Consider the following 1153433-nt stretch of genomic DNA (forward strand, 5'->3'; position numbering starts at 1 on the left):
ATATCAGTTTTCTGGCAATTATCAATAAAGCTGCTATAAATATTTAAATGCTAGTTGTTGTGTGGCTTAAGTTTTTAAGTCAGTTGGGTAAATACCTACGAGTGAGACTGCTGAAGTGTATGAGAAGGCTATGTCTAGCTTCTGTAAGGAACTGCCAAACTGTCTTCCAAGGTGGTTGTATTATTTTCCATCCCCACCAACAATGAATGAGAGTTCTTGTCACTTATCATTCTTGCCAGAAATCGGTATTTGTCAACTTTTTGTATTGTAGCCATTCTGAAAGGTGTTCAGTGGTTTCATGTTTTAATTTGCATTTTCCTAATGATAAATTGTGTGGAGCATCTTTTCATATGCTTTCTTGCCATCTGTGTATCTTCTTTGCTAAGACGTGTTCAGAACTTTCCTATTTTTAAATTGATTTGTTTTCTTATTGCCCCATTTTTGAGAGTTCTTTGTATATTTGGAAACAAGTTCAGATATGTGTTTTGCAAATATTTTCTCCCAGGCTGTGGTTTGTCTTTTCATTCTCTAAAGAATGAGTTACATGGCGGATTTTTTTTTTTTTTTAATTCTAATGAAGCCTAACATCAATTTTCTTCTTCTATGGATCATTCTTTTGTTATTATTTTTTTCTTTTTTATGACATCCACAAACTCATCTTCAAATCTAAGGTCATATAGATTTTCCCCTGCTTCTAGAAGTTTTATATTTTTACATTTAAATTTAGGTGTATAATCCGTTTTGAGTTAATTTTTGTGGTAGGCCTGTGCCTAGATTCTTGTTTTGTTTTTGTCTTTTGTTTGTTTTACAAAGGGATGTCCACTTGATCCATCATCACTTGTTGAAAGATGAGTCTTTCTTTCTTCATTAAATTGCCTTTGCATTCTTGTCAAGGATAAGTTGACTCTGTTCCTGCAAGTCTCTTTTGTGGTCTTTCTATCCTGTTGCTCAATCTACTTTCTTCCACAGTTTTCTTCCAAACTGTCTTGATTATAGTAGGTTCATACTAAGACTTGAAGCTAGGGAGTAGAATCTTTCAAGTTCATTCTTCTTTGGTATTGGATTGGTTATTCTAGGTCTTTTGCCTTTCTGCCTCAACTTCAGAAAGAATTTTGCAATATCTACAGAATACTGCGCTGGGATTTTGGTTATTAACTGCATTGAATCTATAGATCAAGTTGGGAAAAACTGACATGTTAACAATATTGAATCTTCCAGACTATGAATATGAAATATTTCTTCATTTATTTGTCTCTGTTTCTATTTCTTTCCTGAGTGTTCTGTAGTTTCCACATACGATATTATAATATATTTTGCTAGATTTATATTTAATATTTCATTTTGTGGGTGCTATTATAAATGGTATATTTTTTAAATCGTAACATTCTCTTCTTTTTCTTTTTTCTTTTTTTATTTTTATTAAGATTTACTTATCTATTTATTTGACAGAGAGAGATCACAAGTAGGCAGAGAGGCAGGCAGAGAGAGAGGAGGAAGCAGGCTCCCCGCCAAGCAGAGAGCCCGATGCGGGACCCAATCCCAGGACTCCAAGAGCATGACCCGAGCCAAGGCAGAGGCTTAATCCACCAAGCCACCCAGGCGCCCCTTTTTCTTTTTTCAAAGATTTTATTTATTTATTTGAGAGTGAGTGAGTAAGAGAGAGCATGAGAGGATAGAAGGTCCGAGGGAGAAGCAGACTCCCTGCGGAGGTGGGAGTCCGGGATCATGACCTGAGCTGAAGGCAGTCGCTTAACCGACTGACTGACACACCCAGGTGCCCTGTAAATGGTATTTTTAATAGTAAAATTCATTACTGGTGTATAGGAAAACTGTTGATTTTGTATATTATTCTTTATCTTGAAACTTTGCTATCATCATGTACTAGTTTCATGATTTTAAATATTGTTTTAAATATTTAAATATTGTTTGGGATTTTCTACATAGAAATCATGTCATCAGAGAATAAAGATGGTTTCACTTCTTCCCAATCTATGGGCTTTTTATGGCTCTTTCATTTCTGATTGCACCAGATGGTACTTCCATTATGATGTTGAATTGATGTGGTGAGAGAGAACATTCTTGCCTTGTTCCCAATATTAAAAAGAAAGTGCCCTATCTCTCAACATTAAGTATGATGTTGCTGTGGGATTTTTGTAGCTGTACATTATCAAGCTAAGGAAATTCTTCTCTATCCCTAATATTCTGAGCGCTTTTATCATGGATTAGTTTTAGATTTTTTTAATGCTTTTTAGTATCAGTTGGTATGATCCTATATTTTTGCTTCTTTAATCCATTTATATTGTTGGTAACATTGATTTCAATGGCTGAATCAGACTTACATACCTGGAATTAATTCCATTGGGTCATAGTATGTCATTCTTTTTACACAGTGTTGGAATTTATTTGCTATTCTTTGCTTAAGAGTTTTCACATCTATGATCATGAAAGATACCAGTCTATAGTTATCTCTTCTTGTAATGTCTTTGTTCAGTTTTGGTATTAAGGTAATGCTGGCTTCATAGAGTTAATCTGCAAATGTTCCCTCCTCTCCCTCCACCATCCGTTTATATTTATTGAAGACATTGTGGAGAACTGATATTATTTCTTCCTGGAATCTTTGGTAGAATTCACCAGTGAAACCATCTGGGCCTGGTGATTTCTTTTTCAGAAGGTTGCTTATTATTGATTCAATTTCTTTAATAGATAAAGATATATTCAGGTTATATATTTCTCTCTGTGTGAAGGTTTTTTTTTTTTTTATATTTCAAGGATTTGGTCCACTTCATCTCGGTTATTAAATTTTGGCCATAAAATTTGTTTTCATAATATTCCTTTAGTTCCCTCTTCATGTTCATGGGATCAATATTCATGACCTCTCCTTCATTTCTAATATCAGTAAATTACCTATTCTAAATTGATATTATTTATGTCTTCTCTCTGTTTTTTATTGGTTAGCCTGGCCAAAGGTTTATCAACTTTATTGATCCTTTCAAAAGAACCAGTTTGGGGATCTGTGGATTTTTTCCATACTTTTTTTCCTGTTTTCAATTTCATTGATTTCCGCTCTAATTTTTATTATTCTTTTTCTTCTGCTGGTTTTAGACTTAAATTCCTCTTCTTTGTCCAGTTTCCATCTCTTTAGGTACAGTCTCCATCTGTTCTTGGATATTGTATGCCTTTTCCGTTGGAGTTCTTAACATATTCACCTGCATTGTTTTGATGTTGTTTTTAATTTTTTTAAGATTTTATTTATTTATTTGAGAGAGTGTGAGAATGAAAGAGAGAGCACAGAAGGGTGACAGGCAGAGGCAGAAGCAGACTCCCTGCTGAGCAGGGAGCCAGAGGAGGGACTCGTGGACCCCAGGACTCCAGGATCATGACCTGAACCAAAGGTAGACGTGCAACCAACTGAGCCACCCAGGCGCCCCCTCACTTGGGTTATTTTAAATTCCTGTCTGATAGTTCCCCAAACAGCTATGTCATATCTGAGTCTTTTCTGATGCTAGCTTTGTCACTTCAGACCACGTTTTTTGTTACTTTTCATTATAGCTTGTGATTTTTTTTGTTGTTGTTGTTGAAAGGCAGATGTGTTGCATCAGATAACAAGAACTGTAGTAAATAGGCTCTTAATGTGATGATTTATGGTGGTCTGGCTAAGAATTGGACTGTGTTTAGTGCTTAGTGTAGCTTTAGGTTCTAGGGGCTTCTAATTCCTCTAGTGTCCTCGTTTTTGTCTTCTCTCTTGAATTAGGGCTTCCTTAAGTACTATTCCTCAGAGAAAGTCTGCGCCTCTTAGCTGCTTCGTGTGTAACCCACTATCACTACACTGTACTCCAGTTGGTATGATAGTCAGTTGTAGGGGAGGGGAAGCTGTATTAGTATCTTGCTGCTTAATAAATTAAACTTAGTGGCTTAAAACAACACAGAGGTATTCTTTTACAGTTCTGGAGGTCAGAAGTTTGTAATTGGGTGTGTGTGGAACAGTTAAGCAGCCAGCTCTTTGTTTTAGCTCAAGTCACCATCTCATGGGGTCCTGGGATCAAGCCCCATGTCGGACTCTGAGTCAGCTTCAGATTCTAACTCCCTCTCCCTCCAGCTCACACTCCTTTCTCTCTCACAAATGAATAATTTTTTTTTAAATTTTATTTATTTGAAAGAGAGAAAGAGATCACAAGTAGGCAGAGAGGCAGGCAGGGGAGTTGCAGAGAAGCAGACTCCCCACTGAGCAGAGAGCCCAATGTGGGGCTCCATCCCAAGACCCTGAAGTCATGACCTGAGCCAAAGGCAGAAGCTTAACCCACTGAGCCACCCAGGCACCCCTCATTTGACTTTTATTTTCTGGAGACTGCATACATTTCTTGGCTGGTGACCCATTCCTTGAATTACTCCAACTTCTTGCTTCTCTTTCATATTGTCTTCCTGCTTTGACCTTTTTCCTCCTTCTTATGAGGATCCTTATGATTAAATTTAAGACACACTAGGAAAACCCCAGATAATCTCCCATGTTAGGATTGTTTAATTATATCATAGCTGCAGGTCCCTTTTACCATGTAAGGTAACATATCCACAGGCTCTGGGAATTAAGATGTGGCTATCTTAGCGGTGGTATGCCAATGCTCAGATACCACAGGCATTCTCTAAAATTTTCTCATTAAATCTCAGTGTTTTTCTGAGGGTTGTGTCTTAGGGCAATGACCTTCACAGGTGCCTCCCAAGTGCTATAACTTTTTTTCCCCCACTTCTCTTCTATTCCCTTTCCCGACAGAGGCATTCTCAATTTCCTTGAATCCCAGATCCTTCTGGACTAGCCATTCTCCTTCTCCCTTAGGTGAAATCAGGGGTGCTCCAAGGGCTAGAGTAATAGGAATGCCTTAACCCTTCCAAAAATGAGGCTAGTCATCTAGGCTGAAGTGTCGGCTTTTGTTATGGAAGCGCTCTGGGAGTATTTTATACTGATTACTTATCCCTTACCATCATCCGCCTGCCAGAGACACAAGGGGTTCTTTCTAGGTCTTCAAAATGAGAATCTGGTGGTGGGGGCCGCGGTGGGGGGAGGAGGGTGGGTCCTGGAGGTAAGGCCCGTAAAACTGTAAAGGGTGCCCTAAGTTTGAAGTTCCCTGGCATTTTTCACTCCCATGCTGGGCCAGACTCAGCTACCAGCAGTTCTTCGAAATTATCATTACAGTGTTCCTCCCAGTATGTGGCTCCAACAGCTTTTACTGGAGGTCTAGCTGTGTCTTTCTGGATGAAAGCATTTCTCCAGATTTGAGAGTGGCAGTTTGCCCCGCAGCCTCAGTTCTCTAGCGGGCCCAAGAGAAGTCATTGATTTTCAGTTTGTCTGTCTTTTTCTTACTGTCAAACTGAAATGATACGTGTTGGAGCTGAAATCCGGTATCCAAAATTGTCAGCATTAGAATGCCGTTGCTTTGAGTTAAGTCATTGGTAACCATGTCATCATTGTATGAGTCATAGATGATCCAGGAACAAAAGTGAGGAAACCTATTTACATCAAATAATCGAGAGACGGAAGAGAACTGGGCTCCCCAAATTTGCTTTTTAAATGAGGAAACTGATCATCAATGAGGGGGCGGGGGTTAAGTGAATACACACAGAGAATTTCATCTGTATTGGTCGTTGAGGTCAATTTAATATGGCCTCACTTCTAGGGATATTTCGAAGGAGATTTCCAAAGAATAATTCACTAAAAATGAAATGTCAAACATGCGTTAGTTGGCTTTACATCGTAGCACCTACCAACACTTGTGGCACAGAGCAGGTGGCCAGTAAGACGGTTGGCTTTTAGATGAAACAAGAGATAAATAGGTCATTTCATGGTCTCTTACTTCAACTCTGTAAGTGGTTGAGATCTTTTCTACTATGAACAATAAAATTGCAATTAGACATTTTATCACAATTTAAAAATTTTTAAAGCACAACTAGAGATTAGGCAAATTGGGTTGCTGGTAAACTCAAGCTTGGTGAGTATTTTTTTTCCCTTTACTATTTTTTCCTTGTATAAAGTCAGACACACACACACACAATGTTAGTTTTGAAGATCTCCATTGTGTGCTTATAGGAGTTAGCAACCATTGCCTAACAAACCATCTCAAACTTAATGGCCTAAAACTACAAATATTATTATTGTTCTTGAGTTTGTCTATCAAGAGAGTGGCAGAGTGTTTCCTTTTTTTTTTTTTTAAGATTTTATTTATTTATTTGAGATAGAGAGAGAGTGTGCATGAGAGAGTATGAATGGGGGGTTGGAAAGGCAGGGTACCAGAGAGAGGGAGAAGCAGACTCCCCAGGACCCCAATGCGGGGCTTGATCCCAGGGCCCCAGTAAAACTATGCTTCCTAAATGTCCAAAATGCTAATTGGCATTTTATGGTATGGTGCTGAGTTTAGAATAGATGAAAAAAAATTACCACTTCTCTGGTAAACTTATGTTTAAGAAATGTATTCAATAACAAGCTTCCTGTATTATTTTTCCCCTCTTCCCCATCCTCTTGTTTTGTTTCTTAAATTCCACATTTAAGTAAGATAGTATGATAATTGTCTTTCTCTGATTTGCTTAGCATAACGCCCTCTAGTTCCAACCACGTCATTGCAAATGGCAAGATTTCTTTTTTTTTTTTTTTTTTGATGGCTGAGTCGTATTCCATTGTGTGTGTATGTATGTGTGTGTCACATAAAACAAGATAAAATCAAAGAGGGAGAAACTGTAGAAACTCTTAATCATAGGAAACAAACTGAAGGTTGCTGGAGGGGAAGAAAGTTGGGGGATGGGGTAACTGGGTGATGGACATTAGGGAGGGTCCTTGAGGTAATGAACACTAGTGTTATAGAAGACTGATGAATCACTGAACTCTATCTCAGAAACCAATAATATATTATATATTAATCAATGGAATTTAAATTTTAAAAAGCTTCCCATTAACAAGTGATCAAGTTACCAGAGTTGCTGCTGCACCGGAGAGGGTTACCATATTCTCAGGGAGATAATCTCAGCCCTGGGTGACAGTGTCTTGTCCGAGTGGCCTGCTTTCTGAGCATTATAGACATCGTTCTGGAGCAGCAAGTTCCAACACTAGACCCAGGTCATTCCTCTGACTTTATAACTCACTATGAATCCATCAATAAGACACACAATTGGCATGTGTATCTAGGATTCCAATTCCTTGCTTCCTCTTTCTGACCTCCTTTGCAAATTGAGCAAATGACCAGAAGGACTTTCATAGGACTGCTGGTCTTTGATCCCCAGAGCAGCTTTGCAGGCTGAACGAGGCCTATCACCCCTGTTTTGCAGATCAGATCCCAGGATGCTACAAGTTTGCTAAACTTGGAGACTGGTTTTTCATGGAGCCAGAGATCTCTCTGCTGTTTCCTAACTCCTAGGCTCACATTTATAGGAGGTTATCTTTCCTTCAAGCACTTGCCTCTGAATTCCAGAAAAAAGCCAAGTCTTGGATTGAACCAACACTTCCCTGATGAGCCACTGTCTCAACTACCATGTGTTGCAGCTGCCACCACTGTGGGCTTTAAAACTGGTTTTCACAGACTGACTCATTTACTCCATTATTCCAAGTGGGCCTCAGGGAATTTTAAGGGAGAGATCAAGAAACACAAAAATAGACAACAGATTCAAATCCATTTACATTTGGAATAAAAAAAAAAAAAAGAATTAATTTTCTTCTCCTCCTACCCTGTAAAGATTTAAACCCACAAGGAACCCTCATTAACCTCATGTCTTATCCTTATTAATTATCAATAATAATAATCAGAGCTGGTAGTTCAATGCTCCGTGGGTTAAATTATAAAGCCAACATTGACGATGTTATTATTGTTCGTAATAATGATGGTATGATTAGATGCCTTTACATTTTCACCTCCCATTTCAAACCTCTACTGATTAATTCCCATAATACACCCTATTTAATTAAGCGTTTTTCCCCTGATTTTGCAAATGGTAAATTAAGGCACACACAGGTTAAATGCCTTTCTCTGTACCCTTGTGAGAGGTCATTTTCTGGGCTGTGGCATCTGAGCCCTGTACCCTGAGGAGCCTGGAGAAAGGAAAAAGGCTTGGGTTTTAAAATAGGATGAGTCAGGATGTGAAGTCACTTACTAGCTCATTAAGTTTGAGCAAGAGATTGACTCTCTGAGCCTCAGTTTCCTCTTGTGTAAATGACCCAGCAGGATTATGGTAAAGAAGTTCCTGGCACTGAAGGAATTTGATTGAGTGGGAGATAATCAATCACATTTTATCTCCCTAAGCTTCTCTTCAGATATAACACTTGCCAAAAAGAGGAATTCTTGAAGTTGTCAATGCCTTCGTCTACTCTTAAATTAATTCAGCACCCACTTACTGCATACATTTTGTGTGCAAGACATAATTTTCAATGTCATTCTGTAAATGCGGTCTTTAGACTTGCAATAGGATCTCCTGAGATGATTGCTTATAAAATAGATTCTTAGATGCCGTCTGAGATCTACTGAATCAGAATCTCTTTAAGTAGAGATGAGTGATCTGTATTAGTACCTCCAAGTGTTTCATCTGCACTATGAAGTTTTGTATGCATTGTAACACTTACAAGCTACAATTCCTGGTTTCCAGGGTCCTGAAGATTAAGAAGAAAGATAAGTCACATAAGTCAACTAATATAACAAAATGTATGAAATTATTAAGTAAGGAAAGTTCAAACACATTAACTAGGAAATTGGGGGTAGAATAGATCACTTACTGGGGCGCCTGGGTGGCTCAGTGGGTTAAAGCCTCTGCCTTCGCTCAGGTCATGATCCCAGGGTCCTGGGATTGAGCCCCGAATCTGGCTCTCTGCTAGGCAGGGAGCCTGCTTCTTCCTCTCTCTGCCTGCCTCTCTGCCTACTTGTGATCTCTGTCTGTCAAATAAATAAATAAAATCCTTTAAAAAAAAAAGAAAAAGAAAAAAAGAATGTATCACTTACTGCCAAAAGTGATCAGTGAATTTTCCAAGCAAAAGGTGATCCAAGTTTCCCACGAATGAATCTTTACCATAATAAAGATTCAACTCTCCCTCGTAGCTTTGGCCAAAGCTTGTCTTTCCAAAACCCTAGGTGATTGTGTTTAGCCCATTGTGGCCTCTGGCATCATGGGAACAACAAATCTTTGGACCTTTTATTTTTAGTGTCCAGAATCCTGAAATAAAAAATCAGTTTCTTTTTCATCATTATTAAAGCTGTAAGTTCCAAAATTTCACTCTGAACCTCAAAGGCTGAGGCCTGATTTCTTTTGTTGCCCACTCTACCGGAACAATGCTTCCCCAAAAATATGAAGGGAAAATGTCCTTGCCCCTGGTTCCAAGGAAGAACCACAGCACGTAAAGCAATGTAAGAACATGTTAGTAATTCAAAACATTATCCCACTCTATTGATTATCAAGGAGCAATTTTCCCATCACATCATTTGTAAGCCTCCCTCATTTCATTTGCTCCAACACCGTAACGCAGCAAGATGAATGCTACAACCATGATAATAATCAAATCAACACTCTCACCTCCTAATAGAAGTACAGGTGCTGATCTAAATGTTTCAAATACATCAACTCATCTCCTCATTAATGAATTTAAGCAGTGAAAGAATGTTCCAAAGAGGCAGAGAAGCAAAACTATAAGGAACCATGGCTTCTATTTCAGAGATAGTTTGTACTCAAAGGTCTTGTCCAAAAAGTTTTCTTCTCCTGTGACTCTTGGCATCTTGTAATTTAAAACACCCACAAGAAGTTCTGGAAAGTTCCTATCATTATGCTGCAAAATAGTGTCCATCTGGTCCTTGCTCATATCTTGCCTCAGTAGATTAGAAATGGAGTGAAAATACCAAAATCCTGCATATCATCTAGGAAACAAAATAAAATACTCTATGAAAAAAAGGGGAGGTGGTTTCTCAATGGTATCTTGTTTAATACTTTTATAAAGATCTTATTTATTTATTTGAGCGAGCGAGAGAGAGAGTGCTTACCAGGAGGGGGTTGGGGGGAGAAGCAGACTCCCCACGAGCAGGAAGCCTGAGGTGGGGCTTCGTCCCAGAATCCTGAAATCATGACCTGAGCCAAAGACAGACACTTAAACAACTGAGCCACACAGACATCCATTGTTTAATTAACATTTTAAATGAAAGGAATTAGAATGCTAGAAATGGTTTTTCCCATTTCTGGTGAATAAAGAAGAGGAAGCATGAACATGAGCAGAGGTTGCTGTCCCTTTAAATCTTGCCAACAAAAGATGGACCCCAGTATCACTCCTCTAACTACAGATGCAGATTTCCTTACTCCCGTGTGAATAGGCACGAGGATGGATACAGCTTGAACACCTGGGAATATGAGAAGGAAGGATATTCCCAAAGGAGGCAACAGTTGGATGGGCAAAGCCATCAACACCCCCAACAGCATCAGTGCCTTCATCTATCCTTTACTGAGTTTTACTATGTTTCAGACAATACGATCATCTTTTTTTATTCATAAAATTAAGACCAAACTTTACTTATAACCATTGCCTTTATTTTTAAAATTTTTATTATTATTTTTATTATGTTAGTCACCATACAGTATGTCATTAGTTTTTTTTTCTTTTTAATTTATTTATTTGACAGAGATCACAAGTAGGTAGAGCAGCAGGCAGAGAGAGTAGGGGAAGCAGGCTCCCTGCTGAGCAGAGAGCCTGATGTGGGACTCGATCCCAGGACCCTAGGATCATGTCCTGAGCTGAAGGCCGAGGGTTAACCCTCTGAGCCACCCAGGCATCCCATGTCATTAGTTTTTGACGTAGTGTTCCATGATTCATTATTTGCATATAACACCCAGTGCTCCATGCAATACCTGCCCTCCTTAATGCCCATCACCGGGCTCACCCACCCCTCTACCCCCTCCTCTCTAAAACCCTCAGCTGGTTTCTAGCAGTCCACAATCTCCTATGGTTTTTCTCCCCCCTTTAACCCCCCCCTTTATTATGATCTTCTTTCACAAAACATCTACAAAATAATCAGCATTTTAACCATTTTGTAAATGGCAATCCTGAAGTTCAAATAGGTTGAGTAACTTCAAGAAAGAATCACAAATCAAAATTACAAGACACCCCTTTACATCTATTAGAATGGCTATAATTAAAAAAAAAAAAAAACTTTTATTTTAAGATTTTATTTGTTTGGGGGCACCTGGGTGGCTCAGTGGGTTAAGTCTCTGCCTTTGGCTCAGGTCATGATCTCAGGGTCCTGGGATCGAACCCCACATCAGGCTCTCTGCTCAGCGGGGAGCCTGCTTCTCCATTCCTCTCTGCCTCTCTGTCTACTTGTGATCTCTCTCTCAAATATCTCAAATATTTAAAAGATTTTATTTATTTATTTGAGAGAGAGGAAGAGTGAGAGACAGAGCATGAGAGAGGAGAAGGTCAGAGGGAGAAGCAGACTCCCTGTGGAGCTGGGAGCCTGAGGTGGGACTCCATCCCGGGACTCCAGGATCATGACCTGAGCCAAAGGCATTAGCTTAACCAACTGAGCCACCTAGGCACCCAAAACAAAAAAACAAAAAAACAAAAAACAAGTGTTGGCAAGGATGTGGAGAAATCGGACCTGTACATGACCGGTAGTGATGTAAAATGGTGCAGTTGCTGTGAAATACATTTTGATGGTTCCTCAAAGAGCTAAACAGAATTACCATACGCCCCAGCAATTCCATTTTATAGGGATGTGCCCCAAATAATTGAAAATGGACTCAAACACATAGGGTACACCAGTGTTCATTACAGCATTGTTGGAGGAGTAATCAAGAGAACATGACTGCCCGTTGACCCTCAAACTGGCCCTAGGCAATCAGGGGCTTTGTGGCCTCTCCCCTGTCCTACAGATGTCCATTCTGCCTCCTGTTCCACAGTGGGAGCTGTTTTCAAGGATGCAGACTTGAGAGAGCAATATGTTGTTAAGACCATCTGGACAGTATCTGTGTGACTGAATCTAGTTAAGACCTCCATATGAACTTGAAATTCTGGTGGGTGTGTGCAGAAACCTGTTTACCTTGTGGCCACCCAAGACAGGCCTTGTAGGCGAGTTCCCTTGCTAATTAAAACTGCCACCTACCAATCTGGAGTTGTTGGCTTCTTCCTTTAGTCTCTCCTTGCTCTCTGTACATGGGGGCCCTGGTTCAGATTTCACCCGGGAAATTGCCAAGGTTTCAAACCAACGCACACTATTCAACCAAAAGGTAGAAATAACCCAAGTGCCCATCAGCAGATGAATGGCTAAACAAAATGTGGTATAGTCATGCAATGGAGTATTATTAAGTCTCTAAAAAGAACGAAATTCTAACAACTGTTACAACATGGATGAACCTTAAAAACATAATACTAAGAGACATGAACCAGACACAAAAGGGCACATATTGTACGATTTCACTTCTGTGGAAAAAGGCAAAGTCATAGAGACCAAAAGGAAATTAGAGGTTACTAGGAACTGGGAGAGAAGATTAATGAGGGGTTATTGTTTAGTGGGTAGACAGTTTCTGTTTGGGGTGATAAAATTGTTTTGGAAATAAATAGTAGTGATGATTGCACAACACTATGAATGTAGGTAATACCAATGAATTGTACATTTAAAAATGGTTAAATATATACATATAAATAAATAAAATGTATTTTATTTATATTATAATTATAGTATAATATGTTAATTTTTATTATATGTAAGTATATAAAATAAAAATATATAAATATACATACATATTTATTAGATATATAGAGATCTACAATAAAAAAAAAAAGAGGTTGAATTCTTGACAAAGTCACACAGGGAAAAAGTACCCAGAAGGGAGAGGCAAAGCCCTATCTGTCTATATCAGATCCGTTACAAACCAATTGTTCTACCTTCCTAGACTCTCGAGTTGGAAGAAATTGCAGATTACAATGGAGACACTCATTTACATTAATTCCTTTGTTTTGTGTAGAAAAGATCTATTTACTCTAACTCTTGCTTTCTTGTCTCCTGCCCCCAGCAACTTGGAACAAACCATTTCCTATAATCTTGGATCTTATGGTTTAATAATCTTAAACCCCCCTACCTCAAACCCCCCAACTGTTAAAAATAACAAAGTTTTATTATATTTTTATTCATATCAAAAACTTAGAGAGAAAAGAAAAAGACATCATACTATGTCACAAACTTTCTATTTTCAACATTTATTTCTTTGAAAGTGGGGGAGCTGGGGATCTATTAGTCCTGATTCTATTAGTCCTGTGGGAGGAGGTTTCAGTGCCATGGCCAATGCCAGAGGGAAACCAATAACATCATCTGCATGTATCTTTGTATGTGTATGTAAGGGGGAATAAAAGAGAAAACTGTCAGGATTTTCTACATTATCCTCGCTTACTTTTGGTTTTGTAGAAAAATAGTACCAATTGGAAAACATGGTTTCTGGCTTCTGTTCTCCCACTGACGGGTGAGGAGACCTTGCAGAAGTGATGTGCATAATCAGTGTGGAATCAACACTGGTTACTGTTGCTGTGGCCAGAGGTGGTGGCAGTCATGCATATTGTTACTTAATATCAGAGACACCTCAGTCACTGTATCGATAAACTAAAGAAGTTTGATGTGGTAACTTCCAAGGTTCCTTTTCTGCACATGTTTTCTGCAATTCTAATTTTTTTAGGATGAAAATTAAGAGAAAATCAATCTGCAAATCTATGTCTGCCCCCACCCTCTAGTTCCTCACTGGGTAAACTTTTTTTTTCCCCCCTTAACTTCCAAACATTGCTGTTGTTGTTAACCATAACTTATTGTTTTCCCACACTTGGGCAGATTTTTCTTCCCTGGTCACATTACCCCTCAGGTGAAATTGACACTTTCATGGCTTGGTGAGTGGAGTGTGAAATAATTAAATCTGACAAGCCTATTGCTTTCAGATTGAGTCCAACTCCCAAATAGTGGGATTGATTTTCCTGCAACTTATGACAAGAAATGGGTCTGACAAGTTACCACCCAAACGGAAGCTTTTCAGAGAATTTCAAGCAGGTGAATTTGGACTCAGAGTGAAAGTTGTCCTTCATGCTGTGATTTAGCTCACAGGAATCCACTCTATAACTCATCTACATAGAGCTGGACCTGTCATTTGTACTAATTAAGGGAAGGCCAGTCTAAACTCCAAAAGGGCATGCTTTGGAATTCAATTCAAGTCCCCACGGGGATACGTTGATGGGGAGAGAAAAATACTCCTTGGAAACTAGGATGTGACATGCTAGTTAAAACACAGAGCTGGAAAATTGCTCTCTAAAGGTGTCTAGCCATCCTATGGATGCTCAATCACAGAGCTCACTTACTCGGCAAACTTTGCAGATGATACACAGAACTTCATATGCTCTGAATTAGGGGACATCTGAAATAACAGTACCGTGCAATCCATTGGGCTCAACTTCTCCCATTTCCGTGTAGAGGAACTTCCATTAGCACCATATTCCTGGCCTCTTGATGCCCTGCCCCCCACCCCAGGGAGGATAAGAGATAGCTGATTGGTGGGTTCTGCAGAAAGAGGAGGGCATGCAAAGCTTAATATCCTTGTTGGTTGGTTGGTTGTTTTTTTCAGGTTGCCTCTCCATACAAAGGCACGTTCTCAGCTGCTTTGTGCCATGTGCTAAGCTTGGTTGGGCAGGTTCTTCATCTGTGGTGGAGGCCTCTCTAGCAGCAGTGGCAAGTGAGCTGATTCGATTCAGGGCTAAAATTCTGGCGAGCCCACTTGGGCAACAAAACCAAAGCCACAGAATCCAAGAGTCTTAACAGTAACAGTAGTGATAACTTGATTTTCTCTTTTGGGCCCTGGGTCTATCTTTCAAATGGTTCTAAACACAGGTGGAAAAATAAGGCGTTCTATATTGGAACAAGCATTATGTTCCACAGTGGTATCTGAGGCATGAGCCTAAAATCGGTTCATGGTGTCTGCATGCGGTCTGGGAAACACTAAATGTGTGTATCTTGTATACATTCATGTAAAGGTCACAAGACTGAGGGTTAGGAGATCCAACTGCCAGTTGAAGCTCTCAATAAGAGGGAGGCAGCATGGGTTCTTGAGCCAAACCCGCCTGGAATAGCAACCTAGACCTGCCAAGTAGTAGCTTCACTAACTTTGGGCATATTCCATAACATGCCTGCGCCTCCTTCTCCTCCTCCATAAATGGGAGAGGAAAACACATACAACGTGAGGCTGAACAAGGGATTCGACCGGTCGGCGTGTGGAAAGGACCGGGCACTCCTCCGCTCGCACTGTGCCATCAGAAGGGCTACCATCTTCTGACCGGAAAATGACCACGCCTCCGACAGCCTCTGCGTGCGTCTTCCTCTACATAAAAATAAGGGATCAGACTCGGACGTTGATAAAGTCCCTGCATGCCTGACAGCCCATGATCCTAGTGGCAGGCTCTGAGAGTGAACCCGTGGTGCTTGTGAATCCGTGTGCGGATATGGGGTTTACATCTGTGGCCCACGGATTGTTGCTTCCTTTCTAGATCTCCAACATTTTACCATTACTGGAAAACACCAACAGAGGGCATCAGGATTTAATTCTGGTTGAGCTCATCCCGGAGGTTCTGATAGTCTGACGATTCTCTAAGCGAAGCTCTTTCCCCACAGGCGTGCTAAAGATTTCACTCTCCTGACATGGCCTTACCCTCAGCTTCTTCCTTCCCGTCTGGCACCGGGTGCATGCTTTAGCTTCTGTTTCTAGAGTTTCTCCCCCATCCTCCCCGGGGGCGGGGGGGGGGGGGTGTCCTGCCTTTGCCTAGGACGGGAGATGACAGCATTTATGGAAACAGAACAGTGATTAATGACATCTGAGCTCTCTCTGCCGAGAGCTGAAACTGAGGCATGTGGGTTAGAAATCCCAATCTACCCAAGGGCTGTTCTCAGGTTTCAGATGACACCAGGGAACCTTCCAACAGGCATACAGAGTGGGGCAGCCAAAGCAGACAGGACCGTGAGCAGGGAGTCCAATCTCTACCCTGTCACACTGAAGGAAACGGCTCTGTTTGGAGCTCAGTGTTGGTGGTATGATCCTTATCACTTACTACATGCGTCTTACACAAGAAACAAATCCATAGAGTCTTGTTGTCTTAGTCTACAAAATGGGATTAATCCCATCACAACTTCCATTGAGGGTGGTGCTGAGAGACGGTACGGAGGGTGCATGAAAAGGCATTTGGAAAAGGGCCATGTCTGCATCAAAGGGGGGCCATTGTCAGCGCCCGTGGTCCTGGAAGACGCGCTGGTGGAGGCAGCAGAGGCGCTGGTCAGGTCTGCTGGGTTGGAACAGGGCATGGAGGGGCTGGGCAGGGCTGCTGCGGGGAGCACCAGCTGGGGAGCCCTGTGATCTCAGTTCACATCCTACCTTGCCATTTCCCTGGCAAGTCACTTTCAGTCTACAATCTGGAATAATAGTAGCAGCATTGACCCCACATTGTGTAAGAACTGTGCCAGATATTTCAAGTAAAGCACTTAGTGCTGGTCCTGGAATTGAATGAATGCTGAATAAATCATAGTTATCACTGTTATAATTATTGTTTCTTTCTAGTAACAGACGGCATTCCTGAAGGGTGTTCTTTTTTGGTTTGGGTGTTTTTATCCAGTTGTTTTTTTTTTTTTTTACCTTATTTTAATTTAATTTTATTTTTTCAGTGTTCCAAGATTCATTGTTTGTGCACCACACCCAGTGTTCCATGCATTATGTGCCCTCCGTAATACGCACCACCAGGCTCTCCCATCCCCCACCCCCTCCCCTCCAAAACCCTCAGTTTGTTTCTCAGAGTCCACAGTCTTTCATGCTACATCTCTCCCTCCAATTTACCCCAATTCACTTTTCCTTTCCTTCTCCTACTGACCTGCATGTTATTCCTGCTCCACAAGTAAGTGAAACCATATGATAATTGACTTTCTCTGCTTGACTTACTTCGCTCAGCATAATCTCCTCCAGTCCTGTCCACATCGATACAAAAGTCGGGTATTCATCCTTTCTGATGGAGGCATAATACTCCATTGTATATATGGACCATATCTTCTTTATCTATTCATCTGTTGAAGGGCATCTTGGCTGTTTCCACAGTTTGGCGACTGTGGTCATTGCTGCTATGAACTTTGGGGTACAGATGGTCCTTCTTTTCACTACATCAGTACCTTTGGGGAAGATAGCCAGTAGTGCAATTGCAGGGTCATAGGGTAGCTCTATTTTTAATTTTTTTTAGGAATCCCCACACTGTTTTCCAAAGTAGCTGCACCACCTTGCATTCCCATCAACAGTGTATGAGGGTTCCGCATTCTCCACATCATCTCCAAACCTTATTGTTTCCTGTCCTGTTAATTTTCTAATGCCTTACATCTGGAAAGCCTCTCCCAATGACTGGGACTCCCAAAGGTCCCTCCTTTCCCTAAATTTGCCTTAGCACTGAAGTTTGGTGTCCCCATCTTATATGGCCTGGCATGTTTGGGGAGAAGCCTTGTATAAATTCTGTCCCACGTGGCATCCTGGGACCTGCACACTGGTCCCTGAGCCCCTCCCCACCAGTACCCAAATTTCTATATTCTCATTTAGCATTGTAGAATTCTAAGAGTCCTGATGTAATTCAATGTCTCCATCAGATAGGACAAGTGAGGACCAGAAAGGGGAAAGGACTAATCCAAGGTCATCGACTATCATAAGGGACAAAAATGCCAAATCAGTCTATTTTGGTAATGTCTTCTTTCCAAAGAATTACATTTTCTAATAAAAGGAGGTGAATCACATTAGTGAATTCCTAAGAGGGCTTGAAGTTTGCAGATGATGTTAGAACCCAACTAGAATCCTCCTGTCTTCAAATTGGTCTTCCTAGGCACCATCCCAGTCAGAGGTAGTTTGACCAACATGCCTAGTAAGGTGCTTGAAAGGTAATCCATCACCGCATTCCTGAAGGAAGGCAGGCACGGAGGGAGGAAAGGAAAGGGAGGGAGGGGGAGGAGGAAAGAAAGAGGAAAAAGAGATGAAGGAAAGAAAGGAGCGAGGAAGGAAGGGAGGACTTATGAAATTCTCCCATAATAGGTACCGCGCTTGGCACTTAAAACCCATATGGCATTTTATTTAATCTTCAGCACAATCTTATTAACTAGAAATTGACGTCCCTGATTTACAGACAAAGAAATTGTCGCCTAGAGAGACAAAACTGCTTGTGCTAGCTTTCATCCGAGTTTGTCTAACTATAAAATCTGTAAGACTTTCGTGATTACACCACCTCAGATGAAGGTTCAGCTCTTTCCAGGGACATGGATTTACAGCTCCTGGCTTTAGACTTTGGATAAACAGACATTCCCCTTCCTTCCATTTGAGACTCTCCCTTTTTCATTCATCTAGCCAGTCATTTATTCCTTCCTTCTCTCCTCCTTCATCTGTTTAATAAACGTGTGGCACGTGCCTTTGGCCACGGCAGATGGGTAAAGCTCTGTGCCTTTTCTCTCCATCCAATCTCCGTGTGGTAGATTTGTCTGTTCCATGCCTGCAAATACGTGTGCACACACGCATACACAGAGAGTGACAAAGTTCCTGCATTCACACACGGACATGGAAACACAGCCAGGGCTCCACACGCACACTGGCCGGCCCTTTGCATTTGGTGTCTTTCCAGAGAGAGGCCCAGGCAGTTTGAACAAGAGATGCCCTGGGGCCAGGCCTTGGGCCAGTGTCCCCGGGGAATGATCCATGTCCTTGCTGCTGTGTCCCTGGACTGTGGGACAGGCCTGTTCTCTCGGATAGTTTACTCCAGAGGGACTTTGATGGCAGGTCAGGCCATGGGGTCTGTTTAGGTCTTTGCAGGCTGACCTGCTGAGAGAGGAAAAGTCTGGAGGACAAAAAGAGATCCATGTCACAGCAAGGGAGCTCATCTGCATAGACACATATTGGGGTGGGGGGCAGGGGTCAGCTTGTGTTTTGAAAGTGATTTCCTCTAGCAGGGTACAAAGGAAAGATTCAGTGTTGTATCTCATTAAAAAAATTTTTATGAAGAAAAGAAACAGGACGCAACAAGGATGGAAACAATTTCAACAATGATTGAAATAACTTATCCTCCTAGATCCAATTATTTATCTCATTTTTCTGCTCCCCCATTCCTAGTTCACAAGAGCATTTGCTTGGTCAGTCACCAAGCTAAGGGCTTTTCTATTTTATGAGAATGCTATAACAAAGCCCTGTTATGTCAATGCCTTTCCTTAAGCTACAAAGCAAGCCCACAGCAGAGTTGAGGCTCAAACCATTTTCTTACACTGTTGTCGGCTCCTCTCCTGTGCTTCCGCCTGCCTGCCTGTACAATGTGACTACCGTTCTGTTAGATTAGATCAGAGTCTGTTCCACCTGGCTGGTTGTTAGCGTCCTTTAAAGGACTACTGAAAACTGCTAATAACCAGACCGCTGGGGGCTTAAATGAGACCCACAATGTATGCTTTTGACAATGTCTCTCCTAATTGCGAGGAGCAGCTAGGCCCTCCTTTCAGGGGATCCGGGAAGACACAACCAGGTTTAAGACTTCATATTTCGAGTGGCCCTTAACCCATCAGCTGGTAGGTAAGGAAAGGGGGGATAGGCCCCATGTGGAGACAGCTGAAAGAGGCCCCGGAGCCAGTCTCCAATCTTACCCCCATGGGCCTGGCCATAAATCTCAGCTTTTTGGGACCAGAGCCAATGCAGATCAGAAGCATTTCCCCTCAGAGCATCTAACGTCTGGGTATATCAAGTAAGCAAGCGGCAAGACTGCACAGGTTTTGCGGGCCTGGGAAGGCAGCAGCTTGTCCAGACTGACAAGACATCAGTTACCAGCCTTGCAGACTCTCTGTGCAGAAATCATCTTCTCTGAGCACAGTTCTCTGGCCCACCTAGAGAGCCAGTTGCTGGTATCCCCTCCTTCCCCCCACATCCATCCCCAGTCTACTTGGGTCAGTCTTATCTTCCTAGATCGTTCTCCCAAAGGGAGATGATCATCTAGGATGCACCAAGAGCGGGGTTCCAGCTCTATCATTTACCGTCTCTGCCATCCAGACAAGTTCCTTTTCTTTCCTTACTCTTAGATCTTCACTTGGCTTCTCGAACTTCAAAGGGAGATAAGAAAAGCAGCACCTGTTTACTCAACTGAGTGTTGCCTAAAGTCACTATAAGCTAGAGTTTAAGGACAGAGTCTCTGAAATTAAGCAGATTTGAGCTCGTATCTCCTCTTTGCAGTTTACTGGCTATGTGGACTTAGGCTGCTCACTTTACCTCTCTGGGTCTTACTTTCTATAGCTTTGGACTTATCACCACCCCCAGTCCAACTGACTTACTTTTCATTCCTGGCACATCCCGAAACTTCCATCTCAAGGTCACTGTGTAGCTGCTTTCCCTCTGCCCTGCCCCCACTCACCACATGATAAGCCCTGCTTATTCTCCCTCTCACCAGACACTGTACTCCTGAGGACTGTTTCCACCCTCCACTCCTGTCCCTGGTTTCCCTACTCTCTGTTCATGGACTTGGACCTACCCCTTGAATCCAAGGGAAGTCCTTGATACTGGGCTCACCAGGTGATGAGCTTGTCTATTTCCTTAGATCAAAGTGCCTGTGTTTTATTTGTGGCTCTTCTGGGTGACTGTCCACCCCTACTCAGAACCTAAACACCTCTTCCAGGACACCTGCTACCCACAGACATGTTCTCTGGAGCTTACACAGTCTGGATGAAAGCATAGTTGACACGGGGGTTCCTGAATTGCAGAATGATTAAAGGCACTTGGAAAGAATCTTCTTGTGCATATTTAGTTAATCAGCAAAGATTTATTTCACCGGTGTCACCATAAGAACTAGGCTATCGTCGTGAAGAAGGCACACCTGGCCCCAGCCCTCAGGAAACTGATGGACTACAGAGGAGGAGGGGTGGCTAGCTAGGAGAACTTACAAGGTGGAGTGTAGAGGAGGTTCAGGTGTCTGTTGGGACACCGAGGAGGGGGTGCCCCCTCAGTCAGTGTTCTTAGCTGAAGACAACTCTTTTAAGTAATCTAGGCAGAAAATGAATTGATGAAAGGAATAGATTAGAATGGCTCACAGACAGCCAGGTCATATTCCACATAATGTCCAAATCCTAGTGCAGGCATGTGACGACAAAGCCCACCCTGTTGCCCCCAGCCCGAAGATGGCAGAACATGCGAACGGGCCCCAATGCTGGACTCCAGAACTTCTATCTCCTGTGGTCTGAACACCAGACTCTTCTCCTATCCGCTTCACCAACAAAGAGATTTGGGGCACACCTCTGTCCTCAAGCACCTGCCTTTCGACTCATGGTCTACCTTGGGTGCACCTGAGTGGTCAACCTAGGGCTGTGACCAATCAACCTGTAACCAATTGGCTGTAACCAATTCCAACCTGCCTTGGAATAAGGCAGGACATTGCTAATCTCCCTAGGACATTGCCTAATGTGCGCATGTTCAAAAGCTGCTGAGTAGCTGAAAAAGCAAGATGAGTATCCATTACAGATCTCCACTGGAGAATTTGGTAAAGGAGGTGGCACTGTGTGTGTGGGGGGTGCTTGTGGGGGCTTGAAAGTGGAAAGAAGCAGGACAAGCTCCTCAGAGACATTGACATCTCTGATGAGCATGGGGATAACATGGGAAAAAGCAGCCAAGTAAAGACAGGTCCCAAGGAGTGTTCAAGGCAGACAGAAGAGCAGGTGCATAAGCTTGCAGATGGGAAGGGCAAAGGTTCGATGTCACTGGAATAGACTTGGAAGGGGAATGATCAAAATTGAGGCTGGAGAGGTGAGTAGAGCCAAGACTCTGAAACCTTACGTCCCCTCCACTGAGAAGCAAAAACACAAACTAGACAGCCAGTGTTCTCCAGAGAGACAAAGAATGATTAAAAAGAGAGAGAGAGAGAGAGAGAGAGAGAGATGGTTACCCATTCCAAGACCATCCCTATAAGTGTCTCTGATGTTTCATTTCTTCTTTTATTGAAGACACATCATTGCAGCTCACTTTAAAACTCTCTGTAAGTAGAAATCCCTCACCATTATGGAGAATTTCTCCCATAAAATCACACAGGCGTGGGCTGTTTATGGAAGCATGAAACATTCCTTGCGGAAGACGTCATTTCGTATTCATGATGGAAACCTCATCAGACTCTCTTTGGAAATTAGTACAAGAACTGCATTTCTCTGCCTCTCTAGTCTACAGGGCTCACTTTACACCTCTACCTCTAATCCCACCTTCTGCATACGGACTCCCTCAGCTGTGCACATCCCCAGAGATCCCTTCCTAATCTGACTTCCTTTGGCCTTGAGGACCTCAGGCACCTCATGTTCTCAGGCAGAATACTGCCCATTATTATACCCTCTTGCCATGAGAAGCAAGGGCAGCTCTCTCAACACTTTTCACATGTAAAGATTCCTTTTTGTAAGACCTCTCCAGAGGAGGGAGCTGGAACATAATCTGGGTATTTAGCAGTATCTAACCTGAGCTCCTTTGCACACAGAGGGCTCAGCCTCAATGCTAAATTAATGTGCAAGACAATTCAGGGACCCTCAAGGAAATGTCCTCTCCCCGAGACAGGATTCACACCAGTAAGCAATGTAGGGACATGATTCCTCTCCAGCTATCCACCTGGGAAATCATGGGATTCAGAGGGGCAAGATCATTTCTAAAGCTATGTGAATTTCTTTTGTTCTTGAACCTTAGTGAATAATCATCTACACTAGGCATAGTTTTCTTGGTTCTGTCCCTATGTGATGTGAGAGAGAGAGCATTATCCCTTTAAAGCATAATAAGACTGTGTGCAAACCAATTTCTCTCAGTCATTTCTTTGCCTTTAAAATGAAGAGATGGGAAGGAAAATACGTTATTACCTCCACAGAACACTGCTTCTTAAGACTTTGAGTCTGAACTCTTCCTACTAGGGAAATAGCCTTATATCTGGAAAGGTGATCATATAATGTTTTGTGTCAGGACCATTTGGGGTACATTTTAGATTGGCTTAAATCAAGGAGTCTGAAATTTCATAGACACCTGGAAGCTCAGATTTGGCTTCAAATTTCCCAAGAAGAGGTTCTGAGAGGGATAAAAGGGGGGGGGGGTATCGAAGAGCCACCACGAGCTAAAACTACTTTCTCTGTTTGGTTTCCAGCTTCCCTCTTCCCTCTTATTCTTCTCTCATTCGTAAGTATCTTCTGTCTTCTACCTTCTGCCTGGCTTATGGTGGCTTACACAACCCCCCACTCTCTATTCCCTTTTTGTTCAGAAGCAGTGCCCACCACGTACAGACTCAGTCTGTCAGTTACCCAAACCCAGACTCCTGAATGAGGAATCAATCCAGCTATGTCCGTGCCTGGCTGTCTGTTCCAGGACGTTATGGTCAGGCTAAGGAGGTCACTAAGCACCTAGCCCAGCTGTGCTCATTCATTAAGGGTTATATGAAGATGGCTTCTCCAAGATGGGATCTGGACAGAGCAGGATTTTAAAGCTATATTAGTCATCTATTGCTGCATTATAAATAGCCCTAGAACTTAAAATGATTATAAACATTTATTATCTCACAGTCTATGTGGGTCAGGAACTTGGTAACAGTCTAACTCAGTGGTTCTAGCTCACAGTCTCTCACAGGGCTGCAGTCCAATGTCAGCCGCGGCTACAGTCTTCTGAAGGCTTGACTGAGGCTGGAGGACCCACAACCAATGTGGTTCATTCACGGGCCCAAAAGCTGTTGCTCGCTTTTCCCAAAAGGTCTCAGTTCCCGCTCTTACAGGCATCTCCATGGGCTGCCTGAGTTATCTTCATGGACATGGCTGTTGGTTGCCTGAAGTAAGCAGTCTGAGCGAGATGAATTAGAAGTCACTTTTTTTGGTGACTTAGCCTCAGGAGTTACATACTGTCATTTCTATAATCTCCTAGTGGCTACAAGTTTAGTCCCAGTCATGGTGGGAGGGGACAATGCTATGGTATGAATAGCAGTTGGGGACATTCATTGGGGGGCACCTTGAAGGCTGGTTATCACAAGAGTGGGCACTGGCATAGGTTTCTAGGAACAAAGATGCAACATGGTCCTTGAGTAGCTCATGCCATTGTTTTTCCCCTGACTGATCAAGAAGCTCTTTTTTAGGTGCAACCTCAGTCTCTCCTGTTTTAAATTCAAAACTGAAACCAACTTTGGTGCCTTAGCATGAGAGATGCTATACAGCTGGTTAACTACAGAGTCATGGTTTATAGGACATCACCAACCCAAGAGATCTATTCTCATTTCCCTGGAAATGTGTTGCGCCATTCCCTGCAGAGAACCATGCATAGCTTAGTGTGAATTGAGGAGTGGGTCCCCATAAGTATTCCATTATGGCAATGGTTGATGGGTTGTTACATGGAGGAAATCTTCTTAAAAGAAGGTAGGGTAGAAGCAAAGAAACCCATAGCTTCCGTGTAAGGAATGTGAACATTTAATTGCTTTGATATCTACAAGGCTGGCTACTTTTTCAAACCCAAGAATTGGCAGAGGAAACAAGGAGCTGAGTAGAAAATAATAAAAGTGAATTGTATGTGCTCGTTGCCAAGGAGGAATGATTCTACGGAAAAAAAAAGGCTAAATTCTGAAGCCTGGGCTGACAAAAATATGGGTGGTTGAAACCTCTTGTAAGTGCAGAGAAGTGTTTTGTGGCCAGACCAGAAGGCTGGAGATCTGGTGTCTAATCCTCAAATCAGGTGCGCTGCCTTTGGATTGATTCTCCTATGTAGGGTAGATCAAGACCAAAAGCTGAATTTTGAATTTTGGTTACTTGTACGGAGTCATTGCCAAAGAACTTTGCCACTTGATAACAGGGCAAGATTACACAATTGTCATCTCTCAGAAACTCTGTTTTTTCATCTGCTAAAAAAGAAGAAGAAGAAGAAGAAGAAGAAGAAGAAGAAGAAGAAGAAGAAGAAGAGGAGTAACCACCTTGCCTGATTCCCAATGCTGTTTCAAGTATCCAAAGCTGGACAACATGTACAGATTTGAAAAAGTTCAAGGGAGCCCCTTCTTGGCCCAGTAAGGATTAGGGACCCTTGTAAGGTTTTTACCTTGAAATGCAGCTTCTCCTTCTCCAGGCATGTGAGTAGTACAGGTCAGAAGAGCTGTTCGAAGCGTCAGGCACAGAAATCAATAGGGTTATGTACAACAAGGTCCTCGGTGATAACAAAAATAATATTCACTTTCATTTTGGGCTTTATGGACCTATTAGGAGCAAATATTGGATAAGTCTCTCTTTGAATCCAAGCATGTGAGAAAAGAAGCTCATGATCTATGGGTATGAGCTCTTCCGTGCAACATTTACTTGCAGGATGCAACTCCGTAGACAGAAGGCATGAAGAAAGCAAGTGATGGAGATTCCAGAACAAAATAAGGACACAACAAGAAAGCCCTGATGATTTTTTAATTCCTGTTTCCACTCATTTCTCATGTCCGGCTGCATTCCTGCCCGTGGCTTGCTCAAGGGTCACCCCTTCCTCTCCCCCCAGTAATAAGTTTTCCCTTTTGTGTAAGTTAAGTATGGGTCTGATTTCTCTCATCCAGAATCAAAATAGCTCTAAGTAATATCATTCCTGTACAATGAATAATTTTTTTCAATGTATAATTCCCCAGAATTGACATGGGCATTCTTGCCGCAGAAGTCTATGGTATTAACTTGAGACATCAGAACATGATGATTTAGAGTGTGGACCCAGGGTCCAGATTGCTTGGGTTCAAGTATCTGGACAAACTTCTCCACCTCTCTGTGACTCAGTTTCTTATCTAATAAATGCTGACAATTAGAATAATACCCACCTTAGAGGATTGTTGTAAGGATTAAATGAGTTGTTACATGATCCATGCCACTTATCATTGCTTCATCTTATGCAGGTGAAAAAGTTACCCAGTTCCCAGCCCTAGCTTCAGTCTGGACTTTTCAAGAACCTACTTATCATTATACACATATAAGGGGAAAATGCCTTTGAGTGCAGTCAGGAGTCATTGTTCCCCGTGATAATGGAATGAATTCAAAGCAATCAGAATTCCATGTTGAAATTGGCTACCACTGCCATGGGGAAGATAGCCGAGACCCTGAGCTTCTGATGGGAAGCCCCAAGTGAAAATGTACATCCATGCTGAAAAATCATGGAAATAGGGATTGATAATTGAGATTTTAGCAGAAGCAGAGTGAACAAAGATGCTCTAATTAAATTCTGCATAGGAGCTAATTAACCCATTTATGTGTTTTCTTCCTTTGTGCAATAGGGGATGCACATTATCAGCACTCACATATTTGCAACCCATCAGTATGTTGTGTGTGATTTTCTCCCCCTTGAGTAATGTGGGAGGAGTGAGATGTCCTCCACAGGCTCTCCCAGCCATAAGTCATCTGCTGAGGCTTTACATTCGTTCTGGGGAGCTCATGCGTGCTTTGATCTTCAGGCAGATCACAGAAATCATCCTGGACTTCCTACCACTAATCAGATCTGTCTCCTGACACAGGGTCCTTCGGACCCATCCAGAGCTGGTCACTGGAATTCCCTCGAGGGCCTTGGCGTCCAGTGTGGGCAACTCCCGACTACTCAGCATTCAGAGAGGTTCTCCCTGCTGTCTGCTAAATGATTGACAGTCAGGGTGAGTATTTCAGGACAAAGAATCCTCCCGCCCACTCCAGCCATGTGGCAAAGGTATTTGCTTCCTTGGGAAGGAAGTGATTTATCTGTGGGAGAACACTGTTTCGACAAAGTTTGCGTAGGAACAGCCTCTGTTTCTGCAAGCATGTGTGTATGTGAGTGCATGCAGAAAGCAGCGAGAGTCAAAGATAAAGGCAATGTGAATGCCATAAAAAGACTTCTTTATACAAATGCTCCAAAACATACGGTGTTGAAAATCTTAGGATCACAGGAACGCATTTGTGCCTAATTCAACACAACTCTACTTCTCTCTTCAGAATTAGTGAGCCAGGGTTGTCATTGGCTTTATTATGTCAACCTTCATGGAGCAGAAATAGTCTTAGAGAGAAACAGGTAGGAGAAAAGAAGAAAAAGGTAGGGGGAAGATTGATGGGAGAGGTATGGGAAAGGAGACAAAGAGAAGGCATTTTCTTTGGGTTGAAAGGGTTTATGAGAACTTTATGCATTGGTATAATTAGTTCTAATTGCATAAGTGTATATGCTTTGCCTTTAGCCGGATCATCTCAACAATAACCTTCTGGTTCTTTGGCCTAATGTTCAAATTCAGGGCAGAAACACCTTCCCTGAAGGATTTGGATCCTTACTGATTAATTTTAGCTTCTTTCGGTAGAGGCTGGGTGTGTAACCAAATATTCTTAACCTCCAATGAATGTAAGTTCATGTTACTACCAGTTATTCATTTGTTTCTAAAATTCCCTGTGTCACATATGACTAAAACATGAGAATACAAATTGTATAATTAAAGAAATTAATTTTCTGGGTCAATCAGGAAGGTACGACTGTTTAATTAAATATCGTTCACATGGCAAATGATCATATGTTAAGACTCCACTAAACATGCCACAGTAGGTCAAACCAATGGCAAGAAGTTGTTCTCTGGAACACCTTTGAATATATATCCTCACAATCTAGGGAGTCCATCTACAGTGGGTTGGATGGATCTAATTTTTTGGCAACTACGAGGCCTGGGTCCCACCCCCAGTGGTGTCACAAGAGCTGTGTGGCCTTGAACACCACATTTAACCTCTTCAGGCTCCTGCTTCCTCCTCTGTAATGTATCACAGTGCCTTTGCCTGCCTGGTATTATTACTATGCAGAAGAGATGAGGTTCTCGTTGTGGATATTCTTTGAAAACTTAAGTCTCTGAACAGAACACCAGTTTTTTTATGGACCTACACACACATACACTCTTCATGATCATGAATGCATAAATGAATGCTGTGTTGAATATGCTGTTGGTGTTTTGTGCTTTGAATGCATGCGCCTGGAGATCCCAGCCTGCAGCAGCACGTAATAGGTGTCCTCTGTGGGATGTAACCTAGGTGACACTCTGCACATTAAGTTGCACCTGTGCTCTGACAGAGACTGGTGTGTAAGGAATTTGACAGATCAACATACACTGAGGTGGAGAGAACACAACCATGCAGTAGTCAAGGTCATGTCAAGGCCATTCTGAAATATCACTTGAACCACAAAGCTTTCCAGAACTCTTCTCTCCTCTGGGGGAAAAAATTCTCTTAAACCTGTGTACTTGTTTCACTTTACTGGTGTAGCCCTGAATTTTTCTTTTTTTTTTTTTTAAGAGTGTGGTGGGGAGGGGCAGAGGGAGAGAGAGCCCCTCAAGCAGAAGAAGACTCCATGCCCATCATGAACCCACTGAGGGGCTCCATATCACCATCCTGATAACCTGACCTGAGCCAAAATCGAGTCAGATGCTTAACGGATTGAGCCATCCAGGTGCCCCTGGTGTGGCCCTGAGCTCTACCTACCCATGCCAGCCCCCACAGCATCCAAATGGCACCAAATACATAGGATTCCCCACCCTCTGTGACTTCACAGCCTCATTTTTGAACTCTGACCCTGACCTTGTGTCATTCCTCTGATTACATCCAATGGTCTTTGTATTCTTCTGGCTCCCAACTGCAAGTCAAATCAATTAATTGTCAGCAAGCACCTTCTATTTGCTAGGATTTGCTAAGTCATGAGATACAGCAGAGGACAATTCATGTCCCTTGCCTCATGGAGGTTATGATCTAATAGGGTGATAGACAGTTAAGCAAGCTCAGTCTTTAGACTGGGGAATCCGTGGAGAAATTCCCAGAAAAGCTGATGTCCAATCTGAGACTGGAAGGTTGGGATGAAAGTATACTTGAGAAGGAAAGGAAGGCAGAATATTCTGAGTAGCACAACTGGGAGGCAAGACAGAATCTGATGCATTTAAAAAATTAAAAAATAGTCTAGACAAAAGTAAACAGTAAGCAAAAACCAACTTCTTCATTCATAGTTCCCAACATCAGCTCCGAACCCCCTGCCCCACAGTCTATGAAACACCTCCCGAGTTTAGGCCAACATGGAGATCCCTCCTTCCTTTTGATCCCCAAATGGGACTTGATATGGACTGAAACGTTCTGTTCTCTCACAGTTCATATGGTAAGACCCTAATGCCCAGTGTGAGGCTACTTAGAAGTGGAGCCTTTGGGAGATAGTTGGGTTTGGATAAAATCTAGGAGTGGAGCCCCCATGAGGAGATCAGGGCTCTTATAAGAGGTTGAAGGGACCAAAGGATGCATGTTTGCTCTCTCCCAAATTCTCTCTCTCACTCTCTCTCTCTCTCTCTCTCTTCCTCTGTCTCTGGCAAGTGAGGACACAGCAGGACCTCAGCAGGCACCAAGTCTGCCCAGCACCTTGACCTGGGCCTTCCAGCTTCCAGAACTCTGAGTGAGATGAATGTGGTTTGAGACACCCAGTGTATAGGGTTCTTTTGGAGGATCCCAAATCAGACAAGCCTGATTTCTCCTGGCCTGGTAACTAGAAACCAGTCTGCCCCAACTCTTTTTTACACATCATTTGTATCACAACTCTCAGACCTCGTTGTATTTTCCTCTATCAGATTGTCAGGTTCCAGGCGATCTTGGACGCAGGACGGTGTCTAGCAATATATTTTTCTATAATACATTTCTATTATATCACATTTGGGCTTAAAATCCTTCAGTGACTCTGCAATAATTTTCAGATAAAATCCTATTCCTCACCACAGCTCACAAGTCCCGGCCCCTGTTAGCCTGCTAGCCTCCCTCCGCGACCTTTTCCCTTCTCATTCTCCCTCCCAGCTACACAGACAGGCCGGTTTCTTACTGGTTCCTCGCTCTCCTGCCTTTGAATTCTCACAGGCTTTTCCCTCCGCTTGCCCTGCCCAGCCTTGCCCACCCTCCTCCACTCTCACTCATCTTTAAAGTCTCAGCTTATATACCACTTCGGCAGGGAGGTTTTCCTGACACTCAGTCACTGGCTCCTGCTAGAACAGGGCTCTTATCATGCTTTATTGAAATCGCTTGTTGAAATGTTTGTCTCTCCTGCTGTCTCAGCCTCAGCACTATTGATATTTTGGACTGGATAACTCTGTTGTGGGGGCTGTCCTGTGCATGGCAGAAAGTCTAGCAGCACAACCGGCCTTTACCCACTCCATGCCCTCATCACATTCTCCCAGCTGGGATGACCAAGAATGTCTCCAGACCTGGCCAAATATCCCCTAGGAGCACAGGACATCATCTGAGAGCCATGGCACCAGACCCTTCTGAAGGTAGGGACTGTGTCTTATTCAGTCCTTCGTCCCTAACCTGACATGTAGTAGAAAGCCACTAATCAGACGTTGCATGAATGAACAGACATCTCTAGTAGAAACTCCCATTGAACAAACAGACCTCAGGAAGAAGGCTGTGTTAGAAACGTCGCTGGTCCTGAGATTTGCAATGCTTTTTAGTGGATGGGCGAAACCTGAGAACGTGGTGGTCTTCTTACTGTAGAGCCCGTCCCCTCCCTGCCTGTTACAACTGTCCTCTAGCAACAGGCTAGTGACCCCCTCTCATCCCCACACACACCTCTTCGGGCTGCCCTGTCGAGCCCTCTCCCCTTTATAGAACAGAAAAAAAGGTTCCGGCTCCCCGAGCTTCCTGCATCAAAGACGTTTAAGCTTTTAATGCGAATCCTGATTAATTAACAAGGGCGCACGACTTACATACATTTCAAGTTGCTTTTATCTCTGGAAGAAAAGACGCCTCTTGGCAGATACTTTCTGTTCACTGTCTAGTTCAGCATTTCAAAGGGCATGCTTTGATGGGCTGAACGGGTTACTATTTTTTTGTATGTGAAGGGCAATGACTAGTAATTAAGGGACAGGCCCCTTTATGTCAATTCAAGGAGGGAAAAAAAAAAAAATCAAATTCAATCTCAGCTCTGTCCAAAACTGACTTGTGTGGAAGTTGGAGGGGTCTGGTTGGTGCTGGGGGGCAAAAGCAAGAATGGAAGAGCATGTGCAAAGTGGTAATTGTGGCTAGATCCCTTTGCCTCCAATGAAAAAGCTAACGTTTATTTAGTACCTACTGTGTACCATTTCAGCTCTCCCACAAACTCTATGAAAGACTCAATATAATTTCATTGTATGGGTTGAAGATACTAAGTTTTGGAGATGGTGAGTAATTTGTCCAAATATAGCAGGTGGGTTGCCGTGTTTAGAATACCACGGGTCTGGCCATAGTCTTTCCCCAAAACTTACATTCCCTCAGCACCCCTGTATCTTCTCTTGCTCATTTACTCCCACAAGAATGGAACAAAAGAAGGGCTTCTTTTATAATTTTTAGGCGAACAATTTATTCCAACAGGCAGTCCAAGTCTTATCTACTCAGGGCCCCCGTAGTACCCTGGATTCACCCTATGGTAGCTTCCAACACAAATTTTGTGTAAGTCATGTTTTATTCATCTTCCCATCTAAAGCATAAATTCATAGCAAGCAGGGACCTTGGCTTTCTTGTTGAATCCTGTGTCCTTATGTTTCTCTCAGGGACTGGCACTGAGCAGGTTTCAAGAAATAGTTTCTGAATATTTACAGAAGACCTACTATGACAAGATTGCTGGTTGCTTCCAACGGCTATTAATTCCTTTTTCCTTACTAGCATGAGTCCCATTTTTTACCTGGAAGGCCATACCTCCAACTAAATGACTACAGAGACATGCCCAACTGCTTTGCAGTTAGGAGTGCCTGTGTAACTAAGTATCATCCCTCAGACAGAAGTATAACTGCTATATTGCATTTCCTCAAAGTCTCCTCTTAATGTTGTCCTACTACTTAGATCATAAGCTTGATGGTTGGAACTCAAGCAGCCCTTTTGGACAATGAAGATCAGAGCCACACCTTACGGATTAAGAAGCAAAAGTTGAAGCAATCTGGGTTCCTGATGACTATGGAACTGTTAAAATAGCCCTGATGACTCCAGATTGATAAGAGAGAGAGCTAGAGGTCTGTCCTATTAAATTCACTGATTTTGGGTTTTTCTTAATTTCTCCTGAACCTAATCCCACTTGATATAATTACTAAGTACAGACCACTGTTCTAGGCACGGGGGCGGGGGGGGTGCTGACATACCGATCCCATGCCTCTGTGGAGCTCACAGCCTGTGGTAGAGCTTTGATGCATCCATATCTGATGATTATTTGACACGCTACACCCCAGTCATATTAATTTTCTTTTTAGTTCCCAAATGGTAATCACCACAAGAGAAGAACAGATAAAATGCTCAGTGGGATATGAATTGGGAGGTACCACATACAGCAGGGGGCACCATGAAAATTTTCACAGAGAAGACACCCCTTGAACTTGGCTTTGCATATTCATGAGCGTTGGGATCTGCAGAGAATGGGATGAGATTGAACACCCCAGGAGCAGAAAATATAGGACATGTTTGGGAGAAAGCCAGAGACTCTTGTCACATAAAGTGCATGAAGAAAGAGTATCCTTTAATTTTATGAGCACAGGCTCTACAGTTAGATGCCTTGGGTTGGAGTTCCAGCTTGACTATCTACTAGATATGTGACCTTGGCTGAGCCACTTAACTTTCAAGAGCTCTGATTTTCATCAGTAAAATGAGGATAGTCCCTACCTTCCAGGGGCCTGCCTGGATCCCAGTAAAAATAGAATAGGAGAACTTAAAAAGGGGTGTTGTTAGAATTAAGTGAGTCTAGATGTATAGAAGGCTCAGAACTGCCTCTATCTGAAATAAGCATGCCCTAAATGTTAGCTGTGACTATCATCCCAAAAGACAGGAAGGGCTCGTTGAAACCACAGCCAAGTTCAGAACTTTAGCCCATTAGTATGAAGGCACCAGAGACCTGCTGAAGGTTGGTAAGCAAAATTGTGGATGTGCCCACATTTACCATCTTAATAGGCTTTCTCTCCCATACTCACCCCATCAGCCTACTGACCTGGGTGTCTCCCCGTCCTAGGGCACACCTGCACTCAGCAATTCCCCAAGGCCCTTCTCCTGTCTCTGGGGCTCTCTGATTGCTGACTTAGACAACCTGCTTGCTTTTCAGAGAACTGGCAAAGGAAGCCCTCTGTCTCACCGCTCCTGGGCCCAGTTGTTCCCATGGGATTTGCTAAAGCATGCGATTCCTGTCTCACTCTTCCACTTCTATCACCCCCTCTGGAGCAATGTTATTAATGCTGACATTCTGACTCTCATCCTTGAAATATAGGCCAGCGATTACATCATAACAGGGTGCTATGAGCCTTTTTTTTCCTCCTTGGTGACAGTGGGAACCACGCAACCTTCGTAAGTGTCTGCAGAGAAACTTGACCATAGTGTATGTTGTGGGCTGAATTGTGTCCCTCAAAATGCATAGATTGAAGTCCTAACCCCCAAATGTAGTGGTATTTGGAGATAGAGCCTTTAGGAGCTAATTAACTTTGAATAAGGTCAAGAGGTAGGCCCTAATCAGACGGGATTTGTAGGCTTATAAGAAGAAGGGGTTGGGCACGTTGGTGGCTTAGTCTGTAGGGCATGAGATTCTTGATCTTAGAGTTGTGAGTTCAAGTCCCATGTTGGGTAGAGATTACTCAAAAATAAAATCAAAACAAGTAAACAAACAAACAAAAAAACAGCATCTCTTTTTTCTCTCTGTCACCCTGCCGGCACTCACACACTAAGGAAAGTCTATGTGAGGATACAAAGAAAAGGCAGCCATCTGCAATCCAAGGACAGAGCTCTCACCAGACACTAATCCAGCTGGCATTTTGATCTTGGACCTCCAGTCTCTAGAACTGTGAGAAAATAAATTTCTGTTGTTTAAGCCACCCAGCTTGTGGAATTTTGTTAAGGCAGCCTGAGCGGACTTATACATTGTATATACACTTTTCCAGGCTGTGTAATGTGTGCTGCTGCAGAGATGTTCTTCTGGGCATGGGGGGAAGGCAGTTGAAGACCCCTGCAGACAGCAAGCTTCATCCCTCTATTGAGATCACCTCCTAACTTTCTGGGTCAATTAAGAAAAGATGCATCGGATTCCCTTGTCCAGACTCCTGGCCGCCAAGCTCAAAGTCAAAGTGAATTCCACCTGTGGCCATTGAATAGCATATTCTTTTTAATTTACATTTTATTGAGATTTTAAGCATCTTCCACTGAAGATGTCTGTACTGGCCACCCAGTGAGACTCAAATCACAGCTACAAAGAATATTAGAATGCGGTTGCTATCAAACCAGGGGCCTACCTGGATCCAGGTAAAAATAGAATAGGAGAACTTTAAAAAAAAAAAAAAAAAACCTACAGGCACATTACTGTTTCACCCAATTTTTATTCCTTCGAAAGATAACATGGAGATGAATATTCATGGTAAGAAATGTGAGGCTTCGGCCTTGGAAGCATAATTATTGTTGTTATTTCGAATTTCATTAGCACTTTATGTGCGGCGAGCCCGTTCTGGTGAGCCAGTTCGTTTCTTGCCTTTCTCCTCCGTGCCTTCATCGCTCCCTAAACTCCCTGCCCTCTTCCAAGAGCTAAATCAGATACTGTCATTTTTAGAGAAATGAAAAATCAGGAGCAAAGAGGGGAACTAACTTTGACATAGAAATCACCAGCTGTGGCAATGGAAATAATCACTCTAGGAAAACCGGCTCTGAGGCTGTCAGGCCATCCACGGGTCGATGGCGAAGCTTCATGCTCCACGGTGTCTACGCACGTCCCCTACCTGCCAAAGGAGGTAGGGAGCCAAAGGGGAAGCATGGGTACGTGCCGTCCCTGAGCCGGCTCCCTCCACCTATGTGCTCCAGGATCTTCCTGTCGTTGGGGGAATTTCCCTGGGAGGAACTCAGACTCTTCTGATTAAGGAGGCTTGAAAGGGAGCTCCTCTTTATTCAACTGCTACGTTCCTGGGCGTAAATATGCATGACCCTTCGCTGTCCTGGTTACCTCTTACTGCCTAACAAACTACCCCAAAATGTAGTCGCCTAAAGAAATGATTTATTATTAGTGCCTACAGATGAGAGGGTTGATTGGAGCTCAGCTCTCCTGGCGAGGCTCATGCATGGGGTTGCCCGTCCGCTGGGATTTAGCAGGAAGCTGAGCTCGGTTGTAGCTACCTGTTTGTCATTCTGCTTCTGAGATCAGTAGGCGAGCCCAGGCATGTGCTTCTCTTGTGACTGCAGAAGCCTAAGACCTCCAGCAGCAACACGAAAGGCTCAAAGCTGGTCCCTTATCACCTCTGCCTCATTTGTTTCATCAAAACCAGTCAGAAGGCCAGGCTCTGATTCAAGAGGAGGGGAAATCGAGTCTGCTTCTTTAGTAAGAGCACCTGCAAAGACACCTGGCAAAGGTTGCAGACACCGGGAGAGTCAGGGAATGGGGCCGTGATACAATCCACACTGCATTCCAGTTCTCAAACGAGTCAGAGGGCACCTCGTGTGGGCCACCATATGGGGAAGTGAGAAGCGAGTCTTTTGGACTTCACAGAACTTTCCTTCCTTTTTACCTGTCCCCTACAGTTTGGCCCCAAAGACCACATTTCAATTTTTTTTTTAACTTTTTAAAAATGTATTTATTAATTTTTAGAGAGAAAGAGCAGGTGCACACATACCCGAAGGCGGGGAGAAGGCCAGAGGGAGAGAATCTTCCAGCTGACTCCCCACTGAACAGAAAGCCTGAGAAAAGAGCCGCATCGGGGGCTCGATCTCACCACCCAGGAGATCCTGACCTGATCGACCAAGAGTCGATGCTTAACTGACTGAGCCACCCAGGCGACTCCACTTGAGAACTGGGGATTCTTGCAGCTTAACTTTTTAAGTAAACTTGAAAAGTAAAGTAAACTTGCGTCTTTACTTTTCCATCTGTAGTATCTTTCAGTAAGAACATCCAGAGAACTCCCCTCATGCAGTGACTTCTCTTGTTACACTAATTATTGTGATTATGATCCAGAAAATGATGATGATGACTATGATAGCTTTCATTTATTGTATGTCTAATCTTTTTTTTTTAAGATTTTATTCATGTATTTGACAGACAGAGATCACAAGTAGGCAGAGAGGCAGGCAGAGGGAGAGGAGGAAGCAGGGTCCCCACTGAGCAGAGAGCCCGATGCGGGGCTCGATCCCAGGACCCTGGGATTATGACCTGAGCGGAAGGCAAAGGCTTTAACACACTGAGCCACCCAGGTGCCCCAACTGTACATCTAATCTTGATTATGGAGTTGCGATTATAACCAGAGCTCTGGAATAAGGCTGCCTGAGTTCAAATCTTGGCCCTGCCACGTACTAGCTGGGTGATCTGGACAAGGAATTTTGCCACTCTGAGTTTTAATTTCCTCAAATGTGAAATGGCAATTCTCTACCATTCCTAGCTCTTAGAGTTGTTGAAAGAGCAAATTGAAATGAGACCTTCACAGCATTTAGTGCACTGCATGGATATTGTGTATCCTTAATAAATGTCACTATTGGGGCACGTGGGTGGCTCAGTCATTGAGTGTCTGCCGTAGGCTCAGGCCATGATCCCAGGGACTTGGGATAGAGCCCTGTATTGGGCTCCCTGCTCAGCGGGAAGCCTGCTTCTCCCTCTCCCACTCCCCTGCTTGTGTTCCTTCTCTTGCTCTCTTTGCTAAGTAAATAAATAAAATCATAAAAAAAATAAATATGACCATTATTGTTGTTGTTTTTGTTGCCATATGCTAATGAACCATATGCTGTACATGCGTTATCACATTTAAATTTCACAGTGATTAGAAAATCGATCTCTGCTGATAGAAGTCTACCTGACCTAAAAGTGTGAGTATTTCTTTTTTTGGTGTGGGAGGGGGCGGGGAAATGCCTGCAATATTCATTAGGATCTGCTATCATGTCAATGTGTCACTTAGGACAGGTAGTAAAAAGTCTCACCTTAATCTTTCAAGCTGAAAGGTCCTATTTTGGAAATAGGCATGCATTTCCTTTTGGAGTGCCATCCTTCAAGCCCTGCAAAAGTTGCCTTTTCTCTCTCAGTCCATCTGCCCTAGCCACCTGCTCTTTCAAAACATAGACACTAACACAAAACCTTGAGTGATATTAAAGCACAGGCTGGATGGATTTGGCCTCCTCGTGGCTGGTGTCCAAAGCAAGGGAAGCTGGACTTTAGTCTTGGCTCTGATGATTCAGGAATTCTGGGTCTGGTCCTCATTCCTGGAGCTCCTTCCACTGTGAACTGGAAGTTGTCAGTCACAAGCTCGCTCTCAGAGCCACTCCTTCAGAGCGAGCAGGTGGGCTGGGGAGGAAAGTGTGACAGAAATGCTCAATAATCTGCAGTGCTCTCAGAAAAGGGCATTGAGGTTAGCCTGTCATGAATTCAGGTTTTTGATTTACAGATGATAATGGCATTTAGGCTCAGCCTGCTGACAGCCTCTCCACACTAGTGGAAAGGGACAGAGGTGTCATTCAGCAATCAGAAAAGGACCAAGCAATCCCTATCCCTATAAATTTCATTTTTACCCCTTGGGTCAGCTTCTATGACTCATTTTCTTCAAATGGATGCAAATTCCTCCCATCTGTCTGGGGATTTGCTCTTAACCTGAGGTAATGGGAATCAGCAGCGAGAGAGGGATCTTCCGCTCTTTTCTATCCATTATCACTTCTCTGATTATTTTGGTGCCCTCGCATGTGATTCAAGGATAATCAGAGTTTGCACGTTGACTGCATTGTGAATCCCTGGTTCTCAAGCTTTCTCACGCCACCAAGGAGCATCCAGAAGCCAAGTCGGGTCTGTCGAGCAATGAAGGCTGTGTTTTCTAACGCAACGCCTGATGCAAAATAAGTATTCAGTAAATTCTTGTTGAACTAATGAGTACATTAGTCTCCTTAATTCTTGAATCTCTCTCTACAGCTCTTTAATTATTCACTTATTCCTCCATCCATTTGTTCAACAAACACATATTACGGTTGTGCCTTGGAACTTTGCATGAGTGAAACAAGAGGAATCAGACTGTCTCTATCAACTTTGAGGTACTCAGAGTCTAGGAAAGGAGCTAAGACTTTGTATCAGTCAGTTATTACCACAGTGATGCTGTGTAATAATGCAACATTAAAACGCAATGGCTTGAAATGGCAATCCTAGATCCTCACTCAAATAGCTGAAGGTTGCCTGGGAGAATCTCCTGATTTAGGCTGGTTTGGCTAGGCTTGTCTCCAAATCATGGGTTACGCCCAGCTCTGTTCTCCTGTCACGCTACTTGGACCACGTGGTTAGACAGCACATACTCCTCTCATTCCGTAGGCAGAAGTACAAAGAGACAGCCTGACTTAATAGCCTTGGCACATACTGTGACTGCCAGTGTCTCACTCATCAATATGGTCAAGTTCAACACCAACACGTCCTGGGGAAGTCTCTCTACCCACTGTGAGTGGAGGAAGGGCATACATATTTGATGGACAATAACCTAAAGTATCATACCCTTACATACAAACAGCATATTTGATTAAAAATATTATGTTATAGGGGTGCCTGGATGGCTCAGTGGGTTAAAGCCTCTGCCTTTGGCTCAGGTCATGATCGCAGGATCCTGGGATCAAGCCCCACATCAGGCTCTCTGCTCAGCAGGGAGCCTGCTTCCCCATCTCTCTGGCTGCCTCTCTGCCTGCTTGTGATCTCTGTTTGTCAAATAAATAAATAAAATCTTTAAAAAATAGATATTATATTATAAATAAGTTATACAAAGAATAAAGACATGAAAAGGAAAAAAATAACTATTATATATCTAAAGAATGTGATGAGACTCAGAAATGGCCCTGACAGATGAATGCTGGATGCGTGTGCAGAACACTAGTTAGGGAAAAATAACCTAGACAGAGGCAACGGGAATTTTGGAGGGTGCACAGGGAGTAGTAGGGACAACCGTTTTGATGAGGGCATAGGTTGTAGGAAGAAAAAATAGTGAGAGAGTAGATCAGAAAAATTGTCTTGGAGCTTAAATACCATGCTAATAGGTTATGTAAGACCTAGGGAAAGAGAAATTAATTAGAGAGTAACAGGTAAGAATGCTAACAATAAGAAAAAAGAGTACTGGGGCGCCTGGGTGGCTCAGTGGGTTGGGCCTCTTCCTTCAGCTCAGGTCATGATCTCAGGGTCCTGGGATCGAGCCCCAAAATTGGGCTTTCTGCTCAGCAGGGAGCCTGCTTCCCCTCCTCTCTCTCTGCCTGCCTCTCTGCCTGCTTGTGATCTCTGTCTGTCAAATAAATAAATAAAATCTTAAAAAAAAAAAAAAGAAAAAAGAATACATAGTGCTTTGCGAGGTAGGTGTTAGACAATCTATTAGCTCCTAAGGATCTCCATAGATGTCAAGGAGAATGAACTACCAGTAGACTGAGGTGATAAATACTAGACATTACACTTTTTTCAAGTATTATTTTTTCCCAGTGAATCTTAGTGGGTATCTCAGACCTCAGGCTTAATGCCACTAGTGCAGTATATCTCCCCTGTGAAGCTTCCTCCTGCTTTTCCATCCGGTCACCTCAGAAATGATGTCAACATGGAAATGATGGTGAATGGGTGAGTCCTTTGGAGTAGGGAGTCACAGAAGTCCCTTCTCCAGGGATGACGTTTGCACCGACACCTGGACAACAAGAAGGACCAAGTGAGCACCCTTCTATGCCAGCCATGCGATCTGGGTTGCATAATTCAACCTCCTGAGCCTCAGTTTCCTGAGAGGATGATAGCACTTCTCCTTCCTAGGGTTCATACGAAGATGATGAAATTCCTCACAAGGGGCTTTAGAACAGTACATGGCACATCAAGGATCTCCATTCTAAAGATAAAGACAGACAAGCAGATACTTTTTTTTTTTATTACCTACTTACTTAATTCATTTTTTTTTTTTTTTTTTTTTTTTAGAAAGACAGAGCACAAACAGGGGGAAGGGAGTGGCAGAGAGAAAGGGAGAGAGAGAATCCCATGCAGGGCTTGATTCCACAGCCTGAGATCAGGACCTGAGCAGAAATCAAAAGCCAGAAGCCTGGAAGCCCAACTGGCTGAGCTACTCAGGCAGATGCTTTTAAAGTATCAGGATCTGTGCTCTCTTCTAGGTAGTTACAAAGTGCAAAGCGGGAATAAAAGAGGAGCATCAGGAAAGTCTTTCTAGGGGAGATGTTAAGGCAGAAAGGAGACACATCAATATTTCTTAAATACTAATTCTTGGTGCTAAGTGCTTTCTCTTACTATCTATAGAATTTGCCTTTAATGAATAACTTTGTGAGCTAGGTATGCTTATGCCCATTTTACAGATGAACCAAGTCACTGATTAAATACCTTCTCATGATGGCAGAGTTAATATTTTACATCAGGATACCTTGTACTAAACCCACAGAAACCTCTATTTTGCCAGTGTTGCTTTTGGCCAAGAGGGTCTAGGGTGCTGTAACAACTAACATTTATTGGTTATGTATTTATTGATTATTAGTATAGGCTTGACAGAGTGCATCATGCTTTTAATCTATTAGCTCATTCAACTCTATGAGGTAGGTATTTTTGTAGTTCTGAGATTAAAAAACTGAAGTTCAGAGAGTTTGAGTAATTTCCCCAAGGTCACACAGTAAATATCGGAATCAGGATTTGAACTTAGACAGTCTGATTCCAGAATGCATGAGCTTACGCTCCATCCATGCTGATTCTTGCTCAGAGGGGGAAAGAAGCTTGGAGCAGCAGTCCTAGGACTTGATTCAGGACCCGATTCTTCCAACTTGTCATCTCAACCTTGAGTAAATCACATCTTTGAATTTTATTCTTGCCACTAGTAAATGAAGCTAAAAATTCCGGTCCTGCTGGCTCACAAGGTTATAGAGGTCAAATGTTATAGTGATGAATGTACAGACATTCAATGTAACTGGAAGTTGTTAATTATTATTGTTGCTGTTTTTATTTTAACCTCAGGTAGAGAATAGTGGAAGTAGCCAGGACAGTCATTCCTTAAAAGAGAGAAAACAGTAGATGCCTTCAGATACTTGGAGAATTTTAATGAAAGTTGCCTCATCGACTGCCACCAAATTTTGGAATGTGAATCCATAAGTGGTAGATTCAGCAAGAAAAATGTAAATCAACACCCTCTGTTGGTCACAGCCCACCAAAGATAGAACCAGTTTTGAATGGAAGTAATGAGTTCCCCACTATCAGTCTGTTCAAGCAATAGGTCCTCATGGTGCAGAAGATCCTATTGGGAAAGCCTGAATGCTGGAGAGGATGACACCTGGACGGCTGTGATAGAGTCCGCGGTAGACTCCTGCCATCCTCTCCTGTGCTTCTCAAAGCCATTCTGTACCTACAGCAAGAGTAGCATTTTAAAAATGTATATCTGACTATGCCATCCTCTTATGGAAAGTTATCCATGGCTTTCCATTTAAATTAGAATTAATTCCACGCTCCTTACCATGGCCTACATACACCTGAATAATTTAAGCCGTACTAACTTTCTGAGATTCATTTCATCCTTTTCTGGTTTCCCCTCTCTACTCTCCAGCCACAGGACTTGAAGTGTTTGACTCCTAGAATTTACCAAGTTCTTCCTCAGGGCCTTGGTGCTTGTAGCTCCCTCTGCCAGGAATCCTCCGACCCCCTTGGCCATTCCAGCACCTACTTATCTGTCCTCGTTTCTAATGAAGTGCCCAAGGCCAGAGATGTGTCTCCTGGTCCTCACAAATAAATTAATCACTCTTACATTATTTAACTTCATAGAACCCTATTCTTTTCCATCACAGAATATTTAAACCTTTTCTGTCGTATATTCTCTGTTTTACTGTGTTAGGAACTGTTAATGTGAGATCTACCCTCCTAACAATTTTTTTTTTTATGTATACAATACAGTATTGTTAACTATAGGCACAGCAGATGGTGTATAACGCATCTCTAGAACTTAATTATCCGTCATAACTGAAACTTTATACCCGTTGAATAGCAACTCCCCGTTTCCTCCTCCCCTACATTCATTTTTGATTATTTGTTCTTGTCTATCTCTTGACTAGACTGCAAGCTCCATGAGAGTAGGGAACATTTTAGTCTTGTCCATTGCTAGAGCAGAGTATTTCATGGTGTTCCATGAGGGGAGGTGACAGGAGGGAAGGAAGGACCAAGGAAGCGTTTTCTGAGTTTAAGTATTTTTTTATTTGTCTGTAAAAAAAAAACAAATTAAAAAACCATACATACATTGTTACATGTAGTGCCCAGAGCTGGGAAGAGGGCCTTCCAACAGATTTTGCTGGAAGCCTCCCTAGCATGGCACGGAGACACAGGGAGCCTGCAGAGCTCCAGCCTTGCTGAGTCTGCAGATTATCATACAATAGTCATCAAATATAGCTTGGTAAGTAGGTCAGGAGTGGGGGATGTCCTGTGCCTCTCAGATACATCTGGGCTGGGCCTTGGGAGTTATGTTTGCATGAGCTCCTAATGATAATGGAGAAAGACAGTGAAAGGGGGCCATGGAGTCAGAAGTCAGAGCAGTGAGACCTCTGCTGTCACAAAATGTGCATGAAATGTGCATGAAAGCAGGCAGTCTTGGGGTTTCACCTCAGATCTTCCACCAAGCAAGCACTTGCCCTGGAGTGTAATAGAGAGATTGTATCATTCCCATTGTAGACATAAAGAAGTGATGCTTGAAGAGATAAGGCAGTTGCCCAAGGCATCCTAGCTAGCAATCGGGAGAGCTGGGTTTTGAACCCTAGTTTTGTCTGGCCCTGAAGGTTGTTAAATAATATCAATTAAAAATCAAAAACAACAAGCACCAACAAATGTGAAGATACAAACTGTGAGAAGAAAGTTGCTGTCTTCCTCCCTCGTTCAAGGTCACACAGGTATTAAAGGCAGAGCTGAAATTCAAAAGTGGCGTTGTCTTATGCAAGAGACTGTGTTTTTAATATTCATTCATTCATTCAACAAATAATCAATGATGGCCTAACACATGCCAGGTGGCAGGCAAAAGATTGGCAAGATTTCTGGTGGCAACTATAATTTAGCAGGAAAGACAAATATTAAATAGCACTCTTGCAAAATGGTTTTCATCATTCCTGTTACGCAAATATGGACACTCTAAGCCTTTATACTATACTGTGTGGTTGGAGGAGGTATCTGGAGGACAAGACCTGCTGTTGGCTGTGATCTGACCCGGGGTATCTGGGGACTCTCCACCCCCAGCTCTGCAGGTGAAATGTACATCCTGCCCACTATTCCCATAGCCAGAGTTCTTTCAAGGATGCAAACTTGAGAGAACAATGGGTTGTTGAGACCACATGATGGTATACGGCTGAACCCGGCTATGACCTCTATATGAACTTTAAGATTCTGGCAGGTGGGTGCAGAAATCTCTTTATTTTGTGGCATCCTGAGACAAGGCTCGTATTTAATAGGGTTCCTTTGCTTATTAACACTGCCGCCTATCAATCTGCGTCTTTCTTCACTCCCTCCTTGCCCTCTGCATATGGGGGCCAGTTCTGAGTTTCTACCCGAAGAAGTTAGACTTTGTTAGATGTCATTTACCCAGCATATATGAGGTCATACCTTTTCCAAGCCTTTCCAATCGTACCCATGTGAAGCAGGGGTTTAAAATCCCAACTTCGCAGGTGGTTTTGAGAATTACATAAGAAAAAAGTGTACTGTATGCCTAACTGATACTAGGCATCCAGATAATGCTGTGGAAATAGACACTATGCTGACAGCACCTTTACCAGCTCAAATATAATAGTAAAAATAATGTGATGCAGAAAGGAAAATGACCTGGTATTCTACATCAGAGAAGAAAGCTTATACTTTTCATTAGTAATAGACATCCTAATGCACCAGGTTAGCAGTTCAGTTGAATAAATATAGAGCAGATATTGCAAGGCTTCCCCTGCCCCCCAAATAAGGTCCCAGAGACAAAAAGATTCTAGATAAGAAGGGCCGATGGGACCCGGAAAGAGGATTCTGAAAATACACCAGTAGTAAGATTTGTAACAAAAGAGATCCAAAGCAACATCACCTTGTTAATGTGTGTTAATGATTAAAGACGACATGTATCACAGAGGAGGGAGAAACATTAATAGGTTAAATGATTAAGGAGGCAACGGGAAACAGAGATGGGGCCACAAGTAAATGAATCGTGAAAGATGAGGGGACGTGAAACAGAAAATGCGAAAAGAGGAAGGAGATGGAGATTTTCAGGGAGGGACTGGGAGATTTTCAACTGGATGGTACAAGAAGGATGGAAATGACTGCAGTGAATCACAGAACAAGAAGGGGTTGATTTAGAGGACCGAGGACGGGGGGAGAAAGAGGTAGTGAAAGGTAGGAGCTGGAGGGAAAAAAAGATAATAAATTTGAGAATTGTTAAGGGAAAGAGTCAGAGAAGTACTGGGTTGAAGCAGAAATCAGTCAAACAGATGCAAGTAGAAATGAAGAAAGACAACGGTGATTAAAATATTCTTTCATTTTTCACGAAAGAGAAGTTTGGTAAAAGTTTGCTCTAAATGAGATAGAGTGGAAATGTTCTGAACAGGGAAATGAAAAATGGAGAGTTGGAAACAAAGAGACATAGAAGTAACAGAAGGACCAAATAAATAGACATTTGCAGGTAGAAAGAAGCTACTGTTACTGAGGACCCACTATGTGCCAGAGAGCACAGGGCGCTTCCATTTACACCAGCTGGCTTCTTCAATCATCCCACAACCCCACTTAAGGGAAAGGACATGAAGGCTCACAGATGTTGTAAATCACTCAGAATTAGCCAAATAGTAAGTGGTAGAGAAAAGAATTTGAACTTAAATCAAAGAGAGGTATCTGAATTGAAGAAACAAGCAGCAGTGATAGGTATATTTACATTGATCTATTTTGGATAAAACGGCAATAGAAGGGAACGCTTCAAGATTGACCTTAATCTGGTAATTAATTGATCCTATACCAGCTGATGGAGCTGGGCTCTGCGTGGCTCAAGGGGCTGGCAGAGCTATAGCAAGAGAGCATCTAGGGGGACATGGCTGAAGGGTAGGAAAAGAAACAATATGTCAGGTGATGAATGGAGTCACCGTGCTGCAGCGAGCAAGGCTGGATTAAAGGAGCAATGTGAGTTACAGAGGGGGGTGATGGAAGCCAGAGAAAACAAATGGTGGGGATTTGTGGGTTCGAGGAGGATGGATGGGTGATGTAGTTTAGATAGAGCAGAGACGGAGCAGGAGGTACAGCAAGCTTTCCTCTTAGCTGGAGTTTGTGTTCGAGAGATTATCTTGAGGCTTAAAGAAGAAAAACTTAAAAAAATTACTTGTTGGTGCACGTGGGTGTCTCAGTCCATTAAGCGTCACAGTCTTGATCTCTTGGTCTTGAGTTCAAGCCTGGCATTGGGCTCTACCTTAGGTATGGAGCTTACTTTAAAAAACTGGGGCACCTGGGTGGCTCAGTGGGTTAAAGCCTCTGCTTTCAGCTTGGGTAATGATCCCAGGGTCCTGGGATCGAGCCCCATGTCAGGCTCTCCGCTCAGCGGGGAGCCTGCTTCCCTTCCTCTCTCTGTCTGCCTCTCTGCCTACTTGTAATCTCTGTCAAATAAATAAATAAATTCTTTAAAAATAAAAATAAAATAAAAATAAAAAACAAAAACAAGGGGCACCTGGGTGGCTCAGTGGGCTAAAGCCTCTGCCTTCGGCTCAGGTCATGATCCCAGGGTCCTGGGATGGAGCCCCACATCAGACTCTTTGCTCAGCAGGGAGCCTGCTTCCCCCTCTCTCTCTGCCTGTCTCTCTGCCTACTTGTGATCTCTGTCGAATAAATAAAATAAAATCTTAAAAAAATAAATTAAAAAAAACAAAACACTTAAATCATGGAAAGCTGGGAAAGAGGGAAGGAAGGAAAGGAGGGACAGACACACGGACAGACACACGGACAGAGGGAGGATAATGTACTCATCATAGAAAACCGGACGGTTGCAATTTTCTTCACTGCAGAATTAGTGCCTAGTATGATAACGGTCTTAGAGTAAAAAGTAAGTATGTGATTGTTCACTGACAATGTGTTTTGCATCTCTACCTTATGTTAGTGATCCGACTAGCTTAGACTAGGTGGTTAGTCATCTTAAGGAAAGTATTTTATTAGCTGACACAGGTAAGTAAAAGGTAACAAGGTGAAGTCTAGAGGGAGATCTCTCCGGGTGGAATAAAGAGGCTGTGTGAAAACACTGGGGCAACCAGAGCTTGGAACATTCTGGGAATAGAAAAGAGATACTTATGGCTAGAACAGAGTGCCGGTGGTGAGGGGCTCGTCAGACATGGCTGAAGAGGAAAGGAGTGAGGGCGAAGCTGTAAGATGTTTAGATTCACTCAGAACATTAATGAGAATCTAATATAGACTAGACATTTTCAGACATGTGATCTCATCTAATTCCCATAATGATCTTGAGAAGTGGGTACTACTTTCCCCATTTCACAAGTGCAGAAATGAAAGGTCTAGTAGGGGAATTTATTAATGGACTTGACCTCGTAGATAAACAACAAAGATGATATCCAAACCAAAGCCAGTCTACTTCCCCAATCCCTGCTTTTCCAATGATCCTAAGCTGCCTCAGTTATGTGGTATGGACAGGAGAAAGAAAGAAAGAAAGAAAGAAAGAAAGAAAGAAAAGAAAAGAAAAAGAAAGAAAAGAAAGAAAAGAAAAAAAAAAGTAAGAGGCACAATAAAGCATAGGGTAGTGGGAGTAAAGAAAAAAATGTTACAAAACTATAAAACTCAGAGAGGCAAAATCTGAAAGATGATGGGAAAAGAGGGATTTGCCCAGAGGACAGGGAAGGAGGATGAAAAGGAATTTCAGACCAGTGGAGTCAGAGATGGGGATACAAGGCTACCCTAGAGGACAGTAAGTTACATCAGTAATGGGTTGTAGCTAATTAAATCAATAATGAAATGGGACTGAGTGAAGGGGAGAGGAGAAGGCGAGAGAGAAGCGGAGGGGGACAAGAGTGGTGCCATCGCCGGGAGACAGGACAGTGTGGAGTATGAATAGAGAAGTCACACTACTTGGAAGAAGTGAGGAAGCCTTATCTTATGGTGGGGCCAGGGATTGAGAGTCAGAACCCCCTGTGTTTTACCACTTGATAAATGGCAAAGGCAGGTGCCTTCGCTTTCCTGAGACTCAAACTTCACATCTATTAAATGGGGATAACAAAACTTAACCCCAGATGTCGCTGGGATGACACATCAAAGCAGCAGTTATAATTTATTGAGCACCTAGAGAGCTAACCACTTTGCATAATGACTCCTGAAGCCCCACTACCACCAGAAGGCAGGGATTGTTACCATCATGCACAGAGAGACCACATAAAGTTTTGAAGTTGTCGAGTATGTGTTCAGAAATGGGAGTTCTTTTCCTGTGGTCATGCCAGATTAGACACTACCTCCTAGCTAGAGTTGGTCCTCTTCAAAATGAACAGCAAATTCCTTGCCTGCCTCTTCCGTCTTGTCTTCAATTACTCCCTCTCCTCCTCATTGAACTTCCCCCTTTTCCCTTCATAAGCTCTGCCCTAGCTGCCCTCCATTTGTTTCCAATTTCTGTGTTCTCAGGCAGGTGTCTTAGTTGCAAGCAACAGACACCACTTCTGGATAATTTAAGCAGAAACAGAATTCAGTAAAGTGATAAGAGATTACTTAGAATCTCCAGGGGAGGCATGGGGTCTGGGCAGAGTCCATGAAGCCAAGAGCATCAATTCAAATCACAGCACAGAGCTGGCTGCAGGAGAAACTTTGTTGCAGTTGCTGTCACGCATACACAGGGTAGTTGATACTCTTGACACCAAAGACACTGTGCTCCAAGCCAGTGCCATGAAAACCCATTTCTTCTAGCAATAAAATCTGGATGTAACTGGCCCAAGTATCGCCTCTTTGGTTCTCAAGGGGAGCCTGCCTGATTCCAGTTTCTGTTCCAGCCTCTGGGCTGGGAGAATTTGACTGGGGAGTTCGGAGTCACGTGCCCAAGTCCTCGCTGTGGAGACTACCTGGAAATTTTAGCCTCCTTGTGGAAGGTCGGCTGTGCCTCAGAGAGTGAAGCACCCTGTGACGTAGGGAAGGGATTTGTTCAGACGCCAAACAGTCACAAAGAATGCCAAATGCCAACTTTAACTGGGAATGCCTGCCCCCAAGCTTCTAGTCCTTCATGGTTCAACTCCAATGCCACCTCCTCTGGGAAGCTTTCTTTGATTTCTCCAAGCCCAAGTTTCAAAATACCTCATTAAAAACACGTGTGTGCCTGCCTGCCTTTTATCTGAGATATTTCTGTGTTCATCCCATTCCCCCACCCCACGTCCCTATCATTATAAACCCTCGCAGGGCTGGTGCTATGTTTATCCATTTCTGCGTCCCCATATAGTGCCTAGTAGGAGCCCTGGATATTTGGTGGTGAATGAATGAATGAAAGTGTTGGTCGCATTCGACAGGCCTTTGTACCAGAGGTCCATGAAGGACTTGCACAGACTCTGCCTTACATAAGGGAGCCCTTTTTTCCTGGTGTGCACTTCTATAAATGGACTATGTCAGCATATTTGAAGAAAGGGGCATAGAGAATCAGAAAGCCCCATTGCAGAGGATAGTGGCGGATTGTAAGGGTACAAAGGAGAGACTGAGGGAGGCAGGACGACATATTTTGGAGGAGTAAATGAACTGGAGCAGGCATCAGAGAGGCAGGAGACGATTTAGAATCAGAAGACTTGAAAGGCCAGATTCCACCCCCCCCCCCCTTTTGGGTTCACAGATTAGTAACCTGAGACAGGAGAAGCATACCTTACAAACTTCAGAGCTGAAGCGGACCCAAATGCACTCATGCAGATGGGCCTTTCACATCTTCGATAGGTGAGTTTTTCCAAGGTCACTGAGGACAGGATGATTTAATAGAAACAGCCAAGGCTTTGGAACCTGGAGTTCAGATCTCAGCTCTTTTCTCATTAGCTATATGACCTTGGGAACTTCTTTCATCTCCCGGTCTCCTGATTTCGGTCTCTTCATCTGAAAAATGGGAATCATAATACCCATCTCATTGGGTTATGGTTATGTATAAAAGCTAACATAGATACTTGCCTAGCACTTGGGGAATGCTAGTATTAAGTCCAAGGTCACAACATAGGGTTTGATTTTTCCTTCTCTTCACTTTTCTGCCTCTATCCAAGTCATAAAACAGTAAATAAAATGTGATGGGAAAAAGGCATGTGTGAAGAGTTGAAAACAGAAAGGAGAAAAGAGGCAGAAGAAGGAAAAACGAAGAAGAGAGAAGTTAGCACCCAGAGACCCCACAAAAAGTGCAGATGGGCCAGCAACATAAAGAGATGGGGAATGCGTCATAAATGATAGGGAGGAAATGTTTATAAGATTAAAGTCAAGATGAGGAATAAAATGAGGGGAGAGATGAATGAAAAAACAGAACTAGGAGAGATGAAGAAAGGTTAGCGGGTTGGAGAAGGGGGCTGCTGGGACACTGTGTCCCCGCAGAGGGGGAGGGCTCCCTGGAGAATCCCAGGTAAGTGGGTCGGACAGGATCAGCCCAAGGCCAAAGAAGGCCATAGTCTGGGGGCCTAGGTTCACAGATCAACTTCAGTCTAGGAGAAGGACTGGGGCAAAGAATTGGTGAAGAGACCCTTCCTCTGGGTGGGGCGGAGGGTGTAGGAGCCCGTGGGAGCCAGAAACAGAGTAGTAGGTCTCTACCTCGCACCCTTTTCAGGAATTTCACACAGAGAACAGAAGCAGCCAAGTAGAGCTGCTCCAAGCTCAGAGTAGGGACCCAAAATACAAGCGCGAGAGTGGGCGGGCTTGCAGGGCGGCAGCTAGGGGACCAGAGCTTCCCGACCAGAGTCAACCTTGGGGGGCTAGAGGGCGGAATGGGACACGCCTCAGTCTGTAAGGATTTAATGCAACCGCGGAGGCCTGGGTGGGGGAGAGAGGTGGGATCCTGGTGTGTGGGGGGATTGAAGATGTGTGTTGTGGGGAAATGGGTGAAGAGGGGGCTCTGAGATCATAAGGAATTATTTCAGGGGCGAGAAGAGGGTACAGGACTTGCCATTGGGCTTGTGGGGAGACAAAGTTAAGTCTTGGCCATTAAGAGGCGTCCCCTACCCCCAGGAGGGCGGGGCTTGGAACCCCGCAGGGCGAAGGCGCGCCCCCAGGTGCAGCCCGAGGGTTGAACCAGGGCTGGGCTGAAGCTGGGCGAGCTGGGTTGAGCCTGGAGGAATTAAAGGAGGCGCGAGGGGTCCTTAAGTCTTGAGAATTCGGAGAGGGGTGGTGTGGCTAAAGAACATTGTGAGGGTAGCTTCGGGGGATCCTGGGAGAGAAAAGGGGGCCACTGGGATTTGCACGAGGCCGGGCGGAGCCTCCGGAACGCCCGGGGTCTGCTGGGGGGAGCCAGGCAGGGGGGGGGGGGGCGGGCGGCGGGGCCTGGGGAGGCGGCGCGGGGGGGCGGTCCAGGGCCGATCGGGAGGCGGAGTCGGGAGCTGGGGGCTGCTGGCGAGCGGCTCCCACGGCTCCTTAGCTCCGGCGTCCTGGTTCGCTCCGGCGTCCGCCGCCGCTGCCGCTTCCTCTTCTTCCTCCTCCTTCACCGCCGCCGCCGCCGCTCGCAGCACCGCAGCCCCTCCCGCCATGGCCGCCGCCGGCGCCCGGCGCAGCCTCGGCCCCAGCTCAGGGCTCCGGGGGCGGCTGAGGCTCGGCTTCCACCCGGCGCCGCCGCCGCCGCCGCCGCCGCCGCTGCTGCTGCTGTTCCTGTTCCTGCTGCCGCCGCGGCCGCTGCTGGCCGGCGCCACCGCCGCCGCCTCGCGGGAGCCCGACAGCCCATGCCGGCTCAAGACCGTCACGGTGTCCACGCTGCCCGCCCTGCGGGAGAGCGACATCGGCTGGAGCGGCGCCCGCGCCGGGGCCGGAGCCGGGGCCGGGGCCGGGACTGGGACCGGGACCGGGGCCGGAGCAGCCGCCGCCGCCGCTGCGTCCTCGGGCTCCGCCGGCTCCGCGGGCACCGCCGCCGAGTCGCGCCTCCTGCTCTTTGTGCGTAACGAGCTGCCGGGGCGCATCGCGGTGCAAGACGACCTGGACAACACGGAGCTGCCCTTCTTCACCCTGGGTAAGGTTGGGCGCCGGCACACGCGGGATCCCAAGGAGCCGGGAGCCCCTAAGTGAAGCCGGACGGGTGGGGGCGCCCTGGGGATCCCCGCCCCGGGCTGCCCCGAGCGGGGTAGGGGTTGGGAGAGGGCAGCCGAGGGGCCCGGAGGGCGTACAGGTGGTTGGAAAGCAGTACGGGCAGGAGGTCCCCAAGAGCGCTTGGCGGGAGCTCGGGGGCGTGCCAACACTCCCGCAGTGGGGACCTGTCCCCTAGTCTCTCAGACCAGGCGTTGAGCTCTGCCGTGATCCGTCCCCGACGCCGGAAAACCCAGAGGGTTGAGTGTGTTGCCGCTGGAGACCCGGGTGGTCTGGCCGCCCGCCGCTGCTCGGGGCACGGTCACTGGCCGCCCGTGGTTACCGCCCCCTCACTCTCGTCTCGGAGTTGGAGGCGCCGCTCTTCCCGACAGATTTCCTGAAGAATCGGAGCGGAGAAGCTCCGTGTGGCATCACGCAACCCGCATAAACTCGGTCTCCGTGTGGGTTGCGTGACCTTGGCCAAGTCGCTTCCCCTCTCTGGGCCTCAGTTTTGGCCATCTGTGAAATGGGGCTGGGGAGAATTGAGTGATTTCTGAAGAGTGGGCTTCTGAGCCCAAGGTCTCCACTACTAGATCCTCTGTTCCGCCCCCGCCCCGGCCCCCGTCGCAGTCTCATTTCTGTCCCCCTCCCAGGAAGAGCAGGTTTGTTTCGCAGCTCTGTCACTGGACTAATAATAATAACTTAAAGGCGAGAACACGGAAGGGAAGCGGGAAGGGGTGGGGGTGGGGTGGGGGCTCAAATGGAAAAGTTAATCGGAAAGTTCGCCAGCAGCTTGCTGCCTGCTGGTTCCCAGCGCCAATCCCGGAGGAGTCGGCCCTTGCGAGGAGCTGTGCGAAGCGCGGCTGATTTCCCACCCGGGTAATTGATAGCTTAATTATCTCGGAGAGCGTTTACAAAAATGTTCCCCCTTAGCTCTCCCGCGTTCGCGGATCGCTCGCTCTCCTCCCCTTTTGGGGGCGCGGGGCGCGATTGGTTGTCGGAGTCTGGCCAACAACAGCGCCTGGAAGGCGCGGAGGGCTCGCCCGGAGTCTCCGAGCTCTTCTTCCCCGGATCCGTGCCTTCTCGGAATCGGGCTCGGCTCCGGCATCTCGCGGGTGAAGCGCCTTCGGGATCCCGACTTGAACCTCCGAGGTTAACTCTTCGCTTGCCTGAGAAGCCCCAAAGCCTAATCAATAGACTATAAGCCTCTCTCCTGGGAGCCATAATATTTTTTTCATGTGTTTTTTGTGACCGTCGCCCCCTTCCCTTTTACGCTGGCCGCCTCTGGAGATGTGAGGGAGCCCCAGGCCCCTCTCGCTGTCGCAGCTTGTGCCTCGGGTTTCTGGCTCCCGGGCTCTTCCCAGCTGGCTGTAACCTGAGCTGGCTGAGCTTTCCGGGAGGCGCGGCGGGAGAGCGCCTTGCAGGTTCCCTGGGGACTTCCCGCGGCAGCGCGTCTAGCGTGCGACACACACACACACACACACACACACACACACTCTCTCAACCACCACACACACGCATACACACACACACCACTATCTCTTCCCACGTGCACCTGTGGGCCTGCCCATTTCCAAGGGAAGGGGATGAGGGTGGAGATGGGGTTCCTTAGGGCGAAAGCCTAACCTTGGGCTCAGGGCTAAGTCCTGTCGCCTCCTTGCAGGGAAGGGTCCTTCCGGAGCCACAAAGGGCTCCCTTGGTCACCACTTCCAATTCCACCCTTCCACTTACACCCTCGTGATCTCTCTACTCCAGGGTGTCCCAAGAGGTCAGGAGTGGGAATCTTATTGAACGGCTGTTCAACATAAGTGCATAATGGGGGCCATTCTTGGGTATGGCAGGACTTGGGAGCTAGGATTCCCCAGAGTATTCCAATACCCCGAGGATGTGCAGGATCGGGTCCAGTTAGCTATAGCCGGAAGCTGGCGATCTCAGCCTTTTTCAACTTTGCCTTTCAGGAAGGAGAGGGTGCCTGGGAGCTGGGGCAAGCTGAGTAAGGAGCTCCAAGTCTTGAATCCCCCGGGGCTCCAGTTTGGGCTGGAGAGTCCCCTGGTGCCCTCCACTTGGAGCCTTCCACCTTCTCTGACGCACAGCAGCTGAGCCTGGTGGCTGGGGACTGCCTGCTGAGGAGTGGGGGGTTGCTGTCCCCCTTGGCAGCTCCTAGCCCTTTGGAAGTGTGTAGGGAATTGTGTCCCGCCTCCTCCTTCTCCCCTCAGCGCCCTGGACTGGCAGCTCAAGGCGCTCCCTCCGGGGATTTGGCTAGCGAGGTAGTCACCAGATGGCCGAGTATAGCAGGAGCTGTGTAGGGAGACGTGGGTTTTTTATTTGTGTTGGTCTTCTACTGTTTGCACGTAAACATGGAGTGCACAATGAGCTCTGCGAGGGCCAGGCTGGTTGCAAAGGAGGGCCGGTGTTTGTGTGTGTGTGTGTGGTGGGGGTGGGGGAGTACTAAGAGTCATTTATGGCCTTATCTTTCCCAAGGTCTTGGGGTAGCTCCATCCCATCATTTCATCCCCAGACCTTTTAAACAGCCTTGACTAGTGTTTGTCTCCCGTGTGTTGAGTGAGTCTTTTACTACTTCCTGGCCAGTTCAAGGGACTTGGAGATGGCACGGGCCACGGTTGCCTGTGCAGTCAGTAAATGCCAAATCCTGCCAATAGTGGGGTGTACGGAACCACCACTAGGGGGTGATAGTGTCTGCCAAAGCCCTCTGGCCATGCTTTGGGTTGTGGACCCAGAGTTGGTGGTTGGAAAATGTCCCTGGCATTAAAAGCGGGGGGGGGGGGGGGGGGGGGGGGGGGGGGGCCGACAAATAAAAGAATTCCCATTTTACTTTTACTGTCGGTCTAGTTGGGGGACCTCAAGGTTATTTTGCATATGTTGCCTACCATCCCCAGTCACCAAAGTCGTCTGCATACCTGGCCCCCCTCTCCCTCCATTCTGTCTCTCTTGTTTGAGTTATTGGCTCTATTACTGATAAAGCCTGTCCATAGTCCTCCTCTCCCATCATGTTCCCGCGTGCTTTATGTAGATAGAAGTTTACCTCAAAAGCTGAAATTTCCCCCAAGTTTCGGTGTCTGAGCCTCTTCTTTAGAATCTGATTGTAAGTCAACGGGCACTGACAAAGTGAATTTCCTTGAAAGTGATCAAGGGATAACAAATGGCTATTAAATCTTTAATGAGGTGCTAAGAGGTTTACTCTTGACTTTTATTATTAATTCACATAAAATGTATGAAGTGGGCATTTCTGTTATCCACATTTTACAGATTAAGGAAGCATTTTTAGAGAGGTCCGTTTCCTAGTCCAAGGTCACACAGTGGGGAAATGGCAGACCTGACTCTGGAATCCCGTTCTACCAGATATCTACACTCTTGGTAGTTGCGTATTGGCAAATAATGCATTGGCATACATATGGTTGCATTTATGCAGGGCGTGGTGCAGGGTCCTAGCGAGAAGGACACCAGTCATCCACCCGATGTGAACATTTCTTAAGGTCTCTTCAGCTACACTTGGGTGCTAAAAAATATGAGAGTTTGAAAGTAAGGCTTGACCTTCGATGACCCTACCAGCTCAAAGTTCCATGACTCATGGGATGTCGGGGGCATTCTATGTCATGGTGCCAGTGAGTGATGGAGATTATATATTTTGTAATATCAGGGATATTCTGATAATCAGAATATCAGGATAATTCTGATAATCAGGATATTCAGGATAATCTTCTCTGTAGATTCAGAGAAGGATGGGGAAACTTCCAGAAAGGGGAGAAAAAAAAAATGATGCCTTAGAAGGATAGGGTGGGGGAGAGGTTGGAAACTCCAATGCGGCTTGGGAACTTCATGTTGGCTAGGATCTGGAAATCTCAGCTGTGGCCTTTTGTGACCTTGAACAAGTCATTTATCCCCAGAGCTTCAGTTCTTTGTGCTGTAATATGAGTGGGTAGAGAAGCCCTAAAATAATCATTCGGTGTAGAGATTCTATGAACTTGAAGTGCCCTGATGCACTCTGTTACTCTGACTAGCTCCTCTTGTTTCTCACTGTCTCCTTTCTTTGGCTGGTAACACAGGGTGTGGGCAAAGGACTGATTGAAAAGAAAGAATTTGCGCAGGAGCAACAGCCAGTACAGGGCTTCAGAGGTGAACCAGCACATCACTCAGTCCTCATTTGCCTCCAGGCAGCCCTGGAGTCTGCTCCTGGATTTAGCTTTCATGCCCACAGGTAGGGAAATGACATCCTGCTCCCTGCACTTAACAGTGGGCAGGCTGGACTGTTTACCACCAGCCTTGATTCTGCAAAAGGAGGAAAAAATAGATAAAATGGAGTAAGCACTCACTGTCAACATTTCTTTCTAAGCTGCCTTGCTTGGCATAGGCATCCCACAGCTGAGGCGTCTGCTCTGTATTTGGGGGAGGGCACGTAGAGAAGGAAAGCCCATCCAGTAGTGCGTCTAAATGCACCTGCATGAGTAGATCTGGTCTGCAAAGATTCCTTAAAATACCAACAAAAATGGAGACCAGAAGCGAAAAGCCTGCAGAAGGAATGAGGATTCAGGCACCAAATCAGAAGGGTTGAGAGAAGCAGGGAGTTTAGCTACGGAGGACAATTCACAAAGAGCGGAAGGAGCTACCTTCAAATGTCAACAGGGATTGAAGAACATGCTTTTCTCTGACTGGTTCAGAAGGTCTAAATGCTAGGGGGATGGAGTTCAGCCCCCACAGGGGGATGGTTCCCAGGGAGCCGTCCAGAACTTAGCATCCTGACCCCTAATGATTATAGGATTCGTGTTGGGGGAAGCCTTCCAGCAGAGACTGCACAGCTCTCTGGCAGGCATTTGGAGACAGAGCCCAAGCCCTGGGAGGCAGTGAGGCTACTTCCCCTTTTTGGTTCCTGGTTTGATTCTGAAGGTTGATGCCAGTGATTAACAGGCAGGGGGAAAAACCCAGATATAGTTAGTAGTAATCTGGGTCTTCTGTAGGGATTTCTGGCCACAGAATGTTCATTAAAACCAATTCCGGTGTTGTTTCCTGTAGGTACCAGAGAGAGAGAGAAAGAGAGATTGTGGGGTGGATAAGAGGGAGAATTTGATATCTTCAAACGAATCTAGGCTTAAAAAAAATAGATATCTTATTTTCTCCGTTGGGCAGCAGGTCCCTTATCACTAAATGAAGTATTTGAATAGCGCTTAGGCTTTGAGGTCCCATCCTGCTGTGATGGTCCGGGTTTGGGCGATATTGCGAATAAGGGCCCCAGCCGGGGAGGGGGTGTTCAGCGGACTCTGATCTCAATCTTCCTCATTCCACCCCCTTTCCTCGCCCGTCCCTGGCCTTTTGCCAGCTCAAACCTTAAGAAATATATTTAAAAATCAAGGGAGATAGAGATGTATTATCTGCTCTCGGAAAGTACCAAGTTCCCGAGAGGGCAGTGGGGCAAGGAGAGAGGCGGATGCCTTTGGGCCGCGCTACAGAGGCTCCGAGTCCCTCGAGGCCGGCCAGATTTGCTGTTTCTGGGGGTCAGTGACACCCGCTGCGATAGCCCAGTTCTGCAGGCTTGGGCGTGACCCAGAACTTGAGCGTTTTTTTCCTGAACTGGGCCCTCAGGCTGTGAGAGCGTTCTATAATTTTAATTTACAGCAAGTTTGGCGGGTTTGAAATGGCCTCTGGCAACAAGCAAAGTCTCTGCTTCTCACCTCCTCGCTTTGCTGTAAATTTGGCCTTGGCTGCCACAGGACGGTGCGAACACATGCGCTTCAGGGAGAGAAGGATGGGGAGTGGCAGTGACTTCTCTGAGTGACGTCATGAAGACTTTGACCATGACTGTCCGTGCTGATGGGCTTCCAGCTTCACAGTATTTTATATGGTAACAGAGTATTTTATATGCTCACCGTATTTTACATGGTAACAGTATTTTATATGCTCAGAAAGCACACAGTATTTTATATGGTAACGTGGGGGTCCTCCCATAGAGGACCAGCAGTTCAAACTTGAACCCAGAGATCCTGGGTCTCACTCTGTGCTTCTTTCCATTACCCTGGACCTCGAACAGGTGGCTCTGGGGTTAAACACATCTCAGTGTCTGAAACTGGGCTGAACGTCAAGTGCACCACTGTCTCTTCTCCCTGCAACCAAAACAAACCAAAACACCCCCTGCCCCCCCCCAAAAAAAAAAACAACGCAAATATCTACGGAAAAAAATAACCCCAGGGAAACTGAATTTATTCTCCTGCCCAAGTACCCAGCTGGTTGACTCCCATCTCTCCTGAGAACCGGAGCTGATAGTTTTTTATTCTGGGGGAGGAGGAAGCCTCATTGCTTTTTCCTCCAGCTGCCTTTGGAGGTGAGCAGAAGAAGCCTGCTCTTATCCAGGAAAGGCAAGAAAGTCGGATTTAACCTTAAGGTGGAGCAGATTCTAGGGAGCCGTCGGTTACAGAGTTCTTGCTTTCCCAAGTTCTCCCACTGACCAGCTAGTGGCAACAGAAGATTAACTATAGCAAGAGAGAGAGAGAGAGCGCGCGCACCAGAGCTGGTGAGTCAAACACTGATGAGGCTGCCGCTGGATAAACACTATCCGGGTTTTCCCCTGAAGGGGAACCATGACTCCAGCCCCATTGGCAAAGCCCCTGGCAGGCTCAGACCTCAACATCCTCTAAACTTCAATGTTAGCAGTCAACCTAATGGACTGTTTGCTTCTACTCTTATCCTGTCTAATCTACAGCCGCCCTTGCAGACAGAGTGATTTCATTAAAAGCCCAGATCTGATCGTGGCTGTTCTCTCCTAAAGCACTACGCTGGTTCCTCCCAGTTCCTAGTGTGAAGTTCAAGCTTCTTATTGTGGTCCAAGGGCCAAGATCAGACTCTGCCCGGAGTACCCTATTGTAAGAACCCTCCCTTGTCCCTTAACTCCCCCGGGAAGATTCCTTCTTACCTTTCAAGACTGAATTTTTTCTTAAAAATTTTATTTATTTATTTGAGAGAGAGAGAATGAGTAGGGGGGAGGGGCAGAAGGAGAGAGAAAAACAGACTTCCTGCTGAGCAGGGAACCCAACGGATGCCAGGATCCTGGGATCATGACCTAAGCCGAAGGCAGATGCTTAACCGACTGAGCCGCCCAGGCAGCCCTCACGACTGAATTTAAATGTCACCTAATCTTTGCAGCCTTTCCTGACCTCCCACTGGAGTTGCACATCTGAGCCTTGGCGGCCACTCGCAATAAAAATGAGGACCCTAACAATGACTGGTCCCTTAACTGAGCACCTACAATGTGCTAAGCCCTGTTCCAGGTGCTAAGGATGTGGCAGAGAACAAAAGACAGAGGATTCGCGTATTCAGAGAGCTCGTATGTAGAAATGACTGAGTGAGTGAGTGAGTGCGTGGGTGGGTGGTGAGCAGAGGACGATAACAATGCCCGTGACAAATAAGAAAATTATGTAGTATGAGAGGATGAACAACATGAAATTAAATACCGGGAAATTTTGGCAATGAGGAGATGGGTTTTCGTACTGGGCAGAGTGGAGGGAGAGGGGCTTATTGAGAAGGCAGGAGTAGAACCAAGACTTGCAGGTGATGAAGGAGTTGGCCAAGCACAGATGTAGGAGAAGAACATTCCAGGCCGAGAACAGCTCTGGAGCACAGCTGGAATGCCCACGGCCTGGCAGGAAGGCCAGTGCCTCCAGAGTGGAGTGAGCGGTGGGAGGCAGGACGGGACGGGAGAGGACATGGGGAGGCACCCAGGGTCGTACAGACAGACCACCGTTGGGCTTTTTGCTTTCACTGTGAGTGAGGTGGAGATCCAGGCAGGATTTTCAGCGGAAGAGTGTCAACATCTAACTTATGCTTGGAAAGACTTCCTTAGGCCTCTCTGTGTAGGAGCAAAGACGGAAGCAGGCAGGTGTGTAGGAGTCGGTTCAGGTAAGGGAGAATGGTGGCTTGGCCTACAGGGAGAGTCCACACTGGGCAGACCTGGAGGGGTGTTGGAATTCCGCTCATGTGTCTTAACATCCGAGCTAGAACACCACCTCTTCCATAGAATCTTCCCTCTTCTGAGCACCCGTAGCCTTTCCCTGTGCCTTCTAGCTCCCTCTAATTCTGGGGGTGTTGATGGGATGAGGAATGGGGTCAGTTTGATTGGAGGAAAGTGTGCCGGGGTTAGGGAAGACCTTCTCTTGAGAATCATGGAAGCCAGATAAGGGATTGGAATCTTTGCATTGTGGCCAACCGAGGGGCATTGACTGTTTTGGGGAAGATGGCGCACCATGGTTGGGGACCCCCAAATAATCTAGGGTAGCATCAAAACAAAGCCCTTCTAAGTGACGATGGGGAAGGCGAGATCCTGTAGCATGGCAGTGATGAAGCAGGAACCAGATCTCAGTCTACTGACTCCTGGTCCTGTGTGTCTTATTCCCACCCTGGGGAAGGGCGGCTGGGCCCTAGAGCTGGGTTGCGGGGGGACGGGTGCGGGTGTTCCAGACACTACCATTCCAGCATGAAGCAGGCTGTGAGAAGGTCTGCTGAACATTCACTGTGCCCCAGGTGTCCCGCTGGCACAGCTCTACTCTCAGTTCATCCTCTCCATAGAGCTGAAAGACCAGGTTCATCCTATATTTTAGGTGAGCGCTGAGGCTCAGAGAAGTTAAGGAACACGCCCAAGACCACACAGCATTACACAGTTCTAAACCCCGGGCTCTCTCGCCTCCCACCTGCACAGGATGAGGCGTGCATCTGAGTTGTCATCCCTTTGACAACCTCTCTTACTTTTTCTCTCTTCCCGTTCTCATGACCAAGATATTGCAGACGTTTCTCTATCAGAACTGCAGGTGGGACAGCCTCACAGACCCGAGGGACTGAGCACCTTGTCTGAGCGCTGCCAGGAGCCGGCTCAGCATCTCCCCAGGCCCTCCGGCTCCGTGCCACGTTGCCAAGAGAGCACCGGGCCTTGTCTGGTTTTCTCTAAATGCCACTCATTATCCTGGACTACTCGACAAGGACGGACCTACACTTCTGTGCCTTTGAGTCTCTTGTCTCCTTCCTCCTCCCCCCTCCCCTTCCTCCTCTCCCTTCTTCCTCCCTACTCTCCTCTTCTCCCAGTTCCCTTCTTATGTGAGGCATTGTGTCCTATGGGGGGAACCTGTGGTCTAGTCCTTCCAGGCACGTGGAAAGGCTCGATCTTCTCTTTCTAGAAAGTGCCCAGGCATCCGTTGTCAGACCTATAGCCCCCTGTTGACCACGTGCACGTCCTTGGCACTCCTCCTCTCTACTCCAAGTTGAGTTTTGTCTACCTAGCACTTTATTTATTTGTTTGTTTATTTATTTATTTGAGAGAGCATGAGCAAGAGAGAGAGCAGGAGCAGGGGAGAGGGACAGAGTGAGAAAGAGAAGCAGACTGCCCGCTGAGCAGGGAGCAGGGAGCAGGGAGCCCAGCAGCCCATTTAGGTCTCAATCCCAGGACCCTTGTATCCTGACCTGAGCTGAAGAGAGACCCTTAACCAGCTGAGCCACCCAGGCATCCCACCACCGAGCCCGTCTTACCAACACTGTGTCGGTTTCATGTTCCCACCTTGAGAATGGAAGTTACATGACATTATCTATGCATACGGGATATATATAATAGTATAGGATATTTAGATATATTGGAATGCTGTAAAAATCCAAATAGTGTATCCTTTTCCTAGAATATTAGAACTGGGTGAAATAAAGCCTCTGAGATCCAGCCCAACTCCCTCGTTTACCTAGCCAAGAGAAGTACATTTTCCAAGGTCCCAGAGCTAATGCGCAGCAAAATTCCGGGCTGCAGCCCAGCTCCTCTGACTGGGAGGCAGTGTGCTGAGGGGAGGGGGACAGGAGCCCCTTCTGGAGACCTAGAGCCCCCAGTCAAGACCAGGATGCTCTACTTCGCTGCTGTTGTCCGTATTCCGCTGCTCGTTGGTAAAGTGAGGACAAGATAAGAATCGTGTCTCCGGGTTGCTGTGAACATTATGTTTGCAGAGCCCTCCCTCGACTAGGGTTTCCTCCGCGCCCAGCATTGTGCTGAGTCTGATTCATATGAACCTGGTGTGTGCAAAGCATCAGAGCAGAGCGTCTGGAGGGGGTTTTTACTCTGTGCCTCTTACATCTCTCTCCTCCCCACCCCGACTCCCTCCTGGGAGGCAAGAAAGGATGAAACTGACCATTGATCCCTGCTCCTTCTCCCGAAGCAGGGGGAACTCCAGGAAAGCCAGGGGCTCCAGGGTCGTCTGAGGACAACTTGGACAGAGAGGCTCTCAGAGCCTAAGTCTGAGGCAGGTGGGTGTCAGAGGAGGCCATCGGGGCAGAATTCTCTCCCTTCTGGTGGTGGCTGGCTGACAAAAGCTTGCTCTCGAGCACCCAGGAAAGTCACGAGTGGCTTTGCAAGCAGCCGAAAAGGGAAGGAACATTTCCATTAGCAGAATCAGCAGTAAAGAGATTTCCAGTCACAGTAATAGCTGCGTTTGGGGGAATCATTTCAGTGGGGACTGTGGGTGGAGGACGGAAGGGGGCTGGGTGGCGAGGAAAGTCACAGAGACTGCTGGTCTCCTTGGCACCGAGCTGAGAGACCGCGCCCAAGGAAAACCAGGTGCCAGACGCAGAGCGACTGTTTGGGAGTCGGGCTGGGGGTTGTGCGAACGTCCCGGACCTTCCATTTCCCTCCAGATGGACAGAGCTCCCTCAGGAGTCGCCAGGGGAGGCTGCATGCACGCTCACACCATACTGCCTTTGCTCTGATGACTTGGGTTACCCTTCTCGAGGTTTCAGAGCCAGCAGCCACTTCCTAGGCTCTTGGAATGTGTAGGAATTTGAAGGACCGAAAGTTCCCGATTATTTAGCCCAGTTTTCCTTAAAGTTAACGACGCATTAGAATCACTTTGGAACCGTCTCCTAGACTCACTGAGGCACCAGGAGGGGCCTGGGAATGTAAACCTTAACCATGGTACCTACTCCTTAGTATGTCCCTCAGGGACCTGAGTCCTGGGTACCTTTTAGCCTCATCTCCTGACATTCCTCATGACATTTGATGCTCTCGTCTCATGGACAGCTTTGAGGGTGCCGGGAACATTCCCCTCACTTGACCCTGGAATGGAAACGCTGTTCTTTCTGCTTAAAGTGCTTTTCTTGTCCCCGATTCACCTGGCCAACCCCTTGCTGTAACTCCACTCTTACCCCCTCTGAGTAATCTCTCTCTCTTCCAAGGCTTAAAGATCCCCCTCCTACCCACCCACCCCCCGCTGCAAATGTTCTTCCCCCCCCCCCCCCCCGCTTGGGTTGCATACTTTGTGAATAAAAATACATGCAAAACCTAAAATACAGGGTGCCCAGTTAAACTTGAATTTCAGACAATGAATACTTGCTTTAGAAGAATTAGGCCCCACGCAGTACTGGGAAATAGTTGTGCTTAAGACGACTGATGATCAGAAATTCAAATTTAACTGGGCATCCTGTATTTTATCTGGCAAGCCCCAGAGACGCTGTGTTTCTCCGTCTTCTGTCAGGGGTCACCCTGCCAGTATGTGAGTTGCTCCCCAGACCTGCTCTTCCGACATTTCCCCCATCTCGGGAGATCAGAATTCCGTCCTGCCGATTACTCGAGTGAAGGAGTCATCCCTGAAATTTCCGTTCTGTTGCCCCTCATTCTTTCTCCCAGCCATCCCTGCTGGTTTTACTTCTAAAATGACTCTCCGTATGATTTGCTGATAATTTCCTGCTGCCATAGCTTCATCCAAGCCACTGTTCTTGCTCATGGGGGCTATGGTCTCCGTCTCCTGTCCATCTCCTGTCTTCCTGGTACATCTCTGTCCCCTTCCTCTCTTTGTACTACCCGTATGTGGCACACGAGCCAAACCCAGCTGGCTGCCCTCTTTTTTATAGCTTGTGAGCCTACTTATTTGTTTATTTGTTAGTTTATGTATCTAAATAGGTGAAAAGAATCCAAAGGAAAATATCGTTTCGTGGTATGTGGCAATGACTTGGAATTCAGACACCAGTATCCATTAATAAGGATTTATGGGAACACAGCCACACTCATCATGGACATACGAATTGTCTGTGGTTGCTTTTGCCTTTACAACAGCAGAGTTGAAAAGTAGCAACAATGATTATCTGGCCCACAGCACTTAACCTATTTACTAACTGTCCCTTTAGAGAAAAAGTTTGCCAATCTTGGTATTTTCCATCACCGGAGTGATCTTTTTCCCCCCCAAAAAAGCAAGTTAGATTTTCTCATTCTTTGCTGTTTAAAATCTTTCATTGTTTCTCATTTTTTTAACAACAACAACAACAAAAATCTTAATTCCTTTCCAGAGTCCAGAAAAATCCTAAATGTTTGCCGCCTTCTCTGAATTCATCTTCCATTTTCTCCTTTGCTCGTGAAACTGAAGTATCACCTCATCTAAGAAGTCTTCCCTGACCAAAGTAGCACCACCCTGGTCTACTCTCCCTTCATAGCCTTCTGTCCCATTTATTTTCAAAAGTCTTCATGCCATGGCTCCCTGGGAATGTGCCTCGTTCATCCTTTTGCTCCCTACACCATGCAGTGCCGGACAGTGCATACAGTAGGCGCTGAGTGCGTATTTTCTGGCCCAGTGAGGGAATAGTCGGTGAACACCTTAGTGGGGGTTCCCACCTCCTCAGGGTCTTCTGTTGCTTATGGGCGAGATTGTTAGGAGGATTTCAAGAACTATAGTAAGTAGTGCATGGCAAGCAGTGCCTGCCACTTGGCACAGTTTTGCCACTTGTTTATTTTGCTAAATAAACTAAAATAAATAGACCTGCTCCCTAACCCCTGGGACCTGCCCCTTCCCCATTTACTTTGTTCTTGGTGGGATTTAGGGCAATTCAAAGGAAGTCTCGTGAGTAAAGACTTCATGGAACTTCATGGCAAGTGTGATCTGGTGGTCAGGACTAAGAACCAGGAGTCCTGGGTTTGGTCTTAGTTTTGCTGGGTTGTCCGTCATTCTGTCCCTTCCGTATTATGACTGCCCCCGCCCCGGACCCCGACCCATTTCTAATGTGATGAGATAGAACCCTGTGACCCCTAAGGTTCCTCTCAGCCCATTCAGCTCAGCAGGGGCCCAGGAGGGAGAGCAGGGCTCCCCGAAGGAGTTTCTGAGGCCCGAAGCCGCTGCAGCAGGACAAAGCCTCCCGCCCTGCTTCCCTCCCTACCTCTCTGCATCCTTCTAGGGGCCTCTGAAGATCAAACCCTCTGCTCCGAATCCAGGTGCAACTCAAATTTTCCAGCCCAGTATCACACTAATTTGTTAGGGAACCTTCTTCAATTACTTTCTTTCTAGTCTCCCCCAGGGAGAGAGCCTGGAGAAGCTGACCGCCCAAAGTAACCAATTAGTTGTCTACCAATAGTGGGACTCCCCCTGTCTCTCTCCCCGCCTCCTCTTCTCTCTTCACTTTATTCTCCTGGCCCCACTGAAGCACCTCCCCTTGCTGCAGAGGCCTCAAGGGAAGGACCCCCCTTTCCCCTGGTTCCCTGTTCCCAGCCCTGGAGTAGAAAGCCATCCCTCCCCCAAGAGGGCCAGCAAATGGGAAGGCTGGTGGTTGAGAAAGGGCAGAGCTGCAAACCTTGGAAAAACAAAAACCAGTTTTGCAAGTCTGTTAAATCCCAAACTGTGCTAGATTGGGAGGCCTTGATTCTAGTCCTGTGTCTGTCATTCCCTGAAGAGATGACCTCGAATAAATGACAGTTCCCCTTCTGGCCTCAGAAAAGATTGAGGAATATTATCCAGGCCAGCTCTCCTTCAAGAAGTGGGGGCAGGTTGGGCTGCAGAAGAGGAAATACCCTCTAGTCTCATCCACTACTGGGATCCCAGGTGCCTAGGGCCATGCCCATCCCGTAGTAGTCCGGTGGAAATGCTTGTTGAATTAAGTTAAGAATAAATGGAAAAGTAGGTGTGATCAGACATTGCTCATCAAGTACTTGATCCCTGCTTCAGAGGACTCCTCAAATACAGTGCCTTCAGCCTCTTATCAACTGGGTTTGCAAGAGAGATGAATTGTATTTGCATTTTCCAGACAAAACCAGTTCACCTAAAGCCCAAGGTTCACCTTAAGCTCCCTTTGCCTGGAGCTAAGCCCCTCAGTCATTATTCAATAACCCTTCCATCCCCAGCTGTGTGCCCAGTCCCTGGGGGCCCAGAAATGCAAGGGGTTCTCGGTTTATGGGGATCATAACATTTGCACTTTTTGATTTAAAGAAAAAAAGAACCCTCCTTTTCATGGGTATTTTTAGTGTGTCCATGTTATAGATGAAGACGTGGCAGTTCAGAGAGATCAAGTCAATTGTGCAAGGTCACATAGTAAATGGGATTAGCTGCATTTATTTATTTTTTAAAAGGAATCTTTGTATCACTGTCACAAATGGAACACCAAAGTAACTTGCTATAAATAGAAGATAGCCCATAAAAAGTAAGTATGTAACTATATAGATATATAGTTACATATATAGTTACATATATGCCCAAATAAATATATGTATATTTGTACATATTTACAAGCCACCCAATTTTTCTCTCATATCATACTTTGGGAACACATTGATCCAGCCCACCACTGAGACAAAGATATTCATTTAAAATTTAAATTTTGCCCACTTAATTGTCAGATTTCCTCTAATATATGCATTTTTTATAAAGATTTTTATTTGTTTATTTGACAGATCACAAGAAGGCAGAGAGGCAGGCAGAGAGGAGGAGGAGGCAGGCTCCCTGCTGAGCAGAGAGCCGGATTCGGGACTCGATCCCAGGACCCTGGGATCATGACCTGAGCCAAAGGCAGACACTTGGACCACTGAGCCACCCAGGCGCCCCTAATATATGCATTTAAAAAATACCTTTCCTGCTTCATAGTTACCACTACACATCTTTTTTTTTTTTTTCTTTTTCTTTTTGAGAGGGAGAGAGAGAAATAGGCTGGGAGTGTGGGAAGAGGAGTGGTAGAGGGAGAGAGAATCCAAGCAGGCTCCATACCCCGTGTCAGGCTTCATTCATCCCACGATCCCGAGATCATGACCTGAGCCCAAACCGGAAGTCAGATGCTCAACCAACTGAGCCACCCAGATGCCCCTACTACTCGCCATCTTTTAAGATCCGGCTCGAATGTACCTTCAGTGCTTCCAACATGCCTCTCCTGGCATACCCAAGAACACGTCTCTCACTGGCCCTGGGTGTATTCCTTGCCGTTCTTGTTTTCATGGAAATATTGTGATGGGTGAATGGTCTGCCTCTCTTGCTAGTCTTTAACTTTCCTAACTTAAACATTTTGTCTCTTTCATATCTGTAATTCTCGCAGCTACTTAATGCATGCTTTTTGAATTTTGACTTAATTGTAACAAAGGGAACACAAGCTCGTTGTAACAAATGCAGAGAATTCAGGAATATCATAAAGGAGAAAGTGAACATCTCCCTCCTATCCAGTCTCATTTCCCAAAAGTGATCATGACAAACAATTTGCTGGGATCATTGTTCAATGTGGAATTACTATGTGCCCAAGCAGCCATCGTTGGTGACACAGAGAGGTGACTTGTCCAGCATCTCTCTGCAGGTTTCTTACAAGCAGCTCAGGGATACTAACATTGAAATGGTCTTTTCGTTAGGGTGTTGTTTTTTCCCAAATTGGGTACCATGATAAATCAGTGAAATAGGGAATCTCTTTGGGCTTAAGCTAAAGAGACAGTCCCCTTTTATTTGTCTACAACATCGAACCCCATTTCACTTGAATGCAAGATTCCAGACCTTTAAAGAATGTTCTACAAGCACAGCGCTCTGCATAGATCACACACCACCATCCTCTGGGTCCCACGTCCAATATATTAGAAAGGAGTTGTTTACTTGCCGTAATATTTTTTGGAGCTGTCATGATTGGAGAAAGCTCACTGACCATCTTATATTGAGTATTAAGCTGATTTAAAAAAAAAAAAGATTTTAGTTATTTATTTGACAGAGATCACAAGTAGGCAGAGAGGCAGGCAGAGAGAGGAGGAAGCAAGCTCCCTGCTGAGCAGAGAGCCCGATGCGGGGCTCGATCCCAGGACCCTGAGATCACAACCGGAGCAGAAGGCAGAGGCTCAACCCACTGAGACACCCAGGCGCCCAAGCTAATTTGACAAAGCTCCTCCCTGCATTCTCAGGCCCTAGAATCTGTCTCCAGATTTACTCCAGTCCTCAGGCCGGGAGTCCTCTTCTTTTACTTTTTATGTATATATACATTAAAAAAATGTGTGTCTATTATATGTTTATACACAACACATGTATCCACATATATATCATCGGACACACATTGTACGTATGTATAGATACATAGGTGAGAGGGAAACTATGACAATGACAATGACAATGACTAAATGAAGAAACTGGTCCCAGGAAGGGAGGAAGGGAGTAGCCAGAGAGGGAACTCATCACAGGAGCCGGGGTGGGGTGGGGTGTGGGCGGGTATCTGTTTCTTTCTGGCACTGTATTCCACACGACTGATGAAGCATTTCTTTCCCTTCTATCTTAAACTTTTTTCTCACTTGATTGGGAACACCCAACTATTCAGGCAAGGGTTGCCTGGGGTTAGGTTGAGTTGTTTACTTTCGAAACCCTCCTCTGTGAAGCCATGTGGATTGGCAGTTGGTCAGTTAATAGAAAAAGGTCTATTAAAGCAGGAAATCATAAAAAAGCAATAATGTACCTTAAACATTTTATTTAACTGAAGATAGGTAAATGTGTATACGTTTGCCAATTATTTGATGTAGGTTCCAGAACTCTCCTTTGAGTCGGGGTCAGCTGATTGAAGTCCCGTGCCATCTTCCTTGCATAAACCTTGCTCATAATGCACCAAATATGGTCTCCAATGTGGGTTTCATAAAGGGGACTGAGGACTGGAAGGTGCTTGCCAAGTAATTCTTCTAGAATTTTATGATTCCTTTCTAAATTTTTATAGTTGTCACACCTGACCTAGCTCAATAGCAATATTTAAGTGACTTTCCTTATTTTTATGGCAAAAGCAACTTAGCCCTCCTAGAAACCACTTCCTTCTGATGCTCATAAATTTTTTAATTTGCATAATATTTCATTAAATTTTCAGATGACAAAAAACATGACAGGCATCCATAGGTTTGGGAAACACACTGGTCCTCTGTAAAAATGCAACTGAACTAACAGCGAGCTAAGAATACTGGAAAGGAAGTACTTGGCTGATGTGAGCATTCAGGGCTTGTAAACCTCAAGGATGTTTTACAGAGATGATAGAGAACACTGGTTAACCTGCCAGTCTCTGGAGAGAAGGCCAGCTGAAAGCTCTTGAAATATGCGTGTTTCTGGTTTAAGTCGCAGAATTTTAGGGGTTACACATTTAGATAGCATTCTGATGTAAAGGAGAGAAAAAGGGAAGCCATTTGCACTCTTTTTGGAAATACAAGTCATTGTCATCACTATGGAAAGCAGTATGGATGTTCCTCAAAAAACTGAAAACAGAATTACCATAGCATGCAGCAATTCCACTTCTGGGTATATACCCAAAGGAAATAAAAACACGGTCTGCAAGAGGTACATGCACTTTGAGGTTCACTGAAGCATTATTCACAATAGCCAGGGTAAGGACACATATCTGTGTCAGTCAGCGGGTGAATGGGTAGAGAGGATGTGGTAGATACATACAATGGAATATTATTCAGGCATGAGAAATAAGGATGTCTGTCACTTGTGCAACCTGGATGCATCTTGAGGGCACTCTACTGGGTGAAGTAAATCAGACAGAGAAAGACGGATACCGCATGGTGTCATTCACATGTAGACTCCAACAAGGACAAACGCATAGACACAGAGACTAGAATGGTGGCTCCTGGGGTGTGAGGGAAGGGGAGCGATGTTGGCCAAAGAGTTACGTGCGTCCAGTTACGAGGTGAATAAGTTGTAGGAATCCAGTGTGTAGCATGTTGATTATAGTTAAGGGTGATGTAATATATACTTGAAAGTTGCAAAGAGAGCCCAACCGAAATGTCCTTCCTACGAAAACAAAATGGCAATGATAGGATGTGATGGAGGTGTTAGCAAATGCTGGGATGGTGATTATTTTGCAGTATGTGAGTGTATCAAGTCAACACTGCAATGGACACAGTGTTATTTATCAATTATATCTCAATAGAGCTGGAAAAAATAATTAGAAAAATAAAGTGGGAGAACTGAATCCCAGAGATGAGTCAGGAACACAGATCACTGGACTCTTGGAGTTCATGGCCCCTCCCGGGACTCCATAGCATTTGTCCCTAATGTCCTTTTCCTTTTGGGTGGCCTTTTAAAAATTGGTGTATAATTGACATATACAACATTATATTAGTTTTAGGTATACAACATAGTGAGTCAGTATTTTTATACATGAGGAAGCGATGACCTCGATCGATCTAGTTACCATCTGTCGCTATACAAAGTTAGTACAATATTATTCGCTGTATTTCCTGTGTTCTACATTGCATTCCTGTGGCTGACACCGCACATGGTTTTCATTTCGCAGATGAGGAAACTGGTTTAGATGCTGAACTGATCTAGCCCAGGACAAGCTAATGCTGCACTTCTGTTCCCAATCATGTTGACTTCCCAAATGCCATCCCAAGTATATTTCTTTGCCCGATATTTAAAAAAAAGAATACCCTAAAGATTTTATTTATTATTTATTTGAGAAAGAGAGAGCGTGCAGGAGAAAATGGGGGAGCAGCGGAGGAAGAAGGATAAGCAGACTCCATGCTGAGCGCAGAGCCTGCCACGGGGCGCGATCCCATGACCCTGAGATCATGACCTGAGCTGAAATCAAGCATCAGACACTTAATCAGCTGAGCCACCCAGACCCCCCTCTTGACCTGATTTTTAAAAAAGTAAATAAACTTCATCAAAGATTGTCTTTTTCCATCTGTGGCCACAGGACACCTGGTCGTCTCCATCCCCTTGTGAAGGAATTACAGCGAGTCCTCTTTGCTCGCACTGCCCAGCCTCTCCCGAGCACACGCACAGCTGTACGGCGGCTCTGTCTCTCTGTCCGTCCACATTCCAGCTCTCCAGGCCATCCAAGTCTTGAACTCTCACGCCCTCAGACCAACCTCTGACAGCACACTGGGTACCAAGGCCCACAGAAGGCCAGCACCTTGCTTGATGTCAAAAGCCTGCGGCTGCGTCTGAAAATAGACCTCAGTGCACCCTGCCTCGTGGCCTCTTGCCATTGGGCACTCCATTGGGGTGCCTGCGCAGCTCTGGGTGTCCCAGCAAGCCTTCCTGCTGGGAGGATTGGGCAGGTAATGACAGGGCAGTGTGTGTGAGCAGGCTGCCAAGAGTTCCCGTGCTTTATGAGGTGCAGAGTATAATTCAAAACCCATTTTGGGGATGTCTCGCTCCATAAATCTCCAGCAGGAATGGATGGGAATTTGTTGTGACTTCCCCAGCACATGTTTTTTAAATACCTCTTCTCTCCGTCTCGTTTTTTCTCTTTTCTTTGCTCTTCCCCCCCCCCCCCCGCCCTGTCCAGCTCCCATTGGATGATAAGCCCCTGGTGACTTATGAGGAGACAGTGGTGGTGCTGGGGGAAGGGATCCTGCAGGATAGGTTAATGGACTGCCAAGTGGTTGTAGAAAAGGTCACTTTCCTTGGATGGTTCTTCCTCTGCCAAGACATCGGCTCATGAAATGACTTCAGGGATCCGCGTGCCACAATTATAGGTAGACTTGCATGTGCCATCCTTATTTGGGGCAGAGTAAGGTTCCCAGACAGCCCTTCATCGTATAATCCAGTAGTGGCCATTCTTACCTGGTCTCCTTTACCGTTCTTATTAGTATATCATCTCTCTTCTACTTTATTTTCTCTTCTTTTTAAGATTTTTATATATTTATTTGAGAGTGAGCAAGAGGGTGCCAGAGGGACAGGGAGAAGCAGACTCCCCACTGAGCAGGGAGCCCGATGCGGGGCTCCGTCCCAGGACCCTGAGATCACGACCTGAGCCAAAGGCAGATGCTTAACCCACGGAGCCACCCAGGCGCCCCTCTCCCCCATTTTCTTGATAGACTGCTCCAGTTCTTCCTTTGAACAGATACACTGTCTGAAGGATCATTCCCAGAGGTCATTTCTCCCTTGCTTAGAATCCTCAGTGACCTACCCCTCCCCCACAGCATTAACAGTCAACTCTTGGGCGTCTGAAACTTCCACCTGAAGACTGAACCCACCTATATTTTCAATTCTCTCTTACTACTTCTCTGCTGATGTATCAGCTCCCAGAAAACAAGCTCTACTGCGTTTCTGTGCCTGGCCTCATACTTTATCCTCTGTCCTGATGGCCTTGTTCCTCTCCATGTCTGTTGGTAGAACTCTGTTTGATAAGCTACTTTCTCTTTGGAAACTTCCATTCTTACTGCTTCTTCCTCTTTCCCTCCACCCCTAATTCACATTTGAATGCCTCTGTTCAGGAAGCACAATACCTATCCCTTAGACAACTTCCCTTATGTTAAATATATATACAAGTCCATGTCTCACCTCTTTCCACCCCCCAGACCCCCATAGTCTCACCCAGTGATGACTGAGGGACTGAATTTTAAGATTTTTATTTATTTATTTGACAGACAGATATCACAAGTAGGCAGAGAGGCAGGCAGAGAGAGAGAGAGAGCACAGGAAGCTCCCCGCTGAGCGGAGAGCCAGATGCGGGGCTTGATCCCAAGACCCTGAGATCATGACCTGGGCTGAAGGCAGAGGCTTAAACAATTGAGCCACCCAGGCACCCCGAGGGACTGAATTTTAAATTGTACTTAGTTTTAATTAAATTAAATTTAAATAAAGCTACATGGGGCTAGTGGCTGCTATGCCGAACACAGATATGCAACTTGTCCACCATTGCAGAAAATTCTGTTCGTGCTGCTTAGGAGACTCTTGACAGGGGCGGGTCAAGTCCGATCTTTCTGTACCCTGTTGCTAGTATGGGAAGCGGTGAAGCGGTGTTAATAAATGTTAGTAGAACTGGCCTTCGGGCAAGACTGTATAATCACTAATCTCCGAGAGCTCTAATTTTAAGAAGGAAATTCATAGCCACTTATTTAAAAACACATCAAGGTTTGCGAATAGAACTGTTGCTTCGTGAACTTTCATTTGCCAAGTCTGGTACATCTAGTCTGGGGTTCTAACTTTCCTCCACTAATGACACTCACTGGTAAGAGTTCCAGGTCTCTGATGGGTCATTTCTCAGCTACGCCCTCCCTTTCTGGCCACCTGCACCAGGTGAGACCCACCGGACAGGACAGTGGAGGTCTTAGGAAGAGGAGCCCCGGGCACTCTCATTCCCTGGTGTCTGGGGCACACGGAGCTGCCTGACATGCACACACAGGTTTGAGCTTCCACGGCTGTTTCACGGAGGATTTATGAGTGTTTCTTCAAGAGAGAACTCCTGAAAACCCTGTCCAGTAATGGATGGGGTGAGTGTGGAAGCCAGGACAGGACTCGCCTCTCTCTTCCCCTCCCCCAACCTTGCCTGCCTTGTTCTTCTCTTTCCTCCTGGTTCCTCTTCCTTCTCGCTTTCTTTTGATCTGTTCCATCCCTTCTCTCTGTCCTCCTTGTTTCTTCCTGGTCTTTCCTTCTTTTTTTCTCTTTACTCCTGATGTCTCTTTTCTTCTGTCTTTCTACCTGGCTGTGTGTATCTGTCTGTCCCTCTCATTCAGTCTCTCTCTTTGTCAGCTCCCACAACCTTGGGTCCTCTCTGTGGTGCCTGAGCACTGTCTACTCATCCTGACCAGGGAAACCAGCCCAAGCCCCTTGTGACCATCATGGCCCCATGCGCCACACAGAGCTCACGGCCTCTGGTCGGAGCCAGGCATCCCAGCAGGGTGCTTAGGGCAAAGGTGAGAAGAGGTGAGCTGAGCCTTGCAGGGGGCAGCTCTCCCCAACCTCTAATGTCAGGGCCTCCATGCACCTGCCCTTGTCTGATGTGATTCCAGATATCACTTTAGGTGATTTTGGAGGTGACTTTGGAGACCTCCATGACTACTTGGTTCATTTTTTTTTTTTTTTTTTTTTGAAGAGGGGGAAGGTCAATGGAAGGAGAGAGAGAATCTTGAGCAAGTTCCATGCCCAGTGCAGAGCTCAGGGTGAGACTATCTCACAACCCTGAAAGCATGACCTGAGCCGAAATCAAGAGTTGGATGCTTAACCTCCTGAGCCACCCAAATACTCCTTGGTTCATCTTGTATAAATTTTTCCATGACCTTGATTTTCAGTAAGAGGTAGATTTTTGAGAGTAGCTGGTAAAAAGGATCTGGGTGACTTATTCCTGCTTTGCTAACGAGTCAAAGCTCTTTTTCAGTGAATCTGGTGGGCTCCTTTTTCTCGAAGCCTCCTCTGCCGCTCTAGCACTATTCATCATCAGCTCTGTTTTAAAGCTTTTTTTCCCCTCAGGGCATTAGGAACGTCTGCTAGAGAGTTTCAGAAGAAAACTTGGAAGAATGATAAAACTTCTTCAGAGATCCCTTCTAAAATGTCAACCTTTGGCTATAACAGACACTGAGTGGCATATCCCTGAAATACCGTGTACCTTTTAGAATTTGACCAGAAAAGAAGATGCTCAGTTAGCTTGGAAAGATTTAGTAGTGACTTAAAATAGCAATTGGTCTTGCATCGAGATGATTCCTTGTTTCAAACAAGCAAAGACCAAAACAAAGATGGAGAAGTAGGAGAGGAAGAGGAGGAGGAGGAAGAAGAAGGAGACAGAAGAGAGGACAGGCTGGTGACTTTCCTGCCTCTTTGCAAGGCAGACTTAAATTTGCTTCGAGAGCTTCATTGGAAGTATTCCTTGTTATCCTTGGGCGTCTCCCTTTGTTTTCCTCCATTACGATATTTAACCAAAAGCCAGAGCTTATTAATTTTCTCTAATATGTCTTTTAAATTTGTCCCTTTCTTTCCATCTCTGCCCTGGTATGAATTACTCTCATCACCGACCTGAAATTCAGCCTGGTCCCTCAGATTCATTCTTGCTCTGAACCGTCTCACCAGCCCTTCCAAATCCACCCTCACATGCTGCCAGAATGACTTTATAAGCTCGTAGGTCGAATCATGCCTCTTCTTTGCTTAAATTCAAAATGACTTTCCGTTGTTCTTATAGTGAAATACATGGTCCCTAGCCAAGGCCTACAAGATATTAAACCCAAGCTTTACATCAGGATATTTGGGAAGCTTTTAAAAAATACTGGGACCTGGAATCCACTGTAGGCCAATTACATCAGTATAACTGGGGCTTAGACAATTTGGCGGTTTCTTGCAAAGCTAACCATATTTTTACTGTAAGATCCAGCACTCACATTTCTTGGTATTTTACTCAAATGAGTTGAAAATGTATTTCCATGCAGAACCCTGCACATGAATGTTTTTAGCAGCTTAATTTAAAGCTGCCAGAACCTTGGGAGCAACAACGATGTCCATGAATAGATGAATAGATAAATAAACTGTGATACAGCCAGACAGTGGAATATTACTCAGTGATAAAAAATAAATGAGCGACCAAGCCCCCAAAAGACATGGAGGAGGCTTAAAATCCTGTTGCTAAGTGAGAGACATCAATCTGAAAAGTCCACATACCATGTGATTCTAAATATATGACCTTCTGGAAAAGGTAAAACTATGGTTTATAAAAAAAAAAAAGCTATGCAGTTGTCAGGGGTCTGGGAGAGGGAGGAAGAGACAAGCAGGTGTAACATCAGGGTTTACAGCCGAGGAAGTATCATACAGTAATGATGGACACAGTTATGACACATTTGCAAACCTCCTAGGATGCGCGCCCCGAAGAGTGAACTGTGGATTACAATTGATATCAATGGTTTCTGTTGGCTCCTTCATTTTTTTTTTTTTTTTAGATTTTATTTATTTATTTGACAGACAGAGATCACAAACAGGCAGAGAGGCAGGCAGAGAGAGAGGAGGAAGCAGGCTCCCTGCTGAGCAGAGAGCCTGATGTGGGGCTCGATCCCAGGACCCTGAGATCATGACCTGAGCCGAAGGCAGCGGCCCAACCACTGAGCCACCCAGGCGCCCCGGCTCCTTCATTTTTAACAGAAAAGTCCTACTAACACAAGATGTAAATAATAAGGGGAACTCTGTGTGTATGTGTTTGAGTGATTGTGTAGAGTCGTACATGGGAACTCTGTACTCTCCCATCAGTATTTCTGTAAACCTCAGAACTGCTCTTAACTTAAAAAAATAAGAAAGAAATGTCTATTTATTGAAAAATAAAAAGTAGTCAGGTCCTGGGCCCTACTCTAGGACAGTATGTCAGCACCACCCAGCATTACCGTTCTGTTTTGTAGTCTTTCCAGGTGACTCGGGGATTCCAGTATACAGCTGGGGTTGAGGGCCACCGCCCAGAGAAGCCCTGTCCACCTCCACCTTGACCCGTGCTGTATTTTACAGTTGCTTGTCTGGGGCCTCACAGAAGCATTCCTTGACCATCCAATCTCAATTGTACCTCGATATTTATTTGTCCGTGTTGATGGTCTGTTGGCTCTCCTAGACTACATACTCTTTAAAGACAGGAACTGTGTTGAACACTGTGCTTCGCAAAGCATTTGCTTCATAATTAGTACTCAGTTAATATTTACTGAGTGAGGGGCGCCTGCGTGGCTCAGTTGGTTAAAGCCTTTGCCTTTGGCTCAGGCCATGATCTCAGGGTCCTGGGATCGAGTCCCATATGGGGCTCTCTGCTCAGAGGGAGCCTGCTTCCCCTCCCCTCTCTCTCTCTCTGCCTGCCTCTCTGCCTACCTGTGATCTCTCTGTGTCAAATAAATAAATTAAATCTTAAAAAAAATTACTGCATGAATGAACAGATGAATGGATAGGTCAGAGAGCTTACTAGGTTCTTCCCTCTCACCTCCATACTGACCAGTCGGAGGGGACTGCTGGGTAAGTGGTGGGTGGCTAAAGCTGGTTAGGATGGAGCATTCGCACACCCCCTTCTAGTCCAAATGGGGGCTACAGAACACACAGAAATAATTTTCTTCTCTGTTGCCTTTGCCCTTTGGCTGGAGGCTAAGTCCTGAGTTTCAGTGAGGGAATGCGTGGGTTAAATTTGTCTCTGTCACTTCCCTTTTTCTCTCTGTGCAATGAAGTTAGATCGCTTGGTCCAACTGCAGCACAATGCAGTTAGGCTCATGGGCTCCCATCTCCAAGTGCCTTGGGAGCAACTTCTGCTCCTGTTGGAAACAGCTCTGTCGTCAACAAGCAAGCTGAAGGGAGAAAACCCAAAAGCCCTCTCTGCCACCCCCCAGTGCCAGGCTCCTTTGCTGCTTTCATATGGGAAATTAAATTGCCTTTAGATTGTGAGCAAAGGGCAGAGTGATATAGAAGCAGGATATTCACAGGTGCTTTCTGAAGCAGGGAAAATTGCAAAAAAAAAGTCTCTAATCCTCGCTGAGGTAGGAAGGACAGACACACACATATTGGTATAGCATGGTAAGGAAGCAGTTGAGAATTTATCTCGTTTTTGTTTGGCTCGAATCCAGCTCCTGGCATAATATCTACCCTTGTTTCTCTGCACTTTTGGGTAAATTATGTTGTGGCCCATGAAGAATGGCTGATGTCAGGTTTATGATATAGGACTGCAAGGGCAGGATAGCCTGTGAGTTCTGTTGGGAGGATTTAGAAAGGAAGGGAGGTGACCATATTTTTTTTGTCCCCGTGAGACTTAGGAAAAGAGGCTGGGAAGACAAGGCAGAAGGTAGGGGTTAAGGACCCAGTGATCATGAGCTGTGAGTGGTCTCCTGCCCGGGCAGGCACAGACTGTGGTTGAAGGGCTCTGGTTTCTAATCTGGGGTGCACTTGGGCAAGTCGTCCAGATACTCTTGAGCGGAACTGTTGCAAGCAACAGAAACCAGCTCTGGTATTGTAAGCAGAGGGGTCTTTGGGGAAGGATTTGAGGCAGCTTGGAGAAGGACATCAGAGCTGAAGAAGCCAGCTCAGGAGGCACAGCTCTGGGGGTCCGAGCATCCCCGCCGGGATGGAGGGGCTCCCAGAGTTTGTCCATCTTTTCCCCTCTCCCTTTGGCAATCATTGGCTCAGCGTGGCCTCATGCTTACCCTCATCTAGGGAAGAAGAGGACACCCATATTGACAACCCCTCTAGACCGCATATGGCTCGGGGGGGAGCTGTATTTTGAAAGGTGAGTCTGGGGGATGATACCAGACTGGTTGCCGAGTAGCAAAAGAGACACAAGTCTTCATCAGGGGCCTCGGTGTTCTCGTCTGGAAGTGAAAGCACTGTTTCAGCTCCTCTTTTTAGCATCAGAAGCTTTTCTTTGTGGCATCTTAGGCATCCTGCTCTAAGTAAAGCCCACTGCCAAAGCCTGGGGAAACCAGAGCTATTCTGGCTGAGATGGGAGCCAGGGGGCTCCAAGCCCTGCCCTATAGGCCTTCCCTCCCCGCCCCCCTGCAGTGATCCTTGAAATATCTATTTAGATATTCCCAGAGGATCACTTAGAATCCCGGAAGTTCACTGAGTCACCCCTGGGCTGCATGATCTCTAGGACCTTTTCAGCTGGGCCTTTGTAGCGAAACAGAGCATCTCAGACGAGGGGTCTCTAAGACCTTTTGTGGAGGTGAGGCTGATTCATGGGAGTAGCTGCAGGGCTGAGGAAGTGCATTTGCCCTGCAAAGATGGTGTCCCTCATGTGGCCTGCTGCACTCATGCCTAGCCCATGTCCAGAAGGGGCAGGACTCAGCATCTCCTCCGGAAAGAAAGGCTCTGCTGTAGGGAAATGATGCTAGCAAGTGTGTGACCCTGAGGTTCCAGTACTCTGGGCAGTACTAGCCTCACATTCTGCCATTCTCCTTGTTCTCTGCGTTTCCATCTCCACCGGGCGTCTTTCAGTCCCTCTCCAGTAACAGTCCCCTTTCTGCCCCTGAGCCTTTGCACAGACTGTTTTCTTTGCCCAGAAGGGACTTGCCTGCCCCTGTGTTTGCTTGGCTGACTCCTGCTAATTTTTCAGGTCCTAAATTAATGTCACTCCCTTAGAGAAGCCTTTCCTGTCTTCTTGGGTTAGAGTTGGTCTCCCTTTTTTATATATACTGTCTTTAAGTAGCGCTTAATCGCAGGCTTTAATTACATATATTTTGTGATGTTTATCTTTTCCACTATATTATAAGCTTAGCATTGGCAGAAATCCTGTCGTTAATAGGTGCTTTGAGATGTTTGTGAAGAAATAAGTATAGAGCATAGTATAATTCTCAGTGTTGATTCAGTTCACTAAGCATTTATTGAACACTTTCTATATACTAGGGCCTCTCCTGGAGGCTGCGATGGATCTCTGAAAACAGTACAGATCCAGCCCCAAGTTGCTTATTTTCTTGGGTAGCAGAATTTCTCCATTTTCTCCATTTAATCCTTAACCCATCCCAGGAGATCACCAGGGTGTAGACTGTGAGGCACAGAGAGGTCAAAGAACTTGACCAGGGTCACACAGGGACTTGGCAGTTGTGCTACAATTCACACCCACCTGAATCCTGGCCCATTGCTCTTCTGCTTCTCCCCTTCTTGCAGAGAGTAATGCAGTTATGGAGAATGGACTTCCTTGCACACAACACAGAGTGCTGCCCTTTTTTCTCCCAAGGAGAAAGTAGCCTTGGTTAGAGAAGGCTGAGGTGTGCAGAGAAGGGGGGACACAGGGGCACGGGAACTTGGTGAAGGAGCGTGTGCAGCACACACAGGTTTCCACAGTGCTGGGTGCTCCTGGAGGTACCCAAGGCGGCCAAGATGCTGAGCTGGCATCGCAGAGTAGCATGCCCTCTGCTGTCAAAGGGAGGCATTCCTCTGGGATTCTGCGGTTCCTGTGACCTCATAGACTTTGCAGTCTCCTTTGTGTCCCTCATCAATTCCCGCTCCGCCTCACTCCCCCTCGCTTTCTCAGCTCTGTCCTCTGAAAGTGCGGTCTGAAAGTGCCTTAGGTGCCATCCTGGGCTCCGTACCCTTGATCCCTGAATGGCGGGGGACTGACCAGGGACAGAGGCTGTTGCAGCCTCATTAACCTTCTGCCCAAGCAGGATACCTCGCGTCTGAGTCCTTGAGACTTGCCAGACCACGGCAGCAAAATGGGTTCACATCCCTGTTCTTCCAACCCCTGGGGCCTTGCTGGAGACTGCCAGCGACTCCCTGTTGGTGAGAGGTAGCTGCTCATTTCCAGCTCTCCAAGCTGGTGACAGGATGGTCCTGGCGAAGACACAGTCTTCTTTGACTGCAGGCAGTTTCTATGACTGTTGAATTAGCGTTATTATTTTCTTCTTGTCTGAGAGTATGAAATGTCTGCTTTCGTTTTTCCCCCCTTCCCTCTGATCTTTGTCAGAGTGACAGCTTCTCTAATTAGGCAGTTCAGAAGGTAACCTTAGCAACTTCGAGCTGGCAGTCGAGAAGGAGGCAGGGTTCCAGGTGCCCCACTGGCCTGAGCGCCGGGCTTCCCGGGCAAGGCTCCGCTGCCCTTCCACACCTTAGCACCCCTACCCGGGCTGGGGCTGGCTCCGGAGCTGCCTCGGTTCTCTGCTGCCGCAGGGAAGGCAGCCTCAGCCTCAGCGCCTTCCAGCCAAGGATTAAAACTCTTGGATGCAGAGAATTCTCTGCCTGTGCTTCTGTGCTTTCTCTCTTTCTGTGGAGCTCCCCTTCATGTCTCCCCCTCCTTACCACTTCTCTCCTTGCTTTCTCCGCCCCCCTCTGTCTTTCCTAGGGCAAGAGAAAGGCTGGGGATTGATGCCCACTTGGTTGGCTCTTCTCTCCTTGGGCTACCTGCCACCAACCAGGACACACCTGCTCCCTTGGCCTTGGTCAACCAGTTGTCCGTATCCCTATCCTCTGACCCTGCACCCTACCCCACGCTCTGCTCTGGGCTCACCCCTTCCTGACTTCTTCCCACCTTCCAAAGCTCTTCTTCCCCGGAAATCTTTTCCATCTGTCTGCCCCCCCCAGTCTCCCTCCCCACCACTCCCCTGCGCTCCATTCACAGATTTCTCTTTGCCCGACTTCTCAACTCAGTGCTTATTGTCTTCACCACATAATCTAGAAATATATATTTTTTTAAATTCTTAATTCTTTTATTTTTTTATACTACATGGTTCACTGGGTCTGAGTCATGCTTCCCAGTAGGTGAAGGAGCCCATATTTCCTTATGGTTCTTTCATAGTTAGCATATTAATGGGCATGATGTGTGCTTAACAATTCGTGCTCTTACTCAGAAATAAAAGCAATGCCACAGTCTCTTGGAGACTGTACATAGTGGAATTTATCGTAATTTATCACTCCGTATTCTGCGATTGGACTATGGTGGTAAAGGGAGTATGGAGTATGGCCTGTGGATGTCTTTCCTTCTAATTCTCTGTTCAGAGATCTCGAATTCCCTCTCGTTCGTTGTGACCCAGTCTTCTAACACTGATTTTAACCCATGAGCTCTCCAGCTATGCTTCCACCTTTTCAGCCTCTACCCATCCATATTCTGTGCTCACGGTGATGGCATCAGTGCCCTTAAGGAACATCTAGGCCAGGAGAAATAGGGATAGGAGGAGGGTTAGGGACTCAACTGTGACCCACAGAGCTGTCTGTCAAGAAGAATGAGACAAATGCCCTGATCTTCTGAGCAGGCAAGAGCAGAGACCTCTAAATCTGGGAGTGTCTTCAAAGATTGTCACAGTCAGTCCTCTCCATGCAATGCGGTGTCTAGAAGAAACAGCATGCTCTAAGTTAACCATTGAGTTAGTGAGGGAACCAAGGTTGGATGGACAGAACTGGAGAGCTGAAGGGGATTGCCTCGTTTGCTGAGAGTGAGCCTCAATGTTGGGAAGGAGCTAGGACCACATTTCCAGTTACTCCTCTGTTGATGATGTAGGATCTGTTGATGATGATGATGGTGGTGTTGGAGCAGAGATCTTGGATGTGGTTAGACTCAGGCACGTGCTATGCTGGAAAAGGACCAGCAATTCCCTTAGATTATCTGGGGTTTCACTTTGGTCTTTGAATCACCGGCCCATTCCAGGACTTCAGCCAACCACCCTACCCTATCCTCAGATGTCCCAAGACCCCTTGGGTTCTGGGTAAAACCTGACTTGGCGTCCATCCCTTCCTCTGCATCCCAGCATCATCCTGGGCTGAGCTTGCAGAGGACTGCCATGTTGACCCAGCGGGGCCCGGCCTGGTGGCCCCATCCCACTCCCCAGATCTGGGCTCCCCCACGGATAGCCCCAGGCAGCGTTGACACTGGCGTACAGAGCCAGATCTCAGGCGCCGAGGAGACGAGGCTCTTGGCCGCAGACAGGAGATAAGTGGAGACGTAAACGGTGATTTTCTGGCCTGTGAGCCCCTGTTCGTGGATTTCATCTTTTAATGGAAGTGCAGTAAATAAAAGACGATTTCACAATATGCCAAGCAACAGGTCAGGAACATCTGAGCCGCTGGGATTGATAGAAGGGAGCTGAGCGTAACAAATCTCCCCAAATTGCACCCGGCTCCACTTGTATCGGCTCCCAGACAGCATCCCCCAATTATTGTGCAAAGGCAATTATTTCAGAGCTGGAGCTCTTGGAAAGTAAGGCATGTGGATGGGGGTGTGCTTTCATTGCTTCTTGCTGAATAGAATTTCCCCCCATTTTTTGTTAATGTTTGAGCCCTGATTGACTCTTAACTTCTCAATTTGTCGACATTTCCTCCCCTACCCTGGAGGCTGGATTTATTCTTCAAGGATCATCCAGAGGGCGCCTCTTCCAGGCACCATTACTCTGTCTGTCCAGTGTTTCAGATCAAAGCAACAGTGTTAAATTGGGGTTAAATGTATATACAATGAAACACAACGTCCTTACGTGTACATTTCAAGGAGTTTTGACAAACCCTCATAACTGAGCATATTTCTATCACTCCAGAAAGTTTCCTGGTGACCCCTTTCCAGTCAGCCCTCATCTGCCCGTAGGCAACTACTGCACTGAAAAATATCAGTGTTAGTTAATTTTGTCTATTCTTAACTTCCTTATAAATGGGAACAGAAAGTACAGGAGATGGAACACTATGGTGTGTGGGCCAAATATAGACCATCTCTTTTTGGTATGACTGGTGAGTGAAGAATGGTTTGTACATTTTTGAAGAGTTGGAAGGAAAATCAAAGAAGAATGATATTTCATGACACATAAAAACTATATGAAACTTCCATTTCAGTGTTCATAAATCATTTTATTGGCACATTGCCATGCTCATTGGTTTATGTATTGTCTATGGCTGCTTTCATATTACAAGGGCACAGTTGAGGAGTTGTAACAGAGACAGTTCGGCCCCCCAAAACCTAACATGTCCATCATCCGATTCTTTATTGAAGAATTTTCTCAACCTTGGATAGAGAATGCACTTTTTTCTGATGCCCTTGCTTAGTGCAATATTTTTGACATTCATCTCTTGTTCAGTGTATAGGTGGATATTTTTATGCCCTTCAGCTAAATGTGTGTCTTCCTTCCTTGAATCCCTGGAACAGGAGTGGCAAATATGTGTGCTTTTCCCACCGCTGCCTCTTCCGTGCCCGTGGCTTGCCTTTCCAAGCAGTCATGATCTGTATTCCACCACCGTCCCCAACCCCGGGCCTGGGCTCACTCAGAGTTTGTCTCAACCCAGTGCTCCAGACAGTCACTCCTAATTGGTAAGAGTTGGGTGTGTGTTGAAGGTCATTTGCCATCCCCCGCCTAGAAGAAGCAGTATATTGTAGAGCAAGGATGCAGAGAACTTCGGCTTTAGACCAACTTGGTTTTGAATCCTTGTGCTACCACCTACCAACTGTGTATATTTGGACAAGTTACTTAACTCCTCTGAGCCTCAATTTCTCAGGTCCTGGTACGTAGTAGGTGCTGACTAAACGTCTCTATAGAACAGACTTATTCTGCTTGCTCAGACCTGCTGTTTTCCCTGATGGACGAACTCAGAATCCTCCCAGCCGTTCTCCCCCCAAACATTGGTCACCGCGTGTTTTCTCTGTTGTACAGCTCTACCTCATCAGCTTCTTTTGTTTTGACCTGTGCAGCAGGTCACCCTCTGCGTTGTCCTGGGCTCCCTCCAGGTCATGCTGCATAGACCAGGCAAAGTGAATAGATAACACACAACCACACAGCTTCCCACCGTATCGTGTTATTCTGAGGATAAAGCCAACAAGCTTAAGGTGGCCTAAACGCCACCTATGATCTACTCCTGCCTATGGGATTAGTCTTATGTACTATTACTCTACCAGCGCTCCAGCCACATTGACTTGACTTCTCCCCACGAACCAAAGAACCACTTTTCCCCTCCCCTGGTCATTTATATATTCTCTTCCCTCTGAGCAGAACACTATTCTTTTTCTTTTTCTTTTTTTTAAAATATTTAATTTATTTATTTATTTGTCAGAGAGAGAGAGAGAGAGATATCGCAAGTAGGCAGAGAGGCAGGCAGAGAGAGAGGGGGAAGCAGGCTCCCCGCCAAGCAGAGAGCCGACTTGGGGCTCGGTCCCAGGACCCCAAGACCATGACCTGAACCACAGTCAGAGGCCCAACCCACTGAGCCACCCAGGTGCCCCTGAGCAGAACACTATTACTTCACCTTGTTCAGCCTTATTTTTTAAAAAGATTTTTTTTATTTATTTGACAGAGAGAGAGTGAGAGAGGGAACACAAGCAGGAAGAGTGAGAGAGGGAGAAGCAGGCTTCCCACTGAGCAGGGAGCCTGATATGGGGCTCATTCCCAGGACCCTGGGATTGTGTCCTAAGCTTAAGGCAGACGCTGAACTGACTGGGTCGCCTGGTGTCCCTCGTTCAATCTTTTTTTTTTTTTTTTTAAGATTTTATTTATTTACTTGATAGAGATCACAAGTAGGCCAGAAAGGCAGGCAGAGAGGGAGGGGGAAGCAGGCTTCCCTTTGAGCAGAGAGCCCAATGCAGGGCTCGGTCCCAGGACCCTGAGATCACGACCTGAGCTGAAGGCAGAGGCTTAACCCAATGAGCCACCCAGGTGCCCCCAGTCTTATTTTTTATTGAGATGCAATTCACATACCATAAAATTCACCCTTAAAGAAAGTGTACATTTAAGTGATTTTTAGTATAAGCATAATGTCATGCAACAATCCATGCTGCTTCCAGAATATTTCATCACCCTAAAAAGAAACCCTGTAACCAGCCATTAGCAGGCACTCCCATTCTCTTGTGCCCCAACCTACGATCTACTTTCTGTCTCTCTGACTTGGCGTATTTGGGACTTTTCATTTAAATGGAATTGTGCAATATATGGTCTTTGGTGACCAGCTTCTTTCACTTAGAATAATGTTTTTAAAGTTTCTCGATGTTGCGGCATACATCAGTACCTCATTCCTTTTTATTGCTAAATAATCTTCCATTGAACGGATATACCACATTTTATTTCTCCGTGTATCAGTTAGTGGACCTCTGGAGTACGTCCGTCTACTATTTGGCTATTAGTAGGAATGCCCCGAGGAACATTTTGTGTATGTGTTTTTTATTTCTTCTACGTATATACCTAGGAGTGGCATTACTAGGTACCAAAGGACCTCTATTTTTAACTTCTTGAGGAACAACCAGTGGTTTTTCAAAGCAGATGCGCCATTTTACATTCTGATCAGCTGTGTATGAGGGTTCCAATTTCTCCACATTCTTAGCAAAACTTCGGTTTGTCTTTGTGATTATAGCGCCCCTAGTGGACAGAGTGGTATCTCATTGACGTAGTTCATTCCTGTTTAATCTGGTCTGTCCAAATAAAGTATCATTTCCTTGAGGAAGACTTCCTCAATGGCACCATCCCCAACTAGAACAGATCTCACTGTTCTTTCATAGCAATCTTTGACCTCTTTCTCCAGAGTACTTATTAATTAATTAGTTAATTGAAGAGGGGGAGTAGGAGAAGAGGGAGAGGAAGAGAGAGAATCTCATGTAGGCTTCATGCCCAGTGCAGAGCCTGATGTGGGGCTCCATCTCACAACCCTGAGATCATGACCTGGCCAAAACCACGAGTCGGATGCTTAACTGAGCCTCCCAGGTTCCCTGGTACATTTGTTTTTATGATGTTCTTTTACTGTGTCCCACACTCAACTCTAACATTGAGGGGATAGAACCTACTATTGTATTTTGAGGTTCAAGCTTTGCACATAGTAAGTGCTCAAGAAGAAAAGATCTGCTGGATACAAGCATGAATGGATCCCTTCATCCTTCCAGAACCTATCCTTTCCTGCCACATACTCTCATGGCCTGTTTCTTATTCTCTGCAATCTTTCACATTAGAGTCTCATTTTTTTTTTCCTGGCCTCTAGCCTTGTCCATTTTTACTCCTCCTCCACAAAACTGTCAGATTGATCTTTGTAAAATACTTCAAAAAAAATTGTGACAGTTGATGGGAGTTTTTCAAGGTGATAGGCACTGCAGTTGAGTCCTTGATAAAATATACAGAAGAGAGAACAATTATGGGATTTTTTGTATCTTTTACCTAACTTTTGAATTTTTCCCCTTGCTTTCAGTTGTTTGGCGCACATTTTACTGTTTCTAGTGAGCGCTAAGCTCCTGGAGGGCAGGAAATTCTGCATGCATCTTTGGACAATCCCACTACCCCTCACAAGTGCCTGGTTTAAAGCAACTGTCAGTAAATGTTTGTTCACTTGGATTAAGTTTTATTATTCTTCCCATGAGAAGCATTTGTATGCTAACAGAGGCCTTCAAAGACTTAACTGGAAGGATTAATGGTGGAATCCCAGGCATCTACCACAGGCGGGTTGGGAGGATGTTTTTGGAGCTAGCCAGTGATCATCACTTCACGTTGTCAGAGCTGCCTGCTCTACCTGAACTTGGGGATGGTTCTCCTTGGGTCAGTGGGGGGTAGTTTAGTGACTGTCCTTACCAGTTTCAAAAGAACAAGGAGTCCTTTTTTTCTTTTTTCCTCAAGGGGCATCTTGCCTCACAAGCCTTTTCCCCTGCAGACAAGCCCTGGCTCCAGACCCCAGAGGCAGGGGAGCACGTTGAAACCTTTGCTCTTGACGACAGCAATGTGACCCAAGATATACTGTTCTCTTTTCTGAAAAATAAGAAGGACCTAAAGGCATTCAGAAACTCGAGGGAGGCAACCTTGACGTGCAGAGTGTACTTTCATACTTTCTCAAATGCTACCAGGTAGGTCCAGTGTATAGCAGAAATTTAAACCCTTAGCTTGGGGACACACTCAACCTAGTTGTCTCTCAATGTTTCCAGGAATAGCATCCATCTTAGAAAAGAAGGGAAGGGAATGAGCGTTGCATAGGAAAGAGGAAGGAAAATTAATATTTGATGTTCATAGTATCTCCATGAGAAGGTTGATGTTGTCTCCATGTTGCAGATAAAAAATCAGAGACTCGGTGGGAAAAAGTGACTTGGCTGAGGCCCCAGGCCAGCCAGCGGCAGAAATAGCATCCTGACCCAGGCCACCACAACACGCTGCCCCCAGGTAGTCTGATGATAATGGAAGTTCACCTGCTAGCTAGTGGTAGCTCGCCTTTGTTACATGGACCCTCAAGGACTCTGGACCTTGACAGTGGTGGAAAGAGTTCTGCACTGGGAGCCGGGAGCTCTGGGTCCACTCTCATTCCACTGGGGGACCTTGGAGAGGACCCCCCTCCATCTCTCTTTGCCATCCCTGTCAGAGAAATGAAGGACTCGAATCCACCTGCCGAGCCTCTCCCTGTTTCCATTAGCTGTAGAAACGGTTTTCACTTTGTAACTTCTACTTTTCTAAATAGCCTAAATAATATGTAAAGCCATTCTTCTGGTAAAAATATAAACAAAGTAAAACCATATGGAGGAAAAAGTGACGGCTTTGCCCCTGGTACTCCCTATCTCACTTCCCTACCCAGAGATAATCACCATGTACTGTTTGGGGGTATATCCTTCTCAATTTGTTTTCACTTTATTTACATCCACATGTGCGTCTAAATCCCAATCCACATCTGTGTTTTCCCCCATATGCAGGATCATCGCTCTCTCCTTCTGACACTTGGGTGTGTATATTTTTCATTTAAAAGTGATTGGAAATCTTTCAGTATCAGAACGGTTGGATCTACTTCATTATTTCTAATGACCTCATCCTGTATTATGGATATGCTATAATTTATTGAACCCATTTTCCTCTTGATGGACATTTATGTTGTTTCTAATCTTTCATCATCAAAAGCGTGCTACAGTGAGGGGTTTTTTTTTGGCATAACTAGCTTTCTATTTTGTGCATTTCTTTTTTTTTTTTTTTGTAAGATTTTATTTATTTTTGTTTGGGGAGACAGAGCATGTGTACCTGTAGAGGGGGGAGGGTCAGAAGGAGGGAGAGGAAAAGAGAGAGAATTTCAAGCAGACTCCACAATGAGCACGGAACCCGACGCAGGGTTCGACCTCATGACCCTGAGATCGTGACTTGAACAGAGACCAAGAGTCAGACACTTAACTGAGCCACCCCGTGTGCCCCAAGTGTGGTAGTATTTCTGTAGGTTAGATCCCTAGGGGTAAGATAACCAGGTCAGAGAATCCAGGTATGGTCACGTTGTGTAGATACTACTGAATTCCCCTCCAAAATAGCTGTACCAGTTTATACTCAGAGCCCAGCTGGGATTTTAGATGTGGCAGCAAAGGTAAGAGCATCATTTCGGCATGGGACACCTCCTGCCACCTCTGCCACCTGTTCGTGATTCTGTTTACAGGTGAGGCAGGTCCTGCCTGGAGCGCCTTCCACATCTGGTTTCTCATAGCTCAGTGCTCCCATGGCTTCCAACACAGGGTTTTAGTAAAGGTTTCCAGAATAGAGAGGTGGCTTGATTAACCTCCTGCCCAGCCCAGAGCCTGGGGTTTCTTGAGAAGGTCCCAGTAGATTGCCAGGGGCTGGCAGACAGATGACGGATAGGGACTGTGGCATCCGGCCTCGCTCAGAGATCAGCCATGTCCTGAGGAGTTCCAACGTTACCTCTCCCGCTCCCTTGCTGACAGTGGCCCACCACCAGGTACCCTGAATAATGCACTGTGTTTGTCCTCTCTGTCTAGTGGGAGGCTGTGTTTTCTCTCCACCTGCCAGACTTCCCTCCTTGGTCTGCTGGTATCCCTAAGCCTTCAGCCAAGCCTTGAGCACAGGCAAGAGGAGAGAGTGGTTGTTTTTTTGTTTGTTTGTTTGTTTGTTTGTTTTAAATCAGTGGCGCTGCTAGAAGTTTGTCTTCAAACAAAACCTGAGTGTCTTTGTTTCTTCTTCTTATGCCTAAGTCAGAACAGAGAAGGAAAGAAAAAACGCCCGTCATTACGGAGCTCCTACCATGTACGGGGTGCCGTGCGGGGGGGCACCAGGTACTGCCCTGCTGGCTCATCCCAAGCAGACATCACCGCCTCTCCTGTCCAGTGAGGAAGCCGATCTCAAAGAAGTGGTGTAAACTACTCGTGGCTGAACTCAGAAGGTCTGGAACCTGCATCCATATTTGTCCTGCTCCCTCTAACAGCCTTTTTCTTCCACTCGGCTTGGATGCTGAGAAAGAGGACTTTTTTTTTTTTTTTTTTTTAACCTTTATCCACACTCATCGGCATTCAGCTAACCCCCAAACATCTATTTCTTGGTATTTCCAAAGACACGCAGTATCATAACATCCGCAGCCATTTCCTACCAGTCCAGAGAGAGTCACTGAGTCTGTCTTGAAACCTTCCCGGATCATTATTCCTTTGGATCTGGCTGCCTATCCATGTGAACATGCTGGATGGTTTTTCTGTCTGTGACATTTTCCTGGGGCCTGTGTGTGCTGTAGTAAGGGGGGAAATAGACTCTGAAGTTAGACCAATATGGGTTTAAATTTCTACTTTGCCACTTCCACATGTGTCCCCAAAGACTCATTTTATCCCTGTGAACCTCAGTGTCTTCTTTATTATTTATAGTTTTCACTATAGTTAAGTGTGCTTCTGCTATCCTCTGTAGACTCAGTAATGCCCCCACACCCATGGATGTTCCCATCCGAACACCTGAATAGGCTCGTCATGTGACAAGAGGAATTTTGTAGATGGGATGTAAGTTAAGGATCTTGAGATGGGAATATTATCCTGAATTATCTGGGCAGGCCCAGATAAAAAGACATGGGTCTTTTTAAGAGTGAGGCATGAGCATTAGAGTCAGGGAAGGGGATGTAGAGAGGGTCATGGGGAGACTCAAAGATGCCGCGCTGCTAGGTTTGAACAAGGGGGAAGGGGCCAGGAGCAAGGATTGCAGCTCTGGGGGTTAGAAAAGACGAGTTAAGGGATTCTTCCCTCCAACCTCCAGAAAGGAATGCAACCCTGGCAATGCTTTAATTTTGCCCCAGTGAAACCCAATTTGGATGTCTGACCTCCAAGAGCTGTAAGATCACACATTTCTGTTGTTTTACATTGTTAAGTTCCTAGCAGTGTGTTACAGTTGTAGTAGGAAACATACGTATCCGTGCTAAGCAGTGGGCTTCTTAAAGTCTGTAAGGCTTGGGGCTTGGAGAGAGCTGGGAATCTCTCACTTCTGTACATACAAACTACTTATGACTCGGTGCCTCTTTGAGCTTCTTTTCCTGACAGGCGATAGGGGTTAGTGATGACTATTTAAGAGGATTTGTGGAGATTGCATGAGATCCTGTGCTAAGCAAAATGCCTGGCATGAAATAGATGATTAGTCGTGGAAGTTAGTATTTTCCTTGACCTACAGCCATGAACTGGTGGCATAGACATCGGTTGTGGATGGCTTTGGTGAGTGTGGGTAGTAGAGACACAGAGGTGAATGCCAGCTCTGGCATTTGCTCACTCTGTGACCTTGAACCCTATACCTAAACCTCTGTGAATGATGATAAATCTTCTGAACATAAATTCAAGCGAGATTACATGGTACACTGCAAACCTCAGCCCAAACACCCTCTTCTGGCCCAAGAGTCTAGAGGGTAGAGCAAAAACATCTGCCTTGTCCATTTTCCATCCTTAGGACCTGACACGATGTATAACACATAGCAATGCAAGGACACATTTGTTGCATAAACTGAACGTGTGATGGGAGAGAGTTTGGTCTGGGACTCTCCGTGAAGTCCAGATCTCACAGGATGGTCTAGGTAAGGATAGGGGTCAGGGTCCTCCCTCGGGAGGAAGAACTGGTTCTAGAGATCAAGCTGCGGGTCAGTCGGAAAGGGTGGGTTGACGAGGACCACAGTGGTCAGGCAGGACCTGACATACTGGGTGTCCAGCTCTGGGGTGGTGGTGTCTGGTTCCTCTACATGTTGGGGCTCCTGTCCAGCCTGACCCCTTCCTCCTTGATGCCATGCCCACATCTCCTCTATTGTAGGTGAGCATGGGGAGAAAGGAAACCAGCCCTTGTCTGGGCCTTTCTTCCTTTATTAACTCCAGGCCTCAAAATGAGGCTTCAAGCAAGGCTCTCTTCCCAGCACCTTAACTCAGTCGTGCTGTGCATTCCTAATTAGCTGGGAGGATTCATGAATGACGTCATGGGGGGCTTTGAGCTCCCCTAGACTTGGTGCCTTCCTTGGTATTGAATTATGTCCACCATCACTCTTTGTTTACTGCCTTTGAGCTAATTTCGGAGGCTCGCCGCTCTGCAGCCCCTCCTAGCTTATTTGAATTAATTTCGCGAGGACCGGTTTTGAGTTACTGTGGTCCAGATTAAGTCATCTTGTGATCTTTTCATCCAGTGTCTTTGTCATGCTATTGAAAAGCTATCATGTTTGCGGGCTGTGATTGGTGCTGTTTTTATAACCCCGGTCTTAGGCAGTCTCATAATTCCTTTGTTTTCCTGGGTTGTGTCCAATTTGTTAATCTTTGTTGCAGAAGAGCAATAAAAAGAGTAAGACTCGGGCCCTGCCAGAGCGAGGCAGAGACTGGGGTTGAGTACCAGCTCAGGCCACGATTAGCGGCTGTCCCTGGACAGTTTGCTTCTGCATCCAGAGCCCTGGCTTCCTGCTCCGAAAAATGGGAAGAAGCCAGGCCCGGCTTGCACGTGGATGGTCCTGTGGGATGCTCTGTCTGCAAGTGCTTGTCACGTAGCCTTTGGAAGTATTTCTCTCTCCTCTTAGTTCGTAAAGCGCCTGCTTCATGTATTTTTCCCTTCTGTCTAAAAGATAAATATGACATTTGATGTTTTACAAAATTTAAGTGTATATTCCGCTGCTGTTCTACCGTGACTTTTCAGAATAATTGTGAGTGCTTCACTAACTGTATTAGCTCTTCTCGGGAACACCTTAGGATACATGCTGTCCAACCTGCTGATTTGTGTTTTCCCCAAATCACTAAGTATTCCCTTAACTGCTTTCTGTCATAGCTGCTTCCGTAAGATCTTAATTATTTCCTAATTGTCCACATTTCTTCTTCTTCTTCTTTTTTTTTTTTTCCTGTTTCTGGCAAAAGACAGATTATCCAGGATGGTTTCAGGATCTTTGCCACTTCAGAGTCATCATCAGTTTCCTTTCTCCCTCATTATGAAGGAAGGAATATGTTCCAGTTTGCGCTCTGATTTCCCACCTGGTTTCTTTCTAAGCATTCTTGATCACCCCGGCATCTCTGTAATCACATTTCCCCCTTCAGAAGCGGCCTTTCTGAGCAGACGCTTCTAACTCTGGAAGAGCACTTTCGCTGGGCTGCGTCTCTTCCTTTGACTTGGTGGGTTTCCACTCCAGTGGGCAATGATTTAGGCACCGTGTGAGATACCAGGGATGCAGAAATGAAGCTAACTCTGTCCTTGGTTTGAGCACCTCACGTAGATAAATGTGTGCTCAGACAACACGTAATAAAACCCTAAAGACCCCATTAGTGGCTAAAAGAAATGCGAGGCAGACTTAGGGAGATTGAGCAGGGGGGCATCAGAGGAACGTTGCAGAAGTGAGGTTTTAACCATGTCTTACTAAGCACAATTTCCGCATCTGTAAAATGGGATTCACACTGAGTCTCCAGGATCAGCATAAAGCTAGGTAAATGTTTCAATGCGTGGCTCCTACTAGGCACTCATTAGTTATGAATATGCCCACCCACTAGCAGCAAGAACAACAGTGCCAGTGACAGCAACAAGAATGCCTGTGCTCCCCTTTCCCACACTCACGTGCAGGGGGCCCATCTGGAAATGCCATCATTCCCCGGGGGAGACATGAGGAAACTGAGTCTCAGAGATTTCCGAACGTAATGCCACCACTTAGAAGTGTTACAACCGTGGGAATGCAGTGGAAGTCTGGCTTCGTATTCAAGTTTGCCCTTTATGCTGCTGCTTTCCGATGTGCTTGCAAACAAGAACCTGTGGGATGAATTTGCAGAGTATTTTCCAGGCAGCCAGCATCAGCCAGGGTTTGTAGGGAAGGGGTGCTGAGGGGACCTCACGATCTGGAGTGCACATTAGTCAGAACCTGTGTTTTAAGACTTAAAAAAAAAAACAAAAAACAAACCCTGGAGTCTAGTTAACCTACGGTATTAGATTGGTTTCAGGGATACGATGTATTGATTCAGGGGCTCTGCCCATGGCTCAGTGCTCAACCCAGTAAGGGTATTCACTATTCCAAATTATAATGGGCAATTCAAAATGAATAATGGGCAATACTTATTGAGTACCTACTATGTGCCAGACACTGTCCTGTATGTCTTGTGTTTATCGTTTTTTTTTTTGTAATTTTTGCAATCTTTTGAGTAGGTGCTCTTAGTCTCAGTTCATAGATGAGAGCGAGGCTCAGTGGGGGAAAGTTAAGTGGCCTACATCACGTAGATAGTACATGGCAGCGCTGGGATTTGAACTGCCCAAATCCAGGATCCTAGCTTATGACTGGGAACACCCCTCAGCTCTCAAACGTCCATGCAAATGGGTCCATGTTTGCAGATACGGTCTTTGCACTGGAAGCTTCGGTAAGACTCGCTACCTCCCGCCAGCATCTGACTGATCAGCGACTCGGAGGCTTCCCCCTCTATTTCTCCCCCCTCTGGGGGAAAGTGTCAGTGAGCCATGAAATGACCAAGGGACATCAGAAAGAGTGAGGAAGAGCCAGGCACAGGGCTAATCCACCCAGGACATAATCAGCCCTTGAATCATTGTTATCGGCTGGTAGTTAATGTGCCCACGTGGGCCCAGGGGACTGCCGTCTGGCCTTGTGCAGCTTCTTGATCGAGGATGTTCAACAAGACATTGGAAATACCACTAGCTGCTTTGCCAAGTAGCAGTTAAGGATTTTCTGAAAACCCTGCTCAGCCAGCGCCTGCCACCACCTCTTGCAAGTGAGGAAAAGGGGATTTGTTTTCAGGGGCACAGTCCCATGGAAGCATGAGGCTTTGAGAAGGGTGGGGAGATGCCACAGAAGACCCCCACATGGACACAGGAGACTGGGTGCTGCTGGCTCTCCGAGTGCTGTGGGGTGGGGGTGGGGGTCAGCCTTGCTGTCTCCACGACCTGGTCTTCTCCTCCGTAGAATACGCAAGGTAGACTAGATGTCTCTGCAAGGATGTCGGAGCCTCCTGTGATCCGTTGGGGCTTTGACAGCTAGCCATGATAATAACAAAACCTTTTGAGATGCTTTCCGTCTTCCAGACACTGTCTGGGGGCTCCAGGTATTACCTCCATTAATCCTTACAACCCTGGGGGGTGAGGTGCAACTGTTCTGACATTCCAGATCAAGAAATTGGGACACGAGGACGTAACAAGCCTCACTCAAGGTTGTTCAGCCATTAAGGGTAAAGCTGGGATTCGAGGTCCCGTCATCTGGCTCCCGAGTCCACATGTTAACAAAGGTGCCTCCCTGCCCTTCGGTCAGGCTTCCTTGGACACTTTGCTCCCAGCTCGCTGTGGGCAGGTGAGCAGATGCTCTGACAGGAATGGCGCTCGTGGAATTGAAAGCATTGCTAGTTTTGTTCAGGTTTGGCTTGGATGAGGGAGGTGAGGCAGGGAGTGATGTTGCTGTATCAAAATATATGAAGGCCCTTTTAGTTCCCATGTCGGAATGGACTTGAACTGGAGTAGAAAAGTTGGAGCATGCATGCAGACGTCCGGCTGGATTTAGTCTCTGCTCTCTCTTGGGTCATAGGGGTCCTTTGGCAATACAGAGTTGAAGAGTGTGGCCTGTAGGATCGCAAGGACCTGGGCTCAAATCCCTGCCACTTACGGGTTGATATTGAACACGTTACCTAATTATTCTCATCCAATTTCTCATTTATAAAATAGGAATCATAATGTTACCCATTTCCAAATTGGGGGACCCAATGTGGGCAAAGTGTTTTCTAAACCGTAAAGGCTTCTTTGTACGATTGAAGGTGGCCTGAACGGAGATAAGCTTTTGCAGGTCCGCTGTTTCTCTTCCCGAAGCTTCTCTCCCCCACGGCGCCCTGAGGACTGGCGCAGAGCTCAGAGGCCCGGTGCCTTTGGTGTTCGCCGAGGCATTGCCGGGCCGGGCGAGAAAGAGTGTGATTGATTTGCTTTGCATTGACTGCACACGATGAAAAGTTGTTTTCTTTTCTCCTTTCCTTCTTTAGTCCTGGGAATTATATTTTTCTTAGAAGGTTGTTAATGGAAAGCACTGAACCAAATTCCCTCAAATTGAATTTGGCTGCCTGAATTGTCAGCTCGGCGCCGCTTACCCTCCAACCTCATCCACACGCCAGCAGGAGCCTCCACATTTATGCTCATAGTCATTCGTGGGCTTCCACCTGGGCTGGGGGGGCGGGGGTAAGGGTAGGAGGGAGGCGGGCAGTGCACCTGGGCTTAGGGCTGGCCTGCTACTCCTCCCTGCTGCTCAGCGGCTGGCCTGCCATGACCCAGCAGATGCACGTGCTGTGATAGCTGAGACCCAAGGGTGGCCGATCAGACAGAGAGTCAGGGGTTTAGGATGGAGTCCTGTTGTTAGCACTTACTAGCTGTGGGCCCTTGGGGATGTCACTGTACTTCTTCGAGTCTTCATATCCCTGTTGATATGAACAGAGAAAATCCCAGGTGATCTCCTCACCTCAGAAGAGATCAAAGAATTCACTTGCGAGCTGACTTCATTCATTCTTTCAGCCGTGGCCATCCGGGGCCTGTCGTGTTCCGGGCATTGTGCTAGGTAATGGCAGGATGGCATCGAACAGCAGGTGTTTCCTGCCCTCAAGGAGCATTTAGTCTAAAAGGATGGCAGATGACAGATAGGAAACAGGCAATTTTAAGGCCACATGATGTCTCACAGTTCGAGAGAAAATGGCCTGTACCCTAGGGTCAGGCAGGCAGGAGGTTTAGTGTCATTCCCGCCACTTACGAGTTACGGCGTCTTCGATGAGTTGACCTCGAGCGGCCTCAGTTTCCTCCCCTGTGGAATGGGTATCCACAGCCTCCTTGTGGGGATATTGTAAAGATTATAGATATTGTGTTTACTGTTCACTGAACAGTGCCTGGCCCCTAATAAGCACACAATGAATGGTAGCTATTATTATTAATAATGATAATATTAATAATGGATGGAAAGTGCTTTCTAAGCTACAAAACCCTACACAAATATAATGAATCATTATAATCATGTTACATAGAGACTCGTTTCCCAAGACTTTCCAAGAGCCATTGGGATCACTGGTGCTTGGAAAAATAAAATAATATTATTAACAACCAGAGGAGGGACTTTACATTTGAATAGCACTCTTCCAGTTTTAACAAATAGCCATGACAGGGAGGAAGACTTCAGCGAATTTTCCAATCTGGGCTGGCCTGTCCTTTTCTTGGCAAGTATTGTCCTGTGTTTGTTGTAAGATTTTCTGTCTTCATTAACAGCACTTTAGTTTCCCCTAAGTAAATGATGACTTATATAGATTTGCCCCATTTTACCTGACCTAAGTTCAGGCAGGTCTCTTTGCCGATACCTGCAGTCAAGGTTTGGAGCATTGCTTAAGCTGAGCGGTGATTACTTTTCCTACTGTGTTAAATGCACAGTAATCCTCGGAGACTGGGCTGACTGTGGCTCTGTGATAATGGGATTTTATATTTATAAACCAACATGTTAAAAATGCGTGTTATTTTTATACATGTTTTTTAGATCAGAACTCTTAGCACATGGCAATCATCATTCTGGTTCCCAGGAAACCAAAGAAGTTTTATGATGTTTGCCTTTAGTGTTGCATAGAGGCTAAGGGTTCTCTCCCACCCTCTGGTGCCCTTCACCCAGAGATAATTTATAAGGGTATGCATATTGGGGAAATGAAGAAGAGTGATGGGAGATACAGTTATAGGCTTTCCTTCCCCAAATACGTAGAGTTCGTTAATTCTAAAAGCTTTGCAATGAGGCAGAGGCTCTGTAATAGAAAGCATGTCTGAGAATCTTTGGCAGTTCCTACCACCCTGGCAGTGTTACTGAACACATGAAAAGAGGCCACTATTTGGTATATTAGTATCTTGAGCAGTTAAAAAAAAAAAAATCCCATGACTCTTTTTCTGTCTTCGTCATTATTTTTGTTTCAGTGGATGCCTTCATTAGTTTGCCTTGAGCGTGTGATTCAAAACTCTGAAGCTGTGTGTGTGTGCATGTGTTTGTGTGCTTATGGTGTGTTTCCCAGAACCCTTGTTTGATTAAGAATCCTAGAGCTCTCAAATCTGTTCTTGCCAACTCTTGTACTTTTCCAAGGTCGATGAAGAATGGCCGCATACACATTCTGCCACTTTCGCAAACCCCCGGTCCTTTGCTGCCATTTAAGTCGTGCCCGCTTCCAGATTGTCAGCTACAGGAAACTCATTTCTGACTCACCCTTGCTTTGCTTGTGGTCCGCTGGAGACCTGGGATTGCTATTCTGTTTTACAAGTGAGAACCCGAAGAATTGCAAGTGAAAACCGTGTGTTAAGCCAGCACGTACCACACAGTGGGCAGGGGGATATTGCAGAGAACTCGTTGTATGGAAACAGGACAGGGCATTGCTAAGATGACTCTTGCACATGTGTGGGGGCTGCTTGAAAGTCCCTCTGTCCTCAAGGTTTCTGTGACTCTAAGCAAACCTAAAAATAACGCTGGGTGAGAGCTAGCCAAGTTCTCTGTGTCTGAGAAGCAACAGCCTCAGTGATTTTATAAATACATTAGATACCTATGTGAACTCAGTCAAGTCTTATAATAATTCTAAGAGTTTTTAAAGCACTGAGTGTGGCCCAGGCATTGTATTAGACTCTGGGGAAGCAGCCACAGACAAATGAAGAGGGCCTTTTTAGCATTTAGGAGTTTCCCATCCAGAGGGAAAGCAGACATGAGTGACGTAATTCCTGGGCTCCGTGCTCATGGTGAAGGGTGCCTTTGCGAGGGCTTCAGATCCTTCTCTCATTTACTTTTACAGCGACCGTAAGAGGATTAGGAACATGTCCCTGCTTTACAGAGAATGAATTTGAGACTCAGAGGTGTTAGTAAGACCAGAAGTTCACAGAGCTCGGAAGCAGCAAGGACCACACTAGTACCCAGATTTGGGTGAATCTCCCCCCCCCCCCACTAAAGATTTACTTATTTATTTGAGAGAGGCAGAGAGGGAGAGCAAGCATGGGTGGGGATGGGGGAGAGAGGGGGGCAGCAGGCTCCACACTGAACATGGAGCCCTATTTGGGGCTTGATCCTATGACGCTGAGATCATGACCTGAGCCCCAAATCAAGATTCGGACGCCCAGCTGACGGAGCCACCCGGCCGCCCCCAGATTTGGCTAATTCTTACGGCTCTCATTCTTAACCACTCACTGCACAGCCTTTTTTGTGTCCCTTAATCTGCAGACCTCATACTATTCATCTGTTCCAGCAAGCGGCCCTGCTCCACTCCAAAGCGCGGGTGTGGGGAATCGCTAGGAGAAGCTTACACGACAGTGCGGCTTGTTCCTGCTGTAGTTCGCTTGTGTTTACCGTTGTTATAAAACAGCACACAAAATGGAGTAGTGAAGCCGTATAAGACTGAGCCTCTATTCTCCTCTGAACACATCCCCACCAATTAAAGGACTCTCCAACGAACAAGGAGTTGATGCTATTTGTGGTTCAGAGCAGGTGCTCCCGGGAGCTGGGTCGCATGAGCAGGGAAGCGAAGTGGGTGGTTCTGGGGAGACTTGGGGAGCGTGCACACCACGTCTGAGGTCTGAGGATGACTCAGGAACCTGATTGGCAAGATGCAGGGTCAAATGTGGTCTTCGTGTTTCAATAAGGGCTTGTTCTTGTTTTAGGGGGATTGGAGGAAGGGAGAAGAATTCTTAGGGAAAAATCATGGCAAAGAGGGCTGGGCCTACACTTCTAACCTGCCTCTACCTTGACCTTCTGTGTGACCTTGGGAAAATTCCATAGCCTCTTGAGACCTCAACTTCCTCATCTTTCACTCTGCTTCCCACATAGAGTTAATGATAACATTATATACATTGATGTTCCAGGCATGTTATTTTTTACTTTTCATATTTATCATCCAGATCTCTGACACTGTCGGCATGATCATTGCACATGCTCCTTGGAACATTCACGGTTGGCTAGGCTGAGTCCTTCAAGCCATCGTTTTCAGAAGTGGAATCCGTTCCTTCATTAGATAAACACACCGGCAGTGCCTCCAGTCCGTAAGGAACGCGCTGGGTTTTGCAAGATGAGTACGACAAGGCCCTGCCCTCGAGTTTACAAGGGGAAACGATGAGGCCTTGGGTAACGGCAGGACGGGGCTCAGTTATGTAGCGTGTCAGGGGCACCGAGCACACAGAATGTTGTGTTAACTTGTCACCTTCTGCCGAGGAGAATCCGCGCTCGGAAAGAGCCGGCGAGGAGTTCCCAGAGCATCACCCACGGGCTGCAGGAAGAGGGTGGCCCGCTGGGGCTACCTGCAGACCCCCAGGCTGGTGCCTTTCCACAGAGGAATCCAAGCTGCCTCCCCGCTTCGCTCAGCTCAGAGGCTTATGGAGGCTCCCCGCATCCTCAGGACACGGCGGGCTGCCCTGGGAGGGAGTGTTGGCCAAAACTCTGAGTACCACAGTTTGCCCGGGATTTGACTCTTCTCCTTTCTGGGCTCATGCTGGGGTGGCCCTTCTCTGCCTGCCTGTTGTCGGATGGATCAGAAACTAATGTTGGGAGCGCAAGTGTCGGGCACCGCTTGTGGGCCAGAGCATGAACCTGTCAGGGGAAAACGTTCCAGAACTTTCTCTTTCCTGCTCACATGGAGAATGGCCATGTTTAAGGTGGGAGCTGCCTCACCTGCCAGGGTCATTGGGAGCCTGTAATGAGCTGAGGCCCCCTTACCAACCAGAGATGAACGTGAGTCAGACACACGTCATTAACACTGAAGCCCCCGGAATTTGCACATTGCACAGTCTGATGCTACCGGATACGGGACCAGTGACAGGACAGAGGTGGGCAGAGTACAGTGATGCCTGTTTTCTCTGGACTGTGCCTCTTGATAGGGTCCTTGACAATGCAGTGTGGGGGCTCAGAGTTCCTGATATACCTTGTAACTCAAGTTTGAGTCCAGGTCCTTCTCTAAGCCTAGGATGCTTTTCTCGGGCTCTCTGAACCAGCCTCTGCTGTTCTCTGAAGCTACCAGACCTTGTTTCCTGAGGCTTAACCACCTCCTGTTTTGCCACCACCTTTTATACCCCAGCCCCCCGTTGTTTATCTCCTTCTGTAGTTTTCCATGAGGTACTTCATCAACGGCATTTGGAAAAAACTGGCCTTTTATTCTTGATTAAACTTGTCAGAGAACTCAGGCAAGTTTGAAAGGCTCGCTGTGTCTTTTTTTGCTCACAGAAAGACTTACCTGGCCTGTTCCTTGTTTTAACCTACCATCTGGAACACCAGAGGGAAGTCAGAAAACTGTGGCCCTTGGCCTACCAAACAAGCCCTTGAACGGGAGTCCTGAGAGTGCGTCCTTCCTGGGTTGATGCCTTGAAGGAGCCATTAATCTGCATGGTGACTTTGGACAAGTCATTATCACCTCCCTGGTCCTTGATTTTTCCAAGGTTAGCCAAAGAAGAGGTTGGACCACATTAATTTAATGTTCTGCAAACATTTCTTGGATGCCACTCTGTATTAGGTACTACACAGGCTTCAAGGGGAAGCATGTGTAGGTCATGTTTCAATCACATGGCTCCTAGGCTCGTGGAAGTGAGTGGGTAGGACAGGACATGAGTTACTGTGAATTAAGTCCAGAACTGTTAACTCTTGCATTCCCTTCCTATAATGCTACCAGTGGATTTAATCCATGCTTAAGTAAGTGGATATAAAACACCTTTTGTAGATGGGGAAACTGAGGTTCTTTGAAAAAGCAGTGTGTTCTATGCGTCCTCAGGGCGTTAGGGGAAGAGGTATAGTTGTGACTGTGGACAAGCCGTGGCTGCACTAGGTAGGGACGAATGGCTGATGACATGGGAGGTCTTGGAGCCCAGATGCAGCATATCTGTCCCACGTCTCCACGTTAGGTCCCCGGTGCTGTTCCCAGACCCTCTCTGCATAGTCTGTCCACGAGCTGAAATCCTACACATGCTTGCAGGCCTGCTAGGCAGGCCCACTCCCAGGCCCTCAACCTTAACCACAAATGGCCTTTCTCTGTGCTGATGATTCCCAGCGTGCATTGCGTGTATCTCATCCCGCGGCCCACCCTTACTGTGACGTCATATCTGTGTCTTCACGAAAAGGAGGAGGGCTGGAGGGGAGCCAGTCCTAGTTTCCTGCCACCCCATTGCTGTGAACGAGCTGTGTTCCCTCGAATGCTTTTCTTTTCTGCACTTTCGTTCACCGTTTGGCAGTTGGCACCAACGCTACCAATTCTGCAGGGCTGTGGCGAGGATGAAATAAGGTGGTGCATGTGAAGTGTTTGTTCCATTTCTCATATTGTAAAGCCGTCCTCCAATACCCGTTCCTCTCAGACACAAGGTAACTTGCACAAGTAGGCGATTAACAGATGCTTAATGAGGGAACACGCTCACGGACTTTCAGCGTTCTATCGGGGCGCCGGCAGGAAACAGATGGCTCCTTTCTGAGCACGTTCGGAAGAAGTAGCCATGACGGGTTTGCTGAAAGGTGAGGCAGGGCCAGTGGTCATGTGGCCTTGTCGTGAGCTTCCGGGTGCTTCTGTCACCCTGCAAAGGCAGGAGATAACCCCCTCCCAAATTTAGTTTAGATGTTGAGATGATGATACTACAGACACACAGAGCTGGTAAGGAATGGTTAATTATTCACATAATCCAGGTGTTTGGGGTGAGCAGGGCAGGCCTTGCAAGCAGGTCCAGAACGGCTTAAGAGAGCCAGCAAGAGAGGCTGGGCCTGGATTTTTGTTCTGGTTTAAGGATGGGGCCGGGCAGGGATTTTGCATCATGGGAGTCTCTAGCCAGCACCCAAAGGAGGTAGCACCCGGGCTTTCTTACCCGCTCGCCCAGATAAGGAGCACAGAGGGAAAGGTGAGGCTTAGAAGCCATGTGTATCCACACCTCAGAAATAGGAGCCACATTCTTCATTTCGAGGGGGAACGCTCTTGCCCCCACTCTTGACCGAACCTGATGAAGGAGCAGTGATGCCAGGAAGGACTGGTCACAGGTTCTCCCATCCACTATCAGGACCACAGCTCGACAGGGAGGGCGTGAGGTCCATACATAACCTGACTTCTCTCCCCTGCCACCACTCACTGATCGCCAGTGTCTCTCATCTCCTGCCAGTGCCGCACCTTACCCGGAAGCAGAAGGCCAGAGAACCCGGCTAATACAGCCTGTAGAGGTCAGTCAACCTCCTGGGGCAAAGGGGTTCACAGAAAGCGGTTTGGGGGTGGGGCCAATGACACAGAGACAAAGTAGCTGTTAGAGATCTCAGAGAAACCATCGAGATCAGGAAGCTTTGCTAGCCATCATCTATCGTGCCCGTGTCAGGTGCCAGGTGTCATCCTAAGTACTTGATATGCAGAATCATTTTAAATCTTAAAATTACCTGAAGTAGGTACGATTTTGTGCACCTGATGAGCCTGGGGCTCGGAGAGGTTAGGAAAGTCTTAAACATGGATGGAGCTAAAATTGATACCCAACACGGGTAAATCCACTGCCCATAGGCTCACACTCAGCTGTGCTGTCCCTTCTCCTTTTGGGGGTGGGGGAACTCGCCCACCCGTGAGGTATGTGACACCAGAGAGCTGGGAACCGTGGCTGTTCCCTGCCAGCTCTCCACAGAGCCCCCACCTTGGTTTAGTCTCAGCCACTCTTCGTTAAATATTTCATACGTCCCGTGCAGGTATTAGGCATTTCCACATAGGCAATTTTGTTTTAGCAGTTCTTTGAGGAGATGATGGCTTCTTCGCTCTAGAGCCAAGGAAACTCCGTCTCGGGGAGAATGGGCTGCCTGGAAGGGGTCACACAGTCTGGTGGGGGCAGGGTTCCAGCACCACCGGGCAAGGGCCCCAGGCCTGGGAGTTCTTACGGTGAGGGGCTATCTCCCACTTAGGCTCAAACTCCTTTCCTTCTGAAAATTAAAAACAAAGACCCCAAATTGGGTTCCCTCAGGCTGCTGGGGGTCTTTGAGGTGCCTCCAGATGGAAGATGCTGCTTTTGTTGCTTCAAGAATGCTCAGCTTTTGGTGTCCATCCTTTCTTTTCTATGTCCCCCCTCTGCCCCTCCTCCAGCCTGACTTGGTGCAGTGTTTTCCTTGGGTGGACTGCTGGAGCCAGATCCCTGATGGAGGTCACAGGAGTGGCAGCCTCCATTTATCTCCATTCTCCTGGGATGGAGAATTTATTTGGGATGTCAGGCCTGGGCAAGATTTAGAATAATTCAGGGATTTAAGTCCTGAGGATATAAGAAATAAATAATGCCACCCATTCCACATAAAGGGGCATAATGTGGAAAGAGGGAAAAACAAAACAAAACTATGATTCTACTAGAAGTAAAAACAAATCCTGAAAATTGCTAAGTCATGTCGGAGCATAGGATTTTCAAAGTAAGAAGTCGAGTCTGTGAGTGTCTGATATAACCCCCTCGTGAGGAGAGTGAGGCTGGAGGAGGAAGGGACTAGTCCGAGGGTCCCACAAAGGGCCCTCAGTAAGGCCAGGCTTTGCCATGAGGCGGACTGCTCAGTTCCCTTGTCCCCTGTACACACCCACTGTGGATATAGTCCTGGAAATGGGACAGAGCTTTCTGCCATGATGGTTACCTTGCTGGTTGTCCTTTTTGCGATTTTGGAATGCCTGTTTCACAATGCTCTGTGCATTATCCTGGCAGCACCATGAGAGTGAAATTGTACCTTCTTAACTCTGTGTCTCCAGCACACCGCTCTTTCCTCTCTGGGGAATAGTTTTCACTGTTCTTTGCCTGGTCACCTTCTGTTCATTCTTAAATTCTAGCATTGCATAATATTTCAAATGGAGATCCTTTCTGATGACTGGCTAGGTCAGACACCCCTCTTGTATATTTCCATATTCTCTGCACTCTTTCCTGCTTTCCATGTGATATTTCATTCTCATTATCTGATTAATTATCTGTCTTGCCCCCTAGCATGTAAGCTCTGTGAGAGCAGGGATTATGACTTTCTTATTTACTCTCAGTTTCCCCAGGATGTATGCTTAACACAGGGCCAGACATAGTGTTTGAGAGATGCGGGAAGGGGTGGGGCCAAGATCCTTCCAAGCTCAGAGCGTGATTCCCAGATCTCTGAGTGCTGGACAGCTCCCCACGTGTCCTGGGAGTCCAAGAGTCACAAAGACATTAATTGATGTCTGTTACCTCATGTTTAGCAATCTGTCAAAGCCAGTGGATTTGCATGAACCTTCTGTTATTCCCTGGTTTATTCCTGCTGAGAAAAGTCGCTATTTACCATTATATTGACTTCTTAACCCCTGTTTCTATAGTTCACTCTTCATCTACTTGTCCTTGGTCTTTATGGCCATTGCATCTCTCCTTCCTGGCTTGCAGGGAAACTGAGGCTCAGAGATTAAAGTCACTTATTCTTACTGAGTCACATCAAGTCAGAGTGGCTGGGTCAGGCCCCTGACTTCACTCCCTTCCCCTGTCTCTGATAGTTTGGGATCTAAATTCCTGTATCCTTCCTTCAGTATATATTATCATCAGAGAACCCAACCCAACTCTGTATTGCATACTGGAAACTCCAGTTAAAAATCCACGCAGTGGGGCACCTGGATGGCTCAGTGGGTTAAAGCCTATGCCTTCGGCTCAGGTCATGATCCCAGGGTCCTGGGATCGAGCCCCTCATCGGGCTCTCTGCTCAGCAGGGAGCCTGATTCCCCTCTCTCTCTGCCTGCCTCTCTGCCTACTTGTGATCTCTGTCATATAAATAAATAAAATATTTTTTTAAAAAATCCACACAGTAAATACACAAATACCAAGAACATACCAACACCATGCTGTCTCCTGACCAGAAGACTCCCTCACTCTGGATGAGGCCCCATTGCCTTTAAACCGTATGTGCTTTAACAGAGTTAAGGCACAGGGACTCATTCTTTGCATGGTGTTTTGATGCTCTCTCTCCTGCTGGAACCTAGCTGGGTACATGGAAGGTGCCTAAGGATATCTTTAATTCATAGTTGAATGACCAAACTCTATCCTAGCATGCAACAAATAAATCTCAACGAGACTGTTTGCCTTTCTTGAGCTGGAAAAAAAAAAAAAGAGCAATGCCAAGTTTGTTACTTCCCTTAACACATCAGCTGTTCCTATTGGAGTGATAATAATAGCCATCTCTTGCATTCCTGCTGCACGTCACTACTTACAATCATTTGTTATTTTTGATTTCTTTAATCTTCAAAATAACCCCTTCGTGGTTAATTGCTTTCTTCCCATTTTGCAGATGGGGAGTCTGAGGTTCAGAGGTGTGAAAGCACACGCCCAAGGGCAAGCATTCGGAGAGGGCACAACGAGGGCACAAGGCTATCCAGGCGGTCTAGAATGCAAGCTTTAGCCTCTTCCGTTAGCCAGTGTCTCTTATTGTTTTTATTGTATCTATGCCTTGTGTTGCACAAGAAAAAAAAAAATGGGGCAGGGGGTGGTGAGGACTCTGAGAGACATCTGGGTTCTAACAGTGTTTACTCATAGAACAATTCGATTTAGGTTGAATTTGAACCATGCTTAACTGCCCCACCCCCCACCCCGCAATTCACAGGCGACAGAGGTGAACATTCCAGAAGGGGATGTTAGCGGGAGGTGAGCTAGGCTAGCCAGATTCTTAGGGAAAGATGAGAGTTAGAGGGAAGATTTTGAAGGAGGGATGGGGCTCCAACAGCAGGAAGAGGGAGAGGCAGGGCAAGAGGAGGGAAACAGGAAGAGACCAGCTTTGGGGAAGGCTACTGGACTCTTGGATACAACCGGGGGACATCCCGTTTCTCCAGCCACACGCTGAGCTTTCTTCCTTTCCTGGCTCTCGGGACTACTTGGGAACAGATGCTGAGAAAGTCACTTTCAGGCACTGCCTGTCTGTCATAAATTACGCGATAATTTCCACACTCTAGAGCAGTGCCACGGGAGGCCGGTGGTCTGCAAGTTTGTGATTAGAATCGGTACTCAGGGTAATGTAAAGACAATTGCCCCCGGTTTAATGTTGGCCCCTTTCTCATTTGAATGATTGGAAGGGAAATGGGATTTTTCTTTCAGCTGTCCTGCCCAGAAGCAGGGTTTGTAACTCCAGGACAGAGGAGTCCATGATAGGAGAACTCCTGCCGTGGGAGTGGCCATATTCCCACCCAGCCCTGTCCCCAGGCCCTGACCCTAGATTGCCCCTGATTTCCTCTGCGTGTGTATACCTGTCTGACCTTTATTTTCCTCCTGCAAATTTTTAGAAATGTCACTGTCTGTGCAGAAGCTAATAGGCCTATCCTTGCTTTTGACAAACTAGAAGACTTCTCGCACACCACCAAGATAGGTCCTCACTATAGCAGTGAGTTTATTGTAAGGGATCTCTGATAGGACCATCCGTAATATCCAGTATGTTCAGTATTTCGGGATCCTTCAAATTTGCCAGTGACTTCATAGGCTAGTAACTCACCTTTCTCAGACACGGGAAACTAAGGCCCACAAGAGGAACTGACTTGCTCAGCTCATAATAATTTATGACTGAATTGTTACTAGTCTGTGGCTTCTCACAGACATTCAAGAGCTCTGTCCATCCTCAAGACATTAGGTAGCCAGACTCACAAATGGGTTTCATTACAAGGAATCCTTGCGAGAAATAATGCGAGAAAAGCAACATCTGTGGATTTTTCCATCTTACAAAGCAGAACTAAAGACTGTAGCTAGAATAAGCAGGATTTGGGTTAGGCATAAAAGATCTGTTTAACCAGAGTTAAGATACTGATTCCGATCCCCGGGATACCATTACATTCCAAGGACCCATAATAGGTGTGATTTTTGAGATGGAGAAAATGATCAAGGTAAAGGTAACTTTAGCCTTTTCTGCTGGGCTTAGCCAACAGAGAAATGCCTACATACACCAAGGGGCATGTTTCTATTTCTCTTGGTAATACTCAGAACCTCAGCTCTGTCCATGATCATACCGTGTGCGAGTTAATTAGAAGATATCTGACAACATTCTACACCAATTTCGCTAATTCTCATTAATTCATTTAGCTCCACATTCAACGGCCAAGCTTATTTAATAACAAAGTCAGCATACAGGGCAACGGTAGGAATTCTGAAGACCTAAGGCACTTCTGTCTTTGTGGGTCATTCTTCCATAACATTTAAAAAAACGACTTAATATTATCGTTTACTTTGAAAATATTTTATAGTTGTGTTTGCCTAAAGGCAATTATATTAGTAATATATTTTGAAACCTTTTCTATGACCTAAACATGCAATTATTTTTGCTTCTGGTTTTTAGAAAGATTAAAACCTTTACATTGACCCCTAAAAGTCCTGTGGACCAAGGACGCTGTGCCTGATGGGAAAGTCAGCCCTGACAGAACACGCTTGACAGCCAGGTGGTCATCATTGCCAAGGTGGCAACGACAGAGACCTTCTTCTGCTCTACTCTTTACCTTCTGTCATTTGTTTTCCTGTTGCCTCTTTCTTACCTTCTCTTGACATGCTTCAACTTTCCTTTCACATTTTGAGCAGCCATATTTTACATGTAAGTCTCTGAAAATTAGAAAACAGATGGAATGGAAGGGGTACCACCATTTTACTGTCGCCCCAGTGCATTGCTTGGAAGGGGGTAAAGGAAGCTACTTTTCTGCATTGCTTTCCCTTCCCAAATTTGCAGAATGGAAATCCAAAGAACTTGGTTTGGTTTTAAGGGCCAGCCCTACTTCCTGCAGAAAATTTCACGGTGCAGACCCAAACTCTTGTTTCATCGTGCCATACGTGGGGTGATGATAATCTGAACCATACAGGTTATGTATGAACAGAATGCCTACTGGCACCAAGTAGGTGTCCAAGAATTCAGATCCGTGATCGTCTTCCTTGGAACTCTAGTCTCTATCCGTATTTTCAGGTTTTGACTTTATGCTGGACACCTGAGCTCTGGATTGCAGTTAGGGGGCGTCAGGCTGACTTGGAATTCTTCTCTCAGTTCTGACTTTATACCTTATGACTTGGGAGCACAGCCTATCCCCTCTACCAGCCCAGATGTGTGCCTCTATCCAAGGGGGGTTATCGTATGGATTTCTTAAAGCTTGAGGAGGGTCTAATGAAAATGTAAGTTGTAAGCATTTGCACGCGCCACAGTTATAAAGGGTGAACTCCATGACTCCTCTGTCCCCTGCTCCCCCAGGCTAGCTGCTCTGCTTCCGAAGTGTGTTTCATTAGCAGTGCTGGGAAGGGACAAATGGGAACACCTGTCCCTTGAGCTGTAACCTCAGGCAGAGCTGACCGAGGCTTCGGAGCCTGACCCCCCAGCCTCGCCCCCTAGCAGCAGGCCAGCCTCCACCTCCAGATTGCCAGTTCCGGCTGCTCAGAGGTAGCCGGGGACTGTTTGATTGCTCACAGACTTGGGCATCACAGCACAATCCAATCAACGCGCTTTCAGCGGAAGAATCCCTCTCAGATTGTAATCAGGGTCCATTCTGTCTCTCCCCATCCAGGCTCTGGCTCCCAGGAATCTGGAGGGCTTGTTTGGCTTCTCTGTCCTGGCAGTGTCCCAGACTCTCAGCTGCCTCCCTGTGTGTTTCCCGGGAGCCAGGCAGCCCTGCCCCTGGCGCGCTGTTGCCTGTGGGGGGACACGCTCCTTCTCCAATGCAGTGGCCTGTATCTACAGGCAGGGTTCATTACCCTACAGGAAATGTAACTGAAAGAATAAGGTGAGAGCGCATGCTTGAAAAATATTTGGTAAATGGAAAAAAAAAAAAAAAAAAAAAAGGTCCTCACCCTCAAAACATCGTTTTTGTATATACTTGGCAACAGCCTCTTCAGTCCGAAAGTCAGTGTATGGTGCTACACAGTTCCTATCCGGAAGAAGTGGTGGTTAGTTTGTGTGAGGATGTCTGAAGTTCCCATCCAGCCAGCCAGCCAGCCACTCATTCATTCCTTCATTCATTCGTTGATTCATTCTTTCAACAAATACTGAATTTGCTGACTGCTCCTTCTGTGTCAGGAACTGCCCTAAAACCCCTGGAGACAAAAGGAATACAGCCATTTCATAAATCATTATTAAGCACCACTGGATCCTGAGGACAGAGAAATTAATCCATGTATTCCCAAATAGAAGCTGGGAACTTCAGATATGGCGGGAACTTCAGATAAAACTGTTGGGGGAGGGAGGAGGAGAACAAAAACAACAGAATGAGGAGCTCGAAGCCTAAAGGAAGAGATAAAAATTAAATGCTTTCATAAAGTTATTTAGACACATTTTTCCTTGAAGGCAAAAACACCTTATATTTTGAGAACTTAGAACTAGGGCATGTATTTCCGTCTGGGAAATCAGGGAAGGCTTTCCCAAGGGGCGGAGTTTGAGCAGATGGATGGGTTTGAGTTAGCTGGGGAGGCGGTCAGGCAGGAGGAAGAGAGGGGAGAGGGGCAGGGGGGCAGTCGGTGTGGTAGGTCCCAGGGTTCTGAGAATGCAGTGGGGTTGGAGGGAGGCAGGGCGGCTGGAGCCTTCAGACTCTGCCTGGGGCCAGGTCATGCGAGATCTGGTGGGGGGAGGAAGACCTACCCTGGAGCAACCCCGAAGTTGTTGGAAGAGACAGATCAGTAACAAAACAACAGTACTAGCTGTGATGGTTATTCAGCGCATGGACACGCCAAGGAGGGATAGTGAACTCGATTTTCCTGGCTGGAGAAAGCATTAAAGAGGGCGATTCTAAGGGAGCTGGCCAAGTTGCTCTAGAAAAGGGGTCATGAAGACAACTCAGAGGGAATAGGATTTGCAAGGCTTGTGGAGAGAAAGGGCACTGGAGGAGAGGCAGGAGCCAGATACTGATGGGCCCCTCCCCTGTCCCCATGGTGAGTTGTGATGTTGTTTTTAATTTTTTTTTTTTGAATTGACTTTATTATTATTTTTAAAATTTCATTTATTTATTAGAGAGAGCTAGAGAGCAAGAGCTTGAGAGCAGGAGTGGGGGGAGGGGCATAGGGAGAAGCAGGCTTCCCAATGAGCAGGGAGCCTAAGGCGAGGAGGCCTCCATCCCAGGACCCTGAGATCACGACCCAAGCCAAAGGCAGCCACTGAACCAACTGAGCCACCAAGGTGCCCCAAAATGACTTTGTTTTTTAGAGCAGTTTTAGGTTCATAGCAAAACTGAGCAGAAAGTACACAGTTCCATATACCCTCTGCCTCAGCACCCCACTTTCTGGTTTCCCCACCAGCAATATCTCGCAGCCCTTTGGTGCATTTGGAACTGATGAACCTGGACTGACACATCATTATCACTCAGGGCCCCTGGTTTGCGTTAGGATTGTGCTTTCTATGGGTTTGGACAAATGTATAACGACATGTATCCACCATTATTATTCATACAAAATAGTTCCTCTGCCCGCAAAATCTTCTGTGTTTTGCCTATCTGTCCCTCCTTCCCCGCACCCCCTGGCAACCACTGATCTTTCTACTGTCTCCATAGTTTTGCATTTTCCAGAATGTTATATAATTGAAATCCTACAGTACGTAGCCTTTTCAGACTGTCTCCTCTGAATTCGGGTATGCATTTAAGGTTTTCTGTTTGGTGGAGTTTTCAGAAAGCAGATGACATAATCCGGTCTGCTGTACCGAGACAGCTTTTCCTGATGGACGGATTGGAGGGAGGGGTGAGCCAAAATCAAGGTGGCAGGTTAGGCTGTGCTGGTGATCTTTGGAGCTTTGGGTTTATGTTTTTAAAAACCAGAGTGTTAACTGGAAAGACTCTTTTTAGTCATCAAGATGTTATCATTTTATTACAATGTCTCCTTAGGCATTTGTGTTTCTCTTGATCTGTGCTAGCCAACCAGTGGCTGTTACTTACACTAAAATTGAGTTTCAAATCAAATAAAAATGTCAATTGCTTAGGCAATCCCACATTTGAAGTTCTCAGTACCCATATGTGGTTGGTGGCTACCACATCTACAGACATAGAACATTTTTGTTTTGTTGTTGTAGAAAATTCTATAAATCAGCATGAGACTACATCATTGAGGACCTCTTTATGGTTTGTAAGAAACATTACAGATTTTGGAGTCCGAGATAGCTTTTAAGTTGCTATCAAAACATTTATTAGTGATATCATTTTTATTATAGTAATATATATTCATTTAGATACATATATATGTATATGTATATACATATATATAATATTTTAAAAAACACAATTTGCCATTTTAACCACTTTCCAGTATACAATTGAGTATATTAAGTACATTCACAGTATTATCACCATTGTCTGTTTCTAAAACCTTTTTATCATCCCAAACAGAAATTCTGGAATCATTAAGCACTAACTCACCATTCTATGTGCACACACACACACACACACACACACTTCCCAACCCCTGTATTCTCAGTCTACATCATAGCTCTACAAATTTGCCAATTCTAGATATTTCATATGAGTAGAATCATTCAGTATCTTCCCTTTTATGTCTGGCTTCTTTAATGTAGCCTCATGTCTTCAAAGTTCATCCACGTCATAGCACGCGTAAGAACTCAGTTCCTTTTGATGGCTGCATGATATTCCATTGTTTGGACATACCACACTTTTTTGATCCATTCATCTGTCCAGAGACAGCCGGATTGTGTCTACCTTTTGGCTTAGCGATACCATTTTGAATCATTTCTTTGAGCTGCTTTTCAGGGAAATGGGAAAATCCTTTAATCCTAGGATTATCATGAGGTTGAGAAGACCCACCAAAAATAAAGCATTGGGATACAGTTTCTAGTTCAGCATTTGCAAATTTTTCTTCCCCTCTTGTCCATCTCCATCTACCACCCCCTCAGTGCTTAGATCCCTGTGCATTAGAAGCTCAGCACCTGTTTGCCAGTTGTTGATTCTCTCGGGGCCCGGGAGTTCAGCTCTGATTCTTGGACTGCAAAATGCAAGGAGAATATCTTATTTGACCTCTGTGTGTTTAATGTGTGGGAGGTTCCGGGTTGGTGGAGATAATACCTCTCGAGTGTCACAAGTCCTGGGTTGCAGATGACGGCCCATGTTCCTCATTAAACAATAATTCCTCTCGGGGGAGGTACGGCGAAAATCAGCACTTGACATTTAAAGGTAGATGAAGTCATAAGGAGATTATGACTTGGCCTATGATAGTGTTTCTTGAGCCAGATTAGAAATTCACATGAGAGGGTAATTGTTTTCTGGGGTCAGACCCGGTGTTCTCTCCAGTCCAGGGCTAGAGGCATAGACTCTGAGTTCCAAGGGACTTTTTCTCTCTGATGGACGGAACTTAAGAAGGCCAAATGGACTCAAATGATAGAATATCCTCACATTCAATTCAATTAAAAAGATATTAAGCAGTGTCTTACTTAGGATACTTTTACCTGTGTCCCAGAAACGTAGACAGTGAGGATGTTTAATTATCTCACAAGACAAAAGGCTTAGAGATAAGTGACTTGGCGACTCCAGATGTCAGTGCCTGGAGTTGGGGGCATCCCGTTGTTGTCTTGGCTTTTTTCTTGGGTCTCCAGGGTGGGTCTCCCACACCAAGATGCATGAATGAACACAGCATCTAAAGCAAGGATGGATGGAGGGAAGGTAGAAAACCCTCTCTCCCAGTGAGCTTTTTTCTTTTCAAGAAGACAGATATTTTTTAGAAGTGCCTCCAAACATACCAGCTTCTGATTTAGCCCAAAGAGAGTGACATGGTCACCTCTAGATGCAATGGAGTCTGGGAAAGTGAGCTTTCACCCTTTATAGGGAGAGTTGGATAAGGCAGATGTGGCAGGGAATGAGTATTGGGTAGCCGACCAACACTATGTACCTGGACATCTGTGTGGTGATTGCAGGGGATATAGGGAGACGGAGAGGGGTGATTCCTGCCCCCAGGGAAACATGCATGTTCCCGGCTCACCAAAGACATCGGTGAGCTATGGTCTAGGTCTTAGAAGAGATGCACGAAGAAGTTGAATTGTAACAACCTGAAGAGCTGTCTGTGTATTCAGGGAAGCCTTCCTGGAGGCAGTGGCATGTTCATGAAGTATTAAATAATATTGTAGGATTTGGGCTCAAGTCAAAGCAGCTCAGGCTGACAGAATAGCTTATACAAAGGCATAGGAATCAGAAAGTCCTATGTTTTTTACTTTTGTTTTTCTTAAAAAATGTGGTGTCACTTACCTGTGGTAAAATGCAGCAAGAAGGGAAATGAGATACAAACATAGTTTATTGCAAATATAATAGGTTTTGTAGGCTTAGGTGTTTGTACTTTGTTCTGGAGCCCTGGGTAGGATAGTTCTGATTTTTGAATTGGGATAGCTGTGACCTCTTCCCCCAGTCCCCCTGTCTCCCCCCACCCCCATTGAAAGCATGAAAAGCACCCCGACTTCCTGCCATCTCCCGTTCACCGTAGAAGCTGTGTCAAAGCAGGGACCACATAGGATGGCTTCATTGTGATTTTACTTGTTGATTTCCCCCCTTGGCTGCCTCATTACTCAACATGACTTGCTATCTTTGCCAACTCATCTGGCTTCTAGATATATTGTTCATATTTGACAGGTTTTCTCTGCTCTAAATTCTTGATTGACTCACGAATCATTCTAATATGAGGCTAACATTCTTAGCTTAACCTAGAAGATCCCTTGTGCTCCTGGTCATGTTTCTTTGAGCCCCCTTCCCCACTGCCCTGCCTGCCCTCCATCGCACCAAGTACACAAAACAGTCCAAACACGTTCTTCGTCGTTTCGGTGTTTCCCTCCGACTACAGTGCTTCGCCATGATTTTCATTTCTATCCCCCCCAAACTGCTTTACAGAAATATTTAATCTCTTAAAATCCTTAGTAAGCACTACCTCGGTCTCATTTTTTTTCCTTAGACTTTTTATTCTGGCATAGTTTTAGATGTATAGAAACATCGTTTAAGATGGTACAGGGCTTTCTACGTGCCCTTTATTGAATTTCTCCTACTATTTTTGTTGTTAAAGATTTAATTTATTTATTTGACAGACAGAGATCACAAGTAGGCAGAGAGGGAGAGAGGAGGAAGCAGGCTCCCTGCTGAGCAGAGAGCCCGATGCGGGGCTCGATCCCAGGACCCTGGGATCATGACCTGAGCTGAAGGCAGAGGCTTTAACCCACTGAACCACCCAGGCACCCCCTCTCCTACTATTAACATCTTATATCCCATGGCACATCCATCAAAACAAAGAAATCGACATTCGCACATTATGATTAACTACACGACAGAAGTTATGTAGATGTCACACGGTTTCCACTAGTTTCCTTTTTCTTTCCCTGGACTCAGTCTGTGTTGCTTTTAGCCATCGTGTCTCCTTAATCTCTGTCCTCTGTTATGTGACAGTTTTCTTTTCTTTACTTTTCTCTTTTTTATCTTCGCTCCCCCCGTTTCCCCTCCCCACCCCTCTCTTCTCCTTCCTTTTCTTTTCCTTCTTAAGAGCTGTGGAAAAGTACTGGAGGATTTTGTAGATTCCTCCTCAGTTTGGGGGTGTGTACTCTTTTCTCATGATTAGATCCTGGTTACATGGGCTTGGAGAAGCACCACAGAGAGGAACTGTCCTAGCCGTCATATCATATAGTATCCGGACATGGTGACGTCAGTCTGATTTAACCCTGATCACTTGGTTAAGGTGGTGTCTATGGGAGTTTCTCCATGACAAAGTGACTATTGTCCTTTTCTTTGCTCCGTTCAGAGGTGAGTCACTAAGTCCTGTGTGCACTTGGAAGGAGGGGGAATTAGGCTGCACCGCCTGGAGGGGAGAATAAGAAATACCCCACTTTTTAGAGCGCTGGTAGCCCTTTAGAGTCAAGGAGCCCCTTTCTGTCCTTATTCTGACAACTGGTTGTCACTTGTCTGGCCTCCCCCCATTAAACGGTGGAATCTCGAAGGCGGGGGGCATGTATGATTGGTCTGCCTCCTCAGAATTTGGTTTGTGATAGATTTGCAGCAATAAGCTTGACCCAAAACTTAACCTCACCCAATTTGAGTCGTTTTCCCCTCTTGCGACCTTGGAGACCTCTGCATGGGAGGGGCCAGCGAGGGGAGGACTGACTTTGGGGGAGGGGGTGGCCCTTCCACCTCTCCTCTGCTGCCTCTGAGCTCCTGCTTGCCATTTGGATCCGAGGACAGAAGATAAAATCGTTTTTGACCCAGGTGCCTGGTGATCAATGGGCTTCCCGGCATGCTTCACTGCCCGCGCCTACCTCTCTCTATGGCACCGGTCGCCACTCGATAAATCCATAAAGAGACAACTCAATTGTTTTGACTTTCGTCCACCTTTTCCAGCGATTCTTCTTTTCCAAGTTAATGGGGCAGAGGGAGGGGAGGCACACGATTAGAAGCTACACAGACGTTCTTTTTGGGCAGAGACAAATGCCTCTCTGTGCTGACAGGATCATAAAACATGAATTAAGAGATCAGTTATTAATGAAATAGTCCTCCCTAAGACCCTAGCAGTGAAGCCCTTGGCTTTACACAAAAGCATTTGGCATTTGTAAAATAAAAAGTTGAGCTGTTCTTCCTCGCCTCTCTTCTTCCGACAGGAGAGTAAAGCTGGGGGAATGTCCACCAGGGCTTTTCGAGCTCTGGTCCAGAGTAAGTGGACGAATGGCTGTTGACGCCCAAACACATGCGTATGCAGACTCATCAGGGACTCATACGACACATCAGCATGGCACGTGGATAGACGGAGCAGCTTTATGACAGATAGACCCGTTTTCTTTTGTTGATCTGAACATGTCCTAAATCTTATTTGACCGTACAACATCCTATTTCCTGTGAAGGTCTTATGGACTCCATGGGACATAGTCTGAGAAATGGGCATTTAGCCGACAGTGCCCACACCTGCTAGGTTGTGTCCCTGCAGACGACGCCTGGTGAATTGAAATAAGAATCTCTAGACTTAGGGCACCTGAGTGGCTCAGTCAGTTGAGCGACTGCCTTTGGCCCACGTCATGATCTTGGAGTCCCGGGATCGAGTCCCGCATTGGGGGGGGGTTCCGGCTCCGCGGGGAGTCTGCCTCTCTGCCCTTCGCCGCTCTCATGCGCTCTTCACTCACTCTCTCTCTCAATCCATAACTAAAATATTATCTCTAGACTTAAAAGGGAGACAAAGCCAGTCACCAGTATGTTGCTTCTGTTCTCAGCTGCCTTGCTTCTTATTGTCAGAGTGGTAGATTTTAGACTGAAATACCTAGAAAATTGCCCTGAATTTCTGTTTCATTTTGCTTAAGGCCAAGTTGCTTAATCCCCCTCCGCCCCCTCCTCTCCCTGGGAACAGGGTTGACCTGAACTTGGGAGTCTTCGGCTGAGCAGACCTCCCCAATTACCTTCCTACTTACCTATAAACAGATTACACTCCTCTCTGATTTTAAGCTTGGTGCAATGTTGGTTGAAAACATTAAAAATAATGAGAATGTAAGTTAAGTATAATCTTCTGATCTGGTAATAGACTGTCTGATTAGCATTTTTTTTCCCCTCTAGATTCCAGCTAAACAGCATGCACAGGGCTTTGGAATCTAAATTAATATGCCCTTTGAGTCTTCATAAAGCTGGACATGTACCACCAAGTCCCTGGGCCTTCGCTGACCTTTCGCACATAGGTCCTTGTCACCCCGTAATGAGGGCTCCGCCCAAAGGCATGATGCTGGATGCACGTTTTTGTCTCCTTTCAGCAATTCTCTCCTTCTCTGTTCCTGAGAGCCTGCCTCTGTCTTTGAGGGGTTAGAGCCATCACCTCCTTGTTTTTTATTTATCACCTGTTTTTCATGTCTAGAAGCACATATTATTCATATATAAAGCACAGACTGCTGAGTAGAATGGGGAAAGGGAATTGCATTAGATGAAGCAGAAGACCTTACTCAGTGGCTGTGTGATTCTGAGCAGATTGGTAACCTCTCTGAACCGTGGCTTTCTCAGGCATGCAGTGGGACTCATGGCAGGGCCGACGTGCGGGGTTGTGGTGAGGGTCTCTGGAGCGCCCAGCATACAGGGTGCTCTGCGAAGAGCTGACTTTTGAACCACACGGACAGCCTCCCAGGGTGGTGGCGAGAGCAAAGGGGGACCTGAACTAGGAAGTGCTTTCATCACCGTTGAGAGCCCTCTACGTGTGAGCTCTCCATGTCGTGTTTATGTAGTGAGTCGTAACGTGATCACTCAAAAATCCCACCTTCCCATGAAGCCTGTTAGTTATTACGGAGAGTGTTTCCCAGCTGTCGACCTCTTAGTGATTTTGGAGAAATGTTGCACGTGCCTTTTCTCCTAGACCTCACTTTCACCCCTTTTCCCATAGTTTCTGCTCCGAAGCCTTCTCCGTGGATGTCCGTGGGTGCCTGGTATCCCAGGGCACCCTGCCTCGGGTAACACGTGTCACTGACGCAGCGGGATGCCCTTCAGGTTGTAGGTTGGGGGTAGACCCGTAAGCTCTGACCAATGTCAGGGTAATTCACTGTATCTCTGACTCTGGTCAGTTCCCTTACCTTTCAGGTATTTCCATAGTTAAAGAGAATCCTCCTCCCTTGAGTCCAGATTATTGGCCAGCATTGGATTTGGTTCCTCATATGTATTCCCCTTCTATCCTCATACCCTGAATGTTTTATAGACAAGGGAGGTTAAGCTCCGTGAAATGACATAAATTGGTCAAGGTTAGCAGTGATAGGATTTGAACTCAAGTCTGTGTGATTTCTGCACCCATGGACTCTGTCCACCACCTTGAGGGCATAAGGATGGCTCAGGGGAGAGTCATTCACACCACGGGCAGGTGAAGGAGGCAGAGGAGAAAACCTCAGGCACCTGTATCTCTCTTTCACATATGAGGCAGAGTGATTTTTTTCCTCCGTACTTAATGGCTTGTTTCTGCTTAATGATCTGTCTGCAGACCTAACTTCTGTTCTTGGCTTGGTCTCAGTCTCTGTGTCTGTGAAATGAAAGGACCAGGCGGCCCTTCTGGCACGGGAAGAACAGGATTGTAGAGAATGAGTGTGGGTGAGTGCGTTAGGAGTCTGGTGGATTGTTTGGACCCAGTGCTGTCTCAACAGGTGCTGGATTCGGGGCTTAGAAGGATGTGCAGATTTGAGTTCTACTTGAGAAACTAGCAAATGCTACGTTGGTCTCTTGCCTAGTTTTCTATGCCTTCCCTTATTTGATAGGGGCGAATCCTTTGAAATGTAACCCAAACTCTGGTGAAATAGTATGCTGCCCTGGACAGAGACTCAGCACACTTTGGGTATTAGTCTGGTCTGGAAAAAAAAAAAAAATTGACGTGGGCTGTGTAGTTTGGGGCAAATTTCATAGCATCCCTGAACCTCCTGCAGATATTGGACAAGATGAAATCTTGAAAATGCTGGGTGTAGTCCTCCCCTGCCCTCCTCCCTTTTCCCCACCTCCCACTTGGTTTAGCTGCAAGATGAGGATTAAGATACAGACCAAGATGGGCGTCACAAGCAGACGGGAGTAATGGAGGCAGGGAACTAACTCATGGCAATAAGGACGTATAAGACTGGAGAGAGAGACTGCTGCAGAACTGAGGGGTGGTGGTGACAGCGTGAGGGAGAAGGGGGTAGCGAGAGAAAGACGTCACAAGATCAAGGAGAACGGACTAAGAAAGCAGCCGTGTTTCCTAAAGAGATACAGTCTTTCTCTTTTCTCTTTTGACATGGCTGACCTCTCCTCCATCACCTCCTTCGGTTCAAACGTCACCTCCTCTGAGAAGCCTTCCCTGACTGCCCTGTCCAAAGGAGCCCTGCCTCAGTTATTCCCTATCACGGCATCTTGTTTTTTGGCTCTGTGAGCAGTCGATACTAACTGGAACTGTGCATTTGTTTTTGTTTTGTTTTCTTTTGAATTTAGGGTAAGGACCAGAGCGCCTGGGTTTGAAAACCCAACTCTGCTACCTACCAGCTGTGTGACCTTAGGCAAGTTCATGGTCTTGCTGAGTCACACAGCTTCCTCAGCTATCATCTGCAGATTTCCCAAATATGAAATGATTTACTACCTTTTAAGCACTTAGAATTGTGCAAGGTACATCGAGAGCTCTCAAAAAGCAGCTGTGACTATGATTCATACTTGTTTATGTCCTTTTGCTTCTCTACGTTGTAAATCTGTAAGGGCAAGGATTTTATCTTTTCCTTCTCCACTGATCACCCAGGACCTAGTATATGTTTGACACATATCAGGAACTCTGCATATGTTGGTTGCATGAATAAAAGAATGAATATTAAAAAAAATAATTAAAACGATCACAAGAACAATACAGAGAGGGGGAATCATGGGCAAGTCTTGAAGGTTGGAGGGCACAGTAGACCATGGGCTGGGCTCAAGGAGGTCCCTCCCTGGGCCCCTTTGTGCTGTGAAGCACAGCGCCAAGGAAAAACCCTGGGGTGGCTTCTCTGCCGATTGTCCCTCCCAGCTGCAACCCTGGCTCCCTTAGGATCCTGGGTCTCTTCATAAAGCTACAATCTGTCCTTGCTTCAGGGGAAAAAAATGCCCCTCACTCTTGTGCAGGCGGCAAGTGTCTGTGTTGCTCTACACATTCTGGAGGGGGAAAAAAAAAAAAAAAAAAGCCCACCTAACTTCTATTTGGATGAAGAGTACACCGGGGGCCCTAAGGACAAATGAGCGATGGAGGCAGCTCTCACATTAGTGTTGCAGACAGTCCCTCCACCAGCCTGCCCCCCTCCCCGCCCTCCTCCTGCTTCCCCTTTTCATTACTCTTAGGTCTGGAGTTGAAGCCCCTGTTCATTCTTTCCTCTTTCCTTAGCTCTTGGCTTGAGGATGAAGGAAGGAAAACACAATAAATCATCAAGGAGTAGGGAGCGGACTGCATAAAGGAAACCCGGCTTTCTGTACGGGTAGATGTCTTGTCTGTGACTGTGCCACTCTGCAGGGTGGCCGAGCTTGGGTCGGGTGCATACGAGCAAATGAACGGTGCCGCCCCGAACGCTGCTGTCTTCCGCGATCCAGATGATTTTCCCCAAATGTTTGTGGTACTGACAGTTAACAGAGCCCCTTTCCTTTTGGGATCCCCAGAGTCCTCAGGGTGAATGAAGCTGGGGGGGGGGCGGGGGCAGGGTCTCTCAGTGCTGCCGCTGGGCTGCTGAGGCTCCATGGGTCTCCTCACCGCCAATGCTCTTCTCGTTCCTCTGTTCCTCGGGCCCCCAAACTGCTGGCACGGTTCATTTCCATATGCAGGGGGCTTTGAAGTCTTATTTGCTGTACCCTGGTGTGGGGGTTCATTTTCTTCTGTTAATGTTGCTTTGGGGGATGGGTTTCTCTTCCACGAGTGTGTGTGGAGGGTTATCTGGTTTTGCTGGCTTAATTTTCCAGTCATGTTATGCTGGAGATCTCTCTCTCCTCTTCCTCCCTTTGGCTTTTCCTCCCTCTTTCTTCAAGTCCCTCTGTTAGAACTAATGATGGGCCCACCTCGGGAGTTGCTTTTCCTGTTTTCAGGAGTTTTGGGCGCAACATCTAAGAGGGAGGCGCTCGGGGTGGTCTGGGTGATCTTTTCCAAGTGCTTCTTCTCTCTTCCCTCCTCTTGTTTTCTCTTTCCTTCTGTCTTCTCTGCCTTCCTTCATCTCTTCTTCCCTTCATTTCTCTCTTTGTCCTTTTTAATTTATTCTTCACTTCATCGTTTATTTATTCCTGGAAACAGGGATGAGACCAGCGGCAGGAGAGGCACATTCTAAGAGGAAAGATGAAGCTGGCACGGAATTAACTGATGCAGGGGCAGGGGCGGGGGGGGGGGTGGTCTAAAGAGGAAGGGAATGGGCCAGAGGAGAGTAGACTGTGTAGGTGGTCAGAGCTGGGGGGCTGGACCGGGCAGGGGCATGTGGCCTGAATGCCCTTGCCACCCTTGGCTCGGTGAGAGACTTTGGACAGTTCACTCCCAGCTCTCCAACTCTCAGTCTTCCCATCTGTAAATGGGGCTGAAGACAAGAGGATCCACCATTTAGGGCGTTGGTGAGGAGGCTATGCTGCTTTCCATGTAGACCGTCAGCACAGTGCCTGTGTGCTAGCGAGGGTGGCACAAGCATCTCCTGTTTTCAGTTGTCAGCGGCATCCTGACAGTTCAGTTAATGTTTTCTGTGAGTCTCTCCCGGGGAAAAGCAAGTTCAGGCACTGGGGTGATCTGAGAAAGCTTCCTGGATGAGTTATTTTCAAACTGACTCTTAAGGGTGAGTAGGCTGCATACAAGTGAATTTGGGGTGAGAGCCGAGTGTCGTTCTAACAAAAGGAACAGATAAGCAAAGTCACAAAGGGGCTCTGGAGATTTCTCTTTATGTTTGTAGAGCTTAAAAACCTTCCATGGGTGAATTATCAGGTGTACTTGTCTGTATCCTTCAAGTCTGTGCTGTGACTGTGAATAAGGAACAAGGGTAGGGGGCCGAATCATGCACCCCCAGAGCCCGACAGAGTATCCACATCCTAAACCCCATGAATGTGACCTTATGTTTACCTTACATGGAGGAAAGGTCTGGATTGACGCAATTAAGTCAATGATCTTGACATGGGGAGATTATTCTCTGGGGCCTACAAGTCATCACCAGTGCCCAGAGGGAAGCAGGGGGAGGCAGAAGGAGGTTTGACTTTCTTTAGACGGAAAGGGAGGAGGCACTGGGACCACAGAGGTGGGGCTTGGATGGGATGTGGCCACAAGCCAGACTGGAAGACGCAAGGCACAGGTACTGCCCTAGAACCCTCCGGAGGAAGTGTGTCCCAACTGACACCTTGATTTTGGCCCCATGTTGGACTTCTGGCCTCCAGAAATGGGAGAGCATCATTTTGGTTGGTTTAAGACACTGAGTTTGTAGTGTTTTTTTTTTACAGCAGCCATTGGGAACAGACGCAAACAATAAAAGTATTTGCGTGACGTTCAGCCCATCACAGGGATAGCCTTGTGGTACACACTCTCCGTGTGTGGGAATGAAATGACAGTGGACAGGACTCCTACTGGCTGCCTTTTTCCTCCTCCTCCTCCTCCTCTTTTTCTTCTTCTTCTAAGATGGATTGTTTGATTGACAGATTTATGAGAGAGAGTGGGGGGTCAGAGGGAGACACAAACCAGTAGACTCCCCACTCAGCAACCCTGAGATCATGACCTGAGAAGAAATCAAAAGTCAGAGGCTTAACGGACAAAGCCACCCAGACACCCCAACTGCCATTTGTTGCTTGAAGTATCATGTCTCTCATGGGCTCTCTCTGCCTTGGTCTTCCTGTGGTGAGGGGGAAAGAGCCAACATGGTCAGTAGCCAGCTTTCGAAGCGAACGTCAGGAAAGAGCCATCCAGTCCATCAGACTGCCCGTGCCACTTCTCTGTGCTTCTTGCAGAATGTCCTTAGAGGAGAACTCAATGTCCCTGAGGCAGTGGCTTTTCTCAGTGTATTCCATGATGCCCTGGGGCTCTGCAGAGAAGGCACCACTAAAGGAGGGGCAGGGGCACACGTATAAGGAGGACTTCTGACCCGCGTGCCCAGGCCATATCCACTCTCATTTGTAATGCGTGTTCTATTTCTGTAGAGAGCTGGGTCTGAAGACAGGGCTGTGTTCTGAAAGCACAGTTGGAAAACTGCTCGATTGGCAAATCAAGTCCACCCCCTCCCATTCACTGAGGAAGCAGGGAACCAGCCAGGGGAGACGATTCTAATGTTCCTCGTAAATTAGTGGCAGCACTCGGAGTTAAATCTGAGGTCTCTGGGCTTCTCTTCTGGCACTGGAAACCCAGCTCTGAAACCACACAAAATCACACACAGAGGAGGGCGTTTCAGAGGTAGGACTGGCTTCCAGAAGCCCCCTGCCGACCAGCCTTTCCCAAGTTCTGTCTGCTTCCCACCAGACTTTTCATTGCCCTCGTCACATTAAATTGAACGATCCCAACAAACAGCTATCATTCTTTGTTTCATTTTCACCTGATAAAACTGTTTCAGCAGGGCTAAGTGACCTGCCAACAGCCAAGCCACTAGAAGTGGCAGAATGGGGAATTTGGTCTCTTGACCATCTGGCTCTTCAGCTTATGTGCTGTTCTGTCTCTGAAACTGATTGTCACGTTCACAGAATGGAAGTGCCTTTGCGGGTGTGGACCATTCAGGGACCTGTGTTCAGTTAATAACAGTTATAAATAGCCAGTTGCTTTGTAATATATGACATGAAAACGAGATGCAAAAATATCTCTTCGCCTCTGGGAAAAGGTGGTATTTGACCAGGTCTCCACCTGGCCACCCCCATGGAACTAGCCATGCTGATCCCTGCAGACTTGGGTCCACACTTCAACTTGAGTCAAACAGCTCATATATTCTTGTTTCCCTAAATGAAGGATGCACTCAAGCAATTGAAAACAACTTCGGGGACAATCTTGTCCCATTACATCTAATGGAATTGAGTGTATGTGGTACACAGTGTGTGCTGATATTTTGTAGAAACAGGCGGGATTTTCCCATTACTCTGAGGATGGATGAGACATGAAACGAACTCCTCAGGGACCTCTCACTTTGTCACAATAGAGCCAGTGAGTCACTTCGTCGTCGGAAGATTCAGGGAACAAAATGCATTTTGGGTTCCCGCTTTGTACCCTCCTGTACACCGCATTTCTCTCTCAGCTAATAAATTGGATGGCAAGAGGCTCCTGTAAAAAGGCCCACTTGAAAGGATTTGCCTTGTCATTTAAGGAAATGTCACTGCTGTTTGGAATACAAAGACCCTACTCTGAATGTGGCATTGTCTCTCTCCTGATTGTTTGCTACTTTACATTTTTTTTCTCCTTTCCATTTCTTTTTCTTTTTGTTTCCTTAACCTCCTGCTCATAAAGAACAGGAAAGTTTCTGCCTTTTGCTTGGAGGCTGTGTCTGCCTCTGCCTCTCACCATCTGTCTGTGTATCTCCGTCTCTTGTGTGTAAAAATGTTTTGGCAGATCATTCCTATCTCAGTGAATAAAGTGCCCATGACAGAGCAAACGCAGCGACCAGGAAAGAAACTGTTTGATTCATGAACATCTACTCTCTCTGGGGTCCATTTCTACCTGAACTATTTCCTTCTTTCTTTCTGTCCTCACTTTTATTAAGTTGTTTTCTCCTCCGAGCATGACACGAGATTTCCTTACTCAAGGACTTTAAGAGACACAAAATGTCCCATCTCTCAAAATGTGAGAACTGCAGTAGTTTCAAGAGATCATCTAATTCTCAATATCTCTCCACTTTGACCTTAATCAAGGATAACCTTGGGTCTCTAGAGAATCCAACAACATCGTGGCTGGTCTCCTTCTGAAATCTCGGAGTATTTATAGATTCAAGGGTGTGCAAAGGCCACGCAGAAGCAGTGGTCCAGCCTGACCATGTTGCTGCCGGGCAAGTGGGGGTCCAGAGGGACAAAGGGACCTGATGAAGGTCAAATGTAGTTGTTTGCAGAACTACAACTGATATCCTGACCTCCTTTGCTTTCACTTTCTGACTCATCACATGGACATAAAGGGACAGGATGTCTTGTAAAAACAGCAACATCGTATGTTTTATGGCACTTTACAGTTTATATTAAGAGCTGTCCTGCTCATGACCTCATTTAACCATGGCGAAAATGATTCTGGGAGACAAGCTAAGGCCATTATTAGCATCTGTTTTTTACAGAGGCAGGAAGTGATGGGAGCTGTCCGAGGTACTGAGGTAATCCAACTAGGAAGGGTCAGAACCAGGCTCTCCTGATCTCTGGACTGGGACCAGCGCTTCCGCTGCTGCCTTTCGGCTTCACTTGCTTTCACAAGTCTTAGAGTGGTAGAGCCTGGTGACCCGTGGGGCAGCTGAATGATTCTTTAGAGGGGGATGGTGGAATTCAGCAGGGCACACAAGACATTTTTCTTCTACATCAGCTATCCCTGCCTGTCTGTTTTCTCTCCCAACTGGGCCACACTTTCCCTTCTCTCCATGTCTCTGTCTCCTGGCATGGAGGGGTGTAGGTGGGGGGTGAGGCATGATGTCTCAGGAGAAAAGTCCTTTTGACCTCCTGTCCAGGAAACAAAGGGTTCTCTCTCAGCCTTGTTTTTTGTTTTTGTTTTGTTTTGTTTTTTTCCCTCAAGAAGCCTCAGTTTGCATCTCAGTAAAATGCTACAGTGTCAAGTGGGGTCTTCTCTCTCTCCCTTTAAAAAAAAATTGGTAAAAGAGAATATTTCCAGACTTAACAGATCAGTGCATTAAAATCCATAAATATTTGATCAGCATGTGGTCCTCAGAGAGGCTCTTGGCAGAAAGCTGAGTGGGTATGTGCGCCTCTCTCTCCCCCTTTCTCCTTCTTCCTTCACCCCAAACATTTGGGTAATCTATTTACTAATGAACTCAATATTAATGTATCCATTTTTCTCCGTTAGTGTCAGATTTCATTAAGAAACATGGGAGGCCTGACATTAATTGTATGAAAAATGGGTCTCAAGAAAGCTGTTGGGTTCTTGCTTCTTAACAGAGAAAGTTTCCCCAAGAAAAAGCACGGTATTTCTCTGCTGGTCTGCTGACATTGGAGATGTTGGCAGCAATGCATTGTGTGTGTGTGTGCATGTGCGTGCGTGTGCATATACTCAGTGGACCACTGGGAGTGGGAGAGTGTTACCTTGTTTCCTCCTGTCTCCATGATATACAGATCCTATGTACTTTTTTTTTTTTTAAGATTTTATTTATTTATTTGACAGACAGAGATCACAAGTAGGCAGAGAGGCAGGCAGAGAGAGAGAGGAGGAAGCAGGCTCCCTGCAAAGCAGACAGCATGATGTGGGGCTCGATCCCAAGACCCTGGGATTATGACCTGAGCCAAAGGCAGCGGCTTAACCCACTGAGCCACCCAGGCGCCCCCAGATCCTATGTACTTTTCACAGTCTCAGCTGTGGTGTGGCACGGTGGAAAGAGGATTACAGGTAGAGTTGAACTCATTTTGCCTACCCTATTAAAATTTCTGTGACCTGGAACAAAATCAGTTCCCTCTCTGAACCTCAGTTTCCTTATTGGCAAAATGTAAAATACGAATACCAATTGGTGAGAGAAAATTAGGAGTTTTCATATACTGTAGCCAGGAATCCAACAATGTCTGAACACTACTGTGTCCATTACTTTCTCTTCTGCTGCTGCTGTGAGACCCAAGATCCCCCAAGAGCATGGGGGAAGGCTGGATGAAGCCAGTAGTTGAAAGAGCAGCCCAGGTGGGGTCAACAAGTCCTCTATCATCAACTCCCAGCCAGCCCCTGAGGACCTCTGGAGAGCTGCGTGAACTTACATAGCTGATGAGAAGAAGCAGTCAAAGCTGGGTGGTTGGATTTACCTGCCCATCTTGAGGTCAGTAGAGGTAGAAAAAAAGAGTTCCCATGGATGGGTGTGCTGTTTAATTTCAGTGACCCAGCATGAAAATGAAAGTGATCCAGTCATTTTTATTGGTTTCACCAAGCCACTTAAGAGCTGGAGCTTGGTAGATTAGTGGTAGTGATCAGGGGAGAGCAGAAACTCCTTCCCCCTGTATGTGTCTCATATAATTCATTCATGTCGTGTCTATCCTGACCCACCCTGCACCATTTTCTGCACTTGCATGGAGACAGGTCTTTCTCCCCTCCCCTCCCCTCCCCGCCCCCGCTGCCTTTTTTTTTTTTTTTAAGATTTTATATATTTACTTAGAATGAGGGAGCACAGGAATAGCAGAGAGTGGCAGAGGGAGAGGGACAAGCGGGCTCCCTGCTGAGCAGGGAACCTGATGTGGGGCTCGATCCCAGGACCCCGAGATTATGACCTGAGCTGAAAGCAGAAGCTTAACCAAAGCTGAGCCACCCAAGCATCCTGAGACATGTCTTTCTTATACCGATACACTTATCACTTTCTTCTTCATCTCAGAGAATGTTGTGAATATCATCTGTTTTATGAATTACTTGCTAAGCCCTCAGGACCTTGTCTTATGTGTGTCCAGCACAAGATAAGCCATCTGAAAAAGTTTTGGAGAAGATATGTACGTGGGTGGATGGATGCATGAATGCATGGTTGAACACAGAAATGGAGAAGAGCCATGCAGTTGAGTATTGGCATACTTACAGAAGAGAGTTCTTAGGTGTAGATCTAAGAATGAAGAGAGGCTAAGTGGGGCATTTTATTTGAGGAATTAAAAGATTGAGAAGGCAAATTCATTAAGGTCATGTTGGGCATGGGACTGACTCCGGAAATTAAATGTCCTAAAAGGTATATTGAGTAGAAAGTAATAATTTTTAAAAGATAGACCTGTATTGCATAGAGGACTAGTAGTCTCACTCTCCCATTGGCACAATTGAAATCTTTCCTCATCTCCTATTTTCTCTAGCTAGTCTGTGAGGATGAGAGGGTGATTAGCAGGTATTGGGAAATTATAGACAGATAAGTAATAGATCAATCCATTGATCTCTGCCACTTTCCTATTTGTTTCATTGTTCATTGACTAAGAGCCGAATTAGGTTCCCATAAATCCACCAAATATGGATTTTTGGTAACACTGTGACTGTTGAAAGATGAGCCAGTTTTTTATACCCATTGGATTGGCTGCCCAAAGTCGTTAGCACACATTCAGCTGACTCCCATGCCTTGGATATGAAGTTAGTGTGTGTGCTTCTGCTTCTTCCCTTGACTGTGAACTAACTCAGTGTCTCCTATACTGTTTTTGCTTAAAACAGAGTTTCTACTTGTTGATTGTTTGCAGAGAAGTTCCCTACCTTTTCTCCCCCATGATGGCTTATTTCCTGAAATCTGCATCAGTAAGAGGGAAACTCAACAGTGAAAGTTATATGTGTTGCACTCACAAATGTGCAGACTACCTTTAAAAGCCATGTCATCTTCAGAAAGTCATTATTCTCTAATCCTAAATATCCTCACCTGAACAATGGGCATGCTCCTTTTCCTTCATGGGGTTGTTCAGAGAATGGGATGAGATAACGTTTGCAAACCACCCAGTTTCATGCCAGGCATGATCACGCTCACCATCTTGGGCAACGTACAGTACATATGAAAGAAATGAAAATGACCTCTCTCTTCATTGCTCTTGGTTCCAGCTTTTCAAACATTTTTAGTTTGGGCCAAACATAAAGGAATTTTGATTCCCGGAACCCAGAAGTCATAGGTCATTGCCCTGCAACAGAACAATTTTAATTCCTTGAATAAGCCAATTAACTTATGGCTGCCTTTCCCCCATTGGCCTCTGGGGACCCATCTACAGAATGGAAAGTCCCTATTTCACGGGAATTGGTTGCATTGAGCAGAGATACAGTAGGGTGATGTGTGATTCCTCGGGTTCCTCACGTAAAATGTGATTTGCAGTACATATTTTTAAAACCCATCTTTATTAATTCAGTGTTAACATTATTTATTTTATGTATTTATTTATTTATATTGCTTCTCTTTCCAAAAATAATGTTAGATGGCTTATTTATTCATCCAAACTGTGACAGCAAACAGATACACAGCTAAAGGGAAAAATGGGAGGTCCATACTTTTGAGTGTGTGTGTGTGTGTGTGTGTGTGTGTGTGTGTGATGGTGTTTTGTGTTTCTTTTAAAATTCATCCTTTATGGCAGAACTTGTCACAAAATGTAAGGCTTCCAGTTGTGGGGGAATGACGGGATATGGCCCCTCTGGGGCACAGACACTAATAGATCTGGAACTTCTACGAGTAGAGAACAAAGGGGCAGGGGGGCCATCTGGGAGTGGGAGGGCTGGGGATGGCCCTTGACTGCCAGAAGCCATTGGCTGGAGGGCAAAGCATCATAGATCCTAGGTGAGATCAGGAACACTGTCGTAGACCTAGGCTGGTGGGGACTTGGATGGCTGGCAGTGAGCTGGTGGGAGTTACTAAGGTGTATGCAAAACACTCGCCAAAGACCGGGTGCAGAATACATATGCGATACTATTATTTAGTGTGATCTGGTGGCTGTGATGGGCTTCTTCCTACAAACAGGAGCAGGTCCAGAGTAAGGCACACTGCTCCTTTGTCTCCGCAGGAAGCTGTGCAGCAGATGCTGATCACTCAGGGCTCCAGGGCTCCAAAGCCCTGAGTTCCCCTTTTCACCTCCTGAAGAACTTTCTTTAATTCTTCGGAGATCTCCCCTGCTGAATGTCAAGGAAACAAAGAACAAATTAATCCCTGCATTAGGGGGGTGGAGGTTAATTTGTATAAAAGATGAGTGACATCTCACGACTGGATTATTCCCCCATGCAGTCTCTGGGGAGCTGTGCGCACATGTGAACCCGCACGCACACACGTACTCACTCACATGCCGTGTGCGAACCTCCCTTCGACTTACCGTACCCCAAGCGTCTCCTGTCTGAGTCCTTGTCTCAGAGACAGGCTTAGCAAAGAGCAGAATGGGAAGATTTCGGTGTGTCTGGTGGTCTTTTTCCCCTCCCCTCTTTCTCTTTCTCTTTCCAGGCCTCCTGTCTCCTTAAGCTACCTGCACTGGCTGCCAATTTGTTCAATGAAGCTGTCGTGTGTTGTTGATATTGTCAGGACTTATTGCAAAATATGTGCCTGGAATGATTTCTTTTTCCTTTTCTGTTTCTCTCCAGAGAGCAGCGTGCATGGCTAGTGGTGTGATTCCAACTCTGGGTACAGACACATTGTGGAATTGAGTCTTAATCCTGCCCCTGCCATGCTGTGGGATCTTGGGCAAGTCCCCCTTTCCTCTCTTGCTCTGAGTTCTCCATCTGTATGATCAGATGGGGTGACTTTTAACGTTGCAGCTCTAGAATTTTATAACTTGGTTCATTTAAGGGATTCCTCATTCATTGAGGAACAAGACTGTGAGAAAGTCCTTTGGGCCTCAGTTTCCCCCACAGCAAAATATAAGCCGGGATGGAGTGAAGGGGGCCCTACAGGTCTAACTTAATATGGAGCTTAATGAAGTAGCTTTCCTACAGTCTGGGTTCAATGCTAGCTCTCGGGAGTCAATGTCATTGGAGACCCAGATCATTCCAAACAGGGGATCTCTGTGCTCCAGGTAACCCAGTACCTAATTGAGGGATACATCATTAGATTGACCTTCCTGACATGCAGGTGTTTGCTCTGTGTTCAAACCTAGTATTTCCCAAGGAGCTTAAGGGCAGGGGGAGATAATTCAGAAATTTACAGGAGCCTGGGGATCATCATATATCCATTTTTCTTTCAACAAATTTTTGCTGAGTGCTTTACTATGTTCCAGCCTCCATTCTTTAAAAAAAAAAAAATTTCTGGATATAGCTGACACCCGATGTTATGTTTGTTTTAGGTGCAAAACAGTGATTCCGCAACTCTGTATGTTATGCTGTTAATCACACGCATAGCTACGCTCACCTTACAATACTTGGACTGCATTCCCTATGCTCTACCTTTTAATCCTGTGCCTTATTCATTCCATAGCTGGAAGCCTGTACCTCCCACTTCCCTTCACCCATTCTCCCCAGCCCTCCAACCCCCTCCCCTCTGGTGACCATCAGTATAAATACATCTCTGTATTTATAGGTCTGTTTCTGCTTTTTGTTTGTTTATTCATTTGTTTTGTTTCTAGATTCCACATGGAACAGAGGTCTTAGGATATTTGTCTTCCTCTGTCTGACTTAGTTCACTTAGTGTGATATAAGGTCCATCCACATTGTCACAAATGGCACAATCTCATCCTTTATTATGGCTGAGTAATATTCCTGTGTCTGTGCGTGCATGTGTGTTTGTGTGTGTATAAGCACAAAGCATGTTGTCTTTGTCCATTCATCCTGTCACTCCGTTCTCAATTCTAGGAAGCCAGAAAGATCCAGTAAGATCCTTATGGAGCTGATAAAGAAGCAAAAAAGTGTTAAAAGTAAATGAACGCGTGAGTGGTGAAATTTAAGTTAGCAGGTAGGGCTCTGAAGAAAGGAAGGCAGGGTCATGTGATGGAGTGACTTGAGCGGCAAGGTAGGGGTTGATATTTTAGAGCCTGTCATTAGGAAGCTCCTGCCCAAAGTGGCAGTTTGGAATATGAGAAGGTTAAGCCAAGAGGAGGGTCTGGGGAACAGCCTTCCAAGGAGGGAAGAGGTATGGGTAAAGGTGCAGAGGTTGGGGGCAGGGGGGAGTACCTCTTGGCTCCTTTGGTTGGGTGGCCTGCTCTTGAGTTCAGCTCAGGTCATGACTTTGGGGTCCTGCTTTGGGCCCTGCTTTAGGCTCCATGCTGAGTGTGGAGCCTGCTTGAGATTCCCTCTCTCCCTCTCCCTCTGCCCCTCCATGCACTCATGTGTGTGTATGTGCTCTCTCGATGAATGAATGAATAAAACAAAGGCGCGGAGGCTGGGACAGGCTCTGTGTGCAAAGGAATCGAGCAAGGAGGCCTTTGTGGCCGGAGGCAGGTGAGTAAAGGGAGCCAGGTGGTTAATGAAGGCAGATGGTGGGAGACGATGGTGGAGAGTGGAGCTGGCTGGCCTAACATCATCATTCTCCCCCGTGTCAAAGGAGGGGCTCACGTTCCACTTCTCATGTAATGCTTGTAATGACCCTGAGGGTGAACATTGTTGTCCCCATGATGTACATCAAACCACGTCCCAGGGATGGCTTGACTTCTCCCTGTCTAAGAGGTAAACCAGTACAAACCTGGATTCGAGAGCATTCCTTCCTGACTCCAGGTGATTTCTAGCCTACCACATTGCCAGTTTCAGCAGAGGCTCCAAGAAGGGGACTGTTCCTTATCCTGTGCTGTCTCTTTCCCTGCTGGGGACAGGGAGACTGACTGTTGGGGATCCGTTCAGGACAGGAGCCCGCAAACTCTGGCCCCCCACCTGTTTGATTGGAATCCAACCCTACCCCATTCTCACGTATTGCCTATGGCTCCTTTCCCACTACAATGGCCAAGTTCATTGCTAAAGGCACCATATGGCCTGCAAAGCCAAAAATATTTACCATCTGGCCTTAACAGGAAAAGGTTGCTGCCCTCCGGTTTGGAACACGAGTTGGTGAACAGAACCAAGATCTGCAGCCTAGTCTTGAATCAGGCCATTAATCTGGACTAAAAGGAATGCGTGATGGAGAGGGAAGGAAGCTGGCCCCCTGCCCAGCTCTAGTATTAGCTTACCAAGTGAATCAGAGACCTTTTTCTGGTCCGGTTTAAATTATCTTCTGTTTAAAATGGGCAAGCTGGAGAAGATCAGCGGCTTCCAAACTACCTTAGCAGTATTTTCAATTAAAGCCCAGGATCTAAAACAGAATTTAGAAACCGGTCTCAATTGAACTTCCCCATTTCCCTGCGGTGACCCCCGAGCACTCGCATGGGTCTCTGGGGTATGGCACGTGGAGGGCAATTTGAAAATTGTGAGGTTGGGCCATTTTATTGTCTGTCCTGGCTCCCCCATTCTGTTTATAATGAACATGGGTGAGTACCTCACATATGGAGATGCTGAGAAAATCAGGTTTCTTCTCTGAAATTAAATTGTCTTTTGGAAAGAGAACACGTTATTTTCCCTCTCTGGCCCTCTATTTCTTCGTCATGTAATGAGAACAGCCATCTCCACGTCCCAGAACCATCCTGGGGATTCAGTGAGGTGCTGCGTGCCAAGGTCCAGGTGATGAAGTAGGATCCAGAGGAACAGGGAATCCTTCTAGACGTGGGTTCGGGTCAGGCATTAGCTTTTGCTTGTAAACAGTTATATTGAGATAAAATCCCCGACTATATATTTCATCTACTTAGATGGTAACTCAATAGATTTTCATATCTTTGCAGATATGGGCAACCGTCCCCAGCCATCTTAGAACATTTTAAGCACATCAGGAAGAAACCTCTTACCCTTTAGCTATGACCTTCCAAAGCAACCACTAATCTACTTCCTACAAAAGAAATCATAGAAAAGAAATCATAGAGTACGTAGTGTTTTAGGACTGGCTTCCTTCACTTAGCATGACTTCAAGGTTCACCCATGTTTTAGCAGATGTCGTCGGTAGCTCATTCCTTTTGAAGGCCATTGAATAGTCTGTTGTATGGATGTACCACAGTTAGTTAATGATGCCTCAGTCATTGGCCGTTTGGGTAGCCCTTTGGCTGTTGCGAATGCTGCCGTTGTAAACATTTGTGTGCACGTTTGAGTGGGGGCAGGAATCCGTGCCTGTCTCGGGCAAGTAGCTTAATTAAACCCCCTGAACCTCCATTTTCTTAACTTTTTCACTTCTCTCTCCCTTTATTTTTCTCATCCTTCAAAAAGGCTGTACCTGCATTCTTACAGGCTTGCTATGAGGAAATGTGGTGCACCATGGTACAACATCTAGCTTGAAGCCTAACGAGTAGATCTAATGAACGGCATACTGCCATGATAAGACGAAGCAGGTCCTCCAAAAACACCAACAATTCGACTCTTCTTTCCCTCTTGCATTAGGTCTAGAGGCTCCTTGATGGTGGAGAGCCAACCCCACAAGGGCCTTCTGTTTTCTAGTTTTGCAACAGAAGTTGAGGAGCCTGCCTGGTGACGTCTGAAAGACATTTAGCATCTTAGAATATATGTGAAAATTACATAGAACATGGGTGGGGGTGCTGTTGGGGAGAGAGACCCTGGAAAGAGAATAGGAAGAGGAAGGTCATTATCTTTTTGCTTTGTACCATTAAAAGGTCCAAAAGACCCTTCCAAGTGGTTGTATAGTGACACCCAGAAATTTGACTCATGGATCCAGTTGGGGGGTGTTTTCTGTCCCTCTGTCTCTGGTTGGCTTACAGTTTAATCTTCAAAAGCTCTAGCTGAAATACTCTTTCCATTCTGTGTTGGTAATAATGTTTCAAGAGCACCCACACTGGGTCCTGTGCTTGGTGTACACTGTCCATTTATTCACGGGTTCTTCATCTAGCTTCTGCTACGTGCCAGTTACTTTTTGCCAGCACTGGTGGATAGACAGATATATCAGTGAATAAGATAGACACAGCCCTTCCTCTGTGAAGGTACAGCTTATTTTATTTCCTCCTCAGAACCCCATTTGTTGGATGAGAACACTTACGGCTCAGTACGTTTTAGCTGCCTAGTAGGTGGTAGAAACCTATTGGAATTCTTGTTGGTCTCCAAAACCCTTGTTCTTTTTGTTAAATCATACTGTTTCCAGGTAAACACAAGACATAGGAAATGTGATGTCTGAGATCAATGACACATTGTCATTGCCTAATGCCTTCTCCCTATGTTAGGACTGATTCAGAGAGGAGGGACCGAAACCCCGACATCCCAATGACTACCTTGAGATGGTGTCTGTCTCTCTTGTAGTTGACCGTGCTATAGGAAACCTAGGGTCCTTTGATCTTGCCTTTGACCTTTGCTCTTGGGTCTACAGTCCCCAGTTCATCACATGGATCAACATGGCTGTCCCAGCCGTACCTCTTGTGTCCAAATTCTAGCCATATGAAGGAGAGAAGTTCAGGACAAGAGATGTCCCCTTCATTTCAGGAACTGTCTGCAAGTTAAGCTAACTTCCATTTATATCCCTTTAGCCAGGACTCTATAGTCAAAACGATCTCCAAGGGAAGGTGGAAATTGCCTAGCTAAAATTAGGGGATTCTTGTCTGTTCCCCTTCCCCACTGGTATTCACAGAGGTTGACAGAAAGGTGAGTGTAGGCTGTAAGGAGTGGGCAGACGATAGGTTACTGGGGCTGGAGGCAGAGTCTTGCACGAAAGTCAAGTTCAAGAATTGAAGTAAGAGTGGGGAAACACCAACTCTTGGCTCCTTTCGTAACTGGAGTCCAAGGCTTCATGTCTCCCTGTCCTCCCTTCTGTTACCTGCACTGGAATCACTAACGAATCTTTGGAGAGTCTTCAGGATGGGTTTAGAGAGGGGCCCAAGGGGGGTTTCCACATGTCCCTCACATTTGGCTAGACAGAAAGCTTCCTTTTGTCTCAGCTGGGCTCATTTCTTGCCGCGTGAGTTGGGTTTGCTGCAACCTTAAGCAGAGTGTACAAAAGTGAGCCTGTGTTCTTTACCACATTTAGGCCCGAGAATTATTTCCTCTTGTGAACTGGCTGGAGCAGCCTGGTGGAGGAGGGTGTAGGGGCACAAGCCAAACTCTCTTGGGTAATCTCTGCTTCGGGGACTCTGGCCACATCAGCTTATATCTTCGGTAATGGGGAAGCTGTAGGTACAGAGAAACAAGTCCTCATATGGGTGCACGGTGGTTAAGCGCCAGGGCTGTGGAGTCGCAAGAGCCTGAGCTGGAGTCCACACGCTGCCAGTTCCTGGTGACCTTGGTGAAGCTACTTAACCCCTGTGAGTCCCAGTTTCTTCACGTAGAAATAGGAATGTTAACAGTTCACACTTCATAGGGCAGATTGAGAATGAAAAGAGATAGTGCATGAGAAGTGCCAAGCGCAAGCTCCTGGGACATTGTGTGCTTAAGAATGGTGGTCACATCTATTATTATTTTAGTGTCGAGCCCGATTCCTGGAACACAGTAAACAGTAAATGGTAGCTATTATCATTGCAATCTCCTGGCTTTTCTGGGCCCTGCATTTATGACCCCAGCACCAACTGAGCATGGCCACTTTGTATGGAGTCCCTGAGAGCTAACACCTCTTGCCAAGTCCTCTTGGAGAAGGAAGTACATAGGGCCTCTCTTCTCACCTTCTCTCCCTGCTTCCCCTCCTTCCTCATTTAGTTGATTAAAAACAGCAGGGTTTCTTCTCCCTCTTTCTTGGTGGTTCTCCTCTCCTCTGCCTTCCTTCAAAACCCTCTCCCAATTCATCCTCACCCAACAGTGACATGTTTAAAAATGAGGAACTTGAAAGCAGTGAGTTGGACAAATGAACTCCTTAACATGAGGAAGGCGAGGCAGTTGCCTCTAGGTCAGAGCTGTGACAGTAGCTTAATGTGTCTGGGTTTTTTTTTTTTTTTTTTTTTTTTTTTTTTTTTTTGGTTTGTTTGTTTGTTTTTTTTAAAGAGCTTCCACACCCAGTGTGGAGCCCTACCTGGGGCTTGAACCTATGACCCTGAGATTGAGACTAAGTGTCGATGCTTAACCGATTGAGCCACTGCAGGCACCCCTGACCTGGAGTTATTGAAGGGCAGTCAACTTAAATGCCTTCTCTTCCTCTAAGTCTTCTCTGCCCTCATGTACAATGTCACCCAGCCCTGATCTTCCAGCTGGAAGCCACCTTTCCCTGCTCTTCCTGCCGGGGTGACCTTTTTCTGATCCCCTAGTTAGAGGAGCACCTTTTACAACCTTCTTACCAGAAGTTGCTTTTCTCTGTTCCTAGGGGAGGAGGCCACCCTCCCCTTCTCTTGTATCCCAGTGGAAGTTAGACCTCTCTCATAGAGTCCAGACTCCTTGGGATGGTAGCCAAGCCTTCACTTTACCTTCCTTGCCACCTCGAAATAACACCCACTCTTCTTATCTTCCCCATGAGACTGCGATTCGTCACCCCCTCTCCATCACTTTCTTCTCGAAGTGACTTGGCACCCCTAGTTCAATCACTCTGTGCCTCTAGGGCTGAGTCAGTCCCTGGGGCCAGTGATGAATGCCTGGAGAAGTGTCCCAAGTTCTGGTCCCGAATCAGCCTGAGACTGACTGAGTGACCTTCCAGCCCTTATCTATGCCCATTTCCCTGGGAGGAAACATGAGGCCACTCAGCAGTCACTGCCATGCACAGGGGTGGTGAGGGATTAATTAAGATTCATCAGGAAAGTGCTTTTCCACAGTGTAGGGAGGACCTCGAGAACACCCATGAGCTCAAGTAATTATAGTAATGCAACTGATGGGAAACAGCAGTGACCACTCAGGCTGAGTGAGGTCTTGCCAGGGGTAGGTCAGGGTAGAGAGGTGGTTCTAGAAGTTGACAGCTATCCATCTCCATGGTTCCCAGCAGCCCCCAAATTTTCCAAATCTGGCTTTTCTCATCCTCCTCTTTTTGCCACTCTATTTTTCCAGCCTTGGACATTCTGCACGTTCTGTGCTGTCTTTCTCCCCATCTCTCCTATTTTATCATGTTTTCAATTTCCTATGTGACGTTTGGGACGCAGAAAATTGGAACTAGCCAAGCTTCTGTATTCTGCAGATTCAGAAATTGACCCTCGGGCTGGGAAGGGCTGCCTAACAGTTAGGAAGAATCTGGACACACCCGAATCCTAATCTCAGAAGCCGAGATCTTTTATGCCGCCAGGCATCTTCTCTCCCATCCATGCGTCCACTGGACATACTCAGCTCCATCCTTCACCTTATCCTTTGGGCCTGTTCAGTTATAGGGAGCAAACCATTCCTGAGCATTTATTCTGTGTCAGGCTCTATGCTTGGCCTCCCATGAAGGGGGCCGAAACTGCTCTCAGAAGGTGTGTGGGCCATCACGAGGTGCGCAGTAAATGCAAAGGATGATTGTTGTGGTCATCACTGGATTCCCGGCTCCTCCTAGCACAGTGCCTAGAACGTGGTGGTTCAAGCAAGTATTTATTGAACAAGGATGAGTGAGCTCTTAGCACCCTCCCAAGGGGATTCTGCATCAGTTTTTAGCCTCTAGTTCATGGTATACATACCGCCAGGTGACTCATCCCCAGACAGAATATCTATAGCGTCACCACCTCTGTTCCTTGCTCACAAACTTGCAGCAGGTGCTCTTTCCCTACCTGATAGATACGTACTTTTTTGCTTGGCACATCCCCCTTCAGCCTCGCCACTCAAGGCCCCCTTCATGAATGTGCACTCCAGCTACACCGACCTTGGCTTTCCAGCTACCTAAACCTCATGCCTTCCGTATCAGGATCATTGCTTGTATGTTCTCACTGCCTGGTAGACATACCCTCCACTAGGTCTCAAATGGTCCAATCCTCTGTGTCCCGGAGGGTCTTAAATCCACCGTTCTTAGGCACTGGTGAAATGTTTACCCTTCAGACTCCATCTTAAGTGCCATCTTGTCTTTGAGGGCTTATCATCCCTTCCCTATAGATTCCATACCCCCCTTCTTTGGCTCACCCCAGTTTCTTTTTTTTAAGACTTATTTATTTATTTGAGAGACAGAGAAAGAACACGAGTGAATGGGGGCAGAATAATAATAGAGAATCCTTGAACAGACTTCCTGCTGAATGGGGAGCCCAATAAGGGGCCGGATCCCAGGACCCCGAGATGATGATTTGAGCCAAAAATCAAGAGCCAGAGGCTCAACTGATAGAACCTCCCAGGCACCCCAACTCACCCCAGTTTCTTTGAAGATAGATACTCTTTCTTGGCACTTCCAACAGTTTGTCACTCCTGACAATGGATTGGTCCAATTCCCCATATATATACGATTCTTATATTGGGACAGTACATGGTTGAGTCTCTTGTACCTGAAGCTTTTGGTCTCCCCCTTTTCCTTTTCCCATAGCCACCCCCAGAAGTGATCTCTTTCTTTTCTGCTGCAGAATTTTCTTTGTACAATTTGGTATCTCTGTGTGCACTCATTGGTTTTATTTACGTGCCTGTTTTCTTCCTGTGATCTGTGATCAGCCTCCAGTTTTTAGTCGCGTGAAAGGCGGGAGGGTGGTGAGAGCAAGCGTGTCTGAGTCTTGGCTCAGCCATTAACTTGCTCGGTGACCTTGGGCAAGGCCTCTTCATCTCGGAACATCCATTCAGTTTCCATGTCTGTAAACAAGGTGTTGGACTAAAATTAGCTGCCCACAGGCCACATCTGGCACAACGCTATCATTTTGCTTGGCTCGCAAAATATATGTATTTCTTTTCTTTTCTTTTTTTTTTTAAGCTGATGCGTTTCCAAAATGAAGAAAATAAGTGAGAGATTTCACACAACAGCTGGATTTCTAGCTTCTCTGGAAGAATGGGAAGAGCCGCCCGAATGGGACTGATGGCATGCTAGTGTGCCCACGTTATGTTGCCTCTTCTGGAAGGGAGGTGGACTCCCCATCTCTCCTCTGCAGTCACTCCCTAAGGCTGAGTGTCGGCTGTCATTTGTCATTTGTCGTCATGCATGTGCTGCTGATTTCCTTCCGCCTCTTCTTTTCCACTCATCTGACGGCCGGTCTGGGGTCCGGAGGCACTGGGCTTGGGACTTCTGAATTATGGTGAAGGGCCGCTTCAGCTCTGAAGTGTGTAGTTCCATCTGCTCATTCCACGCCCATTCCCCTCACTCCCTTTCCAGCTCCTCCATCTCTAAAACAACCCCACATTCTGCCTGGTCATTTTTCAGGGACGGGGTTGGTGGGAAAGTGGCATTATCTTGACAGCGGTACATTTCCCCCTTCCTGTAATCCCAGCATGTCCATCCTAATTACCTCCTTATCAGTCGCCATGAGGACATACAGCAGGTAATTAGTAGGGGAATTGATGAGGCACTCTTCATCATTAAGGAGTCCAGTGGGAGAGCATAAAGGGAAGAGGAGACTCTGAATCCGGGAAGGAGAGAAGGGTTCCGGCCCAAGTGCCCTGCTCCTCGATCACGTGACCAGTCTAGGTCAGCTCAGCTCTGACTCAGGACTGGCTGGGCTGGCTGCTGTTGAGAACGTCAGACAGGGGTGCCTGGAGAGCCCATGGCGACAGAGGCCGCGGCGGAGGGCTGTGCTAGCCATGTCTGGTGCCGGGGCCGGAAGGAGTGAGGTGAGCCCGAGCACCCTGGCGCAGACATTCTCATGTGGGTAACCCACGACAGTCTTGTGTCGTGCTGGACCTGCAGGAGTCTGGCCTGTCATCAGCCTCTCCCTCAGGGATCAGGGCCAGGAGTCTACACTTCAGATGGCGTCTCTTGTCTGCCTGTTTTATTATTAACTAAGTTACATGAATGATGTCGTAGTCTCTCGCCAAACAGCTGCTCCAGCAATGCCCAACTCCTGTCCTTTTGTGTTTAATGCTCCTGAAGCCTGACACGCAGTATCCCAGACCCACTCTTGCTCCGGATGCCCGTCCTGGCCTCTCCAGCTGTAGGGTCATGCAGACAAGTCCTGTTCCTATAGTGAGTTTCTCTCAACTCTACCCCTTCCCACACCCAAGTGCCTTCACACTCCATCTTCCCCTTTTGGAGGTAGAGAAGGCAGAGGCCAGCCTACCCGTCTTGTCTCTTTTGAAGCTTACTCTCAGCAGTGGCTCCCCATGGACATCAGAGGAAATTCCACATCCTAAGCATGGCCGGCAAGTCCTGGCATGATTCTTCCCCAGCCCACCTCTTTAGCCTGATCACTTGCAATGGCCTCTCCCTGCTCCCTCAGATCTGCGTGCTAGCCAAGCAGAATTTTTTTCTAAGTTTTTCAAAGGATCCATATTCACTGTTTGTTCCTGGATATTCCCATCTGACCCCTCTGGATAGATGGAGTGCTTTTGTTCTTCCTGTTGGAGACTTATGCATGCCATAGCCCTAAACGCAGATGCCATGTCCTCCAGTGAGTCTGCAAGACCATACATAGCTGGGTTGGGCTCCTGTGGCCACACTTACCCCCATCAAGTGCTTCTCACATGGTGTTGGGCACCATGTGGGTTGATGAGCACATGTTCCTCTCCAGTTAGATGGCTCATGGCCATGTCTGTCATGTTTCTCATTGTGTCCACTGAGTCTACATGGTACCCAGCTGATAGGTAATTAGTAATTCTTTTGTTGATTGATTGCAGGAATCGAGTTCAGTATAAGTAGATTCAACTCAGTTTTACTCTGAGTCTTTGTGTCTTCATCTACAAAATGTGTGTCGAAATGCCTACCTGCTAACAAGGACGAAAAGCTGAAATGCACAGGAATCAAGAAAAACAATTAAAATGCCTTCTCTGGTTCTTCCACATGAGGGAAGTAATTCATATTAAGATGAGAATCAATCCTCGACATGTTTTACACCGAAAGCATGTTGACTTGTAGTGTTGAAGGTGTCCTTGTGGTCCTGGAATCCTCCTCCTCCCTCCCCGTCACTTTTCCTGAGTGTTGTGCTGGTGATTCCGGATGAAAGGAGCAGGAGTGATGCTCTGCAGAGTGGGGTAGGGGTGAGGCTCCTCACCTGTCTGTAGGTTGGCAAAGCCATCAGGCACTTTGGAAGCCAAAGTCCATGCTCCCTGAAGAGGCTCTAACCAGGAAGGGCTAAAACTAAGAGGCGAATTCCAAGCATGGAGAAAAAACAGGATCAAATGATGGTGGGCATGGTTAGCTAGAGGGAAGGTCTTGACTGATTGTGAAATGTCAGTTTACATCAGAGAGTGTGGCTTTAGGAGTCAGAAGTGGGACAGGCAGATGGGGCCCAGATCAGTTTCATGCAGCTGATTCTGTTTTTGTAGAAGAGATTGTTCTTTTCAAGCCGTGTGTGTGTGTGTGTGTGTGTGTGCGCGCGCGCTCGTGCGCATGTGTGTGTTCATGCATAAAAATGGCTCAAACTCTGTGTCTGGACCAGACCCGTTATGGGAATGGATAAACTTCAGCCCTCAGGACTGTCAATCTAACATCACGGCCAAAACTAAATTAAAAAAAAAAAAAATCTGCAGCGAGGAGGCTTTGGAATGCCTTATAGTATTTTTCGTAACCTTTATTAAATTCTGGACTTGACTCTAGGAGAAAGCGGGGGGAAATCATTGTTTCTGTTCCAGCCCCCGAAGGTCCCCATTACCGGGTAGGTTGAAGGTGTGTAATAACACCGCAAGAGACAGGAGAGTGTGTGGAAAATGCCCACCGTCTTCTGCTTAGGTCTGTGCTGCTGTGCAGAGAAGCCTGGCTGCTGAGCCAGACCCCCACCAGGCCGGCGCCGGGGTCCAGGGCGCACGCATTGTCCCCGCCCACACTCACCTGCCTGCTGCTGTGCTGCTCAGAGTCAACAGGGTTAGGGGACCTGGTGAAAGGGAGTAGGGGCGTGCCCCTTGGGGGCCAAGGTCCAAAGGCAAGAGGCTGCTTTAAAAGCAAGGCAGGTGAGCTCACAAATGGAAAGACAGAGGGTCAGACTCAGAGTGGAAGCCACGCAGGCTTTAGTTCCCATTCCCGGTCAATCCACCTGTTGCCTGTGTGACCCTGGATGAGTTCTCTCTGCTCTGGGAGTCTGTTACGCTCTGGAAGCGTGTGGTGATAATTGCCTAGGATGCAACCTGGACATCAAGGGGCAGGTGTACTGATAGGACTCCTGGTGGGCCAGCCACGTAGCAGGCCATCATGAAGTGTTAGATTTCTGTTCATGCATTCATTCACTTGCTCCTTGGCATGGTGTTAGGTACTGGGATTTTAGCATCAGTATGGTGGGGACCCTGCCCTCACAGAGTACAAGGTTTAGTTCAAGGGGTGCTGGGAAATAACCCCATTGTGACAGACCAGAGCACAACTTGTTTTCAAAAAGGGAAAGTGTCTCTCTGACCTCCCGGTTTAGGAGGCCATGAAAGGCTTCACAGATGAAACGACCTCCGAGTTGAGCGGTAGATGCTTGCCACGTGTTGTGGTGGGAATGGGATGAGGGGAGAGAAGATTCCAGGTAGAGGAGACCAGAATATGCAGGCTTAAGTGGCAAGAGACTGTCTGTCCGAGAACCTGGGATCGATTAGTACTGCATTACCAGATCACCAAATTTTTGTTATTTTCATTGTAGAGCATTGGTTCTCCACAGGAAGCAGTTTTGACTCCTACAATACATTTGGCCGTGTTTGAAAACCTTTTTAGTTGTCCTGATTGGTGGATGGGGAGATGCTACTGGCTTCTAGTAGGTGGAGGTCAGGGATGCTTTCTGGGAACCTACAATATATCAGAGACTCCCCACAACAATGAATGCTAATAGTTTTGAGGTTGAGAAACCTGGCTCTAGAAAATCAAAACCTGGCCTACTGGAGAAGGTGGGTTCCCTTCATATTTGATTTTAGTCACAGACTCATTCCCTACCCTGTTTCAGATTTCCCCTAATGTTGTCACAGGGCTGACCACGCCCCTCAGAACTGAACATTTCATGGCCATGAGTGAAATGTCGATGGGGTCTAGGAGTTGGTTCCATCCATCTGAACTAGTCACTTAGCAGCCGTTTTTACCTCAGCCTGATTGGTTCGTCCGATTATCCGGGTGTTTCGCCAGCAACTGCAAGAATGGGACACCTAGTCTTGGATGGAGGCCTGGGGAGTTCTGGAATGGGTTGCTTAGAGGGCCAGGAAAGCCAGGTAGGGCTCTGCGATCTGGACTGATTCCTGCAACCAGAGAGGTGTAAGTCGTTCTCCCAGACACGGATATTTGGTGGAGCATGACCTTGACCCAAGACTGATGTAGGAATGTCACTAGATAATTATCGACAGGCCTCCTCATTTCCTCCTTTCATGGCACAGATGTTCACGGAGCAGGCACTGTGGGAAGTGCTGGGCCTCATGGTTGGGCTACTTCACCGTGCCATTTCACCGGCGAGGAAACTGAGGCCGAGAGCAGGGATGCCACTGCCAAAAGCCACAGGACCTGGACTAACAGCCAGGACTCCTCTTACCAGGCAGATCTCCTTCACAGGGATTGCAGTGGCTGCATCCCTCCCCCCAGCTGGTTTGGGTCGGTGTTGGACAGTATTCAGTGAGAGAAGCGAGCAGAGCACAGTGCATGTCCCTGCTCCACACGGTGGTGGAGGAGATATGCATTTTTATGCATCTAGAACATGCATGAGCAAACAAGGAGCAGGAACATCAGGCTGTCCATCCGCCCAGACTGCCTTTGCATGCCTCTCACTTTAATTGCTAAAGGCTTCCTTTGATTCCGGCTGTTGCGTGTGTCCCGGGCAGGGATGCAGGGAGGTGACGCTCTGCTTTTCTTCAGATTGGCTATGCCGAGGGATGAGGTGCAGGTGGGTGTGGTGGCTTGGGGTTGCAGAGGGACCACCTGACTCCTTGTTTAGGCTGTAGGGGGCGATCAGTGCGTCTGATGGGGCTGTGCAGAGTGTGGGGACACAGTAGAGTTTCTGCTCTCCAGAGCACCTTGAAAGGAAGCACTGCGTGCTGGTCCTTGTCATGAAGAAGGGACAGAGTGACAATATGAAGTTAGACCTTCATGGAGTAGGAAGTCCAGACTGACCACTTCGTAGCTCTGTGACTTTGGGCAAGTTACTTAACCTCTCTGTGTCTGTTTCCTGATTGGAAAGAAATAGGTAAGATCCTGCGTGAGAAGAGCCTGGCATGTGGCAATATCTTTTTGTCTTTCCTGTCTTTTTTTTAAAGGATTTTATTTATGAGAGAAAGAGTGAAAGAGAGCATGCGAAAGAGAGCATGAGCCGGAGCTAAGGGCAGAAGAAGGGGGAGAAGCAGAACCCCCGGCTGAGGGGGGGAGCCCAACATGGGATTTGATCTCAGGACGCTGAGACCGTGACCTGAGCTGAAGGCAGATGCTTCACCGACTGAGCCACCCACCGGGTGCTGCCCCTCGTCTTGTCTTCTGAGAGGCATGCAAGACAATTTCATTGGACAATTTTCCCAAGACCACCCCAGGCAGAAGCTGATTAAAATGCAGATGCCTCGGCTCTGGCCAGAGTCCTGTTTGAATGCAATGTTTGTGGGCCCTGGGAATGTGCATTTCCTTGAGCACCCCAGGGGTCCTTGTTGCCTCAGTTTCCCCAGCGGTGAAGCGGGGGAAATGTGTGATGAGCTCTTAAACCAGTGTGTCTCTTCAGGGCCACCAAAGCACACTCCCTGGTCTGTTTGATTTGCTCCTGCCCCCCCGTCCTGTCACATCCAGGTGTTCATTGTGTCCATTTTGTGCATGAAAAGGACCAAAAGGCTGATTTAGAACAACTCCTACACTTGAGTCGATATTTACGGTGTCTGCTCCGACACGATTAACTGGAAGCCACAGTGAGTGGAGACCTCAGGGCAGCTGAGCAGCCTGTGTCTCCCACTCTGTGCCTCGGGGGTTGTGGGCACTTTGGTCTCCATGTTCCCATCTCTCGGCCTCAGTTTCCCCATGTGGGAAGTTGGGGCCGCTTCCAGGCAGTGAGCTCAGACTCCTCACTGACCCTTGAAGTAGATCGGGACACATTCGTTATTTCCATTTTCCAGGACCAGTCATGTCACTTGTCTGAGATTGTACTAAGTGGTCGAATCCAGGTTTTATTTTATTTTTTTCTCTTTTACTGTGTAACGGCCTTGCAGGGCTGCCCCAAGAAGGCACAGCAAGAAATGGTAGGAGAGAGCTCGGTGCGTATTAGACAGTCCCATGACAAGTGCACCTCTAGATCTACGTAAAACAACCCGTTAGAGGGCCTCCCTACATATTTAATAAAGGAAGCCCCCACCCAGAGAGGAGCACGGCCCCTAACGATTACTTCGATCTGATCAGAATAAATGGTTCTCTTAGAGCCAGAAGCTCACCCCTTGCAAAGGAAGGAATTTTTTCCAGGAGACATGGGGAGAAGCAATTTTCTAAGTGGTGCCCTGCATAAAACAAATGTGCCTTAATTTGCCTCCACTGTGATGAGTTGGGTCCCCTCCACTCAGAGGAGCAGGAGAGCCAGTGCCAGGCTTGGTCCTGCCGGAGTACTTTATTTTTACAAAGTGCTTCATAACAATAAGGTCACGGAACTTCTGCCACCCCAGGCCTTCCACAGAGCAGGGCCATGTCAGAGACACAGCAGCAAATGGCTGAAACCCAGGACTTAGGTTATCATCCAGCGTGGGCTCCTGCCCCGGGGACTATGGGTGTGACTCTTCCCGGCTGGGGGTCACCATTTGAGATAAGGGCCTTGAATATGTTCATTCGAGAGCCCCTCCAGTGTTACCTTTGGTGGCTCTGGGGGCTCCTCTGTACGTGGAGACTGTTGGAGAGACCCCCAAGCTGGGCAAACAGAAAAGGGGTGAGTCATTCTGCAGAGAGCACAGTACAGCCCGCTTAGCCCGGACGCTGGAGTCCTGGCTTCCCAGGTCCCAGGGTCTCTCCAGTATCTGGTGCCCCTCCCAAGTGTCTTCTTCTAGCCAGAAGGAAGGAAAAGTCCAAGATGGATGGAGACTTGAGTGCAGACCTGAAAATGTGGAATAACCTAAACTCTAAGACTGCCGCAGCCTTGTTGGTCCAAACACAGGGGTAGTAAGAACAGCTACCATTTATATGACGTGCATGTTCCTGCCAGGCAAAGTCCTAAGTGTCTTGCACCTCATAATATATCTAATCCTCCCCACATTCAGGGGTAGAGGCATTCTTAGTATCCCCACTTTACAGATGAACAAACTGAGGCAGTGGGCACATGATGGGAAGCAGGTGCAACTTTTGGAAAGCACGTAGATCAGTGAGTGGCATCTGAACCCAGCCAGGCTCTCGCTGGAGACCACAGCCATATAATGGGGCCACACTGCCTCGCCGATGAGAGTTGTTGGCTGTGCAGTTCTGTTCTGCCTGCATTCCACTGGGACTCCCAACAGGAACCCCAGGAGAAGGAGAGGGGCCATTCTTGGCTGCTGTGGATCTGGTATCTTGCTGAGTTCACAGCCTCTCGGGCGAGGGTCCCCGTCCCCACACCCGATCTTGCTGGCTGGCTGTATTGGGTCACAGCCCCTCTCCGGAGTGGACAGATAAGGGTTGGCACTTGGCCTGGAGGCACAGCGTGGCCAGTGAGAGTGGCCTGTGTGTCCAGGGCTCAGCCCCCTGAGGGATCGTCACATCAGTTCTCCCAAAGCTGAGGGTCAGGCTCTGCTTCAGTGTTAATGGCTGGCAGTGGATGGACATGCTGCTTCTCCCCAGAGAATCCACAGACTCACAGGGGGCACTTTCAGGGCCTTAAATTAGAGATCTGGGACTGACAGTCCTGATAGTGTGGCAATTAAGCAGGGAGCTGGGCATCAGGAAATGCAACTTAAAATCTTAGATCTGTTGTTAACTCACAGTGTGATCCTGGACGGGAGACTTAGCTGTCCTGGAGCCTTGGTTTGCCCACCTTTCAGATGGGGGCAAGAGCTTACATTTCTTAATTTTTTCATTTAACATCCATAGTAAGGGACTGCGATTTTCTGGTATTGTTTTAGGCTTTCGTGACTCAGCAGGGAGTAGAGGCAGAGGAGGACCAGCCCCGAGGTCCCTTTCTTTCCTGAGATTCCATGGGTCTAGGACAGCCAGGGAGCTTGTGGTAACAGCAGGTAGGAGAACGAAGGCAGAGATAAGGGGGTGCGTCCTGAGCCTTTGAAATGCTATTAAAGGTGCAAGTCTATTTGGACAACATGAAAGGCCCCACCTTGGTCTATTTCCAGCATTGTGAAGAAGGTGGGATTCTGTGTGTGTGTACAAGAGAGGGAGAGAGAGAGGTCACAGACAAAGGAGGAACAACAGAAGACAAAGGGGCCTCAGTGAGGGGGGAAGGAGGCTCTCCACTTCTGCTTCTGGGGCTTAGATATACCCACAGAGTGTGCCCTCCTGAGCTCCATTCAGCTTCTTTGTCTTCCACGGACTCTGGGACACGGCAAAAGGATTCCCAGGCCGGAGTCCATATGACCCCAGGTCCCCATCAGCTCTCCGTCCCGGAGCTGTCTGCCTTGCACACTGGTCTGTACTACATGCCCCACCTCCACCCCCCCGCCCCTGACAGGGAAACCCGAAGCTGGGAGGCCCAGTCGTGTTTGGATTTGAGGGAGTCAGAGGCCAGCCATTCTTCAGGGCAGGGACACACGTCTCAGCGGGTAATATCCTCAGCCCGAGGGCATCAGAGCAGGGACCGCATCATCCCTTATCCCTCTGCGGCAGGGTTTCAGGCTCCTTCCTGGCCACGTCGAGTCCTGTGGCCCAAAAACCGTGGTCCCGTGAACCGTAGCAGCACCTTTCCTCGTTTGGCCCTGTGAGAGGCCCTTTTTTGTTTGTTTTCTTTTCCTTAGATTTTATTTATTTGAGAGAGTGTGTCTGTGTGCAGGAATGGGAGGTGGAGGAGGAAGAGGCAGACCCCCTGCTGAGCAGGGGGGGGGGCATCCCAGGATGCCAGGATCATGACCCTGAGCTGAAGGCAGATGCTTAAGGGACTGAGCCATCCAGGTGCTCTGCAAGAGGCTCTTGGGAGGGAAAAGATTAAGACCCTGCCCCCCGCCCCCACACCTTCTCCTTCTTGTCTCTCCCTCTCTTTCTCTCTGAACTTGCCAGTGGGGTAATTTTTAATTACCTTGTGTATAGATGAGATCCCCAAGCACAAAGCATGGGGCTGGCTTATCCGGAGGTCCTCTAGAAATCTCTGCTGGTGCAGACACGTCTCACGATGCTGCCCCCTTCCAAAGGCCACAGTCAAGGAAGCCGTGTGGGAGGAGGGCTGAATCGCTGGGCTGGAGAGCCGGGGAGTGGAAAGCTGGAGTCTGAGCTCTGTAATTAGCGATCAGTTATCAAATCTTGGAGGCACTTCATTTTTTTTTTTTCCCCCATCTGCACGGTGGGATTGTCAGGAGTGTGTCTACCTCCCAGCATCGTGAAGGTGACACGAGATATTTCATTTCGATCACTTCGAAGTTGTGAGCGGCAGCAAACACTCAGTAGACGTGACCTGTGTGATTACGACCGCCCACGGTTTTGTGTGGCATCAGGCCAGCCTCTACCTGCATGCCTGGAGGTTTCCTCTCAGAAACTCTTCTGTGTCCAAATACTTTATATGGCACTCCCCCCCCCCATTTTCTGCTGGGGAGTGGGAGATTCAAATTAAGAAGTCTTGCAGGCAGAGGTGAATCTCAAATGGTCAGAACTGGGGAGAGCCAGCCCACTGTCTTCGAGGCCAGATTGAGGGAATCGGAAGTCCACATCACGAAGAGTTCTGTGCCTGGATTCGAAGAAACAATTGCGCAGAGGTTTGAAGAATGAAACAAGAGAACAGTTGTTTACTGAGAACGGCCCTATGCACCAGAATCAGAGCGAAATGACAGCAGCCCTGGCTGGGGAGGTGGCGTGGTCCTTGTTTCTAGATAAGGAGTCAGAGCCTCAGAGAGAGAGGGGGGTTTGCCTGAGTTTACCTGTGCAGTGAGGAACCTAGCAGAGATCAAAACGCAGGCTGGCCCTGGAGCCACGTGCTTGCCATTTCCCCATCGTGGGCACAGGTGGGCAATTGGGGAAAAGCTGGCAAAACAGTGTGTTTCCATGATCTTAGTGCTCCGCTGAGTACATAGACACTGTCTCTGGGTTCTTCTTTTTCTTCTTTTTTTTTTTTTTTTTTTTTAAGGTTTTATTTATTTGAGAGAATGCAGAGTGAGAGAGAGCACATGCAGGCACAAAGTTCGGGGAAGGGAGGAGCAGAGGGTGAGGGAGAAGCAGGCTCCCCATTGAGTGAGGAGCCCAGTGCAGGGCTTGATCCTAGGACCCGGGGATCGTGACCTGAGCCGAAGGCAGACGCTTAACCAACTGAGCCACCCAGGCGCCCCTGGGTTATAACTCTTAAAGAAAGCTGGAAGATAGGCAGAAGGGTCTTGCTGCTGAGAGTCCCATAGGATTTTTTCTTGAAACACAGAAAAGGGGACCAAACTACCGTGTATAATATTTTGAAGTTCCCAGAACATTTTAAAATACCTTAGGTCACTGAGGAAGGTATAACCCCTGTTCTAGCAAAGCTAGAGTTTCCAGATTCATGGGATTTTGATGGAAAACATCAGGGTAGATGCGAGTAAGTATTTATTTGGTCTTAGTGTTATGGATGTGTTTTGAAGGGGCCAGACAAAAGTTTCCCTGCTAAGAAATTCTTCCGTCATGAACCTGCTCTAGTAGCTAAGTTGAATGTCCTTCTTGGTTCCTTCTGTTGAGAAGCACTCCCCTAGAGTTGGTTGTGCGCACGTGCGTGTGTGTGTGTGTGTGTGTGTGTGTGTTTTAACTGATACAGGTGACCTCAGGGAAAAATCTCAGGTGAAATGTCAGTCAGCAAGTGTCTGAACCCACCACCCATAGAATATCAAGAGGTAGAACACAACAAGGGTAGGTTTTGGTGACCAGTAGAGAAAAGATTGAAGAGAATCTGTCATTACATAACTCTAGCTGGGTTAGAGGTGAGGAAGGCATGCATCGAGAAAAATCCAGGCAGTTAAAGTGGCACCTGTGGGGCCCCTGGGCCTCAGCTGGACATTTGTAAAGGTGGACCTGTGTTTAGATCTTGGCCAAAGAGATCCGGACAAGGTTTTGGGAGATGGAACTGAGCTGTCAGGTTTGGCCGTTCTCTGAACCTTGTGTCTTCGACAAATGCAGACCCTGGTCCTCCCTGTGCTCAGAGGGAATTGGACTTCCATCTGTGTCATTGAGTGTGGGGGTCGGTAGACCAGCTCTGTGTGCGTCTACCTGTGAGTGAGAGACACTTCTTGGCAGTGTTTTAGGAAAACAATAAAATCCAAAGCCCCACTAACGAAGGCATCTCTGTCCTTTTCAGGGAGGTGTCCTTGGGGATTCAAGCCCCGAGGCGCCGTCTAGCAGTGCATTAGAAATCTGTTAAAAGCCTCTGCCTGTTAGTTAGGGAAGTGATAGAGTGTGCTTTTGTTTTGTTTCTGAAAAGAAGGGGATTTGAGGGCCAGAGCGGGCACGAAGGAGAGCTCAGGAAGCAGGGGCGTTGCATCGAAGCACAAAGGGAAGAGAGATTCAGAGAAAACATGGAAGGTTAAGATCAGGTCGCCTTGGCTCTGGTTTTCAAGACTCTCTGTCCTCGTTCCAAACTGCCTCGCTGCACTGAGGTCTTCTTCCTCCGGGCGCATCCGCAACAATGTCCTGAGCCATCTGTTCACAGGTGGACTGCGGGTCTGGCAGGGCAGCCCTTCCGGAGCATCTGACACCTGTTGCAAGTGGGAGTACTGGAGGCTCATGTCTTGGAGAAGTTGGGGGACTATACAGATCGCCCCGACGGCAGTGGCCTGACTTGATGGGCCGGTGGCGCCCACGTGACATGTAGATCTTCACTGTGGTGCTTGGCCCTTCTGGGCTCAGAAAGCTTTGCCCATCTTCACCTTTATCTGCCTGGTCTTCATGACCACACTCACACACCACCTGTCCAAGAAACTTCCCACGCCGGCCCCTGCAGGCAAATTGGATCTCGGTCTCGCCTGTGCTCCCTCCGGGTCACCGGCACGCTTCCACGCCTGGACTTCTCCTGCTGTATCGTGGTGCACTGAATGAGGGGGAAATCCACCCCACCACGCTGAGCCCTCACCAAGGCCGGAGCTGCCTAGTCTGTTTCAACCTCCTGCCCCTCGGGCCCCCTGGAGCTGGAGCTCAGTAAATTCCAGCTAATCCAAACAGACTGCCTTGAGACTCTGCCATCACCGCATGTGCCCTCCCCGAGGTTCTTTCTGTTAAACAGTATACACGGGCCTCAAGTGTAGACAGTGTGGGGTGGAGGAAGTTGAATGCGGCACCCCGGTGCTACGTGTGAACACCCTGGGAGCCATAATGAGTGAGGTTTCTAAACATGGGTCCTTAAAATGCTGTCTTCATTTCCTGTCAGGAGCGAGGCAGGGAGAGGAAAGCGACATAAAAAGTGAAACCGTGTTAATAAACAAATTGGCGCCAAGGAGTCTCTGCACATTGCAAACTTTCATCTGGAAAGGAGACATCATGGAGACAAGCCGGGTGGCCGCTCAGCCCTGATGCATTTTCCATGGGCTGCTTAAAGTTTTTGTTGGAATCCCAGAAGGATTCCGCACGTTTCAAACATCGGCAAAGTCCGGGACTTCTGATCCCTTCGTCTGAGGACTGAACCCAGGGAGGGGGATGGGCTCATCTCAAGTCCCAGGGAGTAAGGGGCTGGTGGGGCCCAGGTCTGGTGCGTGGACCCCTCACCCCTGCCTCAGGGGACTTATGAGTCAACCCTAGACCATAGTTCCCAGACCCTGCTCATTTCAGGGACATTGTCCCTTTGGCCATATCTGCATTCTCTTTTTCACTTCATTTTTTTTTCCCCCCTAAAGTAATGTATGCCTGGCAAGTGGAAACTTTAATATTACAAAGATAAAGGGACAACTGGCATCACTTACTACAATTAGAGGGCCACTATAAGAGTAAGTAGAATGAAAGCAAAACAATGCTGTTACCTTCTGGCCAGCTGGTGCTAGTGGCCACGGGGCCCTGAGCCTGAGGCCTGCTCTCTCTGGCTTCTTAAAGACATGATAGCCCCTCCCTGATGCCTTCTCCTGGAGGTTAGCAGAAGGGCCGGAAGACGCGGGTGAGGATAGGACTTCCTCATGTTGTTATTCTCTCTTCATTAGCTTAATGAAGATGGATGGCATACAGTCATCCTCTGCACCAGCGTTAGTGCATTTTTCTACACTTTGGAAGGTCTCCCCTCATCTATTAGCAGCAAAAGTAAGCCCTGGGGGCAGGAGGGCTTTTCTTTTTATCTTAATAATAGCTAATCTGTCCTGAGTGCTTACCCTAGGGTTGGTCTTTACATTCTGTACTTTTAGGAAGTACTGTCAGCTGCCCTATTTAGAGATGGGAAGACTGAGGGCGAGTGCGATGCCCGAGGTCTTGCAGGGGCTTTCTCATGGAGCTAGGGGTCACCTTGGTGGTCTGGCTCCAGAGCCCGCATCCTGACCATGCTGTTCTGATCGTTAGTCGGGGGCGAGGCTGGGTCTGAGGCCCTTTGGAAGTGTTGCTCCCCCGCGGAGGCAGGCCAGGAGTAGTTTCAACAGGGATATACTGTGGGTATCATGAGAAGAGCATTTGTTCAGTAATAAATATTGAGCCCTGAATATGAGCCAGGCACCGTGCTAGGCTCTTGTGAAAAAAAAAAAACAGGTGGAAATCCTTGCATCTGTGGGGCTTACTTTCTTCTATGTGTGTGTGGATGGGGCAATTACAAAGGATTAACACATCAGTAAATAATGAGGATGATTAGACTAGGTGGCAGGCCACCTGGTTCTTCGTCTGAACTTGCCCTCCACACACCACAATCTTTGGGCATATTTCCATTCCTTAGTTTCTGTATCTGTAGAACAGAGGGGTAGACAAGATGTCTGTTCTCCGGGCTCTGAGCTTTTGGGGTGGTTTTGCGCTTCCCTTTTGCTGCCAAGGCCAGGAAGGAAGTGGACGGTGATTCTGTGAGCTTTGACTTTGGAATGGGTTCTAGGAACCAGAATGACGGGCACCTGCCTCTGGTGGGAAGGGGGGCCCTGAAAAATCATTCCTGACTGGTCATGAGTAGGGTCTGCCTGGAGATGATTTCATTAGGAGGATAAATTTAGAAATCAATTATACACATTCTGTCATCTTCCTCATGTCTTCTTATAAAGTGGCCTTTTTTTTTTTTTTTTTTTTTTTTTTGGTAGGCTTACCATTTATCGAGGGCTTGTGTCTATGCCTGATGCTGTATTAAGCACTTTACATGCATTATTTCAATTAAGCTCACAGCAGCTCTGTCTCAAATTGGGTTCTCCAGAAGCAGACACTGAGAAGAGAAGGGGAGTTCATGTAATTTATCTGGGAGGGGGTCCCAGGAAGCATGAGTAGGGCAAGTGAGGCAGGGCAGGGAACGGAGCCAGTGAAGGGTATACAGTTGGGCAGGGGGCTGCTTTCCACACCCAGGGATCAGTGTCCTAAGGAACTTGGGGCAGCAGAAGGAGCATAGCAGGCACTATCCTGAGCCGGGGTATTTATCCTACACCACATCCATCCTACATCTGCCGTTCGTTAAGGGCTACTCTAGGTTGCGGGCTGGAGGGCAATGGGTAGAGGACATTAAAATTTAAAATTTAAAAATCCCTGGTATTGGGACACCTGGGTGGCTCAGTGGGTTAAAGCCTCTGCCTTCAGCTCGTGTTGTGATCCCAGGGTGCTGGGATCGAGTCCCGCATCGGGCTCTCTGCTCAGCGGGGAGCCTGCTTCCTCCCCTCTCTCTCTGCCTGTCTCTCTGCCTACTTGTGATCTCTGTCTGTCAAATTAAAAATAAAAAAAAATCTTAAAAAAAATTCCCTGGTATTTCGGGTGTGCCTAGCACGAAGGTTAGGAAGGCCCTAGGCCGAGAGCAGGCGCATATGGGACGGAGCTCTTATGGCCTCTGCTGGAAAGGGGTTGTGGCTAAGGCACACGCTCCCTGATAGGTTAGCCCTAGGTTAACCCCATTTGAAATTGAGGGAACAGAAGCCCAGGAAGATGAAGGGACAGAGGTAAGCCCAGGTAGAGAAGTTGCAGGGGCCCAGTGCAAAAAGAAAATATGGGGTCTCTTGTTCACAAATTAGTAAGACTTTCAAGATGGTCCCAGCAGCGAAACTAAGCGTGGCAGGATTCTGAACATGACACCTGTGTGAACTCACGAGTCAGACACCCAGAAGTGGGGACCCAGTCAAAGATCTCAGAGTGTGTCGTTTGCCACGTTAGGAGCCCGTGGCCCGTCTGTCTCCAGTCCTCATATTCTCAGCCTTGGCACTCAGCAGCTTTGGTGCTCTTCCAGAGCCAATTCTGTAGGAAAGGTTTTTGTTGGAGAGGGCTGCTCCATTTCTCCAGGTAAGTCCCCCCCTCCGTCTGGGTCACGTTTGGCTCATCTGTAAAATCCGGTTGCTAATCTTGCTGCCACAGCAATGGAATGATTGCTCCCCCACGAGCTTTCACCCCTGCATGGGAGAGGGGAGCTCGGGTGCATGTCCACCCTCCCATCAGCTTTCCTGCGTCCAGGTCGGTGACCTCAGGGTGAGGAGAGCTCATCTTGCAAACGCAGAGCCTGCCATAAAGCACACTGAGGAAAGAGCGTCGACCTTGGGGTTGGGAGGGCAGGCCCTAGTGCCCGTCCAGATGTTTATTGTGGGCGGACCTGAGCCACGCCACGTCCCCTCTTCCAGCCTTGCTTTCGTTGCCTCCGGAATAGGTCTTGGGGTTCATCCAGCTGTGCTGTCCTGGGCTCGACAACCGGGAGTGTGAAAGTTCATCAGCCACCACTCACCCAGTAGAAGCAGCTGCAGGCGGCGCCGTCCGAGGAATGTTAGGGCGAGGACCCTGAGCAAGGCTGCGTGGGTCTGAACGCCACCCCTGCGGCTGAAATCCTGTGTGATCCTTACTAGCGTCTTCGTTTTTCTGAGTCAAGTATGTGCGCACGTCTGCACAGGCATATGCACACACACGCTCACACAGGTACACATGGATATACAGAGACATACGGTAACTTTCTGGAAAGGGGGTTATGAGGATTATTCTGAGGTTCTGATTATTATTCTGAGGTTATGTGGGAAAATGCGTGTCTAAGTCTCTTTGGGTCATCGGTGCTCATCCTTGTGGGTAGATGGAGGTCGGGGTTATGTCGGAGGCTGTCTTCCGACATAGTGATTTGGAAAGTCACTATACGAATGTTCTAAAAACATCTGGTCAAGCTGGAGCCTGACCTGTACAACAGACATTGGCCCCCCTCGACCAGGAGTTCCCCAGATGGAAAGCCCAGCCAGTCCCCCCAGGGCATCTCAAACGGGCCACACAGAGAAGGCGTTTGGCCCACGCTGTTAGAAGAGACGGACGGAGTCTGCCATCTCTGAAGGCTTCCTCCTTCCCTCCCACCGTCTGTCCCTGTGCCCTCCCGCACACTGGCCCTTCCTTGTTCCTGCCTCCTTCCCTCCCTTTGTCCCCAGGCTTTCTCTCCTTCCTGGTCTCCTCATCCGGTCCCCAGTCCTTGGATCAGGCTGGGGAAGTAGCTCCGCGTCATACTGAGAGCTCTTCTGGGGATAGAGCTCTTGTCAGAGGAAGATTCCAGAAGCCGAGCAGTGAAGCATGGTTTGCCAGCTTCTTTCCAGATGCCCCTGTGCTTAGAAAGTGCTTTGCGGCAACCTGACCTGAGTTTGAATCTCCATTTCTGCTTCTTGTTTCCTGCACTTGGCCCTGTAGGCAAAGCCCTACACTTCTTCCTCTGGAAAGTGGGCCTCTCATGGCTACCTTGACAGCATGCCGAGGGCCCTATGACTTGCCGTGTGTAATGGTGTCGAGCGTGGTGTGTGACTGTAAGACGGACAAAAGGAGTTTTATCCTGTCATTTCTGCTTCTGGGTTTTCCTGGCCCCGCGTCCATGGTGCTGGCTTGGGCTTTCCAGCCAGGCTTCCTGCGCAGACCTTAGAGTGAGAGCCCCACGGCAATATCACCAGGGCTGCCCAGGGCCCGGCATCACCAGGCTTCTTTCTGCCTCTGTCTCTTTCAAGGACATCAGGCTAGATGGATGAAATAGCAATTCAGGGAGTTTTTTCCCCATAACAAAATCAGAAAGGATTAAGTGGATGGACAGCCCGGGAACAGAGACTGTTCTGCTCTCCTTTGCTCCACGATGGCCTGTCAGTCACACTAGGAAGGAGGAAATAGCTTCCTGAGACGGTATGGAAGAGGATTTGATCTTCCTCCTGGAGTACAAGACCAGGCTTCTCGGAGGACAGATCCAGAGATAGTCCCGGGGCTCAGAGGGACGTTTCCTGATGTCAGTTATAGGCCTGTGGATGTGAGGACATAAACGCAGGCTTAGGTATGTCCTCAGGTTAAATGTATCCATAGCTGTAGGCAGGTGCATGCTTACACAGATGGTTGGGTTTCTGTCCGTGAATGTGGCCAAGACACCAGGCCACAGATGTGTGAGTTCAAGTATGCATGGCAGTGAGCAAACGGGGTGGGCCAGTTGAACACACTGGGAGAACACGCATCTGTGAGGGCCCCCGATAAGCCTGTCGCCGCTGTGTTAGGGGAGTGTCCATGTGTGTGTGTGCGTGTGCCTGTACATGGAGATGCCTGATTGTAGGGGTCAGGGAGTGCTCCAGGGTGGTACAGGCACAGATAGTCTTTAGGCCAACGTAAGGAAAGGAGCGGTTGTGCAAAATGTACACGCGAGTCCACGTTTGACAGTGCATTTGGTAACAGCGGTGTTTGTGTCTGTAGATGAACACGTCAGTGTGTGTTTATGCATGCGTGGGGGGAAGTGACTGCACGTGGACAGCTGGCATTTGGGTTGCGGGAAATGGGGCTGTTTTCTGGGCAGCACACAGATGCTTAGGTTCATGGAGAGAGGCATGTATCTGTGAGCACAGTTTTGCATTAGGAGCAGAGACCTATATATGGGGACTCCTCTAGGCAGGATCTCTGCAGCTGTTTTCAGAGGATATAAACTTGACTTCACAGGTACCTGTAACTCCCTGGCGTGATGCTCTCCCATATTGTCTAGGGATGACTTCTCTAACTTGATGCTCACTCCCAGGGCCAGCAAACCTCCCAGTGCCATCTATAAATAGGCACGCTTGCCTATCATAAGGACATTCTGGCAGCATGTTTCCTTCTTGCATATTCCATATCGTGCTGTGGATGGGAACCAGGGTGGTTGTGACAGTGGTGAGAGGGAAACCACCAATGGTCTCTGAAGAGAAATCTTCAGGGCGGATTAAATGCCTGTAGTGGAGGTTCCTGGGATGCTGGGTGGGTAGCCCCCTCTTTTCCCAGAGCCGACACATGGGATGAACTGTGGAATGGAAGGCGGAGCCCTGCGTTCTCTGGTGGCGTGATGTTTCCATGAAGATGGAGAAGAAGGTCCCCGCACCTTGCCTCCTAAGGCATTCTCTAGTGACTCTTCTGAACACCTCTGAGGATAGCTGCTCTCGCATTTTACAGTTGAGAAAGTAAGGTTCAGCGAGGAACACACCTTTCCCTGGGTAACCCAGCAAGTCTGGCAGAGCCAGGAGGCTACTCAGAAATTGGCAGGCGCGACACAACCATTAGTCCTTGAGGTCAAGAGGCTGGATGCTCGCCAGCCCAGTCCCTGACTGACTGTGTAATCTGGGTCAACTCCCTGTACTCCCTGGGTCTGGATTCTTTGGACTCTAAAAGAGAAGTGGAGATTTAGGGAAATGGTGCCCGGATGCTTCAGCAAAGGGCCTGGGGTAGTGAAGATTCCCCAGAAACATTTGCAGAGTTGTCTCAGTCTCCGTTTGCTCCCGGAAGCAGAGCCAGCAAGGTGCGGTGAGGGTTGGGGTTGGGGTTGGGGTTGGGGGCGGGGAGGGCGTGACGGTGTAGAGGTCCTGATTCCCAGTCCAACCCCCTGCTGCTATTCCAGATTGTAAGCACAGTTCTCTAAAGAGGTCACCGGACAGTCACGATTCCTCTTCTCCAGAAATTCACAGTCAAAGGCAGAGCCCAGTGCTTTGGAGCACACAGTCCCTGCTGTGTGTCCTTACCAGAGGAAGAGCCATGCATTTGTCTAGCACAGACGAGGCAGGAGGAGGAGGGGTGGGCTCTGTTGCAGACTTGACTGATCCAATTCTGGGGCCAGGTCTCGTGCTGACATACTAGCTCAACACTACCTGCTCGTGGCTTTATTATGATCCGTAAGTCCTCCGGAAGGTGGGAGTACGAAATGAGAAAATCTGTGCAAACAGCTGGGAACAGAGCCTTGCACACAGTAAGCACTTAATGAATGCTAGCCGTCCTGTTATTTTGGATGAAGTGGCTACATTATCCTGGACACTGTTCTGGGCCCTTGGACATGGCCCCATCCCTGCCTTTCTGATGCTCATTCTCCAGTGATTATTATGATGCTATTGTCCCCAGTTTCTGTGGGGGAAGGGGAGTCCTTGAGAAGTTAGGTGACCTCTGCCAGGTTCCTGAGCTAACGGCTAGAATGACAGAGGTGGCGACTGGGTGAGCCCATGCTGCATTTGGGAGCTGGGTGTTCAAAATGGGAAGTGATTTTAGCCTTTTCCATTGAGCTGTGTCAGTATTCCAGACATCTTGCATCAGGTTGATTACAATGACCTTGACATCGAGAATAGTATATGCAAAATACCTCTCATGATTTTTCCCCCTTACTTTACTTTCTCCAGTGACCTAGTGAAGGAGTCAAGAGAAAAGTTGGTCCTCCCATTTGACAGATGAGAAGACTGAGGTCTAGAGGTACAAATGCCTCACAAAGGGTCACAGAACCAAGACCAGAGTGGGATTTGTCTTTCCTGACTGCTAGCCTGGAAGTGTGGGGCTAACATTCCATCATCTCACTGGGCATTCTGGCATTCATTTATTTTTTTTTCTTTTAAACATTTATTTATTTGAGAGAGAGAGAGAGGTAGAACGAGTGAGTGTGGAGGGGGGCGGGAGCAGAGGGAGAGAAAAAGAGGGAATCTCCAGCAGACCCTGCTCAGTGAGGAGCCTGATGTGGGGCTCCATCCCAACCCTGAGATCATGACCTGAGCCAAAGTCAAGAGTTGGTCTCTTAACCGAACCACCCAGGTGCCCCAGGAATCTGGTATTTAAAACAAAGAAAAACGATTTGTCATAGGGGTCACAGGAGTCCTTGTGTCCCACACGGCTGGAGAAAGGCATCATTTGATATCATTTAGTTACTTACTGTTCTGGTCAGGAGGGACACTGGGGACAGCCTGAGCCTTTTTCTCAGCCTCCGCTGATGCACTCAGAAAATCAAGAAGGTCCTTCCCTCCTCCCCACCCCCAGCCTGGCATCCTCTCCCTGTTCCGTCCCTGCCACAGGGCAGCATCTGTGGCATGGCTCAATTGGACTGAACGGTGTGGGATTGCAAGCCAAAAGGGTCCTGTAATCACCCGACCACTGGCCTGGGGCTGTGCTCCGACTCCACGTTAGAAGTGAGGGTAACGGCGTGGAGGCAGCCTAACGTTCAAGGCTGCTGTGAACACACAGAGCAGCCACCGGGCTTCTTTAAGGAATATAGGGCAAGATTTTGCTCTGGAAGCAGCAGAGCTGGGAGCCAGTCGATACCCACTCATGCTCTCAAATCAGGGCCACAGAGATTTGATAGGAGGTGGGGCAGAGGGCAATGCGGCAGGACTCTGCCTGGGGGAAATTTTCTGAATCCATTCCTTCTGTTCTGCACAGGCCTGTGGAACACCTCCTCGGACCCGGGTGTTAGAGGGATGGGTTCCAGGAGCAAGGGAGAGCAGGCCTTTCATTGTGAGAAGCTCAGAGGTTCAGGGAGCGGAGGAGAGGTGAGCTGTGAAAGCCCCAAAGTAATGATTAGGATACAGCCTCATAAGCACAACAGTGAGAAGAGGCAGGGCTCCCCCATCCCAGCATTGGAGGCGGGGAAGGAGGCTTCACAAAGATGGTGACAGTGCGTGTGTAACCAAACACTCAAAACGTAGTGGCTTTTAAAGCATTTTTTTTTTTTTTTTTAAGCTCATGATTATTTGGGGTTGGCAGTTTGGTCTGAGCTTAGCTGGGGAGTCCTTCTTCTGCTGGTCTTGGCAGATCCAATGGGCCCTTGTCTTTTTTTTTTTTTTTTTTTTTGCTGTATCTTTTGGCCAAAGCAAGCTGTGCAGCCAACTCTGATTCAGAAGGAGGAAGGATAGACTTACCTGTTGATGGGCATCTGCAGTGACACAGCTGGGCGGATGGAAGGAGAAGAATTGTGGATGGTTTAGTCGACTTACAGCAGAGTTCTGAGGACAGATGGGCAACGGAACCTGAGCGTGGCCTTGGGAGAGAGTGATGGGAGCAAGAGCAGGGAGGCATGCTTCTACAGGGACGGAGTGACCGCTGGGGACGGCGGCGGGCACGGCTCAGGATGCTGACTGGTCCCGAGCTGAGCCATCGAAAGCCACGTGGTGTGAGCTGGTGCTGTTTTGCTCGATGCTGCAGGGGTGCGATGGTGGGATGAGGGTGAGGTTAGGGGACAGATGGATTCATTATGTTCTCATGTTAAGAGATCTTCACGTGGTTCCTCCCACGTCTGGGTCTCAGCCTCTTTTCCACCACTGTGCTTCAGTTTTCTATCTGTGAAGCTGGAGTGGAAAGTCTCGGCCTCTCAGGCCTTGATTTTTTTTTTATTAAAGATTTTTATTTATTTATTTGATAGAGAAATCACAGGTAGGCAGAGGTAGGCAGAGAGAGAGGAGGAAGCAGGCTCCCCACTGAGTCGAGAGCCCGATGCAGGACTCGATCCCAGGACCCTGAGATCATGACCTGAGCTCAAGGTAGAGGCTTAACCCACTGAGCCATCCAGGCGCCCCTTAGGCCTTGATTTAAAAAAAAAAAAAAAAATTGAAGATTTATTTACTGGGGCAGAGGGGCAGAGAGAGAATCCTCAAGTAGACTCCCTGCCTCGGACTGGGGAGTGCAGAGCCTGGTGCGGGGCTCTGACTCGGGACCCTGAGATCATGACCTGAGCTGAACCCAAGAGATGGACATTTAACCGACTGAACCACCCAAGCACCCCTTGGGCCTTGATTTTAATCTTACATTGACCCATATTATCAAGTAAGCCACTATTGAAAAAAAAAAAAAAAAAAAGCTGAGATAGGACAGATAATAGCAACTCTTGGCCCAGAAGACTCTCATGACCTAGCAAAGGAAATGAGACGGGTGAGGTTAGCGAACCAGAGAAGGGAGTCGAAAGCCTGCCTGCCAGAGGGGCTTAGAGCTCAGAGGAGAGAGGAAGAAGGCATCTTGGGCCGGGCTCTTTGGAGGAGGTAACTGAGCTGGATTTTGAAAGATGGTGACATCTGTGTTGCAGAAGAGGAATTAGGGCATTTCAGGCAGGAAGTACAGCATGGCGGAAACTGGGAGGTCACAGTGCGGCTTGGGGCTGGTGGACTGTGGTTCCCGTACAGAGGCAGTGGGTGTCCACCGGCATCTGGCATCAGGATGACGTAATCACGGGAAGGGGTGCCTCCACGCCCAGCATCTCCCGCTTTGCTGCAAGTAGCTGGTGGCAACAGTAGCAGCTCTGTGCACCCTCTTTAGTTTCTGTTGGGCTGCCCGTTTGGTTTTTGCAAGTTTCATTTTTCCTCCCTCGGCCCCAACACTGCATAGCACCATGCTGTCCTGACTCACCCCATTTTATTATCTGTTGGTGTGAACCCAGGTTGGGGTGCTCAGATACGGAACCCTCTGGGTTGAGGTGAGAGGGTTGGGGAACCATCATGGTAGGAGAAACTCTCATGGTAGAATCTTAGGGCTGAGGGAGCGCTGGAGGTCCAGGGGAATTCTACACCCTCCCCGCTTGCTGGGAAAGCACTTTTAGGAGTCCGGGAAGTTCCATCTTTCACCTCTGGCCTGCCCCCACCCCAAATCTTTGTCTCTAGCCTCCTTATGATCCTTGAAGAACATTAGATTGTGAGGCTGTGTGACCTTGGGCAAGTTGTTACCCCTCTCTGGTCTACATTGCCCAGTCAGTAAAATGGTGAATTAGATCACTCATCTCCATTCCTTTACACGCCTTCATCTGTGAGGTTTTCTATGATTCCAGGTTGAAGCCAACAGAGATGACTTAAAAGGGGTGAGGGGAACTGGAGCTCCAGAGAGAAGGGTCCTAGATACTGTTTCCAAGTGAAGCAGGAAGTCTGATCTGTAACCTCTGCCACGTTTTTCTCTGTAGTTGGTACCATACCATCCCCCACTGCTGTTGAACAACCTGATTCTTGTCTCGATAGTGGTGAGATAGACAAGGAGTGACGAGAAGACAGACAGCTGTCAGGGAATACGCAGGTGCTAAGTGCTGTGCTGGCTTCTTTCAACACGAGTCATTTCTTAGTTCTCAGGACGTTTGTCAGAGATTGCTTTCAGGATTCCCATTTTCCACATGAGACAAGTGAAGCTCAGGGGGTAAACCTAACTTGGTAAATGTTGCTCAGGAGGAAGGAGCAAAGTGGTCTTAAAAACTTAATTCATGGGGTGCCTGGCTGACTCAGTGGGTTAAAGCCTCTGCCTTCAGTTGAAGTCATGGTCTCAGGGTCCTGGGATCGAGCCCTGCATCAGGCTCTCTGCTCAGCGGGGAGCCTGCTTCCTCCTCTCTCTCTCTGCCTGCCTCTCTGCCTACTTGTGATCTCTGTCTGTCAAATTAAAAAAAAAAAAAAAAAAAAAAAAAAAAAAAAAAAAAACTTAATTCACCCCCAGACAGAATGCTTCCTATACCTTTCCCAAGACAGATGTGCATTTTAAAAACAGAGGGCTCAACAGAAATACTCAACCCCAGCGGATGACTTCTTCGTGATGGAACATGTGATCCGAGCGTCTGGCTGACTGGGAGGTGCTGTCCCTGGTACTTACATCACACCCACCGTGTGGACTTGGTCCCTCTTGTCTTTTCACTCAAATGTGCAAACTCCTTTTCTCAGCCTGGTTAGGAAAGCGGGGCAAACACTGAATTTGGAGTAAGGGAAATGGAGCTTGAATTCATGCTCTGCCCCTTGCTAGATGGAGGACCATGGGAGAGGCCAGTCTCCTGCTGGGACCTCAGGCAGCACATCTGAAGAGTGGGTGTCCTTCTGTCCCCCTTATTCATGTGGGTTTCCCTCCCCTAGCTGACTGCCCGGCACATAAACAGGTGTTGGTGCAAGTTAGTCCCTGTCCCCATTCTTTTGGCTTCCTCTCCCCATCAGTTTGCAGTGTTGTGGAACAGGGGAGGGGGAGAAAAACTCATTGATGGTTTGGGTGCATTAAGGTAAGAAAAGAAAGTGAGAAACAGCGAACACAAGGAGAAACACAAGGGCATATAGTGAAGCTAAACAACAGAGAAAGACCAGGTGAAAAAATGCAGCGAGGAGCGAGGGAAATGGTTCAGGAGAGAATAAGCAGGAGTAATACGATCCAGTTCCAACCACTATCCATCTATTTTCAGATGGAATCTGAAGCGATGTGCTCTTCTCCCTTGCCGATAACTCTTAATTCTCTTCCCCTCCCTTATTTAACTGGATATAACTGTATTATTTATCTCTACTGGGTGGCTAGGGAATGCAGGTTTTTTTGGTAAAAGACACAGTTCCCCAAGGAAGCGGGAGGAGGCAGGCTGGGAGTGGGGGGCAAAGGCAGAGGTAGCTGACAGATGGGAGCGAGGAAGAAGAGGGTCGAAGGTACTCCTGAGGTGTTCTTCTCCACCTGCCACTGCTCTGGCTGTGTCCCAGCCCCACCCCCACCCCTACCCCATGTCTCCACCTTCTACCCGCCAAGCAGCCTCCCCAACTGCACACCACCATGATGCATCTACAGACATGTAACCTGGTCTGATATCAGGACCTTATAGACTTATAAAATATCCAGATTATAGACTCTGCCTGCTAACCTTGTCCAGACCCCTGATAAATGAGGGGCATTAACTCCCTCTTCACGCGTGTTCTTGCAACACCCTATGCATGCTTTCGTGGCCAGTACCAGAGGATTGTCCCCTTCATTGATCTTCCTTTTCCTCCTCTCCTAGATTGTGATTTTCTTGAGGGCAGGGAACTCATGATACATGTAATGAGTGATATATTCATTCAACAGACATTTATTGGGTACCTACTGTATGCTAAGCACTGAGGACAGCAATTAGCTAGACAGACATGATCTTGCACTAGGATTGAATGAATGATTGATGGGTAAACGGATGAAGAAACTGAAGGAGGGAAGGATGGTGTGTTGTTGCTGCTTAGTGTCCATAGAGGAACATTCGTCCCAGAATGGAAGGTCCGTGAGGGCAGCAATCAAATTGTTCTTTTTGCCAAATCTTTTGCCACAGGACCTAGCACTGTGCCTGGCACATTTTAGGTGGTCTGTAAATATTTATGGTTATATATTACTTTTTTGAAGATTTTTTATTTTAAGCAATCTCTTTGCACAGCGTGGGGCTCAAACTTGCAACCCCTAGATCAAGAGTTGCACACTCTACTGACTGAGCCAGCTGGGTGCCCCATGGAAATTAGATTCTTGAATGGTGGGGATAATGAGTGCATTTGCTTTTAGGATGAAGTGTGGGGCTTTGCAGATTTCTGAGCACATTGCTAGGCATGGCTTTATTTCCTCTTAATTCTATGTTAGGTGTGATATGAGTAGGACAGCTGGCTTGAGTTTCTTCCTGCCACACACACACGCTTCACAAATAAAGAAAGAAAATCATAGAGGTTTACATTTATGGTATTTGGAGAGCTTCATTAGCCTCTAAACTAGGGCTTGGTCTGATTGCATGAAGGAGCCCCAAGTGGGACCTAATATTTCTTATTTTGCCTGGGAGACAGCCTGTAGTTAAGACACGGCAGTCCCCTCTTTATGTCCCTCTCTGCAGACCTGCTATCTAGCCTTCTGTCTCTGTTTCCTCTGTAATGGTGAGCCTCTGCCTTTTCTACTGGCTTCCTCCCACTGGACCCTTTGCACACCTGCAATCCCGCCTTCGCTTTTGTGTCATTCCTCCATCCACTGTGCCCTCTGCCACATGGCCACTTGTTGAAATCTTGCCCATCTGTTAAGACTCCGCCACAAAGAAACTTTCTAGATCCAGCCAGAAGTCATCTCCTCTCTTTCAAGCTTTCTACTTTGACTTCTAGTTATTTATGACATGTTTTTTCTCCATTCGTTGGCCCAAGCTCCTGAGGATAGAATCCCTCAATGCCAGATCTCAGAAAAGGTTGGTTGACTGAATCTTTAAAGTGAGCATGTATCTGCATCAAACAGATGCAGAGGTAATGTATATTCAATGTAGAAAATGTAGAGAAAAATGAATCAGATCATGATTAAAATCACCTCTGATCTCACCATTTGAAGAGCACTTTCTTGATGATCTGGTGTATTTTGTTCCAGTCTATTTCTTTCCAGCCGTATATATACATACTTATGTCTAAACAGAACCACGGGATTATCTATTTTCTATATAAACTTCCTATCTCCATGAGAATCGCAAACTCCTCGAATGTTTAAAGTCTGTCTTTCTCTTCATTTGCATTCTCTTGAGTGTCTAAACTTGAGCCAGATGTTAAATAAATTTCTGTAGTGTTGCTCTATGGGAAACAAGCCATCATGACTGCCCTGAGTTGGCATTTCTTCTCTGTGTCCTCTTGGAGTGCCCACTTGAATTCAGATAATGGGGCAGCCCAGCTCAGCTCAGCAAACGTTTACGGAGCCCTCTGCCCTGCATTTGGCAACTGTGTCAGGCACTCGGGTTCACAAATGGCTCTGATGTGTCCCTGCACTGGAGTCCAGTGAGAGAGGTCAGCTGTATAAACATACCAGTTTTAACATGGGTAAATACCAAACACCGCATAGATAAATACCAGAGACCAAGGCAGTGGTAAAATAGGGTGTTATAATAGTGCGTATGAAGTGAGATGTAACACCTATAACTGGAATGCTTAGTGAGGACCAAGATCGAAGCTAATCTCATTTAATTCTCATGCTATCTCATTTAATTCTCAAAAGAACTCTATGAGGCCGGTGTTATTTGACAGACGAGGAAACGGGCACAAAGAAGGTAAAGAGTCTGTCCAAAGACACACAGGGGAGCTGGGATTCAAATTCCCGTAGTTGGTCTCCCGGGGTCTGTGATATTACACAGAACACCATATTCCCTCTTTATGGAAGTATAAAGGAATATCTAGCTCATATGGGGGTCACTGAGATCTTCCAGAGAAGGTATGGGGTTGAGTTGCAAAGGCTGTCCCGGCCTCTGAAGAGGCATCTTCAGTTGAGGCAACTAAATGATGTGCTCTAAAATTAAACTGATTTCTCTTGGCTTTAAAAGAAAAAAAGGGGTGGGGGGTACCTGGGTGGCTCAGTGCGTTAAGCCTCTGCCTTCGGCTCAGGTCATGATCTCAGGGTCCTGGGATGGAGCCCCACATCGGGCTCTCTGCTCAGTGGGGAGTCTGCTTCCCCCACCCCCACTCTCTCTGCCTGCCTCTCTGCCTACTTGTGATCTCTCTCTGTCAAATAAATGAATAAAATCTTTAAAAAAAAAAAGCATCTTCAAAAACATTGAATTAGGAAAGAGCATAGTGGATGTGGAGATTGCATAAATATTTGATCAGATATAATGTGTCAGTGCAGGGAAAGGAGTGAAGAGAAGTAAGGGAGGGGAGAAATGCAGGGGCCAGGCCCCTGAAATTAGATTTTATCCTGAGGGGAGTCAGGAGCCATTGAAAGATTTCAAGCAAGAAAATGATGTGGTCAGATTTATAGGTTAGAAACTTAATCCTGGTAGTCATTTGCATGATGGTTGGAAGGAAGCCTGCAGGTCAGCATGCCAGGCGGGACCTTCCAGGTGCTCTCCACTGGCCCCTTGAGATCCATGTTTCCCCCTTTCCTCCCTGCTGAGGGCGCCGGAAGGCTGACCTGTATGATTTGCTCTACCCTTGGGTGTTTGATTGGAGTTGGCCCACGTGAGGCACCTGCAAGAGATTAGAGGTAGAGGGAGCGTGAGATGGGAGCATGTATTACCCCACCACATCCATGATGGGCCATGCCTTATCAGTAGCCGGCATATTCTGCTGGAGTTCGAAGCCCCTGTCTGGCAGTCCTTTCCTACAGCTGAGTCTGTTTCCTGGTTTTACACATCTCCCTCTCGTCATCCCTTCAGGCCTAGGGTGGTGACAGCTGCTCGCTGTTGCCAACCCTGAGATGCTCCAACACTGGTGTGCCTTTACTCTACCCATGATGATTAATTTTATATGTCAACTTGACTTGGCTTAAGGGATGTCCAGAGAGCTGATAAAACATTATTTCTGAATGTGACCATGAAGGTGATTCTGGAAGAGACGGGCCTTTGGATCAGTAGACCGAGTAAAGGAGAAAGGCCTTTATCAATGGAGCTGGGCATCACTCAACCCACTGAGGGCCTGATAGAACCCGAAGGTGGAGGAAGGGCAGATTTGCTTTCTGCTAGAGCCGGGACATCCATCTTCTCCCAGCACTCCTGGGTCTTGGGCCTTGGGACTCAGACTGGGATATGTACCGTTGGCTTCCTTCATGCTCAGGACTTAGGTTTGGACTGGAACTATGTCACTGGCTTTCCTGGGCCTCCAGCTGGAAGGCGGTAGATTTGGGGACTTTTTGGATTCCATAACCATACAAGCTAACCCTTCATAATGAGTCTTTTTATATGTGTCTCTATATGTCCTGTTGCCTCTGTTTCTCTGGAGAACCCTGACTAATATACTTCCAAAGTCTGTAAACAGCCCCGTCATTAAATACTTCTCAGTGACCTCACTGAGTGTGTCTTCTCTTCTGGGATGAGACCCTGACTGGCGCAAGGCCATTTGAGGTGTTCTACGAGAGGGATGATGAAGGTCAGCAACAAGACAACTGCTGTAGAGATGCAAAGGAGGGCGTGCATATGAGATCTGTTTCCTAAGGTCACTCAGCGGAATGACCCCCATGAAGGCCGGAACAGCTAATGGCAAGGGCGGTTGAAGTCAACATCTCTGCCTTCCTCAGTTCTTTGTACCTAGGCAGTGAGTTCATCTCATGGTTCATCTCCTGCAATGTCTGCTCCCCACCCTCCCCCCCGGGTGAAGCAAAAGACTATTTGCAAACTCATCAGAAGTGCTCTCCGGCCTTCTGCGAATTATCTGCTGGAGGGTCAGCGGAGCTGTGGAATCAGGAGGCGGGTTAGTTAGCCACATGGGAGATGTTACCAAGATGGCTGGTGATCAGAAGAGCTGCTTATTTTCATAATGACCTTCAGGAATTAAATAAAAATACAATGAGTGCCATAGATTAGGAAGAACAAGCCAATTAAAAGCACAACACGCCTTCGGGAATTTTTATTTCTTTTCCAGGAGGCTGAAAGGCATCTGTGGCTGCCGAGGCAGGATGGCAGTCTACCCAGAATCACTGATGAAGGCTGATCCTCTCGCTTGGCTTTAGTGGGGCGGTTGAGGGGATTTGAGCCTATTGAATATTTCACGAGTTGTGGCCCATGGCGGGAGAACAGAGAAAGGTGAAAAGGCAATCCCTGTGTTTCTTTATGATTCCAATATAAAACCTCGCTCTCTGAGGTGGGAGGGAGGCAGGCGCAGGAGTCAGCCTCCCGCCGGAAGGCATGGTGCACCAATTCTCCCACTTTAATATCTGCTGTTTCATTTTATATTCATCCTGTCAGCATAATCTGCCTTTATGGGAATCGTCTTGGTTCCCGACCAAATGCGTTTAGTCCCCCTTTTGCTTTAAGTTTGATTGTAATGTGACTTGAAGACTTCAGCGAAATGTTTATATGGAAGGACTTGGGGAAGAGGTAGGGGAAAATGCAATTGGAAAATCGATCAGCGGGGAATTTCAAGAGCTAGCCTTGGTTATGCTGGTATTACTTTGACCTGTTTTTAATGGACACGAGACTGGCTTTTTGATCAAGTGTACTTCGCTGTTTCCCGACTGCACACCGAGGAGAATATACTCTGTCGCCGGGATTCAAAGCCCTTAACCCTGTGTCTGGAGTGTATTTCCAACTGATGTCCCGCCGCACTCCTTACCTGTGTGGCTTCAGTGCCCTGAGACCCCGAACCGCCCAGGCCATCTCTGTGCCTCCTTCTCTCCTCTGAAAGCCAACAATACGCCTATTCTCTGTAACGCTCATGGTACCATGTTTTTAGAGTAGCTCTTTGTCTCTGAGCTAGGAGACTCCTGTCACACCTTCATATTCTCAATGGACCTTTACTTATTCTTTCTTTAATTCTGTAATGAGGCTTAACAATACCTCCATAATCTTATTATGGGTGTGTGTGTGTGTGTGTGTGTGTGTGTGTATTCATTATTGGCAACTTAGTAATTTTTCATTGAGCACTTGTGTGCCAGGCACTTTTAAAAGCACTTGAGATATGGCAGGAAATAAGCGAGGTCTCTGCTCTCCTGGGGGGACAGGCATTAAACACATGTTTCAGAAAATACCTATGATTCATTTCTAATCGTGATAAATGCTATAAAAAGGTTTTGTAAAGGGGATACCGTAGAGCATAGATGTGTGTGGAGAGGAGAATTTCAGCTAATCCTGGCATAGCCTCCTTGAGCAGGTGTCACTTGGACTCAGAGGCCAATGCCAAGAAGAAGGTGGCTTAAAGGTCTGGGAAGACAGTTCCAGACAGACAGGACAGAGAGTTCTCATCCCTGAGACGAGAGTGACCCTGGTCTGTTTGAGGAACAGGTGTGAGTCCGGCAGGGCTGGGCACATGAGGAGGGGATGCCAGTAGCAGGTGGGTCAGGATAATGTGCAGAGTCTGGGGCCATATTACATGGGCAGATGCGCATGTGTGGGCACTGAGATGCCAGCTGGGGAGTGGGGAGAATTTCTGCCACTAAAGGGTTGAGTTTCCTGAAGGCAAGACTGGGCTTCCTTTCCCTCCATGTTCTGAGCTACTGAAGTGCCCACAATGGAGTAGGTGCTCAACAATGTGTGTTAGATGTGTGAACACACACACGTGAATGAATGAATGAATGAATGGATGGATGGATGAGAGGATGAATGAATGAATACAGGAATGAATGAGTGAATGGTGAAAGACTGCATGAGGGGATGGATGGTGAATGAATGAATGAGGGAATGAATGAATGAGTGGTGAATGAATGAATGGGGTAAATGAGGAAATGAATGAGTGAGGGAATGGACAAATGAGGGAATAAATGAAAGGATGAATGAATGAGGGAATGAATGAATGAGTGGTGAATGAATGAATGGGGTAAATGAGGGAATGAATGAATGAGGGAATGGACGAACGAGGGAATAAATGAAAGGATGAATGAATGAATGAGGGAATGAGTGAATGTGGGAATGAGTGAATGCAGGAATGAATGGCTGGTCCTTCTGCTTCCACCAGGGCGGGTTTTCTCTCCGAGGCCCCATGGCCCTCCTCCCCACCTCAGCAACAGTTTCCTTCCTTTGTAATAGAGTGAGTCCAGAGCCGATCTCTGTGATTCAATATTTACTGTGTTTCACACACTGTTATTATCATTTAACGTTTACTGTCTGCTGACTGTGCACTCATCGCTGTAGCAAACAAAGAGCTCAATCTAGTTTTGGTTCATGGGCTAATTTAGTCAAGGAAAAGGAGATGTTGCAAGAGCCACCAGCATAGTAGCAATTGTGCGGACCGGACATCTACTGGGTCCAGCTGGGCATCTGTTCACCAGTGGCCTGAAGCGAGGGGCTGACTCTGGCTGCTCCTCTGTTTCCTGATCTGAGCATGGGGAGGGGGGCTTCTTTGGTGGTGGGATCTTGAGCACAGGCTGCAGAGAGCTCCAGGAGTGAAGACTGCAGATTTAGGCAAGCCTCCCTGTACTCGTTGCATCTCCTCGATCCCAGGCCGTGGCAGTCAGACGCGGCTTGGCCAGGGCCTGCCCGACCACTGGCCCATGAGTCCTTCTTCATGAGCTGCTGCACGAGAGAGCTATTTGCAGGGCAACCAGTAGCCCGGGGCTCTCTGGGCCTCTGGTTCCAGGATTTGATGCATGGAAAGAAACATGAGTGAGGGACTGAGCACGCCCATTTACCATAATGTCTTCACCTTGCCTTGGCCCAGCTGGCTGGCGGCCAGAAGAAACTGCTGCCAGTGCTTCGGGTGCTGAGGCCCGGAGGTGGGGTGGTGGGGTGATGGGGGGAGAGAAGGCACTGGAGAGAGACCCACTTCACACTCTGGGCTCCCAGCCAGTCTCCTGCCCCCAGTGTCCCACAGTGAGCTCTTGGCGTCCTTTGGGGTCCTCGTGTCCTAATTGCTGATGAAGTCTTGTGGTTATCTCCTTCCCCGCTTGACTCTTGGCACAGCAGGTGAAGCCCAGGCGGGTTTTCACTTGGGCTCATAACTTACTACATTCTGGTCACCTTGTCTTTTCCTTGGAATGAGGTAGAGGCTGTTGAGGGTTTCGAGTCGAGGAGTGATGGAGCGAACAGGCTGGGCCAGGAGTCCTCCGGTCCTCTGGCTTCTGGGTGAGAACAGACAGAAAAGCGAGGGAAAGAGCCAGAGGGGAGTCCTGTTAGGAAGCCCGTGTAGCTAGTCAGGCAAGAGAGGGTGGTGCGTTGGCCCAGGTGGTTGCAGGAGAAGAGCCAAGAAGGGATGCATCCGGGGTGGCGTTTGGAAGGTCTCCTAGTGGACTCGATTAGGAGTGGGAGAGAAAGCAAGCCCTCAAGGCTGTCTCAAGGATTTTTCCACCGCAGCTCAAGGGTGAATTAGATCCTGTCCCTGTTAATAATAATAATGATAATAAATATTAATAGCAACTTTTTATAGCCCTTACTAAGTGCCAGATGCTCTTCCCTAAGGGCTGTTGATTGTGAACCTGAAGGAGTGAGTCTGTGGGGAGTGGGCGATACAAGAATAATTCAGTAGAATTTGGTAAGCAGACATCATCTCTTCAAGGTAACTGTCTTTCCTTCTGTGTCTCCAGGGGCTGCAGAGTGGGGGACAAGGAGATTGGATTAGGGGTTCTAGCTCAGCTTTCCCATCCATCCTCTTCAAGTCTGTGTGTGTGTGTGTGTGTGTGTGTGTGTGCGCGCGCGCATATACACACACGTTAATGAGATCTGTGGTAATTGCGGGCATACTGCCCCTTGGTCAGCTCCGTGACTTGGGAAGATGGTCCAGAGCCCCAAGCCTCAGACATTATTACGGCTACTTTTCTACAGTGGAGTGCCTCTGTCTCTATGGTAACTCTTGCTTGAATGAAGTCTTGGTAATTCTCCAGGAGCCACCCTTCCTCTTTCTTCACAAGACACCATGAGAGGCCTTCCTTCTAGGACATTTCCAGGATCGCAGTCCCTCCAGGAGGCAGCGTGATGAAACCATGGTATGATCTTACTGTGGGCACCACCTGTGCTTGCCAACACTCCCATCATTCAAGAAGAGGCTATGTTGGTGTGGTTATATTGGAAGGAAGTACTATTAGAAGAATAATTTAAAGACCAGTTGATGGAGGGCACCGGGGTGGCTCAGTCTGTGGAGAATCAGCCTTCAGCTCGGGTCATATGAGAACACTGGGCTGGAGCAGTGTCTCTCCAGATACTTTTAAGCCACAGAAACTTGGGTGCCCGCGCGCCCTTCCTGGCCGTGCAGTGTATATACTAGCAAAAAAAAAAAACGGAGCTGCTCTGACCAAAGCAGTAGAAACAGGCTCAGATCAGCCCAGTTGCCAAGCTCTGTTCCTAAAAGGGGTAATTTTGAGGCCCCTAGGCTGGGCTAGATGTTCTCTCGGGCTTTTCCAGCTCTGGGGTTCTGCAGCTCGTGCTGTGCGTACTTCTAGCTTGGCTTGTGAAGGAGTCACACTCTGAGCCCCCGCTCTGCTCAAGGATGGAGGCGTCCTTCCTTCACCTTCTTCCAGCTCCGTGCCCTCAGGAGAATGTAGGCACTTGCGTCTCTTGCTTAGTTTGATTTCCGTGCATTGGATTTAGAGGCATGAATGTCCTTACCATGGTCCGAGCTTTCCCCAAGGGCCCCCGACAGACCTGGGTTCAGATTCCGCCTCTGCCACTCTGTTGCTTGGGGAGATTCTCGGTCTCAGGTGACCCATCTTTGAGGGGAAGTGTGGGTCTCCGGCTCTCAGATTGGATGTAGGGAAAGGTGGCCAGGTGCAGAGTAGGTGACTTTTGAGCTCCTGACCACGCGGGGCTCCTTCCAGGCCTGGACTCCTGAGGCGGGGGGCGTGCCGCTCACCCTGCACCTTTGGTCTTGTCTTGCAGAGATGTCTGGCACGGCGGCGGACATCTCGCTGGTGCACTGGCGGCAGCAGTGGCTGGAGAACGGTACCCTGTATTTCCACGTCTCCATGAGCAGCGCCGGCCAGCTGGCCCGGGCCACCGCGCCCACGCTGCAGGAGCCCTCGGAGATCGTGGAGGAGCAGATGCACATTCTCCACATCTCTGTGATGGTGAGTGAGCGGGGATGCCGCGAGGTGCCGGGGGTGGGGGGTGATGATGGAGAGGTGAGGGGGCGACGGAGGGGGGCGGGGGCTTGCTGGCAGAGGGAGGAAAGAGCTGGCTGAGCGTGAGAGGTTAGAATGCTCAGGAGAAGGTCAGGTGGAGTCTGCGGTGTCCCTTGGACTGACGCGTACCCATCCATCATCTGTCAGCTGTGACAAACTAATCGTGCTTCGGAGAAGAGAGGAAAGGGTCTTCCGTTCCTTGGCCTTTTGGCTGACCTCTCTGGGAATAGCTGTTTAACATCTGTCACGTGCTTGGCCTGTTCCGCGGGGGCTGAGGTTCAGTGCTCCAGAATTCAACGCCTTTCCAAGAAGGTCCGAACAAACAAAATCAGAACAAAGTTGGAGCAGGGCTGCCCTTTCCCGAGTGCCCTTGATGTGCGGGGTACTTTGACCCTCACGAGACCCCCCTCTGCAGTGTAGACCGTGCATGGTGGCCCTTGGGGCGGGGCTGGGCATAGCGCCATCACACATGGAAGCCCTTCCACTGCCCTCATGTTACAATCGTGAATACTGAGTCAGAGGGGCCAAGACACTTATCCAAGGTCACATGGCAAGTAAGAGATGGAGCTTCTCTGGGTACTAGAACCCCCAAGCATGTCTAGCTACAAACCCTGAACTATGTCTTCTTCACTCTTTCTCTCAGTGCAAAAATTTATGGACCATCTATCTAACCATGTATCAGGCACTGTGCTGGGCCCCTTTGTGGACATGGTCTCATTGCATTTTCTCCAAGAAAGCATTGAGTCAGGCGTGTCACCTTCACATGAGAGATGGAGTTATGGGCCCAGAGAGGGGGGCAGTGGCCTTCCGTCTCTGCAGAAGCCATGACCTGGAGCTCTTGGAGTCTGCTATCCCTTCAGAGAAGGCTGCTAGGGCTTAAAGTCACTTGAATGGTGGTCTAAAATGCATGTAGGCTCATATTAATGGTTTCTTTAAAAAACGAGTTGATGTCTCTGCATGGTAGATAGGAAAAAACACATTCATTATGCAGAATGTACAGGGTCTAATTGGCTCAAGACGAGATCTGATAATAGCCATGAGTGACATCCCCCCCAGTGCTTTTCACTCCTCAAGACATTATTTTCTCTTTGAGCACAGCTCTCTCTGCCAGATGCATGAGGGTAGGAAACGTTATTCCCAGTCTACGTGTGACAGAGGTGCGGCGCAGAGAGGTGAAGCAATTGGCAGAAAGCCACTCAGCACAGGAGTGCGACCACCCACCCCTTTCTTTTCCATCTCAACAGCCAACGGTATTTATTGAAAGTCTCCAGTGGGGCCGAGTTTTGCTTTTGGTCTCAGTTCTTCCGATTCCTCTAACACCGCATTCGACACTCTGATGAGGGCTGAGTAAGAGCTTGGAAGTTTTCTCTTTTTGGAAAAACACACACATAGCCCAGCCAGACAGCAGTGTTAATTTTGGACCTAACGCATGCTCGTCACGTGGAGGAACAAATCAAGGCCTTTGTGTTATTCATGGAATGAGTGTGATAGACTTTTCCCATATATATATTTCGCAAATGATACAGCCACATGCCAAGCCCAGTGCGTGCCTACAGGCTGACTTCGGGGAGCAGGAGGTGAGCACTGCTGTCTCAGGGCCCTCGCTAGAGTCCTCATGGGGTGTGGGACCCCACCAGATGCTAAGAGGGCCTGGTGGGGTGTGCCTTCCCGTTTTCAATGTTTGAGAGTGAGACTGTGTTTTGACTAATACTGGTTAAGCATTCTCTGTGTTTGGCACCACGCTGACTTACATACATCCTTCCCATAACCCAGTAACCTAGATGGTATCATCTCAATGATAAATGAGCCCTGAATGGGTTTTCTCTGCTTCCGGGTTCAGTGTTAGTTCCACTAAATCACACTCTCTCCCCAAGGACTGGAGGTGTTCTTTACCTTTTTATTCTGCTCTGTGAGTTCCTCTTAGAAGGAGGAAGTCACTAAGACGCACATGCATCTGAAATTCTCTCTAACTGAAGATGCGGCTGGCAGAGGAGGCTGGGTGGTGGTTGGCACCTGGCCCTCTCTGCCTACGCACTAGAGTGGCCCAAGGCTACCACCTTGTGGTCCCTAACAGTTCTTGTCCGCCTTCAGGGCCCCAAGATCTGGATCTCACTTGTCCTCACCTTACCCCCAAGAGACAGAAACTCAGGAAACTCTGAACCCCAAGGTGTTCATGCTGGCAGCCTGGCTTCTCTGAGGTGGGACACACCTGCCCCCTCAGCAGAAGTAGGGTGACATGGAGGTGCATAAGCACGGACTCCAGAGCCTGGGCACCTGGGTGTAAAGTCCCACTGTGCCACTTACCACTCTGGGCAGTGTGGGACAAAGGTTTAAATGCCTCTGTGCCTTGTTTTTGTCATCTATAAATGAAGGTACCACCAACACCATGTAGGAACACCACGTACTTATATCAGAGGAGCTTGGCGTGTAAGACCCTTAGCTCTTATTCTCATGGGCCCTTTGCTTGAAAACTTTACGATGTGTTTATTATACCCTTTCATTTCATAAGTAGATAAACTGGGGTCCAGATGTAGACTCTAAGGTGTCTAGGGTCTCCAACCCATCAGTGTGGCTTGGCTTAAAGGGCATGCCTCTCGGTGGCTTCGATAGACTCTGTCCTTGCTGATCTGGCCACAGACAATTCAGCAGGAACAAAAAGAGGGTTTGCTGCCTTCACCCCTAAGTGGCCGTTCCAAGAGGCGTTCACGGCGGCTGTGATCTCTTTCCCCATTTCACAAATAAGAAACTTGAGACACAGTGTGTTTATTTGAGTTCTGTTCCTAAAGCCATGGGGCTAACAAGAAGGCAGTTCTGGGACCAGGCTTTTCTGGGACCAGGCTTTTCTCAAGATTTGAAACTCATGTCCAGGTTACTTAGGACAAGGTGGCTCCTGGTCTCTCAGATTTTTACACTGTTTTCATCTTTGGTGAAGGTTTGAAATCGTTTGTGAGAAGACCCAAGTTGTCCAGTCAAATGTCAAAGAAATGCCAAGGTCAGTATTCTGCATTTCCTTTTCTCAGGACAAACCTTCTGCTCACCCATGCAGGGCAGCGAGCTTCGGCTAGTCATTGGAACGTGCTACAATTCATGCCTACTGGAGTGGACCCAGCATGCCCTTTGGGCTTGTTACTTCCTGAGCCTGAGATATTAATAAAATCAGTAGCTATTGGTGTGACTTGTTCACCCCAAGATTAAATGGTAAACCCAGTATTTCACTCTATATAGGCTGATAACAGATCTTCCACTCTTAACAGTGCAAATACAGACCACCATTCCTCTTCTCTCTGCATCAGCTGATGGCTTAAGTCACGGCCTTTTGGCTAAGATCAAGTGCGAAGATCTTATGAGCAAATGCTTGTAGACTCCCTCCTTATGTGGAATCCATGGGTAGGTCAAGGTTGGGGGGGTGGTTATGATTTGGAAGTCAGCTCCAAGGTTGAACAGTATCTCTGCTGGTTGCTTTATGACCTTGGTCAAATCAAAATCATCTTCTGTAAAACTGTGATAATATTCTCTCATTCCGAGAGTTTTTCCAGGTACTGAATGAGTTTATACGTGCCCGTGTCCCGCACAATAACAATAATGGCCACCATCATCAAGGACTTTCTGTATGCCAGGCCCGGTCTAGGTGTGGCACATGCCTCGTTCCATTTAATTGTTCAAATACTCTGTAAGATCGATGCTCTCATTTCCCTCATTTACACATGAGGAACCTCTTCAATAAGGTTTCACAGCTTGCTCGAGTTCATACCACCAGTGGGTTCTGAAGCTGGGGTTACGACTCTAGTCTACCAGGTTGAGAGTCTTTGCTCTCGGGCATAATTCAGTTCCTGGTATTCTGTAAGTACTCAAAAAGTGGTAGCTGCTCTCAAAATGATGGCTGTAGTGACAACACTGGTGACAGACATTGGTGATAAATGCTGAGAAAGGAGATGAAAGGAAATATTGGGCTTGATATGGAGGGAAAGAAGATCTTTGAGAACGTATCTCTTTCCAAAGGACCATCTCAAATGCTGTAGATTTATACTGGTGGTCCCAGTGAAGGGGCAGTGACAAGGGACCAGCACCACTGTCCATGGCCAGGACAGACCTTTCCATGTGTTTGAGCTGTCTGGTACTTGATTGACTGAGTCATGGAGGGTGGTGAGTTCCTTGTCTCTGGGGGTATGCAAGCAAAGGTTAGCGGCCCTATTCATCAGGATTTTGAATGGAATAACTGTTAAGTTAGATGCGTATTGTGGTTCTTTCAAACTTACAGGATGTATGACTCTATGCCATAATAATATATAGAAAAATACTTAGAGGATTATAAAATGCCACATAAATCTAAGAAATTATTATTACCATTCTCAATCAGAGGCTTTGTTTAAAGGATTTGTGTGATATGGGGATAATTCTTTTTAAAGCTTTCTGTGAAAAATGACTTTAGATCATTTCCCCAACCATTCGAGTATTCATTCACAGCATACCGTGCCTTCCTTAGTTCATTGATTTAATCACTCAATCATGCAATGGTTTACTTGCCTACTAAACCTAACAATGACAATCCTATCTGCAAGAAAAAAAAGAGGGGGGGGGGAAGAGCTTTTAAAAAGTCAACCACAAGCTCAGGGCTCTATTGCTAAAAGTGGCTCCACATTTTAAGTTGTGTTAATGAAAGATGAGTTTTCTGTTAATGAAAGACGAGTTTTCTGAATGACTCGTTTTAGAGGTTCTGGAGGAGACCTGAAGCCATGTGTTTACTTTTGGGAATCGCACATTCAGAGAAACAATAGCAGGAAAAATGATGAGAAAATAGGACAGTGAGGCATCGTAATGGTAACAAGAGCTGCTATAATGCTTCGTGTTATACTATCTGCATGTATTTAACTCATGCAATTCTTTAAATAATCCCAGTTCAACAGATACCGTGGTTACTCCTGTTCTACTTTGAAGAAAACGCAGGCACAGAGGATGTAGCTAGTGTGTAAGGACTGTCGATCCGGGTCCCCAGGGTCACATCCTGGCCCCATAACTGACTGACTAGCCATGTAACGAGGGCCTCTTGGCTCCCTGTGCTTCCATTTCCGTATCTGGAATGGGGTGAGGTTAGAAGCACCTGCCTAAGGGGGGCTGTTGGAAGATGCTGCATGGAAAACAGATATGTTAGAGCCTGACAGGGAGATGTTAGGATTCTGCTCCCTAGAAGTGTGTTAGTTTCCTAGGGCTGCCGTAACAAAGGACACAAACCAAGTGACTTCAGTGTATTTTTTCACACTTCTGGAGGCTAGATGTCTGAGATCAGGATGTGGGCAGGGCCATGCTTCTTGTGAAGGCCCTAGGGGAAAGTGTTCCAGACCCCATCCCCCAGCTTCTGGTAATTTCTTGGCATATGACAGCATAGCTCTGATTTTCACGTGGCCTTCTCCCTGTGCATGCTTCTCTGTCTGCGTCTACATTTTCCACCTTTTATTAGGACGCCAGTTACATTGGATTGGGGTGTAGCATGAGGGCCTCATTGTAACTTGATTGCCTCTGTGAAGCCCCAGTCTTCATAGAAGGTCGCATTCTGAGGATCTGGGCATTAGGAGTGCAACATCTATTTCGGGGGAGGGAGCAGTTTCGCTAATAAGTGCTATCGCTGTATTATTTATAAGCAATGTCATTGAAGAATGCCCAGGGCAGCCAGGGCAGGGGAAGCTAAGCTGTTACAGACTGCAGGTCCCAAAAGCCTTTTGAATAGGACCCAGAGTCATGGGGGAACATCCCCTAGGGGAGATTGTTTTAGGAGGGAAGGTGACAGAAATCTAGTGATGGAAAAAACTTGTGACACATGGATCGCAAGAAGCTATAGCCTGGGACTCTGGTGTCCCGGGCCTGCCACTCACAGGCGGCATGACCGTAGGTGGATCACGTCTCTCCTTAGCCTTAAGATCTCCATCTGTAAATCGAGATCATCAAGCTTGTATCAGTTGCAAGACATAATGAAGTTTGCCAACACAAGTACATTTTTATGTAAGTGGGCCATACAGCATGAATCCCATTTATTTTTTTTTCAGAAAGAAGAATTTTAAATCACAAATACATTTATGAATTTTTAAGAATTTGAATCACACGAACTCATAGCTTGGCCTTGACTCGCCTCAACAACAAGGATTTAGTAAAAGCCTGCAGGGGCTCTAGCCAGACTTAGGAGAACACAGGAAGAATGAGCCAACTAGGAAGTGTGGCTTGCCTCCCACAACGTTTAGGGATGCAGCATCGTGGAGTGGAGACCACACAGTGTGGTGTCAGGAGTCCGAGTTTCAAGCTGAGGTTCTATCTCCTAGCAGCTATAGAAATTTGGAGATCTTTACCTCTTGTTCGGTCATTTGCAAAACTGGAAATAAAATTAAAACGGTCACATTGAGCTGAGACAATGCACATGAAAGATCTGGCTAGGTTTCCCCAAAAGCAATAGCCCTAGAAATTATGGTTGGAACGTTGGGGTTGAAAACACCTGAGACCTGGCTGAACCCAGCTTTTCTGGACGAGTCAGCCTTCACGTGTTCATTCCACAAAGCCATCACTCAGAATCCTGGTGACCGACCAAACATCACTTTATCGCTCACGCACCTTCTGTGTTGGCATCTGCCAACGCTGTGACTCAGCTCTGCACGTCTTCTCCTTCCAGAACTTTGGCTGAAGGGGAGCCCCAGTCTGAGACCTTTGGTTTCCATGGCAGGGGGAATGAGCAAAAGAACTGGCAGGAATCTAGGATTAAGCTAGTGCTGAGATGGGGGTTCTCTCACATTCTGTGGCCAGAGGGCCAAAACACACCATGTGACGAAGCCCAACGCTGGAACAGGGGAACGCAGTCCTTTACAGAGAATGGGCATGTGGGCAGTCGCAATGGCAGCAGACTATACCCCACCTTCATTCTACAGGTGGAGGAAATGAGACCAGAGAAGGGATGTTCTGCTTCCTGATCAGCCCATTCATCTGGGCCAACAATCAAGGCCAGACAGAAATCCTTGAGGTGATAAGAGGAAACCTAGAATTGGGGCCCAGAGGCAGTGGCTTGGACCAGCTGGCCAAAATGGAATGCAGGATAGGAATTAAGAAAGGAAAATTGCATATAAGTAAAAAACAAAACCAAACAAAACAACCTGCATTGTGTGAGACAGAGGGAGACAGAGACAGGAAAAATAGACATTTGTTAGTATTTACTGAGCACCTCTTCTATGCTAGGTGTGTGGAAACTACCAGAGACCGAGTGAAACAAACCGAGAAAAAGGCAGCCAAGGACAATGAGAGAGATGTAGAAAAATAGAGGGACACTGGCAGGAATAGAAGGGAAATGATTTAGCAATAGAAGCAGAGTCCGGGAAGGAGGAAACAGAACGAAAGGGAGGGAGGAACCACACAGCGAAGTAAGCAGGGAAAGAGACCCCAGAAGCAGAGTGGGAGGGGCAGACAGAACCCAAGCCCAAGAGAAAGTGGTAGAGGGGTCTGGGAGAGGAGGGGGCCGAGGAGGAAGTCAGGGGCACACAGGGAAGGACCCAGCAGAGGCAGGGAGGTGGGTGCCAGCAGGGTGGATCTGAGAGGAGGCAGCAGAGGGGAAGGTGGAAGGAGCTGAGGTGCCAAGACCTTGAAAAGAGAAGGGGAAGGGCGACTCCAGAGACTGCAGGGATGGGGGAGGGTCACCTCAGAGACTGCAGGGATGGGGGAGGGGCACTCCAGAGACTGCAGGTGGGGGAGGAGGAGGGGAAATCCAGAGACTGCAGAGATGTCTAGTGGGGGGTGGGTAGTAAGCAGGCTGACAGAGCTGAGTGGTCTGTTTCCTCAGTGGTGGCTACTTCCACCTTTACACTCTAGCTTTTTTTTTTTTTTTTTAAGATCTTATTTATTTTATTTGAAAGCAAGAGCGAGAAAGCAAGAGAGTGCACAAGAGTGTGGGGGAGGGAGGGCAGAGGAAAAGAGAGAGAAGCAGACTCCCCGCTGAGCAGGGAGCCCAGTGTGGGGCTCCATCCCAGAACCCTGAGATCTTGACCTGAGCGGAAGGCAGAGACTTAACCGACTGAGCCACCCAGGCGCTCCTACCCTCCAGCTTCTTCTTCTTTTTTAAAAAATTAACATATAATGTATTATTAGCCTCAGGGGTACAGGTCTTTGAATCACCACGTTTACACATTCACAGCACTCACTATAGCACATACCTTCCCCAATGTCCATAACCCCACCACCTTCTCCCTACCCCCCTACATCTTGTAACCCTCAGTTTGTTTTGTGAGGTTAAGAGTTTTTTATGGTTTGTCTCCCTCCTGATCCCATCTTGTTTCATTTATTCTTTTCCTACCCCCCAGATCCCCCACGTATCATCTCCGTTTCCTTATATCAGGGAGATCATATGATAGTTGTCTTTCTCTGATCGATTTATTTTGCTAAGCATAATACTCTCTAGTTCCATCCACGTCATCACAAATGGCAAGATTTCATTTCTTTTGATGGCTGCATAGTATTCCATTGTATATATATACCCCATCTTCTTTATCCATTCATCTGTTGATGGACATCTAGGTTCTTTCCATAGTTTGGCTATTGTGGACATTGCTGCTATAAAGATTTGGGTGCACGTGCCCCTTCAGATCACTGCATTTGTATCTTTAGGATAAATACCCAGTAGTGCGATTGCTGGGTCGTAGGGTAGCTCTATTTTCAATTTTTTCATGTTCCTGAAAAAATTGAAAATAGAGCTACTCTACGACCCAGCAATCGCACTATTCCATGCTGTTTTCCAGAGTGGTTGCACCAGCTTGCATTCCCACCGACAACGTAGAAGGGTTTCCCTTTCTCCACATCCTCACCAGCATCTGTCATTTCCTTATTTGTTAATTTTAGCCATTCTGACTGGTGTGAGGTCCTATCTCATTGTGGTTTTGATTTGTATTTCCCTGATGCCAAGTGATGTGGAGCACTTTTTCATGTGTCTGTTGGCCATCTGGATGTCATCTACCCTCCAGCTTCTTGTTGCACATTTCATTTTCCTTCACAACCTGGGGCTTTTGTGCAGTCTTCTAACAATGCAGAATGAGTGCAGGGGCTGTGCGTGCATGTGAAACTCAGTGTTCATGTTGTTTATTTCTTTTCTCCCCATGCCCTGAGTCAGCCCACATGTCTGGTGAACTTGGCTTTGGACACAGTAGAGCTTCCAGCTCCCCCTTCACTTAACCCCCCCTTTTCCACTCTCCTGATCCTCAGAAGACACCTTGGTTTGGTGGAAATAACATCGGTTTGGACAGACAGATGTGGGCTCAGCTGGTCTTTTCCATGTTGCTGTTTGTCCTTAGCCACATTTCTGAACTTCTCTGATTCTTACTTTCTCCTGATTTTGTAGTGAGGCTGTGGGTACCTCATTCGTATGGCTGAGGAGAAAAACAAATGATAAAAGACACACGGACATTTAGAAGAGCACTCAGAGAAGATCCCTTTCTTTTCCTTTGACTCTTCAAATTATTTTCCCCTAATTCACCGTCATGCTTCATCTTCACAAACAGCCTTTGAGCTAAGTTGGGCAGGAGTTATTGAGAATATTGACTCTGAAATACTGATAGAAATAATAGACCGAATAAATGAATGGGGTAGAAGAGATAGCTCTTTCTTACAGTCGTATCCCAATTAATAAATGTAGAAGGAAAGAGGGAAAGTAGAAAATCACCATTAGGCAGTCACCACTGTAATAATTACTACTGACAAGATTCACTGATGTATACTAAAATTAATGTCTGAAACTTCAAGAAGAAGCAGGATACTTTTAGAATCTCAAAGTACCCTTGAATATTTATTAATTATAGAAGGAAAATGGTAGCTTTACCTTAGAGAGTATAGTGGGTTCGAGTATCAACTTCCCAGGGCTGATGTAACAAGTTACCACAAATGAAGGGGTTTAACACAATGGAAATGTATTCTTTCACAGTTTTGGAGATGAAAAGTCCAAAGTCAAAGGGTCATTAGGGCTGTGTTCTCTCCAGGCTCTAGAGGTTAATCTACTCCTTGCCTCTTCTATAGTTTATGAAGGCACCAGGTGTTTTGTGGCTTGTGGCTACATAACTTCACCTTCATCTCCGTATCACCTTCTCCATGTCCTCTTGTCTGTGTGATTCTCATAAGGACATGTGTCATTGGATTTAGGACCCTCCAGGATAATTTAGGATGTCCTCCTTTTGCAAGATCCTTAACTTAATTACATCTACAAATAGCTCTCTCCTCCCAACCCCCCAATAAGGTAGTGTTTATAGGTTCTGGGGACAAGGATGTGGACCTTTTTTGGGTCCACCAGTTCAGCCTGGTACCTTACTTTAACCAAGTGTTCAAGGTTAATATCACCAGGAATAAGACAGATGGACATCATGAATGCCCTGATAGGAAGCACTGAGAAGGGTACAATGTCATTTCTGTGTTATACTTGCCCAAAATGCATACATACCCTCATTGTCCTCATGAGAATACGTCAGACACACCCCAAAGTGAGTGACCTTCTACAAAGTAACTGGCCAGGACTCTTCAAAAGTGTCAAGGAAGGTCATGAAAGGCAGAAAAGGCTGAGAAATTGCCACAGATACGAGAGGGCTGGGGAAGACACGGAAACTCAGGGTCACAAGGGTTCCTGGACCAAAATGGGAACATTAATGAAAAACCCAGTAAAATCCAAGGAAGGTCTGTGGTTTAGTTAATGATATTATGCTGTTGTTAATTGGCTGGGTTTTTTTCCCCCCTTTTTAAAGATTTTATTTATTTATTTAATTGACAGTGAGAGAGGGAACACAAACGGGGCAGTGGGACGGAGAAGCAGGTTCTACACTGAGCAGGGAGCCCAGTGCAGGGCTTGATTTCAGGACTCTGGGATCATGACCCGAGCGGAAGGCAGACACTTAACGACTGAGCCACCCAGGTGCCCCAGTTCCTTGGTTTTGATTATTCTCTTATGTGTGATTTTAACTTTGGAGGAACCCGAATGATGAAGAGGATAAAGGAATTCTCTGGACCAGCTTTGCAACTTCTTGTGAGTCTATATTCAGAATAAGAGGTTTAAAGACACAGAGTATAGAGTCTGGAGCAGGACTGGCAGAGTCAGAATCCTGGCCTTACTGCTTAACTAGCAGTGTGGCGATGGTTAAATTACCGTTCTGTGCCTCAGTTTCCCCCACTAAAAATGGTGAGACTCATAGTTTCTACCTCATAGAATTAAAACAAGGTTACATGTAAACTCTACAAATGTTGTATCATCGACTTCATTGATATGGCTCCTGTTACTGTTCTTGTTGGACAAATGATAAAACCAGGGATAAATGAGGAAGTTCAGACATCCCTATTCTAAGATCACACAGTTAGTGCCTGAGCCCAGGATCCCACCTCAGTTTCTCATTCTAGAAGCGCCTGGTTGCCTCAGTCAATAGAGCATGCGACGCTTAATCTCCGGCTCATGAGTTTGGGTCCCCCGTGGGGTGCAGAGTTTACTTTAAAAAAATGTTTCTGAGAGGCACCTGGGTAGCTCAGTGGGTTAAAGCCTCTGCCTTCGGCTCAGGTCATGATCCCAGGGTTCTGGGATCGAGCCCCACATCAGGCTCTCTGCTCAGCAGGGAGCCTGCTTCCTCCTCTCTCTGCCTGCCTCTCTGCCTACTTGGGATCTCTGTCTGTCAAATAAATAAATAAAATCTTAAAAAAAAAATTGTTTCTGAGTCCAGGTGATCTCTCTAAGACATTTCTTCTACTAGGGCAAAGAGGGGAAAGGACCTTTCAGGGAGGGGTCCATCGTCATAACCATTGAGTTACCACGCCGTGTGTTGGTAGGAGAGGCCTGACTCTGGACTGTGGATAATGACTGGTTCTTCCTCATCGTGAATGCTTGGAAGTGAGGACAACCAACACTTCCAATTTAATTCTCAAAATGATAAAATAAAATAAAATAAAATAAATCCACAAAAACCCTTCTGCCTCTTTAAAACACATCTAGTCCAATGCCCTCATTTTAGAGTGAAAATACAGGAAACTAAGCCCAGAGGTCTCTGAGGGACTGGGTGTCTCGTGACAGGTCCGTGCCGGAGCTAGCTTTGGGGGCTAGACTGGGGCACAGCGCGTACACATGTCCTTGTGTGTCTCAGTGGGTGGGTGGTCCCCGCCGTGCCGCACTTGCTAGACGTCCCCCAGCTGTGATCTGTGCTCCACAGAAGGACTCTGGCTACGTGCTGCGGCAGCGTAAACACACAGGTTCCGCACAGCTCTGTTTCAGTGCCTCGTGCTAATCGCCCTGTCTGCACATCCACCCATACAGTCAAACAATTACCCAATTCAAACTTCTGCTGCTAATGTTCCCCAGCTCAAGGGCGTCTTTAATAGCAAAATAATACTTGTTTTTTCTTCCTTCCCTCTCTGTTTTTTCCTAATCTCTCCCCAATGAGACATAACATTAATTACAGCAGTTAACAGAAATTCTGTCTCCATTACTGCCTGCTACCTTTTCCATCTTGGCTTCTGCCTCGAAATTCCTCTCTTGAATGAAGGGAGTTGTGGGGCGGGGGAGGGGGGTGGTTTATGCAGATGTGTGATTGTATTTATTCATCATTTCTCTACTTACCTCCTTTGTGCTGGGTTTTTAAGCCAAGCGGAATCCGTGTTTTCACCGGGGTGGGGGGTGCATGTGAGTACCAACGTGTGTATGTGGTTTGCCTGTGCCTGCTTCCTAATCTAGCTGTCATTTTGAGCTAATTGTGTTGTTTCCTCTTGTGTGGAAGGAAATCTTATCTGTTTTGGATTAAAATTCAATGAAGGTCATAACGGCTGGAAAACTTACCAGACTGCTGCAATTAATGTTCATTTGGCTTTGATAAATTGGAACGTTCCCCTCAATAGGACTGGAGTGGATTTCAGAAGCAATAATTCTTCCATTAACTCAATGATTCCGCCTGTGATGGAGGACCTTGTCCTGCTTTTGTTTGTCATCTGTCACTTGGAGGAGCTGGGCATATGTCGGGGATGATTTATCGGGATTGCAGCGCCTGGTGGTATCGAAGCATTTAAAACCACCAATTATTGTTGCCCCCTGTAAACTGCTTGGTTAAACAAATTGTGAGGTTGGAATTAAGGTGGAAAAAATCTTTTGTGCTCCTGTTTCTACCCATGGGTTTCCACGGTTGTGGGGTATTACAAGTTCCTTTCAAGGACCAGGTGAAAATGAGTCTGTCATAAGAATAAGGGGTGCCTGGGGGTTCCGTCGGTTGAGTGTCTGCCTTTAGCTCAGGTCATGATCCCAGGGTCCTGGGATCGAGCCCCGCATTGGCTTCCCTGCTGAGCGGGGAGCCTGCTTCTTACTTTCCCCAGTCCTCATGCTCTTTCTCTCAAATAAATAAATTCTTTAAAATTCAAAAAAATATAATAATATTGAACACTTATTTTCCAGGTAACCTGCTAGGAGCTTTGATGCACATCATTTTACTTCTTAAAACAATTGTTCAGGGTGTTTTGTCCATGTCACCTGGGAAAAAACTGAAGTCCGTCAATGATAAGCATTTCCTGCATCACGAACAGCATGAGATTGGAAGCCAAATATCTTGACTTTAAATCTCTTGCAGTACCCTCATACACTAGGATTTTTTTAATTGCTTAATATTAAGCCCTACTCTTTACTGCTGGTATTTCCCTAGGTGGGGAGCAAGATCCCCTTCCCATGTAAGAATTACCTGGAGTGTTCATTATAAGGCAATTTCCTGGGCTCTGCCCCAGCTATGCTGGATTGGAATTCTTGGTGGGGGCTTCTGGGCAATCTGCATCCTGGAAAGCCCTGGAGTTAATATTTGTGGAAATTCACTGAGACCAGCAGGGAGAAAGTCATACCCTGGACCTGCCCATTTAAAAAAAAAAAAAAAAAAAAGAAAGAAAGGAAGAAAGAAAATGATTGCATTCTTCCAAAAACCCTGGCAGGTGGGCATTATTATCTTCATTTTATAGATTGAAACATTGAGGCCCATCAAGTTAGATGGTCTTGCCTGGGGTCATACAGGTAGGGAGAAGCCAAAATGGGAACTAGTCCCTGAATTTGCCCCACTGGCCAGAAGGCTTCGGCTCTTATGTGGAATCTTCAGCTCATCTGTTCCTGTCCGTGTCCAGCCCTGTCTGTGGCCTCCCTTCCTTCTCTAGAACTCTGCAGGGGCTTAAGCAAGAGTAGCTCTGGGCTTTCCCCATAGACACCCTCTTCAGTTCTCCTTTCATTATAGTCCTTACGTGTCCTGATGTTCCCCTAATGAAGCATCGAGAGGCCTGCCCTGTCTTGGCCTTCCTTAATAAGGAATGAAATAGATGTTGGTGTCTGTGCCAGGGGCTTTGTTTCGATGGTTCACAGAGCTCCTGAAGGCCTTCTAGGGGGAGATACAGGGCAGCTTCCCTACCTCTCATTGCAGATGATCTCGGGGAAAGGAAGCTCCCCTGCCAGGTAGGTCTGTATCTTTATAATAATGACAGCAGCAGGACTGAGGGGAATGGAGAATCCGTTGGGCCTGGTTCTGTCAGCCTTTTGCTAACTGTGTCATCTTGGGCTAGATACTTGCCTTCTCTGAGCCTTGAGGCCAAATGGGTGTAACAATGGTACCTCCTCTTCCAAAGTCATTGCCACGAATGGAAGCATGCATGTTATGTGCAGGCTTGGTCCCTGATAGCTAGAAATTTCTCAATAGATTGTAAGTATCCTCAATGCTCAAACACTGTTGACCCACTAACATTAATAGAACATGTTCCCATTTAACATTTTATTAAAATCTCCTGACAATATATTAAGTAGGTTTTGTGTTTTCTTTCCTTTCCTTTTCTTTTTTTTTTAAATGTCATTTTATAGCTGAGCCTCAGAGAAGGGCCTTGCTTACAGTCACGCAGTTGGTTGGTGCCAGAAAAAAGAGCTCCTGGATCTCTGCAGAACGTCTAGGTGGGGCCAGGGATGGACATTTGCTTAAAGTTTTGTAGACAGGTCCTTTAAAGTTCAGGGTGAAATTTGGTCTGGACACTTGGGCTGCCCTCATCTTTATATTCAGAGTGGCGGATGTTACAGACTGAACTGTGTCTCTCCCCCAGACCCAGTTTTCATCTACCGAAACCCTAACCCCCTCATATGACTGTTTTTGAAGATGGACCTCTAAAGAAAGTAATTAGGGTTAAGTAAGTTCGTAAGAATAAGGCCCTAATGCAATAGGTAGGACTGGTTTCCTTATAAGATGAGGAAGGGACACGAGTGATGCCTGGACATCAGGAAACAGGCCATGTGAGGACCCTGTGAGGAGATAGCCATCTGCAAGCCAGGAACCAACACTGTCAGCACCTTGATCATGGACTTCCGGCCTTGAGCATGGGGAAAAAACATGTTTCAGTTTGGGAAGCCATTCAGTCTGTGGAATTCTGCTAGGCAGCCTAAGCTCAGAGGGCTGAGGGTTGTGGTTCTTGCTACCCTAATTCCCAGTGGCTGGGGGAATAAGGGAAGCTACAGTCATGTTTTCCTTTGCCTCTGCAATTGTTCCGGGAACAAAGGAGAAAAGCAGAAAGAGTTGGGGGGAGGTAATCACAAAGCAGAAGGGGGACCAATGGAAAAGGAAGAAAGGAGAGGAGAGGGTTTTTTTTTTTTTTAGAAGCAGGAGGGGGTGCCTGGCACCTAATAGCAGCTCAGTAAACTCTTAGGTGAACGGATTGGGAGATAGACAGCTGGGTGATCGCGTCCTGCATTCCAAGCATGAACTTCTCACAACGTCAAGTGCTGGGTGTAGACTCACAGATTGCAGGGAGACAGCTGATGGTAGCAGCTTCTGCTTAATTATTGCAAGAAAATGTATGTCACTATTGTCACTGTCACATGCTACTTTGTTAAACTTTACAAAGTTCTGCCTGCCAGTGGATTATTTACAGGTGATATGTGTGAATATGTGTCCCTTTGTCAGATGAGAAAACTGAGGTTGCCCAAGGTTACACAGGACCTGGATGCTAAGTCTCGTGCCCATGCCCTCAGCATGAGCACAGTGACTAACACCAGCAAGACTGGAGGAAGAGCTAACTTAGGGGAGAGACCCACAGCTCACTAGGTTTCTCTTTCTCTCCCTTCTGCCTTTGTGACCGGGAACAAGTTGTCTAACCAGTCAGAGCCTCACAGCAGTGAGTGAAACCTCAGCGAGGTAATGGGGAAGTGTTCTGTGAATGGGAGCCGTAGGGTACAAACCTTCTCTTTGTATCTCCTCCTGTTTATTGGGCTATAAACTGAGGACTGTCACTTATATCTTCAAAGATCGCATTGAATGAAACGAGATAAGAGAGTAGAATCCTGGGGATTGCACCTGGCACATAGTAGATGCTCAGTTCGTGGTGACTGTGACGATTACTGCTGGTGTCCTCAGAAACACCCTGTGGATGAGAGGTTCGTCAACTGGGGAATCTCTTTGACCCGTCCAAGTCCAAGCTGATGGTTTTCTGGTCTGTTCCACCCCACGCTGCTGTTGGGAAAAGGCCAGCAGCCAAGGGAGGTGACAGCGGGGGTCTCAGAGCCACCCCGGGGACCACCCCCTGCTCCTCAGAAGGTAAAGACACGGCTGGCCTGACCAAGTGGTACAAAGTGAAAAATGAGCTTGTGAAACAGTAACACCATCTGTGTCATCATTTCTGCATCAGGAGGTCAACCGGCTTCATAAAGTGTGCGGCTGCCGGAGCGGTCTTTGTTTAGGAATTAATTAGGAGCAGCGGAGAACTGCTGCCCGTGCAGATTTTGGTCTCTGGAAGTTATAAAAAGCAGATGGATTTTAAACAAATGTGTTTTTCACCCTTTACCGCTGTATGAAAGGGTATGTAATCGAGCAGGTCGTGGCGGGGACGGGCTTTGAAAAGGAACACCCAACCCCCCTGCCCATCCCACTTCTGCAAGTCCATGTGCACGGCCCATCCTTTTGGTTGCTGCGTGTGGGGCCTGGGTAACATTTCGGTATTAATGACAGTATCATCTTCTGAGTTTTTAAGGTGCCAGGCACAGCATCTTACCTAATCTATTCATAACTGCAGGCTCTTTGGTTAGAAGTGAAGGAGTTCAGGCTTGAACCCTGGGTTGCGAGAGGCCACGGTCTGTGTCTCTAGCTTCTTTGCTATAGCAAAACCTCCTCATCTTCCGATTAAAATGTTTCAAGTAACCATTTAAAAATGTCTGTTAATATCCGAGTGAGGATTTGCCAAGAGTGGATCTTGTAGACCACAGGGATTCTCGTGTGGGGGCCAGTGAGGGCCAGTTATGCTTTCACGAGCCAGCTCTATGTTGACACAGAAGTTACCCTCAATGAATGCATTGCACCTTATGAACAACAACAACTGCAATAATAATAATAATGATGATGCTAACTAATATTTGTACAGTACTTTGACAGTTTCAAGATAATCAAACATCAACTGATGCACTTGATCTTCAAAACCATTCTTCGTTATTGAGGCATTGACACTGGAGCTATTAGTATTAGTAGCCATGGTGGAAGCTTAGAGAGGTTTATCATGTCTGTGATCACCCAGCGACCCAATAGTAAAGCCAAAACTCCTTTTACCAACTATATCAGCATCCCTTGGGGATCATTAAGAGGTTAGGGATGCCCTGAGGTAGCAAAGAGACAAGAGCTCAAGTCAGAGAAGCACAGAAAATCATGGCATGTTAGGGGTATAAAGAAGTTTGATCTATGCTTATAAGACCTTTATTTTATTTTTAAGATTGTATTTATTTGTCAGAAAAAGAGAGAGGGAGCAAGTGCAGCCGGGCAGAGGGAGAATCAGACTCCCCACTGAGCAGGGACCCCCCCCCCCCCCCCCGCCAATGTGGGACTTGATCTCAAAACCCTGGGATCATGACCTGAGCCGAAGGCAGAGGCTTAACTGACTGAGCCACCCAGACATCCCAAGAGCCTCTTTTTTTTTTTTTTTAAGATTTTATTTATTTATTTGGCAGACAGAGATCACAACTAGGCAGAGAGGCAGGCAGAGAGAGAGGAAGGGAAGCAGGCTCCCCGCTGAGCAGAGAGCCTGATGCGGGGCTCGGGGGCTCCATCCCAGGACCCTGGAATCATGATCTGAGCCGAAGACAGAGGCTTTAACCCACTGAGCCACCCAGGCGCCCCAAGACCCTCATTTTTAAAATGACGAATACCGATGCCCACTGACAGGAATTTGCTTCTTTAAATTCACGAAGCAAGCTAGTGTGACATTGAGGATAAAAAATAGATACATTTGCATTTAAATCCCAGATTTATATTACCTCTCCTTTTGACCTTGGACAAGTTAATTAATTTATTTCAGCCTCAGTTTTCTCTTTTGTAAAATAGAGAAAACACTGCTAAATGGGAGAAGGATTCAATGAGATGATGTGTAGAATGCACATCCCCGAGCACATGTCCACTAAGTGAAAGCTGTTGGGACAGCAAATGAGGAAGGCAGACAGCCTGGAGAGTAGATAGGTCTCAGTTCAACTCCAAACCCCTCAGTCATTAACTGTGTGACCTTGGGAAAAAGACTCAAATCCTCCTAACCTCAGTTTCCTTCTATAAAAATTGGAATGGTTTATGTGGACACCATTTTGTTTGCTTAGTGTACTGGAAATAATCTGTAGTGGAGACCAGCACAGGACCTTGCTCCCAGTGAACCTCAGCTCTCACGGGTCCCAGTGTGTTCCACTCTTCCCATTCCATGGTCGTCTTTGTCAGCTAGGTGTTTTCCAAGCACACAAAGAAAGCCCACAGCTCCTTCCTTGAAGCACCACTGTTGACATTTTTCCTTGGGGCATTGGAACTAAGAAACAGTTCTGGATCCCAGCCATTTCTCTAAAAGTCTTCCCAACTTGGTAGAGTCTTGTGTCCCCTCCAAGCACAGAGCTGGCTGGGAAAAGGTGGCCTTAAGTGTAATTAAATATGCACTCCTGTGTTTGGAGAATGCATTGGGGGGATTTGTCTTTAAAGTGTCATTCTTGTAGCAAAGACACCTGTTATGCTAATAGTGCTGTGTTAGTCTCTCAACTGGGGGCCTGGATGTTTTCTGAGCTGAGCTACTGTGAATACATTATACCCCATGCTGCACCCCATGGTCTAGCATCTTTTGCTTTTTCTCAAATGTAAGCACCTTGGATTCTTAATTTGGCCTCTGTAATGAAGCACATGGTTGGGAGAAGTGCTTAAGTGAGTCCCTCATTGGAGAAAATGCCTGATGGGGAAAGACTGGAAGGGAAACAAACATTTATGGAGCAATTGCCATGCACCAGGCGTCCTGCTGAATGCACAACTGTGCTCTGCTGTTTAATCTCACTACGGTGATGCAAGGTAGGTATTTATATTATTTTACAGTTAAAGGAACCGAAGCTCAGAGAGGCTACCATTTAGTTATTTGTTCAACCAATATTTCTTGAACACGCACCCATCCTGTCAAGTACTGTGTTCGACCCCTGGAGTTGTGCAGATCTGCACTATAGCATTTAATAGCCAGAGGCTGACTCGAGATCGTGGCTCCAGGGACATTAAGTAACTTGTCTGAGTTGTTGATACTCTAGGAACTGGCAGAGCTTGGATTCACACCTCGGCCTGCCAGAGTCTTGTTTTGAACTTGAAACAAGGAGGCTTAGAGCTCATTCATTCACCCCTTCAGCGTTCCTGGAACATCTCCTATGTGCAGAGCACTGTGGTGAGCTCTGCAGGCTAGTGTGTCTTCGGGTAGGATCGCTAGGTAAAGTGTTCAGGGAAAACAAGGTAGCACCATGTCAGAGGCACAGACCAGAGGCGGGGGGGAACACAGAGGAAGAAGAGGTCACTTCCAGCTGGAGGGACCAAGGGGAGCTTCCTAGAAGAAGGGAAAATTTGATTCAGGTCTTAAATGTGGTATGAATGGGGACATCAGCCCATAACTTACAACTCTGTGTCTTAGTCAAGATCTCTTGGTAGTAGGTGATATTAACAAGACTCTGGGGTCAGGGATGTGTTTCACACTCACTTTACAAGAGTTTAGTACATTCCTAGCATGCGACTTGGCACCAGTTCACCTGGTGCCACTGGTACTGACTACTCTGTCCCAGGACAAAGCCCGAGGACTGATCAACACAGGTAAACAGACCTGGCTCCCGCCCACAGAAACCTCCCGGAGAGGGATGGGAGTATTGAAGTCGTTCTTAGTTAATTCAAGGAAGATGTGGCGGAGGAGGATGAATGTAAGTTTAGAAAGGAAGCTTGTAAATGATCTATTCTGGTACTTTTCAACATTTTACACCAGAAACCTTTCATCAGATGAAATGTTACATGGACGCCTGATACACCGACATGGGTCTGCTCTGGCTGGGGGCTTGGAGGGGTAGAGGCAGGACACAGGATCTGTTTGTTGTTGTTCACCCCTGCATAGCACCAAAGTTCTGCACTACTGATCACGGCTGGAAAACCATTTAACCCCTTCTACCCTGCATCAGGGAACAGACGGAGGGACTGTGTTCTGGGAGGGGAATTCTGCAAGGCCAGAGTCTGTGAGCAAGCTGAAGCCAGGAACCAGCTGTCTGCTCTCCTATCCCAAGGCTTTCTACACCATTATGGAGAGAAGCATTGTTTTTGTTTGTTTGTTGTTTGTTTGTGTGCTTTTTAACTTTTTATTTTGACACAATTTTAGGTTTATGAAAGAATCGTTAAGAAAGTACGGAGAGGGGCACCTAGGTTGCTCAGTGGGTTAAAGCCTCAGGTCATGATCTCGGGGTCCTGGGATCGAGCCCCACATCGGGCTCTCTGCTCAAAACTGTGGCATTAACATTGATACAACACTGTTAGCTAAACATTTTATTCCTTTGGCCTGAATTTTTCCACTGATACTCCTTTTCTGTTCCAGAATCCAATCCCGGGTACCATACCGCCTTTAGTGGTCCCGTCTCCTTAAGTTTCTTCCTCCTCAGGCTTTTTTTTTTACTTATCACCTTGATATTTTTAAAGAGTAGTGATCAGATATTTTGTGGGATATCCCTCAATTTGGGTTCATCTGATGCTCTGTCATAATCAGATTGAGATTATAAATTCAGAGGAAAAACACCACAAATGTAAGTGGCCTTTCAACATCATCACATCAGGAGATACGTGCTATCAATAAGACCTAGGACAGATCATGTGAAGGTGTTGTCTGCCAAGTTTCTCCACTCTAAAGTTGTTCTTTTTCCATGCCCTGTTAGAAGCAAGGGACTAAGTCCAGCAGGCACAGGGGGCAGGGGATTAAGATCTGTCTCCTGGAGGGAAGTGTGCCAAGGAATGTGTGAATGTTTGTTGAAACCACCACCATCACTAATAAATATTTGGTAGAGAGACATTGGGACTCTGCAAATATCCCGTTTCTTCTGAAGGTTTTCCCCACTTATGTCATCATCAGTGATCTATCGACCACGATGTATTACTGCAGTGGACAAAAGGGATCTTAAAGCAAAACCAAAAGAAAAATATAAAGGGGGAAAAAGAAAAGGAGACAGGAAAGGAAAAAGAGAAAAGTGCACACTAAAGCCAACCTCCTTTCTAGGTGGTAGACTCAGGTCAGGGTAGGTGCTAATGAGGAAGCGCCTGCACGGTCCTCGCCAGCTTTGCTGACCGCATTCTAACACAGGGGCATTTTAATTGACATCACCATAGCACTGTCAGTAACTGTCACACTCGGAGGACCAGGGAGGCTCTTTTTTTAACTCTATTAGGAAAAGGTCAGTGTGGATCAGTGCAAGAACACCTAACTTGCCCCATTTCTCCCCATGTTTTAACTTAAAATATAACTAGATGAGGATGTGGGTAAAGATCTATCTCTTAAGCCGATAGTTTCTAGGCTTCTGTATGTGCATGTTGTATGTAATGTGCATGCTTCCTTTTTGCTTTGAACATGCCATTTGGGGAGGAACGGAGTTATAGATCCTTCCTTTTTCTCTATCTTAGCTTTGGGCAGTCACTTAGAACAGCTTGAATTGTTGGCAAGTTTCCATAACATCTCGATGGGAAAATATGGTTGGCTTGAAGCTCACGGATGTGCAAGTGCAGGGATGTGTGTACACTGTCATGTCTGGCACCTTGGGGGTATCTGGTGTGGGTCACTGGGAGTTAAGCATGTTAGATTAGCTCGTTTAGCCCTTGGAGCCAATCTCATGGAAGAGATGGCCTTTGAGACGATTCTTGAAAGATTGAGGTTGACAGGGAGTATTCCAGACAGAAATTAGCATGCAAGAACCTCAGGATATGAGGAAATTTCTTACCCATTAAAATAGTGGTGGAATTCTTACCTGTGTTACCTAGAATTATTTCTGATTCCTGAGAACTGTTGTATAGGAACGTGGCTACTTGTATCAGCAAAGTCATCAAAAGCTTGACTATTTTCTCTGTCTATATGTAAATATTTCTCTCTCTCTCTCTCTCTCTATATATATATATATATATATATATATATACACAGATGTATATATATATTATTGTTAATTGGTTTGCGGGTTGGTTGGTCTACTGATGGGTAGCTTGAGGTCCATGTGGAAACTCTGCCTCATGATTATTTGAATTTTGTAGCAGCCACCGTTGGGATTCAGCTCAGAACCCCTTCGCACATTCCTTTTCACGAATGCTGACCCATCTTCCAGTTGCCAGCAACTATGATACTGGCTAAAGTCTCTGTGGCAGCTTGGTGCCTTTCTGCCCACCCTTGAGCAGGCTAGAGTGCCCCAGCACCATCAGAGCTCACTTTTTTTTTTTTTTTAAGATTTTATTTATTTGCCAGAGACATAGTGAGAGAGAGACCACAAGCAGGAGGAGTGGGAGAGGGAGAAGCAGGCTTCCCATGGAGCAGGGAGCCCCATGTAGGGCTCGATCCCAGGACCCTGAGATCACAACCTGAGCTGAAGGCAGATGCTTAATGACTGAGCCACCCAGGCGGCCCCATCAGACCTCACTCTTAACTGATGACTGTTGGGGAGGGGTTGGTTAATACGTACTCCACAACCCTTGCACATTAGCAGGATCAACCTCTTTCCTGTTGCCCACTGTAACATCTGACTGGCATAAAGAACCATCCCTCCTCGGCTTCCTTCCCTCCCCTGCCTCCTTTCTCCGTCTCCTACCTGGGTTACCCTATAATCCCTCTCCAGATAGCCACACGTGCTCAAATCCTTGCTTTCCAAATTTCTTCTGGAGAAACACAAACTCAAATGAGCTGCTTTTATGGCCTGTTGGCCCAGGAAGTTTGGGTCCAGATGAGAAAACAAAACCAAACCAACAAACAAATAAAACTTCAACTTTTCCTTGATTCAGAAACATCTGTTGGTAGAAGCTGAGCAAAACACCCTCACGGTCCAAGGCTATGTTCCTTATGTAGAGGGGGAGAGATTGGCTCAGATGTTACCAAAGTCCTTCCTAAAGTTTTCGTTCTGAAGCTTCAGATGCTGAGCACCTTGATTTCTCCCATAAGTGTATGACGTTCCAGGAATTTACTTAATGGGTTTGAAAGAAATCTCTTTGCTTTCTGCCTACCAGGTGCCATTTTTAAGACAGAACTCTTTAGTGTAACACGTCCAGGATTAGGGAAGCTTGAATGTCTTGTTTTCTAAGAGCACTGGTCTTTGACTTTGGATGTAAACCCAGAATACTGGAAGGCTAATTATATTGCTTTACCCCCTAGCTCCCCTACCCTACCCCCTGGTCTTTCTTTGTCTCTCTTCCTGCCCTAACATTTCCTTTGGCACACATGGAAGAGGACAGTCCTGAGCTTGAAAGCTCTGACCTATTTTTTTTCTAATTGAATAGAGTAATAGGTACCATTTTCTGACAGCATAGTATACACCAGACAGGATGCCAGAAATTCTCTGTATATTATCTTGTTTATTTCTACAACAGCCCTCTGTGGAAGGTACTATTACTGTTTTATCCTGAAGGAGCTAGGCTAGCGACGGATTATGCGGGTGGCTGTTATTGGTAAAGCCCAGATTGGAATCTAGGTTTGCCTGAGTCGAAATCCTGTCTTTTGCTCATTACCTGCTTCTCTATGTGATGAAATTCAGTAGGTGTAACTGGAAGGACTTCTGTGTACTCCAAAACGTTATTCATAAGTAAATGAGGAAGGTGTGTAGGGTGTGAGTGTGTGCAGAAAGGGTCAGACAACCGACTCAACAGCAGCTAGGAAAAGCAGATGTGGATTTTACTGGATGATAAGCTGAATGGAGTAATGGTGTTCAACAACAACAACAAAAACATTTTTTTTTTGAACTTTGATTTCGTAAAAAAAAAAAAATAATAATAAAAGGGGTCTCACCCAAAACAAGGTTATTCTGATTTGGCTAGTCATTTCCTGGAATATTGTGTTTGTTGTGGTATTATCCTTTAAAAAATCATGATGAGAAATGAGTGCTCCCAGGGAAGATTAACCACAGGGTAGTAAAAGCCTTCAGAACCGTATTACCACAATTCTGAAAATAACTAGGAAGACTTAGCCTGGAGAAGAGAACACTTGGGGATCCTGGTGGAGATTATTATTTCAAATCCTCAATATCTCTTAAGGAGTGGTGGGAGTTAAATTTGTCTTGTGTGGCCTTAGGACATAAGAAGGAATGGGGAGAAAGCCACATGGCAGCTGATTCTAGGTCTATTTTAAAAAAGACACAATAACAAAAGTACCCAAAATTGGAATAGGATATTTCAAGAAGTGGTGTTTTCTCCACTGTGCCTATGTTGGGATTTTTTTTTTTTTAAATTTGCAAGTGATATAAATCCAACTCAAACTGGCTAAAGGACAAACAAGGTCTTTAACTCCACAAGGAACTGAAGTAACTAAGGCTACCTTTAGTGCAGGAATGGTTAGATCAAAATGTCCACACAGCATCATCAGGAATATGTATCTATTCCCTACCTCCAATGTCCTCTGGATAGGTTTCATTCTTGAGCACACTCTCCCCAGGTCATGATAAGATTATCTGATACTTTAGGACCCCCAGGAAGGAAAGAGGGTGCTTCTTGTTTTGAACCAAAGTTCCTGGGAAGACTATCATTTTCTCATGTATCTCATTCTGTGTTAGTTTTCTGTTGCTGCTGTAATAAATTACCACACACCTAGTGACCTAAAATGGCACAAATCTATTCTCTTTTGGTTTTATAGTTCATACATTTGAGATGCTTCTCAGTGGGTTATCATCCCTGTCAGTGGCAGGGCTGTGTTCCTTCCAGTGGCTCTAGGGGAGAATCTGTGTCCTTGCCTTTCCATCCTATAGAGGCTTCCGACTTTCCCTGATTTGTGGCCTCTTCTTCCACCTACAAAACCAATAAAAGTGAGCTGAGTTCTCAGACCTCATCATCCTTACTTCTTTCTCTGTCTTCCTCTTCCATTTGTAAGGACACTTGTGATTATACTCAGCTCATCTGTATAATCAACGACCACTTACCCATCAGAAAGTTAACTGTTAGAAGCTTTAGTTCTGTCTGCAACCTTAATTCTCCCTTGCCATGTAAACTAACATACTTACAGGTTCCAGGGATAAAGATGCAAGCATCTTTGGGGCATTATTCTGCCTACTACAAACTCCAAATAAGACACTGTCATGTGCCAACGGGTCAACCCTGGGTCAGGTGGCCATTCCTGAACCTAGACTCAGGTAATCCAGAGCCAGACCATGTATATCAAGTGTTGAATGGGGTATCATTTAGTTTCTCAAAGGAAAAGTAGGTCCTTGTTACAAAAGAGTAGGAAAGAGACGCTAAGGACACTTAAAAAAATCAACCACAGTGTGTGTGAGGGGGGTGATGAAATTAGGGGTTTTTAAAGTTTGGAGATCATATCCTATGGCTATGTCTACCACCAGCAAAAGCAAATAATGGATCCTAATGACATAAATTCTATTCTGTACTCCTAGACGAGACCCTAGGCATCCCTAAGCCCAGATTTACTATCTTGTTTATGTGGTTTCCTGGTTCCTTTATGATGAAATCATCTGGTGAGAGTCATGAGAAACGTTTTAGGAGAAGTGATGTGGTGTCCCCCCCCCCCGCCCCCAGATTTTAGAGTCCCAAGTGTTTAAGTAAAATGCTAGGATAATGCTAGTCAAAAAAAGTGTTGATGGTATTGTTTCTTAGAAAAAATATTGTATCTCCCTCTCCCAAGAAGGATATTATTCAGGACATATCCTAAAAGATTTCATGAAAGTCTTCAGCAAAATAATTCTGAAGGGGAAAAGTTCTCTAGAGGGAAAGAAGAAAGAAGAGGAGGAGAAGAGGAGACGGAGAAGAGAAGGGGGAGGAGGAAGAGGCGGAAGTGGAGGAGGGGGAGGAAGTGGAGGAAGTGGAGGAAGAGGAGGAAGTGGAGGAGGGGGAGGAAGTGGAGGAAGAGGAGGAAGTGGAGGAGGGGGAGGAAGTGGAGGAGGGGGAGGAAGAGGAGGAAGTGGAGGAAGAGGAGGAAGTGGAGGAGGGGGAGGAAGTGGAGGAGGGGGAGGGGGAGGAGGGGGAGGAAGTGGAGGAGGGGGAGGGGGAGGGGGAGAAAAAGAACATGACCAAAACAATAACCTTTCTTACCAAACTTTGTTTTAACAAAAGCAAAAAGTATTGGGTTGCCTGTAACTGAACATTTTCCCCTCCTTGCCTGCTGCTAGGTGAAATTGGATGGAACCATGAACTCCTAACCAATTTCAATCCACCACAGGTGCCTTGAGTGATACATTTCCAGTCAAATGCACACTTTAGGGCTACAGATGGTGGTAGAGATGGAAAGCAGAGGTAATAATGAGAAGAGAGTCATGGGAGACATTTTAAAAGAAGTAATGTGGTATTCCTTTTTTTTAATTTTTGACTTTCAAGTCCACAGTGTTTAAGTAGGAAGCTTGGCTGGGCACTTACTGGGAAAATCTTTGCCTGTATAGACAACTCCTGAACAAATTAGGCACTATGAAAGTGGCATCCAGTTCTGCATATACACCCACATACTTTGAGGCACTATAAGGTCTTTGAAGCCCAATTCAGTTTAACAGATGAGCTGCCTTAGCAATACCTATCTGAAGTTTAGGAACTACATGGGTTGCTGTCCCTGGTGCTGAAAAAGCATATTTCCCCAAACTACTGTACTACTAATTTAGACTGACTTCATCTGAAGAATTCAGCCTCATGTCTTGGTTCCTGTTTAGATCAAAGGCCCACCTCTCATTCTGCCTAATAACTAAGTGAAAAATCCCTTCGTCCCTTCTTTTTCTCTCTTTTTTTTTAATTAGCATATAATGTATTTTTTGCCCCATGAGTACAGGTCTGTGAATCATCAGGCTTACACATTTCACAGCACTCACCATAGCACATACCCTCCCCAATGTCCTTAACCCAGCCACCCTATCCCTACTCCCTGCCACCTCCCAGCCACCCTGAGTTTGTTTCCTGAGATTAAGAATCTCTAATGGTTTGTGTCCCTCCCCATTCCCATATTGTTTCTTTTTTTCCCTCCCTACCCCCACAACCCTGTGTCCTGCCTCTCAAATTCCTCATATCAGAGAGATCATATGATAATTATCTTTCTCTGACTGACTTACTTTGCTTAGCTTAATACCCTCTAGTTCCATCCACATTGTTGCAAATGGCAAGATTACGTTTCTTTTGATGGCTACATATTATTACAGTGTGTGTGTGTGTACCACATCTTCTTTATCCTTTCATCTGTTGATGGGCATCTAGGTTCTTCCATAGTTTGGCTATTGTGGACATTGCTGCTATAAACTTTCAGATTCATGTGCCCCTTTGGATTACTATATTTGTATCTTTTTTAAAAAAGATTTTATTTATTTATTTGACAGAGATCATAAGCAGGCAGAGAGGCAGGCAGAGAGAGAGAGAGGAAGCAGGATCCCCACTGAGCAAAGAGTCCAATGTGGGGCTTGATCCCAGGACCCGGGGATCATGACCTGAGCCAAAGGCAGAGGCTTTAACCCACTGAGCCACCCAGGCGCCCCACTACATTTGTATCTTTAGGGTAAATACCCAGTAGTGTGATTGTTGGATTGTAGGGTAGCTCTCTTTTCAGCTTTTTGAGGAACCTCCATGCTGTTTTCCAGAGTGGCTGCACCAGTTTGCATTCCCACCAACAGTGTGCCCCTCCTTCCTTCTTATCCCTCTCAAATGTGACATTGATAATTTCACATGGGGAGGTCTCACAAAGGCACTGGGAAGGCGAAGGACCAAAGAAGAAAGTGTCCTTCATGAGCAGTCATGATAATACATGTGTGGGAGCTAGTTTTATTACTTTTACATCTGAGAAAACAGAGGAATGGGAAGGTGAAATGCTTTGCCCAAAGTCATGCATTCATTAATTCATTGATTCTACGTATACTGAGTGTCTACTCTGGGAAAAAAAAAAAAAAAAGTGAAATAGATAATCCTTGGCTCTGAAGGATCTGCTTGTTTGGCATTTGCTTTTTTTCTGGCCAGCATCCTCTGGATTAAAGGATGGTGGGTGTGGGTGAGGTGGAGAACAGAGGGGAGCAAATAAAGGTGTTCCAGAGAGCACAGCGCATGCAGATGCACAGAGGCTTCGAGATCTGAGACCACAGCACTTTTTTGGGAGTGAAGTGATGTAATGTGACTGAGACACAGGTTGCTTGGGGAAGTGTGGTGGTGAAAAGAGTAGAAAAGTCTGAGGCTAAAGACTTGGATTCTATTCTGCTGGCTATTCAGAAGCAGCAGGTATTTATAAGCAGGCAGAGAACAGGGTTTAGAAACAAGAGTGCAAAGTGGTGGAGTGTGGAGGCTGGCTCCGGACTCTGTGGGGTCTTCTGTGAATTCTTGCTACTACAGTCCAGCCACCTCCCCTGCTGCGAGCTGAAGCAAAGACAATGACCAGGCAGGTGGTTCCAAATGAGCAGGGAAAGGGAACAAATGAGTAACCCAGTTTGAGTCTGAGTTGTGGTTGAGAGGCTGAGCTGCGTGGTAACAATTTGCAACATTAAATTGAAATCGAGTCTGATTGGCTAGAAAGCACTTGGCCTACATTAATGCTGGAGGAGGCTCTCTGGGTCTGATTAAGCTGCAGATTTTCCTGGGCCCTCTCCTGGTGATCCATCATTATTCATGTCAGCACCAGGCCTGTCAGCCTCCCTCCACCACCAAAATTAATGAATTGAACTCCATGACCCACACATTTGATGGGATGAGTCTCTCTAAGTCAGCATAAGGCCATGGGGATGAGCCATAATTGTTCCTTCCTTCTTCCCTCCAAGGTGCAGCTAAGTCACTCCTCATTCTTCCCATTACCTTCCTCGGCTGCTGAGCTGGATTATGAGCAGGGACAAGGGAATCCAGGTTTAAGGCACCAGGAATACCTAGAAATGGAGCATTGCAATAGTCTTTAGAGATGTAGTTCAGCTGTATCCCTGCTGCATAGATGGGAGGAGTGGAGCTGGCCCCGTGTCCTACAATGAGAAAAGAAAGAATGGGGGCTAAAACACATCCTGCCGTTTCTCTGACTTCCTATACTGTTTTCTACCTGGAATTCCTCCCCTAGAGTGCTATTTTGCTCCTCATTTTCTCTATTTTCTTAGACTGGAGAGAGGTGTATTATATCCTCCCGTTTGCTGGTGGAGCCAACATTCGGCATCTCTATTTCCCCTCTGTGCTCTCTGACTCTGACATCAAAGACAAAATTTCCTGTGATGGCTGCTGTCACAGCTTAAAAATGAGAAAAAGACATTAAATTGCATTTTGGACCTAGAAAGAAACTTAGAGGTCACCTTCCATTCCATCGACAGCATACTTGTCAACTGATTTTCAGGATAACTTGCATAGCTCCCGTTCCAGGGAGCTTACTACTTCCCAAGGCGATCTTTCTATTTCTGGATAGTTTTGCCTATTTGGAAAGACCTCTTTATTTTGACCTAAATTTTGTGTTCATGTATTTTCCAGTCTTTGGTCATAGTTCTGCCATTTCCAGCAGTGAAGCATAAATCTATTTTTTCTTCCATGTGGGATTCCTTTGGATCCTGTGAGCGACTGCTCCTACTTTTATGCCCTGAAAGTCACTCCCGCATTTGACTCCTTACTAAGATATTAAATCCATATACGGACTTGGGACCAACATTTTCTGCAGCAAAATGGAATGGGATGGGATAGATGGAAAGGGGAGTATCAGAATGCAGTGCAGAAAGTGAGGACAAGCCTTGTTTCAGAAATGTTGATGTGTGTGTGTGTATGTATGTGAGTATGTGGACTGAGTCCCATTGAAAACCATTTTCTTCCTTGTCTTAACTATTGTGGATAATGCTGCAAGGACATGATAAGGATCCAGATAACTCTTTGAAATAGTGATTTCCTTTCCTTTGCATATGAACCCAGAAATAGGATCACTGGGTCCTACGATACTTCCATGTGTAATTTTTTGAGAAACTCTGTACTGTTTTCCATAACGGCTGCACCAGGTCATATTCTCACCAATAGTATGTAGATAAGGGGTCTTAAATATGTGTAATATTATCTGTCAGTTATACCTCAGTGAAGCTGGGGGAAAAAAGGAAAAAAAAATGTTTTCTTACTGTGATGCATACTGTGAAAGCATTCCAAGGAAAATTGCTCAAAGTCTTCCCTTTTTTTCAAGCTAAAACTTTGTGAACTCAGTTCCATTCAGGTTTGTAGATGACTCTTCATCACTAATTACTTAACCTCTCTGAACTTCAATATCCCCATCTCTTACACGCAGAGGAAGTGGGATGCATTCCCTCTTCTTCACAACATCAAGTACGTTGTTGAATGTGAAACCAATTTAGAAAGGGAGAGGGACGGTCTGCGTTACAGTAGCAGTCCTGGAATGGGAGTAGTCATGGGAGAAACAGTATTACTGATTTCTCTTCCTTCCTCTCCCCTTCCTTCTTCCTCTTTTATACTTCTCCCTTTTTGTTCTAGTTTAGCATGGTCTAGAGTTCCCATTACATCATAATCAAAGGACATGAGTGTACAGTGAGATGAACTTGGGCTTTGTGTATGCACGAAACTAAGTTTGAATCCAACCCCTTTGACTCATTAGTTAGATGACTTTGACAAGTCTTTGAACTTCTAAGCCTCAGCTACTTTACCTTTGCCATGGGAACCCCAGTGCCTAGCCTGTGGTAAGTTTTCCTTCTCTACCATGCACACATGGCATGTTGTAGAACTCGATGAATAACAGCTCCCTTGATCTTCTTCTACTCACTCCCCAATTCCTCATCTTAGAAAAGCTCCTTTGTGCATAGGTTGAAGTCAGTTTCTTCACACTCGGGATTGGGCTGAGTTCACAGTCACCAATGGGGAAGGGAAATGTCTCTGAATCTCTTCAAAAAGGGTTTTTGTATGTTTGTTTTGTTTGTTTTTAAAGATTTTATTTATTTATTTGACAGATCACAAGTAGGCAGAGAGGTAGGCAGAGAGAGAGAGAGGAAGAACAGGCTCCCTGCTGAGCAGAGAGCCAGATGCAGGGCTCAGTCCCAGGACCCTGAGATCATGACCTGAGCTGAAGGCAGAGGCTTAACCCACTGAGCCACTCAGTCGCCCTTGTTTTGTTTTTGATGAAGTTTCTCCCTCATGCCTTTCTGGGGCTGTGCCTCAGACTGAGCAACAGACACCTCAGGATTCCAGGAGTCAGTGTTTGTGCTGCTCCATTTTCCTAGCAGGAACGGGGGATGGGTTCCTTGGGGAGAGGAAGCACAGGGCTGTCCCAGAGTTCTGGGTGAGGCTGGGTCTTTACCCCTTCCCCACCCCCGTGTCTTCATCTCCCTGTCATCCAGGAGAGAAACTAATCTTCTTTTCTTGCCTTTCTCACAGGCCGGGTGAGGGCATCCATGAAATTGGGAATGAGGGAGTGCTTTGTTAGTGATCCAAGTGGGAGGAATTTATTTATGTGGACATCATTTTAATTCAGATAAAAAAAAATGTTTTTTCCCCCTTGAGGAGACAGCCATGTCTAGATGTATGCTTCCGAAGAAGCAATTGTTTCCTGCCATGAGCTGTGCCTTTCCCACATCCGGGCTAAAGCTTAATCCCAGCCAGCAGCCTGTCAGCCCTGCCCTTCAGCTTGGACTCATGCCGGACATGCTGTAGAGGGAGCTGAGCTGCCTTCCTCCTCCCCTCTCTCCGCTCACTGTAACTTGAAAGCACCACGGAGATTCTCTGCTCTAGTAAAATTTGGCTCTTCCGTGTTCTCCCAGCACACCTTGTCGCTCCAGCCTACCTCCCCTCTCCCATTTTGTTCATTTTGTTCACACTCACCTGGTTTTTTTGTTTGTTTTTTGTTTGTTTGTTTGTTTGTTTGTGAGGCAAAGGTCTTTCCTTTACCACTGTGGATAGCTGTATCTCAGAAACCTCTTCTGATTCCTCTCCCCAGATTGTTCCAGCTGGAAGTAAAGAATCTGGGTTCTAGCAACCTGGGTTTAAATCCCAGCTCTATTGTGTATCACTGCATGACCGTAGGCTACTTCTGAGCCCGTGTCCTGAACTGTAAAAATGAATAAAAGCCCAGTTGTCTCTCAGGGGAACTATGAGGGTTTAACGTGATTCTGTGGGTAAGATGCTTTAGTACCCAGTGCGGTGGGCATTTGCTTCAATTTCTATGAGGGCAAGAATTGTCTTGTTTCCTGTTGTATCCCTAGCCTTAGCACTAGGCTTGGCACACAGTAGACATCATATATGTATACATACATATGCATATGCATATATATATACACATATACATACATATATATATATATATACATGATGTCTACTGTGTGCCAAGCCTAGTGCTAAGGCTGGGGATACAACAGGAAACAAGACAATTCTTGCCCTCATATGTATATATGTATATGTGTACATATATACATATAAATACATTCTATTCTATACATATACATACACATATACATATACACATACATATATATACATATATACATACATATATGTATATACACACAAACACACACAACTTAACTGAATTAATAAAAAATTAATTAAAAAAATTTTAGGATCTCCCTCCCATCCTTCCTTTTAAAGCAGAGAATGGGGCTTTTCATAATCAATCTCACCCCTAAATTGTCCTCACCAATTAGTATATGACTTGAAATGTGGAGATGCCCAAACAGTCAGTTTTAGGCCCCCACCCTGCACCCAGAATGGCTCCAATTACTTGTTTACTAGTTGTTAAGATTCTGGCGTTAGCCAGGGTTTCATTTCAAGAGTGTTTCTCAGCTGTGTATAACTAGGTTCTTTATATCAGTACTGTTTGAAAGATGGGTCAAAACTATTTAAACGGGTTGTAAAATACTAAGTGGTTCACAGCAAGCATTTTTTAAAAAGATTTAATTTATTTATTTGACAGAGAGAGAAAGTGAGTGCACACAGCAGCGGGAGGAGAGGAGGGGAAGCAGGCTCCCCGCTGAGCAGGGAGCCCCATGCAGGGCTCATTCCCAGGATGCCTGGGATCATGACCTGAGCTGAAGGCAGAGGCTTAACTGACTGAGCCACCCAGGTGCCCCAGACAGCAAGTGTTTTTAAGAGAAATGAAAGAGAACATAAGAGCATAGAATGGAATTAAATAGAAAATAATAGAATAAAATGCAATGGAAAGGAACAAAATAGACCCAGATTGGAATGAAATAGGACAGAGGAGGATAGAAAGTGACAGCCTGGAATCCAAAAAGGAAAAAAAAAAAAAAAAGGAATAGGATAGAACAGAATGCAATGGAATACAATAGAAGAGTAGATTAGAATAGATTTTGGCACACAGCCATTATAGTAAAAGCTTGTGTGTGTGTGTGTGTGTGTGTGTATTTATAAATACAAATACACAATTTGTACAACTGTGTTTATGATTGTGGGCTTCAATTGGAAATGCAGTAAATGCTACCCTTTATTTTTTTTCGTAGTCAAGGATACCCTTGTTTTATTGCTTTCATTGACTCTAAGCTCTCTGATGAGGACCATAACTGATCCCCATCTGGTTCTCCCTGTTCTCTCAACCTGTGAAGACCTAGCCCTTCCTAGATGCCCCTGATCTGTTGGCCACATCAAATGGCTGAGAAAACGCTGAGGTTTGTTGTAAGAATCCATGCAAAGACATCGTAGCTGAAAGGTATAATGGACTTAAGGAAAATATATCAATTATAACAATAAGTCTTACTTAAGACTATTAATCACTCCTCACATGCTTAGAACAGAGTCTGGCACATAGTAAATGCCCAATGAATGGTACCGCACTGTCTCAGTGACAACCAGTCAACTAATGCCTGCTAGCTGTTTCAGTGCCTCTTGCCATGCATTCCTCCCACCATCCTGAGGAGGTAGCTGTTAATGCACCCCTTGGACAGATAGGAAAATCTGAGGCTCGCAGAGACAGCATGATTTTCGTAAGGAAGTAACTCCCCAGAGAAGCAGAACTGTCCTGGGAACCCTCTCCCACCCTCTCTGTCAGGTTCAAGAGTTCCATGCTCTCTCAGCACCTCAGGGGCTGCTCAAGGCAGGTAAAGTGGACCATGACTGCCTAGACTCAGAAAGGCCTCCTGAAGCTGGCCCTTAACACAGATACAACCCTCTAAGTGTGTGGCTGGCTGGGGTACCCAACATAAGGCATAGGGGTGGATCTGGCAACTGGATTTATGGAGCCAGATGTCCCAGGGCTGAGTTCAGCCTTATTCTATCCCAAGAGGGGCCTGGGGGAGTTGGGGTCATCACAGACCCACTCTCCCCTCCATTGTGCCCTGAACCAGCCTCCCCCACCCCCATGACTGTTGGACACGGACATTAGATATTGTCTGGTCAGAGGGACAGAGACAGCCAGTGACTGTGGCTGGACCTCTGAAACGTCAATTTCCTTGTATTCTGTGGCTCAAGTGATCCCTGGTCATTTTAGAAATGTGATGTGAGTAAGAACAGGGAACACAGGCAGGGGAAGCAGAGACCTTACTAAATGTGTGTACGCTTTCACCTTTGGAGGCAATGCCCAGCTGGCCTGGACTCACTGGGTTTCTGCCATGTCAGCTCTTTCTAGCCCAGGGGAGCCTTTAGCAGGAGGGAGACGTCCTTGACAGTAGCCAGCAAAGGTCTTCGGGAATGGCCCCAAGCCTGGAGCTCTGATTGCCACGGGGCATTCCAGAGGGCATTGCTATTCCTGGCCTCGTGACCTAGCACCTCCTTCCACCCTCCCCTTCCCTCCCTTGGCAGGAAAGAAATGAGGCATGACAACAAAACGGTGGGAGATGGCTGTGACCTTCTTAACATATAGCCCCACGTGTGGGAAGTAAAACAGCCTCATCAAAGGTCTCCTTCTGTGTCCAGGCCCAGTATTGCCCTCCAGAGCTTTAAGGGTTCCTTTTAGCTGTGGTCAAGCACTCCCACGGTGCCATAGTTGACCGCCCAATGTGCCAGGCAGCAAACTGGACACATTACATTCCATCTCTTTAAGTCTTCATCATTCTGATCAAAACTGTGATGCATTAGTGTATCCGTTTAAGAGGAGGATGCTGTACTCAGAGATGAAGTAACTTACCTGTTACTAACAACAGCAGCAAGGATAGATAATCTCATACAGTGCTTACCGAGAGCCAGGCAGGCACTGTCCTCAGGGCTTCAAGGCACATCACGTGATGCATGAGGCTGCACAGGACCCCACCAGAGCTTTGGAAGGAAACCTGACTTAGGTTTAAGTCCATGCTCCCGCATCACATCCTGCCTCGTCTCTGGCAAATCCCTACCATCTCTGAACCTGAGCTTCCCTCTTTGACAAATGGGAGTGATGATAATTGCCTCCTAGAGTTGCTGATTAAATGGTACAAGACATGTCCAGTTCCTAACAAATAGAACATACTCTAAAACATAATGATAATTTGATTTTTTTTAAATGGTCTTGTACAAAGAACACAGGCAGGAAGCATGAGGCCATTTGCAACATGTGGACAGAGACTAGATTGGTCCTCGCTTGAAGTGCTGTGGCTGGCCCCTTGGAGGCTATCAGTACACATTCGTTGAATGACTCTCTGATGGACTGATTGGCTAAGTGAATGAATGAACACGAAAATGAATGCCATTGAGTTAGATATGGGCTGCTTCTTCTGAATTTCTTTCCAGGTTTTGCTGGAATGAATACCACCACCTTTTAGTTCTGCCTCTCCAGTCTTGGCCATAGATGGTCATACATGTGCAAGAGAGTGTGGAGGAGGCTAGAAGCTCTGTCTGACAGAGCAGCCTATGACCCTTCAGATAGCAGTCGCTCTCCTTGCAGAGAAATCAGTCTCTCTGACTATCAAGAGAGCCTGGTCATGACTTCCATAGTATTTGGATGTTCATCCCCGTCATCATTAGGCAATGCAAAAATCTTTGCCCTTTTTCCAAAGACACCACTCTTCTAACCCATCGAGGATATAATTTTATCAGAGATTATTCTCGAAACATTTAATTGGAGAGACTATTTTAGCCTTTCTTGTGTCTAATCCTCAGAAATGAGAAGAACTCTCCCTTCTTGGAATGTGTCCTTCCTTCCCTGATCTCTTCTGGCTCTGAAGTCTTGGGTGGATGGTCTGCCTGTGGCTTCAGGTTCATTAGGGGCCTTTCTTCTCCATCCTGCTTACTGCTGATCTAGACTATCATCTTCCCCGGCAAGGAACAGTTGCCTCCTCTTGGTTTTCCTGGCCTCTAGATCTGCCGTCCTCTGCAAATTCATTTGACATGCTGCTACCAGCATGGGTTTTCCAAAGATAATCCTATCTTCTTATTCTCCTGCCATAGCCTATCAAGGTCAAAGGCTTCCCATCAGTCATAGGAGCATAATACAGCATTAAGTATCAGGGTTTTATATAGATTGGAATGTGTCCATCCGTTCAACCTTTCTTGAATTCCTTCCATGTGCCAGAAGCTATTATAAGCACCAGGTACACACAGTGAAGAAATCCAAGTCCTTATTCTCATGGAGAATATGTTTTTGTCAGAGAGGTCGGTCATGCACAAATACAGAAATTTATATTACATTATCAGACTGTAGTGTCATGAGGAAGAATGAAGTAGGGGTAGGGGTAGCGAATAGTAGGTTGTTCTATTTTAAATAAGGAAGCCAGGAAGCACTTATCTAGGTAAGTTGCATGCACTTGGAGTTGAGAATGAGGCAAGAGGATGAGCAAACCATACGGGTGTCCGGGAGGAGTAGAGTCCTGGGTTGATGCTCTACCTCCCTGGCTTTCTATCTCTGCCGTTGGTTTATCACTTCATCTCTGTTGTTCTCAATGTTTCCTCTAAAAGGCAAGGATGCTGGTGGTAGTTCTGACTTGGTATCTTTGCTTATAGAATCATTCATCCTCTGACCCCGGGTTATTCTAGACCCCCCTCATCCCTCACCACTCTCTTCCTGGTCCAACCACACTGTAGCACTATCGCCCCCACTTGCCACTTGCTGTCCCCTCCATCTAGATGGTCTTCTGCTTCCCTCTCTCTTATCTCTGCTCTCCTTCCTTTACCTCGGTCACTCTAATGCAACCTTCAGATACTCACTCCAACTTCACTTCTCCCTGGAGGTCTTTGGTGGCTCTGGCACCCCAAGGCTGGGATATGTGACCCTGAGTAATTCCATTCCCCTCTCTTTCCTCCGTTTGTAGCACTGCCCCCAGGATCAATAGTGTCTATGCCTCTCATGAGACGGTGAGCCTTGTGAGGCCAACAGAATCAGCGTTTGGCACATAATAGGTGCTTCCTGAGTTTTGTGCCTACTATGTGCCAAACACTGGCTCTGATGGCCTCACATAGCTCACAGTCTCATGGTTGTGGTAGAGGTCAGAATCAAATAATGATTAGAGAAGTCTTTTCAAAAAGCATCCATTAATAAGTTAGCAGACAAATGGAAATACTTAAGTATTAACTGAAATTGATGAAATACTTAAGTCCTGCCTAAAGGAAAATGATGAAAGATTTACCAAATAAAATCACTGCTTACATATATGAAGCACTTCACAGGTTATTGACCCTTCTGCCCGCATTATCTCAGTCGGAACCCACGACAAACTTTCGAGGTGGCTGTTGGGGGCCATGAAAGCTTCGAGAAGCAAAGAAACTTGTTTCAAACAATATCAACCAGGTTGAAAAGAATGTGACCCACACTCAAACCCAGTGTTCTGACTTGGTTTACTGCAGGTTTTGCCAGCTCCTTTGTGGGCAGCGCTGGTTGCACACACATTTGTGCATGTGGAGGGGGAGGGGAAGGCATTCCAGAGGAAGCCTTCTGGCTCCTCCTAGACTCAGAAGTCCCAGCGCGGGCAGCAGGCTATGCCAAAGCCCAAGGCTCTGAGAATATGTCTGCCAGATCAGGAGAGGCTGATCTGCCTGTTTCCAAAAAGCAGAGTCGGTGCTGAGTGTGGGTGGCTAGCAATTCCCCTGATTCTCCAAGGGAAGGGAGAGAGGAGCTGAGGAGGCGGCAGCATGCTCTGGGGAGAGTGTCACCCGGAGGGCCCTTGAGGCTGAGGTGTCGACAGGCTGGGACAAAGAAAGCAAATGGAACAGTGGCACCCACATTGGCCCGGGAGACCTGGCTTTTGCTTCTAATGCTGAGCGTGAGCAGGTGCCCTTCTTCCGTCTGGGATCCAGTCTCTCCCTCTGTAAAATGGAATGTCATCGGTTGGTGGTTTTTAAATCACGTTCCTTCGGGCTACAGGGATTTGTGGCAGTGTCCGTGAGCCAGCAGGGAAGGTGGAGAAGAGGAACCACATGCTCCCTCGCTCTTACAGAAATGCCCTTTTTATAGGCTTGTACATTGAATTTGGAATATAAAATATCATTTTGAACAGAGGGTTCTGCTGCAGAATCAAGTTTGAAAACCTCTGGCCAAAATGATCTTAAATGGCTTTCCCGCTTGGACAGTCTGGGAAGGGAGAGCCAGTGGGAATAAAGCCTTCAAGGTGAGGTACTCAATCGTGGGGAAGAGGAGGCAGGACCACAGGGGAGCAGCTGTGAGATTAAACAGAAGGGACAGAAAGAAGCTGTTGTCACTCTCTGTGACTGAGATTTACGTCTGGGGAGAACAGACTTACCACATACCCTGTCTTCCCTTCCTCTCCTTCAGCATTTTATTCCCTTTTCTCCTTCTTCTCTCTAAATAGCTACCTGGAGAACTTGATAGGATGTCAGCAGTTGTAGGTTAGGAAGCCAGGACTTGATAAAGGTACATTCTTTCCTTCTCTTATAAATGTGACAGACCTTGGCCATGAGAATGGATGTTGTAAATACTCATTGAAAAGTCTGTTGGAAAGTAAAACTGATTCCACATCGGAGGAAGAGGCGGCCACAGGCTTCTGGTCAACCTGCTTCTTGTAGAAATGGGGAAATGGAGGCCTGGAGAGGGAAGAGCCTTGCCCGAAGTCACAGTGTCAGCATTGCCCAGCCAGCTAGGGCACAGTCCATGACTGGCGGCGGGGGGGGGCACAGGACCCAGTAGTGAAAGAGGGTGTGGCCACGGCGCAGCCTGAGTATTCAAGCAGATTGTCGACACAGTATCTTTCAAGTCTCTTACCTCCTCTGGTTGGCCCATTTGGGGTCCACACTGGAGGCCACCTTGCTGCGTTTGGATCTGGCATGCGATTGTGTACACTACACAGATACTACACACACTCTGCTCCCATCTCTGGAATGGTCCAGTCAGCACGGACTTGATTTGGTTGATGCCCAAGATCGCTGGACAAGGGCTGAGAGGCCAGCCTCTCACTGAACACGCATCTGCTCATTTCTTTTCCTTGTTTGCTCAGAATGTTCCCTTCTCGTTCTTTCAGGGATTCAGTGCTCGTTCCTTGGCCTCACTTCTGAGGCTCCCATTGATCCAAAGTAGAGAACTGCTCCATCCTCTGCCACCGCACGACCTCCTATTTCATGTCTGTAGTAGACACTGCGACTTCCCTGTGGCATCTAAGATGCCCATGATGTTCTCACCAGAAGACCTTTGCTTAGACTCTTTCCTCTACGTGGAGCTCACGCTCCTCTTTTCATCCGATTCCGCTTAAGCCAAAGTAACTGCCCCTCATTGTTTACAGCTCAGTTCACGCCCTCGCTTCTCCAGGAAATCAGCCTGGTTTCAGCCTCACTTGGTGAATGTTATAGCCATTTTAAGTGTGGACATATCGTCTCCAGCTTACTTCTGCCCTAATACTTCACTGCACGTAGTCCAGGCAGCTCTCGTCCTCCTTGTCAGCCTGCAGGACGGGGACTGGTGTGAGATCAGAGACGACGTCCTCGTCTCCTGGGTGTACCGTGGCATACCGTGGTGGTCTGGTAAATAGACCTGCACGTGTCTTTTCACTGAAACGCACCTGAGTCCTTTGGAAGTTCATTTTCCTTGTCTTTGGGCTGTAGAGACTAATACGGACATGGAACAGGTGACCCTGAGAGGAACCAATTAAGACCATTATGTGTCGGGGCGCCTGGGTGGCTCAGTGGGTTAAAGCCTCTGCCTTCGGCTCAGGTCATGATCTCAGGGTCCTGGGATCGAGTCCCGCATTGGGCTCTCTGCTCAGCGGGGAGCCTGCTCTTCCCTCTCTCTCTGCCTGCCTGTCTACTTGTAATCTCTGTCAAATAAATAAATAAAATCTTTAAAAAAAAAAAAAAAGACCATTATGTGTCATTGGGCTTCAGAAGCCATGCCTCCTGCTAATAAAGAAGTCCGTTTTAAGAGCCAGGTACACAGAGGGATCTCAGGAGCCTTGTGCTCCCCAGAGCCTTATACCAAGTGCCCGAGATACCTAGGAAGAAAGGAGGCTAGAGCCTTGTACCTCTCCTCCACCCTCAGAAATGAGGCTCTGTTTCTGAAGGGGCGTTCAGAATGATCCCAGGACCAGTCTCTTAGTGATGTGGGTGGCTGCTGGCCTATGACCGCGGCACTGCCCCAGCCGTAAGGAAGGAGCTGCCAGCCTGGGCAACAGCACGTCTTCCCTCCTTCTCCGTAGGCCAGAAACCCAGAGTCACACTAGTGCTGAACCTAGGACAAATCATCCCATGCAAATCACCCCATCCCGAAAACACACCTCGCCTTCAAAGTAGCTTACCAATTTTCTTATCCAAACAGGTGAAAGCTGGGTGCGGGGGGGGGGGGGGGGTGCAGGAATTCAGGGAGCTTGAGGAAGAAGCTGGTGCCTGCCTTCTCCTTCCGCAAGGAGGGAGAGCCGGAAGACACTATGCACAGTGGAAGAGATACTTCATTACAGACATCCCCTCACTCTTTGGCCAGTGTACTTTTGTGAAAGGACCCTCCCGCTCAGGGTCCATTTCCCTAAGCCTGAGTTCCGCTGCCCTGCCCCTCCCCCAGTGCCACTCCCCTTCCCGTCCCTTAGCCTTGTCTTTCCTATCTGCAGTCTAGGATCTGGTTACCTCATATATGAGATCCTTTCCAACGGTGAGGTGTATGTATATTCATTTTATAACACAATAGTGTTTGAAGTTAAAATATGCCCCCTTCATTCATTCATTTATTAATATTTTATTCACTAAATATTAGGCACTGTCCTAGGTATAAGGCTCAACAGAGTCCCTGCTCTCATAAGGTTTAGACTCCAGCAGACTCCAGCAGACATTTTAGTTTTAAACAAAATTAGGATGACCTTAAAGGTGTAGACAGATAGAGCGCCTGGGTGGCTTAGTCGTTGGGTGCCTGCCTTCAGCTCAGGTCATGATCCCAGGGTCCTGGGATTGAGCCCCGCATTGGACTCCCTGCTCAACGGGAAGCCTATTTCTGCCTCTCCCAGTCCCCCTGCTTGTGTTCCCCCTCTTGCTGTCTCTCTCTCTCCAATAAATAAATAAAACCTTAAAAGAACAGAAAGTGTAGACAGGCCAGTGGCACCTAGTAACTCAGTTGGTTAAGCATCTGACTCTTGTTTTCAGCTCAGGTCATGATCTCAGGGTCATGAGATCGAGCCTCGTGTCAGGCTCTGTGCTGGTTGTGGAGCCTGCTTGAGATTCCCTCTCTTCCTCTCCCTCCGTCTCTACTTCACCCCCTTCCCCCTTGCATGTATGTGTTCTCTCTTTTTCTCTAAAAAACAAAAACAAAAACAAAAACAAAAATAAGCAAAAAAAAAAAAAAACTAGATAAGACAAATCAATTTTTTTTTTCTTGTAATTCTGGTTCCAAAGTGGTCTTGCTAAAGATGTCTTGTCTTTATCACAGAAACACTTTCATGTATATTCTCCTATGATCCTAATCATGGTCCCTTAAGAAGTCATCAAGCAAGATGAGCAATTCCCATTTTCTAGGTGAGGAAACCAAGGTCTGAAAGGGTGGAGTCATTTTGCTTGGGTTCCCAGAAGGCAGTTAATTCTTTGCCGAAGAGGCATCCACATACATGGGCAGTTTTTGTCCAGGACCAGGTGACAAGACAGGAGGGAGGGACAGTTTAGGAGGCTATCAAGCTTTGGGAACAAAACTACAGGCTAGGGCTGTGTGTGCATCTGTCAGCTTTTATGGGGAAGAGGCTCTTCTGAGCCATGGGACCCGCTTCCTGATCATGGATCACAGTTGCAGGACTTGGCTGCAACAGGAGCAGAAGAAGTTTGGGTTAGCCCAAAGATCCAAGGTCTTGGCAGGGTTCTAATCTCTTTCCTTCTTGGCCTCAGGGGCTGTATCCGCCTGATAGGGATGATGCTTCCCTGTCCCCTTCCTGGCAGTATTGAGTGCCCAGTAATGCACAGCAGGCTCCAAGAGCATGACCCTGTGAAAGGCATCATGTTCCCCCATGCCTGGTACATAGTGAGTGCTCCGTGTTGTTTGCCGGACATGGGTCCAGAGCTAGGCAAAGGGACGAGTAAAGCAGAAGGACATGTTAGTGCTCCTCTCTCCTGGGATCAAGATTAGGTGTCCTCTTTCCTTGGGCCCTCCCCTCACTCTGTGATGTCAGTGTTACAGATCCGGGGGGTCAAGGAACTTCGCCACCTCCCTCAGTGCGGATAGACCAGAACAGGGATCAGAATCCATATCCGTGCTTTCTCTCTGCTCCTCATGTCTTCATCAATGACAGAGCGTCTGCTTGGACAGGTTTCTGTCCTAGAGCCAGGAGCACAGTCTGAGTGATGAATGGTATAGGCAGTGCATGGCCTCGGAAGGCCTTAAGATAAGGAGGCAAGCCATTAATCCTTGCTTTTTCTGTCTTTATCTTTACAAGTTCCTTATTAGACATTCTTTCCTCATATTGTCAATTAACATACCTTCCTGATCCCCTCTTATTGCTTTCTCCTGCTTTGTTACACTTTTTCTGTTTCCATTCTTTTCTCCAAAATTCTGAGTAGATTCCCGGCAGGGTTCTTCCTTATCAGTGCTTTTGCCTCTTGGCCTCTTTCCAGAATGTTCTTTCAACTGGTAAATCTGACCTGATCATTGTCCTGCTCAAAATGCCTGTCAAGATAGAATCCATGCCCCTTCACCGATTCCAGAAAGTCCTTCAGGATCAGACCTGAACGGTCCCTCTGTGACTCTGTGACCGTGGGTCAGTGTCCACTGTGCCTCCAATCCACTAGCTCACAGCTTTGCAGAGATACCCTATTGTCTTCACCTGCCTGCTTGCCTCACCTCCCACCACCAGACTGGGAGGTCATTGAGGGAAGGGCATGTTGGAGTCACCTGTCATCTCCTCTGGCACATCCCAAATGCTTAGTAACTACTTAGTGTACTTAGTGGAGAAATGCATCAGACAGACACCCCATCCTTTTTGTTTTTTGTTTTTTCTTTTTTTTAAACCTCTGTCAACTTCCCCAGGATTTAGAGACCAGAAATCTGAGTTCTAACAAATCCTGTTTGGGAGAGACACCAGCAGGATACTATTGAAGTGACACTCCCATCGCATTTTACAGATTACAAACTGTTCTGTACACATTAACTGTTTTATTTTCACAACAACCTGCGAGCTTCCTGGTAGAAATTTGAATTCCATTCGAAGCAGGAGGACTCTGGGACTCAGAGGGGCCGTGTGGCCCTAGACAAGTGCGCCACCATGCCTGGGACTTGTACTTGGCGGGATTTCTGCTGTTCTGGACCTTGGTTTCTCTCCTAACAAAAACGCTATGTCTTAATTACGACGAATGAGGGAAGGAAAAGCCAGGGTAATTATTGGTGACACATTGAGCAAGTGTGAAGCTCTTGCAAGAATGGGAATGCTTTATTTCTGTACCTTCAAGGACTTTTTCATTACTTTTAATTCCTTACATTTGTATATCAATTTAGAGATTTGCAAAGTGACTTTTTCCATCCCGGATTCCATTCGCCTCTTCCCCAATTCAGTGGAAGGGGCAGAGCAAGTCTTTGGCAAACAGATTTTCATTTTGTGTCTTCTGTCATCCACTATGTCAGGCACCAAAGATAAAATTGTGAGCAGTGGGCGCTGGACTCTGCCATCCCCCAGCCTAGAGCTCAATGTGGGAGTTGGACACATTGTTGCAATACATTGTTGCAACAGAGCATGATGTTTATTGGCCCCCTGGAAGGGATCCTGGGCAGCACATAGAGCCCTGGTTAAGTCAGCGGTGGCTGGAGAAGGGTTCCTAAAGGAAGCCGCAATCTGGAGAATAGGAATCTGTTCACCAGGCAGAGTAGTGGGAAAGCATGTACTGGGTAGGGGGACTAGGGGCAAATACCGGAGGCCGAAGTCAGACTGGTTCAAGGTTATTGTAGCTCTGTCAGGACAGTCTGGATGTGGAAACCGCTAAATGTCCAATGATAAGTAGAAGAAAGTAGATAGATGCACACATACACACACGATGAAATGTTGGTTGGCCTTAAAAACAAAAAAGAAACGAATCCTGCCATAGGTCACAGCATGGGGTAAGCCCGCCACAAAAAGACAAATCCATACCTGCATGATGCCACTCATACAATGTATCTAAATGAGTCAAGTCCATAAATGCAGAGAGCAGAAAGGTGGCTGGCAGGGGCTGGGGGAGGGGGTAATGGAGAATGGCTTTCCAAAGGCTATAAAGTTTCAGTTATTCAAGACCAGTAAGTTCTAGAGATTTCCCGTGCAACACAGTGCCCATAGTTAACAATACTATACTGTACAGTTAAAATTTTGTGAAGAGGGTAGATGTTAAGTGTTAAGCGTTCTTAACTTCAATATATATTACTTAAAGCTTGTAATACAAAGGTGTAGATTGAAATCATATAGGGGAAGGGTCTTGCTTGAGTCACCCAGCGGATTCAGGGTGGATCTGAAGCCATAGCAGAGACCTCCCCTCTCCCAGCCTGTGGCCTCCTTCCATGGCATTGTGTGTCTCCACACTCCAGGAAGCAGAGGGCAATTAGAAGAGCCTGGGCGGACAGCATCCAAACCCAGGCGCCGAGGACTAGCCAGAGCTGGCTTCGGCTGCCCAGCCCCTGGGGCCCTGAGCCCCTCCCTCTGCTGTTCTGCAAACTGGGCCACCAGCCACTTGAAGATTAGTCACAGATGCTGCAAATGCATCCACAATATTGTGTCAAAAAAAGACGTGCAGCAGCATTCAGATGGTAGGCTTATTAGCCTGTTATTATCCATTCACCCAAATATTCCGACTAATCAGCCTTCAGATGGGCAGGATTAATTGGTTACAATCCTAGCACTGGGCACATCTAATTGAAATGGATGCATTCGCCTTTCCGAACGGACAGCTTATCCATTGCCATTACACAGAGAGCATGGCCTGGCCCGTGGATTTTGCTGTCGGGGCCATTACAGTCGAGGCCACAAAAGGATGGATAGAGCCCTTTTCCTCACCTTTGTTCAGGGCTGCAAGCACCTTCTTGTAACTTGGTCATCTGTTTGCCCTGCTTATCCATCTTCTCTGCAGGACTGTGAGCTACTTGAGGGCAGATCTGTATCAATTAGCATTAGGTCTGACTGCCTATAACAAGAAAGCCAGAATAATAGTGCCTTAAACAAGATGAAATTGATTTTTCTCGCGTAGAAAGCAAGTCTGACGATGGGGTGGCCGGGGCTGGCTAGTGTCTTCGTCATTCCCTGAAGGACTTAGCCCTTCCCTCTTTCCCTCCTTTTCTCCTTCCCTCTGTCTTACCTTCCTTCCCCTTTCCTTCCACCATCCTAACGTGTGGCATCCATCCTTGTGGTCCAAGGAAAGTCAGCTGTCCTATTCAAGTCCCAGGCAGCAGGAGGGAGGACAAAGAAAGGCTTAAGGAGGCAAGCCTCCCAGGTGAAGCTGTTCCTTTTAAGGAGCTTCTGGGGAGGGTTCTCCCAGCGCGTTGACTCATGTCTCATTGGCCAGAATCTATCACTGGCTCCAATGCACGTGTTAGCAGGAGATGTACCCATTGCGATAAAATCAGTGCCTGTTACTAAGGAAGAAAGGGAGAATGCATGTCGGACAGGCACCTCGAGGTTCTTTGATTGGATGTCTGGGTCTGATTCAGCTTCTGCCTCCCTCACAAGGCCTTTCTAGTGCGTCATGGGGTTAAGAATTTGGGTTAAGAATTCGGGTCAAATAGACCTTGGTATAAATGCCGGCTCTCTCCTGTTCACTAGCTGTGTAGCTTGGGCATGCTTTGTTCAAGTTTTCGAGCCCCATTTCTTTATGACAGTAATAGTCACGCTGACTTTATAGGACAGTTACGAGGACTCAGTGGGCAGATTCTATTCAAGTGCTTAGCGGGGCTTCGGGCACATCAGTAATTGCTGACTCCCAGGATTGTTAATGATTGTCATCATCATGGAGGGAACACTGTAGGTGGGTATTCTGTCTTACTTTTAGGAATTTTGGGTTCAGAGTCAGAAGACCTGTGCTGTAGGAGACCCATGGGATGGCCGAGTGATTTCACTTCACTTGTCTGAGACTCAGTCTCATTTCTGGAAAACAAGGGTAATTAGGTTTTCAGTTATGAAATTCAGAGACTTCCTTTGCAACACTCTGCAAAACATTTTAGCATTATGAAGGTAACGTTCGTTAGTGAGAAAAACCATAGTCCGGGGGGGTCAGACAACCCAGTTTCACACCGTAGCTCTGCCACTTCTTAGAGGGTGGGATTCGATGCATGTCCCGTGATCTTGCCGAGCCTGGGTTTTATTATTCGTAAAAGGGAATAGCGATACTTTCCTTGTAGATTTCTTGTCAGAATCAAAGGGAATTATCTATGCAAATGTCAAGTGCCTGAGACATGGGGAATTCTAAATAAATGACAGTGATGATTAAGATAATGATTAGGATGATGGTGGCAAATCACTCAATATTTATGGGGCCAATGAATAAATGAAAGGAGGAAGGACTGAACGAGAAAACCAGAAGTCTGGAGTCCGTACCCTCCCTCTGCAGAGCCACACGGATGGGAACACACAGGAGGGAAGTTGCCTGTGGAATTCTGAGACTGCCTTTGCCCTGGGCAGCCCTGGCCTTCCTTGGCCGGCCCTGCGGGCAGGCAGGGACCACAGGGTAAGTGTTGAGGGACACCCTGAGGGAAGTCTTCTTATCAGATCTTTAGGAAAACAGGTTCCCCAGCCAGACATCACCAGCAGTCACCGTTAGGCCCACTTACCTCCTCCTGGGAATTGATTTGTAGCAGCGACTGCATCCTTCTCTGTGTCTCCGGCCGTCTCTATGTATGTAGCTGGGCAGGGCACCATAAACCGTTTATTACACAGAGATTGAGATGATAACATTACTTATGCTTTTCTCTCCTAACAAGAGGCGATAAAACCTTTATGATACCTCTAGCCCGCATATTCCTGTTCCGTTTCCGTGTTATTCTTGCTTTTCCTGACGCCTCCCGACTTTCCTCTATTAACTACATCGAGTACTAAGAACTCAGAGCTCATTTGGTACAGAGAGAAACTCAATTATATCCACCAGCAGAGTGTAAAAGGAATGGAGGCTTGAGATATATTTATAGGTTACAGCCTCTATGTGGAAACTTGCCAATTTTCACTCCAGCAATCTATAGGAATGCTCAGGAGGACGTAGGCCGAGTCCAGGGGAACCATTCCAAATGGGAAACACTCTCTAAGAGGATTTATAGTAATGCAAATGTCAAAGTTAGCTCCCAGTTAAATGAAACTAATTGGACCCTCTAGAGCAAAGTTTGTAAACTCAGGGCCCAGCACCGTAGGTCACAGGAGTCTCCTTTTGCCTGTGGTTCACCCCACCAGTTTAAAAAAAAAAAAGTGGTGTCCGAAATTTTGAAAATCAGATCTGAGATGAAAATATTGGTTGTGTATGTGTGTGGGGGTGAGAGTCGGGGAGAGACAGAGAGAGAATTGTGTGTTCTATCTGCAGTGGGTCCGCATCCATGGAGGGTGTCTGGGATTTTTTCTTTCCAGATACTCACTGCTTGGACTGATACAAATGTCAAAATGACCTCTAGCTTGAATGAAATCAGATGGATCCTTTAGAAGCTACTCCTGGCTTGCAGGAGATCAGTTGTCAAAGTTTCTTCTAGCTGAAAATATACCCAAACTGACCCATGAGAAAGAGCTCGTGAGTCAGGCAGACGCCCAGGAGCGAAGGTGTCAAGTCTGAAAAGCATCAAAAGGACAGATGCCCCTCAGTGGAGCTGTGTTTATTGGGCTGGGTTCATGTCAGAGCTGATGGCCCCACTGGCTTTGCATGGCCTGAGGCTGGGGAAGAGCAGCTGGCATGGAGAGACTTGTCCTTTTGTGTCTCCTCTTGAGTGGCTCTTTTATGGTGGACAAAGGGGAAGCCCAGAAAGGCCCAGGTGGAAGGAGTGAATGTGAGCCTTCTGCGAAAGCCAGAGATGGGCAGAGCACGTGAGCTGAGAGGGGTGCGGGGAAGGGGCTGCCCAGGAGCACAGAGCCCGAGTTAGCCCCTCCGTGGAGCTACTGAGGTGTTTAGTGAGTGTGGGCCAAACCCTTTCTTTTCTGGGCTTCAGACCCCCTCTTGCAAAGTAGGGATTGGTCTAGATAAGTGCTAGAAACCTTGCAAAGATCCTTATTCTAGAGAAAGAATCAAGTCTGTAGAAAGGTGGTAGCTAAGGGCAGCTCCACGGTCCACCCTGAATTTACAGCAATGGCCCTGAACTGTCCTCACTGTGTGGTCCGTTGGCCCTCTGCTGTCCAGCTCCGTGAGCCATCCCCTGCCTCAGTCTCTCCCCTCGTGCCCCCTCACTCTGCTCCAGCTGCAAGATTTCAGGTTCTGGGGGCATGCCCAGGGTGAGCCTCGGAGGGCACCCTCCTTCCCAAGGCTCACTTCCTCTTCCTTGAACCCTGCCAACCAGCCATCCTTCCCCATCTACCATCCTACACACACGCAGCCACCCCCAGAGTCAGCTGGCTTTGGGACTCAGAACCCAGCTCTGCCGTTTACCAACAGCATCACCCAGTTCACGAGGATGCAGGGCCAGGCAGCCAGTGTCTGAGTTCTTTCTGCCAAGTCACGGGATCTCCCGCCGCACCAGGGGCCCATCTGAGTCACCAGTGTGACCACAGACAGCTTACTTGACCTCTCTGAGTCTCCCTTTCTGCGTCCAGGAAAGGAGGATGAAAACCCTATTTATTTCGAATCGTGGAGAGAAGTAACGAGGTGAGCTTGCTAAGTAACCATGTGTTGCTGCCCTGGTACCTGGTTGGCACACAGCGAATATTTTCTTTACCTGTTAGAGACCAGGCTGCATCACCTCTGGGCTTGCTTACAGCCCTTGCGAGAGCTGAGGACATAGCCTGATTCTACTCCAGGAGTCTTGTGACTTTATGCTCGGCCCACACACCCTGATTAGTTCAGTGATTTGGGGCAGGAAGCTTAGCTTCCCTGAGCCTTGGTTTTGCCTTCTAAGAAATGGAAATGGCTCTACCTGGCTTTCAGACAGCTGCTGTCTGCATCACTGTCCAGGACTAATGAGTGGGAGTGGGTGGGGCTGAGTGTCTTTTGAAACTGAAGGAAACACTATGCAAATGTGAGCTCTCTATTATTATTCCAAACACCAACAGCTTTCCTCCAGTGGCCACAACAGTGGCCCAGATGTCGCCAACATCTGTCTGCTTTGCTGGGCCTTTCAGGAGAGAGGAAACAAAGGAACCAGGAAGGATGCTCTTCTAGGGATGCAGGAACAGGTTCCCTTAACTCCTCCTGCCGCCCCTCCCCTACAGGAAATTCCCTGGGGAGGAGGGGCCACTCCCCATTCATCTCTGCACTTCCCTCCTCCTGCCCAATGCCTGAATCTTTAGATGAGCTTAGGGAGCACTGGCTGCCATCAGCTGTAGGGACTCAGGGCTGCCTTTCTGCCTCTGGGGTGAGGCTCTCTGCCAAGAATGGCAGGGGATCTTGGTTACCCAAGTGGAAATATGGTGAGCTTGGGATTCAGGAATCCTGAGTCTGATGCTGCTGCTTTGCTGCGTGACCTTGGCCGGCAGAGTTATATACAGTCTGGGCCTCCGTGTTCACAGGGATAAAATGAGGCATCTAAGGTCCTAGGAAGAATTCCTGCCCGATTGATCCCTGAACATTGTGGAACGCCCTACAGCTGGAGAAGGCTGGACAGAGTTTAATACCTGCGTGCAAATAGAGCATCGTTCTTTCTTCCTTTTTGGTTGTTTCTACGTGAGACAGTAGCAGCTTGGAGGGTACTAGCCAGTGTTTTCTAGTCGCTACTGAGTGCCAGGAACTTCACGCACGCTGGTTCATTTCATCCTCACAGCATCCTTGGAGGTGACCACCAGCATCCCTGTTTCTCTAGTGAGTAAACAGCATCAGAGAAGAGAATTCACTCTCTCAAGTCACACAGCTAGTCAGAGAAAGAGTCATCCAGAATCCCTTCCCAAGAAGTCATGAGTCTCTCCTCACTATAGGGGCTTGGGGAAGACCTTCAACCGTAGGCTGGCCGGAGCCAGAGATGGGGGCTGTAGCTTTATCAGTCATAGACTCCTGAGACATTTACCACCAGGAAGACCCTTGCAGACCTTCTAGTACAGTCATCTCTTTTATAGATGAGGAAACTGAGGCTCTTACAAGGGCAAGGACCTGACCAATATATTTATAAGCTTCTCGAGGGAAATTTACCTGGGTTTGAAATCTGTCTCTGTCAACTACATCCCAGATGTCCCATGTCCCACTGGAGACAGAAGGATCTGCCTGTAGCTCCCTGGAAATGCTATTTCATGCTCTGAGACTCGCCTTACTCACCTGCAAAACTGGTCCAAAAGTACATTTTCTCCCAGTTTCTGCCAGTTGCTCACTCACCAGGGACAGGAGCTTTAAAGGTTGCCAAAAACTCAGGAATGCATTAATCTTGATTTTTAAAAATATTGTAGTAAGGTATTATTTATCTTGATAGTAAGCTTTTTGGCTCCCTTGTAAGTTTTGCATGCAAGACAGGTGCCTGGCTGTGCTCACCCCGGTCCCAACCTGTGACCCAGAGCTGCTCTGATGGCGTGGTGCTACAACAAAAAGGCTCTTTTTTTTTTTTTAAGATTTTATTTATTTATTTGACAGACAGAGATCACAAGTAAGCAAAGAGCCAGACAGAGAAAGAGAGGGGAAGCAGACTCCCCGCTGAGCAGAGAGCCCGAGATGGGGCTTGATCCCAGGATCCTATCCTGGGATCATGACCTGAGCCAAAGGAGGCTTAACCCACTGAGCCACAGAGGCACCCCAGCAAAAAGGCTTTTAAACCTCAGTGCTGTGCAAGCCATGGGGTGTTAGTGACAGTTTGGTTTGTATTGTTTGCTTGTAGTTAAAGCAATACACTTAGAGGAGGCAGAAGATTTTTCTGGAAGGCAGAAGAAACCCTCTCATATCTCCTACAGGATCTCACAGATCTGGGATCTGATGGCAGGTCTGTCCCAGACTGGTTTTGTGACCTGGAGCTTAACCTCTTTGAGTTTTCCTACCTGCAAAAATGGGTCTGTTCTCACCATCCTCACAGATTTTCTGTGAGGACTGACTCAGATGACGCATTGCATTCGTCAATGCCCAGGAAGGGCTTGATGTCTCCCTTTCCAAAATGAGAATAGCTTTTGTCTAGTTCTGCTCCACGGAGCCCTGGAAACTTCAGACTCCTAACCTCCTCTTGAACTGGAATAGTTCTTTTTTTTTTTCTTTTTTTCATAAACTGGTACTCAGATAAAAAGTTGTTTTGAAAGATTTTATTTATTTGAGACAGAGAGAGAGAACAAGAGAGAGAGCATGAGGACAGAGGGGGGTAAGCAGCAGAGGGAGAGGAACAAGCAAACTCCCTGCTGAGCAGAATGAGGGGCTCGATCCCCGGACCCCAAAATCATGACCTGAACCGAAGGCATGTGCTTAACTGACTGAGCCACGTAGACACCCCAACATTTTTTTTTTTTTAAGGGAAAAATGTTACAAGTGGTGATAATCACAGCGATGTTAGCTCATCTTAAGGTCTCTGAGTTCCTTTCTTTCCTTTCTGGCATTTGCCAAGTGAGATTTTTAGAAAGATGAATATATCCCTGGGCTTCTTCCCTCCTGCCCCATCTGAGCCTGGTGTTAGCACATGAGACTCATGGCCTGTCCCTCAGCAGGCATTAGTGGGCCCTGGAGGGGACATGGAGGAAAATGGGGAGCCGGGGTCGTGGTGTTGGGGTCCGGGCACCAGGCACATCTGTGCTGTCTCTGCTGAGTCACCAGACTCACCGTCCTGCCCAGACAGCATCCCTCCTGCCTGAGGCCTCCTTTACAGCCTGGTTGTAGGCAGCTGGGCAGCTGCCTTCTCTGGTCTGGGAAGGCTCATTGGCTTTGCCTCTTGCCCTCGGCAAGGTCACATAGCCTCCGCCTTCTCCTAGAACCTTCCTCCCTGCTGCCCTGCCTTTGTGTATCACCTACTGTAAAGACATGATTTTTTTTTTTTTAGCTGGGAGCCCTTGCTCTAAATAGAATTATTATAGGGAATTCCAGTTCATAAGACAGATAGAAGCAGCATTTTATAACACTGGAGTCCTCTCATATGTACACTGAAATTTGCATGAATTAACTTCTATATATTTGATGACAGGAGATACAGAAACCGAGATAGGAAGTTAGGTCATTTTCCCCACCATTACACTCAATGAACATCTATAACGTAGAGTGAAAATGGATGGAAACATGAAACTGCTGTCTTCTTTGGTCAGTCTCAATGCCCACGACTCGCAGTCAAGGCCGTTCTGCCCTGAGTGCAATTCTCTTGTTCAAATATATCCCTTTCCTTTTTAATCACAGCTCTGAATTCAAGCCAATTATTTTAGGTGCTGAGTTAAATAGTAACAGGGACACTTCAGCTGGATTTGAAGGATAAGCAGAAATGTGTTTAGCAGCTTTCCGTCTTTATGATGCAGGGGTAGTTTTGAGAATGTGTTTTAATTTTATATATGTGCGTGTACACATACACACTCATATAAAAATAGCATTTCATAATTTTCAAAGCCTACCCCCACATTATCTCCTGTGATTCTTTTCTACCACCCTGGGGACTCAGGGGTCATAAATCGCTGTTGCCATTTAGCTAGTGAGGGAAAGGAGGCAGTGGGGAGGGAAGTTGAATGACTTGCCTAAAATCTCATTAAGGGGATTAAGGTGCCAGCACTTGGCTTCCACTGAGCCTTGTACTAGTTTAGGTGCAATGATTTTCCATAATATCTTGCTTTTGAACCAGGACCCAGTGCTAGAGGGGAAGTGGCAACAGGGTGTCCTTCTAGAGTAGAGTGGAAACTCCCTGGTTGTTTCTGAAGTCCCATGGCCAGCCTGCTCTGCTCCTAGAAGGACATGTAGCCCTGCATCCAGGGGGCGCTCTGTGACCAAGACCCAGGGAGCATTTGACTCTGGTCACACCCCTTAGAAAACTCTTTGGTGCCAACACAAGGAGAGGGGCTCCAGAAACCAGGCACAGACTGTGGGAGGGAGAAAATCATGCCAGGACCTGTCCCTGCACAGAAGAAAGAAGCCAATGTTCAGATTGGAAGAGTCCGCGGAGAACCACACTGGATGAATGAGGAACAAAAAGGGAAAGAAAAGCCCACACCAAGATGCTTTGTGGTGCAATTTCAGAACAGTATGGATAAAAGGGAGGGAAATGTAAAAGCTCTCAGAGAGTGAAGGAAAAAAGCCAAAAAAAAAAAAAAAATTCCCTACAAAGGAAGGAGAGATAATAAAGCGTTTCTCGTGAATGCAGAAATAATCACAGAACAGTTTACTGAGAACATTCTAGGCTCCACGTAGTGAGGACTGTGTTTCCAGGGACCCCGTTATTTTCTCCTTCTGAGTTCAAAATAACTTGAAAGCTTAGGAAAAGGAGTAAAGCAGATGGGCATTGGAATTCGGTCTTTATTATTAAGAAAGATTGTTTTGAAGGACATGGCAAAAAATGAGTGCCTCCTCCCTCAGGGTGAGGACTGGGTGCCTGGTGTCTTCCCACATGAGAATCTGTCCCCGTGAAAAGGAAGGAGGGGCAGAGGCACAGATCAGGAGGCTGCTGCTGGAGGGCAGCTGCCCCCTCCCCAATGAAAGGGCAGGAAGAAAGGACAGAGCTCTGGAGGTCTGAGTGCTCACTCCCCACTCACCCAGCAGGAGAATCAGTTTACCTGGAGGGAAGAGAAAGGGGAGTGAGTGGGGCAGGAGACCCTGTGTTTGGGGAAGTTCGCTCTGATCACAAGATGCCTGCAGGGGAAGTATTTTCCTCCAGTACAGCTCAGAGTGCTTCAGTGCCCAACATCATCTAATGCTACAACAGGTACAGTAAATCCCATTCCATTAAGTTAGGACCATCGTGATGCCTGTGGAACAGATGTGTAGAAAGAGGCTCCTGGAGCCTTTGATCAGACACTTCCTTTTCGCTGCTACTTTTGTAGCCATGCTTACCTGGGTGGCTTTTGTCACTTTGTGATAGCCCCAAGGGCATGGCAGGGCTGGAATTGATCTCCAGCTCTGCCTGACCCCAAACTCCTCTTCTGCACAGCTCCCCGGACTGAAGCGCTTTAAGGCAGTGGCGAGGAAGGGAAGGTGTGCACTGGGCATGAGGTGGGCGGTGCATGCCTCACTGACCCAGTGCGCAGCCTCAGGGTCTGGATGGGGAACACAGAAAGAGCTGTGACCATAGTGGAAGAGATTCCTGTTGTATGTAAGGGGCTGAGGCATAAGATATGCCCATCCATTGGGGTCCTTGAAAAACAGCCTCTTTCTCGCCTTGGTCCTTCTACTCCCGCCCCCCACCCCCCCCAACCCCACTTGGGACTCTCATCCTGTTGTCATTCTCTTCCTAAATCCTTGGCTACTTGGACTTCTTCAATGACGAGGAACTCCCTTCCCCCGCCAACTCCTCCAAATTTCCAAAATTCACTCTCATTGGGGACTAAGCTAGTATATTTATTACTTTCTTTTATGGACACAAGCATATGCGGGAGACCTGCTAATCATCCACATTTTTCTAAACACAGAATAAAGTAATTTCCCCAGGGCCACACAATTGGAAGAGTAGTCCTAGAATTTAAACTCAGATTTGGTGGATTCAGACTTCACTTTCACCAATATTGGGGAGGGGAATGTTTCCCCTTACCCCTCTTAGTTGTTTTGGGCGGCCTAATAATTAAATTGATACAAAGTAGATTAAAAGGGAAAAAAAAAAAAAGGAAAATTTAATTTCATATATACAGGGGCCCCAAAATAGGAGACCCAAGAAGTGACCAAAACAGGCTTTTTATATACTTTTAGGCAAAGAAACAATAAATTTAGGAAGAACTGGAAAATTAAAAAACAGTCCTGGGTATTAATTAGTCAAAGCACTAAGCAATTTTTTTTTTCTTTCCAAAAATTTTCTTGGCCCTGAACTCCTATCTCTGGTAATGGGGGTGCCTTTCTGCATCCTGGTGTAGGGACAGTACCTTTCACATGGGAGATGTATTTTCTGCTTTCAGGGGGACAGAGAAGAGGGTCAGAGAGTTCTTGCGGCAGCTGTGTCAAGTAAATTTAATTCAAAAACTTTAATATGCCAGAGTGGTATATTTTGCCCTGAACCTTGTCACCAGCTGGCTAAATTGGCATATATAAAAGAGGGAAGAGAAAGAGGTCAATCGGGGATACTCTTCTGCTCCACATCAACCCATGTTGTCAATAACTAGGTCGGCTTTACCAAGCCTAGCATTTGTAGGTCCCCTGCAGCTGAGCCGGTAGGACCCGGTAAAACCAGAAGCAAGTATTTTTAACGAGCATCCTTGGGGGATTCTTATGACCAGGCAGGTTTGGGAAATATATCTGTCTTTGTCTGCTCAAGTGACTATCACAAAAGACCTCAGGCTGGGTGGCCTTATAAGCAGGAGAAATTTCTTTCTCGGACACGGAGGCTGGAAGTTGGAGATCAGGGCGTCTGCTGATCTAGTGAGGGTCCCCTTGGGGATGGAAGACTTCTTGCCTTGGGCTCGTGGTGGAAGCAGTGAGCTAGCTCTGTGGCCTTTTATGCAAGGGCACGGATCCCATTCGTGAGGGTTCTACCTTGTGGCCTCATCCTCTCTGATGGGCCCCGCTTCCTCATGCCATCACTTTGGACATTAGTTTTGGAACCTACGAATTTTGGGTGGACACAAACCTTCAGACTACAGCAGTGTGGTTGGGCCACACAGGGCTGTGGGAAAGGGCACAGCCCTGTGTGCCCTTTGTTTTGCTTGTTTTTTGTTTTTCAAGATTTTATTTCTTTCTTAGAGAGAGAGAGAGATCACAAACAGGGGAAGCGGCAGAGAGGGAGGGAGAAGCAGGCTTCTGGGACCTTCCCAGGACCCTGGGGTCATGACTTGAGTCAAAAGCAGAAACTTAACTGACTGAACCACCCAGGTGCCCCGGTTTTTATTTTTGTTTTGTTTTTCAGTCCATAGGCATCTTCTTGTAATTTCTCCGCATTGTTCAGATGCCTCCTCCCACAGTCCATGGGTATTCGTGTCCTCTGCCTCAACACAGCCATGCAGAGAAAGGAAAAGAGATCTTGCTACCCTCTGTTTGTCCTTTTCTTTCCTGGCTGAATTTTCTTGGTTCACGTACTATACATTATCTCAGAGACTTGGGAGTCTAAGTAATGGACTTTAGACATCCTTCTAGGACTAGTTGGTTGATAGTGTCCCCCAAATTTGTCTTCAGTGGACCCTTAGAAGGGAACCTCATTTGGAAATCGGGTCTTCGTGGATGTGATAAGTCAAGGATTTCAAGATGAAATCATCCCAGACTTAGGGTGTGTTCTACATCCAGTGATGGCTGGTGCCCTCATAAGAAGAAAAGAGGACCCAAAGAGGTACAGGGAGAGGGTTCTGGAAAGACTCACCCAGAGATGAGAACGATGCTGCCACATGCCACGGAATCTCAGGAACCACCAGACACTGGAAGACACAAGGAAGGATTGATTCCTCCCTAGAGCAGTAGGAGGGAGCGAGCGTGGCTCTGTGGACACCTTGATTTTAGACTCCTGGCTTCCTGAAGTATGAGAGAATAGCTTTCTCTTGTTTAAGCCACCAGTTTGTGGTGATTTTTATGACAGTCCTAGGAAACAGGTGCCCCCAACTTCTTTGGAGGCCCATATTCAGAAACAAGGATTTTCTCTGGGACAGACCCTATCCCACCTCAACCTGTTCTTCCAGAACATTCTGACTTGTTGTGCGTGAGCACCGGCTTGTGCGTGAGCCCAGGCCCCTCACCAGTATGGGCCCGCAGGTGGCTGGCTGAGATGGGCATTTAATCCAGCAGCTATGGGATTGAGCTGAACTGCTTCTAAGTCGTCTTCAGTTTAGGCAGTTTCTGGGCTCTCCCAGACCTTCTTCTTGCAGCCCTAGACTCTCACCTCAAATGATATGATGCTGTGAACGGCTGGCTTGGGGGAGCAATCACTGACCCCTTTAGGCCATGATACTCTGAGGCTTTGGGTCCTTGTACTCACCCCAGACTTAAGCTGAGGATGCTGTAGCCCAGCTGCCACTGGACCTGAGGATGGGCCTTGGAAGGTGGAGACACAGAGTCTAAGGGGTGGAGGGAAGCGGGACCTAGAGAGCCACCTTGAGGCAATGCAGCTTGTGACAGACAGTAAGTTCTCAGGGAACAGATTTTGAGGTGTTTAGCACCCCTGGTGGGCAGGGGAAGTTATTGGTGGTACCATTAGAAGGTCCCCTGAACAAGGAAAGAAAGCATTGCCACCTAACAGCTCCTTCTGCAGCCTGGACCCTGGGATGCCGGAGGGGTTGGGTAGGGTGGAGGACGTCTCAGAGGTAAGAGGGGAGTGACTAAGAGTGAGGTAGTAGGGATCTGCCGACTGGGATCCTAAATTATATATTTTCTGAAAACTCCTGGTGACATGGAGTGGGAAGGTGACGAGAGAAAGGGCATATCCTACCAGGTCAGCCCCTGGCGGTCGCAGCAGGGACACCGAGCAGCTTTTGCTTCCAGCTCCTGCTACAGCCCAGAACAGCCTCTAGTCAAGGTGTCTCTGTCTTCCCTTTTCTTGGCTTGGCATGTCATGCTTGATTCTCTGCCCTTAGTAACTAACTTTCCTGGGGTTTTCCTGATCAAGCCCAGTAGGGGAGATCCCAAGGCCATCAAAACACGCCTTCAAGACAATTGACAACTCCATCACCGGTGCTGGGAAATGGCAGCAAAACAGTGCCTCTAAAAGACCCCTATTGTGTGACTTGTAATAAGTTTCAAGGAAACTTGATGAACAATGGTGGAGGCATCGGAAATAGTAGAAAGCCTCTGGATTTCAGTGTGGCTTTTTGTGACTTCAGTTATTTTCTGCCTGAGCTGCCACTGGTTGGTTTCTTCCCTCTCTTTTTCAGCACTTTTTTCTTTCTTTTTTTTTTTTTTCTTTTTTTTTTTTTACTAAGCCCCAATAACTATCAGTAAAATCAGTCAGCAGCCTGTAACATTCTCTTACAAATGTGATTCTCAGTGGGGTCCTTGCATAAAGAGTCAGAGACACCTGTTGTCTTGATCACTCTCAAGCTGGAATATCTTAGATTCAGAAAGGCAGTGTGGCCGCCCCAAGGTTGCCCAGGTCAGCAGCAACAGCCAGGATTTGAACCAGATCCAGTGTTCTTTGAGCTATATCCTGGATGCCCCCTTTCTTGTAACATCCTATGTTTCCATCCAGACACGAGAATGGGACAGCAAATAGATACAGCTATCAGTTTGCTTTCTTGGAAGGTGAGTGTGCAGAAATGCTTGGGTCTGATAGCCCCTTGCCCTTTTGCTTTCTTGGTCAGTGTCTCTTCAGTATTCAAAGACCAGGGCTCTAACCCCTGAGCTATGGAGCCTTCTTCAATATTTACAAATAAATAAATGATTAAAGAAATTTGGAATTGAGATCCACTTTTCTCCTCTGCCCTAGTGGTGGGGAGAAGCAGGCAGACATGTAACCATATTTGCCTCCTAATTAGCAAGTACTCCTTCCCAGGCTCCAGGGGGGCAACTGATGGCTCTGTGTGTGTGTGTGTGTGTGTGTGTGTGTGTATGTGTGTGTATTCACTAAGCATTTTCAGTCTCCTTGCCAGGGAGCAAGATTCTGTGATGATTGACCTTTAGGGGTTATCAAGTCATTTGGGGAGATACGTATCCATCCATCCATCCATCCATCCATCCATCCAAAAACTATTTTGTAAGCACTGAAGCCCTAAATTGTTTTGTTGATGATAAACAAAACAAAGTATCTACCTTACGGAAGTTCCATTCCATTAGAGCCTTAAACAAAGTTAACACATCAATGTTAATGTAACAGCAGAGAGAGACAGTGCTAAAAATAAAGTGAACGCAAGGAAAGGAGATGGGTCTGTGTTGGAGCCGAGAGGGAGGGGCACTGTTCCCTGGGGGTCCAGAGGGACAGCTCAGATGCGAGTGGCACCCCCACCCTGCCCCCCACATAAAACGTCCTTTCCCAGCCCATGATTTCCCAAGAAGCCAGTTCACTTTGGAAGCTTGCTGCCAGTGTGAAAGTCATTTTACAGGAGTTAAGGATTCACTGGGCTCTTAGTGGCCTCCTGCTTTCTGCAGTCTTAGCTCTCCTTCCCAACTCAAAAGGCTGTTTTGGGCACAGTGGCTTACAGTGGGCATGGTGTTAGGGATCTCTTCTTAGACCTTGTGCGTCTGGAACACATTCCCAGAGAATAATGCCCTGAGCAGAGGATACAGGCTCTGTCTACTGCCAGCTCTAAGGACACACGGTTATCAGGGTTATTCCAGCAGTTGGCTGCAGACCGACTTTGGATTCTGGAACCTTCGGCAAAGTCACCTCTTGGAGGCTCACTTCCCTCATCTGTTAAATGAAGAATGCTGAGCTCATGTGGCTGGGTGGCCACCTTGCTTAGAAATGTGTGTGAGGACTGGGAGCAACCTGCACACTTCTCTAGTTAAGGGGCCCATTAAGGATGGCCAGCATTGGGATTAAATGTTCTGATTTCCTTCTCAGTGTATTTTCCTTTTGCCAGTTTTTGACACCACCATTTATGGACCATGGCTATGTTCTAGGCACTGCACTGGATCACTTTTGTGCATTGTTTAATCTCACAATAGCCCCTTTCAATGAAGACTGCTGTCCTCAGCTTTCCAGATGAAAAATGAGCTCAGGAAAGGGCCTTGACCTTGGAGCCCCACCCCAAGGCTCCAGAGCTCGGTGATGGTGCAGGTGCTCAGATCCAAGTTCTTTGACATCAGAGCCTGCCCCACCAGCCATCAGGCTACATAGGTGGTCTCTACTCTGTCACATTTGAGGGGGGGTTGCACCTGATCAAACAGGCCAGCCCATTCCCACACCTTTAAACTTGATTGTAGTTGGAATTATAAGGAAGGCCTTTTTATTCCACTTCCTCTAGGCTTTGCATCTAGAAGCTTTAAGGAACGTGTTGCTTCTCATTGCGTTTCCCTCTGGCCTAGAGCTTATTGAACTATGCATTACAGTGATTATCTGCTTACTTATATGTTTCTGCAAACCAGCGTCAAGTTCTTCGAGGCCCTATCTGTGCGTTGTTAGATCCAGGCAAGAGCTTTGCACAGAGACAGGGGATCATAATAAGTTACACAGTATCATGAAGCCAATACCTACTAGGGGCTAAATGTTTTCTGTAAGTCAAGGGCATGTGAGGTCATGTAGATAGATACAGCTGTTTACCTAGTTCTCACAACAGACCTCTTTGGTGGGTATAAGAGTAAGAACTTGGACTCTGGTGGGCCAGTTTCCAGCCATGCCCTTAATCCGGCCAATGAGTCCATGGATGGACCTGTGCAGCCTTCCTCTCCAGTCATCTGGGTTCGCCTGTTTGTCTTCGTGACCCAAAGAAGAGGAGGAAAATCAGTCCCCTCGAAGGTGCTTTCCCTCAGCTTCTCTACTCCTCCATCCTTCAGAGTGGAATTTCAGACTGAACTTGGGAGGCCACCCGAGGATTGCGAGTAGGGTGCCGATTTGTGCTGCGTGGCTCCTGTGAATTATCTTCAGTGTTCTTGCACACAAATGGAGAATTGCCAAATGGACGGAGGCATATTTCAACCACCTAGCCTCAGAGAGGAGTTTCTAATAGATTCATTCATTAATTCTTCTCAGCAGTAATTGAAGATCTACTGTGTGTCATGAAACATTCAAATTTGTGCAGAAATAAATAAAACCCAGCCCTTTTCTTCATTGTCTCCCAGGGTGAAAATGAAGCAAGTGCGTAACGAGGACCACTGCATGTCGGACCCACCCAGGCTGTATCTTGGGCACGCAGGGCTAGTGGCAGAGTCTTTGGCAGATGGAAGCAGGAGTAACTAAGGGGTCTGAAAGTTGTGTACTTGACCCAGCTGGGGACAGCAGGTTTCAGAAAGTCTTGTTGGGAACTCAGGACCCAAGAGCTGAGGTGAAAGGACTAGACCAAGAAGCCAAGGAGGGGTATTACGGGCCAAGGGAGCCGCGTGAGTGAGCACATGGGTGTGTGAGAGGGTGAGAGGGAACCAGGACGTTGCACCCGGGTCATACCCGTGTACAGCGGCGATGCTAGGCTGGATGTCGTGAGAATACGTGTTTCATCTGTCCAGGAATGCTCTCAAGGCTGCCTTTGCCTTTCTACTCTAGAAAATTGGGAGCTGGAGTTCCTGTCGGAAAACAGCCAGTGTCACCTACTCCCCCCAGAGAAGGGAAGGAACATGGTCAAGAGCACACCGCCAGGAATCTTGTGGAAGAGAACAGGGGATGGTCACAGGAATGCAGTTGGGAAACTGCACAGAGACGATCTCAGGATTGTGCGAGGGAAGTGGTGGCCTCACCACTCCTTTGCATTTAATTTTGTGGGAAAGGAGCTCTTGCATCAGTGATATTGATGCTAATATTTCTTTCCTGAGAGCTATGACTTGTAAGCCACATTCCATTCCAACTCACATTCCGTAACGCAGACCCATTTTAATCCTCCCTAGACCCTCTTGGTCAGGGCTGCTAACCCAGTTTACAGATGAGAAAATGGAGGAAACTCAAATCACATACCCAAAGACACACGACCCAGAGGTAAGACAACCGTGACTAAAATCCACATCTGTCTGCCTCGTGGGCAAGCGCCGTTGTCCTGATGTCCGTTCATTAGCTTTCCCCTTGATAAATTCCCTGGGATTCAGATTGATCTCTCAGGATTCAGGCCTCGTTCTGATCTGATCTAAAGATGATTAAGGAAGGTTGATCTGAGTGGGGGAATGACTACATTCCAAAGAACTGCTACGTTTTAACTTTCTTCCCTTGGCCTTATCTTAGAAAACGGTGTCTCTAATAGATATATTATAAGTAGATGACTGGTTTAAAAGAAAAAAAATGTTTCATTTTCTATAATGGGATCTCTCTAAATAGGTCACCTTCTATGTGTCTAGACACAAAGAGATAGCTATAGATAAATACAGCTAACTATAGAAACAAAGTTAGGTGTGAGTTTATTTTTATACATATGAATATATACAGATATACCCTTGCTTGTGTATATAGATGCAAGTCTTTATCATTTGTTGTGCGTTTATCTCCTCCTAATTGTTCACACATGTAACGCACCTCTTCATTTGATTATGTGCTGGGATCTTCCGTAGCCTTCTAGGAGCTTCCCTAGGGAAAAAATTAACATGGAAGTTTCCTCTCTAATTCAGTTGCAGAATCTACACATTGGCGTCATTGTGGGCTCCTTCTTCCTCTGCTTTCTTGCTAATCAAACACCAAGACTTCCCTTCCCCTGGAGTGTCTTGTTTTACCCCAGTCACTAACTATCGCCTTTAACTGACCTACCCACAGACCCCATCTCCTCTCTCTGAGACTAGAGCTTCTTCGATCTCCGGACTAGTGACATTTTTGGACCAGATAGTCTTTGTTGTACCTGGCTGGCCTTTGCACATAGGATGCTTACAGATTTCCTGACCTCTACCCGCTAAATACCAGTAGCGCCCTCTCTCCAGTCTTGAGGACCAAAAATGTCCCCATTACCAATCATCTCCTTGGGGGAGGGGTCAGATTGGGAACTGCTATTCTAGGCTATCTTCAACAGCTACCTCAGTGGCCTCCTTACTTCCATTCAGCACGATCTTACCACCTTACTAATTAAAGAGAAAGAAACAAAATTCTGAGAAACATGAATGCCTAAAGAATGGCCATGCCGTTTTCGATATAGTTCTTATCTTGTTCTCCCTCATGGTCCAGCGAACATTTTCAGTTGAGAGAGTGAGCCTACCATTGACGGGAGGCTGCCTCGGTCGGGAGGCCCTATCCCATACATGTGCCACCTGGTTGTGTCCTCTCAAGCAAGTTTCTGTTCTGAGCCGCATTTTTTTCATCTGTGCCGCAGGTGTAATAATCTAACTGGGACAGTCGCTAAGTACCGAGCACCAGTAACTCTAATACAAGGTGGAAAGTGCTAAAAGCTCCTTAAGTGAAGGTCCAGGTGAAGTGCAGTGGGAGTTCAGAAGGGAAAGAGATTTCTTCCGGCTGAGCCTGGAGAGGGGGGATCCCAGCAGAGTTTACCAAGGAGATTGCGTTGATGGTAGCCTTGAAGTCTGGTGGTATGTGGGTGTGTAGACGAAGTGAGGGATAACAGTGAGGGTGGCAGGCAGAAGAAATGACTTGGGGGTACCTAGGTGGCTCAGTGGGTTAAAGCCTGCGCCTTCGGCTCAGGTCATGGTCCCAGGTTCCTGGGTTCGAGCACCATGTCGGACTCTGCTCAGCAGGGAGCCTGCTTCTCTGTCTCTTGCTGCCTACTTGTGATCTCTATCTGTCAAATAAATAAATAAAATCTTAAAAAAAAAAGAAGAAGAAGAAGAAGAAATGACTTGGGTGAAAATATCAGGACATGTAATAGAAATAGCGAGTTCTGACGTGGTTGGATAACTTAGCACTTTGGGAGTTCTTTATAGTAAGTGCAGCATAGGTGGGTAAAGCATATATATTGAGAAGGGTACCTCAAAAGCATATGTTTTGAGACCAGATTATCCAGAAAGGGTGGGGGCTTGACGGACAAGAACCTGAACTGTCGAACCACAGAACTCTCCAGCTTAGCCAGTGAGGAGGGTCTCCGCATCCAGCTGTGCCCCAGTCATGGTCGAGAAGATGGACTGAGAGCATTAGGGGAGCGGACAAAGCCTGGAAGGTCATCCGGAGTGTATTAAAACGATCACCATGAAAGGCTGTGGCAACTGGAAGATGGGACAGCCATTGGACGGAGAGAAAGGGAAGGTGGCGGAAGGTGTTTTGTTAGATAGTTGTCAGGATTCCCAAAGCTAAGAAGCTTTGGGGGACCATGGGCTGCACCTCCCACCGCCACTACCCTCTTGGAATGTTCTGTGAACTTGGTCAAGTCACTTCTCTCTCAATCTCAGTTTTCCTTATCTGTAATGCCAAAGGTCTGGATGAGTCTCCAGTAATCCCTCCATCTTAAGCATAGACAGAAACCTGACAGGAGACTTCCCAGAGAACCTGGAGCCCTCACCCTCCTAGCCCCTTGCTTGGCAGACGGCCAGGGGCACCCCCAGTGGATCATCAGTCTTTAGCCATCCTGGGGCTGGCTGTCGAGACCAGACACAAGTGACGAGAAGAGAAGGACATTACTTGGGAGAATATGCATGTTCACAGCTCTGAGGATTAAAGGCCCATGTTCTTATCACTGCTGAACAGAGTATTATAAATCCAGTCTTAGAATACCAAATCCCTCTGCAGCTTGGCCGTTGTGAGGGAATATTAAAAAGGCCGGAGACAGAAATAATCAGTTTCCCAATGACACATTGTCAAATAAAGCATTTCTCACATTATCCTCTTTTTTTTTTTTTTTTTTTTCTTTCTCTGACTCCTTCTCCCGTGCCTGGATAGTTAACATGAAAAAATAGATTAAAATGAGGCCAGGCTGAATGGAGTTCTAAGTTTGACTTTTTGGAAAGCTCTCCCAGTGGGGTAGTTTGGGGCCCTTTCTATTTTTCATCGTTATGTATTTTTTGGTGTTTGATATTGTGTCTGTAAGCAAATCAGCTGGAGGTCCTAGCAGGGGGATGAAGGCAGAGCAGCAGGGAGGGTCCCTGTGAGGTTTGATACGGTGCCCTTTGGATGCTGAGGTCAGAGCTGCTATGGAGACAGTATGGTTTCTATTTCTCTGCCATGTCTGGTCAAGATTTTAGGCTTCTGGATATTTATTAAGCATAGACTAGGTAAATGGTGGGGGTAGCTGGTAACTCAGGAATGAGGAACATGGTCAACCAGATGACCGTATTGCAGTAGTGCTACAGATCTTTGAAAACCACAGAAAGCCTGTGAGAGGCGACGTCACAGACCGGCCCCAACCTGAAGAGGCCAAGACCTTCCCTGAGGAAGTGATCGCCGAGCTGAGATGGCTGGTGAGTTGAAGTGAGCAGACGAAGGGGAGTATATTAGGTTTCTAGGGCTGCCATAACAAATCAACACGGAGTGGGAAGCTTAAAACAACAGAAACGCATTCCCTTATGGTGCAGGAGGCCAGAAGTCCAAAATCAAATTGTCAGTAGGGTTTCCTCACTCCGGAGGCTGAGGGAGAATCTGTCCCATGGCTCCCAATAGCCTCTGATGGTTGCAGGGAATCCTAGGCATTCCTTGGCTTGTAGACGCATCACTGCAGGCTCTGTCTCTGCCTTCACAGGGCCTCCTTCTCCTCTGTCTCTGTGTGTGGCTGTCTGCCTGTCCGTCTGTGTCCTCTACTCTTCTTCTAAAGACATCAGTCATTGGATTTAGGGCCCACCCAATCCAGTATGACCTTACCTCAACCATTTACGACTGCAGCAATCCTATTTCCAAATATGATCACATTCTGAGGTTCTGGGTGGACCTGAATGTGGGGAGGGGGTCATTATTTACACCACGAAGGGCGCGAGAACACCCTGGGCTGAGGACACACCCAGTGTGGAAGAGCCCAGAGCCTCACACTTTGGGGGAACTCTCATTGCTCAGTGTGGCTCCAGGACAGGGAATGAGACTTGGTGGGGAGCTGGACCTAAGAAAGAAGCGAGCATCTCATCATGAAGGACCTTGGATGCCAGGCAAGGGGTCCAGACATTATTCTGAGGGCCCTGGAGAGCCAAGAAGGGGTTTTGAGCAAGGAGGAAGGTGCAAAAGGATTTGAATAGAGAGGTTGATATTTGTTGAGTATTTCAGTGCCAGACCTTTTATTTTCTTGTTTAATCCCTGGCATGACTTTTCACATTGGAAACAATGAGCACATTTTACAGGTGAGCCTGGATGCAGCCCAAGGAGATAAAATATCACAGCCAGCTTGTCACACATGGCCAGGAGGGACTCAGGGATCCCCACACGGGTCTGTGAGCCCCCAGACACCTGCTTTCCCCATCATGGCACTCTGCCCTTGCCATGGCCCACCATAACCCTTGTCTTCCTCCACTGGGGGATCTGCAACTCCCCATCAGCAACAGAATAAGAGGAGTGGGCGAATCCTGCTCTAGAGAGACTTCTAGCAGGGAAGCTTTCGTACGAGACAGGGACCCATGTTGCTTCTGCTGTCTCTTTCCCACTTCCTCCCTGACAGCTTAGTGAAATTGTTAGATCTGTAAGAAAAAGGTACAACCAATCACCCCAAGACCTGTGATCCTCACAGTCTCACACAAACCAACCCCTAACTAACAGACTGGCATTTTTATTTCTGGAAATCGCTGCCACTTCTCCAACCTTGTTTGTCTTGGGCTGCCCGAGAGTGAACACGGTCCAAATCGGATTTGGCATCAGGTCGTCCCTGAGGCCAACAGGGCCTTCGCTCACCACCCCTGGAGCCTCGGCCTCTTCTTAACCTGCTTTCTGAAAATGCACAGGCTTTCCCTGCATCTTCTTCTCCCTCCTTGGCTTGCTGTGGCCCTGCAGTGTTTCCTTCACCTCCAGGGCTCGTGCTGGCTCTCGGCATGCAGACTCACTGGCTAGACACTCCGGCCTTGCTTACTTTCCTGGAGTCATCTGCTTTTCTGTTGGCTTGTCCTTGGTGGAGAAAGGCCACAAAGAAATGGGGGACAGCTCTGTGTAGGTGGGCTAGCGCAGCAGCTTGGTCCAAAGACCATCTGGAAGGATGTGGTTGACGGTTTCTTCTTGCTTCTGAGTTACTCGTCTGCTTTCTTCGGGCGAACTGTCCCACCAGGACCAGGGGTGGACACATGGTTCTCTAGAGCTTGTCCACAGCGCTTCTCGGTTCGTAAGGGCTATCACAGTCTTTGCTCAGCAACGGGCTGAGACGCATGAGTGAGACCTGATCACAGGTTTGTCATGTACCAGGCACAGAGCACAGCTCTCCACGGCCGGGAGCCCACACCTAACCTCTCTCTCTGTGGGTGTCTGTGACCCAATCTTACGGATGAGAAAACTGCGATTGGGAGATTCATTCCTCTGTCCAAGGTTGCCAGCTTCTATGTGGTAGCATGAGAGTTAAAGAACTCTTTCTGACCCTTTGTCATTCTCTGTCCCCAGCCATGCTATACTATTCCAAGTATTGCTAAGTCCAATTTACAGATGAGTAAACTGAGGGTCCATAGGGGAATCTGAGAAATTCAAGCTCAAACATAGTGAGTAAACTTGAATTTGGAACCTGTTTACTGCCTGCTTGGAGCCTGTCCGCAGTGTCCTTTACTCTGCTACATTTTCAGCCTCTAGGAGCTCAGAGCTGCTTAGACCTGTGGCTGCTGTGTTTAAGGTGAAGTCCCCTGGGCCTTTCAGGAGCCCCGCATGGGGACATTTGTTTCAGTAGGTCCTTTGCACAATAAACCCTTGAAAAGTGAGATTCTCCTTGGGCCAAATTTTCACAATGAAATTCTGATCTGTGACCAAAGCCACATGATTGGTGGCTCAGCCGAGGCTGGTGGAAGCTGAGGTCGGCATGATGGACTTCCTGTCTCTGTGCCTCAGTTTCCTTACTTCGCATAGGACAAAGATACCTCAGGTGCACAGTTGTAGAAAGGTGAATGGATACAGAGCACCTGTGACGAGTTTGGTCCAGATTAGGAAGGATTGGAGGACTGCAGACAAGTTTTGCAGAATACGCATTGGGGTGCAGAAGATCAAGCTGTTTATTCATTCATTCATTCCTTCGTTCCTTTGTTCATTTGCATTAAACAGACCCTTGCCGATGCTGTTGACGGCAGTGATAGCTAACAGTCTGTGAGCAGCTGTCTCATCCCGCACCTGGCACTAAATACCCCACACATATCTCACTCAGCCTCACGATGACCCGAATACTGCCCTTATTTAACCCAGCCCATTTAAGCCAAGGCTCTGAAAGCAGACGTGACCTAGTCAAGGGCACAGAGCCCTTAAGGAATAGAGTCTGGGCTCCAGTTGTGTCACTCTGAGGCCAGCGCTTGGCCACCGTGCCAGATACTGCTGCAGGTGTAGGAGGCAAAGCATGAGGCTTCCTGCCTTCCAGGAGCTGCTGGTCTGGATTTAGGAGCTGACGCAGCATGGCAGGGGTGACCGGGGAGGGCGGGCTAGAGGCAGTGGAGGCAGGGAGGGGCGGTCGTGGAGGGAAGTGGTCATTTGGGTTAGGCTTTATCTTTCCAGGTCATTGTTAATCCTGGGATCGGACCACAGGGTCAGACCCTCATAAACAGGGTAGGCACGAGGGGCTGGGAATGAAGGGTCCTAGACCAGGCAGGGCCTGACCCTGCCAGCCAGGGAAGTGCCCGGAGATTTCCCCAAGATGCCATTAACCAAAATGAAACACGTTGTTGAAGAGCAGCCTTAAGACGTGCCCTTCGATTCCTGGACTTGAAGAGAGTGTTTTCGTTTTCCCCTCTCAGCATCGCTGTCTTTCTGTGCACCCGCGCCATCGTTCCCATGTTCCCCTCTCCTCCCTGCGGTCTGGGAGAACCATTACGCCGTCACGTAGCCAGTGGCTGTGCGGGGAAGCCTAGAGTTTAGATCCCTGCTTTACCACATCCTGGCCTTCTGTACCCGGATGGACCGAGGATCAAAACCTGTGTGACTTCCAGCAAGTTGCTCAACCTCTCTGAACCGCCTGTTCCTCATCTCATCAATAGAACAGAACTACATGCCGTCACCTAAGATTGTCTTGAAGATCAAATAACAGGAAGTGAGAGTAGAAAGGGGAGGCCTGCTGCGTTGCTGTTGTTTTCTCGCCTCCTCTCTCTCTCTCTCTCTCTCTCTCTCTCCACGGTCCTCGCTGCTGCGTCTTTCCTTCACACCCTTCTCTGTGGGAAAAGACGGACAAGTAATGCCCATGCCACGAGACTTCTAGACACAGAGACATCACTGTTGTATGTTCTCTGGAGGAACAAGGGTCTGTTCTTGTTTTGGGGGGGCTCTGAAGGTCACGAGCCACGCACATGCACCCATTGTACGTGTGCTTGACAGTGTACACGCACATACACGCACATTCGCACACACACACACACAAATGCACGTACTTGCAGATTTATTGGGTTTGTGTGCTGGTGCTTAAGTTCTGACATCCACAGGAAGCTTCCCGAGGATTCCACAGCAGCTCGCTCCTGAAGTCAAGGCAGGGCGGTCGGCTGTACCCGCATGCCTGGGGACCTCTTAGCCCACTTTCTCACCCGCTCCTCACCCGCCGTGGAGGTGATGAATTCCAGCGTACTGACCCGAGGGCCTTGCAAAAAGAACATGACAGCTTTCCGGCGTAGGCAGCAGGATAGCAGATTATTTTAGTAAACAGCATTCTTCCTGGCCCAAGCAGGTCTGCTTAGCAGAAGTCACAGCCAGAAGCAAGGCTCCGCTTTCGCTCTGTGGCTCACCGTGAGTTTCTGAGTCTCTCGATTCCAGCCCCCTCTCCACCCCGAGTGAAGGCAGTCCTTCCTGACCCTGGGGATTACCCCCAGGGACTCAGCGCCCGCAGCCTCCTGTCCTCCAGGCCCAGAGCACAATCCATAAGGAAGAAAAGCAAGGTAACTAAGAAGGCTCCTCCATTCACAGACGTGTTTGTAAATGACCCTACTCTTAAAGAACTCATGGAAAGGGTATTTCACGGGTCTTATGAATCATGTAACATATGTTCATACACTGTAAACTGTTCCAACATAAGTTATGGGAGGCAAACTCTGTTGAATATTTGCCAGAGGGATGTATTAAAGAAAAATAAGCATCAGTTTGCCTTAATGTTCTGATTAAAAGAATCCTAGAAAGGGGTGTGTGTGTGTGTGTGTGTGTGTGTGTGTGTGTGTGTGTGTGTTTTCATTTAGTCATTCAACAAATATTTATGAAGCACATATTTTGTCTCAGGCCCCCTATTGGAAGTCACATACTAGAAGACTAGTGTTTCTGGGGTACCTGGGTGGCTCAGTTGGTTAAGCGTCTGCCTTCAACTCAGATCCTGATCCCAGGGGCCTGGGATCAAGCCCCACATCGGGTTTCCTGCTCACTGGAGAGTCTCCTTCTCTTTCTCTCTCCTTCTCCCTCTCTTCTTGCTCTTCCTCTCCTCTCAAATAAATAAATACAATTTTTTATTTAAAAAGACTAGTATTTCTTTTTTTTTTTTTAAGATTTTGTTTATTTATTTGACAGACAGAGATCACAAGTAGGCAGAGTGGCAGGCAGAGAGAGAGGGGGAAGCAGGCTCCCTGCTGAGCAGAGAGCCCGATGCGGGACTCAATCCCCGGACCCTGAGATCATGACCTGAGCTGAAGGAGTGGCTTAACCCACTGAGCCACCCAGGTGCCCCAAAAGACTAGTATTTCTGATAATGAAGGATATATGAGACTATGCAGAAATGATGTTTGACCTTATAATGTTGTCTCAGATGTGCAGCAGGTTGGAAAAACAGCTACTATCTCTTGATCCTTCAGTGAACCCATTCTAGAGATGAGGAAGCAAAGCTGAGAGAGCATGAGCCAATGTCCTGGGGTTGCTGCCTTCATGGGAGGCAGAGCAAAAATTCAGATATGCACCTGTGTGAAGCCACAGCCCTTGATTCTTCCAGCATTTAGCTGTCTGTGTGGCTCTGACCCGACCATTATCCACCTCGTTTGCTCCTTGTGGCAACCTCGTGAAGAAGGGAGGGCAGAGATTCGTATTTATCCTTATATACACAAAAAGCAAAGCCCCCCAAAGTCAAGCAATTTGCCCAAGATCACACAGCGGCTGTGGCTGGTGGTTCCTGAGTTTTTATGAGCCATGCCCGGGGATCTGGGCCGAGTGGAGTGGACAGGAAAGCCCCCTCTGACACTCTAGCCCAAAGAGCCGTGGCCCATTCGCTGTCCTTCTTCCCTTCTGCTCTAGGGTGGACTCATTGCACTGCTGCTTCTGCTGCTGGTGTTCACTGTGGCTCTGTACGCCCAGCGGCGCTGGCAGAAGCGCCGTCGCATCCCCCAGAAGAGCGCGAGCACGGAAGCCACGCATGAGATTCACTACATCCCGTCCGTGCTGCTGGGGCCCCAGGCCCGGGAAAGCTTCCGCTCCTCTCGGCTGCAGGCTCACAATTCTGTCATTGGAGTGCCCATCCGGGAGACCCCCATCCTGGATGACTATGACTACGAGGAGGAGGAGGACCTTCCCCGGCGGGCCAACCATGTCTCCCGGGAGGAGGAGTTTGGCGGCCAGATGACCCACAGCCTGGACAGTCTGGGCCAGCCAGGAGAAGAGAAGGGGGACTTTGAGAAGAAAGGTGAGTCTTCCCTGTTGCATCCCACCCTCCAGGGGGACCTTTTGGGAAGCTGGGAAGAGGCGCGGAAGCCGGGTGGTTGGGGGAACAGGCGGTGTCTTCTGGGCGAAGCCATTCTGGATCTATGGCCAGTCTCTGTTGAGTTATCTGAATTTGTCTTCTCTAGCTCTTCAATAGTGGTGGGGAAAAGAAGAAAAAAATCCAGTGTTCTTCGAGTTTTGAGAAGCATCAGAAGTTATATAGTTCAGTATCCCTCCTTTGTCTCTTGATTACCTCCCTTGATGGCCTTCTCACTAGTCAGTTGAGAGAATGCATCTCATTTTCAGACACTACTGTTACGAAGTTTTTCCTTATGTTGAGTTGAAATCTGTTTGTCTGGCCCTTCACATCCACAAAGAAAATGAATCTGATCTTCCTTCTCTAAGTCAGCTCTTAGAAAATCGGACAAGAGGAAAAAAAAAGTACCTTGTAACTTCTGGAAACCAACCTAAATAATCCCAGTTTCTTCAACTGGACTCAAGTGACACACTTTTCAGATATTTCACCATCTGGGTCACTGTCCTGTAGATAGAGAGTCTAATTTTTCATGTCTTAGAATGTAAACGTCAGAACTAACACCCCTCTGCTCTCAAGGGGGGAATGCTCTCGTGTTCAGCAAAATGGGATTTTCACCTCCTTCTTGCCAGCTGTTATACTTGGATTGATGCAGCTTGAGATCACATTTTGTGCTACTATTGCTGGTTCATACTGGGCTTTTTGGTGACTGAAACCTCTCACCCTTTTTCATATATGCTGTTGCAAAGACCCATTTCCCAGAAGTTGGTAGACAATTGATTATTTGGACACAAGCACAGAATATATTCCTGTTCATCTTTGTTAAGTGTCTGCACTATCTTGTTTATAGATGGAATTTGGCTCTTGTCCTGTAAATGCTGCAATTATCTTATTCTGCTTTTTCCTCCTCCTTGTCTTTGTGATACGGGCGATAACAGTGGGTTAAAGGCTTAGCCTGGAGACCCTTGTGCTTACACTGACGCACTCCTTTTGTAAACTGAGAGAAACCCTCGCTGTTTGGGCCAGTCCTGGAGCTCTGAACTCTGTATCCTACTTTTCTTCTTCTGGGATCCTTCCTCTTGGACTCATCTTTCCATGTCGCTCAGTGGGCTAATAAGAACATTAGGGGCTTCTTAAAAGGAGACATTTTTGTCAAGCCTATAAACCTGCAGAGGGACGCGAGTGAGACAGGAGGCTAGAGTGTAGGTTTTAGAGTCACCTGGACCTGAGTTCAAATCCTGCCTCCTTTATTCACTGGGTGACCTTGGAAGAACAGGAATTCTCTGAGTCTTGGTTTCTTTGCCTAAGTGTTCTGGAAGGATTCAGGATAACAATAAAATATGTGCAAAATGCCTACCCCAGGGCCTCGTATGTGGCAGGTGTTGGATCTCCGAGAACTGCATTTGTAGTCTTCAAACCTTTGGTCTTAGCTGGGCATCCAGAGTGTCCTTAATGATGTCCAGTAGACCTCCAGTCTCATTTTATATTCCAGCCACCATGGTCTGGGATATTTCCCCTGTCCTACAGGTGACTCCTGTCTTTGAACTGTTCATTTCCTGATATTCCTCTCCCCGCTTCCCAAGAAATGAAGATGAGCAAATTGAACTGAACCCCATTCCTGAGTTCCCTGGTGCTGTGGCCTTGGGCAACCTTCTTCACCATCCCCTCAAGGTCATGCCTTCACCTCACCTGTTTTCACTGGACCCATAGTATTTTTTGTATATGTTCTGCCTTGGCTTTAAGAGGGAGTACAATTCGAAGTAACACAAAGCCCTTCATTTAGTCCTAGATCTAGTCCGACTGAGCTCTGGTAAGTGTGGTAAGGCTGGAAGAGGGAGAAATCCAGGTAAAAGGAAGGGCACACTTTTCCTGACTCCACACAGGATTCTGGTCACCTTGACCATGGAGGAGAAGTGGCCGTTAGGGGCTGTTCTTACAACGTTATGATCCCTGAGCTCCTGGTGCTGCTTGCGTAGACAGGAGAGGGATGGTTCCATGGGCAGATTGCGGAAGATCTCACAGCAGCTCAGACCCAATGCTCTCTTGCCTCCATTGGATCCTTGGGAGAGAACCATGAGGCGCTCTCTTTCGTGGGGTGACCTGGGACCGGCTATGGGTTTTGTTAAGAGAGGGTAACTCTTCAGAGGCTGGGCAACCCATACAGAAGGACTCCCACAGCCTTTTTGAAATTATATCGCCAAAGGCTAATCCCTTTCCCACTTAGATCTGCACCTTTCCACTTAGATTTTGCCTATCCATTCCAACTTTTTCTTTGTTTTCAAGCTCTGTCGGCTGCTTTTCAGCTTGGACTTGCAAATAATAGAGGGGACATTCTGGAGAGCAGAGGGAGAACGTTTCACTATGAGGGGGCCACTGGTTGCGTTTCCAAACCCCAAGATCATTTTCCTGAGCAGGTTTGACCATCAGCTGATACACACCCATGGGCCCAGACCCTTTGTTAAATATTGAACTTCTTCTGTGTCTTAGTAAGTAGTTTGCTGTCCCGAGCTCTCCCATGGCCTTCCTGCTGCCTGGCCATCCCAGCCTCTCCCCAAGAACCCTCCCGAAGCTCCCACTGTCTAGGAATAGGGTGCTTTAGGATATGTCTCCAGGATTATGACCTGCGCCCTGTCTTACTAATTGATACCTATGCCCTAGATCTCCTCAGGTATTTTGAATATCACTGCTGAATTTCACCTTGGCACATTCCTGCAGATTTAATCACGTCCGCGTGTGAAGGCTTGGCTCTGTGTTTGGTACATAACAGAAGCTCAGTGCATTTTAATTCTAATTCTCCTTACCCATCCTTAAATTTATGTTTCCCTTCCCTGAATCTTATGCTTGAAAGCCCGAGGAAATTAAAATAACAAATGTATCACTTTATCAAGGGAAAGTGTAGGGGATGGCTAAGTGGATATTGGGTTTTCTTAATTTTGTTTTATTAGTGTGAAAAAAATGCGTGCTGCTTGTAATTGAAGGAAGAGGAGGAAGGAGAAAGGGGGAAATAGAAACAGGGACAGAGACCTTATGCAGCTCTGTATCTGATGATCTGGGAACTTTCCATGACTTATGTCATTGACACCTCACAGTCACCCTGGGAGTCAGGTACTAATATTGCTCCCATTCTACAGAGCAGGAGACTAAGGCAAAGAGAGGAGGCTGAGTTACCTGTCCAGGGTCACACAGCTGGGAAGTGGCTGAGCCAGCCTGCAGCTCCATCACAAGAACAGTCATCGTAGAGACAGAGCTGGGCAGTGAACACACCATCCATCACAAGAACAGTCATCGTAGGGACAGAGCTGGGCAGTGAACACACCATCCCACACCATGCGCCATGGTCTGGGGAAGGCACCGAGCTCTCACCATCACGGGGATAGTTAAAGCGTTGTCGCCATGAACTTGCTTCAACCACAAATTGGGGAAGAGAAGTAGGTGATTAACATCTGTTCTTGGAGGCAGGATGCTGCCGCATGGTAATTCTGAACTTCTAAATTGGCTTCTATTAGGGCCTTTGTGACAGGGAGATCCCATTTTTTTTAGTGTTTGGAGAGGTTCCCAGGAATATAGGGGACTTGTGCTGATGTCAACAGAGCACTCTGGGGTGACAGAGAACTGGAAGATTGTTTATTAACTCACCCTTCTGACACCCCCGTGAATGCCATAGAAATGTCATTGTCGTGTAGCGCTTTCTAAAATTTCAGAGCTCTTTGTACCCAACATGTTATTCAAATGCCTTAGTGTTCAGACTTCTTCATATAGGGGCTCTAGCCTAAGCCTCTAGCCCCCTCCACTTCACCCCTGCCCAGCCATTTCCTCCTCAAGCCATATCCGTCTTCCTGGCTTCCCCCAAACACATCATACTCATAGGTCTTCACTTCCCTGCCTGCCTTCGTCCGTTCTTCCCACAGTAGTGGCTCTGTTGTGATCCCTCTGGTCATAGCGCTTTCATGCTGTAAGCTTTTCCAGAGCTCTCCCTGCTCCTGATCTCAGCCCCTGTACTCCAGCTCATGGCCTCCTCTCTATTCTTCACGCTGGCGTAGCTTCTTTCACCACAGGCCCTTTGCATCTGCCACAGTGATCTTTGCTGAAAAAATCCCCTTCATTCTTTCCCCAGTCTGTCATGGCTGGCTCCTTCTGGTCTTCTGGGTTCAGCTTAAATCCCACCTCATCGGACAAAGCTCTTTTGTTTATGCGAGCTCTTGTCCTTTTACCGTGTATCAGCTCTTCAGTTGTTGTTTTTTTTTTTTAATTTTTCTTTTTCTTTTTTTTTAAGATTTCATTTATTTATTTGACAGAGTGAGCACAAGTAGGCAGAGCAGCAGGCGGAGGGAAAGAGAGGGAGAAGCAGGCTCCTCGCCAAGCAGGGAGCCTGATGTGGCGCTCAATCCCAGGACCCTGGGATCATGACCTTAGCCAAAGGCAGAGGCTTTCACCCCCTGAGCCACCCAGGCACCCCCAGTTTTTTAATTTTTTTTAATAATTTGTACTTACTTATTAAATATTTCAATTTTCTTACTAGATTCAAAGTTTCCTGAGACCAGGGACCACGTCTGTTTGGTTTGTTCTGTGCCTAACAGAGCGTCTGGCATGTAATAGGTGTTGGGTCCATAGATGGAGGAATGAATAATTCATGACTGCAGGGGTGCCTGGTGGCTCAGTGGGTTAAGCCTCTGCCTTCAGCTTAGGTCATGATCTCAGGGTCCTGGGATTGAGCCCCATGTTGGGCTCTCTGCTCAGCGGGGAGCTTGCTTCCCTCTCTCTCTCTGCCTGCCTCTCTGCCTACTTGTGATCTCTCTCTCTGTCAAATAAATAAATAAAATCTTTTTAAAAATACAATAAATTAATGACTGCAGAGATGGCTGTCATCATGCCTCTCCATCGGCTTGTAACTCTGAATGGACTCCTTACTAACCTTTTTCTGAACCAAACAGACCTTGTTTAGTAATTTTTTTAAAAAAAAGGTTCAGGTATTTATTTGAGAGAGAGAGAGAGTGAGGTGGCAGGAAGAGAGAGGCGGAGGGAGACAAGCTGACTCAGCACTGAACCCAGAGCCCAAAGTGGGGCTCAGTACCATGAGCCTGAGATCATGACATGAGCCAAAACCAAGAGTTGGATTTTCAGCCAATTTGAGCCACTCAGGCACCCCTGTTTGGTATTTTCAATCAGTGTTTTGTTGGCTGTTCCCACCCACCTCATAAGGAAGAAATTACCTTTACTAAAATTTGGAGATCATCTGAGTTGCATAAGCTAAAAGTAATAAAGCCAGAATTTGAATCCAGCCAACCCCAGCATGCTCTGAAGACAATACCACATGGATTAATCCTGTCCATTTGAGCCGGAGAGGTAAGGCCTGGCTTAGATCCTAGCAATCCAGGTCTCTTAGAGCTGTGTTTATTAAAAATATTGAACGCCAGCCACAGGGAGAAATGGATTTTGTGCTGACGCCACACACTCCCCCACACACACGTACACACTACACACACACACACGCACGCACGCACGAATGCACAGTGCCCTCCCCAACATATGGGAACATGTGTATGCATATCTCTAAAATAAGTTTTGCGAAAGAATGCTTATCTTTATTACATGTGACATGCTCTGATAGTTTCTTTTTATGTCATCTTTTTAATGCTGGTATGAACCGCTGAATTGGTTTCAGTTTACGAGTGGTCTTAATGTGAATTCAAAGATCTCCTAAGCCTCAGAGAGGGTCTCTTACACTGGGAGAACCCTAAGGGGACAGATCCCTTGGTCACTGGATCTGTGATCGCTCCCGGCATGTGCTCCTTGCCTGGAGGAGGATAATTCTGGGGGCTCAAGGTGAGGTTTGAGTGGAGGAATTGGGAACACTACATGAGACAGCTGTGATCCACAAAGGGCTTTATGTCTTACCCCTGCCTAGCCCCTGTGGTCAACCCATTGGTCTTTTACCCCATACTATGGCCCACTGTTCCCATCGTCTGTTTACTTTCTCTTGAAACTATTCAGCTGTTCCTCCCAAAGGACCCTTCATGTATCCTGCATATTCGTTCATCAGGGGACACTCTCTCCATCCCCTACCACCTAGAAACTTCTCCCATTATGCTCACTGCCTGGAAAACACCACCCATCCTGGAAGCCACCGCCCCACACGTTTCTCTTCCCAGGTGTTTTGGAGCCCCAGAGGGAGATTCTCCAAGAGCCTGAGGAAACTCACTCTCTAGCACCAGCTCCCCTTTGAAGGTGCTGCCAGAGCTCCCTGGGGGCCAGAGGACAGCAGGATGGGCTGGATTGCTTTCCCCAGAGCTAGACTGCTTTTAACTGTTCATACATTGGGGTTCCACACAAGATTATTTTGAAATATAGATTCTTTAACATAAAAAGAAGAAATGTTTGGATATGACTTTCTCACACCCAACCTCCTCTCTCCCCTCTCTTTATTGAAAGTACTTTTTGGATTCTGCATTGCCAAAGTTCCAAAAGAGTGTTGGGTATACTTTCTATCTTCTCTACACCTTTATTGGCTGTTGTAGAGGGAAATGGGCTGACGCTTGAGTCCCTGCATCGTCTTTTGGGTACACCTGCTCCTCACTACGCAATCATTCATTCATTTGTTCATTCAACTGGCTTAACAGGTGTTTACTGAGCACCTACTGTGTGCTCGTTGGATTTAATGAAGAAGAGACAAAGCACACTGGGAAATGGTTTTCTTCTAGAAGCTCACAGTTTAGAGGGGTATAAAACAGTAATAGCCACTTTACTTTATATAGTCCTTTAACATTTATAGAATGGCTTCATAAACATTATATGATACTCTGTGTGTTACCAAACCCTTTTGCGAGACAAAGAACCTTACAGGGCTCAGAGAAGTTAAATCACTGCCCCCACCCCCAAGCAGGACAAAGAGTAAGTTTGAGGGTAAAGTCCTCCTTAAACCCACATCTCCTGAGTTCAAGTTCACAGCTCTCTCCGTCTGACGATACTGTATTTATCTCTGCAGCATGCTGAATGTCACTTGGGAAACAACTTGTTACATCTACACTGCCCTCCCCTTCTTCATCTCAGACATTGAAACTCCTCATCTTTGGATGTATTCAAACAAGACTGGGGAGCCGTTGGCCGCAGATGGTGTGGCGGGCTTGGAGATGAGACACAATTAGTAATTGCTTCTAGTTCCCAGATTGTAAAATTTGAACTTAATCTGTTTCCATTCTGTTTTCTTGTTTGGACTTCTTAGAAAACAAAGAGGGGCAAGATCTGTATTTGAATAAACAGGCTCCTTGGAACTAGCTAGCGTGGCAAGTATCCAGAATTGAGAAGTTCGTTGGTTCTTTCTTTCTTTCTTTCCTTCTTTCTTTCTTCTTCTCTTCTCTTCCCTACCTCTTTTCTTTTCTTTTTTCTTTTTTTTTTTTTTAACCCCAACTGGCTACTTGTGTAATGGTAGAACATGCATTTTCTTTCCAATTAATGTTCCCACACAGTGGAGTCAACAAGGCTTCAGACGACCAGCCCCCAACTCTGCAGCAGAGCTGTTTCTGCTTTGACATGTGTGTCCCCCCCTTCCTGGACACTGGTCCTGGTGCCTCATTGGGGAGGCTGGGTGCAGCGGGCAGGAACAGACCCTCCGACAGACAGGAGCTCGGCATCCCCAGACAGCCGTCCTCCGAGCTGTCTCCACACTCTCTAAAATAAGATATAGACAGAGATTTGTCATGGAATCACAAACAGGAATGTCACCAAAGCTGTCACCAGAGCCCCTTAAAATGTCACTTCCCAGCATTAATTGCCACGATAGCAAAACAAACGGGCATTCTCTGAGCACTGGCGCTTCCCCCTCCTCCCTCATGATTCTTCCCCAGCTCCCTGTCTCTCCTTTCCCCCTTCACCCCCAGAGTCCCCCTCCTCCTTGTCTCCAGGGACACTCTGGGCTTCTGACTTGATTCGACTGCCCTGGAGAGGCAGCCGCACGCACACTGACAGGTGCGGGTGAAGGAGGTTTGATAAATGTCAGAGGCTGAAGAGACCGCTCCCTGACTGATCAGAGCTGGAGCAATTTCCCAGCACGTGAGGGACTCTGGACCTCCCATACCGGTCTCCCTCGGAAAAACCTGGACATCACCCAGTGGGGGCGTGGCTCTCCCAGAGAGAGTCCGGGCGGCTCAGGCTCAGGCTCACCGGCTCCCCCAGGGACCCCAGCCTGCCCGTGGCGCCGTGTGCTCGTCCCCCCGCCCCCGCGATACAGTCAGTCGCCCTCCTTATCCACACGTACCATGACTTTTTATTTTCCTAATATTTCCTATTTATAAAAGTATGTAAGCTCATTGTAGAAAACTTTTTAAAAAGCCTCAATTAGCAGCTTTTCATAACGCCGCCTTCATAGCTACAGTAACTGTTTACGGTGTTTTTTCTCTTTTTTCCCCTCTTCTCTTTTCCATACTGAAAATCGAAAATCCACTATTTTATAGCTTACATTTTTATGAAATGTATGTCATAATATTTCAACATGCTTATCATTCCATCTTCTGACTGTCTCGTAGCTTATTTATTGGTGAACATGTCAGTGGCTTCCTTTTTATTTTGTGTTCATTAGAAACAAACATTTTGGGGCCTTCTCTTGTGTTTCATTCTTCTGTATTATTTTCTCAGGACATAGTCTCAGGAGTAGAACTACTGGGTCAAATGATCTGACTGTTTTAAAGTTCTTGATACATGTTTAACTAAATACCCCTGTGTCATTAAGTGTTGGTAAATGTTTGTTTAATAAGATAACATTTGTTCATCTATTTTTTAGACAATTCTATGTTTTTATTTGTGAGAGAGTCAGGGAAAGCCCGAGTGGGAAGGGGCAGAAGGAGAGGAAGGGGGAGACTAGCAGACTCCCTACTGAGTGGGGATCCTGATGTGGGGCTCAGTCCCAGGACCCTGAGATCAGGACCTGAGTGAAAATCAGACATTTATTCAACTGAGCCACCCAGGTGCCCCTGTTAATCTATTTTTTTAATTTATTAATTTGGCAAGCTTTAATTAATCCTCTACTATGTGTCAGGCACTGTCTAGGACGCTAAGGATAGAGCAGTGAATAAAATATATACAAGTCTGCTTCCATTAAGCTTATTTTCTAATATATAAAGGCCATAAAAAATGAACATGAAAAATATGTATATGTAAAAACAAATATAAAATCGAAGTATTTTATAAATACATATTTTATAAGCATAAATATATAAAAACATATGTATAATTATATGTAATATTAAATCATGATCATTATAGTGAGGGAGAAATAAAACAAGGAAGAGTAGGATCCTCAGAAACGGTCTTACTGATTTGAGGACCAATCTATAGAAGGTGAAGAAGTAAGCCGTTTGGATATTTGAGGAAAGAACTTTTCAGGCAGGTGACTAGCAAGTGCAAAGGCCCTGTGGTATCACTGTGTTGGCAGTGTTCAAGGAATAGGAAGACGCAGTTTGGCAAAGAGAGCAGTAGAATAAATTGGGTCACAGAGATGCTGAAAAGAAGGTCACAAAGGGCTTGGTAGGTAAGGATATTGGCTTTTGCTGTGAGATGAGGAGCCATTGGAAAACAGCCAATTTTTTTTTTTTTTTTACAAAGGTGTTAAGCAATTACAGGCAAGATGTGAAGGAGGGGTTTAGGTGGAGATGATGTTTAGAAGGGATGATGATGGGAAGGCAGGAGAACAGAGGTTGCACTCTGGAGTCTCTAGGGTAGAATCTGGCCCCCAGGTATCTTTTTTCTGTTTTGTTTTGTTAGCATACAGCTTTACATTTTTCAGTTAAGTTATCAATCTTTATAAATCAGGGCATTTCGCATCACAATGCACATTTCTGCCTCACTTGATTATTGGCGACTCTGGGATGTCTAGGTCTCCCAGCACATGGCAGGAAGGGCTGTTTTCCCTGTTCCAATACAGGCACCACCAGACCCTCTTCTGCTGTAGGTCCTTCCTGGCCCCTATGGGCTCTTGAACTCAAACGTTCCTCCAGAGGAAGGGGACATTGAGCTTGCCCTCACAGTCCAGGCCATAGGAACAGAGAGGCCGTGGGAATGGTAAATTCGTCTCCAGTTTGTATCAAGACAGGAGGACATGAGGGGGTCTGGCACCTCCTGGAAGGCGTGTATTTCCACTCCCCATTAGTAAGGAAAAAGCGACGCCCTGTTTGGTGGCCATTCTTTTTCCTCTCCAATTCCCTGAGTTTCGTATTTCCAGGCAGACAGAGGCTAGCAGCAGAACAGAGACCAAGAAACCTTTGAGAAGAGTAGAGCAGAGCAGAAAGTGGTGAGGAAGCCCAGCTCTGGAACCAGACGTGTCCTTCCTGGAGTTCAAGAAGTGTGAGAACTGGAGCAAGTCCCTAACACCTCTGAGACTCGGTCTCCTCACCTCTGAAGTGGGACCCCTTTCTGCAGGATGCTTGTGAGGAGGAAAGGTGGTCAGACACGTGTGTAAATACTTAGCACAGGGCTTTGACTCTGCACGGAAGCCATTGTTGTGGTTTTGTCTGAAATGCTCACTGTTTTTAGCACGCAGAGGCGCAGAGAGGGGGAGGGGTTTAGCTGAGGTTGGACAGGGTGTGTATGTGGCGGGGAGGGGCAGCAGTAGCTCTAATAGAGGCTGCCCAGCTTCCAGCCAGTGTCCCCTTAACACGACTGCCACACCGCTTCAGAAGGAAGGCTTTCTTCCCATCTAGTTCTGGATGCAAACCTTGGTGCTGACACCTTGTAGGAGATTACTACATATGCATAGAATGAATGAATGAATGACTGCTTGGCAGAAGGGACTATTTTCTCCCCAGAGGAGAGTCGGATGGACGACCCTATGCTGAGCTTGCTCTGCCAGCTCCTTCCCCTGACCAGTGCCAGAGCAATTGTTTCGTTTGCTTACAGCCTGGAGCCCTCTTGGTTTTCAGCTCCTCATGCCCCTGTCGGAGGCTCCAGGCTCCTGCAGTGCCGCCCGCTGAGCATAGATAGGTCGTCCCCACCCAGGACCCGCTCCCGTGCGACTCTTCAACCTGGCTGCCCTTGGGGCAACAGCCCACAGATGCCCTGCGCAGTGGCATTTCCAAGCTGGGCATTTCCTGCGTTGCGTGTTCTTTCTTCTCCGCGTGTGAAAGCTAGGGTCCTGTTCTCTCCTATGCATGTTTTCCCATCTGTGGAATGGATACTGAAGACAAGAGGATGTTTGTAACTTGGCCAGGAGCCGTTCTGTTTCGGGTGATCAACACCCCTGGTGGGAGAAGAGTCTGGTTTCTACAGCGCTCTCGGCCCCCAAGTCTCCTGGGCTTCCAGCAAGGACCCAAGAATGGGAAGCGAGGCATCTTCCTTCTTTGGCTCGGCTGTTCCGTGCTTGCGTCGAGACCACCGATCAGCAGCATGGACAAGACTGCCCCCACTGTCCCTCTTCGTCACACACGTCCCTGACCAAACCCCCCAGCCCAGCGTACTACGTGGCCCCCAGACCACGCTAACAGACACAGGTTGGCTTTTGAAAATTGTGTGCTGTGGAAGGGGTGCTGGTCTCCTCTAACCAGAAGATCGGGGTCAGAATCGAACCTTACGTGCTCACGGATTTTGGGATTCTGGTCTAGTCACTTCCTTGCCCTGAGCCAGTGGTTCTCAACCAGGGGCGATTTTGTTCCTGTCAACTCCTTACTGGGGACATTCAGTGATGTCTGGAGATGTTGTTTGTTATGACGGGGGAAAAGGTACAGAATGTTCCTGGTGTCTGGTGGGCAGAGTCCAGGGATGCTGGTGAACAGCCCGCAGCGCTCAGGACAGCTCCTCGGAGTGAGGAATTACCCGGCTCAGCACGTCGGTAGGGACATGGTTGAGAAACCCCGTTGTGAGCCTTAGCTGTCACCGTGGTAGAATGGAGATTCTGATTTTCACAAGAATGTCGGATGGCCAAAGAATTATGGAAGTGAATCCTTCTTCTTCTTATTTTTTTTTAAAGATTTTATTTATTTGACACAGTTAGAGGGTATGTGTGTGTGTGCTGTGTGCAGGAGGAGGGCAAGGGGAGAAGCAGACTCCCCATGAGCAGGGAGTCCTACCTGGGACTCAGTCTCAGGACCCTGGGATCATGACCTGAGCGGAAGGCAGATGCCCAACCGACCGTGCACCCCAGACATCCCAGAAGGGAATGCTTCTTACAAACCAACACACTGTGCAGAAATAGAATGGAAAGGCTATTATTGCATTGTAATTTTTTTTTTTTAACTTTCGTGCCTGTTTTATTTTATAGTACTTCTTTGTTATAGGGAGACCAATCTTTACAGTTTTTGTAACCAGTCTTTGATAGGTTATAATTTCTTTTAATTTTTTTTTTCTTTTTCTTTAACTGAAGCACAGTTGACACATGATGTTACATTACTTTCAGGTATGGAGCACAGTGATTGATAGATATATAGATTGATTAAGTCTGTATATTACACTGGGCTCCCCACAGGTGTAGCTTCCCTCTGTCCCCATGCCACACTATTACAATACTACTAACTATATGCTCTCTGTTTTGCTGCATTGTTATTCACCATCTATAGGGATTGGTTCTTTTTTTAAGATTTTATTTATTTATTTGAGAGAGAGAGGGAGAGCGAGGGCACACAGGGAGAAGGAGACTCCCCGCTGAGCAGGGAGCCCGATACAGGGCTCTATCCTAGAACCCTGGGATCATGACCTGAGCAAAAGGCAGACACTTAGCCAGCTGAGCCACCCAGGCCCCCCCTGTAAGGATTAGTTCTTGAGAGAGGTGCCCCAGGACCTTTGCATCACTCTTCCTCTTTCCCTCAACAGTTCTTTCTTCTGGCATCTGCATGGCTTATTCTCTCAATCCTTCCAGGTCCATTTTTAGAGATTATGTTATCACTGTGGTCATCCCTGACCACCCCGTATGAAACAGCACAGTATGCGTAATCACATGTACACACACCACACTCTTTAGTCTCCTTTATTTTGTTCTGTTTTTCTTCCTAGCTTTTGTCACCATTTGACCCATTATACATATTTGTGTGTCTATTGTCTGTCTCCCCCAGGTGTTTTGTCTGTCCTGTTCAGTGCCTCATGTTTGTTATTTAGAACACTGTGTTGCAGAGCATACAACAAATAAATAACTTCTGCAATGAATGGCTAAATACAATGAGTAAATGAGTCAATGGATGATTGACACTGAGTTCTTTTGTTCAGTTCATTCAGGTTTCAAAGAACAGTCTCTTTAGGTTAGCTGATGAGGGTTTATTTTTACTTGCAACAGGAGTAATAATTAGGTAGCCTGTATGGGCCAAATTCCATGATCAGCACTCAATAAATATTTATACATTTAATCCTCCAAAAAAATGCTTGTGTGGTCAGTAACTCTAATTGCCTTTTTTTTCCTTTTTTTTTTTTTAAAAGATTTTATTTATTTATTAGAGAGAGAGAAAGAGAGAAATGGAGAGAGCGCAAGTAGGGGGACAGCAGAGGGAGAAGCAGACTCCCCACTGAGCAGGGAGCCCCATGCAGGGCTCGATCCCAGGACCCTGGGATCATGACCTGAGCAAAAGTCAGACACTTAGTCAACTGAGCCACCCAGGCACCCCAGTGCCTGTTTTCTTTTTTCAAATGAGGCAACCAGAGTAGGGAGAGCTCTCGTAACTTGCCCAGGATCATGTCGCTGCTTTGTGTTAAAGCCAGGATTTGTACCCAGGTCTGTGTGACCTTTGAATGCTTGCTTTGCACTAATGCTCTGCAGCCTTCACATTTGGAGAACTCAGGGCCCAGGGATGATGAGAAAATAGGGACTGATGGAGAAAGAGCCGTTGTTAGGATATAATGAGAATTAGCACACTGTTTCTGCCTCAAGGAGCTCTGTTAACTTCATGAATCCACGTCAGCCTCTCTGGACCTTTCTTTATCTCCTAAGCTATATATGCCCATGGTTTCTGCTGCCTCACAGTGCCTGTTCCTCATGAGATATGCTTATCTGACTCCAACTATCTTCTGTGTCTCCTGTTCGAACGCCCTATGAGAGAGTTTCTCATCCCCAGAATTTAATGTCCTAAGAGACGGGGCCTCACACAGGCCACACCCCCGTCCACAGGCTAACCCGGGGCTGTCTGTCTCTGCTTAGTCATGGGGCTCAGTCCCATCAACTCTGCCAGGACGGTGGCATCTCAGCATACCCAGCGGGACACTCTCTAGACTCTGAAGCCCCCGCAGCTGCCTTTCACTAAGGCGGGCATCTGTGGGGATGGCAGACCCTCAAAGCATCATATCCTGTCCAGAACAGTGGGGAGTCCATCTGCTCAGAGCAGGGCTGGTGTGTCTTGCTTCAAAAGAACCTGGTCTGTGAATAGCAAAGCTTAGCAAAGAGATAAATCAGGGAATGACGGATTATTTTCCTAAACGGTTCTTTATTTTACAGAAGCATTCTCCATGGGATCCCCTTCAACAGCTAGCACCCCACCATTGCATGTGGAAAAGGGTGGGATTTAACCAACTTTTGACTTACCAAAATGTTTAGGGACACACTAGTCCATAAATCCAAGCTAAAATAATGGGAGGGCTTTCTGGAGAGTGGCCAGCCAGCAGTAGGATTTTGGGTTTGGAATGGAGCATTCATGGGTGTGAATCCTGTCCCCACATAGCACCTCGATCTTGGACAGGCTAACTCCCTTCTTAAGTCTCAGATTCCTGATCTGTAAAATCAGTTTAATAATAATGTCGGGGGGCACCTGGGTGTCTCGTGGATTAAAGCCTCTGCCTTTGGCTCAGGTCATGATCCCAGGGTGCTGGGATCAAGCCCCGCATTGGGCTCTCTGCTCAGTGGGGAGCCTGCTTCCAATTCTCTCTGCCTGCCTCTCTGCCTACTTGTAATCCCTATCTGTCAAATAAATAAATAATCTTAAAAAAAAATGTCAGACCTCTAGAGTAGTTTTGAGAATTAAATATAATAATATATGAATAGCCTGGTGCAGAGACCATCCACCATAACTATTAATGGTCTTGGGAAAGTTACCCTTCCTTCCTGAGCCTCAGTCTTCCCAGCTGCCTCGGGAGCATCTTGGACCCTTTCAGGTCTAAACTCCTACATCCTTCAGTTTCTGCCCCTTTCACCAGAATTCTGAGGCTGGGATATCCAGATGGCTTGGGGCCAGTGGAGGTTTCAGCCAGAACTTCGTGCCATATGCCCAGCTGGTATGACTAATGGTATGTGCGTAGGGGGAAGAAGTTCTTAGAAAAACCAGGAGCTCTTTAAGAGGAAGAAAGGAAGACTTTCTCTCGTGCAGATTGTGATCTCGTACACTCTTATACAGAAATTCTGCAAAAGGGAAAAAGAATGCCCGTAACTAGCATCCTTAACTGGGCTAATAGGTGGCAGAGGTCAGCCTCAAGCTTCTTTGTAGAGCCTCCGGGCTCCAGGACTATTCTGTAAGTATCCCAGGGAGGTTGGCAGAGAGACATCGCTTCCTCATCATTTCCCTAGTGAATGGAGCCTTGGGAGACCAGATGCAACCACTTCATTATAATTATGTTAAGTGCCGCCTGATTGGCTCTGTTCATCACCCCGGGAGAGGGGCCTCGCCCACTGGACGGCCAGGCAACTCGCTTTGCCTCAGCACAGCTTTATCCCGTCCAGCTGTGTCCTTGGCGATGTCAGCTTGTTGTACCTGTGGTTCTCCCTTGGGGAAGAGAAAGTAGGGGGAGACAGAGGGGAGGGCACTGAAGGGGGATGAGGGAGTCTGGGCTCAGCCTTCAGCATGTGATGTGGTCTCAGTCAAGTTCTCTTCCTCCCTGGGCCTCTGCTGAACCCTGCGCATGGTCAGGTGCCCTGTGAGGTCTCCACTCCCTTATCCATCCAGCTCTTCAGTTGTGGGAACCTCAGGAGAAAGGTGGCATCGGTATTCTGAGAAGGGAGGGGAGGTTGGCTTTGTTCTGGAACCTGAGTATTGCCCTGTAGGGCCCTGGAGGAGAAAGCAATCTCTGTACTCTAAGAAATATTCCCTGAAAAAGCAGGAGTCTTTCCTTATGTTGTAGGAAAATAAGATTTGTCCTCTCCCCTCAAAGGGCCAAAGGGTGATAAGAGAATATTCTGGCCTCAGGGGTCACATTTTGTAATTCCCATCATCTGTGCATGGGTTTGGTGACAGGGGAATGTGCGTTTCCCAAAGTAAGAGAATAGGGATGGAAAATCAGGAAAGACTTCATGAGAGAGAGAGAGAGAGAGAGAGAGAGAACGGGAACCTTCAGCCGGGGTGTTTTGAGGCCAGTAAAGATCCAAGAGTGAAGATGAAGGAGCGGAAATTAGATCTCTCCATAGGCGGTTAGGCACGTGGGCTCTGGAGCTAGGCTGTCCTGGTTTGCCCCTTATATTTCTACTGCTACTGGCTGTGCATACCCTTCGACAAATGAGTAAATGTCCCAGTCTCTCACTGTCCTCATCTCTAAAATGGAGAAAATCAGACTGTGCATCCCCGTGATGTCAGACTAAATGAATTGAAGATGTCACAGGGCATAAAATAAGGGCTTTTGCAAAGAAAAGGCTCAATAGATGTTAGTTATTCTAGTGCGTGGAGCGTCCTCTGCAAACGGATCAGGCACCTCCTGAGCTCCCGTGTTCAGTGCCCACAGCCACCCCACAGATCCCTCCTTCATTCATGACTGGGTTGTCGCTGGGACAAAGCAGAGGCCGGACGAGCCCTGCCCTCCGACACGTCACTGCCTGGAGAAGACAGACTTGAGACCTGTTCCAACTGATCGCACAATTCCAGATTGAATGTGGAGCTACCGGGAAGGGAATGTGCTAAGAGCTCTGGGAGAGGACAGGGGATCTCAGCCTCAGTGTGGCTATTCCGCAAGGCCTTTCTGAGGAGGGAGGATTTAAGCCAAAGTCTGAGGGAGGCACAGTGTTTGGCCAAATGAAGAGCTGAAGAGCAGAGGAAGTGACTTTTGTGAAGATAAAGCTTGGCCCATTTGGTGACCCAGAGGCCAGTGTGCCTAGAGCCCAGTGAGGGGACTGGGCCAGAGTGTTCTATGACACAGCGATGGGGAAACTGAGGCACGGCAAGCTGTAGTGGCTTTCTAGAGGTTATGGATCTGGGATGGAAGGGTTGGGGTCTGTCTGAGATGAAAGCTTTTCTTCCACCTCCAGTGGGGAGAATGTCATTGGACGCTGATTCTGATTTGCTGTTGCAAGGAACAGAGAGCATCTGTGTCTGAGCTGAGGGATGGTGTAGACGGACAGCAGTGACTTCGGAGGTGGTGGGGCAAGCTTCGTATGCCCCACTGAGTTTGGACCTTATCCATTTTATTTCCCTTAGGGGGATGGGGTAGAACTGGATTAATTTCAAAATAACCCCATCCGTGCTCCAGGGTTTAATATCTCCTGTGTCCCCTGGGTCATTCCTGGCTTCAGATGCTCTGCTCAGATGAGTGGTATAAAGTGTTTTCGGTTTCTCATAGTTCTGTGTGTGTGTGTGTGTGTGTGTGTGTGTGTGTGTGTGGTTTTCTTCCCTGAAGCATGCTGAGTTCACTGAGGGAAATGCACGAGACTTGGGTGAAATCTTATTTATTTTTTTGGAAGGAATGCAGTACAAAATCATTTCTCTCCCTGCATAAATATGCATGAGGCTGGCCTGTTCTCCACTTCTCAGGAAGCAGAGGCGGGTTGGGGGGGGGAGTCCCATGTGACTGGTGTCATGGCTCTGCCCATGGCTGCTGGCACCCCATTCATCAGGGGGGAACAGCAGCCTTGTGAACTGTGAAATTGGCAGCCCCCTGACAGCTCTGGGGCCCACTCGAGCAGGGACTCTATTTCACAGCTGGAAGGTGGCAATGTGGAGTGGAGAAGCAGGGCACTGGGCTTAGCGGGCCGGCGCTGCCATGCTCCCCTCTCAGTCTGCACAGACCCCAAACTTGTCTTGCTGAGAGGGCATGCCTCTTGATTAAGGAGAGACATGGGGAGAGAGAGAGGGAACTAGAAAGAGGAGGAACCCAGTGAATGACAATGGCCATCATAACCTAGTTATCATCATGAGCCCCGTTTTACAGACCAGGAAAAATGGGAGTCAGAGAGGTTAACTGTTTCAAACTGTAAGATGTAATAGAGCCAGGATTAGGACCCCTGTCTCTGTGTCTGTTGGGCTCCAGAGTCTGTGTTCTGTGCGCACCGCTCTCTCCTATTCCAGCCTGCTCTGAAAATAGTAAAGCAAGGAGAAACGCGCATTCATTTAGTGGCCATTTACAAAGTTGACAGTCTGTGCAGAGTTTCAAGTCACAGTGCCAAGTGCTAGGGTTTAGGGGGGATTAACATTTTGACAAGTTCATGGTGCATGAGAGAGATTTGGATCAACAGGTCATCACAGCAGAATGACATATTTGAGAGTGCGGCCAGCATACGATCTTAGCTCTGACCTTTACAGCTCTGTGACTTGGGGCAAGTTATTTAAGCTCTCTGGGCCTCCGTTTCCTCATCCCTGAAACAGGCATCTGAGCATACCCAGGTTAAAAATTGCTATCAAGATTAAATGAGATATTCCAAGGGGATTGTGTAGAACAGCAGTCCGTGCATAGTGAGCCATCGATAAATTATTGCCGGGAAGGTGCTGGGACGTGAATATCAATGTGCATTCTAGGAACACATGGGAAGTAGCCTTTAAATGTGCTGAGGATGGTGGGGGAGGCTTCCTTGGGAGACGACATCCGGAAGAATGAGAATCCTGAATTGTGAAGATGAGAAGATTAACCCAAGGGGCAGGGGAGGGGATGTGCATAGGTCCTGAGGTTGGTAAGAAAGAATAAAGAGTGGCATATTCTGGAACTGCAAGGTGTCTAGAGTGAGTGGGGCAAAAGGACATGACCAGGAACAGCAGAGTGGGAAAGCCGACTGGGACCAGATCCTGGGGACTTGGACTTTATCTGGAAGGCACTGGGCAGCCCCTGAAAACTTCTATGTAGGGAATTCCATGCCCAGATATCTTTCTTCCCAGAAAGATTACTAAGGGGTTAGGATATCTTTCTTCCCAGAAAGATTACTAAGGGGTTAGCATCAGTGTAGATTAGAATAAGGGCAGGGAGATCAAAGGAAGACCGCCACTGTGACCCAAGTGACAGATGAAGAGCTAGATGCTCCAGGAGATGCCACAGTGCTTGCCCGGGAGCCAGCCTGTCTGGGCTTTCTCCAAAGCTCTTCTGTAGCTGTGATTTTTGATTTGACTCAGGTGCCCTCCTCTGAGCCTCAGTTCCCCTCTTTGTTAAATGAGACCAGAGGGGGCATCCAGTCCTATGTCCCACAATCCTGTGTCCTTAGGAGGAAGGGTAAAGAGGAAGGACGTGTCTGCAGGAGAGGAGGAGGGAGTGAGAGGAGTCCCTGAAAAGCGATGTTCACGAGATCTAGCAATGACAGGTCCACAGGGAGGCAGGAAGGAAAGCCTGGGGCTGGAGGTGTTTGACACAGGAAGGCAGACGAGTCCTCTCACTGCCCTGCCCAGCAAGCCTGGAACACAGCAGGTAGGTGCTCCCCCCACCCCACTCTGCCCGATGTCCTTGTGTTGTGCCCTGATTTATTGAGGGAACATGCAAGCAGGGAGAGAGGGCCAGGGACAGGTGTAGGAAGGGGCGGCAACTGAGAAGAGGAAGATAAGACCCCCTCCCCTTATAGGAACAAGGAGAATACCTCTGGTCTTTGCCTAGCATTGCAAACAATGGTGTTTGTATTAGGATGATATGTCGTATACTATGTGGTCCGTTTTTCCTCTTGGAGACGGTTCCATCATGCGGGAGCCAGAAATGATTATAATGTTGGCTCCCTATCTCCAGGTGATTCTATATAGAAAATATCAGATATTATATATGTATATGTGTGTGTGTGTGTGTGTATTTACATGCACAGAATGCCTTATGTACACAGGTATACAAACATACAGCTCTCTCCATGGGGGCTGGAACTCAAGATCTGTTCTTACACACTTTACACACTCTGTCTGCAGCATTTAGAATATTTCCTGGCACATACGGGTACATCCTGGTTGACTAAATCTAAGAGATGAGTTAATGCTAGCCATCTTGTCTACCATATTTACAAGAGAGGAGAGGATGGGAAAGAAGGAAATACAGGGCCGTGGGAGGACCAGAGGCAGCTCCATCACCAGCCCCCGATAGAGCCAGCTCTGTCTGTGGGTGGCGGGCCCAGGAGCATCCCGGCTGCAGTCGTGTGTGTCTAATGACTTAATTAGGGCTGGTACCGCTGGGCGCAGCCCTCTTCCACTGCAGATGTTGTTAAGCTGTTGCTTGGCACTTTGATTCTTCTGCCTGCTCTTTTCTCTGGAGCCTTGGTAATTAGACCTGAGAGCCAGGCGGGGCGGGCGCCGAGGATCCCACTCATGTTCTGCCAGTAGGAACCTGAGACCTTCGCCTTTTTGGTTTGACACTGTTTCAGGTCGTAAGTGTTGTCACTTCTCTGCCTGCCCCTGAGCTGTTAGTGAGGGGTGTTGGGGAAATTGTTGTTGCTTTTCACTTATGATGTGTCTTGATATTGGACAGACATCTTTTCATGGCCTTAACCTGGGGGTAAAGCCAATCAATGCCATGATTCTACCAAGGTTGGGCATGTGGATGTGTCCAGGAATCATAAGCCTAAACCCAGCGAACTTATTTCCCTTCCTCCTTTCCTTCTGTGTATAGACACTCACTGAGAGCTCCTGCTGTGGGCCAGATGGGGTGGGGGACCAAAGCAATGATCAAAGTAGACCAGTTCTTGCCCTCATTGAGCTTACATTCTAATGGAGCAGGGGAGGGAAGGGCAGATATTAATCATGGGACCCCATTTATAGGAGCCATCATCCAGCGCAGTGATAAGAGAATGAAGGGTGGTCAAGAAACAGTGAGAAGAGATGGGGTCTTGTTTTTGTAGAGGAGAACTCTAGTCGGCAAGCACAACTCCAACAAGCTGAGATGGGTTCCAGCAAAGGACACAGTAGGGTGAGCAGAGCAGGAAAAGGGAGAGCAATAGGCAATGAGAACCTGTCGGAACCCAACATGTGGCCAGATCACACCGGGTCTCAGTGGTGAAGGTGCAGTGCTGGGATTTTGTTCTAGGTCTGATTTGCAGCCTGTGGAGGAACAAAGGAACATCAAGGTCAAATTTAGGTTGCTAAGGGGAGTGTAGAAAATGTTGGGAACAGTGTGACAGCTGGGAGAACACAGGAGGTTCTGCATATAGAAATAATAATGATCAGTAGCATAAACACAACTAGTACTTACTGTGTGCTCTGTGTTAATTACATTCACAATCTTTCCAAGTGTACCCAGTGGTGTCATGGTTCAGTGACTGAGAACATGTGATCTGCTTACTCCTTTCTCAAATAGGAAGCTTTAAATGTCAGGCTCAGGTCTGAGTTTTCGCCTAAAATTATTTGCAAAATCAGGGGTAACCAATTTCTTGGCAAGAAGATCCAGAGCTCGGTCACTCAGTCAGAAAGTTCCCAGGTGTGGGGAAGAGTCGTGAGTCCTGGTTTAGCTGTTCCAAAAATGTCACTGCTGGAAGAGTCAGACATCCATTCAGCCGCACACCCGGACCGCTTTACTCTGAGATCACGAAAACTACTTTTATGGATCTGGCTTTGCTGTAATGATGGTCATACAGAAAAGAGGAAAGCCAGACCGTCCGTGCTAGGTTTTCTAGCTGTAGGACTGAGGTAAGCTATTTACCTCCTTTCCCTTCAATTTCCTTATGTATGAAATGGTGATCATAAAATAAAGGGAGTTGTAAGCACTAAATAAGTTACAAAGCATAAGCGGTTTAGAACAGTTCCTTGGGCTACATGGTTACTGTGTGTGTCATTAACCTTGCCGCAGTCCCCTCCGGTTTCTGACGGGGGCTAGTGGAGGATATTGTTTCATACCTCACACAAGGCACCAAATACCAACGTCAACTCAGGAATTGGAACCAAGACGGCCGTGTTCTCTAGCCAGATGGTCCTTTTAATTTTATGGGCATCTGAAGCTGATAGTCAGTTTCTCCTCTTTGTCTGCTGTGATGCCGCGGGTCTTCTGTGAAGCTCAAGTTCTAGGAAGTGTACAGACTTCGTGTGCTCATCCGACTTTTTCCCTGACTTCATTGCCATTTCCTTATATCTCTTGTTCTTTCTCTTGAGCTGCATTCTTTTAAAAAGACTTCCTGAAGGAGCACCTGGGTGGCTCAGTCGTGAAGCTTCTGCCTTTGGCTCGGGTCATGATCCCAGAGTCCTGGAGCTTCCTGCTTGGAAAGGAGCCTGCTTCTCCCTCTCCCCCTCCCCCAGTGTATGTTCTTGCTCTTGCTGTCTCTCTCTCTCTCAAATAAACAATAAAATCTTTTTTTAAAAGGCAGAAGTCTTCCTAAAATATCCTTGTATTTTATTTTTTTAATATTTTATTTATTTATTTGACAGAGAGAGTGAGCACAAGCAGGGGGAGCGGCAGGGAGGGGGAGAAGCAGGCTCCCGATGAGCAGAGAGTCCAATGCGGGGCTCGATTCCAGGACCGTGGGATCATGACCCGAGGCCAAGGAAGACGCATAACCCACTGAGCTACCCAGGCACCCAGTCCTGGTATTTTAAATTATGAGCTACTTTAACCATACAATAAAGTAAATTATTAATATGAATGCTCTTACCACCAAATTATAATATATGTATCTTGCGGTATACATCAGATATGCTTTTAAAGATTTATTGGTTTATTTTAGCGATAGAGAGAGTGCAGGAGGGTGGAGGGAGGGACAGAGGGAGAGAATCTCAAGCGGATTCCCTCCTGGGTGCAGATACCTGACTGCAAGGCTCGATTTCACAACCCTTGCGATCTTGACCTGAGTCGAAATCCAGAGTTGGATGCTTAACTGACTGCGCCACCCAGGCACCCCTCAGATACTATTTTGTAAATAAAATTTGAAATTCTACCATTAAGTTGTCTCCTCCACTGATTCCATGCCCCCCTGCCCTGAAGTTGGTCATCCCATCCAGTTTGAGTCTTGATACTTCTACTTCACGTTTAGTCATCATGACCGCATCCAGGACTGTCCTTCCTGCTTTTCCATTATGTAGCTCATCACACACCCACCAGCAATGCAGAAAAGCTACCACTTACCCATATCCTCAGTAACACTTATTATCAGATGGTTTACATTTTTCCCATCTGTAGGATATAAAACTGTAACATCAAAGCTAATTTAATTTGCATGTCAGAGATTACGAATGAGGTTAAACCTCTTTTTTTTTTTTTAAATATTTTATTTATTTATTTGACAGACAGAGATCACAAGTAGGCAGAGAGGCAGGCAGAGAGAGAGGAGGAAGCAGGCTCCCTGCTGAGCAGAGAGCCCGATGTAGGACTCAATCCCAGGACCCTGAGATCATGACCTGAGCCAAAGGCAGCGGCTTAACCCACTGAGCCACCCAGGCGCCCCAAGGTTAAACCTCTTATATTGAATTTTATCCTCCCAATTTCCTGATTCTAGCCATTGCATATTTTTCTGTTTCTTTCCTTTTTCTTATTAATTGAAAGAAATTAATACTGGGTTCCAACAAATGTTGATAATAACATTGATAGTATTCATATATCTAAATATTGATAAATATTTCTATTTTCTAAATATTGATAATAATCATAGAAAAAATAAATTGTCCTTGGTCATTTTGAAAATACCCTCTTCTAATCCATGACTTACATTTTCTTTTTGTTGAGAGAATTATTTCTTCATTTTGAAGACTTTCATTTTAATGCTATAAAATTATTACTTCTATTTTCATTTCTCATTTGTACTTCTTGTGAGTTCAGGAAGAAGTCTGTCACTATCCTAATGTCTTAAAGATGCTCTCACGTTTTATTTTAAATTTTTAAGGTTTGGCTCGTTACATTTAGGTCTTTAGCCACAGACTTGTTTGTACATGTGATTTACAAATCTAATTAGCTTTATTTTTTCACGTGGATGGGTAGTCAGTCATTCTGTCCACTCTGTAAAGGGGCTCCTGGGTGGCTCTGTCGATTAAGCATCTGCCGTCAATTCAGATCATGATCCCAGGGTCCCGGGATTGAGTCCTGCTTTGGGTTCCCTGCTCTGTAGGGAGTCTGCTTCTCCCTCTCCCTGCTCTCTCTCCCTGCTGGTGCTCTCTCTTATCTCTCTCAAATAAATAAATAAAGTCTTTTAAAAAAAATTTAAAAAGAGTCCCTCTTTACTCATGGATTTATAACATGTCTGTCATATAACCAGTCTCCCTGTGTGTGGGGACCAGTTCTGAGCTCTCTGTTCTTTTTTCTGGGTCTGTATATGCCTGTTCTAGTAACATACTTTTAATTATTATAGTTCTGTAATGTCTTGATATCTGATAGGGCAGGGCTGCCTCATTGTTTTTACTGAAGTGTCTTGACTCCTCTTTTCTCTTTACTTTTTGTGGGAAACTTTTTCCCTTTTTTTTTTAATTATGTTACATTAGTTACCATACTTTTCTATGTGAATTTAAAGATAAACTTCTCCTATTTTAGGAAAAGCCCTGCTGGAATTGGGATTGCAGCGCATTTACAAAATTAATCTGTGACATTCACAAAACTTCAGACTTTCTATGCATGAAATGATATACGTCTTTATTTAGGCCTTCTTTTATGTCTTTGAACATAGTTTTTATATTTTACCTAGGCACACATCACACCTTTTTGTTATATGTAATTCCTAGGGGCATCACAATTTCTGTAACTAGAGCAAATTGTATCTTTCCATTTTTAATACATCTTTTAATTGCTGTTTCTTTGTGGAAAGAAATAGTTTCTCATTGATCATAAATCCAGAAAATATGATTAATTATTTTATTACCTTTGCCTCTTTCTTTAATTTCCATATGAAAAAATCATATAATTTATAAGTAACAGTCATTTTGCAAATCTGTGTATCTTGTATTTGTTTTCTCTTGTTCCATTGCCCTTATAAGTGGGCCCTATTACTCAGTGCTGAGTAAAAGTAATGACAGATCATGTCATTTTTGTTGCTGACTTTAAAGGGAAGAATCCTAAAATTCTATCATAATGTATTATGTTTTTTTGCATTAGATGTTCATACTAAAATTTCTCCTCTATTCCTAATGTATTAAGAATTTTAAAAAATAATGTTTGGGGTTTACATTTTATTAACCACTCTTAATGCATGAAGTAAGATGATCACGTTTTATCTTCTGATTGTGTGGTGTATTACGATAATATATATTCTATTAATGAAAGAGACTTAAATTTATTTTTTATTTTATTTTATTTATTTATTTGAAAGAGAGAGAGAGAGAGCACAAGTTGGGAAAGGAGCAGAGGGAAAGCAGATTCCCTACTGAGCTGGGAGCCTGATGCAGGACTTGATCCAGGGGCTCCCAAATCATGACCTGAACTGAAGGCAGATGCTCAACCAACTGAGCCACCTAGGGGCCCAGAGCCTTACTTCTTCTAATCTCTTTGACAACTTTAAAAATCAACATTAGCAACATTACATGTAACAAAACATGAGGTTGAGCAGCTTTCCTCATATAACTATCATGCTGTTAATAACTATTAGAATGTATAACTACTGCATGAAATTGAGGACTCTCTTCTGTATTTATTTTAATGTATCAATCAGTCTGGATCGGATATTTTTGTTTGTCTCTTTGTTAGATGGCAAATTCTGTCGATTCAATTATTTTCTGATGGCTATTTCAGTTATCTGTTCCTTCTTGGGTCAGTTTTGGTCTTGGGTACTTTAACTTAGAGTCACTGATTTTTGTCTTAATTGCCCCATTTATGGACATATAGTTTTATGTTTTTAATATTATGTGTCAAATGTACATATTTGAGAGTGCCTGGGTGGCTCAGTCTAAGTGTCTGCCTTTGGCTTGGATCATGATCTCAGGGTCCTAGGATCAAGCCCCAGGTCAGGCTTCCTGCTCAGCTTCTTCCCTCTCCTTTTTTCCCTCCCTCCCTCTCAAATAAATAAATAAATCTTTACAAAAATATATACATATTTGTGGGAATATCCATATATCAATATGTGTCTCTGTGTGTGTATCCTAACTCGACTGTACTTATAATCCTGTCCTTATTTTATTTCCATATATGGGTTTATTTGGGCCTTTCTCACAATTCTTGTTGATATTCATTAGTATTTTTAAATTAGGTCATGGTTTGTTGATACTCTAGACTGTTTCTTTTCTACATCATTAATTTCCATCTTAATCATTTTCTTCTTTCTACATCCTTTATTATCACCATTATTCTTTTTAAGACTCTTGAATTAAAAGTCTAGCTCATTAATTTTCAATCTTTCCCCCTGACTAATATTTCCATTAAATATTTAACGCTTTTTTAGGTGTTGCTTTATTTGTAGACATCACTTTTCTGTATGGTGTGCATTTAGTTCTAAATATTTTTCAAATCTCGTTGTTTCTTCTTTGAACCACTAATTATATCAAACAATATTTTAAAGTTTTTGTTGTAATCCCAGTTAGTTAGTATACACTGTAGTATTAGCTTCATGTGTATGATATAGTGATTCAGTACTTACGTACATTATGTTGTGCTTATCACAAGTGTGCTTCTCAATCGCCATCACCTGTTTCACTACCCCCCCATCAATATATTTTTTTAAGATTTTATTTATTGATTTATATATTTACTTAACTCACTTACTTAGAGTGTGCAAGTCAGGGGAGAGGCTGAAAGAGAGGGAGAGGTGGAGAGAATTCTGAGCAGACTCCAGACTAAGCCTCGAGCCCTGCTTGATCCCAGGACCCAGAGACCATGACCTTGAGACCATGACCCCAGCCAAAATGAAGGAATCCAATGTTCAATCCACTGACCCACCCAAGCACCCCTCCCTCCACCAAATCTAAACATACATTTTTAAAAGGTTTTGGTTATGGACATTCATTTTATTTTGTTTTCTTAGTATGATCTAGATACTTGTTCAATTCTAAGTTCTTTGTTTAGGCTCGATTTGTACTCTGGGACATGGCTACTTTTTATAAATGATTCCTATGTGTTTGAGAAACATGGTACATTTTCTGATTATCAGACAGAAGATTTCATGTATAACCATTAGATCCTGCTTGTTAATTTTATTGACCAAAATGTCTATATCTAAGTTTTTGTCTGCTTAATTATTTGTTGTTACTGTTGTTTCTGAGATAGTTGTGCTAAAATCTTCCATTGAAAATCTGGACTGGTAAGTTTCACTTATTTCTGGCACCTTTTGTTTTTTTCTGTTTTAGGACTACGTTGCTAATTGCGTAAAGTTGTGGATTGCTGCATTTTTGTAGGGAACTGACCTGTTACCTTTCTGTAAGAATGTCTTTGCTACTAATAATGTTTTGTTGCCTTTCTTTTAGTTAGTATTTTTTCTGCTATGCCTTCTTCCATCCCTTTTATTTTATAAATGAAGAAGCTAGGGCACAGACAACCAAGTCGACTAATTAGCTCCGAAAAGAATCAAGATTCAAGTCTGGGATTCTTTGACAGAAAACAGCTGATAGATGCTTAGTGGAGTTCGATTTCACACATTTTGGCCCATGGTCAAGTCACCTTAGGTAAGGGATTCTGCAGGGTGATCAGAATAACAAGTGACCAAAGATTTCTACTGTCAGCTGCATGAAAGAAGGGGCTTTGCTCAGGTTTATCCACTGCTCCATGCCCAGCACTCAGAATAGTGCCCGACATTTAGCAGGTGCTCCAAAAAGCATGGATTGAATTAATGAAGTGTTGCATGGAATCATCTCTGCAGGGTCATTTTGTATTGCCCTTTTCCCATTTGCAAGAAGGGGCTTGGGTACACTGGTCCCCTACACTGCTATTTATAAGCTCTGTGGGACACAGCCACCTGTCTGAGCCTCCGTTTAGCCCCGATAGCAAGGGACACAATAGGGGTTGTTCTCCCACATTGCACTGAGTTTGTGAGGAAAAAGGGAGGTTATATATGTACATGAATAATCCTAGCTAACTTTAGAAGGCTAGCACACATATACAGTAAAGTCTAAAAATTGCACAAATCTCCAGTGTATCTGTGATACGTTTTTTTTTTTTTTTTAACCTATATGTATATTCACATTACCACCATCCAGTCTGAGATTCAGAACTGCGCTTCCCCAGGGGCATGTGGGTGGCTCAGTTGGTTGAGTGACTGACTCTTGATTTCAGCTCAGGCCATGACCTCAGGGTCCTGGGCTCGAGCCTCAGGTGGGGCTCTGAGCTTGGCAGGGAGTGTCCTTGGGAATTCTCTCCCTCGCCCTCTGCTGCTTCCACTGACCACTTGCGCTCACTGGCTCTCCCTCTCTCTAAAAAAATTTAAAAAAAAAAAAAGTAAATTTAACTAAACATCTATTCCTTTGATCATCTAAGCCGCATTCCAAATACGTAGTAGTTATATGCGCCTTTTGTATTGTACGGTGAAGTACATGGCACGATTCAGAAAATGAGCAACACTCTTACCCCCAGAAGGTTCTAGTGGTCAGCTTTACGATAGCACGCTTCCAGCACTCCTGAAGTTTCCTTCTTGTACCTTCCTAGGAGATACCCATCTCTCAAAAGCAATTTATATTCTGACCTTTCCCATCAGTTGGCTTTTCCTGTTCTTCACAAATGTGGAATCCTACGGTGTGCCTTCTTTGGGGTCTAGCTTCCTCTTGTTCAGATATCATCCCTGAGATCTATCCATGTTCTTACAGGTACTCATAATTCACTTTATTTTATTGCTGTGCAGTGTTGTATATATGGTTTTATAGAAATGTATGTATCCATTCTCCCAAACATTAACGAACTTTTATGAGCATTACTGTAAACCAGGTACGCTGCTACACATTTACCTAGATGAATTCATTTTACTCTAACATAAATCCTTCAAGATAAGTTTGTCTTGAAGTTTATTATTATTCCCGTTTGTTTTTAAAGATTTTATTTATTTATTTAGTGTAAGCAGTGGGGAGCGGCAGGGGAGCTAGGGAATCTCCAGCGTCTTCGTGTTGAGTGTGGAGCCCGACCCAGGGCTTGATCCCAGGACCCTGAGTTCATGACTCCGGCTGACATTAAGAGTCAGTTGCTCAACTAACTGTGCCACCCAGGGGCCCCCATTCGTCCCATTCTATCAGTGGAGGAATTCATGCACAGAGAAGTTAAACAGACTGTTCTAAGTCACACAGCTAGGCCGGGAACTCAGGCAGACAGGTTTCCCCTGCAGGCTTTACTCTTCATAACATGACATTCCCCCTCTCATACTTGTGAACATTTCAATTAATTGGTCTAAAAGAACTACTTTCATTCCGTGTTCCTTTCTCTTTTTCTGCTTGTGTTTCCTGATTTTGCTTAGTTTGAATTTCTCCACAAGAGCCCAACACCGTCAGAGATCATTCCAGTCCATACTCTTGGATATTGCTGTGGGGTCCTTGCCCTTGGTAGAGCTCAGAGCCAAAGAGTGATGTGACTGGTGGTGACGGTGCAGTCGCCAAGCCTAGGGCCACACTCCTTCCTCTGGGAAACCAGGGCAGAACACACAGCCAACCATTTCTCTCTTTGTGCATGTATTTGTGGGATCTAATGTGGACACTGTTAAGGTACAGACTGCTTATAGGACTGGGGGTGGGGGTGAGCAGTTGTGTTGCAAAATTAGACCAGTCTGCTCCTTCCTCCCCTCCAGAAGGCCAAAGTGCAAGATGGTCTGAGGCCCAGTGTGCAGCCCGCTCAGGGCGGGGTTCTTCACCTGCTGTTCTGTATCCTTGCATTCTCTTCCCTTAGACAACCGCCTAGCTTCTCGATGACCACCGCGGGGTCCCTGTACAGATACCATTTTCTTCATAAGCTACGAGTTTTTTTGGTTTTTGTTTGTTTGTTTGTTTTGTTTTGTTTTCACCCTTATTTTATTTTATTTATTTTTTAAATAATTTTTTTATAAACAGATAATGTATTATTAACTCCAGGGCTACAGTTTTGTGAATCGCCAGATTTGCACACTTCACAGCACTCACCATAGCACATACCCTCCCCAATGTCCATAACCCCACCAATCTCTCCCTACCCCCCTACCCCCGGCAACCCTCAGTTTGTTTTGTGAGATTAAGAGTCTCTTATAACCGGTTTGTCTCCCTCCCGATCCCTTCTTGTTTCATTTATTCCTTTCCTACCCCCCAAACCCTCCACGTTGCATCTCCACTTCCTCATATCAGGGAGATGATATGATAGTTGTCTTTATCCCATTGACTTATTTTGCTAAGCATAATACCCTCTAGTTCCATCCACGTCATCGCAAATGGCAAGATTTCATTTCTTTTGATGGCTGCATAGTATTCCATTTTGTGTGTGTGTGTGTGTGTGTGTGTGTGTGTGTGTGTGTGTACCACATCTTCTTTATCCATTCATCTGTGGATGAACATCTAGGTTCTTTCCATAGTTTGGCTATCGTGGACATTGCTGGTATAAATATTTGGGAGCACGTGCCCCTTCGGATCACTACATTGTATATTTAGGGTAAATACCCAGTAGTGCAATTGCTGGGTCATAGGGTAGCTCTGTTTTCAACTAAGCTACGAGTTTTAAGCACATCTTCCTTCCCCAGAAATCCCTGCTCCTCTTCCTGGCCTTCCCTTTTTCTATCGTGTTAACACCATCAGAGAGAGCCTATGTTGGACTCACTGATGCACATGTTGCCATTTTTCACCCATGAGAATGTTCATGAAGGTATCATCTCTCTTTGAATTCCCAGTGCCTGCACCACTGTTGTCACAGAGCAGATGCTCAATCAGTATTAATGAATCAATATTAATGATATTAGCTGCTTAATCAGCATGTTAGTGGACAAATTATGAAGCCAACTGAGACTGGGGTCAGGTAAAGAGAACACGCTTACCAGGGGATGGAGGGTAGCAGTGATCTATAACAATATTGCTGTTGGGTGGCCAGGACGTGGGTGCAATGTAGCACCTAGTTAATACTCTCAAGTAAGGAAAGGAGGAAGAGAAGTACTATATATTTAGCACCGACTATATGCTAAATATGCATCCATATTATTACTATTAAATATATTTTTTAAATATGTATTATTTAATGGAGGTTATAATATGTCTAGCCATTCCCATGAATTTTCATATTTAATCCTAGCAACAACCTTTTCCAGAGAGGTAGGATCACACTGTTGTCACCAGTGGAATGGCTGTGGCATATCCAAGATCACAGAGCCAGAAGACACAGGAGCAAGGGCTCTGAACTTCCCATCACCTCCCTTCCCAAAGCTGCTCTTTCCCCAGACCAGGATGCCTCCTGAGAGGGATTTTTTTTTTCCTTTTTTTTTTTTTTTTTCTGTTTTTCCATTCCCAGCATGCTTAGTGCAAGGCCACTTGCTCCCTTCAGTTGTGCTTTGATATTTACACCACCCCCTTGGCTGGGAGCTCCCCACCCTTCACTCCGAGATGAGTTAGAAAAGATCTAATTCATGGTTGACCCCTCCCTGTGGTTGGCACAGCCCCTGGGCGGAGCACAGTGAGTGCCCACAGCATGTGTGTTTAAATGAGTTTTGCCAAGGGTTGGCTGTGTGGGAAAGCCTGTGCTGGCAATCCTGGGTCCTTCTCTCTGGTGACTTCCTTCTGCTGCATCATCCTATCATTGTTTGGGGGAGCAGCGTGGGCTTTTTTTTTCTGGTCTGTGTTTTAATAATTAATACCTTCTGCTTGGAAGTGAAGTTCATCCAAGAACAATCATAAGCAAATGAAAGCGAAGCTGTGAAATTGTGGTGGAAAAGAAAACAGGGAGTCACTATAAATAAACCCAAGCTCACGTGCCCTTTTTTTTTTTTTTTTTTTGACTCTCACACACAACTATAAATGTTTGATGAAGCATTTTACTTATTTATAAAGCCTGTCACAGCAAACAGAGGCACTTGGACGAGTTTCCCCTCCCCACAGCAAATAGCTACATTCTGAAAACAGGAAGACCCCCTGGGTAGAAAATGACTGGGATTTTTTTCTTCTTCTTCCTTCCCAGCACCCCCAGGCAAGAGGGATTTAGCTATGCTCTAAATCCCCCAGGAGCAGCCTCAATAATCACTGCCTTTTATTGAACACTTACTCTGTGCCAGGAAGTCTATGTGGCGCTTTCCCCTGGTGTGACCTCAATTTGCTCAACCCTTAAAGCAGGTGTTATGATGCCCATTTCCCGGTTGAGAAAACTAAGGCTCAGAGTGGATGTGTCTCGTCCATGACCAGACCAGCCCTAAATTAAAGAGGCCAGACTCAGAAGTGTGCCTGTCCTTCTTTCGACAGTGTTACTCAAATTGCGAGGAAGATCAGCTTACTGAGTTGCTGTCAGCATTTGAAAACGTGAAAAAAAACGAACTACAATATAATTGAACAAAAACAACAGAGAAGGGGAGGATAGCCAACATCATAGAATGATCACATTCATCTTGCCTCATGCAACTTTTGTTCATTTGGGTGACAGTAGGAAATGAAATGCATGTTTCCTTATGGGTTCCAGTCTGACACATTAGAACAGTGCCCCGGGGATGACAGTCCTTTCTTTTACCCTTGGGCTAATGAGCCTGAGGTCTGTGGATGGACTTCTTAGTAGAGGTGCCTGAAAACCAGTGGAAATGGCAGACCATCGTGCTAAGCTAGTGTTTCCCAAGCAAAGGCTCTTTCATCACGTACTCAAGGATGTCGCTGTCCCACCTGCTCGTACGTGGTAAGGACCCCAGCAGTTCATCAGGCTGCCCTCGAGGGACTGTGAGCATAAGCGAGCGCACTGTCCATTTCCTTGGACAGGAAGGTATTGACAAAGCCCCCTTGCTTCCCATTAGTCTAATGTGCACAGCATGTTCGGGTCATGAAGTGTTAGCACACTAAACACTTTCCAGCTCCTTCGTCATCCACACTACCCCCTTAGCTGCTCCCAGTGTCTTTGCAACAGCGGCAGAAAGATTATAATCCCCACTTTGTTTTACTTTGACTTTTTTCCCCGACTTTAAACAATTCTAGTATAGTTAACATACAGTGTAATATTAGTTTCAGGTGTACAATATAGTGATTCCTCAAATCTTTATATTATCCTGTGCTCATCAGGCCAAGTGCACGCTTTAACCCCCATCCCCTGTTTCACCACCTCCCTGCCCCTCTGGTGACCACCTCTTTGTTCTCTATAATTAAGAGTCTGTTTTTGGTCTGTCTCTGTTTTCTTTGTTCATTTGTCTCATTTCTTAAATTGGAGCTGAGTGAAATCAGAAGGTATTTGTCTTTCTCTGACTTATTTCATGTAGCATTATACTCCCTAGCTCCATCTGTACTGTTGTAAATGGCAAGATGGTATTTTTTTTCTGGCTGAGTACTATCCCATCATATATGTGTGTGTATATACACACACATATATAAATATTATAAATAATATAAATATAATGATTATAATATCATAATATATAATATAGTATTATTATATTATAATAATATAAGTATCTTATATGTAATTATATATAACTTAATATATAATATGTAATTATATGTAACTTAATATAATATATGTAATTATATATAATTTAATATATATATTCCATCATGTATATATATGGCATGCATATCTTGGCTATTATACATAATATTGCAATAAGCATAGCAGTGTGTATATCCTTTTAGATTAAGCATAACCCTTATTTTAAAGGTGAGGAAACTCAGTCTCGAGGAAGTTTCCTGAGCTCCCAGAGCACATCAGATTTCCATGTTACTTGCTCACGAGCCCTCCTCTGCAGTACACGCCATTCCTGAAATTACCTGAGTTGTTGTCTGTCTCCCTTTTCAAGAATTTAAGTCCCATAAGGGCAGGGTGTCAGTGTCCTCCTTGTTCAGAACCTAGTATATAATAAGTGCTTAATATTTAATAAATGGATGACTTTTTTTCCCCCTAATAGTCAATTTCGTCCACTACTCAGGTTCAACAGAGACAATAGCATTTTCAGCCAAATTTTCAAACTCCCAGAAAGTAATTTCTTGGTTTATGAGTTCATGCCTCCACATCATTTTCAGCATTTACTATAATTTGATTTTGGGGATTGCTTTTTTCTTAGCATGGCATTGTATTTGGGAAAGGTGATTAAGGTGAAGGAAGAAAAACAGTGGTTTTAAGAACCTTACTTAAATCATTCCAAAGTCTCTTGGATATTCGAATGTAATTGCCAAATAATGTTTTAGTGATATTATTGTGGATGATTCAGAACTATACAGATTTCTCTTCTCCTTAAACTCCTAAGAATTTAGCATTTAAGGATTGATGTTTTCAGGGGGAAAAATGAATATGATCAACATAGGACAGACAGAGAGAGACAGAGAAATAAGTACAAATAGTGCATTGCACTAGTCATGAAATTTTGGGATTTTTCAGGGTCCAACTGGTGGTATTTTTCTTTGTCAGTTTGAGCTTTCAAAATCTTGAGTTATGTTTTGACTTAAGTTTGTTTTTGCCTTTTTAGGTCATCTTTCCAAATTTAAAAAAAAAATAATAAGAAGAAAAAGATCTCTGTGGACAGTAATGGAAGTGTTAATATCCCTCTCTCAGATGTGTTCTTTTATCTCCCCACCAACCCAGTGTCTCAGGAAGAATGGATGTTTCAGCATCATTAGCCTTGGAGAAAACTGAGGCAGAGAGAGGGCTGGAGTCAGACATCCCATTATGTGCCTGCTACCAGCTGGGTTCTGAGACAGGGGCCGCCTTCTTTGATTCTAGGAGATTTTGCAGCCTGTGGAGAGAAAGATAATGAAAAATAAGCATATATGGTGAGAGGGGAAAGAGGTGGTCCTATGGGTCATTGAGCAGAGAGACCCACCTCGTCCAGAAGGTCCGTGAGGGTTTCTCCGACTGAGAGAGCGCTGCCTGGAGATGTGGTGGCCAAGGAGCAGCTAGCTAGGGAAACATGGCGGATGGAAGGTGCTATAGGAAGTCTGGATTGGCTGGGTGTGGTCAAAGAGGAAAGGATCGTGGCAAGTGATGGGGAGGCCGTTATAAACCGGGTTATACAGGGCTTTCCTTGTAAGCCATGTGCAAGCGTATGACTTTGGCCTCAGGGCAGTGGGGAGCCATTAACAGTTCGAGCTGGTAAATCATTTCTGTTTTCAGCAGATCCAACTGACTGTAATGAGGGAATAGGTTGGAAAGGGGCGAGACAGTGGAGCCAAGGCAGAGAACAGTTCTGCATGGCCTAGGCTCTTCTTCCTGGTGACTTGACCCTCAGACTCCATATCTACAGGTTTGTTTTTGGTCTCCCTCTTTCCATTCTTCAGCAGTGTCTTTTTTTTTTTTTTTAATATTTATTTTTTTATTTTTGAGAGAGAGAGAGAGAGAGTGTGTGTGTGTGTGTGTGTGTGTGTGTGTGAGAGAGAGAGAGAGAGAGAGAGAGAGAGAGAGAGAAAGGGAGGGAGGGGCAAGGGGAGAGAGAGAATCCTCAAGCTGACCCATGCTGAGCACAGAGCCCACCGCTTCAGGGCGCCATCTAGGACATGGAGGTCATGACCTGAGCTAAAATCACTGGCTGCTTAACTGACTGAGCCACCCAGGTGGCTGATTTTGTTTCTGTTGTTAAGACCCAATCCCTGCGTATTGGATAACCAGTTAACTACGTTAAGAACTGTTGTTATAGGTGTTTGATGCGTATTGGATAACCAGTTAACTACGTTAAGAACTGTTTGTTATAGGTGTTTGAAGTGCTAAAGTGATACTTTCTATTGCATGATGGTGTTCTTGTGACAATAACTTTTTTAAACAGGATACTTATTATGTGTTAGACATTACACTGGATGTTTTGTATCTAGTTTCTCATTTTATCTTCCAACCGGTTTGATAGGGAAGTGGTATTATCTTTTTTGATGGACATAGTGTAGAGTTCTAGAAGCATGAGGTGATGTGCTCGGCAACTCACAGCTGATCGGGGCAGAAGAGGGGTGATGTTTGATGTGTGCCCCTGGGATTTCAAATCCCTGTGGTGAGCAGGGTGCTGGGCTCGGGGATCCTGGAGAATAAAGTCGTGGCCTTCGCGCTCAGGAACCCACAGTGTTATGACACATATAGAGCATTAGCGTGAGGGACTATGGAAAGTTCATGTGATGGAGTGCTGTGTTCCAGGTTGGGGGGGAAGGGACATTTGAGTGGCATTTGAGAGGTGAAGGAATCTCTTCTTTGATTTGGCAGAGCCAGGCAGAGCTATGCAAAAACACTCAGAAAGGCGCTGAAGCCTCCCCCCCGGAACCCCACCTTGCCTCTTGCCGGCGAGGCCAAGTTGCTCCGACTGCCTGAGCCTCCGCTGGCTCAACTGTGAGGCAGGGGTAACAATACCTACCTCGCAGAGACTGAAGTCGAATATAAAGTGTAATGCATTCAGGTTGTACAAGACATGTGTTACGTGTTCAGCACATTAACACATGCTCTCTGTGTGAGTGTAAATGCATATGGCGGAAGAGACAGGAAATGGGGAAGCCAGCAGAGGGCAGGCATTTTGAGGAGCCGTGACCTCGCCAAGCTGTGTGGCCACCATGTGGGCCATGGGAGTTGTGAAGATTAGTGCTTGTCAGCCTGGGCTCTGGAGTCAGACTGTGCATTTCAGCACTTCCTCCATCCTGGGGCAGCCCTGTGACCTTGGGGAGAGTTAGTGAACTTTCTTGAGCTGCTTGCAGTTTCTTCATCTGTAAAATGGCTGTGATACGTTATTAACTCACAGGATGATAGTGGGAACAAAAAGGCAGTCCATAGATGTGCTCAGCACAGTGTCCACACAGAGAAAGCACCGAGCCCACCTTGGCCATCACCATTGTCTTCTTGCGTAATCTGCCCGAGGGGGAAGGGAGAGGCTCCCCGCAGGGTTCATGCACAAGGGGTGAAGCCCGTGCCAGGGCAGTGGTACCAAAGACCAACCCTATGTACAGCAAAGTCAGGAATCCCTGAGTTCTGTTCTCATAAAGATGTTTCACTAACAGCTCAAATCCAGCCATGAATAACAGACTTCAGGGCCCACTGACTGCCTAGAGGGGCTGTGGGAGGGGGTGGTCTAGGGAGACCAGGAGGCTGAGGAGCTGTTTTGGCTTGATGGTTATTGATCTTTTTCCAAACTTCACGCAACATTAGGCTGGATTCTGCCTTGTGTTCATTAACGTTGGAGTAGAGACTTCCTCGATTTTCATTTTTCATTTTTCATTTACACCCAGTGACAGCCTCACCAGGTGATGCCCTGGAGTGCGAATCCATAAAAACAATCAGAGACACGGGGCCACAGGGCTCTTCGGCTCCCTCAGCCCAGCTGCCTTCCTGTTCTGACCCCGGCTCAGATGTCGTCCCCTCTGTCTCGGACTCTGTCTTGGCATCTTTAGTAACCAATGGCTTTGAAGGTTTTGGGTACTTCTAAAAGGTGATACTTGTAAAATTCATTTTCAAAACCAGCAGAAAGACGCATACCATATGATCTCACTCACGTGGAATTTAAGAAACAAAACAGGTGAACACAGGGAAAGGGAAGGAAAAAAAAAATGAGAGGACACCAGAGAAGGAGACAAATCTGAAGAGACTCTTAACTCTAGGAAACAAACTGAGGGTTACTGGAGGGGTGGTGGGGGGGGAGAGGATAGGACCACTGGGTGACGAGCATTAAGGAGGGCACGGGATTGTAATGAGCACTGGGTATTAGATGCCACTGATGAATCACTAATTCTACCTCTGAAATGAATAATCCAGTATATGTTAACTAAATTGAATTTAAATAAAAAAATTTTAAAAAAACCAACAGAGGTGGTATTTTAATTGGGAATATATTTAAGCCAGAATTTTTTGTATTAAACCAGCTGTTTAGAAATCTAAAAAAAAAAAAATTACTTAACCCATGAAGATCAGTGCTCTGCCCCTGCTAATTAATCCATTCATTCATTCCTTTACCTGGTGTGCACTGAATGTCTACTGTGTGTCAGGTACTATCCAGTGGAGAAATACTAGAGAAATAGTCAATGGTAGCTAAAAGTAGTAAACTATGGTCTGTGTCAATGCGAAACTCCTTTCCATTGAAGGGAACAATCCTGCTTCATTGCAAATATGAGAAGTGTTACAAGAGCAAGGAGCCCATGATAAGATGGGAATGAGTAGGAAAAAAGCACCTAACCCAATGTGAATAAGAAATAATGATCAATCCAAGTTTGAACCAAAGAGGGGAGATGCATTATTCGGAACCGTAAGTTGTATACACTGATTGAATCATGGTACAGAGAATGGCTCGTAAGTTAGGAGAAAAACACTAAAGTCAAATTCTGCCACTTCCCTGCTAAGTAATTTTTATCTGGATGTGTTACAATGATTCTATTAAATTAAAAACAAAAAGAAAACCCTGTTTGGAATGGGAAAAGCTGTATTAGTGTAATGCAATAGTAAATGGTACAAAAATAGTATTAGAAACGTATAACCTAGTATGTTGCCAAGAATGGTTGCCAAGAATGGCCCTATAAGACACAGTCACAAAGCATCTTAAGGATTCTTTTATTACCCCTTTATATTTGTATTAATATCTCCTCTGCCCCTGTATGAAAAGCAGAATGACTTTTCTGTAAACATTAAGTAATGCAAAGTCCAACATTTATTTAATGTAGCAAAACAGTCTCAACTCTTGGATGCCCAGCATCATGTAATAAGTGACCCTTTAGTCTCCATTAAAAGGTGAGCCTTTCTAAACGATAAAATTTCTTTGTTAAATGCACATTCTTGTTGCAACTATGCAAAAATCAGACAAAATTGACTGCAACCAGACTTATTTAGTGATCCGAATGATCTTTTTTTGAGATTCGTTTGCTTCAAAAGAAAATTCTACATGGTCTGGTATCTAGAGGACACATTTCCAGATTTGCCCCCGGATCACTGTATAGTTGTAACTAAATTACTTCTCATCACATGGAATCCACTTTTAATCTTTATCATAATGATCCTATATTTGAAAAATCGCTTTATTCTGTAAATGTGTGAATCAATAAAGTGAGAGGTTTTTCAAGTCTTATTTGCACTTGAATAGGAACATGGGAAACAGAGTATCTGTGATATTCATCATGATTATCAAATGTTTTAAACTAAATTCTAAGTGTTAATATGCAAATTATGTATAAATGACATTATTTAGAGGAACTTCCTCATTATGATGTAGGAATAAACTAAATATATACATGTGGGAAAATAAAAAGAAAAAAAGGTGAGCCTTCCTCTCCAGTTCTGCTCTCCCAACCAGAGTGGATTTACCTTGGCAGCTGAGAAAGATGGGTGACTCCTGATTTCTCTTTTCTGCTTATCTCTTCCCCTTACCTTTTAGCTATGGTTTCTAACCCCTCCAGGGCTGGGGTGTGGATGAGGAGGGAGGAAACATAAGAGCATCAGGGAAGGTCTGACTTGATGGCATTGTCCTGACTTGGCTTCAGTGACAGTGGGCTTGATAGAGTGAGTGCTGGCTCTTTGAAGGCATTTTTATGATTTCCTCAGAGACCCCTCTCCCCCACCCCTACCCATTCCTAAAGACCTCTCCTCTGAAGTCCCTTAACGTGTTTGGATATATCCCTGTTTCCCCATGTCCATTCACTTCTACTGTGTCTTTAGAATTTCCTCCAGCTCCCCTCTGGTGCCGTGTGTTCACCCTTCCAGGCCGTAGCATTCCTTCTAATTTGACATAATTTGGGCAGTTAATACTTACACCACATTTACAACGTGTTAAATGTTTTCCCTAGATGGATTCATTTAACCCTCATCATGCCCCTTGTTAGTATGATGATTATCCCTGCTTTACAGTAAAGAACCCGAAAGTTAGAAAACTTAAGGAACTTGCCCAAGCTCTCCCAGCTGGAATGTGGAGGGGCCAGGATGTGAGTCGACAGTCTAGCTCAGCATCCTTCTCTTAACGGCTGTTGCGTATTTCAACCTGTGCGGGTCTTCTCTGGCTCATCATCCTATCTAGGATACAGAGAACATTCTGGGGGTGCAGGCTGATCCCACACCAGGCATCTCTGCTTTGCCATCACCAGAGCAGCGGGCCAGCCCATCTCTCTCTGGACACCAGCCCACTGGGCAAGAGCCACATGTGAAATTCTCTAAGTAGTGCCTTGGGAGTCCTTCTCATTAGGCTTATCTGGGAGCAGGTGCTCCTACCATCATCTTTCCTTATCCTCCGGGCAGGAGGAGATGGGCTCGCAGTGATGCTGTTTCCCAAGCAATCACCTAAGGACCCTTTCTTCAAAAATCATTTGTCCCTTCATGGGGTTGAGGAGTTTACTAGTTCACTAATCGGTTCTTGACTACTCACTATTCCTAGGATCTACTGGGTGATTCCATCTTCAAACTCATTTTGGAGTCTGTGTATGTCACATTGGGGTCTCATCTAAAGTTTCCATTTCTCGTCCAGTTGCAAAGTTGAATTACAGACTGTCTTGGAGCCTCTGTTTTGTTTTGTTTTTTCCACCTAGAACATATAATGATAATAAATCTCCTGTATATTATATATCGTTACAATATAGATCAACTAAGAAATCTGGCGTTGCTTAGATAAAACAAAATATTCTAAAGGCAATGTGAAACTTACTTGATCAGTTGTAACAGTGACCTGCACCTTTTCTTCCTTCTATGAGTTTTCTTGTGTTGTTTTTCCTTCCTGGGATTTTACTCCCCCGTTCCCCCATGTGTGAATCTAACATGGCCTTTAAAAACTAGTTCAAAAGGCTCTTGCTCCATGAAACTTTCTCCAGCTTTTAACCCCAGCCCTTCACGGAACCTGTTGTGAGGTTTGATTCTGCTTACTTCTGCAAGAGCTGTTTTATCTACCTTTCCTTAAAAAACGGTAAGAGACTGCTCATCATCATCGGTCCCCTGTACCTCTTAAAACCTGTCCCTTCTTTGAAACATAAGCTAGTACCTACATTGGTATGGGTCGATTTTATTCTGTTGTATGGATGGAGTTTTTAGAAGCTGGGGTTCCATACTTCCATTCATTTACTTAAAAAAAATCTTTGGGGTGCCTGGGTGGCTCAGTGGGTTAAGCCTCTGCCTTCAGCTCAGGTCATGATCCTGTCCTGGAATGGAGCCCCGCATTGGGCTCTCTTCTCAGTGGGGAGCCTGCTCCCCCATCCCCCTGCCTTCTCTCTGCCTGCCTCTCTGCCTACTTGTGATCTCTTTCTCTGTCAAATAAATAAAATCTTTTTTTAAAAAAAATCTTTATTATATGCTACTACATTCCAGTCAATACCATAGGTGTTGGTGATATTACAGTTAACAAAATCAACAAAATCTTTATTCATTTAACTTAGATTTGAAAGAGCAGATAATAATCAAAATAAATATATAACACAAGGTCAGGAGTGATATGTTTAACGGAGAAAAATAAAGCAGAATGAGGGATAAAACACGAGGCTACAAAGAAGCAGTGTACATTTAAAAATTCTGTTACAGACATCTTGGGAGCCCTTCCATTGTATTAAAACCACCATTCATACGAATAAGGAAATCTCCAGGTCATATAATTCATGCTCACTTCTGTGTCACCATGGTTGCCTCTTTGACCTGACCCCCTGCACTCTAGGAACTTAGACTCTAAGTGGTATGGTTTTCAAGGTATAATGAACATGGAAAGATGTACATGTGTCATTGCTCAGATCCTGTTCAGCAAATATCCACTTTCCATCTGCCACTGTGAGTGGAATGTGCTTCCCTGTCCCAGTGGTCCTGGGCTTGGCCATCTCGCTGACTTGGACCACTGAGACGTTAGCCCATATGACACAGACAAAAGCTTGAAATGTACTTATATGGTGGAGTTTCCTTCTCACGCCTTCTCACATCTCTGCGGGACTATGCCCCAGAGAGCCCGCTGGTCCAAAGATGATGAAAGACCCATAAAGTAGACCTGAAACCAGCCTCCAGCTTGCAGCAAGCAAAGCCCAGTCTGAACAACTTGACCCTGACTTGAGCCGCAGACCCATAAACAAATACAGTTTTGAATGTGGGAAGAAAAAAAAAAGTGTTTTTGGAGTGTTGCTTCATGGTAGTCATTAGCTAATACTGGAATCAGGGATTCCATCTCATCTTGTCCATTCTCATTCTTCACATTGGCCAACTTTCTTAACTCCTGAGACTCAGTTTCTTCATCTGTAAAATGGTTATACAAACCAAACTCCATGGGTATGTTTTGATGAGGGAATCGGTTGATAAAGGTGAAGCACCTGGTCAGTGCTCAGCAACTTTTTTCTCTCAACATCTGAAAGCATTGCACATGTTTTCTGGTTGCCTTCTAGAAATATCCAAGAAAGCTCAGCTCCCAGACATGGACCCTGGCCAGGTTTTTTGGAGTTGCTGACTTCCCCAGTCTTCATTCTTCTCTTTCAATAGTGACTCCAACACATTTTTTTTCCTTTTTTTGCTTGAGAAATTTCAATAAGCATGTAGCACTGGTTGGATAGCCATGCTGGCATTTGAGTTTCCAGTATGTGTTTATAATTATGCTGCATTATCTTAATTATAATGATGTGAGGAGGGGAGTCGGGGGGAAGGATTGAAAAAGGAAACTGTTCAGAAAAGTGCTCCATGAAAAATAACCCACAGTTAGGGGACGACAGGCCTGTGATTGGGGTTGTAATTGGAAATGGCACTATTAATACAATACTTATTCATTCTATATTATAAAAAAATGGGAGCACTTTCTGCAATTACCCAGTTCCAAATGAAATTAACATTCCGTGGCATTTCCCATAAATGGTTGGTTTGCACACATCGATGGAGACAATTAGCTTGGAAGTGAATGACGGCTCTGACTGGAGAGAGGGTGAGGTAGGGAAGGTCAGGCCCATCCAGAAGGATGAGAGTGAAGGTGGGAAAACAGTGAAAATCAGAGAAGGCCATATACCTGGTACCTGGGAAAAGCAGAGACTGAGACCTGAGATTCCAGTGATTGGACTTACAGGTCCAAACCATGAAAGTCTTCATGATAAGCTCATTGAACAGGTGAGTGCAAATATTTGCATAGTTGAGTTTACCTCAGTTTCAAGTTCAGCTGTCTACAAGCCCTCCCGCTCATTAAACCAGTGCCCTCCTTGGCTATCTGTCTGAACCCTCTAGTCCTCTGCAAATCCCAGAGTCAGGGTCATGGTCTTGACCAACAGTCTCTGCCCTGCTGCCACTTACTTACTGTGGTTGATGGTAAGATGAAGAAATGTCTTCATGCCATGATTTTATTTTGTCTTTTCCACAATGAGTATCTTGATTAGGTTTTGTAGGCAAGTTAGCTACAGTAAAGAAAGCATCACTGATGTGTCACCCTTTTGTAATTGAAAAGGGGATCGTTCAGGTAACTTTTAGATATACTGAAGGATAGTTACCTCTCACATCGTAGTTGGATGCCATTCCTAGGTAGAAGGGGGAGTGGAGCTAGGGTTCATTCTTGATTTCTCTTTATCTTCTCCACTTTAGATCTAAGTCCAATCATTCCTGTCTATTCTAATCCATATAGATAGATAGATAGATTTCAAATATACATCTTGTTTTCTTTGATATTGCCATAGTCAAGATCTGTATCTTCTTTTGTCTAGACTTACACAGCCTCTTGAATAAATGCATAGTCACTAAAATTGGACCAGGGTTAGTATTTTGACTCAACTGATAATTTGTTTTGGGACCCCGAATATGATTTGAATTCCAAGTTTAAATTCCTCTACAAAAAGCAGTTTATTGAAGTGCTTACCTCATATGGCTGTTGTGAGTAATAAACTGGAAAATTCAGGCAAAATGTTTAGCACAGTTACTGGCACATGCCAAGTGGCTCAATACATTTCAGCTCTTTTTATCATGATTATCATTATCCATTTGTTTCCCTCTTCCAAACTGGCAGTCACATTAATCTTTCTTAAGTACATCTCTGACAGTGCCACACTTCTGATCAGAATCTTCCCATGTATCCATATATCTCATAATGCATATATGTATACTCTTCCCTATTATATAGACTAAAGTTCAAGTTCAACTTGGCATTCGAATTTCTCCCTGATGTGTCCACAACCCTGTTCTCACCTCATCTGCAGCATTACCCCTCCAGGAATGCTGAACTCCAGGCATTATAAACGACTTGTCATTTTTTGAACGGAAGATGACTTTGAACTTCTGCATCTTTGCATATGTCACTTTGGAAAACTCTCTCCTCCTTCTTTTATATACCATATCCTGCCTCAGAGTGTTGCTTTAGTCCCAGCGCTTTGCAGGTGAAGGCTGAAGTCAACCAGACAGGTGGACTTCTCTGTCCACTTGGCTTTGTGGATATGGGAGTTCCATATCTTCCTCTTGTCTTTCTTTTTTCTTTAAAATAGGTGCTTGAGTCCTGAGTTAATTGAGATACTCTTTTTTTGTGTTTAGCCCAATTCAGTTCACCTTTAATTTAACTTCATCTTGGTGTAATTCACTGCATCATCAGGCTCTTTTGAGGACTGACTGTGAAATTTCGCCTGGTTGAATGGCTTCCAGCAGATTTCTCACTGACCCAAATCCGTGTGTGTTTTTTTTTTTTTTTTCATCCCAGCCTTAATTGCTAGAGATTTACATGTCTGCCCTCCATTTTCATCCTCTGCATTCAAATACATCTGAAGAGTAGATGCTCTGACCATGAAGAGAGGCAGGCAGGAGGTTAATGGGCTTCCTTCTTGTCAATGTCTTCCTTGCTTGGGCATCATTAATTTACTACAAACAGGTGAAGATTTGCCAATCTGCTGCACAGCTGATGACTTGCTATTGGATCTTAGCTACCTTCTACCTACAGCCAGACAAAGGATCAATTGATTCTGAGCCCAGATGCATGGACAAGAGGGTTCATGCCTATGTGTGTGTGTGTTGGAGAGATCAAGGCAGAGAGCTGGAAGGAGGCATCTTCTTGTTCTTGTACCTATGGAAGCAAGGTGAATTTCTTTGAGTGTCTGCGAAGGGACAGACAATTCATATGAAGATTTTTTTTTCCTCCTCCATAATTATTGAAACAGATTTAGAATAAAAATTAGAAGCCCATGCTTTAAATTTACCAAATAAAAGACTTTTAGGGTTATCATGGGTGTAGCCTTTTAGTTTACCGGTTATTTGATATTTGGATCTCTTCTATGTTGTTTTTGGAATGTAGCACCTCTGGTTACTTCCAGTTTCTGAGGACTGGGCGCCTCCACCAGCTATTTTTTCCATAGTTAGAAAGCTCCTGCCATACAGTGGACTCTTAAGATAATTACTCTTACTATTATACTTGTTATGATGCTACAGCTCTCAAGATTATGGATCTTAGAACCAGATATATCTAAATTTGAATCCCAGTACTCCCAATTACCTTTGGGCAGTGATTCTCAACCAGGGGTGATTTTGCCTCTCCAGGGATATTGGGCGTTATCTGCAGACACTTTGGGATGCCACAACGTGGAGAAGGGACTAGTAGCATCTAACTGGCAGAGGCCAAGGATGCTTCTGAACATCCCACAATACATAAGGCAATCCTCACATGTGAGTGATGTTGAGGCGGAGAAACCTTCCCTTCATCAAGAACCTGAACTGTCTCGGGGTCAGTCTTCCCATCTGTAACAAGAGATATAACTAGAGTTGGCTTCACAGCATCTTGAAAATTACGTGGAATTCCATCTTGGATATTTTAGCAGGTGCCTGGCCCAGTGTAAGCACTTAGGGAAAATAGTTCTTGTAATTATAACCTATAAAAAGCATGCATCATGTTGCTTGGGACTTAGCTACAGTAATAAGGGGGTAAACATTAGTACTAGCAGTACTACTACTACTGCAGCCCTTCAGATAACAGAAGATAGGTTAATTTTACTCTTTCCTATTATCTTGTTGTTCCTCATGATACCAGTCCAAGCCTTCATATCAGACCAGCTTTTCATACCTGGCCTGGTCTGTTTTGTTAGTTTTATTTTTCACGTGACATTCAGATCTCAACAGAGTCCCCTAGGCATGGTCTGAGCAATGCATGGCGGAGCTGTCACCCTTGTGTTTCTATTCATTCTGTTTCTATTCATGTTGCTTTCTTAGTGGTCCTCTTACTGTTAACTTGCACTGCGATCTCTGATGCCCAAATTGCTGAATGGAAATGACATAAGGAAGGAGAGGAAGGAAGAACTCCTGGCTGAACGTGTGTTTATAAAATGTGCATTTTTGGGAGCACCTGGGTGGCTCAGTCGGTTTAGTGTCTGCCTTTGGCTCAGGTCATGATCCCAGGATCCTGGGATCGAGCCACGCATCAGGCTCCTTGCTAAGCAGGGAACCTGCTTCTCCCTCTCCGACTCTCCCTGCTTGTGTGCTCTCTCTCTCTCTCTCTCTCTCTCTCTCTCTCTCTGTGTCAAATAAATCTTTAAAAAAATTTTTAAAAATTAAAATGTACATTTTTGATGAGGAATCCAAAAAAACCCTACCTGGACATTTCTTTCTAACCCAGGCTTTTGGGTCCAGCTTCTGGAGGTTGAAATCAGGAGCTAAAAGGTGAGGATGAAAGAACACTCAAAAGGAGACAGGTAGCACTTATGGTTTTTAATCCCCTAATACTTCTCATCAGAACAATGACAGGAGCATGGGACTCCTCCCAGGGCTCTCAGAACTCCCAGTGTTGCAACTACATGAGCTTGGTTTGAGGTTCGATCTCAGCCTCACCGTCTCTCTCTCTCTCTCTTTCTTTTATCACATTTCTCTACCTCATTGTGCACATCGAGCACAATGAGAGCATTCCTCAAGACCCATCCGCCCGTGCACACAGACTCCCTGTGCAAATGGCTCCCTAGGATGGATCTCTATTATTTCACCAAAAAACATCAGAGGAGGAATTTGTTCTGCTCTGCTGAAGACATGATTTCCAGTTCTTTCTACTGTCTTAGCTTAGTTTTTTGACTGCTCCCTCCCTGAGAAAAGGATGGAGAGAATAGAGGAGGTATCCATAATCCTTAGCTGAGCTCGTTTAACTGGGACTGAATAAGGGAAGACAGAGATAATAAAGGATTATCGAGCCATGGAACAGAACAAATCCTCAGATGTATGTGTGACCCCCATACCCACACATTAGCCCCCCATAGGTGCGTGGGACAGCTCCATCATACCGTAGTTTGGTCCCCTTTCTGCTCTCCCCACATCCTTCTTTCGTTCCTCCGACTGTCTGCATCATTTCAACAGTGGTTAAAACGACAGGCCTCAGACCAGCCTGGGCTCCAGGTCAAGCTGTGTCAGCCTTGGATGATACTAATGTCACCTGTTCTCCAAGCTCGTGGGGAGTAGGATATGAGGCCATGGCGTCCAGCATAGAGTAAACACTCAGGAAGTCAGCCCATATGAAGTGGTGGTGTCACTAGTGTGCCTATGTAAACCTGTCCTGTAGGTCGCCTCCTCTCCATTTAGTAAATGTAGAACATCAGAGGACAGAGAGGCAGGGTCCGCTGTGTTCCGTGGTGAGCGTGCATGAATTGGCAGGCCCAGGTTTTGAACCCTAGGGTAATAAGATAATTTTGCACAGTGTTTCTAGCATTTTTTTAAAGATTATTTTTATTTATTTATTTGACAGACAGAGATCACAAGTAGACAGGCAGGCAGGGTTAGGGGGGAAGCAGGCTCCCTGCTGAGCAGAGAGCCTGATGTGGGGCTCAATCCCAGGACCCTTGGATCATGACCTGAGCCGAAGACAGAGGCTTTAACCCACTGAGCCAGCCAGGCGCCCCTCTAGCACGTTGTTTTGTCTCACTTCTTGGCATGGACCCTGGCACTATGATTAAGGATGTGAAAAACAGGACTTAGAAGCCCCCCCCCCGTCTTTACTGAGCTATAGTGAAGTGTCAGTATTGCAAAGTTCATGGTGGCCCAGTTTATCTAAAATGCTTTAACGTGCGTCTCACAGAAACTGGAATTTCCTGAGGCTCAGAGAGGCTTGGTGTGTGTCCGAAGTCACACAGCAGCTGAGCTGGAGCTCATGGGCGGGTCTTCTTCTGCCAGATCTGCTGAGTTTTCAATCCGGGAATCTCTGTTCTCCCCTCCCACCGATGTTGCTCTCAACAGTCTCTCCACCCGTTTTAGTGTGGTGGTGGCATGTAATCACGAATAATAAAGCAAGCCTGCTCTCACTGTCATGCAGGAATGGGAAATTGAAATTATAAGTCATTAAATGGAAAATCCCCAGCCTTACAGTAACGCCAACTCAGCCTCAATCCATTACTGCCTATATATTTAGCTAGTCTATTTTTAAGAGTTTAATATTGAGAAATAGGACATATTTATAATGCAGCTGCATTAATTTCGCTGCAAAATCCCTGCTATTTGCTATAGTTGACTTACATGTGTTTAAATTTACAACCACCCTTTTGCACTGGGGAGATAGGCCCTTAGTTTAAAGGAAGACGCGTGGAAAATCTGCCAGTTGAATAGTAAGATTGTACAAATCCCATAGTCTGCGCTCTGGTGTACCCCTCCCCCCGCCATTGCATGGCTTCGTAATGGACTTAAGTCACGATGTGTATTCTCACACCGCTCATTCAGTGGCCAGTCATCCACCCCTCAGAACCTTTGTCCACTCATTCACCAACCACAGCCCAACGCTGCAAGCTCTGAATGGATGGGCTAATAGTCTTTATGCCCCTGAAGAGGGACACCTCAGTTTCAGGTCATTGTTATTTCTAGGATAGCCTTCATAATTACCATTAATGCGATCAAAGGGAAGCTGGCTAAGAGGGGTTACTTTCATCTATTCCAATATGCAGGTCAGTTCATTAAATCATTGTTTATTGGTCGCGCTCCAAAACAATCCTTGGGGTAGCATTGGGAGATACTTGTCCAACCCCGCTCTACATAGGTTAGATGACGCTTGAAAAGTAATTAATCTTGCTGTGCCTCACTTACCCATTTGTAAGATGGAAATAATAATACGCATCTTGTCAGGTTGCCTACCAGTCAATCATTGCTACAATAGTGCTACATAACAAACAGCTGCAACATCTCAGTGGCATCCAACAAGAAACATCAATTTGTCATGTGTGTGGGGATTAGATGGAGTGTTGTGCTCATCTTAGATGGGTTTGCTCATAATTGTCAGACTGGGGGCGGGGAGGGGTCCGTGTCCCAGGTGATAGGAGTTGGGTGACGGCTCCGTGCTGCAGAGCTGTGAATCCCCCACATGTCATTCATCCTCCCTGCACCAACGGGCTGGCTGAGACCGGTCCTCCTCACGGTGGTGGTGGGTGTAAATGAGGGAGCAGAAGAATGTGGTACCTCTTGAAGCCTGTGCTTGTAACTGACATACGCTGACCTTCACCCACATACCATTGGCTGTAGCAAGTCACACAGCCAAGAGAAAATCAAGGTACAGTGAAGTACCTTCCATCTACCAAGAGGGTATAGCAAGGGTGTAGGTGGGGGGATGGGGCGATGAAAGGAAGCTAATTATTTCATGCACGCCAGTCATTATGAGAATCATATTCGATCATAACTGTTTACCTTAATATCTGTCACATTATAAACACTCCATAAATGGTAAGTGTTATTATTACTGCTGTTAGGATTATATGACTAAGGAGATGTCCTTGACAAATTGGAATGGAAATTTGAGTGAATCTCGGTCACAACCGAGATCAACCAGGGAAGTCCAAGCTAACTCTCTGGGGGGAAAAAGTGAAACCATGAAAAGGTTAAATTTCTGGGGAGGAAGGGGGTACGGATAAGAAGGTGGGCATCTCCCCTCCTGCTGCTAGAAAACAGCTGCTTCCGGCTCATGATGGTGGAGTTCAATCTTCCCTGGCAACACACGCACACACACACACACACACACACACACACACACACACACACTTTTTTTTTTTAGACCTAGGAATCCCTTGGAGGTCAGAGCAAAAACTTGATGAGTCTGACAGAGTGAGGCGTGAGGGTAGACGGAGGGCCAAGAGCAGAAAGAAGTTCAGGATCCAGGATTAATGTTGCAGTGGTATCCAGGTTCCAGGTTTTGGCTACAGGCATGGGGTAACCATGGACCTGGGCTGAAGTAGAGTGGAGATAGAAGGCCCCAAGCCAGGCATGACAGTAAAGTTTATCCATGAGAGGACAACGGGGAGTTCGAGGCCACGGTCCTTAGTCAAAGGCTATGAGTTAGCCAAAAGGGAAGGGAAGAAAGCAGCAGGCATTAAGCTTTGACTCAGGGCAAGGCCCTCTGCAAGCTTATCTCACTTAAGCCCGGGAACAATAATGATAATAAAGGCTGTACTTCGTTGAGTGCTTAATCCGTTTTGGGTACTGAGCTAAGCACTTTGCATGTATTATGGCATTAAATTTCAACCAGAAAAAACCCCACAAAACCACACGCTTCTTGAGGGAGATTTATGCTCAGGGTTTTACAGGTGAAGAACCGGGGCTTAGGGCCGTGGAGAAACACACCTAAAGCCAGAGAGTGCATCAGTGAGAGGAGGAAGGTGAAAGCCAGGTCTCTGGGATTCCTACTCTGCAGACTCCTTCTGAACTGGCAGGGCTAGGCACTGGAAAGGGTCATGGGGCTAGAGAGCAGGGCTCTCAAGTAGAGGGGCTCTTCGAATGAGGGTTAGGAAAAGAGTTAGAAGTGTATAGCAAGAGCGATCATTCTTCCTAGCTGAAGATGGATTCTCTCGGTAATGGAATCATCTCCCACTGGAATCTCTAGAAGAACCAAACTGTGTGGGATTTTCTCTACAGTCATTGTCCCTGTCACCTGCGGATGGCTCTCTTTTTACAGTCTCCTTTACCTAGTTCTGCATTCTTTAAGGTTCGGGACTAGCTGGCATCTCCAGGAATTTTCAAGAGCCTTTCCACTTGCAAAAGGAATTGGAGGGCACACTCTCAGTGTTCTTGTCACACTTCTCTGTGACACTCTTTTCATTATGTTTACTTGTCTCTTGCACTAAAGAGCTTTGCGGTTGAAAGAAGGGACAATGTACATTTCATCCCTGTCTGCCCAGCACCTGCGTCTGGATGCAACACCCAGGACTACTGTTGGCTGCAGAATCCCAGTTGTAGGACACAGGTTGCCCCGCAGCCCCAGGCCGTGCAGAACCACACACTTGGCCTTCCTATGCAGTTACAGAAAGGAGGACTCTGGGAGAGGACTCTGGCTGGTGTCTGTGAGTCCCCACAGATTCTGGACTTCTCTATACCCTGCAGGTTTGGGCAGAGGATCTGGATTCGCCATGACTGATGGTTTAAGATCTTTTTGGCCATGAAAATAATAGTATTAACTCTCATTTCTTAAATGCTTACTCTGCATCAGGCACCGGGGTAAGCATCTTAGCATCTCATTTAACCCCCAAACAGCTTTATGAATTTGGAATTGCAAACCTCAGCTTAACACTTGGGAAGGCTGAGACTTTGTGTGGTTAAGGGGTTTGCCCCCATCTCGCAGCTGGTAAGGAATAGAGCTTAACATTCCAAACTGCAACTGATTCCAAAGCTTTCCCGCAGCCATGCCTTGCTCTCTCTTGCACAGGACTTGTTGGCCTACTGTTTCAGCTTCAGCCCAAACTCTGGAAGTCTCCTGTGCCTCTCTGGGCTCTATGAAAACAGGAGATTGTAAGGAGAGCATTCTCCGGAGATAAGAAGGCCCCGTGAAGTCGTGACTGCAGTCCTTGTGGTTACTGCATTCATCTTACTGAAAGCCCAGTTTCATTTACATTTAGAACTACAGGGCCATGGAGCAGGAAAGAATCTTCGAGACCATCTGTGTCCTGGCTAGGGACTGTGGAACCAGCTGCAGAGAAACTGGAAGGTATTGTGTTTTGAAGAGAGCTGAGGCAAATAGCACTAATTTTTTTTTATTCCATCATTCCAGCTTGATGTAGTTCTCCAGCAGAAATTATGACCACCCTCCAAGTCTGCCGTGTTAGCTGATGGGCCCAAGATCGTGTTCATAAAAAAAGGCTGTTCCCAAGTTTTCCAATTTATATTTGCTGCTGTTTGTTCATTTGTCTTGCCTGTAGGCGCTTGCTTGAAGATAAGCCATAGCAGGCATCAAACGTTTAAGAAAATGTGTGGGAGGGAGAAAAAAAAAAAAAAAAAAAAACTAAAAGTGAGAAAATTCTATCCATCAACTTTTTAACCCTGAGAATGGGGAAGAGGTGGCCATTTAAAAAAAAATGTGTATATGGATTTTGTTTTGAATTTGTTCTACTTGTGGAATATTGTCATCTGGCTAAGGAATATGGACTATTTTCTTTTTTCCTTTTTTTTTTCTTTTCATGAAGAGGTGGCTGCTGTAGGAGACGCAATGTTAGATTCAGTGACTCGATTCTCACAACTTCCAACTGTGATGGTTCTTTGTTTTTGTACCAGCTCTTCCCAGCTGGTATGTGCTTTAGAGCAGGAATATCTTAATACTGTCCCCCACAATCCTGGCATCTAAGTATGCCCAGTCCAAAGCCTCAGGACACAGACTGTTAGTCGGGGTTGTCCAGAGAAACAGAACCAATAGGAGGTACTTATATCTCTATCACCTATTGATTATATATATTTTTCTATCTCTATATCTTTCTACCACTTTCTATCTCTATCAGCATCTGTCTAGAGATTTGTTCATTTCTCTGTTAATTTGTTTTAAGGAAATGGCACCTATGATTTTGGAAGCTGACAAATCCCAAATCTTCAGGGTAAACCTTTAGGCTAGAGATGTGGGGAACGCTTAAATGTTGCAGCTCAAGTCTGAAGATGATTTGCTGGTGGAGTTCTTCATCCCTTGGGGGAGGTCAGTCTTTTTTCTGTGAAGGCCTTCAGCAAGTTGCATGAAGCCGAGGCTCATGATAGAGGGTTATCTGCCTTATTTAAGGTCTACTGAGTTAAATATTAGTCTTATCTAAAAAAAACAAAAAACAAAAAACAAAAAAAAAATAAAGCAACAACAACAAAACAAACCATCACAGAAACATCAAGAGTAATGCTTGACCAACTCTCTCTGTTCCATGGCCTAGACAAGTTGATATATAAAATTAAACATCACTAGATCTGAGGTTAAAATGGTCTTAGAATTTGGGGAATTAGAGAAGAGTGGTAGAAACAGGAGACTTGAGGGCTGGACCTTGGTCTTCTGCAGATTTTTGTCATGACTTTGTCTCTCGGTGCCTTTGTTTTCACATGTGAATAAAAGAGGAATTATATATTCTCTGAAAGAATTTTCAAAGTGGATATTTTATAATGCAGGTGACTTTCAAAATGAATGAGTGAACACATGAGTGGATGGATGATCGATGAAATGATTGACCAATCATGAAGCCAAAGGGTAAGGGAGAGGAATTCAGTGAGAGGTAGTGAGAGGTATTTAGGGAATTTAGGAAGAGGTAATGAGTGCTCGTTCTTGAGCACCTACTACGTTCCAGGAACTCTGTTAGACAATTTATATACATAGTTACATTCAGTTCTCCCACTGCCCTACAGACATTTACAAAGAAAGAAACTGAGCCTTATGAAAGAGAAGCGAGTGACTCCAGGTCACGCGGGCACAGAGCGGACATTAGAACCTGACCCTGGAACCTGAGTTGGCTTTGTCACTTGTGCTAGTCAGTATTACTAGTTACTAGTCCCTATTCAGTTACTAGTCACTAGTCAGTTACTAGTTACTAGTCAGTTACTAGTTGCTAGTCAGTATCACTAGTCACCTGCGGCTTGTTTCTCTGAACATAGTCCTTAGTGAGATAAAGCTGACAAATGGATCATGAGTTGAACCTAAGATCTCCAGGCTGTACAGTCTAGACCATCAACACTGAGCAAGATCCCTCCGTCATAGTTGCCCAGTCTCCAGTCAAGGTGAGCCCCTGGCTTCAGCCAGGGTCAGGTTGCCTGGGGCTCCTTGCCTGGATGATTTAAGAGGGGCTGGGCTGTCAGAGTCACTTTTCCAGGCCCTGAGAACTAACCTCCAAACCCCAAGACTGGACTATCCATCTTCCTCCCCCAACAAATCAGAAAGAAGACATGTAGCGTGGTACAGAGGACGGAGCCAGGATCATCAGTGTCACCGTATCCTGGGTCCCCATCCAGCTCTGGCATTCCTAAGCTGTGTGACCCTAGCAGATGATTTACCTTCTCTGAGCCTCAGTTTCTTCATTTCTAAACACCAGCTATCGGTGCTTTCCCTTCAAGCCTGTTAGGAGGAATAAACGAGAAACCGTAAGGAGATGCCTGGCTCCTTGCTTAGCAAAGAGTCGGTATTCAAGAATGGTGAATTTTCTTTTTACGGAGGCTAGAGGAGTCTAGAAAAAGTAAAGAGGGTGATGAAGGTGGTTCAGGAACTTGAACCTGAACTTACGCAAGGGTCGGTGGTAGGAAGTCGCAGGCTGTGTGTGGGGGGAGTTCGAATGCAGAACTGCTGGGTTCTAGGGTAGACACAGCGTGCAGGGCGGAGGACCACGCTGGAGCTTGCCTGGTATCTGGGATCCGTAGGCCTTTGCAAAGGCCCTCAAGGTCTGCCCTCTCTTCTGCCTCTCCTTTCCCTTCTCCTGCCTTCTCTGTCTCCTCTCCTGTTCTTGGCACTCCCCCTTCCATTTCCTCTGCCTTGTTTTCCTACTCTCTCCTGTCTTCCCCTCTCCCCTGCCTCCCCTCTCATGTCCCCTGCTGTTTTTCCTTTCCATTCTTGTTTCTCTCTTCCTCCCTCCAGTGTCCCTCTCTCTGTCTTGGGGGGCTGGGGCTCCTCTGCTCAGGCCCCAGTGGTTCATACCCATTAAACTTGACAGTCTCTCATATGGTGGAAAGAGGCAGCTTCCCCCTCATCCCCCTCCCTTCCTGGGTCCGCCGCGATGCTCAGATCAGGCACCATCTGTTGCATTCATCCAGGCGACGGGTGAGCATTTTGCTGCTCTGGGGAGGCAGAGCTCAGTGGGTACCAGGAGGGAGTGTGGCTTGTTTGGACAACTTGATATATTGATATTGATAGAGCTACCGAAAGGGATCGGAGGCATGGGGGTGGGGGAGAGCGGGAGGGAGAGCGAGGTGGGCCGTGGAGGGGCTCACGCAGGCACCTGCCCTGTAAGTCTGGGCTCTTGGCACTGCTGCCGCGGCGAGAGCCGCCAAACAGATGGATGGGATTTGCTGCCGCCGGGATCAGAAACCCTTGCAGCTCAGAGGAGCAAACTTTCCCTCTCTGCGTCTTCCTCTACTTCCAGCCAGTCCTGTCCGCATCGGTTTAGGAGAAAGTGAAGCAGAAATAGCAGGATGGGGAGAGGCTGGTCTTTAGAATCGGTGAATGTTAGAGGCAACAAAAAGGAATGATGGATCTGTCGAGGTCTCAGCTGGACAAAGAAGGCACCTTCAGATGGGCCTTTGTGGAGAAATTCAAGGAAGCGGTTACTTAGAGGGACTTAGGCAGAGTGCAGAGAAGTCCCAAGGGGGTACTGAAGAACCTGGGACAAAGAATAATAGGAAACCACTATTATTATAACTGAGGAGGAAGGGACAGGACATGGTTTTCCTGGAGGCACTGAGGACTGGGTCTGTGAACAGGGACCCCTGGCAGAAGCTGGGATTGTCAAGACTCCCAGATTCTGAGGACGAGGGTACGGAGACAGCAAAGGAGCAAGGGCTGACCTGTGTCCAAATCCTCCTCCTGGATCCGGCCAGAGCACCTTAATGGGCAAAGCCAACTGGTAGGCAAGTAACAAGGAGCACGGGAACTAGTCCGTAGAAGGTCTGCCTCCAGGACCTGGTGTGGGGCCCAGTGGCCCTGGGGTGGGGCTGGATCACGGGGAGCAAATGGAGAACAGCCAGTACAGACCAGGAATGAACATGGGTCCCATGGTCTGCACTGTGCCAGAAGCTCGTGTTCTGAACCACCACACACACGGCTTCTGTAGCTCTTCCAAGGAGGGCATGTGCAGAGTCTCCAGGGGTCCCACTCTTCTTCTGTGAGTGTGAGACCCGCGTAACCTGCCGTCTCCTCGGGCACCTCTCCTTAGATGTCTGCAAGATACCGTGCATTCATATCTCAGACCCGACTCGTGTTTTCGGTCTTCTGGAATGTCTTCTCTTCTAGAGTTCCCATTCTCCTTGAGAGGTGCCTTCAGGACGTCTCTGTGGAAGCCAGGCCAGGAGCCATCTTCCACACCTGCCCCTCCCTCATCCACATTTTCCAGTCAGCCACCGCCTCCTGAGGGAATTGTGCCTGTAAGATAGCGCTCAGAGGTTCCCACTTCTCCGTCTGCACTATTTCCCTCTGTTCTTTCTGCTCTGCTGTCTACTTCTCTATCTCGACCTCCGCTGCCCTCTCCTGGGGATCATCCTCTCGGATGTGGACTTCTGCACAAATGTCCCGTCCTCCTGGTTGGTCTTCTTCCTTCTATTTCTGTCCGTCTTCAGTGAATTCTGCTGTCAGCTGCTGAAACGATCTTCCCTACATGAAAATCTGATTAAGCCACTCTCCTGTCTAAAACCATCAGCGTGTTCTGTCCTTAATAAGGCCCAGAAGGATCGGGGTTGGGGTTGGGGTTAGGACTTCCTACCTCTCCAGCATGATCTCATGCCACTTGCTTTCAGTGTTTCGGGCCCCGTGAGTGGTGGTGCTGCCCCATCCTGACTCCATCTCCTCAAAGGGTCTTTGTTTGAATTCTTCCCCTCCTCCTGTGTTCTCTGAGCCTCCTTCCTCCCCAACCACTTCCCCATCACCTGGTTAACCCCTACTCTTTTCAGCCCTTAGTCCCACTACACACTCCTCGAAGCAAGTTTTCATGATTTTCCTAAACTAGGTCATATTCTGCTAAGAGAGTCTCTTTTCACCTTTCCTTTGTGGTATATGTCACCTAAGACTTTTTACATGTATCTGTCAACCATTTCATTCATCTTGGTCCATCCCGTCTACATGGTGAGCATTATGGGGGTGGGGGAGGTGTTTGTCTTTTCACCATCATACCTTGTCATGGACTGTATGTTTGTGTCCCCCACAGAATCCTATGTTGAAATCTTAACCTCAGACAAACTCTGTTTGTCTACTTGGACTAACATAACAAGATACCATAGATAGGGTGACTTAAACAACAGGCCTTTATTTTCTCATAGTTCTGCAGGCTAGAAGTCCAAGATCAGGATGCCAGCACAGTGGGGGTCTGGCTTACAGATGGCTGCCTTCTCACCGTGTGCTCACGTGACCTTTCCTTAGTGTATACATGTACGTGGGGGAAAGCAAGGGGAGGGAGAGAATGATTTCTTCCTCTTCTTATAAAGACACGATCCTATTGGATTAGGACCTCACCTTTATGACCTCATTTAACTTTAATTAGCTACTAAAATTCCTTTCTCCAAATACAGTCACACTGGGGGTTAGGGCTTCCGACATAAGAAGTCGGAGGGACACAGTTCAGTCTACAGCAGACTGTATTTGGAGATAAGATCTTTAAGAGGTAATTAAAATTAAATAAGATCATTGAGGTGGGACCCTAATAGGATAGGACTGGGTGTCAGAAAAAGAGGAAGATCTCTCTCTTTCCCTCTCTCTTTCTCTCTCTGTCTCCCTACCTTGGGTTCTCTCTCCCTACTGTGTGAGCACACAGTGAGAAGATGACTGCCTGTAAGCCAAGGAGAGAGACCTCACTAGAACCCAAGCATCCTGGCACCCTGATCTCAGACATCCCCCCTCCTCCAGAGCTGTGAGAACATAAATAAATTGTTAAGCTACCCAATCTATGATTTTTTAAAAAATTTATTTGACAGATTGAGAGCACAAGTAGGCAGAGAGGCTGGGAGAGAGAGAGAGAGGGAAGCAGGCTCCGTGCTGAGCAGAGAGCCGGATGCGGAGCTCGATCCCAGGACCCCAGGATCACGACCTGAGCCAAAAGCAGAGGCTTTAACCCGCTGAGCCACCCAGGCGCCCCCAATCTATGATTTTTGTTTTGGCACCTGCGCTAAGACAATGCCTCCTGTACTTGTCACAGACACATTACGGTTTTTTTCTGAAAACATTGTCGAATGGATGCATGAACGGATAAGAAGATGAATAAAGGCATGCAGGTGGGCAGACCCGTGTGCACCCCTACCTTGGAGGATTCCAGATTACGGTTTGCTCTAAATGTTTAACTACAATTAATCTAACTCTTACATTTTGGGGCCAATCATACTCCTATCTGGGTTTAACCCATCAGGGTTGGGCGTAGAAGTGCTTCTCAGAATTGGAGGGTGTCTCTTGCTGGAGAGCTGTGCATGGTGGGCTCGGAGTAGGTGTCCCATGTCCGGGTCATTCTTCTCCGTTCACCTTTAGGTAGACCTAACGGAGATATCTAGGAAGATAGCAAGACAGGCAGGTGAGGATATAAATCCACTCGATGGTCCATTTGCATTATCAATTGTCTTTTCCTTAGGTAAACATAGATTCCCCCTCTCTCCTCAAAGACAGAGCTTTTCACAGAGCCCTGTGCCCAAACCAGCTGCCTGGATCTGAGCTATGCCCCAAATGCATCTGTCTAAACCAAAAACCTTCCCTGGGAAAGCAGGAGCTCCGTAGAAATTGGGGTGGGGATGTTCAGAAGCCTTCTTTGTCCAGTCTGGTGAAATCCCTTCAAAGGAACAGGAATCTTTTGCACATACCATCTCCTGGCCTCAGACAGTGGGTAGCTCAAACTGAAGAAGCGTCCTTGCCTCTGGAGACATAGATGGAGGGAGGGCTGAGCTTGAAGATTTCAAAGTTGGGACTCTCTTTGGGAATTTCTCAGAACAAAGGCAGCGAGGCCGCGTAGACCGTTTCCTTTGCTTCTTTCCCATTTCCTCTCCTTGCCTTTTATGTTGCTCCTCTCCTTCCTTCTTGAGCTTTTCTGCCTTTTTTTTCCCTCCTTTTATCTTCCACCTTTTTCTCTCGGCCCTTCCGACCTCACTGTTACCATTCTCTGGAACTTTCCACCAGTCTTGATTTTGAAACTTTGACAGGAATGAGGCTAGTCACAAAATCCACCAAGGGTATTGATAAAAATGGAGCATTGGACTGGGAGTTAGAAGGCTTGACTTTGCCAACTGCTTGCTTGGAGTGAGTCGTACACCTTGTTTGGGGGGTGGGGCTTAGTTTCCCTACAGTGAAGTTGGGCTGTTGTACCCAGTGATCTCCATGTCACAGTACCCTAGTTTTATCTCCTCAAACGTTATTTGATCCGTGGGCTGCCCCCTTCCTTCACTGCCACTGCTCTGGTTCAGGCTGTCATGGCCTTTGGCTGGCTACCGCAGGAGCAAGGAGAAGGGCTCTGCGTACATTCTCCACACTCTCGTTAGGAATTATTATCGAAAGGACTTACGTTGAACATGCCAGTTTTCTGTGAATTTCCAGTGAACAACTTTCGCCATTAGGATGTGTTCCAAACTCCTCTGTGACTGATAGTGATAGTGACTGATAGTCACTCCTCTGTGACTGATAGTCTTCGCCTGCTCCCTTTGGGAGCCACACTGAACTCCCGTCACTTGCTTAAGCACCAAGTTTTTTGTGGCTTCAGATCTTTGCTCCTGCGTCTTCTCCCATCCAGACAATCTTTCTTATCACATCTCTTCAGTAAACTACTCTGATTTCTATGCTCTTTGCTGATTCCTATTCACCCTTAAGATGTCTGTATAAATAGTGCCTCCTCCAGGAAGCCTGCCTTGACTCCCCAGATGGGTGAAAGGACTCTTTTTGGTGCCACTCTGATACTCTGTACTCTCCTATCCCAAAAGTATTGCAACGTTGGGAATGCCTCGAGATGTGTCCTTCCAAGCTATATCCCTTGAATTATGGATTGTGTCTGACTTTCTCCATCACCCCATCTCAAGGGCTTGGGCGCTGCCTGGAACACAGTGTGTGTTGAATGCATAAGTGAGGTTGCCAACAGCTACTGGCACCTGTGGGCTTCCGTATCATCGTGGGTCAGGGAGGGAGCTCCAGGGACTCAGGGTGGTCAGGCCCAGTCCTCCATGGGCTGGGGGGTGGGCCAAGCCCTAACCTCAGCCCCATTGCCCACCCTGTAGCCGCAGCTGAGGTGACGCAGGAGACAGTGGAGTCCCTGATGCAGAAGTTCAAGGAGAGTTTCCGCGCTAACACGCCCATCGAGATCGGTCAGCTGCAGCCAGCCCCGCGCAGGGCCTCGGCAGGGAAGCGGAAGCGGAGGAGCAAGTCTCGAGGTAGGCCCTCCCAGCACCGCTTGCCACGGTGTCAGCAGGCTGTCCCCAGGTTCCGGAGGCACCAGGAAGAGCTGCGCCCCCTTCCCATGCTGCCCTGGACTCCCAGAGTCATGCGGTGATGTCCCCGATCAGTCATCTCAGCTGAGGCTTGCAGACAGCAGACCTGTGCCCCTGGGTGGGGAGCCAGTGTCTCTGAGCCCCTGCTGCCTCATCTGAGATGGGAATGGACCGTCACGTCACCGTGGGCAGGCCGCTGTATTTCTCCCGGCCACTCCTCTCTCGCAGGAGTGTTATGGTATCTTAACCCAGTGCACAACCCAGCATGCAACAAAAAGCAGGTCCTTCCTTCCTTCTCCATCTCCTCCTCCTCTTCCTCATCATCTCTGTCATCACCTCCTTTTTTTTTTTTTTTCTTTCTGGTCATCTGTATGACTTTGTGGGTGGGATGAACCCCCTTATCATTGCTTGGCGTCCAAATCCCTTCCGTTCTCTTTACATTGACTCAGTAACCACCAGCTCCTCTCTTCTTCTGGCCTCTCCTGTCTCTAGTTCCTGTGAACTTAGTTCTGATGATGTCACTCCTCTTCTCCCAGAGCTTTCGTGGCTTTCCAGTGCCTTCCGAAGTCTTTGGGCTTGTGGAGAGGACATTCAAGACCATTGCCGAGCTCTCGTCTCTCTGCTGTGTCACCTAATTCTAATTCTGTGTGTTCCACTTCTATGTTCCCTTCCATCCTATTCTCCCTGCCTTAAATGACCCATCTAACCCTACGAGAAACTGTTTTCATTTATGGACGCTTATTTACTCTAGGCAGCAGGCTATGTGCTGTATACCTCTTTTTATACTTGATTCCCAGCAACGCTGTGTAGGGGGTACCGTGGTAATTCCCATTTTACAGATGCTATCACAAAGGCATAAGGAGCTGCTATAACTTGTCCCAGGGGATGCCCTAGTAAATACGAGAGCCAGAAAGAGCTAATCTGGCTGAGTTCCAAACTTTTTAACTAAACCACTGTATTCTGAACCAGCAAGGTCCTACCTGTATTTCCAAACCATCCTGTGAAATCCTGAGTCCTGTGAAAAACCAAGCATCTACCCATTAAACTGAGGTCAGAAATCAAGGCAGAAGTTGGTGATGGAGTTGCTTTTAGGAATTCACATGATAAACACCAGGTTGAACTGAGGCATAATGGTGAGTGAGTTGCTTTGAGGTTTCAGCAGCGTCCATTGCTAACCCCAGACCAGTCAACTTCAACATGCATGGCTTTCAAAGAGTCCCTGGATGTCTCTGAGGCTCAGTCTCCTGTTCTGCACAATGGGTTGTCAATCCCTACTCCAGAGTGCTGCTGTGAAGGTCAGATGAGGCGGTGAATGCAGACAGCACGGAAAGCTCAGCTAATGCGTGTTGGGAGCGGAACAAATACTGTCCTGTATTTGTCCTATCTTATATTTGTTCTGGGTCACGTGTAGTTTCATTCAGCCTTACGTATCCATCTTTTGTCTTCCATCATTCACCAAGAAATCACCCTTAGATCCTCCCTGCAAATACAGCTCCCATGAGTACAAGTGACTCCCAGTCCATAACCTCCCCTCTGTTCTCACTGCCAGTCTGAATTCATTTCCTTAGTGTCCTATCGGAAACACTAGTTATACTACCGAATTCTTCCCCCTCAAGTCCCTCTTTTGCACCATAACTGTCTTAATGAGGCCTCTACTCTTCTACTCTTGGACATTTGCGCTGTTTCTGATCATTTTACCATTAAACAGTGCCATACACGATGCCACATGGACATTTTTTTGGTGGTGGTGGGGCATCAAACTTGGCCATCAACCTTGGCCTTCACTCTTTGGGCAGAATTTCAGAATTTGCTTATTAATGAAAATCTGTTTGACTTAGATGATAATTGGATATCAAGTTATTTCAATTTACAAATCAAATTGGGCATAAGAGAACTGAAGTGAGAAGAAATGCATTTTTTTCCCTAAATGTATCTCGAATCTGTCCCCCTTTCTCCACTACCATTATGACCATTGCCACCTCTCACCCCTTGCTTGCAACTGAGCCCTCCTTGAGATTCCGTCTGCTCAAAGTTGCCAGAGTAATCTTTTTAGAGACATATACCAGATAAGATCTCTTGCTGATTAAATCATTCAGTGGTTTCCTGTTGTCCTTAGATTACAACCCAAACTCCTTGCCAATCTCCTGTTCCATCTGGATCTGGCTCCTGGTCTCTTGACTCACTTTGCATTTCCTCGTGATCCAGCCGTACTGCCTTCCTTCTGATTGCAGGAACCCAGCAAATGTCTCCCCACTTTTGACTCTGACAACTTGCTGTCTTCCCCTTGCTGTGTCTCTTTACACCCCCCGCCCCGGCTGCTCTCCTGGCTCTTCTCCCACCGTTCAGCTCTTAGCTCGGATACAAGCTCCTCCAAACCATCTTCCATGACCACCCAGCCTCATGCTTTCTACCCCTTTCTAACCCTTTTTTTCACTCGTTCCAGAATATTGTGGTCTAAAATTATTTTGGTCTGTTTGCTTATTTACTATCTTCTTCTTAAAAAATGTGTTTCATATTCATAAACCTAACACAGAGAACGTGCAGAACGTGCTTAATAAATATTTGTGGAATGAATGAGTGTATTAACCTCAAAGATCATTCGAGAGTGCCTCAGTTTTCTAACTTTTGAATTACCGAGGTAGGAGGGATCCAGGATAAACCAGAGCCTCTTGGTACAGACCTCCAGGGAATCTTGTTTCCCCTAGAGATAGACTCACTGATGGATAGCACATTAAATGTGCTCAAGTGGATGCTGTTAAGGCAATTTTCAAAATGGCTTAATAACATTGTGCTTGTGATTTTACTGCCACTATTGGGTAAGGTTTTTTTTTTTTTTTTGCAAGAGAGACTAAGGATAGCATGAGCCAGCCCTGCAGTTCCCAGCTCATACACTTACCACCACGGCTCCTCAAGGTTTTCCTGGACTGAAGAACTCCATGGCCTATAAAAGTGATAGAAATGCTGCATCGTCCTTCTGCCTCTTGGAAACTCACGAATGCATCTGTGACTTTTGAAGATCCTGGGAAGTCCTACAGAACAGTGAGCTGGGCTTCTTTGTTTACCTCCACGTCTGTGCAACCATCTTGACAACAGACTCTGTATTTCTCCTTGGGACATTTACTCTCATCTTGAAGAACAGAAACGACCCTAGACATGTGGTGTTGGAAGTGCTCCGTCCAGCTGTGTGGACTGTCGGAAGCCCCAGATGCGGTATGAGGGTCTGGAATCTCAGTCTTTCTTTCTCTGACCGGCTCTTTCCTCTGCCTGCGGAGGGGGCATCAGGCCTTCTGGCCCAGAGTGGGAGCACCTGACCTCTCTTAGCCTCCATGGGCTTCACAGCGGTTCGCAGCAGATGGAGTGGGCAGTGGAGAACCGGGGTTGTGGAGTGGAGCACATGGTTCAACGCAGCACCAATGTGTTTCTGTGGCTCTGGCTTCCTCCCAAGAGCCCTCGCAGGTGCTCAAGTGCATCTTCCTTAGGCGGATGAGGAAGGCAGTGGGGGACTCCGGCAGGGTTTTATGAGGCAGCTGTTGGGCAGACAGACCCCCACGTCCACAGGAAGTGAACAGTGAATGGGTTGGAGCTAAAATAAAGCAGGGGGAGATTATTTGTGATGTGACGAAGAGCTTCTCGGGGTTTCTAAAGTGTAGATAGTGGTTTAAAAGTGGGACTTTTGTGTTTGAACTGGAATTACCTTTCATGGGCTCACTGAATGAGCTTAAGCAAGTGAAGCTGTGTTAGCCTCAGTTTTCCCATCTGTAAAATGGTGCTAGTTATGCCAACGTCATAGACGGGTTGTGGGATAATACCTGCAAAATGTGTAGCTCAGGGCCTGGCACTTGGGCGACTGACTTAATAAGGAGTAGCTAATGTTATCATTCATCAGGGTTCTGCACACACGGCCTGCAGAGGCTCCCAGCTCCCATCTCCCCACTCCCAGCTCCCAGCTCCGCACCATGCTCTTTGGGTCTCTGCCACCGAGCTGGCTGAGGTTCCATTATTCTTCGTCTGGAGTCCTACAACAGCCCCTTCATCCACAAATCCATCTTCCACCCTGGCGACTGGAGCAATCTTTTGCCAACACACTAAATCTGGCCATGTCACTCTCCTGCCTACAACGTTTCCCTAATCGGCTGTCACTTGCCATTGGGGGCATCTCAAGGTTTGTGATGAAGACTTCCTGAAGACAGGTGAGAATCAGCACACTCCCAAAGGATCCCATAGCTGCACTCAAAAGACATTAGTCGTAAGCCCCAAATTCTAAAACCAGACACCTAAAACCAAAAACCAAAAAACCACGGCATTCAATTTCATAAATATGTTACCTTATTTTTTTCAGTTACATTATTTAACATTTTCTCAAGTCTTTAGGCAATAGTGATGCTCCAGGAAGAAGAACCAAGCTTATACAATACCACCTTCAAAGGGTTTCTATAAGAACAAATGAAACAATGCTTGTACAGCGGTGAGCACAGAGCCCAGCAAAAGGTGCACATTGAACATGTGTTCCTCCATTGTTTTATCTTTATCATAACTGTTTCATTATTTTTTTAATTTATATCAGTATCCTTACCCATTAGGAGTACACTTACTTCATTTTAGAAGTCAGAATCTGGAAGGTGAAGGGAACATGGTAACAAGTTGCCACAGTCTGCTACCCAGGCTCATTCCTGGCCTGGATCCAGCCTGCTCCTAGCTCGCTCCAAGTTCAAGCCTCTGCATCCTATGGCTTCCGGCACACTGGCCATATTTCCATTTAGCCGACCTGCTTTGCTTTCCAAGTCTGTGCACAGATCATGTTCTGCCTAAAACTCCCTCCTTTCTCCCCTCTTTCTACCCCGGGCAGCAAGTGTCTACTCATTTTTCAGAATTCGGTTTCAAAGTCTCCTCTGTGAAGAAGATACCCTTGGCCCGCCCTCAGCCATCACCTCTTGCTCAGTGAGCCACTCCTTTGTCTGGGCACATGCAGCCCCGTGCTGCTTTCTGTCTCTGCCTTTATCACAATCCATTGTAAATAGGTGTGGACACATCTGTCTCTCTCCCCAGCTCTGACAGTCCCATGATGGGAAAGACAGTGATTTATGTCTCTCTGTAGCTCTAATGTATAACGGAATGGGCATAGAGTAGCAAAGAGCTCCCAGATAGATGGGAGTATCGTAGAATACAAATGGTTAATGAGATGTAGTGCACGGGCATCTCCTGAGCATTTAGTATATTTTACTAAATATAGTAAAGGACTGTGCTCATCACATATTATTATCTCATTGAAAAGCTTCCCCAGATCCCATAGGTAAGGATGTAATTGTATCCATCTACAAATGAGGAAGTTCAAACTTTGGTTAAGTGACTTGCCCAAGTTTATCCAGCTAGTAGATGATGGAACTGTACCCTCAGGGCCCAGACAGATCCCACATTGCAGTTGCCAGATGACTTGGATTTTACTCCCAACTAGTCTGGGTAACGTCCTCAAGCTTTGAAATAGTATCAGTCTAGTCTAGCTCCTGGAAGGAAACAGTTGTAGCTTATCGTGCATTGACGAGTGTTTCTGTATCATCAGTGCTGCTGTGAGGGTGTTCCGGAGCTAGAAGACTCTGGAAGGTGAGGCATCTCTCTCTGCATCAGGACAAGAGTCAGGATGTCCTCTGACCTTACGGAGCCATGCCCTGTCCTTTTGGGCTTGCAGAAAGTATGTACGCTTTTCATTTGGGACAAATTTGAAGACTTTACAAAGAAAGTTCCCTTAAGGCATTGTTTGGAAGGGCGAATGGGCTTTTGGCATGTGGCCGTGGGGATAGGGAGGAACAGCCAGCACAAGACATGGCATGGAGGTGGAGGAAAAAAGAATAGTTTCATCCCAGACAAAGGTCCCGACCCCAGAGAGCTGACATCTGTCCAGTCCTCTCCGTCTTCCTGTGACAATCTCATGGTTTCCAGCAGAACTTCATTCATTCTGATTATGCAGCTTCAAGACTTGCTTTGGCAAAAAGGGAAGGACCTCCACCCAAACTTTCCTGGTGGAAAGGGAAGGCTGCTAAGTGGGAAGAGAGGTTTAGGGAACAAAGATGCAAACCAGAGACATAAAGATGGAACCTGGGGCTGCCTGCTCAATACTTAAGCATCACAACAACCCAGGATGGCAGATAATTTAAAGCCATTAATGTTTCTGAATATTTTCCTCCAACTAAGTGAATAATTTATTGCCAGTTACCAATAAACAGAAAAATACATATATATTTATGTAAGCCCACCTTCTGAGGACAGTGTCTTGCACTGAAAAAGTGTGTCGGGATGTATCTGTCAGGGAGGATAAAGGAGCCAGAAGCTCTGATAACCTCTTCTCTGTCTGCCTTGTGATATTTGTCATTTATTACCTTTTATTAGAGTAATTTATGGCCACCTCTCTTCTCCCTTAATTAAACTCATGAAGTGCAGTGGCTATGTCCAGGTCATGCCTGTGTTTTCATTGACTAGCCTAGCTCCTGACAAATAGCAGATGCTCAGTTAATGCTTGATGGATTAATGGACAATTAATCACATGGGCCGTGTGATCTTGGACAGGACCTTCAGCCCTCCGGGCCTCAGTGTCCCCATCTAAGAGGCTGTGTGTTTTTGTGGAAACAAGCTCAGGTTCGGAAGTCAGGTGGATATTGAATCCATATCCCAGGTCTGCCTCTGATTCACTCAACTTTGGGAAGTGACTTTGTGGGCTAAAGTGGTGTCACCTAACCTAGAATTTGTATAGTCAGCCACCTCCCAGGAGAGCCGGGGGATTCGAGTTAATGCATGTAATGTGCTCAGCAGGCCAGACCAAACATGCCAACTACCCAATAAATCTTTGTTGTTTTTAATTTGGAAAGCAGAGGTGATGTGCTGGATAATTTCCACAGGTCTCCTCTGACTTAAAAGGTCTTTGATGATAAGTCTGATGGGGAAGCGTGGTTGTCTATTAAAAAGTCCAGTATTTGAACTCAGAAAACCCTGGCTGGAACCCCAGCTCTTAAGTGCATGCAGTTGGGTCCTCAGGGAAATGGCTTAATCTCATTCAGTCTCCACCCCCAGCACCTACAGACGTGAGGATACCAGCCATTCTTATGTCCCAGGGCCATCGTGAGAATGTGCTGTTTGTGGACATGCTCCTTTAAGGACTCTGGAGTAGCTACATCCTGAAATCAGAGTCTTGGCCTCTTCAGAGACAGGGAATACCATGCCTATTTGATGCAGAACTCTTTTCCCCTTTTCCTCTGATTTTCCTTTTCTTGGCCTCAGGCCCATCCCAAGAGGGCCAGTGCCACCAGCAGCCCAGTGATTCCTGTGTTGGGCTGAGGTCTGGGAGAGCTGATCTGTAATCAGAGTAACACAGCCACCTCCATAAATCTCTGGTGTGTCTTTCGGAGAAGTTTGTGTTGCTGAAAGTGTATGTCTCCTCCAGGCAGTTTTTCTTGTCTGCCTGAAATATGTCAGAGGACTTTTAGTCGATTCTGGCTGGCCTGGCAGGATAGAGAGGCAATCATAAGTGGCCTTAGCACGAGGCTGTGTGTGCGGTGCTGGTAGGGCCTGAGGTCACAACTCTAGGATATTTCTTTTATCAGAATGGCATAGATGGTGTGTTAGAGTCATGGCATGATAACACACCCCTAACTCTGTGACTTAGGACAGCCACCATTTATGGGGCTTTTAATCCAAGTTGAGCATTTGGACTGGGTTCAGCTGGGCAGTTCTTCTGGTCTGGGTAGGGTAGGCTAAGCTGACCTCAGTCATGTACGTGTGGTCAGCTAACTATCAGAGGCGTGGTCAAATGGCAGAGGGTTCCAGAAACAGCAAGAATAGGAGATACAAGGTTTTTTGAGGCCCGAACCTGGAAGGTACACGTCATTCCTTCTGCTTCATTCTGTTGCTCAAAGCAAGTCACAGGATCATCATGGATTCAAGGGCTGGGGAAGTAAGAGTTCACCTCTTACAGGATGAAGGAGCAAAATACTGGACTGCATTTTTTCTTTTTAATTTATTTTAGAAAGAGAGAGTGAGGGAGGGGCAGAGGAAGAGGGAGAGAAAGAATCTCAGGCAGGCTCCACACCCAGCACAGAGCCTGATGCCAGGCTCAACCTCCCAGCCCTAAATTCCTGACCTGAGCCAAAACCAGGAGTCCGACGTTAACCGACTGAGCTACCCAGATACCCGTATTGGGCTGTTTCTTCCAATCTCTACCAGTATTGATATTTTATTAAGCCTCTGTCTTACATCAAAGCCTGGGCTGATCTGCACAATCCCCTGAGGCAAGCATAATTATTCCCAATTTGATGATGGTAAAATGGAGGCTCAGATCTGTACGGGAACTTATATAATGTGATACAGCTGTTCTGGGAGAATCACATCCCAGATTCAAATGTATCTATAGCTGATTAAAAGACTACATACAATTTTTGCACCTCTGCTAACCAGTCTTTTTTAACAGGGCTGAAGAGATTTGGATCACAAGCCACTGTTTGATCCAGCCTGGCTTGTGGTATATGAAAGGTAGTCAATTTTGGGCCCTGGCTACATCCTTGCAAGGCCCTATGGTCTAATGCAGGGTCAGCAGATTTTTTCAGCAAAGAGCTAGACAGGAAATATTTTAAGCTTTGCTGACCAAGAGACAAACTTGAGAATTACATAGGCACTTACACAATGAGAAAAAATTTTCCACAAATCTAAGTTCAAAATATAATAATAATAACCAAGTACCATTTTTTTTTCCCCAATGGAGTTCTACTAATCAAAACAATGGAATGCATTTATGGATACTTTTTAAAAGTGTGAATTTTGTATGATTTTCACATCTTAACATATTCTTTTGATTCGTTTGAACCACTGAAAGATGCAAAAACTGTAGTTCGTGCCTGGACCACACCAAAAACAGGCAGCAGATTGGAGTTGACCTGTACTCCCTGGTGTAAGGGAACATCTTAGACGTGGAATGAGAGAATCTTAGATTTAACGCCTTGACTGTCTACTTGCTGGATGACTACAGGTAATCCTGTATGTCTCAAAAGCATTGTTGTCCCAGGCTTTCAGGCACACAATTGGGGGAAATAACCCATTAGGTTGTCTTAGTCTACTAGTGATGGAAATGAATTTCAAGGTCATCCAGTCCTGCCCATAGATACAGAAAATGATGGATGGGAAGACCTCATCCATGCCGCAGAAAGAAATCAGGAGACCCAGGAATGGAATCCCAAGTCCTCTGACTTACAACATTGTCCTCTTTCCAAGCCATTTGAATGTGTGGAATCACGTGGGCCATATACCCTGCAACCAAGACTGACTGTTGGGGAATTTGGATAAAACACATAGAAGCTGGCAGCTTGTGCCTTTTTCTGAATCAACTGTAATCGAATGGGTAAATCACTTAGAAGATTTTGGTAAAGAGAAGCCTTTGCATTTTCCCATTTTTGAGACAGACATGTTAAACATCCTGAGCGTACGAGGTAGAGCTCGGGGACCACAAGCAAGAGTTGTCAAGCAGTGCTCCAAAGAGGCATTCAGGGAGCAGGCAGGGGAGTGTGGTTGAGTAGGTAGGACTCTCCCATCAAGCTCCTGCTTCATATTTATATATTGAACTTCAGTACTTTGGGGGGACATCCCAATCCTAGAATATTTTTAAAAAGAACATGTTTCTGTTTATAACAAAAGCTCCTATATCTAAGTGAAAAGAACGCTGCGGAAGCATGTGATAAATTTTCAACAGAACGGCACATGAAGCCCACCTTTTTCCTGCTCCATACCCATATGCTTGCCCACCTGTGCACGTGCATGCCCACGTTGAATAAAGTGGAACTTTTGAAACAATGCAGATTTGTCAAAGATCCAGAGAGGAGACTCCTCAGGTGTAAAGAATGAGAAGGAAACAAAGAGCTCGGGCTTCAAGCTTAGAAGCTGATGCTATGGTAATTCCCGCGGGCACTAGGGTGTGGTGGGATAAAGGTAAAGAGAAAGCAAGAGCATGAAGAGAACGGTTGGCCTCTCTCTTCTGTTCCCTAGGATTTTGTTGTTGTTGTTCCTTAAATGCCACATGTGAGTGAGTTCATACGGTATATGTTTTTCTCTGACTGACTGATTTCGCTTACTGTTTTACTCTCTAGCTCCATCCACGATATGGCAAATGCCAAGGTTTTGATCTTCTTTATGGCTGAGTAATAGTCCATTCTCTCTCTATATACCACATCTTCTTTACTCATTCATCAATCCATGGACACTTGGGCTGTTTCTGTAATTTGGCTCTTGTAGATAATGTTGCTGCATGGTAAGGTAGTTCTATTTTTAATTTGTTGAGGAACCTCCATATTGTTTTCCAAAGTGGCTGCCCCAGCTTGCATTCCCATGAAAAGTGTAAGAGGGTTCCCCTTTCTCCGCATCCTCGCTAACATCTGTTGTTTCCTGAGTTGTTAATTTTAGTCATTCTGACAGGAGTGAGGTGGTATCTCATTATAGATTTGATTTGTGTTTTCCTAATGATGAGTGATTCTAAGCAAGAAAACAGACTCTTAACTGTAGAGAATGATCCGATGGTACCAGAAGGGATGGGGAGATGGGTTTAATAGGTGGTGGGGATTGAGTGCATTTTATGAGCAGTGGGTGTTATGTGGAAGTATTGAGTCACTAAATTCTACACCTGAAACCAATATATGGTATGTTAACTAACTGGAATTCAAAAAAAAAAAAAAACAAAACACAGAAAACAATAACAAAAAAAAAAAAAGAGAGAGAGAGAGAGAAGAGACAAAAATGTAACATGGGAGAAATAAGACCTCAAACATTAATAATTATAATAAATACAATTTGGAAAGTAAAATTCAGAGACAGATTACACTAAGGAAAATCTAATTGCTCGCCTTCTACCAGAGATCTTCCTAAAACATAAAGATTTTTCATAGGGAAGGGAAAGGAAAAATATCTACTAGACAAATACTAATCAAATGGAAGCTTGGGGAGAAGTAGAAATATACGGCAAAGTAAACTTTACAACAAGAAACAAAAAAATTCTTAGGAATAAAGAGGGTCATTAATCATAAAAGGAACAGTTCACCGGGAGACAAATGAAATCTGTACTTACATACAGAAACAACAAAGCTTCAAATTATATAAAGAAAAAAAATGGAGGGAAGCACAATGACAGGTTGACTAATGCATAATCAAAGAGGAATGTTTTTACAGAAATCTTCCTGTTAGATCAGGTTGGCAAAATCAGTATACAGAATATTAAATGATACTATTAAAAATACAGTCAAATGAACGTATATAAAATTCTATACCCAAGAATTAGAGCTTAACGATTTTTCACAAGAAGTAAGAAATTCTTTTTATGGGTCTTGACATTTTATGATCTCAGTTTTCTGGCTTCGGCCCAATTTCCTGAAATTTTATTTTATTTTAAATGATGATTCTTTGCAATTTATGACTAAACGTGGTTTAATTTTTACCCCACTGAAAGATAGTTCTTTCAATCAGAGTTGGAAATAGGGAGAAGCAATCTGTGCGTGCTGATTTTATTTTTTGTGTTTTTGTTTTGTTTTACTTGTGGGGAAGGAAATGAGAGTGTGTGTAGGTGAGGTTGTAGTGGAATAGTTCCAGAAAAATGTTCACTGTCACGATAAAGTAGTAATCTTTTGTTACAATCGATGTTCTTCATATTTCTTCTTCAGGCCATAGAAATAGTCCATTCTGTCAGGATCTCTTCCGGAAATATAAAGGCCCTATGTATGGTCTCATTGAAAAGATAGAGTTCCAGGGAATAGCTGTATTGCCCAGCTTCTCTATCTGCGTTAGCCGGATTACCTTGCCAAAGACGTTGGCTGAGACTGGCGGCGCAGTCCCTTTCAGCAGAATGTTGTGGCATTTATAGCAATCTGCGTACATCCCAAGATGGGGAAAGGTCTTGAAGAAGTCATGCTTTCAGTCAGGACTACCTAAAAATAACTTGACAAGATCTTGAGAACTCAAGACTAGGTCATTACCCGATAATTACAGCATCCCAGAATGTCTAGGCTCTTTGATAGACTGTGGCCTCATTCTAAGATTAGCTTCTGTGGTCCCAGTACAGTCAAATGAGTCAGATCATCCTTCCTTATGGTGTCGTCTCCAGCATAGAGTCCCTCCCTAGCTGGTCTCCTTGCTGCTGCACCTGATTCCCATTTCCCGATTCCAGCCCTTCCTGCTTCATCCCTGCCCAGGGTTTCCAACCTGACTTCCTACCAAGTTGAGCCATCATTGTAGGTCCTGAGATGCCAGAGGAAAACCAGACACACGAGGTCCTCACCCCTATGGGGCTCAAGTTATGGAGGAAGATACAGGTAGGCAGTCAACCAACAATTACAAATTGTCCTAAGTGCATTGGAATAAACGACCTTGGTGTTGACCAGGATCGTTGTCCATCAAGCATGCAGTGAAACCAGGTGGGCTTCCTATTCCCTGCCTTGGCTGGAAACCATCACTACCCATGACTGCCCCAGCCAGGATGGCCATGAGGGAGGAACAGATCCTGAGGTTGTGGTTTATTTCCTACCTTGGGACATAGATCTGGTAGAAACAGGAGCAAGAATTGGCCACCTACCTATTTTGTGCCAGTCACTGTTGTAGGTGCTTCCAAATATCTTATTGTAGCCACTCTTTTGGAACATGATTTCATAAAGGAAGTTGGTATTCAGAGACATGAAGTCAGTAGCTCAAGCCCACATGGCCAGTCAGTGGTGGAGCCTGGATGGCCACTTGGACATGCTTTCAACACCACTGTCTCTGCTCCTACATTGTAGCTGGGCCTATTTGCAGCACCTGCAGCCAGGACTTGCTGTCCTGTCATCTGCGTGGGGCCTCTGCACACATACAGATAGGGTTTGGACTAAAATCCAGTAGACATAGAGGCAGCCACACCAAAAGGGCACTCTCCTGAATCCCCAAATTACCCTGGTGGAATTTGCATGCATTTTTCTTGCCTAATTATTATTAAGAATATGCCATCTGTGTAAACGAGATGTTATGGTTTTGTTGTAAACTTTCGTGCAGTGTAACTTGAAGATATCCAGCCTTTCATCTCACGGCATGATTGAAATGCTGGTTTGATGCACAAGGTCTAATTGTCCCCATCACGTGTTAGAAATCCAAATGTAGCTAAACATTAAGGTTAAATGATGATATCACAACTTTCTCGGTTTGCATTTTACATTCAATTGAAAACACAAACCCCTCGCCTCATTAATCCTTTGCAATCCAATTTTTCCCCCCCTAAATGAAATGATCCTTTTGGGACACATTTATATCCTTTTAACAGCCGCCTGACAGTTCAGCTGATGGAGTTTGTATCCAACTTTGTTACTGGATAGTGACAACTTGCCCTGATGGATATGTGTACATAATTATTCTCTCGCAGTTAGATTTAATTAATGCTTACCCTCATCATGATCTTGCAACTAGCGAGCTCTCTCTGCAGGAGCAGTTAATAGCAAAAGGATTTCTCCTTTAGCCAAGAGAGACTCCAAAAGGCTTTATAAAATTTATACTTTTTTTTAAGAGGAAAAAAAAAAGAAAAAAAATGCATCTGAGCTTATTTCTTCCCCTTCCATATTAATGCCACCTGTGAATGGATTTGAGGCTATAGTGGGGGAGGGGGTTGTTAAACCTAATTTCAGACTAAGTATTACTAATAGGAGTAACTGTGGCAGACCCACAAGGAAGATGCATTATTTTCTAATACCTTAGCGTCGAGGTGTCCTTGCTTCATTTTGTTTACGTCTCCACAGAAAATACGGATGTGTGGGTTTTTCTGACCTACTCTCTCCCCACCTGCCACCCAACATTCAGTAATAAGTAGCTGTGTGAGAAAGGAGATATTAAGAAGAAAACACAGGAGAAAAAAGGAGTTGGAAGATGAGCTTTAGAAAGAGATTATTAGGAAGTTCGTAATAAGGGCAGGGAGTATATATTTATAAAACCCCATTAGATGGGGGTATGTTACAAGTAATCTGTCCCAGTCTGCTTGTGAAATATTCATGTGTCATTTGCTTTTTATTACCATAATGGCAGTGCCTTGTGTTTGCTGAGAGCTTTACAGTTTACAATGGATTTTCACATCCATTATCTTAGGTGATCTTTGCAACGACTCTGGGAAGAGGGAGGAGAAGCATTCACTGATGAGGAGACAGAGGCTCAGAGAGGTTGAGCCACTTGTCCACGGTCACACAGCTAGAAAATAAAAGAATCTGGCCGTGAAACCATAGCTTTTAAAGCCAAATCCAGTTCTATCTTCACTACCTTATGCTACTTCGCTTTAGGGTTCAAATGCATGCAGAGAAGATTCGAGTGCGTGGTGGAGACAGTAGTCCCTCTTTACCTTCAGTGCTAAAGGATCAGTGCACTCCTGTTTAAAAGATACCGTCTGAGTTGAGAATAATATGATGCAACGTTAGTGATTGCATGCAGTATTAATGGTCATTATTACTGTGTGTTTTTATGGGAGATTCCGCCCACTAAGATCTGAGAGGCCTCTAGTACAGAGTGCGGTCACTTCAGGGTAAAAGGAAACACACTCCTTCCCCATCGTGTCAGACACTACTTGGATGCCTTGATCTTGAGCCCCAAAGAGGCCTAGAATAAAATATTCTAGAAATTCATGACTTGCGAATGAGAGAAGGGTCCTTAGACATCACCCCATAATGCAGATGAGAAAGCTGAGGCCCAGGGAGGGGATGTGACTTTGCCCCTGTGAGTTAGTGGCCTACCTGGGCCCGCCACTCTGGTGTACCAACTCCCCACTCAGATCTCTGTCTAGGATGCTCCAGCAGTAACCTTAAGCTGGAAGAGGTCAGGGAAATCTCCTTTTTGATGGAAACTGGGGCCTGTATAAGGGTGAGGTTTATTTAGGGCCATGTGCTGACCCAGATGCGATACCAGGGCCTCCCCAAACCCTCTCTCCTTCATTTCTGTGAATTCCATTCAATTCAGCAAAAATTGTCTGTGTGAGTATTCTGGGCCAGGCGTGGCGCTGACGGCAGGGAGCGCGTCATCCCACGAAAACACAGACCCGTGTGCTATAGAAATGGGAGGAGAGAATTTGGCTGCTTACCCTTGGCTTGGCCCTGTGGGGAAGGAAATGGGAAACTGTTTCCTGGGGAAGTCCCAAGTCTGACTATAAACGGGATGAGCCTGGGGAAAAGTGCAGAGTAGAGGTGGAGAGAAGAGTGGAGAGGGGTGTGGGGGGAGGAGTCCTCGCCCCCCAGTGCATGGTCTCTTTCCTTTGCTTCCCTCCTCATGTTACCCCTCTGTGTCCCGGAAGATGAGAGTTTGAGCTGAAAGACAAAGGCGACCTGCCAGTGGAAGGCAGCCTCTTATCTTTGCTGGCACTTTACAGTTTATAGAACACTAGCATTTCTGCCACCGCTGGGTTCTTATTTACCACGGGCTTACTTTGTGCCAGGCACCATGCCCATTTTCTTTTCCGATATATCTAATTAAATCTTCACAATATCCCTGTAAGGTTGATATTATGATGACTCTCATTTTAAGTGAGAAACTTGAGGATCACAAGGTGAAGGTCACGTAGCTGCCCAGTGACAGGGTCTGGATTTGAACGTAGATCAGTAGAACCGCCAAGCCTAGGCTCTGAAGCCCAGTGCATCCGGCCTCCATCATTGAGGCTGGCCGTGAGAACCCTGCGTGTGGGAGGCTGGAGGGCTGCCCCTGAGGTCAGCCTCTGGGTCCATGCTGCTCTGGGACAGGGACCCTTGGAGGGTGGTTTCTGAACAGGCAGCTTCACATCCTCTGGGAACTTTCTAGAGATACAGGCTCTCAGACCCTGCCACCCCATGGCAGAGCCCAGAAATCTGCATTTTAACAGTTTTCTTTTAGCGAGAGAGGCAGGACAGAAGGGAAATATTCCCAAGCTTGGCTCCTTTGTCATGGACTCTCAGAGCCAGAGGGAACTGTGGGTCACCGCTCCCAGCCCCTTTTGGAGCTTTGTCCCGCCCGTCTGGTCTCTCTTGTTTACGATGTGAATCTCTTCGATGTGAGTGAGTAGTCATCGTCAGCTTAATAGAGGTGAATGGCCGGAAGCTTTATAAGCAGGATCTAGGGAGCCAGGCCATGTATTGTGTGGAGTGTGGAGCTCTGGCATATATGTGAACCGTTACATGTGAAAGGACACGTTTCATAGTCATCTCTCCGTCCTCTCCTCAATGAACCCATCACCAATTACTAATCACTGCCAAGGATGCCTTGTGGACTTCTCAAAGGCCTTTGTTGAAGTTGGTGTTGAACAAGCAAGGTGTCTTTCTCTCCTGGGACCCCTGACAAGCCAATGGAGTCATGTATCCATGGATATCGTACCTTGGCCCTCTCCCTTTCTTTCATAGTGTAAATGGCCAAGGGTACCCTTGGACGTCTTGGACACGGTACAGAAGCATTTTTGGCTTGTAGGCATCATATAGAGCCAGTACCTCTTTGTGAAGTTTGCGTGGCTTCCCACGCCACCCCTGGGTGGCCATAAGTGTAACAGGTGCCAGTGGGGGCTGATGGGGGTCTGGGCCATTTACTGGTGTCATTTACTCGTACTGATCTTGCTTAGACCTGCTGCTAGATGGCCACTTCCTTATGTCATCTCTCCTTCCATGACTTGCTGAATCCGACAGAACGTAGCTCGCGATAGGCAGCTCTGTCTGCCTGGGCTCTTGATAGGACCAAGTAACATTACCAGGAGCTCCCCTCACCCCTGCAATTGCAGACCTCTCCACTGCGGGTGGCATGGCCTTATTCTCGAAGCTTGGGGATCTACTTTCTGAGTCTCCTAATAAACACTCATCCTAAGCTCCACACAGGATTTATTCAGACCAGTGACTCCTACATTTTGGGGTCCGCTGGATCAAATGGTGCAGATGGTAAGGTGGTTTACACCACAGACTGACCTGCTCCAGATCATTTTGCTAATCTGTGGCCTACTTGCGGCTGACATCCTTCCATGCCACTGGGGAAATGGGTCAGGGCAGTGTCCCCCGGTGTTAAACATGCTGCCTTCAGAACCCAAAGAAGACCCCCCAAGCGTTCTGCTTCTTTCCTGGAGGGGTGAACGGTAAGATGTAGGGATTTCTCATTTATTCGTGCCACAGACCACAGAAACCTAAACTCTTCACTGACGTGGCAATGCCCCGATTCTTCCTAGGATTTATCTTGGACCTATCAGAGCATGTCTATCTTAGCACGCGCTTGACTGTGCTTTCCCTTCCGTGTTCATCTGGTCCGATTAGCATGATGCATCAACAGAGAGAGCAAACCAATGTAATATTCTGCAGACTGTCTGCATGATCCATGTCCCTTCCAACTGTTACTGTGGAGCGTAGGATAGTTAATGCAGCCCTGGGGCAAGACTAGAAATGTATAGTGTTGCCTACCCCATATGAATGGAAACTGCTTCTGATCCTCCTTCCAGATAGGGTTGGGAAAAACCTTATTTTCCAGATCAACGGCCACAGACTCTATGCCCAAGGCTGTGTTAATTGGTTGTAGCCTCGACACCACATCTGGCAGCCGCAACTGAGCCAACCATTTGTTTGAGTTTGTGGTCGCTCCCTGCCATCCTTCTGGATCCATCTTTGTTGTTAAAGGACCAGGTTGGTGAATTAAATGGAGATAAGATAGACCACTACCCCTGCCTCTTTAGGTCTTTAAGGGCATTACTTACCACATCTATAACCCTCAGCATGAGAGACTGGTTTCGGTTTCCTCTCTTGGCTGGGGATGGAAATCTACTTGGAAGTGGATATGCACATGCCCCCCAGGACAGTTTATCAGAGAGGAACAATGGGAAAGAAGCAAGAGAGCAATGGGAAGAGGGCTCTGTCTCTCATTACGTATGTCTGTGTATATTATGCACTTGGGGACTGGGGACATGATTATCTCACATGACGTAGACCTAGGTGAGAACTCCCAACTGGTTACCTGACCCCCATTCGAAGTATGGGTATCAGAGTCAACTTGTCTCCAACTAGCTTTGAAAAATCTGGATATTCCTCTTACCTGGGCATATGGCTCCCCAAATACAAGACCGGAAGTCTCTCTGAGGAGCACCTGACCTACTATGTACATTTGCTGTAGTGTTACACCCTTCCTTGTGGGTACCCTCTGCTTCAGTCAGTGGGTTCAGCCTCTGCTTCAGTCAGTGGGTGAAGCCTGAGAGCTGGTTCAGGGCTAGAAACTGGGTATACCGTAGAGGCTCAGCAAACACTTGCCGTCCTAACACGATGACTCATTTTGCCGGAAGTGTTCAGCCTGTGTGTAGGAAGGTGGAGTTTCCAGTCATTCACAAACAGATAGGATAAAATTTTCCTATGAGCCACCACTTTCTTCTATTTCAAGGTTTTGCCTCCCTCCCTCATACCCAAAAGGAGCCAAAATATTTTGTAATTGTTCAGCACTTCACAATTACATAATCTCTGAATACAAATCACTTCCTTTAATGTGAAGTAATAGCTGTGCGGTGTTATGAATTATCTTTTCCCATTCCAGTGCCATGCATCTGTTCCCCTCCACCTGGCAAATTCTACCTGCAGAAAGGATTCAAAAGTCAGGCTTCATCACCTTCCTGGGAAATTGAGGGTAACAGGCATGTCACAGAGGGTCCCTTAATTTTTGTTACTCATAGATACCTTATCTCAGAGAAGACCTAGTGAGGCGGGAATTGGCATCCGTGTTTTTCGTGTTCAAAAAAAAAAAATTTTTTTTTTCAAGAGTCAAAGAGATTTTGTCATAATCGCACAGCGAGGAAGAATCTAAGAGTAAATCTCGTCCCCAGTCGTGGTTTCTTCCTCGCCTCAGGAAGGGTAAACTTTGCTATTAACTTGGCTATTGTGGAGTGAAAACTTCTGGAACTGGTGAATGAGGGGGTATGGTGGAGGCAAAGGGGCAAGGGCCCTCGAGAACACGCCCTGGTCTGCCGTCCCCTGATCACACAAGCCCACCTGGTCCTCCATGGGACCCTTCCTGCCCTGGCTTCCCCAGGCCTTGGCACCCTCACTCCCTTAGCCTGAAGCCATTCCCTGGGAAATTCAGAGCAATTTGGGAAATGACACACTGTGCCCAGCAAAATGAAATTTATCCTTTCTTTCCCTTCATTTCCCCAGTGAGCTCCTCATATAACCAAATAGGTGAGTTCCTGACATGGAGATATGTTTGTAAGTGATTTCCAGACCTGTAAATCCTCTCTTTCCAAAGGCAGGATGGCTGATAATGTGGGATTTTCCCTTTATCCCTGGAGCTTTGAACTTTTCTACATGTTTTCCCATTATCTATTCATTCATTCCGCAGATATTTATGGAGTGCCCTGCTGTAAGCCAGGCACTTGAGTGAGAGCACCGTGATGGAAAGACAGAAATTCTAATCTCCTGATGGGTCTGTAGTGGTGGAAGTGAGAGGCAACCAAGACACAGCATCATCTCAGATAGTAATAAATGCTCTGAAGGAAAATGAAGCAGGTTAGAGACTATGTGGGAGTGGAATAAGAGGGCATCTCAGGCGGGGTAGTAAGGGAAGGCTTCTCTGACATGATACTGAGTAGGGACCTGCATGAAGTCGAGAAAGATCATTCCAGAAAGGAGCAACGTCTTGAGCCTGAGACAAGAACAAGGATGATGTGTTTGATGACCAGCAAAATGGACAGGGTGAAGGATGCATTGTGAGTGAAAAGGACAGAAAGAAAGAAGGATGGATTGTCTGTTCTCTGGAAGAGAATGAAAGGGACCAATATGGCTGCCATGGTTTGTCCTGATTAAGGGCATGACTGCAGGTTGTTGTTTGCCTGGATGGGGCAGGCTGGGAAAGTCGCCGGGGTCAGGAGGAACCAAGAAGAATTCTGACTTGGCCATGTGAGAATTTCTCATCTGATTTGCGTAGTGGCTTTGCAGAATACGCGGGGGAAGGATATAATTATTTTTCTTTAATGAGAAAACAGAGAAGGTAAATGACGTACCTAAGCCACGTGGTAAGTGATTGAATGAGGACCCAGGGATCCTACGTTCTAGCTGACGCGTGTATAAAAGTTGTCAGTGAATCCGTTTCTGAATGACAGTGAAATTATTTGGCACTTGCGCTCTTGTAGGAGGGAGGCAGAAGTTGGAAATGATTTTTTTTTTTCCAAAACAGTGTTTTTTTTAAAAAGGGGCTTTCGCCCATATTCTGCCCTGCTGTCCTAGGAGGTGAGAACCTTTGGGGGGGATCTTGCTCCAGAGGGGATGCCGTTCACCCCAGGATTGCTATGTCTGGAGGAAAGATGAAAGATGCACTGTGGTTTCTGCTTCGAAGAAATCCTGTTTTCTCCTGGGAGGGGAATGTGGGAGGCCTGAGTGGGGAGTGGTGGTGAGCGGAAAGGGAAAAGCAGACTCTGAGTACACGGTAGGGTATTTGTTGGAGATGAACAGACTAATAACGCAGCCAATGAGGTTAATTAGAGAACATCTCTTCAGAGGCTCTGTAGCACGACACCATGGGGGTTGCTGGTGAGAACAACCCCTCCTGCTCCATTCCTTCTAGCCAACTCTTGGTAGAGCCTACCAGGTACCCGTGACCACACTGAGAGGCAGTGCCTACTGGGTACCAGGCGCCACTCAGACAGGCAGTGCCCCTGTCCACGTTTTGAGAGGCTCTGGGGAAAGCTGTTCCCAGCTCCTAAAGTCGCCCAAACTTACCAAAAACAGCTTGATTGGCACCACTCTGGGCATTAGACTGCTTTGCTTTTCTTTGTCTTTCTTTCTTTCTTTTTTTAACTTTACTTCTTTTCCCCCTCTCCCTGAGCTATTTAAAACCCTAAACTTCTCCAAGGGAGAAAAGAAGGAGTGCAAATAGCAAATTGAATTTAGTTCATTTCACTGGGATCTGAGCTAATTAAATTTGGCATTTGCATAGGCCCCTTCCTGTGTCCAGCACATGACAGCGGTGGACTTTCCACTGCAAAAGGGACACGGAGTTTCCTTATTCCTAACAGGGTTTCCCTTTGTCTCTTTTTCACCTGTTCTGGGCCTTGCTCGCTCTGAAAGCTTCTGTCCACAAGAGGTACCCAGAAGGAGCCCGGGGTGGAGGGAACCAGGGCTGACTGTGAATCAGTTGTTTCATAGTCATCTGGACACATGGCCTGGCACGTTACTTCTAAGATCCTCTGCTCATCCTCTTTATGTCATGGACTTATTAATTGGATCTACTTAAATGATGTACGGAAAGTGCTGTTTTTGTTTGTATTGTGCTGATGCCTGACTCCCAAACACACACACACACACACACACACACACATACACATCAGTGATCGTGGTCGTCTGACCATCGAGGAACACTTACACGGGCCACAGGACAACAACTAGGCTACAGCAGGCAAGCAGATCCCTGTGCAAGCCTGACTTGGGAAGAGGGGCTTGGCCAAGGTGTTGGCTTCAGCCTTTGATGGCTGCCTCCCAAGACCCCATTCACATTGAGCAGGATGAGACGTTTCTGGTGAACTCTTGTACCTTCCCCTTGTCTCCTGCTTTGCTCTTCCAAAGTGACAAAGATCATTTAAGGTAGCAGTTACTTGGCACCTGCTGTTCTAGACTGTTTGTCTATTTATTTTTTTATTTTTGTGTGCCCAGAAAGGTGCCTGGAAGGTAGACACTCCAGTGCTTCCATCCTGCGTCAGGAGGATCTGTTTTCACCAAGATCCACAGAGGCCATGGTGAACCCTTCCCTGAGTACAGCAGTCCCCACACCTTGGTTAGTTTCCACTCACCTGCTACACAGCTAAGCCAGATGCCTTTTCTTTTCTCCACCATGACCTCTCTCCACTCTCCTGCCTCCCTCCACTTCCATGCACCCCAGCTGGAAACCTGATCATTCTTGGCACCAGTCCCAGGACAGCGGGAGCGACCCCTACAAGGTATCCTCACAGTTTCTGCACTGACTTATGTGATAGTCTTACACACTTCATTCCATCACCTGCCTTCTTGATCCCTGCCTCCATCAGGATCCAAGTTGCTTGCCTGGAGGGACTGTGTCTCATTAACAGATCCCTAGCCTATTGTACAGGTTTCACATATAGTAGGTGCTCACTAAGTGTGCCATGTAAACATACAAATAAGTGAATAAAATGAAACAAGTATTTGCTCAGTATTCTGAGGTTTGAAAGATTCTTTTAGGCCTTGCAGCAGTACTGAGAGCGGATGATACTCCTATTAGAGCTGTAAGAGTGTAGAGTCAAAGGAGGTCAGTGATTCACCCAAGGTCACTGTTGCAAATTATCATTGCTGCCTAATAAATTACTCCAACATGTCGGTGGCTTAAAAAAAAAAAAAAAAAAAAACCATTTTATTTTACACAGTTTTGTGGGTCAGGAGTTTGGGAAGGGCTCGGTTGAGCAAGTCTGTCTTGGAGTCTCTCCTGTGGTTACAGTCAGACATCAGGCTGGCTGCAGTCTTCTGGGGACTCAGCTGGGCTGGGTTTTCAAAATGGCCCACTGACAGCTGGGGATGCTAGGCGTTGGCTAGGGATTCAGCTGGGGCTGGTGACCCGTGCTTCTGCAAGTGGCCTCTCCAACATGGTAGTCTCTAGAAGGTCAGATTTTTTGGATAGTGTAATCTTCCCAAGAGAACCATGTAAAACTCCACGGTCCTTTTTGACTTAGCCCTGGAAGAATGGCTTACCTCTGCCATTCTCTTTCAGCCCAAACAGCAACAGGCCCCTCCAGGTTCAAGGATAGGAGATCCCACCTCTAAATAGGAGGTGTGCCCAAGAGATTGTAGGGGGGGCTATGTCTGAAACTACCATAATCGTGTAATCAAAGGACTAAAACTCAAACTCAGGGATTCTGACTACAAATCCAATCATATTTTGCTAGTCCATGATGTGTGTGTGTGTGTGTGTGTGTGTAAAATGAATTTCCCATACACGAAACAATTCAGAGCTAATGCAGTGTATCAGCACGGGCCTCAGTTCGCCACATAGCCGCAGAAAGAATTATTTCACTAAAAACACAATTTATGGTAAATTATTGAATTGTCTTTGTTCCAATTTCATGCCTGAAATGTAGAGGAGAAGGGAAAACACATATCCCTCTGGGATTACCTCTCTGTCCTTAAGTGTGATAGACAAGAATAGTATTATTTGCAAAGGATATTTCTTAGACAGAAATGCATATTTTAGTTATACATTTAACCAGGAAAATGATGCTGGCTTAATCTAATATGCCATGGACTGGTTTGTTATTTTTTTTTAATTTAAAATGATTTATGCTCATTAAAGAAAGTTTGTAAAGTTACTAGAAGTAAAACCATAATAAATGAAAATTTATTGTAACCTCATCATCCAAATGCTACTAACTTTTAAATTTTGCTCTAATTTCCTTCCAAGCTTGAATTATCTCCTTCTATATGCAATTTAAAAATCAGCTTTCATGAGGTGTACTTTATGTACAATAAATCGCATCCATTTAGAGTTTACAATCCAGTGAGTTTTTGGAAGTTGTGTGATCATTTCCATCACCCCCCCAATTCCTTGCGATGTTTTCATAGTAAATTCATCCTTATACACACCAACATCAGGCAATCACAGATCTGCTTTTATCTCATATAGACTGGATTTACCTTTTCTAGAATTCTACGTAAGTGGACTCAGACAGTATGCATTCTTTGTGTTTGGTGTCTTTAACTCAGTGTTTCTGAGATTCATATATATTGTTGCGTATATCAGGAGTTCCTTTTTTTAAAAGATTTAATTTATTTACTTGGCACACAGAGAGAGAGAGAGATCACAAGTAGGCAGAGAAGCAGGCAGAGAGAGAGGAGGAAGCAGGCTCCCCACTGAGCAGAGAGCCCAATGCAGGCCTCAATCCCAGGACCCTGAGATGACCTGAGCCAAAGGCAGAGGTTTAACCCACTGAGCCACCCAGGTGCCCTAGGAGTTCCTTTTTTAATGCAGAATAGTATTCCATTATGTGGATATGCCTTATCTACTCACTTGATGAGTGGACATTTGAGTTGATTTCAATTTTTTACTACTCTGAGTAAGACTGCTATGAACATTCATGCACAAGTTTTTGTGTGGATATATGATTTTATTTCTCTTTATCAATAGTTAGGAACAGGATATGTGGGACATAAGGTTGTAGGTGTAAGTTTGTGAGAAAGTAGTTTTTTTCTTTTCTTAAAAAAGATTTTATTTATTTATTTATTTGAGCAGTGGGAGGGGCAGAGGAAGAGAGAGAGAGAGAATGAATCTCAAGCAGACTCCAACCTGAGCTCAGATCAATCATGGGCTCAATCTCAGGACCCTGAGATCAAGACTTAAGCCAAAATCAAGAGTCAGATAGATGCTTAACCAACTGACCCACCAAAGTGCCCCATAGTTTTTTGTTTTGTTTTTTTTTTTAAAGAGTTTATTACTTATTTATTTATTTGACAGAGGGAGAGAGAGAGATCACAAGTAGGCAGAGGCAGACAGAGAGAGAGGAGGAAGCAGGCTCCCTGCTGAGCAGAGAGTTTGATATGGGGCTCGATCCCAGGACCCTGGGATCATGACCTGAGCTGAAGGCAGAGGCTTAACCCTCTGAGCTACCAAGGTGCCCCTGTTTTGTTTTTAAAGTAGATGCATGATATAGATTCTTTTTTAAAAAATATTTTATTTATTTAGTTATTTTAGAGAGAAAGAAAATATGCATGTACAAGTTTGGGGAGGGGCAGAGGGAGAGGGATATAGAGAATCTCAAGCAGACTCTGTGCTGACTGTGGAGCTAGAAGTGGGGCTTGATCCCAGGACCCTGAGATCATGACCTGAGCAAAAGTCAAGAATCTGATGCCTATTGCCCTGGGCCACCCAGGCACCCCTAAGTTTTGTTTTGTTTTCCAAAGTAGGTGCACAATATACATTCTCATTAACAGTGTATGAGAATTTTACCTGCTCCCGGGCGCCTGGGTGGCTCAGTGGGTTAAGCCACTGCCTTCGGCTCAGGTCATGATCTCAGGGTCCTGGGATCGAGTCCCGCATCGGGCTCTCTGCTCAGCAGGGAACCTGCTTCCTCCTCTCTCTCTCTCTGCCTGCCTCTTTGCCTACTTGTAATCTCTCTCTGTCAAATAAATAAATAAAAAATCTTAAAAAAAAAAAGAATTTTACCTGCTCCCAAGCCTTGTTGAAATTGGTAAGACTGAAATTTGTTCTTTTAAATTTACCCAGCCTTAAAACAAAACAAAACAAAACAAAACAAAAAAACAAAAACAAAAACAAAACAAAACAAAACACCATTTCAATGATTACATAGTGGTACCTCATTGTGGCTTAATTTGTATTTCCCTGATGACTAAAAAGGTTGATCATCTTCTCATGTGCCTATTGCCATTCTTTGTTAAAGTATTTCTTTCTTCAAATAATTTGCAAAATTTTTAATAAGATTTTATTTATTTATTAGAGAGAGCGTGAGAGAAAGAGCATGAGAGGGGAGAGGTCAGAGGGAGAAGCAGACTCCCCGAGGAGCTGGAAGCCCGATGCGGGACTCGATCCTCGGACTCCAGGATCATGACCTGAGCCGAAGGCAGTTGCTTAACCAACTGAGCCACCCACATGCCCTAATTTGCAATTTTTTAACCAAGGTTTTTTTTTTTTTTTTTTTTTTTGTCTTCTTAAAAAATTATGAGAAGTCTTCAAATATTCTCAACACAAGTCATTTGTCAGATAAATGTACGTTACGCCCCTCTTTCCCATGGTCTTGTTTTCCGTGGTTTCTATTATCCATGATTGACAGCAGTCCCAGGCTGGTGCTCCTCCTTCCAGGCAGACCCTCTGCTTCTAATGCGACATCAGCTCTCAGGTAACCTCCCAGTACGTCACTGTGCGTCATTCCCCAGCCTGTCTCATCATGTAGGCATCTTACCATCTCACATCATCACAACAAGGGTGAGTATAGTACAGATAGATTTTATGAGCAAGAGAGAGCACATTCACATAACATTTATTACTGCCCCGTTTTATGAGTAGTAATGATTCATCTCTTACTGTGCCCAATTTATAAATTAAACTTTATCATAGGTAGGTATGTATAATAAAACACATCCTGTATATAGGATTCAGTACTCTCTGTGGTTTCAGGCATCCGCTGGCTGTCTTGGAACGTATTCCCTGTGGATAAGGAGAGAACTAATGTGTTACAGACATTTTCTCCCATTTAATGGTTTGCTTTTACTTTTATTAGTGATGTCTTTAGAATAGCAAAATTTTTTCACCTTTATATAATTTGTTTATATATGTATATAGTATTTTTTCTTTTATGATTCATGCATTTGGTCTTAACCTTAGATCTTTGCCTATCCCAAAGCCACTAAGATGTTTCTCCTGTTTTCTACTGGAAGTTTAATAGCTTTAGTATTTACCTTTAGTTCTATGACCTGTTTTGAGTTAATATGTGTATTTGACATGATCTAGGGCCTGCGTTCCTTTCTTTTAGCATATGGCTCTCCACTTGTTCCAGCACCATTTGCTAAAAAGGCTTTCCTTTGACCATTTGTTGAAAAGGCTTTCCTTTGACAACTTTGTAAAAAATCTGTTCTGTGTGATTCTGAACTCTTTCATTGATCTGTATGCCTCTGCTTTCACTAACAATACACTGTCTTGGTTACTATAGTTTTATTACAAGTCTTGAAAACAAGTAGTGTAAGCCCTCCAATATTGTCCTCTTTTAAAATTGCTTGGCAGTCCTTGGTTACTTACACTTCACTATAAATTTTTAAATCAACTTGTCAATTTCTACTAAACAAACAAACAGAAACTCCCAAACCCTGGGGCATTGTAAATAGGATTGCATTTAACCTGTCGCTATATCTGGGGGGGTAATGACATCTTAATGGTATTGAGTCTTGAAGTCCACCAACATGGCATATCATTCCATTTATTTAGGTTTTCTTAAATTTCTCTTAGCAGTTTTCTGCTGTTTTCATAAAAAAAAAATCTTGTATGTCTCTTGTTAAACTTACTAAGTAGTTTCTTGCATTCTTGTAAATGGAATTATTTTTAAATTTCATTTTTCATGTGTGCGCTGCTTCTATATAGAAATGCAATCACCTTTCCTATATTAATTAACCTTTTATCTTTCAACCATGCCAAAGTTACTTATTCTTCCAATTGTTTTGCAGATTCTTTGTGATTATTTTTCTACATGATCATGTCACCTGCAAACAAACATTTCCTTTCCAAGATTTATGCCTTTTCCTTTTTCTTACCATATAGAAATGTCTAGAGCAAGGCTGTTTCTCAAAGTTTGATTTCCAGCAGTTTGACTATCAGCAGAGACCTTTCCCCCTGATGCTTATCCTATTCCGTGTTCTCTGAGCTTTGTGAATTTGCTAGCTTATGACTTTCTTATACCAAATTTGGTTAATTGTCAGTCTTTCTTTTTCTCTCTCTTTCTCCTTTCCTTTCCTTTTTAAAAATTTCTTGTTCTTTCTTTCTCTCTCTTTCTTTCCTTCCTTCCTTCCTTCCTCCCTTGTTCTCTCTCCTTGCCTTCTGCAACTCCACTTATCTGTATTTAGAGCTTTTGATATGACCCCATAGATCCCTTAGACACTGTTAAATGTTTTTCAATGTTTCTTCTCTCATGTCTTCAGATTAGAGCATTTTATTAATCTATCTACAAGGTCAATGGCTGTTTCTTCTGTTCTCTCTCCTAAGCCTATCCAAGGATTTTTTTTTTTTAACTTCATATAGTTGTTCTATATTTCAGTTCTAAAATCTTGATTAGCTTACTGTGTGTGTGTGATTTTTCTGCTAATAATCTTTGTATTTTTTTTATTCGTTATAGTCTTCTTCTTCTTTACCCTTGTGAGCACAGTTACAGTAGTTGTGTTAAAATCCTCGTCCATCTGGCTGTCTCTGGAGTCCTGAGCAGGGACTCCAATCCCAGTCATTTCTTCTTCCCTTCGCTGTGCTGCATATAATTCACCCTGAGTGTGTGGTTCAGAGGTCAACCAGAGGTGTGCACAAGGTTTACACACAGACTATGAGACCCTCTCTGGATCTCTTCTTCTTGGGATTCGTCCTTCCCTTCCTGGTGACAGGGGTTGATCTAAATCCTGTCCATGAAGATTATAGTTTTTCTTGCCATTTCAGGGACCCTGAGCCAGACCGAAATTATGACGACACTCAGGGTAAAGCTTGAAACTTGAGAAATTCACCTGTGCTGCCTGTTTTCTCCATGTTTCAACTCCTTTCCAAACATACCTGCTTGATTTACTTTCCAGAGCCCTTAGGTGTTTTTGTTTGTCTGTCTGTTTTGCATTTTGTCTAAAATTTATTGCTCTCTGGAGGAGAGTAGGTCTGTTCATATCTTACTCCTCCAGTCTATAAGCAGAAGCTCTCCTATATTTAATAGTAAATCCTTATTTAAAAATTTATCATTTTTACCCCCATTCTTAAAATTAGTATTGGATACAAGTATTTTCTATGTATCTCATTATCATCATGCCCCCTTTAATGTTCCAGCATAATTAACCATTTGCTTCAAGTTGGGCATTATTTTCCACTTTCCTGTATTTATAAATAACATTGCAATGAGTGTAATGCTACATAAAGCCTTTCCTATATTTAGGGTGGTCTCCTTAGGGTGAATTCCCAGAAGTCGGTCAAAAAGGATGCATATTTTTTTAAGGCTCTTTTTTATATTGCCAAATTGCTTCCTCAAAGGGCCATACAAATTTGCACTGCTTGCAACAATTTAAGAAAATGATTATTTCATAAAATCTTTGCCAGTACTGGATATTATGAAACCAAGAAATAACACTTGTATTTCAAAAGGTGAAAAATTATAACCAAGAATTGATGAACACATATACATGTGATATTTTAATGTCAGAGAATAGATTTTTTTTTCTCGTTCTATGACCAGAGACTTTAAAATGAAATAGATGTATGACAGGGAGGAAGACTCTAAAAAATGAAATTCTGAGCAAATAATCACAGAGAATTACAATGAGGGAGGAATTTGGGAAGCATAGAGAGATAAAATATACTTGCACAGGAAACTCAAAGATGATAAACAGGCCAAAAATACATAAAAGTTTAGCTTAAACTTCTGAAAATACTTCCAGAAAGGCTGAGCTTTCAGATTTGTCAGTTCATGGTGGGAAATTTTGAGAAAAAACAAAAAACGAAAAGCAAAAATAAAAAAAAAAAAAAAAGAAAGGAAGGAAGAAAACAAGCTTTTAAAATTGCCTTTGGTACAATAAGAAGAAGCAAATGATTGTCCCATTGCCTGAAACAACTGAAACCTTATTACCAGATAAAAGTATAAACAAAATTCATTCTGAATCTGTCAGATCCGTCATTTACATCAAGGAAAAATCTGAAAAGTAGAAAAGGGAGAATAAAGATATTTCATAAGACATGCAGCTCCAATGTACAGAGGAAGTACTGAGTGTTTACTTGAAGTGTCTGCCTCAATTTCAGTCCTTAGACTCAAGCAAATTACTTTTCCAGGGCTAACATGAGTTGATGGTATGTGTTTAATCACAGAGTAGTGATATTCATAGAGGAATCAAGGGTAAGTCGAGAGGCTTCCACAGTTCTGAAGGACAAATCATATCCTCCTTTCAAATAGGCGGTGAAACACTTTTGAAACTTGATCTTGATTCTCAATAGGGTAAGGTCAGTTGGTCAAATTAACATAGTGAGCATGCGTGAAGGGAAGCTGGAAGCTCAGGGAGCCATCGTGGGTTCACTAAAAGAAAATCATGGCAAGCAGACTACATTTCTACTTCGGGTTGCTTTGCGGTGCAGGTAGATCAGGGAGATAGTACAGGCACAGGATATCTGAATGTCAGCAAACTATTTGTCAAAGCTTCTCATAGGTGTATTGATTGTTTTATATGTCTTTATCTGAATAGTCTATCATCCCAATTAAGTGCAACCTTTATGACAATAGAATATTTCTGTCTTACTCCCTGGCATACTTTCTGGCAGAGTATAAGCTTTCAACATATATTTATTGAATTAACAGTATTTTGTTGCTGTTGTTTCCAAAGGAGGAAATTGTAGAGTGTTTGACAGTATAGTCAGATTGCTCACTTTTATTCAATTACATGACCCCAAAGAGCTTTCATTAAGGGACTGATGTCAGTTCAAGCGAGTCCTCTAACTATAAGCTACCAGGTTTTGTTCTTTGTCTAGTTCTCTTCAACACCTGTCTCCTTGCCTTACATCAGGGGAAGACTTGGCATCAGATTCCAACAATAGCAAGAACCACAAAAATAAGCTTCCCCACCCACTCTTCCTCCCTCCTGGCTATGTGGCCTTCCCCAAGACAAATCATCCCTATAAACATCAATTTCTTAATATTTAAAACAAAGGTATCAGCATTGATTTATAGTATATGCTTGACATGTTGCAAACATCCAGTCACTATTCATTCCTTTTCTTATATCCTGTTCCTTTTCATATTTATCCAGTTCAATGAGGGTGTGCTAGTCAGGGAATAGTGAAAACATGATATCACAGGACTTGGATGAAAAAATATCTTGAGACACTAGGAAGAGAGGGCCAAAATATATAGACACATTTGGTAGTATAAACGTTCTTTGCTTTGGTTTAGAAGAAATCAGTTCTACAAACACATGATAGGAAAGACCAGATTTATTTGCAGTGCATGGGAACAAAAAACTGAGAGCATACTGAGTACCAGTCAGCTGCCACTGAAGCGGGGGCCAGTCCTGGGCTGCATTATTATAAAACTTGTGTCCAGAGAAATGGAGGCGGGAGTCCATTTCTGCTCTGGGTGGGTCAGAGCACACCTGGATTATCCCATGTCAGTCTAGACATCACAAATCAAAAAGGATTTGAGCCCCCCGGAGTAGGTTGAAAAGAATATGACAAAACAAATTTGAAATCTGAGATGCATATCAAAAGCACTAAGACTGGAAAACTGTGATGTAACACCCAGCATTATAGAGTGAAATAATCACCCTGTATGTAGCCGATCAGAGTGGAATTGGTCTCACCTTCCTGGAGGACATCTTGGCGGTATGGACCAAAACTTTGAATATGTCAATACCCCTCGTCCCAGTCATTTATCTTTTTACTCTCAAGAAAATTCTACACATGGATGCACAGGAATGTGTAGAAAGATTTATCTTTAGGAACATGTGGTGCAGTATTATAGTGAAAAATTGGAAACAATATAAAATTCAAACAATAGGGAATTGATGAAGTGCATGATGATACATTGGTGTAATGGAATATATCACGGACATTAAATGATACTGCAGTCAATACTTAATGACATGAAAGGATGTATGTGACATGTTTTATGTAGCTTCGTTTTAATTCCGTAAGCAATCGCTATTCATTTTCAAGAAAAAAAGGAAAATAAGAAAGGTCAACAAAAAGAAGGAAAACTCAGTATTCAGAGAAACTCACTATGAATACTTTGGTGGATAAAGGTGTAGGTATGTTTACAGATGAAGATACTGGTATACACCTGCGCCTAGATACAGACTAGATGTATATATATACAGACATACATGATATATATAATTTATATAATGTCAGGAGAACTAAGCATATAGCTAGATCCTAACATGTATTTCTTTTCTTTTTTTTAAAGTATTAACTAACACTACTTTAATAATCATATTGCTATATATAAATATATCACACCAACACACTGAACACCTCAGATGCCTATAACTAACATGTATGTCTGATATAAATGAATGAATTAATTTAAGCTTAGATATTTTAAAACAATATGTGCTCATGTTATAAGACAACAAAGTCTAGTATAAATGCATAGTTAAAAACTAGAAATAAGGGAAATCCGGTGGGAGGGAGTGTTATTAGCTTGATTATTATTTTCCTCTTTGTGTCTTCTAACTTGTTTCTTTCTAATTTTCTACAATATATATGCATTGATTTTGGAACCCCAAAACAGTCATAGTTTGTATAAAACATATGATGTAAGGAACGGCATTAGGAGGGATATTTAGTTTGGAGGGAAATACCACGCAGCTGAAGGTCCATCATTTGGAGTTATGGAATAGCCTGAGCCTGTAATTCCCAAAGGTAGACAGTCTAGAGGTTGGAAATTACAGGGAACTTGATTCTTGGCCAACCTCACAGTCTGTTCTGCCATCTATGAACTGTGTGGCCTTGAACAAGTTGCTTGTGGTATCTCTGACCTGAAGTCTCCTCATATTGCAAATGGGGGTAGCAATGCCTATCTCAGCCAGTCATTGTGAGGGCCAAAGAAGCTGCCTACCATTGCAGGGAAGCCAGTAAAGGTGCTAAGCGTTCTGTGATGCTTGCTAGGTGTTAATGCCTTTTCCAGGCATATAGCATGTTAGTAACAGGACAGGCTCGGACCTGGGTCTCTGGACACCCAGTTTATCTTTAGGGCTTAGGGCTGCCATATGATGACAGGTGGGAAGGAATGTGGGTATTTTTGTAAGACTGGACAAGGGGAGGTTTCTGGTTACCTCCTGCTGCATAAAACATCACTCTAAACTTATTGCCTTACAACAACAACAACCCTATGCTCATGTTACCTAGGAGTCAGGAATCCATAAATGACAAAGGGAAGACAGAGGAGTTGTCCCAGCTCTACAAGGACTGGGTCTCAGCTGGGAATAGTCCCAACATCTGTGGGTGACCCAGGGATTCGGAGGGTGTGGGGTGGGGATCATCTAGAAACTTCTCTCCCAGCTCATCTGAGACTGTTGGTGGCACCACTTACGTGGGGGCCTCTTCATGTGGTTAAGATCTCTCACAGTGCAGGGGCAGGTTTCCAACGAGGAGGTAAACATTTGAAAGTTAGTGTTTTAAGAAAGCCAGGCAGAAGCTGCATGGCCTTTTATGACCCATTCCTAATGCAGAGTCACTTCCTTGAGTGATTGTTTATTAAAAAACACTTTCTTTAAAGAAGAGGGTATATATATATATATACACACACACACATATACATATATGTATATATATACACACACATATACACAATATATATACACTATATATATATGCCTACACACACACAATGGAATACTATGCAGCCATCAAAAGAAATGAAATCCTGCCATTTGCGATGACATGAGCTAGAGGATATTATGCTTAGCAAAGTAAGTCAATCGGAGAAAGACAACTATCATATGATCTCCCTGATACGAGGAAGTGGAGATGCAATGTGGGGGTTTTGGGGGGTTGGAAAAGAATAAATGAAACAAGATGGGATCAGTTGGGAGACAAACCATAAGAGACTCTTAATGTCACAAAACAAACTGAGGGGGGCCAGGGGGAGGGGGTAGGGAGAGGGTGGTGGGTTATGGACATTGGGGAGGGTATGTGCTATGGTGAGTGCTGTGAAGTGTGTAAACCTGGTGATTCACAGACCTGTACCCCTGGGGCTAATAATACATCATATGTTTATTAAAAGTTTTTTAAAAAAATTATAAAAAAAAAATAAAACACATCCTTAAGGCAGCCCAGATTCAAGGGGAGGCAAAGCAGTGTCCACCTTTGATAGTGGGTACCAAAGGCTGGAGTGTGGGGCCAGAGATTCTGGGACTGGCATCTTGGCAAACTGCAGGCTCCCACAGGGAAAATAAAGGCAAAGCTTTATTTTCATGAGGGACTGAGTTAAGTTTGATTGGAGAGCTTGTCTCTTGCCTAGATATTTCTTTGGGCCAAAATTTGGAGACAAATTGAGATATTTCCATTCTTGGGTGATGGGATGATTACCTCTGGGATGGCCGTATTACTCTCAAGTTTGAGTGAAGAATGAGCTTACAATGCAGCAGTAAAACCATTTATTAAAAAAGAAAATAAACATAACTTTTATTAAGTGTTTCTTAAAATTACCCAGCATTACATTCTCATAGGAGGAAAATTCTAAAATGCAGAACAACAACAATAAGAAAAACATTTTAAATACTCCAAATCTTAACTACCCAGAGAATAACCACTGAAGCACTTTAATATATTTCTTTCAGTATCTTTTTCTGCATAAAAGTGTATGTATATGCATACATTTATATACTTAGTGGCTATGTATTTTTCATACAGAATAGGGTTCTTTTATACCAAATAGTTTTATGGTATGATTTTGAAATTCAGTTTAACATAAAGTTTATAGTAAAGTTTATAATAAAGACGTAAGTCAATCTGAGATGTTTATGATCTAGAGCTCTAGATCATAAACATCTCAGATTGACTTACGTCTTTATTTTTTAAATTAAAATTTTTAAATTAATATATTTTTTATTACGCACACTCAGTGGAATCCACACTAAATAGCAAAATGTGTATAAATTTACACAAGTGGAATCTCGCGTTGCATTCTTTGCTGTATATTTTTTCCCTCAATGATGTATCATGGAGAGGTCTACACATCAATAAATATACATTTATGTCACTGTATTTAACAGCCTCATGTAAGTCTATTTTAAGAGTATACCATTTTTTAAAAATCAGTCCCCTAAAAATGGGCCTCTAGGTCATTTCCATTTTTTTCTGAAATAATTAACTATCATGTTTAATTATACCTTACCATAAGGATTTTATTAACCATAATGATCAATTTTACAAATTCAACATGAACCCCAAGAATATTTTCCAGTCCTCCTTCCTGGGGCATCAGGTAAACCAGAGTTGGCATCTGGGTCCTCCACTTGCTGGCCGTGTGACTGCAGATGAGGAGCATCGTGTCCTCAGCCTCTGGCTGGCACATTTGGAAGGATGGCGATGGGATAGTCACCTCTGGGCAAAGTGCCTGGCCTATAGCAACACCCCGTGACAGGTAGCGATTGTGGTCAGAGCCTCTTCAAGTGGTAGATGCATATGAACATCTGTGGTCTAGCCCTAGAGCTCAAAGCAATCATGAGTTGTGTGGTTTAGGGGGCGTGGGACGTTTTAGCCGCCTTTGTCTTCTTCCCACAACTGGCACCATTTGTATTCCCCGGACGGTTGGGGGTCAGATGGGTTTTTGCATTCCCAAGCTACATATTTCTCTATCTGGTGCAGTTCTGGGCAATCTAAAAATGCAATATCACTGTCACCAGCTCGAGGAAGACACGGAGCCTGAATAATTTAACATGTCACCACCATCCATCATGATACCAAGAGCGCGGGAGATGGAGTGTGGAGGGGTGGCTCTCCCAGGGACTGGCACAGCAGGCTTGTGGAAGGGCAGCACAGTCAGAGACGGTAGCTATGCAAAGAAGAGCAATGAGTTAATTCTCACAGGGCCTGGAAAGACCAGGCACCCCCGATCCTGCTCTAGACTTTCCCATAATGTGAATTTCAATTTGTTCAGATGCCTTGATTTGCCCCAGAGCAAACCTATCATCAGGTCCTTTGTTTGCCATCAAATATCTCTCCCCTCTTGAGAAAGCCTCTAAATACCTCTGCATATCTTCATTTATTTATCAGTAAAATTGAAATGATTCTTATGTAGAGAGGGCTTTGCATCGTGCCTGGAATATCCTAATTGCTTCCTCCCCAGAAAGGAAGCTGCTGAAGCCAGGAAGGTTTTGCCTGCTGCATTCACTGTTGTAATCCTCAGTGTCTAGAACACTGGCACAGAGTGGGGTCACGGTCAGTAGTTGCTAGGTGAATGAATAAATGAATGAGGGAGTGCCGTGATTACTTGGGTAGGGATTGGAATGCCTCGATTCAGCCCTGGGCAGCATGGCTTTCTAAGTCCCTACTCTGTGTCCCACCGTGCCTTCTCGCTGTCTCTCACTGGTCCCAGGTTCCCCGTTCTACGGTTCTACCCCCAGTCTTGTGATGTTACAGAGGGCCTCTTTGTTTTAGCATTTTATTTGTTGGGGTAGCATTCATACAACATAAAATCAACCACGAACTATTTTAAAGTGCGTAATTCATTGTCATTTCCCACACTGACAAGTTTGTGTAACCACCACCTGCGTCTGGTTCCGAGACATTCCCATCACCCCAAAAGGAAACCGTACATTCATGGGCAATCACTCTCCACTCTTCTCCGCCATCGACCCAGCCCAGGCAGCCACTGCTTTTGGTCTCAATGGATTTACTCATTTTGGATGTTTTGCATAAATAGAAACATGTACAACATGACCTTTTGTGTCTGGCTTCTTTCCCTTAGCACGATGTCTGCAAGGTCCGTCCATGTTTAGCAGGTGTCAGCATTCCTTTAGGGCTGAGTAACATTGCCTCAATATGCCCTCGTGTGGCTACACCACATTTTGTTTTTCCGTATACAAGCTGATGAACATTTGTGTTGTTTCTACCCTTTGGCTAGTATAAATAGTGCTGTTATCAACGTTCGTGTGCACGGGTTTATTTGAAGGCCCTGTCTTCAGTTCTTTTACGGCATGCCTATGGGCAGAATTGCTGGGCCCCGTGGTGATTGTGGGGTTTGCTTCGTGAGGAGCTGTCAGACCAGTTCTCACAGTGGCTGTACCATTTGGTATCTCACCAGCCATGTAGGCGGGTTCCCGGTCCTCTACAGCTTCTCTAACACTTGGTATTTTCTTTCTTTTTTTTTTTTTTTTTTTTTTTTTTTTTTTTTTTTTTTGATGATGGCCCACCTCCTGGCTATGTAATGATATCTCATTGTGGCTTGGGTTTGCATTTCCCTACAGACCAAGGACTTGTCTTTTCACGAGAGCACAGGGTTAGAGCATCACAGGAAAGTCACTCAAAGCTGGGGACTCCGCCATTCGTCATTTGTGTGATCTCTGAGAAGCAGCATTGAGAACCTGCGGGTCGGCGTGCCCCGCAATAAAATCGAGGCGATGCTTCCCTCCTGGGCCCCTTGTGACGTGTGGACAGGCCACTGCATCTGAAGGGCCCTACGCAGTGCTCACCACACTAGAGCAGGGGCCTCGCCCGTCTACTTCAGGCTCCGTTCCGGATGGTTCAGGACCAGAGGACCGGGGCCCGCGGAAGGAGGACGAAGGGCGTCTCCTCTCCTCTCCTCTTGCCCGTCTCGGGCCCTTCTCACATTCCCTCAGCCTGAAATGGAAAGACAGGAGGAGTCCTGTATAATTAATGGCTGCACTTTACTTCACTAAATCACCAATTTCATATTAAAATACTAGCAGAGGGGGCCCTTTTCTATCTGTCTGAATCATCTCCAAGTCCGTGTGTAATTGGCCTGTGGCCCTTTTGGACTAGATGGACGCCGAGAGGCTATAGGACTTGGGTGCCTGCCACCTCCCCAGGATGTCACAGAAAGCAGAGAACCCCCCCTCCCCCATCCCCAGCAGCATTTCTTTTCTCCTGTGAAACTCAGGTAGACATCGAATGGATGAGGCCTGTGCCCTCACCATCACTTTTCTGGTGTTTATGCTCTTTACATACATTCTGTCATTTTCCTCATAGTGACCATGCAGGCTAAGGAGTATTGTCTCTCCTTTTAAAGATGAACTCAGAGAGGGTAGGTGCGCGCCCAAACTCACACAGCCAAGAAGTGAGACCTCAGATTAGGACTCAGGTCTGACCCCAGCACAGTCTCGTCTTTCTACACAAGGGCATTACTGCCATGGCTCATTGATGACACTCCTGTAGAGAACTGCTGGACCCCTAGGGGCCTGAAGATACAACCAATGGTTCTTCTAGTGGAATCTGAGCTATCCCATTTTTTGCAATTCACATTTTTAAAAAAAGATGCAGTACTTTAGTGGGGTCTGTGACTTACTCATCTCTCTCTGTGCCCCGATCCTGGCCCTTAATTATGCTCTATGATACCCATGGTCCAATGTACCCGGAAGTGTGTTCCCTGATAGGCATTTGCTGCAGATAGTCTGGATTGAGGGGTGCTGGACGCCTAAAATACAGACTGCATTTTGAAAACCTGTCATGAAAAAAATTTATAATGTATTTTAATGAGGATCATTTTTTGTGTGAATTACATATTAAAATGATAGTATTTTTAGTGTATTGGGTTAAAAATAATATATTCTGAAAATTGGTTTTACCTATTTGTTTTTTCCCATTCCTTTTTTTTTAAAAAGATTTATTTATTTATTTATTTGCGAGAGACTGAGAGCGTGAGCTCGAGCAGGGGAGGGGTGCGGAGGGAGAGAGAAAGGGGGGAGAATCTCAAGCAGGCTCCCTGCTGAGTGTGAACCCAATGTGGGGCTTGATCTCACAACCTTGAGATCATGATCTGAGCTGAAATCAAGAGTCAGATGCTTAACCCACGGAGCCACCCAGGTGCCCCTGTTTTTTTTCCCCTTCTCATGTGGCTGCTAGGACATTTAAAATGACATATGCAGCTTGCATTCTACTTCTGTCGGACAGGTTGGTGTAGCAGCAACCTCTCTGAGTTTCAGCTTCCACTCTGGAAATGGTTGCTTGCTACCTACAGGAAGGAGCTGAGGTCAAAAGCATGGGAGTGGAGAAGGACTGGAGAAGCCTTCATGGTAGTCAGGGGTGTGATGTCCATGTGCTTGGGCATGTGGAATGGTGGAGATGGCCCTAAGAACGAGTTAAGCCTGGGGGTGTCTGGGTGGCTAAGTGGGTTAAGCCTCTGCCTTTGGCTTAGCTTATGATCTAGGGTCCTGGGATTGAGCACAGCATCAGGCTCTCTGCTCAGCGGGGAGCCTGCTTCCCCCACTCTCTCTCTGCCTGCCTCTCTGCCTACTTGTCATCTGTCTGTCAAATAAAGTTTCTAAAGAAAAAAAACAAAAAAGAGAGATCTAGCTAAGCCTGAATGGAGTTCCTACCAATAGTACAAGTACAGAGGTCCAAGCGAGGAGCTTCGAGAAGAGGAAAATGTTCCTTGAGGTTTTTTTGGTGGGGGGGGCACATTACACACCTGCTAATCCTTGCAGGTGAAATCAAGCTTTGCCACTGCTCTGCCTATGTGCACACACATGCACACACGCACACACATGCGTGTGCACACACAGTGTCCCAGACTGTTTTAGCCACGAGGCTGGCTTTGCAGGGAAGCAGACCCGATTCTGTCTCCACTCCCTCGCTTCCCGCCTCACAGCAGCTCCAAGACGCAGCTTATTCATGTGGAAGACAAGGCACGTAATGCCTTCCTTACAGGTGTGGCTGTGGACATTCAGGGAGCTATCTGCATATTTTATTGTGCGTGGGTTTAGAGACCAAGGGAATAGACTCTACAGCCATTGCCGGGATGTGAATTGTGGTTCTGCTACTGACAAGCTGTGTGACCCTGGGCAAATTACTTAATTTCCTCGTGTCTTCATTTCCTCATCCATTAAAAAGTGAATAAAAGTAGTAACCTCCTTCTTAGGGTTATTTAAGGATTAAACAAGTCGATATGTGTAAGGGTTACGACAGTGCCTGGCAGAGAGAGTGTTAGGCAATGGTGAGCTTTTCTTTTCTTTCTTTCTTTTTTTTTCAATTGTGTTTGAAATGTCTGGTGACTTTCTCTCACCCCAGCTGGACTGTCCCACGAGGGAAAGGATCCTGTCTGAGTGCCTGTCATGTTCACCAGGGCAGGAGCATAGTAGGTCATTTGTTTGGGAGAGGAAGGAAAATGAGAAAGCGGGGAGAAAGGATTTCCTTGGAATGTTTTTGTTGTTGTTGTTGTTTTGTTTTTTTTTTTCAAAAGATTTTATTTATTTATTTGACAGAGAGAGAGATCACAAGTAGGCAGAGGCAGGCAGAGAGAGGAGGAAGCAGGCTCCCCCTGGAGCAGAGAGCCCGATGCGGGGCTCGATCCCAGGACCCCGAGATCATGACCTGAGCTGATGGCAGAGGCTCAACCCACGGAGCCACCCAGGCGCCCTCCTTGGAATGTTTTAATTAAGCGGGGGGTGGTGGAGATTGAAGGGGGTGTGGGGGAGTCTGAGGTAGACTCCTGCTAGGGATAGAACCTCCCCTTTGTCTCTGCTGCCCAAAACATAGTAGGAAGAATGACAGGTGCTCTCTGAGCATAAAGTAACGATTTTATCCAATGCCTTCCTTTTCCCCTTGGCCAAGAATTATGTGTAGATGAACAAAAATCCTCCCTTCCCAGTTCCATTCTGTTTCCTTCCTTCTCCCTCACTTCCTCCCCCTTCCTCCTCCCCTCCCCTCCCCTCCCTTCCTCTCCCCCTTCCTTCTCTCTGTCCTTTTTCCCATAACAGTAGAATATGTTAATGGAAGTTTAAAAAGCCCTCCTGACCTTTGAGATCTTTGCTCTTTCCTTGTTTCCAGAATGTCCATGGGGCCTCGGCCAACACCACTTCAAAGCAGAGAGCCTTTAAAGAAAGGGCTGCATTTTGTAGAACCTGGAGTCTCCTGCTGTCTCCAGGCCCTACCCTCAATTGCTGGAGGTTGGGACAGGGGACAGGCCAAAGACACCTTCCAGGACAAAGATCAGACATTGTTGTCTCCTATACTTTCCCATCGATGGCAACACACTGTCTCAGGGAAGGGAGAGGGCGGTTATTAATCTTGCCGTGTTACAGAGCATTACTTTGAGAGGCAGTGTCGAAAGTGGTTAAAAATTTGAACTTGGCTGTTGGTCATATGTGGATACTGAGTCCAACTTCACTCATTATTAGCAAATCCCTTTTGTTTTCTGAAACATGGGGGTTTCATCTATAAAATGGGCCCCAGTATACTTCCCTCCAAGGGTGTGGGTTCCGAATGGGAGGATGAGAACTTGGTGCCCTGATGCTGAATGGACAGCCTGCCCTCCCTGAAGTTCCCTCTTGAGTTATTTCCAGGAAAGCACTTTGCATCCTAGAAAGCTCAAATGTGGAGCTGGACAGACTAGTCCTGAATCCCAATTTTAGGACTCATCAGCTGTGTGACTCTGCCCATGCGTGTCTTTGTGTCTTTATTATCCAGGTCGTTAATGGCACTTTTGCTCTGAGGATATCGTGATGAGGATTGTAGGCAGTAATGCATCGGCATCTTCTAGGCACGTATCCCCTTGCTCAACGTGCTGCTGGAATGAAACAATGAAGGCACAATGACCATATTGCAGGCAGGGTGTCTGCACGTGGGATTTCTGTAGACTGAGGCCCTCCCAGAGAAGTGGCATAGGGAACGCGTCTTTGAGTTGAGCCATGTTCCCCACTGATCTATGTTTGTCGTTTCCTCGGGTAGAATTTTCAATCAGGTAATAGGTGGGTATGGGGCTTGATTCAGAAGATACAAAATATTTGGAGGGGAGAGTGGTCTCCCTCTCTGCCCTGCCTTCAACTACTTTTTCATCCAGCTTATCCGCTTCCGCCGTGAGTCTCCTCCCAAACACAGGCTATGGATGTCGACGTCAGTGTCTGAAGATCTGTACCCAAACCCAAGGCCCCCTGTTTGCCTGCCCACGATGCACCCCACCATGCTCTGAAGCTCTCCCTGCACTGTCCCCTCTCTAGGGCCAAGACTTTACCAATGCTTTAATGCCTCTCTTCCCACATCCTGTGCTTTTTCATTAACAATAATTAAGTAAGTAAATAAATAAATGCACAGAGAAAATTAAAAATATATATATATATATATATGTATTCCTCTCTACAGAATTAACTGCTATTCATATTTTGGCATATTTCTTTCTGTCCTCTAATCTTGATCATTTTTGGAAGCCACTGTCCGTTGCGTGTCAGTGCGTCCCCCGTGGCCCCACATCCTGAGTGTGTCTCTGAACCCCCTGTCGCTCCCCTCTCTTTTCTATCCACGCTGCCCCCTGCCTCAGCCAGAGCCTCATGCCTCTCACCAAGGGATCCCTGAGCCTCTAGCTTCCTGCCCTCCACAGCACCCACTCTGAGGCGTGGGTGCCATTGTCCTGTCCTTCATGTTGTATGTGACTAACGAACACATCCTCTTGCCCTGGGACCCTCCGTGAGGCCCAAAAGCCGACCTCCGTGTGGCAGTGGAGCGTCGATCATGAGGCTCCCGGGGTCCTTCCTGTCATCTCTCTACTCGCTGTTCCCCCGCCCTTCCCCAGCCCACGCACCCCTTCCCCCCCGGGGTTGCTCAACTCTTACCTTTCCCTGGAACTCCATTCTCTGCCACCGTAGCCCCATTCATCCTTCCGGCCCTGACTTAAATCCCGCTTCCTCCATAAAACCTTCTCAGGTGCTCCGTGTTGGGATGGATTGCTTTCCCCCATATTTTCAGCATCTCATTGTGGGGAAAAACATAACCATGAATTAGGTTAAAGCCTCCTTAGGATCCCATTTGTCTCCTGGACTAGCTTATGATCTGCCGGCTGGCAAGAACTGGGCTGTATCTATCTTTGTACCTCCAGTGTCTGGCTCTGGGCTTGGCATCCAGGAAGCACTTGCTTGAAATGTATGTGAAATTAAGTTGCCCGAAGTGTTTTCTTAGAGGCAGGCTCATCACTACTAAGTGACAATATAGCTATCAGTTAGTTAAGACCCACCACAAACCAGGTATTTTATGTATCCTATCTCCTTTTATCTTCATAGAAACCCTACAAAGTCAATAGTTATTGTCCCCATTTTATTAAGAGAGAACCCAGGGCTCAGCTAAAGAAGGTGTCCCCTCAAGGTCACAGAGCTCACGGCTGCCAGGCCATGGTTAGAACCCACATCTGCCCCACTGCAGAGCCGACCTCCGTCCATAAATCATGCTAGCTCCTGTGTCACTTGGGATTTACAGAAAGAAGCCTGGGGATGGGGCTGCTGATCTTTGGGATTTAACAAGCTCCAGGAGGCTTATGTGACTAATGGGTTGCTCTTCCTTTCAGGGGGAATCAGCTTTGGGAGAACCAAGGGGACTTCCGGTTCAGAGGCAGACGACGAAACGCAGCTGACCTTCTATACGGAGCAGTACAGGAGTCGTCGCCGCAGCAAAGGTAAGGAGTCCTGGGAAAGGTTCCAGAACCAGTGTTTGTAGGAGGAAAGCCTGGAAAGCAGACTCCGTGCTCCGTGACAAACCTCAGCTTGTCCTCGACCCCGTCCCGATGCAGTTAACACAGTCTGGCATCCGAAACCCCCTCTAGACTCGCATTGGTGGTTTATGGCCTCCCCTTCCGTTCTTTATTTGCTCTCCGTCCTACCTCCTTCCTCAACGGATTTGGGGAAGGTTTTTTTAAGTTTATGCAGTGAAAGGAAAAAAAAAAAAATCCAGCACCGAATGAAGTAAGTAAAGGAATCAGATGGAAAGTAAAATAGGAATAAGGAACATGATTCAAACCCAGGTTGGATCGATGCAGGGTGATCTCTGGCGTACTGTGGTGCGTCGTTCTTAGAAGGGGCTGGCCGTTTAAGGCAGAGCTTTAACAGTCAACGTGCAAAGGGAAATGGGCTCAGCGGAAAAACGTGCAGCATCTATGGGATAGAAGCATTTGTTCAGGAAACTCTTCTTACCGGCCACCAATACCAGAGGGCAGGTTCTCTAGTAGGTTCCTCTAAAGGCGACTCCTTTTGATTTTCGTAAGAGTGTTTTCACCAGGTGAAATCCGTATCCTTCTCTCTTACAATGACCGGGTAAGGAGTCATCAGAAGCGGGTGCAGGACTCCATAAAGGGCTACGCCTTGGGGCTGAGGTCCACAGTTCTCTGATGATTGCACATACTCCGAAGGGAGAATAGAGCATATTTCAGGCAATCACCTGTGAATGTCGTTGCTCATCCCTGAGTATGGATGGGGAAACAGCTAGTTCAAGGTTGCAGTCTTGGAAGGGAACGGGGAGTGGGAGGTGGGGGGTAAAACATGTATTCCATGTCAGTGATTAACGAGAGCTCCGAGGGCTTAGACCATTGAAGGTTTAGACCCAGAAAGAAGTCAGGGTCCTCTGGCAAACATGAAGGCAATTCATCAAGACATGTGGCCCGCTCACCTCTGCACACATGGGGCTGAAGAAGTTCCTGAGGTAGGGAAGAGGGAAAGAATCGCTCTTGTAGAACACTTCTGCGTGTGTTCCACGCATGCCTGGTGGACACTTAAAGGGCATCGGTCACATAGCTGCCCTGGGTCACTTTCTCTTGGGCAGGTTATCTACCTCCCCTACACCTCAATTTTATCATCTGTGAAATGGGCCTCATAATCGCCTCATATACTCAGGGATGGATTTTGGTTAAGCTATATAAAATATCTGCGATGCGGGCACCTGGGTGGCTCAGTCCGTTGAGCGTCCACCTCTTGGTTTCAGCTCAGGTCCTGATCTCAGGGCTTTGGGACTGAGCCCTGTGTGGGTCTCTGTGCTCAGCGGGGAGTCGGCTTGGGGACTCTCTCCCTTTGTCCCTCTCCCTACCCTCTCGTGTGCACTCTCTTCCTCTCTCTCTCAAATAAATAAATCTTTAAAAAACTTGTCATGGCACCAGGTGCATACTAAGGGCAAATAAAATAGACCTTAGTAATGCCAATTCAGTTCTCGTTGTGGGTTTCCCTGTGTGCCCAATCCTGGTACCTTTCACTGAAAAGCCCCTGTGCGGGGAGTAGCTCTTACGACCCATCAACTGGGAAAGTTCTGCAGCCTCTGCAGTGATTGGAACAATCGGGCCTGCCCCTCCCTCCTCCCCCAGCCTTGGCCCCCTGGTATCTGCTGCGTTGATTTCCAAGTTGGTGATGGATGATTCTTGACCTGTCTTCTCCCTCCCCCAGTCCAGCAGCCAGAATTAGAGCTGGGGAAGTTGGTAGATCTCCTCTGCAAGACTGGGCTGTTCACAGCTAATTGGAAAAACATCCATCACGGAGCACGCCCCTCGTAAATCGGAGCTAAACTTTGAAAAGAAAAGCAAAAGCAAGCCCCGGGACTCCAGATAAACGGTTTGGCCCGATGCCTCCAAAGGCTGCAGAAGGCCAGGCTGTGCTTCTTGGCTGAGTGGTGGGGGGAGTCAGGGCTGTGATGCATCCCCTCTCCCCGCACCTCCCCCGACCTCCCTCCAGCTCTCCTGCCAGCTGAGTGCTGCTGCTTTGTCCCTCTGATTGTCCACAGGGCTGAGTCCTTCTCCCTCTGCCTGTGGTTCCAGCCATGTCTTCCTCTTGCTTCTCAGGCCCCTGGGATGCTTGCTGGCCTGCTTGTTGCATGTTCTTGCTCTTGCTCCTGTTCCTGTCGTCTGCTTTTCCTCTCTCCTTCCCTTTCTCTCCTGCATCAGGGCTTCCTTCTCTTCAGTCTTCTCTTTCCTTTGTTCTCTTCCGCATTCACTCTTTCTTCTTCTCTCTTCCTTACCTTTGTCTCTCGTCCCCCGTTCCTACCGCTCCCTCCTCTTCTCGCCAACTGTTTCCCGGTGGATCCTTCCTTCCTTCCTCCCTCCTTCCCTCACGACTTCAAATATCTGTCAAGCCCCAACGGTGTGTCTGACACTCTTCTAGGCATTGGGGACACAAATCAAACAACATTTTTTAACAGACCGATCCTTGTGGAGCTTGCATTGTATCAAAATATAAATATGTTAGATGGGGACAGATGCTCAGGAAGAACACTGCAGCAGGGAAGGGAGTTGAGAGAGTCCGAAGGAGCTTCCAGTTTCAACGCCCTTCGCATAGGCTCCTCTGCCCTCTTTTCAAGGTCACGGGAAAGCCTTCCCGACGCTATGTGTGGTAGCGTCACGGTTATCAGTTCTGCTGGTGCTCGGGTTCTTTGTGCAGCACAGTGAATCCGGGGCCCCGTGCCTGTTTCTGCAGACACCACGGTCCTCCCCTCCAAGGGCTGTGACCCTTCCTTGCGGTTTCTTGTGTGTGTGAGAGAGTTGAAGCACCTTCAGCACTCCCTGCCCTCACGGGGAAAATGCACAACACAGAAGTGAGCTGGGGAAAGTTTGGGAGCCCGTGGGGGTGAGAGAGCCTTGGATCGGAGGAGTGAGAACTTGGTGCTTACAGGGAACTGCCGGGGTTCCAGTCCCAGCCACGCCACCAACAAGCGGCGCCTTCTTGAACATGAACCTTAATCTCTCTGCACATCAGTGTCCTCCTCTGACAAGTGAGGCTAGGGAAATTAAAGCTCGAGGGGGTGTTGTGAGGTTTAAAATCAGTTCGTGTCATTCGAGCTCGCAGGCAGGGGTGAAGGAGCGAGACGAGATGTGTAGGTGGTAAAGGGAGCTAAGTGGCCCGGGAAGGAGCACCGGGACAGGTGTGTGGGCAGATCCCCAATCTGGGCCAGCGCTGTGGGACCCCATGCAAGTCCTTCCACCTGTCCAGGTGTTTGGTCTTTTCTCTGAGACCTGGGGGAGCCCACGTCTCTGAGGTCCCTTCTTCGTCATGCTGGTAGGACTGGCTGTATATGTTCGAGAATCCCCTGTTCATGAAATGCACCCGGGCACCTGGCCTCACTTGCACCTTGTCTTCCCCCTCCCACATGCCTCTCTTCTTGCCTGGTTTTCTCTTTGGAGAGGTTGTCTGTCCCTCACCTTCGAGTGACTTCTGTCATCCCGTTGGCCTGTGCCTTCACCGCCAGGCCTGCCCGAGCTCTGCGTGCCAGCCCTCTCCCCGGCCTCTGCCACCGCCATCCCAGCAGCTCTTCTTTCCACAGTCTGCAGCAGCTCCCTGCAGACTCCCTGAGACCATGCAGGCCATCCGGACGGTCACAGGGAGAAGGTGCTAAAGTGCAATGAGGCCGGGGAAGAAAGAGCTAGAACATCCAGGAAGGGCACATCTCTACATACCAGGTGTTGGAAAAGTGTGACCTCAGAGCGTTGGGAATCCATATTCATTCACCCTCCCCCCTTCAGTTCCAGCTGCAAACAAGCCCGAATCTAGGGGTAGGCAGACTGCAATTAGGGTGTTAAACTGTTGCCACCTCTGAAGGATTCGGAAGGGGGTCCATACTGTGGGGTCATCTGATAGCATCAGGAGCTGTGGTTTCCAGTACTGGATGGATTTGCCAGCAGTTCTCAGTATGACGTTGGCCATCACCTTGGCCAAGTCACTGCCTGTGTATGAGTCTTACCTCCCCCGTCGACAAGTAGAGGTTGAAAGGCGTGCTCAAAAGCAAGTCAGTGAACGTTGGTGAAAGTCTTCCCGAGGGCCACAAGAGGTGCTGATAGTAGATATGTGGGAAGACAAAGTAGAACTCATTCTCTGGATGGTTCTGACTGTTCCAGCTTTGGGAAAAAGGAGAGAGAGAGGAATGCTTGAGAAATCTGGGAGGGCTTCCTGGAAGAGTGGGAACTGGAAGCTGACCTAGGGCTCAGCCCTGTCTTTGTTGCTGTGTATCCTTCCATGGGACAGGAGCCAGTAGTCTCCATAGTCTTGGTTTTAAAATGGGGTGGCCATAGCACCCCCTTGGGGTAACTGTGTGGATTAAATGGGACCATGCGCAGGTCCTTTGCAACTACAGTGCCTAGCATCGATCTCCCTCCACCATCACTGTCATCCCAGTCCCTGTCACCTCCATCCTTTGTCGCTACCCACTAAAATCCCCTTCTCAACCATCTCACTTACTGCATTCTAGCCCAGTCTCAACCCTGCAGCCAGAGTGACCATTTTAAAAATGTAAACAGGGGTCATGTTGCTTCTCTGCTTGGAAGTTTCAGTCCTTCTTTTTGCATTTCAGTGGATGTGTTGAGTGGTCAGTCACCCATTTCCCCAGGGCTCTGTGTCCTCCTGCCACCCAGGCTTCTTCTCCAGCACTCCCATACCTGTCCCACAAGAACTTCCGCAGACGTTCTTTCCTGGAATGCACTCTCCACCTCCTGTGCCCCTGCCCTCTGTTTCACTGTGACATCTCCACTAACACATAGCACGGCCTGTCTTCAGTCATGTCATCCCACCTTGATTTCTGTTTCACTCTACAGTAGCAGTTGTGATCTTACCCTTCTGCAGACTTCCTCATCATTGTAATTTACCAGCATGTTCTCTGGGGGGATGTTTGTATCCTCCAAAGAGCTGGAAGCATCACAAGGATAGGCACATGGCCATTTGTACCTAGATGTCCATCTCCAGCAACAAACACAGGGATGGGTCCAGGGTAGGCACTGGGCTAATATTTTTAAATGAATGGTTAACGAATGAATGAAAGAAAGTCCTGTCCCGGTGTCTTTATTATTATAAGTGCCCAGAGCACATGCTGCTTTTCTGTCTGCCCCTCATACCTTTGCTCACTCCATTTCCACTTGCAAGAACAGAGTCTGCACTCATTTCCTCTTCTCTTTTCTGCTCCTGGTGAGCAGAAATGAGGCCTCAGCCCTGTCTGTTCTTCCACTTCAAGACCCTAGGGAAGAACGTGCCGAGTAGTGGGAGGAAGGCTTGAGTACTGAGATTGGAAACCCACTCTGTCTGGTTCTTTGAGCATACTTGGAGTTTGTGCAATTTGAAGGGATGTCACAAGTTCAGGAAGTTCCCCAGCAGAGAGGGATACACCCAGGGGTGAGGTAGAGCAAGGACATGGAGTAGGAGGAGAAGGAGAACATCTAATGGGGCTTTCCTACCTCGGTTTCTCTGTAGCATGTCCCACAAGAGACATATAAGTGGCATCAGATTCAGCTCGATCTGGCTGTGAATCCTGGCTTTGCCCCATCCCCTTGGTGTGGCCATGGTGGGCTTTTCATTCCTGAGCACGTCCTTCTGTATAAAATAGAGCTGTCAACACCCACCTCCCAGAGGGAACAACTCCAGAGATGGGAGGTTCCAGGACTCTGAAATTCTCTTCTTTCTCCTGAAATTTCCCTTTCCTTGAAAGCATCCTGAGCCCAAAATTAAGTCAGCTGAAATTTCATTTTTGGCAATAGGAGCTCCTGGAAAGAGATTTGTGATACATTCTGAGACTCAACCCTGGCTTCCGTGAGTCTTGGGTTTTTTTTTTTTTTTCATAAGGGAACTGAGACAGTCATTCAAAGGCGTCTGGTATAGCCAGGTAGAACACCATGAGCAGAGAGCCATCGTAATCGATATGGCGAGTGGGCAAAAAGAGAGACAAAGAAACTAAGAAACAGAGTCTCTTTGGGTCTGGTAGGGTCTCCACAATCAAGAGTCAGCCACCTCTTTCTGTAAAGGGCTGATTCATACACATGGTCGTCTTTGCAGGTCTTGTAGTTACTGTTGGAACTCCTCAACTCTGCCATTGTCCCTTAAAAGCTTCCAAAGATAACATGTAAATGGAGGAACATACATGTGTCCCAAGGAAATGTTGTTTCCAAAACAGATGTGGGTCCAGATTTCACCTGTGGTTCACAGTTTGCTGACTCCTGCCCCGAAACCTCCACACCAAAGAGGGGACCCTCATCCATAGGACCGCTGCAAGAAGCATGAGCGAAATCTCACAATGCCTTGTGAAATGAATCTGATTTCATTTCATGCATGATCTTGCTACCTAAAGGAGTCTATTTGTCAAGCACAGAGGTCTATGTATGGTCAAGGAAATAACCATTCAATCCATCACTTGTCTGGGTGCCGGCAGTTCTGCCCGTGTCCCACAGGATTAACTAATGAAGTAGCTGGAGATGATAGATTCCCACTGGGCAGAATTTCACCTTTATGAATCAGAGGTAGGGGAAGTGTACTGAAGTCTGTAGCCCTACTGTAACTCGCTCAGTGACCCTTGTGAATCATGTGCCCTCTGAGGGCCTCAGTTTCCCCATCTGTCAAACAAGGATACGGGCGCCTCTTGCCATCCAGTCTGAAGCTCATTGTAGTCTAACTCATATTTATGGAATCAACAACCTTACTAAGCAGGATGCTGGGCATTGTGGGAAACGGGGTCCTGGGCCGCCAAGCCTCAAGGTGGTCATAAACTCCTGCGGGGGGTGCCGCGGTTCACACAGAGAAGCGGTGCTGATCAGGAGAAGCTAGTGTATAATAGGAGGTCCAGATGAGAAGGCCAGATGGCCTGTCCAGCCCCAGGCACAGTACTAAGCTGCAGACAGAGCTGCCACAGCTGCTGGATGATTCCAGCAGCGCAAGTACCCAGCGTGGGCCTCCCCGCCTAGCTCTGCGTGGGTGGCTCTGTGGCCTTGGGCTACTGTCTCTCCCTTTCTGAACCTTGCTCTTCTCATCCGCTGGTTGCCCAGCCAGTTTTAGAAACCCACATCTTCCTATTCCCAATCTCATGCATTTTCCTCTAGGCTTTGCCAATTAGCTCCCCAGCAGAGACCATGAGAGCACAAGTGCCCCCACCCTGGTTTTGCCTCTTTCTTTATTTTAGTTACTTGTTTTAATTCGGCAGTTCTTAAACTGAGAACTGAAAACTCTTGAATTGTTAACAAAACCTTGTGCTCATTGTATGGATGTATGATGTTTTTTCTTTGTGCTTCTCCCCAGCAACACAACACACACACACACACACACACACACGGTTTAATCCTCTTTTAGAGAAAGACGGCAGGGCAGGCGAGGGAAAATTCAAGCCCTGTCTGCAGGAAAGGAGGCCTTTGGGATTGAGGGTAGGAGACTGCGTGGGCGGCGGTGGGAGGTGGGTGAGTGTGGTGTGGAGACTCTGGGGAATGGGCATGGGGTGGAGTGAAAGTTTGGCAGAACAGGACCTGCATCGTGTGATGGCAGAGGCTACGTGGTGCAGTGGGGAAGGGGGGTGGGAGGGGCATACATGGCAAGAACTGGGAAGAGCCTGAGTCTGTGGTTTAGGGAATAATGCAGATGGGCTGGAGACGGGAGCAGGAGACATGCCCTGATGGCTGTGGTCCCCACTCCACTCCACCCTTTATCTGTCCTTTGCTATCAAACCACAGGATTTTTCTAGTCCTAAGGAAAGGACTTGTAACATTTTTAAAAATTTTTTATTTATTTATTTGACAGATAGAGATCACAAGTAGGCAGAGAGGCAGGCAGAGAGAGAGGGAGGAAACAGGCTCCCTGCTACGCAGAGAGCCCGATGTGGGGCTCAATACCAGGACCCTGGGATCATGATCTGAGCCAAAGGCAGAGGCTTTAACCTGCTGAGCCACCCAGGCGCCCCAGGACTTGTAACATTTTATGTAGGGAGAAACCAAAGCTCAGGAAAGGGAAGCATTTTCCTCAAGTTTACAATGTTGCCTTTTCAAATGGCAAAGCAAATGGGTCAACATTTTTATTGAATCCGGGCAAAGGGTCTATGGATGTTCCTTGTACCATTCCTCTCCTTGCCGCTTTTCCGTCAGCTTGAAATTCCTTCTAGACTAAAAGATGAAGTCAACAGTTGCCCTTGTAAGGTAATGGTAGGTAGGATTCTGAAACAGCAGGCAGGAGTCCAAATCCCTGCTCCGCTGTTGCCTAGCTGTGTGACTTAGGGAAAGGCACTTTCCTTCTCTGAGCCTGTTTGTCCTGCATAGAGGAGAACAAATCTAGTATTCGTCCTTCTACTCTCCCTTAAGCTCGGCGTGAGGATTAGAGGAGATGATGTGTGCACAGGCCCTGTTTACTGAGAGGGCCTGCCTCGTGATCACTGCTCACTCAATGGTAACCAGTGAGGCACAGCAGAAAGACGTGATGGCCTTTTTTCCAATGTGCTGATCTGCATATCGGTCTTGCTTCTGGGAAAAACAAAACTAAACAGACACAAAAACAAGACTAAACATTTTCAGTAAGAACATAAATCTGATGGGGATGACTTCCTGGGGACGTCGGGATATGGGGTTTCCCTTTGCCATCCTCGCCCCTCGCCTCCGGTCAGCCCCTATGGCAGGCCCATCTGCGGGCTGCTCCCTCGAAGCCAGCCTTCGGGGCACATCCCTAGGACCTGCTGCTAGAAAAGGCCAGATAAACACCAAAAGACAGAAGGATTGGTATTTAATCATTCTCTAAGCCTTTGTAGCTAGAGTGACCTGGAAAGAAGGCCTCCGGTGCCCAGGCTCTGGAGGGAGGGAGTGGTGGCAGGGATGGGGGTTCGGTGTTCCTGGGATGCAGGGGATCCAGGACTGAGAAGCAAGGCTCCAAAGTCCGTATTTCTCTCAAGCCCATTGGCCCAGCGGGCCTCCTCCTCCCTGCCCAGCACGGAGCCTCCTAACGAGGATGGCATGACAAAGTCTCAGCTGGGGGCTCAGACGTGAGAGCTGGCCATCAGCGGTAGGATTGTCAGGTGATCCAGGACATGGACATGGACACGGGGAAAGCAGGGACAGGTTAGGATGGGGTGGAAAGCCAGGAAGCGGGGTTGTTGGGTGAGCTGGGAGGGAAGTAGGAAGACAGAGACGGAGGAAGGAAGCACCAAGCAAAACTATACCATGACTACTAGAAGTTTCCCATCCCAAGTGTTTGCTTGTTTATGAGACTTGAGCAAGGTTTTGAGCCTCTGGTTCTTGTCTTTCAACAAGGGAGGCAAAACGTGATGCTCTCTACGTTCTTGTTGGCGATACCATGCTGAGTGTCCGTGGTAGAGATGTAGACAACCAGGAGGGAGGAAGAGGAGAAGAACAGAAGAAACGGCATGGGATTTCTTGAGCTCTGACTATGCCAGTCTGTGCCAGTCTGTGCTCCTGATATGCATCGTCCCATAGCTTCAGAACAGGACTGAGAAGGGAAGATTTTCGTCTTCATTTTACAGATAAGGATACTGAGTTCTAGACAGCCATGAAGGAAGGGGAGCTGGGATTTGAACGTAAGTAGTTTGGTTTCAAAATCCGGTCAGACCATTATGTGATTGAGGAGATGCGTGGAACATACGTATCATAGTACCTGGAACAAGGTGTGTGCCAGGACAGGAGGTCGACACCCGCATCTGTGCTGGTGCAGAAAGCCTCGTCAGATCCCAGACAGCTTTCTGGTTTCCACTCTAAGCCCTCCATGGATCACCTGCTCTGACAAGAGCAAGGGCCAGGAACAAGAGTGGTCAGAACCAGCTCAGGTGCTAGGAAGTGAGCTCAGTATGGAGGACAAAGGTGGTTTCCATGGGGAGCGACCTTCCCGGGCGCCGCCAACAATAAAGGTTCTGATATCAGGTCCAAGGAGGAAAACATGGTAGAACTTTAGTGCTCTATTCTAGCCATCCCGTACCAGTTTGTAAGAGCATCCTGTGCTTTTCATTCCCAACGCCGCTCTGAGTGAGGTCAAATTGGTCACTTATCATCAGCCACTGTAAAAGGATTCACACCATGGACATCAGCCAACACAGCAGTGCGAGCTTCCCCTTCCTCCTCAGAGATCCCGTTGTTAAGCATTTACCAGCTCCCCATTGAGAAGAACTGTCAGTAAGAAGGAAGAATTTAGGGGCACCTGGGTGGCTCAGTGAGTTAAAGCCTCTGCCTTAGGCTCAGGTCATGACCCCAGAGTCCTGAGATCAAGCCCTGCATCAGGGTCTCTGCTCAGTAGGGAGCCTGCTTCCTCCTCTCTTTCTGCCTGTTTCTCTGCCTACTTGTGATCTCCGTCTGTCAAATAAACAAATAAAACATCTTTAAAAAAAAAAAAAAGGAAGAATTTAGCCAGAGGTGGGGCTGTGAGGACCATGTTGTCAAAAGAGTCTAAACCTTCAGATATTTTCCTAGGGGCCAGTGCACTGGGAGTCGGACAAAGCAAACCCCAAAGTCCAAGGGTCCGTGCCCTGGGTCTCTAATCAGAAATAGAGGACAGGTTCTGCTGGGGAGACTGAATGTTTAGGGTCCGAGCAGGAGGTTGGACCCTCTGGTGCTACCCACTCGAGGGAGGGACAGTCCTAGGACCTGGGCCAGGTCAGAGTCAACAGCAGGAGAGGCATCCTCAGCTGTGCGGTGAGAAAGGCTGTTGGAGCTACGTAGTTCTGTGACCCAGATGAATCTCAAAATCACTTGGAAAGATTTTTTAAAAGCACCATTTGCAAATAACACTTATCTCAGACCCATTACCTGGGAATGTCTAGTCAAGGGGTGTGAGTATCTGAATACAATCCTTTTCAGCTTCTCATTTTCAGCCACAGTTGAGAAAACCAATCTACACTTTCCTTGATCTATTAGCCGCCAGCACACACACCTGTTCCTCTTTGGGCATTGGGCCCCCATGGAATGCACCCCACACCCATCTTTCCCAGGCTGGGAACTTGAATAACAATTGCAGGAGGAAGGAGGAGACGCTCCAGCAACCATGTATCTGTCCAGTTCTGCATTTGTGCCTGGTCCCTTGCTTAGTCATTCATCTTCCTACATGATCAGTTACTGTCCTGGTTTGTGAATGTAAAAGAATGAAACCAACACCAGGCAGAGTGATTTCTCCAAGGTCACAGAATCAAAATGACCTTTCAGGTCTGAGGCTTGTCCGCCATTTTGTTTGGCTCCCAAATTCCATGTCACCACACCCAAGTATTGGCCTCCAGCGAAATCTTGCCTCTTATCGTAACTGTTGTCCTGGTAGTTAGCTGTTTGTAATGTGCAGTAGGTGGATACCTTCTTCTGGAAGATTCTGGTAGCTCACGCAGGCTTTCTGGGGAGATTCTAGTTTCCCTCATGGAAGGATGAGACTGGGAGTTTGGACTTCTCTTCCTGAAAGAACAGTCAAATGCAGAAACCTCGCTTTGATCTACACCAGAGTTTGGCCCTATTTAGGGAGACATTAGAGAAGAGAAAATTATGCATTCAGAATTGTTACGGGCTACGAAGCCTTCTGTCTGATGTCTCTCTTTTCTCCCTTCTCTCACACCTCAGAAGAAATAGACATTGTTTTTTTGTTGATGGGTTTCTTTTTTTCTTTTAATGATTCCTCCCAGACTACCTCTCCCCAAACCCCCAGAAACATCAAGTATGCCAAACATCATGTTGGCAAAGGAGGGGGTCCTTGAATGCAGCGAGGGAGGCAGACAACTTCCAACACCTTCCCCCCAACAATCCAGCGATGGTCCCTGAAATATTGTTTAAACTGTTCTCTGTTCTCCTCCTCCCTTGTGATGCCAACCAGCTCAGCACCTGACAGCCCAGCCCTGCATCGAAGGGAGGGAGACGGCTGTCAGGAATCAAATGGGAGACCAAAGGCGATAAAGCAAACATGTCGTTTTTAGTTGCTTACACTAGCGAGAAGGAATAATCAGTCTTTCTTGCTTTCTTGTTTTTCAACTAGGCTCAGCAGGATTTCCCCCCCTTTTCCTTACAGTAAAAGATTGTGACTCTCTGCTTCCCGCCCCAAGCACCAACACTCTGTCATCCCCATTTTTTTTTGTAATCCTCTGGGATGGCCAAGATTCTCTTACCTTTGCAAAACTTTTTCCCAGATAAAGAGGTGAACGTGCCGGTCGTGACTGCCCACTGTGTGTCGGGTGCATTGCAAGAGGTTTGCACGCGTGACCTTATTCAGTCCTGGCTCTCACTTTGGGTGATCTTGGACAAATTGGTTTACTTTCCAGGTCTCGGTTTCTTTCCTCTCAAAAATGAAGGTTATAATCCCACTTTACAGGATTTATATGATTACTAAGGAGAAGTGCGTGTCACTAGAGTCTAAGAAATATGAATGAAGATAGTGAGGAAAAAAGATTGGGAAGGGATCAAGAGAAACATCGAATGCCAAGTTCACTCATTTTAGTCCCTCATTTAATCCACTAACATTGACTACGTACCTAATTCTGGTGAGAATCCAGGCTAAGAACCAGGTATATAATGGCAAATAGACCCATGGCGTGACCACCTTCGTGAATCCTCCAGTCTTGCAAGGGAGAAAGGGGGAGGAAGAGACTATTTCCCAAGTAAACACACAGATGAATATATCATTTCAAATGTTGAGAATTGCCTTTGAAAAAGAAAAGAGAGGGGGAGCTAAGATAATGGGGAAATTGGTGGAAGGCTAAAAGGCCTCCTTGAAGAACCCATATTAAAGCTTCTACTTGAGGGATGAATGCATGGGGGTGGCCAGGTGCTGCTGAATGAACGCATCCCTCCATGAGCCAGAGAGAACTTGCACTTGAACCCACATGAAATGGGGAGCCCAAGACGGCTTTTGAAGAAGAACCATCATCCTGTGTCCGTTTTAACAAAGTCTGTCCACAGTGGAAGAAGAACCGGAAGGAAGACAGACTAGAGGCAGTAGACCCGTTGGGAGGCTGTTGAGGGAGCTCACTGGGAATCCGTGGGAAGGGCTGTCTATCGGGGACATGTGGAAACCCAGTGAGAACCCCATGGCTGTCTGGCTCTGACTAGGTGAGCCGGGGAGGATTGCGGACGACAAGCGTGGGATTCTGGCATAGGGGTTAGAGGGAGAATCACAGAGCTAGGGAAGGGCAGGGCAGCAGACCTTCAGGAGAGAAGGGGATAAGCTTGGTGTTAGAGCTGGTGCCTTGGAGGTGCCTGTAGGACTACCAGACCAAGACCTTGCTAGCCAGCTCTGAGCACAGCAGAGCACTCACTAGGAAAGGAAAGAAGACCTCCACACTCCATGGCTGTGTATTCACTCTCTCCTTCTGTGTGATGCATTGCCACAAACATGGCAGCTCCAAGCAACACACATTTATTGTCTCACAGTGGTTCTGTAGGCCAGACGTCTTGTAAGGTCAAAACTGGGTTCTCTGCTCAGGCTCTGATACCCAGGAGTCAGCTGGGGCTTTCCTCAGCTGAGGGCCCTCTTCCAAAAGCACGGGATTGTTGGCAGAAGTCCTTTCCTGCTGCTATCTGATGGACATGCCTGTTTCCGCTGCTGCTGTCAGCCAGGGACCCTCCCAGGGCTCAGAGGCACATTCTGGCCCTTTATTGTGGTCCTATGGGGCAGCTCTCTGCATGACTGTTGGCTTCTTCAAGGCCTGCAGGAAGGCATCTCTTAGGATTAGACTCTCTTCTTTCAAGGCTCCAGTCTCTTTTCTTTTTAGAGAAAGAAAGAAGGGGGGAAGTGCATGTGAGCACATGAGAGCAAGAGGGGAGGGGCAGAGGGAGAAAGAGAATCTTAAGCAGGCTCCACGCCCAGCACAGAGCCCAATGTGGAGCTCAATCTCATGACCCTGAGATCATGACCTGAGCTGAAACCAAGAGCTTGACGCTCAACCAAATGAGCCACCCAGGTGCCCCAGCCTCAGTCTGGTTTTTGGGCTCGTTTTATTTGGCTGGACCCATCCAGGGTAAATTCCTTGATGGCAATTTACAGTCAACTGATAAATCCTTTCACTTTTGTCAGATAACAGGTCACGTAATCTGGAAGAGGTATCACATCATATTCACAATCCCACCTGCATTCAAGAGGAGGGGAATGTACAGTGTGTTTAGGGGGTGGCAATCTCCGGGCCATTTTAGATTTGAAGCCGCCACTGGGTGATCAATGAAGTCATGGCAGGAAGAGACTATCCTAGGAGAAGGTGCAAACCAGAAACTGAAAAGGCCCAGGGCGCTCCCCTCAGTCATGTGTCCTGGTTTGAAAATGTTCTTCAGTCAGTATCCCAGGTACAGTCAAACCCCTAGGTGCTCCATGAGAAGGAAGCAGATGCCCCAGGTCAGAGCTGTTTGATAAGAGCAGCTTCGAGGCTGCAGGCCGTAGGGATTTGGGAGAGATCGGTAATTAGCTCAAGACGCATGACGCCGTACAGTACCCTAGGTCACTGACTCATACCCGTTCTGGGTTGGACTGGTGAAGGATGTCTCCTCCATGGCTTCCACTGAGCAAATCTGCTAACTATATTCTTCTTCTAATTACAGTAGATTTTAGAAAAAAATGGCATCAACCACAGCTCTTGCACTCAAGTGTTGGGGGAACCTTGGGCAAGTCTTTTTGGCTTTTTGGCTTTCCATCCATTCAGCTGGGATATGGTATTTGAATACATTTGAATAAATTATATATGAGGCCTTTTGAAGCTATGAAATTCTGTCCTTTTTTGTGATATATACTAACTGAATTTTATTTTTATTACTATTTCTAAAATTTGTTATTAATGTATAATGTATTGTTTGCCCCAGGGGTGCATGTCTGGGAATCGTCAAGCTTACACATTTCACTGCAGTCACCATAGCGTATACCCTCCCCAGTGTGCATCACCCAGACACCTTCTCCCTACCTCCCTCCCCCCAGCAACCCTCTGTTTTGTAAGATTAAGAGTCTGTTATGGTTTGTCTCCCTTCTGATCCCATTTGGTTTCATTTTTTCCTTCCTTAACCCCCACAATCCCCCACCCTGCCTCTCAAATTCCTCATATCAGAGAGATCATATGATAATGGTCTTTCTCTGATTGGCTTTTCCTCTTATCCCTTAACACACATTATAGATTCCAGGAACAGTGTGACTTTCTTAGGAATCATAGGTTAATAAGACATGGTTCCCAGCCTTTCAGAAGCTCTCTCTATGGTTGCTGTCCACAGAGTAAGTCAAGACCACTGACCTTTAAGCTCATCTCTTCGTTCTGAGGACATCCAGGGAACTAAGATGTTTTAACCCCATTATGGGTGACATACTTTTTTTTTTTTTTTTTACATTTTTCCACTAATATAAACCCATAGTAATACCACTGGAGGAAAATAGAAAAATAGAATTGAGCAAGAACCTCCTAGAAGAAAGAGCTCATATCATTTTTCCCCATCCTCATTTACATATATATTCTTCCCCATCATTGTAACTATAATCAACACACACATTTGCATTTCATTTTTTTTTACTTGACATTTTATCATGACCATATTTTTTCCATGACACTACCCATTTTTCATGATGCTGTAAACCTGAAGATAGTCATTGTAGCATAATCTGTAATATTGAAAAATTAGAATGAGCGTAAGTATCCAACAGTAGGGGAATGGCTAAGTAAACTAGACGCATCAACTTGATGGAATATTATGCAACCAGATAATTGTGAAGAATGATTTTTTTAGGAAGGGTGGGATTTATAAGCCACAATAAGTACTTTCGAAGACAAACAGAACAATTTGTTTTAAAAAACATGTGGGTGAATCACAATAGGTTATATATGTCTGGTTATTTTCTGGTTATCATTTTTACCTTGCCTGTCCTCAAAACAGTTGCTGAAGGTAGCCCATTGTATGGTGTCTAATGTCTGGTCTTTGGAGCCAAACACAGCTAGTTATGAGTCTTGGAAGAGTGACCTTGGGAAGGTCACTCTATCCTTTTGGCCCCTGCTTTTCTCAACTATGTAATAGCATATGCATGGTTTCTTCTGCTAAGAACGGTCTTGAGGTTGAAATGGAATAGTACAAGGAAAGCACTCAGCACAGTTCATGGCAGGTGATAAGTGATGATGAGATGGTAGCAGCATCAGGTCTGGCTTGTCCAGGTTATATACTAGGAGACTATCTCAAGTAGCTAGGTCAGATGATCTCAAAAGTGTATAAATTGATTTGAAATCTTGAAAAAGATTGTCCCTCTTTCGTTACTCATTCAAACCATTGTGTGTCTGGTCTTGAAACCCTTGAAGGCCTGAAAGTATTTCATTTTAACCTAATGAGGTAAAAATAAAAGAAGATAAAGAAGAATAAAAACTAGGGGCACCTGGGTGGCTCAGTGGGTTAAAGCCTCTGCCTTCGGCTCAGGTCATGATCTCAGGGTCCTGGGATCGAGCTCCACATCGGGCTCTATGCTCCGCGGAGAGCCTGCTTCCTCCTCTCTCTCTCTTTGCCTGCCTCTCTGCCTACTTGTGATCTGTCTGTCAAATAAATAAATTAAAAAATCTTAAAAAAAAAAGAATAAAAACTAAATATCCAGGTGGAAAGAGACCTGGGCCTTGAGAATGAGCTCTTTGTGTTCTTTCCTTGAAGGATGTTTTGAGTAAAGGTTACTTTTCCCTCTTGGCATGGTTCACAACCCTGTGTACTTAGGAAGCACGTGTGGGCTTTCAAAACCAAATGCTTATGTTTGGACTTCCCTTCAGAGATCGATTTAATAGGTTTTGGGTGGAGCCTGGGCATCTCCAGTGTTTCAGGGAAGATCTCCGGGGGGTAGCTATCATTGAGAATTACTGCTTTAGGGAGCTACCTCAAAGATGGCCAGAACTGGGGACCACCACTCTGAGGGCATTTTCAAGATGGCTTTCAGTCAATGTCTCAGTAGTAAGAAGTAATGGAAAATACCAGATCAGTCAAATTCAGTGGCTTCGGTCAGATGATACTTCTCTGATGACTTTCTTGGCTCTACAATTCTGTGATTCCAATTGCAATGTAATTTTCATTGTTGATTTTGTTCTCTGAACAGAGGTAAGATAAAGTAGTGGAAGCCATGTGCTCAGGACTGAGGAGGTTAGGTTTGGGAGTCTTGAGATACATAGGGACTGTAAATCATGGATGGCTCTCCAGAGGGGCAAACCAACACATAAAGAAAGAATGGGAACGATCTGAAAACAAGAAGAAAAGAGCCTTTTCCAATCCTCCCAAAAGACCTACAAGAGGCATCTCACCATTTAAGTTCAAGGTAATTTAGGTTCCCAAAACTCTTCCTGAAAGCCTGCTCTGTGGACTCTGGGAATAGGGAGACATGGGAAGCACTGGTGGGTCTCACAGTCTGGTAGAGGGAAGCAATCCACCGGAGTGTGGAAAGCACTTGATGAGGGGAAGAGGTAATGAATTCCATGATAGCACAGAGGAAGAACACCAGACCGGTTGGTGCAATCCCTACTATATAATAGGTGTGGTGGCTGAGTTTTGAAGAACAAGATGGTATTGGTGGTTGAAAGAAGGTAGGAGAAGATTATTCCAGACAGAGGAAACTGGGAATAGAGAGAGACTGAGTAGAATGCCTAGCATACTGTAGGCCCTCAAAATAATTCCTGTTGAGAAAGAAGGAAGGAAAGAAGAAAGGGAGGGAGGAATGGAGGGAAGAAGAAGAGATTGTCTAGTTCATCTCACTGACATAAGAAGTTTGAGGAGAGAGAGCCAGGGGTGACATTGGCTACGTGATTTGGGCTTGATCAGGATGACGATGAGAAGCCATCACAGGATTTCAATAAAGAAGTGATGTTTTCAGATATGCTTTGTGGAAAGGTCACTCTAGCTCTTGTGGAAGCTGGAATGGAGAGGGACAAGATGGTGTAAGGGAGACCAGGTAAGAGACTGTTAGAATAATCCAAGTGAAAAATGATACCATCTGGCCTAAGGCAGGAGCATCTCCTTTATTACAGGATGGACTCACAGGCCACACCCACCTACCTGCCTCATGTGGTCCAGCCCCATCACCATGGCAACAACCTCTTTCACATCCCTGGCCAGAGAGAAGGATAACAACACTTACATCTGTTCCAGGAGGTCCTGCCTCTCTCTCTCTCTCTCTACTTTTTTTTTCTTTTCCTTTTTTTTTTTTTCTTCTTTTTTTCCCCTTTGATTGTATCTGATCCAGCTTCACTGGGTAATTGAGTGTTTGAGAGTGAAAAATTATCTCAGCAGCTTGGCCCTTATCTTGACAGCGAAGCAGCACTTTTAATTTAATTTTGTTCGGAGACGCATGGGTAACAAATTTCACTAATCGCCTGGCTGTCGCCTTCCGCATGGTAACGAGCCGTTTGTTACCAGGCAGCCCCGCGTAAATACATGTGGAGGAGCAGGCAGGGGACAGGAGGAGCAGGCAGGGGACAGAGACAGGGGTTAGGGAGGAAGGAAAGGACAGCTACAATCAATGTGCACTAAGCTGGGGGTCTGCCATCAGGTGTGGGATCAGAGATGGGAAGCAGGCTATGCAACACAAAGAGAGCGGTTTCAGTGCTAGGTTCCCCAGAGCTTCTGTCCTTGCTCTGCCTTCTTCAATCTGGGTGCCACCCCGAGCAGGCTCTGCAACTCTTCTGCATCTTAAGTTTCCAATCTGTAAAGCAGGGATGTTAATATCCCCTACCTGGACAGATGTTGAGAATTAAATAAGAAACTACATAGTAAGTTAATATCCCCTCTAAGCATTATCCTGTGATATTTTCAGCACTCATAGGGACCTTCAAGGAAAAAGTCTGCCCCCTCCATCCAAAGTTTAATTTCTTTCAGCACATCCACTCCAGAATATTGTCTGGCTTTTGCTTGCATTCCTCCAAAGATGGAGAGCTCACTCACTACTGAGGCAGCCCAATAGCTCTGGCTCTCAGAAGTGTCTTGCTTATATGGGTGTGAAATATGTACCCCTCGAAATTTCTATCCTAGTTTAGCTCCTGCCCTGCCTTCTGGATGCCAGCAAAAAGTAAATTCAGTACCTTTTTCTAAGTGAGCCTTCTCCCCCTCAGATTTGGATATGGAAATAATAGTGTTTATCCTCACACATAAGACTTCTCATTTCTAGCTCAAAATACCCGGAGGTGATCAGTGCTAGAAAAGCCCTTATATGTCATGTGGCACCAGTTTGGGGAAGCTGAGGCCCAGAGGGAGGAAAAGAAATTTTAAAAATAGCTGTTATTTATTGAATATCCATTATCGGTCAAACGCTTTGCCTGTATTATCTCATTTAATCCTTGCAATACAAGGTCTGATCCTGGCTTTATAGATGAGAAAACTGAGATACAAAGAAGGAAAGGAGCTTGCCCACGTCACAGTTGTAATGAGGATTAGAGAATAGAGATTTAAACTCATGTGTACCTGCAAGGGCTGCAAGCTTTTGTGTTGCAACGTTTGCCTCAAATTGCACAGCGACTTACTGGTAGATGTGGGGCAGGGAATGAGGTTCCCTGACTCTGGTTCCATGGCCGTGCTAGAAGAAGGTGCATCTCCAGACATTCCTGTGTAAATGGTGGTAGAGGTTCCCATCCTCTCTGTAGTGTCTGGACCAGAAATCAGGGGAGACTGACAGAGAAAACAAGATAGCCAGTCTGTCTCTCCCCTTCCTCCCCACAAGCACTGCCAGCCTCCAGTCCACGGATCCTTGGTTCTGGATTTATGAGCCTTCTTGGTGTCTTTCTTTCCATCAGAGAGGGCTTGACTCTTTCCTCTCTCAGCTAATTAAAAACCCCAGGCTGGGCCGCCAGCCTTGGATCGGAGGCTGCTGGGCAGAGGCGCTGATGGCTGCTCAGATAAATCACTCCCTGGGGCCAGGGGAGGCTGGAGCATCTGTCAGAGGGGCTGGGCCCATCCTGCACTCCCCTGGGGGGCTTGGGGATTGCTATAAATGGACCATGTCCGCCCCTAGTCACCCCCAGAAGGAGCTTCATTAGGACAAGGAACATAGGAATCACCCAAAGCTGATGGGGAACCGTCGGCCCTGGTGTCAGCTTCCGAAAGCCTCTGCTAGATGGTCACTCCCTCTTACTCCTTTCATGGCTCCCCCTTGGCCTTTGTGAGAAATTCTCCAGTTGTCCTGACATGGGCTGAGATGGAGGGGAGCGTTTGCAAGCTTTGCCTTTGGAGACAGAGCCTAGTGTAGCTAGGCCTGACGTTCACCTGACCGTAGCTGTCCACACACACGGATGCGGATGTGTGCATGTCCATATTCAGGGCCCAGGGATGCGTCGTTGGCCAGCTCTGTCCAGTATGGCCTGGCCGCTCTGCTCCGTGACGGCAGTAGCTGTCAGACCTCCTGCCGGAACGACCATCCCCCCCTGCTCTCACCACTTCTCCTGTCCCCACTGCGATTACCTGGCGGCAGTAGTGGCCAAAGCTGCCTCTCAGGCCTTACCTTGGATTCCGTCTTCTGTTTGAACCCCCACAGACACACCCTGCACACCTTCACTTGCAAGTGTTTGCCGTCCTGTCCTATCCGGGTCGCCACGTATCTCAGCTCTGTCTAGGAAAACCTGACAGTCCTTCTAGATCTGGTTGGAATGAACATCACCATGGGAGCTTTGACCTGATGCCCCTGGTCAAAATGTCTGCGCAGCCTGGTACCTATATGTTTCTTTTGTGATCAAGTCTTTGTCACTTTTAAAATCTTTCAAAATCTCTTTCAGGGGCACCTGGGTGGCTCTGGGTTAAGCCGCTGCCTTCAGCTCAGGTCATGATCTCAGGGTCCTGGGATCAAGCCCCACATTGGGCTCTCTGCTCAGCAGGGAGCCTGCTTCCCCCTCTCTCTCTGCCTATTTGTGATCTCTGTCAAATAAATAAATAAAATCTTAAAAAAAAACAAAAAACTCTTTTAAAATGGTGTCTCTACTCCCCTCTGGGGAACTGGAGACCGGGGTGGTGACTTGCTCACACCAGCAGTAGGAGTGTCTGAAGCCCCGTTTGCATCATAGGTATGCAATCCATGTCACCAGTTAGAGTAAGAATCCAAGATGACGTCAACTGCTTGTAGCGTTAAGGTCTTTTTTTCCCCCCTAATAGATCAGAATGCTCTGATGCTCCTTCATCGCTCTATTCTGAGGGCGGTGATAATAGTGACCATGGCCTGGGCTGGTGTGCATGGTACAGACTGTTGTCCTTTGGTGACGAGTGACTTCCCGAGGCCACAGAGATAACCAGTTCCACAGACTGGAGTCCCCTTCTTCTGACTTTCACTTTAGTCTTTCATCCGCCAGGGCAGGCTTTGCTCCTGTCTCAGCCTCCCCTGGTGAAGTCTGGAAAGGATCTCTCCAGTTTTGAATTACTCTTGCCTTCTCTGTTTGGAGGTGTCCGGTGGAGACAAATTCTGCTCTGTGCTCTCCCCCTCCCCCGCGGGGTCCAGGGCTGGAGTTACCCAGGAGCGCCCCCCAGTGGCCGCAGGTGTAATTGTTCACTGCCCTGAGAGGGAGCAGTTTGTCCAATTACGTGCTCGCCAGCCCGGTTTCCAGGGCTCAGCACTTGAGTGTGTAATACGTGCCTCCCCCGGTGGGAGGTGCTGGAGAGGTGAGATGAGTCAAACCTAGTTCCTGGCTCCAGGAGATGAAACGGGGAAGGGGGGAGTTAAAACAAATGTAAAGAGGTGAGGGGAGAACTTCCTGGAGGTGTTCAAGCAGGAGGTGAAGGGAACCCAGGCATATCTGGAGTAGAGCAGAGCAAAAAGGGCAGTGGAGAGGAATGCACCCCCTGGAGGCAGGAAGCTGGGCTGGAGACACCGGGCGAGGTCAGCCAAGCAGGTCACAGAGGCCAGAGACCCACACACACTTGCCATGGGGATGTGCTAAAGCATCATCAGAGGGTGAGACATAGGCTGTCAAGCCCCTTCTCTTTGAATTTTCGCTGTATAGGTCATTTTCGCTGTATAGGTCATTTTCGCCCCCCCTCCCCCATCTCACCTCTTCTGCGCCCCCATCTTCGCGTTTCTCAGCTGTCTTCTTCGTAGATGCCTCTCGTTCTACGTCCATCTCTCTATTCCTCCTTCCTCTCATTTGCCATCTTTTAAGTCTTAATTCCGTTCTGCCTTCCCCGCAAAGCCTCTTGGGGCGTGCCTCTGCTTTTAATCTGGATACCTGAGAGGTGAGGTCAGAGTTCCTGCTCCTGCCATTACCTGGCTGACTGGCTGGTGAAGCTGCTTAACTTCTCTGTACCCGAGTTTCATCCACCGTTGAAAAGAAATGAAACAAGCTGGACTGTGTGTTACCATTCTCCACAACTCCGGGAGCCACCGTCGAGTTCCTTGGGTCACAGCCCTTGACAGACCTGTGAGAGACAGGCCCCTGGGACTGGGCTACAAGGGCCCTGAGCTGGATGAGCTCCACGCACCAGTTCGCACTGGTGATGCCCTTCCCCTTGGCCTCTCTCCTGTCCCCCGTCCCCCCCTCCCTACCCGCCCTGTGTCCCCCGTCCTCCATCTCTTCTCAGTTCTAAGTCGTGCCAGACGGCAACACGTCTATGTGCAAAGGGAGGCGCTTCCAAATGGAGAGGGTGATCTGTAATTGAAAAAGGATGGTTTGGGCAGAAGGCATTTGTTTTCATACTCCTGGCATTACGATTCACAGTGTCTCAAACCAGCTGAGACTCTGGAGACTGTATTAGATGCGGATTTAGAGGCCTCCCAAGGAGCCCGAGACTGAACAAGATAAATTCAAGGATGTGTGATATTCTGGGGAGGCTTTGCTTTTTGGAAACAATAGAAATATATGTATTTTTTATCGCTTGGTAAGTAGATTTGGGGAATCTTGATGGGGTGATAGGGAGCCCAGGGATTCTGTAGAATGTGTTGTTGAAGAGCTTGGGCCTCAATGGTCCTGAGTTCAGATCTTCCCGTGGCACTTACTGCCTTTGTCACTCAGAACAATTCACTTCTTTTGGTTTCAAGGTCTTCATCTGTGAAACAGGGGCTATGGTGCTTTGGAAAGGGGGTTGTCGTGTAGATTACTTGCATTCACTTATTTAATCTTTTCCCCACATTGTAAAGTTGAGTGCTCTGAAGTTCAGAAAGGTTAATTTACTTGCTTGAAAGTGATGGAGTCAGGGCATAGATTTGGGTGTGTTTGACCCCAAAGCTGCTATTTAGATCTTTGCCATTATACTGCCGCTTGTCTGGGCCTGGAAAATCTCTAAATTTACATTTTAATAGCCTTCAAGGTAGGGGGTAGGGAAAGGGCAGGTGGGCATGGAGATGCCCTGGGAATGGGTGAATGGGTTTCTCTCACCGGAAAGGGAAGAAGAACAAGGATGATGTCATTCACTTATGCTCACACTATTCCTACTGACATTTCCTAAGCCCTCCTACAGGCATGACTGGTTCCTGAATGAGACATGGCCCGTGCTCTAGACCGCCCTGGACCCCGGGAGGGGAAAGGGACCAGTCATTACAATAGCGAGTTGCAGATGGTGGCAGAAATTTCTGGACGTGTACACTGGGGGAGACCGAGGAAGTTGGGGCCCGTTCTAGTTGGAGGCTAAGTCAAGGAGGCTCACACACAGCCTGGCAGCAACCTTATAATGGGATCAAACAAGAGAAGTCGGTACTTGCCCTATGGAGGTGGTGAGGAAGGATGTTCCAGGTGGGGTCGGGTATCAGTTTTCTGAGGCTGCTGAAATAAATTACCTCCAAGTTGGCAGCTTTTTTTTTTTTTTTTAAAGGATTTTATTTATTTATTTGACAGACAGAGATCACAAGTAGGCAGAGGGGCAGGCAGAGAGAGAGGAGGAAGCAGGCTCCCTGCCGAGCAGAGAACTGGACTCTGGGGTTGATCCCAGGACCCCGGACCCATGACCTGAGCCAAAGGCAGAGACTTCAACCCACTGAGCCACCCAGAGACCCCAAGTTGGTGGCTTTAAACAACAGAAACTTACTCTGTCCTAGTTCTGGAGGCCAGGAGTCCAAACTCAGGGTGTTGGCTGAATGCATTTCTTCTGGAAGCTCTGACAGAGAAGCCGTTCCATGCCTCTCTCCCACCGTCTTGGGGCTGCCGGCTCCGTTGTGGCTGTATCCTTCCAGTCTCTGCCTCCGCCTTCACGTGGCCTTCTCCTCTGAATGTCTCACATCTCCCTTTGTCTTTCTCTTTTAAGGACCTGAGTCATGAGATCTAGGGTCTAGCCTAAGTCCAGGATGATCTCATGTTCAGATCCTGAACTTAAATACATCTGCAAAGACCCTTTTTCTTCACAAGAAGGATTTATGAGATGGATGTGTCTTTGGGGGGCTACCATCCAACCACTGCAAGTGAGAAAAGGTTCCTAGATGTTAGAAGGCAGCTAGGTGGGGTCCTCTGACAATGACAAGGGGCTCTTTGGAGTGTCTCAGGGAGATTGGATGCTTGTTGGGTGATACTGGGCCACCCCTTTCCTTGAGACCTCAATTTCCCCATTTCAAACAAGAGCGCTCAGTGAAGATGATATTTAACATCTTTTCGGTGTTGATGTCCTGGGACCTTGGGCCTCAGGCAAAGACCATTTTGCTTGACCGATCCCCAAATAGCAGTCTGGATGGGTGCCGGACCACAGCAGCTTGGAGGAGAGAGCAGTTTTGTCCCAGCGGCCCTGGCTGGACTGCACTAACAGCTCTCTAACACCGCTGTTAATCTTTAATTGGTATTTGATTTGATTTAACATGATCTTCTGCTTGTAAAACACCTTGAGATGTTTCTGCGTTGTGAGCGCATCCTGGAGACGCTGGTTTATTGTATTAACAAGTCTCGCCCTGAACATAAAGGGAGATAATTAGAAACAGCAAAGTCCCTTGACACGCTCAGGGCAGCCAAAAAGCTCTCGGGAAAACAATCCTTTCAGCTGTTTTCATGTATCTGAAAGAGAAAGCTGTTGGAGCAGCCCCAGTGGATAGAAGAGCTTGTTCGGGTCACCTGGCACACTATTTATAGCTTTCAGCTAGCGTTGCCTTAATCCTGCTGTGGTGGTCCTGTGGCTTGTGAACTGCCCCTCCCCCACCAAGTTTCTGCTGCAGCCCCTAGCTGCCCAGGCCAGGAGCCCACTGGGATGACAGCAATTTGTTTGTGAGATCTTTTGGCATGCAGAGTACGCTGTCTCATAAGAACAAACATGGACAAGGGCAGAATTCCTAGGCTGGCCCACAGACGTTGACTTAACCTCCTGGAGGACAGCAACATTATAGCACAGTCGAGGGGCCCCGCAGCTACCCAGGTGATCCCCTAAATTGTTCTTTAAGTTGAAGAAATGTACCCAAAGTGTGACAAGGTTATAAAATGTGTTTTGCTTTTTTTTTTTTTTTTTTTTTTTTGGAGTGCCTGGGTGGCTCAGTTGGTTAGGCGACTACCTTCAGCTCAGGTCATGATCCTGGAGTCCTGGGATCGAGTCCCACATCAAGCAGAGAGTCTGCTGCTCCCTCTGACCCTCCCCCTTCTCATGCTCTCTCTCTCATTGTCTCTTTCTCAAATAAATAAAGTCTTTAAAATGTGGTTATTTCAAAGAATAGCACGAGTTGGCTCTTTACCATGTGACAGATTTGAATTAGAATTATACTTAACATATCAAGTATGTAACAGAAATCTGCATGAACTCATGTGGTTGGGCTTTAAGGCTATTTTATAAAAATTGTACTTACTCTAGAATACACTTAAAGTACCAGAACACAACGGAGCTTGTTAGCTTCTGAAGCTGCCCAGAGCATTCTATGTAGTCTCTAGCCTGGTGACCCTGAGTTTATCGGCAATAGTAAAAGTGGTGGTTTGGGGCCAAGGCTAGCCCCTTGAAAGGTTTTCTGGATCCATAGTCTTCCTGCTTGTTGATAGGAGTTTGAGTAAGGATTACGTTTCCAGTCTTACCTACAAGCCTAAGTAACCTGTTATAAGTGAGAAATATGGATAGCATTGCATTCCCTACATATAAATATCCCTTATGAAGTTAATTTTCAAGAAGTACATCTGTATTTCTCTAGTGTCCTAAAGAGCAGGGGTGCATGTACGTACATGTGCATGTGTGCACACACACTCACACCATCACCATTGATCTGAAGGCATCAGCGTCTGTGGGTACCCAAGGGCATAGGTTGAAACCTGAACAGAGGTTCCACTGAATGTGTATAGCTGATCTCTATGTGGTTGTGAAGCAACCTTTCAGATTTTCCATCTACAGGAACAATGGTAGATAATTCTGGTTATTGGTGGTAGTGGTGGCCTTGTTCTTACCCAAGAAGAGAGGCTCTCTGGGTAACCGGATCAGGCAGTAGACAGGGGTGGAAGACACCTTCATAAATCCACGGGCACAGAGATGTGGGCAGACCGGGCCACTCGGCAGCCTCACTGGTGGGCCAGTCAGTCCTACTGGATGGAACTGGCTGCTAATGGAGTCATGCTTCTGGCCTTGCAGAGTTCCATATGCTGCACAAGGGAGGGCTCATCCTTGCAACTCAGAGCTGCCTTGAGGCCCCGGCTCCCCCAGTATGAGCCGCATGGCCCTGGGCAAGTAGCACGGGATGCCTGAGCCCCTTGTCTTGATCTATAGAAGTACTGCGAGTGTAGTCATGAGGCTTAGGAAGACAATGGAGGTAAGAAGGCACTGTCCAATGTGGCACATAGTAGGTTTCCACATGTTTCCTCCCCCTCTCTTCCTTCCTCTGTCTCTCCTTGCACAGGGACAAGGAAATCTTCTGAGAATGGAGTTAGGAGCCTTTTGTCCCTCTTCATTCTCCCATTGAAAGTTCAAGGATGGCAGTATTTATTTCTCTGTTCCCAGAATGTAAACAAGCCACAGCCTGGACCGGCATTAATAATTTATACAACAAGTCACATAATGTGCATTTGGAATACACGATTTATAGCCTCCCACTAACTTCAGGATTTACCCACTCGACTCCCTCCCGTGTGTCAAGGGCTCAAGCTGGACACTTAAGATGCATTTAAATTATCTGTGTGCCAAGACACCACCTAGAAACAGACAGGTAGCCTCTCCCTGATGAGCCTATGTAAATGTTTGAAATAATAAAACTAAACTACGGATCAGCAAAGCTGATGGGGGTGGGGTGGGGTAGGAAGTTAGCTTTCCATTAAAAAAAAAGGAAGAAGAAGAGGCTGCAAAAGAAGAGGAGGAGGAGGAGGAAGAAATTAAACAGGAATTGAGCTGAATTGGAGGAAGCAAATAGTGATGCTTGGTAAAGGGGAGGGGGCAGTGGAGGAAAGGAAGCAAGCATGGAAATGGGCTGTCCTGCTCCCAGGCTGCCACGCGGTCCGGTTCTGTGCAGACTCCAGAGAAGTCACGTTTATTGCTTCTTAACCACTAACTTGTCGAACACCCGCCATGTGCCAGACCCTGTATCAGAAACATTATGTCATGCATCTACACAACAGCCTAGGACATAGACACAGCTATTAGTCCTCATTTTGTAGGGGAGGGAACAGGCGAAGGAGGCGACTACCTTCAGCTCAGGTCATGATCCCAGGATCCTGGGATCGAGCCCCACATTGGGGCTCTCTGCTCAGCGGGGAGCCTGCTTCCTCCCCTCTCTCTCTGCCTGCCTCTCTGCCTCCTTTTGATTTCAGTCTGTCAAATAAATAAGTAAATCTTTTAAAAAAAATGGGATCTGTCACCAATGTAGCTTTTCCAACATGGCTGGGGAGTGCAGTCTTGTTTTTTATTCATTTTCATGCTCCTAGTACTCACCACAAAGCATGGCAGGGACACTCAGAAACAGTATCACCTCCCCTGTGCCATGAGGGGTTTTTCCCTTGGGTTGGCCAGATACCTCTTTTGAGCATGGAGGACATATTAATCAATCTGATCTTTGACAAAACTGTTCAGAGTACAAATAGACAAATGAGGACATTGAGGCAAAAGAGAGGTTATGTAAGTTGCCCCAAGCCACACAGTTGGTAAACATCGGGCTGGAATTTAAATTCGGTTCTTTGGTTCCAGAGCCCCTGTTCTCTCGCACAAGTTCATCAGTAGAGTAGACAGAATTTGTATTGCAGCATTGATTGTTTTGGTCTCTGACCTTGATGGGCCTTGAATAATTTAATATGCTTGTAGTAAATGTTTGCCCAGCACATTGTTAAATATGTGAAAACAATTGGTAGAAATTATACTGTTTTCTGGTTAACAGACGTCTTTGTTTTACCCAGCACTGATTAGAGGTGGAAAGGGTTGCACTGAGAGTTGTAAGATCCCTATATGTAAGTGTAGGAAGTGCGTAATGGAAGGCTGGATACTACTGAGAATAACCAAGGGTAACGTGGGATGAGTGTATACACTGGGAAATAGTAGGAAAAGAAGAGCAGTAATGATAATGTGTGTCAAGGGTTCTAGACGTTGCTGCTGGAGAAGGCACGCTAGTGCAGCCCATGTGCAAAAGTATGGAGTTTCCCCCAAAAGTTAAAAATACAAATACCATTTGATCCTATAATTCCACTACTGGATATCTACCCAAATAGGAAAACACTGATTCAAAAAGATACATGCACTCTTATGTTTACTGCAGTATTGTTTACGAGAGCCAAATTATGGGCACAGCCCAAGTGCCGATCAATAAATGAATGCATGAAGCAGATCTGGTAGATGTATGTAATATACATGTGTACGTGCGTGCACACACACACACACAGGATGGAATATTACTCAGCCATAAAAAATGAAGTAGGATGTGGAACACTATGGCTGGATCTGGAGGGTATAATGCTAAGTGAAATAAGGCACAGAGAGAAAAATGTCGTATGATTTCACTCGCATGTGGAATTTAAGAAACAGAACAATGAACAAGGGGTAAAAAAACAAAGAAATAGATTCTTAACTATAGAGAGCAAACTGATGGTTACTAGGGTGGGAGGGGGTGGCGGTGGCGGGTGGTGATACAGGTGAAAGAGAGGAAGAGAACACTTACCGTGATGAGCGCTGAGTAACATATGGAATTGCCGAGGCACTGCACGATACACCAGAAACTAGTATTTATATGATGCCGTCCATTAACTATCCTGGAATTAAAATAAATTCAATTAAATTTTAAATATAAATTCAAATAAAGAAACCTTTCTTTTCAAAGACACACAGAAAACAGTTCTTGAGCAAAACAAATGATAATGCCTCTCAGTCGTTGAGTGCTTACTAAGTCCTGGGCACTGTGTCAAGCACTTGTAAACATCATAGTACATTTTTGTGGTCTCCACTGCAAAAGGCAGGGGAACGAGGGTCAGAACGGTAAAGTAAGTTGCCGGATCTGGACCATGTCACTGCTCATGGCAGGATACAGACCCAGCTCTGTCTGACTCCAAAGTCTACAATTTGGCCCTAGAATTCTTAGTTTTTTCCAAAAGGACTGGTGTGTGGTATTTAACCCTCACATGGTTTTGATTTCTCTGAATTTTGAAGAGAAACTATCCAAATGTCCATCCCATCGAGGCAAATTGATCCAATCCAGTAGTATGCTGGCAAGCTGGGTTACAGAAAAAAAAAAAAAAAAAACAAGTCATGTAAAAAGCCTTATTTTTAGCATTTTCCAATTTCCATGATGTAAATTCTCCTATCATGTCCAATTTTAGGGCATTAGATTTAATAGCTACAAAGTAACACCCCTGAGTATTTAACAGTTAGCCCTTGGGAGCCAGCTGGAGCTGGTTCCAGCACTCGCTGCCCCAGACCCTCCAACAAACCAGAGTGCATCTCTTAGGAGTTACTGTCCCATCTTTCTGTGTTATCTCCAGTACCTGGCATAGTCCAGCCTACGTAGGGAATATAGCAATACGTATTTGTTGATTGAGGAATTAAAAAAAAAAAATGAATAATAAGTGAATAACCAAAACTGGGAAGGAGGATGGGAACTGTATCTTCAGCCCTAAAGTAAGAAGGACACAACATCCTCTTACTGTGCACTTGTCTGAGCTGGTCTGTGGCCTTGAGATGATCTGTTGATGTGGAGTTTGGGTATAGAATTTGGAGCAATACTGATGCCCTTTTGTTCCCGCTTCCCAGAAGATCAATCTGCCCTGAGCCAGCAAAGCCCTTCCAAATGCACCCGCATCGGGGACATCCCTGGTGTAGCCACCACAATCAAGCCATGTCACCTCTGGGTCCTCGCTGCCACTCTGGTAGCAACACCGTTGTCCCCCAGCAGACAGACTGAGCATCGTTAACACCTAATTCCATCAGGCCGTCTCCTTTCTCATTGTCCTTTGGTAGCTCTCTCACGTATCCCTGGCCACCTCCCCAGCCTCAGCCCATGTCACTCAACATTTATTTTTCTACTACATTCCACCCTGGAATATGCATCCTGATGCTTGCCATGCCCTTTCTTCCCACTGCTGGGACCGGGCTTCACCCTCCCTTTCTAGAGGAGGTCTTTGTGCCATGGTCCCTTGTCCCATCCTGTCCTTCGTTGTCCTCGCATGAATCGGAGTACAAAATCATATATTCACCTCTGCAAATTCCCTTACATATTGAAACAATCATGAGGGAAGGGCCACCTCTCTTTCTGGCTGGCTCCCTTTGCCTAGCATTGTTGGGGAACTGGCCATGTTGGTTGGGAGGTCTCCTCCCCTGGGTCCGAAGGCTGTCACCTGGCAGGCAGTGTGGCAAAGAGTTTTGAAGGGGCACTCTGGGGTCAGTCTTCAGTTCCAATTTTTTAGTTCTGTGACGTTAGGTAGGCAACTGCATTCCTTTGGGCTTAATTTTCTCCTCTGCAAATTGGATATGGTAACAGTAACCCCATGACACGGTATCATAAGGATTGCATAATCTGATGTACAGCATTTAGTCCAGGACTCAGCAGAGTTAAGTACTTAATCATGGAAGTTATTATTATTTTTATTGTGAAACAGAGTGATGCCTCAGCTGAAATTCACACTTAATGACTGTGTTTTACTTTTCTCAGAAAAATCCCATGGTGTCTGCTCCTTCTCTCTAGAAAAAAGTGATTAATGGCAGACTCTGTCTATGCATCATTTATCCACTTATTTGTTAATTAAATACTGATTTACCTACTATCTAGTACCAGCTCCAGTGCTAGAGAAAATAAGGCAGGGTCCATGCCCTGGAAGGAGTAGGGCAGGTCACCTTTTCTCTCTCCCTGCTTATAGGACTTCACTACATATGCTTTGCAAGTAGTCAGTTGGGATATTGGTCTAGAGAAACAGTAACCTTTGATTTGACTTGTTGTCTGTAGTTTGAAATAGGAGGGAAAGGAGAAAATGAGGGAGAGAGTGCACATCTCCCGTGTTAGGCTTTGGGTAGGACCGAGGCTCTGTTATGCCCATTTTATCATTTGAGCCACCCGATAAAACAAAAACAAAAACAAAACAAAACAAAAAAAACAAAAAACAAAAAAGCAAAACAGCAGCAACAACAACAACAACAAAAACAAAAAACAAAAAAAAAAAGAAAGAGAGAGAAAAATGGTCATCCCAGGTCATGCAGCCAGAAACTGGTGAATTGGGGAATTTGAACTCTACTGCCTCTCACAGTGGTATTTTCCCTTCTTTGAGCTGCCGACTACCCGGGACACTGAGAAGGAAGCAATGTTGCTAATGCTGGTCCTGGTCGACGATTGAAATGGAAGACGAAATTCATAGTTATGATTCCCAGGGCTGTTGTTACTTCCACTGTAAGCACACCTACATCCTGATCTCAATTCTTCTACACTTGCACATATATTCACATCCCTATACATGCACATCGTTTCCTATAAAATTTAGTAGGGCTTCTGTTTTAGCTCTTCAGGCTGTTCAGGTGTGGGCATTTTATAAATAAATATGCACTAATGTTGTTACTATTATTGCTGTCCCATAAATTTAACAGTGCATGCAGGAAGCTCCCGGTGTGTGGGGCACCTGAATTACAGTTGCTTAGGGAACCACATCCACTGTGCCCCGGCCATGTCTACCCAAGTGATGTGTCTCTATGGCTCCTACTGCAGAAATAACCCATACCCTTCCATCCTAGCACAGGGAGCCGAGTGCTCCTGGGGGTGTGGTAGGGAGCATTTTCACAGATATACAAGGATGTGTGAGTTGGAAACACCATTGCTGGCCAGCCCCTCATCTAGGAGGAGCCGTGACCGTTCACGGGATCCAGGGCACCGCTGACTATAAGTAGAGCAGCCAACAGTCCCTGAGTGTTCAGGACATGCCAGGCAATGGGCTGAGGGCTTGAAATTCATAGAGACATCAAGAAATGAAGGCGCTTACCCAGGGATATTAGCTAACAATGACCAAACCTTTCTTACCATCCGCCACTGTGCTGGATACTTGTTGCTTTAGCTCAAGTAATCTTGTGAAGTAGGTATTTTAATTATTCTTGTTTTATAAATGTCAGCCCTGAGACTTAGAAAGATCGGATTACTTGGACCAGCATCTCAAATAGGAATGGGCAGTGCTGGTGCTGGGTCCCAGCTCTGCGCGATGCTAAGGGCTATGCCCCGAACTCTTCCTTTTTATTAACTACGTGAGCTCACAGTGTTAAGAAATGACTGAGCTGGGTTTCAAGCTCCTTCTGTCTGATTGCAGAGCTCAGAAGCCTTCCATACCACACCAACTTCGCCTTTGGGATTATGTGCGAATGTAGGATCGCCCAGAGAGAAATGCCATACTAGAGATAAAGGGAACTACTTCCACTGGGAAGCCAGACCTAGTTTTGTCAAGTGCACTTGGTGTCTCCTTCCTCTCAGCCCTCACCATGTGGGAAGTCTTCATTAAAGCAACCTGGCAGTTTTCCTGGGCTGTGCAATTACGTCTCCTCCAGACCTTCTTATCTACCTGACTGTGGTCCCTCCAGGTCTGGGCTGGGCCTGCCTCCTCAGTGAGTCCTACTGCTTGCCTAGATCATAGCACATACTTGGTGCACAGGGAACCGTACTGTCAATGAAAGGGGGTCTCTTCTAAACTTGAAAGTCCCTGAGTCTTCTTCTGGGGATGAAGTCTTTTCAATCTTTCTCATGTATTCATTTAAGTAGGTCCCAGTTTCTAGTTCTCTATTGCTGTGTCACAATGGTCCCCGAATTTGCAGATCAAGACAAGAAACATTATATATTTATTATCTCAACAAACATGGGTTTATTAACATTTCTTACGTTGGCAGACGTTTATTCTGTGGGTCAGAGACCCAGGTACCATGTAACTGTTCCTGTAGGCTAAGGTTTCTTCTCTCTCTCTCTCTTCGAAGATTTTATTTATTTATTTATTTAACAGAGAGAGAGAGAGAGAGAGAGAGAGAGAGAGAGAGAATGAACAGGGGGAGGGGCAGAGGGAAAGGGAGAAGCAGGTTCCCCACTGAGCAGGGAGCCTTACATGGGGCTTCATCCCAGGACCCCGAGATCATGACCTGAGCCAAAGGCAGACGCTTCCCTGGTGGAGCCACCCAGGCGCCCTCTGCCTAGGGTTTCTCGTGAGACTTCAAGTCAGGTTGTCAGCCAGAGCTATGGTCCCCTCTCAAGGCTTGACCGGGGAAGGATCTGCTTCCCAGTCCCCTCAAGTGGTGGCAGGATTCCTTTCCACAGGGGCTGTGAGCCAGAGGCCACCCTCATATCCTTGTCCTGGGGACCTCTCTGTCTGGCAGCTTGACAACACGGCATCTGACTTCACCAGAGCAAGAAAGTGAGAGGAGCAGAGAGCGTGTGAGCAAGACGGGGGTCACAACCTTCTGTGCCTCTGTCACGGAACTGACATCCCACACGTGCCCTGTATTCCATGTGACAGAAGGAGTTGCTAGGAGAGGGCAGCATATGAGGATGTGAACACGAGGACGCCAGGACCATCAGGAAGCCATTTTAGAAGCAGCTGACCTTGGTCCCCTGCCCTCTTTCCTTTTCTTCAAACCAGATCTCTCTTTCATTTCGGGTGACTCATGCTTTTTCATGTCTGTAGACTTGCAGAATGATTGATCGCCAAACTTCAGGTTCTCGTGTTCTTTCCAGAATGTTCTTCAGCCTCCTGGTGTGAACAGCCTCTGATTTTCTTATAGACTGTCTTTGCAGAAAAAGATTTCTGCCTCTAACCCAAGTGCCTCTCCTCGTTTTGCGCCCCAGAGGTACACTTGTCGGGTTTTCCTTTGTCATGAGGTCTTCGGACCCCACTCCTTGGGATGATGACGTCCCTGAAGGGTCCTCAGCACCCGACACCGTGTCTGGTGCTTAGGGATACTTACCTCATCTTTGCTGACAAGGCGAATGAGTGAAGGTGTGTCTGAGCTTTGCACGGTGCCGGGAGTGCCGGCCTGAAAACACATGATGTACCATCTAGGAGAAAGCCCTCTGTCTTTGTAGTGGGCCATAATTTCCTTCAGAAGCTGCTCCCTCCCGGCCTGTCTGGCCTCCTCTGCCGGCCTTGTGCTGCATGTGCCTGCTGCCCCCCTGCCCACACTCCAGTTCACAGGCAGTGTTCTTCGCACATCTCCTGGATTGCGGATCTGTTTTTCCACTCAGCTAACTCTCATCTTACCAGCCTCAGCTCTCAGGACGCCCAGACCTGGATTAGGGGTCCCTTCTTCTGCACTGACCTCTGCCACCATGGCAGTCTCCTTGCATTACATTCTCTGTTTCGAGCCTCCTACCCAACTAGACACTGAGACTCTTAGTGGCTCTCATCTCTGTATCCCCAGGTCAGTGCAGAATGGGCCCTCAAGAAATCTCTGTTGAATGCATGGATTTCTTCCTGCTACAGACGAGGAGACTGATGTCCAGAGAGGGGAGGGGCTTTGCCGAAGGTTGTGTGGTGACCCGTGGCTGTGCGGTATTCGGGTCTGCTCTCTAGTCCCCCCAAGACAGCACTTTTGACACCGGCCCCAGGCATTCCCTTGCCACTGAAGGACCAGACCTTAGCATGTCCCTTGGGCTAAGACCACTATTGTTCTTCTGGCGGTGACACATTCAAACCAGCAAGCTTGAAAGGTTTAGGCCCAGAATGTCAGCCTGAAATGGGTAGAAGCCTCTGTATGGAAATGGGCTTGGGCAGAAATGCTGCATAGGAATATTTCCTCGCTCTCATTTTTTTCCTTCTTTTGTTCTCCTTTATATTCCCTCCTCAAAGGTCCAAAGGCAAAGCTGTTTATCTCCAAATGGCTGTTTAAACACAATGCAAATGTACTTTTGCTGAAATGTTAGTGGTCTGAAGAAGAGGCAATGGATTGGAAAACCCAGGGAAAAATGTCCCTCCAGTGAAAGGGCTGGAAGCAGGTGTGTTTATTTTAATCAAGCTCCCAGGTGCTTAGCAGCCAAACTCCTCCATCCAGAAAAGGACAGAGTCCTCTATCGTCTGCAGGGCCCCAATGCCTTCCTTGGTAAGGGTGAGGCTTTGGATGCCGAGAAGATACTAGGGCTTACAATATGCTTCTCAGGCCAAAGCTCCATCTAGTTCCCTAGATCTGCAGGAGATCCTGATGGTAAGGGAGCCCCAGTGTGATGTGAGATGAACACAGATGTTGCCAGGGTCACGCAGACCCAGTTGGAATCTAGGTTGTTTGTGCAACTTGGGACAAGGGTATGATCTCCTTGCGCTTTGTTTTCCTCATTTTGTAAAATGGAGATCATGGTGCTGAACCCAGAAGGTTGTTTCAAGGATTAGGTGCAACAAGGCAACAGGCACCTTGACCAGGGCCTTGGTTCTCAAAGTTGCTCTTGTGGATTATCTGTTTTCTTTTCTTTTTTCTATGTTTGGGTGTCTTCTGTGACATCTCCCTCAAGAGGTCCCTCTGCCTGAGTCTTCTTTGCGTCAAGGCTAAGTGTCCCATGTCTTTTATCTACTGTCCTCTTTTGACGTCACCTCTAGCCCAACCCTGGTTACTCTTCTTGGAACATGGACTACTTGTCTGTGTTCTCTTTCCAGCATCACATAGATCCCAGTTACATGACCAGCTCTGCAGCTTGTGAGGTAAGTATCCTTGAGCAAAACTCTTCTTTTCTCTGAGCTTCACTTCTCTGATCCACACAATGGGAACCTGAGGAGTGGGTCAAGAGAAAACTGAATAACGGATACAAAGGGTTCCTGTGGAGGTTTAGTGATGTAGCAGGCACTCTGCGTGCGTGGGAACCTGCTCTTGCTGAACTTCACTATCCTTCCAGCCATATGGTCTTTCTTCCACTTTTGAGCTATCCTGAATGTATGCAGATAGTTTTCTGGGTGCAAAGGCCAGGCTGTGTATTTACTGGTCCTACCTTTAATGATGATGATGACAATGATGATGATGATGATGATGATGAAGGCTACTATTCATCGAGCATCTACTATGCAATATATGTTTTCCCATTTTATCTTTCTAGCAATGCTGTGGAGTCGATGCCCTTCACATTTTGCCAGTTAGGATAATGAGACTTGCCAAAGGTCAATCAAAAAAATAACAGGACTGGGGCGTGAACCCAAGTTTCTCTAACTCCGAAGTCCATGTTCTTCCCATTACCTTAGTCTACTAAGCTATAGACTTCGCACCAGTCTGTTCGGGTTGTTGGTGGGAGTATTTGGGTATGGTTCATTTTGTTTGTATGTTTGACCGAAGTACCATAGTTGAGCCCACCTGACTTACAGTCGTTTATGTGACCCTATGGCCAGGGTCATATGGACAGAGAGTGTAGAATGTGCTATCTATTCCAGGAGATCCTGGTTAAGGTAGGAATATTTGTTAGCAAGTGACAAACATCCCAGGTGGTGAACTGAGAAACATTGCTGTGGGAACTGGGACCAGTGGGATCTAGGTTTGGCTCTGAACATGAGGACTCTGGACAGAACTCTTCTCCTCGCCTCTTTCTAACCTTGAGCATGATCGATTGGGCTCACTAATCTAAAGGCACTCCTCCAGCTCTCTTTTCTGGCTCTAGGATTATTTACTGCTAGTGGGAGTCAAGGGACAGAAAATGTGTTTGAGGTGAAAGGATATGGGAAATCTACTTTCCAACCTCAAACCAAAGGGCTACCTGAGATAGAGGAATGGAGATAAGACTATGGAATCTTTTTTTTTTTTTTCTTAAGATTTTATAGAGAGATAGTGAGAGAGAAGGGACTACAAGTAGGGGTATGGGAGAGGGGGAAGCAGGCTTCCCATTGAGCAGGGAGCCTGACACAGGGCTTGATCCTAGGATCCAAGGATCATGACCTGAGCTGAAGGCAGACATTTAATGACAGAGCCATCCGGGTGCCCCAAGACTATGGAATCTTAAGGATAGGAACATGTCTAGCTGCTTATAGTTCTAGGAGTCGACTTTCATTTTACACATAGTCCACATTTGGAAGGTTAAGAGTGAAGGGAGATTTCCTAGTACATAGTTAAGAGCTTTGGGATCTACATCTGGATTTGAATCCTGGTTTTGCTGCTCAGTAGCCTTCCCACCTTGGGCTAGACTCAGTTTCCTTATTTGAAAAATGAAGTGCTAACAAAAATTTATGATTGATCAAACAAAGGAATATCTAAAATATTTAATGTAACATGTTGTATGTATTAAATGCTCCAAAAATAAAAGATTACCATCACCACCACCACCACCATCATCATCAACAACAATGAAATGGGTCTTCTTTTGAGCTAACAAGCTCCCAGTTTCGGTGATGTTCCAACACAGGTTGGATGACCATGGGATAGAGCATTGTAGGGAGGTACCTGTATTGTGTAATTTGTTAGGGTGAAAGCCTGTTTCGTTTCCAATTAATCTGAGATTCTGTGACTCCCATTAGAACATGTGATACATGGGACAGGACTTAAGAGGGGTCTGAGGTTTCTGTGAGTTAGGGTAGCTTCTAAGAGATGGGAATTCTCTGGCCTTAACAAGTAGGTCTGCCTTAGACATGTTGATAAAAGTAGGAAGAGCACTGCATAGCCATGAGGAATGCGTGCATCTTGTCACAAGGAAAGGTACAGGCAAGTTGAAGTGTATTCAAGGGTTTATGGGCCATCAGACAAAACCTTGTTTCCCATTATTTCTCAAGTGCCCTTTGAGATTCAGGACAAAGACTGGTGGAGGAAGGAGCACAGAGATTTGATGGAACCCCCTTCTTTTAGAGGCAGTGTGATATAATGGAAGAAACATTGAGAATGGAGGTCAACAGATTGGTTTAGAGTCCCTCTCTGCCTTTACTTGTTATGAGTGTTTGGAGAGATGAATTAAACTCTCAGAGTTTCCATTTCCTCCAGTATCAAAAATGGCAGCATTGCCTAGAGTTTACATTGGACATGTGGAACAGAAGAGATTCTGTAGATAAAAGAAAACACAGCAGACCCAGTACATATTAAATGCACAATGAACATTGTTCATGTCCTCCTGCTTTCACAGACCTTGGGCCAATTTCCAGTGACATCTTCTCAGAGAACAGAACAGTGACTTTTTTGTCAAGCTCTGAGAAAAAGCAGCTAAAATGTCCCTTTCATGGAAATGGGAGACGAGTGGTCTGATGTTCCTTGGTAGCCATAGAAACGTGTGGCTGCTCTTTGCTCTGTCCCTCTGCACCCAGTACTTTGTCCCCAAGCCTTCTCTGCCACTCCCCATTCCATCAAGGGCGTGGGCTGAATGCGATGGTACTGTTCAACAGCCTGTAGTCTAAGAGGGCGAACATGGGGGTCAAGCACTAGTGTCTTAAAAACATTTTTATTTTGTAAGTCATTACCAGCTGATGATCACCTGTGGCTCTGAAAATCAAGGGCCACCTTTCCTTCCTGCCTTCTTTCCTATTTATTTCTGAGCCTTTCTAGAGCTTTAGCTCTCAGAATTGTCACCGTGGTTTCTTCCACACACTGTAGTTTCATGTTCTAAGGACAGCGTGTCTTTCCTTCTCGAAATGCACTCCATCAGACTGATAAATACCAGTTGAATAGTCTTTAACCTTTCAAGCTGACCCCTTGTACCTGTTCTTTTCCTTCTTTGCATGTATTTTTCTGAGATTCTAAAATTCCATTTTCTGTAAACAATCTTTTTCCAATTGAGATATAATTGACATACATCGCTGTATAGGTTTAAGGTGCACAGTGCACATTGGTTTGACTTACACATTTTGTGAAATGATTATTACCATAAATAGAGTCAGCATCCATCATCTCATATAAATGCAATGAATAGAAAAAGCAAAAAAAAAAAAAAAAAAAAGGAAGAAAAAATGCTTTCATAGTGATGAGAACCCTTGGGATTGGCTCTCTTAATAGCATTTGTATATGCCATACAGCAATGTTAACTATAGTCATCAAGTTGTCCATTGCACTCCTAATACTTACTTACCTTATAACTGCAAGTTTGTACATTTTGACCAACTTCCTCCTTTTCCTCCTCCTCTCCACCCCCCCCCTCTGCTAAGCACAAAGCTGATCTCTTCCCCTGGAGTCTGTTTTCATTTCTGTTCTCTTTTAGATACCACATATAAGTAAGATCATACAGCATTTGCCTTTCTCTGACTTATGTCTTCAGGGTCCATCCATCTTGTCACAAATGGCAGGATTTTTTTTTTCATTTTTATGGCTGAATAATATTCCATTGTACGTATGCATGTATGTAGGTATATGTGCACACATACGATGGATAGATAGGTTGTTTCATGTTTTGGCTGGAATAAATATGCTATTTTAAGCATAGGGGTACAGATATCTTTTGAGGTTATGATGAGTTTCCATGTTCTTTTTAAGCATGGGAACCAGAAGCATATAGACGTTGGAGTCAGACAAGACTGACCATGAGATTTTCCTCTGTCATTTCTTGGCGTTCCCATTTTTAGCTAGAGGTAATAGCCTCTGCCTTGTGAGGCTGTTGAGAAGCGTACAGGCAAATGTAACTAGAATCTTTAACGCCGTTCCTGGCATAGAGGAAACAGTTAATCATTGGGAACTGCAGACATGATTAATAGCAACTTTTGTGTACTTTTTTAAAGTAGCTCATTATTTTTTCCTACTTTGTTTCATGGGATAATGGCTCTGTAATATATTAATACTTTTGGGAAACATCAGGTTAGATTTTGCTAAAGAGAATCCAGTGTAGGCCTTTTCAGAGATTTTAATACCTGATATATAAATACAGAAACTCTGGTACTTTAAGAGGTGAATATAGAATGTAGCATGTCCCCAAATTCTTTGAAAATAGAAATTTTGTGCTCAAGATACATTTTGTTTGATGGGAAATACTTCTATGGCTCTTTGGGACATTCAGATACATTTATGTGGTCAGTGGGTCCATAGATGGAGACACAGATTCTCATCCTAACTTCACACCTTGCCATCGAGGCCTGGGTGTAGTGTCGTGAAAAGGGCACTAGGCTGTGGCTCAGAAGATTTGGTTCCCAGGCCCAGTTATTCCTCTGATTTCTAGATAAGAGTACACCATGAAGTCTCAGGCTTCTTTGTACGCTGAAGATAGTAGCAATGCTTATGACATAGAATTTTGGTGAAAAGTGAATGAGATATTTGAGAATAATTTGTAAACTAATAAGAACTGAAAAAATGTGGTACCATCTTTGTCACCAACACCACTGTTACATCTCCACTGTCATCAGCTGAAAGTGACATTCATACGTCCAGGCTCTGGCATCTGCAGCTGTTATAGAGAACTCCAAAGATCAGCCGTCTGGAGCCCCATGCCACGTCTGCCACCAGGGGCTTTATCTTCAATAAAGTGCCACCGTCCAACATTTGTCTATGGAGCAGAGCCAGCCAATCTTGTTTCCTAGTGGCCCCAGGAGGACACTGAACTAGTTGAGGCCAGGTAGTATTTTCTGAAGCTCAGAAAGGAAGAGAGAGAGCCATCTAGTTCATCTCACTCACCATCTGCTCTCCTTGTAAAGTCCCCTCTGGTGATGTGGGGTGTTCCCTTGAAGGCGTGTGCTCTTGAAGACCTGTGGTCAGTATCAGGTGGCATGATGAGACCACTGTGAGTCCCGTCATAGTTGCCACAGGGCTCTAGGGCAAGCTGAGGTCTGTAAGCATCTTGCCAGTTGGGATGATTATTCTCTGCTCAGGCCATATCTAGCATGTTGATAGAGAAGTTGTGGAGGGTAGTGGCTGAGAACTTGGACTCTGAAGTCAAATGGTTATAAACTTTGAGCTGCATGATCCTTGGTGAGTGGTGAGTTCAGTTTCCTCCTGTGTAAAATATGAGCGTAAAATATGAGTGATAATAGAGAACATCTCATGAAGTTTCTGTGAAGATTAAGTGAGATACTACATGAAAAATATTTATGTTATATGGCACATAGATGTTTTTGTAAATAGTAGTGATGATGATGCTATATGATGATGATGGTGGTGGTGGTAAGGTGATATTCTTTGCTAGGAAAAGTCATTGTTAAAAAAAAAAAGAAAAGTAAAATACATACAAAGCATAATAAAGAACCTCAAAATATGATTTGAGATAGAAAGTCAGGCTAGCAGCCTTTGGTGTGGAGGACAGAAGGCTCAAGACAACCTAACTGCCACCTTTCACTCGCTATAGAGCTTCCCCCAAAGAGGAGATATTAGGTGTAGCTTATTTGACCTGGAAAGCAGAAGCTGGCTCGTAGAGAGAGCACCCAGCACCCTGAGAACAACTGTCTGAGAGGAGAATTGGGGCTTCCTCGGGGTTGAGTTTGCTGTCTCTGGAGGTATGCCTAGGCTGGATGAACCCTTGCACGGGCTAATAAAGGAAGGCCCTATGGAAGATTGGGAAAACTACACGTGCTTTAAAGGATACCGCAGATGTGAAAGTGCCAAGGTCAAAGAGCCAAAGAATGCGAGAAACTGGTTCATGCCAAAGATAGAGAGAAGGCGATGAGGAGGGACCTGGCCCCAGGTAGGCAAGGTAGGGGTTGAGGGGGAGAAGAATGCCTCCTCTTGAAGTAGTATGTGCACAGTTCAGCCATGAGGCAGCCCGAGGATAGGGGGCCACCTTTCGTAGAGTTCTGAGACAGTCACAATGTTAAGTATTCATTCCTCCTGCCTCCAACGTGACACTTGCACTTGTCAGACAATGTGCCCTGATTTAGCTTCCAGAAATACACAAAGAAGTGCAGAGGTGCTAGAGCCCAGATGTGGCAGGGATCGCATGAGGCATTCAATAAGGTTCATGGTAGGAACCTCATGCGGTGTGTGAGAGACTTAGCAGCCTTCAGTTAGGTTTTTGTATGATTTCTTCCCAGAGAGGTGCGAGGGTGGGGGTTGGGGTGACTCATCTTTACCAAAGACAGTAAATGAATACATTTGACTAGAAAAAAGCCAGTAGCAATATTTCAGTGCTGACAACCTCTTGGTAGAATGGAGAACAATATTTAAGCATTCATTCATTCATTCATTCATTCAACTGATATTTATTGAGCACCTAATTTACTCAGACACATAGACCCCAGAAATACTAGGAAGGCACAAACTATGAGGCCTGCCATGTAACAGATGCATAATAAGTAACTAGTTATTGAATGAATTAATTCTCAGATAAGGTCATTGAGGCTTAGAGGAGTAAGGTGACTTGCCCATGGGGGCCACCACCTAAGTACAATGGCCAGAATCCCGCCTTGAGCCAAAGAGTCATATATCCTGCTGGTATCTGCAAGCAGCGGGGGTTTGAAGAACTGAGAAGAAAGGAAAGATCAAGTGCATGTGTCTAGCATTACAAATACACTCTCCCATTTCATCGAAATAGCTTGTCCGCTAGTTATGGGCTATAACTGCCATTTCAGAGATCAGAACACTGAGGCTCTGAGAGTGTAGGTAACTTGCCACAAGTTAGTTATTAATTGGAAGAGTCTGGATTTCAATTTCTATGTTTAAAACCCAAACCCAGCCTCTTCCTCCTTTTCCAAGTGGCTTTTTTACCTGTTGGGCTCCTCCATCCTAATATCCTGGGGTCCTAGAATCCTTGCCCCTCACCCCAACCCCATATGTCATTTGAAGGAAGAAATGACTTCACAGCCGGGGACCTAGTCTCTTGTCCCCCAGAGATACCAGGAGGAAGGAATCAATGGAGCTATGGCTGCTTTAAGTTTTTGGAACACAGTGGCCTGATGGGGTTAGATCTCTCTCTCTCTTTTTTATTTTTTTTTCATTGTAAAATGTGATTGATTCAATTCCAAATTTAGCCTAGATTTGATTGTCTTCTCTCAACCTGGCATCTCCAAACTGAGAATCAATCAAACCCCAAATTATAGGCAGCGTGTGGCTCAACAATGCCGAGTGATTTCCGGTCGAATTTCTCAAGCAATGCATTTTATGCCATTCTCTGTTGCCATGAGAGAAGTTGAGGGGTAAGAGGGAGGGGAAATGAAAGGGAAATTAGATTATTAACTTTCTCCAGTTCCAGCAATCAATACACCCTGGTGTAATTCTATTCCTACAGCACAGCTCTCTCTCTCTCTCTCTTGAAAGTAACAGGGAGGGAACTATGAACCAAGATGCAATACAGAAACAACTATGACCCTAGCCATCTGACAATGCTCACGTTATGACTTGGAGATATCATTTATTGATCTGGAGCTCTCATTTATTGATTTTTTAATTTTTTTGGCCAATTGCAAGTGTTCTCTTTTATCCTCCAATCAACTCTGAAAGAAGAGCACTCTTTCCATTTTCCCGTTGGGAATATTTTGTTTTATTAGTGTTAGATTAACTGGCAAGCATCCTGTGGAGATGTTTGTAGTTAAGCCAGGACCTAAACACACCATGTCTAGCGTCAGAGGTCATGCTCTTTCTGCAACTACATGATGCCATTGTGGGACCTTTGTTCTGGAGTAAGGTGGAAGGTAGTATGATATGGGGGAGAAGATGGAAAGAACTGGTTCTAATCTCTCCTCTGCCACATACAAGTTGGGTGATCTTGACCTTAGAAAGTCATTTGATTGCTCTGTCCCCTTGTTCATGTGTAAAATGGGGATGGTGGTGACACTTCCTTTAAAGAGGTAAATGAGGTAATTCTCCACTAAAGTGTAAGCCTTGGGGACCTTGGCTTTGTTCACTGTCATTTCCTCCTTGCCTAGAACAATGTGAAGAAAAGGTGATGTTCAATCAAAATTGGTTGGATGGATGGATGGATGGATGGATGGATGGGTGGGTGGGTGGGTGGATGGATGGATGGATAGATGGATGGATGGATGGATGGATAGATGTGAGTGCTAGGCGTAGTGCCAGGATCATAGTAAGCATTTTGCAAAGGTTGGTTCTCTTCCCTGTGTCTGCTTCCTGCAATGCAATACAGAACCTGGATGAGAAGAAGGTGGGTTTTTTGGGAGAGATAGCTTCTACCTTGCTGCTGTCTACAGCTTCTACTCAGAGCTAAATGCTGACGATCAGTTCCCTGGGCCAGGAACTCTTAAGAAGTCACCTCTGTTTGAGTTCCATTGCGAAGTTCCTGCCAGATCTAGTTGCCATGGAAACTCCCCAAGCCCCATGGGCGGCTCCACAGGCATCTGGCCTAAGTGTAGACTTGACCTGCATGCTTTTTTCTTCCTGAACTTCAGAGACAACTGTGCTGATTTCAGGTTTTCACTGAGTGAATGGCTACCCCAGGACACTGTTCATTCACGTTCTCCCTTCTACTTCCTCCCTCTTGCTCTGACTTGCCCTTACTCTCCACTCTTTTTGTCTTCAGTTCCTTAAAGGGTACTTCAGTTCCTAATATGTTCTGCTAATGTGTTGGACAAAGAAGTAAATGAGTCCTGGTTTCTGCCATCGATGATTAAATACTGATACTCGGCTTGGAAGTGATTATTTACCAAGGGCCTACCATGTCCTAAGAACTAAGCTAGGCATTTGACATTTGCTGTCTCATTTAGCTCTCACCACACTCTTAAGGGATGCATCATCTTATTCCCGTTTTCCAGATGAGAAAACTCAGAGGCAATATACTAAGGTGGCTTCACCCCCAACCCCCAATGACTCTTAATAGACTGTGGTTGACTGTGAAGGTTTAAATGACATAGGACCTAGGACAGCTAGGCCAGCGTGAGTCCAGGGAGAGGGTGTGAGCAGTCCCGCACCTGCCCATCAGCTCTCTTCTCCCAACCAGAAACCAGCCCTGTGAGGCCTGGATGGGATTTCTGGTAGTTGGTTAGTTAGTGAAAGGAATGTCTTGGTCACTTCCATCTCTGCTGCTGTGTGGGCCACATCTGAGAGATGCCTTCCCAGAGCCCCACGGTGTGCTAGTGTCCGCCCATGACTCCTGACTTCCCAATGCCAGGAGCATTCCACATCTCACTCTCCAGGTCACCTTCCCAAGAATGTGTTCATGCTGGAATCATCCTTATAGGTTTGTCCCCTCAGAATGGACTCCACAGAATCTTGAGTGGAAACTCAGTGCTCTCACTGACTGCTCTTTGGGGGTTTTGTTAAGGACGTAGACATGGGATAGTATGTTGACTTTTTAAGGAGAGACTTACTCAAAGTACCAACTCCTAGTCCGTACCCTTTCTAGGAGAAAACACTGATGTTAGCTTGCTTATGTTATTTGGTACTAAACTTTATATTTCAGAGTTTGAAACAGCTTTTTTGTGGTTCCTAAGGGAGAGGGAAAGTGTGTTCCCCTATTTTGGGTGGTCATTTTAGACTTAGAGATTTCCTATCTACCTGACACCAGGATCAACTCTTTAAATTTTATATTTGCTATGCCATTTAACAAATATTCAACAAATACTGTAACCACAAATAGAGGAATAGTCCATACCATAAGCTTTGCCTTGTCCTAGGACTAGCGATGAAGATCGGGATGCTGTTCTTAAAGTAAGGAATTTCTAGGTGCCAGGCACTGAACTCAGGGTGAGAAAAGTAAAGATAGTGAAGATAGGATTCCTTTCTTCAGGAAGCTCACGGTTTGGGGCATGCCTGGGTGGTTCAGTCAGTTAAGCATCTGCCTTCAGCTCAGGTCATGATCCCTGGGATGGAGTCTGCATCGGGGTCCTTGCTCAGTGGGGAGTCTGCTTCTCCCTTGCCTGCTACTCCCCCTGCTTGTGGCTTCTCCCTCTCTCTCTGACAAATAAGTAAACAAAATCTTTCTTTAAAAAAAAAGCTCACTGTTTATTAAGAAAAAGAAATATCCATAGAAAAAAATCCAAATTCAGCTCTTCTTGGGGTTCTTGTTCCATTAGGATTCACCAGCCTGGCAATGTTGCTCATTTGTGATTGGCCTGCTTTTTGATTGTTCAGCCCCTAGGTCTGTTTACTAATATTTTACTATCATCCATGGGAGTTTGGATGCATTTGTTGAGATTCTAACATGTCCCAGACCCTGTGCTAGACATCGGGATACAATGGTTAGCAAAGAGCATGGCGCCTGCCATCAGGAGGTTACCATCTAGTTACTAGAATCTAGTGTTTGAATGAGATACTTGGAGAAACACCGCAAATGTAGGCTGTTCGGTTGCCTAGAGGGAGAGGAATCTACGTTTGTGGTTAATTTCACTGTGTGATAAGGAACACAGAAACAAGTGGATTTCTATGCAAAGGAAATAATACCTATGGTCATGTTAGCATGATGAAGTGTTGACTGGGGTGGCACTGTGTTTAGGCAGCTCTGCTCTCATCTAGGCCAGGAAGTGGAGAGCACCAGGAGGTGTAAGTGCTGAGACCCACCATGAAAGGCCTCGGACGCCAGGCTGATGAGCGTGGATGGCATCCTGTGCCCAGATACTATAAAACATCTCAAGGGGTTCCAGCGGGGAACGAGATGGGAAGATGTGTCCATAGCTTGCTCACTCCACATGCAATCAGACAATAGAGGAGAGGAGAGGAAAGAGGTGTAAGTGCTAAGGATGCAGAGTCAGTAGGAACTATAAAGGAAGAAAACAGACGTGTGATGGACATCTAGGTGAACGAAGGCATTTTCAATAAGTTGGGGAGCCCGGGAGGAGGAGGTAGAGGGGAAGCACAGGATTAAAGAGAAAATAACATGTGCTGTTTTGAATATGTTTATCCCTTGGGACTTCCATAGGAAGGTGTCTGGGGAGGTTTGGGGAGAATGATTTGCTCAAAAGAAGAGCCTTGTGGGCGATAGAAATGTGGGAGCTGTTGCTCTAAAAACAGTGATTGGAACCTTGAAAGTTGGTATGAATAACAAGGCTTAAGAAGGAGACCAGTGGATCCCAGGGTCCTGGGATTGAGCCCCGAGTCTGGCTCTCTGCTCAGCAGGGAGCCTGCTTCCTCCTCTCTCTCTGACTGCCTCTCTGCCTACTTGTGATCTCTCTCTGTCAAATAAATAAATAAACTTAAAAAAAAAAAAAAAGAATGAGACCAGTGGGGACTTAGAACACAGTCCACAGAATTTCTCTGCCGGCCCAACACTCTGCTGGCCACGCACCTCCAATCTACTCATTCTACTGCACCCATGAAATTGTCTCTCATTTTCCCAGGCAAAACTCTCTTCCCCATCCTGTGCCCTTTCTATTAGTTTCTAGCACAACTTGCCTTGGATTCTAACTAGCTGTGGGTAAGCCTGCCTTTGTTCCCTAGTCTCCAAGTTCCTGAAGATCAGAAACTATTCTGCTCCTGCTCTATGTGTATCTACATAATAGGTGCTCAGTAAAAGCCTGTGAAATTAATTTGAACTGATTAGCTTCCACCATTCTGTGAAAGCCAGTTAGGTGACAGACATTGTGTATACATTATACCATGTCATCACAACCTATGCACTGTTTCCTACTACCCTCATCATACATGTATGAAAACTGAGGTTCACAGAAGGGAACAATCACACAACCAACGAGGGCTAAAGCTCAAAGTTTAACCCATGGATGTCGAACTCCAAAGACCATGCTCATTCCTCGAGGCTCAATGAATTCAACACTTCTTTTTTATTTCTGCTTGCCTCTAAGACCAGTAGAGAGTTTAGCCATCCAAATAATTATCAGGAATAACCAGCCTAATTGAGAGGGTGGGAGGGAGAATTGCCACAGTTTCCATGAAGCTTGTTTCTTTCATCTACATCAAAGGGCATAATAAGTCCATTTTCTAGAGAGTTAAGTTGAAACCCAACAAGAGCTGCTGAGATGTCGTGATGGGCACAGAAGTTAGAAAGTACAGTTTCTTTTCCAGTTTCTCATTTGGAAAAAAGCAGGGTTCCCAAATTCCATGCGATGCCTATTTTCTCACCCCATGGACTTATGTATCTCTGTGTGTATTTTTGTTACCAGGTTTGCTAAAAAGCCCAGTGAACAAGACAGCCTTGACGCTGATTGCTGTGAGCTCCTGCATCCTGGCGATGGTGTGCGGCAGTCAGATGTCCTGTCCACTTACCGTGAAGGTGACTCTGCATGTGCCTGAGCACTTCATTGCAGACGGTAAGAAGCAAGCATAAAAGATAACCCCATATACGTTCATCACCTTGCAGCCCCCGCTGGTCAGACATCCTCCGTGCACGGCCAAACTTCACAATCAGATTTTTTTTAAAGAGCATTCAAATCCAAAGACCTTAAAGAGGCCCTTATGATTTGGAATCCTGTATTATATGAATGGAATTACACTGATTTTTGCCATGGGCAAGAATGAGATTTGTTAAATAAAGGAAGAATTCAAACATGAGTGTAGAAAGATTGAGCTACTTCAGAGAACCTACTGTTTCTTATTATGCTTCTGAATCCTATTCCTAACTAAAAATATTCCCCCAAAATACTATTCGCTAATTTAAAAATATGACAGACAAGATCATAGGAGCTTTGTTGGTATTTCCTGAATATCCTAGAGAATATTCACATTTCATTCCTTGTAAATATACTTTTTAGTATGTTATCTCCTACTCTTCACCCAATTAATTTGAGTTAATGAGACACTGTAGTCACTATAATCATTTGCAAAGCATGGCCCAAGAAACTGATTAAGGTGCTTGAGATCTATTGTTAAAGTGCCCTCCAGAAAGTCCTTCCTCTTTACATACTTCAGCGGGGTATGATGGCACCTGTTTTCCTAAATGCTTGCTCAAGAGCTTGGCATTCCGGGGCACCTGGGTGGCTCAGTGGGTTAAAGTGCTTGGCATTCCTGTTCATAAGTGTATTGAAGGCTTTCAGCGATACAATGCAGGAGACATATTAAATGTGTAGCTTAATAAATTTTTACAGAAGTCCGCTCAGATTAAACCACACAACATTCCCAGTACCTTCAGCTTCCTTATACTCCCTCCCTGTTAATGCCCTCCCAGAGGTGACCATCCTCTGACTTCTGGCACCATATTAGCACCATTATTTGTTTAGAACTTTTTCCAGTTGGGTGTGTATTGAATGTTTTTGACATCCTTCCTCGATATTTGTCCACCTTATCTCAACGTAACTCATTTTTATCTTTAAATTTTTAAGTTCCTGTTCAGAACTTAGCACCAATCCCTTCAATATGTCTTCTCCAAAGTGAACCTTTTATCTCGTTTTTCTGAAACACTCAGACTTCTATTAATGCATTCTGTGATTGCTCCCACTTCACCATGTGATCTAGCCTCTGCTTGTGTTTCGCCTGAACTGCTAGTAAGTTCAGTATTTCTGAATAGCTGATTTTCTGACCTAAGCACAATACTTTTGGTTCATTCCTATCAAATCGTGAAGGCACATGTAACAGGCAAAACTGTGAGCATGAGATAACAAAAGGGATAGCGAGGGAAGCAGAAGGAACTGAATTTACAGAAGCACTTAGGTCATATAGGCTGATGAAAATTCAGATTGGAAGAATTGCAAGAACCTAGGTATGGTTGGGATATTAGAGATGAAAGACTAGGAGTAATAAACACTGAGTTTGGAAAGATCAAAGGGATAAATGTTGGCCACTGTTGAAGACATGTGACCTTATTTAGCTTTACTAGTTCCTACTCTTTAACTGTAGATTGATGAGCCTTAGCAACATTCACATTTTGAATATTTTCATGCACGTAGATATAGAGCTCCTAAGAGTCTATATAACCTGTTCAGCGTCATGGTAAATACCTTAATGGCTAACCGCAGAAACTATAAAATAATACAAACATGGATTCAAATAGTTTTTCTGTTAACTGCCATTTCTATAGCTAAGTGAAAGACTTATCTCTCTGGTCCTCAGTCACTGTGTCTATAAAATGGGTATGATAATAATATCTATTTCTTTGGATTATTATAAAGCTTACAATTCCACATTTACCAGATTTTCAGATAACATGAAGTTGGGAAGTGGCAAAATCAAGGGGTCACCCAAGAAAACTCTAAAACTTGTGATGGCTCTGAAAGATAGACAAAAATGTGGTGAATTAAAAGGTGCCCTTCCCCAGTGGTCCTTATTCTGTCCTCTATCATAAATTTAAAACCTTACAACTTCCTACAGAGTTGTGTATTTCTGACTCTAGACTGGAGTCTAGAGTTGTGGGAGGAGTTGTGTCTTTTGGTAGAGATACCGTCTCCCTGATAACAAGCACACTGACTGACCCATGGTGGATGCTCAGTAAATATGTGTTGAATGAATGAATGAAACCTAAATTAAAGTAGACTTATAAATGGTTATTTGGGATTCTTCTAGTAGATCACTATGAAGAAAGGGGGGACTGAGGCAAGGATAAGTAAAGTAGAGAATGCATACAGATCAAGGATAATTGAAAATGACCATGGAGTATACAAGTATTAGAGAGTGCAAACATGGCAGACAATGCTGGGAGACATAGCCCAAAGACCGAGTCTCAGTCTCAAGGTTTAATGGAACCCCTTTCCTCTAAAACAATGCTGCATTGTTTTGGTTAGGAATGTGTCCTTTGAAATGAGTATGTTTGGTTTCAAATCTCAGGTTCCTTATTTAATTGCTGTAAAATAGAAGAGAGTCAGTTAAGCACCCTGAGTCTCAATTTTTCTCATCTGTAAAACGGAGATTATTTTGAAAAGATCAAGTGGCATCACATATATAAAATACCAGTAAAGTATCTAAAACATGATGATTGCCCAATAAGTGGTAGTAGTTACTGCTTTTATTCCTAAAATGACCCATAAAGAAGAGACATCAGAAGCTGGGACATGGTGGAACAAGAAGGTATAAGAAACTAAGTAGATGAGATTCTTCTGTTCTAAAACAATCTAGCAGATTTTACTGATTCTTCTGGGGATCAGCAGGAATTCAGAGAGCAATGAATACTTAGGTAGATGGCTGTCTAATAGTTCTCAGCAAGCAGACCTTTCCCAGCATGATCCCAATGCCTCCAGTGGGTGGATAATCTATGTGTATTTCACCTTCCATTCCCCCACCAGCTCTCCAAATTGATATTTATTATCCCCATTTCACGCATAAGAAAACTAGGACTTGAAAAAGGGTGGAATCCCTTTTTTTTTTTAATGGTGGTAGAGCTGGGCCTAACAAAGAACCGTTTATAGAATCGGACTAGTGGAAATTCTAGCTTTGATTTATTTTTAGCTAGATCTGATTTGATGTAGCTAGAGATCCAGGAGTGTTATGCAGGAAGGCAAAAGGGGAAGTGATGCTGGTGTCTATTTTCCTGAACCCTTATTACCATTTTGCATTAATTTTTGTAAATGTATTAATATATAACATAAATACCGTAAGAAAACAGAATGAAGGTATATAATTCAATGATTTATATATATATATATATATATATATATATATATATATATCCACATATCATAATATAGGCTCTCACCTAAGACCCCTGGCTGAGTTATAAACAACATCATAATAAGGACTATCAGGATGAAAGCAGCCCCCATCAGATAGGAAGGACTGCACAAGACAAAGCCACCCAAGGACCTTGGCCAAGACAGTGTTCACGTTTCTTATCTTAACCCAGAAACCTTAAGCTGTCAGCCTGCCAGCCTTTAGAGAGCCTGTATCCAACCATGTAGGCTGAGCTGTCCATGGTGCTGAAGCATGGGGAGGGGAAGCTGAATATGAGGCTAGTCTTCAAAAAGAAAATGAATTCTGCACTTGTGTTATACTTGATGCTTACTGCCCATTATAGGTAAAGGTCAGCACAATATAACACTTGTCCAGACACCAGTTGGCACAAGCAATAAATCCTGACAGCCCGCATCCAAACCCTTGGCAAATATCACCCCTTTCTTTGTCTGGGTCTTCTCAGGGCCAGTAGTGGCTTTTTGCCTTGCTAAGTACACAGTGAAGATATAGACTAAGTTTGTGTCCAAACTTACTGAATTTAGCTGTTTTTTCAGCTGTGGCTTGTAAGTCATCTGCATTTAGGTCTTTTGGGCTGATAAGCTTCAGAACTAGTGAATCACATTCTCCAGGGGTGGAGCACAAGTATTAATATTCTTAATGAGAACTCTGTGAACAGTTAACAGAAGTTTGAGGGCTGTGTTAATACATTAATATCTCTGTAAATATTACAGGTTTTTTTTTTCATTCAAACAGATATAATAACTCCTTGAGACCCCTTGTGTTCCTCTAAGGGGATTTAGTTTCTTCCATCTTTGGTTTTTATCAATGTCATATTAATGGCGCTGCCTCATGCTATAGCTACAGTGGTTGTCCATAGCATCAAATACAATATGAATGGCCGACTATGAATTTTATAACAAAGCAGCCCTGGTAATATGGGCTTGGGTTTCATGCAAATTGTCCTGTAAGTGGCATTATGGATGAGTGGTTATTGGTTAATTTTAAAAGTTATCTTATTTGAGATGTTGGTTTGTGTGATCCTTGAGCCTCCCAGTATAAGTCAGGATATATTTACCCAAATAATCTGCCCCTACAGCAAGCCAGTAGAAGAGACAACTTTTTTCGGAGTGAGAGAGAGAGAGAGAGAATATCCCACAAACCTGAGATCATGACCTGAGTCAAAATCAAGAGTTGGATGCTTAACTGACTGAGCCACCCAGGTGCCCCAGAAAAGACAACTTTTAAAGGAATAATGTGTTTCAATTAAGTGGGTGAGATGGTTCCATTCTAGTGTAGACAAATAACACTAGACCTAGAGTTCTCTGTTACATTCTGTTCTGTTCTGGGAGTCATGCTTTGAGAAAATGGGTGATATATTAGAAGTTGTCCAAAAGAGAGGCTTTGTAGTTGAGACTGGAAGAATGTTGTGGTTACCCAATGACCTCTTAAGGAAAGGGTAGAGGACAATCATTCTATAAGAAGAGTTGAAAGAACCCAAACGAAAAGTGAACCTAATATTATTGAGCAAATCTGTTGTAAATATGGCAGTGTTTGTATACTTTCATGGAATTATTTACTCATTCAAGTGTCATAGCAAAATTGTGAGGCAGCATTTAGCATCCCTGTTTTGCATACATGGAAGGTAGGTCACAAAGATGTTAAGTGACTTCGCCAGACTGACACAGAATGAAGCAAGGTGTGAGAGCCCAAGCCTGGCTGAACCCCTGGCCCAAGGTCCTTCCATGTTCCACTCTTTGACAAATATTACCATAGCCATTATTATTTATCTTGAAAAGGGGGACAGGCTTGCAAGTCCCCAGGAAGCAAAACTAGAGATAGCCAGGTGATGAGCATGGTCAGAGATGAGGTAAAATTTATCTTTAGTCTGAAAATGTCTTTACTTTCTGAGCTTCAACCTCATTATCTATAAAGTGGGGATAATCGCAATACTTATCTCATAGAGTTATTGTGAAGAATAAATGAAACAGTGCTTGTAAAGCTTTTAGCTCAGTTCTGGAGATCTGGTAATGGCTCAGTAAATCGTATAAATGTTAGTAGCTGTGATCATTTTTGTTTAATGTTGGAAGGGGGTCATTTCAAGGTAAGGAGTTCCCCATCACAGGAAACTTCCTGAGAAGAGATGACCACATTTCTGTGAAGCCATAGAAGAAAAGTCAAGTTGACTTGGGTACATGATATTTTGATTCAGAGCCATCTCATCAGATTATAAATTTTTTAAAACACTTAATTTTTTAGGACTTTCAAAGTGTGTTTATTTATTCTATACTACCTCATCCCAGGGTGTCCCTATCTTTGCCTAGGCTCATAAATGGAGTAAAACTCAGGAATGAGTGAAGGCTAGGGACATCTCTTGAATACTGTATTTAAATAAACACACACACACACAAACACATGCACAGACACACAGCGGTTTATGTTGTTATGTTCACTGCATCAAAATATTCATGCCCAACTATGTATGTGTTAAGATCAAGTTGCTAGCATCACCTTTTGAGATAGGCTAGGTGATACTCAAATCCTCTTTGTTTTCTATGACTGAGGAATTTGAGGTCTGAAGGTTCCTTACCAGCCTATGAAATCCTGAAGTGGAATTATCCGTCATTAGGTTGGCCTAGTTTATTAATAAGCCATATGTGTAGCTGCTTTTGGACACAAAAAATTGTATACAGTGAGTCACAGTCTATACTTGCTTCCACCCCTACTTCATTTCTTTCAACCCAAGGGAGTGAGCTAATGTGTGGCTTTGTGCCGTTGATGAAGAATGAGGTTATACCCGACTTCAGAGCTCGTTTGCAGGGATTTCAATACATGGAAGGAGTATTTTCAACTCTTAGAAGGAAAACTGATACCACATTGAAGGTGGCTGCTGAGTCACAAAGTGCAAAGAAATTTGTCTAAAGAGTGTAGTTCCTTGGTCCTTCTGCTCCTTGGGATGATCTGGGGCTGTTTTAAAATATTCTGTGTTGATTGCAAACCTTGGAGCACCATAGAACATATTCAGGTATAAAAATTCTCTGGAGCAGGGTCTCTGCCTTGTTTGTCCTTCACTGCTTTGCACACGTTCCATTACTGCTTTGCACACGTTCCATGCTGTTACAACAGATGGGCTACCTTGTCTTGTATCTTCCTCCCTCTATGCATTTGCTTAAACATTGCCTTCCACCAGTACCCTTCCCAATTTCCATATACTGCAATCCTGCCATCTCTAAGGCCTAACTTAATTTTTTCCTTCCTCCAGAAAACCTTCTTTAGCAAAACCCCCAAAACTTTTTAAAGAAATTCCAGTCAGAAATAATCTCTCCTTCCTTGAAAACCGCATAGAACTGTATTTGTACCATTTTAATAACCCCACAGTCTACCTTTCATCACTGTTACTGTTGTGAATGTGTTGTTGGGACAATTGCCACGGTCCTAAGAACTGGCCTCCAGTGTTAAATATGGCTTCCTTCCAGCCTGTCCTCAACAGTACAAATGGAGTAATATTTTAAAATGAACTATCTCGACATACTGCATCTTCCCATAAAACTTGTTTAAGTAACTCTTATTATAATTGTTGTAAAGGCTGAACTTCATAACATGCCTTTTAAGCCCATGCAAGAATCAAGGTCCCTGCCTACCTCTCTATCCAGCTTCAACTTACTCCACTGTCTCTACATGGGTTCTGTAGATAAACTTGGCTGCCTCCTGCCTCAGGTCCTTTGCACAAGTTTTTCCTACTGCTTGAAAAAATTTCTCCTGACTTACTTGGTTTCCCCTGGACAAATTTATTTACTCTAAAGTTACTGAATTCCCCTTTTCACATCCTGGTCCCTTACTATCATTCTCTACCAGCCCTGCTCTATTCCTTGATTTTTATTTCAGTTGTTAATTATATATTATCCAGTTAATGTGGGGATTCCCCGCTAAGTTGGAAGCTCCATAAGGCTAGAGATGCTATTTGTTTTGCTCATTATATCCAACACCTAGGACAGTGTCCAAAACAGAGTTTGTGTCACCAAAAAGCACTTATGGGATGAAAAAAAGGGAAAAGGGGAAAAGAAAGAAAGAAGGAAGGAAGGAAGGAAAGAAAGAGGGAGAGAGGGTGGGAGGGAGGGAGGGAGAGAAGAAGGAAGAAAGGAAAAGAAATGAAAAGACAAATGAAGTGATTTCCATAGCTAGACTTAAATTTCCTCAAGGTCAAGGGCCACAGCTTATTCATGTCCTAACCTATTGTGAAACCTAGCAGAGGCTTCAGTAGACATAGAATAAATTGTGTCTGTGAAATGAGTGACGGGAGGGCAGGGAAGCAGGTGGACCCAGAGGCCCTCAGAAGATATATCCTGGGGAAGGACGGTACACAAAATCTGAGGTTGCCTCTCCTTCTGTGATTGACTTCACTCCCCAGGGTTTTTGTTCCCATCCCCAAAGATAAGAAACTCCAATCAAAATCCCATTTCTCCCCCAGCACCAAAATGAAGCAAGCTTTATCCAGAAGCCCAGGCAGAGGGGAAAATATAAATTGAGCTGAGATTCAGAACACCCAGAGGGGGAGGTGGCAATGAAATACCAATAAACTATATTAATATGCTGAAATCAGGAAGAATAGGTTGAACTCCAACCCAGATTTAATAACTATACATGAGAGAGTGCAGAGAGAAGGCAAGGCTAGGTTTCAGTCAGAATTAAAATGAGATCTGTAATGAAACGGGTAATATAATTATAAACTGTGAAAACTTTTTTTTTCCCTTCTCCCTCTTCTTGTACTTAATGGGCAGCTCGCTCAGCAATGGCCTGGAGCTGGTGCTCGGAGTAGAGCATACCCCCTAGAGTGGAATCTGCTTCCCCACCCACCATCAAACCTCTTCATTAGAAAATTCTGAATCCACAAAACCATGGAAGAAAAAAAAAAGCTTCAAGCCGTTTCTTCTTTAAATAGTAACTGATCCCCAGGTTAGAAGTGACAAAGGACTTGAGGGAGAATAAACCCCCGAAATCCGTTTTCAGCTGCTGTCCATGTTCAGGCTTTTAAAGATACCACAACAGCCCGTTGGGTTGGGATTTTTAATGACACTCTGTGCTAAGATGTTAGCTTGGCGTCTGACCAGGAGGAATTGTTATTAATTTCCTTTCTTAACAAAAGGGATAACTGAGTTTGACGTCCAAAATTGGAGACTAATTTCTGTGTTTTGATAGCACATGGAGTCCAAAAAATACATTCCTAGGAGCTGGGGTTGAAAGGGGTAGAGAGATTTAATTTCTTCTCATTAAAATTCCATTCTGCTGCTGTGGGCAGAGGACCACGTTGACTTTGCGGCAAGGAGGGGAGAGTGATGGATGGGAGCCTTGATGAGAGGGAGCTTGAGATTATAGTTGATTGTTCCCTCCTTGTTGGCCTGCTGTCTGCAGAGTGGTGTAGGGGTGAGGCAGAGGGGCAGTGCTGGGAGAAAGATGGTAACATGGTGCAGTGGCTAAGTGCATTGATCTGTGACCCAAGAGACGTGAGTTCTACTCCCAGATAGTCTGCTTTCTAGGTTGTCTTCCTCACCCCCTGCCTTAGGTATATTAATTCATCCCCCTGAGCCTCAGTTTCCTCACCCAGAAGCATTGTTAATACTCCCTGCTTCAAATGAGTGTCAGAGGGCTGATGAATGTGGGTGGGCTCACTTGGCCAACTGGGAGAATAGGTCTGATAATGAGAATGGGGTGTAATCCCTTTCTGTTGTTCATAAGGTTATTATTTATAAAGACAATAAAAGAGTTGGAAAGAGCTCTTAGTGGGTATGGCCACATCAGTCAAAGGTTAGCTGGGCCAAAGGGAAGAAATTAAATAGTTAAGAATTAGTTCATTACAATACTTCCTTATTCACATACAATACCGGTTTTCTTCCCTCTCTTCCTTCCTCCCTTCCTGTGATCAACAAATACTGCACATCCCCTTCTCCGTGGCATGTGTAGATGTCAGGGGTGCAGACATGAATAGAACAGACTCTGATTTCTCCTACAGAGAGAAAGTTGTACTGGATGCTGTGGGGACAGAGAAGAAGGGCAGCCAACTACCCCAAGGAGAGTGCCACTAAGGGGAGGATGTCTTGAAGGGTGCTACCTGAGCTAGAACTCAGAACCACTGCTGGTTATTTAGAGCTGGAAGCTAGATGATAGCAGGATTATCAGAGAGGCATGGGCTCTTCCCAGTACATACATCCAGACCCTGCTGGTTAAGTCTTCTGACGATGAGCTACGATCAACACTAATAATTGGTAGCATTTACAGAACACTGCTAAGTGCCAGGCCCTTTGCTAAGCACGAAAAGGGTTACCTCATTTACTTCTAATACCTCATGAAGGAGATCCAGACATTCTCCTAACTATTGTCAATTTAAGGGAAACTGAAGCCCAGGCAGTTTAGGAGACCACCTGAATGTCACAAAGGCAGGAAGGGGTTGAGCAAAATTATTTCAAACTAGCAGCTGAAGAATGTGGTAGACAGAGAATGAGATGCCTTCACTTGGGGTGTGGCCCTGCCACGAATTCTCCGGGACTTTGGCAATCTCTGCTTCCCCAGGCCTCGGGTTTTTTCCTTGCACAATCTGGGAAGGGAACAAGATGGTACTTAAAATTCCTTTCTGCCCTAACATTCTAAAAGCGGAATGAAAAACCCTACGATTCAAAGTCCCCTTTTACTCATCCCGTTGTGTGCATGGCCTCTGGAGTCTTTATGCAACCACCCATTAGCAGCCCTGTCTCTTCTGACTCTTGTCTGGACCTCTCTGTCTGGGTCTCGCAGCCCCCTGAGCAAGGATCTTGGGAGCAAAGGCAGCTGAGCAAACTTTTCACAGCCCACAAGTTGCCATTTGAAGAAAGCTTAGAAGGATCACAGCCAAGCTTGGGCAGGGACTGTGGGCTCCCAAGGCTGCTGGGATGAAAAAAGAAGGGGTGGGGAGCCGGGCCATGGTGGGAAAGATGCCTCCCCATCTCCAGCTCCCAGCTTCAGCTGCCAAGGGACCTTGAGCATCTTGGATGCCAGAAAGAGTCTGGGAGGGAGAGAATGCATCCTATTCACAGGGTAGAGATGGGAGGAATAATTAAAACCTGTATATCCCTCCTGCCTCCTTGTACTCCTTCCATCAGGCTCCTGGTACCCAGCAGAGCCTCGCTGTTTGACTTCCCTCCCCAGCCATCCCTATGGATGATCTAAGCCAAATCTGTCTGCAGCTGCACAGTTTTGGGGGCAGCCGTTGGCAACTTTCTGAACCTTTGTTAAAGACCTGGACATCTTTACCTGCAGCTTGAATGCCCCCCAGAGCCCGGAGCACCCCTGATCTTTCCATGTGTTCCATCTTCTGCTTTAAACCTAACTCGCATTTGGGATTCATTGGTAGATCGAGATACTAAGGCTTTCAGCTGACCCTTGCTGAGCGTCTGTGCAGGGTAAGAAGTTGCCCCCTGGGACACAGTCAGTCGTGTTCCTGAGTCAGTTGTGCCCTCACGTCTCAGGGTGAAATGAGGAAAAGCACGAGAAATTTAGAATGGGAAAACCACAGGTTCAAGTCTGCAGTTCTCTGCTTACAAACTGTGGGTCTTGGGTGAGTCACCTCCCTGCTCTGAGCCGGCAATTTCACTATCTATAAAAGTAAAGCCCTTAGCCCCTACTTCAGGAGGTGATGGTGAAGATAAAATAGAGGGTGATAGGAAAATATCCCCCAACAGGTGCTCCGTAAATGCTAATCATATCCTCAAAGGGATCACACCTGTTATTTAAAGTGACAGGGTAACTATAAAGCAGAAGACTACAATAGAAGGCAAATCATAAATGGACCAGGTAGGACATAGAGACAGGAGTCAGCAAGGTTGCCAGGGAAACCTGGAGTATTTTCCACATGCCAGATCTGGGTAACGCCTTTGGGAGTGAGACGGTTTGTCCCATGGGAAGGAGCTGGATGGGCAGGATGGGGAGTGAGAGGGTGCTCTGTTAGAGATCCAGGAGGGAGTGAGAATGAGAAGGACAATATTTCGGACCAAGAGGAGAAAAGGTGTGGCCAGAACAGAAAACATCCAGAGCGCCCCAGGCTCCAAGGGGCATGAAGGGGACTAATGGGAGGCGTATATGAAAGAGCAGGGTCTCTTTGTGGGGCTTCCCTCCTGGAAGTGACCGGAAGGCGTGGAGCCACTGAAGGGTGTAAACCAGAGGGTGCCGAGGTCACAGCTGCTCTTACAAAAGGCAATGCAGGGTGGTAATTAAGAGTTCAGGCTGTGGAGTTAGCTGCATCTGGGTTCAAATGCTGACCCTGTGAATGAGTAGCTAGTTGATATCACAGATGTTACTGAACCTTTCTAGCCTGTTTCTTAATCTACAGAGTGGGCACGATGATAATAATGGCTTCCTCTTGGGAAAATTAAATGAAATACTATCTGTCAAGCCTTCAGCAGAATGTCTGGCAATCAGGGGGCACTCACTAATACTCATTTTCACTGACAGTTCACCCTCCTCATCTAAGTTGGTTCCCCTGTTAAATGTGCACTCAGCACATTTTACAATTGCTTATTTGATGTCTAATTTGGTTAAGAGTCTGAGATGTAGAATCGCACTCCCCAGGTTCGATACTTGGCTCTGGTTTTTCCTAGCTATGTCGCACTGAACTAGTTATTTAATTCCAAAGCCTCTGTCTGCTCATCTGTGAAATGGCGATGACAGCAGTAAAGCACCTCCAGGAACAGTTGAGTGACTGAATACGAAGCGGATGGCAGGCAGGGCACACAGTCAGTGCTCAGTACACACCGGCTAATGCCGCCTTCAGCCCCTTAAGGGCCCAGAGTGTAGCTCGCTTGTTCCTGTGAACGCTCTGGTAAGTCAGTGGGTGTTCAATAAAGACTCGTGGGCGGATGGACTACAGCGTGGAAGGAGGAAGCTGTTAAGGGGCTGTTAAACGTTTGTGTGCAAGATGATGTCTAAACTAGGGCATTGGCAGTGACAGAGAAGACAGGGAGTTCCTATAAGGCTGGAACTGTGGACATTTAGTAATTCACAGCAAGGAGGCACTGAGGAGGGAAAGGAGTCAGAGACGGCTCGGCGCCTGCCTCCCAACACCCCTGAGAGCCTGGTGACCCCAGACATCAAAATAAGAACGTCTTCTGCCAAGCCTTGAAGTGTGGTGGTAAAGACCACGAATGCCAGAGGCAGAGTACGGGGTTTCAAATCCTGACGCCACCTTTCCCATGGCCCTGGTTCATCTTCTGAAAAATGGGGATGCCATGATGCGGGAATCAGACCACCCTGTAAGTATGATTAAATGATTAACGGGTGGCTAAATGCTAGAGCCTGACCGTTCGTAAACACTCTTGCGGGCTCGCCGTTCTGACTGCTGTGCTCAACTACCAGCTCACCTGCGTGAGGATGAGGAAGCAGATGCCCACTTCTCAGCTACATGTATAGGAAAAAAAAAAAAAAAGTCACAAGCAAATGTGAGGAATACAGAATTTTTGGACCAGTACAGATCCTGCCTGGATGAAAATTACTAGTAAGAGATGTCACTGTGTTCTGTGAGCAAAATTAATGCACCAGATTTCTGAGGGCTGCCCTCCCAAAGGTCTGATTGTGTGCGTGATATTTTAGGTGATGCTTTTGGAATCCCCTGAGGGATTCCAAAGATTCAGGCTGAGGCGGAGGCTGGTGTGCGACCATTCCGGGCCCCCGCACAGTTGCTGCTGTGCCCTGTGAGCGTGAAGACTCTGGGGGTGGCCGTTTCCTGCCCGGACGCAGATGCCACATGAATGTGCTGGGCATGGGACCGGCTGCGGAAGCAGAGGCCTGGGCCCAGGGGCCCAGCAGCCTAGCGACTTTAACCGCTGTCACATTTGAAATATGGAATCAATTAAAAATGGCAGCTTCTGCCATGTCAAGAGGGAGAATTTGGTGCAGAGGTGAGGGCACACCGTGGGTCTGTTGCAAGGTAGCCAGCATAGCAATTTTCTAAATTGTGAGCGCCCAGAGCTACGTCCCAGCCTCTCTTTGCCTGTTTCCCATCTCATATACATGCCAGCCAAACAAAGTGGCTGTTTCCTGAAGGCCCCAAACATTCTTTTTAGCTGCTTAACAAACAGCCCTTTCTTTTTGCCAGGATTCTCTTTTCCCTCCATTCCTCCTAGCCGTCACCTTCTAATGCTTGGGCATTTAGCTCAGGTGTGGCCAGGGGGACCTTCCCCAGGAGGCAGGGCCCCTGCTCTGTGTGCCCAGAGGTTTCTGATCCGGCCTCATCACAACGCCGGTGATGCTCTGTGATACGGGTCTGCCCCGTTACCTACCGGCTGAACCATAGGCTACTGTCAGGCAGACACTGTCTCTTCCACTTTCAGGGGCTCCAAATTTTGTCAGAATCTCCAACATAGAGTGGAGCCTCGTATTAGATCTATTTCCCATTCAAGACATAAAATCAGGGCACATGGTGTGCCAATGAGATGGACTTCTGAACACAGGAAATATAAGCTGCGTGGTTCACAAAGCTCTATCCAGAACAGAAAGGAAGGTGGAGAGGACAGTTCTCATTGAGACAGATCTCAAAGGATTCTTTTTTTTTTTTTTTTTTTAAGATTTTATTTATTTATTTGACAGAGAGAGACAACAAAAGAGGGAACACAAGCCAGGGGAGTCGAAAAGGGAGAAGCAAGCTCCCTGCTTAGCAGGGAGCACGATGTGGGTCTCAATCCCAGGGTCCTGAGATCATGACCTGAGCTGAAGGCAGACGTTCAATGACTAAGCCACCCAGGTGGCTTTTTTTTTTTTTTTTTTTTTTTTTTTTTTGAGAAAGAGAGTGTGTGAGTTCACATAAGCAGGTTTTGGGGGAAGGGGGAGAGGGAGAGAAAGAATGCCAGGCAGGCTCTATGCCCAGTGCAGATCTCATGACTCTGAGACCATGACCTAAGCCAAGACCAAAAGTCAGACACTTAACCAGCTGAACCACCTAAGTGCCCTAGATCTCAAAGATTCCTAGAGAAAGTAGGCGTTGAGTTGAGCGTCAAGGAAGGTTGATCTTGGAGAGATCCATCCTCCTCCTCAAATAATTTGTTTGAAGATAGGGTAGAACTGGTTTGGGCAAAAGAGAATGGGTCTCAGCTTCTCCCCTTTCCATAATGGACCTGCTTCATCAGCCTTCAGCACCACCCCTTCCCCATCCTTGGACGCCCCAGCAAGATCCATATATACAAGGAGCACATTCTTGTGTCATATTTGGTGTTCCAGACACAAAATGAGGACAGCAACTTGGAATTTGGAGCCCTCCAGGTGCCTTCTCAGTCTTTCCAGCCTTCTGCCCACCTGGGATCAAACTCACTGTGAGAATCTGAATCAATATAATATTAGATGATTATAAAGGTATCAGCTAGAAGTCATCATGTGCCTCTGACATGATAGGCAGTGTGCTAGATGTTTGACCGGCAGTGTCTTCTTTAATCTCTACAGAACTTACTCATACATTGAACAAATATTTATTTCATGTATCCTTATGTGTCCTGGAGTGATAGAGATGCTATCCTGGAAAAGGCATTATGAGTGGCCCTGCCTTCATAATGCTTTCATTCTCAGCAAGAGACAGACACTTGGCTAAGAAAATTAGCAAAATAATGAAATCTACCATGGCAGTGAAATGAGTGAGAGCTGCTGGGAAAATAACAGAAATGGTGGGAAACTAGGAGGCACGTTGGGATGTCAAGCCCAAATACAGTGGTTAGAGAAGACCTCTGAGGAGGTGCCATTTACGCCGAGACAGGTAGGGTGCGGGGGAGGAAAGTGTGTCCCAGCCAGAGTGCATCCAAATCCTCTAGAGCAATGGGACATCTGGAATGAGGTCTGCCCAGTTTCGGGGGGGCGGGGCGGGGTGAGGGAGGATTGCAGAGGAGACCAGTGACCTGATCTTCTACGGAGGAAGCATTCTTGTTTCCTTTCCCCCGGCAAGGGAGCTGGTGTTCAGCAGGTCAGGTTCTGATGCGTGTCCTTTGTTCAGGGGCATTTGCTCTATGCCCCAACTTTGTGTGTTTAAATTCAACTGGTCCACCCCACGTCCAACCAGCTGACACCCACAGGAACTCTCAGCGTCCCGGCTCTGGTTACTTCTCTCCTGGACTTCCCCCAATCCCCTTGCCTTCTTAATCACCTTCAGCTCGTCCCCTGCATCCTCCTGGTTCCTGACAGTGTTTGTGCTTCTTTTCCTCTGCCCATCTCCACGCTGCACTAAGAACCAGGGACAGACTGACCTTTCTCTTGGACCTGCCACTCTACTCTGTCTCAAACACAGCCTTCCTTCCCACTCTGAATCCATCCGTGATGGCGCCCCAGAAACCAGCATGTGTAATCGTCTTGGAACCCAGTCCCCAATTTCCAGTCGACGCTTGTCAGCTCATTGTTTGAGACCCATAATTTGAAGAGGATTGGAGTTTTACTAAGCAACCCGAGTTCTTGAAATTATAAAGGATAGATACATTGGTAAGGTGGAATGTCAAGCAGTGGGTGATAATTATTTTTTAAAGGGAATTTTTTGCCCCACCTCCCACTCATTTAAGTCTGGTTTTCAAAATCAGTATCCTTGTCTGTTGCCATAGAAGATGCTACTTGGGAAATTTCAGGGCACTTTCCTGTAATGGAAATGAGAAAGTCAAAAAAGAAACACACCAGCTAATAATATTCCTTTTTGCCCTGGGATACTGTTCATGATTATTTCTCAGAAGTGATCTTTAATTGTTTCATCTAAAGAGTATGCATCTTCTTCCCTCTGACTATCTCTTCATAGAGGTTTGTGAATTGGTTCCAGCTATTAGTCCCACTTACTAATTTCCTCTGAGCCTTGCTGGCTGAAGCACTGGGCTTGGAACAACTTTTAATTTTGTTTTTAATTAAATTTCAGTTGTTTCAAATCACTCACTTTTAATGTCATTTCTTTGCAGCCCCCAGAAGCTGTGTGTTCTTGTTTACGCACACACATAATCTGATGTGTGTGTGTCCGTGGCATGGCTAAAGACGGACTCCTGGCTGGGGTCCAGAGCAAGAGCAGGCAATTAAGAAAATAGAAATGAGTCAAGAATGAGCTTTTGTTTACATGGTTGCATCCAGAGCTAATATGTTGTTTAAACGGGAATCTGGGCTATTGTGTTTGTTTTTGCCAAACCATATTTGAACTAGGCAACGTTCCCTTGTATTCCACAAGAGGATCATCAACTTATGTAGGTAGAAATAACATAAGAATAGCTAACACTTATTAAGCTTTTATTACGTACTAGGTACTGTTTTAAATACTTTACATGTATTAGCTCATTTACATTAAAACTGAGTAATTTGAAACAACAGAAATTTAATTTACATGTATTACCTCCCACATTCCTATGAGATTATTATCTACCATTTTTATAGCTGAGAAACCCAGGCCCATTTAAGTGGATCATTACCACTTGGTTAGTTCCTGGCAGGGCCAGAGCATGAATACTGACCACCTGACTGTATTCCTGCCCTTAAGCACCATAGGAGACAACGCTGTCTATGAGGAGACAGAAGGGCTTCAGCGTCGCAATGAAATTAACAACCAAAAATGTGGAAAATTGACTAGTTCGTGGCCAAAGTCGAAATGATGTTAGTTTTATATGTGGTCTTCTATGTGACCTCTGCTAATACTCATTCCTCTTGTGTAAACCATGAGGCTACAGTGAAGGATTTGGTTTGGATTCACAAAAATCGCGCTTTGGGTCTTCAAACTGGGTTCTCTCAGATATTAAGCCCTCCAGAAAGGACAATGAAGTTTGAAAACAAAATCATATCCGTATGCCAAAGTCCTCCCTATCCCCTGGGCCATCTTGCATCATTTGCTGCTGTTTGTTCCAACTGGGAACAGAACCTCACCGATCTGTGTGATCTCAGAAACTTCACATGTCTTATTTTCTTTGCAGGGGACACTATTTCGTGGATATCACCACTTTCCCTCCTCTTCTCCAATACACACACACACACACACACACACACACGCACAGAGTTGTGTACTCACAACACCCTGTTTCCTAACCCATGGCTCTCCTTTCTTATTTGTAGTCCTGTAAGTGTTGGTGCATTTTTTGTTTAATGCCCATTTCCAGCTCAGCGCTGAGCACTTTTTATAGCCAAGTGCTGTGGGACCATGTCTTTTTCACTCCCTGCTAGACATCCAGGACTTACGGCCAGGCCCGGGACACATACAGCCCTCGATAAACATGGGTTGAATGTACAGATAAATACATTCAGACATCAGCATAATAACCACCCTGCTGAGAGGCTAAGTGACAGTAGACAAAGCCCATCCCCCAGAGTCTGGATATCCAGACTGTAGTCCCAGGTTTGCCATTAAGTAATTGTATGTAACTTGGGCAAGAAACACCTTTCATACCTTCAGCATCTTTGTTTGTGACGGGGAATGAGGATCATTCATAGAACATATGTGCTTACACACAGAGTATAGTATGATTGAATGCCAACGACTCTAAAAGTATTTTATATTCATTAACTTACTTCTTCCGGACAGTGATCCTAGAGGAAGTGACTATTATTTTCCTCTTTCTTTTTTTCAAATGAGGAAAACTGAGTCCCAACGAGAGCAGTAGGTTTATCCAAGCTCGCACAGCTGCCGAGCAAGAGTCTGACCCCAGAAGCCTCCCTAGTTCTTGCTTGAGGACCGTGTGAGACATTGGTGGTGAAGGTGTCATAGGGCACCTTACATACTAAACAAAAACTGCCTGCCACTGAGGCTCATTTGTGAGTCTCGAGTGAGATTTGAAGCACCTTTGGAGAGTGGGTGGGGAGAGCTGTGTGGTTTCCCTCTTTTCTCTCCATGTGATAGCCTCTAAGGTCGTGTTCCTCACACAAAGCGCCATCTCTCACTTCATCTGTCCATCCCCTTAGAATGTCTCCTGATTGCCCACGAAGTCCCCAACCCTGGGGCAAGGAACAGTAATTTGAAGATGTGTTAGACATGGATTGTCTCTCAGAAAGCTCAGTCTTTTTTAAGGTGGATGAACCATCTGGCATGCCCCAAACCTGGCCACAAGGTGGGGCGTGGGGGGTACTCGGTAAGCATGCGCATTAGCAGTGATACTGATGTGAGGAGAAGGTTCAGAGGCCAGGGCATTGGGGACTGAAGGACAGACAGGTCACTTCCTGGTGAGAGGACAAGTTTGGCTTTGGCTGGGAGCTGGCAGTGTGGGTATGGTAAGGAGGACATCCATCCAGGGTAGGGGAACAGTCTGCACAAAGCCAGGGGTGTGGGCTAGGAAGGACATGCGTGGGAGAGAGGAGTAGCCCCATCCAGTCCTCATCCAGTGCCCCTTCACAGTCCTTAGTTGCCAGGGACAAAGAAAGAAAGAACAAACACATCTTGGTCACCTCCTATGTGTTGGACTTGATACTGGAACTTTATATATATTCTATCCTTTATTCCTCCTGAACCTTCTGAGATAGTTGGTGTTAATACTGGTAGTGGTGGTGACAGTAGTAATAACAGCAGTAGTAGTAATAGTAGGAGCAGCAGCAGCATTCTTTTTTTTTTTTAATTTTTAATTTTTAATTTATTTTCAGCATAACAGTATTCATTATTTTTGCACCACACCCCGTGCTCCATGCAATCCGTGCCCTCTATAATGCAAAAGTACCAGAGGAGTGAATGAGGAAAATACCAAATATGCTCTTTTTCATAGTCTGTTGGGTTATTGGCTCTTTTTTTGTGTATATCCTTCCAGAATTTTTGTAACTCCCAAACACACACACGCGCGCGCGCGCACACACACACACATACACACACACTGAATTGCCCTTTGGATGTTTGTTGGAAACTTGAGATAAGGTCGTATATATTCTTGGCCACCTTGCTTTCCTCATCAACCGTGGATATCACAATGTCCCTTTATATACACAAGAGTTATGTGGTAGGTACTAGTGTCCCCATTTGATACAGTAGGAACCCTTAGGCTTACAGAATCAGGTAAGGGACCTAAGTCAGCAGATAAATGTCAGGATGGGGTCCCGTGCGTGCCGGCTGGCTCCAGGACCTGGCTCCCTGAAGCACCCCCATTTCCCTCTGGGAGCAGAATGAAATAACTCATCCTTCACCTGTTCACCTGTCACATACCAGAAATGTGGATCTCAGCCATCCCAAGTCCTGCTTGAGCCTCAAGGCCTTCTTTTAGCCTTCATGTAAAATTTCATCTTTACTCTCCTTATCTTTGCCATAATTCATTGTAGGGTTTGGCTGGCAAAGGGCTCATGGTAGTGAACATTATGGTGTGGCTAAGCTGCACATCTCCTTTGTTATGTTGCTCTAGGTACCAATATTCTATATTTAGGCAGCTGTTCTCATCTGGGCCTGACAGTGAAATCTGTTCCATCAACATGACTGTGGAAGCCTCTGCATTTTGGGAAGCTTTATCCTATGTAGTCCTTTGTAGACTCATAAAACAATTAGATTTAGGCTTAGCATTAATTTGAGTTATTGTCCAGTTTCCAGAAAATATCTTCTGGAAATGTCAAGAGGATGTATTACATGTCTTTGGAGATATTAAGTATTGAATTACAAGACTGTGTCACCTTTCCCTGCCATCTCTCTCTCTACACACTCAACATGGTCTGATTTATGTTTCAGCCACCACCGTGAGAAGTTTAGCACTCAGAGAAATCACTAGAGATGCATATTGACAGAAGCTGAACACACACACATGCACACATCATCACACACACATGCACACACTCGCACATCCAGTAATGAGAGGGATAGGAGGCAGCCTGCTGTTATAGACAGAGCTTGAGCCTCAGAGACAGGAAGAGGAGTTCTCCTTGAGAATCATCAACTTTCTAGCCATGCAACTGAAGACACATCCCTTTAACCTCCTTCAGCTTGAGTTTTCTTATCTATGAAATGGGGATAAAAAGAACACCTGCCCTCCAGAGCTATTTCTAGGATCAATTCGATTAGCGACAGGGGCAGCAGTAAAACTTCCCATTTGATAAGCACGTCCAATAAGTCGGGTTCCCAGGCAGTCACATTTCATATGCATGCGAAGCCTCCAGGGGAAGTAGTATTCATTCCCTCTTTGAGGAGGAAGCTGAGAAGAGAAATATTAAGCATTTACTGAGGTCACTCAAATAATAAGCGGGAAGGGTACTTGTTAATTCCAGCTTTGCCAAGCCCAGGGTCTGTGCTTTTCCCACAGAATTGATTTCTAGACAGAGAGAAGAGAAGGCCAGAGAACTAGAGAGAGAGAAACACACACACACACACGCACACATGCACACTGACAGTGAGAGTCGCGAAAGCAGGCAGGTGCCTGGGCCTAATTTGGTCGGTTGGCATCGAACCCACAGTGTAGTAATGAAACAGATCCGGGAGGAATTACTAATATGGTTATTCTTAGCGCCCGCAGTTGTGAGCCATCTTTGCCAAACAGCCCCTGACGTGTGTGCAGATTCTTTGGGAAAAGCAGAAAGGCATGGATGTCGTAGAAGACGGTGAACCCCAAGAGGGAGAGGCAGGGCAGATTGAGTGATAAATTTAAGCTAATGGATCTGGAAGGTCTTGGGCTACGTCTGTTCATTGGGTCGTGCAGTCAGGAGGGCCTGTCTTAGCCACACACACACAGTATGCTCATTAGGGATTTACTGAACCTAATGTGTGCCAGACATTCTTCTCCACCGTGTCCCTTCACTTCTGACCTGCATGGTCGAGTTGTATCCCTCATTCCTGTATTCCGCAACTAACCCTGGGATATGGTGAAAATCGGATCGGTGGTGCTCCTGGGACAGGCCGTGGCTCAGCATGGGGGAAATGAACATACTTGCTTGGACAAGAAAGGTGCTTATCATTTTTTTAATGAAACTGTTGTGTGTCCCAGGCAGGACTGCCATGGGCCATAGCTCCAGGAAGTACCATCCGCATACAACACAATTACTTGCAGAATTATCTGTGCTTATGTGTATGTATACACATGTATACATATATACATGATCTCGTGATTACCAGTTTTATGTACATGTATGAAATACACAAACATATAGATCTATATGGGTTAGGCATGTAATTATATGTAGAGTGCATGGTTGGCTATGTCAGTTTTGTCCCCCAGAGTAGGACAACACAGAGGCCCTACCCAGGCATGGTCCTGTCCTTAGGCAACTCAAATGCATTTTCTGTAATGGTCATAGAATCTCTATGAAGTAAGTATTTCCGTTGTACAGATAAGAAAATGGAGGAGGACTTACCAAGATTAAATGATTGGTTCTTGGGTCACACAGAAGGCCTAGATTAGGATTTACACTATACCTGTTTAATCCTGTAGTCCAGCCCACTGCCTCCCATGTGAGATCTGAGCTTACTTGGGCAACCGATAGAGAGGGAAGTTTTTCAACACAGGAGGCCCCTTGGTGGTGGTTTCACTTATCCTTGGTTTCAGCTGCTCCCAGTCAACCACAGTTCAGAAGCAGATGATTCTCCTCCTGATGTATCATCAGAAGGTCAAGGGTAGCCTCACATTATCACAATGCGTGTGTCCTTCATCTCACTTCATCTCATCACATAGGCATTTTATCATCTTACATCATCACAAGAAGAAGGGTGATAGAGTAAAGTAAGATATTTAGAGACAACATTCACATAAATTATATTAAGTATATTGTTATAGTTCTATTTTATTATTATTAATCTCTCTTTTTAAAAAAGATTTTATTTATTTATTTGACAGAGAGAGAGAGATCACAAGTATGCAGAGAGGCAGCCAGAGAGAGGAGGAAGCAGGCTCCCTGCTGAGCAGAGAGCCTGATGTGAGGCTTGATCCCAGGATCCTGAGATCATGACCTGAGCCGAAGGCAGAGGCTTAACCCACTGAGCCACCCAGGTGCCCCTATTATTAATCTCTTACTCTGTCTAGTTTATAAATTAAATTTTATCATAGGTAGGTATGTAGAGGAAAAAAAACATATGTAGCATTTGGCATTACCTGTGGTCTTGTGCATTCGTAGTAGGTTTTGGAATGCTTCCTCTGTGCATAATAGGTCACTAATATATTAGCAAATCAGAGCTACAGGACCTTTGGGTTTCCGGGACAACTATCTACCACGTTCATTCAAGAGGCATTGATCTTAGATCAAAAAGAAGTCCAACACTGAGATTGGTTTGATGCATGTATTCCCAATGAAGTCATGAAGAAAACTAAAAAAAAAAAAAATTCTAAATTAAAAGCAAATAGTTGCCTTCAATCTTTAGCAATTCTTTTAAAAAAAGTTAAATAACCTAGAATAAAACAAGAGGTATTTCATGAGACTTTGTTCTTTTCTTCTCCTGCCCAGCCTGCTACCAAATTGTTACATCCCGGGAGAAAAATAATTTTTTGAAATTGCAATACTTCAAACCTCTTTCGTCCAGATTCAAACACCCCTAACTCAACTTTGAAGTGAGACTGTGGTGATACATAAAGACATGTGGAATTTGGTGGCAATCTGTTTTAGCCAGACTTTGATCACAATATGAAGTGGGAAAGACAGAAAACAGTAGATACACAATTGCCTGGAGGAAATCAAGGAAACCTCCATTTGGGGAGAGAAAACAAACCTTTGATACAGCTTTGCTGGGAAGTAACTCTCTAAATACCAGTGACCTGTCCATCTCCATGCTCCTTTTTAAGGGATATTTGGTGATGAGTCCTTCCATGTTCTCTGACATGGACCTCTCAAACTTATTATCTACCATTTGACACCCCCAGTGAGGGAGAATTATTAGCCTCAAGACAACTCACTTCCTTAGGATCTATTCTCGATTATCAGTGTGGAATCCTGGGACAAACTGTGCATACGTGGGTCACCACACTTGGGCTCTGGCCGTCCCAACACCTTCCAGCTCTGTTGCCTTGGGGAAGCCAGTCCATCTCCAACCCTTACCTCACTCCCAGCTACTAGTGTCTATTCCACTAGACCCAGTGGATCTTGGGCACAACCCTTTCCTTTCTTGACCTTCAGTTTATCTCTAACTAGACCATCCACTCTCAGTGAGGACAAGAATACCTCCAAAGATTTGAAAATTGATTCTGGAAGTGAGAATCTATTGCTCTTTTTTTTTTTTTTTATGTACAGCAAAAACATAGTGCATACACATATACACAACATATCTGTGGATTGAGAATGATTGAAGAATAGATTGTCTAAACAGGTGATAATGAAAAAAAAAGAAAAGAAAAAAGGCTGAGATCCTCTGGAATAAAGGAAGTCAAAGTTTTGGAACCTTCTTTAAAATTAAATATATACTTAGCTTCATAAAATTATGACTTATTGTGTGATTGTTCTAAGAAAGTTCTACTTTTAACCAAGTTTCTATCTTCTTCAGAGCTTTAAAAAAAATAGTATTTGGACAAAAAGAAAGAAGCTGACCCTCTTTAAAATAGCCAGTGGAACTTCTTCTCCGTGTTTTCTTCTCTTTGTCATTTGCATCTCATTCACATGTTTCAGCAGGATTGCATATTCATCATAATCTGGCTGCCACTCCCTCGTCCATCCAGTGATGTTCAAGTGTTTGGAACCAGGTCAGATAGCAGACTGGGCATCCATGGAATGGATGGAAATAGCTTAGCTCAGACTAGGGTTTTTATCCCGGGGTTCACGATCTTTGGGGGGGGGGCGGGGTGTGGGGAATCCATGGACAGAACTGTGTTTCAACTATCAGTTCCCTTTGTAATACCATGCATTTGAAAACTCTCTTCTGAAAAGTGATCCATAGGGATCCATGACAAAGATAAAGGTTAATAAACAGAGCAAATGCTGGGATTAAGAGTCGTTGTTGTCAAATAAAACAGAGAGTACCTTAGTTCGCAAGGGCTATTGTAGCAAAGTACTGTGACTGTGTGGTTAAACAAGAAAAATCTATTTCCTCCCAGTTCTCGAGGCTGGAAGTCTGCGATCAAGGTGTTGGCAAGGTTGGTTTCTTCTGAGGACCTCTATTCTTCCTTTGTATATGGTTATCTTCTCCCTGGGTCTTCACATGGTCTTCCTTCTGTGTTTGTATCCTAATCTCCTCTTCTTATAAGGACACCAGTCTTCTTGGATTAGGGCTTAAACCTTACAGCGCCATTTAACCCTAATTACCTCTTTAAAGAACTCACCTCCAAAGACAGTCCTACTCAGAGGCACTGGGCATTAGGACTTCCAACATACAAATTTTGGGGAGGGTGCTAATCATTCAAGGATAGGTAAATAGTACAGAGGAATAGGTTGAAGTTGATCCAAGGAAAGGGGGAAGAAAATCGCAGAAGGGATCGGAGCTTTAAGATCAGGAGATGACAACATAGGGGAAAATGACTGATGACTCTATCAGAAATAGGTGTAAGAGAACCTTCCCCCAACACCTGCCCCGTGACTCTAGATTGTTGCTGTTCTCAGGGAGTAAGAGCTCCCAGCCCTCCAGGTTGTCTCTGCCCTTGCTCACAAACACTCAAACAGCTCTTTCTAACCTCATATATTTGGAGTTTGGTCACTTGCTCCTTAAATGGCTTTTAGTCAATGGCAGGTGGTAGGATGTATTCAAAGCTCTGGGGACAGGGGAGGAAGGTGGGAGTGGGTGCCATCTTCATGGGTCTGTTGAGGGGAGGTTAGGTGAGTTCCTTCATTCTGCTTTGTCTTGGTTTTGTTTTCTATCCTGTGATTGTGAGAAGACCTTTCTCCTAGGTCTAAGCCCCTGACAGATGGGATCATCATGGGGAAACATGATGTAACATTAGGAAATAAACCTTTAATTATTTATCACATATTCCCAAAGAACAGGGGGAGGGAAGAGCTGAATTCATTTGGCCAAAAAATTCCCTGATCATCATTTGTGATGACCATCTTTCCACCATATAACCTTTGATTTCCTCTGCTTCTCATTCACCACTGTGACCAGAGCCTTCTTTTGAAATCTTCCATCCATGGTTCTCAGAGGTCTGTCTCATGATTCGAGGTATAATGAAAGGGATTTGCAGCTGCCGTCTGGCTCGCCAGGCAATTTTGTCTGGTGATACCTCCTTCCATGGTATTTTTAGTTCTCATCTGTAGCTTTCTGTTTCTTTGGGGGCCGATATGCCTCTGGCTTTTCAGAGAACACTACGGAGTGGCCTGAGCTCTGCAGCTCACCTCTGATCTATGCTGCACAATTACAGAAGCAGGCTTATAATCAATGTAATTGAAGATCAGAGTTAATGAGGACCTCCGTGCCCAGGCAGTCCCCTGAGCAATGCTGAGCTTCAGATGCTAGATAAGGAAACGATTGGGCTGAACTGAAAATCCATTTGGCTAATTAGATGATGTATATTCCCACAAGCCAGTGGAAGAAAAATATATATATATATTGAAAAATAAGGAAACATGACATTTTGAAGTTGAGATTTTGGCAAAGATTCATTTCAGAGTCACTGCTCTCTGGAGAGATTGATTTGAGCACAAAGAGGAATCTTAGAGCACCCAGAAAATGGGGGTCCTTTCGATCCAAAACCAAGAAAATAAAACAGGGTCCATTGGAAAACTAGAGATACATGAGACACATGGAATAATGCATTTATATTCCTTTCCTGTGTTTTTATTATCAAAGTAATGCTAGAACTTACCCATAGAGAGCCGCTTGCCCCTCTTTGGCCTTACTGAGCTTGGTCTTACTGAGCTCTGTCTCTCTGTCTCCCCTGCTCCATTCTTTGCATGGACACACTCCCCAGTCATCTTATAACCTCTACCGAACCCTAAGCACTATGGTGTTTTCAGAGTTAGATAAGACATAGTCTGCTTTCAAGTACTGTACAACCTAGATGGGAGAATAAGAAAGGGGAAATTAAAAAACAATTCATGACTTGCTTTAGATTTGCTAAATCCAATCTCCCTTCCTGGACGATGGGCACTCAGTGGACAGACACCATATTTTGTTCATCCAGAGGCTGAGACAGAAGCCTGCACATAGTATGCCATTTTATTTGTTAAATGCATAAATCTATGGATGCATGACTAAATCTCTGATATGGCAGATACCGCTGGTAGTTGTGATGAGATGAAGAGGAGCGCAAGCCAGGTCTGAAGGCGAGGCTGAAGGGGCAAATGCCACCTTAACTTTTGCCAAGTGTATTGTTCTCCTTTGTCTCCTTCCAGATGTAGCTTAAAAGCCAAATACTCTTCAGCGATTCCTCTCTGACACCCTTTTTCCTTCTGCTTAGATGCAGAGATGCCCGTCCTTGCCATGCGGTGTACCCAGCACTCTAGGTTGTATTGTGTCTATCTGTGCACACATTTGATCTCCCTTGTTAGTCTGTAATTTTCTTGATGGATTCATTAATCATTCTCTGTGCCTGTTTCTCATACAAGGAGGGGCTTGATAAATGTTGGTTAAATGAACATGCGGGGATTAAGTCTTGACAATTACATTTTGTGAAGTTGCTTCCTCTCACTATCTGATGTGGTATCATCTCCCTGCCACATGTCCTTGCCCCTTCACACTGAGTCCCTCTAACATCCCAACTTTGGTAATCCACATCGCAAGCCCATGGGCTGAATGAGAGCTCAGGGGCTCTGAATGTCAATTCAAGTTTTTGTTTGGGACTGGGGAGACACTGAAGAGCTAATCTTGTATGCTGGCTCTTGCTGGATAAAAACAAAAAGTCAAAGCAAAGAAACAGAAAATGCTGGGGTCAGCATGAAGGCATTCCTGCCTCACGATCCCGTGGTTAGTTGAAATCCCTTCTAGTCAAGCACAGAACTCTGATTTCATTAAAACTACTCATGGAAACTAATGAGAACCAAAACACTTCAGTCCAAAACCTATGGGATCATTAATTCATTCAACAGACATTTTCTAAACTCCTAATATGTGCCGGGCACTTTACCCAGGGCCGGACTGATAAGGACTAATGAATGAGTCATGACCTCTTCCCTGTAGGAAAGCACTATCTATCAGAGAAAGCAAAAAACCCCACACTAAAGATACACCCTAATTGGGGATGCACAGACTATCAGAAAAGAAGCAATACCACCACTGAGGGCAGCTCTGCCTGATACCCAACCAGAGCCCCAGCTCTCAAGACAGCCTGGAATAATGGACAGGTCCCATCTTGGGATGCTGAAAAATCTAGAGTCAGTTTCTACTTTAGCCACTTACTAGTTGTAAATTTGGTTAATTCAGTTTCTCTCTGAACTTCATGTTGTCCTTTTCTAAAATGGGGGAAACACCTACCCCATAAGGCTGTTATAAGAATTAAACAAACAGGATTTGTAACACATTCATCCCAGGGTCTGGAACAGAGAGGGTGTTCAAGGGGTGGTAACTCCCTTCTGCCATTAAACCAACAGTTAGCTTGGTAGACTACCTTTTTAAAAGCAGTTGATGATAACTTACTTTTGAGTCACTCCCTTTTATTTCATTTATTTATTTTTAAGATTTTATGTATTTATTTGACGGACAGAGATCACAAGTAGACAGAGAGAGAGAGGAGGAAGCTGGTTCCCCGCCGAGCAGAGAGCCCGATGCAGGCGGGGTTTGATCTTAGGACGCTGGGATCATGACCTGAGCTGAAAACAGAGGTGTTAACCCACTGAGCCACCCAGGTGCCCTGAGTTACTCCCTTTAAAAAAAAAAAATTATGTATTTCTTTGAGGGGGGCATGCGTAGAAGCAGGGGGAGGAACTAAGGGAGATGGGGAGAGAGCAAATCTTAACCAGGGTCTATGTCCAGCATGGAGCCCAACTTGGGGCTCAAACTCACAACTCAGAGACCATGACCTGAGCTGAAATCAAGAGCTGGATGCCTAACTGACTGAGCCACCCAGGTGCCCTGAGTCACTCTGTTTTACAGAGATGCTTTTCTCATGTTTAAGAGAGATCTGTTAACCAGTATTGAATTCAGTGCTCTGTAAGTTTGTAAGAAATCCAAATAATAACTAAAATAGCTCCTGTTAGTTGAGATTTCAAAATGTGTTGGTGAACGTCACATACTATAGTGGATGGCATCGCGCTGGGTCCAAATCTCTCATTAGAACGTAGGCACTATTCCTCCAGCTTCCAGGAATGTTGATGGTCAACCACTGGCTCTGCATCTTTCTGGGAGAAATGTCCTTCATTGAAAAAGACCACTTCACCTAAGCACATGACCCTTCCCCAAGGATAGCCCACAGCCTATGCCTGGTTAATATGGGGGTACAAAGGCCTGACACTTTGTCTTGATTCAGGACAACTCTGAAGGACCTCCCAGGTCCAGAACTTCCCCTGGGGTCAGCTAAGGGCTTTGCTCAAACTGCATGGTGATTTGCTCTCCCTCTGCTCAGTTCCTCTTTGTTCCTTACCAGGCAGTCCCAGCAAACCTCCCAAATGCCAATCTCTGCCTTTGAGTGTCATTTCTGGTAAACCTGACTTAGACACGTGCATCGTCTCATTTAATCTTTATATCAACCCTACGAAGGAAAAGTCCGTAACCATGTGTTTCACGGGAGATGACTGAGGATGGTCCAGGTTTACAGAGCTTGTGAGTAGCAGAAGGAAGATCTGAACACATGTCTTGCAGATTCTCTTCTCTGCATCACTGCACTGCGTAGCTTTCCTGAAGTAGTGGGATTAGCCAAACTCAGCCCTGGGACACAATTCAATATCCATCCCTCAGTCTTTAGTGAGAATAAATACAAGAATTATCCATTTAAACAGCATGACTGTGCTTTTTAAAAGAAAAATCTGTGGTTGATACTGATGTGCGGTGCCTTGCACAGGGACCCATGTGACATGTTTCTGCTTAGGCTTAGTTCCAGAGGGGAAAATATGGCTTTGCAGATAGATTTGCATATCTTCCCTTGCCAGAAATTTGAAATATGGAATCCAGCAGACTTCTTCTTCTTTTTTCCTTTTTATTTGCTTTAGTTGCCAAAGATTTTAAGGCCAACTTCAAATGTGGTCATTTCCTCATCTCTGAGCTTGATGCTATCAATCCCTTATGCTTTTCACATAGAGTCCTCTTTCTTCCCCACCAAAAGTCATATTGTCCACTGTGCTTCAACTGGGGAACTCTTTCTATGAAATGATAGAAATCTCATCATCTGTGTGAGTTAGGGAAGGTAATGTTGCCTGCCATGCCCTTACCCTTTCTGGGAATCTGAGGTCCTCAGGGCATTCAGGTAGGGTCTGACATGGTCCTACCTCCCTGGCCATTGCCCATTAGACCACATCTAGTCACCAAGGTCAACAAGAGTCCAGCCATTGGTCAGCCAGCAAGGTCTCTTGTGACCTGACAGAGAGGCTGCTGTCAAACCCATATGATGCTCTGTAGCTGAGTTCCTCTTAAATTGCATACAAGGAAAGATTTTATTGGTTGATAGTGAAGTAGAGAGAAGCAAATGCAGGGAGAGAAGCTGAGTCATGTTATTTGTGAAACAAATTTTTTTTTAAGATTTTATTTATTTATTTGACAGAGAGAGAGAGAGAGATCACAAGTACACAGAGAGGCAGGCAGAGGGAGAGGGGATGATGTAGGCTCCCTGCCAAGCAGAGAGCCTGATGTGGGGCTCAATCCCAGGACCCTGAGACCATGACCTGAGCCAAAGGCAAAGGCTTAACCCACAGAGCCACCCAGGTGCCCCTTTGTGAAACAATTTAAGGTCTCCTGCTGGTGAGGTCTGTAGATCTGCCATAAATCTAGAGCTATTTTCCAAGTCCAGCATTGTGGAGCTTGGTCCTAACTGAACTTTTTGTTTTTTCTTTACCCCTGGGAAATTTGACTTTTACTATATTTAATGTACATTTTCTCTGTTTTTATCATTTGTTTCATTTATTAAGTTTTTAAAACTTCAATTTCAGTATAGTTAACATACACTGTTATATTAGTTTCAGGTGCACAGTATGATGACTCAACAATTCTGTACGTTTCTCGGTACTCATCATAAGTGTATTTCTAATCCCCTTCACCTGTTTCACCCATCCCCCCACCACTTCCCTTCTGGTGTCCATCAGTTTGTTCTCCGTAGTTAAGAGTCTGTTTCTTGGCCTCTCTCTCTTTTTTCTTTGATTGTTTGCTTTCTTTTTTTTTTTTTTTTTTTTTTTTTTTTTATTTTTTATTTTTTATAAACATATATTTTTTATATACATATATTTTTATCCCCAGGTCTGTGAATCACCAGGTTTACACACTTCACAGCACTCACCAAATCACATACCCTCCCCAATGTCCATAATCCCACCCCCTTCTCCCCAACCCCCTCCCCCCGGCAACCCTCAGTTTGTTTTGTGAGATTAAGAGTCACTTATGGTTTGTCTCCCTCCCAATCCCATCTTGTTTCATTTATTCTTCTACCCACTTAAGCCTCCATGTTGCATCACCACTTCCTCATATCAGGGAGATCATATGATAGTTGTCTTTCTCTGCTTGACTTATTTCGCTAAGCATGATACGCTCTAGTTCCATCCATGTTGTTGCAAATGGCAAGATTTCATTTCTTTTGATGGCTGCATAGTATTCCATTGTGTATATATACCACATCTTCTTGATCCATTCATCTGTTGATGGACATCTAGGTTCTTTCCATAGTTTGGCTATTGTGGACATTGCTGCTATAAACATTCGGGTGCATGTGTCCCTTTGGATCACTACATTTGTATCTTTAGGGTAAATACCCAATAGTGCAATTGCTGGGTCATAGGGCAGTTCTATTTTCAACATTTTGAGGAACCTCCATGCTGTTTTCCAGAGTGGCTGCACCAGCTTGCATTCCCACCAACAGTGTAGGAGGGTTCCCCTTTCTCCGCATCCTCGCCAGCATCTGTCATTTCCTGACTTGTTGATTTTAGCCATTCTGACTGGTGTGAGGTGATATCTCATTGTGGTTTTGATTTGTATTTCCCTGATGCCAAGTGATATGGAGCACTTTTTCATGTGTCTGTTGGCCATCTGGATGTCTTCTTTGCAGAAATGTCTGTTCATGTCTTCTGCCCATTTCTTGATTGGATTATTTGTTCTTTGGGTGTTGAGTTTGCTAAGTTCTTTATAGATTCTGGACACTAGTCCTTTATCTGATATGTCGTTTGCAAATATCTTCTCCCATTCTGTCAGTTGTCTTTTGATTTTGTTAACTGTTTCCTTTGCTGTGCAAAAGCTTTTGATCTTGATGAAATCCCAGTAGTTCATTTTTTCCCTTGCTTCCCTTGCCTTTTGCGTTGTTCCTAGGAAGATGTTGCTGCGGCAGAGGTCGAAGAGGTTGCTGCCCGTGTTCTCCTCAAGGATTTTGATGGATTCCTTTCGTACATTGAGGTCCTTCATCCATTTTGAGTCTATTTTTGTGTGTGGTGTAAGGAAATGGTCCAATTTCATTTTTCTGCATGTGGCTGTCCAATTTTCCCAGCACCATTTATTGAAAAGGCTGTCTTTTTTCCATTGGACATTCTTTCCTGCTTTGTCGAAGATTAGTTGACCATAGAGTTGAGGGTCTATTTCTGGGCTCTCTATTCTGTTCCATTGATCTATGTGTCTGTTTTTGTGCCAGTACCATGCTGTCTTGATGATGACAGCTTTGTAATAGAGCTTGAAGTCCGGAATTGTGATGCCACCAACGTTGGCTTTCTTTTTCAATATCCCTTTGGCTATTCGAGGTCTTTTCTGGTTCCATATAAATTTTAGAATTATTTGTTCCATTTCTTTGAAAAAGATGGATGGTACTTTGATAGGAATTGCATTAAATGTGTAGATTGCTTTAGGTAGCATAGACATTTTCACAATATTTATTCTTCCAATCCAGGAGCATGGAACATTTTTCCATTTCTTTGTGTCTTCCTCAATTTCTTTCATGAGTACTTTATAGTTTTCTGAGTATAGATTCTGTGTCTCTTTGGTTAGGTTTATTCCTAGGTATCTTATGGTTTTGGATGCAATTGTAAATGGGATTGACTCCTTAATATCTCTTTCTTCTGTCTTGCTGTTGGTGTAGAGAAATGCAACTGATTTCTGTGCATTGATTTTATATCCTGACACTTTACTGAATTCCTGTATAAGTTCTAGCAGTTTTGGAGTGGAGTCTTTTGGGTTTTCCACATATAGTATCATATCATCTGCGAAGAGTGATAATTTGACTTCTTCTTTGCCGATTTGGATGCCTTTAATTTCCTTTTGTTGTCTGATTGCTGAGGCTAGGACCTCTAGTACGATGTTGAATAGCAGTGGTGATAATGGACATCCCTGCCGTGTTCCTGACCTTAGCGGAAAAGCTTTCAGTTTTTCTCCATTGAGAATGATATTTGCGGTGGGTTTTTCATAGATGGCTTTGATGATATTGAGGTATGTGCCCTCTATCCCTACACTTTGAAGAGTTTTGATCAGGAAGGGATGTTGTACTTTGTCAAATGCTTTTTCAGCATCTATTGAGAGTATCATATGGTTCTTGTTCTTACTTTTATTGATGTGTTGTATCACATTGACTGATTTGCGGATGTTGAACCAACCTTGCAGCCCTGGAATAAATCCCACTTGGTCGTGGTGAATAATCTTTTTAATGTACTGTTGAATCCTATTGGCTAGTATTTTGTTGAGTATTTTCGCATCTGTGTTCATCAAGGATATCGGTCTATAGCTCTCTTTTTTGGTGGGATCCTTGTCTGGTTTTGGGATCAAGGTGATGCTGGCCTCATAAAATGAGTTTGGAAGTTTTCCTTCCATTTCTATTTTTTGGAACAGTTTCAGGAGAATAGGAATTAGTTCTTCTTTAAATGTTTGGTAGAATTCCCCCGGGAAGCCGTCTGGCCCTGGGCTTTTGTTTGTTTGGAGATTTTTAATGACTGTTTCAATCTCCTTACTGGTTATGGGTCTGTTCAGGCTTTCTATTTCTTCATGGTTCAGTTGTGGTAGTTTATATGTTTCTAGGAATGCATCCATTTCTTCCAGATTGTCAAATTTATTGCCGTAGAGTTGCTCATAGTATGTTCTTATAATAGTTTGTATTTCCTTGGTGTTAGTTGTGATCTCTCCTCTTTCATTCATGATTTTATTTATTTGGGTCCTTTCTCTTTTCTTTTTGATAAGTCGGGCCAGGGGTTTATCAATTTTATTAATTCTTTCAAAGAACCAGCTCCTAGTTTCGTTGATTTGTTCTATTGTTTTTTTGGTTTCTATTTCATTGATTTCTGCTCTGATCTTTATGATTTCTCTTCTCCTGCTGGGCTTAGGGTTTCTTTCTTGTTCCTTCTCCAGCTCCTTTAGGTGTAGGGTTAGGTTGTGTACCTGAGACCTTTCTTGTTTCTTGAGAAAGGCTTGTACCGCTATATATTTTCCTCTCAGGACTGCCTTTGTTGTGTCCCACAGATTTTGAACCGTTGTATTTTCATTATCATTTGTTTCCATGATTTTTTTCAATTCTTCTTTAATTTCCCGGTTGACCCATTCATTCTTTAGAAGGATACTGTTTAGTCTCCATGTATTTGGGTTCTTTCCAAACTTCCTTTTGTGGTTGAGTTCTAGCTTTAGAGCATTGTGGTCTGAAAATATGCAGGGAATGATCCCAATCTTTTGATACCGGTTGAGTCCTGATTTAGGACCGAGGATGTGGTCTATTCTGGAGAATGTACCATGTGCACTAGAGAAGAATGTGTATTCTGTTGCTTTGGTGATTGTTTGCTTTCTTTCTTAAATTTTGCATATTAGTGAAATCATATGGTGTTTGTCTTTAACTTACTTCACTTAACTTAATACTCTGTAGCTCCATCTGTATTGTTGCAAATGGCAAGATTTCACTTTTTTTAATGGCTGAGTAATATCCCACTGTATATGTGTGTGCATATATATGTATATATACATGTACATACATATACACATACATACATACACACACCATATCTTCTTAATCCATTCATCCATTGATGGAGCCTCGGGCTGCTTCCATAGTTCGACTGTTGTAAATTATGTTGGAATAAATATCAAGTGCACATATCTCTTTAAATTAGGGTTCTTATATTCTTTGGGTAAATACCCAATAGTGAGATTGTTGAATCATAAGGTAATTCTAGTTAATCTTTTTGAGGAACCTCCACTCTGTTTTCCAGAGTGGCTGTACCAGTTTGCATTCCCACCAAAAGCGTAAGAGGGGTAACTTTTCTCCATGTCCTTGCCAACACTTGTTGTTTCTTGTGTTTTTGATTCTCGCCATTCTGACAGGTGTGAAGTGATATCTCATTGTGGTTTTGATTTGCATTTCTCTGATGATGAGTGATGTCGAGCATCTTTTCATGTGCCCGTTGGCCATCTGTATGTCTTCTTTGAAAAAAAATGTCTGTTCCTGTCTTCTGCCTGCTTTTCAATTGGATTATTCATTTTGGGGGTATTGAGTTTAATAAATTTTTTATATATTTTAGATACTAACCCTTTATCAGTTATGTCATTTGCCAGTATCTTCTCCCACTCAGTAGGTTAGTTTTTAGTTTTGTTGATTATTTCCTTTGTTGTGAAGAAACTTTTTATTTTGATATAGTCCCAAAAGTTTATTTTTGCTTTTTTCCGCTAGAAAGAAGTTACAGCCAGTATCAGAGAAATTACTACCTGTGCTCTCTTCTAGGATTTTTGTGGTTTCAGGTTTCACATTTAGTTAGGTCTTCAATCCAACTTGAGTTTAATTTTGTGTATGGTTTAAGAAAGAGGTCCAGTTTCATTCTTTGCATGTAGGTGCCCAGTTTTCCCAACACCATTTAAAGAGACTTGTCTTTCCCGTTTTATGTTCTTTCCTCCAGCACTGAAGATTAATTTGTATATACTTGTGGCTTTATTTCTGAGTTTTCTATTCTGTTCTATTGATCCATCTGTCTATTTTTATGCCAATACCATACTGTTTTGATTACTATAGCTTTTTTTTTTCCATTTATTTATTTTCAGCATAACAGTATCATTATTTTTTCACCACACCCAGTGCTCCATGCAATCCGTGCCCTCTATAATACCCACCACCTGGTACCCCGACCTCCCACCCCCCTGCAACTTCAGACCCCTCAGATTGTTTTTCAGAGTCCATAGTCTCTCATGATTCACCTCCCCTTCCAATTTACCCCAACCCCCTTTAATATAACTTGAAGTCTGGAATTGTGATGCCTCCAGTTTTGTAATTCTTTTTCAAGATTGCTTTGGCTACTCACAGTCTTTTGTAGTCCCATAAAAATTTTAGGATTGTTTGTTCTAGTAGTGTGAAAAATGCTATTGGTGTTTTGATAGGGATTACATTAAATCTGTATATTGCTTTGGGTAGTATAGATATTTTAACATTTGTTCTTCCAACACATGAGCATGGAGAATCTTTCCATTTCTTTGTATCTTCTTGAATTTCTTTCATCAGTGTTTTATAGTTTTCAGAGTACAGGTCTTTTTAAAAATTATTTATTTTTTATTTCTTCTCTGTATTCCAGAATTCATTGTTTATGAACCATACCCAGTGTTCCATGCAATATGTACCATCCATAATACCCACCACCAGGCTCACCCAACCCCCCAAATCCCTCCAAAACCCTCAGTTTGTTCCTCAGAGTCCACAATCTCTCATAGTTCATCTCCCCCTTCCAATTTCCCCCAACTCTCTTCTCCTCTCCATCTCCCCATGTCCTCCATGTTATTCCTTACGCTCCAAAAATAAGTGAAACCATATGATAATTGGCTCTCTCTGCTTGACTTATTTCACTCAGCACACTCTCCACTGGTCCCGTCCATGAATACCCAAAGTTGGGTATTCATCCTTTCTGATGGAGGCATAATACTCCATTGTATATATGGACCATATCTTCTTTATCCATTCATCCAGTGAAGGGCATCTTGGTTCTTTCCACAGTTTGTCGACTGTGGCCATTACTGCTATGAACATTGGGGTACAGATGGCCCTTCTTTTCACTATATCAGTATCTTTGGGGTAAATACCCAGCAGTGCAATTGCAGGGTCATAGGGAAGCTCTATTTTTAATTTCTTAAGGCATTTCCACACTGTTTTCCAAAGTGGCTGCACCAACTTGCATTCCCACCAACAGTGTATGAGGGTTCCCCTTTCTCCACATCCTCTCCAACACATGTTGTTTACTATCTTGTTAATTTTGGCCATTCTAACTGGTGTAAGGTGGTATCTCAGTGTGGTTTTGATTTGAATATCCCTGATGGCTAATGATGATGAACATTTTTTCATGTGTCTGTTAGCCATTTGCATGTCCTCTTTGGGGGAAGTGTCTGTTCAGGTCTTCTGCCCATTTTTTGACATGATTATCTGTTTTGTGTGTTTTGAGTTTGAGGAGTTCTTTATAAATCTTGGATATCACCCCTTTGTATTGTCATTTGCAAATATCCTCTCCCATACTGTGGGTTGCCTCTTTGATTTGTTGACTGTTTCCTTTGTGTGCAGAAGCTTTTGATCTTGATGAAGTCCCAAAAGTTCATTTTCACTTTTGTTTCTTTTGCCTTTGGAGACATACCTTGAAAGAAGTTGCTGTGGCCAATGTCGAAGAGGTTACTGCCTATGTTCTCCTCTAGGATTCTGATTTTAAGCTTTACTACAAAACTGTGATCACCAAGACAGCATGATACTGGCACAAAAACAGACACATAGACCAGTGGAACAGAGTAGACAGCCCAGATATGGACCCTCAACTATATGGTCAAATCATCTTTGACAGAGTACAGGTCTTTCAACTCTTTTTGGTTAAGTTTATTTCTGGTATTTTATAGGGTTTGGTGCAATTGTAAATGGAATTGTTTTCTTAGTTTCCCTTTCTGCTGCTTCATTATTAGTGTATAGGAATGGGACATATTTCTGTATATTGATTTTGTATCCTGTGACTTTACTGAATTCATTTATCAGTTCTGGTAGTTTTAGTGGTGTCTTTCGCATTTTCTATATAGAGCATCACGTCATCTGTAAATAGCAGAAGTCTTACTTCTTCTTTATCAGTTTGGATGCCTTTTTATTCATTTTGTTGTCTAACAGTTGTGGGCCACCGTTGTGTATTACTGCATTCACACACTCACCATTCATACCTAGTATGCAGCCACCCTGCAGAGGCTTCTGTTCCTTGCCCTCAAAGTGTGTGTGTGTGTGTAATGTTATCCATATATGTATGCATGTGTGTGTTCATGTATGTATATATGTGTGTATAGATGTATATGTATGTGTATACATATATGTGTATTTTTAAGGGAATATTTTAGAGTGTAGATTGCAAGGCAGGGTTTTTGACTTATACAAGTTGTTGTTTTTTTTTTCTTTTAATATCTCTTTATTTTTTTTTTAAAGATTTTATTTATTTATCAGAGAGAGAGGGAGAGAGAGCGAGCACAGGCAGACAGGATGGCAGGCAGAGGCAGAGGGAGAAGCAGGCTCCCTGCTGAGCAAGGAGCCCGATGTGGGACTCCATCCCAGGACGCTGGGATCATGACCTGAGCGGAAGGCAGCTGCTTAACCAACTGAGCCACCCAGGCGTCCCTCTCTTTATTTTTTTAAGAGCCAGGGTGTGTAAGCAAGCAGGGGAAGGGGTAGAGGGAGACGTAGAGAGAGAGAATCCTAAAGCAGGTTCCCTGCTGAGCTGGGAGCCTGACACGGGGTTCAATCCCAAGACCCTGAGATCATGACCTGAGCTGAAATCAAGAGTTGGCTGCCTAACCGACTGAGCCCCCCAGATGCCCCTGACTTACACAAATTTAAGAACAAATTTAAGTCATTATATCAAATTGCTTGATTACAATCAAAGTCTGAATTTGCAGCCTCTCTTAAAGAAAACTGATGTTCTTGTACCGCTAGCTTTTAGATCCGTTTGACAAGAGCTGGCTGGAGCCGGCCCACAGCCATTCCCAGTTTGAGAGAACCTGCAGTGCCAGGTCACCCCAAACTCCATCATTCCCCAACATTAAGGCATTTTCTATGGCACAAGTGCAGCTTTTTTTCTTAGAGGTGCTATGAATTTCCTTGACTTTCTCTCTAATAGAATAAAAAACAAAATCTAGGCCAGGAGGCCAAGAAGCTGCTCAGCTATTCTCTCCCATTAATAATCACACATTCGGCCCCTGTGGGCATTAATGACCCCTGTTAGGGATGGTGGGGGTGGAGGGGAGAGTATGCCTGGGTAATAGAGATATTAGCACATTTTTTTTTCTTTTACGTTTTAATGTTTAGTTGTTAAGCATCTGCCTTTGGCTCAGGTTGTGATCCCAGGATCCTGGGCTTGAGCCCCACATCAGCTCCCTGCTCAGCAGGAAGCCTGCTCCTCCCTCTACCACTCTCCCTGCTCGTCCTGTTCTTGCTGTTACTCTGTCAAAGAACTAAATAAAATCTTTTTTAAAAATTTCTTTTGGGGCGCCTGGGTGGCTCAGTCATTAGACGTCTGCCCTCTGCTCAGGTCATGATCCCAGGGGCCTGGGATCGAGCCCCACTCTGGGCTTCTTGCTCAGCAGGGAGCCTCCTGTCCCTCTCCCATCCCCCCTGCTTGTGTTCCTGCTCTTGCTGTCACTCCGTCAAATAAATTTTTTAAAAAATCTTTTTTTTTTAGATTAAATTTATTTATTTTCAGCATAACAGTATTCATTATTTTTTCACCACACCCAGTGCTCCATGCAATACGTGCCCTCTGTAATACCCACCACCTGGTACCCCAACCTCCTACCCTCCCGCCACTTCAAACCCCTCAGATTGTTTTTCAGAGCCCATAGTCAAAAATTTTTTTTTTAATTTTTAAGCATTCTTTACTAAAACAAGTCAGGCCTCAGCTAAGCATAACATTTTATCTATAATAATTTATTCCATTTTTACAACAATGAGGTGGGTTCCATTGATGTTCCTATTTACAGATGATGTCACCAAGACCCAGAAGTATTGAGTGGCTCACACAGAGTCAATGGCAGATAAGGGTGGATAGTGGATTTGAACCCAAGTCTCTGTCAGTCCTAAGGGCCCAACTTCTTTCCACTAGGCTGAACTGTCTCTGTGTATGATTTGTCTCTTTCTCTCCTGGCTGCCAATACCATGACAGGAATATTGTAAAAATGCTTTGTCAGTGTGGGTAGACAAATGAGAATAGGGGACCTGGGATGGGGGATCGCTTGCATGCACCTGCCCGTTTTCCCAGCCTGCACATCAGCAGCAAGATACATCTGCATCCTCCAGTCGAGGAGAAAGTAGCTGTCTTTCTCTCTGTTCACCCACAGGGAGCAGCTTTGTGGTGAGTGAAGGGAGCTACCTGGATGTCTCAGACTGGTTAAACCCGGCCAAGCTGTCCCTGTATTACCAGATCAACGCCACCTCCCCATGGGTGAGAGACCTCTGCGGACAGAGGACGACAGATGCCTGTGAGCAGCTCTGCGACCCAGAAACTGGTGAGTCATGGCTTAGGCTGGAGGGAGAGAGGAGCCAGGCTGCAAGATGGCTTGCACACCTTGTACCTGAAGAATCACGGCTTCTGAGCCATGGATGAGGGGTTTTACCTGAAGGCCTATCAGTTCCATAGGCAGTTAAATTCTGTGCTGCCATCACTGGGCCAGGGAGAAAGTTCTACAGAACCACAGGATCCCAGAAGTAGAAAGGACCACAGAGAGCATCTGGTCTGGTTTTAGCAATGCAAGGTATCTGAACATCCTCAGCATCCCTGAGCTCAGATCCTATCCACCTCTTACTAGCTAGATGTCCTTTGGTATTTTTTCCAGCTTTACTGAGATATAAGTGACATAGAGCATTCTGTAAGTTTAAGGTGTGTGCTGTGATGATTTAATACATGTATATACTGTATAATGATTACCGTCTTAAGATTTATTGACACCCCCATCATTTCATATACCATTTTTTTAATAGTGAGAATGTTTAAGATCTACCCTCTTAACAACTTTCAAGCACATAAAACAGAATTGTTAATTGTTTACTGTGTTGTACATAAGATCCCCAGGACTTACTCCCCTTGAATGGGAGGTGTTGGTCATAGAGTACACACTAGCTGGGTGTTCTTCAGAAAGACACTTCCTGTGAGTACCAGAGAGTGAAAAATAGCATCTAACTCACAAGGCTGTTATTAGGATTAAGTGAGATCATGTGTGGAAAGCCCCTAGTATATTTATTTACTTTGCCAGGTATATATTGAGTAGGCAGATACTTGCCTTGGCATTGAGGATATAGCAGTGGACAAAACAGGCATAATCTATGCCCTGATTGAGTTTATATTCTAAGGAGACATTCAATCTGCACTAACAGGGATAGCCAGTAGCTGCAGATGGCTATTTAAATTTAAATTAAGTAGAATTAAATTAATTCAGCATTCACTTCCCCAGTCACATTAGCCATCTATCAAGTGCTGTGTAACTCCCTGTGACCAACGGCTACCTGCTGGACAACTCAGATGTAGAACATCCCCAGCCCTGCTGAAAGTTCTGTTGGACAGTGCTGCAACAGACAAACGGGAAAGTATATGTACTCTGTCAGGTGATGGTGCAGCATAGGGGATGCTGAGGTGGGAGTGGGAGTGGAGCCGTGGTTACATGCACTGGTCAGGGGAGGCTTCTCCCTTGACATTTGAGTCGGGGCACCTCGAGGCTAAGATGGAGGAAGCCATCGTGACTATGGGGGGGGGGGATTCTAGGCGGAGCCAATGACAAGGGTCAGCATGTTGTAGCAGGAGTTCAGGAGGGTGCCTTTGGTTCAACAGGAAGAAGAGTGTGGTTGGATGGAGCTGAGAGGGGAGAGGAGTGGAGGCAAATAGGAAAAGCAGAAGATTGCCTGGGGGTGGCTGCAGGGAGTTATCTAGGCTGACAAGAACTTAGGATTCACTCTGAGTGTGATAGGATGTCATTGGAGGATTCTGAGCTTAAGGAGTGACATCATGTGGCCTGCATTTTAACAGAACTACTCTGGCTGGTGCATGGCAAATTGACTACACATTCAAAGGTGCTATTTTATCCCAGTGTAGGCAGGAGTGGGCAATGGCTTGACCGAAAGAGTTAAGCGGGGAAGATGGTCAAATTCAGGACATGTTCAGAGGATAGATATGACAGGGCTTGTTATTGGATATGAAAGGTGAGAAGTAGAGAGGGGTCAGAAATGATTCCAGATGATTCATTCTGGAAGTGCATGAATGGACATCTCTTTCATTGAGTCAGAGGATGCTGTAAGAGGGCCAGGATTGAGGTGTGGGGGATGAAGGGTACCATTTGGGATGTGAGTTCAAGATGACAACTAAACATCAAGTAGAGATAGAAAATAGACACCGGGGTCCAAAAGTCCAATTCAAAGAAGTTTTAGCTGGAGGTAGAAATATGTGAGTCAACAGCATAGACTTGGTATTTAAACTCAGAAGACACTCTCTTATTTATAGTAAATGCTTAGAAAATGGACCATCTCTTCTTCATCCTTGTTCGGTAAATGGTGGCTGGCTACTAATGTCTACGAATAGGGAAATAGGAGTTGGAAGAGAGTTGTCAAGGTACCAGAACAAGTTAGAAATAAACTGTTCTTGCTCCCAGTCCTGCGCTCCTCCTCACAACTTACATTGCTATAGTCTCTCTGGAACTTCATCCCTTTCTTCATTAACAAGAGTCTGGCCATCTTGCCTGGAAAATCCATTGCACATTGCCCATGGGTGGGCTCCCAGTGTCCCAGGTCAAGGGTGTGCTCCCTCTCCCCTAGCTCTCCTGTACTTCTTCATGGGGCAACAGTTTAGGAGTGAAGACAGGGCTTCTCCAGGCTAACTCTTGAGTCCCTGCAGAGCTAGGCAAGGATTTGGCTTTCTAACCACCATCCCCTCTTATCTTTTAGTTGGGAGCCTGTTTAGACACATTTCTGCAGCCTTTTCATAGGCCTATTGGGGAAGCCATTTGGAAAAAGCAATGTAGCTCTAGTGTACCATTTGACCAGAGAGCTGAATCTTCTTTCTCTTAATTAAAACATTTAAGCTTTAAGACACTGTCATCCTAAGTAGTACCTCTTTATTCCCAAAACACAGACATAAACACATACACATATACACATGCAAGCGCACACCCACAAACACACTCTTGATTATCCTCACACAACAGCCAGGGAAGCTCTTATGGAATTATGTGCCTCTGGATTTGATCTTGTATATCCTCTTTTTTTTTTTTCTTTTCCTTTCCTTAAAAAGCAAGCAAGATTATTGGTGGGAGGGCTCACTACCTTCTCTGCCCCACACAAAGTGCCCCACCCCCACCCCAGTAGAGTGGTAAATTCCTAAGGGTCTGACCTTTTGGTTTCCCAGCTGATCTGCCTTCAGGGGCAGCTTCATTGTTTCTGATCTTTCCTGTTAGCTTGAAGCTTGAGGCTACAATTCCAAACAGTGGATCATTCGGGAAGGAGGCATGTGTTAGCCAGTTTTGGAAATGATCAACTCTCCCACAAATATCCCCTAAAATTACACACACACACACACACACACACACACACACACACACACACCCTGCAAAGCTTAAAATGCTACTAGAATCCACTGGGTTGACCTTCTCAACTTTATCACTGGTAATATTGACACCAGAGAAGAAAAGTGAGAGAATCAAAGTTTCATAGCTAGCAGATAGAGAGCCAGGATTCCAACTCAGGACCCTGTGCTCTTAACCATTGCTTCCTAAGTTTCTGCGGCTCTAGTGTGGGTTTAAGACTGCACATTTCTAAAAAGGTACAAGCTATTGCTGATGCTTCTGGCCAAGCACAACTCTTGATGCACCGAGACTCTGAATAGTCCTTCCTCTTCCTCCCAAATAGTCCTCTTATTTTCCACATGAACAGGAGAAGTCCCAGCTGCCATATTTGTTAATTCATTTATGTGACAAAGTTGTGCTCATGTCTGTCACTTTATTTTCTACCTCTGTTTGTCCCATGCCTTGGACTCTAAGTACATGGAGACCTGTAATTCCCTGGAGGTACCATACCCTTTCATGACTACATTCCTTTGAGGAGCAGTTTCCTCTCTCTTGAAATGTCTTTCTCCACCCTTTCCTGGGAGATCAAGGGTTCTTTTTTTATTTCCATTCCATTCAGCCCAAATCCGTGACTATACGAGGAGCCCTCCTCTCTGCTCTCATACCCTCTGTACTTTCCTGTGTCATAGTTCTTGTCATTGTTCTTTCCTTGTCTGGATCTGTCATCAGACTGTAAGCTTTGTTAATGGCTGGTAAAAGGGATTCAAAACATGTGTCTTGCTTATTCCTGTGTCTTTAAAACTTAGCCTATTGCTGGTACACCTGGGTAGCTCAGTGGGTTAAGCCTCTGCCTTCAGCTCAGGTCGTGATCCCAGGGTCCTGGGATCGAGCCCCACATCAGGCTCTCTGCTTCCTCCTCTCTCTCTGCCTGCCTCTCTGCCTACTTGTGATCTCTCTCTGTCAAATAAATAAATAAAATCTTTAAAAAAAAATAAAACTTAGCCTATTGCTGACATATAATTACTGCACAGAAAATCGTGAAAGGATGAAGAAAGGAAGGAAATTTATATGCTTGAAATAATTTTATTTATTTATTTATTTATTTTTAAGATTTTCTTCATTTGATAGAGATCACAAGTAGGCAGAGAGGCAGGCAGAGAAAGAGGAGGAAGCAGACTCCCCGCTGAGCAGAGAGCCTGATGCAGGGCTCAATCCCAGGACCCTGGGATCAGAACCCGAGCTGAAGACAGAGGCTTGAACCCACGGAGCCACCCAGGTACCCCTTGAAATAATTTTATATACCAGTTTTTCGTTTGTTCCTTCATATCCACTTACATATAAACTCAGATTAAGTATTTCCCAGCTCTAGAGAAATTAGGAACCATCCAGTAGCCAGATGAGCTAGAAGGCTTCATCCTTGCTTTCAGCCACACCCCTGAGAGCCCGGTCCTTGTAGTCTTCACTCTACACATTGTCACAATAGTCCTCTCAAACACCTCGTGCAAAGTTAGACCTTCTGACTAGAGTTCCCTCTACCTGCAATGTCTCCCATTCTTTAATAATCTACTTTGTAAAATTCTACTCACTGATTACCTCTCCTTTCCTCTTGGTAGAATGGATGACTTCCACAGTATCATCAGAGTTCTCTGTTGACCAAAAATCTGATTAAAACTTGAGTTATTGTTTGGAAATTTGCCTATCCTGCTAAAATGTAAGCTCTTTAAAGCAGGGACTGTATCTCATTTACTTCGGAATTCTTCCCACCCCAATGTCCAACAAAGCACCCTACTCTTACAAGTCACTCAAGGCATAAATGGATGGGACTATATACAGGTAAGGAGTAGAAAGGGAACATTAGATCCCTGAATATATTTTCATGGGTCTTGACTCTGGCCCATTTTGAAAAATTTATTTCAATTTGTTAGATTCAATTCAAGCAAGATTTTCTTAATTCCACAACTCATAAGTCTTGTGTGTTAAGTGCTATGGGAAATCACAGACAAATTGGACAATGTTCCTGCCTTCATGGATTTCACATTTTCACAGGGATAAAAATAATATGCTCATATATAGCTATTATAAAAGACAAAATGTGGGATAAATCAAGAACAAGCATTAACAAAGTAGCTCATGCCTGGAAAAAAGGGAGAAATGTATTCTGCATGGGGATTTCAGGTGATATATCATGGAGTGCATGACCTTTTAGCTGAACCTGGTAGAATCAGGGGGGAGGATTAGTAGGAGTGGTCCTTTCACAGAGAGATCTTAATGATTGAAATCAAGAAGAAAAAAAGTTTAAAATTATTCCAGGAGCCAGAAATCAGTATATATGGGCTGGCATCTAGAGAATGTCTTACACATGTGGTGGTGGAGGAGAATTAGGGAAGAGACAGGTGATGAAGTTGGAAAGGTAAGATGAAGAGAATTCACAGAGAGATAACAACCAGAAGATTCTGAAAACCAGTAAGGGATTTAGTTAGCCTGTATTGGTCATTGGAAAAGGGGAACTGCCTTCCATATCTGTCTAATGGTTGGGGAACATCTAACTGTCCAAGTAATTAGCTGGGCCTCCGCTCCCTTGCCTCCCATTGGGAATTAGATTATGGGGAAGTCATGGGAAAAATAAACCCCAAACCCCTCTACACCCTCAGGCCTTAGATCTGTCAAAAGTAACTTTGCAGTAAGCTCCTTCTTCTGCAGGTGGGATTCTTTGGACTGAACAAAGTCATAGGGTCCCAACATTGTTCATCATGTCTTAAAGCTTTAGGGGATGTGACACTAAGAAAGATAATTCCTCTAAATTGACCAAGAAGAAAGAGAGAAGTGGGGATGTAGTGCTGCTGAGGAACATTTAATTGTGATGATGCATGGACAAACCTGGCCAAGTTTTCCTGGCCGTGTGCCATAGCCCAGCTCAAGTGTGTTCTTCAAGGGATTTCAATAATTAGTACCACCCACAGGGCTGATGATGGAATTGGATATGTGGTGTGCTGGAGCTGGCCTGTATGACAGCTCATGAAACTCAAGAGAGTTGACTGTTACCATCTTTTCCCAACTCCTTGTCTGGTGATGTCATGTACATAGCCTGAAAATTGGTTATGATAAAGGTATTTATATCAACAAAATTGGTTAATGAAAATCATGGCTGATGTTCTTTGGAAAGTGAGTCATTAAATGTTTACCTTCATGATGGTGAATGGATTGAGAGCAAACTGATTCAGGACCAAGGCAAGGAAGGGCTTCATTGAAGATTTAGAGAAGGCCTGACAGTGTTGCCAGAGGGTGGCTACCATCACACTTCATCTCTGAGGACAGAAGCAAATATTCAAGAACTACTTGCAATGGTCCCATACAATGCAGCGCCAGAATGTTGAAATGATCAGACTTTGGTTCTTCAGAATGTCACCATGGGTAAACCTTTGGTGAAACAGCTTTACTAAAGCTCTCCACATGTGTAGTATCATGCTAAATGCTGTATATAAAAAATCTTTGACAGTATGGCTTCAAACCACACAAAGCAAGTAAGGGCAGAACAGTAGTACATTTAGTCACTAATTCATTAATCTCTTTATTTATTCATTCAAGCATTTAGTGAACTGGAGTAAAATTGGAATAACCTTTTGAGTCAGACCAGGTTTAAATCTTTTCTTCTCTCTTTACTGGTAGTAGGGCTTTGGGAGAGTCATTTAATATATTCAAACCTTGATATATATATATATATATATATATATATATATATATATATAAAATAAGAATAAGTCTTATTTGGCAGGGTGCTGAAAAATCACATTTCAAATACACGCAGTACACATAATGTATGGTGGGCACTCAGAACATAGTGTGTGCTATTAATTCTGTAATCAGTTATGCAGTCTCTAGGGCCTTCATGTAATTAATTCAATATATTTTTCAATTAAATTGATAAATTTTTCATGAGACACCCCTAACCCAGCATTGTGTACTGGGCTAAATTATTTAAGAAGAAAGTAGGATGTTGTCTCTGACCTCTAGGGGTTGGCCACCTGATAGAGAAACTTAGCATAACATGGACATTCCTGTCTGCTGCCTTTTATTTAGTCCTTGTGTTACTTTTTAAATTAGTGCAACGAGAAAAGTCCAGGGTCTCAATCCTGGTGCCAGCTTGGCCACAAATTTGTCACTTGACCTTGAGTATGGCATATGCTCTGAACTTCATATTCATTCTCTTAACAAAGAAATTAGTGGAAACAACTTTTAATGCAAGAAAGATCCCTAGTGGTTATCTAGTCTGATCTAATGAGGAGACTGAAGGCCACTGAGGCTAAGCAAGTTGCCCAGTGTTGCTCAGTAAATTAGTGGCAAGATGTGATTTACAACCTGAATAATTCCTAAGATACTTCTCAGCTCAAAATTCATGTTTCTATGACCTTTTGAGCACTAATAACTTACAGCATAAGTATGATTGAAACAATTTGTAAATGGCATTTAAAGCAGATTGAATTTTCTTTTCAAATTGTTATGAACTTCAGTCATGTTCCCCATCATATTCAGTTTATTTTCATGTCTTCAGCGGCCACTTTTCATTTGCAATAAGATATCAAATGAGAATACACTGAGTGTGGTTATGTTATATATATGTCTTATATTTTTTTAAAAGATTTTATTTATTTACTTGAGAGAGAGAGAGAGAGAGTGATCACAAGTAGGCAGAGAGACAGGCAGAGAGAAAGGGGGAAACAGGCTCCCCGCTGAGCAGAGAGCCCGATGCGGGGCTCAATCCCAGACCCTGAGATCATGGCCAAAGCTGAAGGCAGAGGCTTAACCCACTGAGCCACCCAGGCACCCCATATGTCTTATATTGTACTAAATATTTCTCCCATCCAAGTACTAACCAGGCCCGACCCTGCTTAGCTTCCGAGATCAGACGAGATCGGGCGCTTTCAGGGTGGTATGTCCGTAGACTGTACTAAATATTTCTAATGTTTATAGATTACTCCTGTTATTTACTAAGCCTTATATTATTATTATTATTATTTTTTATTTATTTGAGAAAGAAAGAGAGAGAGAACATGAGAGGAGAGAGGTCAGCAGGAGAAGCAAACTTCCTGCTGAGCAGGGAGCCTGATGCTGGACTAGATCCCAGGACTCCAGGATCATGACCTGAGCTGAAGGCAGTCACCTAACCAACTGTGCCACCCCCACATCCCTAAGCCTTGTATTATTAAAGTTTAATGGGACACAAGGACTTTATGAAGTTGTAAATTCGAGAATTTACAGAGATGGAGAATGTCCCTCCTTGAAGGAGATTGTAGCATGGGTATTTCCAAGTACCAGACATGTAGGATTTAAGTAAATTAGTACATAGGTGAGGTTCACAGTTAAATAAATTGAGATTTATCTATAGAGAATCAGATTCCTGGCAGAGAGGAGAGATTTGTATATGAGAAAAGTCTTATTAAATCTTGTCATATGTTCATTGTACTTATTGCTGTAGCTCAGTCACTGAAACAGTTCCTGGATCAATACATCTTTTCTTGGATGAATGAATGAATGAGTATGTGCATGCATGAATGAATGAGAGAAAAGCAAGTTTTATTTGGTGAAATGTCAGGACTTGATCAATGGGCTTAGTGCATTGTTCTGGTGTCAGGACCATAGATAGCTCTCTAGGCTTTGGCAGTGATATTTGGTTAAGGGTTTTTGCTAAACTTTTATCTGGTACAGCTCTCTTCTGAACGTCACCTTCTCCTTTGAGATGGGTACCATTAATCTTTTTTGAACTCAGGTAAAGTAAGCTCTAACCTTTATTGGTTCCGGATTAGTACAACTATGTTCCAACTCCAGTGGGTCTCAACTAGGGAAGTCAAACCTCCATGAAGTGAGTCACTCTTATCCTCAGAATTCATAATGCTCTCTACATTACCATTCTTTGTCCTGAACTTTAATAGACCCCAAATTAAACAAAACTCATCTAAACTTATTGTCAATTAATGAACCTTGTGCCTCATTATTCAGACATGTGAGATAATGAAATCAAACTTAAAAAATAAAATTTCCAACAGAAGCCATTCAAACAACAACAAACTGAGGTGTTTGTTTTTTTTTTTTTCTTGTTTAAAGGCCATGAAATGAATGTTAGCCGTAAAATCCCATTTATTTCATCAGATTGATTCATTTGATGTCAGTTATTGCCAATATATTATAGATGGGGGTGTTAGACAATGGCTAGAGATAGCTTACAGTTAAGAGAGGCACGGTGGAGTTTTGGTACGATACCCAGGAATGCATGAATATTGGGCTAACAGTGACAACATCTGCAATTTATTATACCTTTATGGGGTACCAAGCATAATTTCTGCAGCTTTCTATAACTATCTTGGACTTAATAACAACACATCTATGTAGTTATTGTTGCTTCCACTTTCCATACAAGAAACTATGTCTTAAAGTTGGTTGGATGAAACTCCCAAGGTCATATATTTGCTAAGTATCACAGCTGGGATTTGGACCCAAACTGGGTAAAAAGCTACTGTTTGAGGAGGAATCCGTGTTTGAGAAGTTTGCTTAGCACTGAGAAGAGAGAGGCATTTTGGCATTCTTTCCTTGATAGGTATTTGCAGAGAATTCTCAGAGGTAGGCATGAATCCTTTGGACAAAGAATTTAGAATAAGTTGACTTGAAAAAATAAAAGGACCCAATTGGATTGGGGACAAGGGAGACATGCAGAAGTCAGGGTTGGAACTGTGACAGCATTTATGAGTTAGGGAAACTATTTTATATTTCTATTCAGGAGTCTTGCTATATTTGGTCTAGATGTGTTGTAAAATGTTATGTTGTAGAAGAGGGTTGAGGTCTTTTGAAGAAGGACAATCTGTGTCAAAGATGAGGTCATAAAATCTCAGAAAGCCCACAACAGAAAGCAGCGGGACCAACTGTTCACAAATTTGGAAGGACAAGAAGGTTAGAATGGGCTGCAGAAGAGACTGAAAATGTTTTCTCACTGGGAACTTGCCAGCCTCACTGAAAGTCCAAGGTAACCTTTGCTTCTGAACTTGAAAGAAGGAGGTTGTGAGAGATTACAAGTGTCATCTGGTAAAGTTGCAAATGGGAAAATAACTTGTGGTATCTCTGATTATGACTGCTGGGATGCATGTGCCAAAAAGAAGGGAAGCTCTCCACTTTTAAGAGTAGTTTCATCGTCAAAAATATAATTTACTGGCATTTAAATTTGAGACTATATTTAATTTTATTCAACAAGAATATTACAAAAATAAATCGGTTTCTCTATAAATGGCAGCTGCCCTACTATTTAAAAAAAGCCAGAAACTTCTAAATATATCTGTAAATGTATACCTTATGACCAGTGAACTACCAAGAAACAAAAGTATGGAAAAGGAAGATGATGGTAAAATAGAGGTGGGGGCTGGGAGTGTTCAGAGCCATGCTGTGAAGTGTTCTGCACTGGGTAGTGGTCGGTCATGTCCAGCAGCCATTTTGGCAGGTCTTTGCAGGTTCTTTTCCCTTTGCATGCAGCAGTCTGGTCTCCACCTGCCCTCACTCCTTATAAGCCTTATTCTTCCCTTTCTTCACTCCTTATCCTTCATGGTTCAGCTCAAATGTCTCATCCTTAAGGTTTTTGCTGACCTTCTAGACTTAGTTTTCCCTATGTTTTATGCAATATTAATATACTTTATTTTCCTTTAAATAATGATAATAATATAATAATAATGATAATAATACTGCTATTGTACAGTACAAAATATGTCTCTGTGGACTTTGAAAGTACCATTTAATCCCTTTAATAGCCCTAGGAGATAGATACAATCATATTTTAACTGAGCAAGACACAATCAGATACATGTGCCAATATTTTGCATACCATGAAGAAAAAAACCCATTAAGATATTAATAACACACAAGTCTTCATTTCAAGGATATGAAAATATGGAAAACCGTAGGTCTTAGATTTGGTGTAATTGAGGTGCCTGGGTGGCTCAATCGTTAAGGGTCTGCCTTTGGCTCAGGTCATGATCCCAGGGTCCTGGGATCAAGCCCTACATCGGGCATCTTGCTTGGTGGAAAGCCTGCTTCTCCCTCTTCCACTTCCCCTGCTTGTGTTACCTCTCTTGTTGTTTTTCTTTCTGTGTCAAACAAATAAAAAATCTTAAAAAAAAAAAAAGACTTGGTATAATACCTTATTATTACCATTTTACAGATGAGGAGACTGAATCACCTTAGTCAATGGATTTTCCCAATGCTACATAACTAGGAAGTGGTGAGTCTAGATTGGAATCCTAGAACTTGGGCTTGAGAGTGTATCCTCTTAACTCCTGATCTGTGTTATCAGTACAGAATCACAATATCTAATTAATATTTATTTGTATGATTCTGTGTTCAAGTCCTAGCTCTCCAAGAGACCATATGCTTTTTAAAGACAAAGATGGCACCTGCGGTTATACTGCTGACCCCCAAGCCCAGCACATTGTGTAATACACTGTCAATGTTTAATAATGAATGATGGAATGAGTGAATGAAAGAAGAGACATTGGGTTTAGAAACAAATTCCTTGGGCTTCACTACTGGATTTGCAGTTTTGACTAATAGTGTGACCTTTGACATGTCACTTTGTTCTCTGGGCCTCTGTTTCTCTATTTATAATACAAGAGGAAATTACAGTTGACCTTGAACAACACAGGTTTGAACTGTGCAGGTCTGCTTACATGCAGATTTTTTTTTTTTGAGAAATGCAATATGGTACTCTAGATGTATTTTCTCTTATGATTTTCTTAATAACATTTTCTTTTCTCTTTTTTATTATAAAAATACAATATATAATGCATATAACATGCAAAATATGCATTACTTGACTGTATTTAATTAGTAAGGCTTCTCACAATTAAGTTTTTGGAGAGTCAGAAATTACACATGGATTTTTTAACTGTGCCTGGGGGCTGGCAACCCTATCCCTCATGTTGTTCAAGGATCAGCTGTACATTGGGTTTTCTCTGAGTGGTCTCCAACTTTGAATGTGTATTGCAAATATGCATTGAAAGCCAGTGCTCTGCCCAGCATTAAACTAGATAAAACATATTAATGTTAGCATAATGCCTGGTACACAAAGCTCAATGAACATTAAGTATTGTTATAGCTGTGGTCAAAACATGAATTGAATGAAATGAGAAGTGTGGGATTAAAAATGCAAAACAAAACAGGACAGTTACTATGAACCTTAGCAGTCAGGTAGGGCTTCCTAGAGGGGCAGGGGCTAGACTTGGGCCATGAAACAAAACAATGTTTGTGATGGAGCTGCTGTGTCCAATATGGTACCTACTAACTATATGTGGCTATTTAAATTAACATGTAAATTAATTCACATAACATTTCAAGTGTCCACTAGCCACACGTGGCTAGTGGCTACCATATTAGAGACTGTAGATATAGAGTATTTCTAGTAAAGCAAGTTCACTTGGACAGGGCTGTGACAGAGTGAAGAGTAGAACTACATTTCATATATATGTCACTTGAAATTATTTATTGAGTGACAGGGCTGGGCTAAGTGTGGTGCTGTGCACTGATGGAGCTTAGTCTAAGGGTCTGCAAAGTACAGCCCACAGGTCAACTGCTGTTTCTCATAAAGTTTTGTTGAAACACAGCCATGCTCACTAGTTTACATATTGCCTATGACTGTTTGCTACAGTAGCAGGGTTGAGAAGTCATGACTCTGTGGCTTGCAAAACCTTAAATATTTACCAAGTGGGACTTTACAGGAAAAATTTGCCAGCCCCTGGTCAGTCTGGTAGATTGACTGGCATCTGAGTTAAAGAACTGGTTTTAGTATTCATTCATTCATTCATTCATTCATATGTTTGTGTTTTTAACATTTAACTGGTATTTATTTCTCAATCATCTAATTTAAGCAGGATGTATGCCACTGACAAAATGAACACAATAGATTAAAAACTGTGGCTCTCCTAGAGCTCATATTCTAGTGAGGGCAGGGAATACACAGATAATTAGAGTAAATAACTCTAATAAGAGTAATAACAGATAAATCGTATCCTGTGTTAGAAGATGATTTTTTTAAATAAAGAGGCTGCAGGAAGAGTGGGCTGTGAATGAGAAGGAGAGGGGTGGTTGTGGATTTAAGCAGGGTGTTCACAGTAGGCATGACTGCGGAAGTGAGGAAGGAAAGCATCCTTTGGATATCTGGGGAAAGTGGAATCCAGGTTGAGGAAATTGCCAGGGCACAGGCTCCAAGAGCAGATTATGCCTCATACATTTGAGGAAGATTACGTAGGAGAAGGTCCGCAGGCTTCAGTGGATACTAAGTGACTATTAGAAGCTGGGGTCAGAGACGGACCGGAGAACCAGAGCCTTGTAGGACATTGTAAGAACATTGGCTTTCAACCTGAGCTCAGTGAGGAGCCACAGGGGCATTTTGACCTGAGGACTGATATAATTTTACTTACTCTTAAAAGGATCTCTCTGGCCACTCCATTGAGAAAAATCTACAGGGAGTAGGCAAAAGTGAGAGCAGAGGGCTGCTTAGGAGACCCATATGATTAGCCAGGCTAGAGATGGTGGTGGCGTGGGCCGGGGTAGTAGCCATGGTGGTGAAAAGAAGTTACTAGAATTAAGATATTGCATTTCATTCATTGCAGTGATTTAGTGAGCACCAATTACATGCCAGGCATTGTGCCAGTGTTGGGGATAATGAGCAAAAGAAGCTGCCATCTCTGTCCCTTGGAGTTTTCTAACAAATTGGTTTCTTACTTTCAACATCAGAAATGAGGAATCCAATGCTATGTCCCCATATGTGTTTGGGATCCAGGACCAGTTTTCACACTGTTTCTAAAGACCCAGGAGAGGATGACACTGTCTTAATCTGCTTGGACTGTCATAACAAAGTATCACAGACTGGTGACTTGAACAAAAGAATCTTCCAATCTCACAGCTCAGGAGGCTGGGAAGTCCTGCTTTGAGATGCCCCCGAATTGTTTCCTGGTGAGAGTACTTTTCCTGCTTGTGGACTTCTTGACTTCTGTCTGTGACCTCACATGACCTTTCTGCAGTGTGTGTGTGCAGAGAGTGTGAGATCTGCCTCTTCTCTGTTTCCTATAATCCCATCACAGGTCCCTGCTTCAGGACCTCATCTAACCCTGATTGCCTCCCAAAGGCCCCACCTCCAATACCATCATGTTGGGTGTTAGGGGCTTCAACGTATGAATTTGGGCAGACACAAACATTTGGACGGTGACGAACACCAATGACCTGGGGTGACAGATGTGAGCAAGTGACACAAATATGCATCATAAGTGAGGATTGAGCAGAGGGTTTCTGGGCATTGTGCCGAGTGGGGCTGGGACTCAGGGAGGTGATGGAGGTGGCTTTGGCACAAATGTAAGGAGGCAGACATCCGAGGGTGTCAACCCTGCATTGCACAGCCCTGAGTGCCCCTTAAACTTGGAGAGGGTGTTAACTCGTGACAGTGGCCTCTCCAACTTTCCTCCTAGGAAGCCTTGAAGATTTTCCTGCAGGGGCCTGTTGGGGAGTCAAAGAGCAAAGAGGTCCAGGCTGGGAAGAACCATGAAGACCATCCAGTGGAACCCCCTCTTTCTAGAGTAGATGAGGTTGGGGTTCCTAGAGGGTCAAGGATTTGCTCATTCAGGAAGTTCATGACAGAGTAGAGGTCTCCCGACCACCGTGCTTGCTGAAGCTTGATTTCTCCATCTCCTGAGAACAACATAAGCAGTCAGTCTTTTTTTATCCTTGGAGTGGAGGCCCCCAGCTGAGCCAAGGCCTTCAGGAGTCTTTTACAACATCTGAAGGTGGTATCAGCTTCTGGCAGTGTTGGGGCTTTTGTTTTTTGTTTTTTTTTTTTTTTTAAAGATTTTATTTGTTTATTTGACAGACAGAGACCACAAGTAGACAGAGAGGCAGGCAGAGAGAGAGAGAGAGAGAAGCAGGCTTCCTGCCGAGCAGAGAGCCGGATGTGGGACTCGATCCCCGGATCCTGGGATCATGACCCGAGCCGAAGGCAGCGGCTCAACCCACTGAGCCACCCAGGCGCCCCAGTTTTTGTTTTGTTTTGTTTTGTTTCAGTTTTTTCTTCCAGGCTTTTGATCCTATGCACCCATTCATGCAAAGAAGTGTTTCCATGCAGGCCATGTGGGGCATCGTGAATTTCCCGTCAGCTTCATTAGCGTCTTTCTTTCACAAACCTTGACTGAGACCCAAAGCTGAATCAGTCACCAGGGAGGGAAGCAAATGAGACACTTGCTACCACCTCCATTTGCTCAAAATCAAGCTGCCCCCAGAGTGGGCTGTTTTGTTTTCGGAAAGGCAGTCGGAGGAAAAGGGAAAGCACTAAAGTCAGGCTGACCTGGGTTAAAATCTTGGCTCTGTCTGAAACTATTGGTGTGGTTTTGAGCAAATTGCTTAATTTTCCCCCAAGCTTAAATTTCCTGCTTGGTATTCACCTTTGCTAGGTTATTGTGATGATTGTAATCAGTACAAAGTAACTGCTACATAATATGGCAAATATATGTGTTCAACAAATGGGAATTATTGAATCAGGGGCAAAAAGAACCCCCCAGTGTTGACAACACTTAAGTCACAAAAGTCTTAATCATGATGGAATGGAAGGCATGGTGACAGATTTCTGAACAGAAGCAGCCTCCACAAAACCATGTTAAACACAGCACTTAGTAATAGCTCTAGCCTTTTCTGGTTATTAGATGAGAGCCTGCCTTTTACACCACTGCCCCTTCTCTTCTCCTAGACTGAAGGCAGCTTCCATTTCAGTGCAGGTGATTAAGGACTCTGAAAAAGAGAAGGGTGTGTGTGTGTGTGTGTGTGTGTGTGTGTGTGTGTGTGTATGTGTGTGTGTGCATATATCAGCCCAGCCTTTTGGTTATTTTTTGTTAAATGGTCTTTTAATTAAAATTTCAATAGATGAGTTTCTACCAGACAACAGGGGTCGTGGGGAGGTGTATGGATTTTATGCTGATCACACCAAGACTGTCCCTCAGGACAGGGCATTCAGGAATTCAAGATGCTTCAGGCAAGGCAGGTGAGGTCAGGTGGCCTCACTGTGTACAGTGCAAATGGTCCACTGCCATCTTTCAAATGCCCCCAAATGGACTTAGTAGTAAAGCCTGACTCCCTAGTGAAGCCTGGTGTGGGCCACTTGGACACACATTGCTTAATTTTAATGATTCATGATGATTCTCCATCATATACCAGTAAATGTACCGTAAAAACATTTTGTGAAAGAATGTGTGTCTTAGTAATGGGAACCTGTGCCATTCTGTAATTAAATCCTTGCCGGAACGTGGGGGCTGCCTGGCATAGGGGGTGAGGGGCAGAGACTGAGTCAGGGATTGAGGGGGTTTCCTGGGGTGGGGGTGGCTGAGGGGGTAGAATGTGGGGGAGGTGAAGGGGAGCAGCCTGGGTAGGGAGGAGGAAGCAGGACCTGGGGTGGGTGAGGAGGGGGACCCTTGGAGCGGGGTAGAGGGCCAGGGCCTGAAGAAGGGAAAAGAGGTGGGTCCTGGGTAGAGGTAGAGGGGGGACGGGGAACTGGGGCAGGATAAGGAGCAGGGCCTGGGGCAAGGGGAGGGGGTGGAGGCTGCGGTGTCTGTGCTTGTGTGAGATTGTGACTAAGAGAGCAGAACATGGGAAGGGAAGGGAAAGATGGAGAATAAGAAAAATTAAAAAAAAAAAAAAGAGGAAGAAAAGTAGGGGGAGTGGAATTAACAGGCTGTGAATGTATTCTTTGCTCTAGGCGCCTTTGCCTACTGTATCTTCTCTGATCATTACATTAACCCTTGAAGTAGACACTGTCCTTTTCTGGTCTCTTTCATGGATGAAGTAGATGTGGGGATTTCACCTGCACCTGTCTGACTTAAATTTAATTTCTTTCCACTGTAGAGGGCTACACAGGAAAGGGGCTTATAGAAAGGTGGCCAGTGAGGACTATCGAGGCACACACAGAGAGAAGGGCAAAGGCAGAAAAGCTGAGACCAAAGAGGGAAACTGAGGCAGGAGTCCATGCACAAAGATGGAGAAATGAAAAGGGAGACAGAGAAGAGGGGAAGAGAGGACCGTCAAACCGAGAGAGAGAGCCAAGAAAGCGCGGGGTGGGGGGTGGCGGCCAAGATCGTGAACATGAATATAATCAGGAGTGAGATTAGCAAAATGGAAATGAGCTGGGTTCAGCTGAACATACACATTATGTAAAACGGTATAATATTCCAGATGGAAGTACTGGAAATGACAGTCCTCTAGTTTCCCAGAGAAGCTCTAGCTGTGACCCTGACCATCTGCCTAGAACCGAGGCTGAGGTCACTCTGAGGAAGAGACCCCTCTGAACAGAGTGCAGAAGTCACAAGCTGTCCTCCAGTTCTCTTGGTTTCCCCCGCCCCAGTTCGTCACTAGCCAGAGGCAAAGGCTCCAACCTCCTGGTATCCGGTCCACTTTGCTTTAGGGCGTGGATGTCTGGGGCAGGACACATCCATGTGTGTGGCCCATTGTACTCGGTGCACATCTGGAAAATCATTATTCCTGCTCACTTTAATATTATAAATGAGATTTGATTTTAAATCACGAAGATAGCTGGTGCTTGGAAAAAAAAAAAAACAACTATCAGTGCGTCTCTTTTGTAGAGTGAAGAACTCTTTTGCAAAATGAATAATTACCCTCTGCTTAATCTATTTTGTATATTTCACTTGGCCGGTTCGGGTTCTGTGCAAATGGGGAACAACTGCATTATTAATCATCATGTGTCCTGAATAGAATAGCGTATATTTTATCCTTACCGCATCCTCGTGAATGGGACAGGACAGGACTTATGTTTCCCGTCTTCTGGGGAAGAAGGATGAGGCTCAGAGAGACGCAGGATCTTGAACAAGTTCTCCTAACAGCTAGTGGAGACACAGAGCCGAGGGGCCCACAGAATGACAACCACATAGCCTCATCTCATGTACACCCCTGTAAACTCTGGTAGAGGCGTGGTCGGTGGCCAGGCAGAGCCACCATAGTGGGTCAGGCCAAGTGACATGCAGGACGGCGCTGAGCTCCTCCTTCCTACTTGGGACAGTGCCAGGGAGCTGTGGCTCCAGAGCGAGGCAGAATGAGATTCGAATCCTGATCCTGTTACTTTTTCGTGGTGCAAACGGAAGGCCGATTGTTTAAACCCTGGGGGCTTCAGTTTCCTCATCTGTAGAGTCAGGGCATATCCCCTTGCTTCACAGAGTAGCTGGGTGGATTAAAGTTGAGAAGGCCGATCAAACACATCATGCGGCTCTTAGCCTTTCCCTCTTCCCAAATTACAGCTGACGGGTCCAAGATAAGAGCTATGGGCACGAGAGAACGTGAAGGTAGCCAACTGCCTAATAATAATCATAGCAAACCAGGCCGTGTTTATGGAGCCCATACTGGGAATAGAACATTGTGGACGTTGTTCAGTGAGGGGGTGACCAAGCTTGTTGTAGAACTGAGGAAAGCCAGAGACACAAAATTGTGCAAAGTCATGGAGCCACTGGGTGATCAATGCAGAGCTCAGAGCCGGTCCTGACTCCATTGCCTGTCTTCTCTGCTTGAAACGCCCTCTCCCCAGGCCCAGTGCGTGGAGTCAGCATCTGGACAGGACACTGTAGAGGGGATGTAGAGGCTTCCAGAAGTTTTTCCACACCTGTGGGATAAGGCAGTGTTCTTCAGGGCCTGCTAAGTCCTCTGGCTCTGTTGATCTGAGAAGCGGTAGGGCCCAGGATTCCCCACGGTGCCGTGACCTTCCTTTGCCTCCACACTTTCCTCTGTCTGGGAAACTCCTGCACCCCCTTGCGAAAGAAGTGGTTCAGCCTGGGGCCCGCAGCACTGTCTCTGATTCCAGGCCTGGCCTTGGCAACTCTTCTGTCTGTGACATCAGGCCAGTAACTTGCTTAACCCCCCGGGCCTCAGTCTCCTCATCTGTATAATGGGGTTGAAACTAGAACCTGCATCTTGGGTGGATTGTGAGGGTCGCATGAGTCAGTGTAAATAGGGAACTTCCCAAACCACGCAGCAGTTAGGCCTCTGGGTCCGCTCTTGTTATTATTATCTTCTCTCTTCACCGGCATATCCCCGACCTTGGGGGCACAGTCTGATGCTCTTTCCTGTGATCCTGTGGCTCTCTGCGTGCACTCCAAGGCCTCCCCAGCCCGGGCAGGGATGTATTTTCTTTCCTGCGACACCTGAGAGTCAGCTGCTTGTGACAGAGAATCAGATGAATTTGCCTCAGTGCCGCAGTCACACCGGGATTGTATGAAGAATGAGAAATGGTCAGAAGAAGTAAGATCTGGACCAGACACGAGGCAAGAACCATGGGGAGAGGACAGAGGGAGGGAAGGACTGACACAGCAGGAAGCTCAGGGAGGGGCTGCCGCCAAGAGGTGCAAGGTCACCAAGCCAGAGAAGAAGTATGGTGGGGTGCGGGTGCAGCCTTGGCAGTGCCAGCAGTGACCCCAACAGTAATGATAAGGACCCACACTGAATGCTATCTGCAGGGCTGGAGACATGGTAATCTTTTTTTTTTTTTTTTTTTTTTTGTGGGAGGGAGAGAGTGTGCATGCGCAGGCGGGGGCGGGCAGAAGGAGGGAGAGGCTCCCAAGCAGATCCACACTGAGCGGGGAGCCTGACACGGGGCTCTGCGTCACGACCCTGAGATCATGACCTGAACCGAACTCAAGAGTCCAAGGCTTAACCGACTCAGCCCACCCAGGTGCCCTGGTAAGCGTGTGTAATATGTTACCTCCACCCCTTGTGACAGTTTTGAAAATGGGGGTTAAGATGTCTGCTTCCTGATGAGGAAACTGAGGCCCAGAGTAGTGCGGCAGCCTATGGAGGCCGCTTGGTCTGTGAGTGGTAAGCTGAGGGGCCAGCCCCAGATGGCTCTTCTTCCCGTGCTGATGCCGGCTTCCCTTTGGCTTGTTACCCTCCCCCCCGGCCCCTTCCAGGGTGACTTGAGAAGCATGGGTGATGCAGGCTGGGGTGGGGGCGGGGCAGTGGGGGGCACACACCACGCCCACCCCCCCCCACCCCTGCCCTTGGCGGCCCTGCTCTTTGCATTCTGCTCAGGAATCCCATGATCCTTCCTAGTGGGGCAGGGGGGGGCGCGGTCTGCCTCTGTGTCTGCCCCAGGCTGCCGGTGAGACTGCCTCAACCCCCACCATCCGCAGTCAGCCTAAGTTTTGAGAGTCTATTACCCATGTGCTTTTCTCCCAGACCCAAATTTATAGATAATCATGCACTCAGGGGTAGATGAGGCTAAGGAGAAAGGGGCCGCCTGAAGTGGGAGCCCTGGTGTGGCCTGGCTGCTGGCCTTCCGGAGCCCAGGCCTTTCCACGTGGGCTGTTACATGAGCTGAGTCAGAGCCAATTAGCCCCCAGGTGGCCTTGATTAAGGACTCTGATCTCCATCAGGCCTGATCACCAGCCTGTGCCACCAGAACCCGTTGGCCTCTATTTTTTTTTTCTTCTTGCGCTCAGAGGCGTGATGATGAATGGCAATGAGGGGCCGGCAGCCCTATGCAGGCATCCAGATATCTCTCAAAGGCTTGGGGAAGAACAAGGCTGAAACCTGTCACTTCAGAATGTGAGGAAGAAAGGGACAGCAGAGGCGCCCTTGTGAGGTTGCCTGGATGTCATCCAGATCAACCTTCTCAGTGCACAGGGAGAGAGAGACGGAGTCCCAGGGAGGGTGGGGACTCACCCTAGGTCACACAACACCATTGGCTGAGCAGACTTCTAGAGAAGTCTTCCTCACTTTGTGAAGATCCCCATCATATCCCCTTGTTACTTCACTCCACTCATACTTTTCTGCCTCCCCAGCCTCTGGTCGCCCGACTCCCAACCTTCCCTAATGCTCCTCCACTCCCCCTTAGTGCCTAGGGAAACACTAACCTCAAGAGGTAAGACCAGAGCATGTTAGAAGAAGAGTCAAGGCCTAGGATTTGAACAAGGCTTGGAAGGGCGTTTGGGAATTCCTGAGTATTAGCTGGCCATTTTACAGATGGGAAGACTGCAGCCAAGCAAAGCAGAAAGATTTGCTCAAGGTTGCAGCGGCGTCTACATTGTAAAACGTATTCCCTGAGGATACTGCTGGCATTCAAAACTGCCCGCATGAGCTCATTCCTCTTCTAAATACCATTTTGCCACTTAGTTTTCCCTTCACCTCCTACTCCCTCGCAACCCTGGTTTCTCCTCTGTTGAACATCTCTGTCTCCAGTTCTCAGGCTCAAGGAGTGGGATCAGGGCAAACCTACTACAAGCAGCAGACCTTGGTCAGCAGGTGGGTCTCAGATAGCCGGTTATTATCAGTAAACCCAAGATGTTAGGGAAGGAAAGGCCCAAGGCGGGGGGAGCGATTGATAAGGCTATGACCAGTCATGGAGAGCTTTGGATGTTAGACTAGGCCATGTGAACTTTATCGTGAGAGCACCTGGGGGCCACTGACAGTTTTGGGGACAATCCACGGGTGTAGCTGCTCTTTGAAGAGGTGACTGTCCATCACTCAGATTGACGGGAAGACACTGAAAGCTTGCCATCAGTGATGAGACTTCTTCAACCATGGGCATGGACAGCGTTGAGAGCCTTCCCCAGGGCAGGGATGGTGGGAAAGATGGGAAGGGCTGGGTGTGAAGGACAGCACAGTGGTAGAATCGGGGAGATTCCGCTGCCATTCAGATGTCGAGGATGAAAATGAAGTCAGGTTGGTGATGTTTCTAAGGTTTTTATTTTGGGAAGAAAGTGAGAACATTATTCATAGAAGGGGGGGGGGATGCAGGTTGGCGATGCATCAGCTTTTGTGATACTAATGGTGCATAACAGACAACCACAGTGGGTTAGTGTCAACCACTACAAGTGTTTTTTACCCTTTATTACACATCCGGGTGGACCAGGCTAGCCAGGGCTCAGCTGCACTTGTCTCTAAGCTCAGGCGGCCTCCAGTTTGTTCCACGTGGCCCTCATCCTCCTTGCACTGGCCGCCTACTTAGAGCCTGGTTTTCTCCTGGAAAGAAGCAGGAATCCCAGAGAGCAAGCCCAGCCCAACAGCACATTTCAGATCTTGGTTCACATCATGTCTCCTGTCATCCCATTGGCCAGAGCAAGTAACAGGCTAAGCCTGAATACAAGGGCCAGGAAAGAAATCTCACCCTTCCCACCATTGGCCATGGCAGTGGTGATACTACTACTGCATACTACTGTAGGAAATGACTTGACATCAATAATTCATTCTATTACAGCGTGCATTTACCTTCACCCCAGTCTTCTATTCACAAGCTTTTTTTTCAACACTCTCTTTTAAAAAATATTTATTTGAGAGAGAGAAAGAAAGAGTATGAGCAGGGGAAGGGGGACAAAGGGAGAAGCTGATTCGCCATTGAGCAGGAAGCCCGATGTGAGGCTTTTTCCCAGGACCCTGGGATCATGACCTGAGCCAAAGGCAGATGTTTAACTGACTGAGCCACCCAGGTACCCAATTTTCCACACTCTATTGAAGCACAGCCTCAGAGAGCCATCACAAAGCTTGACGGGTCTCAGAAGGAGCGTGGGCTTAGATATTCACAACCCTGGGCAGCTTACTCACCCTCTCCAGACCTCAGCTTCATGGTTTTCACAGTGGAACCAACATCATCATTCTCCCAGTATTATCATAGATACCAAAAGTGATTTGAGCGAGGTCAGCACAGAGTAGGTGCTCAATTAGAACGTATGATGCTTCCCCTGCAGCTCAGCCTTACTAGCAGGAAATCCACCTTCATTATGTAGGATTCAGTGTAATCCACACATAAACTATTTACATTTGAACAGGGGGTGTTTGGAAGAGTGATTTCTAATCTTTAGTTATAGTTGGGTTTTAGAAATCAGCCTGATGTGAATTTCGGTGTGAGTGAATCAGAGATTCCTCATCTTCCTAATGCTTATTGTCTAGCAACTGAGACTTGTCACACTACAGGCGGCCATCCTGGCTCTTGTCCTGGTGGTCACGGCTGTTGTTACGATGTTTGGGATGATGTGAGGGAGCACGCGTTTTGAAGACCTGACTCTGATCTCGGACAAATGACAAGTTGAGTCTGAGCTTTTGTTTCCTTATTTTACCATGAGGATGCTAGTACCTTCCTCCTGGTGCTAGTCATGGGTGTGACTTGTGAGATGACCCACAGTGACCTACGGTGGGTGCCTTCCACCACTCCAACGTGAAGCAGGCTCCCAGTGATGTGCTCAGCCCATGCCCCTCGCACTGCATGCCTGGCCCTGGGTTGAGCTCCAGGGCCAGAGCTGGCAGTGAAGAAGCCCACAGTGGACTGCTCAGAGTCAGAACAAGAACGGATGCCATGCACGCTTATTGCTCTGAGGGCCCAGGGAGATATCTTTCCAAGCTGCAGTGACAAGAATAAATAGGAAAGTGAACAGCAGCCAGTGTCCCTGGCCTGTGATGATAAGTGATGACTGAGTCAGAAGCAAGTGAAAATGGAATCGTAAGAGGATGACAAGGTAGGAGGAGAGGAGCCGGACAGCAGGCAGGCTCGGGAAGAAGGCTTTGCACTTATCTAGCTGTCCTGGGCAGGTGATGAGCTCCTCTGAGCTGTGGCGGACAGAGGGGGTACCCTCTGGCTGATACCCTCGTTCATGCTCCCGTGTCCTTCAGCAGGAGGAGTGAAAACAAAGGCGTCAGGTGTTGGCTGGTTCTGGGAATACCGTAACCGACCTCGGAGACGATTTCATTCAAGCTGCCCCAAATACACAGATCAAGACACTGAGACCCCCTTGGCTTTGCACAGGCCCTGCCTTGAAATTACGATCATCTTTCATCTAGAAAGCACTTTTTCTTTCCACTCAAAACAAGATGTTAAGTTGGCCTCTCCTATCCAGGAACAATAATTACAAAAACACAAACATTGATGATGTTTTTGGCGAGAAGAAATGTGCCAGGGACTGTACTGCGGGTTTTTCAAAGACATCACTGATCTTTCTAGCAGATGGGTGATACCAGCGTTGTTCCAGATTAGGAAACAGATGCAGACAGGTGAAGCCACAGGATCAAATTCATGCAAAATTTGAAGTGGCAAGATCCAGGATCTGAATCCAAAACAAGATGATTCCAGGGCCCACACTCTGAACTACTTTCCCATAATCTTATGTGATTGACATGGAGGCGATGTCCACTGTGAAGCGGTTTTGAAGAGTTCACACAAGCCACACTCAAGATCGCTCATAATTGAGGGATTTTATTGTTTTTACCCAAGGGTTTCTGGAGTGAGGATGTATGTAACATAAAATGAGAACCGACTAATGGGACCTAGGAGACATGAAGAGTAAATATTTTAAAACCAGTGCAGCTCATCTGGAGCTGATAATACAGAGTTTCAGGACCTAGCACGATGAAAATCCACCTAACTGAATTCCCTTATGGGAGCCACTTTAATGAAGAGATTAAACTCTTTTTTAAGGTCTCTATTATCAATCCCATCGAAATGTGTATTTTCAGTCTGTTAAGGATGTCTCAGATTCATTATATTAAAAAATAATCCCTGTTTGTAAATGTCATAAATTCTCATTAAAGGAAAGTCAGAGATGTCTGAGGGATACAAAGGGGGAAAAAAAAATCCTTGAAAATATTGCCAGGTGTATTGAAGCATTGAGACCACCCATGCAGTGGGAAGAAGGCTACTGGAATGTCCAGTAGCCCTGGGTTCTAATCTTGGCTGTCCCTGAGGCTAGTCTAGTGATCTGGCCAAACATCTTCACTTTCTGAGCTTGTATTTTCCCTTCTGAACAATGCAGCTGAGAAGATGTGACCTCGATGACCTTTTAAGAGCTGTCTCTGCTCTGATGTGAAATAGAATTCTATTTTAGACATTTCATCAACACTCATGCTTACACTTTCCATTTCCTTGGCAAATACCTGTCGTCGTTATAAGAAAGTTTCTTCTACTCCTCAGCAGAACTGTCATTATTCTAAATGAACTCAGCCTGAATTCGTGAAAACTACAATGTTTTTATATATTCATTCGTTTGTTCATTCATTCACTCAGAAAGTGAGTTGTCTACCCTTCATCCAGCATTATACTTACTACTTGCATATGAGGATGATTATAAAAAGATGTCTGCAAACAGGAAGTTCCCAATTTGGTGGGGAGAATAGGCAAATTTAAAAAAAAAAGGGTTCTTCACCCCCATTGGCATAGACATTACTATTGTAAAATATACCCCTTCATTTATTGATGTACCAGACAGCACAGCAGGTACTGTGGCAGTCAGCAAGAAGCGTATAGTCCCCTCATTCAGAGAACTTCTGTAGTGACAGGAGTAAAGGAGCCTGGGTGATGGTAGTCAGCACGTGGAAACCATGCAAACTTGTGTCCCGAGAAAGCTATTCTTTGCTAGCCTGGCGGCTCTGGGTATGTAGAGGCAGGGCTGAGGAAAGGACCCGTCGAAGGAAGGGGTTAATCCTCAGGTCTGGCTATCAGAAGTTTGCATCTTGCAAGAAGGAAATGCTTGGTTGCAAATAGTGGTGAGTTTGCTGAGCCAGCAAAATAAGAAATGGGAGTCAATAACGCCAATAGCCGTGGCATTGATGGAAATCTTACTGGAGACACCCAGCCCAACTGCTAAGAGTGATCACAGCTAACTCTCCCACAGTGTCCGGAAAACGGAGTTGAGGGATGTAGAAAGGCTGATTCTCACTGGCACTCAGAATTGATGAACTTCTACTCCCAACATTCCGTTTTGCAGATGGGGAAGTTAAGGCCCAGCAAGAAGGAGATTACTTACTCACTGTCTCTAGAGTTGAGTCCAGCATATATCAGACGGAGTTCTGTCTTGGAACAAAAGGGAAAGAGGAGAAACGTATTGCGGATCTACTCACTGGCTGCCTAAGCCACGAGCCTCACCCTTCAACTCTTCCATTTATTCTTAGAGTCAGCTCTGTGAGGTCGGTATTACTAACATTTTCCATTCTGTTAATGAGAGAACTGAGACCCACAAAGCTGAAGTGACTTCCCCAAGACCACACGTCCATGGAGAGAGAAAGGGAGGATTGGAACACAGGCCCGTCTGTCTTCAACCCTCTTTTCCACCTGCCTCACTTCCTCTTCTCCAGGCAGCCTTGAGGGCCCTCCGGGGTGGACGCGTCTCATTTCCAAAATACATATTTGTTATATAATGAGTGACAGTAATGAATGGTCTGTTCTGAGAGCTGAGAAACCTGCCTGGGAAGCAAAGAAGAAAGAAATGCAGAGGACACCAGCACGCTTTCTTTGTACAGATTCCTCATTCTCAGTCTTATTCCCAGAGGAGGGGAAGAGGAGAATGGACCTGTGCCCCTTTCTGCAGTCACAGATTGGAGAACTAGGAACCCAAGCTGTGCCCTTTCCCTGAAGAGGAAAGCCTCTCCTTTCCCGTCCGGTCTTGCCCACTCCAGCCTGATTTCCTGTCCCTGGACCAGGGGCAACCATATACCTCTTCCATTATGAATCACGAGGTCTGCGGTTTTGGCAGATCATAAATCAGCCCTGAGAGCCTCGAGGACAAATGCCAGGACTTTTAATATTTAATATTAGACGTATTCAAAGTGGTGAATATTTCATGATGGGGCTGTCCCATTTTAACACATCATGAGTGACTCCTACCCCCACCCGCTTTTTGGTAAATTATTCTCACCCAGATTTCAAGGATCTCAGCCCCTTTCCTCCATTCTCCTCATCTCGGGCAACAGTCAGCTCACCAGCTTGCACACACTTAAAGCACACACTTTTGTTGGAAGACTTGAACTTGTTATTGGAGAGGAGAGTTACAGAGAGCATTCCTGTCGGAGAGCAGCCCCACTGATGCTCTCTTTACCAGGTATCCAGAGAAGAGGAAAGGTAGATCCCCCCTCTCTCTCTCCTTCCAGCAATCCTATTCTGAACATTTTCGGTGCTACCTCTGACCCATCTTTCACTCCTTCTTCTGCCTTACCACCATTTCAGTTCAGCCAACATTTATCAATCCCAGGCTCTTTGCCAGATACTTGCTGATGCCGGGGTTACAAAGATTAAGCATCATCATAATGTATAAAACAAATTAGAGAGGGTTTTTTTTTTTAACAGTCAGAATGCTTTGTATAAGGTCAAACACATAACATTTTTAGTGAATCAGTGAAAACATTAAGGTTTGTTGATGAATACAAACGTCTTGAAATCAGGAGTTATGGGTAATAGTTCTGTTGCCCTAATATCTATTCCCTGCTGTGTTTTGTTTTGGTAACCCAAGATTGAAAAAAAAAAAAAAAGCCTCAATTTGCAAGATGGGTAGTTATAGAAAGCATGGGCTTGTAAGCTCTTCGGTTCCGATGGCTCCTAGTTTATTGTATCTTCCTCGATGAAACAGAAATGATAAGAGAAGGTATTTTTGTGGGCTTGCTTGGTGGTGGTGGTTTTAAATGAGGTTTGCATAAAATGTATTTACCTGGCAAATGAACTGAATGTGACTATGCTCTCCCATGTCCTAAATTCTAGTATGTAACATATGAACGTTTAGCCTTCATTTTTTTTTTTTTACTATTAATGAGACTTAAAAATTTTTAGGGGGAATTAAAATCTAAAAGTTGCAAATTTCTTAACTCTCTCCCACGGAATTATACGTTTCCAGGAAGCATGGTTCAAAAACTCTCAGGTAAGGCCAATCAGAATTACTGTAGGTTTGAAGAGTTGCAGGTTCATCTGTGTGTGTGTGTGTGTGTGTGTGTGTGTGTGTGTGTATGCCCATGAGTGTATAAGCGTGATCACCTGAAGACAAAAAAGAAGGCAACCTGACAGCAATAGTCTAGGAATTTATGAGCCATCACAGATAGTTAATTATTCATTCAACTCACAATATTGAGCATCTACTCAGTTCTAGGCAGTGGGCTAAGGCAGGGCAGTTCCTACCAGCATCTCCTAAGCTGTGGACATGGTCTGTGGTCCATAATAGGTCCACCTGTTCCACCAGCAAGTGTCCCAAGGTGAAATAGGTTTTGGGAAACCTCTTAGGTATCATTTTCATGAAGAATCACATACCACTGGCTCTACATATAGTCTAGTGTTTCTCTCTCTCTCTCTCTCTTTTTAAATAGAATCTATGTTTGGTAAGGCATCTGTCAACATTCCACAAATACAACTTAGGAAAAGCCATTAACAAATTGAACCTTATTCATCTCAACCTTAAGAAGTGTACAGTGAAGCAGGACTGATAATTGAAGAGGGTAGGACAGAGAGCTTTGGAAAACCCTTCCAGAATTCTGAACTCTGAAGATGTACAAGGAAACTAGACATAGGCCGGCCACGTGAAGTGAGCTTGGCCCAAGGGAGAAGACACTAAAGGCAGTGTGGGATACTAGCAAGCATCCTTGCAATCAGGCATATGAGATGGCCATAATAAAATGATGCCTGGATACATGAATGGATAGATGGATGGATGGACAGATGGATGGAAAGATGGATGAAGAAGAAGGGAACAAGAGGGGAAAGGTGGGGGGAAGAGGAGGAAAGGAAAGCTAACCAAGACAACAAAATAAAATCTGGAAATGATAGATGAGAACAAACCGTCTAGAAGGGGAAATCAAAGATACCTTGGAGGAGGGGACATTTGATTTGGGGCTCATGGTTGAACATGAATTGTTCATTCAAATGGAGAGAATTCAATTGTCTGATTATACTCTTAGTGCGAATGTACTTTATGATCATTTAAATATTTGAAATTAGGACCTCCATTTGTGGCCACCAGGTCACTTCCTGTGCCCCTCCTTAACCTGTGAGGCCTGTCAGTGTCGTATCTCTGCATCCTCAGCGTGGGCCCGAGAACCCCACAAGGGTCCGGACTTGCTGAATGAATCCATGGCCAGATGAACAAATGGAATGAACTAGGAACCTCCGTGGTGGGTCAACCAGAACAGGCTCTTCCCCTGGGGCTTTTCTCAAACCAGGCAGCCCACTGAGAAAACAAGGAAGCCAGGGGGAGAATGCTGTTTGGGGCAGGTAGTAATTCACACACCCCTTTCTCTTCTTGCCTGCAGGAGAGTGCAGCTGTCACGAAGGCTACGCCCCCGACCCGGTGCACAGACACCTGTGTGTGCGCAGCGACTGGGGACAGAGTGAAGGGTGAGTAGCAAAGGATGTTGCAGCGGGGGCAGTGGAGGGCCGTCCCCACTCCTCGGCTCTGTGACTCCAGGCCACGCAACGGGGGCAGTGGAGGGCCGTCCCCACTCCTCGGCTCTGTGACTCCAGGCCACAAAACTGCTCCAGAAAGAGAACTTTTCTCTACAAGTGGTGTTCTTGTAAAGGCTTGATGGGCGATGAACCCTATTTTCCACTGAATCACAATTTAGTAGTAAAGGTACACGATCGATGACTATTGTAGAGAACAAAGTCTCAAATTGAACTCCCCCTCCCAGACCGTAGGTAATCAACGGACACTTTCTTCACTGGACTGATGCAGAAAGAAAATGGGGTTTTCGTCCATAAACTCCAAAAACAGACAAGTGGTCTTTAAAAGACTGAGTCCTTCTGTGAGATGGAGACATTCTCTTATAAAGAGTTTTGCCCAATACGTGAGTGTGAACAACAGGAGTTTAAACCACATGGGTCTACTTACGTGCAGATTTTTTTCCCCAATAAATACAGTACAGGACTGTAAATGTATTTTCTTTATGATTTTTCCTAACATTTTCTCTTACCTAGCCTACTTTATTATAACAATAAAGAACGTAATACATATAGCCTATGAAATATGTGTTAATCAACTGATTATGCTATCAGTAAGGCCTCCAGCCAACAGTAGGCTATTAGTGGGGGGCCTGGCTGGCTCAGTCGGTAGAGCACATGACTCTTGGTCTCAAGGTCATAGGCAAGATTGTGGAGCTTACTTAACAACAACAACAACAAAATAAAACAGTAGGCTATTCGTAGTTAGGGTTTGGGGGAATCAAAAGTGATAGGTAGATTTTTGACCGTGTGGGAAGTCAGAGCTCCCAAGCCCTGTGCTGTTTAAGGGTCAAATGCAATTACTTCTGTGAAATTTGGTTGTCTGTAAAGCTACGTTTGAGCAGTGCCCCTCTGTGAATCCCATCTGACTCATATCATCTCCTGTTCCCTTTTCTTTCCCTCCTATTCTTCCTGAAGACCTTGGCCTTACACCACACTGGAGAGGGGCTACGACCTAGTAACAGGAGAACAAGCCCCTGAAAAGATTCTCAGGTGAGTTGACAGTCTTGTTGGGACATGCTGCTGGGGAGTGGAGGAGAGTCTGGGGAGCCATAGTCATGCATCCTTAGTCAGTGGTGCCTGTGAGCTTTAGGCTGTGCTGAGTGCAGAGGAACTCTCATTGGGCGTGAATGGACCATCATGGCCCGGGTTGCTATGGGAATCGAATTCCCATTTGTCTGGCATCTAGACTTATGGACTCAGATATTTGAACAGGGGAAGACATGGCTGATTATCCAGTCCAGTGCTTTAAAAATATTCTCCAGCCATAGAACTTCTTCCCGCCACCTCCACGGAATGGTATGTGAAACCTTAGTACTTCAGCTGATAAAGACATACAGCGGATTAAGTGGCAGAACTGGGAATCAGATTTTGGTTCAAATTGATTCAGAGTCCGTGCTCTTCACCTTTGTGCAGACTGTGCCGGCTGACTTAGCAGTCACTTATAGAGCCCCTGTTGGCTCTGAGCATTGCTTGGGAAAGCAAAGCTGAAATGGCCGCTGGCTTCACAGAGCCCACAGTTTATTGGGAGTCGGGACAGGTGGTCAGGAAAAGAAAACCAGCAGGGCAATGCAATGCATGGGCTGAACGATTAATCGGTTTAAGAGATGACCATCCAGGTGTGGGCCAGGTTGGCCAAAATTGCACCTGAGAGAAGGCAGGGGACTCAGTTGGGTGGGGAGGTCAGAAGTGGCCCTAGAAGGGTGGGAGAGGGGCCCCTATATGCTGTTTTTCTCTCTGCTTCCCAGGGAGTTCCCCAATGGAAACTCTTACATTGCAGGTCTACTTTCAGCTTGGGCCAAGGACTCTGGCTTCCTGTCAGCAAAAGCTTCGTGGTTCCTCCTGTGGAGCTGTCCATCAACCCGCTGGCCAGCTGCAAGACAGATGTGCTCGTCACGGAAGACCCTGCGGATGTCAGGTAGGGAAGTCATCCCCTGGGTCCTATATCGAGGACTCTTGGGCACACTGGAAGCCTCTCTGTTTCAGCATCATGGGGACTCAGGCAAAGAAGTGGTCCTCGTATTGTTGAAGTAGGCACCTGCTTAGCAGGTGATGTGAAGAACTGTCCCCTGTAGGTTCACCGTCCAAGAAATGTGCTCCATTGGTGGGCCTCAGTGCCTTATATTTCAACATTATTGCATTCCTTCTGGGTTTATATAAAATATGAGCAAGGCTAACACATTATCTGGCTCATCCTGGGATTATTAATGATTATGTCTTATAAAAGAACATTACTTAATAGTATACTGGAGAATCATGAAGGTGAAAGATTAGAGAATGAGATGCTTTCTATTATGACTCTGGTACTGGGAGCAGACTTTGGGCTAATCCATAGGTTCTTGATGTCAGGGTCAAATTTATTTGTTCTTTATTCATGAAGGGATGGAGACTACATCTTTTCTTACACGTTTTGCACCTTGTAGTTAACTTCATTATAGACTTACTCTACTGTGTTGTAATTAGTTGCTTACATATCATTCTGTCCCATTATGTGGTGAATCTCTCAAGGTCAAAGCAAATAACTTACTTAGATTTCTAATCTCCAGTTCCAAGTACATATTGGACAACTACTAGATGTTTATTGATTTAATTAAACTAGTGGTCTTAGATCTGATCCCATCGCTATTCTGGAGCTTTCTAGTGGAGGTGGTTTTGGGTGCCCTCTCTTCCAGTTTGATTAGGGGAAGCAGTCCAAAAATTTTGATGTTACCAAAAATGGACTCTGATTTTCCTTTTTTTTTTTTTTTTCTTTTTTGAGTGAGAGAGAGAGAATGCATAAAAGGAGGTCAGGGTATGTGTAGGGACAGAGGGAGAGAGAGAATCTTAAGCAGACTCCATGCCCAACATGGAGCCTGATACGGGGCTTGAACTCATGACCCTAAGGTCATGACATGAGCCAAAATCAATAGTCAGACGCTTAACTGACTGAGCCATCCAAGCGCCCCTCCAATTTTCCTTTTAAAATTGGCTTATAGGGACGCCTGGGTGGCTCAGTTGGTTAAGCAGCTGCCTTTGGCTCAGGTCATGATCCCAGCGTCCTGGGATGGAGTGCCACACCAGGCTCCTTGCTCAGCAGGGAGCCTGCTTCTCCCTCTGACTCTGCCTGCCATTCTGTCTACCTGTGCTTGCTCTCGCTCTCTCTCTCTCTGACAAATAAATAAAAAAATCTTAAAATTAAAAAAAAATTTTATAAAAAAAATTGGCTTATAAACAGCCCCTCATTTGGAACTGAGAATCATGCCTTACCACACTACTTCTTGCAATTGTGCTCCGCTGGCTTTGGGCCGTTCTGAATCAGGATGTTATCAGTATGTCTGTGGCATCTTGATAGGAAGCTGTCAAACCCAACACCTTGGGTTGTGTTTGGATTAGTCTCTGCTTTGCAATCTGTTTATCCCCACCTTCTCAACTGTTCATGGACAGATGAACCTAGCATGATTTTTCAGGTTGTTGATATTTCCCAAAAGAGGTAGTTTTAAAAAAGATAGTTTGTTAAGGGGTAGTGCTTAGGAAATGAAGTGATAATTATTAAGAACTAAGGTGGTTTTACCACACACATTTTCATGGCAAATTACTATTATTTCTATTTTGGATAGTGAGGCTTCAGTAAAGCATGGGCTGTGGTTTATCTGCATTGCATATTTTCAAAGATGGAGCAAAGACCATCTGGTTGAGGAACTACTCTCAAGGAGACCCAGTGACCTTGATTGAGGTCTCCCCTAGCTCTCTTCTGAGTTCTGTACTGTTGACGTTGAATTTGTAGTTTCCGTGAAGCTACAAATATTAGACTGGCTGATGATAACACTCCCTCTGGAGTTGAATGGGTCTGGCTTAGAATTCCATCTCTACTATGTATGGACTGGCCAAATCCAACTTGCTAACTTTCCATTTTCTTAACAACATGCGGATATTAATAGTGCCTTTTTCACATAGTGTAACAATAATAATAACCCCTAGCCATTAATTATTTACTACCTGCCAAACATTTTGCTAACATTATCCATGATATTCTTATAACAACCCCTTAGGGTGCTGTGATGTGATTATTATTTTAATCCAGATTAAAAAAAAATCTGAGGCATAAGGGCAATGCCTTCACCAGTAAGTGATAAAGCCAAGGTTCAACTCATCACCTCTTCAGCTCTAGAACCCATGTTCTTAACTATTTTATTGAAACATCTCCCAAGAATTGTAATGATTGAATAACTTAAGATACATAAACACTGGTATATAATGTTTTCCCTTGGCATTATGCCAAGGTTCACTGAATTGAATTCCAACTACAGTAGAGTTCAGGTAGAAACTGGTGATGGTGGGGAAGGCAGATTCGGGGAGGTTTATGCTATGGAGGTCTGTAGAGAATGACCATAATCCACAGCATGACTCAGCTGCTTTTTCTGATTCAATCTGAATTATCCCGAATGGCAAGCCAGGCAAAATAGGGCCCAGAATATTCATTTGTAGTGACTGTAAAACATCTTTGGAAATGTAAAAAAAAAAAAAAAAAAAAAAAATTGAAAAAAGTGTTTAGTACTAGCATGCATTTCAGAGAGAGTATTTTATGTCTTCGGAAGGAATATAGCAGTAAGTTGAAAGAGTTAAGAGCTTCAAGGGGCACGAGCCAGTAACAACAAGATGCTTCTTCTCAACTCCTGCTAAGAACGTTGTGCCTGGTTACATGGAGCACACCCTCGCACCAACTTGGGGCCAGAATAGAGCTGTTCAGGTTGGGAGGGAGGGATGGTGTTTTGCAGCAGTGGGTAATCCCTCTCAACCCTTTCTTTACAAACCACTAAGCTTCTCCTTAAAAAAAGTACACAGATATTTGAAGAATATTTGGTTTGATTAGGGCACTAGATTGTTATCCTGCTTAGGGGTGTCCACATGCATTCTTCTGGTGTTCGAGCAAGAGCAGACAGCCCTTTATGTCATACCTTCATCTCACCTCCCACCAATGCCCATTGGCTTCCCTGCAAGGGAGGATAAAAGGCTGTAATCATTACCATTCAAAAGAAATCGTGCTATGGAGGTTGAGTTTTCCAAGCTGCACTAATAAAGCTCGTTTGACATGACATTGGCCAGGCAAGTGATCATCGGTGTTTAAAGAATTAATAAGTTCCAGTCAGATGATGTGTTAGAAATTAATAAATAATAGATCATAATTATAGATAGCCAATAATAAGCCAGAGAATCACAACCAAGAGATCAGAAGAAAGACTGTCCCAAAGCCAAGTCAGAAAGGAAAAAGATAAGCATATAACAGAATTGGAAGGAAAACTTAAAGATGCTTTGCCTATTGATTTTTGTTGTTGTTATGTTTTAGTTTATGGCAAGTTATTTGAAAAGTACAGAATCTCACACTACGGAAGGCAGAGCCATTTCGCAGTCAAACGTATGGGCTCTGGGAGCCCTGGGTGGCTCAGTCAGTTAAACATCTGCCTTAGGCTCAGGTCATGATCCCAGGGTTCTGGGATGGAGCCTTGCCTCAGGCTCCGTGCTCAGTGGGAGTCTGCTTCCCCCTCCCCTCCCCACTGGTGCTCTATCTCTGTCTCTGTCTCTCTTTCTCTCAAATAAATAAATGAAATTAAAAAAAAATATATAGGCTCTTTCCAGTTGGGTGGCTAAATTTAAAACAATAATGATAATAAATGTTTTGTGAGCAGTAGAGCACCTGGAACTCTCAGACATTTATAGTGGGGATGTAAGTTAGTATGTCCAGTATGTAAATATGGGCAGAATCTCCTGGAGTTGAATAGCCACATACGGTGTAACCTGTCAGTTCCACCTCTAGTAAACATACCTAGCAGAAATGTGTGTATATGTACCACAAGTAATACATTCAAGAATGCTAATAGTAGCATTCATTTATACTGCCAGAAAAGGGTGGGGAAAAAAACCCATGAATACCCATCGGCGACAAAACAGAAACTAAGTCATGAAATGGTCATACAATGGAATACTACTAATGGTGAGTATTACCCAGAACAACAACCCCACCCATAGTCGTCCCTGAATCTCACAAACGTAATACAGAGTTACGGAAGGTACATAAAAAGCGTGTTTGCGTGAAGATCAAAAACAGTAAAAATAAATCTGTGCCGTTAGAAGAAATGATAAGGATTACTTTTGGGTGAGAGAAAGGGCAGTGATTTGTGAGAAGCATGGCAGTTTATGTGATGCTGACAATGTTTGATCTCTTGATCTGGGTGGTGGTTTTATGGGTGTTTTCACCGGTAAGCATTCACCAAGCTGTACAGATACGATTTATATACTTTTTTCTATATATGCTGTATTTTGATTAAACATACAGCTTATTATGTGAGGCAGTTTTCTTTTTAAAGCATAGGCTACAGGAGCCTAACTGAACTGCCTGAGTCCAAATCCCACAGCTACCACTCTAATGGAAGAGGCTTCTGGAGATGTGTTTCTCCTTGTGGATTATGTAGCCAGAAGATTATACCACGCAGGGGTGTGTTGAAAATCAAATGACATGATACATTGTAAACACTGAGGTTGGCACTTGGGGAATTTTCTAGAAGCATTAGTATTATGTTGGTTGTTACCATAGCATAGTCTAACAGATTTTTGTTCTCTGTCTTTTTAATTCTTTTCTCCTCCTTTTGCTAAAAGGCTACATCCAGTCTTAAAACCCATAGTGTCTTAGTTTTGAAAACTCACATTAATTCCTTTGCCATGTTTGAGGAAGATTTAACGGGACTTCCAAGGTCTGGTATGGTGTGGGAGGGCAGATGGCTTTATGGGTATGGATATGCGTGCAGAAGGAATGACGGGGCACATGGACAGTACACACAGGGTGCGTGGGGGTGGGTTGGTTTGGAGAAGGAGGAAGCAATTCCTGACCAAAGGAATTAAGAACATATTTGCAGGAGAGAACATTAGCAATTAACCTTGAATTGTGGAGAGATTTGGGCTATGCGGTATCTAAGGCAAGAGGGAAGGCTTTCAAGTCTGAGGAGTTGAAGGGCCAAAGAAGAGAACTGTCCCCAGGGGCACAGCTCCCTTGCTCCAGCCTGTCCCAGCGGGAAGCTGCTGGCAATGAGATTTTCAGACACTAACGAGGTTAGCCTCAAAGGTGGACAGGGGAGGGCTAGTTAAATTGCATACGGCCTCCTTTCAATTCTAAAAGCCTGTGTGCCAGGCACTGTGCCAGGTACCCTAGGAATACGGAGATAATAAGGCCCACCTCTGCTTTTGGGAATCTCTCTAGCCAGGAGCACAGAACAAGATACTGACTTAAGAGATGAAATAAAAGATCCTCGTGGAGAGAGAAGCATGGCAAACAACACTTATTTCTACACACTGAGCCTTCTTCACAATTTCACCCAGAGCTGATTCTTCTTCTATGGGAGATACAAGAATAGCTATTATAGTTGGAATAATAATCATCCACAAAGCCCAGCTTCCGGAGCCCCTCAGTGATTTTTCTATGATCTCAAATCAATGGAAATGAAACAATGAACTACTGTTAATTCCTGCACAATTTTGAAAGAATAATGGGATATCAGAATGAACGCTCACGCCGCTCACTTGGTGATGGTTTCCACATTGAATTAGTTCAGAATGAAATTAGGAATGGTTCCTTGTTCCTTTGGCCTTTCAGTTCCAAGCCCTAAGAGCTTACTGAACACCTACTATACACCAGGCTAAGTATTGGAGCTAGAAAAATGTTCTAACAGAGATCCCAGTGCATTTGCTGTGACAAAATCGCAAACAAAAAGATGTCATGCTTGGTGGCAGTGGAAGAGGATAGAGGGAAAGATCAGGACAGAGGAAGACCACAGGGGTGCAGGGGAGTAAGCTCCCCTGAGAATGAAAAGGAAAGTCGTACAGAGGACTGACCCCTGAGCCACACTGGGAAGTATGGGCAGGAAGTCATGGGGTCACTTGTTCTCAGTGTGTGGTCCCTGGACCAGGGAGCATCAGAATACCTGGAAACTTGTTGGGAAGACACATTTTCTGACTCCAATCTTAGAGACTGATAAGGCCCCCCAGCGTATCAGCAGCAATTCCCAGCACCTGTAAATGCCACCTTATTTGGAAAAAAGGTTTAAGCCCCTTAAGTAAGGTAGGCTGATCATCCTGGATTCTGTGGATGGGTCCAAAGTACCATAACAAGTATCCTTATAAGACGGCAATGTTGTAAGTGCTTTACTGAAACAAGCTCATTGAATTTTTACCCATTATTAGCTCCAGTGAATGCAGCAGGAAGCTAAGGCACAAAGAGGTCACGTAACTTGCCAACCGAAGCAGCAGACTTGCGATTCGAATCCAGAGAGTCTGACACCTGACTCCATGCTGCTCTTCTCCAGGCTGTGATTCCCTGTTTATCCTGTTTGACAACATCTGGCGGTATTCCGAACCAGTGGCAGAGCGCTCCAAGTAGCCAGACCTGGGCCACTGACCCACCCTTGAGTCTGGCGAGAGTGCAGGCACTTTACCACGTGGATCGAGAGAGTATAGGTTGGATGGTTCCCTAGAGGGAGATCAGGACAGGCAGTGGATGGATGCTGGACAAAACCCACAGGTGTTCTCTCCTGGACAAAGCATGGGGTCTGGGAGTGGCATGCCTTTGGCTCACTGTCTCTGGAGTGTGGTGCCAAGTGGCAGGGAGAAGAAGGGAGGAAACAGAAAAGCTGCGCTATCTTCCTCCTCCTCTCTCTCTCCTCTGTGGACCTCGCTTGGCAGAATCAGCAGAATCCCCAGGGCACTTGAAGAGTGCGCCCCCTGCAGGAGCTCCTGTGTGAATGCTCCAGATCCCAGAATCTGGTTTTTGCCCAGACCAGGACCCCGGTCAGATGCAGTGTGCTCTGGAAATGCGGGACGGGCGTCCTAAAGTGACTCCCTCAACAGAAGCACTCCAGATGCTTCCCTGTGTGATGGAACCTGTGCTGGTTCTAGAAATAAAAAGATCTCAAAGGAAAGAAGCAGTTAGAAAGAGAGCAGGGCTGGAATTCTAGAGCCAGATGTGAATCTTGGTGCACTATCTGTGACCAGAGTTCTTTGGGTCAAGTAACTTTCCTTCTTCCCTGCCATTTCCATCTCTGAACCTGGAAGATAGACAGGGTTGTGTTTTCCTCACATGGTTGTGAAGATGACAACTAGTATAGGGTAACTAGTACAGCCCCTTATATGCAACCGGTATTCAATGAGTCAAGTGTTTTAGAAGTTTTATAGACATTATATATAAATAAGGGCGTTTTATAGACATTATATTATAAATAAGGGAGAAACCATACAATGCAGTGGGATCAGGTGACAAAAGACGTAGTTCGTGGTACAGGAGCAGTACAGAGAAGGGAGAGGTGTGCATACTGGATCAGGTAGCCATCAGTGGCCAAGGCTGCGTGGGCGGGGGAGGTTAAGAGCAGCAGGGCATTGGGATATGGAGCGTAGGCAGGAGTAAGACAGGTGACACATTACAATGGGGCACCTGGAAGGGAAGGCCTGGCAAAGCAGAGGTTGGGCGGAGTCCCTTGATGTAGGCTTTATATTGTTCAGAACTCAAGGTGCCTTCCTCCTGTTGTAGGTGGGTAAGACTCAGACTTCTTGCCTTTGCCTTCCTCATAACCTCAGAAGATTTTATTAATCTTGGTGGTGTGTGTATATGCATGGCCTTGAAGTGCATCCCAGTGGGGACATTGAGACAGGAATGGGCTTCTCCAGTCCTCAGTATGTAGAATCTAGCCCATCATACTTCACCCACTTCCCCTTCTCACCGATTAGTCACAGGGTGTCCTTTCCTAAAGGGCAGGACAATTTCAGTAGGCAAGCTCCTTCCCCACTTGAAACACAGATGAGAGGATACTGACCAAAGGGAATAGTGTGGGTTCTGGAGCCAAACTGCCTGAGTTCAAATCCCAGCCCCACTACTCACCAGCTGCCCTTGGGCAAGTGACTTAAACTTTCTGAGTCGCTGTTTCCTGCCTATAAATGTAAATGAGAATTGCTAGTGTATCTTTGGATGTTTTTGAGAACTGAATAACCATTAAACCCTTAGCCCACAGTCATCAAGAATAATGCCTATGGTATTGAACCCTTTGTGCCACGCCCTGTCTAAGCCCTTTATGCGCTAGTTCTGACTTCCCACAACAACTCAAGGATGGGGCCACTGTTATTTACAGAGGAAGAAACTGAGGCACAAAACATTTAATCTCTTTGTCCAAAATATTATGAGTAGTGAGTGGCAAAATCAGGACTCAAGCTATCTGGTGACTGCTCAGAATTATTGATTGGGGGACTCTCTGTAAGACTGAGGGCTGGGCCCATTGAATGTTCTGTCTGCATCTTTGTTGACCATTTCATGCATTGTGTGTGTGTGTGTGTGTGTGTGTGTGTGTGTTTATGTGTGTGGAGATCCACTGTATACTAGTGAAAGATGAAATATGAAATGGGAAAAGGGGGTATGTGGGAGCAGGGGTGAGTCTGTCTGGCACTCACAGCTGGGTTCATGGAATCTTCCACTAGCATTTGCCCTGCACCACCTCCCTGCCTCCTTCTAGAAGGATGAAGCCCCTATGAGAAGCATTATTTTAAAGGCCTCCACACTCCCACAAATGGACCTACTCCATCCCCACATCTCTTCACATCCTGGCTGCCTGTCACTCAGCCAGCGAGCCTGGAGACATATATATTTTCCCCCATTTCAGTTTAGCGATCATAATAAAAGTGAAGTCTATTAGGATGAGTTTCTGCCCAGGCTCGGTAAATCTCTTCAAACACCATTCAGCACCAGATTTCTGTTAGTCTTCGCCACTGGGGAGGCTGTAGCTCGCACCAACGGTGAGCTCAGGCGGAGGGCCCATGACATAGCCTCTGCTAAATGAAACTCAAATGGAGACTTTGGAATATAAATATTGAAGTGACCCAGGTTGGATAAAGGGGAACCAGTTAGCTAAGCTTCTCTCTTACATGCCGGAGATGCTAAATTATTAAAACTTTAATAAATGTAATAATAAATATTTGATGTTGAATTATAGAAGGCTTTGCAGATACAGTGAATCTGAGAAACGACTTGTTATATCTGCATTAGAAGTTAAACACTTTTCAAATGGGACTTCCGATGTTGAAAGGGGACTGCGGCTTTTTCGATGAAAAGAGCGACAGAGAAACATGAAAGTGCAGTATTTGGCAAGGTCGCTGCGCTGGGGGTCAGGATACCTGGGTCTGAGTCCTGACTTCACACTGGGCATGCCTGCCCAGCCAGAGGCTCTCTGCACAACATCTCATATGTGGTCTATAGAGCCATCTTCCAAGGTCATTGCCCCTTTTGTCCCCACCTCCCCCATTTCACAGAGGAGGAGTTGACATTCTAAGATCTTAAGCAGCATGGATGGTGGGATTTGAACACAAAGCCTCTGATCTCAGGAACCTATGACAGCCATGATGCCTCCCTCGTCTACTGCCCTGTGTTGAAACCCTCTCTGCTTACTATCAGCTAGCATGCTTTTTGTTTCAGGAGACAGAATCTCAATTCAAATGAGCTTAATGACAGTGGTATTGGAAGCGTACCATGGGAAGAGAGGGAGATTAGCTGAGGCACAGAGGGAGGGGGATTGAGGCATAACATGACGTGAGGATTCTGTCTTGCTTCTGCCTCATCCTATGATGGCTTCTTTCTCTCCTCCTGACAGCTTCATCCTCCCTCTATCCCTCCTGCCATTGGCAGGGGTCATGAGAACCATGAGTCCCCAGACTTTTGTGCTCTTACCCCCAACCAGTGAATGCTTCTCTTCTGTGAGTTGCAGTTTGAAAAATCCTAGAGAAGAAACCTTATTGGCCTGGCACGGGTTAGAGCTCCCCTCCAGATGAGCCATCTCTGTTTGGGGAGTGGGGTCACAAAGTACAGACACAGCCATGGAAGCAAGGAGGTGAGGACCATGGACTGACATCTACTCCAGTCCATGTCTTCAGAACCTTCCCTGGGCTTCACCTCCTCTACAGACTGGACTGAATCACAGATGGTAGCTATGGGACATCTCACTCACCTACAAACTCCAGTTAATGGGCTAGGGCTGCCTACAATATTACAGTAGAAAGATTTCCGAGGGTACAGACCAGACTCAGCTGGGAAGAGGGTCATGATCAGCGTATAACGCCAGCCTTCAGTATTGGATGGGAGTTGTGACAGAAGGGTCAGGAGTTTGCCAACTCTGAACTTGGCGGTGTTTAGAGGTCCTCCCAGTTCTACGTCTGATGACTTGAGGGTTGCGTCCCCCAGTAAAATGAAGAGAGATTTCTGGTTACTGAGATGTAGGAGTTAGATATGTCTTGTGGGTGGAGATATTGAGGATGAATTAGAAATGGAGTGTACTCTGTCTATCTGCTTTTATCCATCTATCTGTTATCTCGGGGGGTATATTTGGATAATTTCATCTTGGTTCCAACAAGTTTCCTGAAATAGATTTCTGGCTTGAGGCAGAGTTGAGGCCTCCCTATAGGTGCTTCCTAGATGCTGTCTGGCACTCTCATTGTCACTTGTAATGTATTAAAAATGGAACACTCTAATTTAAGCTGTAAACAAACCACCCACATTACAAGGGTCTCAAACTTCATCTTCGAATTCCAAGGGCATGTTGACATAATCATAAGCTCACCAATGGAAGTGACCTTCTGAGTCATTTTTGCCATCCCCATGCCCTTACATGGACGGTTCTAGGTCAACAGAATCCACTCTCTGCCTACACGCGTCTCATGGCCCCCCAATGTGTTGTCTTCCATGTTCTCACAATGGGATCACAATATTCTCTTTCATATCCTTGCTCTGGTTTCACCTAAATTAGCCAGGCTTTAAATTACTCAAGCAGCAACTCAGGGATACTGATCACCAAGATAAACTAAATTAAGCAATCATTTTGCCTTTTAAGACCCACTCATTGGAGTTGAGTAGGATCACCCATTTCTCTTAGTGCATCTTTTTCTGCCAGATAAGTCCCAATCCCCCCTTTTATCCAACAAGCCTATACATGCACCAATGCAGTCTGGTCAGGAAGATGATTAGGATATTTCTCTAATGAACTGATATGGATATTAGGCTTAACTTCCCCCCCACACACACTCACCAAGGAAACCAATATCAAAGAGGGTCCCAGCAAAAGCAGGTGGGTTGTTCAAGGTAGGGAAAGTTTAAAAGGGGGCTATTCACAGGGGGAAATTCTAGAAAAGCAACAAGGGGTATGCAGTAGATTGGCTGGTGTCAGTGGGTTAAGGTTAGGGTGTAGTTACCAGAACCTGGAGAAAGAATCGCATGGAAAATCCTGCCTGACAGAAACTATGGCCTTCATTCAAGAAACAGACAGGAAAAAAACCAGGGGAAGGAATGTCCCAACGTTGCTCCACCACTTCCCATTAGACCTTTTGCTGATGTTCCCTGCCCTCAACCCTGCCATTGGCTGACATGATGGGAGCCCAGAGAAGAGAGTGCATTGGGTCTGTCCACCAAAGTCAGCCTCCTGAGGCCCTGGCAGGGTAAGGATGAGCTGAGGGCTGACGTGGAGGAAGAAATGGAAATTACTCAGGGTCAGATGGACGACCTTTCCATTCGGCCTTCAATATCCTCAAAATGGCGTGTCTATCTTCCCTGACACTCCCAGGCTCAGACCCGCCCAAAGAGTCTCCATGCTTTCAGTCCCCACTGGATCCCCATATACATACATGCTCAATTCAACCTCTGCTCAGATTGGGTCAGGGCCTCTCTGCTGCTAAAATGATTTAGAGCTCCTCAACCTTCCTTCCCACAGTTTCAAGATCAAACCATTTCAACCAGAATCAAAATTCAAACCGTTTCACCAGGCACATAACACTTCAGAATCTGGCCACCGTCCCCTTGGGATCGCATGTCCCACCATGTCCTCATTTGCCATTCCCTCAAAATGCCAAACATTTTCCTATCTCATTGTCTTCACCCATGTTATTCCTCTTCCTAAAACGTCGTCATATCCCTGTAGCCCGCCATGTGCGTGGCACATTACACCTCATCCGTTACAACCTTGCAGAAGTGGCACTTCCTGTGGCACTTCCTCTGAGCAAGCTTTCCAGAACATGTCCTCCTTCTCCCATTGTGCCAGCCGATTATAGGATGGCCTATTGCTTTGCATTATAGTTAATTATAGGGGAGTACTCCCAGCCTACCCCTACCTTGTATCTGGTATATGATCCTGGAGGTCAAGGCCTGAATCTTAGCCAGTTCTAGGCACAGTCAGTGCCTCAGAGAAAGGACACAGAACATTTTGATGACCTGAGGTTCATGTGGCTACAGTGGCACAGTCAGGGGGATATTTTCACATTACCCATAAATTGCTCAACAATTTTTTGGTATTGCCTCTGAGCATCACCCAACCCCCTGACACATAAATATCCTTAGTGTCAAACATCCCTACAGAACTTCCTGCCTTTTTGTGTTTGTTGTTTATTATAAAAATCCATCTTGTCTTAGAGGGGTTCCAAATAATACCAGTACTTTGGGGTTAGGAAATGTAACAAAATTAAAAAAAAAAAAAAAGGAGATTTCTCTAATTTGAAAGTTTTAAGAAATCCTATGATAAGTGAAGTTGCTATATTGATTCCCTTGGCAGAAGCGTTCCTGAGGACATTAAGATGTTAAGGAGCATCAAAAGTCTTCAGGAAGTATGGTCTGCACACAGTCTCCTCAGTGGTTATCTCATGAGGTGCAGGCTCAGTACTAGAGTTCCTTGGTATTTCAGGTAGTACCACATTGGCCCACTGAGGTTCACAAACTACATAAATGACGCCAAATATCAGAGAAGGGGGTGGGGGGGTGATGGCACACACATTCTTTGGGAAGGGCAGAGCGGAAGAAAGCTGGTCTCTCTCCAGCCAACTGCTGAGTCAGGTCAACTGCTGCTGAGTTCTACATCCTGTCTCCTCGACCCTGTAGAAGGCACCCAGCCCTTATGGAAGGTGCAAGACTGGATAGAAAGGGCATGTTCGGATACTTCAGAAGAGGGACAAATCCTGGGTGAGTAGAGCTATAGGATCCCCTAGAACTGGCAGGGGAGGAAAAGGAAGTAGCAACGAGAAAAAGCAGTGGAAAAGATTTCTTCTGGTTTTCTACCTTCATAACAATCTAGCCTTTTTGGAACTCTCATTCACAATAGCCCAGATATTCATGGCCCAGGCTGTACTGCTGGATGCTCTCACTCAAATCCCAGCAGTGCAACCCCATCTGAGTAAGTGTGGGCAGGGTTTTTTGTTTTTGTTTGTTTGTTTTGTTTTGTTTTACCTTTCTCTGCCTGTTTCCATATTTACAAAATAAATGTAGTTGCCCATCCCATCAGATCGCTTTGAGAATCAAGTGAGTCAACTTAAGATGAGTTTGGCACCAAAAATCTTGACTATCGTAGGGATCCTCCGTGAGGCTTTTTAAGAAAATGTTGCCAATTCAAAAGGGGTTGTGATTCATGCTCTTTCCAAACCCCATCTTCCCTTCTTGGGACTTTGCCTTCAGTAACTACTCAGTAAGTGCATAATGATTGAGTCATTGGAATGTAACCCAACGTTGCTTCAGAAAGGGATCAGAGATTCATATCGTTGTGCACAACAGCTAAGACCTGGAAACAACTCAAGCACCCATCCATAGTTGAATAGATAAGCAAAAGTGGTACATGCATAGAATGGGCTATTATTCAGCCTTAAAAAAGAAAATTCTGACACCTGCTACATGGCTGAACCCACAGGATATACTAAGTGAAATAAGCCTATCACAAAAGGACAAATACTATACAGCCCCACTTCTACAAGGTACTTAGAATAGCCAAAAATCCTAGAGAGGGAACGAGAATGGTGGTTGCCAAGGGCTGAGTGGAGAGGGGAGTGAGGAGGGCGTGATTGTTACAGAGGTTTCGAGCTTCCGTTTCCATGATGAAGAATTCTGGAGGTGGATGGCAGGGACCGTAACACAGTGAGTATACGGGATGTCACTGAGCTGTGTACTCAAAAAAAGATGAAGACAGTAAATGATAAGCATAGATTACTACAGTATTGGTTTTTTTTTTCTTTAAGGAAAAAAAGAATAAGGAAATGAGAGAGAATGGTTTTGGGGGGAAGGGAGAAGCATGCACGGCCCTCCCAGCCCGTCCTAGACAGACACCTGACATGCCAGGCATCTTAGGTAGAGAGTTCTGGGAGCAGAGTAAGGGTCCTCAGTACATCTCTCCCACCCTCCTCCTCTCCAGGGCATCTTTTAGCCCTGCCAGCATCCTCCCATGTACAACAAGGCTGGGTTAGCCACACGGAAATGGAACAGCCTCAGAAGGTGCCTGACATTTACACACTGGGGTCGCACAGGTGCTGTAGGAGGAATGAGTCCACCACTGTAAGGGTGTCCAGTCCAGTGGGGTGAATACGCTGCCTGGAAGGCTTGACAGGAGGTAGTAAGGGAATCTGCATATCCCAGAAGGGCCTGGGCTTAGTGAAAGACTCCGGTTGCCCTTGAAAGCTGAGCTACTAGAGGTCAAAAGAGAAAAGCTCGCTTCCCTGATCTGCAAAATGGGCTGTAAAGGCATGATTCAGCACGCGGGGGGGGGGGGGGGGGGGGCGTTTGGCAATCTCTGGGACTATTTTTGGTGGCCACAGTTGAAAAGTATTACTGGCATGTAGTAGGTAGAGGCAAGGACGTTACTCATCATCGACGATGCACAGTTTATCCCTTCTCATAAGGAGTTGCCCAACTCCCAATGTCCATAAAGAATTCTCCAAACCTGAATTTTAATAGTGCCAAGATTGGGAAGCCGTACCTTAGATGAAGTTATATTATCCCCATTGAACAGATGAGAAACTGAGGCTCAGGGGGTAGAATTTCAAATTCATGGTCCTTCCATTGGACCCTTCTAGAGACCCAGTTCCAAAGGGGCAAGGGTCTATACAGTGCGGATTAGGAAGCCCCTATATTAAGCATAGAGACACGCCCATATGCATAGCTGTAGCCCAGGGAGACAGGAGGAAGAACTGGCCTCAGGAATAAGACAGTGTTCTAGTCCCCGGAATGAGCATCAGCCCCAGGCTTTTGGAACCCTTCCCGCTGGTCTAAAAGGAGCTCTGCAGAGCCGGGCTGGGCCGCAGGGTCCAGCGCCTGGGGCACGGTGCCTGTGGGGCGAGGAGGAGCATCGCAGGCAGGTCTGACAGCAACCTGCTCCTCCAAAGTGAGCCAGACGCATCCCACCCTCCCCGGCTGTGACGGATTTTGAACATTAAAAAAAAGTTTACAATCCCAGCCGGGCAAGCATAAATCACCGCGCCTCTGTGCAGCAGCCGCAGACGTGACTTATGGCCCCATCGCCATGGCAACGGGAGCACAGCCTGCACACACACACAAAAGCGCTGCTCCCGCCTGACAGGCCTGTGCGGGGCCCTGATGGAGAGGCAAGTGTTCCGGAGAAAGGATGTATTCTCTGGAATTCACTGCCCATTTGTCTTCATTCCACACCGGAGCGAGCCCCTTGCTCTTTCTCTCCTATCCCCATCCCCAGCCAACAGGTGGTTTTCCTCCCTCTCCTCGGCGTGGGAAGGGGTTTTCTCCTTTTTAACCTGTGCTCCCAAAGGCTTGCAGGAAAGACCCCAGTTAGAGCCTTCAAAGACCCCGACAGGTCCTCCTGGCCAGCCCTGCCCCTCCTGCCCCACCCCCACCCAGAACCGGGAGCTGTCAGGATAGCTCCCACGTGTGGAGCACCAGGCCCTATGGGCACCTTGTAAGCATTTCCTCCACAACACTGGCAAATAGGTCTCCTAGATTTTCTTCCCGCCTCCCTAAGCCTGCCCTCCGAGTCAGTCGTCCTCTGCATGCAGCTGGAGTGGATTCCTTGGAATTACAAACCTGCTTCAGACCCCCCCCCCCTTGTTCCCCTTGCCTGTCATCAGGAAGGTAGAGCCCAAACTTCCCACTGTGACCCACAGCCTTGGGCGTCTGGCCCTGCTTCTGTCTCCAGCCACAGCCCCAAGGTCCCTTCTCCAGGCTCCAGCCTTCTAGAGTGTTTTCGGTTCCCCACGCTTCTTGTTCTTCCTGCCTAGAACACAGGCATCAGCTGCCCCTTCATCTGGCTGTCTTGTACTCATCCAAGAGAACTGGTGTAGGCCACCTCCTCCAGGAAGCCTTTTCTGATCCTGCAGGCCCTTTCTCCATGCGTGTCCACAGCACCTGACATCTTCCCCATGTCGCACTCAACTTCATACAGTGCCACTGCTGTTCAGTGAGCCCTACTCCATTGTCCAGTCACCATTTCCTTCTCTGGGTGCTGCTGTCCCCTCCTCACATCACTTCTTTCACTCCTGAGATTCTTAGGTTAAGGCTCCACATGGTACCCAAGGGATATTTTTTTCCCCCCAACACAGAAATCTGGTTATGTCATTACCTTGATTGAACCCATTCTATGGGTCCCTCATAACCCCGCCTTTTTTTTTTTTTTTTTTTTTTAGATCTTTATTTTTTTTTTTTATTTGACAGAGAGATCACAAGTAGGCAGAGAAGCAGGCAGAGAGAGAGGAAGGGAAGCAGGCTCGCCGCTGAGCAGAGAGTCCGATGTGGGGCTTGAACCCAGGACTCTGGGATCATGACCTGTGCTGAAGGCAGAGACTTTAACCCACTGAGCCACCCAGGTGCCCCCCTCATAACCCTTTTAAGAAGCCCAAACTCCTTGTGTTCTCTCTGCCTGCACCTCCAGCCGACACCCCCACCGTACTCTGCGCCTGGCTGCCTGGCTTTGGCTCATTTCTAGGTGTCTTGTATGCACGCTTGTCTCAGGCCTTTATTGAACCCAGAATATCTGCCCCTCCCCACCAGTTTCCAATGAATACAGCTACTTCTACTCATCCCTCAGGCTTTTGCCTATATGGTTCTTATTCCAGAAGGCCAGGTATTAACCTCTTTAGATAAGGGTGAGTGGCTTTCAACACTGACTAATGCATGTAACCTGGTGATTTTTTTTTTTTTTTTTTATCATGGATGCGTGCCAGAACTAACTGGTGGAAGATGAAGAGGATAGGGCACCTGGGTGGTTCAGTCAGTTAAGCATCTGACTTGGTTTTGGCTCAGGTTATGATCTCCCTGGTCGTGGGCTCGAGCCCCCTGTCCAGCTCTGTGCTCAGAGCAGGGTCTACTTCAGATTCTCCCTCCCGTTCCTTTCTACCCACTCACTCACTCTCTCTCAAATATTTAAACCTTTAAAAAAAAAAAAAAAAAGAGAGAGAGAGAGAGAGAGGAGTAGGATATTTGCATGATCTTGAAAGTATCTCTCCAGAAGTAAGCTCCTAATACAACACACTGAGAAGACCAGAAGTCACTTCCGGGGTATTCCTACCAAAAACACACAACCTGAATGTCATCATGAGGAAACAGGAGACAGACCCACATGGAGGGGCGTTCCACAAAAGAGCTGTCTTATGTCTTTAAGAATGTGTAGGTCACCAAAGACACAGCTGGCTGAGGAGCTGTTCCAAATTAAGAGAACCCCAAGAGACTGACAACTGAGTGCTGTGTGTGAGCTAGGATTCTCTCTCTCTCTTTCTTTCAGCTTTAATGAGGTATAATCAACAAATAAAATTGTGGTATATTGAAAAGTGTACACATAATGAGTTGAAACACATTTACATATTGAAAGGATGCCCACCAAGCTGGGATTTTCTTCTGCTATAAAGAACATTAGTGGGTGGGTGCCTGGCTGGCTCAGTCAGTGGAGTATATGGCTCTTGATCTTGGGGTTGTGAGTTTGAGCCCCATGTTGGGTATAGAGATGACTTAAAAATAAAATCTTCAAAAAAATCAGTGGAATACTTGAAGAATTGTGTATATTAGGTGATAATAAGGCATCAAGATAATCTGCTGTAAATAATTGTATTAGAAAAGTTACAGAAGACAGTATCTTTGGGTTTGGAAAATGTACATTTAAGTATTAAGAGCAAAGGGACCTCATGTCTTTAACTTACTCTCAAACAGTTAAGAAGAAATAATGTATGTCTCTACCATGAGAATATACAGATCACACATATTCACACTTGCACACGTTCTGCATCCAGAGAGCAAGAGAGAGTGGAAAGAAGAAAAGATGAGAAAAGTTGGGATATAGGAGTCCTACAGCTTCATGCCTCTTTTTCAAGATTGTTTCAATTATTCTAGGTTCCTGATATTTTTGAATGAATTCTGGGGTGAGCTTGTACATTCCATTTATTTATTTTTTCATTCATTCATTCATTCATTTATTTATTTATTTGACAGAGATAACAAGTAGGCAGAGAGGCAGGCAGAGAGAGAGGGGGAAGCAGGCTTCCCGCTGAGCAGAGAGCCGGATATGGGACTCGAATCATGACCCGAGCTAAAGGCAGAGGCTTTAACCCACTGAGCTACCCAGGTTCCCCGAGCTTGTACTTTTCTTAAAAAAAAAAAAAAAAAAAAAAATCAACTGGGATATGATAGGGACTCACTGACTCTGTAGATGAGTTTGGTGAATGTTGCTACCGTAACAGCATCAAATGTCTTAATCCATGAATATGGGATATTTTCCCATTTATTTAGACCTTCTTTATTTTCTTTCAGCGTTATTTTAGTTTTCAGTGCACAAATGTTTACACTTTTGTGAAGTCTACTTCTAAGTATTTTATTCTTTCCTGTGCTGTGGGAAATGGAATCCTATCCTTAATTTCATTTTCAAAGTTTTTGTTGCTAGTGTATAGAAATACAATTAGCTTTTGGACATTGACTTTGTCTCCTGAAACCTTACTGAGCTCATCATTAATTCAAACTGTGTGTGTGTGTGTGTGAGAGAGAGAGAGAGAGAGAAGGAAAGAGAGAATTCCTTAGGATTTTCTATATGTAAAATCATGACATCTGTCAATACAGTTTTATTTTTTCTCCAATTGGGATGCCTTTTATTTCATTTCTTCATGGCTAATTTCTCTGACTACAACCTTCACTACAATGCTAAATGGAAGCAGTGAGAGTTAATTCTTAAACTTTTCTGCAGGTCTGATATTATGCTAATGTAAAAAGTTTTTAAAAACATAAATTTTGAAGGCCCTACTTTAGGAATCCTGATCTGTTGGGTCTGGGTTGGCAGTCAGGCAACAGTCCCTTTGAAAAGCTTCCAGTTGATAGGAATGTACGGCCAGGATTGAGAAGTTCTGGATCAGCCTCTCGGAAAAGAGGCCTTGTCCCCCTGCCATAGCATGTGTCCTAGTTGACTGATTACTTACTCAGGCTTCCAATTAAATTGCAAATCCTGTATGAGCAGGGATGGTTTCTTTCTTGCTCACCATTATATCCACAGCAATAATACCTAGTAAAGAGCAGACTGGGGGAAGAAATGACAGTTGGTAACCCTCACCTCAACCCCCTGCAAATTGTAACACTGGCCCATTTTATGGAAGAAAAAGTGAGGCTTAGCAAGGGCAAGCAACTTACTGAAAGATCACACTAGTTTGATCATAGAGTGGAGGTGGGTTCGCGTCTGTGCCCACACGGATCCAAAGCTGTGGCCCATTCCACCATTACCTAATGGGGTCTCAATCACACACCTGGGGGGACACGTGACCTCTCCAGGCTCCCACAGTGGCCAAGTCAAGAACGTGGATAAACACAAGAATGTCTGACTCTGAGCCCATTTCATGGCCTGCCAGAAATACCTGAGTTTCAGTTTCCCCCATTCAAAACTGTGAATGACTCACCCCACCCGGTACTTATGAGGCACAAATGACCGAGGATCCACCACGCAGTGCAGAGAACACAGCGCAGGGCACTCAGGACATCTTAAACAGGACACTGAATGTCTTTGTTAAGAAAGAAAGAGAAACATCCCATAGGCGGCAACTCCCCTACAGGACCCTAAGAAGCATCTCAACATGCCTGTTGGCCAACCACACCCAGACTCTAGGATTTGGGCCCTAAGCAGGGCTTGAAAAAGTCACACTGAAACTGGGGATGCAGACATGAGCCCCAAACTCCTCTGGGCCTCCTTTGCCTTCTTCTGAGCAGGTACCAGGCCCTTGAAAACCCCTGGGACCACCCGAAATATTGGGAGGTTGGCTTGGTTGGAGTGTCTTAATGGTCTGCTCTCTAGCCAGAATGATTCCTAGCAGGAAAGGCAAGGGTTCTAGCATCGAGCAGATTTGGATTCAGTTCAGACTCTAATGCAGCTTCTCTGTGGCCATGGGCACTTCACTTAACCTTGCTCTGCCTCCTCTTCCCTCATCAGGGAAATGGGATAATGATACCTTCCTTTCAGCTGTGAAAAGTCAATGACCCTGCACACCGATGTCACACAACCGGCGGCTAATAAATGTTGTTATTTGCCTTGGTGAGCAGAAGGGTTGAAGCCATAAACTGCCCTTCCAGGAGAAAGTATTTGTGGAGGGCCTATGGGGCCGGAGATGGAGGAGATATGATAGACGATTCTGTCCCTTCTCTTCAGAGCAGGGATGCTGAGGGACTCAGATGACGTGGGGCTGGCCCACAGTCATATGGTGGAATAGTGGAACAGTGGTCCCTGTCAAGGGGCCTTTTGCATTGCATGAGGTGGCATCTCCATGGCCCAGGTCAGCAGAGATGTCCTGTTTTCTGGAGTCACCAGAGGCTGAGCAGGAACTGGGCCCTTCATGTGAGGTTGTAATCAAAAGCAGCCTTGAGCCTTGGGAAGGCGGTTGCGAAGACTGTTGCTCCGCCGGCTGAGGCAGAGGCTTGAGGCCAGTATCAGCAGCCCTGGGCTCCTGACAGCAGGTGTGGATGATGAATGGGCAGCTTAACGTGATGGAGCAAATTGATCATTGCATCACCGACCACAACTTATTCATTTCTGCAAAGAGGGCAATTCATTACCCTGCATGTCACACTGCCCATGTCATCGCCAGAGATAAAAGCCCGAGGCCTCACAGCCTGTGCCTCTCATCACATCTCACCTCTTCTTAATGGGAGGGCAAGGATGCTGAAATAGAGCATCGGATTCTCAAGGCTGCTCCGGGGTCCTTCTTTGCCTGCCCAGAACCCCAGGGGCCATTTCTCTTCTACCGGCAAATGAAGAAGAACAAATCTCAGGGGCTTTGGAAGCAAACAACAAGAGCAACTAAGTTACATCTTTAAGGCCAGACTTGGACTTGTTAGAGCATGATGTTGAGAAGGATTCTGAAGCTGCATGTGGGCTCAATGAAAGTGAAAGCCATAATCGCTGGGTGATGTGTGCAGTGGGTCTAGAATAGGAAGTCAGACATACACTGCGTGTAACCCTCCCTCCAGAGATGGTAGGACTATTGTCATACAACTCTCAAATTCTCTCATATGCTCCATGGCACTAGGAGTGAACTAGAAGGCAGTTAATAATGGCGAATGCATAATGGACAGTTAATGAGCACTTAACACATTCTTCTATCCAGCCATGTCACAGCTCTCCCCCACTGAAGCACAACCCCCGGGTTTGTCCAGAGAAATTCCTTGCTAAGTTGCAAGAAATGTTCTACAAATACCAGTCCAGTCGCTGAAGTTGTTCTGGCTTGTAATATTTGAAACTGCCTGGTCTCAACCCAGGTTTTAGATAATTTGCAAAACAAAAACAAAAACAAAAAAACCCGAAAAAAAACAACAAAAAAAGCCCAGCCCTAATAACAGTTAAATTACTCAAGCTTGAAAATATCTTCTCTCCTAATGGGATTTTTTTAAAGAATATAGTGTCTTCAAAGTTAAAAGTAAAATCCCAGTCCTCACTTGAATTCAGAAGTGCTTTCTGGAGTGGAAGAGAGAAAAGTGGGATTGTAGTTCACTTGCTGATGAAAACTGCACACACAGTTCCCCACTGCCTACGTCCCTGAACCTCTGCCCCTAAATCAACCCCTGGGCTTCGTCCGCATCCACCCCTTTCTCCGTGATCCCCAGGATATGGCCCTTCCTGCTTAAGGCAAGTCCTTCTGCTCGCATGGTTCTGGATCCCATGCCCTCAGGTCTATTGAACGTCCTTGTCCTGCTGATCTTGCCCTCCGTGTCCTTGATCTTTGCAATAGGACCCTGTCTGGCCTCACAGTCAGTCTACAAGCCAGCCCTGAACAGCTTGACTGTAAGTGGGAACCTAGAGGTTCTCCTGGCTGGGAGATGACTGAGAGATGGGCTCACATATGGCCGTATCCAGAGAGACAAGGTCTCTCTCTCCCTCCCTTTCTTATCTCATCTCCTGTCTCTGTGCTGACCACATATGCCCATGTCCTCCATAAGGTATGGGACATGAGCACCAGAAACTCTGGAGACATATGCTTACTTCTGGAACATAAAGGAAACAGAATTTCCTTTCTTCTGGTTGCTGTATAAAATCCCAGGGAAGAATTGGTATTGGCCCGGCCAGGTGCATACTCTCTTTTCTGGGATGAGTCCTGCTAAAGGGGCTTGGGTGCTCTGATTGGTCCAGTCTGGCATATGCTATGGCCAGGACCATAAGGTGCTCACATAACTCCCCCCTCCCCTCACAGCCATGGTGATGTCAGTGGTAATTTTGAAACATCCTCAGCTTAGTGGAAAATAGCTTCCTATATAGAGCTGTGTAGTTCTTAACCAGGGACCATTTTGTCTCCTTCCCCTGCCCACCCCGCAGGACATTTGGCAATGCCTGGAAATGACTTCGGTAGTCACAACTGGGAGGTGCTCCAGCATCTAGTGGATAGAAACCAGGGTCACAGCTAAGCTATGTACAGTACACAGGACAGTCCCTCACAACAAAGAATTAAATAGCCCAAAGTATTATTGGTGCAGAGACTGAAAATCCTGGGCTCTTCTCTTAGCTCTATCTCCTTTATTTCTGATTGCCATGCATATCCTCTTGTAGGCCTCCCTGAGAGACCATCCAAACTCTCAACTGGTGCTGACATAACAACCGTCACCCAAAAAAGGAATGCCAATTATTGAACATTTACCATATGCCAGGCAATGGGCTAAGTATGTTTCATGCAGCTGCCATGTCTAATCCTCACAAAGGCATTGTAAGATGGGTACTGTCATTGCACGTGAAGTCACACAGACAAGCCAAGAATCACATGCAAATCTGATTCCAATGTCTGTGCCTTTAACCGCTGAGCAATAAAGGCTCCATCACTCCTGGAACCACTCTGTAGCTATGAGGGTAAGCTTCCTCCTTCCTCCTCCTCACCTTGTCCACTTGGATTTTAATACTTTCCAGAACTGCATAGGTGTTGATCCTGCTCCCAGGCCCTCGGGCCACCTGCACGGACTCTGGTATAGTCTCAGCTCATTGGCTTCTCCTCCCCACCCTCCCAGAAGAATGGTGATCTCAGCTTTGTATGCAGCAGGGGTCTGGGATGGGGAAGAGAACGGAATGAATAGTTCTCTAGGATATTTTCAAATAGTGATAATAAATATGTTAGAACTCAAGTAAAATTAAAAAAAAATAGTATCCGTTTATATTACTTAAAAGCAACAAATGAGCCCAGCACGGGGACTTCTGTATAAATAGATACTTCATACTCCATAGTCTCTTGGATGGCCCCCAAGTGTAGCAGCCTACTGGTGTTTGGCAGACTCAGTTGACCTTGGATCCCTCTTTTTCATAGAGTATTTATTAACAGTTTATTGGAATCTATATGAGAAGTGCTGTAATCTAATTAAGGTTGTTATAATACAAAAATAAACCAAAATACTCCTCTCTGTCTCTCTCCCACTTTGACACAAATACCGCATGCATACAAGCAAATATAAAACTCCAGCTACTGAAGGTGAAGGGACCTGGGGACAGCAATACCCCCACACACACACACACACAACACACAGGATAACACCCCTCCCCCCCACACACACATAACACACAGGATAACACTCCTCCCTGCCACACACAGCACACAAGATAACACTCCTCCCCCCAATATATAACACACAGGATAACATCCCTCAGGGCCTCCCCTTCCACAAAAAACACACAGGGTAACACCCTTCTCTCCACATGCACACAACAGGAGCACGATGAACACACCTAATATCCTGACCTTGATTTCTAAATACCACTTTCACTAAAAGGAACCTCGAAAAGGAAAACAAAACATCCTGTGTGAGGAGGCAAGTCCGAAAGTTGGAGGATATGTTCATAGTCATAGGAGCCAGCTTCAAGAAGATTCTACTGGTCAAATCTTGTACAATTTGACCATCAATATAAATTTTAAAATTATGGTAACATATAACCCAGTCCATAATATAGGAAACCACCATTCAATATGAATAGCCATTAATAAATTAATACTTGAAAATTTGATGAGGAAAGACATATTGCTATAGTTTCAAAGTACATCTCCGTGAAAGACTTAATAATTACGAAGGGGAAAAGCTTACTTCAGTAGAGAACACAGGCAGACAAATTTTAATGCAATGTATAAAGTGAGGATCACCCTAAATGAGACAAATCGAAGTCCTGTGTCACCTGATAAGATGCCCTGACATTGGAACGTGACTTCTGTGATATTCTTATCCAGAGATGTAGCACCTGATCAGGAAGAAGCACCAGACATACCCAGACTGTAAGGGGGTGGTATTCAAAAGCTTCAAGATTACAAAGGATAAGAAAAAAATGAGGACACAGTCTGGATTGAAGACTAGAAGACAGGACCCATAAAGATGACACCTGATTCTGACCTGGTTCCCTTCCCCCCAAGACTATTTTTTGGGGGGCATTTAGCAAAACTTGAATGGTGCTTGAGATTTCTGTAGTAGTGATTTCCATGTTAATTTCCTGATTTTGATGATTATGTTGTTATACATGAGACCATTTTCCTTTGTGGGAAGTATGACCTGAGTATTTGGGGCAATGGAGAACCTGGCCAGCAACTTCCTCTCCAGTGGTTCATAGAAAACGATGCTTTCATCTGACAAGAATGTGAAAGGATTGCCTGAATCAAAATTCTATGACTTGCAAATGAGTCTGGTTTTCAGCGGGCCAAATTTGGACCAAAGAAATCTCTTTCTGGGTATCTTCCAGAGTAACAAAGATGCAGCCTATCTCCCCCTACTCCCTTCTTTTAGCAGGATCTAGAGATATAAGATACACAGAGGCAGAGAAGAGAGGGAGTCATTGAAATGGAAAATCAAAGTTGTTTACACGTTAATTACTCAGTGAGATCTGCTGTGTGGTCCCTTTGGGAAGTGGGAAGTATCTTCCCAGAAGAAATAACAACCTCATCAACTTAACTCAGATGTCTCTATGAGACTTCCACATTCATTATCCCATTTGTTCCTCAAACAGCCCATAGAGGCAGAATGCACAGAGAATATGGATCCCATTTTACACAGTAAGAAACTAACTCCCCCCAGAAGTTAAGTGACTTCCCAATACCACACATCTGGCAGATAATGGTTCCAGTGAATCAGACTCAGAACTGTCTGATTCCAAAGACCTTTTAGAGCTCACCTACTGCCTTCCAAGATAATACATCCGATAGTCTCCCTCAAAGAAATTGGTCGGTCTCTACCTACTAGAGAGGCATCATTGCCCTCTTTTTTTCCCATATCCTGTATTATTAGCTCAATATGAGTTGGAGAGCTTTGTCCCGCTGTGTCCCACCCTGAAATGTAAAGGCAGTGTCATTTTTGTAAAATATATGCCAGCAGCTGATCCCTCGGTCTAGTTGAAGGTTACATCCCAATTCTAGGAATGGAGGTGGGGAGTGGGGTAGGGAAAAGGCTTTGCAGATAAAGGTGATGCGTAATCCTCTGGGTCACTCACGAGGTACCCCACCGTTCCTGCCTTACATCCTTTCTATCTCAAGATCTGGAGACAAGATCTCTCTCCTTTTCTTGAAGGCTCCATTGCCCGGTCTCACTGAACAGCACTCTGGGAGTGGATAGGTTTTGATCACCCCACACCCACGTTGCTCCTTCCTCTCCTTGCTTCCCCGCTTCTACTTTATTGTCTGTATCCTTCGTCCCAGTGCTAACGGTCGAAGATCATTATTAGATTCCAAGAAAGTTGTGTGACTGAGGAATTTATTAATTTTGCCCTTTGGCTACAGAAAACCAATAATCATTACCAGGGAATTTTAAAAGAGAGTGGAAGGAGGAGAGAGGGTTTAGATTGGGGGTAGAGCAAATAAACAGACACTGTGTAGTTCCAAGATGCATTTAATGTCCACAGAATCTCCCCTAGGACATCTTCCCATTTTCTCACACAGGGTTCCACATGATTTGGCAAGCAGCCTCAGGGATGGCAAAAACACTTGATAGGAGAGAGATCACCAGGGCTGGGGTGCTCAGAGAAGGCTTCGTGTGGGTGTGTGTTGGCAGGGGTGTGTGGAGGGATCGCAGGGAAACAAAGACCCTTGATCACGTAAAATGCAGCAAGGACCTGTGTGTGTGTGTGTGTGTGTGTGTGTGTGTGTGCGCGCGCGCATGCGCAAGCACGCTGCTCAGAACTGTGATTCCATCGCTAAGAATAATATTGAATGGAGTATAATAGAATCCTCAGTAGTTGGTGTTCAGTGGAAGGAAACTGGGAAGAAGGGAGGAAGGGAGGGAAGAAGAGGAGGGGCATGATTGCAGGACTGACTGGTAAAAGACCGTGGGAGTATGATCGAAAGACTGCTTCTAAACATCAGTGTGGCTGTGCCTTAACTTGGACTACCCCGCTCTGTACATCCCCACCTTCAGGAAAAAGGCTGAGCTTTTCTCTGAGATATACTGACTGCCTACTTGACATTCAGTGCCCCTTTCTTTGCTCCCAAACCCCCAGGACTCAGGGAAAGGTGAGCCCCATCCCTTTCTAGGAGCTAAGTCATGATTTGACTAAACCAATATGGTGAAGTCTCCTTGGCAGTGACTGATCAGGTTTGGTAGGTGAACCTTAGTTTTGGCCAGTGAGAAATAAGGGGGAAGGTCTTCTGGAAAAGTATACCCTTGTCTTTAAGAAAGAGACACTGTAAGCGACGGTTGCTTTCCGATTTTGGACTTGGCTGTATCTGGCCAGGAAGGCCGAAAATGTGTTGCATTTTGAGACCATGAAGCGAGTCATCCTGAGAGATTAGTCAACAGCCGGCCCGCCAGAGAGAAGAGATGGAAAACGGAGATGCCTGATAACATAGCTGAGCCGCTGAATTGAACAACTCTGAAATCTTCCCTATCTCCGGACTTTTTGATATAAGCAACAATACATGTGTTTACGGTTTCAATGAATTTCAGTCATGCTTTCTGCTTCTTGGAGGCAAAGCCATGCTAAGCGATACAGCACGTCAACCTGCCATGGTGCACTTCCTCACCATGTGCCAATCCCCATCTCCAGCCGGTGCTGCCCCCCACTGCTCTACTTGGAGTCCAGCCCCATCAAGTTGTGCAGATTTGCAGAACACACCCCACCGTATGAGTTCATAGCTTCTTACCTGCTTTTCATTCCGTCTCCCCTTCAGCGTGTCCATAGGACAGATTACACCTCCTCTCCCAGGACCAACTGAGATGTCACCTCCTCAGAAAGCCTTTCTGCCGCTGATCTCTTTATGTCTACAGTGTGAAGCTTAAGTGTCTGAGCTCAGGACATGAGATGCCTGGTTTTGAATTCCAACTTTGCCACTGACTAGTGTTGTGACCTGCTTGACCCTTTCCTGCTTGGGTTCCTTCCTCTGTGAAATGGAAATAATCGTAGTACCTCCCCTATACGGTCGTTGTAAAAAATGAGATGAGCCCATACATGTACAAAGGACTGAGAACAGTGCCTGGCACATAGTAGGCACTATATAACTGTTCACTTTGTCTGTTTTCATATGTGTCTTCACACCAGATAGAGGAGTCCACACACTCCCCTGAGGGCCGAGCATGTGTTCATTTCTCTCTCCTCCACACCCATCATAGAGCCATGCATTATTAGAGTGAAGGCTTAAACAAAAACACACAGTCCTGTGGGATGGGCTGGCGTGGAATGTGGTGATATGGAAAGTGGGCTGCGATGGAATGGGAGGCAGCCCGCAGACCACATGGGAGGCCAGTCCATCTAGAGCAAAATACACTGTGCAGAGCTAAGCCTTACTGTTGCTAGTGTTTTGAATGTCAGGCCGAAGGTATGGATTTTATCTTGAGGAAATTAGGGAAGCATTGATGACTGGGATCCACAGAACAAACACATATATCCAGAAGCGAAGTCCAACCTTTGGTTTTTAGTGGGTGTTGAGATGTAATTTACATGCCATGATACTCACTCATTTTGAGTGTACATTTCACTGAGTCTTGGTAAGTTTACAGTGTTCTATAGCCATCACCAAAATCCAATTTTGGAACATTTGAATCTGGCTTCTTTAGCAGGGTAGGTTGAACTCTAGATACTCTTCCGGGAGCAGGGCACTTGGGAGGCCAGTCTTGTAGCTGAGGCCAGAAATGAGGCATGAGTATCTCTCTTCACTCCCACTTTAGCCCTAGAAAAGTGTGAACCATGACCTCTTCCTGCGGGTATGTCATGAGTTTGGTCCCCTTCAGCCTTCCCCTTTCCCTCTGAGCTCCAGCATTCTACATAATTCATTACATACCTTTTTTTCCATTCGCCCTTCTTCCCAGTCTTCAAGCTCCTTGATGTTTAGAGTCATGGCTAGTTGACTTTTTTCTCCCCAGTTCATTCCTAGTAGCAGCAGGACCTGACACTTGGTAGGTAGAGAGTTACGATGGCTGAACAATGCAAGCACATCATTAGTTGTAATTTTGGCTTTGACTCCACTGTGGAAATGGGCTGGCATTCCTGTAGGGTGCACCCATCCAAGAGAGGGTGTGGAAATGGTACAATGGACAGGAGAGCTTGGAATGTAAACAGTGTAAGTTATTATTGCCCATTTAGCAATTACAGGTCAAGTGCACCGGCTCCCCTGTCTTGCAATTCTTGCCTCTAAATGAAGGTCACCTGGCTATTTCCTGAGCCTCTCTGCTTTGTGTTGTGCTAAACTTGGCCTCTCATTTTTTCAATGTTCTTCACTCTGTGAGGCATCAAGAAGTGATTTCTAAATGTCACGCCACTTGTCTCTGGCTAGCTTCTTCAGTATAGAAAGGAGACCGGCTCAAGAAAAGCCCTCGCAAGCTGTCCCTGACAGGTGGAGTGTGTGTGCGCACGCACATGCATCTGAGCCATAAATCAGCATTGCGAGAAGGGCACTGTGTTCATTGCTGGCGCATATTCCTAAAATAAAAACGATGATGAGAAAAGCAGTTTGAAGCTAGGGGCAGCATGGGGCCGGGAGCCTGAACCCCAGAGGGCTATCTAGGTCTGGTACCCAAGTAGTCCAGGGCAAAGGGCCAAGTCTTGAAAACTGGCAGAGAGGGTGGGAAGCCACAGACCCCAACAGGAAGGTGTAGGGCCAGGAGTCCGAGAAGAGGGGTGGATCAGACCACAGCCATGGGAGATGAGAGGCATGTGTTCAAGGTGAGTTCAAGGTGAGCGGAGAGGATGGTTAGCTATGGCTGGAGAGGGGCCGATATGTAGAATGAACTTACCGGCACTGAGAGCTCAGGGCACAAGCGCAGTCCTCTCACTCCCAAGTTGGCCCTCTACACTGGATAAGGAGGGGATCTCAGAGCCACAGGACCACACTGGGTTTGTGTGTGCATACATATGTGTACGTGTGTGTGTGTGTGTGTGTATGATATCCTCTTCCTTAAATCTCTGTAGACTTTTAGAGATTTTTTTTTTTGGTTTATCTAGTTAGTTTTATATATATATATATACATATATATATATATAAAATATATATATATATATATATATATATATGTATATATATATATATATATAAATAAAGAATCAGATACAATTTTCACAATGACGTAGAGCCTTTTAATAGCAAAGCTAGGTTGGGAATCCAAGTATTTAGCCTACAGGACCAATTTTTTTCGATTCCTCTGTTCATGGTGTATCACTGAACATCTTGCTCTGTGTTGGTAGTGCAGACCCAAGGGTCCTGACTCAAATGCCTAACAATGATATCATTTAGTGTGCATTAAGGGTGTTCTAATGAAAAGGCAATTGTTGTCCCAATAATGTCTTCAGTTTGTAAATAAGATGGTTTCAGTGTTCATTTCTTAGTTTTGGTATATGTACTATGGTACATGGTGGTTAATTGTATGTCTCAACTGGTTTGGGCCATAGAGTGCCTGGATATTTGGTCAAACACTATTCTGGGTGTTTCTTGGAGTGTGTTTTTGGATGAGATTAGCATTGACATCGGTAGACTGAGTAAAGCAGATTGCCTTCTCTAGTGTGGGTGGGCCTCATCCAATCTGTTGATGGTCTGAGTAGAACAAAGTCCTGACCCTTCCCCAAGTAAGAGAATTTTCCTGCTCAATAGCCCTTGTGCTGAGACATCAGCTTTTTGTGGTCCTAAGGCAACCTGCCAGCCTTGGAATTCAAAGTGGGCCATTGGCTCTGTAGACTTTGGACTTGTCAGCCTCTCTCATCAAGTGAGCCAGTTCTTTATATCTCTTTATGCAGAATATATAAGTCTACTTGTTCCGTTTCTCCAGAGAACCCTAACTGATACGTATGGTTATTTAAGGGATCAAGGATGTCCAGGTTTCTGTACTGGCTTTGAAACTCTTCTCTAAATCTAAAATTATTCTACAATAAAAGGTTTCCCAAAACACCAGCCAGACCAGAATCCCAGTATCCCTGATTATAATAATTCCCAGTAAAACGGGCTTCAAAGTCCTAAGAGGGCAAAAGAGTCAAATTCAATGCCAATCAATATGCTATAACCACAACTTCTGGATCCCTGCCCAGTAGTCTAAGTTTTCTTATATGTGCTATAATTTTCCATCTGAATCATCGGGAAGACTAAATGCTGTTTCTTCTTGTTTCTTCCCTTCCCCGTGGCACCTTGAAGCCATAAGCTTTAGGACAGCTAAAAGGACCATGTTTTATTTTTCTCTCTCTAGCACTCAGTACTGGGCCTGCATACAGTAGGCTTGCACTAAAGAATTTTGCTTAACTTAGTTTGAAAAGGATGACATGAATGATTTCATTTCTGTCTGTATGTCTAAAATAAACTTTTTTTTTTTTAAATCAAGAGTCAAATGCGTAATGAGCTTTTTGCTGTATATGAGAGATGAAAAGATGAAAAGAAGAAAAGCGTGCAATCCTTATCCTCGAAGGGTGGACTGTGCTGTGGAGGGCCAGAGGAGTTGGAAAATATGACTGAAACCATCATGTTTATTGAGCGTATACTATATGCTAGCTACTATCTAGAATTTTCTATATGCTATCTTGTGTCAACCTTCCATGGGGCATTGATGTTGGTATTGTCACTGTCTTCATTATGCCAGACAAGAAAATCAAGACTGAGATTAAGTGACTGACCCAAGGACATGATGCCAATTAAGTTGCCAACTGAGATTTGAACTCTTGATACGCCTGCCAACAGAGCCTGATCTTTTCACCTGACTATACTACACAGTCATTTTGAGTGAATGACTCAAATCACAGTCTTTTTTCACACATCTGTTTTCTCTAATACAGTGGGCACTCTAAGAGGAAGGGTCTCAATTGTATTCATCTTTGTTCTTTCAAATCTTTTTCTTTTTTAAAGATTTTATTTATTCATTTGACAGACAGAGATCACAAGTAGGCAGAGAAGCAGGCAGAGAGAGGAGGAAGCAGGCTCCCTGCTGAGCAGAGAGCCCGATGCGAGGCTCGATCCCAGGACCCTGAGATCACGACCTGAGCCGAAGGCAGAGGCTTCGACCCACAGAGTCACCTAGGCGCCCTGTTCTTTCAAATATTAACACAGCTGGGCAACACAGTAAAGAAAAAAAAAATGCCTGTTAAGTTGAATTAGGAGAAATAAAGCCTTGAAAAACAATGAGAGACAGAGGGAATCCCTTCCTGGGAATAGTATTCTCCTGTTTTAGTATTATTATTTTTATTTTTAATAGCAAGAAATATCTGAGGGAGATGATCAATTCTCCTCTGGAATTATCCCCCTGTGTACTTAAAGTAATGCTTCACTATCATTCTGAAGACCAGACTGTGATAATATATGGAGACCCAGATGGTATGCTGTGGTTTCGGCCAATGTGTTATCCTCAAATGGGACCAAATTCTCCGGGGCCCTGTCATATTTCAGCCAAATGGGGAGCAATGGAGAAAGGCCTGAAAGCAAACTTAATGTAAGGACTGCTTGGGGACCGGGGGTGCTTGGTGAGAACTCCTGGGGCCTGTAAAACTCGAATCATCCAGCTCTTGGGCAGTGCCATCCATCTACCCTGAGAAAGAAATGTCGGTGTTTCTGGTGGACAAAAGGAGTCACATGTTTGGGGTTGGAAGGGCATGATTTTGGAGGATATACAATGAGCTCTTGAACTACAGGGATTTGGAAAGTTGGACGGCCAGGTCCACTTAGGGGCAGATTTCCTTCAATAACTATAAGACAGTAGTGTAAATGTTTTTCCTCTTCCTTATGCCTTTCTTAATAACACTTCCTGCTCTCTAGCCTACTTTATTGTAAGAATATAGTAAAGAATCCAGATAACTGGGGCACCTGGGTGGCGGCTCAGTGGGTTAAAGCTTCTGCCTTCAGCTCAGGTCACGATCCCAGAGTCCTGGGATTGAGCTCCGTGCATGGGGCTCTCTGCTCAGCAGGGATCCTGTTTCCTCCTCTCTTTCTGCCTACCTCTCTGCCTACCTGTGATCCCTGTCTGTCAAATAAATAAATAAAATCTTAAAAAAAAAAAAAAAAGGAATTCAGATAACCTACATGGTATGCATGAATCCACTGCCAATGTCATTGATAAAGATTCCGGTCAACAGTAGGCTCTTAGGAGTTAAGTTTGGGAGGCAAGTCAAAAGTGACATGCAGTTTGCAACACTGCTTGTGGGTGGGCACCCCAACCACGGTGTGGTTGTTCAAGGATCAACTATATTTGAAAAGTGACAAGGAGAAGACCCCATGGTCAAGAAACATGACTTCTGTTCCTGTTTGCCTTTATGTGTGACCTGGGAGATTGTCACCTAACCTCAGGGTCTCAGCTTTTTTCATTCACAAATTGCAGATTGTCATATGGTCCTTCTCTACATCACAAGCAGTGCTCTGCGAGACTGAAATGAAGTAATATGTATAAAAAGGGTGGCCTCCGTACAAAGTGATGTTCAAGTGTATTCACAGCAGAGTGGAGTGTGAATTGAGATAGGACAACAAAAAGAGCACAGGTGTCGAGTGCCGGTTCATTTCTAGGACGCCAGTGCATGAGGGAACAGAGACAAGGTCCCTCCTTAAACCTCTCTGAACTTCAGAACCCTTCCTCATCTGAAAAAATAAACAATTTCAGTGCCTGTCTTGTAAGTTGCAGAGAAAATTTCAAATGAAATCTGTGAAACTTGTGAAAGAGATTGGTTCAGTGTATGTCCTCCAACAGCTGATATGTATTTTGTGAGTTTCATTTGGGTGGCTCCCTCCTCCATCAGACTGTGAGCTGTGTGAGGGCAAAAAGATATATTTATCTTCGCAGCTGAGTCTATCACATCGCTTGACAATTCAATAAAAATCTAACAACTATTTATAAAATGAGATAGGTATAGTACCGAGATCAACTAGGAATGAAAGAAAAAAAGCAGTTAATATCATTTTTAAAATTTCTATTCCATTTGCATTTTTACCTTGTTCCAAACCTTGACTATATTTCTTCTTTTCTGCCCACCTTCCAAAAGGTAAGCTAGTTGTTCAGGCACCTGGGTGGCTCAGTCAGTTAAGTGTCTGACTCTTGGTTTTAGCTCAGATCATGATCTTGGGGTCATAAGATCGAGCCCAGTGGTAGGTCCTGTGCTAAGTGAGGAGTCTGCTTGAGATTCTCTCTCTCCCTCTGCTCTTCACCCTTCACCACACCTCACTAAAATATTTTTTTTTTTAAGGAAGGTAGTTGTGGGGTGCCTGGGGGGCTCAATCGTTAAGCGTCTGCCTTTGGCTCGGGTCATGATCCCAGGGTCATGGGATTGAGGCCCACATCAGGCTCCCTGCTTGGTGGGAAAGCTGCTTCTCCCTCTCTCTCTGCTTGTGTTCCCTCTCACTGTGTCTCTCCCTGTCAAATAAATAAATAAAATCTTAAAAAAAAAATAAAGGAAGGTAGTTCTTAATCCTGATAAGGCTCATTTACTTGTTCATTCAGCCAGTAAATATTTGTATAAGACCTGACCCACCCACTGTGTCAGACTCTGAGCCACATGGCACACAACTTTACCCGGTCCCTGGCCGATAAGAGATGATAAAGAGTGCCAGCAAATAAGGGATTCGGAGATGGACAGATTCAAACTCTCCTTGCTAGCTTTGCAGAGAAAAGCGGAGTCCCAACTGAATTGTGAAGGACCAGGGGGGATAGGGAAAGGATACTTAGCAAATGCACGGAAAGGCAAGCGATTTTTGATCCTTGGAGTGGAGACCAGTGGTTGGGGGGGGGGGGCGGGGGGTGGAGGATGCGGAGAAGACAGGAGGGAGTGGCTGGTGCAGGGATCAACCATGAAGAGCCTGGGAGATTATATTCCCGAGGTCCCGTCTTTTCTCCTGAAGGCAACTGGAAGCCACAAAAGGATGTTAAGGAGGAGGAATCATTACTTGGTTTCCATTCTAGAAGCATTACTCTGGCTCAGTGTAGAAGACGGATCGAGAGGGAAAGCAAGGTCGCTATCTTAGAATTGGCTGAGCCCAGTGTTCTCCTGTGAGGTACTTGGCCTGTGTTTATAAAATTAAACCAAATTAGAAATCCGACACACATGATCCAAACCATGACGGGTTATTTATACCTTTTCTTATAGTCAAGGTCCTGAAAGTCATACGAATGTGTTCTGTCATCCATCCATTTGTCCAGCTCCTAAAGAGATAGGCAGGCCTCTGCCACCCCCACCGTTGCTGATTTTTCTTCTTTGAAAGACATAAACAAGGTGCCAGGCTTTGGGTAGAGCTGTGCTAAGTGAGAGCAAGGAGGAGATGTGTGTGGGTTCATTTGTTATCTGAAACCACCAGATTCACCCTTCAAATTAGACAGGGAGGAAAGAGTGATACCGAAGGACTCATGGGCTGTCAGAAAATGCAATCTTTACAGCTTGAAAATTCCTGGAAGAGAGAAATGCCTCTTGGAGGATGTCAGTTTTGTGCCCCGTGACGTGCCAGGTATCTTCCCAGTCTCAACAGTCTAATTAAAACGCTGAAGAGCCGGGACTTGGGGCCAGAGGGTCTGAAATCAAGTGTAAGCGCTGACACTTGCTAACTGAGTGACTTTGAGCATGTCACCTAACCCATCGCCATCTGGGTGGCCTGAGAATACAGTGAGGCTGTGCCTGTGAAGTGCCTGGTACTTAATCAGCACATGATAAATGTGGTTGTTGTAGTGGTTATAGTAGCTTTTGTGGTGGCTGTGGCCTTGGCGATGGTAGTGGCCCCACGACACAGTGATTCAGCTCACCAGTCGCAAAGCCATAATATAGTAGGATCAAATCCCAGGTCTGCTGTCCTCAAACCACAGGACGCTCGGCAAGTCAATATCTCACTCAGTTTCCTGTCTGTAAAAGGGGGATAAGAATAGTACTTACATCAACGGGTTGATATGAAGTTTCCATTGAATGACTTACACCTATAAAGTGTGAGGCTAGTGCCTGGAACATGGTAGGCATAAATATGAAACACACATGTTAGCTAATGACGGCTCAGTGCTACAAGGTTGCAATTGTAAGCCCCAGAGAAGAAAAGTTGTTCCTTTATCATGTAGATAAAAGACTGAAACAGAAAGATAACATAACTTGTCCCTGTCACACAGCCCCGTAAAGAATGGAAATGGAATTTGAATCCTGTTCTGCCAAAGACAATACTGGTGCTTTTAGACTGTCTGCCTAGAAGCTTTCATTTTTTTCCCAATTGTGACCCGAAGAGGAACATGCTTCTGGAATAATGGAAATCTCTTTAAAAGCTCACATTTACGGAGAATCTTTTGTGAAGTAGGTCTGTACATTCCATCATTTGATTCTCACGGCAAATTTTTTAGCTTGATAGTATTATTCCCATGTTAAAGATGAAGACAAGTGAGGGTCAGAGAGGTTATGCTACTTGCCCCAGATCACACAGCTGTTATAAATAGCAGGACTAGGATTCAAATTCAGGTCTAGAAAACTTGAAAACCCACGCTCTTGCGTACCTGACACTTTCAGCCTTAATCCCCCAAAGGGCGATTGAACAATGAGATGCACTTCTGGGAACATAATCCAGTCCATCTTGTTTTATTTAACGTGCAAGACGTAGAAGTGTATATTCAACCAGAACAGATGTGAGCATCGCTAAGAGAATCACTGCCCATTGGCACCTTTTATAATTACTCATAATAAGAACCTAGCGGGGTATTATCCAACCCCCCACCTTTTCAGAGATGAGCAAAATAAAAACTCAGGGAATTTAAGTAACTTCCCCGAGTTTGTGCAGTTAAAACAGGCTAAGACCTGGAATGTGCATGCCTCACAGCCTGACTCCAGAAACTTGAACCTATTTCTCCAAAAGCTGCCGTATGCGGGAGTGCATATAAATGTCAACAGAAAATAATGGAACAGCCATCATTCTTCTGCAACATGCCTCAGCCTGTGGAGCTAAATGAGTTCAAAAGCCATTTTTTTTCCAAGACCATCTCTTAGGTGTTTACCAGCCTGACTAACTTCATTACGCTCTGACGCTTACTTGGGGGTATCGCCTTCCTCGTAAGGTTGTCTTAATGGCACACTTGGCTCTGTTAATTGCGGAGTGTTTTACATGCTTTAGCTGCAGCTGGCACTGTTCTTGATGGGTGCTCTAGGGTCCTTTATGGGGCTGGGAAGAAAACTTCCGGAACAGCAGCTCCTCTGCAGCCGTTGACAAAAGAAACGGGGCTACTTTGATCCAAAGCATCAAGCCACCTCATTGGAGCAATCACTTCTCATTTATGGAAGCAAGGCTAATATTTAGCAGGTGCCCCCTAGGACACTGTTGACGCTGCTGAAATAATGAAGTGCGTTTGGACCAATTCTTAAATAGTTGCTTTTTGAGAACCCGAGTAGCTCTGACCATCTCAGCTTCTCTGCTGGGACTTTGATCCAGGAAATAAAGGACAAACACTTGACCCAACAGAGGACTCCTGGACATATTCACACCGGCTGATTGGGGGTGTTAAAATCTTTGACTGTTAACGCCTGCCTAAAGACCTTCTATAGCTAGAAGACAGAGCAGTCCCTAACAGTCAGACCATGCATACCATTTCTCCTCAGTATGGTTTTTTGCCTCGTCTAACATTTTGTACAGATTCACATGGATTCCAACATAATTGGTATGTTCTATCTCTTGTGTTTAAATGGTGCTGTGTTAGTCAATGTTGAATTTTTCTAAGCCTTTCTTTTTTTTCCTTAATGCAATTTAGGAATGATCTTTGTGAATAAGGAATAGCTTCAAAAGGGTGGCCGTCTCCTGCTCTTTCGTTGTGTTTTCATCCGGTTCCTCTCCCCCCTTGTGAAATGAATGCTCAGATTTAATCGCTAAAGTGCCCCTATTTCTAATCTAGACTTGTCTTGGCCTTCCTGTCTCAGAAGCATGAGACAGACCCTCCTGACTTGTCCACAGGAACGGACTGCCTCCTGCTGAGCTTTGCTCAGGCTTCTGTCCTGTCTGCCAGAAGGGGGCCTGAAGGGAGTCAAGGAAGCAGGAACCAAACTGCCCTGAGGTCTCAGAGAGCCAGGCTTACCCACCCCTGCAGCCCTGAGCTGGGAGGAGCGGAGGGTAGGTAATGAGAAAGAACTAGAATTGAAGCTCGAGTAAATGGAGACAGTTTGTTCTAAAGGAGGTAGAATTCAGTTTCTTATCTCTGAATGCCCTCCACCCTTTATCAGTACAGGTAACTCTTAGGATTCAGTCAAGCTGCACAAACAGAAACCCAGAGTACAATCTGCTTCTACATGAGGCGGCTGTAAGTTTGTCTCTTGGGTAGAAGTTCAGAGGTAGGAATCCAGGTCTGGAATGGTAGCTCTTGATTCCGGGGGGGTTCCTGCCGTCTTCCTGCCTCTCCCTCCCTGGGGTCTAGCTCTCACCGGCGTGTGCTGAGAGGACATGAGGCCACTGCATCCTCAGGTCCCCCGGTAGGATGGAGGCTGACAGGAAGAGCAGCAGAACCTAAACCCAGCTGTCTCCCAAGGAGGAATCCCAGAGTGGCTGTCATTTACCTCCAAAATCATCTCATGGCCACACCCAGCTTCAAGGAAGATTGGGGAACCTGATAATCCTTCTAGGGAGCTTGAAGCCAAATGCCAGTGTCTCTTACTATAGGAGGAGGAAGCAGCCACTGGGCGTCAGCGTCAGTCTGTGTACCCTTCCGTCATATCACGAACTGGGCTGTGTGTCTGCCTCCGCCATGAGACTGAACTCTAAGAAGGTGGTGACTCCTTCTACTGCATTGTTATACAATCAGCGTCTGGCACTGGGTTTCACCTAGGAGAAGTGCATGAGAGGAATGTTGACCCATTGGTGGCCATCACATCTCTTAAATTCTGCAACTGCTTCCTATTATCCTTGGTGTGGAATCCAAGCTTATCACCATGACCTTATAAGGTCCCTCCTCTCTAAACTCATGCACCATACTCCCACCCTTCATTAGTAGGATTCAACCAAACCAGTGTTATTTCTGTTCCTCCAACTTGCCAAACTATGTTCCTGCTCAGGACCGTTGTGCCTGGAAGGTCTTTCCCTGGCTCCCATTTCTTCAGCTGGCTTTTCTTTATGAAGATCTTGGCTCAGATCTACCTCTTAATATCTTCCTAACATGGCCGACCCTACATATGCCTGTCTTACCATCACTGTTATGTCTCCTTATGCTGAGATGTGGTTTTTGTATTTCTTACCAGTATCTGAAATCCTTATATGGATGTATGCTTGTTTGTATGTATATATGTATGTACTGATTTACGTGTTGGATGACTGCCTCCCAGATTAGAATATAAGTTCCTGGTGGACAGAGATCTTGCATTTTTTTAAAAGATTTTATTTATGTATTTGACAGAGAGAGAGATAGATCACAAGTAGGCAGAGAGGCAGGCAGAGAGAGAGAGGAGGAAGCGGGCTCCCCGCCGAGCAGAGACCCCTATGTGGGGCTCAATCCCAGGACCCTGGGATCATGACCCGAGCTGAAGACAGAGGCTTAACCCACTGAGCCACCCAGGTGGCCCAAGATCTTGCCTATTTTTTGTCCATAGTATCCTGGACACCTAAAATGGTGTCTAGTACCTCCTTACAAGCTGTTAATAAACATTGGTAACTTTTCATTGTTCAGTTAGCAGTGTTGGTGAGATTCTATCTTCAGGAGATAAATTGTATTCTTTTTGTTCATTCTATCCCTCCACAAAGTCACCAAGAAAAACCCAAAAGTCAACCTTAAGACCTAGGTGAGTTCACAAAGTTGCCCACAGCCCCTCCCAGGTGAAGAATCTGGCTTCATGCCTTTCCGATGAGATGGAAGGAAAGTCTGTTTCGGGGGTCAGCTTCCCACCTGTTGCCAGGCCAGCCTTCCCATCCTCGTCTGCAGTGCCCATTGATGTCACCATAAAATGAAGAGGGTCAGAGAGGTAGGCAGATGGATGCATGAGTAAAGATGAGACATCAGTTGGAATGATGCCTCTCGGGGAGATGGAAACCAGCGTGCGTTGGACAGACAGGTCAGAGCAGGTGGATGCCCTGTTTGAGAGAAGCTGAAACAAAAGCTCAGTGTGGAACCAGGGAGTCTGGCTGGTGTATTTGGGGAACAGGGTGAACTGGAAGGCATAGTAGAAGATGAAGTCGAAGAGGTCACAGCAGGGAAAGGCGGGAGAGTGAAGATCCAGTCCTGACTATCCTGCGGGCAGTAACCCAGTGATCAGGATCTAGGGGAAAGCGAAATGGGGATGGAGAAGAAAATGAATTCTTGAAGCATTTGTGAAGGAGAATCTGAGCCTCAGGGAACAGTCCAGTGGAGGGGAGGGAGAAGTGCGCAACTGTGAAAAAGAAGTAAAAGTCAAGGATGATGCCCCCACAATGTCTGTCCTGGGAGTCTGCACTGGAAACTCAAGTCTTTATTGTGCATACAACGTGCTCAGTAAATATTTTTTGAATCGAGTCCAATTTCTGTTGCTTCTCTGCCCTTCTCCTAAGCTTTTGCTTTGTCCCAGACTAAACATAGGGTTCCATGATGTCCAGTCTTGGCTGACATCTCCTCTTTGTCACCCCGAGTCTTGCTAAATGGAATCTGACTCCTCTCCTGACCCACAGCATAGGGATGTCAGAGTCAGGACTAAACCCCGAGATGTCAGCCAGCATGGGAGCCTGAGGTTGGGGCATCATGAGCTCAGATGAGTAGTCTTAAGTTGTATACCTCCTCCTGGGTCCTCGGCAACCATGTCCTCCCACCTGGCAGCCCTCCAAAGTCCAGACATACAGCCTTGTTGGAAAGCTCTCCAGGGCTAGGCCAGCAGTGATAAATGCTGACAGTCAACCAGGTGGGCAACCCCAGTGGTACCCTCTTGGTGCCATGAAGGTGTTCTGGGCTGCCCTCAGCTCTGCGTTCACTGCCCACCCCTTTCTACACTCATCACAGGTTCCCATTAGCTCAGCCAACAGGAAGTCACCACCCTCGCTTGTACAGCCAGTGAACTGGACACCCTCGACCTCCAGCAAGCGTCCTTCCCAGTACATCCCATTGGCTTCCATTAATATTCAGGGACTGACAACTAAGATTGACTGCCTCATTAGCAGGCGACGTGTGGAACTCTGACAATAATTAACAACTCAACAGTCTCATTTGCTGGCCTATCAGAGAAGTATTCAATCAAAAATGTAATTTGCCCGATGCCTCCATTTAGCATGGGAAGACTATTCCTTCTAAGTTTTAAATAGTCTAATTAAGAGGGAAGAAATAGAAGGGGAAAAATTATTAACAGTATAGGTTTAATGTGAAATTGCTGGAGCGAATTAATAATGCAATAACCATTTTTAGCAGCTGTCTATCAGTTTGCGGGCCAGCGTAATTCAATTAGTCAGCAAAGGGCTGTTCAGATTAGACAGTGGGGAACAAGTGCCATTTCTCTCCAGAAGGTGCTGTGGACTTTGTTTCCCAGGGTTTGGAAAAGGTCCCTACCAAACATTCCAAGACCCTGCACAGAGGCTGTGTCTGGGGATCAAGTCAGCCTAGCGGTTGGTGTGAGTAGGCTTGCTTTCTCAGGGTCGCCCCCCAAAGCAGGATCAGTGCCTCTCCTTGGGGTTTACTTTTTACACAGTGAGCTCAGCCGTGTCAACACCCTTGATTGAAAGCTAACAGTCTGCCAAAGTCAAGAATTCCAGCTTGCCCTAACAGGATTCTGGTCATGTCCGCTTCTGGCAGCTTCCCACTGCAGTCACACTGGCCAGTGGCTTCCTCTTTTCTCCGGTGTGTCACTTGCACACCTCCTAGCCTGTGCTTGTGCAGACCATTCTCTTGGGAATGCCTTCCCACGCCGCAGTCTCTGTGTGCTGAATCCTTTGGGTCCAGCCCAGGCTTCAGCTAGGTCAAGCCTTCTTTCTCCCATCTTTACCTATAAATGCAGTGACACGGCAGGTCCTACTGGATGCTAAGGAGCCTGAGAAATACAGGCAGCAAGCGAGTCTAGCAGGAAGAACACCTGCTTTGGACTCAGACAGGCTGGGACTCTGATTTTTATTCTGCCACGAAACGTGGCTGTGTGCCCTCACATGATTGCTTCCACCTCTCTGTGTCTTCATTTATAAAACAGAGACAAGAACTCTGACTGTGCTTGCTTCTTGTGAGGCCGATAGAGAATGTAGGCAAAGTCTATTGCACATAGTAGGTGCGCTAGGGGTGCCTGGGGGACTCCGTCAATTAAGCATCTGACTCTTGACTTCGGCTCAGGTCATGATCTCAGGGTCATGAGATTGAGCCCTGCCTGGGCCTTGGTCTGGGAGGGGGGGTCTGCTTGAGATTCTTTCTCCCTCGGCCCCTCCCCTGCTCACCCAAGGGCACCATGCACTCTCTCTCTCGAATAAATAAATAAATCTAAAAAAAATAAGTGCTTTAAAACAGCTCCTGTTTTATTAATGCACTTAATACAGTGCCAAGCTTACAGTCCGTGTTAGTGTCTTTACCCTTCCCGACATACTCCTTGGCATTTCGACAGTCTTCGTTTCAATAAGAGCATTCTAATAGCTCTTTTAATGTGGTTTTCTTCTTCCTTCCTTTCTTCATTCCTCATCGCCCCATCCCTCTGTCAACTCAGGGAGGGCACGATTTCTGTGACATCCAGCCTGCACCCCACACGGTGCCCTGCCTTCCGCTTGCATGTGGGAGGCTGGAGTACCGGGGTTGCAGAAGCTGCGAGTGTGTTGGAGGTTGGAGGAGGAAGAGCTGTTGCAGCGTGATGATTTGTGAGCAGGGGCGCCTGGGTGGCTCAGTCGGTTAAGCCTCTGACTCCTGGTTTCAGCTCAGGTCATGATCTCAAGGTCATGGGATGGAGCCCTGCAGCACTGGGCTCTGCGCTCAGCATGGGTGGGCTGGAGACTCCCTCTGGCCCTCGCCCACAACTTGCTCACATGCTCTCTCTCCTCAAATAAATAGATTAATCTTTAAAAAAAAAAAAATAAAGAGGCAGAGGCAGTGGGAAACTGGAGGGCGATGCTGGTGGGGAGAGAAGCTGATGGGGGCTGTAGAGGGCATGGGGAAGGCTGAGTCTCCGCAGGCGGGAAGCAGGGAGGAGAGTCCCCGCAGTGTCACACAAGCATGAAAAGGTGTGTGGAGAGGGCTGCAGCCAGAGTTGGGTTGTTAGGGTGTGTGGGGAAGGCAAACACACGGCAGGGGGCTATCGGCACTGACAGCCAGTTTTCTGTAGCAGTAGAGCAGTACAGTGGCGTTTTCAATCACCCACTCACTTCCTCCGAGAACATTCCCTAAGCATCGGCTGCAGGCAGCATCCTAGAACAGGGGCTCTGTGGGAAGCAAGCCCCCTACCCTGAGATATTTATGTTCGAGGAGGAGATAACCCTTGAGTAGACTAGGGGGTAGTGCCTCACAGAGCCCAGACATCGTTCTTGGGAGCCCACAAGTGTCAAAGGGAGGACTCTCTGGTACAGATTTCCTTTGGAACTCTATAGTCACTGTGGCCAAGACGATTCTAATAGAGCCAATCAACCCAAAGCAACATGCTTTATGAATACTCATGAGTATGTTGTTGCCCAAGTGAGTTCCTGGAGCCGGCTGGAGAAGGAGTCTGAGCACCAGAGGAAGCCAGAAAAACAAAACCCATTAGCTTCCTGTGAGTGACAATGAATATAAAAATGCCACACCCCATGATGGCTACAGCTTAACGCAGAGCTACATGTACCATGTATGACCACATGATGGGTTCACGTGGAAGGGCTCTACGTGAGGGCATTACCTCCTGAGCAGAAGCGAGCCATCATTGGGGCGTGCACCCCAGGGTGTGGTTCTGAGGAGGGAAGCCGGGGTGACCCGGCCTAAGGACAGGGGAGGTTCTGATGGAAGGCACAGACATCACGCAGTTAATGCTCAAGGTTTTCGGAACCATTCACAGTGAAAATGAGTTTCTTTGGTATTCCTGTTTGGCCCACTCAAGGGTAGGCTACAGGCTGACCTCTTTGCTGTATTCCAAACTGACTAGTTTACCCAAACCCTATAAAGCACAATTCATTGTTTTCTGACTGCTCCCTCCGACCGTTCTCCCCGCCCCCTCCCCTGCTGTCTTCTGAATCCTGTCTTTGCTTTCATTTCTAAATAATGGCCTTGTGGCTGTCTCCCTTCCCAGGAAACTGCGTGTAAGTACCTACAGATTTTAGGGTTAGACTCTAATTAAGAGTTGGGGCTTCCAAGTTAGCCATACCTGGGTACAAATCCCAACTCTGTTACTCTGGGGGACCTTGTACAAGTGAGCTAACTTCTCCAAACCTTGGTTTTCTCATCCACAAAATGGGAATACAAAAAGAGTTCCCAGCTCATCGATTCTGCAAGATACTCAAATCAGCCAATGCATATAAAGCTCTTCGGATAGTACCTGGAGCTCAGTAATCATATGCCTTATTCAGCTTCTTATTATCAGCATGCCTGGGGATATTGTTAAGAGAGTTGATCCAACATTTCTTATAACACCAGTGAAAAATAATAGCAATGCCAAGTTACCTACATTTGTTTTATGAAGGCCAATGTTGAAATGGGACCTGAAGCTAATAACACAAGGAACAGAAAGAAGACAGAAGGGGGCAGAGAATCCTGTGGGAGCAGACGAAGCTGCCTAAGGCTATAGGATGTACCAGTGAGAAACGTGCACCAAAAAGAAATCTCTGAGCTGAAGAGTGGGGGTGATGGATGGTAACAGTGCAGACACCTGTGCCACTTGTTGAGATCAATATGTGTTTTGAGGCAATTTTTTGAAAATGGTTTTAAGAGCTCTGATGAGAGAGATCATTTACAGCAGGAATCCTCGGAATATCGTTGCCAGTTTCATTGATGTTGTGGTATGCGAGGTAAGCCTTGGTGCTGGAAAAGGGGATGGCATTTCGGACAAGGGGCAAAGGCCAAGAGACCACTTTGGATGCAGCATGACAAAGAATGGAGGAAGGAATTTAGGAAAGAAGAATGGGACTTAATTAGAAAGGACCTTATTTCCAGGCTTGGGTGGGAGAAAAGAAGGTATTTCAGGGAACGAGAGGTCCTCATGATCCAGGCTAAACATCAGGAAGCTTGGTTTTCCTTAATTATTAATCACGGCCTATAATACATAATATATATAAAGACAGAGAGCCAGATTTGGGCCTGTTTGGGAAACTGAAAGAAGTGCTCAGAGACTGTAGATGATTCCAAATGAGAAGGCAGTTCCTGAGCCAGCCGCGAGCTGTCGTTATCAGTGAATCAGGGAGCCTGTATGAGCGCATGTGTGTTTGTGTGCACACACATACATCTGCATTTCCTTTTTGGTATAGGAAAGGCAGTGTGACTTTCCTATTGCTCTGAGACAACAAGCCCCAGATGATGAGATCTGGCAAGAAGAAGCTCACCTTCTGCTTCATTAAAAAGCTCTTTGAAAGACAACTTTCATTTTGGGTGGACATTCCTCTCCTCACTGGGAGATTCCTTAGCTCTCCTACAAGGTTCTTTAAAAGTAACTAGTAAGTAAGTGTGGAACACTTCGCAGAATGGCTAACACATAGTAGACACTATTGTCATGATGATGGTGATAGTGATGATGATGGTGGTGGTGGTGGTGATGGTAGTGGTGATGATGGTTGTGATAGTGATGATGGTGGTGATGATGGTTGTGGTGGTGGTGATGATTCTGGTGGTGGTTGTAGTGGTGATAATGGTGGTGTAGATGGTGGTGGTGATGATGGTTGTGATAGTGATGATGGTGGTGATTATGATGGTTGTGATAGTGATGATGGTGGTGTAGATGGTAGTGATGATGGTGGTGATGATGATGGTTGTGATAGTGATGGTGGTGGTGATGATGGTGGTGGTGGTGGTGATTAAGCAGGGGCTGTGTCTGTCAGCAAAATCTACTTAAAAAGAAACATCCAGTATTTTGGGAAACAGAGTTAATGGAATGACTCCTTATTTTTTTTATATTGAGGAAGTAAACATGGGTATATTCTTTGCTCTGAGGATTAAGACACTTGGATTTCATTAAAACATTCACTCGCTAGACCTTGTCTTTCCCATTTGCAAAATGAGGTATTAGGTTCTAAGGATTCTAACTACCCTGGGCAACTTTTCCAGAATCTTATACTAGTCAAGGGCAAAGCATCCAGCCCTTTGACCTTGAAATCTTGCCCTTCATCCCATGGGTTGAGGTTTCAAGAGAGGATTGCATGCGTGTGCTGCTGGTGGCACCTGTTCACCACTGCAGCATGGTCCTTTGTGAGTGGTGAGCTCCCCAGCCCTGGAGCAGTGGATGGCAGCTGCTCCGGGGCTGCTCCAGAGAGCTCCCTATCTGGGTCAGAAGTGGGATTAAGTCACCTCTGCTAAGAGTTTGAGATATAAGGACTCGAGTCTGAATCCTTGCTTCCCACTGTGGCTCCTGTTGAGATGTCCCCATGCTCAGTGCAGACCAGCTGGGCATGGGGAGCAAACCCCTTCCCCCAGGGTGGGGGAAAGCTGGTGATGGGCTCTGCCCAGCTTCATTGCCAAAAGCTGGCTCTCATCACAAACTAGCTTCCTACCGTTCCTTCCTGCCCCTCCCCTCTTCTACAAAAATCAGATGGTGCCACCATTCTAAGGGCAGAACCTGAGTTGGCCAGGAAAACTCCCTCTAACCACAAAGGAGTCCAGAGAAGCCACGTGAGTGCTGATAGAGACAAATGAGGAGTGAACATACCATTGTGGAAAAGTGGTCAGCCCAGACCTGGCGGCAAAGAAACAAAACGCACAGCCCCTACCTTCCAGAGAGCAGAGTGGCAGGTTGAGGGGATAACCTCCAGGTGTGAGAGGCAGTGGAGGGAGGTGAGGGCCGGGGAGACCTTCCCAGCGGCTGACCCCCAGTGGGGCGAGCCTGCACGCACATAGCTCCACATCTCCATCCGAGAAACACACTGGGGTTAGAATTGTAGTGCTGAGGGCAAGCCTGACATTTAGAGTCTGGACTTCAGTGTCCTTTTCTAGAAAGTGCCATCGCCATTGCTGACCTCACAGGCTCTACTAGGATGTGTCAGTAAGGTAGATGTGCAAAAGGCCTTACCCATCTAGGGCAGACAATAAACACTCAATGAACGTAAGCCTCTTCCTGCACCACCTCTGCCCCTTATAGAGTCCCTTCCAAGCCAGGCCCTATGAGTCTGTTCTTTTAAATCAACCCAAATTATTTTTTTAGGGAAGCATTTTCTGAGTCAAAAGGCAGAAGTCTTCACTCACCAAACTTACAGCCTACCCCAAAAGCACCCCCTGCTCAGCAAATTGAAATGCATACTTCCAGAAAGGTTGACATGCATTTACATAGGTAAATTTTAACTCAAATGGGATCACACTGTATACTTCTTCTGAAATTTGCCTTTTCTGCTTAGTACAAAATTTTAAAGATGTCTCCATGTCAATGCACACCAATCTACAATGTTCTTTTTCGCAGTTGATTATACTCCATGGTACAAGTCTGTTTAACCACCCACCAACCACGGACCTTTAAGTTATTGTATTGTTTGATGTTACTGTATTTTTTTAACTGTTAGAAATAATGCTACAGTAATCAGCCCCGTGCATGTGTTTTTGTGGCTACATCTGAGTGTTTTTACGTTCCTTCAAGTGAAATTATATTAAAAAAGAGGGACGTTACTTCAGATTTTGATGAGCACCCCCAGACTGCTCTCTGAATCTATGATCCCAAGAGTTAAACTAGTCATTATTGAACAGATATCGACTAAAAACCCACTATGAGTCAGGCATTCTGGAAACATACAAAATTAATCAGACACAGAGATTTCCTTGAAACGCTTGTAATTTGTTATGGGTACACACTTAGTAAAACATCAGCAATTCCAGGTATAAAGTACTCAGTCAGGCACAGCTGAGGGTCCATAATAAGGGGCCTTTTGGGGAAAGACAGGAGGGCTGTGGGTCGTATCATTCCTAGAGGTGATCAAGGAAGTGACCCAGGAGGACTGCCAGAAGGAGGTGGTTCTGGAGCATTGAATAGGGATGTGGAGAGGGGTGGGCATTGGATCTGAAGTAGGGCAGGCTTTAAGCTCAGTTAGACCAGAATCCTGGCTCCATGGCCCAACCAGCAGCATGACTCAGGACAAGTAACCACCATCAGGAACTGCAGTTTATTCATCTGTAAAATGGAGGTAGTCATCCTCATGATTCTCACAGAGTGGTCGCTTATTATAGCAACAAAGACTTAACACACAGAAGGGGTCTTGGTGGCGTTCTAGACAATGGGGACAGAACAGTGAACAAATCACATAGACCTCGCTCCCCTAGTTCCTCACATATAAAAATGACAGTTTTTTTTTCTAACAATTAACACAATCTAAGAAACTCCAGGAATTGTTCCGTGGTCAGCAGGGGAAAAGGGATCTTGTAGCTCATAGGAAGCAAGTCGGGGAGACCTTAACAGAGCTGGACCTTTATTCTTAGGTCAACATCTGGCAGAGAACTCAGGGACGTTTGAAAGAGGTCATGGCACTTGTCTGGTAGAATTTTTAGGACAAATGGGTTCCAAGGGAGTTGAGATATTGCCTTACAGATATATGATGATAAATTCTGCCAATCATGGAGGCTGTGTTCCTCTTCAATATTTAGAAAAACCAAAGCCCGGACATGAGAAGAGACTTACTACCAAGATCACACAGTCAGTTAAAAGCAAAATTAACTCAAAGTTCAGGATTTCTGAACAGTGACTTCCTGGCTCCATCCTCCGTCCCTACCATTTCCAATTTGCCCTGTTCTTTCTGAACAGGTAAGCTGGGGAACTGATCACCTGCAAGTGATGTTTAACTAGTATGGGTTTAGCTTTCCTACTCCTGCCGAGATCCAGGCCGACTGCTTGATGAGCACAATCTCAAAACAGCCCGTGTGGCAAGTACAGTTCTTGGCCCTCTTTTAGAGATGAGAAAACCAAGGCTCAGGGAAATGAACAAGCTTGCCCAAAATGACATCGTAAATAAATAGCAGCAGTTTTAAAGTTGTGGTATTTATTTATGTTCCTGTTTATGAATGAAATCATTAGAAAGAGGAAAATAGGGAAAGTTTTAATGTATTGGAAGACCCCATGCACAATAAATATCGGTTGAGGCATTCTCGAGTTTTGCTTTGTTTTTGTTTTTATTTTTTATTATACATAGTGTTTTTATTTTTATAAGACTATGATCATCTATCTATCGGATTTTGCTCCCTGCTTCCGACTGTAACCTAAGCATGTTCCATGTTATTACACACTCTTTGTAAACATCATTTCTAATAGCTGCATGGTAATATGCTTAATGGATGTGCCAGAGGAAATCTAGGAAGGGAAGTAGGGGGATGGGGGAAGAAAACACAGAGGGAGAGGAGAAGGTGCAGGGTTGACCCTGGGAGGCAGAATGTAAATGAGGAAAGAGCAGGGGAGGTCTTGGCCATGAGATTGGCCATTATTTAATTCACAGGGTATTTTTAGGGAGGGTTTGCAGAAAGCCATGTGCATGCAGGAGAGAGCTGGATGGAGAGCCAGAGGGAAATCAAGACCTGCTTGCATTGCTAGTCTGGATTGTGGCAACAACCTCCCGACCCATCCACCAGCCTCAGTTTGGTGCTACACAGACAGGAGAACCCACTGAGCATGAGGCTTCTCGTCTACCTATCACTCCCAGTCACCACCTGCAGGAAGGCCTCCCTCGATGATGAGCACCCCCTTCCCTTAATTTCTTACCCATCCAAGCAGGCACAGACCACTCCCTTTAGGCAGACACCATATCTACTGTGTTCATGCCAGAGTCCCATGGCCTAATGCAGCACTAGGTAATTTTACTGAATTAATTGGTGAACCAGTTAACTGATTCATTAATGTGGGTTACCTGACCCCTCTACCTTCCTTTCTCCTTGGAAATGCTGATCAATTATTCATGAGCATAGGAATCACTGGTGGACCATGTTAAAATGCAGATTTTGATTCTGATGATTTGGGATAGAACCTGAGATTCTGCATTCCTAATAAGCGCCAAGGAGAAAGCTATGCCTCCTAAAAAAGCACGAATTAGGAAATATTGTCTTCAGACCCAGTTTTTTTTTTTTTTAATGCATTCATTCAGTAAATACTGATTGAGCATCTACTATGTCCCAAGTTCTGTGCTTAGAACTGAGGCCTCAGTCATGATCCAAGTAGATGTGGCCCCCATCCTCTCAGAGCTTATGGTTTAGTGAGAGAGGCTGGTATCAATCAACAACTCCTAATTCATCAACACCTGCAAACCGAGCCAGCTGCCAGAGAGGAAAGAAATGCAGTGCTGTGAGAGAGACTTGGACTGGGGGCAGACTGGGAGCTGGTGGGAAGGGAGGGGTTGTGATCTCAGCAGGGGGTTAGGGCAGCTTCTCTGAGAAAGTCACAGTTGGTAGGAGATGTAAAAGATAAACAGAGTTAAAGAGAAAAACAGGTAAGGGAAAAGCATTTCAGACAGAGGGAACAGCATTGCAAAGACTCTGTGTGTAGCAAGAACAAAGTCATTTCCACTGGGGGTTTTGCAATCCACAGAAGCCTACAGAATTCCTAGTGACTTGAGCAAAAACCAAAAGTAAAAAATAAATAAAAATAATTTTAAAAGTCTCTCTAGAGAAATTAGCACTTTTGCTACCCAAATGGCTATAATAATGGCATTTCCTAAAGTTACTGAGAAATCTTGGGTCAGTGAGAAAGCTGAAGATAGAGGTGAGAGAGCAAGAACCAAATATATTTTCCTAGTGTAGGAGGACATGTGCAATAGCCAGAAAGGACATAGGTTTTTGATGTCAGAAAGAATAAAGACCAGTATTCAAATCTCACTTCTATCACTTATCTTGGGAAGGTCATTTAAACCTTTCTGAACTTCATTTTTTCATCTTGTAATATAGGGATAATAATGCAATATCTACTTTCAGGGTCATTATTAGAGATTTTTAAAAAATATTTTATTTGATAGAGAGCACAAGCAGGGGGAGCGACAGACAGAGGGAGAAGGAAAAGTAGATTCCCCGCTGAGCAGGGAACCCATGTGGGTCTCGATCCCAGGACCTTGAGATCATGACCTGAGCTGAAGGCAGACGTTTGACTGAGCCACCCAGGTGACCTGTGATTGGACATTTTTGAGCTAACTTGTATAAAGCAGCTGATTTTCCCTGCTCCCTCCCTGCTTTCCAACCTCAGACGCCCCAAAGTGATGTCTAGTGGCCTTCACCAGCACTTGGAATTGGTGGTAGACCATCAGTAGCAGGGGAGGCAGCAGTAAGAAACCCCAAAGTAGAGAAATGAAGTGGCCTCTGAAGAGTCGATAGTGAAAACTCAACTTCTGGATCTTGTATTGATGTGTTCATCTGCTGGTCTGAAACTTTTTCCATAAGGGGATGGGGGAGTCCCAGACACGGGAACTCCTTGGCCTTCTACAAGTGTGAGGCTGCTGCTACATGAATGTTAAGATGTCAGTCCAAGTATCCATCTTGTGACAATGGCATTGATGTGTTTATGTGTACAGTGCTCCCCAGGGCAGGAGAGAACAGTATGGAAGTTTGGCAAAATGGGGCATCCTCATGGGAAGTTTGCAATGAATATCCCATACTTTGGGGGAAGGGTAGTGGTGCTTTCCTGAACCTTCTATGAAACTGAACACAGAAATCTCCCAAGGCAGTGTCTGGAGTTTTGCTACTAGGCAGATCTGAGGCTGAAGCCCAGCTACACCCCATGCTGGTGTATTTCTCCTCATAGAAACTTAGCTTACCCATCTATACAATGGGGATCCCAGGATCTACCTTGAAGGGTCATCTGTGGACGTTAGGCATCTTCACAGTGTTCTTGGACTTAGGAGAAGCCATTATTGCTGTGACAAGGAGACTAACATGAAGAGGTCAGCTGTTGAAGGCAGACATGACTCCTGGTCCTACCACCCAGCAAGGGGTGACACAAGCATATCCTCTTACCTCTCTGCACCTCGGATGGGGAGGGTTGACAACTGCTGCATGATGGGCCTCTGATGATGGTGGTCAAGATCCAGGTGTGTCGCTCTAGCAGTTCACAGTGACTGAAACATGTAGGCCCTCAGGAAAGGATATTGATATTATTTTATAAATGGTATTTTTATTTTGGTTACTATTAATATTATTACTAATCAAACAATAGGGGGTGGGATAAGCTTAGTTGAACCTGCGTGTCCAGAAGAAAAATTCAGGAACCGGATGTATTCTGTGGAAGTTCAGAGCTACCATCCCTCAAGTCACTGAATGTTTACTTGGACAGTGTATTCTAGTTCCATTTTGCAGATGAAGATTCGAGGCTCGGCAAAGAGAAGTGTCTTTCCTGTGTTCACATAACCAGTTAGTATTAGCCTGAACTGAGCCTGACTCACAACCCAGTGTTCTTTCCGCCAGCGGCTCCCATGCCATTCAAGAACATCATCACCATGACCTGCGTTCTTCTTCTAGCCATAATCCCATACACTTTTCCTTAAAAAGACCTCTGCAGGCTGCGCTATTTACTATTAATTGAGAACACTCTATATCTACCAGCCTTGCCACCTTTGGCCCCTGGTGTTCTCCCTCTCTAGAGTGCCCACCCCACTCTTTACCGAAGGAAACATTTCCACCCATCTGTTCCCTCTTTTGCCTTTGGAGCTAGAGATACACCCACAGAGGTATACCACGAGAGAAGGAATATTCAGATCTCAGCGAGCCTCGAGCCCCCCATAATTTCCATGAGGAATGGATCTGAAGAACTGGGTCCACGTGGCTCCACTCACCTTCTTGTACACGCCCGAGAGTTACGAGCAGTATAGATTATTTTAATGACAGTATTACTTCCAACTGCATCTCTCCCATCTGTTCGTCCTCAATTACAAATGCAGAAACCCAGCATGTGTCTCCATTCTGGCAGTAGAGAATGAAATATAAGTGCTATAAAAGGGAGTATATTCTTTGAACAATACAGTTGGCACCTGTGAAGCTGGCCTTGTGTTTCAGACTCTCCCGCATCTTCGAGAGGGAGCCAGAGCCTCCTTCAAGAAAATGCCACAGCGTGCCCAAATCACCCCCCACCCTTTTTCCCTCAAACCCAGGGCTACCGAGATGTGACAAAGCCAGAGACAAGGTTTTGTGAGAAAGAGCCCGGGGTTCTTGTAGAAATGGACCAAGCCAAGATGAGAAGGAAACAGAGTAAATGGATGGAGGGGAGTCTGTGTGTCCCATCAGATACACGAGTTGGGGTTGAGGCAGAGAGAGGTTAGATAGAGCAGCCTCCATGGACACTGACAGAATATAAGGACCCAGAAGCATGTCAGGCGATGTAACCTGAGGGTTAATGCCATTTTTGAACACAAGGAAACAGACTCAGGGAGGTTAGGTTACCAGTATGGACACACAAAGCAAGGAAATGGCAGCATTTCAACCCAGTTCCAGTAAGGAAGTGGATGGTATGTAGACCCTAAAAAATGAACCCACCCCACGAGCCCCAGCCACGGGGGAACTAACATCCCGTTAGCTCCACCATACCTCCCAAGCACCACCAAGGCCGGCATCTCTCACCCCGGCTGCAGAGTTGGACCAAACGAGACACGGGGAGCAAAAAGAAAGAGAGGGCAGCCAAGTCCTAGATCTCAGAAAACAAATCACTCTCCCGGCGAAATAGACTTCAGGGAGGGAAGAAATCCCTAAATGTTTTATTACAGGAATTCAGCAACTACAAATATTAACAGCAAGGCTATGAATTATTTAAAATTCAACTACCTAAACCAGCCTATAAATTAAACATGAAAGGTTCTTGTCAGAAAGAAGGAGGCTGAGTTCGCTCTCGGTTCCTAGCTCTTAAGAAGAAAGTAGGCTGACCTCGCATTTACTGAGCACCTACTGTGTACCAAGTGCTGTGTTTTCCCCTGTTTCTGTGTGGAGTCTCGCAGGAAGCCCAGGAGAGGCAGAGACTATCGGTTGCATTTCACAGACACGGGGAACAAACGTTTGAGCTGAGCCGAGCCGTGAGTCTCTATAAACTCACACTTAAAGAGAGGAGTCAAGGTTAAAGCAACATTTGCCTAGATTCAGAGCCATCCCTGGCCGCCGTGCTAGCCTCCCGCTCAGCTGGAGGACACACGTGGGTGTAAAAACAGAAAACAGAGCCCTTAGACACATCCCACTGAGTCAGGATAGGGACCTACAAATCGCAGTGCCCCACACGTAGAAGCAGAGCTCCTGGAGTCAGAATGCTGGGGAAGTCAGTCACGATGTCATTGTTCCTTCTGGGTAAGCTTTTATTTTGAACTGATTTTAGTTTTACCCAGAAAATTGCAGGGATAACACAGGGATTTGTCATTTGCATGTCACCTGTGTTCTTCTACGGTGCACCTCTCACCTTATGGTGGCCCGTTTGTCACAACTAAGAACCCAGCACCGGTACGTTACTGTAAACTGAACGCCGGACTAGTCATTCACAACTCACCAGTCATTCCAGGAGAAGCCTCTTTCGGCTCCAGAACCCAGTCCAGAAGGCACTTCTGGTTTTAGTGATGATGTCTCCTCTGTCTCTTCTCTTGAGGGAAGGGTTCTCGAACTTGATTTGTCCGTCATGACCTTGACAGTCAGGCATTTTGTGGATGGTTCCTCAGGGTGGGTTGTAGTGTTTCTGCCAGCTGTGCGACAGTGGCTGAGACTTTCTTAAACTCTCTTGTGTTATTGTGAGTGTTCACCGAAGCTAAGGGTGGAAAGCTCCCCCCCAGCCCGCGCTCTCAGCCAGCACGACCATTATTTTACTAGACCGATCCTAGTCTCTTGTGCGTGAAGGCGCCGTGGAGTGATTCTGCACAGTATACTCCAGGGCTTCAGGTTGCTTTGCTGTAAAATCACAGAATCGCAGAACAAAGAGGACCAGTAGACTCGTTTGGTCGTTTGCTTATTAGATGCCTGTTACAGCGCACATAGCTCTGGTGATAAGACACACACTGCTTTACAAGGCCCTCAGGCCACCCCCCAGCTCCTGGGACTGGTCTTTCTGTACCCTACTTCTGATCCGTGGTGGGACTTCTAAGAATCCTAGTCTACTCCCTGTCTTACTCTATGGGAGGACTGTTTCAGCCCTCCCCTCCCCGCAAAACTCTTGACACTGTCTCCTGCTCTCACCTTCCCGACGGATGCCCTTGCTTTTTACAATGCCGAGAAAACCTAAGCGATGAGAAAATTCAAGTCTGTGAGCTCACCGGTGCCTGCAGCCCATACTCGGCCTTGCCTCTTCTGGGAATGGCTGTTTTTGCTGCCTAGGTCCCAGTACAAGGCCTAGGCTAGAGCAGACGTGGATTTATCAGAAGCAGAGGAAGCCCAAGCTTCTGAGACGTTCACTGGCCTGGCCTCTGTCTGTGCTGACGGCTTCTGGGGCTTGTAGAATGTTTGAGATGGGATCGTAACCATCAATATTTGCATACAAGCATTTCAAGGAAGTTTCTTAGAACATGGTTCTCAAGGAGGTAGTGGGCAAAGTCCCGAGGCATTTTGGGTTGTCACAGTCAGGGGAGATGGGTAGTACTAGCCTCTCATGGGTAGATGCCGGGGATTCTACAAAACATCCCACAAGGCACAGGACAGTTCCCTACAACAAACATCTGGCCTAAAATATCAATCTTGCAGAGACCGAGAAATCCTGGCCCAAGTAGATTTCAGAAAAAAACATATGTGCCTCTTTAAAGCGCCATTTATCTGTTATGGCATCTTTTCTTGTACTAAGTGATATTCATTTCCAGCCCTAATTTTGAACTCATCATCTTGGATTCTTTGGGTCAAAGAGGCTTCTCCGAATTGCCTTATTAGTTCAGGCGTCGCAGCATTTGGGCCGTCCTGGCACACATGCGCTGGGTTCCCATCTTCCCATTATAGGCTTTGCTCATGCGGTGTCTCCCCTCTTCTGGGTCAAGTCCGTCCATACAAGCAGGGTTTAAGATCTCTCGTGTTACAAAACAAAGCAAAATGCTTTCCTTGACCCTCTGGGTGAATCGCCTCTCTCCACTTCTCTGTCCTTTCAGCGCGTAATCCTCTAGAGAGCCACCTGGGTGTATCCGCCGCCCCCTCGAGTCCCTGACCTTCCTTCTCTCTTGAATCCACTTCCACCAGAACCTCATCCCCATGCCAGCTGCACACTGAAATCCCATTGCCAGCGTCCCCAGGAACCTCCATCTTGCCAGATTTCAATGACTAATTCCCCATCTTCATTTGCTGGACGCTTTATCATCTCTAACAGAGCTGGCCCCTCTTCAGGCTAGAAACATTTGCTTTGTTGGGCTTCTGAGATAACGCTTTCTCCTGGTTCTCTGCCTGCATCAGAGGCAGCTCTCACTCACTCTCCCCCGGCTGGATCCTCCCTAGTTCCCGACCTCTAAATGTTACCGGGTACCACGGCTAGCCTTCAGACTGCTCATTCCCGTGGCGATTTCAGCCGGCCCGTGGTTTTAAATGCCAGATCACTCCAGCCCCAGCCTCGTAAATGCCTCCATTTGAATGGCTAATGGACATCTCCAGCATCGCATGGCGGAAACCGAAATCCTCATTCCCCCAAGCTGCTCCTCCTGCGGTCTGTCCCATCCTGGAAAAGGCACCAGCGTGTGTCCTGTTGCTCAGACCGGAGCATGTGCAGCCATTCCTTACGAGCTCTGCCTCTCAAAGCCGCGTCCAGACTGTCAGCCAATTCTGTGTGCTCCACCTTGAAAATATATCCATTATTCCAAATTTCTCACCCTTAATCGACCTCCTGGTTCAAGCCAGCACCATCACTCACGTGGGGGATGGCAGGGGCCTCAAGACGGGCTTCACTCCTCCCCACCCCATCCATTCTCCACGCAACAGCTGGAATTACCTTTAAGATAAGAATCAGATCTTGTCACACCCTGTTCCAGCAGACTTGGAATGAATCCAGCATCCTCTCCACTACCTGGACCCTCTCAGCTCTGGCCCTTGCTCATCTGTGCATTACCCTGACACCCCCTGCCTCTCCTCTGCCCTCACTCATCCCCCTTTAGGGGATGCACGTCTCCCAGATGTTTGAGTAGCTCGTTGCCTCGCTTCACCCGGGTCTGTAGAATCTGTGTGCTGTTAATGTAGGATATGTATGTTATTATAACATTACGCTGTATTCAGTTCCGTATACCCAGCCCCTAAAACAATATGTCGCGGCTGCTTTGCACAAACAGAGAGGAGGTGCCAAACGTGTGCTTTTCCCCCTTCCTTCCCCGTATCCTTTGTCAGAGTTGATCCCAGGTCCCTCTGGGGCCACACAGCACAGGGCTCTCCTTCTTCTCTGTGAGGGCCTTTAGAGAGACAAAACTGCCAAAAGAAGAAGAGAAGTGTCCTTGTCCAGGCTGAGGCTGGTGATGGTGGTGGTGATGCTTTTGGTGGGGAGGAGGTGGAGTATGGTGGTGATAGGCTCTGTGGATGGGGTCAGTTGTATGCCAGGCTCTGTGCCAAGAGTGGAAAAAAGCATTATTCCATTTAATACTCCTAGTAGCCCTACAAAGATCCCCCTTTTACAGATGAGGCTGGCTCTGAGAGGAAGTGTACCTTGCCTGGATGTACAGAGCCAACCAATGGCAGAGCAGGTGCCCTGATGCTGCTCTGCCTAAAAGTCAGCTTCTGTCTTCTCCTAGCCCCTCTCCTCTTTCTCTCCCTTTCTGAAAATGTCAGATCTAAATGATTGACCTGTAGGATCTGTAGAAGCACTGGGACAAAAGTCTATCTACCCGGTAACATCTGTCCTTCCCATTACCTGTGCACCGCAGCCTGCATGTCTGTGTGCCTCCATTTTGAGCTTTCGTGGCCAGAAGCCCCTGCCTGTCAGAAATGGGCGGGGGGTACTTTAGTACTTGGCTAAAGACTCTAGTCTGGGCGTTCTCAGAGTCCGAGCCAGTCTTGCCCTGGACTATGGTTGCCTCCAAATCGTGCCTCCTGCAGGGTATGCAAGTGAGAGGATACCTCCGAGGCTCTCTCTCATTGGTGGGGAGGGGGGAGACCAAGGCCCAGGGGAGGGGCCAACTCGCCCAGCCTTCTTCTGAGTCAGTGGGTGGCAGAGCGGGGGCTTGGGACCTAGTCCTGTGCTTCCAGGGACCGTGCGTTTTCCTGCAGTGCCTTTCTTCCCCATCTCTCTGCCCCCCCACTCCCACCCCTCCCATTCTTCACCACATCCTGTTTTCTAGTTCAAATGGTAATGATCTTGCTCTTACATAGCCCCTTTCTGCCAAAGAGATCCCTGTGCACTGTACAGGTGTTGGTAACGGATATTACCCGCCATCCGTCTTTCTTAATCACACTCTGCTTCTGAAATGCAGCCACTTCTAGGGTGAAATATGGCCCCCATTTAGCAGTGCATAACGCCAATGGGAGAGCCCATGAAGGCAGGCCTGCTTTTCCAGATGATGGTGCGGCACACTCCAAAACAGCGGATGGAAGATTTTCCTGGGTCTGGGATTTGGGCGAGCTGTCACTTCTTGGAGCCTGCTCAGAGACCTTTCCGTGGGCCTGCCGCTCACTCTCTGGTACCCTTCGGGGCCCAGAGTGAAGACTCAGGTGTCTTGGCCCTAAGAAGAGCCTGGAGCACAGGGAGCCCTAATCTCCAAGGCTTCTAAGCTGAACTGAGAGAAGTGCGTTACCCAGCTCTGTGACAGGCCAAAGGAAAAGGGAACTGGATCTCCCAAGCACCGAATCCTTCCCCATACTCTTGGTCAGCAATCAGCAAATACGTGCCGCGGGTTCCCACGCACACTTCATCACTTTGTGGCTGAGTGATCCTAGACACATCTTTTAATTTCTCTAAGTTGTCAGTTTTCTCGTTTGTGTAAAGGAAATCATGGTCTGAGCAGAAACAGTGGTTCTGGGTGTTAGATGAGAAAAGTGCAGCAATGCTCTTCATAAAGACTGTGTAATAGTTGCTCAATAAATGCTAGCAATTATTACTACTGCAAGTCAATAAGACGATTAGCAGAGAAACGCTAATAGAGAAATGACATTTAAAAAATACTGAAATAGAGAAATTTTCAAAGCCTATAGATATTTACTCTGTTTATTGATATAATAATAATAATAATATGAGGCTTTCATGTCAAGATATTTTTAGCTTCCTACTCATCCTTTATTCTCTCTGGTTTCTGTCTTTCATAGATTTCTTACCAGGAAATCTTTTTCTAAAAAGGATCTTGAGCATCCCACTAACTGAATGATCTCATATAAGCCCCATCACATCCTGGCACCTCTGCTCTGGTCCATTCCAGCTCAGTCCCTGAGCAGCCACAGTGCTCCAGACTCCAGGGTGTGGAAGGGAACAAGGCTGTATCACCCCAAAGCTGGAAACTCTACAGTAGGGAGGGTACATATCAAATCACTGTCCCTCGAAGTGAAGAGGGTGGACCAGAGCAACAGTACTGAACTTGGCGTTCCATGGTGGCAGGTCCTCTGCCCATGGGAAGGAGGAGAGAGGGAAGAGGGGAGGGTGAGAGCTCCATGCCCTGCTCTAGCCTTCTACAACCCCAGAGAGCAGCCGGGCTTTCTTCAGTTCCATGAGTCCAAATTCCACACAAAGCAACATTTGATGAGAAGATTCTACTGCTCTTTCTTTTTTCTGACATTGAACAAGAACATTCCTGGAGTCCCTCTCTGGGCTGGCATCCCAGGATTTGCTCCCCAGCTGTGTCTGCTTCACATATCATCAACTTGGATCTCACACGGATCTGGCTGTTCCGTGTCTGCCGTTAGCCTGTGAGCTCTGGGGGGCAGGGTCTGGGCAGCCCCTCCTGTGGTAGTCTTTGGTCTGTAGGGCAGAACCTGGCACAGAGGTGTCTCCTGGACTTCAGCGGGTCAGCGGAGAACAGAGATCTCTTTCTTCTGCATGACTGTGAAGGGCAAGAGTCAAAATGTGAAAAGGGTAAAGCTTTAGAGATAAAGATTTGGGACCAAGGGCATGAAGCATTTCCTGTGTCTCCTCGTGGGGACATGTGATTCCTAGGCTCTCAAAGCTAAAAGAAGAGAAAAGAAAAGAAAAGAGGAAAGGGAAAGAAAAGAAACCCGAGGACTTTCTTAGCCCCATACTTCCCATAATCATGCCTCTAGCTGCTCTGGGCACCATAAATATTGGAGGGGGAGGGGCGGTCAGCCCAGCCCCCCCACTCTTCCAAGAAAATCTGAGGAAGCTAAATTTGAGCCTTGCCTTCCAGATTGTTCTGAACGTATATTCGTCAGTTTAGAAGGATAAAACACAGGTATCGAGTGTCTTGTTATTTTAACGTACTGTAACTTCTTACTACTCAGTCTTATTACTTTTGGGTTTCTATTTGTGTTCTTGCTCTGGGCACTGTGAATGTTAGGGGCAGGCCCATCTGCCTAGGAAGACAAAGGCAGGGACCTGCCTGAGTGGGAAGCCCAGAAGGACCTTTCACACCTTTCACACCTTTCACGGGCCTTTCACACCTGCATTCATGCGGACTTTCTGTCCATGCTGGAGCCGCTGGTGGCATCAGAGGATAAAGACTGTTGGGGTATAGCAATGGGCCAGCCTGCATTCAGGGCACGTTTTTTTCCTGGCAGATTCCTTGAGCCCTTCGTCTCCTTTTATATCCCGTGCCTGTCTTGGTAAAGTGCTAAGTGTTTTGTGCCGTTACAAATGCCCCTTTTGTATCACACCAACTCCTGCTGGTGGCTTCTCACAGTTTACAATAGGCTGCGCATTTATTTCCGCTAGGGCTTTTCAAAAGGAGCATGCGCTCTTCTGTACGGGAAAATCTGCCTCCCCCACCCACCCCTGGGCCCCCTGGAAGTGAAGCCCAAGATTAGTTCCCTAGGTGGTCTTTTCGGTTTCCTGAAATAGCCAAGAAGGAAGGAGGTGGTGGTATGAGGCCTCCAGGTGGGGAAAGTTTCCAAGGTCTGGGCTTGTTCTTCCTTCTCTGCAGAAGATAGGACCATAGAGGGGGCGTTGAAGGGCTTTGGGGAGATCTGGAGGCAGGACTGCTGGAGGGCATGTGGCCTGAGCCTCATAGGCACAGACCACAGACACCAGTCCTGCCATTACTACTCCTTGAGGCTCTGGAGCACCTGGAGAGCTGAAAGATGTTCATCACACAACCTTGATCTTGAGTTTATTTTTGTTTTGTTTTTTCCTTTTTGTGGTTTTGGTTTTTTTTTTTTTTTTTAATGTTTTTATAATTCTGTTTGTCATGTGAATTTTTTGAGGAAGGGGAGTGGCCCAGGTCTTTCTTTTCTGGAGAGCAGATAATGTTCCTGGTCAGTGGGCGGAGATGCTTAACCTGTGTCCAGAGTCTTTCTCATGAATTCATTTAATGCCCATGGTCTTAACCCTCTGGGAGAGATGATGTCATTATTCCCATTTTACAGTTGAAGAAACTGAGGCCCAGAAGACTTAAGCATATGGTTGGAGGTCCTACAGCTGGTGTGGGACACAGTCAAGATCAGAGAACAGGTGGTCTGGTTCCCAGGATGAGGTCTAAGCCAGAGCACCGTTTGGCCTTCTGGATGTAAATAGCCCAATTGGTGTCTGGACCCACTGTAGGAAGTGCATGTGGGGTGGGGGAGCTTTGGAAAATGTTCTCCATCACCAATATCTGCTCTGTGTTAGGTACCCCTCTAGGGGCTCTGTATACTTCAGAAAATAGAGCAAAGACTTCTACCAGCATGGAGCTTACTATCTAGGGGGAAGACAGTCAGTAACATGATAAATAAATATATTCTCTAGTAAGTCAGAAGTGATAAATGCTGTTAAAAAGAGAGAAAGGAAATTAAAGGTGTCTGAAGTCCTGAGGTTGGGGCTAAAGTGGCGATTTTGAGTAAGGTAATTGGGGGAGTTTCCCCAGGAATATGACATTTGAACACAAAAATTGAAGAGGAAACAATGTGTGTGTATCTGGGAAAAGAGCATTCTTAAAAAAAAAAAAAAAAATTAACCTTCAGTGCAAGGGACCTGAGGCACAGAATACCCTCGGGTGTTTGAAGAAAGATGACATCAGTGTCCTTGAGGAGGGAATAAGGATAGTAAAAGGTCGGGTCAAAAAAGCAAATAGTTGGCCAGATGATAGGAGAGCTTAGGTTTTCCCCTGGAAGAAGTGGGAACTCCTGGAGGGTTCCAGTTGAAGTTTCAGAACCCACACTCTGGCAGCTTTGTTGAGAATAGCCAGGAGGGGAGCAGGGACAGAAGTCAGGAGGTCAGGCAGGAGAGTATTTTGATATCCCAGGAGAGAGGAGGTGATGGCTTGCATCACGATGGTGGCACTGGAAGTGGGGAGAAAGGTGGAGAGTCAGGAAGCATTTTGATGTTTAGATCTCCTTAGAGAGAAAGGAGGGTGTCTGGTGTGACCCCATAGGGCCCCCTCATCCACCCTGTGAAACTGGCTGACTTTGCAGAGGAAAGAAGGCAGGCTTCTTGTCTCGGCTCACTCTTGGCATCTTCCTTAAGCAACAGTTCTTACTTTTTTTTTTTCCAGATAATTTCATTAGACTCTTTTTTTCTTTCCCCCTGACTTGTGTCCTATCCATTTCATTTCCTACGGAACAGGAGCCCTGTGCTATGCTCTGGGACTTCAGTTTCTATGGTTACCTAAATGGGAAAAATCCTACCTTCACTTTTCTCCTTGTGAATATTTACAATGTGTGCTTGCTCTGAAAAGTCTTGATGTTGAAGACCTTGCTGAACTTAGTTCAACAAATCATTTCTTAAATATTTCTGACTCCAGGAACTTTTGGCACTAGCATCCTTCCTCTGAACAGGTTCAGAAGGGCTGGTCTCATTTCACTCACTTCTCAAGAGGGGGGGTCGTCAAAGCATCCAGGTCTCTGCTGTCTGTGTGATTTGGAGACACCTACCCGAGCCCATTTTGAGGAGGCTGCTCTGGCCTTTCTGGACTCCTGCACACCGTCTCCTTGCCTGGGACGTCCTGCCAATGCTGCCCTTTAGCCGGAGGACAATACTGCATGCTCACTGCCCTCTGCCCTGAAATGTGGCGTGAAGGCAGGCTTAGGGGTCAGTGCAGCAAGCTTGGCCCTAGGCATTCCAGCTGTCCTGAGTTATTCGCTGGCACTTTCTCTGGGCCTGGCACGACGCTAAGTGAGCTGGAGGACAGAGAGAGGGATTGAAATCGGGTCCTGCTTTCGATGTGGCTCCTGTCACCAGTAGTGGTCATTAAGGGAAGATAAAGCAAAACTTACTCTGAAAATAATGCAACTTTCAACACACATGCACACACACACACACACACACACACACACACACACACAGCAGTATCGGTAGCCCAGAAGAGGGTTTTGGATTCAGAACTTCCTTCAAATTGCAGCCACAGCCACTGCATCTGACCTTGGACAAATCTCTTCATACTTCTATCTTGGTTTTCAGAAAATCCAGTTTAAAAAAAAAAAAAAATCTTTGATGTGGTAAGCAGTTTTACCCCCTGGCAAGCCAGGAGCAAACCTAAGGCAAAGGAGTCTGATGAAAAGAGCCAAGCTCCTGGTTCCCTCACAAAGTAAATTGATGGTCTCCTCCCTCCTACTTCCTTTTAAGATGGTGTGAGGGGAGAAGAGAGGAAAGAAGGAGAGAGGAGGGCTAGACAGAGGAAGGAAGGAGCAGGTGAGGACCCACTTAAGCTGCTATCCAGAGACCTTACCTACTGGAGAGCTCCCCCAGGTAGACAGAGAAAGAGCCCCTTGGGACGTGAAGATGGATGCTCCTCTGGAAGCTTCTAGAGGCCCCTGCCCATCCCTCTGTGTATAGCTGTGAGGTGTGGCGTGGGTAGGCAGATGTCCAGTCTTCCTCCCCATCCATCTTGGAGGGTTCACCAGTGGGAATGGTGAGCCTCTTGTCTTATCTACTTGTCTACTTCTTAGGTCTCATGCTATGTCTATACCCGGGGTCTCCTGCTTTGTTTACACCCCTGGTCTCCTATAGTGTCTACACATCCTGGGTCTCCTACCTTGTCCACCCCCAGGCCTTCAGCCTTGTCTTTTCCCTGGGTCTTCTGCTTTGTATATACCCCAGGTCTGAAGAATGGATCTTACTTTAGGTCATTTCATAGGGCCCCTTCTTTCTCTCTGACTGGTGCCTTAGCTTTAAAACTTTTTTGTTTCTGAAGGGTAAGCCCAAGGAGTCCAGTCCCCAGTAAGGAAGACCTTTGAAAAGGATTTCTCTATATATATAAATCACATAATCCAGAAACCACAGACCCCAGAAAGCCATGAACATGATAAGGGGGAGAAAGTGTCCAAAGTAAAGCCCTTGGAGATTGGTGATCCCCCCGCTTCCATCTTCATATTCACTGACCCTTGGTTTCTTCATCTATAAAATGGGAACATGAATGCTTAGTTCTCAGGATTGCCCCGTGGAGATTCAGTGAGAACCCAAGTTTGGTCCATGGGAACTAATTTGCTTTCTGTAGATGGCAGCTGTTATCAACATCATGATCATGATTATGGCCATTATGATGGGCAGGCGTGCAGAGGGAGATCCATGAAGGCTACATGGAGGAGATGGCATAAAGAGACTTAGGATGTGGGCATGTGAACCCTGTGGGAGAAGATAGAATTCTAGGTGGAAGACCAGCTGAGTGAGAGCACAGGGTCCCCAAAGCCTAGAGCTCTTGTAGAAGATGCTCCTATGCCCTGAGATCTTCTTCTGGTTGAGCTTGACCCTAACAGTTTTAACTCAGGGCCATCAAGTGACTCTTTGACTTGTTCCCACCCCCTGATATGGTTACGGGGGTGGGGGGAGGGCAGGAAGGGTGGGCGAGTGGCCCCTCATTGACACTGATACCTGTGAGGATAAGGTGCACTCCAACTCAGCTTAGTTCCAACACTGACTGACACTATGACAATTAAGAAATCAAAACTTCATTCGTTCTGAGTCCATTAAATCAGATTCCTGGTTCCATGGAAATTAGGCAGGAACCTCACATTGCAGCTCGATAAAGGAATCACTTCTTTTTCCCCTAAGTATAAGAAACACAGCAAAACAAAACAACAGAAAAGAAGGCACTTGTTTTCTAGAGAGCGGGGAACAAACAGGAGGTGACTGCAAATTCTGCCCCAGAGGGACAACACGACATGCCACGTTATTGGCGTTCAGCTTTATGAAGTCAGTATCTCGTGTCTGTCTTGAAACTGGAGAGTCAGAGACTCTTAGCAGAGGAGCTTTTACGAGGATTTCTAGGACTGATTCCATTTGCTGAACTCTTCCCACATTGCCATGTAGTGTTGTCACACCAGCCTGTGTACTAGACATAGCTTCTTTTTCAGCTCACTTAAAAATGCACGAATCAATTTGGCTTTAAAAATTAGGATAATACCACCAAAGCTAAAATCACTCTCTCCCGCCCGTACTCATCACTGCGACTCACAACCCTCTCTTATCCCAACTTCTCCTCCCCAGAAGTAACCCCTCATGCTTTCTCATGCATCTTTCCAAGTCTTTCCGAAATAACTTTAAATGAGTTTGTGTTGTCCCTTTTCAGTCCTTTAAAAATACTTTTCCATATATGTAACCTACCCAGCAGGAAAGCTGTAACGCGTGCATGTTTTCTTAAATGGTGCCGTACTATATATAACATTCTGCATCTTGCTTTTTCAAAACCTCAGAATCGTCTTTGAGCTCTACCCATGTTGACACATATAGATTCAGTTCATTCCTTTTAACTGCAGAGAACATTCCAGAACATGGAGATACCAATTTTATTCTGCTCTGCCCTGATTGAAGACTATTTAGGTTGTTTCCAAGTTTTTGCTGTTCCAAACAATGCCTCAGTGATTGTCTTGTTCATATATATCTCCGTGGGTATATTCAAATGCTCGGAAGGCTCACACTTATAAGCTAACAAGTGGAATGCTCATTATAGATCATTTTTATCTGTGTGAGAAGTGGTTTCCTCAAGGGCTTCTAATCCTCAAGTCTGTGTTTGACCATCTGGTCTCCAGAGTTACTGACACTCAGTCTCAGAGGGACTGTCTCACTCGTCAGAGTTCTGTTTGGATGCTATGAGAAGTGGAGGACTTGACGGTGGTCACCACACCCAGAGATCCTTCTTGCTGTCTCTTAGCTAGAATGACTCCCTATCTGGGTCCTTCTCCTCTCCAGTTGGATCTCAGTTGTCAGCACCTGCAGCTTCAGGAGTGGACCATCCCCAAACCTCTTTGCTTACGGTTTAAAAAAAAGGGTGGGGGTTTTGGGTAGTACCATTAACAAATAGTGCAACCCTTAGCAGAAGACCTGAATCTTTCTTCCTTTAGGGTTGAAAAAAAAAAAAAGGGGTGGGCGGGGGAGGTCAAGATCCTCATCACATGTCACAAATAGCTCAAGCCAGTTTGGTGGGAAATCACCCCAGGTTCCTTGCCCCTTGGTGGAAAGATTCTGGGCATATCCTACCTCCTCCCTCCAGCAGGACTGAGCCCCTGTGTCCCACATGGTGGCCCATTCGTGAACATACTCTTTTGGCTTTTGAAACCCCTTTTCTTACCTCACCTCTCAGTCTCTCCCTTGCTTCCTGGGATCACCTCCCAAGTCTACTACAGGTCCCCAAATCTTTGACTCAGCTCTGTTCTTCATAGAACTCAGTTAAAGACTCTAGCTATATGCCAGGGTCTGTGCTAGGCAAAGGGGATACAAAAAAATGTACAATGTATGACTGTGTCCTCTTAACAAGCCAGGCCAGTGACCGAAGTCTTCTGATTCCCAACACAGTCCTCCTTCTGCCATATGATATGTGCATTTTAATTCAGCGACGTTCTTTAAAAAAAAAAAAAAAATCAGTCTTCCCAGCAATCAGTCTGACTAAATGAAGTTTTATTGTAATAACTTAATTCCACTGCCTTATACGTATGTGTGTGAAGACTTGACTAAAATATTAATCCTTAAACACAGACCTTAACTGGAAACCAAGCAGGAGCCCTGATGCTCTTATCGGCATATCCATTTTTCTGATATATGGTTCTCCTCCCTTTGCTCTTAGTAAATGTTGATGTTCAGTTCACCCTGATCAGTATTTAGCTCTTTGGGTCAATTTATCTTGTTTATTGACCCGAGCAGAAAATCAATATAGTCTTCATTTGCCGTCCTGTTTAATTCGAGCGAATTTGATTCTGTGCAAAGTCTGTCCACATTACCGAGGCCTTGAGCGGGCACCACAGACTCCAGAAAGCCTTCCGGGGTCCGGCCGTAATTGACCTCCGGCCACCCCACCTCCAGAAGAATAGAGGCAGCCGCAACTCCATTCCCCATGCTTCGTAAGTCCAAATAAATGCATTAAGTTTGCTTCCAGAATGTGCTGGGTCTCTGAGAGCTCTGGCCTCCTCGTTACACAGCCACTTTCATAAATGCTCAGGGAGGTAAAATGCCTCTGCAGTAAATAAGTAACACTTCTGAAAAGCCAGTTGCTTTCACATTCTAGCAACTGGCGGGTGGCCTCAAGTCTGTACTTGCTGTGGGAGTGTTTGTGTCAAACAGACCTCTGATTCGAATCCCAGTTTCCCTCCTGATTAAATGAGACCTTGGGTGAATTCCCTAACCTTTGACCTTCTGTTTACTCTCCTGTAAAATGAGAATTTGGGATTTTTGTTGGAATTATGTAATGCAGGGAAAGCTCACAGCAGAGCATGGGCTCCAGTAATTATGGGATAACTACTACTGGGCTCTTTTTTTTTTTTTGGAACCATTTTTTTTTAATGGAACCATTGTGCTTTTAAAAGATTTTATGTATTTATTTGACAGAGCGAGAGAGATCGCAAGTAGGCTGAGAGGCAGGCAGAGAGAGAGAGGAGGAAGCAGGCTCCCTGCTGAGCAGAGAGCCCAATGTGGGACTCGATCCCAGGACCCTGAGATCATGACTCCAGCCTAAGGCAGAGGCTTAATCCCCTGAGCCACCCAGGCGCCCCCCATTCTGCTTTTAAAAAGAACAATTTATAATTACTTTGGGCACCTCCAAATGTCAGTTATCCACCCTATGTTCCTACTGAGGGCTTCCTTTTGAAAAATCACCTTGAAGTCCAACGTAGCCCCAGGTCTGGGGAAAAAGGGCTGCGACCGTTTTCTTTCTAGGACCTGGAAAGGGAATATACTTGCTCTGATATTGGGATTCCTGTCTAGACTGCATCTGAGCTGGGTCAGCCCAGAGGAGGCTCTTGGTAGGGAAGACTCCTGGAAGGGAGCAAGGAGGCCTGGCCATCGCTGTCCAGGAGTTGCCAGTGAGAAGTGTGATTTCCTGGTAGTGGAGAGTTGCAACATTGGGGACCTGTTTAAAGGGAAGGTTATGCGCTGTTCACCTGAGATCCAAATGTAATTGGGTGTTCTGTATTTTTATTCACTAAATCTGGCAAGCCTAATATTAGGCAGCCACCCAATGACATTGAGCAGGTGACATCTGTGCCGGTAGACTATATGGGGAAAGAGCATTCATGCTTGGATCAAAGATGGCGAAATGACAGTGGTAGCTCGCTCTGGGCAGTAGGATTAGTGGATTTGGTTTTCTCTTTATTTTTCACTGTTGTCTAAATACAACAGCAATGTATGAGTTCTCTCATTAAAAAAAAAAGTAGATTAAAAGTTGATGAGCTGGATGGAGGGCTGCCTGGTCTGACCAGGACTGACATTTCTTGATCTGTTTCTTCTCCAGTCCTTCTCAGAGCTTCCAGCAAACCAAGATCCCAGTGTCCCACCCAGTTCGACGACCAGTTCCCTGCCCTTTGCCTCCTGAACAAAGCAGCCACCCTGTAACCCTAACTGCCTGTCCTGTAGATGTACTCCACAAAGCCACCCCTCAGAGAAGAGGCTATCCCCGTGGGTGTGGATTTCTCACACAGGAAGGGTATTTTCTCAGCTAATTTCTTTTAAACAATAACTGCCCGAGAAGATACATTAGGTCAGGAATAATAGGTGATGAGTTAGACTATAGTAGTTTTTAATTCAGCCAAAAGAGTGGGCAAGAGAAGTATTCCTATATATGTTTATCCTTGTGTGTAATCTGTGCTTTCCAATAGGCATGAGTATTACCAAAGTAATAAATGAAATCCTCTAAGTAGGTCTGTGACTGGTTCACTTATATTTCTAAGCCAAGCTTAGGCAGATAGAATAACTGACTCTTAAAATCTTTCCGAGGAGGTGGGAGGGGTTTGCCTTATATTCAGGAATGTGTGGGAAAGGGCATGCTAGACCATTTGAGCGCTGCAGGCTTTCCCTCTTAGATACAGCAATAGATAACAGCCAGCATGCCTTAAATACTTATGGTAGGACCAGTTCTAAATGCTTGGCATTAATTCGTTTTATCCTGACAGCAATCCCATGTCCACGATGGTATGGTTATGCCACAGGTAAGACCTCAGGCAGTCTGGCTCCAAAATGTATACTTTCACCTTTTAAAATTTATATTTATTTATTTATTTCAGGCAGGGAGACAGAGCTGCAGTAGGGAAGGGCAGAGGCAGAGGGAGAATCTCCAGCAGGCTCCAAGCCCAGTGCGGAGCCAGACGCGGGACTGGATCTCACGATCCCGAGATCATGACCTGAGCCCAAATAAAGAGTAAGATCCTTGAATGACCATACCCCCAAGCACCCCCAAAGCCTGCCCTCATTTAAAAAAAATACATATTTTATTAGGAAAATGTCAAACATATACAAAAGGAGAAAAAAATGTGCACCCAGCTGTCAGAAGCGCACCTCGTGGCCCGGAGCCCAGCTGTCAGTCAGATGACATCACTAGGCTCTTCACAGCCTATCTTAAAATCCCAGGTCCTCCACTCCCACACTGGGTGATATGGGGCCTGTCCCTTCCTGTGCTTCCCTAGGCCTGTCCCCTCGTCTATAACATGGGAGTAGTGACATGGTGGCTAGTTCACAGATTTGCAGTAATCGAGCCCACGAGAAGTGCCACGCTCACTCTTGGACACGTAGGAAACAACGTTATTGGATTAGTGTCGGTCTTCCCCACTCTAGCGGAAGCCGCAAGAGGCACCCAGCACCTGAATGCCACGCAACAATAGGTATTCAGTAAATGTCTGTGAGTAAATGAAAGCAAAATATCTTATGTCTCAGCCCAAAAGCTCCCCGGCATGTGGCTCCTTGTCTTTCAACAGAGAAATTTTCCTGCCGGAGTTAATAGTTAGAACTACACAAAACCTTTTCGAAATATAAACAGTCTTGAAGAGAAATTGTATATTAATGCAAATGTCAGGGTACCTCGGGCTAGGGTTAGCAAAATAAACTCAACAGTGGATACATTAGATAATCAACACCAGGCATTTGGGTTCTAAGAATTGGGCTTTGATGACTCGGAGCTTGAAGAATTATTTCTAGACGGACTGGAAGTGCTCTGTTTATGTGGTTAAAAACAAAAAACAAGAAACAAAATTCAACTGGGTAAATTTGAAGATCTAATTGGCTTTATTTAATGATTCATGAATAGGTCAGCATCTGCCTAGCAAATCCCAAGGAGCGCCAGAGAGCTATAGAAAAGGAAAGGTCTTTAAAGGTTGAGAGGGGGTGGGTCCAGGAAGTCATAAATGAGAAGGAAAAAAAAATAAGATTATATCAGGCAAGGTAACCTTCCTCTCAGTGACAAAAGTATCTGTTAGGCAGATTACTTCCCTGGTGCTGACCAGAAAATTCTAGAATGACTGGTTAAGATGACATTCCTAGAGGAGATTGAAACTGCCATTAGCTTAGGTATTAGATTTGGTTTGGTGACTTGGGCTTAGCACAGGTGACTTTGTTTTGGGGCCTGTTATGTCTTTTGGGGACAGTCTGAAGGCCAGCAGAAAGTTCTGCTACCCTCTACCTTTGCTAACTTCGAGGCCACTGACAGCAAATGGAATTTTAGGGCTGGCATAGGAGCAAACTCACTAATAATATCAATGATAAATTATCTTTCTGTAAACTGCCGCCTCCAGGAGAGCTGGGTCCCTGTCACAATTCTGGGACTCGTCAGCCTGCCACGGGTGACTTCCTTTGCAGGAGCTGTTGTTTTTTTGTCTGTGAGAGGGAGATGGCCATCACAAGGCTCATTCCGAGAGTTAATGAGTGAATATGACGAGTGTCCTTCCCCTTTACAGAGCTGGAACATGTTTGCTTCTGTTACTTCACGTTTCCCTCATTGACAGTGCCAGGCACAGCATAGCCGTCTTTTTCTGGGCAAGAACTCTAAAGCCCAGAGAGGTCACGTGACTCACTCAGCCTCACACAGCTTTTGCAAGAGACGTAATCTCAAGTTCCGTCTGCCAACAAACCATTTCACAGCAAATGCTGGGGTATCATTGACTTAAAGGCAGGGAGGCAGGGGCAGTGAATGGAGTCCTCTTTGGTTCTGTATGTGGAATTGAGATGCCAGGGAAAGTGGGCTGTCTTGATTATATCATGCAGAAACTGGAAGATTTGCTCTAACTACCATGTTGAGCTATTGCTTGCAATTTGAAATGTTTATGTGAGTCCCAGGCAGCCGATCATGTGGGTGGCAGGTGCAGTTAGAAACATGGAATAAGAAGGGAGTTTATTTCTAAAGGGCCTGATGAATCCCCAAAATGAACTTGTCAGTCAACCCAAAAAATGTAACTGTGAAGGAACAGGAAATTAATGATTGTCCCCCTTGGCATAGACAGGCACTCCACTACCAGGGGTATGATTTGCTCGCTGTCAGCACGTTTCTCTCTCCCCCAGCCTTGTTGGTAGTTATTTCTGTCAATAGGAACTGAGTTCAATACCTCAGAAATGTGGATCGATAAACTCACCGCCCTTGTTGGCTGAAATGAGCTTCCGCGTGACCTGGAAAAGGAGGAGGAAGTTGGATTCCTCCTCTTCCCCTTCCTCTCTTCCTGCTTTCTTTTCTGTGTTCTGCAAATGTTGATTACACCAGTCATAGGTCAGACCCTGTGCCCATCACTGAGGATACAGAAATAAATGAGAGCAAGGAATGTCATGAGCAAACAGTGTATGCATGTGCTCTGGGTTGCACCTCCGTGGAGATGGACATGGGATCTAGGAAGGTGGACAGGCAGGCAGACAGAGGTTCAGCCCGAGTGGTATGGTGGATGGCGGGCTTCTGATTTCATGGAGGCCGAAATAAGTGAGCTGGGCTCTGGAATGGGACTAGGAGTCCTCCAGAGACTGATTGGAGAAGAGGGTCACAGCCACAACCTCAAGGACACAGGGGTGAGAAATGGCATGTCCTTGCTCCTTCCTGCATTATTTCATTCTCATTTTTTTTTCTTTTGCTGCTTCCTTATTTCTGAGAATGATCTTCTGATAGATTTTTGATACTGTCATTTATGGAGCAAAAGAGAGAAAAATATGAATGCTAAGGTATTCATATAATATAAAATATAATAGTTCCTATGAGGTGATGATAACATTGAGTATCTACACCATGCCAGTAAAATCATCAGAAGATCCATAAGGACAAGACGTAGTCGCTGCCTCTATGTGCACTGCTGTAACCAGAAGCCTACACGTTGTAAGCGTGTAATGAATATATTTATTTTAGAATGAATGGCCAGACACTTTGCATATGTTACCTCTGATCTCATGGTACAACCATCACAGATGAATAAGATGATATACACCATTACCTGCAAAGAGTGGTTATCCTTTTCAACCTATAAATCAGATTAGTGCACTCTGCGCAAAACCCTCCAATGCCTTCGCATTTTACCTGTGATAAAACCCACAGTCCTTCCCATTGCCTTCAGGATGCTTTGTGGTCTGCCCTCTGCTGCTCCTGCAGGGCCAACCCCAGCCCTGCCTCTGGACCTTTGCACCTGCTATTCTCTCCACTTGCACCATGATGTCCTCAGCCTGCTTCTCTCCAGCACTTCCTTCCTGCTTTTGCTAAAGTTCATCTCCTCAGGCCTCAGGTGGCCCTTGCCTCTCCCACTGTCCCCAGACCAACACAGCGTCTCTCCCTCAGTCCTTACCTTCTTTTCCTTTACTCATTCATCTGACTTTACACTGTGTATTTATTGTTTGTGTCCGGCTGCCTCCCCTGAAACATAGCAGACTCTCAAAAATCACTCATTGAATTTATCATTAAATTTATTTTTATATATTCCACATTCAATCTATTCAGGGATCCTGTGAAATAGGCATTGATGTCTGCATATTCAGAAAAGGGACTTCGAGCGTAATTAACAAGAACAATAACAACAGCAATATATTGAGCACTTGACTCTGGCCCGGTGCTGTGTTAATCACTCTGCATTCATTATCCCATTTTATGATATTAAGGGCCATACCAAGCTTCCCCGACCACCTTCTTGAACTGGGCCAGGATTCTCTCAGCCCTCCCAGTACTGTTGAACCCCCATCTACCTCAATAATTGTTTTACTCTTTAACTCTTGGATTCATCCTTCATTTGTCAGACTTTTATGTCCCCCTACTAGAATATAAACACTGGGAGAGAGAGAGGACTTTTTTTTTTTTTTTTTTTTTTTGGTCTAATATACCACCTCCTTTGTTCCACCTAGAACAATGCCTAGCATGCAGTAGATGCTCAGTAAATACCTTTGACATTGTCAAATACCTTTTGACAATGCCTAACATGCAGTAGATGCTCAGTAAATACCTTTTGATTCTTTCCCTCATGGGAGAAGGAGCCCAACTTGGAGAAGAAGTCAACCTTAACTCCCTGCATATGTACAGTGTGCCCCTGAGTTTTCCACAGACCCAGGAAGAAGCCCGTGAGCACAGTCTCCACCTGCTCCCTCCTCCACTCTCCTTCTTTCTGAAGTACCCAGCAGGCCCACCCCATAGTGGCCTTGTTTGGAGCAAGAAGGGCGAACATGCCCGGGGGTGGATAATTGCATCTTCCTGGTGCCGTGGATCTCTCTTGACAGTACATCTGTGGCCAGAATCAAGCTATTTCTGCCTGTGGTTGTGTGCTCTGACCCTTAATAGCTGGAAATGAGGGGATGAGTGCAGAAGTGAGGGGTGCACAGCTCCGCCGGCTTTTCTGGGTGGCCCCATAGCCTACGCACCCTTCTGACGTAAGGAAAAAACCTATTTTCCTGTGTAAGCTGAGACCAGCGGTAAATGATAGTCGTAGGCACTTGAGAGATGTGTGAAATGAATGAATGAATGAATGAATGAATGGGCATGCTTGTTATGAATAAGTAAACACCCTCTTGACAATAGGACAACTGAGGCTTAGGAAAGGGAGCAACAGAGATCTCTCACATTAGCAGCAAGTGGGCAACTTGAGCCTACTTCTCTCAATTCCAGGCTTATTGGCTTTCTTCCATACCCAAGGCCTCCCAGTTATCATAGGCCCCCAAGCTTAGCCCTAGATTTGTAAGACACAGTGCTTACAGGGAAGGCCTGCCTGGCTGGCTGCCCGGCTGTGAGAGTGACTTTACCAAGGGACGCTATGAACATTGGATTCAAAGGACATTCTCTGCTTTTTCTCCTTTCCTCCTCCTCCCTCAGTGGTCTTGCAGGTGGAGGCAGGAACTTGACGGAGGCCTTCATTCCCTCGCCTGCTACCTTCTGTGGCTCTCCCTCTTGGAAGGCACAAGATGGGCATCCCTACTGGTCACGACTGCCTGTATCTCTGTATCCTCTCCCCACACCCTTCAAAAATCCTGAATCTCTGTCTTGATCTTCTTTCGGCAAAACTCGGGATACAGTAAACTGAATCCAAACACTGTGCACTAAATGCCCCTTAACCACTTGTAGACACAGCTGTGTTTGTGTCATTCCCCTGTCCAGAAACTTCCAGTGTTTATGACAACAGTCAGCAAACTAAAGTAGACATGCCCCATGGGGGTACCTAGAAGAACTTCCACAAGGTACAGGAGCATGGATATTTTATAAGCAATTGATTTCCAACCTTTATGATTCTCACCCTTTATGCCATTCGGCTTAAGATTCAGATTCCAGAGGTCAACATCTAATTGGCCTAGTTCTCAGGTTATTTGCTCACCCAAAGGCCGGAGGACTGCGAGGCACCCTGACGGATGCATCAACGAGACCATATCCAGTCTGTATACATCTGTGGGGAGATTGGTGAAAATTTCCACAAAACTAACAGGGTGTTGTTACCACAAAGGAACATGGATACGGTGAACACATCTAAGGGCTCTCTCCTCCACACTCTTACTCTCACGGCCACACACCCAACCCAGTGAAATGGGACCTACTTCTTGATTTTTCCCCCCCAAATATATGAGTATTTACATATATGTCATGTTTCCTTGCTTTTTATTTCCTGGAAAAAAATAATTATTATAATATTTTCCATACTATTCACTCTTCCTAGAGGTCCTGATTTTTTTTTTTTTAATTTTCACATATCCTATGAATGAACCATAATGTTTATCACCATATTGTCACTGTGGAACATTTAGAACATTCCAACTTTCAGCCGTGTTTGAATGATATGGATAAGAGCATGTTCGTGGACCCATCCTTAAGTGCATTGCTGACTCTCCTTCAAAAAGTACTACTTTGATCACTAGGTCTGATTGTACGAACATTTCAGGAGTTTTGATTATTTTGCCAAATTGCTTTTCATAAATTTTATACTGGTACAAGTTGAATAGGAAAAAATATTTCACTGTATCCTCGTCAGCACTGAGAGTTATCATTTGACAAAAATATTTGACAACTTGGTTGGTGAAAACTAGTAACTTCTTATCAAATAAGTGCAAAGTAAGACATACGCAAGCTTCTGGAGAAGAGTTGGCGTTTAGGTTTCACTTGCTCAATCCCATTTTCTTTGAATCCAGTCTTCTGATATTTTATTTTCTTTTTGCCTTCACACTCAAATACAGGGACCTTATTTTCCATCCATAATCTCCCCCTTCTTCTTTCGCCTTCTCTTTCTCTTACCCCAGTGTCACCACTGATTTTTTTTGGTAAATAATATATTTATCTTTTAATAAACTTACATATGCATGGCTCAAAATACCAAGGTTGAAGTCGTGCTTAATTTGCAGACCCAGCTCTCACCCACTCCCCTAACCCCACATTGGAAACATCCTCCTTCCTTTCTGACCTCCCATAGACCTCCTTCCCAGGTCTTTTCTGCTCTTCGAGATCGGTGGCTTTGTTGAGGGCAGAGGCCGTGGCTTCTCTTGTCTGTATTTCTGACTGCTTCTAGCACAGGGATGGGTGTAGCAGGTGCTCATTAATTAAGTAGCTTTGCAATGGACAGGTGAATGGAATGATGAACAGAGGGATGGACGGATGGACAGATGGATGGATAGAGAGATGGATTATTATTTTGTTGCTTCTAAAGAAATTAAGAATCATCCTTTTAGGCTTTGGATACCTAACGGTCTTATTATTATGAATGATCTGTAGGAAATTACCTGCTGATTTTCACCACGTAAAAACCCCATTTGTTAAACTGTGCTACAGAGAATCCTGATGCTTCAAAGTAACAAGTTCTTGTTCAACCAGTGAATGAACTATTTAATTACCATTACTCACTATCCACTGCAACTTTTTCTTTTTTCTTTTTCTTTTTTTTTCCCCCCCTAATAGCTGATAGACTGGACACAGCCTCTTCCTGCCTGGAATTTCTGTTGTATAGATGAAAGTAACATTTGAGTAGATAGCTAGAAGCGCTTTGTATTCTACGTAAGATGGAGTCTCTTGCAATTGTGTTTTCTTCAAATCTGCCGTCACGATGCAAGGACAGCAGCCACCCCGGGTCCTGGCTGAGAGGTGCAGCTGAAAGGGACCTTACACTGGCTAGACTCTTACTCTGCACCAGGCCACATGTGGGCTGCTTTTGGTGGTTTATGTCATTTCATGTCCATATCATTGTCTTGGGAGGTAGGGGCTATAATATCCATTTGGCAAAGGAGGAAGCCAGGATCAGAGAGACTGTGTGACTCAAGGTCATGCAGTGAGGTTGCTGGCAGAGCTGGAATTCCAGCTTTGACTTTCCTAACTGGTGTCCTGAATGCTGTCCAGTCTTCCAAACTGTTCTCCTTAAACATTTCTTTCTTTCCTTTGTTCTAACACCACTTGGATTTTGTCTCCTTCCTCCATCTGTATTGTAGAATAGATTCCCCTTAGAACAGGATTTCATACTCCAGCATTCCTGTCCCTGTGTTGACACACGGTCTCCTCCATACATACTACCCTGCCCCATACATACTACCCTGGATGCATGCGTTTTATCCTAAAGCCACACTCAAAACCTCTCAAACCCTCTCTCCTCCAAGCAGCAGCAACACCACAGAACATAGACACTGCTCAAAATATCAGGGGGTCTGATTTTAAGGGACTCAGGGACTCAGTTTGTTCATCTGTAAAATGGAAATAAGACCAGATACAACTGTGACAGCCTAATAAAGTGATACATCACCTTGAAAATGCAACTAGCTCTGGGTTTGTTTGGCCAAGAAGCATTTTGGAATGACAATGTGCTTCTGGTTCTAGAAGTCCCTGCTCCCCTACATTTCCCTCTGGGCTTCAGTCCACTCCCTTCCTGCAACCTGGCTGAATTTCTCCCTGCACCCCTGCTCGCCACATGGAAGCTGGCTATGTCCAGGAGCTGGGAGAGCAAAGGGCCTGTGGCCACCTATGGGGTCAGAAGGTAATCAAAGCATGAGGGGTGATATAAGGAAGCCACTTCAAAGGACACATGTAGAGAGAGAATTTCTTGGCTGGAGACCACTCTGTAACTGTGAGATCTGGGGAACACCATGACCTTGTCAGCGGCTTGGGATTCCAAGGGCTCTTTTTTATTCTTTTCTTTTTCTCTTTCTTTCTTTCTTTTTTTTTTTTAAGGGAAAGAGTGAGTGCACAAGCCAAGGGAAGGGCAGAAGGCAAGGGAGAGGATTTTAAGCAGGCTACACTCTCAGAATGGAGCCCGATACAGAGCTCAATCTCATGACCCTGAGATCATGATCTGAGCTGAAATCAAGAGCTGGACACTGAACCAGCTGTGCCACGCAGGACCCCGCCAAGGGCAGTTTTTATTTTAGTGATTAGCAGTTGGATTGAAATAATTGATATACCAAGAAACAGCACATTTTCAATGTATGCAGTTGGATGCGTTTGGACACGTGTACACACCTGTGAAACCGTTCGCGCCATCAAGGTACTGAACGTTGGCATCACTTCTGGAAGTTTCCTCCTGCCTCTTCCTTCTCTGTTGTTGTTTTCATTAGTCTGTCGGCCTGTTTGTGGTAAGAACACTGAACATGAGATTTACCATCTTAACAAAATTCTAAACTGCACGACACCATGTTGTCAGGACCAGGCCGTGTGCTGTGTCGCGGATCACTGGCTAAAGGATGGCTCCCATTTCAAGAGCCCTAGTCAGCAGAGGGGGCCACAGTGATCTGCATTTTTCTCTCTTCGTCTTTCTAAATCATGACCCTCTAATTACCACCAGAGAAGCCATTAAGAATATGGAGCCTAGGGCTCTTGAAAGCTCAAATTCTTTCAAAGACCAATTTCCCAGGAAATCAGGCTAGTGTATTTGTTCTTCGAGGAACTCCTCAGTGAATTCTCCTGTTGTCTATTTACGCATCCATCCATTCATTTAAATATTCAACAAATCTGCACCACTCCCTGTCAAATATCCCTGCTCTGGGCCCTCTGGGAGCAGACGCCTGCCTTTAGAAACACACAGTGTGATGGGAACGTAAACCCCGCCTCTGCTCCTTCCTTCCCTCATCTCTCCTGAAGCCCTCCTTGCTTCAACGTCCCCAGTACCCATTTCCAAGCCAAGCCCTGTGCGGTCTATGGGGTTGTTCCCAGACAGGCTGGGCTTTATGCACACTTCCTTCATGAAACAGGTTGAAATTGGTGCTGGGCTGGCATGGAAGTGAAACATGCCTCCAGCTTTGAAGTCGGACAGAGCTAGGTATGTACTTGATCATGACCTCTGTCAGGTCTCCGCACTTCCCTTGGACTCAGTTGTGTATCTGTACCGTGGGGTTGCGTTGGCCTCTCTGGCAAGGGTGCCGTGAGGATTGCAGGAGATGGTGTGGGTGGAGGGCTCAGGCTGTTGGCTTCCACACTATTATTAATACTAAGAAAGCAGACTCAGCATTCAGTGAGGCCACAGAGAACACGACAAATCTGGCTTGGCTAAATGAAGGAGAAAGTCTTCAAAGCCAATGAGGGTGAGTCTAAGGAAAACTCATGAGTTGGAAAACAAAGTTACTGCCTGTTCCTGTCCTCCAGATGCTTTTTAGGAACTTCTCCCCATCTCAGCAATGGCCAGGGCTTTTGCCCTAGGGCTAAATGCCAATGCCCTAGGGCTTTCTATAGGTACAGGCCAGTGCCCTGGGAGGGAAGCAGGTGCTGGCTCCCTCCCACCTGTGCTGGCCCTGGGACCTGCTTGCCAGCACGTGGCAGAGGCAGCTTGGCTGGCACAGTAGCCAGAAGCAAAGGCCCCTGGCCGAGTGGGGATGCAGAGGGCGGACAAGAAGCCCCCAAGGTCCACGTAGCCTGGGTGTAGGGGGATAGCTGTCTGGAGATAGCCAGAATCCCAGCTGAAACCAAACAGTCCCTGTGTTCACCAGCACTCAGGCATCCCCTGCAGGCTAGTGGCCCAAACTGCCAGGGCCAGAGGAGGCAAAGATGGAGTGTATAAGGCAAGGAAAGGGGGGTGAGGGCTGCCTTTGCGGGAAAGCAGTTCTTCCCCCATCACCAAAGTCCTAGTCCTCAAGCTTTCCGGTTCCGGATTCTGATGTTGGGTGGATTTCCTGAAAGCACGGTCTTCTACAAGGCAGCATCCAGTGCCACACTCGGGAGAGCATGGACTTTGGAGATTGGCTGGATTCCTGCTGTGGCTCCACTTTTTAGGAACGATGGGATCGTATATGACTTTACCACTCTGATCCTCGGCTTTTTTCTCTATAAAATGAGGTCGTAAGAGCTGCCTTCTGGGCTTGAACTGGTGAGTTTCCTTTTCTCCTGCTCACCCCTCTCTTTAATAATGGGCTCTCTTCTTATTTCCTCCGCTTGTTTCATGAACAATCCTCCCTCCCCACTCCCTAACACATTTTAGATGCTCTGCTTTGGGCCAGCCTCTAACACCAGTCCCTGCCTTTCTTCTCCTTTCTTCCTTCCCTCTTCCTCATCACTGTGTTCATCTCCTTAAAGAGCCAATCGATTGCTGCCTCCTCCGAAAGGCTTCCTTAAGCAGGGCAGGAAGAATTCATTGCTTCCTGCTGGGGATCTCATGTATTTTTATGCATCTATACTGTAAGTGTTCCCTCGGCTTCCTGTTGTAAATCCTGCTGTCCCTTGCCCCAGCCTACACACTGCTTGAGGGTTGGGTTCTGTCTGGGCACCTCTGGGTGCTGTATCTAGCAGAGGGCCTGGTACTCAGTAGGTGCAAAGGAATGCAGAAATGCTTCCCCACCGTGGTACATGGGGCAGCTCTAAGTGCGGGTGGCTGCAGTAAACTTGTCTTACCCTGGGAGGAACAGATGAGCGGCAGAGAGGCGCTCGCATTTGTAGCTATGCACAGGTGCACTGCCTTGTTTATTTCGCCGGGTCCTGCAGCCACCCTGCAGGAAACACAGCAATGATGCATTTAATAATGCATTTACATCTGAGCAAACAAAAGCTCAGGGAGGAGGTCACTCATGCCAGGACATGCCCTTGAGAGCTTTGTAAAATTTTTGTCTGTCATCCAAGTCTCTTCTTTCTTCAGCATACCGCCTGTACCCCTGCAAGAAGGAATGATGTTGGTGTGCTCATAGCTGAGTTTTCGTGTCCTGCCTCTTCTTCTCTAGACCCAAGCTTTTGGTTCTACTCCCTCCCCAGCAGATATTCGGGGACCAACTTTCTCTATCAAAGTGCTGGGCTAGACAGAGGCTTTCAACCTGGGGTCCATGCTGGAGGTCCATGAAATCACACGGAAAAATAATACATTTTTTTACTTTCGCCAACCGCTCATTGAAAGTCAGCATTTTCTCCTATTGTAGACACTGACATGTTAATAGCCCCTATGACTTTGCCACTAAAAGAAATCACACACAGTATTCTATCATCTTTCGTTTGTTGCAGATCGTAACGTCTAGTTTCTGCTCATCACTACTTCCAATTTATGGTCATTATTGCATCTGTTACTGGGTCTTTTTATTTAATGTGTCAACAAAGCAGCATATATATTATTGTAGCTCACTTTTTACAAAAAAAACTCTTTTGGTAAGTGGTTTCTTTTGTAATGTTTTCTGCATTTGATTTTTTTTTTTTTTTTTTTTTTTTTTTGCATTTAAAAACGTTATTTTAAGATGCGACCCGTATGTTTTGGCAGGCTAACAAAGGGGTCCTGGGCCCTGAGTTGGGAGCCCCCGTTCTCTGGTTTGAGTAACTTTCAGGCTGGAGGAAAATCCTGCTATGGGTAGTGACTCAGCAAGGACAACCAGTACATGGGTGGGGAAGTGGACAGCAGTTTGCCTTCATTCATTCATTCCTTCAGGGACTCATTCATCTTTCTGACAACAATCTGAAAGGCTGTCTAGGGTTTCAGGTGCTGGACTGCAGTGAGGGCATCAGAGCCCTGTCCTCACGGAGCTTTTACCATCTCGCGACCCTCCCAGTTACCTAAGAGTTAAGCGCCGTGGCCCATGATTCATGCTTGAGGAAGGTGAGCCTCGGAGAGGGAGAAATGAGCTGGACGGTTTTCTCTGCTGAGAAGTGGCAGGGCCTGTTTTGAGCCTGTGGCTTCTTCTTGGTAACAAAGGGTAACACTTTCTGATTTCCCTGCTGATTGTATACGTCTCTTGATTTCCTTAGGTGCTAAACAATGGCAATGACAGGTACAGTGGCAGGAATGGGTATTGTCTCTCCCCACTACCCCATTCTTACCTTTCCGTGCTGTCTTTCTTGTTTCTCGAAGCCACATCATGTAATTAGAAATCTGAGCGGATAAGAGTCTTCTAGATCACCCAGTTGTTGTATAGATGTGGAACCTGAGAGGCTCAGAGAGGATGTTAAGTCTCCTGGGGACACACAGCAGAGTGAGGCAGAGCTAGACCCGGGTCCCCTGCCTGGAGCCTCCAGCCTATATCTTCCTGCCGGAGGACACGGCTCCATGGACGCTCTGCTGGTGAGCTCTCCTGTTTCTAGGCAGCCCCGTCTGCCATCCCAGGTCACCGTGGCCTTCTGCGCTCCCTGGGGAGCCTGTGCACTCCCAGCTGGGCTTCTGAACAGCTGCTCCTGAGAACCCTGTGCACTCCCACCCCTGGGGCCCATCTTAATGAGCTTCTCTCCGGGATGAGAACTGTAAGGAGCTCTCCATGAGTCCATGTGGGTATTTCATAAATAAATAATCCTCAGTCCTCAGCATTTCTCATGGAACTTTTAAAATAATGGTTCCTTTTAAATATGATGATGGGATTCATAGGGTCAGGAGAAAGGGGGATGGGGTGAGGTGAATTTCTATGACAGAGCCGTCCAAATGAGGTAGTAGCTTTTTTCAAGGAATGATGGTCTCAGAGATCGGATGGATTCCATGGTCCTTGGGCATGTGGAGATGAGGGTCACACCTTGTCTCGACACTCCTAGGGAGAGCCGTGGGGTGACAAAACTTTACCAGGCTGCTGGCTGGTTTGGCTTCTGGGCCTGATGCTCTTTGAGGAAACCAGCTTCCCCCAGTGTCCCAACTCCAATCGTCTACTCCTTAGGTAAGATTGACCCCTCTGACCTGGGCTCTTTGACCACCTGTCTTCTTTCAGCATCTGCCAGAGTTTGTAGTTACAGATGTAGACACGGACAGAGGCGCAGATTCAGAAGTGGGCATAGACGCAGAGACTCGCGGGGTGACTCCGTGCCATCAAGTGAGCCGTGTGTTCCAACAAACAAAGCCTTTGCCCTCTCCTCTCCTCTCTGCTTCCCAAACCTCCAGCCCCCATGGCAAGTGCACTTCTGAAACACAACAGCCCCTTACTGGGAACCCCTGTTTGGGCCAGGTGCCGAGGACTAGCCCTGATGGCTTTCATCTCCTGGAGTCCTGACCTCAGCCCTGTGAGCCGAATGCTGTTGTCCCCATCTCACAGGGGGCAGTGGACACTCACAGACATTTTCTCTTTGTCCCCAAGACCGTGCAGCTGATGGCCCCCTTTGTGCCTCTTCTTTCTTCACCGGCTGGGTTCACTCACCAAACAGCTGCAGCACACCCAGCCCACGGGGCACGTGGCGGGAGGTACAGAAGTGAGGGGAATCTCAGCTCACAGGAAGCTCGAGAGCTACTCAAAGGCACAGACACTCACAGGAAACTCAGAGCCCACTCTGCACGGCAGTGTATATCCTTGACCTAAATTAGGGCAAAGCGTAATTGCTAGAGGAAGGGAAATGAGAAGTATCAGCTGGAACACCAGCCCCAGAATCTCCAGCTGGGATGCGATCGGAAGGAGGAAGACAGGACAGTGTTGGCTCGGATTCAGACACCCCAGGGCGGGGCCCTGGCTCCCCCGTGCTGACTTAGTGTGTGACATGGGGCCCGCCCCCACCACCGTGAGCGCAGGTTCCTGTACGTGAGGATGTGGATTTCTTTTTTAATTGACAGAAGGGGCCATGGGAATAGCACCACCCCACAGGACTGTGGCAAGAAGTAACCCATGAAGTCATGTCACATCAAAGTTTTCATGTCTTCAGGGCACAATAGGTAGTATCCGTTGTTTTTCCCCATCACGATGGTACTGTACAGCCCTCCCCGGAAGCTGGGCTCTGCCCCACAGCCAGCCCCGAAAATGGCCATCCCCCCTCCGTTTGCATCCCCCCTCCGTTTGCATCCCCGCCATGGCCGGCAGCAGCAGGACCTTGCTCATTGGCTCTGATGTTAGAAAAGCCCAAATCTGCCTCCCTGTGGCTTGCTCCAGCTCACCTCTGCCCGGAAGCCTTTTAGGATAAAGCAGTTGCTGCGGGCTGGCCACTGTCCTGGGACTGTTACCTACATTATCTTTAGTTGCTCTCAAAACAGCCTTCATCCTCAAAATGTGCCTCAGTTTCTCTCTCTGTAAAATGGAGATATCATAGCATTTACATTATTGTGCTTTTCTGTTTTGTTTTGGTTTGGTTTGGTTTTGGTTTTGGTTTTTTATGAGGGTGAAGTAAGCGGACACAAGCAACCCTTGCTACATTTTTTCAGGGCCTGGGATGGATGCCGGAGAAGCTTTCACTGTTATTGTTGTTTTATTGCCATAGGATTTGTAGAAAATACCAATCTACATTACTAGTCTAAACAAAAGTGGGATCTGCTTTTAGAAACCTCTGGGGGCTATCCATGGCTCCCAGGGTGAAGTCCAGAATTGCCAAGGCCTGGCACACCAAACCTTGCCAGGCCTGACTGCCGGCCGCCGGTGCTGCCCCGCCCTTTGTCATACCCCACCGCATCCCAGCACTCCTGCTTCCTTGCATTGCTTAATGTTCCCTGAACCAAGGCATGTCTCCCCTACCTCTCTGGGACTTAATATATTCTGTTCTCTCTGCCTAGAATACTCTTACCCCATACCACTCTCCTTTATCTGGCCAATTCCTCCCCCTCCTTTATGTCTCAGGTTCAATACTATTCCCTCCAAAAAGCCTTGTCTGACTGCACCCCCCCCCCCACTTCTAAGGTCTGGATGAGGGAAATCTCTTTATGATCCTATGGCCCCAGTTATATTGCGAAGTTAACTTTTGTTTTTCTTTTCTACCTCCCTAACTCATGCTATGTCACATCTATGCTTATGTGCCCCAGGAATCAGGTCAGGGCCCTGAAAGAAATTAGGCATCAATAAAAAATCTGAATGAGTAAACAGACCTTCCCTTCTCCATTATTGAGCTCCTTACATTCTCAAGCCATGGTTCTTACAACTTTGAGGGACACTAAGGTGGTGCTAATCACTACTAGCCATTGGGCACTTTCTCATATATATATATTGTCTGCATTAATTCTCATGCTAACTCTGCCAGCCACATGTTCATATATCCATTTTTCAGATGAGGAAGTAGAGGCTCAGCGTATAAGGGACTTGTCCAGCATCTCATAATGAGTGAAGCCAGGAAACAAAGCTGCTGCATATCCCCTGGCCTGCACTGTTGCTCATGCTGCTGGGGTGGAAGTGCCTGTCCAAGGTTCCTCCCTCCCCAGGAGCTCAGGAGACCAGGTTGCCACTGTTATCAGAGAATTATTAGTCCACATGCGTGGGGCCATGTCAGTGTCTGGGCCCTGAGTCACCTGTTCACACCTCTCTGTGAGTGACACAGACCTCCCCTGGTGTTTATTAAGAGAAGGCCATGTCAGCATCTGTCCCCAGCTGCCCAGCCTCATGCTCATCCTGTGTGAGGCTCTGCTGACTCAGCCAAATGGGACCCAGATGATGCATTTGTGCTGGAGCGATCAGCTAGGGTGGGGGGTGGCAGCCTCACTTGGCCTCCTGGGATCTGATTGACTCCGTTTTGAAACCAGGATTATCAGAAAGAAAGAATTCAGATGCCAGAGTTGGAGAGACACTTGGCAGCACCATGGACAGCACCTGGATCCCGCAGGTGCAAGAACAGGGCCTGGAGAGGCCAGAGGGGAGCCAGAGTCAAGATCAGCTCAGTGTGTCCAAAGATGTCTTAAGTGAATGAATGTTGAATAGATTTGCATTGGGTTTCTGCACATCGTGTCATTGTGTTTTCACAATGATACTACATGGTTGGGAGCTGGAAACATACTGTTTCCACTTTACAGATGGGAAGACTGAGGTGCAGATGAAACTTCATGCAGGAGCAAGAATGCAGGTTGTAGAGTCAGGCATATCTAGGTTCAGATCTTAACTTCCAACACTGACCTGTGGGTGTTCCCATTAAAACAAACAAACACCGAGAAATAGCAATCCAGCCTGCTGTGTCTCCTCGTACACACAATCTTATTGAAACATACCATGCTAACTCATTGTATTTCCATATCATCACCACATACTCTCTCTGGCTGATTGAGCATTACAAAGGCAGAGTTGAGTCGTTGGGTCAGAGGCTGTATGGCTTCCAGAGCCCAAGATATTTACTATGGACTCCTATAAAGAGAAACTTGCTGACCCCTGTTCTGCCTGGGATATGATGTACTTAATTAAAGTGGGTCTTTTCTCCCCTCAAACGCAGGAGAAGTGGCCTCACCATGCTCCTTTTTCTAAGACTTTCCAGGCCTATAGATACCGCAGTGTAGCATGCAGGGTCTGGAGTGGAAGGGCTGGTGTGGTGTTAGGAGCACTGGAGTCAGAGCCAAGGACCAGAATGTTCTAATCCTGGCTCTCTCCTACTGTGTGAGCTTGAAGACTTTCCTCTGAGCCATGGATCACTGGGTTGATTCATGTAACTCCAAAATCTGTGTCCACCCAGATTCTCAGAATGTGACCTTCTTTGGAAATTGGGTGTTTGCGGAGATAACCAAGATAAGATCATAATGGATTAGGGGCGTGCTAAATCCAATGGATGGTGTCATTGTAAGAAGAGGGAAAAACATGCAGGAAGAAGGCCATGTGAGTTAGAGTGATTTGCTATAAGCCAAGGGATGCCAGGAGTTGCCAGGAGCCATGGGAAGCAAGGATTCTCCCCTAGAGCCTATAGAAGAAATATGGCTCTGCTGACACCTTGAGTTTGGACTTCAAACCTTCAGAACTGGGAGGAAATAAGTTTCTCTTCTTCGAAAGCATCCAGTTCAAGGTGCTTGTTATGGCAGCGCTGGGAAATGAGGTTCTTCCTCCTACTCCAGCATGCATCTAGGCTATTACAGCATTTACCCAGGCCAGGAGACAGTGCTGGGAGGAATGCAGATGTTGTCCAGGTTCTGCCCTTCCAGTTCTTCCTCCTCAAAGACACAGAGCGATTAGATGTAGATTTCTACCAGCTGTCCTGTTACGAGAGCTCTGACTTGCCCAGGGGCATAGAGCAAGTTGGCCCAGCTCACCCATTGCACAGAGAAAGCTCAGGACTTGGCATCAAGCCAGCTTGGATGCACACCCTGGCCTCTCTGTCTCATGGACCAGGGCGAGTGACAGAACTCCCCTCCCCCCAAGACCCAATCTCCAGCTTCAGGGTAGGAACAAAAAGGTATACTTCCTAGGCCAATGGTGAAAGTCAAAGGACAGACCACAGGGAAGGAACCTAGCACAGTGCCCATGCACAGCAGATGCTCAGGAAATTAGAGCTGGTGAAGATGTTGGGACTGATGGTGATTTCTCACAAAGCTGTGAGTCACCCAGATCTCTCTGTCACCCCAGCCCACCTCCACCTGGAGGACTAGTCCCCTGATCCTTTGCCCCCAGCTACTGGGGCAGCTGTAAGCTCCAACAGACCCCGAATCCTGAACTCAGCCTGAGATGAGGGATTAAGTCTGAAGTTAAGAAAATGTCAGAGTCTGCCTTGAGCTACTTCTCTGGCTTGTGCCTGATGATTCTTCATTTCTCCAGCCTGACACAATCACTGCTAGACTCAGTAACAGCCCCAGTGTCAGGTCTTTGTGTTTGAAATAATGTTCCCCTCATGTAACTGATGTTTATGCAGAATCAATCCTTTTAAAAGCTAACAGCCTCCTTATTTGTATAGCCTGAGCTGTCGCCAGGTTCCACTGCAAGGTGACATTTTTTGCTTGTTTTTCTCTCTTCTTTCTTTGTTTTTCTTTGTCATTCTCTGACTGCTCTCTGTGTCCCTGTGTGTGTTCTCTTCCACTCACTCAGGGTCTTTTTCTTCACTTTCATTCTCTGTTTCTGAGGCTGTCTCCTTCCCCAGCCCCCACCCCTTGCCCCCTCCTCAACCCGTCCCCTCTCCCTGTGCTCCATACAGGACGCCCTTGTTCTGTTTACCTTTATGTTTTTTCCTTTTAAATCTCTATGTTTCTTACTCCTGTTTCTCCCTATTCTAGCTCATTTCTGTCTCTTTTCACATAGTTTCTCTGCCTCCATATTTTCCTCTTTTAATCTCTTTCTATATGATACTCCTCTGGATTTTCTCTCTGTCTCTGTGCTTTTCTGTCTGTCTGCCATCCATTCACTCACCCACCCAAACTCCCACCCACCAAACCATCTGCCCACACATCCATCCATCTATCCATTTCTCTCCTTTCTAGCAATTTCTCTCCATGTTTATTTCTTTATGTGGTCTCACACTTTCTCAACTTGTCTCTCCCTCTGTCTTTATCTCCTCCTTTTAATTCTCACTTTTTCTTCTCCCTCTAAGGATATTAATATTTTAATAGCCTTAGTGTCTTCTCAGAATCCTCAATTCTGTCTGTGATTGAAAAGTGGCAAGCTTCGGGGCACCTGGGTGGCTCAGTGGGTTAAATCCTCCGCCTTCAGCTCAGGCCATGATTCCAGGATCTTGGGATCGAGCCCTGCATCAGGCTCTGCTTAGCAGGGAGCCTGCCTCCCTTCCTCTCTCTCTGCCTGCCTCTCTGCCTACTTGTGATCTCTGTCTGTCAAATAAATAAATAAATCTTAAAAACGAAACAAAACAAAACAACAAGCTTCCCAAGAGCCTCCGTTCAGGAACTGTTCATTCTTTTCCCCCATCCACCTGCCACCCTGACCTCATTCTGTGTCAAGTTGAAAAGGGAGGGCCAGTCTGGCAGCTCTCCTGTCATCTTCTCTGTTGTCCTTCTACTACAGACCTAAGCATGAAGGACTTGGGTCAGAAACCTAGAGCTGAGGCTTGGCAGGGGCAGATCCCATTGGAGAGACTCTTGGTGAGACCAGTGACAGGTGGAGCCTGCCTGTATCCATGCCTTCTGGTGTTGTGTTTCTTCTAGAAAACATTTACTTACCACAGGTTTTTGCCAGCCTTGTGCTGGAGGCTGGAAAGGGATGAGTAACTCTTGAAGCATTTGCTCAAAAAGCTGATGGGCTTTCTGAGCAACCATAGAGCTGATGATTAAGATCCGTGGGATCATAGATTTAAACAGTGTGTTCAGAGGGAAAAGAAATTAGTTCTAGTTGGGGGATGGAGACAGGGGTTCCTAAGAAGGTCATAGCAAGCTCTTTGGAGGTCAGGGCTTTGTCCTATGTCGTTTCTGCATCCCCAGTACTTAGAATAGTGCCGGCTACGGGGTAAGCATTCAGTAAGCACTGCAGTATATGAATGAATGGATGGGTGGATGAATTTGAATAGTTTTGAGGGATTCTTGGGATTTTATCAGGGAGAAAAATTAGAGATGAGCATCCCAGACCCAAAAGCATGATTAAGGCTTCTGAGAAGTGAAGGTACATGCTATACTCAGATCCCTTTTTCACGGCTGACCTGCCCATCCCCTAGATTGTGACTCATGGCCCATCAATGTGTCCCTCACTGGCTATTGCCTTCAGCCACAGGAAACTGCCTCATCCAATGATACCACCTTCTGGATGGCAGCCCTTGGCCAGTGACGATATAGTGATACAGAGGGTGGGGTCCCTTGTCTTTAATCAGGATATTCTTAAAGGGCCACCCAACTCTAGAGCTCCGGAACAACAAACTGAAGCTTCAGATCTAAATGCATTAACCACATGGTGACTCAGCCTCTCCCTTGTCCAGTCCTGCCTTGCTTACTTCCTACAACTGTGTAAGAGGGATCCTTGAAACACCTGCTCTGTGCAAGTCTGTTTCAGAGTCCGTTCTCAGAGAATCTAAATTAAGATTGTGGGTCTAGGGAATGAGAAGAGACCTGTGGCTATGAGGACAGGGTAGAAGAAGCTGGACAGGCAGGGGGTGGGGGGGACCAAATTGTGAAGGACCTCAAATGCCAAGGAAACTAATTTGGATTTTCTTCTGTAAGTAATGGGGGGCTATTATTGATAAGTGGCATATCGAATTAGAGCTGGAGTGTATGAGGTTCACTGGCAGTCAGTATGAATGATAATACAGAAGGGGATGATACTGGAGGTAGAAAATAAGCTACAACACCCAAACCTCGAACTCCACGCCTCTGGAGGGAAACAGTGGGAGGATGATGAAGGATGGTCCAGAGGCAATACCAAGGGTACTCTCTGGCCTCTTTGTGCAACAATCATCTCCCTTCTTTCACAATTCTGGACCCCATGAGTCCTATATCATGGGAGACTGTGTGTCACTACTCAGTGCCTGTGGTGTCCCTCTAGTATCTCCTACAGCTGTGGGCATCACAGATACTCCAGTGGTGGGATGTCCTTATTTGTGGCCCTTTTGCCAGGAAGCAGGCTCCAAAAACTCCTGTCTGTATACCTCCTCTCATAAAACCTTGGCAGAACTGTGAAACTGTGGATTATGGTACCTGGTCCCGTCTCCTCTGGAGGAAGAATGCGTTTGTCTAGAATCCTGTGACTGTTCCAACCACTGTTGCTGTCAGTCTGGATGGGGTCACTTTTATGCAATAGTATGAAAAATAAAGCTCTAAGATTCTAGAGTCAGACAGTCCTGTGTTTGTATCTTGGCTCTGCTGTTTATAGGCTTTGGAAATCGGGGACGTTCCATACCTTTAATAGTTTCAATATATAACCAAAGTTGGGATAATAGGAATGTGCCCGTTTTGCAGAGTTGCTATGAGGAGGTCTAGAATCTGTAGAAACAGACAAATTGTGAGTTAAGAGTGGTATAGCAGGAGGAATTTTCTCTTTTGGACTCAGAGGGAGCTTGGCACCAATCTCAATTCTGCCACATTACAGGCTGATGGACTTTAACAAGACTCCTTACCTTTCTGAGCCACAGTTTACTTATTGGTAAATGGAAATCTCAAGCCTATCTTCCCAAATGAGGAGGATTAATGAAATAAAGAACGCCAAGTTCCATCACAAGTAGACAGGAAACTTGGCACTCTTTATTTCATTATTCCTCATCATCACAAGTAGACACACATCAAGTCATATGATAGCATATGGATGTTTTTTTTTTTTACTATTTTCTTTTTAAATATGTATTTAAAAAATATGTATTTAAATATGTATTTGTATCATCTTGATTACAGATATCATAAATGGTGCTCTTAACTGTAATGAATGCATGTTTAACTTCTTTTAATCTAATGATACACATGTCTCTGGGGTTTAACCATCCTCTTTGTGTCTAAGGGAAGAAGCGATGCTGTCCACATACTTCGAAACCATCAATGACCTGCTGTCCTCCTTTGGGCCAGTTCGTGACTGCTCTCGGAACAATGGGGGCTGCACTCGGAACTTCAAGTGCGTGTCTGACCGCCAGGTGGACTCCTCAGGATGTGTGGTAAGTGCCATTGGCCCATGACTGTGGTGCTGGCCCAGACACCAAGGCTGCTTGCTAGAGGCCCCTCCCTCTGAGGGGAAACTCACTCATAACTACTGCCTCTGTGGCCTTCAGAACACTAGGCTCCCTTGGTTTCTTCATCTGTAAAGTGAGATACATAAACCTATTTTGTGGAATTGTTGGAAGAATGAAATGAGACATCAGAACTTTAGTGCCCAATATGCAATAGGTCCTTGAGAGCTTCTGGCCACAAGAGGGTGACTGTCCATTTGAGGGTGAGATAGAGCATGTCTTATCTCTGTGGACCCAGTGGGATCATGTCAATGAGATGTCCAGAAGAGGTTTCAGTGGAGACCTTAATGTTGATTGAAGTTGGGCAAGTTGGTTTTTACTGGCTTCAAAAATGGGTCAATTTACATTAGGGTAAGAGTAGAGATGGCAGGCTTATCTGCCTAAGGCTCCAGAATTGGGGATAGACACAAGGACACAGAGGCTCTTTGAGGAACTTTGTTGCCCATAGAAGAGGCTTTTGGACTGAATGGTTTATGTTGTAGGAATGGCCTAGGATGTTTGTTTCAGATGTAGGTTCCAGGATCCCATGCAGTCATGTTGCTTGTGCAGAGGAGGTTAGGTCCCAGGAACCTGAATTTGTAACGGTTTGGTGAGCATTCTATGTCTGGGGAGGCAGAGCTCATGGAAGCTCACTTGGTAGATATCACCCTGCAAGTTGAACTTCTTCAGCTGGCATTCTATGCCTTCTTGATTTGGCCCTTTCTAACTTCTCCATCACTTTACTTCCTTCTACATTAAAGCCAGTGGAGTGAATTAAATGTGGTTCTCTGAACCTATGCCCCCGTGTAATGACTCAGAGCCTTCGTTCCTACCGTCTATTAGCCTAGAGTGAGTTGTTCCCCACCAGCCTATGTAGCCAACAAGTAGACCTCTTTCCCGATGTCTTCTTTTCCCTCCTCATCTTGGAAAAGTGACCATCCTCTTCTAAAGATCGTTACTGTTTTCACTCCCTGCTACATACATTTGTTATAGCCCCTGTGATCATTTCTAGCACAAACTGGCTTTTTTCCAATTTATCCCACCCAGTAAACTGAGGGAATCAGTTCCCACCCAGGGAATCCGTGGATTCAACTTAGCACCCCAATGATCTCAGTAAATAAGAAAGAAATAAGGGATGGGGGTGCCTGGGTGGCTCAGTGGGTTAAGCCTCTGCCTTTGGCTCTGGTCATGATCTCAGGGTCCTGGGATTGAGCCCCACATCGGGCTCTCTGATTAGCGGGGAGCCTGCTTCCTCCTCTCTCTCCCTGCCTGCCTCTCTGCCTACTTGTGATCTCGTTTGTCAAATGAATAAATAAAATCTTAAAAAAAAAAAAGAAAGAAAGAAAGAAAGAAAGAAAGGAGGGATGGAGGGAGGAATGGGGCCAGGGCTGTGTCTCTGGGGGAGACCACAGGAAACAGAATACACAGTCAGTTCTTAATGTACCTGTTCCAAAGGTAGGGAAATAGACCGTGACTGGGAGAGCAATACGAAGAAGAAAACTTCTAGAGAATGAGATAATGCCATTCAACTGTATTGTAGCAAAGATCAACAGATCTTCAAATGTAGATGGGCAAATGGAGATGTTTTAATTAGAATTCTTAAGATTATAAGTGATAGAAACTCAGGACTAGTTTAGGTAAAAAGAAGAAATACATCAAACAGAAGTCAAGGGACAGTAGGATTAAGGGGATCAAACAATGTCCTTGGGATCCCTCTTCTCCTCTCTCTGCTTTTCTCAGCTCCATGCCATCCTCTGGACAACTCTGGCTTGCCCACTCACTGAGAACATCTTTCTTCCCAGTCCCTCCAGCTACCGTCACTGGATTTCAACCCACTGAGCCAGCCTGGGCCTCATGCTCATCACGGTGCCAGTCACTGTGGTGGGAGTGTGGGGGAAGGACTGGACTCGTCCGAGACCCAGTCGTACCTGGGTCTTGGGCCAGGTGGCACCTGCACATAAATGCACAGTAGTGAGTTGTGGGGAGGCCCAGACTTGCAAGGAAAAGTCGGGTGCAAGCACCAGGAAACAGGCGTGGGTATCAGCAGCTGTCTAGGAGTACTGCAACCTAGCCCTCCATTTTGCATGATAGAAAAGTGAGGCCCAGTGAGAGAGGGGAGGATCTGCCCAAGTCTTCAAGCTAGGCAGTGGACGCACAACTCAAAAAGATGTCCCGGATCAGCAGTGTGGTCCCCAAAACATGAAGCTGGCATTTCTGAAAGACACAAGTTTTCTGCCTCTATTTCCTTTTCCCATCAGTTCCATTTCCTGAACTAATTAAACTCCCTCTCCTCGAAGATAGCTGTCCCAGAAGAAAGAAACCTCAGAATGCAGAGGTATGCACGCACAAGCATGTACCTAGATGGGCTGTGTCTCTTTCTCCCTCTCATCAGTGGAAATTGGGAAAATATAGAGAGAGAGCAAAAGAACATTCCTTCCCTGGAGGTTAAGAGAAAATTCAGCAGTCTAATGAGGTTGTCAGAGACCTTCCTCTCTAGATTAAGGATCTGATGTTAAAACTGCAACTTCAGGGCTCCATGGAGCTCAGGTAAGCTCTTTTCTGCACCTTCAGAGTGGATGGGGAGACACCCACTTCTACTCTGAACTTTAAAATCTCTCTTATTTCTCGGTAGACTCTTTGTCATAACTGCAGAGGGAAACTTTTTCTTACAGCCCCTCTTCTAAGAAACTCCATATGGCAAAAGAAAAATAAATAGTAATAATACCTTCTAGTTTTGGAGCCCTTTAGAGTTTTCAAGGCACGTCTGCATCCAATAACTCACCGTCTCAACAAACCCAGCAGCAGGTCCCTCACCCCTGTGGGGAGCAGAGTGACTTCCCAAAACCACCACAGGGTAGCCAGGTAGAGGTCCAAGGACATGTTTTCAATATTCTTGCTGGAACCATAGTGGCTTGCTTTCCTGTGACCCAGAGAGGAGAAGAGATAGTGGGAGAGAAGCTGAGAACAAAGGCTGGGCTGAGTGAACTGGGCGTAAGCTCTGGTTTGGTCATTGGTGAGCTTTCAAATCTACGTGGACTTTATTAGCCTGTTTCCTAGTCGTTCAGAAGGGAGCAGCAGCTAGAACTCATAGGTTTTCTGAAAATCAGAGAACACAATTGCAAATGATTAGGGATTTACAATACACCCATTTATGTGCAAGCAGACGAGACCACGATTGCAGATGGTTTTATGCAGCGGAGAGGATGTTCGGGGCCACAGAGATTCAAGCATATTTAATTTTCTGTAATGTTTCTGTAACTGAATTTCATTTCTGGCCTGCTCCATGCATTGGTAGCGGAAACATACTTCTAGTTCCACTTAGGTTTTCTGCTTCCTACCTCTTCCTAAATGTCTAATTTCAAAGGAGGCCGATGTACATCTAAGCACGGGAGTAAGAGGAGATTTGGCCCCGGGCCACTGCCTGTGAGTTCTAGTGCCTGCTGTCTTGCCTGGCACCTGTCCATCACTCTCTTTCCTTTATGGTATTGTGCCAAGTCCTCTTGGTTCCCAGGTGATTTATAGGCATGTGGTGTATCCTGGCTTCTGCTGCCTTGCTCTCTCCATCCCCATCATAAGGCCATTTGAGGCCAGCTGGCTCTATCTATCAGATAGATTTCCTGCCCTACTGAGGCCATCACTCTTCTCTGAGGCTATCAGCTCTTCTTTGTCACACTGAGGGCCTGGGGATCTGAGGAGAACTAGCCAAAGACCTCTTGATGGGGAGTAGACCAGGAAGCCACTTGTGGTCGGCTCCTGTCATGCCAAGGAAGAGCACCTGATGCTTGCCATCCTACAGATGCTGTCCAGCAGTGAGGCAGAGACACTCTTTCTTTCCAATCCCTCCGATACACCTGATTTTCTCTAGCCTCTCATCCTCTTCAGCCACCCTGTAGACAAGGCTGGTGCGAACAGAGCATAGGATCTCTTTTAAGGACATTCTCTAGCGTTGGCAAGACCATCTAGTTTGAGTTCCAACATTCCTCTCTTCCCAAGCTCAACTGATCCTTAGCGCTGGGGCATGGGAGGTGAGGGGTGGAGAAGCCAATTCTCTAACACATCACAGATTTCCCATGACTATTATTATCATTATATTTTACCTTCAATTTAGACCTCAACTTCTGAACCTCCAAATTTAAAAATTAAAAAAAAAAAAAATTGGCTTGGTGTTGGCTTGGTTTTCTGGGTCTTCTGTGGTGAGCTTTCCCCGGGATACTGTAGTCCTCAGGTTTATAGTTTGACCAAATTGGGGATGGCCACTGGATGTATGGCACAGGCAGAATAATAGCTCCCACGAGGGATTCCACGTCCTTTTTTTTCTTTTTTAAGATTTTATTTATTTATTTGACAGAGAGAGACACAGTGAGAGAGAGAACACAAGTGGGGTTAGTGGGAGAAGGAGAAGCAGGCTTCTCACTGTGCAGGGAGCCCGATGCGGGCCTCAATCCCAGGACCCTGGGATCATGACCTGAGTCGAAGGCTGACGCTTAACCACTGAACCATCCAGGAACTCTGGAGTTCCACATCCTAATGACTGTGACCTGTGAATATTTTACCTTACACGACCCAAGGTGAAAACTAAACTTGCATATGGAATTAAGGTTGCTCATAAGCCAATTTTTAAAGACGGAGATTGTCCTGATTTATCAGTGTGAGCCCAGTGTAATCACAGGGCCCTTTAATGTGGAAGAGGGAGACAGCAGAGGAATTCAGAGCCTTACAACATTGCTACTATTGAAGAGGGAGGAGGGTTACAAGCTAAGGAAATTCTATAATACTTGGAGGGCAAGCAAATGGATTCACCCCTAAAGCCTCCAGAAAGTAATGAAACCCTGCCAATACCTTGATTTTAGCCAAGTGATAATTTTGCTAGACTTCTAACCTATAGAACCGTAAGCTAATAAATGTATGTGTTGTTTTAAACCACCAAGTCCGTGGTCATCTGTTACAGCAGGGATAGGAAATTAATGCAGGGTGAACAGTAAGAGAGGGAGGGAGAGTGATCCAAGAGATACCATATAAAGAATTACCTTGCTATTTAGATTTTCAGTTTTTTCCAGGGAGACCCTCCCCTCCTGGCCAATGATGGAGGAAGTCCCCGTGATTGAAGCATCAGAAGGGGGGGGGGGGGCTCATGCTCCCCTTCAATGTGCTAAACAGGAAAGATTGTTATCTATTAGAAGCGGTATAAATCTGGCAAGCATAACAATGTCAGCAAGGCACAGTTTGAAAAGTAAGCTGTGTTTCCATTTATTCTGTGTAGCAGGATAAACATGGCGAAATTTTAATCAAGATAGAGGACGAAACCAAAGAAAACTAGAGGTATTTCATCATCATATTGTGTGGAGGACACTTTCACCATCTCTGTGTCGCTGCTGCCGCCTGAAGCTTTTGGCTCATGCTGTTCCTTTGTGTTCCCCCGTGCCCCCCCCCACCCCTCACCCCTGCTTGGGAAGTGGCCATTTGATGGAGTCAGTCTCGGACAATCAGGTGATCAAAATCTGTTCTCAGTCCCTTTTGAAAGAACAATTCACAGCTCACCTTCCTTTTTCCAATGTTTTGCTCACATTTCGTGAGTCGGGCACATGGGAAGGATTCATTCTGCTGGGTGACTTGTCTCTCATTCATGACAGGTGGGCCATCTGGAGCTAGAAGGTGTCTTTCAAGAGGGTCCCTTCACTTACCCAGAAGGGGCTGGAATGGCTGGGAGTTGACCCTTGGCCATGCTGCCCCACAGCTTAGCAGGGGCTGTCAACTAGAGTGCCTACCCATGGCCTCTCCATTTGGCTGGACTTTTCAGGCCACAGAGGCTAGGTTTGCAAAGGGAGCATCTCAGGATCAAGTATTCCAAGAGCACAGGCAGAAGCTGCTAACATCCATAGCACCCAGCCTCAGAAGTCCCAGGATATCATTTCTACCCCTTTCTACTTGTCAGGCAGGTCCTTAAAGTCAGTGTGGATTCAAGGAGAGGGACCTGGACTTCAACTGTGGATGAGAAGACTAGCAGAGAAGGCATGGCCCTCTTTAATCTATCCTTGACCTACAGCAGGGACACCCAGGCTGGGGCTCCTGGAGCAGGAAGGCACCCTAGAGATCTCATCAGGCCAGCACCTCTCCCATTATACAGACAGAAAAGCAAAGGCCTCAAAAGATGCAGAAATGGGTCAAGTGCATGGAGGGAAGGAGTGACAGAATCAAGGTCTGATCCTAAGACTCCCTCCTCCCCCTTGCTCCTGCTGAGGTACTGGCCCTAGAGCATCGGCTTTGCTGTTGCAGTGGTCCAGAGAGTTCTTTAGCAGCCGTCCTGTGCCCAGTGCCATGAATGGCATAGGGAGTGCCAGAACAAGAGCCCCACTGTGTTTGATAAGGTAGCTCAGAAGACGAGAGGAGCTTTACTTACTAGGACTGCCGTGTGACCTTAGACAAGTCCCTCCATCCCTGCATGAACACCGCACCCCAGTGCACGCACACTCCTGGCAGTCAGTGCCGCTAAGTCTTCCCCTAGATGGGCATTGCTGTATCCGTTTGATGAAAGGCAAAGCCTAGTACCATAAAAATGGGGGCCCGCATGGTGACCGGTGTGAGGACAGGATTCTGAGTGCTGAGCTGGTTTTAAACAATGTAATTTTCTCAGCTGCCCTGTGAGCTAGGTTGTACGATTATCTTCGCTTGACACTTGAGAAAAACTGAATGGCCTGGGAGGAGTTGGGGAGGGGGGGTGCAGGATATGTGGAGAAGCACAGAGAAGGGAGGGTGGGGAGGAGGGCAGGTGCCAGACCATCCGGGGCCTTCATAGAAAGTTAAGACTGGGGGAGCCTGCGTGGCTCAGTGGATTAAGCCGCTGCCTTCAGCTCAGGTCATGATCTCAGTGTCCTGGGATCAAGGCCCGCATCAGGCTCTTTGCTCAGCAGGGATCCTGCTCTCTCTCTCTTTGCCTGACTCTCTGCCTACTTGTGATCTCTCTCTCTGTCAAATAAATAAATAAAATCTTTAAAAAAAAAAAAAAACTTATTTATTAAAAAAAAAAAAAAGTAAGTTAGGACTAGAGGTGCGGGGATTTGCACACTGGTGAGATCCTAACGAGGGGTGGCGTCTTTTAGGATGTGTGTCCACTGTCAGTCCCCAATCCTCGCTTTAAATTCCAGGCCCATCCCACTCTGCCTCACCCCCTAGAAATCACCCAGCCGTATTCTCCTTCTCCCTCTCATGCTTTTTCCATTTTGACCTAAAAAGCCATCTGGTCTCCCAGATATTAGAAAGAGCTGCAGGACCCCTGTTGGTCACGAGATGCTGAGTGGCAACCAAAACATGCTGCCTTTTTTCAGGTCAAGATGAATTAGGATAGGAATGACCACTTATTATAGGCCAGGCACCTTCTTGGCACCACTCAGAAGGAGGCAAAAACTACAATCATACAGGGAGAGAGAGGCTGCTTCTCTCCATTTCTCATCTTTCTCCCCCCTTTAATGACTCAGTTGGGCTGTGATTAAAAGAAATGAAACTCAAGAAGGGTGGGGAAGGCATGGAGGGAGAATCAGCTGAGTGAGAAATCACTTTGGAGCCCAGCCCAGGCTCTGCTGACCAGGGGAAGCCCGAGCCCATGTGCTTGGCATTCTGCCCTCCTGGACAGCGGCGAGAAAGGCTGAGCCACGGAGGGGGTCTGGCCCCTGGAGAGTGGTTTTTCCTCCCCAAACTAGGAGGTTTGATGTCCATACTAGGAGGAATGATGCTGGCCACCTTTTTTCTCTTAAAAATTTTTACAAATATGCAAAGTCAGGGGGCAACATATCTTTATGGGAACTCAAGTCTTTTTCAAGGATAGATTATCTCCTATACCGTGTCCCCATCAAAGTACCCTCTGATCAAACTGGTCGAGAGACTGAGAATTCTCTATATACCCCTTCATCAGTAATAGTGGTCCTGATGGTATCATTGAAAGCATGACTTGGTTGATGCTATTGATAAATGGATTAGTGCTATCAATAATATCAGTAATATTACTGACAGGGATACATATCAAGAGTTTTTGAGAGCTGATTTCATGCCAGTCCCCGAGATAAATATTTGAAATGCATCATCCCATTGGATCCTTAGAGCAAGCTTATGAGGTGAGCCCTGTTGTTACTTCTGCTTTGTCCACGAAGAAACAGATTTATTTTTAATTTAGTTTTAAAGATTTTATTTATTTAACAGAGAGAGAGCCACAAGCAGAGGGAGCAGCAGAGGGAGAAGGAGAAGCAGGCTCTCTGCAGAGCAGGGAGATCCAGGTCCCAGAGATCATGACCCAAGCTGAAGGCAGATGCTTAACCGATGGAGCCACCCAGGCGCCCCAACGAGGAAACAGATTTAGAAAGCATGAGAAACTTGCCCAAGTCCAACAAGCAAGATAAAGGCAGAGAAGAAATTCAAACCCAGGTGTATCTAACTCCAAAGCCTATTCCCTTACCTCCTCAGATGGCAACTTCTGGAAACTGAGGATCATTCCCAAAAGCAAAAGTCCTCGATGTCAGGGAGCATTGAGGAAGGGGACACTTCCTTCTCCCTATCCTTTTTTCAATGTCCAAGATTTCTTCTTCTTTCTCTGCATCCAAGAGAGCTGCAGGAAGATAAAAAAGAATGAGTACTGGCAGAGGGGGTAGGATAGTCAGAAAAGAAGGAGAATGGAACTGAGCCTGTTGACTCAGAGCCTGCTCAGAAGGATCAAACTTTAGGGTGTGAAAAGGAAGGGAGTTGCCCCTCCCTGGGTCCCTCAGCCCGGAGCTGTGCCTTTGCCTCTTTCCTCTGTGAACCCCCAAAGGGCCCCTCCTCCCTTCGGAGGGGGTTGGGGGTGGGACTTGGGTTTTCCTAGATTATAATGTGTGGCTTTCTCGTAAAGCTTCTGCACCTCTTTATGATATTAAATATTTTATTCTTCCAGTGACATTTGAAGCCTTCTCTACTTTTTCCCTGTCATTTTATTTCTTGGGGACCCAGATTTGCTGGGTCTGATGGTATTTCTGGTAAGCTGGTTTTACTGCGTGGAAGTCGTTATCTGTTCAAGTCCGGGAGCAGCCCTTGCCCTTCTAAAGGGATGGGTTTTACCCTTTGATTCCTGGAAGAATGGCTGGGGTGGGGGAGAGGAGAGGAGCCCCAGAGGTGGGGGAAGCGGGGGTGGGGGGACATAGAATGGGAGCTGCAGCCCTGGTTTGGCCACCTGTTAGCTGCAGGAGAGGAGCAAATCTCTTCAGGGAAGGCGGCAGCCATTTGGAGAGACTGTGCTGGAGCCTGAAAGGGCGCTTCAGACCCGCCTGCCTGGGGAGGGGCCAATGAAATGCTGAGCTTCCTTTCAATGTCCGAAATCCTGACCTCAGGATATATGTGCTCTGAGGGCAGATTGCTAAGCTGGAAGCATCTGAGAGTTGGGAAGGGCAGCGTGGGTTGGAGGGTGAGGCTTAACTCATCGTTTGGTGGGAAAGCAAATATACAGGGGGAATAGTTCTCCATGCTTTTGCTTCCCTTCCCAACGGTGTCCCCGGGAGAGCGTTTACTCCCACCACGACCCCTACCTTCAAGGGGTCAGTAAAGTGTTGAAGAGTACCGTTTCCGGCTTCAGACAAACCCGGGCCCCGAATCCGCTCTGTCTCTCATTAGCCCTGTGACCTGGGGACAATTCAACCTCTGAGTCTCAAGCTTCTGTTGAGTAAAATGGGGCTTATCATACCCGCCGCAGCTGCTCTGGGCACTAACTGGGATAATGCGTTCACAGTGGGCCAGTCCCTGGCCCTAAGAAGGCACAGAGCACAGTTGCTGCTACTATTACTGGATATTTCCTGCGGGGATGATGGGGATGATGAGGCCTGAGATGGTCGGGTGGTCGCTCTGTTCCAGAGCCTCTGATGTGGGTCTCATTCTTACCCCTGTCTTACAGATGGGAGAACTAAAGCAGAGTGAACCTGGGCGCCTCACTCAGGGTCAAACAGCTTCTGAGTTCTAGAACGGGGAGTTGAAGCAAAGCAGCCTGGTGCCAGGACCCTCTGCCCTTAGAGCCCCTTCTTCATTCTTTGCCCGGGTTGGCTAGTATTTCACGGAAAGAATGTTGGATCTCTGACTTCGTCTGATTGGTGGGCATTTTGAGTGCTTTCAGCTTTAATCTATTGTAGTGTTGCTCCGAGCATCTTGGGGCAGAGGCTGCTTTGTGTTCCGAGTTACTTCTTCCGCATAGATTCCCAGAAGTCTGTGAGGACAGTTTTCAAATTCCATGATTTGGGTGAGGGTGTGGGGTGGATTAAAATAAAGGGGGGTGGGTGCGCCTGGGGGGATCAGTGGGATTAAACTGCTGCCTTCGGCTTGGGTCATGATCTCAGGGTCCTGGGATCGAACCCCACATAGGGCTCTCTGCTCAGCAGGGAGCCTGCTGCCCTCTCTCTCTCTGCCTAATTGTGACCTCGCTCACTGGCAAATAAGTAAATAAAATCTTTTAAAAATATAAATAAATAAATAATAAAATAAAAAATGAAGAGTGGGGAGCCTGTGTGGCTCAGTGGGTTAAAGCCTCTGCCTTTGGCTCAGGTCATGATCTCAGGGTCCTGGGATCGAGCCCTGCGTCGGGCTCTCTGCTTGGTAGAGAGCCTGCTTCCTCCTCCCTCTCTCTCTGCCTGCCTCTCCGCCTACTTGTGATCTCTGTAAATAAATAAATAAAATCTTTTTAAAAGTAAATAAATAAATAAAGAGGGGCAGGACCATCTCTGGTTTTCAGGACTACCCCTGAGTCAGGGGTGCTGGCTTTCTTTCAAGATGCAGTTCATGCAGTTCAAGGGCAGGCTAGGGTGTTGGGCTGAAAGCGTCCCCTTGAGGAGGGCAGTGAGCCAGTCAAAATGAAGCCTCAGGGCCTCGAGCACAGTGTGTGCTCGATGCATGGGGGAGAGAGCACCAACACAGAGGAGCTGGCAGGTAGAAGGAAGCGAGCGGGCAGGACTGGTGTCTCCTTGAGGACACCAGCGGGTGGGGGACGGTGACCACAAGGGTCCCCGTGGCTGTGCCCCGCACCTGGGAAGAACCACTCCCTGGCTGTTGGAATGCTGTCAGTTAAACACGTTTGTCTTAGCTCTGAAATGAAAACCTGGAATAATTCTGTTCATCTTAATTGTGGTGGTAGAACTGTCTCCATTTATAAGGTCTTCTCCCCGTCAGTCTTCAATCTTCTTTTAATTTTTGTTTGTTCTAAATAGCTCAGGCTCTATGTAAACTAAAATAAAACAAATGGACACTCTGCTGAAGTATATAAAGAAAAAACACAAACCACTCTCCTCTTTCCCGTTCTCTTTGGTCCCTCTCTATATATCTTTCTATAGATTTTCCTCCATGCATATGCAAATCTAAATAAGAATTTATATCCGTAAGTTTAAAAATAGAAGCATAAAAAGCATACAGTAGTTGTGTTTCCTTGAGGCAACTTTCTGTGTCAGAACTGCATGTCTTTATACAAACTTTTCCCTTTTTTCAAGACAACTGGCTTTTTAACTTGATCTTAACCGTATGTAAACCTCCTTCCTTCTGTCAAAGATGAAGATGAATAAATTGAAGCCAAAAGCACAGGAACTATGCTTGGCTTAACCTAAGTGTCCTAAACCCCAGGCTACAAATCTGTCTTCCACAGATTTCCACAAACTTCTTTTATTTTTATCATGGGTCTTGGGGTAAGTGGACAAGAAATTGTGTCATCAGCATCATTATTATTAATCTGAAAAGTTAGCCTTTTCCCTGGGTTCTCCAGCTTCTCCCTGAGCCCTGCCTTGTACATCTTCACCACCGGCCCAGATACTCTTGGAGGCTGTAGAGGTCATCCAGGGATGGGAAACAGGCCACCAGCCTTGGAACCCAGGCCACCAGCCTCTCTTGAAACCTTTTAGCCTTTGGGTAGCAGACAGTAAGGGTTCCTAAAGCCCTCACTAGCCCGTTTCTTCTCACTGAGAAGATAGCATCTGAATAGCATTATACACATTCCTAGGACAGTGGGCTGGTTCATCAGAATTTTTCCAGTGCAAAGAGCAGACTTGGCCGTGAGACAGAGTTGGGGTCACTTCCCGTCCCTGTCGCCGGGAAGCTGTGTGACTGTGGGTAACAGCTAAATGTGCCTGAGTCTCTGTTCCATTGTCCATAAACTGGGAATGAGACCCACACCTTTGGGTATAGGCCAAGTCCAGTGTGTATAGACACGCATGAGCTGGACCCAGTTCTGGAACCTTCCTTTCCAGGGCCAGTTCCTATAGGTAGAGAGGAGCTTGGTGAGCTAGGAAACAGGGTCCAATGGGTGCTTGCTTTTTGATACCGCCTGGCAGTTCTCCAGTTCTCAGTGGGCAGTAACTCTGGGGACAATCCAGCTGAACTTGCACACGGCGCACCTAGAGATAGCATCAGATCCTAAGTCAAAGGGTCAGTCCCACAAGATTGCCCCTTCAACTTCAGAGGCCAATCACAGCTTGTCACCTGTACTTCTGGACTGACCAGGTATAGTTTGGAGGTTTCCATGACCCTCTCCTTGGATTCTGTGCATTTGCTAGAGTGGCTCGCGGAGCTGAGAGAAACATTGCCTTTTGTTTACCATTTTATTGTAAAGGATAGAGATGAACAACCAGGGGAAGGGGTACATAGGACAAGGTAAAGGGAAAGAAGCATGATATTCTTACGCCTCTATGTGTTCAGTGTTCACTACCTGGGAAGTTCTCCCAACTCTATCCCTTTGGGTTTTTATGGAGGCTTTATTTACATAGGCATAAATGATTAAATCATGGGCCATTGACAGATGGTGCAACCTCCAGCCACTATCTTCTTACTGGATCCCAAAGGTTCCAACCCTCTAATCAAATGGTCAGTTCTCCTGGCAGTGAGTACCCCAACCTTAAGTTCTTTCCAAAAATCACCTCATTAACATAAACTCAGGTATGATTGAAAGGAGTTTCTTATAAATATCAAGAAACCTTATTAGCTCTTATCACTTTAGGAAATTCCAAGGGTTTTAGGAACTCTGTCTAGAAGTAAGAATAAAGATAAAATATCTTTATGTCTTATTATAAATCACAATATCACCCACAGAATCTTTTTCTGGTTTTCATTGATCTTCAGTAATTTTTCTTACCATCCACGTGGGGGAAAGGTAATTCTAGAAGCCCACTCTCATGGGGATGATAAAGACCTAGGTAATAAAATGACCCTGTTCTTCAACCTGGCTCTGCTCACTGTGTATTCTTACTTAAACCCCTTAAGCCTTCTAAAAATGACAAGTGTTGAACTTGATTTTTTCTGGGCTCCTTCTTCCCCTGCAACATCCTACAAGTCAAATCTCTACTTGGATCTCGAGAGGGAAGACCCTGAAGATGAGCTTCTATGGCAGGCAATGGGGCTTGTGCTCCCCCCACCCCTGTGTCCCCTGAGAGCTCTTCCTTCATACACAGTAAACCTTGGGGAGAAGACGGAGTTCTCCAGATGGTGGGATTTCCGGCAGAAGCATTGTAACCAACCCCCGTGATTTTGTTGTTGCCTTGTTTAGATAATGAGGCATTTCAATTGACTTTTCCTTTTTCAATTATAAAGTTATTATATATGCACATAAGCATGTTTAGAATACAGAGAAGAAGGAAGAAAGGAAAATATCACCCCGAGTCATGCCATCTCCAATAACCACCATGTTAAAGTATTGGTATTTCCTTTTAGTAGTTTTCCCGTGTGATATATATTTACCAGTTTTATTGTGGAGTATCAAAAACATGTAGAAAAATGTGTAAAAAACATCACAAGCAGTTTCGTCGGTAGTAAATATGGGATGCCATTCCAATCATCACCAGGTCAAGAATTGGAATATTGCCTGCATTCCAGAAGCCTGTTCTTAACATACCCACTGTAACTCTATTTCCCATTTTAGCACTTTCTCGCTTTCCAGAAGTAGCCACAACCTTGACTTTTATGATAATCATGCCCCTTATCTGTTCTATATAGTTTCTCCATGTCTATGTACAAAGAACAACAATTTTATTTTATTTTTGCCTTTTAGTGGCAGATTCTCTGACATTCAACACATTTCATTAAGCTAGCTAAAAACCCGTCTTCTCTTTTAGTTGAAGCAAAAACCAGTTATCAGCTGGTCCACAGCTTCATTTAAATCTAAACTGTATTCACAACACTACACCTGAGTTCCTAATGTGGTTGGACCCTCTGTTAGACCCCAAAGTCACAGGAGTGAATGGTGTCGTCGCTGACAAAGAGCTCGGTCTATTTACCCAGCCAGAAATTGATACTTCGGGTCCCACCACCCAGGATCACACGTGGATGCCTCTTTTCAGCACATATACAGAGTAAACTCTCCCTTTCGAATGATTCCCTCTGGTGTAGACTCGGGCCTGGGATGGGCTGCCTCTTCCTGTCCTTTGAGTTTTTGGCACCTACAGGAGCATATATTTTTTTTCCCCAGCTGGTCCAAACCTTGCAGGCTTTTTCTAAGGCATATTTTTAAATGTTACATCCTGAGTTCATCCTGGGTAAGAGAAAAACCTTTTAGGCAAGGGGTGGGGGTAGAGAGAGAAAGGGAACCGATGTCTCTTGAGCTACAGTGAAGTGTAACTTCGGATCTTGGGATCCACCCAGCACACCAGGCAAATGGTATCACCATCCCCGTTCTGCACGTGTAGAAGCCAACCCAGGGAGGGGAGTGGCATGCCTAGTGCCACTCACATTGGGATTGACGGCCTTGGGATCAGAACCCCAACTGCAAGGGTTCCAGTAACCTTGATGGAAAGGTTGAGAGCCCTGGTGTGGGGTCAGACCCACGCTGAGCTAGTTGGTGACTACTGCGCAGTGATGTATTAACCTTCTCGTACGCACAACAGCACCTCAACGTGGGGTTGCCTGGAGAGCGAGGGGAGGGGTGTGCACTCAGCCCAGAGTCTGGCTGATACTTAGTATGCAGGACAGAGCAGCTAGAAGAGAATAGGACAAGATGCCGGGGAGGCCTTGGAAAAAAAAAAAAAAAGGAAGATAAAGCACCATTCCCCCAGGGGCTGGATGGTTAGCACTGGCGGTGGCTGGCAGGGCTGTGAGTCTTAGAGGTGGTCCTTAGTCCGCAGCTCATGCATTTCCTCTCACCCACCTCCATTCCTCAAGGTCCAGTGTCTATGGCATCTGTCTCCATTCAGGGGTAGATTTTTTTTTCTTCCTTCTCTTAAATTGCTCTCTGCAACAACAACAACAAAAAAAAAAAAAAATTAAAATATGCAAACCGCCCAAAATTACACTCAACATACGCTGAATAAATATATACCCACAGAAGCATATGTTCAATGGCTGCTGCACCGTGCTTTTCAAAGCCAACGAGCTTATAAAATCATTTCTCACGCAGAGCCCGGGCGATCGATGAGAAGGTGCGGTATGAGGACACAGCCACAAGCTGCAAATAGAGATTTTAGTTACAAAGAATGGGGAAGGGAAGGAGCCAGCGAGACCCGGCAGGGCTCGGAAAGACCACGCCTTCCGCCTGTCCTGATAAAAGCCTGGCTCTGGCCTCTGAAACCAATGGCTCACTGCTAGGCACAGCAGTGGGTGAGAAGGAGCATTTGGGGATCAGGATCTGTGGGTTCAAATCCTGGCTCTGCCACTTACTGTGTAATACTGAGATAGGTTGCTTTAAACCATTTTGTATCTTAGTCTCTTAGTATCCAAAAAATGGGTACGATAATAGTACCTACTTTACATGATTGTAAGGAGCGGGTGTCACCAAAGAGTTAAGGAAACCAAATCTGGTTTCAGCTTTCCTGGGTCTGCCATTGACTGGCTGTGTGACGTTGGGCAGGTTAGTGAGCCTTGCTGTGCCTCAGATTCCCCATCTGGTAAGTGAGCATGGTAATAATATCCACCACCTCAGGTTACTTTGAGGAAAGGCTGCGATCTTTGGACATTCAGCTCCTAAAATGGGACCTGGCTCCACAGGAAGTGCTCAAATAATGTCAGAAAGCCATTTCTTGGCCAGTGCCATCTTGCACATCAGTCGGTAGCATGTGTACCTTGTCCAGGGTCTCATGGCTCTGTGCCACACCCAGAGAGAAAGGACGTAAGGCTTCTTAACACTAAAATCTTAAGTTTATCTGTAATGGTGACTTGAAGCAAGTCCTGTCCCAAGCCTCAACTGCCCACTGGTAGGTGGTGAAAATAATAGTGTACCCTTTTCTGAGCAGCTGGGACGAGGGAAGTATATGCCTGGCATCGGGGCACTGTGCCACCCATGTCCCCTTCCCTCCCAGCACCCTAGCACCACCAAGTGCTTGACCTAGGGCAAGGTGGTTCAAATCTGGTCTCGGCAGCAGAGGGCTCCTTCACTGGGGACTGTCTTTAGCCCAGAAGGCACAGCTTAGGAATGGGGCAGGCCTGAGCTGAACCTCAGTTCCAGCCTACAGCTGCTCACTGCATGGCCTTGGGAAGGCCCCTCTTCTCTGAGCCTTGGGGTCCTCTTCTTCCAAGGGCGAGCTGAGTCTGTCTGGCAGTCACAGGAGGCTGGAACAATAGAACGCATGGGGAAGACCTTTAGCAACCTTGACACACACAGGAAAGGACCATGACCTGATATCCTGGCTCGGCCACGTACTTGCCCTACAGCCTGGGGACAAGTTACCAAAGCTGCCTGTGCCTCGGTTTCCCCCTCTGAAAAATGAGAACAGTAATGCCTATGCCATCGGCTGTAGTTAACAGTATGAGTTTTTTTCTTAAGATTTGTTTATTTATCTGAGAGAGAGAGAAAACGTGTGCAAAGGAGAGGGGCAGAGAGGGAGGGGGAGAGAGAACTTCAAGCAGAGTTCCCATTGAGCATGGGGCCCAATATGGGACTTGATCCCAGGACCCTGAGATCCTGACCTGAGCGGAAATCAAGAGTTGGATGTTTAACCCACCGAGCCACCCAGGTGCACCAACATTATGAATTCATGTTCTAATTTTTTTTTTTTTTTTAGATTTTATTTATTTATTTGACAGAAAAAGAGAGGTCCCAAGCAGGCAGAGAGGCAGCCGGGGGTTAGGGGTGGAGAACGCAGGCTCCCCGCTGAGCAGAGAGCCCTATTCGGGGCTCGATCCCAGGACCCTGGGATCATGACCTGAACTGAAGGCAGAGGATTAACCCACTGAGCCACCCAGGCGCCCCATTATGAGTTAATGTTCTAAACACATTTAGAATAGTGCCTGGCACATAGTAAACGCTCTTAGCTGTTATTATTATTAATGAACTACACAAAGGCTATTTATTATAATCCCTAGACAGTTACCAAAGAGACGTTGAGCAGGACTCCTGCAGGATTTTCTTGGGAAGGTGTTTGCTGTTTTCCCTTACCTCAGCTCCCTGTGCTTATTTGTGCCATATTAAAAACCTGTAAGTCCTGTAAGAATATTATTACTTATTCTTCGCCCTAAGTTAGACTAGAGGCTTTTTAAATTTAATTTTATTTATTTAATCGACAGAGAGAAATCACATGTAGGCGGAGAGGCAGGCAGAGAGAGCGAGAGGGAAGCAGGCTCCCTGCTGAGCAGAGAGCCCGATGCGGGACTCGATCCCAGGACCCTGAGATCATGACCCGAGCCGAAGGCAGCCGCTAAACCCACTGAGCCACCCAGGCGCCCTAGACTAGATGCTTTTTGAATGCTGGGCTAAACCCTTGTGGACTCAGTGGCCTGGAGGACAGTAGGCTTTGAATAGGCACATGCTGAACTGAATCCCTACTCCGTGCGGTGTTCTGGGGAGCTCCAGAGAGAGAGGTGGAAGGTTTCGTGACTCCAGCCAGAAGGAGGGAAGGGGCTGGAGGGGTGGGCTGCAAACAATAGCCTTAAGCCTCTCCTACAAGAGCAGTCTTTCTCCGTGGTTCCCAGCTCAGGTGCCTCTGGCTACCTGAATCTAGCACCTGACCTCCCTTGGAATTTCTGTGAGCCTCCGGCAGAGAATTGTAGGATGCCCGAGCTGTAAGGCCCTTGGAAACCAGCTGCCACCTTGCTCGTGTAACAGAGAGGAAGGCTGAGGCATGAGAAGGGAATGGAGATGCCCCAAACAGAGGCTTCTAACTACCTGTGCTCCTCTCATGGGAAAGGCTGGTGGCCATAACTTCAGACAGTTAGCCGTGATCGACGTGTGTGCCAGGGAAGCCAGCCACACCTTTCAACACTGCCGACATTCTTGAGCCTACTACTAGTCTGGAGCATAAGCCATCTTGAACCATGACTCACCTCCCTCTGGGGGTTTACCCAGCGCCTCTTGTCGGTCTAGATTCTCCTGGAGGTCAGGCACCCACTACCCCTTGTACTCTTTTGTGTCTCTATCAGAAAGGAGCTGTGTGGTGCTGAGAGCCTGGGATTAAAGCCAGACACACCCATGTCTGCCACTCCCCCTCCCCTGGCTCTACTCCTAGAAAACTGAGTGACAGAGGAAAAGCCCTTCTGGACTTTTCAAAGTCTGTTCCCTCTTTTGCAATGTGGGGCTGGTAACAGCGAGCTCGTAGAATCGTGGGCCTCGAGCAAAGCAGACTGAGGAGAGCACCCAGTGGGATGTCTGGCTCACAGTAGGTGCTCAGAGCGCGCGAGTTTCCTTTCTCACGTCTCTGGGAAGTGTGTGTTGAACACGGCACAGATGACGGGTCCGTGGGGAGAGAGGCCTGTCGCTCTTTCAAGGGAACTCAAGACACAACTAAGCAACGTGACCAGACATCTTATGGCATTCCAAAAATATTTTCCGGGTATCAGATATTAAAGTGATGATGATCACAGTGACGACTTTTGTAACGCTTGATGTTTTATCATGCCCAGGCACCGTGCTAGGGATATTCGATGTCTAAGGCTTTCCCACCCCCATGGCAGTTCTACTGAGGTATACGTCCGTAGTCTCAGTTTACAATGAGAGGCTTGAGTCTTAAAGGGTTACTGAAGTTACTGGCTGGTATTACGAGGCTGGTGAGCGGCAGAGCAAGGTGGGAGTCTAGCCAGGGCTGGCCCGAAGCCAAAGGCCATGCCAGCGTCTCCATCCCCCGTGCTGGGCCCTGGGATGGTGCTGGAAAGAGGAAGCTGTGTGTCTTCTACTCTCTCTCCTCAAATAGCGCACAGATGCCTGGGGAGATAGACTGTGAACCAGAAGCCATGGACCTGCTAGAGCGGTGTTTGTTCTAGAGCAATTCTTAACATAGGAGAGAAGGAAAAATGGCGCCGGCTGACTCTGGGCATCAGAAGGACATAGCAAACTTTCATACAAGATGGTTGTTTGTCCATCATGGCCCTGAGGGTTCCCAGCACACCCAGGGGCAGGTAGTTACTCTCAGGTCCATTTTTAAATGGGGAAACAATGATCAGAAATGTATGGTGACTTGCCCAAAGTCATACAGCCAAGAATAATGAGCAGCATCTGGATTAGACTTTTCTTTCTCTCTCTCTCTCTCTTTTTTGTCTCTTCAGCATCCTTCTGCTTCTGGAATTGGGAGGGCATCTGCAGAGGGAGACTGTTTAAGCTGTCACTTAGAAGGTATATAGGATTTTTTAGGAAGAAGAAGGTAGGCCTCGCTCAGGGGCAAGGCATGGACAAAGGTACTGAGGTCAGACCCGGCAGGGGCCATTGGCTGTTTGCCTCCGTAGCTTCCACATCCGGGTGGAGGGGCACATGAAATAGGGTCGTGGTTTGGCCAGTGAGCCCCGGAGCAATCCTGGGGACTCCTTTTCTACTCCGAGGTCTGGGGCCTCCCAGAACCCCTGCAGCTGCAGTCCTAAATTACCCGCTATTGATCCCTGTAATCTTTTTTTGCATGCCCACCCCCTTCCTCCATGTCCGCATTGGATTGAGCGACGGCTGAATTGGCATGAGTTGATTAAAACTCCCTGTAATTATGGGCTCTCGACTGGCCTGGTTGTCCAAATCAATGTCTCCAGTAATAGGCAGGCTAGCTGGCCTTGTTGACAGATTGAGGCTGAGTGGGGGAGGTGCGGGGGATGGGCAACGGCAGGGTCTTCCCCACACACTCCCTTTCCTGGCTGTACTCCAGAGGCCTCCTGGGATGCGGGCACTCAGGCCCACTCAGCCTCCGATCAAAGGGATGGCCCCTAATGAAGGACTCTGCAGCCCTGCTTCGCTCCCATGATCCTCCATAACCTCGCCTGCCAAATGAGAATATCTTAGAGGTGTCCCTGAGTTTTTTGCTGGGAGAATTTGAGGAGAGGCATAGGAGAAAATGTCTAGCAAATGGTGCATCATCGTTTCCTTTCCTCTGTTTTCTTTTTCTTGGGATGCTATCTGATCTGTGCATCAAGACGCTGCTGCCAACAGCCCCTGTGTTCCTCCATAATCCACATCATGGTCTTCCTGCAAAGTTCTCAGAATTCCTGTGTAGCCCTAGCCAGTCTGAACTGCTTATGACATCATGGACAGACCACCTTCATGGGGATCAGGGAGAAAGAACACCTTTTTTTTTGCCATCAGGGGACGTTCCACCAAAGGCTTCCTCTCACTTGGCTGTGTGACCTCAGGCAAGTCACTTGGCCTCTCCGAGCTTTAGTTTCCTCATCAGCAAAAGGGGCATGAGGTTGCCTGTCCTGCCTTAGCATTGCTGAAAATATAGCAAGAACTGCCTGTGGCAATATTCTGCAGGTCTGCAACCCTATTCCATTGCTTCCTGAATGCATTTCCTATTTCGGGGCAAAGTAACAAGAAATCCAAACAGCAGTTACCATTTTTTGTGTCAGACATCTGTCGGGTGTGTGCTCTGGTTTGGTTCTCTCATAAGCCCAGGGAGGTAGGAGTGACTCTTTCCAGTGTAAGATGTGGAAACTGAGGCTCAGAGAAGCAAGGGCCCCCAGGGAGGACGCGGCAGACTCCACTCACAGCTGTGAGGTCCTCTGTGGCTGACAGTGTGCTCAGCCTTCCACTTCCACTTTAATTTGTCTCGTGTAACCTTTACGATGATGTGATGGGGCAGTGTGATTGGTAGGAGGCAGGACTCTTGCTAGGAGGTAGTACTGTTATTATGCTTCACTGGTGATGAGAGAAATCAGATACTGGCTGAGCCCTGTGAGGAGGACAAGGCTCTGCCCGTAGTTAGGCAGGTGTGGAGTCATCCTGCTGATGTCTTAAAACATGCTCAATCAATTCAAAGGGGATTCTCCACTCACTTTGAGATAGTTCTCCTCTTTCCACAGTCCATCATTGCTTTAACAAAAAAACCAAGCAGCTCAGAGCTCAAGAGTATTGCCTACCTTCCATTTGTCCAATGCCTTCATTTTATAGTATAGCAAACAGACTCAGACAGCAGGACGTGCCTGTCAGAAGGTACCCAGCCAGTTAGAGAACAGAGAGGAAGACCCAAAACTCAGCTCTACAGAGATCCATTATTTACATGCTTTTTTTTTTTTTTTTTTTTTTTTTTAATTGAGGGTTTGCTAGAATTTGGCTACTTGTCTCCATCAGCCAATTTGCCTGCCACACCCACTTTGAGACAGGTCTTCCAGGTGGGGAAACTGAGGCTCAGACAAGCATGACTAGCTTTAGGCGATAGCTAAGAGGCTGGGTCTGAGGCTGGAGTCCTTTCCATTATCCACCCTGCCTCTCAGGTCCAAGGTTGTAGAAGAGAAGGAAGGTGCCACACCTGTCATCTCCCAGGGCCCAAGGGAGGGGCAGGGCTCTTCTGTCCTCACCACCCTGGAAATCCCCCAGGATTGCTTGCCATAGGAGTCACTCAGGCCCCAGGAAAAGTTATTTTGTCTTGTAAGCTGGTTGTTTTTCCTTCTGCTCAGAGCAGCTGGCCCACCTTCTAGACCTGGGGGTGGGGTAGTGGAGCAGCTCATTACAAATTTTGTACTTGAAGCAATTTGCATTCTATAATTAATGAACATTAAAATGCATAATTACAAATGGAAACAAATGGCTTGGTGATGTTGAAAACAGGGCTTGGGAAGGAGTGGAAGAAGGCTCAGGGGATGAGAGGGGGGGCTGGGAGGAGTACAGCAGGGCCAGTGTGTTGTAGGAGCAGCTGAGACTCCCCTTGGTACCTCTTCCCCACTAAAATCCTCAAGACTTCAAGGCTCAGGGATTCAGGCTCAGGGTCTTCCTGTGGGTCCTCGCCGGAAGCAGAGCAGAGTGGAGGCTGTGAGGCTCTGGAGCTCAGCTGAACTGGGTTTCTCATCCACTTACTGAAAAATTCTGCCAAAGAGCGGCCTTCCAAGGAATGGGGTCATTAGGAGGTGGACCTGCCCCTTTCCTTCTGCCCACTCCTAGACCCACAGAGTCTGCCTCCCTGGCTTCTTTTTGTAAGACCTTAAAGTGCTTACAGATAACCAAATTTACTGACTTCAGTAATCTCTTCAAGATAGCAAACCGAATCACTTCACAACCTTCAATGCCTTCCAGTTGTACTTAGAATATCAAGGTGACTTCCCAGGGTTGAAGTCAGGAGTCAGCAACTTTTTTGTGTAAAGAACCATGTAGTAAATATTTTAGGCTTTGCAAGTCACATGCATGTGTTGTTGTTGTTATTGTTGTTTGTCTCCTAGTCTTCCTTTTATTTCTTTAAGACTTTTATTTATTCATTTGACAGAGATCACAAGTAGGCAGAGAGGCAGGCAGAGAGAGAGGAAGGAAAGCAGGCTCCCTGCTGAGCAGAGAGCGGATGCAGGGCTTGATCCCAGGACCCTGGGATCATGACCTGAGTGGAAGGCAGAGGCGTTAATCCACTGAGCCACCCCAGGCGCCCCTCATAGTCTTCCTTCTAAAAAAATAAAAACAGAACTTTAAAAATGTAAACATAAATAGTCCTGTGCAAAACAGTTTGTGGGGAAATAGATGTCTTTTCCCTCTTTTTTTTTTTTTTTTTTTTTTTTTTGCTAAACACAACAAAAATGCTGGAGATTACATATAAAACAAACATAAGTCTGTGAAAGGCGAAGAGAAAAAGGCAGACCAGCTAGGAATTTGGGGGCCCATGGAGATATTGGTGGTCAGTACCTTGGGTGTTCTTTTTGCTTTATATGTTCCAAGCTTGGAACTGAAGGAGCCACCAAGTCAGAAATGCCAATAGGTAAAGACCAAAGAAAATAAAACAAAAACAACCCAAAACCCAAAGCTTACTCTCCTCAGCAAAAGGAAAACGGCAGCCTATAAAGACAGAAAATTTTTAGACAATAATCACTCTAGCGAGACATCATGGTCCAACCCCAGCCCATTCTAACAAAGGCCAGGTAGGGAACTAGACTTTCATTTGTACCAGACTATAATGCTACAGTCTGATAATACAGTACCTCCCCCTTTCTTTACTGCAGTGATGTCAGAGAGAGAGCTAAGTGGGAAAACTGGGATTTTACTTCCCCCGACAGTAATGAGCTATGCCTCCACTCTGCCCTACTGGAACAGTGTGGAAGAATCCAGATAAAATAGAAGGATTAAATAAGGTCTAGAGTTAAAAATAATGACATAACATAATGCCCCAAGTTTATCCAGGTTTCCACCAAATCACTTATTGCACCAAGAGCCTGAAGGATCTCAGACAGAATGCAAACAAACAAACAAACAAACAAAACATTGCCAATAGATGCCATTATGAAGGTAACAAAGAATATATATCGGAAGTTAATGACAAATATGTTAAAATAGTCATCATAAAAATGCTTAAACAAGCAATTATAAGCACATATGAGAAAAACAAAGTCTTATCAAGGAAGTAGAAGATATAAAGGAGAAACAGATGAAAATTATAGAACTGAAAAATGCAATAATCAAAAAAATGTTTTGAAAACTCCGTGGATTAACTTTACTAGCAGATAGGACAGAGAAAATAAAGATAGAAATAGAAATAACCCACTCAGAACATGGAGAGACAAGACCAATAAAGAAAATAAACACAGTCTCAAGGGCCAGAAGGAAATAAGAAAGAGTGGAACTGAAAAAGTGCTCAAAGAAATAATGGCTGAAAACTTCTCAAATTTGGTAAAATACATAAATATACATATTTGAAAAGCTGAGAAAATTCCAGAATAAACACAAAGAAATCCATACCAACAATTAATAGTCAAATTTCGGCTTTTCAAGGAAAAATTCTTGAAAGCAAGTAGAGAGAAATGACATCTTATTTATAGGAGAAGCACAACATGAATGATGGTGGAATTCTCAGGAGAAATCATGGAGGCCAGGAGGAAGTGGCACAGCATTTTTTAAGTGTTGGATGAAAAACGAAAACAAGAACAAAAACTGTGAGCTCAGAATCCTGTGCCCAGCAGACATCTTTTTGGAATGAGGAAGAAATCAAGGCATTCTCATATGAAGGAAAACTAAGAGAATTGGTTGCCAGGAGACTTATTCTAAAGACTGGCTAAAGGAAGTTCTTGAAACAGAAGAGGAACAATAGAAGAAGGGATTTTGGAACAGTGGGAAGGAAGAAAGAATACAACACAAATATGGGTAAATGCAATAGACCTTCCCTTTCTTCTTGAACTTCCTACATTATGTTAGACAGTTAAAGTGAAAATGCTAGCACTATCTGATGCGGTCCTAAATGTATTTAGAGGAATTTTTTTTTTTTTTTAAATACACCACAGATGGGAGAAGGTAAAGGGACATAAAGGGAGGTCAGGTTTCTATACATCTTTTAAATGGGTAAAATTATGGCATAAGTAGACTGTGATAAGTCATGCATACCAAAAGCTAACACTAAAAATTATGCAAGGAGATATACTTAAAACACTACAGATAAATCAAAATGGAATTTTAAAATGTTGCAAGAGAAAGAAAAATGAAAAATGGAGATCAGGAAACAAAAAAAAACATCCAACTTAAGCTTTAAAATACCAGTAATCACATTAAATGTAAATGGTCTAAAAATACAAATTAGAAGACAGAAATTGGCAGATTTGATTTAAAAATATGACCCAGTTATATGCTGTTCACAAGAAATTCACATAACATATAATGATTTAGGCAGATTGAAAGTAAATAAAAAGACGTGCAAATCAAACAAAAGTACGAGTAGATATATTCATTTCACATAAAGTAAGTCAGAGGGAAATCACATAATAATGAAAGTGTCATCCACCAAGAAGTCATAGCAGTCCCGAATGTTTATGCATCAAACAACAGAGCTGTAAAATGTGTAAAGCAAAAACCAATAGAACTGAAAGGAAAAATAAGAGAAATCCACAGTTATGGTTGGATGCACCAACCTTCCTCTCTCAGCAACTGATATAACAGTTAGAAAATTACCAATGCTATAATGTAACTCAATGATGTCATCAACTGAAAGGATCTAGTTAACATTTATAGAACACACTGCCCAGCCACAACAGAATACACATTCTTTTCAAGTGCTTATGGAGCACATACCAAGATAGACCATATCCTGGGCCATGGAAAAATACTTCAATAAATTTAAGAAATTCATCATACAGAGTGTATTCTCTAAATACAATAGCATGAAACTACAAAGCAATAACAAATAACAGAAAAATCTTTAAATACTTGGAGTCCTCACAGCACATTTCTAAATAAACCATGGATTAAAGAGGAAGTCTCACTGGTTATAAAAAACAATATGCTGATCTGAAAGAAATAAAAATAGAGTATATCAGAATTTATGGGACACAACTAGCATAGTGATCTATCCTTTCCTTGTAATTTCTCTGTGTGTTTATATTTAATGAGGAGGAAAGTTATTGCCATGAATGTATATATTAGAAAAAAAGTTTCAGTTAATAATCTATAATAAGCTTCCACCTTAAGAGCCTACCAAAAAAAAAGAGGACAAAATGAACCCAAAGCACGCAGAAGATAGGAAATCAATGCACTTAAAAACAGAAAGAAAAAAATACACAAGAGTCAATGAAGTAAAAAACTGATACCTTGAAAACATCAAGCAAATTGGGTGAGGGGGAAACTAGCAAAACTGATTAAAGGGAGAGAAGATACAAGTTCTCAATACACAATACCGTTTACAATGTCTAAAAAAATAATGAAATACTTTGATGTAAATCTAACAAAACATGTGAGACATGTATGCTGAAAACTACAGAATGCTGATGAAAGATATTTTTTTTAAGATTTTATTTATTTTATTTTAGAAAGGGAGCATGAATGAGGAGAGGGGCAGAGGGAGAGGGAAAAGCGGACTCCCCACAAAGCAGGGAGTCCAACATGGGGCTCAATTCCTGGAACCCTGGATCATCACCTGAGCCAAAGGCAGGTGCTTAACTGACTGAGCCACCCAGGGTGCCCTCATGAAAGATATTTTTAAAAGATCTAAGTAAATGAAGAGACAACCTGTGTTCACGGATTGGAAGACTCAACATCATAAAGATCTCCTTTCCCTTCAAACTGATGCAAAGTTTTAGGATAATTCCTATTAAAACCTCAGCATGGTGATTTTTTTTTTTTTTTTTTTATAGATAGAGACAAGACTTTCCTAAAATTTATATGGAAGGGTGATGGAACTAGGAGAAACAAAACTTCTTTGGAAAAAGTAGAATAAAGTAGAAGGAGTCAGTCTACCCTATCTCAAGATGCATATAGCTATGGTAATCAAGACTGTGGTGTTAACAGAAGGATAGACCTATAGATGAACAGACAGAATAAAAAAACACAGAGGGCTCCTGGGTGGCTCAGTGGGTTGAGCCTCTGCCTTTGGCCCAGGTCATGATCCCAGGGTCCTGGGATCAAGTCCCTCTTTGGGCTCTCTGCTCAGCAGGGAGGCTGCTTCCTCCTCTCTCTCTGTCTGACTCTCTGTCTTCTTCTGCCTATTTGTGATCTCTGTCCATCAAATAAATAAATAAATAATCTTAAAAACACACACACAGAAATGACCCACACAGATAAGCTCAATTTGGGTTTTGTTTTGTTTTGTTTTGTTTTGTGTGTGTGTGATGTTTTGTTATGGGTTTTGTGTGTGTGTGTGTGTGGTTTTGTTTTTGTTTTTGTTTTACAAAGAGGCAAAAACAATTTAATGGGGAAAAGGGAGTCTTCAACAAAGGGTGCTCGTACAATTGCACATTCACAGGCAAGAAAACAAACCTCAGTGAAGTCTCACACCTCATGCAAAAATTAACTAAAAATGTATCACAGAATTAATTGTGAAGCATAAAGCCATAACACTTCTAGGAAAATACACACACACAAGAGAAAATCTTTGAGATTTGGGCTTGGCAAAATGTTCTTAGATTCTAAAAGTACGATCCATAAAAGAAAAAATGGTAACTTGGATTTCATCAAAATTAAAAACATTTGCTCTGTGAAAGCTCATTTGAAGAAGATGGGAAGACAAGTTACAAACTGGGAGAGAAAATACATTTGCAAGCCATATCTCTGACAAAAGTCTCATGTCTAGAATATATAAAGAACTCTCAAGCCTTACTCGTAAAAAACAAAACAAACCCCAAATCATTCAATCAGAAAATGGGCAAAAAACATTAAGAGACATCTCACTGAAAAGGATATAAGGATGGAAATGGAGCTTAAGAGATATTCAGCACCACTAACTACTAGGGAAATTCAAATTAAAACCACAGTGAGGGTGTGACTACACACAGATCAGGGTGTCCATATGTATATATGGACAACATCAAATGCTGTTGAGAGTGAATCACTCATACATTTACTTGTGGGAATTTAAAATAGGACAACCACTCTTGAAAACAGTTTGGCAGCTTCCTAAAAAAAGAAATTAAATATACAACCTTCCTATGACCCAGGAATTCTATTTCTTGGCATTTTTTTTTAAGAAGTGAAAATTTATGTTTACACAAAAACTTGTAGGCAGATATTTATAGCATCTGTTCATTATAGCTAAGAAATAGAAACAACCCTCATGTTCTCCAGCAGGTGAATGGTTAAACACACTATGACCTGTCCATACCATGGACTACTACTATGCAGTGAAAAAGGAACTAAATGTTGCTACATCAGCAATCTGGATGAACACGAGAAGGATGCTGAGTGAAGGGGAAAAAAGCCAATCCCCAAAGGTCACATACTATATGATTTTGTAAATGTTATATTCCTGAAATGACAGAAATTCTATAATGCTTTCTATTGAATTCTAACCTGTAAAGGAATGGAGACCATGGTGGTTTCTGGGCATAAAGAAAAGGAGTCAGGTGGGAAATGGGTGGGATTTTAAAAGGGCAACAGGAAGAATTTCTGTAGCGATGCACATGCTCTGTATCTTAGTGATCAATGTATATATTCTGGCTGTGATATTCTTTCTATTGTTTTCCAAGATGTTTCCATTGAAGGAGACTGGGCAAAAGGTACACAGGATTTCTCTGTTATCATATTATTTCTAACAACTGCATGCAAATCTACAATTATCTCAAAATTTAAAAAAATAATAATTTTTAAAAAAGCAAACTAACAGGTTTCAGATGGGATTTGGCTTACAGATCATAGTGCACAACTCTGGCTTACGGGATGTGAGCACTGCCTTCCTCTCACACCTTGCCTTGTACGAGCTGAACTTGTTTTCTCCTGGCTCACTGAGCTTTGACTGTCTGGCCTTCTCAGTTCCATAGGTCCACACTGTTCCCTCCTTCAGGACTTTCATACTTCCAGCTCCTTCTTGGATACGCCTCCCATTCATATTCCCCCAGAAGACCCCACTCATTATTCCGACTTCCCTCAGAGTTTCCCGGGATGCCTCTTTTACTCCATTCCCTGTTCACTTGGTTCTTTCTTCTTCTTTTTTCACACCATGGAATAACTGTCATTTATTTACTCATCAGTCATTTTCCTCTCTAGAATTTAAACTCCATGAGATCAAGGTGTTGTCTGTTGTGTTTACCGCAACATTTTCAGCACCCAGCACATTTGGCTAGTGCTGAGTAGGCGTCCAATCAATATTTCTTGAGCCGTCCAATGAAGGGCTTGCCTAGGTAAGAAAGAAAGAAGCTGATAGTTGTAGTTAGGTTTCCTTTTGAGGGATTGGGTTCATTCATTTACCATTTGTTCATTTCCCCTTCGTTTATGAAGTGCTTACTATGTGTTAAGTTCTGAGCCAGGCACTTACAGTGTGTTTTCTTGTGAAGTCTCCAGAAATGTCTCCAAGAGAGGCACCGTTACTCCCATTTTCCAGCTGAGGAAACTGAGGGGCTCTCTGAGATTAAACAGTTGTCGTCATGTTGTTCTGGGCTCACGAAACCTGTGTGGAATCATGCCTGACATCAGTCCCCATGCTCTTGCCTCCAAGCTTCCCCCCACCATTGAAATAAAGGAAACTGAGGCCCAGCTGGGTTCAAGGACTTGCCCGGCACACCAGGCAAGCTAGCAGAAGTGCTTGGGCAAGAGTTCTGATCTTCCTCTTTCCAGGATGGTGGCATGTCTCTCTTTTACTCAGGGACATCGTCTCCTAAGAGGAATACTTCTCTGACCAAGGCATCCCTACTGCAGTAACTGCTGGTCACTCACACTGCCAGGGTTTTGAGTTTCCCTTTCGAATTATTCCGTGCTTCTTTTTTGTTCTATTACTAGCCCTCTTTCTGACAGAGACATAATATTCCTTAGCTCTCAAAGTAAACTCTAAGTGTCTTCAAATTACCCACGACAGCAGCTGCCCCTCATCGAATGCTGTGCTGGGCATCTGAGGCACTTAGCTCCCTGTATCGGTTACCTATTGCCGCCTAACAAGTCATCCCAAAATGGAGCAGCAGAAAACGAAAAGATTTTACTGTCTGACATCATCTCTGAGGGTTAGAAATTCAAGAGTGGCTTAGCTGGGCGAGTCTGGACCCTCTGAGGTGCTAGTCAAGGTGTCAGCTGACCAGTGGGAGGGTCTGTTTCTGAGCTTACTCAGGGGCTGTTGGCAGGGCAGCCATGCTGGCTGTTGGCCAGAAGCTTCCATTCCTTGCCCCACGGGACTCCCTCTAGCGCTGCTCACAACATGGCAGCTTGATTTCACCACAGCCAGTGATCTGAAAGAGAGGGAGGGAAACAGAGGGAAGCTTCAGCCTTTAATAATCTAATCTTGGAAGGGCTCTGCCATCAGTTCCGCCATATGCTGTTGGTCATGCGGACCAGCCCTGGTGCAGTGTGGGAGGCCACTCTACCGGGTGTGAATGCCAGGAGGCAGGAACCGTTGGGGACCATCTTCGATGCTGGATACAATTCTGTTTACTCCTTACAGCAATCCTATGAAGACAGATGAGGTTGAGTCACTGGCAAGAGGTCGTGAAGCTTGTAAGAAGCTGAGTTTGGACTCAGACCCAAAGTTAACATAACAGACACATCGTACATCCTGTCTGGCACTCAGATGGCTCATTCGAAAAGTAGCAAGTGACTACACTGTTGCCAACGCTATGCTAAGTGTGCCCTGCAGGTGGGGACAAGACAGGAGGGTCCATTGTATTATAAACTTCGCATTTTGGTGAGGAAGACAGATGATGAGCAGTCAAGTAATTGAAATAATATGTTAATAATCTCGAACAGTGATACTACTAGATCTAGTCTGCCCTCGCCCACCCGCAAGGACTTGGGGCATGACGTCCACGCCGGATGAAGGGATAGTCATGTGGGGGTGATTGGAAAACCCACTTCATCTCCTCAGAACACCTCTCCCAATTTTAACGTAAGGAGATTAAATCAGCTCTAAATCTATCTTTGCTCCAATGTCCTGAGATGGGAAACCCATCAGTCAGTGACAGGGGAGTGGAGTGCATTGTCTGGGAGTTAGCTAAGAGCTAGAGAGCCAGAAAGCCTGCACAGCCCCACCCCTACCACTTCTCCTCAGTTTCCTGATCTGTAAAATGGGACTCAAGATACTTCGCACCTGAACTGGGTCCTGTGGGCACTGTACCAATCACCACGAACTCTGTGGCCGAGGACGATGAAAATGTAGTTTCTCTCAGTTCCAGAGCGCAAAGGTCCGAAGTCGTGGTGATCTCAGGGTCGTGTTCCCTCCCAGGGCCTCACTTGCTGCTTTCCGGCTTCTGGAGGTTACAGGATTGACTGAGTCATGGCCCCATGGCTGAAATCTCTGCTCTGCCTTCACCTGGCCTTCTCATCTGTGCGTGTCCTCTCTGTGCCTTTATCTTATGAGACTTCCATGACCACATTCAGATCTACCTCGATAATCCAGCTGGTTCGCATAATACAAGGACTTTAGTTTTATCACATCTGCCAAATTTTACCATCGAAGGTGACATTCATAGGTTTCAAGGGTTAGGTCAGAAACGTATCTTGGGGAGCCATTATCAGCCTACCACACTACCTCATAGGCTTGCTGTAAAGACCAGCTAAGTAAAAGCAGGTTAAGTGTTTAGATCTTGCCTGGATTACAGAACATACATTTTTAAAGAATAAAAGTGGCAGGGAATCAGCTGGGGATGGGGAAGAACTAGGAGTGAATTCCGTGTCTCTATCCCTCCTGTCACCTGATGAGAAGGTCAGACATTTTTTTTTCTAGTGCTTATCCCTGAGTCTCTGCAGACAGACAGACCCAGCCCCGAGTACCCGAGTACCCGTAAATGGCCCCGTGACCAGGTGCCCTCCTGTCTGACTGTGAGTGTTCCGAGACGAGCAGGGGTTTCCTCAGAGCTTGTATGAATATTTACGGCACTTCACTCACATGGAAAATTGATTTTTCTTCTTAAGCACAAAATGTAGCCAGTTTTATAACCTTTCTGCAGCTTGATAAAGGCCATTTGTAACCCACTTTCTCTGTCACCCTCTCTGGCACCAGTCTTAAATGTCTCGAAGAACTCTTGTGCGTTTGTAATTATGAATTCTTCTTAGGCAAACTTTAATTTTCAGGAGGATTGACCTTTTGTTGTTGTGGGTTACAGTAATCTTTGTAAATGGCTTTGTGTGTGTTTGTTATTGATGTTCTTCAGGTTGTGGCTTGGGCAAGGGACCGGGGGTGGGGGGTGGGGGCGTGCACTATGGAGCCATTTTAATCGATGACGTCCAGTGATGGATGAGGAGGGCTGAGCTCTGGGTGTTCATCTCTGTGGACAGGAAATGCCAGCAGAGTGACCAAAATTAAAAAACCTCGTACCTCGTTTTCTGTCCCCGATGCAGGAGAGCTGGTGTGCCGGATGGAAAAAGACTAGCTCAAATAGCCGGTTGTCCCTACAGTATAGGATCTTCCATTTACAGTGTGCTTAGCGGATACCAGGCACCCTGATAAGAGCATTTGACTAGGTCACTCAAGATTGGAGTCATTGGGGTTTTTTAGGGACCGGAGGGCTGCTGGTTTGGTGACCTGGAGAGAGGTGCCCATGGCTGGATCTGAGGCACCTGCAAAGGACGTTACCTGTCAGTGTAAGGGAGATTGGAGGTGTTATGGTTGCTGTTGTTGTTGTTGTTGTTGTTGTGGAAAATGCATTCATTTATTTAAGGTGGGGAAGGATGATTTAGCAATAGCCTTCTGTTGACCGTCAGGAGGACGGTGTGGAAGAGACCAGGCTGGAGAGTGCTGGCTCTTGCTGTGGGCATGCAGGAGTCCTGTTCAGGACCCCGGAGACAGGGATGGAGGCAAAGAGACAAATTCACGACAGACAGGAAGAGAACTCACATGTGACAAGTACCGAATGGTGTCCAGAATTCTGAAGTAAGGTGCACACTCCCAGGATCCAATTTAAGCTTGACAAGAAATCCATATAGGCAGGTTCCATGCCCATTTAACAGATGAAGAGACCGAGGCTCAGAGAAGGTGAATAACTTGCCCCAGATCACAGAAGGAGAAGAAGAAGAAGAGCTGGAATGTAAATTTGCATCAGTAGGAACTCTTTAAAATACACCTGGCTGCTGGCCAGAGGGATTCTTTATCAATGGCCGACCCTACTGGTCCATAATAAATGCAGTGATGATGACGGTTCCAGTGTTGTCAACAGGAAAAGCAGCTAACCCTTGCCGTACAGCTGTCGTGCGAGCCGCAGTGTTCTGAGCACTTTGCTGACGGGACCTTGTATTCTCACACATCTACCGGGCAGGTACTGACAAAAGTCCCATTCCACAGGTGGGCACACTGAGGGTCAAAGAGGCCGTATAGCAATGAATGGGCCAAGCAAGACTCTGATTGAAACTGTCTGTGGTCCCTGCCTCATGCCCCTTTTCAGAAGGTGGGAGGAGAGGGCTTGCAGGATCCCACTGCCTCCTCGGCCATGACCACCCTGTTGCTCTCTCTCCCCCGAGCAGTGCCCCGAGGAGCTGAGGCCCATGAAGGACGGCTCTGGATGCTACGACCACTCGAAAGGCATCGACTGCTCGGATGGCTTCAACGGTGGCTGTGAGCAGCTATGTCTGCAGCAGACGCTCCCTTTACCCTATGACGCCACATCCAGCACCATCTTCATGTTCTGCGGGTGAGTCTTGGTCCCCGTGGCCCAGCCACTCCCCTCACAGCAGCGGGAGATGTGGGGAAGAGGTCAGGAGCTGCAGTCAGGCCAAGCCGGCCTTGACCTTCAACAAAATGCCTTTCTGTGTCTGCTCTTTTAGCCCAAGAAGCAAAAGGCAGCAGGATAACCTTCTCTCGGGCATTGGGAAGAAGAAAGGAAAAAGCAAAATAAATAATTGATTAATAGTTACACTGAATGGAATCCATGCTCAGCCTGTGTCCTAGGGTCACGACTGTGTTCTGCTGAAGCCCCTGCCCCTTCTGCCTCTCCACTACAGTCCCGGCCAGTGTAGTCTGGAGACCAGAGCAGGCACCTGAAAAGTGTCACTGAGAAACAAACAGGTGTTCATTTAAGGATACGGCCTTGGGCCAGGCTTTCAACCCTGTTTCTGCAGGAATTTAGCATTCCTCATTCTTGATTTGCCCATTCAGGGAAGGCCTCTCTATGCCCTACTGCCCTATCTGCAAGGAGAACCAAGTGGGCGGCAGGGAGGTGGGAAGGGGACCGTGCAGCCAATGCCAAAGTCAGGGCATTTTAAAATTCTCCTGAGACTGAAAGAAGGGGCACCTTGGGACCAGGTCACTGAGTGGCCCTGGACAAGTCACTTTTCCTCTCCAGCTGTGGTCTGATCACCTGTAAAATGAGAGCTTTGGACAAGGACACTGACCATTTCTTCCAGTTTACCTTGTTTTCCGTGCAGAGGACTGCACTGGGAGTTAACCTCTGTCCTGCTGTCCCCAATGGCATCCCGCGGAGGGCTTGGTCCTCAGCACTCACTCAAGGGAACGGATGCACCTTTTCTTCTCTGCTTCACTTTCCTGCTGGTGACATCTTCGTCTTTTAAAAATGTGCTCGTCCTCTGACACTCTGGGACTCAGACAAATAACCCCGTGCTTGTGCAAAAATGTTGGTCATTGAAATATGCTCTGTGCTCTACTGAGATAGAGAAACAGAATGAGATTTAACAAGAAATTTTCAGGCCTACATCTTATGCAAAAGAGGATAGGGGAGCGCGTATGAGTTTAATCCCAGTTTAACAGAAAACGATTTTACCTGCTCGGTTCTAGTCTGTGGCTCCACTGTTCCTTCTGGGACATATTTCAGGGTCTCCCCCTCTGCCCCAGTTACACTGGGGCTGCAGGTGCCTTTGAGCAGGTGTTGGAGCAGCTTGCTGGAGGCCCTAGGTATGTATCAGTAAAATAAATAAGAAATAAATTAGTGTATGCAGACCTGAATTTATAGCTGTCTCTCCTCAGCTTAAGTGACTGCAGGGCAGTGTGGAGTAAATTATGCATGGGCTTAGATCTGAGGCTGGAATACAGAATCAGCTGTGCTCTTATCATTATTTTTCTCCCTGTGTACTTGGTATGTGTTTGGCGGTGGGGGGGGGGGGGAGTCCTTCTGTTGCAAATCACAGCGGTAACAGCAGCAGGGACAGCAGTAATGGACTTGGGCACAGAAACCGTCAGCACCTTCCTCCATCCACAGCACAGTGCAGAGGTCAAGGGGAGTCAGCAGACTTTGGTTCTCATTCGAGAATGGGCAAGCCTCTGAGGACCCCTGCTCTTCAGTTTCCTGGTCTCTAAACTTTTAATAATATTTAACTCAATATGAAAATGGTCGGGAAGAATGCAACATATTTATCCTTTGTTACTCTATTAAGGCTAAGTCATGAGACCTTACGTGACTCACTGCCTTTTTGCTGTGTGACCTTGAGCAAGTCACTTAACATCTCTGTGCCTCCCTTTCCTCATCTGTAAAATGGTGATGGTAATAGTTATCTCTTTATGGACCTATGGTGAGGACTAAAATGCATTACGTTACAACTTATATGAGTATCTGTAAAGTGCTTCTGAAGGGCCTTTCTGAAGTATAGTTGAGAAACAATATAACATCAGTTTCAGATGTATAATGTGGGGATTGGACATTTATATACATTATGCAGTGCTCACCACCATAGGTGCAGTTACCATCTGTCACCATACAAAGTTATTACACTGTTATTGACTATATTTGCTATGTCATGCTTTGCAACCCACGACTTAGTTACGACTGGAAGTTTCTTCCCCTCGATCCCCTTCTATTTCAGCTGGCCCTCCACCTCCTCACCCCTCTGGCAACCACCAGTTTGTTCTCTGTATTTGTGGGTCTGTGTCTGTTTCATTTTGTTTGTTTTGATATTTAGATTCCACAGGTAAGGGAAATCATTTGGTATTTTTCTTTCTCTGTCTGACTTCTTTCACCAAATGTAAGACACTCTAGATCTATCCATGTTGCAAATGGCAAGATTTTTTTTTTCAGTGTTTTGATGGCTGAGTACTATCCCATTGCGCGCGCGCGCGTGCGCGCGTGCACACACACACACACACACACCCCCTTCTGTATCCATTCATCCCAATTTACATTCCCAGCAACAGGGCACTGAGGATCCCTTTTCTCTACTTCCTTGCCAACACCCGCTCTTTCCTGCCTTTTTGATACTAGCCATTCTCACGGGTTTGAGGGGATATCTCACTGTGGTTTTGATGTGCATTTTTTTCTGATATTTAGTGATGTTGAATATCTTTTCCTGTGTCTATTGCCCACTGGTATGTCTCCTTAGGGAATATGTCTAATTCAGGTCCTCTGGCCATTTTTTATTTGGATTGTTTGTTGTTTTTTTGGGGGGTATTGATATATCCAATAAGGGGTTAATATCCAAAATATATGAAGAATTCTGCAAGTCCTCAATAAGATGGAAAGAGATGGGGAAGTTTGCTGAGAGCTGTTGAACCCATCCAAAGGCTGATAAACAGGACAAAAAAGAAAAGAAAATCCAGGTCTCCTAAAACCAACTGCAGTGTCAATGTGTTTTGGAAATTGCCTATTAAGTATGCAAATGAGAAGTTACCCACACTTGTTAGAAGCACTATAAACAAAACAATGAAAGCCATTAGCAGGTACTTGTGAGAAAGTTGGTGGAGAGAAGTGGCAAGCCTTGAATTAAGCAAGGAAAACAAACCTTTGCTCAAAGAGACCTTCCAAACTTACTCAGACCTCTGTGACCTCTCTGAACGTCCTGGGTAGGGGCAGGTATAATAAACCTCTCTACAGCCAGGATAGTCCCAATAGCTAAGTCTTATAAAGTGCCTCCTACGGGCCATGACTGGGAAGTGCTTTGATTACAACAGGCTGTTTAATTCTTATAAGGACTCTATAAGGGAGGTACTGTGACGAGCTCCAGTTACCCTCAAGAAAAGCGGGCACATGGTGACTGTGTGACTTGGCCAAGGTCACATAGCCGGTAAACGGAGGCTTTGAGATTTCCACCCAGGCTGTGTGGCTCTAATCTGGGTTACTGCTGGACACTTCTAGCACTGTGTGGTCTTAAGCAAGTCACTGAACTTCCCTGAGCATTCCCTTTCAAGTGGAATCAGATAGGACTGTGAGGAAAAATGAAATTATGCATGCGCAGGGGCCAACACACATGAGCAGCCAGGAAATGGTAGTTACAGTTAGTCAAAGAGGTATTAAGCCATCTAATTTCATCATTCAGTGACTGAACTGAGGTCTTGTTTACCAGCTCTAGCACCTGGAACATAGTAGGTGCTCAAGTAATCATTGTGGAATGATGTTCCTCAGTCAGTGTGGCCAAAGAATGTGTTCCTGGTCTCGTCTTTCCAGCTATAATTCCAGCTGTTTCTCTTTTCCTGAATTAGGGCCTGTGGCTTCAGCTTCTGGAATTTTGACAGTGTTGTTCCTTCTGCTTCTCCTCTCCTCCTCTCCTACACCATCAATCTCTGCCCCCCTGCCTGTGGGCATTCAGCTTAGACAGCTGTTTCATCCTCCAGATTCAGTGTACATGGAACCTTCTCCAACGAGTCTTCTCTGAGCACTAAGGGGTGCAGGAAAGAGGTGTGCAGGTACCTCAGAGCTGGGCAATAGAACACTTCACCCTTTCAAGGGGATACAAATTAAATATTCGCTCAGTATTTACCAAGGAGTGTTAGGGAATGCAAAGAAAGGACTTTCTTTTCTTGTTATATTTTGGTTTGTATTTTTTTCCTTTCTACCCACAAGACCCTATTCCAAGGGACAGACCCATTTGCACATAGCCTTGAATTCTAGTTTATCCCAGTGAAGCCTGGACACCATTTGCAGACTGGACCTGTAGCCAGCTGCCGTGATCATCAGCCCCTGGTCAGGCCAAGGTCTGCACCACTAAGTAAAGTACCTTTCTCTGGGGTCACACAGCTAGCCCGCCACGGCTGCTGCCCTGAGCGTCTCTCTGTGGTCACCCCACCTGCTCTTCTGACTTACCTGCTCCCACTGTGAGTGCCTCATGGTCAGGGACTAGGTCCCCTTCTTGTCACTCCCCACTATTAGACCTGAGAACTTCTTCAACACTGTATTCGTTGAATTAGGGAATTCATCTACCTAGGATTTCTTGTGCCTACTCTGTGCCTGGCCCTTTGTGGGATGCTGAGAACGCAAAGAGCATTGAGCAGGAGTTCTTGCCCACCCAGGGCAGAGGGGACACGGAGGACAGGTGGCTGAGCCTCACGTGGTCCCAGATGATGTTGATAGAGCACAGGTACCAGTGTGGTGGAGACAAGCAGGTGAATTGGAGAGAGGTGGAGAAGACCTTGGAAAATCAGCTGAAGCATTTAGAATGAGTCTTAGAGGTGAGGGAGCGGCACCTCCCCCGAAGGTCTCCGTAGGTTACCCAGCAACCAAGTTTGTATCCTTTGTATAGTGTGTTTATAATGTATTCTATTCATTCTTCTCTGAGAACTTAGTATTATCTGCATAAATCCAACCTATTAAAAAAAAACACACAAAAAACAGATAATATAAAGATAGGACTGACCAGAGCCATTTGTAAGGAGAGAAACAGAAAGGGAGGAAATGGTTTCAGAAGCCTGACATGGGGGATCTTACTGAATGGGAGATAAATTTAGCTCTGTGCTTCTTGGCAACTGAAGTAAACAGGGAAAAAAAAAAAAAAAAAAAAGAAAGAAAGAAAAAGAAAACCGTGGTGGATTATATAGTTGTCCTGGTTTGACAAAAGGAATGTTGTGGTTTTGTTGTTTTGTGTGTTTTAACGGGCAAACATCTTTTCTTGATAGAATATTCTAAGAGAGATGTTCCCTGTATATTTGTAAATAAATCGTGATCAAGTCCGTTAATTTTTTTGAAGTTTCAGGTATTTTCTCAGATCTTTCAGAACAGGAAACTGAGGCCTGGAAGGATCTCACAGCCACGTAGGAGGTGAAGTTGGGACAGAAGATATCCCGTGGTTCTCTCTTCAGAGGTGGATGTATTTAATGTATTTAAATGTAATTTAATTTAAAATGTAATGAAAATGTATTTAAAAACGTGGGCTCAAAGAGCACGTCTAGCCTCACATAGTCCTTACCAGAATATCTTTTTTAATGTCATTTTTATGTGATTTTAGGAGGGAGAGGAGATAATACATGCATTTGATACTCACGGTGAACTGGAAGCCGCTCACTTTCACGGTCAAGGCTTTGCATGCTCTCTAGTAGGGGAAACCACTGACCTCAGGAAGGGAGATGCTGATCTTGATTTTGACCATGAGTAACAAGTTACAGACGTGTGTGAGGTTTCAAGCCCTTGTTTCATTGTGGTTCCTGACTTTTAGGCTAGGGCCTGCATTCATCCCTCCTCCCCCGCACCCCCTCCCCAAGTTCTGATTGAAGGAAGAGGATTTTACCTCCCACAGTTAACACAGAACATCCGCATGCCACGTTCTTGTCAAACATTACAACCTCATGCTCCCAGGCACTCGAAACATTTTGCAAAAGCTCCGGTGTAAGACATATTCACGGACAGTTGACGGAAGCACCCAGAAGTTCATGCATTTGCTCAGAGAGGATTTTTTTCCATGTGGGCTCTGTGAAACATTAGTCCCATATGCAGCTGAAAGGCAAAAAGGGACAGCTCGGTGGTCATGCCCACATGGAAAAAAGTCCGTACTCTAGAACTGCCTTGAAGGTTCACCATGCACCTAGGGATAGTAAAGGCTTTGACAAGCCCTGTAGTGGTGAAACATCGTATGTCACTGGTTCTAAACTGACCACATTCAAATCTCTGAAATTAGGATGCATCTTACCATCAATGCTTTGACAGAGTTTAAAAAAAAATGTTTTTCCTTCTCAGTGTTAGGTAAAATGCTAATGTTTCTTGTAAGTGTTGAGGGTCTTAGGATAGATACATTGTTGCATAATTTAACCAGAATTCCCCATGGAATTCTGTTTCCTTTCCTTTCTTTTTCTTATTTCTTCTTTTCTGAGGAATACCCTTGGGTATCCTATATTCAAAATGGATTTTCCAAAAACTAAAATTTTCCTTTGAATGAAACCTTCAGATGGAGACCACCCTGAGAACAATCTTAGTCATCTGTGTATTAATTAATGTTGGGACAAGCCCAAGGGTCTTCATGAGAAAGACCCCCATGACGTTGGTTAGCAGGGTTTGTGTGGTTGAGGATCTTAGCTTCTAGGCCACAGAGAGTCGTGGTCCTGACAGCCCCAGGGTGGGATTTGTCACAGGTGTCATATTCAGGAAAGCTGGAAAAGCACCTGTTCCTTTCTTGCTTTGCTGTTAGGGTATCAGATTCACCCTGGCATTGGTCCAAGTCTGTGTGGCGTGCAGTTCCTTGAGCTCTTCTTACCTGACCTTTTCTCTGTTTCTATTGCCCCTCCCCCACCCCCAGGATTTGATTCTTCTTCCTTTTCAAAACAAAACAAAAAACACTCTCTAGTCTATGTATTTTAATATATATAATTTGTGGTTCCGTAAACCATTGAGGAATGAATGAATAACCAAGCAAATAAATACAGGAATAAACACTCTGCTCTGAGAATCTGTGTAAACGCCATATCTCTATAAGGTCCTGGTTTCCTCTCTTGAAAGACAAACAAGTTGGAAATCGCCATTGGCGCTGAAGTAGAATGGGCACTAGATTTGAAATGGGACAGTCCAGGTCAAGGTACTGTTTTTTTTTTTTTTAAGTGCTCGTTTGATCTTGGTGGAGGAATTTTAAAGTGCTAAGCCTCGGGGTCCTTGGTGGCACTGTTGGAATGAAACTCCCCACCTGTGATGTTGCTCTAAGGATTAAATAAAACATGCTCTTGGCTAAACACGTACAGGTTTTATGGTGCAATCTCTGAAGGCCTATCTATTTCTAGTATTCTCTATAATGTGATAGGTGTGTTAAGGGTAACACATTCATTGCCTTCAGCTAAAATGCCCAGTTTGTATCTTTGTACTTATTTTATGTTTTTCATTTTGGCATATGTATAAATATAGTTTCATGCAGATCTTGGCTGGTTTCCTGTGAGCCTACACACTTTAGAATTTCTGCAAGAAATTCTCCCAGACGACAGAATGTTCTAAAGAAACTGTATAATTATGTCGCGTGGTAAGAAGAAGAAAAAAAAAAAAAAGAACAGAAACCAACAACTAAACAGACCTTTGCATAAATCATCCATCTTGTTCCCTGAGGTGGCTTGCAGGAGTGAGTTCCTCATGTTTCAAAACTCAGTGGATCATTTACCTCTGAGTCCCTATGTTTTTATGAGTTTCTGTTTTTTTTTTTTTTTTCTTCCTCCCTGTATCTCTAAGAGTCTTACTAAGCATACCCCAGGCCTTTTTGTCTCCCCTCCTTCCTCTACTACTGAAACACAATCCTTTCTTACCTCCAGACCAAAAAAAAAAAAAAAATCACCATGAACCTATAGTTATAATATGGCTAAAATCATACACACACACACACACACACACACACGTTTTGGAATATGAACTCCGAGATCTATAACTTAACACCACTAACAGTAAGGTACTTCTTCATGGGCAAGTCACTTAACTATTCTAAAATAGTTTTCTCATCTGAAAAAGGGAGCCATGCCTCCCTGTTAGGATCTTATATTAGTTTCCTAGTTCTTTGATAATGGATCACCACAAATTTATTGGTTTAAAATATCATAGATTCATTATTTACGGCTGTGGAGGTCAGAATTCCTAGAATCAAGGCTCTGTAAGACTTTGAGGCTAGAGAACAGCTGGTTTCTATCCCTGTCTCTCTTCTATTTCCACATGGTATCTCCTTCTCTTGACACATTTGTCTACTTCTTATGCTCTTACAAGGACCCTTATTATACTGAGCCCAACCCAGATAATCCAGAACAATCGTCCCATTTTCAAAAGTCTTAAATCACATCTGCAAAGTTCCTTTTGCTGTGTATGATAGCATATTCATAGGCTCTGCTGACTACAACACAAACATTTTGAGGGCGCTGTTATTCTTTTTTTTTTTTTTAGATTTTATTTATTTATTTGACAGACAGCACAAGTAGGCGGAGGAGCAGACAGAAGGAGAGGGAGAAGCAGGCTCCCTGCTGAGCAGGGACCACCCCCCCACCCCCACCCCCGCCCCCGCCCCCATACAGGACTTGATCCCAGGGTCCTGGGATTATGACCTGAGCCTAAAACAGATGCTTAACCAACTGAGCCATCCAGGTGCCCTGGGGGCACCATTATTCTACCTACCACAGGTTGTATTAAGGAGCAAGTCAGTTCGTCTACAGAAAAAATATTCCACTAGACTGTGGAACTTGATTTGAGGGCTGAGCTTTGCATATGCGTGTGTGTAGGAGTGGTTGTGTATACATGTATACGTATAAATACATATACATGCATATGCATGTGATGTATATGTTTAATTTATATGTAATAATTACATATGTATGCATTCATATATTTAAAATACATGAATGATATATGTATTTCCAATGAATGGCACATCAAAGTTCCCAATTATGTAGTTTGAATAATAATATAACAATAATAATAATAATAGAGTCAAAGAAGGATTACTCTGTTGATTTTAAGAAATCTGGATCTAGAGAGAACTCCACGAGTAGTATTTGAGAAGCACTAGAAATGATTTTATGCTCTGTGGTGAATGCAAATGGGCTAACAGATGAAATAATGGTAGAGTAATACATGACCATAGTAACATGAACAATCGGGAAGCAGCAGTGTTGAAATGGCACCATGTGTAACACATTGTCTACTTTATGACACATGCGATGTTGTCCTTTATGTAAGTTCTCTCCGTCCTCACATCAGCTCTGTGATCAAGGTAACTATTATCCCCATTTACTAGATTGTGACACTGAGGCCTAGAGAAATTAACAGATAGGATCAGGGTCAGATGGCTGATAGGGGGCATAGCCTCTATTTGAACCTGGGTTTAATGAGATCCAAACCCTGAACTTGACATCTGTGTCTCCCTTAAATAAGAAGGCATGAAATCTCAATAAATTCACCAAAGTAGAAATTATACAAGCTATATTCTGAAACTAGAATGCAATATTAGTATGTATTAATGGCAATCTAGCTAACAGATAAAGGTCTCCCCTTGAGAACTAAAAAATAAAAATAAAAACAAAGTGAAGTAACACTTACTTGGGTGGGGGAAAAAAAATCAAACTCAAATGACCACTTCTTTAAAAATGAGGAAGTGCAGAGAGACTGCATATCCAATTCGTGGAATATGAGGAAAGCAGTCAGAAGCTCCATGTCATTTATTGAGAAGCAAGACAAATTGAAAATAAACAAATAAAGCATTCAAATCAAGAAGCCAGAAAAAGAATTATAAAGCAAAGTCAAAGCAGCAGGAAAGAATTAATATAAATGAAAACTGAAATAAATGAAAGAGAAAAAAGAGAGAGACCCTCATCAATAAAATGCAAAACACTGTTCAAATGAGAAAGAGAGAGAGAGAGAGAGAGAGAGAACCCAAATAAACACATTAAGAATGAGCTGGGGACATAACCATGGAAGCACAGAAGATAAAGCAAATTTAATGAGAATACTGTGTACAACTTTATACCAATAAATTTGAAAGTCTTGATAAAATGCATTATTTTCTTAGAATATATAAATTACCAAGTTTGAGTTATGATGGCGTAGAAAATCTAAACAGACCGATAATATAAAATAAAATGATCAGAGAGCCAACTATCTGCAATTGAAAAGACATGAGCTCAGGGGATTTATAGGCGGGTCCTATCAAATCATTAAGGAATGTATAACCACTATCTTGTATAAACTGAATCAGAGAAAGAAAATAAATGGGTAGTTTTCTAATTTATTCCAAAATCCTAGTGAAGTCCTAATACCCAAACTTGACAAATATATACTCATCCATTTAGAAAAATCTGGTAGATGTATGAGAACTGATGAGCTCCTTATGTGGTAGGATGAAAAATCAAGTTACAGAAATCAGTCATAGATTCCCTCAATATCGGCAACAATTAACTAGAAAACATACGGGAAAACATAAGTGAAAAACTGATCCTCTTCCTGATGGGGAAAAGATTGTAATAGTAACAGCTATCACTGACTGTATGTTTGGGTATGCCAAATTCCAGACGTAACTCATTTAATCCTCACAGTAACTCCATGAGGTGGAACTTCCTTATAGATAAGCAAAGAAGGTACAGAGAGGGTAAGCATTTTGTCCAAAGCCACACAGCCAATAGGAGACAGAATCAGGATTCGTCATCTGATGGTCTGGATCCAAATGCATGTCTGTAACCCCTGTAGCATCCTACGTTGCCTAAATACCTGTGAATAAGCCCTGACATGATACGTGGAAGACCCGAGGTCTAAAACTTCAGCGAAGGTTTTAAAGGAACACCATACACATGGAGATGCAGACTATGTAACTGAATTAGCAAACTCACAACTATAAAGATGTTAAAATAAGATAAGCTAGGTTGCCATAACAAATGAAGCCTCCCAAGCCAGAAGCATATACACAAAAGTTTATTATACATTTTTCATGCAAAATCCATGTGACCGAGGCTCCCCTCTTCAATCCTGCAGTATGCACTTGGAACCTGTGGTCTCCAAGTTCGCCATAGCAAGAGAGGAGAGGGCTTGAGAATCAGTCACACAGGATGTTTTGAAGGGTTGAGTCTAGCAGCAACATATCACATCAGCACAGATTCCAATATTCAGAATCCTGTCACATGGGATCCCACCACTGCAAGGGAAGCCTGGATGCAGAGGCTATGGTGCATACCCAGGAGGAAGACCCAGCGTGGTGAATAGAAGACATCTCTGCCACAGCTGGTGGCAGTGCCCAGCACAGAGCTGACTCTCGATATTTATAACTCTTAAATTTATATCTTCCCCCAAATTGGTCTACCAGTAAAATGCAATACCACCCGCAATTCCACTTGGGTTTTATATGGAATTTGACAAGTTAACTCCAAAATTCATTTGAAGGGAAAAATAGTTTAGAAGAGTGAGGAAGTATTGAGATAGAAAATCAGTCTTTGCGATGGGGAGGAAACTTACTTTACTATATGCAAACGATGCTATAAAGCTACAATAATTCAAAGAGTATAGAATTTTTGCAGAAACATACAAACAACTAAAGTAGGAAAAATTCCAACCCTGTATATATGGTATACATAGTGATTTAGTATATGACAAAAGAGCATTTTACATTAGTGAACGGGAAGGAACCTTCAGGTAATGGTTACTATTTTAAAAATAACCACTCCCGCCATGTACAAAATTAAATCCATACAGGTTAAACAACTGAAGATGAAAAGATTTTTTTGTAATGAGAATAATATACAGAAATATATTTTATCATCTCGTGGCTTCCTAAGCATTGCCGCAAATTCAGAAGCAATAAAGGGCCAGGACAGAAAAGTTATAAGGTATCAAAAGTAAGATTAAAATACAAGTGCAGACTAGAAGAAAATTTCAATATATATGGCAGGCCAAGGATAACTATCCAGAAAATATGCAAAGCATATACAAGCCAATGAGGAAAAAGACAAGTATGACAATGGAAAAAATGGTCAAAGCACATGAATGGACAATTACACAAGAAGAAATAGATAGACCCGTGACACGAAAAGACGGTGAACCTCAGCACTAATCAGGAAATGCAAACCGAAACAAAAAATGACTCAGAGCGCCTGGATGCCTCAGTTGGTTGATCATCTGACTCTTGATTTCAGCTCAGGTCATGATCTTAAGGTCCTGGAATCGAGCCCCACATCTGGCTCTGCACTCAGCATGAAGTCAGCTTGGGAATCTCCCTCTCCCTCTTCACCCCCCCCTCCAAATAAATATAAATAAATAAATAAATAAAATGTTTTTAAAATGAGTTACTTTTCCCATCCAAGGTTGATGATAATTACCATGAAAGATACAGGGAAGTGGGCTCTCTCATTTATCAGTGATAGGACTGTGAACTGGTCGAGACTCTACAGACATCTATTCAGGAGATCTACCAAAATTTTTGAATTCATGAACCACTGACCCAGCAATTCCTCTTCTAAGATTTTGTTATAGAAAACACACATTTACACAATGATGTAGGCACAAAGATCTTCATTATGACACCATTTGTAATAACAAACAGCTATAAACCACCAAAATGTCCATCCATAAAGATCAGCGAAAAACATTAAGGTACACTTACACTCTGCAATGCCAAATAACCAGCAGAAAGGTAGATCTGTATGAATACTGATTTGAAGAGATCTCTAAGAAATGGTATTAGGTACAAATGCATATCTTACAGCAACATATGGTGCACTTACGAGTTTATTATGAAAAATTTATGTATAATATATTTTTTATTATATACATGATATTGTATTTCTAAATGCATTGAAATACTGTAGAAGAATCTATAATAGTAATGATTACCAAAATATGAAGTAAGAATATGTGTAGAGTGGAAATGAAGAACTTCCACATTTCACTCTATAGACTTTGGTAATGTTTAATCATTTATAACAAAAGTAGGTATTCACAGGCATACATGTATGTATGTGAAGAGAGGGAGAAAGCTCTACTTTGGGAAACCATTTCTTATACTTCCTGGGAACCTACTAGGATAAATGGATGGAACTAGACTTTATTAAGAACTTACCATTTACTTTCCCCATTCATACAACTCATATTATGTGTACTGCAACTTTATCAAGGGAGAGTTTAATTGCATTTAACAAATGCAAAAAGAAGTGGGGATAGACTTGGTGAAGGTACCAAAACAGCCCTTCTTTCAAGAACTTTCCATTGTGCTTGGGCAGGAGCATGTCAGCATGAGAAAGACGATTGGTGCTCCCATGCAACACACTGGAGGTTAGAGAGTAACAAGGGAAGAGTATGTGGGGAACATAGGGAGGAGCAAAGTGAAAACTTTTCACAAGAGTGATCTAGGTTAGCTTTTCAGCCCTGCCTCTTTACTTCCTGCCTTCAGTTGGGTTCCACATCTCTAACATCAGCTACTGGCTCCTTTAACCCAGGAATATTTTCAACCCAAACCATTTAAAACAGACTCTCCCTTCTTCCAAATGAGTACCTGAGTATCTCTGCAGTCAGATTCAACAGATGTTTCACTCTACCTCCCAGAGAAAAGACAAATAAAAGACTGCCTGCCTTCTACTTCCTCCAGCTGTCACAGCCCAACCAGGGTCAGATCATGCAAAGAGAAACAACTAGAGTTGGAAAAAACAAGAGTAGAAAAAGGTACCTTTGTTGATTAACAGACCTGAATTTGAATGCCATTTTGCCACTCACTCACAGTGTGACATGCTTTATAGTTCTTTGCTCCTCATTTTGATTCTGGGTAAAGCAGGAATGATGATATTACTTGTTTTTTTGGTTGCAAAATAAATATAATAAGTGCCCATGAAAAATATATGCTCAGTAAACAAAAACACCATCATTGCTGCTGTTAATATTATTATGTGTGTGTGTGTGTGAACTACCTTGAGTTCCTGTTTTTTGGATCATAGGACCTTGTAGCTGCCTAGTGAATTAAGATAGGATAAGCATTTCTACCCCATTTTACAGATGAGGAAACTGAAGATCAAATAAATTAAATGACTTGCTAGGGTTCACATAGGTCCAAAGGAGCAAAGATGACATTTATACAAGTTTTTCCAGTTGAGCAGCCTGTTCCCTTGTGTGTCTTATCTATTATGTATACTCTATTCCCAGTGCCTAGCAAAGGAGCATGGGCAGGTAGACACTGGAAGAATTCCAGCTTTTGGACTGATTTTTCAAGGGCAGAGACCTCTGCTTTCTCCCCTCCCCCATGCTTAAGAGATAGATTTTTTCACTGCAAACACCCCCAGATTGCAAATGCTATTTCAATACCCCATTTAGATGCCTGTTTGGTCCATAGAGGAGGGTTTGTTTGGTCCCTGCCTCAGAGGCATGTTAAGGATTGGGTAGTTAGAGGCCAACAGAGGCTGCTAACATCGCTAATTGAGCATAAGCAGTGGCTATGGCTCTATGAGCTGTCCATGGTGCTGGACGGATCAGCTCTGAGTTACAAGGGCAATAACAAGGTTGCTTTTGCTACAGTCTTCAGCCTTGGTCGACAGATACACTGGGAATAGATTCTGGTTTGAGAAACTAGTTGATAATTCCCTGCGAATTGGTCTGTCATGCTTTTTAAAATCTGTGTGTTCATGGAAAACAGTTTTTAAATTTGCTTTGGGCGTAGATGTGCACTCTGGTTTCCCCCTCGACTCCTCCAAAATGTCACAAATGACTTTCCCTGAATTTACCATTTGCAGGATTAATGTGCTTTTCTCTAGACACCTGGGCCCTAGAGAGATTCCAGACAGAATAGCTGTCTCCATTCCTAAACTCTGACCTGCTTTGCAGGCAAAGGAGGCTTGGTTTTAGGTCACCCACAATGGGGGCATCCAGCATGTGGAGCTAACTCTCGGCTCTGTTTTATCACGCAGTTGTGTGGAGGAGTACAAGCTGGCTCCTGATGGAAAATCCTGCCTAATGCTCTCAGATGTCTGCGAGGGCCCCAAATGCCTCAAACCTGACTCCAAATTCAACGACACCCTCTTTGGAGAGATGCTGCATGGTTACAACAACCGGACCCAGCATGTGAACCAAGGCCAAGTCTTCCAGATGACCTTTAGGTATGGGGAAGACACTTGCACTTCACTGTTGAATCACTGACCCAAAATCTGGACAGGGGGAGGAAGCCATGGGCACCATGGAGTTGAGTGGTTTTAGACTGGTTAGCATCTCCCCGGGCTCACTGATGCCTATCCAACAGGGTGTTAGAAGTCAGCAAAATTCATTCCATGAGTTTCCTTTTCCACTGACCTAGTCCTTATTTATCCTGCTCTTCCATTTTTCTAATTCTAGCCACATTTTAAAAAATCAGTCTTAAATCATCCTGTAAGTATGGTTAATGGAATTTTAAAATGTTCAAATTAATCTTTCAGTCTATTAAAAAATAAGTATCTTATGTAGGCTATTCAGGCAGTTCAAAAATAAAGACATTTAATGAAGTAGAAAATAAAATTCCCATCACCCAGAAATACCCAGAATTAACATTTTCTTGAACATTCTTAAAATGCCTCTCTCTCTCTGTCTACACACACACACACACACACACACACACACGTGCACGCATGCACGCACACACACACACACAGACATGCCACATCTCAGTAAAGCTGTTTAGAAATTGCTGTTTTTTGCTCAACAGTATGTCAAAGACCTCATTCTCTGTTAATAAATACAGAGGTACCTGCGAAATTAAAAGATAAGGCTACTCTCATATGAGAGCAAACAGAATGGGGACTGGGTTGACCAAATTATATAAAGATTAGACATGCAATCTCATTATGAAAGGCTCCCTGGGAGAGTCAGAGAAGCTGGATTTATTCATGCCTCAAAATCTGAAGGACCATAAGATGGTAGACTGAGTAGAATTGTTCCCTGTATAAGAAATGATTATCTTAAAAAATAAAAAAAAGCTATATGTTTAGACAGTTTTGCATGAAACTGTAAAAGGATATTATTACAAAGCAGGGCTCACCCCAGCCTGTGAGATCATGTCAACAAAAGTCAGAACTGGGAAAGAATATCTTCATCTAATCATCATCATCCCCATCCCACCATCACCTAATTAATAATAGTGATGTTTGTAGTGGGAGTGGTAATAATGACCGCTATTTATTAAGAATTACTCCATGTCAGACTCTTTACCAAGTACTTTTAGTAATAATCAAATAATGATGATAATGATGACATTAATTCAGCACAAGCTGAGGGCATTCCAAACACTTGCCATCTACTAAGTCAAGTGATTTCCCCCCCAATGGCCCTGGGAAGTGACTCTTCCACCTCTCCCTTCTAGGAAGTGAGAGAGCCAGGATAAAAGCATTTTAGCTTCACTATTAAAACTCTTCGAGGCACCGTGGCCTCCCTTTTACAGCTGAGAAGTCAACATCAGAGGTAAAGTGACTCTCCCAAGGTCCCCATCTGGTGAGAGGCAGAGTAAAGAATCAGGTGTCAATCTGACCGATTCCCAAGCCTTGCTCTTTTTTTTTTTTTTTTTTTTAAGCCGACATGCCTCATTAATTCTTATTTCATAGAATAAGAATGGAAATGTGAATTCCCTGAAACCATTCGCCTATGTAGATATCACAGGCTGCTTGAGCACTGACCATGTTCCAGGTGCCATGCTGCTTACTTGAGATACAATGAAAAGTGAGATAAAAGTGGCCCAAGACCCTGTGGTGCTTTGTTGTGTGTGTGTGTGTGTGTGTGTGTGTGTGTGCGCGCGCGCATGCGCATGCACATGTGTTTGTAAACTTATGGACTTACTTAATTTGTGCTAGGCACTATGAAATAAAGGAACATTATTGTTCCAAGATAACAATTAACAGTGGGATCTAATTCAGTTGGAGCAGAATAGTAGGTTTGCATGTACTGGGTTACAAAGCAATAAGGCTTTGGAGCCTACTTTTCAGATGAAGTGTTATTTAACTAATACCTAAACTTAGGTATTAGGTATGGGACTTAGCTTTGGGAAAATATCAAGCAGAAACAGATGTTTTAAGAAGAAAAAGAACATGTTCTGCTTTAAGTAATGGAGAAGTCTGGTGTGGTTTTGGTCAAACAAGTAAGGGAAGAGTGGTGGGAGGTAAAGCTAGAACAGTCCATAATAGCAGATCATCATGGGGGTCTTGCAGGTCAGGTCTCTATTCTAGGAGCAAACGGGAGAACTCAAAATGGTTGAAGAAGTGGAGTGTGCCATGGCTGCATTGTTATTTTCCAGCCTCATGGGGGCTGCAATGGGAAATAAATGGCAATAAGGGTTGCCCAGGACAGGGTGGAATGGGGGCTCGGTTGGGGCTTTACTGTGGAAGCCATGTGAAAGTGTTGGTGGCTTCAACCAGGATGATGGGAACCGTTTGGAGAGAGAGGGCGATTTTGTGAGGTAGTGGTGAAGCATGGTTTATACCAGGCCAGTGAGCGTGGTAGGCAGAGGGTAGGGTCAAGGGAGGGTTTGAAAGTAATGGGAGTGACTGGTGGCTACTCAGCAAATTAGTAGTTGGTAGTTGAGTCCTTCAAATCCCAGTGGAGTTTCCTTTCTGCCATGCAGATGCTCAAAGAGCAGTTGAATGCTACTTTACTGGAAAACTCTGGGAGAAATTTAAGGAAAATCCAGATGAACTACTCCATACTGAGAACCACAATGCTGACTTTCTGTAGTTTTAATGCTCCATGAAATTCTTTCTTCAACATCATGATGGCTAACATAATGCTGTGTGGAATTCAAAAGAAGAAAGAGAAAGAAAGAAAGAAAGACCCTTGTTTCTGAGAAGGAAATTTACAGGCTCTCACAATGACATACAATTGCCAAAAATATGTGAAAATTTAATTTCCAAATTGGCATTCCAGTAGTTTTCAAAGAATTTCTGTGTGAAGCTTTTTGAGAAGAATTAGGAGGAATGTTAAGGAGTTTCTCAAAAGATGAGGCTTGTGAACTGGAGTTGGAAGTGATAGCCAAGAACAGTGTCTCTTGGGAGGGGTAAGAGCTGGAAGGGCATTTTCTTGTCTGGGAAGGAGTCTGTAGAAGCCTAGACACAGATAGGCAGGAGTGGGGAGTCAGCAGAACAGGTCTCCAGCGGGACCTGGCTCCAAATCTGGCCCCTCTGGTGACAAGCATAGTACTATTGCCTTCTGATTGTTTATTTTTTAAAAAGATTTTATTTATTTATTCATTTATTTATTTATTAGAGAGAGTAAGAGAGAGAGTATGATGATCAGGGCTAGCAGGAGAGGGAGAAGCAGATTCCCCACTGCGTAGGGGGCCCAATGAAGGGCTCCATGCCAGGACGCCGGGATCATGACCTGAGCCAGAGGCAGACACTTAACTGACTAAGCCACCCCGTATTGCCTCCTGTTGTTTTTTTCTTTTTTATTTTTAAAGATTATTTATTTATTTATTTATTTATTTGAGAGGGAGAGAGAGGGAGAGAGATCACAAGCAGGCAAAGAGGCATTGCCTCCTGTTTAAAAAGAGGTGTTTTATCAGATTCTGGCCCTCACGGCAGCTCTCAGACTGGCCGGCATATATGTGATAAGTGATCAAATGTACTTGTCATTCTCATTCTCTCATGTGAAGATTAGCTTGGTCCAAAAGAAGGATCCAAACTGCATCATAAGATGCTAGATTCTGAAGGAGATTCATGGGTTCCCTGATCTCACTTACGTATGGGGAAGGGACTTGGCCAACGTCACAAAAAAAAAAAGTCATTGCAGAGCTACCTCATACCCTCAGATCAGATCCCAGCATGCTTCTACTCCCAAAAAACTGGTCATTAAGAGAGAGCATGGTGCCGTAAAGGCTGGCCTCGAAGTCCCCAGACTCATACAGAATTTTAGCCCCATCAGGAATCCTCATTCTGGCTCAGACCCTCTGCTCATTGTTCCCAACCCTTCAATCTTGGGTTGTTTCAAAATAGCCAGGGTCTGTGTCTGCCCTGATTTGCTCATTGGAAAGAGTATAGTGAACAGATCACAATCTCTTTTGACAACAGCCTCAAGATTTAGGGAGCTCCCCAGACTACCATTGTGCTCGAGTGGCCCATTTCACGTAAGCTCTCTTATCCTTGGCTTCAGTTGAACTTTCTTTACAATAATTTCCATCCTTAGACTATGTCCCCTCCTGGAGCCACATGCCAAGGCAGTTGACTTCCCATGGTGGGAAGGTGAGTGCTTCTGATGAATCTAAATTTATCTCTTTCAAGTCTCCCTCACAGAGCCTCAGACCAGGAGGAGGCTGCTGCTCCTTTGTCCTCCCAAGTTCCAGAAGGCAGGCCTGCAAATGTTTCAGTATCAAAGGCAGTTGTCATTTCTCGCCTCTCCTTTGTTCCTTTTCTCTCTCTCCTCCAAGTAATGTTCGGTCCAACCCTCCAGAGTAGCCAACAGGCTCCCCACCAGCCGTCCTGCCATATGCCACATTTCCTGACAACTGCCTGGCCCGGGATTTCAAACTGTACCTACCAGCTAGAGTCTCCAGTGTGACAGCCACCACTCTGCTGTGTTCTCTTTTCTGCCCCCACCTCAAGCCTCCTACCTAGCAACAGCAGGTAGAAGACAGGTGTGCCTTTTCATTTCCTCTTTCCAATCCCCAAAAGAGCAGCCTGGATTTCTATTCTACTAAAGGCCTCCCATTACAAGTATCTAAATTGGACTAGCATTTAACAATCCGCGCAGACATAACCCTTTATTATACACATGGAGAAACTGAGACCCAGAGAGGGATACAACTTATCCTCCGTTCACCATGATCTGGGGCCCCTCTGAGACTCAAAGTTAGAGTCTGTGACTCTCAAACCAGTGTTCTGTGGTTTCTGGTTCTGTTCTAAGGGATGTATATCACTTCTTCATCTCCCTTTAACATCATGTGGTCTGCAGAGAGGGAGGACACAGGTGCCATAGGGGAATAACAGGTTCTTAATTAAGTGGGGAGCTTAGGCAAGAGCCACCTCTTGAGTACATGATTCTGCAGGAACTTGATGCCATCGGCGGTCACCTTCTCACGTGGCCATGTGTAGGCTGCATTCTCCCCTGAGAGATGAGCATGGGGTGATGCTTAGGACCCTGGTGGGCCTGGAAGTTATCTGCTGTGTATGAAGATTAAATGTGGTACGCACTGGGAGGCCATACAGAAAGGCAGAGGTAAGACAAGCATGATAAAGACAAGCTGTTAGAGAGGCCAAGCAGAGAGGAAAGGTGGGGGAGACGGGAAGATTTGGAGGAGAGACCCTCACCCTCAAGTCACAACAGAAGTTATTCGCAGGATGGGTGGAAGTTGTTTTAAGAACCTGGTGTCTGGAGAGACCCCTTGATTACGAATCTGTTTCCTAATCAGAGGGACATGAGGGGACATAAAACTTTGTGAAACACTCAGGTTCTGTACAAACAAAAAAGATCAAAGATCTTTTTTTCAGAATGACCCCCAAACCCAGGAAGCAATGCCAAGCCTTCCTGGTTCTAATCCCTTTCCGTGCACTGTATTGGTTTTAAGGACTCAGGCAGGGTCACCATTAGAATTCCCTCCTCCTAGCTCTCCATCAGTGAGGGGATTGGTAAAGACCGGCAGCGTGAGATAAACGTATCAAAGGTTGGTGGTATTTGATGTTTTGTTTGTTTTTCATTTCCCTCCGTCCCCCATCCTCATCCATCCTACTTCATTCCTGTAAGAAAGAAAGGTCAACTTTGGTTATAGATTGTGCGGATTTAGATAAACATCAGTCAAGAGCTCTTATTGAGCCCAGATCTTTCTATTCCTGTGCACAGTGAGAAGTTGCTTGGGAATGAGGGCTCAGCGAATGACGGTTGTAGATTTTGCAAAAGCCTCATTGAAAATAAGAATGGTTCTGCCACCAGTGGCTGTTTCCCATAGGCCTTCAAGGATGACCTTGAAAGAGCATGGGTTGCTCCTGGAAGATTTGTTAGGCGTTTTCAATCGGGTCCGCTTATCAGATGTGCATATTGTACAGGGTAAGAGGAGAGTTTGGGATAAGATGTGGGATTTCAGGATGAGGCACCACCAACCCACGCCTGGTGAGACAGAAGGGTTCTCTTTAAGGATTTGGCACCCACTTGTTTCCCAGTAGAGGGTCCTGAGTCACATCTTATTAAGTGGCCTCCACAGCTATTTTTCTAGTGCCTTTCTGGGTGATGATTAATGATACATGCTGCTTCTAGATCCTTCCCTTCCCTGCCTTCTCCCTCTTTCTCTTGTCCTCTGCATTGAGCTATGTGCATTTTTGTTATGTGCCAGGTCCTGTATCCCATACTTTAATTTTCTCATCTAATCTTCCCAATACCTATCACAAAATGGCCCTTAACAACTTGGTTTTCTAAAAAAGGAAAGGAATGTATCAGCCAGAATTCATTTGGTCGTGCCCCTACCGAATGCCCTGTATGGAATTGCAGGGGTCCCGTTCATTCTGGCATTTGGGAGTCTGAGCTGACAGAAGCATCATCTTCATGTGCTCCCATGAACACTCTGGTAATGGGAACAAAATTTGGCTCTCATCACTTCCTCCTAGGGATGACATTCTGCTCAGATTCCACTGGTCATGTCCAGTCCTGTGGTCACAGCAGCCCTCAAAGTGTTGGTCAGGACATGAAACCCTATCAAGTGCTGAAAAGACCCAGAAATATGTGGGGCGTCAATATGATTTACTACATTGAGGTACAGAGATGTTGAGCCAACTAGCCCAATAGTTGTATAGCTATCATGTGATAAATCTCAAGTCTAATAACAAATCCCATCTAGCAGCGTACCTTTTGGGATCCTAGCCTTTTTCCATCACCACCTCTGGGAACTGTAGTAATACCTTCTAGTCTCTTCTCTACCATTTCTTTCATTCAACTCCCAAAGAATCATAGACTTTGTAGAGGGATGAACCTTGGAGAACAGTTTCTACATCCCCCTTTGGTAGATGAGATGCCTGAGTCTTAACAGTATTTAAAAGAATTATTTAAAATCATATAACTAATAAGTGAATAAGTTTTAACTTATAAATCCCAGTCTATTGGACTGCACTATATCCACTCTGAAGGCTTAGAAATTTATGATCCAACTCCCACACTATATAGTTGGCAACATTAAGGTCAAGGTTCCATAAAGAATTAATGGTAGAGCTAGGACTGGAACCTGTTTTTCTGAATTTTCAGGTCTGGGTGTTTTGTGATACACCATGATTTTATTTTAACAGGAGAAAGCAAATGAGGCCAATGGTGGAGAGATCATTAATTAAAAGTAGAATTAACTTCTGATTTGCAAGGCGACTCCCAAGCCTCTCTGTATGGTGATATCCCAACTCTTAACAAAATCCTCAACTTGCCACCTGCAGACGCAGCTATACGCTACCTTCTCTGGGGTATCAACTCATGAGACCTTGGAAGTGTACTGAGGACAGAAATTAGAGGCTAGATCAGAGGATTTAAGGGGTGATTTTCCCTAGAGCTCTGACTCTTAGGCTGGCTGGAGAAGACTTTCCCTTTGATATCTCCAGTTTTCCAAGGTTTTCGGACATACTCTGAGGGAGTCAAGGCCAATGTGCCCCATGAACCATAGGTCCTGAAATTCAAAAAGCTGAGTTTCTGTTCCTGTTCTGCCTCTTCCTATTGGATCACCCTTGGTCATTCTCGCCTGATTTCTGTTGCCGTTTCTATAAATTAAGGTCACCTGGGCTGCCCTGAGACTTACCAATCTTTTTTTTCTTTCTTTCTTTTTTTCCTCCCAGATAAGGGGCCTGGGAAAGTGAGTTGTCTTCATGTTCCCAGGTGACTCAAATTATCTAGAAATTTGAGATATATTGGCCTGGTGTCTAAGATATTAGGCTCTAGAATCTGGTCCTAGCTTGCCACCTGTCAACTGTGTGACCTTGGGCACATTCGTGCATTAAGCCTCACTTTTCTCATCTCTAAATTGGGAATAATGACTCTACCCACTTCTCAATGGTTTTGTGATGATTAAATGAAATTGGCACCTGTTTATCCCCATTCTCATCAGACAAGCAGGACCCAGGTGCGATGGGGGCTGCCAAATCAATAACTGTGAGGAATCTTACTGAAAAGGCCAGCCCCATGTGCATGATTCTGCAGGAACTTGATCCAGTTTCTAGCTGGGACCCAACACAAGGTGTCAGGCTGCTACCATGTAAAATAATGAGATCTAAATCCCAAATCTGCCATATTGTAGCTGTGTGGCTTTGGGCAAAGCTCTTAACCTCTACGAACCTCAAGATCTTCAATCATAAAGCGGGCTTTTAACCTGAAAATATCCTCTAAGGGCTATCATCATCTTCATAACTTACTCCAACCAACATGTTTTGGTGAATGTTTTGGTGAATGTATTGCTTTGGTGAAATGCCTAGAGTAAGGTCAGAAGCACAGCCCTTCATGGTCTGTGGGTCTACGTGAGGTGGACAGTTCAGCCAACGGTGTGGAATAGGCAGCAGTTCAAGGTCACCTTCTTTTGGGAAGACATTGTCTTTCTCATGTGTTGTATCATATGTATCCTATATTGTAGCCCCTTTGTTTCTGTGTAAATGACCTACAGGGAAATATATCAAATCAGGAATGTGGGATTTAGATGCTCATGACTACAGAATTTGATAATGGACCAGGGGCTTATGTCCACAAGTTTTAGAAGTGTGGAATGTGTCTGTGTTAATATTAAAAATATGTAACAACTAGCTTAGAAGTGACCCTCACCTGTAGGAAAGGATATCCATCCAAACACAACGAAGATTAACCAGTATGTCCTATGGTCTGCCCATCAGTCTTGCTCAGCAACTACTTTTCCTTCTGGTAAATTTCCCAATATCCTTATGTATGATTGATAGTGTAAAACTATTTTTTCTTTTCAAAGCTGGACTTTAAGGGGCATAGGCAGGTATTTCTCCCATGATACATGTGGACAGAGCAGGCTGAATGCCATACTTTTTAAACGAGAGAACGGAAACTCAGAGAGGTGACGGGTGGCATCCAAGATCAAACAGCTAATACGTGACAGAGCCAAGAGCTGGAGCCACAGCCTGCCCTTGTCTCCACTCTATAGCCTCTAGATAATGTGTGCAAATGCCTGTACATATGGCTCAAACTATATGATCCTCAAAGAGCAGGAAAGCAAGTACTGGCTCCTCATCATTATTCTGTACAAAACCCTATCTAAAGGTAGGACTTTTCCCTATGTCTGCTTATAGCCAGGATACAATATACATGAAATACACTAGTGATTCTCAGTCTCTAATAGGCACACAAAGTGCCACGGAATCCTGCTAAAATACAAGCTCTGGTTCAGTGGGTTGCAGATAAGACCTGAGACTCTGCTTTTCAAATGAGTTCTTGGGTCTGAAGACCATTTTTGTATAGCAAGGTGTGAAACTAAACTTTTTGTGAGATATGAGCCCAGATGAGGCCTGAAAATGGAGAAGGATTGTTACTTCTCCATTTGCCTATTGGATTGCGAGAACCAAGTCCAAGGCCAGTGGCATTTAAAGGCTATACAGTCACAGAGGTGTCTCTTTCCAGACCAATCAAGCACAGAGCCTGTATTTTGGATTTGTAGCAGTCAGGGTGACAGTTCTGCCCTGTCATCCAACAGGCTCCTTGGGCGTAATGTAGCACAACTTATTTTCTCCATCCATCCATCTATCCATTGGCTCTGCTTAATGATGGTTATGAGATACTCTGAGCATCAGTCCCAGTGGGAGAGGAGGCATTTATCCTGAGTCCAGTGCCCAGGTCGAGTGCCCTGATCAGAGCCTCCTGTTTGCCACACTGTCATTCCTCCATCATTGGATGCAGCAGAAGGCTGGGCAGTCGTCAGCATCAGGGGCACAGGTCGAAGACAGACACCCAAAAAAGTAGTGAGAAGTCCATTTGGGAAGGGACACTGGCCTAAGTGAAGCTTTATTATTCTTAAGTGCTTGGACAAAAATCTCATACCGTCAACACTCATTAGTATAATTAGGGATAGAAAGAAAAGAGTAAAATTAAGACCTGGGGAAAGATGCTTTTTACTTCTTGCATGTGGGGAGCAGGGAATTGCAATCCATTTTTCAACAAGGCCTCTCTCATCCCTCTCCCTAATTATAGTAAAAGATTTAATTTAAAAAACAAAATTATTCTCAATGTTCACATCTCTAAATATACCAAACGTGGTCATTTTATGAGGAAAACAAATTACACATTGCACATTTTGAGTGTTCTCCAACTAACCTAAAAATGTGTGTCTGGTCTGCAAAAGTTGCTAAAGCAACAGAGCCAACCAGGTTCGTTTCACTTCTTCTCTCGCTCTCCTTCCCCCTTTTTTTGTGGTTTGGTTTTTAGTTTTCTGGCTTCAGAATCCCTGACTCTGTCCTTTTTTCCAGGAGGGGGAAGCCTATCGGAACCATCAAGCTGTCTTAAAGCAGAGACCATTTTTAAAGAAGCACCATTTCATTATACTCAAATGCAGGCAGTAACTCAGGCTGGTCTAAGTGCTCAGAAGGAAAAGTCCACAGGGAACCTAGGGAACAGATAAGGATAGATTGTAATTAGCACAGTAATTGTAATTAGCAGAGCAATTGTAATTAGCACAGTGATTGTTTGTTCATAATGGGTGCTTCCAAAGTGACTCCAGGCACTTTGTCCTCTTAAGTATCTTCTGCCATATCCCTGGTGGTCTTGTTTACACTGCGAATGTACTAATGTGCTTAGCAATCTCTTTTATAAATAAACACTCCAAAGATACAAGCCAGCCCAGCCCCTGGCCAAGCCTTATGCATCCTTAATTAATGGAGTCCACAGTGCTGAAATTTCACTGTATTTGCATTATGCAAAGGCAACATTAGGTATATTCCTCTCCGAAGAAGTCACACCTCCGAAGTCATTTTTTGTTGTTCTTGTCATTTTGTTAATTACAGGAGGGAATAAGGTGGCCGAGGGCTGCACTTGAGGGCAGAGATGCCAGTCCTGGCTGTACCTCTCTTTCTCCTTTGTTACTTAGCAACTTTTTGTCGAGCACCTGTGACACATAAGCTTTGAGGATGAGAAGATGAAGGAGACAGTCCAGGTCTCTACACTTAGGCAGGTGGACCACAGGCCCAGTGTTGGTGTGGGTGAGCAGAAGTAGGGAAGGCGTCCTCCAAGCTGCTGGCTGAAACCTGGAGGATGTGATTAGGAGTTAGCTAGGTGGGAGAGTAGCCCAGGCAAGTAAGAGCATAGGGCATCTGCAGGTGTGAACATCAGGGGACTGTGAAGAGGGTGAGGGAATGGGATTGTAGAGATAAACCACAGAGAAGCACGGGCATTCAACCAGGAAGGGTTATTGAAGTGCCATGGTAACGGGACCATTACTGGCTGTGAGAATTTGCCCGGTCTTCTAACCTTCTGAGGCCGGTGTGCTCACCACTAAATCAGAGAACATGGTAATACCATCCTACAGGAGAATTATGGTGGGGAGGGAGAGGTGATGAGAAAAGTCCGGTTAAAATGCTCTAAAGTGTGAAGACACGTGTAGATGTTAGTGACATTTTCCCAACACGAATCAGAGGATCTGTGAGATGCCACTTACTCTGAAATTTTGTGCTGGAGTGTACATCCTGGCACACTTGAGATCATGTGAGATGCAAATTAACCAGCATTACTTTCTTTGTGCTCCTTCCAGAGAATTGAGAAAGTAAGTCTATTCTAAGTGCACATTAATAAGCCTACGCATGTGTATCAAGAAAATTAATTTTTAGGGAAATATTTCCATTTCAGGGAGATGCCCTGAATAGAAATGTATTTAGTAACAGTTCTAATGAAAGATATGATCATAGTTTATTGGATGTGAATTAATACAGAAAGCTCCAAGGGCAATGGCTGGGGTTTTATGTAACATCACCACTGAATAATTTCTATTAATGATAATCTAGTGAAACACCTCAAAGGTGGCTTTTAAGAGTCCAAAATGAGCATTTATTTTTATGTCTCATAAGATCCTCAGAGGAACCCATTAAGCAGGCAATTAATTAGCAGGCATAAGCCAGGAGCCAATACTGCAGGCATTGGGGTAGCCCAGTCCTGGTTTATTCAGAATATTCCTGACCATGTTGCAAGAACCTTCATCCCCAAATCAGCTAGCCACCTCCCCCATTCTCCATGAGGGTCCTGTCATTTGTTGTGACCTTGAAGATGCTCCAGCTTGTCTGGCGTGCTTTCTAGAGTAGGAAGAAAGACATAGGATAAAGGGATTGGTCTTCCTCGCCTACTCGTGGTTCAGAGAACTAAAGTTGCACCAAAGTTGTAACACTAGAGTTACACCTACAAGTTTGTATGAATCCCCAAAGTACTTCTGAGGAGTTTATGATGACCCGGCCACTGGGAAAATACAAGTCTATAGGCAATCTCGCAGCTGTGTTTGCAAAGGAGATGGAAACCTAGCTTGAAATTAAACTACATAGCAATTAAATTCTCCTTCAGCTTTGTGATTCAACCAATAAATATACACTGAGTACTTATCATGTGCCAGGTTCTGGAAATAAAACTGGATAAAATTCACAGAGGCCCATGTTTGTGTAAAGGGCAAAAGGATATCATGTTTTTTTGTTTTGTTTTGTTTTGTTTTTTGTTTTTATTGGTATTATCTGGGTTTGTGTATCTTGACTTTCTTTTTTCTTTCTCAAAGACCTGGGAGCCGTCTCTTTGAAATGTAACCATTGAGCAAGGTAAATACATTGGCAAATTCAGAATAACTCAATGTACAGGACATACCCATCAGCCAACCCCCACCCCTCCTTGCCTTGAAGTTCTCCAGACTTTTACCACCTACTCATCCCAGCCTCAAAAATCCTTCTGCCTCATATCTCAATGGAATTGTGTTCAGACTGCTTTCCCGTATTGCAATAACCTTGAATAAGTCAGTTACCTGGATTACCTTAGTTTTTACTAATGTTCTTTTGTTCTGGTTTGGAAGCTTAACCAGTGCTGTGACTTGCACAGCAAAAATTTCCCTGGACAGTGTCAAACAGGCAAGGAAGACTTTATTCAAGGCTGTTGCAACATGGGAGAGAGGTCTGAACTCAATTCCATCCAGACCAAGGGCAAGAGGGTTTTTAGGGCTGGAGTGAGCAGCTGGGAAGGTACCGAAAGAGTTCAGGGGAAAGTTCACTAATGGGATGCATCCTACAAGTTGAATTATTCCAAATCCACAGGCATATTTCTCTACTACTTTCCTGGGTGATTACATTTCAAAGAGATGGCTTCAAGGTCCTTGGGAAAGACATTCCTGGGTTGTAGAACTGGCCAGAGGTTTTTAAAAAAATTTACATGTGAAAGGGAAAGAGAAAGAATTTCCAGTGACACTTGTCTAAAGGCAGCAGTCTAAGAACATGGAAGTCAGGGACTTAAAGCCAGAAAGAAGCCCGTTTACAGTTTGGTCAAGCTGAGAGAATCTTAAGGCCAGCTTGGTCACTACCGTACTTTTGGTTGTCTGTCTCCTGGGCTCTTCTGGTCTGGGACAATTTGGATGGCATATATTTTTTATGCGCATTGAATTCACAAAGTTCAAAAACAAAAGCAGGATTAAAGACGGCCAATGATAGTGTCCACTCTCTGTGCTCTTACTATCATCCCTTTCCCCTGTCTCTACTCCACTGTTACGACCTTCTGAGGTATCTTTCCTTTTTTTTTCTTTCTAAGCAAGTAAGATTAAAAATCACTCCTTCCCCTTCTCTCATAAAAGATACAGTAAGTGGGACGCCTGGGTGGCTCAGTTGGTTGGACGACTGCTTTACGCTCAGGTCGTGGTCCCGGAGTCCCGGGATCGAGTTCCACGTTGGGCTCCCGGCTCCACAGGGAGTCTGCTTCTCCCTCTACCTTCTCCTTGCTCATGCTCTCTCTGACCTCCTCTCCCTCAAATAACCAAATAAAATCTTAAAAAAAAAAAAATAGATACAGTAAGTATATCGTCTTCCCCCCACCACTTAGCGAGAGCTCTTAAAGGTCTTCCCAGAGACAATGAACTTTTAAAAAGTGACACAGAGACCATTCTAATATAGGAATCCCATTGGTCATATAGGGTGCTGCCATGGTAAAGTAGGGGCCCCCGAGAGGTGGAGAGAACTGGGTTTTGGAGACTGTGGTTCTTCCCCTTGGACTGCCATGAGTCTCGCAGGTGGTTTCTCCCTTCTCAGCCTCATCCCCTCATCTGCACAATAAGGTTCTTACATCTCCCTGTGTTGTTGTAAGACAATAAGATAAATGCAAGGTGTTCAGTCCAAAGGGCGCCTGGATGGCTCAATCACTTAAGCATCTGCCTTTGGATCAGGTCATGATCTCGGGGTCTTGGGGTTGAGCCCATGTCAGACTCCCTGCTTAGCAGGGAGTCTGCTTCTCCCTCTCCCTCTGTGCTCTATCAAATAAATAAAATATTGACAAAAAAAAAAAAAAAAGAATTTCAGTGGCTATGAGAAAGCAGCTCTCTGAATATTAAAAATAAAAAAAAGAGTTTATTTCTAATAAACAGTAGCAATAGCAGTAATAATAGTAACAGGGTTAGCAGGGGCAAACCTATGGTACTTACCCTACACCAGTCACCACCTTTTTTCTCTAACCAAAACATTTACTGAGTACCTGGTTATATGTCTCTCAGTGTTTTGGGAAGCCAGAAGTACAACAGTGAACAAAACACTTCTAAAATAGCTGTCCTGGTGAGTTCTAGGGTGGGAGACAATCTACAAATAAATACAGACTGTCAAGTGTACACACTATGGAGGAAAGAAGAACAAGAGGGTTAGTGAGTGCTAGGCCAGGGCCCCTGTCTAATACAAGCTGAGCAGGAAAGACCTCTTCGATAAGGTGACACTGGTGCATGGATCTTAGGTGAGACAGTGAGCCTTGCAGGTATGGAAGGAAGAGTTTGCAGGTGGAGGACACAGCATGTTCACAGACCCTTGGCATGTTCCATGAAAAAGAAGGAGCCCAGGGATGCGTGCCAGGGTGGCTCAGTTGGTTGAACGCCCAACCCTTGATTTCAGCTCAGGTCACAATCTCAGAGTCATGAGATCAAGTCCCACGTTAAGGGGGAGTTTGCTGGAGATTCTCTCCCTCTGTCCCTCCCCTCATTCTCTCTCTCTCTCTCTCAAATAACAAATAAATAAATCTTTTTTAAAAAAAGGAGCCCAAACAAGATGGAATTGGGAGGGAGACAAACCATAAGTGACTCTTAATCTCACAAAACAAACTGAGGGTAGCTGGGGGGAGGGGGGTTGGGAGAATGGGGTGGGATTATGGACATTGGGGAGGGTATGTGCTTTGGTGAGTGTTGTGAAGTGTGTAAACCTGGTGATTCACAGACCTGTACCCCTGGGGATAAAAATACATGTTTATAAAAAATTAAAAAAAAAAGGAGCCCAAGTAGATGGAACATAGTGAAAGAGGTGGTAAGTAGTAGGAGAAAATGTTCTAAATTAAAAAAAATAATGGGTGTTGAGTGGAGCAATGCGGCAATCTATGTCGAGTTCTATGAGTCACGTAAGTGCAATACTTTGGATTTCATCCTGAGTGAGAAGAGAAAGAAGCCAGTGCATGGTTTGAGCAGAAGAGGGCTATAATCTCACTCGTATTTTTAAAAGACCACTCCATCTGGGGTGTGAAGATAGACTACACTGGCCAGGATGGAAGCAGGGAAAGCAGATCCAGAGCTTGTGCAGTGGTTCAGGTGGAAGACAATGGAGCACGGTTGGATGAGTTGACACGGTGAGAAGTGGGCAGACTCTGGGTGTATTCTAAAGGCAGGGCGACAGAATTTGCGGATGCAGAAGACAAAGCAGGGGTCAAGGTTGGCTCCCTGTTTTTTGGGTCCCTAAGCCACTGGGTAGATGGAAGTCCCATGGGTGGAGATAGGAAGAGTAGGCATTAGGGAGGGGAGCACAAACAGAAATTTAGTTTCAGCCATATGAAAAAATGAACTCGTTTGTGGAAAATTCCAGTCATTTATAAAAGTGGACAACAGTGCCATCACCCCCAGGTCCTCAGCATCCTGCTTCGGTAGCCCATCATTGGGCCATGTCTAATAGATTTCTTCACGGAGAGATCGGGAAGCCAGTTGTGTATACCAACCCAGAAAAGAGACCAGACTCAAAATGCCAATTTCAGATGATTCGGCATATGAATAATACAAAAGTGAAAAGAGACATACTTACCTGAGTAGAGAGAGAAGAGATGAGCCCAGGCCCTGAGCCCCGGGGGGCGATGGGGGGGGTGGTTTGCCATACTTATAGGTCAGATGGATGAAGAGTCACCAGCAAAAGAGGGTGATGAGAATGAGCTCCCAGTGACATGAGAGGAGAGCCCAAGTTGTAGCTTCACCCATTGAAAACCACTCAGCTCTCACAACAGGGTGATGTCCAGATAGAGGCTAATTTTCTCAGCGTCATTCAGCTTGGAACTGGTGGAGCCAGGATTGGAATCTAAGTGTGTGTGGCTCCAAGCCCATCCCCAAATACCCGTTCTTCCCCTCTGCTTACACCACACGGTCACACCTCCTGCTCCATTCACATCACTGCGCTAGGTGGAGGGACAAGAGGGTGGTGGCAGCTGGGGAGTGGGAGAATGTTATAAAAATATGCCCACGTTCAAAGTTAACCAGCCACACAAATCACGATGTCTATTATGGGCCACCGAATTACCTTAGTCAATAATTCAGCGCCGCATAATAATATTAACAATGCTGATAATTGCTATTTACTGAGCACACATGTATGGGTCAGAAACTCTGCAAAGTGCTTCAAAGGCTTATCTTGTTTCATCCTCACAACAAGCTCATGGAGATGAGCCAACCTTATATCCATTCTGCATAGACAGACATTGAGGTTAAAAAGCTTAGAAAGTGGTGATGAGGGATTTGCTGTCTTCCACCAAGGGCTTTATGATCACACTGTCCAGAAGGAAAGGAGGTAATGAAGACAGGCTTCGCAGTCAAGTAGATACGAGTTCAAATCCTAGCTCTCCGAAATATGATCTTCATTATTAACCGACTCAGCCTATTTTTTTATCCATGAAAACAAAGATGAAAAAAAATCCTATCTTGTTCTTCTACTATTTTTTTCTACTGAAATACTTGTAAAAACCTAAATTAAATTAATCTTGGTATGATCATTTATTCAGCCTCTATCTTCCCTGCTGAGATGAGACCCAGAGCATCTTTGACTGTTTGTCAGTGTAAATCCCCAGGGCCTAGCAAAGTGTCTACACGACGAAGGTTTTGACATATGGTAGCTGTAAGTTTGAAGTTGATTTTTTTTTTTAAGCTTATGGATAAAGTGCAGGAGAGCTGTGGGCCAAAGATGCTTTTGTACCCATCTGCAGACTGATGAGCCTTTCTCAGTCATGGTCTCCACACACTGTGCCATTTTCTACTTTAGTTTCCCTCCACAAAGGTAGGAGTATAGTTTAAAGATGAGACTCCGGCAGACCTGGAATTAAATGCAGTCTCTGCTGTTATTAGTTGTATGACCCTGGTCAAGTCCCCTGACCTCTCAGGACTTCACTGTCCTCCTTTGCACAAGGTGAATATATTAACTACCTCATTGGTCGGGTGGCTAAACAGGCCGGTGGTTAAATCAGCTGACCCAGGGTAGATGCTCAGGATATTCTGATTATTTTCGCTTCTCACCCTCAAGCCAGAAACCATGTTTATTGACATGCCTGGTGATTAGAAAAATAATAATAAACAGGGCTTGATCAATAGAAGGTGACTTACAAGTTGGAAGGCAGGAAGAAAGAAAAGGAAGGAGCAGGGCAGGATGAAGGAGAGAGAGTCAGAGGACAGAAGGATCAAAAGAAGGAAGTCGGAAAGGTTCTGTGAGCTTCATTAGGACTCCTTAAAAGAACGCATTCACTCATTAAATGAGTACCCTGCTCTCAGTAAATTTTAATCAAAGGGATGGCGATACAAAGCATTGCAATATATCCCAGTTATCCTAGGAGTGTTCTAGTTTATGCCATTTGCCTCCAAGTCGTGTCTAGTTGAGCATTTATCCCACGTAAAAGTCACCTGGATTAGATGCTAACTTCCGTAGTCTCTCTACCTGTCGAGTTCCTAGATCACATGAGAAAGAGGCTTAGTCTAGTGAAATCCAGACTCGTGATCTGGGGGTGTGACATACAGTAGTTTGGGTACTCTAGGAGCAAATGCCAGGGACCCACCTGGAGTTTAGGAACCCAGGTAGCTGCTCCGCAGGAAGTAATGTCTAAGCTGAGATGTGCAGGGTGAGTTAGAGCTCCTTAGGTAAAAGGAGGCAAGGCGGGGAGACTGGTGAGCTCCTAAGAGTTGGTACAGAGGGCAGATCACGCCAAATATAAAGACTAAGGAGAACTCGCCTTGGTGTTCAGAAAGCGTCAGATATGTGGGGATCTCTTTCCTGGTCTTCCCTCACTCAGTAGGTCCCTAAAGAGGAGAAGGACCTCGTTGCCTTCCTGCCATCCTGCCGTGGTGGCAGTCCCCAGAGAGAGGGAAGAAGAATGGAAGTGTATAGAACATGCACTCTTGGGTTGGCCTAAAGGGACAAGCCACAGAGGCGCCAAAACAGGCAGAAAGAAGAACGCCCACCTCCCCCAAATTAGCTTCTCTTGAAAAGACCCAGGGGAAGCTTCTGTTCCGACAAAGTTATGTTAATATTGTCAAGTTGGTGCACTGGGCTGCTGAACTGGTACTTGGGGACTGTCACAATATTGATGGGGAGTTTGGCAAGTTAATTTTCAATCTGTCACTTCACTCTTCTGCGACTCTTGCTCCTTAATAAAACTCCACAGTGATTGTGGGCTCAGCTGACAGCTGGAGAGTGATCTTTGAGTCTGAAACTGGCATGAAATGATTCTTTCTACTCTCCCTTTCTCCTCCTGCCCCCTCCCTTTCTCAAAAAGGCTGCCAACCTGAAGTGAGAAACCCTTTCTCTTAGGGCGCCTGGGTGGCTCAGTGGGTTAAGCCGCTGCCTTCGGCTCAGGTCATGATCTCAGGGTCCTGGGATCGAGTCCTGCATTGGGCTCTCTGCTCAGCGGGGAGTCTGCTTCCTCCTCTCTCTCTCTCTGCCTGCTTCTCTGCCTACTTGTGATCTCTCTCTCTGTCAAATAAATAAATAAAATCTTTAAAAAAAAAAAAAAAGAAAGAAAGAAAGAAAGAAACCCTTTCTCTTACAAGAGAGAGACCATTGTTGAGGTCTGTGTGGGGCCCTGGAAGGGATTTGGGGTTTGCAGTTAGACCCACTGGGGTATGAATGCCAATTCTGCTACTGGCTATAGCTGTGTGGCCTTGTGGAAGCTACTTGAGGTATCTGATTTTCTGGTTCCACTGGTTGTCGTGATATAAAATAATACATGTCAAAACACGTACTGTAATTTACGACCGGCCAGGTCTCCTTCTTCCTTTCAACAATATGTGTGGCATGGGCTGCAGGTGTCAGGCCTTGGATTCAAAGGCAAGTGAGTCAGAGACTATCCCTTCCCATAGACCTTTAATAGATCCCGTGCTCAGACAGTATCAAGAAACCCATAGAGGAATCAGAAGGAATGTAATTATAACAAATGTGCAACACTTTCAAGAGCCCTGGTGAGTCTCTAATGAGCTTTTTGCACCACAGACTAAGAACGATCCTGATAAAACCCAATCCACTGGAGCTAAAACCTTTATTTTCTCCACATCTGAAGGACTTGTCTCTGCTGGGGCTCCTGAACCCATGCAAATTGCTAGGGAATTGTGCAAATATCCAAACATTATATGCGCCTGGCATTCGCTCCCTGGATTTGATTCTGTGGCCAGTCTCCTGTGTGCTCTAAGACAGTCGTACACGCTTGTCCGTGTCTCCCACCTGGATCCCGCCCCCTGCGTGTGCCTGAATTCAGTTTTACCCTGTGCTTGATTCTACACTTTTCTTAGCAACATTGACTTCGCTTCTATTTCTGGTTATCACAGTCACTCCCTCCACATCACCAGCCTTCCGGCATCCAGTTCCTTCCACTCCTTGCTTAGTGGGCAGCTCTGTTCCGCAGACCTATTCTTCTCTTCTCTCCAAAGTCCAATTCGAGGCCACATGTGCATCGACTGTAGAGTATTGGACGTTCACTCCGTAGGCATTGATACGGCAGCTGCACTCCGGCAGGCTCTGTGCGAAGTCCTGGTATTTACGGAAGGTGAGAGTGGCGGGAATGAAGACAACTAAGGGAAGGTTATGGAAGGGACACGCTTGTCTTTATGCATGGGATTCTCCCGACGTCCTGGCTGGGACTCAATCGTCATCTCCTCTTCAGTTACGACCTTTTCTCTCCTCACTTTGAAGGACAAACTCCTTGATGGAAACTCATCGCTTCCACTTCTTCACTTTCCAATTGCTTCTCACACCTTTCTAATTGGATTTCTCCCACAACACTCTCCAGAAATTCGAGTCTCAACTAAGGTTGCCAGTGATATTACCAGTGAATACAGCTGAGTGCTTAAGAGGTTTGGGGGGAGCACAAAGGAAAGGTCTGGGTGCAGATCTCAACTAGGTGTATTGACCGCATAAATGTAGTTTCATCATCTATTAAAAGGAAGGGGGTATTAAATCAGAAAAGGCATAAAAAGTACTGGGGGCAGAGTAGGCATGAAGTTACTATTTTCTTTCTTTCTTTCTTTTTTAGATTTTATTTGTCTATTTGACAGACAGTGATAATAAGTAGGCAGAGAAGCAGGCAAAGAGAGGGGGGGAAGCAGGGTCCCTGCTGAGCAGAGAGCCTGATGTGGGGCTCGACCCCAGGACCCTGGGATCATGACCTGAGCTGAAGGCAGAGGCTTTAACCCACTGAGCCACCCAGGCGCACCACTATTACCTTTCTTTTCAACATCTTACCCTCCTCTGCTCTACCCTGGCCACACAGCATTTGTAATTTTGTGTTTGTCTCTCTGTCTTCTTCATTGGTTTGGGAAGTTCTCAAAAGCAACAGCCATTCCTTCTGCAAGTCAGTGTCTAAGTCAGATCCTGACCAAGTGAGCGCCTAGTAAGTATGTGGAGGTTCAATGAATGAATGAGTGAAAGAAAGAACATATGAGTAGAGAACTGATGTGAACGGAAAGTGGAACGGACCGTTCAGTGGATGCACACATGTGTACGTTAATTTATATGAACGTATACATATTCATTACTATAGGAATTATACCTTAATATCCACAGTACTTACTGGGAGAACCCATGAATGGATTAGTGATGTGTTCACTGAATGGTGGAGTAGATGAAGGAGGGGCTGAGGACAGGAATGTTACTGAAATGAAAAAAGTGATCAAATCAGAAGGAGAATGAATGAATGAATGAATACATTAATTATTGACCCCAGGTAGACTTAGAAGGAATCTCATCTTGATGTTGGCCAAGGGGAGCCATAAAAGGTACATGGCTGTGGGGGAAATTCGTGTTAGTCTGGGCAAGTGGAAAGAAGAGACTGGGATATAAACCAAAACTAGTGATTTCTTTCCTGGTGTTTTAGGAACATTAAGAAATAAATCAGTGGAGGGGCGCCTGGGTGGCTCAGTGGGTTAAGCCGCTGCCTTCGGCTCAGGTCATGATCTCAGGGTCCTGGGATCGAGTCCCGCATTGGGCTCTCTGTTCAGTGGGGAGCCTGCTTCCCTCTTTCTCTCTCTCTCTGCCTGCCTCTCCATCTACTTGTGATTTCTCTCTGTCAAATAAATAAATAAAATCTTAAAAAAAAAAAAAAGAGAGAAATCAGTGTTTAAGAATTTGCAGTTGTGGTAGGCACTGATCAGGGAATGCTGGAGGAGCCACGACAGGTAGGTAAGGAGGGGAGAATGGGAGGAATTCACTGAGGCAGGGAGACTGCGCGGAGGGGAGTTCTGTTTGTCACAAGGCCCTCAAATATCAAGTTGAAAGTACAACTGGCTTTTTAGTGTGTGATAATGACAATCAGAACAATAATTAGCCATTCCATTCCTCCTGTCTCTGTCCATCTGCAATAGTCCTTAGATTTCTCTCTCTTGAGCTCAATACATGGCTCAAGAAAAGGGTGGGCAAGAGAGAGCCCTCACTCCATCCATCTGCATTCGCTGCCTCAGTGGTTCTGATGGAGGACCTCTCTGCCCTTCTAAACGACTGTAGATGAGTGGCGATAAGTTGCGTACATGTATCAAGATATTTAAAGCAAAGGGGTATATTGTATAATGGAGCGGTTCTAGAACTGTACTAAAATCACTGTAGGTGGCTCCAGGGAACGTTTTGGTAATGGGAAGTATACTGGGTCCCATTTGCCTGTAGAAGGAGGTACAGTCAGTTATCAGGGCAGAGAGAGATGAGTTAGCCCTGCACCCTGAGAATAGTGTAATAGGTGACTGCCCACCCCAGAATGCTGAGCAATACCACGGGGTGCGTCTACAGCAATTGTTTGGATAAGTGCACATGTATTTTTCTCTACAGACATGTTTATAAATTGACCATCGAACCGAAGTCTTGACATTAAAGAACAAAAATCATTATAAGAAGAATAATGAGTGTTACTTTGAAAACAAGCAAACTGATTTCCAAAGAAGTTAAAGAAATTGCTCTAGCCATAAAGGAAATGAAATGAAGGCAAGGCCTCACTTGGAATTCAGATCTTCCAAATTATGTCTTTTCTACAAATCATTTTTCTGTACATTTAAGACCTCTTTCTTTCGCATTAGGGGCTAGAATAGATTCTTCAGTCTTGGTGCTGCTGTTCTAGATTTCTCATTTCCCCGTGTCATGGCCTAGGTGCATAGGCATTGGCTGCCCAAGGTATGCTGTGCCTAACAGATTGGGTACCACCAGGGAGCTCGTTAGAAATGCCGAATCCCCCATTCTTCAGAAGATCTACTGATCAGGTGGCATATGGGTGGCTCAATTGATTAGGCACCTGACTCTTGATTTCAGCTCAGGTCGTGATCTCAGGGTTGTGAGAGGGAGCCCGGAGTCTGGCTCTGTGCTGGGGGGTGGAGCCTGCTTAAGATTCTCTCTCTGCTCCATCTGCATTTTAACAAGATTTCTGGGTCAGTCATTTGTGAACTCAAAAGATCTGGAATAGAGCAGTAGTCCAAGCGTGGTCCTTGGACTAACAATATCAGCATCCCCTGGGAACTTGCTGGAGATTCAAGTCCTCACTCCCCACTCCAGACCTATTGAATCAGAAACTCTGGGAGTGGGGCCAGCAATCTTTAACAAGCCTCCCCCACCCCACCCTTCCCCTACCCACAGCCCTGGTGATTCTGTTGTATGCAGAGTTGAAAACCTCTGAGGAAAGGATACCAGTCATTAGAATCAGAAACAGGTGCTTTCAGGTCCTATGTATATGGTCAGCCACTCCTTCTTGGACCCTGAGTTCATTAGGAGCTAAAGTAGGATGATGACAATTGATATGATGATAACGATGACGATGGTAATGACACTTGCCCCATAGGGAGGTTGTGATCATCAAATTATCTCTAAAACACCGGGATGCACGGGGGTCTTCCCCTGTTTTAAAGATGTCTTGCGTGTCTTGCCTGGGATCCCAGTGGCCCTGCTGCCACTCCCTTCCAGACCACAGACAAGGGTGGGAACATCTCCAGGCCCGGCCCTTGGAGCAGTACTCTGTATCAGCCCCCGATGGCTCTGTTCTTCCACCAGATGTAGTAATAGCGTGAATCTGCCTAACACAGCTTGAATCAGAGGCAATTTGAATTAATTTGGCAAGTTGAACATCACATGTGACACTATTCAATATTTTGCTGGAGCTCAGATCCATAACCTTTACTACATCTCCTTCATCCCCTAATTTTGTAATTTTGTCAGGAAAAGCTATCAAGTTGTCCAGGATGATTTGTTCTACAGGAAACTCCAGTGCTCCTTATCGCTCAGTATTCCATTATCTCTCGAATGCTTGCAGATTTTCTCCGGGCACATTTGTCCAATTATTTTACTAAATATTGACACCAGGCTTACTGGACAGTGATTTTGCGGATTACCTCTCATTAACCTTCTTGGAAGACCAGTTGCACATTCGGTCAGTTTCACTGCCACCACGCCCCGACCTTCTGCCTCCCGCAGTACAGACATTCCACTCCTGTCAGGTGATGTTTGCTGCTGTGTGATTTGGATAGCAGTAGGGTTTCTTGCCCCCTGCCCCTGAGACTGCAATAGCCAAGGTGATTTTTCATACAGAATCACAGAAAACTAGAGGTGGAAACAGCCTCAAGAAGAAGCATGTTGCCCAGATATACTCAGGTTGCAAACCCTGCTTCTCTGCTCAGCTGTTTTGTGACCTGGGGCAGGTGAGCACAACTCTCTGAGCTTCATTCCCCCCCCCCATCTATAAAATGGGATTAAATAAACCTCAAGGGATTACTGCAAAGTATTAAATAAAGTGGATGCTTCATCCTCTCAGCACTGTACCTGCTGGGAATTAGTGTTTTCACGGTAGCCCCCTCCCCTGCACCTCATCTCGTGCCCTTCCTTTACAAAGAGGGACTATATCTAGGAAGGGATGTAAAAATGATCACAGAATGTGAACCTCACAGAACACATGTCTCTGAAACCTTGTTCAGTGTCATTCCCTAGACCTGCCTATGGCTCCCCCCGTTTCATTATGTAGAAGTGGATGCAACTCGGTGTAAGGCTCCATTGGTCCAGGATAGCATAGACTAGATGGCAGTCTCTACTCACTGCTCCATGAGGCACCCTTGTACAGTGCACAACCTGCACAAGTGTACATAGAGACCCTGCCTCTTGCCTCTTCCTCTATCTCACGAGAGATACCATTCTAAAGCCTTTTTTCCAGCTTGAGATTCTCTGAACTGCTTCTCTGCTCTGAGATGTCATAGACAAATATGCCCGAAGTCCTGGCTGGTTTTTTTTTTTTCCCCTCCCTTTGCTCTTATGGACAAAGACAGTGGGTAGAGAAAAGATGAGCAAGTCTATAGGGGTATCTGATACAACTGCTGAAGCAAAACAAACATAAAGAATGGGACCCCATTAAATTAATTTCATTGATTTTTTTTTCTCCCTCTCCTTTGAAACCTCAGAGTGCGGAGGTTATAATTGTGCCGTTTATTATCCCTTGCTGAGGGACCTGCCGGAACCAGTATCTCGGGGACCTGGAGCCTCTTGTTTACATATCACCCTTCAGGACGGATAACAGATAGTCCTCCTTTCCGGCCTGAGTCCCATTCCATTCCCTTTTATTATGTGTCCCCGCAATTCTATTACCTGCCCGCGGTCTCCGTGACTCAGCCACAGTGGCTGCAGTAATGATGGCTTTCAGAGCTCAGCTAATGACGCAGGCACTGAGGTGTCTCCAGACCCAACAGCCGGCTGAATCTCAATTTAGCAGGATTTGAGACCGTGGTGCCATGCATTATGCATGAGCGCGCGCCCGCACCTGGGTACGCGTGCCTGCGGGTTTGTTGGAGGGAGGGAGGGCGATGCGCATTTATACCCAAGACCTTGCACATAGGCGGTCACAGTGAAGAAAATGAGATGTCTGATCGTGCAGAGCGTTTGCTGGGAGATTGGCAGGAGGGGAGGGAAGGACATGTTGGTAAATACCAAGGAGTCTAGCCTTTGCTAGGAAGCCAGTGCAGCAGACTGGTTAAGAACTGGGCTTTGGAGCAAGATGGCTTGGGATCAAATCCCACCGCAGCCGTTTACTGGCGGGAACACGTAGGAATTAAGACCCAGCTTCCTTATCCCCATAATGCAGTCATAATCTGTTGCAGGGATTCAGTGGGATAATGAAGGCAAGGCTGTCTGCCCTGCACCTAGCACCATGGAAGACACTCAGTTAAGTTGGTCACTGTTATTAATGATTACTCCTCCTGCCAGAAGGAAGTTCCTGTCTCCACAACCCACTCCCACTTTGCCTGCTTGCATAGGCCCCAGAGTATTTTCTCACCCGCTGACATAGATGAGTCAGCCATTTATAGAAAAGAGAGTACTAACAGCATGGGTGGAGAGTCCTGCCCCAGGGCTGCCTCAAGGTCATTGGATAACCTTGGGTGAGCCCCTTCCTGACCTTAGTCTGCCTCTTCCATAAATGCGGAGCCAAAGTAGGTCAGACTGCCTTTCCTCAAGGGGCATGGGGTCCTCAGGAGAGCCTCAAGAATCCCTTCCAGTGGGGAATCTAGAGGGGCTAGAGAGTTCTCTGTTATGTGCTTCATACATGAGAGTTCTGAGTTCAGATTCTATCGCAAACAAAATAAAATTTGAAAAGTATTGCTTTGGTAGATTCCTAATTTGCTTATGGTTTCAGTGGCCCGTGGTTCTATAATTTCTTCATGGAAGGAGCCAGACAAGCAGAAGGGACAGTGATTGCTCACTTCAACTCTAAAAGACAGTTATCCTGGGGATTTCTGGCTAGTCTGGGGGAAAGACCTGTTTTAAAAGTCTGAGGACATCCTGAGTCTATTTACCTAGGGGATTCATTTTCTAGGAGGGGGGAAATGACTTTACAGTGAGACAGAGCTCATTCAGTTCTGGGCTCTTCCCTTGACTTGGTTGGTGATACTGAAGAAGATTCTTAACCTTCTGAACCTGGGTGTTCTTCTCTGTAAAATGGGGGCAATGGCTCCTATTGCAAGGACGGATGGGGCTATTAAATGAGATAATATATCATCTCACAGTGCTTGGTTTGTGGTATATACTTGGTGTGCGTTTTCTCCTCCCCGCCTCCCCGCCTCCCCACCTGAGTTCTGAATCCTGTAATGATCCCTGCTCCTCAGAAGCCTGTCTTTGAGTGAGGTACTCCCTCACGAAGGAGACCTGGTTCCTTCTCCCTTCCCCATCATTAGGGGTCTTCTCTCTGATCCCTCTTCTTCCACATGACATCCCCACTAGCCTACTATATTTTCTTCTTCAAATCCACAGATCTCTGGGGGCAAAGTCTTCTCAGGAAACTTCGAGAAAGGAAGAAACATGACTGGAGCCCATTGGAAAATCCAGTAGGTCCTCCCTTGGGCAGAGAAAGTAGAAGTTGTCTCTTCATCAGGGCTCAGAACTCTGCAGTGGGGGTTAGGAATGTTTCAAAGACGAAAGGCCCCAGATACGGAATGAAAATCTTGGGAGAGCGTTCTACATCCTGGAGGGAAAGCATCAGGATCAAAAGAACGTAGCTTGCTGGGGAGGTTATGAAGAGCATCACTGAGTAAATAGGATAGAGTCCCACTGGATAAAACTGGTTCCTAAAATGAGAGCAAGACCGGGGCACCTGGGTGGCTCAGTCAGTAAAGTATCTGTCTCTCGATTTCAACTCAGGTCAGAGTCTCAGAATGAGACTGAGATCGAGCCCTGGGGCAGGAAATTCTCTCTCCATCTTCTTGTGCCCCTCACTACTGACACTTTTTCTCTCTCTCCAAAAAAAAAAAAAAAAAAAAAAAAAAAAAAAAAAAAAAATCTTAAAAAAACAAATAAGATGAGAGCAAAACCAGAAGCTGGCCTAATTTCTTCTCCTTCCTTTCTTTCCTTTATTTCTCCTTCCCTCCTTCTTTCTTCCTTCTTCTTTTCTTTCTTTCCTTTTTTTTTTTTTTTTTTTTTTAATCTTACTTCTTCTAGGAAAGCCTCAGGCTAGCAGGAAAGACACATCTGTAAAGAAATACTGATGGTACCACTAGGTACATGCTTAGTAGACCTAAGTACCAAGTGCTAATGTGAAGCTAAGCCCCCCAAGCTCTGACCTAGAGGTTCATAAATTTCCTTTGACTGGACTCAGGTCCCAGTGACTGCAGCCAAGATGAGGCAGCTGGCTGGAGTCACGTGGCTCTGGTGTAGGGAGAAGACAGCTGGGGGGATGGTGGTCGAGGGGGAGGCAGAGGTTTCTAAGAGACAGCTTCTATGCAAGGCTCAGATTGCTAATTCATTGACTCGACAAGATGGCTAGCCCTTCCCTGACCTGAACTCCGTCCTTTGCTCTTAGCTTGTGGCCACTTGAAATCCAGTCTTTGGGTTCACAATCCTCTAACTGTGTTCTTCATTACTTTCCCCAATCCTGCTGGGAACTGAGGATCCCAGTGTTTCAGGGAAAGGGTAATATTTAATATATTTTGTGAATGTGATGGCGGGGAGGCCAGTCCATCAGAATGGACCCTGGAGTTATCCTATTGACTATGGAGCCATAAACAAGCAAGGTTGTTTGCATGAATGCCACTGGGTGTTAGCCTCAATGCAGAGCTCCCATCTTTCCATGGGGCTTAGATCTTTTTCTTGCCAACTTTCACTGTTGACTGCCTAGCCTTTGGTTTTCACCTCTTCTAAATGGTCGTGAGTGAATTCTGGTGGGGGATGGCCATCCCACTGCTCATGGTCCTACATGGAGCCTGGTCCTCGACCCATCAGTCTCCCCACCATCAAGTCAATCCTTGGGGAGCTCTCCTGCCTTTCAAATGAAGAAGATACTTCTTATCCCTTATCTTCTCTCAAAACATATGGAAATAAAATAGGTAATTCCAGATAATAGGATTACAGGGACGATATACACTGAAGGGAACTTAGATTCATCTGCTCATTTATTCATGAGTCTCTATTGTGTGCTACACTGTGAGCAAGGTGCTAGAGATGGAAACATGAATCAGATGCTGTCTCTGGCCTCTTGGTACTCATGGGCTGGTGGGGGGATGTATGCATAAACTAAATATAGTCCTGTTTGACAAATGTTCCCAGGAACAGCTGCCATTCATTCTGTGCTGAGCACTGTGCCAAGTGCTTTTGCTTGCTTCTTCACAGCAACCCTATGGGGTAGGTATATGCTACCCTCACCCTACAGCTGAGAAAATGGGGACATCAGAAGTTTAAGTGACACAAGTAGTAAGTGCCTTCAACCCGGTTTTGTCTAGTCTGACTGAGAACTGCTAAACCAATCACGTCATCATTGTCCCCTGCCTGTCCTCTGTCATGATCAAAGAAGCACAAAACCTAGAGGGCACCTGATGTAGGAAGGCCACCTGACAATGTTTCTCAAAGGCAATGCCTGAGTTGAATCTTGAAGGGCGAGTGTTTGCTAGGAAAGGACTAAGGAAAGGATCTTTCAGGCAGAGATCAGTAGGTAAAGAAGCACGAAACTTGGGAAGAAAACGCCTAAGGTCTTTCTGGAGCTTGGGTGTCGGGGTTTGGTGGGGGGGTAGAGAGGTGAGCAGGGATGTGGAATGCTGGGCAGCTCTACGCCTCTGGCTCCTTGAAGGACACCTTAGTTGGTAGACGGGTTTAGGGAGAAAGGTAGATGGAAGCATAGGCACATTTCCTTGGGGAAAACCCTCCAGGGTCTTCAAGAACTTCTTACAGAGGAGTCTTGGCTTTCCCATAGGGAACTCATTACCACCTTGAAAAAAGCACATGTGTGAACACGTGTTCAGGGTCGGGGAAACTCAGAAACTGCAGGGGACGATGGGAGAGTGAGGGCACTGGAAATGAAGTCCCCAAAGGAAGTGTTCAAAGGTGCAAGTTGTTTATCCCAGCGAAGCAAACACTTGGGGAAGATAAGAGCTGAAGTCAAGTCTCAGAGGCTGTGACAAGATACAGGATATGGAGAAGAGCCCGGGCTTTGGAGTCAGGCAGGCTTGGGAAGCGTTGGGAAAATTGCATCACTTCTCTGGGACCCAGTTCCCCTGGGTAAAAGGGAGAATGCTTCATAGTTTTGTGGTGCTCTCCTGAGAATCAGAGATGTAGTCTACAAGGCTCCTGGAACCCAACCAACACAGCACAAAATGGTAGCTGCCGCCGCCGTAATTATTGTCCGGGAGACACAGGTCAGTGGAGGACCAGTCTTATGTAGACCCTTGCCCTGAATCCACCCAATCGGCTCCCCTCCTTCCAACCTGGGGACAGCCCCGGTGGTTTGTGTAAGCCACACCACAGTGCAGACTGGCACCATGGTCCCAGCATCAGCTGGGTTCTCGACACAAGCAGACAGTCCCTTAATGCTCTCTTCCTTGTCCCCATCGCTGCAGTGGATCCATTGAACCTTCAAAGCCTCCTTGTTGTAGCCTCTAACACACTCAGCTCTACCTTCCTTTCTGTTCGACTCTTTTAAAGATAGAACGTGAAACCAGAACATAAGGTAGAGCACACCTTCCAAACATCTTTGCACGTACCTGCACGCACCCCCACTCCTGTCTTAGGGGAAGGGGTGTTCTTCTGCCGTCACATGCGGGTGGCATCCCCTCCAATCTTTTAGAAACCTGATGTCATCAGTGAACTCCCTCCCCTTTCCTGAAATGGCTCCCTCCCTCCTGACCCTATGCCTCAGCCCAAATGTGTTCATCTCTCCCATCTCGTCCCCTCCCCACACTTGGAGTCCCCTTCAGCTGCCACCGTATGTCCTCCCTTCGCAGCCAGCATTCTAGAAAGAGAAGTCTATGCAAATGGTCTGCTTCCTCACTTCCCACTTGCTTCCCCGCCCACCGCAGCCCGGCTGCTGCACCCATCACCCACAGAAACTGCTCTCCTCAAGGCCAGAAGTGCACCCTTTGTGGTCAGATACAGAAGACACGCTTCTCTCTCGCTCTCCCACCTATGCTTCTCTTTATGTAGCACCACTGTCTACTCTCTCCTGACAGTGTCTTCCCTGGATTTTGTGCACAGCGCGCCCCTGGTTGGCTCCTCCCCTCCACAGCCGCTTCCCAGCCTTCCTGGGGCTGGATGGTTAGCCCCGGGTCTTCTCTCCCCCACAGCTCTCCCTGCGTGCTCTCTTCCAAAGCCTGGGTTTTTCTTGAGAGCAAAAGTCAGGCATGTCTCCCCTGGCTGAGTGGACCTCTCCTTGGTGAGCGAAGATACCTCCGAGTTGAGTTCTAAACCAACTCACTTGTAGTCTCCGGGACATAGATGAGTTCAAAAGTCACTGTAGGGGATTTGTCCAGAGAGAGTACAGATAGTGAAGAGACATGGGACAGATGATTTAGGGGTGAGAACAAGGGAAACCAGCCAAGGGACAGGGACAGAGCAGCCAGGCAGGTGAGGCAGGAGAGAGAGGAAACAGCAGGTGATGGGGATGCCGTGGAGTCCCCAGAACACGCTTCCCGAGGAGAATGCTGCTGTCTGTGGCACATGACCCTTGGAGGTCACCTAAGATGAGGACGGAGACCCCAGGGGTTTGGCAAACTGGAGGTTGTCGGTGATGGTGGAGAGTGGGGGATGGGTGTGCGTGAATGTGACAGAAGGCTCTTGGGATGAGTTAAGTGAGGATAAGAGGTGAGAAAATGGAGTGTGTGTGTGTGTGTGTGTGTGTGTGTGTGTGTGTGTATGGAAGGTGGATGACGCCTTCTTCAAGGAGGGGTTTTACTAGAGAAGGGAGACAGAACGTGGGATTTGAGGAGTTCATACATGTTACAATTGTCTCTTCACCCGTATGGCTCCCCTACTAGAATGCCAAGTGCTTGAAGACAGGGTCCCCGTGCCTCTGCTTGGTTTTGTTTTCATCTTCAATACTTAGGGTCTGAGGAAAGTAGGTCATTAGCAAGTTTTGTCCTTTGTAACTAGAACCCTCAACATTTGCAAACATTATTTATCAAGCTAATGAGCTTTTACTACAGATCTACAGTAGGAAACAGAGGAGCTTCTTCCTTCTCCTCTTGCATCCCTCCTCCTCTCCTCCTCTCTCTCCCCGACCTCCTTTCCTTGCCGCAGAGGTCTCGGTACCGCAGGACCCTGTTGTGCCGTGTCTCCACTGTTTTTGACCTCTGGGGCCCTCAAGGACATACCGGACAGTGCGAGCTACAGGGGCCCCTGTCCACAGAGGAAAATCTGAGCACAACTCCCCAGGGGTTTCTGTCCCGCTACTGGGAGGCGTGGGGTGCAGAAGATGCCGGAGGAAAGGCCATGCATTGCCAACACGCCTTTGAAGAAGCCTTGTAGTGTCTGTCGTTGGAGCGGCTCAGCGCACAAACGCGCTCTTTCATTAGTGTCTCCTTGTTACTGGGCTATTAGGAGCTGTCAGCTCCTCCCTTCCTAATGCTCTCCTCCGCTTTGAAATGTTTTGTCAGGCCTACGCACGCCTGGAGAACAGGGGTTCCGAGTTCAGCGGCGTGTCTCTCCCCGTGCATCCTTCGAGCTGTCTCTGGGCATCATGCTTAATTCAACTCGAACAATCACCCTCGCCTCTCCTGAACTACCCCTCCCTCTCCTTGCAGGGAGACGGGCTCTGGGAGCCAGCAGAGGGCGGCCAGAGTGTGCAGTGGGGACACGGGGTGCGAGCGGACTGGTGGGCAGGGGGAAGGGTGCCAGCTCCATCGACTCTGCTGGCTTCATCCCCTTGGTCTCCGCTGTGTGTGTGCTTCGAGTTCAGTGTTGTGAGCGTGCCTGTGTGTGTGCGTGTATGTAGGTGTGTGTCTGTGTGTGCCCCAAGCATAGGTGTGCAGACCTAGAATCTCTGTGCCCGTCTCTGTGTGCCTTGGTGTATATAAGCGTGAATGTGTGTTGTTGCGCACATATGAGCATGAATATGTGTTGGCGTGTGTGCTTATAGGTACATGTGAACACATCTTGGTGCAGGTTATGTGTGAGTGTGAATGTGTGGATGTATGCATGTGTGTACTGATGGGAATGGAGATGAATGTGTGTGTGTGTGTTTGTGTGTTTGAATGTATGTGAGAGTGTGTGTGTGTGTTTGTGTGTTTATGTGTGTGTGTGAGCATTGCCCTGCAAGAGCAGAAGAGAGGAAGACTGGCCCATTGGGTGGTCATCTCTGGAACTGCCCCAGGCCATTGATCCGGGATGTCTGACCCATCCCTGCTTCTTTATAACAACTATAACCAGGGACCATTTTTGAAGCTTATCATTTTTAGGCTTTGTGTTAGGCACCTACGTTAGGTACATTTTAACATAATATTGAATAGCCTCATTAATAGGTAATATTAGACCCCTTTCCACTGTGGATTGCAAGGGAAAACTATTCACCCACGGCCACACAGTCTTTATTGCCCACCCCCTTAAAGTTAATAAATGTTTCCATAGAAGACCCAAGTAATATTAAAACAACAACAACAACACAAGTTTAAAATCACCCAAGGTCTCCACTGTGTATGACCTCCTTCACATTTTAGTGAAACTCCTTCCAAATGCTCCCCGTGCTTATAGTCACATATTACATGTTGAAAAATTGATATGACTGGATGACACGGTATATGCCTGTTGCATTCTAACATTTCCCCTAAACATCTTTCTCCTCTAATTTGTAAAGATCAGCGATATGTTTTTCAATGTCTGTGCAGTATTTCATTGCCCAGGCGTTATATAATTCATTTATTTATTGATAGACATTGAGATGTTTGCCAGCTCCTCACTGTCATAAACTATGTTGTGATGAGCATCTTTGTAAATACAGCTGTGCACATTTGACTGGTTGTCTCCTCAGGATAAATCTAGGAAGCGGAACCTCTTGGGCAAGAGGTTTGCACACTGAACTGTTGATACCCTGTGCCCCACAGCCTTGAGAAAGAGCCTGCCTTTACACTTGACGTTCTGGGTGCAGTAGCTTAGCAGAGCAGTGAGCTAGCCAGAGGCGATACAGCTGGTGTTGTTTGGGGTCCTGATCTAACTCCACACATCGTTGTAGGGAGCGAGCCTTGCATTATTGTCTGGACCTTGGCGGGTCCAGGACTCAGGCCGGAAGCTTCGGGTGGTTCTGCCACAGGATTCCTGGAAGACAAATACAAGCACAGGATAAGCGGCTTGCTCTGCAAGGAGGGGTATATTAGGTCGCTCTTCCACATCAGGTGCTCCCAGGTAGAAGTTGGCCTCCGCTCAAATGGAACCCTCTTGGGCTGAATTACCCTAATTCCGCCCCATGCTGTCTTGATCCTCAAATCTGTCATTAGCAAGCAGGCTGGAAAGGCATCTGCATCTCACGCAGGGGCTCTCAAAGATAAAGAGGATTGTTGCAGAACTAAATGAGGGGGAAAAGGCAGGCAGAGCCAGCGTGGTGGGGCTGAGACTGAAGAGCCCAAAGAAACTGAGGAGCAGATCGATGTCTGTGCAGGATGGTTATTATACACAAAGCCCTCAACTGCTAATGGAAAAACAGAGCGTAGGTGAGATCCCCAGAGGTCAGAGCTCCCATAAAGGTGGGGGGACCGTAATCTCAGAAACAGGAAATGTAAGTTTATGGTCCTCTAAGCGCCTTGAAGGATCCCAGTTCTCAGGAAGTCCCGTGGACAGCTGAAGACGTGAACGGGCGAATGGCCTTCGTTGTGCAGTTATCCTCAGAACGATGTCCCCCCCGGGATCGTGTGGTCCAGGTGTTGTCTCCATCACTTGCTAGCTGTCCTTGCACGTGGGTTTGCTAAGGAAGCAGAATCTGGGTTCAGCGTGCGTACGAGGGCGTGGCTTTGGATTGACCTGTGGGGAAACTGGATGAGGCAGGAGTCAGGCTCTGTCCTGCAGGTGTCCACAGCTTTGGCTGATCCGGGGGCGGTGCTGGGCTGGGCTGGCCCCTTGGCATCGGCCCCCAGTGGGCCGAGATTTCTAGAGTTTTACAGCCCTGCAGTGAGCAGCTGTGGGTACAGGCCATCCCAGGTGGGGGTGGAGCTTGGCCGAGGCAGCTCTATGCGGCCAAAACAGCCCTGGAAGGGGCTGACAGCTGAAGGCTGATTACTAACAGCATGTCCAGAGCTGGGACAGGACCTTTGCTAAAGGGGAACCTGCGAGGAACCTCACAGGGCCTGATATACTAACCATATGGCCCTGGACAGTCACATTCTTTCTTTGATCAGCTTTCCTATCCACGACACAGAGAGAATGCTCCTTACGTACTGGGGACCCTGGGAGCCTGAAGAGGTTCTATAAGAGGAGATTTGGCCCCAGGGATCTTCAGTAAAAGTTACATTCTTGTTTCTCTTCCTCCAGGCTCCCTCTTACCGTGCCTGGAGCTGCTGTAAACTGGTTTTCTCCCTACCTCCATCCCACACCCCCACTCCCCAGGGCTGGTGTAGAGCTTTGCATGTTGTAGGAAGGGGAACTGCGGGGCAGTAGAGCTCACGGAGTATCCCCTGTGGGCCATGGGCTGCGAGGCACTTTCTCTGCCTACTCTTTCCTGTCCAGTCCTCTCTATGACCCAGACAGCCTGGCTTTGGCAGCCACACTTTCCTTGCAAGGAAACCGAATCTCAGGAAGGCAAGGAAATCTTGCCCGAGGTCACATGCAGATCGTTGGGAGGCAGGGAGAAACCAGGTCCCGCTGATCGACACCACGTCCCCAAACACATTGTTTCCTCTCTGTGCACTACCCTCGGTGGGTGTCTTCTCAGGCCTGTTCCCAGGAAGTCCAAATGGGGAGGGTTGCCTAGAGAAGGAGGAGATGGGGATATTCAAAGATGGCCATCAGGGGCCCTCAGCCGCCTTGCAGCCGGAGGAAGAGGTAGGCTGGTGTTGATACAGAAGCTGTTTGCCATGAAGCAGCGGGCCCTCACGCCTGGGCTCCTTTCGAGAAAGTGAATGGAGTGTGCACAAGTTTCCAGCTCGCTGCACTTGGGGGCAGATTTATTCTCACTGCCAAACAAGAAAGGAGAAAAGGAATATATCATACAGATGAACTGTGAGCGCTGGGGTAAGCGGCATGTGCTGAAACAGAACGGACACCCCAGCCACGTGTTGCAGAGTAGCAAGAGTTCTTCACGAGCGTCTTCTGTGTGTCAGGCACTGGGGTGGATATTGCCTGGCGTGGGATACAAGGCAGCCTTAGTCTTTACCCTCCGTGAGTTCAGACCCCATGATTCCTGGGTGTCTTGAGAGAAGGGGAGGGGGTTTGACCCCTTACGGGAGAAGAATCAGGATGGTGCAAAAAGAGAATGGGCTCTGAAATGAAGTAGTCGTGGAACAGAGGCAGTTTTTATTCTGTGTCTCTTTGGACAAGTGGTTTGGTTTTTGGGGGGCCTCCGTTTCCCCATCTGTAAGTGGAGCAGAAACAATCCCTGCCTCGTAGGGTTGCAACAATCAGCAATGCTCAAGCTAGTGCACCTAAAGGGGGGGTCAGAAAACTTTTGGGGTAAAGGGCCAGATAGTGAATATTCTATTCTTTTTTTTTTTTTTTAAGATTTTATTTATTTATTTGACAGACAGAGATCACAACAAGTAGGCAGAGAGGCAGGCAGAGAGAGAGGAAAAAGCAGGCTCCCCGCTGAGCTGAGAGCCCAATGTGGGGCTTGATCCCAGGACCCTGGGATCATGACCTGAGCTGAAGGCAGAGGCTTTAATCACTGAGCCCGCCAGGTGCCCTGTGAATATTCTATTCTTTATCTAGACTCTATTCTGTTCACCATTCCCTCTTCTATTCATCTCTGCGGCTGGGTCACTGCTGGTCAGGTAACCAGCTCTGTGACTGCATCGGGGAAAACAGCCCCAGACGTCAGACGAGCAAGTGCATCCCGGCACCTGTCTGCTTTGTGTGTCGTGGGTGTGTTCCTGTGACACTGTTTATGGACCCTTAATTTTGAAGGTCATACAATTTTGTCACACAATGTCACACAAGATATTATTCTCTCTTTGATTTTTTCCCACAGCCATTTGAGAATTAAAAACCACGCTTAGCCTGGGCCCCTGGGTGGTACAGTCAGTTAATCATCTGACTCTTGGTTTCTGCTCAGGTTATGATCTTGGGGTCCTGAGGTCAAGCCCCCGCATTGGGTTCTGAGGTCAGTGCGATGTCTGCTAAGGTTTCTCTCTCCTTCTCCCTCATCCTGTCTCCTCAATTCCTCTTTCTCTCTCCAAAATAAATATTAAAAGAAAAACAAAAACAACAAAACATCATGGCTTGTATGAAAACCAGGCAGAGGGCTCCATTTGACCTGCACACCAAACCATGAACCTACAAAGTGGGGCCCCAGGGGGCGCTCACTGGATAGGGGTTCACGCTCACTTTCTACTCACGTTGCTAAAGGTACATGTTTGTCAAACACTGAAATGTCAGCCGTCCTGAGTCCTAAAGAACAGGTACAGAGAAGAATCTTATTCCCAAATGCAGAAGCTGAAGCAGGGAGCTTCCACGGACCTTCCGAGTTCATGGCCAGGGAAGGGCGACCCTGGAGCTGGAAGTCTTCGATGTTGCACTACTGTATGTGTCTGGGTATCAGTGATGTGAATGAGAGACAAAAGGAGGAAGTAATGATCAGACCCAATAGGATGGTTCTAGTTAAATAACCAATAACTCATGTGTCAGCAGTGCTTTAGGCCTTGTCGGTCACTGTGACACGCAGATCTCCCTTGCTCTTCAGTAGAACTCCGAGTGCACGGCAGTCAGAGCCAGCTCCCCGGTGCAGGCGAGAATCTGCTCCTGCCATGCCTTCCGCCCCCCGGAGAACACGCCCCTGCGAATATTGCATAAGGGCCAGGCTTCCTGCAAAATCCTCAACAGCCCCCTCATGGCCCTCCCACTCTTCCCTCTGAATCCATTCCCCATGCTGCAGCCGGCGGGATCTTCCCCAAATGCAACACCTTATCCTGTGACTCCTCTGCTCAAAACTTGCCAGCAGTTTTGCGTCGTGCCCAGGATAAGATCCGGCTCCTTTGCATGGTGGCCAGGCTCTCCCATAGATGGGCTCAAGCCTGCCTCTCCTGTCTCATAGCTTCTGGCCCTTGCCTTGCTTGGTGTCATATGTTTCTTCTGAGCAGCTTGTGGCTCCCTGAGTTCCCTGGGATTCCTCTTGCTTTCCTCATTTTGCACATGCTGTTCCCTGTATCTGGAATGCTCTTCCACTTTCTCTGCCTCAAATACTCCAGTTCGTTCTTGATTTGCCCCAGAGGAGTGTCACCTCCTCCAGTCTTCCTTGAACACCACTCCTCTGGAAGATTTAGGCAATCATTCTGTGCTGTCTGCTCTGTCAGAGCTCTCCTTCATTTGGGGGACGTGTTCCCATGTCTGTCTCTCCAGCTAGGTTGGTGGAACGGATGAGCTTCTTGAGGGCGAGGGATGTCTTATTTCCCTCTGTCGCCTGGAGCCTAGGTTCCTGCGTGGCACACGGTAGGAGCCGGTAAATGTTTGTCGAAGAGCTGTGTTGGACAGGCAGGGGGGATGGCTGCAGGTGCAGGAGGAGAGATGGACGGGGGGGATGGATAGGCCACACGGGAGCAGGCACCATCCCCGAGAGGGCAGCAGGAATAGGATGTAGTGGACAGTTGACCTATTTCTCGCTGTGCCCTGCGCAGTCGGCACCAGCCAGGGCTCCTCGTTCCCAGCCACCCTTCCAGCCTCTCCACACATCTCTTCCCTAAAACTGCTGAGAAGCTGGTTTCCCCACCTCCGCGTCCTCCCCTCCTCCCCCACCCCTGAGAGTAGGTTTGGTGTTCCTACAGATGTTTGTATTCTCTGCAGCTGATGAAAATATTCATTATCTTGTTAGCTGCGGCGGGGAAGGAAGTGCAGATTTGCATTTTCCCAGCTAATCAGGGTGGCACAAGTGGTGCCTGTCACCCAGGCCCGTTCCCCGCCGCCCCCACTCCCTCCTGCATGTGTGCAAGGGGATTCCCACCCTGCAGACTCGACCTCTCTCCCCTCCCCACCTCCGAAGGCACCCTCGAGAAGGGAAAAAGGAACCCGGAGGCCCAGCCTGGGCTGCACACGTGCCCGGAGTTGCTCCCCAAAGATGATTTCGTAGGGTGGCTCTCTCCACCCTGCTCCAAATCCTCCCATGGCTCCCAGCTGTCAATCAACTCCGAACTGCCCAGCCCTGCTTTCTCCTCCTGCATCTGTGTTCAGCTTCACACTTCACAACGTGCTTTCATGCCATCCTCACAGGCGCTCTCTACGACGCGTGTTAGCGTTACATCGGTTTTGTGTAAGAGGCAGTAAGGCAAAATGATGTACACGACATCATGGCCACCAAATGGTGCTGTCCAAAAAACCGTCCCCTGCTTGCCTGTCCCAAACCAGCTCTAATGGTACTTTGCACAGACTGGTCTTAGGGAAGGTCCTTGTCCGGAGCATGGCAAAGGCTGGTGCTCTGAGGTTAGGCTGTGCGTCCCAGCCCTCAAAAGGTGGGGAGCCTTTGGCAGGGACCTGGGCTCTTAATGCTCAGACAAAAGGCCTGTGTCTACAACATGTGCCCACAGGAGCTTAATAAGAAGAAGAACAACAACAACATCTTCAATTTTGGCAAGTTCGTGAACTTATCCCAGTGGCCCTTTTTAGACATTCAGGGAGGTGTCACGTCTAGTATCTGTATCTTGCCTGACTGATGAAGAAGCCAGCGCCATAGAATGAGAAAGAAAGAGAATGCCAGACTCTAAATGGACATTTAAATAACAGACCTGAGGCTCTCCAACCATCCTTCCAGGCAATTTCATAAATACATATCAGGCACTTTTCTGTGTCAGATGCTGGTTCTGGATATTGGTAAAACAGCAGTTAACAAGACGGAGAAGGTCTTTGCCCTCATAGAGCTAACCTTCTGGGAAAGCTCGGGGAAGTGAAGGCAGCCAAGAGAAAAGTGAACATGCATTTTTGGTGGTAGTCAGGGATAAGAAGAAGAAGAAAGCAGGGTAAGGATTTGGAAAGTTTTACTGTATCTAAGTCATGGCAGGCTTCTCGGAGGAGGTGAGGTAAAGCACGGATCTGAATAAAGTGAAGGGGTGAGCCAGTGGAGGGAAATAGTGTAGCAGACAGAGGGAGTGGTAGGTCTCCTGAGTCCTCACTCATCACCTTCAAGGTCCCCAGAGAGGAGAACCTGATGGTTAAAAACAGCACTGGTGGCCTGTGAGTGAGTCAATGAATGAATCCGTTTACCTGGCGCCCCCAAGAGGACAAAGAGGGTGTGCAGACCAGGCTTTGGAAGAAATATAAGTGGAGGGGCGCCTGGGTGGCTCAGTGGGTTAAAGCCTCTGCCTTCAGCTCAGGTCATGATCTTGGGGTCCTGGGATCGAGCCCCGCATCGGGCTCTCTGCTCAGCGGGGAGCCTGCTTCTCCCTCTCCCTCTGCCTGCCTCTCTGCTTACTTGATCTCTCTCTCTCTCTAAAAAAAAAAAAAAGAAAGAAAGAAATACAAGTGGAGTTTGCTGCCATGAGTAGGGGTGTGGGGTGGGGAGGGGCTCTCATCTCCTCTGTGCTGCCCTCCTAGCACCCCTCACTCCCTGGTTCATCTCTTCCTCCCTGCAACATTTGTGCACAAGTGATGCTGTGAGGGGCTCGGCCCCCGGCAGGGAAGGGGAGGCTGGGGCACAGAGTCAGACACGGGCCCCGTGGTCTATCAGGTCTGGGTTGGGCCAGAGGGAGAGAGATCTTGAAGCCTAGAGGAAAGAGCGGTGGGGGCGGGAAAGTTCCAGAACCCGCACAGAAATGGAGGCAATAAAATACCACTTACAATGTCAGTGCTGCTCCTTGGGAGCGATGTGGCCGCCGGCAAGTCCCTCGGCCTCTTTGAGCCTCTGTGCTCTCGCTTGTCCATGCTCGCCGTCATTGGACCTTCCTGTCAGGCCCCTGTGGGACTTGGAGGAATAATGCACATGGTACTCAGTGTACTATGCCTGGACGGAGTTGCTGCTCAATAAATTAGCTACTATTACTCTAGAGTGCTGCCAAGCTTAGGAAATCCCCACACATGCTGCTTCTCCTGCTTCTTCAGTCAAGCATTTGTGCTCTGGGCTCATAGCGCCCAGTAGCCTGTACCACTGATGGGAGGGATACGTACAGTGCATGGATTCAACAGCTATGTGCTTCAGCGTCCCCGAGTCTGGTCACCGTACAGGCACTAGGGGTAGAAACATGAGTCAGAAAAACACTAGTCCTGCTCTTCTGAACGTCTGCCCCCTGTTCTGAGGCTTCCCGTTCTCTAGGCCCCAAGTTCTCCATTGACCCCAAGAAAGCTCCAAGGCCGCACTTGCCAATCAGAAAAAAAAAAGGAGCCTTCTCGGGGCAGACACACGCCTGTGTGGACACCGAGTGTGGCTTGCCGAGCAGGACTGGATGTTACTCTCTATTTGCCCTCTTAGCATTGAATGGCATGGTCCACGAAACCGTATGCGGGAGCCCCAAGAGTCCCCAGGAAGGGCCAGGCTCTTCTGTCAATATTGGTGAGATTGTCCCTGGGCCCCGACTTCCTTCTTAGTCTGAGTGTCCCCTAAAGTGGCAGGGGGTGCGGCTCTGTCTCCCTCCTTAGACCAGTGACCCCCAAGAGATGGTACGTGTTGGTCATTTGAGCTCTGGCCCTCTGAGCATGGCGCCGGCCCATCCTGCTCAGACACAGCAGCTTGGGCGGAGAGGGGGAGCCCTGCATTACAGTCCAGGTGGACCCTAGACCGCTGTTGCTTGGGCAAAGCCCTCTCCCTGCCAGCGGCAAGCTTCCCCATTTTATTATCATTCCCCGCCCTAGCAGCAGGGTTTCCCGATCTGGTCCCATTCCAGGCTCCCTTCTAAAAGGTCTGCATATCATTATATATTTTACTCCTCAAGGAACCTAATCAGTGGGGTGATTCTGTTGTCCCCATTCTACAGATAAGACAACTGAGGCACAGTGGGAGGACTGGACTGGGTTCGGATCCCTCGGCTTCTTCCAATGCTGACATTGAGGGGTTTTTTGATTCTGCCATCCATTCATTCACTCAGTGAGTCCTTGCTGACCACCCATCATTATTTTAGGGACTGTGCTACCTACTGCATGTCTGATTTTAAACATGTTTTAAAAATATTTTATTTATTTATTTGACAGAGAGAGATCACAAGTAGGCAGAGAAGCAGGGGGAAGCAGGCTCCCCGCTGAGCAGAGAGCCCCATGTGGGGCTCGATCCCAGGACCCTGAGATCATGACCCGAGTCGAAGGCAGAGGCTTAACTGTTCCACTGAGCCACCCAGGTGCCCCTGCATGTCTGATTTTATCTCATCCAAATGGGATGCTAGAATAGGACTTCTATGATCCCTTCTACAGAAGAGGAAGCAAAGGCTCAGAAGAGCACACTCATCTATTAGACTGCTTAGCCTTCTTCTCGGATACCTTCTCCCGTGTTCTGGGGAGACAGATGTTCTGTGGAGTGACTGAGGAGAGAACTGAAGGACAGTGGGTGACCAGAGAATGAACTCTGTGTTCCACTGTGCAAGGAGGCTGGCCTTTTTCCGAGGATGCTTGCCAGCCTACACAGATGGGGCCTTGTGACATTGTGTCCCTGCCTCATTGCAGCCACATAAGAACCTCATCCTCGGGAGGGATCAAGTGGCCCTCTCTGTTCCTCGTTTCTCAGGCCCTCGACCACCCACACATCCCGTTCCTGAGCCATGGGCATTCTCTGTGACCCTCGTGCCCACCACACTCCCAGGGGGCTAGGAGCTTCCCATGGCTTCAGTAATTAAGTTCACACATGCCAAAAAGAGAAATAGCATCACAGATGCGGTCGCAAATTTTAGCTAATTAACCATATGGTCTGGATTGCTGACAGAGCGGGAAGGCACTCTGGGTAAGTGCTGGTTTCCTGGTTTCCTGGGGGGAGGGAGGACTATTAGGTGTGTCACCACTTTCTCCCAACACAAGGACACAGAGCCTCAGGGCTTCCCACCACCTGCCTGGAGTCTTCACAGCTGTCTCCTCACTAGGAGCTGCCTTGGGGAAGGAAGTCCCTGGAAGACAGAAGGAGGGAGTCTGGCCTTAGGAACAGGAAACACCCGCCCCCAGTTCAGGAGGTATTGTAGGGGGCAGCCCTGTGTTTTGGGGTTTAGAATTTGGAGACACAGTTCTAGCAGATGAGATGCAGTGTATCATAGCAGATAGCTCTTTGGAAACCTAGACTTAAATCCCAGGGTGATGGTTCATTAGCTGTGTGACCTTGGACTTGTTGCTTAACCTCTCTGAAGGGAAGCCATTCAACCTCCCTTAAGTGCCAAAAGGCAGAACTGGAGTCATTGATGACCATGCTTTTTTGATTCTAAGCATTATACAGATAGTCGGGGAGACCCATGAATGAGAGAGGAAGTTGCCGATACAAACTCATGGGATTGGTACCTGAGCTCAGCTCCAAACCATGGTCTACAAAGTCCCTTATGAGCTTTGAGAAGAGGAAATCAGGTAGACTCCGAATTCATGGAGAGTCCAACAGTTAATGATAGCAACCATCACAATAACTTACTGGGGACATTGAGAGCCTATATTATTCCACATCATTTTAACTATTGTCATTTAAAATATTCACAACCCCCCTAGAGAGCTGATAGGTTGTTCTCCATTCACTGACTGAAATGGAGGTTTCAGTGGGCTAGGTACTATGCGCAAGACCACGTAGACCAACCCTTTGTGGGGTAGGGATTCAAACACAATGCTGGCTAAAACCAAAGCCTAAGTTCCTCAGAGCTCTTAGATATACTGGTTCTCTGAACGTGCTGCATTCCTTGGAGAAGGAATTGGGGAAGCAGTTATCCAGCTTCTGCTTAAGAGCTGAGTAGTCTTGGAGAAAGAGGGGTCTGGAGACCAAGCTAGATCAAAAATGGTATTTATCTGAGAAAGTACAGGTATTAGTTTCACACAGCTGCGGTAACAAATTACCACAAACTTTGTAGTTAAAACAACATACATTTCTTCTGTCACTCTTGTGGAGGCCAGAACTCCTACCTGAGTCCGTTAAAACTGAAGTCAAGGTATTGAGGAGTAATTCCTTCTAGAAGCTTCTGTGGGAGAATCGGGTGCTTTCTTTTCCATACGCAGGCATTCCTTGGCCTGTGGTCACATCACTGCAGTCCCTCCTTTCATCTTCAAATCACTTTCTGTGCCTCCTGTGGGCACATCCCTGCCTCCTTCTTCCAGGGACGTGTGTGAAGACAGGAGCGTCCACCCGGATCGTCCAGGATGGACAATCATTTTAGGGTCCCTAATTTAATGTAGACAGGCAGGTTAGACTAGGAGCTGTTGCTCTGAAAAGTTCCTTTTGCCATAGGAGGCTGACGTTACACAATACCAGAGAACAGGTGGCTGAAATAGTAGATATTTACCTCCTCACGGTTGCTTCTGGAAGCTGGAAGTTGAAGACTAAGGTGTTGGCAAATTTGGTTTCTTCTTGGGCCTCTCTCCTTGGCTTGTAGACAACCGCCTTCTCACTGTGTCCTCACATGCTCTTCCTCACACATCTCTGGTGTCTCTGTGTGTCCAAAATTTCCCTTCTTAAAATTAGAACACTAGGCAGATTGGATTATGACCCACCCCAATAGCCCCATTTTAACTTAATCGCTGCTTTCAAGATCCTATCTCCAAATGCAGACATACTCTGATGTCCTGGGAGATACTGTGAAGCTTTTAAATGATGAATTTTGTAGGGAGACACAGTTCAGCCCATAGCATTAGGTAACATTCACAGATTCCAGGAATTAAGATCTGAATATTACCGGGGGCCATCATTTTGCCATGGTGGAACCTTGAACAACGTGGGTTTGAACTGCGTGGGTCCACTTATACGAGGTTTTTTTTTTTTGGTTTTTTTTTTTTGTTTTTTTTTTTCCAATAAATACAATACAGCACTATAAATGTATTTTCTCTTTCTTATGCTTTTTTTAGGAATATTTTGTTTCCTCTAGCTTACTTTTAAAAAAAAAGATTGTATTTATTTATTTGACAGAGATCACAAGTAGGCAGAGAAGCAGGTAGAGAGAGGGGAGGAAGATGGCCCCCTGCTGTGCAGAGAGCCCAATGTGGAACTTCATTCCAGGACCCCAGGATCATGACCTGAGCCGAAGGCAGAGGCTTTATTCCACTGAGCCACCCAGGCACCCCTCCTCTAGCTTACTTGATTGTAAGAATACAGAATATAGTACAGATAACATACAAAATACGTGTTCACTTGTTACAGGTAAGCCAACAGTAGTCAATGGAAGCTATTGCAACATTTTGCTAAGTTGGGAGTCAAAACTTATATGTAGATATTTGACTGTGCAGAGGATTGGTGCCTTCCCCTGCTACCTGTTCAAGGGTCAACTTACTTTTCCATTTAAATGGAGCAAACGGAACCAGGGCCATAGCTGGGGCACCTCGTTCTCATGTTGAAACTAAAAATCAGAAGCAGGGTCTGGGAGTATGAGGATAAACAGAAACACCAGTAGCCAGGAAGTACAGGAGGAGGCTGAGACTGGGTCAAAGTCTGGTTCCGAAAGAGGGCCGAGAGCGATGTGTGGATGCCCCAGGGCTACTCTGACGTCCTATTTCTAGATCAGAAAGAGTGGGCTTGGTGAATCAGAGGAATAGTAGAGAGAGGAAAAGAGGCTTGTTTCTAAATGCCAAGATTAATGGGCAGAGGTTCACACCAGCTGGAGAGGTTAGACTAGGCAACTGTTCCTCCTGGGATGATATTATGGTAGTAAGGATTCCAGAATTTATTAGGTAATTGAACTGAACTACTTCTCAGGGCACGTCTCTGTCTAACAGTCTATACTCTAAACACAAGTCAGCAAAATTTTCTCTGAAGGGTCAGAGAGCCAGTATTTTCAGCTTTGTGAGCAATACACACTTTTACCATGGCTACTCCACTGGGCCATTCTAATAGGAAAGCAACCATAGACAATATATAAATATACAGATGTAACTTTGTTCCAGTTAAACATTAGCTACAAAAATACGTGGAGGCCACCAGACCAATAAAAGTTAATGCCACAGCTCTCTTGCCTATGCATATTATTATTATTTTAATTAACAGAATTTCCAGAGCAGTTTTAGATTTGCAGAAGAATTAAGGACAAAGTAGAGAATTCTCATTACCCTCAATATTCCTCTACCTACCATACGGTCCCTCCTATCATTAATATCGGTCCCTCCTATCATTAATATCTTGCAATGGTGGCTTATATTTGTTACAATTGAAGGGCCAATATTGATACAATATTCAGTAAAGTACATAGTATACTTTGTGTTATACATTCTGTGGGTTTTGACAAAGGCATAATGTCATGCAGCTTCCATTACAGTTTCATACAAAATAGTTTGACCTCTGGTGCGGCCTACTCAGCCCTCCATCTCTCTTCCCAGAGACCTGGCAGTCACCAATCTCTTCCCTGCTTTCCTAACTTTACCTTTTCCAAAATGCGGTGTACTTGGAATCATACAGTATGTGCCCATTTTAGACCTGCTCTTTACATGGGGCGAGATGCATTTTAAGTTCTTCTCTATCTTTCTGTGGCTCCATAGCTCATGTCTGGTTGTTGTTACAAACTATCGCGTTTAGGGATGCACTCTGGTTTGTTGATTCAATCCATTACTGAAGGATAACTTGGTTGCTCCCCAGTTTGGGCTGGTATGAATGGGGTTGCCATAAGCATTGGTGTGCGGGGTTTTGTGTAGACATGTTTGCCACTCACCTGGGTAAGTGGTTGCTGAACTATGTGGTAAGGGTATGTTTGGCTTTGTAAGAAACCAGATTACCTGCCGGAGTGGCTGTACCATTTGGCATTCCTACCCTCCATGAACTCTTCCTTTTGGTCCATATCCTTACTGGCATTTGGTCATGTTAGTGCTTTAGACTGTAGCCTTTCCAACAGTTACGGAGTGGTATCTCATTGTCATTTGATTTGCAATTACGGAATGACATGTGTTGTGCATGAATTCATAAGCTTCTCCGCTATCTCTAGATCTACTTTGGTGCTACGTCTGCTCAGCTCTTTTGCCCCTTTTTAAATATGGTTGTTTGTTTTCTTATTGTGGAATTTTAAGTGTTCTCTGTATAATTCAGATGCAAGTCTTTTATCAGCTATGTGTTTTGCAAATATTTTCTCCCAATCTGTGCCTTGTCTTTTCGTTTTCTTAACAGTGTCTTTCACAGAGCAGAAGTTTTTAATTTTAATAAAGCCCAACATATCCTCTCTTGTTCTTTAATGGATTGTGCTTTTTGGCATTATATCTGAAAACGTATCCACCAACCCAAGATCACCATGATTTTCTTTGATGTTATCTTCTAGAAGTTTTATACTGTTGTGTTTTACGTTTAGTTCTATGATTCATTTGGGGTCAAGTTTCTTGTGAAAGGTGTAAGTTCTGTGTCTAGATTTTTTTTTTTCCTGGCATGGATGTCTATTTGTTCCAGTACCATTTTTTTTTTTTTTTAACTGTCCTTTCTCCATTAAATAGCTTCTGCTCTTTTATCAAAGATTAAGCGACTAGATTTGTAGGGGTCTATTTCTGGCTCTTTGTTCTGTTCCTTAATTTATTTGTCTATGATTTCACCAATACCATACTGTTTTAATAACTGTGGCTTTATGATAAGTCCTAAAGTTGGATAATAGCAGTTCTCTAACTCTCGTTCAATTTTATATTAGTCGTTTTGGGTCTTTGAGCTTTCCGTAAAAACTTTAGAATTAGTTTGTTGATTTCTATAGAATAACTTAGTGGGAATTTGATTGGGATTGTGTTGAATCTGTAGATCAATTTGGCAAGAACTGACATCTTAACAATGCAAGAACAAACATGGACTATCTTTCCATTCATTTAGATATTTTTTATCACTTATATCAGTTTTGAAGCTTTCCTTATATGGATCTTGTATGTATTTGGTTAGACTTATACCTATTTCATTTTTTTGGATGCCACTGTGAATAGTTTTTTATTTTTAATTTCAAATCCAATTGTTCATGGCTGTCGTATAGGGAAGAATTTGACTTTCATATATTAGCCTCGTATTCTGTAATTCTGCCATATTCACTTGTTAGTTTCAAGAATGTTTGTTGCTACTGTCATTGATTCTTTGGGATTTAATACTGTAGAATATTCTTTTAAGATTTATTTGTTTATTTGAGAGAGAGAGCATGCCAGTGTGTGGGTGGGGGAAGGTGCAGAGGAAGAAGGAGAGAGAGGATCTCCAGCAGACTGACTCCCTGCTGAGCAAGGAGCCCGATGTAGGGCTCAGTCTCGCAACCCTGAGATCGTGACCTGAACCGAAGTCAAGAGTTGGATGCTTAACTGACTGAGCCACCCAGGTGCCCCCACTGTATATTATTTTTAAAAGACCTACATCACATTCCTATTATCAATAATAATAATGGTAGTTAACATTATGGAGTACATAGTATGATGTGGCAGGTGGCAGGTGTCATTCTGTATTTGTCACCTCATTTAATTCCATGACAACTGAGATCCACCAGCACCACTTTTTAGTCCTACTACAGATAAGGAAACTGAAGTTTATCCAATGACCGAGGCAAGTCTATCCAAAAGGCAGAGGCAAGACTTTGCCCCATCCTTCTTCTTCTTCTTTTTTTTTTTTAATTTTATTCATTTATTTGACAGAGATCACAAGTAGGCAGAGAGGCAGGCAGAGAGAGGGGGTAAAGCAGGTAGAGAGAGGGGAGGAAGAAGACCCCCTGCTGTGCAGAGAGCCCAGTGCAGGGCTTCATCCCAGGACCCCGGGATCATGACCTGAGCCGAAGGCAGAGGCTTTAACCCACTGAGCCATCCTTCTTACTGGAAAATAAATAGAAACTAGCACATAGTTACATATCTACCAGGCTGTTCAGATGCCTTGCCCCTTCTGATTCTCGTAATTGAGTCTATAAGAGTAGATAATATTCTGATATTCATTTTACAAATGAGGGAACTGAGGGTCCTGAAATGAAATAACTCATTCTGGATCATGCACCCGGTAAGGGGTGGAGTTTAATACCCATTCTCACTGAGGGCGGGTAGAATTATTACAGACAAGCCCGGGGCTCAGCGTGGCCCTGTCATACAGCCATATGACAACCTAATCAGTAACAAGCAAGGCTAGAAGCTAAAGCTAGGGTCTTGGGAACTGAATCGAATTATATTTTGGCATCACATTTTGAAAAGATCCCAAATTGTGTTATTTAGACTCTTGTTTTGCTAGGCCCTTTTTAAGTCTTGACATCCATTGGTTTTAAGGAGCACTTAAACCCATTTCCAGTTGTCCTGTCACAGAACCCACACTTCACTTCGATTATGATGTAAACTAGCTACTGTCCACACTGGCTGGGGTCTGGATTTGACTGCAACTGACGTCAGATCTATTGAAATAGAAAAAGAAGGGCTGTGAGAGATGGTCAGGTCTCCTCATTAGCTCAGTGTTGCAGAGCACGTGCACATATTGCTGCTTTTCTACTGCCTTTGGGTGTTTTCTTTCTCCATTGCTAATGACTAATAAAAAAAGAGAGAGAAAGAGGAGAGGAAGCAAACAAGAAAGCAATTGCTATTAGATTTTCTTCTACTGCGGCAGGTTTCTCATTTTGCAAAGCTCATTAGAGGTGGCTATATGGAAAGACTTGCCAGGTGCCCCAGGGAGAAGGGGAAAGACGAAAGGGAAGAAGAAACTTTTCAGAGAGATGACCCCTGCCACAAATTCACACCAGAAGCAGCTGTTCCTAGGCCATGTGTTCTGATTCTAAAAAGCACCTCATGGCTTCGTTTGAAATGTTAACAGGGCAGGAAAGAGGGAAAGAAAGTAGGGAGGAAGGAGAGGGAGGAAAGGGAACGAGAGAGATACGAAAAGTTTCTAACTACTAACAGGCGGGAAGTCATAAATGCATGGATGCTGTGTGGTTAGTTAAAATGTGGCTTTTATTTTATTCTTTTTTAAATTTGTTGTTTTAAGTTAGGAGTTTTGAAATTTCTTATCTAATGTGGAGTCCAATCTACTGGAGGTTCAGTTTCACCAACATTTCTGTGAGTCTCTTATGTACCTAATGTGCTCTTGGGAACTGGGGGAGAGAGAAGACACAGTCTCTGCCCGCAGTGTTGGGGGGGAAGACAGACCCACAACAATTCTGGTGTATACTGTGATAGGAAAAGAGGTGTTCAACATACCGTGCTGGGAACATTGCCTTTAGCATTAATAACTCTCCTCGATGTCAGGGATATGGTATGAGGTAAGGAAAAAAATTAAATCCACCAGCCAAAAAAAAAAAGAATCCCAGGATAGAAAGAAAAGAACTCCAAATTAGTAGCCACCTGTCCTGGGTTCTCATTATAATCCTATCATGTGACTTGGACAAGCTGTGTCTGCTGCCTGGAGAGAAGGAAAAGAAAAGAATTTGAGGACCATCCCAGCTCTAAAATTTACATCTCCCTTACTCCTAATCAAGACAGGCTTTCCAGAATGTTAAATGAAACTGTGCTCCACAGCAAAGAAAACTACCTTTTATCGAGGGCCTGTTCTTGCCAGGCCTTCTGCTTAGCAGTTTGGATTATGGGCTCTTCTAATCTTCACAACCAGTATGTAAGGCTGTGATGATGATTATTCCCATTTTCCCGACGAGCAAACAGAGGCCCCCAAAATGTTCAATGTTCTGTCCAACCAGAGCCATGTAGGGGATTGGAGTTGCAACTACAACATAAATTCAGGTGTGCCTGGCTGGGAGACCACTTCCGAGGGGAGAAAGGAGACCCAGATTGCCCATGGGAACAGGGCTCCCCTTCTCCAGGACTCCTTCTTAGCCCTCTGTGCTAGAGCCGTTTGGGAACACATGTTTTCGGCAAAGAAATGACCCAGGGCTTCAAAGACCCCCAGAGATGGGGAGGGACTTGCGCAGCCTCACAAAACTGGCTTCCTGTCCAGGGTAGGACTGGGGGTACAGGAGGAATGATGAGAGCGCACGCCAGGATTCAGGCAGAGTCCCTGGTCAACCTTTGGACCCATGCAGCCAGGGGTTTAGCACACCTCTTCTGTATCTCTTGCTAAGCTAGGCCCTTGAGACAGATGTGAATGGAGAGAGGTATGGAGGTTGCGGTGCCCTGAGAACAGAGAAGGCCCTGAACACCAAAAATTGAAGATCCTAAATGCAATGGAAATGGTTTTAAAGGCACAGGGATATTGGCTTCTGTCTTTGACTGTGATCGTGTAAGCAGCTAGACCCTTCTGGAACAGAGAGGGGGAAACCTCAGTATGCAGTAGGGGCCAGCCATCTCGGCTCTGAGGCTCAGCCGTCCCCTCGGACCAAGGGACTCTTCACTCAGACCCTACAGATCGGGGTTCCAAGGCAGCCTTTAGGTCCAAATCTCTGGCGGATCTGCAACACAGCTAACTCTTCTCTTCAGATCTCATTATAGCATCTGGAAAGCAAAGATGGGGCGTGGTGGTGTCTCAGGGCCTTTGATTCCCCCCCTGGAGAACTGGAGGGAGAAGTTCGGCAAGCAGCTCCAGAGGCCCCAGGGACAGCGCTCCAGTGTTAGGACACAATGAGGAATCCCTGCGCTGACACACCAGCAAGGAGATGGAGGGCGAAGGGGATGAAGAGAAGATAATGTTTCTCTAGCCTGCAATTTCTTTCAATTTCAGGGATTGCAATTACCAGGACGGGAGTTAGTAGCGGCCATGCCTGGAATGCTTAAGTGAGTTTGGTACCACTGGTGGAAATGGTTTTGCATTTAGAGATGGAGGCCTGTGCAAGGTGTAAGCCAGGCTTCACATTGTGTGTGTGTGTGTGTGTGTGTGTGTGTGTGTGTGTGTGTGTGTGTGTGAGTATTCACGCACACCTGCAGATGCATGAGGGTGGGGCAGGGGAAAGTGTGTTCCTGGTTGGGGGGGGTGCGAGAGTGGCATCGATGCCCTCGTTGTGTGTGAGCCTAGGAAAGTGACCTCACCCCACTGAGATCCAGCTTCCTCACCTCCATCATTGAGATCCTAATAATGACTTTGCAAGGTATTAGAAATGTCTCTGTCTGTTGGCGCTGCTTTAACAAAATAACCATTGATTGCATGGCTCAAACCACAAACGTTTTATTTCTTCAAGCTCTGGAGGCTGGGAAGCTCACGTTCTAGGCATTGCCAGATTCAATGTCTGCCTAGGATCTGTTTCCTGGTTCATAGATGGCACCTTTCCTCACTTGGTGGAGAGGACAAGGAGCTCTCTGGGGCCTTTCATAAGGGCACTCATCCCATTCACGAAGAGCCCATCCTCATAACCTAGTCACCTCCCAAAGGCCCCACCACCAGATAGCATCACATTGGGCATTAGGTTTCAACATATGGATTTGGGGGGTAGGACACAGACATTCAGTCTATAGCCAAAAAAAAAAAAAAAGCGAGAAAGGCATCCTGCAGAGCCCTTAACACATGGCAGGCGTTCAATAAAGAGCAGTTACGTTATTAACGCGGGCATCCATCTGGCACATTCAGCTAGCGCTGGTATTTTCAGTGAGTCAACTTTCACTTTCCAGCATTGCGTTGAGGGGCAAAATTAAACATTACTAGCATCTTCTTGCCTCGTCTTTAAGAACATGGAGTTTAATTGCTCAAAGTCCAGCTGAGTAGTTTTGTGCACTTATTAATCTCTTTATTCTTCTGGTCCCTTATTTAAAACAAACAAACAAACAAAGCCCTTAGAACAAGAGTACTTAGCTCCCAGGGTGGCTGTGTGAAAGGAGATGTGTGTAAAACCCTTAGATTGATGCCTAGGACATTGTAAAGAATCAGTAGATGTTAGCTTAAAAGTGATGCTTATTATTTTGATACTAGATAACGAGGGAAGAAAAAATAATGAGGAAGAAAAAAAATAGGGAGGGAGACCTGAATAAGACTCTGACTCAGGCCCCACAGAAAGGAGATTGCAGTACCACCGCTGGATGGGGTATCTCCCCTTGATAGCCATTCAGATAGGACTCATTCATTCATTCATTCATTCATTCACTGAATAAGTGCTTACAGAACCCCTTGTGTGTGTTTCAGCCACCATGTCATGGCTGGATGTACAGCAGCAAATAAGACAGACATGGTCCTTGCCTTCAAGTGCCCTTGGTCCACAAGGGAACCAGTGAGTGACAGGGACCAACAGTCCAGTGTGAAGATGCCAAAATAGGGGAGGGATAGGTGTAGTAGAAACCCAGAGAAGGGGCATCAAACCCCCAAATGAAGGGAGAGGCATCAGCACAGCTCTCCTGGAGTGGGGGGTTGGAGTGTGGTGGACAGAATAATGCCCCCCAGATGTGCATGTTTTAATCCCTGGAACCTGTGAATTCCATGGCAAAGGTGGTTACGGGTGTAGGTAGAAATGAAGCTGCTGATCTTGAGATAAAGAGATTATCACCTAGATTCTTCAGGTGGACCTAATGTATTCCTAAGGGTCCTTAAAGCGGAAAGGGGAGGTAAGATAAGAGAGGATGCCAGAGGGATGTGATCGCAGAAGGACTTGACTTGCTTTGGCGCACTCTGATGGTGGCAGAGCCTAGGGGCCTAGAGCCCAGGAATGTGAGCCGTCTCAAAAGCTGAAAAGGCAAGGGGGTGGTTTCTCCTCTGGAGCCTCCAGGAAGCATGCATCCCTGCTGACTCCTGACTGCAACCCTGAAACCCATGTCAGACATCTGAGCTTCAGAAACATAACGACTGTTAAGTTGGTGTAAGTTGGTGTAAGCCACAAAATTGGTGGTGATTTGTTATAGCAGCAACAGAACACTAATACTCAGAGCCAATGATACATGGGAGTCAGGACCGTCCATTTAGAAAAACATTCTGGCCACAGGATGGTGAGTGACTTGGAGGGATAAGGCTGAATGCAGACCACATAGTTAGCGGGCTATTGTGCAGCCCCAGGAAGCAAGGTGTGTAGATGAGGAAGGCTCAGAGGGTAATCGGCCCAATAGATCCCTACAGCCGAGAACTACAGAGCTTGGAATGGGAAACAGACCCGGAGAGAAGAACCACGCCTTCTGGAAGCTGCGGTCAGGACCAAATCAGATACTGTAGAAGTAGGACCTCACTTCCAAAGAAGGGGCTCGGAGATACCTTCCAGAGAAGATGACACCATGAAGTCTCTCTCTGGGGCCCTCCAGAGGGCTCAGAGGAGGTTACCAAAAAGAACCAAATGCAGCCCTGGCTTTGCAGGAGCCCACAGGTCAGACAGAAGGGGTCAGGCAGGTTAACGTAGCCGTTCTTACCGACCCGCCAGGACTTACCAGGTGGAAGCAGCTCTGGGCTGGAAATCAAGAATATGGATGTGTAGCCTGTTCTGGTCTTGCAAACCCGGGAGCCTTTACCTAAGTCACTTCTCTGCCTCCTGCCTTTGTCTCCTCGCTCTTCATTGTTGGGAGACTCAGCTGAGATAACAATGGCCTGCTGCTCCTGGGCCTCTGCAGAGCCAGGGAAGCAACTTTGCACCCATGATCCGAGAAACAGCATGGAGGGTAGGGTCATGAACTTCCTCCTGCCCAGCAGGGGATGGCAGCCCTGGGAGCCTCCCCCTGAAGATGGTCGAGCTTGCTCGAAATGCTGGGGATTTTAGGGAGATCTGGCAGTCTTCCTGTGAGTCTCACATGTAGCAGCTGAGCTGAGATGGGCTGCCAGCTGGCAGGCTCAGGAAGAAGGCAAGAGCATCCTGATGGGCCAAGACACAGCAGTCTGCTCTCCGGCCATGGCAGGTGAAAACGGAGGGTGTCTGGAGAGCTCTGGGGGTTTCACTGTAAGGGGAGGTGGGCCCCGGAGTCAGTCCTGCTGGCATCACTTATGTCAGCCTCCACTCCCAGTGCACACGGTGGGTGATGGGGAGTAGGGTACATGCAGGGCCTCCTTGCTGGGTCTCTCTCAAATCTGTGTCTCTTCTCGATAATTCCGTCACACCGCTCCTCCACCATGCTGGTCTGGGTGGCTGCAAAAACCGTGTAACTCGTCACCCTCCCTCCAGCCTTGTTCCTTTTTTGGCTTGCCCTCCAGGCTGCGTCCAGGCTCAAAATCTCTGGTCAGATAGTATTGCTGTCCCGCCGAAACCCCTGCCTTGGGGGGGTGTCCTTGCCCTCAGAAGAAAGCCTGTGTTCCATAGCATCGCTTTGAAGACTTGCAAGATCTGAGCTCTATCTTCCCCTCTCCAGCCCATCTTGGCTTTTTTACTCAATGCTTTTCCATCCTGAATCTAAGCTTCTTTCAATTTCGAGAATGTGGCATTTGAGTGTTCCATCTCTCTCTCTCTCTCTCTCGCTTCATCTCCCGTCTCCCACAGACACACACACACACACACACACACACAGCACTTTGGACTTTTGCACATGCTGTTCTTTCTGCCTGGACCCGACTCCCACCTTCTTTTCTTGCTCTTTCCCTGGATAACCCCTCCCAAACAGTCAAGGCTCACCACCTCCAGGCAGCCTTCCTCCCCTACCCCATCTGTATTAGGTACCCCTCCTCTTTACTCCCTTGGTCTTAAACTCCTATGAAACTTAAACTTTTTTGAGTCTTAAACTTCATCACTGTAACCTCTAACCACCTCTTTCAACAGTTAAAGATTCAGACTTTTTTTTTTCACCACTACAACTCAGTTATGCAAGAACACTGTAGTCTTCTGATTTTTCTACCACTGATACAATCTTTTCCTCAACTTTCCATTCTGTGGATAGCAAAAAAGTATTTCAAATTGCCAATTAAGGATACAGAGCATCCTCTTTAGGGAAACTGTGTAGTCTATTGGAAGTTGAGCTCCTTATGGACTCACCCTGGGTTTCTTCACCCAGCAGGCTTCCCCACCTCCACTCCGCCTCAGGGCACAGGGGCTGCAGATAGCAGAAAACGTTGGTATAAACTTAGCCCTCTGGGTCCTTGCGGGAGTCCCTCTATGATTTCTTACTTGAGCTTGGCTCCGAGCCCCTTTGCACTGGCAACCCATTAGGATGTGGATGGTCTTGGGTTGTCTTTAGAGAAGAATCCACTGCCAAAGTCCAAATTCACAAGGTCCCCACCCTCTGAATTCCCCTTGTTCTAATCTCAGGGAGCCTTCCCCAGCCCTGCCTCCTTGGGGCATGGAGGGTGTACTAGGATGTCATGTCCACTTTCTTCTCGCTACCTTGTGGGAGCAGGAATGGGAGGCTGACTTCTGCCAGCCTCTAGCTCACCTCCTGCTTCCCTCTCATGGGAGTTTCCATTGGCTTATTGGATGAAGGGGCTCCCCACCTCCTCAGACTAATCCCTGATCTGGGGCGACAGCCCCCCGTGTTCCCGCTTACCTGCCCTGGGCCATTTCCCAAACCCTTGTCAGTATCTTAAGCATTTGTAGATGCTGCCCTCAAGGCTAGGGTGAGTGGGGAGGGGGTGCTGACTTCTAATAGTCCAGAAAGAGGGTGTCTACCCTTGAATCTGAGCTCCTGGCCCCCTAGCCTTCTCTCCTCAGCAGTCCCTCCCAGCACTGGTATCAGAAAGAAGGGTTTTCTCCTTCCTTTTCCTGTCTGGTGGGAACTCCCCTGAGGTCATTCCCTGAACCATCTTACATTAAAAGAAGACACTATGATCTGAGTCAGCCAGGCCTGGCTTTGATACAGAAGGGGACCTTCGCTTCCGGCACAGGCTGGCTTTCCAAACTCTTGTCTAGCTCAAGACACTACAAAGTCAGCTTTGAGATGCAAAGCTGGGCAGTAACCCCCTTTCTTCTCTAGATGGTATTTGTCCTTCTACCTAAGGGATGAATGCTTTTGATTTAGTAGGTCGGGTATTCGAGACAAATATGATTTATGGGGAATGAAAAATGTTTCATTTTAACCTTTTCAAAACCATTATTCACCTTTGCACACATTTACACACGTGTGTAGAAGCATTTGTACACATGTATCTCCTACTAGGCGTGGGGAGCTTAAGGGCAGAAAATATATATTTTGTCATTGTATTGCCAAGGCCTGGTACATAACAGTAAAGATTTATTGGATATTTGAATGATTGAATGATTGAATGAATGAATGAATGAATGGCTGAATGCAGGAATGACTAAGTCTAGCACTTGAGCAGGGAGTGTAAACAAAGACCCGTAATTAAAAAGCAGCTCCCAGGAGAACCAAGTTTCTGACTGCTCTAGGAGAAGAGCAGGGCATGAAGGTAGCCGTGGACAGACATCAGCCTCATTTTAAACACCAGGCTCTGTGACTCCAGCACCGACGGAATGGCTATAGGATCGAGCCCAACACTCTCAAACTGGGGCTCAGAGAAACCCAAATATTTTGTACCAGCTGTTCACCCCCACCCCCCAGTCCCAGAGGTAGGGAGTGGCTTCCCCAGCTCCCCACAGTGAGACAGTGACAGAGCCAATATGAGACCAGGTGTCCCCGCTCACTGACCACAGAGGAAACCACATCTCAGCTCTTACTTGGCGGAAAGACTCAGTCTAGTTGTAGGTGAGGGATGGGGCACGGTTTAAACCGGGAGAGATGTCCTCATTGGTCTTGGGAGCTTATGGCCACCACTGGAGGAGGCTTTGGGCAGCCTAAGGAGAGCCAGGAACCATAGACCACTCCCTGCAGACTCAAGAGCTTGCAGCCCACAGCTCCCAGCGCTTCTTCCCCTAAGAAAGACTGCAGACAGCGCTGGCTGGCTCTGGGATGATTTACTTCCCTGAAATACCTCAATTTAAATGCTAATTTCCCCAGAACTGAGGGGTGATCCGGCTCAGGCTTGCTGGTGGCTGTGTATTAATGTATCCAAAACACTCACACATATTCTTAAATTGGGGCAGAAGGGAGGGAAGACCTGGGAGGGGGGGATGTGGAGGAGACCAGCTTCCCTGCTTGTCATTCTTGTCAGCATGGCTGATGGGCGCGAAGCTAGACAGGATACATCCTCAGTGGAAATGCTCTGTAGGCTTGAGTCACTCGGAGGTTTGGTGCAGGTGGCTTGGAGGGAGAGGAGGCATGATGCTTAGGGGGCTTCTACAGAGTAGGCACTGTCTTGAGTTCTCTGAGGCTCACGAAGAGATTCAGGATCTAGTGTGGGATTCGGGAAATGGGACCCTCACTCAAGAGAACTTTGCGCGAATCTTCCTCCCAACCCCTTCAAGTCCCAAACTCATTACTTTTGCAGGTGAGGTCACTAAGGTTTAGGAACTAAGGTTCCTAAAATGGAACTGCATTCCCCAAAGCCAGACAGCATTTGTTTCCATGTCTGAAGGACTTCTGAGCCTTTGCCTTTTCCTCCACCGGACCCCAAGGCCAGTTCTGGGATCTAATCACAGGCAAGGTGCATGAGGACAGAGTGACAGGAAGGTTTTGTTCCAACAGGGGAAGTCAAGATGATGACATGGAAGAGGAGGTAGTTTTTTAACTGGGCCTCTTGCTTCCTGCTGGCGCTCCTCACCCCAGGCCCCCCCCCACCCCCGCTTCTCCGCCCCTGTGCAAATGCACATACGGACCCCATGCTCTTTCAGAGTGCGAGGTCTCACCAACCCCTGCTTCAAGAGATCACCTTTCCCCTTCTGGTCCCTGCCACCTCAGGGCAGCTGGGGCCCCTGGCTCCTAGCCAAGCTCCATAGGAGCTGGGCTGCCTGTACACTTGGAAAGAGAAAGAAAGTAGAGTTTGAAGCTCCATGTGGAAGAGCTGAAATTTTAGACCCAAATTCCCAATATCCCTTAGATCCAAGAGTTCTTGGAGCACTCACTCTGTATGCAGATGGCACTGTGCTAGGCCCCGGCGAGGAGGCATAAAGGAGACAGGCATGGTCTTGGTCCCCGTGGAGCTCACAGGTTAGTGGGCCACATGCCTATCATATAGGGTCCCCAATAGCACAGCTACCATTAGGAGCTGGGAAGTTCTTCATGGAAGAAAAGAGCCAGATGCTGTGGGAGAACATAGCGGGAGAACTGGCTCCGGGCAGATTTCTCAAAGGCAGGAAAGTAACATGTGGTCTGAATGATGAGTAGGTGATGGCCAGGTACAGGGGGCAGGGGTGAGGGCTTTCCAGAGAGAGGGAAAATCCCCAGTGCACCCTTTGTACGAAGCAAGTATGTCCCGCAAGGGCAGTCAGCGCAGCTGGACAACCAGGGGACGGGGCTCAAAACATGCAGCGGGAGGAGTAGGCAGTGGCCAGATCTCGAAGGCCTCCCAGACCTTGCTACATTGCTTGCCTTCTACCCTGGTCCTCGTGAATGGGTGAATGGGATACCTTCCTGTCCCCTGCTGGGCCCCTGGGATGCAAAGCAAACCCTGCCAAATGGGAGAGCAGAAGCAGTGTCCGTGGAATGAGTGAGACCTCGTACTCCCAGAGTTCTCCCGAGTCCCTGGAGTCCCAGATCTGCTATTTTAAAAATGTGATGCATCTTTTCATAGACTATCAGCCGAGCTACAACTCTTTTTCATGGATAGTTTGGGGGAGATGTTTGTGTATAGAAACAGGGCCCTGTCGCTGTTTGAAACATGGCATGCTCTTATGTACACACATGGACCCCTCGTGGGCACAAGAGTGCACGCGCTCTGGCCTTGAACAGCAGAACGGCCTGATCTCGGGTTACGCCAGTGATCAGGAGCACGGACTTGGGATTGGTCCCTTGAACGTATGCTGACTGAGTGCAGGGCACTAAGTGCGGAACCCCTAACTGTGGACTCCTAACTGACTTCTAACTGTGGACCTCAGCTGGACAAGTTCCCTAACCCCTCTGAGTGCTTTTTTCTCTATTTATAAAATGGGAATCGTAACGGTAGCTGTCCGCTCGAGTTCCCATGGAGTTAAAATTGCACACACGCACACGCACACATGCTGTCTAGGATGTAGCTGATGACGAGCAAGATGATCGATACATAAATATTACTCATTATTCTTCCTGTCCTCCTATTATTAGGATTAGTTGCCTTACAGTTTTTTTTCTTTTTTTTTTTTCTTTTTCGCCTTATAGTATTTTCTACACACATGCACACACAGGCTCTGAGAATCTGAATCCACTTTCTGCCGTCTGCATTTAGCCAGCCTTCCACGTCCCTTTCCCAGGTTGGTGGATTCTGAGGCTGCTGTCTGGGTTCTGTCTGAGGTTCTGGGTCCAGTGGAACTTCCCGGGCGGTGGCCGTTCCCCTCTGTGTTGTCACCTCCCCAGAGAGCAGGTGGATGCGAAGGCCCTGGGCGCCCTCTGCTGGCAGCGGCCATGCAGGACTCGTGACCATCCCCAGGCTGCCGCGAAGGGACCAGGTCCTGAGGGACCATCCTCGGACTTTGCTCTTCCTGCCTTGCCATCCCCTGCTTCGTGACTGCCTCCTTCCCTCCCAGCCTTGGCACTGGCTTGCGAACTCCCACCCCTCCATCCTTCCCCTCCTTCTCAAGCGCTTCCTCAGGATCCTTCCTGCTCCCTGAAAGCTCAGGGGGAAAATCCTTCTCCTAAGAAGATGGGCATCATGAGCCAGCCTGAGGTTGCCCATTGTGCTGTTTCCCATTGTCCTGTGGGGTCAGATTTACCCGTGGAGTGAAGCCTGGCTTAGCCAGAAGACAGGGGGATGAGGGGTGAAGAGGGGGGCTCTCTCTTTAAATGCAGTGCCAGAGAAGGTGTGAAATGGAGCCCCCAGATGGTAAAATGGAAAACATAAGCTTGCTTTCAGATCCCTCTTCCCAAATGCACTCTGTGCCAGTCCCGGAAGGCGCTGCTCCCCTCAGAGCCTCCGCTTCCCTGTTGGCTGAGGGAGGGCACCCAGCTCCAGGGACACCGAGCACCTGGTGTGGTCAGGTCCAAATGGGCAGCAAGCTCCTTCTCTCAGCTGCGATCTGTCTGGGCTCAGGGCCCCCATGCATGCTCCTGCTCTTTCGGCATAGTCAGTGCCCTACACCTGAGCAGTGGTGAGGAATGGGAACTTCGGAGTCAGACCAACCGGGATCTCCAGCTGTGTTGTGCTGGGCAACCTCTAACCTGAGGGTCTTAATGGCATTAGCTTCACAGGGTTGGGAGGGGACCAATGTACAGTACCTGGAACGGTGCTAGGTGCACAGTATGTGCTCAACAAATGGCTATTATTATCATCATGGTAATGGTATTTCATTAAGGCGGACTGAACAGCTTTTATGATCCTCATCTTACCTATGAGAAAATTGAGGTTTGAGTGGTCTACTCCAGGCTGTACAGCTGGGGTGTGCTGTGGGCAGAACTGGGGCCCAGTCTTCACAGACGCTGGCATCTTCTCATGCCTGACCTCACCTGCCCATGAAACAATTCATGGGTCTCATGGGGAAGGGTCCCAGAAGCATCCAGCCCTCGGTATTTCTGATAGCCGGGTCCCACTGGCTGTTATGTGTGGCTCCATTGTTGTCTCGCTGAGAAGATTTAGAGGACCAGGGAAGAATCCAATCTCTCTGAATCCCTATATCCAGCTCAGGGCTCCACACAGAACATGTATTTAGCTGATGAGAGCAGAGAGAGACCCTCTCCTGGGCCATATCCTTGTGGGAGGATCTGTATCCTCACAGGCCAACCTCAGAAGGGAAATAGGAGGAAACTCGCCCTCAAACCCTGGCGAGTGTTACATGGTCCTTTAAGGGCACTCCCCTTTTCCAGAAGGCTCTCTCTTTCTGTTCACATTGCTGTTCCACGCACCCAGGCTTGCAAACAGATCATATACTAAGCACAGACACCTAGAAGAAGCCGTGATCACAGGCACACACACATAGGCATAAGCACGTACAGCTTGCCAGACAGACAGTGGTCCTCCCACACAGGCACATGAGATAGCATGCCTCAGTGTCCCCCGTGTGGGCCCAGAAACTCACAGTCATGCACACGCCTGCCCAGCACTCCCCAGCCCAGCTGCCTACGTTACCGAGTGGGCAATCAGCACACATCCCAATATTCACCTCCTCTTAATCCTGTACCACATGTTTTATCATCTGCAAAAAGGATATAATCTACAGCTCTCTTGCTGTAAAGATTGAATGATACAGTGTAGGCAAAGTGCTTAGCCAGACCCAGTAAATGGTGAGGATCCGGAACTTTGTAAGAGATGATGGTGATGGTGAAGATGGGGATAATGGCTCTTCCCCGGACTCCAAGGTGCTCAGAGGTCAAGATGTGGGGGGCTGACTGTTCACTAAATGAATGAATCCATGGGACACTTCACGGGTACCTGGGGGAGGTGCGCACCGTGGGGACATGGAGTACAGCCAGGAAATGCTCCGGGCCCCATGACGTCTGCACAGCTGCTTCTGTTGGACCCGAGATCCAGGCTCCAAAGGCATTGTTTTGGCATCCCCTGTTTTTGTTTTCCTCTTTCTGATTTTCATTTCAAGGTTGCCCATTCCAAGGGGTACGATGAAGTGACAAATCTCTTCCTCCCTTTCTTTTTCTTCCTCCCCCTCCTCTTCCTCTCCAGACTGTAATTACTGCCTCAAAATCTGAGGGTCCCTGAATATGAAGGGACCTCAAAAGTCAGATGTTAACACGGAAATGCCTCCAATACCTGCATACCACGAAGCTGTCCGTTTCCCTCCTTGCACTCTTTCAGGAACAGGACGCTAACCACCTCTCCTGGCAGGCTGTTCTATTTGGAGGCGGGTCTGTTGTGTAAAAGATTGAAGCCTGCCTCCATATGATGCCTCATTACTCCCCCGCCTGCCCTAAAGACTACCTCTGTTCAGGGTTCAGTTCCGTGAGGTCACCCCAAGGACTGTCTTGGAAACAGAGCTTCTTGGGATGGCATTATAAGGAAGGATGAGAGCAGGAGAAAGAGCACTAGCCTGGGATGGGGGAGAGGTTCTGGGAGCAGGCCATTCCTCTTCTCTAGGCATCAGTTTCCCTATCTGTAAAAGAGGAGTCTGAGCCAAAAGATCCCTTAGGACCTTTCCACTTGAACACCCACTTGTTCTTTCAAGCCTTCCTGCCCCTTGCTCTGCACGCACTCCATGCTCTGCTCGGTTCCCTCACCGTTGTCACTGCTTATGCAAGGGGATGCTTAGCAGCCAAATACGCAGTCTGTAGAGCATCAGACTGTGTCTTAAGCAATTGGAAGCTTTATCCCATTAAGTGTTTACAACTACCCTGAGATCTCACTTTATAGCAAGGAGATCAAGGTTCTAAGGAGCGGGAGTTTCCTCTGGACTGCACAGCCAGGACACGGTGGGCCAGGACTCCGAGCCCTAGCCTGCCAGATTCTAGAGCCTATCGTTAGCATTCTGTTCTCTGAGGCGGGACCCGTGGAGCAGATGCACGGCAGCAAGGATGCGCGCCCTCTCCTGAGCCTTTCCATGCTGCTGCCAGCTCACTGCCCTCCTACCCTGCAGCCCCCAGCGGCCTCCACGCCCTCATTTGGCAGTCTCTGTGCTCCTCTCCACAGGGAGAACAACTTCATCAAGGACTTCCCTCAGCTGGCCGATGGGCTGCTGGTGATCCCGCTGCCGGTGGAGGAGCAGTGTCGGGGCGTCCTCTCCGAGCCCCTCCCGGACCTCCAGCTGCTCACTGGTAAGACACACCTGCTGGACGTCCCCCAGCCTCTCTCACTGCACCCCTGGCCTCTCCAGGTGCCTCTGCACATCCCAGACGGGCCTGTCCAGGCCTCCTCCTTCCTGAGGGACAGAAGGACGAAGGGACCTGCTATTGGCCAGGGGTGGGCCTCCTGGTATGGGCTGTGCAGAGCTGGGGGGCTTCTCTGAGATTCCACAATCGGAGCTGGGCCAGACTGACTTTCAGCAGATTTCTGGGATTTTGACTATAGTCACTGTGCTGTGCCTCAGCCCCACAGAACTTCTGCATCCCACATCACTGGACCTTCGGACCCGCACCTCCCCACGTCCCCAGCCTTTCTACTCTCTGCTCTTATGAGTCCGACCTCTTGATTCTACGTAAAAGTACAATCACACGTTATTTGTCTTTCTATGTCTGGCTTATTTCACTAGGTTTATTTTTATATCGTTCTAAAGCAAAATCACTGGACCCCTCCACCAGGAGCCTGTCTTACTTGAAAGGGTTTGTTACACAGCTTGATTTTGAATATGGGCGCTGAGCCATCTTGGGGGGTGGGTATCGTTTTCCCCATTTTAGAGACGAGGAATCTAGACTCAGAGAGGGGACAGGAGTGGCGCAAGACCCTGCAGCCGGCCAGGACGAGAACCAGGTGCCACGGCTCCAGGTCTTCTGCCTTTTCCATTGGCTCTGCAGCTCCCCACCCCTACTCCTCTCTCCTTGCCCGCCCCCTCCCAGGGAAGCTCTCTTCTGCAGGCTCTCCTGGGGCTCCCTGTCTTCTGTCCCACCCAGGATGCCCTTCTGCTCCCCCTTATCTTCTCCCAGTTCCTATTCTGTCCTATGTGGAGGGATTTTCCTAAGATGTGAGGGCCGTGGCTCTGCTTTGGTGATACCGTACTTGGGTATCTCAACCATGGCCCAGGGAGAATGGCCCCCCTGGCAAATGATGGAGGTCTCACCGAGAGGGAAACTGACCGCCAGGGAAAGCCCTTCTGCTGCTTGCTAGCCCTTGGAAGCTCCATGAGCCTTCCCTGTAAAGAGGCACAGACAGGGCAGAAGGACCCACGTCTCCTAGGAGCCACGCACCCTGCGTGTCTGAATCCATGTAACCCTGTGAGGGTTATTGTCCCCCTTGAAACAGATTAAAGAAATCATTCAGTTAGTCCAAGTTCACATGACTAGTCTGTCATTGAGTCAGGATTTAAGCCCACTGGGTCTTGACCCCAAAGCTGATGCCGTATCCATGACCCTCCATCTCCTTCTTGAAGTGTCCTCCTTCAAAAAGGGCCCAGATGTAGATCAAATGAAATCACAGAAATAAAAATGCTTTGTAAAATCTGCCAAAACCTGCTGTGCCTTCCTTAATTTTCATAAATCACAGAATTTCAGAGCTGACAGGGACTATAAAGGGTGTCTACTCTAATCCTCCTTAGCAATGGAGAAATCAGGTCCATAATAGCCCTACTGAGTAATGGTTCTTCTTGGATACACCCAGTCACAGGGAGCTCACCCCTTAAAGCAGATAGCACCATGGTCCATGGGGAGGTGCTGTGCTCCAATGGGAAGGACCCTGGATTTGTCACCAATCTTTGTGTGTCCTTGAGCTCTTTCTCCTCTGAGCTTCCATTTTTTCTTCTGAAATAAGGGGTTTCAGTTCTTTGTCAACAGTAGGCGACTACTGGAGACTGCGGGTATAGAATGCTCAGTGCATTGTGGTTCTGTGTTAGTAGTACAAATTGTTAGGATTATTTGTTTTGGTTTAAGGATCTTCGGAGGCATCCTAATAAAGACACTGTTGGATTTCTAGAATTAAAAAAATAATAATAATTACCAGGAAAAATACCTCCCTCATTTTATCTCTCATCTTGGGCGGAAATCTAGGATAGAGTCAGGTAAGGTGGGGGTCAAGGATGAGTAAGCGCTAGGGATGGGCCTAGAATGGGGATGAAGATGCAGGTAAGTAGGTGAGCCAGCAAATCGGCATTTGTTCGGAGCCTGTTACTATGTACCAGGCTCTATTCCAGGCTCTGCAGGAGTGAGAATAATAAAGACCATGGCCTCAACCTCAGGAAGCTTGCATTCCACTGGAGGAACTTATAGTCCAGGCTGGAATCCAGGAAGGACCAGGGATGGAGAGAAGTGAAGGGTGGAGTGACAACCAGTTCTGGGGGGTGAGGGGCAGAGATGATGGCTTTATACATGTCTTGGTAATCAAAAGGGGTAGCCTGGTTTTTTTCATTTGGACATCATACCCCAGTAAATGAATGGTACCTATAGCCTCCATCAGACTGTTCTGCTGCCCTCTCTGAGGGTGGGTCCCAGTTACCAATACCCACACCAAGCCTGCCGTGCATCAGGACTAGCACAAAGGCTGGGGCAGAGGCTGCTGGGCCACGAGCATTTGGCCATCCTGTGCAATATGGCTTCTCCTCCCTGACTCAAAACATGGCCTGTCCTTCCTCCCCGACCCTTCCCAGCCTTTCTAGGGAAAGGATGAGACAAGCAGAGCAGATAAACAGAGAAGACATATTTATAACAAAACAACCTTGCTCCAGTAGATATATATTTGGAGATCATGAATATTTTACTTTAAAATGAAAGCTTCTAAAAAAAAAAAAAAAATTACGTTATTCCTGAAAAGGCTGAGGAGGGAAAAAAAAAATAAAAAAAAAGTTGACAGTAATGGACAACTTTAATACTGCAGTAATGTCCAGGAAGAAATCATTTGTTACAATGAGATTCTCATTTTCATCTTGGTATCAAATATCTCTTTAAGTGCCTCCTCACCAGGGGACAAGAGAAAAGGACAGAAAATGTGCCTGCCATTTGCAGAGGATACAAAACAACAATATTAACTGCTGATGTGACTAGCATTTCCTTTTCATGTATTTCTTCCTGATTGTAAACAAAGAGAGTTTTCAATGCTTAGAGCAGAAAATTTAGAAAACAAGAATCGTTGATACCCCCACCACCCAGAGTTAACTGCTTGCTAACATTGTGTTGTTTTGTCTTTGTTTATTCTTTGTCTATACCTGTGTTTCCCAAAATACTTTCCATGGAACATGCATTCCAGTGAACCCTCTGGAAAAACGGGATTCCTCAGTTGAAAAAGTTTGCAAAACGCTCCACGCCACTACCTTCATAGAGCTTTAGAATGCATAATAATCTAGATAAGGTGCTTAGAAATTATACAGATTTTTTAAGATCTTGTTTCACTTTAACTCGGTCTTACTTGAAATGTGAGCTTTTCTATATGAGCACATGCATCTCAGGAGATCTCTATGTGCATCCCATGTTTCCGTGTTAGGAAACAGTGGTCCACACAGGGGTCAGCAAACACAAAGGACCAGATCCTAAATGCACTGGGCTCTGCGCACAGCTGCTCATGTCTGCTGTCATCGAGAGGCGGTACATGGAGGACGGCCTGTGGTTTGCTGACCCCCATTCTGCATGCTGCAAGACTTCCACTTCTGTGGCCTTATTCAAGTCTCACAATGCACCTGTGAAGTAACGTCAGCATAGGTAGCCATAGTATCCGAAGGGGAAACTGAGGCACAGAGCCGTCTAATGACCCATGGCCAGTTGCCTGCAGGGGTAAGCGGAATCCTAAATCTACTTGGCTTGCTTTAGCTGTTGGGAAGAGAAAAAGCAGGATGGGGGCTGAGATCAGAGGCTGGGAAGAAGCCTGGAGGCAGGTCCAGGTAAAGGTGTTGGTTCCAGTGAGAGCCTGCACACAAAGGCTGAGCACCTGCCTGTTTAGAAGCAGTGGCCATTCTGCAGAGCCCAGTTTTGGTGAGTGTTCTGTAAATGCTGGCCTCCCATGACCTTCTCTTTCTGCCCTGCAGGAGACGTCAGGTATGACGAGGCCATGGGTTACCCTATGGTGCAGCAGTGGCGGGTCCGAAGCAACCTTTACCGTGTGAAGCTCAACACCATCACCCTGTCCGCAGGTGAGGACCACCTCCCGGGCAGGCAGGGGGCTGGCGCTAACCCAGCACTTGTTCCCAAGGACTTGTGCTGTGCCAGGCCCTGAGCTGGGATGCTGAGGGAATGAGGCCCAGCCTTCTCTGCCATGAAGGAGCTCATGGGGAGGGTGGGTGGACAAGCAGAGAGGGACATCCTCATACTGGGGTAGGTTCTACGCAATAGTGGGACAGTGGAACCCCAGAGCGGGGAGCTGCCCTGAGGAGTCAAGAGGGGCTTCCTGGAGGAAGGGGTACCATAGCAGTGCAGGGAAGAGTGAATGGGAGAGGGGGTAAATGACAATCTAAGTCACATTTATGTTCTATATATTTCAGGCTATGGATTGTAAGTTCTCCTGGTCTCTTCTGGATGTTTTCCTTTCCTACCCATCTCCTAGACAGCAGTAACACACGCCCCTCCAAGACACAGACACACACATGGCCCCCACTCCACCTGCCTACATCCTGTGTGTCAGCTGATGAGCACAATTTGTAATTCTCAGAATGGGACATTTTTTTTTATGCTTCTGTGACTTTGCACATGCTCTTCCCTCTGCCTGGATCTCCTTGCCCAGAGAATGCTGGGGTAGTCCTGTAATACTGAGAGACCCGTGCTGCATTCTCTACTCTCCCCAGAATAACTCAAGGAAGTCTGTGCAAGCAACCACCTGTATGAATGCACCAGTGGGCTTGATTCACATCTGAGCCCTATATGTTCCCCCACTGACCCAAGAACCGTGGGTCATTTCCATATCCCTGTAGCCTGTATTCCTGTTGCCTCTGTTACAGAGAATCAACGCAGGGTAGGTAGTCTTGTTTGATAAAGGAATAAAAAAAAATGAAAACTGAAAAATTCGGAATGAGTGAAGGAATCTGGAAAGATGGGGTGTTTTACCCTGGTTCTTCCTCATAACCCTGCCACTGGATTCTTGTCCAGGGGATTCCTCTGTATTTGTAAGCACATTAATTATCTTCTCTTTTTCAGTATCATTTGGTTCATGAGCAACATGAAACTCTCTTAGCCCAAGAATCAGAGGACTCTCCCATATAAGAAGTGCCAATAGTAATTACTGCAGACATTGGCCAAGCACTTTATAATGTTTCATATCTTAGGATGTCCATCGGTCCTACAAGGAAGACATCGTTTATCCCATACTTTTTTCAGATAAGGAAACAAGGTCAGAGAGGTTAAGTAACTTCCCCAAGGTCACACAGGTAGTAAGTGGTCAAACAGGAGGAGAGCAGATATATTTTTTTTAAAGATTTTATTTATTTGAGAGCGAGAGAGAAAGAAAGAGAGAGCATGAGAAGGGGGAGGGTCAGAGGGAGAAGCAGACTCCCTCCCATGCTGGGAGCCCGATGCGGGACTCGATTCCGGGACTCCAGGATCATGACCTAAGCCAAAGGCAGTCGCTTAACCAACTGGGCCACGCAGGTGCCCAGAGAGCAGAGATTCAATTGCAGTTTTATCTGCCTGGGGAAAGAGTCCCAGGTCATCTCCATGGTGTTGTCCTTTACTAGTTAAGAGAAACAGTCTCATCATTAACACTGCTGTGTTAATTACCCGGTTGCGCATATTAACGGATTGATGGAGAGGGGCTGTCTTAATCAAACACCCATGCTTTGAGGCATGTTTCTGTTTTGCCCACCACCCACACCCTCGCACCTCACTTGCAAATCAGATTGCGATATATCCATTAGAATTACAAAGGTGGATCAGCTTTAATTAATCAATGATGATGCTCTTGAGAAACCCCTTATAAATCAAATGTTGGCAAATTGGAGTTTATGTTTAATGTTGAAGGAGAGCGTGCTTGCTCTCCTACAGTTTACTTTGATGTGACACAGAATCCACTGCTCAGGTGATAGTGGTGGTTGGTGTTTCCTCCGTGTCCTGGGAACTGTGCTCTTGTACCTGGTTAGAGCGGGAGGTGGGGAAGGGTGCAGGTGCACAGTCAAAGACAAGCGGAATAGAGCTTTTGCTTCTAAGGTAGTGTCCACTGAAGGTGCAAAGCATAGGTGCCCCTGGCCAGGATTGTGCAAACAGCTTCTTGGGAAGGTGAGGATGGCTTTCTGGAGCCTTAGAGCATAGGAGTGACTTAGCGAAGAGTTGGGGAGGCCATTTCCGGTGAACGGGGGTGTGTATGTGTGTGCAGGCTGCAGGTTGGGGACTGTGAATGAGGAAAGGGAGGTGGAAACCTCAGGTCATATCTAGGAGACCTAAAAAAGCTGGTTTGGCTGGATATAAAGCCTGATGAAGGAGGCTCACTGGAGATGCCCTTGGAGGCCTGGAACATCAGGTAAGGTCACTGGTAGGCTGGTTGTTGGTAGCAGGAAGGAGCTCAGGCAGGTCTTAAGGCTCTTGGAAGAACAGCTTGGTAACCTACCTGTTGGAGGAAGGAGTGCGGTGGGGAGCTGTGGTTATAGAGTGATAGCTTTGCAGGTCCCATGCTAGGCCCTGATGACCTAAGTCTTCTTGGCACAGGACTAAGGAAAATGCAGCAGCAGGGAGGCCCTTGACAAAGTCAGGAGCCAGAACATACCACTGTTCCAGGGAGGCAGAGGCAGAAAGGGAAGTAGTGTTCTCGGAAGCCAAGCCAGGGATCCGATCCCAGGATGTCGGAGTATCTGCTGATCCGGGGTCAGGGAAGCCCCGGGGCTCCCGCTGTAGGCAGTTCACACCCTGGGTGATTGGGTGCTGTGAAAAATGCATTTATTTTGGAGTGAGAACAGAAGGGGATTGTAGACTGAGCTTGTAGACTGATTGTAGAGTGAGCCGGGGGACCAAGGAAACCATCCGGAGTCTGAGCTTGGACTTGCTCATCCACAGTGGGGGTTGCAGCACTGGGGCTGAGGCTAAATTGGAACCAATGGGGGAAACCGCAGGCGATGTGCTCGGTGTCCATTAGTTGCTAGGGACAGACGTCAGCTTTAATTTCCTGATGGCTACTTTCAGGTCCCGTGGCCTCGGTTGCCAAGCTTGAGGCCTTCCTCTGCTGTTGGTTCCCTCTCGGTTGTAGTGTCTTGTGCATCTACCAGAGAGAACAACCTCTGCTTTGCAAGCGAGGGGAGGTTGCTGTGCCCCTTCAGGTGCCAGTCACCAGGCTGATTGTGGGATGACACCAGCTCCAGGCTGGAGAGAGCCCCTGGCCTCTTATAATTCGCCAGCCACCGCCCTCCCAGATCTGACCACCTCCACGTCCCCCTCCTCCGTGCAGGCTTCACCAACGTCCTCAAGATCCTGACCAGGGAGAGCAGTCGGGAGGAGCTGCTGTCTTTCATCCAGCACTACGGCTCCCACTACATCGCAGAGGCCCTCTACGGCTCCGAGCTCACCTGCATCATCCACTTCCCCAGCAAGAAGGTCCAGCAACAGCTGTGGCTCCAGTACCAGAAAGGTAAGGCTCCGACAAGCTAGATCCTGACTCGGCCATGCCGAAGCTGTGTGGCCTTCGGTACTCCCTGCCCCTCTCTGGACTTCAGTTTCCCCACAGACAGGACGAGGGGCTGTGTGATGTTATCTCAGGATTCTTTCAGTTCAGGCATTTTCTGAGACCCTAAGGTGGTGGGCTGGACTCCAACACTCCTGCCTTGTACGGCAGGTTCCTTGTTTCCAGCTCTCTCCTCTGAAACCACCATGGGGGAAGAGTTGGAAGAATGGGAGTGGCGTCTCCTTGACACCTCCTTCTCTCCAGGCTTCTGGGAAGAGCCCAAGAGGAGCTCTGGCCCTTCTGGTAGGGCTCACTTTGGGTCTGAGGGGACAGTTTCCTGTCTCTCCCGTGGAGAAGCTTCTGTCCTCAGGGAGGGTCACCAGATCATAGGTCCCTGGGAGCCTCAGCTTGTATCAGAACTGGCATTCCTCGGGCTCGATGGGGAAGACCAGTCACCGCCACTTACCGTGGGAGCGTCATTCCCTTCCCACCTCAGTTTTTCCCTTCTGTGAAATGGGTGCTTAAGTAACCATTCCTGTCCACCTTCCACACGGAAGGGAAGCAGTTAACTATCACAGCATTTTGAGAAAGACAGAAATATTCCATCCCTGCATTGTGTATTTTATTTTTTTTTATTTTTTTTTAAAGATTTTATTTATTTTATTTGACAGACAGAGATTACAAGTAGGCAGAGAGGCAGGCAGAGAGAGAGAGAGAGAGAGAGGAGGAAGCAGGCTCTCTGCTGAGCAGAGAGCCCGATGCGGGACTCGATCCCACGACCCTGAGATCATGACCTGAGCCGAAGGCAGCGGCTTAACCCACTGAGCCACCCAGGCGCCCCCCTGCATTGTGTATTTTAACAGGCCGGTGTATTCACAGGGGAGAAGGTGAGTCTCAGCCACACCAAACCAAGTGCCCGTAGATACACAGCTAGTAAGTAGCAGGGTGCGCATGGCTTCCTGTTACTGTTACTGTTCTTGTTATCCATCAATTGAGAAAGGAGAGCTCTCGATGGACGGTGAGGGTGAGGAGCAGTGTTAAAAATGTGCTCCCCACCTTCTTCACGTGGCCCAGCCCCCCTCCCCCGATCTAAGGAACCAAATCAACTTAAACCACAGACTGTGGGAGCCACAAGAGACCTTATGAGTCTCCCTGGACTTAGCACCCCAAGTTTGTAGTTGGGAAAATGAAGGCCCAGAGGGAGGAGGAAGCTTGCTGAGTGTCACTGAGCTCCACTGTGGTGGGGGGTCGAAGACAAAGTGGGGTACGGCTCCATGCTCCCCTCCAGGGCTTTTCATGCCGGCCCCAGTGCGCCTGCCTTTGCCGTCTCCAGAAGCTTTCCTTCTTGCCCCCCGGGGCTTGCAGCCCCCACCGTGGTCTCACCCCTCCCTGCCTCCCATGTGCAACTGTGTGGGGCACGGGGTGGTTTATAGACGCGGGGGACATAATTGAGTTGTCTGGGAAGAGCTCTGTTTTTTATGGCTGCGACAATGACGGTCTTTAAGGAAGTGCATTAAATCAATAGAAGTCTCGTTGTCCTACCCTATAAATAACGTGACACAACATTAAGCAGGGCAATAAGCTTCAGGACTTTGAAGTAATACAATTAGGTTATGTTTATAAAAACCTTCGCTCACTGTGGCCACTGAACTAACCCGCCTCGGCCCACACTTGGGGCCAGGGACACCACTGTCATGCTAAATACCACGTCATCTCTGTCCTCAACTGCTTCCAGACCTTGGCCTGTTTCCCTCCAGAAAGCCCCACTCCTTAAGCAGGGGATGCATGGACTCTGTAGCAAGTCAGACGAGCTGGGACAGAAGGAAAGCCCACAGAGCAGCTGGGGCCCCTTCAAGACGCCAGAGCCCCCCGGGTTGCCACAAACTTGCTGGGGAAACTTGGCACAGTAGCTTTCCTCTCTGGGCAGCTTGTCTGGAGGCACGTTTCTTGCTTCTGTCATATGCTTGCTCCCAAGAAGATCCCAGGGGTCCGCGGAGGCCACCTTAACACTTCTCACTCTCACCACCTGCTGTGACCTAGATGACCCATGAAGCACTGCGGTTGTATTTTTTTTAAACGTGGGAGTGATGTTTGCGAGGGGGAGGCTGAGAAGCCCGGGAATGTTCCCGGGGAGGGAGGAACTCTGAACTCAGAGGTAATGGGTGACCTTTCTCTCCACAGCCATCTGCTGTGTCATGGACACGGGCTACACGAGGGCCTCCTGGGAAGTGGGTCAGGGTGGGTCGGGGTTTGGAAGCAGGTCACTCGGGGGGGGCAGAGCTGCGGGAAGAGGTGCTATGAGTGGGACAGACAAGGGTTCTAGTCTCCCTGTCTACCCTTCCCTCCCTGCTGGCTAACCTCAGGCAGGAACTTCTAAGTTTCTGTGTCCTCGTGCGTTAAATGGGGGATAGGAATTCCCTGGCGTGGCTTTTTGGGAGAACGAAATGAGATAATACAGGTAAAGTGGCTGGCATGTAGTCAGCACATGCAAAATGATAGCTTAGAATAAAGCAAGACTCATCGGTCGCAGCTGAGGAGTCTAGTCCTAGCAGGGCTCCTTAATCTCTCGGAGACGCACCTGGGTCACTAGAAAAGGATAAATATTCTTTCAACCCGGAGAGTGGAGTGGGGAGGGCTTCCTGGAGTCTTTGAAATCTATGTTTAGCTCCAGGTGGTGGCGTGTCCTTGATTGGAAGGACCAAAGCTGGAAGGAAGTTCCGGGAAAAGAGGCCCAATAGGGCGTGAGTCACAGCACATTACAGTGTAGTCCTGTGGGTTCTCCCATGTACCCCTTGAGGCAAAGAAGGCAAGAATCCCACTTACCCCTCATCTTCGCCTGGGAAACCTGAAGCTTAGAGAAGAAGAGGAGCTCGTTGGGGTCACAGTGTATGGGTGAAAGGGATGGTGTTTGAATTCCAACCTGAGCACAGTGTTCCCTGCCCCCGAGATCTGGTGTCCACAGAAATTAGAAACAAATGTCCCAGGCTTTCCAGGTTTATTAAAGATGGGGCTCTTGCTCCTGCTGTGATCCGGGGCAGTCACTAGAAATCGTTGGAAAGCCCAGGGGTTCGGGACTGAATGTGCCTGATTAAAATATTCCCATGAGAGGTTTATTTGACGATTAGACTATTATTCCCCTAAGTGTTTCTCAGTGTGTGTTCCACAGGAGAAAAAAAAGAGAAAGAAAGAAAGAAAGAAAGAAAGAGAAAGAAAGTTCCATTTATCTTTCATTCATTCTTTAATTCACTAATATTTCTTCAGTGCTGCTTCTGGGCAGACCTTGTGCCTGGTGCTGGGGCACTGCGGGAGACGAGATGTGGACGCTGTCCCCGTGTTGTTCACCCCCCAGTCTGTTCTAGACTTACAGTGTTTCACCATTTTTTTTTTTTTAACCCACTGGTAGACAGCTGGAAAGAGGGGTGGGGTGGGCTCATGGTAAAGAACCCAGTCACTGCCAGGTGATGGCCCATATCTATTATTTCATGTTCAACTAATTCTGATCAGTTAGGGAATGGCTTATCTAGGCCACTGTGTGGAGATCATGGAGCCCACTGGCCAAGAACGTTAGGATCCGTTGGCAGTGGCTGCTGTGATGCAGATAGTGGCGGGGAGAGGCTGTGTATCATTTTCCTTGCAGCAGGGCAGGGCAGAAGCCGAAAGAGCAGACCCACCTTGTGACGTTAATTTTAGGGGGGAGCTGGGCATGCCAAGCAGGACTGGAAAGATCCAAGCAGGGAGGTGGGGTCTGCCACCACCGAGTGGATCATCTCAGGATTTCGCCAGTTTGGAGGGGACCAGAGCACTGAACAGATCAGTTGGACGGTGCCTGCAGAAGCCAGGAAGACCTTAGAAGTAGCCAAAGTCATCCCTGGGCTCTCCAGGCACAGCAGTGCTTAGCGTGGAAGCTGCTTTAGCCTGTGAGTCCCCTCTAGCCCTCGCCTCTGCTCCCAGGCCGTGCCCCAAGCACCATGTGAAGTTTTCAGTCTCTGGCAGCTGAATACTTTCAGCTTAATACTTTCACTGCACGCTGCTGTGTTCCTGATAGGTGTGTATTTTAAAAAGCTACCTTTCTCCCAGTTTACTCTTGGCTTGATAGTCACATACACTGCCCAGCTGTGACCTTGATGCATGTCTTTTTATCTTAATTATGACATAAGAAGTTACCCAGCCTGTAGCTAGCTTGGATAAAGACTTTGTCATTTGGAAGTAAAGTGGAGGTTTTGCAGTCAGATGGACTCAGGTTCAAATCCCAGCTCTGCCTCTTACCAGCTGTGGGATCTTGGGCAAACTGATCACTCTCTAGATCACTTTCTTCCCATACAAAATATAGGCTCCAGCACAGCCCATCAGTGAACTCCTTTAGCACTGAGCTAGAGTTATTATCTTGATCCAATGCATTCCTTCCCACCACAGCTGCCACATCTGCTGTGGTAACTGTGTTTCCTTTCCAGGGGTGTGTGTGTGTGTGTGTGTGTGTGTATGAGAGAGAGAGAGAGAGACCAACTGAGGGAGGCAAGGAGGGGTCATGAAAACACAGAGAAGTCAGGGCTCCTGGGTGGCTCAATGGGTTAAAGCCTCTGCCTTCAGCTCAGGTCATGATCCCAGGGTCCTGGAATCCAGCCACGCGTCAGGCTCTCTGCTCTGCTTCCCTCTCCCTCTCTCTGCCTGCCTCTCTGCCTACTGTGATCTCTGTCTGTCAAATAAATAAATAAAATCTTAAATACAAAACAAAGCACAGAGAAGTAGATAAGTGCAAAACAGAACACACACACAAAAGCGCACACACACACACACACACACAAAGGAGAAACAAAGAAAGTGTAGAAGAGAAAAGATATGTAATTAATACGACTTTTCCTAGTTTATAGACTCCATGACCCTGTGAAATGATATTTTCTAGTGAAGGTTACACTGCTCTTGAGTTAAGATTGGGGCAGTCCATGTTATAGAGATGTCCTCAGAGATAGATGCCTGTTGCCACCTTTAAAAGATGTTTTATCTCAATTATAATTTCCCAAGACTGTCCGAGGGAATGAATTTCTACATTTCCATTTGAATTACAGTGCAGGTTTGACTGTCAGCTCAGCATTCCGAGACTATTCTTTAAAGGAGTTCTGACTGCTTGAAAGGCAGCCCAGGAGTTGGGGGGGGGGGCGGAGAAGGAAAAGATAGTCAAATGTCACCTCCTTTTCTGAGGACAGTTGTGGCCAAGGGGCTGATGTGGGCTGGAGAACTCTCCTGGGCTTTCAGTTTCCTGAGGGAGTTTGCTTCAAAGACAGCAACCCCACATGAAAGCAGTTGTTCTCAGAACTGGGACTGCCTGGCTACTGGTTTACTTCTCTGTAGATTGAATCATCAGGGGGCAATTTTCAGTTCCTATTTGCTTGACCTTCTGTTAGCGTTTGACCGAGCTGACCGCTTCCTGCTTGAGGCACTGTGTTCGCTGCCATTGTCCCAGATCTTCCTTGTGAGTCCCCTACCTTCCTGCTGGCTTCTTCTCTGTCTGCTTTGCCGGCTCACCCTCTTCTACCCACCTCCATCCGTGGGACTTCAGATGACCCTGGCCTGGGCCCCCTCTTCCTGGACCCTTCTCTTGTGGGGATTCTGTCACTGTCCCTACATTGTCGACTCCCACTTTACACCTCTGCCTCGAAGCCTTCCCCCAATATTTGCCATTATGGCAGCTCCCTTGCCCACCCAAACTCTGCCCCACACAACCTGGTGGTTTCCCAGCGTTTGAGTGAAATGGGCCATGATCTGTTTGTAGGCAGAACCAGACACCGGAGTCTTTCTTCACATCCTCCCTCCCTCGCGCCCCCCCATTTCCCAAATCTTACCCATTTTCATTCCCAATGAGGGATTGAATTTGCCCACTTCTTTCCATCCCTCTCCTGGGCCCTGGATCAAGCGGCCATCGTGGCTTGCCTAGACTCTAGTGCTGGCATTCTACCTGGACTCTTGGCATCCACTCTTTTTTTTTTTTTTTTGAAATTTTTATTTTTATTTATTTTTTTCTTATTTCTTTTCAGCATAATAGTATTCATTGTTTTTGCACCACACCCAGTGCTCCATGCAATCCATGCCCTCCCTAATACCCACTACCTGGTACCGCAACCTCTCACCCCCCACCCCTTCATGACCCTCAGATTGTTTTTCAGAGTCCATAGTCTCTCATGGTTCACCTCCCCTTCCAATTTCCCTCAACTCCCTTCTCCTCTCCATCTCCCCATGTCCTCCATGTTATTTGTTATGCTCCACAAATAAGTGAAACCATATGATAATTGACTCTCTCTGCTTGACTTATTTCACTCAGCATAATCTCTTCCAGTCCTGTCCATGTTGCTACAAAAGTTGGGTATTCATCCTTTCTGATGGAGGCATAATACTCCATAGTGTATATGGACCACATCTTCCTTATCCATTCATCCATTGAAGGGCATCTTGGTTCTTTCCACAGTTTGGTGACCGTGGCCATTGCTGCTATGAACGTTGGGGTCCTGATGGCCCTTCTTTCCACTACATCTGTATCTTTGGGGTAAATACCCAGTAGTGCAATTCCTCGGCATGCACTCTTGTCTCCCCAGTCCAAACCACACAGCAGCCCCGAGGACACGGGTCAGTCAGTGCTCTCCAGAGAGACAGAACCAACAGGATGGATGGTTGGATGGATGGATGGATGGGTAGATAAAAGTCTCTATTGTATATAATATTCATACATGAGAGAGAGAGAGAGATTTGTTATGAGGAATTGGCTCATGTGATTGTGCAGGCTGAGAAGTTTCAAGCCAAGATCTGTTCAGCAAACTGGAAATTCTGGAGAGCTGATGGTGTACGTTCTGATTCCAAAGCTAGTAGGCTTGAGACCCAAGAAGAACCAATGTTTCTGTTTGAGCCCAAAGGCAAGAAGAGAATGTTGTTCTAGCTCCAACAGTCAAGCAGGAGGAATTCTTTCTTACTCCTGGGGTGGGGGGAGGGGTCGGCCTTTCTATTCTATTCAGGCCTTTACCTGATTGGTTGAGGCCCAGTGACATAAGGGAGGGCATTCTGCTTTACTCAGTCTGCTGCTGATCTCATCCACAACACCCTCGCGGACACCCTCACAGACACCTCCAGAGTCGTGTTTGACCACATCTCTGAATAGCCCATGGTCCAGTCAAGTTGATGAAGACAATTAACCATTAACAGAAATACCATCATGCTTCTTCTTGGATGAAAACTCCCAGGTCCTTTGCCATTGTTCTGAGGCTAATTTCCAAAATCTTCCCCATAGCCTCAGTGCCCTTCCAGATCCGCCATGTCCCCAGCCAGTCTGCTCCAGGCTGTCTGTCTGTCTGTCACACTCAGCCTCACACAACCCTTCACTATGGCGGCAGTCAGGGATCAGAGCCCGGCCACATTCCTCTAGGCCAGGGTCCCAGCCGGGTGGTGGGAGGTGGTCCCAGAGCTCTTTCCCTCCCCCAGCTTCATGGCTTCCACGCAGCCCTGTGTAGTAGGATGCATCTAGCTCTGAGGTAGTGTTTCCTTGGAGAGTGGGGAGGCCAGAGGAGGTTAAACCTGAGCTGGACGCTCACTTGTCTGCAGCACGCCAGAGGAGAGAACTAACTTAATTCTCCTCAGAACCTTGCAAGAAGACGATACAGGATGTGGTTCATTAAACACAAATAGGCCCATGAGACTGCCATTTCCACCAGATGAAATTACCAAAAAAAGCATTTGTTCCCTGGTTTAGATTGAGTCCATCTGGAACGGAACACCCCAGTCGTCTTCCTATTGGTGCGTACCAAGAATAATAATCCTTTGCAGGGCTCCGCGCAGAGCAGAGCGGCTCACAAAGCACTTTCACGTACATTTTTTCATCCAATTTACTCCTCGCACAACAAGCCTGGAAGGGAGGCATTGTTATCTGCATTTTGTGCTTGAGGGGAGCGAGGCTTGGAAGGGTGAGATGGCCTGAGGGAGTTCCCAGCTGGGAGCTTGGCAGCAGGGATTTGAACCCAGGCTGCTTTCATCAGGAGAACCCGTGTTTGTTCCTACCACTGCAGCCTCAGAGAACTCTCTAGATGCTGTTATCAGGCCCAAGGCATTCCTGTTCTGTTTCTCTTATCCACCCTCCAAAGAACAGAAGGAAGCCGACTCAGAGCATAGGCCCTCGGGGTGGGCAGGAGAGGAGATACTCTACTCACCCTCTTAACTTAGAGGCAGCATTATGAGGCAGAGCCAAACCCAAGAACGTCAGAGCTGGAAGGAACCTTGGCACTCCTTGAGCCAGGGTGAGCTTCTCTTTGTGGGCTAGTTTTGATTACAAGGTAGTAGCCACCTGAAGTGCTCCCTGAAAGAAATTCTGGGTCAGGCAGGACCAGGCTTGGTGACAAGAATGCAGTGGTCACTTAGCAACACCAATCGTGGCTGTGAGAGGAAGAAACGCTTGGGTAAGGTGTTTCCTATCCTCAGCCAGGCTGGCTGTTCCCATTCAACAGATGGGAAAGTTGAGGTCAGCTTATGCAATCGCTTAGAACCTGCAGTGGCGAAGGGGGAAATTTAATAACCATTAGCAGCGTTTTTGTTTTGTTTTATTTTGGTTTTGGTCTTTACCCTCCTGAAAACTCAGAGCATTTTCAAAGACCCTGGTTCCCTAAGCCTCCCACATCCTCAAAGATGGGAGCGTCACTGGTTGACAGACTGCACGTTTTCTTATTTTAGGGTACACATGCACACACAGATCTATCACTCCCTGAAGCATGAGAGGCTGCCCCTCTTGTCCTTCCACTTAGGGAACTGTAAGAGATTGATGCTGTTGTCAACTAGTTATTCTGATTCTAGTCAGACGGGAGCCAAAAACACTCTTGTTCCCCTATCCCAGTCCTATTCCCAGGAAAGTGATAGAGGGACTGAGGGAGTCAGGTGGGACCCTTCTCTCTCTCAGCAGTCTTGCACTAAGAATGTGGAATTTCCCTGGGGATGAATGGGGGCTTTTGTCGTTTCTCTGCCTTCAACCCCTTAGTGAGAAGAAGGTCTGGAGGGAACCCAGGTGCACAGAGGGGCGCTTTTGCCTTCCCCAGGGCCTCAGCAGCAGGCAGAACCTACCCCCCCCCCCGAGAGCAGTCTCACCCACCAAGCCCACTGCACAAGGGCACCTTCCTTGCCACTCTCTCTTGTCCTTCCTTCATCCCTTTTCATTACTCCATCTTTCCACGCTACTGTGTCCAGCGCCTACTGTATGTCTGGATTAGAGGCAGAGGCTGTCAAGGTGAATGAGACCCACTTCCTGGTCTCAGTAGGCTCACAGTCCAATGGGAAAGACTAACCAGCGAACTTTTGATAAAGGCCATGACAGAAGAAAGCGTGTGTGTGTGTGTGTGTGTGTGTGTGTGTGTGTCGGGTTAGGAGTGGAGGAAGCCAGGCTAGGAGACTGGTCCCTAACCATGTAGGGTGGGTGGGAATTTCCCCGGAGGAGAAGACATCTCGGCAGAGCCCTGGAGGGTGTGGGTATTTACCACCCGGGTGGTGGAGGTGGATTGCAGGGGACAAGACGCAAATCTGGAGGTGTGAAAAAGCCTGGTGAATGCTGAGTCCTCTCAGACCGGTTGGGAGCAGTAGTTCCTGGATGTTATCAGGTGTTTTGAGGGATGTCACTGGCCTCTTTTTTCCATCTTCGAATGTCTCTGTGCCTCAGTCTTCAAGTCGTCAGAGAAAGTGCCATTGCCTCTGTCCCCAGCTGAGTACTCTCATGCACGGGAGAGGCTGCGTCTCCAAATGCCTCCAGAGAAGTCAAATCATCGGGTCCGTTTCAGAAGTCCCCGGGAATAGTCAGAAGAGCATCTGACCCTTTCAGGTTGTCGTGAAGATGGGATGTGATCATGTGATTAGTTGGGTTATAGTAGGAACTCTACACAAATCAGTCATTGTTACCCACTCCTTATCAGAGGAGTACCCATCACCAAATACCAACAGCACATCAGATGTGTGTGCGTCATCTGTCCCATTTGCCAGATATGTGACGCAGGACAAGGCATGTTGATTTTGAGTCTCAGTGTATCTTTAAGATGGGTATAGTGATGCTTGCTTCACAGTATGTTATGAGAATGAACTGAAACAATGATTATAAAGTGATTACTGCTGCACCTGGTATACAAGAAATACTCGGGAAGTGCGAGCTATTATTATTATCATTTATTATTGTGAGACACAATCTAGTCAGTGGCGATTATTATCACCATCAGTTTTCTGAAACAAAAGGCATAATGGCGTAGCTCTTTCCAGTCCTGAATACAGAAGCCTAAGATAAACCTAAAGTCACGGCCATTTCTCACTCAGTGATTGGCCAACTTGAATTTGAGTCCTGCCTGAACCTGGGGGATGGGAATAGAAAGCAGATTTATCAGAAAGCTCAGCCTGGAGCCCAGCAGTGGGGCATGGGGTTGCCTGTTTGCACGGCTGGATGCTGAGTTCGGAATGCACTCGAGGAATGTGCAGGGCTGCGTGTGTTGGGGAAGGGGATGGTAGAGGAGCAGGCAGCAATGTCTGATGTGTATGACGTTCTTAGTATGGACCAATTAATCACATGATCTTATCTTGGGCTTCATAAGAACCCCCATGAAGTCCAGGGTACCATGTCTATCTTCCAAAGGACAAAACTGATCTAGCTTAAGCTCTCATGGCTGGTAATAGGCAGAGGCAGTATTCTATCCCAGGACTGTGTGACTCCAAGGTCCCCATGCCCTGATCCATCCCTGTAAGAAAAGGTGCCACATGCCGAGAACCACTCTGTGCCAGCAGGCGCCCTGGGCACTTCAGGTGCATGATCTCATTTATTCCTCACAGCGACCCTCTAAAGCTGGTGCCTTTCTGCCTGGGAAACTGAGAATCAGGAGGTGCTGGATGGGAAGGGGGATATATATAACCCAAAGGCATATATAGCCCGTTGAGGTACTTGCTGGTTTCCTTTCTTTCTTTCCTTGCTCCCGCCCTCTCACCGTTTACATTTTGCTGTTACTTAACCACAGTGGGCACTCCAAAAAGAGTGTTCTGTCTCAGAGGCATTTCTCTTCCTTTTAAAACAGGTAGAAGTCGTTGATCAGGAAGAGTGAAAAAAGAGGCAGACAGATCAGCAGGGTTCCAGCCTGCCTGGTGTTGGTCAGTGGGCTTGAGACCCTTGTTTTCTGGCGACCCCTTGGCTCTGGGTCAGGGTCCAGGCTTTGATCCAGGCCTTAGAGATTGACTAGACTACTGATCCACTTGGTTGTTTTTATCTGACACATAAGCCCTAGATCCCAAGCATTCCTCCTTGAGATCCTTGGGGTCTGTATTTCTCTGTTTCACATTTCACAGGTGCCCAAGGAGATAGAAGGGTCCTTTTAGAGATCTTAGCCCAAGCAGTCCCTGAGGTCGGGAGCATCAGAATCACTGAAATTTACAGCTGGAAAGATCCTTAATTCAATAAATCTATTAATATAGATGGTGAAACGGGTAATGAGAAACTTGCTCAGAGGGAACTATAAATCAGTGACAGGGTTAGGAATCAAACCAGCTCCCCTTTCTCGCTCTTCCTTCCACGAGGGTGTGCTAAGAGGCAATTCAGGAGGCCCTGTGCCAAAGGTATCTCCTTTTTATTTGTGATTGCTTTATTGAGATACAGTTTACATACCATGCATCACATATTGAAGGTATCTTTTCGAGCCTTCTCTTCCAGTGGTGGTTTTGCACAAAGATAAGATTTAGGGTTTCCACAAGGAAACACAACTTTTCATGACTTTATTGTTGAGAAGATTCTCCAAGGAAAATTAAATCTGAGGTAACCACTCCTCCCTCATTTCAATTACATCCCATTTTCTGTTGCAGCTTGCTGTCTGTGATTCAGGGAGGCAGCTGGGGGGAGGGGCACAAGGTGGCACAGCCAGCTGGTGCTAAGTGTGACACAAAGTGTTCATTTTTACCAATATATGAGCGAGGCTGCCCCCCCTGCCCTGGTTTTGTCCAGCAAGTTTTAGTGCCTTCTCCGTGTGAATGCAGCAGTAAATTAAATGTGGCTCTGCCTTCACGGAGCTCAGTCCAGACTTGGAGAGAGACAGGTAATAAGGAAATCACAATGCAATGTGTAAACGCTAGGACGGGAGGAAGCGCCGAGTGTGGCCCGGGCACCCGACTCAAACTGTGGGATGGCTCTGGAAGGGACTCTCAGAAAACCAGCAGGAGGCAAGATTTAGGTAACCTAGGTGGTTAAGGAGAGGGAAGGTATCAGGGGGCAAGAAAAGCATGTACATAAAAGGGCCCTGAGATAAGAGGGGGAAAAAAAGTGTATGGAGCAGTCTGCTAGGAAATAGGACCGAGATAAACGCAGGAAGAGAGAGGGGCAGAGGCCACATCCCACTGAATGTGTGGACCACGTTAAGAAAGTGTCCTTTACTAGGAGCAAATTAAGGTCACTGAAAGATTCTATTAATATTATTTGCATTTTAAAATTTGATTCTGGCTAGTGCAGGGTAGGGCTTGACTTGGGCTTGAAGGAATGCTAGATTGGAGTCAGGAAGATCAGTTAGGAAGTCGCAGCCTTGTTTCAGGAGAAAAATAATAGCAGCTTAACATTTAGTAGTCATGCAGCGGAAGGAAAAAAAAAAACGGGTGAGAAATGGTGGCACTGAAGTGTTTCTTAAAGTAGAACAAAAGAACAGCAGGTGTTGGGAGAGCTGAGCTCAGGTTTGAGTATGTTGAGTCTGAGGTTTCTCAGGGACATTTTCATTGAACATAGCAGCCCACAGCTGACAAGGTAGTTGGCAATACCATGTGGGCAGCTGGACATATACTGGTGTGGTGATCCAAGAAAAAAAAAAGGTAAGAACTGAAAATGCAGGTTTGGGACCTAGTTGTGTAGGTAAATCATCACAGAAGACAAAGCTCCCAGTATAAAAATACAGTTCCCCTGTTGCCCTTGTGCAACTTGTTTCCTCCTGGAGCAACTTACACACACACACACACACACACACACACACACTCCACACCCAGTATTGTTTCTGACCTCTGACTTAGAGAGGCTTTGTTTCATTCAGAGAGGCTGTCCACACTTCTCCTTTCTGGCCGGCTTTTACTTACATAAAATGTTATGGGACTCTGAGGAACAGTCCTCGTGCGTAGTACATAGGCTGGAGTTAACACCTCCCAGTTCACGGAGGGAAACAGGCCTAGGCAGCCATCATCACCAGAGCAGAAGGAATGAATATATACTTCTAAGGTTTTGGCTTCATTATTTGCACCTTCTATTTGGCCTAGAGTTCAATAGTGAGCCTTTATGGAAGGTCCAGAGATAGTGCCCATTTGTGCACGCGTCACACATTTCCTCCCATGAGTGTAAGTTTCATTCTCCTGTATCTAGCCCCTGAGTCAAGGATCAGGTGAGACAGGCATACCTACCTGTTCCCTTTCCTCCCTCCTAGCCATGATATTTCCAGTTTATTTCTAACACATTAACAGAAGCATTAGATTTATTCAGCAAGTTCCAGATCCTTGGACTTGAGAGGTTTAGTTCAAATATGATGTGTCTTTTCACAAAAACACATTGTCTTATTCATGTGGTTGCTCATAAATTACATTCATGAAAACTAATTTTTCATATTGTGAAGTTGTTTTAACATTTATCTCCAAACATGTGTGGTCACTTGAAAGTAGTGGGATGGACTCCAGCCTGGAATGTGGTTCAGAGGAAGGAACACACCCAGATACAAAAGGATTTAATGCTCACATAATGAAGCTTTCTGCTCCCAAGCAGGTGCAAGGTGGCTTGAGAAAACAAGGAGGGGACACGGGCTTGGCTGGTGTATAATGGGTAGGGGTGTGGAGCAGGGTTGAGGTGGGTTGCCATGGTCCGAACTTCCCTCTGGCACCAAAGTTTGCCAGATGAGGGGTTAATGGGGAAAGGGGGGAGAATGGTCGGGCTTGAATGCTGTCAGAATTCAAGCATCAAGTATGGAAGTCAGAATTTTTATTACAGTTCGCTCTGGATGTTTGACTAGTGAAGTGTGCCATGTTTCATTTAACTGAACTTGAACTTGTGTAAGTAAAGCAATATGGTACTCTGTGAAGGCTGCAGTCTGAAAGTGGTAGGGGAAATGAAAATTCTACTAAATGCCTTGAATTAAGAGCCCAACATTATGTATTTTGAGAAGTGAAACGAGTGCGTTGGTCACTATCAATGTCTGGGACTCTGAAGGTGGTAAGTGTCTTAGTGAGGCATTTTATTATGGATTTAGTATGTGTAAAGATAGGTGCAATCTTGATTTATGTTTTAGGTTGTCTGTGACACAAGAAATTCCCAGAAATCTTTTCCCTGAACAGTCTACCTTGGATAGGGTATTGTTGCTGCCATTGGCTGGACCAAAAGAGTACATCACTGGCAATGGCCCAAGAGTCTGTAGAGATGGGGCTGACTGTTGGCCAGGGCACCCAGGGAAAGAAGACACTCAGGCCATGAATTCTGGCTACTTGTGCTGACTCTCAGGTCCTGTCCCGTTATCAGGAACATTCCAGTGAAGGCCGGAAAAGTCGCAGCTTTCCAGCAAACTCCATCACATATGATGGTGATGATACCACCTATGAAGTATATAAACTGCTTCTCACTTGGTTGATCCCAGGGAACTCCTCAGATAGCCAAGGGGTCTGGAAAAGGAAGGGTCTTTCTCCAGCACCATGGCACCTGGCAGAGAAATGAGGATGGAGGGGCACACTATCCTACAGGGTGCTGCTTCCATGACCCAAGGCATAACGGGCAGCTAGGGACGGACTGCCACAGGCTCAGTGTCTGTGACAACCAGTCTTTGTTTCTAGGAGAGTCCAACATGCAGCCAGTACTCGTACTCTAATGCCTTATGTTAATTTTTGTAATTATTTAATGAATATTGACCTGGAGGAAAAATCATTTTATGCTAGCCATCTGTAGGAATAGCTAAACAAGACTATTTGTTTTAAAATTCACATACATATGTATATACATATACATATACATAATTATATATAAAATACATAAAGATATTTTTAATTATATATATAAAATTTTGACTCCATTTAACTTCTCAAAAAGTGTCAAGATGGCATCCTGACTACTTTAATCAAATAACAAGCTTTCAGGCTTTCTGTGCAGCTTTCCTTCTGGGATACAATACTGTGAGTTTTGCCTCTGCCCCTCCAGCAATCCCACTCTTCCTCCAGTAGGTTTTTCATTAAGAAGCTGAGCAGGGCCACTGTATCCCCAACACAGGTCTGCAATTGCCCCCAGCATTAACTTGAAAATTTTACATCAGTGCACCATGAGGGGATGTCTGCCTCCTACAATGGAAGTCCCGTTTCCTGAGCCCCTCACATTTTCTGAATTCGGTACTCTTACATATGCTATCCCATTTATAGGTTTTAATTCTTACAACAGCACTTTAAAACATAAACTGCCTTTGGCTTCTACCAGATGAGGAAACTATAGTTCAACAGAGTGACAATAGCTAGTAAATGACCCACGGTTACAGTAAGTCGGGTATAGTAAGGGATTGGACCAAAGTGGGGCTGATTATTACAAAGTGCGGGTTCTTTCTACTACTTGAAATACAATACAATTCTGGCAAGAATTATACAAAAACACTGAGGCAAAACTCAACAATTCTAATTAGTTAACAATTAAAATCATAGAGCTAAAAGGAATTTTCTGATGATCGTAGTCTAACCTCTTTCTAGACAGGGAAACTGACGCACAGGTATGTTGATCACCTGAGGCCATACAGGTAGGTTGGAGGCAGAGCTGTGATTCTGACCTAGACCGAATCCAGTGACTTTTCCACTAGAATATATTGCCAGTCCCAGAGCTGGCTCACTAACTTCAGACTTAGCCAAGGTAGCATGAATATTAATGATATTGACAAGATATAGCCATAGGTCTGGAGTCTAAGTGCGCATTTTGCTGAACAGCTCTCTTCCTCACCACTGCCCTGCTTGTAAAATTCATCCAGGCAGCTGCTGTAATTTGTTTTGCGATCCCTTGAGGGGCTGTATGTCCCGAGTACAAATCAACAGCCTAGTCAGGTGCAAGAGAAAGCCCGGAGTTTCCTGCTAGGCTCTGCCTTCCACTTCCCTCCTACAGAGCTGGGTAACACTTCACTTTTAAGAGGCCATTAATTAGTACTAGATTAAAAGTACAGCTACTTAAGCATGACTTGCCTTACCCACAGGAACACTGTAGGACTCCAGCCAAGTTTATCCTACTGACTGGAATAATAGAGCATCCCTCTGTGGACTATCTCAGGCTGTAGCACATTGGGTGACCCTTACAACCCCATGTAGTGACCCTTACAACCACTCGGGTAGTGCCTATCCCTGACCTTTGAGGAAGTCCAGGTAAATATGACACTAGATTTCAAATATCTTAGACAGGAAAAATGGAAATAATTTGAAAAAGTAGGCACATGAACATCATTTATCATTATATTACTTTTTTTTTTCTTTTCCGGGCACTTGGCATAGTGCCTGGCCCACAGTAGGTACTCAACAAGTATTGAACGACTCTTTATTTCTCCAAAACCGTAAATTCTATATAATTACGCAGAACGATAAAGGGAAGCCAGGACTTAACCCCCCTGTAAGTCATTTGTTTGCCTTTAGTTTCTCAAATACCTTATTAAAGAACTTACCTAAGAATACCTTTTTATCCAATGTAAGGGAGCTGTGTTAAGAAAACTAAGATTAGTGGACGCCTATCGTCATTAGCAAGTCAAGTAAATGAGAGCCAATTCAATACCTGAGGATATATATATTCTATGTTAGGTAGCATGCAAATTGCTCACAGCAATTTATACAGTAATAGAAATGTGAAATAGGGAAGAGTGGTAATAAAAAGGAACAGGTGGCCCAGGAGGAGGAAATCCTGGAGAAAAGTTCCAATTGGCAAGTAGGGAAGGAACATGAAAGAGGGAAAGTATCATTTGGAGGGCTTGGATAACCTCACACCACTTGTTTGAACAACTCAAGGAAAAGAAGGGAGTCCCAGCTACTACTTACTGAGTATGCCCCGTCCTTTCCCATCTCTTATCTCACATCTTAAACCCTTCCTTTGGAAGATCATTTTCATCATTTCCCAGAAGGAGAAAGGTGAAATGCCTGGCCCAGGACCACACAGAAGCAACAAGCAACACAAGAGTTTAATGGTTCTCAGAAAGTGTTCTGTAGATTCACAGGAGTTTTGCAAGGGTGCACAGGCTAGGTGAGGGAGCCCATTCTGTAGGCCCATGAACCTGCTTCAACCAGAGAAGCTGGTCTCTGATCTGCTTTGCATAATAGACTTGCACTTAAGACTTTATTCGAATCAGGGCACCATTTGTTATAAATAAAAAACAATCAACAAAAACTGCTATAATCGAGGAAACTAGTTTCCTGGGGCTGTACGATGTATGTAATGCAGTCAACATGGTAGATAATTGAAAAGTGATTGCACTAAGCACAGCCTAAAATATTCACATGGAAGAAATAAAAACATTCAGACAACACTTATGACCCTTTTGGGTCAGCGGAGGCTGCTGTAGTCGAGGACCGAGGCACGAGTGTGGCTCAACAGTGGGTAGCCCTAAATGCCGAATACCCGTAGTGATCGAAGGCGCTGTCTTCCAAAAGCATCGGCTAGAAGGATTCCGGCCCCATGACGTCCACAATAAACATTTCTGTGCTGCAAACTCTGTGCTAGAAGCCTCAACCAATGTTATTACCTTAGCAAGCCCCCCACTGACAGCAAGGACAGATCCCGAATGCCAGGTGCTATCACAGATAAAGTGGCTCTAATAACTAGTGTTGTTCTTTGTGATGCACTTTTAATTGGATCAATTTCCTCTCAATTATACAGTCCTCGGAAAGCAGATGATGAAACCAATTTCATCTTCAGAACATGGGGCTTTCTCCAGGTAAAAAGTGCAAGATAAGCTAGTTGGACCTCACACCAATTATTTCCCTTCCTATTCTTTGGCAGCTATTACAACAGAAGCCAAAAAAAACAATGCCACCACCGAAAAACAAACAATACAATTCTGAGTAGCCCAGCTGAGCAGATTTTGTTTCTTTTAAAAAGCAAGGTGATAGTTCTTTGGCTTGCCATCAGCCCGGCACCTAAGGAACAAACTATGTTGCTTAGTAAAACTAAAGCTGGAGGATCCTTGTCACAAATTCCCTTGCCCACTTCTGGTCTTTTTAAAAGGACAAGACTTCTTCCTTCATTGAGCTCTGATTACAAGGATAAAGCAAATGGTAGAGGCTCAGTTCCTAACACAGGGCTGGTGATTCTACATAGACCTTGGGGGCTAGGGCTGTACATGTGTGTGGAAGTAAGATTTGGATTTCTTTACATAATGGTGCCTTAGGCTGAATTTTGACTGGGGTAGGTCCTTAATGATCTCAAAGAATTCAGTGTTACATATGGCAGCAAAACAGCAATGGTACAACTTATCCCTCTCATCTCCCAAATCCCGTATTTAATTAAGACATCAACAACAGCAATGAAGAAACAGTTATCAATTATTTAATTCTGATAGAGGAATGGAAATAAATCTCAAAACCAAATATTGTGCAGTCACTTGAGGAAAATACAGAATAAAGACCAAACAGTTTTGTCTGACGAAAATGAGATGTGTCCACCTCCCCGTTTGTTAACCCCAGCGTGTGCTGTACGCTTCTGCAGTCCACTCTTAGCATAGGTCCGTGGAGAGAGGTACTATGAAAAATGACACGCTCTAGAGACTACTCAGAAGTGTTTACTGACTACGTTAGCATTTGTGTTTGTTTACTCCCATCTTTCTGTGCTTTGAAATAATTCCAATCTATACGATCCTATAAAAGGCAAGCGATTTCCAGGCTGAAGTCTCCAACACCAACGAGCTAGGGTTCGATCCATTCTCTGTCACATCTGCAATTAGAGACCAGTCCAAGATGGCACAAAACCCCCAGAACCAAGAGGTACTGCTTCCCGAAAGGAATGTCTATTTCCCTTGGTGGCACTGAATGAGCTTTCACTCTGGTAAAGGTGAAGAGACCTGAGACATCATGCCACAGGGACATGAGGTCTGAAATGAAAGATGGAGCAGATCCCACTGGAACATGCATACTAAATGCAGCAGAAGTGAAGAGAAAATGTCACATATGAAGCACATTACAATAAGAGGGAAATATGGGACCAGGGTTATCAAAGCCAAAAGAGGGAAATCAACAAGGATTCAGTACAAGGGCAAATTTCAAATACAGGGGGAAAAAGGCTTTCTACTGAAGCCTCAGAAGTGCCTAAGTTCTAATCAAACTTCAGCTAACCCCATATCAGATGTCCTATTTGGGGCAATACATCTGTTAAAGCTCTAAATTTAGGAGGGAAATAATGCAAAAAACGAAACAAAACAAAACAAAACCAAAAAAAAAAAAAAAAACAACCCACTAAAATACAGCTTCTAAAATTCTAGGACTAGCCAGCTGGCATAAAAACACAGGCCAAGTGCACTCTACAATACCACCGACAACCAAGGAAGAAGGGAGAGGAAAGTGGCTGGGAAGCAGAAGAAACAGTTCTCTCTCATCCCCTAAGGGGTCGAGTATCTTCTCAGATGGTAGCTGTAAATCTTGATGCAGTGATCCCAACAGTCCAAGACCAACAGCTGCCCTTTAGGAGTGAGGGCGATGCCCACTGGACACGTGAGCCCCTCTCGAATAAGGACACTGTAGCCCCCACCCTTAGGAAAGTGGAGAATTTCCTTTCGACTGCTATCGGCCACGATGAGATCCCCACGAGCATCCACACACATGCCAGCGATGCAGCGGAAATCCTCATTCTCTGAGAAGAAGTGGCTAATCTGGCGACCCAGCTGCCCATCGGGGCCCACAGAGCCAATGGAGAAGCCACCCTCCAGGTGGTGCTCATTCTGCCGATTCTCCAGATTGAGGCCCAAGCCCTGGGTGAAGTAGACGGTGCCCTCAGCATCACAGGTGACAAACTTGGGTCGCACGGCACTGCAGAGGCAGCTGTATTTGACCACCCCTGCTCCTCGGTCAACAGTGAAGCACCAGAGCTTTCCACCTTCCACATCAGTGACCACAAATTGGCCAGACGGAAGGGCTGTGATGCCCCAGGGTTTGCTTAGCTGGCTCCTGTGACAGGCCACGCAGTGACCGTCCAAGGTGTATACCTTGAGGGAGTTGTCGTAGCTGTCAGTCACACCGATGAGCCCATGGCAGTTCATGGCCACTGAGAGGGGAGTGAGATTGGGCAGATCGGCCCCAAGGAAGCTCAGCACAAAGCTGTCAATGCCGCTAGGGCTGCGGCGGATCTCCTTCAAGAAGCCTTTCCGAGTGAAGACTTGAATACGGTAGTTGCCTCGGTCAGCAACCAGCACTTCGCCTTGACTCGTCACGTAGAGACTGACTGGAAGGTTGAACATGCCTGGCGTGCTGCCTTTTGCCCCCATTTTCTTGAGAAAGAGGCACTGCTGGATATTGGCAGCGGTCTCGGAACCCCGCTGCTTAGCAGGCGAGGCCCTAGGGCTGGCGACCACTTCCTCGGGGCTCATGTCCATCTCTCTAAATGTAACGGAGGTGGAGGTGGCAGAAGCTGCCGCCTCCATGGCCCAGGAATCTTCCATGTTGACTGTCCGGGGCTTTTTAACAGCCTGCCCAATTTGGAGGGGGCCGACATGGCCAACCTTGAGAAGCTCCACATCCTGCAGGGTTAGCTCCCGGGGCAGGCTGGCCGTGAGCTCTGGCTCCTCCTCGTCAGCGGTCTCTTCCAGGAGCGCTACATCTGCCTGCTTGATCTTGGCCAGGAAGTAGTCACAGCGAGACACAGCCTGCACCTCTGCAATGTTAAGCAGGTAGCTCTGCTCCTCGACGACCTGACTGTTTGCCTTCTCAACCTCAGCCAAAGAGCCCGTGAAGAACTTCCGGGAGCGAGCCAGCTCCTCCTGGACCCTGCGTTCCTCATGGCCGTACTCCTGGAGAACCGCTTTATACCGTGCTTGAAGGTCCTTGGAGACCCCTTCCAAGGCCACCTTCCGGCGTTGCAGCTCCCCCATGAGCTCCCGCAAGCGGGCCAGCTTCTCTCCAAAGTCCTGACGCCGCTCCTCAGCTGCTTCTTTGACAGGAAGCGTGCAGTGGCCAGGGGGCTGGTGGTCCGCCTCCCGGCAGGGCTCACACAACACCACGCCGCAGCTCCGGCAGAACTGCCGGGGCAGCCGCCGGCCACAGGACCGGCACATGAGCAGCCCCACAGCCTCGCTGAGCCCAGCTGTGTCGATGATCTTCAGCACTGTCAGGTTGTCTGTCAACTGGGTGAGGCTGGTTATGCGGGTAATCTTGCTGCAGAACGGACAGCGTACACCATTGATGCTACTGGCCAGGAGCTTCTCCAGGCACTGGCGGCAGATGGTGTGGCCACAGTGCAGGAGCTTGGGCCGCAGCTGCTCCTCTGTGAAGGACTCCATGCAGATGGGGCATTCCAGCACTTCCCGGAGGGCGTCCAGGTTCAGGTGAGAAGCTGCTGCTGCTGCAGTGGCCATCGTGCTTCCCTTGAGGGGCCTGCTAATACAGCCCAGAACCAACCAACTTGGCATTCATGCTCCAGAGGGTCAAATCCTGCTAACGAGAATAAGAAGCGTTTATTCCACTGCCTGCACGAGCTAATTCACTCAAGAAACATTCAAGAGAATAGCTACCATCATTCATTCAGCTGCTGACTTATTTAACAAGTATTTAGTCCACTCCATTAGATGATGGTGATACACAAGGAAGTAAAGCAGACAAAGCAGTGCATAGTGAGTAAGGAATCAGGGTCTGGAGTCTCCGGTATTTAGCTGTGTGACCTTAAGGAAGTAACCTAAACTTCCCAAAGGTCAGCTGCCCATCACCTGTCCATACAATCGAAGTGATAACGGTGTCTATTTAGTTTTCAGAGGGGTTTAACAGTATGATGAATATGCTGCACCTCATACAGCCCATGGCAAGCAGTGTGCTTGATAAATGTTAGTGATCAGTGACGTCTACGACTCAATTTACATTAGGGAAAAAGCATAGGAAAATTACACACAGGAAAGGATTATACATAAGTTCTCTGGGAGCACAGTGGATAGAATAAACAGTTCCTGTAGGAACTGCAGAGGCTCCCCGGATGCACGGACACTTCTGAGATATGTCCGGAAAGAAACATGGCCTTGAGGGATAAAGGCATTTTAAGCAAAGAAAACTATGTGAACTAAAACACAGAGCCACTTTCATTATGTTATAGAGAGTTTATGGTGCCATGTTTGGGGTCCTAGGAAGCACACAGGGAAGCAGAAAATTATGATTAGCTTTAGGTGATCCGTAAAACAATAGGTGAGGGAATACATGTATTTTTCATTCATCTATTGTCCCATCTACTCACTGATTCACCCAACTAAGATGAGGTACCATGTATTTTACTGTACTAAGTTCCTAGGACACAGATCCTGCCCTTCAGATGCTCTAACTTTAGTAAAGGACATAAGACATGTAAGTAAATAATAACCAAGGCAGAAAACAGTATCATAAATAAGATTCATACTCAATTTGATGGAGGCTAAGAGGCATTCACTGTAATTTGAAGGGAAACAGAACGGTATTGATAGGGTCCTGGACACGTGGAGATGGGGGAAAGGGGCGTACCAAACAAGGACAGTCTTACTAAAGGTTAGAGAGCAAGGGAGAGCAAGAACTTCAGTGCATTAGAAAGAGAACAGGGAACATGTAGCCTCTATAGGTTTGTTTCCATAGAAAATGAAATAATGCTGCCTTCACAGGGTGAATGCAAGGATTAAATGAGATAATACAGGGACTGTATAAACTTCCAAGTTTTGGCTCAGCACCAAAAAAAGTCTCGGGTAAATTTTAGTTCTCTTTTCTGTCATTCTTAGGTTAAAATTGTGGGAGAATATAGTGAGACCAGAGTTATCTGGTTTGATTAGGAGAATAATGATAAGAAGTCTTCAGAGCCGAAATGAGACCTTCAGATTTCATTTTGATGGGCGCAGTGAAGCAACACATGTTTTCAAGCATGGAAGTGATAACGATCAAAGCTTGAATGCAGTAGGTGAAAAGGCTGAGAAACTAGTTTGGAAAACTGCTGTAAAATTGCCTGGGGGAGGAAACGGGGAGCCTGAACTAGGGAGCAGGTGGTGGCAATGGAAAGATGCACTTGAGCAAGATTAAGAAGTACAATCACCAGGATGAGTCGATTAAAGAGGGGGAAGTGGGACAGCTAAGAAAGCCAGAGACTCCAGCCTGGTGATTTAAAAAACAGTACTGCCTTATCAAGACAGTTTATATTTGGCCTGGAACACCCCCTACTTCACCAAGTACAAGCCATAAATACTCCCACCTACCTTGATCCACATATGCTCATAAAATAGAACAGAGATCTCAGTGCTCTGCAGATTTATGTCCGTGTCAATTTATACCCCAAATTAGAATGAACAGATCTAGCAAGGTGAGGCACAGGGGCCAAGTGCAGCCCTTCTCAAATGCAAATTCTACAGCTGTGTCCTTGCAGTCTCCGGATAATGCAGACTGTCAGCCATCAAGGAGAAGAGGAGGGCAAGTTAGCCTGGTTTGAGGATAACGCAGCAAGGTGAGAAAAGCTTTGCGAATGTCATCAGCGTCTTTCTCCATGCATATAGAAGACAGGAAGTCAATGCAGAGATACATATTACGGAGTCTCCCCATACTTACTCTGCACGGGGTCCTGACAAATATTCAATAGCAGACACACATAATTTATCCCAAGTCAATCCCACCTCTCTGAAATCTGACTTCTCTTCCACCAGAAGGGAACAGTAACCATCTAGTACCTTCCATGTGCTGGATACTGCACTAGATGCTTTCTATACTTAATCTCATTGAATCCTCCTAATGACCCCACAAAGCAGGTACTATTTTTATTATTTTGTAAGGAAACGAAGGCTCAAAACAAGTGATTCAAGGTCACAAAGCTCAAACATGCTGAAACCCTGCAGTACAGATATCTTTAACTTTGTTTAACCCAGAATTACTTCGAGTTTTAGGGCTTTTTCCCCACTCTCATGTAACACTTGCTGACAAGTGTTCCCTAGACCATTCTTTGGGAGATGCTGCCTTGTAGAATGTAAGTTTCTCCACAAAAACCAACAATACTACTGTTAATGAGATTTAGCCCCAGTGGAGTCGTTGGCTACTCTGATTTATTAGCTGGGCGACCCACTTTCACACACCAACCTTGTAACCCATTATGACTCAAATTCATGTCTCAACAAAATAACATACCATCAAATATCATGAACCTATAGGTGAAACTTACTACTGAATTCTTAGATGCCATAGGTCTGGGTACAGTACTATAGAAATACTGATGAAAACCTTAACTCAAAATCCAAGCAAACTTTAGGTTTTAAACCAATAGCTTCAGCTCCTTCTTCCATCATCTGGCACAACAGACTGAGGGCAACATTTGGTGTTTAGATCCAGAGCGTGCTACCTTACAATGCAAGGGACATCTGTTCTTCCCAAAGCTGGCACTGCAGATCAGCTAATTAGACAAGTCTGCCAACTTGTAAAAATACTAGCAAATTCTTTCCCCAGGTTTCTGGAATATCATACCACCTCCTTCAATTAAAAAGCTTCTTGCCTCCTCGTCTAAGCTATCTACTTTAAAAAATGAATTTACTATGCCCACATCCATATTCCAAATTATTTCAGCTATCTGCAGCTTCGCTAGGCTCCCTAAGGCAGAAGAGAATGTCAAAGATTCCTACTCTAAAGCCAGTGTGCTCTGCCAGGAAAACATGAGTTCTCATCACTAAAGCATCAGGTAAATGGCCTCAAACTTGGGAAAGGCCTGAACTATGTCTCCCATGTCTATGACCCATCAACACGGCCTTCAGCAGGATCCCAGCCTGATAAAGAACCATACGACAGGCAGATACAGTCCCTCTCATCAAGAAACATACATCTAGCCATCACTGTTAATACTAACAATGATTCAGTTCGCAAGTCAATTCGAACTCAGTTTCCCTCAAAGGACCAGAGGGTGACAAGAATTGTCTTACCATTCCAAGTCCCGCCATTAGCCACGCATTTTCTGTCAGCTATAAACTCTAAAACCAATCAGAACGAACCCTCAACATGTTATAATAATCTTGTCTGCCTTCATGACACCTTAAAGATGCTTCCTGTTGAGTGCTCTGTACCATCAATTCTTGAACCCTCACCTCACTGCTCTGATCTCACGATTAATACCGCACTTCCCCTACCAATACTAGCCCAGCTCTTCTGCTCCAGATAAGAATCTACCCCTCAAGTTGTGTTTACTTCAGCTGCCCTAAGACTCAGGAATATTCTATAGTCACTACCTAACCTGATCTAGCCACTGCTGGCCCCACCATGCTTTCCCCGGTCCATGAGTTAAATAACCAAGAGAGCAGAAAAAAAAAAAAAAAACCAAAACCCCGTGAACCCTGAAGTTAGGCAGAACTGGGATTAAATCAGCACAGCCATTTACAAGTTGTGGGACAAGAGGAAAGTTATTTAACCTCACTAAACCTATCTTCTTACTTTACTAAAAGCAAGAAACTAGGGATAATGCATTTCAAGTGCCTAGTATGGAAAACAGCAGGTGTGAACTTTAAAATGGTTAATCATAATTTTAATAAAATCAGCAACAGTATTAACAGTAACAACTAGTACTAGTATTAACAAAGCATCCAGTTTACAAACTACATTTTCAAAGGGATGAAGAATCTTTCTTTTCATGGCAGATAAAAGCACATCAAGATTAATAAAAGGACTGGCCAGCTTTGAAAGAATTTGATTGAGAACACTAGGCATCCATGCTAGAAATTGATGTGCAGAGGAATTCACAACGTCTCTTGCCCAGAAAATAAGCTCCTTCTAGCAGGGATTAAATATGGAATGCTAGAATTAGTAGTGATCTCAGAGGGTAGGGTAGATGAGTAAATGGAGATCAGAAGAGAGCTATCAAGAACTCATTAATCATACGACTAGAACTAGGACTAAAAGACAGGTCACTAGCCGTGACCAGCATTATACAGATCAAGAAAGCGGGTTCAGCAATCAAGCTTTTTGGATTTCAGTCCTGGCTCTACTGCTTACTGTGGAGACTGGGACAAATTAACCAACCTCTCTGGTTCTCAGAAGGGCTTTAAAATAGTATCTCCCTTACAAGGTTACTGTAAAGGTTTAAGTGGGATTATGTGTATAACGCACTTAGAACAGCACCAACGGAGGCATACAGTTAACTGTGCGATATACAATATGTAGCGGCAGCCACTACCCAGCCAAAGAGAAAAACCAGCACTTTTCAACAGGCATACTGTACCCAAGATATCAGATATGTAAATTTCAAATATAAAAATTCTGAGCCTTCACTAGAGAGTTTCACCTGATCTCAGAATCTAAAGATTAGAGATGGCCATCAGCAGAACTGAAGAGCTTTAAGCAATTAATCACACAAACCTTTACTGACCACATACTACCAGCCCAGCTCCATAAAACACTATGCATATAATTTTCAAACCAAACCAAACACAAACAGAGCTCTTTACCTAAAAACTAGAAAACATGTAAAACAGTACCACATTTCCTTTCCTAAGACATGAAGGTCCATGCCACCATGTCACATTTCTGCTTTGACTGGGATTTTACAAGGCTTATACCATTCCCTTTCTAAACTCTATTTACTCCTCTTGCACGTGAATGGAATGCTAACCAAGTGCATAGCCATCTCCCCAGTGGAGTGGCTGGCAAGAGTGACTTTCACAAAGTCTAAGAGGCCCCCACTTGACACTCACCTAGTTCTGTTGTGTGGAAGAGAGTTGGGAGTTTAATTTTACTCAGGGCATTTAAGGTTACCTGCAAACAGCTAAGAAAAACTCACGTGGGAGCTTATAGGGAAACACAGGCATCACCAACAGAGCTGTGTACTGGTCTAGACAAACAAAACCACTCAGAAGGAAGAGTTTGTGGAAAAGGAAACCTGAGTAACAATATGTCAAGGACAGGTTAAATCAGTACTAGTTTGCTGCAAAGACACTTGCCAGTCTCTTCTTCTAAAACTGTAGGAGCTAGAAAGGTTCCCTTGCATCTTCCACAAACACTTAGGTAATATCAATGCTACCAACGTGACTTAGAGAATCTAGGACAAGGGGAAAAAGAGTCCTTTCTCAGAGGACCTCCAACTCATCTCCACCTGCCCACCTGTCTTCCAGTTCTTTCATCAGCATACAACACATGCTCACTTAATCATGAGCTTTTGATGAAAGGATCAGGAAGCAGATCCTGGGAAAGGTACAAGAGGGGATGGGAATTTGGGACAGACTGGTGAGGGCTGCTTAAGCTCACTGAAATTTGGCAAAACAACCTTCAGTTTCGTTCTAGCAAGGTCTTCCTCTTATAATTACCGCCTCTTATAAAACAACCATTTAGTGAATGTCAGGTACCTTGTATTCTCATAATAACCTTGTGAAGTATGTTATTCCTCTTTATAAATAAGGAAACCAAGGTTCAGAGAAAAGCAACCTAAGGTCTCAAAGCTGGTAGGTAGTGGAAACTGAGGTTCAAATCCAGGCGTGTCAACTCGCAGTCATAAAACCACACTGACTCAAAAAATCTGTTACTCTTCCATAGCTGATAAAACCACACTGACTCAAAAAATCTGTTACTCTTCCATAGCTGATGAGGCTCCCGTTAGCTCTAGGCAGTTTGGCTGAGAGGTTAGTAAAGGTACCTAGGAATGATTTTCTAATCAAATTATTTGTTATAGCAGAAGGAAGAAAAATAAAGGGAGTGTCACAGAGGCAGCACATCAGTGTGCTCGGACAGTGACCTATTTGAAGGGCTTTGTAAACTTGACTACCAAACTCTCCAGACATAGGTGTATGGGCTTTAAGTGTTGGAAAAGCCTTTCTAATAAAACTAGTATAATACTGTGTAGGAGTCAGACATAACTGAGCTCACATCCCCACTTTGCCCCTTGCTGTGTAGCCTTGAGTAAAGCATTTAATCTGTTAGTTTGTCATTTGCATAATATGGAATATCTACATTGTTGGCAGGATCACTCGCAGGATTAATAGAGTTAATGCACATAATAAACAATAAATGATTATTCTTATTTTTAATAGATTGAGGCTGATAAGAAGTGTCTGTCCTAGGTCACCTGGTAAATTAGCAGCAGAGGAGGGATTTTAGACTTCAAGCCTCTTGAGTCCCAGGGTGATTCAACTGCCATTACATATTTTCCATGGTGGTGTGTTTGGATGTCCCAGCTAAATCTCCTGCCTTCTGATGCCCTAATTTGTTTCTGAACTGGCTTCAGCAGTGCTACGGCTAGTCCTGGAGCAGACAGAGCAAATGCTGTTCTATCCCAGGGAAAAGAAGCCCAAGAGATCATTTAGAAGCAGGAGTTATCTTCCAGAGGATGAGAACCTTTAGCTTCAGTCCCCCTATGAAGTGTTTTTTCAACCAATGGCCTCTACACCTACCCTTTAGTCTCCAGCACCTCATCCTAACCTCAAGCTCCTCCCCCTATCTACCTACTGGTCCTGGTCTAAGAGCAAATCACGAACAAAGTCCAGGGTTACTCCCTATGTAATAAGACAGTTTTGTCTCGTTTAGAGTTCAAATTGATAGTCAGTGATACTCACTGGGCAGTCCTTTCACTGAGGGGAATGCACTGAGATTTTGACTAAGCGGACCCCAGCAAGGGGGGAAAAAAAAAGAAAGAGGGAATATACAGGGTTACAGAGATCTAAATATGAGCCTGGCTCTGCCATTCCTAGCTAAACAAGTCACTTCCTAAGACGGAGTTTCCTTATGTATAAAACTGAATAGAGCAGAACCTGCTTAGTAGTGCTGTGATAAAATTAAAATTACTAGTGTGAGTGCTGTGCACCAGACACTAAGCACCGTGATTTACTTCACTGAATCTTCATAATACTCTATGACGTAGTCTTGTTATTAATACTTTATAGATGAAGGGCCAACAACAGGGAAGTTAAGTTAACTCACTCAAGATCACAAAGCCAAGTAGAGATAGACGCAAGATTGGAATCCTAGAGTAGAGTTCCTCAGCTTTGGCACTACTGACAGTTTGGGCCAGCTAATTCTTTGTTCTGAGGGGCTGTCCAGTGCACTGTAGAATGCTCAACAGCATCCTTGGTGTCTATCTCCTAGAGGCCAGTAATCCCCATACCCCGACTGTAATCGAAAATGTCTCCCGACATTGCCAAATGTCTCCTGGGGGACACCACTTCCCTAATTAGGAGTCATCTCTTTAGAACTTGGCACAGGACTAAATACTCAATGTTCCCCCTTTCTTGTCTCTCTCTCCCAGCCCAAACACTTCCCTCACAGAGCCACTGCCTCTTGAGCTGTTGGTCTATAAGTGATCTTATATAGGATTAATTCAATCTACTTATATAACTGGTAACGGAAACCAGGCCTGAGATCTTGTTCTACTCATCCCCTGAAGGTCTCACAGACTATGTGCTGTCACAGCTTGGAGGGATAGCCAAAAGGATACTTGGGCAGATGACCTTGAATAGTTTCCCGTTTTATGGCTTTTTAACCACTCTTTTTTCTCCTCCCAAGCCTACAACTTTCAGCAGGCCCAGGGTTTAGAGTGAGTGGCCGTTCCATGGCTGCTTTGTGATAAGTGATCTTTGGTTAGTGAGGGAGGCAGATTCTGCCCCTAACAGGGAAAGTCCGGCTCTTTCAGGAGTTCTCATCTCTGAAGACTTCTGACTTTGCTGCTGAAACCCTGAACTCTCCTAAACTTCATACACTGAAACCCAGCGCATGCCTTATCTCCAGGTCCTTAGAGCTCTAGCACTTCCTTTGCTGCCCATGCAGACTTCAGGAATATCCTTTTAGCAACCCAACACCAATCCACATATCTATTCAGAGTCCCCTTATTCTATAACCCAGTTAGTACATCTCCATCCTACCCCACAACCCCCCTAAATTGTGTTCCCAACCGTTTTTACAATCGAGAATTCAGCCTTTTGGGCTCTCCGTTGCAGCCCTCGCCAGTTCTTTGCCCATGCCCCCCAAATCCCTGGCACAGCTCCTTTTATGTCTGTTTCCAAACCTCTGCAGCCTTCAGCCCTGCATCCCAGCACGACACCCCAGTCACACAGCTCAGACTTCTGCCCTCCAATCTGAGCCCCTAACTCCTGCATTCCATCAGGCAAGATGCCGTCCTCAAACCTGGGTCCTTTTCCTTTTATCCTCCTCATGTCACGGGTTGCCTTTTCAAACCTGAGCCAGGCCCCCTCTTACTAAGAGGACACTGCCTCCCACTGACTCCCCCATGAACTCACCCCCTCAATTTTCTCCAGATCCCATCTGGAAGATGCTTCCTCCTTAGCAATAAGAAGATCCTCAGGCCCTGATCTCTCATCTCAGGTTTTGCCCCTCAAACGCCTAGTTCCCTCAGCCTCCCGAGATGCGGCACCCCAAGTCTCATCAGGGCCGCCCCAATTCCTTCCTGTTTCCGAAATTCTGCACCCCCAGATGTCTCCAGGGCCTTCGGACGCCCTCCCACCGTCCGGATGCTGCACCCTCTCTCCTCAGGACCCCACATTACCTCAGGCCTCCCGAGACGCTGCACCGCGGATTGTGTGGGAGCCCCTTTCTCCCCTCCCCGCACAGCTGCATCTCTTTTGAGCTCCTCTGCCCCATCGAATCCCTCCCGAGCCTGCTTCTCGCAGCCCCACCCCCACCCCGGTCCTACCCCTCAGATCCGGTCCCCAAACCCTGCCAGCCGGGCGTGGGCCGCGCCAGCGCAGCCCCCCTCCCCGCCACTCAGTCACCGCCCGAGACTCCGGCCGCGGTCCCTGGTCCCGGACCCTCCTTCCCGCCCCTTACCTGACCGCCCGCGGCTTCGACGACTCCACCGCCGCCAGCCCACCCGCCCGCCGCCCTCTGCGCACGCGCCGCCGCGCGCCCCTTGGCGGGTTCTAATTCGTAGAGCCGTCTGTCCGTCACTGCGCCCCGCCCCAGAGGCATGCTGGGGCTTGTAGTCGCGCGGGCCGGAGGGTTCGCGGCCCATCAGCTGGGTAGGGGCGGGCTCTCAACTGGGAACCTCCGGGCCTTTGGAACGCGGCCTGCAGCTTTATGTCCCCATTATGCAGACTGGGAAACCGAGGCAAAAGCAGGCTGCCCAAGTTCCCTCAGCGAGTCCGGGGCCAAATCTGATCTCCTGTGTCTGACTGCAGATACCCGCTTCGTTAACCCTTCACGTCCAGCAGCAGCCAGGGGAGTCTTGGATCCAGCAGAAGGGTCTCCCGGAAACGCAGCTTGCGCATGTGAGGAGTAGCCAGGGAAAGAACCCCCGCCCGCTGCTCGCCACATGCCACCCAGCGGGTAGTCGCAGAGCCTGGACTCGCCTAGAAAGGCAGTTCCTCTGGCTCCAAGTTGCTCCCTGGGACGCCCCGCAGCCTAGACGCCCGAGGTGGACGCAGCCCCCCAGCGAGGAGTCTTTTCCCTGCACCGCTGGAGGCCGCAGGAGAGCTAAATAGGGGAACGCGCTGTGCACCTGCTCCCCTGCTGTCTCTGCAGTAGCAAAGCTCCGCTGGAACCCAAACCCAAGCCCTCAGCCCTCGGGGGGCGCCCAAGTGCAACCAAGAGCAGGAGGTCAGGCCTATGGCTGCTGAGCACCTGTGGCCCCTTAAGTAGTTCCAGGCCTGGCAGAGTACTTGCTCCTGTAGCTGACTGAGTGGCACAGCGTAGGAGCAGGGCGGGGGTGGGGTAGTATGGGCCCTAACTGCAAATCCCATTTAGGTTTGTGACCCTGCACAAGCATAACACAATGAACAGAAACAAGAACAGAACTACCCTCTTTGAGCACTTAGTGTCTGGCTGGGGCTAAGCACCTCCCATGCATAACTCCTTAATTCTCACAACCACCCTATTTAGATAAGCAACTGACCCCCCCCCCCGCCCCCCCCCGCTGCAATAGCAAAGCCACGTGTTCTTTGAGGTTAAAGCCCAGCCCCTGGGGACCCAAGACTGGATGAGAATCCACCCTGATTATCTTGTTTAGCTTCTACACCGCCCATTTCTTTATTTCTAAACAGAGATAACGTTTGTTTACTATGATGATTAGCTAAGATTATGAGTACAAAGTGGTTTGCATTTAATTAACGCTAATTTATTAAAAAAATTTTAACTAGCTCTCGAAATTGCCAATTTCTGAAGCCCTAGCCCCCAGCCTTTCCGATAGTGAGGTCAATGGGAGCTCGGGTCGGTATACTTACGGCATACTTTGAACAGACCTGGGGGCTCCGGATGCCTGATAGAACTCTGGAGCTATTTAGACCTCAAGGATACATTTGTAGTCCATGGCCAGCCAGAGTTTGACCTGACTGACCAGGAATAAGTTGAATCAGGAGTGGGCTGAAGAGAGAGCCCAGCTGAGGACTGAAGGGCCCTGGGGCAGAATTTTGCTCAAAACTGGCAGCTGGCCACTGGGTGCAAACAAAACCCTTTAGGGCCAAGGGAGGAGGAATGCTGTGCCCAGGACGGAACAGTTGCTGAGTAAGAAAGTCAGACTCAGAAATGTGACTTTAAGCAGATTGCATTTTTTGTCTGATTTACGCTTATTCTAGCTACAAGATGACTCAGAGGGGTCAGCTGGGTAAGAGGGGCCGGTTTTTTGAACACCAGCAATATACCAGGCACTTCATAGATAATCCCCTCAGCAATGATTTAAGTAGATACCAGTAGCTTTCTCTTACAAAGAGGCATCTGAAACCCAGCAAGATTAACTAACTTGTCTACCTTGGCCTCCTAGGAACTGGTAGGGCTGAGGTACCTAGGCCAGTTAGACCCATGGACATGCTCTGAACAACCATCCAAAGACTACTCCCATTTTATGACCCCAGACATCTTTTCACTTTATTGGTTGAAGTATGTTTATAAGGATCAAAAGAGGAGGAGATATGACAGTGCTTAAGAAGTCAAGGAATATGGGGTAAATCCTGGCTGTCAGTCATTATGACCACAAAGTGTGATACTGTGAAGCCAAGACACTCAAACAAGCTCTTCTGGGCAGCCTTGCTAGGGAACAGCAGGAGTTGCCTTCTCTCCTGAGTTTCTGCCATGATGGAAAGAAAGTCCGAGTGGCCTGTTCACCAGAATGGCAAGAAACCTTTCTGGATAGGGACCTGGGGGTACTTCTACCAGTCCCTGTGCTGCAGCCTGGGGAGATGGGAGAATTGCTGTCAAATAGCTTTTTCCCAAACTTAAGACCTCACCCAGACCCTCCTCTCAGATTAGATGGGTAGTTACCACTCTGTTTGCTGAAAAACACAGTTCCCGGCTCCCAAAATCTCAATTCAGAACTCATCATATTTTTATACCCATGTTTCCCCACTCAGAGAGAAGCCTAGGGGTACTCCTCTGACAGTCTGGGGATATCGAATAAGCAGTCTTTAAAGAACAATCATGACAATGAAAAACCCTTTCTTTTTCTTCTTTAAAAAATCTGTTTGTTTGACTGTCCTTTTTTAATGTTTAAATTACTTACCAGTTAAATTAATTACCACTCTTGCCACAAAAATCTCAGAGTAAAATAAATACCCTGGGAAAAGGCACTCATTTTAATTCTGTGGCTTTGCATACTCTGGCACAATATTAGCATTCCTCATACACAGAGACATTTTTACAATACTCTTTGTGGAGTACTTGAAATACTCTTTATTCAGCATTTTAACTAACCTTTTTTTTTTTTTTTTCATTTAACTTTTAAACTACCTATATCAGTTTCCTAGGGCTGTCATAACAAAGTATTAGAAACTAGGTGCTTAACACAGGGAGAAATTTATTCTTTCACAGTTCTGGAGGCTACAAATCTGAGATCAAGGTGTAAGTGGAAGCAGGATTTCTATGAAGTCTCAAAGGCAGGCTCTTTCCTTTCCTCTTCCAGCTTCTGGTGGCCATAGGCATCCCTTGGCTTGCAGTAGCATAACTGCAATATCTCTGCCTCCATCTTTTGTGGTCAGTTTCCCTCTCTGTATCTCCATCTTCACATGCCATTCTCCTCAATGGATGTGTCTATGTAAGGGCAAAGTCAGATTAAGTGTGACTACCATCTTACCTAATTGAAACTGCAGTGTGACCTCATCTTAACTAATTATACCTGTAATAACCCTATTTCCAAATAAAGCCACATTCTGGTGTACAGGATATCAGCCTGTGTCTTTGGGGGACATAGTTGAGCATCATCCTATGAGAATCACACTATTTTCTCTATTTGCTAATATTTCTAGTTTAACCTCTCTTTTATTTTCTTAAAGATGATCATTTCAGTGCACTTATTATTATTATAAAGATAGTTTGCTTTGTTAAGTCCACCACTGTGTGGTAGAAAGAAAAAGGGCTTTGGAGTCAGACCTTGTGGGAACCCCAACCCCTTTACCAGGATGGTTATTTTGAGGAAGAGATGAAAAGATGATTTGAAATAAAGCATGGTAACTTGTTGCAAGCAACAAGCTGTGGAACCTTGGAGAATTTACTTAGCCTTGCTGTACTTTGCTTTCTACCTCTGCAAAATGGGACTAACAGGAATGTTGTGAATGTTGGATGACTTAATAGAGCTCAAGTTTTTAGAGCACCGCCTGGTAGAGAATGAATGTTCTAGGAAGGTTAGATACTGTCATAATTATTATCATTACTGTGATTTATACTATTCTTGAAAAAAAAATATTTCCCCCCTCTTCTATTATTGGAAAACAATTCTAAAGAGGAAGAGGAATTTGTGCTTATAGAGTCTAAGGGAGAATAAGGAAAGAATTAAAAATAGTACTTCCTAACCAAGTCTGTTTGAGCCTAGAGGTTTAAAATTATTAAAATTCCCATGAAACAGTATAATAAAATTGTATCTATCACTCTTACTTACGTCTAAACTGAATAATAAATTATCCCAAGGTGGTGTGGTTTAAAACAATGCACATTTCTTTCTTTCTTTTTTTAAATTTAAACTCAATTTAGTTAACATATAGTGTATTATTCGTTTCAGGGGTAGAATTTAGTGATTCATCAGTTGCCTATAACACCCAGTGCTCATTACTTCAAGTGCCTTCCTTAATGCCCATCACCCACTTACACCATCTCCCCAACCCACTCCCCTCCAGCAACCCTCTACTTGTTTCCTAGAGTCAGGAGTTTCTTATGGTTTGCCTCCCTCTCTGTTTTCATCTTATTTTATGGTTCTGTCCCTTTCCCCTACGTTCATGAAACAAAACAACACACGTTTCTTATTTAACAGACCCTGTGAGTCAGAATCTGAGCACAGCCTGGCTGGATCCCCTACTTCACAATCTGTCATAAGACTTAGGAGAGGTGGAGGCGCCCGGGTGGCTCCGTGGGTTAAAGCCTCTGCCTTCAGCTCAGGTCATGATCCCAGGGTCCTGGGATCGAGCTGCGCGTGGGGCTCTCTGCTCAGCGGGGAACCTGCTTCCTCCTCTTTCTCTGCCTGTGTTGATTGTGGGATTCAGTTCGTCAAGGATTGTTAGACTGAAGGGCTCTCTTTCTGCCTTTTGGCTGGAGACTTTGAATGATTCCTTGACACATGGAGCACTCCATGAGAGCCTGTTTCAGCAAAGCAAGAGAGAGTCTGAGGAAGACAGAAGTCACAGTCTTTTGAAACCTAGTCACAGAGTGATATCCCTTATTGTCCTATTCTGTTGGGTAAAAGCAAGTTACTGAAGTGGAAGAGATTATAATAGGCCATGCATATTAGGAGATACAATCATTCCAGGCCATTCTTAGGGGCTCCATCCCTCCCACCTGCCTTCCATCTTCCACACTTTCCTTTCCTTCCTCCTTCAATCTTTTATTCTTGTATCTCCCTATCTACCGTCTGTCTGTCTGTTATTAGTCTACTTTCTGCTGAAATTCTGACTCTGATCTACGTATGCCATACTCAATACCTGTCTATTTCTCAATCTGGCTTTTACCCAGGACATGGTATGTGTTCAATAGATGTTTGAATTCAATTTAAATTTACAGCATAAAAGAGTACGTCAAGAGTCAACTTTATCTGTTATCTTGATATAACCATTACATTGGTTATCTTCATATAAATATAAACATTTATAAGGTTCTCCTTTAATCTGTTCATGCATACTTATGACCAAGTTGGGTATCTTCCTTTTTTTTTTTTTTTGAAAGATTTTATTTATTTATTTGACAGCGAGGGAGAGCAAGCAGGGGTGTGGCACACAGAGGGAGAAGGAGAAACGGGCCCCCTACTGAACAGGGAGCAGGACTCAGAGCTTCATCCCAGGACCCTGGGATCATGACCTGAGCTGAAGGCAGATGCTTAACCGACTGAGCCACCCAGGCACCCCCAAATATTTTTCTAATAAATATCAATTTTTATATTTATTTAATATAGGAATATGTTTGAAATCACTTTTTTCTGGCCGTCATAGTTGTCAGATTGGCATACATAAGACTTTCGCAGGTTGACACGCCCATTATTGAACATTTAACCATCACAAAAAAGGCTGCATAAATGTTCTTGTGCAGGGAGGATTTTTTTTTTTTTATTTTGTTGAACTGATATGGAAACAGCTGGTTCAGAATTTTGAAACATTATTTCAATATCATATGCATTTCTGTGTGTTGGCCAGACCCACTTTCTAATAGTTTGAACTAGTGCATGTAGTCCAAGGGCGGCAGTAATCAAACACGGACCAAGTAGGTGCTGGATAAATGTTAGTAGCATTCGAAGAACATTTCCTGTGTAGTGTCATTAGCCTCAACTCAACACAATGCTTAGTGGGGGTTGCTGGGAAATTTCCCATGGGCCTTATTTCTGCTAAGTCTCATATCTCATCCCCATTCCAGATTACCTGCTAAGCTCGTCTCAAGGATTTCATTCACCTTTCTAATTATGGTGGCTGCCATTGCCCACGGCATCCATTGGTATCTTTAAGACTGGGTAGCAGCAGACAAAGAGACAGTCTCCTTTTCCCAAACCCCTCCCCCATCTCTACCTTTTATATTCTTCTCATGTCACTGCTAACTATTATTCTAATTTATTTTTACAAAAGTGGGAACATTTGATTGCTACTTTAAAAAATGTAAACATAATACAAGTGAAAATGCATTTAGAAAAAAGCATCAGAGCAGTACATACTATAGAGGTGAAGAATTCCTCTTCATCCCCAGCAATAACTGCCTTACTGATTTTGTGTGATCCTCTGGCAGCCCTCTCTTCTCTGTATTTTATTGAGAAAAGTGCACATGCAAGGAGAGAAAATGGTATAGTGGATCCCTGTGTGACCATCACCCTGCAATAATTATTGTCAATCGTTTGCTGATTTTGTTTCACTATCCCTCGCTCCCAATTTGTTTTTTGTTGCTGAAGTCTTTTAAAATAAATCCCAGGTATCATATCATTCCTCCTTTAAATACCGCAGTATTTATCTCCAACAGACAATTATTTTTTAGCATAATCTCTCAGCATCATTATCACATCTAGCAATTCACTCTAATGTCCTTAAATTGCATATATACGCAATTATATGCATATATATGTATATATATGCATATAAATTGCATATATATATATATATATATATATATATATATATGTAGGTGTCTTTAAAAAAGGATCAAAATGTCTATGTGTTGTACTAGGTCTCCTTAGTCTGTAATAGCCACATCTAAAATTTTGCCCATGCCATTATTAGTTGAAGACATTGACTCATTTGTTCTTTACAATTGTCTACTTTGCATATTTAGCCAATGGCTCCCTCTTTGTGTTAATTTGTACTCTTCTCCTAGGATTCATCACTTTTTTTGTCCCATGGACCCATTTTGTAGAATGATGATGACTATAGACCCACTTATATTAGCATAATTTTTTTTAAATTCATAAAATTAAGTTCAGGGAGTCTACAGAAGAAAAACTATATCAAGTTAGAGTTATCAAAATGTTTTTAAGAACATATCTGTTGTGTTATATATGTTATTATTAATTATTAATGATAAGATCCAGTGGAAAATCTAGCAACTTGTAATTGCTAAGTAGTATGGAATGTAAGTATTTAGAAATATTTATATTTCTAAATATTTAGAAAAAATTATAATTTATAGCAATAGTAATGTGATAAAAATGTAGGTGACAAAGTCCTAGGAAGTGGTACAGTGCTATAGTTCATTGTCTGCATTCATAATTTAAGGAAATTTTAAATTACATTTCAGGATACTTAAAATAAAGATATATTGTTTTCCCTATACAAGTTCACAGACCCTTGAATTTTATCCATGGATCCAATGAACATCAGCATACAGGCCACTCTATGTGTGTCCTCTGGCATCATATTAAGGTACTTAGTTGTCTGGTTTACTATTTTAAGTGATACTAGGGTTGATCAGCAGGTCAGGTAGTTAAGTCTGATCCACTGATTAGACATTTTTCCATCAACCTTTCTCCTAATGGAGAGAGCCTCTCCTAAAGGCTCTAGGATTCATTGATGATAGCTGTCTAGATCGCTTGTTTTATCAGAGCTTGCAAAATGGCAGTTTCCTAATTCTGTCATTCTTTCTGCCTGCGGAATTGCCCTCAAGAAAAAGGTAGTTATCCTGAAATCCAAGTCACAGGATTAAAGCCTGATTAACTCAATTTTCAGATAATGACTTAGTTTCCTCACCATCCCCAATGGTGATCAATAGGCTTTGTTTGCTTTTTGGTTTGGGGTTTTGGGTTTGGCTTTTGGTGTTGGTGTGAAGTACATTGTGAAACTTATTTATTTGATCTATTTCAATCAATTGCAGTCATTATTCTCTTTGATGTTCAGTTTATTCAATGTTAGGCCAGTGTGAGCCCCTCTAGATGAGCTTCTATGTCCTTTTGAAATGACCACATTAGTCTTTGGCAGATCTCTCTTTTTGGCACGGCAAGATGTCCCAGGCTCAGCTTGTACCATACCTATTCCAGAGTTGGACTAAGGAATTTTTCCAAGAATCTTTTGTGTCTCTTAGTGGGAAATGGTATTTCAAAACAAGAGTCTGGGCATAAGCATATTATTGCTATTAGATTGCCATTATTTCTAGGTCTTTTCAGTGGCAAGAACTATGAAACATTTATTTTTTAAATGATAAAAATGAATTATGAGTTTATATGATTTCCAATTGACATTTCAGTGTACAGAATTTTCCTTACCTTCTTTGACTTTATACCTGGGGTAGTTAGTTGCTTTTTACCCTTCTGATTTTAGTTCCTAATGATGGTATAGTAATGGCTTGTTTGCTCTAGTCCACAATCTATACAAATAGTTTCATAATAACCATACCGATATTATGGCTAGCAGTAAATCCATTACATTTAGTTTTAAGATTTATTTGCAGACCATTTTTTTTCCCTTTGGAATATTTCTCCCTAAACATCTGCAATCAAATACTGCATTTTAAAGCCACTTAAAATAATTATTTTCTCTGTGTAGTTATGCCAACATATTGATATATAGCTAGTTTTTTCCCCTCAGTTTGCATATAATTCAATGATTGTTTTTGTCTTTCTTGATTTAAAAAATGTATAATAGTTTATGTGCGTCCAAACTAAAACTTATAATAAGATTCACTTAAAAAAAAAAAAAAACAAGAAAAAACTTTGGCTTGTATCTTTGTCTCCTTGACCCTATTTCCTTGCTCCCTCTGTGGTTATCCTTTTTTGTTTTTGTTTTTGTTTTTAGTTTTGGTTAATTGTTTCAGTGTTGCTTAGTGAAAAATTGTATCTATCTATCTAATTTGTATATGGATGACATATACATATTATATAGAAACCTATTTATATAATATACATATATTTATATTCCTTTCTTGTACAAAAGAAATCACTATTGCTCTGTACTTTGCTTTTTCCATTTAATTGAAATATATTTGTGATTACTCCGTATTACATATAAAGATCGTCCTAACTCCCTTTTAAGTACATGGACTCCACTCTGTGGATACACCATAGTTTTTCAACCAATTACCTATTGATTGTCCATAGATTCTTATTTTAAGGTTTTTATTGCTAATCAGTATGATGTAATGGGCATAAGTAACAGAAATTGCACTTTAAATTCTCAGAATTTGTAACTGTCTAGCCCTGAATCTCTAATAGTCTAGCAGATTGGATGCAGCTTAAGATAGTGGAAAAGTGCTTGCAAGTAAGACAGATCAGAATGGCTTGACGTCCAGTTCACTCCAATCCCTGATTTCATCTCTATGAGCTTCCATTTCTTCACCCCTAAGAAGTAGTAAGGGGTGTGCCTGGCTTAAGCATCGGACTCTTGATCTTAGCTCAGGTCTAGAGTTCAGATCTTAGGGTTGTAAGTTCCAGCCCTGTATTGGACTTCTTAAAATAAATGCATGTAAGCGTGAATGAATGAATGAATGAATGATGATAAGGAAACCTACCTCTCACTGTTGTTAGGACTAGTACAGACTACAGGAGGCGAAGTTTGCAAAACAAATAGAACATCTGACCTGGAATATATCCCCGTAAAACATAGCTATTATTAATATTAGCAATATTCCTTATTCCTCAGCAATAAGACAGGGAGTCCCTAATGGGTCTTAGCCCTTTACTGGTATTTTGTTTTATATTTTTGATGGGTGTGCTCATTTGCACAGCTACAGCAAGGGGGGATGCCAATGGGAGAAGTAATCCACTTTGAATCTGTTCTTCAAAAGCACTGTCTGTCAATATGTTTAAAGATGATCTTTTAATTTGAGTATTACAATTTCAGTGGAAATAGTTAGAAGTAGGACAACAAGACTGGAGTGTCCTAGGAAGTGACCAGAGAGTTTAAGTTTGTTTTCTGTTGTCTCTTCACACCAAATCCTCCAACTGACCCCACCCAAGGTCACACCCTCCTTGATGTTCACATCTGGCAACCTCCCACGGGCCCCAGGATGGCCTGGCATGCCTGGTTGGCTTGGCTTCTGCATCAAGGTCATGCCCAAGCAGGGTAATCTGGGAGTCTCCATCTGAAGCAGGTTATTGACGTCCCACAGAGACCTCCAGTTCCCTGAACTCTGCCCTGGAATGATTCCTTTTGAGCATTTCATCCTTCACCTGTAACCTAAGAAGCTACTGGAAGGAGGAGAAAGGAATTGAGGAAGAACTAATCTCAGAATACTTCCTGGAGGGGACAAGTTCTGAGCAGAGTTTTTAAGAAAGAGGGATGATGGGATCCCAGTAGATGAAGGCAGGCCTCCTGTTAATGATGCTTCTGTGTTCCTTTGGACAGAAAAGAGGCTTTGGAGTCATCCTGAATATGTAGTGGACTTCGGCCGAAGGCTGTCACCTCTCAGAACCTGTTTTCTCACTTGTAAAATATGGCTATAAAATTATATTCCTTGTCCAAAGCACTGTTATGAGGAGCCAGTGAGATTCATAATGTCTTGTGCTTGACAAAGATGAATAAAAGCTCAGGAAACGTGAATTTCCTTTCTACCTTTCCTCCTTTTCAAGCACTTATCCCGCCACATCTTAAAAATATATCTAGGTTATGGTGCCTGGGTAGCTCATCCAGTTAAATGTCTGACTCTTAGTTTTGGTTCAGGTGATGATATCATTGTTGTGAGCCTGAACCCCACGTGGGGCTCCACACACGGGGCTTGGACTCTGCTTGGGGTTCATTCTCTCTCTCTCTACCTCCATCTCTGCCCCTCCCCCTCCTCCCTCTCTTTCAGTCTCTTTCTCGCTCTCTAAAAAAAATAAAATAAAACATAAAATTAGGCTGTTATGAATACAATAAGAACTGAAATTTCTTACTGTATTCATTATCTCAAATTCCTAAGAACTTTGCATTAGTATTGGTGATACTAGCCTTACTTTGCACATAATAGGGTAGAGGCTCTGAGAGCTTGTTATACGTAGGGCCTCAGCTAACCCGTAAGTTAGCTTTTGTATAAATTAGGAAGTACTGCTCCTCCACTTGGATTCGATCCTATGGGCACAGGCACGACTAGTGGGGCAAGGCTGGCTTCAGTCCCCACTCGCCCCCTTGCCCCATCACTGTTGTGCGGTACACAGAGTGCATAGCTATACCCAGAGTCCCTGGTCTCATGGCAAAATTCCACTTAGATTTGTCTTACATTCAGACCACATCCTTTCCAATATTTCCTGGGAGTTCACTTCTTCCTGCTTCTTATAGGATCCAGCTCCACTGATTATCTTTTCTCTGTGTCTTATCTCCAGTCTCTTCCTTCTCCTCCTCTTCTGGGTTTTTGTTCCTAGGAGATACACTGAATCAGGTCTCTGTACTTGGGTGCCAGTAGGAGTGGAACAAATCACTGTTCCTAATTCCACCCTTTCAGCAAGCCCCCCGCCGCCCCAACCAGTGCCTGGCTCCAAACCTGGCACTGAATAGACCTTCTTAGCAAATGCTTGTTCATAACCCTCATAGTCATTACGCTAGGCTTCCTTGTATGGAAGCCAAACCGTTACCTGTTCTACCCACTGTCCTCAAAGCCTAGAAAGTTACTTTGCACACGGTAATCATTCTTTGGCATGGAAGAACAATTTTTCCCCCCCCAAGAGCAGTCATCTTAAGCAGGCACTAGAGGGCAGCAGGAGATCACACATGGCCTTTTTTCTTTCTTTCTTTCTTTCTTTCTTCTTACTATTTTTTTTTCTTTTTCCAGTTTCTCGTTTCCCGCAGCAGCCCATCTTATCTCACTAGAGACAGGAATAAATTATAAACTTCGGTGCAAACTAGTTCCTTAACATCAAGAAGATAAAAGTCGGGGAGGGGAGGGGTATGCCTGGTTATGCCTTAGTCTGTGGGAAGTCCCACTTCTGGGTCCCCGGTGCTATACTGGGATTCTTCACTCTGCCCTTTACTTTCTTTAAGACAAATACAACAGAGCCATGCTGGTGTGTTAGTACTTAAAAAAAAAAAATCATCCAAAGAATTCTAATTTGCAAACAAATGACATCAGCCACTACTATGGGGTACTAGGCAGTATCCAGGGGTCCCTCTCCCTGCCAGGCAGAGAGTATGACTTTCTGAATATTTAACTGCTTCCCCAGAGATTTAACAGCTTTCGCTAGAAATAGGTAAGGTTATATTGTCACTTGTAAGGTGATACTACGTCACTTTGAGCCTCAGTCTCCTCATCTGTAAAAGGGGGCAATGATCCCTACTTTGTAGCGTGACGGCAAGAACCGTATGAGATCAGATTTCTCAGACGCAGGTAGGGCTGCATCTTTTACTGCCACCCAGTTCAATGAGGAATTAGTGTCCCTGTTTTACAAATGAGGAAACCAAGTTTGGAGAGGTAGCGGCTTGCCCAGAAGGATCCTAAATCAGGTAGGCTTAACTCAGTAGCTCTGGATTTAAGTGTGCAGTTCTACCTTTGTCTACTGAATTGTCTACCTTGGTCTGCTGTGTTCCACTAGTTAGGAAGTGGGTAGTTTGAAGAGGAATTCACCAGCAGGTAACCAGGGAACATTTACAAATCCAGACTTGCATAAGAATTGAATAATGCTGAGGTGAAAACCAAGGGCTAGAACAGATAATTCCTTTTAATTTACATTCAGTTAGCCAACTTATAGCTCACCATTAGTTTCAGATACAGTGTTCAATAAATTATCAGTTGCATATAATACCCAGTGGTCATCACATTATGTACCCCCCTTAATGCTCATCACCCAGTTACCCCATCCCTCCAACTACCTCCCCCTCTGCAACCCTGTTTGTTTCTTAGAGTTAAGAGTCTCTCATGGCTTTTCTCCCTCTCTGATGACTTCCCATTCTATTTTCCCTCACCTCCTGTACGGTCCTCTGCCCTGTTTCTTACATTCCACATATGAGTGAAATCATATGATAATTGTTTTTCTCTTATTAACCTATTTTGCTCAGCATAATACCCTCCAGTTCCATCCACATTGATGTAAATGGTAAATATCCATTCTTTCTGATGTCTGAGCAATAGTCCCATGTATGTGTGTGTGTGTGTGTGTGTGTGTGTGTGTGATTTCTCATTTGTAAAATATTCCTCATTTGTAAAATAGGGACACTAATTCCTCATTGAACTGTTCTGAGTGGCAGATAAAAGATGCAGCCCTAGCTGGTTTACACCTATGATCTCATGTGGTTCTTGCTATCGTATAGCAAATATATATTTTTGCTATTTGATATATATACATATATATATCACATATATGTCATATCTATATCTATATCTATATCTATATATCACATCTTTTTTATCCAGTCATCTGTTGATGGACATCTGAGCTCTTTCCATAGTTTGGCTCATGTGGACATTGGTGCTATGAATATTGGGGTGCAGGTGCCCTTTTGGATCACTTCATTTGTATCTTTGGGGCAAATACCCAATGGTGCAATTGCAGGGTCATAGGGAAGCTCTGTTTTTAATGTCTTGAGGAACCTCCATGCTGTTTTCCAGAGTGGCTGCCCCAGCTTGCATTCCCCCCAACAGTGTAGGAGGTTCCCCTTTCTCCGCATCCTCGCCATCCTTGCCTCCCATCCTTGTTGTTTCCTGTCCTGTTAATTTTAGCCATTCTGACTAGTGATTGTGATTTTGATTTGTATTTCCCTGATGCCAAGTGAAGTGGAGTATTTTTTCACATGTCTTTTGGCTATTTGTGTGTCTTCTTTGGAGAAATGTCTGCTCACGTCTTCTGCCCATTTCTTGACTGGATTATTTGTCTTTTGGATTGCTGAGTTTGGTAAGTGCTTTATAGTTCTTGGCTACTAGCCCTTTATCTGATATGTCATTTATGAATATCTTCTCCCATTCCGTAGGTTGCCTTTTAGTTTTGTTGACTGTTTCCTTTGCTGTGCAGAAGCTTTTTATCTTGATGAAGTCCCAATAGTTCATTTTTACTTTTTTTTTTTTTTTGGCCTTGCCTTTGGAGACTTATCTAGTAAGAAGTTGCTGTGGCCAAGGTCGAAAAGGTTGTTGCGTGTGTTCTTCTCTAGAATTTTAATGGATTCCTGTCTCACATTGAGGTCCTTCATCCATTTTGATTTTAATGTTTGTGTATGGTGTAAGAAACGGGTCCGGTTTCATTCTTCCTTATCTGGCTGTCCAGTTTTCCCGGCACCCTTTATTGAAGAGACCATCCTTTTTCCATTGGCGATTCTTTCCTACTCTGTTAAAGATTAGTTGGCCATAGAGTAGAACAAACGATTCTTTTTTTTTTTTAAGATTTTATTTATTTATTTGACAGACAGAGATCACAAGTAGGCAGAGAGGCAGGCAGAGAGAGAGGAGGAAACAAGGCTCCCTGCTGAGCAAAGAGCCCTATGCAGGGCTCAATCCCAGGACCCTGGATTGTGACCTGAACCGAAGGCAGAGGCTTTAAAGCACTGAGCAACCCAGGTGCCCCAGAACAAATGATTCTGTTGATGCTCTGGACACCCTAGAATTTGTAAATTCCTCATTGGTTCTGTTTCTCATTGATCTTCCAAATATTCCAAGATATAGATACAAACATTATCAACGTTTTTCAGATGAGAAGAGGTTAAGTCACTTGTCCAAGGTCACCCACCTGGCAATGGAAGAGGTGAAATTTAAACCCAGGCAAGTCACTGTACTAGAGTTGCCCTTCTGCAATCAGGCTTATTAACTTGTGCACTTGGGAGGGAAGCTGTGAATTAGGCTAGATCAAGAGATCAGTTGTCCTAGGATTTAGCAGTTTTGTAGACTTGTCTTCTTCTTCTTCTTTAAAAAGATTTTACTTATTTATTTGACAGAGACACAAGTAGGCAGAGAGGCAGGCTGAGAGGGAGGGGGAAGCAGGCTCCCTGCTGAGCAGAGAGCCCAAAGCGGGGCTCAATCCTAGGATCCTGAGATCATGACCTGAGCCGAAGGCAGAGGCTTTAACCCACTGAGCCACCCAGGCACCCCGACCTGTCTTCTTTTTAGAGTCTCCACTGTTGCCCTCCCTTCCGTGCCTTAAATATGCCTGCACATGTGTGCACGTGCACCCTCCACCCCCACATACACACTTATCCGTACTGAGACACATAAACCTTATCAGAAGCCACTTGAGACTGTCCCACATTTCCTGGCATCAGGAGTTCATGCACCTTGTCAGGGCATTAATCTTAGCATGACTGTCAGGTAGGGAGCGGGCTTGAGCACCTCAGATAGAGCGTCCAAATAACATGAAGTGCGTAGCTCTGAGTCTGGGTCTGATGCTTAGGAGGAGAAATGCAGTTTCAGGATGGGAAGCCGCCTAGACTTAACAGAGCTGTCCCATATGGAAGGGGAGGCCTAAAAACATAGAAAGTTTTACATCATTAGAAGTTTCCAAGAAGAAGTTAGAGGATGATTTGGTGCTGAAGGAAACATTAGGTGGGATTTCTGAGTAGGTGACCTTTAAAAGCCTTTTACCCCTGAGATGCTTTAGCCCATTGGAAAGGGGTGGGGGAGCCTGGAGGTGGTGTCTGGGAGTGGCAGGAACAGAGAAAGGCCAAGTGTTTGCAACAGAGACAGCTCATTGTGCAAGAGTGAGAATTAGTGCTACAAGCTATCATTTCTACATCAGTAAAGTAAGGTTAAGACCATCTACCTTTGAGGCTATGGTGATAAATTGAGAGAGTGAGTTTGAAGTCTCATAAGTGTTACAGGAATGGAAAGGATTCAAGGGCAAGAGGCTCATGTCCATCTATTCCTTAATTCAGATATTTACCTGCAAGCCATCTACTCTACATCAGAGAGTAAACCTGTGCTGAGATGCAAATGATCGCTCAGAACAGGCCAAGGTCCTCACTTTAATGGAGCTTACAGTTTCATTGGGAAGAGAGATACTGATTGAACTAGCCCATTAAAATAAAAAGTGAGAGAAGCACACATAGCAAGTTCTCCGAGAGGCAATCTTGAGGCTCCTTCTTATAGACCAGGATTAGAAGGTAGCATGTCCTACGTGTCTCACCTGGGGTGCTGGAAACCCTAAACAGGAACTCACTGCCTGCCTCAGACAAATCTCTCCTAAATCCCTCCTGCCTATTCTCTGACCTTGTTTTATTTCCTTGTTCTGGCTGAGGTTTTGGGAGTTATGAAACCAGTTAGGATTCATCTCCTTTGTAAGTTCTGCATATTGGGGCTCGGTTTGGGGATTTCATTTCTATTCCATCTTGGTGTCTCAGTGGAAATTTCAGTTGTAACATCCTGTCACAACAGTGGGACTAAGAATTATAACTACCGCAGCAGCAACAACAGCAACAACTAATGGGGATCGAGTGCCTAACCCTTGCCAGGCACCTTATCTGATCCGCACAAGAACTTACTCAGTCGGGTTGGTGCCGTGAGTTACGAAGGGTGCACTGACGATGCAGGACCTTGACTGTCAGGCTGGGAAGTTTGGATTGGACCCTGCACAGGGGCAGACCTCGCTGATGGCCTCTCAGCTGGCTACTTTCCCTTTGTTAAGGATATCTGTGTGGGTCCTTGAGTCAGGCCTCAGAGCAGTTGCTTTCCTCCAGCAGGAGACAGTAAGTCCGCCTAAGAAATTATCCCATCTCAGCAATTCCTGGGAGGCCATGGCTGTAATAAAGGCCATTCTTTATGATATAAAAGTCTCACCCTCTTTCCCCTACCCTTAACGTTTCTAATTTGAGCCCCTCTGGTCCCTGTGGAGCCTTTAAATGCTTCAAGTGCAAGCCTATTGCCAAGGCAAGCCTGTCTGACTTGGGAGGCAGCGCCCTGCACTGTTGCCGAATATTGAACAAACATTCGCACAGCTTTGGCTCTCCCAGGAGCCCTTAGTCTGCTGCCTTTGTTTTGTTTTCTGGATGAGGGCAAGCGGTGCCATCACCTCCTGCCGGAAAGCCCTGGCTGCCCTCCCAACAAGGAGTTGTCACTTCAACTGAGGCTGCCTTTTTTTTTTTTTTTTTTTTTTTTGGTGGCAACAAAATAATACCCAGCAGGAATTTGGGAGGAGAAAAAAGAGAGTTCAGTTGGCAGGTTCTCAAATGAATGGGTTGTAGTGTCATTGGAACTGAATTGGGCTTAAAACCAGACATGATCCTATTTTGGAAGCATTGTTCAGAGGGATGGGGAATGTGAACAGAGGATAAGTCTCTTCAAAAATGCTCTTTATCCTTGCCTGTTAAAGACAGCCTGTTTTAACTGAACTCTCCCATCCCCTCAATGGCAAGGGCCTATGTGAAAACCCAGAGGAGATCAGAACAACTGGCAAATTGATCAGCTATTCATCTGTAAACCTTCCCATTGAGAAAGCTAATTTTACTTTGGGAAGAGGTTGTCACTTGATTACAAGCCATCAATTAATTGTTAGTCTTGAAATTCACAAAGCTTGGCTCTTAGACTTATCAATGCTCTGATAAGATAGCTTGGTGATCAGGGTCTTTAAATATATATCCAACAAATATTTATTGAAACTATTACTGAAAGCTAAACATGTTCCAGGTTCTGTGTACAATGGATATGGAAATCAGCACAACTAATACTGTCTTTGTCCTCTTGGAGTTTATAGTCTGAAGACATTGAGAGATGATGGATAGAACAGAACAGTATGCTACAAGATTTTTTAATATGAAGCCCTATATAGGTTGGTGGCATGGGGATGGAGTTCAGGGAAGCCTTTTCTGAAGAACTGGCAATTGAACTAAAGATGACTTTAGGCACAGAGTGAGGTTGGATCAGAAATAATTAACTTTCACAATTGTGATGTCTACAGAGGAATAATTAATGGAATGGTTAATGGTTTTCCCTGTTGTAACTCCCATCCAGACCATAATTTAAGCATGATACAATCTTTACAAAAAGGATCATTGTTATTAAATGCTTGGAAGATAGACATAAATCTATTTCTTTGTTTAGGTCTCAGATTCTTCAACTGTTGAGCAATGGGGTTAGACCAGGTGACTCTCAAGTGTCCTCCTTTTGCAAAACCAGCCCTAAGTTCAACTATGAGTTCTAGATTGCTACTGCAAGGCAGTTGGCAGCCTAGACTATGGGCTTTTAACACAATTGAATTGATAGACTGAAAAAAAAAAAAAGATTTATTGGGAAAAAAACAGAACAGCAAAGATCTATAGCCTGTTTTGTTGTTAAATGGCTAGTTATATCTTTAACCCGGTAGCTATGAATGTTTGTTTGATCAAGGGAATTTTTACTCCCAGCACCACATTCCATTCCCAGTTAAATTATATGCATATGGCAAGATTCTGTGAGAAGTAGGCCATCTATGTTTTAAAATATGAGATTGAAATAGTAGTGTAAGTGATAAATTGGCTAACAGAAGAGATTGGGACCGTGTGCCGAAAGGAACACTAACTCAACATACGACTTTGGAAGGTCTTTCTTTGGGACACTATTTCCCCTTGTTCAAAATAGGAGGGTGGATGGAATGGGAGAAGATATTTGCAAATCACACTATAGACAAAGGGCTGATATCCAAGATCTATAAAGAACTCCTCAAACTCAATACCCCCCAAACAGATAATCATGTCAAAAAAAATGGGCAGAAGACATGAACAGACACTTCTCCAATGAAGACATACAAATGGCTAGCAGACAGATGAAAAAATGTTCATCATCATTAGCTATCAGGGAAATTAAGATACCACTTTACACCAGTTAGAATGACAAAGATTAACAAGGCAAGAAACAATAAATGTTGGCGAGGACGTGGGAAAGGGGAACGCTCTTACACTGTTGGTGGGAATGCAAGTTGGTACAGCCACTTTGGAAACAGTGTGGAGATACCTCAAAAAATTAAAAATAGAGCTATCCTATGACCCTGCAATTGCAGGGTAAAAAGAAGGGCCATCTGTACTCCAGTGTTCATAGCAGCAATGGCCACAATTGCCAAACTGTGGAAAGAGCCAAGATGCTCTTCAACAGATGAATGCATAAAGAAGATGTGATCCATATATGCAATGGAATATTACTCAGCCATCAGAAGGGATGAATACCCAACTTTTGCATCAACATGGATGGGACTGGAGGAGATTATGCTGAGTGAAATAAGTCAAGCAGAGAGAGCCAATTATCATGTGGTTTCACTTACTTGTGGAACATAAGGAATAACATGGAGGACATTAGAAGGAAAGGAAAAGTGAATGGGGGAAATTATAGGGGGAGATGAACCATGAGAGACTATGGACTCTGAGAAACAAACTGAGGGTTTTAGAGGGGAAGGGAGTGGAGGGATGGTTGAGCCTGGTAGTGGGTTTTAAGGAGGATATGTATCGCGTGGAGTACTGGGTGTTATACATAAACAATGAATCTTGGAACACTGAAAAAAATTTTTTTAAATGGGAGGGTTGTACCAGAGTAGCATTTCCAAATATATGCTTTTTCAATAGTTTTTGAAAGATGGTTTAGGGAGAAAAGATGCCCCGCCCTATTTTTTCTTATTGGAGATTCACAATTTAAGTGTATCAATGGCCTAATTGATTCCAGTGTTTTTACTTTAATCTATTATATTGCCACATTCCTGTGTGACCAAAGATAGATTTTCCTTCTGAGACTCCACTGCCCCAGCTATAACCTGGGCCTGGAGCACAGGTCCCCAAACTTATTCAGGTAGCAAATATTTTAGGCTTTGTGGGCTATAGCATCTTTTTTTGCAACTACCCAATTGTGCCATCATCGTCATACACAATACATAAGTGAATGAAGATGCCAGTATTCCAATAAAAATTTCTTTACAAAAAAAAGGCAGAGGGCTGGATTTGACTCATGGACCAGTTAATTTACTGACGTCTGGGTCAGAGTGTGAGTTAACTGCCCCCCTAATGTCCTTGCAGCTCTGACTGCCCTCTGAGCTTCTCCCCTCAATGATTATTCTCTCCCAAGTTCGAAGTCACCCTTCTCCAAAACTGTCCCTCCAGCCTGCCCTTCCAAAAGTCATCATCATCTTCTTCTTTCAACTTGTCTGAATGCAGGACTGTCTCTGTCTGCCCGGCTGCTGAGATGCCTTCTTCACAGCTTTGTTTTGTTTATCTTAGTAACTACCCTTCTTTAATCCCCCTGAAGGATTGGTGAGTTGGAATTTGCCTTGTCTTCTTCCCTCAGAGCCTTTGATCTGATGCTCATAAGCATTTGCTGACAGCCAGACAGAAAAGGTGGAGCCCAGATCCCAGGCCCGAGGGCCCAGAGAGTAATGAATGAAGGCTGCATTTATTTGTATTTCTCATTGGCAAGCCCATTTCCAGATCAGCTGCATGTCACTGCAAGCTGAGAGCTAGAGCAGGAGGTAACCCTACTTTTTTTCTCTCAGGCCTTGGTGCCCAGGACCCCTGTTTCCACCGAGGCAGGAGCATGCCTTAACTTTACCAGCCTTGAAAGAAGCTGATGTCTGGGCCAAGTTCTGCCCCTTATCACAGCCTCCCCCCCCCCCCCCGCCCCGTTTTGCCACTCAGATTATGCATTGCACAAGTTTGAGAATACCATTCAAACAGTGTTTGGTGCAAATGGAACTCTCTGGGTTGTACAAATCCCTTTGCTTTTCAAGCTTTTTTATATAGTCATACACCCTTCTCTTCTTACGAAGTCTTACATAGAAGGCCAGTCAATAAAAGAGATACAAGTAGAACTGCTCTCATTGAAGCTGAAATGTGGGTTTTGAGTTCCATCCACCCAGTTTCCCTCTTGCCCTCGGCAGTCATCTGTTGAGATGCTGCCTGGGATCCACAGAATTCCCCAGAAGGATTTCAGAACCTCTAGACTAGATCATGAATGTTATTCTAGCTATTCAGGTTTCTATAATCTCCCTCTCTGATTGAGTCACAAGTACTTCCCTAGCACTATGCTAAACACTGAAGCAGGGGTTGGGGAGTGGGAAGCAGGAGTGGGAGACATGGTCCCATCTCCAAGAGTAGATTATATCACCGGAGAGGTCAGCAGAAAATGGGATGAGAAAAGAGCTTAACAAGATTAGGTCTTATAAACAGAAATACTTAATCAGAGAAGAATGGCTAGAGCAAGGAGAGAAAAGACTTCCTGAAGAGGGTGACGATGGAATGGAGCACTGATGGGTGGAGAACCTTTGAAGAGGCAGAGGAGAAGAATAAGACAAGTGAGCAAAGACAGAAGTGGGAAATGCTGGTGGTATGGATCAAGAGAGATAGCACAAAATGGAGCATGGATAATTAGATCTCAGCATGCACATGAAGAAGGCAGAAAAAGAAGTTAGAACAAGGGACAGATGAACTCAGACAGAAAGGGGAATTCATGAATGATTTTCCAGATAGGTCCACCTCCTTCTGTCTCATTTACCACTCATAACTGTTTTAGTGAGTATTATAACCCCATTTTACAGAATGAATCCTCACAGACCTTGGGGTATGAGGAGACCTTCCCAAGGTAGCTTACTATTATCAAGCAGAATTGGGATTTTTTTTTTTAAGATTTTATTTATTTATTTGTCAGAGAGAGAGCGAGCAAGAGCGAGCACAGGCAGACAGAGTGGAAGGCAGAGTCAGAGGGAGAAGCAGGCTCCCTGCGGAGCAAGGAGCCCGATGTGGGACTCGATCCCAGGATGCTGGTATCATGACCTGAGCCGAAGGCAGCTGCTTAACCAACTGAGCCACCCAGGCGTCCCAGAATTGGGATTTAAATGGAAATTGACTTTAGCTGGTGTTTCCCCCATCACATGAAACTTCATGGAAAATATAGGACTGGGGCAAGTTTTCAAAAGAAGGGTAGAATTTGTTTAAATTGACAGTAGATAGGAATTTCTTGTTGAGAAAATATCTTTGATTTGTTACATCTTGCGGGGTCCTTGAAGAGTCCTCTTATCTAACCAGTCAACTTTAAATATGGAAAATGTGAGGCCCAGAGAAAGTAAGGGGCTGCTTAATAGGAAGAATAAAAAAGGACACGATTCTGACATCTGATTCATCAGGCCAGTGCTCTTTCCAAGACATCATGAGTAAACCACTCTATCATCTTTTTTCTTTTCCATGGGATACTACCTCCTTGGCACATTGGACCCTATGGGTTCAAGAGTCTGCCCTTTTGAACAATGTTGAATTCTCTCTCTCTCTCTCTAGAGACCACAGAGCTGGGCAGCAAGAAGGAACTCAAGTCCATGCCCTTCATCACCTACCTCTCAGGGCTGCTGACCGCCCAAATGCTGTCGGATGACCAGCTTATCTCAGGTGTGGAGATCCGCTGTGAGGAGAAAGGCCGTTGTCCATCTACCTGCCACCTTTGCCGCCGACCAGGCAAGGAGCAGCTGAGCCCCACACCAGTGCTGCTGGAAATCAACCGTGTGGTACCACTTTATACCCTGATCCAAGACAATGGTACCAAGGAGGTGAGTTCCCCTGATACAGCCACTAATTCACATCTAAGTACCAGTCTTCCTCCCTCTTGCCCTTGTGGGCCCTTTGTCCATTGGGATTGTCTTTCATCACCGTCATGGTGATGGCTGATATTTATTGATCCCTTACCATATTTTAAGTACATATATAGCTGTTATAACCAATAAATCCTCTAATCTCAATGGCTTAATATAATAGAAGTTATTTCTTGAAGTTATTTCTTATTATTTCTTGAAGTTATTACTCTGAGAAGGGGTTCAAGACCCATATTATTCTATCCTGTGCCCTCATCAACCTGATGCTTCCACAGTTGCTGTGGAAGAAGAAAGTACATGGGAGATCGTATGTGAGAAGTTTACATGCACCAAGCCTGAAAGTGACAAATATCATTTCAGCTCCTTTCCACTGGGTCGAACTCATTCATTGGGCACACCTGTCTACAAACAAAAACAGGGAAATATATTTTATCTGATGGTCTGGGGAAGAAGATACATGGGTTTGTTAAAAACCTAAAGGTCTCTGCCTCAATATTATACTTGGATTATCTCATTTAATCTTCCATCCAGATCTGATTTATGTATAAATATTGGTTTAACATATATGAAATTGCCAGCATTTGATCATTTTCTTATTTATAAAAAATGATAATTCCAGGGACCCCTGGGTGGTGCAATTGTTTAACTGTTCAACTCTTGGTCTTGGCTCAGGTCATAATCTTGGGGTCACGAGATGGAGCCCCGTGTTAGGCTCTGAGCTCAGCAAGGAGTCTGCTAAACTCTCTCTCTGCTCCTCCCTGTGCACATGCTTGCTTGCTCTCTCTCTCTCTCTCTCTCTCAAATAAATACTTTTTTAAAAAATGGTAATTCCATATGGTTCATCCTAATGTCATGTCCACTTTACAAGTGAGGAAACCTTGAGGATGTTTACTGATTTGCTCAAAGTTGGTCTGCTTCAGAGCCTAGGTGCTTAATTGTGAAATTATATCTCCTCTTTTTCCTCTTCCTGCATGTTTCATATCCCATGGCAGCATGTCTGGGCTTGAAGAGACCATATAAATGATTTGTTCACTGGTTTGCAAAATTGTATTCATGGAACACTTTTTCTAAATGCAGTCTTTCAGGAATCCCAATCCATAAAGCCAAGAATAGTGATGCCACTCCTTCAGTTAGGGAGAGGAAGGTGGATAAAGCTTCTCCACTTTGTCCCCAGGCTTCCCTCTGCAGCAAATCTCTCATAGCCCTTGGCCCAAAGAAGATGGTCTGGTAGGTCCCTGACCAATACCATCAGGCTGCTATGGATTATGCCTTCCTACCATAGTGTTCTGAGTGCTAGAAGGTGGTAAATGGTCAGGTAGGGCTTCCTAGAGGAGAGAGGGGGATGAGAGTAAGGACCTGGGGAGAGTGTCAGGTAGATGACCAGAAGCAGAAGAGAACATGATCTGTACAAAGCCTGGAAGGCATCCCGTGACTAAGATGAAGAGATAGAAGGAAAGCAGGGATGAGGCCAGAGAGGTCAGAAGGAACCTGCTCGTATGGGTTATTGTAAACTACCTCATTGAATGTGGATCCCATTTGAAGGGGAGTGAGATGCTTAGGATATGCAGGACAGATTCGATAGGGTTAGATTCATGCAGCAGAAGGAGCCCTCTGGAAATAGCCCAGATGACTGTCAGTAGGAGAGCAGTTAAATAAGTGCACAGTGGAATATACATGCAGTGGAATAATCTACAAGAGACAAAAACAAATGAACTACAGTATCATTAAATATGAGATGAATGAACATAATATTAAATGAAGAATGTAAATCCCGAAGATACATTTTATATAGTGTGTTTGTTTGTTTGTTTTAGTATATATAACTGATTATTAGGTACTATTAGAATATGACTTACAGGAGTGTCTGAGTGGCTCAATCCATTAAGCACCTGTCTTTTTTTTAATTTTTAATTTTTTATAAACATATAATATATTTTTATACCCAGGGGTACAGGTCTGTGAATCGTCAGGTTTACACACTTCACAGCACTCACCAAAGCACATACCCTCCCCAATGTCCATAACCCCACCCCTCTTCTCCCAACCCCCCTCCCCCCAGCAACCCTCAGTTTGTTTTGTGAGATTAAGAGTCACTTATGGTTTGTCTCCCTCCCAACCATTTCCCCTGTTTTAAATTAAAACAGATGCGTGCCAAATGAACTACATTTTTTGAATGAATACAGGTGCTATAAACTATTTAAAAAAGGAATCAAGGAAATGGTCAACATAGGATTCAGGATAATGACAGTCTTGAGTTGGGGAGGCAGGACAATGGCACGAGGGAGCCCTCATCACATGGAGGTATCATGTTCCTACCCGGCATTTTGGGTGGTGGATTTGTGGGAGGTTTTTTTTTTTTTTTTTTTTTTTTTTTTTAAGTATTAAAATTAGCTAGTTAATGAACACAAAGTAGATGAATATATAAAGCCTAACCATGCATGGTGCTATAATGACCTTGAGTCACGAGCTAAGCCTCATGGATGATCTAATCCGATGCGTCAGAGGTCTCCACGCTAACTAAAACAAAAAGTCAAATATGAATAAATCTCCCCGCTCTGGCTTCAGGGTGAGAGTTGACTGTGAAGATGCAAGTGTGGAAAGAGGGAGACCTGTGAGGAGGCTGTTGAAACTTCCAATGAATACCAAAGATTGTCTGACCAGTGTTCTGTTAGTGTGGATGAGCAAAGCCTCTTGGTTAGCTGCATGGGGCCGAGCTCTCCAGGACTCGGTGGGGGAAGTTAATGAAAATCCTCATTTACTGCTTCAAAATCTTGGCCTAGTGCTGCCCTTCTGGGCCACACTCCTCTCATCTGTAATATGGCACCAGCCTAGCTAAGTCACAGGACTTTTGTGATGTGTTCTTGGCCCATGTGGTAGCAAGAGGAGTGGCGGTTTTCGTCCTCCTTGCGTAGGAGTCAGATTCCCCCATGTCTGGATTCCTCGGCATGATCAAAACATCCATTTCTACGGAAATCCAGGGAGATGTTTTCAAGGCCACTTGGTGGGATGTTATCAGAAAAGCCCCAGTGTGAATGCAGTCACTAGATGTCACTGTTCTCCTTACGGGAGATTTGGAATTCTTAGAGCACTAGTCATTCATTCATTCATTCATTCAGTATTTGTAAGAACTTACTATATGCCCGCTACTATGTCATGCCCTGAGAAGTGAAGTGGATGATGAGTAGACTTGGTCTTTATCTTCATAGAGTTTACAGACTTGTGGACCAGACAGGTATTAGTGAAACAATCACACAAATCAAGACAGACTGTGAAGTACCAAGAGAAGGCCAGGTCAGTGGGTTGAAAAGCGTGTTAGGAGGTCTTGTGGAGTTAGGGTTGGTTTCTCTGAGGAAGTGTCATTTAAACTGAGTTTTGAGGGGTCAGTTATGTAACTGAGTTACATAAATTAAAGTAGAGGACTAGATTTGGCGGGGGTCGCGGGAGAGGGGGAGGAGCCAGAGCACAAGTAAGGTTGAAGACCCAACTCCTGCGAAGGCCTGAAGAGTGAGCAGGCATGGCCCATTTCCCTGAAAAACTGAGATCCCATGGGGCAGGGGCCAAACTAAAGGGCAGCTCCATGAGCAGTACTTGAGGACCAAGAGGCAGGACCCGGCGAGGCAGAGCTGCAGAGGCTATGGAGGTGAGGAGTTTGGCCCCAGCAGTGGGAAGCCAGAGAAGAGTTTGGGCAGGTAGACAGGCAGGAGTGCCATCTTCTCGGCTACAGGCTGTCCTCCTCTTGGTCATCCCCACTCAGAAACGTTAGAGCTGGCTGATGAGCTGGCTTCCTTGAGGCTCCAGCTTCTACTCCCTGGCCCCAGATCCCAATGGTAGGTCCTTTTAAAGGTGCATGACAGCCTAGGGGCTGTGCTACATTAGGCCTTTCCAGTAGAGCAAGGCTAAGGTAGGAGTGGGTGGGACAGGCCAACTGTAGGTGTGGAAATTATGTGGAGGAGGGCAATATGGCCGCTGAGTGAGGCTGGTGTGATGAGAAGGCGGCCACTGTCCCTGGGATCATTGTTTTCTGCCTCCTCCCCAGACCCCATCACTCCTTCTCCCATGGCTCCGCCATCTCTTCTCATTTTTCTGAAGCCAGGGGTGGACACAAACACAAAAGTGGATGTAGATAAAAACACAAAAGAATCTTGGCCTGGGCTCTGACACTGAGACACAAGGCTGGGGCAAGTCTTTGTTTCCTGTGTGGGTTTTTCTTTTCCTATCTGAGAAGGCAGAGAGGCTGAGTGAGTTACTTTCTGAGTTTCCTGCAAAAGACTTTCTCTAAGTGGAAGCAGGCCGCTCAGGCTTTGTGCTCTACTTAGAATCCTGCTTCAGTCTCCTGTTCCCTGTGTGATGCTGAGTGATTTCTCCAAACCTCAGTTCCCACATCTGTGAAATGAGGTCCTTATGGAGATAAAATGAGTTCATGAATGCATAGTACCTGGCACATAGCATCTGATGGACAAACATTTTCTGTGACAATGATAAAAACGATGTTTATCTAAACTTGACCCTTCTTGGGGCACCTGGGCGGCTCAGTGGGTTAAAGCCTCTGCCTTCAGCTCAGGTCATAATCTCAGGGTCCTGGGGTCAAGCCCCGCATTGGGCTTTCTGCTCGCAGGAGCCTGCTTCTGCCCACCCCCCACCCCCCCCACCCCCCGCCTGCCTCTCTGTCCACTTCTGGTCTCTGTCTGTCAAATAAATAAATAAAATCTTTAAAAAATAATAAATAATAAAATAAACTTGACCCTTCTTTTTTAAATGAGTCCTTTGGTATGTCCTCTTCTAAGTAGTACTTAATAACTTTACAGATGCCCTGTGCTAGGGACATGACATTTTAGAGTAAGAGCTGTGTTTTTGCATGGGAAAGGTCACTGGTTAACCCAAAAGTGCAGATCATGAATGGAGGGATTATAAGAAAATTTTATTACTTTATAAACATTGCTGGAGTTCATATTCTGTTGTAAGGGATACCACAGGTGGAGTTACACATGTGTAAAAGGATTTTCTTCTCCTACAGACCTCCTGATGCAGAATGGAACCATTTTTCTATGTAAAAATTCCTGACTCCTTGGGTTATTTGAGGTGCTCATTCAACTTGAGTCCCATTTTACGGCATGGTTAGGGAGTGTTGGTGAGGGGTGTGACTTGCATGAGGTCTATGAGGCAGTTCTGGCCTCTGATTCTGGACCAGGGTTAGAATGTGCTCTGGCTAGCCCTGGGGGCCATGAGACACTAGATCCTTTAACAGTTGGGATCTCCTTGGGTCCATCTCCATAAATGCATGCAAGACATGATGCCTTGTACCAGTCAGAAAGGAGCACTTCATTACATGTCATGCTGTGATTTAAAGAACAAGGAAAGCAGGAAAAAATTCTTTGTGATGGACAGTTTGATTAATACATAAACCTCCTCCTCCACCTGTTAAATGACCCCACATAGCCCAAAGCTATAGTGCAGCTAGTGCTTAATGTAGAAGACTTTGTGTGGCTATTAACTTAGCCTTTGGGTGAGGGAGAAGAAGAGGCTCCGGTAGGGGAGACAGGATGGTGTCAAGGTGAAGAGCCAGACAGAGCTGGATTAGAAATTCATCTCTGCCATTGACTACTGGGTGACCTTACTTTTACTTATTTGTAGAGTACGCATATAAATCTCTATCCATGTTGGGGTTGGGAATTCTCTTAGGAAGAACTAGAGGATTGGGACACCTGGAATCTGAACTAGGTTCTGTCCTTGACTCTTATATGACATTGGACACAAATGCATTGTGTTTTGGTCTTTGTTTCTTTATCTGTATAATGAGAATTCTGGTTTCACTTTATCCCCTTACTATCTCTTGGTGCTGTGATAGGGTCAGACCTAACTTTTACCCTGAAAATAAGGGAAATATTTTGAGGTTAGAAGAATCATCCTGTGACCTACAATTTATTTCCCATCCAGAGACAGTAACAGTTTTATCCTTAAATTAATATTAGGAAGAGGAAGGTGTACTAGGGCAGTGACAACATTTATGAGTAAAAGGGGATATTAAAATCATATCCTATTTATTTTTCAGACCAGCTTTTTTATTTTGCAAATAGTAGAAATAAGACCTAAACATGAGGAATGGTTTGCCCTTAGTCACAAAGCCAGTTCTGAATTTGAAGTAGTTAGGCACAGTTTTTGTCCTCAGCAGTGTCTTTCATCTCTCTTGAGAGTTAGTTTCCTCATCTGTAAAATGGGTAGTCATAACTTTCCCCACAGGGCTCTCACACAGAAAGATTAAGACACCCAGACACCCTTTGCTGGTAACTTGAGCACTGTGAAATACTCTACAGATGGATTCATTCCTAGTGCTCGGATCTCCTGACTTCCAATCATGTGAGTTTTGTTTTGTTTTGTTTTTTCTTTTTCTTTTCATGCTGCTCTAGGAAGAGCCATGTATAATTTTGGTCTTGTTGTGGTTGTCTGACCTTCCAACAGATCCTCTCTCTCTGCCAGAAGGACTTGTTTGCTCTATTTACACTTCTTGGCTCTCACTGAGAAGAGAATTCCAAATGACTGCTCTTTGAAAAGAAATTAACAACCAAGATCACCCCTCCCCCCACCATGATTACCACCGCCACCGTCACCTCCACCATTATCACAAGCGCTGTCACCATTACTGTAGCACCATTGCCACCATCTCCTGGCCTTGGGTGCTTGGTGTGTGCCAGATTCTGTGCTAGGAGGCAGGATAGAGAAGGGGAATAAGACACAGATTGTGCCTTCAAGGAGCTCATAGTCTAGTGGATGAAGCAGAAGAGCCACATAAGTAACTATAATTACTTGCATATGTTACATCCATGCATGACTTATTTTCAAATAATACAATTGACATTCCAACAGTGTTAGGAAAGTGGGAGAAAGAAACTCAGAGAGAGTCTGGAAAAGATTCTTGGGGCAGGCAAGGTGGATATGGGCCGATCATGGAACAGCTTGAGGCAAGTCTGTTGATAAGGAGAATAATACCATCTATGAGATGAGATGCGTATCACAGGCCAAACACTGCGCCGAGGGCTTTATATGCTTTATCCCATTTAATCATCCAACACCTTATGAGGAAAGTACTATTATGATCTCTATTTAATAGACAAGGACACTGAGACTCAGAGAATCTTGAACCCAGTTCTATGAAGTTCCAAAGCTAGCCCGGGTCAGAGTTGGAAAGCTGTGACCCAGGGGTGAAATCCAGCATGCCACCTGTTTTTATAAATAACATTTATGAAATGTAGCTATGCATTTGCATATCATCTGTGGCTGTTTTTCTGCAACAACAGCAGGGTACAGTAAGAGCCACAGAACAGAGTATGGCACACAAAGCCAAAAATATTTACTTTTGGTACTTTACAAGAAAGTTTGACAAACCTTGGTCTAGACCAAAGAATATTGGAAAGGAAGGGGAAAGAAAGTTATGTCAAATACTATATGCCAAACATATAGAACAGAAGATCAAAACTCAACAGTTCCTGAATGCTAACTCTGTGCCTGGCATTTTTAAGGGTTGTGTGTGTATTAATATGCACTCTCTCTGTATCAGTAATATTTCACTCTATCCTCCTAACACATTTGAGTATGTATTTTAATGCCCATTTTACAAATTAGAAAGCAAAACCTGAGGCTTTACAGAGATAAGTAATTTATCTGAGATCACATAGCTAGTGACTTGTGCGGTCAAAATTCAAGCTTGGAATGACTGTCCCTAATGATTATGTGCATGTTTTTGTTGTTAAGAGAGAGAGTGTGTGTGCAAGTGGGGGTGGGGGAGCAGAGAGGGAAAGAGAATCTCAAGCAGGGTCCACGTTCAGTGCTGAGCCTGACTCAGGGCTCAATATCATGACCCAGAGATCATGACCTGAGCTGAAATTGAGAGTGGGACACTTAACTGACTGAACCTCCCAGGTGCCTCTAAAGCTTATGTGTTTCATCAGTTACTCTGTAGCACAAAGTCTGAGAAATTGGGAAGAGATCAAATTGGAAAAAATGATGTGCAGGGGGCGGAGCTGTGGGCAGCTTTGAATGCTGCATCAAGGGAGTTGGGAACCATATAAACAATGGGGAGTCCACCTTCAAGATATGGATCAAAGGAAAGACATCACTAAATGTGACTTGGAAGGGCACCGGCTGACTCAGTCAGTGGAGCAGGCAACCCTTGATCTCAACTCAGAGACCCGTGTTGGGTGTAGAGATTACTAAATCTTAAAAAATAAAAATAAATGTGACTTTAGGTGATTGACTGCAACAACCATTGAAGGGTGAGTATCAGCGACCAGAGCTATGTGGAACTAGAGGGTATTATACTAAGCTAAATGCATCAATCAGAGAAACACAATTATCATATGATCTCACTGATATGTGGAATTTGAGAAACAAGGCAGAGGATCATAGGGGAAAAAAGGAGAACATGAAATAAGATGAAACCAGAGAGGGAGACAAACCAGAAGAGACTCATAATCTCAGGAAACAAACTGAGGATTGCTAGAGTGGAGGGGGAGGGCGGAATGGGGGGCTGGGTGATGGACCTTGGGGAGGGTATATGCTACAGTGAGCGTTGTGAATTGTGAAAAACTGTGGAATCACGGACCTGTACCCTTAAAAGAAATAATACATTGTATGTTAATAATAATTAAAAAAAATAACCAAGGGTATTAATTTGGGGACTGCAGGTCTCTGATATTGAAGGGTCTTTGGATCTCTTCTCAGAAAATTATGCCAAATTATATATTTTCAAATTCTTTTTCCCAGCAAAAAAGATCCATGGCATCCACACACTTCCTAAATGTTCTAGACCCAAACATGGTAGAAGACTTATATAAGATGACCAGTTAGGGTTCCCACTACAGAAGTTTATCTATGAGATGGCTGAGAGTGTGGGGACTCAATTCAAATAATTTTAGCAAATATTTATGAGGGTCTCCTCTAGGTCAGGCACTATTCTGGGCATTTGAGATACATTAGAGAACAGAACAGGCATATATTTCCACCACCTGGAGACTTAATTTCTATGGGGGCATGGTTGGGAGACAAAAAGCAATCAGAATAGTAAATAATATTGTATATTAGAAGCTGAAGAGAAAAAAGAAAAAAGGCAAAGCAGAACAAGTGAGATCAAGATACCTAGTGGGATGTGGGGACTTGGGTTTCAGAGGATCGCCAAGTCCCTCAGGATGGAGATGGAGGAGGCATTTGTTAAAAAGTCAGGTTCCTGGCTTCATCCTACGATTATTTTTCTCTGGTGGGGTGAGGCTGGGAATCTTCATTTTCACAAGCTTCCTAGGTGATTCTGAAACACTCTGAGCTTGAGAACCACTCACTAAAACCATGGTTCATATATCCCTTTCATTCTGAAGTTCCTTCAGGGAATTCCTTGTTTAGGGATTAGGAAAGTCAAGTACTTTTAATCTGGCCTAAATCTCTGCTATTGTGGGGCCACTTCCTCTCCATCTCTGTGCATTCTGAGGAGGTGTCCTGGCCAGAAACCAGACTGTCAGGCAGTCCTTGGCAAGAGGGAAGATCAAAGAAAAGAGGGAGAAATAATCCATGTCTTACTCAACACGCTCATGGTCAATTACAAAAGAGGAACTTAATGCTTGGCTTGCCTACTTGCAAAACTGGAAAACGTAGCTCTTTCATGCGACCAGAAGACTACCAGCTTCAATAAGACATCAGAGACATACAGACTTAGCAAATGCAAACATTTTTGCATGTCAGAGCACAGGGCGTCCTCTCCCTACCCGTGCCCTATAGGACATTGAATTCAGTTAGCAAATGTGATAAAAAAGGGAATGGTATAATGTCTTTCCCTTGTACTTTTCATAACAATCATTTACTGAGCACTTCAGTTGTGCCAGGAACTCAGCTCAAGCCCTTTATTTACTTAGCTCATTGAACCCTTTCATGAACCCCATATGGTGGGTATTATTACTGTCTTTATTTCCCCATTGTGTAAACTGAGGCATGGAGAAGTTAGACTACTTGCCCCTAGTTCCTAGAAATAGGAACTGGTAGAACCATGGTTTGACCTGTGCACCTGAGCTTTTTTCTCATTTTGCTATACTCTCTATTAGCTACTTCCCTTCAGCTTTTTAAATGATCATAAACAGAAGTCTAATGTATATTGAAGACACTGTCACTACGTATTACCTTCTCCAGCTACGGTGTCTTCATTTCTTTATCTAATTTCCAAAATTTTTGAAAAAATTGGCTACTTCTACTGTCTATACTGATTCACTTGCATTCATTCCAGGGTTGAATCCCTTCATGTGATGGAAGTAGAATGGCTTCTCATTTATAAGTCTTGCAGACACTACAGTTGCCATAAAAGACTGTCTTTTTTGATAGTGTTTTCTATCTCAGTTTTTGTAATTCTGAAACCAGTGAGATATACTTGATACTTTTTTTCCTTCCTGCACTCATCCTCCCAAAACTACCACCCATTATCAAATCCTATAGATTTTTTTTTTTCTTAAGAACTTCTCAAATAACTTCATTTTTACCCAGTTTGGTTCAGGTTTTGCCTGGACTATTGTAATTGCCTCCCCACGGGCTAATAATGATCCCTGCTCTTTCTAGTTAATTTTCTTCCTTGTAGCCAGAGTGAAATTTTCAAAAACTAAAACATACTTTCATCACTTTTCTCATTCAAACACTTAACTGCCTTCCAGTTCTTTAGGATCAAGACAGAGGTGCTTACTGTGGCCTGCATGGAGCTCCTTAGACTGGCCCTTCCAACTTCTTAAAACTCATCTTACCTCTACCCTCCTTGCTTTCTGTTCTCTAGTCACTGGCAATCTTCCAGTTTCTGGAAAGGCTATACTTTGTCATGCCAAAAAGTCTTTGCAAATGCTATTCCCTCTAATTGGCATGCATGTCACCCATCCCCCTCCTTTTCTGAGTTAACTGCTACTCCTATACCAGAATGCCACGGAAGCTTCCAGGTTTGATAAGCTCCCCATTTATTTATGTACTTTGAGTCCTTTTTTATCTTTCTTCCATAGTGGTTATCAACGTTTCTAACTATTATTATTATTTATTATTATTTTTTTAGAGAGAGTGAACACTTGCGAATGGGGTAGGGGTTGAGGGAGAAACAAAGAGAGAAGTGGAGAGAGAGAATTTTAAGCAGGTTCCATGCACGCGCACTCGGGCTCCGTCTCCCAACCCTGAGACCAGGACCTGAGCCAAAAATGAGAGTCAGACACCTCACCGACTGAGCCACCAGGAGCCCCTCAGTTTCTAATTATACTTTTATGTTTTGTAATTCATTAATGCCTGGGTCTCCTCCTCCTTCAGATTTTGTTATTTTATTTTATGATGACAGATTGCCAGTGAGGGAGGAAGAGCAGGTGAACTCAGAGATGAAGGCATTTAGACAAGCATGTAGTGCAACCATAGTCTACTTCTTGATTCCTTTCTGCTTCGCTTTGCTAAGGTAGTGGACTCTGTGTTTGAGCATTCCCAGTAACAGCTTGCTTTGTGACCCCAGGCATCCTTTTCCCTCACTTCTAGAATATCCTTCTTGATATTGAGTCAAATGGTTGTCCTCTAACTTGCGGGGGTGAACTCCATGAGACCAGGGTCTGGGGAAACTTTTGCTCAGCATTGCACCAACATCTTCTGATATCGTGCCTGACTCATAGTAGAAATTCAGTAAGTTCTCAATGAGAATAGATGAATGAATGAGTGAAAAGTGAATGAGTTACCAATTTACTTTCATATACACTGGCCCCCTTAATCCTCTCAGGAGGCCTATGATGGTAGCAGTGTTTATTTCCACTTTACACATAAGGAAACTGAGGCTCATAAAGGACAGGTACCCCCTGAAGCCTCAAAGGGCTAACACATATCAGAACCAGGACTGGAATCTCTTTCTAGTTCACCCACAGCCACTCATCCATCACATGATCATGTAGAGACTGCCCCAGCCAGGGCGGTGCTGGGCTTCCAGGAACAGAACAAGCTGTAGGCCCCATCCCTTCTGGAGCTTAGCCCTGTTCACTGGGGGCTCCTCTTGGGTCATTAGACAACTTCAGTCAGCAGTGATGCAAAGGACCCAGAAACAATTCACAAACAGTTCTACTCTCTCCTCTGTTTCTCTCTAAGAACCAAAAAGTTGTTCCAGATGTGTCTCACAATTCACCAGGCAGATGCAGCTGAAAGCAGCGTTGAGTTTGTACGGTTACAGAGTCAGTCTCTGCAGTGCCTTCTCCGGTCAACAGAGTGATGTTATCCCTAGTGTTTCTGAGTAAAAGGGTTCCAGTCTATAATCTCAGGTCCAGGGAGCAAGAGAAAACCTTGAAGAATAGGGCTTTTCCTGGGACCACATGTTTCTTTCCTTTTTCAGCTTCATCTCCACATATTCTCATTTTGGAAGACACTGTTAAATTCCCTGGGTCTTCTGCTACCCAGCCCAAAACAATTCAGTTTAGAAAACTATAATGTATACAAGAACAGAGAAACTAGTGAAATGAACTTCCCATATACCTCTCACCTTCCAGCTGCAACAGTGATCAACTCACACAAAACATGTCACCTTCTGTCTCGTCTCAGATATTGTTATTTTATGTGTAAATGTTCAAGTCGACATTTCCAAAAGATAAGGGCTGAAAAAAAATAGCGTCAATACCATTACCATTACCATGCTCTCCAAATTAACAGCTCCTCGATACCATCAAATATCTAATCATTGTTCATATTTACTGAATTATTTTTAAGTTTGTTCTAGTTTGTTCAAAGTGGGATCTAAATAAGATACAAACACTGTCATTGGTTGATAAGGAAGTTTCTTTTAACGTATACGTTCCTTCCTTTATATCTTTCTCTTTTTATTCCTTGTGTTATTTTATTAAGGAAACTCATCATTTGTCCAGCGGAGATCCCCGCAGCCTAGATTTTGCTCATTAAATCCCTATGGTATCATCTAACATGTTCTTCTGCTCCTGTATTTCTTGTAACTTGGTAGTTAGGTCTAGAAGGTTGACTAGGTTTGATCTTTTGGCGGTCTCCCACAGCCAGTATTGATATACCCATAGACCTATGTGATCTAATAGAATAACTTGAGCTTTCTAATCTAGTAGTTAAAAGTTTGCTTTTGATGCTGGTCAAATCTGTCATCAAGTCTTGGCTGCTTTTTGTTTCCTATGTGACTTTTGGCAAGGAATTCTGAACCTTAGCTCCCTCGGATGTGAGGTGGGGTTAATAATAATAATAATACCTAATTTCTGAGGTTATTATATTAAATGAGATGGGCATCTAACATACTTAGCCTTCTGCCTGGTACATGGTAAGTGCTGAATATAGACAAGTTCTTACTTGTCTTCTCCTCCTGTCCTGTTCTTTCTCTTCCTTTCCTTTCTCCTTCTCCACATTCCATTATTTTATTTTATGATCAAAATAATGCTTATAAGAAGGAAAGAGCAGGTGGGCTCAGAAGTGGAAGGGATTATCCAGGCATCTAGTCCTATCCTAGTCAATTAGTTCTTTGCTACCAGACCCTACAAGAGTCTGTATTTGAATATTCCAAGTAAAGCCTGCCCAATAACCCTTAAGCAGCTTGTTCACTTGCTACTAGAATGTTTTGTTTATTGAGTAAAAATACTTTCCTAAATATTTCCTATTCTTGTCTCTAGTTCCATTCATCAAAACTATACTGAAATAGACTTACCCACTGACTTACTGAACAGAGCATATACTTAAGAATCAAAGAGATGAGGGTTCTAATAGCTTTGGTACAAAATTCCTTTGTGTTTTTGTCACATTACTGAAGTTTTTAGGATTCTGTTTTCTCACCAGTAAAATGGGCTTCACAATGTTTACTTTATAGAATTGTTTCTAAGGTAGCTAAAATAACAAATTATTAAGGAAAAATAATCTATTGCTACTTAGTAGCAATGTTTAGCACACAGAAGTAGATCAGTAAAAATCCGTCCTCTCTCCTGGTTCTAAGTGACAGTTTTCTGGGTATTTGGAGATGTTTTAGGTCTTAGTTCTGGTAAGCATCCTCTGTTCCTTCAATAACTTTCCATGAAATCAGTCTGTTCTTAAATCTGACTCAGCTTTACCCCAGCCATCTTGGTTATTAGCCTCTGAAAGAACTCCGGTATGTCTATTGTCCTTCTTAATGATGTATGATTTATGAAGAAAGAAGTTAGAACACAAGAGGCTGCTTCAGTTGCCTACAGAATTAAGGATAAAATCCAGGTCTCTTGCTTCCAGACTTCTGGATTTGTCTTGGTCACAATAGCTTCTATCTTTAGTGTCATAGTATATAGTATATAGTAAGCATACAAAGCATAACTTCTGAGTGGTGAAAGTACTGAGGTTCAGAAGGAGAAATCTCTTGTCAATGTCCCACAGCCAATAGTTCTGGAACCAGGATTTAAACATGTTTCTCAGGTTCTATAGCCTGCAGTTTCAATATGTAGGCTATAGAGACTGCCTCATCATTGGCTCCTTTCTCTGCACTTTGACATAGGCCAGCCTATTGTGTCATCAAATAACCTTTCTTGGATTCTACAGTCTTTCCTGTCACTATCTTTTTCTTCACTTTTCTTGGGTGGTGAAACTTCTGTTCTGGTTCCAACTCTTAGTCACTTCTCAGCTTCTTGGAAGTTATTCCACTACCTAATTGAAGTTCTTGTCTCAGAACTCAACAAAGACCTCTTCGTCCTCCTCATCCTCCTCTAGTGAGATGTAATAGATGGATAACAGTATATTGTTCTAGGTGCACAACATAATGATTCAACATTTGTGCACATTGCAAAATAATCACCATGATAAGTCTAGTTAATAATGAACATCCATTATCACATAGTTATAATTTTTTTTTGTGATGGAAACTTTTAAGATCTATTCTCTTAGCATCTCTCAGGTATACAATTCAGTATTCTTAATTGTAGTCACAAACCTATACATGACATTCTCATAACTGAAGTGTTTTATAACTGCACGCTTCTACTTTTTGACCTCTTTCATCCATTTTCCCCACCCCAGTCTCTTGCCTCTGAGCAGCCTCTTTTTATCTATGAGCTTTTTTTTTTTCTTAAGATTCTGCATACAAGTGAGATCATATGGTATTTGTCTTTCTTTCCTTGACTTATTTCACTTAGCATAATGTGTTCAAGGTCCATCCGTGCTCGTCTGGCAAGATTTTATTTTTTATGGCTAAATGATATTCGTGTGTGTGTTTGTATATACACACACCCTACACTTTCTTTATGCATTCCCCCATCGTGGGCACTTAGGTTTTTTTCATATCTCGTTATTACAGATAATGTTGCAGTGAACATTGGGATGCACGTATCTATTTTGAGTTAGTGTTTTCACTTTCTTGGATAAATACCCAGAAGTGAAATTGCTGGCTCATGCAGTAGTTCTGTTTTTAGTTTTTCAGGGGAACTCTATACTGTTTTTTCCATAGGCACTGCACCAATTTACATTCCCATTAACAGTGCACAAGTGTTGCCTTTCCTTCCTATCCTCACCAACACTTGTTACTTCTTAACCTTTTTTGATAATAGCCATCTGACAGCTATGGAGTGATTCAACAAAGACCTTGTTAACTCAATCCAAAACCCTGTTCTTAATTCTTTCTTAGAAGTATCAGTCTACTCTTAAATGAGCTTGGGCCTGACTCCTTCAAATTTAGTTTGCTCAGTCCAAATCTTTACCAGAAGTTATTATTTCCTTTCAATAATAGAGGGGATGCCAGGAAAAGGAAGCATGGTCGCTGCTTTGGGATTGAGGAGTACACATTAGTGAGGTTTTGCTCATCCCTCCCTATTGTTACTTTAATAGTTTTTTCTCAAATTTTCCGATATTTATTTTGAAGGAATCTGGAGAAACTATAGATATAGATATGTTCACGTAGTAGTTATATATTGGTGTGTGTATGTATGTGTGTGTGTGTGTGTGTGTGTGTATATATATGTTAATATGTGTTTTATATTCAGGTGGTATTATCTATATTCGGGGTAAACAGACATCAGTGAAATTTTGAAATTTTAGGCATTTTAGTGAAATGTCATTGAGAAGGTTCACATTTAGGAGTCAACTAGATCTAGATTGGATTTTCAGATTTTGTGCTTACCTATTGGATAGTATTGTACAAGTAGCTTATCCTACCTGAGTTCCAGTGTCCAGTCTATAAGAAGATTTGCTTCCTAGGATGGTTCTGGATACTACATAAGATGATAGATGCAAAGGAAAGAAGGTTCAAGAATGAGATAGACCTAGGCTTACATTCTTATTTTGTCACACACTATGGAGATATAAGTTAATTACTCTAAATCTCAATGATGATAATCTGGGGATGATGTAACTCATAGAATTATTGTTATCTTAGCTAATGTTATGTATATAAATCACTTTAGGAATGCCTAGTACGATTAAAAATTTGATCAATGCTAGTTCCAGCTTCTTTTCTCTTTCTACATCTTCAACTTCCCCTTCCTTCTCTTTCTTTTCCTCCTTGTCTCTTCTGCTTCTGCTCTTGCCATTGATAAAACATTCAGCACAGAGTAGGTTTACAGTTAATAGTAATTGCCTTACCCTCCGACATCCTTGATTAAAAAACCAGACGTGTAGTTACTTCACAGAAACTAGGAAAGGCATACCTCCCCAAAGGCAAAGATAATCTTAATGTCTTTTTGGCAGTTGGTTCTAGTAATTTATTTTTCCCCATGGAAAAAATATTAAAAAGAATAAAAATTATTTTGAGGATAGATGTGCCTAAAGTAACTTTTGTCCAAAAGTAATTGTAAATAATAACTTTACTATGTTCATAATAGATAATAATAATTCACAAGGAAGTATGTTGCTTCCATGTAGAGAATATCCAAGTTTAGGGCTTTATCAACATTCATATGATTGTCAAATATGTGTGTGTGTGTGCGTGCGCGCGCACGTGTAGAGACATGTATAGATCTGGCATCATTTTAGGTACTTTACAAATGATCCTTAAACATTCCTTACTGCTCTAGGCATTAATGTACCCCCACTTTATACTTGTGGAAATGCAACATGGAGTTGAAGTCACTTTGTCAGTTTGCTTAGGGATAACACTCAAATTTGAACCCAGGAGTTTGGTTCCAAAGACCATACTCTTAACCTCCATGTCCTGTTGTCCCTCCAGCATGAATAACATCATTTTATAGGTTAAGAGATCTAGACGTCAGAGTCCCAATATACCATGATGGAAATGTGACTACAGTGAATGGGATAGGTATCCCCCTTTTCATAACCCCCCCAGCTAAATTTCCAAGTCTCCCTTTCAAAGGCAAAGATGGGCTTAGTTTGAGTCTAGACTAAGCATGTCCCCTCTTGTCCTCTGACCTTTCTTTCCCTGCCCCCACCCACAGGCCCCAAAATGGAGGCCTCAGCAGCTGGGGCAACTACTTCCTTCAGATGCCTCCTAAGGGAAAATGGGCGTACTGGAAAAATGAGGTCACAGTGGCCACAGAAGGGAAACTTTGCAGTCCTTTTCTCACCATTAACTTAAGCTAACATTTAGTGACATAAACTCCACAATTTTGGACAAATCTTCGAATTGAAACCTTCCCACCCGCCTCTCATCTCCAGATGTTCTCACCACAGGGGAGAGGAGTTACTATCTGTTAAAGGACAGCAGGCCTTAGAAGACAGGTCTTGCCTGATGGGTGGAGCTGGGAGCCTTGGCTAAAAGCTTCCCTTAGGAAAAGTGTGAGTTCCATCCAGGTTTTCCCTTCTAAGACTAAGTGGGCCAGGAGCAACGCCTTGTAGGAGACAGGCTGAGAGGCGGAGCCGTTCTCTGAAGAACTTGGATTTGTACAAGACTAAGAAGCCCTTGGCAGTTCAAGGTCACAAGGCAAGATGCCTTGGGAAGATGACTCATGATTAGATGGATGAGGCTACTGATATGGCTGTGTCTTCTCCCTGGAGTTATAACTGATGTTTCCTGTTGCTCATAATTGGTCTGCTATTCATCACTTTCACAACTGCTATCAGCTCAGTGACAGGCAGGACAAATGATCTGGAGATAGTTTAGAACAATGTAAGCGAATCTATTGCCCTGGTGACTGAGAAGGGCCTGCTAGGATAACACAGATTAGACATCTGAAGAGCTCCCAATCTTCTGTTTCTCAGAGTTCGCCACTCATCCACACTTTGTCATGCAATGAACATTTATGGAGTACCTACTCTCCGCCAGGTCTGGTGCAAGGATCTTCTGGTAAAATAAGGCAAGGAAAAGTTCAGTGGAGTGAATAGGCATACAGATCAATAATTCAGTAAAATATTGTATCTTACTAGCAGATATGTTGTCGAAGGTGCAATGATAGCCTTCAGTTCTGCGGGGGCGGGAAAGGTAATAAAAAACGAGTTTCCAGAGAAGATTGCAGTTGTGGTGGGTCTTAAAGTATGAGTATGACTTGACCAAACATAGGATGAAGGAAAAGCATTTTAGGCTGACATAAGTTTGCTGCTTGTCTGGTCCTTGTTGTAAGTGGTTTAGGGTAGCTGGCACATAGGACTGGGGCAGACTGCAGTGGTAGGACATGAGGCTAGAGGGATTGTTGGACATCTCGTGGGAAGGGCCCTGTATGCCTGTATACTTCTCTTGGTCAAGGCTCTTTTATTGGTAAGAAGCAGAAACCCACTGAAACATCCTAAGCAACAAATGGAGAAAATACTATAATGATATATTGATTTTTCATGTAACCCAAGAACAGAGAACAAACAGAGACTCCCAAGATCTAGGAAGCCACTCTCAGCAGTAACTCCAGAGCCTGCCATCTCTGATTTTCTCTCTTTCTTTAACTCTCTGCTCCTTACATGTTCTGGTCTCTGTGAATGTAGTTTAAGATGTCAAAACCCCATAGCCAAGTCTAGCTTTTTATCTCATACCCGTTCAAGCACTTACAGACGAACAGCCACTTGAATCTAATTATTAGGGGAAAAAATGGACCTAATTGGTCCAATTTAGGCCAAGTAATGAATTTTGGTCCCACCACCTTTGGCTAAAGCAACAGGATTATTTTGTTCAAATATGCCTGCCAAACTGTTTGCTGTATCCGATACCTGAAAGATATCTATTGAAATAAAATCCCATAGGTTTTTATTCTCAAACTGGAGTACCTTAACCCAGGGGGATATACTCTGATATGCCAAGATATATCCAAAGCCATAAGATAAGGAGATAGGAGATTCTTGAACTAACAATATATATAAGAATCACCTGGGAGTATATGAAATCAAATTCTGGATAAGCACTCCCAGGATTCTGTTTCAGTGTGGCCAAGTTTGGCCTGGGAATCTGAATTTCTGGTAAGAACTTCAGGTCATTACGAAAGGCAGAGGCCCAGAGATCAAACGTGACAAACATTTTTTGGGGGAAAATTTCATTGTTTCAATATTAAAACTGACTCAAGTGTATTGTAGAGTAGAATATGCAGCTTGCATAAATATTTAACAAAGATACTTCAAAGTAATTTTGCACTGGTCCCTTCTGGTATTTGCTATGTTTTGTGTGAAAAGCTGATAAAAACCCTTCCATATTTTACAGGAGGATATGGAGGGGTTTAAAAGTTGAGAGCTTTGGCTCTTAGATCTCCTGGACTGGTCTTAGAAGTAAAGTTAGCCTGTGATAAAAGCATGGAAAAGGTTAAAAACACAGAATTATCCTAAGGCCCTGGGCAGAAGAGGAATCTTCTAAGCTAAGGCCAAAAGGGACAAGATATACAACAAGATTAAGTTTCTTAACATTCATTATTTTATGATAGACCAATTGATTAATCAATTACAGCTCCGGCTCTGTGTCAGGTGCTAGGGATTAAATAACAAACAAAACAGACAGGAGGGCTCCAACCTCAATTTGTGCACAATCTATAAGGAAAGACAGATAAGCAATGAAACAGACAATAAAATTCCACACAGTAAAATAAGTTTTATGGTAGGGGGAGGTGGACGAAGATGCGTTACAAAGGAAGAGTTCTATCCCAGCTTTGGCTGGGGGGGGGGGTGGTCAAGGAGGTGGTTTCCAAACTGAGACTTGACAGATTAGGCACTGGGGGAAATTATGGGATGGGGGAAGAGTTCCAGGAGTGGAAATAGCATATAAATGGCTAAAGGTGAGATAGCACGGCTGGAGAATAGTGTCTAAAAATAGTGGTGGCAAGAGGTGATGCTGGAATGAGAAGCAGAGATGTGAAGGGCATGAAGACCTCCAAATGACTCCTAGCCACCTACGGGGATGTGGCCGAATCTGTGGCCAGGAGGCCAGCCATGGGGGGCTCAGGTCATCAGTGGTCCAGGGCTTAGTCTGCAAGCACCTGAGCTGCATGCCTGGGGAAGAGTTAGCAGGAGTTGGAGTAGCATCTGTGGGAGTTACAAAAACTTCTAGCACTCATAGTATTGCCAGAAGGTTAGAGCCTCTGCAATAAAAATATTCAACACCCTTATTTTATAGACAAGATAGCTAAGTCCCTGAGAGGAAGGCTGACTTGGCCAAAGTTGCAGTTACTGACAGAGCTGGGATGAGCTCTCTTTCCTGAGTAGCTCTTGGCAGAGAGCATTGTGTCCAGCCTAGAATCTAGAGGAGCATAATATGGAGAAGACTCTGCCAAGCACCAGATCCCCAGGTGCCATGTGGGGGGAAAATAATTTCCACGGACACAGATGTTTGGGAAATGCTGTATTTTTTGCATTTCTTAGGGTCTCCCATTAACCATTAGTATATGAATGGCTCTGGAAAGTTCTATGTAGAGTAATCTTTCTTTCTTTCTTTTTTTTAAATATAGTCTTTTCCAAATTATTTGACCATAAAGACCAAATACTCTCCAAATACTCTCCAAATACTCCCCACTGCTTTTTTTTAAAAACTTTAAAATCATTTAACATCCCATTGAATTCATATTCCTAGAAACACACTTTGGAGTGTTGTTTGGGTCAGTAAGGATTTAGGACTGAACAGAACAAGGTTAACCATTCACCCTGGCTTGTTCGGAGACTATGCCAGGCACCTCAAGCCCCACCTATCTTAAGCCTTTAGGAAAAATGGGGCAGAAAAGAGACATTCAGTCTTGGGAATCAGTCTGGTGTTTGAATCCTAACTCTGAATTATCCTAGGTTTGTGACGTTGTTCAAGTCCCTCAGTCCTACGTGACACAAACGTTTTTAAGTTTCAACCTTTTCAAAGATTTCATGGAGACAGCACAACGTAATATAGGGGCTTGTCTGAGGATTAAATTCCCTCATCGTGGTGATGCATTTAGGAATGGGAGGAGCTCGAGTTTGAATTTTGCTTTGGCGAATACTGACTTATGTCACAAAGGAAAGGAGCCCAAATTCCCTGTGGCCTCAGTCTCGTCCTCTGTATAAGGAGAGTGATAGGAGAACCCAAATCATGGCATTGCAGTACCGATAAAATGCTTCTCTGCCTGGCAAACAATGAGCTCTGTGTCTGGTGTATTGGTACCGCTCAAAAATGCTTCCTGTTATTTTTCATGCATTGAAGCCTTGAAACCTAGCGCTTCATCATCTAGATGAGATGGATGAGAACTGAAATATGTGGTGACCTGACAAGAAAAACAGCTCCTTTCTTGAGGATCATGTAACCTTATCATCTTGTCTCTGTACATCGTGAGAAACAGACAGCTGACAGTACCCCACACAGGAGCATCTCAGTGGGGTGTCTATTTATTTTTCTAATATTTTTTCATTAGCAGAAATAGTGTGGCACAAGGGGGGTTTGGCTGCCTTCAAATGTCTTCCCTTATCACCCAGATGAACAAGCTGTTCGGTTGGGCTCTCATCATTCAGGGGAGAAGGCTTGCAAAGAGAAGTTTACCCTGACAGGGGAAATTAGGTGTCATTTCTGTGATTTATGGAGCCATAGATTGAGCTGCACAATTTCTCATATAGGAAATGGGTCCTTCCCAGTTACTGTCCCTTCACTGTGTGGCCTTGTGCATAGAGCGATTTGACTTAGCAGGTGAAAATGATGCATGAGACAGGGGAAGTCAGGGGCCAAAGCTTGGGATTTAGAGTTAGAGACTCTGCTCTATTGTGTTCTATCTGGGGGACACTGGGCTGCCATCTTTTCTCTGACTCTACACTGGCTCATCTGTAAGGATCACTGCAGACAGTAAGAGCCACATACAGCAGGTACACGTTGTTGAGAGGCTTATGAGAGCTAACAGATGGATGCCCTAGCACCAGGCTAGAATTAGGATATGCTTAATAGGCGTCTCTACCTTTCATGCTACAATGCTTTTTCTTCAGAAGCCATTCATGGCATGCTCAAAGTCTGTGAGACCTCTTCTACAGAAAGCATGTTAGCTGGCAGGAGGTTTTAAATATAGGCTTCATTTTCTTTTGGTCAGTTTTAGGTTCCTAGCAAAATGGGGCATAAAGTACAAAGAGTTCCCATGCCCCCTCCTCCCCTCCAAAATGCAGAGTCTCCTCTGCTCTACAAGCTGAAGACATTCCAGGTGACAGGAAGGCCCAGAGAGAGTAAATAACTTACTGAGGTCACATAGCAAGTTATTCAGAAAAGTTAGGGTCCCTGGGATTCTGCTGTCTTAGACTTTTTTCCTGCTCTATATCCACCTCCTGTGGAATTGTATTCATTCCTGTGGCTCCTATTACATTAAACCATAAGACATTGCTGACATTTGACGGACAAAAATGGAAATTACATATGGCATTTTCACTGGTCTATTCACATGGATCCAGTGAGAGATCACAATCTACACCAAAGGTGGAGGGAATCAGGGTATAAATAACATTAAAAAACATGGGTTGTGTCCATCAAAGGTTATCTTTGGAAGCACAGGCTCTAGAGCTAGACTTCCTGTGTGCAAATACTGACTGTGTCACTGATCAACCCTATGTCCTTGGGCATAAATGTAAAGTGGAATGTCACAGGTTGTTGGGAAAATTAAATGAGCCAATATATCTAACATACTTAGAGTTATTGTGAGGATAAAGTGTAACAGTGCTGGGCTTAGAGTAAGCGCTCAGTAAATGTTAAGTACTACTACTGATATCCTCTAGTTGCTGAGAATATTGCTTGCTCATAATGGTCAAGACTGAGAGACTGGGCTTCAGGATCCAATAACCTGAAATCAAGTTGTTCTACCACTGTATAGCTGGTGACTTCGAATAGGCCATTGTACCCTTTGAATCTCAGTTTCTTCATCTGTAAAATGGGAATGGTAACAGAATCTGCCTCATAAGGTAACAGTAAGATGAAATGAGATAACGTGTATTAAAGTGCTCAGTACGTTCTCAGTAAGTATTTTTATTAAGGTTGTTTCCTGTCCAGCAGCATAGCAATTAGTGGCTTGAAACCAGGTCCAAAGGAAGGCAGCCTCATATAGTGAATGTTATTGATACGAAAAACTTGGTTTATTTTCTGCCAGATTCTTGTGATGTAAATTTCGACAAGTCTCTTCCCCTCTTTGGGCCTCTTAGTCTGCAAAATTGTGACGGTTAGTATCACCTTTCAGGGCTCTTCCTGATCTGATATATTGGGGATCTGTGACATTGTGCATGTGTGTATGCACGTCATGAGCCCTCTAGCTCCTGAGATATGTATGTAATCTAAGGTTTACTAAATCTCTTTGCTGGGCTCTTCCCCAGTTGCTACCTCCTCTAAGCAATGTTTCAGGATTGTTCAGAGGTGAATTACCTCCTGTCCCAGTTACTTATTGCCATGTAATCCCAGAAATTGTTGACTTAAAACAACAGTGATCACTTTATTAGTCTCTCTAATGGTTCTATGGGTTGAGCTTCATAGTTCTTACCTGGGTCTCTCATGTGGTTGCAATCAGTTGGTGGCTACGGCTGGAGTTATCTTAAAGGCTTCTGTGCTCACATATCCAACAGATGACCCTGGATGTTGGCTGGGGACTGTTAGGTCTCTTGGCTGGAATACCTTTATGTGGTCTGTCCATGTGGTCTGGGCTTCCTCATAGCATGGTGGTTGGGCTCCAAGAGTGAGTATCCCCAGTGACCTGATGGGGAAGCTGCCAGTTTCTTAAGGCTTGGGGCCAGAAGTTGAAGCAGTAGTACTTCTTTTGGTTGCATTTGTAGAGCCTGGACCCAAGGGGAGAGAACTTAGAACACTTCATGATGATGGAAATGTCAGAGATGTCTGGAGCCATGTTTTAAAGTCACTATCCCTGCCTTCCTCCTCTGTTTGAGAATAAGAAGACTTAAGTCAACTAACATGATTCACTTCTTTCCAAATGTGTTCTGACATAGGCTGCTTAATTATGCAGTCGCTGATTTCCAACAAAATGACCAGCTAATCTCCTCAAGGTCCGGGCACACCAATATTTTTGGTTCTATTCTCAAAGAATGGGGGCTCCAGTCCCTGGCCTCCAGCTCCTGTAACTACCAGGGAAATGAGTGGTTGACATCTCCTACAGCCACTGCTAGGGAGTGTGGATGGCAAATGACCCAGGTAGGGTCTATCCCAGAGGTCCAGGCTGAGCTGGAGACCATTAGTTCTGCCTCCACATGAACACTGCCATGGTGTCCTCTTCAGTCCTTCCTATGGTCATCAATCCTAGTCCCTTTGGACCGATCCGACGTATGGCACGGGCTCAGGAATTAGTCTCCCTACAAAACGGGGATGTCAGCGAGGCCCATCTCTCTTCCTATCATCTTTCTCTAGAGACCCAAGAGATTCTTATTGACCCAAGCACCCCCTGGAGAAAAGCTTTCCACCTACCCTCCTTCAAGCAGTAATTATAAATGTCTTCAGAAGAGATTTTACCTCCATATCCCACCCCGATGTACCTTCAGTGGTTTCATGGATATTTAGTCTTTTTATGGTGACCAGTTGCATTTCTGTCATCTTTTTTGCTAGAAAAGAAAAACAGTGGCAAGTGTATAATTTTAATACCTGGCAGAGCATCCTATTACATATCTATGGAATTCAGCACATATTTTTGGGACCCTACTATGTGTTGCTCTTTTGCTTAGTGTTGGGGGCACAGATATTCGTCAAATACATTACCTCGGACTGGAGGAGTTCAGAGTATAAGAATCAAGAAGGACATAGAAATAAGCAAATCACAAGGAAATGTGAAATGGGCCAAAACTGAGTGGTGGTAGAGACAACATTTCTCAAGTGTGGCAGGGTCCTGGTGGACAGTTTCCTCAAATTCAACAAGGAGAAAAAATGGGGAAAGGGCATTTTAGAACAAAAGCACAGCATAAGAGAAGGCTTAGTATGTACAGGTCCCTAGAGTGGGTACAGTGGGAAAAGCCACTCCTCTCCTTGGAGAGGAGCCAGGTGCTGAACAACAAAGGGTTTTGAATGTCAGGTTAAGAAGCAGAGGCTTTAACGGGAAGGAGGTGGGACTTTGAAGGAGGTGGAGATAGAGGGTGGAATCAGTATTAGTGTTTCAGAAAGCTGGGAAAGGAGGGTCTGGAAAAGGTGACATTGGAGCTCCAAGGCCAGTCCAGAGGCTATGACAATTGCCTAGAGAAGAGGATTGAACAGCCTCTGAGACCAACCCTAATGGCACCGTGGAAATAACGAAATCCATTAAGCTTTGAATGAAGACTTCAGGGCATCTTTTTCATCAGACAGACCAGAATCATTTCAATATCAAAAATAACAGACGTGGGGTCAGCCTCTGAATATGATTTTTAGTGTAAAAATTAAGGCATTGTAAGTATGGGAGTATGGAATTTAATTCACAGGTTTAGTGACATTCTATATAGATGGTCCCAACTCTCTTAATCAAATACAGGAGTATTAAATTTAACATTCTGAAGACATTGTCAGAATTTTAGAGCTGGAAGAACCCCTTCCTCGGTATTCCCACAGCCATCTGTGTGAATTATTTCATAGCATTTGAACCATAATCATCATGGTGATTATTTGTGTCTTCACCATTAAACCGTGAGCCCTTTGAAGTTAGCTGCTGTGTCTTGTTCATCTCATTTCTTAGCATCTAGGCAGCAGTTGGTGTGGAGTGGGAAGATCAGTGAATGTTTAGTGAGATTCACCAAACTTTCAAAAGGGCACCTGGGTGGATCAGTGGTTTAAAGCCTCTGCCTTCAGATCGGGTGCCTTCAGATGGTCCCAGGGTCCTGGGATAGAGCCCCACATGGGGTTCTCTGCTTAGCAGGGAGCCTGCTTCCCCCTTTCTCTCTGCCTACTTGTGATCTCTGTCTGACAAATAAATAAATAAAATCTTTAAAAAAAAATACATCTTTCTTGTCCTCATTTTACAGATGGAGAAACTAAGGCTTAAAGAAAGGAGTAACGCAATAATTTAAACTAGGCAAGTTCAAATAGGGAAGTAACCATCCAGTCAGAAATAAATCCTAGTTTATTTTGATTGCTTAACATTTTTGTGGCTGTTTTCTCCTCCTGACCAGTTTGGTTTGCTAGCTAATTAGCAAGAAGTTGGAAGCATTTCTTTGTTATGAAAACCAATGATCATGCAAATGCAGTCCTTACCCTTGTTTAAGTACAGCATTTGTTTCTTAAGTCCCTTCACGGACTCCAAAGCCAGGAGTCAACAATGCCTCCAGTGTAGGGTTTCATTTTCCTCTGAGAACACACACACACACACACACACACACACACACATGCATACGCACTCATGGACACACACAAAAAACACATGAGCACGTGATCCAAACAGACCAGCTGAAAAGGATGTTTTGGATGAAATCTTGGCATTTATTATTCCTGTGTGACCCAGGAAGGTCCAGGGTGCCAGGATTCAGATGGACTTCGGTTCAAGTCGCTCCTCTTCCACTCTTACTTGCGAATGGGGATCAGACATCCATCTCCAAGGGTAATTTTAGGATTAAATGGAGGAATAGAATCATTTCATCACAAAGTTGCTCTCTCACCTTGGGCCAGCCCACGAGCCTTTCTGAGCCACTGTCTCTGATCTGCCCAATGGATTAGATTAGATGATTTACAGAGTCCCTTGGAGTTGGAACATTCTATGATTCTCCTCCCCTGGGATCTAATTGGATTCAAGATGGGATGTTGCAAGGGCTGGAGACAGAAGGAAAGAGTGATCCTGCCGTGACACAATGCTGGCTTCTGCCGCCTAGCCAGGGCCCCTGCTTTGATGTAGGCCTTTTATCAGGGTGTGTTTGTGCTCTCTCCAGGGTTTGCCTGGCCATTGCACCAGTCCCCATTCTGTTCCTCTTGGCCTGGGAAAGAGCCAGTAGATGTGGAGACTCCCAGGCAGGATTTCTTCCCAAGAGCAGCTTGGATGGTGAAACTCACAGAGTCCAGAGAGATTTCCTGTTTTGTTTTCCACAAGCTCAAGCGACTATTGATTACAAAACATACACTCACACAAAAACAAAAGCACATACACAAAACAGGATGTTCTCTCTCCTCTCCTTGCTAGAGTCAAAGCGGTCTCTTACCATCTGGGTCACTTTCACCCACGGCCCTGGATTTCACCAACATAGTATTAAGCCCTTAGTGCTGCCTGGAGAGGTTACAGAATGTTAAGCCATGAGCCATTTTGCACGTTAATTTTAGTCAAGGGGAACCTGCATGTGGAGGGAGAGGAAGATCCATCAGTCAGCATGACCTCATGCGATCCCATTTGGTGTCTGTCGTCATGGGACCCCCCCCCAGTGCTGAATAACAGACGTTTGTTTCCAACATAGGTTCTGGCTTGTGGTAGGAATAGTGCTATGACTCTGTGCCAGACTCTGGCCTACATACTTTATGCAAACACTGAAAGAGATGTACTTAAATTAAAAAAAAAAAAAAAAAAAATCTTGGGGCACCTGGGTGGCTCAGTGGTTTGAGCCTCTGCCTTCGGCTGAGGTCATGATCTCAGGGTCCTGGGATGGAGCCCCGCATCGGGCTCTCTGCTCAGCGGGGAGCCTACTTACCCCTCTCTATCTGCTTCTCTGTCTACTTGTGATCTCTCTCTGTGTGTCAAATAAATAAAATCTTAAAAAAAAAAAAAACTTGTTCACTTGACATTTGATTTTAACTAGGCCTCCTGTATTTGTATTTACAGAATCTGGCAGCCTTACTTGGGGTCTCCCCCACTGCCTCACATGGTTTAACAGAAAAGGCCCGTGTTTGTGAGTCACAGAGATCTGGGTTGGGATTCTGCTTCCAGTACTTGGATTGCTGTGCCATCTGGGGAAAATCGTTTCACTGCTCTAATTCCTAGTTCTTATACCTGTAAATGAAGACCATGATTTTTAATTTAATTTTTTAATGGCCTTAAAGCATCTACACTTGTGTAATAGGTGCTTCATGAGCATTAGCTTTTATTATAATTCTTTTTTAAATGTCTTTCGTCACTACACTTAATTCAGGAGAAATGAGATCACTTATTCATTCAGCGGGCATATTGGAGCTTCCTTATCGGGGCACTGAGAGAAAAGTGGTGAAGGCTCCTCACGCAATAGCATTCTCTTTTGTTTTTTTCCTCTAAAAACCTTTCTTGTTTCCTTTTGGCCCACAGTTTGGGAAAGGGATCTGGGGTGGTTAAAAAGCTGCCTGGTGGCCACAGGGAGAGGAACCACAGGTTGAGGCGTAGGGTGAAGCCCCTGCAGGGGTGGGGGGGGGTGCAGTGCCATGGAGGGTCCTCGAAGGCTGCAGGGCTCCAGAGGCTTCTAGTTGTGCTTGTGGGTGAGCCTTTCAAAGAGATAGGAGCCCAGCCCAGTGGGGGAGGGGCGGGGCAGCAGAACCACAAGGTGAGTCAGGTGGTCTCCATCTTCTAGATGAGTTTCACCTCCTCATCTGGGAAGTGGTTCACCAGGAAGTCCCCAAGCTGGGAGCCTCTTGGGCAGAACGCAGGGCTTTCAGCTCCAAAAGGGCCTGGTTCAGCGTCTTCTCCAGAACTACCCTGGCTTCTGCGGCACTAGAGTTTTACTCCACTCATCCTGGGAAGGCTTTTGAATGTTTTGGAGGAGGACGCAGCTGCTGGGCTGGTATTGCACCTTCAAGAGATGCTCGGTACCTTTGCGTTTCTCCTCAGTGAACTCACAGAAGTGACCCACCCCCTCCAGAGCCACATTGTCGAGGTGGAAAGAGAAGCCCAGAGGGAGGTAGGTGTCGGAGGCCCACAGACGCAGGTTGACCAGGTAGTTAATGACAGCCTGCACGTTGGTGCAGTAACTGACGAGTCTAGGAACTCGTATTTGACCAGCAATGAGGAGCGAAGCTCAGAATATAGTGTTGGCTGGTCCTGGAGATAGAGAATGGCTGAGAAGATGGTTCTGAAGGTTGTGACTGGAAGAGGTTGGAGGGTGGTCAGAGGCTGGAAGGAGGGGTGTCCTTGGGTCTGTTCTGCCCACTTTTTTTTTTTTCACATTTAAAAAAAAATAACATATAATGTATTATTTCCCCCAGGGGTACAGGTCTGAGTCATCAGGCTTATACATTTCACAGCACTCACCATGGCACATACCCTCCCCAGTGTTCATAAGCCAGCCACCCTCTCCCCCACCCCCACCTCCCCGGCCCACAACCCTCAGTTTGTTTCCCAGGATTTAGAGTCTCTTATGGTTTGTCTCTCTCCCTGGTCTCATCTTGTTTCATTTTTTCTCTCCCTACCCACTACGACCCCCTGTCCTGTCTCTCAAATTCCTCATATCAGAGGGATCGTATGATAATTGTCTTTCTCTAATTGTCTTATTTCACTTAGCATAATACCCTCTTGTTCATTCCACATCATTGCATATCTGCCCAAACATTATTGAAGCAAGACATTTGCAAGATGGCTGGGTGCGTTGCTGTAACAGCATTCTTGATACACACCTCCCCCTACATCTGTGTTTTGGGTCGCTAAGGATGTTGATCCCAGACCCACTTTGCACAAATGTGTTACACCTGAGACTTGACAATGGCGGAGGGAAAAAGTGACACCTGGCTAACCAGGTATCCTTGGATATAGGCAGTATGAAACTCTCATTTAAAAAGTACACAGCGGGGCGTCTGGGTGGCTCAGTGGGTTGAAGCCTCTGCCTTCGGCTCAGTCATGATCCCAAGGTCCTTGGATCGAGCCCCGCATCGGGCTCTCTGCTTAGCGGGAAGCCTTCCTCCTCCTCTCTCTCTGCCTGCTGCTCTGCCTACTTGTGATCTCTGTCAAAGAAATAAATAAAATCTTAAAAAAAAAAATAAAAAGTACACAGCAATAAACATAAAAGAAAAAGAAAGGACCTAGGGTTTGTTACCTGATAAAGGGGTAAGAGATCAATATTCTCTAATGTCCCTAAGTTCAAAGAAAGGTCTGTCAAACATTCTGAATCCCAGTGCCTTGAACATCAGCATAAATGGAGTGACTAAAGCATGACGCACACCTGAACCCGAGCATGAGCCTAATGATGTTTTTCAATGTCCATTTATTTATTCAGTAAATATTGACTGGATAATTGTGCCAAGTCCTCTGAGAATACTTGCTGGAATAAGGCCTGGCCTGTACCCTTGGTGTGAGCAGAATCTGTTGAATGAGACAGGCAAGAGAATGGGACAGTAGGCGTGGTCTAGTGTGTTATGATGTCCAGGAGAGGAGCGTGGTTCAAGGCTTAAGGAACTCAAGGTGTTGGATTCCTGGAGCAAAGGCATGTATCATTTAAGACCAGGAGAGTGAAATGGAGGATAAGAAAGGGAGGCAGGGAATATTCCAGCAGGGAGAAAAGATTTTTTTTTTTTTTGAAAGACAATGAGACACATTGCAATTATATAGAATGTTAGGACTTTTTTGTTTTGTTTTTAGTAGGGGAATGGATTAACTGGGCATAGGTATTACGGAGGGCATGTGTTGTGATGGGTATTACATGCAACTAATGAATCATTGAACACTACATCAAAAACTAATAATGTACTATACAGTAGCTAACTGAACTTAATGAAAAAAGCCATTAATTGAATGTTGATCATCATTTAGAGCAGGAGTCAGCAAACGGTGGACCTAGACCAAACTTAGCCTGCTTCCTGTCTTTATAAATAAAATTTTATCAGAACCCAATCATGCCCATTCATCTGAAGTATTATCTATGTCGCTTTCATGCTACAAGGGCAGAGCTAAGTAACTGTGGCAGAGACTACCTGGCAACAAAGCCAAAATTATTTGCTATCTGGCCCTTTACAGAAGCATCTGTTGTCCTAATTTAGAGCGCAGTTTCCATAAGCAGGAATTTACTGTTGGTGGGAATGTTAGTAGTTGCATGAGGTTGGAGGGGCTGACACGCAAGGAAAAATTAGAGTGGTGACTGATGATGCTGTAGAAGTGGTCAGGAGCTCAAGTAAGAAGCTTAGACTGTATTCTGGGAGCCACGAGGAACCTCTGAAGGTTTCTATGCAGGGAGGCGTGTGGTCAGCACAGCAAGAGGCAGTGACTACACTTGGTATGAAAGCACAGAGTCGTATATAGAATCATTGAATACTCCTATTGTACACTGGAGACTACTATGACACTGTTAATTATACTTCAATTTAAAAAAAAGAGTTTGAGAGAGTTTCTGGAGCCACACTGCTTTCCTCAGATCCCAGCACCATCACTTTACTGGTTGTGACCCTCAGGCCAGTTACCTCCATGTGTCTTAATTGGTAGAAGGGGAAATGATGATAATAATGATAATACCTATTGCACGGGAGTGGAGAAAATTAAAGTTAATTCAGGTAGAGTACCAGGCCCCAGAGGAGGTTTTCAGTCATTGCTGCTGCTACCGTCCTGCCTCAATGATCATTCCGGCTACTGGGGAGAGAATGGTCCAGAATGGGAGAACCTGGTGGTAGAGTGCTAGGTGTTTGGGCAGGAGTTGGTGTCCTGTGCCTAGGTGGATCGCTGTGAAGTTTGGGTCAGCTGCTGTCATGGTTGCTGGGACCTTCACTCTGAATATCTCCACCATGGTCATCATCATCTCTTCTGCCCTCCCTTTTTCCAGGCCTTCAAGAGTGCACTGATGAGCTCCTACTGGTGCTCGGGGAAAGGGGACGTAATCGATGACTGGTGCAGATGTGACCTCAGCGCCTTTGATGCCAATGGGCTCCCCAACTGCAGCCCCCTCCCGCAGCCCGTGTACGTATGTATGGTCCCTCTTCCTTTGGCCACCCTTTTCCATGGACTCACAGTTCTATCCTTCCAGCCCAGGCCATGACTTGCTTCTGTTTCCAGAGCATGTCACCAGATCCCTAAAGTCTCTGGAACCTACCTCTTTGAGAAAGCAGGAAGTTTTGGCAGAATACAAATCTGCTTTTTTAAATGATGCCCTGGGTTTATGTTTACTTCTTCACTCATCTGTTCAGAACGGGTTTACTGGGCACTGACTACTGGTGGAAATTGGGGCCACTGAGAAAAAGAGAATGTAGAACCTTTTCAAAGAAATGTCATTTCATTTATTCATTCAACACATAATTTTTGAATACCTGCTATGTGTCAGACACTGAGAATTCATCAGTGAGCAAGATAGTCTGTGCACTTGGGGAGTTGACCATTTAGTGAGGGGACAGCTGGGCAAAAACAGGAAAAAATGATACAGTTTAAAAAGTTGATAAAAATATGAAAGAAAAAAAGAAGTGTTGGAAGAGAGAAGAATAGGTGTTCGCTGGAGGGGAGGGAGTTAGGGAAGTCTCTCTAAAAAGACCTAAATGGGAGTAGTTTTCCAGATGACAAATGGCACCAGTCATGGTTCAGGCAAACGGAAGAGCCCATGTGAAATCCCTGAGTAAATGAACCATTTGAGGACACTAAAGGAGGCCATCTGGACTGATGGAGCAGGGTTAAGACAGACAATGCTGCGAGGAGCATAGGCGAGTGAGGCAGGAGCCAATATGGAGGGACCAGAGTCCTTTAACACCCCTCTGTGTGTGTGTTGGGGAGATTACACTGTAAGATAGTTCTTGAAGAGGTACTATAATGTGTAGTGGAAACAGAGAAGGAATCTGGGCTGGGTATAAGCAAAGCAAAATTACTACCATCATGGTTCTGTCCCCAACTTGCTGGGTGATTTTTTGCAAATAATTTTCCTTTTCTGGGCCTTACTTTCCCATCTTTGAAATGAGGTGATTGCACGTCCCAGCCTCGAAGCATCTTTCCAGTTATAACCTTCAATCATTCTGCTCTGTCTTAGCATGTAAAAGGATATTCTGGGACTCCGACCCTCTCTGAGGAAGTATTGATTTAAGGATATTAAAGAGTGACTGCTCTATTGGATTGGAAAGAATGACAAGAGGGTTGAGGCTACTGTGTTTGAAGGCATCATCAATTTAATTGATGATGAAGCACTGCTGAGAATACAGTTTAGACAAATGGAAAGTTAATCAGTTTTCTGTGAGCATGTATTATGGGCTTGGATTAATTTATTGGATCCCACATTGATCCTGAAAGGTAACTCTTCTCAACCCTGCTTTATGGACAAGGAAGGGGAGGCTGAAAGAGGTATAATGAATTGCCAGCGTCCATACAAAGGCTTGTTGGTGGGTCAAAACAGGACGTGAGCCTGAATCCTGGGCTTTTCATCTTGAGATATGCAGACTCTTTGAGGGAGCAGACCATACTGCTAGAGAACAACCAGCTTTCCCTGTCACCCTTTCTAGGCTTCGTCTGTCCCCAACAGTAGAGCCATCCAGCACGGTTGTCTCCTTGGAGTGGGTGGACGTTCAGCCAGCAATTGGGACCAAGGTCTCGGACTATATTCTGCAGCACAAGAAAGTGGATGAGTACACAGATACGGACCTCTACACAGGTAAGTAGGAAGCCCGTGACTTCCCATTTTGTTAGGATAGTGAGACAGAGGAGAGAAATGGATTTTCCAAATGACTTTGGAGACTTAGTCTCATCTGACACGGGAAGGCATTTGAGGTTTCATTGTTTAGTGATGGTCACCTGATGCCCAGTACTCTGGGGTTCTTTTTGTTTGTTTGTTTGTTTATGGTTTTCAGTAGGGAATGATAGTAAATTGTAACTGAAAAACTTTCTGATTCTCTGAGTTCAACCCTCAAAGTCCATGATCAAAGGGTTAGTTAATTCAGAAGAGGATTTAACCTTTTCTGCTTGGAAAGGCATAGATGTCACATATTTGAATACCTGAATCTGAAATATATTCTCTCTAGGACTGAAGTCAAGAAAATGAAGGAATTGCCTTTTCTAGTGAGAGTGAGACCTGTTATCTCTAGTGAGATGGTTTCGTATTCAGTGCTGAGGAAGAGGGATTTGGAAATGATTCAGGCACACTGGATCATGATGAGATGAGAAAAGGGACTTTTAAGAGAGTTCCGCTAGGTTGTAACTCCTGAGGGCTCTCCCTGAGGAGAAAGTCTGAGAATGTCTGAGAGAAGTTCTGATGTCGGACATAGCCAAGAAGCTATGTCGTCCTGGAGCTGGAGTCTGTGGGGGGGGTGGTGTTGCTTTAAGGCAGCCTGGGAATCTGGGTCTGTGGTAGTTAGTCTGGCACTGGGGCCAAGGGGAGCCCAGGCCACAGCGACACCCCCTGGGCCTGTTGGAACTGGCAGGCACCAGGATGGGTTGGGAACCTGAGTTCATGGGAGCCTGGTGCCATGAAAGCTTCTGGAGCCTGAATAGCTGGTGGTCCTAGCTGGGGGCCTAGCATCTTAAGAGTCTGCTGGGAGCCACCTATATCCAAGGGTGTTGGCCAGGTGCTAGAACAGGGCAGCTGCAGGGTTTCTAGGGAAGTCAGGCACACACTTCTCTCTCCTTCCACAGGGAGGATTAGGATAGTGGATCTGTCTTTCTTAACCTGCTTACCATAGGTTTTCCTACTTTTTGTGCTTCACCCAGGTGCTATAATATAATCCCTTACCCATAAACCTTAGTTCTGTGGAAGTATTTGTGTGCATGGATAGTTGTTGAAATTGATTATGGAGAATGAGGGGCAAAGGAACAAGTGCCGTTATTTTTCTAACTTTGCTCTGCAGATTTCTAACTTCGCCTGGTTTTAGAGATCAAGTAAGTGAGTCCCAAAGAGGTGTGTGACTTTCCCAAAGTCCTACAACCAGTATCTGGTAAAGCCAGGCTTTACAATCAGGTTATACTCCCAGCACAGTGCTGCTCGTTCTTTAGGTACCATCATACTTAATGACGAAAGACTGAATGTTTGTTTGCTGAGAGATTTTTGTTTTGTTTTAATTAGAAGTGGATTTTGAATTTTCTGAGTCTATTGAAATGATCATACAATTTATGTTTCTTAGTTTGTTTAATATGGCAAATTGCATTAAAAATGTCATAAATTGCATTGACCGATTTCCAAATGATAAAAAAACTTACATTCCCAGAGTAAATAAATCCCATGTGGTCATGATGCATTATCCTCTTTTAATACGTTGTTGGATATGATGTGTTAAAATTTTGTTTAGAATTTTTGCATCTGTGTTTGTGAGAGATTCTGAGTTTTCTTGTGATTCTTTTATCTGTTTTCATGATCAGGGTCAATTCTGGCCACAGAAAGTAAATTGCAAAATATTTCCCCCCTTTTCTGTTTTCTAAAAGAATTTGGGTAGAGTTAATAATATTTCTTCCTTAATTATTTAGTAGAATTCACCAGTAAAATATCTGGGTTTAGAGTTTTCCCTGTCAGAAGGTTTTAACTACCAGTTTAATTGTCTGATTAGATACAGACTTATTCAGGTCGAGACTTGTATGTTTGAAGGAATTTGCCATATAAGTTACAGAATTTACTGGCAAGAAGTTGTTTGTAACATTCTATAATTATTCTTTTAATATCTGTGAAAAGTGTAGTAATATCGCTGTCTCATTCTGGATTTTGGTAGTTTAACTTATCTTTCTTTTATTTTCTGACTGATCTGAATAGAAGGTTATGTAATTTATTTACCTTTTCAAACCAATCAGCTTTCATTTCATCAGTTTTCACTATTGTTTTCTGTTTCACTGAGTTCTGTTGGGATCTTTGTCATTTCTTTTCTTTGGCCGACTTTGGATTTAGTTCACTCCTCTTTTTTTCCAGATTTTTAATGTAGCAGGTGAAGTTGTTGATTTGACATTTTTCTTGTAATATAAGTATTCCCCTTAACTACTGCTTTAGTGGTTTACCTATGTTTGATAAGTTAAGTTTTCATTTTCATCTTCATTCAGTTCAAAATACATTTTAATTTCCCTTTTGTTTTCTTCTTTGATTTATGGGTTCTTTACTGTAATTTATTTAACGGTACTTATTTTCCAAATATTTGGGAATTTTACAAACATCTTTTTGCTCTTGCATTTTGGTTTGATTTCACAATGTCAAAGAACTTAATTTTTATGACTGTAATCATTTTTAATCTAATGAGATTGCTTTTATGGACCTGAATCTGGCCTGTCCATTTTAAGAGAACATATATTCTTCTCTTTGTGAATGGGATAATAATATAAATGCCAACCAGATCAAACTGGTTATGTTTCTCAAGTCTTCTAAACGCTTTCTGATCTTCTGTTTTGTTGTATCAATACTTGAGAGAGTGGTATTGAAACCTCTGACAATAATTCTGAATTTACCTGTTTCTTTCTATAGGTCTATCAGTTCTTACTCCATGTATTTTGAAGCTCTGTTATTAAGGGCACAAACATTTAGAAACACTAGATCCCCTTGATGAATTGATCCCTTTATTACTGTGAAAATGTTGTCTGTATCCTTGTTACTTGCTCTAAAATCTGTCTTGGTATTGATACAACGACTCCAGCTTTCTTCCAATTAGCGTTAGATGGTTCTAAAATTTTCCATTCTTTTACTTTTGCATTATTTGTGTCTTTATATTTAAAATGTATTTCTTATAGCCAACATATCTGTAGATCTTTTTAATTTTTTTAATCCTGTCTGATATTATTACATTTAACTTTGGACTATATTTAGACTGTTCATATTTAACGTGTTATTTTTGTAGTCAATATAAGTTTATCGTCTTGCTACTTGTTTTCTCTTGTCCCATCTTTCTTTGCTCCTTTTTTTTTCTTTTTCTTTTCTTTTTTTTTTTTTGGATTGAGTGTTTTTATGATTCCATTTTATCTCTTTGGTTGACTTATTAACTATGAATGTTTTAAAATTTTATTTTAGTGGTTGGTTTAGTGTTTACCTATGCATATCCAACTTATGACAGTATACCTTTAAAGCTATTATACCACTTTATAGTATGAGAACCTTATAATAGTATACTTTTATTTTTCTCCTCCTAGCCTTTACTGTATTGTCATATATTTTGCATTATATATGTGTGTGTGTGTTTCATAATTCTGTTACTGTTTTTCCCTAAATAATAAATTATATTTTAAAAGATGTTTAATAAGAAAACTATTTTTTTAAGAAAATTAATTTTACTTTTTAAGAAAAACAATTTTATGTATTTACTCAGGTAGTTACCATTTTTGCTGCTCATTATTCCTTCACGTACCTATTTTCATGTGATTTCATTGTCCTGTCTGAAGAATGTCTTTTTCTATTGCTTGTATTTTAGATCTATTAGTGATTGATTCTTTCAGCTTTTGCTTTTAGAAGTTATTGCTGGGTACAGAATTCTAGCTTGACAGACTTTTCTTTTAGTAATTTAAAAGTGTTGCTCCTCTGTCTTGGTTGCATGGTTTGCATTGAGAACAATCTGCTTTATTCCTGTCTTTGTTGCCCTGTACATACATACCATTTTTGTCCTGTGGTTCCTTGTAAGATCTTCTGTTTAATATCAATTTTGAGTAATTGTATTCTTTTCTTGTGCTTGAGGTTCATTGAGTTTCTTGATTGTATGGATTTGTAATTCTATCATATTTGGAAATTTGGGGGCCATTATTAAAAAAAAAATATATATATATATATATATATATTTTTTTTTTCTTCCTGACCATCCTTCTTCTCCTTCAGTGATTCCAATTACATGTATTTTTGCCCATGTGAAGTGATTCTTTTTTTTTTTAATTTTCTCTAATTATTTCTTCTTTATTTGTTTCTAGCACTGTGTCTTCAGTACCTTCTGCAAAGTCTACCCTGTTGTTAACCCCATCTGGTGAATTTTTCATCTCAGACATTATAATTTTCATCTTTAGAAGTTCAATTTGGATCTTGTTAATATATCACACACCTTAACATTTTTGACATATGGAATGGAGTCAGAAGGGTTTTAATGTCTTTATATGCTAATTCTAACGTCTGGGTCGGTTTAAATGGATTGGTTTCTCTCCTCGTTATGGATTGCATTTTCCTGCTTCTTTATATGCCAGGTAATTTTTGACTGAATGCCAGACATTTTGATTTTTTTCCTTGTTGGGTGCTGGGTATTTTTGTATTCCTATAAATATTTTTGAACTCTGTTCTGGGACACAGTTAAGTTTCTTGGAAATAGATTTATTCTTTTGGGTCTCACTTTTAAGATTTGTTAGGTGGAGCCAGAGCAGTGTTTAGTCTAGGGCTAATTATTTCCTACTACTGAGGCTAGACCTTTCTATGTGCTCCACACAATGGCCTGTGAATTATGAGATTTTCCAGTATGACTGGTAGGAACAGGCACTATTTTTGGCCCCTACATGAGCACTTGGCACTGTTCCATCTAATCCTCTTGAGGTGGTAGTTTCCTCACTTAAAATTCATCAGTCTGTATTGTGCTGAATATCGAAACAGGACCCTCCACAGATCTCTTCAGTTTTCTCTTTGTGTAGCTCTCTCTTCTTCATTCCTCTATCCCTACAGTCATTGTGGTCTCTCCAGACTGAGAACTCTTGTCTTCCCAGTGTAGAGAATTGTACATGAGTATATCTATAATATCCCTCTCTCTGCACCATGACCTAGAAACCCTTTAAAAGCAATAATCTGGGGAAATTTTAGGGCTCACATAATTTGTTTCCCATCTTTCAGCATCTCTGTTCTGTCCTTTGTTGCCTGAATTCCAGTATGAACTTTTTTTTTTAAGTACTATTCTCTTTTCTTTGTTAATTTCTTTGTCTCGGAAGTTGGAGAAATTAATCTAGTCCCTGTTTCTCCATCTAATCCAGAAATGGAAATCCTCTTGATTTCCTCTTGTTTCTCTTGATTACCCAGGAACCAGAGCTCTGATCCAAGCATTACCTTTTTTATTTTTTTTAATAGAGATAAAATTTACTTATTTTTAGGTAATATACTGAGGTCACCCCATACAGATATCACCTCTTTTTCTTCTTCTTTCAAAAGTTTGAAGGTGATGACATAGCTACCTCCATCTTTACAGATTGTAATCCTTTCTTGTATGACTTGACTTTCATTCTTTCCACTGCTCAATGCTTAAATTTTTTAAAGGGCAGTTTTAAAGGGCAATGGCCTTGTGTCTTTAGGACTTGCAATCCTCCCGCAAGGCCTGGCATACATAGATTTTCAAAGTTGAATGAATTGGTCTATGGGTAGCTATTGAAATCTACATTTGTATATATAAGTATATAGATATATAGATATAGTTATCTTAAGTGTACGACTATGACATTAGCTCCTTAAGTGCTGTGTGACCTAAGAGGGTCTTATGTAGCCCTACAGGCTAGCTGAATACATCATAAGGCTTCTGAAAAGTATGATGATCAACTGAGGCTATGGATGATTGGGGGTACCCATCTGAAGCAAAACCCACATTTTAAAATTTATTTATTTATTTTTGCCACTATACCATCTTTACCATGTCTCAGACATCTAAAAAGTTCACTCAGCCCATATTTAAGTATTTCAGCACAGGGGGGCCTGGGCAGCTCAGTTGGTTGGATGCCCGATTCTTGATTTTGGCTCAGGTAGTGATCTTGTGTCCATGGGATCAGTAGGTTCCATGCTCACCAGGAACCTGCTTGAGATTCTCTTCTTCTCCCTCTGCCCCACCCCCTGCTTTCTTTCTCTCTCTCTCTCTGAAACAAGGAAATACAGTCCAGATAAATAAATAAGTAAATCTGTTCACTTGATTGAGTTTTATCTTAGAAGTTATAAGTCTATGAGGGAATATGGGCTTTGAAAAAACATGACTTCTGCTTTCAGTTTCCACCACTCAGCACGGAGAGATCTAGGGGTAGTCATAATCTTTTCTAGGTCTCGGTTTCCTTATCCATGGAATGGGAGAGATAACACTCACTTAACAAGTTGCCTTGAGGGTCAAATTTAGTATAGTTCTTGGGAAAGTATAGGTACTAATAAATTTTGGTCACTTCTCATTTCCATGAATTAAAATAAAATGAAAGGAAAATTAAATGTTAGGAAGAAAACAGCAAGGTATTTAAAACTTGTTTTGGATAGAATAGTGAGGATTACTCACAGATTTGGCCAGGTGAGGCCAGAAAGGGGAAATGTGGGTTTTCTCCTTTGATCTCTGGATTTTTGCCAATAACTGAGACCAGGGCTGGAATTGTTTATTTATTTGCAGGCTCACAAGCGTGTGTATGTACAGATCTACATGCATACATACTTGTTCTCTCTCTTTCTCGCTTTCACTCTCTCGCACACACACAAACGCGCACACTTTATTGCTGCCATCTGTTCAACATCCTTTTGAACTAGCTCTTTCCCTGCCCCCCATCCCTGAGTTTGGCGCTCTCTCTTTGTGTCTTTCAGAGAAGCTATTGCACTGTCGGTTCTGGGACTCTATTGGGAAAGCCAAACATAAGTAGCCTCCTATTCCAGTTGTTTTGAGCAGAAATGGGGCTTGTTTTGGGGGGTGACTAAATTCCCCACATGCTAATCTGTCATCGATATTAAAAACAGACGTCTGGTTCTCCCGCATGGCCTCATCAGAGCAATTGGCATAGGTTTCAGCCTTTTGGGCAGGGGTAGAGACAGGGGGTGGGAATATGAAGTGGGGGCTGAGACACAGCAGATTTAATAAAGCCAAATCCCATGATTGACTTATGAAGAAACCAGCTGGGGAGGGGTGGGGACTTGCCTGGAGGTCACACATAGGATGAGTTAGTGGTAGAGTTAGAGATAGAATGGAGACTCTGGTTTCTCTTCCTGCGTTCTCTGCCAAATACAGACATCTTTCTCCCAGTGCATCTTATCTCTAGTATCCTATGCTCTTGTTGAGAATAAACATAACCGAGAGTCAGAGGGAAACTAGGGTATATAGGTCATCTGTCTGCCTGGGCAAGATGAAGTAATTAGCCACCTGATGGCAGCTGGAAGGCTCTGACTTTCTAGGGAATGCAGCCCCTCAGACTCCTCACTTCTTGGCTACTTTCATATATGTTGGCTTCCATAAACCCTGAAAGTTGAGAGTAGGACCACAGACATTGAGTCTGATTAGAAGGATCAGAAGAGTGAAGGGAAGAAGCAGAAGGGTCTCACTCACTCTCATAATCTCCCATCGCACTCCCCTGCATTTTCTTTGGTAATCTGCTGGAATTTTTTTTTTTTAACCTTTTGAAAATCAGAGACTTATGTCTTACCATGGGCTTTCCAACTTCAACTTGTTTCAGGGCTGGAAGCCCAGTGGACTCTCTTGACCCCCACAGGGGCAGCAGGCCCTCTCCACCATCCCCCCAACCTCCTCATGGAAGGCAGCAACATGTGGAGCTGGTCAGTGCCCCTTTCTGCCCTGGCATCTGGGAGCCTGCTGGGCTGTTCCCCAGCTGATCAATACCAGGCTTCCCTTCTGCCAGCTCTCAGCTTTTGTCTGGGTCTCCTCCTTTCTCTGTCCTTTCTGACTCACTCTCTCTCTCTCTCCTTTTTTTCCTCCCTCTCTGTGTCTTCTGTTTCTCACCCCATCTTCTCTTGTGTTTGTCTCTCTGAACTGAATTAGGTATGAGCTGCTCATCTAGAGTCATCTATCTGGGCCAAGGATGATGTCCAGAATGGTGAGAAGACACCTCTGTCCACCCCAACCAATTCTGTATCGTCTTCCTCCCTGCTCCCATTAAGTCTAATCTATAAATGATAGACACCCCCACCCACACGCACCTCATGCCATCTTAGACCTTAGACTGAAGATCTTCTCAGGGAAAGGCAAACAGTTAGGGAGGTGGATTTGTGTTGGGGAATAACTGAAGGCAAGGGACAGCATGGCCCCAATTTCCCTAGGAGCTGAGAGGACCGTGAGGGCAGCAGCTGTTATGGAACTGTTGATAAAATACTGGGGAAATTATTTATAGCTCCTCAAGCAGCGCGAGCCATGGCTTAGCCATACCCTTTGTCTGAGAATCTAGAGGGGCCCTCACCCGTCTGCCTTCTGCCGGCCCTGGACCAGCTTGAGGAAGGTGATGTCATTGGAGACTGGGCCTCATTCCCTCAGCTAGAGTGGTGGAGGCGGGGGGGATGAAGGAAATATGTTTTACAGGGTGAGGTACAAACCGACATGACTGCAAACATCTGGAACTGATATTAGGTCCTCAGAAAATGTTTCTGTCACTCCAGCTGCTTTTTGGATGAGAGCTTTCTAAAGTCAAGCACCTCCAAAGGGAAAAGGTACTTGGAGGGTCTTAGTTCTCTCCATTCCCATATGCCACCCAGCCTGCTTTCTGTATCAGAGTATTTTACAGTTCATAAAGTACACTTGTTCATCCCATCGGTGTATATGGAGATCTTACAGGGATCCAGGTACTGCAGACCATGCTGGGCATGGAAGGGTAGTAAGACAGGTGTGATTCCTGTCCTTAGGGATCTTTTACTCAATTCAGATAGAGATAGAATATAGCAAGAGTCGAGCGTGCTAGGTGTTGAGATCATTCAGATGCTCTAAGAGCACAAAATAGGGGCTTCAGAATCAGTCCAGTGGTACCAGTAAAGGCTGACCAGAGGAAGTGAGGCAACTGTTTGAGATTCTGGCCCCACTTCTGATTGTACTGATCAACCCATCTTACTCGAGACTATCAGCCTCCCATGTGGAGCTCATCCACTGGCTGAGAAGACGGCTCTTTGGGTCTTACTTCTTTGCTGCTGTTTGTACATACAGTCAAACAGCTAGAGAAAAGCACACAGTTGAGAATATTTGTCACCAGTATATCATCTGTCACCAGTTTCAGCTGGACTCTTCATGCTACCACGCAATCCCACTAGACTTCTGTCACTTGACTTTATTCTCAACCATCTTTCAACTCATGACACCCTCTTTTCCCCGCCTCTCTCAGCAGATGATCTTGTTCCCTCATTCACAGGGAAAACAGTAGAGGGAGTACTTCCACTTCCCTCTCTAACAATTTTAAATTTGTATGCTCCTTTCTGCATACTGTTCCATTTCCCTCATGATACAGGGTAAGAGACACTCTTTTACTTCTCTAGAATTAGTTCATTTATTCACATGGCATTTCCTAAATTCTTAGGAAACTTTACTTATTAATTACCTCCCTGTATTTTATATTCCCAGTCTCTCTTCCTTCAGTAGATTATTTTTACCATAATTTAAATATGCTCATAGGTTTTTCTTCCTAAGGAAACAAAATGGTCCATCTTACACGATCAATACAATATGTTTCTCTCCCCTTCTTAATAAACATACTTCTGAAAGTAGAGTCTGTAGTGGTTGACCCCATTTCTTTACTTTCTACTCCTTCCTCACCTCCCTTCACTTCACTCTGTCTCCTGCTACCACCAAGTTACTGAAATATTTTTCTCTGCAAAGGTCTGTGACTCCCATGTCATTAAGTCCAAGGACTTGGTTTTTTGTTTTTGTTTTTTGTTTTTGTCGTAAACTTACTTGATATTTTCAATCATTCTTTGGGGTTGGCTATCCTCTTCTGAAACCTTGGCTTTTCTTACTTTCCTTGGTCCCATGCTCCTGGTTTTCTACTAGCCTCTCTGACTCTAACTCAGCCTGCCTTGCTGGGTCCTCCAGTTTACTCTTTAAATCTTACAGTCCTTAGACCTTGGTCTTCTATCTTCTCTTCTTAATTTAAACTGTCTCTAGGCTACCACATCCACTCTATAGTTAAAATCAGTACATTTTCTGCTCTTACATTTGCATTTCCACCTCATACTTCTGAGCTCTCTACCCATATCTAGCTAACTAAGGCATGTGCAGTTTGATGTCTCACGAACAGTCCAAACTCAACCAATCCAAAACTGAGCTTGTTACCATCTCCCCACAGATGTGCTCCTGTCCCAGTGTTCATTTACTCTCTGTAACTCCTACCACTGTAAACTGAATCCCTTGAAGCAGAACTCCAAGGTTCAATTCTTTTCTCTTGTTCATCCTCCTATTCAATTCATAACCAAGTTATTTTGCTTTGATTTCCAGTGTTTTCTTCCACCTTTATTGAGGTATAATTGACCTGTAATGTTGTCTCTTAGTACACTCCTTCCTTTCCTACCGCCTGTTGTGAGCCACCGTCATCTCTTCCTCCATCCATCTACCTTCTGATTAGTTTTCATATTAGCCACTTTTTATCCCTTTCAGTTCTCAGCTCTAAAGCCAGAGCTACCCTTCAAAATACAACTTTTGATCATAGTCAGTACCTATCACAGTGCCTGGCTTACCATGGATGTTCAATTAACACTTGATGAACAGATACCTGATTTATAATACTACTCTCCTGACTTAAACCTTTAAGAGCTTTCCATAACTCTTCTAACCGAATGAAAAAAAAAATGACATGGCCTACCAGGTTATGAATAATTATTCTTACCTCCTTCTCCAGTCTTCTATCTATTCTTGATATCACCAATTTTCCTTCCCACTGGGGTCTGTACACTCAGATTTCAGCTTAAATGTCACTTATCTAAATCCTTAGAACCTATTTGACCCTCTCATTGATTATGTGAACTTTTAGCATTTAATATTCCCTTGCTAGCACTTATTATAATTATAATGAATGCGTTTTGACTGGGGGGATGGGCTTAGCATTCACTTTTCTCACTAGAATATTAGCTCTTCCAAAGCAGAATTATGTTCCTCTTTTTCATCACTCCATCCCCAGGGCCTAGTAAAATGTATAGTAGGCACCTAAAGACCTGAAGTGTGAGCAGGAAATAGTGAGATGAAGTGAAGATTGAGGGGACAATGAGTGGGGAGAATATTCCAGGTATAGGGAAAAGCATGTGCCATAGCCTGAAGGAATAAAAGGGTGATGTGGCTGGAGTTTAAATTTTGAGTGGTAGAAGTAAAGGAGACAACAGAAGGGGTGAGATTATGGTGAGTTGTTTAAGGCATGCTAAAGAATGTATTTTTTTTTTTTTTTTTTTACCCTGGCTGCTCAATGGAAGACGAATTGAACCACCTTGAAATCTAGTGTCTTATCTTATCCACAAATTAATCCTACCAAGTAGGAGGAAATTATCTCCATTTATAGGTGAGGGAATTGAAGATCAAGCTTGTGAAGTTGGTAGTTGAAGGTCCAACTTCTAAGAAGAGTGGGATCATGAATTGAACTTTGGACTTTTGATCATTTAATCTACGTTTTTGTTTTTGTTTTTGTTTTCCCATTTCTCACTGCCAGTGTATTATCAGTTAGAGGCAAGAAGCCAGGATAACTGAGTTCTCCCTGGCGAGTCTGGAGTCAGGTGAACCCAAGCCCTTGATCTCAACTTACATGACTCCAGAGATGTACCCCGAATCTTTACCTTGAGAGACATGATAGAATGAGTCAGGGCAAAGAAGGTCAATGGCAGGAAGTTCATGTAGACTGGGGATGGAATTGGTGGACTAATCCGAGCCTGGAGACTTCTAAGGGCACATGGTATAAGACTGAGGACCTCACCTCAGCTATCTCATTCTAGGCTATATTCCTAGTGCCAAAACTAGAAATTATGCACTTATCAGAAGTTATAAAGCAAAACAATCAAATCACAAGTGAAGTAGAAAGATATCCAATATAAAGAGAGCCCAAGCAAGCATGAAGCAAGAGGAGTAGCATTTATTAAGCAACTTTTCTACACCAGGAACTTTGCAGGTGTTGTAGGAAGTTCAAAAGGGAGAGAGAACCAGCATCAGCGGAGCATTTATATACCAAGGACTCATGTATGAATATTACTCATCAGAATTGTTCTGAAAAATAGTTATCATTATAGCACAGATAGGAAATTCAAGGTTCATGGGGACAGAAGCACTTGCCTGGGATATCTAGTTATTAAGTGAGGTTAGGATTTGAATCTAATTCTTTCTTGCTCAGAAGTCCATGTTCTTTATCTCTACTCCTGGTAGAGATACCTTCCAAGGAATCCTTGAAGGGAGAAGGATGATGATGATAATTATCATTACTACTACTACTACAATTATTATTTTAATGAAAGAAAGGGAAGGCATATGTAATGAAAAAGAAATAAAAATTTTTTATTACAGATGTGGAGGAGGATTGAGCATTATTTTCAAGGCAGAAGTCATGGTACAATGTAAGCCCTGAGCTACTTGGATTATATCCTGGGCCAGGGACTGCGGGTTGACCTGTTTTATGCATTGGGTTCAGACGTGCTGCCATCATGTGCATATGACGCATCACACCTTAGGAAGGTCAGATCTGGCTCTTCTGCAGCAGCTGAACCTCTCCGGGGGAGCTTTGGGCCTGTAGCACAAGGAAACAGGGGTACTGAAACTGAGATCCAGTGAACACGCTCAGCTGACTGAACCTAAAGAGAGAGCAAAATCAAATGTCAGTGAGATTGAATTCTCCTTGTATGTCTCACCCAGAATTAGCCACATAGACAACCGCCTTGATGATTATGTTTGTAGGTACGGCTTTTCTCCACATGCTAAGTTGACACTAGTGGCTCATATTTTTAAATTTATTTCTAGCTAACTAATAATTATGGATCAATCTATCGTATGCCATAGTTGGTTCCAGGCACTAGGGAAATGCTAGAGATGGATAGTTTTGTATTAGTTAACTGTAATTCAGAGTAGAGGACATGTATCCATCCTGTTTTGGGTTTAGTTTTGTTTTTCATTTTGATTAACCTAAAAACAGAGCCTGACCAAGGAATGGGAGCAGGTAGATTACTAGGTAGGGACACACAGGAAGCACTTACGATGGAGCTTGGACAGGGACACTCGAAGGAGAGAAAACCAGTACAGGTGTGTTCACAAGGTTATTGAGGCTCTAGTTCCCTGACACCTCCTGAGGAGGAAACAAATGTCTCCCGGAATTGCTGCCAGAATTAAGAATGCAAAGCAGGAGTATGTCTGCTCTGGCTCCCTACCTGTTGTTTGAAGATTTCCATTTGTTACACTTCTGGGCTGTGCTTGCCCAGATGAGCCAATGCCCGTGGCATCAGGGAGGACCTCAGGGCCAGAAGCAGAAAGGTACACCTGCTGTGTACTCGAGGGGGAGCACCAAACGGTGAGTCTGCACTCAGAGTGGAACTGTCTTTTGCTTTCGAAGCCAAAATCAGAGACTAGGGTTGTGTGATCACCCCAAAAGGAACCTTTTCTATACTCATTCAGAAAATATGTGTATTGGATAACACATTCGCCAATCATAGTGCTGGGTAAGCAAGTACTGTTCCTTCTTTCTTGGAGTGCTCCATCTGGGGAGAGAGATGAAAAAATGGACAACCACATGATAATATGGTAAAAATGAAATAAGTAAAAGTTACAGTGGAAGAAAAATTAGTTTGGGTTGGGGAACTGGAGATCAAGGGGGCCATCGTAAAAAGAGTGGCCCCTGACCTCAGCCTGGCAGGATGAGAAGAGTTTCAGTAGTAGAAATGAGTAAGGGGAAATCCAGATGAGGAAAGAGTGGTTACAAAGACATGAAGAGAAAGAAAGAAGGGTGCCTTGAGGAACATGAGAACATGACAGAGACTGAAGTTTGAGGTCAAGTGAAGGAGTGCCTTAAAGGCCAGGCTGATAATTTGGACTCTCTTCTCTGGGCAGTAGAGAGTGATGGAGAGTACCTATGGGTCTAAATTGTGATTGAAATACACCTTCTCATTGGCAGTTAAGACTGGCTAGGTGCAGGTGAGGTATCATGGGTGGTTGTATTGAGCCAACTGCCCCCCTCCCCCCAGTCTGGGCTTACACAAGGTGTTGGCAGCAGAACTGAGATTCTAATTTGGACAAGTAGGATGAAGGTAAAGATCCAAAGCAGGTTAGTTCCCTCCAGACATTCTCTGCCTTTGACGTCCACATGGAGAATGGCATTAGCATTCTCTTCCACCAACCAGGACAGTTTGATAATTTTTATTAATGTGTGGCCCAGTGAGTTTCCTCAGCCATCATCCATCAAACACTGCATCATGCCTTCAACAGCAGCCCACACCCAGCGCCTCGGAAGCCCATATATCATACCTCGAGTCAGGGAAGCAGACTCCCTTTTATCTTTCTTGCAAAAGCACAGATGTTTGGAATGCCAGTAAATGCACCCAGCCTTCTCTAGGGTTCAAGCACAGCTTCTCCCTAGATGACCTCTTTGGAATTCTCATTCCCAGTGCATTCTGGGCAGACAAGCTTTTCTTTTGTTCCTTTAGAACTGCTTCTGCCTCACTCTTCCAACCCTTGTGTCACAACCAGCACATTTATGTGGCCACGTCTGCCTTGTCCCAGCCGCCTGAGGCTGTTTGCAAAGCAGATGTTAATCAGTGTCTGAAAAATTTTATACCTTGATATCCTGATGCATGCCTTATTTTTAGACTTCCCTCATATCCCCCCCGCCCTTTATCAGCTGAAGAAAGAAAGGAACGTTACCAATGGCTGGATTGCAGGAGAAATGATCTGACACTGAGGTCCTATGTGATGTAGGGACTCTAAAATGAGGTGGTTGAAACTGATCACCTCTGCGGCCTTTCTGTCTTTGAAGTTTTATGATTTCATGCCTCTAAGGTATTAAATGTATATACTATCCTTTCTTCTTTCATTCACTTTTGGCAGAGTACCTTTTGTTTTTTGAAATTTCTATGGAAGTGTACCATTCATGCACAAAAGTATACTAATCATAAGTATGTATCTTGATGCGTTTTCACAAGTGAACACAGTCCTGTAGCCAGTATCCAGATCAAGAAACAGAACATTGTGATCCTCCCAGAAGCTCACCTGTGTTTCCATTGAGGCATTGACACTCTCCTCAAGGGTAAATCTCTGTTCTGAATTTTATTTTATTTTTTTCTTTATTTTATTAGTCTACAGACTATTTTACGCTTTTTTTTTTTAAAGCTATATATAAGACATGCAATATCTATTCTGTTGTGTCTGGGTTCTTTTGCTCATATTGTGAGATTCATTCATACTGTTGGGGGAGTTGTAGTTTATTATCATTCATCTTCTTCTCAAGGGAAGCTGCCATTGTAAAAGCTGGCAGCAGTTTTCATATGTACAGACCATAAGTTACATTGGAGCTGAACTTTTCTGTCCGAGAAAGCTCTTGTAGGTGGTGTCTCTTAAATATATGAAGCTAAGTCTGGTTGTGATTACTCCAGGGGAAGGATTTAATGGGGACATTTTGTGGCCTGAAAAAGGCTACCCTTTCTGTGACATTTCATACATAGCACTCAAGAGGAGCGATTTTAAATCGAGCGCTGCTGGAAATGAGTGGAAGATCCTGACCACCTCCCCTTGTGCCGTGTAGAACCTACAGGGTGAGGTGAGATCGTCTCAGCATGTAGGGGAGCTCTGCATGAGGGAAGACCAATCTGGTGTGTCAGGTTCAAAGTCACAGCATGTGCAGCCCCATTGGCACAGTAGGCATGACCCGAGAATTAGGAATGAAACATAGTCTAAAGAGTTATAGACTTGGGAGCCCATACCCAGACCTCTTTTTTTTTTCTTTTTCTTTTCTTTTCTTTTTTTTCTTTTTTTTTTTTTTTTTAAGATTTTATATATTCATTTGACAGACAGAGATCACAAGCAGACAGAGAGAGAGGAAGGGAAGCAGGCTCCCCGCTGAGCAGAGAGCCTGATGCGGGGCTCGATCCCAGGACCCTGAGATCATGACCGGAGCTGAAGGCCGAGGCTTTAACCCACTGAGCCACCCAGGCGCCCCCACACCCAGACCTCTTGTGGCTGAAGAGTATGGTGGAGGGAAGACCACAGTGGTCCATGTCAGACAATGTGTCTGTCTCCCTCCTCCCCACCGTGGTCTGGCATAGAGCCTTACTGAACACCTGCTTTCCAAAGTAGCATCCTGTGGTGGTGGTAGGAATTGCAGGCAAGGAAGGAAGGGGGCCTCCTGGGGACCTGATCTTTTTCTCCCTTCTCTTTCCCCAATTCTTTTACAATCCAAGGGCAGAGGAGTGAGCTCACGCAGACACTAGATTTCTCAGGAATGTGTGCATGTGGGTCTAAGACAGCAATTATTCCAAACGCTAAAAGAAGGGCTTGCAGTCCAAGTTGAGGAAGTGGTCTATAAGTCATTCATTCATTCAGCTTTTGTTTTATTGAGTTTCTTTTAGCTGTCTCTTCAGTATGTCTGGCACTCATGTAAGTAATACATCTTCTAATGCAATCTATCTGTCCCTTCAGTATTCATTCTTTTTTTTTTTTTTTAAGATTTTATGTATTTATCCATTTGTCAGAGAGAGAGAGCACAAGCAGCCAGAGGCAGAGAGAGAAGCAGGCTCCCCGCTGAGCAAGGAACCCCATATGGGACTCCATCCCAGGATCCTGGGATCATGACCCGAGCCAAAGGCAGTGGCCCAACCGACTGAGCCACCCAGGCGTCCCCTTCAGTATTCATTCTTAATGTAACTGGTTAGGTTATCCTATGGTTAGAAGTCTCCTTGTTGCTCAGCAATTCTGATATGGCTAATGATGAAACGTTTAGTGAGGAGAGCTATCTTCCTGAATCCTATTAAGCACTGAATAGATACTTGCTAATAATCGGGGTCATTTTTATCACCATAGAAGTATATGACCTTCTACCACATTCACCTACCCAAATCAATTCTCTATGCCTCAGTTTTCTTACTGAAAGAAAAAGAAAAAATTGTTACACTAGTTCATATATAAATTCCTTTATAGGTCTGTGTTTCCTAGAACCCAGGGAAATAATATCTTTTCCTCTGTCTTGCCTCAGGGTCTGTGACATGGGTTAGGCACCCATGTAAAATGGAGACTAACCATTTTTCAAAAACGTTGAGGTATAAACTGTGTACTTAAGATCCATGAATTTTATTGCATATAAATTACATTCCTCAATTTAAAAAAAGTCAATGTGAGAGGGTTTTATAGCATCCTTGGCATCATAGTATTCATTAGTAATAATGAAGTAGGAAGTGTATCATCCATTTTACCGATGAAGACACACATGTTCTGAGATGCTAAGTAACATATCCAAGGTCAAGTGGTGTCTGGTTTTAACCACGGTTGTTGCAAAGCCTACTGCCATTTTAACTAGCTCTACCTTTTCTATGAAGGCTTTCATTCTCACCCCAGGACCCATTACGACTCTGGGTTCTGAGATATCTTTGCCCCAGAAAACCTGGCACAGGCACCATCTCGTCTGTTGCTACCGCCCCCACTGTCTGTACTCAGTGAATAAACAGACTCTTGGTTTCCGAGGCTGTGAACTGGCCCCATTTTGTAAGTCCTAAATTTGCTGCTAGTGTTTTACAAGATACAACCAAACAAAAGCAGGCCTTTGAATAGAAGGTCACAGTTTTGGAAGGGCCTTTTTGGGTTTTAACACTAATGCTGGGCATTAAACTCATCTCAAGCAGAGACGAATTTTCCCTCTGGATTAGAGGGATGGGTTTTCAATGACCAGTGTCATTTGGGATCCTGGAAAGCAGAGGGTGGATATTTTTGGCCTGGTTTATGCCCAGTGCCTCATTCTTCAGTTGACTCAGGTTTCTGGGTGGAGTTTTAGTTTTGTAGTAAGACTCTGGACCTAGGACAACAGTCTGGCCAATTTCCCCTCAGGTCAATCTAAAGGACAAGAAAAAATACTGGTAACATTTTCACAGGGCACGGATGGAAATGGGACCTTCAGATTCTTGTTTACATAGAAGTACAATCACTTTCAACCTGGAAGAAGAAAAGGGAGATGCTGGAAGGCTTGTTTGAAGAGGCCCAGGCATAGCCATGAACATCTTCTGCCTTTGGGTAATGCCTTCTATTTCAGGAAAACCTTTTTATACCATGCCTCATCAATTGCTCCCAATAGTTCTGTGATGTGGAGTATCCTTGGACTCATTTTCCAGATAAGAAAATGGAGACTCAAAGAGGGGAGGTGACTTGACCAAGGATACATAACTGGTAAGAGGTACAGGACTACTAAGGGCTCCTGCTCTTCTTATTGCCAGCCATCCGCCATGTAAGGACTTGGGCTTATCACAGTCGGTCATTTCAGCAGCTCCTAGATGCTTCTGTCATCATCCCTACCATGTAAGTGGGAAAAACTGAAATCTGGCATGATAATGTGGGTGGTCCGAAGTTAATTACATGGCTCAGTCCCTGGCAGCCATTATTCCAGATGGCACCAGTGTGCCTCTCAGTAACCCTCCATATGGAAAGAATGGTTGCCTCCCAAACTGGCCCGAGACCTGGATGCTCTGTAACTGTATTTCTTTTTAATATGACCAGTTGATTTGAGGAAAGCAGGTTTCATCAGCTGTGAATGGGTAGCCTCTAGTACACAAGCAGTTGCTGATAAATCAGAAGGATCTTTAACTTGAGAACATGGCTCCTGTCTAAAGTCAAAGTCTCCTGTAAGATTTTATTCATAAAGGTCTCATTCTTTTCTTCTTCTTCTTCTTTTTTAATAATGTATTTTTAAAAATTTCTTTTTAAATTTCTTTTCAGCATAACAGTATTCATTGTTTTTGCACCACACCCATGCTCCATGCAATCTGTGCCCTCTCTAATACCCACGACCTGGTTCCCCCAAGCTCCTACCCCCCACCCCTTCAAAACACTCAGATTGTTTTTCCGAGTCCATAGTCTCTCATGGTTGACCTCCCCTTCCAATTTCCCTCAACTCCCTTCTCTTCTCCATCTCCCCTTGTCCTCCATGCTATTTGTTATGCTCCACAAATAAGTGAGACCATATGATAATTGACTCTCTCTGCTTGACTTACTTCACTCAGTATAATCTCTTCCAGTCCCGTCCATGTTGCCACAAAAGTTGGGTATTCATCCTTTCTGATGGAGACATAATACTCCATAGTGTATATGGACCACATCTTCCTTATCCATTCGTCCGTTGAAGGGCATCTTGGTTCTTTCCACAGTTTGGTGACTGTGGCCATTGTTGCTATAAACACTGGGGGCCAGATGGCCCTTCTTTTCACTACATCTGTATCTTTGGGGTAAATACCCAGTAGTGCAATTGCAGGGTCATAGGGAAGCTCTATTTCTAATTTCTTGAGGAATCTCCACGCTGTTTTCCAAAGTGGCTGCACCAATTTGCATTCCCACCAACAGTGGAAGAGGGTTCCCCTTTCTCCACATCCTCTCCAACACATGTTGTTTCTTGTCTTGCTAATTTTGGCCATTCTAACTGGTGTAAGGTGGTATCTCAATCTTGAAGTGTCATTAATTAGTCAAAGCACAAAGACTTGCTCTGAATGATCACTACCATTTACTGCATATGTCTATAGGTCAGATACTGGGCTAAGGACATTGAAAATATTTTCTCCTATCCTTAAAGCAATTCTGTGAGCTGCAGGTGCTCAAGGAAGTGAAACCACTTGTCCAATGCAGAATTGGGAGTTGAACAAGGCCAGAGTCCCTGCCCTTTTTGGCATGACAAACCATCTTTCAGTTATTGAACCACTGACCATAGATGTTGGAAGGGACTTTAGATATTATCAAAGTCAACTTCTATCAACTTTCAGGATGTTGCAGGTTAAGGCTTAGATAAGGAAAAGGATTATTCATTAAGATATTAAGAGGAATTGTCTCTTATTCTGCATTGGCCTGATCAAGTAGGTTTTAGAGCCTGGAACTTTCCTCCAGGATTCCCTGGGCCTGGGTATAAAGATCTTCAACAACACCAGGCCTGTCATCCCAGGAGGAATCAGAATGTTCCTAGAGATTACTCAGGTTTTCAGGGCAAGAGCAGAGGAGCCACTTTCCCCTTCTGGCTCTCCTAAAGCCCAGCCCTTGACTTCACCATTGTTTTAGGGACTGGAACACTGAAATGTGAAGGGCCATGCTACTCAAATTACCCTGGAAAATTCCCTAGATTGAATGACCCACCCATTTTTCTCCCTGTCCCTCCTCCCCTTCTTCCTGGATGAGACATAATTCTAACAATTGGGTTATGTCACCTTTCACTTTGTTTGGAGAGGATAAGATTTTTCCCTGTTCTTAATTGAATGATGGAGCCTTTGTGAGCTCACAGATGTAATCTTGAGATGCGGGTGGGTTAAGTGTGGTTGTTGAGACATAATAGAAAAATAGAGTTTTGGAGAGTTTGGTTTAGAGGGAGGGATTCACTCTTTTTCTCATTCAGAGGTTGTTTTGGGGGGCAGACTGGAGTTTCTCCCACACAGATGGGCTCCTCTTACCCTGGAACAACCCACTCAGTGACGGACTCTGAGATAAATACATGTACAGCAAAGTCTGGAGGATTGTGTCTGTCTCCAGTTATGTGCTCTTTCCCCCTGAGGCTGTATCTTCCTGGCCATTTTAGACTCATGGTTCATGAATGGGTGTGGTATGGAAGGAGCTCTGGACATCAGATTCTCTTTGGTTCTGGCCTCAATTAAGCTACCAACTCTGTAGCCTTTGGAAAGTTGTTTCTCATTTCAGGTTCTATTTCCTGATCTGGGAAAAAAAATAGATAAGAGTCTATCTGCCACAGTGTCCTTTTGAATTAAGATTTTAAGAATTATTAAGGATGATTTAATGTAACCAACATATTTTCTGAATGTCAGCAGTGTGCCAAGCACTGGGCTAAGTGCTGGGAATTCATTGGTGAACAAAAATAGGCAAGAACTCTGCCTCCTGGAAATTTAGAGTTGGACAGGGGAGACAGAGAACTAACAATTGACTTGAAGTACAGCAACCCCTGGGGAGGCGAACATAGCATCTTATGGTATTTGTTTTATTTAAGATTTTACTTATTTATTTGTGAGAGAGAAAGTGAGAGAGGGTGAGCCGGAGGAAGAGGGAGAAGCAGGCAGAGTGAGAAGCAGGCTCCCCACAGAGCAGGGAGCCTGATGCGGGACTCAGTTCTAGGACCCTGGGATCATGACTTGAGCCGAAGGCAGACACTTAACCTGCTGAGCCACCCAGGCATCCCTATAGTAGGAAGTTTTAACCTATTGTTGAAAAGCCATTTTGAGGTAAAATAAAAATGTATTTATTATGCACACAAACACACAAAATCTCTCCTTAAGTATAGATATTTATGCATAATGAGTAGGACAAATCACATTGTTCAAAGGCCATCTGATCATTGAATGAGTCAGAGAACTACATCCTTATAAGGCTTATTGGGCAGGAAGTATCGAATGGGATAGGAGACCTTGTATCTAGTGAGGCTGGACCGCAGGAAGCTTAAAGGAATGCCCAAGTCTGCATGAATGTGATAATTTGGTTAATATCTGTAAGCACCAAGAGAGCAGGGCCTCCCCGTCTTTGTCACTCTGCATTGTCTTCCAGACACTCTACTACGATGTCCGGCACATGGCTACTATTTAACCAGTGTTGAATGAGTGTGTTGGAAAGGAGATGAAACAGGAGCCAGGTCACAGCGGGATTCAACAACAGGCTAAGCTGTTTGGACTTCATCCTGTAGGCTGAGAGGAGTCCTGGAAGCCTTTGGAGAAAGATCATAAGCATGACCAGAGTGGCACTTTGGAAAGAAAGAATTTTTCTAAATGTCCTGATCACACTTTCTTGTTTCTTTAGCCAATCTGTGAACTTCTTGTTGGATCTTTTCTCATGCTTCCCCATGCTTAGCATGGTCCCACGCACAGAGAAAGCACTCGGGGAGTGTTTGGGACACCAACGAATGGATGAGTGAACAAACAAAGGCACAACAACAAATATGGCTGCACAGATAGGGAGCGTGGCGCCTAGCAGGGGCTCGAAATAAGTCGCCATGAGGTTCGAAATCTCACGCTGTATTGTTTATTAGCTACGTGACACTGGGTACGATACTCAATTTGTTGTTGTTGTTTTTGGCTTTTTAAGTTTTTTACTTTCATTCCAGTCAATTAACATCAGTGTTCTATTAGGTTTGAGTGTACAATGGAGTGATTTAACGATTCTGTGCATCACCCAGTGCTCATCACGACACGTCTTCCCCTGAATCCCCCTCACCCATTTATTGCTTCCCAAACCCCACACACTCCCCTCCCCTCTGGTAGCCATCAGCTTAGCTTGTTCTCTGTAATTAAAAGTCCATTCCTTTCTTTCTTTTTCTTTTCTTGTCTTCATTTTATTTTATTTTAGATTTTATTTATTTGAGATAGAGAGGAAGAGCATAAGCCGGGAGACAGAGGGAGAGGGAGAAGCAGGTTCCCCACCGAGCAGGATAGAGCCTGACTCAGGGCTCCATCCCAGGGTCCTGGCCTCATGATCTGAACCGAAGGCAGACACTTAACTGACTAAACCACTCAGGTGTCCCTGTCTCTTTATATTTTATTTTATTGTATTTTAATTTATTTGAGAGAGAGAGTGAGTGAGTGTGAGCAACTCATGAGTTAGAGGGAAGGGCGGGGGGCAGAGGGAGAAGCAGGCTCCCTGCTAAGCAGAGAGCCCAATGCAGGGCTCCATCCCAGGACCTGAGCTAAAGGCAGAGGCTTGGCCAGCTGAGCCATCCAAGCGCCCCAAGAGTCCCTTTCTTGATTTCTCTTTTTTCCCTTTGCTTATTTTTTTGTTTATTTTATTCCACATATGAGTGAAATCATATGGTAGTTGTCTTTCTCTGACTTATTTTGCTTGGCATTATACATTCTAGCTTCATCCATGTTATTGGAAATGGCAAGATAGCATTCCTTTTTGTAGATAAGTAATATTCCATTGTATGTATATACCGCGACTTCCATTCATCAATCTGTGGACACTTGGGATGTTCCCACAAGACAGCTATTATAAATAATGTTGCTGTAGACACAGCAGTGCATGTATTCCTCTGAATTCATTCTCTTGTATTCTTTAGGTAAATAACCAGTGGTATGATTGCTGGATCATAGGGTACTTCTTCCTTTAACTTTCTGAGGAACATCCCTACTGTCTTTCATGGGGGCTGTACCAGTTTGCATTCCCACCCACTGTACTATTTCAACATTTTTTGTTTGTTTTCTCTCTTCATTTGTCTCTTAATTGTGGACATTATATTATGGGTGCTCAGTAAATTTTATCTGTTGTTTTTTGTATCATTCCTTTCATGGGGAAGATGCATGATTTTATAGGGAATTTACAGAGGAGAACCCCTGGACCTCACTCTCATTCTCTGCACAGTTTATAACAGTGTAAATCTTTGAGCTGCCAGAGCCCATGTAAATCAGCCAGTATGACCCCTTTATTTATAGAGGAGACGAGGAAGCCCTGGAGAGCAGGGCCCTGGAGAGCAGGGCCCTGGAGAGCAGGGGATCATCCCAGGCCCTGTGGCGAGTTAGATGCAGAACCTGAACTTGAGCCCAGTTCCCTCTGGTTTCTGACTCTTCAGTCATATCTGGATAGTGCAGTTATCAAAGAAACTCGCCTTAATATTACAGTATTCTAGTGGTAGAGTGGAGCCTTAGGCCCTTAAGCATTCTCAAGTTAAGATTAAATTATTCTTTTAGCTTGTACAGTACATCATGTTGGCCATTCCATTCCTTTTACCCAAAAGGTGTTGTGATAATGTTTTTGTTTTGTTTTGTTTTCTTTTTTTTTCCCCCTTGAGGGACATGAGTTGTCATAAGGGATGGGATTAGTGAAAATAAAGAGAAGATTCACACCAGGGGCTGCTCTTGCTGGTCTCATTAAACTTAAACTCCCTTCAGGGCACTTGGGCCCCTGCTGTGGATGGACCCAGAGACAGTACTAGACAGTAATAGACTGTAGGTGAGCTGAGGAGGGAAGGATCGCCACTGAGTTGCTGCACAGTGTCAGAGCCAGGACCTGCTCAGGGACCAGCTCGCTCATCCTTCCCATTTTGCACAGAGATGGAGCAAGATTGGTCCAGATCATGCCATGACGGGACGGAGATAAAAATCACCTGGATGTGGCATTGCACCAGATAGAAGGTGAAGAAGGGTAATGTGGCCACGGATAAAATGTGCATGAATGGGGATGTTCTTCTCTGGGGAACGGACCTGATGAAGGTGCAAGATCCTAAGTTCGGTTTTGGGTATGTTATGTATGAGATACTCGGAAACATTCAGATAAAGGTGAGCAATGCAGTTGGGTATGGGGACCCAACAAGGGAGGAGATGCGGCCAGGCAATAGGACTCTGAACGTTCATCAGATGGGAGGTGAAACAAGGCAAGTAGATACATTATTTTGATAAAGTCACTTGACCAGTGGAAGTGTGTTTGGGACGGAGCCTTGAGCAACCCCTGGCAGTTAACTCTAGGTAGATGAGCTGGAATTCATGAAAGATATTAAGCAGGAGCAACCCAGTGGGACAGTAAGAAGGTTGTGGGGGTGCATCAAGCAACCAGGAGATTGGAGCTTCAAGAAGTCAGGGAGTGGTCAACAGATTGTGGACTGGTGTTGTCCGGAATCACTCTGCTGGTAAACGGCACAGCCAAAACTTGAGAGCAAGTCTGTGATTCCAGAAGCCATCCCGTTCCCAGATGCCATATGTTGTAATTCAGCTAGGAGACGGACTGTATGGTAAAATATCCATGATTGCAAGCAGAACTATCCTCTCCCTCCCTGACTTTCTGGCTCCCTAGACTCCAGATGCCCTCAGAAAACACTGAGGCTTAACAGAAGGAAGGTCAACCAGCCCTTGAAACTTATTCTGAGAACACCAAGGCTCCTTTCTGCCAGACTTTCTCCCCTCACCCACCCCTAGGGAAAGGAGTCCAGCAAAACTGTCCAGCAAAATTTCAATTCACTTATAATTGCTCCACTCCCAGGATTAGAAGGAGTTTTTTGTTGTGTTGTTTTTTGGTGGTGGTTTTGGGTTTTTTTTTGTTTTGTTTTGTTTTGCTTTTGCTATTGGTCTCCTTCTAACACCCTCAACTGATGCTTTTACAAAACTGTTATTTTAGGGCTGTTTGGACTTGTTTTCTACATAGCTCTTGTTTTCTATTATTTCTCTTTTTCCAGGGTTCAGACTAATTAAAGGAAGTGTAAATCACACCTCGTTTGCACAAAATACCTTTCATGAGGTCTGGAAGCAATTTAGCTTCTGTTTGCCAAAGATCTTTAGGAAAGAAAAAAAAAATCCCCTTGGTTTTAAAAAAGATTAATTTCTTGGTGCCAAAAAAACCCATTAAGTGTACCTCCCATTTCTGGGATCTTTTATGGTTTTCATGTGAAAATGGCAACCAGGGAAAAGAGAGAGGGAAGACCAGGCTGGCTTTGCAATTACATCTGGCCCTTCTATGCCACCAACTCAGCTGTCCCGCAGCAAAGAGCTGATTTAGAACAGAGCTTGGTCTTGCATAGCATCTCAAGTAAATGGCTCTGTCACTGGCTGTCTTTTCTCCCTTTCCTCCATCCCAGATTCCAGTCACCCCCAGATCAGAGTTCTTCCTAGGGCCATCGGTCCTTGATTTGGGATGAAGCTTATTAGCAAGGATCTAGAGGAAGGGGCAGAGTTGTCAGTGTGGATGCCTCTTGCCCGTACTATTAGAGACTTCCTTCCTATTCCAATCCCTCTTGCTGCTTCTCCCTGAACCATCTCTGCCTCTTCTTCCCTTTGTATGGTCATCTTTGCTCTGAGAACTGATCCACTGCACTTCTTCTGAGATATTAACATCCTAGAATATGGAACCACAAAGGGCCACTTGTTGCCTTCTAACAGCCTGACTTTACAGGTGATGACCAGTAGAGAGACCAGTTAGGGAGGTAGAGCCTGACTAGGGCCAGTTAGGGAGACCATTTGTCCATGGACCCCTCCATACCTGTAGCCTAGCAGAGCCAGGGTTAGACCTCAGTGCCTGACTCTCAGCCCAATGATCTTTCCAATCTTTCATTGGGAGAACTCTAAAATAAGATGGTAGGAGAGAAAGTTCTAGGTTGGAGGAGTGGTATGTGCCCTTTTCCTTACATTAAAATCTGATGATGCTTACATCTGCTACCTTCTCTTAAAATCAGTCATGGGAGAACAAAGATTTGAGCTAGGCTCTCGAGGTAGATGTGGTTAGTTACAATCAGAAGAGAAAAACATTTGCAATAGATCCTGTATTCAAGTCTTAGGTCCTTCCATTTCCATGTAGGAGAGAATGGGCGAGTGACTTCATCTTTCTAGAAATCAGTTACTCCCTCTATAAAACAGGGATTGTAGTACCACTTCGTTGGGATTGTCAGGACAATTAAATGAGCAGGTGGGTATAATGGACCCATAATAGGGGATCAATAATTGCAGGCTATGGTTTTTCCAGGTGTTTTCCTTCTTGAGAGTGAATCCAAACCTGTGTATGTGGCCATTTCTTGGCCCCCCCTTCCTCCAAGTGTGGAATTTACTTCCTAAGAAAATAAGTAAATAATAATTCAAAAATATTTGGAACTTGTTAAAGCATGAAATTTCCAGGCTGCTTTTCTGCTGATCTGAACCTTCTGTAATTTTTCTGAGGGGGAGAAATCACCGTGGACAAAAACAACTTTATCCAAGAATGTATTACATACTATATTTCCTAGTTGGTGTATTTTTTCCATTTGAGAAAACCCAACCTAAAATGTTGATGGAGAGGAAGGTAAGGGGAGGGGAGGAAGAAACAATGGTAATGTATTGGGGGATCAGCATGACAGAGTGGAGGAAAAGTATAGGCTTTGAATTAAAATCCTTGCTCTGGTATGTTCTATCTACATAATTTCAGACACAATTGTTTCTTTACTTTTCTGAGCTCATGATTTCATGTTTTTACAGTGGGAATTCTAAAGGTCATATCTGTAATGAAAAAATATACTCACGTTATTTGAGAGAACTCTTGGAAAGGGATGTATACAATTGTAGGACAGTCCCTCAAAGTCAGAAGACCAGAGTCGGTGTCCCAGTTCCAATAGTGGCTAGGACTTACCTTTCTGAGCCTCAGTTTCCCGTTAATAAAATTATTTTATGGCCATCATTTCAGAGCACACTGACGCTTAGCCTTGGCCCTGTCCTCATCATTGCTCTCCTGGGTTATTGTGATGTTTTCCTAATTAGTCTCCCTATCTCCATCCATCCTTCCCCTATTATCCTTCTGATTTTCACTTTATAGTTAGTGGGAATATGCTAAAACCCATCATAATTCTCTTTTGCCTTCAGGCTGAGAAGCAATTTTTTTTTTCATCTCTTAGTGTGGTTTATAAGGTTCTCCAAAATTTATCCTGTTTTGTCTCTCCAGCCCCATCTCTCCTCATTTGCCCGATCCAGCCCTGATACCCTTACCTCAGCCTCTGCACACTGTAATCCCTCTGCTGAGATACTGCGCCATACCCACCACCTTTTTTAAAAATAATATTTAGGGGCGCCTGGGTGGCTCAGTGGGTTAGGCCGCTGCCTTCGGCTCAGGTCATGATCTCAGGGTCCTAAGATCGAGTCCCGCATTGGGCTCTCTGCTCAGCAGGGAGCCTGCTTCCCTCTCTCTCTCTCTGCCTGCCTCTCCGACTACTTGTGATTTCTCTCTGTCAAATAAATAAATAAAATCTTTTAAAAAATATTTAAATTTTGCTTAGTTAACATGCAGTACAATACTGGTTTCTGGAGTAGAATTCAGTGATTCATCAATTACAGTGCTCATACAACAAGTGCCCTTTTTGATACTCATCACCCATCTAGCCCATCCCACCACACCTCCCTCCAACAACCCTCTCTTCTCTATCAAGAGTCTCCTATAGTTTGTTTCCCTCTCTCTTCTACCCTCCCCCCACCTTCCCACATGTTCATCTGTTTTCCTTCTTAAATTCCACATTTGAGTGAGATCATATGGTATTTGTCTTTCTCTGACTTATTTCACTTAACATAATACACTCTAGCTCCATCTACCTTATTTCTAATGGCAAGGTTTCATTATTTTTGATGGCTGAGTTATATTCCATTATGTATGTATACACACACACACACACACACACACCCCACATCTACTTTATCCATTCATCAGTCAGTGGACACTTGGACTCCTTCCATAGTTTGGCTATTGTTGATAATGCTGCTACAAACACTGGGGTGCCTATACCCCTTAAAGGATACTTTCGTATCCTTTGGGTAAATACCTAGTAATGCAATTGCTGGATGATAAGGTAGTTCTACTTTTTAACTCTTTGAGGAGCCTCCATACTGTTTCCCACATTGGCTGTACCAGCTTGCATTCCCACAAGCAGTTTAAGAGGGTTCCCCTTTCTCCACACCCTCACCAACACCTGTTGCTTCTTGTTATGTTTATTTTAGCCATTCTGAAAGGTATGAGGTGTTATCTCATCATGGTTTTGATTTATATTTCCCCAATGATAAGGGACATTGAACAACTTTTCATGGGTTTGTTGGCTATATGTATGTCTTCTTTGGAGAACTGTCTGTTCATGTCTTCTGTGCATTCCTTGACTGGATTATTTGTTTTTTGAGTATTGAGTTTGATAAGTTCTTTATAGATTTTGGATACTAACTCTTTATCAGATATGTCATTTGCAGATATCTTCTCCCATCCCCTAGGTTTCCTTTTAGTTTTGTTGACTGTTTCTAGTAGTTCATCTTTGCTTTTGTTTCCCTTGTCTCTGGCAACGTGTCTAGTAAGAACTTGGTACAACTGAGGTCAAAGAGGTTGCTGTCTGTGTTCTCCTCTAGGATTTTGATGGTTTCCTGTCTCACATTTAGGTCTTTCATCCATTTTGAATTCATTTTTGTGTGTGGTGTAAGGAACTGGTCCAGTTTCATTCTGCATGTGGCTGTCCAGTTTTCCCAACACCATTTGTTGAGAGTGTCTTTTTTTCCATTGGATACTCTCTCCTGCTTTGTCGAGATTAGTTGCCCAAATGGTTTTGGGTCCATTTCTGGATTTCCTATTCTGTTCCATTGCTCTCTGTCTCTGTTTTTGTGCCAGTACCATACCCTCTCAATTACAGTTTGTAATAGAGCTTTAAGTCCAAAATCATCATGCCTCCAGGTTTTCTTTTCTTTCTCTCTCTTTTTTTTTAAGATTTTATTTGTTTTTTTGACAGACAGAGATCACGAGTAGGCAGAGAGGCAGGCAGAGAGAGAGGGGGAAACAGGCTCCCCTCTGAGCAGAGAGCCCGACACGGGGCTCGATTCCAGGACCCTGAGACCATGACCTGAGCTGAAGGCAGAGGCCTTAACCCACCAAGCCACCCAGACACCCCATGCATTTCTTTTTCAAGATTGCTTTGCCTATTGTGGGTCTTTTATGGTACCATACACATTTTAGTTGTTTGTTTGTTCTAGCTCTGTGAAAAATGCCACACCTACCCTCTTGAAGAGCCCACCCCCAACTTGAAACTCCTTGAGGAGCTTCACGTACAAGACCCTAATAACTGGACTTCCATCTTAGATCAAGTAACTCAACTCTCTGAGCCCCAGATTGCCCATCTCTAAAATGGGCATGTTAATTGCTTCTCTATAGGGTTGAAGGAAGAACTAAACGAGACAGCCAACATAATTAGCATTGTTTGGCATGGCCTATATTAAGTACTTTCCACAGGGTTAGTCTTCCCTCTTTTTCTTCTCATTGCTTGCCTCCTAGACAGCACCTCCGACTAAAATTCTCTCTGCTCACAAGCTTCGTGTTGGACACACAGCACTTTCCTGTGTTTTCCTCTCTTTGGACGGTGAGCTGGTTCCTTGAGAGTCCTTGGGCACCTTGCATATGCTCAAGATTTCAGATCCCCATTCCCCCACCTAGTGTCTGTCACTTTGGACGGATCGATCTGAGCCTCATCCCAACAGGTAAAGTGGGGACAATGACGGGATCTACCTCACAAGGTTGTCGGTAGAATTCGGTAAGAAAATGCTCATAAAGCACTTAGCAGAGCTTCTGGCACGCAGAAGGAACTGGAGCTGTGACTGTTATTCTTTCTGTATCCCTCGTGCCAGGCCCAGAGATGATGCACCGCTTACTGAAAGGATGAAAGGGCTTTATAAGCAAGGCAGAATGTGGGATGAGTTCTCTGCTGGTTTTCAGAGTAGAGTTGGTAACAGATCCCGGGTGGGGCTTATTCTATGTGATTATGGCATCAGGCCAGGGCACTCTTGTTCCCCTGAGCCCTATTCTCTTCCTCTTTTGTTTGAAGCTTGGGAAGGGGACAAGAAGAGGAGAATGCTCAAATGTTCACCATGGGGCAGGCACAGGCACACAGAACCAAAAACATGTGAGCCTTTGGCGCCATGCTTGCCAATGTGCCCTAATCCTGTCCTGAAGCATTTCCTGCATTCTTGCCCCAGCCTGGAATCCTCTTACGTGCCCTCCCCCACCCCGGAGTCACGCCAACTGACTGGGTCATCGCCCCCTCTATCCTGGCCTTTCTGGGGGCTACCTAAATCATCTGGCCTTTTCTGATTCCGAGCAAAATCTTCTTTTTGTCTAGAATACCGTGGACCTTGATGGTGAACCGCACTGAGTTTGAATTCCAGCTTCCCTACTTACCAGATTTATAATTCGGTCCAATGACTCAATATTTCTGAGCCCCACTCTTCTTGCCTGTAAAACAGGGATGTTAATCCCCATTCACGGGGTTGTCATGAGGGTTAAACAAAACAATGTAGGTAGGATGCCCAGGCAGCCCCTGGCAGATAGTAAGTGCTTCTTAGGGGATTAGTCCCCCTTCCTCTTTGTATTGTCTACACTTTCCTCCTAGACACTGCTCTGCACCAGCTTCCTGGATATAGGTGGGTTCGTTTTCTGTAACTGGAAGGGTTCAAAGTGGGGCCAAATGGCACTGAATTGTTGACCGAGGGGCTGGCCTCAGTAACCTTCTGGGATCTTCCAAACTTAGGATTCTGCTACCCTGTAAAATACTTTCCAGGTTGCAAAGGTCAGTGTGCAGACAAGGGGGCTACTCATGCTCGTTCTTCCCCCCTTTAGTTCCCCTTACTTCTTCTAACCCCCGGTGCCCTGAGCTTGTCCCCTTCTAGCATGGCACCAGAGATTAGCCCTTTCATTGGCCAACTACCCATCTTGTGTCTTTCTGCTTTCCCTCAGTGTCTCACTGTGGAACTTACGCAGTCATATTCTCCTGCCTAGCTTCAACACACATGCTGGTATAGATGGGGAGGCAGTTGGTGTTTTAAGGGGGAAATGCTTAAGGAATTAGTTTATGGGACCACCTGTGGGAGCCAGGTCCCCTGAGCTTTTACTGTAGCCTCTCTCACTCCGTGCCTTTCCTATATGAACAGTGTTAGGAAATCCAGCTAGAGATGTTTTCTCAGCCCAAGACCCCAAATCCAGTCTTGTATAAACTTAACAAATATTTATTGATCATTTACTATGTGTCAACCTAGGTGCTTAGTTGGGGATATGCCATATGTTTTCTTGTTTTTTTCCTCCAGCAATCTCTATATTAAGACTCAATGAAATGTAGAATTTATGGAAATAACAACAACAACAAAAAAGAACTTAAGGTGCTCTGGCCCCTGTCATCTTCCCAGGTTTCTCTCTTGTCATTCCACTGTAGAGACCCTTTATTCAGCTATACCAAAACAGCTGCATTCCCTGAAAGATAGTGCCATATTACACCTTCCCACCTCTATAGACTTTATCACACTTCTAAGCGTCTTTCTTTCTTTCTTTCTTTCTTTCTCTCTTTCTTTCTTTCTTTCTTTTTTTTCCCCTGGCGTTATAGTTTCTAGAATGCTTGGGTGTTTTAAACAGTAGGTTTGTATTTTTTTTAATAATCATTAACAAGTTAGTTTCAATTTGGAAAACAAAAAACAAGCCAAGGAAAGTGATACTACTCATAATAAGCTCAAGTTTCTGAGTTGTGGTGATTTAGAGGGAAGAAGGGATGTGTTCACCAAGCAGGAGGGTTTAAGAGTAGAGCCCTGCAGGTCAGGATAGGACTTGAGTTAAAGGAAGGAAGAAGGAGGGCATTCCAGGTACAAGTGCAAAGGCCGGAAGGGTGGAGCTTATAAATCACACACAAGGGCACAGAGACAAACCAAGGTTAGCTGGAGTGGTTGCTGGAAATAATAAGGCTTGAGTCTTAAATTGAGGTCACATGTACAGAACCTTGAGGCCAGACGGGAGTGCTTGATTTTGGTCCTGCGCAAAGTGGAGAGCTCCTAAAGTTTATTGTGAATGGAGTAACACCACTGGGCCTGTCCTAGGGATAGAGGAACAGAGACATTATTCTGTCATATTATATTTGATGAATCCTAGGACCTCTGCAGATTAGCTTAGCTCTCTGTAAAGGGGCAGGTGGTCCATGCCTAGTATTTAGAAAAAGGCAAGCATTTAAGCATTAGCCTAGACTTTTTGGAAGGAGAAAACACTGGTCCTTTTCTCAAGAAGAGACTAGGTTTGTTGGCTTCCTCTGCCTTCCCATCAGACTCAACCCAGGCACACATTTCACAAGCACCTTCCACTGGGATGCGTGAGCTGTTTAGTTTAGTGATTGTTTAGTGATTTGTTTAGTTTATCCTAAATGCAGACAAGCTTTCTCTTTGCATCGCTGCAGAAGCTCACCCTCAGGGCTTAGAACACAATTGAGTGGTGGCAGTGGGGGGACAGTTCTGAGCTGGTCAGTTTTGAGTGTACTGCTGACTTCATTTGTTAAAGAGATTTTTCCTAGCCTGGAAAGGTCTCCTTCCTCTCTTCCTTGCATCTAACTCAGGGATTGGTAAACGAGGCTCCATGGACTAGCTGCCTGTTTTGCAAATAAACTTTATTGGAACACAATCGTGTCCATTCATTTATGTATTGCCTATGGCTCTTTTCACATTCTAAGGGCTATGTCAAGTACTTATAACGGAGATTGCATGGCTCACATGCAGAAAATATTTACTATATGGCCCTTTCCCTTGAATAAAAGTTGTTGGACTCTGATCCAGCCAAGCCTTCTCCATCCTTCAAAGCACGATTTAAATTCACCTCCTCTAGGAAGCTTTTCCTTGACCTTCCCAGGTCTCTTTCTTTTCCTTACTGCCCATAGGTGATGCCAATCATTATCTCATAATTTTTAGCACTATATATTTTTTTTAAAGTTTGTTCTGGTTGTTATTGTTTTGTTCTTTAAGAAAGAGAGGAAGGAGGTACAGAGGGAGATGGAAAGAGTCTTAAGCAGGTCCACATCCAGTGCACAGAGCCCGACCCCGGGATTGGTCTCACCATCCTGAGATCATGACCTGAGCTGAAATTAGGGGTCAGTCACTTAACCAACTGAGCCACTCAGGTGCCTTTCTTGCACTAAGCAGTCGAAAGACAAGGACCAGCTCTTGTGGACAAGGACCACATTTAAAACTTTCTGTAAAGTTGTACTCAGCAGTATAGAAGCCAAGTGGGAGTGTGTGTGTTTTGGAAAGAGACATATCTGTTTCCAAGTCTTATTTCATCATTGACCACCGTCTTGACTGGGAGCAAGTCAGCTCACCCCCTGGAGCCTGTCTTCTCATCTGTATTTTAGCGTGATAACATAGTACTTACCTGCCCAAGTCATTATAAGATCCAAAGAGATAAATTAAAACAAACATTTAAAAAGAAAACACAAAGCACATTATTATAGCAAATGGGAATTTAGTAGTAATTGACTTATGCTATCTGGGATCTTGCTTTGCCAGTGTGTACATTTAAATTTTTTCTAAATGTTTAGGAGAGAAAAAAAATTCTATTATTTTGTACTTTGAGAAGCAGTAAATGTATATCCCCCCTTTTCAGAAATTTGTAAGATATATTATCATATTAAAGGCTCTGAGAAAATATGTGGGGAAGACATCTGTTGGTCTTTATTTAAACCTGTCTTTTTCATTCAATCATTCATTCATTTAGAGAGTGCAAGCAAGTTGAGGGGCAGATGGCAAGGGAGAGAGAATTTTAAGTAGGCTTCATGCAGAGTATGGAGCCCAACACAGGGCTCAGTCTCAGGACCCTGAGATCATGTCCTTAGTCCAAATCAAGAGACGGGTACTTAACCAGCTGAGTCACCCAGGCATCCCTAACCCTCAAATATATTTTACTACACCTTGAAATAACTATTAATATCTCATGAGAAGTAATATTCTGAAAAACACACTTTAGGCTGATTGGGCCATGTAGTCCTTAGGTTCTCTTGCAACCTTCTCATACTGAGTTTATAGGAATGACCATTGCTTATCAGCAATCCTTTCAATCACCAGCACGAGGAATGCAGTGAAAATTCTTGGTTTTGTGTAAAATAATGCACTTGAGATCTGTCTGTTCTCTAAGTCAAGAAGTAGTAAATACGCATGCCCCCAAGCCCCAGGGATATTTGCCACAAAAGCTGTTGGAAAATTCTGCATTTTGGTGTGGATATTGCATTCGTGCCTGCATGCCTATGGCTCCTTCCTCTTCCTGTTGAGGCTCTTATTATCACATACCTGGGGCGTTGCAAGTCCGGGGTGCATCCATGACTATTCCCTTTTCTTCCACTAAGTGTAACCCTCTCACAAGGGTGTCTTTCCTTATATTTAACTTCCTTATGTTCACGCCACTGGAAGCTTCAGTGTTTATCTTGTACCATTAGCCTCTCCCTCCTTCTGCAACAGAATCGCTGGGTTTCAACCTCGGGTCCTGTTATAAAGAAGAAATTGAACCCTTGGGAAATTATTCTTAGGAAAGTGGGGGGAACCATGATGTTATCAATTAAGTGTAGGTTTGAGATTCTCACCTGCTTGAACATAAGTTGGAAATAGCTATTACTTTCACCAGTGAGGGCCAGCACACATTTTTCAGTCCTGTTTCAGTGGGACTATGACCTGCTGTAGGTGCTCAGCGAAGTCTTTACCATCTACAGGATGCGTCTGGTGTGTACCCGTGTCTCAGCGCACTTAATAACATCCTCTTTCAATCTCAAGTGTCTTTCTTTGAATGAGAAGTTATATGGGCCTACCCTCTTCTAAGGCCCTTTATAAACGGGGCTGGAAGTCTCTCCACGGTGATCTGGAAGGGAAAGATGAAGCCCCCATTGCAAGGACATCCGGGGTCCACACGGCCAACAGAGGGCGCTCCCACACCACACAATACTGGAGTCTGGGGCTCTGGGCAGGCCCAGGGAGAAGGTGGCCAGCTGACCTTTCTCCAGGCTGTTCTCGGGTTGCCAGAGCAGCAGAGGTGTCAGCTGAGACCGGTCACAGCCTAGGGAGGAGATGGGAGGGAGGGAGGCTGGGGCACCCGAAGGGGAGGAAGAGCTGGCGGGGGAAACACAGACACATTTCACAGAGACAGGGACACAGAGAAGCACGCAGTGCATGCACATTGTAACTCCAAGGAGCACATACAACATACCCGACATGCACATAGCATATAACCAAGAGATTTTTCAGCAACACACAGGGTGCAGAACCACAACATGAATGCCATTCATCCCCCCTCGAGTACACACAATACAAGTCATCTCGCCTGTCTGAGCAACAGCAGAGAGAACACACAGACACACACACATATGTAAACACATTGCCCCACAGGGACTTGCCAGCCATGTCCAGTATACACAAAGCAGATAACAAAGACACACACGGTAAGCACACAGTCACACACAGTGTGCCACACACACAGCGGACCCGCAGCACATACAGAGACACACGGCTTAGGGATGGCCCACCCCACGCAATAGACACTCCCAGAAGCGTATTGCAGATAAGCAACAGAAACACACAAGATGCATAGACAGAGTCGGGTCCCCACAGGCATACTGCACAGACAAACGTTATGTACCACGTGCCGCCTCCATCCACCCAATGCAGACAGGAACACATAACACGTGACATGTCATCTGCTCGCAACAGCACGCACCCCGCCACACGTATACACACGCTCACCGTGTGGGCACGGGTCCGCATACATCAGAAGCACTTGGAATTCGTAAATGTCTAAGAGCAAACAGAGAGAGGCCAGTGTAGGGTGGAAGAAGAAAGAGAGGGTTGAGGCAGATGGAAATGAGCACAGTGAAGCCAGACAGAGTGAGGAGCTGACCTAGGGGAGGAGGGCTGGACACCAGAGCTGGTCCTCAGCATGGCCTCCTGTCCCCTCTCCACGCTCATCGCTATAGCAGAGAGAAAGCTGGTTGGGGGTGGCCCCTGTGGGGAGGCCATACAGATGTGGTATCTGCAGTGGGGGCGGGTAGTGCCCCCAGGAGAGTGAGCCACCAGCCTGGGGCCAGGGCTGGGGCCTCAGTCCCAATAGGGCACCAAATGCTCTCACTTAATCCTGCTCTGGGCATCGCCTGCAGTCCACAGTCCGACTTTCTCCAGGCCACAGCATCGCAAAGAAACTATTTCTCAAACTCTCAGGATATATTCTATTCTCTTTTTAAAAGTGTACTTTTTAAAAAAAATAAGAAGGGAAAACGTCAGTGAAACCTCAGACGGGTTGTGCCTCCAGAGAAGATGGGGAAGGTCAGGAAGGTACAGGACTCGGCAAAGCTTGCTTATTATGTAACTAAGCAAATAAAACTGTCTTCTTGGAATCATAGGATTTTCAGTGAAACAGATTCTCATCAGCAAACCCTCTTGAGCAACTGTCCTGGTCCAGACGCACGCAGGGTGCTGGAGTATAGAAATAAGAGACTCCAAACCCACCTTCCAAAATATAGTCTAATGAGGGACAGAGATCTAGAATGTAAAACTTTTAAAACAAAGGGCAAAAGATTACATTAATATATAGAGTGTGATTCTTTTTACATTGATAAGGGAAGGGGGTCAAGGGTGCGACCCCTTAATGGAAAGCCTACTACATGTACTGTGCTGGGCACCGGATGCCCGTTATCTCAGTTAGAGCTCCCAAAATAAGCTATGGAAAATAGGGACTAACAGCTCCTGCTGCAGATGAAGAAACCAAGGCTGAAAATGTGAAGCCACCTGCCCAAAGCAACACAGTTAGGAATTCCAGATTCAAACCAAGCAGTCTGACTTCAAAGCCCCTGTCTTTTCTACTCATGGTAATAATGAAGTATTTCCGCTGGCTTTTCAGATCTTGAGCAAGAGCCAAAAGAAAAGACAGAGAGACAGTCACAGCAAAAAAGACTCTGAGTTAGATGGCATGAGGGCACAGTTTGGACTCTCCTGCCAGTTAGAGGAATCCCGGGTGTTGTGATGTTTTGTTCACTCCCCAAGGGCCTCTGTCCTCCAGCGTCTGGGCGAGGCACCAGGTCTCAACACGGGTGCTGCCATGCTGGGTCGCACAGTTCCCATCATCGTGCTGCCCACTGTATGTGAGCTGGGTGTCAGGGATGGATCTCTGGCTTCTTGGGTGTCAGTAGGTCGAGAAAAGGAGAAATGGTGGGAAAATTCGTGAGCCTGGATGTGGATTGAAGTAGAGCAGAATTCTGTTCTCCAGTTTGCATGGTCTGGAGCATGTATTTCTTTTTCATATTGCTACATGTCTGTTGTGGGTTATCAGATAGCAGCAGGGGTGGAAAGAACTTTTGGGATCCACTGGTCATTTTACGGGTAGAAATGCTGAATTCTGGTAACACATCTTAATTACTACTGCTGTGTTTTGGTGAACAATCCTATTAGCAACTGTTTATTAAATACTTAATGTCATCCTAACTGAGCATAATAATAAAAAAAGAAAGTAACAATTACTAAATTACTAAAAAAAAAAAAAAAAATAAAAAATAAAAAAAAATATTTAATGTCCTGCCAAGCATTTTGCATGTGTTGTTTCATCAAATGCTCCCTGTGCCACAGTAAGTATTTGTCATTTTCACACACGAGCAAACCAAGGCTCGGAGACATGCAGTGGCCTCCCAGGGGTTGCACAGTTAGCAGTGACAGCACTGAGATGCAAACCAGGCCTGTCTGACTCCCAGTCACTCCCAACTACCCTGGTCTATGACCTTCCTGACCAATATGGAAACACAGTCAGGAGCAGTTACCTCTGATTTAGAGAGATAAGAACTCAGGTTTGAGAAGAAGACTATCATGTCCAAGGTCAACAGAGCTTATTATCAAGACCCAGAGCCCCTAACCTGTCTCTTCCCTTCCTACTGCTCTCTGGATTGGTAAAGCAATAGATGTCAGGGTCAAAAAAGGTCTTACCTTGTCTATAAGGGATCTTTTTGGCATAGTAGAAAGTAGAATCCCCCCTGTCCTAGTTCTCTTTAGCATATCACCTAGCTACTGTCTTCCAGTTGGCTCCTTTGGGAAGGGGGGACGCTCTACCCCTTGAATCTTGCCTGGCTCCTTTTGGTTGGGTTTCTGTTCCATCTTAGGTGGTATTACCTGTCTTCATTTGCAAGCACTGTGTGGTAGTTGGCCCTATGTTCAGAGGGCAACCAGACTCATCTGGTAAAGTAACTGGCCCAGAGTCTTCCCTCAAAGGCTCTGTGTGCTGAGAATGGCTGACTGACTGGTAAAGCCAGGAGGCCATAGTGTTCAATTATTGTTTATTCTGGTGGGATCTCTTACTCAGCAAGGGGATTTACACTGGAATTATCCAGCTGTGTCTGCTGAGATTTGGCTACAGACTCCAATTCCCAGGATGGGGAGGTCAGTAGCTGCTTTTGTTCTCAAATATATTTAATTTTCTTTCTAGCCATTCCTGGTCTTTCGTCTACTTAGCATAAAACATCTCCAAATCTTCTTTCATGTGATGAGTTCACTGTGGGCTGGTCCACTGTACAGTCCTATGCTGAAATGCCAAGCATCCTTAACCACAGCAGGGAGAGCATCCCAAGTTTGCCATCTGCAAGACAGATCTCAGAATCTTCCCTTTTCATGTTGCGCATTTCCTAAACTCCGTGCTCATTCAGGAAGGAGAAATGAAAAAGAGCATTTTCTGATCTGGGGGATTTCATCTGCATTATTAATGGCATCTAGAGCAGGGTACTTAGACCTTGGTCAAGAGATAAAGTACGGGGATTACAATTTCAGCTCTTGCTTTTGTTCATAGTCCAGTGGCATCTTTAAAATGGGATGGAACAATGGCCCTAGAGTTTCTTGAGAGATACTGTATGCGGTAAAGGCTCAGGAATGTGAGCTATTACTTCTGTGATCTCTTTCATTACTGAGGCTCACTTTCTACATCTGTAACATGGGAGACAAACCTTGGCATGGGAGGTGGTGAAATAGGAAGCTTAGTATGAGCTTGGCAGGTAATAAAGGTTCAAGAACTAGTAACTGGTCTTTATTCCCTCTCTTTGTCCCTCCCATTCCTTCCTTCCTTTCTTCCTCCCTCGATTCTTCTCTCCCTTCTTCTTTCCCTCTCTCCTTCCCTCTGTTTCTTCCTTCTTTGATTTTCCTTATGAAGCAATCCCTGCAACACCATCTTCCATTCAAGCTTTACAGCTCTCATTCAAACTCCCTCTTACTGGTCTTACTGTCTTCTCTCCTTCAAACCATCTTCCACATCACAACTAGAAAGGTCATCCAAGGCCATTTTTGTGTCACAGGTCTTCTCTAGGAATACAGCACATGGGGACGCCTGGGTGGCTCAGTGGGTTAAGCCGCTGCCTTGGTCTCAGGTCATGATCTCAGAGTCCTGGGATCGAGTCCCACATCGGGCTCTCTGCTCAGCAGGGAGCCTGCTTCCTCCTCTCTCTCTGCCTGCCTCTCTGCCTAACTTGTGATCTCTCTCTCTGTCAAATAAATAAATAAATAAATCTTTAAAAAAAAAAAAAAAAAGAATACAGCACATGACTGCTCCCACCTAGCAGAGCCTACATTTCTCTTTATTTTTTATTTTTTTAAAAGATTTTATTTATTTATTTGATAGATAGAGATCACAAGTTGGCAGAGAGGCAGGCAAAGAGAAAGAGGAGGAAGCAGGCTCCCCGCTGAGCAGAGAGCCCAACACGGGGCTCCATCCCAGGGTCCTGGGATCATGACCCAAGCTGAAGGCAGAGCCACCCAAGTGCCCCTCTTTTTATTTTTTTAAAAAAGATTTTATTTATTTATTCATTTGAAAGAGAGAGAGAGAGTGCACATGCATGAGTGGGGAGAGGCACAGAGGGAGGGAGGGGGAGAGAGAGAGATAGAGAATCTCAAGCAAACTCCAGAGCCTGGCGTAGGGCTTAATCCTCAGACTCTGAGATCACTCTGAGCCAAAATCAAGAGCTGGACCTTTAACAGGCTGAGCCACCCAGGCGTGCCTAGCAAAGCCTACACTTTTAGGAACAGTAGAGCCCCCCTCATCCACCTCCTGGACTCATGGAGAAGCTGCAGGTCTACAAATTTTCCAGCCCAGGGAGCTGACAGAAACTTCTGGAATGGGCTGTCTACAGGGAACTCAGGAGTGATCAGAACTGCAGAGGACTATCCAAAGAGGCCCATCAAGGAGACAGAAACTTTGGTGCTCTGGAGGCAGTTTGCAGTCGGTCCTGAAGACAACGGTGCACATCTCTTTCCAAGTCCAGTTCAATGATGCCACAATGGCAGGGTGAAACTGGTTATGGTGAAAGTATTTATGCTATTGAGATCAGCCAGTGCTACAAGCCAACACCTTTTTCCCCCTCCAGAGAGCCTGTTAAGCACTTACCACACACTAGTGAACCTCCGTCACATCAGTTGTTCAGAAGTCATGTCACCTCTCATATAAACACTGAGGAGAGCATGTTGGTTCAGGTCCTTTGGGAAGTAGATACTGAGATGGGCTGGAACAACCAAAGATTTTATTAGGGGAAACACCTGTATGAGAGAAGATGGGCAATTGCTGAAAAGGCTAGGAGAGCTATCAGACTATGGTGCAAAGCTGACCCTTAATGGAAGAGAAAGAGAAGGGAGGTTTAAGTAATATTTGGCAAGGCTGTCAAGGAGTCTTGAAGACCATCTACCATCGGAGGGGGGTGTCTTCTGTCTCCGGGGAATGGGCCTCTCACTGGCTGGCAGGGGCCTCTCAGAAATGTGGCCTTAGTGCAAATGTGATGATGGCATTTGGAGCACTCTGACCTGGGATCTTGGTTAATTGATCCCCCTATATTTGGATTTCCAAGATTCCTTCCCAGGGTTGTCATGGACATTAACACATCAAATCCCATCTAATCAAGAGCACATCATACACCTTAAAAAATATTTTCTAAGCACCTAAGCATTCTCTGCCAAAAATTGTGCTGAGTCAAGGGGATGAAGAGAAGTGAGAAACATGGGCCTTGACCCAAACAGGGCAGACTGCCAAGTAAACAAATATTCAGGATAATGTAAAAGAAAGAGGATGGTTGAGGAGGCCCTTCAGTAAAGACCAAATAGGAAAAAAAAAAAAAAAAAAAAAAACTTGATCTGATAATCTTTGAATAAGCCTGATATTGAGTGGAATGGGACTTCTTGAAGACAGAGAAATCTTCAAAAGCAAAGGCCCAGAGGCATGAACGAGCATGGAAGATTCAAAGAGTTGTGAGCCACTCAACATGGATTCAGCATAAGATACAAGAGTGGAATTACTGAGAAATGACTCTGGCAAAAGAATCAAGGCCAGGGAAGCCTAAGGAATTAGATACATTTATGTATTTTGTAGAGTGCAGGTAAGTGAGGAATATTACAGGCTTTTCATCAAACGCTTCTTTTAGAATGATCCCTGCCTGCGGTTTGGAGGATGGAGGAGAGGGGTTAAGACTGAAGGCAAGAAGTCAGGCCCAGTGGCCGGCACAGTGTATGCAGGGAAGGAAAGACAGTCAAGAGGCATTTAAGAGATGGGACCTATCCAAATAGATATATGGCTGTTGGATTTGGAAGATTATGAGAGCAGAGAGTCTACAGTGGTTTTCAATTAGCAATCTGGTATTATATGTTCTTTGACTCTTTCTCTAGACCTTCTAGACTACAGTGTTCAAACTTCAGGTTGTCACCCGTTAGTGGGTCATTGAAATGAACTTACTGGGTTGTGGCCAACATTTAAAAAAATGAATATATCATATTATATTACATGTGTAGCAAGCGTCAGTGTTATTTCATAAATCTTTGTGTCAATCATATATGCATGAATCTGTATAGCTAAGTTGGGATGTAAAATACACAAATCACAGTCAAAAAAATTTGAAAGATGTTTTTCTAGGCTATGAACTCTTGTAGAGCTGGGCTTGTATCTTATACATCTTAAACTCGTGGAATTAGAGAATTGGAGGAGGGCTTTGGTCACAACTGGTTTAGAAGTTTGGGCTATTGAGACCCCCTGCTCTGCCTCTTTCAGTCAGAAAATGATGCTTGAAGAGGTGAGGTCAGATCTCCAAGATCAAATGAATCTCATATCATTTACAATACCCAGTTTCATTAAGAGAATGAGGGATCAATGTATGCCTTTATAAATGAATGAATGAATGAATGAACACTTGATTATAAATTATATAGTAGCAGTATGTGAGTATGTGAGTAAATAAATAAAAGAATAGAGGAATTCATGAATGAATGACTAGATGAATATATAACTGCGTGAAAAACTAGGTGGATGAATTAACAAAAGGAGAAAAATGTGGGAGGAAATGAAGGAGGAAGAAAGGAAATTCTCAAATCCCCTAATAAACACTATGAGTCTGTAGACTCCCAGCCAAGGAAGGAAGGATTTCTGAATGACCCCAGGCAGGGGACCACAGCCAGTTAGAATTAATCATGTGGCCAGCCCAGAGATCAGCCAAATCTGACCGAGTGATGACGGCCTTGCAGTAGACTTTGTTACGCACCCGTTTATAGGGTGAGCTATTAACTGGCTCAGCATGGGGGTAGTCAGGCGCCTGACATCACAGAATGAATGAGGTGTTTGGGGTGGGGAGAGATGGGCTCTACAGCTCTGGTCTGCTGAGTCATCCTCAGCCCTGAAGGCTGCCATGCCATTATTCATTGGTCCCATGACTAGGAGCCAACCAGATCCATGTATTCTGGGCCACCTCAGAAAGCTGTACATTTAGTTCAGAGTAGAAGTGCATTAAGGTCAAGACCAAGAACCCAAAGAAACATCTGAGATCACAAAAGATAGGAAGTCTAAGTCATTTTAATGATGTGAATTAGATTTAGGTTTGAATCTGGGCTTTTCTCTTTATGTGCTGTGTGACATTGGGTAAATCACTTTTCTTTTCTGAGCTTCATTTTACTCATTTATAAAATGAATAAGATATTGATTTCATAGTATTTTTAAAAATATTTATTTATTTTAGAGAGAGAGCATGCATGTGAACCAGAGCAGGGGGAGGGGCAGAGGAAGAGGGAGAGAGAGAATCCCATGCAGACCCTGTGCTCAGTGCAGAGCCAGACGTGGTGCTCAGTCTCACAACCCCAAGATCATGACCCAAGCTGAAATCAAGATCAGATGCATAACCAACTAAACCACTTGGGCACCTTGATTTTACAGTATTTTTATGATCCATGTACTTTGCAAAGAGTTTATGCTTAATGTTTATTCTCTCCCTCCCATTTTTGTCCTTCAGGTTTCCCCACACTTTGTTCATCGATCCATTAGCTCAACAAATACTTATTGAATGCTTACTGTATCAGATACTATGTGCTGGGGACATAGCAGTGAACCAAAGAAGCAAAACTTCTTGCTTTTATAGAGCCAACATTCTGGAGGGTGGGGGCATCACAATGTCACATAACTCTGGTGTCACCCTCACATATCCCTCTAGAAGAAGAGGAAGTCTGAGTAAAAATAAGTAAATAAATATAAGTGTTTATAATTTATCAGATTTTGATAAGTGATACTGAAGGGTAAAATAGAAAAAGTGTTAGCATGAGGAGAGGCTACATAATTTCAAATGAGGCGGTCAGAAAAGGGAAACATTTGAGTGAATACCTGAACGAGGTGAGGAACCTGGAAGAAGAGGGGTTTTGGCAGAGGGAAGAGCAAGTGCAAAGGCCCTGAGGTGGGAGTGTGCCTCCTGTATTTGAGGGATGGCAAGTGAACCATTGTTTGTTTTGCTCTATTTTAAATTCCTTTTTCTGACACTCTGTTGGGAGAATTCTTAATTAACCTTCAGGTCCTAGATCCTTTTCCTAGGCAATCTTGGTAGAGGAACTGGTCTATAATGGTCTGCTTACATCTTTCCTTCCACTGCAGAATACAGGTTCCATGAAGTCACAGTTCATGTTTTTCTTGTTCATTTCTGTCTTCAACACTAAGAATGCTCTCTGACTCAGAATAGGCACTGAATGGATATTTACCAAGTGCATTATCAAATGGACAAATGGGCCTTCTGAACTTTCCCTGCCATTTCTGCCTAATCAATGACTCCTCATACATTATCTTTAAGGTCCTGCATAAACCTTGCATTCTCTAAGAAGCATTCTTTTATTGTCAAGGTCATGTTCACCTCTCCTGGACCTCAACTCCACAGAGTCTACACAGGAGAACACTAGTCTGATGGAATTCAAATTAGTGAGCCACATGGAACATGAGAGTTCTGGGATCAGCTATTTTGGAGAATTGTTGGTTAATCAAATCTAAGTGGGTTTCTGTATTCAGCAACTTCTCAGAGACTTTAGTATGATAAGGGTATTGTGAATCTTTGAGGGATTGACAAGGCATGTTTCCTAAATATATTTGACTATGATGTACCTTTTCCTAAAGGAGCCATCTTCAGAAACCCTCTCTGGGAAATACTGGATTGAAATTTAGTTGGGCTCTCCCAGCTTTTGGAATATTTTTTGGCTTAACCTCAGCTGACCTCTGTCATTCTAGCTTCATGGCCCAAGGCAGCCACCTTGGTTTTGGTTTCTACCTCCTACTTGCCTGCTGAGAAAAAGGCTGTTCAGGAAGGAGAAATGACCTCAGACTTTAAAATTTTCCTGGCCATAGGGAACCCCTAATGAAGTATAAAGAGTCACAATTACAAGAATTGGGAGAAAGCCAAGGGAATGGAAAGGGGATGACCCAGGCCTGTGGAAGAAGAGGGCATGGCTTTTTCTTTCCTACCCTCTATAGCTGCCTTCTCAAGGAGTCTCAACAATAATAGTTTGGCAAGTCAGACCATGCTGTAAAAATTAAATTACTGGCGGTATGTAGTAGATGCAGTTTGATACCCACAGGGATAGGATTTTTATCTTCACTCCCTGGGGCTGATGGGAGATGCCAACAGGCCCTTCCAGATTTTGACAAGGAGAGTCCTGTGGTTTCTCAGATTCATTTTGTCTGTGTCTTTCTCAAATTCGTTCTTGGTTTCTGTTTTTCTCTTTGGTGGTCTCCTCATCTCTTAAAGTTGGAATGACTTTTTTCTGTTCTGGAACCTGATGAGCTAAAGTTTAGTAAGTGGAGGGTGACAGCTGGTACAGTAGAGAGATGGGAAAAATGCAACTGATTTTCCCTCAGCTTATTTTGTTTTACTTCAGTTCATTTGAAGTCAACAAACATTTCTTGAACTTCTACCAGTGCCCCTATAATAGGCATTAGGGAAACTAAGGTGAATAAATTGGAGCCATTTTTCACAAGAACTTTCCCACCTAATAGGGGAAGACAGAAAGGCGACTGAATGCATCACGATGCACTTTGGGCTGGAGGGGAGACAGGAGTGTTTGGAGGATTTGTGCTCAAGGGATGGATTTGAAGCAGAGATACTCTCTGTCTCTCTCTTTTTAGAGCATTGGTTTTCAACATGTATGATGCCTTCAGACTTATTTTTCCCGAACTATCTCAGCTCCACTTTTATAAACAACCCAGGATTCATCTAGACAGTCTTATGTTCAGCCCTCCCAGCATCCCATTCTTTGTTCTTGTAGTCCTTTCCCTCCTCCTTTCCCCGTCAAACACCAGTCATGATTCCCAGTCATGATTCCCAGTCATGATTCTCAGTCATGATTCCCAGTCATGATTCCCAGTCTTATTTTCTCTAAGAAACTTTCTTATTATCTTCTTTCTCTGCCTCGTGTCTAGGTGCAAATGTTAATACTTAAGTTCTGTGCCTCTAAAACAACCTAAGCTTCCATTAGTAGATGTATGGACAAAGAAAATATGGGATGTGTGTGTATGAGTGTGTGTATTGTATATGTATATGTGATACTGGTATGTATAACATATATATCTTGATGCTACATATCCCTTTATACATATTTATAAGGGATATTATTCAGCTTTAAAGGAGAAGAAAATATTTTACAGCAACATAGCTGAACTTTGAGGGCATAATGCTAAGCAAATTAAGTCAGAAAAGACAAATACTTTATGTTCTCACTTACACGCAGAATCTAGAAAGACTGAACTTGGAAAAGTAGAGAGTAGAATGGAGATTGCTTGGAGCTGGGAGTTGGGAGACATGGGGAGTGGTTGGTCAAAGGTCACAAACATCCAGCTGTAGGATGTAAAAGTTTTCACCACACACACAAGAAGGTAATTTTGAAGAGGGATGGGGTTGTCAACTAACCTTATTGCATTACTCATTTCACAATATATGAATGTTATCATATTGTCACATTGTACACCTTAAACTTCCATACATTGTATGTCAATAACAAAGTTTGGGAGAAAAAAATGATCAGTAATTAGCCCCAGGAAACTAAAAGAAGTTCTACAGGGGAAAAAAAGAAAAGTCATAATAGTACACCACCTGGATCAGCATTAAAAAAAGTTCCATACCTCTAACATAGTATTTATACCTTTACTTATTCCATAAGTGTTTATTAAGTGCCCCTTCAGCCCCAGATACGTGTTGCTAGAGGTAGAGCTATATAGGTCAACAAGAAAAAGCATAGCCATCCCCACATGGCACTTATTGTTTAGTGGGAGACAAAAACATTAATTGAATTATAAAACTAATGCATTAATAAGGAAAAAATTTTCCAAAAAAGAGAACTCTCACATACCAAAAATTTGAGGCTGTGGGAAGCTGGAATGATAGATGAACTCACTGAAGGCAACTGTGGGTAGAGACAGTGAGGGGGAAAAACAAGAGAGGAGGAGGAAGGATGAGGAGGTTCAGATCTAATGTTAAGACTTTGGGATTTTATTCTAAATATAATGGAAATATGGGGAAGACTTAGATGCTTCATAAAGGGCTGGACTTCTTTTTATTTGTCACTGTCTTCCTGGTGACCAGAAAAATGCCAGGCATGAAAGTTTAACAAATGTTTATTGAGTGAATGAATGAGTTAGTGAATTAGTGATATGATCAGATTTTATTTTACAAATATTACCATTCTCTTATGTGGAGAATGAATTGCAAGGAAGCAAGAGAGTAGATGTAGATAAACCAAAGGAACATGCAGGGATATGTAATTAGCCCATGTGGATGGCAGAATACACACACACACACACACACACACACACACACACACGGTGATAAAGAGTAAGGGCATTAGAACCAGATGGTCCTAAGTTCAAATCCCAGTCCTGCCACCTATTAAGAGCATGACCTTAAATATGCTGGCTTTAATTACCTTATCAACAAAATGCCTTATGCACAGCTAAGAAAGTAGTCAACAAAACAAAGAGGCAACCCATAAAATGGGAGAAGATATTTGCATATGACCCTACAGACAAAGGGCTTGTATCCAAGATCTATAAAGAACTCAAACTAAACACCCAAAAAACAGATAATCATGTCAGAAAATGGGCAGAAGACATGAATAGACACTTCTCCAGTGAAGACATACAAATGGCTAGCAGACACATGAAAAAAATGTTCATCATTAGCCATCAGGGAAATTCTAATCAAAACCACATTGAGTACCACCTTACACCAGTTAGAATGGCAAAAATTGACAAGGAAAGAAAAAACAAATGTTGGAGAAAGGGGAACCCTCTTACACTGTTGATGGGAATGAAAGTTGGTGCAGCTACTTTGGAAAACAGTGTGGAGGTGTCTCAAAAAATTAAAAATAGAGCTACCCTATGACCCAGAATTGCCCTACTGGGTATTTACCCCAAAGATACAGATGTAGTGAAAAGAAGGGGCATATGCACCGCAATGTTCATAGTAGCAGTGTCATAGTAGCAGTGTCCATGATAGCCAAACTGTGGAAAGACCTGAGATGCCCTTCAGCAGAAGAATTGATAAAGAAGATGTGGTTCATATATACAATGGAATATTACTCAGCCATCAGAAAGGATGAATACCCAACTTTTGCATCAACATGGAGGGGACTGGAGGAGATTCTGCTAGGTGAGATAAGTCAAGCAGAGAAGGTCAATTATCATGTGGTTTCAATTATTTGTGGAACATACGGAATAGCATGGAGGACATTAGGAGAAGAAAAGGTAAAATGAAGAGAGGCAAGTTGGAGTGGGAGACAAACCATGAGAGACTCTGAATTCTGGGAAACAAACTGACGGTTTCAGAGGGAAGAGGGCTGAGGGGATGGGTGAGCCTGGTGATGGGTATTAAGGAAGGCATGGATTGCACGGAGCACTGGGTATTATATGCAAACAATGAACCATGGAACACTACATCAAAAACTAATGATGTACTTGTATGGTGACTAATGTAACACAATAAAAAAAGTACCGACAATAGTAATAATTACCTGTTTGATTGTCATGAGGACTAAATGAGGGAAAAAAAAGAGTATACACTGCCTGGCACACATAAATAACTTAGGGAGTCAGGAGGTCAAATGGTATAGAGACCAAGAATATGCATTCTGAAATCAGCCTTCCAGGGGGTCAAATTCTGATTCTGTTATAGCTGTGTAACCTTGGACAAAGTTCTTAGGTTCCCTGCAGCTTAGCTTTTAAAATCTGTATCCTAGAGAAAATAATACTACGAGTCCATCATCCCTTATCAAGAATTCTTGGTATTAGATGTGTTTCTGGATTCAGATTTTTTTTTTTTTCTGAACTTTTAGAAAGCTAGCACAGCGCCTATGTCATATATTTTGTAGTGTTCTGATTGGGTTCTCCGACAGCACCCCTATCATCAAACTTACTTTTTTCTGCAGCTGTACATATACTTACACATGAACATGTTAAGTAGAATTAAGGCAGGGGGGAAAGACCATAAATAGCTCACAATTAATTCAGATCAGAATTTTCACCTAAATAAATTGGGCGGGGGGAACAACCCCTGGGTGTGTGCTCATGCTCCAGCTTGATTCTCAGTACCAGCAGCACAGGACCTGGCAGAAAGATGTGTTCAGCATGTGTCTGTAGAATTCTCTCTCCCTAAGTTATTTTCTTGTCCATCTGGTCTGATGAGATTTCCAAGGTCTCAGCCTTCTGTATTGGTCTGTGAAACGGAGTCAGGGTAGGGCAAATGACTTATGCTGGAACGAAGGTCTCATGGGGGGTTTCCAAGGGTCTGTGTAAGAGCAGCTTTTTACACTTAAGAGAAGGGGGCTCTCTGCCTGCCCTACAGGAGGCCCTCCCCCAGGAGGCAAGGTCCTCTGTCCCTGGCTGGCAAGAAAGAGCATCCCCTACTCCCCAAGTGTAACCTCCACAAAGGCAACGATCTGTTGTTTACTTTATTGTCTTTGTTTGGTTGACTGGTCTATTTTGAGCAATTGCAAGAATTTAATTTAAGAAATTAAATGAAAAAAAATGAGCCTTTATTAAGTATCTACCACAAGCCAGGCAATCTTAAAGAGTTTGTTTGAGCCACCTACCAGTCTTCCGTAGCAGGTAGCATTTTCATCTGTTTTACAGCTGAGGAAACTGAGGCTCAGACAAGCTCACATCATCAGGGCCCACATCCTGGCCTTAGCCTTGGCTCATTCTTTTGTGTCCCACAATAGGAGGCGTCTTGAGAAAGAGAGGGTAATTTGGTAACTCGCAGGTGCCTTCCATCAGCCAAAGCAGACCAGGGCGGGTAATGAGGCTCAGGATTGATATGCAGGCTGAGCTGAGCAGTCTGAGAAAGTTCAGCCCAATCAGAACCCTTGGCTTGGCGATGTGAGTTGAGGAGATGTGACTTCCTCAGACCCGATACCCCTGGGCTGCTTCATTCTTCCTCCCGGAGGTGAGTGTCCTGGGCCAGAGGGATACCAGATCATTGGCCTGTGACTGTGGGCTCTGATCCTGCTGAAGAATGGCCAGTGTGTTTGCACAGGCTTTGCTCTACAGAAGCGATGGAGGGGAGCTTCCATGACTCCAGCTCAACTCCTCACTCACTGTGTGACCTGGGGCAAGTTATGTTTTGCTTTTCTCTTCAGTAGAGCTCTTAAAGGGGTGAGTGTTATTTCCCTTGTAGAGGTATAAAGAGACTCGGAGACAGTGAATGTAGAGTGATTAGCACAGTTCTGTTAGAGTGATGAGCTCGTAAGTGCCAGCTGCCACTACTACTGTCATTGTTGTCTTGAGAGACAGAGAGAGAGAGAAAGAGAGAGACAGTGCGTATGCACGAGAGTGGGAGTGAGGAGAGGCAGAAGGAGAGGAGAGAGAGAATCCCAAGCCATGCACCTAGCACAGAGGTGGGGCTCCACCTGGGGCTCTGTCTTGTGAGCCCGAGATCATGACCTGAGCAGAAATCAGGAGTTGAACACTTAACCGACTGAGCCACCCAGGTGCCTTACTTCTGCTGTTCACGTTACTACTTTATCTGAGGGTGTCCAGCTGGTTCACCATGTCACCTGCTGAATTTGGGACCCAAGATGCGTGGTGGCTGTGTGCAGACATCAGTCTCAGAGCTCTGGGGGGGATGGAGATGGTGGCCTTCATCTCAGGCTTTATCATGCAGGACATGGCTCGTGGTGAGAGTCCAGGACTCATTTGCTAAAAGACTAATCCACAGTGCAGTGGGCACAGTCATTCTGTTTCTGTGTTTAGGGCTCTTTAATGGGACTTCTGCAAAAAACAAAGCAGAAATCTAGCAACATATGTTCAATCATAGTCTCTTGGAATGTGGACAGAGCTTGAAGCGAATGCAAGTTCAGAGCTGTTGAACTAGAGAACAAAATAGAGGGGCGTGTGTGTTTGTTTTGGTGTTTTGTTTGTCTGTGTCATCACTGTGCCTCTTTCATCCTGGGGGTTGATAATTGCTCAGAGACCTAGAAAATATTACGTTTGTTTATATATACTTAGAAAAAAGTATGGGAAATGCACACCAAGATGGCAACAGTGGTTATTTTGAAGTGGAGTGATTGCAGGTAATTTTAATTTTTTTATATCTTTGCTTATATATGCTTCCCACTATTCCAGAAGAGGACCGTGCATTACCGAGATGAGTTATGTAGGAACGTGAAGGGACTCAAGCTAAGATCATTCAAATTACAGTCCTTTCACTTGTATTCCAACCTGGGGTTTCCTTAAGGACAATTTCCAAGTAGCAGTGCTCCTGTCTGAATCGAGAGCAAGAAGAGTACAGAGGAAACGTGCTGGCCATCCAAGCCTGGACATTGAGGAAGAGGCATAAGAGCAAAAGAAAATGTCATTTCCAGGTTTTATTACTTGATACCTATTATGGCAAGTGCTGTAATTATGCTGCTGTTCAATCCACCCAAGAATCTTGCAAAGTTACATATTATTCTTCCTGCCTTGCAGAAAAAGAGACTGACCCTTGGAATAGTTAAGTCAGTTTCCCAAGTCACATACATATCCAGGAAATAGTCATTTAGACACAAAACACTGTGCCTTTTGACATTGCTGAATTGAACAATGCTTCATCATGGGGGTGTGTATATATTATACGTATGCTATAACTGTCACGTGTGTATGTGTGTATGTCCGTACATACTGATGACCTCAGCTTTCTGGGTGCTTACCAAAAAACGAATAAATTGGGTAGAAAATCCTTTCAGTGTGTGAAGTTGGTCATAGTTACAGATATTCATAGAACCCAGCATCATTAAGTTACAGTCTGGGACATTTGTGTCACCACTGGACACCCAAAACCGGAGGGAATCTTGGTGACCATCTTGTTCAGTTACCAATCTCCTTGATTTCTTTCTTTCATGATTTCTCAGGTTTTCTTTTTCTTTTTTCTTTAGTTCTTGATCTCTCTGTCTCTCCCTCCTTCCCTTCCCTCCTTTTCTATTCCCCTTCCTTTTATTTTATTTTTTTATTTGACAGAGACAGATCACAAGTAGGCAGAGAGGCAGGCAGAGAGAGAGAGAGGGAAGTAAGCTCCCTGCTGAGCAGAGAGCCCGATGTGGGACTCGATCCCAGGACCCTGAGATCATGATCTGAGCCGAAGGCAGAGGCTTAACCCACTGAGCCACCCAGGCACCCCCTCCTCCTTTTAATAGCAGCAGAACCCTCCCTTCCTTAAACACAACTTAGGAAGGCCCAATGTACAAAACCACATGTAAGCAGGGGCTTAGGGCTAACAGGCTGCCCCCTCCTCCCCAGCTGCCCTGGGCACTTCTCGAGTCTCTAGGACTTGAAAGTCATGAATCTAGACCCCCATGCTTGCCACCAGCAAGGAAACTCCAGACCAGGCAGGCAGAGACCCTTCTCCAGGTCTCTCCGAAACTTCTCAGCAGAGGTGAGGTGGGACTCGAGCGCTGGCTCACCCCAGAGCTCTCTTCACCACACGTCATTGCAATGATTTATTCCAATTTTCTGTTTTTTTCCCGCTGGAAGGTAAAGTACTTGGAGGGCAGAGGCAGCATCTGGACTGTTCCCTGCTGTCCTCCCAGTACCTAGCTCTGAGCCCCGCAGCCGGGAGGTGTCGACTTTGGTGTTGCTGGGTAGATGATCTGGAGGACGAGCGTCGGAGATCCTTTTCGCCCGGTGCTGTCAGGCTGTGCGTTTGTGATGTGTCCACTGAGGGGCCGATGTACTTACCGAACTGGCAGCCCCCAACTCGATTACCTGAGTAATCATTCATCCCTCCCTAAGCTCTCACACCCTGAGGCCTCTCTCCTCATTCCATAACCAGCTGCTTCTGTCATTCAATGTCAGGTCCAGGATTGGGATTTTTTTTTTTTTTTTTTTTTAATTCAGGTGACTATGTTTATCCTTTAGTGAATATTAAATCTTTGGAGAAATCCATCCCCTTCCTTTTCTCCTCCTCCTCCAGTGCACTATCCAGTACCTTTCTCTGAGGTCAGCTCCAGCCAGAGGTCTTGGTGAACTCGGATGGCCTGGGACGTGGGGGGAGTGGAAGGCAGAATATACTGAGGGGGGAGGGGAGAACCCACCCCCATCCCACGGAAACCCATTCTCTGCGGTGTGGGGTTGTCCTGGTTTTACCCGCTTGCTCTGCTGGATTTCAAATCGAGGTGGGGTAGCTGTGCAGGAGAAGGGGACTGTATCCGGGCCCTGGACTGGCCTTGGCTCTGAGATTCCAGCTGTGCATGAGTGGGCCGGCCTGTGCAGCTGGCCTTGCCTCTCGTCTTGGCCAGGGAGTAGAGAGGCCCAGGCCGGGGAGCTCAGAGAAATCACAGGGCCTCAGCCGCTTGCTGAGATGGCCTCTGGGCAGCTGGGGGCTGTTTTCTGTGGCCTCTAAAGTTAAGGAGCCCTATATTCTTCCCAGGGCCTCTGTAGCCCTTCTTCTCTCCCAGATGGGCAGCTGTTTGAGGAGAAGAGGTGCTCCTGAACATCCCGGGTATCACTTTATTGATACAAAATTGTTTTCCAGGAAACCAAAACCTGGTTTCCCTGAACACCAAAGTTCATTTGATCCCCTTCAGAGCGTCCTGGCTGGCAGTTTCAGAGTTGGAAGAGCTCCTATAATCCCAGAGTTTCCCTCCTCAAAGGACACTAGAAAATCACCAAGTATACTTTCTCGTTTGAGCGTCGCCGTCACAGTTTTGTCATAGCTGAGATATTAGTAACCTGATGTGCTCTTCTTGAAATTGACTCCTTTCTTTTTGTTATTATTTTTATTTTTGGTTAAATCAATGATTTCAAAATGGATATTTATGTCACTACCGGTAAATGGAAAACCAGGATTATGTGCCATAAATAGAAGCTAACTCTAAAAATCAATATAGTGAAAACAAAACAATTTTATATTAATTCTGGACAGACAGCATTGCCTCTAGAAGGTTCTGAGCTAGAGGCTTGTTCTTTTAAAGAAGGGAGGTTCCCACATGTTACAGAATTTTCAAAAGAACATCAGTATGAAACCAAGCCATGCTCCGTGACTGAATTAAAAGGACTGAAAGAAAACTTTAAAAAAATTTTTTTCCCCTTAAGTGATTTAATTCAGTTATGTCCCACACTTTGGTAAACACCATGTAACCCAGTAGAAAGGTTTCAACCAAGGAAGCCACGGGCTGCCGATCACACAGTAAGTCTGTGACAATGGCAAGATTAGACCCAGGACCATGGGCTCCAAAGTGGGTTTTCCACTGCCCCCTGAACACACACTAGGTTGCCTCTATGAAGGGAAAGATTCACTTTTCAGGAACAAGACCTCACTGGGTAAGGATTTTGTCGAGAAAAAGGTTATGTCATTTTTTTTTTTTCCCACCTCACTACTCTGTGTCTATGGTATTAAGGTAAGTATTAGGTTTTCAGCCTCCTGGTTATTACTGCGTATTTTTCTACCCTATTTAAGAAATGGAATTAAGGGGCACCTGGGTGGCTCAGTGGGTTAAAGCCTCTGCCTTCGGCTCAGGTCATGATCCCAGGGTCCTGGGATCGAGCCCCACATCGGGCTCTCTGCTCAGCGGGGAGCCTGCTTCCTCCTCTCTCTCTCTGCCTGCCTCTCTGCCTACTTGTGATCTCTGTCTGTCCAATAAATAAATTAAATCTTTAAAAAAAAAAAAGAAATGGAATTAAGTGATTATTTTAGTGAGAAGGTAATTTGTACTCAATCATAAAAACTTGAGAGTAAATCAGTCACAGGCATGCTGAACTCTGACAATTAATAATCATTTCTTCACCCATCATTCAGTGCTCTGGAGCAACTTACACTTTTAAAGATTTTATTTATTTATTTGACAGACAGAGATCACAAGTACGCAGAGAGGGGGGCAGAGAGAGAGGGGGAAGCAGGCTCCCTGCTGAGCAGAGAGCCAGATACAGAGGATGCGGGACTTAGATCTCGGGACCCTGAGATCATGACCTAAGCCGAAAGCAGAGGCTTTAACCCAGGCGCCCACAGGTGCCCACAACTTACACTTTTAGATATATCCATCTATCCCTAGTAGAAGGCCCTTTGCATATCAACCTCCTTGATTTCTTTCTTTCTTGACTTCTCAATTTCCCTTTTTCTTTTCTTTTTGATATCTCTTTCTATCCCTCCCTTCCCTCCACCCCCCCTTCCTTGTCCTTTTATTTTACTTTATTTTATTTCATTGTATTTTAGAGAGTGAGAGCACCAGCAGGGTAAGAGGCAGAGGGAGAGAGAGAGAGAGAGAATCTTAAGTAGGCTCCATGCCCAGCACAGAGCCCAACATGAGCTCAATCCCACGACACTGAGATCATGACCTGAGTCGAAATCAAGAGTCAGGTGCTTAACAGACTGAGCCACCTACGTCCCCCGGCTGCCTCCTTCTAATACCAGCAAAACCGTTCCTTAAAACATAACTTAGAAAGGCTCAATGCACAAAACTAAATGTAAGTAGGGGCTTAGGTGTTCTGTTTTCCACAGTAACTTTCTTAAACTTCCAACTTTTGCTCAAGGTCGAGGAACTGAAAGATAAGTTTATTCCAACTTTGACTTCCCCAGATTTTCCAAAGAGAAGGAGGAAAGATGGTAACTTTTGTTGAGTGCCCAGAGCTGTGCTCTGTCTCAGGCATGGAGCAGTGGAGGTCCAGCTGAAGCCCTCTGCCCAAGTCAGAGGGGGAGGTAGCAATTGGAGGTAGCAGTTGCAGGTAGCAGTTCGACTCGGGCTCGGGTCTTTTCTATTCCAAAGCCAGCATTCTTTCTGCTGCTTTGCAGAGCTCTGTGCTGGTAAGCACTTTGAGAACAGTTGTGCTTTTTGTTTTGTTGTTGTTGTTTTTTCTCACGTGCTCTTCATTTCTCAGGGCCTACCACTGTGTCTTGCGCATAGTTACTGCTCAGTACATATGTGCTGAGGAAAATGGGATAAACAGATGGAAGAAGCTGAGGCTCAGAAGAGAAAAGTGAAGGAAAATGAGCCCAGACCTTTGGCCCCTTGCTGTCTGCACTTCACTGTCTCACCTGGGGTCCCTCGTAGATAAACGCCGTAAACATCTAAAGTTGCATCCTTCTTATTTATTCTTAATTTGGGAACTAAAGTGAACTGAGGTAAGACTGATTATTGATCAGTCTTGTTTTAGAGTCAAAGGTAGACACTCTGGTCTCTTCCCTGGCATGTCTGTAGATTTGCGGACCGTTAAAAAAAGAAAAATATGAAACAAAAAAACAAAGAGAGGGAAGAAAAACTTGTTCTTCGAGAAGGGATTTGCCTAACAGGACCTTAGACGTCTCTTAAGACTGTTAGCCAGGGGGATCCCTCAAACCCTCCCCGTGTCACTTAGCCTTATTCTCTGACCCTGCCTCAGTCTTCTCTATACCGGGCCTCTTGCTTTCAACCCTAATGCTCCTCCCCTCCAGCAAACATTTCCATTCTTGTCATGATGCAAATAATTTCATGCATTTCCATAGAAACCTGAAAGATTCTGAAGGCCCTTGACTTCCCTACAGAGGCTGGGTATGTTCATTTGCTGTGGCCATGGTGCCTTGGACCAGAGGGGCTGGACCCAAACTTAGTCCCGGGTGATGCCAAGTTTCAGGGCACCGGGCCTTGGATCTTCTTCATCTTTCCTGTGACCCCTGAATTGGGTCTGTCACCCCAGCACACATAGCAGAACTACTGTGCTGGAGGAACGCTGGCGTGGGAGTTGGTCGCAGGGATTCCAGTTCTCATGCTACGGTGGCTGTGTGGCTCCAGCAAGTCTCCCTCTTTCTCTCATTCTCAAGATAAGGAGTTTGAACCAGATCAGCGGTTTCCCAAACTATGTTATCAGAACTTGAGGGGTCCTTTGAGGCACCTCAAGAACCCCTGAGGGAGGCAGACTAGAATAGAGAGGAAATTGTACCCACTGACCTGCTGCTACCGGCAAGAGAGCCTTGCCTTAACCTGGTGGGTTTCCCCATAAAGTCTTATTAGAAATAAGTGCTTTACTGTTTAAGTAAAGGAGTTTGAAAAACACTCCTTTTTTCTTTCTAAACTCACTTTCTACTAAGATAAGCACACATCCCCCCCAGCACACAAATACCCCCAAAGAAAAGAAGTAAAAATGAACAAAACACATGATTTCCCTAATAATATGCCTATTTTAGATGGATTAAGTGAGGCATGGCATGGAAATTGGTTAAAAAACTGCTTCGTTCATTCACCTACACCTTCACACACCCCACGATGGAAGAATCTTGGGGTCTTTGCTGTTACAGGAGTTCAGTGGGCCAGCTCTGGACTCTGGGAGCTGCGGAAGAAAGGGAGCAAAGTCTTGGAGGATGCTTCTGTTTCTCTAAAATTTGTTACAATAAAGTGTATATGTAAACATACATATGTATCTTATGTGCACATGTTTGTGTATATATGTGTGCACATGTATGTATACACACATATTCGCGTATACATTATCTCTGTGTGTATGCATATGTCAATGTATGTGTATATGTGTATGCATAACATATAGGTACAGTATGGCAAGCTATTTTAACATTTGTTGGCCCTATCTTTATGGATAAGGCTTCAAACTTGGTTAGACACCATCTTCCCTTTCTCTGAGTCCCCCCTAATTCTCCACGGCTCCTCCAATTTCATGAGAAGCTGAGAGGAGAAGACCCGGCTCCCTTGCTCCCGCCTTGATCTCAGCCCCCATACTCTTCTCCAGTCTCACTGGACGGTGGTGCTCCTGGGAGAAAGAAGGACTAAATTAGAGTTACGGCAGTGAGGGTGGAGCAGGCAGGACACCGAGAGGTAGAACCCACAGGACAATGAAGGTGGCAGCAGTAGCGGTGATGGTGGTGGTGAGGGGTGCGTGTGTGTGTGTGTGTGTTTCGGTAAAGGGTTGCTGGAGCAGAAGCCTGAGTGGGAAGCGTGGATCTAGACATTGAAGGTTGAGCTAGGATCACTGATTATGCGGAGCTTGGGGCCGGTCTCCCAAGAGGAAAGGTATAGAGAAGACGAAACAACTCTGGAGGAAGGGAACTACAGTAACTGATAGAAATAAATCCCGAAAGAGTCAAGATATGGGGCTCCAAGGACTTGAAGCCCATGGGTAGGGTCTGGCCTTACTGAGGTGGAGGGCATCATATTCTTTTCCTCTAGTCCAGGCCCAGACGAAACAGGATAAGAGAAGAAAGGGAAGGGAATATACATATTGATTTAAATAATGTTCTCACTAAAAGATAATTCTGAGCGGGCAGCAGGCTAGCCTGAAAGGAGAGATGGTTTAGGTCAGAGCATGGGCTAAAGTGTTTTGTAGTGTGTGGTCCATTTATATCAGAATCACCATGGAGAACATGTTAATAATGAAAATTACAGGGTTGACTCCAAAGCTATTGAATCAGAATTTCTGGGAATCTCTATTTTTCACTTGCCCCCCACAAGTGATTCCATGTCTAATAATGTTGGAGAGTCACCATGATGGAGAATTGACTTGGGATGACGAAACCAAAGAAATGTTTCCCCAAAGGGTTCTGCAGGCCCTTGGAATGTGCCTTCTCCTCTCCCCACTCCACATCCTGGCTTCCTGTGAAAGGCAGAGCAGGCAAGGTTTCCCTGAGTGTGTTTTGCTTCCGTTAGGCTCTCAGTGAGGTCCCACTGTGCCCAAAGGCTGACATCTGCTGACAGTGGGGCCAAGCCTGCTTGTCTTACTGACAGGCAGCAGAGCCACAGAGCAAGACAAGGCAGCTTAGACGTCAGGAGGGCCCAAGTTCTAATCTGGCTTGGCCCAAGCTTTCTGACCTTACGTAGATTCTTTTGCCATTTTAAGGGACAGGAAGCTTTGCCCATCTCACAGTACTATTAGGAAGAGAGCATTCAATGTTGAGTCGAATGTTTCTTCACATCTGCCAGCCAGTTTCCTCGTCACTAAAAGATATTTACAGCATCCTTACTCTTAGAGTTCATCTTTACTTTCCTCTTTTTCTCCTCTTCTGATCTCACCCACACCACTGCTGGTGCTGGCCACAACTACCCTAGGAGGTAAGAATTGACACCCTTGTCTTGGAGATGAGCGTGCTGTGACTCAAACACACGTAGAGCAGGTGCCTGTCCAAGTCCAATGACACCGAGGTCTGTCCAGTGCCACTATCCAGAAACATCATGTGGGCATAATGAGGTCTCCTGGGAACTTTCAGTTCTGTGGTCTGATCCAATAGCCCAGGGTGTTGCAGAAGAGGGACAGGACACTTGATGTGGAAATGCAGAGGAGGAAGAGAGTGATTCTGACTGTGGAGATCTTGAGAAGGCCATTGGGAAGGAGTGAAATTAAGACAGGAGTATTTCATGTGAGATTTTTATAAATTTGGAGTGTGAGGGATGCCTATGGATTCATTAGGACGGGAGAGTGAACACATGGTAGGAAAAGGTATGGAGACCAGGCACTTCTCTTCATGTTTGGGGGAAGAACCAGCCTTCCAGGTAAAGTCAAAAGCATGGAGGAGGACTTGAGTAAATCTATCACAGGACCAGAGGTCGGAGGCCTTGACTACCATGCTAAGTAGGATGTCTCTAGGGAAGGGCACTCCAGTGGAAGTGCGCATTAGATAACGGCTCAGAGTAGAAAAGGGTAGGCCTTTGTGGAAGTTGCCCAGGGTCTCCCTGTCCCATCTGTTCGCTGCCCCGAGCCAGAATTCTTCCCTAAAGGTTCAAGGCCCTCTCTGCTGGGATCACCTTGCAAAAGAGCATCCGTTCCGCCTGCTGCCTGGATTGAGCAAGAGGCTGGAAGCAGGGTGAGGAAGCAGCAGCTGTGAGTCAGACCGCCCCCACGCAGGCTCCAGCCTGGGCCTGGGGCCCCAGCTGGGATTGGAGCTCTTGCCCTGGTTGCATTTGCCGCATGTGCGCTGGACCGCCAAGTGTGGCTCAGAGCTGCCCTGACTCACTGGGAACTCTCCGAGTGGCTCGTGCCTCTGCCGCCGCTTTCATTTCACTTTCTTCCTCCTCTACACACGCACTTCTCCTCCCTGGCCTCCTATTCTTTTATGCCCTTCAGTCCCTTTGAAAATCTGCCCTCCTCCGCCTTTCCTTTCTTTACTTGCAGCTTCTTCTCCTCCCTCCTTTGAATCCTTTTATTATCTTTATGGTGGTATTTGTAATGTGACTCAGGAGGCCCAGGTTTCGACTGGGCTACCAGTGACTCACTAGATGGCTTTAGACCTATCCATTCTCTTTGGGGCTCAATTTGCACATCTGTCCAATGAGGCAGTTGGCTTAGATGGAGGTTGAAAGACAAAGAACCATCAGGATTTCTCCTTCTAGAATTCTCTGCGTGTGCTCGTTCCCCTCTCCCGTAGAACAGTTGAGTGGCAGAGTTCACAGGGCTCTCGAAGTTTCCTTAGGGATATGGATCAGGACCTTGGGCGCCTGCTGGATTCACCTATTGAGCTTCTGAAACTGTGCTGCCCAAACCAATCTCATGAAAATCTATGGGGGAGAGGCTGAGGAATTATTTTTTAAAAGCTCCCCATGTGCTTCTGTTAAGCAGCCAGGGTGGAGAATTACTGATTTAGAAGAAGCAACTTTTGGTACAGGGAAAAAACTTAAGGTCTAGAGCAGAGACAGGGGCATGTCTGGTGTCACGTGGTAAGGCATCGCAGAAAAAACCAGAACCAAGCCTCCCTCCCCCTCCACCCCCTTGGCCTGGACTTTGAATCACCTTAAGCAAATGCCACTGCTTACAGTGGGGCCAGGCAGGAGAGCCGCCTTCTACCTCTGCCAGAGCCTGGCTTAGAGGCAAGGCCCAGACACAGCCCCATTAAGCCAGGCGTGCCTTACGGGAATCGCTCCTGGCTCCAGCTTAGAAAACAAACAGAGTACTTTGGTTTTCTTTGGCTGTATCTGCTGGTGGGGGAGCTAGGAGGAGAGCACCTGAGGACGCAGGTTTGCTGCTCTTCTCCCAAGCAAAGTGGGGCTGCCAGCTGGGGAGGACTGGAGACAGGTGGGCAGAGCCACTTTGGGGGTGAGCCAGGCAGTACGTGCTTGAGAAGCACCCCACACACGGGCTGATGCCTGAGGGAGAGGGGAGAAGGGGCTGGGAGCCTCAGCTGGGGTGGCAGCTGGAGGTAAGCCCTGCACCTTGACCTGCCTCCAGACAGACCCCTTCTGGTGTATGCAAGCCCTGCTCCTTCCTTCCAGACAGTGGTGATGGCGGGAGGAGGTCTTAGTTGGAATCTTCATTCAAGCCAGCCACTATGGTAAGTTCCTTATACTCGACGTGTCGTCCCCATGTGTATGTATTCTGCACAGCTTACTGATGTAGGGGTAATGAGTGTGTCCACTTCTCAGATCAAGAAGTAACCTTGGAGAGGTGAAGTCTACCACGGCAGGCATACACAGTAGGTACAGACCTCTAGGTAGGTCTACCTGCTTGCAAAACTCAGCCTCTTAGCCAGTACTCAGCACCACTCTGGTATAAATCAGCAGACCTGGGTTCCATCTGCACTCCTCTCATGACAGGCTGTGTGTCTTCAGACAGATTGGTGTCTCTGGGCCTCTGTACATTGTTGGCTCTGCTTCCTTCACATGACTGAGGAGGGGATCCAGTCCGAGGTGGACATGAAAGAGGTTAGTAAATAACAGGCATACAAAGGAAGAGATTATTGCTGCTAACACCAAACACAGCTGTGTCCCCACTTGGGGAGCTACCATCACACATACACCTGTCCATACTTGTGACCTTGGCCATCCCTGGCAACCTCTTGGTTCCCAAGGACTCAGGTGGAGGAGTAGAAGGGGAGAGAGGGAATAAAGGAACCTGTTGATTAAACACGTCACATCTCTCAGATGAAAGCTTCTAGATAAATATCACAGCGCCACATAAATAAAACATAAATGAAATCATATTATCCTGATTCCCTCCCTCCAGGATGCCTGCAGATGCTTTCATGGAAGGTAAGGGCAGCTAGTGAAGTCCAAAAGAGAGTCAGGATGACTAGAGTTCAACTCCTTTCCCTCCCAGGTACTGGCTGCATGACTGGGGGGGCCTGGTTCCTTAGCCTCTTTGAGTCTCAGTGTCCTCCTCGAGTTAGGAATACAATACACCTATCCCCTGGCTGCTGTAATTCAACTAGCTCCTGTACCTATCTCTGGTCTAGGATCTATCCCACTGGATACTGTTACCTCTCGACATGCCTGCCTTTCACATTCTGCTGCGAAGGTCCTGGCAGTCACTGGTCTCATCTTGACGTGATGGTTATATTCAATGTCAATCCCTTTCTTCTTTCCTTCTCTCAAAGCCCCTCCCATCTTCATACCCCCAGGCCAACATTTTGACCCAATCCCATTTCTCCACTTAGTACATTATTCAGCTGGAACAGAAAGTGTGGAGACTGCCGACTTGTTGAGATGTCCAGGATCTCAACTTTCCAGTTGCCTGACCTTACGAAGTCTTCTTCGATCTCTGAGACTTAGCTTATGCCTCTCTGACATGGGGACGGTAACCCTCCTGTGCACCTACATCCTTGCCAGAAGGATCAGAGGCGATTCTACCAGGAAAGATGTTTTGCAAATTGTAAGACATTTGGAAAGTAAGAAGGAATGTTATCTGTACTGGGAAGTCATGGTCTCTTAACACGGATATATTTGGTTTGGCAATGTCGTTTCTGCTAGGCTCTGGTACCCTGCCCGTGGAGTCACAGCATCATCTAAGACTGACTCTCTTTCATACTTTACCTTCGGGTGACCAGACATTATCACTACCCCTGCTCTTCCCAAGTCCTTTTCATCGGTATCTCCTTGCTGACCTCTCCCATACTCCACAGTCAGGGAATCTGAAAACACTGCTCATTTGGAAGCCAGGAGACCAGAAGTGGAGTCTTGGCCTTCAGTGTGATATCCCTCCCTCGACCTCGGCTGCTTCTAGCGACAACTGAAGAGCCTCCAGATGACGGTGCTTGTCAGCTCTCCCATCGTTCGCGCATTTACTTCCCAAGGACATAAAACAAAGGATGCAAGTAGCTTTCCTAATGCCACTCAGCAACCATTCGGTATCAGAATCTTGTCTTACTTGTCTCTTCATCTCCACTGCCTGGCACAGTGCCTGGTCTGTACCCTATACTCTGGAAATGTTTGTTGAGTGCCTTCTGACACTTGACTACATGCAAACTTACTTCATTTTTTCCCTTGCTAAAAATGGGCAATTTTGAAATTGGATTTTAGAAAGATTTAAGTTGTTTATAAAAATCCTTAAACCATGGCTTTCAAATATGTTTCTCAGAGCTTAAGGGATCTGTGGCTAGACCTCAGGGGACCACAAGCTGCGGAGTGGGCTAGATGGTGGGTTGAGGGAGGTGTTGCCGATAATCTGATGGCCCCACTCTCGCTGGGGTTTATACGGGATTATATGGGTAAGATTTTTTGAAAAGGCGGAGTCTATTGCTTTGAAGTGTTTGAGAAAGGAATGATTTCAGATAATGAGAAGGAATTGGGGATATCGCAAATTAGGCACTCAGTGTAGAACAGTGGGATACATATGAAGATTCCAATCTGCACTTCCTTCTCCAATGTTGGGAGCAGGGTTTTCTATATAAGTCTTTAGGATCCTTCCATAAGACGGTGTGTAATAGGTACAGAAATCCACTGGCATCGGACCACAGCTTAGGGCTGAAACCTTAGGCCCTCTCAAGCTCTCTGTTTTCTTGAGGATAGCCCATGGCCCCAGGCAGGCGGCCCCCCATGCCAGGTCTGGCATCCCTAGCTGTGAGTTGGCACATCTGAGGGCCTGGCCTAACTCCGGGCCAGGAGCTACTAGTGCAGTCCAAGAACATCGCTGGGAAGCTGGAAGGAGCTGTCCCAGACCCTGCAGAGGAGCATGGCCCATCCACGTTTGCTCAGGCATCCAGGGAGCAGGTAGCTGGGCTCGGAGGAGGCTGCTGGCATTCTCACTTAGGGTCTTCTGGCTCAGATTCCAAAACAAGCTAGGGAGAATGTTTCCGCAGCTGGGAAGAAGGATGGGGGAAATCCCTCTGAGACCTTTTTATGCTGTGTGACTTTTTATGTCCTTAAGACAGCCACAGAAATAGCTCTTGGTTTCATCTTCTTTGCCATGTTTCCCACTGATTTGGCTCCTGGAAAATTGCTGTTGTGTTTGCTCCTGTGGTCTAGAGGCCTGGCCCCCAGCACCTATTCCAAAGTGTGACCTTTCATGTCAAAAGTATAGGTCTTTGTGTTTGTACCGTGTGCCAGCGTAAACTTCTGAAACCCCTAAAAATGGATTAACCAAACAACCAAGGAACAAAAATGAGACTGCCAGGTATGTGATAGAAAGGTCCAAGTCACTCCAAATCTGTGTAAATAGAGGAATCCCAGCAGCCACCCCCTCCTGTGTTCTAGCATGTGTCAGTGTAGCAAAGTATCCATAAAAATGGGGGTAGAGTGGCGCCTGGGTGGCTCAGTGGGTTGAAGCCTCTACCTTCAGCTCAGGTCATGATTTCAGGGCCCTGGGATCGAGCCCCACATCAGGCTCTCTGCTCAGCAGGGAGCCTGCTTCTCACCACCACCCCCTGCCTGCCTCTCTGTCTACTTGTGATCTCTGTCTGTCAAATAAATAAATAAAATCTTTAAAAATAAATGTGGGTGGAGGTGACCATTTCCGAGAAAGGCTACCACTCTCCTGTCTAAGATATCTGTGTTTTTTGGTCTGTGATGATCTTGATGATAAACCTATTTTTGGAGGGAGGGAGGGGTCCTGTCAACAGCTGAGTCACTTGATGAGCCGCGGAGGGCTATTAGGTTGTCTCCTGTGTCCTTCTCCCAAGTGTCTGGGGTCACCCATTTTTCATGCAGATATCTCACTTCCCCCCGATGCTGTATTCTGAGTATGACCGCCGCAGCACAGGTTCGGGGTGGGGTTCCTCCTCAAGTATTAGAACGTCCGCCGTGAAGTGCCCTTGGAGAGCTCTGAGTGCCACCACCTTCGTATACAAAAGAGATCTTGTTTGGGAGTTCCTTCCTGTGGGCTTCCAAAGGGAGTTTAAAACTGTTAACCCATTCCCCAATTCTGTCTGTGATAACTGGATTCTGTCGTATTTTAATGAGGAAAAGACAGTGAGGGATCCAGTCAGCCATTCCAGGTCATGTGGTCTTTGTGGGAGCAGTGACAAAGTGTGAACTCTAAGTCCTCATCACGGCCTGTCCAGCTGGGCCCCGTGGCTCAGCAGAAGGTACCAACAGGAACCTCAGAAGCATCATCCTGACGTCACAGATCATTCTGGGGCCAGCGGGTTTGTCAGCGGGTCCCAGCAAGGAGCTGAGAAGCTTCTATCAGCTCCAAATGCACATGAGAGGAAAACAAAATTCCATCATAATGTTGACCATCTGTGGATGAGGAGGATTTTTCAAGAGAGGCCACTGGAGAAGAGAACAGGGAAAATAATGACTATTGTCTTAAGGGAACATGATTTAAAAAGGGAGCACTGGTTCAACTAAGCAAATATTATATGACCTAGTGCTTTGTTAGCTTACCTTACTTTTAAGCAATTTTAAGCTTTTTTTTTTTTTTTGTCTTTTAAAATATTTTATTGTGGTAAGAACACTCGATATGAGCTCTGCCCTCTTAGGGAATTTTTAAATGTTCAATACAATATTATTAACTATAGACACGATGTACATCAGATCTCTAGAACTTATTCCTTGCAAAATTGAAACATTATGCCTGTTGATTAGCAACTCCTCATTAGCCCATCCCAGAGCCCCTCAAAACCACCTTCTCCTCTCTGATTGTGTTTGACTATTTTTGGTATCTCCTGTAGGTGGAATCATGTCGTATTTTCCTTCTGTGACTGACTTATTTCCTTCAGCATAATGTCCTCATGGCCCATTCATGTTGTCACATATGTCAGAATTTCTTTCTTTTTAAGACTACTACTCCATGGTTTGTATATTCCATAATGCCCTTATGTTTTTACCCAGGGGTGGCATCTCAGCTATTGTAAATCAAAGCCACAGTGAGTCATCACCTCACATCTGCTAAGATGGCTTTTATCAAAAGAACCAAAGAAGCAAGGGTTGGCGGGCATGTGGAGAAATAGGAAGTCTTGTACCCCGTGCACGGGGATCTAAAATGGTGCTGCCACTTTGGGACAGTACACAGGTTCCTCAAAAAATTAAAAATTCAAATACCATATTATTCAGCTATCTCATGTCTGAGTATATATCCAGAAGGGTTGAAATCAGGATCTTGAAGAGACATTAAAACTCCTAATTCACTTAAGCTTCTTTTTTTTAGGGACAGTCTGTTTCAAAACTGTGTCATAATCAGTGCAGGAGAGTAGTAATCTCCCTTTATGCTATAATCCTGAAACCCATGAGGATGAAGAACTTCCCGCATTTTCTCCTTAGCTTCCTTCCATCAAAAAACTTGCCAGGTGTTCCTTAGGATGCCTATATAGTAGAGCTAATTAATATTCCGTTTAAAATAGTTCCCAGGGGGCGCCTGGGTGGCTCAGTGGGTTAAAACCTCTGCCTTCGGCTCAGATCATGGTCCCAGGGTCCTGGGATCGAGCCCCACATCGGGTTCTCTGCTCCACGGAGAGTCTGCTTCCTCCTCCTCTCTGCCTGCCTCTCTGCCTACTTGTGACCTGTCTGTCAAATAAATAAATAAAATCTTTAAAAAAAATTTAAAAAATGAAATAGTTCTAAGAAAGCTATATGGCTGTCTAGCACACATTCTATAGGACTTTTTAGGGGGATTGAATGATTCAAAAGATGAAACATCAAGGTTATTCCAAGAATAATATTCTTAAAGCAACACTTTGGTGAGCAAACTGATGATGCTCTTTAGTAACACCAAACTGTTATCTCTTTTCCCAAGAATCTAGAACTTGGCTTTGTTCAGATTTTTCTAAGTTACTTTTAAAGTTCACATTGAACTTATCTTTTTTTTTTCCAAACACCCTTCCAATGATCTCTGACCATAAATGATAAACCTGTCAACTTGAATTGTTCATATTTGAAGACAGTTTATTCAGTTGAGGTGGCAAGATTTATTAGGCTCTCTTGTGAACAATGTATCTTAGAGGACCTTATAAACCACTAAAATTTTATGTCACCTTTTTATCTTATTAACAATTATGTAAAGTTTATTAGACTTTATTATAGTTTGGTAATCGTAATGTAAATTAATAAAACTTAAAGGCAAATTATCAATTTGGGAAAAATGCTCATAAAGTATTTACTTGTGAGGATATTCAGGGCAATGTTAACTACAAAGGAAATCATCTGAATATTACCACTGAAGAAAGCCAGTTTCAAACTATTCTGTGGTATGTTTTAAAGCACTTTTGGCTGCAGGGGTGTGGATGTCTTTACTGAGAATTGAAAGGGGAATCCTATCATTCAAAAAGACCTGGGAACTGGGAGTTATTGGGTGCTATTCTCTCATTCTTCCAGAAGCCCATCATCTGTTGCCTCTAGTAGTGCTGTAGGGTCACTGCCCTGATTCAGGGTCTTAGCCAGCCACCTGTCTTCCCAGTCCCTTGGTCTTGCCAGCTTTAGGTCCTTGGAGAAAAAGTCAGATTGGGCCACCTTAGGTTAAGTCTTTACTCTTGATTCAGTCAGCTACAATTAAAGAGGGAGGGTTACCTGGGAAAACCACAGCTAACAAGCTCAGCACCGTGTGCATTCGGGCCAGTTCTTGGAAAGCAGAGTTACAGGCCGGGTGCACTTCACAGTGGTTCATACTACCCTGTGCGTGCATACACGTGTGTGTGCTGTGTCCTGATCTGAGCAACAGTGACTGTAAGTGTATATACCAAAAGGTCACCATAAATTGTTTTCTTAGTGTTAGTTCTAGCAGATTTATATCTTCCTCGTTCCTTAAGTTATCTATAATAAGTGCATTTAATTTTTTTAAGGGTTCATCTCTTTTTTTTTTTTAAGATTTATTTATTTATTCGGGGCGGGGGAAGGGCAGAGAGAGAGGGAGAGAGAGAAACTTAAGCAGGCTCCACGCTGAGCAGGGAGCCCGACAGAGGCTCAATCTCATGACCCTGAGATTACAACCTGAGCTAAAACCAAGGGTCAGAGGCTCAGCTGATTGTACCACACAGGTGCCCCCTACTTCTTTAAAGATTTTTAAAATTTATTTTGAGAGAGACAGAAGAGAGTGTACACCTGCATGCATACCAGGGGGAGAGGCGGAGGAGAGGGAAAGAATATCAGGCAGACTCCAGATTGAGTATGCTTGCTTGATCTCACAACCCTGAGATCATGACCTTGAGCAAAAGGCACGAGTCTGACACCCAACTGACTGAGCCAACCAGGTGCCCCAGCATCCAACTCTTGATCTCAACTCAGGTCTTCATCTCAGGGTCATGAGTTCAAGCCCCACACTGGGCTCCATGCTGGTCATGGAACCTGCTTAAAAACAAACAAACAAAAAATGTGGTGTTTCATGTTCCTTATAGAATGGGAATGCAGAAATAGTTTAAAAAAAAAAGCTCTCAGAACTAAACAGGTCTGAGATGATCAGAATTTTCATATATTTCCTTTCCAGTCAAGGCATATTCTTTATAGAGTGAAAAACAATGTATTTTACATTTTTTTTAATTCAATGGTGGAATCCAAACCTTTCCTGAAAATTCAAAAAAAAAAAAAAAAGTTTTGCGAACTACTTGCAAACATGTTAGTGTCTGTATACAGTTTGAGAATATGGATAGCCCAGATTTTATCTGCCATTTTGCCCGTGTTGGGCATTTAGGCCTTTCCATTTTGTCACTTATTCTGAAGACTGCTGCAATAAAGAGGGGCCTTTGCATTTTAGACAAAAATAATCTCAAGTGTGCAGTCTGGTAACTAAAGGAGTTCTTGAACCGATTTTCCCTGATGGCACCTAGAAGCTTTTCTCCTCTTCCATCGTGTTTCTCTTCTTTTTAAAAAGTCCTGTCTCTATGTGAGCTCCCGCTGGGGTTAGTGCTGTAGGTGTCCTCGTGGCTGCCCTGTGCACAGATCATCGGGAAGCCACCTACAGGCTGGACAGTCACACGCCAAGAACTCATCCAGGGGCCAAAGCTGCCGCCCAAGCAGTTGGCTGCCGCAGTGAGCTCAATTTGACCACAGGCCCAGAGTTTCCCCTCTTAATGTGTTATTCCATTCACTGTCAGATCTCTGGGGATCCTGGGATTCAGAGAGGATTAAGAAATGAAATTCTGCAGATAATCAAGGGAAAAGTACAAGAAGTCATTTTACCTTTCTCTTCCAGCATATTCTCTTTCAGTAGAAGGAAATTTAAATTTAGGTGGATGTGATGGTTTCCACTCTTCCTTATATTTCAAGCCTGCTCTCTGGTGCAGGATCAAATGATTGGTGAATTTTCCACCAGACATGAATAGAAATTTAAATTAGAGCTAGAACAACTGAGAGCCAGGAGGATCCTTGGACATAAATCCACTCTAGAGATGTGAGAGCTTGGGAATAGAGGAAGGTCTTTCCAGTATTTCACAGCTGGTCACTGACTAGAGAAACCAGCCCCCAGTGGCTGAGACTCAAATACTGTATCTTCATCATTGTCATGTCCTTGATTTTAAGAATCACTTTATTTTGGGTGCCATTAGGAAAGAAAATGCTGCCAACTAAACTCTAACCCAGTGCTTTCCTACCAATTAAATTTTTAGACTTATTAAAAGAGCTCATTTATTTTGATTATGTTTTTATATTTCACTTCTGTGATATAAGAGTAAAATAAATGTTCAGATATTCGTAAAATTCCTTTACCTTCAGCTCTTGACTTTCCTGAATCACTTTCTGGTGCAAGGTCATTGAAGTCTGGGTTTTTCCATATACTGTTGTTCTCTTTGACAGGCAGAGGATTGGTTATACTGCATTTCTTCCTCATGCCACCCCATAGTTTTTTGGTTTTTTTTTAAGCAATATTGATGTATAAGTTGCATACCATACTATATCACTGTTATATAAAGTGTATGATTTAATAGGGGTTTTTTTTTGTACATTCACAGGGTTATGACTATCAACACAATATTTTTTTTTAAGATTTTTTCTTTATTTATCTGACAGAGATCACAAGCAGGCAGAGAGGCAGGCTGAGAGAGAGGAGGAAGCAGGCTCCGTGCAGAGCAGAGAGCCCGATGCGGGGCTCGATCCCAGGACCCTGGGATCATGACCTGAGCCGAAGGCAGAGGCTTAACCCACTGAGCCACCCAGGTGCCCCATCAACACAATATTGAAGACACTGTCAGCACCCTCCAAATAAACCCCATCCCTATTCCTACCGTCTCCCTTCTTCCTCTCCTTTCCCTAGTCCCGTACACCACTGATCTACTTTCTGTCCCCATGGGTTGGCCTGTTCTGGACACTGCAGGTTAATGAAATCTAAACAGTAAGTGGTCTTTCGTGACTGGGGTTCTTTCACTGTTCTTCTGTGGTGCAGCCTGTAGAATATGTCACTTTTTTTTTTTTTTTTAATGCATTTCTTCAAAGAAGACTCCATTATTGTCTCTGGGATTATCCTTCCAATTTTCATGCTGGTGTTTTCCTGATCTTACAGGCAGTTGTCAGTGAAGGCTGTCAGACAATAGTCAGAACTCCTGTTTCTTTCACAATTCGTTTTTAACTAGTTTGCGTTCTGAAACGTCAAGGGCTGTCGATATCCAGTTTTTAGCACCCGGAATGACAGCCAAGTTCACCCAAGGCACGCACAGTGACATCTGGTGCTTGGCTCATGGAAACTGTGTGTGTGTCATCATCATTTGTAGGACGCATCTCCATTTCAGAAATACTGAAAGACAAAAAGAAAAAAGTATGCATTTTATAATTAATAAAGCATGTATCTTCAGTACTTTTCCTTAAATTGATATGAAGAGCTTTCACTCTGAGCACCAGCAGGCAGAGAGACTTGGGCCATAAAAGCCCAAACACTGGGAAGGATGTTAGAGGTCACAAGTCAAACACCACAGCTAGAGCAGGAATCCCCTCCAGATCCACGGTTGTCTGTCCCCCGGGGTACAAGAATCACCTGGAGACTGGGCCGGGGTGGCTCAGTCAGTTCAGTGTCTGCTCAGGTCATAATCCCAGGGTCCTGGGATTGAGCCCTGTGTTGGGCTCCCTGCTCAGGGGGGAGTCTGCTTCTCTTGCTTCTCCTGTTCCTGCTTGCTTACTCTCTGTCTGTCTCTCTCTCTCTCAAATAAACAAATAAAACCTTAAAAAAAATTACCTAGAGAATGTTTCAAATATACAGTACCAGGTCACCACCCGGACTATCCTTTCTCAGTAGGGCTGGCCCTGAGCCAGAATCCCTTTTCTCTCTCCCTTGCCCTTTTCACTCTTTTCTTTCTTTGTCTTTCTTCTCTCCCTCCTGTCTTTCGTTCTTGCCCCTTCCCTCCCTCCTTTCTTGCCTTTTTTTGTTTGTTTTTGTTTTTATTTTTCACAGACGCTAATCTGAGATGGGAACACAGCTCTGACTCATTCCGGAGGGATCAGCCCCAGGCAGCCCAAGCATCAAACAGGAGGCATTGTCATAGGGCAGGGTTAGTCATGCATTTGGGAGATACAGGTCTGGGTCCCAGTCCTGACAGGCTCTCTCAGGAGCAGTGTGACTTTGGGTGCTAAGCCTCCTGATCTGCTGTTGCGTCCTCCGTATGACGGTGGCGGCCAGGAAGGGTTATCACGGTAACTACAGCAAATCATGTTTACAGGTGACATTTCTCCCATTCCCGGCTGCCCTGGCTCCGGTCTTCTCTGGCTTCAGTCCTTACCCATTATCCCTCATACCTACGACTTGAAATTTGATGTTTTGCCTCTCCTTTAGTATCCTATTCCCCATGTGGCCGCTGCCCCAGGTCTTCTGATTCCATCATGTTTGGTGAAGTTCTCTGCTTCCTCCCATTTGCAGAGGACACTTTTTCCAAACCCCGAGACATCTTTAAAACTTTTCTCCAAGAGTCCCTGCTGGCTTCTCTGGCTTTGGAAACTCAGGGACAGGTGAATTCCATCCAAGCTCATGATTCTCCCCCTTCCCAGGGCTTCCCTGTGTGTCTGCAGTTCTCAGTGTCCCTACCACATGTACCCGTCAGGTGCGCCAGTCCATCATGGTAGAACTGTCAAGTGAACATGAAGTTACTCATGTAAATTATAAAACCAATGTTTCTGTTCTCTTTGTCCCTCCATTGTGTATAAACGTGGAAAATTCTGGCAAACAGAGAGGGCAAATAAAAGAAACAGCACGTGAGCATCAGCGGGCAGAGGGGCCTTGAGCTACACGTCAGACAGAGCTCACAGCTGTGGTTATGCCCTGTCACTGTGTCTCAGCACTCACTGCTGTGTAGCGAGGACATAAAGACAAATGAGAGATGGTTCTGTTTTGGAGAGTATGGTCTAGAAGGAAAACAGACAATGACAAATGCCATATAGTCTAAGTGTTTCCATGGGGGAAAGTGGAAGAGGCAATCGGTACAAAGACTGGGCGTCATGACCTCCAACTAGGGAATGGGATGGGGACAAGACAGAAGGTATCTCTGCTTCTATTAGAAGTTATTGAATGAAAGCTTTCACCTTCCATCTGGACAATATTTTCTGTTTTTATAAGTACAAACACTTCATTTAACAGGTATTCTTTCATTTAACAGGTAACTATTTAGTGCTGTCCTAGGTGGTAGGGGTTCAGTGGACAAGAGAGAAATGGTCCCCATCACTGGGGGACTTGTCAAATGCAACTGAAATGAATTAGATCAAGAGACTAGAGAGACAATTCCTGTTGTTGTAGGTGATGGGAAGAGAACAATTTGGTGTAATGAAAAAGAGTATCAGAGGACCCTAACTTAATTGATGGGAAAGAGGTCATTCTCAAGTTGAAAGGAGTCTTCTGTCATGTTTCCTGACTCTTACTTGATTCATTCAAGGTTGTTTATGGGTGTGTGTGTGGGAGGAGGGGTTGCTTCTTCATTTTTTTCGTTCATCAGATATTTCTAACTTGTGCTGGGTCAAAATTGGATCTGAGCACCTAGCATACAGAGATTAGACTGGCCTCCCTGAAGTTAAAAATCAAAACAAAACAAAACAGCTCAAGGAGGCACACTAAAAATCACAATGACAAATTTATCCTATTTCCAAAATTGAAACGTACTTCCATTTATTTTGCTGCTTACACCACCTCCACAAAATAGGTATTAGGATTATCTCCCCATTAGCGATAAGGAAGGAGAGGCTTTTAGAGGTTTCTGTGATGTGGCAGGCATGCATATAGGAGATCCTGGAACATGGTGCACAAGCTTGAGCCTTCTGATGTCTCGTCCTTTGTGTGAATAAAATTAGCACCATGGTCTCTGTAGATTAGAGAAGGAGGAATGGAGGGGCCTGTGGAGGGGGTTTTGAATCAGGTGGGACTTGGAAGTGAGTAGGGTTTTAATAAGACTGCTGGTAAAAGGCAAGGAGATGGGGAGAACTGGTCTACCAAGTTGGGGGGAACAGCCAGCACTAAAGCAGAGGGATATGAAATTGTGACTCGTTTGGGAACAAATTCGGAAGGGATTGTGGAAAAAGTGGACCTGGAATGGTGGCTGGGACTCCATTTAGGGCAACTCTAAAGAGTTTTGACCTTTTTCTGAGGCCCTTGAATAATTAAAGAACTTTCAGCAGGGAAGCAGTAGAGTAAGAGCTTTGCTTAGGGCTGGCACCTGCAGGGTAAAGGATCAAGACGGCCGCCTTGCCTTCTCCCTCGGGAATTCTCAAGCCTTCCTTCTGTCTCTGCTACTGAATGCAGCCATGGCTTGTTTTAATAACTGTCCTATGCTTACCGCTCTGTGCTAACATTATCACTCGATCTGAGAACCAGTGGTAGAGATGAGATGAATACCTTTTGGATACAAGTTTTTTTTTTTTTTTTTTAAAGATTTTATTTATTTGACAGAAAGAGATCACGAGTAGGCAGAGAGGCAGGCAGGGAGAGAGAGAGAGAGAGAGAGAGAGAGAGAGAGAGGAGGAAGCAGGCTCCCCACTGAGCATAGACCCTGATGCGAGGCTCGATCCCAGGACCCTGGGATCATGACCTGAGTCAAAGGCAGAGGCTTTAACACAATGAGCCACCCAGGCACCCCTGGATGCAAGTTTTAACCCGATGCTTACTTTACTGATCTGTTAAAGTGGCCATAGAGGGCAGGAGCTGTCAGTGATACTTCGGTTCCCAGGCTGGATGAGGGTAGAGAATGTGACGAAATCCCACCCCCTGAACTGGGTGGTCCCTGTGCCCTCACTCTGATGCTCCCTCCTATGCCACCCCTTCCACTCTCCACTGTGTGCTCTGTCAGCAGGAACCCAAGCAGGAGCATGATCTATACCACATAGTGTCCACATGTGTTGCAGCGATAGCTCCTTTTCAGTTTTCTTTAGCTAGGAGCTTCTGAATTGTAGAAGTTGAAGGCTTTAGAGATACCCGGGCAGCACAGAGACAGAAGCGGGCGCGTCTCCACAGAGAGGAGTGGGGCCTTGGCCATGAAGCCCTGAGAAGTGAATGCCCGCTTTCATGTCGAAGTTGTGTCGGTGTGTAGGGGGGCTCACATCCTAACAGACCGGAGAGTCACTAAAAACTCTTCAAAATTGTACAGGGGCTTTACAGTTTTCAAAGTGATTCTGCAAACATTATTTTTCCTTTAAGCTCAAAAGGCCCCAGAGAAGTCAGAGATTTCATGCCTGCTTGACAGATAAAGAAACTGAGACTGAGAGTCCAAGGGTCATTCAACTAATAGAGCAGGAAAACTGGGACTGGAACTCATGTCATCTTGTTCTAAATATAGAGCTCTTTTCCATTACACAGTGCAGCCCCACAGAAATCCGTGAAAGGCTGCAAGTAAAAGGTGTTCCTGGCACCTCAGCTCGGAAGGGAGCTCTGATCCCATTTTCCCATGGAAACATGTTTACCCATGGTGGTTAAGATCTATGGCTCGAATAGTAAAGCCCTGTGTTCCAGGAGTTCACTTGCCTTCTAGTCAACTCAGTTACGTTTCTCGTAGCACCTACTAGGTAAAACTAGAACAATTTTTTTTTTTTTCCTGCTCTGGCGGAGAATGCAGACATTTGCAGAAGCCACTCAAAAATAGGACCCTCAGCCTTTCTCCCACCCAGAATCATTTTTCTTTTACCTCCACCAAGGTGTCTTCCCCTGTTAGACATATCCTGGCAGTGAAACAGAGGCAGTATCCATAATGTTTAGAGTTTTTGAGTGAGACAGACTTCAGTCCAAATCTAAGCATTTAAACTATGTGATCTTGAAAAACAAAAAACATTTTGGCCCTTCTCCCTTTGCTCAAAATCCAACTGCCAGCACTGGCCAAAAATATATATTCCAGACATCTACAGCCCCTGAGACAATGCTTTCCTCGTAGAACTCAGCTTAACTCTCTGCCTGCTTTGTGGAGGGCTGCTTCTAGTTATGAGAGGCCTTTGAAACAGCGAAGTCATTTGTGAAGTAAGGCCCGTGAACTGGTTGGTTTAGCCAATTACAGCTTTGGAAGCTAATATTTGAAGCTGGCACCCAAGGCCAGATTTGATAAGATGTGCCGTGTCTACCCAAGCTGAACCTGGTTGTCATGGATCTGAGCCTCCTCCTTGCCCCCTGCCTCATACATGCTCATTCTGAGAATCTCCCTGAATAATCATCATTATCAAAATCATAAGAGCCTTCTATTATTTAGGGCCTACTATGAGCCCCAAACTGTCAGGATCTTTTTGTATAAGATTGTAAGTCTTCAGAGTTCTGCAAGGAACATGTTAGGACATTGAACTTTAAAGCCAACGAACTTGATACTTGGAGAAGTTTGGTCACCCACCCGAGATCACCGTGCTCTTTTCCACATCATGCCCTCCCAATAGGCTGAATCTGCTTTGCTAGTGTTTCTGAAGCAAGAAGCTATAGCCTTCTTTCGGAAGGTGAGATAGCTCTAGAATTCCTGAACTTTCTGTTTCTTATCCCTAGTTAAATCCTGTACCAACTTACTGAAGATATTACACTTTGCTAGAAAGAATGCACAACTTAATGGTGGAGCAACCTAGGTTTGACTTTTAGCTCAGGAATTTACTTGTTTGACAGGGACAAGTCATTCAACCTCAGTTTCCACATCTGTACAATGGGAGTTATCTTCTTCACTCCCCTTCTGGTCTTCCCCCTTTTCTTCTCCTTCTTCCTTCTCTTCCTATTTATATTCATAAGGATAGATCCCTTCTCACAGTGTCATTATGGAGATTAGATGAGATCATGGATGAGAAAGGAATTTATAAAGTCTAGGTGGTGACAATAACAGCATTGGTAACAGCTGTAGTACCTTTTTGATTTCATAGATATGTTAGCTGGGAGGTGAAGATAGGAATCTCATTCCATGTTATCACTCTGTCACTGACCATATGTCCTAGGCTTTCTGGGTCTGAAGTATTAGGCATCTGGAACCTTAGATCTCAAACTTCATTTCCACATGACACCCATGAAAGATGTAGTCAATGCAAGACACGTTTCCCTAGATGTTTCCAGGTATAAGAGGACTATCTGTAGTTTCACTTCTTTTTTCTTCTATGCAAGAAATCATATTTATGTCCAGACAAATGTGAGAGATACTAAATTACCTAAATCTCTTGTTCTCAAAAAGTGGTGCTCAGACCAGCAGCAACAGCAATATCTAGGAACTTGAAAGAAATTTCAATTTTCGAACCCCATCACAGACTTACCAAATTAGTAGCTCTGGGGGGTGGGGGTCCCACAATTGTGTTTTAACAACTTCCCAACAGGTGATTCTGATGCATGATAAAGTTTGAGAAAAATTGGTTTAGATTATCTAAAAAGCCAAGCATTCTCAAACATTTTAACATTATAGTTTGTGACTAATAACTTCTGACTATCTGACTCAGTAGGTCACAACACCCACTGGTGAGATCCTCACTGGGTCACAAAACAGGCTGCACGGAAGAGCCACCTGGTGGAGTCAGGGGGACTTTGGCTGCCAGGAACAGTAATTTCAACTGAAGTCAGTTTAAACAATAAGGAATGCATTATCTTGTGTTACCAGAAGTCCAGAGATGTGGCACAACAGAGATCCAGCTCTGGTTCTCTGCAGTGCCCTTGTTTGTGACTCCTCCCTCAGGATCCTAGCAAAATGGCCACCTGGCACTGATCACAAGATGGCTGCAAGGCTTCTCAGCATTATATTCAGATATATTCAAAAGAGAAAATGGACTCTCCTCCCATGTTTCCATCTTAAGAGTGAAAGGGAAACATTTCCTAGAAGCCCTCCAGCACACTTTTGCTACATTTGGCCCACGTGGCCCCCACCAAAGCAACTATTTCCAAATATCCATTGGCTCTTGATGTAGGCTTTGCCGTCTTCTGAGGGGTTGACCTCTAGTCAGAGTCAGGATTCTGTCCCTAGATAAAAGGGAGAAATCAAGATTCATATTAATACCCAAATGGGAACTATTTAAAAATTCAGCTTACCAGGGGATGTGTTTAAAAATTCAGAGGTAGATGGGGTGCCTGGGTGGCTCAGTGGGTTAAGCCGCTGCCTTCGGCTCAGGTCATGATCTTGGGGTCCTGGGATCGAGTCCCGCATCGGGCTCTCTGCTCAGCGGGGAGCCTGCTTCCTTCTCTCTCTCTCTCTCTGCCTGCCTCTCAGTGTACTTGTGATTTCTCTCTGTCAAATAAATAAATAAAATCTTTAAAAAAAAATTCAGAGGTAGAGGAGGGCTGTGGAATGGAAATGGTGCTCTAGAGGCTGAGTCCCAAATCTCACTGCCCCCGGGGTCTTCTGAAACCATCTTGCGCAGGTCTTCGAAACTGCCCCTTCCGTGGCTGTCACCCTGCCTTTTGTTGATCTTCCTAGCACTTTCTTCCATGGAGACACTCCCTTCTGTGTCTTCCAATCATGCCTGTAGCTTGTGCATGGAGATGCTAAGGAAAGGTCACTTGACAGGGGGTTAGCAGAGCTGGGTCCGGGTCCTAAACCCCCCATCTTGCATTTATTGCTGTGGTAGATCAACTCCCCTTTCTGATCTTCACCTTTCCTCATCTATAAGGTAAAAGTAACATCCTTTGCTTGGAAGTGTCGCTGTAAGGATTGCAAGAAAAAAAGAAAAGGTAAGTGTTCTGTAAACCACAAAGTGACCTGCATGAGGGCAAGGGTGTCAATGATGCCTTTGTGAATCAGGGCAGGGTCCTGGACGGGGTGTTTAGCACACGTGTACCCACACACCCCTACTTCACAGGCAGCTGATGGTCCTGTTGATGGATGAATGCATTCATCCTGCATTGAAAGGAAACTGAGGTTCTAGAAGGTGAATGGAATGTATTGAAACTCCACCACATGGTAGGACTAGGTGAGGCAGTAAAGGCTGTGACCATGACAGCACCACCACCTGTTAGCGAGTCTGCCATGTCTGCCTCACAGAACTCTCCCGATGTCGTGGATCCTCACAGCAGCTCTCAGGGGACTCTGCTCCCATCCCAATTGTGTAGGCAAGCAAACCGAGGCTCACAAGTGCCCAGGTTTGTATGCTGGTAGGGTCCCTGTGAATTCAAGTGGAATGTGGACAGTGGGGGCATTGGGGATGGGCATGAGCCTAACTTGGGTCATGAAAATTGACTTTGTAGGAAAGGAAGAATGTCTCAGGCAAGTCGTTGAGTATGAACCAAAGTACTGCTGTGGAAAGATGAAAGGAGTGACTCTGGTCGGTGAATGCATTCATTCAAAAATACCTTGAGTATGCACCAGGCACCAGCACTGTGCTAGGCGGGGGGAATATTGTGGTCTAGAGGGAGATATGTGTCCCCAGAATGACAATACCCCAGCTCTACACTTGAGGAGGACAAATTGTTAAGATCTTGGACAGCTCTTGGTTCTGATCCCAACACTGTTTTCACTATTGGTGAGATTTTGGACACAATCATTGACCTTGCACCGCTCTTTCTCCAACTACGATAATGCCAACATTGTGTGTTTCTGTAAGAATGAAGGAGATCACATCTATGGAGCCTGGAGCACAACAAGGGCCTAGAGCTTGCCCATGTTTTCCCAACACCAGCTCTGCAAACCAATCCCCAGAGTTCTTCTAGGCCCAAGATTTCTTTTAATAGGTGAGTGAGCCGATGTTTGGAGGAGGCAGGTGAGTCACAGAGGAAATCAGATCCCAACCAAGGCCCAGCCCAGGCTTTTCCTCTCCAGAGAACCCAAGAGCTGGTGTGGCCCTCCCTCCCCTTGCAGGACTTGGCTGCCCCCAGGAGGCAAATGGAAAGAAACCTTGGGGCAATGAAGTAAAGTCATCGCCTCCCGGCAGAACGGAAATTGCTCCAAAAGGGAAATTGGACTTCTCCCTTCTGTCTCTCTGGAGCCTGAAAGATGACATGATCCCTTCCGACCCTCTTCCTCCATTCTCCCAATTTGACACCATCCTCCAATTTGACACCAAGCCCCTCCTCCTTTTGGCTGCTGTGGCTGCTCTAGACCATGGGTGATGCCTGCTTCCCACTGAGGACCAGTGCTCCGGTTGTCTGCAGCAGGGCCCTGGCACGGCCTGTGTCTGGGTGGAGAACACATGGGGAAATCACTCCTAACATCTCCATCTCCTCTGGCTTCCCACTTCAGCAGTGGAATCTCCAATAACAGCCGCTCCCCAGCACACACTTGGAGATGGAGGGGAGTGATGATAGGACATTCGGTTTGGTGGGATAGAGAGAAATTTGGATTATAGTCTGAGGACTCAGTGTGCCCGTCCCACCTCTGTCACTCAGCAGCTGAAATTTGGAGACATTTCTCTACCTCCCTGGGCCTCAGTGTACTTATGTGCAAAATGGGAATCAGAATCTCAGCCTAGTTAGCTTCTTGGTGTTTTGTGAGGAATTATGAGTTAAGTCATTTAATAACACTTACCAGCTCCTATGATGCACCAAAAACTGTTTTAGGGGGCGCCTGGGTGACTCAGTGGGTTAAAGCCTCTGCCTTCTGCTCAGGTCATGATCTCAGGGTCCTGGGATCAAGCCCTGCATTGGGCTGTCTGTGAGGCAGGGAGCCTGCTTCCTCCTCTCTCTCTGCCTGCCTCTCTGCCTACTTGTGATCTCTCTGTCTCTGTCAAGTAAATAAATAAAAAACAAAACAAAACAAAACAAAACAAAACAAAACAAAACACCTGTTTTAGAAGCTGAGACACAGCATCGAAAAAACCCCAAAATGCTTCTTATCATTGAGCTTGTGTTTCCGTGGCAGGGGATCGGGGTTGGGGGATGCTGCTGTTGTTAAGTGATCAGGGCATACCCCTGATGATGTGACTCCCAAGTCATTGAAGCATGGCCAGCAGACAGGCTCTAGCTGCAGTGGTAGTAAGGCCCTGGATCACTTCGGTCTTACAGACCATGCTAAGGCGTTGACGGGTATAAGTACCGTATGCACTGTACAGTTCTAGTCCAGTGTGAGTGACCCTGGCCATAACCACTCCTCCTTATTTTCCAGTCTGTAAAACAAAGCTCTGAATGCATCACGGGCAAGCATCGGGCCAGAAGCTTTGCATCACATTAAATCCTTAAAACACTTCATTAAAGCAGGAGTACTTGTTCCCATTTATATGAGAGGATGCTGAAGACAGAAAGCCCATTTCCACTGGTATCCAAAGACTCTCCTTTGCTTGTTATGGCAGACTCCTGGCTTTAATTTAATTTTGTTTTGCCTTGCCTTTTTTTTTTTTTTTTTTTTAAATTTCTGGTGACTAGCCACATCTGTTTGCATCCAAACTGGGAAGCTAGTAAGGGAGAGGTGGAAACAAGGAGGCAAGCTGGGGCAGAGCCACCGTCCTGGCCTCAGAGCATAGACGACCACGAGTCCATGGTCCACGTGACTCTATTCAGCAGCCTTGGTGACAGGAAAGGGATGATTGGACGGTGGGACACTGTCCGACACACAGAGCGAGAAGTCAGAGGAACACTTTCAACCTCAGCTGGTGCTTCATGTGATGTGGCTTTTCGGGAATCAGACCCCCCTTGCTGGATGTTGATGTCCTGTATGCAAAGTTGTGCGTGGTGTGTTACAAGAGTCCATGCTAAAGGAGCAGGTGGAGGCTTGCAGTTCTCATCAGAGAATGTGGAAGAATCTGACCTCTACCCTTTCCTCACAAAACTCAATCTCAGCAACAAAGGTTGTTGCATGAATTTGGCCAAGTTGCTGTACCTCTGTTGGTCTTGAAGTCTTCATCTCGAAATGTGGGGAGATCACTCTTAGAGTTCTCGTAAAGCTGAAATGAGGTGAAGTCAATGAAATACTAGGCATATTAACTAATAGTTCGCGAATGCTCAGATGAGGAGGAAGAAAAGAGAGGGCAAGGCAGCAAGAGAGATGTGTCCCACTCAAGGGTTACTGTAATTTTCAGACAGAATTAAGTGCTTAATAAACACTAGTTATTATTTTTCCCCTGTTATACTTTAAGTGAAATGCGTTACGTTCTTGGACCTCAGCAGTCTAGGTTCCTCCCTCATCTGACCTTCCTTAACCTCTCTCTAGTCCTCCTCTCTGCACTGACCTTGGTTGAGCTCCCTCCCAGGAATCCCATGTACAGTTGAATAGGCTTTACACTGCATCTAAAAACTCATCATCCCAGTTGTAGACATCATAGTCATGTGTTAATCATCAGTCAGGTTTCTTGTTCTAATAACTTGGGATGTTAGGACAGTTTTCAGACATGTAGAAAGAAAGTGTTTAAGGAAGGAAGGGATGTCTTTTCTCTTTCTTTTTTTTCCTGATTTATACAGAGGTACCAATTAAGGAAACAGAGAGTCACTGAGATTGTCTTCTGGTCTGTAAATGAAGCAAATGATGCCTTGTGTTCTCCTTAGCTTTTCATTCTTGAAAATCCAGAAGCAAGCATTGCCTGACCTGTGCTCATGTAATAATCAGTCTGTGAGCTGCAGAGGAGAGCTGAATCCTGGGCTGTGAGTGGCCCCTTGGAGATACGTGGGCCACTGGAGCCTCTGTCTTAACTCTGGTTACCTGCAAACTGGGGACGACATCCGACCCTGCCTACCTCCCAGGGTTATTAGGGTGATCAAATAAGAGAGAAGGTTTTGTAAAACCCCAATGAGATGTCAAATTTGAGAGATTACTTACACACACATACACACACACAGGCACGCACACATATGTGAGTGTTTAAATGTGTGTGTATGTCAATATATGTATGTATCTACATGCATATATACACATATATATTTATATGTGTGTGCTATATATGTGAATACTACATATGTATACTATACTATGATGGGTGTGTGTGTATATGTGTGTATACCTTATTTATACACACATACTTACCATATATATATGTGCTGTAAACTTGCAAAGCTAGTTATGAATTAGAAGCTTATAAACCATGTTTACTCATTCAGTGTAACCTAAGGCATGTATTAAACAGTAGGAAAAACTGACCGGCCAAATTTTCCAAGCTTAAAAACCCTTTTATAGCCTTCATTGTGGGTTGAAGAGAGAACTTGTTTCCCCTTCTCTATTTAAAGGAAAAATTTAATATAAATTGGGAAGCAAGGAGGTCATTCTAAGAGAGTGAAAAAAAAAGTGCTGTATGTGTGGGGGAGGGGTAAATGAGGGGAGGTGCACTCTCCTTTCTGTACGTCCCCGGTCATTGCCCCTGGGAGAGGTGAAGCCACTCAAGTTGCCCTCGTCAAATGCTCGAGCGCCACCATCTCTTGTGGAGGCCCCTCTGGCCTCTGGGCATCTCCAGAAAGTCGCCTCTTCTTGTGGGATCTCAGTGGGACCCCGAGCCCCCCTTCTGGCCAGGTTATGGAGTGATGGGACATTTGACTGTCTTGGTTTCCGGTTCAGAGCCGAAAGGGAAGGAACCAGCATTCATCCTCGGGGCCTCGGGTCTGTCTCTTCCGTAAAGGGGACCAGATGAGGCCGGGGGGGATGGAGTGAGAAGGAGCATTCGCCAGCCCTTGGGAGAGCCAAGATGGTGCCTCAGCAGCGGTCAGGACTTGTCCTGTGTTCCTCAGAGGTGCTTCTCTGCAGGGGTGGTTCTCAGTGTCCAGCTCTCTCGCTCTCTACGTCCCTCTCTACCTCGTTCTCTCGTGTTGCTTTTTTCTGTCTTCATATTAGCCCGTTCCCTTTTGGGGTAGAACTGTCCCTCCCTCCCTTCTCATTTCTCTCAGTCTTGGTCTCCTTCTGTCTCTTTTCATCTTTGTTTTGATTTCTGTCTCTTTGTCTCTCATTTACTCTCTCCATCTGTGTATCTCTCTCTCTCTCTCTCTCTCTCTCTCCCTTTCTATTGCTATCTAGTTCTCCTTCAGCCTCTCTATCTTTGAGTATTTCCTGGCTATGGTTCTTTTTCTGAATCTTTCTCTGTTCCTTCCTATTTCTCTCTCTCTCTCTTCCATTTGGAAATCTACCTCTCTCCGCCACCTCCCAGGCCCCACCTCTTCTCAGTGATTCACCTCAGCCTGGTGGAATGGTGTTGCTTGCACGACTAGAAAAACTGACTCATCTTTGCTGGCCTTCTCTCCACCTTCCTGGAGTCTCCTTGCCATTGGGCTGGGCACAGGGGTGTGATGAGGAGAGAGATGTGCATCTGTGCGTGTACGTGTGTGTGTGTGTGTGTGTGTGTGTGTGTGTGTGTGAGAGAGAGAGAGAGAGAGAGAGAGAGAGAGAGAGAGAGAATGTGTGTATTGGGGGAAGTTGGCTGGGGGTATGGAATGGCCTCGGAAACTCATTCATTCCTGGTGCCTTATTGGGGTCCCCAGAGGCTACCTTTGGAGAGTTTGGGTCAGATTTGGGTTTGAAGCTTGGTCCCACCCCAGGAGAGAGGAAGAAAGACAAACAGTCTCTCTTATCTATGGAAGATACCCCGGCCATCTGCTAACTGCAGTCTTTGACGATTATATTTAGAAAAGGGAGGGAGCTTTGGGCAGTCAGCAAATTTTAATCAGAGGGGCACATAGTTCATGCCGTTTTGGTTTGGGGCAGAGTGAGAGGTGCTAAATTCAGGAGGGTAATTCACTTTCCCTGGATGGTCGATTTTCTCCTCTCCACTGGCCTCGAATGAAATGTTTTATGAATTGGTGTTTTCCATAATAAAAGGAATAACAGCAATAAAGCCGCTACTTACTGAGTGTGCACCGTGTGCCAGGCACTGTGCTAAGTGATTTGCATACCTTGTCTAAAATAACTCAGCGTGATTCTGCTGAAGAAGGCATTTTCATATGTATTTTTCAGTTGAAGAAAACAAGGATTAGAGAAATTAAGTTGCTTTGCTTACAAACGCAGGATTTAAAACCCAGGAGCACAGTGTGGCCTTTTCTGCTACCCTCTCCTCGCCAACAGGGATTTGATACTGACGTCTTCATAAACGTAATTTCTAACCCGGAATATGTGTGGAGGGCTCAGTAAGGGCGACTGCCTCACGAGGTAGTTCAGGGTGCAGCTGCACAACTGTATTAGTCCCAGCTGGGCTCCCCGTCCGGTTGAGGAGACAAGAGCCCATGGCCCGGCTACTAAAACATGGGATCATGAGTCAGGAAATGGGGGATCCAGCTCCAGTCCCTCTCTGGTTGACACGTTGCTTTTCTGAGCTTCAGTTTTCCTTTCTGTAAAATGGGAATTTTCACTTCTATGCCATCTTGCCCACCTCGCTGAGCACTGGTGAAGCCTAACTACCAAGGCAAAGGAGGTTGGGGCACACGTCGTAAAGCGTGAAGGGCTTTCCGGAGGAGAGGGTCATAAGAAGAGAGTGGTAATCTTCATCAGAAAGAGAAAAAAGAGTCAAAGGATTCGTGGGCAGCCAGTGTGAATGCTAAGGTGTTGCAGCAGAAGGCTTGGCTGGGCAGAAACACCAGGGTGGGGCAGCGATCAAGAAGCAATACTACTAATGAGGGAAATTTCCTTAGGTGTGGGGCTCTGCCACCTAGACAAAGCCCAGGGAGGCTCAGACTGAGAAAGCAAAGTGATAGGCAAATATGGAGGAAAATAAAAAGGGTCTCAACATTGGGATTAGTTACAAGACCAAGTTAGTTAAAGGCTGGGCAAGTGCTTGATGCACTATTATGGCCATGTCCTCTGGAAGAGATGTGAACAGATTTATACAGTCTTATAGGAAGATGGGGTGTGGCTCATGCCCCTTGACCAGGGATTCAGTGTTCTTTCATACAAGATCCACTGGCCTCTTGGGATTGCCCTTCCCAACACCATTCACAAGTTGGTACGCAGGGAAACCCTAGTCCACCTTTTCCGTCATGGGCCTTCTTCCAGCTGGGAAGGAAGCTATGGTAGCTCATCTACTTGATCATTCTACACATTCAGGCACAGGACTCAAAGGATGAATAAGCCAGGTCAGGTGCCCTTCCATAAGTCCTCTTGGTCATTAGGGGAGGGAGACACTAAACAGGTCATTATAGGACAGCGAGTTAAGGACTACGTTGGTGGGAAGCGAAGGCATTGTGGGAACACATCATGTGGTACCTAACCCCTGCTGGACGGAAGGGTGGCCAAGGAAAGGTTTTGGAAAGATATGAGGGAAAACACAAGTCGTCTCCACAAGTTTGCACAGTCGTGGCTGAGTCATTAGTTGGTTACCTCTCTGGCCTTACCCCTCCCTGATTCATTGAGTGGATCTTTAATGAATGGCTACAGTGCACTCCCCTCCCCACTCTTTGCTAGACACTACGAAACCACGAACAAGATGGAACACGATGGATAAAGCTTCTGAACTCACGGAGCTAACATTTTAGTAACGAAATGAAAATAAGGAGGTAAATTAATAAACATGGTAACTCTAGGTGCTTTGCAGAATCCTATGATGAGGAGTAACTGAGAGTAGGTGGCAAAGGTCTGCTTTAGATAGGGTAGTGCGAGGGCTCCAAGGAGGTGTAGACTTCGGCTGAACTAAAGGAAGAGAAGCTGGCTTTCTAGAGCTAAGAATTCTGGAAGCTCCAGTCCCAGGATGCTAGCCCTAAATGCCTCTGTGTTACAGCATCCTCAGACCGCCATGCCTTTTTCCTTCCTGTGACACTGGAATTCCTCTGTGCCCTGGATGGGTATGTTTCCAGGGTGATAAAGGTTCTTCATCACCCCATTTTGTATGTCCTCGGGGCTGAACACTGACATACTCGAGTTCCTCCCAAAGGATGGCCTCCTATCCCTCCTCCTAACTGTGGAAGCATCCATGTGACGTTTTCAATCCCCTTGCCTGGCACTCTGTGGATTTACCTCAGCAACAATCCCTAAACCACACTTTGCAGATCATAAAGCACTTTTATATTCTTTATATGGACTTAATTTAATGCACCCCTCATGACCCTCTTACAGAGTAGATACTGACCTCCTCCTCTAAGAGACAAGGAGACCGAGGTCCACAGAGATGGATTAATCAGGAAGTGTGTGTTCTGGTGACAAAGCCCCACAGGCTCTAGAATGGGGTCAGCCTAGGTTCAAGCTTCACTGTGTAGTAGCTGTGGGGTTGGGCAACTTGCCTCAACTCTCCAAGCCTCTCTTCTGGACGATGTGAGGATAGTAACCCCGGCTCCACCAGCCCGCGTGCTGTTTCCTCACACCTTCAGCGGGGCCCAACAGGCCCAACGCTGGCACACAAGGTTCCTGCCTCTTTCCCCGGGGAGGGAGACGCTGGAGGAAGCGCTCGGCCCAGACAAAGTTGGAAGTATTAGAGGAACTGAGCCTCTGATGAGAAGCACATTTTGTACATTCGGTTCTTTCCACTTCACCATAGTGTACCACTGAGGAATGCAAGTCAAACAAGGAAAGGCAGACAAAAAAAACCCTCCGTAGATGTGTGTGGCGAGGACAGTAAATACACCGCGGGGCTCTCGGAGAGTGACCGTGGAGGGGGCTTTGGCTGTCTTTCCACCTTGCTTCTCCTGCACAGCCCGGCCGGTCCCAAGCCCGGCTCTCCTCACACATGTTAGCAATACCCACGCCAGCCAAATACATTAGCATCATTTGTCCTCGGGTTGGTGGGGATGACGAGGACCTGCACGGCCCTGAGTAATCCAACCGGAGCAAAGTGCAGACTCTATTAACCAAGGGCCTACTAATCCCGAGGTTAATATTGTTAAATTTTGTATTAATAATAAGTTGCAGGGCTCTTTGGTGGGTCGCTCATAAAAGCAACCATGCAGTTCTGCCTTGCTCCGTCATGAGCTCCACAGGGAAAGGGTGGCTTTGTGCTGCGTCTACAGTGGGCAGTCCTTTCCTTGAAACCCAGCGGGTGTTTAATAACTGTTTGTGGACTGTTTCAGCAGTGGCATTACCAGGGCTGTCTTGCTTTCTTGCTCTTTCTCTGACTTTCTCCAAGGCAGAGATTGGGTCTCTATAGCAGATATGTCTGGACCAGGCCATAACCTCTTGGCCCAGGGCTACCAAAGCTCACCTGGTACTGCCAGGGACCTTAAAAGCAAGTTTCCCCTTTCTGCCCCAGGACATTGTACAAGACTAAGAGCTACCTACACCCATGTGCATGCGCAGCTGGGGGGGAAAGAAGTGTTGGGAAATTTTTACTTGTGGGGACGCTCTCAACCAGTTGTCCTCGGGAATCAGAGAATATGTTCTCTAGCTCCTAGCTCTCAGCCAAACAATTCTAGGAGACCTCTCTTTCACTTCTTAGAAGATCCCTGTAGAAGAGAGTTCCCACTTCCCATCACTCGTGGCGGCAAACTTCATGACGCACTTCTGTATTGATGTTTCCTTTTCCTTCTTTGATTCCTTCCTGTCCCCCATGCCCACTTCTTAGAATCAGCTCCCAAATAAACCATCTGTACCCAAGCCCTTCTCTTAGCCTCTGCTTTTCAGGAAACAAAAACTAAGACATTCTTCTTCATGTTGTGTTCCCAGCCCTCACCTCAGGTTACAGTACCCGGTAAACACACTCACTCCCTAGACAAATATTTATGGAGAATCTGCTGTGCATAGTCACTGTGGTGAGTGAACGAAGTCCTTTCCTTGTGGAGCTCATAGTGGGCGATACAATCACATTCATCAGTATGTGAGCAAGATTGAGAAGTTTTATGAAGAGAAAATAGAAAAAGAGGCTAGAGAATGATTAGATGAAACTGAGTAGCTGGAGAAGGCCTTTCTGAGGACAGGACAGAGAATATGTTCTGGGCAAGGAAAAAGAGTGATAATGCAAAAATATGGGGAAGAGCTCTTCAGGCATGGAAGCCACAGGTACAAAGGCCCTGTGGTTGGAACATCCGTGGCACGTTAGAAGAGGAGGAAGAATGCCAGCTTCACTGGAATGAGTGAGTGAGGAAAATAGGGTAGGCAAGGAGGTAAAAAGACTGGGCTAAAGAAAGCAGGAATTGGGAATTCTTGGTGGTTTTTGTTGAATAATAGAATCTTTGTATCCCTTGCCCTAGGGAAATGGGAAGGCTCAGGTTTTGGAGTCTGAAATCCATGGATTGGAAGTTCAGACTTGTTATTTAGATGGAGTGTGACCTTAGGCAATCTGCTTGAGACTTGTGAGCATTTTTTTTTTTCATTTATAAAATAACAATCATAAAATCTACTTCATAGGAATTGAATCTGATAGGACTCGTAGTTGGAAGTAACAGAAAACAAATGGAAAGCCCTTTGGCAGAAAAGGGAAAAGACTGACTCACGCGTTTGAAATATCCAAGGGTATATGTAGCTTCAGACCCCGCTGGTCCAAGTCTTTGATGATGTCATCATCAGTCAGCATGATTGATCAGGCCTGAGTCTCTTGTTCATCTCTCATGGGCCTCTGACATGGCATAGAAGGTCGCAGACCACATATGTATCTCTGGAAGAGGGTGTAGGCCTCACCTTCAGCAAAATTGTATAGATTAAAATCAGGGAAGAGCTGGTTCCCTGGTTGAAAACTGTGGAGCTCTCAGTAGAAGGAGGCATGGGTTCAGAGCAGGTCCAACCAACACATGTCTACTTGAGGACTGGTATGTGGATGAGCCAGAAGTCCTTTTGCATGACTTGTGGCACATAAGACCTCTCACTAGGTGTTTGCTAGAACACCATTGCCTCTTGGGGAGGGTTTTTTGTTTTGTTTTGTGTCGTTTTTGGCAGTCCCCTGTCTTTTATACCATGCACTCCTCGAAGAGGTCACACAGGAGGCAGCCTGGCTCTTCCAAAAGAGTGTTCTCACGGATGGTGTTGGTATAGGGGAGACAGGGTGAACCTAGGCTTCGACCGCTGAAGTTCAGTTTCCTAGCATGCCACATATATCTGCATGGCCAGCCTTCTGTTGGGTCCTGACAACACAGACATGACCAGAACACAAATCCTGCTGATACAGCATCTCCCAGTCTGTGGGTACAGGTGCAGTACGAGAAGCATGGGATCCCAGTAGATAAGTCACTTAGCCTTCCCTCAACCTGTTTCCTCATTTGTAAAAGCACAGTTAACCTAAGTCTTTAAATTGTACCAAATATGAATCAAGATAGGGTTGTTTTTGAATGTTTAATCAAGACAATATAAGTACAAGTGTGATGCCATAGGATAAGAACGAAATAAACATTTCCTTTTTTTTTTTTTAAGATTTTATTTTGTTATTTGTCACAGAGAGAGGGAGTGCTCAGAAGCAGACAGAGGCAGAGAAAGAAGCAGGGTCCCTGCCAGGAAGGAGCCCGATGCGGGATTCAATCCCAAGACCCTAGGATCATGACCTGAGCCGAGGGCAGAGGCCTAACCCACTGAGCCATTCAGGCGCCCCATAAATAAACATTCCCTTTCCTGCTCTCCTTTCCTCTTTGCCCACCTTCCATCTGTCCTCTCTCCCTTTTTTTTTTTTAAAGATTTTATTTATTTGACAGAGAAAGAGATCACAAGTAGGCAGAGAGAGAGGGAAGCAGGCACCCCGTTGAGCAGAGCGCCCGATGTGGGACTCAATCCCAGGACCTTGGGATCATGACCTGAGCCGAAGGCAGAGGCTTAACCCGCGGAGTCACTTAGATGCCCATTCTCTCCTTTCTTTTTAAAAAGTACTTCCTTTTGCAGGAAAAAAAAAAAAAAAAAGAAAGTTCTAGGGACTTAGATATTGCATAATGTATCTAAAAGCTGCTGAGTTTCAGCAGTAAAAACTTCGCTATCAGACGAACGGATGAGACCCGGTAGAAATGTGGTGGCGGGGTTGGGGGGGCACTCACACCGGTACACCATCCATGTAGCAGGCATCCTGCATGACTTATTGATCCCTTACCTGTTTTTCTGATGATGAAGCAACAGTCTCGGAGAGTTTAATCATCCATCCCTAGATAGCACACTTCCCAGGTGGTAGAGGCCGGCTTCAAAACCAGGTCTTATCCGCTCCCCCAAACCCACTCTCTTTCCTCCACCTCATGCTGCCATCACGTCAAAGGTGAGAATCAGACACTGGGTCTTCAGGTTTAAAATAACGCGTTTTGGCAGAAACAGACCGGCTGCCGCTGAGGCCCTCAAAAAATGCATCTCGCCCGTAACAAGGTCTGTGAATGAGTCTGCATTTGCCCACGTAAAGGAAAGGTGGGCGACACAGAGCCCTGCCTCTCCTTGGCACCACGGCAGTGAGCATCTACAGGTTAGAGAGAGGCCAGGCCCAGAGTGGCCTCCGCATCCCCTTGGTGTTTCCTCAAAAGAGCACGGAGGCCCGAGCCGGGGACCTTTCTCCCCACCTGGGCTGAATAACTCACTGCTCCTGCCTCTTGTAGTTTGGAATTCTTTGCTGCTTTTTTCCCAGCCTGTTTTCAATTTTCTCTTGTGGCCAGCTTTGACTGTGACCTCAACTCAATCAGAAGCGAGAGGGTGAGGGGAGAAAGCTTAAAGAGAGAGAGAGAGAGACAGACAGAGAGAGAGAACAAGGAGGCAGGGGATTTGATGGAGTGCTAAAAGGAGAGGGAACTGAGGCAGAGGGTGAGCCTTTAGAAAATTACTCTGTTTTGTTGGGTCGGTTCTGAAGCGTCACCAGAATCGTGATTGAGCTTTTCTGTGGATTGTAATGAGAGCAAGGCTTGCGTCTGAGTGGATGAAGAAATGTGTGGGGGTCTGGCCCGAACCCACTCGGGTTACAGCCCCAGAAGAGCCGTAATGGGGAACAGGCACATTCCTATACAGCGACTCCCAACTCCCTATCTGTTTTCAAGGAAAGAAAAACAGAAAAAGAATGTTAGATTCTTGGACAGGCATGGGCGAGGCAGTGCGGCCGCAGCCCGGGTCTGGGCGGATTCTGCCACAGGGCCGTGATATGCCAGAGAGGAGGGGACAGAGCTAGCGCAGGCAGCATCCTGGTGGAAGGTGCATGCAACTTGGAAGCAAAAGAGATAGGTTTGATTCTGGACTCTGCCCTGAGAAGCTGGGGAGCCTCGAGGGGGGCTGCAGCATTCCTGAACCTCTGTATTCCTATCAGGGAATGTGGCAGGGTTTTCAGACTCGGATATTTTTAGCAATAAAACTTAGGAGCCAACATTTTTAAAACAGTTTTTTCCCAACTTAAATACAACATGGACCATCCGTATATAAAACAAATCTAACTAGTTGGTGTTGCTCTGGTGTAACGTTAGCGTGGGTGAAGGAGACAGATTTCAGCCCCTACCTACCACCTCTGTCGTTTCTTCTCAACCCAGAGTCCTGCACATTCTACTTCACAGACCACTGCTAGAATATATTTCATAGTGGAAACCCACTGAACTACTTATGTCTCTCTGGGGCTTTTCATCTTTCTCAGAGAGTCCAGGTTTAAGAAGATGTGGCCGGGTGGAACTATGCGTCTCGCATAGCACCTGGCACATAGTAAATAAATAAAGCTCATATTCGTGTCAACTGTAGCTGGCCAGAAATTCAAGACCAACGTCTGTAATTTTCAGCGACTTTCTCTCATAGGCTGGCTGATGGGGAACATCACATAGGCTATGAGTCAAGAGATGAGGTTTTTGTTCTAAGTCAACCTCCTGCTTTGTATGTGGCCACAGACATGCCGCTTTCCTGCTCTAGGCTTCAGGAGTCACCTGGAAAAGGACAGGATTTTATCCAAAGCCTAGGTCAAAAACAAAAACAAAAACTAAGGGTCCTTATCTCTCTTCTCTGTTACGATGAAATAATAACAAAAACAGTAATGATAGCTAACATCTTTTTGAGCCCTTCTTGTATGCCGGACATGGTGCTAATGGATTTGTAAGCAGTGTATGCAATTATTATATGATATTCACAATGCTGTAGGTTGGGTATAAATATCACATCTGTTTTACATGTGAGAAAGTAGATGTAGAGTCAAAGAATCTGTCCAAGGCAAACTGTAAAGGGGGGGTGAACCAAGATGTAATCCTAGGGACCGTAAATTCGGAGCTCAACCTCTTTACCACTGTACTGTGGTACTGTTCGTTGAATTGTTCCACCGCCAGACTCGAGGTATGGTGTATTGTGGGACCCTGACACATATGTTGAATTGTAACTGATTTGCATGTGTGTGTAGAGAAGCCTCCAGGCCTTTCTCAGGACCCCCCTCCCTAAGTGAGCAAGGACAGTGAAGCATTCCCTCATCACCTGTCTCCACCTCGGTTACATTCAAACCTTCTGGAACAGAGTGCCAAGAAAAGCACTCTTACATTTTACTTTATGGGTCTGTTCTTGTATTTCAGAATCCTTCCTGTTGTCAGATTACAAACTGTAGAAGGTCCGGGACCGTTTCTTTTATGGTTTCATTCCCCAAGCCGGTAGAACTCAAAGTGGCATGAATTCAGCTGCAGACTGAACAAAACTGAGAAAGCTCACTTTCTAACACTATTGTTTTTGAACTTTCTCTAGGAGGCAGCGTAGTGTAAAAGAAAAGGTATGGCTTTGGAGTTAGGAGGATCTGGGTTCAAATCTCAGCTGGGTCCCTCCCTAAATTTGCGTGCTTCATCTCTGCTTTACAACAGAGATATTAACATTTAACTCATTAGGATTAAGTATTGTGATAAATGAAAAAAAAAAAAAAAAGAAAAGAAAATGTGGTACAGAATGTTTTCTTTCTTTTAACTCTTTTCATTTGAAGATTATTATGTGTATTTAGTCCCAAATAGAACTGGTCACTACATGTCTTTAGAATGCCCCCGGTATGACTAGCTGTATACACCATGCTATCCAGTTTCTTCACTTGAGCTAAACCTATAAACCTTAGGATAGTGTGCCTATCTTACTGACTTCTCAGACATATTATGAGGCTTTTATCCAGGGTCCAAATTATTCTGAAATGGATTGAAATATCTGGAAAGCTATGCCCATTTGTAAATGAATGTCAACCATATTTTGGCTTGAAGATAGTTAATCCAGGCCACAGGAATACTGAATTCCCTCATGAGGGGCCAACTCTTTCAATGGCTATCTAGAAACAAATTGAAAAGCAGACAGACATGGGTCCACGCTCAAAGAAAACAAATGCAAGCTGCCAGACTTGAAATCCTAAGAAACCAAGAGAAACAAAACCCTTATTCCCTCTTGTGAGTAATTCCATGTTTTTCCCCCTTTCTTCATTTTTTCACCCTATACATTGTTCTGTTTTAGTACCTATTGGCAGAGTGACTTTCTTGATTTATGATGTTACTATGAAAGAAGCTGACATAAGGGGCCTCTGAAAGAAATGGGGAGACCAAAATCTTTGATGAATCAGGTTTTCATTTACCTTTTCATTCTCTAGCAGAACTGCTGGTTCAAGACAAAGAATTTTTTCTGAAACTCATCCTTTCTTCCTAGACTCCAAACTCAGTAGGCGTTATTGACCCTGTACTACAGAAAGCAAAACTGAGACTTGGAGGGGTTAAGACATTTGCGGTAAATGGTGGAAATAGAATTCAGTCCCAAGTCTGTCCCAACAATAGCAGGTAAACCTGTGTGTCAACCTGACATCAGCCTGATTCAGACCCTTCCTCTGGCACGATGGGTCAAGTCTATGAACTGTAGTTGTCATTGTAAACAGTGGAGAACAACACTGCACACCAGCTCTGCTATACTGGACCGTAGGAAGAAATGCTTTGTAGAACTGTTGTTTACCTGAAATCCCAGGCCCATCCAGATGGTTCAGTCAGAGAAGTGTTAAACCTCATTTACTTGTGAGTGCAGAATGAAACTTTTCTTTGAAAGACCAGAGGAGGTGATCTGTATATTCTGCCCTCTCAGTGCCTCCTTGGGTCACAGTCTTCTTGGACGCTTGGCCAATATTACTGTTCCATGCTAGTTCCATTATATTGGATTGCCCTTAACGTCAAATAGAGAGAATTTAGTTGAGTGGGCATCTTCTTCTTGTTTGTTACTAAGAATAAGTGAGGAGAGAGTATGCAGCATTCCATATCAGACAGGAAGGAGGAGGAATGAACCGTACGGAGGCCTCTTATTATTCCTTACTGTGTGGTATAAAATAACTCTCATGCTTGTTTTGCCCCTAAATCATCCAATTTTAGAACTGGAAGGGAACTTAGAAGCCATTTAGTCTGGCTCATTTATTTTATCTATTTTTAAGTAATTTTTTATTGATTTTTTTTCTTTGTTACAAAAGTAATACATGTTCATTGTAGGTAATTTTAAAAAAAACAGAAATAATGGGGGTTTTTTCTCTCTCATTTTTGCTTATCTCACTTTACAAAGCCACTATTATATATTTGCTATAATTTCTTCCTTCTCTTTTGAAATGGATATAAACGTAAAATTTCCACCAAACATTAGATTAATCTGTAATAGCATAGCCTGTTTTTTAGCTTAATATCTTTTCATATAATTTCATATTCTTCCACAATATTGTTTTTAATAGCTACAAAATATTCCATTGCATCATTGAACCATAAATGATATTGCTATTTCTATATCATTACCATTTAGTTGTTTCTAAATTCTTGTTGGTTTAAATAATACCATAATGTTTGTCTGCATAACTCAATCTTTCTGTACATCTGTGTTTTTATTTAATTTTTTTTTCAAATTCTAATAGTGTTTCTAACCCTTTGATTCCGCAGAGGAAAAACTAAGACACAGAGATGGAAATTCAATTGCCCCAAGATATCAAGCAAATTCTTAACAGACTTAAAACTAGATCCCAAGATTTAAAAATATTCAGTTATTCTTTTTAGTCAGGCCCATTTCTAGTAAACTTCAGCTGCTTCCTAAAAATCCAGTGGCTAAATCGACTTTTAGAAATCATGGAGCTGGGGGCGCCTGGGTGGCTCAGTGGGTTAAAGCCTCTGCCTTCAGCTCAGGTCATGATCCCAGGGTCCTGGGATCGAGCCCCGCATCGGGCTCTCTGCTCAGCAGGGAGCCTGCTTCCCTTCCTTTCTCTCTCCTGCCTCTCTGCCTACTTGTGATCTCTGTCTGTCAAATAAATAAAATCTTAAAAAAAAAAAAAAAAAAAAGAAATCATGGAGCTGAAGGCACTTGCTTTTCCACTGTTTCTTCCTGTCCCGTGGTCTTCATCACTCATCAGTCATGGAGCTCTTTCCTCCTTAGTTGGACCCGGTTTCTGTCCATCTCAACATAACACTTGATGAATTTATTATCACTGCGTTAAGAGTGACCATGTGATAGAAAACCCACCTTACACCCTTGGCCCACCTACTTTGTTATACCAGAAAGGAGAATGCAATCCCAGGAAGGAAGGGCCTTGCTCAAGTAATTAAGAGGAAGTTAACAGCAGGAACAAGACCAGGAATTTTCTCTGGACAGTAAGTACTATTCCCCTGTTGTCTTTTCATGCATTTTTAGTACACAGTAATTTACCTTATTTGAGCCTTGCTACAATTTCAAAAAGGTAGGTATTGGTATGACCACTCTCCAGTTGAGAAGATTCCAGCATAGATTTAAACAGAGTCGTTAGGGCTAGATACTAATCTGTGTCATGTTCATGTGCTATGCTTGTTTTGTCCACTAATCCTCCTGATAACGATATCCAGACATTTCATGGGTTTGGACAGCAGCAAGAATGTCTGTTCACCAAGGCTGGAGCTGGAGAGCTCATCTTTTTTTGTCTCCCTCTAGGAGAGTTCCTGAGTTTTGCTGATGACCTGCTCTCTGGCCTGGGTACATCTTGTGTAGCGGCTGGTCGAAGCCATGGAGAGGTCCCTGAAGTCAGTATCTACTCCGTCATCTTCAAGTGTCTGGAGCCCGACGGTCTCTACAAGTAAGATTGCTGTGTGTGCGGGGAGTGTGAAACAGGATGATTTTAAGTCTGGGAGGCAAAGTGTGAGTCATCTGTCCAGGCCAACCAGATATTTGATAGGCCAGCCTATATGTGCTCCTTGAGATCTGAGGTTTAGAAGAGTCCACTGGAGATGTGTGGCCACAATAAGCCAGAGAATCATACAGGGTTAGTGCTGAAGGGTCCGGGGAGACTAGGGCCCACAAAATCATTTTTCCCAGTGATGAAGAATCTGTAACCCAGAGGGAGAACGTGGCAAGTTAGCAAGGAGGGCTGGAACAGGAGTGCCTGCCTGGTGTTCTTTTCTCGATTCTATGGTATCTCCTCTGAAAAAGATTACATTAGTGATCCGAAATATATGTGTGTGTGTGTGTGTGTGTGTGTGTGTGTGTGTGTTATATATTATATATGGGGTGTATGTGTGTGTGTGTGTGTGTGTATATATATATATATATATATATATATATATATATATATATTTATATTTGTTAGCTTGTTTTACTAGATTCAGCTGCTTCCCTTAGCAATGATGCCATTATCAATGCTTCACAGAGTACACTTGAGTCACTGCATTCAAACTTCTAGAGATGCAAAAGGAAGACATTCCAAGGCTCAGCTCTTAATCTCAGAGGAAAAGGGGCCTCATCTTTCTTTTGTTCTGCGCTCAGCGAGTATGGTTGCATTGGGTGGCACCCATCATAAACTATTACATAGGGTTCTAGAGACAAGCTGTCTTCTTGTATCCTAATTATGAAACTACAGGTCACTTCCTTTAGCAACCAATTTCCCCAGTTATTGAAACCATTTGTTTTCTTTTATTTACTCAGTGATCCTCTTACTTACCCATTTACCTAATCATGAGTCCCTCTCTCCTCCTATCCTTTGCTCTCCCCTTTGCTCTCTTTCTCCAACCATCCATTCATCTGTTCATTCCTCTACTCCATCATTCATTCACTTACTTATTCATCACTTCTTCATTCATTCATTCATTCACATTTTTGCTTCTTCATAACTCACTTATTCAGCATACATTTTCTGAGGACTTTCTGTGACTTGGTCCTAAGTTAAGAAATCATATGAATGTGATGAAGACAAAGGTTCTATTCTCCAATGACTTATAACTTCGTATGAAAGACCACAGATTGTGGGATCAGATTGAGCTTTGAGATTTTTAGCTATGTCACCTTAAATAAGTTCCTTTACCTCTATAAGCCTCAGTAAAAAAAGTAATAATCAAACCTAGGCTGTAGAGTTGCATGAGAATTATGCAACTCCTTCACCTCCAAACCATATCCTGTCCCTACTTCCTCTGGAAGATAAAACTTTTTTCTAATGACCATGGCACTCTTTTGAATACCCAGCATATTCAGGCTCATTGGTTAACACTCAACAGATTACACACCAAACTCAGGAATATCACTGTAAGCTAGAAATTGACCGTGTCGTAGATGTGCAGGCCCGAATTTTATTTTGTCAGAATCGCAAAAGCTCCAGGAATGGAATCTCCAAAATACCACAGGCTATCAGATCTCTCTTGTGGGACATTTCGACAAACTTCCTAGAGAAGGTAGCATTTGCCTTAGCCCTTAAGTGGTGACTTGGGATCCAGATCTTGAGATCATGACTCCCTAGCTTCTTAATCCGTGAGTGCTACACTAACCTCTTGGGCTCTAGGATCACTCCGTCTATAAAATACAAGTACGTGACTGAATTAAGAGCTATAAGGTCTTTTCCAACTCTAAAAACTATGATTATGTGAAGAAAGTAGCATTTCTGGAAGGTTTCATGATGGCTGACTTCTGATTACTCTGTTCCCGGTTATGCGCATACACTTGAGGGAGGCAGATCTGGGTTCCAGTCTCCATCCTGCACTTACCAACTGTGTGACCCCGTAAGCTTCTCAACCTTCTGGGCTTCCATTTCCTCCTGTGTGAAAATGGGGATAATGATGGTGTCTGACTCACTGGGACCTCAAGAGGTTTTGACGAGATAGTGCACAAAAGTTCTCTACTTGGTGATGAACTCCCAGTGAGAGTGTAAGCTATTACCACTGTTGTTCTTGCTGTCCTTGTTGGGCTAAAAAATTAACTTTAACTCCCTTCTCCTCCTTTTGCCAACTTACTGGGATAGCATCTAGCAGAGAGGGACAGAGCCCTGGCAGGTGGTTCCTATCCACTGAGACACAAGTTGTAAGCTTGTCTCTGGGTGACATTGTGGAGCCTTGACATTAGCCAGTTTGAAATCCTACAGGCCCATTATGTAGAGAGCAATGAAATGTTTTATGGAACCCCAAAAGCAGTTAACACTGAGAGCTGACAAATCAGTTGACATTTAAATGACATTTAAAATGTCATTTTCCCTCACCTCTTTTCCTTCTGCTTGACACCCCTCCCCCCTTCCCACCTCTTGAAGTAGGACCATCCTTTCTTCTTCCGTCCTGGAAATATGCTTGTCATGAGCTTGTCATCGCTAACTCTGAAGACTTCTTTATTTTATTTTTGAAATTGATTTTATTAATGGCTGTGGAATCTGGGCAGTTCTGACAAGGAGCCCAGGGTGTGGTTTGGACCCATCTCTCATCCTGCTGGTGGCTTTCCTTCCGTGAAGTCTGACCAACTCAGTCTTGAGTTTTAAAATAGTTGCATTGTCAGTTCTTGGGTTTTCTCCTTTTCTGCTTGCTCGTTCCTTACCAAAATTAGTTTTCTAACTCTTGGGTTGAAATGGCTGTGTGTGGCAATAGGAGGAGGACAGGCTGAGCCGAGTACAAATCCTGATTCTTCCCTGTCCTCAGAACCTGCCCTGGGGAAAGCCAGTTCTCACTGCTCTGTCCCATAGGGTCTTCTCTGGAAATAGGGAGCTGGTAATTGTTTTGGTCTTATGAGGTTAAAGGGGAAAGCCTTAAGGGAGAAACTCCATGGACAGGGTTTACCAGAATGCCTTGCATATACTCTTTTGTTCTCCCTGACTCCATTGATGGTTATCTGTATCTTTGACAAGGACTGTCCTAGAGGAGTCATTCCCTGTGTGGCAGGTTGGGGTGGTGCTAGCCCTGGAAAAAAGGACCATTCAGGATCCTTTGGGAAGGAAATAGTATGCAAAGAGATCATGGGTCCAGACCTCTGGGTTTGCATTAAGCACAGGGCACCAGATCCCCCATGGACACTGCCAGAGATATAACAGGATTCAGGTGACCCAGGCATGGAGGGCCAGTCTCTCAGGCAGGTAGTCTGAGTTCACATGTCACTACTGCCACTTCTGTCTCTGGGACCCTGGGCTAAACATTGATGTCGTCTCCTTGTTCTGAAGTTTCAACACTTCAAAGTGAAGATGTGCTAGATCTGTCTCAGCTTGAGGGTTCAGAAAATGCATACTTATGCTGTAAGATTTCTTCTCATTCTGTCTCTCCTTCTCCTCTTGGGCTCCTGTTCTTCCTACTCTTCTATCTCTCTCTCTCTCTCTCTCTCTCTCTCTCTGGTTTTACCCCAGTGTGCCTCCCTGCGTCTCTGGACAGCTCTCATGCCTTTCATTGCCTCTCTGTGTACATCTGCTCTGCGTAGCTCACGGTCTCTGTCTATCTGCCATTCTCCCAGCCATTCTTCTTCTTTGCCTTTCCATTTGCTTTTCTCTTAACTTCTGTTTGTCTGTGTTTAACTCAGTGTCTCTATCCTATTTCTTACTTAAGTTTGGATTCCTCTCTATCTGTTTCTCGCTCTCCTTCTTGTGCTGAGTATCCAACCCTCTCACTACTTCACCTAGGAAGGCAAATTTCTTTTGCAGCCTCTCCATCCGTGTAATTTTACACAGCACCACAGGATTGAGACCAATTGGAGGAGTGAAAGTCAAGGCCGATTTTCTGTCCTAAGCTCACCCGGGTGTAGCAAAACAGAAACATCAGCATTGGGGCCCTGTTTAAATTGAATTTCCTTATTTCTTCCATTTGTTTTGCTTTTGAATGAAAACAAACAAAGAACAGCAGAGAGAGGGTCCCCAGAAGGGCTGAGAGTGTGGCCAGCTCCTGCACCCTTGGGTTGTTGGAACTGGAGAGTGACCCCCGAGCAGGAATCTCCCACTGAAGATGGATGGGTCAGGCCAGGCTCGGCACTCATGGTCCCTGTCCTTGCCTGACTAAAGGCCTAGACACCCTTCTTGTCGCCGTTCCCCAATTTCCTATTACCCAAGGTAATTAGCCTCTGTCTTGTCTTGGCTGCCTTGCCTTTCTCTAATCGTGGCTGCCTGCCAAAGGGTCCTGAGCAAACATGCAGCAGCGGCCAGGCCCAATTCCTGGGGAGGGGGGGTGCATTCCCACACATTCAGAGGCTTGCCCCGGGCCCGTCCTTCACCTCCCTGGCCTCAGCTCTGCGAAAAGAATGCCAAGGGAGCCTGGGTACTACAACCATGTGCCAACATCCACGGTGGGACCAGAGGGAAGGGGGGAGGAGGGGCTCTTTCTTAGCAGGGATGGGTGGAGTCGGAGGAGAGGAGGAAAAGAAAAACCAGGGCCCTAGAGGAGAGAAGGCATTGTGGGAAAAAAAGAAAAAAAAAAAAAAAAAAAAAAAGCCTGAGGTCAGGAGTCAGACAGCCATTCCCACACTGACTCCCAAGTGAGACTTGGGGCCAGTTCTTCCCTCTCCCCTGGCTTTGATGTTGTTTTTTATGAAATCGAAACGTTCAACTCTGTGCTCTGAGACGGGCACACCGAGGCAGGGATGCGGACTACACCCTAATACCCAGTGCCTCCTTCCTGGATCATAGCAGTAGTGGGGGGAATAGTAGTCATCTGAGCATTCACCCTGTGCCAGGAACCACAGTGGGGATTTACATGTGCTATCTCATTTACTCCTCGCCAGAACCGTGTGGGGCTGATGTCATCCTCCTCCTCCTCACCTCCTATTTCATTGTGGGGAAAACTGGGCCTTAAAGGGGTTCACATTCCACCCCAGATCACATGACAAGAAGACACAGACCTGAGATTCATACCCAGGCTGACTCTGAGACCCACCGTCCCCTCCCCTCGCCCACATGCTCTCCCGGTCCTTGTCCACCACACGTGCAGAGCTGTCCGAGCATAGGAGTGGGAGGGGCTTTGAGCTGTAAAGCAACCCTGATTGCAGTGGAAGGACCACTGGGGCCAGGCAGACGCCGCCGGCAGCCTGCAGACTCCCGGGGAGGATGCCTCACACTCACCCGTCTCATCTGGGAACGGAGTAATCTGATCCGTAAAACGAGATGATTACTTCCACCTCCTCGCGTCGTCACAAAGATTAAAAGGAGTAGTAGATGCGGAAGTGCTTGAATTTTTCCGAAGGTTTCCTGAAGGGTTTTCTCGGTCACCCCATTTGTCAAAGATCAACAATGGGGAGGGCAGTAGGCATTTTGAATCCACATGCCTCTCTCCACTCCCCACTTCATGTCCATATTTTTAAATTAGGCCTTTGAACTAAGGCAGAGGGAAGTTTCTACCTCCACTCCAGCACCTACCCATAGTGTGACCTTGTGCAAATTTCTTAACCTCCTTGAGTTTCAGGTTTTCAACTGTAAAATGGAATCACAGGAGGGCTTTTTCCATAGGGTTGTGAGGATTCAATAGACAGAAACAGGGAAAGAGCACAAGATGGTGTCTAACTCATTGTCGGGACTTAATAAATGGCAGAACAAGGAGCATCACTGTCATTACCATTGGTGACAGCAGTCTTCACCCAAGCGGTTGGGCCTGGGTTGCATGTTGACCCTGTTGTGTTCACAGCATTTCAGTGGGAGAACACGTTTAACCTTTTATCTCTCACGCTGGCTGTTTACTCATCGTCCCCAGGCACTTGGTAGAACGTGGCAGTAGCAGTAATCCTTCCTTCGTCAAGGTCTCTGCTCCTACCTCTTCCCTTTTCCGAGGGTGGACTTCTCCTGGCTTTCCCCATGATGGTTCCCATGATGGTTCCCTTTCTCCTTCATGTTTGCAATTAAATATCATGTCATGTCCTTACAAAGGCCTTCCTTGACCACATGATCGCCGTCGATCCTTCCTGCCACACATATAGACACACAAAGCCATGTACTTACTAAAGCTTAATGGTTTGGTATCTGTTTGCTTCTTCGTTGTCTATCTTTTCTGACCAGACTGTCAGCTGCATAGAGTAGGATCTGCGTCTGCCTTTTTATCCTCTATCCCTGACACCTAGAACAGTGACGGATGCCCATGAAGAAGCCCATAAATGGTTGTTGAAGGATTTGAATATGTTTCCAAGTCGGTGCTCAAGTCTGGAGACACTGACTTTTCCCCTTCACTCACTCACAACCTCTAACTGCCTTTCTTACCAGATATGCAGGGGACATTGTCTTAGTACTAAGTACTTAGGTCATCCTCGTGCCCTATGTCTTTGTCTCTGTATCTACCTTGAGATTTGTCTGTCTGCCTATCTACCTACAAACCTACCATAAACCTGAGCTCATTTAATCCTCCAAAGAACTCTCTAAGACAATTACTATTATTCTTATCCAAGAGATTAGGCTACTAAGGCACAGAGAGTTAAGGTAACTTGACCAAAGCCTCAAAGTCAGTAATAGAGGAGAAGCCAAGCTTTGAATTCAGCTCATTTATTTCCAGAGCCTGAGCTCAAAGTTTCTGCACTAGATCATGAGAAGGACTAGCCATGTAGAAATGGTGAGGGTTAAGGGGTAGAATCTATTCCAAGGGATCTTTTGTGCAAAGACCCATGTGTGCCCAGATGAGTTGGAAGCAATATGGAAAATAGATCTGCAGTCCTCACACCAAAAGCTACTTGGCTACAACCACCGAAGGCCAAACTTCCTCCTGCCTCTGCAGTCCTGGCGTGGCCACAGCCCCAGGTGAACTCCAAGTCTGTACAGGGACCTCTGCTTCTCTTAGCCATGTGCTCCCCATGCCGTTTGGAGCTACTCAGGATCTCCAGCTCCCATCTGCCGAGTCGTTTCCCAGTGTCTCCAGACTGCCATGTGTTTCTGCAAACAAGTCCAGACTCCTGGCCCAAAGATGCTGTTCCAAAAGCCCAGAGAGATTGGAGACTTTGGATGGAGGGAGCATTGCCAGACCCCCAATGCCCCCAGGACACCACCCCTGCTTGGGCACAGCTTGGGCAGCACATTGCAGAAGCAGCCAAGGCCACCGCCATGAATACTATAATTATATATTAGATGAAATCCCAAAGTTTCCCTTTATTTACATTCCTACCCTACCCTCTTCATTTCCTCTCTTCGTGCCAAGAATCAGCACAGACTTTACTGGAAACAGCATGAAAGTCATCAGGAGCCCTCTCAGGCTGGCTTCCAAAAGTACTTGCCCAGATGATGGGAGGCGAGAGACCCAAGGGTCATCTTGCTTCTGGCTCTGGGCTGCTGTGAGGCCAGGGGCAAGGATGTTCTCCTTTGGAGGCCTCCAGGTCTCCATTTGTAGAAGAGGGATTGAATGAGGCTAACCCAAAAAAACCATTTTGTGAATTTACAGGCTGTGTGTCTTAAGAGACAATGGAGGCAAAGGGAGAGACTCAAGCCCCTGGTGACTGGAGAGTTTGAGTCTGAATGGAAAAGCTTCATTCAGCTTTAAAGCCCCAGGCTTCTCTCTCTGTTTCAGGAACCCTGTCTGATTAATGGGCCTCCTGAGCCAAGTCCCCAGTGTGACCAGGCCCAATTTTTAAGGGACTTTCAGCATTTAGGAGAAGGAAGATAGGCACGGAAGAAGCCTGCTATGTTGACCAGGGCCCTGGGCCACAGCCCCTGGACCAGTGCACGCTGAGGCGGAGGCCCAAGGTTGATCCAGGACACACCAAGGCAAAGAGCCAAGACAGGCCTGATAATTCTTGTCCTGCTCTTTTACTGGCTTTTTCTTCCTAGTGTGATACTGTCTCAGTTCTTTTTTCTCCTCTTCAATCCTTCTTCCCTCCGCCCCTGCCTCCGCCCCTCCCACCGCTCCCCTTCTCCCTCGCTTTCTCGACTTTTCTCTCTTCCTCCCTCCGTACCTACCTTCCTTCCATCGCCGTCTCTTCTGCTCTCCCCTCGTGTTTTTCTAACATCTCATCTTTCCCTCCCCTTTGTCCATTTCTTTATTCTTTGACTCTTTTCCTTTCCCCCTCTTTTTTCCTTCTCACTTTCTACTTTTCTCTCTGTCTTGGTCACAGATGTTGCCTCTCTCTTGGTGTCACTCGGACTTCCCATTGTCTGTCTGTCTTTTTTTTTTTTTTTTTTTTTTTTTTTTTTTTTTTTAACCAGTCCGTGTGTCCTTCTCTTCTACTTGTCATCTCTGCACGTGCGTGTCTTGTCACTTCTCCTTTACTTACCACTTTTCAGTCTCTGTCTCAGTCCCAAGATCTCTGTTCTTTCATCCTTCCATAGACTCCCCACCCCAGCCTAAATACAAGAGTCTGAGCCCATAATATGGTCTGGAGCCAACAGCCAAGGTATGGCCAAGGGTCTCAAAGCCAAGCAGGGGCCAAGGGCTTCTAATGCGCCAAACCTGAATGGAATGTGACGTTCCATGGCTGTGGTGCCCTGTCCTGTTGGTTGGGAGGTGGAGTGGGGAGTCGTGACAGAGGCAGCCTAGCGATTCAAGACTCAGTTCCCTCTAGCATCAGGTCATACTGACCTCTCCACAGTGCACAGTTGGGGCCCTAGAGAGGGGAAGGGCTGTCCTCAAGCCAGAAGCATATACAGCCATGCATCTCAAGCCAAGAGAGACTCGGTAGAGGAAAAATAAAGCTGTTTTTCAGCTGACAGACAGTGAGGCTCCTAAAACCTGCTGGGGACTCTCAGGCAGGCTGTTTCTTTTCTGAATCTGCGTCAAGATTTCATCCAGGAATGGGACACTAGCCAGAGCTCTGGAGGGACAGGGCACAGACTGCTTGTGTGAACTCATGGAGGGCAGGTGGGTGGGAACTGAGGCCATGCTGGAAAGTTAGGCCTTGAATGCCAGGCAGAGAAGCCAGATTTTATCCTGCAGGTGGTGGGGAGTGAAGAAAAGCTTGAGGAGAGGCAGGTTATATTTAAACCTGTGTTTTGTGATGACCACTCTGGCCCTTTGACTGTGGTGTGTAGAGAGTCCGGGGGTAGGTGACATTTGATGTGTGGAAAGGGAGAGGGTGGGGTTCTCACACATTTGGGGAACCAGTGAGTGGTGCCCTGAGTAGGGCATGTGTTGGGCCACACTGAAGCAGTAGGGGCTCAGCTCAGTCCCGGAAACCTCTAAGAACAGTCAGAGTGCTCAGGAAAAGGACGTATTTGTTGGGCATCTGCAATGTGTCTTACACTAGGTTGGGTACTTGGGATGCAGAAGTCAATAGGCCAAATACATACAGCCTTGTCCTCACAGAGCTCACAGGTACAGTGGGGAAGCAGAAGAGACGAGACCTTTCCATGATGATTCATGCTCTGACGGAGATGTCCAGGGGCTGTGAGAACCCCTTGGAAGGGCCGCTAATCCAGTCAGGTCTCCTGCAGGCCTGCTCTGCCGATTACTGCAAAGTCTTCCTGAGGAAGTAAGAGGAGGGGTTGCACTGGGCTGAGGAGTACACCACCTCTGCTCCCACCGCCATCCCCCCGCCAAAATCCGTGTCTGTGCAAAACCTCAGAATATGCCCTTATTAGAAATAAAGTCTTTGTAAATGGAATAAGGATCAAGATGAGCTCATGCTGGATTAGATTGGTTCCTAAATCTGGCATGGTTTCTGGTATCTACCATGTGAAGACAGAGGCAGACATTAGAATTTTGCTAGGGCCCTATCCGCAAACATTCTAATGCTGGCCCTCACTGAGATGGTAATCTCGGGAGGGGGAGCGGGTGCAGTGAGAGCCTCGTGTTCAGAGTATCAGGAGGCTAAGGGACATGGGGTGAACTCTCAGCTAGGCTTTGTAGGGAGCACTTTTAAGTGACGTCAGTGGGTCAGCGATGGTTATTTATAATAGGGAGTGGTGGGGACTGTGGTAAACTAGAAATGGAGCAGAGAACACTTAGCTCTAGACAGTTATTACTATGTGAGTGTATAGACCCAGTGTTGAAAAAATATTCCAGGCCATAAATCTAGGAGTTTAAGTGAAATCTCTGAATTAGTACTTGCTGGCAACCAATTTAAAATTGGTCACGGAGACCAATTCTGTAAGTCACAATTCGCCTGCAGGTTGTTAATTCAGAATGCCTAATCTAGGTAAGCGCTCTCACTGTACAGATGTGGAAGCGGAGGCCCTGAGAGACTCATAGACTTCACCATCAAAGAGGAGCCGGGAGTAAGAGAGAATGATCCTGAGGGCTGATCCAGGATTCTTTCCAACAAGCCTTGACCCCGCCTTCTACCTTAGGCTCACCTTGCTGGAGCGGGAAGTGCAGAGACAGTTCAGCATGTGAGGGGATCCTGGGATGGGGTCACAAGTCACCACTCTAGGTTCTGTGTTCGGCTTTGCTGCCCATCCACAAGGGACCTTGGACAAAGAGCTTCCTTTTCCTGAGTTTCAGTTTCTTCCTGATTATAAGGAAGGGACTGGATGGAGAAACCCCTTCCTGCTCTGGTTTCTAGGACTCTAGGAACTGACGAGAGGAGTGGACCCAGGCTAGAAGCTGCACATCCTGACATTTCCCTGCTCCCATTGTCTTAGGTGTGGGTCCATCACTGCATGCCAAAGGGCTGTCTGTCCCCCTGACTGCCACCTCCACCTGTAAAGGAGGCTGTTGCTGTGAGCAGTCCTCGCTGGAAAGGTGTTAGCAGACTGCGGGGGATCACGTGAGTGATGTGTGGAAACTCCGCCGCGAGACACAATCCAGATTTCTGGCATTTTTCTTTCTGCTCTGTTCTTCTTTCCCCCAAGGACAGTCTCTCCCATTTACCAAAAACCCGTCGTGCTTTCACATTTGAAATACAACATAATTGAGCTCAAGGCTTCAGAAGTCATTGACCTAAACCTTCTCTTTTTATGGGAGAAACTGAAGATCAGGGAGGGCCCAGGCCTGTCCTCCATCTGATTCTCTTAGAGAATCAGTGTCAGAGCTGGGCTAGACAGGGCTCTCAACTCCCATGCAGACCACCTGCTGCTTTCTTGTCCTGGATCCAAGCATACTCGTGCCCCTTATCGAATGGGGTGTCTGAGAGGCAGAGAGCCTAGGGTTTGGAGTCAGGTTGCCCTAGGGTCAGTTCAAATGTCAGGTAGTTTCTGGCTATATAAGATACTTATTTCCCCTGGGTCTCAGTGTCCATGCCTGTAAGGTGAGGATACTGTTATTTACTACATTAGTTTCACTATGAGGCAAGTAGGGAGTGGGGAACACATGCCTAGCTCTCAGGCGTGGGTGCTGAGCACACAGTAGGTGCTCATTGTCAAGTATATACCAAGTGCGTACAAGATGTTTCTTTAGTAGATCTTCTTCAAGGATGACCATAAAGGGGACTCATGATCAGCTAACTGTCCTGGAAGTTTCTCACTTTTCTCTATTCTCTCTGAGCATCTTTCAGGAGCCTTGGGGATGTAAGATGCAACAAATTTGGGATTGTTCTCACCAGATATCTGACCTAATAAGAGGCGCCTTCCCTTTTTCTCTTTTTCTTCTACTGCTCCTTGAACCCATCCCAAATACAGCTCTCATGATGAGAGGGAGCTAAGACTGTCAGGGCTCCAAGAGTGGACCTGTTTTAGAACCCATGCTTTAGGAGTCTGTGAGCCCCTAACACAAGGCCAGGTATTTAATAGGCTATCCATTCAGCAAACACCAAAGGTCAGTAATGGCTACTGTAGGTTAGATGGATGGAGTCACTACTTCACATAAGCATTTGTGACTTAGTGAAGACCAGAGCAATGGCATAACAGCCTTCCAGTCACTGTCATCACCAACCACTTATCAAGTTCTGTCACTAACTCTTGGATCCTTCACAATATGGTACTCTCTGAGGCAGGTACTATAGGATCCTTGTGTTATATCAAAGAACACTAAGAAAGGCTAAGTGTGTTGTTCCAGGCCACCTAACTGGTGAATGGCAGGACCATGAGTCTAACACAAGATGCCTGGCTCCAGAGTCCCCTTTGGCATGTTCCTATGCATTCCTCTTAGAGGCTGTGGTGGGGCTGAAATTTGAAATCTTACAGCTCAGATTAAGAGAGCTTTGTCCAGTGTTGGAAACAAACTTGTGAGCAGCTAGTTATTCTGGGGTGGAGGGTGATTTGCCCATAATAAAGGCACGGAAATTCTGAGGGCCTGGTGATCTCTCACAGGCAGTGTACCTCGGGAGAAGTGCGTCGGAGCTGGGTCTGGACGAGTGGATAGCGTTGACCATTTAGAATTAGGGAAGTTAATGCATCCTGGACAGAGGGAACAGCTGAAATAAAGACAAGAAGGTTGGAAAGTAAAGGGACACATAAAGGAACAGCAGAAGGTTCAGGACAGTTGAGATATTTACTGTATGAGGTTCGAGAGGCAGAACTTGCAAGGCCTTGTAAGGCAGACTAAGGAACCAGTGACTGATTCATTCTGAGCAGCCGTGAGAAGGCTACATTGGGATCTAGAATGGTCTCCATGGTGTGTGGGTTAGAGGAGGGACGCTGAGAGAGCTGTTGTAATCGTTTTGGTGTAAGAGATTAGGAATCTGGAATCAGAAGAGAGGCAGAAAGGGAGGAGCGGATGGGGAGGTCCTAGGAAGTGGGCTTGTGGTGCTCACAGGTGTTTTGGACGTCCGTAAGCCAGCCTCCTTTAGAGGATCCAGCACAGAATTCAGCATTTTAAAATCTGCCTTAAATTTCATCGTTAGATGACCTTTGAAAAAATACATCTAACTTTTGAGACCAAGCCTTTGTCCAGAAAGGGGGAATTTAAAAAAAAAAAAAAAAATCAACCTCACAATGTGTCTGTCAAATTAAAAACGAAAAACATTGTTCTATATGTCAATTCCTGCCCCCGATAGACCTTTTGTTTATACTAACTTCCTCTCATCCTTTCCATTTGTTGCAGTAAGCATTCACATTAATTCTCCCGCTCCACGCTCCACCCCTCCCACCGCACACTCCCCCACCCCCACCCTCCCTACTCTCCCCCCCCAACAAATGCCCAACTTCCCTCTCTGCACCCCTCTTTCCCCAGGATGCCAGAAATGAAATAACATTCTTTGCATGTTTGTTCTAAAGCTCCTGGCAGCCTTCCCGCAGACCCCTGGCGGGGTCAGGACTCATTTGCATTAGCATGTGTGAGGCCTGCCTGAAGGAGAGGGAGAGGCCCTGTTTTCAAGGAGTTTCATCAGGCACCCCTGCCAGAAAAAGGAGAAGTTACTATTTCTTTCTGGGAAACATTCACAGATTGAAACAAGCAAGGAAGGCCAGGAGCCTGTCTGACTTGTGGGGAAGTCGGTGCTTGGGTGAGCTGCCTGCCTGACTCCCACGGACGGCATCCAACCTTCTCATCCTTATCACAAGCCTGCCCCAGAACTCTCTCCTTCAAGAGTGTAGTAACTTAAGACCTAAATAGCTATTTCTTAACTGTATCTATGGCCTGTAACAGTAGAAGAAAGAGAGCGCACACAGGCCAGGAAGACACTCAGAAGCTACAGAATAAATAAACCGGCAATTTTTGCTGGCTTCTAGATAGATATTAAATCAACAAATCATCTTTAAAAAAAAAAAGAGGTAATCCCTAGGGTTTTTTATTTGTTTGTTTTTGCTTTAATCCTGTGAATTTTTAAATAAGGCACTGTCTCAGAATCATACGTTCTTCCAGGAATCTCAGTAACCTTGTCCAAATCCAGCTAAGCATGTCAGGCCAAAGGGAGTCCCCCGGAGGCATCTCAGGAGTGCCATTGGCACATAAAATGTGCTGACCCTAGAGGCATGGATTAAGCCGTTTACAAAGAGGCAACCCCAGTTCCTGGTATTTTATTGGACAACCTCCCATAATTTCCCATTATTCTTTTTCATTTCCTAGCTTGGATATGTCTTCTTCAGACAAGACCTTTGCCTCTTCCTTTATGATAGTATCCATGTAAATACTTCATAGAAAAAAAGGAAGAATCAGTGATATGAATGGCTGTTATTGAAAGACTGCTATCGACATGCCAGACGCTGTTGTAAATGCTTTACATAAATCACCTCATCTGGTCCTCTTAGGAACTCAATGAGGACAGAGCTCTATTATTCCCATTTTACACATGAAATGACCAGAGCCCAGAGAATTAAGAAATTTGCCTAAAGTCATGCCGTAGTCAGTAGCAGAGCCAGGATTTCAATTCAGACTGGCTGGTTCCGGAGCCTAAGCTCCTCATCGCTCATGAGTCCAGACTCTCCTGATGTCGTATCAGCCTTGAATGAGCCTGCTCCGCACCAGATAGTGCCCTCCGCCCATCACAGGGCCTTGGCACATGCTGCATGTCTTTTTCATTCTTCAGTCGTCAGCCTAAATGTTGCTTCTTCAAATGGCATCCCCAACCCATAATCTAAATTATGCCTCCTTACTCCTTTCCCTAATTGCAATTATTAAACTGGGAGATGACATATTTATGTGTGCATTAAGGTCTGTCACCTCTGAGACTTGACTGTCAGTGAGAGTCAACATAGTGTTTATTTCCATATACTCAATGGCACACATGCAGGAGGCATTCAGTGAATATTCATTGGATACATGAATGCTTGTAATATTACATTTAATCTGTAAGGTTAAGCTATAATCCTATGAGGCAGACAGTTTTCTCCCCTCACCTTAGATGTAAAGAAATGAAGGCTTGCAGAGGTTTAGTAAAGTGGGCAACGTCACTAAGGGAGTCAATGGCAGAACTACTATTTGAAAACAGGTCTTTTCTGATCTCAGAGCTCATGCTCTAAACCTGCATACTGTGTTCCTTCCTGAGAAGCCCTAGGAGGGACATCTAGAGAAATGAGGCGGGGCAGCTGCCCTGAATCAGACCTCCCTCTTCTGCTGGGACGAGCTGGGTGTGTATGCAAACCACCATACAAAAGGCAATTAAAATTGGTGAGCTGGGTCTACGATATTGTACCAGTTATGAGCTATGGAAAAAGGTGGGGAGAAACAGGAATTTGGGGGGCAGTCGGGAAGGATGTCCTTTAACCTTTCCTTACTTAGCCAGTGCACACTTTGTCTCTAAGGCTGTGCTCCAATGTAACATCCTCCTTGTTAGCACTGGTATTTAATCATTCCATTTGGTTATGAGTCTCTACATCTCTGAAGGGCCCTGACATGCATTCTGGGGACCCAGAGATGAACAATGTCCCTGCCACCATGGAGCCCATGAGAAAACGTGGCCCATGATGTGAGAGCTCAGATGAGAGAATGCCTCTCAGTCCAGTAAAACCTGGCCAGGAAGAGCCATAATTTAGTTTTGTTTTAAGGATGAGCAGGATCAGTACGATGCAGGTAGGGAGAGAAAGGAGAATGATCTTCCATGGAGAGGGAGTCATAGGTGAAAGCTATTGAAGGCGACATAGGAAGAAGGCAACATAGCAAGGCAACATAGCAATTTACAAGCCCTGCTCAAGTTCCCGTCAGGCAACAGGACGGTTTTGGTGGGTGAGGCCGAAGAGATTGATGGGGTCAAATCATAAAGGGATTCTTGTTTCTAAGCTAAGAAGGGTGGACTTTATCTTAAGGAAGTCATTAAGTTTTTAAACCAGATGCTTAGTAGACATTGTCAGATTTGCCCTTTAGAAAGTTCACTCTGGCTGATAAAACGGCAGTAGGTTGGAAGTGGGAGAGAACTGTAGGAAGCAAATGAGGAAGCTCTTTCCATGGCCTGAATGAGAGGCAGTGAGTTCTAGTGGTAACTAGAACTGGAAGAGAGGAGGGTGGTTGAAATTTACAGTGTCCGATGAACAGGACGGAAACAGGGTGAGGGGTGAGCCAGACATAGCTCCTCAGCAGACACAAATTTGTCCTGTCTGATGCTTATTGGTAAGAACTCTACTTCACTCCCTTGCTTCCTAGGCTGGCCCCGGGGAGAGCAGTAATGTGGGTAACCAGAAACCATTTTTCCAAGCCCATACTGTGAATTGTAACTATCCTCTGAAAGATAAAAAATAAGTGAGCTTCTGTGAGTTGGAAAAAAATCCCCATTTAATTTTTAAGAGTACTTGGTTCTCATCTGTGTGTGAAATAGCATGAAATTCTTTAGGGATGTCACTACCATAGGAGGGGCTGATAGTGTTGAAAGAAGAACGGGATATGGTTTCTTTCTCCCAGAGAGCTCACGCCCCAGTGGGGATGGCAGCAAGTAAAGGACAGAAGATCAAGGGCAGAAGAGGACAGTGTCAGCCATAGCTTCATGGCCTAGGTACTGAGACACTCAGAGGAAGAAGCATTTGGCCCCATCAGAACAGGTATGGATCTTTCCCAGAGCCTCGAAGTTTGGTTCTTCCCAACTTCCAGGTGGAGAGAGATCTGGCCAAGGTCACATGACCAGGCAGTGGCAGAAGTTTTATTTTCCCGTCACTAAGCTGAGTTGGAGAGCCGAGCAGAAGGGCAGTCCTCCTTCTGGGACAAGGGTCCACTACAGTTTGATTAATAATAATGGTGATCTCCCACCGTCACCATCACCACTGCTGGGACATTTAGGAATGCGCCAGATACTACATTAAGTATGTGATTAAACGTTATCTTGTTTCATCGTCATAATAATGTTCTAAGGGATAGTTCAGGATTATATGAGAAGCTGGACTTACGAATGCAAATAGCAGAAACTCAGAAGTGCTTATGGGAAAAATGGAATGTATTGACTTACGTAACTGGGAAGTTCAACAGGCGTGCTGACTGCGGACCCAGCCGAATCTAAGTGTAGGTGATATTCACAGATTCTGTCTCTGTCTTAACCTTGATGTGTGTGGGCTGCATTTTGAGTTGGGTTTTCCTCATGCATGGATGGAGGTGGACCCTGGCATAGGGTTGGATGGTCCTTCATGCCTGGGATCTTGGAAAAAGAGGGCCATACCTCTTCCCTACATCCCCCTCCACCCCCAGGAAAGGACTCTAGTTGTTTTGCTTGGGTGATATCCCCACATTAGGGACATGAGATGGATGCCCCTATCCAAATCACAGTAAGAGGTCTCTTAAGTGGACACAGACACCCTGCTTCCAGAAAAAATACGGGAAACAAAACTGAAAACAACAACAAGAATATCCTGTTGTCCTTTGAGTGTTATTATCCTCTTTCTTTTTTTTTTTTTTTTTTTTTTACCAACTGAGAAATTTATAATTTTTATTTTTTATAAACATATATTTTTATCCCCAGGGGTACAGGTCTGTGAATCACCAGGTTTACACACTTCACAGCACTCACCAAAGCACATATCTTCCCCAGTGTCCATAATCCCACCCCCTTCTCCCAACCCCCCTCCCCCCAGCAACCCTCAGTTTGTTTTGTGGGATTAAGAGTCTCTTATGGTTTGTCTCCCTCCCGATCCCATCTTGGTGATGCAACATGGGGGCTTAAGTGGGTAGGAGAAGAATAAATATTATCCTCTTGATACGGTCAAGGAAATAGAGGCTCACAGAAGTGAAACAGACCAGGATCCACGTATAGGTCTTTCTAATGCCAACACCCGGATTCTTAATCACAGTCTTGCACTTACACTGTGTTTCCTCGTAGTCTATGCTCTATCTCAGAGAGGTGGGAAGATGGAAAACCCTGCTCAGGGGGCAGCACCCCAACTCACAAAGAGGAAATAGACAAGAAGGTTCACGGGGAGAATGGGCTGGTGTGATTACGAAGCAGGGTGCTGGGTAGAACTGCCTGGGAGCCCCAGCCTTCTATCTTGGCTTTAGGAAACATTTACTGGACCAGTAACATCAAGATTCATTGTTGGAGAGCAGAGTGATTTGAAGGTGGGTGGACGGGCCGGGAAGCCGGAGCTCAGAAGTGTCTTGGTGCCGTCTTTGTCCTTGGACCAACCCAAGCCTTGTAGAGATTTTTTTGCAAGAGGGAGTAGTTGTGTCTTCCATGTCAAGGTGAATGTAGCACAAGGAGCCCTCCACCAGGAGTTGAGTTAAGCGCCAGCTCCGTCACACTGCCACTCTGTGTCTGTCCTTGATTAAAACGTCCCCTCTCCACCCTCCCTGCAAACATCAAATTCCCTGAATGTAAAATGTGGGCAATAAACCCTGCTTTGTCTTGCTTTCAAGGTTATTTGTGTAATAAGCTTTGCAATGTGTAAATTGATAGGTGTCAGGGATGTATTCATTTGTTTGCTTTAATCATGAAAATGAAAATAAAATGCAGAAAATATGGAGATGCTTCCATAAGCCACCGTGTGCCCACCATACAGGATTAAGACCGGCCGGGGCCCTGCTGCACTTGCTTCAAGGCTCTTTCTTTTATCCCAAAAGAAATTAAAATTAAAAGTGGACTTGATGATTACCCTTTTCCCGTCACTAGCCTGATTCTGCTCTCCCAACCCTCTTAAGATACAACCACTCTCCTGAGTCTATATCAGCCTCGTCTACAGAGCAAAGTGAGTTTATGTTTATCTGTTTGCTCGAATTTTTGTTTTTTACTCTCCACTGGCATCCCTAGTTTCCTGTGTGAGCAAATTGAAAGTACAGCGGCTTCCAACCAACACAGTTTTTGTTATTTCTTATTTATTAATCATCTTAATTTCTGTAACAACTGTATATTCAAAACTAAGGCACTGAAAATCTCACTGGGTCTTATCTCTCCTGGGAACCTTCCCCCCCACCCCACTTTTTATGTCAATACCTATAAGAAAATAAATATTTTAATAATGTATCCTTCTAATCTCGTGCTTACGCAAAGCCTTACGTCTCTGAGCACTTGTCCAGCCGTGGCGAGGTCTTATCAGGCCCGGATGCCCCCACGGTGCCCAGCCAGCCTGTTGCCCTTATTCTAGTAGCTCAAGGTTTCTAAGGCCGATGTGTCCAGTCGACCAAAGAGGCTTATCTTTACAGGGCAAAGGGAGCCGGACGGTGGCTGGGATTCTGAGATAGTAAACAGAGGCTCTGTGAGGTTGCCAGAGTGCACAGCAGTGATCAGACCCACTGGCTAGAACAAAGAGGGACATCGTGCTGGGGAGTGTGTGGTCCTAGTGGTGGAGGCAGAAGGCCCTAGGTTTGAACGCAGATGTAGCCTCTGCTCTATCTGGGGCACACATCCTTCCAGAGGAACCACACCACCCTGAGCCTGGCATTGCAGTGTGCACAAAGGGGGAGGTTGAAGCCCATTTGCAGAATCCCTTTCTTGGGAAAACAGGGATCAGTCCTGTAGTGCCTATAGTCTTTGACACTGACTTACCAGACATCATGGCTGCTGGGAAGAAGCGGTAAGTTAGTCTGTATGGGCAAGCAGAGAATAGGGCAGTGTGGCCCAGAGAGCTAGTATCAGTGGAGTGAGAAGAGGACAAAATAAAATCAAAACAGAGCAAAAACGGTCCAGTGTTAAGGCTGTGTGGGGACCCTGCTGGCTGGTCAATGCTAAGTAGAATGGAGGCAGGAGGACACCTTTGGGGAAGGCACCCCACTCTCAGCCGTGCTCTCTGTTTTCGCTGTGAATCTGCTCACTCTGCTAAGTGTCTACACGGCATCCTGTCTTGGAGGCAGGCGGTCTGGGTTCAGACCTTGGGTTTGCTTTGACCTTACTGTGTGACCTAGGACAAGTTGATTGCTCTCTCTCAGGCTTAGTTAAACCAGGAGGTTGACCAAGCCACTTGACAAGACTGTCCGGGCGCTAGGCATTTCACAGCCTGAGAGTGTTCTGAGTACACTGCAAAGCTCAGGACTGACACAGGCAAGGCTTCCCTCGGGGCTCTCTGGGCAGCTGTGGCCAGCTCTTCTGCCTGCCATCTCTGCTGGGAGTGCTGCTGAGATACTGCACGTCCAAGTCTAGTGTGCTTTCATCATCTCTGACCTGTTTCTTGGCAGCCTGGCTTGAAGAACCGATCTTTAAGCCATGCTGTCCGTACCACTGAACTTCACCCTCCGTTGCTCGGCCTTCCCAAACTGGTGACAGGGAATAGCTCTCATTGCTCCCCTATAGGGGAGGACTTTGCCAAACCCTTACACTGCCTCTGACTAGTTCTACCAGTGCCTAACTTTCCACGCTGTCTTGTTCATCATTGGTTGGTGAGGGCATGTTATATCTGTTCAAGTAGGATTATTAGTGCCTTTTGGATGAAGACTGAAGTGTTGTTAACTCATGGTGGTCATATTGTGTAATACAAAGAATGCAGACTTGGGGTCAGGTCAGCTCTGGGTTTGGGCCCTGTTCTGGAAGTATTCCCAGTGTGATTCAGGCATTCTCATTTGATCCCTGAGACCTTGTTTCTTTATCTGTAAACATAAATGTAGATAATTCAATCTACTTAAGATATTATAAGGAGTAAATTAGATAACATATAGTCAATGATTGGCAAAAATGATATGTATATATGAAATATGTGTGTGTGTGCAGAGTTGAATAAATTGGGAGCCCTTGATGGGCACGGACTATGACTTTATATTTCTTTTTAATCTCGTTTTACATAATGTCCATTGGTGCATAGAGTTGCTGGGCTGCACCTCCTTTTATAATAGCTACAGCCAAGGCACCTGGGTGCACATAGGTCTCTAACACTATGGTAAAGTAAGCAAACAGCTGCTTAAATAGCCACAGAGGGACTAGCCTTCCTAAGTCTCTGAGTTTGTGAAAACTGTAATCCCTTCTCCTCTTCTTTTTCTACCTCTTCCTTCTCCTAGCTTTCCAGTGCTTAAGTGTAGGAGAAAGGACCCACGCTTGCCCTGAGCAGTGCACATGCAATGTCTCACATTCTACTTAAACTACACACACACACACACACACATTCATAGGTGCATATCCACGTATTCAATAAACCTTTATTGAAGGCCTACCTGGTGACTTGGCATTGGGGATATATCAGTAAATAAAACAGACTAAGTCCTTGTTTTTGTTAGTTTTATATTCAAGCAGGAGTGACAAAATCGATAAACATAACACACAAGGAAATCATATAATATATTACAAGACTGTATAGCTTCGAAGAAAAAAAATGGAACTGGGTAAATGGGATTCCAATACACTTCTAGGTGTAGCCGTTTGGATGACGCTGAAATTTAAAAGAGGACCTCATTGAGAGGGAGGCATTGGCACAAAGATTTGAAGGAGGTGAGTGAAGGAGCTGGGGAGAGAACGTTCCAAGCAGAGAGAGGAACCAGGGTCGGTTGTTGGGAATAAGCCCCAGGTTCAAGGTGAAGCTGCATTGGATTGAAAGTAGTTATTTTTTTTTTTTTTTTATCAGAGACGTAGGAATTACAGGGGGTGATCATTAAAAAAGTAATTCTAACTATGGATTGAATTGTTAATATCTGTGAGGAATTGAGCTAAGGGAATCTTACCTACCCGGAGGACGCCTCCTGATAATGCTGTGAGGCAGGTAGAACCATGTTTATTTTATTGACAAGCACAAACTGAGGCTGGAGGAGGTAAAAGACTTCAGGGTCGTCACATAGCCTGTAAGCAACAGCATGACTTTCCCCACTTCCAAGTCCGCGTCCCTAAGTGCCGCATCACACTGGAGTTTTGAGCATTTCTGCTACAGTCCACAGACCCTCTACCTGTGAACCAGAGCCATACTCTCCACTTATGTTTTCATTGAAGGTCCCCTGTGTCCCCTTTCTGCATATACGAGTGACTATGGGACAGGACTTGAGGCAGGGGGTGCTTGCTCAAACTCAGAGAGCAGAAAGCTACAGGTATTAGAGGCCCAGGCCCCAAATTCATGGCCTGGCCACCTTTATGGACGCAGGCTTCTTCTAGATTGATACCATTGGTTTTGTTTGTTTATACAGCTTTTTTTTTTTTTTTTTTTTTTGAGGTCTAATTCATATACCAGGAAATTCACCCCTTTTAAAAATATACAATGCAGTGAATTAGTGAATTTTAGGATATTCAGAAAGTTGTGTGATCATCACAAGTAATTCCAGAACATTCTAATCAGTTGGAAAAGAAACTCCGTATCCATTGGTCACTCCCATTGCCCACTCCTCCCGGTTCTGGCCACCACAAATCTCTGTCTCTAGGAATTTGCCTATTGTGGACATTTCACAGAAATGGAACCATACAATATAGGGCCTTTCTGTCTGAATTCTTTCACTTCCCCTGATCTTTTCAAGGTTCAGTGATACTGTAGTATGAATAAGGACTCCATTTCTTTTTATGGTTGAATAATATCCAGTTGTATGGACATCCTGTATATTCATCAGTTGATGGACATTTGAATTATTTTCCACTTTTTGACTGTTAAGAATAAGACAGCGATGAAACTTTGTTTTTTTATGGACATATGTTTTCAGTTCTCTTGGGTATATACCTAGGAATAGAATTGGTAGGTCATATGTTAACTCCGTGTTTAACTTTGAGAGGAATTGCAAAGATGTTTTCTGCTCTGGCTGTGCTATTTTATACTCCCATCAACAATGTATAAGGGTTCCAGTTTCTCCCATCTTTGCCAGCCACTTGTTATTTTTTGTCTTTTTTGTTATAGCCATCTTCATGGGTAAGAGACAGTGTCTCATTATGGTTTTGATTTGCATTTCCCTAAGGTTAATGATGTGAGCACATTTTCATGTGTTTATTGGTCGTTTCTGTGTCTTCTCTGAGAAAAACATATTCAGATGTTTTATCCATTTATTAATTGGGCTATTTATCTTTTCATTGTTGGGTTGCAATGCTTCTTTATATCTTCTGAATATTAGTCTTGTATCAGATATATGATTTACAGATATTTTCTCCTGTTTTGTGGGTTGTCTTTTCATTTTCTTGATATGGTCCTTTAGAACACAAAAGGTTTTAATTTTGATGAAACCCAATTTGTCTTTTATTTTTTTCTCTTTGGTTTTACTTTTGGGGGTATATCTAAGAAATCATCATCGTCTCTAAGGTCATGAAGATTTTCTCCTTTATTTTTTTCTAAGAATTTTTTAGTTTTTGCTTTTATGTTTAGGCCTTTGATCCATTTTGAAGTTCCATGTGTATATATATACACACACATACATATATATCGAATATATATATATGGAATATATATAAATATATTCATATATATTTATAAATATATATGTTGTGAGATAGGGGTCCAATTCCATTCCTTTGCATGTGGCTATCCAGTTAACCCAGCATCATTAGCTGAAGAGGCTCTTGTTAAAGATGACTATTCTTTCACTCTTATTGAAAATCAATTGACTCTATTACTCAGCAGTTAAAAAAAGAAGAAGAAGAATGAAATCTTACCATTTGAAACATGGATGGATCTAGAGAGTACAATACTAAGCAAAATAGGTCAGAGAAGGACAAATACCATATGATTTCACTTACATGTGGAATTTAAGAAACAAAACAAATGAACAAAGGGGGGAAAAAAGAGACAAACCAAAAAATAGACTTTCAACTCTAGAGGACAAACAGATGGTTATCAGAGTAAAGGAAGGTGGGTAGGAGATGGGTAAAACAGGGGACAGGGATTAAGGGTATACTTATCTTGAGGAGCGCTGAGTAATGTATAAAATTGTTGAGTCACTGTATTGTATACCTGAAACTAATATACTGTTGTAACTGTACTCAATTAAAAATTTTAAAAATAAACTGCAGTTGATTAGCTAGAGCGATCAATTCCATGAAGAAGAAGGAAAAAAAAAAGTATCATTTGTTTTTCTTATCACAAAAAATGTTTAAATTTCACTATTGAAGTATAGTGTATTAGTTAGGTATACAACTTAGTGAGTTAGTGATTCTGTACACTATTCAATGCTCACCATGATAAGTGTAGTCACCACCGGTCACCATACAACACTATTACAATATCATTGACTATGTTTCTCATACTGTACTTTCCATCTTCATCACTTACTTATTTTATAACTACAACTTTGTTCCTCTTAATCCCCTTCACCTTTTTTTGTCCATCCCCCTATCCCCTCCATCTGGCAAATACCAGTTCATTCTCTGTACTTAACGAGTCTGTTTCTATTGGTTGGTTGGTTGGTTTTGTTTCTGCCTTTCTTGGTCAAACTTCTTTTGCTTAGCATAACATCCTCTAGTTTCACTCATGTTGTCACAAATGGCAAGATTTTGTTCTTCATTATGACTGAGTAATATTCCACATCTTTATCCATTCATTATCAGGGGACACTTAGGTTGCTTCTGTGTTTTGGTTATTATAAATAATGCTGCAATAAGCATAGGGGTACTATATATCCTTTCATATTAGTGTTTTCATTTTCCTTGGGTAGATATTCAGAAAAGTGATTACTAGATTATATGGTAGTTTTATTTTTAATTTTTTGAGGAAGCTCCTTAGCATTTTCCACAGTGTCTGTACCAGTTGGCATTCCCACTGACAGTGCACAAGGGTTCTTTTCTCCATATCCTCATCAACACTTGTTATTCCATGTCTTTTTGATACTAGACATTCCGACGGATGTGAGGTGATACTTCATTGTGGTTTTGATTTACATGTCTTTGATGATGAGTGATGTTAAACATCTTTTCATGTGTCTGTTGGCCATCTGTATGTCTTCTTTGGAAAAATGTCTATTCAGGTCCTCTGCCCATTTTCTAATCCGATTGTTTTCTTGGTGTTGAGTTGGTTGAGTTCTTGATATTTTGGATATTAACCTCTTATTGGATATGTCATTTGCAGATATCTTGTCCCATTTAGTAAGCTGCTTTTTTTCCATTTTGTTGATAATCTTTTTCATTGTGCAAAAGCTTTTCAGTTTGATGTAATCCCAATTGTTTATTTATGCTTTTGTTTCCCTTGCCTGGGGGAGAGAAAGCAGCTATCTGATGAGGAAAATGAAGCTTGAGATATGGTGTAATTTACCTACACACCCAGCAACTGAGCTGGAGTTCTACCCAGACCTTATGAAAGCCAGTGGTCTGATTGCCATAATACCCTCCAAAAAGATTGCCTTTGCCCAGGGGTTTGATTTCCAGAAGGCTTGTTTCCACTTTAGTCCATTTAGGTATCATAAATAAGCAAGATGAACAAGATAATATTCACTGTATCGGGTATTTTCCTTGGTATTTAGTTCTTACAACAATCTTTGGGAGGCAGATACTGTGAACGCCATTTTACAGGTATGGAAACCAAGGTTCTCAAAGGAAGTAGGAATAGGAAATAGACAGCTATGAGAAAATCTCAGTCCTTCAGACTCCCAAGTGCAGAGCTTGGTCCTTTGGTCCACACCCAGTCCTCCCACCTGTGGGAAAACACTGCTCACAGATCAGGTGGAGACTGAGCTCAACTTGAAGTAGTTAAGAACCATCCTGCCTATAATGTGTTCTGACTTACTGTCTGTCCAAGGGTAAATCCAAGTTGGGGAACTCTGCTTGGCTTCCTCTCCTCGGAGCTTGACTTTGGCAAAATATAGTTTCAAAAGGAACCAAGGAAGAAGAAAAAGACTCCAGAGTCAGACAAGGGAAGAGGAGTAATGTCAGTGTTGAAAGGGGATGATGGGTGTTGGTGTTGTTGTACTAAGAGCTCTTCCTTGTCAAAAGTTGGGAACACGGAGTTCATCCTCCTAACTCTAACTTCCTCCAAACTGTAACTCAAGACCCAGTTGGGACCAATGAATACCTACCAGTCCTATCTATTTGGAAATAATAGCACTGAACTTTGAGTTGGGAGACCTGTGCTAGGGTCCGGCTGAACCATCTGTGCGGCCTCAGAAAAAGTCAATTCAAATTTCCATGGCTCATTTGCCTCCTTGTAAAATGGATTTAATAACACACACCCCTTAGGCAGATTTAAAGAAAACAGAAGACAGCTGTGTAAAAGCCCCCAATACAGTGTATTGAAACAGAGTGAGTGCCCAGGAAACGTGTGTGTGATCTCTAAGGCACTTTCACATCCACAATGAACATTTGATCCTCTTGGCCTCCATGTGGGCTTATCAATGGTATTTGAACTACAGAGAGGTCAAATAATCTGACCAAGCCTGCATAGCTGGTTATAGACAGGGTCAAGCCTCCAAATCATGCCCTTTGGCTCTCAATGCAACATACTTCTAAGTTACACTTTCCTGCAAAAAATTCCTATAACTGAAGTCAATTAAAAGTTATTGATTTTATCTGGGTATTAGAGCGGCTGTCCAGTGTATAATGAAGATATAAGAAAAAGGGCACCGTTTGCTTTAAAGATTCCAGGAATATAAATTGAAAAGGAATAATTAAGGCATTCCATTCTTAATTCATTCCTTTATTTGAAACCAGAAAATTAGTTTGTGTCTGCTTTGCCCTAAAACAACCTGTTAAGATGTAAACATCCTCCAACTGAGAACAAAGGTCAGTCTAACTGTGTGTGACCATGTAGGGCACTCACTGAAAAAAAAGAGCAGGAGGAGAAAGGTGAGGGACAGACAAGAAGAAGAGAAGGAAGAGAGAGAAGAACTACTGCTGAAGCCAAGACCAGGGCCAGCCTGAATTTCCCTTTCAAGAGAAGTCAGGTTATACTTGATGGGTGAGTGAGTTCACATGGACCATTTACCTAGTTTTATATGTGCAAATACTTGGGTAATCCTTGGGTATGCACTCCTCTAAGGCTTCCAGGGTGGGAAGTGTTTTTTTCTTAGTAAGAGAAAATAGGATTTTCATAGGTAGTTGGCATTCCCTGTGGGTTGAAGCTGACAAGGGATCCAGACAGTCCTTGAATACTTATCCAAAGCTTAGTCCTTTGTCCACAGTGGGTGGAGCAGCTGTGACATTCATTCATTCCTCAGTTGGATACTGAAGACATGCTCAACACACTTTAATTCTAAGTCCATTTATATTTATTTAATTTTAAAAGTCATTACTATAATCGTTCATTGGTGAGTCCCCAGTGGTACTGGCACTATGAATTTACTGGCACTATGAAGGTTGGGTTTTGGTGCTGGGGAATAGGTGGGCTGCATGTAGAACAGATCAGGGACCCACAGCAGCCCCTTACTAGTCATTCTCAAGTCTCACTTTGATGGATCCTGTCAGCCCCCACCTGGCTGGGGAAAACTTTGGACATCGGAATTACGTCCGCCAGTTTGCACCAGTGCCCTCTTTTCACAGGCTAGGAAACTGAGCACAGAGCACAGTGGAACTTGCCCAGGGTCACACTGCTTACTCAGTGGCAGAACCCAAACCAGAGTCCAGATCCTTTGCAAGCTGCCATGGCAGGAAACCTGGGATCAGGAGAGCTATGTGAGCTGGGGTAGGCCACCTGACCTCTCTGAGCCTATCTGTAAGACAGGAAGGGTATCTAACCCCAGGATCAAATGGAATAATTTAAACAAACTATTTTATGTGAACTGATGGCAAAACTTTAGCTCAGGGGTCCACAGCCTTCTCCCTAGAGGTCCAGATAGTAAATATTTTAGGCTCTCTGGGTCATAGGGTCTCTGTTGGAGCTCCTCAGCTGTGCCACTATAGTGTGAAAGCATCCACAGCAAATACATTTTAAGAAAATGAGTGTGGCTGTGCTCCATTAAAACATTATTGACAGAAACATGCGGCCGGCCAGATTTGGCCATGGGCCGTGGTTTGCTGACCCTGGCTGGAGATGCTTGGAAGTTGTTAGAGTTACTGTTGATGACGTAATAAATGACCCTAAAACTGAGTGGCTTAAAACAAACTGTTTGATTACGCTCACGATTCTGTGGGTCAGGCACCAAGGCAGGGCACATTGGACCTGGCTTTATTTCATGGAGTCTGAAGCATCAGCTGCGGCACGAGTGACCTGACTGCTTGGGCTGAAATTACCTGAAGGTTCCTTTACTTACCCAACTGGGGCCTGGGTTTGGATGACTGGAGTGTCTGCTGTAGCCTCTCCCTCCAGGTGGCCTGGCTTCCTCATTGTGCAGCGGCCTTGGCGCAGCTGGATGTCTTGCATGGGGGCTTAGGACTGTGAGCGAGTACATTTCAGTGAGCCCGATAGAAGTTGCATAACGTTTTATGATCCAGACTCAAAAGTTGCACAGCATCCTTCTGCTGGGCTCTGTTAGTCAAAACATTCCTGAAGCCATCAGCATTCAAGGTCAAGGGACATAGAACCCCCACAATCTCAATGAGAGCGATGCTAAAGAATCGGGGGAAGGGGGCCGCCTTTCAAAACCACTGTGGAAGAGATTGATAATGTGAAACACACATCAAATAGTGGTGAATATTTCCTTAGCACTTACAGTGTGCCAGGCAGTCCTTCAGTCCTGCAGCGTCCCTCTGCAGGTGGTAATATTAGCATCCACACTTTATTTTTTTACTATCACCCACATTTTAAAGACAAGATACACTAAAGAACAGAGAGGTTAACTAACTCGCACAGGGTCAAAAAGAGTAGGTTACACAACCAATATTTGAACTTAAGGAGTTGGGCTCCCAAATCCACTCCAGCCATGAAACACTCTGCTTTATTTCGATCCCAAAAATGAGAATGCTCTTTCTGTTGCTAGAGCAGAGCCGAATTAAGAACCTGAGGCTTTGGACTGCCCAGTGTCTAGCTAGTCTTCCTGCCAATAATTGCTTAGAAACATTATTGTACATCGATTCTGCATCCAAATTGTTCTTTGCCTTTTGGGAAATCCAAGGGAAGAGGTATGACACCCTATTTCATTCATAAGAAACCTAAACTCTGGGTGCCTGGGTGGCTCAGTGGTTAAGCCGCTGCCTTCGGCTCAGGTCATGATCTCAGGGTCCTGGGATCGAGTCCCGCATCGGGCTCTCTGCTCGGCGGGGAGCCTGCTTCCCTCTCTCTCTCTCTCTGTCTGCCTCTCCGTCTACTTGTGATTTGATTTCTCTCTGTCAAATAAATAAAATAAAATCTTTAAAAAAAAAAAAAAAAAAAAAAAAAAAAAAAAAAAAAAAAGAAACCTAAACTCTGTGGGTGAGGGGAATGAATTCTTATTTAATTCTTACAACCCAATGAGATGGAACCATTGTCCCATTTTACAGATAAAGAAACCAAGACCTGTGGTTAAGTCACTACTTGCCCAGTAGCTGATAGAGTTGAGCTAGATTCAAAGAGCAGTTTGATATGCTGTCCCATGCTCTTTGCCATAGACTGCAATGGAGAAGGCTCTGGAATGAATAATACCAGCTCTTTCAGAGGAAAAAAACAAAAAAAAATCTTCAGTCCCTAACATGTCAGATATAGCCTGTCCTTAGAAGCGATACTGGCTTAGTTTCCTCACTGCAGAGATAGGAGACTGAGAGCCAGAGAGGGCAGTTAGGTGTCCCTGGCCACCCAGCTGTTCAGATGCAGAGCCAGAGCTGCAACTCCATGTTTTCCCACCACGCTGGCTGCCACATCATGCTGGGAATGGCAGGGAGGGGACTGATGGTGGGTTGGGTGTCGGGCAGGGGGGTGGGGGTGGGGTTTAAATTAAGGGGAAGTTGTTTGCCAAAGCCGTGTGGGGGGAAGGAGCATTTTACAAGACCAGGGCCTCTGGCCTGGAAACATCTGTTTCCCTTCAAATCAGCGAGGAGACTTTTGCCTCCCCAGAATGCCTAAATCATGTGGCGGCTGGGGAAGAGCAGGCGTTGGCCTGGAGACTTCAAACGCATTCTCCCGTACTCTCGGGGACCTGGTCCTGATGTGGGCCTCTGGGGCTCTGTCCCTCTTCTTACCCCCTGTCAGATCCGTGAGAAGCTCTCACCGCCAATTAACTTCTCGGTTTCATTCTCTCACCCCTGCTGCGAGGGGGTCTAGGGGTCTTGGATGGGACCAGCGACAGCTTCCTCTCCACCCACTCTCCTCTGATTTCCACTAGGACAACTTCTTCTGGATGTTTGGGGGTCCAGGGGGAGGGGGGTGATTAGAGCCTTGTGCAGTGTCATAAGAACAATACTATTGATAATACCCACGACTATCTCTCATTGGCTATTAGCTCATGCCAAGCATCATAGCGAGCACTTTCCCACATCTCTCCTTATTCCGATAACTACCTTAACCGTTGGGGTTTAATCCCATGCTTCCTATGTTCCAGGTGAATAAAAAGGCCTCAAACAGTCAATAAATGGGAAGCCAGAATTTAAAACCAAATCGCCTGATTCTAGGTTCATGCTTTTAGCCTTTCTGTCATTCCATCTCTGATAATGACCTTTCAACCAAATCCCCTCTTGTTCATTGCACAGATGGGGAAGCGGATTCCCAGACAAGGGGACTACTACTTCATACTTGACTGAGTCATTCGTTCAGTCTGTCATTCACTTTGGAAAGTATTTGCTGGGCATTGAATGATTTAGGTGCCTGAGCACCAGATGTAGGTGGGTGGATAGAGGCAGAGCCAGATTCTGGTTCTGAAGATATATACATATCACAGGGGCGAGAGAGAAGCGTACGAGCACTGACCCAGTCGTGCGGCATATGCAGTCACAGAGCACCGTGGGTGGAGAAAGGTTTACTGGAGGAGAGGAGGTTTGACTGGTCCTCCACAGATGAGGTGGGTAGGGAGGGTCAAGTGGAGAAGGGGAAAGACCAGCCAGGCAGAGGGTATAGCATGTGCAAAGGCCAAGAAGTAGAATCCATGTTCTACTGCTAGGGGGACCATTAGCAGTTGGCTATTTTTCTACTATGAAACAGAATAGGAAGCAAAGATTGGTAAACCAGGCTGGAGGTGTGGCCAGTGCTAATTTGAGGTTCGGTGATACAGTCTTATCAGGTGAGTGACGGTCAAGGAGCTGCACTGGGAGCCGGTAGTAAGGGCTGAGTCCTGAGGATGATGAGGGTTTTGAAGGGGTGGGGGGAGGGAGGTTGGGGGAACCAGGTGGTGGGTATTAGAGAGGGCACGGATTGCATGGAGCACTGGGTGTGGTGCAAAAACAATGACTACTCTTAGGCTGAAAAAAATTAATTAAAAAAAATAGTTTGCATTTGTGCAGTCAATCCCAAGGCACTTCCCTCCACATTGAAAATGCAATTCACTAAAGCATATTGCTTTAGACATCCAGAATCTCACAGGCCACAACCTGGAAAACATGAACTCAGTTGTTTTTTCTTTTAACTGAAGTATAGTTAACACACTATATTACATTAGTTTTAGGTTTCTGACATAGTGATTAGACAACTTTCTGCTTGGTGCCCTGCTCACACTGGTGTAGCTACTGTTTCTCACCATGCAAGTCTATCATCGAACCATTGACTATAGTCCCTGTACCTTTCACCCTCCTGACCTGTTTGTAACTGGAAGGCTCCACCAGCTGCTTCCCATCACCCATTTTGCTTATCCCCTTCTGCCCCACCCCTCTGGCAACCCCTGGTTTGTTCCGTGTACTTACTGGTGTTCCTGTTTGTTTGTTTGTTTGTTTGTTTCAGACACCTTGGCCAGGTTTCTTTCTCCTAAAATAAAGTCAGAGGAAGAAATAGCAAAGGTTTGAGCCTGGAGCTTCAGGTTCCTAAAGACTCCATCGCACCATGTCCCTGGAGCCACCTCTTTTGTAATAAAAATATCTGATAGGTGCAGGGGGACCAAAATCAGCCAGTTGTACCGGAAGCAGGGCAGTGTAGAGAAGGAGCACTGGGGGAGGAGCTCGAAGAGCCAGTGTCTACTCTGAACTTATGAAGAATCTTTCCTCTCTGGGCCTCTATTTCCCTACCTGTAAATAAGGTTGTGGAATTTGGTGTGGGCTCAAGGGTTCTAGTTCAAATTATCAGTGCATCTTTGCTTCAGTGGGCAAAGAGAAGATGGAAGAACCAAGCAGGAGGTAGCTGGCACCCATCCATGAAATGAACACTGAACAACAAATTGAATTCCCTGAGGAACACTGAGGTCTGCCTCTGCCCTCTCTCAGTCTCTCTCTGTGTCCCCACTTCTCACTGTGCTCTATGGGTATGTCCCTGTGTCTGCTTCTCAGGCCCCCCCCTCGCCCCTTACTTCTCCACATTAGGGGTCTCCACTTTCTTCCCCTCACAAAAAGCCCCTTCAAGCCCTGCCTGGTCCTCTAACAGCTTTCAGATGTGTCTCTGGAACAGTTCTACAATTACAGCTGAGACGGGCAGAAAGCGCTTGGCCTTGTGACTTTTGACCCAAGCCTGTGAGGTTGACATCTTCCTCTTTGTTCACCCTTCCACCCCCACCGGCAGGGTGGCCTGAGGCCTCCTCCAACCCGAGGTCTCCCCTGACATGTTTGGTTCCTCTAATAACACAAATAGAAGCTACCTTGGAGGGAGCAAAGATGGAGTCAGGCCTGTTCTGTTGTTGGATCATTGAGTCTTGGTCCCAAACTTGTAAGAGATGGATCATTTCATCTTATTTACAGAGACTGAGTCCCAGAGAATACTCAGCCAACAGTTGGGGAAAGCAAGGATTCTATCTCGATTTTATAACTTGAAAGTCTAAGGCTGCTTCTTCCCCAGCATGCTGTTATTCATGCTACTTGGCTAAGCAGAGAGGTGACCCTACACCCTCTTGGTGGAGGAAATGTATTACAGAAGTACCATGAAAACAGAAGTGGCCAATGGGAAGGTAGTGTTTAAAAAAATTTTCCAGCTCCTCATGTTTTGAGGCTAACTCACATATTCCATTCGCTACATCCTGCCATGTTTCCGTCAGTCGAAATGCATCTCCTCTTCTCCAAGAAAGCATTTTTAAAATGTGTACTCTTGTATAAATAAGTGCTGTTTACATGGTCTTTATAAAGTCTGCAGCTTCTAAGCCACTTCTCATGTATCAGTCTTTGTAATCTTTGAGACAGTCATGCATTCCATCTGCAAGTATCCCCATTTTGTGGAGGGAGAAATGATTAAGAAATGAGATATGATACTTAGGTTCATTCATTGACTCAAATATTTATGAAGTGCCTACTGTCTGTACCCAGTACTGGTAAATGCTGGGAGATCTTTGCACTCAAGCTGTGAAGTATAGGTCCTCTGGGATCTGCAGGCTAGGGTTTGGATCTTGCCTCTGCCGTGTTCTAGATGGGTTGTGGGGGTAGGCATACCCAGTACTGTCCTTACCTTCCTACTCTGCCTCTTGCTTTTTCTCCCATTTTGGAGTTTCTTTGTGATCTTATTTCTAACACTTCTGCAAGGCTTTTCGATCATAACTCTCCCTGTATAGCACTTAGAGATGCCTGATGCAGAGAGATGAAGTAAGCACAGAGAAGTGAAGTGACTGAGGTCACAGAGCAAGGGAGTAGAATAGAATATGAACCCAAGCCTTTCCACCTCTAAGACCAGACTCCTTCCTCTGTCATGCTTCTCTTGACCATAACAGTACTGGATGGAGTAAGCACTGGAACTGAGTTCCACTCCCAGTGCTGAGATACAAGAGAAGGAGAGAGAGAATACTCCCATCACAGTCCTATTGCTCTTATACCAAAGGCAGAAGCCAAAATCCCCAGAAAGCAGATGGATGGATGAGCTTCCTTCTGAAGATAGGGCCAATATACCCCATGTTTAGGCCTCTTAAGACATATATTTTACGTATAAACCCACATTTCCTTACCCTTGCCAGCATTCCAAGCCAGCTAATGAAAGACAAAAGGTAAAATTAGATTTGACATTGTGGTTAAAGACATAATCTTTGGATTCAGGCAGACCTAAGTTCTATTCCCCCGTTGCTACTTACTTAATATATAATAATAGGTCAATGAGTTGACCGCTTTGGGATGAGTGTCCTCATTGGAGAATGCATTTGTAGTACCCAGCTCATATAAAATATGAATAAAATAACTGCTGGCACACACTTAATGCTCAAGAAGTGTTTGTCAAGTGGATGAGTGGAAGAACATATAAATCAGTATGTTCAGCCAAGCCAGATAGCATTGGGGTTCACTTGTGAAGTCCAGGACTCAGACTGCTCTGTCCCCAAGTAACTGCAAGACTGGTGGAAAGATACAAAATCAGAGTCTAAGTTTCCTTATTGGTGAAGTGCAGCTGATCAAAATCCCTGCCTTCCAGGCTTGCGTACTGGTAAAGTAAGAGAATAAATGCAAAGTGCCTAGCAGCCAGTTGGTGCCCAATAAATGCTTTACTGTTGCCATTGGTTTTTTTTTTTTTTTTTCCCAAATCTTCTCTCTCGCAGCCTAAGCATCCCTGACTTCCTTTAACACCTGCTCCTGTATTATGCTTTTGTATTCCACCTTACAAGTTCCAGGACCTTCGCTGAAGTCACAACCCAGTGCCCTGTTTTCTTGCTGTGTGGCAGGTTCACTCTGTATGCTGTGGATACACGGGGGAGGCACTCGGAGCTCAGCACAGTGACCCTGAGGACGGCCTGTCCGCTGGTGGATGACAACAAGGCAGAAGGTAAGTGCCCTGTTTCCTCCCTTCCTAGGTCACTCCCCTATTTCCTTTAAGTTCTGTACCCAGAAGTCACCAACCACGACCCCTTTCTTGCCTCATAAACCTATGCGCACTGAGAGGAGAAAGTGAAGGGACTAAGGGGACAGGAGGAAGCCGGAGTTAACTTAATCAAAGCCATGAACGAAATTGAGATGGGCCAGCAGTACCTTAGCCAGTGGAAAGACTTGTTCCTCTTTCATAGCATCTGTCTATGCTCGGACATAGAGGAAAGGAATAGTAGAGGGTCAGAGCCCCATGACTATATCCTGCCCCGTAGCCTAGACTTCTCAGAGACCTATCACTTTTTTTTTCCACTTTAGTCTATGCTAGAGCTGGCATATCAGTGACAGGAGGAGACCACTCCACCACTAAGCCCAGGGCAGATATCATTAGCTCATCATATCATTCGTCCCCATCTAGCCCCGGGGTGGCCTCAGAATCCTCAGCACAGAGCTACAGTCAGTGACTATCAGAGTTAGTGTGCAAGATTAAACGTTCCTGATGCTCCTGGCCCATGAAGTTGTAAACATCAGGCAAAGTATCTGGAAAAAAAAAAAATAGAACCAATAAATCAGATCTACCATGTACTTAGTTCTTAGCCAACATGTAGCTATAGTTTCTACATCAGGACTGGCAAAAATGTGGTGATAGATCATGAGTCCTAATGGTTCACTTCAAGTTGAGCAAGTATTTTCTAAGAGCACTGGTATACGAGCAATGCAGAAGAGACACACTCTTTACCTTTCGGAAATTCACATTCTAGTCTCTCTAGAGAGACTGACATTTCTATGAATGGCTCAGTAATAAGCCCCAAAATACATACTTTGCCTGCTATCAGACAAGAGGAGACAGTCCTCTTATTGTGGAACTGTCATGTCTCAAAGGTGAGAGAGTTTGAGATGGTTTCCTGGTCATTTCTCCTCCTCCTTCTCCTCCTTCTCCTCCTCCTCCTCCTCCTCCTTATTATCATCATCATATTAAAAAAAAAAACAAAAAAAACAAAACAAATAAAAACCATGTGCATGTGGTTTAAAAAAAGAAAAACCAAATGCTCCTCCCATCCTAAACCCAAGTCCCCCAGATTCTTCTGGAGGCAATCACTGTTAGCAATGACTTGGGGGTGTACATAAATCTGGATTAGAGTCTTTCCAGATGAAAGGATGGGCCTTCCATTCAAGGGAGCAACCCATGATGACTTCAAGTTGTATCGATTACTAGAAATAATTGAAGGACTAGAAATTGCCATGAATTACCATGGTTTTCTTTGATAGATTTTTGAATGCAGACCTGAACACAGAGCTGGGTTGGAAGTATTCCAGAGGAGAGACAGAAGTAGGCTCTTGAGATGAGCCCAAGACTGTTGATTTAAGCCTCTGTACTTCTTTGTGATTTTATGTTAAATCATGGTTACCAAATATAGATTAATAAAGATGCCTGCAAATTATGAACACTAGCTTTGTGTCAGGCCCTGTGTTGAGTGCTTTACAGTCACTGTTTAATTTCGTCCTCCCAAGTGTGTCTCCAGAATAGACATCATTATTTTCAGCTGATGGTTAGGAAAACTGAACCCAACTAGTCAATTGATGTTCAGGATGCAATTTAGGTCTGTCTGCCCTTGGATACCACACATGACTGTGGTATCCAAGCATGAATGTGTGTCCAGCATGAATGTGCCTTTCCTGTTGCAAGGCATGTTTCCATCCTCACTTTTTCCTGCTGTCCAGTGATCTGTGCCTGCACTTCTTCCCCTCAGAAATAGCAGACAAGATCTACAATCTGTACAATGGGTACACAAGTGGAAAGGAGCAGCAGACTGCCTACAACACGCTGATGGAAGTCTCAGCCTCAATGCTGTTCCGAGTCCAACACCACTACAACTCTCACTACGAGAAGTTTGGCGACTTTGTCTGGAGGAGTGAGGATGAGCTGGGGCCCAGGTATGAATGAGTGTGTGAGTGTGAGTGGAGTCATGGATTCTTCTTGCTTATATCTGATTTTACTGGACACTTTTTTTCGTAGACTGGGAATAGGCTTTGTCAAATTAATAAGTGTGTCATACACTTAATCATGTCAGGGTTAGAGATGGGAAATGGGCAGGGAGAATGACAGGATCTTGGAATTTTAGCTCTTGGCCTCCTGGAATGTCAGAGGAGAGAGAATAAGCGCTCTTTCCCTCCATCACTTCCCTCACCCACTTTCCATCTTCAGTGTTAGACACAGGAATTTTGGACTCCTGGAGATGTGTCCTAACCAGAATCATGGAAGTGTATAGTGGCAGGGTCATGGCCCCAAATCTAGGGCTATTCCCATTCTTCCATAAGAAATCTGAGGTTTTCTAAGGACACCTGAGTGGCTCAGTTTATTAAAGGTCTGACTCTTGATTTTGGTTCAGGTCATAACCTTAGGGTCATGATATCAATCCCTGCATCAGGCTCTGCACTGGGTATGTAGTCTGCTTAAGATTCCCTTTCTCCCTCTCCCTCTGCCTCACCCCCTGACTCACTCCCTTTCCATTCTCTCTCCCTCTCTCTCCAAAAGAAAAGAAAAGAAAGACAGAAAGAAAAGAAAGAAATCTGAGGTTTTTAAGAGTTAAGTCCATTAGGGACCCTGACTAAATACATTCCTAAATTCAGTGTGTATTAAGACATGATTTTTATCACTAGCAATGACTGTACCAACCACTGTGCAGGGCTCCATGAATTCAGATGTAACTAAGACACATCACTATCTTCTAAAGCTCCATAAAGTAGTATATGAGATGGTGACTCTGTTTCATGCCTTGCACGGAACAACATTCATTTATTCATTCTTTCTTTCTTTCTATCTCTCATCACTTACTTAGTAGTCCCTCTTACCAGTTAGTCACTAACCATGCAGTAACAAAAAGGTGGAAGTTCACTGTTAGAGGTAATTAAACAAGCAGTTGCAAAGAATAGTCATAACAACATCAACAACAACAGAATAGGGCCCTTTGGGGAGGCAGGGCATAGACACCTGGTCTAGGTAACCCAGTGAAGCCTTCCCAAGGGCTGAGACTGAGGCGGATAGAATGAACAGAGGTCAGACAAGAGGAAGGACAGGAGAACCGGAGGGTTTGGGGCAGAGTGACCAGGGGAATGCACAGAGGAGATAATGTTCTACTAGGGCAGGGTTTTCCTCAAATTTTCATCATTTGCTTGCCACTTTTACGATTATTTTTTTAAGATTTTATTTATTTATTTGACAGAAATCACAAGTAGATGGAGAGGCAGGCAGAGAGAGAGAGAGAGGGAAGCAGGCTCCCTGCTGAGCAGACCTGAGATCTGAGATCATAACCTGAGCCGAAGGCAGCGGCTTAACCCACTGAGCCACCCAGGCGCCCCACTTTTATGATTTTTGACATATCACCATACCCTACACACTTTTCGTTCTGGCATTTCTCAGATTCACTTCTCACTGAAAATCTATTTGAAAACACTGCATTATTTTATAAAGGGAAAATAAGCACCATTTACCTTTAATAGACAATTAAATGTAAACATTTGATACAATGGAAGGGGAAGAACAAACAAAACCAGAAAACAATGCTCTTCAATCCGAGTTGAGGCCTGAGGCTCTGAGAGGGCTCCCTGCTCCGCGGGGAGCCTGCTTCTCCCTCTCCCTCTGCCTGCTGCTCCCCCTGCTTGTGCTTTCCCCCTCGCTCTCTTTCTCTGTTAAATAAATAAATAAAATCTTTAAAAATAAATAAAAAGGAGATTAGCAAGTGTTAGAGAAGTACTGAAGACGCAGTCTCAAAGGGACACTATTTTTTAAAGTAATCTGGAGGAAGGGAAGAGCGTGAAAAAGAGAATCTTGACTGCCTTTCCCAGTGTGATTCATTGTTATTTAATGCCGAGTCTGTGATCATCTGGAGTACCACCTAAAATCCTTCCTCCTGCCCCTGGGGAACTCCTTCCACACTTTGGTAAACATTGTGTAGAGGAACTAAAAGAATTTCCCTGTGGTTGGAGCAAAGTGTGTGACAGCAGGAGTGGTAAGAGATAAGAAGAGAGAGGTCAACAGGGGCCAATCTTGAATGCCCTGTAAGTAGGGTTAAAGAGTTTGGATTATCTCCCTAGAGTAATGGGAAGCTTTTCAAGTGTTTTTCAGAATAGGGTGATGTTGGCAGATCTTCAGGGGGAGAAAGATCCCTCTGACCTCAGTTGGAAGCTTAAGACTCTGGGTTGATCGAGAGGAGTCAAGACAGGAGGGAGGTGGAGAGGTCCTTGAGGCTGCTCTTTTAATAATCCAGGGGAGATAGGGTGGCAGTTCTGGAGCAGGGTGGTACTGATAGCATTGTAGAGAATTGCCAGACTTCCTGAAATACTTAGTTGGAGGCACTCTGTGCTTTGAAAGGCTTTAAAGTTACACCGTAAACTGGGCAAGGTAGGGTACTCTCATTTTGTGGATGATAAGGAATTAGAGGCCTCAGGAGGTTAAATGAGCTGCACATAGCTGCACAGTGTGATATGGAGGCTGGTTCTGCCCTGATCTCTCACCCTGAGCCCTTAGAACACTTGCAATATCCCTCCGAGAATTTGAGGCCATCAGGGGAACAGAGGAGAGCTTGGTCAGAGATAAAAGGAATCTCTTCCTGGAACAGACCTTATCTGCCCATTGGGTCCTGGACTATAACTTTTTCTCTTTCACATGAAAGGAAGCTTCTTTAGATAAAAGCTAAAAGAGGGCAGACAGGCAGAAGCACAGAGTCCCAGATGAAAGCCCCAGATGACTGTGTGAGTCACTGGGGCTGCCATCTTGCCCATGGACCGGGAAAGGCATCCCCCTTTATTGGGTTTTCCCACAGGGCTCAGAGAGTTTGGGTAGAAGCTAAACCAGAGCTCCACTCCTGACTTTGTCTTTACAGCCTTCTGGGTTCCTTTATGACCTTCCAGGACATAAATCTTCTGGAAAGCCTGCCTGGCCTCCCGCAGAGGCAGGAAAACCCACTTGGTAATGGACTGTGATAACCCACTTAATCTCCAGCCAACCCGTCACCAGTCACTGTCCACCAGCTCCAACTGGTGTCACCCAGTTTCCTCCCTCCTCAGTCTTGCTAGTCTCTGGAGGGATATGATATTCCTCTAACATCCCACACTGTTGTCAGCAGGAATCAAGATAGCTGCATCCTAATCTATCCTGACACTGCTAATGAACTCACCTATGTAACCCTGGGCTCTGACTCTCTCTGGTCCTCAGTCTCCTCATCTATAAAATGAAAAGGATGAACTAGGGCAGTGGTACTTTAGCTTTTTAGCAGTGGATTTCTTTTTTTCCTAAATAGGCCTTAAGTAGAACGGCAGGTCTTAACTAGAATGCTACTTTCTCAGAGAATCCTCTAAAAGTTCTACCTGTTCTCTCAATCACACCATCATATTTTAATTTAATGCATTGTACCTACTAGTTTCAATATCTCATGTGTCTTAGGTATTTACTGTTGTGCTATCTCTCTTCTGCACTATAATATCAGCTTATGCGTACTTAGTGATTCTTTAGGTCCTAGTCACTCTTGTAAGTGGGTGCTGAATACTTGTTAAATAACTGGATAATGGGATGAGTGGATGTGTGGCTCAGATGTGCACAGTTGTTCTGGAAGAAGCTAGAGAGGATGACCTGGGGCCTCACCTGCTGGGTCTCCATTTCAAATCCCCTTTCCCCCATTCCCAAGGGACTCTTGGGTCTCTCTGAGCTCATAAAGGTCTGTGGGTGACAGAGACAACTGAATTCCATGAACTAATTCTTTCCAGCTCAAAGATAATAATCAAAAAATACATTGTCCTTTCAAATATTAAGAGACCCCAGGAGACCACATTTCATTAATTTATTTATTCATTGGTTCATTTAATATTCTTACTGTGGGCCAGGCTCTGCACTATGGGCTGGAAATGTATGCATGAAGAAGACAGATCCTGCCTTTACAAGGGGCAGCACCTAGTGAGAGAAAGTCTATGGGCAGTTACAGTGAAACATGTTATAAGAAGCATACTACAAAAATGGGGGGTGGGAAGTTAGTTTTCCGGCAGTGCTTCTCCAATTTGAATGTGTATGAGAACCCCCTGAGAGTCTTGCTAAAATTTAAGTTGTCTTAGTGGTTTAGGATGGGCTGCATTTCTTATAAGCTCTCAGGTGATGTCCATGTTGCTGGTCCCAAAAGCACAGTTTGAGGGACAAGGTTCTAGATGAGATTAGCAGGCACAGCTAATCCAGACCTGGACCTCAAAGGAGGATCCGTGGAGAAGAGAGCGAAGTCTTGGCCTAGCATCAAAGGATGAATGGGAGTCCTGTAGTCACATACCCCCATAAAATTTAGTGACAAAAGGGCATCTTTTATGTCTGCCTCATGAGTCTATGAGGCCACTGTCCTCCAGAGCCTAGTTTCCGTGACAGCCACAGGTGCTGCAAACAGCTGCTCAGAGAAGACCTGCTGCTACCCAGCTGTCCCAGCCATATGGTTCCTATTAGGAGACCTGAGAAGCTGATCTCATAGGTGGCTAAGGACCAGAATTTGCTTCAGTCAGTACACCCTTGACTACTCTTGGGCTTCTCCATCCTCTCAGCTTCATTTGGCTGAAATGATAGAGTAGGAAGAAGAGAGGGAGCACTGAAGAGATTTTGTTTTGGTGAATTCATCTCTCTGGACTGGTGATAGTATATGTACTATCTCAACCTCTCTTGCTTCCATGGCAGACATTACTAATAGATCACAGAAATCATCCCAGGCTTGGTTTAGCCTGGGATTTTTCTCACCACAGCAAGGCAAGAAGCTTTTCCTACGCTTCTCAGGTGTGAACTGTATCCATATCCTGTGCTGTATCCAGAATGAAAGTAAGCAAATTTGATGTCCCTGTATATTCTTGCAGTTCAAGATTATATATTAGCTCTTTCCTTAACTATCATGCCAAAAACCTTAATCCTTTTGGAGTTTCCAGGATATTAAGAACAAAAGCAAACTTAGGCTTCTAGGGCCATATTCCTATGGACCTCAGATGCACTTTTAATTTTCTGCATATTTTGACATTCCTGAAATCAGGATGGACAGTGCAAATGGATGTGTGCATTAGTGCTACATGCTTCTTAAAAGGCTATTATTAATCAGTGGCATTCTTATAACTTAAGATGTCTTAGGGTGAATAAGTACAAAAACAAAACACAGTATGACTTTGAACAAGTGTTCCAAGGATCAGTGTTCCCACTGATAGTATAACAAGGTTAGCTCTTATCTCGAAGTCTGTATCAGTTCTGCACTGAAATCACTGGGTTAGCTGAGACTCTGTCATACTTACCATCAGTTAAGGAATGAATTCTTGGGAAGGTATTATGTTTTCTTGTGAGAGAATAAGAAGAAAAAATGTAAATATTTTCACTGTTTATCTTACAAATTACATGTCAAACCCGGTGTTGAAGATAAATATCCAGGTGGCGTATTTGACTTGCTGGGTTTCTGTTCTGTGGGAATTGTCCACGGCTAGACTTGATGTGGATTTATTCTGAAAATAATCCCAGGAAACTACTGGGAAACCATAAAACCATGGCTTCATTGCACAAAATCATCACACCAACTATAAAATATATGTGTAAAAATTCACATTTTTAAAAATTTTAAAGATTTTATTTTTATTTATTTGACAGAGAGAGAAAGATCACAAGTCTGGAAAGAAGCAGGTGGGGTTGGGGGGCGGGGAACAGACCCCCTGCTGAGCAGAGAGCCTGATGTGGGACTCCATCCCAGGACTCTGGGATCATGACCTGAGCGAAGGCAAAGGCTTAACCCACTGAACCACCCAGGCACCCAAATTCACGTTTTTAAAAATGGAATTACTTGATTGTATTTTGTTCTATAAGTAATTCTTACTCTATAACATCTACATGATGTGGATGTATATAAAATGGAAAGGAAAATTTTGCACTTCTGAATCCATAATCCCAACCCAGAGATAAAATCATTATTAAGTTGCTTTCCAAATATAAATACAGGTATGACATGGATATACACATGAATGGGGACTCAATATAAGCTTAAGAATACATGTGCATCTATAGACACAGCCCTGTTTCCACCAACTCTGCTATTTTCAGTAAATATATACACTATATTCTGTTATCTACCTGTTTACACTTAACAAGTCTTTTCTCGTGGATGCATATGTAGATATGTTATCTGGGAGGGCCCTTTATCCATACAATTATATGAATGTATCATATGTTACTTGAGTCTTTTATCCAATTAGGTTTCTTCCAAATGCTATGCTCTTATAAAGAAATTAATACAAATGTTTTGCCCACTTGCCAGATTATCTCCCTTGGTCCACATTGATGCTCTTATGCCATTTCATTCCCTTTATTAATTCCTGCTAGAGAATTACTGGATTTGGAATGCTAGGGACTGAGATTTCCTTGGTTCAAGTTAATTTACCCCTATTAGTTCCTTCTTCTTGCACAGTCAGGAGCTGGACAACAGGGGTACTCTACTATCTTAGAAGCAGGTGGGAGGTATTACGGGCACCTCTTATGGGCCCAGTCATTTATAGGTCATTTCATCTCCTGAACCACCTATTTTGAAGATAAAACAACAGAGAATCAGTGGAATTGAGTAAATTGTTGAAGGTTACACAGCTAGTAACTATCAGAGGCCAAATTCAAAATAACCTCAAAAATGCCAAAATCCAAACCAATATCCTGTCCATTGTAACACATTGCATCCCAAGATTTATACATGATGAAGGCAGAATATAATATATATCACAACAGAGAAATAAAAGGCTTTAGCAGCAAAGGGGAAAGATGACTTATGATACCTGGGGAGATCTGGAAGACTTCCTGAAGATGACATTTCAGCATGACTTTGAAGCATGAGTAGAACTTCTCACATCAGGAACTCCATGCCTTGGCAGTTGTGTCACACCAGGTTCTGTTGTGAAGTGCTCATCAGATGCCCGTCAGGTGGTATTTCTCTGAATGAAGCCTCTAATTCCTTTTAGATTAAAAACAAAAACAACAAAAATCTTCTCCATTTTCTATATCCATTAGGCTCTGCCTTGGTCTAAATGTTGTATCTTCTAAAAGTCATAGGTCCAAAATCTAATGTGCAAGATAATAACATTAAAGGATGGGGCCTTTGGGAGGTGACTAGGTTATGAGGGTGGATCCCTTATGAATGGGATCAGTAGTCTTATAAAAGAGGGACCAGAGAGATCCTTTGCTGCTTCCACCATGTGAAGGCACAGCAAGAGAGTACCATCTCTGAACCAGGAAGCTCGCTCTCACAGCCACTGCACCACATCTTCCAGTGCCATGATCCTGGGCTTCCCAGCCTTCAGAACTGGGAGAATGAAATCCATATTGTTCATAAGCTACCCAGTCTGTGGTATTTTGTTATAGAAACCCAAACAGACTAAGACTCCTTTCTAAAATATACTTGATTTGGCCATCCCCAGTGAAGGAAGCCCATTGGAGATATGGAAGGATCCATTCTGTAGATAGAGGACTCTAGTTTTAATTTTTTCTAATTATGTTGAGTCAAAATTTGCCTTCTGTTAATTTTAAAGTGACATCATTGATAACACTGGGATGCCTTGCAACAGAGATCTAGATGCTATTCTCACACTGTTAACCCTGGTCAAAACCTATGACCAGCCTGAGGCTCACTTCTACTACCTAAAGACTAGGACTGAAGTACGGACTCTAGGATTGTGGCGAGGATTATATTTAGTTTCAGCCCCTACCCCCCTCCCAGTCTTCATTTATTAGAACAACATAACCATTTGCCTGAGTATCCCCCCTTCAGTGGACACATTCCATTCCTGCTTTCCACACTTCCTCCTAAGACTTGCTTTTGAGACAACCTTCAGCAGCAGCATCTGGCTACAGTTTGCACATGTCCCTCTTACCAGAAGTGACTGGGGTTCTCCACATGTGGCCTGACCGGGACAATATGAATGAAGTCATTCTTTCTCTTAATCTGCCCTGTCTACTTCTGGAGGTTGTGTCCCATTTTTGTGCAACCACGTCATGCCCTCGACTCTCATTAAGCTTGAGGTCAGCTAACACAGAGACACTTAAGCTCAACTCAAGGAGATAGGGAGGAGGGGGAGAGGCCAATAGGAATGTTTCCTTACTGCCTCTTTTTCCCCTCCTCCATTCCAAGGCCCCCCTGGAAATTAGGTCTTTGTCCACTAACTGTGTCAACAGCTGATTGGGTAATGGTGCTGGGAATAGAATGGTCGGTCAAAGGTTCTACAGTTCCCGGAGAAGTGGCATCAGAACTCAGCCCCTGACTCCTCCACAAGCCATTCCTGTCTCAGTCTTGCCTGCTAATACAATCATAAATTAATGTGTGGCGGCTCCTTCACCTCTGGCTTCCTATGCCAGCGGTTCTGGGTCCTGTCTCCAATGAGGAAGATTTCATTTCCGGTATTTGAGAGAAGTGGTCACTCTGACCTATGATTCCCTCTACAGGGAAAGCTGGATTATGCCTGGCCTTTGATTTATACACCTCCGTTGCCTACAAATTTATTACCCAGCACTCTTGCCTTTAGTCTCTCACTCCCTCCTTCTCCTCCCAGGCCTTTAAGCATCTCCAACCCTTCTCTCCTTGGCGTCACCTTCTGACTTCTCCTGTCTTTGTTGGCTAAATGCAAGCCAAGGTCGTAGATAGTGTGTGCGTTGGAAAAAGAACAGGGACAGTTAAGTGAACTGACACTGGTTTAGTGCCTATTGTGTACAGACATCTGTGCTGGATGCCTAGGGCAGTCATTTTATTTCAGCCTAACAACAGCCCTACAAAACAAGCATCTCTAATCCCATTTTACAAATGGGCAAACAGAACTACAGAGAAGTGACTTCCTTAATGGGCTCTGAAGCCTATGTCCTTTCTACCACAGTATGCTACTTTGAATCTTGGTTAACATGTACTGAGCCAGTTAGCCAGGTTCTCTCTCTCTCCCTCAAAACACCGCTCTTATTTCCATTTCATGGAGGCCGTAACTAAGAGCAGCATCGAAGAACTTGCTGATGATCTACACAGCTGTTGAGTTACAGAGTTCAGATCTGCATCTGTGACTTCCAATTCATTCTCTCTACGGTCAGGAGCTCTGGTTCTTGCTCTGTCCTTGTTACTAACTTAAAGTGTTCTCTTAACTATTTTCTCACTCCAAACTTCCATTTCCCCATCCATTCAAAAGGAGACTTGGTTCAGTTGAGTCCTAAGATTCTTCTTGAGGAAATGGCTGGGACTTTGGAGGCAAAGCATTTGGGAATGTTGGAAGAACTCCCCTTTCCCACCTCATTTTATATTCATAGTTTGTTTTTGTGATCACTCTCCATTGCCCCTAAAATATAATACTTCACCATGACTTTGAAGAGCCCCAGGGGCCTGATATCTGCCAGACTGAGTAGTCTCTTACCCATTCTTTGTGCTAACCATTGCAAAGAACTGGGTGCTCATGCTTCCTCTCATCTAACTTCCCATGAGCACTTTCCTCTGCCTCCCCAACTACCTGAAAAACCTGTCTCATCAGTGAAGTCTTGGTGCAGATGTTACATCCCTTGGGAAGGTTTCTGAGCTCCCAAATTCAGGATTAGGTGTTCAGTTTATATATTCCCAGAGTACACAGCATGTCTCCAACCCAGCACTCTGGCCCCAAGTTAGAGGCTGTTAGCATTTCTGTCTTTTGCCTGCCACTGACTTACAAATGTGCTCTGGGCTTACACCAGAACACAAATAAGGCTGATGATGGGGCGGTGGGGGGGGGGGGGGCCACAGGTGTTGGTAGTGATACTTGCTAACCTCTGTCAAGGACTTAGGATGTGCCAAACATGTTTCTAAGAGTTTTGCATGTATTAACTTACATAATCCTCACTATAACTTTATGAGGTTGGTGAATGTTACTCCCTTTTTATAAATGAGGAAGCAGAAGGAGGACATTGCTTTCAAAAACACAGAGCGAAAAAGCAAACCAGCGCCTTTAAGTACGACGATAGGAAACACTTAACACCTGGATGTGTGCCCGACCAGGTTTCTTGCTGTCATTCTGGCCCTTCCCCCAGTTTGATTCTCCTCAAGGCAGCCGGGAACATTTTTAAATAGTCCAGCTCTGAATCCATTATGTTGCTGCTTGAAACCCTTTAAGCAATCCCTGGTTTGCCCTCCAGGCCACTCTCGTAGATAACATTTATTGAAGGCTTGTTACAGATTCATCAATGCTGGCTTTTTTTTTTTGTTTTTTAACAGGACTTTGTGGTAGATACAGCAGTTACTCCCATCTCATGGATAAGGAAACTGGGTCACACCTGCTTAAACAATTCCCTCAATATCACCGAGCTAATAAGTGGCTGAGCCAGGATTTGAACCTGAGCAGTCAGGCTGTAGAGCCTGGGTGCTGTACCATTATTCTGTACAACCCACGCCCCAGTTCCTAAGCTCCAACGGCCTAGCCCCTGCCACTTCTCCAGTCCTCCACTGTGTGCCCACTTACACACAGTAGTCCCGGTATTCCTGCCATAAATCCTCAGAACTTCTTTTTTTAAAAAAATATTTTATGTATTTATTTGACAGAGAGAGAGAGACAGCAAGAGAGGGAACATCAAAGGTCATGTTTGATGGGAGGGAGACGCAGGCTTCCCGCCAAGCAGAGAGCCCGATGTGGGGCTCCCTCCCAGGACCCTGGGATCATGACCTGAGCCAAAGGCAGACACCTAAAAACTGAGCCACCTGGGTGCCCCAATTCTCAGAACTTCTATATAATCCCATATCTTTATGCCTTTACCTCTGCCTCCTGTTTTGCCTTTGTCATCTTTAACCCCTACTCATTTCTGAGACTCAACACAAGCTGCCCTTCTACTAGGAAGCCTTCTTGGATATTCCCATTCCTACCTTCCTCTTCTCTCCCACCTCCCCAGCCCGCACACCTCTTATCATTGCCCTAGCTACCTGTGCTGTAATTTTCCATCTGTCTGTCTTTCACACTGAAGAGGGAGCCCTACCATAAAATAAGTGCTCAGTAAATGAGCAGTCGATGATTTTATCTCCTGTTACTTTACAGCAGCCCCATTTTTCAAGAGAAGAAACGGGTTTAGAGACATTAAGAAAATTTCCCAAGGACACAGAGCTATTAAGGAACAGAGCAAGGGCTCAAACCGGGAGGACAGAGAAATGAACTCCTCAAGCCTCTGGTTGGGAGGTGCTGCCGGCAGGGAGAGAGGACTGTGGGCAGAGTGGCAACTCGAGTGCGATTCTGAAGCTATGAATTCTTGGCACCTCAGGAAATATTCCACCCAAGTGGTGAACTATACAAAGAGGACTTTTTGAAAGGTACCTCATAAATCGTGCCCACAAAACATACAAAACATACATAGAAGCCCAGCCCTTTTCCAGCCGCCATGCAGGTGCCTAACACAGTGTCCCATTTGTGGGGTCTGTTGTTGTAAAACCCCCTCCCTCCTGGGGCCTCAGAGGGGCATGGAGAGGACAGCAGGAGAGAGCTGCTCATTTAGCCCTTGGGTATCTTGAATATGCTGGAATGTAGAGAAAACTGGATTCCACATGGTGACTAGCACCTTGACGATGATGTCTACCGTGTGGTGTGACCCAGGAAAAGGATATCCCTTTCTCTCTCCGAGCCTCAGTTTTCACATCTTTAATAAGAATAGGTCAGACTAGGTCACTGGTTCCCAGTTAGGGTGATTTTTCCCCCCAAGAGGACAATTCCACTGCTATGACTGGGACAAAGAAATGCTATTTGTATTTAATAGGCAGAGGCCCAGGGATGTTGCTGAACTTCCTACAAGACACTCCCCACAACATAGAACTATCTGGCCCAGATGTCAACAGTGCCATCATTGGGAAACCCAAGGGTCTCCGAGATCCTTGTTAGCTTTAATTTTCTGTGCAGCCATCAGATGACCTCAGGGATCCTCTCTCTTACTGGTTAAAGGGATCTAGATAAGTTACTAATGATGATCACCACAGGACAGGGTGATTCTTGCTCAGACCAGTGTTCTGAATGACCTTAATCCCAAGGTACCATCATAACAATTCTTTATAATCACAGGTATCATTTATTGGGAGCTTACTCTGTGCCAGGCTTGGGCATTTCTCATGCTAGACATTAACCACCACTTATGAAGCTGAGACCATCATCACTATTTTATAGATGAGAAAAACACTCATAGAGAGGGACTTTGGGGACGTTCAGACCTAGATCCAAATGCTCAGCCCCAGTGGTCACCTTGCTGTTTGACCTTGGTCACACGACGTCATTTCTCTGAGCCGCGGGTTCCACGTCCATCTGTGTGTAGTGGAAAGAACAGTCTGTCCAGGGCTGTTATGGACAGCACATGAAATCTTTAAATGTAGGTAAAGCGTTTATTCTCTGTCTAGTGTGGCAGGTGTCGGTAAATTTTAGCTGGGATTGCTGTTGCTGTGTATCATTATTATAATGATTTCTTCTTGGTCAGAGTCCCAAGGCTGGTGACCTTGTAAGTCCTGGGACTCTTCGTATTTTAGAAACGAAAATGCTGGGTCAAAGGTTATATGTCGCTTTCAGTTTTTACACATTGGACAGTGGAAGAGGACAAATTTGGAGGTGATTTTTGAGTAGGTGTTTGAAATACCGCATTCAGGCCAGGAACGGATAGGAGATTGTTGGAGCCGGAAGTTCCCATTTCTCTGTTGACTTTTATTCCCCACTCAAAGGCTTAACCCTTGATCTGGGCTTCATTCTTCCTCACTGTCTCATCTTCCTTTTCAGGAAGGCCCACCTGATCTTGCGGCGACTGGACAGGGTGAGCAGCCACTGCTCCAGCCTCCTGAGAAGCGCTTACATCCAGAGCCGTGTGGACACCGTACCCTACCTTTTCTGCCGCAGCGAGGAGGTCCGGCCCGCGGGTATGGTGTGGTACAGCATCCTCAAGGACACCAAAATCACATGCGAGGAGAAGATGGTGTCCATGGCCCGAAACACCTATGGGGAGTCCAAGGGCCGGTGAGGGAGGGTGCCACCCTCCGTGAGCACAGAGACTCTCCGTGGGAGGGGGAGCAGTACTCTCGTGGATCCTGGGGCCTGGGGGGGGCTAGGGGACAGCTGAGGATGGGCCTGGCCGATGAGCTTGCCAGCAAGGCCAAAGCAAACTCTTTCTCTTGTGGATAGCCGACAGAGAACTTTGTAACCACTGGAATTACCCGTTTTTCTCTTTTATTTTTTCTAAGATATTATTTGACTCTATCAAAGTCTCTCCTTTTTAAACTTTTTCTTATGGGTGGCGGTCAGTCCCGAGGCAGGAGCTTTCAGGTGGAGACCAAGCGGCCTTTGCTCTTCTTCCTTCCTCCTGCCACACTCAGCTTCCTTCCTGCAATGGACCCTGGAGGAAACCTCTGGAGAGACAATCTGACCTCTTCAGCATCAGGAAGGAGGCCCCGAGAATCGGTGCAGTGAGGAAGCTTGGGTCTTTATGACTTTTTTTTTTTTTTTTCCCAGACGTTATTGAGTTTGCAGGATCCCTGCCTCTTCCTGCTACCTGTGGGTCTGCCCAGAGTCCCTGCAGGACTTTCCATGCATTAAAAATTCTTATTGTCTCTCTTTCTGCTTGGGGAGTGTTTCTTGCCACTGGCGGACCTCAGTTTATTCACGCCACAGGTATTTATTGATTACTTACTGTAGACCAGACATCGGACATGCAGCTGAGGAGTGAGAAGCTCCCTGCTCTCAGGGAGCTTACAGTCCCATGGAAATTGTAGAGAAGCAGTTCAGCGACTTCAGGCTGTAGTAGGGGAAGAACGGGGGTTATTTACACTCATCGCTGGGCCATGAGACAAACCATAGGAGCTCTGAAATGCCTCCTTGAGAAAGGGATGCCTGAAGCCCAGAAGATGGGGAGGAATCAACCAGAGAGCATGTGGAAAGACAAGATGGGACACCATGGATGAAAGTCCAGAAATAAGAGAAAAAAGAACCCATTGAAGGGCTGAAAGCACTTTTTAAAAAATATATTTGTTTGTTTGTTTGTTTATTTTAGTGAGATGGAGAGAGTGTGAGCAGGGGGAGTGGCAGAAGGAGAAGGAATCTCAAACGGACTCCTCACTGAGCGTGGAGCCCTACATGGGGCTTGATCTGGCAACTCTGAGATCATGACCTGATTGAAAATTAAGAGTCCGAGGCTTAACCAACTGAGACACCTAGGGACACCATGGACTGACAGAATTTTTCTTTTCTTTTCTTTTCTTTTTTCCTTTTAATATTTGTTTACTTACTCTATAGAGAGAGACAGCATGGATGAGCCAGGAGAGGGGCGAAGGGAGAGAGGGGATCCTCAAGCCGACTCTACGCTGAGCTCAGAGCCTGACACGGGCTCAATCCCAGGACCCTGAAATCATGACCTGAGCTGAAATCAAGAGTTGGCCACCCAACGAAGTGTTACCCAGGTGTCCCTAATCAATGACAATAGAGACCCAAGTGGCTGGAAGGAAAGCTGGAGCTAGGGAAGATATTGGAAGTTTCGGACAGGAACTTTGATGGTATTAGAAGTAACTGAGCACCACCACAGATGTTAACAGAGTGAAATGCCACGCTTGCTCTTAAAGAGAAGTTGTTTTGGCCACAGGGGTGGAAGTGAGGCTGGAGAAGCTCCCCGGAACTGTGACTGTTGTTATTTTCCAGGCAAGAAGTGATGGCAGCTTGATCTTGAGGTCATGGGGAGACATTCCACCACTGGAGTCTCCTTTTAAAGGCGAATGAACTGCTTCCAGTGTGTTACCTGAGAGGGTAATGAGTACAAAGAGGCATTATAGATTCTTAGCATTCTGGTAATAAATCCCAGGAGCTAGCTTGGTTGAGAAGGTAAGGATGTAGGTCTAGGTATTCCATAATGCAAGGATGACACCTGTTAGAAGAGAGTAAGGCACTGTGGGAATTCAGAAGAGGAGAGAAACTGAATACCAGTAAAATATAAGCAGTTACAAATATGCCTACTTCTCAGTTTTGATGAATCCCTTTAAGGAAGGTCCCTTCCTGAAAATGTACATGCTGAGTCCTGACCACCACCCTCTCACCCCCGACTCTATTAAGCATGGGGAAACAAAGCATAGGAACCCTCTTCCAGACAAGTCAGGTGTCTAGAGATCTGCTCAACCTCCAGCAATCTAAACTCAAAGATACTCTTTCAAGAAGTTTTATTATTATTGGATTGACATTTCTGCAAGTATGGAGGTAGACTTTAGATGAATAAATTTCTCCTATAGTCTTGCTGACTCTTCTGCTCCTAGGCACAATATAGTCAGAGAGGAACCAACTTCTTGAAAAGAAAGAAAAGTAATAGTTTTTTTTTTCATTGAACACTTGCCTATCTTTGTTACTTGCCTGTCTTGGTTTCGGTATGATAGAATATTGGTATAAACAACACAGATTTGTTTCTGGCAATTCTGGCACTGGGAAGTCCCAAGATCAGGGTGCCGACAGATTGAGTGTCTGGTGAGAACCTCCTGATTCATAAACAGCTGTCTTCTTGCTGTGTCTTCACGTGGTAGAAGGGAGGAGGGAGGACTCCTGGGGTCTCTCCAGTAAAGGCACTAATCCCATTCAAGAGGCTCCCTCCTCATGACCTCGTCACCTCCCAGAGGTGCCACCTCCTAATACCATCACACTAGGGATTCGGTTTCAACATAGGAATTTCAGGGGAACATCAATATTCGATATATATCATTGCCACATGCCAAACCCTATTCTAAATTCCTCTCATGTATACCCTTTCCTGAACCCTAGGTCCCTGGCCTTCGCTGAGTTACCCCATTGTTGTAGCTTTCCATTGTCTTGGCCCATCCTGAGGAAAAAATTAGTTCAACAGTTGCAGCAAATTAAACTCCCCAATGTGCTGGGTCTGTGGTCTGAGCCTGATTAAGTTGACTCTGTCTCTGTCGCCATTCACCAGCTATTACCTTGGGTAAGTAACCTGCCATCAGGACCTCAGTTTTCTCATCAACAAAATGGGATTAGTAATAGTCCCACCTTCTGGGGGTATTGTGAGTCTTGAACAAGATAGGAACTGTAATGTGTTCAGCAAAATAAACAGTAGGGTCTTTTTTCCTTTTATTAGACAATAGGCATCATGCTTTGGATCTTAAGAGAGATGACATGGGAGTTCTGTCTGGGAGAGGTTTAGAGAATTTTGATTAAGAGAAGGAATTAATGATTAACAGTCCTATGTGGTACATGAACTGTAAATAGTATCCAAAGTTCAAATCAGAAGCGGCTGTGATGGCAGAACTTAACATGATGCAGGAGCCCCAAGGAGAGGTGTGGGGCTTCCTCCAGGGCTCTCACAGACAGCTCTGGCCTCTGGATGCCACCCATTTGGCTAAAGTTGACTGGCACATGAGAATATGTGCCAGCAGCCTATCCCCAACTCACTTAGCTGCTCATGCCCTCTTTGGTTTTGACCCCCTTTTCCTGGCAGAGCCTTGTTCTTCCTAGCCACCATAAGTCTCTCCAGAGTGGGATTCTAGAAGCTTGGAGAGACAGGTTCATGTGTTTGTGCCCTACCATGTCAGGGCAATTGATCAGACCAATATTTGTTAAGATGTTTCATGGGAAAAAGAAACAGGAAAATTCTTGAAGTGCAAATGAGGCTGCTGGATTGAGCTCCCTGGCGTCCACATGGCTGGACTGACCCATGTGTCATTGTGGAAAATGCCCAGGGAGCCCCCGCCCCCACTGTGCTGACAAAGATGGGACTTTCTGTGTGGTCTCCATCTCTGAAGAAAGAAAGCCTGTGTTAGAGGTGCACAGAAAGTCACCCCTGCAGGACTTTCTCCTCTGGTAGGGGTGAGGAGGTACTTCCCCAGGCAGGGTTCTGATAAAGAGGGATCTGCGTAGACAAATGCAGACAACTACTATGTGGGAATCCTCATCACATCATGGACTATACACTGACCTCATGTAACCATGTGCAGAAGAGCCATGTGCTAGTATTGCCATTTTCCAGTTGGGTATAAAACAGTTGAATAACCTGTGCCAACTCCCATAGTTAGTGATGATACTGAGTTACTTCCGTCTATACTTGGACAGATGGAGTAATTCAAACCAGTGATAACTGTGATTCCTAGAACAAATGGATACAGTGCCCTTCTTCCACATCCTAAGTAGAAAGCTATGTCCTTCTACCTTCCAGCCACTGCCCGAGGACTGATTTCCAGATTTGGAGTGCTGAGATGAACAGGACCCGGAGCCTGCCTTTAAGAAACTCTTGGAACTTAACTAATTTAATATAATATGATAAAACCAGACACTTTGGAGTCAAGCCAATCTGGGTTTAAATATTGGCTGTACAGTTTATAGCAAGGAGGGATTGGACGTTGAGAGAAATTTCTAAGGCAAACTCAACAGGTTTTGCTAATTAAGAAGCTGAAGTTAACTGACATTACCTTAACCTCTCTAAGCCCCACTGTCTTCATCTATAAAGGAGATAAATACATTGCCTCAAAGGACTGTTGGAAAGATTATATTGGCTAATGTAGCCAGTAGGTGCTTGAAAACAAAAGCTCTCAATAAATAGTTATTACAGCAGCTTATGTACACAGGAAAGGATAGACCAGATTAACTCTGCCATTGAAAGGCAGGCATCAGGAAAGCCTTCACAGTCAAAGGATGTGTAAGAAACAGCAATCTATGAAAGAGTGTACCATATTTGAGAGACTGCGAGTAACTGCTCTGGACTGAAAGATGGGTGTTTGGAGAGGTTGGCAGAGCAGAATATATTGGCCATTGGAAGGCACGGGATTGAAAGCAGGATTTTACACAGGCAGATAAGCATTTTGAAAAGATATCTCTGGCTGCAGAATAAGAAAATAGAAAGGAAAACGCCAATAGCACTGAGACTGGGTAGTGTAGGGTAGAGTAGGATAAAATGGGATGGGAGCAAAGAATACATAAATGTTTAGGAGGAAGATGAGGATGACTAAGCTAGATCATTGCAATCGTAAGGCTGGATATGAGTGATATTAAGGAGCTTGGCTCAATAGAACTTGATAACTAAGAGGCCTGGGGACTTGGATCTTCTCTTTCCTCTCTGGTATCTGAGTGTTATAAGGGGCAGAATATGGGACATGAAGTAGTAATTAATGCACTTGGGCTCAATGGACAGTACATGGAAGAGTAGTAATTTGTATCATATAGATCGTGGTGATCAGAATAGAAGAATGCCAAGGTATTTGGCTTTATGTGGAAATCGTGCATGGACCTATGTGTAACTGCATGAATGTGTAATGACTTCCAAATGCCAGTTTATGAACCATACTGAGGGGCTGTGTAAAGCCAGTGTAGACATTTGTGGAAAAGAATGTAAACTTAAGAGTACTTGGTTCTTCTTCCTCCTCCTCCTCTTCCTCCGCTTCCTCTTCCTCCTCCTCTTCCTTTTTCTCACTTCTAGTCTTGCCTCTATGGTAGAGTGGCTGTGTGGCCTTTAGCAAGCTGTTCTCTGTGGGCCTTGGGTTCTCCATATGCCCCCACCACACGGAGGAAGATGTATCATGGACATGAGAGATTATATTAGATGATAACTTAGGTATGAATAACATTTTTCACTTCTCTCTTTCTTTTATCTTCACTACCTTCCATTGAAGTTGACAGTGGGAGACTGAATGGCTCCATCTGGCCAGTCTGGAGTGGTTTAAGGTCCCAGCAAGTCTGGAGCAGAGTCTGGATCCCCAGCCAACTCCCTGGCCTAAAGACAACTCAAGTCCCTCTCCAGAACATACAAGATACTAGTTGTTAAGAGTCCAGTAGCCTTGGGCAAGTGACACCCTTTTGTGCCCTGGTGTTGTCTTCTGCCAATTAGGGGAAAGAATAGCAGCACTCATAAGCTTTTAGTGAGGATGGGCCAACATATGTCAGATACTTAGAACTGTACCTGGTACATAACAAGTACTATACAAGTGTTCTTATTGTCCTTCTTGTATTCAACATCCTATTTACAGCCACACTGAAGAAAACCTCAATATCCCCTCACACCTTCCCTCTTAGCCTATGCATGTGCTGTTCTCACTGTGGGGAATGCCCTTCCGGCTTAAGCAGATCCAGCTAAAATGGTTTTCACTGCCTCCCTAATACCTCTTGCCTCTCCCAGAAGGAGTTGATAACTCTTTCCTCTGGGGTCTTATAGTGAGGACTTCCATTCCAGCATTTGTGCCTCCATTCCAGCATTTTCCTCTCTCAATGTCATTGTCCCTCATAGGACAATGAACAATACAGGGCATGGTCTGGGTAGGATTCTGTTACCTGGAGTCTTGCACTGGGCCTGGTTCATGGCTAGCATCTGTCAAAATTGAGCTTGATACCTAGAATGAGGGGACCCTTCAGGAGGCTCCCAGGAAGCATATCCCTTGAGAGAAGTGACCTTCCAATTTGCCATCACTGCAGCATCTGAGGGCCCAGAGAGAAGACTGCAGCCAAACAAAACTCATGCGTTTTGTGTGGGGGTGTGCTTTTTAATTGACCTCTGCCCATAAAACTGCTAGACCCTGAAAGGCTCTCACTGTCTGTCTGCGTTTGGAAACGTCACTGCATGTGTTTGTACATGCTATAGCTGAAGTCAGGCTGCTCTGTTTTCCTGTTTTACAGGAGTTGGCAGCCGGGGAGAATGAGGGACCACAGGTGTGCTCTGCGGGACAAGTGTGTGAGGGTGGGAAGAGAGAGAAGGAAGAAAAGGAAGGGAGGGAGAGAAAAAGATGCAGAAAGAAAGAAAAGAAAGGAGAAGGAAGGAGGGGAAAAGGAAGGGAGGGAGGGAGGAAGGAGACCAAGAGGCAAGGGAGGAGGTTGTCAGTTCACGCAGCAGTGAATGTCCCATGGGAGGTTAAGAATTCAGATTCTGCACCCAGCTCTGACACTGGGGTACCTTGGGACAGTCTCCCCTCGGTCTTACCCTCAGGATCTTTTCATAAGCAGATTGGTGGGACTAGGACTTCTCCAAAAAATCCTTCTGCTCTATTATTCCAGGATTCTCCAGTCCTCAAGGCCCACAATTGGAAATGGAGGGAATAAACATTCCTGTATATTTGTAGAAGACACTGAAGTTTACCAAACACACTCCCAGAGGAGAAGTGTTATTTATTTCAGGCAAGTTGCTCTGACCAAACACCACAAATTCGGGATAGGGCTTCCTCTGTTTGGTTCTTACGATCCCTATACATCTGCGATGCTTCTACCTAACCCATTGGATTCTAATTATCTCTTTAAGTTCTGTTTTCCCTTAAGACACTGCCTTCTTGGTAGGGCCATGTTTTATATCCCTGGTGCCCAGGTCAGGTTGAAGCAGATGTTAGATGCTCAGGAATTGTGTGCCAATTTGAGTCTTCTAGTACAGGGTTCATGAAGCCTGTCCAATGCACTTTGTACTTCAGAGATAGAAAACTGAGCCCAGACTTGTGTTCACACAGGCTCTTCATTCCAGAGCAGGTCTTTGGGCATCTTTCTTCTGACCCTGAGAGAAATCCCCTTTGGGCTCTACCAAGAGGTCCACTCATGGGGTAGGTGAGAAGCCCTGGAGGGAGGGGCTGAGGTATCTGAGGAGCCCCTGTGGGAACAGAACTGGTGAAGTCTGTTCAAATGTAAGGCTTTCACATTTGGTCAGGAAGGCTGGGCTCTTGGAGGTTCGGATTAGAATGACCAATTATGATAACAACAAGAGCAATAATTACCATTTCTTGAGTATTTTCCACAGCTCGGTTCTATGCCAAGCGTGTTAGTTGTAGTATCTCATTTAGGTGTCACTCTAGTCCCGTAACCCAGCTGTTGGCATCCCCATTTTACAGAACAAGTCCTGAGGTGCAGGGAAGGTAGGTGATGTGCCTGGAGTGATACCACTAATAAGGAACTGGGATGGAGTTCTCATTTAAGAGGTCATGACTCTGCAGCTCTGTTCTTAGAACCACTCTGGAGCATTTCTAAAATTCTCCCATTTTAGATATAAGAAAACTGAGGACCAGGAAGAAAAAAGTAATTGTCCAGGGTCATGCATCTAGCAAAACCAAGAGTGAAATATTCCCTGATTTTTATCTCTAGTGCTTTCCTGACCCCTGAGCAACTGAGGCACATCCTCTTTCCTGACATCTGCGCAGGTTGGGAGGGGCAGGGAAGAAAGTCTTAACCTCTGCTCAAGAAGCAAGGCCAGTGCCAAGGGTAGCTAGCCTTCCCAGGAGATTTTGTAGTACAAATACCAGCCTGGTTGCAGTTCACTAGCTTTTATGATCAGGGATGACGTAGTTTCTTCACTCACTTGTAAGCTATTCTACTCCACAGTCCATGATCGGCCTTCTCCAGGGCAGAGGGAAAGCATGTGTTTAGAGGGGCTGTCTACAGGGATCAGGAAGGCTGGCACTGCCCTATCAGAAAATAAAAGCATGACTGATTGACTGCGTGGCTTTGGGCTAATTTCTTCCCCTCTTTGGATCTTGATCTCCCATGCGATATAATTTGGAGCATTGGACTGAAACATCCGGATGCCTGGGACCTTGGGGGAAATACAGATTGCTGGCCCCACTCATTGAGACTCCAGTTGAGTAAGTCTTGGGAGATGCTTGGAAATCTATATTTTCCAAGTTTCCTAGGGTGACTTTGATGTTTGCCTTGTTTAAGACCTATAGATCTAGATGATTTTTAAGAACATTTGCAACCAAGGGAGAGACCTTTTGAGTTTATATGGAGAATACCCTGAAGCTCAATGTCACCTTCAGATTTGTCATGGTAAACATGCAGCTGAAGGAATGGGCTCCTTTTTTGGGGGTTCAAGAAAACAGAATGGAGACAAGAGGGTTTCCCAGAGAGACCAGTTTTGTCTCCCTATTTTAAAAAGGGCTGTTTTTTGTATGTGAGGGGGGTGAACTGTCCATCACTAGAGATGTACAAGTTGACAGTTAACCAAGTTGAGGTTCGGGTCCCTGTGGCAAGGAACAAAATTACAGAAAGAACTGTTAAAGGATCAAGTAATTCTGAGGAGTGAATATTGGCCTCTGGAGTCAAACAAACTTGGAATTAAATTCTAACTTCCCCAAACATGGGAACTTTACAGACCTGGAATTCTGTTTCCTCACCAGAAAAACAGGAATCGCCAGTTTCATCTACTTCACTGGGACATTCATTGTAAAGAAGGCATTTATCAATAAATAATAAAGGGCCTGGCATAGGCACACAGTAGGTGCTCAGTAAAGTCTTGTGGGTTTATTTTTTCCCCCCTTGAATTTTCAATTGGTCATTCCTTTGGCATCACTATTAGTTCCAAGAAAACCTAACTTCAGGGAAAAAGCTTCTCACCCAGCCATGTGTTCTGTTACATAAGACACTGGAGCCTCTACTAACAAAATCAACAAACAAAACAGCAAAGGATGATTATTGGGCAGCAGAGGTTTCTGTGGTTGGCTAGGGGCTTGGGGCATGGGCCACAGATGAGACTTTTTTACCCTGATTCCTTTTAAGTCTTTAAATGGAACTTCCAGTTGGGGATGGGCTAAGCTCAGAGCCAGCTCAGCACATCTGTAATTGGGTTAATGATATTTGGATGTGTTTAATCTATTGGTCCCAGTATCAGTGGGATATGTAACAGACATGCAACAGGCTACAGCCCTTGATGCTGGGCAAAAATGACACACTATTTCCAAGCAGCAGTGACACAGGCAAAGGTGACACTGACACTGGACTCACTAGCCTCTCTCATTGTCCCAAGCACTCCACAGTGCAATTTCAAATTTAAATATTACCATATTATGCCTCTGTTCATACATGTTATTTTTAATCCCATGCTTTATACCCAAATAATGTCAAGTTTCTGGAAATTCTCTGTCCATTCCTTATTTTTCTAAACCTCTATAACTTTTGCTAATCTTGTGTCCATGATCAGGGCATACTCTCAACACGTCTTTTTTTTTTTTTTTTTCCCCCTGCCTAACTCTGTTAGGTGGTTGCAATATATTTTTTGGTTGCTCAGCAGCAATTACTCCTCAGCAACATCTCCCCTTCTTTTTTCATGGAGAAGGGGGAAACCACCTCTGCCCTACTGGGTATGGTCTTGGTGGAATTAAACCACTATATCGCTATGGTGAGTACTGTGAAGTGTGTAAATTTGGTGACTCATAGACCTGTACCCCTGGGGATAAAAATATATGTTTATAAAAAATAAAAAAATTTTTTAAAAACCCACTATATCTCCCATTGAAGATGGGAGCATGTGACCTGCAGGTACCAACTAGAGTCTCATTCCCAGGACTCCGAGTCCTGAGCAGAGTGGTACTAGAAAGGAACAGTTGGAGTTTGTAGAGCCTGGGCACATTAAAAAAGTAATTTATTATTATAATTTTTGTTAATGTTCGATGATTCATTAGTTGTGTATAACGCCCAGTGCTCATCACCTCAAGTGCCCTCCTTAATATCCATCACCCAGTTACCCCATCCCCCACCTGCCTCCATTTTGTAACCCTCAGTTTGGTTCCCAGAGTCTAGATTCTCTCATGGTTTGTCTCCCTGTCTGATTTCTTACCATTTGGTTTTTCCTCCTTTCACCTGTGGTCCTCCATGTTATTCCTTATGTTCCACATATGAGTGAAATTGTATGATAACTATTTTTCTCTTCTTGACTTACTTCACTTAGCATAATGCCCTCTAGTTCCATCTGTATCGATGCAAATGTTAGGTATTCATCCTTTCTGATGGCTGATTAGTATTCCATTGTATATATGAACCGCATCTTTATCTATTCATCTGTTGAAGGGCATCTTGGCTCCTTACATAGTTTGGCTATCATGGTCACTGCTGCTATGAACATTGGCATACATGGGCCCCTTCTTTTCACTATGTCTGTATCTTTGGGGTAAATACCTAGTAATGCAATTACTGGGTCGTGGGGTAGCTCTATTTTTAAGTTTTTGAGGAATTTCCACACTGTTTTCCAAAGTGGCTGCACTAGCTTGCATTCCCATCAACAGTGTAAGAAGGTTCCCCTTCCTCCACACCCTCACCAACACATGTTGTTTCCTGTCTTGTTAATTTTTGCCATTCTAACTGGTGTAAGGTAATATCTCACTGTGGTTTTGATTTGTATTCCCCTGATGTCCAGTGATGTTGAACATTTTTTCATGTGTCTGATAGCCATTTCTATGTCTTCATTGGAGAAGTATCTGTTCATGTCTTCTGCCCATTTCTTGACTGGATTGCTTGGTTTTTGGGTGTTGAGTTTGAGCAGATCTTTACTGATCTTGGATATAAGACCTTTATCTGTAATGTCATTTGCAAATATCTCCTCCCAGTTGCGTCTTAATTTTGTTGACTGTTTCCTTTGCTGATGGGCACAATTTTTGAGCTCTTCTTGCCACTGAGCCCCTGAAACTGCCTGGCATTCAGAATCTTTTGGGTCTTAGTTTCCAGCCTTCCCTCACATATAGAAACTTATGTGCCATGCTCTTCCAAGTGCTTGCAGTGATTTCTCTCTGTGCCAAATTCTGTTGCTGTCACTTGCAACCTACAAATCCTGGCACAAATATTTAACTGTGGTCCATGAGTATTTTTTTAAAGATTTTATTTATTTATTTGACAGACAGAGATCACAAGTAGGCATAGAAGCGGGCAGAGAGAGAGAGAGAGAGAGGAGGAAACAGGCTCTCTGCAGAGCAGAGAGGGCTCGATTCCAGGACCCTGGGATCATGAGCCGAGCTGAAGGCAAAGTCTTTAACCCACTGAGCTATGAAGGTCCCCCATGAGTATTTTTGAGGGGAAGTCTTCCTTGAACTTTCACATAGAGGGCTTATTTATTCATGATATTGCTATGGAAGACTTAGGATGTATTTGCTTTTATGCTGAGGTTAGTCAATGCAAAGGATGGATACTTGTCCCCTGCTCTGACCCCCAAGTGCCGGGGATCTCTTCTGTGTTAGCCCTACTAGAGCATATCAGAAAGGTCTGGGTTTTATGACTATCTTCCCAAAGGTTGCACTGTCTCCAACAACAGTGCAGTGTTCCACCCACCTCTGGGCCTCTGGAGCCCAGCATGGTGCCTGATGCTGAATAAATATGTATTGAACTAAACTGACTTGTTTTGGGGGATTCCTTACAAAACAGCCTCAGCTTTAAATCCAAAACTGCTTTGTAAACTAACCCAGACGGTGTTGTGTTTGGGAAAGCAAAGAGAAAAAGTGGTTGGGAAAAAAATTGCAATGGTTGTGTGTTTTGGTTCAATGAAGAATTTTTTTGCTGTTGGCCTCCTTTAAAAAAAAAAATCACATTCTAGCAGTAGCCGTGACCCACCGAGGGCTTTGGTGACTGGATGGAAAGATTTCATCTAGAGGTGCTTATAAAAATCTTAGTGAAAGGGATTCCCATTCCCTCCCTCTCTCCACACCCTCCTCTCTTCCCATCAGAAGCCTCAATGGACCCTCTGTGAAACCCTGACATGATGGAAACTGCAAAGAGATGGAATTTCCACACTGGAAAGAAAATAGAAGAATGTTATTCCTTTTGCTCCAACCCTGGAACTGGCAAACTGCCCCCGGGTGGGAGAAGGGGCTGTGTGAGGAAAGAAAGTAGAGCAGGAGAGGAAAGGGCAGCAGGGGTTGAGATGATGGAATGCCAGGCCTCCAGATGTCTGTGCCTTGCAGATGTGTCAGACATGGCTTGGCCCACACATCTGGGAGCTAATCATTACCATGGCTCACATCTGGAGAGGACTTTACAGGTCATGGAGTCCTCCCACTGATGTCCCTAGTCAGATTCCCACAGCAAAGTAGGCAGAGCAAATATCATTAGCCCCATTTGATCAATGAAGCTCCTAAAGTTGTTGAATCCCCTTGCTTTAGGCTATGATAACAAGAGCAATGAAAGTGATAATGTAGCCAGTACTTACAAAGCACTTGCCGTGGGATAGGTACTGGTCTGTTGCATTTTGCCTCTCTAGTGTTCGTCATTGAATCTACATGGCATTTCTCCAAGATGGGCGTTTTTACCCCCACTTTAGAGACAAGGGGAATGAGTTATACAAGACCCAGCAGTTTTCCCAAGATCATACAGAGAGCAAGTGGCAGAGTCAGGTTTCAAACCCAGGCAGTTTGCCTCCCAGATCAGTGTCCTCAACTCTCATGTCTTGCCTTCCTGCCTGCTAAGGCTAGGAAGGGAAACAGTTCTGACTCCTAATTTTACTTCACTACTTGTAGCATTTTATGAAGATCAAAGTGTGGTTCTGATAAGAGACAACCACTTACTCAGACATATGCTGGGTGACTATAGCATGTCTGGCACTAGGTCGGACCATGAGGACACAGTTGAGGGAAAGTGGTTTTCCTATCCCATTCCAGTTGGTTGTAAGTGACGTGAGCATGGTGACCATTCTGTCTCTAGCTCCTAATGGCTCATTCTAGGCACCCTTCATCAATATGTGTTGAATGAGTAAGTTGTCCCTGCTCGCAAGCAGTTAGTTGACAGTCTAAGGAAGACCTACTGATGGGTGGGATCTATATTCCTTTTTATTATATCTTATATAATGATAATCACATATTATGTATGTTACAGAATGTTGGGAGCTACAGTGTGGTCTGGACATGGAATGGATGAGCGTGAATGTGGGAGTTTTTCCGGCACTGGCAGTAGCTCAGCACACCTGAAACAGGTATTATAGGTGGAGTACCATCAGATAAGGCTGGACAGGTAAGCAGTGATGTGTGCTGAAGAGTTGGACATTGTCTTATGGGACAGAGATCAGCAAACTTTTTCTTTCTTTCTTTCTTTCTTTCTTTCTTTCTTTCTTTCTTTCTTTCTTTTTAAAATTTATTTATTAAGAGAGAGAGAGATAGCGAGACACAGAACACAAGCAGGGGAAGTGGGAGAGGGAGAAGCAAGATCCCCACTGTGCTAGGAGCCCAATGTGGGGCTCAATCCCTGGAACCCGGGATCATGACCTGAGCCAGAGACGGCCGCTAAATAGACTGAGCCACCCAGGTGAGTACAGATTTTGGTCTTTGTGGGACACATGGTCTCTAGCACAACTATTATCTTCTGGTGTGGAAATGAATGGGCATAGCACTATTCCAGTAAGGTTTTATTTACAAAAATTGATGGTAGGCTGGATTTGGCCTGTGGGCTATAGTTTGCCAATCCCTGTTGTTAGGTGTTGGGTGACATTAATGCAGTTCAATCAGATTAGATCTCCCTCCTTCCTTCCTAAGTACTTATTGAGCACCTACTGTGTGCCATGTACAGTGACAGTTTCTTCACTCTTGTTGCTTAAGAATCCATTATAGCAGTGGGACCAGTGCTGTGATAGATGGAAACAAATGGGATAATGAGATTGCAGAGACTCAAATTTGGGAAGGCTAGCCACATACCACACTATTCCAAGGAAGTGATATGGGAACTCTGGCATAAAAGTTGAGTAAGAGTAGATTAAGTGAAAAAACTGCTCTAGATGAATAAAGGCTGGAGAGTGACAGACACTTTTAAGGTTAGAAGGACTAAAAGGAATTCGGTGTACCTGGAACCTTGACTATGGTAGGAAGGGTGACAGGAATTGAGGCTGAACTTCTGGTAGAAATACAGTGTGAGTCACATGTGATTTTTTTTTTTTTATTATGTTCAGTTAGCACTATATAGTACATAATTAGTTTTCGATGCAGTGTTCAGTGATTCATTAGTTAAGTATAACACCCAGTGCTCACCACAGCACGTACCCTCCTCGATACCCATCACCCAGTTACCCCCTCCCCCGACCCTCCTCCTCTCTGAAACCTTCAGATTGTTTCTCAGGGTCCATAGTCTCTCATGGTTCATCTCCCTCTCTGATTTCACCCCCTTCAGATTTCCCTCCCTTTTCCTATGGTCCTCCATGCTATTGCTTTATGTTGCACATATGAGTGAAACCATATGATGATTGTCTTTTTCTGCTTCACTTACTTCACTTAACATTATCCCCTCCAGTTCCATCCATGTTAGTGCATATGGTGGGTATTCATCCTTTCTGATGGCTGAGGAATATTCCATTGTATATATGGACCACATCTTCTTTATCCATTCATCTGTTGAAGGGCATCTCAGCTCCTTCCACAGTTTGGCTATTGTGGACATTGCTGCTATGAACACTGGAGTTCATGTGCCCCTTCTTTTTACTATGTCTGTATCTTTGGGGTAAATACTAGTAGTGCAATTGCTGGGTCATAATGTAGCTCTAGTCTTAACATCTTGAGGAATATCTGTACTGCTTTCCAGAGTGGTTGTACCAGCTTGTGTTCCCACCAACAGTGTAAGAGTGTTCCCCTTTCTCCTCATCCTCATCACATGTAATTTTAAATTTTCTGGTAGCCACATTTAAAAATTGAAACAAGTGAATATAAATTTAATAATATATTTTATTTAACTCAAGATATCCAAAATACTACTGTCTCAACATGTGATCAATATGAACAACACTTAATGAAATTTTAGATCATCATCATCATCAATATTTGGTACAAAGTCTTTGACAGCCGGTGTGGAGTTTGCACTTAACAGCATATCTCAATTCCGACTGCCCATGTGTCAAGTGGGATCAAAGCTACAGTGGTCTAGTAGCTACTGAGCTGGCTGGCACCAGGCTAGGTCATTCAGAGCCATGTGTACCATCCATGGAGTCTGGGCTTTAGCATTAGTGTAATGGGATTTTTATGTATCATTCTGGGAGCAGGATAGTAATCTTTAAGCTTTTGGTTTCCTTCTGGCCAATTGCATTGAGATAGGGAACTCAAAGGAGAAAAGCAAAAAGCAGAAGAAAGGAAGAAGGGAGAATGGCCAGATTTGCATGGGAAATAGAAAGTATGTTGCTTTACCAGAAAAGCTGTGAAAATGGAAAATAAAGGAACCTGATTTTTTAAAGTTTTAATTCCAGTTAGTTACACACAATGACATATTAGTGTTATATGTACAATATAGCAATTCAGCACTTCCATACATCACCTGGTGCTCATTGCAACAGATGCTCTCCTTAATCCCCATCACTTGTTTAACTCACCCCCCACCCACCCACCTTCCTTTTGGTAGCCATCAGTTTTCTATGTAGTGAAGAGTCTGTTTTTTGGTTGTATCTTCTTTTTTTTCCCCACCTTTGCTCCTTTGTTTTGTTTCTTAAGTTCCACATATGAGTGAAATCATATGGTTTGTCTTTCTCTGATTTATTGCACTTAGCAAAATACTATATGGCTCCATCCATGCAAATGTCAAGATTTCACTCTTTATGGTTGGGTAATACTCCATTGTGTGTGTGTGTGCGTGCATGCACACACACACACACACACGCACACACACACACATATATGCTACATTTTCTTTATCCATTCACCAATCAATGGACACTTTCCATAATTTGACCATTATAGATAATGCTGCTATAGACATAAACATCAGGGTGCATATATCCCTTTGAATTAGTATTTTTGTATTCCTTTGGTAAATAACTAGTAGTGCAATTGTTGGATCATAGGGTAGTTTTATTTTAACTTTTTGAGGAACCTCCATACTCTTTTTCAGAATGACTGTAGCAGTTTGCTTTCCCACTAATAGTACAGGAGGATTCCCTTTTCTCCACATCCTTGCCAACACCTCTTGTGTTTTTTTTGTGTGTTAATTTCAGTGATTCTGACAGGTGTGAGGTGATATCTCATTGTAGTCATGATTTGCATTTCCCTGAGGATAAGTGATGTTGAACATCTTTTCATATCTCTGTGGTACCATACTGTTTTTATTACTACAGCTTTGTGATATAGCTTGAAGTCTGGAATTGTGATGCCTCCAGGTTTCTTTTTCTTTCTTTTTTAAAAATATCTTTAAGATATGTTTTTTAAAGATTTTATTTATTTGAGTGAGAGAGAAAGAGACTATGAGTAGGAGGAGGTCCTAGGACCCTGGGATCATGACCTGAGCTGAAGGCAGATGCTTAACCATCTGAACACCCAGGATTCTTATTTTTTTTTTTCAGGCTTGCTTTAGCTATCCTGTGTCTTTTGTGGTGGAACCAGATTTTTAACTGATCTAGATTGAGTGTGGTAAGGAGGTCTGGTGTCTGGGGAAAGCTGGTCACACAGTGAAGTCTAAGCCTAGGAATCTGGGAAATCATCAGCTCTCTGAACCAAGTGGTAACCAGCAGCCCCCTCCTTCAGAACCCATGGGTGTCAAGCAAGGAAGGGCAGGTGAATCCAGGATACCACCTCATTTTTGTTGCTGCCAGTTGGATGTTCAGGCTGTAAAACCCGCCCTATTGGAGGCAGAGGACTTTGGCAATCCCTTGCATCTGAACCTAGGGAGGCTGAGACCCATCTTCATATAAAACTCACTAGAGCTCTTAGGTTGGTGGGCTGTAGTCTTGGTTTTACCAACCCCTTTCCCTGGTCTCAGATGTCCTTATGTTTGCCCAATTTCCCACCTGTCATCAAACTTTTAACATAGTTTCCTATTCAGTCATTCAAACTCCTACCCAGATCTGACTCTATTTTTAAACATAAGCAATTGAGATGTACTAAGTATTGGAATTACTGATTGTTATTTTTTAAATTAAGCTTTCTTATCTCTAAGCACCTGCCCATAATAGGAAGCCTTAACAATAGGAATTCTTTGGGACACCTCCTTTCATGAATAAATGAAAAAGATTGGTAATTGATGTATTATTTTTATGTTAGCAGGCATTGTCAAAAGTGCTGAAAATTTTTGTTCTAAATTTTAATTGGTTTAGTTACAACCTGGGGTTTGTATGATTAATTGGATTAGCATATGTTTTCTTATGGATGGAAGTTGACTCAGGTTCTGTCTTGTTCAAATGTATTCCTAACTTTCTTAAACAATCACAGACCTTACTGTAAGCCAGGAGATACATGTTGAATGGAAAACAGCTTCTATGTGATTTTGAGGAATGGAAGAAATTAATGGACAATTAGTGTATATTTAGGACAGTTTTGCAAGTAATAGGGTCTGGTGGGGACCCACAGGAGTGGTCACACAGTGAAGTCTAGTGAAAGGCTTAGCTGGACTTGGAGAATGCTTTAAGGAACATAGACAGTTATTTTCAGGGTATTCAGATTGCCTAGGTTCAGATTCATATTCTATCCCTGACTAGTCATTATGGCCTTGGGGAAGTTATTTACAATCTCTTACCTTGATTTCCTCATTTATGAAATGATAATACTGATGATTACATCTACTTCTATGGGTTATTTTATATATATATCAAATAAGTGATTACATGTAAAGTACTTATTTTTGTGTCAGGCACATAGTGAGCCTGCCATCTATCTAAGCTATAATAATAATTATTAATATGCTGATCATCTAAGCTGAGACGTAGAGAATGAGTAAGAGTAAGCAATGAATAGTTAAGGGAAGGTGTTCTAAGTAAAGAGTAGAGCCTAAGTCCATAGCTGAGACCTAAGAGAACATGGCACGCTCAAGTAACAAAAGGAAGTCCGGATTGGCAAGAGCATAAAGGGAGGGGTGGGTAGGTGATGGGAAGGATGCTAACAAAAGACAAGTCTGGCAAGGCAGACAGAATCTGCAGTATAGGGTTTAGGCAAGCTAAACTTTGACCAGCTGTATTCCTAAGAATTGAGCCTGTTGACAAATTTCAGGCTTTGAAGACAACATAAATTAACAGGTGAATGGAGTCCTAACCACTGATGTAACCACAACATGAATTAGAGGAAAGCTACACATGTTTGAGATGAAAACATTTGGCAGGTAGCTTTATGGAAATATTTTTTTAAAAGATCAACACAGAGAAAAATGTGTAATAACCAAAAGCCATTCTTCTAGCAGAGGAAAAATATCAGGGTTTGGATTTAGGTCTCAGATGGTACACTAAAATTCTGGAGACTAAGTTCTTCTTTGGCTCCTTGGAAAGAGGTTTTGAGGTTGGAAATTGTACCTCCCTAACCTGTGGTGGTAGAGAATGTGTGTGTGTGTGTGTGTGTGTGTGTGTGTGTGTGTGTATGCATGTGAGTGTACACACAGATGAGTGGATGGATAGATGAATTATATCTATTTCCACAAAGATTGGAGAAAATAGGGTGTCTGGTCACTTCCCTTTCTACATGTGGTGTGTGTTACCTTAATGTGCTTTTAGTCCTGGAAATGAACGTGTTCCCTATGGCACAGGGTATCAAGAATGAGCTGTTCCTTTTCCATGCAAAGCCCAGACAGGCTCCTGGCAGGAGCCATAGGGGAGGGCACCAAATCTTAGACAAACTTTTGTGAAAGGATGCTACTTGTCTGCTTCTTCATATATTTGAAGGAGAAAGAAGAAATGAGGGAGACAACATAAGAGTCCTAAAGTCAGGTGGACATGAGGTTTTCTCTCTCCTTCCTTCTTTTTTCTAAAGTCCTGCTGGTTCTTCAAGGCTCATCTCAAGTGCTACCTCCGCTAAGAAGTCCCGTAGGTTCTTCTCCAGCTCTATCTCTAGTGATTGCCTCCCACCCCACCATATCATATGGAAAATGTTTAGAAATGCAAATTCTTGGGTCCTACTCCAGACTACTGAATCAGAAAATCTGCGGTGGGGCCCAGTAAAAAGCCTTTCAGGGGATCCTAATGCATGATGAAGTTTGAGAACCATTGATCAGAAGAGGGGCGTGGACAATGGTGGTAAGAGTGGCGTATTTCCTAAGAGGTTCCACTGACCCTAGCTTTAGTAGAACTCAAGGGACAAAAAGTTTTTTACTCTCCTTGGAGGTTAATCCTGAGAACTCTGGACAGTTTTCTATGGATTTAAACTGTTAAAAGGATTCCTGTAAAATCCATGTCTGTCATATTCCCTGCACTAAATTCCCTGTTTCTATAAAAAATGAATTGCTATGTATTTGACTCCTCATGGTCCTTATATCTCTTCTGGCTATTTTTTTTTTTTTTTTTTAGCTTTTAAACACCCTGGAATATATAGTTGTCCACACCAAATGTGTGTATTCTGAGTAAATCATGCTCTTTTTCCCCCAGTCCTTGGTATCAGATTAATCAACAATTTTTTTCTACTATTTCCTACAACCCTATTGATCCTAACTGCATTTTCCATCATTGCCCCACTACCACCAGATCATTTCTCACCTGGACCACTGCTTCAGCCTCCCTCTTGGTCCAAGTTTTCTCCTGTAACTCTTGTTCCACACCAAGAACTCTACCTCAGAATTAAAAAATTTGTTCCTGACCTCCTTTTCCCTGAAAATATCCATGTCTTTCCATTACCATCAGAATGACGTCCAAACATGTTAGTGCTGTCGTGGATGTGTTGGAGGATTAATGCTCTAGGGGAATCCCTCAGCCAGTGAGTGATGGGAGTGAGTGGATAGATACCTCACTCCCCATGGCACCTCAAGGATGGTAACTCTGAGGGGTGGTGCTCTCCTGGCTCGGAGTTCCCAGGGGGCTTGAGCTTCAGTTGCTCACAGTAGTAACATGTTTGTTACCCCCTTCAGTTGGCTTCCCATTGTTGTTTCACATCCCCTCTTCTCTGCTGGGTTCCCGGGATCATGATACAGATGAACTACTTGTACTGGAATCCTTGATTCACGATTTGCTTCTAAAGGAACCAAATGAAGACACACATTGACTGAGGTTTTGACAATTTGTTATCTGTGTAACTCCCTGGTATCAGCTGGCACCTTTCTTCATGAATGTGACTTCTCGGTTAACCCTTAGTCCCAGTTCAGATCCCAGTACTGAACACTTGCATTCCCCAAACAAGCCATGCGCCATTTTACCCCCACAGTATTTACACACTCTGTTGCTTGTGCCTGCAACAATTGTCATTTGCCTTCTGGAATGATTTCCCCCATTTATAGTGCTGCACTCCAAAGAGCTGATTGCTTGCCTCTGGCTATAGTTGGATGATAAACTCAGGGCTGTGACAGTGGCTGTCTGGTTTGACCGACTTATCAGTGCTCAGTCTAATGCAGTGTACATAGTAATTCTTAATAAAACAATTATTCAACATTTAATTGGATAAATGATGATATTTAAAAGTTAGTAAATGTATTTTGTAAAGTATTAAGTAGTGCATATGTAGAAGGAGATATTTGTACAATGACTTTAGCAACATGGCATTCAGACTTTGTCCAGGGGACTTGGTCACCATTGCTGTATCCTCTGGGAGGAGTTCTGCTGGGCTTAGGGAGCCACAGGTTAAAGAAGGAAATGAAAGCATTCAGCCAGGCAGGTAGCCGAGGATGGGTTATGCATGGTGCAGCCTCAAAGCGATATGGGAATAAGAAATCCCTCATTCCCAGGAGTGGACAATGGCCAGGTTGCATGCATGTCAAGGAGAGGAAAAACAAAGCATCTCAAGACCCCTCTTCATTTTGTCTCTGGGCATGGAACCCAGGCTTTCAAGAGCCCACCAATGACTGCCTCCCTTCAAGATCCAAGTAGCAGCAGGGCAAGTTAGACAACAATGCTACTTTGTCCTCTACTAGGGCTCTGGGGAAGTGACAAGTCCAAGTTCTGATGGAGCCTCTGACAATTTCCCTGTCTGCAAAATAGACTAGATTAGATTAGTTCTATTTACATCGGGTTCTTTGGAACCCCAAAGCTTTAGGAAGTTAAAGCTAGTTAAAGAAGATAGGCATGGGCCAACTAGGGGAATCACTCGTCCTCTCTTTGATTAAAGAAGCTCTTTTGACTTGTCGGTATTTCGTGTGATATTGCACTTGGCCAAAATGTTTGAGAATCTTTTACCTGCTTTCTTCTTAGACAGTCTCCCAAGTATATGAGACAAGGGAAGGAAAGGCAGATCCAAACAGAATAGATGGTGGCATAGGTTCATTACTGTTATATGGAGATCTCCTTGGGTAAAGCAGATTACAAACCCCTCTAGCTCTGTTTGGGATAGGATGTGTTTCCCAAGGGAATAAGCTCCATTCTTTTGGCTCCTTTGCACCCACTTCTCCATGATATTTCTTGCATCAGTTCTATCACATTATTCAGTTTGAGAGCAATAGACTCAGACCAGCTCATTTCATCTTCTTCTTGGTCATTATTATGCCCAGTGCCCAAATGAGGAAGGAAGCCTGAGATTCAGCCCTGAAGTGGCTTCTTGGTGGTCAGATAGTGCTAGAAAGCAGAACAGCTTTGAGCTTTGGAGCTCGGGGCTCATGACTACCCACTCTCCCACAATACCAGCGCACTGCTTCCCCTCCCTACCCATTGTATAGTCTGTTGTTCTTTAAAGAGTTGTTGCTAATTTGGGGGGAAATATGGATGTCAGTGCATGCTGCTGAACCGAAGTGGGGCCTTCCTCCATTTCAGAAAAATATTCTAGAAAAATATCTTCTTTCTAAGGGAGCATTTTTGCCAGTGAATCTTCTTAAAAACTTTGGTATTGACATAATACACATATAGAAAACTATGTACACTTAGTATAAGTACTTGATGAATTTCATAAACTTAGAAATGTGTAACCAGCACTCAAATCAAGATACAGGACATTACTAGCCTGCCAGAAAGCCCCCTTTTTGCCTCTCTGAGGGATCCCACTATCCTGACTTCTAAGGGCACTGAAGTTTTTCTCCTTCTCCTACTTTTCCTCTTCCTTTTCCTCCTCCTCTTCCTTCACCTTTTTCTCCTTCTCCTGATCTAGGATCATGACCTGAGATGAAAGCAGATGCTTAACTGAGCCACACAAGTGCCCCAAATTAACAACTTTAAAAATCTACAGTTTGGTATCATTTAACATATTCACAAGATTGGGAGACCACCACCTTTATCTAGTTCCAAAATTTCCATCACACCAAAGTAAAACCCTTTACCCAGTAATCAGCTTCTCCTCATTTGACCCTCCTTAAGCCCCTGGCAACCAACAATCTTTGTCTTTCTATATGAACTTATCTATTCTGATAATTCATATAAATGGAATCATATAATATGTAACCTTTTGGTTAGTGGCTTTGAACACAATATTTTGGAGGCTGATCAACTTTGCAGCACACATCAATATTTCTTTTTTTTAATGACTGAATAATGCCTTTTTGTTTGTGTCTGCCACAGTTTGCTTGTCCTTTCATTTGTTGATGGATATTTGGGGTGTTTCACCTTTTGTCTATTGTGAATAGTGCAGCTACAAACTTGTGTACAGGTACTTCTTGAGTATCTGCTTTTAATTATTTGGACAGAGGGGAATTTTGAGATCATACAGCAGTTCTACATTTAACTTTTTGAAGAACCAACAAAGAGTTTTCCACAGTGGCTGCACCATTTTATGTGCCCACCAGTAGTGTACAAGGGTTTTAATTTCTTCACATCATCACCCACCCTTGTTATTTTCCATTGTTTCATTATATCCATCCTTTGTCTTTAATCTTTGGAGAAATGTCTACTCAAGTTATTTTTTTTCCATCTTCAATTGGGTTCTTTGTCTTTTTGTAGTAGTTCTTTGTATATTCTTTATAAATGATTTAGAAATATTTTCTCCAGTTCCTTGATAGTGTCCTTTGAGGCACAAAAGTTTTTAATTTTGATGAAGTCTAATTTATTTTTTCATTGGTTGTTTGTACTTTGGTGTCATATCTAAAAATCTATCACTAAATCCAAAGTCATTGGGTTCTTCTAAGAATTTTATACTTTTAGCTTTCATATTTGGGCCGTTGATCCATTTTGAGTCAGTTTCATGTATATGGTATGAGGTAGGGGTCCAGTTTCATTCTTTGGCAGTTGCCCTAGCACCATTAATTGTGCTCTGCTTCTTTTTGTACTTCATAAAATGGAAATCCCATAGTATGTATTTTTCATGTCATACTTCTTTTGCTTGACAACATTTTTGTGGGATTTATTTCTATTGCATAAAGTTGTAGATCATTTGTTCTTATTGCTGTATAGAATTTCATTGCATTAATATGTACTGCTTATTTGCCCACCATACTGTTGATGGGCATTTGGTGAGTTTCCAAGTTTGGGCTGTGTTCAGTAGTGCTACTCTAAACATTCTAGAAGTTGTTTTTGGTGAATATAGGCATGCATTTCTTTTGGGTGTACTCTTAGAAGTGGAATTGCTAGGTCTTAGGGCATTTTCTTTGGCATTAGATACGGTCATAACATCTTCTTGATTAGGAAAATACTAATTATGAATAGGCACCCTACCTACTTTTACTGAATATGGGAAGTAAGACAGTGGAAAAGGAAGATATATGGAAATTGAGGGAGCTAGAAATAAACTTAACATTTCCCCACTAAGTGCTTTAACTGCTAGCCCAGATTCCCCTGAACTGCCGACTGTGCTTCTTCATTCTACAAACTAACACTGATCCTTTCCAAAGATGGCATAAATTATGCTCTCAAAAGCAGCAGCTCTACAAATGAACTGGAATGGCTTAAATACTCCCTTCCTCTTACCTCAGATAAACTGTACTTTTATGTCCAGAACTTTCCAGACTATCCATCACAGAATCACTAACTGTAAGAAGTAGAAAGGCCCTTAGTTCACACTATCATTTTGGAAATGGGAAGTCTAAGCACCAGAGAAAAGAAATTTTCTCTAGCTAGAATAAATACTGGAACAAATCTTTTCCCATTTGTATTATGATAGGAAGAAAGGATAACATAAGAAATAAAATTGTGGGTTTAAAACTTTGACATGTGTGGGCCAAGATCCTGGCTCTACTACTTGCTTACTGTGTATTTGGGCAAAGTGTCTCATTTCTATGGATCTTGAGATTCTCATCCATAAAATGGATTTAAAGATATGTGTTTACAGCATTGGTGTTAGGAGTAAATTAAAGAATGGATAAAGGTTATTTCTCTGTAAATGGAACCTTATTTAAAAATTGTTATATAGGACGTCTTCCCCACCCTAACTGCTCAGTAGACAATAGGGTAGCTAGAGAAGTACACATAACCTGTTCTTCTCATAGGTTTGAGGCAAGCTCAGTGTCATTCCAAGAAACAAGACTCTACAAGACATGGATGGAAACTTCTGGGAAAAAAATGCTCACTTAGCACCAATCATGATACAAATTGGTAACTTGTTCAGGGGGATCCAGATAGTACAAAGATGATGATGTCTCTCATCAAATTAGACAAGAGGATCCTGGTCAAGGAGAGACTATTGACCAGGGAGGCAGAAGAGGGGGCTCTATGTCTACCATGAGCTGTAGCCCTGGAGAGTATTGTCCCCCACCCAATCTTCAGTTTACATTGGACAAATAAAGAAACTGGACTAAACACAGAAAAGCAACTAGAACATTTATACTGCCACTTACCCTTTCATTTCCATGATAGGATATCTGTGATTCATCAGTCTTATACAATTCACAGCACTCACCACAGCACATTCCCTCCCCAATGTCCATCAACCAGCCACCCTATCCCTCCCTCCACTCCAGCAACCCAAGTTGGTTTCCTGAGATCAAGAGTCTCTTACATTTTGTCTCTGGTTTCATCTTGTTTGATGAAACTGGTTTCATCTTGTTTCATTTTTCCCTCCCTTCCCCTATGATCTTCTGTCTTGTTTTTCAAATTCCTCATATCAGTGAGATCATATGATAATTGTCTTTCTTTGATTGACTTATTTTGCTTAGCATAATACCCTCTAGTTCCATCTGTGTTGTTGCAAATGGCAGGATTTCATTTTTTTCATGTCTGCATAGTATCCCATTATATACATATACACCACATCTTCTTTATCCATTCATTTGTTGATGGACATCTAGATTCTTTCCATAGTTTGGCTATTGTGGACATGGCCACTGTAAGCATTCAGGTGTACGTGCCCCTTTGGATCACTACATTTATATCTTTGGGGTTAATACCCAGTGGTACTGCTGGGTCTTATGGTAGCTCTATTTTCAAGTTTTTGAGGAACCTCCATACTGTTTTCCAGAGTGGTTGCACCAGCTTGCCTTCCCACCAGCAGTGTGGGAGAGTTCCCTGCCAACACCTGTCATTTCCTATCTAATTTTAGCCATTCTGACTGATGTGAGGTGGTGTCTCACTGTGGTTTTGATTTGTATTTCCCTGATGCCAAGTGATGTTGAGCACTTTTACATATGTCTATTGGCCATTTGGATTTCTTCCTTGCAGAAATGTCAGTTCATGTCTTCTGCCTATTTCTTGATTGGGTTAATATAAAAGGATGTAAATGCTGAATGTCCCTGTCTGTTTTGAAGTGAGAAAGGAGTCATTTTCCCATTTGACAGATGAAGCAACTAAAACCCAGTGAACTATCTCCATTACTGTGTGTGTGTGTGTGTGTGTGTGTGTGTGTGTGTGTGTGTTTGTGTTAGGGTTAGAGGAGGAGAGAGGACACTAGAATTCCTATCTTCTGTCTACCAAGAGAAATCTCTGCCCCATGACTTCATCTCTGCAGACAAATCTAAGGAGTCCAAAAAGCTATATGAAGACTTTCTCTCTCTTCTCTCTTTGGAAAATATTTGCCTCTTTTCATGAAACTATTCTTTAAATCTTATTTCAGTCTTCATAGTGAATTGAAAAGAACTGAGGAAAATGTTCTCTTTAATCATTAGTTCTCTTTGGAAATAACCATTTGCCTGGCAGCATTTAGCAATGACTTTGATTTTACTCTTTAATGCCTTCCCTCCTGTCTCTCAATGGACTGTGTGCAGAGAGTCCAGAAAACCTACTAGGGGTAGTTCTTGACCTTTCTACTCGTATCCTTTCATATATTCACCTTGATGTCCCCAAACTGCCCTTTTGTGAAGACTCAAAATTTTGAAGTACCAGCAGATCAATACATATTTTGACTGGCCAATAGCTCAGTGTTTGGGAAGCTCTTTACTCCGTGGCCATGCATGCATGAGTGCCTGACTGCTTTAATGCAACTTGGTTTTATTTTCTTAAAAAAATAAAGAGATCTAAAAAAAAAAAAAATTTGTATTACAAATAGTTGTCATGAGCAACCCCCATCTCATCATCATCATAACAGGAGTTAATATACTCTGTCTGCTCTAGTTCTAAAAACATTACATATTTATTTAATTCTATCATCAACAACAGCATGAGATGGGTCCTTTTATTATTTCCATTTTACACACGGGAAAACTAGATCTTAATTGAATAAGTTTCCAAAGATCACATGGCTACTAAGTAGTGATAAGATGAAAAACGAGATCCAGTAGGCAGATCAAAAACAACAAAACTTCTACTTGAGCTGCAGGTTCATTGGATGGACTGGATGACTAAGAGTTCAATGATCAAGAAAAAAAAAAATGAAAGTAAAGAATATGTTGGAAGTACACTGTTGAAGACATCCAAAAGGATGGATAAAGCTGGTAGTGGTATTTATTTCAGTTCCCTGAAGACAGAACTTTTTTTTTTTAACATGTGAGAATATTTTGCAGTTTTTGCATATGCAAAGATAGATGTTTTCCAGGAATTATTTGTGTAGAAGATTGGATGTATATTGAATTCAACCTCATGCTACCATTGATCTCATTTGAGGCCTGGGGATTCCCTCTGTATGAGTGTGTCCATAGGAGAGTCAATTTCCCCAACAGACAGAAACCACAGTGCTACATATTGAAGCATACAAGCTATTATATATTTTCATAATATAGAATTTTAAGGTATAGTAATCAACAGTGGCAAAATATTTGTCTTTGACATCATTTTTTTTTTTTTTTTTTGTGAGATCCAACCTGTAATTGAGACCAGAGAAAACAGTATGGAAAAACAAATCCACAAGAACAGGATAAAAATATCACAAACAGCAAAATATGTCTGAGTATTTAAAACCGTATAGAAAAAATAAATTAGATGAACAATTGTGTAAATATAAATTAAAAAAGATGACATTCTTAATAAATAAAGTTTACTATTTACAATTTTATATATTGCTGAAAGACTTAACTTAGATCCATAAAAACACATAAACAGGAAAAAAAAAATAAAACCCAAAATAGGAGCAGCAAATTTATGCGCGTGAGGTACAGAAAAAGGATTGGAATCGTGTTTTGTTTTTGGTGTTTAGATTTTTTTTCTTTTTTTTTTTTTATAGTAGTAAGCCAGTAGAATTCTCATGAGAACAGATTTTAAGCACTTCAATAGAGAGTCATTTTTTTTGGTTGTTTCCAGAAGGTGCCAAACAGATTTCAACATCATAATAATTAGAAATACCCATAATAATTATAACAATGATAAAAAGGCATAATATGATACATAAATATGGAAGAGCAGTTTGTAATATGAATACATTTTCTCTAGACGAGATCACAGTTTTATTTTGTAAATATTACATTTAAGTATATATATACACACATATATGTACAACTATATATACATGTGCATATATATGTAAATTTATATTTATATATAATATCTTTATATAGATAGATATCTGCGAACAGGTTATTGATTATAGAGACCCAAGAAAGCAACTCAAGAATTGTTCAAAATTCTCCTCACTGACTGCTGGTGTATTAGTTTAAGAAGCCCCGAGTTGTTTGCACTCAGAATGCCATATCTTCTTTTAATCGAACACTTGATGTGGAATTTTAAGTCTGAGAAGGAGGAGGGATTTTAGTGACTCCCTTCCTCTGTGAGGTTGGAAATGGCCCATAAGTCTTGAATAGACCACACAGTAAACTGACTTTTACACTGGAAGATGTAATTGGCTTTTAATCAAATTCTGGAACTGGTAAAGGCCAGAATAGGGGGGAGAAAATCCAATTTGCCTATGAGTGAAATATTCCCAAACACAAGCCTCTCTCTTAAGGTGGATTATAAAATCCAGGAATTCCAGCTTTATTCCTTGAAATAGCAAATGAGCACTCCGTGTCTTTCGTAAATGGCCACTGGGCCCGTGCATTCTTGAAAAGTAACCCACGGACTTTGTGTCTCTCACAGATTGCCACAGCCCCTTTAGAACTTCAGGGCCTCACCATCCCCTGTCATCCCACTGTGAGGTAGGTAAGTAATATCATCCCCATTTTGCAGCTGGAGAAACTGAGGCAAATGGAGACGCTCTTTGTTGACTTGTTCAAGATCACTAGCCAACTGCAGCCTGGCATCAAGAATTCCAGGTTCTTTCCCTGGAGACCTAACTCCTCTCTTGGCTATCTTTACAGTTCTTTGAAAGATCAAACAATCGGTAGGAATTTGGCAAAACTTGAATAAGTTAAAAGAATAGGCTTTTATTCCTTGGTTCTTTAGTTTTTATGGTTGCTGTTTTGCTTGGTTTGTTTTTGTGTCGTTTCTCAAAAACCAGGGGGATTACCTGTCTGGTCATGTAGCAGCTTTTTAGGAAAGTGGACCGTGCAGTGTGATTCTAAGTGCAGTCTTTAGAAAGCCCAGTGCTCTACTGGTAAATACAAACATTTTATAACGTGAAAAGCACAACACACTATGTCCCCTTAATATCAGGTAAAACTGATTTCAAGCCCTCCCCATGCCCTACTACTACCGATTGCCACCAAACATATAGACAAAATGCTCCCCAAACCACAACTACGTATCAAGGGAGAGGATGCCTTATTTCCTGGACTCTACCACAATGCACAGAAAATACCAGCATTATAAAATCCTGCTTTATCTCTCCTGCTAGGGAAATTTTGGTGCTTGTGTCTACCTACTCAGCCTGTAGAATAAAGAGTACCCTTTAGGAAGCACAAAAATATTTTTTTTAATTCTTATTTTAAATCATGCATTTTTATTTCCTTTTCATCTCTTTGTCTTCTATCAATCTCTATCTGTACAGCTTTGTTACCATTAATTTCTCCTTTTTATGTTCCCACTTGAAGTAGTTCCAGAAAACAAACAAACAACAAACAACACACACACAAAACACAAAACCTAAAACGGTTAACTTGGATTTATGGTTTTCTTTCTTCCTTTCCTCCTTCCTGTCTTTTTCTTTCTTTCTTTCTTTTTCTTTTTAAAACACAGGTAAGACCTATCACAAATTGACAGTTACAACCAAGTTAAACTGAACCTGGAAGGGAGGTAGCTGAAATCTGTCTCAAAGAATTATTTTCAACAAATAGCACTTAAGCATGGGCCAAGGTGGGAAAAAGACCAAGAGAACTGTCTAGGCAGTAACTCAACATGCTGAAGGCAGGAGTAGCAGCTGATACCCTCCATCTTCACAGCCCTGCTCTTTATGACCATCGATCACTCCCTTTCTTAACACCCTAATTCAGCCATCAAAATGGACTTCCCAGGGACTGCCTTCCCTTAAGAGGTGGTTGGCACAGAATATGGGGGTAGTACAAGTCCTCTGGGCATGCAGTTAGGGTTGTGGCTTGGAAAGGCTCCCCAAGACAGGGTTTGGAAAACCGTCTACCTCCTCTTTTCTTTCTTGCTGCCAACAGGCTAATACTTCTGCAGACCCAGAACCCCCATCTGCTTTAGGGCCCCTGAGCTGCTGATAGACAACAGGTCAACCTGTCTCCTTGTGAGTACTCCATGATCCTAAACAGGAGATAATTGAAGGGATAAAACAATGAGTTTATTCCCAGAATGAAAAGGAAGCCAGAAATCAGTGCACTGCCTGAATAGAATGAAGTCTCTTTCACTAAGTTTTGAGAAGGGCCTTCCCTGTGGGCATGAGGCTGGCCATTCATCAAGTAGCCTGTCTTGACTAATATCCTTGGCAAATATGAATTTATGAGTAACAGATTTGAATGATGGTCAGGAGGAGACTGGGTGGCTCCTTACTTGACTCAGTCCTTGAGTCGGAAGATAGAAGTCAGCCTCTAGGAAGCTTTGCTCAGCTGGAGAGTGTGGGCACAGACCGGGTGAGAGAAAAGGATGAGGGTCGGGTCAACTGAAGGGAAGATGGTGAGGTTTTTCTGTGATTCCTGCAACCCTATTATCAGCGATGGCATCTTTGGGTCTCCAAGGGCTTTTGCACTACTTATTCTTGTGATAGAGCAACTGGGAGGGCCCCCACAGTTACCTTTCTCAGTTCGTGTCTTGTCAGCTACCCACACACGTTGGTAACTCAGCTAGGGCAAGAGAGGGGCATTACTAGTTGGCAAGATTTCTAAGGTACTGGAAGGAGTACAAAATGGAATCAGTTCTTCCATTTTTTATGATTATTTTGCTAGGATTGACCCTCTAACTACAAGAAAATGCTCTGGATATACATGAGATATGAGTGTGTAAAAGAAACATAAAGGATTTGAGCCTGTCCTTAACCATGGTGGCAGCCTCTCCATTCTGGAACCTGATCTCAGGGTTTTCGAATAGGGTATGAACCATGCAAATCTAAGCCCTACATCCTAATCTGTGGGCACCTGTGCAAAAAGCACCTTGGTATGTTGGCTTCTCAAGTGTTCTTGGTCAGCAGCTGTTGGGAGTATTTTAAGAAGGGTCCTGAAATTATTTTTGGTCCCCATAGGGAAAAGGACTATGACTGACAAACAGCACCTGCCTCATGTGCCAGGAATGAGGAGGGTCAGCATGTATGCCTGGGGTTCCCCAGTCCTATGCTAGACTTTGTTTTGGTTGATTGTTTTCATGAGATTTGAGATGACTTGATTTACAGCAGTCTTTGTGTGATACCCTCCCATTGCCTCACTGTCTCAGTTCCAGGTCTCAGAGATTATGTCCAGCTTGACCATTCTTGCTACCTCATTCTGTATTAATTTCTTCCCATATTAATTTGAAAGGAGTGGACAGACAACTGGTGGAACAGGCAAAGAGGACCCCAGTGAGGGAGGGGCTTCCTTGTGCACTGGACTACCTTCCTCTCAACTTTCAGAGGCTAAACATGGGAAAGAGGGACGGATTCACCAACCATAGGTCTGGCTGGGTGTCCTGGTAGCTAGAAGATGAAGACCATGTTGGGTTGGTGGGGACTGAGTCTGTGAACTCTTGGGCTTCCCTCTCACGGCCCTTGAGAATACAGTTTAGATGGATCCTACTCAAGATGATTCTCTGTTCGAGAATTATAGCTTCTCAGGGCCACAGTGACGTCCTCAGCACCAAAGCCTGATCTAACCCGGAGGGCCAGGGAAGCTTGGATAAAAATAATAACTCCAGAGTCTGCACTATCCCAGCAGTCTCTGGGTGGCCCCAGCATCACAGACATTTAACACTGGTCCATCTAACACTGGCTCAGACATTCTGGACTCTCAGTGAGGGTTTCAGCATCTCCAGTCCCTCTACTCCCTTTCAGGATGAGAAGCCCACCCATGGGGGATTTAACTTCTCACCATTGGGCCAATGAGGATTTATTTCTTGCAGAAGGGCTAAGAAGTGAGGAGCTGTGGGAAACCGTGGGTCACTTTTAAGGCAGACTGTTTGGTTGTGTGGGGTTTTTCCTAACCTGGTCCTACCATCTTGGGGGTACTCAATGTATAGGATAGAGCAGCAGGAAAAGTAGCAGCGAATGTGGTCCCAAGGCAAGACTGGGGGAATGGGTAGGTTCTGGAGGGGTATTATGGCCTCAAGCAGGGGGCTGTTATAATACCTTGACACTGCAACCCTATGCCATTTCCAGCTTGGCCTCAAACCCTGGAGTTGGGGTAAAATCCCCCATGGCAGCAGAAGAATTAGGGGGCTTTGCCTACCTTGGATTCTTTACCTCGTCCTGGGTTCTACTTCCCTAGAAGGTAGGTGGTCAGAGACCATTTCACTTCTGATCCCAAAGGACTGCACGGTTGTGCATGCCCTACATGTTCCAAGCCTCCGAGTGCAAGCTATCTTGACATCTCAACACTTGGCCTTGGCAGTTTCTGCAACTCTCCTTCTCCCAAGGACAGTATTGGCTAGGAGCTTGGGAAAGGAAAGACTGAGTATGTTCCAGTCTCTCTCTGCTCAGTCTCCCAAACTTCCCTCAACGCAGATGTTTGTTTGGGTGCGTATGCATGCGTGTGTACTAACCACATATGTGCACACTCCTAAATATAGAACATGTTTCTTGCTGTGGTTGTGTGACAAATGATGAGAATTGTAGGCTCTGGGACTGCACACTTGTATATGCAATCCTTCTAAGACTTTGGGATAGGATTCCATTTCATCATCCAACATGGCGAGACTTGGTTCATGCGCCCCTACTATGAGTCCTTCCTGGGTGAAATTAAAGGCAGACCGGTTGGGTGCTAAGGATCCCTGGTGTGGGGAGGCCATTCCGTTGAGCAGCTGACTGTGAAATCAATACCAAAGGGATGCGGGTCCTGGCGCTGGGAATTCTTTGTCAACTCCTTGTCCTTCCTTAGCCATGGCTGTACCCCCGGAGGTCTTTCCGGCTGTGTTCTTGGGCCTGGGGGTCCCGACAAGCACAGTCACCTTGTAGGTCACAGGACATAGGGAAAGGGGTGACCTGCAGAGACAAAGAAAAAAGAGGTGAGCCAGAGGGTGGGGTCTGATACAGTAATTTTCAGAGAAGCAGGGCAGAGCAGGACAGTGACTGGACTAGGGGGTGGGGGTGGGCAGCAGATTGAAGTTCAAGTCCTACCTCTGCTTCTGGCTAGCCCCGTCATAACTTTTATAAAAATCATTAGAACAGCAACTTTCATTTTCAAGGGCATTTATGATGGGTCACTCAACTCTGTAAGATAGGTACTAAAACAATCACCTTTTACAGACAGGGAAACTGAGGCTCTCTGAAAGGAGCAGGCAGTTGCCCAAAATAACAGGTGACAGACATGGTATTTAGTATAGGCAAGCTACTCCTGAGCCCCAGGTTCCCAGCTGTAGAATGGGTATCTATCAGCCCTACCTAGCCCTGGGAACTCTAAGGGCTGAAGGAACTCATGGGTGAAAAATTACAACACGCTGTGCCAGAGTTGGTTGGTGAGATCAGCACAATGGAATATTTAACTTCCAGGGCCGTTGGGGTGGTCAAGTGAAAGAAGGTATATGAAAGTGTCTTTTAAGAAAGACAGACGTGGGGGCACCTGGGTGGCTCAGTGGGTTAAGCTGCTGCCTTCGGCTCAGGTCATGATCTCAGGGTCCTGGGATCGAGCCTCGCATCGGGCTCTCTGCTCAGCGGGGAGCCTGCTTCCCCCTCTTTCTCTGCCTGCCTCTCTGCCTACTTGTGATCTCTGTCTGTCAAATAAATAAATAAAATCTTTAAAAAAAAAAAAAGAAAGAAAGAAAGACAGACGTGTGCTGGGATTTTTGATTTGGGGAGGCAAGGGTGAAAGCAAGAAGAACATGTCCCAGCAAGCTCAGACTGCTTTCCAGGAGCCTGAGCTCTGGGTGGGGGATGTTTCACGTAGAGATTTTGCATAAGGTTTGGTTTGAAGGCTCTCAGGAGCAGATTTTGAGTAAGAAAGGGTTAGAAGTGTACAATGTGGTTTGGTATCCACTAATGTTATGAAAGCTGGGGAAAAATTAAACAGACACACACACACACACACACACACACACACACACACAACTTTTTTTAAGTGGGGAGGGGCACCTGGGTGGCTCAGTCAGTTGAGCATCTGAATCTTGATTCAGGGTCTTGGGATCCAGCCCCAGGTAGGGCTCTGTGCTGGGCGTGGAGTCTGTTTGAGCTTCTCCCTCGGCCCCTCCCCCTCCTCAAGCGCACACTCTCATTCTCGCTCTCAAAGGGGGGAAAAAAAAAAAACAGTGGGGGAAGAAGCCTGAATTTTGGTCCCCGTCCATCCCTTCACATGCTCTGTGACCTTGAGCTGGCTTTCCTTTCTAGAAACTGAAAGAATAAATGTCTTCTCCACACAGCCGATGACCTTTCCAAAGAGCACACTGCAGTCCCTGCTTGAGCCCCAGCCTGAGCTAACGCAAGCGGATTTCAGATTTCACCTCATTGCATCATGATATTTGCATATAACTTTTCCCAGAGGGTCCCCCATCTGCGCAGATGGGTTTAATGACCTCATTCGCCTCCTGCCTAGGCAGGGTCTCCAAGTGCTCACACCATCCCTGAGAACATCTTTGTTCTCCAAGCTTGTGGACTCATTCTCTGTATCGAACTCTTCTCTCTGCTTCTTGGCCGGTCTGCCTTCCCTCCCTCCCTCCCTCCCTGTCCTGCAATTTTGCAATAATTGAAAAGGGGAAGATTAAAGTATAAGCCCCAGTTCTCTCACCTACTCCTGTGACCTTGAGCCTGCAAGGATTTCCCCAAGCCTCAGTTAGTTCATTTGTTAAATGGGAATAATGAATGCAAAGACCTCTTGAGGTTGTGATCCAGGGTAAGGGAACAGACGAAAACCATGTAGCTCCCAGTTCTTGGCATAGGCTCCTCACTTAGATCAATCAAACGACAGATATCGCCTCCTTTCTCCCTCAGTGAGGCAGGAACCACATCAGTCTTGTTCTTTCTTGTTTTCTCAGGGCCTGAGCCATCGGATGAATGAATGTCTGTTCATTTCTCCATCTCTTACTGACCCTTTCACTATACACATGACGAGCACAACTGTGTTCCCTCACATTAAAGTACAGCATTCACAAGAACAGGGAGCATTCTTACAGATGCTCCTTCTATGCCACGCCTGTCCTTCTGCTTAGGACTACTTGCTGTCCCCTGCTCAGGACATTTATTTCCCAGTCATCATGTCTTGGCGGAGGCTATGCCTACCAATCTAAAGTATGTTCCACAACCTCAGTATCTCTAGGAGAAGCAGAGAATGTTAGAATTGGAAGAGACGGAGAAGGAAATCCCCTGGTTCAAGTGGGGACACCGATGGCAGAGCCAAGTCTAAATCCAGTAACTCAGTTCAAGTGGGGAGGGTACCATCATGGCAGCCAGGAGGCCTGGATGGGGATCCTTGCTTGACTTGTAGTCACTGAACAATTTTGGGAAAATCCCTCCACTGTCCTGATCCTTCGCATCTACATCTATAAAAGGGCGATTTTTAAAAAAACACTATTTCATATGGTTGCGAAGATCAAACAAGAATACACATCCAGAAGCCCTAGGAGATGCCTGACACGGAGTACATATGTGCTGAATCAGCTCTCATTTCCATCTGGGGACAGCCATCTGGGGACACCTCTGCTGCCTGCTGTCCTTCTCTTCCACGTCCCTGACTTTAGCAGCTTCTTTGTCCTCAACTCAACCCATCACTGTATCTGTTCTCGTCCCCTGCCCTTGCCCACATTCTAGCATTAGAATGATCCAGTCACCTCCTACGTCCTGTGCACAATTCTCTCCATCTCCGTGACCCCTCAGAGATGGTTTCACTCTGATTTGGTGCACATGCTGTCTGCTCTGCCGCACACAGGCAAAAACTGAACAGATCTCTTAGAATAAGACCCAAAGTCCTTACCATGAAATCAAGGCCCACTTCTCAGACCTCTCCTGGTCCCTTCTCCCTCTCACTCTCTGTGGCTTATTTACTTCTTGGTTCCTCAAATACTCCAAGTGTTTTCCTACCTTTTGGGCGGGGGCATAATCAAAACTTTATTGAAAAACTGACACCAAAGTAAGAGATCACTCCTGTATACCTTACAAAAGCATAATTACATTATGTTGGGATTTTAACTGGAATTACTGAACTGACAAAGCTTTCTGGGATAGAACCCACATTCAGGAGGTTGTGTAGATCATTAATGTTGCTTCGTCTTCTGTGAGTCTGGCCTTTCCTCTGTCGGCTGGCCAGACACTGTTGACCAGCCCACACAAAGAACCACCCTCTGGCAAGTGTCCAGCCATTTCCATGCCTCTACCCTCAGTGCTCGTGCCTGGGCAGCTCGTCTTCCACGCTTCACATCTCATCTCAGATGTCACCTCCCCCCACACTGGTCTGACCAAAGATGGCACCGTCACCTACGTGCCACTTCAGAGCATCCCATGGAAACCCTTCTTGTCCTAGAATGCTCTGTACTTGGATGCCAGCTCCCCTGGGGGCAGGGAGCCTATGTCTTACTGACCCAGGACTTTATATGTCACATAACAGGCACTCGGTGGACCCATGAACGGAGGAACAAATGAACGCAAGCACACATACCCAGAACACAAGGTAGGGAGCCTCCGCTCTTGCCCTTGCTTACTGTGTGACTACATATAGGTCACTTCCTTTCTCTGGGCTTCAGTTTCCCTACCTGTACACTAAGATTTAATTTTAATGGTCTTGATCTTCCCCCCGTCCAAAAATCCTTCTCAGCCTGAGCAAAAAAAAAAAGCAGAAGACCAAAGGTCTGGCCAGAAAGGATACAGGACTTGAGCCTTTCTCTCACAAACCCTGTCTTGCGCGTTCCCCTTTCTGCCATCCCCAGTTCCTTCAGCTTCTCCAAAGTCATCAGCAGGGAAGGCCACACCACCAGTGAGCTTCTCTGGCCGGTCTGGCCATCCTGGCCAAGTGTGCGTGCTATGACCGTTCTCTTCCCTCCCTCGGTTAACCCAGGCAGTCTCAACATTCTCCCAAAGAAACATGTCTGGAAACTGAGGGAAGGAACCCCAAATCAGAATAGAACAGAGTCTGGAAGGTCCGGTCTCGGGAGGTGGATCTGCAGCCTCTCTATCCTCCCCGCCTGCTTGTACACGCAGCCGCCTCTCCTGAGTTCTTGCTAGGAGTTTACTGGGGAGACAAGCCTGGGTTCTGGTGGGGGCTCCATACAGGCACTGCTTGGCTTTTGGCAAGTCCTTGGCCCGCTGGGGACTCGGTCTCCCCACCTGGAAGGCAAGAGTCCTTGGAAAAACCTCGCTGCATTCTGGTGAGGAGCCAATGCAGTAATGTCTCCAAACAGCTCACAGAGGTCCTCATGCAGAGGAGATGGACAGCGTCTTGTTCCGGCCGCCTGCCGGCCTCTTGAGTCTTAGCAAACTGTGCCTGTTCAGAGCCTGCCCCAGGGCCTCCTCTTGTCACAAGCTTCCTCCCTGATCAAGGGCCTGTGAGTGGGAGCAGAAGGATAGAGACTAAAGCAGCTCTAGCCACTTCCCAGGTGTTCCTTAGTCTGGCCTGGAAGAAGCAGGTGCACACCTGTGAACACCACTTTAAAACACACACACACACACTCTCTCTCTCTCTCTCTCTCTCTCTAGCACTTCCAAGGGCCTTCCACGTGCCGGGTAATTCCTACCTGCTAGCTATTCCGCTGTGCACAACCCCATGAGGCTACTGTTGTTAGCGACCCATCTTGCAGATGAGAAAATTGAGGATTCAGAATGTTTAGAACAAACGAACTTGCCCCAGGCCTCATTACCCATCAGTAACTAGCTGATGTAGGATTCTAAAGTCCACTCCAAACACTGAGAGCTTTTCAGCCAGCGAGAGTAAGAAGGCTCCTCCTTCACAACCTGGCTGGGCTGACTGCGGCTTTGTCTTTTTACAGCCAATAGCCTTTTATCCCTTTATTATGTGCCTGGCTGAGTTAACCCAGTGTACATTATCTCACTCACTCTTCTCGGCAGCCCAAATAAGGTAGCTATTCTACTAGCTACTAGCTGCTAGCCCCGTTTTTTCCATTCTCGGAGGAAGGTAAGAGGCATGGAGGTAAGTCACTCGGCTGGCAGGTGGCCTGTGATCTGAATCCTTGTTTGTAACCACTTCTTGGTGCTGATCCCCCGGGAGCCAGGGTCCCCTTTGGACAGAGGAAGAAACTGAGGCACAGAAAAAAGGGCCACATCCTGGTAAAGTCAGCTCTGAGCCCAATTCCCAGATTCCCTGATTCCCCAAGCAGCTTCCCACTATCTCCCCCAGATGGCCTCCCAAAGAAACCTACCACCCACAGCACAAACGCTGTGGTGGCCGGTTTACATCTGGGATTCCCAGCACCATGCGGCTAGGCTATCCCATAAATGGCTTGGCCACCCACTCTAGGATTCTGTCAATAAGCCCAGGTCAATGACTAAAGGCCGGGATTCTCTCCTTTTTTTCCCTCTGTGCTGGAGATGGTGCTCAGGCACAGGGGTTTCTCCTCTGGGTGAGTTGCCCAGGATAACACCTCCATCTGTGGGTGTGTGTGTGTGTGTGTGTGTGTGTGAGCAGCTCAGGAATGCAGCCCAGGCAAATCCACCTTAGGACCTGGCTGCAGGTCCTCTGATGCTGGGAGGCAGGCAGGGGCGGGACTCTGACTCAGACTCAACAGGGAGGTCACAAGCAGAGTATGTGCCCTGTGGGGAGCAAGATGTATCCTATGCCAAATGTCAGAAAGCCTGACTGTCCGTCCGCCCACTGTGGGAGCTTGGGCAAGACATTCCACCACTCTGAGTCCCAGGGACTTCATCACATTAATGGAAAGGTTTAATGAGATCAAGTAGATCAAGGTGTGATGTCAAGTACAAGGACTCCTTGTGAGCTCCTTGGAGGTAGGATCGATACCAGCCTGGCACAGGGCATGGAGGAGTCCGTAAATGCAGAAGCTTGTTTCAATGTGGATCGGGGAGGGCAAGGTGGAGAAAAAGGAACGAGATTTGGGTTTGATTCCTTTCCCTGTTGGTGACTTAGTGTGTGCTCTTAGACAAGTTCCTTTCCTTTGGGGGACTTCAGTCTCTCTATTTGTAAAATGAAGGTAGTAATAGTCCTGCCCATTGGAAATATTTGAGATAAAGCATAAAATTGAAAGACAGCACTTAGCATGGTTCATGGTATATAATGTATGCTCAGGAAATGGTGGTGACGGTGGTCATGATGATGTTGACGATGGTTATGAGGAAGGTAACTCTGGGTCAGATGAAAACGAGTGTCTAATTCAGCCACATGGAAAAGTCAAAGCTACACCTCAAATAGGGAAAATCACAACACTCCAGAAGTCAGTGATTTTTTGGGACAAGGAAGAGTTAGTGCAGTCTGTTTAGTCATCTTCCTGTTGTCTTTTACTAATCTTCCAAGGTAAATATGTCCAGCCCCTCTTCCACGAAGCCTTCTAGGATCCTCTAGACTAGTTCAGTGCTTAGAATCATTGAACACTCCTGCGCTCTGTGGATAAGGCTCAGATTCCCCGGCTTGGTTTAAAAAGCCTGCTCAAGGCTCATTTTCTTACCTCTTACTACTTACATCCCTTCTCATTCTGTGCTCTAGCCACAGGCAGGGAATTGTGGTCTCTTGAATATGCTTCCTTATGACAGGGCCTTTGCACAACCTGTGCCCTCTGCCAGAAACACTCTTTTCTCTCGCATCCTAATCTCTGGTCCTCCACCCCCCTACCCCTTTTACCTAGCTAAGACCTACTATGCTTTTCATGTCTCACCTTGGGTGTTTCCTTCTGCAGAAAGCTTTGTTGACTCTCCTCACTGGCTCTATCTCTGTTCGCACTTAATATACTGTAAACATGTGGCCACTAGTTCACAAGACATGAACACAGCATGGCTGAGACCAGGTCCATCTTGCTTATGGCCTAGAACAGTGTCTGTCACATAGCAAGTGCTCAACAGTGGGATACTTCGGAACAAGGGATACATTATGTGCATCTGTTTGTTCAATACATTATTGAACAAACAGATGCACATTCTTGACCTCACACAATTTCCATTTGGTCAGCAAGGGGGTAGGGATTATGAGATAATAAATACATTTTTCTAGTATAAGCCAAGGTGATCAGGGCTATAAAAGAAAGAAAAGTGGAATCCAAAACAAATGGGTACATGAGTGCCAGGGAAAATGTAAGGTGGGTGGTCAGGATGCAGTTCATTGAGAACTTGACACTGGGGCAAAGACTTGGAAGAGGTGAGGGAATGAGTCATGTGGATGAATGAAGAAGAATGTTCTCGGCTAAGGGAGGAGCCAGTGACAAAGTCTGTAAGATAGGAGGACACCTGACCAGACCACTGGAGTTAAGTGAGGGAAGGTACTGATCGGAGGGGGTAAGGTCAGAGAAGTGTTGGGGGAAGGCAGAACACACACGGCCTTATAGACCATGGGGAGGCCTGGTTTTCAGTCTGAGTGCGATGGGGAGACACTTGAAGGGCTTTCCGCAGAGGTGTGAGACCACCTTGCTTTAGGAGGTAGACTTGCTTTAGGAGGACCATTCTGGTTGCTAATTTAAGGTCTAAGAGGCAATGATGGACATCACCAGCTCTGCAGCCTAAAACACAACCCTTTAGTTTGGACCAGCCAGCAGTGTGGAAGGCTGCCGTTAACCTAACGATTGTTAGAATGATCAGACTCCTTAGACCAGTGGGCTATGTTGCGGTCTAATGTCCTTTCCTATAAACCCCGTTTTCACTTAGATTTAGCAAATAAATATTACAACCCTACACTTAATGTCATCAGTTAGGCATGCCGTCTTGTGCTGAGACATTTCTGGGATTCATTTCTCCCTAATCTTTACTGGTCCCTGACCCCAAATAACCTTCAGGTTCTCCCCAATGCCACACGGAGAATCCTTAGACATCAGTATCATCCAAATGTCAACAGATAAAAACCACAGGTGAGCCGGGCCTGCCCAGGGTCACAGAACTAAGTCACAGAGCTGGGACTACACCCCAATTTCCCAGACATCATCCAGAATCAGTCTCTTAGCAGCTGTCTAAAACACGACCAAAAGTAGTGTTCCAGGCCACCCCGCCTTACAAAATCTTGCTATGTTGAATGGATTAAGGCTGTTTCCCCTTCTTCCCTTAAAGCTCCAACACATGCTTCCTTAGGATGATTCCAGTTGTGAATGAATTTTTTCATTGTTGCTATGAGGGTAAATCATTGAAGCAACCATTCTGGAAATCTGCTCTGTATTCGAGACTCCTCAAGGCTCCAACAGGAAAATAATAAACTGACATGCTGAGAAGCTGGGTCCTGCCCCTTCCTGTCTGCCTCGCGCTGCAGACAGGTGTCTGGATGGGAAAACGGTCACCCCTGTCAGACGGAGTTTCCTGCACTGTCTTGCTCTTGTCTGCCAGCCGGGCCCAGGTCACCCCACGGGGCAGATGTGGGGAACAGCTGGTGTCTGGACAAACAAGGAAGGAAGGATGAAGGGAGCAGACAGACATCATTCTGGGCCAAGTGACCAGGAGGCCCGAGCCCCGGAGACTGGGAGAGTTGGCTAGAAGGACGTCTGGGAGAAGATGCTGTGTGCTTGCCCCTTAGCCTTGAGTTCACACCCGCGACTCCTGTTCAGGCGAACAAGGAAGGGAGAAGTCCACCCACCAGGGGAAGGGCAAAATGCCTGGGCAAGATGCAAGTTCGAGGTTTATGTCGAGCTGTAAACAGCTCGATGTTTACAATGGGGGTTAGAGGTGACTGCCTCGTGGCTTAGGCTCACAAGGTTCCCCTCTCAGCTCTACTACTTGCTGGCCGTGGGACCTCAGCCCTTCTCAGCCTCAGCGGCCTTGGCTATAAAATGAGGACAATAAGACACCACCTACAAGAGGGCGACTGTAATATGAAGAGAGATGACACATGCAAAGGCAGTTACCATGATGCTTGGCGTATCGCGAGCCCTCCATGAACGGGAGTGATCGTCGTTCAGAGCCCGGAAATCCTAAATCCTACACTCAGCTCTGCCCCCCCGTACAAGTGAGTTCACTTCTCTGAGCCTCCACTGAGTCTATCTTGTCGGGTTTTCCTGGGGTCTCAGAGTGAGACAACAGGCACAGAGACTCCCAACCATGGCCAGGCACATAGTATGTGCTCCGCTAGTGACATGACCGTCACTGAAGAAGGTGCATGAAGCCAATCTGCCCTCTCAGTGAGCTTCTGAGTGCCAGGCTGTGTTCCCCACGGGCAGGGAACTCCCCACGACGGGTACCCCGGGGCCAAGAGTTCAGGCAGGAACTGACCAGGCCCGGCAGTACAGACCAGGGAATGAGAGGACGGAAGCCAGCCTCTGGCCCCTCTCCTGCCGCTAAGAGGCTTCCTGCTGGGGAAGCTGGAGACAGAAACCAGGACTTTTTTTCCACTCAGAGGAAACTGCTGTCTGGGGCGTCAGGGATGGCTGGCAAGGCTGGGCGCCTCAACGACTCCCCACCCTGTCTTTGCTGCTGGGAAAAGCTGCTTCCACCTTTGCCAAGGGGAGGGGTCCCCTATCCAAGGTTCCCTGGCAGTCGGGGCTTGCGGTGAATGGTCTCCAACCAGAACTGGGAGGGTTAGGCCCAGGCACACGGAGGACTCAGCCCCCTGCACAAGAGCGAGCTGGGCTCTCGCCTCAGGCAGGCCTGGGGTTCACGTTTGGACCTCGGCACTGGCGGCCAAGTGAACTCAAGCCCATCCTGCAAGAGCTCTGAGCCCACACTGGCTCACCGGGGCACGGGGCCTGACAGTGACCTGTCGGAGAGGCCACAGGGATTCAAGAAGCTGACGGAGGACACCTGTCTGGCAGGATGTCTGAGAGCCACGGCAACTCACGGAGGGCTGACTCTTTCCTTCTCTGTTTCTCCACCTGCTGTCTCTGTCTCAGTAAACCAGCTACGGTGGGAAGTGGAGCTGGGCGGGTGTTAAGAGAGTGTGTTGAAGCATTCGAGAAGCGGGAGCCTATTTAGAAGTTAAACTGGGGAATTTAAACGGTAGGAAGTATGAGCTTAATCTGAGATCCCTTTCTCCTCCGGAAGTCAGACTCCCAGGAACCTCAAATCCGAAGAAAGCCTCCAACGCTGTGAGTAACGAACAACTCTGGCAAAGCCATAGGTACCAGAAGAGAAGCGGGAGGCCCGGTCACCCCCACTTCCCACGCAGTGCCACAGGCCTCCCTGGCCTGTCTTCAACCACCACTCACCCTCTCCAGGAAAGCTACTCACTCTTCAGGGCTCAGTGTAAACATCGCTTCCTTAGGGAAGCCTTTCCTGACCTTCACACGGGTCTCCGTAACCTCCCGCACCTTTCCTTTACTGCCCTTGGACAAAGGCACTACAGTGCCTGGCTGGACACCTCATCACCTAACGCCTGGCTCCCCTAACAGCCCGTGAACTTCACAGGGGCAGGTGCCAAGTCTGTCTGGACTGGGCCCCGGGTACGCAGCTCGGTACAGTGCTGAGCCCTCATAGACGCTCAAGGATCACCCATCTTACTGCGGGAAGGAAGCTTGGCTCTCTGCACTCCGCAGCCAGGGCCGACAAGGAGGATCACCAATGTAAAGTGGAAGAAGGGGATCTTTTCACTCCCAAAGCCAAAATTACATACATAATGTGGATAGAAAAGGAAAGAAAGGAAAAAAAAAAAAAAAGACTAGGAAGCATATTCAGAACTGGCAAAGAACGAACAACTCTGGGTCCCTTCCTAAAGAGGCAGCACCTAAGGGCTGGGACACGTCTGAAATTGTTGCAACGGAACCCAGAAGGAGCAGAGGGTCAAAATGGCCATTTGGTGTACATAGATGTTTTTTCAAGTGACTGTAATCATTTGGAATCTGCACCTGAAGCTCAGTCTCATGACTTCATGTTCCTACCACGCGCTCTGTAGAAACAGCAATCCATTTAAGGAAGTCTCCCAATAAAAATAAATTAGTTTTTTTTTTAATGTTTTTGTATATAAAGTTATAGTTCATAGGAAAATTCTTTTAATCGGAGCTGCTCTTGCTCCAACGGATGGTGTCACATGACTACTTCGTCATAATTCTACCCAAACTTCTATTTAAAACACACACTTCATTGTCCATTCACTTTCGAAAACAGACGCCGACAAATGAAACTGACGCTATTGTACTCTGTATTCATCTGGCACCAGGCGTCAAGAGCCTTATAAATGCTCACACCTTTTATCCTAGTCATTTCAGTTCTAAATAGCAATTGTGAAGGAACAGAGCCGGAGAAATATTTACCTGCAAAGATACTCACCAGCCTGATTATTTATCATGGTGAGAAACTGAAATAACCCACAAGTTAGAAAGAACGGCCCAAGGTGAGTTGTTCCACAGATCATGATCCATCACAACCCTCTAATAAATAACAACAGAGCAAAAACGATCACCAGAAAGTTTATAATAATATCAGATCATTCTTCTGTATACGATTTCCTGTGCTAAGGCAAAACAGAACAACACAGGATCCTGCACTAGAAATGCTGCGAGGTACACACAGGCACAAATACCCACACGCTTACACACACAGTAAGATACGGCAGAAGGAAAAACAATGGCTGCTTCTGGGATGTGAGAAAAGCAACGATTCTGTTGTTCTCTCTGCTTTCTGGATTTTCCAAAAAGTAGAGTCTGTGTGGTTTTATAATTGGGAGAAAGATAAAATTCATTAATAGGAAATGAATTTTATTATACTGTATTTGAGCAGAAAGTATTGACTTTCGGTGTTTAATACATAAATCAAGGGAGGGGGCAAGTGGGCTGAAGGGTTGCCCATACAAGACCAGCTGACCCCAGGGAGCCCCAGCAGCTCTGGTCATCAAAGATGCAGTCTGACTGTGCTCCTTAGGTCTTGCCCTGTCCATCCCCGTATTCTAAGGCCAGAACCTCTTTCCTAAGGAACTAACTCTTTTAAGGATGGTGCGACATAAAGGTACTTTGAACAAGCCAGAAACCTTGCTCTGTTTCTATCACTCTGCCACCATGGACAAATCAGTTTTCCTATAGGGGCCTCAGTTACCCCATTAGGAAGTGAGAAGTTTGGACCCGATAATCACTGACAGCAATCCCGTCAAGACAGACTATGACCGGCCTTGGGAACACCGTTCCCCTTTCTTTAAGGAGAGAGATATTAGCTCAAAAGACTTTTTGGCTCAGATTGTAGATGACTACAAAACCAGAAATAGCTTCCCATTAACTCATTCATCACCAGAGCACTCCTCAACCCAGGCAGCCAGTCTGAACACCTCTCCCCGGCTCTCGGCTGGGGTCCCAGCTCTCATCAGGAAGAAAGTGGGGGTGGTCACTCTTCCATGAGTAGTGGGTATGCGCCCTAGTCCAATGTTTTACTCGAGACACCTGATTCACTCCTGCTAAACTCTAATATGCAAAGGAAGAAAATCACAACTGAGACCACACCCCCTAATTTTACAGAGAGATTATAAAATAATCAAAGGCTACGTCTTACCTTGGTAGCAATGTCCCATCTTCTCTCTGCCCCTATATTTTAGCCATACATCCCAAAGATGCAAGTTCTCTCTAGGATTTTACAAGCAAGTCTCTTGCCCCCAAAGCTTTTCCTGGCCACCTTCCTGCTCCTTCTCCTCCCTTAAGTTTCAGTTTCAATGCTGATCCTCTGGTAGAGCCTTTCTCCAGCCCCTGGCCTGGGCCCTCCCAGTGCTCTATCCTCTCCTTCTAAAAGTATTGATTATACTTATATTTGTCTGCTTCCATGTCTGGCCCCAAGCTCTGAGGGTAAGGAAACATCTGCAAAGATCAGTCCATGATATTAGCTCAACTACTGCCTCAAAGAATTAAAAAAAAACGTAATGCCTCACAGCTTGGGGGCACATGCTGACGCTGCCAGGACAATGGGTTGTGCAGGGGGCTCCAGGCTGGGAAGTGGGAGAGGCCAGCTGGTGGTGCTGCCAGCGGGGGTTAGGGGGGTGGTGGTGGTGTGTTACCTTCTTGGTCTTCACCGTAGAGGCACAGCAATCCCCACCATCGTAGTTGCAGAAGGCTCGGTTGTTGATGGCATCACAGTAATTGTCTCCCATGAAGGGCTGCAAGGGGGGAGACAGGCAGAAGGAAGGTGGCCCGTTAGCATCCTATATTAGGTGGGGGGATAGCCCGGTTATTGTTCAGCTATCTCTCATCCTTTTGAAAACCCCTGTAGACCGCCTACCTGGCTTCAAATGCCAACACCCCCTTGGCCAAGTTATCACTTCTGCCATTTGTAAAGACTTACCTAGCCAACTTTTCCCTAACTCAGCTGGGGCTGCACCGGTGGACACTTCTAGGCTGGGGTACGCAAAGCCACGGGAGAGATCACTTACATCTCTCTAAGGTCGGGCTCAGTTTTACTTGAAGAAATGAGGAGAAAATCTGAGCAGACTTCCCCTACTTTTCCCAGTAGTAGGTAATGAAAAACATAATTTATGGTACAATATAAACAACGTAATCTGCCCAAGAATTGTCAAGATTAAATGTAAGAACTCATCAGAATTTGACACAATGGTCTTTGGGCTCCCTCTTCTCTAGCACTGGAGTGGAGGTGCTTGAGGTCACATGCTTTACATGTTTGTCATCTTCTTTGTTCTCCAAATAACATGTGAGGTAAGCACTGATATTCCCACTTTTCAGATGAAGATTCTGAGGCTCAGAGCGAGACAGGGACTGAGCCCAGATCAGCCTGGCAGGGCCAGAGCAGTGATTTAAATCTAAGTTGACGTCCTATCTTTTCTTTGCCATTCTGGTCCACAGCTAGCACATACAGATGTGTTGCTTTTCTTCCCCATGCCCCTCCAACTCTATGGTACCCCAAAGATGAGGAAAAGATGACAGAGTTAAGTCATTACCGATCTGAACCCAGAGTAATCATATGGGAAAGTCAGGAGTGTCTGCAAACCCCCTGATACTTTTTGTCCCTATAAGCACTAAGCACACTGTTTATTCTAATGTTTGTTTATGAACCTCCAGCTGGTAGAAGACTGTGAGCTCGCTGAACACAAGGGCAATATCCAGTTCCTCTTGGTCTCCCTATTACCTAATTTAATGCTGGGTACAACCTAATTTAATGCTGGGTACAATTCTTAGTGATGTTTTTGAAATGGCATAGGGGCATATTGTATTGACACAGTGGAAAGGTAGTTGTGAGGGGGTTTAGAAAATCTGGGGTCTAGTCTAACAAACCTCAACCAATTGGAGGGGTTCCTTGGTGATTTTGGTTAAGTAGCTTATCTTTTCTGGGCCTTGAGCATCCCAGTTGTGAAATAAAGAGACAGGATTAGTCCATTGGTTGCTCAAAGCAATAAGCATACCCCTTCACCCACCAAAAGCAATACAGTGTGACCCTTTAATATAAAAAGGCAGGGAAGGTAAGACGTCTCTGATCAAAGTTCACGTTGGGCTTTCTAATACTTGCTGACTCACTGATGGGAAAGATGTCATCACTTGGCTAAGACCACTGCATCTCAGCACAACTCCTGCGACCCAATGGTCTTTCCTTCCCATCCGGACTATCACAGAGAGAACCAAGCTCACAAGGAGTCCCTCCCATGTGGCATCCCTGGCTTTTTCATCTCTGCGTCAGATTCACCCGGGCTTTGTGCTCCCAACTCACAATGCCGGATTCCATTTCATCACTATCCTATTAGGGTCTTAAAAAAAAAAAAACTTAGCAAGGCAGAACCAAGAACAGGCAACAGCTGTGCCCAAGTGTCTATGTGCATACGTGCATGGCTGTGAACACAAGTGTGACTCTGATGGGTATTTGCCATAATGGAATTATTACATCCATATCTGAGCAGAGAGGCACAAACAACTAAGGATAAGCTCTTGGTTTTGCTCTGTGCCCAAGGAGATTGTGGGACCTGTTCTTCATGATCTTTCTTCTATCCTATAAAACAGAGTAAGGAAGGAAACCAAATGTCCCTCAGAATGAAAGGAACTGGCTTGGTAAAAGGAGTAGCTGGGAAAGGTGAGGAAGAAGAGAAAAAAAAAAATGAAACTTTTTTTCCCCCCTGAAAAAAACCCTCCAGTCCCCTCACCAGCTACCCTTCACCCCTCTCCTGCAGCCACACCCTTGCCTCCATCCGCCCCTCAACCCATCCGTCCTGTACTTAACCACATTCACTGAACGCTTAGTACAGGTCACATGTTGCACCGCAGACAAAGATAGGACAGTGAGACGGAGCTCATACTCCTTCAGACCTCACACTTCAGTGAGGAGACTTTAATCAAATAGTCACACATCTAATTGGCCAATTTCATCTCTGATAAGAGCAACAGAGGACAGGCACCACGAGGCTGTTAAAGAGTAAGAGGACTAGACCTCATCAGAGAGCTCCGTGAAGGTGTCCCTTGGGAAATGACCTTTCAGCAGAGATCAGGAAGATGGGCAGGGGTTAATTAGAGGAAGGTGGAGAGCGGAGGATTTCGAGAGGGAGCGAGTGACATGTGAAAAGCTCCGCCACTGAAGGGATTTTTCCCATCCCTGGTACTTCTCATGGCTACTGCTCCTACTACTGTGTTTGGGCGAGCAGCTCACCCTTCGGGATCTAGTTCCAATCTCAGACCCCTGAAATGCCTTCTTTGAGCCCCCCAGGATGCTCTGTGCTTCTTGTACTTGGTCTGGTTACAGCTCTTGGTCCATAGTTTAGAATTCTTTAATTGTCTACCTCCTCCATTAGACTGGGAGTTCCCGAGGGACAGGACTGCGTGTTGTCCATATCTGTAGCCTGGACTCCCTAGCAAAACGTGGGGTGATTTGAGCAAAACTTCACCATTTATGTTCATTCAGTCAAACAATTCAGTTCTTCATGGACAGATATGTGGACACGTGGATGCACAAGGGGCAAGAAGACACCGTACGTCTGGACTCAGGAAGAAGGAGGGGCACAGTGACTGTTCTCACTTGACTAAGATCACTGTGTTTCCAGAACCTTGAGTAGTGTCAGGCCCCTAAGAGGCATCAGTGAGGCTCTGATGTATGAAAGAGTGAAGGGACCCCTTTGGACACAGCTTGGGGTAGAGCGCTCGAGAGTCCCAAAACCCTTCCTCAGTCCTGGCTAACTCCAGACATTCCAGGTTGAGGGCTCCTGCCTCCACCCAGCATTGGTATCTCTCCCAGGCATTCCTTTCCGCCCCAGACATGAGGCAAACTCTGAGCTTTAAGTTAAGGAGGAGAGGAGATCACCTGCAAGGGCAAAGGCGATAAGCATCGTTGGCAGGACTCAGAGCCTGACAGGTGAGGGGCTCCTAGGCCCCGGTGCTGAGTCAAAGGAGGGATCGAATTCTGCTGTCACACTGGCTGCCCAGACTGCCGACTCAGCAGAACGAGGGCCCCGGTAATCCAAGCTTCCTTTCCTCCAAGCGTTGGACTGATCCAGAGAGATGGAAGGAAGCAATAGCCACAGCGCCCTGGCCTTGGTTTTGGCCATTCCCAGCTGAATCTTGGGAGAAGGCGGGGGGAGGGGGGAGCTCTTAAAGACTACAGTGTCGAGTGCCCTTAGAAGATGCCACGTGGAGCCCCTAGTCCATACACAGAATGAAAAGTTTGATCCAGGGCCTGTCTTGACGGGGGTGATTCATGGGTGGGAGGTGGCCTCATGGAGGAGAAAAAGCACCAGCCTAGAGTCAGGAGACCCAGGTTCATAATTTGGCTCTGTGGCTTTAATGCTGTGCAATCCTGGGCCAGTCCATCGCCTCTCTGATCCTGCTTTCCCACTCCGTATAACCATTGATTAGGATTCGATCACGCTAAGAATCCTTCCCGTTTGAGTATTCCATCAAATTTCAGATCTGGCTACAGCTTTAAAAACTCAGGTTTAGATCATCTTGAAGAGCATTTCTGACTCTGACATTCCAAGAATTTCATCAAATACAAAGTTTTCTAGAGTGCAAACTAGTCCCTTTCACCTGCATTTTCCTGAGCGGGCTCTGGAGCGGGGAGCAGACCACAAATATTTGTGCCTCCACCTGGATGTGATTTAGGGCCTCCTTTTCATTGTCAGATGAGAAGACCCACGGGGTGCATGGGGTGCACAGAATATCTCCTAGTTCCAGAGGCAGTGTGACCCCTTGAGAATACAGATGACTTTCTAAGTACTCTGCCCCTGTGCCTTCCCAGGCTGCTCACTGAGACAGAGAGACAGATCTCCATGAAGCCAAGCGCCAGGGAAAGGTTCAACTGTGAAGTCAGAGAGGATCTTCCCATTCAGCTCTGTGGTAGGGTCTAAAGTAGCCATACTGCTTCCCGGGTTGAAGAATGAGTGAATGACAAATGTGTGGCAAAAGGAAGTGACCTGCAAGTAATGGTCAGCAGTAAAGTAGGAACTGGAAAGGGAAAAAAAAAAAAAAAAAAAAAGCCTCCTATGGTTCTTTAAACATTAAATCTGATCATTTGGGTCAAATGCGTGGTATGTTATAGATGCAAAATCAGGATGATCTCCGTCCCTCCCACAGGCAGCATCATGTTGAACATAAGCTGAGGGAGCAGGAATGCCTTGGAATCCTACTTTTGTTATCCATGAAATGTATTTCTGAGTATGTTTGTTGATATCTCCGTGCCTCAACTCCCCCATCTATAAAATGGGATTGCTCAATCAGCCTATTAAAGGGCTGTTCACAGCACTTTGTAGGCAAAGTGAGTGGAAGCCATGATCAATGTAAGACCAGTGATCAGGATGTTAACAACAAGAGGATCACTTCTAGGGACTCACCTCACAGCCTTTGACACAGTGAATCAGGGCGGGATGAGGGTACCACTTGAGACCAGCCGTGCAGACAACTCTCTGCAGAGAGAGGGAGAGAGCAGTCAGATGGGTTTGGGGCTGGGAGGAAGCCATCTCGTTGTTGGCACCCCACGCAACCACCCCACATCTTCTTGGATCTTCCAAGTCCTGTCTTCACCCTGGCATTTACATGGATAATTTGCCCATGGATAATTGTACTTGCAGTAACAGGAGCCATAAGATTACAAAAGTATTTGTGTTTGCTGTAGGTATGATCCTGTATCTCCCTGGCAGGAATAAGGGCTGAAGAAAAGCAGAACTGGGGGATGAAGACGCGGTCAGAAAGGCCCTTCAGGAGATTCTTGGCTGATGTTTGATCCATGGGTGGAGTTAGGAACAAGGTGGGAAGAAAGAGGAAGGGCAGATACATACGGCTGCGGCAGGGAGAAGGGAGAATAGTGTGGAGCGGGGTTTTCCTACACATGGGCTGAGGACCACGTTCATCGGGGTCCCTGTGGGAGCTCATGAGGAAGGCACATACTTCAGAGTCACCTTGGATCTAATGCATCCAAATCTCTGAGGCCAGGGCCTAGGACTCCGCAGTACAAGCCTGCCAGATGACTCTGATACGCACTACAGTGTGAGAGCAGTGGCCTGTTTCCGAACCCTTGGAGACACAGAGAACCTTTCTTGCCTCCACCTGCCACCATGCCCTATGGGCCACTCCAAGTTCCCTGACACTGTCCACACTGCCACACCTCTGTGACCTTGTCCTTGCTGTTCTTCTTCACTGAAATGCCCTTCCCCATCTTGTCTCCTGGAGAACATTTAGTTCTCTTTTGCTCGGCTGCTCATGACTTCCTTCCCCTGTGGTGCCTTCCCCAACCCCCCTCGGAGCATCTAGGTTTGCATGTGTGTATTTATTTATAACCTCCTTTAATAATAATAATTGTTAATATGATAATGACAACCAAAATATATGGAGTTCATTTGTGGTGCTAATTACTTTATGCATTATCTTATTTATTCCTCGTTACCATGCAGTGAGTTGGGCACGAATCTTGGGTGATATGGAGAATGAATACCCCAGGCTCCGTAGCTGTTTTGGGAAGAAACCAGGACTCAAGACTGAGCACTCGTTTTAGAAATTATTTAAGGAAGCTCATAACATAAAATCCAATAGGAGGACAATTTTTAAAGGAGGTGAAAAGAGAAAGATGAAACTGGGAAGGTCCGTAGCATCAGGACTGGGGCTAATGTGATGTTCCCAGAAGCTCCTTTCTCTATGTCTTACATGTCATGCCAAAATTATAATGATTTCTTTAAAAAATAAAATGAAAACAACCTGGAGGCAAATGCTTAGATCTGCAATGAAAGTTAGTGTCAGGGACCAGCCGTAGAGGGCTATGTGATCAGGTCTTGCTCTCCTGGATGACTGCCAGCTGATTAATTTTCATTAAGAAATGAAACAGTCATATGGGTCAGAATACGGAAAATCACATGACCAACCCAGTTTCTCCCCGAAGGCAGACCTGTATGGGAGCCCCACCATAATTAAGTTTCTTGGCGAGCTTGGAACAAAGGGAATCACGTGACTCCAAGAGCGGGCTAAGATGGGTTGGTGCCTTTCTTTCCTGCCACACAGCATCTGGGGTTCACCCTTGGGTCATCCATGCCTAGAATGGCGTCTGGCACGTGGAGGATGCCTCATAAATGTTTTTGTTATAAATGAATAAAGACATATCAAAATAGAGATGATTTTTATCAATGGGCAGGGTTTTCTTTACTTGACTTCCTCTGTTCTAGAACATCAGAAGAGCCCTTACCATGCCTAGCACAATGTCTAGAAGACCGGTTTAGCATAGGCAGAATTAGAGTCTTAAACAACCAACCTAAGCTGAAGATCTGCCAACCAGTCTTGCCATGGGAAGTCTATTACGTAGACTACATCACTACTACACCCTGCCCCTTTCTACCTTTTCCCAATACACCTAGACAAGGTGACATGCGGGAAAGACCTTGGGCATGGGCTGTGTCAGGTGTGGATGCAATTCGACTTGAAATTGCTTTGTGGATTTCCACTGTGAGGCTGGGTTCTCCTGTCTGTGAAATGGGTCCCGAAAATCACCTCATGGGCTTGTCGTGATGATCCACGGAGATAAATGGTACGGGACTGATTAACTGAGGACCTGGGTTTGACACATTTCTGTGTCTCCCCAGGATCCAGCCTGGAGCAGAGCAAACAAGTATATGTTGACCAGATGAGGGAGTGTGAGTGGCTTCCGGTGCTCCTTTCTTCCAGCTTAGCTACTCTGGTGCCCTCTGCTTCCCAGCCACAGGGCCAGAGGTGGAGAGAATCACCTGCTTTCATCCTCTGTGAGACCTGACCCAGGGTTTCATCTTTGGTTCTGAGAGTCTGTCCCCAGCCAAAAACCAGGGGTGCTGGAGGGGCCCTTGGTAATGGCTCAAGTAATCGAACACAGCAGGGTCAGGATCCACAAGGGAGTTGATGCCCATCCCTCCCCCTGTTTATCCGAGAGAGCTAATTTAATCCGCCTGTAGGAGTGTTGTGGTATGGCTGTACAAGGCTCTGTCAGCTGAGGTTTACCTGGACGTGAGTTCAGAGAAAGGACTTTTATACTATCTGCATGAGCCTGTTGATCTTTCCAAGGCTTTTGGATTTTCCACTATTCCTTAGGGCTGCATGCCCTACCTGTCCTACGACAGGGCCCCTCTGTATGTGAGCAGAACTGGCAGAGGGCAAGCAGCGAGAGCTGCTAGGCTGTTTACACCGCAGATTGGGAGATCCCCGGTGGGGGCCCTCCAATGTCAGCCTTGTTCCTTCGGGTGCCAGGGAGACCTCTAGCCCAGTGAGAGTGCTTTCAGGCCAGGTTTTGTAAGGCGGCTTTCGTTTCCTGCCGTGGTGCCTAAGAAGAATACATTGTCCTTTCTTCCCAGCTGCAGTGACCTTCAGCATCGCCATGGCCAGCACCACCATCATCTTCATCACCATCACAGCACCGTCACCAACCCTGTCATCATTACCCTCATCCTCATCTGCACACGCCCTGTCCTCAGATCTTTATTTAATTCTTACCCTAACTACAGGAGAGGTACTATTTTTGAGTCTGGGCTACACGGGAGGAAACGGACCGCAGAGCATTGACCAACCTGCTCTAAGCCATGCACGTAGGCAAGGACCATCGGGAAGTAGGCCTGCAGCTCCCTGATTACCAGATCTGTATTTAAACCCTACGCTCTCCTTCACATTCCCCTAGCCCCCAAAACTAGAAATATAAAATAGTTTACTCTCTGGCCTGACGGAAAGACCAAAGTTCAGGAAGGTGGAAGGGCTTTCAGAGGAAAGTAGGCAGGGGCCTGGGAGTGGGCAGAGTGTCTCCAGATTCCAGGATGAATCCCAGGAAAGATGCGGTCCCAGGCAGAGTTTAAGACCTGTGAGAAAGCATCATAAGAGAGCCTCCCCATCCTAAGACTCAGATTGAACACCCCTTCAGATGCCATGTACGATGAGCCCTCTTTTCTCCTTAATCCTCCCTTTGATGTGTAGGGCTTTCGGTGAATGAATGATATCGTTTAACTTATGTTTGCCATTCATTATCACGTACAGAGCTTCGGGGTTTTCTTTATAAGCCCAGGCACTCGGGGCACCTGGGTGGCTCAGTGGGTTAAAGCCTCTGCATCCGGCTCAGATCATGGTCCCAGGGTCCTGGGATCAAGCCCCGCATCGGGCTCTCTGCTCAGCGGGGAGCCTGCTTTCCCCTCTCTCTCTGCCTGCCTCTCTGCCTACTTGTGATCTCTGTCAAATAAATAAATAAAATCTTTGAAAAGCCCAGGCACTCTTCAGCTTGAATGCCTTGTGCTTAAAGAACGCCTGCCGTTTAGAAGGACCTCATCAGTGTTTCTGAGTGAGTGAATGAACCAGTGACCAAATGAGTGAATGAGAGATCTCACTGGCTTCTGGACCCATCTCTCCGGCATGGGCTTCACCTGCAGGGCACACGCTGTCTCGCCTCTATACCTCGGATAGACTGGACTCCATGCTCACTCAGAACCCTTCTACCTCTGACTCCAGACCCTTGACAGGGCATTCCACAGAGTGGCCTTCCTTTCAAGTAATGAATTCTGCACCCTTTGTCTGCAAGTGTCGCATTATGATTTATAATATAGAAGGTGGTTACCTTGCAAGACGAAATGCAGGAGAATTAGCCCTGGGTTCAAATTCTGATTCAGATGTATTAGCTACATGAACTGGGCAGTGAACACCCAGTGAGAACTTCAGCTTCGTGTATAAAATGGTGATACTGTTGATCTCATTGGAGTATGGTAGAGATAAAGTGAGGTAGCATTTGGACCTGCCTATCGGTGCCCACATATCATAGGTACTCAGTAAATGGGGACTTCCTCCCCCCCCCCCCTTAAATACCTCCCTCCCTTTCTTTTTCTTCTCCTCTCTTTCCTCCCTGCTTTCAACCTCTTCCCAGAAGCCATTATAAAATCCAAGATCCCAGATGCCTAGAGGAATCATATAAGACTCTGAGGCCGCGAGCTGCTTTTGCCACGCACAAGTTGAGATATAGGGGAGACTGGGGTGCTCCCTTGGAGCTGGGGATGGAGAAGCTGCTACCCTGAATTCCAGATGCCGGGGCTAGGAGTCTGCCTCATTCAAAGGTTACAAGCCAGGCTTCCAGGCTACACAACCCACAGAAATGTTCAGTCTAGCACACAGTGTGCTTGACAGGCCTCAAAATTATTTGCCAATATTTAAAAAAAAAATTAGAGATTTTATATTTTAAAGACTCCAGATTTCTCATATTCAAGACAAAGCGGGGACTCTAACCATACTAAGCACACATTTCCACACTGCCACACGGGGCTCAAGCTGCCCTCTTGGGAAGCAGGATGTGCTTCCCAGAGTTCACCGCTGTCTCCACCTCTCCCTGCAATCTCTCCAGCTCAGAGCCCGAGATATATTGCCATCTGTCACTGAGTTTGTATCATATCCTTTATGAGATGTGAGGAAGATTCCTCCATGTCCCTATTGCTCCCAACAGTGCATGTGGGGCGACGGGGGTGGAGGGAGTGGGCGCTTTCAAAGGGGGAGAACTTTGAAAAAAATAAAGGGACAGAGTGTTTTTCTTTATGAAATTAAGCCTAAAAATTTTAGTACACCTGAAACCAATATAATTTTATATGTCAATTATACCTCAATTAAAAAAAAAAAAGCCAACCCAATAGACATGATCTTGGGGGCACAACCATTGCCTGGCATGGGGAGGGAATGACCTCTGGGGAGCCAGAGATCCCGACCTGGGGAGTGGTTTCAGGAGTGGCCACAAACAAACACCGATCCAACCTTACACGGAAGATCAGCATGTGCATTAAGTCTCAGTAAGAAGAAAATTTAGAGACTCATTTCTTAAGTTGGGTGTTTGTATTATAACACACATGGGTGTTTGTATTGCATTTTAAGTGTCTGAAATATGTCTAGTAAATCCTGCTACTATTATCAATAATATCCGAGGTGTGTGATATACAGAATGACACCCAGGCCTGCTTCACGCACTGGTCCCACCAGCCCGGTTCCCGTGGGGATCCGACTTCGGGGCTCTTGATCCAGGACTATCTCTCCTTCCACAGACAGGCAAACTGCAGCTTATAGCCCTGATAGGATTTGCCCAAGGACAGACAGCAAGAACATGCCTGAGCCTGAATGAGGACCTTGGTCACTTGACCCCGCAGCCCTAAGTATTTGGCGAGCACCCACCGCGGGCTAGGCACGAAAGGGAGCACCGTGGCCTGCCTGCACAAAGGTCACCATCGTGCTGCGCTCATCATGGCATGTGATCTCCGTGTCCATCTCCCACTCATCTAAGTAGGCGTTGTTCTCGTCACACAGGCCTATGCGTGCAAAGTACTTAAAACAGAGGCTGTCGTGTGACATGTGCCACTGTGGGCTTTGGCCGGCTTGCGTGGGCCCAGGAGAGGCAGCGGTGCCTGCCCTGTCCCAGCTGTGTGTGCAGTGAGGGCAACTTGGGAAGCTGGACATCTGCCATGGGGGGAATATTGACACCATGGTAATTGGCAAATGCTACAAGTTAGAGTTCTAGATGGTGGCTGTTTTCTGGGGGTGGGGTCGGGAGGGGGTGCGGGGGGAGCGCAGAGAGCCAGCGGTGAACTATCCCACAGCATGCTCCCTGGTAGGCGGTCAGTGAACAGTTGGTTTTTATTATTATCGTCCTACATCCCGCAGAAACTGCATTTTATATGTCAATTATACCTCAATTAAAAAAAAAAAAAAGGAACAGCTGCCCATGAGACTGCCCAGGGGCTCTCTTCCCTTCCTCTCAGGCAAGGGGCTCCCCTCGCTGAGGTTCCACTTCCTCCCCTGTAAACCGGGGAGAGACTGAAACCCACTCACGGGGTGTGGGCTGTGTGTGTGCAGGAAGCATGACCCAGTGCCAGATTCACAGAATCCAGGAAATGTCAGCTCGGACTCCGCACTTCCTTCCCTGGGGACAAAGGTAAGGGGAGCTAGAGCCCAGCCGGCCCCCACCCCTGCACCTCCCCACCCCTGTGCCTGGCCCCGATGGGAGGCAGGCCTAAGAACATAGGACTCCCCTGCCCCCGCCCAACCCCAGGCCTCTGCTCTGGCCTGGCCGGGCTGTGCCTGCTCTAGCCGCTCTGGCCGCTCGGTTTCGGCCTAGCTCTCACCACCCAAGGGGGCAAGGGTGCAGCAGAGGCCAGCTTTTCTGCCTTATTCCTGGAAATCATCAATCTCTGCCCTTCACCCTCCTCCCTGTTTCTACCACATTTTTTTCCTCCTGGATAATGAGGCCTCCGGAGACCGGTGGAGGTCTGAACCTCGTTATGGCTCTCTCCGTAGGCCGGCATCAATAAAGGGTCGGCAGACCAGGGAACTGGGTGGGGGCTGGGACGGGCCGGCGGCGGGTGGGCAATTGGGGAAGGGGGGCTCGCGGGCTTTCCAATCCCTGGATTTATTTCACAGTGAATTATAACTGAACTCTATAGTGCCCAGGGCTCGCAGAGGGAAGGGCAGGAATGCATCCAGGGCGCAGAGAAAAGGCCTGAGTGGGAGCTGGGCCAGGGGAAACTGGTCTGAGTCCCAGGCGGAGAAGACCTCCGCTACTGGGGTATGAGGGAGGTCTCCTGTGTCTGCTCTGTGTAGGAGTGTGATGCCCCTGCCTTCGGGTATATGGAAGCAGGGCAGGGGAGAGGGAGGGGAATGGAGCTGAGGCGTGGCACTGTTCTGGCTCTGCTTCCTGGGCGACCCTGGCCTAACCCCCTCCCTCGCCGCTCCTCCATTTCTCTGCCTGTACAATAAGGGGCTTATACTTGATCTCCAACTTCCTTGAGCTTCTGACATGGGGTTCTGTGCGTGCCCCTGGGTGTGGACAGCACAACTGCATTCGCCGGGGTTATTCCGTGAGAGTCTGTGTGGGTCTCTGGGTTAGCAGTGGAGTAAGGCGCGCCGAAGGCAGAAAACAGACGAGCAGCACGAGGTCGGGGAAACAGCGCTGTCTAGGGAATGCACAGAAGAATCAGGGGCAGACAGAGGGGAAAGCGTATGGGTGGGCGGGATGCGGGACAAGGTGATCAGGGTCTTAGGAGAGGGGACAGAGAAACAGCGGAGACAGAAGCAGGCAACTGGGGCTCCAGTGGTAGATGGGGCAGAGAACCGTCGGGGAGAAGGAGGAAGGGGAGCGGAGGGAAGAAGAAGAATGCTGGGGTGCACAGGGGAGCGGAGTGGGTGTCCAAGGCCAGCGCCAGCGCCATGGGCCAGTGCTGAGTAAGCCCTCGCGATCATGCCCTCAGCTCATTTGAGACATAGTACACCTCGTATCAGGTTCTGCCTGGCTATCCGGAGCGCGATCCGCAGCAGGAGGGCATACAGCGAGCCCCACCCCCGCACCCCAGGCAGAAAGGCTGGCCGACAGGGACATCGCTGAACAGTGCCCTGCGTGCCCTGCTTCCCTGTTTCACTTTCTCCAGGTTGAGCCAGTGCCCAGAATGGGTACATGAGGCCCAGGGTCCACACTGCCCTTGAGGGCAAGAGTGGGGTCCTGCTTCACCACAGGGTCATGGATGGACCAGGTTACCAGGAGAGTGGCCAGCCTCCAGCTGGACCTGGGCAAGGACAGCAGATGTTGAGAGGCAGAGCCTATAAGGTCTCTGGCCAGGGCCACGCCAGCTTGACTCTGCGGAAGAAGCACTCCCTTTGGACTCAGGCTTGGGCCCGAGCCTTCGCGCTGGGGCCCGTCGCTCACTCCTAAGATCTCCGTGTCCCCAAGCAGGGACTGCAGGAGATGTCCCTTGCTCCGTACAATAATTCTGGGGCTTAAATACTATCTCGTGTGTTGAGTGCTGGGCACGGGAACACCGTGGGTGCTTCCTAAGCAGTGGGTGTTACGTGTTCCCCAGATCACTATTAGCTGCTTTCCAACCAACAAGTAAAGCAGGGAGGATACCAGAAATCTAGGCCATAGGACACGGAGGGCCTTCTAAGAGCTGGTCTGGAGAAGCCAGATCGCACTATACTCACAGATACAGGCCCAGTCAGACAGACAGGGGTTTGTGACCCGGTCAGACAGACAGGTTTTTCTGTGTGTTCTCAGTGCCTCGGTGCCCTCGCCTCTAAACTGGGGACAACAGTCCTCTTATTCCTGGCCTGCCATCAGGATTCAGTGGAACAGTGAATAAAAGGTCCTTCGCACAGTCCTGGTCAAGGGGAAGTGTGACATGCTGGAGGCCTGGAGAAATGATGGTGAACAGAGCCCCCTCTCTCCGCCCCCCCCCCCCCCCCGAACAGATGTGATGAGTCAGTGACCCGTAACGCGCGCGCATCATGTGTGAGAGAACGAATTCAGGACCAGGGCATAGTAAGTGTCCAAGGGGGTCATTTCCCTCCCCGATCCACCAGGGTCGGCCCCGTCACTCACCTCTACCCGTGTGGGGTTCAGCCAGTGCGGGATGTCCCGTACGGACACGTTCACTGGCAGGATGATGGACTCGCTGTTGTGGTCCAGGCACGAGGTGACACACTCCGACCCTGAGGGCAAGCACAGTGTGAGGCCACAGCTCAGCCCACAATCCCCCGATGCCCATGGGCTGCTCTCGCACAGCGAGGGCCCTCCTGCTCCTGGTCCCCTGTGGGCCAGGCCACCCTGGCCTTGAAGACAGTGGAAAGAAGAAAACTCCCAAAGGGGCAGCCTTTGTTCTCTCCGACTCTGTTCCGGTCTCTAGTCCAGGCCGCACCCATCACCGTGTTCGTCCGCCGTGAGCCCCTTTTGGTCACGCCCCTCCTCTGCTTGAGAACATTTTCAAGGTTCCCCAAAAGCAGGACAAAACGTAATCCCCTTCGCCCAGCATGCATGGGCTGCCATGGTCTAGTCAGTTTCATCTCCCATTAACCATCTTCACGCTTTGGGTGGTCCAGCCAGATTGCCGTAGGTTTGCCACCCGAGTCCCACAACCCCTTTCCTCTATGTTTCTGCTCCCATTCACCCCTTCTCCAGAATCACCCCCATCTGCCTTCTCAAGGTCAAATCCTATCAGTTCTTCATGGCCCACTTCACATCTTCCAAGAAGCCTGCCCTGATCTTTGCGCCTGAGTGAGAGCAGTATTCAGCAACGAGGAGTCTCTCAGGGCTGGCCTTACGCCCTCCCTGTGCCTGCCTTCCCACGGTTACAGTGATGCCCCAGATGGACAGGGATGAGGGGGACTCATTTGTGAGCCTGGCCTGGTGCCTGATATGCAGGGACGGTGCAGGAAGCATCAGCCCCCCTAGCCCCTCACTTCCTGCTTGCGTGATGCTTCCCCACATGCCTCCCCGGTGCTTTTAGGCCCTTCCTACTCTTCTTCAACTAACGCACTATTAATGATCCCTCAGACCTCCACCCAAGTGCTGCCAAGTGCCTGCTCCGAGGAGCCCTCCCTGCTTTCCTGATAGACCAGGCCCTGTCACAGGGCACTAGCCCCTTCCCACGGGCTTGGGAATGGTTCTCTCGATGGCTCACTTCCCAGCCAGACTGTAAACTCCTGAAGCCAGCCCTCTCTGTGCTCCCCGTTCTCCACCCAGAGCCTGGCACCATGCAGGGCAGCAAGCATTTGTGAAACGAGTGAGAGAGACAGGGAGCGAGCGAATGCATCCGTGGACAAGGGACTGAGGGGTGAGGGAATGCGCAGGAGGACATGCGTACCGCGATGGGGGAGTGAATGAATACAAGACTGCATCTTGGATAAAGAAATGGAAGAATGAAGGCATTGATGATAAGCGGGGACAGGCAGGTACACAGCAGCCCTTGATGAGGCACAGCAACTTTAAGCTGCGGGCTGGCAAGTTGACTGTAATTTGGTGCATTCACTCTCCACCCTGCCCTCACACACTGCGAAGTCTCCTGAGAATCAAGCCTATCCCATGAGGTGTCCCCAGGACTCTCAAGCCATGCTCATTCCTGTGGGCAAAGGACAGATGTGACAGAATCTGACCAAGGCCCTAAGGAGGCCGTTCCCTTGCCTGAATGCCAGGACCACCCCTGAACATGAAGTGAGTCCCAAGAGACAGCCAACTTGATTCCAGTAGCCATTCAAAGGTTCCCTTCCAGGTGCACGCATGTGTGCATGTGTGTGTGTGATGTCTATGTGTATATCCACCCCCCCCCACACACACACACACACATACACTGTCTATCTACGAGGGCCCTGCTTGTTGCCATCTTGGCCTCTGAGAGACTCACCAGGACTGAAGAGGGACAGGGGTGGAGTGGCAGGCCTAGGACAGTGTTTAAAACCTCTTCACTTTAAACACAGGGCCCCCGAGCCCAAAAGGTGGGGGCCAGACCCTGGCCCTGCAGGTGGTTGTCACTCATTCTCTTGAATACCCTGTGCTGTGTGATGGATTGCCATCACACCCATGTCTCAGGTTAGAGATGTGCACGGAGCTCAGGCTACAAAGCAGACGACTTGGGCCCCATCAATTAAAACCCACGTCCCTCTGCCTTCTGAGCCCAGCAGTGGATACAGGGGAGCCCAACAGAGGAAAGAGAAAGGAAGATAGAGGAAGGAAAAGAAATGAGGTGGCGGGGGTGGGGAGCACTGCAAAAGCACCAAAAAGATGAGTGAGGGGAATAAGGCGGGGGGAGTCACGAAGCAGCTGGAGAAAGTCAGCGCTGCGTGCTTATCATGAAATCAGTTCTAAAGGAGTATTTAGGGAGCGAGGTAGAAACAAGGCTGTGATGATAAAATCCTCTTTTGCAAAAGCAGGAGGTAGCCTGTGAGGCCATCCCTGGTCTGCTCAGCAGCAGTCCTGTCCCCCCTTCCCCGCAGCTCCCTCCCCTGCACTCTCCCCCGACCCCCCGCCACACACACAGGGCTGGGGCTTTAGGCCCAGGCTGCCCTGTTGTGATATATGAGCAGGAACTGGCATCATTACAGAGGGTGATCTCACCGGGCCTCTGCCTCTCCTTCCCTGGGAGAAGGAGGGAGGGTGGCAGCCCCGGGGGTGCAGAGGGGACAGTAGCAACTTTCTGAGTGCTCTTGGTTGCCACAGAAGCTGGCCTGTGCTGCCCGGCGGAGGAGCCCAGAGGGGACTGCTCTGGGCGGCTCCAGAATGTGTCCTCCAGCCTCTGAGCCCACAGGAAGGGACTTCACCCCGATTATAAGGCCTTGAGTCAAATCCCCTCCTTGGTGAGGGGGGCTGTGCACAGGGAAGGGCCCAGCCTGGGCTTCTGATCTGGGGGTCTCTGGAGGTGACGAAGGGGAGGGACCTGGAGGTCAGGAGGGAAACCTGTTTTCCCGCCTTCCCTCCCAGGGTCCCACAGTGCCTTTTCCCTCTTAGCAACCACCTCTGCCACCTTCCCCAGAGGCCCACCACCATGCACGGATCACCATATCCATAAGAGGGACATCTGTCTGGCAACGGGACATGGGCACAGGGAAGAGAAGGACATTGAGGCTCCTGTGTCGTACTGACTTCTTTCCCTTCCTGCTTGACTTTGAGAAAGCTCAGTGGGCAAAGGGATGCTACGGTACGGCCATACGTGTGCCTCTGTCTTGCTGGGCGAGTGAAGAGCAGGGCCGTGTGCTGCAAGATTGTGAGGGCGGTGTACGCACCCGGGGGCCCCACAGCGTATCTGGGCACCTTCCTGCCTATGTAACATGTTTCAGGGCCTCAGATGCATCTGTGCTTGTGACGTGTGTGACTCTATGTCACACGTGTGTATGTGTGTGTGCGTGTTAAGTGATGTGTTTGTGCAGTATTTGGCTGAGGTGTACGTGCTAGGCATGAGTTTATGCTGCATGTATTTGGGTCTGTTCGGTTATTAAACATTTGTGCTTGTGTTTATTTTTGCATGTGTGAATATATTTGAGTAGATCCGTGGAGGTAGACAGGCAGGAAGTCTGTTTCTAAAAGTTTCTTTTTTTTCTTTTAAATAGAAGTCACTTCATCAAAGTTTTCCCTCCCAGGAACACTTAATACCAGTCATGAGTGTAACTGAATATTCACTTGTGTATCCTGGCTGAGTTGGGGGCAGGGACCCTATCACAGACCTAAGTGTCTAGAACCACCTGTCAGGAATGATGGCAGAAGAAAGCATTGGCTTTGGGATAGAGCATCCAATGTTACTGACCATTGCGACACCTGCTGCCCTAAACTTCTAGAATGCCTATATTGGCAGATCACGCAAGATAACCCCTCTCTGCAAACGTCGGGCCAGGGTCCTTCAGATGGCGGCTCTGTAGGAACCTGAAGTCCCTTCTGAATCATCAGAGAGAGCTTTTCTCACCCACACAGGAGCTGGTGCTCTGGGCTCAATGCAGGAGCACCGATTCCTGGTCTGCTTTTAGGTGAAGAACGCATGTGTGCTCTCAGGCTCTACATTTCCGTCTTTGAAAGGAGGTGGTCAGGGGCCCCCTACACCTCCCCTCCCCAAGCACAGGCCCCGTTTTGACAGCTCCCGTTTTGCTGGATGCAGAACTTGTTGGCTCTGTGTGACTGGGAGTGAGTGTGTGCGTGATAACCTCCCGCTCCAGACATCCCTGGTGATTATCTCATAAATCACGCTGGCCATGAGAAAGAACATCCAATTCCCTGGGCTTTTCATCATGGTCAATTAGGGAATCAGCCCAAGAGGTCAGCACCACTGCCCTCCACTGAGGTCAGACTCAATGCACGCCCAGTTCCCCCAGAAAGCCTCGGAGCCTGTGATTAATGCCTCCGTCCAGATGCCTGGTTTCGACCAGGCAATTCCCTGGCATCAAACTCCAGGTTGTCTCCCCTCACTGTGGGCACTCTGTGAGCTAGCCTGTCACCACACAAAGAGCCGTTTGAACATATTCTTTATCCTCCCAGTGGGAGGCCACTGAGACGCCAGAGGAAGAACTGGGGCTCCAGAGGAGGAACGCTGTCTGGCTTCAGGGAGACTCTGTTATCCCTTCACGTGCCCATCTCCTCATCTGTCATGGGTCGTTGAGCAGATACGAGAAGGTGCCTCTCAAGTGCTGGCTGCAGGACCTAACCCGCTGTAGGTACTCATGAAGGATTAGTAGGACGCACAATTTAAGATGAACCGGGGACCACCACTGCTTTCTGACACAGGGTGTGTGTGCCTTTGCAGCTCTTCCCCTCCACGCCACAGGGTTCCTTGTCCGGAAGCCCATCTCCTGCCCAACAAGCTCTTTCGAATCCCTATAGAAGTGTCCCTTCCCCTGGGAACCTTCTAGGTCCCCTGACACAGCGGTCAGCTCTTCTGTGCTCCCGTGGGACTCTCCAAACTCCCCGAAATTTCTTCTCCAACACGTGTACCCTCAACTCTCTCTCTGGGAGCACAGGACCTAGTCTCCTTCATCTCTGTCTCCCTCCTACAGGGCATCGGGAGTGGTGCCCCGTCACCCAGCGAAGCACTGGCCCCAGGCTTGAGAAGGACCTGTGCCACCCCGCCGCCCTCACGCGCCCACCGTACCTATGGCATAGCCTTCCGGGCACTGCAGTTTGAGGTTGCCGTTGAGCTGGTCCGGGGCCGAGCACTGGCCTTGCATCTCCTGGCAGATGTGGAAGGAGCCACTCCAGGTGCCATCTTTCCGGCAGTGGATGATGTTGCTCCCACGTCCCTGAGCAGCACAGACCACAGAAGAATAGTCAGCGTGAACTGGAGGGACTGCCACCCTCACCGTAATCAGCCCCTCAGAGTAACAGAGGAAACCGTTCCTCATCTCCCCAGAGCACTGGAAGTGTTAGCTAGAAACCCAATCATCCAAAAATAGAGGCACTGTTAACATTTCTGCTTGACAGATGGGGAAACTGAGGACTCAAGTCAGGAAACGTGTCCAGAGCGCTCCAGGGAGCCTAACTCCCATGTTTTCTGAACCCTAGCTTCGAGCTCTTTCAGAGATTTCAGTCAGAGAGATTTCTGTGTTGATTATTTATTTATTTTTTTTAACTGAGATAGAAGGTGACCAAACACTCCCAAACGCACCCCAGCTCATACAGTAGGTAAGAACATGGGTCTTGGAGCTGTCTCAGTGCCCCTCCCCCAGTTCTTTAGAACAGGCGTTACACAGTTTCTCCATCTTCCGCAAGGCAGTAGGCACACGCAACGCGTAGGTTCAGTCCTTGCTCTGAGCCTACTTCCAGAGTCTGGGTTTCTAATGGGAGGTCTCGCTCTGCGGACCAGCCCCTGAATCCAAGGACCATTTCTTGGTGCCCAGTCTGTGCCCGGCTCTGTGGGGTTCAAAAGTCAAGTGAGCCGTATCGGAGTCAAGTATGGGTCTGCGTGAGAAAGACAGTCACGTGAGCAGCCAGCCAGCCACGTCAATACGATGGTCATCAGTGCTGGGCTGGGAGGTCACGGGGAGAGTAATGGGTTGTCAGGCGCAAGCAGAGAGGCCCCGTAGAGGAGGTGCTAAATGGAAAAAGGGTTTTCAAGGATGCACAGAATCACAGACAGAACAGGGATAGGAAGACCTTTCTGGAAGGCCAAAGGGCATGGGCAAATGAAAGGAAGTACAGTGAGCAGCAGAGAGCTTCCCAGGGGCTCTTGGCTGGCGAACCAAGGGAGGACGAGCTGGTAGGGCAGACGCAGGGTGGGGCCTTCACTGTCGGTGTATGGAGTTTGGACTCAACCCCCTGAGAATGGAGAACGCTGGGCGGTATCCGGACGGGGGACCCTCCACTGCAGAACAAGCTGTCTATTCTCTCCCTCTTTCAAGCTTTTTAGATAAGCAGAGAAACTCTATAGGAGTCGCTGACTGGGCTCCACCAGGACGAATATCTATGCCTTGGCTCCCATGCCCCGCAGCTTCCATCCAAAGTCCCGTGGCTGGCCTCCAGAGCCCGCAGGGCCTGAACTCTGGCTCCCTCTCCATGGCTTTGCTCCCTACAGCACCACCACCAACCTTGAACGTCGGCTTAAACCACCTACACTCTCAAGTGCACCCTAGGTGCTCCCCAGCCGCCATGCTTCCGCACACCAGCTCCTCCTGGCTGCTGGGTTCCCTCCCCGCCCAGACCCCCTGCCTAGCCCAGAGGACCCCGTCCTAGTCCTGCTAGGATGCACCGCAGGGTGCACCCATCAGGTCTCTACACGCTCTGCCTCTCTGTTTCCCATCCATTCCCACCTAGAGGACCAACTGCTCAAGGCCCCAGACAGTGCCCCCTTCGCCCCGCCTCCTCAGGGCCACAGCACATGACAGGTCCCGACCCCCCGGTCCACTCACTCATCACTCCTCATCACTCCGTAGGTGTTTGTGTTCCCTCAAGAACCGCTTGACAGAAGACGGGGTGAGCAGGCAGGGAGTCATGGACGGAGACTGCTCCGTAAGCAAGAGCAGAAATGAACGTGTGGGTGACGGGACACACGCGTGAGCGAGCAGAGGGTGAGACGGGGGGACGAGGGACTAGGAGAACCAGTGCACGCAGGAGGAAGTGAATCAGCCCGCCGACAGGGCTGATGAGGCGGAGGCTGCCCTGTCTGAGAAAACAGCTGCAAGGAGACAGGGTTCCGAAGGGAAAGGGGGGCCCTCTTTGGGCCTCTCGCGCGCCTGTCCGTCTGCGGCGGGGGCCTCGGTGGCCGCGGGACAAGGGTGCTCCATCCCGCGCGGGAAGCTGTGGGACATCTTACATGGTCCTCCCCACCCCGAGGTTCTGTGAGAGCTCACGGAGAGTTCAGGCCACTTCATGCGGCTTCAGAGAAGCGACTCTCCCTCCTGGAGCCCCAGGCCCCAGGCCCCATGATTCTGCTGGGCCCTCGGGGGAATAGGAAATTGACCCCAATTTCCTGGAGCCTTGGCCTGGGCCTATGATGCATTTGGCCTCCAGCCCCTGAAGGGTTGCAGACCTCAGCACTACGTGGGCCAGAGTTGGCTGGGGACCTCGGTTTGCAGCAGAGAACGTATTAGAACTAGCTGGAATCTGCTCAGGGAATTTCGCCATAGACAAATCCACTGTAGAAGGCTCCACCGGAGAAGAGGGGAGTAAAGGGCCCGGTCTTGCTGCCTCCAGCCTCTCTCCTTCCTGCCCAGTTCATCAGGCACTCTCGGCTGCTGATTAAATCTGCTTTAAACAAGTACATCACCCTTCTGCTAAGACACTGCCACCTTCCAAACAAGTCACATCTGTGGCCTGGCCCTCCAAGGCCTCCACAGTGGAGCCCAGATGACAAGTCTAGCCCCATCTCTTGCCACGCACCTGTCCTTCCTCCTAGTCTCTCAGTTAGCTCGTCTCTCCTGCACATTTCTCTTGCTTCCCAGCTCTGCACCTTTGCCCTCGCTGTGCCCTCCGCACAGCAGACTTTCCAGACCCTGTCTGGATTTCTGAATTCCCCTTTAAGACTAGATCTTGGTGCACTCGGGGCTTACCTACCAGCTAGTACAGAGCCTCAGAATTAACCCTTGGTGTTAATCTAGGGTGACCACGAAGACCTGATGTTGAGGATGCCATCCGAGAGAAGCCAAGAGCACTGGGCAAGGAGCCCACCGGGTACACGTGGCTCTGAATGCACGGTTCTGCATGCTAAGGCGAAATCTCACCCCAGAGGGCTAAGCATCCCTCACCAAAATATTCTGCCTCTCTGTGCCTGGGAGTCCGTCTGTAAAAAAGCATGTGCACTCTCTCAAACTCTCTTTAGTCACAAAGATCCACAGAGCGCTAACGGCATATAATAATCCCATTATCAAATACCCATTAGGTGCCAACTGTTTTACAGGCATTTAAAACCCCTTTGATTAACACAATAGAGTAGAAATCATACCCTTGTTGCAGATTAAGAAACTGAGGCTCGGCTGGGAAGTGAACAAGTGAGTTTTTTAAATGATGCCAGTGTAGGGGCGCCTGGGTGGCTCAATGGGTTAAGCCTCTGCCTTCGGCTCAGGTCATGATCCCAGGGTCCTGGGATCGAGCCCCACATCGGGCTCTCTGCTCAGCGGGGAGCCTGCTTCCCCCCTCTCTCTCTGCCTGCCTCTCTGCCTACTTGTGATCTCTCTCCCTGTGTCAAATAAATAAATAAAATCTTTAAAAAAAAAAAAAAATGCCACTATAATAGAAGCATAGACCCGAGCCAAACTACACAGGTTCAAATCCTGGTCTTGCAACTTCCTAGCTGCGAGTACCTGGGGAGGCTTCCCAAACTCTCTGTGTTCCTTAATTTCCTCCCCAGTTAAATGGGCATGGGGTGCACTGCCTGCAGAGTCAGCACGAGGACCGAATAAGTAAGTAAGTAAGAGCTCAACACACATGAGGGCTCTCCCAGTATCAGTGGAGGCGCTAGGCCACTCCGCGGCTGTGATCTCTAGAATCCACTCAAGGAACACCCACATTTTAGAAACGGCAGCAGCTGGTGTGGGAAGGCAGCACGGCCGTGACAGGGGGAGGGCCAATGCTAGAGGCGGGTCTTCTGACCGTAAGCCTCCGTGCCTCTACTACACTGGAGGGGAGAGGCGGGGAGAGGGAGAATTAGATTTCTTCCTCTTCCTTAGCAGAAATGGAAATAGACAAAATAATGGCAGAGAGACCGTGGCAGCCTCAGAGCGGGACATGAAGGGCTAAGCTTTGGACGCGGGCTAACGGAGGAACAGGAATCTCAGGGCCCCCACCCCTGGCTACATAGCGTGGGGCGAACCACCTTAACTCAGGGAACCTCAGCTTCCACCTCTACGGAATGGGGCAGTAATGCCAGACGGATGCCGCAGGGCTGAAATAAAGTGGTCTGTGCAGAGCACTCAGCCCAGGCACTGGCAAGTAGAAAACGCTCAGTAAGTCGCTGCTGCTATTAATTACGTAATTCCCAGGCAGTGCCCTTTATGCACTTTGCATCTTCCAAGTAAGATACGAAGTGACATGTAGCCTTCGTGTATGGGGAAGGAATGGCTGAAAATCGGGAGTGGGCAATGACTTGGTTAGGAGATTAGAGGTGTGGAGATCGGACTCTGCTGGTGCCTTGCTGTGTGACTTGGGGCGAGTCTCTTCCCCTCTCTGGGCTCCAGAGGTCCCATCTATAAAACAAGTGGGTGGCAGGGGGGGATCTCCTCGGTCAAGCCCACCTCCTGTCAAGTTTCTAACTGGCTCTCGCCCTTGACAATGCTGCAACCGGAAGTCACCCCTGCCTGGAGAGGCGTCGTGTGAATGAGGACTCCCCATATCCACAGCAGAGCCCCTAAAGGCATGAGCCAGACACATGCCACGGGCAGAAAGTCTTTCTCATTTCAGAAGGGCTTTTATGGCCACCTGTGCAACCCGTGCACTCACCTGGGTGTATTACTGACTCTGCGCCCACCCTTTCTGTCTTGCTCTGGCTGAGCAGCTGGAATCCCCATTAAGAGCATTACTTCATCTACAAGCACCTTTAGTCTCTTCCTCTGCTGCAGTCCCCATGTGTGCATGCCCCACAGACTCCATCCCAATCACAAGATGGCTGTTCCCATATCACCTACAAATACCACCTGCCCCCGTGCTTCTCGCATAGAACTGAGCCTGAGTTACTGCCTCAGACAGCTCAGAAGCATCTGAGCTGGATTAACTGTTGGGGCAACTGGCACTTCTCCCTGGCTATCTGGGGCTAGAGCTCCTGCTCTTTGCCACTAGCCTGCCCTGGAAGTGTTCAGGGGCTAGGAAAAGCGGAGCTGTGGGGCCCGTCAGCGCCACCCGCTCATTCATAACCGTGTGCAAGACCTGAGCCTCCAAGACTTCTTCCCTCATTCGGAAAAGGGGATGTTGGTTTCTTTTTCAAATGTCTGCTGGGAATTGTCAAAATGAGAGAAAGTCTGGCTCACCAGCCTGGAGTCCCGGAAACACTTGAAGTAAAGAAGCTATTATTACCCAGGTTCTCTATCTTGGTTTACAGAAATACTAACACTCTAAATTCGAGAGCTGAACTGGCCAGTATGGTAGCTACCATATCAGTGTGGCTGTTTGCATTTAAATTTGAACTGTTTAAAATTAAATAAAGGGTTAAAACCTCATTGCTCAGTTGCTCCAGCCACGGTTCAAGTATTCCCTAAGCCAGATGTGGCCAGAGGCCGCCATACTGTAAAGCACAGATCAGGACAATTTTCATCCCAACAGAAAGTTCTTCTGTGCATTGCTAGTCTAGAGAGTTCCTGTATTGTACAGGTTTCCTTGAGCAATAAATCAGGTTTCCTTATGGTTCACATTGGGTCTCTCCATCCCACACTGTGGCTTCATACATGACAGATGCCTTCTTTTCGAACTTTCTGGGGCTACCCACCAACAGAGGGATAACCTTCAGGCCATTGCCTTTATTTCTATAGGAGCCTATGTGGAGGATCAGGGATTCTCTCCACTAGAAGTGACCTTAAAGGAAAGCTAGTTCACCTATGTCTTTCTTCCCCAGGGCTGCCATGCATGGTGGCACAGGTTGTATACTGTACAATTTCAGGGGTTACTCATAGGCATACTCCTATCTATACTTTCATTACCTTATTTAATCCTGACAAACCATGAGGCAGGAAGTAGTATATCCCCTACCATGAGAAAACTGAAAGCTGAAGGGTTAAACAACTTGCCCAAGTCCTCCCACTGGTAAGTGGTGAAGTCAGTACTTGAACTCAGAGTCCAGATCCAGCATCCTTCTGGCTCCCAAGGAACAAATGAACTGGAGGTTTCATTCGTCAATTTGCTTTTAGAGGCAGTGGGAGGGAGTACATGAACTTCCCCTAGACTAGTCCCTGTCCTCTTCTGCCAGGATCTGGAACTTGTTTGGAAAGCAAAGAATTCCGGCTCCATACAAGCTGTTTAATTCAAGATGCTCTGGGCCGTACATTTCTGCTGTGTTTACAGGCAGCAAGAGGGGATCTGAGGTGAATACTAGATTTGGCTCTCAGGCCCCTGGTCTGAGGGTAGAAGAAATTCATTTTCGGTACAAACTAGAAACGTCAATTGTATTAGGAGCCCATTTGGCACACGTCCCCTCATTCTTTGAGCCGACAAGCAATACCCCGCTCCTTTGCGTCTAGCCTCTCTGCCAGTTGCCAAACAGAACTGCTTGAGTCGTCTGATAAATTTACATTTTCCTCTCCTTTAAATACAAACTGGCCATGAAAGGTACTTGGCAGGCCCCAGGCAGACTGGGTTTCGTTTGATAACATGACCGCGGCCAGAATAGTATTTGGCTCAGCAGTTTGGGTAACTGTTAGCAACAGTTTTATGTAAGGGAGGAAGAGGGAAGCCGAGCAGCCTGCGTGAGGCCATGGTAACCTCCGGCCTCTGCTTGTCCCGACACCGGCTTCTGCTTCCCTGGCGGGCAAGGATGGCAGTGACCTGGGGGATGCAGACATCTACGAGTGTGCGTGGCGAAGGGTTTTCAGGGGGTGTCTGTTAGATTCAGTCCATCCACAGCTGGGAGCATCCGGATTCTGACTCAGGAGACACCAGCTGTGTCACCTCGGGTGGTTGAGTGACTTCTCTGAGTGTGAGTTTTTCTCATTTAGAAAATGAGGTTGTTTTGGACACTCCCCATGGCTCTCGTGGCTTGATGTTCCCTGAGCACCTACTGGGTGTCTGGCACTGTCCCAAGTGCTGAAAACTCAGGGCCGATGAAAGAGGTGGTCAAGCACTTCACAGCCTGGGGAAGGGAGCACCTGAAATGTGTTACAGGGCAGTGTGGCCCATGCTAGGGTGTGGGGGACTTCAGGAAAATGGCACTGAGCCCAACCATAGAAGGGACCTCAGGAAAGAGTTCATGAAAATGATGGCGCCAGAGGGGAGGGAGGATGGGCAACACAGGTGCAGGGGAGTGGGAGGTACAGGCTCCCAGTTATGGAGTGAACAAGCCACAAGAATGAGAGGTGCAGCATGGGGACGATAGTCTACAGTAGTGTGACAGCACTGCATGGTGATAGATGGTAGCAACACGGGTGGTGGGCACAGGACGACATATAAACAGACTTGTCTGATCACTGTGTTGTACACCTGCAACGAATCGTGTGTTGACCATCTTTCAATAAAAAAGGGGGTTCCTGGAGGAATGGGTGCCCAGGCTGGTCTGGGAAAGAAGACGAGGACCGAGGCAGCTACCAAAGGGGGAGGGGCTCTTTCATTGACAATGCAGAGGTGAGATGGTGTGCAATTGCACGGGAGGCCTGGGATCCACCCCAAGGAGTTGGGAGTTTGTCCCCCGGGAGACAGGGGTCACTGGTTCATGAGGAGCTTTAAGCAGGAGAATTGTGATAAGATGTGTGCTCTGAACACATGGCTCGGGCTGAAATGCAGAGAGTCCACTGGACGCTTAGCCGATTGAGCCACCCAAGCAAGAGCAGGGAGGTGATCGGAAGACTGCACGTAGCTCAGTAAGGAGATGACGGTGGCCTGAGTTACTGTGGCAATACCAGGGACAGGTGAGAACAGCTCTGGGAGACATCCTGGAGGCACAATGAGTAGAACTTGGCCATTGTCTGCATGTGAGGAGCAGGTGAAGGGGGCTTAAAGGTGGCTGTTTGGCAAGGCCTGGCCTTGGCAGGGTTAATAAAGACGGTTGAGGCCCGGCTGCAGGTGAAGCCAGCCCTGAGTCCCACACAGCTGCACCCCAGCCCCACCTGGATGAAGGTCCTCGCATACCCCTGAAATATAGGGCTCAGCCTATCAACCCCAAATGGCTGGTTTATCACTGTGGAACCACTGGTGGATTTATCATTTCCCTTTTCCGTTCTAGATTCCCTACCTGTCTTAGAAGAAGTAAGAGAACTTTAGTCATGGATTCCTTCAGCAGGAATGGGTGGGAGTGCCAGACTTCCTCTCAGATGCCAGGGGATGGAGCTAAGATCCAAACCCTGCTATCTCCTTCTGGTCTCCCATACTTTCCTACTGTTCTCCAGACTCTATCCTTCTAATCACAATGTGGTTCCCCTTTGCTTCATGCTGGCAGAGTCAACTGATGTCTGGAGGACATGGTGACCTTGCATTTTTAAACACTCCAGGAACAACCGCAGCTGATGGTGGTGGGAAGTTGGCTAAACCACCCTGGTCACTCCTATCACAGTAACTCAACTGGGGTCATTTTCCTGCCATGGGACTCCATATACGCTTCCCTTCGTAAGGGTTTTAACACTAACCGTTTCGCAAAGCTAAGAATCTCTGAATCAAAATAGGATATTTAGGGAGGAAAACAAAGCTCAGGAAGATTCCCAAAGAAGATGATCAGAACCCAGTTTCTTAGCTTCCGCACTGGTGCGACTGGCTGTCATATCTGCAGAGTCTCCTGAAGGATATTATTCTTCAATAAGCAGACAGGAGAGGGCCCAAGCACCAACCTCAAGTTCAAGGAGTCTTACCTGGGCAGCATCGCTGTCTTCGCACTTGATTCGACACTCGCTGTTGAACTGGAAGCCATTGGTGCACTGGTAGAGCCCATGGAATTTTGGCGGAGGTGGGTCACAGGTCACAGGAACGCAAGCTCCCTCCTGCCAGCTGCCATCTTGGGTACACTGAATCTTGAAGGCCCGTCTTCAAAGAAGAGATCAAAGAAAAATGTCTTAAGGATTAGATGGCTAGACTCATGCCCTATGCAAACACCCAAGGTTTTCTTGAGCCAGCTGGCCTCTCATTTCTCTTTCGCACTCCTGATCCCCTAACCGCCCTATCTGTTGGTAAGCGCCATGCGTAGAGATTAAAGAAAATTCATCAACTTGGGGCAAGCAAGAGTTTCAGACATTCTCTCAGTTCCATGTGGGCTGAAATAAACTCAACTCCGGCAAACTCTTGTCTTTTCCCTTCCTTCTAGAGTGTTCTGATGGTAGCTGCTCGGCTAATGATGATAATCATACCTACCATTTATTGAACAATTACTATGTGCCAGGCACTTTGCAAACACTTTGCAAACACACCGTCATTTGTTCTTTACAATAATACTATCCAGTAACTGGTATCATCATCCCCACCTTATCCTTGAAAAGTAGAGGCCCAGAGAAGTGAAGTCGCTTGCCTGAGGTCACACAGCCAGTAGGCAGTTACTAACAATGTCCCTATAAACTCTTACAGGGCTGCATACGATGAACAGTAGGTATTGCCTCCAGCAAAAAAAAAAAAAAAAGAAAGAAAGAAAGAAAGAAAGAAAGAAAGAAAGAAAAGAAAAGAAAAGAAAAGAAAAGAAAAAAGAAAGAGTGTTTCCTTATAATCAGACATCCAGACCTGGCTCTCCTGGCTGGCAGAACCTGTGAGAGTGTATTTCCAGCCCAACTTACTTCTTTGACTTCCGAGAGGAGCCAGGCACATGATATCCAGGTTTGCACTTGTACTTGCAGAAAGAGCCCACCTTGTGCTTGTTCTCACGGCACCGGGCCGTCTGGAGGTCGGCGTTGGGCACCGGGGGCGGAGCTAGGCACATGAGCTCACACAGGGCCTCCGGGAAGGACCACAGGCCGTCCTCCATACAGGTCAGGAGGCTGTTGTTGCCTAGAGGACACAGGCAGGCAGGGTTAGCAGATGGGGCAGGGGGGACAGCCAAGCTAATTTACGAGCTACCTGGGCTTCACTAAACTGGAAAAAGCCATAGGGTCTTGCTCTTGGAATTCCAGCCCCTTCAGATTACAACTGAGGGCCTCCAGGAGATGGAGGGCATTGTGACATAGAGAAGATCCAGCTTGGGGAGGAACTCACCCCCCACAGGCAGTAAACTAAAATTCCAGGATCCCAACTCCCGATCTAGAATCTCTTCTACTGCATAGGAAAGAGACCTTCATGCTCCTTCCATCCATCCTCCTGGCTCTGCCAGGTGGGGGCCCGAGCCTGGAGGGGAAAGTACATACTCCGTCTAGTGACTGACGAAGCAGGCGCCCATCAGAATCAACTCTGAGTTCTGACATCAGGATGCCGTGTGCCGTGGAGCTGCCAGCTGCTCCTCCCCGTGCCCCACGCCCCTGTATTGCTCCCAGCCCCCCTTGTGCCTGGAAGCGATGGCACCGTGGTAATCTGGAGGCTTGATACTTTTTTGCAGGCCCGGTGCTCAGCGAAGTTGTGCCGGAGCAGCTGAGAGCGGGCGCTCCCCTGCAGCCTGTGCCAGCTGCAGCAGACATGCTGATTGCCTCCCGGGAAGCTAGCTTGATGGGGGATGGTGCAAAGGAAAGAAAACCAGGAGGCATGGGGCTTTTCATTGCCAGGTCATATATTATCGATGTGCAGCCTACCCCAAAACCCTGCCCCAAGATAATCAGAGATGGACCCAAAGCCTGCCTTTCTCAACCCAACGCTCCTCTCCGCGGTTATGACTGAACGGTGTTGACAAGTGGGGCTGTATTCACGTGGGAGGCTGTGGGACGGGAAGGAGGGAGGAGTGGAAGGGTGCAGGGGTAGGGGTGAAGCTGACATGAGCTGTGTCCTGAGTGCCGTGGGGATGTCATCTGAATTAGTCTCACAGCGGGCTCATAGCTGGATGACGCATATTTGGGAGCAGAGACCCGGAAAGCCAAGTGACCTGACCAAGTCCTCGTAGTTAGTAAAATGATGAACTATCATCCAAAAAGCATCTAGGCATGCCGGCTATGTGCCAGCGGCTCTTTTGTGTGCTGGGACATAGCGATGAACAAAACAGAAAACCCCCAGACCTTGCCCTCTTGCAGCTTCGATTCTAGCATGCTAGGGAGACACCCAAGAAACTGCACAAAGAAATACACTGTTGGGTGTGCTAGAAGGCAGTAGGGTCTCTGGAGACAGAGACAGCAGGACGAAGACGAAGCAGGGAGTGCTGCGCCCTTCCCTGTAGGCTCCTTGCTTCCCTGACCCCATTCACGGTCTTCTTTCTCCTTCTGTGTCAGTGTGACCCATCTGGTGGGCACGAGCCAACCTAGTGTCTGTGAACCCCACAGAGGATTCCGTGCTGATAAACAGTGATGCTGCAAACTACAGAGATTTCTACGTCAAACGGAGGATGATTCATTTGGGCTCCATAGAAGCAGAGAGGCTTCTAGAACACCAGAGACTTCAAATGGATTTTTGAATTGCTTTTGTGATTGGGGTAGTGTTTTGGGGTGTGTAGGCATAGCCAAAGCTATGGGAGAAACTAAGGGAGAGAGAGGGGGAAAGAAGTTATGAAACATACAGGGTGCATACCCTCTCTGAGTTCCCCAAGAAGGATAAAATATCGGTGGAAAATGTGTTAGGACTCTTGAAAGCATACCCCATCAGCTACGCAAATTATACATTGTGGAGTGGAAGTCATGGTCCTCCGGTGGCAGGAGAACAGAAAAATTGTGAAATGGTCATCGAGAGAGGAAACGCAAGCCAAGAATGTCAATTCTGGGAGAGGGTACGTGGGAGCTGGCTGTGTACCACAGTCCACAGAAGAATCACGCTAATGGAGCCTCTGGTGGTTCAGGACCATGGACATGCCCTCACCCCACCGATGAACAAAATCCCGGAGATGCAGACGCCTCGCTGCACAGAATCGGTATTTCCATGATCCAGCTACAGTCACTACTCTATACTCACCATGTGGCTTTGAAGAAAGCCGGGTATGCCACACGCTATCCATGTCCTGCCCTCATCCCCTTGGCACTGACCTCTCTACCCCAAAGGATGGTCCCCGTACCTGTAACCCTGTGCCAGAGGCCTTTTGCTGTAGTCCCAAAAGGACAGCTCCCGGTGCTGGGGCTTCAGTGCTGCAGGAGTGGCATTAGTTCTGAGTAAGATTCTACCCTGTCTTCCATAGTTCCTCAAAGGGACTGAGCTCTGCTTGCCTACAGCAGGACCTGGCTCTCAAAGAGACTCTGGATGCTTCTGTCACGTCCAAACTTCCCTACCTCATTCCCTACCTGCATTTCCTGGGGGAACATGACTCCGGGCAACAGGGGCAGACATTTCTGAGCCCGGGGTTTCTGGTTGGGGCTAACAGTGCTGATGTCACAGACGGGGTTCCAAAAGGTTATGTGACCCTGAACCTTCATCTGTTCATCTTCTAAAGTCAGGAAAATAAATTGTGCTCAGCCTGTCTATGAATGTGCCTCAAGAAATTCTGGTCTCTAACAAGCATTAACATAATTGTAAATGTGCTGTCAAAGAGATGTGGCTATTTTTATTATTTTATTCAAAAGATTACCCAGAAGACCAAATCTCTTTGGAGTGCCTTGAAGATAGAAATTAACCAAGGGCAGATAAGAAGGAGAGAAACACCAGGAGACCTAACGTCTGGTTCTGTTAATACCTCGTACACGGTGTGCCTGCATCCTAAGGCCAGGGAATGGACTAAGTTCATTCTTTTAGTGCCAGCACCTAGCCTAGTGCCAAGCACACTATAGGTCCTTAATACCCATTTGTAAAATGCATGAACTATTATGGATCTACATGTGACCTTGAACAAGTCACCTAATCTCTCTGGCGTGAAGCCAAAGTGGTCTTTGAGTTCTTGCAGCTCTAACATCTTAGGATGGGAATGAACATTGGCCACTGTATTGTTTTGCGAAAACACAGATGCAGCCAGAGGGACTGGAAGTGGACATGCAAGCCCTCGGGAGGCTACATCAGCCAAAGGCTAGTACTGCAAGAACTGGGAGTAGATTCAGTTTCATTGCTCTTGATGGGAAATAGACCTGAACAGAAGTTACAGAAGAGGAAGAGGAAGAAAGACAGGACATGTAAAGAAGTCCTTGTGTACAAGGTCCTGGGCTAAGTGAGGCAGGAAATGAGGCCATAGAGGATTTTAGGATGGTTGTTTTCCCAACAATAGCCAACTGGACCTTCACCCAGCACTCAGAGGGGAAAGCCGAAGCAGAAGAGATGGAGTCATCAGGAGAAGCAAGCAAAGCCTCTGCCGATTTTAGTTCTGAAAGCACACTGCTAGGATCCCGGGACGCCAAAGAGTCAAAGAGAAAATCCGAGCTGGGCTTGGCAGTCCAGGAAAGCATGTCGTTTGCTCAGCTGAACTGGATTCTTCCAGCTCTAGCTGAGGTGAATCGGGTTATATTTTGATTATTTAATCGTCCAGTTCTCCCCTAAGTGTCTGAAAGGAAGGCTACCAATAGCTGCTTATAATTCAGCCCAGGAGGCAGGGCCACCTTGACCCTCCTAATAACCTAATTTGTCATTAACCCCATTTTGTAGGTGAGAAAACTGAGTCCGTAGGAGGGAACATGAGTCGCTTGATCTAGAGTCAGGGCTCCCTCCAGGTCTGCCTGACTCCTAAGTGCTCTCTTGGAACTTTTTCCCATGAGCACAGCCAGAGAATGTCTCTTGGAATCAGGAGAATTTGGATGAGTGGAGAATCTCGAAACCAAGAACTGGTCATACAATAAGATTTCAGAACCTCCACCCCCTCCCCACTGTCCAGAATGGTGCCTCTCACTTCTAAATTTCTTTACCAAGGGGCCCAATTTGTCATTCCTCTTTAGGCTCAAGAGAAAGTGGCTGTTGTCAGATACAGTCACAGACAGGGATAAGTGACGGAAACCTTCCCAAGCAGAGAGAGAAAGGTGCCTGGAACGCTGGACACCTGTCACGAAGAAGAGGCTTGGGAATGCACATGGGAGACACAAATACATGATTGTGTATTCACCATATTGGCGGGAATGGCAGGCCTAGCTACGGGGTACCGTTTCTAGAGTAAGCACCCTTGCCCCAGTGCTAATGGTAATTCCTATGTATCCTTGTGTAAATGTCTTCCTCTCTCAGGCCTCAGTTTCCCCATCCCGAAATTAAATGATTCATCTTGATGACCCTGGGCTCCTCCCAACTCTGATGTTCCAGACTTTGATGGAGCTCTGGGTTCAGGGACAGGCTTTAGGAAAGGTTAAAGGGCTTCTGAGATAGCAGGTAAGAACAGATTCCACTCTCGAAACCTGAGCAATCGCTCAAGATTGGAGTGAGAGAGACAGGAAGAATTACTTAAGAGATGACATCTCAGCACTGCTTACATCAAAAAGCGGCCTCACAATGGACAAGCCCCTTCTCTACTGTGACCCTCAGGTCCCCTGGCATAATCTGAGAAGTGGTCTCTCATCAGTACTTGGCAGTGTTGTGGTCCCAGTGACATCCTAGACCATCCTGGACCCTCACCATCCCAAAGACTAGAGTGACAGATGGAGAAAGCAGCGGTTTCTTAGGAGTCGTACGAGAGTTTCTGTTGGGGTCAAGGGATGACCCTGTTTTTGTGGGGAAGATGCCTCAGGGACCTTCAGGGCCTGGCTATCTGCTTTTGAGAAAGAACAGAAGAGAAAATGTGCAGCGAGGAAAGTCATAACAGGTTTCTGCAGGGGGAAGTGCTGGGTGAGGAAAGGAGCTGAGAGCAGGCACAAAGGTTCCCCACAGGGCACTGTGGGATGTGGCCACTCTCTGCGTTCCCCCAGCTCACATTCCTGTCTTCGGTAAAGTCTGAGAAACCAAGAAATGCCCACTGCTGTTGGGTATCCTCTGGAAACAAGTGGAGAGGCTGAGTTTTCAATCTGAGGTTGGAAAGGCAAAGCAGACAGAAAAGGCAACAAGAACCAGAAGCACACAGTGGGCCTTTTAAAAAGATCTTTGAAGGAGGAAGATGTGCTTACTTTACATTTTTTTTAAAGATTACTTATTTATTTGAGTGATCTCTGCACCCACCACAGGGCTCAAACTCACAACCTCAAGACCGAGAGCTCCTTGCTCTTCCAAATGAGCCAGCCCAGAGCTCCAAGGTATGCTTGCTTTTAGCCCTACTCCACACTCAAGTGCACCCAACACAGTTGAGTTGAAGTTGACGAGTGATGTAAGTAATGTGGTATATTCAGCCTTTTAATTAAACATTTATGATTTTGAAGTTTTGTTGTTGCTGTTGAACTTGAGAACATATTTTCCCTCTGTTTTTGTAGCTTCTGTCTATACGGGTAGTGCTCCCTAGGTAAAGGGTCCTGGCAGAAGGGACCCTGAGGCTTTGAGTTAGCAGGATATTTTACATACATCTTGAAGAGGGCTCAGAATTTAAGTGAAAGTAGGGATATTCAAGAAAAATTCACTGGAAATAGAAGGGGGGAGTCATTTTGGGGGGTTACCCACAGTCTACCAGTTCCCTGGGGGCTACACGTCACTGCCTGTCCTGGGTGCTGGCTACCTGGCTGCCAACATTTAGCCTCTGGGTCCTGGGCAGAGTGCCGAGGAGGGAATGTGTTTCCACAGCCCCCAGGACTAAGGGCTCCATGAGACGGAGGTGAGAGCTGGGAGAGAGGCCGCGGCACAGCTCACAAGGGCGCCCCTTGGGGTAGGTCAGTATTTATTAAGCACTTTCTCTGGTTCTGGAATCTTACACATACCTTCTCTTTCAGGCCTCAATCTTGACCCTTCAAAGTGGGCCCTTCTCCACCCATTTTACAGATGAGAGCACTGAAGCTCAGAGCCATGAACTAGCTCTTTGAATCTCAACAGCAAGGGCAGAGCCAGGAGTGGAATCCCAGTCTGTCGGATTCTAAGACAGTGCTCTTTGGCTTCAATCATGTTGCTAGGAAAAGCAAATTGAAGGGAGGAAAGGAAATCAAACAATAAATGGAGGAAAAGAGTTGTACTGTTCACCTCTTTACCCCTGGGTTGAGAAGGGGCGTTAACAAGCTCAAGAGAGCACTGGCAGGGCCTTCACCCAGCCCTCACTGCCTGCAGACCCGAGGAGAAGCATCCGAGCACTGGATGATGCTGACAGCCAAGGTGCACAAAATGCCAGTTGGGGGCGCCTGCGTGGCTCAGTTGGTTGAGCGACTGCCTTCAGCTCAGGTCATGATCCCGGGGGGCCTAAGATGGAGTCCCGACATCGGGCTCCCTGCTCGGTGGGTAGTCTGCTTCTCCCTCTGCCTCTGTGATCTCTCTTGCTTTTGTTCTCTCTCAGATAAATAATAAAATTAAAAAATTAATTAAAAATTAAAAAAAAAATGCCAGTGGGTCCCAGTGGGTCAGCGTGGCCACTGGAATGAGGCTTCTCTGCATTCTCAAGGGAAGAACAAAGTTGAGATCAACAGCTATCAAAATGATGATCCCCCTGGGGCCTCGTCTCCACAGCGGGGTCACCCCCCCTTCCACCATAGTCAGCAGAGAAGCAACAGCAGAAGGGTCTCAATCACTTTGATAAAGAATCATTAATAACAGGGCACTTGGGTGGCTCAGTCAGTTAAGTGTCCAACCCTTGATTTCAGCTCTGGTCATGGTCTCAGGGTTGTGAGTTCAAGCCCTGTGTTTGGCTCTGCACTCAGTGTGGAGTCTACTTGAGATTTTCTCTCTCTCTTTCCCTATGCCCCTTCTCTCAGCTTATGAGCACATGCATGTGCTCTCTCTCTCTCCAAAATAAATAATAATTATTATTTTTTTAAAGATTTTATTTATTTATTTATTTGTCAGAGAGAGAGAGAGAGCGCAAGCACAGGCAGACAGAGTGGCAGGCAGAGTCAGAGGGAGAAGCAGGCTCCCTGCAGAGCAAGGAGCCCGATGTGGGACTCGATCCCAGGACGCTGGGATCATGACCTGAGCCGAAGGCAGCTGCTTAACCAACTGAGCCACCCAGGCATCCCAATAATTATTTTTTTTAAAGAATCACCTTTAGCGACAATGGGGTCTATGATAATCAATGCTAATTTACACACTGTTCCTTCCAAGAGGTCTCTTCCTGAGAAGAGAAGTGTGATTACTTGGTCTGGAGTCATGAACACACCCCACCTCTGGGCCAACAGAAGGACTCGGAAAGCCTGAAAGGTGGAAAACAGTTCCCACTGTCTTCACCTCTCCAGAGCCTGCATCTTTACGGTACCTCACCTGAAACATCTATAGCTCCTGTACTCAAGTCATACTGGGTTAAAAATGAGGGGACCTAAAGGCTGCATCCCATGAGTGCTTCCTGTTTTTCTTTTGGGGTTGTTTAAGAAAATAACTTGGTCTTTCATTCACCTCTCAAAAGAAACATTTCCTGTGGTATGACTTTTATCAATGTATCCAGCCATCCAGTCAAAACACTTTATTGAGTCTTATTAAGTGAAGATTCCGGGCTTGCTGACAGCAATGGGAAAATGGATTAGATGTAGCCACTGCCTTCTAGGAACTCATGTCCAGTAATCATTGGGAGTTCTGTCTCCCCCTGAAAATCTGGGGAAACAACTGACTCTCTCTAATCATCAAAATGCCTGAAACTCATGAATACATAGTATTATATCTAAGTTCAAGAGAATTCATAGACCTCCCCTTTGTCCCCCAACCCCATGGGAGTCCACTATTCCCACACAGTAGAGTGACGGCGGGACCTTTGCTTGGTGGCTGGACCCATCTGAAGGACCCCTGCTTGAGGGAGATATCATCTGGGGTGTCTGATAAAGGGATGACAGTCCCTCTGATAAAACAAGGAAAGGAGAGCACACCTCTGAGAAAAGAGGATATATATCTTTCTCGACATATAATGGGGTGGCCTCCCAATAAACCCATCCTAAGTTGAAAATATTGCAAGTCAAAAATGCATTTGTATGCCTCACCTACTAAACATGCTCAGAAGACTTACATTAGCCTACAAAGTGGGGCAAAATTGTCTCATGCAAAGCATATGTTATAATCAAGAGAGGAATATGTCATGTGATTTATGGACTACTCTACTGTAAGTGGCAGACAGAATGGCTGTGTGGGTATCTGCTATGAAGGGTCACCGCCCAGCACCCCGAGGCTGTGCTGGACCACATATCGGCAGCTCAGAATTCAGAGTCGGGTGTCGACTGAAGACACACCGCTTTCTACACCACCAAAAACTTGTTAAGTTGAACCATTGTAACTTGGAGATCATGTCACGTCATGTCAAACCCTAGTGTTTGGACTGGAAGCCAAGAGCATTCTTTCTGGAAATAGCACTAACTTGCTCTGTGATTCTCTCCATGTTCCTTCCTTCCTCTCTCGCTGGACCTTGGTTTCCCCATGTTTCCAAATAATCAGTTATTCAACACGAGCTCTGAAAACCCTTCTGGTCCTGACGTCCTCGGTCAGCCAGGCTGGCCTCTTCTCCCGTATGTCTGACTCTGCCTCACTCACTCCAACACCTTGGGGCCTTGCCCAGGAGCTCTCCAGCAAGGGCTTCCTGCCCATTTCCTCTTTCCTCCTAAAGAGGAGCAATGGCTTTGGTGACAGACACACCTGGGCCCCCACGTGGATGCCACTGTGGAGAGAGTGGCCTTGGGCAAGTTCTTTAACCTCTCTGAGGCTTCGTGTCCTCCCCTGGGAACAGGGCTGTAATAATAAGACGCATCTCTTAGGCTTACTGGGCCCTAATCCTATGTAGTGAGCCAGTCGTGTCTGTTCCAAATCTTCTTCTAATCTTTTTATTCCTCCCTCCCTCCCCCGCTTCATTCCTTCCCTTCTCTCTTCTGTAAGACTTGCAAGGACCCTGGAGGAGAATTCACTGCCGTCTTAGCCACACACTGCTTTCTCCTTGGCTGCACAGCAAAACAGTGCACATGCGTTCCCTCCATTGGTAGAGGGAAACCAGAAGGGCAGATAAAAGCCCGCCCAACCCCGGGTGTCGGAGACCTGGGGGAGTGCCTGGGAGCAGCCTCCGGGTGTCCCACAGAGGAAGCAGGGCCCACCGAGCCGAAGGCTCCTCTTCCATACCTTTCAGCTGCGCAGGGTGACGGCACTGGAAGGAGCATTTGCTGCCAAAGGTGGTGCCTTGAAGGCAGGAGAAGGACGCAGCGTGGACGTGATGCTGGTCCGGGACGCCGCAGTCCACTGGCTCGCAAGCCACCTGTTTGTTCCACTTGCCCTCGCTGCAGGTCACCGTCACGCTGGGTCCCACCTGGAAGGCAGAGGTGGGGATAATAAGCAGACTGCCGCCAGATGTGGGGGACACCTCTTCTACCCCACGCAACAACTTGGGAGTCTCCTCCTGGAAACCCATGCTGAACTGTAACTGGCTTTTAATGAATTAGGTGTCTCGGTTCCCATTCTTCAGATGCAGACACTGAGGCGCAGAGACACTGGTTAGCTCCAAGTGACATGGCTGTAAAGAGGGTACGTGGGAACCGAACCTAACAGCCGCACTCCGAACCGCTCCCTGCCGAGTCTCCCAGATCAGCGTTCCCATCGTGCTGATGAGAATCTCGGGACTCAGACTCCTGGGGCCTGATGACTTCTTTCATGAACTGTCCCATGAAAAATGGCACAACATTTGATTCACTGGCTCTTGATCATCATACCTTTTCCTGGCTCTGCAGGAGGCAACAGGGAGCTGCTTCAGTGTTTGGCATCGAGTGGGCAGTGCCCTGGGATATGGGATATGTTTGTCCCCTGTGCTGGACACCACAGAAAAGTCCCTTTCCTTCCTTGAGCTCTTGCATTGGCACTGAACCCCGGGTTGCTCTAGGAGCCACTCCCTGCTCTGAGATCGTTGAGAGAGGTAGACGTGAGCTTGGGACAAGCCTGGGAAAAGCAATGAGGGTCGACAGGGATTGGATCCAAAGGAGAAGATGGCAGTGGTGCATGGGTGGAAGGGTGAGGCCGGGCTTCCGAGCCAAGGGAGGGACCGCCACGGGCAGCCCACAGCCTGCTGTTCAAGGAGGAAGCCGCCAGATCCCAGGGGACGGGGGATGCCAAATGTTGATCCGGGGTTTTAAAAGCAAAGGACATTTTTCCCCTCTTAAGCACACATCAAAGGCAGCAGAGGTCCCTCCGTGCCAAAACAGCCTAATTGTTTCCACAGGAGTTCAGACCTGCCATGTCCGACACAAGGAAGTGGGTGTCTAAGACAAGCAATTGGGGACCCTGGGGCTGCCTCGACAGGGGACTCTGTTTCAGTGCAGAAGCTCCATGCCACAGGAGTGTCCCTGTGTGTCCGCAGCAGGAAGGGGAAGCCTGCTGGCAGGGCCCCAGGAAAGGCTGCCTCTAGTGGCAAAGCTCTGGAACCCTCAGATCTCTGGGATTCATTGCCCCAGTGCCCACTCTGAGACCCCAGGGCAGCGTCTGGCTGCAGCAGTACTCCACCATGCCCCTTGTGCCTGACACTGCCCTGGTCCATGAGCAACTCCTATGGCTTGTGACGGCTCTTCCCGTGGCTGGTCTCACCGCCGGACGCCATGCCATACCCAAGCGGACAGCCAGAAGGACCTTGATCCACCACGATCCGACCACGTCACTGTCTTCAAAAGCTCCCCGTGGCCCTAAAGATCGACCCCAAACCTCCTGGGCAAGCGAACCAGGCCTTGACCGGAAGACCCTGCCTGCCCCGCCAGCCTCACTGCTTGGGTGAGTTCAGGGGAGGGGAAAAGATCTGTCTGGGGCATACTCTTGCTTAGCCACAGGCCTTCCCATACCATTTCCCATACCACTTCCCATACCTTCCCATACCTGTGCCCCCAGAACCCATTTCTTGCCCCTCCTCAGGGCATACCCCTGTGCCCATCCATCCGTCTGGTTCTCTGTTTCCCAGTCACTTCCAGGGTGAGTCCCCCCGGGCTTCCACCACACCCGGCACCTGCCTCGACCGGCGTTCATCACACGGTGCCATCATGACTCACTCCCTGCCCGTTCCCGGCAACGGTCCTCCTCCTTGGGAGGAGGACGCGGGTTTATCTCAATGACATTTGTTTTTTGCTCTAGCACCTACCACGGCATCTGGTTCCTGGCGAACAGATGCTTTGCAATCTGTTTTATGATGACAGTGAATGAGTGAGCACCTCATTGACAGAGGGCTCCCCTCTTTCTAACGCGGCTCCTTCCCCTGCAGCGGAGCTCGGCCTGTGAGGGTTTCCTTCCCGAGGGCTCCGCATGGGCCTTTCCACATTTGCAACCCCCAACAAAGACTGACACGTGCTGTGTGGGACACTATTCCACACGGGAACTGTGGTCTTGGAAATTCCAGGTTCACGGGTGGATGCATTCTGTCAACACGTATTTATTGCGTCTTTGCTGGGTGGCGGCACTCTTCGAGAAGCTCCACTCCAGGCCAGCCACCCCCCACCCTGGGGGCTGGAGAGGGGCTCCGAGCCCAGCACCTGCACACACCTGGCTCTTAATGAGCTCGTCGTCCCGCTGTATCTGGAGCACGTAGCCCGTCCGGCAGCTCACGGTGCAGCGGGCGCCGTGGTAGCGGTCACTGCTGGAGCAGTTGAGAGACGCGTTCTCCACGGCCAGCTCCGGGCAGTCGGAGGCCTCACATGCGAAGTGCACACAGCTGGTGGGGGGGAAGCAGCAAGAGGGTAAGTGGGGGCTTTCATACCCACCGCACGCCGGCGGGAAGGTCAAAGCTGATGCGTCTGGCACCAAGCTGAACGCCAGCCTCTGTATTTGGTGACAGTACTCATTTCGGAGGGGTGCAGTGAGCATGAAAACAGAGAGAGCATAGGACAAGCACAGAGCACAATTCCCGGCCCACAGAAACACTCAACAGGCGGTCGCTCATAGTGTAAACAAGTCTGTGCTCTAGTACCTAGCACCTGGGTGGCGTTGGGCAAGGTACTCCCCTCTCTGAGCTTCAGAGAGTGCTCATATGGGGCCAAACCAAAGGGTTGTGAGACTCAACGGACGTGCTGAAGGTAGAACTCTTTTATAAACTGTAAAGCAAGGCATGAACTGTTAGTAAGGTCGTACAGAGATCACGCCTTACTTCTTGCTGTGGCTGCCGTTCTAACCTTCCTGCCAGTTTGAATGCTACCCACTCTTCAGTCCCAGCCCCATGTAAATGTCTACAGGAAGCTTCCCCGTGTCCCCGGGGAGGGGGGGGCTCCCTGGCAGGCCTCCTGCCCTCCTTTCTCTAAATGGCCTCACACTTCATGCACTGAAAGCACAGGGCCTGGGTGCCCACCATGTGCCAGAATGTGTGCTAATCCTTAAGGAAATGGAAATCTAAAATCCCTGAGCTAGATGATCTTTCCCCTCCTGTTCCTGTTACACAGACACGCAGTAACTTTAGTGACTGTTCACCGATCGCTTAGGTACATGAGCTCACTCAGTCCTTACAACACCCCTATGAGCTAAGTGTTACTCATTTTATAGTTGGAAAAATCGGGGACCAGGGAGATCAAGTTACCTGTTTAAGCTCCCACCCAGATGTGTGACTCCAAAGTCCTTGTTGTTAACCTTGCCCCACACCTGGACTAGAACTTCCCTGAGGGTAGAGAGATAATGTCTGTTTCATCTCCCTGTCCTCTGATTGCAATAAAGCAGCTAGGCCTCCTGTAGGGATTTCCTAAATGGTGGCAGTGTGCGGCAGCAGCGCTTTGCACTTAAAGCACTTTGAGGAGGTTGAGACATTGACTGGTAAGAGTGAGAGTGTGCTGGGGGCAGTTTTCGCTAACCTTTGCCTCTCTGACTCTGTCTACCCCAACGCCTGGCACACCGTGTGCACACAGAGCTCGGGGACAGCGAGCCATTGCTGGGCAAACCAGCTTCAGAATAAAGTCCCCATTTGTTTTCATGGTGCCCATTTCAGGAGACCCTGCTGGGGGCTTTAGCTCAGGAGCCTGCTGAGAGTCACAGTTGGAGTGGCATGGAGCTAAAAGCCTCCAAACATCACAGATGGCCTTTAAAAACAAACAAACAAAAAACAAAAAACTCAGGAGAGGGGAGCATCTGATTAAGGTCTTGGTCCCACACCAACGTGGGCTTTGCCTCTCCACATACCCCCTTTCGGAAGTGGAGAGGGATAAAAGTGACACCTGCGGAGATGTTGGGTTCTCTGTCCTCCTTCCTGGCCCTGATGGCCTCGCCCGAACTGCGTCCGGTGCCCTGGGGAAGCCTCCAGGAGCATTTCTGTGGACTCAGAGCAAGGGCTCTGACACCACACAATGCATCTGTTCATGATGTGTAAGGCCTGGGGGCAAGAGCCACATGGTTCCAATTTAAACAGATTTACTCCGCAAGTTACCAGCTCCCAAGCCAGTCTTCTGACCTATGCCTTCCAGTGTGGCCATGCTTGCTCTACACTCCTGAGATGAAGACTGGGAGGCTCCGGGCTGTCCTGGGCTGTGGGGGCCATGAAGAGAAAAGCAGCATGTGCCTGCTCCCCACCCCCATTTCTCTGCACGTTAATGTTCTTCCTAAGAAAAAGAATAGACTGGAAACAAAACTGGATTTGTTGACGTGGAAAGGGCACAGGCCTTAGCAACGGGGCAAATCAGAGTCCTATCCCAGCAATGCCATTTATGGGTTGTTTGACCTCGGCAAGTTACATCATATGCTGAGACTCCGTCTTCCCATCTGCAAAATGGAAGCAATAAGCCAATTCATCTCTCAGGAGTGTCAACGGGATAGCATGTCAGCCACTCATTCACCAATTCAACAGACCTTGAAGAGGAACCTTGCTATACTGTTCTAGACAATGGGACTATATAGAAGATGCCTGCCACCTGCAAATTTGAGGAGAAAGGACATGCGCTCCAGAAAAGCCATAAAGAAGCCTGTTTCAGATAGTTGTGTGCACAGAGAGGGCACTAAAGGTGAAATCATGGAGGATGACTGTTGGAAGATGACTTCCGTGACCCAAGTGCAGATGGGTCATGGAAGGAAGCCTCCACAAGGAAGGGACATCTGAACTAAAACCTGTATGAAATGAAGGGATATGCCATGCAGGGATCCCCAGCAGGGTAAAGAGCACGCACGAAAGTCCTGGACAGAATGGAACTCAGCATATTTGTATAATCAAAGGGCCCATGGGTGAGAAATACTTTAGAAACCATGATGCTGTAAGAGAATGTAGTTTCTTTACTCTGACTCTCTGGGCTGTAGAAGGAAAGTATCTCCTGGTCACATGAATTATCTGACCAAAAGTTTTCACAGTCAAAAGAATTGGTAGTACTGGATTAATAAATCAGCTTCCCCTACCCTACACACACAATTGCAGGACTTCTCAGAACCTTCAATATTCTGATACCCATATTGGATTTCTAAAAGGGGCTATGATTTTCCAAACTCTGATAACCTTTTCCAATAGGAGATTTCTGGGCTAGTGTCTTCCAGAACACACTGTGGGGACCGGGACATCCCTGTTTGCTCAGCACATCTGTGTGTGCCTGGCTTATAGGCTTGAAAATAGGGAGGATAGGAGGAAGGAAGGTCATGGGTACCAGCTATCAGCCACTGCATTTTATCCGCATCACCTGGCTTGCATCCTCACCATAACTCCTTGAGGTAGTACAATTACTCCCATTTTCGAGAAGAGGAATGTGAGACTCCGTGAGCTTAGCTGCCTGTCCAAAGGCCCTGTGTGTGGACAGAAACCAGTAAGGTCTGCCTGCCTGTCCTCCAAGCCCCTGCTCTTCTCTTTGCTTTCCAATGAAGTTGGAAGGGTGGTGGGAACACACTGTCCAAAAATGATAAACATTACCCCCACGTGCCCCTCCCAAATACCTCCCTGACACAGCCCTGTCATTGCTGAAACACAAAAACAAGGAACAAAAGAAAAGCCTCTGGCTTCGTTAAAAAAAAAAGGGGGGGGGGATTTAATACCAGTGATGAGCAATAAAAAATAACAAAAGAAGGGGAAAAAAAGAAGACTCTTCTCAGAGGGAGGAAGCTGGCTGATCTGAGGGATGGGGGAGGGGACATAGATGCTTTTGTCAATGAAATTCTCACACCTGGGCAAAGATGGGGACACCCTCCCCCCACACAAAGATAATCAGATATTTAGAAATTGTCTTTTTTCCGTATATGTGTATGTATATATATGTACGTATATACACACACATACATAGACACACAAATATATTTATATGTGCACCTGTATGTAAATAAATATATTTATTTCTTTATAGACTCAAGTTCCACATAGAGGCATATCCTTAAGTGATTGAATAGCCAATCCCCCCACTGCTGTTCCCACAGCCCAGTGCTGCTGCCCCTCAGAACAATTTGTTACTTAAACTGTAACCCCTGGAGGATTTTGCTAGTTACCAAGCACATTTAGATATGGCCTTAGGAAATACATATACTGGCAACAGGTCTTTGGGGAGAAGGACGATGCCCCGTGAAGGGCAGCTGGGGATGCCCGGCTTGCTCAGGGCGGAAGGTTGCCCCTTCACAGAAGCCGGGCAGCCGGGAATGCCCGGTCAGCTCAGGGTAGAACGAAAACCGCCTGCTCCCCTTATCCGTTAGCGCTCCTTTCTCTTCCCAGAAGTGCCCGTTGTTAGTTATGAGTCCTGTGAATGTGTTTAACTATAAACTTTATCCTCCTTCTTGGTTGTCTGCAAGACGGGATTAACGTTTGACCTTCATCAATCCTCCTATTCGCTATTGTTTTCTATCTAATAAAAGTGAGACTGTGGAGTTGCTCGTGGCAGCAGTCCTTTTCGACTGTTGTCCCCTGCTCCCAGTCTCTTGCAGCTGACTTGGTTGTGCCTAATTCTTTCCCATCACCGGCTGGAAGTGGCAGCCCAAGGCACTGGTCTCCAGACACAGACAGCAGAATGGGTGGGTATTGCTCAGGCGGAATACAGAAGACCAGCGGTAAAGGGCTGGTGAGGGTCCCACTCCTGGCTGTGTCCCTTGAGTCTTGGCTTAGCTCCCATATTCTGCTGCTTTGCTGCAACTACATTATGGGGCAGGGTGGGGGACAGTAAGTAACAGAAGGGGTTTGGTTTTTTTTTTTTTTTAAAGATTTTATTTATTTATTTGACAGAGAGAAATCACAAGTAGGACAAGTAGGCAGAGATGCAGGCAGAGAGAGAGGGAGGGAAGAAGGCTCCCCACTGAGCAGAGAGCCCGACGTGGGACTCGATCCTAGGACCCTGAGATCATGACCCGAGCTGAAGGCAGCGGCTTAACCCACTGAGCCACTCAGGTGCCCCCGAAGGGGGTTTATAAGTCACTTTGGGCTGCTCAGATGGAGACAGCGAATAAGACAGCATGTCCATGCTGGGAAGGGAGGGAAGATGCTCCTGGCAGGAGGGCCGCAGGGTCCCTGGGAAGTGAGACAGAGAAAGAATGATCAAGATAGGACTCCTGGTTCTCTGCCCAGGAATGCAGCGGCTGCTGACCCTGAAAGGGTCTCACACCCTGGAATCCTTGGAGCCAGGGAGGCGCTGGCCCAATGGTGATGAGGCAAAGTCAAGGTCTGCAGGGTCAGGATGGCAGCGAGCAGCTCTTGGGGTGCCCAAGGGAGGGAGGGGGGCCGGCAGAGCAGCAGCAGGTCACTCCTGGCCCAGGTGGCCCACAGCACCGACCCTGTCGTGTCTCCAGACCTACCCATGTCTTTACTACGAACACTCCTGGTAGCTAAATGTTGGCAACTTATTAAAGAAGAGAGGGCCAGACACAAGTTATGTGTGGTCCTTTCTGGCCTATTCGACAGCGGTCTTGAAACTTCTGATGAAGAGGAATGTGCTTTGCCCCAGGAGGCCTGAGAAGTGAATTCCAATGCCGTTTCTGCTGCTGAGCGGCTGGGTGGCTCGGGGGAGCTCACGTCCCTTGCTTGGACCTCAGATGAGAATGCAGAACCAGAGAACCTGGTGGAGGCCTCCCAGCTTTCAGCCACCACAGTTTTATGAAGACAAAACAACAGAGACATACAATCTCTGAGCTCTTGGGGAGAGCGAGAATAAATTTTGATAATCCTGATTATTGACAAGGATGTGGAAGCAGAGGAACTCCAGGGGACCTCTGATGGGAGCAGAAGTTGAACAACATCTTGGAGAAGAATCAGGAGCAACTGGTCCCGTTGAAGAGACACAGGCTCGGGCAGCTCAGTTCCATCCATGAGGCGTATCCCCCAGACCAGCAACTCCCAACAGGTGTTCTGAGAGGGGCTGATCCTCGCGTGGGCTGCATAACTTAGGGAAGCCTGTGGTCTCTGGCCACAAGAAGCTTCTTCCTGGGCTCCGAATCTCACACGTGATTTTCCTATATGGTTATCTGATGGATATTCCTTGGGTGGGCTCCTGTAGGCACCTATCCTCACCCCCACCCCGCCCAATCCAAGTCCTTGCGGGCTGAAATGACTCAAGAATGTATGTCCTCCTAGAGCTGCCTTTCTCACAGTTAGCTCCCTGGCCGAACTGTCCTCCTCCGGGTGGGCTGGCATGGGAAGTGGGACGAGTTTGCGGTAGAGGGAGAAAGAATGCAAACAAACAATAAAGGGGGTTGGAGGAAGGAAGGAAGGTAGGAAGGAAGGAGGGACGGACGGGAGTTTACTGATTGTGTAAGCACATGGCCCACTGGATTTTATAATAAGCTGCTTAGTCTCTGTTTAGAACCATAGGATAGTGTGTGTGTGTGTGTGTGTGTATGTGTGTCTGTGTCTGTGTGTCTGTGTGTGTGTGTGTCAGACACACTGGAGCCTCAGTCCGTGAGTGCTGCTTCCCTCACGGAGTTAGCCTCTTAACTTCCCACCGCCATGGCTAGGCCCCCCGCCGTTCCCTCTTCCCCTTAGGTGTGGTGCTGCGATTTGGCTAGAATTCCAGGACTGGACCTCTCCCTGGAAACCCGATCCTGTTTTCGTGGGCCTCTGGATTCAGTGCAAGTGCTGCCCCGGGGACTGGAGAGCCTTGACTCTAGGTCAGAACCCACGGCCCGGATTGATTTTGCTCTAGGGATGCTCCTCTCCAGGCAGCCCGCGAGGCACCGCGCTGCTCTCCGGAGAAGAGAATGAGCACGGGAAGGGGAAAGGGTGGGAGAGGAGGCCGAGTGGGTGGGGACGTTGGGGAAGGGCCAGCAGCGGCAAGAAAGAGGATCCGTGGGGACGCGAGGGCCGGAGGGCTGGCGGCGGGGGAGGCGAGGCGGGCCCCTCTCAGGACCCGGGAACCAGCTGAGAGTCAAGTGGGCTATTTCTACCAGAGCCAGCTGAAGCGCGGGCTATAAAAAGTGATGCTATTTACCTTGGTGTTTTGAGAATGAAGAAAAACATCCCGTGGCTTTTTACAGTTGTTGCTTATTTTTCTTTTCTCGCCTCCTGGTTTGTTTGTTTTAATGCACTTGCACATTTGTGCGGTCCCGACGGTTTGGGTGAGTGCCTCTCCAGCTCTACAGGAGCCGCTGCCTCCTTCCCCAGCCCCTGGCCTCTGGAGCATCCCCCCCTCCCCCCCCCCCCGCCCCCGCAGCGGTGGCCCTGGGGGCTCGGCCCATCTCAGCCAGGTCCACGCTCAGGGCGGAGCCACGGAGGCCCTCAGGGCCACGGGCCCCTCACCTCGAGCTGTTCCCCTCACTAAATGCTCACCCGTGAGCAGTCGTGACGAGTCCCCTTCTCTCCTGGACGTGCTTGACTCTGATGAGTACCTCGTGGCTTTCAGGGGCAGACGAAGCAAGATTTTGCCTCCTACTGCCCGGATGGCCTTGACTCACTGTCTCTTGTCCACACCTCACAGGACAGGTGTGATAATGAAATAAAATAATGGATTCAGGTAATGAAGTGCCTGTCGGTGTCCTCCCCCTCCTTCTTCTCCCTCCCGGCTCGTGGAAAGCACGGAATGTCAGAACTGGAATACCCCATCCTCCGCCATCATCCCATGGGTGGGGAAGCTGAAGCCCAGAGAGGCGGACTGACGGGCTCCTAGTCCTATAACCAGTGAGACCCTTTGTCCCTTCCCGGTGCTCTCCTGCCACCAGTCAGAGAACCCAACAGCTGCTAAACAGTTGATTTGTTTCTGAGCTGAGACACTTTGAACTGTTTACTTCGGGCACAGGAACTGTTAATTAAGAATTCAAAGAAGCCAGTGCTGGCCTCCGTCAGCTTGCCCGTCCGTGGTCCCGGTGGCTGGTTAAGGACGGGGAAAGAAAGCGCTGCAGAAAAGGTCTAATGGGTTGACGCTGCCCATCAACACTGTTTCCCTGGGTTCTGAGAATTGACTTATTTTTATAGTCTGGAGAGCCAGAGATGAAAAAGCCCCTTTAGTGTGAAATAGAACAGTGAGGGATACTTAAGGAGCTCTTTTGCCTCCCCACGATTGCAACAGACTTTGCACAACAGAAGCTAGAGACAGTGGGTGCAAAACAATGCGGGTTTTGCAACCACCTTTTGTGTCCCCTGTGGTGGCAGGGGCGTGGGAAAGCCGGTGTTGTTCTCTGCCCCCACCGCCCCGCCCCCAATCCTCTCCCTTCCTTGCTCCCAGGTACACAGGGCAGGGGGCGATTGCCTTTCAGAGGGCCTCACTCTGGGGGGAACCCACCAAGACCACGGCCCCCACCCCCCATGCCTCAATCTCTCTTTCTCCTTCTGGATCTCATTAAACAAACGTGAGAGTTGCTGTGGGAGCAGGGACCAGCTCTTCTTTCTCCCTTGGGGGCCCTGGAATTCTAGAGGGCAGTGCAGGAGTGTGGACACTCTGGATGTCCTAGATGATCTCTAGAGCTTCTTCCGGCTTTAAGTGCTTCATGGGGCCTTCTCGGCAGAGAAGCACCCCTGTCAGATCAGCAAGTGGCCATAAATACCCCGTATTAATAGAGCAGCTTGGCATAGTGCCTCATGGTCCACGAGAGGGCCTTGCTCTCTGGCGCACCATTGAACCCCCATGACCCACCGGTGGGGTAGAGATGGTCGTCTGTTTATCCAAAAATGGGAAAGCAAGACTCAGAAAAGTTGTCATGGACACACACGCAAGAAGGGACACATTCAGACCCACATAAGAGTATCCCCCAAACTCTTACTCTTTCCAGGAAATTCCACCCTCTCTCAGCTCAGACAAGGGGCATTAGCAGACACCAGATCAGAGGCACGGGTGGGGGTAATGCTGGAATACGGTGAACGGAGACACAGAAAATACAGGCTCCCTCCATCCCCTAAATAAATAGTCCAGTATTTCCGAGCTGCAGGACAGCTAACCCACCTCTCTTCTCTTTGTCCAAATATGGATGCTGAGACCCAGAGAGGGGAAGCAATGTCTACCTCGCAAGCGAGCCATCGTCAGCACTGGGACTGCAAGCCAGGTGAGGGAATGTTTCCACCAGCGCACATTCCTGCTTCCCTCCCTCACCCCTGGAATCCAGAGACACGTGTGGGCCTCCCAGGCCCAAAGGCAGAGCCGGCCAGAGGCCAGAGGATGGAGCAGGGAGAAACACACAGACTTTTCACAGCCACACGCATGTCTACGCGGTTCCGGAATTCCTCCATCTGCTTCTGGCTAGCAAACGGCCCAGGGTATTCCGACACAGGGTCCCTTACCTCTGCTCAGCAGAGCTGTAGGTCTCCCCTCTCTGGCAGCTGCTCAGGGTGACGGGGTCAAAGTTGTCGAAGGAGCGGAGGGCCACCCCCGAGATGGCGACCAGGGGTGAACTGAAGCTCACACGAACCGCCCGGCTATGGTAGAAGGGCCGGCTGAGGTCATGTACCACAGGGATAATCAGGGGATTGTTCCTGCAGCTCAGGACATGGAGGCCTGTCAGGAGAGACAGAGGGCCGAGGGGCCAGGCTCATTACTCAAGGCCAGTCACGCCCTCCCCAACGGGCCCTTCCCGAAGCCCCCAGACTCTTTCATGTCACTGCACAAAAGCACCATTGGGTGGCCAGTGGGGATTTTGAGTTTGATTGAAAGTTTCTTTGTCTGCCTTTTTCTCTTGGTTCCAAATCTTTCCAATCCCTTTGCCTCCCTGCCCCCTAAGCTTTCCCTTCACCTAGCGCCCACAGCCTCTCTCCCTCCCCCAGGGGCCACCCCTCACAGAAGCATGGCGGGCCGCACCACCCTCCCACGCTGCAGTTTGTGCTGGATGGTCCGAGCTGCTAGTTTCCAGGCTGCCTTCCCAGTCAGCCGCAGAGATGGTGCACACCAGCCCCAGCAGCCCCAGTCAGCCGCAGAGATGGTGCACACCAGCCCCAGCAGCCCCAGTCAGCCACAGAGATGGTGCACACCAGCCCCAGCAGCCCCAGTCAGCCGCAGAGAAGGTGCACACCAGCCCCAGCAACCCCAGTCAGCCGCAGAGATGGTGCACACCAGCCCCAGCAGCCCCAGTCAGCCGCAGAGAAGGTGCACACCAGCCCCAGCAGCCCCAGTCAGCCGCAGAGATGGTGCACACCAGCCCCAGCAGCAGGCTGCCCTCATTTTTAGTCCAGGAACCCAAGAGCAGTCCCGCAAGGTCCGGACCGCAGTAGCTGGGCTGCAGAGGTACCCTGGGAACCAGGGACAGGAAGTGGCTCCCCAGAGGTGCCCCCAACAGCCAGCCATGTACAGTCCGTGCTGAGCCTGGGCTTGCCCCCATCCCAAAGCCCTCAGTTCTTTCTAGAATGGGGAACAGGTCCCCAGGCTTCGAGGAGCAAGGGAGGAGGCAGAGAGGAAGGGCATGCCCAGAGGAGGGAAGGGAATGCTGGCGTGTGGGATACAGTCGGAGAAACAGACACCGGCTCTGGGGTCGGATGGACCTCGGTTCACATCACGGCTGAGCCTACCTAATGATGGGAGTCCGGCAAGCTCCCAAAACTCACTTCCTGCAACCAAACTCAGGGCTGAATCCGTGTGCATCCCGGCAGGCCTGCACTGTTGGGGACGTCCAGTTCCCCCTCCAGAAGGCGCCCTTCTCTGGTCCCTCAGAACAGCAAAGGCTCCCCAAGGGGTGCCAGGATCGGAGGACAGAGGCCGGGGGACACTGCGGGGAGGGACGGGGACACGTGGAAGCCTCAGACACTGGGTCATGGGATCCCAGCCGCTTCTGTGGAACCAGACCTTTCCCCACGCCTCAGAGCCCGCCGCAATGGCACGACAGCTAGGAAAATATTTGCTTCTCACTTAGGGAATTTTCTCTGGAATCCAGATAAGTCCAGAGGGGTTTTCTTTCTCTTCCTTATTCATATGACACCCCCCCCCCCGACCCCACCCCAACCCCATCACTTCCCTTGCCTCTAAAACTAACTAAATAAGTAAACATAAAAACAAAATAAAATCCTCTCCCTGCTCCCTGGGCTTCTGCTTGACCCTGAGATGACCCCGTGCCTGCTGGCTTCATACGGGTCTTTGAACCGAGCTCCCTGTGGAATGGCGCAGCCATAGCTGGGGAGGCCGGCCTCCGGGGCTGGCCTGGGATTCCAGACACTGGCAATGGCTACCCGGAGTTCGAGTGGAAATGTGGGAGGGACAACAGGGCTTTCCCAGTGCGGGCGCTCATGCGGGGCACTGTCACCACAGCCCTGAGGAATCCTTCTCGCTCTGACGATGACGTGGCACCGTTGGCCCCATTGTGTCTATGAGGAGAGCAAGATGCCACATGAGGGGCTCTGAGGTCAAGAAAAGCGTGTACCTTCTTGAGCCGAGGGTGTGGCAGGGACAGGACGGAAGCCCAGGCCGTCGGCCCTGGAGCTGGCGCTCTTTCTTCTGCCCCATGCACACATGGGTGCACAGACGGGTGTGCAAGTGACTGCCTGACGACTCTGGCCTTGTCCCTTACCCCAGCCCGGTGCGGAGGCAGCCTCTCAGCACGCAGGACCTGGCTGTTGACCTGCCTTCCCATTCCTGGTCTTTCCTTACTCCTCCTCCTGTGGGGGAGTTCCTCAGGTGGTGCCGGCAGGAATGGCATGGCTGCCGCGGTGGGGCGCTACGGGACACCTCCCTGTACGGGGTTGGGGGCTGGGGTGGGGAAGGAGCCATGGCTAGGATTCCAGAGACCTGGCCATGTGACCCGGGGTCTTTCAGTGCCTCTCTTGGGGCCTCAGGTGCTGATATCTGCAGAAAGGGCCTTTGCTTAGTCTCCATCCTGGGGCCTTTTGAGGATCAGAGGGGTGCCCAAGATTAAGGATGCCTGGTAGAAAGGAGCTCTTGAAGGGAGGACTGAGACTGTGGCCCCCAAACCCCCTATCTGCCACATCCAGGCTTCTCGGGATACACGAAAGCCTCCTGATTTGAAGGTAAGCAGAACTTCAAACAGAGAAGCAAGAAAGAGGAAAGACGAAGGAAGAACTAGCTCTTGGTGGCTCCTTGAACCACCCTAGGCAGATACGGTCCCGAGAGCCACCTGCATGATAGAGTGCTCACCGAGATCGTGGCTCTGATCTTTGGTATCAAACAGCTGGACGCTGATGGTCTCTTGCTTCTGGTCCCCATAATAGGTGCCATCCGTCACCAGGTGGACGATGACAGCTGCGGCAACCATTGGCTGAGAAAAGTATGCCTGAAATGCAGAAGGCACAGGAGGGTCACTCATGCACTCAGGCCACCGGGCGGGGATTGCAAGAAGCATCTTCCATGCAGGGCCTGGGCCTTTCGGCATGGGTCCGTAATGGGAACAAGGAGGCCGTGAGGAACACAGGCTCTGAAGTCAGAAACTGCTCTAACATTGCTCTGCACCTGCTGAACTATGTGATGGGGAAAGGCAGCTCTGCCTCTCTGGGCCTAAGTTCCCTCACTCCGAAGTGATATATTAAGTAAAAGAACTGGATCACAGGGTGGCTGTGAGTCTCCAGTAAGATAATGGGAACAAAGGGTCTGGCACACCCTAAGACCACATAAAAAGGCATTATTATTATTATTTGTTCCTTCTCTATCCTAGCCTCTGTGCAAAGCATCAAGGAGACAAAGGTAAGGAAGACGTGGCCCTTGCCTTTCTGCAGACCATGGAGTTCAAAGTGGGTCAGTGATATGTAGATCAAAAGTCAGTACAATCCCTAATCCTTAGTCAGGAAGATGGACCCAATGACAGCGATACAATAACACGTGACAAGCGTCATCTGACAGACGACCGGACATGTACAGGACTAGAAGAGAGAGAACAGTCACTTCTCTGTGGGGATCAGTTAAGACTTCAAGGAGGAGAAGACAATCTTAAAAGGCCTTGAATGATGAACAGAAGGTTCCAGGCAGACAAAAGATATCCAAAGTCTTTGCCAAAACAAGAAGGATGAGGGGCATTCCATGCGCATCAAAGGGATTCTATTTCAGGGAGCCTCCTACTGCTAAGTGTTTTGTTCTCTGTCCTTACAATTAACACGGTGGGGAGACAAACCATCTTGCGAAAGGGTCACAGGAGCTGGTGCTTCCTGGGGCCCACTCCTGGAGATCCTGAGGCTTTGGCTTACCCGGAGCCAGAAAGTGGTCTGAGCCATCTGGGAGTATGGGTAGCTGAAGGTACAAGGGTACCAGGCATGCTGGGAAATGCCTTCACTGAGATCTATCACCTTGGTTCGACACACCTGGGGAGAGAGAAAGAAAAAAACAAATGTTTTAGAGGATCTCCACAGCTAAACTAAATTCAATCAGATGCACCTTCCCTACCTACCTATTTTGTTCTGAGCACCACAGGAGAACACAGGGGTGCACAGACGGGAGTCTGCCCCAGGAGCCCACATTCTGCTGTAGCACAGGGAGCCCTCAACACCATGAAGGGCAGAACAGACAACATGTTTTGGGGGCAGAGGTGACAGAGAAATGCTCGTGGGGACAGATGCTGGAGGAGGTAACCTCTGAGCTGGATCCTGAAGAACAGAGCGGACACAGGGGAAGGGGAGTACAGGTGCAGGGAGCAGGAGCAAAGGCTCAGGGGAACGGAGAAGTCTAGAATGTGCTAAGCTGCCTGGTACTATTAGAGCTTGGGGAAGGTGGCAGAAAAGGCAGGATAAGGGGTGGGATCTCACCGAGTGTTGAACTGCAAGCAGACCATTTTAGCACACATCTGTGCATTGTGCTCAGAGCTGTACTAAGGACAGAGAAAAGACTCAGACAGGATGACCATATCCTCCAGAGACAGAATGTGTGTGTGTGCGTGTGTGTGTGTGTGTGTGTGCACATGCACGCACACTGAGTCTATGCGTGCCTACTGTGTATCCAAATGTTATTCCGTCCTTCAGTTCATTCACTTATTCGAGTCCTATTGTTGGGAGACAGCGTTTTGCAGAGCACTGTGGGACAAGATGGATGCCGAGGAGCTTGCAGGGAACACTGAGCATAGATACCCATGGAGGCACGACACCAGCACGTACTACTGTAAATTGTACAGCAGAAAACAGAAAAGTTCTACAATGGAAAAGGTCAGAAGCAACTGGCTTGTTCTTGAGATTGGTCAGACCTTCCGCAGAAGGCCATTCGGCATTCGTGTTTTTCCTCTGACGTTGAATGTGGCCCCTCTCGTAACCCTCCCCTGTGGATCTGGGTCTCCCTATATCCTATACCTGGGCAGGTCTCCCTACACTCATCGGAGAAAGGCTGACCTAGCGACTCTAAGACTCTTGAAAGCTATTAAAAAAAAAAAAAAACCAAAACCCGAAAGATAATCTAATATCAATCCTAATAAACACATGTACATGTAAAACAAATTTAAAAAGAGGGGAAAAAAAATATATATATACAAGAATCAAGGCTACCTATTCCAGCCATATTTGTAGTAGCAAAAAATTGGGACTCGCTTACACGTTCATCTGCTGGGGAAGGGATGCATCAGGTAAGAAATATTCACGTGACAGATTTTCTATATAGCAAAAGACTCTTACGAGGCCTGAATTAGATTCATATATAGGAAGGACACTAGAAATATTTAATGTCAGGTCCAGTGTGGGACCCGGCCACTGAAAACAGAAGCCCTACTCCTGAGTTCAAGACCTCAATGGAGAGATTGTAAAAACTTAACACCAAGTAAAAACAAGACAGAGAAAGGAACTAGGTATAAATGGACAGGTACAATATGATGTCATTTATAAAAATCACACAAAGCAAGACCATATATCACCCAGAGATTCCTATAGAGGAGTGCAGAGTGCAGATGAAACACAGAGTAGAAAAGTCATATATCAATTTCATTAGTCAAACTCAAGACAAAATACGTGATGCCTATGTTGTAATCTACAACTGCAATCTCAGTGCTTTTTTTTTTTTTTTTTTTTAATGAGCTCTTTTTTGTACTGGGGTGATTTTATATTTACAGGAAAGTTGCAAAAGTAACATGGAGTCCTGTACGTATGCTTCACCTGTGTCCCTTACTGTTAATATCTTCATCAATTCATTCTCGAAACCCCAGAGGAAGATGATTTGCTTAGTCAGCTTTGGAGAATCACAGATCAGTCATCCCAAAAGTTCTGTGGTGGCATGCTGGCCTCATTGAAGGAGAGCCTGGTTTACCTCTGACATCTGAATGTCAGATTAGGTCATAGGTTTTGAGGGATTCACAGCATTCCCTGGAGGTGTCCGTTGTGGGTCAGGCTGTGAGATCTGCTTTGTTCTCTCTCTACTGCTTTACCTGTAGCATCTCCACTCACCTGTCTTAGATACCCAGCTGCCATGTAATGTTTCCCTTAAGAAAAGAGCTTTACTGCATGAAGAACACTGAAAAGTATTGAAACCTATTTATTGCCAAAATTCCTCACCCTCCCCCGAGAAACCAATGGGTTCTGAGCACACGGTATGAGTTTCCCGAATATCACAGGTAACCTCTTTAAGCACAAGAAGGGGCCAAGATTCAACCATCTCATTGGCCAGAAGCAGGTGAAGGCTTCTGCTATTCAAATCTCTAGAAGCCTAATACCAAGGAGAGTATGGGCAAAGCAGCCACTTTATTAGGCTGGAAGATGTCTTCCAGTTTATTTATTTTTCTACAAAACAACTGGGACAGAGCTCAGGCAGATCTGCCAGTGGATTGTGTTACATCTGACAACAGTGCGAGACTTTGCATAAACTCTCCATGGCATTTGAAACCCAGGCCAGCAACTGGACCTGTATCGTTCTGGAATTCTCTCCCCTGTATTCTGAGCTGCCTGATCCCAGCAGAGTGGGGTGGAGTGCATCTCTGGAGTGCTGGGGGCTGGGGAGGAGAGGGGAAGGGCAAGGGCTTATCTCTGCATCTAAAACATTCACGGTCAGAGAAGTCTAAGACATGAACAAAGCCCTCTTATTGCTTAAATACAATTTTCTCTTATCTCGTCGGCTCTATCAGCACTAGACAGGGTTTTAGAGGTACACACTGCTGTTATTTTATTCTCCTGTTTTCCTATTTAGATTGCGCTTGTTCCAAGCGGGCTGCGATCCTGACCAGGGACAGTCAGAGCAGATCAGAGAGGAACAAACAAAACCAGCTGAACCTTTGCCCAAAGCCCCAGTTGATCTTAAAACCATCTATGTTCCTGGGGGGAGGCTGGGGGTGGGGAGGGCGGGTTGCAGGGGAGAGCTGAAGGAAACGCTCACAAGCCTCTTGCTTTTATAGACCTTGCAGATTCTGCTCATTCAGCAGTCACTGACTGGGGGTATGTGGTGTGGTACGCCGGACTCCGCATCCCTGAGAGAAAGAGCTTTGCCCTTGGCCGCAAGATTGGTCACTAGGGATACAAGTGTGATCCCAAGGTGACTGATTCGATGGGCATGCTCTGTTTTCATCCACTCACTTCTTTGCACCTTCCAAGAAAAGCAAGTGTGATCGCATGAAGGATTACAGAGCAATTTAGATTTCCCTGAATACTGGTGGGGGAACAAGCAGGAAACTCACATCCCACACTCCTTGGGGCCTCAAGCTCCCCCAGCAGCCCCAGGAAGCAAGCTCCGTCTCACGCATCATCTCCATTCCTCCCGTCTTTCCAGTGTCGTTGGCTCCAGTGAGCTCCGTGTCTCTCCCAACCTCCCCCTCTTCCCAGTCAGCGCCTCTCAGACCCCACGTGAGTCATTCTTCTCTCCCCCACGATGATGCGTTAGGCACAGGTCCTTCTGATGATGCCGACAAACCCTTGCTGGACGCAGCAACCGTTTACCTTCTCTGCCATTCTGTGATCTGTCCCTTTGACTCATTCCACTTTGTACAACACATCTGGGGGCTCTAAAAACACGGACAGCCTCTAGACTTCAGCCTCCTCTAGACAGATGAAGACGGGGTTCCCCAGCAAGCACCTGCGTTGCGCACACGCATGCCCAGTGCAGCTTTACTGACAACAGCCGAGATGTGGAAACAAACTCAAGGTCCGTCGAGAGGCCAGGGGGTGAGCAAAACGGGATCTATCGACACAGTGGGATATCACTCAGCCTTCAAAACGAAAACCCTGTCATATGTGACGGTAAGGATGAACCCTGAGGACAGCAAGCCAAGGGAAATAAGACAGCCACAAAAGGACCAATATTATATTACTCCACTTCCATGGGGAATCTAAAGTAGTCAAATTTGCAGAATCAGTGAGTGGAATAGTGGTTGCCAAGGGCCGGGGGAGGGTGGGAAAGGTAGCTACTGTTCAGCAGACATCAAGTTTCCAGTAAGCCAGAAGATGACGTTCCTGAAGTCTGCTGTAGCTGTAGTCAACACCAGCTTATTGTACACCCAGACGTGTGTTAAGGTAGGTCTCAGGGCACCTGGGTGGCTCAGTGAGTTAAGTCTGAGTCTCGATTTTGGGTCAGGTTAGGTTGTCATCTCAGGGTCCTGAGATCAAGACCCACATCAGGGTTCCCGCTCTGCAGGGAGTCTGCTTGGGATTCTCTCTTCCTCTCCCTCTCCCCCACTCCTGTTCTCTCTCTCTCCAAAATAAATGAAATCTTTAAAAAAACGGTAGATCTTTCAGCAGCTTCTTTTGTCACAGTAAAGCATGATACAGTAGTGTTTTGAAAGAGTAAAATCCTGATATTCATTGAACGAATGTGTACATTAGTAAAAGAAGTGATCCAGTTCAGGTGGGGGGAGAGAAAGTCACATAATGATGCTAGGCAAAGAGCAGATGCGGCTGGGCTGGCGAGCATCCTCCCTTAGGTATTCTCAGGGCTGGAGGAAGGATTACCCAGTATCTTCTTGATTACTTCAGAACCAGAGAACTTATTCCCCTTTATAGGCAATTCAATGGACTCTAGACAGCTCTTCCCAACAGCTAGGAGAAGATGTCTGGCTCTAATTCCTCCTACTTTTTCCTCTAAGCAACAATGTCTATAAGCTTTCTGATTTAGAGTTCCAGACTTAGAGGGACTGAAGAGTAATTTACTGAAACCATTACTTTTGCTGGGCTCAAGGAAGAGTGGGCTGTCTTGTATAACATAACACAGCAAGTAGGTAGCAAAACTGTTATTTAAATGCAGACTTTTCTTGGCTCCGAGAACTGATGCTTTTTCCTTACCTGTGCTCGGCACCCCCTCGATCCTACTTTTTTCATAAAAAGATTATTTATTTTAGTAAGCTCTATACCCAGTGTGGGTCTCAAACTCATGGGCCTGAGCTCAAGAGTTCCATGCTCTTCTGACTGAGCCAGCTGGGAGCCCCTCAATCCTACTTTTTTGTGTGTAGGACCACCTCCAGTGAGATGTCTCCCTCTTCCCCAAGCATGCATGGCAGAAAGAGCAGACAGGAATTGGGGTGCCCATGTCCCTCCTTTCTCCCAGAGAAGCCCAGCTCTAGGTCTTTGAGGAAGCTGAGCAGCCACTGTCCTCCAGTCCCATCTTAACACCTGCAGGACCTGGGGGTGGGGGGGAGGGCGGCGGTTAGAGACTGTGTTCCTGCTTGGTCTTTAACATGAATGCCTTAGACATCCTGTCATGTTCAGGGATGGGCTTACACTAAACACCCCCACAGGAAACAGGGGAGCTGGGTCAGTTCTGGCTATGTCACTTACTAGCTGGACCACTCCCCCACCCTCGATTTCCCCATCTGTGAAATGCAGCGGTCGTATGGAATGGCCCTCAAGTAGCTTGAGGACGCCCACAGCCAGAGCATCCACAAGGTCACAATATCATTTATCCCACAGTCAGCCTCTGAGAGCTTGGAATCATTGTCCCATTTTTCTGATGAGGAAACAAGGCACAGAGGCTTTAAATAACTCCTTTAAGGTCATCTACCCAGCCGTGCAGGACAGTCAGCAGCCAGACTCTGATCCCTCCGCCACCATGTTCTGTGCGTTCTGTCACAATGGACCAGGGCTGGTGCTGGTCTCATTCAAACCTCCCCTTTGGCTGACGGAGAAGGCACCAGCTACCACTGTCTTTGCCTCCTCTTGCTCTCCCTGCTCTACGGTCCTCAGACTTCACCTGCCAAAGCACAGAACTAAGCCCATGGCCCTGCTACTTACCATCCCCTCCATGCCGCCACGGACCATGGGATGGGGAGTCTCCTGGACACAGCTTGCAAAGGCCTCTGGGAGCCGGTTTCCACCCTGTCACTACTTTCACTACCAGCCACCGCCCCGCCTCACCCCTCCCCACACAGCTGGTGGGTACCCCCACATGTGCACAGCGGGGCTCCCTTCTCCCCGGGAGACACTTTCTCTTGCAGGTCCTGGACTCCACCACCACGATGTCTGTGCCCGGACTTCCCCCCTGCCCCCCCCCCCCCGCCACCTCCCTCCAAGGCACTGGCTGCCCGTTTTGTGAAATGTGACACACCCTTAGAAGCCGGTCTCAAATATCACCCCTCCTCTGAGAGACTCTGCTCACCCCCCAGGCGGAATTAACTGCTCTCTGTTGTGTCCACACAGTCTTTATGTACCTCAGTTACAGCGCCCGTCAGGTTGGACAATGGTTGTTTAGAACCTAGTCTTTCCCTTGGAATTCTGAAGACTTCCGAGGTGAGAAGCGTGCGTTATTCAAGCTCCCATCAATTCTAGCTCCTGTCACCCGGCGGCAGAACACAGCAGGTGCCCCAAGACCAGGAGTCACAGCCAGAGCGGTGGCACCTAGAGGGTCCCTGTCCTAGGCTGGGTGCTTCGTTGAGGTCTCCGTGTGCACTAAATCATGCGGGCCTCAGGACAGCTCTGTCAGGGAGGTACTAGGATTATACCCATTTTATAGATAAGGACTTGAGGCTCCTGTCCTTTGCCTAAGGTCACACAGCTCATTAGTGGAACCAGGATTCAATTCTCAGGCTCAAACTCAGCCCACACTCTTAATGGTAGATGAAGGCCGCCTTGGAAAGGGCTGTCCACCTGTCTCTCAGGGCTGTCAGGGAGGATGGAGGTGGGATTTTGCCTGAACAGAAGCTGCTTCAGCAGCCCAGAGCAGGCCCCCTCAGGGCTGCCCCCAGGGCGGGTGATGGGTGGAAAGAGTCCTGGGTTGCCAAGCGAGAGTCTTGCCTGCTAGAACCGACCCCCCTGCTGACTTCCTCTGATACTCCTCCTTCCCGTGTGCAGAAGGACAGAGGAAGATGAAGCCTTGAAAGGCTCTTCAGTTCTGACCATCTGCCAGCGTTTCACTCCCAGCCTTTTCCTGGTGAACGAGGCAGGAGAGAGTGTCGACTCTATCAAGAAGTGGGATTGTTCTGGAAGCCCCCAAGTCCACTCCTGGACCCCAGGCCTCTGGTCTCTGGAAGGCTAATTCCATAGCCACCTTTTCACAAACACCAGAGGGGTAACATAAACATTTACTGTAGCCATTCCAGCAATGTGTTTTCTGTTTTCTTTTCTTTTCACGCATGTGACAAAGAGCAGCTCTTCCCCTCAAAGCCTTGAGATCGGATATTTGCGCTGGGGGCATCCTCAGCGATCTGCTTCTGGCCATCACATCTGATAGATGAGGAACTGGGCCCACTGGGGATAGTAGAGACAGGCCGTAAGCCCCTGTGGGATGGGCCAGGATGTCTGGAGGTGACTGGGGTGGCATGGGCTGACAGACACAGTGGCCTCGGTGGCCCCAGGACTCGGGGGCTCCCATCCACTCCATGCACCACCTGCCACCCCATCTAGCACCCGCCTCCAAACCCCTCCTTTGCCGAAGACTGCTTTCAATTAGAGGAGTTAACGATGTCTTGCTTTCAAAGGGTTTTTTAAATCCAGTTTATCTTCCACCCACACACGTCGTACACAAAGGCGGGGAGACAGAGGGAGGGGGGGGGCGGGAGTTCTGGTATTTTCCCACACAGGGGAGATGCCATGAGGTTTCTATTGAATTTCGTTTTCACAGATCTCCCTGCCCTCTTGTCAGTCACAGGAGGGAGGGAGCGCTCTTCAAGTCTCTGGCCCTTCCTCTCCAATTTCCTCTTTCAACCCAAAGGGACCTGGGAATGGGTCTCACAGAAAAAAAGAGGAAAAGGAATGGGGAGGGGGAGTGTGGGGGAGCACGCTGATACTAATGATACCCATAAACGTGCAGGGCACGCACACGCCTGCGCACACACACATGCACACACACACACACCCCAGGGAGAGTTTCCAAGCTTGCAGATCCAATGCAGATCCAATGCCAAAGTATTTCCCCAAGAGCTGCAAGGTTGTAAGAGGGACAGGCAGGACTCCTTGAGACGAAGACACTGGGAGGGCAAGCCAGCTGGGAGACCACGGGTCAAGCCTCGGAGACCACAAGCGAGGGGCCAGATGCAATAAAGTCACCCCTGTGAAGCTGGCGTGGCTCTCCCTTCCAGAACAGGGTGCTCCCTCCTCAGTGCTCCGCTAGGGAAGGGAAAGGGCACCCACTCTCACAGACAGCCCACAGTACTGGTGCTGACCAGGTATCATCTCACCATAATTAGGAGGAATAAGCAGTTTTTGTCCCCATTTTAGAGATAAGAAGTCTAAGGTTTAGAAGGCACTGGGACTTCCTCACAGCTTAAGAGTCAAAGCCAAGTGGTCCTTCTTACCCCATGGGTGGAGACTCTCCAGTAGCTTCTCGTCACCCCTCTTGTGGTTTCCTGTCTGTCCATCTGTCTCCATGCTTACGCATCAAGGGCAGTGCCCGCATCCGATTTCTCTCTCCCCTTCACCAGTGTCTAGTGCAGGTCGCCAGCTGTGGCTCAGCAATGCTGCCACATTGAACTAAGGGTGGCTTATCCAAGGCCAGACTTGTGGTTCAGGGTTGACATATTTGATCCAAAAGACCAGGGTGTGGACATGAGAATGCCACGTGGTAGAGAGAAGGCCCCAGGAGACCTTGGATTCATTTGTAAGCACCGAAAGTTTGGACCCGTCCATCACCAGGCTCCCATGCGCTTGATGGACAACAAAATAAGTGATGGGAGTAGTCACTGGTATTCGCAGTGGTTCTTCCCATTACTTTCATGCCCACCAGCATCTGTCCAAGTCCATTATTTCGCTTAGGTCTTACAACCACCCTCTGAGGAAGGTATTAACATTACCTCTACTTCCTCGATGAGAAACAGGCTGGTCGCTCATGGGGAGGACGTGGGTCCTCAAGATCACTGGAACAGTTGAGGCACACATCAGTGTTGCCTCCCAAACCCTTGCTCAGGACAGACATCATTAATTAAGCGGTGCACACTGCTCCTCTGAGTATAGACCTCAGAATCCATCTTAATAAAACACTGTGACAAGCCACTCACTATCGGTCAGGAATGGCCCAGGAGAGGAACCTATTTGCAATCCTTGAACTTGGCTGTTAGCTCACTGAGGGCAAGCATGGGGACTTGCTTCTGATCTCTTCAGTATCAAGAGCGATGAAAAGCCAAAAGTCAGCACTCAAGCCAAGACTAGTTGAATACAAGAATGAATTACCAACAATAACAATGTTACTGGTCTTCTACTACATACAGGCATCCCCTGCTTTTCCAAAGTTCATCTTGCACCCCTTTGCATGAACGAAAGGCCTAAATTAGTACCCATTTTTGCTAATTGAAAGAAATCGAAGGATTTCTGCTTTAATGAAAGAAGGCAAAAAGCAAAAACAGCATTCAATGTTTGTTTGTGGCAAGTCCTGCAGAGGCAGCGTGTACCCCAAGCAGCAAGAGGCACCCCGCTCACGGCTTCCCCAGAACTACACTCAGCATCTCCGTATCAGGCCACCAGCGCTCCCTGATCCGTGCCTGTGAGCATCTGTGCTTGATCTCAACTTATTTAGTGCCTTCATTAGGTATCAGAAAAGCCAAAGAGAGATTATTTTTTGGGTCTGGGAACACTCAAAAATTCTGTCCTATAAATTAACAGCATTTGCTCCTTTGCTTGATGCCATATAGCTTAAGAAAGATGTCATGAGAGAACCCTGTCGGAGGTTCTCACATTCTAACAAGTGTTTCACGTGCCTGGTCTTAGTCGATGCATATACAGACACTGGAAACCCAGATGTGGAGATTTGCCTGGCTGTGGAGTCCTGGAGTACCCCCGCCCCACCCCGGGATTCTCCTCACTCCTATGTCTGTCTTCATCTTCTCCCTGTGCCTCTCATTCCTAACTGACGCCCTGAACACACAGCACTTTAAGGACAACTGAGGTTTGAAAGACAGACAGACAGATACACACACACCACCAACCTCCACGCCGACCTCTTTTTTACACACTTAATAGCACTGAGAAAAGACAGAGATAGAAACAGAGAGACGCAGAAAGAGACACAGAGAGGAAGAAAAGCCGAGCTTTCTCATAGTGACCATTAGAAACAATTATCACTTTTCCCAGGCCTCCAAAACAGCCTTCCCCTTTGATGCCTGCCTTCTAGAGATAGAGAGGAGGGGGAGAAATGGACTGCCTTTCTTTCAATTTTGAGACTTATTATTTGGCATGGACAGACAATCAAGCAAAGACGTATTTCCTGTGTACAAGGGCAGGTGTGCAGAGCGGAGAGATGCCTACTTCCTTGTACCCAGCTGCGGACCTCAGGGCCCCCACCCAGGAGACACTTCTAGATAAGATCACTTGGCATTTGATGCCCTCCAGCCATGGGGCTCTGTCTTGGGGTGATGAGCCTCTCAATGCCCCCGAGGTCTGTCCCTAACACATTAAGTATTCCACACTCTACCAGGGTCTAAGATCTTCAGGCCTACACCTCCCCACATGTCCAAAATCCTGAGGTTTGGGGTCCTAACCCTTGGCCCAATCCAAATGACCACCGAGAAGCAGCCAGGCTTTGGAGCGGAACAGATGAAGGAGCTCACTGAAGATGTCGGTGTCCTGAAGCACATTAACACTTTTGCAGTGAAACTACATGTCTTGGAGGAGAAATGGTTCACGATCAATTCTATGGTTCTAGGGGACACCGACTGGATGCCCTAACCTTCTTTTAAAGGTGAAGTGTACTCAAGAGACCTGAGAAAGCATCTGGGAGAGGTGGCAGGGCCAAGCTGAAACCAGCAACCACATGCGTGCAGACCTAAGGATGCGTGCATCCTTGGGAGGCTGGCATCTCCGCCCTCGCTCACTCTACAGATACGGAGCCTGCCAAAGCCACACCTGTCGAGGCCGGTGAGGTCCAGGCTGGACACCCGCCGGCCCCAGTTACTCCACATCTATCTCCGGTGGGACAGGGGAGGACACGGAGGGCTCCAGAGCACAGACGTCGATCAGGAGGCACTGAGGGCGATGGCCCAGCTGCGTTCACCTCTGTTAAACTCAGCCTGTGTCACCGGGCAGGGGAAAATCCCGTTCACCCGCTTCCAGGTGCAGCCAAGGGAGACATCATCAGCACAACAGCAATGATCATTCTGAATGCTGACACTGGTCACCGGTTCGTACAGAGTGAGGGGCCGGTTCACACCATCCCACTCGGAGGGGTGGGTGGCATCTCCCCACCTCGCGCACAGGGGAGCCAGGCGTTAGGCCGTGCCCCTCGCTGGAGCCCAGACAGCCGTTCTGAGGAGGCACTGGGCAGGGGCTCGAGCTTCTCCAGCCAGTAAATCCTCTAACAAGGGAGAGTGATTAGTGTCGGATGTGGCGGTCGGCTTTTGTGCTGCTGACAGCTCCTCCCTTGAAAGGCCTGGCTGGGCTCATTTCACATGGGCCCTCCGTAGGCCTGCCCCCGGCTCCCTAATTATGCCATTCGCCAGTCACCCAGGCCCGCCTCTGAACTCCTGACCCAGCAGTGAAAGACTTGGGATCTCATTACTAATCTCTTAAGCCACCTAGTCTTCCAAAATACATCCATTTAACTTGGAGGCCAAGGCTTTGGGGGTGGGAGCCCGGGAGAGGGAAAGCCCAGCACCGGGACTTCTCATGACATGGCCCACGTCCCCCTTCCTGACGCCCGCGGCCCAAGCCCCGGGGCGGCTGTCCTGACTGTCCTGTCCAGCTCGGCCCAGGGCAGGCCTCGCTGAGGGTCAGCGGCTGGGCTTTAGGGACCGGGAAGCCTTTGGAAGGGGGAAGGGCATCAGGCCCACCTGTTTGTAATTTCAGGGGTGTGGGTAGGGGATGAGGCCTCTGTTTGTTTTAATTATTATTATTGTTGTTGAGAAGGGAGGGGGGAAAAATGAGCAGAAACTGCTAACATCTGGAGGCTGCTGTCCAGCTTACGTGATCTCCCCGCACAGAGGAGGGACACGGGATCCCCAACCAGATGGTCCGTGGGTGACTTCACGGCCCAGTAAGATGCTGACGGGGTTGGGAGAGGGCGTGCTGGGACCTTCTGGAAATTCTTAAGGGTGAGAGGCAGGGGTTTAAGGGCTCCCAGAAATCTCTTTCCTTTAGGGAGACTCAGATTTTTTTTCCAGCCAAACCTCGAATTTTTCTATTTCTCTCTCCATTCGTCCGTTGATTCATTCATTCATTCACTTATTCCATTTATATTTATATGTATGTTCCTTATTCACCTTGGTCTACAGGGTGGAAATGGATCCCAGATGTAAAAGACCATAAAGGTAAAGCTCCTTCTCACAAGGAGCCCCCTGTGGGGGGAGCGGGGAGGTAAAAGGCTCTAGAAGCACCAGAGAGCAGCGTGGTTGGATCTGTGTTCAAGGTATGTTCAGGCTGAGGGAGGGGCACAGAGAAAAAGGATGCCAGGGCAATCTGCCTGAGGGCCAGGTCTGAGCCGCCAACTCTTAACATCACCTGGGCTCTGGAGAGCGGAGGCCGGAGAAGAGAAGAGAGAAGGGAGAGAACGGGCCAGAGCTGAGCCACGACAACCCTGGCTTCCCAGATAATGTCAACAGCAGAGGCATGAAGGACAAAGCTTGAGATGCAGATCTCTTGCTGCAAGCACAGTTCTGAGCACATGGCTTTTTAAAAACATGCTGTTATCTTTTTGAGTTGCTAAACCTCCTTCTCTCTCTCTCTCTCTCTCTCTTTTCAGCATTTGTACTGAAAGCCATTCATGCAATTTCATGAATTCTAGATCAGGATCTATAAAAGCAGGGTAGACTCCGGATCAGATCAAAGGGCACTGTGAACTTCAACCGAAGCATTCCTTCAACCCGAGATCAGAACACAGAGATGCTGCCGGCGAAAAGATGAAAATCTTGAGACACTGCTGACTCTAGACAGGAATCCAGAAACACCACGATTTCTATTTCAGAGCCCAGTGGTAGCACCAGTTCTGGAGAAGCACACTGAGCACTGAAACCCTTCCAGCGCTAGCCCAGAATACTGAGCTGCTGTGACTCTAGAGTGCGCCCAGGCAATGCTGTCTGCTCTAAATCAGGCATCTGGAAACCACTTGCGGAGAATCAGACATTAAAGCCGAAGAACACAACTCCAGTTAGAGTCCCTCCAGTCTTTTACACTGGCTCTAGAGTGGAGAACACAGCCAGCTCTGGAGCTAACCCCCGGGACACGGAAGGCTCCATCATTCAGCTCCGAGTCGCACGGACCCAAGCTGTGCGTCTTAGGTGTCCCGTACACCTCTTCTTGCTCTGTTTCTGGGAGTCCTGAGACATTCACGGGTTAACCAGAAAAGTGCTGACTACATCCAAGCTAGCTGAACAGTGGTTATAATGGCCGTTTTAACCACACAGGCCAATTCACGAAAGGTCAGAGGAGTGATTTTTCACTTAAAAACATCTGTGGTTGAAAGAACCAGACTTTCTCGAGTTCATAAAACTAGGGGTTTCCAGGTTGTCCCTTTTTGTTTTTCCTCACGTTCCCCATTCCTTTCTCCTCTTCTCCAGCTTTCCCAAAGAAGATCTGTGTGTTCCAAGTTGCATCTACCAAGATGTCCGAGTCACGTGCCCTGCAGGGAACCCTCCCACCTGGTGCCAAGATGGCCACGCCAAGTGCACTGTCCTTGGGGTCTCACTGCCATGCTCAGGATTCCCTCATCCCTTCCTAGAACCCTGGAGAGCCAGGGCTGGAAACTGGGGAGGGATTGGCTCCCATGTCTTTGCTTTGGAAGAGCAGGAAGTGCTCTTTACCCAGGCAGCCTCAAACTTGATTTCTCCTAGAAAGAGGCCCCAAAGGATGTGGGGCATTGACTTATGCAAGGAACAAGAGGACAAGGATTGCTTTAGCCTTTTAACAGTGGCCTGCTGAGCCTGAAGTGCAAAGAAGGGCTTTCATTCTCAAGGACAAGGGCAGCATTGCTCTCCAGCCTGTCCCTCCAGATTTCAGAGACAGGGCTAGTGACTGTGACATGTAATCTGGGGCCTTTGCCCACCAAATGCCCCATGGGCATGGCTGACTTACATGTCCAGCACATCACGGGCAGATTCTGCTGAGGGACACAGACCTTACAGAGTGATGCTTCCGCCCCCGGGGGTGCCCTTGGCCGAGGCAACACACATCTGCAGGAAAGCAGGGTGTCGAAGCAGCAGCACGATCTGGGACCCACAATGTGAACTCTTTGATCATCCCTCCACCTGCCACGTCGCCGAACCTTCCACTGAGCAGCGGAAGTCACACACATTTTAAGGTCAAAGGGATGTGGGCTGGGACCTCAGCTGCTGGCCCATGCTGACAGGATGACCTTGAATCCTTTGGGAAGGTCACACTTCTCCACTGCAAAATGAGATGCCGGAACCTCCTCTGGAGAGAGGTCAGGCTGGGGCCCAGGATGTGCTTTCAGGACCCCTTTTCCCCGACTCACACGATGGCATGCACCTTGTCTGCCATGGAGGGGACAAAGAAGGGGACTTAAGAAGGCCCTGCTTACTCTGGTCATCCACCGCATGTATCAGGGGGACTCTGCCCTGCTCCACAAGGGAATCACTTACAGACACTGATTTGTACATTCAAGCCAATCAGACATCGCTCAGCAGACATTGTTTCCAATGGCCTCATTCAATGAAGTCAGAAGCACCCTCTGAGTTCTCCCCAGGCAGGAAACCCTATGGTCAGCACAGAAAATCCCTAAATGTTAAAAGATAGAGCCCAAATCCTTAGCCACTCACAGGGCATTTGGTATGAAAAGGTGTGGACGCAGGAAACGCAAAGTAGAAGGCAGCTTGCGCTGTAGGTCACTGGATGGTTCCAAAAGGGCTATGTGTTATCAGGAGGGTTAAGACTGCACATGGGTGGGTGGTCAGAGGGGGCCATATGGCCAGGTGCCATTTGAGCTGGACCTTGAAGGACAGTTCAGCCTCCAAGTGGTGGACAGTTGCATGACGGTTCCTTTGGGCAGGAGAAATGGAAACCCCAAGACCCGCCCGGGGGCTGCCAGTCACTCGTTCTACCTGGGGTGCACCCGTCCAGCAGTGAGTGGTGCAGAGGGTCTGACAAGGACCATGTATGGCCCTGCCTGCTCAGGCCTTTGGATGTTAAGGAAGTAGGAAGACACACAGGTGAGAAAGCTTGGCAGGTGAGAGACCACAGGGATCCATGTTTATGGTGAATGATGTACACTAAGGGCCAAATTTCTCCATTGAAGATATATGCACACTTAAAAGAATTTAAGACACTTTCACAAAAAAGATTAACGTGTCCTAGGTCATTCTGGAAAAGAGAAATACTATCTTTAAACAATTGATTGGAAAGGTGGTGTGGACCCTGAAGGAACTGGATTGGCCCCTGTCCCACCACGTGTGAACCTCTGCTTCGGCTTCTGTGGAATGGGAATGTGGTTCCTACTACCCAGGTTGGCTAAAAAGAGGTAAATGCAATGACTGAACTGAACAGATTTAGGTGGCAGTTACTGTAGGTCAAGCATTGCTCCAACTGTATTATCTGTGCTGTTTTCTGGAATTACAATTACTGCTTACTGTCCCCAATGCACAGATGAGAAGGCTGAGTAACCCCCCTGAGACCTTCCTGTAAATGTCAGCTCTGGGAAGGGACAGACTCTAGATCAGCTCTGTCCAACAGGTAGCCTACTACCCCCATAGGGCTACTTCAGTGGAAATTAAATGAAACGAACAGGTGCTCGGTTTTGCAAGCCACGTTTCAGCAGGCGGCTAGAGGTTAGGCTGTTGGACAGTGCATTTACAGAACACTTCTACTCACTGGAAGTTCCTCTGGACAGCTGCTCTAAAGCCTGGACTCCTAACAGTTCTGCCTTCTCTGGGACGTCAAGGCCCTGCCCCGAGCTCCCTGACACCTGCCAGTTTCTCTGCTTGCTCGCACTGCACGGGACTGGTATTCTTTCCCCAGACTCCTTGCTCCCAGGCAGCACCACAGACCTGGAGGGACATCACTTAGGCAGCACTCACATTCCTGAAAGCTGTATCCTGCCAGCAGACCAGCTCTCTCACCACACTGCTGTATCCCAGGCCCAGGCTGGAGAGAAATGCAGATACAAGCCAAGCGTGCCCGTTCACCAACAGCATAGATGAGTCCAGTGTGGGCAAGGGCCCCGGGGAGGGCAGGACCCCAGGAAATCTCTGCGGGACTGGCCTGGCACGAAAGCATGCCTCTCGGCAGGGGCACCTCTCCCAAGCCCAAAGGAGCCCGTCCCTCCCTTGAAAGGATTGTGTGTAAGTGCACTTAGGACCTCTTGGGACTTGGATTTGGTGGAAACATCAGGGGAGTTTGAAGAGAACCAGGGCTGGGGAGGAAGAGAGGGTGGAAGGGCCTTTTCTGGGTCTAGGTCTATAGATAACCCGCCCAGGCGACTTTACGAAGTAAGGCTGGTGGGTTGGGGTGGGAGCAGGGGGCTTGCAACACAAACACAAACAAAAACAAATCCCAGTGCGGAGCCAAACCTCAGCTTTCCTCGGAACCCCATCCTTTGGGCCTGGCTTGAGAAAGTTTACTTTCAGACATAGGCAAATGAGCATGTGGTTTTGGGGACAGAATTCAATACCGCCAAAGCAGCGGGCTCAGCAAGCCGGACTGGCTCTCGCTTCCTAAGTGCACTGCAACCCCGGAGAGTGAACGCTGTTTACATTTTTTACGTGTTTCTTGGGTACAGAACATGAAACTAAATTACACAGCAAAGGCCATGCTGGCTACACGCCGGTGCCCCCACTTAAAACAGAAACAATTAAAAAAAAAAAAAAAGGGAAGAGAAGAAAGAAAAGAAAATGAACAGCAGGAATGGAGAAGGTCCTCAGGGGTCCTGAGTGAATGCCAGGGACGGAAGGAAGGAGTCTGGGCCTGATTCTGAGTGGGGAAAGAAGATGTGGAGACCCAATGAGGCGCGAGCAGGGCAAGCTTGGGGGAAGACAAAAAGAATCTTCCTAGAGGGGCAGTGGGCTAGATTGGCAGGGCCAGAGCGGCTCTCCCCGGAGAACCGGTGCAAGCAGCCCTAAACCACAGAGTTGTGCTTGTTCTTGGGCTCCGAGTCAGGAGGCCACTAGCAGGCAAGAAATAAGGACTCATTCCCCAAACCGGGCCCCCTATGTTCCACGTGGCACCGTCCCGGCTGGTGAGGACGTGGCTAGTGTGTGCCTGCAAGGGCTGGGCACGGACCCCTGCTCTGTGCACGGCTCTCCGTGGCCAGCTGCCTTTGTCCGTGGGCCACAGCACCCTGCTGACCTCTGTTCTGCCCGATTTCAGATTTCAGGATTCCTGTCCTTTCTTCCACGTAGGCTGCTCAAGGGCGGGGCTGAAGTTCACGGGTTTGTCTCCACCTCCACCCACGGCTGAACACAATGCTTCGGACGTTGTAGGTGGGCAACACACCCCTCCCGATTTTCAGTCCGAAGAGCAGAATCGTTTCATAGCACACAGGGGCTTGAGAGGTTTAGGGGAAGTTGCTTAAGCAAAGTCAAATCTTTGTTAAGTGGAGTAAGACCGAGAGACTCAAAGTCTCTCTCTCCTTGTGCCCCAAAGAGTGTGCTTAAAAAAGATAATAATAATAAAGACCAAACTCGGTTGTTCCTAATTGGATGCATCAACCACTGAAACTTCATTGACAGAAAGAAGCATTTCATTAGGAAATCTTTCAGCTGATCTTGGAAGGAAACACCACAGTTCGGGATCCACGGTCACTCTTGACAGGCACCTGTCGTGTCTGTATTATTACTTCTCGTTCATGGGGAGGAAGCTGGGGAGAAGCCAAGAGAACCGGCTTGCCCAAAGTGAGGGGACCGGTAGGCGGTGGGCCCCGGAGCTGGAAATCCCATGAAACTGACCCGAAATTTCACCTTGTTTTCCTTGAAGACTCTCCTCATCCAAAGTTTTTCAGGGTCAGTCATGATGCCTGGCATTTCTTAAGTTCGAATAAATACCAACAGAGAGAAGGAGTGAGGAGGGAGGGGAAGAGAGTCTGGTGGTGGACCCGTCTGCCGGGATCGTGAGTAATTCTGCTGCCTTCAAGTCCCTGCCAGGCCGAGGCTGCCATGAGAAACTCGGGGCGGTCACAGCGACCAGCCCAGGGGCTCCGTTCTGATGCAGGCACTGTTTCTTATTCTCCTGGAGGGGATTCTGGTGCCCCACATCAATGGGCCAGGCTGTAACGAGCCACGGGACTTTCTGTTCTGTCTCCTTAGATGACTTGCACATGTGCTCTTGAAAAATTATTCATAAACCACCGGGAGAAAGCACATCCCATCGGTATTTGGGGAAACTGCTTGGAATCTTCTCTGAAATGTCAGTGTGTTCCTTCCGCTGGTCCTCCTCCTGCCACCACGGGCAGAGGCCATCGCATTTCACCAGCGAGAAGACAGGCACGCTTTGGTGAAGGTACGTGCTAGGAAAGGAGAACTCTTGGAAGTGACCTCCCCGCTGGGGGTGAGTGCCAGAATTTCCCTCTGTGCTTTGCAAATCAGATCATCTGAGGAGCTCTGGAAACTGCTGGTCCTGGTTGGGGGCGGGGAGGGGGTGCGGGGAGGGCTGTTTCAGTGGAGGGCCCATAGGGTGGTATATGGAAAGGTAGAGGGAAGGGGGAGGAGGGCCATGGGTGAGCTGCTTCAGCTCCCCAAGCCTCAGTTTCTTCATTGCGAAAGGGAGGGGAAACCTCTCAGTTTGACCATGTGCTTTAAAGCCCCAGGACAGGGTCTCGCACACGGGAGGTGTCCGGCAGAGGTCTCTCCTCTTCCTCAAACAGACATCTGATTCTGTTAGCTCCATGCTTCTCACCTCTGAAAACCTCCCCCCTGCACTTAAGATAACATCTAAAATCCAAGCATCGGAAGGATGTCCCTGCACACCATTATAAGCACATTTCTCAGCGTTCCTTCTATTTCTTATTGGTTTGCTGGGTGTCTGTCTGTCTCCACCTCCTTCCAGTGTCAATCTCCTGACCCCCCCCACCACCCTCCCTATACTGCATCATAAGTGCTCGTGCAGATCCGTTACTCTTGTGTTCAGAGAACCCAATGGTTATCTGCTCTCTGCTCTGAACGTGAGGATAGCGAATGCACAGAGAAATGCCCCCTGCTTCCTGGCTTGGACTTGGTGGCCACTGAGGAGAGCTCTTACTCTGTGATTCTCTTATTGAGCTGCTGGGTTTCCTGCATAGAGCGCAGGGCTTGCAACACGCCTGGGAACAACCCTGGAAACTGAGCAAAATTACCTCTTCCATCCACAGCTGTCCTCTTTGTGCCTTTCTTCTTGCTTGCACCTACAACCTAGAAATAACTAGGCATAGACCTGAGAAATCTTTTTTACACTTTGGGGTCAGCAACTTAGGACATGTCCTAGAGCCACCCCCCATAGTTTCGTAAACACATTTTAAATGACCTTCTGGAGAGAGCAATGCTTCACCTAAGAGGATGAGTGTCTACATGCGGAGTCGACACCACATGGCAGAAACAGTGGGTGGTCTGCACAGCAGGCTAGAAATGGTGGCTAGCAATACGGGTATTGGTGCAGCAAATTCCATATTCTGGGTGTTCCTTGAATGCACACTATGTATGAAAAGATGCAGAAGACATCGGTTCTCCCGGCTGCTTCTCCAGGGTCGCTCGTGGCAGCAGGCAGGAGTGGCTCCGTCCTGCACCTGAGCTCGTACGACAAACACAGGGGCCAGCACCCCAGTTCTGGCCCCTTCGGGAGTGAATCCCGAAGCTGCTCATCCGACCCTCTGAGGTTCGCTGTCGGAACCAGGAAAGTGAGACCAGTGATTCATTCCTATGTCTGTAGCAGTTTCAGTAGGATTCAAGGAATTGGATGCAGAAGCTGGATGAACTTGATAAATGTTATTTTTATAATTTGTGCAAGGTCTTCAGAAAGTGGGCGAAGGACTTTTCCTTCCCCACTTGCTGGCTCTCATCCCTGCTGGCTGAGTAAGCTGATAGCACTGTGGTTTCTTCCTCAGGGAAACTCCCTCTGATTCCCACTCCTGGGTCTTTGGCTGCTGTCTGTAGTCGGACACACCCCTCCAATGAAATGGTGAGCCCTCTGAGGGCAGCAAAAGGACCAGCGCCTCTCTGGAGTTTCTTAACATGCCTGGTATGGTCCTGAGGTTGCAGGAGACACGTGCTAACACAGCAATGTCTAACTTAAGGGAATGTTGACTGAGCTTCTGCAGAAGGGTGGGTCCCTGTGGCCTCTGGGGGAGGGGGAAGGGGAGAAGCCTTACATGAGTGGGACAGAGAATTAACATTTGAACTACCCAGAAAGTGGAGGGGGTGTGGAGGTGCTAGGTGTCTTCTCTACATCTATTCTCTCAATGTCCACCAGGTCGACGCTGTCATTCCCACTTTCCAAAAGAGGAAACTAAAGTTCCCAAAGAGTCATCTGCTCAAGGTTCCTAAGTCAGAGGAGAGGTGAAGAGGGCAAAGCCACAGTCCCATGTTTTCCATGAACTCCCTCCCTCTTACTTACTCGTGCTCCACAGTGTAAGAGTCAAATAGATTCCTGCTCAGGCCAATGAATAAGAGAATACATACATAATTCAAGACAAATTATGATTTGTTATTTTAATGGAGGCCTGAAGCATTATGAACGTGCCTGGAAGCTGGTCACAGCAACTCAAGGTAAAGTGGCAAAGGACCGATGTGGCCAATGACCCAATGATTAACAGAAAGTCAGAGAATCGATCTCAAAAGAAGGAGAGATGTCTAGACTCTCACAGGCCTTCTAAGGCCAGGATCTCCCATTCGACCACCAGCACAGCCTTCACCTTACTGTGGTGAAGCTTAGTAGAATGCTTCTCGTTCTTAGAAAGGTTTTCTTTATTTTGGCCTTGAAACTACTGCCCTGGAAATGCTTGGTCTAAGCTTTACCCTCAAAGGATTAACCAAATAAATTGGTTGGATGGCTGATCGTCTGTAATCCCTGGAGAGCCCTGTGCATTCCAGATAGTCAGGATTTCCATTTCCTCCTTGGGCCACTGCAGGAGGGGGGGTGCCTGTCCAGATAGGAGGAAACGGGCTGGGGTAGAAATGCTGGGGGTGGGGGCAGGAGGAAGCAATATCTACATCTCGTTTTGGCAGCCTATGGTGCAAAGCACTAGAGAAATGCAAAACATGGACACAAAATTAGGACAAGATGAAATTTTTGCAAGCACTTAACCCAAACTGTTTCTGAGGTTCCCTGAAGAGAGATAACTTGATTCCTCCGGTTCATTTCCATTTTTGTTCTGTCTCAGGGACTTCTTGAATTCCAGCTGGGCCGGGAAGGTGCATGGCCAAAATATCCAAAGAATGTCTCTTATGAGAGGGTGTTCAGCCCAATTTGCACACTGGAAGTTCTGATGGCTCTGATAACGTCTGGATACACGACTCAGGGCTTGGGGTGGAGTAGCGTAGCCCTAACCAAATTTGGGGATCTTGGAGGAGAATGGACATGCGAGAGACTGGAAATTATTAGAAGCTAAGAGCTTTTACAGAATTGAAACTCAAGTTTTTAGCAGTTCTGAAGACTCACGAAGCATGATGAGTGTGGCTCTGAGGCCATTCCAGGGAGAATCTGCCAGCTTGTTCTGATGGGGCCACTCCTCTTGATAGAATTCTCATACCTCACAAGCCCAGGGGCTGGTTCTTCCACTCTCTGGTTTCTCCTGAAGGCTGTGGCACAGAGGTAGGCACCTATCCTACAAACACCTGCCTTTACCATGTTTATAGCATCAGGGGGAGTGACAGAGAGTAGGACAAAAAAAGCTTCTAAAGAGGAACAAAGAACAATTGTGGTCACTTCATCCCTCCCCCCAAGTTAAAGGAGTGTCCTAGTGAATGCCCACCAGGGGACCTCAGAACAGTCTGCCTGGAAGGGAGTGGAACAGCCTGAACTCAGAGATATGGGCAGTGCTCAGGCATCTGCTAGAGGAGAATCCAAGTGCCTCAGGGCATTTGCAGTGACACCAATAATAGGATCTACCCAGCTGCATTTTTCCCTGCTTGTTTCCCAGTGCAGTTTCCCAGGTGTCCACTGACTTCTGATTTACAGAGATGACTGCATATTCCCAATCTCACTGGCATCTTCTACAAGATCCTAATCTTAGAGTCTTCCTTTCTGGGCTGTGTGGCTCTGGGGAAGGCGCTCTGTCTCTCAGTGTCTCCAAGAGAGGGGCTTGGCTGTGGAGCATGGAAGGATCCAATGTAATGGCCAGTACACCCCCATGAACTTGCACCGCCTTCCACTCTCCCTGGGACCCAGGGCCCTACATCGGAATTTCATGTGTGTGTGCAAGCACATTCATGTGTGTGTAAGAGAGACAGAAAAAGAAAGGAGGAAGAGGAAAAGGAGATGGTTAATTCCATCGGGGGAAGGCAAGAGGCACGTGGTGCCTCTAAGAACCTTGCAGCTCCTTCTTTCAAGCCATCAACCTCTTCACTGGACGCCCTGACTGGGTGAAAATTAACCAGCAGCCCCCTCTAATCAGTGCCCAGGGTAATAATGAAGGCCACGGTCATATGTCCTCCTCTTCCATGCGGTCAGAAGGGAGCCGCCTTTACATTCCAGGGAGAACCTCACCCAGAATCACACAGGCTGTTTGTCTGTGCACCGGTGCACGGGCATGACTATGCATGGCGGGGTTGTGGGGGGGGACAGTGCGTGAGTGACTTCTAGGCATTTGCTTTCAGTCGGGGGAATTCAGGAGACTTTTGTTCTGCCGCCCTCCAGGCTGCCTGCCGGGCCCTGCACCCAGCCAGCAACATACCCCCTCCCCTGACCCTGTATTCTCCAGCGAGCTGATCTCATTATGGCAAATTTAGTTACAGCTGAAGTCTCCTTGTAACAAAGATTATGTCCAAGCCCAGAGTAATGGAACCTAGTCGATTTCATTAAAATAAAATTGGTTACAATGAATAATTCAATAGGATGATTTTGTTTCCTCATCTCCTCTTTGTAGATCGAAGAGCTAGTATTTATAATGATTTTTTGAAATTGGATTTTTGTTTAGGAAGAGATAATCACCCATAATTCCTGACAGCCCCTCCTTACAGGACTGGAATAATTGCCCGGTGAAGTCTGCTTTCGAATGCTAAGGCTGGACAGTTCCTTCTCTCCTTTCTCTTACTTCAGCGGCCATAATAACACTTTGGGTGGTTTTGAAACACAGCTGCTACCTCAGCTCTTGCTCATGTGAGATTCCCAGCGTGTTAATTCCCTTGTTTGAATGACGTTTTTTAAACATTTCTAGAACCGGCTGCTAGTGCTGAATTGGGAATTCCTGGCGCTATTGCTGGCAGGCCCTGCTGTTCTTGAGCAGGACCTTCTGTGCCACAGAGAGGTGATGCTCTAGCATCTTCGCTTGGTGGTGCTCATTTGCCTGTGTGTGTGCGTGTGTGTGTGTGTACACGCGCACGTGCGCGCACACACATGTGCATGCATGCATGCATCAACAGTCAATCAATAGTCAATTAAACACATGTTTCTGGAGCATCTAGTCTTGTCAGGCTCGCGCTTGAAGATGAGACAAAAATGAATGTAACCCAAAGCTGTTCTCCAAGAACAAGCAGCCTAAGGGGAGTGAGACGTGCACACAGGTAATTCAGGTTCAAGGTGACAGGTGCAACCAAAGAAGAATTCAGCAAGTACAGAGGTGGCACGGGGAGGATGAACCCTAGACACCCTCTTCTTCATTCGTTCCTTGATTCATTCATTCACCGGGCTGGCACTAAGCCAAACTCCCTTCCACCTGACTTAGGGCAATCAGAAACGAATGCAAACACGTAAATAATCTAATGTGTGTAAACACAAGCAAACAGACAAATGAGAAAATGGCCAAAGAAACACTGTGACTTATAAACGAGGTGCACCTATCCTGTACCTTGTCCAGGGGTTTTTCACTGGGCTCCAGAGGAAGGTCGCATCTCTCTTTCATCTAAAGAACCACCACCACCCCTCCTCGCCCATCCAGCCCGAGTCAGGGAAACAACACAAGAGAGGAATGGCTGGGAATCATGACTCATCTGCGAGGCCAAGAGCAGGTTCGCCTCTGAGATGGCCACTGGGCCAGGCAGTTGGAAGCACTGGGTCGTGTCTCTGGGAAATGGGAGTCTCGGAAGAAGGCAGGTGCTTGCTCACCAGGATAATTGGAAAGGGGGCTCTGGGGACACCACGGCCATCCCTAGAATCACACAAGCGCTGGTGGCCCCAATCTCTTGTTCCCTCAACTAAACCTGGCAGACCCCTGGGGCAAAAATCCTGGAACATAAATAGTGCATTAGGGCACTGAGGAGTGAGTCACAGCTTTTTAGAGTGGGGAGGTCCCTGGAGATCATTAAGCTCAACTACCCTCTAACTTAAAAATGGGGGGAAATGAGGGGGCGCCTGGGTGGCTCAGTGGGTTAAAGCCTCTGCTTTCAGCTCGGGTCATGATCCCAGGGTCCTGGGATCGAGCCCTGCATCAGGCTCCCTGCTCAGGGGGGAGCCTGCTTTCTTTCCTCTCTTTCTGCCTGCCTCTCTGCCTATTTGTGATCTCTGTCTGTCAAATAAATTAAAAAAAAAAAAATTAAAAATGGGGCCCAGAGAAGTGGGGAGATTAACCCAAGGCCACACAGCATATTCATGATAGAGTTAATTAACAGGTGAGTGCTCAAAGAGCACGCAACTCAGCAGCCTCCTCCAAGGGAGGAAAAAAAAAAAAAAAGGCAGGACCCTCCCCCAAAAGAATTTGGTCTTACCCCATTGAATTCCAGTGTATCCAAAATGGAATTCCTTCACCAAATATGAATTATAACAGGTAGAGAAACAGGAGGACAGGCTTTACCATACTGTGCTCACGGTCCCTGCATTTAACCATCCATGTTTCATCCCTGACAAATGGTACTCGTGAGGTCCGGGGATTACATTTGGTTCGAGATACAGTCAGGGGGCCACATCCAATGACATTACATTTGAGGATGGCAGCCCAGCAGGACAGAGCAGAGACACAGAACATCTGTAGGAAATGTCCTACCTGGCTGGGAGCTTACCTGGGAGGCTGCCGGCTGACCGATGATGACCCAGCCTGGACACTGCTGGTCCTGATGCGAAACTGAAGCATTGGATGCCCACTGATCCAGGAACCCCTGGGGCGTGTAGACCCCACAGTCCTTGATGCTAGTTTTTTGTTCAAACTCCTCACACACACCATCACCGTCATGGAAATAGCAGCGGCTGGGTTCATCTGCAGGAGGTGGACAGAGAAGAAAGAGAACAGATAGATATTTGTTCTTTGGTCTCAGCTGAAATCCACAGTAGTGGGATGAAACCAGCACAATTATCAGCACTGTAAAGCCTGTCCTCAGTGGTCACGAGGGATTATTATTCACCCTTAAAAAAGGGGATCCCACCATTTGTGACGAGATGATGAACCTGCAGGACATGATTCTAAGTGAAGTAAGCCAGACACAAAAAGTCCACTAGTGGATGATTCCACTTGAATGAGGACTAGAAAGTAGTGAAACTCACAGGAGGAGAGACTACAGAGGTGGTTGCCAGGGGCTGGGAGGAAAGGGAAGTCATTGAGAATTACTGTTCAGTGGGTATGAGGTTGCCGTTGTACAAGATGATGTAAAACACCACTAAACTGCTGGCGAACCTGTGCTTAGGGTTATACCAAGTATATGCATATATATTGAGTATATGCATATATACCAATATATGGTTATATTGAGTATATACATACTTGCGAATTTAGAGCCTCTATCTTGTACTACATATATTCGAGCACACACATTCACAAACACAAACCCCGAGTGACAAAGGCATTACTGTTCTAATTTTTTCAGTCCTCCAGATTAAGACTATTGCCCAAAGTTGGGGCTCCCACGTTGCTCTGTGGGTTAAACATCTGCCTTTGGCTCAGGTCATGATCTCAGGGTGCTGGGATGGCCTCCCTTGGGTTCCCTGTTCAGTAGGGGGTCTGTTTTTCCCCCTCCCTTTGCCTTTCCCCCCAATTCATGGGCACTCACTCTCTCTCTCTCAAATAAATAAATAAAATCTTAAAAAAAATAATAATAACGTGCCCATGGTATTTTCATGCCAGATCGTAGTTTCAAATTCAGGCTTTCACCTTCCAAGTCCTGGGTACATTATCTGACACCACAGAACTTCACAGTGGCAAACTGAGGTTTACTGACCTCCAAAGAGAGTTCTGTGTAACCTAACTGGCTTCATTCCCAGCTCTGTAAACTCAACTGCTCTGGTACTTAAGACAAATCTAAGGGCGGCTGGGTGGCTCAGTCGTTAAGTGTCTGCCTTCAGCTCAGGTCATGATCCCAGGGTCCTGGGTTTGAGCTCCCATCCAGCTCTCTGCTCAGTGGGAAGCCTGCTTCTCCCTCTCCCACTCCCCCTACTTGTGTTCCCTCTCTTGCAGCAGGGACAACTTAGAGCTGCAGCTGGCTACTGTGACTCTTGGTGGCCAGGACACAGATCCTGGAAGCCTGCAGCTGACAGGTGCCTTCCAAGGAGGCAGGAGCCATGCACATGGCTCGCTGTTTTAGCACTGATCAATACCAGGAGAAATCAGAATGCAGCTGTCTGAAAGAGAGCCCTCTGCTCATCCGTTAATAACTCAAATGTCAGGTCGTCTGTGCTCTTTTCCCAATACTTTTGGGAAAAATTAAATACCCCTTTCTGTGTGGGCTCCTCTATTTTGTGAAGATCCCTAGTCCAACACTTAACTGTGCCAACCTAGCTACATTCTACAGCTGTTCTGAAAGATGGATCTTCGTACGCGGTGTCTTCGGGTGAACCTAAAGTCATCATCTCAACTAGTGATGGAGACGCTATGAGAAACTATGTCCAGGTAAAAGGTACGTTTCCAGGGAAAATCTGAACATACCAGGCATATCAGAACATAGAGTCAACCTAAGGATACTGCTTGGCCTAGGACATCCTTCCCCTATATACTCAAAAACCATAGAGTGGAGCCCCGTTTCTGATCAGGAACTGACTTCTGTCCCTCTTACTGGCTATCTAACCTTGCACAATTAGCTTCACCTTTCAGCCTCTGGCTTTCCATCTGTAATACAGAAAGGATGGTCCTAAACACTGTAGTAATGTTGTATGGTGACGGATGGTGACTACACTTATCATGGTGAGCACTGACTCACGTACAGAATTGTTGACTCAGTATGTTGTACACCTGAAACTAAAATAACATTGTATGTTAATTATACTTCAACAAAACAAAAAGAAAGGAATGATTGCCCCAGCCAGGAAAAACCTCTCAGGATACCCACAAAACTCTCATAGGACGTGGACATAAACATGCTTTGTACATTCTAGAATAACAGTCAAGAGAAAAAAAAATATTCTTATTTTAAGGGGTCAATTTCTTTCTAGCTGGCTGGATGAACTCACCTTGTGAAATCAGTATTCACCTAAAACGCTCTGTGTGGCAACCCGCTCCCCCCCCCAACCCGAGAAAGAGCTAGGGTCAAGTAGAATTAAAACTTGGAATTCTAGGATGCTGACTATCTGAAAAAGGAGTCTGTGAATTCAGGGGCAGCAGAATGTTGAGCCCCTTCCAAGCTCCAAAATCCCTTGTTTATTTCAGCAAACAGTTTATATAGTGAAACACTATCAAAAGAGCCAGAATAAATCAATTCATTATAATTCAATTATTTAAGGATACATCTGAGCCAGCTGAGGACTCCAGTGGCCAGTAGCATGCCCGGCAGCTCAAGGATGAAGAGAAGACAGACTCAGCACTTCTCAGTAGCTCCAACCTCTTGGTGAACGGGGCCAACTTAATATATGATAAAATGTAGACTGGATCCCAGAGTGACCAGCCATTCACCCAGATGTTACTCTTTTGAAATTCAATCAAGGGAACTGCAAAAAGCACAGGTTCAGATCCTAGCTCGGTCATATATAAGCTGTACAGGACTTAAATAACCTAACCCCTCTGAACTTTATTTTCTCATCCAAGCAAAGAAAGGGAGGTAATAACATATCTACCCAGTGTTATTGCAACGATTTCACGAGATGATGTGTACAATGCCAGCAACTTCACCCATTTTAGCTAAGGGGATGCTGAGAGCCAGAGGCAGTAAGGAGCCTGCTTCCAGATCAGAGGGAGAGGGGGGCAGAGCTAGAAGTAGGAGCCTGGCCTTTTTAGACCTCAGAGGGAAATGCCCCCTTTGCCCCGTGTTCAAGCTACAGAATAATGAAACCACGTCCTTTGCAGGATAAGGTCGTGGGGTTGCTTCCCTGCTGGAACTACATTCTTCCCTTCCAACACCAAGACAGGGAACGTAAGATTATAATAAGATCATGGAAGATCTATTCTCTGAGATGACTTAATTCACATTCTCAGCAAACAGACCTCAAGAGTGGCAGGAATTAGGGCTAAGTTAGGAATTAGGGCTGAGTTCTCATGAAGGCCAACTTCTCCCTGATTATGTTTAAGACCTCCATATTTCTGTCTTCTGGGACTTAGATGAACCAGGGAATGAAGGAGAGGTAGGGGTAGACACAGTAGGTAAATAAGTGGGAAGGTATTCCAGTAGATGATAGATAGATAGGCAAGCAGAGACAGAGTTAAGAGAGAGATAGGAGGTGGTGGAGAAAGAGAGAGACAGAGAGAGACAGAATAAATATGCCTGGTTTCTCCCTCAAGATTCTGCTTGAGGGAGAAAAAGTGGCTACCATGAGCCACTTTTTGAAATAACAGCCTGTACTCTGCTATTCGTTTTCTCTTGCTACTGGAGTCCCGGGGGCCCTTCAGCTACATCTGCCAGTCTTCATCTGGGGAATTTTCTCTTCCTCTCTACTCCCATGCCCCAAGCACTGTAGAGAACAGAGGGAGGAACGGAATAAAAATGCGTGGCCAGGAAAAACAAAGACAGCAACAACAACACAATAAAACAAAACTGTCCCTCCCGTTTTCATTACATCCATTGACTTGGTGCTCCTTGAATACTTTATGCTGGTAGCTGAGCAGGTTATAGTGAAAAGAGTTTAAAGTCAATACCAAGGTCAAATGATCACCCTGCCACCAGCCTTCCCTGTAGTAGCTAGGTGGCACTAATCATCATACAGTTCCCTGGAGCGCTCAGCAAATAACTGTTGAATGAATGAATGACTAAAATCTAGCACTCCCAATGCACATGTTCCTGTCCAGGCATGGTTCACACTCTACACCCTTGGAGAAGTTTCTTTAGATAGGGTCTTAGGGTGTAGGGAAAGGGGCTGAGATGCCGGTGGCAACTGGCTTACAATGGGCTTGCGCTGGGCAGTATGATTTCCCCACCTCACCCCTTCTTCCCCTGACATAAGAGAACTTGTCTCAGACTCAGTCCCTCTTGGGCAGTCACACATTTAGAAACTGCTCTATCCAGCTAGAGGACCTGACGTGGGGCGCAGGCATTGCCAAATCTGTCATCCCCAGCTGAACTTTCCTGTGCTACTTTCTTTTCCTTCTGGAAGAAGCGCACTCAGCTCCAGGAGCCTGAGGCAGATGGGCTCTCTCTAAGTGGACAGACACAGATGATGCTGCTTCTTATTGACTTAATTTTCAATTTCCATCTGTCTGGAGCATCAGGATGAAGCTATGCCCCTGCATTCCTGAGGCTTGTCTGAAGGACACTATTTGAGATGGTCAGAGATTAGTACCCCTACTTGAGAGCTTGGAAGCCAAGTCTTAGGAAAATGAGATGAGTTTACCTTGGCATGTAAGCACAGCCTGGGGTTTAGGCTTTTGTCAAGAGTTCTTGTCCTTAAAGTCAGAAACCCTGGATTCAATCTGTCCATGATTACCAGGTAATCTTGAATCGATTTACTTATAGTGGAATGACTTCAACCCAACTGGGGGACACTAATGAACTTCAGCTTGATTAGAAAATTGTGAATTTGCAACACCACTAGAATCCTTGAGGTGAATGAATAAAAGAAAAAGCTTGAGAGTTCATTGCTGAAAAAGGAAGCAGGTACTTAAATTGCTCTTGTCAGCTTAGTACAAGATCTTAAGAGGATTTCCACAAGCCCTCATCTCAAGAATCTTGAAGACCAGATAATCATAAGCTATTAACTACCACAAAAAGGAACTCAAGCCAATGTGTTCTTCAAACAAGACCTGAGATAGTGGATATTCCTCAGGATGGTGGGATAATTTAGTAGAACTGAAGGGTAACTATTCTAACCCCAAATACATATCTGCCCATGCTGTGCTTCACATGTAATGCTGTGACAGATTCCCCTGCTTAGGGAGATCATCTTCCCGAGCTTGGCATGCAATCCTCCACAACAAACCCCTCCCATTTTCCAAAGCAGCCATTCCCCATCATTCCGTCATGTCCTCACATGGGAAGAATCCTCTGCCTAGGATCTATTTCTCATTTTTCATTTTGCTAACTCCTGCTGGGTCTTCATTATACAGCTAAGAGCGTCTCCGCCGGCAGGCTGTCTCCAACCTCCCTTCTCTCTCACTGGCTCCTATCCTAGCCCAATCAGATGATTTTCCTCTGTGCCCCTTTTCACAATTCCCAGACTCACCTCATCTAGCTTTGGCCAACCTGTCTGTGAACAAGACCCTCTTTCAGCCATCCCAGCAGACAAGAGGTATCTTTGGGTACAAAATTGCTGACCCTAATGCCTGTAGTTCCAACTCACAGCACAGGATCTAGAACAAAGGAGGTGCCTGACAAATGGGCGAGGAATAGAGGAGTGGATGAATGACAAATGAAAGCGATGGATGCTTTATATTTACTATCGATTATTACCAGTTTAGGCATGTCTTCAACTAACCAGGTGTTGGCATACTTTTCTGTGATGTGATTGCTGGCGATGTCATGAGAGTACTACATACCAGATTTCATCAAATCAGAGGTATCTTCTTCCAGGGGAATGACATATCTTGTCAAAAAGATTGACTAGGGGTGCCTGGGTGGCTCAGTGGGTAAAGCCTCTGCCTTCAGCTCAGGTCATGATCCCAGCGTACTGGGATTGAGCCCTGCATCAGGCTCTCTGCTCAGCAGGGAGCCTGCTTCCTCCTCTCTCTCTGCCTGCTTCTCTGCCTACTTGTGATCTCTGTCTTTCAAATAAAGATATAAAATCTTTAAAAAAAAAAAAAAAGATTAACTAGCTTCACTCTTAAAGTTTGAAATTAAATCTTCAAACTTGGGGACTAACTGCAGTTTTTCTAAAACAAACCCCAAGGGGTGGTCTCACAAATGTATCCATAATATCCAGTGGGACTACGAATGGAGTAATCCTCTTACAGTCATTTCAGCAGACAACAAGCAAGACGCACTAAGGCTTTCTGAAGATTCAGAAGGGAGGGTCATTATTATTCCCAGCTAAGATAGCTTTTCACTGCCTGATGAGAAATGGAGAAGAGAGTCAATCCTCGTTATCAGTATTTATCTACTCAGTATTTGCTCTGTGTCCGTGCTGGTACTGGGGATACACTGACAAATTAGACTGGGCTCCTCCCTTCTGGGTGGAATCAATACTGCTTGGGAAAACAGGTAAAGGCTTCCTGAGAAGACGGTTTGGGGCAGCGTCTTGGAGGAAGAAAAGAATTGGGGGATGTGAAGGGCGGAGTATGAGCAACAGATGAGCCTGGATCATTGTGTGTATATGAGGAAGCTGTCAAGGTTAGAGTTACATTAGAAGGATGAGTCCTGGGACTGATGATCTGAAAAGCTGACCTGAGGCAATGCCACATTGAGGCATTTGAATTTTACTGTTTAGAACTGGAGAGACTTGAAGGTTTCTCTGACAGGAATACCTGTGATTTTCACACTCTTAGAGGCAGTGAGGTAAAAGACCTGATTTGGTTTACTAGATGTGCCATTTACTACTTATATGACTTTGGGGGAAATTATTTAGAATTTCTAGATCTTGCTTTCTCCGTTTGAATAACGGTTGAAGGAAGGAATGTTTACTGTGATGCTCAGATCACCTAATAATACATATGATTATATAACAATCAAAAATATTTGCTTAGTTTCTTCTGTGTGCTGGGTACTGTGATAAACTGTAGGTCCAGAGCAGTAAATAAATCAACCATGACCTTCACCTCATGGAACTTATAGTCTAGTGTAAATGTAGGTGAAGCACTCAGGACCTAATAGGTGATCAGTAAATGGTCTAGGACAATGATGACGATCTTGGAGTTGAAAGCAATGTCATTTCCTGTATCGGAAAGCTGAGGTTCATAGAATTGAAGTGATTTGCTGAAGCCTTTAGAGAATGTCTCTAGTACAGACAAGACTAGATCATTGGTTCTTGAACTCATAATGCACAATGGCCTTTCAACTACACTATGTCTATTTACCAGACCGTGTTTTCAGTATATAATTCTGGTAACAAAATAATTTGTTACCCTTAACCAAGTTTCAGTATTCCTTTTGGGAATCTCCATTTTCACTTTTCACAACATCCCTGGTGTGGTCCAAATATTAGTAGTCCAAGAAGCTTTGGGGGTTACCAAGTCTCCAGCCCATCAAGGAAAAAAAATAAACAAGCAAACAAAAAACAAAACAAAGCTCTCCACAGATGAGAGCTTTAAGAAATAGGAAATGTAATATAAGACCCAGGGAGTAAGCAAAGAATTTGAATGCATGCTCTCGTGATATGGGCTACCTTCCAAAGGATGGTAGGATTTAACTGTCTTTCTAAACTTCTTGTCTGTGCAGATGGGTCAGCTTTTGAGAAATTAGTACATATCTCTATTTCCAGCTGAGGGAACAGTGATTGGGATTAGGATATTCGGTTAGTCCAAATGATTACTATTTTCTGTATTTTTTTTAAACACCAGAAAAAATTGTATTTTTAAATTCAGCTGTTTGTTTAGGGATGGGTCCAACCACAACAAGCTTCATGCCACATAACAGTTCATCCAAACAACAACAACAAACGACCAAAAAATGCACAATCTTTGTATCCAAATAATAGTTTCTTGGAACATAGGAAACTGGAGTGCTTAACTCCCAAAGGTTTACAAAGGCGAAGCTTGGCAGGGAGATGGGGGTGGCATATTGGCATATGTTGCCTCCGGAATAGAAATATCTGGACTTTATATCGCCTATGTTTCAAAGGCTTCATGGCAAACCCAGACTGCTGACCTCATTTAATTCTATTCAACCCAGGGTTTGTTCTTAACCTCCTCAACCGGATCAGTCCATCCAGACTACAGAAGGCAGGGTGGTGAAGGCTTCTAAAGAACCATGAATCCGCTAACAAGTTTCAGATGCTGGTTAGGTCTACTGAATCGGAGGAGCTTAAGTTGGTTTCTGGTTCCTCCAAGGGTTGGCCATATACCAAAGTGGGCCAGAAATGCCTTCCCGTGTTTCACTGTGACAACCAGGCATCATCGAGTGAACAGAAAGAACTAGGAAAACAAGAATGGATGTGCATATAGTCTCACATTAACACTCCCATCCCACACCCAGGCCTATCATGGAGAGCACCCTCTGGGGTACAGCCTGGTCCTCTGTCCACTTGGCCCTTACGATACTCTCTTAACTGGTTTGGGTCTCCTCCATTTCCCAAGAGTTATGACCTAAAGTGATTAAACAATGAGGAGTGTAACTATGAGGGTGTCTGGAATACTTAGTTGACTTCTGCAAAATGTGAACCTCCCACCTAGCACTCAAATCCTTCCGTACGCTAGCTCCACTGTCTTGTCTATCCTCATTCCCAACCATATCTCTGTCCTCAAATGCAGAGTTTCTTCCCAGAATTCACAGCTCAGAGCTTCTGTCCTTTTTTCTTTAACCGAGAAGGCTACTCTCTGTCTGAATCTCCCATCTGGATTTGACTCAGACATTTTTAACTCTATGAAGCCTCACCTGTCACTCTTTCATACTGCTACCTGTCCAGTACAACCTGACCCGCTTTCCTTCCTGCATCACTCTTCTCTCCTTCCAAACCAGCAAAACAGGATATGGCCTATATAAAGATGTTAGTTAAAGAAATATGAAAATTGAAAAAAATAATAATAACCTCCTTTCATTCCACATCTCCTTACCACCATGTCTCCTCCTTCATTCTTCTCTTTCCACAATTCATGGAGCTTATTCAGAGTTACCTTTACTTACACTGCCAACCTTCTCACCTACAAGTCACTCTTGAGTTCTCTCCAATCTGACTTCTGTACTCGCCACTCTACCAAAATCAGTCTTGTCCAGATCACCACTGACCTCAAGGTGGCTAAAACCATAACATCAAAATCCTTGTCTTGCTAGACTGCCTTGAAGCATATAAAGAAGCAGCCCCTTCCTTCCTTCCTGAAGCATTCTCTCATGGATTCCATGGCACATGCTATCCCATTTCTTTCTGGCTCCCAGCTTATCCCACATACACTTATTTGCTGCTTTCTGCTTCCCTAGACCTCTGCTAAATGTTGCCAGGCTTCAGGGACAGGCCTTAGGTCCCCTTTCCTATCTACCTACATTCGGTCCTTCAGTCCTCATTTATAATAAAAATGTTAAAATATCTATGTGTCAATGTGTCTCTTTAGAAATGACGTCTTCTCTGAGTCCTAACAGCCTACAGTGACATCCCTACTTCAATATCTACTTAAAAGCATCCCGAAATCATCATCTCTAAAGCAGAAGTAATGTTTTCTCCCACATTCCTTTCTTGCCCATCTCAGTAAATGACAACATTGCCCAACAATGGCCAGACCAAAACTGTCTGAGTCACGTCTCCCATTTTTCCAGCCAGCCCTCCAACCCCACATAAAGCCCATGAGCACGTTCTGTGTACCCGTTCATCTCAGGGTATTCCAAAAGATCCACTTCTGTTCCATCGCTGCCACCATAACCCAGGCTACAGTCACTCTTCCACCGCTCATCGAATAAGGCTTTTTGCTTCTTCAGTCTGTTTCCTGATCCACCCCCCTTCCTCCAGAGCACAGCCAGAGTGCTCTTTTTCAAAATGTAAACTTTCAGGCCATCCTCCTGCCTAAAACTCCTCAGTGGTTTCCCATAACATGTGAGATGAGATTCAGTCTCTATCTCAGCCAACAAGTCCTCACCCTAGCTACTCTCTTACTACTGCCCCCTTGCTCACTACCAACCAACCAAACATCCATCCATCCACCCATCCCCCTGTTTAACATGCCTCTATTTTTTTTTTTTAAAGATTTTATTTATTTATCAGAGGGAGAGGGGGGTAGAGAGCGACAGAATGGCAGGCAGAGGCAGAGGGAGAAGCAGGCTCCCTGCTGAGCAAGGAGCCCGATGTGGGACTCGATCCCAGGACGCTGGGATCATGACCTGAGCCGAAGGCAGCTGCTTAACCAACTGAGCCACCCAGGCGTCCCACATGCCTCTATTTCTTAAATGAGCAAAATTTGCTATTTCTCCAGGAACTTGAACTTGCTGTTCACTTACCTACAATATTTCTTCTTTGTCTTTTCTCACAATCTCTTCCTTTTTATCATTTATGGCCCAGTTAAAATATAAATTCCTCAAATACCAACCTCGTCTACTTACACTAAGCTCACATCTCATTCCACCGTCCCCATCAGAGCATCCATACCATCTTGTAGTATTTCCTTCATATCATTATTCATGATATAAAATTAAATCCTATGTATTATTGTTTCTCCTCCCCACTGTCCTCCCACCCCATGTCACCCAGGTTTCAAAGGAGCACGTTTCCAAGTGGACACCTGTCGTTAGGATCAAGAAAATTGTCTCACCATCTTATGGAATTGACATTTGAGGATGAATGAATGAGTGGACTATGCACAGTTCTTGGATTGTGTGAGACATTTCTGGGCTGTCTCCAGTGTTACTTCTATTCACATCTCTGATTCTTAGGACAAAGCCATTCTCGTAGCAGGTGCTGAGTAGATGATGAATTAACAAGGATCTTTTGCAGTTTCAGAATGTCTGTTATTGATTGTACTGAAGAGACCGCAAACCTGACTTGAATCTGTTTCATCAGATTGTACGATAGAAAGGTTTTTATGAAAATATTAATTAGAATGAGATCCTATTATAAATCCAAGCACATATTAGAGGGAAAAATCCAATTCTATCTAAACCATCCCATAATATTTTCCTCCCATGAGACATGAGGCCTCACCATCTGTCCTAAATATTGTTTTATTTTCTTCCTTAACTGAATTTGCAAAGCAGTGAAACATCTGGATAGAAAAGGTAGTGCTTACTGGACTGAAATTTAATAAAGAAATTTGATGGTCTTATGACTTAGAACTTGGAGATACATTTGCATCACCTTGAATTTAGTACTGTTATTTGAATGGCCTAAGAAGATGATATACAAAGATAGTGATCCTAATAAGTGACAAGGCATTCAATAGAGCAGAATGCTCAAAGCCCTGAATGATTTTCAGGTGGCTCTCTTTTGGATTCCAGTGCTATCTCATGATATGGGAGAGGAGGTAAAATTCAGTCCCACAATGAATTACGTAGCAGCCACGAAACAGGCAGGCGTTCTAAGCACAGACAGGAGGGAGAGTGATGCCTAGGACCCGAAGGCCTTTAAAAGTAGGAGCAGGAAATAACAGAATGAGATTTGTCTGGGATAATATAAGCTAATAATAAATGGAGAAAAGGGATCTGAAGGAGTCATAAGCAGAGAATGTACAAAAGTGGCATAAAAGGGTGATGAAGGGAGACAACCGCAAATCAGGTGTCCATGGATGTAATGTCGCCCCATACCAAAAATAAATAAGTAAATAAAGGGGTAAAAAAAGAAAGGACAGAGAATGAGACTCTTTCTCAAAATCAGCAGCTTGGTCAAGAGACCAGGAGTCGAGGGTACCTGGGTGGCTCAGTTGGTTAAGCAACTGCCTTCAGCTCAGGTCATGATCCTGGAAACCCAGAATCAAGTCCCTCATTGGTCTCCCAGCTCCATGGGGAATCTGCTTCTCCCTCTGACCTTCTCTTCGCTCATGCTCTCTCTCACTGTCTGTCTCTCAAATAAATAAAATCTTTAATGAGAGAGAGAGAGAGAGAGAGAGAGAGCGCGCACAGGAGTCGAGAAGAGATGCTCTCTCATTCCCCTCTCTGGGCTGCGATCTCCCTTCTCCAGATGGAGTTACACCAAGTAGCACTAGGATCCCCTTCCAAGGAGTCATTCTACAATGTATTTTTTTTCTTAAGATTTTATTTATTTACCTGACACAGAGAGAAACTGAGAGAGAGGAACACAAGCAGGAGGAATGGGAGAGGGAGAAGTAGGCTTCCCACCGAGCAGGGAACCTGATGTTGGGCTCAATCCCCACACCCTGGGATCATGCCTGGGCCGAAGGCAGATGCTTAATGACTGAGCCACCCATGCACCTCACATATTTGGATCTTAAGGTTCCACTCTTTAATCATGAAACCAGGTTTTCAGTCTGAAGATGGGGAAACATCAGCAAAATGAAACCTGAGAATGGCACAGTTGAACCTCTTCCTAGAAACACAGGAGAGGACTCTGGCCAACAGCAGGTGGAATAAAGGACAGGAAATCCAAATCTGAACCTCAGGTCTCCAAGACCAGGTAACACACATCGCCATTCTGGGCTCCGTTCTTTGTGTCTGTCAAAAGGAAATGACAAGACTGCTTCTCCCACCCGTTTCAGAAAGTGGCTGCAATGATCAGATAAAATATCATGGCGAATACTCAGACAAGTGATTGTTTGCACGTTTCTTTGGTGCAGATGCAATCCAGAACGCCTCTCCCGAACCATCACATGGCTTGCTCAGCTCACTGTTTGGCCTTAGCCTCACGTCAAGGGCTCAGTGGGGCCTCTTCCCAAACACGCCTCCACTCCCATCTCTGCGGACTGCATCGCACTCACCAATTTCACTGGAGCATTCCATTGCTTCTCTATCAGTGGCCTTGATGACTGCATTCTCTCTAACACAGAGGGGCAGTTTCTTGAGAACAGAAACATGGGCTGTTCTGCCCACTTACTCCACGCCTAACTTCAGGACACCGAGGGCAGTCAGTACGGAGCACCAAATGAATGAACAAATGAAGGGTCAGCCTTGCAAGGGTCTCTAGAAATTATCTAGTCCACGTGCTTCCTTTTTGCAGATGTGGGAACAGAGATTCAGAAAGGTTAGGTAAGTTGCGGAAAGCTGTATGGTTCATTGCTTCAGGCCAAGGGTTTGGGCTGGCTCATTCTATAAATATCGGGGATATACAATTTCAAATAGAAATCAGTCTGTGAGGAATGTGTATACGTAAGCATAAGGAAAACACCATGCCTCCAAACAAAGGCAGTTTGGGCACATACGCATGTCTGTTCTTCAGTGCAGTAAAACAAGCCACCTAGCAATCCGTTAGGGTGTCCTCAAGTTTCCAGAGAAGAGAGACTTCTGGGCAAGTGGATGCTATGTCGCCAAGGAACCGAGGATGAATCAGGGCACCACATGAAAACCAAGCCAGTCACCCCAGTCTGGCACAGCTGGTCATGACTAAGGTGACCGCAGTGTGCTTGGGTTCTTGGTGGGGTTCCCATGCAAGCAACTAGAGTGTCCAAATGGAGCCCTCCCCCCCGAGCCCTGATTGGCTTGGCCCGCTTCAAAGACCATCCTCCTGCCATATGGTTCAGATAAGTTCAGAAAGATGAGGCATTCACGCCACAGTGTCCTCCATCTCCAAGTTGGTGAGGTGGGCAACACAGCGCTCACGGGCGGAAGCCAAGTCAGCGGGCTGAGCTGTACGCGGGTAAGTTTTCTTTACCTTACATGGTGGCAGGGCTCCTCTTGTGCCCTTGCAAGAGGATTTTCTGTTAATTAGAATATATGCTCTTTGATCTGTATTGCTGAACGATATTTTGTTCTTACAGAAATGCATATATGTGTATGTGTCTCTCTCCTCCCAATAAGGAAAAAGATAGGGAAGGACAGAAGGGAGAGAGGAAGGAAGGAAGGGTAGGGGGAGGAATGAGGGAAGGAGGGGAAAACTGGTCCTAAATTTGAAGAGTTAACCTGGAACATTTAAAAACATCAATCAGAACCCCTCTAGCCAACAGAATCTGGGCTGAAAGTGAAATTGGCCGCCTCAGAAGATACTGGTATCCATTCAACATTTGCCAGCAGAGGCTCGATGACCATGGACAAGGCATAATCGTGTCCCTGCTGCTTCTGTAGTCTTCTCTTTTCTTCTCTAGCGTACTCAAGTCTCAGCTGACAGCCTCCAAGTATGGCTGCTTCCCAAAGGGACCATATTGCCCCAAATTCCCAACACTGCTTTTCCTCTAACTAGTCTCCAATCATCTTTACCCATAGTTTGACCAACCACTCCTCTGCAAAAAACCTCTCTCTGCCCCACCCTGGGAGCCTGCTTGCCCCCCCTCCTATGCCTTCCCATAGCATCCGCTAGGTCTCCAATAACAGTATTAGCTACCAGGTATAAACGTATTGACTGAATGGATAAAGGGATGACTTGGTACGTGATGGGTACTTTGTTAAATGTTAAATATTTTTCAGTATACAATGTCCATCCGAGAAGAGCCCTGTGTGTTTGGTGCTATCGCTATCTCCACTTGATAGACAAGGAAATTGTGTATAAAGAGGTTAAGTCATTAGATTCACATGAGGTTTCACAAGTTGAAGCTGGAATCCAATCCCGGCTAGCTGGATTCCATAGTCCATGCCCACCCACGCTGCCTAATTTATGTGTTTTGTGGGGCTGTGGACACTGAGGGGGATCTAAAGAGACAAGCTCTTCAGAGGCTGCCCTAGACTGTGATGCTGTGGTCCATGCGGGGTCTGGGGGAGGGAGCTGCTGGGCTGCCACCACATCCCTGCCCTGCTGAGGAGCTGGGTGTTCCCCAGCAGCACACAACACAGGTCCCCTCTGAGTCCCGGTTCCCTCCTGGGCAAATTCATGAGATAACGACCTGCCTTTCAGACATGCAGGGGATGAAGTGAGAAGCTGTATAAAAAAAACACCTGGCGTGGAGTCCAGCAGGGAAACAGATTCCGTGAAGGATCAGGAGTCCCTCTTTCCCTCAAGGAAGCGATCTGTTTCTGCTACTCTGTGCCAGTTACATGGCATGGGCTCAATCACTTCTGTTTTGGTTAAACCTTTTTAATTTTTTTTTTTTTTAAATGGAATCTGAGTTTTTGTTGGCAGGTGACTGGACACACCGGGGCCCAGCCTCCGGGCCCACAGTCCATTAGGGAATTTAGGAGGACAGATGGGGAGCCTTCAACTCAAGCACTCCCTTCAGAGGCAGTGCTTACAAAGCCATCAATTTCCTTAACAAAGAGCGCCGGCTTAAATGCCGGGGTAAAGCAGTGCGATTTACACAGCTATCCACTTTCCTTTGAATTCTCTGCCTGGGGGGTGGCCTACCTGCAATCCTTTCCAGCTACTGGTGAATTAGGCTCCCTCCCAAAAAGGAAGCTAGCTGGCATTGGCCCTGGCTTTTGAAAAGCAGCTCAGTTTGGGGTTATCAGACAGTTCTGGGGGGGGGGGGGGAATCGAAGTAACCACCAAAGGCCCCCAGATCAGCACATCCCTTCTGCTAAGGTTCTAAAACCCCTGGACCTTGTCAAAGAGTTAGGGCCACGGTCAGTACTGAGATGGGGAAGGAGGGCTGCCGCCACGGAGCCCTCCTCTCCTTTATACCAAAGGAAAAAGAGGCTCGAAAGAACAGTATTGGCGAACACTTGTAATAGTGCTTTGTGGCTCCGTGGCCTGTCAGTCCCGTGACGTGTCAATCCCGTGACGTGGTCCCATTATAGATGAAGAAACTGTAGCAGCCTCCGTCCCACTTCTGAGGCAGAAATAGGATTGGAACGCTAGCAACTCTGCTCCGGGGCCATCACAGTGAGACATCCTGCCGGCCCGGAGAGGATCCCCAGAAGCCAGAAGGGCCTGTGATTTAAACAGGGGTTTGTCTGCCTCTAAAGACCAACAAAGCTCTACTCCGCTTTGTTGCGTGAATAATAAAACTGTCTGCTGAGAAACATGTCCTTCCTTCACTCGTTTATTCTGTATTTACTGAGCCCCAAACTCTTTGCCAGGCCCAGGACTGAATCGTGGGGAGTCGGATGAATTACACAGGCTCTCAACACCCCAAGAGCCCAGAGTCTGGACTCGGGGTTGGGGGGGGGGCAGCAAGTCCATGCCTGCGGCAGGAGACACTGCAGGAGCACAGAGGAAGGCGTCCCATCCACACACACAGAGCCTCAGTGCTGCCCAGATTTCAGATTCGAGAAAGCTTCCCTTGGGAGGGAACGCTGGGGCTGAAACTCTGCAGGGTCCTAGGACAGGGAGTGGGGATGCTTGCCAGTCTCTGGGAGCCAAGGGACAGAAGCTGGAAACAGCCTAGTCTGTAAAGCACAGAAGACGCTGGGGCGTGAAGTACAAATGCCTGCTTCCGACCTTGAATGATGGAGGACCAAGTAAGGCATTTAGGAAGTCTGCTCTCACTACAGGGGAGTCTAGGTGAAGGCAAGCCAGAGATGGGGAACCTGGGACCATTTTCTCTTGCAAAAGTCCAGGCAGGAGCTGGATGTGGGGGTGCGGTGGCGGGGGGGGGGGGTGGTGTGGGCTGGGGCAGAGCAAGGAAGGTGGGGAGAGGGAGGAGGGACTGATTTGGGGAGGGGGCTAGGTTTCAAGGTAAAATGGGCACCATGGTAATTGGCTGGATGTGGGGAATGACTAAGAGGGAAGAGAGAAGGATGTTTCCCAAGCTTCTAGGGGAAATGTCTGGTTGGCGAGTGGCGCCACCAGTTGAGAAGGAGAGAAACAGGAGTTGCAGCAGGTCTGGGGAGAAAAATTAGTATGCTTGCTATCAGATGCGATGAGTTTGAGTACCGTGGGGGTATCCAGTTAGAGCAACTAGGTCTACAAGTCCAGACATAGGTCCATAGAAAAGCCCAGACTGAAGACAGAGACTCTGGGGTCTTTGGTTTTGTAAGGATGAGCTCAAGGAGACAGTGTAGCATGAGAACTAGCTCCTTTTGGGACTCTGGACTGCTCTAATATTTTAAAGCATGGACAGAAGGACTGTGTAGATGTGGCCAGAGGGGTGAAGGAAAACTAGAAAGGGATACACTTCAGAGGAAATGTCAACACTTCAAGAAAGAGCCAGATAAGTTAGGGGAGAAACAGACTGAAATCGTTTTATTAAATCATGCTATTTAATAGAATCCCCTTCATGGCTTCCCTGCGTAAAGATTCTTAACTTTCTGCTTGATCTCTTTCAGGGGCAGGGCGTTCAATACCTATAAGAACTAGATTATTCATAGTCATTGTAATCGATATTTACTGAACACTTTCTGAAGGACAAAAACCAACCTGGCGTCCTCAGTGCCTAGCGTGAACCTGACACATAAAAGGCACTCAACAAATCTGGGATGAACTCATTCATCAGGGATGGAAAGGATACATCCCAGCTCCCGGAGACCTGAGGAACGGCACTCCCATTTCACAGATGGAAAAAGATGTTTGGTGGACAGAGCATGGCGCAGAGACGCAGTCCCCTGTGCTCTTGGGTCAGGTCATTCAGTCTCTTCAGTCTCTCTCTCTCTCTCTCTCCATTTAGGAGTTCTCGTGGCCAAGGGCACACCGACAAATGGGAAGGTAGAGGGGTTTAGGATGCTTGTGCAGCCCTCTCACGGGTAATGAGGCTGAGCTCAAGTTATAGGCGTGGTTTTGGACTGAGGGATCGGCCCCAGCTGGGACCTTCTGCAGCCCTGCCCACAGTGGCCTGCAACTGTAGTTCAATCTAATGGGTAACTTGGGCTGGGTTTCTGACTGGTGTTGAAAGCCAAACTCACTCTTCAGATCAGTTTGCCAAGAGTACTTGGTTGGCCCTTGAAGAGTATCCCACTGCAGGGAGGTTGGTCTAACAAAACTGCTCAAGGCACATTAGGCTTCTGCCCAGAAACCACGCCTTGCTGCAGAATCGCACCCAGACACCCACCTATCTAGTGACTTCCTCTGAGTAGCTTTTTTTGGAACCACTTTACTCACTGCACCCTCCAAAAGAAGCCTCATTCTGGACCTTTATAGCAGCAGAGCTGTGCACCTGGTCTTAAGGAGCCCAGGTGCCCAGGAAGGTTCACAGACTCCCCCCAAGCCAGGGAGCTTTCACATTCCTCCTGTGATCCTGTTCCGGAGTCTCTGCCCGTCCTTAACAACACCGCTCTTATGAAGTCCTCCAGTGAAGGACTTCTGCTGCCACTTGTCACTCCCATCTGCATGCTACCTAGCACAGAGCTTTGCATGCCGCAGGCGCTTAATACAGAACGCCCCCCCCAAAACAACAACAAAAACCAGTGTGAGATTGGTCACATTGGCTTCCAGCTGTCTTTGGGAGACCCCTGTGGCTGCTGCCTGGGGCGGGGGAGAAGGGAACCTTAGCTCCGGTAAGCAGAACTAGACCCTGGGTGTGGAGTGTTTTATCTTTCCGTCTGGCAAATGAACACTGAAAACCCAATCCCTTAAAAATTATTATAATTTCAGATTTGCTTTATCTTAATTTCTTCTCGGTACTGAATCGGTAGCAGCCAAAAGAAAGTCGCTTCTAGTTTCTCCCTCTGTTAAGTATTTAATGATCTGTAAACAAACACTTCAGATAGTGTTTCTTAAAGAGACCCTGGGATCCTTTTGTTATGTGAAGATTCCTTTGCAGCACACTCATTGTTTCTCCTTCTCATTATGTGTTTGCGGGCAGGCTGTTCAACACTTGATCAAGAGGACACATTTTATTAGATAACCTTAATGATCAAGAGGTAGTGTAAATTAATAGTTCAGCCCGAGGGCTTGAGAATCAGGCTTCCCTTTACTGGAAGCCTTGAGTAAATTACTTAACATCTCTGTGCTTTTTTCTTATCCCGCCACCTCTAGCTGGCATACTATTAAAACTACCACAGAGGGTCAATGCAATTAATCAAGGGAGTTAATAGAGAAAAAGCATTAAATTAATGAAAACGAATGAAATTAATCATGAGCTACTTCTACTACAACGTCTACTGTCAGGGACGGTGAGATGGAAGAAGAGTGGAAATATACAGACAGGTCTCACCACTCCTACTTGTTCTGAGAGTCTGGTATTTTGGAGGACAGCCCCAGCTCCTCTGCTTGCAGAGCTAGACAGATCTGGGTTCTAATCAGGGCTCTGCTGTTTAAGGATCACCAGCTTAGGACAAGTGACTTCCTCTCCCCAGGCTTCAGCTCCTCCTTGGGTAGAATGGGAGCAAATACCCACTCCACCTCACTCCACCCCACCCCCGCCCTCCCGCTGCCTCCTGGAGAGCCAAAGTCAAGGTCAAGTAGGCTGTGAGGCCACCAGCAGCCATGGGATGCATCGCTCCTGAAGGTTTGTTTCCCCGTGTGGTGGTTTTCCAGCTCGATAAATATTTACTGAACAAAGGCCACTTTCTCAAAAGTCACTTAAACATTTGGGGGCTCTGTTGTGTCATTTGGAAAGTGGTGATAATATTGCCTGGTTGCCGGGGGTGTTGTTGGTTTGAAATGAGACCATGCACAAGGTTCTCTGTCAATATCCACAGGCTCCCTTCTGCAGCCCCTCAAGGGATGCCTTGAGGTGGTGAGCAGTTCGGGCTCATCTGGGCACTCTTTTCTGTCACAGAGTGTCACTCAGTTCAGTGCATCAGTTAATGACCGGCTGGAGCTGAATGCTGGGTACACAAGAATGGACAGGCTAACTTCTTCCACGAAGGGTAAAGGGAGACCCATGTGTAATGGGAAAATGTGCGGTCAGTACAATTACAGCTAAGCTTCTCCAGGCCCACGAGCAAGATGAAATGAGGTGATACCCTTACCTCTTCATTTCCCCCCTGCCTTGATTTCCCCAAGTGGCTATCCTTTTACCTGCCTAGATGCTCATCTGTCTATGCCAGCGGTAAGTTGTACTTTTTCTGGACAGGGCCAGACAGTAAATATTTTGGCTCTGTGGGCCCTCCAAGGTCTCTGTTGGAACTACTCAACTCTGTCTTTGTATTGGCAAATACCAAAACCAAGAAGTATACGTGGGTTTCAATGAAACTGTATGTACCCAGATGGGCTGCAGGTCAGGCTTGGTCAAGGGCAGCAGCTGGCTAACCCTTGAGTGATGCAAGCAGGCACTTGCCTCAGATGCCTGGTTCAGGGCTTGACACAGAACGTCAGACCAGGAGCAACGGCCTCACCGAGGGCTTCGAGGGCCCAAAGGATGAGAACTTGCAAGGTTCCAGGCTCAACTCCCTCCTTCACTCCCATCTGGCCATGGTGCCTTTCTCTGACCCCCTCGCATGCCCTTTTCTGCCTTGAGGATTTAACAGTCTGAAATTCTTGCAATCCTTACCCCATCACCCTGCTCCACATCTCCCTAATTTGTCCATTTCCTGTTTGACCTTCAAGTCTAGCATAAATGTAGGTGTTCTCAAGGAGGCTCTTCCTGACTATTAGCCCATGTAAAGGACGCCCTTCATGGACACACTTTCAAGCACATCCACTTACAGGCACTTGCAACAACCACATTCAGATGACTGTTAGTGCCATCCCCCTGGCCTTCCTTGACCACTGCTTCCTTGTCCACTTGCACCTAGCACCGGGCTAGGCACACAGCAGGCATCAAGTCACGTGTGAATGAATGACGTGGTGGGATCCTGCAGCCAGTTCGCACGGTCTCCTGCCTGGTTCTGACTGTGGCTGTTAGAGCGGATTTATTCTGCCGGCTATAGCACTGGGCTTTTCACACAATCCTGACTGCTCATCCATCATTTTATTTTAAGCATATTACTTCTCTGCCCAAAAAGCAAAGGAGGATACAATTAGGTCTATATCCCTCACTTGCTTAATATTTCAATTTCCCCCGGGGCACTCCCTTCAAGTGGAGATCACAGCTCATGAATATTAAGTGTATCTTCCAACACAACATGGTCCCCAAGAAAGAGCAGAAAGCCAGCAGCTAGAAAAATGCCCCAACACCTGGCCTTCCAGGCCTCTGTCTCTCTCTGGCTCTCCCCAGCGACCTCGGCCACGATGGTGGCACAGAAGCACAGTGAGGCACAGGGAGGTGAGGCAGGTCTCTGGTCACACTTTAAAGGCCATAAAGAAGCCCTTGTTCTTGGCTCCCCGGATTCACCTGCCTGGAAGTCAGGCTGCCTTTCAAAGGGGCACATCAAAGTGTGGTGTTGATTCCTCAAACTCAAGCTCCAAGCCCTTCTGAGCCTGACCCCTCCCCGCGAGTCAGGAAGCCGACCTGGGCTGAGGGCTAGAATTCCTCCCTTCTGGCGTCAGAGCGGTCCTGTTTCTTTTCATGCCAGCCTGGCCTCTCTGTGGGGTAGGCCTCCCGGGTTTCCGAAGGAGGTGGCGAGCCGAGCGAGGTCTGAGGCTGGATGGTCAGCTTGATCCTAACCGGTGCTGACTCCACTTGGGCTGTTTGAATGCATCCATCAGACCTCCCAGTTGAGGACTTCAGATCTTCAGTCCTGCCCCTCTCAGCAGCCTTCCACCCCATCGCCTCCCTTTCCTGCTCCTTTGTCCCCTTAGTGACCCTCTTTGACCCTGCAGGTTAAAGGAATTCCTTTCTCCTCCCCAAGCCTCCATTTCTTTTAAAATGCACAGTTTAAAACAATAATGATCCCGGATTTAAATTCTGGAAGTCAGAGTTGAAAGGGCCCTGGGAGCTCATCTGGCTCATCCCATCACCTGATAGCTGGGGGAGCTGAGATCAAGGGGGCGGTCCCTTGGCACAAGGGACCACCACATTTTTATGGCAGGCTCAGGACCATTCCCCGCCCCCAACCCCATGGATCAGAGGCCTTTGTATCAGTCACTACTGACATGGGAGTGAGGAAGGGGAAGAGGACCTGGCAGTGACTGACATTGTCAAGGGTCTACTTACTGCCATGCGTTGTGCTAAACACCCTATGGTCATGTCCATCTTCCTCTAAGCACAAGCGGGGGGTTATAATCATGCCCGTTTTCCAGAGAGGGCACCGAGACCCACAGAGAGCATGCGAGATGCCCAGGATGACCTAGGGAGTAATTACAGACACGGGATGTTTGAACTCAGGCTCCTGTGCTGCTGCCACTTGGCCATGACAACAGGATTAAGTGTCAAAGTCCTCCTAAGCTAAAAAACAATGTAGCTTCTGTCCATGGAGGGTGAGCTCTTAAAAATGAAAATATAGCCCGAAACAGAGGAGGGCCTTTTGTCGGGGGCAGGGGGTTTATGCCATGGAATGTTTATAGGGTGATAATAACCGAAAGTTGTAGTTTTCATGACTCATGAAAAAGGCACAGAAGACCTACGCATTCCCTTTCACGTCCTGCCGTGTGCCAATGGCACCAAAGCAGAAAGAGTGGAAAAGAGAAAGCTGTCTGCTGTTTCTTGGGAGTTCATCTGGATACTGGACACGGTCTTTAGAGGCAGGCAGATGGGGTCTGAGGTCTTTTCTGATCCACTCCACTGGGGTAGTTAGGACAAGCCACTGACACTCTCAGGACCTCTCTTTTCTCATCGGTGAAGTGGGCATTATGAGTCCAAATGTGCAGAACTGATGGGAAAATGAATGAAACCATGGACGAAAAGGGTTTTTAGCCCAGAAGCCAGGACATTTAGGTGCCTACATATGACATGACTTCATGGTTCAGTGTGCAGACCCTGTCCCGGAGCACTGTGAACCCCTCCTCAGCTATTTCTTTCTTTCTTTCTTTCTTTCTTTCTTTTTCTTCTTCTTCTTTTTTTTTTTTTTTTAAAGATTTTATTTATTTATTTATTTATTTGGCAGAGATCACAAGTAGGCAGAGATGCAGGCAGAGAGAGAAAGAGGGAAGCAGACTCCCCGCTGAGCAGAGAGCCCGATGTGGGACTCGATCCCAGGTCCCTGAGATCACGACCCAAGCCAAAGGCAGCGGCCCAATCCACTGAGCCACCCAGGTGCACCCTCCTCTGCTATTTCTGACTGTGGGACTTTGGACAAGTTACTTAACCTTTCTGAAACTCAGAGGATCTCTTGTAGGCAACTGGGATAATAACATCATTTATCTCATAGGATTCCGGGGTGGATTGATACAACTTCTGAATCAATGGCATTAACAAAGGCAGGAAAAATACAGTAGTAGCAAACACATAGGTAACACTTACCATGTGCTACTGTTTTAAAGATCTTTACAAATATAACCTCATACCATCCTCACAAGAGCCCTAAGAGGTAGGATCTATTATAGCCCATTTTACTGATGAGAAAACTGAAACTCAGATTACAAAGTGGCTGAGCCAGGCTTGTCACCCAGAATCCATGTTCTGTTTTTGTTTTAAGATTTATTTATTTGAGAGAGAGAGAGAAAGCGAGCGACAACAAGAGAACAAACACAGGAGAGGGAGAGGGAGAGAAAATCTCAAGCAGACTGTGCTGAACACAGAGCCATCACCCCAAGAACACGACCTGGGCTGAAACCAAGAGTCAGAGGTTCAATCGACTACGCCACCCAGGTGCGCCTAGAATCCACGTCACCACGCCACCCAGCCTGACAGTGATTGTCTTCATGCCTTGATCACCACCACCACCACCACCACCACTGTGACTACCACTCATATTTCTCTTCTCTTCTTTTCAAGGCACGGCTTCAAGTCAAAGGAAGCTTTATTTCAGGAGGGTCTCTTGGTGAAACTAACGCTTCCCACAGAGGGAAGTCTGAAGAAATACCCGCATCCAGGAGAAGGTTTAATTTTGTTTTTTTTCATTTTAATTTTTTTGTAAGGTGAGAGGTGGATCGTCTTATTATGATTTCACTTCGTTAGAAAGAAAAATAATAATAAATGCAACTCCCAGCAGAGCCCATTCTCTGCCCCCCCTTTCCACTTCCCCTCCCCCCAACCAGATGCTGTTTTTCTTTTCAGTCACTGTTGTTCTAAAGTATCATTAGAACATCCACCGAAAAGACATGTCGATTCATCTTCTTGTTTTTCTTTCTCGCCTTGGCTCAGAGCGGGCCAGGGCAGCCTGACACAGGGGCCACAAGGCTCTGTGACCCCCCGCCCCTCCCAGGGACTGGGGAGTGGGGAGGAGGGCTGATTTCCCCTCCTCCGCCTCAGCTGCCTCCTAGATAATTGAGTTACTGGCCCTGGCTCCGGGACAGGGCTGGAGATGCTATGTCAGGGACCAGAGACGACGTCATGCTCACGGCAGCCCCCGGCATGGTGGGAAGGAGAGGAATCAGGAAGGAGCGAGAAAAAGAGACATACAGGAATAACAACGTGGGGTTGTTTTCCTAACTGTGTATCAGCATCAAGTAGGATTTGAAACCCCAAAGTCTTTAAACAAAGGACACACAGAGGATGCCAATGTAAGACAGGAAAAGAAGCCTTTTCCTAGGAGAAGACTCTAGTCTTCAGTCCGATCACTCTCCTGTCACAGAGGGGGAAACTGAGGCTGCTAGATGCTGAGCTGCAGCCCAGGCCCCCGCATCTAAATTCCTCCCTGGGACCAGCCATCCTGAAGGACACAGGGGCAGTAATGAAAACGGAGCATGAGGAATCCTCCACAAGTACATCTCTCGCAGGGGACTGCGTGTCATCTCAGAAGGTAGCTCACTCCCAGGGCTGGCTTGAGATGTAACCTTGGGTAGAGCCCCTTTTGCGGATGCTTCCCATTTTGTCCAATTTGAACACTGCCTTCCCGCCTTCAGCTTTTATCAGCAGCCTGGCTGTAGTTTATGACTCAGTGCTGTAGGAACAGAATTCCCAGCGCTGCCGAACACTGCCTCCAGCCAGCGTCTGTTGGGGTGGGGGTGAGGGGGTGCGGGGGGGAGTTATCATTTGACTGATACCGCATTTTTTAACTGAAACCTAAGGCCTGGTGTATGTTATGTTTTTTAAAAAGGGGGAAAAGGACAAGATAATTTCCACATCGCTGGGGATGCAGCCTACATTGCCTAAGAGGTCTTGTGGGTGGTTCCTTTTAACAAGCAAGCCATTATGTGCTGGGGGATGAGGGCGCCGCCGGGGTGGGAAAGTGGGAAAGGGAAGTCCCGGGGTGTTGCCTAATCACACATCGGCACCTTGGGAATACTTCCGGATGTGTGGGCTTCTGAAAAGTGAATGGGAATGCCACCATAAATCTGTCACCCACCCTCACACTAGTGTCACCAAACCCAGGGAAAACACTGGCCCAACTAAACAGTCGGGGACAAAAAATAATGAAGGGGAAGAAGAGCAAGGAAGGAAGAAGGGAGGGAGGAGAGAAGGAAGTCATCCATTTAGACGGTGGGCAGAGGAGCAGAGTAGAAAAAGCAGGGGGTCTCCACGCAGTCTGAGATGGGATCCCACCTCTATGAGGCCTGTTACCTTGGTCCGGTTAAGACTCGATAATAGGTCTTAGATCCCTCATCTGGGTATAAGAGTCCCTTCACAGGCTCACACTAAAGAAAGGGGGCCTGACACAGGACATACACCCCACCTAATGGGTGACTGTCAATGGTGGTCATTGCTGCTACTCAGCCCCTACCCCCACCCCCACACTTCCACAGGCACGGCGTAAGTAACAGTTTGTGTACATCAAGCACATCCAACTTGCTAAGAATGGGGCTAAACCTTATAGCATCTTATGACAATTTGAGTTTTCGGTCAGGATTCTAAGTGACAGTCAACAGAAACCAACTTTGGCCAACTGAAGCAAAACAAGCAAACAAAAGCTATTCAGAGAATATTGACAGGCTACAGAACACTCTCGGGGGTGGGGTTGGGGGGCAGAGAGCCAGGCTTGCACACTCTGAAGCCCAATTCTAAGCTCAAGATCAGGTCCCAAGACTGGTCTTGTGAAGATATTAGAACGTGGTCACTTTCACACTCCAGCCACATGCTGTCACTGGTACTTTGGGAACACACGGATGACAGCCATCCTTATCAGAATGACTGGGGGAAAGTGTGGCTCTTTACACTCAAGCTGTAAAGGGGAGTCCGGGAAGGAGACTTCTGGATTTTCAACTTTGGTAGAGGGCTTGGGCTCTGCCCCATTATTATTCCATCAAGGAGCATTATTTCCTAAATCTAGGAAGGAGAATCAGATAGTAAGTTTCCAAAATTATTGATCAATATCTTCCACAGTTGAGTCCCAGGACTTCCACCATTGTTTTTGGATGAGAACACCGACATTCAGCTAAGGTCGCACGTCTAAGCCACAGCGTGAGCCCAAGACAGCCTCACTCGAGCCGGTTCCCTCAGCTGCTTGTCTTGACAAACATAATGATGAAACCAGTCCACCTCAGCAAAGCCTCCCACACGCCAGTGCCATTTCTCTGACTCACTGAAGCTGCCTGCGGTGGGAGCCAAAAGACTCTGTCTATTCTTCAGCTGTTCTTAAGGGACGATGGTTTTCTAGACTCAAAGGCATGGAGTTTGTCCTTGGAATGTAGTTCCCGGGAGTTGGGATCTCCGGGTAGACTCCTTAATTCTTGGAATGTCCTGTGTCTCACTGAGTCTCTATAATGGAATTCTCACTGGTGAGGGCGGGGGTGTAGCTGAGGTTGCTTCTCTAACACAAACCATATTCCACATACCAGGTAATACGGAGTCTTCCCTGGACGCCATCCACCATCCACACCACTGGCCACTCTGTATCCCGGTCCATTCATTCACTAGACAGACTGTTCTAAGGCACAGTCTTCCTTGCTCGCCTCAAAGCCCTACAAGACCAGGAGTCACTTTTTTTTTTTTTTTTTTTTTTTTTTTGCAGGTAGCTCACCACCGTCTGAAGTCAGACTCTGGGTTTGCATCCTGGTTCTACCATTTAACTGCGTATCCTTGGTTCACCCCTCAGGCTTCAGCTGCCTCTTGCATAAAAACAGGACCATAAAAGACTGTTATGAAAATTGGAATTTATAAATGTGCTGGGTGCATCATGGGGGTTTGATAAATATTGTCATTGCCAGTAGAACACTTAGCATCTAGTACCGAACAATAGTGTCTGAAGGAGACCTAGGAGGGCCCAGATCTCACCTTTGTGACACCTCCCTTACCTTCGCCTCTTTCTGTTTAAGCATCTCGGTTAACACAGTTAACAAATCACTGATCTAGTCCCGAACAGTCATTCTGGCCAAAGTTGAGGCGGAAAGTTAGACCCACTAAGACTGGACTCGCTGCCCAGTGCTCTATCTAAGAGTCTCCCAGGCCCCACCGCTGTCTGCTTAAAAGTCAGTTCTTTCTCTTAGAAATGGCGAGTCATGTCGTAACTGTCACCTCCTCTCTGCACCAGCCTCAGAAAACCAAGAGTATGAAAGACTTCCAATCCATGAGCCAGGAGGCCAGCAAAGATCTGCCAGCATAGTAAATATTTTAGGCTCTTTGGGTCATAGTGCCTCTGCTGTACCCGCTCAGTAACTTGTAGCAGGAAAGCAACCACAGACAATAGGTAGAGTAACGAGCATGCTCTGTTCCAGTAGGACTTTACTTTCCAGTAGAGACAGTGGGCCAGTCTGGCCCATGGACTGTAGTTTGCAGACCCCTACCGTGCATGATGAACTTCCCCCTGGAGGAGGGACCCTTTTTTTTGTGAATTGCTGCACGGCTCCAAAGCACCCCAGAATGTAGGCATCAGGCCACCCGAGCATCTCTTGGAAGGTCCCCTATCCTACCTTCACCGCCACACCCTCCCTTCCTTCCAGAAGCACCTCCGTTGCATGCCACCTTAGCGCAAGCAAAATAGGTAGATATTTTCCAGCACGATCTGGGAGTGCTGCTGGGTATCACGAGCACGGAGACAAAGGCAAGTAGCTCGTGGGAATGGCAAACAGCTACACACCTTGGAAAGAACACCAGCCGAGTACAGCTAAGGCTGTTAGAGACCACCTAACCCAATTCTTTGACCTTTCCACCAGGTAAACTGAGGCCCAGACTAGGCAAGCAGCTTGGGCAGGGTTACACGGCAACTTCTCAGCACAGTGAGGACCAACGCCTGGTTTTTCTAACTTTCTGCCCAGACTCCTTCTGCCCTACCACTAGGCGAACGTCAAGTTTTTTTTTTTACCATGGACCGTGCTCAAATCAGCAGAGCCAAGAAAATAGCCTTCTATCGTTTAAAAACCCGAGGTCCTGCCTGGAAATTCTTATCTCTCCTTCCTCCACATCTTCCTTTCTTCCATTCACAGTTAGCTGTGGGACACCTCTTATTGTGTTGTTGAGCCCACACTTAGTGCCAAGGAGACAGGAGATGCTCGACCCGTGTGTGCTGAGGACGGACTAAGGGTGCAGGCTGAAGAGCTCACAGTGTTCACAGTCCCCCAGGAGAAGGAAGGTCTAAATGCATTCCCTGTAATGCACTGTGAATGTGAGGACCCGATGACATTTCCTTCCCTTTAGTCTTCCTAGAAAATTGCCTTTCAGGGTGAAATCTTCCCGCCAGTGTTTTCATGCCCTCAGTAGCTGCCCCTTCCCTCCTCGGATAGAGCACCTCTGTCTTTTGTACTTGCAAATGATTGTGATTATTTTTCACCTCTAGCCCAGGGGATTAGCCAGAGGACCTTTGATCTTCAGGTATCGATTTGCATCTTAAAGGAAGTATGATCTCATCTGAGCCAGCTCAAAATTCCATCCCTGCCCCCCAACCCCTGTCTGTTTACCAGCCCCGGGCTGGTCAGGGCCTCCCAAGTGGGACTAAAACAACAAGACCAGTGAGAAGCCAGAGGAAAACAAATTTCCCATCTGACTCTGGGAAAAGGACGTCTGCTTTCTCAACACAGGCTCGTCTGCTCTTCCTCCACTCTCCCGTTGGAGACGCGGCCAGAGGTTCTGAGTGTGCGAAGGGGACCACGGGGGTTCTGGGACCTTGGCTGGAGGTCATACAGCAGAAAGAGCTGGGCGCGTGCTTAAGAATCAGACAGAATCAGGTTCAAGCCCTGGTTCTGTCTCCAATCACTCCTAACCCAAGAGTTTCTGATTACTGTCATCATCTCTCTGGCTTGGGATGTTTTCTTATCTCTAATGCGAGAATACTAGCCTTTAAAATTCTATACTAATCACCCTCCTGGAAAGCTGGCCTGAAAAAGAGCGTTGGTGTAAGCAATGCGAAGCTAGCTTAAAAGTTACCAGCAGCCATTGCTGTCACCCACGGGAGGGACTCTAAGCTCAGGGAGGGCAGGGGCATTTGCTGGTTTTCCTTTGGTTCCCATTGCTCTATGCCCCGGTGCTCCCCACAGGGTCTGGCCCACAGGAGGCGATCTGTCAGTGTTTTTAAGACTAAGGAGTAAACCATCATCAGTCCTCAGGACTGCTGTTGTTGACTTGACCATGCCGCACGGTCCCCTTCTCCAGCTGAGCCCCAAGAAATGACACAGACTTACCAATGCAATTGAAGGAGTCTTCCCTTCGGCAGAAGAGGGAGCAGCCGTCACCGCTGAGCTTGTTCATGTCATCACATTCCTCCCCTTGGCTTCTGCAGAAGAGATCGGAGAGAGATGTGTCAGGCAGACAGAGAGAGAGAGAGAGGGAGCAACTGCAGAACCACAGCAGACCATGGGAGAGTCCCTCCCTAGGCCAGGAACTTTCCAAGAGGCCTCAGGCAAGTCTCTCACGCCCCAGTGTCCATTTCTTCTTCTTCTATGAGACCTATAAAGATAGACATGTGTAAGATCCTACAACCCCTGCCTTATCCTGTGCTTGCCACGACGAAGCAGAGTTCACGCCTCAAACCTGCTGTCCGAGATATTGCCGGTTAAGGCAGACGGGAGAAAGGCACGGAGGATGGGATGAAGGAAACAACCTTGCCTCCCCCTCTGGCCCCCCACCCCAGGCGTGTCTGGGAGATCTCAGCCGTTTTAAATGGGTGGACTTGAAGGAAATTTCTGAGCTTCTGAAACATAAATCCTGTTCTTTACCTTAAGCCTCCTCCCTGCTCCCAATCGTGAATTTAAGAATAAAGATTTCTTTTTTTTTTTTCCCCCAGACACATGCCTGGGTCTGGTCTTCCTTTCACGAGAAAGTATTGCTTTCTCCATCCGGGGTGTCATTTCATGGTGTGAGGAACTCCAAAGCCCTTGGGAAGTACACTATTAGGAAATTAAAGTGTCTCCTCTTGTTTGTTTGTTTTGTTTAGATAGGAATTATTCCTATCAGCTCAGGGCGGTTCAGCAGAGGTTGGGATGGACAGAAACTGAGCAATGCTGGACCGAGGAGCCGAGGAGGAGGAGAAAGTGCTGAAAAGACCGAATAGATGATCACGACCTGGAAAACACCCAACCTTTGAGAAACAGAAAACTTGGGTGCAGATCCCCTTATTTCAAACCCGCCGCATGATCTCAGACACGTCTCCTAATCTCAACTGGACCATTTAAATCAATAAAGACTAAAAATAACGTAAACTTCCATTCTTCAGTCGCAGTCGCCACAACATAAGCCCTTGATCCTTGTATGCGATCAGGAGCAAGTGGCTACTGAACAGAAGAGCACAGAATAGGTTTCCATCCCGGCAGAAGAATCCCCCAGACCACGCTATTCCAGACGCCAAGTGTCCGCGTTCCCACAGGTTCAAATGGCGATAACTCTACCCGCTCCTTAGAGCCGGCGCAAGAACGGAATGGAAATTGACGTGGCGGGCACGGTGCATGACAGATAGAAGATGCTCAGGGAGTCAGGGTTCCCGTTCCCACTCAGTCCTAGGAGGTCTCTGCAGAGTGTGTGGCAGCTGTCCCTCCCTCCCCAGGGACCAGCTGGGACCCGTGGAAGCAGGGAAGAGGCCTAAGACTTTTCTTTTCACTCGGGCAATTAACACTGGGCAATGTTTGTTGCTTTAAGGAGATGTCAGAGTAGCAGGAGGGGGCCTCGCCATCAATCCTGCCGGTGCAGGGGTTTTTGAACTCTCCTGTCTGCGAATGCATGAACTGAGGAGAAGAGAAGTCCATATTCCAAGCTGAGCCCATATTTCCAATCTCTGCCAGTGAACCTCGAGTGTTGGAAACTGGTGATAGCCTTGTGTTACTTAGCTAGCTCATGGGTTATCTAGGGAGATTTTTTTTTTTTTTTTTTTTAAACCTGAGCTGGTTTCCCAAAGCCACAAAGAACACATCTAACCCGCCAAACAGTATGTTGTATTGGTTCAAGCAAAACGTTAGTGTCACCACAAATATCTTCTAGGTATGGCAGATCTATCATTACACAGAGAGCTCCCGAGAAACCTTCTCTGACCTCCCAAGCTGGAGTGGGTGGCCATTTTCTCTGCGATCAAAGACACTAGGCTCCATCCACCCCAGCACCTGTCAAACGGACCACCTTCACGTGTTTGCCTGACAGCTCCCTATACCAGGTTTCCAGATGCCAAAGGAAATGACAGTCTTTGTCATCCTAGCAGCGCAATGCCGGGCACAGTGCCTGGAATACGGCAGAAAGCATGGAGCTGCTCCTTCACTTGTCAGTCTTGCAGGGCTACTGGTGACCCAGTGAGGCAATGGGGTATCCAAATGAGAACAGGGACCCCGGATTCGCATCTTGGTTCTGCTTTGTTGGGTGTGTGAGCTCAAGAAAGCCATATCAGCCTTTGTACATCAGTTGTCTCTTTTGGTTCTGCTTTGTTGGGTGTGTGAGCTCAAGAAAGCCATATCAGCCTTTGTACATCAGTTGTCTCTTCTGTAAAGTGCAGTAATAGAACCGATTTCATATAATTGTCGGAAGGACCCAAGGAGATAATAGTGTAGCCCAATGCTAACACACAGTGAAGGCTCAACAAACATTTATGAATATTATCATCATATGTATCCAAAGCTTTTCTCCACTGGGGACTCATTAAGTTTTGATCCTGAGTATTTGTATACTCCCTTAAATACATAGAGCGAATCAGCACATGTCATCCCGTGAAGAATCCAGTTAGCTAAGATGACATTCATCCTTTGCCTCAAAGTTTTTGTTTGTTTGTTTTTGCCGAGGGAACCACCCATAAGCTGCATTTGGTTTTCTATAAAGCATGTCAACAACTATTTGGAAACCTAAGTGATTTCTGTGTAGGATACCAACTCTAGGTAAAATACTAAAAAAGCCTTATAGAGGGGTGCCTGGCTGGCTCAGTGGGTTAAGCCTCTGCCTTCATCTCAGGTCATGGTCTCAGGGTCCTGGGATCAAGCTCTGCACGGGGCTCTCTGCTCAGCGGGGAGCCTGTCCCCACCACCCACCCCCTGCCGCCTGCCTCTCTGCTTACTTGTGATCTCTATCTGTCAAATAAACAAATAAAATCTTTAAAAATTTTTTAAAAACCTTGTTGAAAACACTACTTATATTAATAATAAAATAAAAAATAATAAGAATAGTTCTAGATCAGCAAGAATGATATTGTTTGCAGCGTTCTACCAATACGTCGATATCTGGCTCCAAAATGGACAGACTGAGTTGTAGGTCAGGTTCCACATCTGGTGCGTTTCTTTCTTTCTTTCTTTCTTTCTTTTTTTTTTTTTTTTTTTTGTATTCTTTGTGCTAAATTAGAAAATCCCAAATCACAATTATGGGTTGTCAGCAATGACCGCAAATGTTTCCTGGATATTCTGGACATGCAGCTCAGTCTTGGGCCCACAAATGATGGGGCACGCTCCCTGGAGACTGCCTTGCTCTGCTGCTCAGTATTCCATCAGACAACAGCTGTGTCCAGAGCCAGAGGGTGATGTCTTCATGTGGGAGAGAATGGTGAGTGGTTCCCCTTTCCCCAGTCGTGTTATCTTAAGCACCAGAAACTGTATCGTCCTGTTTGGTTGCTGCATCTGGACATGATTTTAACTGCACACAACAGCACACCATGAGTTTCCTTATCTGACAAAGGAAGAGCTTTATCTTCTATGCTTGGCGAGTCAGATTCTTGGCCATCATGTGGTTCGCTCCATAATTCCACACTCAGCAGGAACTTGTACATACCACCTTTCTGCACAGCCAGGTTCAAAAGCTGTACCATGCTGGGCATCTCCTGGGCATATATGCAACATTCGATCTCTCCTTCCATGTGAAGTCAGGACCAGAAAGCAAAGGGCTTCTGGACGTCTGCGTGGACGGGTATTCACGTGCCAACGCTTTACTTGCACAACCGGCGTTATCCTTGCTGTACTCCTGGCCGGTCCTTTCATGCCAAAGCAGGTTTCCAGTTTATATCACATGCCACAAAATCAATGTTACCAAATGAAATTGCTCTTCCCATCCAGCACCAGAAAGAGTCATCGACCACTTCTCTTTCATGTACGTACCACTTGTAGGATTCACGGTCTACACATCAGCAGTTCCATCCAACTGTGAAACAGATTCTCTTTACAGCACCCCTCCCCCTCCTGAAACAGTCCCTGCAATTCCACGTGGCCCAGATATTATACGACACCCAACAGCGCCATTTAATGAAGGGATTTCGCCAATAGCTGGTTTGCCCTCTCCACGTGTGATGTTCGTCATTAAATCGGCCCATAGTTTTAAAAGTCTCTTAGCAATAGTGTAACTTGCAACCACGTGAGCAATAAGGAACGCAATTTTAGCAATAAGAAACTTAACTGCAAACAGTTTCTGGTCTTGTTTTCACCTCCAGGGACAAAACTATTCTGTTTTGTGCCAGACAACATTTTTGTGCTAATTTGGGAGGAAAGAACCCAAAGGTTTACTTTAAAAAAAAAATTTTTTTTTAAAAACAATGCAAGACTCTGGATGGCTTCTTGCCCCCATTTCATAGTTGCGCAATATCTTGCCCTGTGGACAAGGGGATAAATGGACTGATGTCCTAGTAACATCCACGGTGCAAACACACAGCTTCCTATTCTCCACTCACACTTTCCCTCTTCGGCTGCTCGTGTGGAGTCTTTCACTTTCTGGTTCATTTGCCTCCCTGTACTTATTTATGTTCACAGTCAGTATTCACTCTGGGGTACTGTTTGCTATTTATGGCTTCAACATTACCGTGAGTTAGAGTATTTTGTTATCTTTATGAGCTTTTAACCCATGTTGTAAATTGTTCATATAAGACGATACAACAGAAATAACAAAGAAATACGCAGTTTTAACAACTCGAAATGGTTAACCAGCAAAGAACGTAGAAGTGTTTTGACCCAGATGCCCTGGGTCCCATTAACGGATCGTCGGCTGGAGTGGAAAAGCCAAACAGAATCCTTGCAGTACCCACAAAACGATGAAGAGAAAGAGCCTACCCGTCGTAAGTGCACAATGGTCGTTCTGTCAGAATCACGTATTGTATTACATACTTGAGAAATATACATGTTTGAAAAAGAACCACTGCGTTTCCTCTGAGGCCAGCAACTACCTGCAGACAAATCGACAGATTGCTAGCGATTGCTGGTAGCTCACAGCTCCCACACTGAAGACCTCCTGTAAGCTCTCCTGGCCATCTCTTGACCTCACAAGCATCACTCCCTCCCCCTTCCTTAATCACACCTACTTACTTCTGGATAATGCCATCGCCACAGTATCCACTTCCATGGATGTAGATGGCAGCTGGCGATGGCTCACTCTCTTCACTTCCGGAAATAGTGATGACCCAGTACTGGTACACACTGCCAAGACTGAGATCCCTGGAAAACAAAGAAGGGTATTCACAAAGACGATTAGCTATACAGACACAATGCCCGAGGGTCGACAAAACTGATCCCCTGAAGTACATTCTATCAGTCTTGCTTGCGTTTGAAATCACATGCACATTAAGTTATCCAATAATATGAATTGTCTCCTGTGGTTAAGGCACTCTCCTATGCATGACGGACCACACCAAAATGTACAGCAATAATGACTAGCATCAAATGACAGACAGCCGTGAATATTACCAGGTACTTTTATCTTTAATTTAACCTTTATAATAACCCTGGTGGATAAGAACCAGATGATATGCAGCCCATAATGAAGGTGTTTGGGAGAATGTCAACCAGGAAAACAAAATGCGATAAGCAGACAGAGCTGGGAAAGTACCATGCCAGATTCTGTGGGCATCAGTCTGATCTTTTCCCTGCTTTGCACGCAATGAACAGAAACCCCATGCTTCCTTATGCTGCACATCCAGAACTGTCCCCCACCCCTGCTCTTCTCTGTCTCTCACTCTTGACTAAAATAGTAACAATTGCAGCAGCTATTAACTGAATGTCAGGCTTGGGGTGACACACGTCCCATGTATTTTCTCATTCGAGAATCAAAGCAACCCTACATGTGCCCTAATGTTTTCCTGTTTATTTTACAGATGATAAATCTGAGACATAGAAAGGTTAATCAACTTACAATCATACACTACTGAATAAGAGCCCGCATTCTGCCTCCCTAATCCCTAGTTTAGGCCTGTTTTAATAATCTCATCCCTTGCAAAGAGGGATTCTGAAATTACAATTCCAGGCGCTGGTGGCTGCCAGACCCTCAGTTTGCCGAGTCTGCATCTCCCCTCTGCTCACAAGACCCCCCAGTGCAATGCCTGCTCCCACTTCCTCATGCTCCGCCTTCCTCCTGTTTTCCTCCCTCCCCTTCCTCAGCGCCTCTCAGCTCCCTGCTTGAAACCCTCCTGCCATCAACCCTGGCTGCTGTCAATCATCCTCCAAGGTAGAGATATATTTATGTCAGTTCCACATCACGAAATCACAATGCCCGTTTCCTTTTTGACCGTTTTCAAAGGGTGATGTTATTCCCCTTTTTATCTCCCTCTGCATTAATGATTTACTTTTTAATAATAAAAAAGTACCATGGGGGGCAAAAAAACCCCACAAAATGATAATGAAGAGAATTCCTACTCGATTCCAGAGTTGGGGGGAGGGTGGGATTTCATACACAAAAGGATGATGTCAAAAAATCTCAAGTTCACCTACCCATCTGTGGTTTCAGCTGCTGTTAGGGCTGGGGCTGTTTGGATAAGGCCAAGAAGGTAACAGGTGCAGAGGCAATGGGCAGCCAATGTCTCCTGACTCTCAACACAGCGATGAGTACGAGTTTATGAACGCTGAAGGACACCAGGGAGGAATATAACCTGCCGGAGAATGCCGGACCTGTTACCCCCAAGAGAGTTTGTTTTGGCAGTGCTGGAGCAGAAAGCAATTTTGGGGGGTAGACCAGAAGTCCCTGTGGATTCCATCAGTCTTCTGTCAATGACAGTTCAGTACGTAAAATGCACACAAATCTCGAGATATTATATGTATGAATGTATGAATAACTGTGGGCTTGTAAACTTCTGGGGTGTTAATTTGTGGATACAGGCTTGCTTTCTTCTGTTTAAAAACGTTTATTAGATATTTTAATCCACCTCTCAACTAGCACACGGATACTTTTTCTGGTGGTTCTTCTAAAACTGAAATACCCTGACAGTGGGAAGAGTGGTTTTCCCGGCGGATACACAGAGGCCCAAGATAAAGACGATGTGGATTCTACTGTCTATTCATTTTCCTCTAAAATATGGAGGCATGTTTTGTATTAAACAAATATGGCCGTGTTATGAAATAAAATAAGACGTTTTCTTCAGGCTATGTCGCAGGCCACCGGGGGCATATGGCCCCCGTCTGAAGCAGATGGAGCACTTCTGTGGGTCGCAGGAGGGTGTGAAAAGTACTTCTCTACATTGTGTTTTTCATTTGTACTGCGTGTCACAGATGATTTATGGCTGATACTATTTAGGTGCTCTGCTAAGATCTGTGAATGTTTCCCTCCTCCCCGCATCCGCCCTCCCTCCTTCCTTGATCCTCCTCCTGTGTCTCGATAAACACAAGTCTGAGGCAAGCCAACATGTGTTTCTACCTGGCTTCTTCGCTGCCAAGCTGAGAAGTCACAGGCAGGTGTTTCACAGCCCTGAGCCCATTTCAAATTCGTCATCAACCTGACCTCACAGCAGTTTCCTCCAGGCTGAATGTGAGAACACAGAGAAAGCCCATACGTGCCCAGCCTAGGATGGTCAATAAATATTAACCCATTACAACGAATGCTTCAATGAATATTCTCATTCACTGGACTTAAGCTACGCTCTCTTTAGTAGAAGGGATGGAGTGACAGATAGCTACATGTAACCTCGGTGAGCCAAGCCCACACCACCTATGGTGTGCGCCACAGCTGAGTGGAAAGTCTCCATCCTGCCACGTCATTTGTCTAGAAGACCCTCTGTGCCTGCAGCTTGCTCTCGCTCCACGCTCCACGTGGCTATTCCAATTTCTGAAAATTCTGGATCCCAGAAGGTTTGACTTACCCTGGGGCAAAATCTGTCTCCCCATAACTTCCACCCACACCTCTTTCTCACCCACTAGCATCACACAGAACACTCTGATTGGTAGGAAGACCCTGATAAGCTTCCTTCTTCCAACTGTGTGCACATGGCTTATGCATCCTTAACTCAAGGAAGCCTGGCAGCAGCTCTCTGAAGTAGGGGTTTTTACCCCAAATTTTCAGATAGGACAATAGAAGCCCAAGTCACTCCCTTGGTAAAAAGGCAGAGAACGGGGCACAGTACGACTGCTATTAAAAATATTATGTTTTTCCATTGAAGAAACCTTGTGCTAAAACTACATTTTCTTCAAGTTGAAGTTAAAATTAATGCCAAATGAGGATCTCTTTGCTCAGTCATCTCAGGAGAATACAATTCTTTCAGAAGGACACACTAGGGGCCTCCGAAGGCTTTGCTGGAGGTTAGGACCTGTTTTGTGGATGGTCTAGAAGTGGGACATTGATGTCAAATTGTGCCTTTTAGCTGCTCCTAAAACCATCTGGACAGTCTTACGCTGTCACTTGAATTCCTGCCTCTCCTGCACCTCCTGCCTCCATGCAGACCCTAAACCCTGTCACTTTTCCCTACCCCCAAATCTCCCATGTCATTTCCTCTACACCCCTGCTGCTGCCAATATCTCGGCCTTGACGTCTGAACCTGCCCCTGGTATCTCCCCTTTCCAGGCTTGCCAACGCCATCAGAATATTCTGAGGTCCAAACCCACTCCCCAGCTCAAAATCTTCTCATCTAGAGCAGTGATGGGGGGCACACTACCAAGCCCATACTCCCTATTTATTCTTTTTGGGGGGGAACTAAAATGTTACCACTTCATCTGAAACATGATAAATTGTACCACTTCCGGTTACCTTTAAAGAATTTTGAGCATTATTCATTATTATTTTTTTTAAGCAAACCTCCATTGGGACTTATTGGTCAACTCCTCAAACTACCTCTCAGATTAATTTCATACGTCCAGCTAATAAACTTAAATTGCAGTATTGAAATGGGGTGAGATTGCTTGGCTACTTTTGAGTGGTTGTTTTATGTATCTTTTGCATGACTTAAAAAAAAATTGTTAACAACTATTCTTCCACAAATGTCTCAAGTGATGTATCAGCCTTAGTTCTCCATTTCTGACAATTACAAACATATAACATTTTTAGGTGCTATGATTTTTCAGTACTTATCCCCAGAAATGTCACCTTAATGGTAACAGATGCGATCTAGAGCCCAAACGTTTATATTATTTATTTATTTTTTAAAGGTTTTATGTTTAAGTGATGTCTACGTCCAATGTGGGGCTCAAACCTACATCAAGATCAAGAGTCACACACTGAACCAACTGAGCCAGCCAGTGGTGCCTAGAGCCCAATCTTTCAGTAAAATTTACTTACAGATTATAAAATCGTTATCTTAAAAAATATTATTTTGCACATAAATATCCATAAGGAGGATAAGGACCACCTGACCTTGCTTTTGGCAAAAATGCATATTTCTTAAAGAGTTGGTGTGTAGTTGGTATTGTAATTGGTCCATTAAAGCCCCTCCGAAATCTACGGGCAAGTCACTTCACTTCTCTGGGTCTGTTTTTCTACCTTCTAGTTATGATATATGATTCCTGTCCCATATAAGAAAAGAGGGATGGAGAACCTCACTGCAATATGGAAATATCTCATTTTGTAACTTCTAGGAAACACTCTCCAAAGCCTCTTCATCACTCATTATTGATCCCCTACTGTTTCCATATCATACCATTCACTGATCACACACTATCTCCCCACATAGTCTGTGTAACTGTGTCATGCTTTTTTGAAGCTCCTTCTTCTGCAATAATGAGAGCAACTGTCATTTCCATTTGTTACCTACTTGTCATATGCCAGGCACTAAGCTCAGTACTACCTGTGAATCATCTCATTTAATCAAAACAACATTTTCTGGAATAATGATGATGATCGCCCCTTTCAAATGAAGAAAGTCCTATTTGGGAAGGTTACTCTATGGCCTACAGTGACACTGCTTTGGGGAGAGGGACCTGAGCCAGGTCTATCAAACTCCATTGCAAGACAGCACTTCTAGAGTTTATGAATGAGAAAATACTACAGAACAGAAGTTAAAAGACCTAGTTTTGAACCAAGTCGAGTCCACATACAAAGACCATTTGGAAAGCTCTAAAAGTTAGGAGAAAGATAAACACTGCTTTAAACACTACCACTACCACAAGCCACTTCCTTTCTCTGTCAATCCACTTCTTCTGTGAAATGGAAGTCTGGGAAGATGACCAGCTCTGCAGTGCACAGTTCTAATTTCATGAGAAATGCAGTGCAGCATCATTTCTACCAGCTAGAAGCTGCCTCAGCAGTTAGACTTGTGCACTGAGAATGGGTGTAGTTCAGGATTTACCACCCAGACTGTCTGAGCTGGAAGACATGGTGGGGGGACCACCTAGGATGCCTCTGGCTCAGGAAGAGCCCAAATCTTCCAGTTCTGCCTTAGGCTGTGAATCAGAGGGTAATACCCAGGCACTTTGTATGCCAACTTCCAGCCAAGAATGGGACGAGATGGAAAACAGTAATTTTCTGGGCCTGAGATGATGTGCCAAATGACTTTACACATACCATTATTATTGTCTTAATTAGCAAATATATCAGTTATATAGTCAAGCAGAGCAAACACTATAAAAAATGTCCTTGGAAGGCTTACTATCCAGATTTGTCAAATTATAACACTGCCTTATTTTCTTCATCTTGTTTCTGTTGTAAAAAGAAATAAAATACACCGTTCTATATAATTGTTTTCAATCCACCTGTGTGTTCTTCCCTTTTTATCATGAATGTTTTTGTACTTTTTATACATAGGCACCATTTTACTTATTTTAAATTTCATAAATGTTTTAATACCATATTTATCAGTATGCAGCTGGCATATCTTTTGCCCAGCATTACTTTTGAGATCCCACATATTGATATATACAAATCTAGCTCATTATTTTCACTGATGTCTTTATTGTATGGATATACCATATTTTATTTGACCATTCTTTTCTAGATGGATACCTAGGTTGTCCCTATTATTACTATTAATTTTTAAATTAGTTTCAGAGGTAGAATATAGTGGTTCATCAGTTGCATATAACACCCAGTGCTCATTCCATCAAGTGCCCTCCTTAATGCCCATCACCCGATTATCTCTTCCCCCTACCTACCAACCCCTCCCCGCAACCTTTGTTTTCTAGAGTTCAGAGTCTCTTATGGTTTGTCTCCCTCTCAATTTTCATCTTATTTTATTTTCCTTCCCTTCCTCTATGTTCATGTGTTTTGTTTCTTAAATTCCACATATGAGTAAAGTCATACGGTATTTGTCTTTCCCTGACTGACTTCTTTTGCCTAGCGTAATGTAATACCCTCTTGTTCCAACCACGTCATTGCAAATGGCAAGATTTCATTCTTTGTGATGGCTGAGTAATATTCCCCAAACCACAAGATACCTAGGAATAAACCTAACCAAAGAGGTCAAGTATCTACATTTTGAAAACTATAGAACAATTATGAATGAAATTGAGGAAGACACAAAGAAATGGAGAAACATCCCATGCTCATGGATTGAAAGAACAAATTCTGTTAAAATGTCTATGCTACCCAAAGCAATCTACACATTCATTGCAATCCTTACCAAAATGCCATTAGCATTTTTCATACAGTTGGAACAAACAATCCTAAATTTTATTTATTTGACACAGAAAGAGAGAGATCACAAGTAGGCACAGAGGCAGGCAGAGAGAGAGAGGGAAGCAGGCTCCCCGCTGGGCAGAGAGCCCAACATGGGGCTTGATCCCAGGACCCTGAGATCACGACCTGAACCAAAGGCAGAGGCTTAACCCACTGAGCCACGCAGGTGCCCCCAATCCTAAAATTTGTATGGAACCAGAAAAGACCCCAAATAGCCAAAGAAATGTTGAAAAAGAAAGCCAAAGCTGGGGGCATCTGAATTCTAGACTTAAAGCTGTAATCATGAATATAGTATGGTACTGGCACAAAAAACAGAGATCAATGGAACAGAACAGAGAACCGAGAATTGGACCCTCAACTCTATGGTCAAGTAGTCTTCAACAAAGCAGGAAGAACATCCAGTGGAAAAAAGACAGTCTCTTCAATAAACGGTGTTGAGAAAATTGGACAGCCACATGCAGAGTAATGAATCTGGACCATTTCCTTATACCACACGCAAAAAATAAACTCAAAACGGGTGAAAGACATAAATATGAGACAGGAATCCATCAAAATCCTACAGGAGAACACAGGCAGCAACGTCTTTGACTTTGACCACAGGAAGTTCTTGCTTCTGCACAACAAGGGATATAGTGAACAAAACAAACAGGCAACCCTACGGAATGGGAGAAGATATCTCCAAATGGCATATCAGATAAAGGGCCAGAATCCAAGATCTATAAAGAATACTCCAAAAATAAACAATTAATACTCCAAATACAATTAATACTCCTTAATACTCCAAAAATAAACAATCCAGTAAAAAAACGGGCAGAAGACATGAACAGACATTTCTCCAAAGAAGACATACAAATATTATTATTATTAAGCTTGTTTATTTCCAATAATGTTACTTTTAAACATTGTGTTCATTTTCCTTTGTGTAGAGAGCAAGAATTTTCGAAAGAAATCTAAAGTGGTGTCGTTCGGTTGAAGGCAACTGCATCTGCGACTTTATAGTTATTGCCAAATTATTCTCCCAAAAGGTTGTAGCAATTAACACACTGTCAACAGACTTCCCAATGCTCCAGGTCCTGGTCAGCACTTGAGTCTGCCTAATATTAATTTTTTTGCCAATCCAGTGGATATTAAATGACATTTAATTACTGCGACCTTTTCCCTTTCCCTGATTACTAACAGGCCTGAGTATCATTTCATGTGTTTGTTGACCATGTAGATTCCTAGCTTACCTGCTTGTTCATCACTTTTGCCTTTATAAAATTGGGTTCTTTTTCTTTTAACTGCTAGATATAATGGATACTAATCCTCTGTAATTAAAGTTATTGAAAATATCATTTCCAAGTCTAGGACTCCTCTTTTGTTCATTCTGTTTATGCTGCTTTGTTGAATAGAAATTTTAAATCATGTCATTCACGATTTGCACTTTTCATGTGTTCTTGAATAAATGTTCCTTTTCTCCAAAGTCATAAAATAATCACCTCTATTTCATTTGGATAGTTTTATGGGTTTTATTTTCACATATATGGCTTTGATCATAAACAATACAGTTTAAAAAGTGATGTGTGGTAATGATTGTTTTCCCTTCAAATACGGATGGGCCATTTGTCCAGCATTTTTTTATATAATAGCTAATCCTTTCATTACTAAACTGTAATACCACCTTTCCCATACAGCATTCTGTACTTAGGTAAGTTTGCTTTTGGGTTATCTTGTTTAATTGGTCTACTTTTTTTTTCTAATCATCTTATCAACAGCACTTTGTCTTAATTTCCATACTTTTATAAAAGTCTTGATTTATGCTACAACTCCATTCTATACTTTGGTTTACTCCTTCAAAAGAAGCCGATGCTCTTCCCACGTGAATTTAAAGTTTCATTTTTTAAATGCCTGTTGGGATTTCGTTTCTAATTTCATTGAATTTATAGATGTATTTGAGGAGGAAAGACATCTTTATTTTATTGCGTCCTCCCTTTTTTATATAGAGTTTATCTTTTCATTTATTTAGGTCTCCTTTTATGGTTTCCGTAAAGTTTTAAATCCTTCCTCATAAAAATGGGGATGATATTTTATTAGGAATATATTCCTAACTTTAAGCATTTATAGATGTCAGAGCTATAATAAATGGTAGCTTTACTCTGTCTATCTACTCATACACATACATACACACCTGTACACGCATTTCTATAATTGTACTGTCCTATTTGGGGGCTGATAAAAATAATTAAGTTTTGTAAATAGGTGTTCTATTTAGATGTCCTCATGATTATTTTGTTAATGCTGATACTTTGCTGATCCTTATTAATTTCTCCATGTATTCTCTTATAGGTAAGGATAGTAATAGTCTGTTTCTTCATTTACGGTGCTCAGAATTTTTATTTATATTTCTTGTCCACCGATGCCAGGTAGGACCAATGGTTTACTAGGCATTCTTGGTTTGACCCTGGGATCAAAAGGAATATCTCTCACATTTTATCATTAAGCATGGTACCTAACCGTATTTCAGTACAGACCCTTGAACAGGTTAAGGATGCTCCTTTCTGTTCCTAGATAATTTTGTTTTGTTTGCTTTGTTTTGTTTTGATGATAAGGGAGACTGATTTTTAACAAGAGACTTAAATTTGGCATCTTACTAAGACAACCTTGTTTAAAAAATCATTTAATATGCTAGTATTGTGAATTAATGGAATCCAGAAACCCTCTAACATTAGAATCTCTTCTCATTCTGGGATAATCTAGACTACGTACAATGTTTGTGTCTGCATTAGTGTGGGGGTTTTAATACACTCCTGAATTCTGTCTGCTAATATCTCACACAAGACTTTGCTTCTTGGTTATATATTTAATTTACCAAAAAGTTTTCTCTTATTAACTTATTTATGTATGTATGTGTTGCAGCATAGAAATAATGTTCTTAAAAAAAGAAATAATGTTCTATGTGATACTGATTCTTTTAATATTTGATGTCTTCTGGCCTATGACATGGAAAATTTTTTAAAAATATATTCTACATATCTCAGAAATAAATATGTATATAATTTAATTCACTGGCAAAGTTCTATATACGTTTATCAGATGAAACATACTTTTGTATTATTCAAAATCTTCCAGATCATTATTTTAGTTTGCTCAATCTATTAATTATTGAGAAAGGTGTGTTAAAATATCCTAATATCATTATGGATTTATCACTACTTTAGGTAAGAAGCATAGCAGATTTATACATTTTTCAGGTCATGTTATTTGGAATATTTAAACTCAAAATTATTATATAATTTCCTTTCATCATTTAAATGGTGACCTCTTTATCTTAGTAATATTTTTGCTTCGATATTTCCTTTGTCTGATGAATATTAATTTATTTTTCTGAGTATTTGCCTGGAAAATATTTTCCACTCCATTACCTTTTACCTTTCAGTGAACTTATCTTTAGTTAATTCCAACCTGAAAACCTTCATCGGTACTTTAATCCGATTAGTGGAATGACTATTGTATTAGATTTATTTCTCACATCTTCTTTGTGCTTTCCAATTATCATTCCTTTTCTTTTTTTGCATATTTATTTTCTCCCTTTCTTGCCTTCTTCTGGATTCGTTGGATTTCTTGATTTCTGCTCTTTCCTTCCCCTTCTCAGTCCTTCTAATCTTTGGAGACCAATATTTCCTAATTTTATTTGTTTTTTTCATTTACCCTAAAGTACTAATTAACATTCATACTTGTTACCAAGATCTAACTTTAATAAGAATCTTGGTATTCACTGCTGACCCTTCTCTAGATGTCTCGTTTACTTTTTTTGTGTTTTCAATTTTAAAATGTGACCTCATGCCTTTTAGGTTTTAATCAGGGGGAATGCCATGCCCCCTGGGTCAAATCTATATCCTCCTCCAGAGTGATTTCATATTCACTTCTAGGTACCTCTGGAATGTCACTAATTTAGAACTTTCTCTCTTCTCTCTCTCTTTTCCTTGCTCTCTCTGTCTCTTTTTCTTCTCAGTAGTTGCCCAACTCAGGCATTTCCAGACCATACTGCACAGTATAAACTCAAACCTCAATCTTCATGAGGTTTAGAACATACACATGTATATTTCTCCTCTAGTAAACCTTTTCACTAAACATGTAGACTAAACATGCAGGCTTTGATATAATTGTCTGATTTTGAAAGCCGTAGTTACCATTCCTCACCTTGAAAACTCACAGGGCCAAATCTCTTCTCAAGGGATGAGCAAGAATATTCAATCCACTTGGTTGCCAAAGCTGATGGTTCTCCCTTATCCCAACTACAACAGTAAAACATCAGCTTCAGAATTACCTGTCTAGTTCTGTTTCATTTTATGTCTTGTCTTTGGCCACATATTCTTCTGCTTTTCTGATCTCAGTCACCCATTTTAAAGGATGATAGTAATATCAGTTATGTTTTCATCTAGAATATCTGGATAGATGTTCTGTACTGGATATATCTTTAGATTAGCTATCTCGCCAAATTTCTGCATGCGATTTCTAATATAAACTTGAAAAGTAGAAACTATTCACATTGTTCAGTTGAGGTCCAGCATAATGCAGTGATCTGTCCAAGGTCACAGATTATAAAGCAGAATTTAAACCATGCTGTTTGACTCTGGAACCTTTGACCTTTCCATGACACTGAGCTGACTCCTTGGATATGCACACATTAGTACACAAGACGTTAATATCCAATTAATACCCAATCCAAAAGCAGAAGGCTAAGACTACATGAAGGTAAGTCAAGCTCCTCCTCATACTCCTAAAGTCTTTCACGAAGCTGCAACTCAGACTAAATTATATTTTATTTCTTCTGTGGAGCTGTAGAGGAAAGTCACTTCAGTTCTAACATATTTTTAGGGTGAGAGCTGACCTTTCTTCTTAATTGAGAAATGACAGCATATTATCATAATTGCTTTATTTTTTCCTAACCATAAAGATCACTCATGTTTATTTTAACAAGTTAGAGCTCTATAAAAAAAGAAGTGAAAATCAAGTCAAATCATATCAAATTCTATTACCTTGAGGCAGCTACAAAGAACTTGCTGGTTGGCAACCCTCCCTGTATCTTTGTATGTATAAACGGTAATGCATACTATGTTCCATGAATATAAGACCACAAATCTGTGTATATCACTCCATCTTTAGTGTCCATGAAAAAGGGATATAGGAGAAACACATTCAGCTAGCTAGTTTTATGCTAATTATATTTTTCAAATTCTGGCTAAATGTGTTTATATCATTTCATTCATTCATCCATTGATTTGTGCAGACAGCACTGAGCCCTCCCAGGTTCTTGCAGGTCTGGGACACAAAGACCAACAAACTATGGTCCTGCTTTGTGGATGCAAATAAGACTATGGTCCTGCCTTGTGGATGCAAATAAGCCACTGGGGGAAAAGAGAGACATCCAAATAGATGTCTTCAACACAGCCTAGAAAGTGTAGGGGCTATGGGAGCATCGAGGAGTGATATTGACCCAGGCTGAGAAGGAGAGCATCTGAGAAGACTTCCCAAAGAAGGCTTTCTGGCTTGACTGGAGAAGTGAAGGACAAACCAATTCAGGAACAGGAGGAGAACACCGGCTTTCTAGACAAATGATGTAATCATATTTATTCTGTGGAAGACCGTTTTGGTAGCCGTATAGATAATTGGTTTAAGGGGAAAGGCAGAAATGGAGTACATGGTGGTAGGGAGAGCAAATGCCGCTCCTGAGGTGCATGAGGCAGGAACAAGATGAGTCCCTGCCAAGTTCTGGCCCATGTGAGACACCATATTGTTTTCTTTAAAGAGAACCAAACCTACAACAAAACATCCTTCCTCACTAAATGCCTCTGGAGCCGAGTGCTAGAGTTCATTCCTTAACAGTCATACATAACAATATATTCCTTAATCCCAGTGTTGTCTGGGTATCCCTCTGAATTCTTTTTTTTTTTTTTAAAATCACCTTAAATTCTTTTTTTTTTTTTTAAAGATTTTATTTATTTATGAAAGAGAGCGAGAGAGCGAGCGAGCACGAGCAGGGCAAGTGCAGAGGGGGAAGCAGGCCCCCTCTTGAGCAAAAAGCCCCATTCAGGGCTCAATCCCAGGACCCTGATACCATAACCTGAGCCCCCCCACCCCGGGCACTCCTCACCTTGAATTCTTAAGAGAACACTTAACTTTTGTTCTAGGCTGAGAGGCACTTTGGTTTTACTTTTTATGGGCAAAAGTGGTTGTTAAGGTTTTGGGATGGACAGCATCCCATGCCCTTGGGAACAAAACAGCCTGCAAGACAGAGTCTGGGAGCACTGTGGAGGCCACCTGGACTACATGTCAGAGGAAATGACTGCAGTTCTTCCCCTGAGTTTGGTAGTGATTTTGGATGAATCCATTCTCCTCTTTGGACCAAACTATTTTTCTTCTATTCAGAAAGAAAAAAAAGGGAGGGAGGCAGGCAGGGAAGGAAGGAAGGAAAAAAGGGAAGAAAGAAAAGGAAAGAAAGAGAAGGAGGAAAGGATAGAAAAAAGGAAGGAAGGGATGAAGGAAGAAGAAAAGATAGAGAATGAGAAAAAGAGAAAGAAAAAGGAAGAAAAAAAAAAAGCATGTATGGAGTTTCTGGTAGGAGTCATTCCCAAAGAGGAAGACAACATCATTGGTCTCAAAGAGTTCAAAGGGCAAAAGGAAGGATAAATCAAGTACTGAATGGTGCTTGTACCTGAGGTAGGGTTCTCAGAGCCCCAACACAGAGCAGGGACCAAGTAGTGTCTGGAAGGATGCCAAAGGCTTGGGGGAGACTTGGGACTTTGGTCTTGCTATTGGGGGACAACATCCATCATTTACTAGCTCCAACCCACAGCCTTGACGAAACAAATGGGAGTATGTTGGCAGGGCTCTGAAGTCCACTGGGCATTCGGATCCCTCCCAGTGGGGCCGGACTCTGCCCCTCACACCCAGGTAACACAAAATTCATTCTCTCCCTGCTTGCAACGCTGCCTCTACTCTGTCCACAGCTCAGGAAGGAGCAAATGCATACACGCAACCGATTAATTCCAGTAGCCTTTGATATAATTGTCTAAAGAGCTGCCCTGGTACCAATTTAAAACACAGTAGCAAATTTAATAAAACTAACAGTTTTCAGCCAAGGCCTTTGTTATTTTGTTTTAATCATCTTTTACCACCAATTGAAATGATTTTCTACTTTCTTGGTGCAATGAAATAAAATACAAGGGAAAGAATAGAGGGACAATGTGGAAATTATAAAAGATCCAGAGCCTCAAATCCTGGGCTAAGGTAACAGAGGTGCTGAGATTTAACGGGCTGTTTGTGTCAGGCATAGACTGGAAGGGAAGACATTTGCCAGTTTGGGGAAAATGCCACACCTGGATAACATTAAAGAGAGGGGAGAGGAAAGATCTACAAGGGACTCTTGTTTTTCCTGAATGCAACCAAAGGCGATGTGTGACAGCTTCCCCAAACACCCTTGCTGGTGATGGACAGGTCTCTTGATTACAGAGCTGGGGGTCTGTGACAAGCTGATGGGGCGCCAAGGCCTCTGGGAGCTGAAACACCAGCTATGGCTGGAGGTAAACAAGGCATGCGGCATGGTGTGAAAATCGAGGCCAAGCAGGGGCCAGTGAGTCGAGAGAGTAGGGACCCAGTGACAGCTGGTGATTGAGGGGCACTAACAGAACACAGTTGTTGAGGACCAGGGGCCAGTGGGGAAAGCAATCTCCTTTCTCCTCCCTGTGGCCTCTCTGGGTGGCCAGCAATTTTATTACTGACAGAGGGCAAGCCCAACAGCATTTTTGAATTTGGCACCACATCTAAAACCATTTGGGGGCTGGGCTTTCTCTTTTTTCTCTCCGCCCCCCCGCCCCCCCGCCCGCCCCATGAATGCTTTGGGTTCGGTGAAAGCCGGCGTGCAGTTAGCAAACTACATTTCCCCTCAAATTTTGAAACCCATGTGCACTTGGGGAAAATGTAATCCTTATGTTTCTGATTCATTTACACTTAACTCATCAAAACGCTATTTTGTAAGAGCTATTTGATGTCCACGAAGCCTCCTAAGCTCTTTTGTAAGCCTGGCTTCTTAGAAGCAGGAAGTCACGTTTCTGACGAGAGGGAGAACTTGAACCTAAAAGGTTGAGTTTGTTTTGAAATGAGGGCTCTCGGACGGTCACATGGACCCTGAGCTTGGCCAAATGTGTTCTCTCATTTCCTATATCACCCCCCGCACCAGCACCAGCTGCCATGACGTTACTGATGTTAGCTTTCTACGATTTCACTCCGAGCTTCATCGGAGACTTCTCCGTGATCACAGAGAGCCGGACTCAAAGTGGAGTCCCCAGGTTTGGTTGGCCAAACTCCAGCACTCTGCTACGTGCGGGAAGGAGCTCCTGGACTGGGAATCAGAGCCCGAGTTTCAATTCCCTGAATTGCCGTCAAATGACGGTGTCCTCTAAGAAACTGTCCTTCCCTCTCTGGGCTCGATTCTCTCTCTGGTAGAATGTCAGTGTCCGCTCCTTCCAGGTCTGAGAGATTCTGAGTCCACCTCCTAGATGGTAGTGGGGCTGAGCACTTCAGAATGTTCTCGGCTTCAGATTTTCGGAGACTGGGTTTGTATACAAGGAGCTTAGCTCAAGAATGAAACACAAAAATGCAGGAACAGAGCTGGATGGCTTCGGGTATCACTTATTCCAAGTTTCTAATCGTGGGATGGCCATTAGAGCCCAGAGAAGGGGAATGAGTTGCCCCAAGTCATACAGATAATTAATGGCAGAGTTCAGCTTTCCTGGTATTTTGGACTAACATCCTTGGATGGAAGTTTCCAAACTTTTCAGTTCACAGTATATTGAAGCCGGGTCCAAACAAAAACAAAAACAAAAACACCCAAAAACCCAAAAAACCAGCAACAACAACAACAAATCCACTACCCACTCCGACAACAAGAATGCAAAAGCCAGCTGTAGCATGGGGGGTGGGGTGGGGACTGGCACTGCTTTGCGTGAGGCACAGTGAGGTGGCGTCTGGCTTGTATTAAAGCCCATGAGTGAATGATTAATCTCGGGTAGAAAACAAAGCCCATGCCTTGTAATGTTATAGGTATTAGTGCTACAGAAGATTAACCCCACGGCCCCCCCAGGGGACCTTTTCAGAACACCGGACTACACTTTGAGAATCAGTGGATGATGAAAACAGGTGGACTCACAGGTCCTATCTGGCCCCTGCACCACACACACACACACACACACACACACACACACCTCTCTCTCTCAAGCATTCACACATGTGCACTCACACATGCATGTTCACACACAAGCTCACCTCAGTTGCTCCTGCCTCTCTCCACAGGGAAGAAATTTTACGGTTCAGAGTGAACTCTAGCTCTTTTCCTGTCACTGATTCAAAGCTGGCAACGGGAAGGTCCTTTGAAACGCGTCCTCCTCTCATCCCAACTCAACAATGCCTCTCCGCTGCTTTCCGGGTTTCTGAGATGTGAGTACCAGCGTTATCTGCTGTGACCCGCCCTCCCCCCTCCTCCCGCTGCCAGTCACCAGGTACATCCTTGCCCTTGCAGTACTCAGCGTGTCCGGTTCTCTCCGCGCCCAGCTTGCCGGTCTCCTGTTCCAGTTCCGACAAGTGTCTTACTTCTCTGACCATTTCCAACCTGTGCCTCTAGCCCTACATTTCCCGTGAGAGCCACACAACCCCAAAGACCTGTCCTATAACCAAATCTGGTCAGGATCCTCTTGCCCCTCCCCAGCACCCTCAGGATGAAGCCCACACCCCTTTGGCAGGGCACTCTAGAGCCATCATTACTGGCTTCTCCCCACCTCCCTTTCTCAAATTCCATTCCCCTGCCCCCAACCTGCCAGGAGCAAGCAGTTTCAACTCCTACCCCTTGCTAAACACCCCGGCCTTGGCTCAGGTGCTACCCTTCTCCCAGAGGTGCTCACTGAGCCCTTTAAGACAGTCAGGAGCTCCTACCCATCTCCTTCTTTCACCACAACCACCTTTCTCACTAGTTTGTGTCCACTTGTTGATTTGTTCACGTCTTATACTAATTCGATGAAGTTTCTAGAGGGCTAGGACTCCTTCATTGACTGGCTTATTAATCTCCGCTGCCTAGCCCATGGCCTGTGATAAAGACAGTGCCCAATCAACACCTGCTGGATGAATGGAAGGCTGGCGTACATCATCTGGGCCAAGACCTTCACTTTAAGGATAGGGGACCTGAGGACCCAAGAGAAAAAAGGACACTGCTAGAAGATTCTCTTTTGTCCTTCTGATTCTCTGGTAACTAATCCACCTCAGAAGTTAAAAGACAGGCCTCCGTTAGACCGTCCATCATCTGTATTATCACCAACTTCTGATTTATCGATCTGTCACAGAGTTGACTCACACGTACATGCATCGAATTTACCTACATTTATTGACCATCTACTCAATGCCTTGGCCTCATACACAGAAGCTGAGGATCATGTAACAAGTACGACCTAGTCCCCACCTCTGGGGTCTCACAGTCAAGTCAAAATGCCACCAAACAGGAAAAACACATGGATACATTCTGAAATTGTCGCAGAGGGAGCTTGGCAGGCTCTGAGACACAGGATGTCTGTGAGGAGTTCTGAGAGGCCCCGTGTGTCTAGAAGGCTTTCTCTAGAGATGCCCAGTCTGTGAGCTCACAGTGCAGACCCATTCGCTCATGTGACATGTGACCTGCTCCCTTCACCCTCATTGAATTAGATGCATTCAAGGCAGATGAGCTCAAGAAGGGTCTGAACAGAATGCCGGAGCCAAAAATGTACTGCGGAGTCATCTACCTGTGCCTTCATTTCACAGAAGGGCAGCTTGGGTCCACAGAGGGGGAGTCGCAGGCCAGGGTCTCAGCAAAAATTTTAAGAGATCAGTGCTGGAATCCAGGTCTGATTCCATGGCCAGCACTTCAGGGAGATGTTTTTTCCCCTTCTTCTTCTTCTTCTTCTTTTTCTTTTTTTCCTTTAGCTGAGTTACAGAGATTATAGTGCAATTTGTCTTTCGTTTCCTCTAATCCAACATTGACCCTTAGCAACTCTGGTTAGAGTTTCATGGGAAACTGTTTCATGTGTGTGTCTGTGCACGCCTGTGCTTTTGCCTTTCACACATACTCTCCAGACCGGCCCTGGCCAAGAACAAGCCTAATGAAAACCAAACAATAGGAAGAATCAGGAACATTTAAAGCTTTACGGTTCCCTGGGTTGCATCGTGTTCTGGCATGCCCATTATCTCATTGGTTTTCTCAGGATACCCCTTGCGAGACTGCACGGACAGGAAATGTCACCCTTTTTTTTTTTTTCCAGGGGAAGAAGCGGAGGCTCAAACCACTGGAAGGACCCAGTCAGGGTTACACAGCAAAGCAGCTGTGTTCTGGCCTGGGAATCAGGTCTCTTAATTTTGAATTCAGCCTCTCTAAAGTAATGTCTGAGGTTCCCCTTAGAACAGACACAACAGAAACCCACTAAGACCTGCCCTAAGGGTTCTCATCATCTCTGAGCACAGACTGGATGGATTTTGTCCACTTTTCTTGCCAATGTCCAGTGCGCGATAAATTCCTCCATTCCTTCCACATCTGTAATTACTCTGATGGCTCTTATTTTCCTTCTCCTTCCTATTCATTTATTTGTTTTCTGAAAAATCAGGAATTAGAGCAGTACAACTAAGTCCACTCCAACCTACCAACCCTCAGGGCGAACAGCGAAAGAACAAAGGAGTAGGTGCTATCAAGACACCCACTGCAAAATCCCCTTACACTAACTCGTTGTTTTCCAAAGGGACTCATACCTTACCCCGCCCTCTAATAACATACTAAATGAAAATCTGTTCTTTGATTTCCAGAAATAATATTTCCCTCGTTCCGAATACTCAAACCTGAAACTTGAAAGTCATTGGACAGCTCCTTCTTGAAACCTTGCATCTGATACATCATCAAATTTTGTTGATTCTACCTTTAAAACAAAACCTCCAATCCATCCACTTCACTATGCAAATAAACATAATCTCTGATTTAGACTTTAGCAATAACTTCTAGATGGACTTTCTCATTCTCCCTCAGTCCTTTCTTCACACAGCACCCAGAGCAATTTTATTTAAAAAAACACAGGTCTGATTGGCTTGTTCCTTTATTTCCCAACAAATAAACCTAAACTCTGTAGCGTTGACCACACCTTCTTCATAATCTGGCCTCTGATTACCTCTCCCGTCTTGACTTCTATATACCCCCCCTTAATTTAAGGAGGGATTATACCATATTATGACCTCACAATAATAATCTTTAACTTATAATTCTCTTTTAATTTGAGCTATTATTCAGTCCAGACCTCCTATCCAGCTGTAAGATTCAGAATCCCGGCACCAGCATGGAGACTCGAATGCAATAGGGCACTTTTCTCGAAGGAGCGAATGAATAAATTTATCATTGGAGACCTGTGTCTATCATTTAACCTCTGTGGGTCTTTTTTAACATCTGTTGAAGAGACACTGTAACAACTCACTTTAAAGTCCAGTGGTGCATCAGACTGAACCATAGAAATCCATATAAGTCATTTCAGTGCTGTTAGCACCAAACAGGAACCCTTCACACTTTCAAAATCATGAAGGTATGGAGACAGCACCTCCATGGACACTACTGCTGACCGTGGAGATCTGTTGATTTTACTAAACCTTTTGCTTACTCTAATATTCCCGGAACCCATATTTCATTCTGAGAGGTACCTGGCCTAAGACTGACAAGAGGGAGTCATAGGAAGATGATGCCCAGCTTCTAGAAATAGAGTAAAATTGTGCTGACCAAACAGCCTGCTAGCCTGGGCTAGGAACAGAGGTATTTGCTCTGGGTTTGGAGAGATAGCTCTTACTCCTGTTGCTGTTCATCAAAACTGGTGGGCAGGACATCAGAATGCAGATGAGACCATTTGGGTTGGCATGGGAGAAGGACCTACTCAGGAAGAGGTCTGACCTGAAGCGTGCATTTCAGCAGAACATGACTGGAAACCACACTGGTCTGACACTCTCCACACTCAACAAGTCTCCCCCTCCTCATCTATTTAAATGTTCAAAACACAAAGGAATGTGTTTGTTCTCTTTTGTGTACTTATTCTAATGCACCTTAGAAACAAGAAAAGCTAATTGAAATATCGACTTTCTCCATCCATCAAGATGCCACCTTATGCTCTGCCTGTCACAGCAATAACTGTGCTCAGTAATTTGCAAGGAACAGCCTTTGGGGGTCAGCAAGGAGATGTAAAACTTGACTCTACCATCTATTAATGGTGAGATCTTACTTAAATAAATGGCTTTACCTCTTGGAGTCTCAGCTTCCCCATCTAAAAATAAGGCCTATTGATACCTATACCTCATTGGTAGGTTTATAATACTAAGCATATCTGAAGTATTCACTACATGTTAGTTAGTAGCAGGGATGTTAGTGCTACTAGTACTAGGTGCTATCTGCATATGCGACGGTGGTTAACACAGGGACTAAATTTCGGCCCCACAGAGGAGAGAAACTGGTTTGGTGTTCCTTATTTCCTTATCCATTGTATTTTCAGAAAGCGACATGGTTCCCAGGCAGGGAACATACTAAGTCAGCATTTGAAAAATATATCAAGGTATACATGATTACACAAAGAGTAACTTCTTCATAAATGCTGGTTCTCTCTTGACTACCTATTTTACCCTAGATCCCAATACCATTGTGGGTAAGCAGGAGGGCTGACATCAAATTCCCAGTTTAACAGATGGGAAAACAGACAATTAAAGGCATTCATAGACAAGTTACAGAAGAGAAGTGTAGATATCCAATAAATTTGAAAAGATGCTCACTCAAGACGTTCAGTCACCAGACCATGGATCAGAATCCATGTTTTCAATCATGAAATGGACAAGACAAAGCACTTCTGTTTTGTCAGGTCATGGGGGACATTGAGGAATGGTAGGTCCTGCTGCACACTGCTGGCGGGCTGTGAGTTAGTTCACCCTCTCAGAATACCAGAGGTTGTACCCCTTAAAATGACAAAGGCCCAGTATTACAGCCCAGTAATACCATTTCTCCGTATCAACTCTAGAGAAATGTTCACATGTGCCCACAAAGAGGTTCCTCTAAGAATACTGACTACAGCACTGGCTTATAATAGAATGAGATATGAAATAATGCAAATGCCCAGCATTAGGGGTACAGCTAAACAACCTGTAGCACATTCCCACTATGGAGTACTCTACGGTATTTAAAAGGGATGAAACAGATTTAAGAACCAAAGTGGATAATAGCCCAGATTACTATGTTCCTCCCTCAAAACTCCGTTTGGTCTCTGACCGAACATGTACTGCTCCCATAAAGTGTAGTATGTTGGTCTGTTCATTCATTCATTCATTCCTTTATCAATGTATGCTGAGAATCTACCTAGTTTCAATCACCTGTACTAGGGCAAACCTCTTCAAAGATCAACCCTTAATCACATTTAAGGTCTCAGCTTAGACACTGCTTCTCCTAAGAAGCTTCATTAACCACCTCAAGCTGGGAGAGATACCTCTCCTATGTCTTCCCACAACCCCCTGTGCTCCTTGCCCTAGAACTTTCCACGCTGCAGAATAGTTACCTGATTCTTTGCCTGTTCATTCCCTTTAGACTCGGTGCTCCTAAAGCCAGGAATCAGGACTCTGTTCCTAATTCCAGCATAGTCTATGGCACACAACAGACACTTGTAAATACTTGTTAAACCAAACAACAAGCATTACTGAATACAATTATATTTGATTTGCACTCTTTGGTGGATGAATGAATTAACAAATGGACACATATAAGAACAAAGAATGGGTGCCTGGGTGACATACAGAAAGCCAGGAAAAGAAGCAGGACTAAGAAAAACAATGAAGTGGTGACTCAGCTTGAGAGCCATAGAAACAGCATGAGAGAGCCACATGTGCTTTCAGCTGACCCTGATTTAGTCTGAACTTTCCCAGTCCTCTGAGGCTTAATATGGGATCCCATGTCAATGTTATGGCTAAGATCTGGAAGCATGAGACCCATATTCCGAGAGGTTCCACTTTGTGTTACTGCTGACTCGTTCTTTACTCATTCATCCAATAATGGAACCCTGATTCTGTCGTATATGAGTGTGTTAAAGTTTGTACTTAAGAATCTGAACCAAGTGAGAGAAAAGGAACAAATACAGAAGCACAGTCAATTATAAAACAAGCCAAACAATGATCAAGGACCAAGGATCCTTTATAAAACCCCCATGTTCCAAACAGGCTCGAATCTCAGTGATGGCAGCTCAGTTAGTCTTTATTATGAAGCACTAAGAGACACTTCTGGTCTCTGTTCAAATATCACCTCATCAGAGGCCCTCCCTTACCACTTCTCTGAAGTCACTAAATCCTACCCAACTTGGTTACGATGAAATCATTTCTGGTTTGTGTCTCCTAGCTACGTTACAGGAATCAAGGAGAACAAGGACCTTTCCTGCTCTGTTCACTACTGCATCTCTAATGCCTAGGAAGTAGTTGGGCTCCTGATGGGAATGAACAAACATTTGCTGAGTAAATGGATTGCTCAATGAAGCTTCTGAGCTGATTGGTGGGGTTCTCAGCACGTAGAGCCCAGAGTCCGATCTGAGATCTGATTTGTAAAATCTGGACTCATATTCCTAAGAAATTCCACTCAGGTCTTATAAATGAATCCTTTCCTTTTGCTTATTCATTTCCCCTAAGAGTTATATTAAGAATGCCAAGAAGCTGAGGCAAAACAGACAGAGACTATGGTTGCAGGTTACCAAGTCTGTGTGTGACAGAAAAATCGGTAGAATAATTAATTGAGATACACATACAACCAATTGGGAGAAGTGACTTCTAAGAATATTCCTAGTTCTGCATCAAAAATTCTGAGAGAGAGGCACAGACACATATCTGTTCAACCAGAGAATGAAGGACTAAGAGCACTAGCTTTGGATTTGATGGATTTACACACAACCCCAGGCAGGCAGGTTGACAGCTGTTGAAAGTCTGAGAGCCAGATCCTCATCTATAATCTGGGAAGAAGACCACCTACTTTGTGGAGCTGCTATGCAGATCAAATCAAATGAGATTACTTGAGTAACACCCTTAGTAAGTTCTTGACATATAGTAGGTGCTCAGTAAGTCCTAGCTTCTCCATTTCTCTTCAACCACTAAACTCCTTCCCCTTCTTCATTTAACAGCCACTCAAAAATACTCACTGTCTACTTGGTGCCTATAATTGTTCTAGGCACTTGGAAAGCACTAGCAGACCCAACAGGAAAAAAAAAAAATCCACTCATTCTTTATTCCTTAATTGTACCTTGGTTCTTCCAAGTTTGAGTTAGAAGCCACTTTTTGTCTCTGTCTCTGCCTTCAGGGCACTACTGTCCTGTGGTGACACTGCTTCCCTATCTCTTCTCCCCCAGTGTGAGCACCCAGAGCTCAGCCTCCATGCCTGTCCTGGCACCACAATATCATCATTTCCTAACACAGTGTATGCTATCTGATAGACACTGCTAAATACCTGCTGAATGAATTAAGGATGGAGAGATGGAGAGATGCACAACGGAAGACAGTGAACTGCTATTTGTTGTTTCTGGTTTGCTTTATACCTCACTTTCTAAGAACAAACAAACAAACAAACAAACAAAAAAGTCTTAGTTTTACCCATAGTTTTTCCTTCTCTGAGTAATTTAAAGATTCCATATAGACCCAAGTTGCACAGTGGCCAGTACATAAGCACTTGGCAGTCAAGTTGAGAAACAGAAGCTTCTCTGCTCTTTTTTCCCAGCCAGAGGCATAAGGAACTGGCTATGTAACTTGCATTGCTGCACTCCCAGAGTGGGTCACAGTAGCTGATGGAGTGGCTCGTGAGTCATACCCTCTCTTCCACTTGCTGTATCTCAGACTTGAGCCAGCTTGCATGAGTGTCAGAGCTCCAGAATTCTGCCTTTGCATTATTAAAGTAGAAGGCAGTATGGTGCTATGGTTGAGAGGGTATTATTTGGAATTAGATATGAGTTTTAAACCTGCCTCTGTCATTACCAGCTGTATTAGGTCGAGTAAATCACTTTTCTGAGCTTCAGCTTTTCTTCTGAGCTTTGCTGCCTCATAGATATTTGGCAAGGCACATAAAGCAGAGAGAATATTCAGCAAGTGTTTGGTGGTATTGTTATTTTTATTATTATTGTCCACACACTACACACTGCACTAGGCCATCACAGTCAATCAGTGAGGTGCCCTCTGGGTACTGATTCTTATAGACAGTCTCTGCTAAGTCTTTTTTACTACCAAAAAGTGAATGAATCACCTGTCACCCAAAAACAATGTCTACCCACAGAGAAAAGTTTAGTGTGTTGCCCCCTCATTTTACAAAGAGGGAAACTAAAGCCCAAAGCCATGATACAATGTGTCTGCACAACATATAGTGAGTTTGTAGCAGAGTCAATGCTGGTCCCCTTTTCCTCCACCAGTGTCCCTTCTCATTCAATGGATGGGTTTCCATAGAACAGAGAAGTTCCACATTTCCTCCTCTTCCTGGCCAAAAGTAATCACTCTTCTAGAAGTGTCCATTGGGTAAGCACAGAAGCCTCTCCCTTCATCAATGTCATACCTTGGGAAACTATCTCCAGCACAGATAAAGGAAAGAATAAATATTTTTGTTGAGGGAAAAAAATGAAGACAAAGGTCAAAGGGAACCATGTAATGGGTTGAGTCAGGGAAGAAAAAGAAAGCATTTTTTCCCTCTCTCCTCTTTTTCTCCAAAACAGTCTTTATATAGAACTTGTATAAGAGCCAATTTATTTGATATGGAAAAAATGTGAAAGCAGCAAAATGCACCACACACACCATACCGCACCACACACACACACACACACACACACACACACACAGATGTATTTGTGTTGGAGTTCAGAACTCAAATTACCAAGAGATAAAGGAGTTGAAATGGTAGGTTGACTTGGAATGATGTTTTACTCTTTTTAGAGTCTCAGAGAACATTCAGGTCAGGAAATGTAGTCCAGTCTAGGTCTCTAGTAAATTCCTTGGGACTCGAGAAAGACATAGAGGAAGTCCATGAAGGCTTCAGTCTACTCTGTGTGTCTGAAATGCCGTAGCGGGGCCTAAGAAAGACTTGTTGAGTGAATGAAAGACTGAATGGGATATGATAGTGTGGGTCTGAAGAGTGGTGGTTCTGGATGCAAAGTGGCACAGGACTGGGTGTTTTTAACCACGTGGTTAAAGTCCTCAGTACCAAAGTGAATGTCTACAGGAAAGAGGTCAGGTCATCCCTGAAATGCCTAGCTCCCAGGGAACACTGTGGCACACAGAACGTTCTCAAAACACATTTGTAGACTGAGTAAGTACTGGGAAAAAGACCCTAGAAATCCCTGAGCCTTCCAGATCACTTACAGCAGTGGCTATTAAACTGGAGCCTGCATTAGAGTGGTTTGGGAAGACCCCACAGTTGAGTTCCTGATTCAGTTGTCTGGGCTGGGATCTAAGGACTTGCGCTAAGTTCTTGGGTCCTGCTGCTGCTGGTCTGGGGCTCTACTTTAAGAACCTGCCTTAGTGCAGTGGCTCTTTAACGTGTTTGCACATTGTAATAATCCAGTGAGATTTTAAAAGTTCTGATGGCCCGGCTTTATCCCCCTTACCAGGTAATTCAATACCTGGGGGAGGGATGGGGGTTGGGATGGGGGTTGGGGAGGGGTCAGAGAGGGGATGCTGGGTAACACAAGGGATTTAAAAATGCTCCAAGTTCCCATGACATGCAACTGACTTGGAGAACCCCTAGTCTAGTATGACTTCTTTATATATTAAGGCCCCTGTAAGCTGGAAAGGGTAAGTAAGCAACTAGCCTAAGATTGTAGAGCAAGTTCATGACGATCTGGGAATGGAACTCAGGAGGCCCCCATGTCTTCAGTTGAATTTCTGCCCTTCCACACGTGCCAGCCCATGTCGGGTCTTACAGGCGCACAACTCCAGGCAGAAAACTAAAGCTGTGTTTCAACTGAGAGTTTAAGGCTTCTTCTCTCCATTGTTTTATAAAGAAATTTTAAGTGGATGCATATTTATAGAGCTTCACCACTCTAGACGAGCAAGAAGATGAAAGAGACAGAGTTATGGAATATTTTCAAGGCAAGATGATCCTTTAAATTTTAAGTACATTCTCAAACACAAACCAAGTGCTCCCTCTGAGTTGTTGACCAGATGTTCTTCATCTCTGAGTCAATGAATGGGCACGGGTCTGCTTGTGATGTGCACGTTAATTGCTGGCATGTAAAAGGGAGTGCTGGTAAAGTGTTTGAAAGTGGTTCTGTCTCTTAAAAAGATTAAAAGTTTCCTCCAAAATTTGGTTTCTATTAATGATTGGCTCAGTGAGTATATTCAAGTAGACAGAGCAGAGATTGGGCCTTATATCGTCTTAGGACCAAAGAAAGTGCCACAAAAGGTGCAGAGAAGCCACTGACTTGAGCATTTTCATCACACAGAAGAGGGAAGCAAGGCTCAAAGAGATTGACGGATTTACCTAAAATTAGTAGGTGGACTGGCTGGAGCTGAACACAAGGTATCTGACTTCTGAGCTATTGTCCTTGCCAGTATTCAAGTGTTCAAGTGTTCCCTGCCCATATGCCTTGTGCACAGTAGATGTTCAACCAAAGTCTGGTGATTAACTTCACAGATTCTTGGGACCCAAGTTAGGTCGGTTAGATTAAAGCTGAAGTTGAAATCACATCTTTAATTGAATACTGGTTGAAGACACTGGGTTAGGAGTCAGGATAGAACCTTGATCTCACCACTCCCTAACTATGTGATCTTAGACAAATGACTTCACATCTCTAAGCTGTCATTCCCTTCTTTGTAAAACAAGAAGGATAATTGGGCTGTGGTTATGGAGAGGACGAAATGAGTAAAAGATGTGAAGATCTCAGCCCACTGTCTGGCATATAAGCAAAGCATTAATGAGGTCATCGTAAGGTGGTCTCTTTCCTAAAACAAATCCCAGGAAGTCTGAGAAAGAGGTGGTTTGAGAAATGAATATTAGGGACAAGCACTATCTCACAGAGAAGTTGTGTGTATCCCCGAAGGCTCCTGGAGACCTAGAGCTTTATGGACTCTTTAGGATCAAATGAGTCTGAACCTCTCTCCCACTTCAGAAAAGGGAACCAAACAAAGACTGTGACTGGTTATATTCACCTTCCAGGAACATTCTCATGCAAATACATGGAAACATGCTCAATTTCTAGGTATCCTGGTATAACTTCACTCCCTTCTCACTCACTGGAAAAGCAATCACAATGCACAAATCTTCTTCAATTAAATATAAAAAGGAAGTATTTTTCAAACTTCAGCTCTTCCAATTTCATGAGTAATACATGGCTTTCTTGTGGCTAATCTTACTCATCCTCTTTCATTTTATTGTTGAGACAACTAAGAGAGGTCTGGGAGTCTTAGCGTTACATTAGAGCTCTCACCAAAAACCCAGGCAGGCTTTCTGGTTCCTTGTGTATTATGATTCCCACCGTATCGCCCCTGCCATGTTAGGACAGTACTACAGTCAATGCCAGGTTATGAATCCCTAGAAGTCATGGACCTCCTTCTAGGGTAGGCCTCTCTGAGCCTCCTTACATTCTCTGTAGCCCACCCACCTGACCATCTCCCTAGCCAGAGAGCACACTTACGTGTCCGTGAATCTTCTATTGAGGTATAGGAGGGAGGCCACGTCCACGTGGAGAGGAGGGTCCCGGACCACCTTGTACTGCAGAGGCTTACACTCTAGACAGAGAGGGCTGTCTGCAATGGAGGTCAACATGGCCGCATCAATCTCTAGGTGCTCATCCAATGTGTAGATCTGGATGCCGTACACCTCCTCACCCACATCCCGGAGTTTGATGGTCAGTGGGACATCGCAGAAGACGTTCTGAGGGCCCAGAGAGATGTTCTTCCCACTGACAGTTAACAGTTTGATGTCATTGACAGCCCCACTAGAGTCCCAATCAGTGGAGACAAAGGTCACCCAGACGGTTAAAGACTCAGGGACCAAGGGGTAGCGGAATTCCAGTTCAAGGTAGCAGCCTTGTGGCTCAGGGCAGGCTGGAGGGACTGTGTGTGGGTTGACAGCTGAATTTGGACTCCAGGTGCGGACACTGGACTTACAGGGCTGTTCAACATCTGGATGACCTATGGAGAAGAGATGAGGGTATGAGTTCCTGAAAGCCCTGTAGACGCTAGGAGAGACTGGCCTAACCTGAGCTCAGAGAAAGGGGAAGGAGAAGGAAGACTCTCAGCGTTCTAGTGTATCAGCTATAGGGACAACAGAGAGTTCGTCTCCACCCCTGCGATACATTCTTGGATGAATCACCAAACATTTGGTCAAAACTACATTCAAGTGAGTACCTTACTCTTGAGTCAATGCCCCAACTTTCTTTCTTCATATCCTACTTGTAGGCTTTGCTGCCTCAGATGGAAAGAAGGGAGGGACACACATTTGCCAAATACCCATACATCCCCTGAACTTGCTTACTTCTTGCAAAGACTCATCTCAGAGGTAAGGCAACTAAGGCTCAGAAATGTGGAGTGAACTGATCAAAGTCTCACAGCTTGATGTGAAGGTCAGCATTAGAACCCAGTGTTGTCTCATCTTGAAGTTCATACTCTTTATTCTCCCTACTGCATGCAGAGGCCACTAAAATAAACTAGGATCCCTGCAGTACTGCTTTCAGTACAACCTGCTTGAAATGACAGAAGAACCAGAAACCTTCAGCAAAAAAGAGGTGAGCACAGACCATTTCTCCCCTTGGACTGAGGATTCTGGGAGGAAACTGTCTAGAACCATGAATGACAGAGCTGGAAGGCGGTCCTGGAGCCATCTTATCTCTCCTCCTCTTCACCACATGAGGTCATTCCATACCACTGAGCTCCTCAGAGCTCTGTCCAGTCTGACTCAGGAAGAGGAGTATTGGGTGAGGTGGGGGGGAGAAGGAAGGAGGGATTCTTCTACTCCTTCCCTGGGGAGACAATGCCTCATCCCCACTGATCTCAGCCTGCAGCAACTTCTGAATTTTTCTCTGCTGAGATCATTAGCCCTAGACCCTCAGAGAGCTCTCCTTTGCACTGCTGAGGAAAGTAATCAGGACTCAGTGCAGCCATTGGCTCTAATTTGTTTAGGGGAGTCTAGCAAGAGATACAGATCAGCTGGTGATGGTAGCATGGAAGATCTCAAATTGTCCTATTAGCCACATTTTTTTCTTCTTCTTTTGCATCACTGGTTGGTGGGAGGTAGGGCACTGGGCATTTGTAAAGCAAAAAGGAAAAGGCAATCTCTGTCTAAAATGGCTTTGTGGTAGTGTTACAGCATCACAGGATTCAAAATATGAAAACCAGAAAACGATTTTGGGTGGGGCAGGTATTACAGTGAAGGCTATGACAATGCCTGTAATCTCTGTGCCTCTGCCCAGCCAAGGGAGAAGGGAGAAGACACCAAGTGGAGATGGAGAAGAGAAGAGAAAGGAAAGAAAGGGAGGGGAACAGTGTGAGGAAAATTCAAAAGGCTTTTTAGATAGAACACATCAGAGCAGGACGAGATGGACAGAACTACAGGATTCTTCTAGTACTCCTTGGCAAAGCTCATCCATTATTTGCAGCAAAGGCTGATTAGAAGTGACCACTGGTTTAAGTCAAAGGCACGAATAAGACTCCTTAGGGAGGCTGAAGCTTTTCTTCCTAGAGACTCTCCAACTCAGTGGAGTTCCTGATTCTCTTAGCTTTGTGGGTTGTTGGCACATACATCTTTCCTACTCACTGGGCTCTAGTGAGGGTAGCGTTTTAATGCATGGGAAGCACATTCCCTGGCCATTAACTTATTCCCCTGATTGTCACCCAGATCCCATAAGATGGTTACTGTTTTTGCCCCTTAGACCTCTATTTCACTCAATACCAGGCACCATTATTTAATACAGCGCCTGAGCCGTAGATAGTAACCAAAGTGGACATTCACTAACTATTTGTGAAATGAAGAATCTTCTATCTTGTTAATATGGAGTTAAAACGGTGAGAGCTTCATGGAACGCTGATGCCTGCTGGTAGGGAGTGCCCGGCGAGCATTCCTCCCCCTCCGCATTCTTTATCCGGGACTGTCAAGGGATGGAGGAACCCTTCTCCCTTCCTTGAAGAAAATGACTACCAGTGGTGGCAGCCGCAAGAGAGTAAAAGCGACAAACGTGTTTGGCTCCTGCCTTCTCCCTGGTTTCTTGTTAAGCAACAGAGGGACCAAAAGCTTTCCAAAAGACAGGAACAAGAGCCTGGACATTACACTCAAGTACATAATCAGGAATGGAGATCTTAGCAAAGTGTGTGCTTGTCTGCCTATCAGAGATAAATGCTTGCATGTGAAAAAGAGCCTTGGGGGTGTGCTGAGTCCAACCATCACCAAGGCCACAACCCCTCTGACCATACCAGGCTCCACGAACCGACCATCCCCTCATGCGCGGCGCCGCGCCCAGCACGTTACCTGCCTCTGCTCTCTTGGTCCTGGCAGTGAGTCTAGGGCACAGGTCTTAACAAAAATCATTTCACAAAAGGGGGAACTGAGAGTCCGGTGCCTAAGTCCACCCCGGATGGGGAGCAGCGGTCCAGGCAGCGTGCCAAACTTTGAAGCAATGGAGGCTGGGCTAGAGGATCAGCTCTACAGCTTCTCATGGCACCACCTACTCTGAAGATACTGACGTCACAGGGGTGCTGTAGAACTTGAATGGGGGGGTATTAGCACATGCTCATGAATACTGAGCTTTGTTATGAAACATCGGGAGGAATTAATAGGGAAAAGCTTGGGAGGAAGAGGTAGTCCAAGACAGAGAAGAGCTGAGAAAGAACGGGGGAAGAAGACGACTGTGGTTCTGAGCACAACGAGGCAGCGGCAGGAGACGAGGCCCGCAAGCTAAACAGAGCTCAGGTCACAAAGGGCTCCAGGGTCATTTTAAGGAATCAGCATTTTATACCAAGGGGGACTGGCTAGTGAAAAACTGTAAGCAAACAAGTGAGAACTGTCTTTTAGAAAAACCACTGTTGAAAGTCATAGACATTATCTATCCATCTATGTATGCATCCATCTATTTGTCCATCTGTCTGTCCAACCATCCATCCATCCATCCATCTATCCATCCATCCATCCATCCATCCATCTATCCATCCATCCATCCATCCATCCATCCAAAAAATAATTATTGACTGCCTGGTCTGTGTCCAATGTTAGGCACGTCCCTGGGGCAACAGGTTTCTACACACATGGTCTCTGGCCCTATGGAGCTTCTAGTCTACTGAGACCAGGGGAGAAATGGCTTGTCACACCTGTGGCTTAGACAAGGGAACGTCAGAGGAGATGAGGACTAACCAAAGTGACTAAGGAGGAAAAGAGAACAAGGATGGTGTGGTTGTGAGGCAGGGAGCAGGGCAACGGAAAAGGGCAACGGAGGGGTAGGGGAGACATGGAAGGGGGGGGGGCTGGGAAGGGGAGCATAGAGGGAGGGAGGGAACAAGTAAGAAGGAAGCGGGAAGGAGGAAAGGCGCTAAGGTACTGTTACCTCATTGTTAACACATACCCTTCTGTATATATGGCGACTAAATGAAAAGTTACGTGTTTATAGAAGCTGTCCCCTGGAAGTGAGGCCATCTACGTGTGTGAAATGTATTTAGACATACTTACACTGATTCAGACTTACGTTTATGAAAATCCATACAGACAGCCCTCACATATCTTTGTGTACAGACGTTGCAGCTGTTGACACAAATGTAGTTGTAAAACCTTGGTGCCAAGTTTCTTCCAGATGAATACTTTGAGCACCCCTGAAATATTCTGGGCACCAAAAGGGGGAAAGGCCTCACACAAATAATAAAAATGAAAATAGCTAGTGCCACGTGTTCCTCTCTCATGGAAAACCCAGCCCTTGCAATGCTTTATATATGTTTGTGCATGTGATTATTTTTTTAATTTGACTTTTTTTCTTTAAAGATTTTATTTATTTATTTGACAGACGGAGATCACAAGTCGGCAGAGGCAGGCAGAGAGACAGGAAGGGAAGCAGGTTCCCCACAGAGCAGAGAGCCCGATGCGGGACTTGATCCCAGGACCCTGGGATCATGACCTGAGCCGAAGGCAGAGGCTTTAACCCACTGAGCCACCCAGGCGCCCCTGTGCACGTGATCTTAATTGAGATCTGAGTTGATGAGGTCTGGCTATCCACCCCCTAGGTAACGAGTGTCTGTGGTATCAAACACCTCAGGAAATACTCATCTGTGAAATAAGAGTTTTTGCTCAAGAGATAGGAAAACAGGGTCTATTTTGCATCCAACCACTTTCTGTGGCCAAAGGCAAGAATTTCTGTGGCTGTATTTACCTGAACTTCATGGAATGGGCTTAATGGAGTAAATAGTGGGTGTGCGGCAAGTATTTGTTAAATGAGAAAAAAAAAAAACAACCTTCTATCTTATTAATATGAAGTTAAAGAATTCACAGCTCCACAGAATATTAGAGCTACAGAGGATATTTATTCTGTACACGAGATGTTATCTTCAGAGAAGCTAAGTGACTCATTCAAGGGCACAGAGCATGTTGATGGCAGGGCTCGAACCAAGGTCCGGTCCTCTTCAACCCCACCCCCCATCCCATACTCTCTCCCCAACCCCAAAGATATGTCTGGCATCGCTCATGGATTTGGGAGTTTTATGTTAGTTTGGGAAGTCCAAAAACTTAAACACGCAAAGATAAATAGGATGAAAATGAGTTGAGAAATAAATTGCAGAGTTTGGCTCATGGAAAAGTTTATTTCTTCAAGGATATTAAAAGGGCCTGAGCCAAAAGGATCACAGAGCCTGTAATAGGATGCTCTAAAAAAAGAACAGTGTCTTTTCCTGGCCTGCATTGCACTAAATTTACATATCCTGAAGGAAAACCCATGGCTCCTGGGTTTCCTTGCATGCCTGAGTCAGCTCAGGGAGCCGGGGGGCTCAGCACTTCCCGATGAACTCGACTCTGCATCTCGTGCTTTAAGAGGGTCAGGAGCAAACCAAGAACTGACTTAGCCAATTGACAGCTGGGTTGGATGGAGGTGTGGGGAGACGTCTGAAAATTATTTCATTCATGCAGCGAGTAGAACAAACCAGGATGGTTTTAGCCAGAGAAGTCTTGGCGGAAAGTCTTGTTGATCCTACCTCCCAAATATCTCTCGATTCCATTGACTTCGCTCCCTCTCTCACTGCCATGGGCCACACCAGGGCCATCACCATCCCTTTCCTGGATTCCTGCAACAGCCACCCAGTGGCTCCCTTTCCTCCAGCACAGCCGTCCCGAGGCTCTTCACCATACATCAGCCCGTGCAATCTTCATAACACACCCATTGTGCCATGTGTGTGTCACGTGTGCCCAGGCCCCCACCAAGACATGTGGTGGCTCCTTGCTGCCCTCTGCATAAACCCATCTTCATCCAGTCATTAGGGAACACCCAGTCCAACCTCCCCCTACTCCACACCTCACGTTTCATGCTCCAAACCCACTTAAGCTCTCAGCATTACTGAACAGCTTTCATTTACGTGGGTTACGTCTACTGGTAGTTATCATGGTACAAATGAACACTGAGAAACTTCAAACATGAGAACACATAAGCATGTGCTCCATTAGCCATCAGAGCAGTAATAACATCACATTCCACGCAGCCACTGGAAAGCAACACTGCTCTCCCGGGAGAGAAAGAGAGTGACAATGGTAAGCAATTACCATAGCATTATTATGAAAATAGTTTTCGGTTTTGAGGATACCCTAAAAAGTCTCCAGGAACTCCATAAGCCCTCAGATCACACTGGAAAACACACACACACAGACACACACACACACACACACACCCCAAAACACTGCTCTAAACCTACCAAACTTCTTTCATGTTCTCAAATGTGCCTTAATCACTGGGGCAGTGATAAATTCTCAGGTCTGGACGAGGTCAGCTTCTTCCTGATTCCCCTGGCACTCTGTGTTTCAGTTTCATGGGCCTCACCGCACGCGATGGTAGATGGTAACCACCCTTTTGCTCATCCGACTCCCCTGTTAGATGCTCAGCTCTCTCTTGGCCACACACCCAGCATAGTGTCTGGCACACAGCTCCTACGGTGGCTGCAGATGGGCCTGGGTCACCCTGCACGGACACAGTTTGTCTGCTGGCAGGGACATGCCCTTTCTTCTGTGAGAACCCAACGTGGGTTCCTCTGGGATGGATAAATCACGACTGTAGATGTCGGAAAGAACTTTCTAACAAATGGAGTTAGAACAGAAGGCCCAGGAATGTACGCGCGGGTGCTAGGAGAGCCTGGGTGACGGAGGGCACCAGGGGGATTCCTGCCCTGGGTGGGAACTGGGGCTAGATGAGCCAGGCCCCCCTTCCAAGTCCGACAGCCTGTGATCCGGGGGTGGGGGGGGATGACCTGAGGGCTTCTCCCAGACATCCCTCTCGCTTTACATTCCAGATGGATTTGTTTAGAGTTCCTGAGTTCAGCTCTCTCATTTTTATTTTAAGCTACTTTAGAAGATAACAAAGCACAGTGCTGTCATTTTTCTCCTTCACTCTCCTCTGATCCCTCTCCCTTGCTTTATTCTCTGGCTTTTTCTTCTCAACCTTCTTTCTAAAAATATAAAAGAAAACGGGGGGGAGTTCTTGCTGAACCTCAGGGAGGAATCCAATTCAGCCCTCTCTGATGGGCTGGTGTCCCCACCCAGGAACCGTGGACGAGAGCTGCCCTGCACAGGGGCAAGAGAGCCCAATGGGTGGAGTACGTCTCTGGGGGCAAGGGAAGGCACAGAACACAGGGTTTCTGCTGGCCGGGCTTTGGGCACTAGGACTGAGCCCTAAAGAAGGATAGGGATCGTGGAAGGAAACTGAGAAGGCAACTTTCCACGAGACTCTCTAGGTTCCATGTGGCGGCTGTCAGGGCCAAGTGCCAGTGGAACAAAGCATTGGGCGAAATGCACGCTCTTAAATTCTACAGGAAACCCAGTAGGTCTGGCAGCAAACCGGGCCATAAGAAAGCACAGAGACTGCTGGTCCCTTGGAGGGTGTGGGAGACCCCCGGGGCAGAGGAGGGTTCCCTCATGGGGAGAGCCCACCAAGAGTAGCAATGGTGAGGTGCTTCCCTCCAGTGTCTTGCTGACAGATAGATCTCAACAAGGAGGGTACATGACGAAAAGACTTTGAGAGGGACTGTCGTGCCGTGTGTGTAGGTGTCCTGGATATTCTCCACAACAAATGAAGAGGACACAGATTACTGAAACCTCGACGCCTCCCCAAGTACCTGTGATTTTCTGTAAGGGGATTTTCTGTGCATCAGTAGGCCGCCAGGGTCCGGAGGCACACATAAACACACAGACACACACGCCATGTCTTTATCGGGCGTGTGGCTTCAAGCACTCATTCCGTATCTCAGCATCTTTGTTTCCTCGTATGTAAAGTGGGGTGACATACTTATGACAGTGCAGGAGTTCAGAGGACATGTGCTGAACTGATGCATGGATACTGGCCTTGATCTTGGGCTGAGGGCAGAAACTCCCAGTTGTATGATGAATAAACTCTGGGGTTCTCACCTACACCACGGTGACTGTAGTTAACAATCACATACCTGAAAATCGCCCAGAGAGTAGATTGTACGTGAGCTCACAGATAATCAAAAAATATGAGATGACAGTTGTGTTAATTAACCTTATTGTGCTATAATCACTTGCCATGACACCTGTATCAAATCAGCACTTTGTACACCTTAAACCTATACAATGTTATATGTTAATTAGGTCTCAGTAAAGCTTAAGGAAAAAGACAAAAATAAAATAAACCGGCCTTGCAAGGCTATTGTAAGATCAAATGAGACAGTATATAGAGAAGACGGTTACCATCCTAAGGCTCTGGCCACATTAAAGGAGCTGTTCTTTGCACCCCCAACTTGTAAATGAACTTCCAGGCTAGCTTACCTTCTGCTTCTCGAGGACTCCAGTGTCCTGATGGGCCACAGGGCATCGGGGAGGAGGCGTTGATGGCATACTGCACCAGGATTCTCCCTTCCAGGCAAAGGTCACATGCTGATCCCAATTCTCTAGGAGGCCAAGGAAAGAAGGGAGATGCACCGACTTAGGAACAGTTGAAGGAGCTCCTGATCTGGCTTGGCCAAAGGCACCAGGGCAGAAGACACAACAATTCCATGCTACCCCTATCCTCCTTATCCTTGCTGAAGTTTCCAGATTATGACCATAAGTGAAATTCTACCCCACGGCCCAGAAAAAGATCTTATTTAGGCTTATGAGGCTTCTGTCCTACTGGTAGACACATCTTTAATTTCAAGCAGTACAGAATCAACAGTCCAAAGGCTTACACACCCATATTAATCTTATTTTCATCAGACATCCAAAGCCCTACCAAGGATTTGAGGTGTGGTTGTGAAAAAAATCTTTATTTCCATTTGACCTCAAATTGTATCCTTTGAACAGTGTTTATCAGGTACCTCCCATGTGCCAGGCACCATCCTGTGTCCTAGGTATTAAATAAAAAGAAGGCACGATTCAGTTCCTTCATCTGAAAATGAGCTGGCTGAACCCCCAGATGACGCCCATAGAACCTTCCAGGCCTGACATTCTGGGGATGGATGAATCACCTCTGACTTAACAGTCAAAAGCAGCTTCCTTACCATGGCATCTAATTCATTTTAGCAGCTTTCCAAAGGGCAAGCCAATCCCTTGAAAGGCAGAGCCCCAGAAGTGGAATATTACGGTGGCCTCCTCTATTCTCAAGTGTCTTATGTATCTGGATTCAATCTCCCTTTAGCCACAATGGCCTCTGGGATCTTGCTTGTTCTCCAGACTTGGCATCTGTTTAGGAGGCAGCTGCCAGGAGGGGAGAGGGATCAGCCCATTATTTCTCAAAATGCAATGGTCCTGCCAATACCTCTTTCATCATTCCTAGAAGGATCACTATCCTTTAGCTACCTGAAAGATGCAATGGGGGAGCTTGACAGCCTTCCCTTCAAAGGGAAGCTCTGTAGCTCTTGGGTTCACCTGGTAAGAAGGACTATGCTGGCGAACCCCAGTCTGCTGGTGTTCCCCATTCCTCTTCCACACAGCTGCCAGGAAGCTCATCCCCAAACCTATAACTGAACAGATCACTCTCCTGATTATCTACTTATATGGTGGCCAATGTATGTAGAGGGATGGATGATGGATAGATGAGTGGATGGGTGGACAGGTGAGTGGGTGGTGGGTTGGGGGGTAGATAGATGGATGAAGACCAGTCACTCAGACATGTTGCTATGACTCTTAACTAACCTAGTCTAGATTCTCAAACTGTGGATTTTCATCCTGCTTTATCGCTGTTAATGTGAAATCATACATAGGTAGAAATTCTGCAAGCACACTGATATCCAGTGAAAGGAGAATGATGAAATAGCCCAAGATTAATATGTTCAATGAAATGGTAAGCAGTCGTTGCAAAAATATTCCATGAAATCTCATGAAAAATGCATAAGCTACAATGTTCAGTGAAAAAAATCCTATTCAAAACTGACTTTACAGCAGCTTCTCAATGCTGTTCAAATAACATTGACATCACAAAATATCAACACGAATTTCTGGGTGGTGGAATGAATATAGGATGATTACCCCTCCCTTTTTATTCCTTCTGGTTTTCTGAACTTTCTATATATTTTGAATATCTATGAATTACTCTTGGACTAGCAATAGTAAGAATTACAGAAATACACTTGAAGGCAGGGAATGAGGAGTGCAGAGAGAGACTTCCTCACTCTGGAGGGCAGAGTTCCATTACAATGACCACAACCCATGCACGACAGCTCAGGGTCACATGACTGGCTCTATGATGACAATGAGATTACAAAAGTTCTGGGATGGAGTCAGGAACCACATGGACCTTAATAGCCACCAAGACTTTCTTTCTGTTTCTTTAGACACTTTGTTTTAGAGGATAGTCCTATAGACCCCTATATATCAGTTCTTCACACATCCTGGGTTTCTAATAGATACTTTGATGAGTGACTAAACCATCATCCACCTGACAGTAAACATGCCTTGTTTGCACAGAGCTCCACAAAGAACTTTCCCTCATATTCAGCCACTGATTCACATATTCATTCACTGTTTCATCTGTTCATTTTGCTGGTAGTCATTGAATCGCCTCTAGTTGCCAGGACTGTACAAGTTCCAGACTTCAGCTATCCAAGGGGAAGGAAATCAGGTATGCCACCTACACCTCATAGAGCTTGCAGCCAGATGGATAGTGCCTAAACAGATAAGTAAACAGATATAAAATTATGGGTTCATTAAGTTCCAGAAAGAAAGTAAATGGATGATGTAAGCAAGAATACTGGTGGGGGAGGTGCACTGGGATAATTAAAATGGAAACAGTCATGAAAGACCTTAGTGAGGGGAAGCCATCTATGGTGAGAGCTGAAGGATGACATGAAGAGTGGATATAAAGCATTCCAGGGGTAATCTCAGGTATGTAAAGGGCCTGCACAGGAAAAGTCTTGGTCTATAGGGATCCCAGAGCAAGTTTGAGTGACAGGAGTCATGAATGAAGGAAGGAGTGTTAAAAGAGGCAGCTGGACAAGAAGGCAAGGACCAGATCATGGGAGGTCCAGTAGACCACCCGCAAATTGCACATAAAAGAGGTGGGAAGCCACTGGAGTCACTCTAAGTCAGGGAGTGACATGATCTAATTTACATTTTAAAAAGACTGGTCTTCATGCTGAATGAAACATGGATTCAGAAAAGAAGGATAAAAGTAAAGCCAAAGTAAATGCAATGGTGTGATTCTGGGCAGTGGGTGATGTTCCCACTTCACAGATTCAGAAATAGAAGATCATGAGAACAAAGTAATCATACCGAGATCATAGCTCGTAAAGTCATAGAGTAGATACGGGCTTTACCAAAATCAGGCAGTATACTACACATCCAGGGAATATATGTTTTCTTAGGTTTGGCGTTTATTTGATTTTTATTTGTGCCTGTATCTACACAGACACACAATCACACACACACACACACACACACATTGAAACCACAGTAGTACAAGATGCTAACGCTGGTCAAGATCATCTTTCTTACGTACCTTCTATCAGAATCAAAGCCTAAAGTCTGTGCTAATAATATAGCACCCAGCAGCCACATGTGGGTCTTTGAATTTCAATTAATGAAAATTGAATAAATTTAGAAATTCAATTTCACACTTTTCACATTTCAAATGTTCCGTAGCCAGTTGGCTAATGGCTACCATATTGGACAGCAGAAATACAGAACATTTCCATTACTGCAGAAGTCCTACTGAACAGTGCTTCTTCAGATTACCGTGTGTGATGAGTTAACTTCTCTCCCATGCATCTAGCATGGTACTCGTCATGCACCATTCTTGGGAAAACTAAGAAAATGGTTAATCAAGTCATTTTCTGGGTTCTGAGATTTGGAATAGGGAGAAAGGCCAGATGGCCTTCAGTTTACAGATCAGAAAACTGAGGCTGAAGAGGAGCAGGAAACGAATGAGGTTGCAAAGACTTCCGACCCAGGTCTTTTGGGTCTGAGTCCAGAATTCTTTCTAATACACCACCGCCAATTGTTCAGATAACTGAAACCATTCAGTCAACACATGTTTGCAAGACAGATAAAAATAAAGGAGTTAGAAAAGCCAGGGGTGGCCTTGAATTATTTATTCAGTTGCCCATGTGTGAGGACACAGGCTGTGGGAGGATCTGAATATGTTTTCTTAAGGAAAACCCTTGTATTCTCTTAGACCACAGATGTGAGGAACAGCAGGAGGACGTAAGGATGGCCAGGGGCGAGAGGTTGGCATTGATGGATGTAGTGGAAAACACCAGAGATTTTGCAGGGAAAGAGAATTTTCAAGTAGCTAAACAGCTCAGGGAAACTTTGTACAAGAGGGGAGCTAGTATTTCTTGAACAAGAGTGCGTGTGCGAGCACATCACGGATGTCACATTTCTTGAATTCCCCACAAATTCCACGTGAAGTGGGCACAATTATGGAAGAAGATTCAGAAGGTCAGAGAGAACCAGGGAGGTGAGACGGCTTGTGCAAGGTCCGGAAGACCAGGGGTGGTGGAGCTGAGGACAGAGTGCAGACAACTTGCCAGCAAACTTGTGCCCTTTGTACCAAGCCAGTCTGTAGGAGTACAAACTCTGAGGGTATGGAGACTGATCGTTCCATTTCTTTACGGCAATTTATAGAACTTGTGGATCGACTTCCTTTAGCCATAGACTATCGTCTACGTAGCTGTTAACCCTAATTAGACATGTTTCTAAAATGTCAGTTTTAATTTAACATATGATAACTCCGTTATGAAATCTCAGACCGAACAGAATAGCTATTGTATGAGCCTCAAGTACCAACTGACTATAGGTTATTAAAAACATATTGATTGAAGCTGAGGGTACTATGTAATAGAGACATATCTCATTACACAACAATTAACCCTCCAATAGGTTTCCAACAATCAGATGGTATTTATTTAATGGACAATAACTGCTTTATGAAATACAAATTAAATACATACACGGGAAGCTTCATTTACAAAACTTCCATTTTTAAGTGGAACTGAGGCCAAGGCTTGACCAAAAGTCTGATACTTCTCATCGCCACAGAAAAAATAAATAAATCTACAGGCTGCTGGAAAGTCTGTTCTGAAGTGTCACATGACGTTTCCCAAACCCAGCTCTGAGCTCCCAGTGAGGGAGGCTGGGGCAGGGGAAGGCGGGGCGGGGGTGTGTGTGTGGTGGTTTATAGAAGGCCGGGGAATGCATTTCCTTCCACCATGAACACATTCACCCAGCTACCAAATAAAGGTTCTAGATTCAGGGACTGTTGGTAGTGGAGAAAATTGGAGCCTAAATTTAATGTGGTACCATGATCTAATATGTATTTATGCATACACATACACAAATGAGAGCTCCTTACCACCTTTCTTGGTTCTTTTGAACTTAAATTAAGTTTTGTAAAGACTTAATGAAAGAACATGGGGGCCCGAGACAAGACATTGCAAAGTGTGAGTCAGAGCTGGGCTCCCAGCACCATCTGTGGGGCTCTTGGTCAAATTTCTTAGTGTCTTCCACTCTAATTCATGCCTCATCTGGAAAATGAGGAAGATGATTCCCCTAATTTTTTTTTTAAAGGTTTTATTTATTTATTTGAGCGAGAGAGAAGGCACACATGCAAATGCAGGGAGCAGAAGAGGAGGGAGAGGGAGAGAATTCCAAGCAGACTCCGCGCTGATTGCAGAGCCCAATGTGGGGCTCAGTCTTGCAACCCTGAGATCATGACCTGAGCTGAATGAAACCAGGAGTCCGATGTCCAGCCGACTGAGCCACCCAGATGTTCCTTGATGATTTCCCTTTCATAGTTATCTCTGTTCTCCATATAAAGCCTTAATACGGAATATGGCTTAGAGGAAGGACTTGATCAATGGTAACAACCACAACCGCAGAGAATGATTAGTTAATCATTAGCTGGTTATTCCTTTCACCATCACCAATGGTATACCATCAGTGTTGGACAAAATGCCAAGAAGGGTTGGGATGGGGGGGTAATACACTAATAAGCCCTAAATTATAGGCAAGTGTAGATGTCATCATCTTAATCTTGACTTGTCATCATCTTTCCTGACTCTTCAGAATCTGTTTCCCTTAAAGCTTGAGCTCCTCAGGGGGTGTCAATGATGAAAGGCACCAGGAGAGACCAACGGATTCATGCCCCCGTCTTCAGGCCACTGAGGCATTATTAGACCCACTTTCCTGCCAGAGAGGACCAGTTAAGGAGTGAAAATGACTTGCCCAAGGTAATACAGTTAGTAAGTGAAAGACCGGGGAGCAGAACTCCCATGCCTCAGTTTATCATCCCTGATCTTCTAAAAATCCTATCCTTCATTCTACAACAAAGTACTAGGCACAAAGATTCTAATGATATGTATTTATATATTCAAGTGTATTCAAGTACGTATATTTGCATATGACGTATGAATATGTACATACACACATAGGCACCTTCATATATAATATAGATTATACATCTATCACAATTGTGCATTGACCAGAGGCAATTTCAGTTCGCGAGCACATGGAGATGAGGCCAGTACCTCTCTCCCAGAAGACAGAGGCAGTAAGTTTCCAGGTGTTTCATAAGAAAATAAAGCTAAATATCCATTCATGGAAAGCATGCATCTTTACTTACTAATTCCAATGAGCATTCCTTCAGTTACCCCCTGACTCCCAAATCTGCCCTGTGTCTCTACAGACTAGTCATGGCTAGGTGTTAGGGGCTCCAGATGAACAAGAACAGGGACAGAAAAACCAGCTTCCCTTTGGGATTTCCCCTCTTCTCGGCAGGAGAGAGAGAGGGATCGACACTGCACAGGCCACACTCACCTTTCAAAGAAGTGGCCATCGATGGGCGGAAACCACTCCAGTGTCACGGAGTCGCTCGTGTGGCCCACGATCTGGGGGGCCAGGGCGACGGGCGCCGGCTTCCTGGAGGGCTGCCAGCTCTGGTAGACCAGGTCCAGGTAACAGTGCATTCTGGCGACTTGATTGGGCGTGAAGGAGTCTGTGCAGTCGTCATCTGCAAGTGGGCAGAGGGAGAGATAAGAACCCACTGCTGCATGACGTCTCCCGGGGGCCAGCCAGCCAGCACCCCAGCCCTTGCCAATGCAAAGCTGGCCTCTTCCAGTGCTCAAGAGCTAATGGTCTGTGAAGAAATGAGTGCAGTCGTCACTTCTGGAGACAGGTAAGAGGGAACAGGAGGAAGGGGAGGGTGGATGGGATGGAGCAGGCCAGAGGTCACAGTTAAGGACAAGGGCCAGACAAATGCCTTTCCACAGGCACCCCAATCCCTGGTGAGTAAGCCATGCATTCCCTTATTCTGTCCCTCCCTCAACAGTCACCCCAAATCTCCCATTCATTCATTCCTTGACATTCATTCATTCATTCCTTGACATTCATTCATTCATTCCTTGACATTCATTCATTCATTCATTCATTCATTCCTTTGTTCGGTCACTCCCTCACTCCATCCCATTCACTCATCTGCTCGTTCATTCCACTGTCCACGGAGGCAGTGATACTGTCCTTCAAACTAACCCCTGAGCATCTATCCCATGTTGTTTGCTCTGGGCCAAAGGCCACAGGAAGATTAGAATTTAAAAAGGGTCCTGCCCTCGAGGAGCGACCAGTCTAGTTAGAGAGTGAGGGCGAGCCTCTTATATGAGCCAAGGTTACCAGAAGACAGTGAAAGTCTGTGATGCTGACCACTGATGACCAAGACACAGCACAGTGGGCAAAGAGAGGGACCCAGGGAGGCCCCTGAAGAAGGAGGTACTTGAGGTCAACCGGACCGCATGGCTAAGATGGGGAGAAGAAGGTCAGGCACTGCAGGAGAGGGAGCTGCAGTCCCACAGGGACGTGGTGTCCTTCGCAGGGAGCACAGCTAGAGAGGCAGGAGGCTCAGGAACAATCCAGGCTCAGTGTCCATCCTGGGAACGAGGACGGTACTGTCACTTGGTTACTCACTGAGTGCTTAGTATCAGCCAGGCGTGGTGCTCTGTGCTTTGGACCTATTTAACATTCCCACTGTTTGGGGAGGAAATACGACCGTTTGCTCCATTTTGCAGAGAAGGGAAGGGAGACTGAGAGAGGCCAAGCAACTTTTCTGTGATCACAATGCCAGGGATACACGTGAGCTCTGAAAGGCACCAAGACTGGACTCCAAGAGCATATTTCTAATCAACGTGAGAACTTCTTTCTGTGCCTAAGTGAGACCATGCATGGAAAAAGGATCCTGCAGGTGCTTTATAAATAGAATGTGAGCCCAAGTCTGAGTGGGCTGGAATACAAGCTCTTAAATGTCTTCAGATCGAATGACCTTCAACCCTACTCTCTTTTCTACCATGTGGACTGAAGACTGTCTGAGACTCACCTCCCAAGGAAGGAGGCTGCCTCCTGTCTACCCCTCCAACCGCTTCATTCGGCTGCCCTGGAGGCAGAACAAGGCACTGTTTTGGATAGGTTTCCAAAAATATCACTTCCCAGAGGTGTCTGCCCGGTTGGGGTTTCCGCAGCTGGGCCCCAGACGGAGGAGCACGGGGCTCACCAGATCTTAAAATAAACCCGCCCCTGGGAATCCTGCAGCATAAACTCACTTCGCCTTATCAAACAAACAGAAAATAAGTTTGAGCAGGTGCTGGCTAGCTGGATGGGACCTTGAGAATCCAGTCTGGGGAAGGGACAGGAGTGAAAGAAAGTTATACACAGACGCTCCTTCTGATCCCCTTAGTAATTTTTGTAGGCTGGTCCCTTGTCTAGCACCTAGGCACATCTTTCATAGGTCTGGACAAAGTGGAAGAGCCCACTTCCCTTAACAAGTTCTCTTAGTCACATACATCTCTCTCAAGCTCACATGCAGTCATCTAACTTCTTGGATAACAAACTTTCTATGGCTCTCCGCTGCCTGGAGAATAGAGTCCAAACGTCTAGCCTAAGAAGGGCCAGCCCATCGGGTAAATTCTTCTTTGTTCCTAGGAACTTTGCATTCTTAGTGCAAAAATCACCCCTGGGAAAGCCATTGAATAGGCCAGAGGCAGGGGAAGAGACAATGGCTAATAAGTATGGCTAAAGAGTTAGACCAACATGTGAGGGCTGCAGAGTCGAGTGGGCAAGTGAATTCATGCCCTCAGGGTCTCTGTCTTCCCACTGTAGATGGAGATGATGAGGACATCGAGAATGTTCCTCTCAGAACTCAGCTGAAGGTTAAGGGCAGTAGTGCACAAGGAACCGTAATGCTCAGTCAAGACTCACTGCCTCAGGACCAGGACAGTGCCTGCGTGTGTGTGTGTGAGTGTGTGTGTGTGTGTGTGTGTGTGTGTGAGAGAGAGAGAGAGAGAGAGAGAGAACCAGAAGCAGGAAAAAAAAATAATAACCGGAATGTAAAATATTCATTCTCTTTGATTTGGCAATAGACAGATATTCATGAACAAATATGGGGAAAATAGAGGTATGAGGATATTTTTTGGAGTATCATTTATAATGGTAAAAATATCAGAAATAGGGGCGCTTGGGTGGCTCAGTGGGATAAGCCTCTGCCTTTGGCTCAAGTCATGATCCCAGGGTCCTGGGATCGAGCCCCGCATCGGGCTCTCTGCTCAGTGGGGTGTCTGCTTCCTCCCTCTCTCTCTGTCTGCCTCTCTGCCTGCTTGTGATCTTTGCCTGTCAAATAAATAAATAAAATCTTTTTTAAAAATATCTGAAATAACACATCCTTCTATTAGGAGGGGAATGGCTATGTACGTTAAGGCACAGCACCGAAGAGAATACTAATCAGTCATTTCAAAAGAAGGAAGTAACTCAAACTCAGGTCCCGCAGGTACAATTGGGAACATTTAATCAACCCCACTCCATGGAGCTGCTGTGGGGACTCAGTGAGCTAGAGCACACAGAGCATTTATCAAGACGAATGGAGGAGGAAATCAGCATTTTCCCCCTTCATCCACTCTGGTTTGTTTGTTTCTTTCTTTTCCCCAAGAAGTGCATTTCTCCTTTGGCGACTTAAAAATTAGCCATTTCTACATTTGTCAATAAAAAGGAGTATGAAAAACAGATAGGTGACAAAACTTGGTATGGGAACAGAAATGTATCTAAACTTGAGCACGGAAGTCCGTGAACGTCTGTCCCACGGTGCGTCGCTTAAAGACTCAGCTGCTCTCAGAGTCCTGGGGGGAGGGGCAAAAGGGTTTCCGTTTATCACAAATGCTCTGTCTCAATTAGCTCATGTCTAGAGTCAGCCCCTCTTGGCTTCCTGCCTCCACATGTTTCCCCTCCTGACATCTGAGCTCCAGGACCAACCAGCCCTTCTTGTTCTGCGGTTCTCATCCTAGCCCTCAGCAGGGAGGACTTTGGGGATCTCATCACTGGGGAAGCCTGCACCAGCTCCATGCTTTTGGGGCCCTGCCCTGAGTTTGCTAACTGAACTTGGTTCTCTAGAACACATTCCCCTCTGGAGCATGGTGACCACAGAGCACAGAGGGTCAGGCCAGGGGGTCAGGCCAGGGCCAGTGCTGCCGTGTACTGTGGAACTGGGAGCATGATGCTGTCTCCCCGGCCAGCCTCGTTTTCACCCACGGAAACACAGGGAACAATGATATAACCACCTCCTAAAGCTAATAAGGGCATTTAACAAGCAAACCTGTTTCTAGTGTAGGGATGACGGAGCTGCCCTTTGTAAGAGCTCCTGCCTTTTTGGTTTTTATTAAATAATGATAGTGATACTAATAGTAATAGCAATAAATGATTATTCACTGTAAAACATGCATGATATGTCCAAAAATGTTACAGAGAAATAAATACCCCCTAAACTCATTCCCTAGAGATAATACAATGAGTATTTAGCATATAGATCTATGTGTATATATGTATTTTGCATGTGAATATTTATAATTCTCATTATCAGAAATACATTTACACCATATATATACATACATTTATATATATACATATACACACACGTATATATGCCAGGTCTTACACCGTACAAGGCTCTGTGACCATTTTCACATTAAAGAGTTAACAAATACTCCTAGGAATTATCACTTATGGAGCACTAGTTATGGTACCAAGGACAGTTCTAAGTCCTTTATCTGCGTGAGTACACCTGCTATCACACAAGGTCAATGGGAAGACTCTCCACAGGATGCAGGAAACCAGGGAGGCCTGGAGAGGCATCTCACCTACCATCAAAGGCTAATGCATGGAGGATTCGCATTCGGTGCCGCACTCCCAAACTTCGTGCTCTGTGCCCCTGTGCCCCTCAGCTTCTGTTTATTCCTCTCTTTCATCTTCTGCATTATCGTTAGTGGCCACACAACATTCTATCCTATGGGTGCCTTGTGATTTATTTCAACAATCCATGCTCATTGGACTTGCAAGCAGTTTCTAATTTTTCACACATATAAGCGTTTTTTCTTCATCCCTGGCAGAGAGTAAATACCTCCTTGATATTTCAACAATGAACATTGCTAAGAACACCCTTAGGACTGAGTCCTGAAACAAGTGCATGGATTTCCTTCCCTCGGATACATTCCTAAGAGCTGGGATTGCACGGTCGAAGCAGATGTGTATTTGGAAAGACCCCAACGTGCAGAACAATGGTAACCAGACACTTGCTCCTGCGGCCCGGACAAGGCCTGGTTTTCGTACTCTTGAGGAAGCCCTGACTAGAGGGTGGCCTATCATCTTCAGGAAGGAGAGTCTGGGCTTCTGCTTTTCATCTGCCCGGGGCTTATCCAGTGGCTCAAGGTGACCCTATGCATGTGGGGTTGAACGCCGTCACCTGTCCAGTGTTTGCTGGAGCTGAGCACTGGGGGCCCTCCCCACCTGCCTTAGCATCAGAGAGAGAGGGAGAGAGCCAGATTGTTCACCGATCAATAGCACAGGCTCTGCAGTGAAAAAGGCTTACCTTTTTCTTGTGTGACCCTAGACAAGTGGCCTAAGCTACATGAAACCGCACTTTCTGCATCTGTAAAATGGGTTCAGTAAGAATAGTCCTTACCTCAGAGGGTCACTTTGAGGATTCTACAAGAGAATCCTATGAAGTGTTCCCTGCAGTGTGTGCTGTATCCCAGGCAATTGATAAAAAAATGTGGACCTGTGCTGACCGCCATGGCAGCACCGACCAGGTGGGGTTATTTCAGTTTGAACTAATTAAAGTTACTAATGATGAACAATTCAACTCCTCAGTCTTACTAGCCATACTCGAAGCACTCACAGGCCACACCAGACCAGTGGTGATCACACTGGGCACCACGGACATGGGACATGCCCATCTTTGCAGAAAGTTCTACTGGATGGCACTGCTCTAGACTCTTCACTCCGTGAGTGGCCAGGCCCGAGAAAGAAGCACCCAGGAAGGAAGGATGGAAGGAACTCCGAGCAGCTGACCCAGCAGGGTCTCTACCCTCTGGCCTTGACCGCGCAGCCCCTGTGCATAGCTCTTCCCGGTCCTGAGAACCCCATCCTCTTCTGCATTTTGAATTTCATCCAGCTGCTTTTGTCACCTCATCTATCAGAGATCCTAAGGAAAACAAACATTTCAAAGCTCGTGGTCGCCTTGAATATGCTTTTGCGGGTGTAAGTTTGTTATCGTAGCTCAGTGAATTAGTTCTGCTGTTAATGGGTCACTGAGCTGAGGGGTTCCTTTAAAAAAACAACAGTAAATCAATCACCCTTTAGATCTGTACAAAAGGGAACAAAAAAAAAAAAAAAAGATTTAGTTTATGGGGGTCTGGTAGCCAGTGGCAGCTCCGAGGCTCCTAAGCGTCCGGCAACCTTCCAAATTCATGTTATTGTTTATTTTCCATGTGCATTGAGCTGGCCAAGGAAAGGTGCTACAGAAATGGAACGTAAGCAGGGCTGTGTGAGGGGACAGGGCACCGGATGTGGGATGTCGGCTTGGCTAGAAATGGGAATCCAGTGGGAAATCTGCTTTTGAGGAAATACCCAGCACTGTGGTCTTTTTAAAAGACCTAAACCTGATGACCCCTTTCTGGTGCCAAGGATGGGCTGTTGACCCTTTCAAAGACCTCAGGTTTGAACAGTAGGAACCTTAAACTGTCGAAACCCCCAGAGGTCATCAGCCTACGTGGGAAAGCAGGAAGACCTAATGGGGATTATCAGATTCACTCGGTTTCAGCGGTAAAATCTTCTTTTCAAAAGTGATCTGAGATGGCTAAAATGAACAAGTCAGTAAATGACAGATGCTGGCAAGGATGTGGAGAAAGGGGAACCCCCTACGCTGTTGGTGGGAATGCAAGCTGGTGCAGCCACTCTGGAAAACAGCATGGAGGTTCCTCAAAAAGTTGAGAATAGAGCTACCCTATGACCCAGCAATCATACTACTGGGTATTTACCCTAAAGATACAAATGTAGTGATCTGAAGGGGCATGTGCACCTGAATGTTTATAGCGGCAATGTCCACAATAGCCAAACTATGGAAAGAACCTAGATGTCCATCAACAGATAAATGGATAAAGAAGACATGTTTTATACACACACACACACAATGGAATACTATGCAGTCATCAAAAGAAAAGAAATCTTGCCATTTGTAATGACATGGATGGAACTAGGGGGTATTATGCTGAGTGAAATAAGTCAATCAGAGAAAGACAATTATTATATCATCTCTCTGATATAAGGAATTTGAGAGGCAGGGCGGGGGGCCGTGGGGGGTGGAAATGAAACAAGATGGGATCGGGAGGAAAACAAACCATTAGAGACTCTTATCTCACAAAACAACTTGAGGGTTGTTGGAGGGTAGGGGGATCGGCACAGGGTGTCTGGGTGATGGACTTTGGGGAGGGTATGTGCTATGGTGAGTGCTGTGAAATGTGTAAGTTTGACAATTCACAAACATGTACCCCTGAAACAAATAATATATGTTAATTAAAAAACTGTGGTCTGAGGCCAAAGTCAAAGAAGAAATGGAAAACTGTGGGAAGAGGGCTTTCCGAGTTCAAGCAGAGATGGAGACATAGAGCCCCACACAGGAGTAGAAGAAAAAAAGTGCGTGGAGTCAGATGTGTGATCTGGGGCAAATGACTTTAGTGAGTCACGGTACTGCCATCTGTAAAATGGGGACACTTTCTACCCTACAGATCTGTTGCGAGTTGAATGAGATAGTGTGCATTAATGTCCTTTAGGAACCATAAACTTTTATACAAGGAGAAATATTACTATTGATAAGAATCACCTTTTTCTATCTTTATGAGAATTTATTTTCTTCCCTCCTGCCTCCATCCCTTTCCTTCTTCTCAACAAATAAACTTACTAAGCTCTGTGCTAGGAGCTAGGCACTAGGAATATAGTGATTCATTAGAGACAGTCTCTGCTTTCACAGAACGCGCTTACTTTTATAGGGGCAAGAGACTCCTATAGAGAATATTATAATAGAATTCGATGTTGGGCTAACATGTGCAGTTTGTGGATTGGGTCCTACACTGGGGTTCTTGGTCTGAATGGCCAGTGGTGAGGGCTGAGACTGCCTTAGAAAAGGACGCCTTGTTTTAACTTTCCAAATATGCTCTAAGTTAGAAGTGGACTTGATATATTCTAAAAGAAGTACACGACATCCTTGAACCCAAAGCACGAGTCCTTAAAGTTATTACCGATGGTATAAAAAAGGGCTTTGACAGGATATATGCAGTTAGGAAAAGAATGCACCCCTCTCACATAATTTCATATTTGCAAAACCAAAAGCATTCTATTTTTTTATAATAAAAGAGTAAAGGAGAGTATAATAGCTTTATATTTAAGAAAAAGGTGCAGTTAAAAATAAAAAAAGAAAAGATAAAGAAAAAGTTGCAGTAACCACTAGCTTAGAAAAATACAACTGCAAAATTAGAGGAAACTTCTCTAAGATTCCTCGGATCCAAAGATTCCATTTTCTTGAGTGAAGGGAGACCCAGAGATAGGGTTTAACTGACCCAAAGGCACTGGGTAACCCAGTGGTAGATCTAGAACTTCTATGTAGGTTTCCTGACCTTGGGCCCCAGCCAGCCCCTTCAAGTGTGTCTTTCTGAGGAGACGTCAGATACAAAGCTCCCATGAAGCCCTGATATCTTACACAAGGACTGTCACATCCTGATTATCAGGGATGAGGGACAATTGGGATGAAGAAGTCTTAGATAAAGAAAGCAGCCTTCCCAAGGCTCCTCTGAGCCAGGACCGGAGCCCATGTGGGACACCCAGCCGTGTTCATCCTGCCAGGCGGGGGAACCCTACCTGCGTAGCTCATGAAGTTGTTGTAAGGGGTGTTGAAGAAGCTATGGAAGCCACAGGTGTCATTCCCTGGTCCCGGATCACCGCAGAACTTGTGTTTTGGGGCTGGATTGGTATCGCTGCAGAGGTCTCCTGTCTCAAAGGAGGGTTCCGTCTCCATGCAGGGATCACTACAAGACTGGATCTCTGAGATGCCTCGAAAGATGTGGTAGAGGCCCAGGCTGTGCCCGATCTCATGGATCATGGTGTGGGTGTGCCCAGGAATGCCGTAGAAAGACGGATTCAAGACAATGCCACCTGCAGGGGAAAACCAGAGCCGTAAGCAAGTGGGGACACTCTGCTTCCTGCTGCAGAAATCCCCCAATCACAGGCAAATGGGGTGCTGCCCCAGGGAACCACAGGCTTCTCCACGCTGGGGCTCCACTGCTCTGAGAACTCTTAGGACTTGTGATACGCAGCACTGACTGGGTAGGAAGGAGTCTCAAGAGTCATTCTGGGCAATCCCTTCCTTTTTCAGATGAAAACCCTACTGTCTGAAGAACCAAGGCAACCTGACTGAGCTGATCTCAAACTATATTACAAACAGGCATGATTTCTGGGCTGGGGGACATTTTTGCTGCCACCTTGTCCTTCAATAGTAAGGCACACCCTGGTTTACAAACACTCCGCACTGTCTAGTCCAACCAAAGCCCTCGTGATCAGATACCTTGGTGCCAGTCCTCACTCTGACCTCCCCAACACTAGGACGCTGAGTAAGCTGACTGCCCTCCCTGAATCCCACTTCTTCATCTAGCTCTCATGGAGGCCATCATCCTGTTGAGCTCCTCATGATGACGGTGTCATCACAGCCAACGTCTTGTGGGTGCTTAGCATGTGTCCTCGGGCCACGTGCTTGGCGCTTCCTGTGTATAATCACACTTCCTCAACTCACAACCCAAGAGCAGAGACAATGAATCCCAGACAGGTAAAGTGACAGGCTCATGACTGGGAGTTCAGAAAGTGACAAGCTGGGATTTGAACCCAAGGTTCTTAATTTCCGGAGCCAGGCCTCTTAATGACTTCTACTACGAGTGCCAATCGCAGGGCCTGGAAGGTGGCATCTCATTACAAGTGTGTTGAATCTTTGCTGAACGTTAACCCAATGAAAGCCATTTTCTGAGGTCCACCTGAGCACACGTAAGCAGCCTTGCCTAGCTTCACAGTTAGCAGGTGCCCTATTCATGACTCCAAGTGGGTCAGAGGGTATCTAACTGCTTAGGAGTCGAAGAGGTCCTGAGAATAAGCAGCATGACCATCACCTGGAAAAGATTAAAGATGCACTCCCGGGCCCTACAGACCTACAGAATCAGCATCTGTGCTCTAACAAGGGTCCCAGATGGCTCTTCTGTACATTCTAAGTTGCAGAAGCCATGGTCTACCCCACAGGTCTTCAGTGACTGTGTATGGCTTAGCCTAGGGAGATGGATGGAACAGATTTCCACAGAATCACTGGATGGCATTTTTCACGTTCATTTGAGGCACTGGAGAAACGATATAGGCTGGTGGGGAGACATTTATACTTACAAATCCAAATGTGTTTAAGAGAAGGTTAACATTCAGGTCCGAACACTCTGCAAGTTGTGATTTTAAGTGCGGAGCAGGGTCTTCTAAAGAATAGTGATAAGGCAGGGCCTTGTTGATTTGAACTGGCGGGCGTGGAGGGGGAGTTTTATCTTGGGTTGAACTGCTGGGAGGTGAGCTTGCTCAGTCATGAGGCTCACGGAGTCTATTAATTCTGAACTGCTCAGAGCCTTCTAGCACAGAGATAAAGATGTATGAGAGAGGGTGTGGGCGTGTGTGTGCGCACACGCACGTGTGTGAGAAGGGGCAGGCAGAAAGGCAGGGAGGAAGAGAAATTGAGACAGGAAATCTCTCTCAATTATTTTCTGTCAGTCATAATATGAAACATAATCCCCTTCCCACCCAAGGCTTTTTCTAGAGATCATGGCATCACGGCAGGAAAAGACGGTAAAAATATATGTATGGTTCTAATAAGTTAGGTTTGATTGGGGTTAGTGGGGAGAAATTGCTTCTGGCCAACATGTCTCGGGATGGGGAGATGGCAGGCTGGGGGCTAGGGGCCCGGGACAGTGAGCCTGACATCAGATGCAACCCTCACTCCGCTTGACCCCGGCTGCGTGATCTTGGAACAGTGACTCTGCGTCTCTGGTGAGCTCTAAAATAAACAGCTACGACAGCGCCAGTGATTCTGTTTCTCCAGGAGGCTTCAACATGGAGGTGCCGGGCAGGGGGATGGGAAGGTGGGGACCCCCACAGGTATTTCCAGGGATAATGATGGGATTGTAGACTTAATGTCCGGGCCAGCTTGGTTCGTTTTACCTCATCCCCTCCCGACTCACCCCTCTGCACGGAGCCACAGCACAGAGCCCGAGTCTTGTTTCACTGCTTCTCTTAAAAGGTGAAATAGCTGGGGCCTGACATCATTCTGAAACACTATAACATGCTGCGGATTTATGGCCTTCTGTATTCCTGGCCCTGAGCCAGCGTCGGAAATTCACGGAATCATCAGGAGTATTTTTCTCTAACGTTAGACTCCTTCTAAGAGTCTCATCAAGAGCCTTTCTGTTGCTTTTCCAACAGGACAGCATTTCAGTGTGGAGAACCTTCTTTGGAGACCATCTAGTCTAACCTGTTCATTTAAAATCTGAGCAAACAGGGGGAAGGAGACTTGCCTAAGGCCATATGGCCAAGCAGAATCACAGCTGAGAACAAACATAGGTATCGCTCTGGGCCAGCAGGACTCACATACGTCATACCAGGCACGTGACAGAAACAAATTGTCTACGTTCAAGTGTGTCTAAGTTGCATGCTCTTTTCTGCCCAACCTCTGTCTGTCTGTTTATGCGTCCATCAACTATCTCAGGGTTTCTCTACCTCAGTATAACTGACATTTTGGACTGGATAATTCTTGCTAGACCCATAGACTGAGCAGCATCGCTGTCCTCTACCCACTAGATGCCAGTGGCATTCCCCCATTTGTAACAGCCAGAACCATCTCCAGACATGGCCAGATGTCTCCTAGGGGATAAAATTATCCCAGTTGGGAACTACTAAAGATTCCTCTTTCTCTCCAGCTCTGTTTACACCACAACCACACACCTGCACATGTTCACTCCTGCGTGCACACACGCATGCACCATATTTTGGTCTCCTTGTCTTAAAACCAAGTGGAAAAGGAAAGCAGTCTAGCGGGAACTAACTCTTAGAGTTTGAGGTCTCCGTCCTGTGAAGCTGCAGAGTCCTTTCCAAAATACCACCATTTGAAACGGTGACTGGACCCGGGCTGTACCACTGGGGGAGCAGGGGGCCTCAGGAAACACTGAAAACTGTCTCTCTCCTGAGCCCAAACCTCCTCAGATGAAGATGCTCGACAAGCAAGGCATTGCTCTCCACGGGTATAAACACTGAGAACATTCTGTCAAAGGAAAAAAGGTTGAGTACATTGTAGTGCCCTCACTCAATGGAATATTGTGTGGAAATTAAAAACATCACCTATAGAGGGATAGAAATGACTCAGAAGGATGCTTTTTTTCTTGTGATATTAAGTGAAAGAGTTGGATGGGAAGTGATTAGGAAGACTGTTACCAGTCTTCCTAACGTAGGTAGCATAATATGAAGTAAACAAATACAAAAACAAAAACAAAAACACCCCAAAAAAAAAAACCAAACAAAAAAAACCCCCCCAAAAATGTAAAATTTTTATCTATGCTGTGATTTGAAATATGCACAAGTTACAGAAACACACGTGCATATACAGACATGTGCTGGAAGAGAGCACGGAAAAATGAAAATTAAAGAGCTACGCTGTTTACTTCAGGGTCTGGTTCAGAAACCATTGTCTTTTCTGACTCTTGGTGATGGGTTCCTATAAACATATGTCTGGTTTATGGATATGAATACTTTGGATGTAAGAAGAGTTCCTGGTGGTGTTGGTGGACCACGGAGGAACAAGGAGTTCTCAGCAAGCTCACTCCCTCTCTCTGTCTCTTCGGTATCCCTCAAGCCAAGCTCTGACAGGCTGTGTCAGCTCCCTGTGGCTGAAAGGCTGGGAAGACAACAGCATGCACTAAGAGGCAAGGGGTAAAAGAAGAAAGCTATCAAGGGACACAGCTGGAGACTTGAACTCCAAATGGGGCCCAGCCACGGACTTGTTTGTGACCTTGGATAAGCCCTGTTCCTTCTGCGGATCTCAGTTTCCCCACTGGCAAAACAGGGTTAATGATACCATGTTCTTTTCTTCAGAGAAATGCCTGGTGGTTGAGATGAGATAAGAAATGCTAAGGGGTTTTATACTCAAAAAAGCAATGAAGAGATCGTTCACCATCACCATTGTCAAGGTCATGATCACCACCATCATTACCATCATCACTAAAGTTAATCCTGTGCTAATCCAAATTCCTCCTGAAGAAGTTTCTAATTCTCACCTAAGTGCATTAGGGCCTCCTTGTCCCATGGCCAAGTTGCTACTCCTGCCAATTCCTCCTCCGAGGAGTTTGCAAAGAAGATATTAAGGTGTGTTGATCCATCCAGTCTAAGAATGTTCTTCAGTTCATTAACATCCAAGTATGCTCTGTAACAGAAAAAGAACCTTGGCTGTCATCACCATCCAGAAACGGTACTATTCAAATAACAGCTATTCCCCCAAGTGATTAAGAGCTACTGTGTGCCACGCACTTTGCTAAACACTTTATACACATCACCTCAATGACTTCCCCCAACAGTATATAAGGTAAGTGGAGATGATCCCATTTTACAGCTAAGAAAATCAAGTCCTTGTAAGTTGAAGAGACATAACAAGATTCCTCGGCTTATAACAGTTCACAACCTACATTTACTTAAAGTCAACATCTTTGCCCTTAAGGACTCTGCTATCTTGCCTAGTGATGAGGCTACATAATGAGGGTGCAAATCAAGAACGCCGACCATGGAAAAGACAACATGTATTCTAGTCCTGGCTCCTTCTCTATTTCACTCATTCACTATGGGAGGCAAATACAGAGCTGCACTAGGGGCCTGCGCTGTGTCTCTGTACCAACCATGCAGAGACACATTATTGCTGTTTTCAAGATAGGGAACCTGTGGCCCACATGTGATTAAACAGGTTGCCCAAAGTTGTAGAACAGGGTTTCAAGGCCAATTCTGTCTACCTGGAAACCTACGCTCTTGTCACTGGGCATCATGCTGTCCCTACACCCAGGTGATTCAGTATTCAGTAAGCCTCTATTTATTTGCCTGTAAAATGAACCTAAAATCCCTTAGAGTGGGATGTTGTATTTGGAGTGGCTGCCACTTTAGACGGACAGATCAGAAAAGTGAACCGACTCCCCATTATCATCAGCAGCTCCTTAACAGATAGAATGAACGCATGTTGGTGAGAGGCTGGGCACATCCTAGGCACTCAGTAAGTAAGAACTCCTCCTCCACAGAGTATGGTTCCCCTATCAACACTGAAATGCTAAAGCTTTCCATCAGTCACAGGCATATTACTCAACGGATCATTTTCTAAATAACGGAGGCATTTGGCTCCCCTCTCTTGAGTGTCTCAGCCTCCGTTTTCTGTCTGCTGTCATGTACCCTTGTGAGCAGCTGAAGATCATTTCTTGAGTAAGGTTGGAAATGAATCAATGAATAAAGGCATGAAAACATATATAAATACACAAGTAGGCAGCTTGATGTAGCAGGTAAGATGACATCTCTGACTAATGATATTTATGTTTGATGGGCCCTTCTATGTGGTCCAACTTTATGCAGATGATCTCCTTTAATCTCCCCAACAAAACTGAGGTAGGCCGTATTATGAGGCTTATATTCCAGAGGAGGGAAAGGAGACTTAAGCTTCAGACCTTGCTTAGGTCACACAGCGAGTTGGAAGTGGTTTCCTTTTTCATAATGCTATCTGTCCATCTGTCCGTAAGGGATTGACACAGTCCTGGCTGGTAGAACACTTGTGATAGCTCCCTTCTCTTTCCTTCCTGGGGTCTTAGAAGGGCTCCTGTATGTGAAACATAAGTCCAAGGTCCCCAGCATGGCTTCCAATATGCTGCCTCCCTCTCCAGCCCCATTTCTCCTAGCTCCCTCTCCTGAATTTCCCACTGTGGGCTGGGGGCGCCCACCATGATGCGCCATCCATGGTGCCTTCACTTGCGAGGTTCCCTCTGTTAGGGACTCTGATTAGCATTTTGTCCTCTGATGAAGAAATCCAAAGCCCACACTGGTACCGCTCCTTAAGGAAGGCTTCCCTGACTCTCATTTCTCGTCTACCTCCATTGCCATCTCTACACTCACCCACCTCCCATAAGTAAACGTCCTCACACTGTTCCAAATCATCATGACACCTGTCTATGTCCACCACCATCCATGGCTCCCTGGGGCAGGGAACATGCCTTATCCATTTCTGTTTACCCAGTTCTCAGCATAGGGCTTGCCCCCGGAGCCAGCACTCAGCAGACATCGAAGGGGTTAAATTTATCCTGGGAAAGAACAAAGCTAAAATATTGGGGTCCCAGTCTCCTTTGTATGCGGCCTCAGCTTCCTTGCTAATTCACTGGGATCGGCAGCAGCTACCTGGTGCTCCAAAGAGCATTCCTACGGGTCACGGGCCCACACCTCTGCTCCTACGGGAATAGATACATAGGAGACCCAGAGAGCCCTCCTCATCCCCTACAGCATCAAGAGCCTATAATTGATCATGTGACCATAATTCTTTCCTGGCTATTCAAAAAAAAGGTGAACTTGAGTGAGAGATACAGACAAGGCCAAGAGAGGTCATAGCTATATCTGGGTTGAACTGAACAGTTTCAAGGATGACCACATGCTCAGATATTGACCCGCAATCTTGCTGCCTTGCTTTCTCTCCCTGGAAATCCTGACCTTCACCTTCTTAGCCTGGAAGCTGCACAAGGAGTTTTGGCCAGTCTACTCTGTGATCAGAGAAGGAAAGAGGAAAGAGAAAATCAACATTTATGAAGCGCTTGCTGTATGCCCGTCCCCATGCTAGCAAACACCTCTCGTCCCATCTCTGCAGTATCTGAAGTCATGCAACATAGTGGGTAGGATGACTTGTTCTCAAGCCAGAGTCCTGGGTACGAATCCAGCTCCTCCACCAGATGTGTGGGTCGTCCTGGGCAATTTACCTCACTGCCTGGGCCCCGGTGTGTCTGTACACACAAAACGATCTATCTCATCGGGTTGCCCGGAGGATTGGGGACGTAATAAAGGAAGTATAAAGGACCTAGAACAACACCTGGCACGTAGAAAGGCTCAGTTCGCGTTTAGCTATTCCCATCATTCATCCCCATCTCGCAGATGACGGAACAGGGTTCAGAGATCACATAAATAGTGACAAAGCCAAGCGCAAATCTCAATGTGTCCAATTCTTCCCACAGCCTCTCCCTCATTTCCAGGCTCACGCAGGGCCACGGTGCAAAGGGAAACAACGCGGAGGCGAAGGAAAACAAAGAGAAGCCGAGATTTTCTTGGATCAGCCCTTTCCACATTATTTATTTTTTTCTAATTGATTTGTCCATTTCCATCAAGCATTCTCTCAGGCAGAGGACACAGATGTTATTAGACAAAGTCACCTCTCTGCCCTGCTGCTCTAGGCTGAGAAAAGCTTCGTGAGAGGAAGAGGTGGGGTGAAGTGGGGCGGGGGAGACATTTTAATTGGTTGTTTATTCACTTGTAATTGCAGAAGCCAATCTTTTCAAGGGGTGGTACTCATCCTGGCCCAAGGCAGACATGTGGGATGTTGGAGCCTCTCCCTTGCTTGTATGTGGGTTTCTTTTTCACACTTTGAGAAGCCTCCATTTCCCCCAAGAGGAAGAATCCAGGGCAGCCATCCAGGTTTTTGGCCCCCTGGGCCTCTCTTCTCTCCCTCCCTTTTTTGGGGGGTGGTGGTGGGGGGGAACCCACCCAAAGGAAAACAGCTCTGTGGCTAAGAACTTTCCTTCTGTGGGCGGAGGTCTTCCCACCAATTCAGAGCCAAGCTGGGTGTCTCCTGCATGCATCAAGGGAAAGTCTCCTCAGGGGCAGGACTCCATGTGGGTATTTTCTTCTCTTCGCCTGCCTCGAGAATGTTTAATCCCTCCTGTCAACGAATGGTGGTGAAAGCACATAAGGTCAAAAAGAAAAGGGTCATTAGAGTCTAAGGAGACTGGTAAGGACGGAAGGAAAAAGACGTGCTCAGGGCCCCTCGGCTTTCCGTTTTGCCTCTAGGGAAGATTAGCCTCATGTGTATACTGCAGACTAGTCGAATCTATTAAAAAAAAAAAAAAAATCATTACCCATGCTCTATGAAAATCAATACAAATCAAAATCTCAGTGTGTTATTAATTTAAGTCCCAGTACTACTCAGAGTTGGATGGAGAAACCACGTCCATGGGCAAGTTGTTTTACCTCTCTTGACAGAAAGACCAGCAGACCAGCAGGATTCAATGGGACACCTCAGTACAGCCTGCGCACACCATCCCCTCCAGGTCCTGGCCTCCTTTGTTCTCCTACTGGGAAAAAACCTAAACTGTCTGCCTCTGGGTGGTTCTCGGGGACTCAGCTTCCCACGTATCATCCCCACCACCCAACCTTCTTCTCCCTCCAGCAAACTGCACCTCAAGTTCTGATGGTGTCCTCATTCCTGGAGCCTCTGGGTTCCCCAGATTATGCCCACCCCTTACACATGCCCATCAGTCTCTCTCCTCCGCCTCATGACTTTCCTTCCTGCATCTCTGCCTCTTAAAATGTTATCATCCCTGCAAAGTCCAGTTCGCCTCTGCTCCTGACCACTCTCACCTGTAAAATGGGAGGATGACAGTCACCTCTCAGGGGGTCTAGAGGCCACCCAGAGACAGTGCCTCACGCAGTGCCTGATGGGTAGAAGGCACCCATTGATTAGCACAGGCTATTGTTGTCACATGATCGTTATTACACTGCTAGTTATTAGCAGGGCCAAGATCATCATCGCCTCTAGCTGACAACGACTTCTCTGTCCTCAGAGCCTCTCCCTTCTGACTCTACTAATCACCCTGCTTTGTGTTATCTTCTCCATGAGCCCCTGTCTTCTCCATCAGACTATGAGCGTCAAGTAGGTGGGGACCAAGACTTCACATCTCCGTGCTCCCTAAAACTTGAGTGAGAGAGCGAGCGAGCGATCCAGAGATAGACCACGGGTTAGCAGTCATGGAGTACGACCCACTTAAACTGTGTAACTTCAAAACAAGATGAAGAAGTCCAGGCTCAGGGAAATGAAGTGACTTGCCCAAGGCATTAAAGGAGGGACACAGAAAGGCCTGACAGCAAACCTCCATTTACCAGCCTGTATGTAGCAGCGCTTTTGCACAAATCAGTAAAGTCGCCCCTTCATTCAGGTGGACACAGTTCCTGTGAAGGTATATGGCTCGAGAGTCAAGCCCGGGAGGGACCCTCCTCGGCTAAGCATCCCTGTGCAGAGCCTGTATTGCCTGAGTGTCTGGCCTCTCCCCCTACACTCTGCTGCCCAGTCGGCTGCTCAGAATCCCTAGCTGTTTAGTGAGTATGTGAATTAGACCCATGTTTTCCAGTATACGTGCTGCCGAAGTGAGCACAGATCTGTGTTTTCCAAATCACAGTCTACAGAGGGCTAAATCCACAAGAAGCAGATGCATGTTTAAAGGAAAAGATTTTTTTGGATTCAAATGGGTTTAGGATACGCTCTGTTAAACAATGTTCAATACATATGGTTTTTTAATTGCAAGCGTTATCAGAGCCTTTAACATGCAAAATGGGAGTAGAGCAGATAGGGTATGAGTGTTCCCAAACACACATGACCATAATCCTCCCCACTCCTCCCGACCCTAATCTCTGGCTCTGCCAAAAATCAAATAACAGCACAACTAATAGATTTTGGGAAATGTTGGGCTAAACTGTCAAACCCCTCCTAACTTAGACCCCCTCCCCAAGCTGCCTTTCAAGAGAGGTGTCTCAGAGTCTCTTTGCTTCCTCCACAGCCCATGCCCCTGGGTCCTACCATGAAGGTTGTGGGTCCCCTGGAATGTCAGTTGCAGGGAGGCTCAGCCCCAGAGTGCCAAGGCGCCCAGACTTTCCCCCTCTGCCAGAACAGCATTTCAAAGCCATGAGAGCAGCTCTGGAGGGAGATCAAAGCTCTCTCAACTCAACTGTCATTAGAATATTTTCTTTATGCATCTCACTCGCTGCTGAGTGCCAATAACATATTTCCTAAATGCACTGGCCTGAGATGGTACAACTCTGTAATAATCTCAATGAGGGGGCTGTCGGGGCCTGTTTTATTGAAAGGGAAGCAAAAGGGAACTACATTCAAAACTGAGAGCAACAACAGATCCCTTAAGTGAGATTATGGAAGGCTCAAGTTTTTTTCCAGCTCTAGAAACAGAATACACGGGCTCTCCTGTTTTACAGACGGTTGGTCAGAGGTATGTCTCACAGCACGTGCAGATCAAGACTGCCCAGTGTTTGTCTCTACTCCCACTTAAAGCCAAATGACATGCCCACTGTTGAAGTGAGAGCCAAGGAGATTTTTGAGAAGTATCCTGCCCAAGTTCCATCCCCTGGGCTCTTGACAGGTGCAGGCATGGCGATGGTGCTGACCAGGTGCTGATGCCCTCCACCTGAGGAAGATTTGTTTGAGCTGAACCTGGCTGTGAGTGGGCCATCTCCAAGCCAGAGGCTGGTGAGGGTTCTTTCAGATTAAAGGAAAAGGCAGCAGAGTGCCATAGAAACATGAATGTCTTTTTTTTAATGGGAAAGTACACACACACACACACACACACACACGTATATATATGTGTATATATATACATACACATATACATACATACATACACACATACATACATATGACAGCATAACACTTAAAGAGAGTGACCTAGAACCGTATTCTACTTGTAATTCGTATAGAAGACCGTCTTACATGGTGAGACTCTTTGCTACTTACTTTCATAATTAAATATCCTTGGGGACAGTTCTAGAAAGAATTGTTCTGGACTACAGTCTGCTCTTCATTCAATTGATATAAAAGTGCGGGGCACAAGTACGTCAATGTTTATGGTACATGTTTTTGTATTTACCATTTTATTCTAACATTACCACACCAAGAAATACTTCGTTGTTGTAATCACTGTCTATTTTTTGCAAAAACCTCATCTTGAGAGAGACAGTCTAGGGTTTAAGTCCTATTTCTTCTGCCAAGAAGTGTCTCTGTGACCTTAGGGAAGGGACTCAACCTCTCTGAACCTGTCTTCACCTGTAAAATGCAGATTATAAAATTCAACCCAGGCAGAAGAATATAAAAACTTAAGGAGGTAACATGTGAGAAAGCAACAAGTGAGCCCAACTCACAGAAAGGGCCCAAGAAGCATGATTCTCTTTTTAGCTTGCTCATGAAACTGGCCCTCGCTCCCTTAGCTCCCAATGCCTGCTGTCTCTCTCCCATCAGGGGACCCTGCTCCCACCATTGGACCAGGGTGCTTCTCTCCTCCACAGGTGGTTGACCTGTTCCTATGACTCACATGGCAAGTCCTGTAGCACTGCCCATTTCCAAATTCTGATTGCAGCCTGTCATTCCCCAGGAGGGTCTTGAGTCCCTGAACCACTACTCCAATTTCAGCACACACCAGACCATTTGAAAGTGATTATCAAATATAAAGATCAAAGCCACTCAAGGCAAGTCATTAAAGCAAGATAAACCTCAGAATGTTTATTGCATCCATATCCTTGTTGCAATTAACAAGCATTCCCCAAGCTGTGGCCAGTTCTGAACCCTGGATTCTGTGTCTTTATCCCAAGGGTCCTAATGATCTGGAGTTTATTCTCTTGCTTAGTTTCACTGTCAGAAATGTCTAAACCTGCCTCTCTTGTAAGAGGAGGCACGGAAAAAAAAAAAAAAATAGAGTGCTTTGGAGAGTTTATTAAATTCTCAGAATCCTGAATGATTGGTTTCCAAAATAACAGCTCTTGCACAGAAGTCTGACACACAGTCTAAGAAAAATGTAACAGCACCAATGAAAGAGCAATTGAAAAATCGATCATTCTTTCATTCATTTATTGAATAAGTCACTCGTTCGATCCCTCCCCTCCTCCTCCCTCCCTCCCTGCTCGCCTTGGTTTTCCTTTCTTCTCTCCCCTCTGCAAATCATTCATTCAGTCGGCTCTTCTTTTGTTCGCCAATCCTTACAGAGATTCTATTATAACCATGCCCTAAGCTAGCAACTGGGCACACAAATATGAAAGCGAAACAATTTTCACTCTCAAAGGGTTAGCAGTTTGATGAAGGAAATGAGACAAATAAGCAGACAATCACAACATAATATGATAATACGAATAAAGCCCACCATTTGGGGGAGTTCATGACACACTGGCACCGTTGAAGTACTTTTCAAAATGATCTCTTTGAAGCTTTACAAAAAACCCTATGTGTCCAGGAGGAGTATCCCCAGTTGACAGGGGAAGAAACCCAGACCCAGTGAGGTGACGCCATTTTTCCAAGGTCCCTCTACCTGGTTACGAGTGTGGGAGGTGAGATATGGCTGCTCATCTGTTGGTTACCGCAGACCACATCCCTATCATTAATGTCTTACCTTCTCTTATGATGTGTGTTATCACAGAGGAGGAGCTGAATGGAAGAGAAGAGAAGAACAATGACACTTACCCAGCTGAAGGTGGCGAAGACATCGCTGGGCTTTTTAGATGAAGAAAAAACCTTGGCTGGGTGTCAGACCAAGTGTAGGAGACAGGGTCAAGGGCAGAGGCTCCAGAAAGCCAGGAAGCCTGAAAGAGCAGGGAAAGGTTGGAACCTTGCAAGGTGGCTGGTGCTCTTGCAAAGCTGGGAACATGGGAGCAACTCCACAGGGCAGGTCTGGAGGGCTCAGCAATGACCACATCAGACAGGTCTTATATACCAGGTTACAGAGGATGGATAGTGTCCTGACGGCTCCGAGCAGACCCTTTCTTTCCTTTCTGGAGGAATGTGGAAGATGGACCAAGGGAGGGATGGCAATAGAGGCCCTGGTGGTGGCTTACAAAAAAGCAGATGGGTCTGAGACTATCGAAGAAAGACAGGTACGCATACGTGCTTGCTGGGTGGGGGCAGAGGAAGAGGAGGTGAAATGATGGGTATGGATGGATTCTCATTTGGGCCACTGGAGCATTTCTCATTTATCAGGTTCAGATTCTATACATCAAAGTCCCTCATATTGCTGCCTGAATCTCTAGGCCCCGCACAACCCGCTGGGGTTGTGCCCTCTGCTGAGTCACGTGCAAGGTCAGCTCTCAGGAAAGTCACTGGTCTGCAGCATTCTGCGGAATAGGATCAGGATGAGACCTGGAGAGGAGTGGGATGGAGAATCCTGGGAGTTCGAATACAGGAGAAGGTGCTGACTCAGAAGTAAGTAGGCCAATGGAGAGGTTCTCAGAGCTCCGGATCATTTAAAAAAAATGGGGAGGAAGTAGCAAGTAAAAGAGGGTGTGAAGATGAGCCCTCCCACCCCCCGAAAAAAAAAACCCACACCATTTAAGATGGCCTTCACATAATAAAATAAGTTGTCCTGGAGTGGAGTGGTCCTCCCAAGGAAAGAACAAGATAATGTCAGAAGAGAGGATGCCAGTGATCAATGAATACCTTTTCACTAGGATCCACTCAGCTCCTATTTTTCTCATTTTGCCTTTTTGAAAATGGCTTTCAGAGACTGCTGGGGCAGAAGGCAAAGAGTCAGAACACCTGGTTCCTGGCAAGCACCGCTCTACTCCGTTGGTTAGCATGACTCAGCCTAGAAGTGACTCTGACCCCTGATGAGTCAAGTGCCCATCCTCTGCGTCCCTCAGACCTTGGACTTCTCTATAAAGCATTTATCCAGCTAGCTACTTATCTACCTGCAGGAGATTCTGCAAGTGCAAGATCATACCTTTCTTGTGAAATATTCATTGCTGGAACTCCAGCACCTAGCACTGCACCCGCCCATGTGTGTGCACACGTGCGTGCACGGACACACACACACACACACAAACACTCTGGAAGGAACAGTCACCTCCCTAAGATCTTTTCTGGGGGTTCTCTAACCTCTGCTTTGATAGCCCCATATTCTCAGAGTTAACTTCTTTTCAGAAAGCCAAGAAACATGAAGAACACCGTGATAAGCAAGGAAAATAAGAAAATACGACGGTATGTTCAGAAGTATCAGAACAGTAACGTGACCATCCCACGTCAAACGACTGTTTTCACAACACAAAGTGTGCCATTCCCGAGCCCACAAGTGAGCTCTTCTCGCCACCTCCCTTTCTTCTTAGAGGATCGAAACCACAATTGATAAATAATAGAACTGACCACATTCGGCAGAATACACAGCTCACCAGCGGCCCTACGGCTTGTCATCCAGTTGAAGTACAACAAAACAGAGCCAAGTCACCCCTTTTCCTAAGTTGCAACAGCTACCACGTCCTGGGTACAGGAGACACTTCAGCAGGCTGTGTAGTTTGGCTCTAATTCTGAGCCACGTAAACCATAGAACTTATGTGACGACTGACTGACTAATATTGTGTTTGGGAAGGACTGAGCAAGAATTTCAACATCGTCACTGATGTGTGTCCGTAGGACAATTTCTAGATTTTAGCCTGAACTGTGGCCTCATACAAATTGCCTGATTGTAGGCAAATAGCAGAATCATGTACAGACACAACTATATGGTCACTACAGTAGGTGGAGATCTCTCTGGATGACCTGAACAAGTCTAATAACGTCCCCAAATTTGGGTCCAGACCGGGGTTAAAAACTGAGAGCTCTCGAAGGGTCGTGTGACGATGGAGGAGTTTAAGCATGCGGAAATAACGCTGAAGAGTGATGAGGTCGTCTGACAGGCTATGGGAAGTAGAATGAAATTCAAATGGATTTTTGGAAAGAGGATGCCACTCTCGAGGTTTAAGGGAAAATGAAATGGCAGACACACAGACTACCCAAGACAAGTTGCCACCATCAGGGGGTCACAGAGATCTGAGAGTCAGGAGTCAGAATCTTTCCAGTTGTCAGAGTAGAATTGTTCCTTCACGGCTACACTGAACACATCGGACTCAATTGGTCAGAGGGGCTGGCAAATACTTTGAAGGCAGGGGGATGGTCTCTTATGTCCCTGGATGTCCCCAGTGTCAACACACAGCCTTGCTCATGCCTTCCCGGGATCAATCTCCCTGCACCTGTATTCCAGCTGCAGTCCCCATAGGCCTGGAAACTGCGTTACAACATCTGATCTGAAAATGTATGAATAGTAACAGCTCTTAGAAATATCCTATGCAAATCCTCCCATTTTATGGATGAAGAATTTAAAATAAAAGAAGTGACTTGAACCATGCTGGCTACAAAGTTACTGGAAATAGCTAGTCACTTTCTTCCTCATGTTTTGCCAAGCCACGGGGCAAACTATGTTTTTCTACCATGAATCCTCCTGGGAAAGAGCTGTCTCCCTCTCAAGTCTCTCTACCACCCTCCGGAAGAGCCTGAGATTGTCCATGCTTGTGTGGAGCTCTGGTCACCCACCGTTGCCCTCTGTGGCCAAACATAGTTTGGGAGTTGGGATTCAAGCTCACGGCTGGGGGCTGTGCTGTTTGTCTGAACTCGAAAAAGGCTGGCATCACAAATGTTGGACCCCTGAAGTGGAGACCCTAATCTCCTCGCCCTCTGCCCTATACCACCAGATCACCCACTAACTGAGAACACGGAAAAGAGAAAGAAAGAAAGGCACAGAGAGAGGGAGACAAGAAGTCACAGCTCCAAAAACAAAACAAAACAAAGAAACCAGGGAGATGGAAGCCTGTTGGACTTGGGCAAAACGCACTGTCGTTCACACATGGGTTTTGTGCTTCCAGAAAGTGAAAGCAGGGGTGCTGAAGTCCCCTCACAGGAGACGGAGAATTGGGTAGCTGGGAGTCCGCAGGTACAAGCTGAGCCACAAACAATTTAGGGGAATGTGTTTCCCTAAAGCAAAACATGCCTGCGTCTGCCCATTCCACCCTCCCAAGCCCCCACTGCTTTGTTTCCCACCCTGGATGGGCGTCTGGCCCAGCTGAGGCTGTCATGAGTAGTCAGCATCACCAGTGGACGGTGGAAGGAACCGGAGGGTGCTGATGAGGTCAGACCGGGGTGGAAAAACCCCAACTGCCTCCCTCTGGGGCCGAGAGGGCACCAAGCGCTCCCATCCATCCGTCCATCCGGAAAGCTGGAGATGGAAATGCACCTCCAGGAAAAAGGGTGAGACAGGGAGCACCTGCAAATTTCACCTACAAACTCTGAGACAGAGATCCTGCTGTGGTCAGAGTCACAGGCATGAGCAGGCGTCTTGTGCTGCCTCTTACATGGCCCGGTAGGGTTCCGAGAGCCCCTGGGGTGCCCACTTGGCTTCCAGCTCCTTCCCTAGGATGTGTGAGAGCGACACAGCCAGCCCCATCCTGGGATCCCGGACACGCCTTGGCTTTATGCTGGGGATGCCTAAACTCACAGCAACGTGCTGCTTGGGACAATGAGTATGGTATCATTTAGCATGCGCAGGGCTTTCGGAGTCAGGACAATCTTTTTAAAATGGAACCTGCAGGAGCCAAAATGAAAGGGCCTTTGGTAGAAGAGCAGGACTAGCTTGTCTACAACCCCCGCTGCAGCCCGAAGGTTCCAGGGAGGGGGCTCAGGATCCAGAGGGGGCTGGGAATTAGGGAATATGTGTGTAAGAGGTCAGAAGATTTCCCAGCGATGGAAAATCCCCAACCACCACTGTTATTTTGAGTGCTCACTCAATGGCCGGCGCTGGGGTAAAGGGCTGACCCCTGCAACATTTCACCGAATCCTCTGAGCCCCTCAAGGCAGAAGCCTGCAATACCTTCATCCCTGACTTTAGGAAGAGGCACCTGAGCCTCTGATAAAGTTAGAGACTTGCTCAAGGTCATGGACATGTTTATATGGCTTGATTTCAAGTACACTTGGTGTCCAAAACTCACATTCTTATGTTTTTTTGCGAGACTATCACCATCCTCCACAGCTTCTCACGGGTCCCTGTTTTGAGCTCCTGAACCTGGCATGGAGAAACCACCAACCGCTCTCTTTGCTCCATTCCCCCCTCTATCTTGATCTCAAAGACCACAGTCACCTGCGCAGAGTCACAGAGGGGACCTCTGAGGGGAGGTGGACTTTGTTGAGATGAATAACATGAAGGTAATCCAGACGGAAGCAGAGAATGGGACCCCGCCACGCGTGGCCTGGAGAGAGGTATTTCTGCGTCCACACGCAAGCGGGCGCATAGGCTGGGGACGGTCAAAAAATCTAAGACCCTCCATCAAATTGGCTCACCACCCCTGGTGACCAATGCCAACACCGCCTGGGATCGTTCCAGGCGGAAATATGTCCTCGAACACAGTTCGGCATTTGGGTCATTTCAAAAATAAACTAGTGTGCGAGCTCAATGGGTTGGATATGTTATATGGTCTTTATTTAAAAATACCAATTCTGTGGCCAGTCCTAAAAAAACAAAAAAGTCAGTATTTTAAGAATGAAAGTAATCTGTGTAAATGCCCTCAGTGTGTGTCCTGCTGTTCCATCCAGGCCCTTTTTTTTTTTTTTTTTTTTTTAAATGAGCCTGCAGAAAGTCAGTCTCCAGAAAACAATGCTGATTTAGAGGGGTCCCTGTGTGTACCCAAGAAGGGAGGGGACTCTAGACCTACTATGTGCCACACACTATGACCAGCGGCTTGATACAGATGACTTCGGCTAAATTGCACAACGCATGGTCGTAGAGCTGTCCTCGCCCAATTCTTACAGAAGAGAAACCAGCAACTCTTATTGAGAAATGAGCCAAGGTCAGACAGCTAACGAAGAGTGGAACCAGGATACGGACCCTGGTCAGTCTCCAACACATATCACTTTTCCACTATACCAGGCCTGACTCCGGTTATTGCTTTAATGAATATTAGTCACATTAAATAAACTCTGATATTCTGATTATAAAATTCCAAGCAATTTCTCTTACACGATTACTGGAAAAGAATGAACAAAGTTACTGAACAAATAACAAAGCCCTCTTTCATCTGTGTGCTCCTTAACTCTTCCCAGAACTCTTGCTGGGATAGTATTTTATGTGACCCTCAAGGCAATCACGTGATTCAGCCGGTCACATACTATTAGGATTCCCTTTCCACAGATGTGGAAATGGGGGTTCCAGGAGATTACGAGACTGGTCCGCGACTGCACAGCTAAGATGTGGCCGATCGATCCCCCCTGAATCCTCCCTCCATTCTGTGTTAGTCTGATTCTCAGAGCTCCACAGCCGGAAAAAACAAACCGTGGCATTCAACCCCGCTTAGGCCCAAGTAGACTTACCTTTTTCTGGAACCCTCCCCTCCCGTTCCCACCTCAATCTCTTTGTTCCTTTCTGTCATTACAGAGCCTGTGAATCCTGGTGGTCCATTTGTGTGCCTCCTTCTCCCAGAAAACCTTTTCTGACTTTCTCACGCCACAGGGATCCTGCCTTTTTCTCAGAGCTCACGTAAGCCTGATCGTCCGTGTGGTTCCCTGGGAAATTAATCATCTGCCTTCTCACCACCTCTTGAATGACTGTAACAAAATGTCACTGAACTACAGAATATAAGCACCTTCAGGACAGAGATCACATGTTGGATCCCCAGGACATTGACCACAGTCTCCTGGGCACGAAAGTGTCTTAGCAAAATATGGACAATGGGGAAGAACATGACCATCCTTGACAGAATGTTTCCAAGTTGCAAATCCTAAGCTTCTAAGGGTAGAAAGGCCTTGAAATTAAGAAATGAGATCCTGGGTCTTGCCCTCGGCTTGGCCTCACTCTCGCTGGGAGGCCTGGGTCAGTGCTGGCCCCTCTTGGGAGCTCGGCCTCCTGATCTATAGCAAGAAAAGGCCAGACACGGCCACTACCCCTTTCAGCTCAGAAAGTCCCTGACTCCCGATTTGGGGAGAACTCGGGAGAAGGAAGTGTATGTTTCATGAGATCATCCCAAAAAAGAAGAGACCCCAACATGCAAAGGCAAACCATTTAATGGTCTCTGACAAGGAGTCAGGGAGGCCACTGAGGACAGCTGTAGTGCCAGCAGAGGGGTCGAGGAGCCTGCCTAAGGCTTACTGCAGTTCTTTCCAAAGACTTCCAGCAATGTCAGCTTGGGTCCAAAAAAAATAACATGGCCCCCGGGGAATGCCCTTGTTCCATTAAAAATAATAATAATAAAGGGAAGACAAAGAAAATGTTTTCCTATGAGCCAACAGTGTACAAGGGAAGTCTTTTTCTATCTTCCAATTGCATATAAGAACATATTCACAGATAAAGGTCAAGTTCACCCAACCTTGCCCTAGCTTGCGTTTGGAGGATCCAAACAGAAGCTTGGTGGGTTTGTTGCAATGTATTCTTGCAATGGGGTGCATGCAGCCCAGTGTCAAATGCCCCCTGAGCTCCTGATGCCAGGGGTTTCCCTTAATATCCAGGTTTTCCCTTTTATCTATAGAAAGGCATGTGAAGTGCATTCTAACTTGTTAGTAGACATCTCTAATGGCTGCAGATGAAATTCTGCCTACCTGGCTCATCTCCACCACTTGTAAAGAACAGCCAAGTTCATTGGAATGTTTTTTTTGTTTTTTGTTTTTTTTCCTAAATGGCCAGTCTGATAGAAAAACGTTCACTGCTCACACAGACGGGTCCTCCTGGCTGACACTGGGGAGCCTTCCTTCACTCCCGTGATCACAATGGCATGCTTTCTTGTCTGTCTTTTCCTCTAGATGGTGAGCTCCAAAAGGCAGGGGCTGGGCCGGCACAGAGGGAGCATTCAACAAACATTTACTGGGAGAGGAAAAGAAGAAAGAAAGGGACGGAAATCAAGGAGGGGAAAGCAAACGAGGGGAGGAAAAGGCAGAAGGAAATAAAGAAAGGGAGAGGAGGAGGAAGGAAGGATTTAGCTTGATATTCGTTTGCCAGGAGATCAAGTAGACCCTCCCCTGCTTACGTCTGGGTCCCGGCCATACTGAAGACTCGTTCTCCAAGCGCTTCCTCCCCTCCTGTGCCCTTGCTTCTCTCGTACTCTCTGCATGGGTTGTCTATCTCCGTGCTCTGCCCATCCACATCCACCATCCATCCCCCTCCACCCTGCTCCGTGCCCCTCGGAGGCTGGCCTCATTGGGGTGCGTCTGTGGGTTCCTTTGTCCTGTGGCTTCTAGAAGAAGACAGGGAAGCAGAAGGGAGTGACAATGTAGTATTTACTCTCCAGGCTCCCTTCTGGCCTGGGGGCTACAGGAGGTTGGTCACCCCTCTTTAGAGAGAGTCGCCGCTACTGCCCAGGGGTCCTCTGCGCACAGTCACTCTCGAGGTTCCCGAACCACTCTCTCTTCTTGTCCCTCTAGACCAAGAATACAAATGGCTCTCCACTGTTGCTGACTTTGGCCTTGGCGATTGTCAAGGTCTGCCTACCTTGTTGTAGATAGCTTCTCCTTCCCTTGTATCCCTCCTTCAACTCTCCTTAACTGTACCGTTTGAATGTATCACCTGTTTTCTGCCAGGCCCTGGCGTCTGCAGCCTGCATCTCTACCTCTGAAAGTGTTGCCCATCTCCAGCTGCCCTCAAAGCATGCCTCTGCCAGCCAACACACCTTGTCCTCCTTGTCCAAGCAGATCTCTGCCTTCCAGAGCTCTGTCCCACTGTGTGTCATGGGATCAGACTTTCTTTTGGGTGAATATGGTTCCCTCACCAAAATGAAAGCTCCCTAATGGTGAGGAGTGCCTCCCACCCCTTCCGGTATCCCCAGTGAAGAGCAGAGGGCCAGGCAGGGATGCACAGACCCAAGAAATGTCTGTTTGCAAATGTTACTGTGTGGTTCCGTTAACATGACTGGAGGAAGATAGCAGCAAAAAGTCAGGCTGTGCTGGGCTCAGCCCCAAGCCCATTAAGGCTACTCTCTACAGCATTGCCATGGTCCTCGCTGTGCCTCCTTCAGGTGACGGGGTGCTCACTCATCCGCAGAGAGGTGCTCCCCTGGGAGCAGCACTCTGAAGGGTGATGACATCATCTGTTACTCTGCTCTGAGCGGCCGCCTATAATTACAACACTCTGGTTCCAAGCAGGACTTAGAAATCATGTAGAGGAATCCTGCTCCCTTTCCTATAGGACAGGCCTTTGGAGATTTGAAGTGTGTATACCGCTGCCCTATAGTCTTGGCTCCAGGAGAATTTGCTCATCATGCCAAACATCTTCATGTGGTTATGATATAAGCTCCTGCCTCTCACTGTCCAGTTACCCTCCCCCCCCCCCCCACTTTTTTTGTGCCTCCTCCACTGGTTGCTGTTATTCTAGACCCTTAAGAAGGAAAACTGGCTGCCAAGATAGCTCTGATGGTTCTACAGGGGTTCATGGAAGCCTAAGGCCATCATCAGCTTCTTACCCAAACTCACTCATTCAGGCACTCCATAATCCCAAGCTCTTAGGGATAATTAGGAAGAGAACATGAAGGGGCAGGGATGTGTGACTGTCCAGAATGTCAGGGCAGTCCTGCACAGCTGTGTCACCGCAGATGACCAGGAGTCAGAAATCCAGAGCAACCTTATCTCCAGTGTGACTACTAATGGACAGTGTGAGCTCTGGTCTCGGTTTCCCTCTATAGAGGAGAAGGGGCTTGGACCAATGATCTCTGAGGATGTTTCTAGGTCCAACATTTGACGTAGGATGAGGTGCTCTCCTGGAGTCCAAACATGTTAAAAGATACACTTCTCTGACAGAATTCACCAATCTGTCCAGCTCCATTACTAGGAATCTTATTATACTCAAGGGACTCGCTACGTAAATTGTCAGAACAGTGAATTTTAATCAGTGCCGCTCAAGGCGGGCAGGGCACGGGCTGCTATGGCACAGTGCATGCAGGAATGGAGAAACTTTTCAAGAACTCTGACACCGACACTCTGGTGGTATTTCATTTTATATGGATTCATTTTGTGCTGTATATTTCAAAGGTATTGGTTTGCAATATACAGGGGGGGAAAAAAAAACCCAAAACTGGTGCCTTACCATAGACTGAGAAGTATTCAATAGTTTTATTATCTTTACCCATTAAGAGAGAAAAAGAGAGAGGAGGGGAGAGAAAGAGGGAGGAGGGGAGGGGGAGAGAGAGAGAGGACCCTGATGAGAATGAAGTTCAGCTCTTTATTAAAAATCACCTAGATAACGTCAATCAAATTTTCACTGCTTCCACTAAAGGTGCCTGCCTCCCTCCCTCCTTTCTGTCTGTCTTCCTCCCTCCTCCCCTCCCTCCCTTTTCTTAAAGTCACAAAGCCAATATTTCTCTGCAAACGTCCCCAGGTTCCTCTCTGCACACTGGAAAGCCAAAACAGCCTGGACACCGTCATCCCCGGCTCCATCAGGAGATGACACGTTGCCTGATGGGGCTCACCCGGGGCTCATGACCTTCGCAGCTGGCCAACAAGTGCCCCGGCGTGAGTGGTCACAGAGCTGGCACACAGCTGCTCCCGGACATTCTGGGCAGGCAGTCCCGTGACTTAGAAAAGGGGAGGCCGTTGGAGGCTGCCAACTCTGTCTGCTGATGGTGAGGTATCTGGGATGGGGCCCCACGGCCCCTCCATACCAGGACAGTGCCCGCTGCCCTCGGTCCTGACCCAATCAGCTCAGCAGTTTTCCCCCAAGGCCTTGTGAAACCGCCCTGCCTACCAACCCTGCCCTTCAACTCTGCCTCTTACTGCTTCTCAGACTTAAAAATCCTTCTCTTCCGTGGGAGCTTTAGAGTCAACAGACCTGGATGTGAGTCCGAGCTCTCTATTTATTAGTTGAGTGACCTTGACTAAATCCCTAGGTCAGTCTGGATCCTGAATTTCTTGTGGCCCAATAGGGCTAAGGGTACCCACCCTCCTGGTGCTGAAGAAGCAATTGTTGTAGGAATGGATGAATGAATGAACTAATGAATGAAAGCAGGAACGAAGGAACAAATGAACATGGAAATAGGTGAAGAACTTGAGGCTATCCGCGGCACTTTGCCCTCCTCTGTGCCCACTCTGCCTGAGCACGCGGGTACGTCCCGGGAGTCCAGCTCTGTAGAGCACATGCTGCCTTAATCTCAGAGACTTGCATTTGTGACTTAGCTGAATGGCTCTCCTGACCCATGACCTTGGCGGAGTCATTGCCTCCCCTCAGCTACTCGAGCTCCCTGTCGGTCAAATGCAAATACTAACCCCGGTCTTGCCTGCCTTACCAAAGTCTGTCAAAGCCCAAAGGAGAGCAGAGATGAAAGTGCACTGTGACCTGGAAGGAACCAGCCACACAGCAAGGCTTCTTCCCACTTGGGCCGCTCGTGTCTCTGAACAAGGTGGGAGTCCAGAGCCCGCCTGGTGCCAGCAGGCTGAGCTGACGTGCTTTCTGGCTTGCTGCCAGGCACGACATTCTCCTGCCAGCATCGCCATTCCTTTGCACATAGGTATTTTGTCTGTGCATGGGAGGCCCTTGCTTTTTTGAGAGAAACATAAAGAGAAGAGTCAGCAGAAAACCTGCAGAGGTCGGCAAATGTGCTCGAGCTATCAGCAAGTCCAGGGTCCTGTGCGCTGGACAGAATGGAAAAGTCCAGCGTGAATCTGGGAGATCAGGAAAGTGGATGCTGCCTGTCTCTCTGGCTTGGAACTAGTTCCTCTGAGTCCCATATTGAATATAGATCACCCTCAGGTTCACCTCTGGGCTTTTCCTGGAGGGTGCTGTTTAGAGTTGACAGTGCAAGCAGAGGCTAAGGGAAGCCTTGGACAGAAGCGTCCCCTTTCTGCCCTCTTCTCCGCAGTGGATGACACGTCCCTCTGCCCGGAGTGCCCTCCTCTCTCCCCCAACCCAATCTTGGATGTCCAAACCAGATCAGAGCTTTTCTGGAGATAGTTGAGTGCCAAGTCAGCTTTTTTTCTCTTTGATCTCCCTTGGCACTCCCTAAACACAGCGTACAGCACACAGCACCTTCCTGACACAAGTAAGGACAACTATGCTTACTGACACCTCATGGCCCGCCAGCCATGAGCAGGAAGACCATGCATTATATACCCCCTCTCCAACTCCAGAGCAGCTTCACAAAGCAGGTGCTGTTATCACTCCCATTTTACAGAGGAAGGCATGGCTTCTAAGAGGTTACAGAGCGAGGAAACAGTACGGCTGAGACCCGAACCCAGGCTGTGCGACCCAGCTGATCCTGGATTTATCAGCACAGTGCAACAGAACGAACACTCGGCTGGGAAGCGTGTTCCATAATGCTCTGTCCAGCACGGTAGCCACTACAGCCCATGAGGCTGCTGAGTCCGTGAAATGTTGTTCATGGGACTCAGGCCAGATTTTAAATTTATTTAATCTCAACTAATTTAAACAGTCACAGTGGACTAGGGAACGCGTTGTACCCCACTCTACCACGTGTGTTATGACAGTTACCCATTATGTGGTTCACATTACCCAGTTTTGACTCTGAGCTCTTTAAGAAGACGGGGTTGTCCTCTCTCACAGCCCACAGCGGGGGCTCAGCGAATACTGTTTTGGTGGACTATCTTCGTGTATCGTCCCCATAAGAGATGCGTAAGAGGTTGGCCTCAGTCACCAAGCTACGGTGCAAGCCAGAAAATCTGCAAAGTTCTGGAACCCCTAGGGCTCTCAGGCACCTCGCCTATGCAATGCTGAGGGGACCGAGTCAGCTCACAGCTGGGCATCGCCTGCCCGGCAGGTCTTACCTGTGCGGAGAGTCGGGGTCGAAGCAAGTCTTGGTGACATCCGTGATTTCGGGGTCACAGCACTCTCCGCCATCAAAGTTGAACCGTTCATAATTACAGTCCATGTCACACACCCCGTTGTGCTGTTTCTTCACGAAGGCAGGGTGGCGTAGGTGGCGGCAGTCCCCGCCGTCGTGGCCGGTCAGCGTGTGGTTGCACTCGAGGTCGCAGCTCTCGTCCCCGATCTTGCTGATGTCGCAGTTGGCCAGGACGAGGCGGTGGCGCAGGGAGGAGTTGCTCACCTCGAGCACCTCCAGATCCCAGGAGATGTTATAGTGTCTGAAGGCCTCGGCCAGCTGCCGGTGCTGGAAGTCGATCTGCTGACGGCTCACCGTGGGGTTCTCATGGTTGTCATCATGGAGGTTGACCACGCGGTAGCGCACCACCTTGGGCCGGCGGAACCGCGGGAGCTGGTTGTAGCTGGCAATGACCTCCGTGTTGTCACACAACGTCTGCCCACACAAGGGAGGCTCCAGACTCGTGTCCAGCAGGAAGCCGTGGGCACCGCTGAGTTCCACTTGGGGGATGTTGCCGTCCTTCATGGGGGACCAGGTGTGCTTCACGTTGTCCCAGTTCTCCTGGAGGAGGAGCTGAGGTAGAGGCGCATGGAGGCCATGGGTTTCCATGTCGAGCAGTATCTCCCGCTGAGTCCGGGCCACCTTCCACAGACTGAAGCGCTCGATGTAGCCCCGGTAGTTGTGATTCAGAGCACTGCCCCCCAACATGAGCACTTTACACTTCTGGGTCAACGGGCTGAAGATGCCGCCCACCTGCTCCCCCGAGGTGGCCACCTGGGCACCGTTCATGTAGAGTTTCATCAGCCGCCCGTCATAGGTGGCGGCTAGGTGCACCCACTGGCCTGGGAGGTAGCTGCGGTGGGCATTGATGGTGGTCACTTGCCGGGCTCGGTCTGTCTTCAGGGAGAAAAAGTAGCGTGGGTCTCTGTTGCCTTGGTCACTGACGGTGTGAATTCCCACGACCCATCCTCGGTCACGTGAGGTATAAGAACATTTGTCATACAGCCCTATGTGGCCCAGAGAGAGAGAGAGGCGTCAGTAAAGGATGGAAGAGGGCACTCAGTTACTTCTCTCTGTTAAAATTAGTATGAGGATGTCCTAGACCAGCGGTTCTCAAACTGTGCCCCGCAGGGTCCTCTAGTTCTTAATGGAGCCTCTGGGACCAGACTTAGGACAAGGTAAGGGCAAGAGGAACAGGAGGAGCTGGTTTTGGTGGGGGGTTCTCCCCACTATGTTAGCCCAACTGGTTTCACTTCCATTGGTTCTGAACATGGAACATACGAGAAAGATTTCGGTTTGTAGAATGGGTACTTGGGCTAAAGAAAATACCAACAGTAACAACAATGGAAATCTCAACACCTTTGATTTTGCAAAATTGTTGAATGCGGAAGAGGATATTCTAATAAAGAGGGTATTTTAGGGGCGCCTGGATGCCTCGGGGGGGTTAAGCTGCTGCCTTCAGCTCAGGTCCTGGGATGGAGCCCCGCATCGGGCTCTCTGCTCGGTGGGGAGTCTGCTTCCCTTCTCTCTGCCTGCCTCTCTGCCTACTTGTGATCTCTCCCTCTGTCAAATAAATAGATTTTTTAAATGTTTTTTAAAAAAAGAAGGTATTTTAGGGGTGCTTGGGTGGCTCAGTTGGTTAAGCATCGAACTGGTGGTTTCGGCTCAGATCATGATCTTATGGGTGGTACAACTGAGCCCCATGTCAGGCTCTGTGCTCAGCAGGAAGTCTGCTTGGGATCCTGTCTCTGTTCTTCTCCCAACTTGTGCACATGCTCGTTCACTCTCAAATACATAAATAAATCACCCCCAACATTGAAAAACAACCAAGAGGGCATTTTAAGTGTGGGATGATATACGAGGCAAGAGGAGAATGGGGTTAGTAATGAGTAAAGATGTTCATTGAGAAGGAGCACCCCTATTGCGGCCACCAAAACCTTGGGCACACATCACCGCTGGCCGTCATCAGATGGCCAGTGGTGGTGAACTGTTAGCAAAGTTGGCCCAGAGAAGCGAGAGTCAGGGGCCACAAAGCTAATGCTTCTACCTTCTAACAGGAGGCCTTCCTGGCTAGCCCTGAAATCTAGCCCCAGAGAAACGCAGACATGCTTACTGTCTGAGCTGGAAAGATTTTTAAAGATCACTGCTTCCAGCTTCTTCACTTGACAGGTGAGGGATCTCAGACCCAGAAAATGAAAGGCATTTGTCAGGTTACACAGAGTCGATGACAAGTTTCTGAGACCCAACTCAGCTTGCTTTTCTCCAACACTAATGTTAGTATTTTCAAAAGAATGAAATGAAAAGCATCCTCTTAATATAAAAGATGTGGGGGACTCCTTCATTACTTAAAATCGTCCAAGCCTCTGTATTGTACTAAGGTCTGTGTATGAATTCATTTTATCCACGTAACACCCTTACGGCGATGATGTTAACAGACACGAGATTCTCAAGAAAGCAAAGAGGTGGATGGGTTAAAGGTCAACGGACTGGTCAGTGGCTCCTCCATCCATCAGACCCTGGCATTCACCACCCTGTGCACCAACTCTGTGGGTGCTTCCTTCTCCCCTACCAAAGCCACCAGGGATCTAGAACATTCCAACTGGTGAGGGGTGGGGGACAAGTTGGGTGTTCAGGAAGGTCCCATGGCTGATGTCTCTAGACTTACTCTGGGAACCCCAGGAAATCACTTAGCAGATTCTCTCTGGATTGAATTATCTTTATAATCACCAACCCCCATTCCTCAGCTTTTCTGGAATACACCCAGTGTCCTTGGCACAGACAGGCTGTTGGATGGGGAAGAGGACTTTCTAATTAACAGTGTGTTTTAAGTGTGGGATGATGTACGAGGCCAGGTGGGAGGAGAAAGAGAAGGAGATAAGAATGAATACAAGATGCTCATTTAGGAGGACAGTCCCTACTCTGAGCTGAAGACCTGTTGCGGTCACCATAACTTTGAGCGTGCATCTGCAATTAGCGTTCATCAATGAGCATGGACAGCTTCCAGCAAAATCAATGGAGGAGGCCCATAGGATATCTGCTCCTTTATACCGGGGCCTCAGAACTTGTGTAAATCTTTGTTAGCATCTGATGCAGAGGGCAGTTTTGGCCTGGCATCTGAGTTCGCCTATACCCCTCCTCCCACTCCCTGCCCAACAGTCCCTCAGGCAATGGCTGGGGTCGCCTCACAAAGTCAACCTGCTCTCACTGGCTGGGCAACCTTGGTGAAGCACTAAGTACCTCTTTGGGGTCTTGGTTCTCTATCTGGTGAAGGAGGGGACTGAATGAGGTTCCCCTTGCATGCCTGGTAGAAGTCTGCTTCTCTGCATTTCCAGGTTTTCTCCACCCCTAAAACAGAAACCACCTCTTCCAAGAAGCTCTCCATGATAGCCCTGTAAAGAATGTTCATCTTTCCTCTCAACTCATTTTACTTGAAGGCAATTAGACATTTGCTCTCTGGTTTTGGAGTCCCCCTAGATGGAAGGGTTCTTGAAAGGGAGAACTCTGGCTAGACCATCTGTCCCCTGCCTAGGACCTTGTACCATGCCTTGCCTACAGCAGGCGCTCAACAAGTGTCTCACGAAGAAGTACAGGAAGGATTCCAAATAGAGCCAGAGAAGGAAAAAGGACAAACAGAATCAAAGGCCTTAACTTAGGTCTTTATGAGTCAGAAGAGAGGGTGTGTTCTCGGTACCACAGAAAGAGCAGGATCTTTGGACTAGGAGTCGTTCTGATGAAAGTGTTACTAAGTCGAACATTGGGGCAACCTCCCTTCACTTCTGCAGGTCTTCTCTTGCCTAGATCTCCCTTCCAGCACGCTGTCATACTCAGGAGACACAGAGGGTACACCATCCTTGGCATACAGTAGCCGTCCAAGTGGGAGCTCATTTTTAAGACGCTGGTGAGTCTGGGAGTGATGTCAATGATACCAAGTAGGAAATGACAAGAAACAAAATACAGAAAGGCCAGAGAGAGCAGGCATCCTGAAGGCATCTTGACTAACACAGCAAGAGTTGGTAGGATGAAGGCTCAAAGAAAGCATGAGTCCTCCCCAGAGCCACTGGCAAAGCCTCCTTAGAAATCACGAACCCCATCTGCTTAGCTGCTGTCAGGACACTGCGTGTGAAAAGCTACCTCCCCATGGACCCTTCCAAAGCGGAACCTGTGACTCCAGATTTGGAACGAGCTACCCCAGCTCTATGTGTTGCTCCTTGCCAGGCGGATCAGTGAGAGCAAAGTTCCTGGAGCCACCACGCTTGCTCTCCCCCTCCCACCTCTGAGCTCCCCTTCTCTCGCTCCCCTGGTGAAGCCTCCCCCTTAAAGAGAAAATTCTTCTAATGAGAAAATTAACATCTGAAACAGGATCCTCTTTTCCTCTCTCTCTTTTACTCTCTCTCCCTGCAGGTTTTTTATTTTGCCAGGGGCTCTCCCGTCCCTGGTTTTCCTGTTGCCTTTGGAAGGCGGCTAGCTGGGTGAGCAAGGTAAAATGTTTACACATCTGTAGGGTGCCCTCAGTTCAGAACCTTCCTGGGGCTTGGGACCCGGCTCAAGCCCCCTCTGTTTGCAGTTGAGAGCGAAGAGAGACACAGTGAGAAAGGCCAGACACTGCCACACAGAGCCAAGGACTAAGAGCTGGCTTCGCCCCCAGAGGCAGAGGGGAAAGGCAAAGAGAGGCTTTTCAGTGGAACCAAGAGGAAACGCGTTAAGGGAAATGAGAACCTTGAAGCAGTGGCTTCAGAAGTTCAGAAGGAAATATTTATCTGGAGTGTAAGCGGCAAAAGGAAATCAGTGAACTTCAGCAGGGGTGGGGTGGGGGCGGGGATAATGGTCACAGGGACTTATTTCTGTATGGAAATGACCTACTTGACAGTAGTCATACGCGGGGGGCTTTGCCACCAGCCCAGAATCAGGGATCTGGAACCAGAGATCTGGATGACCTTGCCTGGAACAAGTCACACCACCCCTTCTTGCTGCCAGGCCGCCGCCTTTCCCTTCTTGGAAAAAGGAGAGGTTGGGATTAAATGATCCCCCTACCCCTACAATTGAAGAGCTCCTTTGTTCACTGCTAGAAGGGTTCCTTGTAAGCAGAAGGAGCTCAGCACAAGTGTTGATTTGAATGTTGGATGCCCTGTGTCATTACTGATGCTCGCGTGCTCAGGTCCCCTCTGCGCTGTGTATCTCCATAGAGGACAAAGAACGGTGTTCCCTAGAGGACATGGGAGAACCCCCACGCCCAGCCTGTCCCTCCCCATCGTTGTCCAGGAAGACAGAGATGTAGTGAAGGAAAGAGAGAAGCCTTCTGCAGTCTGCACCATCTGCGTGGTGCTGGAAGTTGATCCCAGGGGACACATCCCCATGTGACAGGATGAAAGCTACAGGGCAATCCTGCACACAATCTACATCTAATTAGCATAAGCCCGCCTCAAGGCCATGAGCTTGTGGAAACAGACACCAAAAGTGTGCAGAGCCTGTGAGGTGTGCTGGGCACACACAGATGGACAGGTCTGGCCCCAGACCTGGAAAGGGCTTGCTCTGGGCCTCATGGTAATCACTGGTCCCCTCGAACCCTGGTCCTGCAGCTCTTCTAATGGGCCGTCATCCTCCCGCAGCTAGGCTTGCTTTGAAAAGGGCTTCAGATGCCCCCAAGAAGCTTGCTGCCTGCTTTTTACGCTCTTTCTTCTCATCTACCCACTGAACCTTACCCTGGAGACACAGAGCATACGTAAAAGAGGCTAGCGCAAAGGCAGAAGGCTTGTACAGAGTGTCCACAAACCCTGGCCAGGGCTGTTACCAGGTGTCCACTGGGCTCTGGGCTCACCCTCTTGGGATCACTTGCATGGCACTCTCCCAGGGCAGCTCCATCCGACCACACTCTATTCCACTCCAGGAACAGACCAATCTTCCATCCAACCATCACATCCCTTCCTATCTGAGAACTCTCCCCTTCTGCAATGACTCATCCAGTGTCTGTGTTTCCCACCTGTGTGTCTGTCTGGTTCATTTCAAAGTGCCCAGCATGCAGGGCAGACCCTGGTACCTTGCAGGTGCTCTGGAGACTTTGTCATGGCAAATTAAAAATCAAGGAAGGAAAAGAAGGGAGGGGAGTTTTCCCTAGTGGTGTGTTCTTTACAAGAGCATAGTACCCTTTACTTAGAGCTCGCTAAGTCCCGTGTGTTCGAGAGTAATTCTTCCACTTAACCTTCACGACGGAACTCTCAGCTTTGCCCATTCTTCAGAGGAAGGAATTCAGAGGAATTCCAAGGCAACAAAGCTCAGAATCCCAGTCTATAGGATCCCCCCCCCCCCCTCCAGCCAGATGCCTCATCACCCCAGAGCCAAGTGGGCTGTTTGAAGGCACAGCACCCACCAAAAATACTTCCGTAAGTCCCACAGCGCCAACACAAGGATGTTGAATTGAACTGCAAGCCAGGAGGCTGCTTTTCATGTCCTTCTGCCTGGTCTAAAAAATTGACTAAGAATCCATGATTCTTTATACAGGGGTTAATCTGTTCCACTTGGCTCACCCAACTTCCCCAGGACCCAAGACGTGCCAGGGACTTGCTGTCTTTCCAGAGTCCAGAGAACCTTCTGGAGCTTGTCTCTAGCACTTGGACCTCCATGCCCAGCTTTCCCACCTGTTTGTTTCTGACCCAGGTTTGTTCCAACCTGCAGGGTCTATACAGAAATGTTGTCCCCCCCCCCCCCAAGGCTGCAGTCACATTCTTAGCTGGCTACCAGCTTCCTTTCTATTTGTTATGGGCTGAATCGTGTCCCCTCAAAATTTGTATGTTGAAGTCCTAACTCTTAGTACCTTAGGAGGTGACCTTCTTTGGAGGTAGGGTCTATACAGAGGTGATCAAGCTCAAATGATGCCCTTCGGGTGGGCCCTAATCCAGCAGAGCCAGTGTCCTTGTTAGAAGAGGGAACTGAGACACAGACACGCACAGAGGCAACAATGGTCGTCTACAAGCTAAGAAGAGAGGACTCAAAAGAAATCCACAAGGTGGCCACTTGGTTCTCAGATGTCAAGCTTCCGAACCGTGAGAAAATCAATTTCTGTTTAAGTCATCTGTTCGACGGCACTCTGTTAGGGCAGCCCTTTCAGTCTAGAACACCACCCTTCCATACATCTTCTAAGCAATCCCATCGAAATTCTCTAAAATCACACTGTCCCCTGCCTCGTGCCCAGTTCAGAGTCCTCTTCTGGTTAGGACATACGCCTCAATTTACTCAGTTCTCAGAGGGAGCAAAGCGAGGTGCATCAGGAGGACACAAAGACGGTGTTGCGGTCACTACGTGCAGGAAACGTGCCTCACGGGGGAGGGATGCTTCTGTGTCTCAGCCTGAATGTGCAAATCCATAGGCCCTGTGGGTGGGGGGCTGAGCAGATGGGTTGCGGCTTCTGCGCCAAGATGTCTTATGCTCGTGACCACCTTCTATACAGATGCTCTTTATAGCTGAGGAAGCTGAGACTCAGAGAGGTGAGGTCCCCTGCCTCAGGTCACACAGCACTAAGTGGTTGGAGGGATTGAAATTAAGGACTCCTGATTTCAAGTTCAGTTCCCCCACAGAGGAGTGGGACCTCAGCTATGTCTCCGTGCTGTGCATGTGTTTTGTTTCATTTTATGTGCCCCCCCCCGCCCCCCACCCACGATGTTCTCAGGGCATGGTTTAAGCCAACACAAACTGAGGTGTGGTAACACTTTACTTTCAGCACTGTCAGGGAGGACTATTAGCACCGCATGGGCAAGTATATCAAGTCTATACTATTTGGTTTTCTCTCATTGGGTGAGTGGACAAGGGAAGAGATGGATACTCTACCTGGGTCCTTCTGGCTGGAAAAAACCCCAGCATTTTCAGCTAAATAATAAGAAGAATAAGGCATGTTTGCTGAAAGCCTCTATGTAGCAGTTCCTGTACCAGGCACAGAGATCCCATTCGGTGCTCATAATGACCCCATGAAGTGGGCTTTCCTGACAGTCCTTTGACAGAGAAGCACCTTGAAGGGTAGAGAGGCTATGTGATCTCCCCACAAGGATCACAGCGAGACGGTAGCAGAATCACAGCCAGATTAACTCTAAAGCCAGAGCTCTTCTCCAGGATGCTTTCCTTTGGTGGGAACAACTCTTAGCTTGGGGTCAAGATTCTCACGGTCCCATCTGCCACTGCTCTGCTGTGGGTTGTTGGGAATGCAGCCCCGCTCTCTGGGCATCCTCAATCCCTGCCTTATGAAGTAGGAGGGCTACATCAGATGACCACAGGGACCCCTCTCTCTTAGACTCCCTGTGACTCTGAGATCCTAGGTCCTTCAGAGAGTCCAGCCTTGGATCCTGTGGAGAGAGGTATGGTCATCGAGGAGGAGGTAAAGGGAAGGAAGGCAGCCTCAGGACCTCCCAACTTAAGGATGTCTACTCGCTGTGGGACAACTGCCAGAGGAAGACAAGCGGAGGTAAGAGGTAAGGGGTACAAAAGGGGGAGAATCAGGTCAGCAATCTGGTGTTTTTTGTTTTCTTGGTTTTTTGTTTTGTTTTGTTTTTTGTTTTTTTCAGGAGGCTAAAAAAGTTAAAAGCCAATGGTTGGAGATGGCCCCATTCTATTTTGTTTTGTTTTCCCTTCCATGATTTAATGGCTGGTATCAAAGCCACAGAGAAATGCTTGACAGAGCAATCCTATGGAAAGCTTTTATCTGTCCAGAGGACAGTGATTAAAACAGACAGATTTGGGTTAAGTATACCCATGGTCCCTGCACTTGGTTCGGTCGGGGGGAGGACCCCCAAAATGACCCCAGAGGACTCCACGGTCCCAGGCATTCAGAGGAGAGCCGGGACATCACCGAGGTGGGGGCCCCAGGGAACGTTCCTCAGCATCCTCCTGCCTCTGGGCCCACCTCAGTTCAAAGGATTGATTTTAGGCTCAAAAGGAGGATGTCTGAAATATATCGTATCTGGCTGGAGGCTTATCCCAAACTATACTGAGTTCTAGACATCCCATCTCCTACTATAAGAGACAAGAGAACCCAGAGTAGCCCTCTGGAGGGATTCACAAGATCAGGATTCTCTCAGGGGTCCCCCATGTGTCGGCCATGCACATGGGCCTGTTGGACCAGATCTGCCTTTGCAGGGTGGCACGGGACAGTGGGAAGAGTGCCCGCCGTGGCAGGTAGGTCTGCTTTCTACCTGCACTCGTTTTTCTTTCTAGAAACCATTACCGGAAAGCCCTCTGACTCCGTGGGTCCGCTGGCCTTCTTTACTAGCTGGGTGACCTTGGGGGAGTTTAATTCTCTGAGCCTCGGCTTCCCACAGGTACTTCGGGGATTAAAAAGCCTTATCCTATATCCCACACAGAACTCATTGGAGAACGAAAGGAGTTCAATGAACGCATATTTCCTTGTAAACTATCCAGGGGGAAGGCAAGGTTGAGAAGAGTATGCTTACAGGTTCCTGAAACCCATAAGCTTTATGAACACACAGACTTCATGGTGAGTTTGGGTTGGCAGCCTGCTCTTGGGGGCTCCAGGTGTGCCTGTGTCTGCCTCGGGCTCTTGACTCTCCCGCCGGCCTCTTTTGTTCCTACGTAAGCAGGCTCTGTGGACATGGGAAAAGGGGAGGGCTTTCACAGAGCAGTAAACCAGCATCACTGCGGGCTCTACCATTCAGTAACTATGTGCCTTGGGAAAGTCAGGGCACCTCTTCTAGTATTAGTCTTCCCATTATTAAGTGGGGTGACAGTCACACTGTCTTCCTCTGCCACTTGTAGGGGGAACTGATAAGATAATGAACATACCAGGACTTGGCCCATGAGCACAGGCGTCATAACAGGCCTTAAGCACGTGTGTGCTGTGAAGTCTTATCTGTGGGAATCCCAGCTGTGCTGCTTGCTGGCCAGTAGCCTTGGGCAAAATCCCTTTGCCTACCTGATAGTTTTCTCAACTGTAAACTGATAATAACAGTACTTAACACACAGTACCATTTTGAAGATCTAGGGAGAGAATGCAAACACTCATTTGCATAGCATGTGACGCAGGAGCTACACTTTTTATTGATAAGAATGTCTGTTCCTTTTCCTCAGAACTGGGACCAGGTTTTTTGTTTTTGTTTTGTTTTTTTTCCCACCTCTTCTTCTGTGCTATTAAACTTTATCCTTTCTGACACTCTTCTCTGAAATAGAAAGGCACGTGCCTGGCTCTCTTTTTCACACGTTCTCAATGATATTGGAGCATACAAAGTTTTTAAAAAAGAAAGTGGGAGAGGAAAAAGACAAAGAGATAAAAGGAGGAGGAAGAGGAGGAGGAGGGAGAGAGAGGGGTCTCTGCACTGTCCGTTTGCTGGCTCTGAAACGTTCCCCTAGCACAAACCAGGCCCTAGAACACTTAGGTGGTGATGCTGGAGCCATCCTGGAGAAGAGAGCCCACTTTGGGTCATTTTAAGGACTTGAGGACCTACAGGCTGTTTCCTGCTTACTCACCAAACCTCAGGGACCATGAGGTCTCAAGGACCTTTCCATCCTGCCCGCCATATTCTTCACAGCACTCCCAGGCCCTTTACCCTTCACCATTCGTGGAATCGGACATCGTCAGGGCTG

The 1153433-nt window shown here is 45.8% G+C and overlaps 3 protein-coding genes across 9 annotated transcripts in view; 1 reads left to right on the plus strand and 2 right to left on the minus strand.

Moving 5' to 3' along the window:
* Window positions 1-50384: 50384 nt before the first annotated feature.
* ASTN2 (astrotactin 2) lies at window positions 50385-909417 on the plus strand. Of its 3 annotated transcripts, none has more exons than XM_059142160.1 (23): window positions 50385-51064; window positions 172642-172829; window positions 244440-244824; window positions 304798-304950; window positions 347663-347770; window positions 395869-396015; window positions 435459-435626; window positions 464715-464799; window positions 465820-465894; window positions 466682-466819; window positions 557502-557652; window positions 590834-591000; window positions 605841-606029; window positions 668779-668903; window positions 672749-672853; window positions 676084-676263; window positions 729357-729622; window positions 761564-761697; window positions 763215-763363; window positions 859423-859564; window positions 893688-893788; window positions 895578-895761; window positions 908590-909417. In XM_059142160.1, exons 1-23 carry the CDS (start codon window positions 50590-50592, stop codon window positions 908825-908827), a joined length of 4053 nt encoding a protein of 1350 aa, XP_058998143.1. In that variant the 5' UTR covers window positions 50385-50589; the 3' UTR covers window positions 908828-909417. The 3 variants fall into 3 exon arrangements, with proteins under 3 accessions (XP_058998143.1, XP_058998144.1, XP_058998145.1); XM_059142161.1 differs by having other exon boundaries at window positions 466694-466819; XM_059142162.1 differs by lacking the exon at window positions 304798-304950.
* TRIM32 (tripartite motif containing 32) lies at window positions 694804-707307 on the minus strand. 5 transcript variants are annotated; one of them, XM_059142163.1, is made up of 2 exons: window positions 707212-707307; window positions 694804-697914 (listed from the first exon to the last, which is right to left on the minus strand). In XM_059142163.1, exon 2 carries the CDS (start codon window positions 697890-697892, stop codon window positions 695871-695873), a length of 2022 nt encoding a protein of 673 aa, XP_058998146.1. In that variant the 5' UTR covers window positions 697893-697914; window positions 707212-707307; the 3' UTR covers window positions 694804-695870. The 5 variants fall into 5 exon arrangements, with proteins under 5 accessions (XP_058998146.1, XP_058998147.1, XP_058998148.1 ...); XM_059142164.1 differs by having other exon boundaries at window positions 694804-697917; window positions 707212-707289; XM_059142165.1 differs by lacking the exon at window positions 707212-707307 and adding an exon at window positions 706931-707055.
* Window positions 909418-936675: 27258 nt separating the features above from the next.
* Window positions 936676-1153433, minus strand: part of PAPPA (pappalysin 1) — a 239644-nt gene continuing 22886 nt past the window's right edge. Inside the window, exons 2-22 of the mRNA XM_059142291.1 lie at window positions 1142800-1143862; window positions 1122488-1122633; window positions 1118007-1118300; window positions 1109607-1109799; window positions 1103145-1103266; window positions 1094827-1095325; window positions 1067632-1067760; window positions 1062568-1062659; window positions 1033326-1033519; window positions 1008202-1008315; window positions 1007162-1007297; window positions 1004368-1004581; window positions 995286-995454; window positions 992898-993081; window positions 983567-983777; window positions 982658-982829; window positions 973840-973987; window positions 968817-968926; window positions 959827-959898; window positions 955069-955167; window positions 936676-942071 (exon numbers count right to left, since the gene is read on the minus strand). Of these exons, the coding sequence (XP_058998274.1) occupies window positions 941964-942071; window positions 955069-955167; window positions 959827-959898; window positions 968817-968926; window positions 973840-973987; window positions 982658-982829; window positions 983567-983777; window positions 992898-993081; window positions 995286-995454; window positions 1004368-1004581; window positions 1007162-1007297; window positions 1008202-1008315; window positions 1033326-1033519; window positions 1062568-1062659; window positions 1067632-1067760; window positions 1094827-1095325; window positions 1103145-1103266; window positions 1109607-1109799; window positions 1118007-1118300; window positions 1122488-1122633; window positions 1142800-1143862 (4469 nt within the window). The 3' untranslated portion in view covers window positions 936676-941963. The remainder of the gene's footprint in view (window positions 942072-955068; window positions 955168-959826; window positions 959899-968816; window positions 968927-973839; window positions 973988-982657; window positions 982830-983566; window positions 983778-992897; window positions 993082-995285; window positions 995455-1004367; window positions 1004582-1007161; window positions 1007298-1008201; window positions 1008316-1033325; window positions 1033520-1062567; window positions 1062660-1067631; window positions 1067761-1094826; window positions 1095326-1103144; window positions 1103267-1109606; window positions 1109800-1118006; window positions 1118301-1122487; window positions 1122634-1142799; window positions 1143863-1153433) is intronic.

This window comes from Mustela lutreola, chromosome 12 (genome assembly GCF_030435805.1).
Source record: "Mustela lutreola isolate mMusLut2 chromosome 12, mMusLut2.pri, whole genome shotgun sequence".
In the NCBI taxonomy this organism is placed as follows: Eukaryota; Metazoa; Chordata; class Mammalia; order Carnivora; family Mustelidae; genus Mustela; species Mustela lutreola.

What these genes read in the sequence shown, in the direction of transcription:
- ASTN2 (XM_059142160.1), top strand. Translation starts at nt 50,590, where the DNA reads ATGGCCGCCGCCGGCGCCCGGCGCAGCCTCGGCCCCAGCTCAGGGCTC. An exon ending in AAGACAATGGTACCAAGGAG is followed by an intron (nt 729,623 to 761,563) that starts GTGAGTTCCCCT and finishes CCCTTTTTCCAG; the next exon opens with GCCTTCAAGAGTGCACTGAT. An exon ending in GAGCCCGACGGTCTCTACAA is followed by an intron (nt 859,565 to 893,687) that starts GTAAGATTGCTG and finishes GCTGTGTGGCAG; the next exon opens with GTTCACTCTGTATGCTGTGG.
- TRIM32 (XM_059142163.1), bottom strand. Translation starts at nt 697,892, where the DNA reads ATGCCAAGTTGGTTGGTTCTGGGCTGTATTAGCAGGCCCCTCAAGGGA.